General features: G+C 39.0%; 5 protein-coding genes, 2 long non-coding RNA genes, 1 other non-coding gene and 1 pseudogene across 26 annotated transcripts; 4 read left to right on the top strand and 5 right to left on the bottom strand.

Annotated features, from left to right (window-relative positions):
• Positions 1-1518: 1518 nt before the first annotated feature.
• LOC105067399 (small ribosomal subunit protein uS2-like) lies at positions 1519-2483 on the bottom strand (annotated as a pseudogene).
• Positions 2484-20344: 17861 nt separating this feature from the next.
• On the top strand, positions 20345-63888 carry TEX10 (testis expressed 10). 3 transcript variants are annotated; one of them, XM_074361907.1, is made up of 15 exons: positions 20345-20533; positions 24081-24269; positions 25742-26454; positions 26835-27078; positions 31521-31633; positions 38033-38208; positions 39001-39136; positions 40617-40792; positions 42103-42280; positions 46598-46686; positions 48377-48510; positions 58121-58201; positions 59797-59978; positions 62052-62262; positions 63671-63888. In XM_074361907.1, the coding sequence occupies exons 2-15, from the start codon at positions 24090-24092 to the stop codon at positions 63782-63784; spliced, it is 2727 nt and encodes a 908-aa protein (XP_074218008.1). In that variant the 5' UTR covers positions 20345-20533; positions 24081-24089; the 3' UTR covers positions 63785-63888. The 3 variants fall into 3 exon arrangements, with proteins under 3 accessions (XP_074218008.1, XP_074218006.1, XP_074218007.1); XM_074361905.1 differs by having other exon boundaries at positions 38033-38271; XM_074361906.1 differs by lacking the exon at positions 20345-20533 and adding an exon at positions 20580-20604 and having other exon boundaries at positions 38033-38271.
• Positions 44482-44588, top strand: LOC123616314 (small nucleolar RNA SNORA44). Its single transcript, XR_006724301.1, has one exon. It is a non-coding gene; the product is annotated as a small nucleolar RNA SNORA44 (small nucleolar RNA).
• INVS (inversin) lies at positions 63801-186352 on the bottom strand. 13 transcript variants are annotated; one of them, XM_010952946.3, is made up of 18 exons: positions 186215-186352; positions 183082-183211; positions 170539-170705; positions 120610-120783; positions 117039-117206; positions 113454-113634; positions 110234-110343; positions 109111-109282; positions 103920-104075; positions 103309-103538; positions 101459-101565; positions 94985-95197; positions 84999-85285; positions 76984-77094; positions 76377-76473; positions 69215-69444; positions 68380-68451; positions 63801-65623 (listed from the first exon to the last, which is right to left on the bottom strand). In XM_010952946.3, exons 2-18 carry the CDS (start codon positions 183185-183187, stop codon positions 65475-65477), a joined length of 2730 nt encoding a protein of 909 aa, XP_010951248.2. In that variant the 5' UTR covers positions 183188-183211; positions 186215-186352; the 3' UTR covers positions 63801-65474. The 13 variants fall into 13 exon arrangements, 9 of the variants coding, with proteins under 9 accessions (XP_010951248.2, XP_010951243.2, XP_045371197.2 ...); XM_010952942.3 differs by adding an exon at positions 68245-68298 and having other exon boundaries at positions 65486-65623; positions 76377-77094; XM_010952941.3 differs by having other exon boundaries at positions 76377-77094.
• Positions 186353-186530: 178 nt separating this feature from the next.
• On the top strand, positions 186531-258865 carry ERP44 (endoplasmic reticulum protein 44). Its single transcript, XM_010952939.3, has 12 exons — positions 186531-186854; positions 215070-215142; positions 216819-216858; positions 221048-221163; positions 234971-235155; positions 236381-236496; positions 238867-238924; positions 240443-240559; positions 244216-244327; positions 245288-245429; positions 256571-256673; positions 258631-258865. Exons 1-12 carry the CDS (start codon positions 186543-186545, stop codon positions 258730-258732), a joined length of 1476 nt encoding a protein of 491 aa, XP_010951241.2. The 5' UTR covers positions 186531-186542; the 3' UTR covers positions 258733-258865.
• Positions 258866-259566: 701 nt separating this feature from the next.
• Positions 259567-321692, bottom strand: STX17 (syntaxin 17). Of its 2 annotated transcripts, none has more exons than XM_074361908.1 (10): positions 321597-321692; positions 315349-315534; positions 306623-306688; positions 287155-287380; positions 280574-280689; positions 280446-280496; positions 273359-273445; positions 271022-272614; positions 265270-265350; positions 259567-261259 (listed from the first exon to the last, which is right to left on the bottom strand). In XM_074361908.1, the coding sequence occupies exons 2-8, from the start codon at positions 315469-315471 to the stop codon at positions 272375-272377; spliced, it is 909 nt and encodes a 302-aa protein (XP_074218009.1). In that variant the 5' UTR covers positions 315472-315534; positions 321597-321692; the 3' UTR covers positions 259567-261259; positions 265270-265350; positions 271022-272374. The 2 variants fall into 2 exon arrangements, with proteins under 2 accessions (XP_074218009.1, XP_074218010.1); XM_074361909.1 differs by having other exon boundaries at positions 321487-321609.
• Positions 321693-352623: 30931 nt separating this feature from the next.
• NR4A3 (nuclear receptor subfamily 4 group A member 3) lies at positions 352624-391676 on the bottom strand. 4 transcript variants are annotated; one of them, XM_074361900.1, is made up of 8 exons: positions 391162-391675; positions 387796-388044; positions 384596-385572; positions 380796-380925; positions 380171-380343; positions 370124-370323; positions 367775-367953; positions 352624-355887 (listed from the first exon to the last, which is right to left on the bottom strand). In XM_074361900.1, the coding sequence occupies exons 2-8, from the start codon at positions 387977-387979 to the stop codon at positions 355640-355642; spliced, it is 2091 nt and encodes a 696-aa protein (XP_074218001.1). In that variant the 5' UTR covers positions 387980-388044; positions 391162-391675; the 3' UTR covers positions 352624-355639. The 4 variants fall into 4 exon arrangements, with proteins under 4 accessions (XP_074218001.1, XP_074218002.1, XP_074218003.1 ...); XM_074361901.1 differs by having other exon boundaries at positions 387796-387969; XM_074361902.1 differs by having other exon boundaries at positions 384596-387969; positions 391162-391676.
• A 1830-nt stretch (positions 391677-393506) lies between these two features.
• Positions 393507-862703, top strand: LOC123616277 (uncharacterized). The gene is made up of 11 exons (XR_012506459.1): positions 393507-393703; positions 409391-409507; positions 462851-463000; positions 639293-639477; positions 713833-714040; positions 808993-809187; positions 811219-811381; positions 838788-839839; positions 858907-859060; positions 859966-860038; positions 861059-862703. It is a non-coding gene; the product is annotated as an uncharacterized LOC123616277 (long non-coding RNA).
• On the bottom strand, positions 795370-808970 carry LOC123616278 (uncharacterized). The gene is made up of 3 exons (XR_006724243.2): positions 808716-808970; positions 806657-806762; positions 795370-806073 (listed from the first exon to the last, which is right to left on the bottom strand). It is a non-coding gene; the product is annotated as an uncharacterized LOC123616278 (long non-coding RNA).
• Positions 862704-867150: the final 4447 nt, after the last annotated feature.

Genomic DNA, 867150 nt, shown 5'->3' with positions numbered 1-867150 from the left:
TGACATTAACTAACATTTAAAATGAATGCTCCCAGGAGGGAGGGTATAGCTCAGTGGTAGAGTGAGTGCTTAGCATGCATGAGATTGGGTTCAATCCCCAGTGCCTTCATTAAAAAAAAAATAAAAATAAACCTAATTTCCTTCCCCACTCCCCCAAAAGAATAAAAACATTAAAAAGTAAAATTAATTCTCCCTTTCTTTTTGTCTCAGAAATTTGGTCTTTCTAATGGTCCTCATTTACTGGTGAGACACCTAGGACCTGGAGAGCTTAAGTTGCCCAGAGTCATAATGCCAAAAAGTGGTGGACAAGGATTCCCACCCAGATAGCTTTACAGCTTCATCTTTCAATCACTACAGCATGTCCCAGAGAACTGATGCTTACTTTAAAATGCAACTGTTTAAACCTATGTTTCATTTGTGTTATATAAGAGAATTCTAGGTAAAGAATTGTTGACCAGGCTATCAAATGCAGCGAACATTTCAACTAGGGACTTGAATTCTCTCTGATAATTCTTGATGACTATTGGTAAATCAGTTCACATTCATTACAATTAATAGTACAAATAAATATGGTTAAAGTAAGTTTGAAGTTAGAAATCCCAAACTCATTTGCCTACCTATTCTTGTGTTCCCTTTCACAGCTAGATTTTCACCAGAGCACTGGGAAATTCTATTCTAAATGTGTATTCCACAAAATATTAATTTCATTAAATGTTAAAACCTTTACTCAAATAAGTTTGGGGGAATGCTGGACTACATGAAAATACAATGCATTTCTTTATTCAAAATTTCTCAGAGCCTTTAAATTGGTAGCATACACTTTCCAAGAGGGGAATAAACTATGCAGCATTTCCGAAGTTTATTTAATCATGCAACTCTTCTTTTTTCAAATGAGCATCTTGTGGTTTAGTGTTCTCCTATAGCTGCCCTAAGCCAATTTTTCAGGTACAGATATAAGATTCTTCTTGGTAGGTTAGTATGGCCTCTTGTAGTTAGAGTAGATGAAGATTAACTGTGCCTCCTTAATCTCACTGCTAGGTTATAAGGAAAGCAAGTCTGGGACACAATTATGAGACATTTACTAAACAGAAATTCGTTGTTAATAAAGCATAAAACAATAAGATCTCAATAAAATCCAGGTCTCTGCCCTTTTAAATGCTCTGACCACAGCCTGCATGAAAGAATTAGTCAAGGCAGAACTAACAACACAGGCAGAGTTAAGTTAAACTTGTGGTTTGTATCAGGGAATCAGACACAGTGCCAATGACTGGACTCAAGATCTCTTAGTGATCAAGCCTCAGGTACCTAAGGTTATTGGCTGCAGGGCTTGCTAGATTTTATTTCCTGTTTAAAGAATAGAAGGGATTCTCCTAAAATATTTCTTCTAAACCAAAAAGCTTGAATAACACTTGTTTCATCAATGACAGTAAAATCAATTAGCACACATTTATGTCACATTGTCTGTACTGAATTATCTTTTTTTTCAAGTGGACACAATTTTTAGAAACTTTATTTTCTGTCAACCTGTTTCCATTTTAAGAGTTTGTGGAAAGAACAGCTTAGGACCACTCCATGGTTGTTGCAACCCATTCAGTGGCCTGAGCAGTGGCAGCTGCAGACCAGTCTTCATTGGCGGGCTGAGCGCTCCAGTCTTCAGTAGGGAACTGCTGAATAGGCACAGAGGGCACCTGCACGCCTTCGGACTTGTCCGCCACCTCAGGCTGAGTAGCAGTGAACTCGGGAGCGGGAGCTGTCCATTCACCCTGAAATTCCTCCTTGGTCACAGCCTTTTCAGCTGCAGCCTGCTCTTCCTTTTCAATCTCTTCAGGATCTCTGTAGAAGTAGAGATCAGGCATGACCTCCCACGGGTGTTCCCAGGAGACAGTGCCGCGCATGCGCAAAACCTCCCGGGCGAGCATCCACCACATCAGACCCAGAGTGAGCTCCCTTGTTGTTGCACGGGATGGCAATGTCCATGTAGCGCAGAGGGGAGTCCGTGTTACACAAGGCGATGGTAGGCAGATTAACGTAAGATGCCTCAGTGAGAGGCTAGTGGTCAGCTCTGGGATAGGTAACCACCAGAAGTCTCGGCTCCCGGAAAGCTGCCTGGATCTGGTTAGTGAAGGTTCCAGGTGTGAAGCGGCCAGCAATAGGCGTGGCTCCAGTGGCAGCAGCAAACTTCAGCACAGCTTGCTGGCCAGTATTCCTGGAGGATATGACACACCAGCTGGGTTTTCAATGGCAACAATGGCACGAGCTGCCAACAGAAGCTTCTCTCAGGTTCTCTTCAAATTTATGATGTAGATGCCATCACTTTTCCTTTTGTAGATGTACCACTCCATCTGGAAGTCAAGGTTGGTGCCACCTAAGTGGGTTCCTGCTGCAAGGAATTTGAGAACATCCTCCTCCTTCATTTGCAGGACATCAAGGGCTCCGGACATTATGAAAGTTTCCCTTTAAGTTACGATGGGAATTCAGAACAATGCCGTACGGACCTCCTCTGGGTAACGCGGAAAAGTGTACTGAATTATCTTAAGGCCATTTTAGGCATCATTATACACACACTGGGAAATGTTGCAGGAATAGATAACATTAGTTACCCTGATTTGAATCTTAGAGTAAAGTGGTCGATGGTGTGAAATTATAAGAGGGGAGAAGGGAAAGAGCTACATCATCAAGCAGTGTTGACAAATGTTGTGGTCCATGAATCAACTGCATCAGAATCACCTGCAGTTCTCTTTCAAAGTGAAGATTCATGCTGACCTCAGACCTGCTGAATCAGTTTGCATGTTTAACAGAACTCCAAGTAATTATCACACACACCGTATCTGAGTGTCATTGGCATTGAGCATACAGTCTGAATCTTCTGGAAATGGCTTCAGGATTTTGTTCCTACTCTACTTTTGGAGGTATTCTGTCTCTGAAGAGCTCTTTGTGCTAAGACAAAGGAAATATGATGACAGTGAAGATCTTTAAAAATTTGAAAGGATTGTCTATTAGTAGCTAAACCAATGTGATTGAAGAAGGTGCCACAACTGTCCTTCCTTGTTGCTGGCACCAAGGGTGAGATCCACGAGATTTCATAACATATGGCAATCGGCAGCAACCAACCAGAACTGATACCTTCCAGCTTGCAAGATCAGTCAACTAGAACCTTGATGTACCAGTACATATGAGCCCACAAATAACAGTCAGTCTCCATGGCTGGCATACAGATTACTGCAAATAAATAACTGTAGGGCTTTCTTCCCCTTCTTCTTTATAACTTTCATGTTGTGTTGTCTTTGTTAGACTTGCTGTTTACTGATGGTTGGTTGGTTGGGTAGAAATAGCAGTAGGTTTGAGCTAGCTCTTATTGGAAAGCTGGTTGTTAGCATCTATTCCCAGCTCTCCATTCAGTGACATCACACTATTGCTTGAAATTGATCATTGTGGGAGTGTTTGTTATCACGGTAAACGCTACAAATCAGCTTCCCTCCTATAGCTGGTTGTTACACATTTAACAGCACATCACTGGAGAGGGATGTTATTTTTTTCTCACCACTACTACAATATGTATAAATACATTAGGTGTAACATAAAATTTATCATTTTAACCATGTTTTAAAAAATGAGAAGTATAGTTGACTTACACTGTTGTGTTAGTTTTCAGTGTACAGCACAGTGATTCAGTTATACATGCATATATTTTCTTTTTCATATTCTTTTTCACTATAGGTTATTATAAGATGTTGAATGTAGTTCCCTGTGCTATTCAGTAGGACTTTGTTGTTTCTATTTTATGTATAGTAGTTTCTATATGCTAATCCCAAACTCTTCATTATCCCTCCCTGACCCCCTTTCCTCTTTGGTAACCATAAGTTTGTTTTCTATGTCTGTGAGTTTCTTTCTGTTTTGTAAATAAGTTCATTTGTATCATTTTTTTTTAAGATTCCACATATAAGTGATATCATATGATATTTGTCTTTTTATTTTTAAGTGTATAGTTCAGTAGCATTAAGTATGTTCACACTGTTGTACAAGTGTCATCACTATCTGTCTCCAGAATTTTTTTATCATTCCAAACTGAAACTCTGTGCTCATTAAACGACTCCCCAGGCCCTGGTAACCACTGTTCTACTTTCTGTCCCTGTGAATTTGCCTAGTCTAGGTGCCTCATTATAAGCAGACTCATACAATAATTGTCCTCTTCTGTCTGACTTCTTTCACTTAGCATAATGATTTCAAGGTTCATCCATGTCGTAGCAATGTTTCAGAATTTCATTCCTTTCTAAGGCTGAATAATATTTCATTTTATGTATATACCGTATTTTGTTTATCCATTTATATGTTGATGGATATTTGGGCTGTTTTTGCCTGTATAACTTTATTGAGACATAATTTACATGTAACAGAATTATACACTTAAAGTGTACAGTTTGACACACTTTGAAAAATGTATACACACATGCAACCACCATCACAACCAAAATACAGAATAGTCCCACCGCTCTAGGAAGTTTCCTCCTTCACCTTTTGTGTGGTCAGGCCATTCAAGGCGGCTGTTCTCTTGCTCTCTGTCCATCCCCTGCTCAACCGGCGCCTGCTTCACCTACCCCTACTCAAATGACTGCCTACCTACTTGCCCCAGGCCCCAGCTAGTGATTGCTCTTATCAAAGGAGCAATGAGGGGTGTGCCCCTCTGCTGGTTTCCCTGGTAACCAATGAGCCAACCTGACATCAATCCCCCTATAACTGCTAACCTCCCCCCTGTCTCCCAGAGTGAAGCCTGCCACCTTGTCCTGCCCTCCTTCTATGGCCCACTGTTGGTTGTCGCTTCCATAAGAGGCTGCAGGGAAATCTTCCCAACCCACATCCCACAGGGAAACATTGTCTTTATCACACCGAATCCCAAACAACTTGCCCTCTGCTCCAGATGGAGAAACTATATCTTCCAAAGGGATCTGCCACACAAGCATTTTTGAAACGATTGTCTGGAGCAGAGCTGTCAATGCCTCTGTTCACAAGACATGCAGAAACACAGGAGACTCACGGATAATTGTTTCCCATAATCAAGTGTACAAATCCATTTGTTTATCCATTCTCCTGTTGATGGACATGTGGGTTGTTTGTACCCTGGGTTATTATAAATACAGTTGATGTAACCATTCTTGTACAAACTTTTTGGATCTGTATGTTTTAATTTCTCCTGGGTAAATACCTAGGAGTGTAATTCCTAGGTTATCTGGTAAGTCTATGTTTAACATTATTTTAAAAAATGCCTGTTTTCAAAAACAGTTATAACATTTTTTTTTCTATCACTAGTGTATGAGAGTTCCAGGTGCTCCTCATCCTTGCCAGTAACTGTTAGCATTTTATCATGCCTGCTTTATAATTATTATTTTTCCTCTGTCTTTCTCTGTATCTTCTATATCTAACACTCTCATAGAGCAAGTTGAAGACATGACATCTCTTTACCCCTAATGATTTGGTGGGTGTTTCTTAAAAATAGACTTTTTTCTTACATAACCACAATACTATTACTAAAATTAGGAAATTAATATTGATATAATACTGTTATCTAACTTATTGATCTGATTCAGAATTCACCAATTTTGCCCATAAAGGCCTATATTGCAAAAGAAAATCTGAAATTATGTATCATGTTCTGTTATAATAGCCCTTTAGATTCTTAATAGTGTGATTTGCATTAGTTTTCCTCTTGTATGAGGAGCAACTGGCCCTTTGATGCTAATCTCTTCATCCCTTTTTAGCCATTATGATCCCCATTTTAGTTTTTTTTTTAATTAACTAATTAATTATGATGCAGGAAAATGGATGTGGGACTTGAGGAGGGCCATGTCCCAGGTCTCGGCTGAGTTCCTGGGATGTGCCTCGCCAGGTGTGGGTCCTTGGCTTCATGCAGGAAAGAATTCAAGTGCGAGCCACAGCTGAGTAAAGGTAGATTTATTTAGAGAGATACACACAGCATAGAGTGTAAGGCAAGAGAAAGGCAAGGAAAGAGGTGTGGGAATTTGGTGCTCAGGTTAAAGTAAAAGTAGGTACATACTCCATAGACAGAGTGCAGGCCGTCTCCAAAGAGGAAGGAGCGAAAAAGGCCGACTAGGTGTGGTGTTGCCAGTTTTTATGGGCTCAGTAGCTTCACATGCCTATAGGTGGGACCATTCCAACTGCAGTGGGAAAGGGGCTGGAGTTCCAAGGAATTGGGCCATCGCCCATTCTTAGGCCTTTTGCAGTTAGCCTTGGGGCTGTCATGGCACCTGCGGGCATGTTATTTATCACACTGTTACAATGAGCATAAAATGAAGCTCAGGGTCTACTAGAAGTCAAACCTCCTGCCAACTTAATTTTCAAGGCCAACTGGGAGTTGAATCTTCCACCATTTTGGTGTTAAATTGCTCTCATTCCCTGAGTGGCTGTGCCCTCCCTCCTTCCATCCTGTCTCATTTATGCAAAGCAATACATTCACATGGTTCAAAATTTTAAAGCATAAAGTACTAAAAGGGAAAAAAATCTCCTTTCCACCCTTCTCCCAGGCTCCCAGTCCCCCTCCCTGAAAGCAATGTTTCTAGCTCTGTGTGTATTGTTCCATTGATATTTTATGCACATAGAAGCAAAATGTATAAAACATTATCTTCCACCTCCTCTCCCTACTTCAATACAAATGGTTAAGCTTCCTAATGGAAGGTAGTTAAGATTCCCCACAATAAGAAAAAGACTCCCATAGTGCTCTTGACTTCTAGGTATTTTCTGATTCTCTTGATACCCAGTCCTATAGTAAGACAATCTAAGCTCCATTATTGGCATTAATTGTACGCCTCAAAATCCTCCTTCCTAACTTACCTGGTTTTAGGATTGACTTCTACTTCCAAGCTAACTACTCTTCACTGCCAGCTCCCATTCTGTCTATTTATAGGGGTTCAGGGGGTTGGAGGTAAGAGATGGGCAGGCAGAATCTGGAGACTCCCCAAAACAGGAATTTGTAACTGTGTCCCTAATTGGCTGTGTATGTATATGTTTTTTTTTTTTACCCCCCACAAATCTGCTTGCTATTGTTTGCCAAACACTTGAGGAGGAGGAGTTAATTGTCTTTTAAGCAATTAGGTAATCTGGCAATGATGAGAGAAGGGATTACTGTAAACCAGATTCCCCTTTTGAATTAAATTGACCTTATCCAGATTAAGACTTTATTTGCTACTGTCTCTACTTTTCTCTGTTCTCCAGTAGACAATTACTGGGTGGGGACTATGTCACAAAGACCTAACACAGCCTGTCACGTATTAGGGACTCTGTAAACAAACATGCATTGAACGAAATAATAAACAACTTAATCTACCCAGGGGATTCTCAATGAATACAGAACATCTCTGCATTTCTCCTCTTGTTCTTAAGTTACTTGGGACAAAGATTCTAGAGGACTGAACTAAATGAGGACCGTGTCTAATTTCTGGAGGAATACCTTCTCTGAGGCTCAGGACTAGGAGCCTCTGGGGTCAGTGCCAGTGATTTAGGGAAGATTTGCCTTATATCCTGAGAATGGTAAAGTGTCACAGGCCTTGGCAGTAAAGACCCAGGTGCATAGATGAGTGTTTTCACTTGCCCCTGGGCATGGCTGTCATATTTTCCAAAAAGAAATTCAAGACATATAACCTAAAAAAAAATTTCCCCTGGTAAGTGAATTTATTTATATTCAAATTTAGAGTAGCATAATAATTATACTCAACTATTTATAAGTTATTTATTCATTACAAGGCATAAAAAATATAACCCAGGAAATCTTACTCTCATGTGAGCTACTTGCCTTTTTTTAAAACTAGTGAGTCTACTGATTTTTTAAAAAAGATTATAGTGTAGAAAATTTCACACTCAGAAATAGAGAGTGACTCTCCATATTCTCTTACTCTCCAGCTTCCACAGTTTTCAGCTCATGGACAAACTTGTTTTATTTCTGCCCTACCCATTCCCTCCTCCCTGTAGAGATATTTGAAGCAAATCCCAAGCCAAAGCAAATCCTTTCATATCATCAATGCATCCATAAATGTTTCAGTATGTTTTTCTAAAAGATAGAAACTCTTTAAAAAATAATTACAATTCTTTCATCATTATCCATGATTCTTTAATATTATCAAAGATCAAGTGTTCACATTTCCTTGACTGCCATAAATATAAAAATTACAGTTTCTTCGTTTGAATCAGGGGTCTTGGCTGATACATCACCTAAGATGCTCTGATCTTTAGCTTCCTGCTCAATCTCTTTTTATTCCTTCAAAATAATTTTTTCCCAAAGAAACCAGATTGTTTGTCTTGGTGAGTTTCCTACATCCAGGGTGTGCTGACTGCATTGCCATGGTGTAGTTTCATATACTCCTCTGCCCTTAATTTCCATAAATTTGTAGTTAGATCTAGGCTTGATCAGATTCCGTTTTGAATTCTATGGCAAGTCTTTTTAAAATGTAGTATTGGGTACTTTAATAAGGTACATAATGTCTGTTTCACTCTCTGTGATTTAAGCAACTCTTCATGATCATTGCCTAGATCCATTTGTTTACTAAGAACTGAAAATGATGATATTTTATTCCTTTCATTCCTTCTTTCTTTCCTTTCTTTCTTTCTTTCTTTCTTTCTTTCTTTCTTTCTTTCTTTCTTTCTTTCTTTATTTTTTTGTCGGGGAGATGTAAATTCTTTTTTTTTTTTTTAACATTTTTTATTGATTTATAATCATTTTACAATGTGTCAAATTCCAGTGTTCAGCACAATTTTTCAGTCATTCATCGACATATACACACTCATTGTCACATTTTTTTCTCTGTGAGTTATCATAACATTTTGTGTATATTTCCCTGTGCTATACAGTGTAATCTGGTTTATCTATTCTACAATTTTGAAATCCCAGGCTATCCCTTCCCACCCTCCACACCCCGGTAACCACAAGTCTGTATTCTCTGTCTGTGAGTCTATTTCTGTCCTGTATTTACGCTTTGTTTTTGTTTGTTTGTTTTTGTTTTTGTTTTTGTTTTTTAGATTCCACATATGAGCAATCTCATATGGTATTTTTCTTTCTCTTTCTGGCTTACTTCACTTAGAATGACATTCTCCAGGAGCATCCATGTTGCTGCAAATGGCATTATGTTGTCGGTTTCTATGGCTGAGTAGTATTCCATTGTATAAATATACCACATCTTCTTTATCCAGTCACCTGTTGATGGACATTTAGGCTGTTTCCATGTTTTGGCTATTGTAAATAGTGCTGCTATGAACATTGGGGTGCAGGTGTCATCCTGAAGTAGATTTCCTTCTAGATAGAAGCCCAGGAGTGGGATTCCTGGGTCATATGGTAAGTCTATTCCTAGTCTTTTGAGGAATCTCCACACTGTTTTCCACAGTGGCTGCACCAAACTGCATTCCCACCAGCAGTGCAGGAGGGTTCCCTTTTCTCCACAGCCTCTCCAGCATTTGTCATTTGTGGACTTTTGAATGATGGCCATTCTGACTGGTGTGAGGTGATATCTCATTGTAGTTTTGATTTGAATTTCTCTGATGATTAGTGATATTGAGCATTTTTTACATGTGCCTATCGATCATTTGTATGTCTTCCTTGGAGAATTGCTTGTTTTGGTCTTTTGCCCATTTTTGGATTGGGGTGTTTGTTTCTTTCTTATTAAATCGTGTGAGCTGCTTATATATTCTGGAGATCAAGCCTTTGTCGGTTTCATTTGCAAAAATTTTCTCCCAATCTGTAGGTTTTGGATTTGTTTTACTTATGGTTTCCTTGGCTGTGCAGAAGCTTGTAAGTTTCATTAGGTCCCACTTGTTTATTCTCGCTTTTATTTCTATTGCTTGAGTCTGTTCTAGGAGAACATTTATAAGATGTATGTCAGATAATGTTTTGCCTATATTTTCTTCTAGGAGGTTTATTGTATCTTGTCTTATGTTTAAGTCTTTAATCCATTTTGAGTTGATTTTTGTATATGGTGTAAGGGAGTGTTTTAGCTTCATTGTTTTACATGCTGCTGTCCAGTTTTCCCAACACCATTTGCTGAAGAGACTGTCTTTATTCCATTGTATATTCTTGCCTCCTTTGTCGAAGATGAGTTGACCAAAAGTTTGTGGGTTCATTTCTGGGCTCTCTATTCTGTTCCATTGGTCTATATGTCTGTTTTGGTACCAATACCATGCTGTCTTGATGACTGTAGCTCTATAGTATTGTCTGAAGTCTGGGAGAGTTATTCCTCCAGCCTCTTTCTTTCTCTTCGGTAATGCTTTGGCAATTCTAGGTCTTTGATGGTTCCATATAAATTTTATTATGATTTGTTCTAGTTCTGTGAAATAGGTCCTGGGTAATTGGATAGGGATTGCATTAAATCTGTAGAATGCCTTGGGCAGTGTGACCATTTTAACAATATTGACTCTTCCAATCCAAGAGCATGGAATATCTTTCCATTTTTTAGTCTTCTTTAATTTCCTTCATCCATGGTTTATAGTTATCTGTGTATAATTCTTTCACCTCCTTGGTTAGATTTATTCCCAGATATTTTATTACTTTGGGTGCTATTTTAAAGGGGATTGTTTCTTTACTTTCTTCTTCTGTTCCTTCTTTATTTATTAGCTGTAATATTTCTACCAAAAAGCTCTCTACTGATCAACATTTTGGTCCAATATTTCCACTGAAGATTTCTCCATCTCCCTAAATATTCTTAAAAATATCTTTAAAAACGTTTCAGAGCATATTCCTTCTTAATGACTGAGCATTCTTTTTTTTTTCCTTTCATGATAAGTTTGTTATAAATATTTTCTCCTGACACTATGGCTTGCTGTTTACCATTCTTTATACACCCATTCCTCAACTGTCGCACATTCAGACTATTTCTGATTTTTCACTCTGTAAACATTGATGAGGTCAACATTCTTGTACACTTCTTAAATACAGATCTTCATTTATGTATCTGGTTATTCTTTTAGTATAGAGTCCTAACAGTGGAAGGCCAAGCACTAAACAATTTTGTAGCTAATTACTGCATCTCGAAAAGCACCGGTTTATTCCCTCTACTGATGACAGTGGCTATTTCCTTCTCTATCCTAGCCATTCTGACATATTTAATGCATTTGTATTCCATGTTTTATTTTAAATGTAAATTGTAACAAGTGAATTAAGAATACACCTACTGCATGATATGGTAAAAACATTCAAGTCTTGCTATTTTATTTTATAGAATGCATAGAAATAAGAAAAAACAATTGCTCACATAAGAGAAAATTAAAAAATTAATCTGTAGAATTTCAAAATCATGGAGATTTGTTGAAATACTGTTCCTGGGCCTCTCATTTACTCACCTATTGTTTTCAGAAAGTAATGGTAATTATAGAGTCGCTGTGTGTGTGCGTGTGTGTGTGTGTGTGTGTGTGTGTAATTTATTGTTCTAAAATTGTTGAGGTAATGTTTTAAAAAAGTAAATTTCTGACTGTAAAAATAATATGCTAATTGCAAAATGCTGCTCTCAGGGACAGTGTTTTAGAAATAATGCCCCAGGCTCTGCAATGGCCGTACTCTAATTTTTAAGTTTTCTTTAGTTGACTATGATAAGGAAGATTGTCTTATTTCTTTCCCTGTAAATTTAGAGATTTTGATACCTGGATTCAGAGTTTACCTTTATAGTTTCCTAGATATGCACATCCCTGTGCCTTAGTTTCCTCAGTGCTGATACGTCAAATGGGAGGCACTAGGTTGGCTATTTAGTAGTTGAAAGCTGGCCTTTGTGCTGATTTGATGCTGAGCTGTACCAGTTGTTAAAACCTTTGAGCTAGCACTCTGTCATCCTTGGGAATAGGTGTATCAACCTGGTAGTTATACCTTCTGGCTTTCATTGTGGGATCAAGGATGCTACAATGCTATCTGAATCTCAACGGAGCACTTTAACCACTCTCTAGCCGTGGAAATTGTCAAATTTTTCCCGCTTAGCAGAATTGGTGAGAGGGGCAAAGCAACATCCAGATGTGGGAAGATGTTTCAGGGACTATGCATATGTGTAGGACCTGCAATTTAACCTCTGCGATGATAACATGACCTTTTAAAAAAGATTTGTTAAAGGATGTGCTTCCTTACATAAGTGGTCTGTTTGCTTTTTAGCTTTTTAGGAAACAAAGTTTTGAAGATCACTGCTTAAGTTGAATCACCTTCATAACCTTTTAGTGAGACTTACAGTTGTGTTATTACAGGGCATGTCAACGTCTCAAGTTTTGGGATATGGTGAAGTAAGTATTTTAAAAATCAGTGCTTAGACAAATAATGCATGATTCCATGTACATGAAGCATCTAAAATAGTCAAACTTAGAAAAGCAGAAAATCTAATGGTGGTTGCCGGGCAAAGTAGGAAATGGGGGATGTCGACAGGTATAAAGTTACAGTTATGCAAGATGAATGAGTTCTAGAGATCTGTTGTACAACAGAGAGCCTACAGGTAGCAATTTGGTGTTGTGTATTTAAAAAGTTGTTAAGAGGGTAGAGCTCATGTTGTGTCCTTACCGTGAAAATTTTTTTTAATTAAAAAAAAACCTAAAGGGACATAAGGAAACGTTCGAAAGTGATGGATACGTTTATTACCTTCATTGTGATGATTGTGTCATGGGTACATGCGTATGTCCAAACTCATCATATTGCATACATTAAATATGTGTCATTTTTTGTATGTCAATTGTACCTTAATAAAGCTGTAAAAAAATCAATACTTGTAAAAACTGATGAAGTTGAAATACAATCTGTACACGAGTTAATAGTATTATATCAACTTCAATTTCCTGATTTCAACAATGCACTATGTTAAAATCAAAAACAATGCTGTCATTAGGGTGTTAAATTTGATTTTATTTCACTTTTTGATAGCCATCCTTTCAATCATCTCTTTATGCTATTTACATACCCCTCTTTCCCTCTGGTCCTGCCAAGTCATTAATAACACTCTGATTTGTTATTTTTCATATCTTTCTCCATGTTTGCATGATCACATACAAAAGTAGACATACACTGATGTTTACATTTTTGGCTAATTTCATAACAATGTGGTTAGATTACATATACTTTTTCTTACTTGAAAGTACATTGGGGAAAAAAATCTTTAAAATAACTGGTATAGATGGAACTGAATCTTTTTAATGTCACCATAAGAGTCAGTGTATCACAGTTTATTCAGTGATTCCCTTTTTAATTGGTATTCCTTTTTTTCCTAGTGTTAGGCTACTCAAATATTGTAATAAATACCTCATAAATATGTACTTTGGACTGATTCTTTTATATCTAAATTCTCAGGGGATGGGATTACTAGATTGAAAGACTATCAATTTAAAAGAATTTTAAGATATTTCCAGACTTCTTCCCCAAATGGCTGCAATATTTTATATTTCCAACTAAGTATGGGAAGCAAAGCGAAGGAGAAGAATACCCTTTTCCCTTCATCCCTGCCAGCAGGTGTTATACTGCCTTGTAACTGCTGTGAGTTTGTTAACTGAGACATTATATCCCACTTTATATTAATTTTACCATTTCCTGACAATCAATAAGATTGAGCAGGTTTGCAAAGTTTATTGATCACTTGGATTTTTTGTGTATGAATTGTTACAAAAATAGATTTTGCCCTTTTTTCTATTGAATTATTTTTGTCCCTTTATAATTTGCCAGAGCTCCTTGCATATTGCAGATATTAATAATTTATCTTTCATATGCATTGTAAATCTTTCTCCTAAGCTGCTTTTTTTGCCCTTTGTCTATGTTTATGGCATCACTTGCCATACTACATTTCATTTTTTTTAATGTTGTGAAATATGCCTGTATTTTTCTTCAATGGCTTCTAAGTTGCCTATCTTTCTAAAGAAAAAATCCCCAATCCCTAAATCATACCATATGGTACTAAATTTTCTCTGATGCTTTTTTGTTATTTTATTATTTGAAATTTTCATTGAGTGGAAATGCTGATTATTGAGCTATCATCTCTCTGTGTTTTGCATCATGCCCCTGGCTGGAGGACTTTGCAAACCCCATTTCACTTTGCCAGCTGGCTCCCTGCTTGGCTCTGTCAGTGGGAAGCAGAAGAGGGAGACTGGAAAGATGGAGGAGGAAGAAGAGATTTGCTTATTTCTGTTTGTCCCTCCTTTTTGTCAACATCATTGCAGCCATGAGTCCTCACCCAGTGGCAACTTGGTTCCAGAGGAGTGTCCCAACACTTCTAGTTATGCAGTTTTTGCAGTTTTCCCAACACTTGCAGAAGCAGCATCATTGCACCACCTCAGACTGATCAGTTGGCACCACCCACCTCTCTGCAGGTCTGACCTCCCCTCAATGCGCCCCATCTCCAACCTTCTAAATTTTAACAATCCCCATTCCTTCCCTCTGTTCCCCTGTCCCTTAGGGCGGTAGCTGCTTCCACCAGTTATTCTCCTGTGATATCTCAGATCCTCTTTCTGCCTTTTTTATTTCTTGAGTATTTGATTAACAATTCTTTATGTTAAATTCGCTCTATTAAAATAGCTGACATGCTTTCTCTTTCCTGACTGGACCCTGAAGGTTACTGTTGAGTTTTTCAATCGTTTCCTTTAGCTTTCTTGCCTGTTACGACATGCTTTGGATGTTAGGAATTTCCCAGAGGCCAGTCCCACCTCCCTCCACCCCTTAAATGGCTCATCAGTTGTCCTAACAGCATTTAGTATCTGATCCATCTTTCTCTACTGATTTTGTTTAAAATACTTTTTGATATATACTACTTAACATTTTTTATGCCAAACTTAGCAATGATTTTTTTCCTTGTTATTTTTTACTTTCCTCTTATGCTCTAGGAAGTCCTTGACACTTGGAGTTCAGAAGAATAATTGTGTTTTTTTCTTTCTGGGTTGTTGTACTATACCATATTGCCTCACTTAGGACAGTTTTGAGCTTTAAAAAACTTGAGACCCACCAGAAGAAGGTATTTTGCTTCATCAATGAGTATACTTATACCCATTTATATAAAACAGAAACAAAAATTCTATCACCAAACCATGTTGATGGCAGAGATTTTTACTACTTACAGGAGATCCCTCAAATTTCTCAGCTCCTATACAGTTAGATATAGTCTGAGTTCTGGGCAGAAGGATGAAAACAGAAATACTGTATGCAACTTCTACTTCCTCAGTGGAGGGATCATGTCCTTGTGCCCTTCCCTTTACTTGCTGACTGAAATGCAGGTGTGAAGGCTGGAGCTAAAACTGCCATCTTGAACCATGAGGTGACCTTGGGACTGACACAACAATAGAGAAGTGGCCTGAGTATTTGAGGACTTGCTGAAGCAGAGCCACCTGATGCCTAGACTGCCTACATTTTGACTTTAATGAGAGAAATTAACATCTCAACATCAATGTGAGAAAGTAAATTGTTATTTTATGTCTTACCGTTTCTCCCACCAAATTTAATTCTCACAATTACATCTTCTGTAGTTTATGCCAGATTATACTTCCACCAACAATATATGAGAGTGCTGCTTCTCCATGGTGTCAGCAACAGGTTTGTTGTCAAACTTTTGGATTCTGACAATCTTAAAAGTGAGGAAAACATAACGCCATTTGCAGCAACATGGATGTCCCTGGATAATGTCATTCTAAGTGAAGTAAGCCAGAAAGAGAAAGAAAAATGCCGTATGAGATCGCTCATATGTGGAATCTTAAAAAAAAAAAAAAAGGAACATAAATACAAAACAGAAACAGACTCATAGACATAGAATACAAACTTGTGGTTGCCAAGGGGGCAGGGGGTGGGAAGGGATACACTGGGAGTTCAAAATTTGTAGATACTGACAGGCATATGCAGAATAGATAAACAAGATTATACTGTATAGCACACAGAAATAATACAAGATCTTGTGGTAGCTCACAGCAAAAAAAATGTGACAATGAATGTATGTATGTTCATGTATAACTAAAAAATTGTGCTCTACACTGGAATTTGACACAACATTGTAAAATGAGTATAACAATAAAAACAACGTTTTAAAAAAATGAGGAAAGTGATCTTAATTTCAATTTGCATTTCTCTTTTTGTGAGTCAAGTTGAATGTCTTTTATGTAAGGATGATTTATATTTCTTTTTCCATAAACTGGCTGGAGATAAATATTTTTCTATCAAGTACTTGATTTTTTTCCTTTGTTTCTGGGAATTCTTTGTATACTAAGAAAATTAATCCTTTACCTGTGATACGAGTTGCAACTTTTTTTCCCTAAATTTGCCTTGTCTTTTGACTTTACTTTTCTCACTCTCTTTTTTTTGGTTATGAAGAATATTTCTAAAAGTTTTGGTAAAAGCCTGTAATCAAATTAAAAAAAAATTTTTTCCTGGCATTTAGGTTTTAAGTTCTAGTAGAAATCCAAAGTTATAAAATCAATCACCCATTTTGTTTTCTGGGACTTTTATGAATTTGTTTTTTAACCTTACATCTTTGAATGTAATATGTGAAGTATGAACCCAACTTCATGTTTTTCCAAATGGCTCCCTATTTATGCCAACCACTTATCTTTATGTCATTGACATGAGATGTTGTCTTTGTAGTGCACTAAATTCTTATATTTATTTGGTTCTGTTTCTAGACTTTGTTTTTCATTCCGTTGGTTTGTCTATTCATATGCCAAAACCACATTTGAATTACTGAAGTTTTATAATTTATTTCCATATCTAATAGAATTGGTCTCTCTTCGTTGCTTTTCTTTTTCAAAAATTTCTTGGCTATTGTTGCTTGTTTAATTTTTCATAGACAAATTTTAATCAGCTCATGTAGGTTTAGAAAAAACCCTGTTGACATATTTATTAGGATCTCATTCAATTTACCAGTTCACTTAGGGACACTTGTCATCTTTAGGATGTTGAGAATTCTAATCCAGTTTCCTATTCAGTCCTAGGAATTTGATTGGTTTTGATAGCTGTTGCAAATGGGGTCTCCTTTTCCATCTTATTGTCTAATTAGTTATTGTTTGTGCATGTGTAGTCTATTGATTTCTGAATGTTAATTTTATATTGCCTCACCCTTTTTTAATTTCCTTGTTGTTTGTAGTAGCTTTTCAGTTGATATTTTTTCAGGCATACAATTATATCTGGAAATGTAGATAATTTTACTTCCTCATTTTCAATTCTTATCTCTGGGAATGATTTTGTACACCTGGCTGGTCTCCTTCCTTCCTGTCTTTTTCCAAGCTTGGATGGGCAGCCTTCTTGGCCTTTCTGTGTTACTCAATATTCTCTCAATAATTTTTTTTTTTAATTTAAAGTCAGAACTGATTTCTTGTTACTTTATCTAAGAAACCTGATGAAAAGTTTCATTTTGCATAAATTAGGTCCAATGATACATCATCAATTGGGATATCTGTTGCCATTTATTGAGGGCTTACTGTGTGCCGGGCAATGTGCAAAGTGATTTGCATGTAACTGGTTATGATTCAATTCCTAAAGGATGTACTTTGAATTTTTGTCCCTCGTTGTAGTACCAAATTTGAACTTGTCCTTTTCAGCTTTCTTCAAAGACTCTCTGCTTTTTGTGTTAGTAGTAGCTCTGAAATGTAAGGCAAGGGCCAGTTTAATATGTTCAAGCTTTTATTATTTGTCTTGACATTATAAAATGAAGTTTATTAGCATAAGAAGGTTTGGGTGTTTTGTTTTGTTTTAGCAGTGGTACCCTATTTCCAAAACAAATATTAACTGGGGGTCCAGTATAAAAAACAGAGAAGCTACAAAGGTTAGGTAGATGGAATGGTGGTAAGTTACCTAACTCACAATTTTGTGATGCTTCTAAGAATAGACAAAAAAGAGAGGGTGGGGAAATAGAGACATTTCTGGACACAGATCTTGGTGACTATTATGGGTTGAATGGTCTCTCTGAAAAGATATGTTGAAGTCCTAACCCCTAGTACCTCAAAGGTTGACCTTATTTGGAAATAGGATCATTATAAAGGTAATCAAGTTAAAATGAGGTCATTAGGGTGGGCTGTACATGACTGGTATCCTTATAAAAAGAGCAAATTTGGACACAGACACAAAGGGAGGATGATCTGAAGGAACAGAGAGAATGCCATCTACAAGCCAAGGAACATCTAAGGCTACCAGAAGCTTGGAGAGAGGCATGGAACAGATTCTTCCTCAGACCTCTCAGAAGGAAACAACCCTGCCAACACCTTGACTTCAGACTTCTAGTCTCCAGAACGGAGAGCCAATACATTTCTGTTGGTTAAGCCACTTAATTTGTGGTACTTTGTGGCAGTAGCCCCAGGAAACTAATATGTGGCCAATTGGACAGAATTTGGAAGTGGAATATCCTACAGATTCTAGAATGCATGTTCACTATACACGTTTTTTTGGCACGGGTCAAGGACCCTTGATAAGTTATATTCTTGTTATTTGTCAAAGGTCTGTTTGGGCTCAGCTAAACAGATCATCCTTGTAATTACTGAGTTTTTGAAAAAAGCCTATCTTTAGGTCCACACTTTTCATGTCTTAAACCAGAGGCTATAAACTGGCAACCTGCTCGTAAGTATTTTGTTTGGCCTACACAGTGTTTTAAAATAGGAAAAACATGTACTTCCTCAGCAATATTTTAAGATCAGATTTCTTCTAAACATTTCTGGATTTCTGCTTTTGTCTTGAAAATGAGATTTGCATTCCCTCATGGCTGCTGCTGTTGACTCTTGCTGACAACCTGCTGCTTCCTTTAGCCAGGCCTCACTTCAGTGAGCTGTGTGACCACCAGGCCCAAGGTGCTGCAGACAAAAACAAGGGTGGCTGGAGCAGAGTGAAAAAGGAGAGGGTAGTAGGAGGAGTGCCCACAGGTTAAGGGAATGTGTCAGAATATGGCAAAACTTAAGGGCATCAAGGTCTCTGGCTTTTACTCGAATGAAATAGGAAACTGTTGGGGGAGTTTGAGAAAAAGAGTGACCTGATTTGACTTAGATTTTTAAATAATCACACAATTGCTCTGCTGGTATTAGACTGTAGGGGGAAGACACTAGACTGCAGTGATGGAAGCAGGGAGACCTATTCAGAGGCTTTTTACAGTGATCATGAGATGGCTTGGACCATGATGGTAGCAAGGGAGGTGTGTTAAGTGGTGGAAGTCAGAACGTATTTGAAGGTAGAATCAGCAGAATCGTCAGATGATTTTGATGTGAGATATGAAAGAAGGAAAGAAGCCAGGTCAAAACTCCAAAGGTTTTGACTTCAGTAACTGGAAGGATGGAGTTGCTATTTGAGATGAAGAAGCTGCAGGAAGAGTAGATTTCAGATGGAAAAATGAGGAGTTTCATTTTGGATACGTTGATCTTGAGATATATAGTCCACGTCGAAAGAAAATGTTGAATAAGCTGTCAGATATGAGCCTGGAGTTCAGGGGACATGTCTGGCTGGCAATAAACATTTCCTCTTTTGATTCAGACTCAAAACTTTTAATACCATATAATACTGATGACTCCCAAACGTTTATGTTGGCTTCAGAGCAGATCGTGGTTGTATGGATGTACTGCCAGGGAGGGGAGAAGTTGGTATCTGGCTCTGTTTCTTTGTCTCTGATCACATAAGAATGATCTTAGTCCCAGTGCTTGGGTCTCCTCCGAACTTAGAAATCATTGCTCTGAATCCTTACCCAGCAAACTAAGGCTCATTCCTTGATGGCTTCCCCAAGTTTTATAATCTGGTCAACTCTAGAGACAAAGTTGAATCAAGGTCTAAAATCCACATCTGGGGCTCTTTCCTCCATGCCACCTTCCAGTATTTGGCAAGGCTATCTTTCAAAGACCCGTTCTCTTTGCTTTCTCATCTTTTTAGGCATTTAAATTTCTCTCTTAACTTCACTGGGCCCACTTAATTTCAGGAGCAAGAATCTTTGTGCTGAGAAACTGAAATATTAAGGAAAATCCTCAACTAAAACTTTCAGGTTCCAGCTACTAGGGGTATTTTGTCCTCTCTAGCTAATTCTTAATTGCTCCATCCAGGTTAAAGTTCCCAGGAATTCTGTAGTCCTTGCAGTCCCAAACTTTTTCTCAATTTAATTGAACTTATACTTTTCTTTGAATGTGGCTCCACGCCTGAAGAACACTGGTCCAGTCTGGGGAGAAAAGATATGCTCTTAACCTTTTCTGTTGTAATCAGCGCGACGGCCCCTAAAGGGCAAGTCCGGGAAGTTCACGGCTAAACTTACGGCCAAGCTTTGTCCTTGGATCCTGCGCTCTCCTCCCTGCGCTTCCCGGAGCGCGGGGGGCTTCCGGCGCGGCCCCCTCCTCCCGGGGGCGGGGCCTACCGCTCCGGTTCCCGCCTCCCCGGCTGCGCGCGGCTGCGGGCCGCGGTCACGTGAACGCAGCGCGGCGGGGGAGGGGCCCTGATTTCCGGGCGGCGGAAGGAGACGCGGCCGCGTGAAGACGAGGCGATTTGAAAACACGCTCCGGGAGCGAGAGGCTGAGGCCGGTGGCTCACGCCGTCGCCCGGTGGGCTCTCCTCGGACGTTTTTACCCGCCTGCCGCGCCCCGGTCCCGGCCGGGCCCTCAGGTGAGCGGCCGCCGCCCGTCGGGCCGGGCCCTCCTGGAGCGCGGGACGGCGCGCGGGGCCGTTGCCCCCCGGTAGGCGGCCCAGGCGGGCAGGGCGGGCTGGGGCCAGTCTGCGCCCCCCGGGGGCCGGCCGGGGCGTCCCCGCGGAGCCGGGCCTGGGTGTGGAGCGGGGCAGTGCGGGGGCGGGGCGCCCCTCGGGCGTTTGAAGCGCCTTAAGTGACTGGGCGGGCTCGCGCGGTTTCGGGTCTAGGGGACTTTTAGGCCGGTGTGCATTGATTGGGCCCCACTTCCTGGACTGTGGTCCTGACCTCCGTCCACAGGAGGAGAAGGAGCGCTAGTTTCTTAAAGCCCACGGAGGTCTCACTTCTGGGATGCAGGACCGAAGTCTGGGGGTGGAGGTGAGCAGTCGTCTCCTAAGCGGCCCTCTCTCAGTCCAGGTGTGGAGGGTTAAGCGATCTGTGCGGAGCAGATTCGGACCATCTCGAGTCGCCCCAGTCTGGGGTATTTGTTTTCTGGGAAGTCCAGTGCTTCCGAGTGGCCCCCTAGGTATAGTTTAAGGAGCTCACGAGCGTAAAAGGTGGGAGAGGAAATTACTGAAAGCCGAGTGCAGTGTGCTTTCTTGATTCTTTTTTGGACGGGGGTAAAGAATTTGGAAATTTGGGAAGGGTAATGAGGTGGCAGATAAATTAGCTGAAATTCGGTTCGGTCGAAATCCTGGTACACTAGAATCTGCTTTTTGTTAAGTTTGGAAGACCTGCAGTTGGAGTATGTGAAATTCAGTTTTAAAACTTTTGAGGCTCACCTGGTCCAGTGATGTGAGAGCTCAGCCCCTAGGGCTGCAGTTCCTACCTTCTGTTCAATACCAGTTACTGCAAAAGTGGCTTAGTCGGACTATTTGATATGCTGTACTAGGAAAATCCTTAAGAGAGAATAACAGAAGTTGCTAGAAGAACTTTTAAAAGAGTTCGTAGTATAAAAATGCTTCCTGTGTACCGTAAAAATAATCTTACCTAGCCTTTGAAGTCAAGGAAGGGTAATCAGGTCTCTTCCTAACAGGGGAACAGTAGAGTAATTAATACAAAGTGATGGATGATATGGCATAAGCTTGGCAGTAGACCGTATATTGGACACCAGTTAGTTAGTGGATAAAGATAGGACAGAGGTGTGTGTGGTGGGGGTGGAGGGTTAATTGATTCGGTTTTTCTGAATGTCTTGTACTATTTATTTTCATCTCTCCTATTAGCTAGTAATAAAATTGTAGAGAGAGTTCACTAAATGTGCTTGCTTAATTAATGAAAACTTTTTATATTAAAAGAGGACAGGTGAGTATTAGGGCCTTGTTTTTAGGTTTTACTCATTTTTGGGGCTAGAATAGCTAGAGGTGTGAGTAGGATGAAAATTTGGGATTGGGAGAAATGAAATAAGACAAGCCATTTTGCCGCTGCTTTCCAGTTCTCATCTTAATTCCGGTATGAAATTGGTTTTGCAGAGCTCAGTCTTGCGTATGAATTCCTCTTCAGCTCCTTAATAAAGGACTGACAAACCTTTCTGAGCCACATCTTTAAGATGGTTTTAGTACCACCTTCCTCACGCGGTTTTGTGAGAATTGAATGCTGTTGTGCATACTGCATCAAATACTGTCCTTGTCCTGAGACTAAGAAAGTACACATATTTGTGCTTATAGAGTATGTATTTAATAGCGTGCCAGGCACAGTTCTGAGTGTTTTACAAATATGAGCTTTTTTGCCCCTCATTCATCCTACCTTATAACAACTGTATGAGGTAAGCATTATTATTAGCCCCATTTTGTAGATAAAAACTGAGGCACAGTGGTTAACTACAGCTAGAAAGTGATAGAGTCTGGACAAAGACCCTAGTTAGTCTGACTTTTTTTTTAATTGACATGTAGTCAGTTTACAATATTGTGTCAATTTCTGGTGTACAGCATAATGTTTCAGTCATGCAGATAAATATGTATATATGTATTTTTTTTAACCGAAGTGTAGTCAGTTTACAATGTTGTGTTAATTCAGTATGACTCTTGAATCTGCTCTTAACCTATGTAGCCAGACCCTAGCTCGTGAGGCTCTAATGTAGTAAAGCCTTGCAATCATGTGAATTTGGATATAATGTCATAGGTGATTGGCTTCTGGATTCTGGGAACTTGAGCTGTCTGGTCCTGCACCAGTCATTTTATTAATCTCACAATAATGCAAACCTTCATTTTACTCAAATTTTTTGATTTCCATGAGTACCATTGTGACTTAAAAAAAAAAGCTGGGCATAGGATAATTATGATAGTCCGGGAGAGGTTTTATTTATTCCTGAGATATCCACTCCAGTGGATGTACTATTCAAGGCATAATTCATTATTTTTACAGTGTATGGAAAGGGCTTTATGGAGGGCTGAACTGGTTCCAGGTATAGGAGGCTAAGGAAGATGAAGCTGGAGAGAAAGTTAGGAAGGATGTGATAATGTCAAGCCAAGCAGTTTTTAATTGTAAGGGCGTAGAGGAGCAGCTGAAAGTTCGTGAGCCTTGGTCACATCTGTGTTTAGAAAGAGCCCTCTGGTGATTCTCTAGCAAGTGGGCGGTGGAGTAGACCCTAGAGACAAGACAAGAATACTGGTGGGGAAACTTTAACAGTCTAGGGTAGAAATAAAGACTTCAGTGGCATGGGAATGCATAGGTCAAAGATTTTGTGTATAAGTGGGTAATTTGGATGTAAGGAGAAAGAATGTGATGAATTTGGGCAAGTGCAAGATGACAGGATTACACCTGAGTTTATTTATTATAATAGTGGCCTGGCTGGTCTTTGTTCCTCATGCCTCTGTTATGCAGTATTTCTTTTTCTACTGCCTTTTCTCCTTTTTTTGGGGTACCGTTTCCTGTTTATGTCTAGCCTGAACTTCTCCTGATGTTCAAAATTCTGGTAACTTTCATTTTTGCCTACACCAGACTTATCCCCTACTCTTCATCTGTACTCTGTTTTCCTTGCTTATGAAATGCTTAGTAACTCTCCTTGCTGCATATCTGAATCTTACTCATTTTCAAGAACCCAGCTTAGGTTCATGAAACTTTCCTGCTACAGACTGAATTAAATAATAACGTTGGTTTTCAGACTGTTTTGCTAGAGGTTTCTCAGGGGCTTCTAGGAACCAGGAGTTTCCCAGCAGGTGCAAGACATATCTCTAGCAACTCTGTGCTGCCTCCTTGTCACTCTACGATTGTAAAAAAAATTATCAAAAGTTTCTTGTGTAGCACATTGCTTGACATAAGGTTCCATGGCCAAAAAACCTTGACAAACCAGTGATAAGACTTGTTGCCTTATTGTTAATGACTCTCCTTTACAATATCTCTTGACTATACTGATCTTTTTTTGTATTTCATAAAGGTGTTTCCTGTTGAATATTGTTGGTGTGGTTATTTTTGGTCTTGATTCTTGATGATCTTTGAAATAAATGTTAGAGTAATGCAAATGTTGGAAAATATATTATAATTTACCTTTGTCTTTATTCATTGTTTTTAAATTAATTATTTTCATCAAAGCACTCAAGAATGACTAAAAAAAGAAAACGCCAAGATGATTTTCAAAAAGTAAAACTAAAAGTTGGTAAAAAGAAGCCCAGGTTAGAAAATGCTACTGTTACAAATTTTAAAACGAAGATTATACATCTGCCTGAGCAACTCAAGGAGGATGGAACACTTCCAACAAATAATAGAAAACTTAACATAAAGGTAAATCATAAATATTGTTTTGATAAAATAGGATTTTCCTTGAAATCATCTAGAATGTTACGTTTTTGTGAAAAGTTATTTTAACTCTTAGGGTTTATTAATGGCTGAAGTTTGAAGTTTATCTGTTACCCTAATCTGATGTTGCCACTGCAGCTTTCCCACTTCCTCCAGAAAGACTTGCTCATATAAAGTCGAAGTGATTTCTTCCTTGTGTATTTATTTGATGATTTTTTATGTCATCTGGAAATAATTTCTGTATTTAACTTTTTGATGTTTGAATGTGTCAAATTTTTGATGTGATGGTCTTTCAGCTGTTTTTATGACTTATTAAAATAGGATCCGGTCTTACTTTTGAACCATTATATACATAGCTTATTGCAGGTTCAAAATAAATGTGTGGAGTTAATTGAAATTTGAGCAATAGTTTTGCTTAAAAATTTAACAACTTTATTGAAATATGATTTACACATAATAAAATTTACCATTTCAAGTGAACGATTCAATGGTTTTTAATATATTTACATTGTTGTTGCTACTATCACAACAGTCTAATTTTGGAATATTTTTGTCACTTCAGAAAGAAACCTTATACTTATCAGAAGTCACTCCCCGTTCCTTTCCCCCACTAGAGAGCCACTAATCTACTCTCTTTCTGTATAGACTTATTCTGGACATTTCATGTGAATGGAATCATACAAAACGTGGTTTTTTGTTACTGTTCTTACACTTAGCATGTTGTTGAGGCTCATCCATGTTATAGCTTGCATCAGAGCAGCACCTCATTCCTTTGTATTGGCAAGTATTCCACTGCACGGTGGTGTCACATTTTCCCACTCATCAGTTGATAGGCATTTGGTTGTTTCCACTTTTTGGCTCTTATGAATAATGCTGTTATAAACATTTGTGAACAAGTCTTTGTGAAGATGTACGTTTTCTAGTTTTGCTTTTTGAGCTTCGAAGGCTAGATAATATCAAAGAGGTATTTGAAATTATGGTTTCGTTACAGATTATGTAAATTTTTCCACAAATAAAATTGCCAAATGTTATACTCTGAATAAAATACACATGCTCTGAAAGACCATTTAGAACAGGCAGAAAGAGCCTTTTAAATTAAGTATATAAATGCACCTACCATATATTTGGTATATAGTAGGTCTTTAAATAGTGGTGATGATTGCTGTCACTTTAAATGGTAGTGTGCCTAATCCTGTGTAGAGGATAATTTCAAAAAGAAAATTCTAAGTGAGAAGTTCTGTAATGCTTTTAATTAAGCTAATAAAGATAAAACTGTTTCTGATCTTACCAAAAGCTACATTTTTCTGAAAGTCACATTAAGAAAATACTTTCGGAAGCAGCCCCCAACCCTTCAATCCCACTTGTGTGTCAGTTTATTAATATAGTTTTAGTTAACATGTTTATTTGAAAATGATGTAATGTATGTATGTACCTAAAACCTATATTTTTATTTATAGGATTTGCTGTCACAGATGCATCACTACAATGCTGGGGTTAAACAAAGTGCTCTTCTTGGACTTAAAGACCTTTTGTCTCAATACCCATTTATAATTGATGCACACCTTTCAAACATATTAAGTGAAGTGACTGCTGTGTTTACAGATAAAGATGCTAATGTACGATTAGCAGCAGTTCAACTTCTTCAATTCCTGGCCCCCAAAATACGAGCTGAACAAATTTCTCCATTTTTTCCTTTGGTAAGTGCCCATCTCTCTAGTGCCATGACTCACATTACTGAAGGAATTCAGGAGGACTCTTTAAAAGTTTTGGACATTCTGCTGGAACAGTACCCAGCTCTAATTACTGGCCGTAGCAGCATATTGCTTAAGAATTTTGTAGAACTTATTTCTCATCAGCAGCTGTCCAAAGGACTGGTAAATAGAGACAGATCCCAGTCCTGGATACTTTCTGTAAATCCTAATCGGAGACTCACTTCTCAGCAGTGGAGGCTGAAAGTCTTAGTGAGACTCAGTAAATTCCTTCAGGCCTTGGCAGATGGATCCAGTAGGTTGAGAGAAAGTGAAGGACTTCAGGAACAAAAAGAAAATCCCCATGCCACTAGCAACTCCATTTTTATCAACTGGAAGGAACATGCCAACGACCAGCAACACATCCAGGTTTATGAAAATGGGGGTTCACAGCCAAATGTCAGTTCACAGTTCAGGCTACGGTAAGAAGGATTTCAGTTATGTCCACACTCAGTTTTCCTATATTGAATTATAACTGCTGACCATTGATGGCTAATGGTGGGAAGACATGCAGTTGTCTTTCATATAGTTACTCATAATTTGATTTTGTTTACTGATGGGAGGAGTCATTTCAAAGTATATTAATTTATTCATTTCTAGCAAAGCCTAATGAGAAATAAAAATTGATAGTCTTTTGGCTTTGTCATCTCAAAATTTAATTTTTCTTACTCGTCTTGATCAATGTAATGTATCAATTCATGGTGCTTCATTTTACTGGTACATTGTATTTAAGATTTAAATTAAGCAAGGAGTAATTTTTTTAATCATTAATTTTTTTTTCATTCTTTCCTTTCCCTATTAGGTACCTGGTTGGAGGACTAGGCAGTATGGATGAAGGCCTGTCATCTACTGAAAACTTGAAAGGATTTATTGAGATAATAATCCCACTGCTGATTGAGTGCTGGATTGAAGCTGTGCCTCCACAACCAGCTGCTGCTTTGGGAAGCGGTGTAGAACGAGAACCTCTGCAGGTCATGCAGCAAGTCCTTAATATTATTTCCCTTCTGTGGAAACTCACTAAACAGCATGATGAAACCCATAAATTGGTGAGAACTAGTGGGTTCTTCATTTTCTGAGTAATGCCTTTTATCAAAACTGGACAGATAAGAAATCAGCATACTACTACTAACTGGTTATGCATTTTCCAAAAAATTCCCAGGTTTTAACTGTAAACTTGTTTCTGTGTTTCTTATTCAAAACTACAAATTAAAATATTTTTGACTCTATAATCTGTATGTTTAAATTTTTTAAAGTGAAATGCATAACTTAATGTGCTTGATTTCATTTGTTTTTGTTGGGTATAATTCACAATAGTGTTACAATGTTTTGTTAATGGCAGATTGATTATGTAGGAACATTTTAATTTCTGGAGGCTTCTTGTAGGATTTAAAAAGTTGCTTGTTAAGTATTTTCTTCCAGTTTGTGCCATGTTGCCAAGTTGATGGCAAGAAATGGACCAAACTGAAGATCTTATAACCACCTGAGTTGTTTTTAAACTACGATGTTTTAGAGAAGAAGCTACACACAGACTTGCTTAGTGTGTGCTTTTTTGTTTTCTCTTGATAAAGGATATAAGATCAGAAAATACTGTGAAAAGTTACCTTAACGGTAGTTAAGCTGCAGTTGTAAGTACGGTGTGAGTGAAGTGAACCTAAGTGAATTCCAAGTCATACAGCAGCTTCTTGCTAGATAGCTGATAGTAAAGACATGTTTTTCATGAGGAAAATTTGCCTCCTATTTGGGGAGAATTGAGTTTTGGTGGCTTTTTTTTAAGTGTTATGTTATGGTAATACATAGTGCATAGCGCGAGTAAGGAAGAACAATCTCAGATTAATTGGTGCTGAATTAATGTGGTAGCACACGTAAGAAGGGCAGCTGTAGGAATAGTACTTTAAAGCTTGAAGCATCTATTTTGTAGAATTTCTGCAAGGACTTGACAAGGCAAGTGTGAATCCTTGAAGTTGCCTACATGCATACAAAACTGACAAGGCAGTTTTTGAGTTTTGTTTAATTCTTTTTATTTCAAGCTCACGTTTAGAATAAGTTAGTATGCCACATAAAATAAGACAAGGATAAATTAAGATAGAATTTGATAATCTTGAAAAGCATAATAGAGTCATATGAAGGTGTGTGTTTCTTTTAAGACCTTGCTCTGTCTCTAACCTATTACCCATCATTTGTAGGGATGTTTTTTATGAGTTGCTTTCTCAAATAGGATGGCTTTTTATTGATTACAGTTTTGAGTCTATCTTATGACTCATTGCATACTTTGGCAAGAAATTGATTATGGTTAGGGGTATAGTGGATGATTTTATGAAAGCAAAGCTTTCTCTCCTTTATGGTAATTAATCTGTGATTGTAGGCTTGTCACAGTAGTAATGCATCGCAGCTTCTTAGAAAATACATATATATTATTTGGAGACTTGAATGTATTTATTGTCACAGACTAAGATAAAAAGTAAATATAGTGATATTCAACATGAATCTTACATACTAGTCTTTCCTTTAGTTTTGGAAAGTGAGAAATAAAAATTCCAAGCATTTTGGTGTTTGGTTATTCATGGGCACTGGTTAATTTTTGTTGTTGCTTTAGTAATAGTATTTGTAATTAGATAGAATGGTAGGAGCAAATAAAATTCATTAATTGAGCTAGTTTTGGATCATCTACTATCATTCGGTTAACACTGACAAAGGATGAAAACACTGCCTTAATTTTAGGGAGATTTAAAGTAGTATGCTTTTAAAACTAGTCTGTGCTATTATAACATGACTATATTAGCCATTCATTAATATAGAATACTAAGTTCAGAAGACTGTTTTGCATAGACTGTTGGAGACTATGCAGAATAATAAATTGAGATTCTATGTAAAATTGTCGGAAACTGAGGGGGGTTTAATTCAAATAGGAATAGTATTTAAAAGCATCCACTGGTAGAATTCTCTAATTTACCTTGGCAAGTTTGTTATGCTGAACTATAATAACTGGATAAGGTGAGGTCTGTTTTATTACCTTAGAGACAAAGTTAAATGTATGTTAGCTGTATAAGGTGACATTAAAATGCATGTTAGTTTATTTTTTTGTTACTGTTCCCACTATTTTCTCTCACTCACATTCAGTTATGTCTTAGTAGTTAAAGTATTGAGTAACCTGTAACAGCTCATACTTTAGGAGGAATGAAATGGCATTTCTTGGCCTTAAACTCGAATCACATATCACAGGCTGAATTGTAGCTCTTTTCTCTTAGAAAATGTGTAGAGTTTCTACTGATAAATTGGTATTTGTATTAGGTGCATCCTTAGGATCACTGACTTTTAGGTTTTGCTAAATGCATGTAGTGTGTTTGTATTTTACTGCACAGTTCAGAAATTTCATTTTTATCCAAGTAGTATTTTTTGAAACCTTTTTAGGAATTTGAAATCTTTCATCTTTGCTTTAAAAAGAAATCTCAAGTTACATTAATCTTTAAAATTGAAATACAATTTAACATTAGCTTTTAAATTTACTTTATTTTTTGGAGTCCTGTATTAATAGCTTCAGGTGCAGTTTTTTACACTATAAAATTACAATTTTACACTATAAAAATTTTGTTGTATCTTACCTTTGTATTTTAATACTTGCTGCTTTTTGTCTAAATGTCTCGTCTTTTTACCATGAGGATTAGAATTGTGAGGAATAAGATGTGATCATGCATCAAAGATTTATTGAGCATCTATAAATGTTTCTACTTAAATTAATTAAAATTCAGTTCCTCAGTCACACTAACCACGTTTCAAGTGCTTGGTAGCTACGCATGACTAGTGGCTACTGTATTGGGCAGTAAAGATATAGGACAGCTCCATCATTGCAGAACAGTCTTTCAGATAGCACTGTTCTACAGTGTGCCAGGTGCTGTTCTGGGCTCTGGGGATTCAGAAGTAAACATGACTGACAGGGTGCTTACCCTCACAGAACTTAGCTCCTGATGGAGTTGATAGATGGTAAACAACTGTATAATGTCAGTATTAGAAAAAAAAAAATGGAAGAAAAGCAGGGTAAAGAGAGAACATGTGATGGAACAGAGTAGGGGAGCTGTTTTAAATAGATGGTTAGGAAGTGCTTTTGTTGACATCTGAATGTCCCTGAATGACTTGAAGGAGCAAGTCTTGTGAAGACCTGTGGGAAGAATCTTCTAGGCATAGGGAACACCAAGTGCAAAAACCCTGAAGTGAGAACAGATTTGACATATTTGAGGAATGGCAAGAAGGCCTGTGCAAGTGAGATTCTGGGAGAGTGGTAGATGATGAGGGAGAAAGAATGACAGTAGCCAGATCACGTGGTACCCTGTGGTCCGTGATAAGGAGTGTGGATTTTAATCTGAGTGTGGTGAAAAAACATTGGACTGTATTGAGCAGAGAGGAGTGGCATGATCTGAATTATGTTTGTTTAACTTTAATTTACAAATAAAACACTAATGAACTCCCATGTGCTCACTATCCAATTCTAGTAGAACTGAAGTGTGATTTATATTTTAAAAGCTCACCCAGGCTGCTGTGTAGAGAGAATTGACTTAGTGGGGCAAGAGGAAAAGCAAGGAGACCATTAGGAGGCTATTGCAGTAATCTAGGTAAGAGGTAATGGTGGCTTGGAGTAGAATGGTAGCTAGTGGTTGAAGTGATGAGAAGCAGCTGGATTCTAGTAAAGCCAACAGGGCTGCTGGTGTGCATAGTGAAGGGTAAGGCCTGTGTTATGGTCCATATGACAGTGTGACTGCTGGAGAGGAGAGTTGAGTTTATTTGTGTTAAATTTAAGATGCCTCTTAGTGCAAAAGGAGTTGTCAAGTGTACATTTTTAGGTCGAGAAGAAGAGAAGAATCCAGTGAAGGTAACTAAGAGGCCATAGGGTGACTATTTTAGTACTTCAAGTCCCACATCCCAAGGAACCCCTTGGCCCCTGGCAGAATGGAATGGTTGATCTGGATAGGAGGAAATAAGAGTGTTGTAATCTGAAATTAAGACAGTGTTTCAAGTAGGAGAAAATGATGCACTCACGAATACTTCTGAAGAATCTCAGAGAAGTGCATTACTTCGTGAAAGTGTTAAATACCCTTCTTGGAAAATAATAAAATTGCTGGGGAATACAGGTACAGTTATATAGAACACTAGGTAGAAGACTTCCTTGTATGTTTTATAAATACTGTATTAGTAGTTCCAATTCAGAATGTTCTTTAATCTTAATTGCTTTCTTCCTTTTTTTCTCCTCTTAAACAGAAAAAATACAAGTCAAAGTAATTATTAAGCACCAAAAAATTAGTAGGTGAAAATTGGATGGCCTAACAGTTTATTCTGAGTTTAAATTTATTTACATATTATGTCTTTAGCAGAAGGTGTATTATAATGGGAAATTTATAGTTGAATATTGACAAGTTGTTAAATTTCTGCTTAAGATCTTATTTGTTATTTTCAGTTATTGTTTCTTACAGACTTTTCTAATCTTTGCTTATTTTAATAGGAGTCATGGCTTCGAAAGAATTACCTTATTGATTTCAGACACCATTTTATGAGTAATTTTCCATATGCCTTAAAAGAAATAACCAAGCACAAAAGGAAGGAGACAAATAAAAGGTATTGCAATTCTTTTCCACTGTTTAATCTGAAGTTACCAGAAAATAATTTGCTTTAAACTGAAACTTTCTACACTGTGAGGTGTTTTTAATCTAGATTTTGTGATTATTTTCAGTGACCAACTGATAAAGTTAATGAAAAAAGAGTTTAGGGTAAAGTAAGAGTATGTAATAAGGAGCTGGTCCTGCTTTTTCATGGGGGGAGTAGAGCCCCAGGGAAGGGCTGCCCTGATGAAGTGATGTGTGCCAAGGTATAAAAGGAAAAGGAAGGCGTTAACTCTATGAAGAGGTTGAGATGGTCAAATTGTGGAATTTTTAGCAAAAATGGATTGACAGCTTATTCTTCCTAAGTTTCCCCAGTGATTTGTTTTTAGGGACCAGAGGCTGCTCTTGTACTTCATAAGGAAGGCCATTGAATACTTAGCAGATAGCCGTGGAGGGCAACACAGGTTAAAGTTAGGGAAGACCCTTAGGCCAGTGGTCCTCACACTTACTTGTGTATCCTCAGTTAATTTTTGACCTGATGTTTACATTTTTTAAATCTTAGGTTGAAATACAGAATTATAAAGGATATTATTTTTATTGTGGTAAAATATACATACATAACATGAAATTCAGCTTTTTAACCATTTTAGTGTACAGTTCAGTGGCATTAAGTACATTCATGTTGTGCAGCCATTGCCACCATCATCTCTAGAAATTTTTCATCTTCCCAAACTGAAGGTACACGTTAAACAATAACTCCTCATGCTCCCCTCCCCCTAGCTCTTGGGAACTACCTTCTACTTTTCTGTCTCTATTAATTTGACTATTCTGGGTACCTCATATCGGTAGAAGCATACAATATTCCTTCGCATCTGGCTTACTTTCATTTAGCATAGCAGAGTTTATTCATGGTGTAGCACGTACTAGCATTTTGTCCTTTTTCAAATAGTTTATTTTTTAGAGCAGTTTTAGATTCGTAGTAAAATTGAACAGAAGGTACTCTGCCACTGTCCCCACAGAGTGCATAGCCTCCCTCACTGGCAGCATCCCACACTGGAGTTATATATTTGTTACAATCTATGAGCCTAAGTTGGTACATCATTAACACTCACAAAGTCCATAGTTTTTATGTTTGGATTCACTCTTTGCTGTTATACATTCTGTGAGTTTTGGCAAATGTATAGTGACATGTACCTATCATACATGATAGTTCAGTGTCCTGAAATGCACTGTGCTTATTATTAGCCTCTTCATCCTACCCTCGTTCATGTTTTTTTTTCATGGCTTGATGCCTCATTTCTTTTTAGTTCTAAGTAATATTCCATTGTATGAGTGTGTCGCAGTTTATCCATTCACTTACTGAAGAACCCCTTGGTTGCTTCCGTGTTTTCATTGCTTTTTAAGGCTAACTAACCTTCCATTGTATGTACATACCATATTTTGTTTATTCATCTGTCAATGGACATGTGGGTGGTTTCCACCTTTGGCTTTTGTGAATAATGCTACTATGATTATTGGTCTCCAGATATCTCCAAATATTCAAATCCTGCTTTCAGTTCTTTTGTGTATGTCAAAGGATATAATATTGGCATTGAAAATATTAACATTTAAAAAATTCAGTGTAGTTGAGTGGTCTCTAAGAAAACTTTTTCTTGTACTCATACTTTATTAGTTTATGTGGTGATTTTTCTAATGAGGTAATTTTAATATGTACTGGGAACAGATACAGCTAAGTCTTGCCTTTGGCCTACAAATCAGCTTGTGAGAGAGAAAAGTTCACTGCAGACTAGAGTCTTCTACTAGTTGGGGAACTTTCCCAGTGTGTTAATAAATTTTTTTCGGAGGGATTAGAGAGCTTTGATTGATTTAACAAGTTGAGATTGACTAGGAGTGGTTGGGATTTTATTGCAAAGTATATTGGGAAAGGCTAGTTTTCTCTTTATGGTAGTGATAGAAAGTTTCTTACAGAAAATATTTGTTTTTAAAAGATGAACTGTGGGGAGGGGATACAGCTCAGTGGTAGAGCGTGTGCTTAGAATGCATGGGGTCCTGGGTTCAATCTCCTGTACCTCCATTAAAAGAAAAAAAGAAATGGGGAGTTGAAAATTTTTTAAAAAACAAATAAAAAGTAAGCTATGTTTAACATAGTGGATAATAATAGTTCAGGCAGTGTGTGAATGATTACATTAAAAATATACTTGCAAATAGATTGTGGGAACCTGAGGATAGAATAAGCCCCAGAGGAAGATGGTGCAGTAGGAGGTGAGTAGAGCTGACCCTTGAACAACTTGGGGGTTGGGGTGCCCATGTAACTTTACAGTCAGCCCTTTGTGTTCTTGGTTCCTCATCCTCAGATTCAGCCAACTGTGGATTGTGTAGTACTGTCGTATGTATTTATTGGGGGAAAAAAATCCATGCATAGGTGGACCCGCGCAGTTCAAACAGACCTTGTCCAAGGGTCAACTGTACTTAAGCAGAAGTCAAAAGGAAGTTGACTTGCAGTTTCATTTGTAGAAGAAATCTGGGCTTCCTATACTTAAATTGAACAAAAATGTTTGTTAAGACTAAAAGAAAAGATCATCTGGAACAGTATAGAAGGTTACTTTTTAAAAAGAGATTTGTTGGATGTACGGTACAAACATATTATTGTGTTTTCAGTTCATTGCACTTGGCAGGTGTTGTGTAACTTTTTAGAAATTGAAGGTTTGTGGCAACCTTGCATCAAGCAAGTCTATCGGCATCATTTTTTAACAGTATTTGCTCACTTCGTGTCTCTGTGTCACATTTTGGTAATTCTTGGAAGTATTTCAAAGTTTCGTTATTCTATTTCTTATGGTAATCTCTGGTCACTGATCTTTGATGTTATTACTATGACTCACTGAAGGCTCAGGTGGTGATTAGTATTTTTTACTAATAGAGTATATTTTAGTTAAGGTGTGTACTTTTTTCCAAAGGCATAATGCTATTGCATACTTAATAGACCACAGTATTGTGTAAACATAACTTTTAGACACATCAGGAAACAAAAAAATTCATGTGACTTGCTGTATTGTGATACTTTCTTGTGGTGGTCTGGAACCAAACCCACAGTATCTTTAAGGTATGCCTCTATATAGAAAGTTTAATAAGTACTCCATTGAAGATCTAGAATCTGAAATTCTTAAGGGCAGCTATCATTTTGGGAGAACCTTATAATTAAAGGAACAGAACAAATTAAGTTGGTGGGGTTGGAGGAAACTTACTGGTGTTTCCTGTAATCAGTAGATTATTGTTTCTGTTGTGAGACAGCTTATTACAGTTGGCTAACTTACTCGTATGCCTAAGACAGCAGTTCTCAAAGTGTGGTCTGTGTCCCCTAGGGTCACAGACTATTTTTACAATTATATTAAGATATTATTTGCCTTTTTCATTGTTCTGACGTTTGCACTGATGGTACAAAAGCATTGGTGGGTAAAATAGCTGATATCTTAGCGTGAATTAAGGCAGTGGCACCAAACTGTACTAGTAGATGTTGTACAGGCATTCCTCTGTATCTGCTAGGGGTTGGTTCCAGGACCCCCTGCGGATCCAAAATCCATGGATGCTCAGGTCCCTCAGTAGGCCCTGCATATCTGCACACTCCATATCCATGAATTCAAAAAACCATAGTTCATAAACATACACATAACACACAATGCACAGTTGGTTGAGTATGTGGATGCATTACCCGTGGATATGGAAGGCCAACTGTATTCTTCATCACCATGCACTCACAGTGTAAAAACATGCCAGTTTCACTTAAAAAATTCTCAATAAAGTAGTAAAAAATTACTAATTTTATTAAGTCACAATCCTTGAGAGCATATTTTTCATATTCTGTGTGATGATCTATGTGGCTGAAATTCTTTGGTACGTAGCCAAAATAGACCTGTTTTGGAATTTTTCCATTGGCCTAGGTTTGTCTCTTCTTTCACCAATACCGTACTGTCTTGATTACTGTAGTTGGACAGTAAGTCTCAGAAGTGGTAGTTAAGAATCCTCCAGCTTTGTTCTACTTTAGTCTTGTATTGGGTAGTCTAGGTCTTCCTTAAAAACTTTAGAATCAATTTGTTAATAACTACAAAATAACTTGCTGGGATTTTCATTGGAATTGTATTGAATCTATAGATCTAGTTAGGGAAAATTGATACTTAAACTGCAGAGATGATGCAAAACTGGGATTAAGTTTTGTGTAAGAGCTGCTTTTACTCCCAGTTCACCTTTACCCTGGAAGAGAAGCCTTTAAGGGTCCAGCTTGAAGTAGGGATAATATACAGAAGTCCCTGTGTTTTGCAGGCCCTGGGTTTTGACTTTTCCCTGTGAGGCCAGTAAAAGCTACTTCAGTTTTCCAACTTTTTCTTTGAAATTGGCAGTTGCCTTCGGGACTAAGCCTTGAGCGTTGAGATCTTGCTTTTTCTTAAATCTGGGGGCCCTGTAAATGTTCATTATCTTGTTAGCTTTTGAATTGTTAAAAACTATTTCATCCCGCTTTTAAAGTTATTTTCAAGAAGGGGATTAGTTCTATTATCTACGGTATCATTAGTGAAAATGAGTTTTCACAGTGACCTGCCACCCTTATAGAATTTTAGTGGTTGATATATTTAGACTTAACATTTTGTGTAAATTATTGGAGAAACGGGATAATTCTTCTAAGTTTGCAATGTCCATTGAGACCTTTTAGACAATAATGGATTATGTTACTTGAGATAAGCTTAGGGTAAATCTTGGAAAGTCTACCTATGGTGAAGAAATGTTGCAATTGAGATTTTGTGTGGTCTAGTTAGTGTAAAATGTACCTTGGTTTTAAGCACTGAGCATTTTGGCAAAGAACCTACTAGTGATTTTGGGTTTGTGGTATAGATTGCTAGTCATCTGTGCCAGTTTTCACTCATTCTCCCTCTCTTAATGACAGAGTTTTCAGTTTTTAGCAGGGCATTTGACTACACAATATAAAAACTAGATTTTCCAGCTTCTTTTGTAGCTAAGAGTGATCTTGCGGGTAATTTCTATTTAAATAGCTCAGACTCCTCCCTCCAGTGTCAGACTTACACAGTGAATTGTTTGATGGCTATCTCTGTTTGAATTTGTACTAGACATGTTAAGCTTAACATATCAAAAGTAGAATTTATTTTCTGCATATTTGCCCCTTTCTGCTACAACATCTCCACTTACCAGTCACTGGTGCTAGAACCCTTAATTCCTCCAATCCTCATTGTCCCAAAACTCCCATAAATTTATACATTCAAGTGGACTTCAAATCAAGCTCATTTTTATTCTTAAATATCCCCCTTTCTCCTGTCTATACAAGCACTGACTCTAGTTTTGCACTTGTCATGCCTTGCCTGGATTGCTAAAATAAGTCATGCAGCTGCTGCTTTGTTTAGAGTCTTGTAACTCTGATTTTTTCTTTTCCATCCACAGAATTATCCATCTGAAAGAAGTTTTCAACCATGTTACTCCTATGCCTGCAGAGTTAATTTTAGTCCTTAGCCTTCAACTCTCCATAATCTGGTCCTGTTTGACTTTTTCAGTCTCATTTGTCATTCCTAGCCCTACATTTGCTGCCCTGATAGCTCCAAATGTCTTTTATCTTTTCATGTATTTGTAGTTCCTCACTTCTATGTCCTTTCTTGCTCATGCCTAATCCAGGATTAACTTTTTCCTTTAAAACAAGTTATTTTGATGTATTTTTTATTTTAATCAACTTTACATGTTTCTAAACATGGAAATAGACCCTGCTTTTGAATACAACATAGCCTGAAATGAGTTATTAATGTCCGAAGTTGCAAATTTTGTTTTTATTAAGGCATTCTATTTGAAGTTTTTTTGAAATATCTTTCAAGCTTTGAATGAATGTGTTTTATTTGGCTAGAAAAAAAGATTTTAATATGTGAGATGTGAGTCATAAAAGTAAGTCATTTCAAAATAGTGCTTATCCAGACCAGTCTTGTATTTCCCACATAAGGAAATTGTGGCCAGGAGAAAGTGGTTCTGTTCAGTCATGATTAGTTAGAAGCAGAATCAAGGTCTGCTGTGTCCTCTATCCAAATGCAAGTATCTGCTTTAAAAAAATCTTCCAAGTGTGTTGAGGTTTTCAAGTCTTCTTGCCTCCAAGTTACATCTAAGATTACCAGGCAGTGTTACAAGGACCTATACTTTTTGTGTGAATAGCAACTTGGATAATGAACTGAGAAGCATGCACTCTAATTTATGCTTTTAACATCCCTGAATTCATAATGAATGGTTTATTGACTAAATAGTGGCCTGATATACCTGTCTTCTTGGCAGTTTGTTCCAGGAGGAAATATTTTTTGACCCATTGATGATGATTTTAAGTATGTTAAGTGAAGCAGGTATGATAGATAAAACACTTACAGATGTATGTCTTTGTTTTTAGCTTCAAGCAATGCACGATTCTGTCCAATAATGTAGATCATCTGTTACTGAATTTAACACTGTCTGATATCATGGTCTCCCTGGCAAATGCCTCAACTTTGCAGAAAGACTCCAACTGGATAGAAGTGATAAGAAAGTTTGTGACGGAGACCCTCGAAGATGGCTCTAGGCTAAATAGTAAGCAGCTGAACAGATTGCTTGGGGTTTCTTGGAGGTTAATGCAGATACAACCAAACAGAGGTAGGTGCTGCTACTTTGTCCTTGTTTAAGAGAGCTGCTCCTATGCATGCTGTGTAGGGTCTAACTTTGAACTGATGACTTTCAGACATTTCATGTAGTCAAGTTATTTACATTTAAGTCTTAAAAGGTAGCTTGCATAATTATAAAGGAATATCTCCTTGAACGCTGAAATCTTTCATGGCTCAGAGCATCCCCTTCTTAGTGGGTAGGTCCATTCTGAAGTGAATTACTAGGATTTCTCCTAGACTTGTACTAAAGTTGTAGTAGAAGAAGGTAGGTGTTATTAAGACAAAATGACATTGAGTGTAGTGATGAAGAAATAACCTCTTCTAATCTAATTTGACTAGAAATTGATGAATCCTCCTTATATCTTTACTTTTCTTCTAGCTTGAAGTTGTGTCACGTTGTTAGTTTTTAGTGTGACTTGCTGATTCTTTTCATTCAAAAACAGAGCTTTCCTGTTTGATTCCCATCTTACCTACCTTTCTCGTTTTCTGGTTTTTGTCATCCCTACCTAGGTTTGTTATCTTTTAGGAAAATGTATACTGTAATCTTTGGTTGGTTTGTATTAGTCAGGCCATTGCTGTAGGATTTTGATGATAGTTATCAGTTTGTGGCTAAGATCTGCTTAGTCATAGGAACAAAACACAGTATTTATGTGTGTTTTAGGAAAATTTGGGGACTGGTGAAGAAACATTTTGACTCATATAGTTTTTTCTCTGTTTTTAGAGGCTACAGAGTCTCTCATTAAGGCAGTTTATACATTGTATCAGCAGAGAGGCCTTCTCCTTCCAGTTCGGACTTTGTTACTGAAATTTTTCAGCAAAATCTATCAAAAAGAAGAACTGAGATCGTACAGAGTCAGGTAAAGTTTCATTTGTTATTTTCCCTTGCTTTTTCTTGCTGAGTTATTTTGTAGTCCAAATAAGGCAATAGGGTGATTAAATCTTTAGAGAAATTAACTATTTTTATCTTTTCTTAAACTATTCCATTTAAGAAAAGATAAAAAATTTTATAAAGAAGCAGATATAATAGTGCCAGTAATCTTTATACACATAAATGAGCAGGTAAGTCTCTTTAAGCATGTATTTCCACTTGTCCAATGACATTTAAAGGACAATTAGAACAACCTGTAGCAGCCTCAGCCTTTTCTTTCGCTTCCCATAAGAATTATGGAGGTTGAGCCACTAGCTCTTAGTGACATATTGGGACATACAGTGTAAGTATGAGGACAATAGAAAGAGATGGTATGAAATAGGAGAAGGGGGTTAAGAGGTACAAACCTCCAGTTATAAATAAGCCATTGAGTATTATATATAACATAAGGAATATGGTCAATAATACTGTAATAACTTTGTATGTGAACAGATGGTTACTAGACTTACAGCATGATGATCATTTCATAATACATGCAAATATCAAATCATTAGGATATACCTAAAATTAACATAATACTATATGTCAACTATATTTTAATTTTTTTTAAATGAGGGCAATAGAAAAATAGAAAATATGAAGATTTCTGTCTTATTTTGGTGCTATCAGGTGAGATAGACAATAAAGAAGTAGAACTGAGGAGTCAGTTTTTTGATATGGTGAGTTTCAGGTTTATGGATAGTCAGGAAGAGATGTTCGGGTGGAAGACAGACTTGGGATACCTCAGCATATGTAGGTAGCTGGAACATATTCAAGTCTTTACACTAAATCAGATGCTTTTCATAGTTTCTCAATAATTCTCATACTTTGAGGTAGGTATTGTTTTCTCTTACAGAGGAAACAGGCTTAGGTTAAGTAAGTTGGTGAGTGTCATGCAGCTAAAGGGCAGCAGAATTGAGACTTAAGTTTAGGTCTGTCTGACTACAAAGGTCATGCTTAAATCACTAAAGTCTTCAGGGACAGCAAAAGTGATTAAGTGAGTAAGGAGACATTAGAGCATTAGCAAGTATAGGAAAGAACATAAATGACAGGTTTGAAGCCATTTAATGTGGGAGCACCCTACACTGAATGCATCAGTGACTTAATATAATAATTAACACTGATTAGGACAAGTAGTTCACAAAGAGTTAAGTCGTGTCTGTGTCTTTTAAGATAAAAAGTACAATTTAAAGATAGTACCCCAGATTACATGAACAAAATTTAGTGGGTAAAACCTTAGAAAATACTATGGCTGAATAAATGATGCTGCCATCTTATAGCCTCTCATATTTAAATGAAGAAATATGGTGTTATTAGTAGATGATCTGTCACTTCGTGGTGTGTTGAAGTTAAAAATATTCTTTGTTTACATTTATTTCCCTTGTCTTTGAAAATTATACTTTATTTTGTTCTTCCTTGGCCTTTCTTAGGTGTCGTAGTAAAGTGTTATCCCGATGGTTGGCTGGTTTACCGTTGCAGCTTGCTCATCTTGGCTCCCGAAACCCTGAGCTCTCAACACAGCTTATTGATATCATCCATACTGCTGCAGCACGAGCAAATAAAGAATTACTAAAAAGTTTACAAGTTACTGCTCTCCGAATCTATGGTAAGAGTTCTGTTTAACCATGTAAGTAATAATTGGTCTACCCTGATTTAGGAAAGAAGTTTTAAAGGGGGGCTCTTTAGGCTTGCTTTTCCTTTAAATTATTGTAAATTAATTATAGCATGGTAAAATTAACAAAACATCAAACAGTAAATTTGTTTTCAATAGTAAGTTATTTATTAGGATAGTTTTAGAAGGTTAATGGTTGAGGTGCTTCTTGCATTCTTAAATTGTCTTAAACCACATTATTCATAAATTCAGAACTGATCAGGTATTTTTACAAAATTCTTTTGAAGCTTTGGTGGCAAATTTTATGTATTTAATCATCATGGATATCTTGTATGACTTCTCTGCATTAATAATTCTTTATTCATCTCTGGAACTGTTTCATTTTTTAAGCAAAAATACCAATACAAGCATACTGGTATATATACATATATACAAATCCACATTATTGGGATATGATACATGTATCATAAAATTTGCTGTTTTACAATGTACAATTCATTGTATTTTAATGTATTTCCAAGATTGTGCATTTGTCACCACTATCTAATTCCAGAATATTTTTATCCCATCAGAAAGATACTGTACCATTAGTAGTTCTTCCCCGTGTCCTCCTTCCCCAGCTCCTGGCAACCACTAATCTACGTTTCTGTCTCTATATATTTGCCTGTTCTGGACATTAGTTATAGATGGAATTAAATAATACGGGTCTTTGGAGTCTGGCTTCTTTCACTTAGCATACTGTTTTTAGGATTCATCCATGTTGTAGCATATATCAGTACTTCATTTCTTTTTAGTGCTGACTAGTATTCCATTGTGTGGGTATACCTCTTACATTTATCTATTCATTAGGTGATGGACGTTTAGTTTGTTTTTGCCTCTTGTGCGTAATATTTTTAAATCTGTGTTTTTTAGTATTGCTTATAAGTAGAGGTGTATGTATTTACATAAATAGGTCTTTGGGTTTTGATGTTATAATTGTCACTGTTTAGCACAAGTGCTTATTTTTCACTGTTTTGCTTTGTCTTATCCCTTTAGCCCGATTATCGTTCTTACTTAAGATAACACATTTGGTTGTACGAAATTATTAATGTTAAGTGTATCTTAAAATGATTATATTCAGTGTTTTACTTTAGATAATACTTTAAGCCATACATATATGCTTTATGATAAAACTTTTTCCCTTGTAATTGATACATTGGAATTCAACAAAACAGTGAAAATAATTACTTAATCTGCTTTAGTATTTTAACTCTGGTTTGTGTATCTTTTATAGTTGGATTTACTGTGTCTTCCTATCCCACTAGATCCACAAGAAGGCACTGTGGTGGTTCTCCCAGCAGAGTCTCAGCAGCTTTTGGTCCAGCTTGTATATTTTCTACCCAGTCTGCCTGCTGATTTGCTTTCTCGGTTAAGTCGTTGCTGTATTATGGGAAGACTCAGTTCAAGTTTGGCTACCATGCTTATCGGGATACTGCACATGAGGTAGCATGCTCAAGTGAGCTGTATTTTAAGTGTATAATCTTTTCCTCTTGCCCCCTGCCCTATGAACTACCGAAGACTTTTAAAGTTACATACTGCTCCTGCCTTCATTTCCCCTTAATACAACAATTAAAACGGTTGATATTATTGCTAGAGAGTTAGTTCACTAGAGTAAGACTGTTTCAGGTTATTTGTTTAATGATTTGTATAGGTAGATTGGAATAGGGGTTAAAATTGCCAAAAAGCATGTAGTAAGGGTTCAGTGGCAGGTGAGAGTATTACGCTTAAAACCTGTGGTGTTGGAAAATTGCAACATAGAACCTTCCTTTCTGGAAAGGAGCTCAGATTTAATGTAGCTGGTGAAATAAGTAAGTTTGTGGACTCAGACAAGGAATCTTTTGAAATACCTTTGCGCGTGTGTGTGTGTGTGTGTGTGTGTGGCAAAATATATGTAACACAGGGCCATCTTGGCTGATGGCTCCCTATTTGAGTGCCTTTTCCTTGCTTGAGTGCTTTTCTTTCCTTTTCCCAGCTCAAGCACTTTCCTTCATTTTCCTCTTTTGAGAAATAAAAGTAGTTTTTGCTCTGTCAAAAAAAAAAAAATGTTCAGTGGCGTTAAGTACATTCACATTGTGCAACTAGCACCACTGTTCATTTCCAGAGCTTTTCATCATCCCAAACTGAAACTGTACTGATTGTTTCCCCCTCCCCCAGGCGCTGGTTACCACTATTTTATTTTCATGATTTTGATTATTCTACGTAACGTATAAGTGGATTCATACAATATTTGGCCTTTTGTGTCTTGCTTATTTCACTCAGCATAACTCTTCAAGGTTCATTCATATTGTAGCATGGACCAGAATTTCCTTTTTTAAGGCTGAATAGTCAATATTCGATTCTATGTATATACCACATTTAGTTTATTCATCTGTTGATGGACACTTGGTCGTTTCCACCTTTTGGCTATCGTGAATAATGGCTACTGTGAACAAATACCTGTTTGAGTCCTTTTAATTCTTTCAGCTGTACACCCAGAAGTGAAATTGCTAGATCATGTGGTAATTCTGTGTTTAATTTTTCGAGGAACTGCCATACTGTCAAAGTGACTGTACCATTTTACTCTGAAAGGTTTTATAACTAGTAGTATTTCATACTGCAAGTATTCAGAGTATCCTTAAAAACCTCATGTTTGTATCTGGCGAAGTACTTCAAATTCAACAGTATTTATTACAGGTTGCGGCTCAGGGACAGGATCTGATACGGTTTTAGGCAGAAATTGAAATACAGACTGTAGCTGAAAAGTTTAAAGATTAGCTTCCTTTTGGCTTCTTGTACAGATTCCCTGTCCCACACAAAGTTAAATAGGAGTAGCTCACTTTATTAGATGTTCTTTAGCTTTGTTTGCCAGTCAGTCTCTTCATATCAATGTAGGATGTACATTTGAATGTTGTCACCCACAGTGTACTTCATAACTCATGATAACCTTTCCTTATAGTAGAAGTGAGCTGTTTGCAATGTGTTGTTTACATGTGAAAATTCAAGGTTTATGTCTGTTCATGTGCATTAGAGAGAGACTTGGTCTTATTTTTAATATTAAGTCCTTTAAACATTTATTAGTTTCCCATGTTTTTCTCTTAGGAATTAAAAACAACAGCAATAAAACCCTGCTCTTTGTCTAGTGCAGGTAATTACTTAATGCTCAGCTTAAAAAAAAAAAAATTAAATGTTATTTCTTTTTCTATAACCTAAGTGGTTTCATATTTTTTAACTTCCAGTAGAGGGCACTCTGTTCCTTTGACATAACTACAGTGGCGGATCTATGTTAACATTCAGTTAAAATCAGCTTTTGAACATTTCTTGAAATTGATTCTCTTTGGAAGCTTATCATTAATATCTTTATCAACATCAATTTGATTCCCTTATGCTTAATAACTTGTCAAAGTTTTTTCAAAAGTCTATTTTGCTTTTTTCAGTTTTTTCAAAAGTCTGTTTTGCTTTTTTCTTCTTGTGGATTTGTGGTGAGTATTGAGAAAACATTAATTTACAAATAATGATAGTAGGGGTTTAGAACATTAAGAGCAGATTGTCATTGTAGTTAAAAGTCCACAAGTTAAATTTTGCTTTTTAGTATTTGCAGAGTCTATTAGTAGACTTATCTTTCTGTAGGTGTATTGTTCCCATTCAAACTAATCTCTTAAAAAATAGTACATGTTGTGGCCATGGGATCTCCAACTGCAAGAGCAACTTGGAGAGACTTTGACAGCACAGGTCAGCATCATACCTGCAGCTGCCACTCGCCTTTTCTAAAATATTAAAAGCAAACAAACTACAAGATTGAGACCTTTCAGCTTTCTCAGGCCAGTGGCATTATTATTGTATCACTTTTCCTAGATTTAGAATTTAAGAATAATGTTTGGTTCCTTGGACATACCCTGAGTTATTTCGTATCTTTGTTTTTCTTTTCAAAATATCCCTTCTTTCCTTGACCATGACTATAAACTAGCCAACTTTTTCATTATCTCCCTCCTGTACTATTACAGTAATCTTGCTTCTCAGTCCCATTGATTTTATGCAGTGTTGCCAGATTAATTTTCCCGAAATATTCCTTTAATCATTTCTGATTTTTGTCTGTACATTAATTGGACTGTGAGATATAGTTCACTTGAGGTTTTGTAGTTCTGACACTCTGTTGTCTCTAACAGAGTTTATCTAAGAACAGGAAACCATCAAAGAATATGAGTTTGTTCCATGTGTGAAAAACTCATCAACTAAAACCTGTTGGTGTTCATTTTAATCTTTTTAAACGTGTACTTAGAATTGCTGTTCCTCCTTTTTTTTTTTTTACCATGCATTTAGAGCTTTTTAGAGTTAGATCCCCCCTCCCCCCCAATCTGTGTTGTTCTTTTGGCCTTTACTCATTCCTTACCCTCTCTGCCCCAAGTTTATGTACAGCTGGGTTAGGGAATATAATTTCCATAAACGTGGAAAGGGAATCTACACTGTCAGATAAAAATCTCAGAGAAGGGAGAAACTCCTGGACTGAGAAATTTGGCTTAATTTTTAAGTTGGGTGGATATATGGGTTGGTGTGCCAGCAGCAATTCTGTCCCAGTGTAATTAGTAATAGCATCCCCTTTTACTCTCAGAACTGTTCTGGCTTGGGCAGTATATTATAGTTTTAAGGACAGTGTGATAAACTGATTTTCTTTTGTCCAAATTAGACTCTTAAATGGATTTGCTACCCTTTTTAGCCACTGGATGGCACAGTTTCCACTGGGTTCTAGAGGATATTTGCTTTCTAACCACCGTTTTGTGTGCTGTTCCACTGAGTATCTCTGGCTTTTTATAACCTTTTAGCTTGTGATATTCCCTCTATATCCGTTTTCTTATTGTGGAAATGATACTCAGAAGAGTGTTTCCATTTTTAACTTCCTAACTTATAAGAATATTAATAAATACAATTATTCCAATGGTAAAAAATTTTAAGTGCTTCTAGTTGTATTAGAAACTCCTAATTTTGTCTGACATTTATTCAGATTTCTGTGATAAAAATTTGTAATCTCAGCTTGTTGAGTCTGATCATTCTCACCCTTTTTTTTTCTTCTTTTCTTTTGCTATATCCATGGTTGACGTTTGCTCTCTTCCTTCTTGAAGGAACTGTTGAAGAGAGTTTTTAAAGGAGTCACTGGAAACTGATCTCATAGAGGAATCAGATAAACCTCATTTAATGAGAAGGTGTTTCACATTTAGCTATTCCCTTGAGTCCTCTACCAGTTCTTCAGCTACCAGTTCTTCAGTATTTTGAAGCAAATCTAGTTATAGCCTTGCAAGGTATAGGAACACATAGTTATCTTAGAGCAGTGTTAAGTTGAAATATTCTTTGCCTAATTAAGATACTTTTGCTTAGGCAGGAAGCTGGAGCTTGTTTAAACTTAACTCATTTATGTAAGCAAGGTAAGACTTTATAAAAATCAAGTAGTAAATACATAGCACTTGAACCTACTACTGAAAAGTTAAAACTTATCTTGACTCTTTATAGAGTCTGATTTTCAAGTGGTGTGGAAATTTTTTAAGTTGTACCGTATATGTAGACCAGTTACGCTTTTCATTGAAATTTTACATGAATATCAATATGTTAGAAGTTAAATTTTCCATAATGTGATACTTGAATCCTTATATGTGAAGTTAACATATACTATGTGTTTTGTTTAAGCTAGTAAACCAGACTTGTTTTCAATAAAGAAAAATGGTTATATACTGTGCTTTATTCTTGAGTCTTCAAGTTGGGCACGTCTAGTAATAGTTTTCCTATTTATTATAGATCATCATTTTCTGGATGGAAGTATTCAGTTAAAGACTGGTTGATAAGTGATGTGGACTATTTCAGCTTCTTATTTTCAACACTTACAGGTAACCACATTTACCTGCCAAGTTAAGGAAGAGAAAAAACCTAGTATGAAGATTCTCCTAAGATTTACTGTCTTACCTGTTTGGCTCTAAGTTTTGAAGATGATAAATAATCTATCCTGGAATCATTTTTATTGACTAATAAGTGGAAATTTTTGAAGAAATATTTGTACCCTACATTGTCAAGCTTTTGAGGCAGGGAGATGCATGATTCATCTTTAAGTCATAGTACAAGTACCAAAAACTTGATGATTATTTGAATGTCATGTAATTTATTACATTTCCATTTTCTTCTTAGTCTTATTTCTCAACTTTTTTTTTTTTTTAAGGGAATAGATTTAATTATTTTATCTATTTATTTTTTTAGTGGAGGTACTGGAGATTGAACTCAACCTTGGGCGTTCTACCAATGAGCTATACCCACCTCCCTCAACTTTATTTTTATCTTTGTTTACGGTGAATTGAACATACTTGACTTTTTTTCAAATAGCCAGAGAGAAAACCCCACTGCATACTTTAAAAAGTTGATGAACAAACTATCCATTTAAAACTTGTTTAAAATGATAGGAAGAGCATTAGATTTCAGTTGGCCATTTTTTACATTACATTTGACCTCAAAGCAAAATTAATGAGTCTAGAAACACTACTTTAGATGTATAAATGTTATTATTATTGTTTTAAATGATTGTACTATCTCAACATTTTTGTTTTACACTTGTATGATGAAGATGAAATTCTTTGAAATTTTCTGAAGACTTGAAATTAGGAAACTTAGTTAATATTAGTTAGGTCAGAATCCGAAAAGAATTTAACAGGTTCTGATAATGAGCTGAATCTAGCAAGATAACTATTATACAAAAAATAAAAGTAGACTGTGTTTATATGATAGTTTTGGATGTACACATTTGAGATGGAGGTGGGTCTTCATGTTTTAATCGTAGTACCTATTAAAAGGTTTCAGTGGTTTTAGGAGACTCATTAGGAATCAGTACTGCGGTGTGGCTTCCAAACTAGATGACTCTAGGTCGTGTTCATGGAAATGTAGTGATATCACTGAAAACATCAAAGCAGACAGCTAGGGCCAGACCACATTGCTGGTATCCTGATCATTCCAAGATCTCTTTCAGTCGTTGGCAGGCTGTCTATGTAGGTCAGGCCAAGTAAAATAGAGGTGGTAAGAGAATCAGAAATTTTATTATATAAGGTGTAGTTGAAGGAACTGCACATGCATTGTCCAAAAAAAGGATTTAGGGATAGAATAGTTCTAAAACATTTGAAGGGGCATTATGTAAGAGAACACAGAGTTTGATACATGTATGAAGGAGTTTATTGTTTTACTTGTTCATTTACTTTTTTAAACCAACAATTAATTAGAATGATTATGCCTTTTAATTTATTTAAGTAAAAGTGGTAAAGCCCCCAACATAAGGGATAAAACCTGTTTCTTGCTGTATTATATACTGAGTCAGGTTACATCCATTGTGTACATAATTATATAAATTTTGCTGCCTCCATTGCTAGCATTTCGTTTTTAAAAATACTACATGAAATGCAGAAATTCAGAAAAAACAAGGTAGCTTGAAGAAGAATTTAACTTGAAGATATATGTTAGCTCTATTTAAAAAAAATTGTAAGTATGCCACTTGCTTTGTGATTTATTTTTTTAAATTGGCTTTCTTTGTACCCAAATTAGGATTTTCAAAAGAGGAGTTGACTTGGCTTCAGAGCCTTCGAGGAGTTCCTCATGTCATCCAGACACAGCTTTCCCCTGTGCTGCTTTACCTTACTGACTTGGATCAATTTTTACACCATTGGGACATAACAGAGGTAATTGTGCATTTAAAAAGAAACTCGTGACTCTTAGAATTTAGTTCATCAACCACCAGTACTTACTACATATTAGGATTGCCATGTATAAGATATTTTTAGAGACGTAGAGTAGTATCGTATAAGATACAATCCCTGTTCTAAAAGTGCTTATGATCCATGGATAGGAGATGTTTGTTTCTGAAAGAGGAATGGTTTTCATTAAAAGTTATGCCACTAGAATAGAATAAATTAGCAATCTGAATGATAGAGACAAATTTATTCTCTTTTATCTAGCATAGGATAGATAGGATAAATCTATTATGGAAAAGAGGAAAGGAAAGAAAAGGAAGAATTTTGACTTGGAAATTGAAGGATGAGTATGAGTTAAGTAGGATTTGGAATCCTTGAAAGTGGCCTTTTCCTGAACAGAAAAGATTATTCGGGAGTTCCTTTGGTTTTAAGAATTAGTATGTAGTGTATTAAAGTTGAATTTACAACCCTAATTTTTTCTTAAGTTTTAAAGTTCAGCTTACACATGTTATTTTTTAGATAGTAAATTTAAGCAATCATTTTAAAGAGGGACTTTGATTATATTTTATTCCTTTTATAAACATTAAAAATTTTAAACTGTTTAAATAACTTTTAATATATTCAGTATTTGTTAAGTAGTTCAGTTTTCTGTCAGACCGTCACAAATGTTATAGTAAATCTTAAATATTTAATAAATTTAACTTATAAATATGATTAATCTTAATATGTTAAGTTTCAGCACTGTTTATAGTGAAATTCAAGTTAAAATCACAAGTCTAAATTAATTACTGACATGTTTTAAATTGGAGTTATAGGGCTGATCTTTTATCCTAATAGTCAAAATTGTCTTATATGTTACAGATAAGTAAACTAAATATGTAAAAACATCATAAATGTTAATAACAAGGCTTAGAGTCTCTAAAATATTTATACAATTAATTTATTTCTTCAGTTTCTTTCCTTGCTTTGAAAGGTGCTTGCCCAGTAAGAATGGATTGTCATCCCAAATAACCAGATTTTTTTTTTCCCCAAATAATTTTGGTTTGAATTTTTCTTGCAAATTCTGAATTTATTTTCTCTGCTGGCTAGTTTTGTTTATGATTCAGAAGGCTTCTGGCTAGGACACTGACTATATATTCTTTTCTTGCAATTCCTAATTGCTAGGACATAAGGCTTTTTTTTTTTTTAACCCTTTTTGTCAGTGTTCTCAGCAGGACAGTCTCTAGAGCCTATTTTCTTGCCATACCAGTTGATGTTAATCAGCTGATCCGTTTGCTTCTTTGTTTCTCTTCCTGGATCCTCTTCATGTTCTTCCTATCCCTGAGGGCTGTACCTTCATAGATATTTAACACATCTCTCTCATGGTTATGTTTGATCACAACACTCAGGTCATGCCAATGACATTTTCTTCTCTTTATTACCCTGGTCCTGGTACCGTGTTCACATGTAGTTTCTCAAAATATATTGGATTTTAAAAAGTGAAAAATAATGAATTGGATAACTAACCAAATTATTTAATATCTGAAATTTTATCTTACTCCATTCTAAATGAAGAGAGCTAAGAAAGGTAGAATGAGATTAAAGCCTTGAATACTAGATTTGGGAGTTTGGGTTTGCCAAAAGTAGTGAAGTAGTTGTTTTGTAGGACAGACTGTTTCTAATGTATTTAAACTACCATGATGTATTGGAAAAAACATTGTGTGAGGATTAGTGGGCCCCAGATTCAAGGCATAGGTTTGTCAGTGTCTAGTTTGGTAACTTGGACAGCTCCAATAACCTTTCTCTAATTTTTCATAAGCATGTCATCTGTGTAAAGCCAAGGCACAATTGTCATGAAAATGTGATCAGCTATATTTCTGAGTGAACATTTTGCAAGAACATTTATTATACTTCAAGGTTGCTGTCTTTGAAATGTTAAGACTTAGATTGTTAAAATCTGAAAGTTTCACTTTTAATTTTTGAAGTTCTTAAGTGAAGATTCCAATTTTATTTTGGATAAAATTTGCTATATTTAAGTTGGCCTTTTCATTTGAAATTATTTGAAATATACATAGTTTTTGACATCCTTAGTGTAAAAATTTATTTTTTAATTATTTTATTTGAAAAAGTTACTAGAGTGGGATTGCTTAGTTATTTTGTTGTAGTTTTATCTACCTAGGCTGAAGTGATTTTTTTTTAATCAGAACTTTTTTTTTTGAGTATGTATTATTCACAAAGTACAATTTTAGAAGAACAGAAGGATAATAGTAAAAAGTATTCTTCCATTCCCTATCTCCCAGCCCCCATTTTTCCCTTCTTAGTTTCTAAATGTATTCTTTTAGATAACTTCTGTGTCTTCACAAGTGATTACTTGTATGTATGTGTTTGTTTTTCCCCTTTTACAGAAATAAAATACTCTATAAACTGATTTGGACCTTGCAGTTTTCACGTAGTATCTTTGTGATCATTTCTTCTGAGCGCGGAAGGAAGAATTATATGACCTTGCTATTAATTATGTAAACAGTAGTTAACAGGGAAAGATCATAAAGGGAAAAGGAATCTCTGGACAGCAGTACCATTCTCAAATGGAGATTTCTATTCCAGAGCCAATGAAAGATTTTAAGGTTAATGTTGTCATTTATAAAATTTTGTATGGGAGTAAAAGCATATTTTTTAACTTGGTTAAGTTCTGAAGAGTAATAATAAAACATTAATCCAGTTAAAAAAATAAAACAATTTTTTTGAAAGCATTATGTACCTTTCCCCTGCCCCTTTAGAGTAACACTATCTTAAATTTTATCATATTCTTGCTCCTTTATAGTTTTGCCATATTAGCAAATAACTTCAACCTCTTACTTAGTTTTACATGTTATTGAACTTCTTAAAAGTGAAATTGTATTTTTCAGTAATTTGCTTTTTATTCATTTAGTGTACTGAGATATCTGTTAATGTATAAGCAGTAGTTCATTCTTTGTTGCTGTGTAGCATTACATTGTAATTAGATATCATAATTGGTAGCTTCAGTATTTTTAGCATTCCATTTTGTCCCCACTTTTGGCATGTTGGCTATGCCTCTTTGTTTTGTTTTTAAGTGTGTGTTCTTTAAGTTAATGTAGCCTGCCTTCTATGCTGTACCACTTCATGCCATAATACAGTGTGTAATGACATGTGAGGTCATTCTTATTTTTGTTTTTCTGTATGTAATGTGTATTTTCCCCTCTACATGCCTTTTTTCCCCTACAAACTTTAAAGATTATTCCTTTTATCACATTTTCCAGCAGTTTGATTATTTTAATACCTTCATATTATTTTGTTCATGTTTTTCTTAATTTGGTGTTTGCTGATGTTTGTTAGGTTTATAGTTTATTGTGTTGGGGAAAATGTCAGCCATTATATGTTTGACCACTTGATATGGTTCTGCAAGCATTTGAGACTTTTTTTTTTTTACCTTTTATGGTCTATTTCAGAAAGTATGCTGTCTTCAAGTTCACTGATTTTTTTCTGCAGTATCTAATCTACTCTTAAATCTAACCACTGATTTTTTTTAAGACTTTTTAAAGAGAAGTTTTAGTTTCATAAAAAAAATTGAAGGGAAGGAACAGATATTTCTTATATACTCCCTCCCCCCGACACATGGCATAGCCTTCTCCATTTGTTAAAATAATGGATCTATGTTGATATAATCACCCAAGTCCATAGTTTATGGTTCACTCTTGGTGAACCCCATTCTGTGGGTTTGGACAAATGTATGATGACATGTATCTATCACTGTGGACTCATAGAGAGTATTTTCATTGCCCTAAAAGCCTGTTCATCTCCCTCCCCTGCCCCAACCCTTTGGCAACCACTGATCTAATTGCTATCTCCATAGTATTGGTTTTTGCAGAATGTCATATATTTGGAACCATGCGGTATATAGCCTTTTCAGATTAGTTTCTTTCATTTAGTGATATTTATGTAAGGTTCCTCCACGTTTGTTTCATGGCTTCATAGCTCATTTCTTCTTAGCACTGAATAATATTCCATTGTCTGAATGTACCGCAGTTTATTTATCCATCTACCTTCTGAAGGATATCTTGGTTACTTTCAAATTTTGGCAGTTTTGAACAGAGCTGCTATAAACATCTGTGCGTAGGTTTCTGTCTGTACATAAGTTTTCAGCTCCTTTGGGTAAATACTAAGGAGAGCAGTTGCTGCATCATATGGTAAGAGTATGTTTAATATTGTAAGGAACAACCAAAATAATGTTCCACAGTGGCTATACCATTTTGCATTTCCACCAGCAATGAGAGTTTCTGTTGCTCCATATCCTTGTCAGCATTTGGTATTGTCAATGTTCCAGATTTTGGTCATTCTAATAGATGTGTAGTAGTATCTCATTATTATTTTAATTTGCATTTCCCTGATAACATATAACGTGGAACATCTGTCCATATGCTGATTTACCTTGTGTCTTCTTTGGTAAGGTGTCTGTTATGGTCTTTGGCCCATTTTTAAATTAGGCTGTTTTCTTATTGTTGAGTTTTAAGAATTCTTTGAGTATTTTGGATAACAGTTCCTTATCAGATGTGTCTTTTGCAGAGGTTTTCTCCTAGTCTGTGGCTTTTATTTTTGTACTCTTGACATTATCTTTTGTAGAACAGAAGTTTTTTTTTTTTAACTTCAGTGACATCCAGTTTATCAGTTATTTTGTTCATGCATTTTAGTTTTGTATCTAAAAACTCATCACCATACTCAGGGTCATCTACATTTTTCCTCCTGTTACCTTCTTAGAATTTTATAGTTTTACATTTTATGTTTAGATCTGTTGTGATCCATTTTGAGTTAATTTTTGTGAAGCGGTGAAGGTCTCTGTCTAGATTCATTTTTTTTTTCATATGGATGTCCAGTTGTTGCAGCATCATTGTTGAAAAGACAATCTTTGCTCCCTTGTCAAAAGATCAGTTGACTTTGTGGTTCTATTTCTGGGCTCTGTTCTGTTCGATTTATTTATTTGTCTATTCTTTTGCCAATACCACACTGTCTTGATTACTATAGCTTTATAGTAATTTTTGAAATCAGTGTCAGTCCTTTGAATTGTTCTTCTTCAGTATATGTTGACTAGTCAGTATAGTTGTCTAGGGTCTTTTGCCTCTCTGTATTGACTTTAGAATCCGTTTGTGTATATCCACAAAATGACTTGCAGGTATTTTGGTTGGATTTGTATTCAGTCTGTAGATCAAGTTGGGAAGAACTGGCATCTTGACAATATTGAATCTTCCTATCCATGAACCTGGAATGTCCTCCATTTGTTTAGTTCTTTGATTTTGTTCATCCGTTTTGTAGTTTTCTTCATATAGATCTTAAGTATATTTTATTAGATATTAGATTATTAGATTCATTTTTTGGAGGGTGCTAATGTAAATGTTATTATGTTTTTAATTTCAAATTCCATGTGTTCATTGCTGGTATTTAGGAAAGCAATTGACTTTTAGATATTAATGTTGTATTCTGCAACCTTGCTGTAATTGTTCCAGGATTTTTTTTTTCTATTGATTGTTTCATGTTTTCTACAAAGATGACCATATGATCTGTGAATAAAGACCAACCGATGAATTTTAAGTTTTAGATAATGTGTTTTTTTATCTCAAGAGTTTTTTTGGTTCATCTTCTGTTTCTCTTGTATTCATTTTATAATAGTTGTTTAAAGTTCTTGTCTGCTAATTCTATCATATCTGTCATTTATGTTGGTTTTTTTTCCTGTTTATGTGGCACATTTTCATGTTTCTTAACATGTAGTAGATTGTGAGTGGATATTGGACAGTAGAAATTTTATATGGTAGATTTTGCTTCCTTCTTTTAAAGAGTATTTTGCTGTGTTCTGACAGGCAGACAAGTTACTTATCAGCTTTATCCCTTAGTCTTGTCTTTAAGTTTTGTTGCAGTGGTTTATTAGAGTACGTAGCCTTTACTAAGGTGAGGATCAGTAAACTATAGTCTGTAGGCCAGATCTGGGTTGGCCCTGTTTTTGTACCACCCTTAAGCTGAGAGTGGTGTTTACTTTTTTTTTTTTAAATCAGTTGTTAAAACAGAAAAAATAACTGAAAACCAAGAATATGTGGCAGAATCTGTATGAGTCCTGCAAAGCCTAAAATATTTACTTATTTGGTCCTATTTTACAGAAAAGGTTTGCTAACTCCTGCCCTAGTGCTAATTTAGCCCTACTGTTATGTTCTCTTTCTGAGTATCAGCGGAATGACCGCGGTGTTCTATGAAAACACTCCATTCTGACTGGTTAGAAATCAGACATCTCTTTGCCCTGTTTGAGCTTTGCACACAGCTCTGCTACTGCTTTGGCCACGTGGAATTTCACTAGTGCAAGTACAGCTTTTTATTCATCAACTTACCTCAGGAGCCTGGAGCTGGCTGTCAGGCAAGAAGATAAGAATTCGACTTTGTTCTTTATTGGAGAACAGGGAATCCTGTCAACCTTTTGACCATCTTTCTGGGCTGAATTGAGAAAATAGGAGACTCAGGGGGCCTCTGAGGGGTCTGATCTCCTCCACATTTCCCAAGTTCTTAAACTACAAAAGCAGAGAGGCTTAAAAGCTAAGCCAATAACCTCTGTGACTCATAGTCCTAAGGAAATAATGATTAGCTCCAGTCCCTGGCCTGAAAGTGGGTTGGGTCTTTAGTGCGCGCACAGGCTCGCATTGCAGATTCTTGACGGCTATACCTTAGTAATAGGGACATATAGGCAGAGACCGTGAATAAAGATTAAATTTCTCCAGAGAATTGCTGAGGACCTCTGAAGACACTGAAAACTATAAAATGTTACTGAGAGATATTAAAGATGACCTAAATACATGCAGGGATATATAATGTTCATGGATAGGGAGACTCCTATATTGTAAAAAATAATAGCTAAATTAATATATAGTATAGATTCTGTAGTATAGATTCAGTGTAATCCAAAGTCAGAGCTGATGTTTTTGTGGAAATTGAAAAGGTGATTCTAAAATTAACATTGAAATGATGAGGAACAAAAATAGCAGGACCTTGTTGAGTAAAATGGCCGGAGGGCTTATACTACCAGACATCCATTATAAAGCCGTGGTAATTAAGCAGTTGGGATAATAGGAAAAAGCAAGTGGGGCACAAAAGGACTCTGAACACAAACATGCTTCCAATCCTAGGGAACCCTTGGGTGGGCTTTAGAGGCAGCTTGGGTGAAATGAGTTTGTTCCCCCCACCCACCACCTACATAGAGGAATAGTGGGGTAGGAAGGAGCCCCAGAAGAGAAGCAAACCCCTCAAACTTAGAGAAAAATTGCAACTGCAGTACAAAGAACTTCTGTTTTCTTAGACTATTTGATGTAATACCCATAGCCCATACTTTAGCATGCAGGCATACCTTGTTTTATTGTGCTTCACTTTATTGTACTTTGAAGATACTGTGGGTTTTGTTTTTTGTTTGTTTTTTTTTTTTTTTTACAAATAGAATGTTTGTGGCAACCCTGCTTTGAGGAAGTTTGTCAGCACTCATTTTTCCAATAGCATTTGTACACTTTGTGTCTCTGTGTTACTTCTTGTAATGTTTCATACTTTTTCATCGTTACTGTATTTCTTATGGTGGTCAGAGATCTTTGATATTACTATTGTAATTGCTGGTTGGGGGCATCACCAACCGCACCCATGTAAGACTGCGAACTAAATAAATATTGTATGTGTTCTGACTGCTCCATCAGCCAGCTGTTCCCTCTATATCTCCCTCTCCTCAGGCCTCCCTATTCTCTGAGACACAACAATGTTGAAATTAGGCCAGTCAGTAACCCTCCAATGGCCTCTACATGTGTTCAAGTGAAAGGAAGAGTACACATCTCTTACTTAAAATCAGAAGCTAAGAATGATTAAGCTTAGTAAGGAAGGCATGTTGAAAGCTGGGATAGGCTGGAAGCTCTTGGGCCACTTAGCCAAGCTAAAGGTGCAAAAGAAAAGTTCTTATAGAAAAAAAGTGCTACTCCAGTGAACACACAAGTGATAAGTAGAACAGCCTTATTGCTAATGTGGAGAAAGTTTGGTCTGGATAGAAGATCAAACTAGCCACCACATTCCTTCAGGCCAAAGCCAAAGCCAAAGCCAAATCCAGAGCAAAGCCCCAACTCTCTTCAATTCTGTGAAGGCTGAAAGAGGTGAGGGAGCTACAGAAGCAAAGTTTGAAGCTAGTAGATGCTAGGTTCATGATGTTTAAGGAAAGAAGTTACATCCATAACATGAAAGTTCAAGATGAAGCGCCAAGTGCTGATAGAGAAGTTGCAGCAAATTATCTGAAAGATCTAGCTAAGATAATTTTTGAAAGTGGCTGTACTCCTCAACAACAGATTTTCAGTGTAAACAAAACAGCTTTATTTTGGAAGAAGATGCCATCTAGGACTTTTCATGGCTAGAAAGAAGTCAGTGCCTGGTTTTAAACCTTCAGAGGACAGGCTGACTTGTTAGGGGCCAGTGCAGCTGGTGACTTTTAGGATGAAGCTAGTACTCATTTGCCATTCTGCAAATCCTAGGGCTCTTAAAGAATTATGCTACTCATACCTGTGCTCCATAAATGAAGCAAAGCCTTGATGAAAATGCATCAGTTTACAACATGGTTTACTGATTATTTAAGCTCACTGTTGATACCTACTGTGCAGAAAAAAAGATTCCTTTCACAGTATCACTGCTCATTGATAATGCACCTGGTCACCCTAGAACTCTGGTGGAGATGTACAAGATTAATGTTGTTTTCATGCCTGCTAACACAGCATCCTTCCTGCAGTCCATGGATCAAGGAGTCATTCTGACTTTGAGGTCAAAGCATAGAGCTGTTGATTTTTGAGGATTGACAGTTCTCTTGAATTTATCTTGACTGTTCATTCTCTTCCTAGAGTGACATTCTTCTTTCTACCAGTCTTGTCTTTGTCTCTCTGCAGTTTTTCTACCCATTTCATTTTTGGTCCTGCATTCCGTTAGCTTCTAGAGTTGTGTTGTGATTCTTTGAAGGACTCAATGCTGTCCTTTCCTCTTATTTTCTTGAGAACTTAGAAAATTAAAATAGTAGAGATTTAATCCCCACCTCCCTCGTATTTTTCTTCTTTTCCTGTGGACTGTTTTCTTTTACCTTTGGGGAAAGGAGGCAGCATTATAATTACTTTGAACAGGGTATTGGTATTTTCTGGATTGTAATTTTTTTTCCTATGCTATGTTTTTCCACCAAGAAAGGGCTTTGTCAGCCCTCTGTTCACATCGCTCAGATCTTCCTGTTGTAGCACCTACTTAATAGAAATGTAGTCTGTACCTTGGTAGCTGGTAAGCTACTTGAGGGCTGTGAGACAGAAGAGTTTCTCATCCTTTCATTCCTGTGTGTAGCACCTAATAGGACTAGCTCAGTGTTCAGTAAATGTTTAATGAATGAATTATTTGGAAAATAAGCCTAAATATATGAGGCTTGATTGTTTGACCTTTAACATTTGCATCTTTAAAGTCACTTTTTGTTAAGTTTCCTCTTAATATGCAGAGTAGGCAGGTTTAAAAAAAATCTATTGAACTTGTTTCTGACCTAAAAATGTTCTGATTTGATACTGGTTTTCTTCTTTTCTGACAGACAGTTTGTCACAATTTATTGGTTATCCCTGCCCGAAGTCAGAGCTTTGACATCCTGCAAAGTGCCATCAGTAAGCATTTGGTAAATATACATAAATTTTTTGTTACACAAAAAGGCATAGAGATTCATTGGTTAAGATTGAGTTTGCCCTACCTGAGGAGACAGTGAGTGTCCAGAATTCTAAGCTTAATAATTTCGTGGCCTCTCATAGAGTGATGCTGTGAGTACTGAAAAATCTTAGTGTTCTTCCTGGCTATTACTAATTAATTCTGTGACCTTGGGAAAACCTTTTATTTTCCTGGGATCTTACTTTCTGCATCTGCAATGAAAGACCTTAAAATTGTACCTCAGGTCCTTTTGACTTAAATGGTTTAAATTAACACACGCCTGGTGTCACTCTATTGGGAATCCAACATCCAGACTTGGATCCAGTTTCCACTGAGAAGATTTGAGGTCTAAAGTAGGGATGTCACCTGTCGGCCTGGAGGCCTGCTCACTAGAAGCAGGGAGCTCAGCCATGAAACCGACTTAGTTTTGGCCAGTGGGTGTCTCTTTTCATTGGTATTAAATTCACATTAGGTATACCTGGAGTTTGCTTTTCATTTCCTTCAACATTTACACTTTGACCTTTGGCTTTTTAGTATAATAATGGATTATAATGGCAAGGGAGGGCTCCAGAAATTTATCTTCCAGGGACTCTGACTTGTTTGGATAATTTTATAGTCACATCCACATCCCCCTTTCTTTACTTCCCTTGAGTTGGAAGACTGCTGCTTTGAATTCCCAGTATTCTTTTCTCCCTGCTGTCGAACTTCCAATCCTTATACCTTGTCTCTCCAAAGACCCACACTTTTTCCTCCCTTCTACGCCAGAAATTTATGCCCTCCTTTGACTACGTTCACTATTCTAGTAAAAGATCAACATGCCAGTCAGTCTTGGCTACTTTTTTTCAGACAACTTGATGGAAAGGTTAAGACCTCAGAGCCTGCAGACTTTGTGATTACTCAGCAGTAGTTTGCAGGAGATTTAAACCATGCGTACACAGTTACAAGTTACAGTCCACCTTAATGACAGATTATACAGTAGAGTCCAGATGAGTTAACATACCTTGATGTCCCTTATATGAGTTTGGGGGAGTGAAGCAGTCAAGTGAAATCCAGGGCAGGTGTTTTCCTTAGTCATGTCTAAATGACTGGCTAAACCAAAGGGCAGGGGAAAGGATAATTGTAAAATGAACTCTGGTTTGTACATTTAATTACCTGAGATGGAGATGATACCAGTTAGAGTTTTCCAGTCTGAATAATCTAAAGATCATGTAAATGTGATGGTATCAAGATTTTCTTTGGATGCATGAAATAATCCTTTTAAATAATGGCATTTCTGGCCATCAATAGAAATTGTAATATCTAGAAAATTTTAGAAGACTGTCATGAAGGGGAGATTGTGGATTGAATCGGTATGTTTTCTTGAGTTTGCATATTTTCAGTCATTTACTGTAGCAATTAAATTCTCAAAGGAAAACAGGACCTTAAGGTGTGGTAGTTGGCATGGCATGTATTATGTATATACTAGTTTTCACTAGAAGTGACAGTTAACTCCAGTTAATGGTGTTTTGTTTTATCCTGGGGTGAGGGGCTGTTGTGAAGAGGTCATTAATCTCATTTTTCTCTGCCTAGGTTGGGCTGACTGTAATTCCAGACAGCACAGCTGGCTGTGTTTTGGGTGTTATGTGTAAGCTCCTGGATCATACGTGTGTACTTAGTGAGTCTCTCCTGCCGTTTCTGGCTTCCTGTTGCTACAGTCTTTTTTATTTTCTACTTACTTTAGAAAAAGGAGAAGCAGAACATCTAAGAAAAAGGTAATAGTTCTCATTTTTTCCTACCTGTTGGACTCCCCCAGTCAGTCAATCAGTCCAAAAAAGAGAGCTTTTCTAGAATCTAATTCTCTTACAGAGTTTGTATAAACCTAGCTAGCTTTTTCTTTGTTCTTTTATGACTCCCCTTTGTGTTGTGGCGAGCATTCCTAATTTTTGCTTTTTCCTTTAAGCTACAAATCTGAAAAGTTAGATGGCATTATAAAGTTTGAAAGTTTCCCTTATTAAAATTGCTATAGATCTGGCAAGAAGAAAAATTCTAGTTTTAGAAGGATGGGCTTATTGGTACAAGCCTTTTGTATTTTGTTTTCGGCTTCATTAGAACTAGCCATTGTGGGATTTTAAATTCTTGGATTTAAGGAAATTGTTCTAAGTTGCTAGTGTTCTTAATTAGTGCTTTTGCTCCTATATAATTTTTAGACTAAAGCTTCTAGTACAGTATGAAAGATTTCACTTTAATTTTCAAAAAGTATGCTCATATTCATGTTCATATTGGAATGCTGTTAAGAATTCATTGCAGGAGTTTTTAAAAATCTAACAGATGAGCAAATATAAGAAAATAAAAATCATTCTATCACATTTTGACATTTGCCTTTCTAGTCTCTTCTGAACTTTTAAATATCATAGAAATATATCATACATATGATTGTATAAGATATTTAAATAGTTTAAAGAGTAAGTATTAACTGAACATCCACATCCATTTGCTGGACCTCCAGGTTCAGAAATGGAACCTCGTCAGCATGCACACTCTCCATTTCCCCTGCACAGATACATTTCTCTTCTCTACCCCCAGAGACCACTTTTCTGTTGATCACTTCTTGCCTTTCTATTTAAACTTTTTTTATGCATTTATAAATAATTTCATTTTGTTTTGCATATTTTAAGAATATGATATAAAGTGAATCATACTATATGTATTTTTTTTATTTATTGTCATCATCTGTGAGAGTTAACACATGTTGATTCAAAAATATATTTCATTCAGTTGTTTCTCTACACCAGAAATCAGCAAACTTCTTTCTGTAGAGTTAGGTGGTAAATATTTTAGGTTTTTTAAACCATAAAGTCTCTTGTCAGAACTACTCAGCACTACCCTGGTAGTGAGAAGGCAACATTAGATAATATGTGAATGAATGGGTGTGGCTATGTTCCAGTAAAATTTTACGTACAGATACAGGCTCTGAGCTCGAATGGCTGCGGTCTAGTACCCCCATTCTGTAGTTTCTTTTATTTTGAATGTACTATAACTTACCCATTTTACTGTCAATAGACATTTGGATTTTTTCCACTAAGTGTCTGTATTTAAAACTTTGTAGATTTCACTATTAATAATCCTTGTAAAATTTACACATAAGCATACATATGATGGTATTTTTCTTACCCATCAAACTTTAGGTCTGATAGGTCAAGAAAAGGCATCATAATTATTTAGCAAAGAACTTGTCAGGGTTCTAAAAATTTTATAGTAAGCACCCCCATTTATGAAATATATATATTGCTATTTGTCATTTCCTGCCACTTGAAATATATAGGAGCTCCTTTGTGAAACACTGGTGAGAAGTTTCAGAGATCTTCTCAGATAGAAGAACATCCTGCTTTGATTCAGTGTGGCTGGACTGAACAGAATACAGTGTATTTAATACACTTTGCCTGTTTAAAATTCTGTTTTAAAAGTGTTTTGTCTGGGTATTGGAAAGTTTGATATTACCAGAATCTTACGCATCTGTCACGATGACATTACTTAGTCACAAGGAAGTGTTGGCAGCCAGAGTCTCTGTTAAATATGATCACTAGTGCTTCGAGAATGTCCTGTTAAGCCTGGGAAAATGCTGGTTGTTAGGCTTCCTGAAACCCATAAAATCTAGGAGAGCAGCTAATTCTTCACTGCATTTGCTTGTTTAGCTCTGGTGAGACCCAGTTTTTATTAGCTTTGTGGGGTTTTACCAGAAAACACCATGTTTATTAGAAGGACATTTTTAGTTTTGGAAAGTATTGATAGGGCGGTTTTCCAATATGTTTTGGTTCACTGTCTCGTTCCTGTCTCTGCTGTTGCAGGGACAAGCTGTGGGGGGTCTGTGTCTCCATGCTGGCTCTCCTGCCACGAGTCCTAAGGTTGATGCTGCAGAGCCTGCGGGTGAACAGAGCTGGGCCTGAGGAGCTGCCTGTTGTGGGCCAGCTGCTTCGCCTGCTGCTTCAGCATGCACCCCTCAGGACTCATATGTTGACCAATGCCATCTTGGTGCAGCAGATCATCAAGAATATCACAGTAAGAAAAGAAGCTTGGGGAACAAGGGCTTTGTACTGTTCGTACTAGATTCATGGGCATGGCGGGTGCTCCTGGGAGGCCACGGTTCCTGTGTGTTGATTGACTCTTGGGATTAAGCCCAGTGTGGTGATACCTTCTGGCTTCCCCTGCTGTCTAGTCCCTGACTGTCACATAACCAGGGGGGTGTCTTTGATCCCAGAATCAGTAATGAAAGCCTTCAAATACTCAAATGAATTAAGATGGCAGGCGGCTTAGTTGGAAAATGTACAGGCATCAGAGTCACTGCTGCCTGGATTGTGATGCAGATTATACTGATTATGATAGTTGGTGGGGTTTTTCTTTTTTACCTCTGAGCTTGTTTTCCTAGCTGTAAAAATGGGAATAATAGCAGCTACATTGGGTTTTGGTGACCATTAAATGAGATCATCCAAGTAGTTTATACCGCATCTGTATCACATTAAGTACCCAACAAATATTAGCTGTCATTAAGGATATTTCGGGGGAGGGGACAGCGCAAGTAGTAGAGAGCGTGCTTAGCATGCACAAGGTCCTGGGTTCAATCTCCAGTACCTCTATTAAAATAAATAAATTAATTAAACCTAATTACCCCTTCCCCCCAACAAAAACTATATTTAAAAAAAAGGGTATTTAGCAGGAATAAACTACAGGCCTATTTCTAGTCATTTAGTTCACTTGAAGAGAAGGATGTTGGAATTGCAGGCTTCATCTTTGTCTAATGGTTGGTTCTGTATTTACCTGGGGCAGGCAGCTCTTGTCTAGGGTTCCTTTTGTGTTTTTGGTTTGGGAGTTAAAGAGGTTTTTGGTATAGGTATTTGGGGGGGTCAGTTATTGATCGCTATTATGTAATAATACTTCAAAGAGTTTATACATGTATATAACACAGGTGTGCGTTCTGAATTTTCTTAGTAATGGAAGAAGATGCAGAAAATTCAGAAATAGTAGAAAGGAAGAAAAGTAAAGGATTTGGATTATTCTGAGGTTGGAGAACCAGCCCATCTCTATAAGGAAGAGAATGACAAACTATCTGTTGGCCCTGTAAAATTATTTTAATAGTTGATGTTAGTGCAAAGATCATGAGATGCTAGAATGCCAAGAGGAGGAAGTCCAGTATGTCGGGGTGGTTAAATGGTGAGATTTCATCAGTCCCTAGCCAGAGTAGGAGGGAAGAGCCCAACAAGAAACCAGTAGCACTTGTACTTGAGGACGTAACTAGGAATTTTGACTACCTGTGGTAATGCCCAGTTAATAGGTTCCCTTTTTCAGTGAGATTTTCTGTGGTAATTTATACATGATGATACTTTGGCAGGGACTTAGATCTTGTTTGGGTGTGAAAACTGTCAGGGAGCAGTTTTGGTACAACTCTCATTACTCTTGTGTTTCTCTGCAGACACTGAAGAGTGGAGGTGTGCAGGAGCAGTGGCTCACAGACTTACATTATTGCTTCAACATGTACATCACTGGGCATCCTCAGGGGCCCAGTGCGTTGAGTACAGTGTATTGAAAAGGCACCATGCACCTCCTGTTTGAAATTGTTTATTCACATCTAATTTTGAAAAGAGACTGATGTAATTAAATGTTTGTCATTAAAGCTGAACTTTTAAAGAAGTTGTTTATGAACTTTCCTTTGCACTGAAATAGGAAAAGTTCCTTCTGATGCACAGGCTGGCTTCCTGGACTAGCATGTGGTATGTGGCTATAAGTGGTTACAAGTGGTAGGGTATTGTGTATTTCATAGCAAGATACATACAAAATACAGAGTGATAATACGGTACCTTCTGTTACTAAGGAATTAGCTGAATCTTTGCAGTCTCTTCCAGGCGAACCTTTCTTTGTGTTCTCAGCTCCAGGCTAGTTTGGGGTTTTGTTTGGGAGTGGCTGTCCTTATCCGTCACAACATGCAGCTTCTCACTATGGAGTTCTGTTGTTTGCAGAGGATTTCTAGCCCTCTGTGCAGTGGCAAGATTTCAAGACAGTGCTATAGTTTAGTTTTGTATTTTCCTACACCTAAATCAATGCTTGGTCTGATCTAGATAATGCTTACAAAATTAGTTTCTACTAATGATCCATTATAACAACGGTTTTTAATTTCTATTATGATCATTTTCATAATAATGAAGTAATTTAACTGGCCAACTGTAAAAAAAAAAAAAAAATCCAGGTAATTAACACTACTGCTTCCTACCTCTTACTGTCAGGACAGGGGTGGCTTAAAATCTTAAAATGGAAGCAGTCCTAGAAACATTTGTGAGCCTAATATGTCACTGTTTCTTCCTACTGTCTATATTCCTAGTAGCTTTGCCCTTAAAATATGTGAAAAAGCCCACAATCACTGCATTTTATTTAAACCAGGTGTTCTTAGAGACCTAGAATGCATATTTAGTAGTTTCCCCTGCCAAAGGAATGGCATTTTGACAAGGTTGCTCACCTCTGCAGGTCAGGCAGAAAATACAAGTGCAATGTTAAGGCCCGAACTGGCACCTTTTGCATGAACGATCTGCTCTGTGAACCTGCCGGATGGATTCCACGGTGCTGATACTGCTGCTGGTGCTCGGCAGTAGGAACGCCATGCACAGAGGACGTGGCAGCATCCTGTGGCCTTCAGAGGCTGACACAGGGACTGTAAATGTAAGCAGTCAACAGAGTGTACCTGTTAACAGTCTTACAAAATTTCTAAGACACTGGGTCATGATTCTGGTCTAAAAATTAAAACTGATACTGTTGTAATAACAGGATGTGGTATCTGCAATGAAGTTCCTTGCATTAGGTCCCAGAAAAGTAGTGAAATGCAGGCAGCTGCTGTAGGACAGCCTCCTCCCCATCTCATTAGTTCTTCCCTGGAGCCAACAAACCAAGCTTGCAGCAGCTGGCGGGCAGAAATCCCACCCCAGCAGCCCCTTTAGTGCTCATATTCTGAGTTTGACTTAGACTGTACTATTGATTAGGAATTCCCTCTCCAGCCGTACTGACCAGCATGGAGGCAGCCAGCTAAGCAGTTTTGCATGGGCGTAGTCTACCTTGGTCCTTTCAGTGCAGGCTAGGCATTTACTTAACAGTGCTGTGTGAGAGCAGGAAGGAAACACTGGCATTTCCTGTTGTTACCACATTTTCAGGCTGATAAAGCTTCGGGCGTGGATATTAAAGTTCTCCCAATATGTGAAAGATAATCAGCAAGAACTTGAAATCTGCACTAGCTATTTTGTGCTCCTCCGGGTACAGTCTTCCTCCAGAGGCAGTCGAAGCTTTGTTTTGGTTTTTGATGGATTAGCTGATTGCAGGTTATAAGAAAAATTCCTTGATCTTCCACTGTTCTCAAGGAGTTGTATACACTGCAAGTTGCTCACTGTTAAAAACAAATACCAGAGAGAGATGCAGATTATTAATTTTAATGCTGAAGGGAAGAGTTCCCTGATGGGGAGAAAAAAGGGTTTGGGTTGGACTATCCATGAGGCTAAAGGGATGACTAGTTTATTGTAGAGACTGGATGATTTATCAGCCTTGCATTCTCCATCTCTAAGATACTTGACATCTCTCTAAGGAAAGAACCTGGACTGGGAGGGGCAGGTGTTTGAAAAGCCAGGACTGGAACACAGGTCTTCAGTCTGCCTGGAATTACGGGGATGATACTGCTTTTCTCTGTGCCTAACAACACGAACATACACAGATGTGTAATTTTCCACATGCCACGTACTTGGCTATAGTCCATTCTAGTAAACAGGTTCATTTGAAAACTATTCAGGTGGTAGACTGATAGGCATATTAGACTTGAAGTGGATATTTTAGGCCTTTTTATGACTTTATTACAAACGTAAAGGATGCTCCAGTTGGAAAGTGAGTGGTGTGCTCAGCCCTCTCACTCAATAAATGAAGATGCTGAGCACCCAGGCAGTTAAGAGACCTTGCTGAGGCCATGCTGCTATATGTTGTCCTAATGAGCAAAGAAGCAAATATGAAAGGTAAGTAGTTGTTTAAAAGTTACAAAAATATGTCTTACTTTCTCTTCCGGTTTTATTACTATTACTTCAGTAAAGTTAAAGTGAACTGCTTTGGAACTCGTGTGTCTTTGGCTGCCTTTACTCCATCAAGTCTTGAGTTGTCACCTGCATACTCTCTGTAGGTGGGCAGGAATATTCTGCATTCACACAGGGGTACCAGTAATCCCTTAAGCCATGGTTATTCTATTTACTGGAATGGAATTTTTTAAAGGAAGTTCTTTTATTTTTAAAGAGAGGGGCCTCCAAATTTAGGACATTATATGTATGCTCTCTGATCATTAATTACTATGCAGCTGTTCTTTGTGGGTGTGTATGTAGGTGGTTTGCAGGGTGGGTATAGAAGACGGGAGAATGCGGTTGTCTCCCGAATGCATGTAGACAAAGTCCAAGGAGGCTTTTACTTCGCCATTTCCAGCTCACTTTCTGCTCCTTCTGAAGACGTAAAGGCAATACTAAAGCCTCCCCCTACGTTGATGGCTAGAGCAACAGGCTTCACTCAGATGAGTGTGAGCACGTACGATGTGCAAACAACTTACTAAAACTAAGTAGAACGGTGAGCAGAATCCCAAGATCCTTAACCTTGTGGAATTCTCAAAGCAAAAGATGAAGAGTATTCAAGGTGAAGACAAAAGCTAATGGTTTCTCCTTGGTTCAGTTTGGCATTTGTGATTCCACAGGATCACAAACTTACATGGATGGCCAAGTCATGGAAATTTACAGACATGTATTCTGTATAAAGCACATGCTGCAGCAAAACTAGCTAACAGCTCTTATTCTCAGGTTAGTGGTTAACGTGGGTGGGTGGCCTCAAAAAACATTTGTCCAAGTTTCAGTGTCTGAAAAGATTCTTTTCAGTTCTTGTCCATTTTCAAGCCAGTGTAGGACAAAAAAGCTGTTTGTTCATATGAGGGCTTAAGAAACTACTAAGTATTTCTTTGAATTTGTTTATTCTGTCCTTTAACTAAAAACCTTTTATGCTGCTAAACACTTTCATTTCTAAAGATTTGGTAGTCCTGGGCTTTTCTCTTGAGACAAAGTAAAAAATGCTCAAAAATTTATATTTGATTACCTAAATGTTAGTTCTTTGGCAGTTTTATCTGACAGTTCTGTTTTTGAAACCACTCTTCAGATCACTCAACAAGAGTTGTGTTTTTTTTTTTTTTAACATGGAACTATGGGCCTGATACCTTACAAAAGATTCTAATTGCCCCACCCATCAACTCCTGATCAGCCTGCCTATATTACATGGGTTGCCCAACTCTTACTAGCTTTGGCACTAATTCTTGTCCTCCCACCTCCAGCTACCACCCCCACCCCCGTCAAAAACTAAATGAATGTTAAAGTTCATGCTGACAGTCATTGTTCACCTTCCCAGCTGCGCTCAGTTTCTGCGGGATGACCGAGGAGCAGGGACTGGGGGGAGCGTGTTGCCATAGTCACCCATGAGAAACACCGGACCTGGCATTAACTGCTGACAGCACTGAACTTATCATCCAAACTGAATGCTGGCATGAATGAAGGGGCCCTGAGTAAAACACTCGTCTTGTGATTAAAAAGAAAGTTCCCTGAGCTGCTTCTGTATGAGTAAAAGTATGCACAGTTGAGCCTGAGCTGGACATGATATTAAAATATTAAGTGTCCTCCTCATGGGACGTTTGCCCAAAAGGTAAAAGCCAGAATTTGTGGTCAAAGGGCTTCTTCCCATCTGTGGGAAGGAGATGGAGAATCTTAATGTGAAACCAAAACAGAACAAGAACTTCCGAAGAATTACTTGGAGAATGACAGTATTTGTGTTTTCCCCTCCTTTACACGAACAGGGATGTACAAGTGATCAGTAATAGGCTCCGTACATTGTTTCTACTGGAGATAACGCTAACAGCTTTTGGTTGTAAAAACAGCCTGCCTCTTCTGGAGAGATGTTGACTGCAGTGATAATTCCATGAAAGGGGGATGAAAAACACATGCATACCTGAAATCGAATGACCACTGGAGCCCCCTGGCAGTCTGTTCTAACGTCTTTCACCTTTGGGGATGAAACAAAAAATGGAACTGTTTCCCCAGGTGGTCTCCCCAATCTGCTTTGCCTGTTCAGTGGCTGCCTTACCTGAATTGAGATGCAGCACAGAATGGGCTTTTGAAGATCTTGTGGGTTGGCGTACCTTCCCTTCTTGAGAACCTGAAATCAACCAACAACGATCATCTATTTCTGACCAGTGACAGCTATGGCCTGACCAAGTTCTTAATTCCTTATTGAGGTGAAAGCTTGAACTTGCACGTGTCTCTGCTAAGATAAATAAGGTATGGTGTGGAAAAAATCATGCAAGCCCAGGGTCAAGTCCTGAGATTTTGCTGCCAGGGCCACAGATCTGTTGCTAAAGGTGCTCTGACTGTTTTCTGTTGGGGAGCTAGCTGGGCTTGTTCTCTGCTGAGTTTATTTGGATGGGCACTTTCCAGAGCTGGAAGCCTTTCAGTATGCAGCAGTTCATCTGCTAAACAAGTACTCACAGCAGTGCTTGGATCTGGGGCATTCCCATAGATGGGCGCCCCTGTACTGTCTAAGCATAGGGAAGATCAATGTGAGGAGGCAGGGTCTGCCTGTGCCTGGAGTCCTCTAAATGGGGAACTTCAGGGAAAGACAGGCAGCAGCCTGGAGAGGTTGCAGTGGTGAGGCTTTTAGGCATGAAGCCCAGCAGAGAATCTCTCGGCCGGAAGGCTCTCTCTTGAGATGCCAGAATGCCTCAAGAACCAATTCTGACCCTGAATTGCTGGATGGGAGGCACTAATGTGATGCTGAGAATTCTCTTGGTGCCTGGAAGTATAATAGAGTTCCTACCTGAATGGAGGTTTGCCCAATGTAATTAAATCCCATTTCAAATTCTGATGTGACACTTTGTGGAGGTGCTTGTTGTAAACTACAAAGTACCTAGAAGGACAGTTACCGTAGATTTGCTTGAGCACTGAGTGCCTGGTGGGCTTTGTGCCCGAGCTGCCCTTGGATGGACTCTTGGTGGTCCTGCTTACTGCCGAGGTCTTTGGAGGTTTCAGTTCCAGTTCCTTCCTCCAAACCTGGAGGATCAAAGTCATGCATTCTCGGTCCCATCTGTCCATATCTCTGACTCCAAGCTGTTTCATGTGCAGAAGGTGGGACAGGTGCTTCCTGAGCTGATAGCTGTGGGGTCAGAGGAAGGGAGGGACTTTAAGATCACAGTACTGAAAAAAACAACATTCCTTAAAGTTCCTAGAAGCTATAGGAATAGTATTTGCTGAACTCTTGGGAGATTCATTCAAGCTCCCATTCCTAACCTCAGTGGCATGATGTTGGAACGCTGAATTCTGTCTTTGTCCATCAGTACTTCTTGGACTAGGAATCAATCAGATGGGTCCTTGCCCTCGAAGTGGGATAGGCCAATGTGTAAACAAATATATGCAGAATGAGAAGTATTATCTGAGAGCAAGGAGCTAGATGGCTAATATTTGTGCTGGGTTTTAAGGGATGAGTAGGAGCTTGCTAGGCAGAGAGGGGCATTCGAGGTAGCAGCACTGGCATGAGCAGAGGTGCAGGAAAGTCAGTAATGTGAGAAGTGTGTGAAGCACTGTGTATTTGGCAAGGGAAGGAGGATGGAAGACTGGGCTACAATGTGGAAGGGGCCATTTGGTCAGGATGTATATCAGGCACTTTCCCTATGATCAAGCCTGAAAATACATCTGTGAGGCAGATATTACGAATCTGACAAAGGCTGAGCAGAAGGGACATCACTGAGATGGCAACATAGGTCACTCCTGACTTTGCTCCCTCTCACAACAACAACTACCAACTATTCATGGGCACCAGTGAGAAAATCCTAGAACATGGGAGTGAGGATGAAGCACCCCCTGCTCTAGAGACCGAGACAGACAGCATTAGAAGGATAAGAAGAGTAGCTACTTGCTGGAAGCACTGCCCCTCCCTGAGGCTAGCACAGCCCTACACTGAGAGGTCTACACCGAGCCTGCAATTCTTCTAGTGGGAAGACAGACTATTCTTCCAGTGAGAAGAGAGTTCAGAGTGGACACTGTGGGTTGCTTCTTGGGAGCTCCGGCTCTAGCTAGTCTCATTCCATGGGGACTGCCAGGGATGCTGTGGGGTTTAACCCCTGGGAATCCAATTGTGACAGAGAAGGGGTGAGGGGCTTGCAACAACCAGCATGTGGATCTTAGCAGATCCTACCTGTAGAGTCCAAGTAGTAGACCCAACCAGTAGCTTTGTTCATCTGTAGACCAAGAAGGTGGCACAGTCTGCCCAGGGAGCTCAGTGGTGTGTAGCTTCCCTGATTCAGGACCTTAAACAAAAAACCTTGCTGGCCCTGGAGCCTACGCTGACCCTGCCCAGCCAGGGGAGCTGAGTCATAGCCTACCCCATTGCTGAGTGTAGTTCTTGGCCCTTACCTGACAAGAAAGGCTGGCTGGACCACCTCGAAGCTGCAGAGCCCAGCAGTGCAGAAGACTATTGCACAGCAGCAGAGCTGATCATCCACTGAGCAAAGCCAGTAGCACTATTCAGCCTGGGAACTTGGAGAGCATGCCAGCTTGAATCAAGACCAAAAACAAAGAGCCTTGCCACCCTTGGAACCAGTTTTCCCACTCTTCCTGGGCAAGGAAAGTAATTCACAGCCCCAGCCATTGCTGAATACAGCCTTCAGCCCATCCAACCAGGGAACCTAACCAAAGCACACAGGAAGATGCACGGCCCATCCACCAGCCCTTCTTACAGTGGCACTTGAAGAGAGAGCACATCCACGGCTTTCCCCCTTACACAATGAAACTGGTGCCTATGTCTGGCTAGGGAATTCAGTGCACAGTCTTGCCTCATTTGGGTCCCCAAACAGTGAGCTGTGCAGGTTCTGAGACCTGTCCTACTGTCCCACCAGAGCAGGAAAGCTAAATCACAGCCCTGCCCACGCTGAGTGTATTACCCAGTCCTGACTAAGTAAGCCTGACCAGAGAACCCAGGCAACTGCAGAGCCCTACATCCTTACTGGAGCAAGGAACCAAACCAGCAGCCCCAGCCAGTGGTTCTCAGCCAGCAGTGGCAACACCCTCCTCCTCCCTCCCCCTGCCCTCAAACCTCAGAGCTTGGGCAGCGGCCCTCCCAAAAAGAGACAGCAAGCCCCACCTGCCCAAGGATGTTACCAGAAGACACATCCAGAAACTCAAACTGAGCTGACTGGTAAATAACTATCTCTGCCAAAGAAAACTTAGGAGAGGAGACTGCTTACTCAAATGTGCAGATACCAACATAAGGAATCAAGGATACAAAAAAAAAAAAAAAAATCAGGTAAACATGACATCAAAGGAAAAAAAGATCCAATAACCGACCTTAAAGAAATGGAGATGTGTGAGACAAAGAATTCAGAAGTCTCTTTAAGTTTAGTGAACTATAAGAACACAGATGTCCAAACAAAATTAGGAAAACAATGCTATACAAAATAAGAAAAAGTTCAAAGAAATAGAAACCATCAAAAAAAAAAAAAAAAAAAGCCAAACAGAAATTCTAGAACTGAAAAATACAATAACTGAACTGAAGAATTCAACAGAGAGCTTCAAAAGAAATTTAACCATGCAGAAGAATCAGTGACCTAGAAGACAGGACACTTGAAAGTATCCAGTCAGAGAAGGCAAAAAGAAAAAAGAAAAAGTGAAAAAAGCCTTCGAGACACAATCAGAAGAAACAATATCTGCATTATGGGAATTCCAGAAGGAGAAGAGAAAGAATGGGACAGAAAGTATATTTAAATCAATAATGGCAGCAAGCTTCCCAAACCTGGGAAGAGAAATGGACATGCAGCCATGAGGCCCAAAGGATCTCAAATAGGTTGAACCAGAATAGGGCTACCCTGAGACACATTAATCAAACTGTCAAAAGTCAAAGACAAAAATAATTTTGAAAACAGTAAGAAAAAAAGAGACATTGCATACAAGTGAACTCCTGTAAGACTATAAGCATTTGACAGAAACTTCAGGAAAGAATGGGATGAAATGTTTAAAACACTGAAAGAAAAGAACTGTTAACCAAGAATACTATCCCTGACAAAGCTGTCCTTCAGAAATTAAGGAGAGAGAGACTTTCCCAAACACATAAGAGCTGAGAGAGCTCATCACCATCATACCTGCCTTACAAAAAATGCTGAAGGAAATTTTTGAGCAGAAGTAAAAGGACATTAATCATCATAAGAAGGTAGTGTAAAACTCACAGGTAATGGTGAACAGATAGTCAAAGTTACATTCTGTAGAATGGTAATGGTGGTGTGTAATTCACATACAACTCTAGTTTAAAAGTAAAACAAGTAGTAAAAATAACCATAACTACAATAACCTGTTATTGGATATACAATATAAGAAATATGTAAAATGTAACATCAATAACCTAAAATGGGGGATGGAGGTAAAAGTAAATTTAGAAATGCTATCAAAGAAAAGTTATCAGTTTAAAATAGGGTGTTATGATTTTAAGATATTTTATGTAAGCTTCATAATAACTACAAGGGAAAAACCTATACTAATTATACAAAAGTACATGATAAAAGAAGTCAAAGCAGACTGATACCAAAAGGCATTGAAACACACACACAAAAGACAGCAGGGTAAGAAACAAAGAACAATGGAACAAAACAGTCAGAAAGCAATTAACAAATGACAATAGTAAATCCTTATCTATCAATAATTAGTTTAAATGTAAATGGATTAAATTCTCTAATCAAGACACAGAGTGGCTGAATGGATTAAAAAACAAGATCTAATATGCTACCTACAAGAGACTCATTTTAGTTCTAGAAGAACACAGAGGGTGAAGATATTTCAAGCAAATGGTAACAACAACAAAGGCGGGGGTAACTATAATTTATCAGACAAGACAGACTTTAAAACTGGTAAAAAGAGACAAAGAAGGTCATTATATAATGATAAAGAGATCAATCCATCCAAAAGATATAACAATTGTAAATATTTATGCACCCAGCATCAGAGCACCTAAATATATAAAGCAAAACTACCAGAGCTAACAGAAGAGGGGCAGGCACAGTGATGAAGGCTGTATCTGATGGTGTTAATCCCACGTGCACTCCCAAGCTACAGAGCACGGCTATTTTGGAGGCTCCCAAGGAAAGCTACATCAGCGTCATTATCTGTAGCCGATTAACTACTCCTGGTGGGCCTAGAGGGTGCTGCAGAGAGCAGCGGCCCCGCGCCCGACCTCACAGTACACCAAACGGGACATAACCTTCTTCCCCAGGACTAGAAGCTCCTTGAAGCGCTTGGTGCAGTCCCTCCCTCCTGCCCTAAAGGCTGATTCCTACATAATTCTTCCCTTCTTTTCCTGGAGCCTGGCAAACCACGGCGTCCCTTTACTAGAGCATGTACCACATTTCCGAAAAGCCAACTGTAGAGAAAAGGGAGAGTTCCGGGACAACACGGCCCCACAGCTCAGCCCCCGCTCACCCCCGCTCCGCGGGCAGAGCGCGGAGCTGGCTGCGCCGTCGGAGCTCGGCTTTCAGCGGGCACGGCTCCCGCGGTATCGAGGCTCGTGTGGAGACTGAGTCTTGGTCTGGTGGTCCTCGTGGCCAGTCACAGCCTCTGTTCTCCCCTTCTCAAGGGGAACACGCACTCCTGGTTTCCTGAGAAGACGGGGACATGCAGTCCTGTGGTCCAGCCCCTCCTTGCTAATTCACCTCGGCGCGCGCTGGAGGGCTACCGACAGGAAGCGGCAACTGCCAAAGCAACTTTCCAGCCCAGCCTAGCTCGCCCAGGCTCTGGCCTCAATCTTTAAAATAGTCAAGACTTGACTGGTAATAAAACGAAGAGCTTCATTTCCTCTGGGCCCCAGGTTCAATCTGCTTGGCCCACCCTGCGCGTGGTCCGGCCGGCCTGCCTCCCTCCGGGACGCATCTCCTGGAACGCGGCCTGCGTTTATGGGCGCTCGTGTGCCAGGCCCTGCTCCCGACCCCAGCCCTCGGGGCTCCTGAGGTTTGGTGTCACACACCACACACTGTCCCGGGACAGCACTTTGGGCTCCTCTACTTCAAATGGCAGATGTGTATGTGGCTATAGCAGAATCAATAAAAGGGTTTTTTACCCTCGCCAGACCCGGGACATTCCACCATGTTCAGCTTCCCAGAAGCCCTGTGGGCGTTGGTGTCCCAGGTCGCAGAATTGCACAGTGGGGCAGCCCGAGGGGGCCTGTGTAATTGCCTCCCCAGGTGGGCCCTTGGCTATGAGCCCACTGTCTGTGGGGGGGTGACTGAAGGCTCATTTGCTGCTATGGACACACTTACTGACAGGACCTGTCACCTACTGACTCTTCAAAGGAGGCAAAGGACAGTCTAACAGGGAAGGCATTTCAGCTGGGGAGCAGCTGTGGGGCCTCACATGGCAAACCTCACTGGCTTGTTTGGCTCCGAGGTTTCAGCTGAAATACTTAACAGAAGTTCCCCTGGGATGGTAGCCAGTGCATGCCCTGGCGGAACGCCCCAAGGAGAGGGAACAAGGACCATTCCCGTCTGTGGCTTCAGGGGCACACAGTCTGAGCTGAAAGCCCGCTCTGGCGGGTACCAGCTCTGTAACCTGGGCAGGAGATTAACCTCTCCGCGCTTCAGTTTCCTCCTCTGTGGAATGGGGATAATAAGAACAGTATCTACCTCACAGGGCTATTGTGTGGATTAGAGTTAACATGTGTAACTCCACTTAGAACAGTGCCTGGCACCAGGGCCCAGCGAATGCCAACTGCTAGTATTAACAACAGTAGTAACACCACCATCCCCCGTAACATTACCTTGATGTGTGTGAGCCCATCCAGGCAGCCTGTTCCGAGGTGAGGGGTACGTGATTGGCCTCCGCCTCCATTATTTTGACCACAGCAAACACTGCCTTTACTGAGAACGTCAGGGAAAGACCCCTGGACTTGAGCCAGAGAGAGTTTCAAGGGCTGAATCTGACCACTTTTCCTCTCTGAGACCATCTGCTTGTCTGAAAAACGGGACGCTAATCCCTATCATGATGGCCTCCTGGCATGGTTGGAGAGCAAAGGGGATCCGGCACGAGCGCCTCTGTGAACGGCCACGAGCTTGAACAGACCCGAGGACGCGCTATGGCCGTGCAAGCCTGGGGCAGATGCCCGGCTCTGGGTTAGGGTCTTTGGCACGACAGTCCCCGAGGCCTCCCACTGGACCTCAAAAGACGCTCTCCTCTCTCTCTGCCAAATCGCCAGCATCTCTCCGGCCCTTTCATCTCCTGACAGGCACCTTGATACGCGGCGCACCTGTACTCACAGTGCTTTGCTGGCTTTGTTCCCCCATCAAACGTCCTCTCTCTGGAGATGGAGGCCATGTGACTCCCATCTGTCAGCGATGGGTCCGGCCCTCCCCTGGGCATGGTCATCATTGAAAGGCCTGATCTGGATTTAGGCCCTAGTGGGGCCTGCAGTGTGGAGATTGTGAGATATGTGGAAACTTGCAGCAGAGGACTTCTCCAATCTGCCCATAATTACACTCAGGTGGTATTCATCCTGGTATTTTAGGACGCCTCCACCACCACTCTCACATTCTGAGCTCGGTTGATGCTCACGCAGGTTTTTGTAATAAATTTCAGTCACTCAATCCACTGTATCTATGCCTGGGTAGTTAAGAAGGAAAGTAAAATATCTCACATATATAGCGCTTTAGAATTCACAAAGTACACATAATCTTATTCTAGCAACTTGTCTTATAAACAGGACAGGTGTGGCAACTGTTAAATCCCATTCTATAGAGGAGGAAACTGAGGGTCAGGGAGGCCAAATGATTTGCTCAAGGTCAGGTAACATGTTAGAGCTTCACCTGAAACTCAGGCTTCCTGGTTTTTCATTTATACTGGGCAATCCTGGGTGCTTTCCTACCTTTCTGGACAAAAAACACCTCCCAGCTTACTCAATATAAATGACTAAGATCTACACACGTGTGACTCTCATGGGCAGGCTCAATGTCACGCCAGCACATGGAATTTACTAGAAGGTATCACAGAGCACGGGGGTATCACATCGTGGGGATCTGGACAGCCACATGCCAAAGCTGCTGCGGCTTCCTGGCTTCCTACCTTCTCCAGGCCCGCTGGATGACCGCCGCCGCCTTGTTCTTTTTGCGAAACAGCTCTTTCCTGCTTCTTTCTCTCTGGATTATCTGCAGGCGCAGCTCTACGGGGAGAAGGTCGATACTCACACTCTGCCCAGAGAGGGCGCCAGGCGCCAGATCAGTCTCCGTAGATGGCTGAGCGTCCTCAGACGGGACAGATGTCCTCGACTTCCTGACTCCTGACCTCAACACCTCTGTCCTCTGTGGCAAATCTGAGTAGGTCCCTCCTGCCAGCTTGTCCTGCGTCACTGTGTTTCTTGGTGTCCGGGGGTGGAGAGGACTCTGCCCAGCATGGACCGCCTCCCCCTTGGCACTGCCGGGGCGGCTGGACCCAGCCGGGGAGCGCCTTCCTCCTCTGAGCTCCTGGAGGCGCCTTTTCTGGGAGGCGCATCTGGCCTTGGGCGCTGCGTCCGGCGGCCGGCTGAGCTTCCAGGGGCCGTCCTGCCGCGGGAGGCCAGCTGCTGCCCGGCTGGGGTCCTCTCCTTCCTCCTCAGGCCCAGCCACCCTGACACAGGAGGTTTGCTTCAAGGAGCCTTTCCCCTTGTCGCACTGCTGCTCGCCAACCGTCTCACCTCTGGACTTCTCGACAGAGGAGACTCCAGGACGCCGGCTTCCGTCATTGCCTTGACTGGGGCTGAAGTGGACACAGGCAGGTCGGCCTTTAGAATGTTCTCTGGATATTTCTTGAGGAGACAAGGAAAAGGGGAAAGAATCTTTACTGTTCAAAACTTGCACGGTAGGGCAGCTTTGCTCCCTTGTTCACATAAAATATTCAGACTTGGCCTCTTACGTCACCACCATAGTGCTGATTAGGACAAAATTGTTTAACGTCTATTTCTAGCAATGGTACATTAGATAACCTGAAAGCCTTCCCCTATAAGCACCTAGAAATGCTGCCTAAAATATAATAAACATTGCTTTAAAAGCACCATAGTGCCTTCAAGAAAATAAAGAAAATTCCTGGGAGCCAAAAACAAAGACGTTGGTCTTATTAAGTAACTGGTATGTTTTAACATCTGGATAAGAACAGAAAGGCAGAAAGTTAACTGAAACCAAGACCCTGCATGAAGCCATGACTGCTGAGGTGGTAGACCCCTGGGAAATGACAGTTCAGATTAAAAATCTGCTTCCCAGCGCTAGGAGATGACAAAGAAGTTTGTCTCAACCTAGGTTCTGGATCGGGTAAAGAGTCTCCCATGGGAATTTGAAACCAAAGTCCTGTGTCTCATGTGGGTTTGGTTATTCATTTATTTATAACCCATAGGAAAAATTAATAATAAAAACTAGTCTCAGGATGGTGGTATTGCAGGAAGCAAACACAGCATTGCTTTAGGGCGGCATGCCCTCAACGCAGGCTGCACAGAGGGGACCTTCTGAAAATGACTTCACAATCCAAAATTACAAAATGCACAAGGAAACAATCTACCGTGAGGGATAGATAACAGAGCAAATAGCAAGATTAGATCAACAAAAACTTCAGCTAATAGAACAGTGTGCATGCCCCACCCCTACTGACTGAACACACAAAAGAAACTTAAAATTTGAGAAAAGAATATGTATATATTTAACAAATAACTACATACAACATCTGAAATGAAAATTTTTGTCTCAGTATTAATAATGACAAAGAAACTTCTGCTTCTGTAACGGCAGAGTTGAAGCATACTCACCACCAAGGACAGCAGAAAAGTTGAACAAAATATTACAAACCACCTGTTTGAAGGCGTCAAGGAGCTAACAAGGCAGAAAAAAATGGGGCCAAGATCCAAGAGAATCAGGTAACCAAGAGACAAGCAAGGCCATACCCTTAGGGAAGTAAGCCCCTCCAGGTTTGGAGGACAAAACTTGGAGTCCAGATCCTGCCAAGAAGCATTGTTTTGGACTGTGACCCTGGAAGGTTATGTCTTAGGAGAAAAGGTAGACTGGTGGTAGACTGATGCTCACAGAGACTGAAGCCCAGCTTTGCATCCTCTCAGTTCTGGAATCTGGGTTAAGGTGACCTTGGATTGCTTATGCTCCTAAATGTCTGACAGAGGCTGATGTCAATCTGCCCTGGAGGAATTAATATCATCCCGGCCTTCAAGTTATTTCTCTAATTTTGTATATTCAGTGGTCCAGTACTCAGTGGAAAGTACACAGGCTGATGAGGAGACAAGACAATATTCAGAGAAAGAGAGAGAACAGACAATAAAACAGACACACAGGTTATCCAGATAATGTGTTCTCAGAAACAGACTTTAAAATAACTATTCTTAAGTACCAAGAGTATTCAAACTATGCCACTCCTCACGTAAGAACGACAGGGATATGAGAAGATATATTTGTATCTGCTCATTTCTACAAAAGAAATATAGAAAGGATAAACCAGAAACTGAAGAGACTGGATACCTACAAGGACAGAATGGGAAAGGGATAGAAAGAAGGAAACGGAAACTGAGTAGTGAGATGAGGAGGGAGCCCCACGTCTCTGAGTAAACTTTTCTGTAGAGCTCTGACTTTTAGAACTATTGCAATGTTTCACATACACAAAGGTGAAATGAAACAAAACCCAATTAATTAAAACAACAATGAGATACCACTAAACATCGACTAGAATGGTGAAAATCAAAACCACTGATAACAAATGCTGATGAGGGTGAGAAGCAACAGGCACGCTCACTCACTGCTGGTGGAGTGAAAAATGGGACAGCCACTTTGGAAGACTGTTTGAAAGCTTCTTACAAAACTGAACATATTCTTACCTGGATTCTACAGTCCAGCAATCCTGGTGTTTCCCAAATGAATGAAAACCTTATGCCCACCCAACATCCTGCACATGGAAGTTTACAGTAGCTTTATTCATAACTGCCTGAACTTGAAGCAACCAAGATGGCCTTCAGTAGGTGAACGGATAAATTAATTGCAGTTTACCCAGAAAACGCAATTATTATTCAGCAATAAAAAGAAATGAACTAAAAGGAAATGAGCTAAAAATGAAACGTGTACTAAAAAGAAATGAGCTGCAAAGCCATGTAGAATATTATTAAGTGAAATATTACTTTACTTGCATGAATACTAATAATGCATATTACTAAGTGAAGGAAGGCATCCTGAAAAGGCCATATACTGTATGACTCCAACAGTATGACATTCTGTAAAAAGGCAAAACTATGGAGACACTAAATGGATCAATGGTCCCCAGTGGTTCAGGAAAGAGAGTGATGCATAGGCAGAGCACACAGAATTTTTAGGGCAGTGTGATGGTTAATTTTATGTGTCAACTTGACTTGTATAAGGGATGCCCAGATAGCTGGTAAGACCTTATTTCTAGCTGTGTCTGTGAGGGTGTCTCAGAAGAGACTAGCACCTGAATTGCAGTCTGAGTAAAGAAGATTATCCTCACTGAGGCAGGTGGGCACCATCCTGTCTGTTCAAGGCCTAAATAGATAAAACCGTGGAGGAAAAGGCGAATTTGCTTTCTTTGCTGGAGCTGGGACATCTATTTTCTCCTGACCATGGACTTAAGTGTTCCCATTTATCAGGCTTTTAAACTTGGACCAGGACTTATTCTATCAGCCCCCTGATTTTTGAACCTTTGGACACACATTCAGAACATCTGCTCCCCTGTTCTCAAGCCTTTCAGATTCGCTGAATCACATCACCGGCTTTGCTGGTTCTTCAGTTTGCAGGTGGCAAACTGCAGGACTTCTCAGCTGCTCAATCAAGTGGGCAAATTTGTATAACAAACCTCTTTTATGTCTGTCTGTCTGTCTATCTATTTAATTGGTTCTGTTTCTCTGGAGACCTCTAATGTAGGCAGTGAAACTATTCCGTATACAATGTTAGATACAAGCCACTATACATTTGTGAAATCGCACAGAATGTACAACGACAGGCATGAACCCTGATGTAAACTATGGACTTGAGGAACAACGATGCGTCAATGTAGGTTCGTCAGCTGTAGCAAACAGACCACTCCGGTGCAGGACCTTGCTGCTGGGGGGCGTACGTGCATGTGTAGGCAGGAGTATTTGGGAACTCTCTGTCCTTTCTGCTTAATTTTGCTGTGAACCTAAAACTGCTCTAAAAAGTAAACTCTATTAAAAGGAAAAGAAAAAAGAAAAATAATGGAGAGACTGCTGGATATTATTAGATACTAATAACTAGTAATAATAAAAATAATGTGATTTGAGTATTAGTATAGATAGATCAATAAGAAAGAATAGAAAGCTAAAAATATTCCCACATATGAAAATAAGTAATAAAGATGGCATTTTGAATTTGTGGTGAGGAGATGAGGTGCTCACAGGCCCTGGGGATGGCCCCAGAGAGGGACGCTGTGCTCCTCCAGAGCCGGTATCCACAGAGTCCAATGCCAGTGTGGCAGCTCTGGACTATTCCATGTTTATGGCTAGAACAACTTTTTATTCTCTAAAAAGAAATCATTCAATCCCAACCTTGTATATATATTACAATATGTATACAGTGTATACATATATACAGATCCCAACCTATACAAAAAACTAAATACAAGATAGTAAAAATTAGAAAATACATGTGTTTATTAAATCTTAAAGTGGGAAAAACCTTTCCTAGCGTAAAACCACAAAGAGAAAAATCTCAAAGAAAAAATGAAACAGAACTAGAAGATAAACAAAAAAGTTCATTCTATGTGACAGATAAAGGTTACTATCCTTGTTATAGAAAAGAGCTTTTAGAAGTATTAAGAAAATGAAAAACCAATATAAAAATTGACAGAGGACATTAGTGAATAATCCAGAAAATAAATACACAAAGCCAATAAAATATGACAAAATCCCATCCTACTAACTAGGATTCAGTAAAACAATTATTTGCCTAAATATTTGGAGAGAGTTTTTTGGTTTTTGCTTTTAGAAGGGTGAGAAAGGCTTCTGCAGCCTTCCTGGAATGAAATTTGGCAGCATGTTTAAAGAAATTTACACAAAAATTCGTATGAAAAGCTATTTAGCTTGTATGTCCTACAATACAGGCATGATTAAACAAATCATGTTCTATTCATAATCTGATACAATACTAAGTAGCTACTAATATTTTTGTTGAAAACAAAGAAATGATTTAAGAAGATCTCAAAACAGGATGCCCACAATTTTCTGAATTAAAAAAAAAAAGTTCTAGTAGAAGAATTTGTACAATTGTGTATTTGAAAATTAAGGAGACACCAGTTAGAATGGCCATCATTACGAAGTCCACAAGTAATAAATGCTGGAGAGGGTGTGGAGAAAAGGGAGCCCTCCTATACTGTTGGTGGGAATGTAGTTTGGTGCAGCTGTTATGGAAAACAGTATGGAGATTACTCAAAAAATTAAAAATAGACTTACCATATGATCCAGCAATCCCACTCCTGGGCATATATCCAGATGGAACTTTAATTCAAAAAGATACATGCACCCCAATGTTCATAGCAGCACTATATACAACAGCCAAGACATGGAAGCAACCTAAATGTCCATTGTCAGATGACTGGATAAAGAAGTTGTGGTATATTTATACAATGGGATACTACTCAGCCAGAAAAAAGAATAAAATGCCATTTGCAGCAAAATGGATGGACCTGGAAATTGTCATTCTAAGTGAAGTAAGCCAGAAGAAGAAAAATACCATATCATATCACTTATATGTGGAATCTAAAAAAAAAGGCAAATGAACTTATTTACAAAACAGAAACAGACTCATAGACACAGAAGACAGACTTGTTACCAGTCAGGGGAAGGGGATGGGAAGGGATAAATTGGGAGTTCAAGATTTGCAGATACTAACCACTGTATATAAAATAGATAAACAGCAAGTATATACTGTATAGCATAGGGAACTATATTCAATATCTTGTAGTAACTATAATGAAAAAGAATATGAAAACAATATATGCATGTATATGTATGAATTAACTATTATGCTGTACAACAGGAATTGACACAACATTGTAAACTAACTACATTTCAATAAAAAATATATAAAAATAAATTTTAAAAAAATTAAGGAGGATTTTAATTTTCTTCTTTGTTCTTTTCTCTGATTTTGATTTTTAGTGATGTACACTAAATAATTTTATAATTAGGAGAAAAATGTCATCTTCTGTTTAAAAGAACAGCAATTAGCATCAGTTAGGATGTGAGAAAGAACCTAAAATGGAATAAAAACAACAACAAATAAACTAATTTTATTACAAATAAATCAGGTAACCTCACTACAAGGTGGAGAAGAGAACTCACCCAAGTAACTTTGTAAAACCATATTCTGGCTGAGTATTGTTAAGACCAAGGATAAAAAGAAACGTATGTAAATACTGTGCTCTGGTTGGTAAATTTGCTTCTCACAAGGGTGTGGGTTAGCAATTCTGAAACTACTCTTATGTGCAGACCAGGACTGGTATTGAAGTACGTGTGTATATCATAGACAATGGGAGCCAGATCTCCCCCTGCTGGAGAAAACAAGCGAGCCGGTAACAACAGTAAAAGGTGATGGCTCTTTATAATAAGGAAGTACAGGAAAGCGCTGGGCGCACAGAGCAGGGAAACAAAGCCTCATTTAGTGGGAAGGTATGGCTGTAGAGAGAGGGAGCATGCACCCCGAGATGTGAAAAATAAGAGGCACTTTTTATCCATTTGGGTAAAGGGAATTTTATATGCAAAGGTCCCAAGCTAGGAAAGATCCTGAGGAAATATAATGTGGCTGTCACATCATGAGAGTCTAGTTAATGCCGGCTGAACGAATAAATGAATGCATGTATAACAAAGCATTAGACCATCCTTAGGTTTACACTGCTAATGCACTGTCACTGCATAAGTAGGCTATGGAATTATATTCCAGGTATGTTTGTGGTCATTCATGTACACTTTCATGTGGTTGTTCTTGGCTAGACCAGCAGTGTGATTTAGTAACAGCAGTTACCGAAGACTTACCATGAGTCATGGGCTTTGTAGCAAGTACTCTACATTAATGATTTTATTTCTATTTATAACTGCCTAGCAAGGTAGAGGGTAAGTAAACCCCCAGCCTACAGCTAAGGAAATTAACGTTCAGACAGACAGACTGAATTGTCCAAGCCCTGAATTAGGTTGACCATGAAATCCCATGGACTCTTTGGTCAAAGGTCAAAACTGTTTCCATAATAATACTAAGACATTATTTGCTTTTTTCACTGTGTTGGCATTTACCTAGATTTCTGGAGGGTTCTCACCATTCCCTAACTGATAAGAATGGCTCAATATGCTCAACTGCTTTGTGCAAATAATACAGCTTATGCTGAGTACCTGCGTTCCTTCTGGGAGTCTGGAATTTTGGCACACGCTGGGCAGAGGGTACTTACGTGACTGACCTTGATTAAAGTTCTGAAGTCCTACGTTTAGGTGTGCTTTCCCGGTAGATAAAGGTTGTTAATGTTCATTGCTGGAGGAAATAAGCATGGCCTATGTGACTCCCCCGGGAGGAGACACTTAGACGCTTTCACCTGCTTTCCTCCAGCCTTTGCTCCATGTGTCTTTTCCCTTTGCTGATTTTGCTTTGTATTCTTTTATTATAATAAATCATAGCTGTGAGTACAAATGTATTCTTGGTCTTATGAGTCCTCCCAGCAACTTACTGAACCTGGGGTGGTCTTGGGCACCCTTAACACACTAAGCAAAATCCATACATGATAAACTTTAAATCTATGCCAAGACATACCATATTAGACTAATGAAAACTAAAGACAGAGAAAAGCAGCCAGAGAGAAATGATATGTTACCTAGGAACATTACCAAGGAACACCAATTTGAATGACAGTGGCTTTCACATCTGAAACCTTGGAAGCCAGAAGGAAGTGGCGCAGTCTTCTTCAAGGGCTAAGAGGCCTGTTGCCGGTAAATTCTACATCTGGTTTCACAATTCTTCAGGGATGAAATAAAAACATTCTCAAAGGAAAACTCAAAATATTTGTTGCTAGCAGAACTGCCCTTAAATTTTGGCTAAGAAAGTTCTTCAAACCGAAAGGAAATGATGAAAGAAGGGATTTGGAGCACCAGGAAGGAAGATGAAACAACAGAAAAACAGAAATAGGGGTACATAAACTAGACTCTCCTTTTCCCCATGAGTTTTATGTGAGAATATATTTGGTGATTGGGACAAAAACTGTAACAGCATTTGATACCCAATCAATGATATTTAAAAGTGAGGAAGGTAAAGTTACCTAAATGGAAGTGAGGTTTCCACACTTCACTCAAAGTGATAAAATGTTGATACGAGTAGACTAAGTCAACTTATATATATCATATATATCATATATAAGTATACTGTAATACTACCCATGTCATATATGTATTATAAAACTCAGAGCAACAACCACAAAAAACTATAGAAAAAGATGTACTGAAAAACACTATAAAGTAGTCAATATGGAATCCTGAAAGAAGTTCAAGTAACCTTCAGGAAGGAAGAAAAGAGAAACAGAGGAAATACAGAGAAAAGAAATAATGAAATGGCAGACTTAAGTGCTGACACAATTACCTTAAATGTAAATGGCCTAAACACATGAATCAAAAGAGCCCACAGTCCATGGGTAAGTATCGAACAACAAACGCAACACACTTACCATTCGGCTTTCTGGGGTCTGTTTTCTGCAGGTCTAGGGAAGGATGCTGTTCCTTCTGGGGGGCTCTGCTTGGAGACCCTCTGCCTGAAGACCGTCCGCAGGCTTTCCGCTCAGGGCCCTGGGCTGTGTCACTGCAGGGAGGCTGCTTGCTGGGGGCCCAGCTTTGCCCGCGGGGCTCAGCCTGGGCACTGAGCAGACAAGGAGGGGCTTGGGGTCTGCAGGCATCTGGGCTCAGCCTTCCCTTCTGCTGCTCCGCCTCTCTCCGCTTGTTTTCTTCTTCTCTCTTCCTGGGAGCAACAGCAAGGGGGAAGAGGAAAAAATTCTGTTACCTGTTCAAGTGTTCCTCAGTGGGATTTAAATTTTAAAAGGAGCTACTACAATACAGGGGGGATTTGGAAATTTGCAGTTTCCACAATTTCACAATTTCCTGTCTTTTACCCATGTCTTATAGCTCAAAAAATGATGGAGCTGGAAAGAATCCTACAGATCAACCTGTGCCCGGCTGAGACACATCAGGTAATCACAGAACTTTCTGCTGAGACAACACAATCCCAAGGTGTGTGTGCCCCAAGATTGTGTGTGATCCCTGGAGCTACCTGTTGTTACACCCTTTTCTCTCCTATTCCAGAAAGCACATCAGGATGCAATAGAGAATAAAAGTCATAGGATAACCTTGAATCTTCTCTATTTATTAAAAAGACTACTGACAAACCTTAATGATTATATGAAAAAATTACAAAGCACCTCCCAACTGCTTATAACACACCTGTAGTTGTAATACTGCCCGCAAGAGCTCTAGCTAGTGGGTCAAACCCACTTATCTTGAAGATGAGGTCCAGAAGGTAGGATGGTTTTCAAAAAGTCATACACAAGTAGCTGGTGGCTAAGCTGAAACCTTTGGGTAGCAACAGAACAGAAGAGGGCTGGCCAGGGGAGGTCAGGACTAGAAATGAGTGGTGGTTGATATAGATGGGTCCAAGGTGGCCCAGGTCCAGAAACGGGCGTGGTGCTTGAGGACAAAGGGGCTAAGTTAAGGAAAGGATTTGCTTGACTGATGCCATTAATTTGTAGGGATTGCCAAGGGTAAAAAAAGGGAAGAAAACTAACATTTTCTGAGCCTCTCCTGTGCTGGGCACTGATGATACAGTAATGAGGACCAGAGAACTCAGTCCTCCCTTGAAGAACCTCCTACCCAGAGGGGGACAACTAGGACAACAAAGACCTAACATATAATGGAAGAAATATTATAATAGCGTGCTTGCACAGAGGAATTAGTGATTAATTTTGTGGAGGAATCCGGAAGAAAGTCTCAATTGTTGATTCTCAAAGGTGTGTAGGAGTTTGCCAGGCAGATAGTTGGGAATGAGGATGTTAGTCCGAGGGAGTAGTTTGGGCAAAGGCAAATAATATGGAAAAACAGGCCGGTATTGCTTCTTTTGATCTTTAAACAGTGCTTGCTATACACAGCAGCACCCAATATATTTGCTGCTCAGGAAGACAGAAAAGCCTTTAGATCTGTGATCCTCATACTTCAGTGAACTGGGATTTCCTGAGATCTTGTTAAAATCTAGATTCTGATTCACCAGGCCTGGGGTGTGGCTCAAGAGTCTGCATTTCTTTTTTTTTTTTCCTCTTAATAAATTGGAGTAGAGTTGATTTATAGTTTTAAGATTCTGCATTTCTAACAAGCACTCAGGTCATACAGGTGTTCCCGGTCCTCTGACTACACCCTGAGTAGTAAGGCTTCAGAGAACAGGAAAGTCTTGTGTGGATTGTTAACTCTACCACTTTGGGTTGGGAAACTGAGTCTCCCCCATGACACCAGCTTTGTGGACGGCCTCCCATGCTCATACACGCTTTTTTATAAGCAGCCTGACCAGTTGCAGGGCTAAGATACCAGACATGACGCAAGAGCTGAGGCAGAGACCCCAAGTCCCTCAAGAAGTCAAAGAATTCAGATTTCCACAGACTGTGCAATTTAAAGCCAAGCTTATTTAGATCTCAAGGGACACGGAAGCCCCAGATGACAGATACCTGAGTTATACTCTAAAGCCTTGTCAACTTATCTTCCCCTTTGGAAGGTCTTTTGTCCTGTGTGGTGAAGCCCCTGATCTGAGGTCCAAGCTTGCTCCTCTGATCGTCCTTCATGGAGTCCCATCCCAGAGAAGGACGCCAGATGGGCTGTGCTGACTCCTGCCCAGCTCAAGTGTTTTCACCAGAGTCTGGTCTTCTGCTGTGCTTTGCCAACTGCGGACACTTGTGTGTGCTGATGCAACGACAGGTGAGCTGGACGGCCTGTCGTCATCAGTGCTGAGATTCATGTGGATGCTAGCAGGTGCCATTTCAGTGTGCTCTGTCTGGGAGAAAGCTGCTTTTTGGAAGAAGGTAGAAGCATCTGGGTGGTGGAAGTGCTGCTAATTGATCTAACTGCCTTGCTCCCGGCAGGCAGAGGGAGTGATGCTCTTCGTACTGGCCCTGAGAAGCCAAACCACTTTAAGAGAATACTGGTCCTCCAGACAGACACATGTGTGTGGTTGTCTGTCTTGGCATCTGCATGGATATCACTGCCATCGGGAGGGGCTTTGAGGTGATAACCTAGACTCTGTTATTCGAGCAGTCATTTCCCTTTTCTTTAGGAAACCAAACAGCTTTCCTTTTCAACTCCAAGAAACCACTGTGCAATCAGCTTCTGGGCCAACCCTGTCCCTGCAGGCCCTTTCTGGGCTTCCACAAAGGCAGCCACAGGACAAACAGGGGATCTCAGCCTTTCAGAGTGATCAGATGTCCAGAAAGCAAGGGAGTTCTGCCTCCTGAAAAATTCTTGGAGGGGGAGGTTTGCAAGGGGTTTTTTTTTTTCATTTTGGTAGAGCTCAGTAAGCTGATTCGGGAGGAAGAATGTAATCGTGAGAATATATAATTACACCTCAGGTGATGAATAGAAGAAATTAATGTTTTTCTAAAAACTGATGCATTTCGCATTAAAAATAACTGCCAGGTGGCGCCCAGCCCACAACTGTGCAGTTCTCCAGAGCTGTGGTTCTTGATGTAAAGGAAATGATCACTGAGGAAAAGGCAGTGAGATAAGAATGGGAAATTATGCATAACCCGCATCCTGTCTTATCTACGCTGCTGCCCTGAAACAGAAAGCAACAACCACCACCACGACCCCCCCCACACACACACAGGACACAGCTCCAGAGAGGAGCACATGATCCCACGTGTGTGTGTGTATGTGTGTGTGTGTGTGTGCGTGTGTTCCTGGGCAGAAAGATCCAGAACCACTGCTTCTAGTCTAAGAATTTGAAGGAAACTCAGTTTACTGAGGGCTCTGCTCTTACCTGGTAAATAAGGACACTGAGGCAGAGAGCTGAGTGACTTACCCCAGGCTACATGGTAAACTAGACACAGGGCTGAGCTGGGCCTCAGCGGCTTTATTTCTTCCTGTAAAATTCATCTCTATGACAAAATTATTTTTCAAAATTTCACTCAATCTTCTTGCTTCATTTAAAAAATGAATTGGGTCATAAGAAGAAAGTGGTAACATCACATCAAAGTAACCATTAACAGCATTTCAAGCTGGCTTCTAGTGTAGCTTTTATTCCTACACTCTTAGACTCAAGAAATGTCCTAAAATTTAAGTGTTTTCCTCCTAACTAATTTTTTACAGAATGTCAAAGATCTTTAATTTTCATAGTGGGTCATGCTATACATTTGACCTATTTTTATAAAGTTTAGGAAACAAATACAAGAAGAAGAACCAACGTTATTCTGGTTTACACAAAAATTTAAAGAGAAAAAAAAAATTCTGTCCGTGACATATCAAGTAACATTTTAGCATAAAATTTATTAAGGTGGCAGAATCTTAATACATAAAATAGTCTCACATTTTCCTCTCCTTTTTTTTTTTTTCTATTACATTGAGGGAAATCATCCGGACAACAGCTTTTGCTGGGCTACCAATTAGTCTGAAGGGTATTGTCTTTTCTAGAGCAACTTTTGCAGCTCCCCAGAGGCTTACAGTATAAGAAGATGAGAACACCAACTGGGGATCAGATCTTTAACATCTGCCTCGGGTCCTGTGCAGCACAAGGTGAAGAGGATCTCCAAATGATGGGCTGAAGGCACGGGTGCTGTTCCACCCAGGGAGGAAAAGACCCGAGGCTGGTGCAAATCTCTGAAGGGCAGTTGTGGGGCAAAGATATACCCTGGAGCCCTCCCAAACCAGATCTAAGACCCAAGGATGGGGACTTCTACAAATTAGTAGCCGAGATGTCAACTGTACAAAAAAGGCCAATAAGAAACCAAGGGATCAAAAGATTGATGTGCAGAGACCCAGATCAAGGGCAGTAACTTCAACAACTTGAATGTCCTACGGCTTCAGCGTCTCCTCACTGGATCTGTCCGATTGCACACTATGGCACAGACCTGCCTCTGGGCCTGCGAAGTTTTTTGAGTCCTGGGAGTTGATGGGTTTTTTTTTTCCCTACTCCATTATGTGGCTTCCACAGAGTGTTGTATTTGTCCAGTTCTAACTAGAAGAAATGAATTCTATCAGACACTGCAGAAATTTAAAGCAGGCTCATTCCCATTCCATGAGTATTCAAGTTGCCAATTGCCTTGAATACAAGACTATGAGAGGTTTGAGAGATGTGATTTAAATGGTTTCCACAGAAAAGGGAAGTCAGGTTAGTGTGCCCTGCTGTTGTACCGATTTAACCCAGCTTTGCCCCAATGCCATTCCTGTTCATGGTCCTGGTACAGGAATGGGGTAAACTAATTTTCTTAATTTTCTCAAGGATTTAGGAGAATATTGGTGTGCTCTGTTATGTGAGCTTTGATAGCAGTAAGAAGATTTTTACTGAACTATGTTACAGAATTGATGCTGGAGGCTTGGTACCACTTTCTTAGCAATCACTGGAAACAATCTTGCACAACTGAGTAAGCACTGGGTTAGGACAAAAGCTGACTTGAGGGCCTGGTTCTGCCACCAACAGTTACATATTGGGTGTAAGTCACAAAAAAGAAGCAGGGCTGTTCCATGCTGGCCTATCAGATGAGTGCTGGCATCGGGAGGGCGCCTCTAACATAAGGGGGGCTGCTAGGATGATCTGCCTGAACCAAGCAATGGTAGGAACCCTGGCTTAGGGTATGGCTGAGATTCCTGTGCCAACTATCTCTCCTACTAGCTGTGGGACTTCAGGCAAATTAACCTCTCTGTGTTATTTTCCCATGTATGAAATGAGATTACAGATAGCTGCCTTGTCTACTTTATTGGGTTATTGTATGGATTTAATATATAAGAATTTTGTAAGCTATAAAGCACTATGTCAATATAAGTAATCAACATTACTTTTTGGGTGTTTGTTTGTTTGTTTGTTTTATTTTGGGGGAAGTAATTAGATTTATTTATTTACTTATTTATTTCTTAATGGAGGTGCTGGGGACTGAATCCAGGACCTCTTGCACGCTAAGCACACCCTCTAGCACTGAGCTATACCCTCCCTCCTCATCATTACTGTTATTAACAGGTAAAGCTGTTAAGATAAGCTGTGACTGGATCTGGTTAGAAGTGAAGAAGTCTTGGTGTGGCATGAGTGTGTTGCCATCTGCGTCTAATGATATTTGCAAAAAATGCTCAACTCCTTTTTCTCTGGAAGCCACTTGATCACATCTCTCGTGGGTCTTGTATTCATGGCAATGGTGACCTGAATAACCATGAAATGGGTAAGAGCCTGCCTATTTGTGCAGTATCCGACAGAATTAATTTCTTGTCAAAACTGAGCAAATACCACTCTCCAGGAAAGCCACATAGCGAGGTCTAATGTTCAAGTCTATGCAGTGGTGAACCCCTTTGCTCTTACCTTTCTTTTAAAAATCATAAACCTGTCAAATGATAATCTGCTCATTATAAATACAGAGGGAGGTGGAAAACCAAACGCACAAATATGTAAGTGCCAGTGTGCGTTGTGAGGATAAATGGTACATCAATGTGTTTGCTGCGTGAGTAAGGCAAGCAAGTTAAAGTGGTACCCTTACAGAGACTGAAGGAGACCTTAGAGAGGACCTGGTCCAGCCCTTCCATTTGAAAAAGAGGGAAACTAAGGCCCAGAATGATGACTGACTCACATAAGGCCTTAGACCCACTGTAGGAGTAGTTATTGAACATTCATTATTAAATTCTTACTACATATCAAGGACTCTAAGGCACTAGAAGTATGGAGGTACATAATACAATCCCTGCTCTCAAGGAATTGACAATCTCCTGGGGAATCAGACCCACACACTCCTACAGAGCGTGAGTTCTAGATGTGATGCTGCTGAAACAGAGGTATCTTCGCAGAGCTATGGGAGGAAGTGGGAGACTAAACTGGAAGAGGAAAAAATGGCTACATAGAAATGATGTCAAAATGAGAAAAGAGGGAAGTGAAAGAAGGGTATTTAAGGCAGACGGGAGAACATAGTTCTCACAGAATCTTTGACGTGGAAGAGATCTGAGAGACCAGCTCTTTACATAATTTAAAAAATTCCTTATATATTATCCTGGAGAGATGATAATTCAATTTCTGCTGGAACATTTCCAGTGAGAGGAAACTGATTACCCCACAAGAGAGAAAAGGTCTAGCTCTAACCTTTTCAGCTGGTATTGCATGGTACTTGGGGTGGGGGGCCTGTCAGATTCTATCTCTTCATTGTCACTGAATAATAGGCTTAGTAATAGTTGGTCTTTAACTTCCTCTCAAGGGAATAAGAAAATGTCATGCATTTTAGGACCTCTGACTTACAGAATGTGAGAGCTGGGAGGAACCTCAGATATCATTTAATCCAATTTTTAAAAAATCTTTCTATGACTCATGGACCCTCTTGGAGAAGGTGATAAAAATCTATAGATCTTTTCTTCTTCCCTCTAATGCATATATGCTCATGACACACACAATAGTGCCTCCAGTTTCAGGGCATTCACGGAGCCCCAGAGCCCATCCTGGATTAAGAAATCTTCTTTTCATTCTACTGATGAGAAACTGAGGTTCAGAAAAGTGGAATGACGTGGAAGAGAATCATGGAAGTGATTCCCCATGGATCAGATCTCCATATGAGCAGAAGACTCAGACCTCTGGGTCAACCCTGAAGAAAGGCATTGACAAACTGAGGGTATTCGGGGAACAGCTGTCAGAGGATCTATTATAAGGTGAAAAGGAGAGCTGGGGTAGGAGTACGAGTGTCATGAGCCCTTTCTTTAATTGTCTGAAAGTTGATTTATGGAAAAGGACTGACACTTCTCTCTTTTGCTTCAAGGGGTAGCTCAAGACCAAAAAGTAGAAAAGAACTTCTGTCAGACAGAACTGTCCACTAATGAAATGTGCTGCTTGAGAGGCACAGAAATCCTTGTCACCTGACCTTTTGAGGACACAGAACAACCTCCTGTGGAAGGGACTTTAGCATCACAAGTTTGAACTCGGCCACCCAAACTGGACTTGATTATATAACTCTAAGAGACACACTCAGTCCCATACACTCACCAGAAAGAAGCTCAGGTCTCCTGAGAGTGTGGTGTGTAAGGAAGGTGGTAAGTGAGGGAGTGAAGAAAGTTCAGGATGGCTAAGACCTCGAGTGTGAGGGGTGGGAGGGTGGTACTGGTGCAGAGAAATGAGACTTGGAGATAGAAGGGTAAGTAAAACGTGGAAGCATCATGGATGGCATTCAAGAATGACAGCCTGTACAGAGGAGTGGGACAGAAGAATAGAAGCAAAGGACACTTCAGAAGAGGAATCGGCAGATCAGTGGTGGCAACACTGGCAGGGAAGTCAGGAGGTGAGACGAGAGACAGGTTGTGATGATGAGTTGTAGGTTTCACATAGTGAGACTGAAGTGACAGTGACAACAGGACATGCAGTGGAAATGTCCAATGATCTGACATGTTGGCAGGTAACAAAAGGACAGCAAAGTGGAAATGCCCAGCAGGTCACGGATGATTTGGGATTAGAGTTTCGGGAGGTCAAGATGTGAGAGAGGTGAAGGGGTTATCTACAGAGATGAAGTAATTTAAGTTTTAAGAGTAGATATATTTTCAAGGAAAAAAGCAGAGCATGAATAGAAGTCTAAGGAGTTAGTCTGCAGGGCTGACCTCAGTGTGGAGACGGTATAGTTAAAAAGTTTTGAGAAGGAAGAGTTCAGAGAGTTAGAGGAGACTTGAGATTAGAGAGTGAAATAGAAACCTAGCAAAAAGGAAGTTTCAAGGAAGAAGAGTGATCAACATAAATACAGTCTTATTTTAGTGTGCATTCAATTCTGTGCTTTGGCAGGTAAATTACAGCAATGTTCATGCCAGCAACAACACAGGAGGTGCGGTATGAGTTATAAAGTGCTTTTAAATGGATTATAGGTATTTCCTAAATAGTATTTTCTCAAAAAAAAGCCTTAGAAAATATGACTAAAACTCTCTCTCCCAATTCCTCTATCGGCAAAATAGAATTCACTTTACGTTCAATCAGTTCCTTTCACATCCTTACTTTAAGGAAGGTGATTTCCACCATCCTAACGTGAGAGACGGGGAAAGGTTTCTCTCCTTCCTTCCTTTTGGGGGACGTACCAAGCCAGTCCCATCGCCTTTGAGGAGTCCCACCTCATATTCAGGCAGGTGGGATATGACTTCACATTCTGAAAACAGACTCTCACACATTAAACTGGAGTGTATAGAAACTTCAGTAGTTGGAAATACAATATTCCTTCCCTGGCAGAGAATATTTACTTGCAACTCAGGATAACTTGTCACATGCGTTACCTACTTACAAGTGTCACTCACATGTAGAGAAATTTTATGAGAAGGCTGCAAAAAGAGGCATGTAGTGGTTTTTAGGTTAATACTGGACTCTCTGGTAATAAGAGAAGAGAAGAGAGCCTCATTTAGAGACCAGCACAAAATAATACTCCCTAGGATGCCACCTACTTTGGTAACTTCAGAGTCACAGAAAATGATGTGTTTCTGTCATCTTGTGTACTGAAGGCTGACGTGATGGTTAGCATTCCTGTTCATAGTGGTATTTAACTTCCCACTGACATGGTTTATCCTGCCTTTTATTATTATTTTTAACCATTATTTATTACACTTATGCTTCCCCCTTGTGGGCAAGATATGGTAGGATTCAGGAGTTGGAAGGACTCAAGATTTATTCAAGATACAGCCAGGAAGCTATCCCTCAAGAATCTGCCTGTCATCTGCATCTTTATCATTAGAGGTTTTGGTATTCTAGCTGCCAACACAATACTCTCTTGCTATTTAAAATACTCAACACAAGTATCACAGAAAAGGCAAACCAAAGTGTGATCTGAAATCAATCACTTACGGTCAAATAACCACGATGTATAGTAGGCACAAGACTATTCTGCACATTATGTATCACTATCCAAAGAAGTGTGAGGTCCTCGAAGCAAATGCTTTGCTTTTAGTCACTATTTTCTCCTTAGGCTCAAGGCAAGAGTTTTGTATGTGCAGTAAGAATTCAATCACTATTTCTTGAATAAATTACATAACTTAGTGCCCATTTGTTAGGGAGTATCTGGGGGAGAGCAAGTTGTTTATACAAGTTGGTTGCTTTAATCAAATCAAAACTAGACTTAGATTAGTCTAGTGAAAGCAGGAGAGATGTTGGTGTAAGTTTCTTTTGGAAAAACAGGAAAGGTAAGAGGACCAGTCATCCCTTCGTAGCCTCCTGTGGGTAACACTCCCACCCCTAACTGCTTGCCATGGGTGGGTGTGGCAGTGGCTTGTCCCTGGGTTGGAACATCCAGGACTAAACAGAGGAACACCCACCCAGGAGAGCTCACAACTGTATCCTTTGTGGTAGCCTCAGTCCTCTGAAGGACTGGTGAGCAGAGGTGGGAAGGTGCCGTGGGTACGGGGACCACGTTTATTTCAGACTCTCCCACTACACCGCCCCTCCATGCTGACTCTGAGCTGTGTGGACACCGTCTCCAGAGCTCACACTTACTTGGCAGCAGCATCCTTTCTCAGCTGTTCATGCTTCATGAGGAGATTTTTCCGGTCCCGGAAAGCTTTTCTGACCTTGTACCCTTTGTAGACAGCTTGGATTTTGAAGGCAGCGATGTCCTGTATGGCTGCGATGGACAGGGCGCCGTGTTCCAACATGAACTGGATCACTTCATGGCGCTCACCAAGCAAAGCGTAATCAAGCGGGGTGTACCTGAAGCAGGGAGATTTTTTTTTAAGTGTTGGAAGGTTATTCAAGGCACAGTTAAACTGGCACGATCATGCAACAGAAGGAAACCTCATTCTAAGATGTGCAATATTCCTCAGGCAAAGCTACCTTCCGTACTGCTGTTCCTTTTCTCTCTGAGGGGTACAGAACAAGGGGGAAGCTGGGGTCAGGCGCTTTGTGCTGCTGACCACATCGATTCCTGAGTTTTGCTCGTTGGTTCACAAACTGGGGGCTATGAGAACACACAATTATTTTTCTTCTTCCTCATGTTCCAAGTAATTCCTTGCTCCTATCTTAAAAGGCACTGCAAATAATATTCTGTGAGATTCGTAAGTCTGAGCCCATGATTACTGACAGTTAGTGCTTATAAAATGAAAAATGTACCTCTGAATGGAGAGATTTAGGGTGTGATAAGGACGGCCCTTTAAATCACTTCAGAAAGGATAGATTATTAAATAGTGTTGGGACAATTGGGTAGCCATCTAGGAAAAAAAAAGATTCTTATATCACATTTTACTCTAAGATAAATCCTAGATGAAGCAAAAATCTAAACTTTTTTTAAAAAAGGAAGCCATGGAAGTACTAGAAGAAATTATGGAAGACTTAAAAAAACACCAATAACAGAGATAAAAGATAGTTCCCCAAACAGGAAATACTAATGGCTCCTGATTTTTCCTCGGTTGAAAACAATCAATTCCATCCACAGAGGACAGGCCATCCATGTCAAGTCACCTGTATAATACAGCCATTACTGTGGTATATGAATAAATACGGAACAATTTCCAGGACGACTTGTTAAGTGAAGGAAAAGAGAAAAAAGTAAGCAACAGAAAAGCATTATGGCGTGCTCCATTTGTATGAAAATAGATTATATCCCTGTGTGCTTATCTGTGTAAAATACATCTTTTGAAGTTTCCCAAGAAACTGGTGATGGTGATGCCTCTGGGGAGGAAGCCAGTTGTCTCAGAGGAAGAAGGTAGGAGGTTTCACTTTAGTTTTACTGAACACCTGTCTATGCATTTCAGTTTTGTACACTGTGTGTGCCCTTTTGATAAATAGATTATTTTAGAAAAAATGGGTATTATTGTCACATAGATTATATATTTGAATCCCACTGACTACTTTCTAGATGTGTGATTTTAGGCAGATTCCTTTTAAAATATATACTTTTTCTATTTTTGGAAATCTAAAACAAATTGGATAAATACACAGAAGAAAATAACAGTCATCTACACTCCCACTCTCAGAATTAACCACTGCTAAAAATGCTTTCTTTTTTTTTACAGAAAAAGATTATTTTGTAAAAATGACACATTGCTTAAGAAATCAAACAATGAAAAAAGTACAAAATTTAAGTAACCCTCTGGCCCGCAAATTCTAGCATCTACCAATGGTAACGAAGACTGTCACTTCCTAACCAAATTACTTGTGTTTCTAAGCCCCACCTTTCCTCATCATGGACTTGGCATGAGGAGAGAATGAAGTAATAAATGTGAAGAAGACCGCAGTGTGCCCGGCAAGAAGGAAGCGGTTAATAAATGTCAGCTGTGACTGTCATTATTACAGGACCTACACGGCAGCATGGCGGTTGATTCCACAGTTGCTTATCAGGAATATTATTTCCAAAGGACCCAAACTAGTATTTATGACCCCTGACCCCATCCTTCCTGGGGTGACTGTTACTGAGCCAGAGCAGTCAGAGGTGCTGGGAGGAACGAATCAACTGATATATGAGGCAGAAAAATGATGATTATATGGATGCATGCATGATTAGACACAGAAAATCATCCAATGATTACAGAAAAGAAATTATCTCTTTTCAAAACTCACCTAATAGTCACGGTAAGACATAAAAGGAAGAGCTTTTCAGTATAGGCAAATGGTATTTTGGTCACTTCAGTAAGGAAACTCTGAATTCAGAACGAAGTCCCAAAGGCTAAAATTAAGGAACCCTCATTTTAGAACAGCTCGATCTGCCACTACTATTAGAGACCAGAAGGCCATAAGGTAGGTAAGGCCTTTATAAACTTTAAAACAGTATTTAAATGTAAATAGCATGTTGTAAATTCAGAAGAACTTTTACAAATTTCACTATATATTCTAAAATGCCTTTCATGACTATGCTTTCTCCAATAGAAAAAAGTCTTCTGTGTCACAGAACCACACAATAGTAGAGATGAACTGAATTTGAGGTTTAGTTTAACACCTTCATTTCATAAATGAATACAGACCCAGAAAGATGAAGTAACTTGCTGAAGGTTATATAACTTGCAGAATTTAGACTGGAACTAAGATCAAATGACTCTCTGTTCAGTAATCCTTCCATAATTCATCTGTCAATTATTGAACATGTATGTCTCGTATAGAATGAAACTGCTTCTAAATCAACATGCAAATAACATGTATTTTTAGCAAGCTTGATCATTTTTTCTATAATTATTAATATGTCATATCTTTCACTTAATATATAAGCAGGATTATCAAACTATGATTTATGAAAGTGTGGCCCAAATTACGCCTTTACTTACAAATAGGACAAAGAGATGGGGGAGGGTATAGCTCAGCGGTAGAGTGCCTGCCTAGCATGCACAAGGTCCTGGGTTCAATCCCCAGTATCTACACTAAAAAAGATAAATAAATTAAAGAATTTAATTACATCCTCACCACCACCCCCCAATTTTTTTTTAATTTTATATTTTAAATTTAAAAAAAAATTTAAAAAGTAGGACAAAAAGATATAGCATGGGCATAATACACCCTAAAGAATGCTGAGCTGGGAGTCAGCAGACCTGTGTGACCCTGGGCATTCTCTTCACTTCTCTGAGATTCTGTTTCCTCATCTGTAAAAGGTGAAAGGAAGGAGAGAAGAACTAGATCTTTCAGGCTGCTTGTGGATGGAAAATTGCATTTCAAGTATTTTAAATATTTTTATTATGAGAAACTTCAAGCACAAACAAAAGCAGAGAGAACAGCATCATAACACTTTATATATTCATTACCCAAATTTAATAATTAGCAAAACTTTTGCCACACTTCCTTCATCCACCCCCTCCCTTTTTACTTTTGCTGAAGTATTTTAAAGCAGAATCCCGGAACCCCTATCATTTACTCTCTCTGCATTTTAGATTCATCTATAAATAATGTGACATAACCACAATGTCACTGTATTAACAAAATTAATGGGAATTCCTTAGTAAGATCTAATGCCCACTCTAAATACAAATTTTTCCCAATTTTCTCAAAAATGTCTTTTTTTTTTTTTTTTTTTACAATTCGTTTATTCAAATTACAATTGTGGATTTGAACTGGGAGACACAATCCAAATACCTAGCAAGGTTTTAAGACTGAAGTCTGACACACCTAGGGTTTAAGCAACTGACCATGTTGTGATTATTACTACCGAATCTTTCTTCACCCCAAATTCGATTTAAAAACATTCAAGTGCTGTGAATATTCCCATCAATGTCAGAGTGTGGCTGTCAGTTAGTTATTGACTGAAAGCCAGCAGTAGTTGGCAAAAATTATGTCCATACAGTGCACATCAAGTGGTTTGTGTCAACGCATGAGAAGTAAAAATTAGCGCTACCTTGATGGTAACCAGTCAAGAAACAATGTAGATAAAGACAAGAGATAAGACACAAGTGCATCTGCCACGTGGGAATGGTCTGATGGAATGAGGAGAATGCCTAAACTGGAACGTCAATAAGCATAAAAGGCAGTGCCAAGTCCTGACACCTGTACATCAGGCACGTTGCTGATGAAACAATAAACGAGACTGGGATATTGTCACCATCTCTTTTCATCGGCAGACCAGCAAGTGCAGGTAGGAGGATTTTTCCTTAGGTCTTTCGGTCTGTAGTAAATATATGTTTACTCCAGGAGGCAATAAACACCTTAATTTATACGCTTACTTAGGTAGGTCTGAAGTTCAAAGCTTAGTATATAAATGGGAATTGAATTACAAAAAAAATTTTTAATTTTTTCCTAAAAAACAGCAGTCAGGCAATAACACCGTTATAGAATGAATCCTTTACAGGGGTAAATTGTCACTAATTCTTAGGATTCTTAATCACTCTCTTTTGTTTGTTTGTTTGTTTTTTAGGGCTTCAAAGGGAGAAACCTTCGGAACCCTCACATATCTGCTTTAATGTCAAAACCGCAGCCCTGAGAATTTTGCTTGGCCTTTCAGTTTCCTTAAATGTCTAAATGCCTTATCTTCAAGTCTTTTGTTTTGAAATTGTCATTTGACTATAATAGAGAGAGTCAGTTCTCTATATAGTCACTTACAAAGTAAGACCTACTAATCTGCTTTATCTAAATCTGCATGTGGTCTAAGAATTCTAGAAGTTTCTAACACAGGTATGCAGCACGGCGATGCTGCTGGGAGCCTGTAAACACCGATTTGACAAGGCAACAGTTACTTACTGAGCATCTACTTCATAAAAAGCACTGTGAGCAATACAGAGACAACCATGATTTCAGGAGATCTCTGCTAACAGGGAAGACAGATTACATAAAATTGTTATAAAGTGAACCGTGCTCAGTGCTATAAAAATTCACAGTGTAGGGACAGTATTTGGGACACATGACTGTGGGATCAGGACAATCTTCTTAGGTGAGACTGTGTTTGAATCGAGGAATGACATGATTAACAGTTACATTAGCAATATGATTTAGAAAGGCTACTTTGGAAGCCGATGAATTGAATGAAGGAAAGATCAAAGGAAGGAAAACAAGTGAGGAGACGTTGCAACAGTCCCAGAAGGAGTCAAAGAGGGTACGATTTAGACAGCAGTGCTGGAAATGAAGAGGAGGTGCGAGTGTGAACCGAGGAGAGGTAGTGAGGCTGAAATGGAGACTGAGAGCCTTCCAGCACCCAGGTGACTGCCGACGCCTTGGTGCTCAGTCGGATCACTAAAGGAGACAGGCTGAGAGAAGGGACCCGGTCCTTGAAGAATGTTTATATTTAAAAAATTTAAAAATGCAAGAGGAACCAAAAGAGATGGAGGAGGCACAGACACAATTAGAAGAGAATCAGGAAAATATACTGTCACAGAAGCTTTGAGAAGATCCAGTGTCAATAAGGTAAAGAAGAGGAGTCAACAGAACCAGGAGATGCACAAAGGCCAACGACAGTGGGCAGAGAAGACATCAGATGATTCACCAACTAGGAGTATGCCAGTGACCATTCACACGCAGATCTCAGTCTAAACATGAGGATGGCAGCGGGGCTGCAAAGGCATGAATGGTGAGTGTGAGGAAATGGAGGCAGAGAGGCGGTGTGAGAGAAAGAAGCCTTTACAGGCAAAGAAGGCAAACTGCAGAAAAAAGAGAACAGAAAAAAACAGATGGAGGGTATAACTAATGGGGAGGGGTTCTGAAAGAAGGGGAAAAGATGACAGGGTCGGTCCCATGTTTCCTCAGACAGTGGGGCCTAGAGCAAGTCCCTCCTTCCCTATAGTCTCTCACCTCCTGACACAAAGAAAGAACTGAGTGGCTAAGAGGGTGGGGACGGTGTCAGAGCAGGGGCTGTTTTAATCAGAGCATCCAGGACCAATGAAAACTACAGACCTGGGCTGGGACGGGGGTGGGGGGGACTCAGGTACTGAAATCTGATTACCATCTTAGCTGTTACCTACAAATTACTGGACTCTTCCTAGATCTAAGACCACCACGAATCTCTCCTGCTTAGACTTCACAATGTGTCTAGTCCTTTTTACTGGGCTCAGGCCCTTGGACAACAACCCTGGCTAACTCTGTGGATCCCACACTATTCAAGAAATCTGTATTTAGACTAAAATTCCTAACTTTCATCTCAGACACTCCTTATTTTTTCATGCTATACAGTGGCACCTCTGTTCACTAATTGATAAAATCCTCTTTATCAAGAGAAACTTCTTGAATATATGACACATTCTGCTGGCCTACCTAAATTCCTAGTCCTGGTCAGTCAGGACTCCCCTGACTTTATGCTAGCCACAAGTCAGAAGAAGCCTAAATTTCCTCGTCTATAAAATATCAGCTTTCCCTCAGAAATGTCTGAAGTTCTGAATAGCTTTAAGAGCCCATGATTCTAAATCAACACTGTGTGGAATGTTTGTTCTTTTCTTCTGGTTCAGGATGTCTTAGGGTAGTGTTTCCTTGTCAGTATACTTATTTCTAAACCAGCCTCTAAACTTGAGACTTTTTAACATGCAAGAAGGATGTGAGATGAACAACAATACACTCTTTTTATCAACAACTTACCGCTCTTCATTGTTTTCCATTTGATTAGGGAAAGCAGCAAAGTCTAGTAGTAATTTAATGGCATCAAGGTATCCATTGTTACAGGACCAGTGCAAAGCTGTCCTTCCCTACAAGCATAAACAAAATCCAAGCACATCTGGAGTAGGTATTTTTGGACACATGGTTATTTATGCTAACTCAAACATATAAACATTTCCCCCAAATTGCTTAATTAGAAAAAAGGAAAATGTTAAGTATACAGTGGAGAAAATAGGCTGTATCTTAACCAAGTGATCAAAATCTTCTACGTTAATAGGCATAATATGATCCCAGAGGTGACACATAAGTAGGTTCAACATCACTTCTATAATTTTCCAACCCAAAATACAAAACTTGAATATAATTATGAGGAATCATTAGGCAAACCCAAATTGAGTGAAATTCTAGAAAATAAATGGCCGGTATTCTTAAAAAAGTTCAATGTTATGAAAGATAAAAAAGGCATGAAGCACTGCTAGAGATAAAAGTGGTTTCACAGGGTTAAAGGAGCCAAAGAGGAAGATATCACAATCCTAGATCTGTATGCACCTGATGGCATAGCTTCCAAATATAGAGGATGAAAACTGACTAAATTAAAATGGGAGATAGTCAAATCCATAATCACAGTGGGAGATTTTAAACTCATATTTTACAATAGTTGATAGAACAAATAGATAAAAGAGTGGTAAAGATACAGAAGGTGTGAACAACACAATGTAAAATTTGAACTAAGTGATAATGTATATAAAACATATGGAACAATGACAAAATTAGTACTCTTCTTAAGTGTACATAGAACATGGACCAAAATCAACCATATGCTGGGACATAAGAAAGCCTCAAAAGAATTTGAAAGATTAAAATAATTCAGAGTATGTTTTTTGACTGCAGTAAAATTTAAGCTACAAATCAGTGTGGTAGGCAGAACAAGGCACCCCCTCGCAGAGATATCTACATCCTAATCTCTGGAATCTCTAACTATATAATATTATATGAAAAGGGAGAATTAAGGTTGAAGATGTAATTAAGGTTGCTAACGAGCTGAACTTGAGTTGCAGAGATTATCCTGCATTATCCAGATAGGTCCAATGTAATCACAGGGGTCCTTGTAAGTGAAAAATGGAGGCAGAAGGGTGAATGTCAGAGTGACGCAGTGTGAGAAGACTTGGCCAGTCATTGCTAGATTTGAAGATGGAGGAATAAGGGAAGCTTCTAGAAGCTGGAAAAGTCAAGGGAACAGGTTTTTCCCTAGAACCTCCAAAGTTGAGGTTACAGTAATAGTTTGGATACTGCCCCCAACACTCCGGCACTGTTGTCGCCTTAGGGTAACTATTTAAGCTCCATGAGCATCAATTTCCTCATCTGTCAAGTGGGGATGATAATAGTAACTACTTTATAGACTTGCTGTGAGGGCTGAATGAGTTATTAAGCAGAAAGCTCTTAGAACTTTTCAATATTAAGCCTCATGATTATGAAAAAGATGACATATCAAATGAAAAAAATAATGGTGATAATTTTAAATGAACAAAACAAAATGTGGTTTGTAAAATCATACATATATATATATACATATATACAAATGCTATGAATACAGGTTTTATAAAAGTTATAAAATTATTCCCATTCTATATTATGACTTTTTAAAATTATATATGGATCTAGAGGCAAGGACTAGAAGGAAACATAGACAAATAAAAATCATTTTTAATTAACAGATTTGTGAGTGATCTCTTCATTTGATAAACTGTTGTTTTACTTAATTTTACTTAACAAGGAAGCAATACTCTAAACACTTTACAGCAAAAAATATAGAAAAGACCCAGAATTTCTACCTCTTTGTCTTGAATGTTAGGGTCTGCATTGTTTTCCATGAGCACCGCCATGCAGTTGATATACCCCCCATAGGCAGCACACTGCAACGGGGTTCTTCCCGCGTAATCCTGCACATTCGGGTTGATCTTATTTTCTATCAATATCTGGCAAACATCAGCATTTCCTCCAAGCGCTGCCCAATGCAGAAGAGAATGCCCATCTTGGTCAACTAGATCTACTCTTGCTCCACCTGAAAAAGCAGAAGTATAATGGGAATGTCTAACAAAGAGAGCAAGTCTCAAAAAGAAGAGACTTTAAAAAATAGAACAGTCCTTTAAATGCAGCTGCCTCAGTGTGTATCATCTACTTCAGATTTTTACAAGTCCATAAGTTGGTCAGGGTAGGGATCCTTTTCCTTTTACATAAAATGAAGTTGAGGATCAGGCAGGAGCAATGACTTTCCCCAGATCGAACAACTACCAACAGGTGGAGCTAGGAGCAGGCCTGGTGCCACGTGCTCTTTCTCCCTCCCTCCACCCAGGCGGTGATGTAAAGCTGTTATTTCAGAGGGCGAACGCAAGAAATCCTACCTTTTTAAAGTGCCTTATTAGGAGCACTCCTAATAACTAACCTTTAATGAGGGTCTGAATCACATCTTTGTGTCCCATCTCACAGGCTCGGAAAAGTGGAGTATGTTTCATGACATCAGTAGCATCGACTTGAGCGTTATTTTCCAATAATAACTTCACGGTGCTGACATGGCCGGAAAGGGCAGCAGCATGTAAAGCTACAAAGGAAGCAAAAGAAAGAACTCTTTAATAACAGCTTTACCTTTTTATTATCCTAACTGCGTATCTTTTCCTCTTTTTATTTTCCCATCATTTTGGCTAAGTGCAGTTTAGTCTTCAGTATTCTCTATTTTTCACTTTTATAGATTTCCATCTTCCTTTCCATTCACATATATTACTCACATTTTCCCCCTTTCCTTCTACCTGTCTCATCTCACTGTTTTCTTCCTTTCCATCCTGTTGGTCTGAAATCTCAGTTACTCTTGGTCTGTTGGTCCTCTTCTCAATGACTACTTTATTATCTTTTCCTCTTTCTAAGAGAGTAAGAGAACGATGACAAAGAGAAATGATTTGAATGATGCAGGCAATTCTGCCCACCAGCCCACTCAATTAGTTTAAGCCCCAAAGGGGTTGTGTAATGGGAGGTGTCAATCTACTGTTCCTTCTGTTGGTCGCCCCTGCTGTTCCTGCGGTTGGTCTGTGTACCCACATGGTACTGAGAGTGGGCGTATCTTACTGCATTGAGAGCATGTTTCATACAACATGGCTCTAAATGCAAGCCAGCTATGTCCCTGGGGCCCAATTTAAAAGATATCATTTCAACATCGGAGAAAAATTTGAGATGAAGTGTGGTCTCCTCTCTGATAAGGGGTTTGAAAGAGGAATTTTGACCATGTATGAGTATCATGTTACACTGATCCCTGCCTATATTATTCCACTGTAGTGCTTATGCCATCATTCTTTAGATTGCTCTTTAAATTCTATTTAATTCATCACTCTCTAAATTCTGCTGAATTTTTTCAGGATAACTGTCTAGAAGCCTGGGCCAGCTCTTTCCAGTATTATGGCTCTATACTGCCTACGACAATGTTTCTCTCATAAAGTGTGATCCATGGACCAAACCTGGGATGCCTATAGAAATGCAGATTCCTGGGGGTTTGTTGAGAAGCTATTGTTGGCTGGGTACTAATGTAATGTTGGTAATTCAGCTGGGAACAAAATAGCTAAGGTTATATTCTAGTAGAAGAAGCAAAACAAAACAAAACACAAAATCAATACACATTTAAGTATTAGATGGTGATGGGTGGTGTAATTAAAGAAATAAAAAATATTTTGATATGTACAGTGACCAGAAGACTACTTTTGATTGGTGGTTAGGGAAAGCCTTACTAAAGAGATGACATTTATGTTGAGATTAAATCATAAAAAAGAGACAGCAATGCAAAAACCTCAAGGAGAGTAGTCTGGACAAAGAACAATTAGTACAAGGGTAGGAGTGAATCCATGTGTTTCAGGAAGTCAAGGAAGCTGCAGCACAATGAGTGAGAGGGAGGGAAGTCAGAAAGGTAGAAAAGGATGGACTATAAATGGCCACACAGGTCAGAGGGATGGAAGACACTGAAGGGCTTCAAGTAGGTGAGTGATACTTGACTGATGCTTTAAACTGACCACTCTAGCTGTTTTGAAGAGAATGCATTGTGGTAAATTAGAATATAAGCAGGAGGCCAGTTAACATTATTGCAGTAGACTGGGTGAAAATGGAGATGGCCTGACCTAGGGTGGCAGGAGTGCAGATGGAGAGAATCAGAAAGATTTAGAATATATTGTGGAGGTGGAGTCAACAGGACTTGTTGACAGGATTTGATGTAGGACCTCTAGATAGTGCGGGAACACCCCTAGTAATTCTTATGCATACTTGAGTTTGAAAAGCCTGACCTAAATGGCTGAATGCTAGTCTGGCCTAGATAAGATTCAGATGGATGTGAGAGACTTCATCTATCTGAAGCGTGTCATGTGGAAGAGAACATAGAGTGGCTCATTCAGTTTGACAGATTTTGGCTCAGTATAAGGAAAAGCATCCTAATGGAAAGAGATTAAGATGGAAGTAATGGGTTCTCTGTATTGGAGCTGTTCAATCAGAGGCTGAAAGATACTGGTGAGATGTTTCTGGTGAAAAATATTGGTGAGAATGTTGTAAAACAGATCAAGGCATGATATATCTGTGATAGTTCAGTAATTTTCACATTTTAAGAGCATAAGAATGTTTTTTCCCTCCCAAATGAAATTTGATAAACACCCAGTATATAAAATAGTCAAGAGCTGAGTGGTTCTGACTAAAGTAGGGGTAGAGGGTTACCCACTTAAGCATCCACCCGGTCAGCAACACTTCAGGTACCTCTAAAGGAATCTGCTGTTCTGAAGAACATGGTTTGGAAGACTCTGCACTAGATTTAATTTGAAGATACTTTTTAATTCTGAAATTCTATGATTGTGTAATACAGCATCAAGTACGCAATAGACTCCTCAGATAAATATCAACGTCAAATTGAAAAAAAGACAAAATTTCAAATAAGCAAAACTTAGAATTAACGATCTTATTAAAGGAAATTCCCTATTTCTGACTATTATCATTTACTTTATTTTAAAGCAATCTTAGACTTAACTGTTGTTGCTCTTTCTTTGAATAGGTACCACAAGTTTATATAGGAGCTTTAAAAATTATTTTTAATAGCTATGTTACAAACATTTTCAAACATATTCAAAAGTAAAGGCAATAGTCCAGTGAACTCAACAAAGCCATCATGTAGCTTCAACAATTACCAATGCATGGCTAATCTTGTTTCATCTAACTGCTAGCCATTCCCCCCACTTCTGATTTTTTTTAAGAAAATTCTAGAGTCATATCCTTCCATTTGTGAATTTGTGAATATTTTATTAACTATGTCTGAAAGACAAGGATTCTTTTTTAAAACACAACCCTGTATCAGTCAGAATCCAACCAGGAGACAGAAACCATATTCATTCTAGATTGTTTGACAGAGAGAATTCAATATAAAGAATTGCTAGCTAGGTACTAAAGAACTGAAAAAGCAAAAAGGGAGCACTAAGGTATCACAGAGGCAGTAAACGCAGAAAACAGCTAGCAATTCTAAGATTAAGGAACAAAAGGAAGAGGATGGAATTTTAAAACCTTAAAAGCTTAGAAGAGGCACCCTACAGAGCTGAAACTCAGACCTCTGAGGAGGGGCTCTGCTGGGCTCTTGCTGGGGTCTCTGAGGAAGATGCTCTTTGGCTGGTACTGTGAGTGTTGGAAAACCTGCAAAGTGAAATTAACTATTGCCACTGGAACAAGCTATCACTCTTCTGTTGAATAAGATTTACTAGGGTAATGCTCACAGGAACAGGAAACAAAGACAAGAATAGGAAGCAAACAAGATGCAATCACCTGTTTCTCTTCAGCTTCCCAGTCTCTCTCTACTGTCCCCTATGGGTGACTCCCCTGCTGACAAAGGGGGACTGTGGTTAGCAGAACCCCAGCCCCAGCAATGCAAAGAAAGGATAGTCCCATTTTCATACCTAACAAGTATTAACAAAGGCTTTGTAAGATCAAATATCCAGAGAGTGTTAACATTTTCCTAATAGCTTTCTAATTTAAAAAGTTGATTTATTTGAATCAAGATCCAAATAATATCCATATATTGCTATTTGTAAGAATTCACTTTTAATTAAGGAAAAACAACCCAGTAGAGGGATGAGGGGAGGAACTCACTTGCATAGAAGAGAAATGTCAGGAAGTTGTCTCTGACATATAATAAAATCCCCTTAGGAGAGCGAGCCCAGGGAATGAGTGAATGTGAGAAGAATTTATGTCTCAACCCCAACCATGATGCACAACTTTAGTCAAGAGAATGCAAGTATCCTAGTCCATACTTTATTAAAATACATAAAAAGTTAACGAGCAATGCTAGTGATAAAGTAAAAGACTGCATACTAACAGAAGTCTGACAAAAAAATTAAATGTTCAGACCATTTAAAAAAATCAGTATCCTATGTGTCTGTACTACACCCCATAAGAAGCTTAAGGTCTACTGTGAAGCTTTGACAAAGAAATACTTTTGAAAGTTAAAGACTTCATCAAAATTGCTACCACCTAAAAACTCTCTTTAAAAAATTAGAAAGTGTGACGGTCTAAATATAGGGAAGAAGATATTAGGTATAGCAGCTCCCCTACCTTCTATCCCCAAGGGCTGCATCAATAGATTTAGTGGTCAAGAAAGATCTTATCCGGAATAACAGGTAGGGGTAAATGGCTCTCTCCACAAATAAAACATAACATTGAGAAGCTCATAGCTTCTCAGAGATTTTACTCTGTTCAGTGTTATCATGCTGTTGTGTGATTTTTCTTTCTCCTTCTGACTTTCAAGTGGATATACAGGCATTCCTCGGTATGTATGGTGGGTTGGTTCCAGGAGCCCCCACGGACACGAAAATCTGAATTTGCTCAAGACCCTTACTTAAAATGGTGCAGTACAATGAATACAAGTTAGCCCTCCACACCTGCACGTGTGAAACGCGCAGACAGGGAGGGCTGACCGCAGTACACAAGGAAGAGACCTCCAAGTTGACAATGAATGTTAAAAGACTTGTACTACTTCTCTCAGTAATCAACATCTGGTTAAAGGGCTCTCTTATTAGAAAAAGAGATGAAAGGAAATATCTAGTAAGAGCTTTTGAAGTTTTGAAGCTTCTAGAGTCATGGGAGGTATCTCTAAAATGGGAGATTCAGGATGTGGTAATGCTACTCAAAATTGAGGAAAGAGCATATTATATGAGACTGGCAAGAACATACTTACATGTGTGCATTCCTTAAGATATAATGCTAAATTTTTGAAAAAATAGTTAATAACTACTAAATATGCAAAGTTTTAAAGTACAGGTTCATGCTTTCTTTTTATGCAAAGATATGATCAGAAGAGTTCCTGCAATCATGTCTAAGGAGCAACAAGGCTTTTAAACCAAATGTCAAGATTCACTTGGTAGAGACATAGGCTAATTTTAGCCGTAATACTTGGAAGAAATAAAGCCGTTGGAGTGCTATCCTGGAAACCTAAACTTAAAAGTGAAGATGAAAGAAAGTCAAACAATATTAGATTAAGAACAATGGTGTCAACTTACTATTTTGCCAATTTTATAGCACAATCTACACTTTGGAGCCCGAATGAAAGCAAACTGAATATGTCTACTGGTTCTTACCTGTCCCTCCGTATTTGTCTGCCATGTTAATGTCAATGTCAGATTTTAAAGTCAGCATAGTCCTAAGGACGTCATCACTGCCTTTCCCAGCAGCCCACATAAAGGATGTTCTTCCTTCAAGATCTGAATCATCTTTTACTGAAGGATGTTTTAAAAACACTTTAACAGTTTCCTGTAAGAAAACTTCATTTAAAAATTTGAAACAAGAGAATGGCATTTTCCATGGTAATAAAGCCAGTGTTACATATGACTTACACCAAGCAAAGCATTTTTTCCTCTACTTTTGAATCAAACGGAATTATCTTTTTATGAATAACAAAACTACAATTTCCATTGAAAGTAACAATCCTCTGTCCTTTTATATTGGTTTTAGTTTTCATAGCACTTCAAAAATATAACCTAACTCCCTCATTTAATATTCTAATAATTGAGAATGATCATCCTCCATTAAGTTTAAAAACCTAACTTCAGAGAAGGCTAATACATTCTCTCACTGTGAGTTTTGTTACTAGTTTTAAAAATAATTAGTGCATTTATTGAAAGTGACAGGTGGTTACTGAGAAATGCAGTATTCAATCCATTTAAACAAATATTTAATCAGCAATTCCTACATTCAAGGTCATTTCTCTAAGTAATCATACAAAAATTAGGACCCTTAATAATTCTTATAGTGTTTGATAATTTTAGTTGGGGTTACTATTCATAGCATTTAAAATTGCATCTTTCCTCAAAACTCAGATGCTTACAAACTTTTAGGAAGATCACAGAAAATTTGCTTGAGTGGAAATAAAATAGTTTCAGAAAAAAAATTTCTGGAGGTTGTGAGTTGGTCAAAAAAGGTATAAAATGTTGATCCTCAATATTTTAGAGCAAGAAAACATTTAAGGGCTCATCTAATCCAGCCCCTCATTCTACAGACGAAATTTAGGCTCAAGGTCATACAAGTATTAGGAACAGCCACAGGAGTACAATCCACGGTTAAATCACAGCACTCTTTTTACTCGCAACACACACAACAACTGGATGACCAGTACATGGGGTCTTGTTTTATCTCTTACAACTGCATATGAATATCAAAATAAAATTTTAATTAAAAAAAAGATAATTGTTGTGATTTACTTACAGCAAAGTTACTCTGAGCTGCATAGTGCAAGGGCGTTGCTCCTTGGCTGTCAGATGGGATGGTTCCAGACTTATTTCTTTCTAAAAGGAGATGGACAATCTGTGCATGGCCTGAAGAAGACACAAGGTAGTTATTACATAAAATGACTGAGTAATTTATAATCTATTTAAAGGAAAGGGGTAAGACAAATCACCAGCACATAATACAGTATTTACAATGGTTTTGAAATAGTGGCTTCTCACAAAAATACTGTAATTATGTAGCACAAAGGCAAAAATGTACAACACTAAAAACTTGATACTTCAATCAGGAAGAAAATGACTAACTACAACTGCCAGGTGAGAAAAAACTATATTAGGTATTAGCTCACTGCATTCTCTGGCTTCACCTTGTAAAAATGCTCACAAAAAGGGAAGGAAGGTGTGTAGAAGCCAGCCCCTCTCAGCCATCGGTGTCCCTAGACTCTAGGCTTCATTGCACAACCAATGAGAACTGCACAGCTGGTCTCTTCTGCGATTCAGGAGGACAAACCATCATACAATTTCTTGTAACCTCTGAGGTCTCCCATCCACTCCTTCTAACCTCCCTCCTCCAATTTTTTAACATCTAGGCAGTGATTTCAAATCCCAGAAAACAAGTGGGCAGGAATGATGAGGTGGTGGTGGTAGAACAAAATACTCTGCAGTGCATTCTGGAGGATGTGGTCTCCACAAGTAAAGAACTATAAAAGGATCAAAGAATGAACAAGCTTGGTAAAAGTATGTTTAGGAAACCTGAATTTCATACATGCCATTGCTTCAGTATATAGGGAACCAGGCAATAAAGAAGATGCCATGTTAGTAGAATAAGAATACACTGCATGAAAGCCAGGCAGAAAAAAGGAATTTAAGTGGGAGTCATGCTCTACCTGCTTTCCAGCCATGGTCTGAGATGGCGTTCTCCATAACACAAATGACCAGAGGTAGGATCAAAGGCAATCTATGCCACATAGTTAATCTAAATATATATCATCTTATTTGAAAGATAAAGAGAAAAATTCAGAAAAGGCTATATGAAAACATACTATAGGACAGGGAAAAAAAGAACACCATCAGAAAGAATAGCATACCTCAGAAAATGATCTAGAGAAGGATCCAGAGGAAAATTTCAGGCAATATTTGGCATCCTTGACTTGTGCAAAGAGATGGACTCTATGAAGTGAAACAGAATATCCTAAGAAAAAGCTAATCTGAAATGAAAAGGCAATGAAAGGAGGTGAAAAGGAAAAAAGCTGACATAAAAAGAAATATTGAGAGAAGGAAATTTACAATGGAATACTACTCAGCCACAAAAAAGAATGAAATAATGTCAACTACAGCAACATAGATGGACCTAGAGATTATCATACTAAGTGAAGTAAGTCAGACAGAGAAAGACAAATATCATATGATATCACTTGTATGTGGAATCTAAAAAAAATGACACAAATGAACTTATTTACAAATAGAAACAGGCCCACAGACATAGAAAACAGACCTGTGGTTGCCAAAGGAGAAAGGAGGGGAAGAATAAATTAGGAGTTTGGGATTTATAGATACTAACTACTATAGATAAAATAGATAAGCAACAAGGACCTACTGTATAGCACAAGGAACTATATTCAATTCTTGCAATAACCTATAATAAAAAATATGAAAAAGAATATATATAACTGAATCACCATGCTATACACTAGAAACTAACACAACACAGTAAATCAACTATACTTCAATAAAAAATATATAACCTAAAATACAATCTATAGGAGGCAGAAAGAAAGCAGAACTTATGGAACAGAAAGTCAATTTAGTGTTGTGGAGACAAATTTACAAAGTCCTCCTAGAATGCAGAGGAAAAGGAAAAAAGGATGAAACTGCATGTTGAAATGAAGTCTACATAATAATTACAAATCTGACTATAAAACTGAATGAAAATGTAAGAATCATTTAAAAAAGAGACAATGTGTAATTTCAAAACTAAGTCCACAATAGTTATTTATTAATAACTATTAATATTAATTAATAATCATTATCAGATTATATTAACACATATCCAAAGACTGATAAGTGAAAGTGTACTAAATTCCTCAATTTTAAATAGGTAGGAATCAATAGATGCAGTTTTGCTCTTTTTTGGGGGGAGGTCATTAGGTCTATTTATTATTATTATTATTATTATTATTATTATTATTAATTATCATTATCATAATCATTATTATTAATTTTCCCCAATGGAGGTACTGGGAATTGCTAAGCATGCACACTACCATTTGAGCTATATCCTCCCCCTACAGTTTTACTCTTGACTCTGACTTAGGCTTAAAGTTTTCAATAAATTTAAAAGTAATTTCTTTTTGTTTTTTTTTGGTGAGTGGGAGGGGGAGGTAATTAAGTTAATTTATTTAGTTTTGGAGGCGGTACTGGAGATTGAACCCAGGACCTCCTGTATGCTAAGCATGCACTCCACCACTTGAGCTATACCCTCCCCTCTAATTTAAAAGTAATTTTTAATAGAACCTAAAGACTCTCCTAAAACATTAGGCAATTCGAAACCAAATAACAACAAAAGTAATTCATATACCACAAGACAGAAAACAAAGGAAACAGGGAAAAAAAGCACAAATTAAGAGAAGAAAACAACAACAAAACACTAATAATACTCAAAGAGCAGAATAACAGAAAAAAGACCAAATTATACATCTTATAACAATGACTATTTATGGGTAAGACTACTTCACTAAAAGAAAAAGACTCTTAGATTGTCAAAAATCAGACACATATACATATAATACTCTCTTATCTAAAAAAGTGATCCCCAAAAATGTTAAGTAAAAGGCTTATCAGGAAATATGAAGAAAAGAAAATCAAATATCATGGTATTTGCATACACAAAATTAAAGCCCTCTTTCAAAAAAACAAAGTCATTGATTGTGAAGAATATTTTACATTTAAATTTGTCAATGAAAGTGCATTACTTTTGTAATAAAAACGACAAGTTAAAACATGATGGTGAAATTAATATATAATAGAATACATTTATATTACTAAAATTTAAGCATACAATAGAGAGATTTAGGTATAAAGCCACATATCAACTAAAAATTAAAATAATTAAATAGGACAGTGGAAGAGAATCTACGGAAAATTTCCTACATTCATGCAGTTCCTCCTACAGTTGATCCCTGGTTTCACATTCAACTCACCTAGTAAAGCTGCCCAATGAAGTGGGGTTCGAAATAAGTTATCATAAGATGTTATATTGCAGCTTTCATATGAAGTCAAGACATCAACCACTGTCACATTCCCATCAGCAACTGCAAAGTGAAGAGGTGTTCGACCCTCATAGTCTTGCCAGTTCAGTAAAGACTCTGTTGGAGCAGCATCCTATTTTTAAGGAACCAGAGACTTCAGACATACATGGAATCCTCAATAAATCACATTTGATGTAAGTAATAATTAACCGAGCAATTTTTGAAACCTCTCTCAGAAGAAGCAAAGTGATAAAATTCAGGGAAAATTACATAGTCTAAATCTTTAAAATTTTATTTTCGTATTTAAATATAAGAAGTACAGAAAAGATATAATAAGCAACTATCTAGATTAAATAGAGCTCAAAATTTTGCCTAATGTGTTTTTTATCTGTTACGGATTCAACTAAAGCCATATGCTTTGTATTTTTGCTTCAAGTGTATACACCCATAAACAATAGATAAATTTTGTGTTTTCAATATTTATACTTGTGCATTATACCATGTATATCCCTGAATTTTTCCTTTCAACATTATACTTTTGAACTTTTTATTTCAACACTATACATCTGGGTGTCTATGTTGATACTAGTTCATGTATTAAACCACAATTTAGTTATCCATTCTGCTACTGAGGGACATTTAAGTTATTTACATTTTTTCCACTATTAACAATAACGCTGCAGTGAACACACTTCTTTATATGCCCCCTTATGGCACATGTGTGAGATCTGTCTCTAGCCCAGAGACCTACATAGGGAAATTGCTGGGTTGATGGCTATCTGCATCTTCGACTAGGTATTGTCAGACTGCTCTCCAAATGGTTGTACTAATTAACACACCCATGACAATGTGTAAAAGTTTTTATTTCCCCCACATGCTGGCACAAATTAACCACTTAGTATTCTCAAACTCACATTTTCCCCCTTATAGGTATGAAAAGCATTTCATTGATGCTTTAATTTGTATTTCTTTTATGAATGAGGTTGAGATTTTTTATCATATGTTTATTAGCTATTGGGTTTAAATTGACAGTTGACAACATTTGTTCATTTTTCTATTGCATCTTTGTAGCAGATATGATACACTGCTTAGGTTCCCCTTCAAGACTAAAGGACTTACTTCCCCAGCTGCTGCACGTGCTGCCAGCAGATGACCCTCAACTGTCAGCCTCCTGAATTGCTTCAGCTAAAGAGAGTTACCTCACCCAGCATCAGGTCCCTTCTCAGATGAGGTCATATCCAAAGCCAAGCCCTCTTGCCCCCATTTGAGAACTCTGAAGGGCCACCCCAGATTTAGAGCTGTCTATGTAGTTAGCCTAGTTTCCAAAAAGTGTAGGAAAGGTATTATAAACGCCTCAGGAAAAGAAGTAGAATATTACCATAGTGATATTCTAGGCCCTTGAGTCTCCCAAGAACTAAGATGTATTAAAAAAAAAAAAAAAAAAAAGAAGAAAGAAGAAGGAGGAGGAGGAGGGGGAGGAGGAGGAGAAGAAGAAGAAGAAGAAGAAAAAAGCCAAGTTTGTGAGGAAATAAGATATTATGAGTAAGAATCATCCTCCAAGGACTTCAGATCTTGGAATTAACACATAAAGAACATAAAATAACTATCTATGAAACAGGTAGAAATTAGAATGAAGTAAAAGGTGAGCAAGGAAGAAAAACTATCAAAATGACCTGACAGATCTGAAAAAGAACCAAATAAAACTTAGAGGTGAAAATATAATCACTAATATTAAAGACTCAGTGAATAGGGTAAACAAGAGATTGCACTCAGCTGAAGAAAGGCTTGGTAAACTGGAAAGCAGATCACGTATAATTACCCAGAACGTAGTAGAGAGAAACAAGATGGTAGAAATGTGAAAGAGAGATTAAGAGACATGGAGAGTAAAATGGAAAGGTCTAAAATACGTATTATTGGAGACCCTATAGGTAGGAGTAGAGAGAATGAAAGAGAGGCAATATTTAAAGAGACAATGGCTATATAGTTTTCAAAACTGAGATGTAATCATCAGAATGTGTATGAAACAGGATTAAAAAAGACACAGCTAGACACACTGCAGTAAAGCTGTAGAATGCCATACAGAGTATTTAAAAGCAGCCTGAGAGAAAAGAGATCATCTATAAAGGAATGACAATGAGACCAAACACAGACTCTTCAGGAAGAACAATGAAAGACAGAAAGCAGCAAAACAGCAGTCTGAGAGAGCTGAGAAGAGAAACTACCTAGAATTGTGCATACAAGAAAACTATATATTCAAGAGCACAGTAAAATGCAGACATTCTTAACAAGTAAAATCAGGGAGTTCACCAGATCCTTTAGATCTACACTAAAGGAAGTTCTAAGAATTGTATTTTAGGAGGTAAGATAATAACTTTAGAAGAAAAATTTGAGATTCACGAAGAAATGCAGAGCAAAGAAATCAGTTAACATGCAAGTAGAAATAAATTATCATTGTATAAATAAAATAATATCTTTAAAAGTCTAATTTGTGTGTTATAAGCAAATAGGACTAAACATTAGATTACTATAGCATACAAGTTGAAATTTAGGAAGGAGTGACTAGAAAACCTCAAAAAAATCTACTGATAAATACTCAAGATTACTAAGAAAGTATAGAAAGTTGGTTAGATATATAATTAATGGACAAAACTATCAGTTGCATTCTATACACCTGCAACAACCAGTTAAATATACACCTTAGATATGCTAAAAGAATAAGTTCAAAGCAGTATTATTTCTAAATAGCAAACAAAAAAACGTTCCAAATGTCAGTCAGTAACAGAATGAATAATGTGTGGTTTATTCGTGACATGGAATACCATATAGAAGTAAAAAGTAATATATTACAGCTACATACAGCAACATAGATAAAATCACCAGCATAATATTGAGCAAGAGAAAAGCATGTTGCAAAATACACACAATATGATTCTATGTATATAAAATTCAAAAACATTAAAACTAAACCATATATTCTTTAGGGATACAATATATGTGGCAGAACTACAGTAAAAATCAGTCGAATGATAAACACAAAATTGAGGCTAGTGGCCACCTCTGAGAAAGGAGAGAGTGGAATGGTACTGGGAAGTACCCAGGGAACCTCAAAGGCAATGGTAATGCACGTGGCTCCTCAACTCAGTGATGAGAACATGAGTATTTGTTGTCTCCTTATTCTTTGTATCTTACATGTATTATATAACTATTCACTTATATCTACTTGTTATTTAATAAGAACAAGTCTAAAACAAAGTTGGATGTGATAAATATAAATTCATAAAAGTAGTTGATGGGGGACAGGAATGAGCATGGTACAGGGGGAGAGGATGCATTTGATAACCTGCACATAGGAAACATCTGTGTGGTCTTAAACAGTAGTATTAAAATGTCCTATTTCTTGGGTGATGAGTTCACATGTTTGTTGTATTCTTTTGCTTCATAATTTGTATGTCATATATATGATTTGCAAAAATTGTATATTTCATAATACAGTTTTTTTGAAAGGCCATCCAGGTCTAGCAGCACCACTGTACCCACCAGAATGCATCGCACTGTATGAACAGCACTTGGATCTTTGTGATTGGCCGCCCAGTGAAGTGGGATCTTGCCTTCGACATCAGGAATTCCAATGTTGGAATCATGTTTGATGAGCAGCTTCACATGCTCAGGGTTATTATAGTAGGCACTCCAATGCAGAGCTGTTTGCTGCAAAATTGAGAAATTCTCAAAATAACAACAATAACAACAGTAATGGTGACAAAACAACAAACTTTTCCCAAGCTTTTATTCCGTGACAGGTACTGTTGTAGGAGTTTTACATGTTTTATCTCACGTAATCATCATGACAACTCTGGGGGATGAGTACTCTTGAATTTGCATGTGATTGATGAGGAAACTGAGCATGAGGAGGACTAGCAATCTGCTCAAGGGTGTAAAGGTAGTAAGTGGCTGAACAGAGATTTTAACCCAGGCGTCTGACACTGGAATCTGACGTCTTAATCATGGCAGGGATTTAGGTCATCAAGTACTAATAAATGACAAAATACTAAGAAAGGGAAAAGCAGCCCAATAACTTATGAATAATTATCAACAAAGTAAGTGATGAACTTGATAACTGCACCAGGCACCTTAAGAATTTGAGAGGTTTTAAATTTCAGTATCTACCAGAAAAGATTCATGTATAGGAAATCATGGATCTGGAATCCATTTCTTATACCAAAGGATACATTTTAAATTTAACTATAATTTTATGGATAAATTGTTAGACCTAGTTACTGATGTTAAGATAGATTCTGAAAATACAGCAACACTTGCTTTATTTTAGATAAAAGTTAAAAATGAACATCCTGAATTTGTTGATGTTGTTTTAAAATCTCTTCTGCCATTCTCATGTCATACTGGTTTCCCTATTAGGAGAATTATTAAGAAAACACATAAAAACTATTTAGATATATATTATCCCTTGCAAATAGCATTGTCATCAATACGGTCTAGAATTAGATCACTTAACAGCAGGAACCAAGCTCATTTGTCACATTACAAACTTTAAATGTTGACATACGTGGTATTCATTCAAAGTGTACTTATAGGCATCTAACATAAAGAGTTACTATTGTTTAGTGACAACTGCAGAACAAAAATGGTCACAAATATCACAGCAATTAATTGCCTATAACCACAATTTCAGTAAACCACAATTACAGTTTCTGTAATTCTTTTCCTTTTCTATGTTACATTTGTTCTGAATATACTTACTGAAATATGTTATGTCTGTTGAACCTAAGAGTAAAAACTTTAGGATTGTATTTTTTTTTACATCTTTGTTTTTTATTTTTCAAGTAATTTTTTTTTTTACCTGTGGTAAAACGTACATAACATAAAATTTACCATTTTGACTGCTTTTAAGTCTAGAGTTCAGTGGCGTTAATTCACACTGTTGAGCAACCATCAGCAACATTCATCTCTAGAATTTTTTCATCTTCCCAAACTGAAACTCCACACCCATTTAACAAAAACTCCCAAGTCCCACCTCCTCCCAGCCCCCTGGCAACCACCATTCTAAATTCTGTCTCTATGAATTTGGCTATTCTAAGTAACCCATAAATGGAATCATACAATAGTTGTCCTTTTGTGTCTGACTTATTTCACTTGGCATAATGTCCTCAAAGTTTATCCACGTTGTATCATGTGTCAGAATTCCATTCCTTTTTAAGGCTGAATAATATTCCACTGCATGGATATGCTGCATTTTGTTTATCTAGTTGTCATCAATAGACATCTGGGTTGTTTCAAATTTTGGGGTATTGTGAGTAATGCTGCTATGAACATAGATGTACAAATATCTGTTTGCATTCCTGATTTCAATTCTTTTGCGTATATAACCAGAAGATTTACTATATCATATAGTAGTTCTATGTTAAATTTTTTGAAGAATCACCACACTCTTTTCCACAGTGGCTGCACCACTTTACATTCCTACCACCAGTGCACAAGGGTTCAAATCTCTCCACATCCTCACCAACACTTGTTATTTTCATTTTTTGTGTTAATAACTATCCTAAAGGGTATGAAGTGCTATCTCATTGTGGTTTTTGATTTGTGTTTCCCTAATGATTCGTGATATTGAGTATCTTTTCATGTGCTTATTGGCCATTTGTGTATCTTCTTTGAAGAAATGTCTGTTCAAATTCTTTGTCCATTTTTTAACTGGGTTGTTTGGCTTTTTATTGTTTATTTCTAATGTCTTTTATAAGATTATTTGTCTGTGACAAAGTAGAAATTAAAAAATATAACAACAATGGATCCTGCGCCTCAGATGATTTGAGACTCATTGCTTAGGTTTTTGTCTTTATTCTTCGTGTCTGCCTGGACTATGCAGATCCACTTTCCATCTGTCTAAATGAATAACCTCCCTACTCTGTTCAAGAATATACAGGGACTGGAAGACAGCAGGAAGTTCACAGAATATACTGGGGAAGACATGAAGTCCAAAGATGGTTATAGCTCCTTAAGTGATTAATGGGTCTTTGTGGATTGATCAAAGTGCTTTTTTTAGTGAAATATTAGCACTCTAAATGCTGTGAGTTAGGAATAATATTAATTTACAATAGTTGTAAAATAAAATTAAAGTTAATTTCAGAATTCTGGGGTATGTGAGTGACTACAGTAAGCGAAATCTAAAAATTACATAAAGAACAGAGAATGAAAACATGACTGAATATAAACCCAGTGAATCAATCATAAGAGTTTTAATTACATGGGAGTGCTAGAGTCAGCAAGACTCTATGATTAAGTGCCTGATAAAAAGGAAGAGGATGATTGCATTTGTCCAACTAAAGACCGTATTTTTTTCCTAGAAAGAATGATCAGAGCATTGATCAAAACAATGACCAGTGTATATAATATGTTAAAATTCAAGAGCAGGGAAGATAATGGACCCTAGTAACAATGCCAGAGCAGATGTTAGAATTAAAATGAAACAAATAATAACAACTTTACAGCTAATATTTATTGAGAGCATACTATGCACTGGTCATTGTGCTAAATACATGACATGTATCGTCTTAGTTTATCAACAACCCTATTACCCCCTTTTCACATATGAGAAAACTGAGGCATAGAGGAGTTAAGTAATTTGCCCAAGCACATAGAAAAAGCAGTGGCTTCCACACTGAAACCCAAGAAAAATGGTGCCAAATCCCAGGCCATTAAAAGCACTGTGCACTTAGAACATTACCCAGGGCATTTGGCCACCACAAATCTCACCACTTAGAGCAACTGTCACGACTAGCAGTCAAATACTGAGTTTTGGAGTTAGGCAGAACTGGGTTTGAATTCTAGTCCTGTCACTTGGCTCTTGGTCAGAACTTTAATCTTCTTGAGCTTCAGTTTCCCCATATGTAAGAAGCTGATACTACCCACCACGCATAGTTGCTAAGAGGATAAAATGACAGAATTTAAGTGAAATGCTTTACTGGGGTGTATGGAGACTTGGCATTGTTCCACCACGCATGAGTGGTGATCTAGGCCTTTTTCCTTGAGGTTTCACATCGTAAAAGGACGCATTTGCTTTCTGCTTTATTTGCCTTTGACTTTGACAGTCCATTACCTTGTTTTTATCTTGTGTATCTACTTCTCCCGGTGCCATAAACTTCAGCAGAAGCGCCAAACACTTAGGGCTCTTGTGCCGGGTGGTCAAGTGTAAAGGAGTCATTTCTTCCAGATCCTTCTGCATCCAGTTTGCTCTGCGAGTAAGTAAGAGTTTCATGAAACGATAATTTCCCTAAATGAAAAACAAAAGACAATAAGAAGAAATTTAGCTTGAAGCCAAAAATTTTTTTTTAATTTTAAAATGTTTTAAGTATTTTAATTACTTTGCTAGAGTAATAACATTCAGATAAATTATAAAAGGAAAAATACTTACAATTCTACAACTCTATCAATTGTCTTATTTTTTCATGCTTCCTTCCAACCACTTTCTATATGCATACAGTTTACTTAGTGTCTGGTCAATATTTCACTGTGTTAAGGCAAGATAGTTTATTTAACTATTCTATTACTGCCTGCAGTATTTTCTTTATAGCATATGCTACAATGAACATGATTTTTCATAGTTTTTTTTCCATGGAATAAATTATCAGGAACCAAATTACTGGGTCAAAAGAGTTTGTATATTTTATGGTTTTTGGTGTATTTTCCAAATCGCTATCTAGTAACAACAATGTATGAATGTATTAGTTGCAGCACAATCTGACCTGTATAGCACATATTATTTATATTTAAAGTATAACAACTTTGTGAAATAAACAGAGATTTTATACCTCAAATTATAGGTGAGGGAAGTGAGATTCAAAAGGGTTAAATGTTTTGTTCAAAGTCCTCTGGTTAATTAGGAAAAGGTGATTAGGTTTCTTGATGAGAGCTATTTATAGGTACAACTTAGGTAGAAGCAGCTTCCTCAAAGTTTGGGTCCCAGACTTTTATGGTCACATAAACACCAACCCAGAAGTCCCTGTAGGCCACTCACTTGTAGGCAATGCTCTCCACATCAGTTAAACCCTTCAGTCTGGCAGAATCAACCCATTTGGAGAAAGAAGTTTAGCTACAAGCGTTAGAGCAATACATTGTGGGGATTCAGGTCAACCGTTACAGAGTATGTCTGTGTGAGCTTTGAAACTCTCGAAAAATAGTTCTTTCGAGCTCTTTCCTGGGATCTAGTTCCATATTTCCAATTCTGGTTGGATCCTTCATTATGCTGGGTACCAGAGATATTTCAAAATTAACATGAACAAACTGCATTGCATGATCAAGTTCTCTGCCTACTTCATGCCTATTTCCTCTCCCTACTCGAAGCAGAGTGGCAGGTAGGGTTTCCTGTCTTTTTCATTTTCTGAGACCCTCTACATCCTTAATGTTGTTGGAAATGTGACCTTTAAGTATTATAATTATAATGGACTAATGTTCTACTATCAAGGGCTATCACTATTAGTAAGGAAGTCATTTGCTAACTGAGCAGGTGCCCCACTGTGATGAATGTGAGGATCTAAGGCAAAGGGGATTAGCTAGAGTAACAGTGAGGTGTAGAAGGATGAATAAGACTTGTCTGCTTGCCTACAGGGGCAGAGACAAGATTTAACTCAGCTCCATGGTTGGGACAGGGATAAGGAAGAACACAGCTAGCAAAAGGGCTGGTAAGATGCACAAACTTGGAACTGACTGAAAACAAATGGATGCAGCTCAGTTATTTCCTTTCAGAGAGGCTTACCTTGACCACGCTAAGTAGAACCTATTCTGTTCTCCTTTATTGTAGTACTCTTTCATTTCCTTCACAGTACTCTCTCCAGTTTGTAGTTACATATATATTTGTTCATTTCCCTTCACTGAGATCTCCCTCAAAGGCAGTTAGCATCATAAAGGCAGAGATTATGTTTTATTGACCACTGTGCTCGGCGTGGTTCCCAGCACAGAATTAGGTGCTTAATAAAAATTACTTGAAGAATTGAGTGAATAAGAGGAAATAAAATATCTACCTTACATTTTTGTTTTTATTTAAAAATACTTATTTATAGTTGCTAAATTAGATCACAACAGTTAAGAATCTTAATTCTCAAATATCTGGTATTTGGTTACTCTTACTTTTGAATGTTTCATTTATCTAAGTTTCATTCATAGTGGACATCATTTATCTGGATTTTCTCATTTCACCCAAAGCCAGTTTTTGAGAAGGTGCTAAAATTTCCTCAAGAGGGCACCCTGCTCTAAATCTCTTGCCATCTTTTCTTTGAAAAAAGGAAATAAAAAATTCCTGGAAAAACAAATCTATGTGATACTTCATACAAAAAAAAAATAAGGTTTGACCTTTCTGAGCATAACATTTCAAATATTACAGAATAATTCATCATGACCTTTTAAAGATATTCAATCAGATAATCATTGTGATTTTGAGATCTAGAGGAAGAGGGAAGGAGAAGAAGGAAACTAGAAATATGTTATAGACACAGTGCTTGGTATATTTAAATTTTACATCATTCTGGGGATTCTACCTACACAAAACATGATACATCTCAGTAATAATTACTCATTCATTCAACAAACATACATTGAGCCTTGTTATAAAGTAGGCAATAGTGAAATGTTTGCACTTTACTTATTAGAAAGGTCTTTCACATAGATTTCATCTTTGCTCCTCAGAGGTACCGTGGAAATTTCTTACATATTAAATAAAGTATCTTCCTATGCCTCTATTTCCTCATCGGTAAAATAGTCATAACAATAGCACCCAAGATTACTGTGCAATATGAAATGATAAAGATAATATTTGTAAAGCACCTTAGAACAGTACACGAAGCAAATGCTCTGTGTTTGTTAATTTTATTACGAGCAGTTTTCCAATGTGGAGGAGGCAACAAAACATATATGGTCAAGTGGAAAGAAGAATGGCCCATGACAGAGTGCATGGAGATAGAAAGATCTGACTGAACACAGTATACAGAGTTCAGCTAGTGATTAAGGAGAGAATCAAGGATAGGGATAGGAAAAAGTAAAGAGCTGGAATGTTATAAATCACGGTTTTTCTGATTTTTTTTTTTTTACACTGAGAAAGATACCTAGACCTACAGAAGATGGTGATAAAGTACCAAAAAGAACATACCCAATGGGAATTTAGCTGGTACCCTGGGGAGGGGTCAGCTGCATGATCAGGCCAGCTTCTCCTATTCCAAAGGACAGAGACACATCAGATATCATGTATGAATGCTGGGACTAGAAACAATATAATCCATTTAGACCATGGTCAACCTCCTCGGTCTCATGAACAACCATTTACTAAATGCCCAGTGTATGGAAAATCATTTCTGAGAATGAACAAGGGGACAGACAACTCTTAGAGCTAAAATCAGGAGCGTATTTCTAGCATCATTGGAAAAGAGGAAAATACTAGTTTGAGGCAGCAAGCTAATCTGATAACCCCCTGAAGACTGTATGACCCTGGGGACCCACATTATAGGCTGTTTTGATTTCCATAAAGCCCCTTCAATACAAAAGAAAACCAACAAAATGTCTAAACATTCCTCACTATTGCTTGAAATTAGTACTTCTTAAGTTTTCAGGTTTATTTTTATTTTTATCTTTTAATGGCAGTATTGGGGATTGAACCCAGGACCTTGTGCATGCTAAGCATGCCCTCTACCACTAAGTTATACCCATCTGTTTGAGCAGGCAGATAGCTAGATATGAGCAGAGAAAGGGGGACACAGACCAAATGGCAGGAATTGGGCAGAAAGGAGGGGCACAAGCCAAATGCAGGAAACCACACATCATGTAAGCAGCAGGGGTCCCTGGGCAGAGAACGAAAAGCAGGAACCTTTGGGCTGATAAGAGATCATGCTTCTTGGGGTGACAAGTGGCCTGGGGAAGAACAAAGAAAGGTGAGAAAAGGCAGGAATTTCCAGTGTCTGAATGTAACCTTTTGCTCATTATGCCCTCATTTCAATAAAATTAGCTTTGCAGATCAGAAGTACCCATCATGCACCGACGCCATGACACTTCTGATCCAGACTAAATAAGGACAAAAATCCCTCCTCCCTTTGGGAAGGTGGAGTTGGGATGATAATCAGGAAATATGACCCCAAGTCCTTCCTTCCTCAATGAATATTCCGCCCATTCATTTTTACACCCTATGTAACTAACTTGCCAAAGAAACACAGGGCAGCCGCTCACCTGAGCCTGCAGGCTCTCCCCTTGAGAGTGTACTATCCATCCTTTAATAAATCCTTACTTTATCTTTTTTAACCACTATGTCTTATCTCTGAATTCTTTCTGGGACAGGTCAAGAACCTGGAACACCAGTTGCATCTATAGGCAACACATCCACCTGGGTTTATTCTTATAACATAAATACTTTTGGAAGGATTTGGAAGTTAATAATTCAGTAACATCTCTTAGGGACACACAGAACCTGATCCAGAGGTGGTCTATTTTGGATCTGCTTTTTAAATTTCTGACTGCATAGGAAATAGTATAAGAGTAAAACAGATAACAGATCAAAAGAGTGCATATTCTTAAGAAAACTCTGGTGGTAAGTGAACAGAAGTGAGAGCTAAAGGAACAAAAACGTCCTGATTTCATTACTAAAAGTACATTAACTCTTATACGATGAGGTGTATTATGCCACTGAAATGTGAAAATATTTTCTAACGTCTTAGAAACATGGAATAAGATGTTGTTTTCTGGTTTTTGGTTTTTTGTTGTTGTTGCTGATGTTACTAGGTACTCATAATCCTCATCTTCATCTTCCTGTAATTATTAGCACCAAGAGCTTTTCTTGTTTGTAATGTAAATGATTATGACATTTGGATTTTCCCCAAATACATGAAAAGGAGTGCAATATCTGAAAGGGTAAAAGAGAATGGAAAAGCTCTCTGACCTGAAGAACAGCACTTGAAATGAATCTAGGAAGCAAATCAACTCAAAATGCCACTTTTAAGCTCATATTTTTGTCTGTGCAATTCTCTAAGATGAACTTCTTTTTTAAGGAAGAGTCATTTAATCTTAATAACAATGATATGGAAGTTTTGTGTGAAATACTTTGATTTTTTTTTTTTTGCCCGCGTTCCAATACTTTGATATTTTGCTTTAGATTTTTTTCATTTTTAAGAAATAAAATGTAACACATGTGGTTAATACTCCCTTTGGGCCCTCCCCCAGTTCTATTACCTTCTCTCCCTCTTTGGAGTCTACTATCCTGAACTTGGTAGTTATCATTCCAATGAATGTTTTAATACATTTTATTTCTTACAAATACATGGATCCATAAGCGACACAGTATTATTTTACATGTTTTCAATTTTTATATAAGCAGCCCTACATGAATCACTCGCCACCTTTTACTCAAAGCAATATTTTTGGGATATATTCAAGTTGCTTTGGTTTATACATTTTCATTGGAGAAAGCCGTATGAAAATATAACCTTTATTCTCAAAGGGAATATTTAGCATGTTTCTCATTTTTCATTGTTACAAACAATATTGTAATGAATTTTTTTGAGCACACCTTCTCATAAATGTGCTAGTTTCTGAAGCTGCTGGGCTGAGATTGTTCTCACAAGTAATTACTCCCAACTTACATTCCCACCAGTAATGTCTGAGAACTCTTGTTTCCCTACATCCTCTCCACACTTGGTTTTGTCAGACTTGCTAACTTTTGCCAACATAATGGGTATACAATTGTGTTTTGCCAGGGATTTAAGTTTCATTTCCCTTATTGAGGTGGAATGTCTTTGTTTGTTTATTGGCTATTTGTTTCCTTTTCTGTGAAGAGCTTTTCTGTGTTGTTTACTCATTTCCCAACTGAGCTATTTGTCTTCTTCTTACTGATCTGCAGGAGTTATTTACATATTCTGGATACTAAGTCTTGGCTTGTTTTGCAAGTATTTTCTCTCCTTGTGTGGCTTTTCTTTTTGCTTTGTTTACACTCTTCCACTAGGAATTAATTCATGATCTGAATGATGATACTGTTAGCTGTCTTAGCATTAGATTTCTTCATATATTTTGTTTGCCAGCTCATCTTAAAGAGAAGACTGTTTGCTGCTATTTTTTGTTTGTTTTGTTTTTCCCTTTTTCTCTTTGCTCACCCTTATAGTTGCTAACACCCTGCTCCTGGTCCATTATAAGAATCTGTTCTTGTAATGATCTTCTGCAGCCCCGTGTCTAGTGATTCTAGGGGTATCGCAGTTACTGTCACTGAGCCAGTGGGTAGCTTCCTGGTCCTGAGGCTTTACCTTTGTCCTGCTCCTGCCACTTCTTTAAAACAGCTTCCTCTAAAGCTGTAGTTTCAAATTAAAACAAGGAATCCCCGAAATTCTAAGTATTTTCTTGGCTTTATTGGGAATATGACTACTTTTCACTGTCTCAATGGGAAAAAAAAAAAGAGAGTATCTTCTTTACTAGACACATTTTTCCAAAACCAATACTTTGGGATCTACATGTTTCCTGATTAATCTCTTGGCATTCTTAGTTCTGTCTGTGTCCTCAGCACCTATATTTACTCTCATAGTTGTTGGGGAGAAAACAACTGTTCACCAAGTATTCACTGTATTTTTTGTTAGTTTATAGGTTTGTGTATAATTTTGTCCTGGAAATATGATAACTATATGTATAACAGCACAAATAAATGTAAAGTAGGCATTCAGCCATATTTCATTCTGAATCCTAACCATATCATATACCAAAAGATACATTATTTAAAACTGAAATGAAAATAATAGAAACATGATTTGTTATTATTAATTTTAATGATATCCATATAATTATATATTTATAAACTCTCAAAGCATTTACAATATTAATTTTTTAAAAAAAGCACTATCCTTAGGAAGTATATAGGTCATAGATATCAATAATCTCATTATACCAAACTTTCCTGTAATGGCTGCAGACACAAATGAGTCTTAGAAATACCACAACGGTGTTGGGAGAGGTAGACCGCCATGGGCCCTGAGTGTCCCTGCATGTTCTTACTAGGTATGCCAAGAATGCAAAGCTTTGACTTCTCTTTACTTGGGCCATTTCTCAGAGTTGGGTTTGTAGCAAGCAATCTTGAGGGACATTAATGTCCTCTAGGACATTAGACAAAGAGCAGTCTTGCTGACTACTTACTAAAGTCTGGAGATGCCCCCAATTTAGCAGTCCTCAGATGCCATGTAAACACAGTGTGTGCTCAGTGTCCATCTGGGTTCTCTGCATTGCCTCCTGGTTCGTGGGGGCAAGGTTAACTGATTGAAAAATGCAAGTGCACATGTTCTTTGCTGTGCCATCAGTAAGAAAACTTTTTTTTTTTGGCTCTGATGATAGTCTTTTGTCTTCTGCCAGTACCCATTAGCTTGTAATAAGTTAGCATATACAAAGAAAAAAGTAGGGTATACTAAATCCATGATCTGACAGTACAGGAAATGAGGAGGGGATGCTGACAGAGATACAGTTTTCTTGAAGAGTAAGGACAAGGGCCCTGCAGGTCAGGTTCGGAGATGAGAAGATTCCATGTGATCACACCCAAATGATGGGCAAGCTGGGGGCAGTAAGGGACCCCACTAGCCTATCTGTTAATGACTGAATGATGAGGAGTAGGATTAAAACAAACTGCCCAGTTGGTGCCATGATCTTTGCTCACCTTCCTCTGGGCAAGCAGAGGAAGGGATGATAGCATGACAATGGAGCAGCAAGCTGAACAGCAATGCGGTTGTGGCTGCTGAGCCAAGGAATCTCCAAAGTGGAAATAAATGGTGAGAGCAATGGGGACCTTGCTATTTAACAAAGAACTTTCAGTGGACTGGAAACATTAGAGGTTCCTTTGGTTGAGACACGAGTGAGCAGCTGCTCAAAAGTGAAAATGAATGCAAAGCCTTGCCTAATAGCAAAGAGTCAACTCTCCATGTGCCTGATCCCTGCTGTAGCCTGCTTTGTCTGGCAATGAAGACAAAGCACTGGGTGTAGAGGTGGCCACTGTCTGAAGCAAAGTTGCTGGCTTAATGGTGCCCTCGAGGTTCCCCTGAGTGCCTTGGCTTGGTTTACTGATGATTTGGCTAAGTTAAAACCTGATGTTGTCCATTGGGAGGCAATCCAACCACAACTGGCAGGCAGTCCAACCTCAGTGCCAACTCTGGAAGACTGACTGTGGTAAGGGCAGGTCAGTGGGCTGAAGTGAAAGCCATAATCCTTACCTTAGACAATATTCTTAAATTTAGGACATGTTTTTTCTAACTCATGGGATGTTGGCAATATTCCAGTCACCTGATCTGCCACTTGGAAGACTACAGATTAAAGACACCCCTCTTTGGGGCTACAAACTATGGAAACAAACTGTGGCCGCCAATTGAATAGTCTGGGTCAGTCATGTAAATCCCACAGTAAGGGCCTGTTCTCTTATGTGACCAACTGGAATCAGGTTGCTGAATAAGCCTGCATTGCCCAGGTCATTGGCCATTTGCCCCCTGGATCCATTACCATACTAAACATGGCAATGAATCCATCACCATAGGCTGGGCTCAAAGTAAAAGGTATGTGTTTGATGTGAAAGTTACCACTGCATACCACACTTGTTTGTTCTTCTTAGTTGGCCTACTTTTTTTATGATGAAGGAAGCCACATTAACAGGGCATTGCCCCTGCCCATTCTAGGGGAGGACTTTTGACCAACCCTTCTCTGGGCCACCGTATGCCTCACCACTGCAGACATTTTTTAGGTTACAGTGTTTCAGGTTACTGTCTTATTAGCCTACACCAGCCACAGCACTGAGGCCCTTGAAAATACGGTGTTTTATATATTTGGGTTTCCATACCATCTGACTATGATGTGTCTTTTGTCACAAAGACCCTCCAAAAATGGGCCAAGAGTTAAGGTATTTGATGGACATTCTATGCCCCCTACTGTCCTCCGGAATCTGAAATAAGAGCCAGCAAGGCCTCCTTGAAAATAAACTCAAAAAGATGTCTGACTCTACCACAGTTACCTCCTCCTGGTTCATATACCGAAGTGAGGTAGTTTGGTTACTGAATATGGCCACCCTCAGAAAGAGTTCATCTCCTCTTGGCAGCTGCCTGGGAAATAATCAGGACAAAAGGAGCAGGGGATCATTGAAAATTTGGGATTCTGCTCTGTCCATTTCTGGTTATGATGCTTCTTTCTTTCCCCTAAGAGTAATTCCAGGCTGGGCTTCTTTGTCTACCCTCTGGGTGGCAGCCCAGTCAAAAGGGAGCTCAGAGATTCAAACTTAATTCTGGTTCAGCCACCTGGATTTGTTTGTCAGTTGACATGGTCCTAGATCATAAATACCCACAATGACCACTTGATTGAGTACACTGCTCCCAAAGTCCTCCTGTAATGCCCATGTAGGCCCAGGTAGGAGATATAATGGGTCTTTGTAAATCTGTCCTATATGCACCTACCCTTCTAGATGAAAGGTATGGGTGCAAATAGGAGATGATTGGAGAAAGGGTAAAAAGTTCTAGCTATTAGGATGGAACACACTGATTTTTGTGGCCAAGGAGGGAATTCAACAACTTGAGCACCTGGGAAGGTCCTACTGCATAGCACAGGTAACTACAGTCAATATCTTGTATTAGCCTGTAATGAAAAAGGGTATGTATACCTGAATCACTATGCTGCACCGCGGAAACTAACACAGCATTGTAAATCAACTATACTTCAAAGAAAAATTTGCATTGCTTTCCCCAGTCACAGATATTCTAAATGGAAATAAGAGGACAGATTGTGCAATATGGAAGAGGACTCCTGAATGGGTACAGAATGGAGACTGGTGTCAACAACTCAAAAGATAGAAGAAAAAATTGGATTAGGGATGAAGATTTTGAGTTCTGGTTTTTGGTTTTTTTTAAACATGTGGAGTCTGGGGTGTCTAAGGGAAATCTATATAGAGATGTCTAGCAAAAAGAAAACCAGAAAAGAATATATATATGGATCTGAAGATTGGAGGAGATGGCTAGATTCAAGACACAGGGTTATGAATCATCTATATTAATAGCTGTTTCAACTGTTTTCTCCAAAGACATAATTTCTGGCATAACAACATTGCAAATCAACTATACTTCAATTTAAAAAAAGCTGCATTGCTTTTCCCAGTCATAGACATTTTCCTTCTTTCTTTAAATTTCTGATTTCAAACCTAAATACTATATTTTACAGCTAACATCTCTAACTACTCAACAACTATGATGGTGACCACATCATTAACCTGCCATCTTAAGCAAGTCTGAAAAAAATTTAAAAAAAAAAAAAGGTATTTGACAATTCTCTAAGCAAAAGCTAAGAATGGTACTTCAAAGACAAAATAGGAGCTCTATTTGTTGTTTTTCAAGTTTAAGATGTTCGTCCATCTGGCAGAGCAGCTAGACAATACATTCATTAGCCAAGAACATCTCTCTGGCTTGAGACAGATTCTGGCTCTCAAAGAGGATTGAACTGAAGGGAAGGAAACATCTTTAGTTGCTCTGTGGCTGAACTCTTCTAATACTTCTCTTCAATGCCTCCTTCAAGCCTTGGCTCCATCCACTAACTTGGTTTCCATAGGAATAGACAGAACTATCAAGTGGCACATAGTCAAACAGCACAACAGAAAGAGAAAATGTTACTGTCAAAAAAAAAAAAAAGTAGACAGACTTCTCTCTGAGAAAAGAAACTATGGAAAACTATTGACTCTGAGACTTCCTTACCCAATGCCGGATTTTTCATGTGCTTTTCCTGTCTGATATAGCCTAGTTTTTAAGATTATTATGAAAATTAATCCATTCAGTGGAGAACATTTCATATAAAAAATAAATATTAAAAAGTTATAAAGTGCTGTGATGCTTATTTCCACAAGTATAATTCTGTTGTGCTTGTGAGTTGCCCTCATTTATTCAGAGTGGTGCTTTAAGTTGGCACAACCTTTTGGGATGATTATGAAATGTATTTTGTTTCCCATAATTGATATTTTATTTATAGGAAAACATTTCATCTCTTTAAAAATTAAAAAAAAATTTATTGAAGTATAGTTGATTTACAATATTGTGTTAATTTCTGGTGTACAGCAGAGTGATTCAGATATATATATATATATATATCTACACACACACATATACTTTTTCATATTCTTTTCCATTATTTCATCTTAAATCAGTAATTCTCAAACTCTAGCATGCATCAGGATCTCTGGCGGGCTGGAAAATGCAGATTGCTAAGGCATTCCCTTTAGATATTTTCATTCACTAGCTCTGGTGTGGGGTCCAAGAATTTACATTTCAAACAAGTTTCTGGGAGATGCTGGTGCTGCTAGGTCCAAGAGTTCACATTTTGAGAATCATTGTTTAAACAAAGAACCTATGAGTTCTCAATCCAAAGAGCTTAAAACACACACACACACACACACACACACACACACACACAAAAGCCTGTTCCGCCCCCAATCAATGAAATCAGAATTTCTGAGACTTTGAAATTAATATTTCCTAAATGCGTCTGCAGTTGATTCGAAAATGGTATCAAGATTGAGACATGCTGACCTAATTCAGTGACTCATTCAACATTCAACAGTTATTTACTATGTAATTACTCTGAATCAGACACTATGCTAAGGGTTTTGGAAGCTTTAAAAACAATTAAAATACAAATGTACACTCATTATGCGCTACAGTGCAGTACAGGCAAGGAGGGGTAAGTGCAAAAAAAACACAAAAATACACCAGGCAGGTTGCATGAGGATGAACTTTCAGCCCTTTGTGGTGAGGGGAAAAGGTTAGATCAGGAAAGACTCCATGAGGAAGACGGCAGTTGAGCTGGGTCTTGATTTGGGATCACCAATATTTTAGCACCTCTCCATGTCACCATTTTCCTGCCCCCTCCCCATTTCATTATTACGGACAACAGATATTTCCTAAATTTCATGTAAAGTGCTATACAAAGATAGCCTTGAGTCTTATCCCCACCTATTCCAATCAGTTTGCACCTGTAAGTTCCGCCTCCTAAATTTTTGACATTAGTGAAGTTATATATATCAAGTCTCTAGGCATCCACTCTTTACCTGGCCCAGTTATTCCCACACTATCCCTCACTTTGGCCATTACAGTTAGTGAAGCCATTTGCAAATGTTACTGACTACTGTAATACAATGAATGAGATCAGCCCTATGTAAGGACCAGCGGTCAAAACTCTGAAGAGGAGTCTAACCTAGCCTTGAGGGGCCAGTAAAGGCTTCTTGGAGAAAACAGTGCCTGTGCTGCCTTTAAAGCCAGGTGAAATGGGAAGGAAGCTGACTGTACAAGGGCATTGTGAGTGGAGAATGAGGGCAAGGAAGAGGTGATTCGAATAAAAGCTTTAAATAGTACATCTGAGGGTAGAGTAGAACGGGAGACACACAAAGCTGAAGCCAAAAAGGTAAGCAAGGGCTAGGTGATGAAATTTGCCAGACTAACAAGTCTGAACTTTTTCCTTAGAGTTTCTGAAGCAGTACTGAAGGATTCAAGTAAGGCAGTGACATGAGAGGGTCTCAGCCAGCTCATCCTTGCATCTGAAGGCAAGTCACTGATTTTCTCCCAGCCTCAGTTTCCTCCCACAAGAAAAATAAGGAGGTTGGATTATGATCTAAAGGCTCATCCAGCTGAATGTTCATTGACTCTATGATTCTAAGACACAGAAGACTCAGTCTTTATAACTACTTCAAAATTAAACTTTTTTATTACAGCTGGCTCAACAATAACCTAGATTTCTAATGATTTCCATTTTTCCTAACCACAGGGTAATCGTTTTTGAGTCTATTTCCTTTCTCCTGATACAAAAATTCATTTTTCTAACATAATGAGGTTCAAGCTTTATGGGAGCCAGAAATGCTACCTCATGGGGAGGCAGCATGGTATAATTAAATGAGACAGTATTTTGGAACCAATCAGATCTGAGTACTTCATTGGCTATATTAACTGCAAGCATGTTACTTCCCAAAGCCTCAGATTTCCCATTGGTTAAAAAAAACCTATAGTGACTGGTTCACAGAAAGGGCTCAATAATTGCTAGTTTCTTTCTCAGAGACCATGATGGTTCTCTTCTCATCATAAAAGCAGTCTTTGCAAACAAAACATTTTTTATTTGACCATGTTTGTTTCAGAGACCAAAAAAATTGGAAAGTATTTGCTCCTAGTGTTCTCACTGATGTCTGTTATAATCTGCCTGGCCTATTCTCCTCACTGACCCTGACAAGGCTTCTGAGTTTCATGGCAAGCCGTTACTTAAAAAAATCATGTTTTAATATTAAATTCAGAAGCTAAATCCAAACAAATCTTGTTTACCATCTGGTTCCAAGCAGCCCAAGTCTTGTGGTAGGCTCCATCTTTAGTTTTCCAACAATGTACCTTACTTTTATTGATCCTAACATGCAGTTAAAAAAAAATCAATTCATCTACTCAGCTAAGATATGTGCCTTTGGGGAAACTGTTTCAAGCAACTGATTGAATCCATTTGTTGGCTTCTTTGCTTTAGTTCCATACTATGGATGGGATTTCTTAGACAGTGAAGAGGACAAATGGCAAATAAATGTGTAAATAAATTCAATTAAACTCAGAAACCCTTAATGAACCCCATGCGGGCTATGCATTAAAGGTTTCAATTAAATGTTGAGCACTAACTAGTAATGTGACTTGGTAACTACTACCCACTTTCAGAATGGTAGCCAAGGTCCTCATAGTGGTGATGCTTGAATTCAAACATGAATCTTCTAGTCTCAAATCTAGCCATCTTTAAAAAATCAAGTCACAAACCACCTCCATGTACAAATCAATCCCCGAACCCTGTACTGCTCCTCAGCTTTCTTTCACTGTTCTAGGACCTTTTCTCTTTGAAGCTAAGGAGGCAACTGAGTTGGTTAAAAAAAAAAAAAAAAAAAAAAAAAAAAATCCTACAGTTTGGTAGTTACACTGGGGAAGAAGGATTTGCAGATCAAAGGCTATTTTTAGTTGTGCCATTTGGTAACTCATCCTAGGGTAGGTGTCCTGTTTGCCACAGCTATGTTTTTATTCTAATCTAACAGTTCTAAATTCATCACAATTCTCAAATCAACATTTCAGTATCTCCCTCAAGCTCACTGTGAACCAATGAGAAATAAACAAACAAAATAAAACGAACTTTAGAAAGTCATTCAAAAATTATGAATTATATATTTTACCTGTATTGAAAAATTTGGAAAATTATTGAAAATTGGGAAAATAAGAAAAAAGATCACCTACAATTCCATTACCCTAAGCCTAACATAAGCTTTGTTGGCATTTTGGTACAATCTCTACCATTCCTTTTTAGCTTTTTTGTTTAACGTGAGAGGTGATTTTTATAGTTTCCATCAGACTATACATCTAATTTCATATCTGGAATAAGCAGTGATTTTAAGAATAGCTTTTACTATAATAATAACTGACCCAGGTGGGAATGGTCAGGCGATGTTAACACTAGTGGGTGAAAGTTTGAGGAGTAACAGGATATTTACGCAGTTTTAACTTAGCTCTCCATAAAATACTTATTAATCACAAAAGGAAAAAAAAGTAAGGTTACAGTGGAGCAATCTGACAGGTGTCAATTTATCCAAATGATTAAAGTTAACATCACCAGTAAGAGTACAAATGACATCATGTGCTTTCTGATATGGTGCACTAAGAACACAACATCACTCCTATGGTATTCTCACCAAAAAAGCATAACCTGAATTATGAGGAAACATCAAACAAATCCAAAATTAAAGACAATATAGCTAGCCTATACTCTTAGAAAATAATGTCTGAGGAAAGACTGAGGATCTTTTGAAGATTAATGAAGACTAAAAAGACATCATAATTGAATGAAATGCCCAATCCTGGATGTTCTTTTATATAGATGACATTGTTGGGACAGTTGGCAAAATCTAAATAAGGTTTATGGATTGGATAATAGTATTTACGTTAATTGCCTGATTTTAATAATTGACCTGTGGTTATATAAGAGAATGCTTTTTTTTTTTTTTTTTTTGAGAATGTCCTTTTACTTTATTTTTTTTAAATAGGAAATACGCCCTAAACATTTGGGTGCAAAGGAACATCACATCTGCAACTTACTCCAGATGGTTCGGAAGACAATGTCTCATGCTCACATATACTGAGAGAGAAGGATAGAAGGATGAAGTACACACATTTGGGGAATCTGGCTGAAGGGCATATCAGAATTCTTTGCATTATTCTTGCAACTTTTCTGTAAATGTGAAATTACGTCAAAATACAAAGTTAGAAGAAAAAAGAAAAAGCTTAACTTTTATTATAAATGTAATAACATATTCATTAAAGATTTCAAAAATAGAGAAAAATATAAAGAAGAAAACAATGAGCAGCCTGCATCTGACAAACCTGAAGAAACCACGGCTTACATTTTGATATACTTTCTTCCTATCTCTTACCTACAGGGAATGTTTCTTATCCTCAGATTACATTTAAATTTTGAAAAGTTCCATAATCACACCTTAGTTAATATTCACAATATCCCTGTTGTGAAAGCCAGAAGGAGACCCAAATTCAAAAAGATTAAACTATGAGTTTATTTTAGGAAGACTATTAGTTTATATCATAACAAAAAAATAATTTCACTAAGTAACCAGTTGACTATAATTCACAAACTGGCTGAGATTTAGTTTCCTATAAAATGATAAGTTTGGAGATGATTTCTAGGATTCTTTCTAACAGTAAAATGCTACAATTTTAACCTCTTCTATTATCACCAACATTTTATTTTTGTACACAGAAACTGTAGTGCCTAGCACAGTGCCTTATGTACAGTAGGCACTAAATAAGTATTTTCTGAATGAATAACAAATGCATTACAAATTATAAAATGGATAGTTATATTACAGAGGTTATGAAGATAAAATCATACATAAAAGTACTTTGTAAAGTATAACATAATTATAATTGATTGTTATTACTGATGATTTGGAATAGAAACAATATAAAACAAATTGTTCATTCTGAAATAGAGATTAAAAAGTTAAGATACGCCACCTTTTTTAAAAAAAAGAGATATCACCTTTTTGTAGGAATCTAAGAAATTTACTATGAAGTTTATTTCTATATTACTCTTGTTTCGAGTATAATTCACCTTATTCTCATCAATAACCAATTTAACTGACTGTTTACAGACAGATGGAGAGACAAATGACAAATGAGTACTCCCCAGGTTTGTGGCATGGACATAAAAAGTGAATTTATTTTTCAAATACCTTTTATAGCCACAGCCTTGCAAGTAGAAGATATCTTATCTGGTTTACTATTGATCCAAATGACAAGGCTGAGCATCAGATTAAGGATATGTCAGAAACCTGAAAGAAGGCTACCAACAGATGCAGCAGGATGGTAGCGTCTTTCAAAATGATCTATTAAGGCTACAGTGTTTATAAAGGCAGTTGAGAAAACACAGCACAATATACAGGGTTGCATCAAGTAACCAGCACAGCACCCATAAAAACCTCTGATACTTAATGTGAACCCCACACACCATTTATAGTACCTGTTTATTTCCAGCAATAAAAACTATTTACAGATTTTTTATGCTAAAACAAAAGACACAGGGCTTTTTCTTCACCCTATATCCCTTTCCTATTATCACAGTTTCCTTCTCAACAAATGCTAGTATTTCTAAGAGATAATCTGCTTTAAGACAATGGGAGATACTATCTAATTTAAATTGACTGCCAATCAGAAAGATCAAGCGCAATTCAAGAATTTAATTCTAAGATATCTTCTTTGGTGATAGTGAAATATGCTTAACTAAGTATGGTAATGACTAAAAAAATACCATGCCAAAATGGAGTCCTGAAAAGTAAAAATTCTGACTGTTTCTTATTTATAGTACAATATTTAGTGGGGAAAAAAAAAAAAAACAACAACAACATCTTGGGGATAAAATACCAAGCATGCTAAAAAAAAAAAAAATATATATATATAAACAAAAGAAGAAACCTGATCAGAGGTGGGAAAACCCGTCTTTTGTGATCACCTTGGGATTAGCACTTCTTTAAGGGAAGATCCATTACTTTCTAGACTAGGATGAACTGAAGAATTTTGTGAGAATCATGGGAATAGAAAAAGCTTCAGAAAATTCCCCTTTCAGATGGCTTTAGACAGACTTACACTGTTTTTTCAAAACCCAGAGTGCTCTAACAATTTCAAGGGACCAACATTTGACATTGTTATAGGCTAAAGGGATAGACAGCTACAGACTAAAACTATTTAAAACACCAGCAAACTACTTAACTTTTTAGTTTGCCTTCTTAGCTAGCATGTGACATTTCACAGCAATAATAAAATCTGTTTTTATTTACCATCAGCTTAAATAGTAGCAAATATAAATTTAAATAGATTCCCATTTAGCTCTAACTAGTTCCCTAAACATGAGCATATCGTTATCGATCATCAACTTTGTGAATGTAAGGCATTGTTTTTATTTTTATTTTTTTAATTTTAGGGGGGTAATTAGGTTTTTATTTATTTATTTATAATAGAGGTACTAGGGACTGAACCCAGGACCTCATGCATGCTAGGCATGTACTCTGCCACTGAGTTATACCTTCCCCTCAAGGCATTGTTTTTATTTTTATTTATTTATTTATTCTTTATCTATAATTTTTTTTTATTGTGGTAAAATACATATAACATCAGTCTTGCCATTTTAACCATTTTAAGTGTACGATTCCATGGTATTAATTAGATTCACAATGTTGTGCAACCATTCCTACTATCTATTTCTAAAACTTTTCATCCCCCCCAAAACAGAAACTCTGTGCCCATTAAAGCAATAATTCACCTCCCTCTCTGCAGAGCCCCTGGTAACCTCTGGTTTACTTACTGCCTCTATGATTTGCTTATTCTAGATATTTTATGTAAGTGGACCCCTACAATAATTGCTCATTTGTAACTGGCTTATTTTATCCTAACATAATGTATTCAAGGTTCAACCATGTTTCAGAATTTCATTCCTTCTAACAGCTAAATATAAGGCATTGTTTTTACATGTGATGAGTAAGACAACTTTCTGGGCCTCAGTTTCTTCAACTGTGAAATAAAGGAATTAAGTTAAGTTATAAACTAGTTTTTACCAAAGTGTTCTACATATCACCAGTTCTTTAAGATGCTATTAGTTTATGCTTTTTTAAAAAAGTATTGAGATCAAATGATTATTAAAAAATCCTGGATAAAAAAAATACACAGGTTTATTTACTGTGTGACTTTTCAGAGCCTTTAAGATGCTAATATGCACTGTGAATTTCCCAGAAGGAGTATGCAGTATTTCCCAAACTTACATGACCAGGTGACCCATTTTTCACACATTTCATGAGAATTCCGTCCCAAGGAAGAAGCTTTAGGAAACGTCATACATAATGATTTTCAAGGTCTTTTTAAGCTTTTCTAATTTTTACTTTTTTTAAATAAGATACACAGAGCAGCTTAATAACTACCCTTAGTTTTCTTGGATATATTATGCTTCAAAAAAAAAACTCACAAAGTCAAGGAAAGAGTTACTTGAGATTATCATTATCAACAACAAAAATCAAGCTACTGGGTAAAGGATAATATAAAACATTGAGAATAAATGCCAGAAAATGTGGCAAGAAACAAAATTTCAAAAAAATCACCAAAAAAACCCCAAAATGCTTGAGGCAGAGATTCTTTCCAATGAAGCCTCCTTTCAATCTGCTTTATCAGAAGTAACCAATACGTTCTTCACAATGGCTCACCAAAGATGCTAAGCATCAAGTATATACTGCACTTTGTTTTAAACCTTAGAAGATAAATTTGTCTGTAAGTATGGTGAAGTAGCTATCTTACTATCCCAATATGCCTTGCCTTCACCCTCTTCAAGCCCATCACATTACTTTCATGTTCAAACTCCCAATCACATCCTTAACCCTCCTCTGCCAACGGATAAAAGATATTGCTCTGGTTAGAAGAGGTGGCAGTAAACAGGGTTGTAAAGCTCAGAGCTTCCAAGTGCAGTCATGCACATCTTAAGAGGATTTCTGGTAGCCCATAATAAATCTAGTTAGTCCAAGAAGACTAAATTTATGAATGACTCTTCTCAACAACAGAGCCAAGTTCAAGAATGACTCTGGTGACTTAATAGTGAAATAGTCAATGGAAAGGGCAAACTTTGGACATGCAGCAAGTTCTTCAATTCTGAAGGCCACCAAAATAAGTAAGCAATGTCTATGCATGCTACTGTATGAAACTGAAAGGTTTAAGCTGTAGACAAGTAATACAGGGAAAGAAAGGATGGGGAAAAAAGAGAAAGAAAGAAAGGAAGTAGAATAGGAAAGCAGAAAGAAAAGAATTAGGATTAGATAGAAAAGAAAGAAATTTGTATGACAGGAAATTAATTCATCTCTCATTCTCTTCTGTAATCAACTCTCTCAACGTTTCTCAAAAAAAAAATGCTATGGTCATTTCTGCTGTTCAGTCTTTGCTCATTCTATTCTCTGACTGAAACTCTATCACTCATTCCCATTCCTTGTCTAAGTTTGATCATTTCATTAAGGCTCACTTTAAATTTCAATTCCTCCATGTATTAGGATGTTCAGTACAGGAAATAGCTATATGAAGTATTTTAGGCAGGAAGGATTTTTAATACAAGGATTTATGTGTCTATAAAATAATCAAAAGGACTCTGGCTAGGCTTTAAGGAATGAGTCCCCAAACAATGCAAAGCTACCATTGTGACTTCAGTATTAAGTTCAACGCACATCTGTAGCTGCATCAGGGAACTCGGGGGGAAAAAGCTGCTGTAATAACTGCCTCTCAATACCTAGGAGGAAGAACACTAGAAACTAGAATGTTCCATAAAAGATTCCCCTGAAGATTGCTCCCACCTGAGAAGCACTTAACCGCCTGACTTTCTTATAAAGGAACCCTCAGCATACTGACACTGCCTTGTAAGAAAAATACCCTCTTCAAGTATAAGCCGATTCTCCTTATCTTGGGCCTAAGGCCCTTGTAGCTAGTATCACAGTGTATATCTCTAATATCTTCCTCCTCCAATCAAACCTAACTCAATTCCATTGGATAACTGTTCAAAGTATTAATAAATTGCTAATTATTAATGCCTTTGCAGACCACATCTTTCCAATTTAGTGTAAAAGAGTTTTTAAGTCCAAGACTTCCAAGGTAATTCTAGTATTCAGCCTTATATCTTGTGGGATGAAAAATTTTAAATCTGTTATAGAAATTTAAGCCTATAATCAGCATGTGGTTGAGATTTCTTTTTTCCTTTGCAGATAGAAAGAAGGATGAAAGGACTTGGGGGAAAGATAGACACAATTCTGTTATTTCTGAAATTACTCTCAAAGCTCCACCTAAGGTAAATTTGGTTTGTCCTTGGACTTGATTGGAAGTGACTCTCCACAGTGTTTCTACGTGCCTAGTTACTAGGACTATCTTTTCAAAGATATCTGAATAGTAAGTGGCCTTAGAAACTAGAGGCAGTATCTCCCTGCAGGTTAGAGGATGAATCTGTTTGCTGACCAGGATAATAAATATAATGTCCTACCTGGGGGCAAAGGTTGGACAGGTTTGCTCACATTCCTGATGTAAGATTTCTAAGTTCAGGTTTCCTCAGGTGTGACACAGTCCCACCACCTGTGCAGCAGCTACCTGGACCTGCTTCTGCACCACCCCATAGGACTCAGGGGCAAGGAGAATCAAGGCTGCCTGCTGTACCATGAATAATAAACTTTCTAAATAATTTTGGTCTTATGGTCTCTTTATCAACTGAATCTATGTGGCAAACCAACCTAACAGCTGCAACAGTTTGACTATTTGACAGTATTGTCCTTTGAGTGTGTGCTCAAAAGACAGTATTTGACAAACGAGTAAGTGAGTGAGTAAAATCTGGCTGCAGCATGGAGAGTGATTTAAAGAGGAAGAAGACTTGAATCAGGAATACTGATAGGCTACTTCAGTTGTTTAGACATCATATTATTGTGGACTGGATTAGGATGATGGAATAGCAGAGATGGAAAAAAGAGTCAAAGAGGGAGAGACCTCAAATATGCTTATAGACTCCTCTAAAATACCCAGCTGACCCCTGAATTGCAAATGCACAGAAAGACTCCAAGAAGTCTGCAGAAACCAACAAACTGAAGGTTGAAAAAGCTGATCTGAGATTTCAGATCTACTACTCAACACAGAGGAGGTAGAATTTGGAGTTTGAGTTCCACCTAGTTTGAGAGCTTTTCACTGAAATCTCAGAGGAGCCATCTTAAAAGTACAGAATATGGACCAGGACTATGCACCAGGTCTAAGAGATTCAACTTAAGACTATGAGGGGAAAAAAAAAACTGAGTAAGTTCATTGTGACTAGCTAGTTTTAACTACCAAAAAAACAAAAAATCAGCATTCTTTAGAGGAAGATAACAGAATGAAGAGTCTTTATAATGCACCATCTAAAATTCAGATATACAATAAAAAATTACTACACATGTAAAGAAACAGAAAAATAGGATTCGGTGCCAGAAAAAACAATACAAACAGGCCTCAAGATGACCCAAAGGTTGGAATTAGCACACAAGGATTTTAGAGCAGTTATTATAACACCTTAACAAAAAAGATGGTCATAATGAACAAATGAGGAAATCTCATCAGAGAAAATGAAACTATAAAAAGAACCAGGTAGATTCCAGAACTGGAAAGTACAACATTTGAAATGTAAAAATCACTGCATGGACTTAATAGCAGATAGATAATAAAAGAAAGGGCCAGTTAATTTCAACATAGATCAATAGAAATTATCTAATTTGAAGAATAAAAGCAAAAGATTTAAAAATAATCAAAAGTTTTAACGACCTATAGGACAATGTAGAAAAATCTAACATATATGTAATTGTAGTCCTAGGAGGAGAAGAAAGAATGGGACAGATTTTTGAGGAATAATGACTGAAATTTGGTAAAAAAAAAAAAAATCAATTTTTAGATCCAAGAATCACAGTGAACTCCAAATATAATTAATACAATGAAAAATACCTCTAGGCACATAAGAGACAAACTACTGAAAACCAAAGCTAAAAAGAAAATATTGAAAGAAACCAGAAAATCAACAACAACCATTACACACATGGGAATGATAGGAATGATGGCGGATCAGAAACAGTGGAGGCCAGAAGATAATGGAAAGACACATTTAATTTATGTTTTGTGAGTAATACAATATTCCGACATAATAAGTAAAGGATGCATATTGTAAATTCCAGAGCAACCTCTTAAAAATAACACATGGGTATAGCTAAAAAATCCAAAAGAGGAACTAAAGTGAAACATTAAAAAACATTTGATTTTTTAAAATAAGAAAAGACCAAAATGCAACCATACCAAAAATTCACTATGAGTAAATGGACTAACATTCCAACTAAAATGCAGATATTGTCAGACTAAATTTAAAAAAGCAAGACTGAATTTATTCTGTCTACAAGAAATACACTTTAAATATAAAGACACACAGACATAGGAAACAAACTTATGGTTACCAAAGGAAAAGGAGCTAAAGAGATAAATTAGGATTTTGGGATTAACAGATACAAATTACTATTATAAAATAGATAAAAAGCAAGGTCCTACTGTTCAGCAGAAGGAACTACATTCAATATCTTGTAATAACCTATAATGAAAAAGAATATGAAAATAATATATATATAGCTGAATCACTGTGCTGTACACTAGCAACTAACACAACATTGTAAATCAGCTAGACTTCAATTAAAAAATAAATTAAAAAATATAAAGACACAGATAGATTGGAAGTAATAAGGTGGAAAAACATATTCCTGAAACAATAATCATATGAAAGTTGTAGTGGTTACATTAGTGTCTAATAATAATTCATGTTATTAGATAATAAGATATTTCCATAGTTTCAAAGTGCCTCCCTATGAAATGTTTGTTCATTACAAAGAAGAAAGAGTACCTCTACAGTGGAGAAAATAAAACACTACCTTAATCAAGTAAGCAAGTTATCATCAGCAGGAATAGGAAAAATCAAAATTGTGTAACACCTGATAGGATTCAATGAGAAGAACACATCATTTTCATGGTATCTCTGCCAATATGAATAACATAAATCTAATTATGAGAATAATACTAACAAACCAAAATTGAAGGACATTACAGAAAATGCCTAGTCTGTAATCTTCAAATATGTCAAAACCATTACATCTGAGGAAAAATTAGGAATTTTTCCAGATGGAGAGTTAAAAGATTTGATAACTAAATGCAATGTGTGATTCTGAACTTAATCCTTGTGGATATTATTGGGATAATGATGGAGTCTGAGGGTCAGATGGTAATATTGTATCAATGTCAATTTTGATAGTCATATTGTATAATGTGGAGGAATGTCATTGTTTCTAAAAAATACACACTAAAAAAATTTGGAAATGGTGAGGCATCAGGTCTGCAACTCACTCTCAAGTGGTTCAGGAAAAAACAGCTGCTTGTACTGTACTTGCGATTTTTCTGAAAGTCTGACGTGTTTCCACAAAAAACTTATGAAAGTCGATTTGTACAAAAAGGATTTGAAACTACTATCAACCACATTTGCCTAACATATTTTATAGAACACTAAGCCAAACAATCACAGGATACAATTGCACATGAAATGGTTACAGAATAGAACATATTCTGGCCTAAAAAATGAGTCTCAATAAATTTGGAAAGACTGAAACCTTATAATACATTCATCACAACAGAGTAAAATTAGATATCAACAGTACCTATAGTATCAAAATACCTATAGAGAAGCCCAAAATATTTATAAATTATATAGTACTTTAAAAAACAATCCATGGATCAAGGAAGTTAGAGAACATTACAAACTTAAAGACAACAAAAATACAACATTATCAAAATTTGTGAACTATAACTAAAGCAGTGCTGAAATTTCATATCCTTAAATAATTACATTCATACATTTAAATAAATTATATGAACATAATTAATCATATATAATATATAAAATATATAGTAATATTTTATAATTTAACAATAATAATTATTACATAAAATCATTGAATCATCAAATCATTAAGACTGACCTCATTGAATACCACAGAATCATTACGATTCCAGGATAAACAGTTACAAAAAGATGAAAAAAAAAAAAAACCCAAAGTAAGTTAAAGTAAGAAAAGGGGAATTAAAAAAAAAGAATCAATAAAATACAAAACTGACAAATAAAGAAAATGAGGAGAGCCAAAGTTGGTTCTTTGGAAAGACTAATAAAATTAATTAATGTCTAGGAAGACTGATCAAGGAAAAAGAAAAAAGAAATCCACAAATTACTAATATCATGTGTATTAATTTTCTACTGCTGCTGAAACAAATTATAATAAACTTAAGGGCTTAACATGACACAAATTTATTAGAGTACAGTTTTGTAGGTCTGAAGTCTAACAAGGGTTTTATTGGACTAAAGTCAAAGTGGAGGCGGGGCTACATTCCTTCTGGAGGTTCTAGGGGAGAAACTGTTATCCTGCCTCTTCCAGATTCTGGCGATTGTCCATTTTCCTTGGCATATGGTCCCCTTAAGCTGGCAATCACATTACTCCAACCTCAGTTTCTTTTTTTTTTTTTTAATTAATTAAGTTTTTATTTGGGGGGGTAGGTAATTAGGTTTATTTATTTATTTTTTGCTTATTCATTTTTAATGGAGGCACTACTGGGGATTGATCCCAGGACCTTGCACATGCTAAGCATGCACTCTACTACTTGAGCTATAACCTCCCATCTCAACCTCAGTTTCTGTCATTACATATCCTTTGCTGATTGTTCTGTCTTCCTCTTTCCCTTATAAGGGACATTTTGATTATATTGGGCCCACCTGAATAACCCAGGATAATCTACCAATATCAAGAATCTTAACTATGTCTGCCAAGTTCCTTCTGCCAAGTAAGATAACACTTCACAAGTTCTAAGGATTAGGAAATGGACGTTTTTGGGGAGTCAATATTCTGCCTACCATACCAGTAATGAAAGAGGGACTATCACTACAGATCTCATAAACATTAAAAGGATAAAAGGGAAAAACAGAGAACAACTGCATTCCAATAAATCTATCTGACTATTTAAATGAAATGGACAAATCATTGAAAAACACAACCTACCAAAATGGACACAAGAAGAAATATAAAATCTTAAGAGCCTAAATCTGTTAAAGAAATTAGATTCGGTATTCAAAAAAACCTTCCCACCAAAAATAGGAAGGATAAAACCTTTCTATAAGTGGCTTTATTGGTAAATTCTATGGAAAAATTTAAAGAAGAAATAATATCAATCTTACTCAAGTCTTTCAATTACAGTGGAGTATGAAACTGTTACCAATTTATTTTATGAAGTCTGCATAATCCTGACGAAACCTGACAAAGACGTTACTAGAAAACTAAACTATGGTTCAATATTTCTTGAACTAACACTGCTGAAACTGAGCAATATATAAAAAGCATAATACTTCATGACCAAGGAGGACTTAATCCCAGGAATGCAAGGTTGGGTTCACATTTAAAACTCCATTAATAAGAAGATGGTTCTTTGGAATACTAGACTGCCATCTTCTCAGTCTTCTGGCTTTCTGAATAAAGTTGCTATTCCTTGCCTCCCCCAAAAAACAAACAAACAAAAAACATTGATTGATGGAATGAGCAGAACTAATTAAATAAAGGAGAATGATCATCCCAGCAGATGTAGGAAAGGCATTTGACAATATTCAACACACACTCAGTATACATTCTCAGCAAACTAGATCAAAAGAAATTTCCTCAATCAGTGTAGCAGTTATCAATTATTTGCCTTGTAACTTCAAATCAACTCTTCTTCACCTTGTTTTATGATACTGGAGCTAGACCTTGAAATCATTTCTCTTTTGCCAGCTGCCACAAAATTTGACTGTATCAGTAGATGGTGCAGCAGGAACACTGTGAATTTCCATCTGGAATCATTCCCTTTCAGACTGAAGAACTCCCCTTAGTATTTCTTACAATGTAGGTTTGGTTTAGTTTTTGTTTGTCCTTAATTTTATTAAGGAAAGACAATTTTACTATATATAGAATTCTAGGTTCATGGTTCCCCACTCCTCCCCTCAGCGTTTTAAAGCTACCATTCTACTGTCTTCTTGGGTCTACTGTTTCTGAGAAGCATGCAGTCATTTGCATTTATGTTTATCACGTTGGATTGTGTCTTTTTCTTTGGCTGCTTTCAAGATTTTCTCTTTATCTTTGGTTTGCAGCAGTTTGACTATGGCATTTCTAGGTAAGATTTTCTGTGTGTTTATCTTTTGGGGGTCATTAAGCCTCTTGAATCTTTAAATTTATGTCTTTTTACCAAGTTTGGGCAATTTTTGGCCATCATTTTCTCAATTATTTTTCTGCCCCATTTCCTCTCCCCTCACCTTCTAATAATCTCATTACAAGTATGTTAGATCTTTCAATACTTTCCCACAAGTCAGTTAGACACTTTTTTTCCCTTTAACACATTCCTCTCTTTTTTTTAGGTTGCATAATTTAAATACATCTATCCTCAAGTCCATTGACTCTTTTGTTACCTTCAAGCTATCAATAAGCTCTTCCAGTGAAATTTTTATTTATATATCATGTTTTTCAGTTCCAGGATTTCCATTTAGTTCTTTTTTATGGCTATTTTCTGTGATACATTCTATTTGTTTTTTCATTATGAGCATATTTTTCTTTGCATCCTTGAGCAGAGTTAAAATAGCTGCTTAAAAATCCTCACCTGCTAATTACAACATCTGGGTCACCTTGGGTTGTTCTCCAAGATTTCCCTTTCTGTTGAGTACGGATCACAGTTCCCTATTTGTCCACATGCCTAGAAATTTTAGATAATATTTTGGACATTGTAAATGAGACTCTGGATTCTGTACGTTACCTTAAAGATTATATGCATTAACTCATTGCACTTCACTTAATTGTGCTTAGTAGATACTGCACTTTTTAAAAATTGAAGGTTTGTGGTAGTCCTGTGTTGCCAGATGATGGTTAGCATTTTTCAACAGTAAAGTATTTTTTTAATTAAGGTACATACATTTTTAAGATATAATGCTATTGCACACTTAACAGACAATAGTATAGTGTAAACATAACTTGTATATATACTGGGAAACCGAAAAATCCATGTGACTTGCTTTATTACACTATTCACACAATATTGATCTGGAACTGAAGCTGCAAATCTTCAAGATATGCCTCTCTCTCTCTCTCTCTCTCTCTCTCTCTATATATATATATATATATATATGGCAGTCTAGTATATATTTTTTAAGTGGGCAGTCACCTTGGCTGAACTCAAACTCCATACTATTTCTCCTGCTTAGGCAGACAGCAGCTAAAATCTCTGATGAGTTATTTTAGCCTTAGCTTGGATGTCTGAAGTTTTCCCCATGTATGTTTTGGTAAGGGGTTAGTCAGTGTTTTGGCTGTTTATATGTAAAATTTGGAGTTCCCCTTTTGTGGGTATCTTTATTCTATAACAGCTTTTTTGACTTGGAGCCGTTGCCCCAAATGCTGTCCTCTGCTTCCTCACAAGTAAGAGTGTAGACATCTATTCAATTTTCCTCCTCCTTGAAGAACTGACTAGGCCCTGCGATAACAGTGGAAACCCACTCAGTCCCATCCTATTTTTCTCTTATTCCAAGAGTTTATTCCTCTCCAATCGCCTGCTTCTGTTCATGCGTCAGTTCCTCCAGGTAGCTGTTTTTATATTGTGTCCAGAGTTTTTAAATAAAACTTGCAGAGGGTTGATCCAATATGAGCTACACCATCGTTAACAGAAAGCATTGTTATTTTTAAAAAGCTCTCTAGATGACTGAGAAACACTATACCAATCCTGATGGTGGAAGAAACATTTAAGTAGTCTCAACCATCCTTGTTAAGTTATCACTTGACCATCTGCTTTATTTTGGATCTTGTGGTGACAATAGCTGTGCTTGATTAGAGACCGACCATAATCTTTACACAATTTGACATCCCCTCCTGCTGAACCCCTATAAAAAGCTGGGTAATGCACCTTCTCTCAGAATTTTCCTTGTCTAAGCAGATGAGATTAGTATCAAGATTCTGTCTTTTATCACTGTAAGTCAAAAGCTATATTCTGTTAATAAATCTCAGAGTTTCGATAATAAAAGCTTTTATAGAGTAAATGGCATTTTTAACATCTCTGCAAAACTGTACATAAGAGAACAAATAGATTCAAGGATGAAACTGGATCCAGAATGAATTCTGACAGTACTGGCACAAGAATTCATTGTTTCATTCCTCCAAACACACAAATATTTATTTAACACCTATTTTCTGCAATGAATTGCAAGGGGATACAATAATAAATTTGATAGGGCTGTACTTTATGAGCTTACAGAACACTAGAAGTGGATTTATTCATGAGTAATCATAATATAGGATAAAAAGTACAAAGATCCATAAGGGAAGATATAATTATATTCTCAGAACTGTTAATTGATTGTCTTGGTTGGGCTTCTTAATTTTAGCTTCAGAGCGATTCATTTAATCTGCTTGAATACACTTTTTTTTCTTACTCAAAGGGCTTATCATTTTGGGATCCAAGTCAGGGTTCTTCAGTCTACATGTCCCTTAACAGAAACAAAGGGTCCTTTCAAATAGAGTCCTTTCAAATCCATGAATTCCTTTAACCTCCATAAGAAACTTTTTGAGATAAGTATTATTACAAATGTAAAGAATATGAAACAGAAGTCCAGAGCATTTATGCTTAAAATTTGCCTCAAATCAGTTAGAAAGAAGTAGAACCTAAGTCATGAAACTAGGTCTTTGACTTTCAAGTCTAGTTCAGTATTTTTGCCACTGTTACAGGTAATATACTTTAGGGAAAAGAAATTCATGGAGAGGGTTATAAGGAAGGTCAAATGTATCAATGACGTCTAGGAGGATGAGGACTTAGGAAAAGTATAAAGGTATTTGAATTTGGTAATCAGAAAGGCATTGCTGAGTTAGCTGCAAATCCCTTTCCTTCAGCCCAGTATAATCAATTTTCAAGTTTTAAATATAATCCTTCGATAAAATTTCAGATCCTTTTACTCTTCTCCATGTAGGATCCTTCATGGTTTGGCCCCATTTTACTTGTCCAATATCATCTCTCCAAATTTTATACTCATATTCAATGATCCATATCTATTAAACTATATATTCTTTCTCTCCTTGAGATTATTACAAGAATACTCCTAGGTATTCCTGGAGTGGCCTTCCCACCTCTTTCCCCTCTCCATTTAGCATAGATGCTATCTGTTTAAGGAAGCCATTCCAGACCACAACACCCCAGGGTGGTTTAGGTGCCCCTCCTACTTTTCCCCATGATATTCCCAGGCTTACTCTTTTTCTAGGATTTAACACAAGAATACTACAGGTTAATTACCATTTATCTTGTCTGTTTTCTCCATTAAAATATAAACTCCCTGAAGGCAAGATTATGCCCTGTTCACCTTTTGTATTTCCAAAATTTAGCACATTGGCTTTCACATAAATATTTGTTAAATGAATGAATGATAAAGATTATGAGGAGGTAACAAAGGAACAAATATTCTAATCCAACCTTAAGAGCAAAGACTTTGCTTATAGGTCACAGACAGTATGTTTTGATCAAACACTCTAATGTGAATCTAGCTATTCAAACGTTGAATTTCTTTTGCTAGGATATCACGTTTGCCTCTACCATTTCCTAGGAGCAATTTTGCTTAAGAAAATGTGGTCACAATTATACTTTCACAGATATAACTGTAGAAGAATTCCACGAAATCTGAGAGATTTCTGTAACCTTGGAGAGTTGTTTTGAAACTTTACATTTTTCTACTTAGATCAAGCGAAGCAAGTACTTCAGATCTCCACAATTCTAAATGCTTAGTCAGCAGTATTGAGAATCTTGCTAATCTTCATTATAGATTATAAAGTGAGTAAAATAATAGAATCTTCAAGCTAGCAATCACATAAGAAGAACTTAATGAAATATTTGTAATGATAATGAATCTCAGAGTTTGAAGGGCCCAATGAGGTCACTGGGTTCATTCATCCAGTGTCTAGTTTATACATTGGTTCTTTTGGAGTACTTTTTGAATCATTTCAAACTGGTTAACAGAGCTTTGAATGACTATAGAAAAGAGACTATGGGGTTATAGAGATGGGCTGAATGCATAATCTATAACCTAAAAGTGCCTATTCACTCACTCTTGACATTACTGTCACTGCACACTTAGTCAAGGCTTTCATGAAGATATACTGTATAAACGATGCTTACAAATGCTGTCTTAGTATATTGTAATGGCATTTAAAAAAATACATATGCTTTTGGGGGACAACAATGCACTGAATTTAATTCGTATATAGAGAATGTATATATAAGGAAACAAATTTTTTTTAAAACATTGTTTTTAGCATTTATCACTGTCAAGTTTGTTCCAAAGAAATTACTGAAATTTAAAATCATTCGCTTGGCCTTAAGAGGTGGTATTAAGATCTCTGTACATTAGAGAATGAGTTAACTATTTTTTCCAAATACCTTCAATATTCATCCTACAGTGAACTATAGCATAAGTATATAGGCGTATAGGAGAATAGCATAAGTATGCAGGGCTAGAGAATAAGAGAGATTTTGAGCCTGAATTTGACATTCTAGCATTGGTATCATTTAAATCCAATCCTGTCACTTGTTCTAATTTGCTAAGGAATAAAGAACTGCATATTCCTCTGACGAAAACAATTCAGCCAATGCATAATTCTTTATTCTCTGGGTTAGTTTATGTAGGAGTGAAATGAAAATTTTTGTTTTACAAGGAACCACGTTTCTAAATGAGTATGGGAGAAAAATACTGTCAAATATCCACACTTCATTATTAACTCACCTGTCCCTTTAATGTCTCAGCTATTTTCCTTTACTCATCGTTAAAAATGCTTATCACTTGTTAGTTCTGACAATGAGATGACAATTTACACAATTTCTCCACTAAAGTTTCATTTTCAATCCCCACTTTACTAGTTTACCTTCTCGTATGACCAAAGACAAAAAGAGCCAGTCTATATTTGTGTTGTATATGTGTATGTGTGTGTGTGTGTTTTGCACATCCAGGCTTGAAGATACCATTTAAAGTTACGTAGATGTATTGTCCAAAGGGTTATCTAATTAAATAAAAAAGGGAGCATACGTTAGCTGAGTCGACTTTAGGATCCGTTCCTTTGTATAAAGGGCTTTCACATGCCTTCTTCCTCAATTCTGAAAGCACACAGTTCCTTACTCCCTTCACCATGAATAAGGCCGACATTTGACAGCTTCACAAGGCTGACAGGGTTACCCAACAGCCCACCCTCCCTATTCTCAATCCAATTAGACCTCTAATCCTCCAGATGAAAGGCCCAACTGCTCACGTTCCTCATGACAACGACAGCTATTGATTATTTGTCACTGCGGCTAACACCTTCCCTGTCGAGGCTGCTCTGACAGAAGCAAACCTACCAAATTAGACAGCACTTTATCTGCCCTGGAGGCCAAATGGCACAACAAGTAAAGGCTAATAAATGGTATAAAAATGAACAAATCATAACATTATGACAGGCTGATCGTTGCCAGCAGCCTCCCAGCTCAAGCTTGATGTTCTGTTAGACTTGCTCCTTCTCTTTCCCCTCTGCTCTAGCTCCAACTTTGACTGAATTAAAGGCCAGAACAATTAAGGCATTTGACCAGCAAAGATAAGCCAATTGAAGCATCACCAAGGGACATAAATGTCAATAACTGACTGCCATTTGTCAATACAAACATTCTGGAGATGCAAATGCTCAGGCCTCTGCTCTCCACTAGGCTGCACTGACTCACTTTCCAACAAGAGTCAGCTCCAGTGGACAGCCTGTGGCTATTTAACCAGAAGGAAAAAAAAGAAAAGAAAAAGAAAAAGAAATATACAGTCCCAAGAGAGGAAGTATTCTATGAAGAACAAGCAGGACACACTGGGGTCCAGGGGGAGGGGTGGGGATTGTATGAGAAAAAGAGAGAGAGCAAAGCAGAGCTATTCTTTCTTTAAAAAAAATATTCTAATACAGACAACTGGATGTCATCCTAAGTTTTTAACTGAGAATACATGCATAATGTAGGAAATGTTTGACAACCAGGGAAAGTTAATAAAGCTGTAATTTTAGAAGAATACTCATTCATTTAACGAATATTTTTTGAGCACCAGCATCTACCAGACACTGTTCTAGGCAATGAGAAAGTAGTGAATAAAACAGCCTCAAACCCCCTGACTTCATGGAGTTTACATTTCAGTGGGGTGTAAGACAATAAATAAGGTAAATAAGTAAAAAAGAGTATTTTAGATGGTGTTAAGTGCTAAGGAAAAAAATAAAGCAGAGTAGGTGGAATAAAATGTGTGAAGAGACGGGGGATTAGATAGGGGAGGGGGAGGATACAGTGGTAGAGTGTGTGCTTAGCATGCAGGAGGTCCCGGGTTCAATCCCCAGAATCTCCATTAAAACAAACAAACAAACAAACAAACAAACAAACCTAATCATCTCCCCCCCAAACAGGAACAAAAAACCCCCCAAACAAACAAAAAATAGATAGGGGAACCAGAGAAGGCTTTACTGAAACAGTGACTTTTGAGTAAAGAACTGATGAAAGGGAGCGAGCTGGACACAGAGATACTTACTGGGATAGCATTTCCAGCAGAGGGAATAGCAAATGCAAAAACCTCGAGGCAAGAACATTCTTTGCTTCTTAGAGGAACAACACTGAGGCTAGAGTGGCTTACGCAGAGAAAACAGAAGATTAAAAATGAGGTCACAGAGGTAACGGGGGCAGGGGGCGAGGTTCAAAACATATAGGGCTTTATAACACATAGGAATTACTTGGGCTTTTACTCTGAGATGGAAAACCCTTAAAGGGGTCTGGAGCAGAAGAGTGACATGGTGTGACTTAGGTTTTACAGGCTCATTCTGGCTGATGTGAGGACCACAGAGCACAGGGAGCAAGAGCAGAAGCCAGGAGGCCAGTTAGGAGGACACTTCTCCAAACAGGGCTACTACATTAATCCACTCCAAGATGCTGGTGGTTACAACCAGGATGGTGGCAAATAGGGTTGTTGAGAAGTGGTTGAGTTCTGGAAACATTTTAGAATGCAGAGCTGACAAGATTTGCTGACGGACATCAGTCTTACACAAGAGAACAGGACTTTGCATGATCATGGGTGCTCAATACGTGTTAGTTGAATTGAATTCTCTACCTGGCAGTTCTATTAAAAATGCTCTGCTGTGAAGCAAGGGAGCAGTGTCAAGTCAAATTTCTTTAAGATGAATTTAAGCAAAGACTTTGGAGTCAGATAGATCTACGTTTGAATCCTGGCTCTGCCACTTAGTGAAAAATTACTCAAGCTCTTTGAGTCTCAGCTTCTTCATCTATGCATTGTGATACTCAACCATTCTAGCTGGGTGAGAAAAAGGAGTATAGATATAAGATAAAAGAAGGTAAGTTAAAAAAAAAAAACAACAAAGAAAGAAAGAAAGAAAGAAAAAAAACAACCTTAATTCTAAATTAGAATAAGAAATTGTATTTTTATTAAAAAAGAGCATTTCCAAGCAGTGTCAACTGTAAAAGCTTAGAAACAATCACCAACCGAGCCAACAGTGAGCACCACTAGACTTTAGACTATGGTCTCCAAATACTTTTTCCTGCTATAAGGAACCATAATTCCTTGGAGAAATGGCTAATTCCAGGTCTGGAGCAAAAAACATTTGGAAAATTTGGTCATAGCAGATAGTAAGGGAGCTATCAAATAATAGGATCATGCCAAAGGATCCAGGAATCAACTTGAAGGACCTCTCACAACTAAAGATGGAATACTTTGAATATCAATTAAGGATAATAACATCACTGGATTAATATAACAAATATCTTAAAATGATACTAAAGAATCCTATGCCCTGTTCATAATGATATTAAAAAGGAAAAATGAAAAAGATTAATTGGTCATCATGGGGGGGACACAGGAAACCAATTCATTTTGAAAACTGGTAAATAAGGAGAATCAAGGATTTATTCTTCCTTTTCTATATGAGATATATCATACTACAAGTAATCTAATAGTAGATAAGGGGAAGGTTTTATTTAATGAATTATTCCAGCTAACAACTATAGAAGGGATGGTAGAATTAGAGTATCACGATTTTGCAATACCTAATAAATAATTGGTTTTAGGCACTTTGAACATCAATAACTGTTAACATCACAGAAATAGAGACAACGAAACATTATGTGTATCCTGAAGAGAAATGTGTTATAACAATGAAGTGGTTTAGCCAAAAAAGTTGAACCCGAATCAGATGAAGCCTATAGGTCCAATAATTAATTTACAGGGAATACAGAAGACAGATTAGCAAGTTAACCTTATCGAGTGAGACTCAACATAACCTAGACTAAGACAATCAGTCTAGACTGAGACATCAATCTAGGGTAGGAGTTAACTACAGTTACAAAAAACTAAAAAAAAAAAAAAAAAAAAGAAAGATGGAGGAAGAATCTATATATTAAAAAAGACTTAAAAGTCGTAAACAAATCACAATATATTGCCCTTTGGGGATCCTGATTCAAACAAATAAAAATAAAAAAACATTTATGAGACAATTTATAAATTGAACATTGATGGGCTATTTTATACCATGATACTTCATAATTCTTATTAAATTTCAGCAAGTATTATAATGATTATATTTAAAAATGATTGTTCTATAAATAATTAATTATAATGATATAATTCCTGGGATTTGTTTCAACATGGGAAGGGAAGAAGTTCTCCCTAACAAAATGTTTAAAAAGATATGAGGCTTAAAAAAAAACCTTTGTGTCAAATTCATTGACTCTTCCTCTCATATCTATAATCCATCAGTAAATTCAAAATATATTTAAAATTGGACTTATTACCACCTTAACCACTTCCATCCCTGTCCAAGCCAACACCATCTCTCAGCTTCCCATTAGTTTTCTTTTTTCTGCCCTCATCCTTTTGACAGTCTACCCTCAGGACAGCAGTTAGAATAAGCCTTTCAGCATTTAAGCTAGATCATATTTTCTGTGCTCATAGCCTTCAATAATCTTCCCCTCTCATGCAGAGGAAAAGCAGGAGTCTTAAATATCCTACTGGCCCTACCTGACTTCTGACCTCATCCTCATTCCACTAGAGCCCACAGTAGCCTTCTTGCTGAGGAATCCTGGTAAATACCAAGCATGCTCCCATCTCGGGGTCTTTGCACGTGGCATTCTTTCTCCCAGAAATGTTTTTTCTCTGATAGCCTTTAGGTAGCTTAAATGTCAAATATTCATTTAATGGTACTCTCTTAAGTGAGGTTTAGCCCATCATTCTATTTATATTTGCAGCCCCTAGGTTCCCTATGTCTTTCACCTGCCTTATTTTTTTCCATAGCATGTATCCCCATGTGACATAATACTGTACATATTTTATAAAACTTAGTCACTTATTTTGCACCAACAAAATGTAAGCCCCTTGAAGGCAGGGATCTTGTTTTGTTTTGTTCACTGTTATATCCCAAACAGATAGAACAGTATCTTATGGCTAGTAGGTGCTTAATAAATAAGTATCTGTTGACTAAATGAATCCCTTGATTTTCAGACCAGTGCTGTTTACAACTATGCTTCTCAACTAAGCTGTAGGGTGGGTTAACATGCTAGATGGTGCCTATGTTTGTTACTGACAAAGCTAAGTGACTTGACTGTTCCCTTATTTGGAAGCATTTGAGGGGATAGACACATTTGCTGAAAATAGGAAAGACATCAAGGTAGGGTAAGTGTTAAGCCACTTCTGTTGTAAGTGGAATATAGCTGTCAGTTTTATAGCCTACAGCGGGAGGGCAGTGCCATGGGAGGAAATTTTACAAAGGTGGCCTAGGGTCATTGCTTTATTTTATTTTATTTTTTATAGTGGAGGTACTGGGGACTGAACCCAGGACCTCGTGCATGCAAAGCATGCACTCTGCCACTGAGTTATACCCTTCCCTCTATGGTCACTGCTTTAGATATTAATTATAGGTCCACAAAGCTCTGTAAATGTTCCAAGGACATTGTGGCTGACACTATAGAGTGCCTGCCTAACATCTACACCCATCTTCTTCCAGGCTAACAGAAATCTGATTTTTGTTGGTTCTCCTTTAAGTGATTTTGTCCTTCAGAAGAGGCTAGGCCATCACCAAACCCAGACGGTGGCTTTGATTGATATAAACAATCATGGCAGTTTTATTCTCCTTGCTTAGAGTCAAAGAGATAAAAGGAAAGTCCACCATAGGGCTTCTGGGAAGGTTTTTCTTGATGTTCAAAAGGTAAACAAGGTAAGAATGTTCAATTTTTCTGATTCTAGATATTGTGGTCTGTGTGCTATCCTTCTCCCAGCTTTGGGACTTATCTTGACCCTAATTAAGGAAAGATTTAAGTCCAGCTCATTAGTAAGCTCAGAGTCAAGTCAGTCTGGATGCTTTAATATTGTGATCCAGACAGCGTAACTCAGTTTTCTGTCTTATTCCTATGACCTAGTTCCATCTTGTACTTCAAGGTCTAGCAAAGGGATCCCCATCTATCTATCTATCCATCCATCCATCCATCCATTCACTCAACAGTATTATGGTTTTAAACACTGGGGCTCCAGTTATGTTCTTAAAAACCTACTGAGTATCCAGATTTCTTCAAGCTTTGTCCTTTGTGAGTTCTCCCAGGGGATGGTGCCCTGTCCTGCCTCATCCAATTTTCCAATTTTGTGACTGAGGTGCTGCTGATGGATTACCTACCTTCCCTCTTCACATCTCAGTATATTTTTGTCCTCTAGATCGCCTTTAGCTCCAGTTGCTGGGATACCACCCATAATTTCTGGCTGAACTTTCCTTCATTTTCTGTCCATCCCAGTGACGTCCTCAGTCCCAGGTACTCCATTATAAGTTCCACTTCTGATAGATCAAATGTAATATTCCACGTTTTTTTTTTTCACTTCAGGTGATCATTTAAAAACAGTATATAAAAGTATTTCTATTTTTTTTTTATAGCTACATAGCATTCCATTGTGTGGACACACTCTTGTTTATTTGACCAGTCCTCTAACAGGACATGTCTCTTTATGCTTTTTCTACTACAGATAATGCTGCAATGAAATAGCCTTGGGCATACCTCATTTCTTATCTTTACCAGCTTAGGTTTGGGATAGATTCCTAGGACTGGAAATGCTGGGTCAAGGTAAATGCATATTCCAGTTAAGTTTCTTGGATATTGTTTAGTTTCCCTCCATAGGGGTTGTACTATTTTTCATTCCCTCTAGCAACAGTTTTGCCATTGGAGCACACTGTCAAACTTTTTGACTTTTGCCAACCTGATATACGAAAAACATGTTACTGTAACTTTAACTTGCATTTCTCTTGTGATGACTGACATTGAGTGTATTTTCCCACATTTAAGGGTCACTTGCATTTCCTTTTCCGTGAACTCTCTATTCATATCTCTTGCTTTTTACAGAGTCATTAGTCCTTCTCTTCTCCATTTTGTATATTAGGGATATTAACACTTTTCAAAATGACATAACTTGCAAATATTGTTTCCCAGCATGACTGTCTTTTTTTTTTTTTTTGCTTATGATGTTTCCTGGAGGGAGAAGTCTTTCTTACTTCTATATAGCCATATTTATTAATCTTTTTCCTATTGCTTCTTTATTTTGATTTATTTGATTTATTTGAGATAGAACATTTTCCCCATTCCCAGATTATGTATGCACTGTAAACCTTCATGGTATATTTAACATTTTGTAATATGTATAGCATATTACCATTTAGTTAAATAACAATTTAAAGCATGCACCTGGAGCATATGTATGCACACTCACAAACACACAGATTTTATTAGTTTACAATCAGGACAACACTGAAATGACCAAACAGTTACATACATGGTTAGAATTTTATAGTCATTACTTCAAAGTATAGTCTGATATTTGACACAAGATTGTAAAACGACTATAACGCAATAAAAAAAGCTTAAAAAAATATAGTCTGATATTTTAGCCTAAATTCCTAACAGTTTTCAAAAAGTCAGTCTTATGAATGACAAAGAGATAGAAAGGATCTGAATAAAAATTTGAAAGAATACAACCCATGTCTTCTGAAACCCAAAACTGTCTGGGTTCGAGATAAACTGAGTATACTCAATAACTTTCCTTAAAATGAGTAGTTTTATTGGTGAAATGTTAACTTTTTGATGATTCAGAATCTGAAATACTTTAAACATGTAGACAGAGGTTGAATTTAAGTACCTCAAGATATATAGTGCAATGTCTGATACATATTAAATACAAAAAATTTATTTATTGAACAAATGAATTAATTATATGCTTATGAGAATTGGAAAGGCAAACAAGTAGACTCTGATTATACAAAAATTTTCAAGAGGCCTGGTTTCCACTGATGACATAGTTTTGACAAGTATAAGGAAAGAATAAAACAATCTTTTGAACTGGTGAAGTTAATTTTAGTAGTAGTGTTTCAATGATTAAGCTTTTCTGCAAGATGAATCTATTCTGATATCAAAGATTAGGATGAGAATTCTGGTGATTCATGTGTGGAGAGATGACAACTATACTTGATGACAGATTCAAGAATCAAGAGGACTCTGACAGGTTGCAAGATGAACCCAATTCAATCCACCAAGCATCAACTGAATATTGGTTAAGTATTAGGCACTGGAAAAAAAAAAAACAACAAACTATGGCACTCTTCTTGATGCTCATTGTCCATGAGGAAATCAAATGTATAAACAAATAAATCTCTTTCACTGTAACAGGTGATATAATAGGAGCTGAGTACGCAGGTACTGGAGGAACAAAGGAGGGAATGGTAAACTCTACCTAAGTTAAGTCTGGGAAGTTCAAAGAAATGATTAAATATGGAGACAACAAAATGCTATTGTTGAGTCCAAAGCTACAACAATATGAACGCAGGATTAGTTTAAGCAGTAGTACATGTAAAGTAGACTTAGAGATTTTATTTGAAAAACTTTCAACGTGGATGAACTGTATTTGGAGCCAAAATGCCAGTGACGAAAGTCATGCTATACTCTCTGTTCATCATATTGGCATTATATTCCATTCTAGGTGTCTTATTTTCAGGGGGATTTAGGCAACTGTGTGTGTATATGGCAAAAGGCATCAAGATGGGAAGGACACATGAAAACATATTATATGAAGAAGGAGTAAAGGAATAGATAATAGTAAAACTGGAGAGAAATTTCTTCACTGGGCAAGAATGATTATTTCTATTAATAAGACATGTCAGATTATGTTACTCCTTTTCTCAAAACCCTCCAAGGCCTCCTTCATCTCATTCAGAGTAAAAGCATACTATTGACAATGGCCAAATGGCCAAAGGCCCTACTGGATCTGCCCCCACTTCTTCCATGTCCTCATCACCTACAGCTCTCCCCTTACTCACTCAAGGTAACCACACTAGCTCCATAACAAAGCCTTGCTATTCGTCAAAGATTCCAGGCATGCTTCCGTTTTAAGGCTTTGTTCTGACTATTCCTCCAGCCTGGAATGAGAGAAAGTTCTTCCCTCAACCATTCACATGGCTAACTTTCTCACCTTCCTCAAGTCTTGCTTCAAATGTCACCATTTCCATGAAGACTATTTTGATTGCCTTATTTAAAATTACAACTTGCTTTCCCCAGTTGCCTCCTCCCTGGTTTTCTTGATCCCCTCTTACTTTGACATTTTGGTTTTATTTCTGCTATTATATTAGTAAATGATCACCTGGGCTTTGTCAAAAGAGGTATAAAGAATCCTATGATTGATCACAGGGAAAATGTTGTGCCCAGGGGCTGACAATATTCATACTACAGGAATAATATGCCCCTTGATTCCCTCTCACTCAATTCTGAACAGTAAAATACAGGTAGGAAAAAAAACAAGGAGAGGAAATTACATGAACAAATATGACATAAGGAAGTAATTAGCAAATTATGCTCAAATTTTCTTTGGAATCAATGTTATATATAAAATTAATTTTTAGAAGTTTAAATGAAAATAAATGGATCTGAGGTTCCTTTTTATCAGTTGTAAAAATATTCACTGGCCCTGTGCCCAGCGTTTAAAAGAAATCAGCATGAGTCTAATGAAAAACAAGCTGTAGGTCTCAGGGAAATTCAATATATACTCTTTCTCTTCCTTTTAGTTTTTGATTGGTTTCCATGGGAATCTAGGCTTGTGGGGATCTCTAATCTATTCATGGAAAGCAGATACTTGAATTTTCATGACTTAGTAAAAGTGGGGGTCAGTGAAGAGATAAAGATGATTAGAAAATGAATATGGTTGTAGGAAACATGATCATGTTCAAAACAAAATTCTGCAACCCACGTAGATTTAAAAATACAATCTTCAAGGCTGTTCTACTGTGTTTGAGAGGTAGCATAACATAAAGAAAAAACACTGGACTTAAAGGCATTCAAATTCTGAATCTGGCCCATAAGAAAGAAACCCTTAGGCGCTTCTGTGGGGGTTTGATTGCAAAACTGGATTTGGGAATTATTCTAGGACAGAAGAAGTAGAAGTCTGAGCAAGTAAGCTGTAGGAGAGCAACTGAGTAGATACAACAGAGCATTATCAGGAGCACTGAGCTGGGAATCAGAAAAATAAGATAATTCCTGACTCAGCAAGTGACAAAGTAGCCTTGAAGAACTCAATCAAAGTATACCTCAGTTTACATCTATAGAAAAGATAATATTCAACTAAAATCTAACTGCTATGAAGCTACTATGAAATTTAATTTTTTTCTTACTAGAACTATGTTAGAAAAATTCAAAGTAGTGATTTTAATCAAGATTTGTTGGCATGTTGTTCCTTGTGACTATAAAGTTCATCCATGCAAGCAGAAGTACCTTAACTATATTCAAAGCTAATATTCAAATAATGATTATTGAAGGATGGACAGGTTTTTATTTCAATTTTCAGATTTGTTTAAAAACAGATCAATCTCAGTTTTGGTTGGAACCTTCATCTGGATGTAAGATCCTAAATATCTGAAATCAGTTTCTAAGCTGGAGAACCAGCGAACAGGTTTAGGTAGAGTTTCTAAGTACCCAGAAAAGGACAAACTCGATGCTAGTTTGGAAACCTCAGGAGGTGGAATGTAATGAAGCAAAGACTCTTTCGACTAAGACTCCCTGCTTGCCTGGAAAAGGCAGCTTAGTTCAGGCTGAAGTCAAACTGAGTGAACGGCAGGGGTGATCTAACATTGCCCATCTCAGTCCCGAGATTTCTTGAGAGATCGTTAAAGTTCCAGAATATAAGGGTTTCATATGTTCAGATTTTCCTACATTTCTAAGTAATGCGGACATTGCAAATGTCTTCTGATGCCTTCTTTTAAAAGCACGCCAACAGCTAAAACCTCATTTGCTTACTCTTCAGATATCTGCTGGCTACACAGCTTGTGGCAGAGTGAGCACTTATTAAATTGAGTTTAAAATGGACTGAGCAAATGCAGCTACAGAGAAGCCTGGAAGTGCCCACTAAACACATCCAGGCCATCCTGATGCAGGCTCAAGTTTAAAAACCAGTGGATTAGAGCACAGATACAAGGCTTCCATATCGCTCCCAAGGCAAAGACTGGGGAAATGCAATCTGAGTGCTTAAAAGCCTAGGCCAGGAGCCACTCTTGCTTTCATTACTCTTTTGCCTACCTACCAATAACGGTCACCAAGTTCTGAGCATTTTATCATTTTTTACAATAGTTTCTTAATTGAGGTATAACATATATACAATAAAGTGCATTAATCTCAAGTACATAGGTTGATAAATTTTTATGTAAGCAACACACAGATCAAGACACAGAACATTTCCAGCGTCCCTGAAAGCTTCCTCATGCTCCTTTTCAGTCAATACCTATCCCTTGGGTAACCAGTACTTACAATTCATAAAAACAGCATATGTATCTGACTTTTTTCACTCAACATGATATCTATGAAGTTCATTCACATGGTTGAATGTATCAGTATTTTGTTCTTTTTTTATCGTGTGGTATTCCATTGTAAGAATACACCACAATTAATTTATTTACCTGTTGATAGGCATTTGGGTTGTTTGCACTATAAGAACATCTGCTATTACAAATAAAGCTGCCATGTACATTCTCATATGTGTCTTTTGATAGAAAAAATCACTTATTTCTTTTAGATATGACTGGGGTTGGGTCGTGAATTGCAGTGATATTGTGCGTGCGCGTGCGCGTATGTGTGTTTAGCTTTGGTAGATATAATTGTTTTTCCAGAGTGGATGTTACCAGTTTACATTCTTACCAAAAATATTAGAGAGTTCCAGTTATTCCATATCCTCACCATCAATTAGTACTGTCAGACTTTTTCATTTTAGATATTCAAATGGTTGTGTGCTGGTATCTCACTGTGGCTTTAATTTGCATTTCCCTAATTAATAATGATGTAGAGCACATTTTCATGTATCTTTTGGGCATTTGGATGTAACCTTTTGTAAACTAGGGCTACATGATTCAACATGAATGAATCTCAAAAACATAACGTTAAGTCAAAAGAGTAAGTTGGGGAGTAACACATAGTATAATGCCATTTATATAAAGATTTTAAATGTGAAGATAATACTATTATTTAATGGGTATATAAATATATATATATAGTAAAAGTAGAAAAATAAGCATGGGAATTGAAACCACAAAAATTAAGATAGACTGAAGTGGCAGAAAAAGAGGAGAATGAGACTTAGAAGATAAATTAAAAACTTCGTTTTATTTCATTTTAAAAAAGCAGAAGTATTGCTTATGGTTTCCTTTATAAGCAAAATCTTATAAGTTTAATTGGGTCCCATTTATTAATTTTTGCTTTTATTTCTAGTGCCTGTGTAGACTGCCCTAGAAGAAAATTGCTGAGATTTGTGTCAGAGAATGTTTTGACTATGTTTTCTTCTAGGAGATTAATTGTGTCTTGTCTTATATTTAAGTCTTTAAGCTATTTTGAGTTAATTTTTGTATATGGTGTGAGGGAGTGTTCTAACTTCTTTGATTCACATGCTGCTATCCAGTTTTCCCAACACCACTTGCTGAAGAGACTGTCTTTTCTCCATTGTATATTCTTGTCTCCTTTGTTGAAGATTAATTGACCATAGGTCTATGGGTTTATTTCTGGGCTGTCTATTCTGTTCCATTGATCTATATGTCTGTTTTTGTGCCAACACCAGCTCTGTAGGATTGTCTGAAATTTGGGAGGGTTATTCCTCCCACTTAATTCTTTTTCTTCAATATTGCTTTGGCAATTCTGGGTCTTCTGTGATTCCATATAAATTTTAGGATTATTTGGTCTAGTTCTGTGAAAAATATCATGGGTAATTTGAAAGAGATCATATTAAATCTGTAGATAGCCTTGGGCAGTATAGCCATTTTAACAAAATGACAACCTATGGAATGGGAGAAAATATTCGCAAATGATGTGACTGACAAAGGATTAATTTCTAGAATATATAAACAGCTCATACAACTTAATAACAGGGAAAACCCCCCAAACAACCTAACCCCAAAATGAGCAGAAGTCCTAAAAAAGCAATTCTCCAATGAAGACATACAAATGACCAATAGGCACATGAAAAAAATGCTCAATATCACTTATTATCAGAGAAATGCAAATCAAAACTACAACGAGGTATCATCTCATACCAGTCAGAACAGCCATCATTAAAAAGTCCACAAACGATAAATGCTAGAGACGGTATAGAGAAAATGGAACCCTCCTATACTGTTGGTGGGAATGTAGTTTTGTGCAGCCACTGTGGAAAATAGTATGGAGATTCTTCAAACAACTAAAAATAGACTTACCATATGATCCAGCAATCCCACTCCTGGACATATATCTGGAGGGAACTCTAATTAAAAAAGATACATGTATCCCAATGTTCATAGCAGCATTAAATACAATAGCCAAGACATGGAAACAACCTAAATGTCCATCAACAAGTGACTGGATAAATAATTTGTGATATATTTATACAATGGTATATTACTCAATAATAAAAAAGAATAAAATAATGACATTTGCAGCAATATGGATGGACCTAGAGATCTTCATTCTAAGTGAAGTAAGTCAGAAAGAGAAAAAAAATACCATATGATATCACTTACATGTGGAATCTAAGAAAAAGGACATTAATGAACTCATCTACAAACCAGAAACAGACTCACAGACATAGTAAAAAATTTTATGTTTACCCTGGGAAAGGCAGTGGGAAGGGATAAATTTGGGAGTTTGAGATTTGCAAATGTTAGCCATTATATATAAAAATAGATTTAAAAATTTCTTACGTATAACACAGGGAACTATAGTCAATATCTTGCAATAACCTTTAATGAAAAAGAATATGAAAATGAATATATGTTTGTATATGCATGACTGGGACATTGCGCTGTACACCAGAAACTGACACATTGTAACTGACTGTACTTCAATTTAAGAAAAAAAAAAGCAGAAGTAAAAATTTTTTAAAATTCAGTTTTATCTCCTTGGGGTATTAGAGACCTAAGTGTTTTGTATATTATTTTCTATTCTTATCTATAAGTTTAAAATAATTAATTAAAAATAAGACAGAGAACATTCAGGCCTATGCAAAGGCAAAGAGAATGATGAATAATCTATTAACGGAAGAGAACTGAACGGAGAATTAACTCCATTCCCTCATCCAATGACTAACTGGACTAAAAGATCCTGAAGGATTTTTCTATCTCTGATGTCTACTGTTTCCTAAAGGCTAATTCGATGTTTACACCTGTATTGCAGTATGACTAATAGCAATAACATTGATTACTTACACTTTTAGGGAATATTTCTCCACCAAGTAAAATGCTTTATATCTAAGATCATTCCTATATGGCAAATAAGGAGAAGTATTACCTCATTTTTTGCTGAAGAAATTGAGGCATACAAAAGTTATATTTGTTGAGAAATTAAGCTCACAGAGTCTTACAAAATTTTACTTACAAAATTATAAGGGGGTGGAGTGGATAATGAGAAGGAATAAATAATATATAATTTAAACTTCAACAGTTTTGAAGACTGTATCATTCATGATAAATTTATCTGATGTTCAACGCTTATTGATTGACTTATTCCTTCATTCATGTATTCATTAAACAAACTTTAACTGAGTCTTTATTAAATGGCAGGAGCTGTGCTAAGACCAGCTGTATAAAATTAAGTAAGACATGACCTCTGCCTTCAAATAGCATTATTGAGGGTGAAATATATATGAGTAAAATCTATGGTTAATTGTTAGGTAAGGAATTATGGTAGAGGTATACATACTGAGGGGGGAATACAAGGAACACAGAGTGAAGGGGACTGGGGAGAGATTGTTTGGTGTGTATGTATGTAAGTGAGTGTGTGTAAGATAAGGAAACTAAATCCTGTTAGCTAGTACTAAGCTTTCCAGAAAAGTTTCTACTCTTCTTTACTTTTTGTAAATCATTGACATGGAAACAACATATTTTTAAAACTGAAAATTAATATTTAGTTTTCATAAATGAATTGAGAATTGTCTCTGTGACTCAAAAAAGAAAAAACAACTCAACCACAGCCTGAAGCTTCTTTAATTTTTGTGTTTAACATGATGTAATTTTTCAAAATGGGTAGTCTTAATCTTCTTGAAGCCAAATTAATAACCTCTTGGAAGATTAAAAATGCATAACTATTAACATTAAGTGAGATTGCTTAAGCTTTTTTAATCCTTATCAACAAATAAATGTATCTGTGGAAGTCAGAGAATAGTAGCTTCCCTGGAGCAAAACATTCCTAACGATTAGGTATCTTTTGTGGGGAACCCAGAAAAGGTATGACTAATTGTTTTCTTGGATTAAACTGAGGGTCCAAACAGAAAACAAATTAGGTACAGATGTTTAGTATATTGAGATTAATTTTACTTTCATGGGTACCATTTCCTTGACGGCTTGGACTAACAGCAATTTATTTCCAGAGAAGTGAATATGTGTCAAAACAACAAAGCCAATCAACACAGTTCAATAAATTTTTCCCATTTATGTATTTTTAAACTGGATAAATGTTTCTAATAAACAAAGTGTCTAGCATTTGTATTAATAATGACTTTCTATAGAAGTAACATAAAATGCATTCATTCAACCAAGATATATTAGATACTGTGTTAGATTCTGGGGGATTCAAAAATAAATAAAACAAGGTTCTTGCCTGGGGCACCAATCTAGTGGGAAAGAGACAAGTAAGTAATAATTACAACATATACAAGATAATGGGGCTCTAATAGAGACATGGACAAAATACTATGTGAACATGAATTTTTCCTACTAATCAACCTAAGGAAAGATACCATATTATAGTTCACTATCACAAAAGAACAAAAACATAATAAATAACATAAGAGAATGGTTGATCTTTGGGTCAGTAATAATAACAATGACTATTTACTTGTTATGGCTGTTGATATTTTATAAAATACTTAGGTATATTAATACCACACATAGGTGTATGTATCTTACAGTAGACTGGCCAACTTTAATTATCACTTAATATCTTTATCCATGATTTTTGTAAGCAACTTAAGAGCAGGACTCATTTTCATCTTTGTATTTCAAGGCCTAGCACAGTGCCTGTGACACAGTAACAGTTTTAACATATGTTGAATGAATGCATACATGCACATATATATGAATATTGATGATTATGTGATATCACACTTCTGGGTTCACAAATAGGAGATTTAAGTGTAATAGACAATACTTGAAAAGAATATTTGATATCCAATATTTCAGAGAGATTCACTGAACAAAGGGATGTGAAGTTTAACAGGGACTGGTACTGAGAGTACTTATTTATAGCAGACATGTGATTCATTTTTTAATATTCTCTCTAGGTGTATGATCATGATACATAGCAGACACTTGGTAACTACTAAAGTAATTTGATTGTGTAACTTCCACTCTCAAAGTTCCTAAGTAGCTCCCTGGTATTCAAGACCCTTCATTTTAAAAATATAATTAAAAAAAAAATAGGTAGTGCATAGTACAAAAGCCTGGCATTGGCACACAGCAGATACTAAATGGCTGAAAATTAATGAGTGAAGTTGTCCTGGGAAAACTATTCACATGTTTTAAAATGAGAATGGATCTCTACACAAAAATCAATTTGTTATGTATTAAAAGACTTTAGTAGAAAAGAAAATATAGGATAATTTAAAAACAATCTTTGCTTGGCTCTGTTGAGTCTCCCAGCTGCTGTTTACTGGTAGGTTTCTTAGAGCCTCAACCTATACAAGCAGAGTTTAAGCATCTGCTAATTACTTGTTAGAAATTTGTACTTAGATTTTCGGATTCCTTCTCTGTGGTTCCCTTCTCTTCAGGATTTTGCCCTTCAAGTTCCAGCTGCTGCTAATACCAAACTCTACCTGGGTTTCTTGAGCTTACTAAGAATACTGCTTCCTTCCCGCTAGCGTTATATTCTTTTGCATTCCAATTTGTAAAATGCCTTAAAGGAAGAAGTTGGGCTAAATTTCATATGCTTTCCTTCTCTGAATGATCCTGCCTATGCTGATTGTTCCCAATGCCTTCAAACAATATGCTTTATTCAGTTTTCAGATGTTTTTGGCAGATGGTTGTTCTAAAATAAGTGGTCTAAAATGGCTAGAACTTATGCCTAGTCATGAAAGTCTCTGGTTGGTCGTTCATTTTTGTGATTTCTTCTTTTATATCTTTAAATGTTCCATCAATGTTTATTTTACATGTGTTTCTAATGATGCCATTGTCTGATGTTTTTGATAGAAATCTGTTGATTATTTCTGCTGACTCTCATTATGGTATATTGCTTCCTCGTGTTTGGTGATCTTTCACTGTGAGATCATACTTGATCTGTTTTAATACTGGGAATCCTGGAAGTTTAAGGTGAAGATATTTTCTCTAAAGAGAACATGTGTTTCTGTCTGTTTAGAGGCAAGGTGTGCTATGGACCTGGGACATATCATCTCCAACTATTCTTTGAAAATTATTTCTAGACCCTTCACCATCTTATTCCCGTCTGAACTATATTATCTCTGATATCTTAATAATGGTGCTTTTGCATGAAGCACAAAACCAAACACAATAGCCAGATTTGACCTAGACAGAGCAGAGTACTAAAGAATGATTACCACCCTTGTTTGGGAAATTCTACTAGTGCTAGCATAGCTTAAACATATATTACTGCTTTTGGCAAACATGCAAAAACAAACATCAACACAGAAACACAGGACGAAATGCATAATTATCATAGCTGAAAGAACATGAAACTTGTTATTTATGAAATCAGCTATGTAAATTGTGACATGCAAATCACAGTTCTATTTATTTTTTGACACTGCAAAAAAACAAACAAACAAACAAACAACACTATTGAAAAGAAAATAAAGGAGAAACAAAAAGCACAAGGAAATATTGCACTGCATCTTGTGGGGAAACTTAACAGCCAGCATGTCTGGATGTGCACACCCCTTCTCTCAACCTTTTTCATATCATTCCTCTATAAAAATGTCATACTGTTGGATCATCAATTTAAACTCTTTTTTCCACATGATTCACTTGATGTGCATTTAGTTTCCCCCAATGTACACTTCTGAAGTTGAGTTTTAAACCTAAATGAATCACAATGAAAAAAATCTAAAGGGTATCAAATTCTTAATATTGGGGCTATTCCCAATCTGAAATGTTTACTTTTTTATGATAATGAGTTAAATGAAGTTACCCTTCCTGAGTGAATGATTTTAAGAGCTGACAAGCCTAGGTGAAAGGCTTTATAAAAAAGTGAGCAGTAGTTAAAACTGAAATCGAAAATCAGGGATTTTTTAAATTACTGTAATGAAAAGCAAAATCAAGAGCAGTAACTTAGGAAATAACCTGACAGACCTAACTGATAAGAGCATAGAACTAGCATATTCAGTAGTGTATCTTAATGTCAGTCCCTTTTTATGCTTTCAACTAATGAAAAGGTATTTTTCTAACCCCTCAATTAATCAGCTATATCTGGTTCATATTTTTAAATGGGAAATACCTCTAATGGTTTCTGCTGTATCTAACTAATTTTCATTGCTTTTTATTCCCAAAATACATAAATCTAAAATAACAAAGAGAAAAATACCAGGGACTGGAAATATATTTTATAGATCAAAATTTTATGGTGAGAAAATTGCGTCCAAATATGTAAGTCTTCAAATAAATTTAGAAGCTTCTCTCTTTTTTTTTTTTTGATATGTTTAATCCTAACAAACTGAGCTCTTGACAATGCCTCTAATATCTTGAAATCATTTATATGCTCTAGCAATATAGTTTTACATTTGAAAAATTTGAAAATTCATTTCATAAAATATATTTCTTTTATGCTCCCTAATGCCACATATTTTATGAGAGACTACAACTTTTTATAGTAAAAATAACACTCATTAAGGAAGAAGTTTTAAACAATGAAGAGTACCAAAATGCATATGTATTCCCAATATTTGAATCCAACCACTCACTACTGACATTTTAGTGTATGCTGGGTTTTTGTTTTTTTTGTTTGTTTGTTTTTGCCTTTTCCCATGCATAAATTGATTTATAATATAGTTTAATATACTTTAATCATATTATATGTATAATTTTGACTTCTTTTCCCCAACTTAACCTTAGATCAGAAAACAAATTCCATTGCTTGAGGAACTTGGATAAGTAAAAGTAGCCACAGATGGTTATCTGTGCTAACTTTCTGCAGTTTAAAGACTGTAATTTTTAGGGAAAACATACGAAATTAAGAGTTACAGACTTGTGATTTCTTTACCATCTGTCCATTGCACAGCTCCACAAATCAATTAACAAATACCACACAAAAGGTTTACACTTCACAGTAATTTTACTTCTTACCTTTTGAGCTGCAAGATGGAGGGCCGTTCTCTGGCTATGGTCAGTCTTATTAACATCTGCTCCGGCCTTCAGGAGAGTGTCTGCACAGTCTAGTCTGTCAGCCAACACGCAATACATAAGTGGTGTTCTCCCAAACTGATCTTCTTTGTCTTTAAGAGCAGAGTTTCCTATGCGTATAAGAAACAGTAATATTTGATCATTATTGTTGCTATTACTAATATAACTAGGAACTACATTTACTGTTTCTTATCAAGTACTGTGCTAAATACATTAAATATATTATCTCATTTTTATTTACCCTACGATACAGATATTACCATCACTATATTACAGGAAACTGAGACTCAGAGAAGTTAGGTAGCTTGTTCACATTAAATTGAAAATGGGTGGTGAAGCTAAAATTCTTTACTATGTTGTGCTAAATTAACATTTTGAGATGTGAAGCTATTTATTTTCCTCCCTCAACTCCTTTTATCAAAAAATACTAATTCAGTGTAGACCATACACTAGGCATTGTGGTATGTTTTTGAGAAATACAAAAATGAATCATGGTTGGCTTCTTGTTGTAGACAATATGGAGCAAGTGCATACTACTCTGATCCTCCTGCTAATATATAACTAAACACCCCAGGCAAAAGTGGTGAAGAGAAGACAGAATTGGTTAGGGAAATAAGAAACTTGAGGAACAACCTGGTGGTGAGTTCATTCTTTTTCTTTTTCTTTTTTTTTTTGCCTCCTATATATAGCCAGCCCGGGTGCTAAAGTAGCCCACTAGAAAACCAATTGGCACACACAAAATTCCTCAAGAGGTCTATTCTCTCCAGTCAAAATATTGGGAACAGAGTAGTTCTGCAGGAGTGAACTCTTTTGACTATACTTCCTCAACTCAAAGCACACACAACAAAAGAAACTGTACCTCTTCTCCTCCCCATTGGATACTGCAGAGACTGTGGGGAGGAGCCCTATGAAGCACTGTGTCCTGAATTAAGCAAAGGATAGCAATGAGGTGGTATCTTACCCCTTCCCAACTAGAGAGAGGGGAAGAGTTACAGAGAGGAGGAAGCTGGAAGAAGCAGTTCTTTAAATCAGTGCATGATGCCATGGATAACTCTGAGCATCCCCTATGTGAAATTGACCAGAATCAAAGTAGCAAAAGCTTTGAGAATTGAACTCTGGGTGGAATACTGCCCAGGTTCTAAACTGGCCTGGGGAGCACAGAAGTGGGACAAGAAAGTAACTTGCAAGAGTTCTGAAAAATAACTTGCCATTTGAACCACAGTCCACAAAATCAGAAGAAAATGCTCAGTCTAAACCTAAACAAATTGCCGATCTACTAGAATAGGAAATTTCTTTTTAATCGAAGTATAGTCAGTTTATAATGTGTCAATTTCTGGTGTACAGCATAAAGTTTCAATCATACATATACATACACATATTTATTTTCATATTCTTTTTCATTACAGATTACTACAAAATATTGAATATAGTTCCCTGTGCTATACAGTACAAACTTGTTGTTTACCTATTTTATATATAGTAGTTAGTATCTGCAAATCTCAATCTCCCAATTTATCCCTTCCCACCCTCTTCCCCCTCCATAACCATGTTTGTTTTCTACATCTGTGAGTCTGTTTCTGTTTTGTAAATAAGTTTATTTGTGTCATTTTTAAAGATTCCACATATAAGTGATATTATATGATTTTTTCTTTCTCATTCTGGCTTACTTCACTTAGAATGATGATCTCCAGGTCCATCCATTTTGCTGCAAATGACATTATTTTATTCTTTTTTATGGCTTAGTAGTATTCCATTATATAAAACACACACACACACACACACACACACACACACCACAACTTCTTTATCCAGTCACCTACTGATGGACATTTAGGTTGCTTCCATGTCTTGGCTATTGTAAATAGTGCTGCTATGAACACTGCAGTGCATTTATCTTTTCAAGTTAAGAGTTCCCTCCAGATATATGCCCAGGAGTGGGATTGCTGGATCATGTGGCAAGTCTATTTTTAGTTCTTTAAGGAAACTCCATACTGTCCTCCACAGTGGCTGCACCAATATTTGACAAAGACTTTAAAGCAACTATCATAAAAATGCTCTGACAAGCAACTATGGATGCTCTTAAAACAAATGGAAAAATACAAAGGCTCAGCAAAGAGAAGAAGATAAAAGATGAACCAAATGAAAATTATGGAATAATAAATACTTAATAAATAAGCAAATAACCAAGTAAAATAACCAAAATAAAAACCTCACTGAATAGGAACAATAGCAGAATGGAGATGACAGAGGAAAGAATCACTGAAATTAATGACAGACCAACAGAAATTATTCAGTCTAAACAGCTGATAGAAAAGTTAGAAACAAAGAGAATCAACAGAGACTCAGAGCTCTGTGGGACAAAGAATCTATCATTCATGTCTTCAGAGTCTCAGAAAGAGAGGAAAAAGAATGAAGGCTGAAAATATATTTGAAGGAATAATGGCTGGAAATTGCCCAAATCTGGTGAAATAGACAAACTTACAGATTTAAGAAGCTGAGGAAAGCTCAAGTAAAATAAACCCAAAGAATTCCATACTGATCCAGTCAAAAATCAAATTTCTGAAAACTAAATTTAAATTACAGGGTATTTCACATGAGAAACTATGGAGGCCAGAAAGCAATGACACAATATTTTTCAAGTGTTAGGAGGAGGGGAAAGAACTGTCAATCCAGAATTCTATATCCAGCACTTGCCTAGGGTTGGGGGTTGGAGGGGGAAGAGGAGGAGTGTGTGAGGGGTCATAGCTAAAATGTATGGGTTTCTACTAAACATGTTATCCATTTGTTGCAACAGAACTGGCCTCTGTACCCTGAAAAAGGGTTGTGACTTGGAGGCAGATTTTGGGAGGGTTAGAAAAGCACAGCTTTATTGCTTTGCCAGGTAAAGGGGAATCATGGCTGGCTCATGCCTTAGAGACTGTGAATCCATCTTGGGGTTGGGGTCTTGAGGTTTTATAGAAAACTGGATGGAACAGAAAAGGTGGTAACAATCAGGCCATTTTACAGGGTGCTGCATTCTGTTTAACTTCGATGATCTTCCTGATGTCATGGAGGAACTCTGGAGAGTCTGTCCACTTCTCTGGGATTACTGGTGGCCCACTGCCTCCTTCCTGGTTAAAGTTATTGAGTGTAAGAGAAAATTTGAGGGTTTGTATAGCAGAAAAGCAGTAAGGGAGAGAAAGCAAAATGCAGGCTTCCTCAGTCAGAAAGAATCAGCAAACGGTGTCAGCATCAGGGAAGTTAGTTAATTTCCTGCTCCTTCACACTGACAGCCAGACACATAGTCTTGTAAAATACCCATGGGGGCATTCACCAAGACAGACCACAGATTGGGTCATAAAACAAAGGTTAACAGATTTAAAGAAGTGAATTCATACAAAGTATGTTCTCTGACAATAATGTAATTAAACTAGAAATCAGTAATAGAAAGATGGGGGAGGGTACAGCTTAGTGGTAGAGTACATGCTTAGCATGCATGAGGTCCTGGGTTCAATCCCCAGTACCTCCATTAAAATAAATAGTTAAATAAATAAAAACCCAATAACCTCCCCCTAAGAAAAACAAAATAATTTTAAAAAGAAAAAAAAAAAACCAGAAAGATATTGGGAAATCACTGAATATTTGGGAATTAAACAACACATAGATAATTCATTCATTAAAGAGAAAACCTCAAAAGAAATTTAAAAATATAATTAAATTAATGAAAATAAAAATGCTTTTGTGAGATTTCCACCCTACACATGAGGAGGGCTCAAAAGGAAACACACAGCATTGAATACTTCTAATAGAAGAATAGCTTCAAATCAGTGATCTATGTTTCTACATTAGGAACCCCCTAAAAAAAAACTAGAAGAAAAAATAGTAAATTTAATCCCAGTCAGAGAAAGTATATAATAAAGATTAAGAACAGAGATCAATGAAATTAAAAATCTGGAAAAACACTAGAGAAAAATCAGTGAAGCTAAAAGTTGGTTCTTGGAAAACATCAATAAAATTGATAACTCTCCAATCAGACTGATCATTAAAGAAAGAGCAGACAGAAATTTCCAATATCAGGAATTGAAGCGGGGACATCACTATAGAGCCTGTAGACATTGAAAGGAAAATGAGGGAATGTTATAAACAATAATTTTATGCCCATAAATTCACAATTTAAGTTAAATGGCCAAAAAATAGAGAGAGAGAGATCAATAGGACAGAGTTGAGAGTATAGAAATAGACTCATATATACGATCAAATGATCTGACAAAGGTGCAAAGGTATATCAATAGCTAATTTTTTAACAAATGGTACCAAAAAATTGGACACTCATATGTAAAAACAAAAAAAACCAGCAAAACCTCTCAACCTATACTTCTCACTATATATAAAATTATCTCAAAATCAATAACAAATTTAAATGTAAAACTTTTAGAAGCAAACAAAGGTGAAAGAAAATCTCTGTGACCTTGAGTTAGGCAAAAATTTCTTAGATATGATACCAAAGAACAATCCATTAAAAATTAATAAACTGAATTTCATCCAAATTTAAAACTCTGAGAGATATTGTTAAGAAAATAAAAACACAAGTCACAAAAATTAGGAGAAAATATTTGTAAAACACGTATCTGAAAAAGCCTTCTATCCAGAATAAATAAAGAACTCTTACAAGTGAATAATAAAAAGATAATGAAATTAAAAGACATCCAAAAGGTTTGAATAGTCATTTCACCAAATGAGCATATGAAAAGATACTCAACATCATTAATACACAGGGAAATGCAAATTCAATCCACAGTGTGATGCCATTCCAGCAGAATGGCTAAAACAAAAACAAAACCAAAGTTGTCAATACCAAATGCTTGGTGAGCATGTAGCACAACTAAACTCTCCACATTGCTGATAGGAGTGCAAATTGGTATAGCCATTATGGAAAACTGCCAGTTTCTTAGTAAGTTAAATATATACTTAATATGTGGCCCAATAATCTCTTCCAGGCATTTACACAGGAGAAATAAAAGCACGAACGCTTATGTTCACATAAAAACCTGCATGTGGATGTTTATGGAAGCTTTATTTATTATTGCTAAAAACTGGAAACATCTCAATTATCCTTCAAAGGGAGAATGACAAGAGAAACTGTAGTACATTCATATAATAGAACACTGCTCAGCAACAAAAAGGAATGAACTACTGAGCTACTCAATAATATAGAAAAATCTCAAATGCATTATGCTAAGTGAAAGAACTCCATCTCAAAGGGTACATATTGTATGATTCATTTATATGGCATTCTGGAAAAGGTAAAACTACAGGAACAGAAAACAGACCAGTGGTTTCCAGGGGCTAAGATGTGGGGAGCGACTGATGATAAGGGGACATGGGGGAATTTGGGAGTGTGAGGAAATTGTTCTGCATCTTGATTGCAGTGGTAATCACATGAGCATATATTAGTCAAAATTAAATAACTGTACACTACAAAAGGGTAAAACTGACTGTATTTACTGTATTAAAATCGCATAAACTTTACTTAAAAACAACAACAACAAAAAGATACCATGGCTCCTGCCGTGAACTTTAAATGAAAAAAAAGTTGCTATTTTCATCATAGACATGGATCAGGTATTCATATACTGGCTGAGGGTAATCATATATGAATCAAGCATGAGGGAAGCCAGTTACTTTTAAAGTGCTTAGGCATAAACTTCTAATGGGGGAAGAAAACTGACCAAATGAAATACCTGCTTTGAGGAAATATAAATGCTAGATAGGTGTCACACTTCCGTCTGGGTTGTTTTGTGTCTGAAACGAATCTGTGTGTCTGAATACAAATATTTCAACATATATTTAAATCTTGGATATATTGGGATCCAGAAGTACTTCGTAGCTTCTCAGATAACTCACTTTGCAAAGCCATGTTTCCATGTACGCTGGTATTAAAGCAAGAAAGGTCATTGCTCTTGAAATTTGAAAAAGCCTTATAGTAACTCCTGGAAAAGGCAAGTGTTTCTTTTTTCTGCTTCTTCTTCTTCTTTTTTTTTTTTTTTAAATCTGGGCTTTTGAAGATGGAGGCAAGTTTTGAATTTGATTCAACACATCTGATAATAGAAGCCACTATGCACAAGTCTTCCTAATGGGCACACAGTGCTAGGTATTAGTCTTTCTACAAAGACTCCCAATATCTAATCCAGAAGATCCTAGAGAGTCTATCACTGCATTTACAGACAAGGAGTCATTTAAACAGAAACTCATTAACAGAATTAAATGTATTACAGGTAAAGTACGATCCTTTTATCATTTGAGCCCTTCTGGAGCATACAGAGAAAGTGAGGCAGTAAAGCTGGTCTCTAGTTGCCTTTCACCATGAAAGGGCACTCTCCACCAGCATCCTATATGTTAGCATTAAGCAAAGACAGTAGTACTTAGTGTTAGCAAGATGACAGTAATTGATATTATAATTTCCCCCTAGTTGGGATTCTTCCTTGGAAGCTTTAGTAAGGGACAGGATTTGGAAATGTAGTCACAAGAACACATGTCAGAAGGGGAGGCAATCATCACACTATGGGATAATCCTTACTGATTAGGTTTCTTAGGGCCGAAGTCAAGTCAGAGCCATGGGGTTAATAGGGTCCGTCCCTCTACCTCCTTGGACAGCAATTGCTCTGCTTTTACCAAGTCTGCCGAAGGATACAGGGACACCGCATACCTTCTCTTCAATTCCTGACATAGTTTGTTTTTGTTTAACTGGTTACTTATACTTCCCAACAGAAAAGATTTAATTGGGTTATGTCACCACCATCCAATATGTTGCGCCTATAAGGAAAATTTCTGAGGTAACTGAAAGCATGTATCCCCTAGTTATGATTAGAAAAAGTGGCATTTAGCCTCAGCTAGCTCCTGTTTTGAGCTGCTTCAGGGGCACAGTGGCTTTATGGTTAGTTTCTGAGTGGTGAGGATCCCATCAGGTTCGGAGCTTCCTGGCTAAAAGAGAGTAACTGAGAGAGGCCTCTTCCTTCGTCTGCCTGCCCTACTGCCTCCCTCAGTTTCCTCAGTTACAATACTCAGCCAATATCTGTCCAGTCTACAGGACAGCTTATCTCAATGATCAAATGAAATGATTTATTGTTTCAAGTGTTCAGTAATGGCAACGTGGTACAAATGTAGGGCTTATGATGTAAACTAATATTCACTGGATGGCAGTGCACTTAAATTTGCATTATCAGGAACAGCTAATGTAGGGTGCAGCTGGCTAGTGTGTTGTGTTGTTTTAATTATTCCGCCAACTGTGGAGATAGCCTCTAATCCACGACCAATTGGTGCTTGCTTAAGTGGGGCTGGCATTCTGCATGTGCTCAGTCTGAACATAGCTCAGAAAGCTGAGCTGGAACCATGACTGAAAAGCCACTGCTCTACTGCATTCGGTTAGTTTAAGGCTAGCTGAAGCAGAAGAATCTCTGTGTGGACTGGTATGTGCAGAAACCAGAGCTCCAACTCTAGTGGTTAGAGGAAAGGACTGTCACTTGTAGTGACAATTTGCCACTCTACACAACAGCTACGCTGCCACACTGTCTAACAGAAGTAAATCCAGCATTCTCTACTGACATCTTATTTTCTTGTTCTAAAATGTTACCTCTGTGTGGCATCAAAGATACATTTATAAGTTTTCACCTACTTCTTACTTCATACCTTTCATATTGTCACAATCTTGGGAAGGCATTTGTGGGCATTTAAAAAACGTTTAGGGGATGGGGGGTATAGCTCAGTGGTAAAGCACGTGCACAAGGTCCTGGGTTTAATCCCCAGTGCCTCCGTTCAGGGAAAAAATGAGACAGACAAGGCAAAACAAAACCAAACCAAAATTCTTTGTTAGCATTTAGAGCTTTTGCACTTTGAGACATTTCTGAATCTATTTAAGATTTGATTATTTTACTGTAAATCCAACCTGATACAACAGTAACAGTAATGAAGTTCTGTTGCCTACTATGTGTCAGGTGTGATGCTAGGTGTTTTACAGCCATTTTCTCATTTAACTGTCCCATAGGCAAAGTATCATAAACTATACTTTACAGATGAGGAAACTGAGGGTCAAAAAGATTAAGTGGTTTAGCCAAGATAATACAGCTAATAAATGACAAAGCCAGAATTCAAAACTCAAGTTTCTCTGATTCTAAAATCCGTATCTTTTCTACTACACTACATTGAATATTATTAAAATGAATCTACTGAATTCTATTATCAACTATGCCTCTGTTATTCAATTAAATGATATGAATTTGATGTTAAGAGAAAAAGCTACATATCTATAAATGATAGGCATGGCATGTAAAGATTTTACTATATGTGTTTATGTTTTTAGGGCCTAGGGCTGAGCCCTAATTCATCTGACTCTAGGATGTAATGAGTTATGTTAAAACTTTAATCCATTCTATTAGGTTTAAACACTAAAAATTGCTACTAAAATGATGTCTCATTCAGGGAAAGCCTCTTCACTCCTCCTTTAGGACAATGGGCAGCACAGAAAGTGTTCGATTTAATTAGTTGTGTATGTAGAAAGAGATGCTCATCTGTTTCCATGGAGTCAAACACATCACTGACATACTTCTCCATGGAAACAGAGATGGGAAAACAGAAAATGCTGAAGTGAATGAATTCACTGAGCAGTTGGTGAGCAAAGAATGAAGGAAAAAAAATTCATCTGTAGTACTACGTTACTAGTTTAGAAAAGAGAAACAGCATGCAGGTAGAGATCATCACATGAGCTACATAAAAGAATGTACAAGATGCACTGAAATTTAAGATGTATCTTAATACCAAAAAATAACATATTGTTTTGGTAGGAATATGCTAATGTTAGGAACTACTACAGAACAAAGGTATTACTGTCTTTGCAAAGAAGACAAAAATGGCAGAATTCTTAAAAGATGAGCAGTGTTACAGCACTAGGTCAGCAATGAGTAGGGGGTTCCTTAAACAAAATGAGAAAAGGCATAGGGAACCAATTTATAAGTAAATTTATCAGCTCTGTGCTTATTTCACATCATGATTGCTTCTTTGTTTTTAAGGAATTTTTTCTTAGGGTGTATAAAATTACAGGAATATTTCAAGTTTTATTCTGTAACATTAATTTTATGATTTAGCCTATATAAGTGCTTTCAATTCACAGCATATTGCACACTTTGTTCTTTTTGAAGGTTGTGTTTCATATGAAAATAATAAAAGATTAATTTTATAGGATATGTTTCCTTAAGGAATTCTGACTTAAATTTCTTTTTCCCAACCTAAGTTAGAATTTAGTACTAACTTGCCTCTCAATTCAAATCAATACAATTCAATTCAGATTTAATCTCAGCCCTCTAGATGATGATAGACTCTTGGGAGGAAAGATACTTAAAAGAATGATTAGAATATTTATTTAGTCCTTCAATAAATAATTCTCATGTGCTTACTGTGTGCCAGTATTGTGCTCGATTTTGTGGATATGATAATGAACTAAACAGACCTAGTCTCTACTCATGTAGGCTACCAGCTAATAGAGGAGAAAGACATTAAAATAGTCATACACATAAATACACAGTTATGATGTGAAGGGAAACTACAGAGTTCCAAGACAGAACACAATGAACAGACTTCACTGAGATTGAATGAGTAGAGCAGGCCTCTTCGAAGAAGTGACCTTAATGCTGAGATCTGAAGGATGAATAAAGGTCAGTCAGACAGAGGATGGGGAGAATAGTATTTCATGCAGAAGCCCTGATATGGAAAAGGGCTTGGCAGTTTTGAGAAATGAAAAGAAAGCAGGTTTTTCTAGGAAGGGAGTGGTGAAATGTGAGGTTGGAGAGGGAAAGAGGTACAGGTATGCTTTCAGATTTTATTCCAAGGACAATGGGAGGCAATTAAAGAGTTTTTTAAAGCAGGAAAATGACATAACTCAACACCCAATATTTAGCATAACTAAACATGGAACATTTAGCCAAAAAAAAAGTCCAAAAAAGGCAAACTAAAGTATAGTGTTCAAGATATATAACTAGGTGGTAAATCTACAATGTAATTATTACCATAAAAGTCAAGACAGCAAATTACTCCAAGGGGGAGGGAAGGATGCAGTAGGGGCCTATTTTCTTTCAGTAAAATGTGGATTGAGGTAGAGAAGTGGGGACAACAAGCGCAGATGGCTCAGGAAGCTTGGTGTTGGTGACAGAGAGTGATATTTGTCCCCATATCCATTCTCTCATTCCTCTTTTTGGGAACTGAGTGCCCTGAGTTTTAGGCCCTGGGCATGATGCCAATCAGGGAGAGATTTTTTTAGCCTCTTTTGTCCTGGGTGTGGCTCTAAGTCCACCCACTTCCAGAATGACAAATTGCTTTCCTGAATTCTCTGTTTTCCCCTTCTTACTGGCTGGGCTGGGCTATGACTACAGTGAAAGACTCTGCCTTTGCCTGGAGATGGAAGCCACATGTTGAGAATGGCAAAGCTAAACTCTAGCAGCTTCCCTGGATGGTTGTGTCAAGCAGAGATGCCTATCCACCCTATGCTGCTCACTTGCCTTTGTACTATAATGAGAATGAGACATAATTCTATCTTAGTCAAGTCACGGTTATAGCAGTTTAGCCCATTTACTGGTACACTTACAAAGAAAAGTTGAGTGCTACGGCAATACCCAGAGGGGATGAAGGACCAAGAAAGGGATTTTTAAATAATGGAGTTAATAGAGCATGTTTAAATGTTGATGGAGAAGAACACAGAATAAAAGAAAAGGTTGAAGATGTATTAACCAGAGGTTAAAAAAAAAAAGGAACAAGATCCCTGAGAAGATAGGATGGAATAGAATACAGAGTATGTGTGGAAGAACTGACCTTTGACAGAAAGGGATATTTACTGTTTCAGCAGGAAGAGAGAAGAAAATGGGTGCAGATGTAGGTAGATTTGTAGATATCATGCTGAAAGAGGGCAGAGTTCCTATTTAATGTTTCCATTTTCAGTAGGGAGCATAAAGCATTAGCTGAGAAGGGAGAGGGAGAACTGGCCTTCCGAATTGCAGTAGAGTGAGAAGTATGAAACAGTCATCACGGAGAAATGTGGTATGATGAACAGAGAGGGCTTAGTGCCCCTTTGAAGTGGATAATCATGAATTTAGGGAGTTACCAATCTTCTAGACAGGTTAAGTTGTTCAGGGGTTGGCAGAAGTAGATGGATTAGATCCATCAAGAGTTGGAATTGCAATAGCCAGGTGCAACAGATGAAAAGAGAATTTTTCTGAGAGAAAGGATTTTAATAATAGATTATGGAATCGGGGCTGAATAAGGAGGAAAGTAAAGACAGAAAGAGACTGATGATAAAAACTGGAGTACATAATGGATTGGAGGTCTCAGTGATGTTGAAAAACTATCATTCTCATTAGTAAATGAACTAGAACTAAAAGAGTTTTAGGTGAACAGTGGAATGTTTGAATGAGTGATTCAGAGGTGTGGAAGATGTCAAGTCCCAAGGAGTATCCAACTGTAGATAGCTGAGGTGAAGTGAGGATCACATCTCTGATAGGAAAGAGAAACCTTTGTAGAGTATGTGGTAAAAGGATTTTGTCTTTGAAAATGAGTTGGAGTTTGTTTAGTAGAGGAGAAGGTAGAGGGGTAGAAGGTAGAAAAGGAGAGAGGGAACAGATGTATAGAGAAAAGTAAAGATAAAATTCATGTCATATTGAAGAACAGAAAGCTTAGCCAGGGGTGAGGGTGCATGGGTAGAAGTTGCTGGAGAAATCAGAAATGTAGGGTGAAAATAAATTCTGAAGGAAAAGGAATGGAAGTTCAAGTAGCGTGGACTTTATTTCAAAGCCCAGGTTGTCAATCATGATGCACTAGACATGTGTATAGAGATGACAAATAGAAATTTTTATTTTATTTATTCTCTTTGGGACTAATGACTTGAGAACATGTAGATCTGTGGTTTTCACAATTCTGGATAATTCTCACTCATTTTGTCTTGGAATACCATCTTTCTCCTATTCACTTTATTCTCTAGAACTTCCATAATGGACATTTCTCTCTCTCTCTCTCTCTATATATATATATATGATAAGGCAAACTCAATCAATTTCAATCAGTTGAATCAATGACAGGGAGAACACTGAATCAATTTAAAATCATCAAAATTTAAATTATCTGTAAACATTAGGACTCTGGGTATATATTAAATGTTAAAGATCATTATCCAATATCTCATTCCAGATCTCTGTTATTACAGAGCTGAATTCTCTTAACGCCTTAGAGTACATATTCAGATTCCATGCCAAATACACAGATATTTCTCAAGTACTTTTCATCTAATCTTAACTCGTATTTTTGGGGGGAAATAATTTCTTTCTTGTCCAAGCCCCGAAACAAAATGTAAATAACAATGTATTTCCATTAAAATATGTAAGTAAATTGCAAATTAAAACTAAGATGAATAAACCTCCTCAGGACAAGAGTTATTTTTAAAGCTTTTGTATTTAAGGGGAGCTTGGAACTTACCTACGATGAGCTTGTGAAGAGCACCCTTATCTCCATTAATAGCAGCAGCATGAACTTGGGATGCTAATGAGGAACCAGTAAAGAACAAGCTCTCTGACTTGTTCATAGTCTTCTCAACAACTGGAGTCACCTGAAACAACGATGTAACTACTAAACGTCTGTAGGTAACATTTCTGAAACCCATCTCATCAGTTCTAAATGGATGTTATAAATATGGTTTACTAGAATATTTTCACAAGGATTCTAAAAGTTTACAGTCCTAGTCCTAGAATTTCCATAAGATGGCAAATTAGGTGACCCTTTATTCAAGTTGCTCATTTGTAAAATGAGAAGATCAGATGCTTCTAAGACCCTCCTCAAGGGCTGAGGAAAAAAAAAAAAGCTGAATATTTACCATTAGACACAGGGTTCAAAAGCCTCAGTGACTTGCTAAGTTAATATAGCTGATTTGATTCCACATAATACTAAACAACAGAACTGATATTGGAAATAAAGGTGATGACTAAGCCACAAAATAGAATGATGTGAACTTGACTGTCAAGTTAGAATTAACTAAATTCAAGTACTAAATTAAAAGATGCCTAGTTCTTTCTTTCATGTCCACAAGAGGAGGAATTTTTATTTTTTCTTTCCTTGTGTCCACCAGGGAAATGGTATATACCAAGTCAGAGATCTTGACCTTAGGAACTTACTTGGAAACCACATCATTAGAGTAAACCATGTTTCATTATGGAAAATTCTGCTCTGACTGGTAGTCTGATATGGTTTGACAGAACCTTCTAGAAATGCATTAGCTGCATAGGGAAATAGTGAGTTCCCTGTCATAAGTATGTTTAAGCAGAGGCTAGATTAGTCAGAAGTGCAGCAGGAAGAATTCAAGCATCTGACGGGAAGGAAGGAGGGGTAGTTGCATCAAATCTTACACTTCCTTCTGAAAGCTAAGACGCTATATCAAAGTTCCAAAGTTGAACGTCTACAAGAATCAGGGAGGTAATAGATGCAAGAAACATGGGAAGTCACGGTGATCATGGCAAACTGGAGCATACTTACCTAAAGGGAGCAGCTGTTAATTAGTTACAGTTATTATCTGCCATATGGGTAAGCAAGCCCTCTTCTGATTTTACCAAAAAGTGTCACTCCAATCTCTGTAAGTCCCAAGGATCTAGGATTTTTGTAAGATAAATTTATCACAACTGATGAGCTAGTAATTGGCTGTCACTGACAAGGATTACTGGTTCAAGTTCTGCCTTAGAATGAAAGTACTTCCCTAACTTTAGTAAAGGTCAGCTTTCCATGTCTTTATTTTGCTGACAATTTGAGTTAACATGTTGGCGAAATCCATGGGCGTTTTCAGACACTTCTGTCATGTCTGAGCGTGTCTGTCATGTCAGAAAAACCAGTCAGATGCAGGATTATATTGAAGTGACTTGAAGAAGTTACAAAACAGGGGTGGACGTGGAAACATGGTAGAGGAGTAATTGCACTTGGGCTCAAGGTCCAGTTCTGTTAATAATATACAGTGTGCAACTACTCTATATAAAAATGATAAAAAAAAATTTCTTCTGTTTAGTACAGGGGACTATATTCATTATCTTGTAGTAACCTATAATGAAAAAGAGTAATGAAAATAAATATATGTATGTATACATATGACTGGAAACATTATGCTGTACACCAGAAACTGACACATCATAATTGACTATATTTCAAATTAAAAAAATAATATGTATTGCACACTTAGGCTACCTCAGTTCTGATTTTCTGTAAAATATGAAACATGAAAATTGTAGACCATGTTGATTTATTCAACAAGTTGAGTGCCAACTATGTGCTAGGTACGGTTCTAAACTCTAATGCCTGTCACTTTCGATTCTAAGTGATCAGAGTTTGAGGCACAATGAGAATCACAAAAAACTCTTCATACCTTTTGAAAAATCCACCAAAAATGATCTCAGTTATATATATTTATATGTACTTCATTTCATAATTCTTAGCATTTAGCACAGTAACAGGTATATAGCTGGTGTTCAGTAAATATCTGTTGAATGAAAAGTCATAGGCTGGGTGTTAAGTCCAGAGGGTGAGCAGGATCAAAGTTTTATTTCTTAGAGTAATGAGTTCACACTCTTGAGTCTCTGCTCTTTTTTAATTCCTCATTTCTCTCTCTCTGTCAGAGAGGTCGCTTAGTGGTACAGAGATAAGAACACTGGACTAGGAGAGAAGAGACCTAATTAAAAGCCTTGGCTCTATCACTATTTAATTTTGTTAGACTGAGAATCCTTTTTTTTTTTTAAATAGCTCAAATGTATTTTTTTAAGCGCTAATGCTTTTTGTAAATTTTTATGGATGAAGACCAAAACCACTTTGCTCATTATGAAGTGCTATAAAACGCTAAGGTATCATCATCATTAACTAATTACAAAACAAGCCAGTGTAATAAATGCTCTAATAACTGTTAACTATAGAAATCTAGTGGTACTGTAGTCACAAGCAAAGGAAGAGTAATATTGATTAGGATCAAAGTGTTGGTTGTTTGGTAAGTTCTCAGAGATGGTGACATATGTGAGGTGGCTATCCAGGTAGAGAAAGGGTTAGGGCCATTCCAGGCAGCAGGGAAGCTGAAGCAAAGGCAAGGAATAGGGAGAACCACGGAAGGGAGCCGAATGCCTCCTTGTTATGTAGTGGCGATTGTGTGGCTACCACTTGGGGCACGTGAACCTGGCTGGGTGTTTGTAGATGAAGCTGGAGAGCTAACCGGGGCCAGGTTAAGTTCCTCAACTGCTTGGCTAACGAATTTTGCAATTATCCTGTAGGAGTGATCCATGCGTTAGTAGCAGTCACTCTCCCACAGAGCTTTTCAGTTTACTACGTGCTTTCCCATTCCATGCCATATCTATTCCTTACAGGAGCCCAAAGAGACAATTAGGGATAAGTCATAGACACATTCCACTGAAACCCAGAGAGGTGGCTCTAAATTTATGATGCAGGCATTAGCGCAGAAAGAAGCAGCAGCAGGAGAGGAGGCCAGTGATAGAGATTCAGGCCACAGACCAGGACGGCCGTGAGTTTGCGGGAGGGGTCAAGGCAGTGCAGATCGATGCGCGCCTCCCCAGCCAGGCCCCCTCCTACTCACCGTCGCCTCCTCCAGGACTCACGTCCTGGGGGCGGCTCCAGGAGGCACGACCCCCGCTGGGCCGCCCCTCCAGCCAGGCCAGGACACTACATCCGGCTGGAACAGAGCCCACCGCGAGGAAACTAGCGGAACCCCTCGGAAGGCCGCCCGAGGCTCTCGACCGCACAGCCTTCTGGGAATTGTAGTTCCCATTTTCAGAAGCACAGACGTACACCCGCCCTCCGCCCTTTCTATCCCACAGGGCCCCGCGCCCAGCGGACTCGGTGGACTTGGGCCGAGAGCCCGATGGGAAAAGAGTTCTGGGTGCCAGGTGACGTGCTCTTTAAGAATGGCACAAGACTACATTTCCCAATGTGCTCAGAAGTGGGCAGGACCCGGAAGTGAGGGTGTGCGAGGCCTCTCTGGAAGTTGTCCCGGGTGTTCGCTGCTGGAGCTCCGGGTCGAGAGGACGAGGTGCCGCTGCCGGGAGAATCCTCCGCTGCCGCCGGCTCCCGGAGCCCAGCCCTTTCCTAACCCAACCCAACCCAACCCTGTCCAGTCCCAGCCGCCAACGCCCGTCCCTGCCGCGGACCTCGGCGTTACCATGAATCCTGCCGTCTTCCTATCCTTACCCGACCTCAGATGCTCCCTCCTGCTCCTGGTGAGTGATTAAAGGAATGACAGACCCTTCGACAGACGCATGGACGGACTCCCGCTCTCGCCAAGGGGTTCACAGCTGCCCCTACCCCTGCTTTTTTATCTTTTCCTCTGGTGGCGTGGAGTGCACCCTCTCCCTCTGCCTTCATTCTTGGGATCAGTCTATCCGCTTTCCAGGCCCGGGGTTCCCGAGGCCTGAGAAACCACGGTCGGAGGTTGGGACCTGTAAACAGGAGAACTGACCCTGGGAGAAGGGTCTGTGGGAGGGTCACGGCAGGGAGCGCCCCTTCCCCCGGAGTTCGGAGGTTGTTTTAGTCTAAAGGGCTCATGGGCCTGGTGGTAGCTTGACTGCAGAAGGACCGTCCATGGACCTACTCTTTCCTTCCACCCCGTCCTTTGGGAAGAGTATGGGGCCGACAGGTGCTGGGGTCTTGTGAATCTCGCTCTAGAGCTCTGAAACGGTGCCCGGGTTGGCGGAGCCCTCTGTTGTGGCTTGATGCGATTGGTTGGGAACCCGGAACTGGAAAACTGGTTTGGTGTCCACTGGGGGAGTAAAGGTTTGGAGGGTGGAGGCTGTGATTACCAGAAAGCCTCAGCGCAGGGCCTCCCTCAAATCTTGTTATACCGCGCCCCGAACCCGAAATTTAAGCAGAATTGTTCTTAAGTGCTCTGGATTTGTGAACGACCAGGTATTCTGCATACATAGGCGCTTACTGCTTAACTCCCTCACCGGCTCAGCACCATCCCATCTTGTAAAGGAATCTTCCCCCAGTCCCTCTTCCTCCAAAGTACATCTTGAGTGTGCAGCCTAAGTAATCCAGACTGCAGGTCAAATTGACAAAAGTGAAGGACTGACTCAATATGGCAAAATAATGTACCTTTAACTGAGCTGTTATAATATAGTATTTGAAAATACTTTAATTGTGGTAGATTTTTTTAAAAGCGAAGTTTAAGATGAACATTAAGTCAAAATTACTCTTTGATAGTGTAAAAAACATAATTAAGTCACTCATAGGAAGTCATACAGCAGGTTACCGGCAGAACTGGGATTTGAAGCGGGTGTCTTGACTCACAATGCTTATTCTACCGTGTCACGTTAAATTTCTAATATTTGTGTTTGGAATAATTTCTCTCTTTTTCGCCCTCTTCCCTTTTCCCTTCTCTCTCCTCTCTTTTCTTTGTGATTTTCAAGTTATATGCAAAAGCCAGACCCAGTACTTGGGCCTTTTCAGAGGAAAATACTATAAAAAAACTAAACGGGATATTGAAGTACTTTCGAGAACAAAAAGTTGTATATAAATGTGGTAATATTAAATAATAAAGTGTCTTGCTGTCACTTCTTATAAGTCTACAGTAATTAGTGACCTCTCTGTAGAGGAAAATATTCTGTATAGAGCTGTTTCTTGGTGATTGCATTGTATGCTGTAGGTTTCTTCCTTTTAGAAGTCCTGGAATAATACTTATTTGTTATTAAAGACCACACTCTCTTTAAGGGTAATGCATACTAATCTTTCCTTTATCCATAAAATGGCCAGAATTATGAGTTGTCTGCTAGAAATTACTTTTAGGTTGTAAAAAGTACAAAGGGCAAAAATCTTAAGAGATTGGAAAAGAAAAGTTGAAATACTGAATAAGAAAACTACATCAGATTCACTGGTTGTAAATTTAAGTTAAACTTACTTAAAATAAGAGCTAAGTTTAAGAAGGAGAAAGAATTTATTTTGAAATAAGTCATGCTTTTTATAGAAAACCTACAAATCCTGTTAAACATAAAAAAGAATCTTTTCCCTAATAATTCTAAAATCTAGTTAACATTTTGTATATTTATCTTTCTAAGTAAATGCAGAGGAGTAGAAGACATTTTAGAGAATACCTGTAAAGGTTAATAGACTGGAAAACAAAGACCAAGAAAAAGTTTAGTAAACCAGAGTTACAAGTTCAGCTAGATTCAGTTTGAACACAGTATTTACCAAAGTAGTTTTAATAATCATATAATAGTTAGCAAATATTTATAGAACATCTGTCTAATCACAATTTGAACTGGTAATTCTGTTCTGATGATGGAACTTGCTTACTCAGGATCCTACCTGTCTAAAAAATGTGTGCTTTATCGTCCCCAACGTACTTTCTTCCTCCTCCCTCCAACTTCCCCTCTCAGACTTCACATTTACTCCTTCCCACGTAAAGCCATTGAATGTCCAAGTTCCCACCTAGCTGAGATAATTTTTTTTCTTAAATGGCCTGCTCTAAAAAGCCATATATTCTCTTACCACAATTTATTCTGGGAAACTATACCTGTGCCCTAAATAACTAGATCTGTTAAGACTTAGTGGTGTTCAAAGATAGCTGAAACATAAAACCCTAAATTTCTGCAGGCAGGTAGTTTTTTTTCTCCTGATCTCAAAAGCATTTGGGGACATATTCTATGCTTAGAAAGCCTTTCTGGGATGGGTAGCTAAACATAAAAGCTCAATGTGACAACTTTTTTGTCCTGAGCTTTTATGTATAGATATATATAAAGTCAAGGCCTTAGAGAATGAATTCTTTTATTTCAGACTTGCTTTATTAAACACTGCCACTGCCTTTAAATATTTTTAAACTCCACTGAATTTGCAACATGTCTTGGATGAAGTGAGGTTGTAGTATTGATACACTGATTTTGGTTAAGTCGGAAGAGAAATTTGAGTCACCTGGCAAATGCAAAGAGGCCACAATCCTTCTGATACCTTTTCTATACCTCACTATATATATTGTTTCTGTTGTGGTTTGAGTGGATCCATTAGATATGCATGTGATTACAACTTTAGTTTTTGAACTTTATAATCTCTGCCGTTTATCTGTTCTTCATATTTTGTGGATGATTTGAATGCTGGACAGCAGCGTTTCTTTGCTAACGCCCCATGTATATAATATTGGGATTGGGAAATTGCTTCCCAGTTGTGTGTGCTTTTAAGGAGAGCTGCCTGAATCAGAAAAAAGCACCTGACCAAATGTATCTTGGCACTATCTTTTCATTTTGCTCTGTGACGATCATTACTTGGCAGTTTACAGGATAAGTTAAGGAAATATTTCATTTATCACTCTAACCAAAGAATCAGTTACTTATTAATTTGCCCTTTTCTGCTTATCTTTCTGAGGTGGATTTATTCAGGCAGGATCAACAGTGATCATTTTTCCCTTCAATTAGTTACTTCTTAGCAGTTGTTCTTCCTGTATTGGTTGTGTACAACAGTTTTGAAAAGGTGAGATAAGAGAAGTAAGACTAAATTGGAGTGAGGTTGTTTGATATACCCTAAGTAACCTCTTACATGGACAAGAAATTTGTAATGCTCCACTCCAGTTGCTTTATTAAAGACACTTTCTTCTTAATCCCTTGATGGTTATGTTTATAGGTAATAAGTTGTTAGTAGCCCAAATTGCCTTGTGCCTGGACTTTAAGGTTTTTGCCATTATTACTCCTGGTTTGTTCAAAATGTATAAGAAGCCAAGAAAAGTTCGCTTAGGTTAGGAAACTAAGTCAACTAGAGAGTTAAGTAAACATTTAATTAAACTCTTTATAAATTCCTTAAAAATAAGTACAGTAGAATTCAGAGATGTCAATTTTAGCCGTTAGGGCCGATAATAAATACTGATTCCTGTCTTCAAGAAGAGTACTTTTTGGAGACATGTAGTTCCATTCGTGACTCAGTGAATTATTTATTTTACTGACATGACTTGCCAGATCAGTGGTTTACAAAACATGGTTGTTCATTAGAATCTCTTGGAGCAGTTTTAATACAATGTTATCTAGGCCCTGTACAGGCTAATTATATCTGTGGGACCTGAACACTGGCTTTTTTTTTTTTTAATTCCCAGTTGATTAATTTTTTTCTCTAGTATGTCTCTCTTAAAGATAATTAAACAACAAAACAAACCCCAGAATACCATTATCACATCTAGAAAAGTTAACAGAAATGCCTTTATGTCATCAAATACCTAGTCAATGTTCAGATTTTCCTGACTGTTTCAAAGAATTTTTTTTTAACCAATTGAATGTTCACAGCAGGAGCCATATAGAATCCATACATTTTTAATTGGCTTATATGTTTTTTTTTTTATAAAACTTCATAAATCTGTAGATTCTCTTTCTGTCTCATTTTTTCCCCTTGGTAATTTATTATTAAGGAAACTAGATCCTCTGTCCTACAGAGTTTCACACTTTCTGGATATTACTAATTATATCTTCGTGGTGTAGTTTTATGTTTCTCTGTTCCTTTTATTCACTATAAATGTGTAATTAAATTTATATGGTCTTAACCACCAACTCAATAGTTAGGTTAATTTGTTTCATTTAGCTTTCAACTTTTAGTTAAAAAATTATCTTTTAATATATAATTATGTAAATTTTACTGCTCCCAGTGCCAAATCTATAAAACAAACTAATGTTTACATAAGGCTAACTTGTATCCCTGTCTCTTCTACTCTATCTTCCTCTTCTATAAAAAAACTTTTAAAAATTTTTTCAATTTTTAATTCTTCCTTTTAAAACGAAAATGTAAGCAATCTACTTGTATTTACATATGTGTATATTTGTTTCTCCGTCCCCTTTGATAAGCTCTAGAATATTATTCATACTTTTCTCAGCCTACCCCTCTCTCCTTTTAAACTCTAAAGTGTATCCTAGAGATCAGGATAGAAATATTCCTTGTTTCTTTTAAACAGCTTATTGCTCCTCTGTGTGGAAGTGCCAGTCTACTATTGTTTCCATTCTTTTGCTGTAAGAAATACATATGTACAGGTTAATCTTTGCAGAACTATTTTTGCTACTGTATCTTTGAGGTAGATTCCTATTGAAGCTGCTAAGAAAATGATAAATGTATTTGTCACTTTGTAGATGTCCCTGGAGTAGAAATTCCTCTCTACTGGAGTTTTGCCATTTTGAATTCTCACCAACAATGTAACAGACTTCCTCCCATACTTGCTAACAAGGTTGATGTTAAATGATAGCATGTTTGTCAATGTGGTAAGTGAGAAAAGGTATCTCAGTGCATTTTAATTTGATTCTCTTTTAATATGAGTATGATTGAGCTTTTTAATGTAAATAGGCCGTTTGAGTTCTTTTACAGGGAATTCTTAATCCTTTATCTCCTTAGTGGATTCTGTGATGCAGCCAGATTGAGAGGCACTGGAATATACTACCCTATCTGAATTCAGTAATATTTCTGATGGGTTAAAACTTGTAAAAGCCTTGGAAAAGATGCGTAATTCTCACAGTTACTGAAAACCTTTTCCATACTGTAGACCATGACTTTTAATAGCTCTATAGTAGTTCAACTTTTAGATGCACTATAGTTTGCTTCATTGTTAAAACATTTAGGTTACTGGTTATTTCCAATTTTTCACAATTATGAAAAAAGTACAAGAGTACGCACGCAATGATGTTCACTGCACATCTCCAAATGTATCCTCAGATTACTTTTCTAGAATTATATTTCTTAGATCCTACAGTATGTCTGTTATTTAGCATTTCTGATTCATAGTACAAATATGCCCTACTGAAAAGCTGTACCAATGTTTATTTCTCCCAACAGTGTATGAATATGCCCACTTCCTCACACTGTAGGTACAGTGGGTGTTTTTGTAGTCTGTGCCAGTTTAGTAGACCAAAAATAATATCTGATTTAAAATTACATTTCTTTGATTATAACCAAAGTTGAACATTTTTTTCATATTTAATGACCATTTATATTCCTATGTATGTATATGTATGTGTTCATGTTATTTTCCCCTTTTTCAAACATTGTTTACTGTTACTTCTTCTAGTAATTCAGGATAAATGTACTCACAAGATGCAGTTTAAAACAGTGGAAAGTGTTATTCCTTTGTCTATTAATTTAGTGTCCATTTAAGAGGTAGCATAGTGCAAAGAATTTTGGACTACATGTCAGGGCATCAGTGTACAAGTTCCACCCCTTCCATATTGTTAACACCATAATCACCTAACTAAATGTTTCAGTCTATAAGGTAAGCACACTGACTTCTATGATTCAGTGATTTTTGTGTGTAGTCTGTCTTATTTTTAAAAAAGGATGTTCCTCTAACTCCCCTAATTAGTAGATTTATTATTTGATTGGGTATTTCCTCAAAAAATCTGCTAGCTTTGCAGGTCTGTGCCCCCTTGCCCTTTTATCCCGTGTCAGGAATAGCATGCTTTGGTTATAGCTTTTCTGATATCGATTATTGTTGCACTCTGTTTCATTTAACCGACTAAATGAAAAAAGTTTGACTTTTCACAGTATTTAGTGCTCTTTAGCATACCTTTGATTTCACAGAGGAGAACTACCTATGGCCCAGGCTGAAGGAACTTTATTTTTTTGGTGTTATTCTTTCCTTTTCTGCTGTCACTTTGGATGCCTGTGGGCCATCTGCTATGGAAGAGCGAAAGATAATTGCGATTCATACCATGCTTCCAAGGAATTTATAATTCAGTAGGGGGTAGAATTTGTATATATAAATAATTAGAATTCCAAGTTGAAAGTGTTAGGTGCTCTTAAGGTATTTGTAGAAGTGGGTTCTAGATCCTGCCATTCAGAGATGCGGTGGTGACCCCTGGCTTCAGCATCATCTAGGAGCTTCTTCCAGTGTCCTCACCCTAGGCCTACTCATTCAGAATCTGCACTTCAACAATGAACCTAGCTGATTGATATATGGCCATTAAAGTATGAGAAGTACAGCTGTAGATAATTTGAAAGAAACAAATTGCTTCTTACTGGGAGATTCAAAGAAGTCTTGAAGGAAGATGAGAGTCGAGCCTTGAAAGGTTAAATTGATGGGTTAATTTTCAGTCTTGAGTGGAATAAATAAGAACAGTTATACCTTTCAATAACTTAATAAAACTTTAGCATGAATTGGACATCTGGTTTTTTTTTCTTTCTTTCTTTTTAAAAAAAAGAAGTCTTGCTGTCTGGCTTGCTGATACGGCCAGATGTCAGAATTGGCCCTAAAGAAGCTGGCAAACCCTTTGGCCAATTTCCATTAGAACAGCTCATTATTATCTTAGCCAAAATAAAAATCATGGTCTTTAGTGGATTCTTACCAACATTCCGATTACTCCATTTAAGAGGAGAGGGGGAAAAATGCCACTTTGGAGAAGTTTCTTGTGTAATGCCATGGATCTCAGGTCTTGGTTCTGTCCTTGTAAAGACTGAAATCAAATTCTGTCTTGATTCCCCTGGTGGTATTATGATCCAGGTCTCTATGATTCCTTCAGCCCTGTGCCTTTTCTCATTATGTAGAACCTAGAGCATTGTATTTTAATGTGTCTGGTTTTCAGTCACTTGATCTTGGAGACACAAATGTTACTAATAGAATAGAGAAAAGCAGTGAAAAAGAAGGAAGAAATCATTTCAGAAAAAACATTCTAGTATTGGAGCTAAAGAAAACTATTGGGTGAATAGTAGAGTGGCAGTACTTTTTCCATTTCTTCCTTAAGATTATTCATAACTGGATTTAAGAGATTGTAGAAAAAGTTTTTTAGGAATCAGAAGAATTTTTGACCCTGGAAAAAGGAGTTGAAACCCTTTTTATTTGTATAGGACTCTACCATTAGTGTTTTAGTAAGTTCAGTAGGTGGGATGTAAGAACCATGAGTGGATCGCATGCAGTTAAGTTATAATTATCTAGAGTTGTTCTGTAAATTTAAACTCATTAAAATGGAATAAAATATAAAATTCCATTCCTCAGTCACAGTAGCCACATTTCAAGGGGACAGTAGTCACACGTGACTAGTGGCTACGGTATTGAACAAAGCAGGTGATGGAACATTTCCGTTGTTACAGAAAGTGTCGTTGGATAGTGCTGACCCAGAGCTTCGCTCTTGCTGTCTCAGAAACCAAGACAAAGGTGAGGTAAAGACTGAGGAAAATTCCTCAAATAGTGTTTCAAAGCTTGTGAGGAACATATGTCTTGCCTGTCCAAGGAATAGCAATAGCCTAGGAAAAATGTCGGTAATCTTATCAGTGAGCACAGATTTGGCTTTTGGTTGCCTGATGGCAGATAGGGAGGCATCAGAGAATACTGGTTAAAACTCAAAAGTAAGTTTGAGTGTTAGTGTTGATTCTTCTGCTTACTTACACAGTCATTAGGGCAAATGATTTTCATTTTTGAGGCCTTAGTTTTTCAACTGAAAATTAAATAGGATTGCAGAGACTGCTTTGGAGTGTCTAATGGACATTCTAGTGCAACATGACTGTGACTTTGGGATTTGAGAGCTGACAGTTTGTCTCTGTGATAATATCCCTTTTGAGGCCTTCATCTTATTTTTTTTTTCTTTAACACCTTTATTGTGATATGATTCCTATACAGTAAACTACACATATTTCAGCTGTACAATTTGATGAATTCGAATACATGTATTCACCGATGAAACCACCACCACAATCAAGATAGCTAGCATTTCCATCACTCCCCAGGAGGTGCAAACTTTGAATTCCCAATTATCCCTTCCCACCCCCTTTATCTCCTGGTAACCATAAGTTTGTTCTTTATGTCTGTGAGTCTGTTTCTGTTTTGTAGATAAGTTCTTTTGTGTCCTTTTTTAAGATTCTACATATAAGTGGTATCATATGGTATTTTTCCTTCTCTTTCTGACTTACTTCACTTAGAATGACGATCTCCAGGTCCATCCATGTTGATGCAAATGGCATTATTTCATTTTTTTGATGACTGAGTAATATTTCATTTATATATATACCACATCTTCTTGATCCAGTCATCTGTTGATGGACATTTGGGTTGTTTCCATGTCTTCGCTATAGTAAACAGTGCTACTGTGAACACTGGAGTGCATGTGCCTTTTCGAATTATTTTTTTCCTCCAGATATGTGCCCAGGTGTGGGATTGCTAAATCATATGGTAAGTCTATTTCTAGTGTTTTGAGGAATCTCCATACTGTCCTCCATTGTGGCTGCACCAGTTTACATTCCCACCAACAGAGTAGAAAGTTTCCTTTTTCTCCACACCCTCCAGCATTTATCATTTGTGGACTTTTTTTTTATTTTTTAGATTCCACATATGAGTGATCTCATATGGTATTTTTCTTTCTCTTTCTGGCTTACTTCACTTAGAATGACATTCTCCAGGAACATCCATGTTGCTGCAAATGGCGTTATGTTGTCATCTTTATGGTATTCCATTGTATAAATATACCACATCTTCTTTATCCAGTCATCTGTTGATGGACATTTAGGCTGTTTCCATGTCTTGGCTATTGTTTGTGAACTTTTTAATGATGGCCATTCTGACTGGTGTGAGGTGATATCTCATTGTAGTTTTGATTTACATTTCTCTAACAATTAGTAATATTGAGCATCTTTTCATGTGCTTGTTGGCCATCTGGATGTCTTCTTTGGAGAGATACCTATTTAGGTCTTCTGCCCATTTTTTGATTGGGTTGCTTATTTTTTTTGATATTAAGCTGTATGAACTGTTTGTTTATTTTGGAAATTTGGAATACTGTTTGTATTATTTGGGAAATACCCAGTCAAATTATAAATCTCCCTTTTGGTTGCATCATTTGCAAGTATTTTCTCCTGTTCTGTAGGTTGTCTTTTAGTTTCGTTGATGGTAACTCAGGTGTGCAAAAGCTTTAAGTTTAATTAGATCCCATTTGTTTATTTTTGCTTTTATTTCCTGTACTCTAGGACCTGGTTCGAAAAAAATATTGCTGTGATTTATGTCAAAGACTACTCTGCCTGTGTTTTCCTCTAGGAGTTTTATAGTATCTGGTCTTACATTTAGTTCTTTAATCCATTTTGAGTTTATTTTTGCATATGGTGTTAGAGAATGTTCTAATTTCAGTCTTTCACAGGTAGCTTTCTTGTTTTCCCAGCACCACTTGTTGAAGATACTGTCTTTTCTCTATTGCATATTCTTGTCTCCTTTGTCATAGATTAATTGCCCGTAAGTGTGTGGGTTTACTTCTGGACTTTCTATCCTGTTCCATTGATCTGTTTCTGTGCCAGTACCATACTATTTTGATTGCTGTAACTTTATAGTATTGTCTGAAGTTAGGGAGCATGATTCCTCCAGCTCTGTTCTCCTTTTTCAGGACTGTTTTGGCTATTTGAGGTCTTTTGTGTTTCCATACAAAATTTTAACTTTTTTTGTTCCAGCTCTATGAAAAATGTCATTGGTAATTTGATAGAGATTGCATTCAATCTCTTTATTGCCTTGGTTAGTATGGCCATTTTAACAATATTGATTCTTCCAATCCAAGAACAGGGTATGTCTTTCCATCTGTTTATGTTGTCTTCAATTTCTTTCATCAGTGTCTTACAGTTTTTGGAGTACAGGTCCTTTGCCTCCTTGGGTAGGTTTATTCCTAGGTATTTTATTCTTTTTGGTGTGATGGTAGATGGGATTGTGTACTTAATTTCCTTTTCTGCTATTTCATTGTTAGTGTAGAGAAACGCAACTGATTTCTTCTGTATATTAATTTTGTATCCTGCAACTTTACTGTATTCATGGATGAGCTCTAGTAGTTTTCTGGTCACTTCTTTAGGATTGTCCATGTATAGTATCATGTCATCTGTGAACAGTGACAGTTTTACTTTTTTTTTGATTTGGATTCCCTTTATTTTTTGTCTCTGATTGCTATGGCTAGGAATTCCAAAACTGTGCTGAATAAAAGTGGGCATCCTTGTCTTGTTCCTGATCTTAGAGGAAATGTTTTCAGCTTTTCATCATTAAGTATGATGTTAGCTGTGGGTTTGTCATATTGAGCCCTTCATTTTTAGAAATGATACTTTAGAGAACACTTTATTAAGAACATACCTACATTTTTAGTTAGTAAAATTACCTGTTTTGTTTGCTCTTGGTATCAGAAGGATACCCTTGTTAGGAGCTTAATCTTCTAAATCGATAAACCCGTGAATTAATGTGCATCTGTTTCTGCCTACTTTAAAATGGCCAAAAGTGATATGATCTCATGATGACAGACTAATATTTTATACATAAAGCCATTTTCTAAGAAATTTGAGCCAACTCCAAAATGTGGACAAAGTATGATTTAGTGATGAAGTAGAGATCATGAATAAGTTTATAAAATGACATATTAAACAGAGTTAAAATTTCTTAGTTGTTTGGACAAGGTACTCTCATTTTCTTGCCTGCTATTTACCTGTTTTGTTGTATTTCAAGTTTTGTAAAATGTAGGAGGAAATGCCAACTGTTAAATTACAAACACAGCATTGAAGTCTGTCTCCGAGTAAAGAACAGTTTCAATTGTGAGTGTGATTTAGAGTTATCCTGAGAGAAGAAATTTGGGCATTTCTCAATTCCTTTGACTTTTATTACTATGGTTCTGGCCCAGTTGCAGTAACATCCCAGCTGGCTGGTAGCAAGCTCACGTCTCTGAAATGCCTTCACATTCTGAAAGAGCTAAGAATAAAGAAGAGCTAATTTTTTTTCTTCAAAAACAGCCACTCAAATTGACTCATTCCTCAAGCTTTCTAACACCAATTTTTATTATAGGAATGGATACTGACACTCATAGGAAGTCCTGTGATCTGTTCACAATTAACAAAAGTACCACAAAGTTGCAAAATACTTGGTTATTTAATCTTTGCATTAACAGTTTCAGAGACCCTAATTTTGCTTAGAACTATAAAAATTGTGCTGCATTTTAAAGCATGTTCTACTTATTTGTTTAAGAAATTGTTCAGTTTATAATTTAATTGTGCCTGTATTCTGGGTCTTATCTTCCAGAAGTAATGTGAAGTATTTTTCTCTTAATAATAACTTGAAAGTATATCAAGTAAAGAGTAAACTTTTAGGAGAATATATAGTTTAGGAGTAAGAGATTGGGCTCAAATCTTGGATTTGCTGCTTTTCACCTTTGTTATCTTGCCTATTAACTTCTGAGGAATAATACAAGTTTTATGTATGACTCATAGAAGTGTTGTTATTTGCATGCATCTACGATTTAGTGGAACACAAAGTGGTAAAAAGGTATCACACTTTCTTATTCTTAGACCTTAGTTTCTAGTATAATGCCTTACACAGGTTAAGTGTTCAAAAATAATTTTGTTAAGTGTATAGAAACAAAGAAAAAGTAGACCTAGGTTAAGGAGGATCAGGAATACACAGGGGAGTTGGAGTTTGTGAGCATCACCCAGAAGTGAGCCTTGAAATAGGTGAGGGAGTTAGTCATTTGGATTTCTTGTGGGCAAGAGGCTTCTGGGCAGGGGCATTAGCCAGTGTGAAGTCCCCAGTGGGACTTCCCTGGCATATTCAAGATGCAGCGAGTAGGACAGTGTGGTGGTGACACTATGAAGAAAGTGCAGCGTAACAAGAAGATTATATCATGTAGCTAAAACACATTTTGCAAAACTGTATTTATGTGTGCATTGTTTGCTGATATTTTATTTTTTGTTTTCTATTGTGTGCTTTATTTTATTTTATTTTTAAATTATGGATCTGACCCACAAAAAAGTAGAACTCCCTAACTGAGTTACTGGTGATATTGATCTCCTCAGCCTTGGCCCGGTTGCCTCTGTAGGGAGTAGCCTTGACCGCTTGCCCCCGTGTGCCCCCAGTTTGCTAAATTCAGAATATTCTCTATGTGTGACAGGCTGGGTCACAACCTGCAGTAGTAATAACTTAAAATGTTAAAACAAAAGATTTCTTGATGTATTTTTTGATTCCTGAAAGCAGTATACTTTCATGGTACAGAAAAGCATAATGAAGAAAAATAGTACATACCCCGACATACCCCTACCCCGATAACATTTTAATGTCTATCCTTCCAGGTTGTGTGTGTGTGTGTGTGTGTGTGTGTGTGCGCGCGCGCGCGCATATGCGTTGAACAATGTAGGGCTGGGCTCTTGCTCTTGTTTGATCCTGGTGTAGAGTGGTAGACTGCTGGTTACATGGGGGCAGAAGGAAAGGATGCCCACGTGTGTGCATGCGCTTGCACGGATGCAACTTGGAAAATGGCACTGAGCTTGACCACTTCACTTTAGAAAGTTAATTTAACCTTTCTGAGCTTCCATTTTCTCACATATCAAATGAGGATACAGCTCTCTTCTGAAGACTTTTGGGAAGACAAAATGAGACTGTGAATGAGTCTGTGGTGCATTGTAGGCACTTAAACTTTCCTGATTTCTGCCATGTGATAGGTGCTCAACAGATGTTGTTTAGATGAAGGAATCAGTGAGTGAACGAATAATTGAATTTTAGGTAACTTTCAAATTGTCCATCCAGAGGTATTAAAATTGTGTGCACTGAAGTAATGAGCAGGTATGACTAGCTTCCAGCCCCTGTGGTCTTCTGACTCTGATAGTTGCACTGTCAGTGTTATACTAACAAAAACAGCTTGAAAATGTGACCATTAAGTAAACAAATTATCTGCCCAGCTCTGTTTTATAACTATACTTTGTTTTGTACTTAAACTCAATATATAATGAGGAATATAGTTTATGGAAACAGTTGTATTTTGTGGTACAGACCATTGGCCTTAGAAATAAGAGAGATTTGGGTTTGAACCCTGTTCCGCCACTGGTTTGCACAAATCATTTAGCCTATTTGTCTTAATTATTTAGCAAATATTTGTATTTACTATATGTCATACACTGCAAAATTTCATTTTCCTCATTTATGAAATAGAGATAATATAATTTGTACTTCAGCTTCAGGAGTTGCTATGATGATGTAAAAGAGATATGTGTTTGTATAGTAAATATACATGTTTTGACATTGAAATATTCTTGTATGCTTGAAATATGTTTATTACTTGGATTCTTTCCCCAGAAGCATAGGTATGCAGTGCAGTACATCCCTTTCAGGGAGAGTTGATGCATTATGGAAATAGTTGAAGGTCTGAATTTCCAGGGTAACTGACAGTACTAGAAGTAGAGTCACTTGGAAGCTGGAAAGTCCTAGTTCATTCTTGACTCTACGTCTTTGTAGCTGTGTGATGTTAGGCAAATTTCTTCATCTTTCTGACCTTCAAATTTCCTATTCTGAAAGTGAGGATAATTATTTTGCATGGTTGTAAGATTAAGATATAGTGTACATAAAGTTCTTTGCATCTTGTCTGGCACATAGAGATTTTTGTTTTGGAAGGTAATGAATAGAGAAGGAAGGCTTGGCAAGTGGATGGAGTCATCATTATGAAATGGAGAAGGGGCCTTGGAGGAGGATAGCGCCTGTGCTGACCGTCTTTCTGTGCTTGTACTACCTTTTTGACCTTCTGAAATGACTAAATGGATGAGGCTTTTTATTTTAAAAGTCTGATTCTAAGTATTAGTGATTTCTTAAAGTGCTTATCAACTTGTCTTTTTCCCTTGTTAAGTTATGACATAGTCTTATCAAAATAGTGACAAATGTAACTATGATTGAGAGAAATAAAAATCTAACTTGATATGCATTTCTGCTTTTAATACAAAAGCAAATAAATTCTTGTAAGTGGCATAAATGAAAGTGGGAAACGTGCTTTATGTTCTGGTATTTGAAAGGTATCATTTGCTCCACACAGAAAGGCATCATTTCTGTTACTTTGTACACTCAAAATCATTCAGAAAATACATCCCTGACTGTTGTAATTGACTAGATATTTGGAAAATGATGATAATTCTTTAGAAATATATAATCTTTCTCTAGTTGAATTTAGTAAGGGAAGAGAAGATTATTACAGCAGATTCTGGTCACTGAAAAGATGCAAAAATAAAAATCCTATTTGTGTAAGTGTGGAAGACTTCAAATTGCTGGTTATACAGTTTCATTTGTTCCTATGAGCCTAACTTACATATACCATAGTTATCCCTTGAATATTGCTTTCAGTGGGGTATGAAGTTATTTACACATAAGCATGTATAATATCAAGAAAAGCTCATTGTATGATTTTTCCTCTTCTAATCTCATGAATTCATCTACAAACCCCTCCCATTGGCAAGATGGGTGCTTGGTCAGAAGAGAGGAGGATAAACTGTGTTTTCTAGTCCACAAGACTAAGTTCTAAAGATCTCCTTGTTAAACACTGGTTATTGTCTTGAACAGAAGAGTGGTTTAAGGTATATAATAAGATGAGCCCTCAAGGAATAGCTTTTAATTCTGAGAAGTATCCAGTGTTCTGTAGCAAAATAATCAGATTTTCAGTCTTCTTTTTCTCATTTGACCCATGAAGCAAGAGAAACCACCTGGCTGGATATCCCTGAAGGAGTTAATTGTATGTCAGGTGGTGTATTTGACGCCTTAGTGAAAGTCTTTCTTAGCTTACTTTATTTGGGGAATACTTAATGTCCAGTAGTACTAACTTCCCTGGATCATTTTTAGTTAATATTTCTAATGCAAAATAGATTGTGATATATGAGGAAATTAGCAGAGAATTTGTCTATATTCCTACATGAGATGATTTTTCCAAGGGTATACTACTTATTTTGGGATATTACTTTGAAATACTAAGTTAATAAATATCCCTGAATATTCTTAAGATGGGATAGAAGACATTTTCTTAATGGCTTAAAATGCACTTTTATTCAGGTTCTTTAAATGGTTTTTAGTTTAAGGAAGGAACAAGGGTGTCTTCTGGACACATTTTCTTCTAAAAAAATACAGGACACTTGTATTACTATCAAAGTTTATCATCCTATTGTCAGGACTGGGGTAATTCATATCAGTAAATTATTTTAGGTAATTAAAGTCAGCACTATACAAATAAGCCAAATGTGTGTGAGTGTATCTTTTTTTTTTTTTTTTTTTTGCTGGAAATCATTTAAAAATATAAAGAAGTATTTCTTTTTCTGTTTAGGTCCTGAAATGATGTTTGTTAATGCCCTAGTTCATAAGTCCAGAGTGACACATCATACAAGGGATGGCTAATTTCATCTGTTGGTGGCAGGCAGAGTCTGTGTGGTTTTGTTTGATTTGCATCTGTGAAACAAATTTTTAGTTTGCAGATTGCAAGTTTGTAAATAGAGGAGCTGGTGTCTGCCTTACTGGGAGCTACCAACATGATTTAATATTTTAAAAATGATGATTGTGATGTGTTCCCTAGATCACAGTAGCCTCCTAATTGTGAATTCGACAGTTTTTTGATTAAGTCTTTCACCATAACCCTTATAACGTTTCAAACTGTTAACTACACCATTTCTTCTTGAAATAGTGTTCCTCCTGCTTCTTTTATGGTCCAGTGGTTCATCCTGTTTCTCTTTCTCTCTCTCCTTCCCTCCTCCGACCCCCCACTCCCAGTTGGGGAAAGGGAAAAGGCCTACATTTAAGTGGCAGAAGGGCAGTTAGGAGGTAAATGTGCATACTCTCTCAGGTACTAAGAGCTTCTTTTCTCCCTTCCTGTCACATCTTGTCATCCAGTCATTTTAACTCACAGCTTTACCTATTGCCTCTCTAAAGACTGGAGCAGGTTGGGAGTCTGTTAGTGTTTGGTTAGTGCCTTGGGCTCAGTTACTTTCTTGGTGTTTTAGTCCTTGGTGTAAGAAGTAGTCAGACACAATTTCCAAGCTCTTTCTGTTAGTTGGTAGAAGGCAACTCATCTGTCAACTGTTTTCTCGTTGACTGGGCAAGACCTGTAACTAGTAAAACTGAAGTAGATCAGTGACTGCACAGAAATTCTTTCTCTAAAATAGAGTTCCTTCAGTCACCTAGGTTTATAGCTTTGGCTTATTGAATCTTGCTACCCTTTAAGCTTGTCACCGTGACCCATTTGTCTTCCTTTTGGAAGTTTCCCCAAATCCTCTCCTCCCCAGCCTAGGCCCTTGTCTTACTATTTCACTCTGTTGGCTACATAGTCTTACTTCTCCCCAGTAAAGGGAAGAGCGCAGTAATTTCAAGACTTAATTGGTGCTCCTCCCTTACTGAGAAGTCTCCCATGGCTTCTTATTTTCTGCTGCAGCAGGTATTAATCCCTCTATCTGGCTTCCAAGGGTATTATACGTACTGTCCTAACACCTTTGGTTTTTTCCTTAACATTCCCAGACTCACCTTCCAGCTTCACCTCCCAGTGCTGCAGCACGTGAACTTCCACAGCCAGGCTTTGCCACTCACCTACTTCACCCGCAGAAACTACTCTGTTCATCTAACCCATACAGCGCTCTCTGCCGTCTTTCTGGCCTCTCTCTAAATTTTTTTGTGAGCCTTAAAGTGCTTGCATCTTATGTCTTGTGTGCTAACTTTTCATGCATGGTCATGAATCTCTTGAAGGACAGGATGTGCCTTTGATTGAGTTCCCTGTGGGCCCTACCTGGTTCAGTGCTTCCATCCCCGTAGATTCTCATCTGAGGACTTCCGTGAGCTGGTGGAGGAGTAAGTAGCTGTGTTCCTGGTGAGCTGTACAGGATAGAATTGTGATGATTGTGTAGAAGGGAAAGGTGAGCAGATGCTCAGCCTGGTGGGGTACAGCTTTCCACTGTAAAGTGGATTGTTTTCGTCCTGTAAGCTCTGTCTCATAGCTAGTGTTCAGCTGGAGTTAGCTGGCTTTCCTGCCTGGGATGCTGCAAGGAGAGTCCTGCATGAGGTGGTGGTGGAGGGGCTTGTTATTCAGTCAGATCAACTAGGGCCCCTTCGACTTTGTAATTCTAAATAAGAACTATTTTGACTTAATAAATAGAGGACCGAGAGGCTGATGAGAATTGACTAAGGTAATGATAAGAAGTTAAATAATAATACTAATAATTTATAGCTGAGTAATCTTTATAGTTTATGGACCTGTTTTTCAGTGCTCTCTTTACATCTCGTGATGTTGAAAAGAAAATTCGAAATTATGAAATACATTTTTGTGGCCTTCATATTTGATTATTTTTGACTGCTGAGAGAGTTCCATTTAGAAGACTGTCTAGCCTACGTAGACTCTTTATCTGAAAACTTTATTGTTTTGAATTACTAAAAACAAATGTTCATTGGAACTACTGTGTTCATTTCACTTATGAAAAATAAAATTATCCTCATCCCACAACAATATAGAGAATATGAATTCAGCTAATTGAAATTTGCTTTTTTTCTCTCTTTTTAAATATCATCCCATGGTAAATACAGTATTTTTAAAATTCATTGTCTTAATTTGATTGTGAATTGATTTGTCAATTTTTTACTTGCTAGTTTGTCAGAAGGCAGGCTGAGTATTCTCAAGTCTTTCTGGGGTTGGAAGTTCTCTAGAATTACTGCTGTATGATGAATTAATTGTTTTTTTCTATTTAAAAGTGATCCTTTCTCTGTTGTAATTTGAGTTCTAGTCCCCAGGCAAAGATTTCAGAAAATGCCTCCTCCTCTAGTGCTTCCATCCCCTTCCACTCTGGCTTCCAGTGGCTCCTGGTGTTCCTTGACTTATAGATGCATCACTTGAGTCTCTACCTCCATCTTTACATCATCTTCTCTTCTGTGTGTCCTCTTGTCTTGTTAATAAGGACAGCAGTAGTTGGGTTTAGGACCCACTCTAAATCCAGGATGATGTCATCTCGAGATTATTAACTGATAATATCTGCAAGAACCCTCTTTCCCAGTAAGGTCACATTCTCAAGTTCTGGGTAACATGAATTTTGAGGGGACCTTGTTAAACTCTCTACAGCCACTGTGGTCTTTTTGACCCCCAAATCTGTATTTATATAGATTCATAGGCAGGAAGAAATAAACAGAGTGCAAATGTGTACTTCTCAACTGTTATTCCTTAGACTAGAAAATAATAAAAGTAGTGAATTAAATACTTTTGTTGCATTAAAGTTACTTAGAAAAATAACTTTATTTGCATTGATAGTGAAATAAGGAATAACTTTTTAAAAAAAGACCCTTTTTTAGAGCAATTTTAGTTTCACAACAGTATTGAGCAGAAGTCATAGAGATTTCATATATACTCTCTGCCCCAACACACGCATAGTTTCCCTGATTATCCCCCACCAGAGTGGTATTTGTTACAGTTGATGAACCTATATTGATACATGATTATCACCCAGAGTCCATGGTTTACATTAGGGTTCATTCTTGATATTGTACATTCTTTGCATTTGGAGAAATGTATAATGAATGACATGTATCTACTATTCTGGTATCACACAAAGTAGTTTTACTGTCCTAAAAATCCTGTGCTCTACTGATTCATCCATCCCTCCCCTTTAAACTCTGGCCACTGATTTTTTTTTTTTTTAATTATCTCCATAGTTTTGCCTTTTCTTGCCTTGTCTCAGGATCCACTTCCAGTGGGAGCCCAAATGAAGATAGGCTGTCATTTTTCCTATAAAATTTCCTTTATTTTGACAGAACTGCCAGCATTCTCATGGTGTCATTTTACATGTTCCTCTGTATTCATTGTCTCCTACATAGTTTTTCTTGGGCTAGATTAGATTGAGGGCAGATTCAGTTTTGGGGGGGTTAAGATTACTTCACAAGTGGTGCTGTTTATTTCCTATTGCATCCTATCAAAAAGTATTAATAGGTAAGTAACAGTGCTGTATGTTACATATGAAAGTTGTTGAGAGAGTAAATCCTAAGAGTTCTTATCACAGGGAAAAAATTTTTTTTCTTTAATTTTGTTTCTACATGAGATGATGGATGTTTATTAAATTTACAGTGTTAATCATTTCATGAGTATACACGTCCAGTGATTATTCAGTACCCCTTAAACTTATACAGTGCTGTATGTCAGTTATAAAAAGGCATTAATATGTGGTTGTCCTGCTTTTAGTGATGTTAAGATTGTTCAGTGACTGTCGATGCAGTTGTTCCACATTAAGATTAACTAAAGGCTTCTTGAAAGCCTAGGCAAAAAGGGAGTATGACACAGTGTGTAATTCTCATTGCTTGGTGCCCAGCAGTTATCTTTTGAGAATAAATAATGACTTTGCAGGAATGTATGGTGACTCTTAAATTAGAGAATCTTCTCTCCCTCTCTTTTTTAATATAGTAGTGAAATTGTTGTTTGATGATCTTGCCAAGATGTAATATAAATATCTATATAATGTTATTCACATCCCTTTCCCCAGTGCCTAGTACAGTGCCTAGAATGTAATAGATGACTCACTTAAAGATTTGTGGAATGAATGAGTGACCTAACAAAAGAATGCATGTACCAACATGTATGTAGACTCTCTTAAGGGAACTTTTTTTGATCATGCCTCTTGGGGAAGAATTACAGTGTTGCTCAAGGAAGGCAGTCATAATTTTCTCTTGGTATATATTTTTTGTGGGCATAACACGGTGAGTGGATGATGTGGGTTGGTAAAGAATTACCAGAGACTGAGAAAAATTTAGGAAGGTTTAATAGGTATGCTGCTATAGGCAACAGCGGGCCACACAGGTGAGAGGTGCCTGCGTGAGCACCAAGGGTGTGTGTGCAGGGTCTTTTATTGGGGGGAGGGGGCTGTGGACACAATGAGTAGGGGCTGCATAGTCAATTTGTGCACAGGTACCTGATTGGTTGTAAGATCTGTCACAGACTTCTCTGAACAGTTGGTTTTACAGCTTTGGTAAGGGCAGGATGTGAGGCCTGTCTGCCTAAGATACTGTGAGACAGGCTGTCTACTGAGGCAATGAGTTTTGTTAGGGTAAACATGTATCAAGAAAAGATGTTTTATATCTTGCAGAAATGCAGGTATGCCAAGTGTCCTGTAGTGGGGAGATGGGGTTAAGGTGTCAATGGCTCCAAGCACACAGGGAGCCCAGGGGTGCGGGTTTACATGAGCTTGAGAGCGGCTTCAGAGAGTGCCAGCTGGTTCCACATTTATGAGTATTTGTCTGGACCCTTACTTACAAAATCCAGTGCTAGGTGCTAATTGGGGGACAGTGAGGAATGGAACATTGTCTCACATATCCAGAAGCTGCCACCACCCCCTGTACCTTCTTCGCAAAACACCCTCCTCTCTGGGTCCCAGATGTGTACAGAAAAAGAATATAGCAACTCTCATTTTGAATTTTCTCCCAGTTCCTATGCTTTTTAGTACTTCCATTGCTAGAAGTCTAGGTTTTAGAGAAGCAATATGGGATGGTTTTAAGAGAAAAATCTTACCACACAGTAAGAAGCTCATTTCCAGTTCTGAAGAGCTTTTTGTTAATAAGAGCATTCTTCTCTGAAGGTCAGTGAAGTGCATTGTCTATTCCAGGTAAATTAGTTCATCCCATTTTTAGGATACAATGAAGAACAGAACACAGATGAGGTCAGTTTTTATTGGAAATCCATGCACGATCAAATAGCTAATATGCAAGAAAAAGTATGAATTGCAACAATATTTTTTCGTTTTCTATGGTTGTTTTTTCTGACAAAATTTGCTTGTAGGGATTATATTATTTATATTTGAGTTATTTGTTTTTGCTTAGGATCTGTTTCCCCAAACATGTATGCATCCATCGTATTTTGAGTTATTTAATGAAGAATGTTGTGATTGTTTTAATGTTTCTTTATAAAGCAGATCAGTTCTGCCTTGTCCAAAATAGGTTACGATGATATAAGAAAGTTGTATCACCGAGCAGTTTAAGGGTTAAAGTCGCTTCCTAGTGTTATTCTAAGTCCTATTTTTTTCCCCTCTCTTTGAACTTCTAGTTCATTATAATGCTTCTGGGAATACTAACAGTGAGATGTGCCTTGATTGATACACAGCTTCAAGGCTCGCACAGTGCCTGTCAGCCTCAGCTTCTTTTCTCTGGGGACCTTTCATATTTCTTAGCTCCTTGCTAACCCCTCCGCTTCTGTTGCCTGCCGGCTTAATGCAAAACACAGTGAGAAAAGTGGCCCCAGGGAGAAGCAGCAGCCTGGGTCCCATGGCATTGGAACTTCAGGTGGGAGGCTGATTTGTCAATCTGGGTTAGTAACAGAAGGGTGCTGTTGCCTGGTACGTTACTTATTTCTTGCTATAGGAGAGACAGTTTGTAAAGCACTTTAAGAATCTCCTAACAGAAAGGCAGGTAAATGAAAGATTTAGCAAAAATACACTAAGCTTTTATTGTAGAATGCCTAGCAGATGTCCTGCCAGTGGAGAACCGTAATGCCATAGGGAAGGGAACATCCTCTTGAAGCTTCTTCAATTGGTTTTATGCCATTAATTTTCATGTAGAACTAACTATTCAAGCAGAAGATGGTATACTTTAAAAAATTAACGTCAGCATGTATTTCTAATGAGATTTTAGAGTCCACATTTTTCTAAAATCACAGTAATTTGTGTGTCAGTATGTAATTCTCACAAATGAGTCTTACTTGTTTTTGGGTTCATATTTGAGGACCAAAAACATTGTACAAAGTTTAAAATGAATTTACATGCTTGTTTGTAGAGTCAAAAGTTTTGTTCTCTAAGACAGTGCTTCTGAAACTTTAATGTGCATAGGAGTCACTTGGGGATCTTACCAAAATGGAGATTCTGTTTCAATAGGTCTAGGGTGGGGCCTGCTATTCTGCCTTTCTCAGGGACAGAGTAGCACCCGGGGGTGAGGCCAGTGCTGCTGGTCCAGGAACCACTATTTGAATGCAAGGTTTTAAGGTATTGAGCTTTAAAAGGCGGAAGATTTATATGATCTGAAGAGAAACCAGATTATGAGCTTTAAAACGAACAAATGCACCTTTGTTTTCTAAACTCATTTACTAAAATATTCTAATAAAACACCTAAAACAAAGCCTAGCAAATGCTTTTGTGACTATAAATGTTGCTAACAGAAATAATATCTGATAACCTCTTCTGCCTGATACTTTATTAGCTTCTGGTCCTAAAAGTCCCAAATCGTTCATTTTCATGGCTGAATTAACATTCAGTATGGGACAATATGAGACATATTGGATTTTTATCCACTAATTTAACATAGCTATTTTTAAGTGAGGATATTCTGTGTGCTGAAGTGTCTGGAAGCCATGCCCGGGAACAGCTCATGTAACTGGAAGAAGGTATTGCTAGGGGTTTGTGACAGCTCTTAGATCGTGATATAGAGGGGTTTCTGCACTGAGGGGGCGGGGGATCTAAATCAAGTTTAAATTCCCTCTAAATCCAAGTCTATGAATCATCACCTAATGTTGTGCTTTTCACTATTACATTATTAAAACCAAATTTTCAAATAGACTTCATTCCTACTTGATAACCTTATTTTCCTCAAACATGTTAAAAATATTTGTTGACTATTCCCATCTTTGAACCCTTCTCCCCCATTTCTCACTTCCAATACCTTCCCTCTGAATTCCTAGTGTATTAATATAATCTACCCATTCATTCACTTAGTACATATTTGAGAGCTCATTGAGTACAAGGAGGGTACTATAGTAAGTGATATGTGGGGAACAGAATTGAATAAGGTACAATCTCTACTTTCAAGGTACTCAGAGTCTCCTACAGGAGGTAAGATAACACAAGTAATCCATGTGAAAAAAATAATATGTTAACACCCTTAGAGAGTGTACTGGGGGTTCAGAGGAGAGAAATTAATCACTCTTGTCTGGGACCATCAGGAAAGGCTTCATTGGAAAGACAGCATTTGAATTGGGTCTTGAAAACTAGATAGGCTTTCCTAACTGTTCCAAGCAGAGGAAACTGCATGAGTAAAGTATGGAAGCAAGAGAATACGATGACACATTTTAGGAATTGCACTTACTGAAGACCCCTTGCGTTCTTGAATTTGTAACTTACAGAATTTGAATCATTTGTAAGTGGCCCTTGAAGGGTCATGTAATAATTTTTCTGGGTTACTGATTTTATTCCTTTGCTTAGGAGCCTAATGTTTCAAGTCAAGGACTGAGGCTAATGATTGGTTTAGCTTAGTATTCATATCTTGGCCCATCTTTATTCTGCTGTATTCACTCTCATTCCATTTTTTGTTTTACTGCATATTATATGGGAGGACATTATATGCTTATTAATAATTAATAATAATTCTGTGAAGAGCTTGTTACAGTTCCTCTCAGTTGCCAAGGGTCTGCTGCAGATAGGACGATGATATAATTTATTGCCCAAACCCAGACCCTTTTGAAAGAGAGTGGTGCTATTGATAATATTCCAGGGAAACAGATATAAACTGCATTTGTCTCCAGCAAGTGAGAGTATATGGTCAACTAGACTGTGTGGTCACTCTAACTATAGTTCATGTTATTTGGAGGATAAAATATAGATGGGGAGCAGTAGGATGTGATTTAGGAAGGCGAGTGTGGGCTAGTTGGTGAGTGGTCCTAAATGCAGGCTAAGGAGTTAGGCTTTTATACTGTAGACAATGAAAAACACTTGTAGTTTTTTCGGGGGACAGAGGAATCTATATATGCAAAGCAGCATTCGAAAAGATTAGTCTGGACTCTGGGCACAGGTTGGATTGAAGGGAGATGTTGATTCAGAGAGTGTCACAGTAGTCCCCATTACGGGTGTATTTGAATGGCCACTTTGAAGGGTCTTAGTGTACTAAGAAAATGTATTTATTTATTTTTAAAAATTACGCTGAAAGCTTTAATAATTTACTTCCAGTATGTGTTATTATTAATGTTAGTTCATACTTCTGAGGAAGATCCTGTTGCATTGGTGTCTTGTTCAGTTAATGTTTTTTTGGAAAGAATAATAACACGAGCTTAGCAGTGAGTGCCAGAGCATTTTGTATATGCTAGTATTATAGCATGTTTGTTAATATTGTAACAATTAAAAGTTTGACCTAACATTGAGAGAGTGCATAATAAAAAATCTTTTCAAAATTTACTTCTAAAATATTTTCTTTTATCATGTAACTTTTTGTTGTATCTTGTTTCAAACCGATGTCTAATCCAGAGAGGATTTTAATTTTGCAGTAACTTTCATTTCCCTAACCTACATTTTTCTTTTTTCTATCCCCATTGAGTAGGTTGGGTTTTGGGGAAAGAAAAAGTCATTTTCTACCAGGAAAACCAGACAGAACATCATGGAAGAGGGAATCAATCCTTGAAGGATTGATTATGCAGTAGTGGAGAAGACACTCCAGGCAGAGGAAACTATGTATGCAAAGAGAAGGAAGCAAAAAAATTGTGGGGCATATTTTGGAAGAACAACTGGCTGCTGGGTAGCTTTAAAAATGCTGTGGAAATACAGCTAGTGCACTGGCATCACTAGCCAGTTAGGTGGTCATGCAAGTATTCAGGGAAATTAAAGGAAAGGAAAGCTTTTTAGTTACCAAAGGTATCTCAATGTTTAAAAAACATTTATTGGAAGAAAATATTCTTTACTTGCTGAAGAAGCTCCTACTTACTCATTTACTTAAATTTTTATACAGTTTTTAAAAGTTACTTTCCATTTACAGCTGTTACAAAATATTGGCTGTGTTCCCTCTGTTGTACAATACATCCTTGAGATTATCTTACACCCCAGAACCACTAGTTTGTTCTCTATATCTGTGACTGGAGAGCTCCTATTTAAAGCTAGCCTTTCACTTTTTAAAAAAAGTGAATTTAGGTGCAGTACTTAACCATTTCACTGATGTGCCTTTTATATAAGATCATATCACTAAACATATCTCAGACTGACATGTTTAATATTTGGTATAATAAATGCATATGGAAGAAGTATCTAATGAATTATGGAAGATGACTGGAGATTCTTCTCAGTTTTCTTGACAGGAAAATGAGCTAATGAACTGAAGAGAATGACTGATTTGTAAGATATTCCATAAGTTTATGTTTATATATGTATATTTATGTATTTATATTATATTTATATGTTGTATAACTATTTCATCATGAGAAACTAAATTCTCCATGACTACTAAGATCTTCTATTCAGAATTTCTGTGTAGGATTTTGTTTCTTTAAAAAAAATTAAAAGTTTACTTCAGGTCTAAATTTAAAAATTAAATGAATGATTTCCCTCCTCCCTTCTTGGTTTAGAGCTGTTTATCTTTATTTCACTTAAGCACTATAGCATTTGACACATAAAGATGTTTTCCCAGAAGAATCTTGTTTCTGCCCAAGGCTGACATGAAACAATTTGTCAGACTAATGGAGCTTACTAACAATTCAAATAAACATCCTATCTTTCCCTTCATACTGCATATTAATAGAAATATTAATGATGAATTGCCTCCTTTATACGCTTCAGGGAGGAGACATACTGGGTCCAAGACAGCTTTCTTGCTTTGGGCCCTCTTAAACACAACTGTTAGCTGAATCTGTCTTACTAGTTGCATATTTATTAGCACGATGTTTCTTATGTGATAGTTATCTATTTAATACAACCAAATTGATCTTGCCTCATTTTAGTCATTACCTAGTGTGTAAAAAGCAATTGAATTTAGAATATACTTCTCTGTAAGCATATTTTGATAAGCGGTAACTAACTCTTCACAAATGGAGTTCCTTGGATTATACAGCTGAAGATCAGGATCATATCTGTACTTACCACGTTTTTCTCCCCTCCTTGTCACCGCCACTCATTTGAGAGCTCCTTGAGATAGAGCATGTCATGTCTCAAGCATTTGTGCCCTCAGTAGCTAGTAGACACTGTAAATGACTGTCCTTATTTAATGACTTGACTTTGATAATGACCAACTTTGTTGCTTTATGATAATATTTTTGCGTCCTCTCCTTGAATTTTTCTTTAGCACACAATCTGCTCTAAAATCTTGCTGTACCAATATAATTGTTAAAAACAAGACAGCAGGCCCAAAATGGAGTTGCTTATGCTAAGCCTCAAGTCACCTAACCAAGGTTTAACTTAATTACAGTTTCAAGTTTTCCAGAAATGGAATCTAAACCAGTCAGTGAGGAATCACCTGATCAGCACTTGTTAGGTCATCTGCCAAATAGACCCCCGCCATCCTCTAAAGGAAATTAACTTTGCAATAACCAACCCACTTTTTTTGCCTCCTATAACTTCCTTGTGCCTGTTCCTCTCTGCCTATGAAAGTCTTTCATTTTGTACAGCTTCTTGGAGCTCCTTTCTATCTGCTAGATTGAATGCTGTGTAATTCAATTGATTTCTTCTCAAATAAACCTTTAAACATTTTAATATGCTTCAGTATATCTCTTAACAGGTTACATAGTTATCTAAAGCTGGTTACACACTGATGTGGGAAGGATTTGTTAACTGAGATATGGATATTAAGCAATGACTAGTGAGGGAAGTCTGATCTTTCCAGTCAATTTTTGAGGTGTTGGAAATAATGAAATTAGTTATATAAGTAAAATATTCTGGGATTCCAAATTATCTAGCTTACTTTTGGGAGAGTATAATTTATTGGTTGCTAGCAGAAATAATGTCAGCTACTGGCTACAGTATTATGGTAACTTGGAAATAAGACTGGTATTATTCTCAGGCTTTTTCTAAGAAAAGAGTGAATTTATAGAAATATTTCAAATAATTAGCTGGGCTTATTTACCTGTCTGCATCAGCATGTCTCTTTATACAGTTCTGAAATTGAATTGTTGGTGAATTACAAAATTTTGAGTTGTAACTGTTATGAGTGCCAAAGTGTCCATGAAATGGGTAAGCAGAGTGGTCTTCAATACTTGGATCAGGGCCTAATGTTAGATGTCACTTAATAAAGAGCAGTGGATTTCCATACACAAACTGGTTTGAACAAAAAACTGCCCAGGCATCAAAACGCATAGTAAGTTAAAGATGGAACCTAAAAATAAAATATACTAAATGTGACTTTTAAAAATAAGTAAACAGTTGCTAGTTTAGTTTAAAATTACGCCTTTTCTTTGTTTTGCAGATGACAAGCTGAGATTTTCTTTGATAAACTTGAACTTTGTGTTTTTGACACATTAAAGAGGACACAAAACATTCTTAATCTCTTTTTAATAGCCTCTCACATAACACATTGTATCACCAGTAGGTGAAGACCAGGCAAGAAGGGCTTTTGGTTCACAATTTGAAAGGTGTTTCTTGAATTCTTTTCATTATTTTGCCTTAGAGACATGGTGGGATAGAATCAGCAAATTAAGCTTTGGTTTTATATTCTTTCAAAACTGATAATAATCTAGCAAAATTTTTCTTGTGGCACCAGAGATAGTTGTTGAAAGTATTAATTTAAAGAGTGAATACGTTTTCAATTTTAAAAATTGTTTGGAAACAGTCTTTTTTATGTAGTTAGAAGCATAGGAAATCTATTGGTCCAATTTCTAGGCTTGAGAAGTTGTACTTCTATTTCCTTGATCTTGTGAAGTGTTAGAATATATAATAAAGATTAAAACCAATTGATGGATGATTTTGTAAATAGTGGAACCAACTTTATTCATAAATTTTCTTTTTCTTTTTAGACTTTCAGCATTATTTGCCTTTTGTGAAAATATTTATTAATTTCAAATTTTTTAAATTTCTAGGTAACTTGGGTTTTTACTCCTGTAACAACTGAAATAACAAGTCTTGATACAGAGAATATAGATGACATTTTAAGTAAGTACCATGATATTTTTAAAGTATATTTTCTTCTCTATAAAGAGTTAGTTTAGATACAAAAACAATACAATCTCAATTGTCTGGAATAATTGAGGAACCAGCATTCACGGTTTACTGAATTAACAAAGCACTTCGGTTTTAATTTTTAGTAAAATTTCTTAAAATACATAAGTCTACTTTCCTGTGTTACAAGTAAACTTTCAGTCCTGTTTTACTTCTTTGCCTTGTTGTACATACCACTCTTAACAATTCTTAGAGTATTTAGTTGCCTAGAGGCCAACAGTTTCCACTGCGCAGTACTAAGTGTTAATGACCTTAGGACACAGCCTACCACTTTTTTGTCTTTTTTAGCTTTTAACTAAATCACCTACTTTGATCTTTTTTATTGTCATTGGTCCAATTAAGTTCAATAAGTGTTTTGTTTGTTTGCTGACAATTTAATTGTAAATACAGTTAACTTGGGTGAAAACATTTCTTGTTTTCAAAAGTAATAGAGGGAAGGTAAAGCTGTGGTTAGGAGATTAAAGAAAATACAGTGTGGATAAATGATTTTTCTCTCTTTTTAAAGCACTCTATTTCACCCACTAGTTTGAGGAAAGCTAAATACAATAAAGAGGTAAAAGAAGTATTCATTGACCATCATATATTGTTTTGTGTTCTTGGAAATGGTTAAATGCTAAAAAGTCTGTCCCTACATTGTGGGATCTCCTTAGAGAAATGGCGCTATAAGCTTTAGCATGCATCAGCATCACCTGGAGGACTTAATAATACCTGTACCGCTAAGCCTGCCCCCTAGTTTCTGATCAGGAACTGCTAGACCCCACCTAAGAATTAACATTTCTACAAGTTCCAGCGTGATGCTGGCGCTTCTGGTCCCAGGGCTCACATTTTGTGAACCACACTGCTTTAGAGTGAATAGCAAGTGGATAAAAAGTGCTTTGAAGGTAAAAAAGGAAAAAGAGAATTGAAACTTACATATCCTCACTCCTTTCATCTTTCAAATTTTAGAATATCTTTGTGTGGGGGGGAGTTTTGTGTGTGTGTGTGTGTGTGAGTACTGAGGTGTTTATTTAAGCTTCTCTGTGTTAAGTTTAGGCAAAAGGAACAGATTTTTTTTTCATGTCTTCACATCTGGATATGCAAATGATACTAAGTTATTTTTTGCAACAGAGAATAACTGTTAAATGGGGAGGAACCAGAAAAAGTACATCTTACACAATGCTGTTACAGGTTACTTGTTGCAACTAGATGGGACATCTGAGTTTTAGAAATAGCTTAGTTATACAGGTCTGTTCTCTGAAATTGGATTTTATTTGCAGAGCTGATTCTCAGTTATTTATGAATATGGAAGGTCCAAAAATGGATTATTAAAATCTGGATCATTCCACTTAATTTTTTAAGAGAGTAGGCTATTTTGTAACTTACTTACCTAATCTGGGGTTGACTCTCCTTTTGTTTTGTATTCACTCAGCGAAGATATTAAGATGGAACAGGGACTCCCACAAATTGTACAGCGCCATCTGTGACTCTATGTATGGGTTTCTGAGAAGTAATTTAATTGTTATTGTGTATATTTAGTGGGCTTTTAATGATGGAAAACTGTATCTTTAGTCTTGTCAAAATTTTGTAGACACAAATAACTTAGGTTGTTTGGTTTTGTTTTTTAATTTCAGACAATGCTGATGTTGCTTTAGTAAATTTTTATGCTGATTGGTAAGTAATATCTTACTTTTCTGAGGGGGGAGTGCATCAATTAGGGTTTTGTTTTTTTTTTTTTAACTTGCTAAAGGTGTTTTTTCTTTGCTAGGAAGGGGTGAATGGGGAAGCCTCTTTCTTTTGTGAGGCAATAGTCCACACCCAAAATCAATTAAGGTTCATTCACAAATAAAGTAGACTAATTTGGTGAGCATTTGTTTTAAGAGAGAAATATACCTGATTCCATTATCCCACATCTTAAAAGCAGGTAACATAAAAACTCAGATTTCTCTCTGTCCCTCACAAGAGTACATACTGGGATTCTGTATTTGTCTTGACTGAGGACGTAGGGCAGTGTTTAGAGGTGAGGATGTGGGTGTGGCAAATTTAGAAGGAAAAATAATGTTGATTTTTTTAATATGTACCGTCTACTACTACTTGTAGGAAGCCTTTACTCTTTTCCCTGTCTGACTTGGATTCTGTCTTGTGTGTTCATGCAGTCCCTGTGTACTGCATTCTTTTCTTACTACATTGTTTTGTCTTTCATCTTTGTGCCCAGCAAACAGTTTTGAGGGCAGAGATAATGTCTTACTTAGTATTCCCAGCATCTAGAACAAGGACATACTATGTAGCAGATGTTCAGGAATGTGGTGTGGGGATAGAAAGAAGGGGGCTTCAGCTGGAGAGAAGTTAGAAACACTCACATAATCCTTCTTCCTAGACGGTCTGTATCTAATGGGGCGCTTTGAGGCTTACTACCTACTAGCTGCCACTACCCTACTTCAGGCCATAGTCCTGCAATTTACCCAGATTCCTGTGACAGTCTCTAATTTATTTCCTGTGCCTCTAGACCTATGTGTCTCCATTCTATTCTCTGCAAAGTAAGCTGGAGTAGTCTTTTCTAAAGTGCAGATTGAATTAGTTTACACCTCATCTTAAAACCCTTAAATGGTTTTCCAATACCTTTAGAAAGTCCCTTACCTTGGCCTAAGAGGCCCCTGATGACCTGGTCCCTTCCTACCTCTGCAGCTCTGTAACTTAGCTCTCTCCACTCCCACATTCTGTTCCAGGGGTACTGAATGTCTTTCAGTTTCTGTAATATTCCATACTCTTTCATCACGGGACCTTTACTCATGGTGTTTTCTCTGAATGGATCTCTCTTCTCTCACCTGTTTATTTACCTGGTTAAGTCTTAATTGTCTTTCAAGTCTTAGATTAGATGCTAGTTTCTCCAGGTCGCCTTCCTAATCAGTACCCCTACCCCTGCTCCCAAGTCAGGTTAGGATCCCTTTTTATATCTTCTGATAACACCCCATACTTACCCAGTCATAACACTTGTATGCTATGGTTTAGTTTGTGGCTCCCTACTATATTATTAGCTTTGTGAAAAGTTACCGTATCTATCTTTTTTCAACATGAATCCCCAAACACTTGGCATAATGCTTGGCAGATAAGTACATAATATTTCCTGGGTGAATGATGTAAGTATTTGTATTTGAAGAACTTCAGTAAACTATTAGAGATATACAGAGACAATACAATTTATAAAACGTATAACAAAAGAGCATTTTCCAAGGTAAGCTGGGATTGTCCAGATATAACATTATTTGGTAGAAGATTTTCTAGTCTTTAAAAATAAAACTGAGATCCAGAGGAATAAGGTATTTTCCTGAGGCCACCTGACTAAATTGTGGCAGAGTTAACACTAGAATGCTGTTATCTCGGTGGCGGGATTTTCTGTGCTGTAAGAAAGAAATAGAACATGCCCCCGACCTTGTTGTAAAAAGTGAATTGGAAATGTGGACTAACTGCAGCTACTTAGGAAGCATATTACCCAAAGAATACCTGGAGTTGTTCATGAATTAATACTCTTTTGTTCAACTGAAAAAAACTTAGGTAGTTGACTGTAGGACATAGAGTTACACTGTGTAGCCTCAAAGGCTAGATTCTGAGTTGCCTTTCGAAGTTATGGATATGGCATGACTTAAGGATAAATTCTCTAACAGAGCTGCCTAAAAATACATTTCAGAGGACAATAAACCCTGATAGGAACTTAATAATGCTCTCGTGTGCCAGGCTCTTTACATACATTGTTTTTAATGCTCAGAACTACCCTGTAGGTAGGTGTTATTCTTTCCATTTTAAGTTGAGGAAATTGAGGTTCAGAAAGTTCATACAGTACACCAGAAATTGACACAACATTGTAAACTGACTATAACTCAATAAAAAAAAAATTTACATATATAAACAACAACAACCACCCCCACCCCCCCCAAAGAAAAAGAAAGGTCATACAGCTACTAAGTGGTGGAACTGGGATTTAAACTCAGCTATGTTAAACTCCAAAGCTTTTATTTTTTTTCCCTACTAGGTTATCCTAGTAAATGCCCCTAAATTGTTCCTGCAAAGACTTTCACCCATTTGGTTGATTTAGAAAGGGTTGATTCAAGCACCAGATTGCAGATTGGATTCACATGAATCTTAAGGCACTTTTAATAGATAAATTTGCTTTCGTTATGTTACCTTTATAAATGTAACTTTCCATTTGTATGAAGGTACAGTAATATTGCAACTGAATTTTTCCATCATCTTCCCCTTTCACCTTTTAGTATTAAAACTGACTGTTTTAAACGTGAGCCTGAGCTTCAGCGCTTACTGGGCAGCAACCTGGACAATCCAGAAGGGAGCCCTTATCATATGTCTTTATCTTTGCCCTCAAGCCAGGAGCCTGTCCACTGATTCTTTACTAGGCCATATCCTACTTCTACAAGAAACCGTTAATCAATCCCTACCCCTTGCCTCCCTAGCCCTCCAGAACCCTTTCTGTAGCAGACTGTCAGAACCCACAGATCTGCAGTCCTAACTTCTCCACTTCCTCCATTCTATCAGTTTATTCATTTAACAGACATCTACTGAAATGCTTATTAGAATATGTAGTCAAATAAGACATGGTCCCTGATGTCCGCAGACTCCCCCTACCTGTCCCAGATGGGAGAGATTTCAGAATGCTAAAAGAGGAAAGAACCACTTGAAAGCAAGAGATTGAAGATGCAGGTTGTGTCTTCTTGGTATATTCTGGGGCATCTCCTTAGGAAGTCAGGTGTGTGGGCTAGGAGAGTTATATACAAAAAGAAATAGGAAGTATAAAGAAATGTGTATCTCTCACAGGCTTTATATTTTTGTTGACTTACAGTTAATATGTGTGACCTAGTCACATGTGGATTAAAAAGCTCGCAGGCCTCATTTAAGTAAATTTTTTGGTGGAAAAGGGCTCTGGAAGCAGTAGTAGCAATTATACTTTTTTGTTGTTGTTGTTAACAAAATGGTCTTTTTCATGTGAGAATGACCATTCTAGCCCAGCTGCTTGTGTGCTGATTCTGATTCTCCTCTTTCTTATCAGTTCCCTTTAATGACCCGCAGAACATGTTCGTGAAGTGGTTGGCCTGATTAAGGTGCAGCCAGAATTAGAAGTATCAAGTTTCTGGAATATTGTGGGGTTTGTGCCCCTTTTTAAAAGTGAAAACAAAACAAAAACAACAGACAAAGGAAACTGGACAGGAAGTCTCTTTTAGAAATTTAAAAATTTTGCTCTTGAACTTAGTATATTTAATAGTTTATAGATACAAAAGCCCATTTTAACCAGAGGTAAATTTTGAGGGGAATCAGTTCACTATATTCTATATATCATTTTCATACAACTTATTTATTTAACATGCTTACTTGCCTATGAGATTTGATTGAACTTGGCAGGTCAGTCGGTCTAATATTTGCAATAAACTTACCATTTTAAAGATTTTGTAGTCGTCTAAAAATATGTTTATTACTTATAAAAGCTAATTGCTTTTATAAATGTCTGAGTCTCAGTAGTTACAGACCCAAGTAGATAAATCTTAGAGGGCTTATTTCCGACTTGTTTCATTGCCTCTGTGAGAGATCTTTAGCTTTGTGCTCCATAATATTGGCCATTTTCTTCAGGTGGAAAAAACTAAAATCTTTTAATGATTTGTGCAGTCTTTGAATTGAAGTAGTATTTGAATTCAAAATTGTCTTCACCTCCAATGAATGACACCAGGATCCCTAAATTAACAATGTGATTGTGTCAAAAGCTGTTTACTATACATATACTAAATGTGAATGGATGATAACTGAAATAAAATTTTATTGCTTCTGCCTTTCAGTTTTAATTTGTATTCTTCTCTGTGTATAGGTGTCGTTTCAGCCAGATGTTGCACCCAATTTTTGAGGAAGCTTCTAATGTCATTAAGGAAGAGTATCCAAATGAAAATCAAGTAGTGTTTGCGAGAGTTGATTGTGATCAGCACTGTAAGTACCTCAGTAGGAAGTCTGGAAGAAACTGTCCCACCCCCATCCCTCCTACACACAGACACACACACACTTTTTTTTTCTTTTTTTTTTTTAAATGCTCTGCTTTCAGTAGAGAACAAGCCAGAAATGTTCTAGTGACCTTGGTTAAAATGTTAATATTTAATCTTTATGTACTTACAACACTATTTTCCATTTTGCCTGTGTGTAGGATTAAGAAAATTTTTCCATTAAAATATACTAGGGCAAGCATACAGGTAATATATCATAACTAGCATTTTTTTTAACCAAAGCAAACACCAAAATCAATAAATAAAATTGAAATACAGTTTTAGAAAAGTAAAAGATTTCTGTTAGTCTTAGAATCATGCAAAAATACCATTTGTAGTCATTTAAAATAAAACAATCTTGGAGGTTTTTGTGTTTCTATTCTTTAAAAGATTCTACTAAGATTGGCTTAGACCGTCTTTGAAGTGTGATTTGCTGTAGCTACTGATGATAATTGCTGAGAGTGTTGAGAAACTTAGGTTAAACTCACTTAAAATCCTGCCTCTTGGATTATGCTTGTCCCAGTGGTGCTTTCTCTATGAAAATCCTCATGGTTTTCTGTACACATGACAGATTTCTCCAGCTTGGACTAGTTTGCTTGCAGTGGGGTTTCCTCCTGAGTGCTGCCATTACCCTTGAACTTAACGCTCTCATGGCACCAAACCCTTGGCACTAGGTGGTTCTGCTTCATTGGGTCTTAGTTGTCTCACCGATTGCAATGTCACTTCTTCAAAGGCGGGAACTACTTTCTTTTCTTTGTTTTTAATGCTCCCTTTTAAGTGGAGACCAAAGAAGTCTAATCTCTGAATTTCAAACATCTGATAGTTTCTGGGAGACAAAGATTCCTCATTGAAAGCTTGTTGCATAGAATTATTGGTAAGTTGGCCTGAATACAGAACACTCCCATTCTGCAAATTTCCTGTCCTTTACACTTCACCTAACAGATAGAATGTGTGTGTGTGTGTGTGTGTGTACGTGCTACTTTTCATTTTGCAGTTGAGGAAATGGAAATCGTGTCATACAGCTTAATGTCTAGTCACCACAGGCTTAGAATCCAGATCTCCTGACCAGATTCCTTCACAGACTTGCTTGTTTTCTATTCAATTCAACAAACATTTTGGGGATTTTCTGGTAAAGCCCTGTGCTAGGCAGAAGTGGCTAACAGCAGAGCATTTCCAAATCTTCTGAGCCACACCCCACATTTCTTTCTGCTGAGGTTCCCAACTGGATAGGATGAAGGGGGCAGTAGAAGTTGTCAGTGCAAGCATGGACTGCATTTCCACACTGCTTTCTGGATCTTTCCTCCCACCTTTCACTGGCAGAGAACAGGATGTTTTTGGTGTGGGCTTTTATTCAAATCTTTCTATTCTTTATGTATTTAATTAGATACTACAGTGCAGACAGTAGCCCCTACTTTCACTGAATTTGGGCTAGAAAAATCTGAAATTATGCTCTCAAGCTTGCAGTCATTGGGAAGAAAAAGTAACTATTCTTGAACCATAAATATCATTTATTCTCCTTCTAAACAGATTAACATTAGCAGGGGACATTTGAGATAAATATGACATCATTTCTAGTAATCAGGTTCTCTAATCATAGTTAAGATTTTTTTGATCTACCAGAGAGATGTACAGAATTAGTTTTTTATTAATGAAGCTTATGTCTGAGACATTGTGTATTCTCCCTAAATATTTTTTCTCTGTTAATTGTTCACTTTTTAAAAGTGACATTATGAAATCCTTATTGATGCTTTGTTCATATTTTCCACTCTCTCTTTAGAGCTGGTATGACAGACTGTACTTTGGGTAACCCCTTACATGCTGGTTGAATTGTGGAGATTTTGGACTAGAAGGACTTTAAGAGTCCTGTGATCTGGAGATAAATGCCTGTTAGGCAGATAGTTCTTTGGTTGGATTTACTTTTTTTTTTTTTAAAGAGGTTGATTGAAATATAATTGACATATAATAAACTGCACAAGCTTGAATTATACAATTTAATGTTTTGACACATGTATGAACCTGTGAAACCATGATCACAGTCAAGATATCATCATATCTGTCATCCCCAAAATTTTGCTTGTGCTCCTTTGTGGTCCCTCTCTCCCCTCATCAATCCTCAGGGGACCATGGGACTGCTTTCTGTTAAAATGTAATTACATATATGTGGTCTTATTGTTTGTTATTACCGTTTCTTTTTTTCTTTTTCTTTTTTTTAAATTGAAGTACAGTCAGTTTCCAATGTTGTGTTAGTTTCTGGTGTGCAGCCTAGTGATTCAGTTACACACATATATATATATATTCCTTTTCATATTCTTTTTTGTTATCTGTTATTATAAGATGTTGAATGTCGTTCCCTGTGCTATGCAGTAGGACCTTGTTGTTTATCTATTTTTTATATTATTATTATTGTTTCTATACTGTGTGGCCCAACCCTCTACTAAGATAGAATCCTTTGTTCTTTGTTGTACTAGAGGCCTACTGCTTACTAAGTCATATACCGTTGGGCAAGTTACTTTAAAAAAAATCACTGAACTTGATTCAGGATTCATGTATGTGTGTGTGGTGAGAAAGAGAAACGTGGTAACCAAATGCAGGAAAATGTTAAGTCCAGGTGAGGGCGTACAGGTGCTCATTATATTACTTTTCATCTTTTCTGTAGGTTTGAAAGTCTTCAAAATAGAAAGTTGGTATAAAAAGGCACTGAACCTGTAATTTGTCTTTGTTTAAGAAAAGAGCAGGGAAGAGGGCCTTGTTGCATTAGAGTTTTTGTGAAAATATGTGTGGAAGAAGCTTGAAATCTGTACTGTACAAGTGTACTGTGATACTGTTGATTGTAATTTCTGTTTATTTTCACTATGATAGATGACCTTCAACATGATCATTGAATTTTAAAAGAATTTCCTTGAATGGACTTTTACTGGCATTTTGAGGAATACTTAGAGCCCTGGTTTTTTCTGTGGCTGTTTCGATTTTTCAGTGAAAACCCCCTGTGATGAGCAGGGATGGCAGTTGAAGCCATTTTGTTGGCCGTGAACTGCCTTCTCTCATACGTTGCTGTCTCCTGGACAGTAGCATCTCTGCCTTACCACCAGGTACTGTGGGAGGTAGATGTGCCCTTTGTGAATATTCTCTCATTACCAAGTAGAATTTCTGCTGGTAACACGAAGATAGCTTAATGTTCAGAAACAGAATAAATCCCATCAGTAGCTAAAATAGGGAAAACCAGCCTATCCCATCAATAAGTGCAAAAGACTTCATGTAACCCAACAGAGGTTCTTGGAAGAAATTAATGTGGCAAAATGAATGAGCCTTCCTTTGCTTGCATTGAATTTTTTAAATCTTTAAAGACTGTATGTTGCTTCTTAATATTTTGTAAGCTCAAATTGAGCTGAATTTAGTTGTGAAAACTGTCTATCTTGGCCACAAATCTTGATATTGTCTTGCATTTGGGAATTTCTGCCAATGCAGTTTTTTTTCTTTATCAGCCCTGATAAAGAATTGAGGATGTGGTGAGACCATAAAGTGAAGAAACAAACAAAATAATTATATATCAATATAAAAATGTAGTTGCACTAATTTTCGTAAAACATTCCAAGTGAGTATTTTCAAAGGAGTCCCTGTGGGAGACAATGCAGGTACTCATTACTTAGAACGCAGTGGGAATTCTTTGGCAGTTGTCCTCCACGCCAGTTTACTAGTTGGTCAGGGAAACCCATCTCAGTACATAATTGTAGGGTTGCCGCCTGCGTTTCCTTCTGTCTCCTTCTTCCACCAGCCCCATCCCATGGAGTGCCTTCTTCCCTTCCTTTATCTCACTTCTCTGTATGCCCTTCCTAGGACTCTCTTTGTTGAAAGGTTCTGGTAAGCGGGCTGAGAACTTGGAATTGGAGAAGGGAAGAGGCAAGAGTGGATATAACGGGATAGTTTCACTCAGTTAGCCCTTGTGTTTCTGTATATGAGCTGGATGCACCTGCTTTGATCCCCCTGCCCTACTTACCCCCCCCCCCCCCAAAAGAGTTGGGAACTGTAGGAAATAATTTTAAACTCAGGCTGATGCTGGAGTGACATCGGGAAGCTTCCGACTATTTAAGCTTAGATATAATTCTTGAAATTCCAGTGTAAAGCTTGTAGCTTGAATAACCCTCATCTAGTGGTAAAATGTAGTTTGCCTCCTAAGCCCCTAACTTCTCCATTTGTTGTATTTAATGTAGGGAACAGACAAAGTAGAAGAGAAGTAGAGGAAGAGAAAAAGGAAAAGGCAGTCAGGGTAGTTAAAGAAACAGAATCAAGAGACACATTGAGGAACAGCCTCTTCCCACCACCCAGAGGGCATTTATGTCCTGTGATGGCCCTGAGTCCCCACTTATCCTGCAGAGGACCAGGTTGCATATTTGTCACAGATCTGACAGTTGCCCTTTTAGTTTCTCCCATCTGGAGCGCCCATAAAGGAATTGCTGCATCTCTGGTGAAGATACATTTATTGTTGGATTATTATAGAGGGTTTCTTTTATTCTGTTCTTAGGGAATCCAAACTTGCACATCTTTTTGGTACATTACATGTATTATACATTAAGAGTTTTAAGAATTTCATTTAAGATTTTAGTCTGTGGAAACAATTAGAAGTAGCAGCAGCAGTGGTAGTAATGCTAATAATAATGATAAAATGTAGGCTCTGTAAGAGCAGGGACCTTGTTTTGTTTTGTTTTGTTTTTAACCCCTTTATCCTTAGCACTGGATTGGTACCAAATAATAGGTGTTCATTTATAGTTGTTGACTAGATGGATGGATAAACAGTAGCCAGCATTTATGAACTGTTAGTTTTGTAGGTACTATATTAAGTGCTTTAAATAGGTTATCTCATTATCTCTCAACAATATGATAAAGTATTTTTTACAGTATTGCATCACATCTTACATCACTGGTTATAAGGCGTACTTATCTATAACTGAAAAAAAAAACAGAAAAATTGCACTATAACGCAGTGCTTTCATATCACTTAGGGTCTTTATGTCTGTCATAAGAACTATTTTATTTAATTTAATTTTAATTTTTTAATTGAAGTGTAGTTGATGTACAGTGTTGTGTTGGTTTCAAGTATACAGCAAAGTGATTCAGTTTTTTATATATATATATTCTTTTTCAGATTTTCCATTATAGGTTATTACAAGAAATTAAATATAGTTTATTGTGCTATACAGTAGGACCTTGGAGTTTATCTGTCTTACATATAGTAGTGTATATCTGTTAATCCCAAACTCCTAATTTATCCTCCCCCTGTCTTTCCCTCTGGTAACCATGAGTTTGTTTTTCTAAGTCTGTGAGTCTATTTCTGTTTTATAAATAAATTCCTTTGTATTATTTATTTTAGATTCCACATATAAGTGGTATCATATATTTGTCTTTCTCTATCTGACTTCACTTAGTATAATAATCTCTGTATCCATTTATGTTGCTGCAAATGGCATTCATTCTTTTTTATGGCTGAGTAGTATTCCTTTCTGTGTGTGTGTGTGTGTGTGTGTGTGTGTGTGTGTGTGTTTATATGTATGGTATACACACACATACATATCACAGCTTCTTTATCCAATCATCTGTCGATGGACACTTAGGTTGCTTCCATGTCTTGACTATTGTAAATACTGCTACTATGAACATTGGAATGCATGTATCTTTTTGAATTAGAGTTTTTGCTTTTTCCGGATATATGCACAGGAATGGGATTGCTAGATCACAGGGTAACTCTTAATAAGAACTATTTTAGAATCACTTAGATACAGATTTTTTTTTTGTCATCATCAATCTGTGTACCTGAAAAGGGAAATAAATTTGTTCAAGTAATTCTGAAACAATTTCACATTCAGAATCTGACTTTTGTGCAATCACTTTCCAATTCTGAGTCACTGATTTTTGTGTTTTCCACACAATATCATCTCCTGTGCCAGTAAGAGTTTTGGTAAAAATCTTGATTAGAGAGTGTTACTCTACTCTTTCTAGGATTTTCTTCCAAGCTGCTGATACCCATTCTGCAAATATTGATGCTGGCACTTTACTATCACTGCTAGTTAAGTAACTTCACTCAAAGTGAGCAAGATATAACCAATATGTTAATAGTGGTTTTCCCCAGTGGTGGTTGGATTACAAATGGTTCTTGTTTTCTTTTTTGTAATTGTCTTTGTTTTTCACAATTTCTGTACACACACACACACTTAAACTTACCTTTGGTTCAACTATGGATCATGATCTCATCACGATCTTATCTTATGCAGCCTCTTCCTTTGGGGAGATTTCATGACTCTCCCAGGTGGTCCTGCTGCCTTAGATTTACAAAGTCCCATCAATCTGCCCCTGGTGGGACTAGGTTCTCTGCTGACCTCCAGTGGCTAGAGGCTGTATGGCACTCAGCAAGAGACATTCATATGTTATTTACTGGTCAGTGCAGAACATTGTCTCCCTCTAGCATTTTTAGGAAAGTACTTTTTAATTGTCCTTGAATTAGGCAGCACATGCTCCTAAATACCAGTTACTCTTACCTGTCTGCCTTCCAATGCAACTTGAACCTTCCATCTTAGAAACTGAGAAGTTTTTATATAAGAGCTATACACAAATAAGGCATTAAGAATAGGAAAATAATTATAAACAATTATTGTATTAATATCAAATTTGCTAAGAGACTGGATCTTAATTATTCCCACCACAAAAAAGAAATGATAATTATGTAAAGTGATACAAGTGCTAGCTGACACTACAGTGACAATCATATTGTAATATTGCTTAATGTATTAAATCAACATGTTAAACTGATGCAATGTTATAAATCAACTATATTTCAGTAAAAAAAAAAAAAAAGGGAAGAAGAAAATATACAGTGAGGATTTCATGTGCATAAAACAGAACTTGGATGAGCAGGTTTAGTCTGAATCCTGAGTAAGCTTCTAGGCTTTGTAATTTTTCTGTTCAGGGTCTTATTTCGTTGTGGGGTTTTTGATTTTGTGTGAATTTCCACATTGTGAGGAAGCATGGTTTGGGAATGGGAAAGGGAACATAGGCAGCAGTGATCCTTATCCTAGAACCAGGAAAACCGTAAGACCTTCCTGTTGAAATTATCTGTCTCATCTGTTACCAGTCGTGGATAATCATAGCAGGGAGGGACATTGCTGAGACAAGAGCGGGAGGCAGTTTCCCCATTTGGAACCCTGCTGGGCATTAGGCAGGCGGGATGGCAGGCAGAGCCCATCAAGGGAAAGTAAGTGACCACTGAAGCAAAAGTACGTGGTAATTTTCCAATCAGCGAGCTGTTAACCTTCTGAAATTTTTAATTCCTTTGACATCCATTTTAACATTTGATCCATCCTGTTAAAAATAAAGTCTCCGTTTATTATACCTCTTAAGTCATTCTTTGTTATACTGTCAAAATGTCACATTGTAATTACCTTAAAATCACTTTTGACCAAAGCTTATGAAAAGTCACCTTTATGTCTGAGATTATTGGTCAATGTAATTTGAAGGTTTTTGCTTCTTAATAATTACAAGCCACCTCATTATACAGCATACCTGCTGCCTGATGTTGTTTGAGAATTAAGCAAGCAAGCATCTATTCCTCTAATAGTCTTTAAGTATTATTTAATCTTTTTCTATCCATAACTAGAATTTTAAGGCAACATAAAGGTAGTAATGTTTAAGTTGGTAAACAGACTCTTGTTATTTCTGCCAGGACTATTGCAGTGGCTTCCTTACTAGTCTCCCTGCTTCTCTACCACTGCCAAGGGAATATTTTTAAAGCCTGGCTCTGCTACTCAGTGACTGCTTATCACCTGTCTGGGTCCATCTCATACCCTTTCTGTCAAATCCTTTAGGGATTAAAAAAATTCCTTGGCAAATTAGGCATCAGCTAGTCTAGTTTAGCCTTATTAACATTAAATGTGCACCTAAGTTGGACGTAGAAGGATATATTTTCCCTTAATAGGGCTTGATATTACTGATTTTTAAAAAAAAAATTAAAGTTTTTGTTATTTTGCCAATAGGATGGGCAAAAGGTGTTACCTGGTAGTTTTAATTTGTAACTTCTTGATTACAGCCAAGCGTGTTTTGACATGTTCGTTGGCCGTTTGTGTTCCGTTCATAAATTGACTGGAATCTTAGCCCATTTACCTTTTTGGTGCTCCTTTTGTTATTGTTCTTTACATAATCTGAATATTAATAATTTGTCTCATGTCACCAATACCTTTCTTCCAGTTTGTCTTAAAAATCATGGTGTTCTCCAGCATCTAGTTGCTTCCTTGCCTCTGCAGCTTCAGAATCTGGCAAACGTCTTGGTTGCATGTCTGATGCTGATGCAGGCCCTTTGTATAATTAGTATCTCCTAAGCACCACAGGGCCATAAGAGATTTTATTCTGTCTTTCTAGCCCAGTCTCCAGCTTCCTGTGTCACCCCTCTACTCAGTAAATGTCCTCCGGGGACTTCCAGTGTATTTCAGGGCCCTTTCAGTCCACCATTCCAGCCCAGGCGACTGTGAATAGCTTCACTGCATTCTCGTTCTCTCTGCCCAGAGGTGTAATCCTCAGCCCTAAATCTGCACAAATTGTGGATTTAATGTCCAAGAGGAATATTGCATAGGAAACCTGTAGGAAAGGAAATGCCAGTACGTGAGCTTTTGCTTACTTACTTAGGAATGGCCCTTTCCTTTCTGGAATATCAATTCATTTAGTCTTCATTGGTTTCATGGTCTCTGGTATCTTTAAAAATGTGACTTTAAAAAAATCAGTTTTTTTTCTACTTGTCCCAGCAGGAGCAATAGATTTCTGCTGCCTACTATGGAAAGCCTTTCGTAGATGCTCTTTTGAGTTTTCTGTGACCCCAATAAGATCATCTGTAAATAATGACATTTCTAATTTCTTCTTTTCTATTGTGTTTGTGTGTGCGCGTGTGCGTATATATATATTCTTTATTTCTTTTTCTTATTACTCTAAGAACTCCAGTACAGTGTTACCTTTACTTCTTTCTTGATCTCAGCAGGACAGCTTTTAGCGTTTGACTATCAAGTTGTTTGGTATTTGTTTATTGAGGTATCCTTCATGAGATTAAGGAAGTTCCCTTCTATTCCTAATTTGACAAAAATGTTTAAGTGAGTAAATGTTGATTTTATCAAGTGTGTTTCTGCTTTTGAGAAGTAGTAGAACCTTTCTCTTTTATTCTGTTAATGTTGTGAATTATATTGCTTTTCAAACATTAAACTGACGTGCTAGACTAGGTCCAGTTTGACTGTGATGTATTCTCTTTTGCATTTAACGCTAAATTCAGTTTAATACTTTCAAGTTTTGCATCTTAAGTTCTTATCATTTCCTTCTCGGATTTGGCAGAAAGATTATGTTGATCTCATAAAATTATTTGGGAAATGTCTCCTCTTTTTGTAGTCTCTAGAATGATGTAAATAGCATTATTGGCTTCTTAAGTGTTTAGCAGAGCTTGCTGGTAAAGCTTTCTAGGAGTGGAGCTTTCTTTGTGAGAAGGCGTGGATTATGGATTTAGTTTCCTTAATGATTTTAGGACCAGTTATATTTTCTACTGTTGGTTTAGTGAGTTGTGATATTATGGAAATTCTTCCGTTCTTCCTTACTCTCCAAACGTATTGTCATAAAGTTATTGATAATATTATTATCTGAGTTAATGACTTCTGCTGTATTCCTGAAATTGTGTTTTCTCTCTTTTTTTTTTTTCTAGATTATTCTCTCTATGGGTTTATCAATTTTATTAGCCTTTGCAAAGAACCAGGTTTTGGCCTTTTTGTTCTTTTGTATTGTATGTTTATTTTCCACTTTATTAATTTCTGCCTTTAACTTTTTTATTCACTTCTTCATTTTTAATTTGTTGTTCTTTTTATGACTTTTTAAGATTAATGCATATCTCTTTTTCAGCCTTTTCCCCCAAACATACCCATTTTAATGTTATAAATTTCATTCTAAGTATATGCTTTGACTGTATGCTGTAGGTTCTGATATGTATTTTCATTATCAGTTCAGAATATTTTCCAGTTTCCCGTTTATCTCTGTTTCATGGGCACATAGAAGTTACTTTATTCTCATTATGAGTTGAATCATTTGAAAGTTGTTGAGACTTTTTTGTGATTCATCATGTATTTGTTTTTTTATATGATATATATACCTGCAAAGAATGTGTATGTTGCAGTTTTGGGGTAGTGTCGCATGTATGTGTCAAATCATTCAGGTGTCTTCGTTAATTTTAATTATTATTATCAGTTGCAAAAAGAGGTGTATTAATAATCTCCCACCATGTTTGTAGATTTGTCTTTATAGTTCTGTCATTTTATACTTTATGTATTTTTAGGTTTTTGTTTGATGCATACAAATTCAGAATTGTTCCATCTGCCTGGGTAATGAACTTTTTATTGTTATGAAGGATCCTTCTTGATTTCCAGCAATGCTTTTTGCCTTAATGTGTACATATTTACTATTAATATAGCTATACAGGATATCTTTTGATTAATTTTGTATGGTACATTTTTTTCCCCATCCTTTTACTTTCAAGATTTTTGCATCCTTATGTTTAGGTGTTTATTTTATAAACAGTATACAGTTAGATTTTGTTTTCACCTTTGTCAGAAGTCACTTCCACATGTATAGGTGGGTCTGTTTCTGGACTCTGTTCTGTTGATCTATTTGTCTGTCCTCATGCCAGTATCACACTGTCTCAATTCCTGTAGGTTTACAGTAAATGTTGAGGTCCACTAGTGTCTAAGTCCTCTAATTTTGTTTATTGGGTATATTGGTCTGTAATTTTTTTATGTCTTTGTCTGGTTTTGGTATAAGGGTAATGCTGGCCTTATAGAATGAGTTGAGAAGTAATCCACTCTCTTCAATTTGCAGGAAAAGTTTGTGGAAATGGAATTACTTTTTCCTTAAATACTTGGTAGAATTGGCCAATGAAACTCTCAGTGGAAAAACTTAGACATATATTTTTGAAAGAGAAAAACACATTGTGAGTTTTTGCTAGTAGTTTCACTTCAAATGAAATATTATAGGGTTTTTACTTAATTTCCTCAATTTTATATTTGTATCTTTATTATTATGCCGAAAATCTTGATTCTTAAAGGCATTAGCGTGATAACTCATTTGCTTTATCTATAATGTGTGTGTTTATTTCAAAATAACAATTACAGTATTAAATTTTTTTAAATCTAATTTTGTTTTACTAGTAAGCATTTCCTTTGTCCCAAGTCAAAACTATAAAACCAAGTTATAGTCAGGCAGATGTAAATTCCATTCCTGACCACTCTTTGTATTTCTTCCATTGGTGATGTTTTTTGGAGGCTGTAGGGGGTCATAGATACATATATATATTCCTACCTCTTTTCCAAGTTTCTTCTTTATACTTCTTTCACAGTCCTCTGCACCTGGCTCTTTTCACTGAACAGTGTATCTTGGAGATTGCTCCTTAGCAGCATAAGGAGATCTTTCCATTCCCTTTTACAACAGCCCATAGTACTTCATTGTTCAGGTGTACCTTACTTTATTTAACCGTTCTCCTACTGATGGATATTTGGGGGAAATAGTAACTTTTAAAAATACGTTTTTCATATTCCAGACCCTAGCATTGTAACATTGGCTGATAAAACTAACCTAATTTTAACAGCATTTTTATTAAAAACATTTTCCTTTATACATTACTGCAAAAATTCATTTTATAATGTGCTGCATTTCAGTGTGTAGTGTGCTGGGACTGAATGAGTTTTTTAGTTAGGAAGGTAAAGTTCCTTTTTATTATTTCTTTGGGCTGATTTTCTTGTAAGTAGGGTAAACCTAAGCCTTTGTGGCCTCTGCCTTATAACAAGTGCTTCTGTTTATCTTAAAAATCTTCTACTTGCTTATAAAACCACCCTTAGTCCTCAGTTTGTAGTGCCAGTTTAATCTGATTAACTCTCTGATCAGGTAAGAACCCACCATTTTACAACCCCTCAAAGGCATGTTTTCTCATTAATCTGTCAAGTTGAAAAGGGTTTACAGCTTATGTATCCACTAGTGTTCTTCAAAAAGTACCAGCTCCCAGATCAAGCAGATAAATGCCAATATTAAATACTTGTATATTAAAGTATTGATATTATTTCAGATTTCTGTGATTTGCTGAATAAAATATTCTCCTTGATCTCATTTATATATGCTCCATGGTTCTATTTGCTCATATTTGTCTTCTGTTTAAAGAATTTTAATAGTCAAGTATGATTTTCCCCTTTGTAAATCCTACATGGAGTTTAACAAAGTGTTCTGTGATCTTAATTACATAATGTTTTCTCCAAACCCCCTTCTGAGAACCCATTATCCATCCTTAACTTCTCATACACCGTTTTATCATTCTTTGATTGCTTATCTTAGAACAAAATGCAACTTTGACTTATCAATATAGTCTAAGTACTTTTACCTCTTCCTAAACAGTGTAGAGATCTTAGAATACTTAGAATCATTAGCCTTCTGCTTACCTCCTCTCCCCCAGTTTATATGTTGTTGTTGTTATGTGTTTTAATTTGTGTCAAACCCCATAAGGCATAATTATTGCTGTGTTTTGTACAGTCAGTATTCATTTAGATTTTTAAAACCTCTTTATTGAGGTATAGTTGATATACAGTAAACTGTACATATCTAAAACATACAAATTTACAAGCTTTGACCTATGTATGTATGCACCCATGAAACTGTCAGCACACGTGTGTATATACCCTCTGGTAAAGTTCCTACCTTCTAATCTCCTAGAATATTAAGATGGTCAACAGAGTTTATTGCAGTCCTGTTTATTTTGTTTTTGTTTTGCAACTACTAGAAATGGAGGTGGGCCTAGAGAATATTCATGGTTTTTTGTGCCATCATTTTAAAATTCTGCTCTCATTTTAGAACTCAGGTTTGTTTTTTTTTTTTTTAATCACCTGTTTTAAGCTTCTTATGCTCTCTCAGGTCCCCTTTGCTCTGAAAATTTTATCATTCTTATACATGTGACTAGCATGACATTTGATCTTTACCAGTGTCTAGAAACCATTGATTTCTCCTATTTGCTACCTCTTGGAAATAACAGCAGAAAAATTTAAAGGTTCTTCCATTCTGATTAAGTCTGTATCTTACAAATTGTGATTCCTAAAAATGAGATCAGCACACATTTTGACTAAGTTTTTGAGACTATAAACACCAATTTTAATGATTTGTGTGAGAATATACCCATAGGTCATAATAAAGGGATTTTTTTTAGTGTATACTGCTGAGTTTTGCTCTTAATTGTATTAGCATACTCAAAATTTGTGTATGTGGGATTATAAATTTTTCTACTAGCAGAGTATCTAATATTAGTTATCTATATACTATTATATATCTATAATAATACTTAGTAACATTTATTAAGTGTTTACTCTGTCATGCATTTGTATTATCTCATTTAGTCTTTAAAACAGCTCTATGTGGTAGAAATTATTATCCTCACATAACGGATGAGAAACTAAGGCATGGAAACTTGAGGTACCATACAAGTTCACACAGCCAGTAAATAGCTGTGGGGTTTAAACCAGGCCGTATATGTTTGGAGCCTGGCCTCTTAAGCAATACAAACTTGTCATGATTGATTTTTTTTTCTCTAACACTGAAGAAGAATTATATAAACCAAAATGTTCTCCCTAAATAATTGTAAGATTTTTGACTGGTGGGCTAATGGGCTCACCCAGACTAAGTTTGAGGGTGAAGTTAATTTTTTGTTGTTGTTGTTCTTTTAGCTGATATAGCTCAGAGATACAGGATAAGCAAATACCCAACCCTCAAATTGTTTCGGAATGGGATGATGATGAAGAGAGAATACAGGGGTCAGCGATCAGTGAAAGCACTTGCAGATTACATCAGGCAACAAAAAAGTGACCCCATTCAAGAACTGCATGACTTAGCAGAAATCACCACTCTTGATGTAAGTCATTAACTTTTGCTGGATCAAATGAACATTACCTGCTTGCTTAATGTAAACAAATTCTTAATGTAATCAAAGAATCTGCACATCTTGTAATAGTTCATTGCAATGGATTTGATATATACTTAAGTTGAAATTTTCTTGAATTCCCAAGGGAAATGCTAACGTTTTACTGTATAATAGCATAACAGGAAAGTTGTACTAATTTGAATTAATTGAGGACAAAGGGTAGCCTGAATTATGAAGAAATAGACGTTAATGGCAGGCATACACAGCCAAAGTTTCCATATTTTCCTTAGTGGAGACCCTCAGGGTGTCTGCTCTAAGTACCCCTGTATCAGCTGTTTGTATACATTTTAGTGTCCTCTGACATAGCTGCCCTTAGTAATATGCTTAACAAATCCTTTTCTTTGTACACTAAGAAGTACTTTGCTTTTTTAAAAAAATGAAAACAATTGAGTTCGGGCTTTAGATGGCCATTGCCAGGTTTGAGATTTGATTTTTACCCTACTTATAAACAAATAAATCAGAAAATTATCATTTCATGGATGCTGTCAGGAGACACAAGGCTCCTGGGTCAGAGACAAAGGATTTTCTTGCTCACATCAAGCAAACAGTGTGACATGTTTGCATTTGTTTCCTTGCCCCCAAGTCCTATGGAGGTGACACAGAGAGTCCAGACAAATCCCTGCGCATGCAGGTGGTTGTGCGACAGGGGCACTCTGGGCTCAGGGAGCTCCTGTTTCAGAGCCAGCAGTAAGGCTGCTCTTTGTCCTAAGGGAGACATGACCCCATACCTCAAGGTTGCTAACTGCACGTACAACCCTGAGAGATTGCCTGGGTAAAGAGTGGTCAGGGTCTTGTATTTTGGATATATCTAAACGTGTAGGAATGTGAGAGGTCCTTGGAGGAGTCTCTGCCAATAGTCACACGTTACAAATAGATATATTATGTTAACACATCTTAGAATTAGTCATCTTATTTAGGAAAAGACTGTCACTGATTAAACAATTATCTGTTTCTTGAAATTTTAAAAATACTAGAAGGAAATTATTAGATCGTAGTTAAGATTATTTTCAACCTAATGTAATCTTTAATAGTTTTGGACTAGGTGTTAAAAGCCAATTATGCATTTATAGTCATACTTCATTTGGAGATAACTGAACAGCAGCTGGGTAAATGAAATAACATGCTTTTTAAAATAATTACATACTTTATTTTACAGCGCAGCAAAAGAAATATCATTGGATATTTTGAGCAGAAGGACTCAGAAAACTATAGAGTTTTTGAAAGAGTAGCAAATATTTTGCATGATGATTGTGCCTTCCTTTCTGCATTTGGGTAAGTGTCTTAATTGAGTGTGTTGTGAGTGGGTCGGGGCAGCTCAGCTGCCATGTTAAATTCCTGTTGTGTGTGGTTGTTTTCTGAAGATGACCTCTCCAGAGATTATCTCAGTCCTCTTAAAGTCACGAGCAAGGCTTTACACCTATCTCTGGCCTCTTCTTAAGAGTGTGAAAGTCTGTTAATTTTCCTTTCTGTACTCTATTTAAAATGTGGGTAAGAAAGGGAAAGAATGGACAAGTTAACAACTAACTCTCATACTGTTGTTCGGCTCATTTACTAACACTGTCCTGCATCATGAAAAACGCTTATTAACTTGTGGGGTTTCCAAACTGAAACCACACACTGTCTCTCTCATTAAGAAGCATGAGTGATATCATCTTTATTCATCGCCAGCTCTCCACCAACTTCTCTTCTCCTTTCCACAGCTAACCTCCTTCCTTGTGTCCCTGTAGTCGTCCATTTAAAGTCCTGTGGGCTTTGATCCATCTGTTGTCCTTGCTCTCTAGTGTTTTCAACCTGACCGTTTTCATGAACATCTTTCCTTTCCCAAAAACATGCTTCTGTCTTTCCTGTCCTGTCTCTTCTGTCTCTTGAGCTATAATCTCATCTTTCTTTTCATCCTCAAATTTTTTCAAAGATTTGTTATGCTTGGCTGCCTAGCATTTCTCATACTCTAACCAGTTAAAAACATTAACCTCCTGGAAGCCAACTTTCCCCTCCATGACCCTAATGAAACTTCTGTCCACACAGTCACATCTTCATTAACAAACCCAGTGGCCTTTTTTTAGTCTTAATCCTCTTTAGTTTCTCTGAAGGATGTGACCCTCAGCTACCCTGTCCTTTTTCTGCTATGTCTACACTTCATGTTGAATCTGCCTGGTTTTCTCCTTACCTTTCTGACTTCTCTGACTTTATTTTGTATTTTTTTCTTTCTCTTTCAAAGTAGAATCATTTTTATGGTTCTCTCCTTGACTCTTTCTTCTCATTGGAGGTTATCTCCACCATCCTTTGACATTTCACAATATTCTCTCTCTCTTTTCTTTGGCCTGTAACTGTTAGACTCAATTGTAGTACCATCCTGAGTAGATCCCAGATTTCTGGCATAGTATGTCCTCTCCATTTTGTGACCATTTTTCTTGTCTTAATACTTCTGTAGGTTTTGTATGTGTGTTTTGTTGTAAATATTATCAGTGGTTTCTGAGGATTATCATACAGAGTAAATAATGAAGGCACTTGTTCCCCCTTGCTTTTGGCAGTACTGTGCGCAGCCACGCAGCCCCCTGCTGTTCCTGACGCTGCAGGCACACATCCGCTGCAGGGCCTCTGCCCTTCCTGTCTCTGTCCGAAGTGCTTGTCTAGATATCATCTCATCAGAGGGATCTTTCCTAATAACTTTATATAAAACAGCACTACTATTGTCTAACGTGTCATTCTTTATCCACTTACTTGTCTTCATAGCACCTTTTTTGTTTGTTTGTTTTTAACCATCCAAGATAAAAGTGTCTACTTGCCTTTCCCCACCAAAATGGAAGCTCCATGAGAGCACGGGATTGTCAGTTTTGTTCACTGCTGTGTGTCAGGTGCCAAGAACACACCTGGTGTGAAGGAAGCGCACACTCAATAGTGAATGATGAATGAGTGGAACATGTTCTCTTCTTCTGTCCCACCGTTCATCAGTCTAGCCCTTACATCCTTTACGACCCTAGTCAGAAGCTGGAGATAAATCAGGGTTCCGTTAATCCGAATATAGTTTAGAGAGAGAAGTTACCCATTTTGACTTAGAGTTTGTTGCAGAATTCACTCACCAAATATTTATTCACTTATTATGTGCCTTTACCAGGCATAGGTAACAGTAAACAAATTAAAAATTACTTATTTATGGAACTATATTCTAAAGATGTAGGTTATTTCAATTCATCTATTTTTTTAAAATAGATTTTGGTTTTAAAAAGTAAAAAAGTAGAGAATGCATAGTTGAGTCTGACTTATGAGCAAATAATGTTTTTTTGATTGGTTTATGTGACCACATCAATGACCTTGATCGTCAGTTACTAGAAACGGTCTGGGGTCAAAAACAGCATTTTAGTGCCAGAATTGCCAATCTACACATAAAATACTGAGTCACAAAAACAGCTAACTACGATTTCCCTTTAAAAAAATCTGCGTCATACTAACTTTTTCCTTTAAATAAATGTTTTTATTGGTATTGCATAATTTTATAAATAGGAAAGAAGATGGACAACTATATAATTCAAATTGCTATAATTCATATGTTGCAAAACAGCTAGGCAATTCTGCTTCATTCAGGTGTATTACTGTTATTATTTTTCTTAAAAAATATTATTACTACTTCTCTCTTTCTGTTAGGGCTGTTTCAAAACCAGAACGATATAGCGGAGACAACATAATCTATAAACCACCAGGGGTAAGTTGCTATTTCTTAGTGTGTATAATTTTAAATTAATTTAAATACATATATAGTATAATCTGTAGTTTTGTATGTTAGTGTTCACAGAATCATAAAATTTTAGTATAGAAAGGAACCTTAATGTATCATTTTATGCTGATACAAACCTTTCAAAGCAATGATGGGGCCACAAAGGTCTAAAGTCACACAGGCATTTAGTGGCAGAGCTGAGACTAGAGACCCCTGATCCCCAGGCCTTTTCCACCTCTCTGTTATGCATTCAGTCTGGGACCCAGATTCATAAAAATGCTTCAGTGGTCTGTGACCATCACCCTTATTTGAATGAGAGTAGCCAAGCTCCCAAATCTTTTGGGGTATAAGTTCACCTGGTACTTACCAGGTAATAAGAAGCCCTAGGTTGTTTTTAACCTTTGGCTAAGAAGTTCAGTGTGTCTAAACTTAAAAGTCATTGGTTAGGCCCAGTGATGGCAGCCACAGCTAAGAGGCAAAAATCACACTCTTTTGTCATCCCAAATTGACCTAATGGTCTGTCATTGCAATTTTTCACACACACACACACACAAAATTGGAAATGGATTTTTTTCAATTCATAGTTTTCATTTTAATGTTTCTTGTGGTGTTTTGACACACTGAAGTTTTTAATTTTTGTTTAGTCTTATGAATGAATTTTTTTGCTTAGAAAGCTCATTTCCTATTTTGAATTCATATAGGTATTATTTCTTTAATAAAAGCTTACATAGCGTGACCATCTCTGTCTTACCAGAATCCAAGTGTCTTGTAGTGTAGTTTGCTTGTTAAGAGCATGGGCTCAGGAATGAGACTTTTAATATCAAATCTGCCGCTTTCCTAGATGTGTAACTCTTGGCTTCTCTGTGTTTTAGTTTGTTCATTAGTGAAAATAGCTATGATAGTACTAATTCCTGCTTTGTGGGGCTGTTTCTAGGATTAATTGAATCAACACATACAAGGTGCTTACAGTGGTACAACAGTGTTTGGTCACAGTAAGTTGTCTTAGGTAATGTTAGCTACTTATCATCATTTTAGGCACTTCAAAAATATTGAGTTTGAGTGAATGTGGAAACAGATACCATACTTAATATTAGAGGAAGACAGACCTTAGATTTATAATAGTATCATGTATTTTTCAAGGCTTTTTCACTTGAAGTCTCCAACTTTTTTTCTAATATTTTTGAAGGGATAGATAGCTAAATTAAATCATTAGGATAATCCTTCTTTTCACAATGCCTGCCTGCTATTGATGAAGATACTGATAAACATTTAATTGACCCAAATCCAAAGGAAAGCAGAAGGTAAGCTTAGACATCACAGGCTGGATATTCAGGCCCCTGATGATCACAGAGTTATCTACATCTACAGCCCTCTTTCTCAGAAGTTCCATGTTTTTGTTTCTTTTGTATCCCCTGTAGATTTTCAGGGCTCATAGATGGCTTTCAGGATGCATTTTTGCTAGCACAGATTAGATTTGTTTAATTTTTTCCTATGTTTTTATAACAGCATTCTGCTCCAGATATGGTATACTTGGGATCTATGACAAACTTTGACGGGACTTACAATTGGATTCAAGATAAATGTGTTCCTCTTGTCCGAGAAATAACATTTGAAAATGGAGAGGTATGGGCTTTCTAATGTGTTTTGGTATTTTTAATTCAGATTTTTGAAAGAGCGAGCTTCCTCCATCCATCTTACTATTCTCCGACAGAATTTATCTGTTATAAAAATCACACAGTGAACATAAGTACATCATAGCTATTTCTGTGGTACAAGGCCAGTGGTTCTCCACCTCTGCTATCCCAGAACCCCACTGTTGTATTTCCTGCAATAGCAGTGGTTCACTACAGCCTTGGAAATGAGTTTGAAAATGCTTCTCAGATAATTCTGATTGCACCCTCGGTTGACGGTCCTTGTTTAAGGGGATTGCTTTAAAAGCAATGTTCTTCAGATTTTAACTACAATTAATTATATACAGTGCATACTTCTTTGCCATAGAAAGGTTTCTGATTCCTGTGCATCCTAAAAGAATGAAATTGTGTTCTTTTTCCATTGTAAATAATGAAAGTAGTTATTGGTTATCATGTAACTGACTTCACTGATCCCATGGGTATGAAATAAAGCCAATCCAAACTCTTAACAACTCCCACAGAAACAAAACACAAAGAAACCTAAGAGGTTGGAGGAACAAGTGCACAGGGCAGTGTCTGTGAGTTACCTCTCTCTGCTTTTACTGTATTCGAAACATGTCTTTCATTTCATTTTATTCCTTCATTTTTAAAACTCACAGTCTGAGAATGTAATTAAAAAAAAAAAGTTTCTTAAAACGTTCTATATGCATATATATTTCAAAGAATTATAAGTATATAGCTCAGATATTAAATACACAACTCAAGAAATTACCACAGAGTAAGCATCCCCATATAATCCTGAGTCAGAGGTCGACAGTTCTGTAAAAGGTCAGACAGTAAATATTTCAGGCTTTGCGGTTCATAGAGTCTGTGTTGCAGCTACTCAGCTTTGCAGTGTGGCACAAAAGCAGCCTTAGACAATACATAGATAAGTGTGGTTGTGTTCTGGTACGGTTTGCTTGCTTGCTTGCTTGGTCTTTATCAGATGAACATCTCTGCTACTTTTCTCAGTTCTCTGGGCTTCAGGTATGTTTAGCTGAATTAACTTACATTTTTTATTAGCTCATTGAGTCCTCAAAGGCTTAGAAAGATTTAGTAACCTGTCACAGTTATTCACCTGCTCTGGCAGTTTTTACAGGGATGGTTTCAAAACTTAAAGATATAGATGGATTGGAAAACTAAACGAACAAGGGTCTGTCCTTTCTCTCCTCCTGCCCCACAGTAGTTGGTACATTTAATAATTTTTTAGATTTATTACATGCTGTAACCAACTACCCATAAATCCTTTAAACTATGGGGAAAGATTTATTAACCTCTAAGTCTGGTTGTCTTGATATCCCTCTCATGTATTGTCTGATACCTGCTTGGTAAAGAATATGTTGGTGTGGATACGGACATGAGTAAACTTGGAAGCTCTTGCAGCATAAATTATATTAATATATGTAAATTAGCTTAGCAAATTAATTCACAAAGATACTTTCCAATTACTACTCTGTTTATTACTTCTCTCTTAACAGTTGTTAGTTCATCCATATTTTTTTGTTTAAACAAAATTGTTTAAACAAAAATTTTGTTTAATTACAAAATTAGTAATTTGTTTACTACTAATAAAGTAATATATTTGTTTTTAGTTTTAACTTGCTAGCTCTTAAATTTTCTAAAGGGTGACTGCTGAGTCTTCTTTCCCAGTTAGTATTTATTCAGCAACATTTGTGTTTTCATTTATTCAGTTACAAGTTGACTACACATTATTGTGTACAAAAATCTGCAAGCAAAGGAAAAGTGAAATAAGATTCTCTGTCTTTAAGGGTTTTCTGTCCAGTAGTTCACATGTACAGATAATATAACATAAAGACCTGCCCCTGTGCCACATGAGGGGCACTGAAAAAATGTTCTGAGAATTTAGAGGAGAAAATTCATTTCTTCGGCAGAAATGGGGTAGAATCAGGAATGGCTTTCTAGAGGAGGCATTTCAGTCCTGAAACAAAAAGTCTAAAAGAGAAACAGAAGTATTAATGGTAATATGGGGTAAGAGAAAGGGGCTGTGCATTTATGTTGAGTGTTGACAGTACTGGAACTGGGCGTGGAGATACAGGTAAGGGACCGGTCTGAGGTGGTGATGGAGATTGTTTAACTAGCTGAAGTTGCCAGACTACAACAAAGAAGTCCAAAGATAGAACCATGGAGTAGTAGTTGAAATTAATGTGTGGGGAAATAAAGATGTGAGCCCAAGAGATAATAAGTGAGGAAGAAGAAATTTTAAGTCAGTTTGCTAAAACATCAATGTGATGCCAGGGGCTGGGGGGAAGAGAGATAGGAAGTGACTGATAATGAGTATGGAGTTTCTTTTAGAAGTGATGAAATGTTCTGGAATTAGTGGCTTTGTGAATATAATGAAGGCCACCAAATTATACACTTTACAATGGTGAATTTTATGGTATGTGAATTATAGTCGTTTGTCCTTTGGTATCTACCAGGGATTGATTCCAGGACCCCCATGGATACCAAAATCTTCAGACGCTCAAGTCCCTTACAGTTGGCCCTCCAGTATCCCCAGGTCCACATCCATGGATTCAACCAGTCATGGAACCTGTGGATAAGGGAAGGCCAACTGTATATCTCAATTAAAAAAAAAAAAGGGTAACTGTGATGAAAAGCTTAATAATTTATCCTTTGTATGAGTGGAACAGGCTTAACCATGGAAACAGGAACCAGAACTCTTATCCTGTAAAATAGGTTCCAGTTTCAGTTTTTCTTAGGATAAGGACATGGTTGCTTTCTGCTGAGTCAGTTCCTAAATTATAGAAAGACAAGCAAAAGAATTGTTAATGGAAATAATACTATTTTGAGGCCCTTTCTGGACTTTTTATTATGAGTCACAACTTAACATTTGTCAGAGAGAATAAAGATCAAAATATGCTGTCTACTTACTGCATTTCTCTTGTATTCTCCAATAACAGTAATAAAAAAGTTTTAAATAAAAATTTTCAAGGTATTTTTGTGTACATATACATACAAGATATATAAACATACACATATATAGAGGCAAGTATTTGTTAATAATGTTGATAAATTGTATATTGGTTGAAAACTGGGTATGTTATGGGGTTTTTGCTTTTGCTCTGAGTCACACTGTTCAGCTTTGGGTAGGTCTCATTTAAGTTGAGTGGTTTCTGCAATAAACCTTAGAATAAGCATAAGTTTGCAAATCAGATTTATTTATTGCTGCTATACTCAGTTTTTCAGTGTTATCCATGAAATGAAGACTCTACCCCTTCCTAAAATCAAATCTTGAAAAAGAACCATAGTAATTCTTCCTTTGGTCGGCTCATTTTTAAAATGTCATGGCTTCATCCAATACTAGCTAACAGACCAGGCCAGTGGTTGCTTAAAGGCAGATCAGTTCCTACAGTACAGCAATACATGTGGGGCCTCAGAGTGTGTGGTTTCTTTAGGTGGAGGGAATGCATTCCTTCTTCCATTAAGGCATTAAGACATTTATTTACTTACACCCCTGGCCCTCTTCTTCCTGGGATACTGCAGCTGCTGCATGTGATGCGCGTTGGGTTTAAAGTTGTTCCTACCTAGAAAATAGCTAGAGCTGAATGGAGAGGCCTGATAATTCTCACTGAATACTTCTCTATACAGGAATTGACAGAAGAAGGACTGCCTTTTCTCATACTCTTCCACATGAAAGAAGACACAGAAAGTTTAGAAATATTCCAGAATGAAGTAGCCCGACAGTTAATAAGTGAAAAAGGTAGACAGATTAAGGTGTTTATTTTAATCCTTTCTCTTTGATTTTACTTTCTCCTTTTCCCATTACATTCATACTAACACAAACATATTTGGGTTAAAAACTTAAATTATTTGAACTCTACTCAGCCCCTGAATTTACATGAAAACATGGGAATGGAAGGCATTAGTGGAGATAATATGAAGCAGTAGCTTTTTCTTTTTTTTTAAACCCTGATTGTTTTAGCTCTTTAAAATCAAATCGCATGAAAAGTGGGGTCATAAGTGAATGGTATTAGTTTTAGGCAGTTTCTTCCAGCACCTTGATATTTGTCTGGTCCCTTTCTATTAGATGGTCCCAGAGATATTGCTGAGAGAACTTACACAGTCTGATGAACATTTACTGTATTTCTAAATGAAAGAAAGTTGAGTAATTCTCTTCTGACTTTCCCAAAGCATCAAAAAGGAATTTGAGGTATCACCAGCTTTCCCTCGTAGTTAGAGAAGAAAGTCAAACCAAGTAAACTGAAGGCTGTGTATAGAGCCATGCCCATATTAGTCACTGGAGATATTTTGGGGTTGAATTAGATTAAAAATCAACCAGTAGGGACTGGAGGGACATCCTGTATGAAATGAAGATGGCCCCTTGAGAACAGTTCACATATCAGTTTCTGGAACTTGCTTCCCAGACCTATGTAATCTGCAGAGCAAAAGATTACCCCTTTAAGGAGAATAAAAAAATTCACTATAGCATTTGAATTCGGGTTGAGTTCATATAATTTCTAGTGAAATTATACTCTCTGCCCTATGAGTTAAAATTCTGCCTTTTTAAAGGGTTGTAATATTAAGGTTTTCGTTTTTGTGGTCTGTATTATGCTAAAGCGTGTTGGGTTTTTTTAGTATGTCGCTTTTTATGAACTTGCAAACTTAAGAGAATACAATCAAGAAAGTTCTAATCTACCTCTCCAAATTATTTCTTTTAAAGGTACAATAAACTTTTTACATGCTGACTGTGACAAATTCAGACATCCTCTTCTGCACATACAGAAAACTCCAGCAGATTGCCCTGTAATAGCTATTGACAGCTTTAGGCATATGTATGTGTTTGGAGACTTCAGGGATGTACTGTAAGTATTCATTTTGGTTTTTTTAAATGACTGATATATATCTCAGAAATGAACTTGAAAACAACTGTTTGAATAGTTTAATCCTATGTTGAAACAGTAATACTTTGTTATTTGGACGGAAGGGTTTTTTTTTGGTTTTTTTTTCCATTCCAGAGTGTGGTATAACTGACTTTGAGAATTATGAAATATCCCTATAGAAAGCCAGCACTAAATAATCCTACATACTTGGGAATCATCTCTAAAAAAAATTTTGACCTCAGAAATTTGTTGACATTGAGTTGAGTTTGGTCTTTGTCAGCACAATAAGGAAAGTGGATTTTAATCTTAGGTAGGTTAAAGGAAATGGGTAATATTGCTGCTTATTTGTGATTACGTCTAGCAAGAACATAGTGGCATTTAAGACCCAGGAGATGGCTATGACTAGGCATTTCTAAGGGCATACAGCTAGGAGCCTTTCCAAGAACAGATAAGCTTTCTGACTCTTTTCTCACGTATCCATAATATTAATAAACGCATAAATCTTGTAACTAACCACAGACATGAAATTTTTTTCAGTTTTCTGAGATGTTAAGTACAGTTGTAAAAAATGGAAATGTTTCTTCATATTAGTTTAAGCAATACAGGTATTAATTCGAATTAAACCTCTTCTTTTCAAAATTCCTTTAAATATTCCCCCCTTTTTATGTCTAAAGATTAATTTGTGCAGTTAGGATGATTTGAAGTCCTACCGCAGAATGAATTACCTTGCTCACTTCCAGATATTTCACTAGAGATGTGATTGTTTGATAGAAGATTCTCAGTCCTAACATACAGGAGGCCTAGGTTTGAGTCCTTCCTTGGGCAAATCACTTACTTTCTCTCTTCTTGTTTCTTTACATTTAAAATATGGTTGGTGGTGTGACCTCCCTAATGGGATTGTTACAAAAATTAATGAGATGATGTGTTTTGAACCATAAAGTACTTACAAATATTAGTTGTTTTTATTTTACCTACAATCAAAAGAATACCACTTAGCCTATTAACTAATTGAATATTTATCCAGGCCTTCTATATGACAGTTGTATAATATAAACCAAGTCATATAAAAACCGATGGTTTAAACTTTACTAAGACTGGATCCCTGTCCTCAAAGAACTTACAATCAGGTAGAGAAAGGAGACAAGCAGGGTAGCAGGCAGTTGTGTTTTATAATGTTGATAAGTGCTCTGACAGAGTTCAACAGAGGGGCATCCGATCCAAGATTTCTGGAGATGTGACTGCCTAAGGTAGGACCTAGAAGTTTATCATGGAGGTGAGGAGACAGGGCTTGGAGAAAGGTGACATTGGCAGAAACAAGTATAGAGACTGTTGGCTGAGTATGAATGGACGGGAGGGGCACTGCTCTGGGATGAGGTCAAGAGAAGTAGGGGCTTGTTTATGGAAGCCCTAGCCCTTATTTGCTGTGTTAGGAAGCTTGACATCCTGAAAACTATGAAGAGGCAATGAAGGGTTTTAATCAGGGGATTTTTTTTTAAAGATCACTCTCGCTGCAAACTGGAGAACAGATTCAGAATAGAATCTAGGAGGCTGTTCAGTAATCTAGGCAAGAGTTGATGATGGATAACCAGTAGACGATTCTTGAATGAATGAATTACCTAAATTCTGGCAGTAGCACTAAAGCTAGAGATGAGACATGTTTAAAGTGGAATAGGAGGACTTGGGATTTCAGTAAATGGGGGAGGTGGGAGGCCAGCAGTGATGGCCAGGAATCTGACTTGGACAGCTAACTGGGTTGTGATGCCACTAATTGAGCTGGGAACTCAGTGGAGGAGCAGCCTTGCGGTCAAGACGGGGAGTTCCCTTTCTTGGCATGTTGAATTTGAGGTGCTTGTGGGCCACACAGAGGAGTGTCCAGAAGGGAGTTTACATGGCTCTGGGATTCAACGGTGAGATAAGGGCTGGGTCTTGAACACATGAGGATGTAGCTGAAGTTACTGAAACAAATGATATGACCTAGAACAGGATTGAGAATAGAACCCTGGTGAATACCAACATTTAAGGAGAGGACAGAAGAAGGAACATGTGCAAAAGACTAAGGAGGAGGAGGAATCAAAGAAGTGAAAGAAAAACCAGAAAAAAGTAATATGATAATTGAAGGAGGAACACTTCTAGCAGGAAGAAATGTTCAGCCAGAAGATAAAGATGAAGTATCTGTTAGATCTGACCCCGCACAAAAGTCTATATTGTAATGAATTGAAGAGTGACTATTTGATGAAGAAATTAAGATTTGACATGAAAATTCTTGCAAGAAGCTAGCCTCTAAAGGGAAAGAAAAATAGGGAGATAGCTCCAGACAGACATGCATTAAAGTAAAGTTTTAGTTTTTCTTCCCCCCTCCTCCCCACCCCTTAGAGTACCAAGAAGCTAAACATGACTAAATGCTTGTGGGACAGAATCACATGGAGTGAGGAGTTATTGAAGAGATAGGGAAAAGAGGAGCTAAGTGATAAAGCAAAGCCCTAAGGAGCACAGAGAGAATGAGAAGCAAGGAAAGGAAATAACCTCCCCTCTCTAGTGTGAAACAGAGGAAAAGAAGGGTGCAGCATTTCTTTTGAGTTATTTGGGGATTGTCGTGTTAGTGACAGCAGCAGAAGACGGCTGAGGATCCTGTCTGATTCTTGTTTTTAACTATGGCTAAAGAAACAAGATCAATTTCTGAGAGTGAGTGGCTGGGCGATAATTGAGAAGGCAGGACTATGCTGGATTTAAAAAGGAAAAGTAGTTGTTCCCAGAAATCCACCTTAAAGATCCATATCTCCCTAACATCCCAGCATTGATTTGGATAAAAATTGAAACTCACATGGTCCCCTTAGCAAGTGTGTAAGCATTAACTCTTGTGCTAGGCGGAAATGTCTTAGCTGGTTCCATGTCCTCTTCCTCTTACCTCGTCGGCTTGCTTCCAGAAGCTGCAAGCTCAAGCCAGAAGGACAAGCTTTTTAGAAGAGAGGGCAGCTGTTCTAGTAGTTGAACTCATGCTGCAAGAGCTTCCAGGCAGTGACTGTGCTTGGCATTAAAATGCTACCCTGCTCATGGGTCATTTACATGAAGTCTGAGCAGTACATTTCCCTACGTTTTTAGTGGATAAATCTTGGGTTGATTATTTACTTCTTCCCTTCACTGGAAACTTACAGCCCTAATTATAAAGTCTCAAACTAGTGGAAGTCAATAGGATGCTGACTCAGGTTAGATTTACCAATCGGCAACCAAAGTATGCCCAACTTTGGCTTTTGTTCCTAGGAACATTGTTACATATCACGGGACACTTGTGACAGATTCCATCTTGGCTATCTTAAGTTTCTTCCTCCAGTTCTGAAGTCAGATTTAAAACACTGTAGCACTTCTAATCTCATCTTGGTGTCTATTTGTCAGAGTATGCAAACTAAGACAAATGGTCATATTCTTTATCACATGACCCAGTCCCCCTACCCTCCAACCATAGTTCATCATACCAAGAGATGGGCACTTGACCAAGAAAAGCTAACTTATCAGCCTGGTGCGAAAAAAGACACTGAGCCAATAAGACTGGGCAAAGAAACATGGGAAATGATCTTCTCTCATCCTGCAAGTGTTCAGTCCTGTGAGCAAGGAGGGAGATAAGTGATTATATTTGAAGCTCTCTGAAACAAATTACTTCTTTAATTTCTCCCATAGGTGCCTGATTTCCCCTCCTAGGCACTGTTCCCGCTAATATTTTTTTTAATTGTAAGGTGGCACATGCTGTGTGAACTACAGACAGCCTCTGTGAATAGATGTTAGTGTTAAAAATCAAGTAAAACATGCGGCGAATCTGACACATTTAATAGCGTGTGTAATTGTTATTGTGCTGCATGGTAATTAAGGCTTAAATGATAAGCAGTTTCCATAAATTACTGTAATTACTATTACTTTTACTTAGTAACTCAGCATTTCTAGGGTCAACTAGAGGAAGTGTGGTTGCGGTGAGGAGAGAGAAGGCAGATTTATGATGCACAGACTCCTCCCATGCTAGAGGCAGGCACTGGTGGGGAGGTGCTACCAGTGTTCTATTCGTCTCTTCATTTCGGAGAAACTGAGGTTTAGGGAGGTAACATAACCAGCAAGGCCACACACTAATCAGTGGCAGGACTAGGATTCATGTCAGAGTACGTAAAACCCCCAAATCCCAAGCTTATAACACTTGATACCAAAGCAGTTACATTTTCAGTATATATAAAAGCAACGTAAATGTGAATAATGTTTGAAGAGACAGTATTTACTAATACCCGAAACTGAATCACAGATATATGAATCCTTAGGTTTTTTTCTGTAGTTCGACCAGATTTGTTTCTTACCAAAACTAAAGGAATAGATTTTATATGGAGATAGGAATGGGGGAGAATTTTGAAAGTCTAAGAGCACTAAAGGACAGGTCTAGGAAATGTTCTCCAGCTCCTAGAGGAATGATGAATGGTGGGATCTGGTATAAGACTGTTGAAGGACTTTCTAGAGAAAATTGTGAGCAGCAAATACCCTACCATCTGTTCCTTTACTTAAGGGTTCATATATATAAACTGCTGTTTGTTAGAGCCCCAGTGACGAGGGCAGAGGGAACAGCAGGACAGACTTCAGGTCACTCCCAGGAAAATTAACAGGCTGCTCTAATGCTATTGAGTTCCCCAGCTTTGGGCTCTAGGTCATTTATCCCAAATGACTAAATCACTGAAAAGTATGACCATAATTCCTTCAACAACTCATCCTGATAAAGTTGGCTGCAGGTGATTGGCTGTGTTAGCAGCAGGGTGGGCGTGGTTGTGGTGAGGAGATGAGAGGCAGGATGAAACTAAAACAATACCGATACCGGGTAGGGGGAGGTATCTCACTAATTAAGCAATTTGGTCATCTGCTATGACGAATTAGCCTGTCTCCTTGGCTGTCGGGGAACAAACCAGGAATTGGATGAAATGATAGAAAACTTGGAGGGACAGGTAAAAGAAAATTTTTAAATTAGGTCACCATTAAGTTCCTTTTTAACTCTGAGAATCTAGTTTTGTTCCTCATTACCTAGGGGGTTCTTTTTTACCCAAATGAGGCTTTTCTTAAGTGGAAAAATGATGCCAAGAAATCATCTTAAAAGGCAAATTTTATTTATTTAGTTTTTATTATTATCTCTTGCTATACTAACTGCTTTGTGACAGCTTAGTAGATGTTCAATAAATGCTTTATTTTGCTTTTAGTTTAATCTGTTTATTATAAGTTTAAGAGTTTGATGACTTTGAATGTGTTATGTGTGGACTATATCCTAATATTTATCAACTACCCCTTTGCCCTATTCCCCACCTCTCCTATTCATCTCTGTAGTTTTGATTCTCTGAATGTGCCTCTCCGTCAGCCACTGGGCAATATATACAGTGGTCTGGGTCCCTAAACACCATTTTTATTTTCATATAACGTTCATATTGTACAACTGATATTGATTATGTAATTACAAGTACTTTCTATTTTACAAATCAGTCCAGTGTATTTTACCTTATTTGGTCCTGCCAGCAAAATAGACATCAAGCACTGACAGAGCCAGGCACAGTACCAGCCCTACTTTATATGTGTTTTTCAGTTAACCTGTAACAAACTTATAAGATAGGTATCATTTCCACTTGTACAATGAAGAAGTTAAGCTCTGAGAGATTTTGTAACTTTACCAAAATGGAGTCACTGAAGAGGCAACACAGCATAGTGGTTAGGTGCAGACTCTAGATCCAGACTGCTTAGATTCAAATTCTGTTTTCTTACCTACTAGTTATATCACCCTGGGTAATTTCTTACCACCTCTACGTCTCTGTTTCCTCAGCTGTAAAATAGGAATAAAAATAGTGGCTGCTTAATAGTATTGTTAGCATTAAATGAATGTGTTTATCTATGGTTCTGAGAACACTGTCTGATGCATGGCCAGTGCTATTAGAAGGCTAGCTGTGATTATTATAGGCAATAATATATTTGGACTCAAATCCAAGTCTGTTAGACTATAAACACAATACAATTAAGTTAAATAAAGCAGTTCTCATTTTACATATCAGCAAGCTGATGTTCAAAGAGGTTAAGTAACTTAAATGGCAGGATACAGTGTTTTTACACTGTAATACATGAAACAAGTTCAAGCTGCATCATTGTATAAGTTGAATTTAAAAGTAGTAAATAATATTAGGAAATTGAATCCAGTAACATTTGAAAACAGAATAATATATCACAATCAAGTGGGCTTTATCCCAAGTGTGCAAGGCTGGTTCAGCCTTCAAAAAACAATGAGTGTCATTTGGCATTTACTGATCACATCAACACATGCAGAAGCATTTGACAAAATTCAATATCCATCATGACAAAAATGCTTAACAGACTACGAATATATGGAAAATTCCTCAATCTGATAAAAAAAATTTACAAAAAACCTACAACTAATGTCATACTTAATGGTGAAAGACTGAGTACTTTTCACTTAAGATCAGGAACCAGGCAAAGGTGTGTACTCTCTTCACATATTTGTGTTTGTGTATGTGTGTATTAAGCACATCATTTGTTCCTTATTCCTGATTATAAAATTTTTTATCTTCCTTGTGGATAATTCTGAAAGTTTATAAAATGCCAAAGAATTTAAAATCACCCATAAATCCACAAAAGAGATCTAGACATCTGTCTGTGTTATAAAATTAGAGCCATGCTATTTTATGAATTTTCTTTTTAACTTGTCCACACATTGTAAACATCTTCCCATGTCATTAATGTTTCTCCATTATTTCTAATGGCTGTATAGTTTGCCTTTCACTAGATTGTTTCATGATTTGTTTAAATAACCCCTGTTGTTTGAATCCAGGTTTTTCCCATGGAAAAAACCTCTGCTGCTAATGGGACTTTACCAAACGTATCCTCATTAACCATTCTTAGAGTTTTTGGTGCTGTGGAATACTCTGCTGTCTACTTGAGTTCTATGGCACTGTCATCATGATTTTCTTTTCTTTCTTTCCTTTTTTTTTTTTTTTGGCTCTTTCATTGTCTTTTACTGATTGTGCTTCTTTGACTCCTTGTAGTAATAATCAGTGCTGTGCTGCCCAATATGATAGTTACTAGCCCTATATGAATACTAAAGTTAAAAATAAAATGATACAAAATTTAAAAGTCAGTTTCTCAGGCACAAAGCCTATTTCAGGTACTCAATGGCCACATGTGCGTAGTGGCTCCTGTATTTGACAGCACAGATATATAACACTTTAGGTAGTATGGAAATGTTAACAATATTAATTCTTCTAGTTCATGAACGTAGAATATCTATCCATTTATTTGTGTCTTCTTTCATCAATGTTTCATAGTTTTCAGTGTACAGATCTTTCACCTCCTTGGCTAAATTTCTTCCTAAGTATTTTCTTGTTTTTGACAAAGATGTCCACTCTCATTAGTTCTGTTTAATGTCATACAAATGTCCTAGCAAGTCAATACGACACGAAAATAAATAAAAGGTGTTTAGCCTGGAAAAAAAGCTATCTTTCTTTGTAGATGACATGATTGTATATGTAAAAACTCCTAGTGAATTTACAAAACAGCTCCTAGAACTGATAAGTGATTTTAGCAGGATACATGGTCAACTTTTTAAAAATCACTTTTATTTCTATACACTGAGAACAGCTGGAAATCATTAAACGTTTGGAGTACCATTTATAACAGCTCCAAAGGAAAACATTTTTAAAAAGACTATCTAGGTATAAATCTAACACAATATGTACAAGATCTATATGCTGAAAACTACAAAATGCTGATGAAAGAAATCAAAGACGACCAAAATAAATGAAGAAACATCTATTGGAAGACTCGATTCTGTTAAGATATCAGTTCTCCTGAAATTGATCTATAGATTTAATGCAATCTCAGTCAAAATCACAGCTAGATTTACTGCTGAGTAAATGAGGCCATACAGGCTCATTCTAAAACTTACATGGAAAGGTAAAACTAGAAAAACAAAAATAATATTGAAAAAGGAACAAAATTGGAAGACTCATACTACCCAATTTTAAGACACTATAAAGCTAAAATAATTAAGACAGTGTATTATCAGTGAAAAAGTAGGTACATAGAGCTGTGAGACAGAATAGGGAATCGAAAAATAGACATGAAATATAGTAATTGATTTTTTTTTTAAAGGTGCAAAGACAGTTCAGTGGAGGCTAATCTTTTCAACAAATGGTACTGGACCACCTGACTATCCTGATACCAAAAAAGGAAATTCTTCCTATAAAAAATTAACTCAGAATTGATTTTAGACATAAATGTGAAAGGTAAATTCTTACAAGTGAATATAGGAGAAACTCTTCATAAGCTGGGGTTAGCCAAAGAGTTCTTAGAACACTATCTGTAAAAGAAAAAAATTGATAAATTGGCCTTCATCAAGTTAAAAAACTTTTGCTCTGCAAAAGATACTGCTAGAATATAAAGAAGATATACAAATGACATATAAACATGAGAAAAGGTGCTCAACATCATTATTCATTAGAGAAATGAAAATTAAAACCAGAATGAGATCCCATTATACATCTTTTAGAATGGCTGAATTAAAATACTGATAATACCAGATGTTCATGAGGATATGGAGCAACTGGAACTCTCATGCATTGCTGGTGAGGTTGCAAAATGATACAGCCACTCTGGAAAAAGAGTACCTAAAGTGTGAAAATATAATTGAATTTATTACAGCAAGGGTCCATTTGTTTTCCTTTTTAGCAGATAACCATGTTGTCTGTTTTCTGGATAATATATTGTTGATTCACTGATTGTTACCTAATAATGATGGATAGTTTCTAGACAAAAGCTAGGTAAGAGCTCTTTTGTAATCTGTTTTTCTACCACATCAGTTCAGATTCATCCTATCTCCTCTTTGCCATTTTGCTCGCAATTCTTTCTCTCTGTGTGTTGACAAGGAGGAAGAAAATCTGTTTTGAATGTTCTTTATGAATCTGTTACATTTAAAATTTAATTATAAATTATTTCTTGACTAGCAGAAGTAATTCATACTGTATTGGTTGCAATCACTTTTGAACCTTATAAAATAAACTAGCAAGGGCTTTATTTTAAACATTATAGATTATTTGCAATTCTTTGAATTGAATGGGTGTATTTTAGCACTTTGCAGTGGATGACGTCAGATTAAATTTAAACTGATATCCTCTCAATGTTTATCTCTGATGCAAGTGCAGTTTCCTCTGTACCAGAGAACCTTTCAGAGGCATTCTATCAATACAGCTACCTGACAGTCATTTGTATTTATAAACTGTGCATTTGGCACCTGCTGGCCTCTACTGCATTGGAGCTAGTGGGGAGCCAAAATGGGTGTACAATGAAGTTATTGGCTGTTACATCACAGTGGGAGTTATTGAAGAGAAGAAACAGCATTTGCAGGACCTCAGGAGAGGATAAAAGGAAACTAGTAATATTAACACAAGCAAGCTATGCTACCAAAAAAACAGTGATTTAAAAAGTCAGTTCTACTGAAGGAATTAAAATGTTTGTAGACCTGTATTTTAATTCTTGTAACAGATATGAAAAACAGAGGGTTTCTATTTTAAAATATAATGAATTTTAAAAATACCATAATCTCAGTAGAGGATAATTCATATGAGCAGAAATATAAATTAAAACAACAAGGGAAAAATGCTTAATTTCTGAAGAAATGGAAATTCAAATGCAGGTGTCATTTACTTATGAAATTAGCAAATCAAACGTTGATTATAAAAAGAGATAAATGTGCTGGCAAGACTTCAGAAAACAAATAAGTAGACAAGTAGCAGTAAATATTGATATTTTATATCTATAATTTGCCCACTTTGTTAAAATTTCTTATTCTTTAAGTCATCACTCCTACTTTATCAGATACAACAAAAGGAAATAATTACGAAGAAAAAAGGCTGATGTATAAATCTGCTTAGCTTTGTAATGGTCTGTTTTGCTACAGTGCATGTTTCTGTACTGCATGATTGGTAATTAGGGGAATGATGTCAAGTATGAAGTGAGTTGTGTTGGTTCTTGTTATTTTTCTCAGTAATTTGAACCCACCAAAGAAAGATTTTTCACCATAAACAACAATCCTTAGTGGTGTATAAAGAACTTACTTTAAAAAAAAAAAAAAAAGAGCCATTTTCATGGCCTTGAGAAGTGTTTTGCTTTTCACAATGTTAAGCTAGCCATTGAAACTGCCTGTGTGCTTGAAGAAGTTGTGAAGACATTTCCCCCTCTGGTTAAGAAAAACATGAAAAAGCTACACCCTGGTTTAGACAGTTTTGATAAAACTGGTTCTGCTGGCAGTGAATGCCCTCAAAGACCTGCATCTCAAAAGAGGACTGCTAAGCTCCAGGTTAAGGTTACATAGGATCATATGGCTGACACAGGGTTCAGATGCTGGTGGAGGCTGAAGGGTGCTAATATTTTTGTTATAGGCTCTTAGGAGTACTCTGGTTACAAAGCTACATAGTTTTAAGTGGTTAGCCCCTAACACTATTTTTCCTTTGAGCCCCTATTATTTTTAGTGTAATTCTGCAGAACGTAAGTTTTTTTTTCAGTTATATGTATTAAGGAAAATATATAACTGCCCAACAATAAAGGAATAAGTGTTGATAGATTCTAATGTATCTGTTACAGTAAGCATGGAAAATTTTCTATAGAATAAATGTAAGAATTAGAACACAAAATTGAGTATCTCGATATCATGATTACAACTGTAAAAATGTTTGACATGTACTTGGCCTGTTAATAGTTATGGTAGTGTGGTGGGATTGTAGGTAAAAAAAATGTTTTTAACATTTTTTATTGATTTATAATAATTTTACAATGTGTCAAATTCCAGTGTAGAGCACAATTTTTCAGTTATACATGAACATATATATATTCATTGTCACATTTTTTTCTCTGTGAGCTACCATAAGATCTTGTATATATTTCCATGTGCTATACAGTATAATCTTGTTTATCTATTCTACATTTTGAAATCCCAGTCTATCCCTTCCCAACCCCCGCTAAAAAAATTTTTAATTGTTTTTAATGCTGTGAAGTAGGTAAAATAGAAATAAGTCCATTTTAATAGTTTAGGCTAAAATTTAATTTTACTTTGGTTCTAGAATTCCTGGAAAACTCAAACAGTTTGTATTTGACTTACATTCTGGAAAACTGCACAGAGAATTCCATCACGGTCCTGACCCAACTGATACAGCCCCAGGACAGGTAGGACTCTTGTTTGTTTTTCAGTATGAACTCTTTTTTTTTTTTTTCTTTTTCAATTAATCTTGAAGAGGATCTAAAGCTCTTACATAGCCTTAAGTTTCTGCTCCTGAGTGCCTTTGTATAGAAATTCTGAGCAGACTCTAGATAATATACAAATTATGTTCCTTTAAAAATTTTAAACCTTCAGAAAAGTTGCAAGAATTAGTTTCTTGATCATATAAATTAAGGTGGTCTGGGTATGTCCTTTGTGGAATATGGCTATAAAAGGGTTAAATACAGTTGGCTTCATATAGAAGTCAGAGGTAGAAATTAGAAGCAGGTAGATTAGTGAAGATATCAGTGGATTCTGTGTATTGTTCAAGCCTTCCTCTGTGGCTGGGAGACTCGCCGCACTATAAAGAAAATAATGATCTGGTATGATTGCTGACCCATCCAAAGAGCCCTCATTGCTACAGTGTTCATAATGCTCCAAAGTTATGGTTTAATGCAGCTTTTCCATTTGAGATTTAGAATGTTTGACAACTATTTATCAACAAAATTTTATATTTTCTTGATAGATATTTTTTAACCTGGGAATTATTTATGACTTGTAACTTCTGTTATAAGTAAACTTGTTAGAAGTTACGTTGTAAATTCTGTACAAGTTCCTACTTTGTTAAACACCTCTAAATTTGCATCTTGATGCATTTTCATGTATATTAATTACCATTATACTGAGGGAAGATGATACATACCAAAACTCATATTTCATATGCCCAGAACTTCAATCCACTGTTTTGGCCAAAGAACCACCCCATATTAAATAAAAATAAGAACTAAGTGACTTTTTCTTTACTTTAAGAGTCAAATTAAGTTCAGAGTTAAGCGTTCCCTTTAGCTATCTAATGACGTGCTTTTTCCTTGAAATCTGAGGTCAGATTTTTCTTTGATAATTAAGCAACGGTAGAAGCAGGAAACCTTTGCTGGCAGTAACCCAAAGTAGGCCTGCTTAGTACTTTATTAGATTAAGAAAAGCTGTAGCTTGCCATCATTGTATTATCCTGATTTGTTTTTGCTTCTCCTTTAGACACTGAACTGCTTGTATTTATTCATCTTTGCATACTAGTACATAGTAGGCAAATACATGTTCATTTCATAGTAACATTTCATAGTAATACATGTTTTGTTTAATTAAGCTGAAATTATATCTCAGCAAAAAATAAAAATGTACTGGGGAAAGAGACCAAAAAGGGAAATTTCTAGACACTTTGCTTCCCAGTATAATGGGAATGTGCTATGATATATGTACATCATGTACTATATGCACTATGTGCCTATGTGAACTATAGTAAATGTTAAAACAATGGTGAATAAACATGTTTGCTCTTGAGGAGCTCATGGTATGAAGGATAAACTACATTGTCTTTTCTGTGAAATTCTTAGAAGTCACTCTTATAGTTCCTCTGTATATTTTTATTTACTATTGGTGCATAAGTAAAATACTACAAAAACTAATTTCTTGCAGTACTGAAGTGTTTGTTTTCCTCCTTACATCAACTAAGTTTTGATAACTGCAGGCATCCAGGTCTCTATCTACAGAGTAGGTGCCTTTAATTCTCTTAGCAGTCATTTGTAAGCATTTAGGCCAACGTAGGGTTATGCTGTCTCTACAGAATAGTCTAGGAAAGCACCCAGGTGTCAGGTATTTTGTTTCCTTCCCTCACACCCCAGGAACTGGCATCAAGTCCATAGTTAATGGCTCTGTGGCAGCCCTGCCCTGGAGGGAGAGTCTGAGTTAAGGGCATTTGAAATGGGGAAAGCAAGATTTCAAACTTAACTCTGGTCCTTGACACATAGTAGCTTTTGATTATTAAGCAAATAATTATAGGGCAATTACCGTTCATCTAATAGTCTTACTAAAATATTATAACTCCTTAAAATATATTGATATAAAACTGTTTCATTCCTTCTCTTGTAGGAAGTCCAAGATGTAGCAAGCAGTCCACCTGAGAGCTCCTTCCAGAAACTAGCACCCAGCGGACATAGGTACACTTTATTGAGGGATCGAGATGAGCTTTAAAAACTTGAAAAACAATTTGCAAGCCTTTCAAACAGCAGCATCAACTTACGTGGTGGAAATAGTAAACCTATATTTTCATAATTCTATGTGTATTTTTATTTTGAATAAACTGAAAGACGTTTTGGGTTTTTAATTTTTTTTCTCCCCGACTCAAAATGCATTGTCATTTAATACAGCCTCTTTAAAAAGAAAATCTGCTAGGGTTAAAAAAAAAAAAAAAATCAAAGGCCTATCTTTGCTTTAAATCTGTCCTGTAAAATTTTAATAAATCAAGTGAAAGGTTACATTGCCAGAAGTAGACCATTAACTTGCACTACTAGACTAGGGAGGGCTTAGGGATGTTTCCTGTTGTAGTATGTGCTTTTCTTTCTTTTCTTTACATATGATCAATTCTGTTGGTATTTTCATTATCATATTTCTCAAAGCTAAGGGGGTATATATTCTGAATATTTGGGAGGGAATAAATTAAAATTTTCACACTGTGTACTGTGTTTTACTGATTGGTTGGATATTGCTTATCAAAAATCCCATAGTGGTAATTTTTGGACTCTTAATGTGTAACTTAAACATAGTATGAAGAGGAGGAGAGCCAGAAGCCAGAACATTTGGCAGGAATTGTCCTTATGAATTAAGAAAAAGAAAATGAGATGTGTTATTAAATTTCTGTTTGTCTCTAACAAAGTGGCATATGGACGGCATTCAAAACTTTGAATTATACGTAAATCTAGGAGAGGGATACTAGGGGACTAGGTTACCAATATTGAACTAGATGACTTTTAAGGCTCCTCCTATCATGACACAAATTTCCAAAGAGAAAAACCAGCAGAAAAAATGTATTTCAATAATTCTAACTTTCTTCTATCTTGTAGTCTTGTTATAGTTGTATAGGTCAAAAACAAAGACAATAAGGCACGTTTTTTTTTTTTTTCCATTGTAAAATTGTTAGAGGACCCTGCCCACCTCTAGATTCCCTGATTTCCTAGGCCTGCAGTGTACAGTCAAATGGGTCCACGTGCCAGGCCTCAGCACTGCCAGGGAACAAAACCAGAGGGAGAGGACCCTCCGTGTCATATCAGGAAGCCCAATGCCAGAGGACAGGTTCCAGTTGGCTTTCCTCTGAGCCTGGGTTGGTGCTATAGGCCAAGAGTCATTTTATACTTGGAGTCTAAGTCAATCCCAGTTTGGGGAAAGATTATTTTTAAGCTTAAAAGGCTGACGTGTGCCATTATATGTAGTATGTAATATATGTAACATCTTCCAATTCTTTTAAAATAAATATTTATAATAGATATTTAATGATTGTTATTTTTTAAAAACAGCCTAAAATTCTTAGTTATGCATGACTTACCCATCATTTTATTCAGAATAATAAATGTTAATAAGGTAGTAAGGGGCATGTTTAGTATATTTTACCAGACTGTTAAATAGAAAAGCAGGACAGAGATTCCTAAAGGTTGGGCCTTAAATCTGTTCTCTTCATTGCTTTTAATCAGTAACTTTAATGTCAGAGTTTAATCAATAACTTCAGGTCAGAGGATGGACCAAATCTGAGGTGGTCAGAATAAAAATCTACAGATGTTAAGCTAGCACACAAAACCAAAAGCAGCACATGCAATTGACTGGAATAAATTTGTAATCCTATATTTGGCTTTAAAAAAAAATAAACAAAAGATAACATTTAAGAATTGGGTTGCAGATAATTGGTTTGAGAGTAGTTATTATAAAGGTGTCAAGGAGTACATGTTCACTGTGATCTGAAGTAACTGAGTGGCTGTTTAAAGAGTGAGTGGATCTGAGGCTTTATTTTAGCACTCATGCACATAGGGACTTAGGCTTTAGCCCTGCCACCGCCACTGTCTCCTCTAGAGTGTCAAGCCACTGAGGGCAGTGACACTGGATTTTATGCCTGTATCTCCAGTGTCCAGCATTTCTGGACACTTAGTAGTCATCATCACATGTGTATCGAATGAGTGAGCTGTGCTCAATGACCTTGGGTAATTTTGTACCCCTGAAGGGCTCAGCAATCATCAGGACTTGGTGCCCAATTTTATAAAAAGTCATTAACAAGCTCAAGTGTGAAACAGCAAAATGCATTAGAGAAAATAGGTTCTTGCCAGAGGGCCAGTGCAGGGTGGGGGTGGGAGGAGGCCTGAGGCTAGGAAAATGAGAAGGTTGGAGCTTACTGTGCCAAGCCTTGTATGCCAAGCTAAGGAAGCGGTTTGTACTGTATCTTATAGCCAATAGAGATCCATCAACAAATTCAAGCAGGGAAGTATGTTCATAATTAAGTTTGAGAAAGAACACTCGCAGCAGGTGTAGATACGATTAAATGAGTCCAGGAGAGGAGAGGTAATAGCCAGAGCTAAGAGAGTGACAGCAGAGACGGAGAGAAACAGATACGAGAGATTCCGTAGGGATCTGTCACTCACAGTTTAGACTTCTTCCCCTCTGAACCACGAATCAAAGAATGTTACAGGTGGAAGTCTTCTCATTTTATCCAGTCTACTCCAGGCCTCAGGCTCCTCAACTGTGAAGAGAGGGGATACTAGACTAGACTCAAGAACAATCAGGTTCTTGCAAAACCAAAATTAGAAACAGGCCCTACTGCTTGTCAGCTCACTACCTTTTCCAGTTTTTCAAAAATTGTTACAGTATTGAGGGGGACCATAAAGGGATGAAAACGATCTTTAGATGAAATTCTGAACATTTTTTAAAAAGTTAAATGAACCTAGAGAAGAAGATGGAGAATGGGCATCTAAAACATCTCATAGAAAGCTCTCTGATGAAGTCAAGTTGTCAAAGACCACAGATAACAGAAGGAAAAACTGGCATGATAAAGCCCCCAAAGAGGAAAGTGAAATATAGAAGTGTTTGAAATGTTGAAGTTCAGAATGAGCTTAAATTTGCAGAAAATGCTAAAGTTGCCAAGAAAGACTTAAAAAGCCTGAGTCAGGGCAAAAAGAATAGATTAAGGAGTGTAATGGATTAATAATCAGGAAAAGCAAACTAACTCAATTTTAATTTTTTTCTCTCTGTAAGATCAGGTCTACCTGGACAAAAACATTTTAAAATGACATAAGGAAAATCACAAAAATGAGAAGTAAAAAGATCTTGTCACCTTGAGTTTTAGGGCTCTTTGGCCCAAACTGCAGTATCCCAGAGAGCTGCTAAATGTTGCAAATGCTTTTTGTTAGCAACTACTGGGAATTTTTGAGACACTATGGAGAATTATAAGGTAATAGAAGACTGGAAATGGACAAACAGTATTCCAGTTTTCAAAATCATTACAGTTAAATGGCTTTAGGTGTTTTCTAAATAAAATATCTCATGAACCAAACTGAAATGTTAGTAGACTGTATTTGGGGGGAAGATTTACGTAGCTGTAAAGAATAATCCATTTTTAAACCCAATATTTAAAGACCCTGAAGACAGTAAGTTGTTTCAGGACTTAAACTGTTTTATGCTGATTATAACTGTTCTATGTGTTCATTAAAACCGCTATGGTTTTATGGATAATACTGCTGCTTGGCAACTGTTTTTTAGCTGTGTTTGAATTTTTGTATATATTTCCAAGTAATAAAACTATATTTATAAAATATTTCTTTGAGACTTTTTACTAATTCAATTTGTCCTATCATATTGTGAACATTTTCACAGAATCCAGATGACCAGAAGCACAAGATTTTCCAGTTTTAAAGTTATTCTTTAGATTATTTAATTGCACTTAACTCAGAATGGGAAGTTATATGAATCCATGTGCCAGTAACTCAAACCTAGCTTTTGGCTGAAGCATCAAAGCTCCCTCTTATAGAGCACACTGGGGAAGGGCTGGCCTGACCTTAGAGAATAGGTTTTGGAGTCACTGGAAGAGGAAAAGTGCAGCTTACAAATAAACTGCTTCTCTAAAATGCTCCTTTTACTCCCTCTCCCCAACATTGCTTAGTAAATTCCTTCTGTCCATCCTTCAGTGCCCAAGATGATTATCACCCTCTGTGGTCCCACAGCCCTTTATTTACGTGTTCTAGGGCACCCAGTCTAATAGAAGGTTGGAAGTCTATGTATCCCTTTTCCATATCACCATGTGAAGCAAGAAACACCTCTATCTGTATTCCCAGAAATCTAGAGCACTGTGAGTGATTAATCTCCGATGAAAAAGAAAAAGCCCAATTATGTAATAAGTAAACGAACAAATGAGTGAATTAAGGACAAAAAAGCATCACTGTAACTGAAATGGACTCAGCTGGGTCATCTGTGACTCTCAGTTACCTGATGTCTAGTCACCTTTAATCCTATATTCTAAATTAACTATGGGGGTCCTAAGAGTTTTAGTCTAGAACACATTAAAATTTTACACCAACCCAGAGATACAGAACTTTCAGAATGACACTGGAGTGCCCTCTTGGGCAGTGCAGTCCGACACAGGTGCAGGAAGTTTGCCCATGAATGCCACACATTTTCTATGAGGTAGATCTGACCCCTAGCTTAGTCACTCCGCCTTGTGGAAGGACAGACAACAGTGAGTTGACAAAATACCATGTGCGGTTTACAAAATGCCGTACATTCCCCATTAGGCAAGCATTAATCTACTGTTGCCAGGCTAAGGATACAACAGTGAACAAGAGCCTCCCTCTTGTGTCATGGAGCTCAAACTTAGTGAGGAGCAACACAGATGGGTGAAAAGGCGACTACAATAGAGTGCAGCCTTAGGGGTCAGGAGAGCCTTCCCAAGAGAAGTGGTCTTCTTGGCTAGGAAAAGAAGAAGCTGTATTCTTTCCTAAACTTCTCCCCTCCAGGAGCATTACATTAATAGAGGCTGTCGTTCTCTATTAGTATCTTTCTGTAATAGCAAAGTGTTGCTGTCATGTTTCTCTCCCAGCTCTGGGCCACTCAGGTAAAAGATCCCAATACTTGCCTGTCTGTGCTGTGTCATGCGTTTTACTTACTGGGATGGGTGCCAGGGAGGAAGCTGCATGCCCGCTCCCTTGATGCCATGTGTACACTTGCCTAGGGAAGACCAGATCCATCTTGGAAGGCTGATGCTTTGTTTTCTTGCCCTAACCATTGCCCAGAAGAGGAAGAGAGCAGGGCATCCCTGGCCATGCACATAGTGAGAGGGAAAGACAAGTCCTCTCTTCTGACTTACTCTTCATAATTCTTCATGTCTTCATAATGAGCATTTCTTTCTGATTCAAAACATTGTTGAATAGTCTACTTCAGAAATTTTCTAGGACTAGAAGGTAAATTCCTTGCTCTGTGGCTTCTGGAATCCAAATTTACCCCTTCAATTACAGACTTGCCCAAGCTCAGTGTTCTGGCACCTTCTGTTTTCTGGTTCCTGAAAGATCACTGGTGGTGCTTCACGATCAATCTACAAGTTCCCACTAACCTTACGTAGTTTTTTTATCTGAGCCTAGAAACTATAAATTCTTTTAAAACACAGATTTTTTTTTTTGGTAACCCCATGCTTATTTCCATTGCCTGTGTAACTAGGGTGACCATGTAATTTTTTCCTCCAAACCAGGACATTTGAGAGTGATAGGGAGCATTAGTAACAGTTTCACCAGGACGTGAGATGTAAGTCAAGACAGTCCCAGACAATCCGGGGGGTGTGATTGCCCAGTTCCTAACCAGATCTCACACATTCTCTTGTTTGGGTGTCACTCTTAACAGACATGAAAAAGATTTACTTTCCACCAATTATCTGTCATCATTATACCACCTTCTTAGTAACTAAGTGTTTTTAAAAAGTTAAAGAATTCTTGGTATTTTTATCAAGTCTCCAGTGAATTTAAGTGTCTCCCTAACACTGTTCTTGTAGGTGCATGGTAATTTTTCATTAATGTGCCTTTCCTTTAAACTTTGGGGAAAAATAACAGTAACGGTTACAACAATAACAGCAGCAACTAACATTTGTACAGTTACTATGAGTCAGGCTCCATTTAACATGTACACATTTTTGAATCTTCATAACCACTCTGTAAGACAGGCAAGGTACCTGGGGAGGTGGGGATGCAGGGAGGGGAATGCTAAGGAAGTCCTGAGTTGTTGGCCCCTACCTTAACCCAGAGAGGAGGAGCCATCTGTTATGAACAATAAAACCTAGAGAGTAAAAAAAGGGAAGTAACACCTAAAAAAGGGGAGAATTAGTAAGGGCCAAGCACTTTATTCCTCTCCTTTCCTATCAACTCACTGCAGAGGCTGTTTGGTGGAACAAATACATTAATCTGAGTATTAGAAACCTTGGTTCAAATCCTGTCAAATGCCCACCTCTCAACTTAAACCTTGCCCTTGCCTAATTCAAATTTCTGCTTGCTTGAAAGAGCAATTAAATTCCTGCCATTACTCTTGTCTCAATACTAGACCATCAGATTATAAAGCCTTCTTGGGTCCCTGCTATTCTGACCCCACTAATGCTATATGGTAAGACAGGAGATAAACTCAGCTTTCCCACACCATTTCTTCAGTGACTCAGGTCCTATATCCTTTCTTTTCCAAGTCATGACTTTTAATTGGAAAAAGAGATAGAAATATCTTTACCTCCAAATTCTGAAAATTTCAATTCATGACTTCCAAATCCTAGAGATGTTTTCCAGATTTCTTCTGTTGCATCATTCACTCCTATGTTAATATACAAAAGTGAGTACTGAGCAAAGAGTTGATACGTCTTAGAAAGCTTTCTAACATTTCAATATGTATCCCTGAAAACAGCAGAACACTTATGCCATGACCTCATCACTCATCATCTGGGAGTCATACAGGAGTGTAGTTTCTTTTCCCCTTCTCATCGTGATACTTTGTATTATGAAATACTCTCAAGAAGCAGATGATATGGCTCTTGCCCTATAAGAAGCTTACATTCTAGTGGGGGAGATCACACTACCGCAAGTGAAATAATTTAACACCTACGAAGTTGTAAAACATTGCAGAATTAGCCACAAGTGAAAATGGGAGCCACTGAATCGCATCTGTCAAGAAATATTCACACAGAGATGGAAAACTGGACCATGAAGGTCTTGGACACTAAAAGGCAAAAGTAAATTTCATGACTATTTTCTCAGTGGGTTTTCAATAAATATTTATGGAATGAATAACAGGATAGGAAGAAAGCAGGCATTCAATATTAAGCAGAGATCTCACAGCAGAGGCAAAAAAGCACAAATCATTTCTTACATGTGGGAAAGGAAAGCAAATACACCAAATATACCAAGAACTCAGGCAAATGTGAGGTTTGCTACTAACGTCTCTGGTAACGAAGGCAAAATGAAGAACTCAGAGGGTTATAACAGTCTTACCTGATACAAAGCGATACATTAATTCCTTTAAACAAAGAATTTTTAAATTAAATATATATATATATTTAAATATATAAACATGTATTAGATGTATATAATTTAATATATATATAAACATGTATAATATATACACCCTAGTCTGTATTTTCACTTAACTAGCTTCATCACTCACATTTAATTCCTTGGTTTTCTCTAAGCACGCTTTATATACTCATTCACGTTTCAAACCCTTTGTACTTGTAGTTCCTCTGCGACTTCAAAGCCCACAAACCCGGCCAGGTATTTTCTTCATTAGGGTACTGCTCAAATACCACATGTTCCACAAAGTCTTCCCCTTCTTTTCCAGGCAGAGCTAGTCACTCCATTCTGTGTCCTCATATTACTTTGTTCATTCCTCTTTTAGGGTACGTACCACATTTTACTGTGATTTACTAGCTTTGAGAATCTGAACTCATCAGCCTGAATGGCTTACAAGATCTATGGGTCTAATATTTTTCTACATATGGCAATGGCACTCAACACACAACAGCCGTTTAGTAAAATGTTTGCTGAATGAGTGATTTTATTGCATGTTTCCTTATATGAGCACCATTCAGCAACATAATAAGCAAATTCAGTAAACTTTACAGAATTTGTAGAAAATCTCATCACTGGGCCTCTTCTGTTAAACCTCTTGCTAACAGCAAGGGTTTTAACAGTAAAATGGAAAATATCTTTAAAGAGGTTAATTAATGAAACCCAGGTAAACATCTTTTAGTCATAACCTTAATACAAGATCATCTCACATACTTGAGAAATGTATGGAAAACATGTACTCTTGAGTGTTCGCAAATACTTGTTAGTCAAGTTTCCCACAGGACTGGACAATGGTCCATCAAAGGCTGGAGTACGTACGCTGCTGAATTAAAATCCTCATGCTTTGGCTACCCCTGTACAGGTGGCAAGACTGACACTATTCTGGAGATTAAGAAATTGAATGTAACAAAAGAGGAAAAAGATTGCTCTTTAGGAAACAACTTGCAGGCTTGTTCAAGAGCTTAAATAAAACTCAGCTGACTAGCTTTGTAAAGAGTAGTATTATAGAAATTATTTTAGTCTGGAAAAATGTAAACAGTTTATTAACAGCTTCTACCTTCCCCATAGAAAAACCTTAAAACCATTCTTGTGGAATGTCTGATTTTCAGTGGCATTGTCTGATGGTGAGTTTTAAGAGATAAAGCCAGGGCCATAAAACAGAAGGCTGAACTTTATCAGGTGTTCAATAGGATCCAACAAAAATATTTCAGCAGAAAAATGAAAGACGGTTCTTATGGCAGTGATGTGAGGAATGGCCTAAAGTTGGGGAAGATGAGGTGAGGATGTGAGGTAATAAAGTCATTTACTAGAGTGATGGCTATGAATACATTTAAGAAATGAATGCAAATAACATTCAAAAACTGACAGGACACAGTAAGAGGCTAGATTTAAAGAATGGAGAATGCTAAGCTGCTGACCATGAAGCTTCATGGTTAGGGAATCCCTGGCCAGAAAGGGAGAGAGCAGCCATCCTTGAGTAAAAGCTTACTGCAAGAGACAAAGTCAAAACTAAAACTCTGATCTCCTAACTCCCCATACAATTCTCTTTCCACGATAGCTGTTGCCTGGTTTGGAATGTTACAGCTGGACTGAAAACCACAAACTTCAGCAAGCAACCCAATACAGCACAACAAAAATTCAGTTAAATTATTTTGAGGATTTGTTTTTCTTATATCATGGTTATAATTCTAGCTTTTGTGTTAACTAGCTTTAACCTTGGGCAAATCATTTGCCTTTGACACCTTTTAGGTTTTATTTGAATTTATTTCTTTTGTTAACATTGCACAGATGTCTTTCTTGAATCCCACAATAAATAATTTTTTGAGGACAGTGATATGGATAATATCACTGGATATTATCTTTTACCATTGATTGTTTATAATACCCAAGAAGTGTCTCTATAAAATGGTCTCAAATTAATGAATATAAAGTGAGAACCACCTGTTAGAAACATCGTGAAGTGTTACTAAAAACAAACAGAACTGAACTGTTTACATTAACTTAGGCTAGTGTGGGAGCTACTCTACCTTATATTCGACCTGAGTACTTAAGAATAGTTTCTAGCATTCGTAAGTACCCGACAGCCACAGCCATGTTACGCTTTATTACCAGAGAAGAAAACGTCCCAGTTCACAGGAGAACCTCTTTCCCGAGCTCTTCTTCAGCCGTCCTCCCAAAGATTTCACGTGGCAGCAGTGAAGGACAAAGGGGACCCTTAGAATGACCTTTCAGTTTTAAAGTTAACACAAAGAATGGCTTGGTTTGGCTTCTGTACTTTCACTGGAGAAAAATGTACACTGCAGGTTTATATTCCACTTCTTGTGATTGATAGATAATACCAAGATTCAATCCTTACTCCTGTATAAACTGCTTACGGCACTTACAGGCAGGCAGCCCACAGAGGAAGGTTTTTGGATTCACAGAATTCTCCCTGTACAGCACTCGGCTTCAGTATACCCTAAAGTTCTTGTTCTGGGAACTCTGGCCAGCACACCTGCTTTCTCGGTGTTCTTAGATTACTGGCTGCAGCATAGGTGAACAAGAGCTAGAACAGCAGAAGAAAAGCAAAACTGAGGAAGCAAGAGAGGAGAGGCCATAAGGACAAGGGAGTATAGTCTATGACTAGCAAACACTGAGATAGCTTTTTTACATGATTTGTAAAATGTTGTTGGAGGCAATTCCAAAAGAAAAGTTTCAAAAAAGTTCTAAGTAATACCAGCATCACGACAGTAAGCACATGGCCTTCCAAGAACACCAGTTTAAAGGACAGTCATTTGATTCTGTGAGTTATGATTGTTTTAAAGAAATTACTTTATTTTAAAATTCAATATAAAAAGCACTGCTTAATTGATGGCTATGATCCACAAAAATAAGGAAATCTGTAGGATGTGTGGGTGGGATGGAAACACTTTTAATTCTATAGTTTAAGGACCAAATTCGGCACTATGTACTTCTGCACTGGCCACCATTAAAAACTTTCAGGCTGCTGGACACTTGGTGAGGAAAGAGAAGATTAAAAAATACAACTGAATGGCATGTGTAATTTCAAAGCAAGCCTGCCTGACAGAATATATGGGTGTTTGGGTGAAGCAGAATGAATGGCCCATCTCAATCTTATATACAGAAGCAGCATGGTATGAGAGTAACTGAAGTTTCTGTAGTTCAACAGACCTAGTTTACATCCTCGTTTCACCCTTTTGTAGTTGAATAACCCTCTGCAAATTATTTAGCTTCTCTGAGACTTGGTTTCCTTACCTCTAAAATGCCTAATGAAGTGTCTGGCAAACAGAAGACATTCAATAAATACCTATTTTCAAACTAAGGGTCGAAACCGATAGATAAGGAAATCAATTTAGAAGGTTACAACTAGCGTATTTAAAAACAAACAATGAAAACATCAGAGTACACTGCACATAATGGTAAGTATTGTTCCATTATGCATATGCTGAGTTTGATGTAAATGCATTTTCAAACTATGGATTACAACCAAAAAGTTTCAAAGCCTCTGCTGTATAGAGAAATTCTCAGGTTATTATGTTAGTCTTTAGCAGTGCTGCCATTATCCAAATGAGCCTCTGTAAATTCTCAGAACTTAAAGTGTTCCTTACCTTCTAACTTGTTGCAGTAAATATAAGATATGAATCATATGGAATATGAATTTAATCTGATACTGTAGGGACTTAAACTCAATTTTAAGATTGGTTTCAGTATCATATTGACTAATTTACACTTTAAACACTTTAGAGTTTATAAATGTATAATTTATAGTTGATTAAACACTTATAGAAATTTCTACAAAAAGTTGGCGATTAGGTTCTATTATGGGGAAATTTGATACAATTTCTAAATAATTTTAAATTATGAAATTTTTATTAAAGATTATAACTTGCCAAAGCATAAGGACTGCTAGAATAATATTCCAATCCTGATGAGCACTAAAAATCAAAGGACTACATGAGCACGTACAGTGACGTCCCACACTGGCTCAGTAAAAAGGAGAGATCCCAGAACAAAATGGGAGGGTCCATTATAGGCATTTTCTCTCCTTCAGGTCTTGATGTAAAACCAGTCTGACACTGTGAGTCCCCAGTGCTGTTAAAACGATGAGCTAGCTAATTTTAGGTTGGCAGAGTAGGACTAATACACAGTGATGGCGAATGGGCTGTGCTGAAGGGTAGAATATTAGAAATTACAGAATTCAACAACATAGCAAAATCGTGATGTAACTGTATCTTAAATTTATAATTTTAGCTGACTAGGCCAGATTGGCTACTACTATAACACATGGGGCTGAAGTTTAGGAAGCTTGTTTTAAATTCCCACCCTGGGCGATTCTGATCCTCGTTCTGATTCGAACAGCCTGTGTTAAACGGACAGCAAGGATCAGAAAACAGAAAAAAGATGGGGTTCCAAAGTAATTATCCCAACCTTACAGGTATCCAATATCAAACACTGGATCAGAATCTGACATTTATTCAAAGTACTGCCTTGTTGGTATTAAAAATACAAGCCAGTAATTAAGTAGGTAGCAATACGTGATGTTTTCCAGTTATTTAATAATAACAAATGGTGCGTTCTCTCATTGGAATTCATTGGTGAAAGTCAGAAAGTATGAAAGAGAAAGCTCTCTTTAGACACAGAAGTAAAAGTAGCAATCAACAGAAGTTATTGAGTGAACTCAGCAAGAGAGGAGTGATAAGCCACTCAACTGCCTGATGAATCCATTTGGATCCTGTGCAGAGACAGCCCACACCTTCTGTGGTGTAGGTGCCCTTTCCTCTGTCCTCAGAAAAGAGTAAAGGGTAAGGCAAAAGGTGGTTCCTTCCTATTTCAAATGAGTTGAGGGTATAGGATGCGGCTGCCTGTAATCTCCAATTTTTTTTTCCCATAAATTTAAAACTTTTCTGCTATTTGAGACAGACCTTGAATTGGACTGGGCCATGCTTTCTGCCAAGGTCAAGCGTTGGGATTAGCACCACAAATCCTTCACCAGGACTGAGTCTTGGCATCAGGCTTTGTCCATCGTCATCCTGAATGTGAGGAAAGGCAAGCATGAATGCCATTCTTGGGAAGAAACAGCAGCTGTGAAAAGTGAAGGAAAGCATAGGAGACAGCAAAGCCTTGGGAAAAGGACAGTAGTAACAAAAGTGAGGTAGAAAGCTAGTTCTTAGCTCCCCCAAGTGCCAGCTGAAAAGACTCAGGGTCAGAGATTCCCCATATAGCAGGTACATGAGATCTTTGAAATAGGAAGATGCCCCAAGAAATGATCTGGTGTTCTGCTCTTGCTTATTTTTTAGCTCAAACTCTAACAATGCTGGAAATACATGGAGATCGACACCTGTTTCTTACCTAGAGGTTACAGGAGAACATGAAAAGAGATGGCAGAAAATAAGTTTTTCAAAAAGATTATGAGAAAAGTCTGCATTACACATGGGTAGAATCCACCCCATAAGTCAAAGAAGTTGTCAAAATTAAAGGGAGGGAAGGCAGAGGGCACTAGATAATTGAGGTGTGAAGAGACAGGTTGATGGCTGGCTTAGCAAACCTCCTACCACTTAAGGCTCTGTGTGCTTTATTTAAAGAGAGACAGAAGAAAGAGTTCAGAGAAGAAGCCAGTGTCACAAAGTAAGATATTTGGAAAAAAAGTTGGGCCTCTCTTTCCATTTTTTTTTTCACTATTAGTTTCTTTCACCAGATGATAAAGTTAGATCAAACTGCAACAGGGCTCACCAAATGGACTCCACTGTGCAGTTCACTTGTGCCCTTTGCTAGATGCTGATTTTCCTATTTGATTTGAAAGGCTCCTGAACTTTCATTCTTTTCTTTGCTAAAATGCCTAAATAGCCTATATTTAGGAGATAAATAAGCACATTTACAAATGCTTAGCCTTAGGGCCTCCAATTCAGGGTTATAGAAGAAACTATTCTGAAAACCATCCTTCCATAACCCAACATGTCCACACGTCACAAGTCCTCATCAAAGTTATGGGTTAACTTTCACATTTCCAAGCAGAAAAAAATCCACTCCCTGGCAGTCCTTAAATTTTACCTAACAAATATTATACACCCCGAGTGCAGGCTCCTCAGTCTCTAACATCCCCATTAACACCCCAGCAAACAACAAAGTATATCCACTTATCACAGCTCAATCCCACTTGAGCATCTATAGTCACTATCTTCATATAATCATGTTCCTTAAGCTGACTGAGTGTCCAACAGCAGCAAAGGTCCTCATTAGGATAGACATGTTGATGCAGTAATACTGAAGTTTGGTTTTTAACTGCATTTTTTGTCAGTTTGTCTGGGAAGATCTGGACAGCTGGAAGTGAGCTTCTCCATCATTTTCAGTTTCCTCCTTTGTATCAATTTTCCACCTGTGAAGCCCAACACCCCACCACCAAGTGCAGCTGCAATTCCTGCTACTTTGAAGCCTGCAAGGAGGCCAATCGGACCCCCTACCACTCCTCCGATGAGTGCACCTGCCACAGGCAGAGCTGCCAGCTTGTATTTTGCAGCCTGTAAAAAAAAAAAAATTCAATTTAGAAATTGAGTTGAGAATATCTCCCTGCGGTGATGTGCATTTTCCTCTCATTACTCCTGGCAATGCCTCTTTAACTCGTGATACATAATTAACCTTAGGAATTGTTCTGAGGTGGGGAGAGGCGCAAAAATATTCCACAGGTACTACAATTGCTCCAGATCTCAGAATTTACGAGAAATGAGCTACAAAGAATGCACTGCTACAAATTGATTTTACTTGCAAAACAATCAATCCACTAACTATCTAGCTGGCTTATTTAAACAGTTTCAGCAGCCACAGATACTCCCAAAGCTTTTATGTTGCACAGAGATTATTCCATTCTATGTACCTGGGGTTAAAAGCAACATTCTATGGAAAGTAGACGGATCCACTCCATGTGTGCTGTCACCTCCTTACACTTTTGCCCCTACTGGATTCTGGCAACCCTCCTTACTCCTCTCCCTGAACCCCTGAAAATATTCTCTTATAACACTAAATGCCTTGTAGTGGGGCTTCAGTTTATTCTCTCTTTGAAAAAAAATTTCTCTCCCAACAGAATGAACCTTAGAGTAGAATATTACAACAGCCATTGATTTCTCGCACTACCTATGTGTCATTTCTTTCTTATTTTCTTAATTGCTGGTTCCCTCAACATTAAAGAGAGCAGATCAATTGGGTGAATACTAGGGATTTCTGAGAGCCAGAGTACCATTGATTTGTCAGCAGGAGCAGAATCTTACCTTCCCCAAGTTTTTGGTTCCCTCTTCAACATTCACAGCAGCACTGTTGACATGGTCTTCAATGCTGTCAATCTTCTCCTGCTGAGACTAGATGCAAAGGAATTATGAGTGAGCGCTCCTTGCTGGGGAGCAGCAGTCAGCCAATACACACTATTTTAATTCCTGTAATCAGGGCTCCGTGTACTGCAGCCTTGCAGTCTTAATAGCAGTTCATTAATAGCATCTGATAAACCATGTCGAAAGTACAAATTCACTCATATGAAAAAAAGAGGGTGGCTTAATTTTTAGATAAGAAAAGGGTGGCACCTTTATAGGAAAAAGCATCTCACATTAAAATTCATTCAAACATATGAACATATTATTCTCCAAATGAATCTACTTTCCAGGAGGAAAAAAATCCAAGCGAGCCTTTATATGTCATGTTGGGTTTGATGGGAAAAAAACCCCAAACAAACCCAAAATCAAACCAAAAAACCTGTCTAACTTATCTTCTTTGAAGATTCAGCTTAAAACAGGCAAATCTGCCTTAGTAGTTTAATGCCCTTGATCCAATAAATACAAACTATTATGTTTTAGGAATAAGAATACAATATTGATCTGCCATGAAATCTTTCCACTTGTGATATGCAGTAGGGAGCAGTAAATGAATTTACTGTCTTGTGTTTTATATCTGTACACTTTAATATATTTTAAGATCATGACAAGTTAAAATGTTTCGGATCAAATATATTAATAAAGCATTCTACATAAAATGGTAACACCTGTGCTGACACAACAGAAGCTGTGACTCATGGAATCTCTAGGTGGAAGGAATGGTTAGGCCACTGAGTGCAATTTTCCCCTCCGCCATGTGAAGCCCCACTACAACTACGCTTCTGACAAGTGGTTACTGAGCCTCTGCTCAAACATCTCCAGCGACAGGAACTCACGGCTTGCCACAGGAACACATTCCCATTTTTAAATTAACTTTATATGGAATTTACATATGACAATATGCACCCAATTTCAAGGGTATATACTTTGATTAGTTCTCACAAATGTACAAACCCATGTAACCACCATCACATCAACATATTTACCTTTTGTTTTTTTAATTCACAGAAAAAAAGAGAATCCCTCTCTAATCCTAGCTTTAGCCAGCTTCTACAAATGATCATGAAATAATTCAACTTTCATCCTGAAATATGATTGCCCTTATATAACTAACCTCTTCGTTTATACTGAAGCAGTTATAACTCACACTCTTCTAATTTCAATCATCATTTCATCTGAAAACATGAAACCCAAACAACACAGCTAATTTTTCCCACAGTTGCTTCCTACCAGTATCAATGACATTCCTTCCCTTCTCATACACCACATACATGCTTTTCACTGTTAGACCTTTTATGGTATCTCTTCGTTCCTATATTCTTCACCACTATCTTGACATCTCTTAACACAATCCCTAAAAAAGTCCTGTATCAGTTTTCTTCCAACATCTCTGTCAGAGGCAAATACAACAGTGGTTCTCAGACTTGAGTGTGCTCCAGAATCACTCAAACAACTTTCTAAAACACAGGTTGCTGGGTCCCATCTCCAGAGTTTCTGATTCAGCAGGCTTGGGTGGGGCCTGAGAATCTGCACTTCTAATGAGCTCCCAAGTGATGCTGATGCTGCAGGTCCATGATTCTCATACTTTAAAAACCACTAGGATACATATATACTGTAGGATTAAGGGCACAACTTTTGGTCAGATGTCCCCTGTTCAAATCCCAGCACTATCACTTCGTACCCTTGGACAAATTACTCAAGCTCTCTGGGCATCAGTATTGTCACCTGCCAATTGAGGATAATGATACACCTCATAGAGATGAAGTAAGGATAAAATGAGATAGTGTCTGTAGAACACAAGGGGAAATTTTTTTAAAGCCTTCCTGACCTTCTCAATAAAGCTTAATTCCCATCTTTCTTCCCTATCAAAAAATACATTAAACTTTTTCCTATGATGCTTGAAAATTCTAGGGGGCTAAAACATTAAATCTCTCCCAGTACTCATTCATTCAATTTTTATTTTCCTCAGAAATAAAACTTCCATGTTAGCTTTCTTTTCTAACCCAAAGAGGCATCAAGTGCCAGCAATAATAATATCCAACTTGTCTGGACTTCTGTCATTATTTCTACTTGGGACAATATCCCAACACTTTTATTCTTGCCTGAAAGTCTATGCTAGTAGATGAATCACAGGTATAGAACTCTTATCAACCTCCAGAGCTTGATGAGTTGAGGAGTAGAGGGAAAACAGTCAACAGTTCTCCTCTCTCTCAGCCCCAAAATACTACTATCAAGATGGTAGAGGTTGCCAGGATTACTGCCATTTCTGTACTCTAAGAGTGATCTCGAGGCCTCAGGGAAATATTTTTTAATGCTCCTTTCTAAAAAGGTTGGATATTGAAGCTATATGACTTCTAAAAATAAAGTGAAATTTAAAAATATTTTAGTGTTTGTTTCACAAAAGTCTTGTGGAATAACTGGATAAAGAACCACAAAACAAAAGGAAGCCTGATTATTTGAACTGTAATGTTCCCCATCACTGCGCCTGCCAGTACTTGAGGCCTGTCTCACCCTGGACGGTGGTCCACGTCTGTAAGGACATACTGACATCAGGAAGCTTGCTTAAATATAGGCAGGGAAATAAGGCAGAGCGCAGACCAGCCCCTACCCTGGGATCCATAGTTGGCCCACTTTCTTTTTATGCCTTCTTCTTCCCCCATTTTGCTTGATTTGAATCTCAAACTCTGCCCGTAAGTTCAAATTCTATTCCTTGAGTAAGGAGGACTCAATGACGCAACAACTACAGTTAGGCAGCAAACTGGTGCCAGAGTTGTCTATTTCTGTCCATGGAATGCCAAATTATACTCCACTGAGAGGTGAATCTGGCCACTAGCTGTCCGCTGTGTCCTCGGCTCTCTATACTGGGCCAGACCATGCACACACAGCCTTGCCCCAGTAAAGGACACCACACTGCTAACAGCCATGGTGGCTCAGAAGCCTCCTCGCCTCTATCTACGAACTTCCCCTTTTCGCTACTGATTTACTTATGTTTGCTTGCATCTGCCCAGGCCGCCCAAATCAGACAACCATCAAACTTCCTTCCTGACATTTTATATTTTGGCTCCTCATATGTGTTCTCAGCACCCCTTTAACAGTGAGTTAAATCATTTATGAGGGACATAGTAGTGCTTCTCAAACTAGAGTAATGTTCATAGTGTTCCCTTTTTAAAGGAAAAGAAGTCTCAAAACACTCTAAGAATACATCTATGGATTTTAAAAAATACTGAATTAGGTCCCCTTATCTGCCTGAAAAACATTAACTCAATCTTAATGAGAAGTTATAGGAGCACCTAAGATTCTGGGGGAAAAAAAGTGATTTATTAAGTTAATATTTTTCAAGTAGAATGCAATTTGGGCAATTGAAGTCAAAACTAATGAAAACTGTTTTTCCCTTGCTGGTAGTCGTGCAGTTTTATTAACATGTTTGGAAAGCTACAGGTTTAAGAAGCTAATGCCAAATCTCCAGGTATTTCCCTTTACTCTTCACTCTCTAAATTCCAACCAGCTTTCAAGGGCAGCCCTAGTCTTAGATCCTGACCAATCCATGTAACATTGAGCTATCCTGGTTCTGAACTCCAGAGGTATGTAATCTATATTCCTTACTCACATACAATCATACACAGAAAAGCCCAGAAACAAACGTACAAACACGATGATATACAGGCAGAGTATACTGGCCTATTGCATGCAATAAACAGAGTAGGTAAGTACGGTGTTGACATCAGGGGATTCAGCAATAGGAAAGGGACTACAGGAACTACAGTACTAAAATATCAAAGGTACCGATGGTGGCAAAAGTAGAATTCCAGGCAAAGAGGGAATCAAACGAGGGAGAGACAGAAGCAGGAATGCAGTGGGTCAGTGGTAGGAAGGGGGATGTGAAATAGTTGACAATATCTCATTTAGTCCTCCCATTAATTTACAAAGCTCACTGCTGTCTAACATCCAGAACGTCACACAGATAATAAACGGAGAAATCTGATACTTCATTACAACCCAGTTGTTATGCACTGGGAATAAAACCGGATTATGAAAGCCACAGGGAATAAGGTAAAAAGTAGAGATGAAACTGGACTAACAGCAAGGGCGACATGCTACTGAGCAAAGGACCCAGAGTTCTTTAAATTCCCCTTGACTAGAAAGAGAGCTGGTTCCACAGTTATAGGAAGAGAAGAGGACACAAGTAATAAAGGTCAAAGAAAAACAAAGCAGGGTGCCTAGTTGATAAATTTATTAACATCTTTTGGACCACACCTGGATCTCTCAGTAACTTTGCAAGTGCTTTTTTATTGTGGTAAAAATACATATATAACATAAAATTTACAATTTTTAAGGGTACATTCAGTAACATTAAGTACATTAACAATGTTGTGTAACTATCTTGACTGTCCTATAGGTTCTTTTTTATTCTATTCTCTATTCTTCCTTGAGTTTAGCACAGTACTATGCACACAGAAAGCACTCCATAAATCCACGGTTAATTTGACTAGATACTATCATGTCCATGTGATGATAATGAGAGGATGTGGTCACTCTAGTTACGTTCCCAAGTCATTTGGTGTCTAAATGGAGTTTCTGTTGAGTCCTTAACCATGTGGTCATGAGAACTCAGTCACCCTGGGAACAGTAATCAGGGTTCTCCTTTGAGCTTTTGCCTAATAGCACTCTGTCTCATGTCCTTAAACAAACTATTATAAATAGGACATTTGTACAGAGCCATGGCTATTTCCAAAGTTCTTCTGCACAAATCTTCCTTAGATTAGGGATTAGGAGCTACTTACATAACCTAATCAGATATACAACTTATTAATCCTTAATTTTCCTTTCACATGCTTATACCATTGGAAGGGAAATGTATTCATTTTGAATGAGAAAAACTTTGTCCATATTTAGTTTGTTTTTAAAATCAACTTTATTGAGGCATAATTTAAATACACTGTAGCTCACATATTGTAATGTGTATTTATCAATGATTTTTGGCAAATGTACATATTTATGTAACCGTACATGTACATATTTTACAAACTGCATTAGATCAGATTATGAGTTAGAATAATTGAATAAATCTTGATTTTAGAAACAACAAATATTCAGGGATTTTTATTGTATCATTCCCTTTTATACGCAAATATATTAACAGATTGTACACATAGCTAATCCAGAAACTTCAAACATTTTGCTTCTTCTGACTTAGAAGCATAGAAAAAGAAAATACTTTAAACAATTTACTGTATTCAATTATAAGCATTACATTTCAAGAAAAAATCCACAAACTAGAAAAAAAGCACGGTAAGTGGCTAGTACTGAAAAGGCTAGGAATCTAGAAATCATATTCTAGAAGGAAGACATCAGAGAATCATTAGAGAAGAAAATATATGGTGAGCTGTTCTAGGGTGAGAATAGATAAGGTTGATCTCAGTAAGTTGAAAAACTTTTACATGGAAAAAAGACCAAACTTTTACAGAACATGGTTACAGAGGACAAAAGTACCAGAGGAAAGTTATTATGGTCAGTTTACTTTACATAAAGAAAAACTTCCAAGAGTCAGAGCTTCCAAATGGAAAGGATGTATCTCTGAACAGTAATTGTTCAAAAAGAGGCATAAGATCATCGATTTGAGGAGTTGGGGCAAGAGTAGGATTAGATTAGATGACCTCTTAAGCCTTCTTCAATTCCAATTCTGAGATTGTGTGATATAGGAACTTGTTTATAATTTAAAGCCAGATGTCAGGGAAACCATAACTTAAAGATGTACAACCCCTAAATCATGGTTTGATCAAGAACAACGAACTAAACCCAGACAGAGCATAAGCAGAAACAGGCTTGCATTTGTACATACACACACACACATACACACACACCCACTCACACACCCCTCCCCACACACACACACTCACTCTCTCTCTCTCATAACTCCTGGAAAGGAAAAATTAGAATAACTGAGGAAAATAATATAGAAAATATGTTCTGTCTTTCCCACCATATCTACTTTATGTTCCTTAATCTATGTTAACAGTATCACTGGCTACTGGATTATGCAGATAAAGCCTTAATGTTTATTTTCTTTGACTCTTCCATCTTTCTGCAATTTCTACTAAGTCTACCCCAGAAATACCTCTTAGCTGTCCTTTACCTTTATACTTGTACTGCCATTGCTCTCACTGAACTCCTGCAACTGACTCCTATGTAGTCCTTCTGCCTATAATCTCCTCCTCCCCAAGACCATTATTCACACTGCTAACAATGCTTCTTTTTGAAGCACAGACTGGACCACATCACTCTCATCTGCTCAAAAGTCTACTAGCTCCTTAATGCCTATAAAGTAAAGTTCAAATTCTTCAGTATGGCCTTCAACAGATCTCAATCTCTCGGCTTAGTTTGCCCATGGTACCTTATACTTTGGTTAAGCTGTAATACTTGTGATTCCTGAAAGGCTAAAGGCTCTCTACTCCATGTCTTTTGTTTAGATATCTTTAAATGCAACCCTTCCTTCCCAGCTGTGGAAATTTTACTCGATTTTCAAGGCTCAAGCAAATGCTGCCTATCTTGTGACGCTTTGCTTAATGCTTCTACCTCACAACTCTGCCTCCCTCCCTTGGAATTAAATGCTTTTCCTTGGAGCTGATACTTCTTTTCATACCTTATTTTTGCATTTAACAACCATGCTTGAAATCTGTTTTTGGAGTCCAAGCTTATGGTCACCTACTGTAAATCCTTAAAGGCAGAGAGCAAGTTTCATTTATTGCTTTATCCAATCTTGTCAGAACCCCAATGCCAAGGATCTAAGACAGTACCTTTTATATAAAAAGTGCTTAATACAATTTTTTTGAATTGAACTGGAATTTGAGGACAGTTAGACTTCTGTCCATGTCTCAATACCAGTCTTAAAAATTGTAAATTCTATTAAAATTCTAATCAAAAGCCTAGCAATTGATAAAAAGCCTCTTATCCTATTAATGTAATATCTCTGAGTTAAAAACAGTTATATACTTACATTCACTAGGAGAGAGAAATCAGTGACCAGTTGGCTAAGTTCAATTAAGTCCTTAAAAAGAGAGAGAGAGAAAGGAAAGTTACTTTCATGCCTCACAGCCACCAAAAGGAAAGTAACTTTTAACATACCGCTTCTAAGGTTTCCCATGATTCTGCAGCATTTTGATCTCGAGGAATTTCAGGTAACGCATATATCTGAGTCATACTCTGAGGATCAGCTTCATCTTCAGCAGTGTGAAATGTTCCTGGATGAACATAGCCTCATGTTTAGAGTTTATCTGCTTTTTTAGAAAGACGATAGCATAAATCAATTCCATAAAACAATTACCACGTGAAATGCTTATTAACCGAATTCAGGCTAAAAGTAAATTGATTTATCTATGGGCAGGTTAGCTAACAAATATTTTTTCTTTAATTATTCTATGAAGTCATCTTAAAAAATGGCCACAAATACTACCTAGCAATCTGAATAATTAGGGCTAGATGTGGAAGTAGCCAAAGTAGAACTATTTTATTTGGCCAATGTTCCATAAAGAGATACCCAGTAGAAGTAAGCTTAACACTTTTCATTGCTAATTAATTAATCTTTTCTTTGGCTATTTTAGTAATAATGATCAGATCCACAAGATGTTGTTAAGTAGGGAAGTGATGTGTTTTTAGCAATGAAAATCAGTCATTTTTGCTAACAATAAATTTGTCATCAAACTAACACCTCTTACCATATGTATCTTTCTGTCCATACCATCACCCTTCTCCTCAGAGTAATTTTTCTGGCTCATGCCTCTACTGCTTCTATGGCTTTTCTGAATTTTAAAAAGCCATCAACCCACTAAGCCTTTCCTCATCAAACACTGCTATAAAGATGAATTAACTGACACTCCAAACTCCACCTTCAAGTCTTTATTTCCTTCTGTTGGTTTTACCAATCATTCATTCATTAAACTTATATTTATAAAATGCCTATGATGTGCCAATAAGCGTGCCAAGGTAAACCGTAAAATAGTTTCAGGGAGTCAACAAAGCAGAGTGGTTAGGAATATGGGCCTGGTCAGAAAGACCTGGGTTATAATCCTAGTTTGGCTACTGACTAGCTCTTTGACTTGGGGAGGCATGTCATCTCTGACTTATTTTCTCATTTGTAAAATAAGGTGATATTTATTTTGTACTGTGCCTGGCTTATATATCAAGCACAGGTGGTTAATAGTTACTGCTACTGCCACTGTCACTGCTGCTATCACTGATGGAACTTACCATCTAATGTGCGATACAGACACGTTAGCAGGCAAATACATTACATTCTGATAAGAACTATGATATGGGTAAGAATTGAATGCTAGAGGAGCACAGAAGAGAGATACTCAACCCAGACTCATGGAGCAAGAGTGGTCTGAGAAGGTTCTGAAGCTGAAGCCTTGGAAACTATACATTAGAACTGGGGCAAGGGTGGAGGGGGAAGGAGAGAATACTCAGGCCCGGGAGAATAATATGTGGATAAGTTTGGGAACTGAAAGGAGTCAGTAGAGCTGAAGCATAGAACTATGACAAGAGAAAGCAAAGGTTGAGGTGGAAAATCTAGGGTGACATCACTGATGGCAATGGAAACTACATTAAAGAGTTTTGTCTTTCTCAAAAGATCAATATTCACTATTAAAAGGAGTTGGAGACTATTGGAAAGCTGAGGGTGCCATAATCAGATTTCAGATTTAGAAAGGTAATCACAGCTATAATGCAAAGAACAAATTAAGGATGGAGTTCAAAGGCGAAAAAATTAGAGTGAAAAACCAGTTGGGAGGCAATGTGTCTGGTGTAAAATGATGATGACTCTCGGATAGTGGCAGTGGAAATGGAAAAAAGAGATCTGAAGGTACTTTCTTTTTGTCTTCCTTACTGCAAGCTCCAAATACCTACCACTTTAATATTTTCTCAGCACCCATTATGCACTGTGTTGAGTACCAGGGATTAAAAAAGTCAAGAATACAAAGTAACTGCTCTCAAGGAACTTACATTTTAGAACAGTAGACATACAAAGAGGCAATCCTAAAATAATAAGAGTGCACTGATACCTAGATAAATAGATATAGATACACATACAGTATTTATGGGAGTTCTAAGCTAGCGGTGACATCTGACCTAACTTGGTCTGGTGTGCAATTTATGGGACAGTTTCCTTAAAAAGGTGATCTTACTAAGCAAAGAAGAAAGGAAGGCAAATTCTAGATAGAGAAACCAGCATGAAAAAGGTCCTCAAAGAAAAAACAATATAGCAGTTTGGTTTTCCCAAAGCATAAAGTAAAAGACATACAGTTACAAGTATAAGACATTATATACTGTCTATTATATACTGGTTAGGAGGAAACTTGCAGGCCAGTTAAAGACTGGTCTTTCATTTTCACTTCAATCAAAGTGATTAATTACTCTAAGACCTTTCTTCTGCTGAATATTCCTTTTGCAATAAGAACTCCAACTTCTTTAATAGGATGATGAATAATAATTTTTATCATTAACAGGTCAGATGTAAAGAAGAACTTTATAAACATTACATCACTGTAAAGATTTTTTTAAGCCGTAACTTTTGTACTTTTAGAGAGGATTCCAATGAAGTATGCTAGGTTATATAACAAAATGAGGAGAGATTACCATACATAAATTCTTGATCTGAAGAATGAGGTGATGGGAAATGTTTGACATTTTAAGCAAACAAAAGATTTCCCTCAGTGAAAAATAAGAAATGTTTAAGTCATTTACGTTTCACTTGAAACCAAACTGCGTATGCATCTTAGTTCAAAAAGAGTTTTAGAACAAAGAAATCTGTTCTCTTCCATGGAAAATCCTGCTGTAAACTTACAACTCAGAACATCACAAATCAATTTGAAGCATGACTAACAATTAAGAAAGGAAACCCTTTAATTTCTACAACTTCCATAATTCATGTATTCCAGCTTACATTAAAAATCATTAACTTAGTGCTCATCCATTGACTTTGAACTTTTACAAGTTGCTACAGACATAATGAGGCAAAACACTGAGCCAGATTATAGCTGCAGGAAGGATGGCTAAAAAGAATTTTTATACTGTCCACATCAGTCAAAGTTGCTATTGTGTTTTATGACATAATCTCAGCTCCATCCACCTGCAAATGACTCAAGTGTGAAGGGCATGTGGCACATACGTATCACTCATCAGTGTTTTTCAAAGAACACAGATATAAGACTTTTCCCTTCTCTCTGTGTCTAAACATATTCTTTCCCTGCCCTCCCTTGACCTTTCTCCACACTTTATGAAGAGTAATGATTCTAATAAGAACTACAATGTAATATTAAGGAATTTCCACTAAATTTAACTACATCAGGAAAAATTCCATTATAAATCTAGGTTAATTCAAAGGCATTTCTTGAATTCTTTCATGTTCTGACAGTGTTAACATGAGTGAAATTATTTTATTGATCATCTACATAAACCTACCTATCAAAACAAAATGACTTCTAAGTCATGGCTTAACTTAGCTGCAAAGGAGGATTTTTAAGAAAATAATTAAAACCAATAGAAAACACACCTTCTAAATAATACACAGAAGCATTACATGATTTGCAAAACTGTTCAATATATGTGTATATATTCCTGTGATAAAATCTGGTTATTTCATCAAATTCAGTATGCTGGCCTGAAGTTCCCAGCAGTTTTAAGATTAGATTCTTTTCTTTTGTGAATATATGTATAAAATGTAATAAGATTCTGTTTCCACTGCACTTGTGAAGTATATGTGCTGGATGGGGAGTGAGAAAGACAAAGGAGAGAAGCACTGATTTGCTCTGTATGACCCGATATAACTTTCTAAATACAAATCAAATTTGTATGCTCATCACCTCTCTTGGTAGGAAGGAATATGTTAAAAATGAAACTAGACACGCAAGAGAGACAGAAGGGAGTTTCTGAGATCAAGCAAGACTGGCAGAGAAGATCTGCTTTAGCAACTCTCAGAATCTGGACAAAAGTAATAGCAAAATCATCACAGCTCTCCCTTGAACTTAATAAGCTTCTTTCATTCTCTTGAGAACATAAAACATCCCATTCTACTTGTTATTTCTATCTGTAAATGAAAAACTATTTTTGCATTTTGATTTCACTCATGGAAATGCGGCAACATTGCTCCTGAATCTCTGCTGATGTTTCCAAATACTTTATTTAGAATCGGATTGAATTATTAAAGGAAAAAGTATTTTAAGGCACTTAACTTCTATGCAAATCAAACACTTTTTTTTTCTGTATAGGTCATCACTACCATTATGAGTAACTAAAGCAAAAATAAGAAAGAAACCACAGAGCACAGGATAAAAACACGTAGAATGACAAAAGAGTCTATAGCTAGAAGTCCACACATGGAGCAAAACCAATGCCTACCCCAATATTAAAGTCTTACGTAAATTAGTTGCTTTCTTTTCATTATTCTCCTCTTTCTCATCCTCTCAATTATTTGCTAATAATATTTCTGGATTTAAGGCAACCTAGTAGAAACTCTCACATTTGGTGAAATACTCAGGCACTGGGTGAGACAGTTAATTTTAACTGCTTAATGCTGGCAATGGATTCAAAGTTAAAGCACAATCTAACCAGCAGATCACACAGAATTTGAAACTGTACACGTTGTTTTAGCTATAACTTAGGTATTTGATTTTATAAATGGAACGACTATCTCAATCAAATCAGCACTAGATACAGAGATTTAATTCTGTAGCTTCTCCCAATGGCAAGTGATTAATTCTGTAGCTAATTTGGTGTTCCATGAATTGAGAAGTTTGAGAATCAACAGAGATGGAAAACAAATTTCACCTCCTCTGCCACAATCTTCATTTCCTTTATATACGTTTCCTCAAATTTTGCCAACATGTTTTTTTAAAACACTGATCAGCTCCCTACAGAGAAAGTTAGTTATCAGCAAAGTGGGCAAACTGCCTTTTTCTATTAATCACCCAATTCCTCTGATGATATATAAACCCAAGTTTGTTGAGCCCAAACAATCCTACTGGGAGAAACACAAACAATGCAATAGTAAAATGCAAATTAAAGCAAGTATTAGAATACTCAGATAAAACTCAAAATTTTAGTTTGCTATGGAATTGCTGGTGATGAGCAATTTAAAACTAAGTGACAAAAGAGACTGATGCCAGTGACTCCAGAAAATTCAGCATCTTAACTGTTATAACTTCCATCACAACTATCAGTGTCTCACAGATAATGGCCCCTTAATCTCATGGAAATTATAAAGCCTTGTTTCTCTATACATGCACATAAAGTATAAGTTCGAACTAAATGATAAGAACAGCATTCACCCTCATCATTACGATGGTGACAATTATATACAAACAAGATGATATAAACAGTAACTACAAATTGTCAAAAAGCATTCTTCCCCAATACTCTTCAACCAAGGTTGAGTGCTAACATTTCCTTCTCCCCAAAACAATACTTTAGATAGTGGTTATATACAAAGTAAAGTGATTACAGTAAATCTAAAATTATAAAACTGTCTCTAAAAAGATATTTATTCATTCGTATTTCTAAAACATTTATTAATGGTCCACTATGTGCCAAGCACAGCAGGTACAAGGTGCTAGATACTAAGGAGACAATAAAAGCAAGATTACCCAGAAATTCTGGGTGATGACCTAAATGTTTCTCCTTTTTTAAAAAATTTCCCTGTAAATTACTGGATCATTGGTACTGAAAATACGATGTTAAAAATAATCTGGTTTTAAAGACAGGGAGTGGTATAGAAGCCTCTCAGGTAAATGAAAAGGGGAAAACTGGGCAGGTGTAACATCTCTCAGATTCTGTTCTAATTTGTAATTGGTTTATACCCCACCTTTTCCATAAAGATTTAAAGTGGCTTAAAATATATATAAAATATTTATGTAATAAGAAGGCATAAATTAAAAAGAGAACTCTAAAACAATAAAGAAAAAACAGGGGCAGCAATTATAAAATAAAGCCAGGAGAGTTCAAAATCTTGGCTTTTGGAAGTTAAAAAATTTGGATTTAAGCATTCTAATAGACAATTCAAGTAGAGAAACCTTATCAGTTATGCCATTCAATACCCGTAAGATTAAAAAAAAAAAAAAAGTCAACTGCTATGAAGTACTATTATGCAGTAAACCAAGAATTTTTTTCTGGGTTTTTCATAAAGACATTATATAATATAGTCAACAATTATTAATTATGTCCTTAGAAGAGATATAATGACAAGTTTCACGGGTCTGTTTCTTACAGTGTAACTTGATAAAAGTTGATGGCATGATCCCTAATGCATATTCTTCTGGGAGATAGATCTAACACCCCTCTGAAAATCAAAATGCCTAAGAAAGAAGCATGCTGGCCTAGGCTACCCCTGCACCTGGAGATGAGGGAGGAGTACTATGCAGACAAGGATGACATTCTTCTTAGGAAATATTTTAAAATTTATTTTTTAAAATATGCACAATAGGTACTTGAAGCCTTAAAGTTCCACACTATACAGCATAGCCTCAACTTTTTTTACCCTCTAAAACTTGTAGGATATGCATTTCCAGGTACACTCAGGATCCAAGAATTCAGCACACTGAAATAGGAGGTGATCCCTGGAGATTTATATATAATTTGCAATATGAATACAAGGAGATGAACTTTAATTAACTGCATTACTATATTATGATCAAGAATAAGACTTAGTAAGTTACCACCAACAGTCATGGATCTGGTCAAAGAAGGCTGTAATAAAGTTTCTTCATCATTAAATTGTTTCTTAAGTTCTTCTACAGATTCCAGATGGAGTTGGAGAAATTCTGCTGTTGCTGCTGATGCTTCTTCTTTAACAGGATCTATCATTCTCTTCAGAAGTCCCAGGTCATCCTTTCGAACCTTCAAGCAGAGCTTCTCCATTTCTCGAATATTGGAGCGGAGTTGCTATAAAAGAAAAAAAAAATCAGTAAAGCCACCATCTCTTAGTATAAAGTATCTTTACTTTCAGGGGTGATTTGTGATAATAGCCTTGAATGGAAATGATTACAACTGTTCTCTACAACAGATAGTATGCATAGTACTTTTCTATTTTTTTAATATCCCTAACCAAATCCAGCTTCTTCAGAACTCACATCCCTCATACTTTGAATTTATTTAGCATTCTTTCCTTCATTATATGATGATTACAAAGGTAGAAATGCTTTTTATTATAAATCAAACACTGAAGAAACATATCAAGAAAACTTAATGATTTCCCCACTCCATCAATCCCACCATCTCTCTTAACCCAGTCCTTCCACAAGTTTCTCATTGCTCATACAATCATTAGCATATACAGCCCTTCTTTAAAAAAAAAAAAAATGAGTTACATTATGCCCAATAATCTATAATTTATCATTCCACATCCCAACTTTACAATATCATCATGGATATCCCTCTGAGTCAACAATTGCACCATATTCCATAGTATTGATGTAATATAATTTATTCCATCACTCTTCCAGTGATCAGCATTCATATTGTTTCCAGTTTTTAGTTATTACAAACCATGAAACAAATGTACTTGACTATAAATCTTAATATACTGTAACAGTACATATTAGTATTCTGGTATGTACTATTATATGATATTTCATAGGAATGATTCCCAAAATGGAGAGTACTCAAAGGATAATGCACATTTTTGTTTCAATAGCTATTATCAGTTTTCCCCCAAAAGACTGAACAATTCACACTACCACTAAAGTCTGAGTGCCCATTTCCCTACATAGTGCCAGTACTACGTATTATCTCATTGTTGTTCTACTTCACATTTCTGAGTGAAGTTGCTGGATTTTTATTACATGATTTTCTCCTCTTTGAAAAGTCATCTACTGGCATAATCATAAATTTTTCTCTGATGTACTGATACAAGAAATTATGGGCAAGTTTCATACTATACAGCCATCTTTATACTTCTGAGATAAACCCTTTCTGGTCAATATATGTAATTTTTTAATACACTATTGGATTCAATTTGCTAACATTTTATTTGGAATTTCAGCATAGGTATGTATACACATCTGTGTGAGTATGTGTGTGCGCATACATGAACTGTGTGTGTACCAATACTATCTTAATGAGGTTTAACCTCTAACAGGTTTAAGGTCGGGCTAGCTTCATAAAATAAACTGGGGAGCTTTTCACCTTTTTCAATGGTCTATACTTTGAAGAACATGAAAACCTGAATTCTTTGACAGTTTAAACAAAATTAGTAATAAAGATCTTTGTATGGATGCTTATTTTAAAATTATAGATCTCTATTCATATAATATTTTAAATTATTTTCCTCTAGTGTATCTTCACAAACACTAATGTAAATCCTATATAGTAGAGCAAAAAGTATTGATTTCTTTAATTTTTCAAGTGCCTACTCTGTGTAAGGTGTAATATTCCATATTATTACATCCCACATTATTACATTTAGAGAAATCAAAACAAACAAAACTTGTTCAGGATTTACTTAATTATCTAGCAGCAAAGCTGGAGTTAAAACCCAGCTATTCTTACAAGTCCAACAGTAAACTATAACCATAATTCCTGTCTATATGGTACCTTAATACAACCTAAAATATCTATTTTATTCTACTAAATTAAAGCCAATTCTGAAAAAAATAGTTTAGTACAACCTGAAGCATCTTGTAAGATTTTGGGTGTGAATCAAAAAGTTGTGCCTCCTCCTTTAACCCTATGTCCACTCTTATCCTTCCAGTGTGAGCTGGGAAACCTAAGGCTAACTGGGCTGTAGATTAAAAATATATGATACGTAAGCATTAATACATAAAAAAAAAATCATAGAACCCTAGGGGGCCTATGTGATCACTCAATTCAATCTCACGATTTTACAATAAAGAAATTTAACTCCAGCTGAAGGCAGTGGCAGAATCAGGACTACGGCCCAGTTCTCAAGTCCTGGAACAATATCGCTTCCAACATACCATCATCTCTTGGCTGTGTGATTCTTGTCTAAAGTTGTAATGCTTGGTTATACACTTGCTACATAGTTCACAGAGATATTTTACCCAACATTATCTTGGAGAAGCATTAAGAAGTCTCTGCAGCCAATGAGTATTTGCCTGTGACATATTCATCCTCTTATAAATTTGTACATATGTTAAGTCCCCAAATTATAGTCCGGCTTCAAGAACTCTATTACTATAGGTGAAGAGAAAAGTGCTAAGGGAGAGAAAGAAAATACCCTTTGAACTATAAAATCTCACACTATACTATACTAACAAAAACACAAATAATGGCTAAATCTTTATCACTACTGAAGTTGTACATTGTGCTAAGTGCTTTACTCTCTTCATCTTGTTTTACTTTCACAATTTATTTTTGAAATAGATATTATTCTCCTTTTACAGATACGAAATTAAAGTAAATTAAGAAAACTGCCCAGGATTAAACTTCTAGTAAAAAGTAGAGCCAGAAATCAAATCCAGGCTACAGAGCACGTGTCTCAACTGCTTTACCATGTAGCTACACTATCCAACAAAAATACAATACAAGCCACAAGTGTGAGCCATATACGACATAATTGTAAATCTTCTGATAGCCACATTAAAAAAGTAAAAAGAAATAGGTGAATTAGTTTTAATAATATATTTTATTTAACCCAATGCATCCAAAGTATTATTCTAACATGTAATCAGTATAAAAATTATTAATGAAATATTTTACATGCTTTCATTTGTAGTCAGTCTTAGAAATCTAGCACATACTTTACATTCACAGCACATCTCAATTCAAATTAGCCACATTTTAAGTGTTCAACAATGACTGCAGATCTCTCTAAAGCCAGTATGTGAAGAATATAAAGAATAATATATTCAAAGCATGTCAACCTAAAATTCTATATCCAGCAAAAAATATCCTTCAAGACCAAAGGTAAGATAAAGACATTCAAACAACTAGAAAACTGAGGGAATTTGTCACCAGTAAATACAGAGTAAAAGGAATACTAAATGGTATCTCTCAGAAAGAACAATAATTAATCCAATATAAAATTGAAGATCAGAAAGAAATGAGAAGCATTAAAAATGGTAAAAATGGGGGTATATCTAGAAGACCAGTAACTATACAAAAACAGTAATAATAATGTCTTGTGGGTTTAAAACTTATATATAAAATTAAAATATATAAAAATAGCATTTAACTTGGAGGTCACACATAGCACTAAAATATTTCAAGGTACCTGTGTAATCTATTTTTTATGGATATATGTTGTAATGTCTAGTATAAGACTATGTAATTCCAAAACTAACAGAGGAACAATTGGATTAAAAAAGAATACAAGATCAGTCCAAAAGAAAGTGAAAACAGAGATCAAAAGGAACAAAGAAAAACACATAATACAGTGGAGAATTTAAACCTAAACAAATCAACAGTGACATTAAATATAAAGAGAACAAAAGTTTCTGTTAGAAGATAAAGATCTTCACAGTGGAAAAAATACAAAATTCAAGAAACAGATCTAAGCCACAAATACAGATGGTTTAGAGTAAAAGGATAAAAAAGATAAACCATGTAAATTTAACCCTCAAAGAAAACCTACTGCAGCAATACTAATATCATAAAAAATAGACCTTAAAGCTACATTACTAAAAATAAAGAAAATCACTTTATAATATCTTCACCAGAAATATGCAATTCTACAGTTGGGTATACCTAATAATATAGCCACTATATATAATGCAAAAACTGACACAAAGAGAAATAAACAAATCCACAGTCGTAATAAAAGCCTTTAACACCTCTTTCAGTAACTGAATAGAACAAATGGACAAAAGGATGCAAGTAAGGTGTAGAGAAAACAATAATATTAACACAAACTTGTGCTAGGAACTGTGTAAAACAATTTGAGAATATACACATTAAAAAAACCCGAAGAGACCATTTACAAAAAATGATAATATACTGAGTCTTAAAGTAAGATTCAACAAATTAAAAACATATTGACATCACACAGACCATATAATCTGATCATAATAAAATTAAACTTGAAAATCATTAATAAAAATATACCTAGGAACACTGTATGTCTGGAAACAAAGAAAAACACTTAACAATAATCCACAAAGCAAAGACGAAATCACACTGGAAATTAAAAATCCTTTGAACTGAATTAGAAAAATAATGCATACTAAAACTTATAGGTAGATGAAGCAGTAGGTCGAAATTTATAGCTCTAAATGTATATTTACTAGAAAAGAAGGAAGGCTGAAAATTAATAAACAGTCATCTCAAGAACTTAGAAAACAAACACCAAGAATAAATACAAAGAAAGTAGAAAGGAGAAAATAATAAAGATGCCAACATAAATTTCATGAAATAGAAAAAACAAGCATACAATCAGTTAAAAAAATTAAGATTTCAGTGTTGGAAGACTAATAAAATTGGTAAGCCTCATTGAGAGTAGTTTTAAAAAATAGAGAAGGTAAAAATAACCAAAATCAAAACTTTTAAAAAGGGGTTATCACTACTGATCTTTCAGATATTAAAAAGATAACAAGAGAATATTATAAACACATTTCTACCAATAAACTAGATAAGTCACATGAAATGGATAAATTCCTAGAAAACTGTAACTTACCAAAGCTGACAATAAATAAATATCCGAATAGTCATACTTATTGAAGAAATTAAATGTGTATTTTCAAACTCCTGTGCCTCCCCATACACATACATAAAATCAAAACCAAAAAACAAAAACCAGCACAGAGGGCTTCACTGGCCAATTCTTCCAAAGATTTAAAGGAAATTACACTAACTATTTAAGAGATGGAGAGAACATTCTCTAACTCATTTCATGATAGCAAATCTTGATACCAAAACTCAACAAGGAGAGTAGGCAAAAGAAAAAAAATCAGATCAGTCTCACACACTTATGAACAAAATGCAAAAATTCTACATAAAATGTAAGTAATTTAAATCTAGCATCATATATAAGTGTAACAAAAATAATAAATTGATAGAACACGTTCATGGATTGGAGGACTCAGTAGTGCAAAGATGTCACTTTGACAGACAGATTTAATAAATCTATTTAATATACAGATCCAATATCTATAAATTCAATAAAATCTGAATCTACAGATTTAATCATCTAGATTCAATTATCTAGATTCAATAAATTAGAATAAATTTGAAAAAGGTTCTTTGTTTTATATTGGTGGAATGTGACAAGCTGATTCTAAAATGTATATGAAAATACATATAAAGGACTGAAACTAACTTTTGAAGAAAAAGATAATAGAACTTCTATTAGATATTGACTGATTATAAAGCCATAGTAATTAAGACAGTGTGGTATCAGTGAAAGAATAGACAAATACACCAATGAAACAGCCCCTAAACAACCCAAACATGTATGTACTGGATTTATGACAAAAGTGGCAGTACTAGGAAAGATGATTTTTTTCAAAACATGGTGTTTGATTATTTGGGTATCCAGATGGAAAAACAAAACAAAAAACAACTATATACATCATCTCACACCATACACAATAATCAACCAGATGAATGGTAGACCTAAACATGAAAAATGAAATAACAGAAGAGTATCTGCATAATGTTGGGGTACAAAAGACCTTTTAAATGTTGCATAAAAGCGTCAACCATGAAAGACTGATAACCTCAACTGTATTACATTAAATGAACTGCCAGTCATCAAGGGATACAACTAAGATAGTGAAGAGGTTAACCACGAGTGTTAGAAGATAACTGCAACACAAACACTGATAAAGGGGTCATCAGCAGAATAAAGACCTAAGATCACAAGAGCATAAGAAAAAGACAAACAAGCTGTAGAAATATGGGCAGATACCCTAAATGGCACTTTTCACAGAGGTACTCAATCTCACTAATAATCAGGTAAATGTAAATTAAATGATAATTAGTCACCCGTCAGAACAGCTAAAATTAAAGTCTGACTTCACTAAATATTGGTGAAGATGTGGCACCCACAGGAACCTGTATTTACTGCTGGAAGGAGTGTAAAGCTAATACAATTATTTTGGAAGATAGTTTGGCATTATCTACTAAAGTTGAAAATAAAGATGCCCAATGAACCAGCAATTCCTGTCCTAGGAATATACTCAACAGAAGTGCATGCACATGTGTACCAGTAAAGACATTCAAGAATGTTAATCGCAACTGTAACAGAAACCAAGACACCCCAAACATACATCAACAATAGAATGGACACACTACAGTAAACTCATACAATGGAATATATACAACAATGAAAATGAATTAACCAATGCTACAGGAAACAGCATAGGTAAATCTCAAGCCAAATACAAAAGCTATCTTCTATTTAATTCAATTTATATAATGTTCAAAACCAGACTAAATAAACTATAGTCTTAATGACACATGCTGGCGGTAAAACCAAACAGAAGAGACAAGTAGTAGTTACCATATAAATCAAGACAGTGATTACTTTTGTTGGGGGGAAGGAGTTTGTAAGTGGGAAGAAGCTATGAGGAACTTCTAGGTTGCTGGTAATTGTCTATTTCTTGATCTGTGTAGTGGTTCCATGAATGTTCATGGTATAATTTGTTTAGGTGTATATTTATGCTTAATGCATTTTACACCATGTATGTTACATTTCACAGTAAAAAGTTTTAATAATATTTTTAGAAAAGAATAGTATACTCTCCACAAAGTGGCAAAGCAGTGGTCCAACGACAACAGAGATCTCCAACTGTCAAGAAACCAGCTAGAACTCTTCCAGAGGAAAGCAAAACATAAGTCACTACCGTATGAAATATTTCATCTTTCATTAGTTGGAACAACTAATGAAAGGAACTACTTTCTGGAATTTATTCTGACATATGAGCACAAAACAGTAAAGAGGAAATGAAACCCACGAGAAAGCAATCTTGGAGTTCGTAACAGTTACAAAAAGGAATACTGGAGATAGTGACACTTCAGGGATGCGAGCTGAGTTTAGAGACAATACTTGTATGATGCCATAGCAGGGACTGTATTGTTAGGAAGATCCTTTTCAAAACAGAGTTTCTAAAAAAGTAAAAATTCTGACACTATAAAAAAAGTTAATCTGATAAGAAAGAAAACTTCCTTCTTAAAAATCTAATATGATGTGTAAGGTCTGCTGTAAGTTCAGAGACTTGTTTTTTTTTTAAAAAAGGAATGGAAAGAAAGGCGTGTGAACGAGGATGAATACAAAACAGTGATGTGAAACAAGGAGAACCATGTAAGTAAAGTAAAAGCCCAGAATGAGCGGAGGCTGGCGAAAAATGTTAAGAACAATAAAAAGGATTTAAAAAATATACGTAGAGCAAGAAGAACAAGAAAGAAGATTTAGGCCTACTGCTCAGGGCAGATGGTATAATGTTAACAGATGATACAGAGAAAGCAGGACTACTTAACTACTATTCTGCTTTTGATTCTCTATTAAGGAGAAATAGTCAAAATCGAAAGCGGAATAAGAAACATGCACAAAGGAGACCTGAAACATCTTACTGTAAGGATCTAGACAGGCCTCATGAAGTAGGTGAGACCTGAGCCAACCCTGAAGGATAATATTGAAAAAACAGAACATACTAAATATGCTAGTATAAATACTAAGAAGAGATTGGGAAAAGACAGAGGTGGAGTAGAAAGGTAGAAGCTTTTCTAAATACTGTATTTCATCAATTTTAGGACACAACATCTTTCCAACATTTTAACATCTCTGAAATTGGAATGTCTTAAAATAGATGATTTTAAAAAAGCATTATTTAACTGGCAGCATTTTTGTCTCTTAGAGGTACACAAAATAATGGTATGTCTTATAAATGATGGTGTCTCAGATTTAATTTCCTCCCTGAGGTTCTACAGTACCTATGACAACTAGAGTAGAGGCATAGGTATTATATCTATTTAAAAAAAAAAAAAATCTTAAATCCTGATTTATCAGCTCATGAATATTTCAAGGGAAAATTTAAGTTTAAATTCCTCTAAAGTCATAACAACCTAAAACCATTTACCTTCTAATTGCCTTCATTTTGGAATCTACTCTCCTAACTCCTCTTCCATTCTCTACCTGCCTGGCCTTGCTTCTGTCTAATCTTTTTTCTCCTAACTTCTATTATCTTCACTTCTCTCTTCTCTTCATTCCCTCTTTTCTATTGCTTCTCCCTTTAAATTTTTCTTTAAAAAAATTAAAAAGTAGATAGCTCAAGTATTTTATTATTTCTTCTAGTAAAATCATGAAAGTCATATTTTACTTCAACAAAGTTCATGTCTGATTTTTCTTTATTTGTATTTATGCTACCTATGGAACCAGAACAGACTTTCTGTACAGCAGTATCTTTCCAAATGTGGCCTGAAATCTACTGAATCAGAATCTTTCAGGTGAGTCCCAGAAATCTGTGACTCAACAAGCTCTGTGTCACCACTGCTATGGAGACTAGGCTGACCAAGTTTCTATAAAAGCCACGTTAATGTTCTGCAGTGAATTATTACAATAGTAACAATTTCAGCTTTTTCATTTAGTTTCAAAATTTGATCACAAAATCTTTCTTAATGCTAATGTTTTCTTATCCCAGAGAAGAAAACTGTTAAACCTATACTACTCACAGTTTCAAAATATAATAATGGACTTCTGCTTCTGCAGAGTTTGCAGAACACAGTACTGGAGAGGAGAGAGCCATAGAGAAAGAGAATGCTAAAGATAACCATTCAACCCTCAAGTATCTGGCAGGGAACTGACCACAACATGTATGTGAGGAAACTACCTAAAGCTGGAGAAAAAAAAAAAATCATCCAAGAAAATTAGAAGAAATAGTGCCCAGCACTCATTCAAAGCTGGAAACAGTGTCTGTTCCCACCAGCTAAACTGGAAAAAATCTTAGTTCACAGGGCATTGGGTAGAGCACTCAGAAAGGTTTTTACTTCAGTAATGTAGAAATTATAGCCCTAGACCAGGCATTGCTCCAGTCAAGCTTAATAAATCATAAAAGTGAGACCCAAAAGAATCAAGCTGTTTTCAAGTAACTTAACTATATTACAGAACAAAGCTCAAGACGATTTATAGGAACATAAAAATACCTACCACCTAACCATGCAAAGGTCACCCAAGCAAAGACCACCAGACATACAAAGAAACAGGAAAATATGGCCAATAATGAAGAGAATAATCAATTGACTGAAACTGACCCAGAATTGACATAGATATTAGAATTGGTAGAGAAGAATACTAAAACAGTCATTATAATTGTATTCCATATGTTCAAAAAGTTAAGTAGAGACAGGGAAGATATTTTTCAAAAAGACCCATATTAAAATTCTAGAGTTGAAAACTACAATATGTGAGATGAAAAATACACTGAATGGAGTAACAGCAGATTAGACACTATGTTGCTAAGACTAGTGAACATAAAGGCATAGAAATAGAAACTACACAAAATGAAACACAGAGAAAACAGAATCCAAAAAAATTTTAAAAAGCATCAGTGGGCTGCAAGATAACTTCAAGTAGCATAGAATACATGTAATTAGAGTCCCTGAAGGAGAAGAGAGATGGGAGTGGGCAGAAAAATATTTGAAAAAAAAAAACGGCCCCCCAAATTCCAAATTTGATGCAAATTATAAACCAAGAGACCCAAGAAGCTCAACAAATTTGAAGCACAAGAAACATGCAGAAGACTCCACCAAGGCCCATCATAAAGTGCTTAAAACCAGAGGCAAAGAGAAAACTGTAAAAGTACCCAGAGAAAAGAGACATATATAGTAAGGAGGAATAAAGATGAGAATAAAACAGATTTCTCATTGGAAACAGTGCAAGTGAAAAGACAGCAAAAACACCTTTAAAGTACTGAAAGAAAAAACCAATGTAGAATTCTATATACAGCAAAATTCCTTTTAAAAACAAAGGCCAAAGGAAAGCTTTTCAGATACACAAAAGACAAAAAGAACTCATCACCAGCAGAACTGCACTCTAAGAAATGTTAAAGGAAGTCTTTCAGGCAAAAGGAAAATTATACCAGATAGAAATATGAGCTTACACAAAGGCATCAAGCACACCCAAAATGGAAATGATAGAGGGAAATTGTTAAGATTTTTTCCCCTTAATATCTAAATCACTTGAAAAAGGTAACTGTTTAAACATTATGAAGTATATAACATACATATATATATATAAGTAAAATATATGATAATAGCACAAAAACTGGGAGGGGAGAAAAAGAAGTATGTTGTAAATTTCTTAAACATATGTGAAATAATTAATCTCAATTGAAGATAAATTATAATAAGTTGTATACTATAAGTGATAAAATAACCACTAAAATAAGAGTTACAGCTACAGCAAGACAAGAAAGAAGGTAAAATGGAATAAAAAAAATACTGAATTAATTCAATATAAAACAGAAACATCATTAATCAAATGAAAGTTAAAATGACGAGATACCACTACAGATCTATTAGAATGGGTAAAATTAAAAAGACTAGCTATGTCAAGTGTTGGCAAGGATTTGAAGAAACTGGTGGGATTATAAAACGGTGCAATTATTTTGGAAAATTGCTTGGCAGGTCCTAAAAAGGTAAAGAATATGATTCAGCCATTCCATTCAAAAGTATTTATCCAAGAGAAATGAAATTCTTTGTACATACAAACTGGTGTATTCAAATGTTCATAACAGCCTTATTTGTAATAGCTGAAAACTGGAAATAACTCAAATGTCCATCAACAGATAAATGGATAAACAAACTGTGATATAACCATACAACAGAATATCAACAATAAAAAGCAAATAAATGCTGATACACATTATAAAATGAATGAATTTCAAAATATTTACGCAGAGCAAAAGAAACCAGACAAAAAAGAAATATATATTGTATGATTTTACTTACATAAAATTCTAGAAAATCCAAACTAATGTATAGTGACAGAAAGCAGGTCAGTGGTTGCTTGGGAAATGGGGGTGGTAGGGTGGAGTATGTGTATGTGGGAGGATGTAGAGGGAGAGCCAGAAGGAGGGTGCCAAAGGGGTATGAGGAAACTTTTTGGGCCAATGGATATATTTATTATCTTGACTGTGGTAATGGTTTCAAATTATCTTCATTGTGGTGATGGTCTCATGGTATGTATCAAAACTTATCAAATCGTATACTTTGCTATATGTCAGTTACACCTCAAGAAAGTTGTTTGGAAAGAAGCAGAAAGAAAACTATGAAAAATATCATATATTATTTATATATAGTTACATGCACAAACATGATAAATACTTAAAATAGGGGGAAAGATTTCCTTTGGATGAAGATAGGAACAAGGTAAATGGAATCAAGGAAGGGTACACAAGGAACTTCAGTGTATTTCTAAAGTTTTCTTCAAAAAAAAAAAACAACTGTGGCAAGATGTTAAGATTTGACAAAGTTGGATGATGAGTACGTAAGTGTTATGTTATTTTCATTATTTTCTACATTTTTTGTATGTGTGAAGTCTGCGTGTGTGTAATTTTTCAAAAAGTACTTCAATGTTAAGGTTGATGTCAGGGTAGTTCCTTACTCCTCTGTCAAGATTTTGAGTTCAGAATCATTTAATAGGACTACAAAGAGAATAGGTAAAAACTTAACACACTAGGCCCTTGATGTTCTACACAAAATTGTCCGTACATGTGTGTATCTGTATTTTTCTAAAAAGTAAACCCACAGTATCCTGAGTATTATATTAGCCATCTAACTGGTATTCTTGCTTCCATCCTTGCTCCCTTAGAATCTATCCTTTTCATAATAGTCAAGGTGATCTTTTAAATCATAACAGGTCATCATCTGCTCAGAACCTTCCAAAGGCTTTCTAGCCAACTTTAAGTTACCACATCCTGCAATGCCTTCTGTCATCAGACTCAGCTGATCTCTCTGACCTCATCTCCTACGCTCACACCAGCCACACTGATCTCCTTACTCCTCCCTGAATATGCCAAACATTCTCTCACCTCAGAGTCTTCACACTTGATTCCCCTTTTGCCTGGAAAAGTCTATTCCCCATGGTTTATGCTTGTACTTGTTTCAGGTCTCTGCTCCAATGTCATCACAAACCTTCCAAAACCACCCTACATAAAAGAACACTCATCACCTTCTGTGATTCAGTGTTGTGTTTTGTTTTGTTTTGTTTTGTTTTGTTTTGTTTTGTTTTTTAAACCAGCTTTTGGTTAATTCATGGCACTTATAACCATCTAAATATTATATATTTATTTACTTAAAATTAAGTATCTGTCTCTGCTTTCTTCACTCCCACCCACAGAACATAAGTTCAATAAGAACAAGAATTTTCTTCTGTTTGCTCACAGCTATATCTCCAGTGTCTGAAATAGTATCTAGGACAGAGTAAATGCAAATGTTTCTATTCTAATAATCAGGAGAGAAAGACAGATATTATGCCAAGTTCTAAAAATTTGCAAATATATCCACAAGTTTGATAAATGGTTCTATAATCAAGGAAGTAAGCTTAAAAAAAAAGTATACCAACTCAGTAATTAATAAGCTTTGCAGTATGCAAGTAGTAACTGCAAACTATGGACAAATTTTCAGTAATGGTAACATTACTGTCTTTAATCTGTAACTAAATTTAGTAACTAATTATTACTTTTTTTCCCTTCTTTCAAAAATATCCTGAAATTTCTGTCTAAAGATTAAAAGATATGCTTAAATGTATACTTATCCATACTGATAGCTGTAAAAAAGTAATTATTCTGAATTAATTAAAATTCTGAAAAATGGCTAATTATGTACTTAATGATTAAACTAAGAGTGGATATGCATATATTTGCCTTTGTTAAATATTGGTTTAAGGATTTCTAATGTGTTTTTACAACATGTAATTTTGAGAGCAAATTGTATATAGCACAAAACATTTGGTATCATAATAATTAATCTGACTTCTTTACAATCACAAAGCACAAGTCCACTGGTAAACACTTAAACAACCTAGAATAAATATATTCTAGATGTCATATAATTTATTATTAAGGAGTCGTAATTATTTAATTAAAATAAATCTGGACTATTCCTTGCTTGTATTGCCTAACTACTATACTCAGGTATTAGTAGTAATGACTTCACACTTATTTCAACAACAAAAGGCACCAAAAAGAATCCATATAGCTTAAAAAAATATTAACTGAACCACCAAAAGGAGTGAAAAATCAAGAGAGAAAAGGGCCTCCATTCATTTACTCAACAAATACCTAACGAGGACCTACTACATAGGTTAAGTGCAGTATTCCTGAGAATATTCCTTGATATTCTGTCCACCTGAGTTAATGTTAAAAATAATTCCAGATTGGATCCCTGCACTTCTACTTATGAAGGTCTTGTGCTTTAGACAAACACCAAAGTTTCTCTGTTCTTCAGCCTTCTTTTATCTGAAAAATGAGGATAATATTGCCCTTATCCCGCATCCAGATAGCTGGCACTGTATCACTTACTGGTCTCTATAATATATTTGACAATTAATCTTGCACTGACTTACATTACTTTTTTACTGAAGCTTTAAATTATTATTTAAATATTTTACTTAACATTTCATGAAATCGTATCTAGGTAAGTTCCTTCAAAGCAGAAACCATGATACATTTTTCAGAATCCTCTGTTACCAGCTAGTATTATCACTGTATGTTAAGTATTTGGGGAGAAGGACATAGAAGACAGCTTTTAAAAAAATGTATTTTGCACTTTTGTAAGACAAGCCAACCAAAATGGTAAAAAGTGATGCAACTGTTTTACATTAAACTAACAAAAGGCCAAGAATTTTTTTAGCTTGATCTAGCAGTTAAAAGTGGGAGTATCAAATAAAGTTCATTCCAATTCCTCTTACTAACTGAATTCCTACTGTAAGACAGGGGCTGTGTAAGCACTTTGCACACACAGTCAACAATCCTTACAACCATCCTAGAGTACAGGATGAAATTTTACATTCAGGAAAAAGGAACATATATACAAATAGTATTAAAAGTTCTTTTGCATAGGGAACTGTTGTCATTTATAAGGTCTTTATAAAATTTGAACAAGCTTGTTTATAAACCAACTGTTTCTTCTAATGACTGGTGAGCTAACTGAAAAAAAAAACCCGAAACACCCATGAAGGATCAAAACAAGAAAGGAAAAATGGGTGCTATTACGAGAAGAGAAATATAACCCCCCAAAAAGCTCTATAAATAGAAAGTTCAAAGGGATTCAGACCAATTATAAGAAATATCAAGAGAGTTTAAAGATAACTGGCTATAAGATCTACATATGAAAACTAACTATATTTCTATATACACCACCAAAAGTCTAAAAACATAATTTAAAATAAAGACAACATTTATTACTTCCCTCAATCACACACACAGACACACCTAAAACACTAAAGTAGTTAAGAACAGATTAATGAAATAGACTGAAATAGATAAACACACTAAGTGTAAGCACTGTATTCCCGGCATCTGTTGCTGTGTAACAAATTCCTCCAAAACTTAAAGGACTAAAATCACCATTTAATTTTGCTAATAATTATGGAGACCAGACACTTAGGCAGTCAGCTGAACAGTTCTCACTTGGGGTCTCTCATACAGCTAGAGACATCTGCTGAAGCCACAATTGTCTGAAGTCTCTCAACTGCACTGCATGTACAAGATGGCTCACTCATATGGCTGGTACTTGAGGCTACAAATTCCTAAGAGCTCAGCTGTGGCTGTGTTATCTCCCACATGGGGGTCTCAGGATATGTGGACTAAGTTCCCCCAGTGCAAGAATCCTCAGAGAACCAGTGGAAGCTATCTGGCCTTTTCTGACCTAGCCTCAGAAGTCAAGCGGCATTACTTCTGCCTCAGCTCAGATTCAAGGAGAGAGTAATTAGACTCCATCTACTGGAGGGGTCATAGCAAGGTTATACCGTAGAAGACCATGTAGGACAGAGATACTTTACAGATATCTTTAAAAAGTACTATCTACCACAATCTGTATGCAGAAAACTATAAAGATAAACAAATATTAAAGAAGACATAAACAAATACATCTCATATTCATTAGAAAACTGGATGATGTAAATACGTCAGTTTTTTCTAAATAGATGGATAAATCCGATGCAATTCCCAAATTTCCAACAAGATTATGTATGAACATTGAAAAGCAGATTTCAAATTTATACGGAAGACTAAATGGCCAAGTATAGCCAAAAGGAAAAGTAAGGTGAAAAGGAAGAGTAAAGTGACAGTACTGTCCTGCCAGATTATCAAGCATTATCACAAGACTGTCTTAATTAATATATTGTGGACCTTGGTGAAGAAACAGAAAAATTGATCAGTGGAATAGAACAAAAAGACCAGAGACAGACCCATGGATACATGGAATTGTGATATGTAAATAACACCGCAGAAATCAGTTAATAGCGAGAGACAACTGGTTTTCCAACAGGAATACAATGTAAGTTTATTTATATCTACCTAATACCATCAATACTAGATGCACCAAAGATTTAAATGTTAAAAGTAAAATATTAAAAACATTCAATAGAAAATATAGGCAAATACCTTCTTGATCTTAGGATACAGAGCGTTCCTTGAATAAGACACCAAAAGTATGAACCACAAGAGGAAAAGACTGATAAATCAAATTGACAAATAAAGACTGATACATTTAAATTAAGAACTCCTTTTCAACAAAGACACTATAATGAAAGTAAAAAGATAGTTCTTACTATATAAATCTAATAATGTTAAATCTAGAAAATCTGTGGTAACTGTTCATGAAGTTATTTGTCTGAAAGTAAGTTCTACACAAGCTAGCAAAGAACAAGCCTATACAAAAAATTCAGGGCAGATGTGAATAAAGCTAAGCAAATACCTACATCTAACAACAGTTTCGATCTCACTATTTTAATGGCACACATAAATCTTTTGTGCCAGATGGAGATCAATAAGGTAAATATATATTTTTTAAATCAGTAAACAAACACTTTGACCATACCACTGTCTCAGGAAAATCACAAGTGATTTTTAATGACATGTAAAACAGTAAAGATGGTAAGAAATCCAAGTCATAATAATCTCATTGACATTATCGTGCATAGTACTATACAATAAACCCTGAATCTTGCTGAGTACCAGGTAATGAGATACACAATTAGTGAAGACATAGTCAGTCCCTGATGTTTAGGCCCATGATCTAGGTAGCAAGAAGTAAAGTACATATATAGAGAGGCAAGTCAAATTTTCATCTAAATCTCAAATCAATCTTTTTTTCCTCCATCTTCACCATATCTGAAATCACTCCTAAATGACCTCCTGCATTCATTTCATTCTATCCCAATCTATTCACTATACTGCAGCTATGGTAACCTTTTTGAGACGCAAAAGGACCACAGATGCATTTTTTAGTGAAACAGACTCTAGATTCAGAAACACCAAGCACAGGGCTAAGAAAGGTATTCTTACCAAGGCCTGCAGTGAACAATGAAAGCCCAGCAGCCTTCACCTAACCTGCTTTTATAACTGGAAAGTAAGTGTCTACCTACCCTAGGGGGAAAATGAGAATTCTTCTTTAGAAAACTAAACCAGAACAACCTCCAAATACTGATATTTAGAGGTTGCTCCAAGGAAAATACCAGACTGCCAAAGAACCTTTAGTGAAGTCTTCCAGGAGACAAGCAAAATCAGCTTTTTAGTGTCTCAGAAAAGCAGGAAAAATTATGTCCAAAGACAAAATGCTACAAAAAAAAAAATAAAAATAGAAAAAACTCTTAGAAAATACATATTGTAATAGTAGAAATAAAGAATTCAATAGAAAGAATTGAAGATAAAGCTGAGTATATCTCCCAGAAAACAGAAAATTAGGCAAGCAATCCAAGGGTCTCCTATCCAACAGAACAGAGATCAGCAAACTTTTTGCAAAGGGCCAGAGAGTAAATAGTTTAGGCTTGCAGGCCATATAGTCTCTTCCTGCAACCACTCAACTCTGCTGTTGCAGTATGAAAGCAGCCAAAGATAATACATAAACAAATGGGGCAGTAGCAGGCCAGATCTGACCTCTGAGCCAGTTTGCTGACCCTTGCAGTAAAAGAATTAAAAAGAGAGAGAGAGAGAGAGAGAGAAAACAGAGGAATAAATTATCAAATAAATAACTTAAGAAAAATTCCCAGAACTAAAGAACATGAGTTTTTAGACTGAAATGGTCCAACACAAAGCACATCATTATCAAATTTCAGAACACCAGCAATAAATAAATCATAAGTTTCCAAAGAGAAAAAAAAAGTTGGTCCTATATGTAGATTGGGAAACTAGATGATATCTACTTTTTTTTTTTTTTTTAAGGAAAACACTTAACTAGAAAGCCTTCAAAACTGAAAGAGAATTCTATACCTTCTAAAATTAGCCATCAAGTGAGGGGAGAATAAAGGTATTTATAAACAAAAAATAAATTAAAAATTTACATCTAAGGTACCCTTAGTTCAGAGCTACTGAAAGATGTACTCCAATAAAACAATGGAGTAAGCCAAAAATGAGAATCACATGATATCCAGGAAAAACAGGGACCCAACACAGGAGCAGATGAGGGAAGTCCCAGAACAGCTGACATGCAATAAGCCTAGAAAGTGAGTCCAAATTTTAGGAGGGAGTCTTCAATGGAAGTGATGTATTTGAGCATATGAAAAATATTGATAGCATGTGGTAGAGATGTGGAACATTTAAAAAAAATCACCCAAAAATACACAAAGTCAGGCAATAAAAAAATGAGGCAATTATTAACTTCAAAAACAGCAAAACAACAGCTAACATCATATTCAACAGTAAAAAGGTGAAAGCATTTCCTCTAAGATCAATAACAAGACAAAGATGCCCACTCTTGCATCCGTTTATTAAATAAGTTTCCAAAGTCCTAGCCACAGCAATCAAACAAGAAAAAGAGATAAAAGGAATCCAAATTGGAAAGGAGGAAATAAAACTGTCACTGTTTCCAAGATACTACACATGGAAAATCCTAAAGATACCACCAGAAAACAAGTAGAACTCATCAATGAATTTGGTAAAGTTGCATGATACAAAAGTAATAGACAGTAATCTGTTACATTTCTAAACACTAACAATGAACTATCAAAAAGAGAAATTAAGGAAATAATTCCCATCACCATTGCACAAAAAGAATAAAACACCTAGGAATAAACCCACCTAAGGTGGTAAAAGACCTATACTTGGAAAACTATAAGACACCAATGAAAGAAATTGAAGACAACATAAACAGATGGGAAGATATACCATGTTCATGGACTGGAAGAATTAATATTCTTAAAATGATGATACTACCCAAGGGAATCTACAGATTCAATGCAATATCCATCAAAATACCAAGGGAATTTTTCACAAAACTAGAGCAGATGATTTTAAAATTTGTATGAAAACACAAAAGACTCCAAATAGCCAAAACAATCTTGAGACAGAACAAAGCTGGAGGAATCATGCTCCATGACTTCACACTATACTACACAGCTACAGTAATGAAAATGGCATGGTAATGGCACAAAAACAGACACACAGATCAACAGAACAGAGAGCCCAGAAATAAATCCATACTCTTATGGTCAATTCACTAATTAAAATTTGTTTATTAAAAAGCCAATAACTACCAAAAAATATGTGCAACACTGTATTATTGCAACAATATTAAAAACAGAAGATCAGTATCTTAAAATTATAAGAAACTTTATCAAAAGACAACATAATATAAAGTATGCAAGAGACATGAATAAGCAGTTCATAAAAAAGAAATATTACTATCCAAGGTACATATAAAAACTTCCACCCTTCAAAGCAATAAAAGGAAAAAAATCCAGATAAAAACAACAAAGCAGCATTATTTTAACCTACTAATTTAGCAAAAATTTGAGACATGGATAATAATACTGTTGGTAAGGTTTTTCAAAAATGCATTGTGAAAACAGAAGTTGATATATTATTTCTGGAAGAAACTGTAGTAATATAAATCAAAATCTTCAAAATACGTATGACATTTGATTCAGTAATTCCTGCTAAAAATGCATCGTAAGGGAACAGTTATAAATATCCATAAAAGGATTCAGTTACAAGGGTATTTATTTTAGCAAAATTTCCTTAAGACTATCTTTTTCATATGGATTTACTAGAAGTAATATAATAGCCTTACCTGGACTGTACGTCCTGCATTGATATGCTCTTCATGCAACTTGTCCCAGATTCTGCACCTTTGATACTATACAAAAGAAAAGGGAAAGGCATTGAATTTTTTTTTAATCACTAAAGTGATTATTTCCAGTTACCACAAAAATCCCCACTCACCTACCCAAAACTAAACATACCAGCTAAAAAAGTTACTGACTTAGTAGTGGAAATTAACTGTCCAAGTAGGAAGTTTTCAAACACATTCCATACCAAGTTCTGACAAATGGTAAAACAAACTATTGTCATTAGATATTATTTATTTTACCAAAAAAAAATGTATTTTGTCTATAATGCAAACTCTTTAGAGCTGAAAAAATGAGAATGTAAAAGAATGTGAAAAGTGAAAAGACTAACAGCATTAATCAGATATTCTTGCTATACACGAAGACCGAAAAGTTTGTCAGTGATAAGAGTCAAGTACTGAAAACAAAATCTGATTTTGAGAAAAAGTGACATCGATATTTCAGACTAGAAGGTATATAAAAATGACAATGAACATTTAACATGTTTCAATTTTTACCAAGACAATGTTTAGCTTTTTCAGAGTTTCATCCAAGAAACTTAACAACACATAATAATGGAAAATTTTTCATTTGACAGAAACCATAGCAAAATATGATAACATTATGACAGAATACTGATATAAATACCACCAAACGTCACATATTATTTTTGGTTGAAATAAAAAATCCAAATAATTTAAATGTTATATGTGAATAATGATACTAAACACATTTTTGGTATACCACACACTAAAAAAAAAACAAAAAAACCCAAACAAACCTGGAAATACCTTGAAAGGACAGAAACATGAAAATGCTCCATATATACATATTAAAGGCACAAAAGATAACGTAGAGCACTAAAAATTTTTCTAGGATATTTTAATAGTTCCTATTCTGCATATTCTTTAAATTTGGTAGTGAATAATGTAGCAACAAAACTCTTCTGATACTCATAAATTTTTTCTACATCATCTAAGAACTAAACAGTAACCAGTAAACTCAAAAATAACCAGACTATATTGAAAATATATTTACCGGAGGGGGAGGATATAGCTTAAGTGGTAGAGCGCATGCTTAGCATACACAAGGTCGTGGGTTCAATCCCCAGTACTTCCTCTAAAAGTAAAAAACCAAATCAAAACAAAACTGATAAGTAAACCTAATTACCTCTCCCCCTGAAAAAAAAATTTTTTAATAAAAAAAAAAAATATATATATATATATATATTTACCAAGCATAACTTAAAACTATTACCCAATCAAATAAATTAAAAATCACTATCAAACTATTTTCACTTCTAAGAAAAACTGAATTGATGCCATCAGATACAGTATAAATGCTTTTAGCAGTGTTATGATATTAATAAAAAGATGAGAATAGAAGCCAAAGATACAGTTCTGAAAATAAGCCACTTTAAAACTTATTACTCAATACAAATCTGTCAAGATAATTTTAAGAAAAACGAATGATAAGGAGAAAGAGTTGAGAATTGAGAGAGGTCAAGGCTGCAAGAATTTCTGGAGCAGAGTATCAGAGAGGAAAGAGCTGTATATGAGGAGATAGCTGCAATGAAAGGAGAGGACTATACTGAGAGTGAGCTCCAGAGATCCATAGGGTTTTCCTTCAAGTCTTCAGCCAAGTACAGATTAGCACATGCACACAAGGAAATGACCTGAAATCAGAAAAAGAACCACTGGAATGGAGCAGGTGGACTATTTCCCCAAATCACACAAGACCAGAAATAGTTTATATGACCACAAGCTGAAGTGGAAAAACCTCTCAATATACTGGACATCAGGTAGAGCACTCCAAAGAATTGTCCTGTAAAGGGAAAAATTAGGCTTGGAATAAAGGCTGTTTTGATCCTAAACAGGAAAGCTGAAAACAGCTTCAAAAGTATCAAACTGTTCCCAAATAACTTAAATATGTCTCAGAATAAATACAGCTCAAAAATATTCAAAGGAATTTAAAAGTATTCAGTATCCAACAAGATAAAGTTCAGAATATCCAGTGTCCAATAAATAATTATCATGCATGCAAAAAACCAGGAAAATATGATCTGTAATGAGAAAAACCAATCAATAGAAACAGATTTAGAATGATAGACAATGCAATTAATAGACAGGATATTAGAAGTTATTGTATTTCATGTGTTTAAGAAAGTAGAAGAAAATGAGCATACTGAGATATGAAAGATATTTTTAAAAATTCAATTCTTAGAATTAAAAAAGGCATCTGAAATGAAAAGTACAGTGGGTGGGATTAATAGAAGGTAAGACAATACGAAAAAAGATTAAAAATTTTAAAGAAACAACAGAAACAGTCCAAAATGAAACAAAGAGGAAAAAGACAGACAATGAAAGCAATATTAACTGACAGTGCCAATGCTGAGTATTTGGGAATGATAACTTATTTGTTAAGTGACTGTTTCCAAGTATCAATCTTGCATTCAGAGGTTTTTCATATAATACCTTAATTTGAATAATCTGTGAGGAAGAATTTAATGTTGTCTTTACAACTCTCTAAAGACCATGGGCACTGGCAGCTTCCACATGAATGGTTAAAATGGTGGTGAACTTTAACGTCTCCTGCACAGTGCTATGTGAGAATGGTGTATTTATATCTGACCTGTGATGAAATCAATCAGGACATGTTCCATAGGACATAACTAAGTTGGGATGTAAACAAAAAACAAAGTTTGAAAGGTGAACAAATGGTGTGGATATTGCTAACAGATAGAGGAAAGCTAAAGTATTCAACTCTGTTTTTTCCATCTTCTTTCTTCATTGAGGAAAATGGTCTTAAAATAGAACAGTCCACAATAAACATGATTAAGAGGAAAATGAAAACCAAAAAAGAGTAAGAACAAACCTAGATACTTCAAATGAGTCCAAGTCAACAGGCCCAGAGAAATTACATCCAAGAGAACCAAACAACCTCGCTAATGTATCACGGAAACACTTCTACTTATCTATGAGGAACCGTGAAGAATTGGAAAGGCTCCTAGAGACCAGCAAATATTGACCCAATTCTTACAAAAGAAAGTATCTTTAAAGCACTGCAAACTGTAAATCTTAATATAAATCTTTGGAAAAATTCTATGCCAGATTACCAGAGAGATGGTTTATGAGAATTTAGAGAAATGGTGACAATATATCAGAGTGATCTATCCCTTTCCTGTCCAACATTTTTCATCAATGCCTTGAACACAAAGAATGCATAATTATCAAATCTGCAGATAACATAAACTGGAAGGAATAATTACAAAGATGAAAGATCACACAATTCCACATGGTAAGAAGAACAAGTGTAATAATGATAAATGTAAAGCCTGGCATTTAAACTAAAAAGAGCAATTGTACAAGCACAAGAAACAGGTATGCTCTGGCTCAACAGCTGAATTTCATACAAAAAAGTCCTACGGGTTTTATTTAGTTCGTTACAAAACCAATTTAAAAAGTAAGCAATATAAAGTGGCTTCTAAAACAGCTGATGCAATCATAGGCTCTATATGTGCATACATATATTCATTCAATCATTCAACACATTTTTATTAGGAGCACTATGTTTCAAGCACAACATTAGAAGATAAACATATTTACCAGCATAGTGATCTCAAGAAAGTAACTGAATCATTCTAAGTCTGCTTCCCCACCTAAAAAAGGAAGATTAATAAGGCTAACCTATAAGGATGTTGTGAGGTTTAAATATGATATATATGAAATTCTTATGTAGCACTCAACAATTAAAAACAACAGCTACTATTTTTGCTATTATTTGCTCACTTTTGTCAAGTAAACTGTAGAAGAGATTAGTGTCTTGGAAGAAGGTTGAACTAGGTAACTTTATCTCTTAGAGCAATTAAATTCGAAGAGAAATAAGACATAAAATAGTTCAGACTTTCTATTGTTTGCTATATAATGTTAAACCCGTATTAGGTTACATTATTAAAGGCTATTATTCCAAATCTTTGAAGAGGAAAAAAAAAACTTTAAATGATTTAATATGTGTGGGGGAAAATTACATGAAATAACTCCTTCAAAATTTAGTTAAGTTGAGACCACCGACAAACATTTCTAAACTGCACTGTCTTTACAAAATGTCATTTTTGTATTGTCTATTTGCACAGCAGCAAGAGAGAGAGCTTAAAGCAGTGCTATAACTTCAAGCAATTTGGATGTTTTTGGTTGCAAATAACAGAAAATACCAAGTTAAAATGGCTTTAATAGTAAGGATATTTATTACATCAAATAAGCAGCAGTCTAGAATTGGAATGATAATTCCAAGGTAGTTTAGTTCAGAAGCTTACAAGGTTGTCAAGTGCCCAAGTTTTATCCTTCTGCTTAACTACCTTCAACAGAGTTTTCATTCTGATTTGTCCCCTCCTTGCTACAGTTCCAAATACAACAGCCACATAAGACCAGTAGAAGCAATAGGACTATTTCCTCCCATGTATGTCTTTATAACAGTAGGAAAGTCTTTTCCAGAAGTTTCCATATCCCAACAAGTTATCCTTCAAGTCTCATTAGCTAGAACTATAGGATGTGTCTAACCAAACATTGACAAGAATGGAATCACCACCATTAGACCCATTATCATTCATCACCTGTGCTGAGGATTTCCTATCCTGTAACACAGGGGAAAGCAAGCTGAATCAGGGTTCTGTCAGAAACAAAGAATGAGGTGGGAAATGTAATTATAAGATTGAAATAAACATTCTCAGACTAAAAAGAGAAATGAAAAGGTTTTTTATTGTAACCACAAGTTAAAAAACAAATAAATAAAACCGAATCAAAAATAACAAATCAGTAAGACTGACTTTATCTGATTATATCTGATTTTGTACCACATAGTTCAGGCTTCATAATGGCTGAATAGTCCACGCCACTCATTTTCACAACTAATTAAATGTTGCCTCTTATCATTGTCTGAATATTTCCTATTTTATTTCCTTAACTGGACTGTAAACTTCTTGCAGATTAGAAACCTAATTTTTTACATAATTTTCAATGCTAACAAATATAAGAAATAGCAAACATCAACACTTATGAAAAGTTAACATATATTTATATCCTGTAATAATTTCCCTTCTTATTAAAACTGGCAGATTGAACACATTCATCTCTGCTCTTTTCCAAAATCCAACTAAAGTGACAGTAAAGAACTTTAAAAGGTATAAATTCACAAGAGGAATGAGAAGAAAACAGAAGGTACCAGTTGACAAAAAAATTTTTAAATTTTGAAAGCTGTAAAGAGTATGGAAATGTTGCAACTGACTTAGCTGATCAGAGAAAACTGACACCTATGGCTGCAGTAGGAGTGGATGGTGGGGGGAAGAGGCAGTAAGAAGCAAGCCAAAGGCATAGCACTATTCCAAAAAGACTCAGTAAGCAGAGGTTATCAGCTATCAGGTAACCAGGGGATGTGTACAGTGAGGCTAAAAGCTGAAGGACTGGTTGAAAGTTTATATAAGGAACAGATAGTCTATTAGATGCCCTCTCCAGAAGCCCAAGGAACAGTACTGCCTCTGTCACCATAGAGGACAACACTCCAGGAAAGTATCTGGTGGTTCCCCATCAAAATAGACCCTTCCCCACTCACCTCTCCAGGTAATAAGGCCCCAAGTACTGCCCTGCTACCCGTCCACACTGACAGACACACACACAAATACCTTCCAATTAGCCTCTTAAATATCGACAGCTAGCCAAGGAAAACCTATAAAACTGTGGGCTGAGACTGAAAAAAAAAGGAGAGGAGAAAGAAAGGGAGAGAGGAGAGAGTGAGGGAAGGAGGAAAGGAAAGAGAGAGAAAAATAAATTTAAAAAAGAAAAGAAAAGCAAGCAAGAAAGAAACAAACAAACTCAGGAAAAACAGCCAAGGAAGCAAAAGAAAACTTAAAAAAAATAGTATCACCATAGAAAGATGATATGATACTGTACCCATAAAGCACGAACAGAGGATTCTTTTTAAAAGAAAAAAAAAAAGCGAGAGAAAGAGAATTGAGAGGAAAAAGAAGAACATAGTTAGAAAAAAGAGGATTCTAATTATTTCATCTTAGCTGGAAGGTACTTGTGCTAGCTAAAGCTGCAGCTGCCATTTCACACACAAGACAGAAATAAGCTGAGGGATCGGAAAGCAGCATAAAAAGAGCCTGGGTCTTTAAATGACTGCTGGAGCTGCCACTGGAGCCCTAGACCACCTCCATGACTATGAGGGATTAAAAAAAGCAAAAACAAGAAGCCTCTATCTCATTTAATACACTATTTTTGGCTTTTCTGCCACTTACATTTTAACTATGTACTAATACAGTACATGTTATGTAAGTTTCCCCCCAAGCCCCTATAATACGAAACAAAGAAAATTATGTTCCAAGCTAATTATCTTGTTGTTCCTATTAACTATGTTTAAGTCTATTTTATCTTAGCCAAGAAAGTTGGATACTAGCACTTCAAATTTCAGGATTACATTCTAATCAAGTCCATCGTGTGTAATAAAATGTAATGCTGAAGGACCTATGGAATATAGTCCCAGGTGTCCACAGCACACTGCTCTCATTGTTCTTGGATGTTGCAGAATCACTCTACTAAGGCCTGCCTTCAATTTCCCTTCAGTCTGACTTTCTTCTTTTCAATTCATATTGGATGACTGATGGCTAACATAATAAATATTTTATCTTTCTACACCCTTCCCCCAGGAAGAATACACCTTTTTGAAAGTGAGGCACTGTTAGACACCTGGAGTCCAAACCTAGAGTTCTTGACTCTTTTGTCCACTGTGACCACTGCAGCTTTTAAATGTTTTTACATTGCCATAAACTATTAAAATATGCTATTCAATCTTATATAGTTAATAAATCACTTTCATAATTAACCTAGAAATCCTAGAGACAGAATGATCAAGAATATGGAATAAAACATAGATCAGTACGAGTTAACTGCTTAGCTTTAGATAACATCACCTATATTGTAAATTATAATTATTCTGATATTGTCTAAAAATTTCTTAATAGGTAAAAATTTCACAAAATGCTAAAGGAAAAATATTCTGGCAAGAAAAAGACCTATATAACTCTTGAATAATTTTCTTATGAAGTCTGCACAAATAATCAAATCAGTAAGAGATACATTTCTATCCTTACCTTTCTCCCACACTTCTGGCCTTTCCACTGATGACCAGGTGGTACATGTGGCAAGGATCTGAAGGTACTGATGGCAGGCACATTCACACAGAATAGACACAAGGAAAGGGAAATTTGCCAAAGGGAAAACATGGCAATAAAAGAAAGAAATGGTCTTAATAGACCACAGTCTACTTATTTCTGCCTTCAGAATCAATTAATTTGCCAAATTCTTGTCATCTTTGTAACTGAGCACTTCAGTAAGAGCTCAGGACTTTGAAACCCACTGTATCAAACCTCCCACCCTATACGACCTATCAAAAGTAAACAACTCTGTATATTGTTATAGTGCTAAAAGAACAAGCCCTCCTTATTAATCAAAGCCTGGAACCCTTTAATTTGTTTCTGCTCATGACAAGAATAACCGGTTTACCAGACAACTCCTCCATCCTTAAAAGTCATAGTACTTCTGGCTTATAGATAATGAGAAAAGAAAGTAAGGGGTGACAAAACATTAATCTTGAATTCTAGATACTTTCATATTTGCATTGAAATTTTCATTTTAATATTCTTGGCACTTTGTTTCTATACTAATTAAAGACTTAAATACTAGGAAGACAGATGATATCTATGGGAGAAAAAAGCTGACACTTCGTAATGGTTCAAAGCACTCAGCTGACGGTGATACTGTTAATACCGAAAGATTTAATAACTACTTCCACTCCCTCCTCCCTGCAGGGTGGGGGGAGGGTGGAAATCAACAGAGGGCCACAGAGCTTAACATTTATACTGGAGGAGGTCCTTCTGAAGGAGCAAATGCCACTGACCCATCCCACAGCAAATAAGACAACGTAACTTGCCAAATCAATGCTCAGTACTCAGTAAACTTAGATTTTCCTATAAATGCCACAAACACTCCATTAGACCCTGGCCAGTCCGGGTTCTATGCAGCCTCCACTTAGTCCCAGAAACTAAAATTCTTCCCTCTACCAATCTCCTAAACTGACCTCTAGCTAATAGTTCTCAATTTGAGGCTTTCTTCAAGAGGAAGCAGTGAAGTTGTGGAATTCCCTCATATTACACAATGATTTACTTCTTTAATCTGTGTGCACTTGAAGAAGACAGGAGTTATACTCACAGTTCAGAAAACCTGCCATGGGATGAATCTGATTAAGGCAAGCCCCTTAACCAAAGTCCACCAACTTCACATTATGGTGAACTATTAAACAGTTTGTACTTTAATTATTAACTGCAATTATTAAATTAATAATTTAATTATTAACAGTGATAACTCATCACTATGTACAACTAAAAAGGTATATATTCTATTCTTATATATCTTCCTAAAAATGGAATAGTATGAGAGGAGTATCTGTAGAACAGAAACACTAGATGAAAAAAATGAATGATGTGGCTAAGTCCATAGGAGCTAGATGTTTTAGCAAAGCCTCTTATCTGATACTCTCAATGTAGCCGAAATACACAACAAATATAAATCAGAATATGTTTCTTGTGTAGAAAAAGAAAAAAATGAAAAAAAAAAAAAGAAAGAAAATGAAAAAACCTCACCTTCTCAATATTTATCTGGTGCTTTCTTAACCTCTCCAGGTCTGTTGGGATTACTATCTTAATAAACTTCTGGATAGCTGGTTCAAGACGGCGTAATTTCACTTTTTCTTCATCTTCAGACATTCTAAAAAAATGCTGTGTCACTTCTACTTGCAACAAATGTCTTTTTCACTCATGTATAAAAATCTAAAAGGAAAATATTGAAGACTTTTTAAATCAATTTCCATCATTTTTAAAAGCCAACATTAGGTAATTTTATAATACATTCTAAATACATATTTAGCTTAATGCTGAACTACAGTGACTTGTTTTTTTTTTTTAAAAACTTTTATTTTAAAATATTTTTCTCTCTGCAAAAGTCATATATATTCACTTTAGAAGGTTTAGAAAATATTAAAAAGAGAGTAAAATAAAATCAACAATCATCTCCTCACTTATAGTTAACTACTCTTTCCACTTTTTTTCCCTTCTCATGCCCTACTCCTTCCATTTTGATCTATGTCTTGTCTTTCCAGGTCTTTTTTAATGAAGGGTGCGTGTGCGTGTGCGTGTGTGTGTACATATACATATACCTAAATAACCTCTTTCAAAACACCAGAAGTATACTGTCCAAGTTTTCATTTCCCAATGTATCTTTGATAGTGAAAAATGTTTTTTTAAAGGTGTCAAATGGGAAAATTGGAAAGAAAAAATTCATACTCAACATTTCTGCTGTATTAAACTCCATTTCTAATATAATGTAACTATGTAATTATATACTTCAAATATTTTATAACATAAAATGCAACTCTTCTCATTGATGTCCTTTAAATTGCCCCTTCCCTTTGTTACAAATTGACTACCATTTTCTGTAACCAATACAAGTAACCAGTGACACAGAGAATAAGAACCCAGGATTCCTGAGATTACAACCAAATGCTCTTCCTAATTCACCAGTTGTTCTGTTTTGTTTTTAGCAGTGTTCCAGAGAGTCCAGGGTTATGTCCTTTTTGCCAAGGTAGAAGTGGGTAGGGGTTGGCAAGTGAGTAGGCTCCAAGACCCCACAGCTGCTTCAGCAGGAGATAATTTACTTAGATCTATTTCATAAATTTGAGCTTATTAGATTTTATAGAAAGGGCTCCACTGCTTCATCAAGCTTGAAAACCACTGTTGTGCATCATGCTCTCATGCCATCTCATTAGCCACAACCTCTTCCATATTAAAAATCATATATAAATTCACTTTGTTAATCCCATTGGGTTACAGTGTCTTACCCAGGGGTTCATAGAGATAGGAGTACGCAAATAGACTCCGAGGAGTCCCTGAATCTTTACCAAAAAAGCTGTGAATTTATTTTTGAGTTATTTTAGAGTGCAGAGTCCATTGCTTTCATGAGATTATCAAAAAGATCACTCCAGAAACATAAAGAACTATTACTCTAAACAATGTTATTTCTCTCCTCTTACACTTGAAAATCGAAGTGCTGGTTATACAGACAATCTCATCTACCAGAAACTTGGTTTTTACATTTGACTTAAGCTTGAAAGCAAAAAAGGAAAATCTTCTGACATGAAAAATAGTCTAACAGCTACAGTTAGTGGGAATTAGAGATACAAAGGGAAGTTCATTGCCAAAATAACAGACACAACAAAACTGGAAAAATTCATAACTAATAGATTAAAGATAATATAATAATATAAAAAGAAAATTAAAATAGGTACATTTAAAAATACTAAAAGATATAAAGAATGTTTTTAAAAATGAGATAATATTATGAAACAGTAACAGGCCATTCTAAAAATAAAACAAGTAAAAATTCCACAAATAAAAACCTCCAAAAATGGTTAGATAGTAAATCATACTATTTATTGAATCATTAAGAATTATTGATTGAAAACTATCAGTCAGAGAATAGAAATAAAGAGATGGAAAATATAAAAGAAGATAAGGGACATAAAGGATAAAATGAGAAGCTCAATAACAAACAGAAGTCCCATAAAGAAAGAATAAAGTGGTGAAAAGCCATTATTCAAAAAGAATACACTGAGAATTAAGATGTAAAAACCTCAAATTGAAAATGCACATAACCACCAAGTAACATCAATTAAAAAAGAAATTTACCTCAACAGATGGAAGGGAAATTTCAAAACATCAAGGACAAAGGGAAAAAAAATCTTAAAAAGCAAAGCAGAGATAAAAGACAGATAAACGAAAACAACAAAAGAGCTAACTTTTCATCAAAGCAACATATCAAAAGCCAGGAATATCTTCAAAGTGCTGAGTGAGTTGCTGTATACTCAGGTAATTATTCAGAAGTGTCGTATTTGGCCTTCCTTTAGACACTTTCCCTTCTCCAATTTTTTCCCCCACAGATTACCTATCTAAAACACTAAAGGACAACACACTCCTCCTCTGAACAAAAATTTCTACGAGTTCCCTATTATTTGAACAAGGAAATACAATGTTCGCAAGTAGATCCACTCCGTCTGTCAAAATATTATCACCCATGATCTACTCTTGGCTTTGCAACGATGCTCCCTCTGTCTAAATGCTCTACAAAAGAGCACTCATGCCATCTGCCTCTAAACTTTATGTATCATTTGAGATACAACTCAAATTAATTCTGCCTTCTCTTCCTCTCATCAGTTTACAGTGTACTCGACAAACCCCAGTTACTGAGTACTTGGTTTGTTTTCACTGTTCCCCTATGCTATGATGATAGCTTTCTCTTTTGAGTTTGAAAAGTGGTATTTTCAGGTCAAAGTGCATGACTCTGTCCCTCAGCTTTTTGTGCCCAAGGAAAACCTACTGCCTCATCAAGGCCATCTCTCAAGGAAGACATTCTGGCCCAAGAACTTCCCAAAAGACTTTTGGAACTCTTGGTCTCCTGGAGAGTATTTTTTTTCTCTCCACCATTTCCATTTTTATAAAATTATACTAAAACGCCTATATAAAACTAAGATTCGTATTAACTGCATAAAGCATGATGTTACTGAAACAAAGCTGTCTAACAGTGGCTCTGATCATATAGTGTTTATAAAGTGTTTATAGCACAAATAGTGTTTATAAACTATTGAGGGAAGTTCTTAATCCAATATACAAAATGTGGTTTAAAAGTGTAATTGAATAATGAGTTGAAAGTGTATTTCAGCATTTTCTTGATTTTTTAGTCAGAAAATTGGAAATATTTCTAATATAATTAAGACACAAAATAAAAAATACATTCACATTAACACCACAAATACTTTAAATATGCCTATGAAAAAGACAAACCATACAAAAAATGTCTAATTTCCCACATGTCTGTAGAGTTGTTTTATTACTTTTAACTTTTTTTTCTAAGTGTAATGGAATATTTGGGGTGATAGAATTGCTCTGTTATCACGATAGAGATGGTGGATACAGAATTATACGCATTTGTCAAAACTCACAGAACTGTACACCACAAAAGGTGAATTTTGGAAATTAAAAAATAAAAACAAGATGTTGGGGGACCCAAAATGAAATACAAACTACAAAAGACAAAATTAACTGTATTGCAAGTGAAAAGTATAACCACACTGAAAGTAGGGGAAAAAATAATTTAGGTAACTTTGGAAAATAGTATTTTAACTGGATACTACAAGGCTAAAGACAAAAAGAACTACACACAACTATACTATGCTCTAGTTAGTAAATTTGTTTCTCACAGGAGTATGGGTTAGAAATCCTGAAATTACTTTATGTACATACTAGGGTTGAAGAAATAAGGAAATACTCTGTAGAACACAAAATCCAGATTTCTCAAAGTCGAAGAAAAAGGTTACAAATAAGGGGCAAGACTAGAATGAACCCTGCGTTGTTAGATTAGAAGGTATAAGAATGAACTTTTGTTTTTTAAAAAAGTATACATATATAGACATGTTAGGTGTGTGTGTATATATATACACATATATATATATATACAGATAAATACAAAAATACAAGTGTTTGTGTATGCATGGATATGTATATATGTACACCTGTTTGTATCTCCATGAATATAGGGATACACGGTTGACCCTTAAACACAGGTTTGAACTACACGAATCCACCTACATGTGGATTTTTTTTCCAATAAATACTATAGTACTACACAATCCACAGTTAGTTGAATCTGTGAATGTGGAACCACAGATACAAAGGCCACCTATGGGACCTGATTATCTGAGGATTTTGGTGTCTGCAGCAAGTCCTAGGCCCAGTCCTCTGTGGATACCAAGGGAGGATTGTATATATAGCTAAAAAAAATACACACACACACACACACACACACACACACACACTTCCTAGCCATCTTATGCGAGGCACTAGAAGCAATGATAACCCAGTAGCAACAAGCACACCTAGCACCCAAACACTTGGTGTTTAAATATTGCTTTCCAAACAAAGGAATGGTTCCTTGGAGAAGCAGATTCCAGGGCTGGGGGAGGGAAAACACAAAATAAGCCTGCTGCATCTTATGGTGTCAGAAAGTAAGGAAGTTCTCAAAAAAGAAGAGGGCTTATCAAAGGGCATAAGAAGCAACCTTAAAAAAAACTTCCAATGCCAAAGCTTGAACAATTTGAGACATAAAATAAATTTAAAAAGCATAGGGTAGTAGCCAATAGAAAAATAAATGAGTCCATACTGATACAAGATTAACAATAAATAAGTGGGAAGAAGGGGAGGCTCTTCCTTACAGAACTCCAGTTAATAAATGAAAAAGGAATGAGGGAAACAGAAAACCATTAGAACATCACAGTAATAATTACTGAAGGCAAGATCCATCAAATGGATGCTAAAATCAGCAAATGAAAGTTTGAGGAGAAATGGGATATTTACATTATTTTAAAATTCTTCCCCAAGATACTAATTACAAAGGAAAAATAGCAACTTTACATTAGTTACAGACACCACCTTAACAAAGTAACCAAGAGTAATATCAAAAGTAGTGTGTCGTATTATATACCCCTCATACGATGAACTACTGAGAAGGGCATACAACATCAGCCAAAACCTGAGGGACACTTTGAAAAATAAATGACCAAGCCTCTTCAAAAGGTCATGAAAGACAGGGAAAGATTGACGAGCTGCCCAGACTGGAGAGACAAAGGGCCCATACCAATTAAACGCAATGTGGAATCTTACCAAAGTTCATTTCTTACTTTTATTAACTGTATATAGTTATATAAGACGGTAACATAAAGGAAACAGTAGAGAACTCTGTATTACTTTTGTAACTTTTCTGTGATTGTAAAATTATTTCAAAATAAAACGTCTTTTTAAAAAATGTATGAATTGCTGTTTCACATAAGACCGGTCAAACATAAGTCAAAGAACTGCAATCATATTCACTGCAGTAACACTTGTGGCGGGGGTGGGGGCTGGGGAGTGGCAGGTGCTTTAACAAACTTTACCATTTAGCGCATACAACTATTACCACCTGAGTACCATACTACTCACGTTTCCAATGGGTAAAAAGTACTGGGAGGTTAGCCAAATTACTTGAGGTTATTTATAAGTGAAAAGCCCCATTTCTCAGAAAAAGTCCCAAATCGTTGGCAACGCTCCCCCCTCCCCTCCCAAATGATGAACACCTTCCCACATTTCCCCACACTGATGGCACGGAATTTCCTCAGGCACGTCGCCCCGTGTTTCTGACTGGGGGACGGGGTACTGACTTTGGAAAGAAAAGTCAAGGCCCTCGGTCCTTCCCTACGGTCTCCTCTCTGAGCCTCCGATTCCTAATTTTAAAAATGGGGGAGAGGGTTAGAATGTGGGGCCTTCTGTGAACCAGCTCACGGTCTGGCTGACAGGAGGCTCCCACCTCTCGGTCCAGGTGTCCCCCCTCGCTACCCCTGAGCCTCGCGTCATCCCTCGCAGGGTCACCCACCGCGCACCTGGGCCACATACACCGCCCCCCGCCCCCAGTATGGGTGCGCGGGACCCAGATGCCGACGACCCTGCCGACCTAGGGCCCACAGTGCGTCGCGGGGAGGGCAGATGATGGAAACTTTTCCAACCAGAGACCCCGGGTGGCCGTCAAGCTCGCCTGGCCGGCCGCCTCCCTATCTACACCCGCTTTGAAGAGCCCCTACAAAACCGAAACCACCACTTCTTACAGACAGGAGGAGCCCCCACGGCGCTAGCACTTCCGACCTGACGCCGTGCTTCCCGCGGGGCTCCCCTCCCGCGCGCGGGGTTGGCACCCGGCCCACCATGCCCGTCAGGGCCGACGCCCCCGAGGCGGCCTCCCGGGAACCCCTTACCTCCCTCCCGGACGCTGGAGGCCGGTAGGTGCGCACGGCGCAGGCGCGGGCGGGACGGGGCGGGGCGTCGAGATAGGCGAGCCGGGTTGGGCCACGGCCCCTCCCGAGCCGTCCCAGCCTGGCAGGGTGTGGCAGGCGAGCCCGAGAATGCAAACAAACGCGGTCACTGCTTGAGACCGACTCTTAAAAAATGGTCGTAGTTTATGTTGCAGGGTTGTAACTCTGGAGCCAGGAGGAAGGAGACGGACAAACGCTTTTTAGGTCTGTTTGTTGTGTGTTAAATGTGAAACAATTCACATTTGTATATAGCCCTTTACATTTTGCAAAATATTTCTGTCCATTTTCCTCTGTTCTTCTAGGATTTTATTGGTGGACTGGCCGAGTGTTCTTACCACTTTACACACATAGAAACGGAAGCTCAGAAAAGTGCTTTTTTCTCAACCCCTGAAACCCTCGGAGGGTGGGCAGGTCACAAGTCTTAACTGTAACAGGCTCAGGAAGTTCAGACGAGTTGTGATATTTCCCCCACACAGGTGGAGCCCTTAATGCCGAGCCCTTAATATCCCAGTTTTACAGATAATGACACTGAAGCTCAACAAAGAGTTTACAGTGACTCACTCCAGCTCAGCCAGTTAGTGACAGAGTTGGAACTTCATCTGGGTTTCCTAATTTCCTTCCCAAGTTCTTCCAGTTACACCAGCTGCTACCAGTGAACAGACGGCTGGCTTTGAAGCCCTGTCCCGGTCACAGGTCCTCCTCTCTGGATGGCCTGACTTCCAGATCCAGCCTTTTTAATATGTGTTTGTGAATATGCCGATGGCTTGCTCAGAATGTATCCACTAATGATACTGTCCTCAGAAGTCAAAGTTAAAGCCATAACTAAGGAAACAGCTCTTAGGGTCTTCCAGGGGAGTGGGAGTAGAGGTAGAAACTGTGGACCAATGACTATTACGGGTCTGTAAGAATTGCTTTGAAAGGCAGTTTATAAAATTAAACATAAAATCTGCTAAGCATTTTGGATTTTCTTTATGGGTATAATGAATGCTGGTGTTTGTTTTACTCTGGGATTGAGTTGCTTGTAAGATTTTAATTCTAAGGAGAAAAGTTGCAACAGTAGACAATACCATGGGAAAATGTTTTTTATGCAAGGGTCAGTTAAACAAGATCTTTTGAAGTAAAGGTCTTTCGAGTTAAGTTCTGAAAAAGCTACCTCTAGTACATTAGGGACGTGTGACAATCAAGGATTCTAAACTTGAATCTAGCCTTCCAGGTTAGAATATGTATGTTTGCTATAAATTAGGTGTGTCAAGGTCACTGGATAGAACTTTTTAATCTAACAATTTGTTAGCTTAATTTATAATCTTTAAATATTTAGACATATGGTGTGTGGACCTCTTTTTGTACTCTTGCCTGGGCCCTGAAGTTGTTAGGAGCAGTCCTGCTGCTACTAGTCAACATTTTCCTGCGGTCCTAAGTGAACCAGGAAGGCCAAACAAAACAAAAAGGAAGTAAATAAGGAAATAGGAAAAAAAAAAAAAAAAGAAAAATATTCTTTTTACGTTTCATGATTGCTTACTTGGAAAACCCAAAGGAATGAATTGAAACAAGTTCAGTTAAATGGTTAGAGAAATAGCTTTCCTAAACAACAATCGCCAGTTTAAAGATATTAATGGGAGAAAAAGTCATATTCAAAAAACAGCAGAATCGAGTTTGTGTTTGTAAGCAATTTATAGGGGCTATTTGAAGAGTTAAGAATAATAGCTAAATAGGGTGGGAGTGAGGGGAGGAGTTTCCGAGGGGCATGAAGAAAACTTGGGAGTAACGGATATGTTTTTATGTCGATTGTGGTACTGTTTGTGTGGGTGTATACATATGTTGAAACTTATCAAATTGTACACTTTAAATATGTGAGTTTACTGTATGTTAGTTATACCTGAATAAAGGCTGTTTCTTGAGGAAATGTGTATATTATTACTTACTTAGCACCTAGCACAGTTCTTGGAACAGACTAAGGAAACAATGTATATTGTTTAATTCACTATATGAATTAAGAAATAATTTTCCCAGTATAGAGCAAGTACATGGAGAACCTGAGAATCACGTTCAGATTTGGTACAATAATATAGACCTCCCAGGTTCTCTTCTCAGCCCACTCCTTTTCTGGGAATTGCTTCTCCCCACCAGATCTGCAGGCTTTCAGTTAGGAGACTCTGGCAGCCATTTCATACAGGCACGAACCCATGCTTCTGACCATGGTGAACTGGTCCAGGAGTAGACAGCTGACTCAGGCTGGGGCAGTAACATACCTATTCCAGGAATCTGGGATTGGGATGAGGATTCTAGTTTTAAAATGGCTGGTTTCTTGGATGGAAATATCTGCTGGTGCCTGTGTGTTTGACTCCACAGACTGGTGAATCAGAGGAAGTCATGCTGCTCAAAGATCCCATTTAAAATTGTGGAGAGATGAGTGTATGTATGTCCTAGGTCATCTTGTTAAAGTTTGGTTTGTTTGTTTTTACTGTAGGTCATGTTCAAAAAACATTTAAAAGCCACTATCTTCACTAGGTTCTTTCTCTAGCCATGAATTATTGAAATATCTACTGCAGTTCTGAATACATGCTGTTTCTTTCTGCATTCTATCATTCCAACCATCTTGTGAACAGAGATGAAGAAAGGTTAAAAATAAAGTGATAATAGTGGTTACCTTTGGCACAAAATTAAATGGGAGAGAGTATAAGTAGCTTTCTTGGGGGCTGGAAATGTTCTGTGTATTGATCTGGTGTGAATATATATGTAAAAATTCATTAAGCTGTACACCTAAGATTTGTGTGCTTTGAGTTATACCACAATAAAAAAGGAAAATAAATACAGAGCTAGCAATTCTTGATTTAAACCAAAACATCTAGTAGACAAGGACTAGCTACTTCCTTAATATTATTTTTCCCTCTGAAATAGTAGTGAAATAGCAGTAATCTGTACTCTTATTAGAGACCTTCACCCCTATAAATATAAAATAAAAGGCCACATAAGAGAGAGCAGAGGGAGGGGAGAATGACTAGATGCACAAAAAAGAAACAAGAGTTTGCAGCACATTCAAATTCCTGATTCCAGCTCATTCCTAAGGCTTAGCTTAACCCCAACACTTATGTCTGGTTGCACCCCAAAGCCATCTAACCCTCTCACCCCCGCTCTCACGCCTGCCTTTTCTTTAATTGCTTAAACTAGCTCAAGTGAACTTCTACTATTTTTAGTCAAGAGAGTTCTGTTATAAATACAAAATTCCATCTGTTTCTATTATGATATCAGTTTAAACTTATACATAGTGTTCACTAACTTTAGTATCCACTTTCTGCTTTAACATCCTCCCCAGCCCACCACACACACACACACACACACACACACACACCCCATTACCAAAAAAGAATCTGTTCATATATTAAGGTTATGGAGACCTTATATCAAACCAAAAGGAGTGAACTCTGCAGGCAAACAGTAACAATAGAATTCTCTACTCATCAACCATTCACTGCTAGGAATTTGATCATCATTTTACATGTAGAATAGATTAAATGCCCAGACACCTGTCTATAGACTCCTTCCCTACTTTTTTTGTTCTTTTAGTTATCTTATTCTCAAAACTTACTGTGCCTAAGAACTACTGCGTAAGGTAGTATTTATAAAAACATGCTTAAAGGACCTTCTGGGCAATTTAAACAATTTTCAAGGGTAAATTTTGACTCTGTGATTTTTGCTTTATCAGTGACTTTAATTCCTCATACCTACGCCTCTCACCATCCAACTTACCGTCAAAAGATGCAACATTATACTAGGCCTGCAATTAAAACACAGTAAACTTATTTAGCACTAGAATCATATTAAATGTTATTTAAACTTTAGCAATTTACAAGGCACCCTGAATTTTGTAGTACCTTAGTTATTATTGTCATGAAATGTCAGTCAATAAGTATCACATGATAAATATGCAAATAGGCACTTTACATAATGACAAAGGGATTAATTCTCCAAGAAGATGTCACAATCCTTAATGTGTACGCACCTAACAACAGAGCATCAAAATACAGGAGGCAAAGCCTGATAGAACTGCAGGGGAAAATAAAGTGCCTTACAGAGTATGAGAGCCACAGTGCAAAGATTAAGTTCATGAAAGTTGCCATTTCTTCCAGGGGCGGCAGGATTGTCATAGAAGAACTAAGAGAGTATAACAATAGGGCAGAATGATTTCCAAGATCCCAAATATTTCTAGATTCCTGTTGGAGAAGCTGCTGGGGCTCTCTTTTACTGGATTAAAGAATCTATCCTCCGTCCTTTGACAACTGACATTCCCACCAGTAAACCTTTTAATCCTTCAACTAGTAAAATACATTTAAGGGATTGGAAATCAACAAAATTCGGAGCCTCACCTTCCCTCTTCTCAGCTCAGCAAGCCCCCAAATTTTACTGTCGCACCCCTTAGGGGATATTTTCCTTTCTAAAGGCCTCAATGGATTACAGGAGCTTTTAAAGTAGTATTTATATTTCCTCTAGCCAAAGACACATTAACTTTAATATTTCTTTGGCAGATTATTACTAAAGAAAGAACTATTGCTTGCTCCATGGAAATAAATTGATAGGTTCAGCAACTGTCACTTTGCTTATATAAATTAATGCTTTGGAAGAGAAATGTTTCAAGCCTGAGCAAATAGTTTTAGATATGGGGGAAAAAAATGCCCTGAATCCCTGTACTTAAATATTACAGGACATAATGGGTAAGGTTGAATCTTTCTAACATCTGGTAAGTGCTTTCCCATTCATTCAGTCAGTCAGTCTGCACAGCCAATATGCCAGCCACTATGCTGAGTCCCGGTGATTGAAAGTTTAAAATGATCCCATTTCTTTTCTCTTCAGGGCCCAAAGTCTGGAGGGAGAGACAGACATGTCAGTAGATACAATACAATTAACACGTGCTCTTATTAGCTATCCCTACACAAGTGCTATAGAAAGAAGCACAGAGGTGACTTTAGAGTTTGCTCAATACAGAGGAATTATCAAAGAAGGGAGGAAAGAGCATTCTGAACATACAGAACATATGTAAAAGGCACAAAGAAGGAAACAGAGGTATGTTCAGGCCCCTAGGGTGCGGGGGCAGATTAGCAAAGAGAAGGTTGCCAGAGGGTAGGATGAGTAACCGCCTCAGATGTATTTATCAAAGTTCATGTTGATCATGTCCCTACTGGTTTCAGATCTGGTCAGGGCACTATTTAGCTTTAGACCTTTGTTGTGCCCCCTCCAACTAAGACACACATCCTATAGACACACACAACACTTACGGATTCCTTGCCTGCGCTTCTGAAGCCCTCCAAGTTTTCATGTAAATTTCCAGGTTCATAGCCCACCATTTTCTGAAGCTCTACCAGGTTCCTATAATTCCCTAATGTCCCATCCACTTTCTTGCTTCTGTGCCTTTGCTCAAGCCGCTCTTTTCTTTGGAATGTTCTCTGCCTACTTCCCATTGATCAAAATGTTACTTCTCCCTGAAAACCCAGATCAGATCCCTTCTCTCCCCAGAAAGCTCCCATTATCCCCCCGACCTGTGTTCCCACAGTACCTCGATTTCATTTCGCTCTGCAGTATAGTCATTCACATAGCTGTCTTTCCAACTAGAGCAGAAACTTATTGAGGGCAGGCACCTTGTGTCATTTATTATGTGTTCCCAGCACGTGCCCTGGAACGGGGGGCTTGATAATTATTTGTTTTAAATAACATGTTTGTCTCATCACCGTTGTGATCTCATTGGTTTCTTCTCCAGTTTCACAACTGGGTTTCCCCGGGTGGGCAAACCTTCTTAAAGCTCAGTATGTCACTAAGGGTGAGATCAGAGGAAGGATAAGAAAACCATCTGAGGGACACAACAAAGTCACTTGGGGACTCTTTCTAAAAATATAGTTACCTGGGCCCCACCCTCAGGATTCTGATTTAATTGGGGCTGAAGTGGAAACCAGGCATTGATATATTTTTTAAGTTCTCTGGACAATTCTGGAGTGCAGTTGGTACTAAGAACCATAGACTTAATGAACAGGTGGGAAATAGTTACCAGGCCCCAAATGAGAATAATTTCTGTTCACTTTTCTCAACTGGTGATGCTTTTCCCAGAAAACAAAACAAAACAAAACAAAACCATAGCTAAAACAATGGGGCCACATAGTTCGGGTAAAATTGACCTTTTTGCAGAGAAATCTTTGCCACAAGGAGCCTGAGTTTCTGTGGGCATGATACTTACCTTCACACTGATCAGTGTGTCTAGAGAATCCCATTGTGCCCCCTCACAGACATCTTTAGTAAGAAGTTACAGGAAGCCATAAAATGACCTGAAGTCAAAATACCAGATACCAAATCATCAGATGAGTTAGGCAGCTTGAGAGTTCCAGTTCCCTTGACAGTCTCCAATACGGATATCCCCTCTGGCCCTCAGCCAGTGCAATGGGGAGGACAGAGCCAGTCACCGTGGGGAGGAGCCCATGTTGCACAATTCCAAGGGCACCACGCACAGTGTATTCCATATGAAGAGTGCCCCCTGGAATCGTGTAATTCCCCATCTTGGTGCAGGGATTTTCCTGTCCTCAGACCCAAGAGATTTCTGGTGGTGGCCTCCATCTTGGTTCTGTTCCCCAGCCTTCTTCTGGTTTGGGACCGTCACTCTGAGCCATGGTGAGGAGTGAAGAGCCTCCTCACCAAAATACCTGTGCCGGAGCCTTTTCCTACCTGATGATGTCTTCATCAGAAATTCCCCTCAGTGGCTGCTCTTGTCAACACACCTATGATCCACTCAATGCATTATGCCATTCTGCTGAACTCTACCCAGAACTGGTCCCTAAATCAGTCACTGCAGCAGAGTTTTCAGACAAGGTGTCAGTTCCTTCTCAGCATCACCATCCCTTTTCTTTTTCCTTATTAGTCAGAGTATCCACAGAGAAGGAAAGTACATATTTTAATTCTATATTTTGGCTTGTTTTTGGAGGGAGGTAGGGAATCAAATTGAACAATCTAAGGGCCAAGAAAAGATAAATTGAAGCCGTGCAGTCCTCCCTTGGAATCTGCAGGGGATTGGTTCCAGGACCCCAGTGGATAACAAAATCCTAGGATGCTCAAGTCCCTTATATAAAGTAGCATAAATGTAAATGCTATGCATTTAAAATACAATGTAAATGCTATGTAAATAGTTGCCAGGGGGGTGGAGGGTGGGAAGGGATAGACTGGGATTTCAAAATTGTAGAATAGATAAACAAGATTATACTGTACAGCACAGGGAAATATACACAAAATGTTATGATAACTCACAGAGAAAAAAATGTGACAATGAGTGTGTATATGTCCATGAATGACTGAAAAATTGTGCTGAACACTGGAATTTGACACAACATTGTAAAATGATTATAAATCAATAAAAAATGTTAAAAAAAATTAAAAAGTGTGACTCCAGTAGGCAGGGAGCTGGTGGAGCACACACAAGTCAGAAGAGTTCAGATCCTGTGAATCACTTTCATCTACTGAAATAGATCAAACAGAAGCAACGGCTTCTCCGAGAGGCTGTGATTTGTTTACCCAAATAGAAATACAAACACATTTGTGAGAAAATGAAAGGTTGATTATAGAAAGGAGTTTGCAAGAAATAACAGATATGGTGCTGCATTAAAAAATGGTCATCTTCACTCCGAAATGGAATTGGACTTCCAGAGTAAAAGGAAAATCACTTCCACTGGGAGATAGATTGGAGTGGACGGGGTTACTGACCCCACTCCTTTATTCCTGTTATAGGGTTATATACAAATACAGCCATTGCTATATTATATCCCCTCCCGCTGTTGGAAGAAGTCTTCCGCTGCCCATTGTTTTGGTCTTGGCCATATGACTTGAATGAAATGTTAGTGGACTTGGCATGAGCTAAGGCCTTACATGCTCAGTTGGCTTTGGTCTCTTGTGTTCCTGCCATTTGCTATGAGAAACCCATGCCCCAGGGAGCTACTAGCTCAAGGGGAAACCCATGAAGAAGACCTGAACCCCACTACCTCACAGCCTGGAGCCCCGGCCAGCCAACCTGCCACTGACAGAGTTGTTCAACCAAGCCCAGTCTAGATTCACCCCACAGCTTATTTCAAAGTGTTTTGTTTTTTTTTTAATGAAACTCAATAAAACTCAAGTCTCTGATACCTAGAAAAAAAAAATAGTTGCCAGTGTGCGGCAAATTCAAGTTTTACTTTTTGGAACTTTCTGGAATTTTTTGTGAATACTTTTGGTTGACTCTGTGGATGCAAAACCTGAGGATGTGGACTACCAACTGTACTATCAATGAAAAATTATCCCAGCATCTGGCAGAAAATAGGGAACTGAAAAAATGTTAGTTTCCATTGTTCTTAGAGGATGATAAATGAGTGGGGCTGGTGATGGGTGATGTTAATCTACTGCGTAGCTTTCAATCTTTATGTTTTTAGAGTGTGTAGAGAGAGCAGCAGGGTACTCACGGTAAGGAGGATTCTTCTTTCTTGAAATGAAGTTGTGAGAATGAAAAAAGAAACAGGAATTTAGCATGAGAACATGTTTTGTAAACTGTGACACAATATATAAAATATATGGAGTTATTATTAAGTGTCATAAGAGATGTGCAAACCAAATGACACGGGCTTTTAAGGAGAGGAAGAGACCATATCCTGTTGAAATCAGGAGGAGATGGTATCCACCACTTCATGAAGACATACTTTCTACAAGATTTGGTTTCTGCATTGTGAGAAGGACCATGACCCCTACTGAGACCAAAAGGCAAGCTGGCTGTGAGAAGAGTTTCTAAATTATTGTGTCTGCACTTTGTTAACTGAAGAGCACAGTACAAACACAAAATGATGTTACAGATGTTATTGGTGATGGAGATAATACCATTATTATTGACTTTGAAGATATTGGTCAGCATTTAACAGGAAGTGCTGTCAGGGGAAGAAGGCCTTAGAGGTAGAGAAAAGAAGGCGGGAGAGGTTTCTGCCCCATTTCTTGGTTGATTGAGAGCTCCTCTATATAACTTCTTTGAGCGTCTGTTGACACCTACTGTCACAAAGGCCTGTGGCAGTGTTGGCAATACAATATTGAATAAGAAATGCTGTCTGCCCTCAGAGAGCTCACCTGGATTTGGTTTTGATATTTGGCCTCAAATATCAGATCAAGACATTTATAGTTCATTTACAGGCAATGGAGAGCTCCTGAACTTTTTAGAGCAAAGAGGTAACATGATCTGAATTGAAATATTCAGTGGACCACCAGGAAATATTTTAGATTAACAGATGATTGAGCTCCTCCACCCTCAGCCTTCAGAACCTAGAATGTTTTTTTCACCCAAACTTTATGAATCACAGAACTGATTATTTCCTCCTTTGCAATGGCTGTTAAAATGTCTAAATCAAGTTTAGCAAGTATGTCGTACTTCAAATCATGAATGTGAATATTCACTTCAGCCCTTTCTTACTTTGCCCACACTCATTTTCTTTTTAATCCTTCCCTTGCTTTTAAAAATGTCTGTTGAATTATATGTAGTTTTGTAAATCATCTTTAATTCTTTCTGGAATAAAGGTAAATTATAAATAGATAAAGATCATTTCTTATTTTTTAATTTCTCATTCAATAAACTTCCGATTGTTTGAAATGTCCCCTGGGGAAATTTGCATGGATTAGGCATACTAGAAAAACAACACTACAGGTCTTACTTTCTGGTTCTACTGCTGATCTCCTAACTTTTAAAATTTGGTTAAAGTCATATATAACACAGCACTTGAACATAATGTGAATCTAATGGTAACTGAATATTTTTGCATTTAAAGTTCAAGTTTGAATTTTATTTCCAAAACAATTTAAGAAAAGATACAAACTTAAAACTACCTAAATCTTTGTTCCTGTGCGTTTTAAAAAAATTCTATTTAAGTTTAAATGAAAGAGCTAAGATTTATAGCCTATCAGAGCATTAGAAGATAAAATCTGTTATCCCAATTTTAAAAAATCATACATATAAAAATGCATTTGAAATGGAATGAAACCTGTTCTGTTACTAAAAGATATTTGTAATGCTCGAATTACATTGCTAGATGAGAAGAAAGGAAGGTATAGAAAAGTCTGTATGTCTTCCTATATTCAATCTCCCTTACCATTTGAAACATTTAAAAGCAAGATAATCTTTAAGAATTTGAAAGCATTAAGGACATTTTCCCATATTAAAAAATCCCTGTTTAGAGACTGCTTTCAGAGCCAACTTATAAGACCCCCAACCAAATCAGTTTCTTTGGTTTATGTGTATACTCTTAAAGTTTGCCTTCCTCACCTCCCTGCCCCCCTCAAGGATGATCAAAGTTCATCCTTTTTTGTTGTTTCTAATAGACTTGACTGTTTCTGAAAAAGTTAAAAATCCATTCTCCAAGGGACAATGACTTTCCACCTGTAAAAACAGAAACTAAACTTCAGAAGAGAATACTGAAAGAATTTAGAGATGTTCCAAATAAAGGCAATATTATTAGAACTAAAACATTGTCTTTGGGGTGACTACAGGAGGTAGAGTGGGCACACGGCGGGGATGGACTCACTACAGAGTTTTACTCAGACTTCTGATGAACAAATAATCACTGCTACATTAATTGATTTGGAAAATAGAAAGAAAATAAGATACCATCCAGTTGATTTGATGATTTAAATTTGGGTTTCATCTTAAATCTGATAAACCCATAAATAAATGTGTCTACTAATTATGCAGCCTGGAATGTAAATGATGAACTGGTTGAATGACTGATGCATTTGCAGGAAACTCATGTTGCTTCCTGGCGATCACTGCATTCTTTCCTATGCTCAATAATCTGCCTGAACTTTTCCAGAGATTACCTTTCCGGTCTTGTCAGGCTCAGATCATTTCTCTACTTAGAGAATCAGAACACAGTGCATATTTCTAGTGTTCAAGTACCTCTTCTCATCTCTATGATGCCTCAAAATGTCTCAAAGGATGAGAGATGGTGTCTATGTTTTTTATACATTATGGGATAGAATTTACCTAGGTCTAAAAATTTGAAGTCGTGCATCATAGTTAGAGCACTCTTTCTTCCTCCTCAGATATCTTGAGCCACAGTTCTCTACTATGGTGGTTTGTCTGACCCTTTTGTGTTCTTATAATGCTTCTGTTTGTACCGGAAGAAAATGAAAATCAAGTTGAAATTGAATATAAAGTGTCAGAACTACAACAGCTAGTAGATCAAATCCAGATAAAGAGACAAGTGAGGAATTTGATCTGTCTTGTTCCTTGTGGAGGCAAGTGCACTGGGCTGTGTCAAAGTTAATGCTATTAAACATTTGGATCGTGTGATAATTCCCCTTATTCTGAATCTATGCTTATGTGCAGCAGACGTTTGATAATAGTTCTGTGTAGATCTGTCTATAGATCAGAGGTGGAAATCAGAGGATCCAAGTCTCCAGTTGTAAGTTAATAAATAAGCCTCCTGGTTTATAGTTCAGAGGTTGTTAGTGAGTGTTCACCTGAGGAAGAGAGAGAGAAAGAGAGAGAGAGAAATCCACTCTCTCCATGCTGCTAAATCAGGTTCCCAAGGTGTAATCCTGGAATATGGAGATTCCACCAGGGTACTGCTACTTTGAGGCCTCCCTGGACACCTAGCAGCTCCTCACCATGGGGTACTTTGATTCCATCATTGCGTTGCTAGTTGTCCACAAACACCTGTTCTGTAAAGGCAGTCCATGTCTTGGTTTGTGAGGCCGGTAATAATCATGGCTCCTTCTTAAGAGGCAATTACTGACCATGGTAGGTCTTTTATTCTTAAAAGCAAAAGCTGGAATCCTCCCATCTGTTAATACCTGTTAATCTTCTGAACTGCTGCATGGAACAGACTGGTTTTTTTGTTTTTGTTTTCTTTTGACATATGATGTGAAAATCCATTTTTACAGCTATGCAGTTGTGTGGGAAGCTTCAGAAATAAAGGTTAAAACAGAGTCCCTCCCAAACCTTTTAGGGATATTTCAAATGATGTTGAGAGTTTGATGAATGTTGATGGAAGTCTGATACACGTTCCAAGGACTGAAATGCGGGCCTTTACAACAAATCAGAAAAAGGATCAAAAATGCCTAAAAGCTCTAACACCCATTTTTTAAAAACGCTTGCAAAAGAGAATTATTGAAAAATACTATCTGGAACTTTATCATGATTAAGGAAGCATCTGAAAGTAAAGTTGCTTGGCAATTTTGAGTTACCCTCCAACTAAAAAATCTGTTTAATGGACTTTAAAATGCTTTTGTATTTGTGTTTAAAAAGTATACATTTCTATCTGTTTTGACAGCCTAAGTACCAGGCCCTAGCCAGATAAAATCTGAAGTGACTAAGGCAGTGCTTCTTAAATAAGAGCAAATTGGAACTGCCATCCCAAATCACTACATCTCTTCTGGCAAGACTAGATTAGCACTAACTCTTATCTGCTGAAGGAGTCAACTCAAGCTTGGAAAGAGCCAATCTGGATCATTCTGCAAGGACAGTGTAAAACCAGAAAAGGACCCCAGAATTCTGTTCTTTGGTCAGCCCACATAGACTGGAGAATCTTGCAGAGGTGATGTCTTTAACATTAGGATACATTTAAGAAGAAAGCATGACTCTAGTTTCTTCTCTGTCTCTTTAGATCAGCTCAAAATAAACAAGCACTTGCCCTCATCGACCTCTAAAGGTGAGTTACTGTTAACTTTCTTACCTGCTCTTGCTTTCCATCTCCTCTTTGTCTCATTCAGCTACCTGCCTTTGGTTCTGCTTCTGGCCTGTTGGAATTGGTGTTGGAGCTTGGTTCCTGTTCCTTTAGACCCTGGATTTTTCTTACAGATTCTAATTTAGTTTATTCTCTGGCTCTCTATGCTCTGGGCTATCCTAGTGTTTGCTCTCCTGAAGCTAATTTCCAGCACAGTCCACCTGGCTGGACTGGCTGTTTTCTCTGTGCCTTCAAGAGTATATGTGCGTGTATGGGGAGCAGGGAGGGGGTATGTGCACGGTTTGGATAATCTCTCACAAAATGGGACAGAGAAAGGTAGATCTAAACAGAAACAAGGGGAAGGAAGTGATGCATTTGCTACTCCTTATTAACCATCCAGAGGTTTGAGGCAAATTCTTAATTACATGTTTACTTTCCTGCCAAGAATTTTATCTCAGCTCTCAGATTTTGCTGCCACCTGGTGCTAAAATGTTCCAGGTAGTGATGACTAAATAGTTTGACAAACTCCAGAAGTATAACCTAGATTCAGAGATAACACAAATCAGGATACTGGATGCTTAACGTAATAAATAAAAGATGTAATATGGAAAAAAAAACCTAATTTGATATAATATAATCACTTAGGAAATGAATGTAGTATACATGTCAGAACAAATTTATAAGAAGCAATAATAGTAAATTACAATGTGGTTCTGAGATGTCACCATCTCCTGGAAATACGGTCCCCACTTTAGCTGTCACTCCTGAATATGACAGAATACTTCGTGTTCACACACATTAACAACAAATAATTTCTCTCAGTTAATGCCCCCCACCCTAATTTAAAATGGGAGGGGACATTTAACTTATACCTCCTATAAGTTAAGATAGGCTAATTTTGCCTAAGATTTATTTGTGTTTCACAGAAACTGTTCTTTCCTTTTTTAGCTTTCATTGTTCTGCCATTTCTCCCCATTCTTCATCCTGCCATCCTTGCTCTCCATTGCTTCTTCAGGCAGGATTTGCTTCCATTGCTCCTGACTTTTCCAAAATTATGTTCATCCCTATTCTTCCACTCACTGTCTTGGAAGAGATTTTTCCTTCCAGCTGATAATATATCATGCAGCCAATGTTTCCTAGCCTAACTTTTAAAGGAATACTGTCCTATTGAACTCCAAACTAGAGCAATACTTCACTCATTTAGCTTTTGAGTCCCAGGTGTGGAGGAATGTTAGAAGAATTCCCCCAAACCCAAGCAAGAGCAGTTTGGTAGTGCCATCCATCTGTGGCAGATTGTATTTTCTACCCAAAAGAATAATTCCCATCCCACATGCTCTTGCTTATGTGACATTGACAGCCCTTCCGCAGAGAAGTGGAATCTATGCCCCCCTTCCCTAGAAATAATGAACCAGGTTTGTGGTTGAAAGGAGTGACACAGTATGACTTACAAGGTTAGATTATAAAAAGGAATAAAGTCTTTGCCTGGCTGTCTTGAGAGGCTTATTTTCAGAACTTACCCACCAAGCCATGAGGAAGCCCAAACTATCTCAGGCAGAATGGGGAGGTCACTTGTACAAGTGACCCAGCTGAGGTCCTGGCCACAGCCAGCAGCAACTCTGAAGATACCTCTAGATGATTCCAAACCCCAACTATCAAGACACCTTCAGCTTTCAAGCCCTGGATACCAGAGGCCTCAGATATCAGAGAACAGAAATAAGCCAGCCCTGCTGTGCTCTGTCAAAATTCCCAACCAACAGAAACCACAAGTGTAGTAACATTTTGTTTTATGCCACTAAGTTTTGGTGTAGTTTGTTACACAGCAGTACTGACAGAAATATATCCTCTTCAGTGTGTTCCTCACAAGTCATGAGCAGGTACCCTAAGATGTGTGGGTACCAGCTCTCCTTGATCTCATGATCTTCCTTGCCCAGAGCTTGAGCAGCCTTTTCTGCTGTTTTGGGGGGTTTTATTTCTGGCATCCCAGAAGCCCCACCACTAATTTTAGAGACTGTTTCTCCATTTACCCTAGAAGATTTGGAACTTCATAGTAAATATTTCTGTCTCACTCGCTTCTGGCCCATTTCTCATGTTATCTATTCTTGACTTCTCATTCCACCGTCTGCTCCTAGAATCCATATCTTCTTGGGATGAGTGGCAGTGGGAATTTTACCTCCCCAGGAGAGACTCCAGCCTACCCAAAGGAGTGTGGCTTCACCTGCTGGTTCCCACAAGACAATGATAGCATCGATGGCCCAATATCAGTATTTTCTTGATTGTTACAAAATGTATTGAGATAGTACTATATGCCAAGCTTTGTGCTAAACTCTCTACATACTTGTTTCAGTCCTCTTAATAACCTTTTAGAGTAACAACTAGCATTCCTCTCATTTTAAAGTAAGGAAAATGAAGAACAGAGAAGTAGGTAATTTGCTCTTGAGGCAAGACAGACTGTAAATGTTAGAGGGGGATTCAAATGAAGGTGGTCTAAACCCACAGCCCATGCTCTTAACCATGTGTCCCATATATAGGACATTGAATGATGCACATGCATTGAATAGAGTCCAATTTTTAAAGACTATTCCAGGGTGAGGCAAAGATCTTGCTTACATATTCCTCTTGCCTTTCTCTTCCTCAAGCTTCCTATTTCTGCACATAAGGGCACATGCATCTCTACAGGAATAAGCAACTACTTCTAGGTGAAGAACATCCAGTTTAATTCTCTACAAAGAAAATAAACATTTCTCCCCAAAGAAGCAACAAAATCTGTAGATGCATAATTTTGGCTGCTAAAACCTAGCCAGGACAACTTAGATTATACCACAGTCGCTTAGCTTTTTAAGCTAAAATATCTGCATTCAGGTTACATCACAGATCTGCCCAAGAACAACGGGTGGAAACTTGTTTTAGATTTGCATAACTAAAGGGCCAATTCAGGGCTTTATCCTCTGAAACAAAGGACAAGCTGCCTCAAAGTGTCTTCTTACAGGGTAGAAACTGCTCACAGCAATTTAGTGAGTGTTTTGCACTGTTTTTCACCAACATAGCAGGGGTGTAGCAGGCTTCCTGGGAGCAGCTATAGCTCTTGCTCCAGGCCCACTATTGAGATTGCACTCAGCATTTTGATGTATTCCCAATATAGGGCCACCTCTTCCATGCATGGATGAGGAATAGACAGGTTACTGAAAATCCTGTGGGATTAGGGGAAGAGGTTCTATATTGCAAAACTATATTTTAAACATTAATAAAATCCTTGTTAAATATCTCTGTTCTTTCCCCAATTTTCCATTGTGGACAGCAGCTTTCTTTTCTCTTCAAAAAATCTTTCCCCTCTTGGCAGGGAGGGATAAATTAGGGGTTGGGGATTAACAGACACATGTTACTATACATAAAATAGATAAACAACAAGGACCTACTGTATAGCACAGGGAACTATATTCAATTTCTTGTAATAATATATAGTGAAAAATAATCTGAAACGAAAAATATGTATATGTATAAGTGAATCACTTTGCTGTACACCTGAAACTAACATTGTAAATCAACTACACTTCAATAAAAAATTACCAAAAAAACATTATTTCCCCTCCTTCTAGAATCATTCTCTAAACTCACATCCCTCTTCAGCCTCTCATTTCAAATCATCTCACCCCTGTTTCATAGTTTACTCTCCAATCTACACCTCAGATTCATCTTAGCACTCAGAAAGGGAATCTCTTTTCTAGAAGAGAGTAGAGTATGGTGTATGAAAATAAATTTTTTTCCTAGCCACAAATGCTTTTCTTTAACACGTACCTCTGTTTCAAGAATTCCTATAAATCAAATTTTAAATTGGTTTTAAAATCTTCTTTTTAAATAATGAACTAAATCAGACATTCAAAAGAATAAACAGAATGTATATATACATGGTAAAGAATGAAAAAATAATAATAACAAAACCTTGTGTACTGGATTATGCTAGGTCAACTTGATTAACTGAAAACTGGGTTTCCCAGTATCCCTTTCACTCTGTGACTCAGGGTTAGTGTTGGCCAAAAGAGGAGTTTGCACAAATATGGAGGGTGGAAGTGGAGATACAGCCATAATTCTCTGAAGGTGTTGCAGACAGATGTGGTGGTAGACAGACGCACAGGTTCCCAGCTTGTTTCAGCTTGTCTTTGCTGGCCTGCACTCTGCCAAAAGCTCTTCTTTCTAGCTGCTTACTCTGCTGTTCCAGATGTGGTTTCTTTTCTGAAGCCAAACAACATATGCTTTGGCACCTACTGATAGAGCAAATGCTTTTTTCTCAATGCCCACAGTAAAGACCACCAGAAACAGTTGTCTGACTCATCAGATCCAATGGTTTCTGGAACGTCTTGACACAGATGTACTATAGAAAAGCATTTGGCAAGTCTTTGTGGGCGAATCATAACACAGATCTTTTGAAACTTTGAAGCAAAATTAGGTCATCCTCTCCCAATTACTATCCTTCTTTTGAGAATCAGCTTCTGGATTACTACTGGGCCCTAGTAGAGACTAAACACTTGACTGAGCCACCAAGTTATCATGCAACCTGAACTGCCCATCACAAAGTGAGTGATGTCTGACCCAATAAGCTATAATACTGGGTATGCACAATATCACTTCATTATCAAGTGGGGTGATATCTAAGCAATCAGGCTCAAGCAGGTTCTGAAGACACAAGAAATTGTGTCAGTAAGTGGCATAGATTCCCCTGAAACCCACTTTGGTACATTGTCTCTTCTCTCTCAATCTGTACCTTTGGCCTCACGGTGTTCCTTATGACCAGGTGATTGAGGAAGGAAAAAATGGATCAGTTTATAGATATTTCTACCAAAAATACTGGCAGAAGTTGAAATTAGATGCCTACTGCACTACAGCTCCACTTAGGTATGGCTATGAAGGATGGTGTCGAAGAGAAGTCTTCCTGATGGGCAAAACTCCAAGAGGTACACCTGGTTGGTTAATTTGCCTGGAAGGAGAGATGAACAAAGATATTGATCTACATTAATTCATGAGCAATCGCTAACAGTTTGGACTTGGAAGGAAGATGTTTGAAGAATTGGAGGCAATGAGTTCTGGAGAAGAGATATGAGAATAGACCTCTTTGAAAGAGCACAGAATATGATATTTGTGTCCCAGATGAATGCTAACTAAAGAGAAACCTTACCAGAGAAAGATCTTAATCAGATAGACACGATGACCTGTTTTGTGGGTGCCTCTTTCCCTAGTCACTCCTGTTCTTGCCCGAGGCACTCATAAATAAAGTGGCCATGGCTGCAGGGATAGAGGCTGTCCATGTTGCTGACTACCTCCACTGCTGAGTCCTAACACCAACTGCAAAGATCAACACTGCTGAGTCCCAGTACCAATTCAAAGGCCAACACCAATCAAAGATATGGCACTGTTTCTCAGGCCACCTGGCATCAGGCTGATTACACTGAACCATTTCCACCATAGAAGGGGAAGTGCATTGTTCTTACTGGAATAGATACTTATTTTGGATATGGATTTGCTTTCCTTTCCTCATTGTTTCATCCAAAACACCCGTCTACGTACGGACTTACAAAATAACCTATGCCCCATCATGTTATCCCATATAGCCTTTGACCAGGGAACTCATTTTACAGGGAATGAATGCAGTACCAGTCTTCCCACCACCTGGAAACAGTTGACCTGACTGAATTCTGCAATAGCATTTTGAAGATTCAATTTGGTGCCTGATGGATGGCAAAACTTTGCTATTCAGGATAGATGAAGTGGACTTTGTGTATCTTTTTATTAGGAGATGATTAGCATGTTTTTAGTTGTATGAAGAATAGTTTGATCATGTTATATAAAAGCATAGTCTTGTTGATGTTTTGATTTGGGAACTAAATACAGTTAAAGAAGTGTGTACAGATACCAAGTTGACAAGGGATGGACTATGCTGGATTGTGATATGTCAATTTGGATAAACTGAGAACTTCATTTCCTGTAATTCCATTTTTTGTGTGAGTTACAGTTGGCCAAGAGAGGAATTTGTGCTAGGTTTGAAAGGCTGAAGGGAACCTCTTTGAGGGTTATTGTGGTTAGATGTGGTGATGGGCAGATACACAAGTGCCTAGTGGGTCCGTATTGTCCTTTCCCATTAGCATTTAAACATGTCTTTCCAATCTTAAAAATCTCTCCCTTAACCTCATGTCCCCTTCCATATTGCCGTTTCTTCTTTCATGCTGTGTCCAATTTCATCTTTCTCCTCAGTCCTCTGCTATTGGCCTCTGTCACATCCTTCCCCTTAAAGCTGTTCTCATTCTTCTTCCCCTTATACTTAGTTTTTCTTTTTGGATTTATATTTCTATTACATGATGATGGTGGTCAAGAATATATCTATCCAGATGTCTCCTGAGTTTCATATCTACATCTCCAGTGTTCTACTCAACACCACCACATGGATGATAAACAGGGACCTACAACTCGGTGTGCCCGTAACTAAATGTATCACATTTCCCCTCAAAACTATACCTCCTTCCTATCTCAGTGAATAGCGCCATCAACCACTCAGGTGCTCACACAAGAAACCTGTCATACTCCTTGCTTAGGTTTCCTTTATCTTTTGCCTGGATTATTGCAACAGTCATTCTTCCTAAAGTTGTGAAGCTCCAGTTAAATAATACAACTATAACGTACCATACAAATGCTGTGGTTTACCTTCAGTGTAGAGCTATATTAACTCTGAGAATGTGGGGCAATACATTTCCACTTTATGGGAGAAGTTGCAGCTGATAATGGGCTATGGTGAACATAAGAAAAACATACTTGCACGATAGTGGACATTGTCAGTGTTAGACCTGGTGACAATGCTATTCATTCCACAAATATTTATTAATTTCTGACCATGAGTTAGGAACTGTGCCTACAGGCTATGCTTCCAGAGCACTGATTGACCGTGTACTTTTTCTGGGTCCTGCTCATGTAGAGGATACAAAGATGAAAAAGTCATGGCCTCCTCGCTTAAGGGGCTCTCAACTGTCTTTAGGCACGACCTATATCAAACGATATCAGAGATGACCCCTCCTAGCTCTGAACTCCTCCCACAGGCAGTGCTGCTGTCAAGTTCCTTCCAGGGCCTATTATGTTCAAAGAATAAATTAATTTCAGAGGAAAAGAAGAAGTCAATCTAGAGACATATGTAGGCTGTTGTCTAGATGCAAGGATTTTGGAAAACCACCACCAATTAAAAAAGCTACATGCAAGGATTCTTTTCCAGTGACACACAGAGACACCTCCTCGGGACCTGAGTTAAATTGGAAGCAATCTCAGTAATGAAGTCAGCCTTGTGCTTAGCCCATTCCCAGAACCTCGGGGTTAATTATGAGAAGAAAACCTATTTATTCTGGGACATCACCACTTTGGGATAAATTCCTGGAAGCCATCCGAAAAGCAAAGGGAAGATTTTTCTCAGAGTCTCTACTCTGGATTTCTGAGAAAGAAGTGTTTCATGTTTGGCATGTCAAGTTGGTTTTAATTTTAGTCCATGTATTTGCCCCTTACTTAATTCTCTTTGAGCTTAGTTCTCCCTGTCCGTCCAGTGGCCTAGGTGTCCTGTGGGAGGGTAATTCAACCTTTCTCCTGTCTTCCTCAGATATCATCTTTCCCCAAGCACATTCTTCGTATTATTAGTTACACAATAATAAAAATAATATTTATATAGTACATTACATTTCATAAAACTCTTTTCATGTGTTTTAGTTCTTTCAGCTCTAATAGCAATGCAGAGAGAGCCATGAGGAACCTGAGGCTCAGAGAAAAGTAACTTGTCTAAGATCTTATGGCTGTGGGATGACAGAACTCACAAAGAATCCAGATATTCTGTCACCTTCTTTCTACTATTTTCCTTACGTCCATCCACTGACCAAAGTAATTTCTAGCCCTAATCCGTTTCAAAATTATTCTGACATCTGAATATTGGAGCCAAGGAACACTGATATCTTTCCTGGAGACTAGCTTGGTTGTAGGGACCCAGGAAACCCCCCATAAGGCAGGATCCCCAGGGCGTACCAAGAACAAGGATAGGCAACAGTCCTGAGTCAGCGGTTCTCAACTTTGACTACATACTAAAAATACCTGGGGAGCTTTAAACTACTGAAACCTGGGTTCTAGCCCCAGAGATTTTTTTTTATTGTACTGGTCTTGGGGGCAGCAAGGCCATTAGACGTATAAAAAACTCCCCAGGGGATACTAATATGAAGCCGAGACCGAGAAACACTGCCTGAGTGCTTCTACAGGTTTACCTGTTCTTTGTGGGACCCGTGGAACCAGTCTCCCTTTCTCTCTCTTTTCTAAATGCTTATTATACCAATCACATATGATTGTTGAATAAAACCTAGACAATACAAGAGGCAGGATCAAGATGGCAGAGTAGGAGGACCCTGAGCTCACCTCCCCACAGCGAACTCATCAAAACCACAACTACATGAGCAACTCTCACTGAGAATGACTTGAAGTCTAGCAGAACAACTCTTCCACCAAGCCTGTAAAGAAAGACCCACACAGAGTCTGGGAGGAGGGGAGGAGAAGTGATCTAGTCAGGACTCGCACCCCTGGTGGGTGACCCAGAAGAGGAGAGTGTATCACAGGCTAAGGGATCCTCCCTAGGAGTGAGGGGTTCGAGGCCCGTATTAGGCACCCCCGCCCTGGGTTCTGGCACTGGGAAGGTGAGCCTCCTTAGCTGGTTTGAAAACCAGTGGTGCTTACTGAAGAGCTGTAAGAAACGGAGGCTCTGCTCTTGAAGAACACACGCCCAGACCTGCCTGCTGCCAGTTCCAGCGGTGGAGACAGCCGACTGAAACTGCCTGGTGCTCTGGCGGCATGCCGAGACCGCCCCAGCCTGCCCTCCACCACGCATTAGGGTCCTGCTCCAGCCCCTCCAGCTCCAGCGCTGCTCCCTGCCAAGGCAGAGGCCGCCATTGCCAGTGTGTGTGTGCACACCTGGGCGGAGCTGACCCAGCTCACCTGGCCCTACCTCTAGTTAGGGTGGAGACTGCCATTGCCGGCAGGCACTTACTCCAGAGAAGGAGCTCAGTAGTGTGACTCCAACCCCTCTGACCCCAACTCGACCTTTAACCCAGGCACACACTGGGGTAAAGGTGGAACCAGCTCAGAAGTGCAGCCCCAAGCCCTCAGGCCCCGGCCATGCTCCCAACCAAGGTGGAGGCTGCCATCACGCTGGGGAGAAGCCCAACGTCCTCAGGGCTCCTGCTCCAACCCCTCCGGCCTCAGCCCCTCCCACAATAAGGCTGTGACTGCCTTTGAGCCTAGGAGAAACTTCAGCTTGCTTCTGGCCCCAGATCTAGCCCACGACTCCAGCCCTACCTCCCACCAAGGTGGTGGCTGCCAGTGCACCCTGGTGGAAGACATAGCCCATACTCACTTCAGATCCAACTCTCCCACTAAAGCCACTGGGCACATGCAGACTGCATAGGGATACTCCCACATAAGGACATTCCTTCAAGACAGGGATAGGTAACTGTTTCACCTAATGTCATAGAGACAAACAGAGAGAAGTAAACAAAATGAAAAAACAGAGAAATATGTTTCAAATGAAAGACCAAGATAAAAAAAAAACCCTTGATAAAAACTTAATGAAACAGAAACAAATAATTTACATGATGAAGAGTACAAAGCAATAGTAGTAAGAATGCTAACTGAACTTGGGAAAAGAATAGATGAACATAGTGAGAAATTCAATAAAGTACTAGAAAATATATATATAAAAAAAAACCAGTCAGAGGCTGAAGAATAAAATAACTGAAATGAAAAATACACTAGAAGGAATTAACAGCAGATTAGGTGATACAGAAGAATCCATAAGTGATCTGGAGGATAGAATAGTGGAAATTACCTGATTAGAACAGCAAAAAGAAAAACAAATTAAAAAAAAAATGAGGCTAGTTTAAGGGACATTCAAAACAGCATGGTACTGCCACAAAAACAGACACATAGATCCTTGGAACAGAACAGAGAGCCCAGAAATAAACCCATGTGTCTATGGTCAATTAATTTATGACAAAGGAGGCAGGAATACACAATGCAGAAAAGACGGTTTCTTCAATAAGTGACATTGGGAAACCTCGACAGCTACATGTGAAAGAATGAAATTAGAATGTTTTCTCACACCATCTACAAAAATAAATTCAAACTGAACTAAAGACTTAACTGTAAGGCCAGAAACCATAAAACTCTTAGAAGAAAACATAGCCAGTATACTCTTTGACATCAGTCTTAGCAATATCTTTTTGGATCTGTCTCCTCAGGCAAGGGAAACAAAAGCAAAAATAAACAAATTGGACTTAATTAAATTTAAAAGATTTGGCACAGAAAATGAAACTCAACAAAACAAAAAGGCAGCCTATTGGAAGAAGGTATTTGCAAATGATGTCTGATAAGGGGTTAATATCCAAAATAGATAATGAGCTCATACAACTCGGTATCAAAAAAAAAAAAAAAGCCAATTAAAAAATGGGCAGAGGACTTGAATTTTCCAAAGAAGACAAACAGATGGCCAACAGGCACATGAAAAGATGCTCAACATCACTACACATCAGGGAAATGCAAATCAAAACCACAGTGTGATATCACCTCACACCTGTCAAAATGGATATCATCAAAAGACAACAAATAAGAAGTATTGGTGAGGATGTGGGAAAAAATGAACCCTAGTACACTATTGGTGGGAAAGTAAATTGATATAGCAACTATGGAAAACAGTATAGAAGTTACTTAAAAAATTAAAAATAGAACTACCATATGACCCAAGCAGTTCCACTCCTGGGTATATATCTGAAGAAAATCAAACCACAAATTCAAAAAGATATGTGCCCCTCTATGTTCATAACAGCATCATTTACAACAGCAAATATATGGAAGTAAACTAAGTGTTCAACAACAGATGACTGGACAAAGAAGATGTGAGATATATAGTGGAATATTATTCAACCATGAAAAAGAAAAAAGTTGCCATTTGCAGGAACATGGATGGCAATGTGCCAGGGACTGCACTAGGCACTTAGTCTAGTCTTCTATTGGCTATCTCTCATAAAGTCTCTACAGTGGCATTATTATCCCCATTTTACAGATTATCCAACTCTCATGGAGTGCTTTAGTTCACCTGTTAAAACATGGATTGTGTCATGGTTTTACTCAGCAATGTGTCTCAGAGCCTAGTTCAGTGCCTTGCACTGTGCCTAGCAGAGAATAGGCACTCATCATACTAGTTGATGGATGAAGGAATCATTAAATCATATGTAGTTTCATTAATTCATACTGCCTCTGGCTGATGCGGAGATGCTTTCTCCAGAGGAAATTTGCTTCCTGGGCCTTCATTCTCTGGCAATGACTGCTTATATCTAGTGATCTGATGGCTCATGAAAATGTATCTATGTTCTTTTCATTCTCTAGGGCAGTGGTTCTCAAACTGTAGCCCCTGGTCCAACATTATTGGTGTCACCTGTGTGCTGCTTAGAACTACAAATTCATGGATCCTTCTCCAGACCTCTGAATTAGAATTTCTGGGCATGAGTCTCAGGAAACTGTGCTTGAATTAGCTTTCAAGATGATTCCAATGAATGTTAAAATGAATGTTAAATTTTGAGAATGATGGGGAATAAATGAATTTCTTCTTGTCCTGAGACTCACAATAATAGTTTAGCTTGGCTGATTGGGTGTCTGGAGGAGCCATTTACAGAGATTGGGAGGACAGGAGGGGCAAGTTTGGATGGAGATTTTGGTTTGGAATATTAAATTTGGAGTACCTGTGGGATAGCCAGGTGAAGATATCTGGAGGCATCTGGAAGAACTGAGTTAGAGATGATGATTTGGGAGTGCTAGTTGAAGCCACAAGTAAGAGTGCCCAGAATAGTGGGAAGCAGGAGAGAAGAGGAGGGCCATTGGCAAACCCTAAGTAATAGCATTCTTTAAGAAGAGTTGGGGAGAAGTGCTCAGAGAAAGAAGGATCTGAGCAGTCATTCCTCCTGTGAATGACTTGCATTGGAATGTTTGTCTCGTCTTCCCCTCTGGATTATAAGCTCTTTAAAGACAGGGACTGTGTAAACTTTAATAGGTCCCTCAAACAAAAGTACATTGCTGCACAGCCTGTGAATAATCAATGAATTCCTACCAGGATTCTGCTTTGCAGAAATCCAATGTGATCAGAGCCACAAGCAGGATGTTTCCCCAAAAAACACTTATATAATTTCCCAATGGACAGTGTGGCAGATTAAAAATAAGTGAATAAATAGAGGGCATCATGTGTAATCCTCTGATATCTATGCTAATCACATTAATCAGAGTGAATTAATTACACCTGAAAACAGATGCAAAGTTAAATTCCTTAGAAAATCAATTCATTAAACTCATATTGGAATGCATAGTCAACAACCTCCATGTTTAGAAACTATCAGCGTGATTTGTGGCAACTTCTGATTTACTAACGAAACTGCTTAAAACATTTTTAAAGGCAATTACAATTACTGTCTGGCATTTGATGGGAAGAAATCTTGTCAGCATTGTCCCTTGTGTGTCAACTGTCACAATTTTCTAAAAATTTTGAGGCGAAAAATAGGCAGGCTCTACTATTTGCTAGCCTCGATTAGGGTTAATTCAATGTGTGTCTGCAAATAATAGTGTTTAATGTAATCTCTCTAATTACAGATAAAACGCATTTTCAGTCATGCTCATCACTGACAGTATTTTGGGATAAGTTAAACTGACAGCTGCTTTCTAAAGGAAAGGGAAAAAAAACAAACCTTCCTTGGGGTTGTGTTGATTTTCCCTCTCTCTCTCTCTCTCGGGCATTGAAGTTCAGAAAAATATGAAACTAGATACTTTGGCTCTAGATACCAACTTTGAAAATCATGACATAGTCTGTCTCTTAGGAATTTGTTATGGTTTCCATCTTCCACCCCCATCGATAAATATCTAACTTGAATTCACTCAGCAAGCATTTCTAAGAGTTTCTGGTGAATTAGGCATTGTGTTAGGCACTACGGATGATTCTACCAAGACTGCCCTCCACAACTGGCTTCAAGATCCAAGTCAAGCTTCCTACTATACTAGACATGATAGTTCAGTGCCACTGCATTTATAGCCCCTTCAGAGTTAAACTACTCAAGTCACAATATTTTCTGATGATCAATGCATGTTATGCTTCAACCACAGCTAACTGATAGGGCTGGGAGATGGAAAATATATCTGAGTTCTACTTCCAGAGCAACACCAGAAATAGAGATGACACCAGCAGTACAGCAAGACAGTCCATTAACAGCACTAAGCAATCAGAAGTGGGAACTGGAAGCCAAAGCTAATGCAAAAGTTGGCATTATTTGCAGATATCTCGAGGAGGTCTTTGAACCTTCCTATCCCTATTAGTGGAATAAAAAACAATCTTTTCTAGATCCCAAAGAGAAGAGACCCCAGCTAACATGTGGATTATAATACCAATCAGACATATTCTAGGACCAGTCCTCTGTTCAAGCCATCCTAAAGTATCACCTATCATGATACCACCCTTGATTCTTTTCCAAGTGGAAATTTTCACCCATAAAGCCACTTTCAGGGGCCAGACAATATTAATGTTGTCTCTAGAAGGCCAGTGTCAAATGCCATCTGAAAGGAGAGAGTGGCATATTGGACGTAGTACCCAGATGACACTTTCACCTATGTCCCATTGACAAGAACACAGTGCCAAGAGTACCACTAGCTGCAAAGAACTCTGAGAAGTGTGTTTATCCTGAGCAGCCATGTGCCCAGCTAAATATTCCACTTCTATGTAAAAAGGTTTGGCAGCTTCTTATAATGTTAAACCTCCCCAGGAATTCCACTCCTAGGTATTTACTCTAGAAAAATGAAACATGTTTGCATAAAGACCTGTAGGTAAATGTTTATGGCAGCTCTATTCATAATTGTATAAAGCACAAGAAGATGCCATTTTATAGCAGAGGCAACTCTCCTACCTTATTGTTGAGAGTGTAAATTGGTGCAACCACTTTTGAAGAATATTAGTATATCCAGTAAAGGAGAAGATTTACATACCACATAACCTAGCAAGTCTACTTCTTGGTAAGTCTAGAACAGTGATTCTCAAACTTCACAGGCATCACGATCACCTGGAGGGCTTGTTAAAACACAGATTGCTGAGCCTTACTTATCCCCAGAGATTCAGTAGGTCTGTGGGTGGGACCTGAGAATTTGCATTTCTAGCAAGTTCCCAGGTGACCCTGATGCTCCTGGTCCTGGGACCACACTTTGAAAACCACTAGCCTAGAGAAATTCTTGCCTGTGTTTACCAGGAGACATGTACAAAAACATTCCTGATATTATAGCTTGTAATAGCAAGAACATGGAAACAACTTAAATAACCATTGACAGGAAAGTAAATAAAGAAATTATAATGTATTAAAAGAAGTACTATAAAGCAGTGAAAATTAATGAATTAGAGCTATATGATATCATAGATAAATAAAATTTTGAACAAAGAAAAAATTAGTTGCAGAAGAATATATACTTATGATACAACTAATATAAAATCTTAAAAGTAAAACTCTAAACAATAAATTGTCTAGGAATATATAATATATACATATGCAATGATAAACCAAAATTCAGGCTGTTTCGGAGAAGAAGGGAATATGACTGGGGAAGCATAGAGATTCCAATAGTTCTAGAGTTCAGTGGTAAGTTCATAGATGTGTGTTATATTATTGTTTTATGTGTATAAATTATTTTACAATTATTTTTGATTTTAAATTGTTTTTATTTTTTGTATATATGAAACATTTTACTTTTTTCTTCTCAACTTTATTCAATTCTTCAATTTTTCAATTTCTTTTCAGTTTTATTTTTCCAGTTTCATATTATGTTAATTTCCCACAGAATCTCTTGGAAATGTAAAAAGCAAAAATGCAAATATAAGGATGTACTCTATATTTTTAAGTAAGAAGAAAAACCTAAGTATGGACATATGGACAATGAAACATATGAAAGCAGCTATGTTAGGATAGTATACTTACACATGTCTGTTTTTACATATACCTGTAAACACCTTTGTATAATTCTGAACAATTGATTAGAAGCTATTAGGATAAATGAACAGGGATGAAATGGTCAGGGGGGAAGAAATTAGGATTTCAGGACTGAAAGGCGGAGAATGTATTAAGAGAAACATAGATTCAATGAATGGGCAAAATGAAGTCCAGGCTGCTGGGAAGAGAACAGCTCTGAGATAGTTGAGGACCACCTGGTTCTCTGCATTGCTCCAGCATCTCTCTGCAGGGACAAAGACAGCAGATGCTGGGGGTGATGAGGCTGGTCTTTGTGGGTTTCCCAAACATAGTCAGAAGGGGACAGAGAGGTGGTTGTAGAATCCGAAGAAGGACGACTTTGGTGTTCTTGACTATAGAGCCTAAGTGTAAGTTTTAAATTACCTGGAAATTGGGAAGTTGGCTGGAGACAGGAAAGAACTGTCAGCAGTTGAATGATTAAAGTCCATTCTGAGCACAGAGAACATTTGTATTTAGAGGGGAAAACACCAGAAAGGGATTCCAAAAGTGGAGCAGGGCTTCATTATTTAAAGGTTCAGTGGGTCTAAGGCTGGTGAGGGACAAAGTAAGAGTACCTGAGACAAAACGGTGGGGGCCTTGAGTCAAGGAGTCTGAAGACCTAGGAGGACAGGTGGTAAGTTTGACAGAAAAGAGAGGATGAGGTTGAGCCATTGTACAGGCCAGTAGCTCTGGTGCTTGGGTAGAGTTTTTGACCACTTGCTGATGAGCAAGGAACTGAAGGTAAATGATCTCTGTGCTCCACAGAGGAGCAAGCATCTAAAAACTAAGCCCCAGGAAGACTGCCAGGGGTTGCAGCCTTTGTGTTCAAATCTCATGGGATCGTGGGCAAGGTACTCAACCTCTCCTAGCCTCCTTCCCCATTTTCAGACAGGGGAAATGACACCTTCTCAGAAGTAGTAAGCATTAAATGAGACCATGTATGAGTGTATCTACTGGGGTGTCTGGCACACACAGTAGATGCCTAATAGATGTTGAGCCTCCTTTTCAACTCAGATCAAATCCCCTTAGAGCCCCAGCATAGGGGATGGCCAGCATCACAGCAGGTAATCGGATAAGGAGCCAGTGATCCTTGGGCTCACTGTTGGAGCTATGAAATGGGCAGAGATAAACAATGAAACAGGAATGCTCATAACACTAGCCAAAAAGAACACATAAACAAAAAGCATGGTTTATGTTAGTGTCACAGCACAACTCAGAGATGACCCCAAGGAAGAATTTTCTGAAGTACCTTTTGAAGAATTTTACTTTTGGTCAGGGATGTCAGATAACAGAAGGTGCAAAAACCCTCTTTGAAATTTGATGAGATTTTCAACCCACTGGGCAAAGTATGGGCTTTTTCAAAGAAAAGTAGTTGAACAAGATGATGGACCATTTAATATTCTTAGATTTTAGTCCATTTCGTTTTTGATTTTAGTCTTTTCCATTTCCCTTCTAGTCCCAGAACAAAGGTTTATAAGCAGCTTGCTCATGGAGCAACCTCGGGTGCCTCTTGAGAGAAGGAAATAGGGAGGGTCTGAAGTCAGGGCTCAAGGCAAAAAACAAAAAACAAACAACAAAAAAGAAATCACATACAATCAAGATTATCCTTGAAAAAAAATTTACATTATACTTAAGCTCAAAGGTTGACATTTAGCCAAAATAATCAAAAGCAGTCTTGAGAAGATAGTATTTTTATGCCCATATTCATACCAGCATTATTCACAATAGCCAAAAGGGGGAAGCAAATCAAGTGTCCATTGACAAATGAATGAATAAAAAAGATGCAGTATATACATACAATGGACTATTATTCAGCCTTAGAAAGGAGGGAATTTCCGACACAGGCTACAACATGGATGAATCTTCAGAACATTATGCTAGATGAAATAAACCAGACACACACACACACACACACACACACACACACACACACACACACACAAATAAGCTAGACACAATAAACCAGACACAAAAGATACACTCATATGAGATATCGAGGGCAGTCAGACTCAGAGAGACAGAAAGAAGAATGTTGGTAAGCAGGGCTGTGGGAGGGAAGGTATGGGGAGTCATTGTTTAAGGGGTATAGATTTTCAGTTTTGCAAGATGAAGTGTTCTGGAGGTTGGTTATACAACAGTATCAATGTTCTTAACATCACATAAAAATGGTTAAAATGGTAAGTTTTATGTATATTTTACCACAATTTAAAAAAATGTCAACAGTTAGCTGCATTTGTGCATTTAACTTACAGAAATTCAACCACAGGCATATTTCCCTTATTTAGACCTGAACTTCCTTGCCTCCCTCCCCATTCAAACCAGACTTTTGTCCCTAAAGTCCCCAAGGAAGAGCTTCCCTGCCCCACTCCTCTCTCTTTTTTTCCTTTGGGCCAAGCACTTATATCTGAGTTTGTGTGCAAGATGGTGCTCCACTAAATCTCTCTTTCTTTTCTTACTAACCACATTTCACAGTTGAGGAATTGAAGGTACTGGCAAGAAGCAGGAAGGAAGGTTTGGCTTCTGGACCACACACGGCACTTAGATGTCACAGAAAATACTTTATGCATGAACTAATGAAGTAAATCATGAGAGCTCCCACATTTATATTTTTGAGCAAAAAACTCACACAAAAAACCATATATGCACTAACTCGGAATATATGATGTTTGGGGCAGAGTTGAATAAAGTTGCATTTGCATTGCCCACAGAGAGGTTTCCAAGCAATGTAGAAGTAATGGTTTCTACAAGAAGGCAGAGGGCACCAATCTTTGAGAACTTTAACTATTATTCTTCTAAATTCTGGTTCACAAACAACTGATAGCCCAACATCTTGATCTAGAAACAGATCCTTCATACCCCTAAATGATACTTGCAGGCAACAAATTGTGAGCTCCACTTAAGTTACATGCAGTTGAAAGAAAAACAGCTCCATTCACTGTGCCTGCTTGTGTCTTCCCAAAGCACCCAACTGCACTTTGCCCGCGGGAAGTAGTCAATAAATGGGTATTGAATTTAGAATGTCCTTCTTCTCAGTGAGGTTTAATATATTTCCAATTCAGAATGCCTATTAATTTTTCAGCATTAGTAGGCCTTTTAAAAAATCCATTTGGGATATGTTTAAGAGTTCACAGCAAATGCTATTATATAAATGATTAAGAAAATACTGTTAAATGAAGCATGCTTATTCAACACACCAGTAGCCATTGATAAAATGTAATTTAATTTAATCATTTAAATTTACACTGTTAATGTACAAGAGCATTTCTTTCAAACACAGGTTAACACACACTAAAGAGCAATGCTGTTAGAAGAGCAGAGAAACTTTGGAAAACTCTGCTGTCTGAAATAAAAGCAAGGCACTCTCCATAAACAGCTGGTGGATTCCTGATTTCCGCCCACAGAAGGCATGTTCGCACTGAGAGAGCTCTCCCACAACGGAAGAATCACCTGCTTTAATTCTTGCTGTCCTCTTCTGAGCTAGATTGGTCATCCACTCTGTATAAACTTGTGTGTCAACAATAAGACAAAAAAGAGAGTTGAACTGATAGATGACTTGGGGGGGCTCTCACAGTTGTAATAACTATGGAAGACAGAACACTGGCTATAATCTTTACTTTCGGCACTAGTGTCTGGACCTATAACTAAAAACCTTCTTCATTTCTTCCAACAAATCAATATCGGCTAAAAAGTCTTTTTCCTTAAATCTGATGAGTGTAAAAATAAAAAGTGACAGCATTCCTCTAGGGCTCTGTATTTTTGTTTTGTTTTGTTTTTCCTTTACAGACATGACAAAAAACAAAACAAAACAAAACAAAACAAAACAAAACAAAACAAAAAGGATTAATGTTCCAAGACTAACTGCACAAAAGGGTTATGTATGCACAGTATTTCTAATTTATTCAAATTCAATTTGAATTTGGTCTGAAGCTAGTTTGTATGAAATGTGAGCTTTCCTGGTATCTAATAATGTTTATTATGTTTGCATATAAGCTCAAAAATTATTGGAAAAGTACTACTTTATTCTTGGTAAAATGTGAATATTAGTGGTTATTTTTAAAAGCCTGTTTTCCCATAGATGCAGTAAGAGTAAAGAGACTATGGAAAGGAGAATTAGGTCCTAGTCTTGATTCTGTTACCAGCTGTTTGACCTTGGGTAACTCTTTATCCCTTGCTGGGTCCCAGTTTTCTCCTCTATGAATTTCAGGGGAGATGGACTAGTTGACAAGTCAGGCCGCTTGTAAGTCTAACATTCCAAGATCCTAACATTCCAGATCCTATCATCTTGATATAAAAATAATAATCTTTCATAAAAGCTCACAGAAACATAATACATGATCAAATAAGAATGACTCTTGGAAAAAAACATATGATTTTCTATCTGGGTTATCCTTTGCAGCAATTAGGCAATTCATTTGGCATTTGTTTGATTGTATAATTTAATGACAATATAAACAGCATAGTTTTGTTATTTGTCCTTTAAAAAGACTGAAGCAAAAATGATTTAAAGCTAACAAAAACTACTATAACATCAGTCTGACATTCAAAGTTTGTTTCTTAGCAAAATGGCCAGAGATATTTTGACTTGATACAGAGTATATAATATAAAGACTTTTAGACCTAAAAATCTTCAAACATTATTTGAATTTAGCAAAACATAAGCAAAGTTTTAATATCAAAGTGCTAAACAGTACTGCCTTAAAAGTCACTGCAAATGAACCATAAAATAACAGCATGGGAAGTAACACTTATGGTACAAATGGTTAATAAAAAGACACATTATAAATATATATATGTAACCTGCTATATTTATATATATATTTGCTTATTGAGTTTCTAATTGGTGTATCCAAGTTCACTGTGAACACCCCATTTAAGTACTCTGTAACTCAGCTTCTAGGAGCTGGTGGTCTTGCAATAAATACAGGCAAAGCTATTACAATATAACGTGCATACAAATGTTTATACAAATAAGGACACTATGCAACAAATCATCTCATAATAATATGGCATCAACAGTATAAACATACAAAAGGGAGTACGAACACGGAATGTTGAAACGCAGCCCACTAATCCTTTCTAGTATTCACATTCATACTATTTTTTTAAATAAGACTTGCTTGCTCTCCAAAATTGTCTCTTTAACAGATAAAAAATTAAATGATATATATTCAAAAAACCTTATTATCCCTGGTGCTTACCCTGTATGATCCATTCCTAATTATTTGCATGTTAACTTACTGAATGCTCCTGGGGCTTCTGAATGAATGTGTCAGTCAGTTGCTATAATTGAAGAAAGTTTAGGGAATTCTGGCTGGATTTATAGAAAACAACAAAAAAATGCTATACGCAATCCATCTCATAACCTGAGCCCCCTTCAGTACAGTTGGACAGTCAGGGCAGGGATCTGGATCCATCAAGAATGGCCCAAAATCTTGGATGGACCATACCTCAGAAGGGTTCCATAGGGCAGGTGGACAAAGCCTCTGCTAGGAAAATTAGCATGTGCATTTGTTAACATGACTGCCTCCTTTTTATTTCCATATAAAATAAAGGAGAGTTAATAAACAAGACTTAGTAAGACAGCACTTTAAAAATTGCACTTGCATATGGAAGCGAACAGCCATTATCATTTTGCTATGTCTGATTTATAGGTAATCCTCCATCTTTCACTGTTTGTTAAAACAAAATAAAGGAAGAAAGAAAATAAGAGGGAATTTCTGCTTTGTTTGCACCACATACGTACCCTTGATACAAAAAATGTATTCTAAAGGGATCAATCTCAAGACACATCCTACCCTGGCGAACAGCCCTTGGCTGTTCTTGTTTTTAAATACAAACCAACTATAATTGTATTCCCCAGAAAGAGTTTTAAAAACAGTTATATTATCCTTTTTATTCCTGCTGGGATAGCATCGTCCAAAAGTGCTCTGTTAGCAATTTCTTAGAAAACCCTCATGAACTATATACCCCGCCTCCCGCCCTAACCCCAAAGCCTAAATATAAAACACAACCCCAACACAATACTCTGCAAGTTTTCTGGCTTTCAGTTGTAAAGAAAAGTGCCAGAAAAAAAAAAAAAGTCTTTCTTTTCTACAGGAGCTGCTTTTTCTCTTAAGGAAGGGCAGAAAATGGTAGGTGTCCAGACCCATCCCTCTGGCTGCTTAGCAAGCGGCTGCTAGCTGATAACCAGGCAGCTCCCTGCTCAGGCTGCTCCTGCTCAGAAAGGCAGGGTGTCCAGGAAGAGCTTGTCAATAATGGAGGGTGGAGACACCAAGTCTTCCAGCTTCAGGTAGAAGATGCGCTGGAGGCCCAGGGTGCAGATCTTGCGCAGTTCTACCAGAGCACGCAGGACCTTGGGCTCGGCGGGCTCCAAGGCCTGTCCCTTGCTCTGGTGTTCTTTTAAGCTGCTCGTGATCTTGTTGCATAGCTCCTCCACTCTCTTTGGTTCTTTTAACCCATGTCGTTCTGCAGAGGGGTAGAAAATGGCAAACTGAGGAGGCAGTTACATCCTAAAAAACTTTGAATCCTGAATAAAGGCCTGTGTCCTGTTCTGCCAGTTGGGATGGCATTTTACAGTCAAAGTGCCCTCCCTCTCAGAGGTAGTTCATGGCCTTGGGTATTTAAATAGCACCAGGGGTTGACTCTCAGCCCTGTCACTTACTCACTGAGCCCCAGTTTCCTTATAAAATGAAGACAATAATCGTACCCAATCCAGGGCTTCTGGGAGGACCAGCTTGGGTGAATAACACAGACGACGCACACAATTCCCGGCACAGGGAGACACTGATTGAATGGCGGGGTGGTTATTATTTTGCACGCATCATCTGACTGAGGTCTGACGAAAGCCTGGTCAGGAAGGAACTCTTTTTCAGAGTGACATGGAAACACATCCAGGCAAATGAATTAATGGTCCATCTTGACAGACACTCGCTTGGTGGTGGTGGGGGGCTGTAAGTTCCATTTGCAAAGGCTGCCCCACAAGACCGGATATGGATACAAAGTGCCTTCTTGTGTTTTCATGCTAATCAGCATTGAGAAGAATCGAGATTTTCTTTTCCTTGTCCTTTCCCCCCTGCCCCTTGAAACACCCATTTATCCACACCAGACACTCTGTACAAAATACACGTCCCCCTGCTGTGGAGATGGAAAAGTTAAAGAGAGGGAGGAGGCCCAGAAGGAGGCGGTGCAAGCATTTTGTAATGCGGCAAAGCATGAATACAGGTATCTCATATTTTATAAAATAATATATAAAATTATCCTCATATTAAATATTATGATCCCTTATTTTGCATATAAGGTTAAAAAATATCCCCACAGTCACACAGCTGCTAAAAGCTGGGATTTGAACCCAGTCTTCTGAGGCAGATTCTGTCCTCTTGCTCCAGACCACAGTTGCATCTCCTTGTAAAGAGAAAGGAGCCTGATGCCCAGTACAGACCAATTTGCTCTCCCTCAGCATGTAGATATCAGAGACTCTTTCCTGAGAGATGAGCTTGGCCTCTGTTATCTCAGTCAAAGTTTTCATCTCTCAGCATATTTACATGTAAAGTAATAATTCTTGAGAAATAGATGACATCTATCCAGTGGGAAATTAAGTATTAGTTTTCAATTTTTAATTTTTTTTTAGTTGGGAATATTTTTGTTAGAAAGGTTAATTCCAAAAGTCATTGGGAAAAAATGAAGCAACTATCCAGACTTTTTTTTCTTTCTCTTGCCCTAAATAAAAGGAGGCCCAGGAACAAGGCGATCTGCATCTTCCCTGGCTTGGCTGGTTGTGTACGACTTGGGTGAGTGCCTTCTTCTCTAGGGCCCATATGGAAAGGATTTGATGACCTCTAAGGTCACTTCCAGCTCTGATGTATATTTATATATGTTTATAATTATATTAAAGTACAACCATGAAAATTGCCAGCAGCATCTCAGTGGGTTGTAACTTGCAAGCATCTCATCTCAGTGCAACACAATACAGAGAAAAAGTGACAGGACTTGTGGAGTCAGAGAGATTCAGGTTCCAGTTTTGGTTCTGTTATATACTAACCATGTGACCTAATTGTTCTGTTTCAATGTCCTCCCAGGAAAATGGGGACTACAGGGTGGCATATACACAGTCTTTGTTGTAGTCTTCTCCATTCATTTCTGTGTTTCTTACATATTATAAAATAAATTAAAAGAAAAAGTGTGATTATAATAAAACCCACCTTCGAGGGTTATTGTGAGGCTCAGTTAAGATGATGCTACAGGGAAGTGTTCTGCACTGTGTACGTCATGGTACAGTCAGCACCTAAGACCATACCTATGCATGGCAAATGGCTGGCAACTGCAGAGTCAAAGGCCATAAAGTCCACTTACTCCCAAGCTTTGCAGTGCAGGATTCTGCTTTTCCCCAGGAAACTATTAGCTATTCAGCCCAGGTGCAAACCTGTCCTCTATGGCTTATCTTTATTAAGTACATAGTTCCCTTGTTTCAGTTTCAGAAGAAGTACCCAAGAGTGAACTTCAACAGCAACAGTGCTCTGCCTAAAGTTTTATTTTCCTCTCAAAAGCAAAAAAGCAGACTGCAAATTTGGCAGTAAATTTCAATAGCTACAAAATGTTCATAGCCTCTGATCAAGTAATCCCACCCTTGGGAATTTATCTGAAGGAAACATTCAAAAGAAGAATAACCCTGTATGCATGAAGACATTTGGGGTACATTAAAGTTTTTAAAAATGGGAAAAGATAAAGGGAAGAAGAATAGGAGAACTGTTAAGTGAAAAATGGTATGTCCTCATAATGGAAGATTCTGTAGACATCAAAAAGGACAAATAGGCTATGAAATGACATGGAAAAAATATATAATACCACATTAAATAAAGAATAGACTATAAACATGGTATCTAAGCTGTGATTACATCTATGCAAAAATTATTCATGCATGTGGAGAAGGATGAGAGGAAACAGGAAAGTGAAAATATTCATGAGATTGTGAGATAACTCCTTTCCTTTCTTTTAAAATATCCAGGTTAATGCTATTGGTGTAATAAACAAGGTTAAAATAGAACAAACTGGGATTTAGTCCTTTGTGAAGCCCTCTGGTTGCTGTAATGCAGTCAGTCATCCTACTGATAGTAAATTCTATTAAATACTGAAATATATCAAATTAGCTTCATAACCCAGGCAGAGATGCTCTTCCCAGAATAAAACACCAATCCATTGATTTAAGCTTTCCCTTCCTTTCAGCGCCTCATGTCTTGCATTATAGTCAAGATCCCATATTCATTATCAGGATAAAGAAACTGAGCAATGTGTGGACTGGATTTCAGGAGGGGGTTGATTATGGAACCTTGTAACCAGACTTTCTCATGGCCAAAGTCGCAGAAGGTGCCTTGGAGTTTTCCCTGCTCTCCAACCAGTTGTGACTGCTCGATAACTATGGCAACCATTATTTATTCAGTGAATTCAAGTGGAGATCAATACCTCCTGCCAGCTGGATCAACCCTAGGCCTGGAATTCCTTGAGGAATTCAGAGACACTCCTGTTAGAAGCCAAAGGCACCTTCTTTGTTGTTTTGAACAGCTCCTGGATTTGTGGCTTCTTTACTCTTTCAAACAAGCTGAGATAAAATTCAGTCTCCATGCAAACTACTGCCAGCAGCCAGCAAGATCTTTAAATCACCAGGGAGTCACTAAGTGTCTGGGACCTTCCTAGTAATTTGAAATTCCTTAAAACCCCAATCACTGACATTTTAGGTCAAGGGACCCCCTTTCTTCTTGTAGCTTGGTAAACAAAGCTGCAAAGCTGATAAACAGAGAGTTCAGAAATTATGGGGGAAATCGGACATTTGGATTTCCCCCCTTCCTACGGAATTATACACAGATTCAGTTTAAGATCTTTGTCCACCATTAAACAAAACAAGCTTCTCAGTATTTCTTGCATTTTGATCTACATCATTTTTATCCAATACTTCAGTATTTTAACTCGGCTTTATGCATCCAAAACTTTAAAATACAACTTATAGAAATGGTTACATAATGGATTTATGTGTCATAACCATAGAATATATGAACTGGAAAGAATTTGAATCATTTAGTTCAAACTTTCTCCCCAAGATGAGAATCTCTACTACAAGGTATCAGAAAAAGAGTGCACAGCACCAGCTGGACTGGGAGTTCACTATTTCACCCTGGTTAAAAAAATATTTAATAGTACCTTATATTACACTGTTTTACTTAGATTATTTTGTTGAGCCCTCATACTAACCCCTTGAATTAGGCAGGACAAAGATGATCTTATTTAATGAATAAGGAGGCTAAGGTACAGAGAGCTAAGTGATTTGTCTATGGTCAAAACTAGCAAATGGCTAATTTCTTTCACTCCAAATCCAGACATATTTCTATTATATTTGGTTGCCTTGAATATTGCTAGAATGTTCCTCTTCATCCTGAGATGAACTCAGCCTCCCTATAACCCCCTCCTACTTTCTGTGTACCTAATTAGCTAATTGATTAATTAACTTCTTTCAACAAATATTTGAGTACCTATTCTGTGCCAAGCAGTGTTATAGCCACTGGGGTTGGAGAAGTGAACAAAGCAAAGAGACAACAGATAACACTTTTAACCAGCATGGTGCTTGTATCTAAAGACATTGCTGGATTACTGTGCATATGGCTATCTGTGCCACAGACATCTCTGCTAAGAGAGAGAGGAAGGGAGGTAGGGAGGAGGAGGAGAGAGAGGAGGGAGTGAGAGAGGGAGAGGGAAGGAAAGAGAAAGAAGGGGGAGAGAGGGGGAGGGACTGACTGAGTGAAATAATAAAGCTCTCTAAATAGCTACAAATAAATCTGTGCTCACGTTTTGCTCTTCACCTGGGTAAGATCTATTCATCCTTCTGATTGCAGATCAACTATTTCTTCAAGGAAGCGTCCCTTTTTACAGCCAGTCTAGATCGTATTCTCCTATGGCACTCTATCTTTCCCCTTTGAAGGATAAAACAGGCTGTGACTACTGCCTGCCTCAGCCCCACGGGGCCATGGACTGGGTTTGCTCACCACTGTCTCCTCAGCACCAAGCCTACTCACTGCATAGATATCACCCAATAAATATCTGTTAAGTGAATATGTTAATGGAGGATCAAGGACCTGTAAAATATGATTAAATGAATACTAAACAGGTGGGTTGCTCAGAATAAATATATACATTGGCATTACTAAGAAGCCGTCAACAGTAAAGAACTCAACAAACTCGAAAACCTGCCACATTGGAAGTTTTGGAACCCAGATTTCCTGGATGTAAAGCCTCACTTTATCACTTATTAGCTGGGTGACTTTCGGTCTGTTTCTGCATTTGTGAAACAAGGCTAATATGAGAACTGCCTTGTGTCAGGCGAATGTGATAACCACTACACTATGGAAACCCACGGGAACTGCCTTATAAATTGTGAGAATTGAACGAATTACAACACGTGCAGTATTTGGTACAATGGCTCATATATAGTAAGTCTTTAATAAATATTAGCAAGTAGCCTCTATATCCCAAACTCAACTCATTAGCTTTCCCTTCAAATTAGCCACTCCTGAGTTGGCCTATTAATAATTCCGCAATCCTCCCCATCACTCTCACAATCATGACTAGCAATTCCTTCTCCCCTGGCTCATCATATTTAATCCACCGCAAGAACTTTGTTATTCTTTCTGCAATGTTCCTTGCCTCTGTCTTCTCTCAGTCTCACTGCCTCTGGACCAGGTTTTCAGTATCTGTTACTCAGATTGTGTGAATAGCTTTTGACTGGTCTCTCTACTTCCCATCTCTGCTGAATCCATCTCAGGTACTTCTAAATCTATTTACTAAAGAATATTAAACAACACACATGGAGGCCTGGGCACAGTGCCTGGCACTGAGTATTTTTAAATGGGAGCTATTATTAGTTTCATGGGATCCTAATTACTGACAGAGTCCCTCATCCCTTGCTACTCAGGTGTGGTCCCTGGATCAGCAGCATCAACATCAACTGGGAGCTTGTTAGAAATGCAGACTCTCAGGCCTTGCCCAAGACCTACCTGATCAGAGCCTGCAATTTAACAAGATGTCCAGTGATTTGCGTGCATGTGAAAACTGAAGAAGCTCTGTTATAGTCAATCCCAGACCCCAAAAGACGCTTGACTCAGTCTGCACCTGGTGTCATTTAGTCTCTTTGTAAATCTCACTCCCCAAGGCAGGAAACTCATCTCTCATGAGTGCTTTTTCTAATTTCAAAATAGTTCTGTCTATTAAAAGGTTTTTCTTATGTTGAGCTAAATTTTGCCTTTCTACAGTTTCCAGGTCTGCCTCTTAGGCCCACACAAGACACGCCAAATCATCTTCCTCATGGCAAGGAGCAGGGGATGAAGAAAGGGGTGGTGGTACCATCAGAAGCTCCAAGAAGAAAAAGCAACCTCTTTTGTTTTTGAGCAGGTCTTGGCGCAGGCCAGCCCAGCAACAGCAATAATGCAGGTCCAGCCAAAGAGGAAGGAGAAGGGGGCTCCTGGGGAGAGATGTGTGTGTAACTCAAACACCAACTAACAAACAGGACTTCCTGTTCAGAGCTCCACTTCTTTCTCTGGGAAGTCATCTCACCGCTACTTCTCATGTAGTAATAACATCCTTTACAGATAGGCAGTCCCAGAGACACTGGGCCCACACTGATCAGGAAGCCACAAGTCGGGCAGCAACCCGTACTCAGGCTGTAATAGTCCTTTTCAATCTTCTATCTTTGATTTATTAGTGCAGGTGTCTGTCTCCCCAGTGGAACCAAAAGCTCTTTGAGGATAAGGGATTTCACGCCTGGCACATAGCAAATGCTCAGTAAATACTACAGAGCCAATCTGAATTGATATAAGGTCGTTCTCAGGAATTCAGACTATTTTCTAATAACGAGGTGGTGAACTAAAAAGAAATAATTCAAATTTTCCTAATCTGGGAGCCTTTTCGCTATTCATAATTAACCCACTCGTTCAACCAATATTTGCCTACTGCCAGACACCTTTCAATGCTAAAGTAACTGTAAAGATGAATAAGGCTCTCCCTGCTCTTAAGAAACCCTGAGTCTAGTTGGAAAAGAAAGACACAAAGAAATTAATGTGATGTGTACAAACAATTGCAGGGATTCATGAACATTTTTATGAATTCTTAGAACAGCTAGCTCTTTCTGGAAGTAAAACTACCATTTAGGATCATAATAATGAACGTTTGTCTAGTATTTTTTCTCTGCAAAGTACACATTAGCTCATTTAATCTTTACAAGGCACCTACAAGTAGATTTCATCATTCCTGTGAAAAACAAGAAAACTGAGATTCAGAGAGGATAAGGAACTTGCCCAAGATTGCACAGCTAGGAAGCAGCAGAGTGAAGACTTGAACTCAGTTCTCCAAACTCCAAATCCCACTACAACCCTTCTCTCCTACCTTTTTAGAAAGCAATATTGCCCTGCCAAGTTTTGGGTTTTCCTTGCAATGTAGCTGATGGCTATATATGACATAAAAACAGGGTAACCAGGTAACCACTGAGAGTGACCAAGAGTGCTCTGGGAAGACAGGTGGTGGAGGCTGTGGCAGGATCAGTCACCTGCCGGGTCCTGCCATGTCATTGTTTTATTGCTTCCTGCCCCTGGTTCTGCTGGCTTTCCTCCTCCTCAATCTTAGAATCTGTGTCCCAGTAAAACCAGGAAAAAGACTACAGAGAAAAGAAAGGAGTCACTTTCTACCTGGTAGAAGACATGAGTAAGGAAAAGAAAGCCACGGGGAACGTTCTTTTAGTGTAATGTTTTATAAAATGGCATTTGGGCACTCAAGATTCCCACCACTATCTGGTCCCACACTGCCTTTCAATCTTATTTCCCTTTTTACTATATGGGAAATGCATTTTATTCCAAGGTTAGGTGAAAATCCTAGGCCATAAGATTAATATTACATACAATCAATTTTTTCCCTGAAAATTCTTTAAATTTCCCAAAGGTGCAGGACATGTTCTCAGCTCTCACCACCAGAAGCAGGGAGCTGTGACCCACAGTGGATTCATGTCTTCTCTCTCAGGCTCTCTCTAGGACCCACATTCATCAAGGGTAATAGCTTGCACTCTTTTAATTTTCTGTTGTTTCCACTGAGATTATACATACGATTATAAACATGTATCATGTAACTCCACCATATGTGCTTTTCCTCAAAATGTGCTGAAATGTTCCACTGCCATACCCTTGCTATGCTGTGTCCTTGGCCTGGAATGCCCTTCCTCTAAGTGGCCTCATTTCTTGATGCCACCTCCTTGGGAAGCCACTTATGACCAGTACCTCCATGTTTCTTCACCCACAAAGTGCTCGCAGTAATCTGGACTTCCCCTGCACTAAATCTACACCTTTAGGGACCTGAGGGCTCACCATCATACACTGAGTTCATGACATCATCATCATATATGACTCCCTAGAATATTATACACTTTCTGACAGAAGAATTCACACAGCTCATGCCTGCATCCCTAGAGGCTATCATCCTGCCCCAATGTGTTAGGGCCTCAATATTTATTTAAAGAATGGATACTTATAAAATGGTAATTCCCCACTAACCTTCTATTTGAGGGGCTTCTTATTTATTAAACATAACTAACTGCACCTAGATATCAGCTCATTGGTATTCCATCAGAAGCAAAGCATTTCCATCATTCCTACGTCAGGAATGTGGCACCAGCAAAAGGTAATGATTAGGGTAGATGAACTGGGGACCTAAAAACACATGGCAACTATAACTGTGGGGAACTCCCTTTTACTGTGAGAAAGGAGAGTGATCTGAAAGAAACCATTTCCTGCCCCACCTCACCACCTAGTTTTTCACGAGCGCACATAGAAAGAGGCAGAGGAAGGAAAAAAAAATTTAAAAAATTAGAAAAAAAAAAAAAAAAAAGCCAAGTTTGTGCAAACTACCAATACTGTCCAGATTCTTAATGACTTTCCTGGAAGCAAGACTGGGTAAATTTCTAAGACCTCATTTCCTTTTCATGAGTTCGAGTGGTTTAGGAGCAATTTGGGGATGAATTTTCCGATGCCAATAGCCCAACTGATATTCCACAATCACCCTTTCTGATCAATGATGCTTATTCAGAAGTCAAGACTTCACGGGAGCCCATATTCAAATGAAAATTAATATCCACAACAATATGCACTGCTATTGCCCCAGAACTGCCTTTTCTGCCATTTCCTGATGCTTTCACATATTTCAAACCCCCTCCCAACCAGCACATCACAAAGAGAGTTCCATGAGATCCAGAAATGAGAGAAGAAGGGCTTTTTTTTTCCTTGGGTGTTGCAATCACAGCACCTGTAACAACCAGTTGTGCACAGGCTGTAGGACTGAGCGCAGGAATAAGAACCACCCCACCGAGGACTGGGCCCACTGTAAGTGCCCGCTGAGTGCAGCTGGATTCCTTCAATATCATTGTCCTTCTTCGAGCCTCTCTCAAGCATCCAAGGAGATATCTGTCAAACACACTGCCGTCTAAGGCCACCACTTGTTTCCTTATGTCTCTGAGTTTGATTTTGGACTGCCTAGGGCTTGAGGAAGGGGCAGGTATGTGCCAATTTGAGGGAATCCCTGTCACCATCCCTCCACAATGGAACATAGGTGGATAGAGTGCCTGTTCTGAATCTAGTTTGGCTGCATTGCAAATCTGGTTTTCTGTAATGCTAATGTCACCTGATGGGATAGATGTTATTACTGCCATTTTACAGATAGGGAAACTGAAGTTCAGAGGAATGAAATGCATTTCTCAATAAATGTTACTTATTAAATGCAGGGCCCCAGGTTTAAACCTGGAGGTGCTGGTCTCCAAAACCTATGCAATTTCTGCCTCGCCAAACTGCCCCTTCTCTGAGCAAGGCTTTAGATAAATGGGCAGCGGCTGAGCAGCTATAACTGCTGGACACACAGCAAACTGGAGGCAGATTCAGGGCTAACACCACCTTCTCCTGATTCCTGTTCTGTCCTCTCTGCACTGAAATGTCAATCTCTCCCGGCTGGGACTGCGTGGCACCCATCTACCGTGACTTTTACTGAAAGGGTAAAACAAACAAGACATAGGCCTCAAAGACCTTCTCTTGAGATACGCCTCTCACACCTGGACTGGCCTTTTCCCTTTTAGTCTCTTTCCTGCGAAAATCTGTTCTCAAAACCAGGTATCAGGGTAGATCTTCCTAAAATGCAAGCCTGCCCATGATGCTTGTCTGGTTAAAACTTTCTGTGGATCCTAATGGCTCTAAAGATAAACTCTAACCTTCTCACCTAAGTGTGAAAGGTTCTTCATGCCCTGCCCCACCCTAACCTATCACAACAGTCTCATTTCCCCCTCACTCTATTTTTTTTTTCAGACATTTCCTTTCTGAAACTTACCATAACCATATTTTCAATGGTTTTAGCAAATTTTTATTTATGTCTAGAATTCTCACTCCATCTATTTTAGCCAGGAGACATCCTATGCTTTTGTCAAGAACCAGCTCATGTTACCTCTTTTGAGAAGACCACCCCCAGAGGGGTCCCTCAGCACTCTACCCACTCCCACACCCACCACAGCACTCAACACCCTGTATCACATGGATTCGTTTGCATGTTCTATCTCCTCCAGGGATGCCTGTTACCATCTCTGAAAACCCACTGACATGCAGCAGAGCGCCTAGATCAGGGAACACTTGGTGATTAACTACATGCAACACTCATCTCCACAGAGACGTCGCAACGTGCTGGCTTTATTTACTGAAAGCAAAGGCTGGCTCTAGTTTTTGTATGTTTTTTAAAATTAACTAAATATCATACTTTCTAGTTTTGAAAATGTAACTCTCCTAGGAAAATCCGAATGGTTTTGAAATTGAACTGAAGAGTTTAAGTTAAAAGTTAGCCTTTGAACCAATTTCATTCCAATTGTGCTGCAGTAATATGCTTGTGCCTTAAACCTGCTTATTTTCTTCAGGTTCTCCCTTATGAATGCCATTCGAAAGCCCTCTAAATCAAGTCCACACTCTTGGAGACTGCAGTTTGTTTTTGTTTTGTTATTGGCTCCCTTGGAAGTCTCTGGCAGCCCCCATCAAAAGAAGGGAGTTTCTCATCCAGGACCAAAGACCAGGAGGAGTCAGGTTCCACTTGGAACACTGAGGGAACATGCTAGTGTCTGATTCCTCCCACAGTACATGCCTTTACTCTTCTTGGCCTTCAAGTAAACTGTTCAGTGATGAACCAGCCTCGCCTCTTAAGATACTCCTACACATCTCACTTTAGCCAACAGGAGATATCCCAAGAAGGTGCATATAAACAATGCACATTTCTGATGCATCAGAAAGAAGGGCCCATCTGCACCACAGGATGCTTTTGGTCCTCTGTGAAACTCATCACCTGCCTGAGAAACTTGTTTTCCGCAGCCAAGAGTATATCAAGAATCTGAAACCCAATCCTCAGTCCAGCAGCCTAGCCTGTGCTTGGGTCCCATGAAAAGGGTGGGAGGTGAACCCTGGGTCTGGCTAGCCTTTCTGGAGCCTCTACCTACTGTCACTGCCTCACTGCCCCAGTCTGATCAAGAAGGATGAGACAGCACAGGAAACTCTGAAAGTGTGAAGGAGCAAAGGGGAGCTGGGGCCTGGGGCCCGAAGCAGCCACAGGGAGACAGTGTCCCCTCTCTCACCCACTATGCCTTCCTCTTTCTTCCTTTCTCTTTCATTCTGTCTTGAAATTCTTTATCTCCCAAAAGATAGAGAGGGAGACATCTAGGGGGAAAAAAGAGTAATATAGAAGTTGAATATGTTTAAGGCTTCTGGTTCTTAACCCTTAAAAATTGTTGAGTAGAACCATTTTTGCTTTATACTAATTTTCCTCAGTCCTCTGTCAATCAAAGTTGCTAAATAAAGTTGTAAATAAATAAAGGTGTGTTTTAGGTGTGTGTAGTGCTTTGGGTTTACTCTGGGTTATTAGCCAAGGACTGGGGAGAGGGAATGACTCGCCTTTCCGCCCCACAGGGACAGGCTGGTTAAGGTAATCTTCCTTCAAACCTCCCTGTAAAAATGACCCTGAAACAGCTAGTCCAACAGTCCACAGAGCTCCTGTGGAAACTGGAAATTTAGACTGTCATGTATTGGGTTTGTGGACAATAACCAAATAGACGAGGAACCCTTTTTCCTGGAAGTTCCTGACAGTAAGTGCAGATATATGTCTCTTGGTTGAAACTAGGGTAAACTTAGCAGATTTCTGAAAAACAGCAGTCATTTTCCTAATTTTCTGGTGTGTGTGACGGCCAAAGCCAGAATCCATGTGAAACCAGGAAAGGGGGGGGGGACACAGTCACTTGGGGTCACAGCAGGGTGGTGCTTACCTGTGATCATGCTCAGTGCTGACAGGCAGGCTAAGGCTTGGATATCAAGGTTCAGGCTCTGCAAACTTAAGGAAAAGTCTTTAATGGAGTCGAGCCACTCCCCAAATCCACGAAGGCACTGTAGTCGATGCAGGACAAGTCCATTGCAGAATACAAACTTATCTTCAGCAGTGTTCGACCTACAAGAGAAAGCCATGGTGGGTGGGAGATAGAGATATATTAAATAGGTCTGTTCAGTCTGTCCAGTGGGATAACATCATAACACACAGGCACCAGACAGCCAGGGGGCAGCGTTCAAAACTCAGTGTGGTGCTGTGGAACCTGCCCAGACACTCTCAAGAACAAGACGGTGAGCATCAGCCCTGAGGATGCTCAGAGTACGGTGTCTGCTTTCTCACTGCTAGAAGCAGTTGCTGGCTCACCTTGGGACGGGACCCGAGGAGGAGCAAGCACTTGTGGATGGTGGAGGTGGAGCCCAGTGCCCCATCTCTCTGTGGTGAACATGAGACTGCTCCCTTCAGTGCTCCTTCACCAGGATTTCTCTTTCATTTTCTTAAATGTCAAAAACTGATAAGGCCTGAGGCTAGACACTACAATTCCATTGTGCAGACTCTAAAAACACCAAGTCCCTGCAAGCGCCAGAAGTCAATCACAAACTGAAAAACAGCCTAAAGTTAAAAGAAAAAAGCTCTTATTTTGTGTCATGTTCTCTGCTTTTAACAGTGGGGCTGTAGAAGGCTATTTCTAAATCTGTCCTGATAGTTTATATCATGTCCATCATTATCCCATTCTTTTCTCATAAAAGGCGTCCTGGAACTTCCAGTTAGCACCACTTTGCAGGGGGGCCTTGGGCACTCTTTTAATCTTTCTGAATTTCCTTTTCCTTATCTATAAAACAGGGATTTTAATTGCTACCTCCAAAGAATGCTGTGGGAATTAAATAAAACAAAGGATTTGAAAGCCTATGCATAGTGCCTGGTATACAAGGAGAGCCCAACGAATGTTACGTGCAACTAATTCTGAATTGTAGGTGGTCCTTGCCTTGGCCTGAACTTTCCTTTAATTTTCAAATCTCTTGACACATATTTCTCTCTCTTGGCCTATTGCATTAACAAGTTCATGTCTCTTTAATTGTGCTTCTTGGATGAGAGCTTTATTTGTTCATTCACTCAGCAAGTATTTCCTGAGCACAAAGTATGTGCCTTTCCTCAGCCAGGCACTGGAGAACACCTGGTGAATGGGGCCTATATGGTGCCTGTCCTCCTGGAGCTTATCACCTACTTAATCCTCTGCTGCCTGTCCACTAGATGACAGTCACGTTGCTGGCTCAGCTTAGCTCCGGCACACACAGGATAGGCTGTAATTTTGCTAATTATTGGCAGTCTCTTTGTAACCCCACCTCGGTCTCTCCCATAGATCCCTCCACAGATGCACATATGGGACAGGGTGATTCAATCTCAGAACTTAAAATCTGGACCTCAAACCACCAGCATCAGAATCACTGGATCATGATTTTAAAAATGCAGATTTCTAAAGGTAGATCCAAACCAAAAGAGCTGGTACCAGGACATAGGAATTTGCACTTCAAATGAGTTTCTGGTAACACTATATATATATGTGTGTGTGTGTGTGTGCCTGTGTATATATATATATATATATATATATATATATATATATATATATATATAAACTGAAAGGAAACAAGGAAGACAGAATTTAAAACGCTAATTGTGGACTTCATGAGAGAAGTTTAAATCCCAGGTTCCGGCTCTTTGAAAAATCAGTTCCTCTTTGTGTTTGATGTCACTGAGTATAATCAGTTGAGCCAAATCTTTTGATCCAGAAGCTATTATTCTCTTGGAGTGAACACTGGGAGTTGAGATGCTGCAGGAAGTCTTTAGCGCCCCATCTGGTGTGTTAGAACCATCGGTTTTTAAACAGAAAACTCGAAGGGAAATGCAAGGTTCAAAACAAATACTTGCTCCCAGGAAATACCTTATGCACCCTGAGAATCTTCCTGGAATCACAGAGCGTCGGAGCTACAACAGCCTTTAGAGATCACCAAATCCAACCTCCTCATTTTACAAAGAAGGAAACAAAATTTCTGGTGAAGCAAGTGACCTGCTCAGGGACTTACAGCAAGTCCACATTACAATTGATGCTAGAACCCAAGAGTCTGGCTACCTGCCCAGTGCTCCAGCCACTGCTCAGTTTTTTTAATGCCTGGCCATACTTCATATTTCCTTCTTGAGCAAACTTTTCACCAACGACTTAGTTACCAACACAGCAGGTTTCAAACTTCTTCACAGGAAGGAGTGGACTGAAGGAAGATAAAATAATAGTAATTACCTGATGGAAAGTCTGAGAACAAACAGCTCCAAAAAGGCTGATTCTATAAGTAAGGTCTGATCTTCTTTGGGGAGATCAGTAAATCCAGGAATCTTTTCTGCCCAGCTTCTGGATACGTCAATGGAGGCGGTTAGGAGGTTGTAGAACTGTTGCACATGCTCAGCATCTGTGCCTGCAGCGGCCTGGTCAGCGGGACAGTACTGGAATGCAAGCCACAGACTGCAGCGTTATCTCAGTCCAACAGGGATCACAGCATCATTTGCAAATTTCTCTTCCAAGACTGTCAATGAATAAACCCTTACTTTTAGGTCCCACAGTTTATAAAACCTTTTTGCATTTACAGTCTCATCAGATTCTCATCATAGCCCTGTGACCTGTGAACAGTGAATTCTGTTACCACTTAACAGGCAAAGAAATTTGCTTAAGTCCCGTGAGTGCAGGGGTTTTCAATCCTGACTGCAGTCATCTGGGGGGCTTTAAAAAACACTCATGTCTGGGTCTTAGCCACAGAGATCCTAATTTCACTGGTCTGGGATGGGGACTGGTCATCAGGAATTTTAAAAGCTTCCCAGGTGATTCCAAAGGGCTGCCGGAATGTTGAGAACCATTACTCCAGGGGGTGGCGTCTGTGTGGGCCTCCAGGACCTACTGATTCCTTAAGGCACAGCTGTCTCCAAACAAGATGCTTAATTAACCCGTGGTTCTCAAATGGTGGTCCCTGGACAAACAGCTTCAGCAACACCCGGGAATGTGTTAGACCTGAAAATCTCCAGCCATGCCCCAGACCTACAGAATCAGAAACTCTGAGGGTAGGCCCAAGAAACAGCTTTATCAAGATCTCCAGGTGAATTCTCATGCACAATGAAGTTTGGGAATCACAAGATTAACCAACAGGAGAAGAGAATGATTTGTGCTTGCTATAGATGGATTTCTGAGAGATAAAACAAACAAGGAAGGGTGGGGGAGGAGTGTCTCCTTGGCAGGGCCCAGGCAGCTGTGTGCTATCAGACTCAGGACTTGTGGCTACTTAAATTAAGAATTAAGTAAGATTTAAAATTCAGCTCCTCGGTCATACTAGCCATATTTCAAGTGCTCGGTAGCCACCTGCGGTGTAGAACATTTCCATCACAGCAGGACGTTCTATTGCACGGCATTGATCTAGAGGGCCCCAGGAGAAGAAAGGTACAACTAGGAATAGTCTCTTTGCAGCTTGTAGATATGCTGAGAGAGCCAGGGTTTTGCCTGAATCATTGGAGGGAAATCTTTCCTGCTTCAGGCAGGAAGATTGATACAGCAAGATAATAATCAAGGGACAACCAACAACACAGAGACTTAAGAGATGTACAAAATATGCATGTCACTGCCTTCACGCCAGCACAGCTGCATGTGCTTTTGTGTCTCTTTTCCCAGTTGACCTTCCTGGGGAGTGGTTCTGAATCCTTGTTTTACAGATGAGGAAACTGGGGCTCAAAGAAGCTAGGAGAGGCTAACAGACATTCCCAAGTTACATAACTAACAGTGGTACAGCCAAGACTTAAACGTGGTCCTCTGATTTCCAGTCCTATACCTCCTGGCTGTTAGTATGCCTGATGTTACTCGCTGGTAGCCCATAGGATAGTTTTAAAAAGCTTTTCGCTTGCCTCTAATTGGAGTTCTCCATGTATGTATACATTTGGTCCCATATTTTGTCAACACAGTGACTAGCACATAATTGACCCTCAGTAAACAGTAGTAGAATATTGTTCAAGGAAAGAATAGTCAGTGGAAAGCCTAAGTTTGCCACAACACCCTAAGCTGGCTGGAGGAGAAACAGCCAATAAGCAGTCAGGTGCTCACTGTACAACTACTTAGATCTGAGGAAATGAGGCACTTGTCTTAGTTGGGTCTTTCTTTTTCCTTTGTGTTTTCCCAAGAGGCAACATGAAATGACAAAAGAAACATCAGACAAGGAGCCCAGCTACTTTAATCCTAGATTTGTCTAGACCCTAACTTGTGAAATAATGTAGCCCTGCTGCTATAGTTATCTGAGGTAAATTACTTCACTTTTCTGAGCCTCAGTTTTCTCCTCTGTAAAATGGGGATATCTTCCACAATGTTTTGTTGTGGTGATTAAATATGATAATGTATGCAAAGGACTTGACACACAGAACATGTTTAACAAATGATTACAGTGATACTGCTAATGGTTTTGATACTTGGAATTACCACTGTCCCTCAGCTTCCATTTATTACACGGAGGAAGGGGTTGAACCAGAATGTTTCTAATTTTCAGCCCTGACTTTCTAGATTCCTATATCAGATCCAGTTCCAAGTCCTTGTTCCTCTGTTCCCAATAATCCACCGAGGGCCTGGGTTCTATGAAGCCCTGGATGTTCTGTGTTGGAATGGACCAGGAGAAGAAAGCAGTCCACCTTCCCATGGAGATTCAAGGATGAGAGCATGATCCTAGTGTCACAGACACTATCCACCACCTCCTTTCAATGCACATACTATTAACTGGAGGAGAATGGGGAAAAAAGATTTTACTTTATTTTTTAACTTTCTCTTCTTACATGAATCTAATTCCATATGCTCTCCAAAGGCAGGATGAAATTCAGGGCAGAACCATCTTTAGAAAGCTGATGGCACTACATGTGAAACTCTCAGGTAATTCAGAGTTGAGGAAAGGAAGTTGGATCAGGCAGCAGGTCAGGGGGTCCTCTTCTAGGCTCTGGCACTGACTTGCTGTGCAGCCTTAGAAAAACCACTTAACGTCTCTGGGTCTATTTCTGCCTCTAAAGTAGGAAGCAACTGGACCAGCTGATTCCTAAAATTCCTTCTGGCTCTTGTATTCAGCTATCTTTCTGTTACCGACTTCTAGTTTAATTCCACTGCGTGTTCGATGGCAGACACTGCGTGATTTCTATTCTTTTAAATCTGTACAGGAATGTTTTATGGCCCAGATTTCATCATTTATCCTGGTGAAAGTTCCACGTTATGGCTCTTGAATTTGATGATTCTAAATGTTGCGAATCACACCAGGTATGATGGTATTGCCTAGAATTTGACACTGACTCAGCATTATTTTGTTGTAAAATAGTATATTAAGTGGAGAGAAAAAGACTAAAGGATGTTAAGGAGTAGGACCTAACAGCTCCCTCCTGCACTGATGTCCCTGAAGCCATGGGTCACAACTCAATAATCTCTCTGCTTCCAACATTTGCTCAGACTCCTCCAGAGCGCTTAGCTTTCGCCAGGGTCCTCTGCAGGCCTTCCCCCTGCGGGGCTCACATTTCATGCATTCTGAACATAGGGAAATGTCGTCCCTGCCTACCCTGCATATAGTTTTCTTTGATAGAGTCCAGCAAGGGGGAAAGCCAGCAGGCCCTGTGTGCCAGTCCCTCTGGTCTTCACCTGCAGTGATTCTGGTCCATGTTCCAGAATTCTGGAGCCAAACTGAATTCAGCCTGAGCCACCAGTAACCTGGGGGTGACTGGAGGGTCAGCATGGACTGCTGGGGGGAAAAGATAAACCAAGTATCCTCTCTACTAAATAAAAGATTTAAAGAAACAGAACAAAATGTTTTAGATTCTTTCTCTGCCTGGCCTAGCAGTTTATAAAGACCTCACCAAGGAATACTGGATGTAGAGTTGGGAGAACCTGACCCCCATCTCTGCTTCTGTACTCCCCTAACCTCACTCTGTCTATGAGCTAAGCAGTTTGAGGTTCACCAAAGAAAAATCTAGAAATATCTATTTACTGATCATTCCAAATTAAACACAGGCCGAATAGAGAAAGACTTTCAAAATGAATCTTTTTTCCTATTTAGGCTAACTTTTTCTTCCAGCATATATGGATAATTGATCCATGAATACTCAGGCTTCACCACTAGTCAAAGACACAGTATTAACACTTATTGACAGCTAATGTCTAATGCAGATTTCTCCAAAGAGAATGAGGTTCTAGAGCTGCAAACAATGGATGCTATTTAAACTAAAGGGGGTCTACATGTTTTAAATGGCAGTAACACGGCTGTACAGGTCAGACTTCAGCCACAATCTAGGCTGAAAATAAATCGTTTGGGAATTATGTGAGACCCTTGGTGAACACCAGCCCTAAAATTTAGCAGTGTGATGTTTTCATAGCAGAGTAGAATCTGCCATTTATCTCACTGTCAATCTCACTAAATATGTGAAATATCCTAAGAACATTTTACCTCCTCTTAGAATGTTACTTTTTCCTGGGCCCTTATATTTCTTTCTATTTTAGATATTATCATTCTATGAGCTAAACTATATATACATATTCATAGGTTCTTACACTTTAAAAAGTGACACTTAAAAAAAATTGGCAATGAGTACATCTTGCCCCCAATTTCTGCTTTTCTGGTCTAATTGCCTCCCCCTACTAAAAAAAAAAAAACAACAAAAAAAACCCCAAACAAACAAAAAACCAAAAAAACCTCATCTCCCTGCCAATGGCACCACTACAGTTAAACATTTGTTTACTTTCTCCTTCACTGGCCTGTAAGCCCCATAAGGGCAGGTGCTTTGTTGTGTTCAATAATGTGTCCACTGTTCTGGAAGAATTGTTAAATCAATCGATTACCTTCTGTTAAATTTATCTCTATTGCTCATTCCTTCTCAGTCCCAAGAAAGCTGGGAAATAGGAGATTTGAGGTAAAACTGAATTGTTCTTATGAGACTACATCGGTGGTTCTCAAACCTCAGTGTGCCAAAAATTCATCCAAGGCCCTCTGTAAAATACAGATTCCTACAACATGGGGAGTATAGCCAATATTAATGGAGTCTAGCCTTTAAATATTATAAAGCACTATATTGTACACCTGTAAATTATATAATATTGCATAACTATACTTCAATAAAAAATTTAAAGTAAATTAGCAATGATAATTAATAAAAATTCCAAACCCTCTGAAAACTGAAATAAATAGATTCCCACCTGCTTTCCCCCTTCCCCCAATTCTGAGTCAGTGGGTCTGCGTGTGGCCAGGGAATCTGCATTTTAAGCAAACACATTGGCTCCTTCTGATAGAGGCAGTCTGGGCACCACACTTTGGGCAATGCAGACCTGTACCCAGAGTGGAACTGTAGCAGGTCCAGTGGTCAGAGGGTCAGGGAATGAGAAGGCTGAATCCTGGCAGTGCATTTAGTCCAATCTCCTCACCATTCAGATAAGGAAACTGAGGCCCACAGAGGGGCAGGAACTGGCCTGAAATCTGGTGAACTGGCAGCAGTCTGAGAGGGTCTTCTGAGTAGCTTCATGAAAGCATTCCCTTTGCAGAGTCTTCATGCTGTTTACTCTGCAGGTCTAACATGTGTCAGCCAAGTTGTTTCCTAGGCTGTCTTGTTAACATATTTGAATGCTACTTGCTGGTGCCTGGTTTTATCTGCACAGTATCTCTTGTCTTTGGAGTCTGTTACTATACTAAGTGACACCAATTACCAGAAAACATCCTAGTTTGCTGGAAAATACTTGAAATGACCAACTAATGAGGACGTGAAGTATATTTTCTCATTAGTAATTATGTAGGCTCTGAAGCCAAGCCCAGTGTCTATATATACTTGTATTGCTAAATTAAAAGCAACTGTGGGGTAGAGAATAGCAACACTTCCAGGAGAAACAAATCAAATGTGACATGTTTTGACTGCAGTGATATATGATGATGTGAGCTCACTTTTGAAGGAGAGAAGTTTGGCCCAAAGGAAAAGAGGAGGTCCCAGAGCCAGGAACGCCTCACAGAGCGAGGAGCTCTCGTTCTGGCCTCTAAAACATCCTTCCCTCTGTGACTTGGAACAACTCCTTCACCTCCCTTTCCCACTTACTACCTTAAAGGCATATAGGCTGGTACAAGGAGATTAGAACATACCTGTCTGGCAAACATTTTCTCATTTCTCTTATTTATCTAAGTCACTGGGGAAAGGCAGCATCTTTAATAAACTGTTCTGGTCAACTGTCTGATTCAAACCTGACAGGGCAAATTCTTATTTACAATATAATAAATTATGGGTAACACTAAAATGTTAACATTAGTTACCCTGAAGAATGGGTTAGGCAGGATTAAACGAAGAAGACACTTTCATTTTTCATTTTGTTCATTTCTAAATGATTTGCCTTTTTTCCAAAACCAATGGGTATATATTGCTATTATTGTAATTTAAAAAATCTAATAAAGCTTCTATTTTTAAAAAACTGGTAAATTTCTTCTAAATGGCAGCATGGTGATATACTGCCTTGAATGATGAGATTTGGGCCTAATCCTAGCTCTGTCACTGACCTTAGGCAAGCCACTTAACCTTTTTAAGCCTTTATTTACTCCTCTGAAAATATGGGGGTTGGATTAGATGACCTCAAGATCACTTCCAGTTCTATGAATTCATAAATAAAAAACTTTAAGGAGAAGGCAATATGAAAATTGAGTTTCAATGAATGACATTAAAAAAAAAATGAACTGAAACCATAAATTGTATCACATAAACTAGGCTTTAAGTGAACTTACGTAAGAAAATATGAGATGGTGCCTAGCTAAAAGTAGGCACTCAATGAATTTATTTTGCTTCATTTGTTTTATGTTAATTATGTTTTAGAGAACAAAGCTAGTTCAGTCTTGTTAAGTAACAAGTTACCTAGCAACACATATTCTTTTATGTATATGTATATATATTCAAACTTGCATTTAGGGACAATGAGGTAAACTCTGGAATCATAAACTCTTAGAGTTGGAAGGACCTTAATATCAGCCAAAATAACCTCTCTTCTTGTGAGGAACCCTGTTATGTGTTCCCCTTAGTTACTTCTTGTGTTGGTGAACTCATGCTTCCATAGCAGCTCTTGTAGCCAAGAGAGCTTGTCCTTGTCCTCAGAGTGAGCTGGAAGGGCGCCCCCTCCTCCCCCGCCCCGATCTGCCCTTGGAAGCAACAGTCCTCTTTGCGACAGGGCAGAAGTGTGACCTAATCCTGCCAAACCTTCTCCATTTCTGTCTACTTATTTCCATTTCCTCCAACCATCCCTTACAAGTTTCAGAAACAGTGTGTCCACAACTGTCTTAAATCCCAACTTGGAACTGAACTCCATGCTTAAAGTGTGCACAGACAGGATAGAGTCCATCGGACCACGACCAACTTGGTTCTGGTCCCATACTTCTACTATTGCAGCCTAAGCTAATTTAGCATCCCTCCCTTCCACCACACAAATACTTTGTTGGTTCTTATTGAGTGTGTATGGAATAGACTCCAGAGATCTTCTTAACATGAACTACTGACAGGCCAAGGCTCTCCCATTTTTAAAAATTCTAAATGCTGAGCTTCACATTTATTTTCGTTAACTTTCTTCATGATGGTTTCAGCCCATCCTGTTCCAACCTGTCGAAATCACTCTGAATGTTGATACTGACATCCATCATATTAGCGATCCCTCCCAGCTTTCTGTCATCTGCAAATGTGATCAGCATGCCTTCCATGCCTTCATCCAAGTTTTTGATGAAAAATCACTGTATTTTTTAAAAAAGACTTTTAATTTAATTGATTTCCATCCAATTTTTGATAATTTTGTAAAGCTATCTAAAAGCAGGAGAATCCAAGCTATGAGGTTCAACCTGATTCCAAAACAATGCAGTTAAAATAAATACACTTTGCAAAATTGAGCCAGGCCCCAAAGGTAGTATCAGTGTGACCCAGACTCTGGCATGGTCAATCTGCTATTTTGGACAAAGCTAGCAATTAAATTGGATAAATGTTTGTTGATGAGGATGATGACTCTAGTCTAACACACTGAATGGTGCAGAAGCAAGCAAACACAGTGGATTGATTTTTCAGTGTGGAGACAATTCCCAGCTGGGACAACTCAAAGGACTGGGGAGGGATTGCCACTGAATAACTAATTAGACCATGTAGACCAATCATTGGATAATTTGAGGCCCCCCAAATCACGTTGGGGCCTAAATTCTCTGAGCTGGCCATTGGCAGTAATTTCAGATGGCCTGGAACAACGTCAGAGTGCGTGCTGTAGCCTCAGTGTAGGCAGTGCCGAGAAGCTTCATTAACTTAGATGAGTTGCATAAGGGAAAGCCAGAGTTGGTTCATGGAAGTCTTTATTCCCAAATGCATTTCTATCAGCCACTCTCACTAAAACCAGAGAGGCAAGGAAGCTTGGTATTTAAGAGCACAGACTTTGGGGCCCAAAACATTTGGTTTCTAATTCTATCTCTGATACATATTAGCTATGTGACCTTGGGCAAGTCAGTCCTTTAGCCTTTCTCAGTTTTATTAATCTCCTCATCTATGAAATAGAGATCCTAACACTTACCTTAGTGGGATTGCTATGTGGCACCTGACACGTGTAATGTTCATACTCATTAGAACATTCAACAAATGATGGAATAAGGTTTGGTCAAGGAGATAACATACAGGGCACTCTGCTAGAGCTTTGACAAGTATTATATTTAAACTTCACAAACAACCCCAGGAAATAGATATTATTATTATTATTATTACTACTCTATAATACAAATGGGAAACTGAGGTATTAAAAGATTTAATCAGTTGCTCAAGCTAGTACATGATGGTGGTGGGATTTAATCAAGGCCTGCAAGGTTCCAAAGCCTAAGCCCTTACCACTGCATTATTTTATTAGACTATTATTTGAGACTTGACTTCAGTCAAATGATGCTACTTGTAATCAGAATAAGAGTCCTCAACCTTTGATGCTAAGGATCTGCCACACTTCTCATATGAAGTCCTGTGCTCAGGCATGGAGAGGAGGCTTCACAGCCTGTAATAAGGGAGGGGGTGAGGGAAGGATGACAGCAGATATACCTGTCACCCCTTCACTTTTGTCGACAATGCAACCTAAAAGGAGGGCACAGAACAGATACATTTACACTCTTGGCCAGCCCTTCAACCAGAAGTTTGAAGTACTGATTGGACCTGGAGAAAGCAATCTGGTAGTAGCTGCCAAGCCAGATCAACCCCCTGGGATCCCAGACTGGTATCTCTCTCATTTGCGTGCAAACTCTAAGTTTTCTTGTCATGGGGTAACTATCCTTACAGTTCATGGTTCTTTAAATGGTTAGATGAGACAATGTACCACAATGTCTAGCATGTAGAAACTGCTCAATAACCACGATCATCTTCCTTTCTTTTCTTCTTTGGTAAGATCCTGTCTTGCTATAAGTTTGCTTTTCTAAGTCTCTTTAAAAACTGCCTTCCAGTAATGTTTATACATTTGCTCAGAAAATCCTTTCTCATGGTTCTTCTTTGTGATATCCAAATTTCTGGGAATTTGCATAGTTCAAATTGACAATATTTTACTATATCCCATATGAAATAAAAATGTTGATATGTTTTGGTTGACTTAAAATAACAACACTGGTAATCATTTATGGTTTTCAAATGTTTTCTCAACCATCATTCCTGTGTGACTGATGTTCAAAACATCCCTCTGAGATTAAACATTGTAATCATCTCCACTGTAGGGATGAGAAAGCCAAGAGTGGGAGCCAGATGACACAGGCAGGAAGCAGCAGAGGCGGCGTTCCATCCCAGTCCTCCTGACACCTCCTGATGTCAAGGCCAGAGTCTGCTCCTCTCCATCAATGGTCTAATCCCTCTGAATAAGCAGCAGGTCAATCAATGCCGATGCTATTGGGTAAACTGTTTAAGGATAACTTAAAGCTTACCCAGATGTTTGGTCACAATGTGAAAAAAAACCCCAAAAAACCAGCAGTTGCTTTGTCTCAACCATGAAAGAAATCTACAAATTGCAATTCACCTGTTCAGATTTTCTTTGGCACAACCATCAGGAATCCTGCAACAATGAGTACGACAGGTGCAGCACTGTCAGGGTCATTTGTTAAGGCATTTAGAGATTCAATAAAGCAAAAATTATTTGGTGCAATGGATGCACTAGAAGTACTAAATGAAGTGAAAAATACAGAAAAGGTATGGAAGCTGTTTAGCACAATGCCAGGCACAAAGTCATTCAATCCACTCTTATTACTAGTATTGTGAATAGAAAACCTGATCATTCACAGGACATAATAAAACTTACTCTGGAATAATCAAGATCTCTGGGCGTTGAGTCTGTTAAAGCTCGGACCAGGGCATTCATCATACAGATCGGAGGAGAAGGTGGGGAGGGCTGAGACGGTTCCTGCTGTAATGGGCTCTTTGGTTTGGAAGGCAGCCGACCTCTCCTCCCTTTCAGACTATCTGTACGGACCACTGACACAGAGAGAAAGAAAGAAGATATCCATGAATAGCCATAAATCACAAAAAAAGGAATCAAAACACTTCACAGCTGAGCAAATCATTAATGAGACCAACCATTAAAAAGTGGCAATAAGTTTGGAATAATATCCACACAATGATTTAATGAGAGTTGAAATAAGCAGCATAAAAGCCACCCCATACTTACATTTGGTAATGAATTAGCCCTAAAAGTCTCTTCCTCAAACAGAACAAAGATGTGCATACACAAGCTCTCTATTGATTTTGAGAAATTAGAATAAGTAGTCCTCAGCTATTTTTAAATGTAAATATACACCACAAAAATAAAATGTTGAAAGGAAAGGAAAACCAGGAAAATTCACCATCCCAATATAAATATTAACTTCTTTTCAGTGATAACTGAGAATATTCATAAGCAACCTGGATAAAAAGCATTATATCCATACCTTCTTTAACCATTCCGACACTGAGACACTTCTGAAATCGACAGTACTGACATCGGTTTCGACGTCTCTTGTCTACTGGGCAGTTTTTATTTGCCAGGCAAACATATTTTGCATTTTTCTGCACCGTTCTCTGAGAAAATACAATACAGAGATAGTCAACTAATAGTTTCTGGAAAGAGGTAGGACCTGACAAGATGTATTTTAATTACAACGTGAAAAGCGACAGTGCAATTCGTATAATTAGATAAATTTAATTTCCTAACACGCTAGCCTGCAGGAAAAACAATTTTATTAGTGTTAGCTGCTGACAATGGAAATCATCTTGGATTGTTCTGAAGCAAGTCTCAGGAGACACCCAAGTCTGAATGATAAAATCATATCTGAAATTACCAGGTCAACATATCATACCTTGGAGGATTAGATTATCTCCACTTTTAATATCCCTTTGGGAACAATTTTCTACTTGTTCCACTCCCCTGATTATTGCTGACCTTATTAAAATAAAATAAAAATTATCTAGGATGTACTTTGTTGGCTATCACCACTGTAAGTCAAATATCACAGAAACTGGCTTTGTTCCCCCAATAGAGATGAAATCATAAAGAGCAAAAACCAGGATTTGTCTAGTTATAACATATAGGAAATAATGTTTTAATGCAAAAAAGGTCACTTAATCAGCCTGTGTGCTGTATTTTATTTTTTAAAGAATATATATGGTAAACTGACCATTTCTGATTTTTGAAAGCAAAATCTTAAAATTGGATACTAAAAACCACTATCACATCCAAGAAAGAAAAAAAAAATCAAATAAACAAAAAGGAATGAGAGAAAGGAAGAACCATACATTTTCAATGAAAATTCCCATTAATAGATTATTTCATAAGTGACTACTGATATCTAGATATCTAGATATCTAAATAGCCATATAGTAAAAGACACATCATAAAATTTGAGCTTGGGCATAAAATAATGGTGTATTCTTCAGAATCATAATTTTAAAATGACACATGAATACATAATTAAGGATATTTTATGTTCCAAATATAAGAAAATGCTTGATTTTTTAAAAAATTAAAAACATTTGTGCAAATGGATATGTATTTACCACTTAGGGTGAAATCATTCAGAAATTACCTGAATCTATTCAACTCTAAATAGAGCAGAAGGTTGTAATTTATTTGGTAAGCCTGGGCTGCATAAAAAAAAAGAAATCCAGGTAATTTGGGATCAGTGATCTATTTTGTGCCTAAAGTTCTAGATTTACCTTCTATCTTTTTTAACTTTCAGCAATTCTCAACCCTCTTGTATCAGTTTTCACTCTATCACCTTTTAACTTCATTTTAAAAGATCATTTCTAAACTGCTTATATAAAATTTAAAGCCAGATACAGTTCCCCTGCTTTAGCAGGTGATTTTAGTTTAAAATGCAAAATTCCCCAAACACAAACAAGTTTCTAAGTTTCCAGCACTTAAATTCTCAGCAGTCTGTAAGGGTAGGAAACTTGTGTTTCCTGAATGAAGCTCTTTCACTGAACATGCAGTAATTTAAAAAACTCTATTTCTTGCCATCATCTTCAAGGCCATATGCCAATTTGAGTGCTGGTGGCATTTTGCTTCAGGTATATATTTTCCCAGTAACCTGAAACCCTCCCCACATTTGTGTGTGTCTGCACAACAGTTTAAGGACAGGGAGAGATCGTTATGGTTCAATCACTGAATTCCCATCATTAACTGCACTTCATGTCACATTTTAAAAGAATTCAATTTAATGGTAGAAAGCCACTGGGTAAAACCTGCTCCCGTTCCCTTAATTAACAGATCTGTGGGGTGGTTCTCCCCCATCTTCCCCCACCCTTTCAAGTATAGATTTGTTTTCAAGGGATTGCTGCAGAAAAAGGATGCTGTTGGGGAACACTTAATTGACATTTCTAGACTAGGAATGTATTACCACTCCTGTATTTTGGCCAACTCTCAATTATTCAGGGATGATTATATTTGTGGATTACTTGTACTTCTCTTAATTCTTTCTCTTTCTTTTCCCCATTTCTTTTCCTTCTGCCCGTTTCACTGCCCTTCAGCATTTCCACTGAAATGCTGTAAAAATCAAATCTGCTAAAGCTATGCAGTTACTTGAAACTAACCCTGGTAAAGCTTGAGTAAAGACAGGAAAAAAAAAAAAAAGCACTGATGGTTCTACATTTAAAACATTATAATCCTGCATACCTCCTGTATGGCACTTAACCTATTGCAGAATCTTTCCACAGGCACTTTCTCATTTATCTGCAGAATTTACTCACATGATTCCTATCCCCAGATCAAAAATAACTGTTGCTTGTTGGTGTGTTTACCAATGCACACACATGCATTTTTTTTTTAATAAATACTTTGTAGTTTGCATTTATAGTGAACTATTGTTATTGTTTTATAGTCCTTTAAAGATTATAAAGTGCTTTCATAAATATTTTACCTTATTTAACACTCACAGCCCTTCTCTAAATTTTATTCATCTGATGGGGAAACTGAGGCCTGGAAGAAAGTGTCATGGCCAACATCATAACATTGGTAGGTGGCAGATGAAGGACTCCTATCTGAGTATTCAGACTCCAATTCCAGCTTGCTCCCAGAAACATCCTATTGGCCTACAAATCCCCATTACCCAATCAGCATCCAGCTTCCCCTCTCCCTCCACCCTGCCTGGCACAGGAGGCTAGGAGGTGATTATTGTGAGAGAACATTGTGGGTTTGCAAATCCCTGGGATAATGGCCAGGGAAGTGGGAAGTGAGGAAGGTGGCACAGAATTAAGTGTCTGAAGATGTCTGGGAGTCAAGAGCGAAAGTAGAGCAGCAAGAGGACAAGTTCTCTTTCCTCTGAGTGGTGAAAAGAGCACTGAACTCAAGAGTCAGAAGAAGGCACCTGGAACTTTCCCCGTGTACCACTAAATCACCTCTCCAGCTTCAGTTTCCTCACGGGCAAAATAAGGTGAAGGCTGAAGACCTTGTCACTGTAAAATTCTCCCTTGGGTCTATGAGATATTGCAGCATGTCCACACCTGGCACTATGTGTGGCACAGAAGTGGAGAGGGTGGGTGAGACCCCAGCTTCTGTCTTCTAAGGAGGGCTGCCCCAAACTGCATCCACCAGTTGACTCTGTCTGTACTGCAACTCAGAGCTGTGAAGAGGGCATGCCCTTTGGGGTCATGCAAACATGAGCTGGCATCGTGCCTTCATTCCACCCACTGAGTGTGTGTCCAGGGGCAATTGAATAACCTCTCTGAGCCTCCATTTCCTCATCTATGAAACAAGGATAATTAATTTCAACCTTCAAGACGCTGTTGATAAAAATAGCTAGTGGGTGGCCAGAATTCAATCTGAGTTCTGTCCCAGCTCTGACGATGAGGATTAAACAAGATACAAATATCCAAGACCTGGCAGACGGACTCTATCCCTCAGATATCCTGGATGGACAGAAGAGGAACACAACGAAGTGTTTGCATTTCTGAGGTCACAGATCCCTTTGGGAATCTGCTGAGAGCTCCCTCCAGAAAAATGAGCATAAGGTAATGCCAAGACAGGAAGTTCACAGCCCCCTCAAGTCCATCGGGGGCGGTCTCCTGTAACGAACATCAAGTTAAAAAGCCCTGAGAAAGCGGGTTTGAAGATGCTAGGAAAGGCTACAGGAACGCACAGTATAACCATTATGCCTCTCAAACAGGGAGGGATCCGCTTAGATGCTCACTTGAGCGAATGGTTGAGGAGGCTGGCGGCGGAGGGGAGGGGGCGCCGGAGGAGGCGTGAGCTCACCTTGAAGAAGCCCTTGCAGCCCTCGCAGGTGCGCACGCCGTAGTGCTGGCAGGCGGCGTTGTCCCCGCACACAGCGCACGTGCCCTCGCCGGACGCCGAGCTCCTGTTGGGCGGCGACGGCAGGCTGGGGCTCTCGCCCAGCAGGCTGGACGCGGTGGGGGAGGCCGTGAGGCCGAGCGGCGGGAAAGCCAGCGGGGCTGCCCTCTTGGCCAGCGGCAGCCCGTACGGGTGGCCCTCGAGCGCTGCGGCCTGGCTGCCCGCGGCGGCGGCGGCAGCGGCGGCGGCTCCCAGCGGCAGACTGAGCGCGGCGGCGGCCGTCGGGTCGTAGCCGAGGTGGTGGCCGCCGGCCGGGCTGGGCGCAGGTGGGTGCGGCGGTGAGGGCTTGAAGTGGAAGAGCGGGAAACGCGCGCCGGCCACGGAGGGCACCGCCTTCATTGGCGGGTCGAGCAGCGGGCCAGGAGCGATGCAGCCCTGCGCGGAGGGCAGCGGGTCGTCCCACAGCGCCCCAGCCTGCGGCGGGAAGCCCGGCGTGGTCGGGGTGGATGGCGGGGACTGTTTGAAGTACATGGAAGTGCTGGGCAGCACCTCGTCCTCCGGGCCGGAGGGGGGCGGAATGGATGGCTGCTGCTGTTGCTGCTGGTGATGGTGGTGGTGGTGGTGGTGGTCATGGTGGTGATGGTGGTAGCCGTGCGCGCGGCCCTCCTCCATCTTTATCAGGGGCCGCGGCCCCGATGGCTGCATTTGGTACAGGCAGGAGGGCTTGAGTTCGTAGTTGCTCGAGTAGCCCTCCATGAAGGTACTGAAGCTAGGCAGAGACGTGGTAGCAGTGGCCGTGATCTCCGTGGTGCCGAGGTCCATGGTCAGCTTGGCGTAGTCAGGATTCATGATCTCCGTGGTGTATTCCGAGCCATACGTCTGCGCTGCATAACTGGAACCTGGAGGCGAAGGGCTATACTGGGCTTGCACGCAGGGCATATCTGCAGGGACAGGGAAAAAGGTCTCAGAAGCAAGTCAGCACTCTGTCTAGCTAATAGGCAGTAATGGATTCACTGCTCTCTAATTTGGGAAACAGAGAGGAAGTGGCATCCTATCCTCCTAATAGCATAGATTTAAAGCTCCATTCTCCTTCCCACTCCTCCTCCCTCCCTTCTTTCCTTCCTTTCCCTCTTCCTTCCCTGAGAAGAAAGTTGAATCTCTGACAGATTGTCAAAGGGGCCAAAACCCGGCTTCCTGGGGGCCTCTGTGCCCACCTTCCCTCCCTTGCCCTGTCCTCCACCAGATCTGGGAAATTTGATGTCTTCCCTTATAAGTCCAGTGGTGTTTTTAAAAAGTTGTTTTGAGCCCTATTGATTAATTGGAGTGACCTCAGCCACAAATTGGGAGGACTAAAAGAAATGCAGTGAATGCTCTGTTGGTTTTTTGGGGGGAAAGAGGCTAGAGGTCCCCCAAATCACACTCTTTAATTTATAAACCTATGAGTTAGTTAAAAAAAAGTGTCCTACGTGGGACTCACTGGCCCAGTGACATTCTAATATTTTATGAGTGCCAACTGAGGCCACCCACACACGTTGTGGTCGCTTTCTCCCACCCCCTCCCCACTCCTCCAAATAGGGCTAGCAGCCTGCTCAAACTGGACCCCTGTTGATGATTTCAGCCAGCTAGGTGGTGAGGTGGGAACACAGGCCCAGGAAATGGACTCGGGGGAGTTTGTACCATCTGCAAAGAAAAAGATCAGCAGCTGCAACAAAACACCCACCAAACCTGCTCTCTGCCATATACACTATATACACTACATACACATATTTTCCCCAATTCTAATAAAATTTATCACTGGCTACTTTATGACAACAGTTTACAGTTATCGTAACAGGTGAGTTAGCTACATGTTTTCTTATAACAGAAGAAATAGCACTCCTAGAAAACAAAGCAGTTTCTTAACAGATTTAGTTTCTCTCAGCTCCCAAAGCAACAGATATCCATGGTGCTTACTATTGCTCAGAGAGGTTGAGCTGGATGAGAAGACCCTAAGAATTACTGGTTCTATTGGATGATTTATCTAATTATTTCCCTTTCTTTATGGCTAAATATGAATAGTAAAATGGGCAGTTTCTGGTGGTTGGTTTTTCTGAACCAAAAGGAAAACCAGGTGCTTAACATCTCTTTGGAGTCTGCGGTGTAAAAAGTGTGACTAATAGAAAAGTGAATACTTCACATTTCCTTTGACATCTTTCTCTTACCCACATTTCCAAATCTGATTGAGTCATGCGGGTATGGGATGAAATCTTGACTTGAAAAAAGGTGATGAGGGCCTGTTGGAAGAAGCAGTGATGAGGAGAGGCCAGTTCAAGCCTTTATTTTCCAAGCAGGGCCTTACAAACACTCATTAGTTTGAAGTTAAAGGAATACTTATCTTGCTTTCCGGTTGTTGGGGTGAAATGAAAGGATAGTCATTTAAAAGAAAGAACATTGTCTGATGTTTCATCTATTCTCTCTTCGGCACTTTTAGAATTTCTCCATTAGTCTGTTCTATCATTTGTCTTTGCCAATCCCTACCTATTGCTCTTCTTTGTGTCCTTCTGAAGTTTCCAGCAAATAGAATATGAGCTTGCTGGAACTCAGTTATATTTATCTGCATATCTTTGGTGCCTACACAGGCCAGGCACCTGGTATCCCTTTAGCAAATGCATAAAGAGGTGTTACAAGCCAAATCTGCAGTCCTTTCTTTTGCCCAACTAAAGTTTACTCCTTGGTTTTCAGCTCAAATGCTTTTCTCTTTCTGAGCTTCAACATTCCAAATGTCTGCACCCAAATGATTTGGGTTTTGTACAAACAAAAATGCTCTTGTATTGTTCAAAATGATCCCATAACTCTTAAATGCATTAGCGTTAAAAGGAGAGGGGGAAAAAAGACATGTATAAGAAGATCCTAATCTATTGGTGTATTTGCATTTTTCTCAGGAAGAATATCTTTGAGAAATACAACGCTTAATTTAACCTGGCTGCTTCACTGGGTAGCAACAGGGTGTGGTATCCAGAAGAGCTTCGTGCATGGAAGCCACCTGTGCTGTGAAATTCGCGGCCAGCAGTCACTCACTGTCCTGGAGCTGGGCAAGTCGACCAACCTGCCCGCTGGGTGTGTGGCTCCCCTCCACGCCCCACCTCTCCCAGCTCGGAAGGAATAAGGGGTTGTGCCAGACCTACCTGGAGGATATCTTGCACGCTGAATGGTGGGGCTGGGGGTCTCTCCAGCGGAGGCTGAGAGTGGAGGAGGTGGAGATGTCCTGCGGGGCGAAGCAGCGGCGGTGCTGCCCGGCTCCGCTGAGGGTCCAGTCTCAGGGCTGGGGCTTGCCGGGCTGCGCTCTTCCGCAGTGGACTCTGCGGGCATCGGGGGATAGGACAAAGCTGGGTCACCGCGGCCTGGACGTATTGGGGTGGGGGTTGTGGGGATCTCTAGAAATGCAACGTTAATTACAAAGAATTACAAGAGTCAGAAAGCAGTGCTTAAGGTGTCCGGAGTCCCTAGCCAAAAAAGCATCACAGAGCCTTGGGGGAGCCAAGGCTGCGCTCGCCGAGGTTTTGTGGTTCCCCAACCCAGGTTAAAAAACGCGCAGCCCGTCGTCGCCCAGAAATTAACGTATCTGCCCCCAACAATTGGTTCCGAGCTAGCGAAGTCAGGAAAATCGAAGAATGGAGAACACTTGAAGAAAGAGTTCCGCCCGAATTCGGGGTCAGTGTGCACGAGCGGAAAATATTTTCCAACTCCACCCGCCCCCACCCCTCAAATACAAATTTTACACGTTGCATAGGAAATGCACAAAGTCCGGAACGAATGCATGAATGCCCCGAGGAATTAAGAAAGTCTGCGCTTTTCATTCTAAATGCTAATGGAGCTTCGCTTCTATTAGCCGCGAGTTTCGGGGGCCAGGGGTCAAGCAAACAAAAGGGCACAGTGGAAACGCTGCGGAAGCAAGGCACAAGGCGGCTGGCGTTTACGGCTGGTGGTGCGAGCGGAGGGAGGCCCCCTGCACCCAGCGGGCGGTATCCCAGAGGGTGGGCGACTTCGAGGCTCGGAGCCATCCGGCGACCCGGAGGGGGCACATTCCGGAGGGCGCCAAGAGCGACTCCGGGGCGAAAGTCTCTGCGCAAAGCCTTAGTGAAACTTTGTAGCTGAGAGCGCATTTCCGCGGACCTTGGGGAAGGATCCCACTGCCCCAAACTCCGGCCTATAGCGCCCCCTTTGCCCGGACCCACTCACAGCCTAAGGGGAGGGATCGAAAAGCTGGGAGGGGACGGGGGGAAGTCCCCAAACGACCAAAATCCAAAAAAACCTCAAGGGTGCGCAGGTCGCAGGTGTCGAGTAAGTTTCGTCTCTCGCCGCCCCTGAGCCCAGAGCTTCCCTGAACGAAGAGGAGATCGGAGCTCCCAGGTGCTGGAAGCCCTCCAAGGCCAGGAAATGGGGGATTCCCTTGTCACCCTAGCCCCAGCTGATACTACAGAAAGCTTGAGCTCGCCCTAGCGCAGGCACGGGTCAATCTTTCCACGGCTGTAGCTTGCGCTTCCCGTCCCTCCCGCATCTTCAAAAGGACTCTCCAGCAACCTCCCACTACCTCCTCCAGGTGCCCGCATTCCTTCCCTTCCCCGGGGCCTTTCAAGCGGAGTCTTTCTTCAAGGATCGGCCTCTGACTCAGGTGGGCGAAGGTAGCATCTCCTCAAGGAAGGGGCTCCCCTCGAGCGCCCAGCGATTGCGAAGGAGAGCCACACCACATTTCCTACAGCCAAGCCGAGCGCTCCTCGGCTCTCTCCGCTCCCCCCACTCCGCCCCCCGAAACGGCCGGTTACCTAGGCAAAGCCTCTGCGCCTGGAAACACGTTGCTCCGCTCCCGCTCGCGGCCGCTGCGGCCGGGAGTACGGAGCCTCAGGGTTGTAAATTAGGAAGAAATAACTACCTCTGTCAAAGCCCCTTTCTTTCTCGTGGGTAGACGAAAGGAACACCCCCGTGTTCTCCTCCCCGTGGTGAAGTGTGTGGAGGAAACCGTGAAACGCACCATTGTGACCGGGGCTCCTCCGCGGAGTTTCCAACCCTGGGGAGCGGGGGCGGAGGTTGGGCGGGGGCAGGAGGAGTGGAGGAGAGACCGACAGAAAGGGAAAGACAGAGATTCTCAGAAAGACCGAGGGAGAGGAGACAAACCGCCGGGGAGAATTTCTGCGAGCGCACGGTCCCAGAGAAGGAGGTGGGTGGGTGCGGGGTGAGGGAGCGGGTGTGGGAGCCGCTATGGCCTAAGGAGTCCTTGATATTCACATTACGGGCATTTTCTTCAGCTAAGAGAACTCGAATAAACTCAAACTTCATTCATTTTTGCCCAGTAGCCGCGTTGGGCAGCTTTTCCTTTCCCCAACTCAGTTCTGTTAGATATTTCTCCATCATGGGAAAAGAAAATTCAGGATTGGATTCGCGATGAAATGACTGAACGGCGCCCTGTACCTCTCTCCTGGCACCCTAGGGCTCTGGAATAACAGCCCGAGATTTCTGATTACCAAACTCCTTGCAGTTCTTCCCTCTGGAAGATACGTGGGCATAATAAATAAAAGACAATCTCCAGAAACGTAATTTGGAATCAAGGGACAAATGCTTTCTCCCTCATGACTGCCCCAAGCTTCCAACAGGTTCGAGAGGCGCCTTTGGAAGTCAGTCTCCGCAGGCTGCGCTCGGCACAACCGCTCTCCTCTCACCACCAAGAACTTTCATTTCTACGAAGAGTAAAACACTCAGCAACTTCTCCAAAATCACGAATTAAGTCTGTCAGTTGAGTAAAACATGCCTTTAACGTACCGATTCAAGGCCCAGAGGAGAGAGACACGGTCGCCACGCGTGTCGGGGCACAGGGGTCAGCAATTATACCCGATTACCTCCGAAGGGAAAAGTGCAAACGGGCAAGTCGGCGATGCCAGCCAGACGTGCCCAGTGGAGCCCCAGGCTCATTTCAACACAATAAGCCACATTTCTACAATTACTCCCTCTTTCCTGAGATCCTCGGAGCGCCCCTGCAAACTCTGGCCGCTGCCGTCCAGCCCCTTCCCTCTCAAGCTTCCTTCCAAACAGCTCGAAGTCACCATTAGGTATATTAACTTGGATCCACCGGAGCCCCTATTTTCAATCCTAGTTAAAAGGCAGGAAAATTACTGCCGTTCATCACCGGAGCTGTAACTCCCTGCCGCTGCCGCCGCCGCCGCCGCCTAGAGCATCATTACCATGACAACTAGAGCCGAAATACCCTGAATTACAGCGCTGGAGCTGCTACTGCACAAATCCCGGTCCTCCTCTTTGTTAGAGGCTTTTCGCCTCTTCGGGTGGGGGGAGGAGTCCCACGAGCTCCAGAGATCCCCGAGGGCCCGCTACAGGGGAAAAGTTTCAGATCAGAACCCACTGGCCGCTCGCAAGCAAAGACAGAGAGAGGAGGCGAGGGGGGAAAACCCCATAGTCAAAGTTGTCAATTTCAGAAGCTTCGCTTCCCAGCGCGCCAACTTTTTAGCAAGTCTCCCAATTAACTGAGCAAATCTCATACGTACTTGAGTGCTGTGGCGGTTCCGTCTTTAGAGCGAGTTTCTAGAAAGCTGCCCCGAAATCTGCACTGGTGGGGAGTCACAGTTGCTGTCCCGGAAGGGCTGCCGTGTACAAGTCCAGCGGCTCCCAGAGGCAGTAAGAGGCTGGCAGGGGATGCTGCGATCCCAACTCATGGGAGAGCGCCGCCGAAGGGTTCCGCCGGCGTCCTGGCTCCGGCCGCGACCAGAGGGGAGGATGCCGCCTCTGTTCCCACCTCCACGAACACCACCGGCGCTGTCAGCGTTGCAGAGTGAGCCCAGGAGGGGCGTTCGGCAGCCGCGCTGCGCTGCACCGGCGAGGGCGCAGGACTAGAGGGGTGTGAGCGCGCGGGAGAGAGTGGAGTGTATGTGCGGAGCGTGTGTGCGCGCGTGTGTCTGTGTGTGCGAGTGAAGGAGCGGGTGTGAGCTTGTCTGTGTATGGGGAGCGGAGGAGGAGCAGGAGCTGGAGGGGTGGGGGGCGGGAGGCAGGAGACTCCGGTCTCCCGGCTGCGCGTTCGCTCGCTCTCTCGGCACGTCATTTATGCCACAGGAGCCCTAGCGGCCTCTCCATAGAGTGCCTGGAATGCGAGACGTCAATGTGACGCCATGGGACGCTACGTCACCCTCCTCCTCCCTCCCCTGGCCCAGCCGGTTCCGCGTGTGCGAGGGAGGGGGGTGTGTGCATGTGTGCGCGCGCGCGCGCGCGCACGCGTTCCCCGACCATTCGCAGGGCAGCACAATGGAAACTGCGCGGCGCGGCCAGTCCCCGCCTGGGGGCCTTTCGGACCCGCGCTGCCAACCCTCCTTGCGACGGCGCTGCCTGCCCGGGCTCAAGTCTGTAAGGGTGCAGCGGCCCGCCCGCGGGTCAGGCGGGACCGCCCAGCTGTCAGGCTCGGGTGGAGTAGAGTTGGAGGAGTGCTGCTGGCGCTCCTCCGAGGCTGCCCCGAGGCAGGAAGCCAGGGCGAGGGGGTAAGAGAGAGGACAGCTCTTCCGAAAAGGAAGGCTCCGCCAGCCAGCTTCTCCGAGTGACCTGGCAGCCGGTGCTGGAGTCAGGCACCAGTCCGAAGACTCTCTGAGGTGCAGCTGCGCTTTCCCCAAGCAATAGTTCTAAAGCTGTTTACATCTCTCTGGCCCTCTGCGCCTAGGCTAATCCCTCTCCTCCCATCATTCGCTGGGTGCGTGTTTCACACATGGATGCCAATGGCTCCGGGAAGATAAGGTTTTATTTCTTTGAGGTGAGGGTTTCCTAACTGGACCTTATAACCCAAGTAAGTGCACATCCATCATCCACGCGCGCGCTGCAGCAGTAACTACTTAGTGTGTGTTAAACAAACACACACGTGTTGAACAGCTGAGCGGGTCTGACTGTTGCAAATCATCCCCTTCCCGTCAGAAGTGGAACTCTCAGCTCGCACTTTCACTTTTTGGTGATTGTAGATGAGGCTCCCCTCCCATCTCCCAAATTAATCATTTCGAAATCAATCAACAGGATTTATTAGTCAGTACCTCCCTAGGGGATTTGCTCTAGTCTCCTCGGACACATTTGTCATGAAATGGTGTGCTGAAAGCCTAGGTAGTTCTGTTAGAGCAATTTCTTCCACCAAGTGATGAATTTAAATGTGATTTTCTTGCTTAATCAAAATTTTATCAGAGTTAAATTCTCCTAGTTCCAAAGTTTGCAGCTGAGTGAAAGCAACCTCTTTTTAGAAATTAATTTTTGAGGAGGAGAAAATATTTGAGTGAAACAATACAGACAGACCTGGTCCCCATGTGGTCCGCTTGAATCAAATGCGACAATGTCTTGACCTGTCACAGTCTTTGCATGTGTGTAGGGGGCGGAGTGAGGGGAGTACTCCGTTGTCGACAGCACACAATCAGAAATTAGAAAACAAAACTAAAATTATATGTATTCTATGGGTAAATTTCTTTGCCGCCACTTCCACTTGAGACAGGGTGGTGTGCAGAAGACCGTGGAAGGGTGCTCCGAAAGTTGACCTAGCGGACAGGAACCGAGCCTGTGCACTGCCACGGGTTCCAATCCAGTCTCAGAAGGAAGGAGGGCGCTGCTACATTGCAGCCATTGAACGGCTGGGGGGGTGGGGGTAGCAGGACCTGGAGCCGCGCGGCGCTGACGCACGCGAGGCGCGTGATTGACGCAGGCGATGTTACTAAATTCGGCGGTTGGCCGGGCCCGCCGCCGGCGCGCGCCGCAGATAGCAGAGTAGGTTCCCCTCGGTCACCCCCGCCCCTTCTCCATTCAGAGCTGCGCCGGGCGGGGCGGGGCGGGGCCGGGTGCGCGCGGGGCGGGGCGGGGCGGGGTGCGCGCGGCCGCGCTGGGATCCGGCCGCACCAAATATAGTCGGGCCTGGCTATTTTTAGCCGGGCCTCGGGCGCGAGCGCGCCGCGTGAGGGGGCGCCCTGACCCCGCCGGGCGTGCGGAGGGGGCGGGGGCGGAGTCGCCATCTTGGACCCCGCTCGACCCCGTCTGGTGACCTGCGGCGCTGGGCTGGGCTCGGCGCTGGGGGTCGGGGTGAGTGGGTGTGAGCTGTGGGAAAGAGCGGGGAGCGGGGGATGTGACGGGAGCAGAGGGCGAGGCGCGGACGTAGGGTCCTCCATGAAGGGTGGCTCGGGGGAGGGCCCCAGGGCGCGCGGCCCACGGGGCGTGCGCGTGTGTCGGACGGTGATCCCCGCCCGGCTGCAGGCCCGGACAGCCTGCCACCCTGCGGCCCCGCCAGCCCCGAGTCGCGTGGGGGCGGAGCCGCCCTCGGCCACCACTTCCTGAGAGCCGGGGATACCCCTCCCGGACGTCACGGAGGAGCCGAGGCGGCGGTGGCGGCCCGGGGCTCAGCCTGCACTTGCATCACGGGTGCAGCAGCAGCTGCTCTGCTCCTTTGTGGCTTTTTCCCGTGTTGAGTAACTGCTTTGTTAACTGAAAATACCATGACGGGCCAGTGTGATCACCAGCTCCAGACCTCAAAGAAAGTGAAGCTGTCAGGCAAGAAGAGGGAGACTCCCCTAGCCGGCTGCGATGGTATCTGTTGGGTGGGTGTGCAGAGAAGCACTTGACAGTTTCCACGTATTACTTCTTGCCTAACTTTTCACCCCAAGAAGGTTTAAAAATACTTTTATTTCCATGCTGTAAAAATTTCATGTATTCTGCACCCCACCCATTCCCCCCATCAATTTGAAATCGCATGCAGAACTGGAATCACTGAAAGGAACAGTTATTAGGTACAGTTTTTAGGAAACAGGACATCTTTCAGTGAATTTAAGTAAATTGCATTTGCTAATGTTCATATATAAAAGATCCTTGCCCACTGAAGGTACTTATAAAGCTACTAGCTAAGTTTGTTCATATGCATTGGACTTCTCGGTGACGGTTTCAAACTGGTATCCTTATTCACCCTAAATTAAAAAAAAAAAAAGTTCCATCCCTGGCTGAATATCTCCAGGTAAAGCATATCTCTCTTTGACTCTCTAAGTGGTTGTGCCTTTCTGGACGTCTGTATTGGTTAATTATGTGCTTCTCACGTCCCTTTTCCCCCCACCCTCTGCCTCTTTTAGATCCTTTCCTTCCTGAGTATCTGGTCCCAGTCTTTGTTCCTTGACCGCTCTTAGGCAGAGGGCTGTTGTCTGATTGCGATGAGCCAATCAGCTGGCTTAGTGCTCCTCTGGGTAGGAAGCTGGTCTGACTGTTGGAGAGGTTCCAGTGGACACTGATAATTGGCAACATTTTTGCACTCAAATGGAAAGTTATGGAAGCAGATACAAGGATCTCTTACACACTGGGACACCATCCTGTGCGTAATCCTAGGGTCCTAATCATATGCAGTTCTTTAGGTGACCTCAAACCAAACGAATTATTCTGTTCTCTTCTTCAAGTTAGTATCTGCTGTTCTATACTGTTTCAAAAGTCTGAGTTACAAACAATCAGGCATAATTTTCTCTTTAGGCTGATGTAATACGACTATTTCAGTAATACAAATTACCTTTTCAAAGACTTTTTTAATTAAATGAAACTTAATACTTTATAATTAAATCTCTTCTTTGGGGGAATCAAATAGAATAAGGCTACCTTAATCTGTGAAATGTTGAAAACTTAATCTGGTTTGGTTCTTGTTCTAGAAGAGGGACATTCATGTGTGGCCTAGTTTACACCCAAAGCAAAGAAAGCAGCTAGTTTCTATTTTCATGATACTTATAGCAGCCAATCTGTTAAAAGCCCTTTCTATGAAGTAACTATTACAGATTCACTGGATAATTACCTTTTATTTTGTTTTGGTTTTGTAGGTGTAGTTTGCGAGACAGAAAATTCTCATTCTCTCAGAAAATAAAATACGGAATTTTGAGGAAATTTATTGTGTATGATATAAAGCAATTGCTTTAACAAAATAGGATTTAAAACTGCTTTAAATGCTTCTCTCATTAAGCAATGATATATAAATCTTGTTAATTTTGCTAATATGTAAAGAATGGTGATGAGTCTTATTAATGCAAAAATTGGATGAGGAAAGGTGAAATCAGAATTCCAAGCCAGAAATTGTTACCTAAGGTGAAAACAGGAAGGAATAGTAAAAGACTTATAAGTCTGTTTTCCTAAATCAGTAGAGAAGTTCTATACTGCATTTAAGATGTGTATAAAAAGTTTGGTAGCTTGGGCTGACATTGACTTACACACTCAAATTACTAGGCTCAGGAACATTGGGCAATTGTAGTAGTTTTTGTCTGACCTACCTACATACCATCCCTTCCGTATCGATTCTATCATTGCCAGATTAGTATTCCTAAAATATGCCTTTTGTTATATCACTCTTAGGCTCAGAAGCCTTGTGCAGCTAGTCATTGTCTCTAAAATAAAACCCCAAAGGGTCCTCCTCCTGACCTCCTTATTTCTGCAGAATTTTTCTGTCCTAGTCAAACTGGTATTCTCACTGTTCTTCAAACATCCTTTCACTCTCCCACATTTGTTCATAGTTTTCCTTTTTATGGCGTTCCTTTCTTCCCCTTCTCTGCTTATTGAACTCTTACCCTTCCTCTAAAACTAGCTCAAGAAATGAACTCAGATTATGCTTTAGTCTTTCATAAAATTCTTATTTTACTGTCTTCTTTTTCTGCTCTTGTGTCCACAGCTTATTCCTCTGTCAAACTATTAAGCTTCAAAAGCACTGCCTCACACATCTTTGAAATTTCTGTAGCCCCTAAATTTAACATAGATAGTAAACATCCATACAATATTCCCCATCTTAATTTTTTTAAAAATTGAAATATAGTCAGTTTACAATGTTCTATCAGTTTCTAGTGTACAGCATGATGTTTCAGTCATACGCATACATACATGTATTCCTTCCCGTCTAAATTTAAATCTGAACAGAGAGCAGCGTAAGTAACCAGTTATATGGATTAGGATGTTCTTGGCATGAAGGGACGAAATGAGATCATACATTAGTTAATTTCTTTATTATTACTCAACTTTTGACACTCCTGATTGAATATACCTTGTCAGGGTGCTCACTGCAAGCCCAGACAACCTCATGGTGAAACAAAGAAATTGCAGCTTGGTTTGTACCTGTTAAATCTGTGTAGGAAGATGTGCTATGATTTTTTTTTTTCCTGAATAGTCTTTTGGTTTGATTCTTATTCTACAATCATTTCCCCTCTACTTGTACTTTCTCTATGCTGCCTCCTCTCAATGCAGAGTGGGTTGTTGTAGGTTAGGAAATGTTAATATCAGCTTCGTTTGGGAAAACTTCTTAAGGTTTAGAAAATTGAGAGAACCATGGCACCTATGTATAGCCAATTAAATATAAAAATTCTTGAATGTCTTATTTTTTCCAAATTATTTCAGTAGATTTTTATGACATTATGTATATGCAGAAGTAAATAGGCAAAGAGATTGAGGAATTATGACTTGTTAGAAGTTTTAGAAAGAGGCTCATGTAAATTAGAATATTAGTCTTTAACAAGCAAAAAGTAAATAATAGATCAATAGATGTTACAGAAAATTTTAGAGAAGAGATGGAAATATTACCAAATAGTATAAGTGCTCATGTTATTTTAAAATCTCATTAAATAATTTTTTCTATTCATTAGTAAATAAGTCTTATAATCTAGTTAAAAAGATTTGCTTAATTTCCAAAAAAAAAAAAAAAAGATAGTTTATTTTTCGGTCATATTTTCCCCAGTTGCTGGTAAGCTCTGGAAAACCACAAAGATTTGGGGGAGAAAAGTTATTACTCATATGTGATAAATGCATTCAGGATTTTATTTATGCCTATGAAGTAAGATTTGGATTTTAGCTAGAGTTGATGGATGAAGTAAATTTCTCTTTCCACGTAAAACTACATAACCCTTTCCCATTACCCAACTCTGGCGAAAAAAAGAAGAATGATATCCTCATATGTACAAGTTCAGTTCCCTCAGCATATTCTCCAAGATGAGGATGCTGTATTTTACAGAGAGCACTAGATTGCTTCTCAGAGGCCTGGGTCTAGCTTTGCTGCCATGAAGTTGCCCAACCTTGGAAAAGTTAATTAATCTTTTGGGGGAGTTAAATATCATCATCTGTAAAATGATAGTGTTGGGCTCACTATGTGATCTTCAAGGGTCGTTCAGGTTCTAAAATTGAATGCTTTCTAAGGCTGGTTAAATACTGTGAATCACGAGTTAGCTCTGGCCTGGTCTCCTGTCACTACCTGATTGCTGTAGTCAGGAGGCTCAGCAACCCTTCTGTTTACTGTAACACTCTTGCTGATAGTAGTTAGATTAGTAGTGCTATTATATTAAAGTTTTTTGCCTGCACATTACATAACTGTAGCCACTGAGTGGGATCTTGGTGGCCTGAGAGAGTTAATGTACTGCCAGCATCATAGTCTAGTCTTGCCCATAAAGCGCCAACAAGCAGAGACCTAGATAGTCCGAAAGTCATTGTATATTTAGCTTTGGGATTTGTTTTTTGTTCATTCATTTGAATATGGATGAGTCACAAACTGACTACACAATAATTAATAAATTTTCATTGGAATGGATATTGTTTGCTCCTGTTCTTTTCTGATTTTTACTGCATGCTAGACATAAACATCATTTCTTCTTAAATGTACCACCTGACGCAGAACTGTCCTTTTTTGCTTTTTCCTAGAGAAGGACTGGTGATGGTGGGCTTGTAAGTCTTTACATCTCCTTTTACAGTGTAAATAGACAGAGAAAGTGAAATACTGAGAAGCAGATTAAAAGGAAAGTATCAAGTAGGTATTAAGTAAGTTGAAATAATGTTAGCAATAATAGAATAAATTCTATTTGCAAACTTGTTAGATTTGCAGTTAGATACATCTTTATGGATGAATAAGAGATAACTCTATAGGCATTGGGAAATACGTGAATTTTTACACATTGCAGGTTTATGTATTATCTGGACTGGGTTTGGATAGTAAAAACATGGCTTGTCCATTAATTTAGGGCTACTTTAAAAATGCCTGTTCTACATATTTAGGTATCTGGTTTCCTGCTTAGATCATGTAATTAGTAACTGATTCTTATTTTTTACCATAATACATTTTCCAGTATTTATTTCTCATGTTTATAGTTCACTACTAGAAAAATTCTTCCCTCACATCTGTTCTGAATTAGCTCCCTTTTCCAGTTATGGTTTCCTGTTTTATCAATTGTAGGGATGAGTCTAGAAACTCATATTTTGAAGATTTATGCTACTTAAGTTTAGTAAAGTTGAAATAAGCTACCTAATTCTTTCTAATTTCTGAAAATTATTGTCTTACTTTAAATTCACATGTTAAATCATTATTTTCATTTTACTAACTCACTATTTCTAATTTCTGAAAATGGTTGTCCTTTTAAAATTCACGTTAAGTCATTAGTGTCACATTTTAAAAACAATAGGATAATCTGGATACAATTTGAAATCTCTAATTTCATAGTATTTTATAGTTGTCAGTTAACTTTTTAGTGACTTTTGTATTTAAAACTTTTTTTGTGAGAAGCTTTTGTTTATCTCAAAATCTTTTAAAATACCTTTTTGTTTAAATTATCTTGGACATATATATTTTGGGGGGTGGATTTATTGAGCACGTGTGCAGTTCTTGGCACCAAGTAGGTGCTCTGTAAACGTTTGTTGAATGAATGAAAGTTTTCAAGAAACTTTATTCAAAATATTCTTTTTTTTTTTTTTTTAAATCCTGACCAGCCTCATGGCCTTGCTAGCTTTTCTTGGAGTTTCACTCGGGGTTAGGCATAAGAGAGCAGCCGGGCAGGTCTGTCGTATATCACTGTGCTGCTACTTCTGCACCGCCCTGCCCTCTGTTGCAGCTCGTCTGTGTATTTGAGGGCAGTACCCCTGAGTCACACTACTCTGTGGCATCTGTGTTTGAACTAAACCAATTCAAGCATCCTAAGGAATTGTACCACCTTTTGATCCCAAAACCCCTCAAGAGTTAGTCTCTGGTTTATCTCTTTGTTTTGATGTATCCCTTTTGCTATGATACTTCCACAAGATGGTGTTCTTCTTTTCTTGACTGTCTCTGCCTGGGGTTTGTATAACCAACCTGTTCATTTCTGAGTTCTTCATTTGTAGTCATCAGATTTCCTACTGTAGCCCTCACTTTGCTTTGCAGTTCAAGGCCTCCAAGTGCATAGTCACTTGTCTACTGTCTATCACTCATAGACTGAGGGGCCCAAATGTAGAATAACATCTAGGTACTCAAATTATATTTTCTAAACATTTAATGATTTAATGTATTAACTATTTTAAGGTTTAACTTTTGGAAAGGTAATGCATTCACATGATTCAAACAACAAAATGTTCAGAAATAAAAAGTTTCCCTTCCACTTCCTTCCCCCATCTACTCAGTTCCACCCTTTCAGAGTTTTTAAATGCGTATCCAAGCCAATACAAATATAAATTCTGTTTTCCTTTCCTTTTTTATACAAATAGAAGCTTATTCGTATTATTCTGTCTTTTTCACTTTAACAGTGTAGCTTGGAGTTCTTTCCGTAACTGTGGAAAAATATTTGAGGTATATTTCACTTTAACAATATGTCTTGGAGATCTTTTCTACATCATTGTGTGGACATAGCGTCACTTACTTAACCAGTTCCGTGTTGATGGACATTTGGGAAATTTTCAGCCTTTTGCTGTTACAAACAATGCAGTAGTAAATACTCTTGTTACGTAGATCATTTCGCAGTTGTGCAAATATATTTATAGGGTAAATTCCTAGAAGTGGAAATACTGATCAAAGGGTGTATCTCATAGTAGTTTTATAGGTACTAACAAATTGCTCTTCATAGAGGCTGTACAATTTTTACCCCCACCAGAAACATGCAGGAGTACCTGATTTCCTGTATTTGTGCCAGCAGAATGTTGTTGAATTTTAGGATTTTTTTCCAATCTAAGGTGTGAAAATTGTTATCTTAGTGTAGTTTTTAAAAATTTCTTTTTGTGAGTGAGTTTGAATAATTTTTCTTATGTTTAGGAGCCATTTGTATTTCTTTTTCTCTGAAGTGTCTCATATTCTTTGCCTATTTGGGGTGAGGTTTGTATGAAAATTACCTTGTGGCTGACGTTTATAATAATGGAGGTTTGCCCTTTGTAAAATGAGTTGCAATATTTCTTCCTCAGTTTGTAGTTTGTCTTTGCTTGTGGTCTTTTGCGTGTAGATTTTTCTAAAATGTAGTTGAATTCGTCGGTCTTCTCTTTTATAACTTCTGGGTTTTGTGCCATAGAAAAGCCTGCTCCACTACAAGGTTGCAAAAGAATTCTCTCATGTTGTCTTCTACTACTACTTTTATGGCTTATATTTTCCACTTAAATTTTTCATGCATTTTTCTTGGTGTGCGGTGTGAGGAATAGGTCCAAATTAATTTTTTTGCAAATTCTGTTTTCCAAATTTCCACATTCTTTTTTTTCTAAATTTCTAAACTCAGTTGCTCCATCACTATTTGTGAATAGTCCGTCTTTACATTGTTTTGCTTCTTATTAGAAACAAATTGATTCATCTGCCTTATTTTTTCACACCTCCTTTGCTGTGGCTGAATATATAGGCAATTCTCTGTTTCCCTTCCTATAGAACACCTCCTTTACTGTCAGAGATGTTGTAGCCTGCTGACCTGCTTGCCTTCTTCTTGCCTCAGCAACACAGCAGCCTGGCAGCCAGTTAATATTTGAATGAATGCAGGCTGCTCAGAGAGCTCTCCAGGACTTTCCACTGAGCAACAGTAGGCTAAAAAGAAATCCTAAATATATTCAGGTTGCTTAGAAGACTGTTCAAACCAGAAATGTCTTCTAGCTCTCTTTCGCCAAGCTAACCAAGTATTCTGGGAGCTGAGATCCGCTACCTGGTTCTTTTACTCCTGAGGCAGTTTGCTTCAGATTGCTTCCTTCTGTGCAGCTTTGTATCATCTGCCACCTCTGCTTTGTCTGACAATATACATTTGGAGTAGGAAACTATAATATGCCAAGAAAGTGGTTTGGATTCCCTGTCATGCAGTGACCAGCTCCAGAACCTTATTTACTGGGAAGGTGATTTGGGGAACATGCATCCTCAATTTGAACCAGCAAACAGAGTAAGTTTTTTCATCTAGGGAATCTAAGGAAAACCCAGCATTTTTCTGCTTAGAAGAGTGTCCAAGCAGGCAGCTGAAACTGAATTTACTTGATACCCTTACTAGCACTTTCTAGGCGACTTGGGCTAGTTTTATAGCTCCTTGATAAACACTTCCTTCCACTTTGAACCATTGCCTCAGTGATGTTTCCCTTTCAGACTCGCCTGTCCTTTATTAGTGAACCTTTTTGGGGAATCGTATTTCTTATCTCTGCCTTCAGACTTTCCTCTGATGCTGGTAGTATACTCTTTGTCCAATAACAATTTGACTTAGTTATTTTGGCCAAAACCAATGTTGCCCAAATATAATTTGGTTGAAGACAAACTGGTCAACCGGACAATCTGGTTAAAACAATGATTTGGTAAAAAGTGAATATCCAAAGTTACTAATTTTTTTAAAACTTTTTTTATTGAGTTATAGTCATTTTACAACGTTGTGTCGAATTCCAATGTAGAGCACAATTTTTCTGTTATACATGAACGTACGTATATTCATTGTCAGAGTTTTTTTTTTTTGCTGTGAGCTACCACAAGATCTTGCATATATTTCCCTGTGCTACACAGTATAACTATACAGTATACTCTTATTTATCTATTCTATATATGCCTGTCAGTGTCTACAAATTTTGAAATCCCAGTCTGTCCCTTCCCACCCCCTGCCCCCTTGGCAACCACAAGTTTGTATTCTATGTCTATGAGTCTGTTTCTGTTTTGTATTTATTTATTTAAGATTCCACAAATGAGTGATCTCATATGGTATTTTTCTTTCTCTTTCTGGCTAACTTTACTTAAAATGACATTCTCCAGGAACATCCATGTTGCTGCCAATGGCGTTATGTTGTCGGTTTTTATGGCTGAGTAGTATTCCATTGTATAAATATACCACATTTTCTTTATCCAGTCATCTATTGATGGACATTTAGGCTGTTTCCATGTCTTGGCTATTGTAAATAGTGCTGCTATGAACACTGGGGTGCAGGTGTCTTTTTGAAGTAGGGCTCCTTCTGGATATATGCCCAGGAGTGGGATTATGGGGTCACAAAGTTATTAATTTTGGAAGGATAGGTAATTAGATTTATTTATTTATTCAATAGAGGCATTGGGGGTTGAACCCAAGACCTTGTGCATGCTAAGCATGTACTCTACCACTGAACTATACCCACCCCCCCACCCCCCAGGAAAGCTTGATCTTAACTACAAGGCAATAAGAGGTAAATTGGAACAACCAAAACATCGAGTGATAAGATAAAACCATGTTTCCTTTATTGTTTTTTTCCCATCATTAAAAAGGCAGTGCTTGTGCAGTACAGGACACTCAGAAAAATGCAGATAAGGAGTAGAAGGACAAAAGGAAAAAAAAGCCATAAATTAATTCACCCAGGAATAACCACTGTTGTCTTTCCTGTCTTTTCAAATGCATTTTCTACACATACACTGTGTATACTGTTTGTACTCTGCCATTATTTAAGCGTTCTCTAGTTATTGGTTAGTCACTTCTGTGCAGGATTAGGCTTTCGTTCCCTTCTGCCTTTCGTCCTGCAGCTGTGGGCCAGTCCACCTTAACTGGGAACAGACTGCCACTTTTCTTTTTCCTTTTGTCCCTCAAGCCTGCTGAGATCCACATCTAGCCTGGGCCTCGAAGACCCCTCTGCCTCCTTTAAGTGAGGCAGTTTGTAACTGATGCCATTCTGCCAGCCCTTTCCATGGATTTATAAAAGGGGCTCTGTGGAACTCTGATTATATATGAAATAATTTTTGGAGTTCATTCTTGACATATATTATTTTTATACCTATATAAATTAGATGGGGGTAGTAAAGAGAGGGGAGGGATTAGATTGTGTCCCGACTAAAATAAAAGTAAGGAGACATTGTGGCAGAGATTATCATTGGAGGGAAATTATTTAAAGAGATTTCCCCTAAATCAGGGTTGGCAAATATGTGCTATGTGTTGTGCCCAAACCTAAGTACATGGTAGACATCACCAGTCAGTCATGGTGCTATTACTCGTTGGATCCAAACTGAGATTTGGATCTTTCTTGAAATGGGATTCTAGGTAGCTGTACCTATTGGAGTTGCTATGACAAATATATTTATCACTCTTGCTCTAAAACATTACATTGAAGTTTTTTTTAATAGTGTATTGACTAAGAAAATTATAATAAAATGTTTTATAACTGATAAAAATGTTTATGATGATAAGTAAGGAATGTGAGCAAAGAGTAATTATCTGAATTTTGGGCAAAGCATATGGCTCATAGTTAAGATCTTGAAAGCAGCATAATAAATCACAGGTTTGTTATGAAGTGAAAACAATGTCACAATAATACTCATCATTATAACCTGTCCATGGTATGGTCATGGTGATTGACTATCTAGCATTCATTCCACCCCTGATGATAAATCTAAGCAATCATGGTTAATCCCATTTTCTTTGCCAGTGAAGGGTTAGGAATGGCCTGTAGCCTATTCTGGACAATGCAATGTGAAGGGAGTCTGGAGGAGGGTCAAGTGCTTCTTGGAAAGGATTACTTGTCCCTAAAAAGAGGTAAAAGAGAGAGATGGTGTCTCTTTTTCCTTTGATGACGTTACATCTGAATACGATGGCTGGAGCTGCTCAAGACATCTTAGGGGTAATGAGAGAAACTAGCTTTGGAGGAAGCTGATCTAGAAGACAGCAAAACAGAGTGGTAGAAGAAACCTGTGCTCTTGATGACCTTACTGGACTGCTGATTGCATTGTACTTGGTCTGCCTTACCTCCGAACTTCCAGTTCTGTGAGATAATACAGTTCCTTATTGTGTAAGCCAGCATGATCTGGGATTTTGTCGCTTGCAGCCAAAATGCATTCTGAGAGATATATTCACTTTGTCCCAAGCAGATTAACGTCAGGCGGTTTTGATTTTATTTTGATAGATTTCCTTTTATTGGGTCTCTTCCTTCCCCTGTTTTCTGGCTTTAGAAAGTAGGTGCACATTCTAACAGGCCACTTTTTTTTTTTTTACTTTATTATTTTTGGGGGGGGAGGTAATTTATTTTATTTTATTTTTAGAGAAGATACTTGGAATGAACCCAAGACCTTGTGCATGCTAAGCACGTGCTCTACCACTTGAGCTTTGCCCTGTCCCCCTAGCAGGTGAGTTCTTGTCTCAGTCTTCTCTAAGGAGCTCTGCCTTAAACCAGGGTTCTTCACAGAAAGCAGCAAGGAGCCAGCCAGCACCCACCATCTCTTTTGGAGCCTTTTAGATCGTTAGGATATCTGGTGGTGTGACTGCTTCAGCTTGTCGTTCATTCTTTCTTTTCCTGATTCTTACTTTGATTTCTCTCTGGATCTTGGTCCCAGTTCTTGCATGTTTTGCATCTTAGACCTGATCTCAAGATCGTTTAGTAGATTTATTTTCTTCTCTTCCTTCTCCCCTGAGCCTCTCATTTCCATTATCTCTCTCATCTACTCCTATCTCACTTTGTGACTTTATGGCCAGTGGGGGCTACTCTAAGATGTATATAATCTTTGTCAGAAGTAGTAGTGAGTTAAGTAATCACACAACTCTTTGCTCTAGGCTGGTATGGCACAAAGGAAGGGTAGGTCAGTCCTCGGTCCAATAGAACAAGTAGCACCAGAAACATCTAGGGGTCAGGGCACTTGAATCTTCATTATGACGTCACTATTTGCCACCTGAAATCTTGGGCAAGTCACTTAAAGACACTGAATTTCTTCTTTGGAATTTGTTTCTAATTGTTCAGCTTTTCCATAGTATAAATGTGAGTCAAATGATGTGAACATGGCAAATGAAGAAAAATTTTTTTCAGAAAAAGAATACGCAAGCTTGGTTGGATTTTCTGATGAACTACGTCTCTTTGATTAGAGTCCAAGTCTCTAGAATCAGCTCTGTGTATCTTGTTAATCTGTAAAAAGGCAACGCAATATAACATGGGACAGAATAACACAAGTAATCAGGGATTGAAGTTGATATTTTAGTGGTAGATTACAGCCTGAAATAAGAAAGGGCCATACAATACGAAGGGGAAATAAAGGTCAGGATGTCAATCTTGAGGCTTATTTCTAGTTCAACTAGAAATTCTGGTAAGCCAAGTTAGGGGAAGGAGAAACCAGTAGAAGAAATACCCCCCTCTAGTGGCGAGGAGCCGGGTTCTACACCCAGTTGCTAGGTTAGGTGACTGAGGAGTAGACCACTTCTTAGGATGTTTTTTGTTTCTTAAGAAGTACCCTGAGGAGCCAGAGTTAAAATTCTTTAGATCATTAGTTCTAGATTTCCTGAGCAGGAAAATTAACACATTTCATAGAATAAGCAGTACTTTGGCAGCCTCATGTGGGACGGATTGTCTGAAGAATGTAGAGGCTCCAGTTGTCGGAATAGGTTCACAGTTTACTTTTATGTAGGCCATTTAGAGACCAGAGAATTAGGACACTATTGTTACTAAGTTTCTTATTGATCTGAGATGGTATAGTAAATACGTTTATAAACCCATTTGTAGGGAGACAAAACCTATATTCAAAGTTATGGCCTTAGTGCCATTGACTAGTAATCATCTATATTTATGCAAAATATGACTGGACTTCCTAAGTATAATTTTTTATTTGAAATTTTAGTGATGATCACGAGAACAAAATGTTTAGTTTATATCTTGGAAGTGATTTAATTGCTACCAATGGAAAGATAGTGAAATTAAGTATATTAAAATAACTTACTACCCACAATTCAGTGGCTTGGTAGGGACACCTAATGCATTCTTGAAGGCCATCTCAAGGATGTATGTTATTGAGGATAGTAATTGCAAGAGATTATTACATTTGCAAATCTCAAAAGTTCATTTAAGTTTTTACTGTTTGAATTTCTGTTTGGGAAGAATTCTTTTAAGTTACTTAAAGATCTCCGAAGAGGCAAAATTTCAGAGAATAAAATTTTTATGGTACTGTGTGTTAATTCTAAGGAAAATTTGAATACCATTCAAATCCAATACAGAAAAGAATGATTATGGCACAAGAAGATAAATTTTGGTAGAAGACTGCATTATCAGAATGCCATTTCTTTATTTTTAATGTCAAACTTCCTTGCTCTGAAGGAAAGAAATTTGAAGCTTGCAGAAGAAGTAGCCTCTCAATAATTTGGAATATGTTTAATGATGTTTCTTTGAAATAAAACTGGAAAAATTCTTTAGAAAATACAAACTTGTACATGGGTAAAGTGAGATTATAGAGTTATGAAATTAACTTTTGTGTATAACTTGTAGAACTGATATTCTTACTTTATGGTTATACTTCATAAACACATTTGATTTCAGGAAAGAAGAAGTAGGTCTGGCAGTAGATCAGGACCCACCTATTGGGGAAAACCAGAAAATAGGAGGAAGAGGTTATTAATGGTTCATTCTTAGCTGAGAGAAATTCAGTGTGGAATAATTAAGGTCAGTTAGAGAAAGAATTACGGTTATGTTAAGTGAGTTCACAGATATTGTTGAAGGCAAATCAGTTAGAACTGACTTGTTAATATGTATGGGGGCAATAAACCAATTAAATTGCCTCTTTACTGTATTAGTGTGACAGTAGTAGATATCTGGAGGGAAGTGAAATGGATGATAAGGTTAGTGGTAATTAGACCGTCTTCATTAAATCCTAGCACTAAAGAGGTACTATATACATTAGTGATAGCTTAATTCTATAAATAAGATTTGATGATAAAAATTGATATAATGTTGGCATTGCTAAAGTTAGACAAGTACTGATTTGTGTAAAGGGTTACAGCAACTGGTCAGGAATAAAGAGCCCAGGCTCCAAACCTCCTTTGAAATTCCAGGTGAAATATAAGAATAACAGTTCACGTTTATATGGGATTTACAGTATTCTGAGTATTTACACATACATGATCTCATTTGATTCTTATCAGAACTCTGGGGGCAGTAATTCAGGTCTGATTATCCCATTTTTACAAGTAAGGCAGTGGAGGCTCAGAGAGGCTAACCAACTTACTAAAGAGCAATAGGTCCGAAATGACAGGAGCGGGACTTTGACCCATGATTACCTTACCAGAATGCCTTTGTTCACTGTATTGGTTTCCTATGGTTGCTGTAACAAATTACCACAAACTGGGTGGCATACACAGAAATTTATTCCCTCACAGTTCTGGAGGCCAGAAGTCTGAAATCAAGGTGTTGTCAGGGCTACCCTCCCTCTAGAGGATTTAGGGGAGAATTCATTCTTTGCCTCTTTCAGCTTCTGGTGGCTGTTGGCACTTCTAGGCTTGTAATCATCTCACTCCAGTCTCTGCCTTCATGGTCACATAGCCTCCTCCTTCTCTGTTCTGTCACTTTTCTTCTTATGCCTATCTCAAATTTGTCTTTCCCTTTCTCTTATAAGGACTAATTCTTACAAGGGCTGACGTTAAGACTCCACTTGTCATTGGATTTACCACCTACCTAGATAAGCCAGGATGATTCTTCATCTCAAGAGTGTTAATTATACCTGCAAAGGCCCTTTATTCAAATAAGGTTACATTCACAGTTTCCAGCCAGTTAGACATGTACATATCTTTTCAGGGACCACCAATTCAATCTACTAATTCATTATATGCCATTTTATTCTATATCTTCCTTTGGATTGAAGAAATAATCTTCTGTCTGAAGAGGGGTAAGTGGGCTAGATAACTTTTAGCTAGTATGTAGAGAGGACCATTTAAAATATTTCTGGTTGGTGCTAAGAGCTTAGTAATGAGGATTCAACAAACACAAGAGTTCCACCAAATTGTTATGCAAGCTTTGCATGTGCAGAACTATAAAAAATGGGACTAAATTAAGTTAAAATAACATCCAGCTATTTATGATTTATTGACTTTTTTTGTTTCTTATATAACTGGGCTATGTATGTATGTGTGATGTATTTTGGTAATGGTTTGAGTCAAAGGATAGATTCTTTACATCACACAGGCATTCCAATTTGGGTCCATGTATATAAGGGAAGGGACTTGGTATGTCTTATTCACAGTTAAATCCCCAGTGCAGTGTGGTTGGTGACACATAGGTGTGCTCAAACAATTTGCTGAATGAATGAAATAACTTTTTATGACATCCTAACCAGGCAGCCACAAGTCCCCATACTGTTTCACTTTTTGGAGGGTCCTGAATAACAGTAAGATCTGTTTGTGGTAGGAGAGTCCTCACTGACTTCAAGGGATTCCACTGTGAGTCTGTTTACTCTTGACAGAACCTACAACTTTTTCTTCTCTGATAATGTTCGCTGTAGGCCAAAAAACTGTTGTCATTGCCTTGTTCACATTAATAAAGATTAACCAATGAGATTACTTCTGTCTATCAGTTCACTTCTCCCTTGCATGGAGCTCAGGTACCATTAGAGATGTTCTGGTGGGCTTGTCCCGCCAGCTCTTCAGGTCATCAGTGCTACACATTAAGCTCTGGGAAGGGGACAGGCTTTGTACTCTCAAAAGTCTGCAGAGTTCTGACTCTCAGATACAGCTTTCATTGTTAACAGATAGAAATCGGGTGACTCAAACTATGTGCCGTGTGCCATGTGTTATTTCAAATGCTGCTTCCAACCAACCTTAGAAACTAAGTACTGTCATCATCCCTGTTTTACAGAGGCGCAAAGAAGTTCAGTACTTGCTCAAGTTCACACCAAGATTCGAACCCAGGTAGTCTTACTTCAGAGCCTCCACTCTTATCCGTGTCCAATGCCAGCCTCATGCTCATTCATTTGTAAGTAACCTGTTCTTTCTTTCTAAAAGCTTATATTTTTAATTTATTCTTAAACTTTGGAAATTTCACGAAGATATGTCTAAATGTGTGCCTTTTTTTCATTTATCCTGCCTGGCACTCAGTGAGTGCTTTTGGTCTAACAACTCTAGTCTCCTCCTGAGGGACGTTTTCTTGCACTATGTTTTGAGTATTGCGTTCTCCAGTGTGATTTTTGCTCTCCCTCTAGAACTTCTTTTATTTACAAGTAGGCCTCCTAGTCCTGCCCTCTGGTTCTCTCTCTCTCTCTTTTTTTTTTTCATTCAGGAATTCCATTTCTTTTTATTTTTGCCCTGGATAGTGTGATAACTCATTCACTTGCTTTTCCAAATAACGAATTTTTCTTCAGAAAGAAATTTTTCTTTTACTTTTTACTTCCTAATTTGAAATTTGTAAGTTATAAATCATGTTTAAAGAATTTCCCTGTCTATTATTTTGTGCTGGTTATTTTTTTTGCATTCAGTATCATATAAATACACTATAACCAAGTAAACCCAGTTTTTTTTAGATATGTGAGGCTGTTTCAACATTAGGAAATATTAATGTACTGTATCACTTCAATAGATCAAGGGAAAAAAATCTTAGGGTAATTTCCACAGACATTGTAAAGGTATTTGATAAATCAGTATCCATTCTTGATTAAAATTAAAAACCAGAACAGCTCTTGGTAACCCAGGAATTGAGGGATACTTCCTTAATAGCCATTGTCATACTTAACTTTGAAATATTTAAGCATTATTTCCCAAGTGTACTCCTCTGAACGTTGGATCTGGTGTTTTATATATTAGTTAGGTGTATTAGGGTAAAGCAAGATGTTATAACAAACACCAACATCTTAGCAACTTAACACAGTAGAAACTTATTTCTCCATCATGTAATAGTCCATTGTGGATGTTTCTGCTTGATAAGACAGTTTTTCTCTCTATGGTGATTCTGGGACTCGAATTCCTTGCATCATGTAGCTCTCCCTTTCCCTGCGGCCTTGAAATCTTCTGTTTCTAGCTGGTGAAAAAGCAAATATAGGGTGGAGAATGCATACTGTCTTCATAGTTGCTTTAGCTTGGATGTGACACACGTTTCTCCTTACATTCCCTTATTCCATTAGCCAGACAGGTGACCTCTCCTGTCTGTAAAGTGTGTGAGTAGTGGGGGAGGGGAATGGGAAATAGTATCTGGCTGGGCAGCTACAAGTAGGGAAATAGGTAGGCATCTGTAGTTGGCAGGAGAAGGTAGGACCATCTGAATGGAGGACACTGTGGTAATGTCTATGAAATTAAAAATATACATATCTTTTGACTTTAAAACTCCACTTCTAGCAATTTTTCCTGCAGATGTATTTGCAAATATGTGCATATTTACATTTTAAGGATATACTTAGCAATACTGTAATAGCAAACAATTGGAAATATTCTGAATGTCCATCAAGGGGGTCTGGATGAATAAGGTATTGTACATCTGTCCAGTTGGACCAACACCCTGCAGCCACTAAGAGAAACAAGGCAATGATATGTGTACTGCCTGAGGGGAGAAAAGCAAGGTACAGAACTGTGTGGACTGCTACTGTTTATTTAAAAAGAAATGTATGCTCATATATTTGTAGAACATTTGTGAAATGATCACAAGAAACTGGTAACAGTGGTTGCTTCTGTTTAAAACTATAAATTAATGGAGGATGGGAGGGAGACATGCTTTTAGTGTGTACTCTTTTATATCTTGTGATATGCATCTTTTTAAATAAATATAAAAGTCAATTGTAAAAGTGTAATAAATAACATGGAAAGATAGTTGTAATATATTTTGCCTGAAAAAAGCTGCTTACGGAAAAGAATGTACAATGTGGTCTTATTTTTATAATTGAATAAAATTTTAAAATGGCATACAAAATATAGTGCTTTATTTGTGGTTTTTGCTTATCTGTATTTTTTATTTTTTAATAATGAACATATATCACCTTTGTAATTTAAAAGATTATGAAAATAAAAAAAGAAACACAGTGAAAACTTTTCCTGGGAGTCTTAAGTTAATCCTGTCATGAAATCTTTCCCCATTTTCCTGTTAAGATTGATGAATGCCTTTTGTTTCCGTGCTACATTTTTCATATATTTATCACACTCCGAATTGCATTATCTTGTACACATCTGGCTCACCTATTCTGTGCACTCTTTAAAGATCTGGATCATACCAAATTCATCCATGTATCCCTGTCAGTGCCAAGAACAGTGTCTTTCCCATAACAGGTGCACACTGAATATTGAGTTGGTGCTTAAAGCAGAGAACACAGTGAGTACAGTGATTGTGAATTTTGTTCTTGCATGATGCAGCCTGTATTCAATACTGTACCAGATTCACTGACTCTTTAGTAAAGCCAGTGGCTGACTGGGTGGAGGTCAAAGTACATGGGTCACAAGGTTTCCTTTCCAAAATGATACTGGTTGCCTTCAGGGATCACTGTCTCTGCATCATAGATTAGTGTAGGTCTGTTACAGAAATACATGTTGTAAAAATTGACATAAAGTTAACTAACTATAAGAAAAATCAAACTGTTGATGACATGGTCCCTGTTTTGACACAGGTGAGACACTCCTATCTGTGTGGTACTTTAATTTTAGACCGGTTTCCTCCTACTTTTCTCTTCAGACTATTTTCCTTTCCCCATTTCTGTTCTTTTGCTACAACCCCTCCTTGTACACATTGCTGTATTTTTGATGCGGTCATCAGGGTTTAGTTATGAATGAGTGAGAAGAAATGCAAATAGTAGAATTGGGAGCTGATAACTTCACTTGCAGCTATAAGATTTTTGTAAGTTGAAAATTGCTTGAGAATAGATTTGATGGCCTGGGTTCTCTGCAGCTCCCAGTTTTATTGCCACAATGACCTTATCCTTCATGTTTCTTTCCTATGTTCTAGTCAAAGAAGTTTCTTACAGGGTCTTTCCTTGAGGCCTTTCCTTTTCTTACTGGGAGATCTTCTGCTTGTATCCATTGATTTAAATATTACCTTCCCATAAAGAGACAATTCAGATGCTACCTCTTCAAAGAAGTCATTGCAGACCCTTCCAATCAGTTTCACTCTTTATTCATTCTTCCTCCATTAGAGCACTAATTACAGTTCATTGGTGTATTCATTCTGTGCACATTCATTGATGTGTACAGTTCACATGTTGTTCTGGGAGCTAGGGTAGGAGACCACTATGGCAGTCCGTCCTTCCGTAGTGGAGGAGGCAGATAAGCAGAAGAGTTGAGTCCCATGTAATAAGTGCATTTGCAGGAGTGTGCAGGTGTGTGCAGGATTCTGTGGGAGCAGAGAGAGGGAGCATCTAATCTAGCAGGAGATGGGGAATTCCAGAAAGATTTGAGCTGAACAGCATGTTGTATGTCATGGAGATATGAAATGTCTTCTGAAGAATGGTAAGGAGGCTGGAGTGAGGATGGGGGAAGTGGCAGGAGATGAGGCCAGAGAGGCAAGAAGGAGTGGAATCCTGATGGGCCTTTTGTGCCAAGCTAGGAATGTGGACTTTCTGAAAGCAGTGAAGAACCCGTGAAGGATTTTATGTGGGGAGCAATGCAAGTAAGCCTTGAATTCTGTAAGTTTTTTGAGGGCAGGAATCAAGTCTTATATATCAGTATATCTGTTTAGCACCTCATACAGCACTTAATATGTAATAAAGGCTCAGTAGTTGAACTGGATTTGCTAGGTAGTGCTTCAGTGTTTTTTTTTTTTTTTTTGAAGACTTGATTTATCTGAAATAGTAATAGTGTTGAATACTTTTTGCACTCCATCAAATCTACAAGCATTATCTTACCTAATCTTTACAACTACTATCTGAGGTAGGTATAGTGGCTCAGAGGGTTTAAGTGAGGGGACTCTAGTATAGTAGTTACATCTGCTTAGGTTTGAATTTCAGCCCCTCAATTTGCTATCTATGGACCTGAAAGTTACATATATGCCTCAGTTTCCTCATCTGATAATGACAATAGTGATACCCACCTCATATCTCATTGGGTACTGTGAGGATTAAGGATGTATGTAACTACATGTAAAGTACTTGGCCCTATAGTTGCTAAGTGAGTGCATGCTCAATAATGTAATTCTTAGCTATTAAGAAAAACACCCCAAAGTCACATGAGCAATTAGTGGTGAAGCCCAGTGTGAACAAGGCAGTCATATTTCAGAATCTTTACTATGTTATAACTGCTTCTGTGTTTATAGAGAGATGATTAAAGATGGGCTCTAAGCAGTGAAACAAAACAAAGAATTTCAGTCAACGTGGGAAATGATATTTAGGGTACGGAAGTCTTCTTAGGGACTCTTCACATTACCCACACTTAAAAACTCTTCTTTGCTACCCTGCCTGCATATAAGGGACCTATTTGAGAAATACATGTCTATAATTTAGGCAAAATGACATTAATTCTAGATTTATAATGCACAGGGTTAATGAAATTGGAGAGTATCTTACAAAGGTCTCCCTTTAGGAGTTGGTCTACTAGGGCCAACACCTGGTATACTGTGTCAAGCCTTGTTGCTCTGTTCCCTAGCTCCATACTCCTTAGATTTTTCCAACTTTAGGACCCAAGTGGGAGTCATGTTGGAGGATGTTGTGCAAACCACATGCGTAAAGAAAATAATTTACATTTTTCCTTTCTTAGCTTCTGGAACATCAGTGATTCCATCCTCCCACTTCTATTGGGCAGAAATTGAGGTATTCTCCTTATGCTCCCTCATCTTCTCCAAAACCTGCCACACACACACACACACACACCACACACACACTCTCTCTCTCTACCATACATGTCAGAGGGATCCAGCCTAACTACTTTTTTTCTGGTTCAAGGACCCAAGAAAACACAAAGTCTTTAGTAATAAAGGAGCCCACCAGCAGTGCCCACCTTCTCCATTCCTACTCTCTCCACTCTGTCTTTTAGCTTTCTTTTCTCTGTTTCTTTGCTCACCGATGTATCCCTCTATCCCTTGCACAATGCCTAGTATATAGTAGGCATTCAATAGTTTTTGAAAGAATACAAGAAAAGCAAGATGCTTTGTATATTCAGTATCTTAATGATATTCAGTTACAGAAAAATGTACCAAAAATGTTGCCTTGCTTTAAATTTTTTATGAGAGCAGATTGTTCTTAGCAAATGGGGCTCACCTTTACCTCCACTGCCACATTAGAGCTCCTTCAACTTCTAGATTTATTTGGTTACCCTGAGTATAGCTCTGGTAGTAAAGGAGCTAAATGGATGCCCCACAAATTTGGAGGTGATATCCAGATGGGAGGCAGGTCTGTCTCATGGGATTGGTTATTTTTCCAAGTTCTTTTGCAATTTCATGACTTCACAACAGAAAAATTTCCACAGATTTAAGTTCATAAAGGATATTAATAAATCATGGGAGACATACTACGTGCTGTTAGAAAGGGGTGGGGAGAAAATAATCTGAGGAAAGTAGAAGATATCCAGAAAGCCCAAGTTCATTGTTTCAACTTACTTTTTAGGGTTAAAACCTCCTTGGAAATCACTGGCTTCTATAGACTTCCAACCTGGAGGGCAGCAGATCTGATTCTCTTTGTTTCCAGTTTTTGAGCCCCTTGCTTACCTCATCAGTTGTATTTGAAATTGTAGTAGTTGTCTCCCTTTAATTTCTACCTACTTCAACCCTCTCAAATACCTTTTCTCCCACCAAGTCTAATAACTTTTTATAATTTTTAATTAGTTCAAATTGGTTGACATCATTTGTTGGTAAAACCTGCAAAATTATAGCTATAGATATCCAGGCCATGGTCCAGAATAAGTACCCTTCATAATTCTGGCATCTATAAGAACTCAAGTTTATGTAAACAGTGATGCTGAGACAACTCCCCTCTCACTGGTTTCCTAGGAATGCCTTTAGAAATGTGAAAAAGAGGCTTAAACTCTAGGACCTTATCTTTGCCTGAAAGTCCAGAATCATGTTAGTCTGGGCCATGATGATGTACAAGTAGACTATGTAGACACGTCCAAAGCAGTGGCCCTGGTCATTCAGGACTTTGATTGGCTTTGGATCTCATATGATGTACTGCAATATGCAGAAACAATCTCCGTCCAAAAATGAAGAACATCTGCTACTAGAGCCCTAGTATTGTGTGTATGTGTGTCTACAACCTGGAGGTAGTCTCCAAGACTTTAAGAGAAAGTGGTACCCAGGTTTACATTTGGTATGCTTTATACACAAGTCTTGTTGCCAGCCTGCTCTGTCTCCAAACTTCCTTAAGAAATCAGAAAAAGAAGACCAATTAAAACCAAAGCAAGTAGACAAGTCAGCTAAATAGAAGAGACAGTAAAGAAAATTAACAAAACCAAAAGTTTGTCCTTTGAAAGTATAATAAAACTGATGAGCCCTTACCATGACTGATAAGGAGAGAAAACAGAAATTGCCAGAATTTGGAATGAAAGAGGAATATCACTATAAATCGTACTGACATTAAAAGATTAATAAAGGAATATTATGGAAATTTTATGCCAGGAAATTCAACAAATTAGATATTTTCAAATTCCTTTAAAACATAGCTTACTAAAGCTAATACAAGATGGAATAGAAAATCTGAATAGCCCTATATCTAGGGCTATTTAAAATCTATTTCAAATTTTGAATTTGTGATATAAACCTTCCCATGAAGAAAACTACAGGTCCAGATGGTCTATCTGGTGAATACTATGAAACATGTAAAGAAGAAATAATATGAATGTTAAACAAATTCAAAAAATACAGAAGGAGGGAACATCTTATAATTCATTTTATGAGGCCAGCATCACCCAAATACCAAACCTGAGAAAAATACTTAAAAAAAAAGAAAATCACTGATCAATATTCCTTGGATCTTAGACACTGCAATAGACTGAATATGTCCCCCCAAATTCATATGTTGAAATCCTAACCCCCAATGTGATGGAGAAGTCAGCAGCCTGCGACCTGGAAGAGGAGAGACTCTGGATCTGCTGGTGTCTTGACCTTGGACTTCATAGCCTCCAAAACTGTCAGAAATAAATGTTTGTTGTTTAAATTCACCCAGTGTGTGGGATTCTGTTATGGCGGCCTGAACTAAGACAGAAATAAAAATCCTTAAAGAAATATCAGCAGATTGAATCCAGCAGTATATAAAAAGATTAATGCATCACAATCAAGTGGGGTTTAGTCCAGGAATACAAAATTGTTTAATCCAGAAATTAATGTATTTCATATTTTAATATAATAAAGGAGAAAAGCCATATAATCCTTTCAGTAAGTACAGAAAAAGCATTTCACAAAATTCAAAAATTTTTGACTCAGCAAATCAGGAATAGAAAGAAATTTCTTTAATTTGATGAACAACATCTACAAAACACCGGTAGCAGCATCATATTTAACACTGAAATATTGAAAGAACAAAGTATGGACGTCCTCTCTTACTGCTTCTGTTTTAATACTGCACTGGAGCTCCTAGCCATTGCAATGAGGCAAGAAAAGGAAGTAAAAGACATAAAGCTTGGAAAGGACATAATTCCGTGAATAGAAAACCTTAAGGAATCTACAAAACAACTACTGGTACTAATAAATGAATTTATGAAGGCCACAGAACACAAGATCAATTACATTTTTATAAATCACCTGCGAATAATTGGAAAATGCAATTAAGAATATAATTCTGTATCAGATAACACCAAAAACCATAAAATACTTAAGAAGTGGATCACAGATACAAATGTAAAATCAAGAAGTATAAAGTGTCTGGGAGAAAACACACACTTGGTTATGTCAAGGATTTCCTAGAAGGAGCATAAATAGCACTAAACAGAAAGGAAAAAATTGATAAATTGGAATTAAAAATTTTACTCATTGAAAGTTACCATAACAGAAATGAAAAAGGAAGACACAGATTGGGAGAAAACATTTACAATATACATATCTCCTACAAATCGATAGTAAATAGGCAAGCAACCCAATACAAAATTGGCAAAAGACTTGAGCAGATAGTTCATGAAGGAAGATGTACAAATAGCCAATAAGCACATTAAATTGCTCATTACCATTAGTCTTCAGGAAAAATGCAAATTAAAATTAAAATGAGATGCCATTTCATATCCATTAGAGGGGCTAAAATTAAAAAGACAACACCAACTGTTGGTGAGGATGTGGAGAAACTGCTAGTGGGAGTATAAAATTATGTAATCATTTTGGAAAAAATTTGGCAGCTTCTTGAGAAATTAATCATATACCTGTGCTGTGGCCAAGAAATTCTACTAGGTATTTATCCAGAAGAAATGAAAACATATGACCACAAAAGGACATGCAAAAAAATGTTCACAGGAACTTTTTTATACTAGCCCCAAATTAGAAAGAATCCGAATATCAACAACAGAAGGATAAATTCTGGTATAATTCATATAAAAGAGTACTACTCAGCAAGAAAAAATAATGAACTACTGATATATGCAGCAAGAAGAGCAAATCCCCAAAATATCATGTTGAGTGAAAGAAGCCAGACACAAAATAATAACATACTGAATGATTCTATTTATATAAAATTCTAGAAGAGGCAAATTTTATGTGATAGAAATAAGAACACTGGTTGCCCATGGGGGTATATGGTAACTCTCTGGAGTGATGGAAATGCTTGATACCTTCAATAGAATGATGGTTACTTGGGTATATAAATTTATCAAAACTTGGCAAGTTGTACACTTAAGGTTAGGCATTTCATTATATGTATATATTACCTCTATAAAAACCAAACCAACAGTTAACTATATGCCATTGTAACAGTGACCAAGAGGTGTTAAATATGAAGTTGGGCAAAAATTATAGTAACAAACAAATGGGTGTTAGTACCATCCAGGTATAGATTTCAGGGAAAAATCATTATGTCAAATATTAAATGTATTGACTTTGTATTGATGAAAGTAATGCATTTTGTATTGCTAACCGGTAGAATTTAAAAGAAATACTTACATCTGGGGCATATAGCACTGAAATATATAAACCAAAATATTATAAATACAAGGGATTGGAGATGATCACAGTAACTGAAATTCAGTAATTAACAGATTAAATGTAGAATTAATGGATAAAGAAATGAGGATATATAAAATTCAAATGAGAAAAATCAGTGGTATGTATTAAAATCCATGCCCTAGAAAGAGGCAATATACATTGTTTCCTGATGTCCATATTAAACATTTATAAAACGTGATTATATAGTGGGCCAGCTAGATAATTTTTTTTTCTAAAAGCAGAAAATGTATAGGCCATAGTCATGATGACAATACCATAAAAACTGAAATTGATTAAAGCAAAAAAAAAAAAAAAAAACTGAACTCTTGAATAAATCAAAAGACACTCCTAAATCACTTTTTGGGGCAAAGAGAAAACATATGCATTAATGACAATGAAAACTGCTCCTAAAAACTTAAGGGTGTGGCCAAAGCAGTACTTAGCAGATTTGTTGCCTTAAACATATATTTAATATTAAATATGAAAAAAGGGCAGAATAACTGATTGACAAAATTAGAAACAAAATGACTTTTAACTGAGGATGTAGAAGATAGAAACTAATAAAGTTAAATGCGAAAATTACAGAATTGGTAAACATAAAGAGAGTGGAATGATAAATCCATTTAATATGTTGAGAAAAAGCAAACAAAACCTCTAATTAAGGCCAGTCAAAGAAGAAGAAAGGAAAATCAGCACAACAGAATTGGAAGTGGGCATGAAACCGCAGATGTGAGGGAGATAAGAAATCACAAGTGAAATGATGCTCATCTTCAAGCTAATGGATCTGAAAGTCATGATAAAATGGATGATTTTCTAAGGGAAAAACAATCAGGTTTCCAAAATTAATTAAAGATCTGCATAAGCCATGACCCATACTAGAAATTGTAAAGATTATCAAATATCTTTTCTACCCAGAAAGCATGAGACTGATGATTTTATGGCTAATTCCCAGAAATGTTCAATGAACAGATACTTCTTTTGTTAAGTAAATATTTTTGGATGTTAGAAATCTCCTCAATTCATTTTTTTTGAAGCAGACCTAATTCTGATACTTAAATCTGATAAAACTAATGTACACACACGTGTGTCAATCTCACCTATGAAAATTGATGTAAATATTCTATAGGAATATTATAAAATTGTTTCTTGTACTATGTTAAACATATTATAACTATGTAATGTAGAGCTTATTTCAGGAATTTGTAGATAGTTCTACATGAAATTTATTCATGTAATGCATTATATTAAATAGGCTAAAAGAGTAATAAACATGATGCCAGAAGGCATTTAATACAACTTACTATCCGTAAAACTCTTAGTAAGGTAGGACTAGAAGATTTTTCTTAATATACTAAAGCTTAATTATGAGAAACTAAGAATAAAATTAATGATGAAACCTTAGAAACATTAATTAGAGGTGCCAAATATCACTGAAAATATTTAACATTATTATGGGGACTCCTAGCCATTGCTTTAAACAAAATAAGTATAAATACTGGAAAGAAAAAGATGAAATTATCATTACCCAGAAAATACTTAGAAAATATAAGTGAATGAAATGAAAAACTTTTAGTGTTAATATGAATTATTGGTAGGCTGTCTGGTTAATGTGTGTGTGCCCATATATATACATAAATATCTTATCACATACATACATTTGTATGTGTATACATGTATACATAATGCATGTTGGTTTCCCATGCATATATGAACCAGTACAAACTAACAAAAATCAACACAAACCAGCTAGAAAATACAATAGAAAAAATATTTCTTTCATAATTGCAAAGAAAATAGATGAATTAATTTAGCAAGAAATATGCAGGACTATATGAAGAAAGCAACAAAATTTCCTGAGGGACAAAAGAAGACTTCAATAAGTAGAGAGACAGAGCATATTTCTGGATGAAAAGACTCAAAATGATAAAAATGTGAATTTCCTCTAAATTACTCTATAAATTCTAATCTAAATCCCAATGATAGGTTTCAGGAATTTGAGAAAGTGATTCTAAAGTTGGATGGAATTACAAACATTTAAAAATATCTACAACGTTGTACATCAACTATACTTCAATTAAAAATACCTAAAAAATATTTTAAAAAGAAATGAAGGGAGACTTGCCCTGTAAGTTATTGAAACATATGGTGAAACTATGATTTGTTCTGTGTGGAACTGGTTCAGAAATAGGCAGATCACAAGAATAGAATCAAAAGTCTAGAAATGGTTACAAGTGTATGTAGCTTATTAGCATATAATGAGGTTATAAATTTATTATAAATTCATGTAACAGCAGGAAAATGTTGTATTGTAAAGAAATAGCTTTGGGTGGGGTACTAGTTAACTTACTTAGGGAAAAGCATTTTGGAGCTTTCCTGTTCCAATTGCTCCCAATATGTTAAATCCCTCCAACTTCCAATATCTTTCCAATCCTCTGCAGCCACTTCCAATTCGCTCCATTACGTCTTTGTGCAAAATTTCTTTCATATTCTTCCTTGAATTCAACTTTAACTTCTTCCTTACCATCTTTCCCTTTCCTGGACCTGTTTTCCAGCTGATAATTCTCTCCCTTTCCAAGGTAAAACCTCACAAGTCTTTTTGGCTTCACACGCCTATCTACCTTAAGAAGGCTTTATTACTGGATTGGACAAAACAATCTTTTTTTGAGGGATGTTGAGGGATGTGAGTGGATTTGGTCAGTTCTTATTAGACAACTGTGGAATTTCCTTTGTGGTCTAAAGAAGAGGCAGTGAATACTCGGGTGTTGATATTTTTGTCACCATCTGAGTTACATAAACTGTGGGTCATTCATGAATTGGAATGCATTCATTACAAATGAAATCAAGATAGTGATTTTCAGACTGCTGTGGTCCTACTGAGATGGCTTAGAGGCTGCCAGAGGTAGATACAGACTAGGACTCACAAACAGGGTGTGACTTCTTAAAGGTACTACAACCAGAGCAATATTTATATATTGAGGATTCACATAAAGTTTTGTTTCAGGAAAGATTTCCACTAAAACTAAAAAGTTTGAAGATCACTTCTCATAAAAACAATTAAATGATAAATATGTTCAATGGGCAATAATAAATTTAAAAAACAGCCTAATTTGTAAATTAAAAGGAACACACGGCTACAAAAAGCACTTATCAGTAGTTGTATCTGAGCTGTGGGAAGTGAACAATTTTATTTACTCCTTTGTCTTTATTTAAAACATTTTATAGTGACAACATATTAATGTTATTTATTTTTATTTCTATACCCTTTGAGGTATAATTTAGACACAATAAAATGCACACATTTTAAGTGTACAATTTGATGATTTTTCACAGATATATATATATATATATATATATATATATATATATATATATATATACACACCCATATGACCACCACCCAGATCAAAATATAGAATATTTCTATCACCCCAGAAAGTTCCCCGTGTCCCCTGCCAATCAGTAGCCCCAATCCCCACATCCTACCAGAGAGAACCATATTTTCACCTGGTTTCGATTTGGTTTTGACTGTTCTTAAACTTCTTGTAAATGGAATAATACATTATGCAGCTTTTGGGTCTGGATTATTTTGGTCAACATAATATTTCTGAAATTCATTCATGTTGTTGTATGTATTAGTAAGTTTTCTTTAAATTTCTGGATAATATTCCATTCTATGACTATACCACAATTTGTTTATCCCTTCTTTTGTTAGACATTTGGGTTATTCACAGTTTTCACCATTAAGAATAAAGTGGTTCTGAACAACCTTCAGGATTGTCAGGATATGTGCATCTTTAACTTTTCATGCTTTTGCCAAATTTCTCTTTAAAGTGGTTGCATTAATTTACATTTCAATGAACAGTGCTTGAGAGTTGCACATTCTCTTTTTCCTCCACCATTATAAACTAAACAAATAAGCAGACCTTTTTAATGGGAAGAGCAAAACTAAGCCTGGGGGGATGTGGTAAAACCAAGTCTCATCTAGTCCAGCTTCCAACCCAAGAAAGACACACAGAGAGGAACAGCTGATCTTTGGGTCAGTAATATTCTTAGTGTCTGTGTGTGTCTGGGTTGCAAGCCAGGGAGGAGTGTGGGAGACAGAGTGAGGAGTGTGGAAAGCCGGTCTCAGGAAAGGGATACAGACAATAGATAAGAGGTCAGATTCCCCCAGCTAACTGGTGAGGATTCCAACTCCTTTGGGAAACCAGAGGATCTTGGGTAGAAGGGGTAGATTCCTGAACCAGCTATGTGCTGAATGCTTAGATGATTCAGGTTTCATTTGATGTTTACACTATCATTAAGGCTGCTGTTGCATTGCCTTTCTGGGCACACAGGATAGGAAGCTTATAATGTGCCACTAAACCTGGGCTGACTTGAACTTCAAGTGGAAGAACTTATAGACAGATAAGGCAGAGTTGATACAGGCAGGGGTGCCAGTACCCCAAATCCAAGTGCACAGTTAAACGTAATCCTGGGGCACGGTCTGTGTGTTTGTTTTCTAGGCAGGAAGCTGTCTTAGTGCATGGGGGAAGCTGGGTCTATAAATGTATGATCCAGGTAGGAGCTGCTTGCCAAGACGGTGGGACCATCTGAACTAAGTAGCTGTTACTGAGTCCTAATAACAACAGTGACAATGAGGCCAGGTTTTCAGGGATAAACCCCCATACAGGTTATTCACCTTGGTCTGTTCCATGGTCAGAATCTGGGTCCTCAAGCCTCTCTGGGTGATGCAGAAATTTGTTACTGATGACACAGATGACAGAGTTCAGCTTCCAAAATATATCTTGAATTTTTTTTGCCTCTTTTCACTTTTATTGCTGTCACTTTAGTTGAAGCCACCATGATACAGAGTCTTCTGTATATTCCAACAGCCTCTTTACCGGTCTCCTCCTATCAATTTCTGCCCCACTCATATTCATTCCAAATAGCATTACTCATCTGACCATGTTACTCCTTTTCTTAAAATCATGTTGAAATTTCAGGAGCATATGTTTGAACGTAGATAATGTGGATACTAGAAAATGTGCCAGTTAGGTAGGTAAAAGACTCAGGTTCTAATCTTGGCACAACCACTCATTACCTGTATGACTGGGCAGTCCTTTCCCTACCCCTCAGGTCTTGGTTTTGTCATCTGTAAATAAAAGGATTGGACCAAACTAGGAAGTCTCTATGGGCCATTGTAGGTCTGACATTCTGTGATAGCCTGTGGGGCTGATTCAGAGGATTTTCCTTTAGTTCTTGCCTGGAATGGAGAGAGGTGAGACCCTGGGATAGTATTTCAGTCAGGTCTCCTATCTTTCTTCTCAAAGATGGCATCTTTGAAGTTTTCAGATGGTGCCCATACACTGAGCATAAACCATATGAAAATGTTTCAAGAGAATTTCCTCATTTCAGCAGTATGCCTCGAGGACAGAGAGTTCTCTGTGGTTTCACGGTGCTGATGCAGGCCATTTTCAGCATCTTCACTGTGCTTCCCTGCATACTTTATCTTAGGGTTGTGTGGATTCTTAGAAGCCACCCAATCCAGGCCTGTTGGTAGAAGGTGAGTTCATAAGCTCCACACAGTGCTTCTGTCATCCTTGTAGAATTCTGATGGAGTGGTGGATGTGCACGTACACATTTGTCCAGTTATGTTTTTGGAATGTAAGTTTCATGACGCAGAACAATACACACATGTTGTACAAATGTCAGTTTCCTGGTTTTGATATTGTACTGTAATCACGTAGGATACAACCATTAGGGGAAACTGGGTGAGGGATATGTGGTACTTCTCTGTTCTATCTTTGCAATTTCCTATGAATATTTAATTATTTCAAAATTATTAAAAAAAAAGTCTTTACAAGGTAGTTAACAGGACTCCCTAGGGCTGATTCCATAATGTCTTTCACAATTGTCTGAGTTGGGACTTTTTCTTCCTAAAGCAAAATGTAGATTACCTGACGATGCAATGGCTTTTCATAATTTTGGCTATGAAGTCTGTTTCCAAGGAATTTTCAGTTTAAGTCTCAACCCACACATTCAGTGGTCTGTGTGTTTATGTTGTGTTTGATCAGCACCAAGGCCAGCCTTAGCAATAGCATGGTGTGGGCTGATCTTTCTGGGTCCTTGTATTCCATGCTAGGTCCTACCTTTCTTTTTTACATTTCTATGTTGAGCCCTCTGTAGCTCTGTGCAGACAGAGGGCTGTGGAGTGTCCTGGCCAATGTCCCTCCCAGGCCTCTAAGAATCCCCAAATGACCACTGACCTTGTCTCACCCTGCAAATCCCAGTGGTCATATAGGGATTCAGTCAATCTAGAATCCATTCTTCTCTGTATCAGGGTGGAGAGTGTTAAAGAATGAGGAGAGGGTGCTGAAGGGAAATGGAAAGATTAATGGCCCCTTAAAAATGTCCGTGTCCTCATCCCCAGAACCCGTGACTACATTAGGTTATGTGGCAAAGAGGAATTAAGATGGCAGGTGGAATTCAGGTTGCTAATCAGCTGACCTTAAAAAAGAGAGGTTATCCTGGGTTATTCTGGTTGGCCCAGTGTAATCACAATGGTTTTCAAAGGTGGAGAGGGAGGCAGGAGAGGAGAGTCTGGGAAAAAGATGTGATGAAGGAAGCAGGATCAGTGTTGCTGTGTTGCTGGCTTTGGAGATGCAGGAGGGATCCATGAGTCAATGAGTGTGGCTGGCCTCTAGAAGATGGGAAAAACAAGTAAATGAATTCTCTCCAGAACTTTCAGAGTGGAATGCACCTTGAACTTAGCCTAGTGAGACCCATGTCAGGTGTCTGACCCATAGAACAGTAAAATAATAGATTTGTGTTGTTTTAAACCACTGACATCGCAGTAATGGGTTACTTTGCAGTAGAATACCAATACAATGGAGAACTAAGGTGCTGCTGCGGTACATAATGTCTCAGGGTAAGAATTGATGGGAGGATGCCTGGGGCTCTGGAATCAGAGAGGAGAGTCTGGGGGCTGGGTGGAGTGAAATCTGAGACAGGAGGTAGTCATTGGGAAGAACAAGTAACCCAAGGTTTAGGAGCCTGGTCGTAGAAAAAAGGACAATGCTATCAGGAGGGACTGAGTTAAGAATCAGGAAAGGAGAGGTTCAACTCAAGCAGACAGAGAAGCAGTTTTGGGGACTTGGATTACACTGTGAGACTTGGATGGGGAAAGTATATGTGGAAACTATTCTATTAGGCTGGGTAACAGAAAAAAGAGCGCAGGGCTAGGAATCAGGACATCTGGATGGTAGTCATTTTGCTATCTGAGCTGTTTGACACAAACATCCTGGGCTTCAGTCTTCCCATATGTAAGATGAAGGGCTCAGAGTCTCAGGATTGCTTCCCAGATTCAAATAAAAATTACACAGTTTGGTAATGAGCTTAGTGAGCTCTTTAGGAGTCACCTGACTGTGCTCATAGCATTTCAGCTCACTATGTCACTGTCAGTGTTTTCTGACATAGCTCAGTGCAGTGCGTGTACGTGGCAGTGGAATATGGCTTCCCCCTTAGCAGAATAACTTTGCTCCACTTGTGAGTGTTTATTGTGTTACTTCAACATCGAAATACTGACCTCAGCAAACACAGGTCTCCCCAGAATCGGAATATTTTGTATTTACAGAGTTGTATGTATGTGATGGTTTTCATGGGGCAAGATCAAAGTCTTCACAAACTGCCATCTCTGATTCCTTTTGGGGTAGGCAGGGAGTAGGCATTTTGAAGTTGTCCAAATAGAGAAACAGGGATATTGATCCCCAAAACTCTCTTAATTCTTAAGCATTAAGTATTCCAAAATCCTGAAATACTGAATTCAGTAAAAATGTCTTTGCATTCTGTTTGATTTTGTACACTTTTCAGTTTCTCACAAACCTTTTACTGACAGAGCATCGTAGCATCTGCCAGTGATAGGGCAACCAGAGGGTTTGGCAGCTTGTGGGTGGGAGTTTCAGGGTTTGGGGACTTGGCGGCAGTTAGATTGGGCTGTTGGTGTGGGAGGATGGAACTGTGTATTGATGATGGTCTTGGCTTTTTCTAAATCACAATTGCATCATATGAGATAGCTGAATTTATGTTGAGCTTTACAAAAGCCTCCTGGGAAAAGGGCAAAACTGGTTTTAGTGCGTAAGAAATTTATTTATGGCAATTATGGTACCAAACTGAGACTGGAGACTGTTGAGAATCTGGACCAGTTTCTGGTGGAGGAAAAAAAAACCTATTTTACTTTTTTAAGTAGGAATCGTATAGTAGAATCACTTTGTAGTTACAGTGATTTTTGAGTCTTTTTGTCCTTTCCATAGGATGACAGGCTGGATGTTCTTGTTATACTATTTCAGATAAGGATGGCTTCTGAAAAGAAATATGAAAGGAAAAAAAGAGAGTGGAAATCAAATGGCCAGCTCCCAGGGAGGTAGTTTGAGGATGTCAGACTATGGCTGGCCAGTCTTCTTATGACTTGTCTGCACAGCAGAGCCATATGACTAGTCCTCCTGAAAACATCAGGGTCACAGCTTTTCTGTAGCATTAAGATGACTCACAGAGAAGGGGCTGTAGGTCCCATCACAGGTTTATCTCATGCAAAAATATAACTATGTCTTTCATTTGATTTGATTTTTTTCATTTGATTTGATTTTTTAACTTCTGGTACCCTGATTTCTAGTGCTAGAATGTCATGGAAAAGAAATTGTACTGAATGATTCTTTTTTAAATGAGAAGATTAGAAAACTAGAGTATCTCCATTATTCTTGCACATTGTGCTCTAAAATGGGTTATTTTGGTAAAGGTTTGACAAGGGTTCTTCCACTACAGTGTGGCATGATGTAATCTATCTATGGATAACACAGTTGGGATAGATTAAGCACTTTAAACTTTTTTCCAGTCACTTCTTTCTACTAAACTCTGTAGAATCTTCTTTTCCCTTCCTTTAATGGCATCTTAAGTAAATAACAGAACATTCTGATCATTTTTGATGTATAAGCTCAGTCCAGTACAATTTAGAACTCCAGGATCACATCCAATTAAAAACTTTTCTCCTAACCATTGGACCCAAAAAGTGGGTTGGAAGGGGGGTTGGAGAAAGATAGGGGGAAAGAAGGAGAGGGAAATACTGAGAGAGACAGAGACAGGAAGAGAGACACAGAGAGATTCTAAGATAATCTCTTTTTCTCTGTCATGTAGATCACCTAGGATTGGGGCAAGGGGTGCTTGAATAGAGGAGGTAACAATAGTCTTATATACTTGACCACCTGCCAGTTGTGAGAAGGAGTCCATACTCTAGTCACTTCAGTTTTATCTGTTTCTGGCAGCCTCAGATGATGTCTCTACATGATGTTTTCTTGTTCAGGCCAGCCTGGTCCATTCTGTCGATGAGGACTTCCTTAGAAAGGGCAGCCCTCCTGTGGTCCATACCTCTAGTCCTCTCTCTGATAGAGTGTCAACTTTATTTGTCCTGGGTATCTGGATAGCCTTTTTAGTCTGTCCCTCCTCTGTTCTGGACTGCTGGAAACCACTGAGGCTTTCTTCCATACATTCTGTCCTGAAACTCGGGTGGAGGTGCCACACATCCTCTCTTCCCAGATAACTGCTCTGTACGTTCTCAGTGTGCTGCTGCAGGGCTACTCCAGGAAGCCTCTTGCCTTCAGAAATCTACAGTGAGAAGTGGGCACAAGTCTGGGTGTTCAGTTACATGCCCCGGTCCTCAGGCCAAGCCCTCCCTAGAGCTCTCACCAGGCTTCCCTCTGCTGTACTCAGGGCACAGTGGGATGCCAGCAGCCTCCCTTTCGTGCAGTTACTCCCAGCTCTACAAGAAGTTCTCCTGGAGCAGCACATCCCTGCTTCCTCCAACAAACTTGGCGTCTTAGGATAGGGAAAAAGTTTCCTCATGGTAAGTTTTGCACTGTCTGCAGGGCTGGGTACTGTGATCACTCTTCCCCTGTGCAGGCTTCTTACACTGGCTGGGAAGAGGTGTGAGGGTCAGGTGGCTGGCTCCCAGTCAATGTCAGTTTTGACTACTAGCAGGCCTGAGAGAAGGTGTCTGTTGCTTTCAGTATGGAGACTCAGTGCCTGTAGATTCCACCTGCCTGTGGATTTCACCTGTGGAGCCTCGTGCCAGTTCTGGGCCGTAGGAAAAGTTCCACTCAACATCCTGGCATACTAATGTCTGGTCTTACGAAGGACTGTATTCTTCTGTCAGCCAGTGGCCTTTCAGTGTTACGTAATGGTATGGCATTTTGTCTATGTTTGTTTGTTTGTTTTCGGTGTTTTGGGTTTTGTAACTGTCAATTCATATTCCTAAAAAAGTCACAGAAAATAATGATTTATAAAAAAAAATATAAAGCTCTGATTACTTCACTAGTGTCTTGTTCCCCAGGAAGTATTTGATTTTCCTGGCTAGATGCTGTAAATACAGTAGGATTTTATATTTATGTTGTTTGTTATAATAGGGGTTTATTCTGTAGGTCAAATCACAGTCTTCATGATGTGTTCCACGTAATAAAAGCCCAGAGAGGCAGTAGAGTGTGTGTTGGAGTCAAATCAACTTGGCTAGAGTCAGCAGCTATGTGAGGCTGGTGAGTCACTTAACATCTTCCTCACAGGCAAAATAAAAATACTACTACCTACCCACATGAGAGGGTTATGAAGACTCTACTGAATAATGCATGTAAAGCATTTATGATTGCCGGGATCAGAGGACGTATATGATAGGGTTAACTACTTCTATTATTTTTATGGGCTAGATAATGCCATGTTATCTATATGATTCCACTATAATTTGAATAAAAACATATTAGATTGGGCTAGAGAGGAGGCCAACACTGAGAATTCTGCTAGGTATAAAGAAGTTTAGCATATATCATGTTAACAGGAAGAGGAGTCAAGTTTAGGAGAATAGACAGCAGAGTTCAGGGACTCCATCTAAAAGATCAGGAGATACAAGATCTGGGAGTAAGGTCAAAGAGTGTGGAGAACTAAACTTAGGCACCACAGCAAGGATAAAGCTTGGTAGTTATGGATTCGAAAGATACAGTCCAGAACACATCTCAGATAGCGGGCAATTTGGGATTGTAGATTGGGACAAATCAGGACTCTGACAGCAGTACTTTCTGGGGGATGAGGGAAGGTAACTCCCTATGGCATCTTTCTTTTTGCCGGAGGGGTCCTTAAATATTTTCCCCTATGATCAGCAGGTCTCACTTCCTCTGTTAGTTTCTTTTCTATTAACTCTGGTAAGGGTGAAGTAGAATTTAGCATTAAGATAGATGATTGCTAATTGGGTTGGAAAAAATAATCTCATTTAAAATTTCTACTTTTCGATCATAAGTGGAGTTTAACGTACAATCCCTTATATGTTAGCTGTTTGCATTTCTCCATTTTGAATTATCTACTCATGCCATTTGTAGTTTGTTTACTGAAACGTCAGGGTTTTTCTTATTAATCTGTGCATGATCTTGATATATTGACTTTGTCAGTCATACTTGTATTTTTCTCTGCTTGTATTGACCTCTTTTAAAAACTTTTTATTATGATAAATTTCAAATGTCTATTTAAAAAAACCCAGACTATAATAACCACCAATATACCCATCACCTAGCTTCAATACTTACCAATTTCTGCCATTCTTGCTCATCTAGCTCCACCCACTCCCCATATACTTCCACCCACTCCTCCCCACTTGAGGTTGTTGTTATATTTTTTATAGTTTTTAAATTTTTAGGTAAAGTATATATACATATGTACAAGTCTTAACTGTTCAGTTTGTATAAATGGGTGCACTTAAAACATTGACAGGGCTAAGCATCACTGCCCAGAGACTCTTGAGGGAGAAGGGATAACCCCCACTGCCACTGCCACCCTTAGACAAAGCAGACAGAGGTGTCTGAGACACCAAGCAGGTGTCTCACATCCTGAGTCTGAGAATGACGGAGCCAGTGCTGCATAAAGTCACACCACCGAAGGAAGCAGGGGATCAACACGACTTGGGTTTGTCTTGGCTGGGACAGTGCCTGCGTCAAGAAACAGGTTCTTAAGTAAACCCGGATTTTGACTAGAGGCCTTGGGGTCTGGAGAAGGCCACCTCCTGCTCTTCCCCCAACTGCAGGTTCATTTCCTTCTTTCACTGTCTCTGAAAAGCACATCCTTTTGGGAGAATGTCAAGATGGGGGCAGGGTATGCCAGACAGATACACCAAGCTTGGTAGAATGGGGTCAGTTTGCACTTTTAGGGTATATAGAATCAGCAAAATGAAAAGGCAGCCTATGGAGTGGGAGAAGATATTTGCAAACTATGTATCTGATAAGGGGTTAATATCCCTAAAATATAAGGAGCTCTTACAACTAAATAGCAAAAAAAACAAAACAAAACAAAACAAAAAAACTCAATTAAAAAATGGACTAAGGACTAAACAGACACTTTTCCAAAGAAGACACATAATTGGCCCATAGGTACATAAAAAGATGCTCAGTGTCACTAATCATCATGGCAATACAAATCAAAACCACAATGAGATATCACCTCACACCTGCTGGGATGGCAGTTATCAAAAAGTTAAATGAGAACAAATGTTTGCAAGAATGTGCAGAAAGGGAATCCTTGTGCATTGTTGGTGGGAATGTAAATTGGTACAGTCACTATGGAAAATAGTGTATAGGTTCTTCAAAAGATTAAAAATAGAACTATAATATGATCAACCCACTTAACTGTATATAACTGAAGGAGATGAAATCGGTATCTCAGAGAGATATATGCACTCCCACATTCACTGCATTATTCACATTCATCATTATTCAATAGCCAAGATACGGAAACAACAAAATGTTTGTTGATTGATGAATGGATAAAGAAAATGTACACCTAATGGAATATTATTCAGCCTTAATTAAGAAGGAGTGAAATCCCGTCCTTTGCAGCAACATGGGTGAAACTGGAGGATATTACGCTAAATGAAATAAGCCAGACACAGAAAGACAAATATTTCATAATCTCACTTACGTGTGGAATCTAAAAAACAAAACAAAACAAACACAAAAAGCTACACTTGTATTAACAGGGAGTAGAATGGTGGTTAACAGAGGCTGGGGTGGTGGGTGGGATGGAGAAGGGAGATTGAAAAAAAAAGGAAAAGAGGAAAGTGGTGGTTGCCAGGGGCTGTGGAGAGAGGGTCATGGGCAGTTATTTTTTAATGAGTACAGTTTCAGAGCTGCAAGATGAAAAGAGTAATGGAGATGGATGGTGGTGACGGCTGTACGACAGTATGAATGCACTTAATGCCACTGAGCTGTATACTGAAAAATAGTTAAGATAATAAATTTATGTTATATATATTTTACCACAATAAAAAATTGAAAGAAAAAATAGTAAAAAAAAATGTGTAGAAACATAAAACGAGGTGTCAGATATTGCAGATATTAAGCAGATAGCAATAGGATACGATGGAAAACAGTTTGGTGGTTCCTTAGAAAGTTAAACATACAGTGGGGAGGGGATAGCTCAGTGGTAGAGTGTCTGCCTAGCATGCTTGAGGTCCTGGGTTCAATCCCCAGTACCTCCATTAAAAATAAATAAACAAACCTAATTACTTCCCCCCACCAAAATAATAGTAATAATAAATAAAAAGGACGAAGAAAGTTAAACATAGAATTACCATATGATCTAGCAAGTCCACTCCTAAGTACACACCAAAAATAATTAAAAACAGGGACTCCAATAGATATGTGTATACCAATGTTCATAGCAGCATTGTTAACAGTAGCCAAAAGGTGGAAACAATCCAAATGTCCATCAACAGATGAACAGATAAATAAAATGTAACATGTACATAAAATGGAATATTCAGGCATAAAAAGGAATGAAATTCTGACACATGCTATGCATGAGATACAGATACAAATTTATCATGGTGTTGTTTGTTGTGCATTCTTTCTTTTCTGCACCGATTAGTGATTGTTACTATATAGTAAACATAAATAAAAAGTCCTGTTTGTGTGTGAATTCTGTTACTGATTTCAGAATATCAAAGGGACTTTTGCCTCATTATGCTTTTGCGTATGGAAATGTGGATGCTGAGCTTCTGGCTGTGTATTTACCTAAGACATCTCTTTTGGGTATCATGGTTATCCCATGTTAGTGTAAACTCAGTGTTTTTAGAATGTAATTATCAAGTGATGCTCTAGCTCATTCACATTTATTTATGAGTCTTTCCACACATGGCCAAAGCTCAACATCACTGGTGTTGACAAGAAACAATACATAACATCTTCAGTTTCATTAGGAGAGAGAGATGAATTAAAAAAGAAAATCTGCTTCTAATCCATTTGTAGAGCCATTAGTTGTTATTATGTCACATTTGTTCTTATAAGTAATGCCCTTCTACGCTATCCTTCCAACTGGGCTGGTGGCTGTTCATTCAGCAAATTTAATTTTCCAAGTGAGAAAAGTTGCCCTCGCATCAGGCTCATGAATATAATATCTGGTGGTAAATATAATTCTTGCATTATCAGCCTCATTCATCACACTAAGGCAAGTGGTTAGAACTATGAGATTGAACATGGCAAAGACTGGTAAAGATTCCTCTAGCTTAACTTCACTAATTGATTTTGTTTCTTTACTTTAAAAACGATATGTCTATCTACATATGGGACTGCATTTAGAAGGTCTATATGTTCAATATTAAGCCACTTCAGATTTTTTTTAGGATCCTTTAATCAAAACCATTAATTGATTGTCCATTTGAGTATGCTTGTCTCTGGGCTGTTTGCCCAGTGATACTGCATCTGAGTTTAGTAACTGTTAGATTGTGCTGCAGGGGGTGGGGAGGTTCAGGCCCATGGAGGGGGGACTCGGGGACTGTCATGCCTTTTTTGGGATTTGACCATCCTGGCCAGTTTCCATCACTATTTGGGTTCTTTTTCTCTTACGTCTAAGGAATCCAAAGAAACATAGTCCCACTATTTCTTGCTACTGAGTAAAGCATCAAAACATAGTTGATTGTTTCTTAAATTATTCTGAGCTTCCTTATGTTCCTGGTGTTGTGTGCACTTATTTTTCTGGACTTGACCAGCTGACCAAACCATTCTCCCGCCTCTTTTGTTCCAGCAAAAGAAGCGGAATACTAGACAGAAGCAGGAATCTCAGTCCCAGTGGGTTAGGAATTCTGGCTAAGGCTTGATTCATGGATTCTGTGGAGGAAGGATATTTGACTGGGGTCAGTGCCTACAGATTTGGTAGATTGCAGGAAAAGCAACAGAAGGTTTTTGTGGAAAACAGGCAGATTTTTATGGAGTTAGGAATTAGATAGAATTGGTATTTGAGATGGAACTGTTGAGTATTCAGGGATTTACGGAGAAATAGGCACATATTTCTGGAGCTTTGGCTATTTTCTAGGATTCACGGAGCAGAGAGGTTTTTATAACCTTGTTTATGTATCAAAGCCTCCTTTAATAGGTTCAAGACAGTGTGGAGGAAACAGACAGAACCTGTTGAACAGCCTGATGACATGGACATGAGCAGTACTGTCCAAGCAACCCAGGAAGAATGGTTCCCAAGTTTGGGGGATATAATTGGGCTCCTAGACTCTGGTAAAGAAATGGCCAGAAGGGAGGGTAAGCAAGTACTAAGAGAGCTGAACACAGCTGAAGCATTCATTGCTTTGTAAGTTCAAATCTTGCAATTATATTTTATCCAGTAAAGAAAGGTTTTTGTTGTGTTTTTTGTTTTCTCCTTTGTTAAGGGCTTACTCAGCTCTCTATTCCACTGAAGGAGTGATCAGTTGAAGCTGAAAGGATCATGCCTTAGGAGTATCAAGTCCCAAGAAAGCAGTAGGGATGGGATCCCAGGGTTAGAGACTGGAGAGTAAAGGGTTTGAAGAAGTAAAGATCACAGTGCTTAGATTAAAGAGGGACCATCAGATAGCAGTATTAAGCAAGGTTATACCTAATAGGCTTAGGGTACTAGCAATAAGAAGGCAGGACTTCGAGAGACACAGATCTTGTTCAAGATTTTAATTTTAGAAGAAGAGAGTAGTATACATTAAATAGCATATAACCCCTAAAGATTCCTCTAATGGGTAATTTAAAATAAAATTCTGTCTTTATTGAGGCAGTAGCAGTCTTGTGCCATTAAGGAGGGGGAGGTCTCTAGAAGATTTAAGTATTAATAATACAAATTAAAAGCTAAAAAGAAAAAAAAGCTAAAAAGAACACATCACAACATATTTGTGAATATTCTTTGTAAAAATTTATAAAATTACAAGTATGTATGTATTATACACTTAAGACACATCTCTCGTCTATGTATCTAATCATGTCTGCCTGTCTGTCCGTCCATCTGTCTGTCTGTCTGTATCTATCTACTTATCTATGTATCTATAATACAAAATTAGCTTGATTCCTTTCCTGATTGTATGCTTTTATTTTTGGTATGCTATTTGCACGAAATGACTCAGAAACGAAAGTGAAAAATCATTTTACAGTTTGACTAGATATTTTTTTTCTCTTAGGGTTGTTGTAATTCTTGCATAATAAAATACAAACCTCTGAATGTTTATTAAATGTCTGGTGCTAGGTTTCTGTGTAAAACAGCAATACCAGCCCCCTAACTTCCATGCCTCTCTAATTATATGTGAACTAGTTGAAGATCATCAAGTACAATGATTCATCACTCCAAGGTGCTCTGTGAAAGGCTACATTGTTACAAGACTATTGTTCCCTGCTGAATATATTTATTTTGAGCTTTGGTTAATTTTTTTATTTTTAACATAAGCTCCAGATCTCTATCTGTGCTTATTATGTAAGAAATAATAAACACTTGAATGCAGTTATCTCCTTAAAATGTTTACTTCTTATGATAAAATCAGAAGGCTACTGCATTCTTAGAAATGTCTGTTTAGATTTATTGCTGTTATTATCAGCAGCATCATAATTATCATCATCATCATCATCACCTATTAATTTTGGTTACTAACCATTTAATTCATGGATTGTTGTAAGTTCCCCAATAACAATTACAAATAGTATATATCAAATAACAGAGCCCTTCTCCTTAGAAAAAAAGAGAGAGAAATGAGTACTGGTCAAAATTATAAGCAGCTTCCAATTTTCTAATGGGTTGGTTGCCAAATTTTGTTTTGAAAGTTGTTTGAACTGGGAGCCGTTTTATTGACTGATTGGTGAACAATGTTATGTATGGGGTTTATGTATCCAGCTTTGTTCTGCAAAACCCATTAAAGAGTTCAAACTCTATGTGTTTAATCCTATGATAGATAGACATAGAATACAAACTTGTGGTTGCCAAGGGGGCGGGGGTGGTAAGGGACAGACTGGGATTTTAAAATGTAGAATAGATAAACAAGATTATACTGTAATAGCACAGGGAAATATATACAAGATCTTGTGGTAGCTCACAGCAAAAAAAAAAAATGTGACAATGAATATATATATGTTCATGTATAACTATAAAATTGTACTCTACACTGGAATTTGACACAACATTGTAAAATGACTATTACTCAATAAAAAAATGTTAAAAAAATCCCTGTGATAGAGTATTTGAGCATGTGTTTACTGGTAAAAATTTATCAAGACTCAGCATAGAGCCTTCCACTAGAGTTGATGAAGAGTTAATTCTTCTCTTTCTGCTGTCTTCACCTACAACCCCAAGGAAGACATGAAGACATTTATGCCTTCTGTTGTGGGCTAAATTGTGTCCTCTCAAAAATCTCTTGAAATCCTAACCACAGGTACCTATGAATGTAACCTTACTTGGAAATAGGGTCTTTGCAGATGAAACCAATTTAAGGTGAGGTCATATTGGATTAGGATGAGCTCTAGTCTAATGACTGGTGTCCTTATAAGAAGAGGGAAATTTGGACACAGAGACAGGATGAACGCCATGTAACAGTGGAGGCAGAGATTGGGGTGATGCACCTACCAGCCATGGAATGATAAGACTGCCAGCAACATAAGACTGCCAGCAACCACTAGACTCTAGGAAGAGGCAAGGAAAGACTCTTCCCTAGCACCTTCAAGAGCACATAGCCCTGCTGATACCTTGATTTTTGGACTTCTAACCTCCAAAACTGTGGGACAATAACTTTCTGCCATTTAAGCCATCTAAGTTTGTGGTAATTTGTTTTGGCAACCACAGGAAACAAAAAATATACCTTCGAAATAAATAAAACTTGACCATTAGAAATTTCTCTATGTGTCTTTCTGCTCCAAAATAACTCTGAGAATGGACTTATTACTAAAACAAAACCTGACATGTGTTATGGACTGAATGTTTGTGTCTCCCCAAAATTCATATGTTGAAATCAGAACCTCCAATGAGATGATATTAGGAGGTGGGGCCTTCAGGAAGTAATTGGATCATGAGAATGGAGCCCTCATGAATGGATTCAGTTCCCTTATGAAGGGACCCCAGAGAGCTTTCTCTCCATCTCTTCCCCATGTGAGAATACATGAGAAGATGGCTATCTATGAACCAGGAAGCAGGTCCCCACCAGACAGCGAATCCTCTAGTACCTTGGTCTTGGACTTCCAGCCTTCAGAACTGTGAGAAATGAACGTTGTTGTTATAGCCATTCAGTCTATGGTATTTTTTTTTTTTTAATAGCAGTCCATACAAACTAAAACAGCATGTTTAAGTGTGTTATGTGGTTTAGATTGCCATCATAAAACACAACTATGGCAGTAATATTAATTATATTGTTAATGCCTTTAAAATATAAATTATTTAGTTTATTAAGAATTTTGAGATATGGATGATACATAGTGAGTACCACAATTTGTAGAATTACTATGACAGGACATGAATATATGAGAAATACTTACAGACCCTATACAACAGAAAGCTGTACATGTCAGTTCTTGCTTTAAGTAGAAAACACACATTAAGTAAAGATAGACGAGATATGGTTAAGTTTTTAGAAGATACTTATGTTTACTTTCTTTCTTTTTTTTTTTAATTGAAACCTCCCTAAACTCCAAATTTCCAGGGTAGCAGGAGGTGATTATATGTCTAGGGTTCCCCCTCACTCCAAAATGCTCTAAGAATCTAGGGACCTTAATGAGTTCAAAGAGGCCAGCCATCTTTCCAGATACTTCACAGAGAAAGAAAAAGAATTGGAAAATTTGCTCCTGTTGGGTTCAATTTTTTGTCTGTCATTGTTTCTATTGTTTGTAAGTTACTGGTAACAACAGGTCCTCATAGTCTATATGAGGCATCCTTTTCCACTCCTATGATTATGCACTTTCTGGTTAATAACCCACTGCAGCACTGTTGTGTTTCACACTTGGACCGCAATTCTTTAGTTCACATTCATCAGTTAAGAGCATGGGCTTAAAAGTCTGACAGTCTTGTGTAGGGGTCCCAGATCTATCACATACTAGCTGTGTGGCCTTAGAAAATTTACTTAAGCTCACTATACCTCCATTTTCAGGACCAGAAAGTGGGTATACTATCATATCTTCCTCATAAACTAATTGTAAGAATTAAACGAGAAAATTGCCCATAAAGTACTTAGGAAAATGCCTGGCAAATAGCAATGTTTATAATAGTAAAACAGTGACTCAGTAGCAGAGGATTATAGCTGTATGTTTAGGAAGAGATTTAATGATGAAAAGCTTATGATATAACTTTAAGGGCAAAGAGAGGAATAAACTTATATATAGTGTGTGATTTTTAATGTGACAAGAGGAATGGTGGTCACCAAACATTCCATTTTGTGTTCTTGTGTTTCCATCCTTCCACCTGTAGTTGTGTAACTTGTTCTAGACAATGGACTGTGGGTAAAATTTATGTGTCACTTCTGGCTTAAAGCATAGAAGAGCTGGCGTAAAAGCCTTCAGCTGTTGCTTCTTCTGCCAAGGTGCTTGAAGAGTCATGTGTTCCAGACGTAACTACGGGATGGTGGAGTTTCCTGATCAGCCTGGGTCCTTGAGGGACTAAGCTCCTTGCTGACTCATGATGGGCAGGTAGCATGAGTAAGGAATAAGCCTTAGCTGAGTTAGGCCACTGGGGTTTGGGGGTTAATCAGTTCTATCCTGCTCAGTACTCTTATCTTTATGGAAATACTAAATATTTAAACATTAAAGTATAAAAAGATTTGAGGACAATTCATCAAAATTGTAAAAGTGGTTAATGTTAGATACTATGATTGTGGGTAATTTTAATTTTCTTTAAAATTTGTTCTGTATAAAAAATCAATGTTTTTACAGGGAGGCAGTGATAAGTTTAGTTCATTTTAGAAAAATTTTGATCAAGACTGGTTAAATTAGGGCCAAAAGTTAAATTTAGAAACAATTTGTCACTCTCTAGCATTGACAACTGAATGAGAATTTAGTATAGATTAGGGGTTGGCAAACTATAGCCCGTGGGACAAATATGGCCTGCAGCCTGTTTTTGTAAATAAAGTTTTATTTGAGAACTCATCATTTTGAGAACTATTGTCTATGGTATTTTAGCTCCATAATGGCAGAGTTGAGTAGTTGCAACAGAGAACACATGGACCACAGAGCTTAAAATATTTACTCTCTGGCCCTTTTCAGTAAATATTTTCCAACCTTTTGTGTGATTGTAAACTTTGAGAAGGGCCGTAACTAGGATAAGGAAGGGGAGGCACTTAAATAAGATGCAAGTTTTAAGGGGGTACCAAAAGTCAGTAATCAAGATTAAATAACTCTTTAATGCAGCATTAAAAATAAATGTTAATGTGAAATATCCTTGATGAGCAAATCATCAACATTTTGAACAAAGATAGAATCAGTAATAGTACCATGCCAAGCAATAGTGGAGCCTGAGGCAATACTAATCCTGTCTTTATTTAGAATTTTGATATTTTGTTCATCATGTAGGGCAGAGAAGTGCCCTAAATTGCCTAGCAAAAGCTTAGCACGGCAGGCTTGTAATAAGGTTTTTTCATTGGTTATGAATTCATTAGCCCATGACACTGTGGAAGAAGGATTAGGAAAACTGTGTGAGTGGGAGAGGTTTCACCTAGCTGTTGTGGTTCTCATGCTCTTACGTGCTAAGTCTGTTTGGTAGTTTGGTGCACCAACAAATATTGGCGATAGGCTTTGCCTTAGTCCTAGACCTGTGGGTGCCATCCTAATTTATACGACTGTTTTAAGGTGGTATTTTGGGAATTTTATTATACTTTAAGCATAATTTTGAACATACTTTTTCAAAATTTAGGTTATCTGTAAAGACTTGTACAATCTAAATGCTTGAGACATTACTTTTTAGCCAACTATTTCTGGTGTCTTCTCCCATTTCTCAGTTGACATATTCATCAGATAGACAAATCTCATCCTCTCATTCCAGGCTTTTCTTGTAATATCTCCATTCTGACTGGAAGATGACATGTCCATTCCAAAAGCCAGATTTATTGGGATTCTGAGCTGCATTTTTCAGAGTTCAAAGATTCACGTACTATGTGCACTTGAACCTTTCTCAATATGATTATTAGATTTAGCTGCTCCCAAGGAATGAACATTATATTGTTTGCTCTTTGGCACAGAGACCCATGTTGACTGGTACAGAGGCTTGGACCAGGGTTGGGAATGTTCACTTTTCTCTTCTAAACACCTACTATTTGGGAGAGAGAGGTTGATTTTGGTAAAGGTCAGGTAAGGAAGCACTACGTGAGTGGAATGCTGAAGTTACATAATGGTCATTAGACAAAACATTTTAAAGGGAGTATAATACATTTAGGAATGGAGAACACAATTATACATTTAGTTTACTATTGACAATCAAAATAAATATATCCAAGTGGTAGTCACTCAAATGCAAAGAGAAAATTGTTTATGAAATTCTGATAAAATTATAAATAGTTTAGTCTGAATTATACTGGCATTTTGTTAGATGTCTTTATTACCAGACTTCTATTACCTGTGGTAGAATTTGTGGTTCTTCATGTAGGGAAGCAGAGAAAGAACAAGAAACATACTCCTTCCTCACCTCAGTTCTTTTATGTGGATGGAGAAAAGGGTGGGGAGAGGGTGGTAGCAGAGAGAAAGGGAAAACCCAGAAATGAGGTTTGAAGAAAGGAAGAAGTAGAGAATGAGATGAATAGATTAAAGGAGAAGTGTGGAGTGGAGAGGTGGTAGAGGGTAGAAAAGTTGTGAGGAGGGAGTAAGAGGCAGGAGTTTGAGTCTAATAACTCCATTTGTTGTACTAGTTGGAGATAATATGTTGGAAACAGGGACTTAACAACCTATGACAATGGAGGCTCATCTGATTCGCTACTTACTATACAATTGCCCTTCAGATCAGTTGGATAGAGGGAGAATAATTCTGGGCTGGTGCCATTATTATCTTCTAAAGGTACTAATATTCTGAGGTTTGAGAAAATTCCTGATCTTACAATAAAGTGAACTAAGAAAAACTAAACATTTATCAAGGACACATAACAAGATCTGTGAGGAAGTTGCCTGAGAATTAAAGCTTCTAATGCTTTAATTACTCCCACTATCTTAATTTTCCTTCTGTTTTTTCCAATTTTCTAACATATTTTGGTAAGGGCTGCCTATAGCATGTTCTGTGGTATGTGGGAAAGTGGAAGAGTTTTTTCTGGAGAAAAATTCACTGCTCTTTTAAACTTTATCTTAAGGAATTGGTATCTTAATTTTTCTCTATTTTTAAATTTTTTTGAGAGAAAACTTGGTCTTTTCTGCACAGGCAGTTTTCTCACATTCTATAGCTAAGTGATGGGGAGAGAATACTTCTACAGTTGACAATCATTGTTTTTCATTATTATTGTTGTTGTTATTATTATTATTTAGAGAGAATAAAAAGACTATTTCTTAGTATGTCTATAGCATCTAGTCACGTACTTTGTTTACAGAGGGTTCTCAATAAGAATTCACAAAATTATAAATTTTAAGGTCTTTATAGATAATGGTATATACATAAATTTTTTTCTACCTAAAACATTGTGGGAGTTGAATGTACTTATGCCAACTTGTGTATGTTATATTTTTATATCTGAATTTCACTTTTTTCATTTAATTTGTATTTGTGTCAGAAAAGGACTCTTCTCTGCAATAGCCCTACTCCCAAGGTGCCCATGCTCTGAACTTGTTATCCTGCCCATCCCCCACATGACTAGATCACAAGATCACAGCTGGTTGGAATAGATGGGCATCTGTCTGATCCAAGTGCAAACAATCCATAGGTTGTTCTGTGACACATCTGTGATTCAGAATAAAAATACTGATGAGGCCATTTGCACTCTCTAGGATTTGGACCTGGGAAATGAAGAGATTGAACCAATTAGCAGTGCGTGCATAAACTGCAAGGAAGTGTGGAGAGTTGCCAAGCTTTGGGAGGTATTGGGAGTGGTCATATTGTGCTGTATGCTAGCTGAGACTATGAGGGAATAGAAACTGTGAATAACCAGAAGCAGCAGGGCAACAGAGAGAAGGGAACTGAAAAGAGAAGCAGAGACACTGATAGAAAGAGAGAGTGGTTGAGTTTTAGAGCTTTTTTGTTTGTTTTCTGACAGCTCTCAGTTGATTAGTGAGTGTCTTTTGAAGTGTTTTCTTTTCTTGAGATAACTTCAGTGGATCTCTAGTCTTTCCAAACATATAGGTATTTTGAGGCCGTATTATGAAGAGCTTTGGATACTAGGGCAAGACGTTTGTAATATGCTGGACAAGGAATACGTATTACCTGTTTCTGAGACGCAGAGTAGTATCATTAGAAGTGCATTAAATAAAGATTAATCTGGAAGGAATATGTAGGAGAGATGGAGAAACTGATTCGGGAAGCTATTACAATAAGAGATGAGGGAGGTAATTAAGGCCGTGGATTGAAGATATGACAGAAGGTAAATGAGTAGACAGATGTAAAAGCATAACAAAAGAAGAATCAATAACACATTGGTAACTTATTGGATATCGAGGGCAAGGAGAAAGAAAATCTCAGAGTTGGAGCTGAGATTTTAAGGCTTGGAGGTTAGAAGTTGCTACTATCATTAAGGGGAATAGGGAAGTTAGAAGGCCGGGTTGTTCTGAGTTGTGGAGGGCCAGACAGCTGTTTAGTTTTTCGTCTGTTCAGTTTCAGGTGTTGGTGGGAAAAACTATGCAGTTCAGCTTAAGTAACTTTGAGTTCCTACTACCCTGTTCCTGGCACTGGATGGTGGAGGTGGAGGACTGAAGTTCAAGAATGAATAAAACACTATTTGTGCCTTTGAGGAGCTCCTAGAGTTATGAATGAAATTGTCAGGTAGAGATGTGTGTGGAGCAGCTTGAGAGAGAACTTTTGGATTGGAGATCCAGATGTCAAAAGAGCTCCAAAGAACTGGATTATCAAAGGATAAAGTGAGGGGATGTAATGAGGAGGACCAAGGGTAAAACCATGGGGAATATTTGGTGTCATAGGGCAGGAGAAGGAAGAACATGGGGGAGGCATGGCCAGGACAATCTTAAAAGAAGCAAGATAGTACAGGATCAGAAAAACCAAGGAAAGAAAGGATTTCAGGAGACACAAAGTATCCACAGTGCTAAATACGGCAACAGCTTTAGAGAATGAAGTTGGATTTGACGTGTAGGAGGTCATTGTGATCCTAGAAGGACTTTGACAGTAAAGGGTGAATGAAGAACTGCAGAAAGCAAATGTAGACCACTCTTTTAATAATTTGGGTACTGATGAGATGATAAAAGGAGGAAACTTGGGGGAAGGGGCAAGATCAAGAGAAGAATAGAATTTTGTTTTTTAAAGACTGGGTCTATCTGAATAGACAGAAAAAGACATAACTGGTCAGAGGAGATTAAAAAATCAAGGAAGAGAACTGAAGGAGCAAGGAAGTAAGGAATTGGGGAGGGGGTTGGGATCAAGTGTAAAGGTGCAAAGGATAACCTTATCAGAAGGAGAGACAGTTCATCCTAGAGCCAAGGCTGAAAGGAGGAGTACAACTTACAATACAGAGGAGTTCAGAGGGGAAGAGAAAGGAAGTAACAAGAAAAACACCTCAGATGTCTTTTATTTTCTCAGAAAAGTAGCAGGCTAGAAGTAGAGTCTTGTGATTGGGGATTTTAGGAACATAGAGGAAGAGAAAGTTTTTGAAAGGCCACTAAAGGGAATGGAACAGGGAATTAATAAGAGGTGAATGAGAGGGTTTTTGTGTGGTAATACAGAGACAAATAAGGATGAGGAGGTGAGAGATGAATCAAGAAAATGAAAACTATTTCAAGTAGTAGTACTCAAAGGATTTCAGAGAGTTCCTCCTTCCCCCACCCACACAATTTTACAAATACAGAATTTAATTCCAAGCAACTTACTCATGGATCTGTTGGAGTTCCAACCCCCACACCCTTTCTTTCTACATGAAAAGAGACAGGACAATTGATTATAAGGTTAATTTAAGGAATTGGTTAAATCTGAAATCTGACTATATCTGGAGAATGTAAAATTGACCCAGTCAAAGGTCTGTGTCTATGTACATTGAACAAATGTGATAGCTGGTCAGTGAGTCACAGGAAGTGATTCAGGAATATTCCCTAAACTGTAGTGTATGTGCTGGGTAAGAATATTTTTTCAAAATTCTAAACAATTCTGATTTTGCATGTAAATATTTAAATGTCTGATTTATACAAAATGACTGCCAATTAACTTATTATCTAAAAGAAACTCAGTTGTCAGAGGGCCTATTCTATTACTGAAAGATGGGTTTTCAATGTGAAGGTTACAGTTATAGAAGATGGTCTGGGAAATTATGATACATTTAGAAGTAATCAATCATTTTTAGCAATAGAATGAGAACATTATTTAAAATGTTTTAAAAAATATTTAATTGATTTAAGATTTCAAGACTTAGTCCCTTAAGTTTCTATAAATCATCTGAAAGACAAGACTGAATTTCTGAGAACTCATTTATCAGCAGAGTTCCAAGAAAGCTTGAATTCCCTTAGAGGTAGTAGTGAAGTAATATTCTTATTTGTCTTTGTGGGCAGGATCAAATAATAACTTTATACTGAATTTCAGTTGTCACTATTGGGAGCCAAATAAAATGATCACAACTTTTCTGTGTCATTTTTGTGTGTAATTTCAGTAGCCACAGACAGAACAGACAGAATTGCCACAAGAATAGGCAGAATATTATTATGACACCTGGCTAGATGTTCTCTAGACTTTTTTTTTTTCGGTTGTTGAAACTAAAAGTGATTCTAGAAAAAAAAAAAGGAAGTTGTATTAGACATTTTGTGTGTTCAGAGCGTGTTGTGATTGTTGGTTATCCTTCATCCTGCTGTGACGGCAGATGGGAATGCCATCAGTGATGTCCATAGGCTTCAGCATGAAGCAGGGGTCAGTGACTGTTCTGGCCTCTTGCCCAGGAAATACAATGGAATGACTCAGTTTTCTTGGTTGAATTCCAAGGAGGCCTTGGAAGAGCCTTTCACACTGAACTGGTACTAAAACCTTTAATACTTTTCTAAATTGGTAAAACTTGTCCTTGGGGTAGAGGCAAAGCCAGTGATATACCTATCTCTGCTGGTGTGTGTGTGTGTGTGTGTGTGACCATAGCTGCTGGAAGTCCATACTCATTACCCCACAAGGGGACCGCTGGTCTCTGACCCTTATTATCTCGTAGGTCTCTGTTTAGGAAGGAGGTATTCTGTGTTTCAGAGATATTCCTAGCCAAAGAATCCAGCTTCTATGAAGTATTAGGTGACAATGTGGATGAAGACTTGGTTTGGCAGGCCAAGCTCCCTATTTGACTATAAGCTTGGATATTATTCATCAATGTTCTTCTTTTTTTTTTTTTTAGCCGCATACTATAAAGAATGCCCCCCTTAAAATGTCTGAAGGGCAAGCCAAGAGTGCCTGGGGGCTACCTTTCAGTGGATGCTCAAGTTACTTTAACTTCTCCCTAAATCTGATTCAGACACTTTTTAGTTCACTTCATATTTCTGCCACCAACATTTCCTTTGTACCTGGCTATGTGCCATCCCATTTGCTACCTCTGTGCCAGGAATTCTGAGCAACTTTACAACGTACAGGTAAGAATTCTCAAATGGGAAGGCAGAAGAGCTACCCTGGCCCCCATGTTCTGTGCCCATCGCCAGGATGGCACATGATGGAGCTGGGACCTGGGGTTTCTATTGCCACAGAACCACAGCTTTTCTTCCTTTTCAACCCAAGGCTGAAGTTCTTTTTGAGTATGACAACACCTACAGTGGTGGATTTATCAGCTTTCCACGTCTCTTGCAAGGGCTATCTTGGTAGTCTTTAATGAGAAAAAGAATGGTGTTTACCTTTTCTAGAAAGATATCTGTGATTTCAGCATGCTCATATACAGTCTGTACCAGCTCTCAGTAGAAGAGTCAGTATAGTATAAAGCAAAGACCACCCCAGATAGGCATTGGAATCAATCAGATCTGGGTTTGACTTCTGGCTCTCCCACTTTCTAACTATGTGACCTGGCAGAAGTTGCTATAAGCATTGGTTATCCATCATAGGGCTGTTGTGAGATTCCTATGTCACAGTTTGTTACTCTCTACGGCATTCAGTTCCACAGTAGCTGTTATTTGCAGCCCTGCTCCTTCCCTTCAAATTCATTGCATCTCTTACATCATGGATATCTTCCATGACCTGGGCAAAATGCAGACCATTCAGAAGGGCCTTCAGGACACTCTCTAGCTATCAAAGAACTAGTATAAGAAGTACTCAGGTTAGCCCTTGGCCTTCAGGAAGAATATCTATGTGGGTTATGCCATCTATCTCTTCCTATATCCACTACACACTTGAGCTGAAAGCATAGTGTTTTCACCATCAGTCCTTTGTTGGGGTTGCTCTGTGGAATGTCATTACCTCTGTTCAAGTGAATCAACCTCAACTTCTACCGTGTGTATGTGTGTGTGTGTCTATGTGTATGTGTGTATATATATGTATGTATGTATATAATGTTTAGCTATTTATATTTTTCATGTAAAAATTGTACCTTTATGTCATATGCCAATTTTTCAACTAGTGTACAATGTTCCTTATATTTAAAATTTTTATAAGCAAGTGTATTTCATAATTGAGAAGCAGGCCAAAGTGAATATAAGTTGGATACAACCCAGGCGTCTGTCCTAGGGACTCCTCTTTTTTATTTTGCACGCTCCCCTAGATCACCTTATCTAATTGCTCGACTTCAGTTACCACCTTTCTGCTCATACTTCGAATCTCTTTCTCTAGCTCAGGCCTCTGTCCCAGATGACAGACATACAACTTTGCCTCCTGGACAGCTTCTTCTGAACCTACCACAGGAAACATATGATGTCCTAAACTGGGCTCATTATTGCCCCCTTACAAACTTTCTCCCTCCGTATTCTTAATCTTGGGTTGTGATACCAACATATATTTGTCTGGGAACTTGATAATATTACTAGGCTCTGCCCTTTCCCTTATTCCAAAAATTCAAATCTTATTATTTTTTTGATGAAATACTTATAGAATATCTCAATTTAGATGTTTCATTATTTACCTCAGGAATTACTATAATACTATAATGATTCTCCTTAGCTTCTGGTACAGATCTCCTCAATTCATCTCCTCAGTGCTTTCAGCATGACTTTTATAAAATGTGAAAACTACACATATGATTATTTTTTCTTCCCCCCTCACCCATTCCCAGCTTAAAAAAATCTTGAGTCGTCCCATGTTTTCAGAATGATCTAACTTGTTAACATGAACTATAAAACCCTTAATGATTTGAGCTCTGCTAACTTTTCTTATTGCATCTCTCACCACTCCCCCATTTGTGTTCTCCATTCTTCTTATAGTGAACTAACTGGCATTCTCATGCTTGTTCAGACCCATTTTTGTATAGTCGTCCATTATCTGCAGTTCCTTACTTGCCTCGTCCCCTTGGTGAACTCATGGCATTTTTCTCAATCTCCTCCCTAGAGAGAGAGTTTAGTTTTTCTTTTTCTTTACATCTATGCATCCTGTGTTACTTATGTAATTATGTACTTATTACTTATTTAATGAACATTTATTGAGGATTTACAATACAGGAGAAACACATGAATAGATTTGTTTTGGATAAAAATTTAGTCTAACTACTTCAGAGTGGGATAAATTACTAAGTTTTAGCCAAAAGACAACCCAATGCCTGTTTGGTTCAATTATTCCTGCATTTTCCCTCTAAATTATTTATGATATGTTGAATAAATGCATATTATGATATGATATGGGGAATAAATGCAACCATCTTTAAGGTAGTTACTTTTGTTTTAAGCAAATAGTGAATTTTAAAGTTGTGACTAACTTCCACCCTTTTACTTATAATATTGTCAGAACGTGAGAGGTTGAGCTTATTAGACTAGACAAAATCTTGTGTGGCATTTTGGCATATAGTTGGGGAGAAGACGCTTATCAATAGACTGGAGATGGTTGGATTAAGGGATTGGATTTGGTCTGTATTACATTGGGTGTTTTGTTAGGTATGGGGCATGAGGGGGCTGGGACATTTTAGGGCTGGTACTACATATCTAAAAGATCTTATCTAGAATAAGGCAGTGGAAAGAAATCTGTATCCACACAAATAAGCTTTTGCTCTCTCATCATCCCATGTTAAGTGTTTTCCCTCAATCTTTCTCTTCCTTTCAGCCTCTTTCTCTTCCTTCACCTAAATAAGGTATTTTGGGGCTCAGGTTATACTACTTTTAGTGAATCTCTATTATTTTGTCTTCCCTTTTATTCTGGAAACATGACCCACGCTTTCAGCGAACTGTTCTTTCTTGCCCTCTAAGTGGTTGATTTGACTGTGAGCTGCCATGTTCTTACAGACCTTGCACTTGGTCACAGTTGATGGCTGATGGGTGGTCAGCAACTCATCATGTGGTTTTGAACTAGGGACTAGTGAAAGCACGGTCTGTTCTTCTCTGGCAGTAAAACTGAGATGAAGTATGGTAGCTGCTGGCAGCCACTTTCCTACTCATGCTTGCAGCTAGTTTAAGAGAATAAAATAGACTTTGATGAGACAGAAAATTCTGGTGGGACTCAAGTTTCTGGTTGCATAGTTGCTTATATTCTAGCCTCTGTCTTTGTGGTCCAGCCTTAGTCCTGCCCTTCTTGTAGCACCCAAGCCAATGCATTCCTCCTTTTGCTTAATCTAATTCAAGCTGGGTTTCTGTTACCTTGCAACCTAAAGAGTTACAACCACTCCACTTTTCTCACCTCTTCCTCTATACAATCTGTTTCATGCATTTTATTAATATTATTTTTAGATGACCTGCGTAGATAACACTTCCGATAAGTGTATACTAGGTGGTCAAAGTTAGTGATGTCATTAGAAAATCAGGCAAAACAAGTGAGATGATTTAAAAATAGCTGGAAGACTAGTCAGGAGACCTGTTTCACATCTAAGGCTGGTCAAAATTTGTTCTCTAGAAGACAGGAGACCAGAATAATCTTGTCTAGAAAAGAGTGGAAAGATCTAGGGTTTGAACTCTGAAGTTCAGAGAACCTAGAGGAAAAAAAGATTGTCAGAAGATTACAAGCACTGATTTAGAATGTGGGGAAGTAGTGTGTATTGTTTTATAGAATTATTTATATAGCCCAGGGAGTTTAACATTTGCCTAGGAATTCAACATTTGTATATACCTACAGCTTAGATTCTGTATCTAAGGTTCAATATGAGGATGAGTTTTTAATTTGTCTGTTTTTGAAAGAATCTGGTGAAAAATTAGGTTTTAGTTTTGTTAATGGGAAATTAAATTTTTTAAAAATTATTTTGGTACTAATATAACAACAGAAAATGTGACTTGGGGCAGCACAGTTCAAGTATCATGCTTTATGGACTTGAAACAGTTCTTTTAACTTGGATCTTATAAAAGACATCATAATAATAAAAAGAAAAGCAACCTAATAAAATAAGCAAAAGATTTGAACAGATACTTCACAAAGGAAGATGTACAAATGGCCAATAATGAGAACATGAAAATGTGCTCGGCATCATTAGCCATCAGGGAAATGCAATTTAAAACCACAATGAGCTAACATTTAATACCCACTAGAATGAATAAAGTTAAAAAGTCTTCTATCACCAAATGTTGGAGAGGATGTGGAGCAACCAGAACACTTTCATTGTTGGTAGGTTGGCATGTGAAATGGTTTAACCACTTTGGAAAATAGTCTGGAACTTCCTTAAATACTTAAGCATACAACTTCTTTATGACCCAGAAATTGCAGTCTTAGGTATTTACCCATGAAAAATGAAAAATATGACCAAAAAACACGCACAAGAATAATGTACAGCATTGTTCATAATAAATAAAAACTTAGAAGAGCCTAGGAGTCCATCTGCAAGAGAATGAACAGAGACACTATGGTATATTCAAACAATGAGTACTACTCAGCAACAAAAATGACTAATTCACAACATTAAAAAATCTAAAAAAATCCCCCCCAAACCCAAACCCCCAAAACTATACTGGGGGAAAGAAGTATAAAAAAGGCTAAATGTATTATGATTCCATCCGTGTGAGATCCTCAAACAAGCAAAACTAATATATGCTGAAAAAAATCAGAACAGTGGTCACCTCTGGGGGGAGTGTGGGCTGGAATTGACGAGGAAAGGACAAGACGGAACCTTCTGGGTTAATAATAAATAATATTCTATGACTTTTAGGGGGTGGGTGACACAGGTATGTGTTTGTTAAACTCATAAACTATGACAGTATTTTTGCATTTCACTGTACATCTTAAAAAGAACTGTAAACAAATATTAAAACTAGTTCATGACATACGTGCAAAAGTGTTTTGAGGAAAGTGTCCTGATATTGCAAGTTACATTGAAATGCATTAAAAAACAAGATAGAATGATGGATGGGTAGAAGGATACATATATGGCTAGATATGTGATAAAGAAAATATGGCAAAATATAAATTGTGAAATCTAGTTGGTAGGTGAATAGTTGTTCACTGTAGAGTTTTTTCAACTTTTCTCTGTTTAAAATTTTTCATAATAAGATACTGGAAAAAACAGCAAAATGGAAAAAAGGACATCAGATTATTAGTGAGAACTGATGATATATTACTAAATGGATTATGTATAGTTCATTAAAAAAACAGCTTAAACATAGGTATATTACTACCACATAATAAATTACAAATAATAGGCATACCTAATTTAGGGCCGTCTCAAACAGTGCTGATTTGAAATAGTGATGATTACCTCAGAAATATTTTTGTATTAAAATACACAGGTATTCATTAATACATATAAACTCATTTAATCTGAAAATTAAATAATACACTAACAAATGTAATTTAGATAATGAAGTATGTGTTGTCCAAGGTCTGTTTGCTCTCTGATCCATTCCTCGTCCTCCCCTGGATTTGCACTGTGTCACGGGGGGCCTGACCCTGCAGGCTCCTTTTTCAGGCTCCTCGGTCAGCTGGGGTAGAGAGGTTACGCGTGGGAGGCACTGGCGGGGGATTGGAGAGCAGGGGGAAAGGAGAACCAAGGGTATTTCTCCCCATCTCTGCCATGGGCGGCATCTTCAGTAGTAGCTGCATCTTGTCTGTGACTCCAGCTCTCATCAGAGATGTCTCCGTGGTCCCAGTTTCACCTGGGGCCCTGGGGTCCCGTATCACCACCTCTTTCTTTTGTCCCTGCAGCCCAGGGATGTGTGGCTTTCTGTCATTGTTAAACTCTGTGTTGCTTCACTGTCCTCTCTTTGGCTTATTGCTTTTCTGTCACTTGTGTAACCAATGCTCTGCATTGCATTCCCTCTCCTCTGAATGCTTAGAGTAATTCTGCTTTCTGATTGAGCTCTGTCCGATATATGTAATATTAATGGGAGGGATCATGGATGGAACATTTTTGTTCCTTAAACTGAGGATGGCTATTTTCTGAAAGAAGGTAACAAAGATTCAGAGGCTGAAGTTTGTCTGGGAGTTGTGGGCATGTGGCAAGGGGATGAGCCTGAGCTTTCCTGGCCCTGAAATTAATGGGTTCAGGGCAAGGACACCCAGGCGACAGAGTGCAATGGAAAAAAATGTATATACCTTCATTACAGCACTGAACACTCTGGTAATACAGTTGTCCCTTGGTATCAAGAGGGATTGGTTCCAGGTCCCCCCACAGATACCAAAATCCATGGATGCTCAAGTCCCTTATAGAAAATGGTGTAGTATTTGCATATAACTTGTTCATATCCTCCAATATACTTTAAACTGTTTCTGGGTTACTTATAATACCTAATACAATGTCAGTGCTGTGTGAATTGTTATAAATACAATGTCAATGCTATGTAAATAGTTGCTGATGAGCAGCAAATTAAAGTTTTGCTTTTTGGAACTTTCTGGAATTTTTTGAGTCAAGTATTTTTGATCCAGGTTTGGTTGTATCTGCGGATGCGAAGCTTGCGTATGGCTGACAGTATGGTTCTTTTAATTTGGATCGAGTGGAATAGATTGAGATCCATCAAAAGCACATTGTCAATCAGAGCTGGTGACTCATAAACTTGTCTACCTGCTCTTTCTATTATGATTTCCCTTGCCAGCATTGTTTCATTCTGGTAAATAGATTTGGTCCATAAAAGCTGATAAAGATGTGCAAGTAGAAGTGTTGGAGATGCCACAGGAGGATTATGCTGGATGTGTAAAATGCTAATTTTCTGTCGTGGCTGGTCTGATCAACGAAATGCATGGTATAAACCATCAGTCCCATAGGGCTTGCTAGAAATCCTCTCAAAGGGAGGTGGTGAAGAGGACAGGTTCTGTAGCCAGCCTACCTGGTTCCAGCCTTGGCCCTGCTGCTTTCCTGTTGTGTGTCCTTGGGCAAGTGAAGTTACCTCTCTGCCTCACTTTCTTGCCCCATAAAATGAATGTGATCATAGTGCCTACTTCATCTGGTTTTTCTGAGAATAAAATGACTTAGTACATGTAAAGCTCTTAGCATAGCTCTGGGCACTTAGTAAGAACTCAGTAAACGTAACCATCATCATTATCATCGTGAAGGGCTTCAGGAGCATCACTGCAGCCAAGGAGGAAGTAATGAACACATGTCTGAATAGGTGTGGTAAGAAATTATGGCCACAAGCATGTCATAAGTTCAGGGACTTTGAAGGGAATGAAACCATAATTGCCAGTCTCTGACGTAGGAAATGTACCTTCATGCAACCCCTACAGTAATGTCCCTCCTTAGTGCAGATACAAATCATGCTCCTTTTTCTGGGAACGCACTCCACTTCCTAAACAGGGTTAAACTGGAGGTCGCTACTAGATTTTGGAGACCCCTTTAGCTGGAAGTCCAGTCCTAATCTAGTTCTAGATCCTGTTCTCAGATTGTAATTTTGTAGTAAATACATATCTTTTTATTGTGGACACCTAGCATTCAAATTCACTTTCTGTGTTTGTGGAATCTTGCATAGACTTGGGGAGAAGCAGGGCCCAGAGGCCAAAAAAGTCAGTTATATTTTTCTCCCTTGCAGCTTGAGTTTAGGCTGGCTAATTTCAGCCACAGAGTCTCCTCCCCAAGAATTTGAATCTGTGGTACGTTACCTAAAGAAGCAGGGACAGTTTAGGGTTTCTTGTGCTGGTGGTGGTGGGTGGCGGCTGTGGCATTCAGCGTCCCGTGGTGGCTGTGTCAGCAGCGTAGCAGAGCTCCCTAAGCTGTAGGTGGTGGCAGTCCAGCTGTGCCACCCAAAGTGGTGAAGGCTGAGCACCTAACCAGGCTGTTCCTGGCATGTGGCCAGCCTTGTCAGTGGTTTTGGTTGCCTCTATTTTCCTGATTTCTGCCCTTATTTTAAGCCTAGTTCTTCAATCTTTGTGTTGATTCAGTGAATTACCAAGTAGCTTTTAATCAATTCTCTTTTTTTTTTTTCAGTAGCCAGGGTCAGTCATTGTTTGCAACATAAAATTCTGCATAATGCACTGATTTTCTGTGAGCCACTGATCCTGGTCTACACCTGCAACTACAATGACTCTTTATGTCAGAGCCAACGTACTGATTGTAGGAAAGTCTAAACCTGATCTGTTGCCATCCTTTAAATTTCAATTTTTGAAGTATAGGCAAAATCAACTTTGTTTCTTGTCAGAAATTTGCCATATTACTACAATACACATTATATTCATCCAACTCATTTCAGTTTACCAAATACCTACTGAACATTAACCTTGTGCTAAGTGATGGTTAGGCTATGGAGACACAGTTAAATAAGACACGGTCCCTCCTACATATATTTAGAAATCTGGTTCATTAATGTGTTACAGCATGGTGAGATTTGGGCAAACTAACTCAGCTACATTCAAATGGGGGAAAAATGGTAGGAGCAAGGCAGTGTAACATGGTGTTAAAATTCTGATATAGAAATCTGACCAGCCTTTGTTCATCTCTGGGCTCTTATTTGCTGTGTTGAATAGGACAAATTACTTAACCTATCTAAACCTCAGTCTATTTCTCTGTGAAGTGGAGATAATAATACCTAGAATCTTATATTATTTTTCAAGTTTAAATGAGACAATGGAATAAAGTGATTGGCATTATGCTTGGTACATGATTAAGTGCTTAGTGAAATGGTAGCCACATTTCACTTGCTGGAAGAGACAGCCTGGAGAGATTGTGTAATTGCTAGGTTAAGTACAACTCTTAAGAGCACAAATTTGCCTTGACTATATTAGTTCCATAATCTCCTTGACCATTAGTCCTTCTTTTCTAGTTGAGTTATATTATATTATTCTTAACACCAGCAGTCAGAAATGTGTATTTTCTTTCAGCATGGATAAACTTGTTTTAAATAGAAGTAGACAATGTTTTCTGCCTGTTTTTCTCTACTTGATGGTCTTTAGCAGCATTTTAATAAGAATCTTTGGCTGTAGTGTCACGTTGAGGCAGTGTTCTTCAAGGGAATTTCTGTGTCTTTTCTCTGGACTGGTGTCCTGATTTAGGCATGAAAGTACTTTTTTCTCCTCAATTGCGTAAATATGTACTTTACATGTATTGAAACCTGTTTGCCCCTTTCCTGCTCACTCACCAGCATTTGCTACTATTTGAGTTAGTAGATCTGATTTGTGTATTTCTTAAGACATTGATGATGCATGAATCTCCCCTCTAGCATTTTTTTCCACATGAAGACCAAGAAAAATGATTCATTTACCCAATTTGCTGTCTGATCTTTTTCCCTGAGTGTACCTCTTTTAGACCCTGATCATTAAATGGCTATTTAGATTCTTCGGTCCACTTTTAAAAAATGTGTTGTAAAAAGTATTTTACTGCCTTTGGAGTCCTTTTCAAAGTATTTCTCAAATTATATTTGGTCTAGTTTTCAGTTTGTAGCTAACCTGCTATGTTTTGTGGGTTTCCTTATTTTCTTTAAATGGGCTCATTTTCTATCATTAAAAACTGATTTTTTAAAAAAACCCTGTAATTGTTGATGTGGCCATCAGTCAGACAGGTGGGATTTTTGTTGGTCGGTTTGTTTATTCTTGGAAGAGTTTTTAATTAAAAATTTTTTTTGGCATACTCCCTTCTCCATCTTACATTCAACTTTAGTTTTGACTTCTGATGAGGTGTTTGAAAATAGTCTCCAGGCTTCTATTTTCACTTTTCATTCACTTCTCTCCTCACTCCAACATCTGCGTTAGCTAATGTTGAAATCAATGGAAATGATACCAAATGAGGGGTTACAGACCGAAGTTCTAAGTGCTGGGACAGCTTCAAAGTTATCGTGTGACTTTGGTTAGGTCATTTGACCTCTAATTTCCTCATCTGTGAAATGAAAGGAGTTTATTCACTTATTCAGCATGTACTTGTTAGGCACATATTATGTGGTAGACACTGTGCCAGGTGCCAGAAAATCTGCAGTGAACAAAAGTGCCTCCCCTCATGGAAGGTACAGTCTAGTGCTGTTAAATTGTATAAACTCCAAGGCTTTTTTGAATTTATAGCACTGTATACGTAATGGTACTTCTACTTGGTTCCAGTTCTCTTTCGAATAGAATAGAAGAAAATATGATATGTGTGAAGTCTGTTTTTGGCTTTTGGACATTCCTTTGACTTAAAATAAATACCTTGCAATTAGTCTGACAGAGTGTTCTGGGGAAACGAGTGTGAGACATTCTATCTAGAAAAGAGTCAGGTCAAAAGCTGCATACTACATCCCTCTCTTAAAGTGAATTTTAAAAACACTTTTGGAAATGCACTTTAGATCTGTTTTCTGAAGCACATTAAGAAAAAAAAAAAAGAATTACTGGAATAATGACCACTGACCTTTATTTAATGTGGGAGTCAGTATCAGTCAAAGAGGAAATGAAAGTTTTCTTGGTTGCTGCCAAAATGAAAATACATATTGAATTATAAAATTGTATCCAGCTATAGACTACAAAACTCTATACTGGGAATCAGTAATAATAATAAATAATAATAGTAAAAAATATAAATTTTATTATTAGCTGACAATATAGTATGTGACATATGCCTTGGAAAAATAATGGTAAACTTAAACTTACTTGCCAATGGGTTATTAGTGTTACAGGAATTATCACAATAGGAGTCCTTTAAAGAATATTTAAGCCAAGTCTTCTCTCCTTTCCCTTCTTATCCCATTTAATTTAAAGTGGTCTATTTATGGGATGATATATGCCAGGTAGTCAGAAAATGTTGGAATTATTTTGAGGTAATTTCGGAACTATTATCAGAATGGAGCCATCTGAAAGAATTGTTTATAACAGATAATGGCTGTCAGGAAAAATAAAATAGAATGAAAGATGTAAGCAAAGTGACAGAAAATAACTGATGAGCTGATGGAAAATCCAGAAAACATCTTGCATGAAAATTATCTGGTAACAGGGTTTTGCTTTATTTTATGGGAAGAATTAAGTAGTAAATGTTAATTTATGTCTGTTTCTCAAATTCTGTCTTATCCAGGATAATAATTTTTGTTTCAAATCTCAGTTATTACATTTGTGTTTTTTCCTTTTTATGAATTCATCTTAAATTTTCTTAATATAATGGCTCTAATTTCATTTGTCTCTGATTAATCTAAAAATTTACGAACTGAATCACAGCATATACATATTTAAACACATACAAAAATAGAAGTCATATCAAAAGAAAATTAAGAAAATTGGAGATAAAGAGTTATTAAGATTTCAGAGAAGGGAAAGAGCACATCCAAATTGGAGGAAAAGGTAAAAATTTGTGCATAAGATTTGCACTGTCCTTAAAAATATAGTAAAGTTAGGGCATTCAGAGATGCAAGGAACTAGGTAGAAGGAACAGTAGTGCCATATAGTGGAAAGTATATTGGCTTGGAGTTAACGGAACTTTGGTTCAGTTTTCTCTATTTCCTAGTTTTACCTGTAAAAATCGGGATAATAAGATCAAATCTTGCTACAGGGTTGTTGTGAGGTTTAAGTGGTAAAATCAAAGAAAAGTCTTAGCAAAGTTCCTGGCACAAAGAAGGGTAATTGGACAAAGACCCTCCCTCCTTTTTTCAAATGAGTGTGGAGGACATTCGTGGCCAGACTAAGAAGTTTGCTTAATCCTTGTTCTACCATTTACTAGCTATATGACCTTGGGCAAGTTATTTAACCTTAGTTTCAGTTTTCTCATCTCTAAAATGGAGATAATAATAGTACCAATTTCACAGGGTTGAAGGAACAAACAAGTTAGTTCATATAAAGGGCTTATAAAATATGTGACAACTTGTTAACTGTTATTATTTTTCTTTGGCACCAAGAAACAAGTGAAAGTTGTTGAGTCAGGGGATTGGAGAGAGCGACTCAATCTTTTCTTTAGAAAAGTCAGTGTGTTGGTGGTTTATGAATAGGAGTTGAACGGTAAGGGATTAGGGAGAGACTCTTCTAGGCAGAAGAGTAGTTAGGGGATTAGTAAACACTCCTGATCAGAAACACTGAGAGCCCGATGAATAATGGTGGTAGCAGGAATGGAAAGGGGCCAGTCGCTTAGACTAGAGATGTACTTTTCAAACTTCATTGTGCACATGAATCACTAGGGGATCTTGAAAAAAATGTAGGTTCTGGTTCAGTAGGTCTGGGTCGGGTCTGGGATGCTGTATTTATAAAAAGATCCCAGGTGTTGCCATTGATGCTGTCTCATGACCACACTGAATAGCAAAGGTTTTTTGGGCAGGATAGGAGCCCTCAAAAATAGGATTGAACAGTTGACTGGCCATGGGAGGAGGAGACAGAGGGATGGTGAGTTTTCAATAGAAGAAGTTATATTGGGAAGAAAAATGATGAACTTAGATTGTCATGCTTTTAGGAGTTTTAGGAGATAGAACAGTGTAATACCAAAAGGGTAGATTTGTTGTCAGAAGACCTGGATTAAATCCTGGCTTCATCAGTTCTTTCATGGTGGTCAGCACCTAAGTGGCAGCTACTGAGTAAAAGTGAAAGGTACGGACCTTATGGAATTTATGGACTAATCCAGCTCCTCACAAAGCTGATGTAGGGTTTTAACATACACACTTTTCCTCCAGTGTGCAGACTGATACTTCAGATTGTACAGTAATTTGACAGTCCTCTGAACTTTATGTTTTCTAAGTATTCCTTAGCTGACATAATTTCAGGGGACGTGAATGCCAGGATTGGCGGCGGGTCCACCGGAGCTACATCCGTCAGAATCTGCAATTGTCAGATTCTTCCTTTTAAGGCACTTCTCCAGGAGTAAACTGTCTGAATCAAAGAGGAAAATATCTGGTCAAACTCATTTATAATCATAGTCCAATAAAGGCAGATGGCAGGTTGTGGGGTAAATCTGTGGACTTTCCCTCACTTTTCCAACCAGAGGTAGCACTACTGATGGTTGAAGAATTAGCTCTGCCGAGTTTATCTACAACCTTGAATTGGGTATTTTAGACTGGTTGGAAGTAAGTATTTTTCCCTTAAACTTAATCTGAACTTTCAAAATTGTCCTTGCATCTGTTCCTACACATAACCCAATCAGTGAGATTTTAAGGATAAGGTTAAACTGAAGTGAACAAATAAATATGTATGTTAACAGAGAATTTATGGCATGTAATTTACTCTGGGAATCTTCATGGATAACTTCATAATATTAACAAACTGTGGTTATACTGCTATGTCACTGGACTGATCAAGGAAAAGTGCTTTTATTTCTTGCTTCATAAAAGAGATCAGAAAGGAAAAAAGGTTCCAGGCCATATTATCAAGATAGCATCTCAAATATAACTGAGATCAAGTCATCCAATGACTCATTAAATTACAGTTCTTTTAAAAACAACTTGTCCCTTCCAAAAATTGAATTACATAAAAAATTCTGGAATATTTTGGGCTCAACTACAGGGACACCAACATTGCACATTTGGGGACTTTATCTTCTTTGGTATCACTACCGGATGGAGAAGTTCAGAATCATGGGCATGGGTTGATTACTGAACAAATCATCTCAATTTCTGCTCTGCCTCTCTGCATTTTATTGTCCCCAGTATTCTCCATAGCCAGGATGCAGAATCCATTGTTTTCATCAACTCTTAAAAAATCCAGGCTTTCAAGGCTGAAAAGAGCTCCAGAAGAAAATCTCTGCTGCCAGAATTATTTTGGTTTTACTTGAGTAGTTGGCTGAAGTCCTTGCCAACCTATTTACCTTAACTAACTCCACAGGTATGGTTTCCTCAAGATGATTTCTAAGTGTAGTTGACTCTAGATTCAAAAAGGGAAACCCTCCATCTCCTGAAATTACAGAAACGTTAAGGCTCTTAGAGACTTCCTCAAAATAACATCACATTTTTTTTTTCTTAAATTGAAGGACTAAGTCTCAATCTAATAGCTTGCTTGCATAACCAGTTCTAGGTATAAACTATTTTCTGCAGAAAATGGCTATTAAAATATTTGTTGAATGAGTGGACTCTGTTATTTACTTTATTTCTCCAGAGAATAACTGAGACCTTTGTGAAACTTTTATCTAGATACGTTATTTTTTCCTCCATAAATCTCTTTTCTGTATCTAACCATCATCCATCTAATGCGAAAGGGAAACCTGGGTGTTATCCTGGAGTCCTTCCTGCCCTTCCCATATCCTTTCAATTCCTGACACTTGCTGACTTAAACATCCTAAATGTGTGTTGGTTGACTCTTCTCTCTCTCCATCCCTATGGCACTATCTCACTCAGGTCCTCACATTCCTCTCTGGGATTTTACAACAGTATCCTAGGGGTTTTCTCTGCCTGCATTAATGTCCTCCTCTGATTTACTTTCAGAGTGATATATATAAAATCCAAATTTGATCAGGTAATTTCTTTTCATTGGCTCTCCATCATTCATTAAAAAAAAAAAAAAAAAAAGAGCCAAGCTCCTTGGTATAAAATCTAAGGCCTCCCCTGCTCTGGCTTTTTTTTTTATGAGCTTCTCAGGTTTATTTCCTACACGCTGCTCCCTGCCTAGCACTGCACACTGCAGCAGGAGTCTCGGCCTCAGCACTGTGGACATTTGGGGCCCGATTATTCTTTCTTGGGGGGGCAGGGACGGTCCTGTGCCATTGTAAGATGTTTAGCAGCATCCCTGGTTTCTACCCACTAGATGCCAGTGGTACTCTCTTCTCCCAGTTATGACAGCCAAAAACAACTCCAGACATTGCTAAATGTCCCCTGGGGGACAAAAGTGCCCCCTGGTTGATAAATAGGAGTTGGATAATGAATCACAAACTCTTCGCACACACTGAGCTATGTAGTACCTCTACTCCTTTGCTTTTCTTGTTATTTGTTCCTGGAAAGCCTTTCTCCTTTGCCTAATGTAGGGAGAGAGGAAACGATTCTATCCTTCTGTCCTCTCCCTTGTGTGTTTCCTCTGAAGAGGAAGGACTAGTGATCTGATTAGTCAGATTCCAGGACACACGGGACACACACAGATGAGAGCATTTCTTTGAAAAGACCACATATGGGTCTAACACACTCTTCAGTTTTTTTTAAAAAAAAAATTTAACCAATTAATGCACAAATCCATGCTTATAAAAATTCAAACAATATAGAACATAGAATTAAAAGTGAAAGCTTTCCAGGGTCAAAGCAATCTAATTTAAAAAAAAAATTGATACATACTGCTCCAAAACTACCACCAGCAGGCCCCACCATTTGTGTCTGTGGCCCCCTTAGGGTTCCAGGACTGTGTATAGAAGACTGAGGCTCGGTTGGCTCACCAAAACACAGAAAACTGTTCACTTCATGATGCTGGCTGGGGTTATTGGAGCAGGTGATTCACATTTCGGGTCTACCTAGCTCAAAGAAAGACATTTCAGCAAAGCTTCTATGGGCCGCATCCTTCTTCCATCCCTTTTCCAAATCCCTTCCATCCCCATAAAAATCCACAAATCATAACAGTCAGAACTAATATCAAGAGAGACTGTTGACATTTTGATTGCACAATGTTACAAACATCAGTCCATAGACAGCACCAGATATTCTGCTTCACCTGATCAGGGGTGACCCCTGGGATCTGTTTTTGTTTGTTTGTTTGTTTGTTTTTAAACCAGCTCCCCACCCCTAGACGAGTCTGATGTGCAGCCTGGTATGGAAGCCAGTGACTGGCGAACTACAAATTAAAATGTGGAAAGACACATCCAGGTACCCAGCGTTTTGACAGCTGAGTATGCCACCACACTCACACGGTTTCAGCATGGAGTACTCCCCACACTTAAAACATCCTGAGTTACATAAATCCTTAGAGCAGGTGGACGAAAAGGTGTCTCTAAATGCTTCTGTCCTAAATACTAGGCAGGGCTTAAAAACAAACTAGGTAAAGAGGAAATACCTGCAAAATCTCTTAAGATAACAAAAACATGCCTGACGGTGGGGAAATGTAGCTGTTTTCATAAAGGTTTCCAGCTACGGGAACAAAGGGTGAAAGAAGTCCTTTCCATACCAGTTTAATTCTAGAGACCCCATCCTTTAAACAGGAAACTTAAAATAGCCCTTTCCCCTAATTCTGTTGATTATTCTTCTCTGTAAGCCTTCGTCAACACTTAGGATCCCAAGGGAGGTCACTCAGCATGGTGGGGGTGAGGTGTTCCTAGTAGTAGAAATGAAGATGAGAGAGTGAACTGGAAAAACGCTTTAAAAACTCTAATTGAGACAAACCTGACTACAAAATTATATCTGTGCTATGATTACAACTGTAAAAATTCTGTCTGCATATGGACAGGGACTGAAAGGGAGCATGAAAAAAAAAACGTAAACAGTTTGGTTTGTAGGATGGCAGAATTTTGGGTGGATTTTTCTTTCTTTTATTTTGAGTTTTGTCAATGTTTTTGTAATGTTTTGCAGTAAACAATACTATAAAAGAAGCAGCTGAACCTGCTGACTAATTATTGTTAGAAAGAGCAGCTTAGCATCAACTCTGTCAGAGCTAAAATTGCTGCTTTTGGCAGATGCTCTCCAACATTTAAGTTGATAATATCAGATAACCTTCACCTTGAAGTCAACTCCTTCTGGTCCAAAGGAGTATTTAAAATTTTTTTTACTTATTTCATTTTTTTGCAGCTAACTCATTCTGACAGGCATACCAGGTATTGGTTCAAGGGGGCCATAAGGAGGGTGTTTCATTTTGTTGTTTTATTTTATTTTTTAAAATAGTCAAAATGGTTGACTGGTTATACCTGTCCTAAGAAAGGTCTTGGACCAGATCATCTGCAATATAGTGAAAAACTCAGGGTCCTTAAAAGAGTGTTTGTCTAAGTGTGTGAGTGGATTCAAATTCCATTTTGAGGGAAATGGCTGGTGTCACCTGCAGGAACCCCTGCAGCTTATCTTTGAGCAGAAATGGAATGGCAAGAATACAAGTCAGGTCCTTAAAAAATTGACAACAGAACGTCAGCCTCACTTCTGGCACATCTGGTGTTGAAAGCACATGGATAATCAACATAAAAGACATTGGCACTTCAGGCACTCGTCAGCGAATCCAGTCCTGAAGTGCCTTGTAACTGTGCACTTGCCAAAGGCTCACCTAAGACACATAATATTGGAGAGAGATGATTTAATGAACTGGCGAGCTCTCCATTCCTCTTCTAGGAATTCTAATCTCTGTTCTTGTGATTTGTTGTGGTATCAGGAAGCAACATATCTGGGCTGGAATACCTACCTCTGTTCCAGATAGAAATGCTCCCACCGAGTTAAAAATTTAGTGTTATGCTCTGAACCTTTATGAGATTCAATTTAAGAATTGTCCATTGGAACAATGCTTTTGCATTTTTTTCCAAATATCATTGCTGAGGATGTTGTGCCTTATGTTACCTAAAATCTATTGTTTAAAAAAATTACATGATAAATTCCTTCCGGACTTAGGACATCAGCTTTTCTTTGCTGGTGACCCAAGTTGGAAACCAAGTGTTTCTCTTCTGTGCCTTAGGTACCGGGAAACTCAAGCTTTATCCTCAGCCCTCCTCTGCTGGCAGTTTCCTACATATCGGAGGAAGTGATGAACTCAGACAGCAGAGTCGGCCCAAGAGGGAGGATACTATTTGGTGCCCATTCAGTTGCTGTGTGTGTTACAGCTTAGGTAGGTACAACCCTTCCAACTTTAATGATCTCATTAGATATTTTTTCCTCCAAGAATTTGTTGTTCCTGAAGTGCTAGAATTTCATAAAGGAAGAAATGCACTTCATTTTCTATAAATATCGAAATTAATTACTCATCATTATAATTATTCATTAAAATTCAAAATTAGATGAGAATGTTCTTCATAGATTTTTTTTTTTAGCCTTGAAGAGATCCATTTTATTATAGCATCTACAGCTCTGCTATTTAAGGAAATCATGACATAAGGTTCATAATTGAATTAAGCCAATACCTTTGCCCAAATTCTAAGATGAAATTAATAAAAGATGGTGGGTAAAACTATGGTGTCTTATTAGGAAAAGTGTAGGCAGTTGAGTAGAACTGTTTTTGTAGATCTTACCCCAGTGTATCTAGCTGGGAACATACTCATTCGCTCATTCCATCTTTCAGTCATTCAACATGTGAGTCCAATATGTTCCAGGGACCATTTTAGGTGACAGGGATACATCAGTAAACAGAACAGACAGAACTCCCTGCCTTTACAGAATTTGCATTCTAATGGAGGGGGGGAAACAGTCAATAATAAACATATAAAAATATATGGTGTAACGGTTGGTATTAAGTGCTATGGAGAAAAGTCAAGAGGATAAGAGAGAGCTAGGGTGCACTGGGTGTGGGGGTGGAATTTGCTATTTTAAATAATGTGGCCAGGTGGTATCTGAGCATAGATCGGAAGAAGAGAGCTATGTGAGTCTCTCCGGGAAGAGTTTCCATGCAGAGGGAACAGTTTGTACAAAAACCCCAAAGCAGGTGTGTGCTTGGTGTGTTTGAGGAAAGCAAGGAGACAGATGTGGCAGGAATGGAGGATGGGAAGAAAGTGGTGGGAGGCCGTGGAGGGTCGAGGGAGCCAGATCCCATAGGCCATTTTAAAGTCTTTTAAAAAATAAGACGGGGAACAACTGGAGGGTTTTGAGCAGAGGAATAACATGATCTGGCATGATTTAAAAGCATCATCTGGTTGAATTGTGGAGAATAGATCTCAGTGCGGAGATGTGGAAAAGTGAAGTAGGAAACCTAGCTGGGAAATGATGGTCATCTGGACTCAGGTTGTAGAGGCGAAAGTGGGGAGAAATGGTCAGATTCTGATTGTACTTTGAAGGTAGAGCCACTAGGATTGCTGACTGTTAGAGTAGGAGATATGGAAGAGATACATTTTTGGTCTGAGCTAGTACTTTAAGGAATGCAAAGACTGGAGTTGCCAGAATTAAGGTTGAGATGTCCAAGTGGTAATGTCCAGTAGGTAGTTTAATAATATAAACATTAACTAAAACTTAATGTTACATTTAATAGAGATTTAATATACACATATATTATATATAAGTAATATATTATTAATAGTATTAAATTTTAATATATTTGTGGAATTACATTTAAGAGAGATGCTAACTCGTTAAACATATTTTAAAGAGGACAACTAAGATGGCAAGCACAGAGAAGCATGTTAGGTAAGCAGCAGCTGAAGGAAATGGAGATGTTTAGCATGAAGAAGAGAAGTCCTAGTGTAGATGTGTCTCTTTACATACTGGAAGGTCTACCACAAAAAGGGACAGCAAATGAATTTTACCTGTCATTCTCTGGGATGGATAGAAATCACAGGAAGCCCAGTTTCAGGTCAGTGTGAGATTATACACATGAACACACATTTTTATGAGTAGAATTTCTCTGTTCTGCGGCAGGACAGATTCTCTTCTGAAGTATTGGATCCCTTATTGCTGGAAGCACTTGGAGAGTTGCTGGGGATACTGTAGAGGGAACTAGACGGAAGGTTAGAGTATAAAGCCGCTAACGTTCATTTCTTTTTATTTCTGTGTGTTTTCCCTAAGGACCAAAGCACTCTATGTACCAATACACCATCATGAATATTCTTTCTTATATTGTGTTTTAAGATTTTTTTCACGGGTCTGTGGCTTCCTCCCAGATTAGACTGTAAACCTCTTGAGGACTGGAACATGTTTTTATCCTCTTTGTATTCCCTGATGCACTTGGTACAAGATTTTGTGTATAACAGGTACTCAGGAAAATACTTACTGGTTGAATAATTTTGCTTCCAACCCATCCTTATCCAAAATGTAAACACTTCTGAAATGGGGAGTTCTTACCCAGCCTAACACGTTAATGAGGCTAAATTGAGAGGACTAGTTTCATCCTTGAAATTCTAAAGGTCTGGAGTGGAAGAAAATTGCCAAATGAGGAAAAGAAAATTTACCTGCATCATACCTTTGTCTATGGCTGATTCTGCTTGTGTACAAAGTCTACCTAAAATGTCACATATTGTGGTATTGGAGTATGAAGGATACACATTAGAGTACAAAGTATCTGATTGAACATTAATCAGTGTTTTGTAGTTTTTCGCATATAAGTCTTTCACTTCCTTGGTCAGATTTATTCCTAAGTATTTTATTGTTTTGGATGTGATTTTAAAAGGGATTGTTTCTTTACTTTTTTTCCCCCTGATATTTCATTGTTAGTGTAAAGAAATGCAGCTGATATCTGTATGTCAATCTTGTATCCTGCTACCTTGCTGAATTCTTTTATCAGCTCTAGTAGTTTTTATGTGGAGTCTTTAGGGTTTTCTATATATAGTATCATGTCATCTGCATATAGTGACAATTTTACCTCTTTTCTTCCAATTTGGATCCCTTTTAGTTCTTTTATTGTCTGATTGCTATGGCTAGGACTTCCAGGACTATGTTATAGAAGTGGTGAGTGTGGGCATCCTTGTCTTGTTCTGGATTTTAGTAGGAAGACTTTCAACTTTTCACAATTGAGTGTTATGCTGGCTGTGTGTTTGTCATAAATAGTTTTTTATTATGTTGAGATATGTTCCCTCTCTACCCTCTTTGGTAAGAGTTTCTTTAAATCATAATTGGGTGTTGAATTTTATCAAATGCTTTTTCTGCATCTATTAAGATGATCATGTAATTTTTGTCCTCTCTTTTGTTGGTGTAGTGTATCATGTTGATTGATTTGCGTATGTTGAACCATCCTTGTGTCCTTGGGATGAAGCCAACTTGATAATAGTGTATGATCGTTTTTATGTGTTGTTGGATTCTGTTTGCTAATATTTTGTTGAAGATTTTTGCACCTATGTTCATCAATGATATTGACCTGTAATTTTCTTTTTTGGTAGTGTCTTTGTCTGGTTTTGGTATCAGGGTGGTGGTGGCTTCATAGAATGAGTTTGGGAGTATTCCCTCCTCTTCAATCTTTTGGAAGAGTTTGAGAAGGATAAGTATGAGCTCTTCTTTGTATGTTTGTTGGAATTCCCCAGTGAAGCTGTCTGGTCCTGGACTTTTGTTTGCAGGGAGTTTTTTAAATTGCTGATTCTATTTCACTTCTAGTGATCAGTCTGTTCAAATGATCTGTTTCTTCTTGATTAAGTTTTGGTGGACTGTATGTTTCTAGAAACTCATCTGTTTCTTCTAGGTTGTCCAATTTGTTGCCATATAGTTGTTCAATAGTGAGAAAATCTTATTAATTCATGTCTATTTTATATTTCACAGAAAACTAGTAGCAGAGGTTCAATGAGTTCCTTGCCGTAGAAAGTGTTAGTGGATTAATAATCACTTTAAACCCATCCATCCATCCATCCATCCATCCAATGAACACTTACTGAACACATACTATGGACTGAACTGTGAGGGATTCAATGAGGGCATATGATCTTGAGGAGCTCACAGCTGAGTAGCAGAACTGATCTAACATTATGGTACACTGTGTTAAATACTGTGCCCTGGAAAAACAAAGTTCCATGAGATCAGAGAGGAAAGAGTAGCTGACTTCTTGGGGAAGTTAGGAAATTCTTCCTGGGGAAAATGCCATCTGAACTGTCAAGGCTTTTTCATGACTCTCTACCCCCACAACCCAAGGCAGTATATCTCTCTCTGCTGTTTTCCTGTGGCACTTGTTACCTGCTTCTAACTACAGCAGTGCCCTGTTTATTGTAATTATCTGTTTACTGTCTACCTTGTCTGCTTGACCAGCATCCTTCAATGGCAAAGACTGTGTCTCATCTTCTCTCTCCCTACTCAGTATCCAACATAGGTCAAAATGTGTTGGTTAACACACTCACAATAAGTGAATCTTGAGGAATAAGTTGAAATTTACCAGGTCCAAGAGGAGAGTGAAGGGCATTCAATACAGAGGCATGGAACTATGAGAAGTTATGGAGGCATCGAAGGGTGTAGTGTGTTAGGAAAGTAGTAGGTGTGTTTGGAAGACTGACACTGAGGGAACATTCAGGAAAAGAATGGGAGACAACACCTGAGGAATGAAGCAGGACATTCTGATGGGTCCACTGGAAGTGAAATGACTCAGCCAGAACATAAAAGCATTTTAAAAACCATCAAGCAATATATGCAGCAGCTGTTCCTGACCCCAACGCCAGCCTCAGGACTCTGGCCTCACTCCATCTTGAGCCTCACGCATACATTTTGTGATTATATTCACTTTCTTCTGAGGGTTTGCAAAGCAAATTTTGCATTTTAGTTGTAGGTTTAACTACATTCTATTTATATCTTTCTTATTTCTTGGACAGAGAAGTATCCTTTGTTCCTATTGAAGTGATGTCTTTTCATCTACTTTCTAAATTATTTCATGAGAAATTAAAGATTTTTTTTCAGTCATTCCCTGTTCCTAGGGTCTGGCTTCATCACTATCTACCCAGTTTCCCAAGCCAGAAATCTGGACTGTATCATAACCTCTGCTTTTCCAAACTGCTCTCTTGCAATCAGTACTAAGTCTTTCTATTCTAATGTCCAGATGTATCTTGACTTTGTTCTGTTCTCTTTATTCACATGGCTTAAGTTCAGGCCACTTTTATCTCTCATTGGATTATTGCAGCAACCTCCTAACTGGTCTCCCTACCTCTACTTTTCTGTTTTTCTTTCTTTCTATCTATCTATCTGTCTATCATCTACGTAGTTGAAGATACATAGATGTACTCACATACACTTATCTACTGATCTATATCAATGCAAATCCTAGCCACTGCAGTTATATTTCTTTTTTTATTTTAAAATTTAAAAACTGTGGTAAAATATACATAACACAAGATTTACTTTTGTAACCATTGTAACGCAGTTCAGTGGCATTAAATACATTCACATTGATGTAGTACCATCAGCACCATCCATCGCCAGAAGTTTTTCATCATTGTAATCTGAAATTCTAAAACCATTAAACACAAACTGCCTGTTTTCCTCTCCCCCCAGTCCCTGGCAACCACCATTCTGCTTTCTGACTCTATGAATTTGACTACTCTAGATACCTCATTTAAGTGGTATCATACAGTATTTGTCCTTACGTGACTGGCTTATTTCTTAGCATCATTTCCTCAAGGTTCACCCCTGTTGCAGCATGTGTCAATGTTTCTGTCCTTTTTAAGACTGAATACTATTCCACAGTATGTATATACTACACCTTGCTTATCCATTTTTCCTTGATGATTACAATATTTATTAAATATTTTAACTCTTAGAACTTTACTGTAACTTGTCCCCATTACTCTCAGGATAAAGCTAAAAGACTTGACTGTGGTTCACAGGGCTGCCACCTAACACTGCAGCTTTCATTCTGTTTATGTCCCCTTACATGCTCCACTTCAGTCTGGCAACCTGGCCTTGTGCCATCTCTTCCACGTGTGGATCTTTATCCCAAGTTCTTCCTCAACTTACAGTGCCATTTTTAAGGATAATTGTAGCTTGGACTTCAGGACTCAGCTCAAGACATCGCCTCCTCCAGGAAGCTTTCCTCCTCTCATCCAGGAGGGGTCAGTTATCCCCTTTTTTGTGCTTCTGGAATCCTCTGAAGTTCTCTCTACCAGTGCACTTGTCACACTTAGAGAAAAGACGATGTCTTGTTTCCCACTTCATTCCTGGAGTCAAGCGTATTTTGAGTGCTCAATTTATGGAGTCGGCAAGTATCTGGAGTCCTGAAGGAGGCAGGCGCTGAGGCAGTGGCCTGTGTCAGTGACTGACTCAAGCGACCAAATGTGAGGGGTAACCCCAGCAGCCTGCTGAGCGCCAGCTCTCTCCATGCCCACGGAGCTGGGGGACCAGCGCTGGGGCACCAGCGCTGGGGCACGCGGAGGATGACTGGGATGCGTGGGGAGGCATGTTCCCAGCCCTCAGCTGTTAAACCTGCTAGGTGTTTTGGTACTTTCAGCACATTTTAATCTTTTGCTCTTTTGGTTAATGTGCTTACACCCTTCCTGCCTCCATTCTCCACCAATTCTCCTCCTCACTCTCCTCCCCCTACTCTGAACTTGGAGATAAATGCATATGTTTAGGTCACTTAAACAAAAATGAGACTTTATTCTGTGAAGTAAGTGTTTAGTTTGTAAAAGGATCAATGGGCTATTTTGGATCAAATAACTGTGTTTTCTTTCGCCATTTAAAATAGTCTATTTTCATTTTTTTAAGCCATGTGAAAGGACCTAAGAATATCCCCAACTTAGTGTTAGATCCCGTAATTACATTTTCCCATTTTGAAAGCAGTTATGCAGTCCTTACAATAGAGTCAACGCCGCTAAAAATAAACTCCAGGCAGTTCATATTAACTGGGTAATAATAACAGGCAACAAGGAGGCTCGGTGTCCAAATATGATGAAAACAGGAAGTTCATTACACAAGCTGTTCTTTCCTGATAGATCTGAATTCTTAAAGCCTTAACTCAAAAATAATCCCTTCAGGTTATAAATAAAAGCAGAGAATTGTCTCTTACTCGTAGCTCAATGGAGATGATAACATTGTAGCTAAATAAATTCACATAGTCACGGATAGACTGTAACTCCAGAACGCCTGTTCGGAGGAGGAAGGAGGTAGTTTGGAGACCCCTCTCCTGGCAGACAGGCTGCTGTATATATTGCCCTGGGGATTTACTGTTTTCTTACCTGGGGCACAAGTTGCAAAGCAGATACTGCTTTACTTCGGTAAGATGGCAGGAAGGCAGAAAGGCTTCAGGTGTGGAAAGTATTTCTGTTTTTCCCTGGGGAGAAAATGGATGACCAGAACATCCCAGCTGTCTTCCAAGTATTATAAATTTCAGTCCTGGTTTTTCAGGGTGAGGTGGGGAATGAGGCCCAAAGGAAGAGCATAAACCCCCTTCCTTACAGAACTCCTTTTCTCTAGTGTCGCTGCAAAGATTCAGATTTTCATGATTAAAACAAGGTGAGTATGGAGGAAATTTTTAATTTATAAGAATGAACCCCACCAGCTCCCTTCCTGAAATCAAAACCCAGCCCTCCACGGTGTCACTGGGTGCTCTGAGGGGACCCACGACCTTGCCATCCACCTTCTCTTTGGGAATCTCTCACTAGTTGTTACCAAAGCCACCAGTAGGGTCACCCTGGTCCAAAAAGGCATCACATCTTTCCTTACCTTCCTGTAACACAGCGGAGACCATGCTTGAAGGTTCAGTAAAGACTCAGCTACAGGATTGAGGTGGGGAACAGAACAGGGGTGACAAAGACATGTCAGTCACAGAGAGTGACAAGTGCACACTGATCTGGCTTGGCAGGTGCAGTTTTCTCTCTTCAGGCTGGGTCAGTAGCATCTCTAGGGTTTGTCTTGGGCAAAAGGGCATGCTTGAGGAGTGCTCACCTTGTGAATGTCCCCAAATCCTCCCAGCTGTTCTTAATCGTCGCTTCCATGGTGTCTGTACTCCTCTTTCCTGGAGAGTGATGCTTGTTTCTTTCACTGCACAGCACATCTAGGGATTTGTGCATCCTGGGAAGGAGGTGCTTGTCACTTTTGAAATGATAACAGATAGGGCCAGTCACAGTAGGCATTGGGAGAGCCACATTGTCAAAGCCTCACATTTAGGAATAGCTTTAAATGTAGACATTTGATGTTATTTATGTTGCTTGAAGTTAGCATAGCTACAGACATACACTGATCTAATTATATTTTTAAAAAATTATCATACATGACTTAAAACTATGTTCTATGGCCAGATCACATTAGCTGTTAGGTACTGTAAATTTTGTATTTTGTAAACCTATAAATATTAGACTAGGTATATATTTATCGAGTATAAATGTTTAGAATATATCACACTTTTTGTAATGCTCTTTTGGAATTTCTTAATTTTCTAAAATATTGCCACTCTCAGAAATTGGAAGTAGTCTGGCCTCTGTAAGGCCCTTGACCTTCTCCATCCTCTATGCTGTCCATGGGGAGTGGTGGACTTCTGTAAGAGAAGGAGGGAGGTTTATAGAGATACTCTCTCTCTTGTGGTGGATGAAGGCAATCATTCTTAAACTTACATGTGCAACAAAATTTCCTAGGAAGCTTATTGGAAATGACACACAATGCACTGAGAATTTCTGGCCCAGACCTGAGATCTTGACTCGGGGTGTGAGACTACTCTTTGAAAAGACCTGCAACAGATTGTAGAGGAGCTATTGGGGGAAGTTGAAGTGTAAAAGAGGTCCCTTTTGGGAAATAAATAATGATTCCTTCTGGGAATAGTGACGACTCTGTCAGAGAGAGAGGTTTCCCCCACTAGGATCAAAAAAGGAACAGAGCAAGGGATCTGGTAGATGAGAAAGCAGAAGGGAGGTTGGGGTGGCTGGGGAGATGTCTGAATGAGCAGATCGGAGGCGAGGGGGTAGACAGTTATGCTGGAGGAATGTGGGAGGGAGCAGCTTCTGGGGGACTTCGCTGGAAAGGAGTGGTGAGTAGACCTCAGAGTAGAGCAGGCTCGTCCCAGAGGGTCAGAAAGCTGAGCCCGAAGCTGAAGAAGGAGCAGAGGCTCTGGGGTTGGTATCAGAAGAAGCCCGGAACCAACCACTCCTGCCACAAACTGTGAACAAGCTGGAATAATCCCCATAGGTCACTCAGCTAATACATGCCCAGTGAAGACTGACCTCTTATGACATTTTAATTAATTTATCTTTTTGTAAAAAGAAGGGAGTACTAAGAGTGCTGGGGGAGGGAAGGGAGGGATCCCAACCTGAGGGGTAAGGAGTGTTTTCCTAGATTTCCGAGTTGTTTGAGCTAAGTGAAGGTGACATTCCTTCGTAGAGCCACCTGCGTCTCTTGTACCATCAGTACTTCTGCCACAGGGTCAGTTTTATACAGTTTTTAAAAATGATAGTTTAAACATATCCATTCCATTTTCATGATCAACGCATAACTTATTAGTGTTAACAGATCCAAAGTTCTTCTGTTACTTTTTGTCCATTCTAAGACCCTACTGCAGAACCCTTCCTGTGAGTAATAAGGGAAATATATCCGCTCTTTATGTGATTAAATAATGATTGGGCTTTCTTTGGTTTTAAATATTGGTGATCTTTGCTACAGAAGTTTTTCTTGATTTTAAGTTTTACTTCTTTAATTTTTACTGCTGATAGCAACTGTGTCCCCTATTTTGGAGTTATCTGCTTAGCAACTTGACTATGAGCCATTTGAGCAAACAGTGCAGTTCTCGAGCTTTCTGGATTGCAAAGCTCTATTGTTTCTTGACTTCCACATATTATCCATTTTTTCCCCTGGTGGAACAACATTAGTAGATTACAGCAAAAACTCATAACAACTCAACTCCTATTTTGCTTCTGTTGGGGCCATCACAGGTAATGGTTTCCAAGGTATAAAAAAATAGAATGAATCGTGTTAACGGGGGTTTGAAATCAAAGACAGTCATTGGATGTGTGTGTGTGTTCCTGTGGTTCATGTGCAGAAAGTCAAAAGATAATCAACCTAAATAATTCAACAAATTTATTTAGTGCCTGAAATATGCCAGACACTGTTTCAGTGCTGGGGATATAAGAGTGGGCCAAGCACTGATCCCATTCTCAGGGAACTTACACTCTTGTAGTAGGAGACGGATAACAAAGCGGGTGGCAGGAGGTAGGATATGTGTGCTGTTTTATAATAGGGTAGTTAGATTAGGCCTCGGTAATAAGGGACACTTGAACAGAGACTTGAAAGAAGTGAGCAAGTCTAATGGATGTGTGTGGAAAGGAAGGTTAGATACAAAGGCCTTGATATAGGAGATTGCAGAGCATCTGGAGGAATAGCAAGGGGACCAGTGGGAGTGGAGTGAAATGGATAAGGGGGAAAGTGAAAAAAAAAATGAGGTCAGAAAGTCAGCTGGGAAGCTCATGGAGCATCTCTGAGGCCATGGAGTGAAGACTCTGAAAATTTTTTTCCCTTGGTGAAGTAGGAAGCCCATGGAGGATTTTGAGCAAAGGAATGTTATAAATATATTAACAGGACCAATGTGTCTGCTATCATGGGACTGTGTTCCCTAGAAGTGGAGACTGAGGCAGGGGCATGTGTGTGGTTTCCAGAGAAACTGGTAGGGGCTGAGGGAGTGGGCTAGAAGAGAAGAGTGGTCACATGGGGAGCTGTGGAGTATAAACTTCACCTTAGAATTTTTCCCACTTGAGACAAGGGAGAGAGGCTTTCTACCTTCACCTTGGTTATTGGCTAAAGACTCTCCAGAAGGGTATGGACAACGTAAATCCAGGCACTTCCAGGTGTGGTAGCTTCCACTGCCCAAGTGCAGTTCTCACTGATGCGCTCACAGTGGTGGGGGAAGGCTTACCAACCAAACTGAGGAAAGGTCCTGATTGAGTGTGCCCACAGCATTTTCTGCATGGAATAAGGGTGGAGCAGAGACATCGATTAGCAGGCTAATGCAATAGTGCAGAAGAGAGTTGAAGGTGGCTTGGACTAGAATGTCGCAATAGAGGTGTTGAGAAATGGTTGGATTCTGGAAAATTTTGAAGGCAGACTCCACAAGATTTGCTAATGGATTGCCTGTAGCATGTGAGACAGAATCAAGGACAACTCCAAGGTGTGTGGCCAAGCCATTTATTGAGATAGGGGAGATTGTGGGAGGAGCAGGGTTTAGAATGAGGTGACAATTAGAAGCTCCACTGGAGACACAGTAAATAGAAAATGCCTTGTAGATGTTTAAGTGAAAATGTCAAGGAGGCAGTTGGATGTAAGGGTCTGAAGTTCTAAAGTTCCTAGGTTCAGATGACTAACTGCCCATGATCCTAAAAGAATGTAGATATGTGTTTGAGGTCACACTACTCAAAAGTTTCACTGGGGTTTTAAAGATGGATACGGAGTGAGAAAGCTATAATTAGTTCCAATATACCTCAAAGGACACAAGGTAAATATTGTACATTATAGGTCAGTAAGCTTAATAACAACTTCAGCTACCATTTCTAAAATAAATCATTAAACAGATGATTTTTGAGAAGTTTATCAAAAGCTGTAATAATTTATAGGTAACATGGATTCTCCAAAGAACAGATCAGAATGTACTAGCTTTATTTTCATTTTTGAAACATGTACCTAAGCATAGAGGTTTGGGGAATTCTGCCGTCTTAGTATATCCTGATTTTTATATAGTGTTTGTTCAATTTCGGTATCATATCCTTCTGACAAAATGAAGAAATGTGGGCCAGAAAATAGCTATAGCTATGTAGCTTTCTAACTGGCTAAGCAAGAAGAACAAAGAAGGGTCAACCCTTAGATTATTTTTTTTGCCACCAATTAAGTTTTCATATCACTAGGCCCTTTGCTAAGTCATCATTTTTATCAACAACTTAAATAAAAAGCTAGAAAGCATATACATAGTAAGATCTGAAGATGACACAACTTGAGGAATACTAGCTAGTATATATTGAATTATGGATTGGAAGCTTAAAAAAGGAGAAACCCAAACTCACAATCTGAAATTTAATAGAGATGGGTGCAGAATAAAGCAAAACACCCCATTTTACAGGTTGTGAAAGATCTCCCTTCACAGCGAAGAACAGAATTAACCATTTTTCTGTCAAGAGGTTTATTTCCCCATTAAGTCATTTGTGGCATTAAGTTCAGGGTGCAGGCTTTGGAGCCACCAGGCCTGGGTGAGCCACTCACCATCAAGGGTATGTTTCTTAAAATAATGTATTTTATTTTCTTTACCTTGAAGAGGAGGATAACAATATTAGTTCCAACTAATGTTGTTGAAATTGTTGTAAGTATTAAACCCATGTAAAGTACTTAGAATAATGCCTGAGACATGTTAGATGTTCAATTGATAACTATTATAACTTACTCAACAGTGTGATCGGGTTGTTAAAATGGTAAAGCCAATTCTGAGTACAATGGTAGAAATGAGGTGTCACAATCAAGGGAAGCTCATGTCCCACTGTCCTCTTTACTGCTGGGATTTTGTTCAGGGCTGGGTGTCTCTAATTAAAAAAGTATCTTTACTCTGTGGGAGAGTGAGTGCTGAAGGTGGTGAGGGAATAGAATCATGCCAAAAGAAGAGAAATTGAAAGGATAGGGAGTAGAGAACATGGCTTCTTTTGGAGAAACATTCAAAAGCCGAAATAAAGCTTTCTTGAAAAATCTGAAGGGCTGTTATGTGGAAAAGGAATTAGATAGAGTCCCTGTGGCTCTGAAGACAGACCCAGGAGCACTGAGTAGGAATAAAAAGGAAGGGGGTGGGGCCCAGAAGTGTTTTAACTTCCTTCTGGGTGGAGGGATGACAGAAGCCTGTTCTAGCTCTGCTTCCAAGTCACTGTGTGATGTCAAGTCTCTTCTGCTACTGGTCTCAATTTCATAATCTGTGAAATTAGGGTTTGGATTAAATGTGCTGTAAAGTGGAAATTACAGTTGGTCTATCAGTGGGCTGTCTTCCTAGACAGTGGGTTTCCTGTCACTGGAAATGTTTAAGTAGAAGCCATGAGTTGTATTCTAGTAGACATTACTGAATTTGATTGGAATTCGATCTAAGTGGCATCAAAGATTGCTTTCATTTCTGATCCTGGGGAGGAAAAATATTTGTGTATCTGTATGGCTTATCCATCCCCATCCTCAACCATTAGCCCTGCTTTCTTAATGGAGATATAGACTCTTAAATGAGTATGTAAGAACTCAAACATTCTCTATTGATTAGACTGAGGTACGATTCTACCCCATTCACATACCTTGGGCAGTACAGCTCACAGTGTATTGAATGACTTCATGAAAGAATTCTACTTGGTCCCTTGGTGCCTAAAGTGTCACAGCAGTATTTCTGTCATTGCTTCCATTCTTTGTCCTGAAAGTGGAAAAAGCGAAAAGTACCCACAAGCCACTGACTCCATGTTACACAGCCCCTGGTTCATGGCTATGCCTTGAGAACATGGTGCTGGTGGAGGCTGGGATATGCAGGCTGGGGGGTGGGTGCAGCAGAAGAGGGAGGGGCTGAGCACAGCAGTGGCAGACTGGATGGCAGCCATGAGCAGCAGAGCTGTGGGACACCGTCATCTGTTGCCTGCAGCTGCCAGGCTGACTTTGTTCTTTCATATCAAATATTTATTGATCATTTATCATGTGGAGGACACTCTACTAGGCACTCTGAGGGACACCTAGGAGGAAGACACATAGCGTCTTTCTGGCAAGGAGTTTCTAGTCTGTTTGGAAGACAATTAGCAGCCAGCAGCAAACACTTTGCATAGTACTTCATTGCTTGCAAAGGGTCTTCAGGCAAATCATTCTCCTCTCAACAGTCTGTGGGATTAGACCCTTCAACTACCCTCACAACAACCTGTGAGGTATTATTATTCCCACTTTTCAGACAGGAAACTGGCTCTGGACATTAAACTATTTACCTGATATCCCCCAGTTGTGTTGTCTGAAGTGCCCTGGGCACATCTTCTGGCTTCAGTTCCCATGCTCTTTCCACTACACCACACTAAAGACAAATTAAAAACCAACATATAGGCTATACTATATATCAAGGGAATTGCTTGGGTAAGATGTGGTATAGGAATTCAGGAATGCATATCACTGTGACTGGGTACAGAAGGGAGATAGGACTATGAAAATGGGTTAGAGTTTGATTGGTGGAGACCAAGGGAGGGCATTATAGACAAAGCAGATGTTTTATCAAGGGTGGGAGGTAAGAGAGCAGAAATTTAAGATGTTCAAGGGGATGCCATGTTTGGTCACATCATTTGTGTCCTGCAAACTCCAGGGGTATTATTGTAGACTATGATATAAATACCATCCCAGGGATTGTTCAGTGCACAACCTATACAATAGTATGAGAGCAGCCACGAATGAATATATCAATGGGACTGAGCTGGAGAGTTTGGTCGAGAAGTCAGATAGAAACCTGGAGAGGTGAACAAGGAACTGATCATGGAGAGATGAGAGGCTTAAGGTAAGGGTTTTCCATTTTAATCTTTAAGGACTGAATAATTTTTAACCAGAAAAGAGCCACAATGAAAGCAATGCTTTGAGAGACTGATTTTTGGATATACAGATTAAATTTGAAATGGGAAAAGTTGGGGACAGGAGACTAGATAATTTTGGTCACCTAACATGAGGCCAAAAAACGGTCTGAATAGTGGTGGTGGCAATGGGAAGACAAAGAAAAGGACAAACATGGGAGACCTTCTTTCTTTCACTAATTCCACAAATGTTCTTTGAGCTTTTAGTAAGTACAAGGCAATATGCTTCATGCCAGTGATTTAGTAGTGAGCCAAATAGGCATGATTCTTGCCATTCTAGAGTTTATAGGCCAGTAAGGGAGTCAGACATTCATCAAATAATCATATAAAGACTAATTACAAACTATAATAATGCTATGAAGGAAAAGCACAAGATGATATGAGAATGTATAACAGGGTGGAATCTGATCTAGTTTGGGCAGATAGGAATCAGAGATGTTTTCTCTGAATAGAATAATAAAAAAAAATTGAACTGAGGGTGAATAGGAGTGAACTATGCAAAGGGAGGTGAGGAGAGGGAGAAAAGCATCCCAGACAATGGGAACAGCATATGCAAAGGTCCTGTGGTAGCAGGGAATATGCCTTCAAAAAGGTGAAATGTGACTAGTATGGTTAGTCTATGGCAAACAAAGTAGAGTGTGCTGACTTGAGACTGGAAAGAAAGGCAGGAGCCAGATAATATTGGGTTCTTTGTTTTTATTTCAAGAACAATGAGAAAACATTGGCATATTTTAACCTGGAGGTGACATGTTGAATACTGCATTTTGAAATGGATACTCTTGTTGCTATGTGGAGAACAGATGGGAGGTGGACATTCAGGGTAACTGGTAAGAGCCTACTGCAGTAGTCCAAGAGAGAGAACTTGGTGGATTGGACAGTGGAGAGAGAACATTATGAAAGAGGACTTACCAGAACTTGATGACTAATAGGATGTGGATGAAGAAAGGAGAAAAACAAAACAAAAAAAAAAAACAGTCAGGGTTTTAGATATGGGAGTCTTGCAGCTTGCCAATACTATTAAGGGATATTATAGAAAGTAGGGGGTAGTGCCGGCTTGATATGCAGGGTTAGGGGGTTATCCAAGTGACAAGTAAGCAGTAGGGTTGGAATTTAAAAAAGAGAGGACTGCAGTTGTAAGATTGGGAACAATTGATAAAATTGTGGTAGTTAAAATGTGAGTGGAGGGGTCTAAAGTGGGGGAGATAGTGAAGAAACGTAATAGAGGGTTCAGGAGTGGAACTGTGTAAAACAGCACCACTGGGTAAGGTGAACTGGCAAGGTAAGGTGAACCTGCAAAGAAGTGGTCACAGAGGTAGAAGGATATGCTTACAAGAAAATCAAAAATTTAACCACTAAACATCACCCTTTTTATTACAAACTCATAAATACTTCCCTGAATTAAATAATGATAGACATCTACCAGGAAAAAAGTTACTCTGTGGCCCCCAATGCTGTTGTCCCCATAACATGTTTGCTTCTGGAGTATAATGGTTATTTAGGGATGGAGCAAATCAACCTAAGGCCAGAGTCTCCCCGGCCCTACATCTACTTGTCACAGGCAGAGAAACTACATTTAGGTTGTAGCTTTTGTTAGTGACAATTGTGGTCCAGAATCAGATTCTGCAAGAGCCATCCATTTGTAAATAAATAGACTGAGGACCTAAAGGCATCAAAATACGTCTTTCTTCTAAAATAAAAAAACTAATCTGCTTCTATATTTAAGTCACAGTGTGTTCTTGTGAGCAAAGAACACCAAACTTCCATTCTTATTCCAAATGTCTCTGAAATTCAGTAACACTTGTCTCAGCACTGAATAAGCATATTAAACATGAAGTTACCAACTTTCTCTGCTGAACTTTTTCACCCACTTAAAGGTTTTCCTGAAGACTTCAATTCTGAACGATGATAGCATGCTTGATTTGTGCCAGGTGTTGTCAGGAATTATGGGCCAAATTGGTTATTTTGGGATGGGAAGCCAGCTTGAGGCTGGCACCAATGACTTGATGCATTTGCAAGACAAAACATTTAAGTGAAAGTCAATGTGTTCTCTCCTTCGGAAGGTCTCTTGTGAGAGCAAAGCTCAGGTGGCCTCATCCAGCCAAGACTGTAGTCAAAGTTGAATACTCTAAAGACAAAATGGAAAAGTTCAATTCAATGAATTGGGTAATTTGTTTAGTTTATGGTTAGTTGAAAAGTTAAGGCAAGACATCTTTACTGCTCCTCTGCTTCTGTGGACAGGGAGGTGGGTATGAAGAATGGCTCCCTGATAACCACCTAATAGTGTCTTGTCCCTGGTCAGTCACCTCTGGATCACTGTCCCATAGTAGGATGGTAAAGCTCCTGTTTTTCTTGTAGTGTCCCTGGGATTCGTCCCACCTTGTTCTCAGAGTTTCTTCTGAAGTGCTACTTCCCCAGTCCCCTGCCAGAGTCTGAGGCCAGCAGTTCAGATAGGTAAGGGTGACTACTCCTCCAGCCTAAGTACTGGAGGTTCATGGAGGTACAGGTAGAACCAAGCTCTATGTATGTCAGAGCCAAGACTTTAGAAGAAGTTTACATTTTTATAACTTACACGTAGGGAGGTACCACCTGAAATATAAACCTTTAGCAACATTCATTAACCTTTTTAAAAAAAACTGAGGTACAAGTTATATGTAATGAAATGCCCAGATCTTTAAGTTCAATCAGTTTTGACAACTGCATATCAAAACATAAACTCTTTGCATCAGCCCAGAATGTACCCCTTCCTGGTCAGTCCCCATACTCACCCGTCAACTGCTGAGCTCCTTTCTATCACCATAGGTTAGTTTTGTCTATTCTAGAATTTCTCATGAATGGACTTATACAACATGCGCTCTTTTGTGTGTTGTTTCTTTTATTGAGCATATTTTCGAGATTCATTCGTGTTGTGTGTATCACTAGTTCAATCCCTTTTATTGCTGAGTAGTGTTCTATTCATTGAATGTGCCACAGTTTAAAAAAAAAATGCTTCCCCTGTTGATGGACATTTGGATTGTTTCCAGTTTGGGACTATTATGAGTAAAACTGCTATGAACATTCTTATATAAAGCTTCGTTTAAACATACATTTTCATTTCTCTTGGGAAAACATCTATGCGTAGAATTTCTGGGTCATAAAGAAGATGTATTTTTAACTTTTAAAGAGACTGCTAAACATTTTTCCAAAGTAGTTGTTCTACTTTATACTCCCACCAGAAAAAGTGAAAATTTAGATTTATCTACATCCTTTCCAGCATCTGGCATTATTAATAATTTTTATCACGATTGTGTGTGTGTATGTGTGTGCTGTGTATAGTGGTATCTCATTGTATTTTACTTTACATTATTAACCTGATGACTAATGATGTTGAATACTTTTACACGTGTTTTTGACTATCTTTGTATCTTCTTTAGTTAGTTGTCTGTTTACATTTTAGGCTCATTTTAAAAAATTGAGTTGTCTTTTTACTATTGATTTACAGGGTTTATTTGTATGTTTTAAACATATTTGTCAGATATATGTATTGTGAATATTTTTTTCCCAGTCTGTGGCTTGTCGTCTTTCTTGATGGTGTCTTTTGATGAGCAGTTTAATGTAGTACCATTTATCAATGTTTTCCTTTTATGGTTCATGCTTTCTCTATCCTTCTTAAAAGTTTTTGCCCACCCCAAGGTTGTAAAGATTTTCTCCTAAGTTTTTTTCCTAACTCTATTTTTTAACCTTTACATTTAAGTCTATGACCCATCCTACATTAATTTTTGTGTATGGTGTGAGGTAGGAGTCAACATTCATATTCTCTATCTCTTTCTCAATTTTGGTATGGTTGTTCTAACCCAGTTATTGAAGAGATTTTCCTTTCTTTACTGAATTGCTTTGGTGCCTTGTCAAATGTAATTTGTCTGTATGTGTATGGATCTATTTCTGGACTCTTTATCCTGTTTATAGTCCTGTTTTCTTCTCTAGGTGTTGGTAATGATTTTGAAATAGAAATAGATTGAGATTATTAGGTATATAGAGGTGTATGAATTGGAGTGTGAGTCCCACAGTAAGCATCTTTGACTACTTGAAGATTTTGTGTGTACGTGTTTAGTGAACACTAGATCGCTTACTTGATTCTCATGTGAGTACACCACGGGAGGCGGTTACAAAGAGCAAGCGTATTGATGTGTTTTGGCTTTTACTTGCTGGTTAGAGCAACATCTTTCGAGAATGATATGAACTCAGGCAAAAATTAGTCAGTTTGAGGACAGAAACAGAGGGAATAGAGAGAGTCTAGAAACACAGGACCTGGCAGGGTTGGAAAAGCCAACTATTGCTGAACCAAATAAGCTGCTGCCTTCCTACTCAAGCCCATTATTTTAAATGGTTGCAGTGTTGCTACCATGATGAGAGAGGTAAAAGCCAACACACACCTGATCTTTTCAATTAGTTAAAATTTTAAGCTGAATTCTTCCCCACTTGTATGGTACCCAGTGTCTCTTCCTCTGTTGTCTCAGCTCAGGTGAGGCAGTGCTCTGGTCCTGGCTCTCTTGGGAAGGGCCCATGTTTCCTTTGAATTCAGGCTGCTTGGTTGTCTTGCAGCTGCAGCTTTCTGATAGTTCAGGAGAAGTTATGATTTGTAGTCTGTCCAGCTTTTTATTGTTGTTAGGGTTGGACTGAGCTCTTTCCAGCTTTTTATGTCCTCGGTAGAAACAACTCCCATGAGGGTGATTTATAAAGTATTCTTCACTTTGTAAAATAACTTTTTGTTATATTCCTTCGAATCGCAACCTCTATTACCATTCCAATCCTTATTAGCCCTCTAGTCTCTTTCTCTATTGGATCTTACTCATCTAAACCTCAAAACCTCTAGAACAAAGTTCCTGGAGGCTATGACTTGGCACTTATTTCTATTTCCAGTAAGTTGCACAGATCCTGGCACAACTAAAAGATCCTCTGTTGATTAACTGGAGACTGGAATGGTGTGACCAATCTCACTGAGCAAATGCCTATCTGTCTTTTAAGACTGAAAGCAATGTCACCTCCTCTGAAAAAATTCTGAGGAGTTCCCGTCGGAAGAGTTAGTTGCTCCTACTGTGTCTCCTCAATGCTTTGTACATTTCTCCACTGGCATTGTGTATGACGATGGTTTTTTATATCTTTTAGTCTAGATTACGGATTTGTTAGGGGCACAAAGTAGTTCTTATTCTATATCTTCAGGTACCTAGAACAATCTGTGGTACATATAATTATGGTCTGTTATATGGGTACATACAATGGGTTTTCTAAGTGAACTGTTGAATATCTTTGTTGGATGATTATACAGAATGGGTTTACATTTATGTAACTTTTATTTACATGATTAATTAGCAAAAGGAAATGTACTTGTAATAGGATGTGTATATGTGTATAGTATGTTTTAATTCCTAACAATGTAGATAATTGCAGAATTTGATTAGGGCAAAGATGGAACCCATGTGGCACCTCTGCTACCATTTTCTCCTTGTGTGCCCTTGGCAGACAAACCATTTCAATTTTTTTTTTCCTCCTGATCCCAAACATGAACTCAACACTCTGCCTTTCAGTAACAACTCCACCAATGGGTCAGATTTGATGCACGAAATAAAGATTATTTTCCCTTCCCTATTCTAAGGGGCTCCTGAGGCAATAAACTGGAAGATCACCCTTGAAGCCCTTGCTGGATGGTACCTAGAGGGAAGATTCTAATAAGCTGCAGACACTTTGCAGATTCCTGTCTCTCAGAACTTAATCACATTTGCATTTTGGCTGTGATCAGATGGTGGAAACACAAACTCCAAACTGTCAATCAACTTGGGCTTCTTTTCCAACTTTTCCTAAATCAATTTCTTAAAAAAATCTTTGAACACCAAAATTATACAGCTAGTTTTTAAACAATTACAGTGTTTTCTGTCTATATTTTTCATTATAGTTGGTAACCTAGAATTGTTCATTACTGAAAATCTTAATTAGGAGGTGTGCATACAAATACACATGTGAGTTCGTGAATACGTGTGTGAGCTGAGTTGTTCATGAGAATTGGGGGGAGAAAAGAGAGAAGATATTTACTGAAAATGTATTTTTTATATTGTCCAGTTTTCACCTTTAAATATCAGTAGAAAAATTTCTGAAGCATGCAGAATCTGGCATGTAATTTATCTTCAAAACAGAAATTAAACCTAACCAGTTATAAATTTGAGTTTCTTTCTGAATTAACCATGTTGGCATTACCCCAGCTACCTCCTTATGTTCACATGGTTGCTTCCAGACTCTATGTAGAATTTTATGCCTCTGTAGTATCAAATTTGTTAAATGGCATATTTTTATATCAGTAATTTTTATAGCATATTGTTATTCCAGACTTTTACATGCCTCTAATTTATTCTTAACTTCAATATAGCAGTATTGATTTTTTTCCTTCTAAGTTTGATGGTGTGAACACTTCAGTTGTGATTTAAAGTCATTTAAACACCATCACTAATTTGTACTTCATTTTCTATTCTTTTGCAAACTTTAGGTATTTGAACAGGTACAACAGTAAGGGTTAATGCTTCTCAAGTTTTCTTTTTATATCTCTTGGAGAAATTTAGATTATTTCTTAATATAATTGAAATAAAGTGTTTCTGATGACCTTGGATTATTCATGATACTTAAATGCAGAATAGTAAGGATAGCTTTGATTGCAAATCAAATAGAACCCAGTGCAGTTTCCTTGGATCATATTCCCTCTTCTTAGTCCTCTAGTAGTGAGTTAGTCGGTCATAATCTTTCTCTTCCATAGACTTAATATCAGTGTCTTTTTCAAATAAGGTCATTGGGTTACACAGTTGGCCTTTAGAGAGATTTTGAGGCAGTGTCCTTTCCGACTGTCTGGGTACTATGTTTCTGTGGCTGTTAGGATTACGGTCAAAGGTGACATGGATGAAGAAGGCTGATGAGGCAGGTTTTGGTTGCTATATAAAGCAGGGTTCACAGGTGCAGTGCTCATTAAATTGATTTTTCCTTGGCTACTTTGTTTGCAATCGAGATAAGCTGCTACGAGGTGAATGGCAGTATCTTGGTTATCTGACCTATGGTCCAAATACTTTTAATGGAAGACCTAGTCAGAGCATCAGTTTTCTAAGTATAGCATTTTATTATTGGCACAAAATTATGACCACATTAATAGAAGTAAAATAAAGAAGAAAAATTAGACTAAAAATCAAGTGTCCTTTTCTTTTCCCTGGCTTATATTTAGTTTGGATCCATTTACAACTATAATTTGTGTGTAGTTGTAATCATAGTTTTTAATATGTAATCTTCTATTCTAATTTTACAGTAACGTATCAAGAGCATGTTTACATGTTGCAAATAGTGTAATTTGTAATGATAATTCAAACAAATATGCATTTTCACATCAGTACATATTCTTTTAAGTATTCAATGTTGAATATATACAAAAATTTATAAATTACACATAGGCTATAAAGAATCAGCAAATAATCACCACCCATGTGCCTATTATTCAGTTTAAGATAAAAAACATTACCATTATCTTTGAAAGTTCCTGTGTTCCTCTTTCTTATCTCATCCTCTTTATTACCTCCTGGAGGTTATATGACCACCATCCTAAATCTAGTTTTATTGTACCTTTGATTTTCTTTATAATTTTATCATATATTTGATCGAACCCTTAAATAACATATAGTTCTATGAATATTTTTAATCTTAATTTAAATGAACTCATATTGAATGCATTTTCTGTGATTTTTTTCATCCAATATTAAGCACCTATGTTTTTTTCCATGTCATTGTATGTTATATTGCATTCATCTGCATGATGTAAAGTATTCCATTATATGAACATGCCACAACTTTTGTCCATGATGAACATTTAGGCTTATTCTAGTTTTTTTCCCCATTATAAACGGTAATGTAAAGAACACTGTAACATACAACTTCTATTATAATTGTTCAAGGGTTTCTTTATGGTATGTATCTAGGAGTGATCCTGCTGGGTCATAGAGTGAGCTTTTCAAATACATAGGTAATTTCAAATTGTTTTCCAAAGTGGTTGAACCAAATTGTACTCCCACCAGCACTGTGCAAGAATTCTGGTCATTTTAAACCCTTGTCAATATTTGATATTATCAGATGGAGTAATTTTTGCTACTCTGATGGGTACAAAATGCTTTTCTCATTGGTTTTAAATATGCAATTTTCCAGTTGGTAGTGAGGCAGAACATCTTTTCATATGGTTTATATTCTAATGAATTGCTCCTTCAAATCTTTTGCTTATATTTCTCGGGTTTTATTTTCTTTATTGGTTTGTAGGAGTTCTTTATATATTCTAGATATTAATTCTTTAGGTTAAATTGGTTCAAATATCTTTTCCCATTCTGTTTCACTGTCGTTATGGTGTCTAGTGGTAAATAGATAATATTAATTTTAATGTAGTCACATTTATCAAAATTCAATATTTGTGCTCTTTGTGTCTTAAGTAAAATTTCTCCCCTCAAGGTGTTAAGAATATTCTCCTACATTGTCTTCTGAAAATGTTATAGTTCTGTCTTCCACAGTTATGTTTTTAACTCACCTGGAATTTTTTTTTTGTGTGTAATATGAAGCAAGAGTACATTTTCTTTCTTTCTTTTTTTCCTTTAAATAAGGATAACCAATTGCCCAGCACAGTTTATTAAAAATTAATTCTTTCCCTACTGATTTTCAATACTAACCCTGTCAGAAACCAAGTTTCCATATAATGTGGGTCAATTTCTGGGATATATAATTTGTTCCTTTGGCTAATTTGTCATTAGGCCAATATGGTATTTTCTTTTTTTTATTACAATATATTTTTAAATTGAAGTATAGTCAGTTTACTATGTTGTGTCAATTTCTGATGTACAGCATAATGTTTCAGTCATACATATGCATACATTTATTCCTTTTCATATTCTTTTTCATTATAGGTTACTACAAAATATTGAATATAGTTCCCTGTGCTATATATAGTATAAACTTGTTGCTTATCTATTTTATATGTATCTGCAAATCTCAAACTCCCAATTTATTCCTTCCCACCCCCTTTCCTCCCTGGTAATCATACGTTTTCTCAATTAAATCAGCTTTATATGAAGTTTTTATATCTGGTAAAATAAATCTCATTTTTCTTCAGGGATGTATCAGCTGGTCCTGGCTCTTTATTCTTCCATGTAGTTTTTAGAAATAGCTTGGCAAAGTCAATGAAAATACCTGCTGGGATTTTATTTAGAATTTTATTGAACTTATAGCTTAAATTAGGGGAAATTGACATCTCTGCAATACTGAGCTGTCTAGTCCAATGAATGTTGAATATTGTCTTAATTATTTAGGTTTTCTAGAATACTTTTTTGTTATAATCATTTTATTTTTTTAGATTCCACATATATGTGGTAATATTGAATATTTGTCCTTTTCTGTCGGATTTATTTCACAAAACATAATACCCTCCAGGTCCATCCATGTTGTTACAATGACAATATTTCATTCTTTTTTAATGGCTGAGTAATATTTCATCATGTATGTATGTATGTGTGTATGTGTGTATGTGTATGTATATATATGTATCTTATTTCTTTTTTATCCAATCATCTGATGGACAATTCAGTTACTTCCATATCTTGGCTATTATAAATGATGCTATGAATACTGGGGTGCATGTATCATTTCAAATTAATGTTTTTTTTTGTTTGTTTGGTTATATACCCAGGAGTGATATTTCTTGATTACATGGTAGTTCTGTTTTTAGGTTTTTTTGAGGAATCTCTATATTGTTTTCCACAATTTACATTCTCACCAACAGTGTACAAGTATTCCCTTTTCTCCATATCCTTGCCGGAACTATTATTTCTAGTCCTTTTGAAGATAGTCATCCTGACAGGTGTGAGGTGGTATCTCATTGTGGTTTTGATTTGCGTTTCTCTGATGATTCATGATGTTGAGTATCTTTTCATGTGTCTGTTGGCCATCTGTGTGTCTTCTTTGGAAAAATGTCTATTCAGGTCTTCATTTTTTAATTGAGTTTTTTTTTTTTTGATACTGAGTTGTATGAGCTGTTTCTATATTTTGGATATTAACCTCTTCTCAGTCATAACATTTGCAAATATTTTCTTCCATTCAGTGGGTTGTCTTTTTTCATTTTGTTGGTGGTTACCTTTGCTATGCCAAATCCTTTAAGTTTGATTATGTCCCATTTGTTTATTTTTGGTTTTATTTCCTTTGTCTTAGGAGACAAATTAAAAAAATATTGCCATGATTTATGTCAAGAAGTGTTCTGCCCATGTTTTCTTCTAGGGGTTTTATAGTTTACAATCTTCCATTTAGGTCTTTAATCCATTTTGAGTTTATTTTTGTGTATGGTGTGAAAAAATGATCTAATTTTATTCTTTTATATGTAGCTGCCCAATTTTCCCAGCACTGCTTATTAAAGAGATTGTCTTTTCTCCATTGTATATTCTTGCCTCATTTTTAACAGATTAACTGACCAGGGGCCCCAGGGATTCTGGGATTGGTGCATGCCCACTTATAGGCAGAGCTGGATCACAGAGTCTCTGGCTACAAGGCCCTGGGGAGCTGAGTCCTGGGCACGTTGGTGGGCAGGACCATATCCAGGGGTGACTGTGTACTCAGGGGTCTTAAGGCCGCCTGTCTGCTGCTTGTCAGGTTTTAGAATCAAGGCTATGCTACACTTATAAAGTGAAAAAAGATTATACATCATGACCAAGTGGGGTTCATCCCAGGGACACAAGGATGGTTCAGCATATGCAAATCAATCAACATAACACATCACACCAACAAGAGAAAGGACAAAAACCACATGATCATCTCAATAGATACAGAAAAAGCTTTTGATAAAATTCAACACCCATTTGTGATAAAAACTCTCACCAAAGTGGGTATAGAGAGAACATATCTCAACATCATAAAAGCTATATATGACAAACCTACAGCCAGCATAGTACTCAATGGTGAAAAACTCAAAAGCTTCCCACTAAAATCTGGGACAAGACAAGGATGCCCACTATCACCATTCCTATTCAACATAGTCTTGGAAGTCCTAGCCACAGCAGTCAGGCAAGAGAGAGATAAAAGGGATCCAAACTGGAAAAGAAGAGGTGAAAGTGTCACTATATGCTGACGACATGTTACTATATATAGAAAACCCTAAAAGGTCCACACAAAAACTACTAGAGCTGATCGAAGAATTCAACAAGGTAGCAGGTTACAAGATTAACGTTCAAAAATCAGTTGCATTTCTTTACACTAACAGTGAATCAACAAAAAAAGAAAGTAAAGAAACAATCCCCTTTAAAATAGCACCCAAAGTAATAAAATACCTAGGAGTAAATCTAACCAAGGAGGTGAAAAATTATACACAGAAAACTCTAAACCATTGATGAAGGAAATTAAAGAAGACTTTAAAAAATGGAAAGATGTCCCATGCTCTTGGATTGGAAGAATCAATATTGTTAAAATGGTCACACTGCCCAAGGCGATCTACAGATTTAATGCAATCCCTATCAAATTACCCAGGACATATTTCACAGAAGTAGAACAAATCATAATAAAATTTCTATGGAACCATCAAAGACCTAGAATTGCCAAAGCATTACTGAAGAGAAAGAAAGATCCTGGAGGAATAACTCTCCCAGACTTCAGACAATACTACAGAGCTACAATCATCAAGACAGCATGGTATTGGTACAAAAACAGACATATGGACCAATGGAACAGAATAGAGAGCCCAGAAATGAACCCACAAACTTTTGGCCAACTAATGTTCGACAAAGGAGGCAAGAATATACAATGGAGTAACGACAGTCTCTTCAGCAAATGGTGTTGGGAAAAGTGGACAGCAGCATGTAAAGCAATGAAGCTAGAACACTCTCTTACACCAGACACAAATATAAACTCAAAATGGATCAAAGACTTAAACATAAGACAAGATACAATAAACCTCCTAGAAGAAAATAAAGGCAAAACATTATCTACCATACATCTCAAAAATGTTCTTCTAGAACGGTCTACTCAAGCAATAGAAATAAAAGCAAGAATAAACAAATGGGACCTAATGAAACTTACAAGCTTCTGCACAGCAAAGGCAACCATAAGTAAAACAAAAGACAACCTATGGAATGGGAGAAAATTTTTTCAAATGAAACTGACAAAGGCTTGATCTGCAGAATATATAAGCAGCTCATACAACTTAGTAAGAAACAAACAACCCAATCCAAAAATGGGCAAAAGACCTAAACAAGCAATTCTCCAAGGAAGACATACAAATGATCAATAGGCACATGAAAAAATGCTCAATATCACTAATTATCAGAGAAATTCAAATCAAAACTACAATGAGATATCACCTCACACCCGTCAGAATGGCCATCATTCAAAAATCCACAAATGACAAATGCTGGAGAGGCTGTGGGAAAGGGGAACCCTCCTACACTGCTGGTGGGAATGCAGTTTGGTGCAGCCACTGTGGAAAACGGTATGGAGATTCCTCAAAAGACTAGGAATAGACTTACCGTACGACCCAGGCATCCCACTCCTGGGCATATATCCACAAGGAACCCTACTTCAGAATGACACCTGCACCCCAATATTCATAGCAGCACTATTTACAATAGCCAAGACATGGAGACAGCCTAAATGTCCATCAACAGATGACTGGATAAAGAAGAGGTGGTATATTTATACAATGGAATACTACTCAGCCATAAAAACCGACAACATAATGCCATTTGCAGCAACATGGATGCTCCTGGAGAATGTCATTCTAAGTGAAGTAAGCCAGAAAGAGAAAGAAAAATACCATATGAGATCGCTCATATGTGGAATCTAAAAAACAAAAACAAACAAACAAACAAAAACAAAGTGTAAATACAGGACAGAAATAGACTCACAGACAGAGAATACAGACTTGTGGTTACCAGGGGGGTGGAGGGTGGGAGGGATAGACTGGGATTTCAAAATTGTAGAATAGATAAACAAGATTATACTGTATAGCACAGGGAAATATACACAAGATCTTATGGTAGCTCACAGAGAAAAAAATGTGACAATGAATATATATATATATGTTCATGTATAACTGAAAAATTGTGCTGAACACTGGAATTTGACACAACATTGTAAAATGATTATAAATCAATAAAAATGTTAAAAAAATAAAAGTAAAGATGGGTTAAAAAAAGAAAAAGAAAAAATAAATTGCAATGTAGTCCCTTATTTTCTATTCTTCGGATGAGTTTTTATAAATTTGGGATTTTTTTTTTTAAATGTTTAGTAGAACTTGCTAGTGAAGCCATCTGGATCTGGAACTTTCTCCAGATGTGGAAACATTGTATCTCTGATTCAATTGCTTTAATGGTTATAAGACTATTCCAATTTTAAAATGTTATAGAAATATTCTAGAATCCCAAATAGATATATGCTAGGCTTTCATGTACATTTTATATTTTTAAACTTTTCTTTCACACTTTCCCTCTGCTTGTCCCTCTGCCTTACATTCTGGATAATTTCTTCAGATCAATCTTCTAATTTGTTGGTTCTCTTTTCCATTATATCTAATCTGTTTTTAAATCTCTCCATTGAGATTTTAATTTCGAAGATTCTATTTTAAATTTCTAGATTTTTTTAATCTTTTTCAAGTTTGATTGTTGCTTGCTCATATTTTCAAGTCAATTTGTTATTTCCTGAAAATATCAAATGTTCTTAGTTTTTGGTCAATGTCTATTTATCCCAATATTTAAGTATTTGCAGTTATAATTCTACTGTATGTTATTTAATCTTATTTTATCATGAATTTTGTGAATTTTGACTCTGATTTGTGCCTTGGAATTTTGGGTAAACTCTATGGGACCATTATAAAGGTGGTTTCTTTCAGAAAGAATTTGCATTTATTTTTTGTCAGGTGCCTGGGGAATAACAGATGTTTGTGTGGCAGAGACATTTTAAACTAAATTCTCAGCTTGAGATTTTAAAAGTTTATTTCTTTTAAACCTATCAAGTAATATAAGTTTAAGGTGCAAACCCAAATAAATGCCGGTGTCATTACCAATCCTCAGGGGAGACTTAAATTTTGTTACTTGTATTCATGGTAAAGTTCCCACACAAGAAATTTCTTTATATTTTCTTTGAAGATGGGAGTCAGTTTATCTATGATTTATCTTTACCCAGGGGCATAGCCCTTTGAGATCTCAACTTTAGGTGAAGAGTTGACCATTAGATTCCCCACCTTGGACAATCCTCAAGATGTTGTAAAAACTTTAACTCATATTGAGCTGATTTGCCAAATATTCTCATGGTGAAAGCCAGCTTCAGTGCTCCCTTTTCTTCTCTGAGTTTTTGCCTCCATTTAGTTTTGGGATCATGTGTCTTATTTTCTTATAATATCATAAATTAATTTAACAAGATACAAAATTTTTTAACTTTCAGTTTTAGGTTTTTTTTTTTTAAACTGATGGTTAGTTGTAGTACTTAGTTCACCATACTACTGAAAATTATTTTTTTAATCTGATTTTAAATGACTACATAATATAATAAAGTACCATGTGACTATATCACCGTTTATTTACAATTAGTATTTTAACTTAACTCATTCATTAAGGTGCTGTACCACAACTTACTTAACCACTATCCTTTTGTTGGGCATTTTTCTTGTTTCCAGTGTTTAGCATAAAAATATTATGATTAAAGTTAAAATATTATATGTATCCACAGGTTTCATATGTCATGATGGATTTCCATTTTATGATGTAGATTATGATGACCCATATATCTGTTCTGAGCCAGGGATTGCCATGGTCAGATTTGCATTTTGGAAACAGTGAAAGATGAATTGCGAGTGGTTGAGATTAAAGACAAAGAGATTCATAAGAAAGCCATTTGAATGGTCTAGGTAAGATTTGATGAAGTTTTGAGCCAGCCCAGAAGCAGGAGAAATTAAAAACAGGTCTAGGTTAGAGGATACTTGGGTTTTAGAATTTATAGGATTTAGTGAATGATTGAATGAAAGGGGGTGGGGAGAAATGTAAAGAGAACTCTAGTGTTTCTTGTTTGAGCAGTTTAGTGGATGGTAATGTCCTTCACCAAAATAGGAAATACACAGAAAGAACAGATGATGGGTACATGTGCATATATGTTGAGTTTTAAGTGCCTATGGAGATACTTACTGGGCCTTTGGTTATTTGTATATGGAGTGGTCTGGGCTTGAGATAAAGATTCGAGAGGCATGAAGGAACATATGGTAGCTGAAATTTGGATCTTGAATGAGACTGTGAGAAAAAAAGGCTTAGGATGAAACCATGGGGAACACCAATATTTAAGAGGTCAGAGGCAGAGCCAATGTAAATGAAAACGCAGGACCTATTGTTCAAAACATAGAAAAAAGTGCTACAAAGCTTTTTGCTTTCTTCTGTGGTGTCTCTCCTTTGACATCATGGTGGCTTTTATTTGCTATTTAATGTCATTCCAATACAGAAAAATTAAAACTTTAAATTATTAGCATGAATTTTATCATTCAGCTTTATATTGAGCAATACCAATTTTTAACAGCTTTATTGAGATCTAATTTGCATAGAATAAATTCACCCATTTAAAGTGCACAGTTCAGTGGTTTTTAGTACATTCACAGAGTTATGCAACCACCACCAGAATGTAATTTTAGAACATTTTCATCATTCCAGAAAGAAGTCTTCCACACCCATTAGCAGGCCCAATTACTCCCTCCCTAGCCCTCAGTAACCACTAATCTGCTTTCTGTCTCTATAGTCCTATCTATTCTGGACACTTAATGTAAATGAAATCATACACTGTGTGGTCTTTTGTGACTGGCTTCTTTCAGCAATGCCAATTTTAAATGCAAATATCAGAGCATTTTACTTGTATATGGAATTACTGAAATAACACATTTCATATTATTTCATAGCTCATTTCTGGAGGATGCCTCAAGCTGGATAGAAAAGACAAATTCAAGCCAAACTGAGGAAGGTTGGAGGAAGGAAGAGAGGGGATTCTCCTTCCCTCTCCCACCTTCCCATAGAGGTGGCTGAAGGAGTACTTTCGGGATGCTTGTGAGTCAGGTGCAGGACCTGTCCCACAATATGGGTACTCATTCCCTTTGGCCTGAATGATGCTAAGTTTTTCTTCTGTCACTGTGGAATTTCTACTCCAAGCCCTGGCCAAAGGTGACTTTGAGGAAGGTGAACCATTCATTTCATTTATGCATGGTCTCCTGTCCCAGTTCATGGCAGATCAGTGACCCCCAAGGACCTTTAAACCTCTGTGCCACAACACGCTGAGTACATGCATGAGGGTAGCCAAGAGGTTCATGGGCCAAGACTTAGCCTGCAATTGGTCACCTGCCACACATGCATAGTGCTGCTGGTGTGACACAGGAGTGGAATGTGTGCTCAACCCTGATCTCCCAGTATGGTGCCCAGGCCCTTTCCAGGGGCAGGCAGTGGCAACAGTCACAGGATGGAGGTGGAGTGAGGGAGGCCATGAAGGACCTAGGATGTAAGGGGGCATGGCACAGCAGTGGGCAGGGAGAACCCATCTCTGGGAGGTAGCAGGAGCAGGGCGAACATGCTCTGAGACTCCAAGCCCAGTCCATGTTTCGTTGTCCCGCTGGACTTCACTTACAAAACAGAAATTCAAAAAGGAAATTATTAAGAATTTTGAGACAGTGACTACACTACATTAAGCCTCAAGCAGAGGCCCTTCTGACCTTTGGGTTTTGTTCAACTGCACTGGTCTCACTCCAAGAAGCTGGCACTGGTGAGAGAGATGGAAAACTCAAGCAGCAGAAAGAGAAGTATGACAGGAGCTATAAAACAGTGGTGTCAAAGAAGCTGGTGGAGGAAGATATTCTAAGAAAGATGGAGAAGCCAGCAATCATTGCAAGAGAAAAATATAGATAAGAAAAGACTCAAAACACTCATATGACAGCACTAATGACTTTGTTGAGATCTAATTTCCATAGAATGGAGGGACTAGAAGCAGATTACAAGGATGGCAGAGTGAATGGGAAATGAGGAAATACAAACAACAAGTATTAACTTGTTCAAGAAACTTGTCTGTAAAAGGAAGGATGAGAGTGGAATTCTGAGCAGGAGTCTGGAGCAGGGGTTGGTAAATGACAGCCTGCAAGCTGGTTCAAGGCCTGTTTTTGTAAATAAAGTTTTATTTGAACACAGCCATATCTGGTTATCTGTATATTATCTTTGGCTGTTTTCACACAAGAGCTCTAATAGTTGTAAGAGATCATATGTCCTACAAAGCCTACACTATTTACTATTTAGGTCCTTAATGAGAAGGTTTTTGACCCATGATCTAGAACAGTGGTTCTTAAAGTGTGGTTCCTGGGCCAGTAGCATCAGCAACACCTGGGAATTTAGAAATGCAAATTCTTGGGCCACACCCAAGGCCTACTGAATCAGAAACTTTGGGGTGGTAACCAGCAATCTGTATATTATTAAGCTGTCCAGGTAATTTTGATGCATTTTCAAGTTTGAGAACTACTGGAACAGAGTGCAGATTGAAAGAATACTTTTTTATGGGAGGAGAGAATCTCTTCTTCGGAGACAAAGGGAAGGAAGAGAGAATGAGTGGGATGCGTGAAGCTGAGTCCCACTCATTGGGTTCTATTTACTCCCTACACTATCTCAGATTTGTAAAATCCTGCTTTTCTGGATACCATGTTAGATGGAAGCATCCAGGACTGATTTCTAAGTGACATTAGTCTAAAGTTAAACATACAGGGAGGGAGATTTCAGCTTAGGATATGGAAGGAAACTCTTCAACTGGAAGGTGAGGCAGCCCCCATTTGTGCATTGGTACTTGGGTCTTAAGACAGCCTGTTAGATTGTTTCCTAAATAAAATTCTGATTCCTGTTCATGGTGAGCATTTCTTTCTAATCCCTGATTACTTATTCTATGTAGAGTCAGAACTCCTTGGAACACATTCTGGTCTCCAGGGTTCTTTCCTTGTTTCTAAGGGTGAGATTGACCCTAGTTCTCAGCTATCTGGGGTTTAATTAAACTAGCTAGTCAGGGAATCCATTGGTCTGCTTACAGACCAATCAAAAGGCAGGGACAAATTTGTCTTTCCTAGTGGACCCTCTGTTCTATGCTAAGAATTCCTGTCAATGTTTAGTGAATGATTCCTGTGTTCTGAAAAACTGAAAGTTTAGAAGCCAGAGTAGGTCCTAGATCAACAGTATACTTTCTACATGCCTCAATGATCGTCTCTTACACTGTGTGAATTAGTAATTTAAATTCAGTTGAATCCTTAGCAGATCTGTTCACATAGTTCCAATCTCTTATACATTTGCTTTCTGCTATGCAGTTAGAATTACTTTTCTTTATGAAAAGGCCATTGTGTTTTCCAGTATGAGGTACCTGATTTCCCGACTTGTTTTCCCCTTGCTATGATTATCGTGAAATAATACTAGGGAAAGAGGGTGTATTCAGTGTTGAAAAGAAGCTGATAAACCTCATGCATCACATTGGGACCTGTGGGCTCTGAGGGGCTCCTGAGAACTCACTTCTAGGATAGGGGAAGGGCTGGTAGCCCAAGAGGATGAAGTAAAGGAGGTAGTGGTCTAGGGCAGAGGGAGGTGGTAGGGGGTCTCCAGGAGTATCCAACTGCTACTCAGTCACTAATCCTTTCTAAAAGAGGACACTTTGCCTCATCATAGCTGTTCGGGGCGGGGTCTTTAGAATCTCCTTTGGTAATGCTCAGGATGATAGAAATGATAGTTCTGAGGCCTTGAGAAATATCATTAAAATATTTTGTCAAGCGGCCAATAAATAAAATGTTCCTTGTCTGAATGAACGTTTCTGATAGGCAGTGTGTGTATGTGTATGTGTTTTTGTAATAGTTGTATTTTCTCTTTGGTTAATTATCTTTTATGACTTTGTGTTGTCTTATCAATTAGCTTCTCAAATAACAAAGATATGAATCATTTATCTTCATTTTTGCTGTAAGTATTTTCTGAGTTGTTTTTTTACATTTTAATTTTGGCTATGATTTTATTTTTATAATTAAAAATGTCAAGTAGTCAAATCTGTTAGTGTTTCTTAAATAAGGAGATAGAGAAATGTCATGCTCACCTGCAGGTCAAAGGAATTCCCTGTGTGTTGGAGCCTTGTATGTTGTAGGAGTGCTGTAGGGAATGTACAGTGTCCTGGCATAGGTAGATCTGCCATCTCTGGTGGAGGAGAAAGGAGGGAAGAGATTAGGGAGGATCACATTAGTGGCTGTTACTTGGATGTTGATGCCTTAGGTGCCCAGTTCTTGGAAGGCTTTGTCAGATCCTTCTTAAATAAGCTAGGGTTGATGACTTTACAAGCTTGACTCCTTGTGTATGGTTATTGGTAAAAAGACAGAATAACCACTGTCCATACCAACTTACCAGTCCTGCTGGGGCCTGGCACAGTCTGTGCCCATGTATGAGGAAGAATCCAGACAGTAAGAGAGGTCCTTCCCTCTGAGCATGCTAAATGATGGGTAATTAGTGTGATGCTCTCTCCATGCTGCGGTAATCCTAAACTCCTTGACCTATAGATGCTGGGTAATATCTGAATGGTCCTCTAATGGAGGAACTGATCAGCTTTAGCTTTGTGTCCTCATTTCATTCATGGCTGACAACCTACTCTAGAGTGTTTCTACTGGCTTTGAAATGATGATACTTTGCATCTTGCCTGCTGCCCAAGGCTATGAAGGACTAGAGAATATTGAACAGATTTAAAAGTTTAGGCTCTGTTCTTCTAATGTAGCTTCTAACATGGCTGAAATCCCATGGGGGTAAGTTAATGCGTCAGTGGGCAGCTACTGCTGGGAAAGCTTGCCATGTAGATGACCTTGCCCCAAATATGTCTGAACATATTTGAATTCCTTACTTCCCATATTACCTTGGCTATTGGATCCAGCCTGGCTTGAGGACCCTGGCCTGGGCATGATTATACTTCCTCCAGAACTAATAGTAGGTCTTGAAGGCCACTCCATGGCCTGACTTCCAAGAAAGTGGACTTCGGGTAGGTGTTCTCAGGAATAGAATGGAAGAAGCCAGGAATGGAGTTGCCTTCTGTTATCCGAGAGAGTGAAATTGCCCTTGTACTTATTATTGAATTCCAACCTAAAGAGGTATATTCCTCTTAAAACTAGGGCCCAAGGCCTCTGAAAATGCATTGACAAAAGTTTGTGGTTAAAGTTCATTTACCTTGCAGTATCTCCAGGAATTCTGTGATATTATTTATAAATAGAAGTGGGATAAACAATTCTGGCATGACTAACACCTGAATGTGGTAATCATTCAAAACAAGAATTCACTTCCACTCTTCTCTGATTTTTTGGACTAGCTGTGAAGAGCTAGGGTATCAAGGAGTCTGCACCCTGGACCCCTTCTGTGGGTTGGGACAGGATAGTTAGAATTTCATGTCTATCTATCTATAAGGGGGATGGGTGGGAGACTACCTTCACATGACACCCAAACTAGTTTGAGATTTGTCTCAGGTTATTTGGTTTGTACAGATCACAGATGTTGTATTTTAAAACCTAGTAAATGACAGTGTGAATTCTGAATCCTACAGAGACTCCAGTATCAAGGGCAGTTCTTCGGATGTTTATAGTTTATAATCATCTCACCTGAGTCTTCTTTTCCTCAGATTAAACAAACTTCTTTTCCTTCAACTAATCCTTCTGTGAAAACTTCCAAGGAAATATGATAATTTTCACCTCACTAGCCATGAACATCCCAACAGAAAAGTGGGCAAAGGATATAACGATCATAAAAAAAATAATTTAAAATGTTTGATGGCCATGTATGAAAAGTTTTAACTCACACGCAAACAAAAAACTCTGAGTTAAACAGGTTTACCTATCAGTTTTGCAAAAGTTAAGATTATTATACCCAGTGTTGGTGAAACTATGACAAATAGGCAGTCTCAGATGGGGCTGGAAAAGTGTAATGTACTTCTGGAGACAGTCTGGCAAAAGTTGCTACAAGCCTTAAAAATGTGTATATCAGAAATTCCACATATAGGAATTTAGCCTGAGGATATAATTAGACAAGCTGTACATATAAAGGATGTTCACTTCAGCGCTGTTTACAATAACAAAATAGTAATAATGTTCAGTATTAGGGAACTGGTCAAATAAATGATGATATGACTACATAAAAGGATGCTGTAGCTCTGTACTGAAAAGATATATATAATCCGTTTTGGGGAGTAAATTGTTTATGAAACGAAAGCAATAACATAATGTTGTTTTTGAAGGACATACATGGAAATGTGAATGGTAGTCATTTTTGACTGGTAGGATTATGGGTGGGATCTTTTTTCTATCTCTTCCCCCTGTGAACAAGTATTACTTAGATATTAAAGAAATATTAAAGATAAGCAACAGGGATATATTGTATAGCACAGGGAATTATAGCCATTATCTTGTAATAACTAATGTAATATTGTAAATCAATTATGCTCCAATAAAAAAGAAATATTGAAAGTTAAAAACATTTGCTAATTAGATAGGCAAATTGGCATCTTGATTTAATTTGTGCTTTTGATGATTTTAAACAATTTAAAAAATAATTTTAAATAATTTTTCATGTTTATTAATTAATTATTAAAGTATAGTCTAATAGGGACTACATGAAAGTCCTGAATTTTCAGAAGTAATATTACAGTTGGAAAGGAATTCAGCACCATCTAGTCTCGATCTCTCATCTCATAGATAAGGACCAGTAATAAATCCAGGGAGGTTATATGATTTGACCAAAGGTAAGATAGAATTATGGCTGATATCTGAGCTTTCTGTTACAGTTTGCTGTCTTTCTCAGATTAGGGTCTTGGCATTTCATATATGCTTCATTGCAACATCAAGTGTTCTATTATATCAATTCAGAGATTAATTTGTGATTCATGATTACTAATGATTGGTTTTGGAGGTGATTTCATGATAGATGTTGCTGTACACAAGTTTGTGTGTTTTTTTGTGAAAATAGTTTAAAAGGGACATTCATTGTACAATTAAGTTTGTACAATTAAAGGAAGAATTTGGGATTTGGGTCAGAGCTCTGGGTAAGTTATGTTAACCCCTTTTGAAGTTTGTACATAAATGGTCAAGGATATCTACTTCACAAGTTTGTGAAGAGGATTAAATGGGATTGTAAAGAGCATTAATGTAGGTAAAAGACTATAAAAGTTCAAAACTGGATTTTATATACCTATTTATTCTCATTTGCTTGTTTAGATCCCATTGTTTTTTCAAAAAGGATTTGAAAAGGCAGATAAATATCACATTTGTTGTTGTCATGGTTTCTACTGCCATGCCAACTGTGTGGGAAAGTTGATTGTCAAGATGGACTACAGCAAGAAAGCATAAATATTTACATGCAACCTGTTTCAGAGAACCCAGGGGAGGGGGAGACCTCCTTGGGCAGTAAAGTTAAGTTTCCACCAGCTACCTGGGACTAGGAGTAGGTCCCTTAGTCACGATGGGGCAAGATGATCATGTGGACCAGGTTTATGATTTACTAAGAGCCAGACACTTTTTAGTATGGGGGAAATGTTTCTTTTGGTGGAGAGAGTCTTTTGGGGATACATGAAAAGACTGACCCACCATTAGCATATAAACTTCCAAAGTCAGGGATTATCTTTCCTGTTTGCTACTTGACCACTAGTGCCTAGTCCAGGTTAATAAAGATGAGGTAAGTAACTTCTAACAGTTGGGCTATAACTTGCCAAGGTGCTGTGCATATTGTATTGTACTCTTAGGGACCGTTTCAACTGGGAATCTAATTTTCTTCATTTCTAAGAAATTTGCCTGTTATTTCTTAGGTAATGTCCTATTTTCTGTTCTCTCTGTCCTTTCTTTATAGAATACCTATTAGTTTCTTTTTAAATCTCCATATTGATATTCTCACTTTTTCTTTTTGTTCTGCTTTATAAATGACTTCCTCAATTTTATCTTCCAATCTATTTAGTTTTTCTTTTGTCATATTTTTAAATACTAAGAGCTTTTTCTTATTCTCTAAATATTTGAGTATTTGTTTTCATGGCATCTTATTCTTGTTTAGTAAATCTAATGGTTAAAAGAAATCTCTCTGAAGATACTAATTACAGATTTTGGGGGGAAGGTTCCTTTAAAAATTCTTTGTATTGTTTCTAATTCTTTAACTTTCTTTCTTCTTTTCTTTCTTTTTTCATGTTTATATTGGTCTCTGTCTTAAACATTGATTGGAGGTTTTTCTGAAATGCCTGGTGATCCTTGGCTGTCTATTCATACTTAAAAATGAGGCACTAAAAAGTTGATTAAAAATCATATATTCATGGGCAGAGCTTGACAATTGCTGAAGTGGATTTCACTGTCCAATCAGAAAGAACTCAGCTATTTGGGGATTCTCAACGTCAGTATCTTTTCTACATTTCTATGCTTTCATACTAGAAATGTAGAGTCAAGTAGTTGTGACAGAGATATACGGCTGGCAAAACCTGAAATATTTACCATCTGGTCCTTTATAGAAAGTTTGCTGGCCTCTGATCTGTAAGCCACATTCTATCCTGCATACTTGAAGGAAGTGGGAATGTAGTCTGAACACAAGAGGATGATAGAGCTATAAGGATGGTGTCTAATATTTATTGAGTGTTTACATGTGGTTGGCACTTACAGGCATGCATTATCAGCATACATTACCATATTTAATAGTAATTAAAGATTATCTCCCTGATTAGATTATGTGTTCCCCAATGTCAAGTTTATAATTCCAAGTTTATAGCTCCAGAATCGAGGAAGTATGGGCTTTTAGTGAATGCTTGTCAAACTAAGTGAGCGGTGCTATCTTGTAGAAGAGATGAAAGCCCCTACTTGGACATCAAAATAGTTGTTTCAGAGAGGCTTCAGAAGATTTCAAGTCATTGAGCAGTATCAGCTCCCTCCAAGGTGGTGAGCTATCCACCCCTGGGAGGGGTTCACAAGAGCTCACTCACCCACCTAGTTGCTTATGGATATTATGTAGGGGTTTCCTTTTTGGCATGGCAAGTTGAAGTAAATGCAGTCTTGACTTACGGGATTCTATTATTCAAACTAAAACAGAGAAGACTAGAACTCAGAATTCATGGTTGATAAAGTTCTCTCTCCATTATATCACACTGTCTCTCTCAGAATTTCTGTACAAGGAGCCATGAGGAGATTGGTGTTGTAGTGGAAAGAACATCACAGTGAGCATCAGGAGGTCTTGGGTTATAATTCCACTTCTGCAACTAATTTACTGCATGAGCCCAGCAAGCCTTTTAATCTCTCAGGGCCTAAGTGTCCTCAAGTGAGGGGCCTGGATTAGATAATCTCTAAATTCTCTTTCAGCTCTAAAATAATTTTATCCAAGGATTAGCAGGGCCCCTCCTATTGAAAGGCCAGGACAGACTAGTTCAAACAAGATGTTTCCCTGTTATGTGTTGCCAGAGTACTGAGATCCTGCTTTTAAAAATATTTTGTGCACCTTCTGATCCCATCCTGCTCTCAGCTGTTCAGTTTCCATTCCCTGTCTGTATCCCTGTTCCTGTTTTGCTTTATGGTACTTCTTACTTGGGAAATTAGGCTTAAGCAGGCTGTAGTTTTAGCCTTTCTTTAGCATGGTGAAGGCAAGCTCTTTCTTGTTAAATTCTGCTCATTCGGCTGGTGAAGAACTTGGAGCTGTTCAACTCTTGGAGGGTTGGGGATATTAACATTGGCCTCATAATGGTGATGGGGACTTCTTTATTTAGGGCACCAGACATGGGAAGCTCATATTTCTCAAGGGGGAACATTTTATTCTTGGTGGAAGCAGTTTCAACTCCCAGAATGAGCCATCTTCCCATTTCTTTGTTTAAGTTCTTTAGCTAAAAAAGAACTTAACCTAAATTCTTTTTTAAAAATGACAACAAGAGTCAACCTTAAGTAGACCATCATCTAGCAGCAACATTTCCCCCATATCCCACTCAAATAGCCATCAGTTACCAAGTGGTCTCTTATTACCTTTAGGATTTGGTTTCAACTATTCCAAGTTTTTAAAATTTCATTTGACTTAAGTTCTCAATATTCAACTGTTTCATGGTTGCCCATATTCCACACTATATTTGACCATATACCTCTTGTCTCTGAATAGCCCTAAAAACTGTAATGTCATGTTAAGAACTCCTTTTAGTCCAAGGCACGTCAATCCATGTTGCCAACTTCCAACTTATTCTCATCCAGAAGATTAGCAAGGCCGCCTCATGGTGTTCTTTTTTAACAAAATGTTATTGCCTGTGTTATAGCTAGGGCTTGATGTGGTGACATTAATCCCAAATCTGCAGAATGGTACTCTTAATTCTGCTTGGGTGGAGAGTAACTTGAGCTCTTGGCATAAGCCTTTTATTTTGGGAATACCATTCTTGGTCATCATTTCTATAAGGAATCTTAGTCAGTTGTTAGGAATTTTATTTTGCTCCTGAAAAATAATATTTTCTCTTTTCACATTGAGATACCCAGATTTCACATCTTTAATGAATAATCTCTAGCGTTGATTTAGTTGCTTGATATCGTCCCCAGACATGTTTTAAGTATTTATTAAGAAGCTATAGGAGTTCCAGCTGAAAATGGAGTCTGGCTTGAAGCCCTGGCTGAAGTCTTTCCCAACTTTGCTACTAAAATGCCTATGAAGACAAAGAAAAAATGTAATATATTAAATATGAAAATAAAAACAATGGAAAGCATAATCTCAAACTTGGGAAAGAATCTGTACTAACTATAAAGCAAGACTGATACCAACCTACCCAAGTCTCTGTCTATGATGCACCAAGGTAGCTTTACTACATGACACGAAAAACCCTTTGAAATGAGGAAGGAAGGCCCGGTGTCCTCTCCACTGTTTGTTGTTATCAAGACAACTGAGCAGGTGGGCTTTTACCCATGTGGGCTGATTTGTGAGGCCAGGAGTATTATCACATCATTCTATATCCAGAGAAATTAAAATTCTCAGAAAACAAGGTAAGCTTTGGCTGAGTTGGAGGACTAGTGGAAGTATATTGTATTTTCAGGGAAAATCTCTTACAGGTAAAGCTCCATAGGTTTAGGTTGGGTCACAAACAAACAAACCCCAAACAAAGCAAAATAAAACCAAACTACCACTACCAAACCCCTGGTAAGAGTACGTGCTGGGAATTGTAGATTTTTACGTACACTGCAAGTTCACAGTCCCAGGAAATTAGACAGTGTTTGTGGAGCAAGATGGACACTCAGTAGAAGAGTGCAATAGAGGAAGTCATGCTGGAAACCAGGCCTAGGCTCAGAGACTGTGCACATCTAATAGACAGAGTGGAGTTAAGGGTGTTTCAACTCTCCTATTTTTTTGATAAACACCAAATAAGAATAGATTTCTACTTGTTCAAAGATAAATAAGGAGGGGGGGAAAGCCACATGGAGTGCACGAAAAAGATTTTACTGCAAGGGGAAAAAGAGTAGGAGACCTAGAGGACGAGCACATTTCTGAAATGATTTACTGGAGGGTCCAGAAATTAGAGGATTTCAGGGAACTATCTGGCTTCCTCCATTGAATGCAGAATATAAGGATGTTAAAGAACAGAAAGTAACAATAATTGGTATTCTTGAAGAAAATACTTAAACTAATGGAAAAAGCAATAATTAAAGATAAAACAGGAAAAATTCATGAGCAGAAGTAGGATCCATATTGAAAAAAATCATTGTGTTCCAGACAAGTCAATGCATGAAGGCACACATAAGGATGTATCCTGGCAACAATTTTAATTCATAAGGATAAGGAAAAACTTCCACAAGTATATAAGCAGAAGAAACAGACTACCTAAAAAAAAAAAAAAAAAAGAAAGAAAGAAAAATCTGTCCATTCTCTGGCTTTTACTCTGAAAGCTTAAATTTAAAAGAAAGTGGAGTGTTATACACAGAGTTGAGAACTAAAGTTTGTAACTTAGTCGTTTTATACCCAGACTCATCATCTTAAGTGAAATATCAAAAAGACTTCTCAGGTATGCAAGGACTAAGAAATATATATACCCTCCCTGAAAACACTTTCTTGAAGGAAAAGCCTAAGAATGGCTAGAAAAGGGTTGTCCTTAGGTCTGAAACCAATTAAAACAGTGATATGTCCAAGCCAGTATTTATCAAGTGTGCTTTAGTCATAAAATTCTTCATCTGGAGATAAAAAATCTCTTCCTTGGAAACTCTAAATATAAAACACCTATAATTGTCATCCTCTGGTTGAAGAGGTATGAAGAACCAAGATACCCACCCATAGGCAACCTGAGACGTGCCGCTTCAAAACTCAAGGACTCTGTGGAACAAAGTTTGAAAACCACTGGTCAAAAATAATTATTGTAAACCCTCCCATAGAACTGAATGCAGATCTCAAAAATGATTATCAAAGGAGGTTTATAATGGACAAATAAATTTGATAATAATCTGGGTGTAGAACTCTAGTTAATGGTGAAGGATTTATAAACTGATACATATATTATCAGGCTGCTTATGAGAAAATATACATAGTAGAGAAAGGTAACACTTACCATTTTTTATTTGTTTGTTTGTTTTAGGGGTGGAGTAATTAGGTTTATTTATTTAAAAATATTTTTCTAGTGGAGGTATTGGTGATTGAACCCAGGACCTTATGCATGCTAAACACTCATTCTACCACTGAGCTGTACCTTTCTCCCAACAGGTACCATTTTAAATTTGACTTTGACAACTAGAGAATAGAGATGTTTGAAAAACTAAAAGTAATCATTAGAATTAAAAAGCAGACAAAAAAAGAATATAGTCCATCTAAAAAAACCCTACAGAACAACAGAAACACTAAAGAAACGTGAAAACAGAGAACTTCAAAGATGAAAGAATAAATATCTTATATATCAATTATAGCTTTAAATAACTGAGATAAAAACTATATAATAAAATACTTGAATTTTCAGATTGCTTTAAAACATTCTATGAAATTCAACTAAATTCTGTTTGTAGGAAATATATCTAAAGCAATGTGATACAAGTTGAAAATGAAAAAATAATTATTTCAATAATAGGTGTAATTCCAAATGAAAATATATTTAGGCTGACCCAATAACATTCCCTAGAGAGATGTAGTGCGAAATTTGTTCAGAATATAAAGAAAAATTAATCATTGACAGAATATTGAAAAATACAAAAAATGGAATCTTTTCTGCTTTCATTTCTGTTCTTTTATATCTTTCTATTCTCTATATCTTTTATATCTGTTTGGATTTTTCAGTCTTCCTTAAAAAATTTGTTAATAACCTTTATGGAAATTCATCATCCATTAACTCCAAAGAAAAATCTTTATTAATATCAATAGTAGAAATTATATAAATTACATTCTTGACCACAATATGCTAAAACTAAAGTTCAATTTTTTAATGTTATATGGTTAGTGCTTTTTTGTGTCTGGTTTGTTAGTCTCTGACAAAGTTGTGAAGATATTCTTCTGTATCTTATTCTAGAAGGTTTATTATTTTGCCTTTCACATTAGGTGTATTATCTATTTCATATAGATTGTTTTATTTGGTGTGAGACAGGGGTTGAAGTTAAACTTCTTTTTATTATGGGTATCTAGTTGTTTTGGCACCATTTGTTGGAAAGATTTTCCTTTCCCCAGTGGTTTGCCTTAGCACCTTTGTTGAAAATCAATTGACTGCACATATGTGGGCTTGTTTGTGGGTTCTCTCTTGTGTTTCATTGATCTTTTTGTCTGTCCTTATACCAATGCCATAGACATTCTTCATTACCACAGCTTTATAGTAAATCTTGATATCAGATTTTATAATTTCTCTGACTTTGTTCTACTTTTTCAAGATTAATTTTGACTGTTCTAGGTTTATTGAAACTCCATATAAACTTCAGAATCAGCTTGTCAGTTTCTTTAAAAAACAAAATAAAACAAACAAGGTGTCTGCTGGGTTTTGATTGGAATTGCATTAAACTTAGATTGCATTTTGGAGAGAATTAACATCTTAACAATATTAAGTCTTCCAAACCATGAACATGATTTATCTTTTCGTACTTATAGCTCTTCATTTTTTCTTAGGTACATCTTTTAGTATTCAGTGTGGACGTCTTGCACGCCTTTCATTAACATTATATGTTTTTGATACTGTTGTAAAAGGTATTGTTTTAGTTTTAGTTGCTAGTATATAGAAGTATGATTGATTTTATATATATACCTTGTATCTTGTTTTTATAAAATATAACTTCCCAATTGCGATTATATGGAAATGCAGTCAATCTGTGTATACTTACTTGGTATACTGTGATCTTGCTAAATTTACTTACTAGTTCCAATAGTTTTTTGGGAGATTTCTTAGAATTTTTCTAATATACAATCATGTCACCTGCAAATAAATTAGTATATATTCATTAATACAATTGCATACTACTTTCTTCTTTTTCACTATTACAACTGAATTTTAGTTTGAGCCTCTTTCACACTCAAAGTCTGAAATCCCTCCTGCATCTCTTCTTTAGTCATCAGTTTTGTCTAACATCATGATGACGCACTGCTTTTCATTCCTGTTCTTCTGAACGTAGCCACTATTCACCTTTAGAGTTGACAGTTTAATTTGATAGCATACTGAAAGGGGTTCACTTACTTTTACTACTGGGTTAAACTAGTAATTGTTTTTCCTTAATTGAGGTACATATAGCTCTATGACAATTAACATCTCTAGAAAGTCAGCCAGCACTGGTCACACTCCTGTTCCTAGCTTTGGCATCCTATCATCTATCTGAGAAATTTGTCATTTTTCTACTACCTTTAGTTGTATTGCTTTGTATGAGACAGAGAATCATCTGCATATGTAAACATTTTCATTTCAGTACTGGTACATAGTATGATATTTAGGATTACATTTTAAGTAAAATGCATAAATCATTTTTAAGCTAAAATTTAATCCCAAGTTGAGCTATCAATGCAAATAACTCATCTGAGATGACAGGTGGATGAGTATACATTCCATGCATGGCTAAGATCACATATATGTAGCAATTACAACTGTGCCTCAACTTACTCCTCTACTTGGCCATTGACAAATGCCTTTGACATCTATTGAACGATACATTCAAATTTTAGAAGAGTTAAAATTTGAAAATAACACTAATGAATTGTAAAATGGAAAAGTTATTGAATTCTTCAATAAATTAAAGAGCTTCTTTTTAAAGAAACAATAAAGATGTGCATTTTTGGCAAGTGTGTTCAAGGAAAAGAAAAATTCAATATGCATATTATTAAAATAATCATTTAAGAATATCATGACAAGGTTTTAAATATATGGATAAAGACTAAGGATTTTGTAAGAAAAATATATCACCAAAATTACTTCAAATAGAGAACTTGAACCACTAAAGGAATTATAAAAATTGTCAGAGAGCTAACTCCTAGAAAAGCCCTTGGCTAGATGGAGTTACAGGCAGGCAATCTTTTACTAACTTTCAATGGCTGGTTAATTCCTATGTGTAAGCTGTTCCATAATAAACAGATGGTAAACTCTTCAATTAATTTCACAAACCTAACAGAGCAATTATACCAAAACCTTAAGAACACTATAATGAGTATGAACTATTTTTTTTGTAAAAAAAAAAATAGGAAGGAAAGGAAGAAAGAAAATTAAAAATAAATGTGCTGAAGGCAGGCAGACAGCTTTTTAAAAAATTCTACTTAGACAAAGAATTAGATTCTTCGAAAGGTAGAATAAAACTGAATATACAATGGGTTGGTGGTAGAACCAGGCTTAGAACTTGAAAAAAATTTTAAATCTACATTTTCTCATATTGAAGTTACATATCAAGATTGTATATAACTAGATACTATGTAGTATGTGTGTTTTAGTATGTATGTATGTATGTATCTGTCTATCTATCTATCCAGCTATCTATCATCTATCTATTGTAATCATTAAGAACTACTGCATTAAAAATAACAGTGAAAAAATTCTTGAGGATTATTCTCTAGAAAAGGGGCAAAACTTAAAATTTGGAACCATAGTGTTAGAAGGGATCTTACTCGTCTCTGACTCCCTTCTCTGCTGAGTGCTAGACCCAGTCCCTTCTAGGTCATTCAGTTGCTTGAGCCCAGCCTTGGCTCAGTAACCTACAGTGGCAAGGAACCAATATCCTGAGTTAGTTCATGAGATTTTAAGATGGTGGCAGTTTTACTTATTGCCAGTCAGGGAGTGATCCAGGTTTTATTGGTCCCAAAGTGTATATAATTTTGGAGTATCTTCTTAAGAAAAAGAATACAAAATTAGGTCCAAAATTAGAGCCTGAAGGAATTCATGCAACAGAGGAGCACTGAAATTTAAGCTTTATCAGCCTCACAGAATATTTCCCTTTGTTCTCAGTCCTTTCCGCTTTTCCCCAAACTTATCATTTTGAGAGTTCTTCCTACTCTGCTACTCTACTGTTTTAACCTGAGTTATCAAAATCTCTTTGTAAGTGGGTTCAAAAATAGGCAAAAGATTACAAGTGTATTCTGACTAGCCCAGAACACAAAAGGACAATCATCTATTTTTATTAAGAACTTTGCACTTCTAGTACTGTAGTGATACTGGCTTTTTTTTTTTTTAAAGGAAAACACGGTACATAGATGATAAAAATTGATTTTAAGTCACTTTAAACATTTGTTTCAACTGAGAGGGGTAACATTTGTTCTTCACTTCTTAACAACCTCATATTCAGATTATTCTCTCATGCCACTGTCAACCAACTACAGTAAATAATGATTAACACTATTGAATATTTACATATTGATTGCACTAGGCACCATTCTAAATACTTTACACATCTTCATTAATTTATTTATCGTTTATCCTCACAAAATCCCATGAGGTATATGTACTTTTACTATCTTTATTTTTCAGATAAATAAACCAGTGTACAGAGAGATTAAAACTTGCCCAAAACCCTTACCTCACATCATATATAAATATTATTCAAAATGGATTTAAGGCCTAAATATAAGAGCTAAAACCATAAAACTATTAGAAGAAAACCTAGGGCTAACTCTTCATTTGACAGCGGTTCCTTAGATATGACACCAAAAGCATAAACAGGGGGATAAAAGAGAAATTGGACTTCATCAAAATAAAAAACTTTTGTACATCAAAGGGCACTGTCAAGAAGATGAAAGACATCCCACAGAATGTGGGAAAATATTTGCAAATCATGTATCTGATAAAGGTCTAGTATCCAGAAGCTATGAAGAATACTTATAACTAATCAGCAAAAAGACAAACTACCTAATCAAAAAGTGGGCAGAGGACTTGAATAGACATTTTTCTGAAGAAGATATACAAATAGCCAACAAGCACATGAAAAGGTGTTCACTATCATTAATCATTAGGGAAACGCAAATAAAACTACATGAGATACTACTTCACACCTACTAGGTTGGTCATAATAATTAAAAAAAAGAGCCATGATAAATAACAAGTGCTGACAAGGATGTGAAGAAATTAGAATCCTCTTAAATTGCTATAAAATGTAAAATGATGCAGCCACTGTAGAAAACAGTTTGGGGGGGTGTCTCAAAAAGTTAAGCATAGAGTTACCATATTACAAAGCAAAGATTTGAAAACCAGTGTTCAAACAAAAACCTGTATACAGATATTAACAGCAGCACTATTCACAAGAGTCAAAAGTTGGAAACAACTCAAATATCCATCAAATAGTGAATGGATAAACAAAATGGATTATATCCATACAACAGAATATTATTCAGTCATAAAAAGAATAAAGGATTGATACCAGCTACAAAATAGATGAATCTTGAAAATATTATGCTAAGTAAAAGAAGTCACATATAAAAGGCCACATATTATATGATTACATTTACATGAAAAGTCCCAGAATAAGGAAATTGATAGAGACAGAAACAGATTAGTGGTTGCCAGGGGTTGGGAGGAATGGGGAACCACTAATTGATGGTAATGAGATTTCCTTTTGGGGTGATGAAAATATTCTGGAACCAGATAGTGGCTATGGTTACACACCATTGTGAATGTAGTAAATGTCACTAAATCACACACTTTAAAATCAGTCGTCAACAACAAAAAGTGAAAATACTTTCATCCGCTGGAAATCTCAAAGTGCAACTTCTAAAAATTCTTCTTCACCCTTTACCAATCCTTCTGTAATAGTCAGGACTCTTAATTTCACGTGATGGGAGCTCATCTAGCTTAAATGAAAAGAGAAATTTATTGGAAGGCTCACAAAACTGCAAGGTGGGCAGGGGTGGAGCTGGGCCTTTGGGATCCCTGGCATCACAGACTTGAACATCTGTAGGGCTCGCTTGTTTCTTTCTCTTTGTGCACCGTCTTTGCTTCTCATTATGTATTGAATTTATTCTCTCACTCTTGATTTTTTTCCACTAGGCTTGAAACATAGCTACTGGTAGTTTCCAGGCTCATGTTCCACCTGCTTTAGAGAGGGACTCAATCTCTTGTTAGCTTCCGTTTGAATAATCCTTAGTTGGTTACATTCCTGCCACTTGATCCAAAGCCTGCGTGTGCATGTGTGTGTGTATGTGCGCACACACTAAGATTGGTAGCGCTTGCTAAAACCATATTACTAGAGCAGATTCAGTTCACCAAAAGAAGAGCCAGGCAAAGAAGACAGTAACAATGTACAACACCTACTAAAATCATAAACTTATAACTCACACATATTGCCCACAGGTAACTAATGCATTTGTATTACTCACACTTTCTCTTGGACTATAAACCCTAATCTTGGTTCAATCAGTTTACATAGTGCCTAACCATCCCTACCAGCAAAATCCTTTTCTTAACCCAGTTTTCTATTTAAGATACCATTACCGTTACATCTTTACCCCGCTTACTGAAAAAGAAAAGCTCCCAACACTCCCTTACCTCCATTTCTTAGTGCATTTCAACCAGACTTCCACACCCCCTGCTCTACTGAAGCTTTTCTTATGAAGGTAGACAACAGCTTCCAAACATCAAATCCTATGGCCTCTTCTCAGTCTTGATCCCACATGATATTTTTTTCACAGGCCCTTATCTGTTGATATGCTGATAATTTTCTGTTCCTTCGAGAACACTGCTCCTCAGCCCATGTTGCTGGCTCCACTTTTGTCTCTGTCTCAGACTCAGGTATTCCCCAGGTTCCATGCTCAGTTTTCTCTTCTAGCTCTCCACTTCTGCCATGTCGTATGTACCTCCATGCCTTTGCCTGTCTCCATAGGTACCTGGCTTTCATGTCTGTACTTGTGATCCTGAATTAATAACTGCCTCCTGGATGTCTTCATATAGACACCTGCAAGTACTACAATTTGAGTGTGTATTTTATTTTGTGTTCATATCACACCTCATTTTCTAAAGGAATCTCAGAGGATTCAAACTACCATTGTCAATTCCTGCTGAAATCTTACTCCACCTTCAGAGTTGGAGTTGCCTCCGTGAGGAAGCCTCCTACATTCCTACAACACAATGAATTGCCTGATCACTTGAGATCTTATGTCATTTTAAATTGCACCAAGGTCACAGGTTTTTATTATAAAAAGTTGTGTCTGCATTCCCAATGATTTGGGAGTTGCTTGAAGGCAAGAACCAAACTTTTCATCCTTTTCCCTTCACCTGCCCAACGCTGAGCATAAGATCTTGCAGTTAGGGGAGCATTCAGAAACTGTTCTAATTCTAGCCTCTATGAATTGAACTAGGAAGGCAGGACTTAGTGCATCAAATAGGTAGTTTTAAAGCAAATAAAAGGGAAGTGTTCTTTTATATAGCAGGGTGCAAACTTGTTACTCACCTAGGTAGAATACGGAAGATGCGAATACATGCAGATTTTACAAGAATTTAACTAAACTTAAATTTCAGTTCAGAGGGATACATAATGTGTTCCCAGGGAAAGGAAGGACATGCTTTACCTTTCAAGTGTGGCCTATGCTTGACAATTACCATGATTTCTCAGGACTGTCTGGGCTCACCCAGGACATCTAGTCACCCACAGATCTGGCAGAGGTTCAATTATTCTGTTCAATTCAGATCACCAAGCTGGCTAATATATGCTTTCCACTTCACTGCAAGCTCTGGAGACACAAACGCTTGTCCACACCCCAGAATGAATCCAAGCTGAGGTTCAGCACAATTAGTTATTTGTTTCCTCTAACATCTGAACCTTGTGAGATTCAGCCACCTCCTGGGAACCAGCCGTCTGCCAACGAGGCATGAATAAAACAGAGAAAGTTCCAGCTGGCATCACCTGCTGTGTTTTGCCTTATTTCTCTGTACACATTTCTAGACTTCTGAAATCCAGGGGCCTCTCTCAAGAGGTTGCATGCCACATGGGCTGGGCCTCTGAGACCTTGGTTCTGTTGTTGACTTTCTAAGTTTTGAGTCTCAGTCTGACTCAGGCACTAGACAATGTATCTAGGATTCTGATCCGCAGATTCTCACATGTTTCTAACCCCAACCACCCTCACATTCAAACTCTTTCCATGTAGCCCCCTGGATATTATTAATCTTCAGATTATATGAAGTCTCTGTTTAAAAGAGACTTTTAAGGGTACCTGTACTCTGCCAAGATTTCTCTCTTGTCCTGTAGTGTGGTGGTTGGGTTTATTTTCACCATTTGCTGCAAGCCAAGGTATTGTTGAGTTTTCATTGCTCTTTTTTCATTTATGGTATTCCTCTGTGAGGACACAGATGACCCTTTCTCTTCATTTCCACTGCAGTCATCTTAGTTTAGCTTTTTGTGACACCTTGCTTGCTTTCTTCATGACTGTCAAAGTTGTCGTGGTTAAATGCCTGGATTCTGGAGTCAGATGACTTGGTTTGCCACTCGCTAGTTGTGTGGCCTTGAGTAAGTCACACAGTGTCCCTGTGCCTCAGTTTCTCAGTTTTCCCATCTGGGAGAGTAAGAATCATACTGATACCCATCTCCCAAGGTTATTGGGATGATTAAATGTGTTAATATGTAGCACGTAAAGTGCCCAGAGCAGTACCTTGCTTATATAGGAGCTGCAAAAGTGTTTGTTATTACTCTTTTTAGTGCTGTTATTATTATCCATCATACAATTCAAGACACTAATTTGGATGGAACATCAGTTCAATTTCTAAATGAAAATAGGGTTATTTTATAGCCATTCTTTATGTTGACAAAAAGGGAATAAAATGAAGAGAGCACCTCTTATAGGTAGGAGGCATTTGAGAGGACTTCATTCATAATGAGATCTTCTAAGTGCAGGTGCTCCTCAGAGATGAGACTAGGGAGGAAGAGAAGGGATAAACTATAGAGGACCTTTAACACATGGCAAAGTTGCTGGAAGTTGTGATGAAAGCAGAGGAGAACCCCAAGGGTTTTGAGCTGGGGAGTGACAGTGAACACTGAGAAATTAATCTTCAGGAGATGCTTGATTCATTTAAAGAAGACTTGGGCTCCTTTGCAAGACCAATCCAAAAGAGTCTGAGTTTCATTCATTCATTAAAAAATATCAATGGGCATTAACTACCAGATGCCAGGTTCCGAGGATCCAATGATGAGTGATATTGACAGAGGTTATGTCCTCATGGAGTTTATGGTCTAACGGGGAAGAGACACAGTTAAAATAAGCAGCTACAACAGCATAGTAAATGCTGTAGAGGGCATGGAGACTGCCTCTTCTTCCTTCATCTCACCCATTCTGCTTCACCCTAGCAGGGTGAATGATGTGGGTGGGACTGGCTCTACTCCTAATTCTAGGAGTGGGGTTTGATTAATGTAAGCCAGGTGCTCCTTACTCTGATGCATATTCCAATTACTGGGGGAATTTAACAAAATTATGGATGTTAGGGCATTGCCCTCAGCGATTAGTTGATTGGGGGTGGGACCTGAGAATTGATAGTGTAAAAACAGTAACTAGATAATGTGGATGTGCAGCCAGGGCTGAGAACCGCTGGTCTAACTAAGCTGGGGACTCTTGCCCTTCTTGCTAGGATGTTTTACTCAGGAATTGTTCTGGAGATGAAGAACAGAGAACACAGCGTGCTATTGCCTGCCCTTGGCTATTCAGACTGGTTTAAGGGGAGTCATCAGAGTGAACTTAAGTCATTTTGTTCCATGTTCTCTGAAGTGGCATTTTCTTTTCCCTGTATGTGCACAATGGTGCCACTGCTTGTAACCAGCCATCTTGCAAAGCTGACTCATGGAGCCACAGATGCCATAGCCAACAGATGTCTGAGCAATGGGGCTGGAATCCTAAGCAAAGCATGCTTGCTGCTTCCCTACCTCTGAACTCCCTAGTTGCATGAACCGAATAAACCACCTTGAATGTTTAAGACAGTTTGAGTTAGGTTTACTGCAACTTGGAGCTGTAGTGTAACAGTAAAAGCATCGTAAGTGATGAAAGAAATATGTTGTGGCAAATTCAGGATGCTTAACACTGAGAAAAGATCAGAGAAAGGGAGTGGGTGCTGGAGAGGAAGAGGGTACCCTATACTTAGAAGGAAAATGTGACACATTGGAAGGAGTGTGGGCTTTAGAATTGGCCCTACCTGGGTTTCAATACTAGTTCTGCCACATAATGGCTCTCTGACCTCATTTCCTCATCTTCACATTGAGAGTATTAATAGAACTTGTATGATTGTGATGAGCTCTAATTGAGATTAATTATGAAAGCAGCTGAGCCCACTGCCTGCCTGGTACATTGTAGATATTCAGAATATGAGGGCCATTGCTTTTGTCATGGTAGCTGCTGCCCCCTCCCCCCAAAAAACCAATGATGAATGGTACCAGGTTCTAGGGTTAGGGACTGCATGGTGTACAGTAGGGTTCCAGAGGGACTATAGCCAATGGGATGAGGCCCCTGAAGTCTCACTAGGCTTGGGTCTGATTGAGTGCAGCCATTATTATGAATAGCTGAAATCAGAAGGAAGGGACAAAAATGGAATGGAAAGTTGTATGCTTTAAAGGGCTATTTCTGTTAGAATTATCTGGTTGGAGTGCCCTTTTTGTGGTAGGTGTGATTCTATGTAAGGAATTGGTGTGGCTCTTCTATAATGAAACATCCTCTTCCTTGTATACTGCTAGATAAAACTGATAAATTAATATTTGTTCTTTAATTCATTCCTTTATCACTTCTTGGAAGTAACCTGTACAAGGCGAGTAACAATACAATCAGATATATCACTACAAGCTTCACCTCCCTGCGTTCCAGTCATGTCTTCCTAGAAATGTAATCTAGGAAGATTGAATGTAGTCTTGAATGAATTGGGGAAATACTTTGGCATCTGATGGAGACTTGCGAAATCACATCATTCTTAGCAACACATTTATAAACTCTAAGGATGGGTTACTTCTACAGAAAGTTATACAATCTACTACATACTAATTATTTACTAATCTCAATTTTAGAAGACATCTTTGCTTTGCTTTATTCCCAGACGCTGGGACAGCATGCTGTACAAAATTGATGGCCCAAACTTCTCACCTGGAGTTGGGCACTAGAGTTAGCTAGAGAGAATTATGAAAGGAGAGAGATCTGGAACCTACCCCAGCCTCCTGGATCAGTCTTCCCTGTACATCCTGCTGCTATGGCTTCAGCTGCGATATAAAGCAAATGTAAAGATATATAAGTGGCTAAGTATAGATACCTTTTTCTTGACTAAACTTTAACTATAATGTCATTTGCCTGATCTAGCTTTTAATCATTTTTTCTTTTCTTCACTCTGCTCTAAGGATACTACCTGTTTTATTTTCTCATTCTTAGGCATGAGAGCTTGACTCGTATTAAGAGAGTTTGCCCTTCAGCCTTTGGTATGAATTACCTTGCCAGCTCTTAGTACCCTGGTAAGATAATATTTTCTTTGGAATTTGCTATTCTTAGGGGCACAAAATTCTTCTTTCATGTAGATTTTCTTAGCTCCAAGCTTGACTTTTGTGCTGAAGGAACACGATGACCAAGGGAGGCACAAACCTCCTGGCAGTCATTTTCCAATCAGTGAAAGTTATGACTGGCTAATCATTTTTATGTTACTCCTCCCACTGTCACACATCTGATGTGGGGGAAAGGCATGGGCTTTGAGTTCAAGACCCAGCTTTGCAATTTATCTTTGTGATCTAGGGCAGCTACTTACCCTCTCTGAAACCTAGTTTTCTCATCTGTAAAATGGACCATAACTCAAATCATAGGATTATTATGAATGTAATGTAAGAAAACATGTAACCTACCTAGCATGGTACCTATACACAGTGAGTACTCAATAAATTTTAATTCCCTAATGTCATGGATTCCTCTCTTTTGAAGCTTGTAATTGGGGTAAAAGTATTTGCACAAAATATTAATTATTATAATTGAACTGCTCCCAACAGCTTGTAACATACTTCAAACCTTATTCTTAGAGAATGATACCTAATTTTTCATCGGCTTAAGTATAAAGTTCACCGCATTTATTATTTGCTCCATAATACTAGAGAACTGGCAGTTAGGAATTTACAGCTATTATCAATGATTTTTGATAAAACATGGAGAATAGGAGGGATTCCAGAAAACTTGGAATGAGCAAATATTCCAAATTTCTAAAGGAAAAACAAAATATGTATTCCCCCCAACCTCAGCAAATAAAAGAGTAGCCAGCTTGATATCAATCCCCAGAAAAATTCTAAAAATGCAACTCTACTTATGATCTGTAAGCATTTAGGAGAAAAAAGCAGTCGTTGTTAGGAACTAGTGTGGATTCACTAGGACTAGGACATTTCCTCTTTCTTTTAAATAACTGCAAGTCCTGTGGATCACATTTATGCTGTAGACAGTGTATTTTGACGCAGCAAAGCATCTAACAAATTTCTCATGATATCCTTGTAGATAAAATACTTAAGAGAAATGTGGTCTGGAGTATCTATCTATCTTCCATCTTTATTTTTGTTCTAAAAAGATTTTTTGGTGGCTTTAACAGTACATAAAATTCAATAATGTGAGAGAGAGAAAGAGGGATTGAGAGAAAGAAGAGAGAAGTAAGGAAATCAGGGTAAAGGAATAACAAGGTTAAGGAGAATAAGATGAAACCAGGAGTGTGTGATTGGTCCACAGAATGTATGCTGTGTGATTCTGTTGTTCCATACTCTGTACCCTTTCTGGAGATGGCTTACAAATTTTGCTGTGGGCTTCCTAACAGTCCAAGCAAAGAGGAAACATCATAAATAAAATTGTCTATAAGAAGGAAAAACAGTACTTAGAGCAGGAAGAGACTTCTGTGGGTTCTTGTAAAGAGGACATATGTTATATAGCAAACCATTTGCTCAGTACATCCTTACATGAAATGCAGTGGTGGGTTTCAAGGGCTGCTTCTTACGAAGTACCTTTGTGTAGGCCAAAGCACCATCCTGTAAAAGAATGTTACGGGAATTGGGGGCAAGGGATCTTGAGAATTCCAACAAGATATGTGATTCTCTGGTTGTTGGGGGAATGCTTGTACCATTAGGTTCTAGTTCAATAGCTGTTTTATAAAACCTCTCCAAAGATCATTGATTAAAGGATTGATATCTCTACCGCTCTGCTCTATCCTTGTATACCCAGAACTATCATCAAGATGGAGTCATTGAAGACTCTTCACATTTCTGGAGATTGATAATTTGAGAGGGACATAATTAAATGGTTTTAACACTTGAAATGTGAGTTAAAATCTACAAGATAAAATTTGGTAGCTATAAATATATAAAATAGTGGATTTAGGTTAAAAAGCAAATCCTTGAGTTACAGAACTGGGGGCACCCTGAAATCAAAGCAGACTATTTGAAAAGGACCCCAGGAGCTTCTGTGATGACAAACTCAGATGGGGCAATGGTGTAACATGTTTTCCAAGAAAGCTAAATTTGCATCTGTAGAATCATTGTGCCCACAGAGTCCTGTCTTATTCTGCCTTGGCTGGATCGCACCTGGAGCCTTGCGTTAAATTTTTACACTATTTTCTAAGAGAGATATTCAATCAAAGGGGAATGTCTGGGATGCTGAGGATTCTAAAGGGAAATTTAGAGAAATTGCACATGCTTATCCTAGAAATGAGAAGACAAAGCAAAATAAAATCTGCCTTAGTAGAAGAGGTATTATGTGTATAGGAGTGTAATTTCTATAAGGAAATGTGAAAATGTGAAAATGATTCATATAAGAATACATTAAAGAAAATATTCTAATGAGATCTATCTGAAAAATCAAAATGGCCGCTCTTACGAGTAGCGAGAGTCCCATCACTGGGAGATTCAAGGAGAGTCTGTATAGTTGCCAGCAAGATTATGGGGTATAGTTTGATGAGGGTGAGAGATTATTCTAAGTGACCTCCATGTTCCCTTCCACTTGTAAGATTTTATGTGTCTTTATCTCAAATGGCAGAAATTTTAACAGTTAAAGAAAACCCACAAGTTATTTAAGGAAGAAAATCAATCTAGTCTCAGACTATTGTTAGTGCCTCAGAAGATCTGCCCCCAAATGACTAAGTTAAAATAACACAAGCAGAAGATGATGAATCATGCTGCTTTTCCTAATGGTCTCTAATGTGCAAAGCCCAAGATCACAGCTGCCACTCTGAGTGCCGACGTGGGGAGGGAGAACTAAATTATGGTGGGCATGACACTGTGATGTTCCCAGTCAGTAGCTTGTGTGCATGTGATTACCTAGTATTCCTTACCAGCTGTTTTTTAACATTACTCATACTGATTTAAAACAACCACCCTCTTTTCATTTATCTCAATAAGCACTGTTCTTCTAGCAGGAGTAAGACATTTCATTTAGAAGTGGAAGCCTTTCTTTGTTCTTAAGTGCACATGATGTGACAGCATATATACGTGCTTCACAGGGTCATTGTGAGTCTCAGGTGAGGTAATTATCAAGGTTCCATTCTCTCTTCTTATTCTTGACCCAGGTCACTGAGCTTGGGCAGGGTCATGGGAGTGGGACAATCAACCTCTTCTTCTTGGGCCAGAATAAAGGAAGGCTTTAGTGGGACAGACTTTGGGAAGGGGCCCATGGAAGATGAGAAACAGGACAGATGGTCTCTTAACTACCTCTTCCCGCTCCCAGTGTGAGGGGACTTAGCCAGGTAGGTTTTCTTTCTTGGTGCTCCAGGGGCTTGAATGAGGCAAAACCCTGACGTGTGCTGAATGGATAACAAGAATGTGATCGTCCCGAGTCTGGAAAAGGGATTGGGTAACCGAAAGTAAGCAGGGTCAGTGACTGGAAAGAACCCTGGAGCAATTTAATCAGAGATGGAGTTGGGAGGAGGCCCTCAAAGCCCAAGTCGAGGGTCTAAAGCTAGAGTAAAAACCAATGGGGTGTCTGGATGTTAGAAGCTAGAAAAAAACCCAGGTGATGTCTGTTCACACAAGTTCTGCTAAAAGGGTTGTTGACTTCATGGGCTAGCTTTATATGTTTCATTCACAAGACACACTTGGAATGTAAATTGGTACAACCTTTATGGAGGCTAATCTGAAAATATATATTAAAAGCCTCTAAAAATGTGCACCATGTTTAATCTAATAATTCTACTTATAGAAATATAGTCTAAGAAAACAATTATCTTCAAAGAAGTGTTTACAAGGATGTTCATTAAAGTATTATTTAAAAGAGCCAAGAGATATAAAAACGTAAATGTCCAGAAATAGGAAATTGTTTAAACAAATACATAATTTTATATTCATACAATGGAATATTGTGCAATTATTAAAATTAAATTATAGTTGAATATTGTTCAAAGTGGCTTTAGTTAGACTTAATGGAGTTGTTCTGAAGTCACTGTGAAGTGGTAGGAATGAGATATTTTCTGGTCAGTATTTCTTTTCTTGTCTGGGATCAGATACTCTTGCAGTCCTGTATCATTTTGTGTATCTCAGGGTCACTAAGCTGATAACATGTAATTTCCTTTTTCTTAGGAGCGTTTCACTTATACCCTCCCTGGAGTTAGCATAAAGGCATCAGGCACGTTGGGATTTGTCTGATGCTTCTTCCCCCTTGCTGGTTCTGCCACATGGGCTCTGACCTCTCAGTATAGGCGTGCCCTCATGTTCAGTTCTTGGGCCTATTTGTTTTCTATCTGCACTTACTACCTGGGTAATCTTTTCCATTCCATGGCTGCTGATACCATCTATGTGCAGATAAGTCCCAAATTTCTAACATAGACCTCTCTTCTAGACTCAGATCAACATATCCAACAATTGATTTGTCATCTCCACTTAAGATGGCTGATCAACTCAGTGTCCAAAGCTGAATTCCTAATTACCTCTGCTGCAAACCCACTCTTTCCACAATGCTCCCCTTTTAAGTAAACAATAACTCTATTTTTTCAGTTTCCAGGGACAAAACTTGGGTGATATCCTTGACTCTCCTCTCTTTCTCAAAACTGTCACTGTATACTGAGGCTGCAGCTTCAATATCTGTGCAGTCTAACTGCCTCTTCCCACCCGCATTGCCACCCTCTGGTCCAAGCCACTAACTCCTGGATTGTTCCAGCCTCCTCCGTGGTCTGCCTGCTTCCACGCTTGCCCTCTACAATCTGTTCTCAACAAGGTGGTGCTCCAAAAATGCAAGTCATGTCATGTCCCTCTTCTCTGCTCAGCACTCTTCAATGGTTACCACCTCCTGCAGAGACAAGTCCAGGACTTTCTATGATCCATAAGTCCCTGTGTGATCTTGCCTCTGGGCACCTTTCCTGACTTCATTTTCCATTACTTTTCTCCTCACCCTATTCCGCGCACATTGGCCTCCATAAGGAACCTAGAATGTGCCCAAGTACTTCCCTGCCTCAGGGCCACTGCCTGGAATGCTCTTCCCCTGCTGTCCTTATGGTTCACTCCCTTCCCAATCCAATCTTTGCTCTAAAGCCGTTTTTGTGTCAAGGACTTCCCTGACCTTGCTATTTAAAATCACAGATTCATGTCACTACCTGCCCTCCTTCCTTGCTTTCTTTTCCGCCATCACAGCTGCCACCTTCTAACACACTTCATTATTTTTTATTGTCTATTTCCTCCAAAAAGAATAAAATCTCCACCAGGGCAGAGATTTTTCCTCTTTTGTTCACTGCTTTATCCCAGATGTCGAGAACGGTGCCTTGTACATAGTAGATACTCAATAAATACTTATCGGATGAATCTGGAGGATGCTGTATCTGAGGAAATACTAAGGTATCACCTTTGGGGCTAAGGTGGTGAATAAAGCTCAGAGTCATTTGGAAACTTTTAAGTGCCCATGGAGTGAACGACTGCGGTAATATAAGATGCCCACAGGTAACAGGGGAAAATACGAGACCTCTGAGGCTCAATTAGGATGACAGGTGTTCCTTCTCTCTTCTGATTATATTCCTGTCTTTTGACTTGGGATATAGCTTGTTATGGTGATGAAGGGAAGGGTGCTGAAGCTGGCAGAGGACTGTGAAATATTGTATGGGAGATGGTTCCAAATATCCCTCCTAAAGCTAGGTGGGAGACACTCATGAGGAAGACGTTATCTCATTATTTAAATCTCCTAAGACTATGTGTATCCTGCCAGTTTCTATCTTATTTACATTACTCATTACTTCGAGGCTGTTATAGGGGCTATCAATAGGGGGTTTCTGATTCTGGCAGAAAATAGAAATTGACAGCAGAATATATTCACCATACATTAAATTTTAAAAGAAGATTATAAAATACTATAAAGACAGTAATCTTGTATAGTTAGGAAAAATATGCTTTTTATTATCGACCTATCTAAAGATTTATATGCCAAGAAAATGTAATTGAAGAATATATACCATGGTCCTAACAGTATCTCTGGATGTTAGGACTGTATTTTTATTTATTTTCTTTTTGCTTATATCTCTATTTTCTAGTTTATTACAGTGAATATATTATACTTTTATAACAAAAAAAAGTGTTAACATGGTTACAGAGTTATGAAGCTGTCTGAGGGCATGGGTAGATTGTAGGCAATGATCAGGGAGTCCCAATGTTGGAAACGACTTTTAAGTTATAAAACCAGCCTCTGCAACGTCCTTGCTGAGTGCTTTTCTACTTGTGCATTTTTGATGGCTGAGTGCTCACTGGCTTCTGAGTCAGCCTCTGCCACGTGCCTGCCTATGATGTCCACACAGTGGAGGCTCTACCCTTTGGAGTCATAGGTTCTGGATTTTTGCAATAGCCTCCTACTTGATCTTCCTGCCTCCACTCTTGCCTCTTTGTAGTCTATTTTAAGCAAAGTGATTCTCCACAAACTCAGGTCATTTCATGTCACTCTTCTGCTCAAAACCCATTTGCCAGCTCCTTCAGAGAAAAGTCAAGGCCTTTCCATGACTTTCCAGGCCTGATATCATCTAATCCATTGCCTACATGAAGACCAGCTCCCTTAATAATTGTTTATGTTTTTAAAAAATTATTTCTTTTTTTCCCACGGGGGAAGTAATTAGGTTTATTAATTATTATTATTATTATTTTTTAGAGGAGGTACTGGAGATCAAGACCTCATGCATGCTAAGCATGTGCTCTGACACTTAAGCTATACCCTCCCCCTGCTTATGTTTTTGACACCTATCATCTTTCTGGGCATTTCACTAGATATTATTCTCCTTTTAATTTTCTTTTATTGTGTTTGTTTTTTGAGGTGAACACAATATTCGTGGGATTACTGAACCTCATAGAGCAGAGCATAATGTTTTCTACCTTATTCTGGAATTTTATCTTTTTTGATTCAGCCCAAATTTCAATTATCTTGTTTTCATGACTTGTCAAGAGTGTACAGAAAGAAAGATCATGTTCTAGTTTCTGATTTAAACATTGTTCATGGCTACAGAATTCTCCAGGTCCCTCTCTGTCTCTCTCCCCTCTGTCTCTCTTTCTCCCACACACCCCTGTATGTAGTTTCAGTCTACTGTAAGGGGGTAAAAATGGAGAAAGAAAGCATAAAGAGGATTTGATACTAAGGATTGAAACTTTGGAAAAAATTAAAAGCTCTCTTTGTGCTAGAAGAAGTATCACTGATCAAATTAAATGTTCTAGTTCTTTGAATTTTTTATAGCTATAATTTATCTTTAATTTAATGAGATTAAGTTGTTTTATGTGGAAGGAACACCGTGGTAGGCACTGTTGGTGAAGATGGAAAGCAAAGAATATGAAAAGAATTGAAGATATGAACATTTCCCCCATAAAATACACTGTCTACTTAGGGATAGCATACATGCTTGGAACAGATTTTAGAAAACATCCTGAGAGCAGACACAATGTACCCTAAAATTAACCACAGACTTAGGGCTTCAGACGATTAGTAAATTAAGGGGTGAGAGTGCACTGGTGTTCATATTCCACTCAATAAATATTTTTTGACTACCTACTTTGCAAATGACTGTGCTGAGTTCTATGGAAATATAAAAAAAGAATAAACATTAACCTTACCTTTGGTGTCTGTGGTTCAGTGGAATGCAAGATTAAACAGATACAGGAGTTTTTAAAGTCTTGGGCAAATGTTCACGATAATGTTAAACTAAATAAATGGCACACAAAATTACATATTCAGTATGATTTCAACTCTATAAAAAATCCTCAGAAGATTAGAAGAAAATATGCTGAAATGTTAAAATAAAAAAACGCTAATCACATCAGGGTGAAATTATGGTGAGTCCCACCCCCATCCCACCCAGCTTCTTTATACTTTTACGTACTTACCAATTTTGTATTGTAAAATACGTCCTCATGTTTTGCAATTATTAAAAAAATTAAATTAATTACATCCAATTTTCTGGCATTTTTGTCTTGTGCTTATTGATTGCCATCGCTTTTGACCACCTATTCTTTTTTAACATGTACTTGAGTTCTATGAATTTGTACTTTTCTAGCTCTTTCTCATCTTGCGTTTCTCTTTCTGCCTCCCTAGCTCCCAACTTTGTGTCTCTAAGGCTGTCTCCTTAGCCCTTAGCTCTCTCTGGGACTAGTCTGTGCACAGGCTAAGGGGTCTCAAGTGTGCCTTCGGTGACCTTGTCAGCACATCCTGTTCCTGAATCAGGACACTGGAGTCCACTTCTCTAAAGAGGATGAGGAGCTCCCCTGTCACACACATGTGCTCTGGCCTTACCACAGCAGATCATTTCGAAGTTCGTGTGAGGCAGCAGGGCAAAGAGAGGGAACTGGGTCTTAACTGAGCTGAAATTCTGTTTCCTCATTTGTAACGTTGTAGCTAGGGTTATTATGAAGCTTCAAAGAGTTAAAACATGTGAAGCTCCCAGCATGGTGCCCACATGCAACAGCTACTCCAGGAAAGTTCTTTCCCATTGTTTCCTCTTTCCTCCATTTTTACTATCTGCCTGAAGAAAAGAATGACAATCTTCAGGGCATACTGTCTGCAGTTCTTATTATATACATCTATTAAAGATCCAGTTAATCTATTTTGGTTGCCATCAAAGCAAAGGATTGCCATTAAAATGTCTATTTATGAAAACGGAACAGAGTACTTTATTGATCCTCCAATTAGTAGTGTTCTACTGTTTTGGTCTAGTTTCAGCTTTTGGGAGTTTCTTCTGCAGTTAGCAGAATGTCAGGGAATAAACAAATAAAATAAATGTATTGTGTGGGATTAAAACAGTGGCAAAAGGGATTATTGGAATTACTTAGTCTTATTTGAATGGTTTTCCTAAGTCCTGTTTTAGCTGTTTTTCTCTACCATTTATGAAGTTTGAGGATAGTAGGGTCCTGGGAAACAGCCCCAACAATATGCACTAGAGTATTGAAAATAATTATGATTTATCTTGCCAGAGGATACTTTTCTTTTCCCATCTGATGTCCCTAGCATTAAAACAAGAGGCAGTGTGGTATAGTGGGGAGTGTTTCGGACTTGAAGTCAGAGTAGCTGGATTTGCATTCAGGCTCCAAAGTATGAGAAATAATTCCTACTTAATAGGGCTAGTGTGAGAATTAAATCAGTTAGCATCAATGAAATCATTTTTCAAATTCTAGGAATGTAAGTCATTATTTCTTAGCCTGATACACAAATCATCCAGAAATGTCTGTCTCTAGCCTTCTTGATGTATTAAATATTTTTTTCTACCATGCTTGCCCTCTAAGCAATAGAAACAAAAGAAAAAGAGATAATTATCTTTAAAAATTCACAGCCAAAGAGCCTCAGCTGCTATATCTTTTGTCACTTAGCTAGTGTATGGCTTAGCATGGATGCTCAATGAATGTTTATAGAATGAGTAATGAATGAAATAGATTTATCCCTCTCTTATAATAAGAATAAAGTCATGGTGACTTTTTAACACAGAGATAACCAAAATTCACTAACCATTCTTGAAAAGGAACCATGAAGCTGTGATCAAGTAGGACTTTGAACACTGCATACAATATATGCTAGCAGGTTTCAGGTTGGCTTCTAATTATTAGTTTCCACTAATCTGTATTTTTTAACTAACAAGCTTGAGTACTTTGTAGTTCACAATGCATTTTCATTTCAGTATCTGCTTTAATGTTACAGTGTTGTCTTACTCGTGCATTATAGATGAGGAAATACAATTTAAATAGAGTAACTTGTTTAAGGTATCATGGAACGCAAGAAGCAGAATTTGGCTGCGAGCATTGGTCCTTTGGGTCCAAGCCCAGGGCGCTGTGACCTAGGACTTCTTTTGCCATGGCTGCTGCTAATGTGGTACTTGAGTGTTTTGCCTCTGAGTTTCCCCACGGCCTAGGATGAGACACTGGGAGGCAGTTTGGTTCTGGAGGTGTGGAGGGGGAAGCTGGCTGTTCTACAATTGCTTGCTGAGCCATCTGTTCTCTCTTCCTCTTCAGAAATGATGCATTTGTTACTGTGGGCTGCTTTTGCTGAATACTTGGATTATGTCATTTTCCTTGGATGTCACATGTGGGGCATTTGGTGACATGCAATCCAGCCTACATTGGTTTCCCTACGTAATATGATAGGTGCACGCACATTTGCTTTCATTTCAACGTCTGAACAATTTTAATGCCATTTAGACAAGAGTCACATGTCTGTGCAACAATAGAAGCCTTCACATTTCCAACTTCCCTTTTTACATGATGCTAATAGAAATTGCAGGGAAAAATATCAAACACACACATGCGCACACACATATACACAGCAAAAACAAACCAAAGAGAGCTACTGATTAGGTAGGACACTGGTCAACCATGTTATCAGTAGCAGTAATTGTGTGTGGGAGGTTGTCTGTTATTTTACAACTTAGTATCCAGATCTCTTGATGTTTAGTAATAATTCTTAACAATGATCCTAGAACAATTTGTAAGTGAACCAGTGGTTGAAAGGCTTATGTATGGGTGGGGAATTAATTTTTATCACTGTAGGAATATTTGGTAAGATGATTGGAAATCAACAGACTTCGGTTAGCACTGTTGCTAATTTCCTTTATGACCTTCAGGGAAGTAATGTCACCTCTCTGGGTCTCATTTGTCCCACCTATAAGATAATGAGTGCAAAAGATTTCTGATAGTTCTAACTCTGTGGCTCTATGATCAATTAATTTTGTAATATACAGGAATTAGGGCTGACATGCATGGGACATATTTTCAAGGAACTGGGAAATGGCTCCATACATTCTGTTTTTCCCTTCGTGATTAGAAGGAAGGATTACAGAAGGGTTGTCAGGTTATGAAGATATCTCCAGGCATAGGCAGAGTATGGAATTCACTGTTTAGCTTATATGAGGTGATATTTTGGCAACAAAAGATCGGAAAAATTCCATTTTTGAGAATGTGTTTAATGTCTTCATGGTTTAATAGGATATTCAGAAACCCTGAAAACTTGATGGGTGATAGCTTATCTCAGATTCCGATTAAATTTATTAATTCATTATTTCTTCATTCTTCAAATATATAGTGAGTACTTACTATGTGCCAATTGCTGTGCTATATGCTGGGATTCAAGAGGGAATTGAATTCATTGCCCGTCCTCAAGGAAGAAACTATGGGGGATGGGGGTGAATGGTGAGGGGTATATGAGAACTCTGTACTTCCTGTACATTTTTTCTGTAAACCTAAAACTGCTCTTAAAAAAAAAAAAACAAGTCTATTAAAAGACTGATGGAGACTTATCAAAAGGACACAGGTACCAGCTTGAAGGAACTCCCATTCTGGGACAATTAGAGCATCAAAATAATTATTTTGATAGGTTATAATCCCTTGAATAAAGTAGAAATCCAAGAGCCCATACTGACTAAATAAATAAGTGAATGAATAAAAGAGCAAGTGGAGATTGAAAAGCTCTCCATTATATATCAAGTAATAAATTGTGGACAGAATTATTTAATTAAAGGATCACCATTTAGCAATTCCACAAAGCAATAATAACAGTGTTTAGAGTGTATATGTGCTATGACCCAACAATAAATTCCTACAAAGATAAAAAGGGATGATGTACAAGGATGCAGTAAACAATTGAAGATAAACTTGACTTTCTTCCTGCAGAGAATGGATAGATATCATGCAATACTACGTGGTAAAAAAAAATCAATAAAGTTAAACATATACAGCATAGATGTAGATTTTATACACACATACACACATACGTAGTTTTAAATGAGAGGTTGTCAAACTTATTCAAAGTGATTGTGCCATTTTACATTCTGATCAGCAAGCTATATGAGTTCCAGTTCCTCCACATCCTCACTCACACTTGATATGGTCAGTTTATTTAATTTTAGCCTTTCTAATAGATAAGGAATAGTATCTCATGTGGTTTTCATTAGTATTTCTCTAATAACTAGTTACATTGAGCATATTTTTTGCGTGCTTATTTCCCCCCCATGTGTCTTCTTTAATTGTTCAAATGTTTTGTGCATTTTAATTGAGTTGCTTAGTTTTTTATTGAATTTTGAATCTTATATATTTTAGATTTAAGTCCTTTATCATATATGGTATTTGTATAAATACTTGTATTTATATACCCATTATATACTTGTATTTATGAGTTTGTATTCCTATATATTCATATCTATATTCTAAGTATAAGTACTTTGAAAGTATGTTTTGCTAGTCTGATTTGTTTTTTCATTCTCTTAACAATGTCTTTCAAAGAGCAGAAGTTTCAAATTTTGATGACTTTTTTTCTTTTATGGATTGTGCTTTTGTTGTCCTACGTAATAAATTTTTGCATAACTCTAGGTCACAAAGATTTTCTCCTGATGAAATTTTCTTCTCCAAGTTTTATAGTTTTGGGTTTTACATGTGTATCTGTAATCCATGATTCATTTGGAGTTAGTTTTTGTATGTAGTGCAAAGTATGGATCAAAGATTATTTCAAAAATATGGATATCTAACTTTTGTAGCACCATTGGTTGAAAATGATCTTTTCTCCAGTGAATTACTTTTGCATCAGTTAAAAAATTAGTTGTCCATATTTGTGTTGGTCCATTTCTGGACTCTCTATTTCTGTTCCATTGATTTAATTCTCTATATTTTCATCAATAACACACCATTTTGATTGCTGTGGCTTTGTAAGTCTTTAAATAAGGCAGTGTTAATCCTCAAATTTTGTCTTTCTTTTTCAAACTTGTTTGGGTGTTCTAGGTCCTTTGCATTTTTTATATGAATTTTAAAATTGGTTTGTGCATAGCCAGAAAGAAACATACTAGAATTTTCACTGGAATTGTATGATATCTATGGATCAATTTAGGAAGAATTGTAAGTCTTAGTAATTATTGAGTCCTCCAATTTATGAATAAGATATACCTCTCCATTTATTTAGATTTTTCCTTAATTTCTCTCAGCAATATTTTATATAAATATTGCTCATATTTTTTCAGATTTGCCCCCAAGTAAGAAATTCTTTATTTTGATATAGTAAAATCCATCCATTTTTTTAACCTTATGGCTTGTGCATTTTGGGTCTTATTAAAAAAGCATTTTATATCTCTAGATCATAAAGATACTCTCAATTTATTCTGTTAGCCTTATAGCTTTACCTTTTATAGAAAGGTTTTTAATCCATCTTGAGTTCCCCTTTGTATTTGGTGTAAGGCAGGGAGTTCAACTTTATTTCTATCCACATAGTGAGCCAATCTTTCCAATATCATCTAGACAATTATTTTCCTCTTGTTTTAAAATGTACCTTTATCATATATCAAGTTCCCATACATACATGAATTTATTTCTGAGCTCTCCATTTGGTTCCATTGACCTATTTGACCTTGACCAATACCATACTGTTTTGATTCCGTTAGCTCTATAGAATGTCATATCTGGTAGAGGAAATCACTCCCTCTTCTCCAAAAACTTATAAGCTATTTGGGAACTTTTATAACTTCTTATAGAGCTTGGGTTATTTGTTTAAATGTTTTTTTAAAACTGACATGTTCTTTGTGACTGCATTGATTTTGTAAATAAAGTGGGAAGAACTGACTAAGTTTAATCATCTCTCTGTGAATTTGGTATAGCATTCCATTTACTGAAAATTTTTATGTTTTTTAATTGGGGTTTTCCTTTGCTCTCTGTTAGGTTGACCACTAGATACCTTTTAGCTTTTTTTGTTGCCATCTATGTATTATTTTCTAATACATAGTTGGTATTTCAATGCTATTGATTTTTATAGATGATCTTGTTTCTGACAACCTTGCTGAATTCTCTTTTGTTGTATTTATCTATTTCATTTCATTGTAGTCAGAGAATATACTTAGTATTATTTCAGTCCTTTTGCATTTATTGAGACTTTTTTTTAACATTTTTTATTGATTTATAATCATTTTACCATGTTGTGTCAAATTCCAGTGTTCAGCACAATTTTTCAGTCATTCATGGACATATACACACTCATTGTCACATTTTTTTCTCTGTGAGTTATCATAACATTTTGTGTGTATTTCCCTGTGCTATACAGTGTAATCTTGTTTATCTATTCTACAATTTTGAAATCCCAGTCTATCCCTTCCCACCCTCCACCCCCCTGGTAACCACAAGTCTGTATTCTCTGTCTGTGAGTCTATTTCTGTCCTGTATTTACACTTTGTTTTTGTTTGTTTGTTTGTTTCTGTTTTTTAGATTCCACATATGAGCGATCTCATATGGTATTTTTCTTTCTCTTTCTGGCTTACTTCACTTAGAATGACATTCTCCAGGAGCATCCATGTTGCTGCAAATGGCATTATGTTGTCGGTTTTTATGGCTGAGTAGTATTCCATTGTATAAATATACCACATCTTCTTTATCCAGTCATCTGTTGATGGACATTTAGGCTGTTTCCATGTTTTGGCTATTGTAAATAGTGCTGCTATGAACATTGGGGTGCAGGTGTTATCCTGAAGTAGATTTCCTTCTGGGTAGAAGCCCAGGAGTGGGATTCCTGGGTCATATGGTAAGTCTATTCCTAGTCTTTTGAGGAATCTCCACACTGTTTTCCACAGTGGCTGTACCAAACTGCATTCCCACCAGCAGTGCAGGAGGGTTCCCTTTTCTCCACAGCCTCTCCAGCATTTGTCATTTGTGGACTTTTGAATGATGGCCATTCTGATGGGTGTGAGGTGATATCTCATTGTAGTTTTGATTTGAATTTCTCTGATGATTAGTGATATTGAGCATTTTTTACATGTGCCTATCGATCATTTGTATGTCTTCCTTGGAGAATTGCTTGTTTTAGTCTTTTGCCCATTTTTAGATTGGGGTGTTTGTTTCTTTCTTATTAAATCGTGTGAGTTGCTTATATATTCTGGAGATCAAGCCTTTGTTGGTTTCATTTGCAAAAATTTTCTCCCAATCTGTAGGTTTTGGTTTTGTTTTACTTATGGTTTCCTTTGCTGTGCAGAAGCTTGTAAGTTTCATTAGGTCCCACTTGTTTATTCTCGCTTTTATTTCTATTGCTTGAGTCTGTCCTAGGAGAACATTTATAAGATGTATGTCAGATAATGTTTTGCCTATATTTTCTTCTAGGAGGTTTATTGTATCTTGTCTTATGTTTAAGTCTTTGATACATTTTGAGTTTATTTTTGTGTCTGGTGTAAGAGAGTGTTCTAGCTTCTTTGCTTTACGTGCTGCTGTCCACTTTTCCCAACACCATTTGCTGAAGAGACTGTCTTTATTCCATTGTATATTCTTGCCTCCTTTGTCAAAGATTAGTTGACCAAAAGTTTGTGGGTTCATTTCTGGGCTCTCTATTCTGTTCCATTGGTCTATATGTCTGTTTTGGTACCAATACCATGCTGTCTTGATGACTGTAGCTCTGTAGTATTGTCTGAAGTCCGGGAGAGTTATTCCTCCAGCCTCTTTCTCTTCAGTAATGCTTTGGCAATTCTAGGTCTTTGATGGTTCCATAGAAATTTTATTATGATTTATTCTAGTTCTGTGAAATACATCCTGGGTAATTTGATAGGGGTTGCATTAAATCTGTAGATTGCCTTGGGCAGTGTGACCATTTTAACAATATTGATTCTTCCAATTCAAGACTATCAGATATCTTTTCATTTTTTAAAGTCTTCTTTAATTTCCTTCATCAATGTTTTATAGTTTTCTGTGTATAATTCTTTCACCTCCTTGGTTAGATTTACTCCTAGGTATTTTATTACTTTGGGTGCTATTTTAAAGGGGATTGTTTCTTTGCTTTCTTTTTCTGTTGATTCATCGTTAGTGTAAAGAAATGCAACTGATTTTTGAACGTTAATCTTGTAACCTGCTACCTTGTTGAATTCTTCGATCAGCTCTAGTAGTTTTTGTGTGGACCTTTTAGGGTTTTCTGTATATGGTATCATGTCATCTGCATATACTGACACTTTCACCTCTTCTTTTCCAGTTTGGATCCCTTTTATTTCTCTCTCTTGCCTGATTTCTGAGGCTAGGACTTCCAAGACTATGTTGAATAGGAGTGGTGATAGTGGGCATCCTTGTCTTGTCCCAGATTTTAGTGGGAAGCTTTTGAGTTTTTCACCGTTGAGTACTATGCTGGCTGTAGGTTTGTCATATATAGCTTTTATGATGTTGAGATATGTTCCCTCTATGCCCGCTTTGGTGAGAGTTTTTATCATAAATGGGTGTTGAATTTTATCAAAAGCTTTTTCTGCATCTATTGAGATGATCATGTGGTTTTTGTCCTTTCTCTTGTTGATGTGATGTATTACATTGATTGATTTGCATATGTTGAACCATCCTTGTGTCCCTGGGATGAACCCCACATGATCATGATGTATAATCTCTTTTATGTGCTGTTGGATTCTATTTGCTAGTATTTTGGTAAGGATTTTTGCATTTATGTTCATCAGTGATATTGGTCTGTAATTCTCTTTTTTGGTGGTGTCTTTGCCTGGTTTTGGTATCAGGGTGGTGGTTGCTTCATAGAATGAGTTTGGGAGTATTCCCTCTTTTTCAGTCTTCTGGAAGTGTTTGAGGAGGACTGGTATGAGTTCTTCTTTGTATGTTTGGTAGAATTCCCTGGTGAAGCCTTCCAGTCCTGGACTTTTATTTGTGGGGAGGTTTTTTATTGTTAATTCGATTTCATTTCTAGTAATTGGTTTGTTCAAGTGGTCAGTTTCTTCTTGATTCAGTGTTGGTGAAGTGTATGTTTCCAGAAACTTGTCCATCTCCTCTAGGTTATCCAGTTTGGTTCCATATAGTTTTTCATAATATTCTCATATGATATTCTGTATTTCTATGTTATTTGTTGTAATTTCTCCAGTTTCCTTTCTTATTTTGCTAATTTGTGCTCTCTCTTTTTTCTTCTTTGTGAGATTGGCCAGAGGTTTGTTGATTTTACTTACTTTTTCAAAAAAACAGCTTTTGGTTTGATTGATTTTTTCTATTGTTTTTTTAATCTCTATTTTATTTATTTCCTCCCTGATCTTTATTATTTCCTTCCTTCTGCTGACTTTTGGGCATTTTTGCTCTTCTTTTTCTAGTTCTTTTAGCTGGTGGATTAGATTGTTTGAGATTGTTCTTCTTTTTTGAGGAAGGCCTGTATTGCTATAAACTTCCCTCTTAGCACTGCTTTTGCTGCGTCCCATAAGATTTGTGTGGTTGTGTTCTCATTTTCATTTGTCTCAAGGTATTTTTAATTTCCACTTTGATTTCATCATTGACCCATTGGTTTTTAGATAGCATATTGTTTAATCTCCATGCTTTCCTTTTTTCTCCTTTGTTTCTCTGTAGTTGATTTCTAGTTTCATGGCATTGTGGGTCAGTAAAGATGCTTGAGATAATTTCTATCTTTTTAAAATTGTTGAGGCTTCTTTTGTGCCCAAGTACATGATCAATCCTAGAAAATGTTCCATGTGCACTTGAAAAGAATGTATATCCTATTTTTTGGGGTGTGTAATGCTCTGAAAATATCCACCAAATCTAATTTTTCTATTGTATTATTTAATTTCTCTGTTGCCTTATTATTTTCTGTCTGGAAGCTCTGTCTAGTGGTGTTAATGTGATGTTAAAATCTCCGACAATGATTGTATTCCCATCAATTTCCCCCTTTATCTCTGTTAGTAGTTGTTTTATGTAGTTAGGTGCTCCTATGTTGGGTGCATATATATTAATGATTGTAATATCCTCATCTTGGATTACTCCTTTAATTGCCAATCTCTGCTTTTTGATTGGAGTGTTTAATCTATTTATAGTTATTGTAATTACTCATAAAGTAGGATTTATATCTGCCATTTTATGTTTGCTATTTGTTTTCTACACGACAATCTTTTTTGTTCCTCTAGTATTCTATTACTGCTTTTTTGTGTTAAATAGATTTTTTTAGTATACCACTTTAATTCCTTTTTCATTTCTTTTACTATTTTTGGTGTTATTTTCTTAGTGGTCTTCCTGGAGGGTTAACATTTTATAACAATCCTTTTTTCTTTTTTAATTGGAGTACTGTCAGTTACAATGTGTCAACTTCTAGTGTGAAGCACAATGTCCCAGTCATGCATATACAGACATGTATTTGTTTTCATATTTTTTCATTAAAGGTATTAGAAGATATTGAACGTAGTTAGCTGTGCTATACAGCAGAAACTTTTTTAATCTATTTTTTTATACAGTGGCTAATATTTGTAAATCTCCAACTCCCAAATTTATCCTTTCCCACCCCCTTTCCCCAGTAATCATAAGATTGTTTACTATGTCTGCAAGTCTGTTTCTGCATAACAATCCATTTTGGATTAATACAACTTTATTTTAATCGTATACAACTTTTTTCTCCCATGTAGCTTCATACCCCACACCCCACATCCTTTGTGCTATTATTATACAAATTACATTTTTATACACTATAAGCCTATTAATACAGTTTTTAAATTACTACTTTATGCAGTTGTTTTTTATATCTGATTGGAAAAGAAAAGATTTACAAACAAAATACATTTATAGTATCGTTTATATTTACTTCTGTTGTTACCTTTACCTGTGCTCCCCTTTTCTTCCTGTGGATTCAAGTTATGGCCTAGTGTCCTTTATTTTCAGTCTGAAGGACTGACTCTCTTTAGCATTTCTTGTAAGGTAGATCTGCTTATGACCAATTTTTTGTTATTGTTAATCTGGGAGTGTCTTCTTCATTTTTGAAGAATAGTTTTGCTAGGTATAGACTTCTTGACCGTCTTTAGCACTTGATATGTCATTCTAGTGCCTGTCCTGCCTGGTTTCCGATGAAAAATCAGCTTTTAGTCTTACTGATAATATTTTAAATGTGATGGGTTCTTTCTTGCTACTTTCAAGATATTCTCTTTGTCTTTGACTTTTGTTTGACAGTTTGATTATGATGTGTCTTGGTGTGGATCTCTTTACCCTAATTGGAGTCCATTGAGCTTCTTGGATGTGTGGATTATTGGTTTTGGCTATTTCTTCAAATATTCTTTCTGTTCTTTTCTCTTCTCTCCTTCTGGGACTCTCATATGTGTATGTTGGTATGCCTGATGGTGTCCCATGGGTATCTGCTCATTTTTCCTCATTCTTTTTTTATTCAGTTCCTCAGATAATTTCAATCAGTTTAACTTCACGTTCACCGATTATTTCTTCTGCTAATTCAAATATGCTGCTAAGTCCCTTTAGTGAATTTTTCATTTCATTTCACTTATTTTACTTTTCAGTATGAGAATTTCTATTTGTTTTAAAAATAATTTCTATTTTTTGTTTGTATACTCTATTTGATGAGACAGTTTTCTCATATTTTTCTTTAGTTCTTTAGACATGGCTTCCTTTGGTGCTTTGAACATATTCATAATATTTGATATAAAGTCTTTGTCTAGAAAGACCAACATCTGTGCTTCCTTAGGACAGTTTTTATTGACAGTTTGTGTCTGTATATGTGTGTGGGTGTGTGTGTCATACTTTCTTTGCATGTATTATAGTTACTTTTAGTTAAAATTAGACATTTAAAATAATGTAATATGGCAACTTTGGAAATCAAATCCCTCCTCTTCTCATTAAAAAAAAAATCTTCTTTTTACTGTTCTGATTTGGTGATATCCACCAGCTCATCTTCCGGATTTCTTATCCATTCTTCTGTATCATCTTATCTGCTGTTGATTCCCTCTTTAATTTTAGTTACTGCATTCTTCAGTTCTGATTGGTTTTTACTTATATTTTCTAAGTCTTTGCAGAAGTTCTCACTGAGTTCCTCCATCTTCTCCCAAGTTGAATGAGCAGCCTTATGATCACTTCTTTGAACTCTTTACCATTTAAATTACTTATTTCCATTTCATTAGAGTTTTTTTCTGGAGTTTTTTTTTTTTTCTCTTGTTTGGTACTCATTCCTCTGTCTCCTCATTTTGTTTGACTCTGGAGTTTGTTTCTATGAATTAGGTGAAACACTACTTCTCCCAGTCTTGATGAAGTGGTGTGTGGGAGTGTCCCCTGTGTAGACTGCTTGAGCTTTTTAGCTTTGGCAGGCTGGCTAGAGCTGGGGCAGGAGCAGACCAGGGACAGTCCCTGGTAGTGCCATGCCAAGGCTGCCTTGGTGGAACAGCTGGAGCTGGAGCCAGCATGGGCTAGAGGCAGTATTGGGGTGCATTGTGTCAAGGCAGCCTTGGCAGGACAGCTGGAGCTGGAGTGGGTACAGTATGGGTGGAGCCTAGGAGGAGCTCAAACAGTGGTCCTTACCAGTGCCTCTGACCCTAGAGAGGGCTTCAACCTTTTGCTACCCATTTGGCAGAAGCTCTAAAGTTAGTAAATGCATTTCCTTCCCTTGTATTCTAGGTTCCCTTTAAACTGCTATTTTTAATTGTTTCTCAGGTGGGCAAATCTGTGCTCAAGCTCCTCAGCAATATCCCTCCCTCCTGCAGGTCGCTGTGTTGGGGATGGGGTTCCCATGGATGCTATGTTTCCATCTTTCTTACCCATTTCTACATGGTCCTTCCATGTGCAGAAGCTGTTCAGTCAGCCCTCAGGTCTTCTTTAGGAGGAATTGCTCTGTATGTAAGTGTAGATTTGGTGTGTCTGTGGAAGGAGGTGAGCTCACTGTCTTCTTTTTTTTTTTTTTAACTTTTTTTATTGATTTATAATCATTTTACAATGTTGTGTCAAATTCCAGTGTAGAGCACAAGTTTTCAGTTATACATAAACATATATATATTCATTATCACATTTTTTTTCTGTGAGCTACCTTAAGATCTTGTATATATTTCCCTGTGCTATACAGTATAATCTTCTTATACTGCCATCTTGAGCCCCTTCCTTCCTTTCACTTTTTTAAGGTAAACCTCGTGTTGGCCCCAACTTTTATCAATGTTACAGGCAGCCACAGTGTTAAATGGTGGCCACTGATATTTTTTGACAAATGCCTTGGAGGAAAGGCCATTCTCATTGAGCAAGCTCTGAATCAGGTTGTACAAAGGTGAAGCTTGCAAATGGGGGTTACTAAAGAAACTGTTCGACATGTCCAATAGAAACAGTTCTCTGGAGTGGGGGCTTTTGGGCAGCTTCAAACATGTCAGCCTTCTCCATTGGCTGGAAAGCTGCTAGTTTTCACAGCTGCAATGATTGTGAGGCTGTTGGTTTTCAAGATTGCCATGGAGGTGGGAGAGTAGGATGAGAATAGGACAAGATAAAACACCACAAAACTCACTCTTTATATTAAGATTTAGCCATTTTGTTGCAAGACTTTGGTTAATCTCTAGAGTTCTAAAAAAGTTGATTTTGACTTTTTTTTTTGGTGCTGGTTTTTTATTGCTTTTATGGAAGAACAGATTTTCAGAGATCCTTACTCCATTATTCCAGAGGTTAGTCTCTTCCAAATGGTTTTTAAATACTCATGATTTTTCTCTTTTAGTTATTTAGTATTTTGAATTACAATGACAGATTTCCTTTGCATTCCTAGGGAAAAATTCATATGATCATGATGTATAATTTTTAAATGTATTTTTGAATTCAGCTAGTTAATATTTCACTTGGAATTTTTTGCATCTGTATTTGTAGAGGTACTAGGCAAATATTTTAATTTTCTTGTTCCAATCTTATCCAGTTTTGAAAGTTTGATTATATTACTCTTAGAAAATGAGTTAGACTGCTTTATCTCATTTTCTATATTTTTGGGGAAAACTTATATATGATAGAGATAATCTGTTCCTTCAAAGTTTGGCAAAATGCACCTATAAATTCAATGGGAGGTATTTCAATTTCCTTAAAAGTTTTGGTGAGATTGAAGTTTATTTTTCATTCTTTTGTCATGCTTTACTTTTCTCCTCTCTTTCTCTGTCTCTCTTTTTTTTTTTTTCATTGCACTGCATTCGTCCTTCATGGAAATCTATTTTTTTTTTGCATCCAAGCAAATATCATACAAAAATTTCTAATGATGTCTTCTTCCTACAGCAGATTATTTTTAGAAAATTGCTTTCTCTTTTAATTTTTAGGGTGATGGACTTTTTCCCTTCTTCTGTATTATTTTTTTACAGGCCTCATGTTTGTGTGTGTGTGTGTGTGTGTGTGTGTGTGCGCGCGCGCGCATGCACGCGTGCATGCACATGCATGTGTGTATGTGATTTACCCATTTTCAAATGAAAGAAAATACAGAAGTTTTTACAAAAAAGAGATTGCATGGCTTCTTCTCTTTCTGTCTTCTGTGTCAAATCCCTTCTTTGATCTACAAATGGTTGCATGCAATTCTGAGCCCAATTCTAAGTATTTGTCCAGCATTCATGTCATGTGGCATTGCCCACCAGAGGTGCTATCTCTGTTCTCTCTTTCCAGTTTTCTAATGTTCTGAAACAATGGGATACATGACAAATTACAGTCCTCCAAGTGGACTTTACTGTACCAGGCTCTTTCTTTTTTGTACTTGCCTATAGCCCTTCTCTTGAGAAGAATTTCTGTTTCAGCATACAATCCCTGTTGGTTTTATGTTTTCTGTGAAACAGCATTCCCCCTTTTAACAACCTTTTCCTGGAAGGACCTTCTCTGAATGAATATAGAAAGAAGAGAGGGTTGAAAGAAAGTCATAAAATAGGAATATCATAATATCAGAAGGATGGATGCTCAACAGTCTGGTTGACTCTGATCCTAGTTTCCTGAGGCAAGGAGGACATTGTGAATGAGAGACAAGTGTCTTCATATTTTATTTCATGTTGTTTGAACTTTAAAAAATTATTATGTTGTTGTAAAGCAAAGGAAGCGACCAGTTGTTTTTTCTCAATCCAGCTTCATTGGTCTTATAGATAATGAAAATTCCTCCCAGATTCTGGCAACCAGCTTGTCTGCATGTCTCAGTTTTCAGAGTTGTTTTTAATTTTGGACTCATCGTCTTTTTTGGTAATTTTACTGGGCTGCTGGAAGTAACTGCATCAAGGATTGCTAATTTGATTCCATTTTAAAAAGGAATTCCATTGCAAATGAACTTAAAAATATTTTTTCAAGTTATATTAGGAATAGTTGAAGTTCACTTTCAAGTTGCTTTAATTTACAGATTAACCTGTGAAGGGTTTTTATTTTTACGGTATTTATTATTTCCTTTCCAGAATTTCTATTCAGAATTTTACATAAAATTTGCATTCATTTATAATACCTCTTTTTACATTTTCATTGTTGGAATGAATAAATTGTTTTCATTTTAATTTCTGACTACTTTCAATGATATGGAAGTGGTATAGATGAGTGCTATGGATGTATGCATTTATTTATCACTGACTACTTTGCTAAGGTCTTTTAATAACTTTGATAATTTTATAGATGATATAAAACAGTTTTGGTATACAGTGATATTTCTGAAATTAACATTTTCTTTTTTTCTCTGTAGTCTAAAATTATTTCCTTAAGTGTCATTGTATTTCTAACAATCTAAAATGCAGTATTAATTAGTAAATGATGGCAATAGGCATTTATACTTTGTTTCTGTTGTTAATGAAAAAAACCTAATGCTTTCCTCCTTTATGTAGAAAGCTATTTCATGAGTTTAAGGAGATTCTCCTTTGTACTGAATATCTTTCCACATAATAAGGATTTAATAGCATTGTTGTGAAGTTATAAAGAAATATCTTTCTATTCCTCTATTTTCAGAATTTAAAAATAAATTCTGATTTTTTGAAAACCCTTTGAGCATATATTTAAATATAGGTTTTATTATTTATACTATTGATGTGGTATATTGTTTTGGTAACTTTTCTTACGTTGATTATTCCTTAAATGCCTGTGACAAGTCCCATTTGTTCATGGTGTATTATTTTCTAGTAAATAGCTAAATTCTCTCTGTTAATATTTTGTTTAACATTTTTGTGTGTGTATTAATAAATGAAATTGACTTAGTTTTTTTTTTTAATCTTTATCAGGTTTTATAGACAAGATCATAATTTACTTATAGTTTTACCATTTTGCTTTGTTCAAAAATGGTTTATAATAATTGATATTATTCCCTGATCATTTTAGATAGTTTATCTATGAACTTATATAATCCTTTTGCTTTCTTTAATTGTTATCTCCATTTTTTTTTTCAGTTTTTATCATATTTTGTAAAAATAAATTATTCATTGCATAGAATTCATTTTCATATAACTACGTATTCACTCATTTAATTTTATATTTTGATTTTGTATTCTTTTTCACTTCAGTTTAATTTGTTTGCAATTTACTCTTGATTAACTTTTTGTTGTTGGTCTATTTGATTTTAGCAAGTCAGATCATGGTTTTATTTTTCAGTTAAACTTCTGTTCAATTTTCCAGTATGTTTATTTAATTTTATTTTTCTCTTTTCTTTCTTTTTTTGGGGGGGGGTGGAGGGGTTGGGTTGTCTTTTATCCTTTAAAGTATTCATCTGATTTTCTTTAGCTTATGACTTTTTCTCTACAAGTTACTTTTTCTGCATTCAGTAGACACATTGAGTTTTCAAGGACATCATTTTCTATATTGTCTGCTATTGCATTGTTAATTATTGTTTTGTAAATACATTGTGTTTATGGGATTTTTAAACTATTTAGTGGTCTTGTTGACATTCTTGATATTAACTTTATAATAGCAATTTTTGTGGGCTTTTTTATATACAACTTTGTCAGAGCACCTAAAGTTTGTATGACTTGGGGGATGGTAAGCTCTCTTCAAAAACCCTGGAGAGGAATGATGGGTGAAGAACATATTTAGCTCTCTTTTAGTTGATTTATTAAGGTCAAGGTTATTGTAACCTTGTTATTAAAGTTAATGTGTGAAAAAAAGAATTACCAATATATCTCTATGAGTTACACATACAATAAAGAAACTGTGGTAAATGCCTATTTTATGCTGTAAGAACTTTCATGTAAAGCTCATTTTCTTAATTCTTTATTTCTCTTCACCACTTCATAGTTTTACAGAGACATTTTCATAGACACTTTCATTTGATCCCCATTAGAACCCTATGAAACAGGCAAGTAGGCATGCGGTGTTAATCTAGTTAACACATGAGAGAATTAAGTCTCATGGAAGTCAAAGCTTTACTCAAGTCACCAGGTTAATTGGTGGAATATCTGGAAGTTGAACCCAAGTCTCTTGCCTCCAGTCCTCTGCTTGTTGCGGAGTATCACAGTGCTCCAAGTTGATCATTAAACACTGCAGTGTGGATTCTTTTCTAGTAGTTGGCTATAAATGATATACAATTTTAATAGCATATGCTTATTTCCAAAGAAAGGATTTTACTCCCATTCTATGCCAGTGTTATTTTAATGTGTGACATTACATAGCAGGCTGCATGCTCTTACATGAAAAAATTTTAGGAAAAAAATGTTTGCATGTATCTATTTTTGCAGATCTATTCTAATTTAAGGAATCATGATGATTGAAAACCCACTTTTCAGAACAAATTAGGATAAAATTTTTTGTTACATCTTGACTTCTACCTCCTTTGAAGCCAATGTAATTCTAATGGAAATCTAGGGAAATATTTTAAATCCCCACCCTGAATTTCATGAATGAAATCACAGGACAAATGTGTGTTGGAATCCTATGATTTCCTTCCTGTCTCACTATATCAAAGAACTCATCACTGGAGCTGCTTCTTAGGCATGAGACCTACTTTAACAATTGTAGTTGTAACAGTGCTATTCATTCCTCTACTTAGTGCTGTAGAGTTTACAGAGCCCATTCCCAGATACTCTTTTTAAACTCCTGTGTGAAGGATGGGTCAAGGATTATTAGCCCTTTTTCACAGCTGAGGAAAATAGATTCTGGGGTGTGTCTGGTCCTGCCTAACTTCATAATAGGTGGTGTTGTGGCTTAAACCCATGTCCTTTAGCTCACTGTTTAGGACCCTTGTACCATGCCATACTGTTTTCAACATGGTCAGTAGAGAGATCTCTTTGAGAACTGGCATGCTAAAGGTTTAAATTGTCCCATATTATAATAGCAAAGTCAGTGAGAACTTTGCAAGACAAGAGCAGAAAGAAACAAATTTTTTTTTACAGGATGTTATGAAATACCTTAGGATGAAAATGTAAAAGGCTATGTAATTTAATGTCGGGACTTAAAAACCAAAAACAAAACACATATATCTACCTGACTTTATTGGCATTATTTTGGTAGGATATAGTTCATTTTGATTTTTTTGTATGTCCTGTTTTTAGGTATCTATTGCGTTATATCAGCTAATATGCCCACACGCATATACAGATGTACACACATGAGATAGATGTATATGTACATATACTCAGATATGCACGTGCTCATATGTACTACAGCATTTTCTGTTGAGATTCTCCAGCAAGCCAAGAGAATTAGAACTGTCTCTAAAACAGAGTCAAATGCTTGTCTCCCAGGCCATGTCCATAGGCAACATGAGCACAAAGACTGCCCTCCAGAGTTTTAGAAAAAACCTGGCCAGTTCCTTGGACAGGCAAATAAATCAGGGCGTGCTCAGCTTTGTTTGCATGAGGGTGAAGTGATTTGCGGGGGCGTCTTTCTTACTTCTGAATGCTGTCCTAGAGCTGCAAAGTGATTTCTTTTCTTTCTAACCTTATTGGATCCCCAACTGTCTAGCTGGGTGCTTTTTTTAAAGTGTACGCTTGGTAACACTCTACTTCAGAATAATAAATGACAAAGAGGAAGCTCTTCATTTTCGAAGTCTTGGTTACACTGGTAGAGGAAGGCAGGGCCAGGGATGTACTGTGCAGGTGCTTGTGTCATCATTGTTATACCCCTGGGTTAGGTGCTGTTGTGTTCTTCTGGTCCTTGTGCCTGTGACATCATTGATGTGGCAATCCTGACAACTACTCTGTTGTCCTCTCAAACAGTTGATATAGTCATTCTCTTGAAGGTCAGTAATGACTCCTATGCACCAAATTCAACACCTTTTTCTTGATCTCCATCTTCCTGGAAGCCTCTGCTTCTCCAGAGGAAACAAACTGTAACTAAGAGGGGGAAACTTGGGTTTGGGAATGATGGAACGTGGGAGGGAAGGTAAATCTCTAAGAAACCAGCAATCTGAGCCTTAAACATTACAAGACAGGAATCAAGGACTCCAGACCATGTCCCAAGGTGGAGAAAGAAGAGTGTGACCAAGATTCCCTGTTTAAAATCAGATTCCAATAAGAGGAATGTGATTCCCACAGCATTGGGCTTGAGGGCTGGGTAGCTTAACCCTCCTATCTAATGTCAGAATTGATCTAGACTAGCTGTCCAGAAGAAGAATAGAATGTGAGCTTCAGAGGTGAGCTATATATATATATTTTTTTTAAATTTTCTAGTAGCCACATTAAAAAAGTAAAAAGATACAAGTGAAATTACGTTTAATAATACATTTTGTTTAACCTAGTATATATGAAAAATTATCATTTCAACATGTAATCAGTAAAACACTATTAATGAGATATTTTACCCTCTTTTTCTCATACTAAGTTTTTGAAATTTGAGTTTACAGTTACAGCACATCTCAATTCAGGCTAGCCACATTTGGCTAGTGGAACCATATTGGACAGTGCAGGTCTAGAGGCAAGACTCAGATGGCGGGTAGAAGCCTAGCATTCTATCCTATGGGGAGGAATAAGACTTAGACTATGGGGACTTGAAGCAGTAAGCCCGAGAACTGCCAGATTAATTTCACAGAGTGGCAGATCTTAGCATTAAAATATGCTCAAAAACATTTCCTATCAAAACAAAACAAAAATAACAATCTTTTACTATTTCTTTATTGCCTATTGCAATGTCCAAATTCCTCACTGTGACATTGGAGGTCCTTCTCCATGTCGACCTAACCTATATTAGTGGTATATTCTCTTTCCACTCTCCCCCATCTGCAATTATACCATCTCTGTTTTTTAAATACAGCAGAACCCTCTTTTGTAACACGTTTAGTTGACAATTTTATTGAAAAAAGTTACTGAAAGGAGGAAATTATAAAAACACATAAAACTTATACATATGACACTTAAACATGTTTAAACTGAAAAGATACACCGTATGTCATATGATAAAAGATATACTGTAAGTCATATGAGGAAGGGATAAGGATATTTCTTTAAGCATGGGTCATCTGGCTGAAGTTCTTCATAACATTTCTTGCATAAACCTAACCCATAATGTATAGTATTCATTAAACATATTTTAAAAACAATCTGATTATAGATCCCTTTAGATTTTTAACTAATTTCTCCCAAATCCTGGTAGTTGTCTTGACTACACCTAAATTGTTAGCAAAGGTTTTTAGTACTTTAAAAGAGCCTTTCCAAAGCACTCATCCTAATTTGCATGGAAACAACTCTTTTTTTGTATTCATATTGGTTTATGTCATATTTAACTAAATTATATTTTATGACAAATAGAACTGGCCTAAATAGGTTTGGCAAGAAACACAGCTTGCTCTTGGTAAGCATACAGTTCATCTGGCGAAAGTACATGTAAGCAGGTGTCCCAGAGTAGCCTATCAGCCCCGAATATTCAACACGTGTTACAGTAAGTCTTAGAGAGGGAATAGAGAGCACAGGCTAATTGGGTGAGCAGGTTAACAGACTGTAGTGATTATCCTGTCAATTCCTGTTGTTCTGTCTTGCTCTTGGCCTGAACTTTCTCCTGGAATCACTTTCTTTTCATCTTCAACCTCTTGCTGTGGACAATCTTTGGTAGGCAGAATATAGGCCCCCAATGATGTCCACATACTAATCTCTGGAACCTGTGACTATGTTAACTTACATGGCAAAAGGGACTTTGCAGATGTGATTAAGTTAAAGATCTTGAGATGGAGAGATTATCCTACATGAGCTAGGTGGGCTGATGTAATCACAGAGAACCTTTCCTAGTTGTGGTCAGAAAGGTTGCTGCTTTGAAAATGGATGAATAGGGCCATGAGGGTTGTCTCTAGAAGCTAGAAAGGCAAGGAAATGGATTTTCCCCTACAGCCTCCAGAAGGAATGTGGTCCTCCTGATACCTTGATTTTAGCCCAGGGAGACCCATGTTGGTCTTCTAATCTACAAAACGGTGAGATAATAAATTTGTGTTATTTTTAAGCCACTGAGCATGTGATAGTTTTTTAGTAGAAATGGACAACTAATTTAACAAAATCTACTCAATCGTCCAGGCTTATCTTAAATTCAAAATCCTCTGTGAGGGTTTCCTTAATACCTATGATTTGGTATGAACTTTTCCTCTTTTGGACTTTGTATCCTTTTTATTGTACTCACCTTAATTCTCCTTATATTATAGTAATCAGTGGCCTTTGCTTAACCTTCTACTGACTATAGGCTTTGATCAGCAGGGACTGTATTTATTTTTGTACCATAAATTCAGATGGTCTCTATGTTTTCTCCTTGGATTAATATAGACTTGTGCTGTACAGTAGTGTAGCCACTAGCCACATGTAGCTATTTAAGTATAAATTAATTTAAATGAAATAAAATAAAAATCAGTTTCTTAGTCTCACTACCCATATTTCAGGAGCCCAACAGCTACATATAGTTAACAGCTACTATATTGGGCAACGCAGGTATAAAACATTTTCATCATTTCAGAAAGTTCTATTGGATAATGATATTCCAGATGGGTAGTTTTTGTGTGCTTGCACAATAACTTCTCACCACTTGCAGGGGTGTTTTTTGAGGAGTAGTTGAGGGCTATTGTTATGCTCTGACTCTTCTTTTGAGAAGGAAGCTTTAGAAATGAGGCTCTGCTGTAGGAATTTGTATCAGTCAGGGTCCTGGTAGGAAAGCCACGCCATTCTTTCAAAGGACGTCTTTAAGGTGTGGATAGAGTTAAGAGAGCTAATGAAAAAGGCCAGAGGTTAGAAAAGTGGGAAGCTGTTACCATTTTGGGTTGAAGGATTATTGGAGTCATGGGAAGTGCCACTCAACATAGCTGTGGTCCTGAAGGAATGCAGCCTCTAACAGAAACGTGGTCAGAGCAGAGAGGATCAGGGAAGGAATCTCCAACCTCTCTCTCTTCTCCTGATCTCAGATCTCCAGACAAACCCAACCTGAAGCCAAGCAGCAAGGAGCCTGGGAGAGACAGTTTTGGGGTGAGCCGCCTGCTGTACAGAATAGAGAGAAAGGCAGAGAGTGATTATGGGGTGGAGGACGAGCTGGGAGATAGCTAGCAACATGGTTAGGGGCATTATGCCACATTCCAGTCCCATTTAGAGACATTTATTTTAGAGGTAAGTGATAAAAAAAAGTTTTCCCTCTCTAGAGGGATAGTACATTTTAGCATCATGAATGATAAGAAGTCCTCCCTTTTGCTGTGGCATTCTGGCAGATCAGAGTGAAGTTTACAGTCCACGGTGTGGGAGGTCATCGGGATTGCCTATCTGAGCTTGTTTTCCCCTGGCCTATAGCTCTTATTTGTATTTTACTTTGTCCTGTTGTTTTATTTTTAATTCATATCTTTCATTTCTCTGTGTTTACATTGTGAAATGAGGGAAGAATAAAGCATAAATAGATAAGTGCCTGTTTTTTAAATTCTTAAAATCATCTAGCATTGTGTCTTGCCTATAGTTGGCTTGTTTAGTGATGTGCAGACAAATTCAACTAGGCAAATAAATAATTTATACAGTAATTTTTATTTCTACCCTTAGCTGATGCTGATTATTCTACTCGACATCTATTTCTTCTACCTGAGATGTCTGGATAACTTCTAACTTTCTACATCCTCAGAGGGAATAATAAAAGGAACTTAAACTGAAACTGTGATACTTCAAGTGAAGTTTTAACTGTATGAGTCATGAACTCAAAAAAGGAGTTTTTCCATTATGTCTTGACTGTTTTGGTGAGAGTCAGGGACTTTCATGAGAGAATTTTACAGAACTAGGCAAGATGAAATAATACCTGCCTAAAATATGCATCATTGGAGGTTAAAACTGTAATAATTTCAACTATTTTCACATTCATTTTTTGTTTCACAATGAACTGCTCTGCTCAAGTCATAGATTCTTAGATATAAAGATGAGAAAAGACAGAAGAAAAAGAATTCAGGCTTGCAGAAATCCTCTTTAGTAACTATGTTTCAAGTTTTTTAAGTCTCACAGCTCTAATAATCTAGGCATAAAATACTTTGCTATTTTCATAGCTATGAAAATAGGACATTTTAAGAATAAAATAGATATCCATTCACCTCCCTCCCATCTCCTCACTCCTAAGTGTTCTACAGATTCACTAAATTATGCCTTCTTATTTCTTTTGCTGTTTAGAATCAGTTAAAATGACCAAATTCAGAAACTTAGTAAAAATTATCAAAATCTCCTGTTAAGTCATTTTTCTTTTTGGCAACATATTCTCAGTTCCCCTTTCCCAGTTTTTAATTGGTCACATATTATAAATAGGTTAGCATTTTAGATATTTACATTTTATTCCATCTGGTCATAATTTTTTCTTTATTAAAAATTTGAGAGAAAATTATACTTGAAATACTTAATGGCAAGGCACATTCTATAATAATTCAGGTATGTCTTTTGGGAGGTTATTGATGTATATTATGAACTATAGTTCAGACTTGTGAGATGGAATATTTGTAACACCTTGAATCTAGACATAAGATAAACACATTTTTTAATTACAAAAATACTTTACTTTAAAAAAAAGCAGTTATATTTTAGAAAATGGACCAGATAAATAAAATACTCTTTCCAGATAACAAAGTTACTTTTGTTTACAAATATAAAATATTTTATGCATAACTTCACTTATAACATTATTTGATATATTTTGTATAAAATGTTTTTTAGGAATTTAAAGTGGAATGATTAAATTTACTTTTACATGTTTTCAGTTTTGCTCTAAATGGAATTTCCAGCTGAATTCTAAGGAAGAGAGTATTTCTTTGTTTCCCCTTGTTTATAGGAAACCTTAAAAATTAAGGACAGAGAAAATCATCAACATTAGAGTACAGCACAGTAAATTCTTAAGTTTGCTGGAGATAGTGACCTTGATGGTGTCAACCAGGAAAAGAAAATTTTCATCTTCAAGAACAGAGTTGTAAAGAGGAGAAAAACGTGCTTAAAGCTCATTGAACTTTGTCCAATTAACGTTTTTATCTGAGCTAACATTAGTGGTAATACCTACTTCTTTAAACACTTGCCTTTATCATCTTCACAGACTTCTGTAAACTACAGTTTTCCCTTCCCCTAGAGTGTGATGATTTCCAATGAACTACTAGCAGAAGATATTTGGATTTGGTTTCCCATATAGAACTATATGAAATTGCTGACATTTGACTATTTCTTTTGATTTATAACAATGGTTCAAATTAATATTATAAAGTATCTCTTATAAAGGAAGAAATAGGTTTTTTTTTTTTGTAGGAGACTTACCTATCAATAAGAATTTTAACTGAATATTAGAGAGGAGAATAAACATGCTAAATGTGAGAGCTATTTGGATTCTAGTAGGTGAGACCTAGAAGAAGCCAGTGGGAGACAGTGCTCAGAAATTCTCAGGGAAAAAATAACAGCTCAGGTACTCAAATATTTCCATACCAATGTACAGAAAATGTGTTACTAATACAGCAACCTTGAAAGACAATACATAGTGATTCTATAAACATTCCTCCAGGCTGATACCACATTTGTAGAGTCTGAGACAGATATCAGGAGTTGAAGCTAGTTAAACAGTCTTTCACATCAATGGAGATATCTCTCCCAGTTGACCTTGGTACACTAAACAAGACTCATTGGGCAACTATGTGATCATTCCATCTGTATTTCTTCTTCTGTATATAAGTACATTATGAGACACTTGGTCAGGTGTTATACTGAGTGAGATATTATAATGTTTTATATCGGTCTTCTTCTGTATCAAAAAAGTAGATGAGATTTGTTTTGTCTTTGTTCTTGGTAAACTTAAGCATGCTTATGTTCCACAGAGGGGATGCTGTTTAGTACAATTGCCATCTTCTAACTCTTTCCTGGCTGCTAAGGGATAAAATCCTAGCCATAGAATTTGACCAATTTATTCTCCCCCAAGACCGTTTAGGCTGACTTTTGCTCTTTTAGGGCTTGCAATATCAAACAAAAAAAATGTCCAGAGTAATTACATAAACCAAGGAAGATGTAGTACTTTTGATCAAAAGGATACTTGCCACAGAGTTGAGAAATGCTGTATAAGGTAAAGATAAGGTCTCTCAGCAATGTCTAAATGGATGCTCAGGACCGCTTGAGGACTTCACCTTTCTTTCCCATAGTACCACAAAAGCGGGGCTGGCATCCAGAGAGCAGTCAAGAAAAGGACAGCAGGGATGGCACTATGCTTTGTTGATGAATGCTCTCTAGAGCCAGAAAAGCTAGCAAATTTCTTTATGTGAATTGGTTCTACAGTTTCAGCGGAACTGGAGGGTTGTCATTCTGAGTATCTTGAAATACAGTGGCTCCTCCAGTTGTTCAGAATGAGGAGAGGGGAGTAAAGGCAGCTGTAGGTTGGCCTCAGAAAGCAGAGAAAGTAGCCACTCACCACTGCCAGTATAATTCACTGGAGTCACAAGCTGGTGCAGAAAGTAAGAGATAGTTAAGGCTTAAGGAATGAAGACATCCTTTATTTACTTTTTTTCCTGAGACTCCTTCTTCTTCACCCAGTTTTATTTGTGGATTGAGATCTATGGTTTTGCTGATTACTTAGGCCCATTTACTAGGGAAAAGGTTAGGATGCACATGTCATAAGCATTCAAAATGCCAAATTGACGTGTGTGTGTCTGTATAGAGATAGATGCACATGTGCTAGCATTTTAAACATGCCTTCAGAACTCTTATGGAACTCATACTAGTTGCTAATGATCACATCTTTCTTTCCTAGTGTTTTCAAACAAAAATGTATGCAGTGATCCTTTGTGGGAGCTGATTACCTTTATTCTGTTTCTCTTCCCTTTTTCATTTTAGCCAGTACATGTAACTGTTTTCTGTCTCCATTTCCTTACAGAAAGGCAGATGCCAGTGTTTACAAACTTGTACGTTCTTGTGGAGCCTTGTTCAGTGCCTTCCTCCAAACAATATATCTGTTGTCTTGACTATCTTTCTTCATTAGAGAAGTTGAATTAGTGGCAAATAGGGCAAAGAAAAGTCCTACTGGCTCAACTTGCCTTGCTGCCACTGGTGAAGGATAACTTGGACCACCCCTATTTAGCTGTGTTGATTTCAATGCGGATCACCAATATTTCCCAAATAGGATTACTTTGTCAGAAATGGTCTGTTTGCTAAATGAAAATGCAACCCTGTTTTTATAGCAGCCATGTTTCATTTTCTGAAAGTGATTTACTTTTAAAAGAACCCTTGGTCCATATTTCTTAATAAGCTATGCTGTGTTTTAAAATATTCGCCATTAATTTTACCTATTCAAGGTACCAGATTTTTATTCTCAATTTTGTCCTCGAATAAATGTTTCTTTCCCCTTTGTACCTATAGAGTTGCATGAGGAAAAGAAAGGATCCCATATCTTGACAAAAAGAAGCCCCTTCTGCAAATAAAAGACATACAAAAAGGCACTTCACTAAACAAACAAAAATGCCGTTGCACAATTGTGATTCTCCCTGGGAAACTTGCATTTGTTAGGTGCACTCTCTTGAAAATGGCATTAAAGAGGGTCCACACATTAGCCCCAGTAGTTCAAGTGGGGCTTAGTTCTTGGCATGATTAGCAAAATGGGTTTTCCAACACATTTGTTCTGGGGACTTTTTCTCCCCCTGTGTGCTTTAATTTGGTTGCCAGACCCTTCCCTAATTTTATTGTTCTGGGTTTTTTCTCATTGAGGATGTTATTGGGTAAAACTTACAGGCACATTACTCAGCCTGTCAAGAGTGGGGGGAAAATGACCATTTCCTGGCATTCATTCTATAAGAAGATTTGCTTATTTCCCTATTTGATCAACTGCACAGACTCTCTCCCTATGTGTTTTTACATAGTCTAACATCTAAGAAAGACTTGGTTCTGAAACATGATATTTCATCCAAACACTCTTGGTGTAGCTATGTAACTAAAAACTTACGGCCCCTGCCGTGGTACCACTCTTGACAGAAGAGCAACCCTCCTACCCTTATCTCCCCTACCATTTTAAGTGCCTCCCACACCTTTTGGGATAGAAATTTCCTCTTCTGAGGCTAAAATTAAAACACTGATGTATTTTCCTTCTGAATCCAGATGCATTTGACTGACCATAGATGGAAAAAGGCTCATGGGTCAGCGCAGAGCCTACATTGAGTATGAATATAAAATGTTTTCTTCCTGTAGGGCAGGTCCTCTGGATGTGTCACCTTACAGTAACTTCACCTTGCCCTCAGACTCTCTCAGCCAAACTAGTCTCATGTCCTGTCTTTCGGCTCAAAGAGTTTGCCATTTTTCTCTTCTCCAAGTCCACATGTCTGCAATCTTTTCTCTCCAAGCCTAGGTAAGTGCTGCTTTATTCACAAAGCCTCTCATGAGCCTCCTTGTCCCGCATATGAAACTAATCTCTTCCTTTTCAAATTGTTTAGCAGTTAATACTTGACTCTTCTGTTGACCTTGTGTTTATCACTATTTCCTGGATTGCAATTTTGTTGCTTTCATAAGAAGTTAAGTCTTAGATATAATTGTGTTGTGTGTCTGTGTGTGTGTGTGTGTGTGTGTGTGTGTGTGTGTGTGTGTGTGTGTGAGAGAGAGAGAGAGAGAGAGAGAGAGAGAATGAGAATTCCATTGGTATTTCCTTGAGGAAAGAGAAATAATCTTCCTTACAATTAGGCTTCATTTATATAAATTACCACAGGGTGATACCAAGGCCAAGAGAAGTTGAAGTTTAGAGTTCAAAGAGGTTCTTTTATCCCTTGAAGCTGGAAGAAGCACTGATTTATGTTTGCAGCCTTGACTTGGCTCCACAGTCTTGGGACCTAATAATGATAAATCACATCAACAACTAAACTCATCCTCTCTAGTTTACAAAGTACCTTTGTTTGCCAGCTTCTTTCTGTCTTTCTGGTTTTCTTTCTTGTTTTGCTACAGATATTTTCCAAGCACTTTCAAACCTTGAATCATTTCATTGGAGCTTCATAAACACGTTATGAAGTAGCTTGGGCAGATATGGTTATAATTGTTCTTAATTGCGTTTTGGCTCTAGAATTAGTCTCTTAATTTTTAAAAATCTTTTTATCATGAAGACCTTCTAACCAGCCTCGGTTTGGAATCCTGGTTTATTTCTTACCAGGAGAGTGATCTGTGGCAGATTGCTTAATCCCTCTGAAACCCAGTACCTCATCTGTAAAATGGTTTTAACAGTGGTACCTACCACACAGGTTTGTTGTGAGGATAGTTCCTGGAATGTTTCTGTTTTTGTTTTACTTTCTTGGAGTTACCGTTAAACAGAAACTGAGGGCCAAACCACTTTAAAGAGTTGAATCTCTTTATGCCATTTTCAGGATTCACACAGGCTTTGTCTTTGGCCATTTTTTGTGTCACTACCCACACCCCAGGTCACTCTCTAAATAGGAAGGAGTTCAAGGGCGTCCTTCTACTTTTTCTGTAGATCATGATTCCCTTGAGGACACAGCGTATTCCTTGCCTGGCAGATCCTGGCCCTTGTCCAAGTACAGTCTTGGCCCATGCTTTACCTATGTATGATTCCTGCTGATTTAAAAGGTTTTGCAGAAACTGTTGGGGTTATAGAGAACAAAGTTGGAAAGTGTCACTACCTCGGTCATTATTGACTGATGACAAGATTCTGTCCTTATTATTTGCTACTCAAAATGTGGCCCTTTACATCAGCAGCATCGACATCACCTGGGAGTTTGTTGGAACTACAGAACCTCCACCTGGCCTCAGGTCTACTGAATCAGAATCACAAGCTCTGCATTTTTAGGCTTCCCAGGGAAATCTACACACATGAAAGTCTGGAAAATGCTGCTCTAATCCAACCCAATGAAAAGCCACACCCAAAGGACACAGTTCTTACGAGATTAGTTTCCATCCTGGTTCTTATTAACTCACTTGATTCTTGATCTTATCTTGTTTTGTTCTGCTTTGATACCTGCTCATTTCTCCATATTTCTGTTTACACCTTTTTGGCGACCTAGTCACATTTAACTTTGTGGGTGCTTGGCCCATCTGCTTTGCTTCCCACTTAACAATAAGCATTCCCTCTTCTGGCATGGTTTTCCTGCAGTTGCTCGTCTTGAACCCCCCACATCTATCTGTTCTCATGGGCTACTCTTATTAGGCAATCCCTTATGAGTTCCTTGCTCAGACGTTGGTCAACAGGACCTTTCAAAAGGCATTGCATCTATTAAGAATTATTTGTGTGTGTTTGTGTAGTGCAAATGCAGCCAGATATACTGAGCCCCAAAGGAGAAGTGCAGATATTAGTGAGACAATTTGTGAATGTGGTGACTGATAACTGTTTCAAGAGATGATGGCTATACTGTACTGACTAGACTTTCTGAAATGCAGATGCTACATTTGCCATAAGATTTTTTATTAAAGACGACTTATGCGATTGATGCTCTTACTTGAATTTGATGCTCTTAATTGAATTTTAAACATTCAATTCTGTTTTACTTAAATCACTGAAGTGGGAAACGTAGATTTTTAAAGATTTTACTTTATAGGGCGAGGGAACTTTTGAATTTCTTCTACATTGAATTTTGTGTGTGCACAGCAAAATACCAAAAGGAAGTAAATTCAGTGGAAAGAAGTGAGGAGCATAATGACCTTGGATGTTTTCATCATATTTTTTGAAATATTCTTCCTCCCTTTTGTAAGGTTACAGAGTGAAGTAACACCCTTGTCAAAATGTCTAAGCACTCCAATAATAGGTGATGGAGAAATGGTGATAGAGAGAAAACAGGTGTTTTTATCTCACTAATACCATGTTCAGGTTAAGCTTCCTACTCTTACCTGCTCCACAAGAGTAAATCCTTTAGAACTATAGTCTTGAGAGTAAAAATGACTGTGAATAATGTCCACTTTCTGTGAAGGAGAATTTTAAACTTTAATATTATTTAAATTGAGATTTCACCTATTTTTAACCTTTTCTTTGGTTACCAAGGCTGTTGTTTGTACACTGGCAGGGGGGAAAAAACTAATAGTGGCTATTCTATGTTAACATGTGCTAATGAGCTAAGAAATATTTTCTTTCCTCTAATTTGGAAACTTCAATATATGTATGAGAAAAAGTTAATGAATGATGGCTTATATCTGTCATTTAATTAGAATTAGGCGTTCCTATCAAAACTTAGACTTCTTGTTCCTTTCTCCCAATGCAATGATATGTAGTTATATTAGATAAATATAAGATAATGACAGAAAAATACTTGCAAACTCTACATTGTCATACAATGCTGTTCCATAAAACTGAATGCATGATCTAATGAAGAAATTTAAATAAATGCCTTATTAGCTGATGATGGCTTAATGTATAAACTGGGTAAGAGTTGCTTTGTGACTGCCTCTTGTGATCTATTACCCTGGAGAAGTGAGTAATGTGGAGTTTTGCACCAAGGTACTCTAATTAGGAATTGCTTTTTGTTCAGAGCAGCCTGTCTTACCATCCCCGAAATCAGGCCTGCCACAGTTGCACAGCCCCACTGCATCAGAACTGTCTCCTGGATTCAGACAATCTGGTGGCATGGCTTGAAATCCCACCACCTGGGAGGGGACTTTTTTTGCCCTGGTGAGAGGCCCCTCATTTTCCTGTGAACCAGACCTTCAGTATGCTGCTTTAAAGATGCCAGTTCATATTTTTGTTGAAAAATCTTGATACGTTTGACTTCAAGAGTTTTCTGGAGTATAAAGTAAATAATATTTACTTTTCATAATGGAGTTAGAGTAAAAATAATTAACCTCTACTTAATTAAAATAGGAACTGGTGCTTAGAATAAACCTAATGTTGGGTCATTTTCAATTTCTGGTACACAGTCTCTTTCCCCTTCTCCCTTGTTTTGAGAAGTATATATTTGATTTTAAATTGTATATTACTTTTGTAATTGAAAAGCATTTTCTAACCTATTTTGTCTAAGTTTTAGAGGAGGTAGTAAACAATATCTTTTGACTTTTTCCTCCTGAGGTCAAGGAGGAAAGACTCCTTAACTCATCTGTTATTCCTGCCTTCCATTCTCCACTCTTATTGATGGTATATCAGGTTTTGATCCAGATTTTTATTGTAAGATATTCTTATATTACATATTTCTCCTCAATAATAATACATAATAAATAATTAATTTAAAATATGTTGCTATCAATAATTTAAAACATTTTCAGACCCAGCGCAAAGGACTGCATCAATATCTATGAAGAAGATTCTAAACTTCATAGTCTGGTAGGTGATGGAGACAAGTAAGCAGGCGATCATAATATTTCAGCTAGTGGCCTACGTTCTGGGATGGGGATGGCATGAAGGAAGTTCAGGGGCCCCTGGGAGGACCTAAACCTGCTTTTGGTGGGTCAGAGAAGGTACTCTTATTACTCAAAACCTTCAGTTAGAAGAAGTAATGACTTGCCACCTTTTTTAGTTTCCTTTACCTAGTAGAGAGGTTCTCCAGATTTCTTTTGACTTCTTTGTTCTTGGCAAATCTACAGTAATAGAGGAAGGACTCAGAACTTTTTGTGAGACACTACTGTTTCAGAGGCATTATGCCAAGTGCTTTTCATTACTCATATCTTTTGAAGCCCTTAACAACCTTGTGTGACAGATACTTTTTTTCCACCTTTTCCCCACTTCATAGATGAAGTAACTGAGGCTCAGAAAGGTTAGGTAATTTGCTTCTCCTTGCATAACTTGAAAGTCACTCTGATCCAAGCCGGGCTGGCCTCGGATTCCTTCATCAGATGGTTTCCACCATCAGATGCTGAGACTGAGGTTTGGGTCTTGGTCGGGTTCTTATTTTCAGAATTTAAGTCCTAGGAATTTGTTGCTTCAGTTATGGTATAGGAGGTACTTATTGTTTTCCTGGGAGGTTTAGGGTGTGTGTGTGTGTGTGTTAGAGGGAACGGTAACAAGGGTCTTCCTACTTCCTGGTACCTGAGGCTTAGTGAATTTGTTAGAAGGTATATACATTATTGCCTTTTTTAGAAAACTGGGACTTTACCATCAGGGTAGGAACTGGTAGGAGTTTCATTACTTCCTTCACCTTTTAGGCCACTGGCATTGTTTTTAAGCTCCTGACTCTTTGAGGTTAGTTTCTTGCTTGCTTCATACTCAGCTGCATTCTTAACTATGGTTTCCCTCACAAGCCAAATATGCAGAAAGATATTGCTTTGAGACCCTTCACTGTGATTCCCACAGGACAGTGGAGGGAGGCTGTGTAGTGTGCACCATTCTCCACCTCCAGTAGGAAGGGAAACAGGCAACAGAAACGGCAACAGAAACCTCCTATCCTGGCTGCCCAGTGAGCTTGCTGACTTCTGTGCACCCCCCCCACCACCAAAAATTTCCCCGTGTGTTGCCACAGAAAACTGCCCTGTCCGTTCAGTTCCTTGTCTTGCAGAAGAGCTGATTTTTAACCCTGCCTGGTGACTCCCCTTTCTTTGCTATTATTGCTCTTAACCTGATGGTTTGCTAGTAATTAATTCTAATGAGTCTAGCAGCAAGCCCACCTTTCCTCCTTTGGTAAACATGACCCTGGGTGTAAGCATTGCTTTCAGTCTCTCTCGTTCTCCACTGGAGACCAGTACCTTTGCAATGAGTTGATAGGCAGCTGAGCTGAGTAGGAGGAACCTGGGCATCCTACACCTTCAGATCCTGCATCAAAAGGGCTTTCTGAAAGAACTGATTTTTGAGCTCAGATCAGATCTGAAGGATGAATGAGGAAGCAAAAGGGCTGGGGAGTGAGGCAGGTGGTGCAGGGAGGCAGGGAGGAGCAGAGAAGAGTGTGTCCGACCACGGCAATTCCCGCCCCACAGGATTGTTGTAGGGATTCGTGAGGAGCATGCAATGCTCTTGTCAGTGGTTAGGGCCCCACGTAGGTATCTACTGCGCCTACTGCTCCTGTGCGTGGCATCTGTGTATCCAGAGGAAATTGCGATTGGTGTATAATTGTACCCCTAGAATTTTTTAAATGAAAAGTTCCTCTTTTTGGAGGGACCATTTGTTCATTCATTCATTCAGTCATTCATCAAAACTTCATTAAGTGCCTGTCCTGTATGCTCCAGAGTTGGACGTGGCCCTGGTGGGAGGCTGGGCTCTGCTTGATTTCCTACTCCATGCTCAGCTCCCCAGGTGGGCCACAGTGCAGAGGTATCACACAGAGGGAGGGCAGAGTCTCAGAGGCAGGCCTGGCTTCCTGTCCAAGGGCATGAGAGACCTGCTCTACAGACATGACATAACTTAACGTGGCAGAGGAGACTTGTTGATCAGAAACAAGAATTTTTGATTCCTTTTACCAAGGATTTTGTGGTGATATAGTCACTGGATCAGTCCCAAAGGAGCAGGCTGCCCAGGGGGTCATGTCTTGGCACATTGGGATAGATTTCCACTGTCACCCCTGGAGAGGGTGAACCCATGGGGCTGCTTCTTCAGAGGCTGTACTCTCAGTCTGGCTTGGGGACCAGTAGACAATTACATAGTGTTACAGATGCTACAGTGGAAGGCTGTAGCGAGTGCATGGGACACAAAGAAAGGAGGGCCAGTCCTGCCAGAAAGGCAAAAACTCTTAAGCACGTAACACGTTTTACTCCAATCTGATAAGACACTATCATGTCTCTATACACAGGGGGTAAATATCATCTTGGTACATTAGTTTATCATGTACAAGCATCTTTCAAATCCATTTTCTCATTTGAATGATTATAGTAGCCGCTTTATAGACAATGGAGCAGATATTGAGGTGTCAAATAATGTGCTGAGGTGCACAGGAAGAAAATGACAGAGATGGGACTGAGTCGCAAGGCTTCTGACTGCCAGCCTTATCATTTTGGCCACTGGAAGAATCAAACTCTTTTGGGGGTTTTCACTGCCCCTGGTGATTCATTCATTCACTCCTGCCTCTCACATTCCAGACGTTTTGGCTTTGAGGACACAGTCAGACTTCAATCATGTGGTCACGCCTGATGGGGGTTGATACATTCTGTGCCTTGAGAAAGGCATTTAGACTCCTGGAAATGTATTGCAATGCAGTGGGGGCAGTAGAGGAGCAAGGAGAGTGGCTTCTCCTTGCTAAGGGTGATGGGCAGGGCGGGTGATGGGCAGAGCTGAGCTGACTCCCAACTACACTCAGGCTGAGCCCTTCTGGCTCCCTTAATCACTGGGGCCGAAGTACCACTGCTTCTGGGGCCCGGTCACCCATCAGTTTCAGCCCTTCCTCAGGTCCACTCTCTCCCCTCCCAGACCCATCCAACTGGACAGAGGCTGCAGATTCTGCTAACAGCCGCTCTCTGAGCCTAGCAGCGGCAGCTGGCTCCGGTCCCCTATGACTGCCCTCTCTGTCTCCATCCTGGTGGAATGTGCTGTCCCTAACAAGTGTCGAGAACTTCAGGATCTGGCTTTGGGCAAGATAGTTAACCACTGTGAACTTCTGATTCCTCATCTGAAAGGTGGGGGATTATTACTGCCACCTTATGGGACTAAATGAGGTAAGACACATAAAAGGCTGGCATATGGATACTCCACAAACTGAAGATAGAACATCAGTGAGTGGTCCTACAAATCGCCTGGGGAAAGCTTGTTAAAAATGCAAGGCCTACTCTTAGAGATTCTGACTTAGTTATACTAATAGTTAACAATGATCAGGGTCTCACCATGTCCCAGGAAGGCCGCATTCTAAGTACTTTTCATAAGTGATCTCATTTCCTCTTCACAACAACTCTATAAAGTAGGTACTATTATGACATTCAATTTACATGCCAGGAAACTCAGGCTAAAATAGATGAGGCAATTTGCCTAAGTTCACACAGCTAGTGAGTGTGAGGAATCAGGATTTGAAACCATTAGTGTGACTTCAGAGCCTGCCCCTGGCCTCTGTACTGCTTCTGAGGACTGATTCTGGGGCTGGAGGATCTATATTTGTCACTACACCCTATTTGATTCAGAAACATACGATCTGTGGATAAGGCTTTAAGAAACATTGTGAAGGCTGGTAACCTGTCTTCCTTAGCCTCCGCCTCTAACATCCCCCATGCGCTCAGGAAGCTGGCTTCCGATGACCCAACTCCGGCTCCCGCCTCTCACGGGACCAGCCTGTGTGCCTGTGTGAGCTTGACAACAGTTTGTGCAGAGGCTTCTGGGAACACGAGCTCACAGCTCCATTTGTCCGTGACCAGAGCCCGCCCGCAGGTGTCTCTTCTTTCTCCATCCTTTTCTGTTGCCACTTCGTTTTGTGCCGGAGCCTTCGGGGTTCTCTGCTTATCACTCCCTGTCCTGCTGTTTCCCTTTGGAGTAGGATCCTTCCGGTTTACCTGGCCCATTTGCTTGGGTCCCCTGCGGGAGGGGAGCATGAGAGAGAGTGGGTAGGGGGATCCTTAAGGTCTCTGCTGGGGTCTCTTCCCACAGTGATGATGGTAAGCCAAAGCATGATTTGTGGGTTCATTTTCCTTGGACACTTGGGACTTTTGGTTTCTTTGGAACACTGGGACACCCCCTTTTCTCTTGAGGCCTCAGTATACATGTGTGGCCTTGGAAGGGAAATGAAACAGAGCTTCAGGGGTTCCACCAAGTCCCTTAGAAACATGAATTTAGACACAACAACTGAGAGAGGCTGATAAACCCTTTCTGTCTGATCACATCTCTTCCCCATTTAAAATCTATTAATGGCTTTTGATGCCTTGAGGCAGAGTCCTCCTCACGGGGCCTCCAGTGAGTTGGCCCTGCCTGCCTCTCTGGTCTCTTATTTGTCCATTCTCTGCTTATTCAAAATCTTCTGACACATTGACCTTCTTTCTAGTCCTTGAATGTGCTGGGCTCCTTACCCCAGCATCTTGTGTACTGTTTCCTCAGCTTGTACTCCCCTCCCCCCGATGACCAGCTTACTTCTCCTTTAGACCTTAATGAAAATGTCACCCAGGGTGACCTTTCTCGACCCTCCAGAATAATGAAGTCCCACTGTCATGACAACCCATATTTTTGCCACTTATCAAGATTGTTAGAACTTATCATACTGCTATTTGGATAACTGTTTGTTAGACATCTGACTTCTGCCTTAGATAGTCAGTTCCATGCAGGCATGGCCTATGATTGCCTTGCACAATTCTGTGTTCCTAGTGTTTAGCATGGTGCCTTGCACACAGTGGGTGCTCAAAGAGTATGTCGAATAAATGAGTCACAGGGAGGTCAGGGGCCTGGAGACTCTTCAAAGCTGCTGAGTGGGTCCGAGGGCAGCGGGGAGGCATGTGATATTGCCGAGCTGCCAGGAGGCTTTCTTCCAGGGATCTTCAATGAGTTCCTCAAAAAGGGCTGGGCAGAACCATAGCAGCCAGCATAGGGGAAAACCTGGGAGCGAGGAAGCCAGGCCTTTTCCAAGAATGTATTTTTGTCAGTTAGTTTCAGAACAACAAAGGTTACCCCAAGAAAGAGAAACTTATTTCTCAGTAGAAGCACTAGGTATAATCCTCATGCTTCTTACACCATGATGGTCAGGGCTGGAAGGAAACTTAGAGATGTCTAATTTTCCCAGAGATTGAGCCTAAGACTCAGAGGGGGAAAGCAGCTCATTCAAGAGAGACCACAACCAGATCTCTTGGCTTTCAGGCCAATTCTTATTTCATTACAACATACTGCACTTTGATTTGGAGCCACTGTTGGAGGTGAAAAGAAATCATTAGAAAATGAATGTTTCCTGAAATATCACCTGCAATTTATTGCACTCAGAATTTCACACTGATAAATAACCTCTTTCTCATTAACATGCAGGCTCCCTACAATTAGCACTCTCATTTGCACTATGTAAACAGCTTCTAACTGTGCCTTTTACCTCTTTGTTCAAACAAAGATTTCTGTTAGCAAAGAAACAAGAAGGAAATTAGTAGCAGGTGAGAGCTTATTTTTAATTATATTGAGATTGACTGTTGTTCTCCAAATCTTCTCTAATTCCCCCAAGATATTTATTTGCAGACCAAATAATCTATTTCAATCTATTAAAGCAGCAGCCATTTCTGATCTTTATTTACCAAATGAAAACACAAATGGCAGCCGTGGATTTCTGGCTTGGTGCCAAGAGAGGCAGCTTTGGGGGATGGTGCTGCTTCAAGCTTGGATCTGAGAAGCCCAGCAATCCTAGTGAGGTAGGAAGTACAGAAGACGTTGAAGAGCTCCAGTTTTGGCATGGGATGGGCTTAGAGTCCCAAAGGCAAGGCTTTCTCAGTGGTAACTCCCAATGTCTACGAACTGAAGTCAAGTTTAGGTTCTTCAGCAGAGGAATTTTAATTTGTCTCCAAGAATGAGAAACTTTGTGTCTGTCAGTGATGAAGGGACTGGCTTACAGCATCTTATGGTCAAAACATTTCAAAGAGTATATATTGCAACTTCTCACAAAGGGCAAGGATCCCTTCTGAAATATCTGGCAATTGATCTTGTAGGCACTTACCCTCTCATTTGTTAATGTCCTCTGTTCTGAAATTTGTCTTTCCCTCATTGACATCTTGTCTCCAGCAACTTTCACATGTTGGGGACTCCATACAAAGAAATGAACTTCTCTTTTACATGACAGTCCCATGTCACCATACACATCTGAAGACAGGGCCCTTCTCCAGTCTTTGTTTGCCAAGTTCCTTTTTTTTTTTTTTAATGGGACATGATTTCCAGGCCCCTTGTACTCTGGTTGGTTTCCTTTGGACACGCTCTAGGCTCCCGCAGTGAGCTGCCAAGGAGTGAATACAATGCTCTGAGCACGCACTATCTGATCAGTGCAGTCAGTGTGGACCTGAACACCCTAACAGTCTCACTCTGCATGCTGTTCTCTTGCAAGTTTTAATCTGTTTGAGAAGTCCATTAGCATACTCTAGGTTTCTTTTAAAAACCTACCACCCTTTTCCTCGGAACAGGAAAGCCCTCTTTGACGAAGAGTTGTTCATCACATTTGAGTATACTTTACTTAGCATTCTGAGCCATTTCCATCAGTTGCTAAATAATTTACATTTTACAAACAACGTTCACAATAACCGCAAGAAACAGGTGAGGTCAGGTTGTTGCCCCCATTTCACAAACGAGGAGACTAGACCACAGAGGGAATGACTTATGGACTGCCACACAGCGTTGGGATTCCAACCCCAGTTCTCTGGCAGTAGGTTGATGCCTTCTTTTCACTACATTACAGCTGGCTCCCTTTAGCAGATAATTGGATTGAGAGGGAGCGGCTGAGCTCATGAAGCAACTGAACAAGGCCTTGGTTCCTCACTCTGTCAAGTTTAGCAGTCCTTCTGGGCCCTTCAGCCTCTGTCATTTGTCATTTGTCTAAGGAGACAGGTCAGTGGGAGCCCCATCATTGGTATGAAGGTGTAAATTGCAAGATGCACCCATATTTATGAGCTGAATAGAGAAGATGACTTTCTGAAATTTAAGGTAAAGCTTGAATTGGACTTATTTATATTGCACTAATTTGTAATTTACAATCTATTTCTATGTAACTCAATTCGAAGTTACACTTTACTTCAAGGACCTAATAATAGAAAGGAAAACAACTGTACCTAGAAATCTAAGCCGAGAAGACTTACTATCAGTTTTCAGTTTCCTGGTGTCCAAGGCAAGAATGGAAACGTAATGGGTTACCTAATTCTCCTTTTCTGGTAGAAGGAAGCGAACAATAAGAGAGAAGTGACACCTACACCAAGTGGAATCTCTCACTTTCTTCCTTATATAAACAATTCTAAACAGCATAGTGGTCCATGGCTTCAATCACAATTTACAGACTGTTGGAGATTCCATTCAGGAGCTCTGGAGTGTGTTTTGAGAATCCACACTTTGAAACTGCTCCCAGATGCCTCCAGTGATCTACCAAGTTAAGGAACTACCTGGGGATAGTTGTTAGAAATGCAGGCTTCTGGCTCTGCCTCAGAGATCCATATGCCCTGGAATCTTAACTCTCTGCTGGGCTTTTGATCAGAGCAATAGCTTGTAAAGCTAATAATTGGGGCTCTTTAGTGAGATCTAGAAGGCAGGGCATTCTTAACAGTGGCCAGGAATCATCAGCGATGACATTTTCTTCTGACGGAACTTGGATTTGTAATCTCACCAAGGCAGAGGATCTCTCCTCCTTTTCATGGACCAGTCAGGATTACCTGCAAGCATTACTTAGGTAGCAGTTTGGGTTCTGATCAGTTGCTCAAGGCTTTTGCAGCCAAAGGGTTTTATACCACAAAGCAAAAGAGAAGCACTTTTATCCAGGAGGATTTTGGAAGACAGTCTTGTCAATCAGTCTCTGACTGTCGACAGAAGAAGCTTAATCATGGCTCCTATGGAGTGTTTGATACTGCCTAATACTGTGTTGCACAGTCCTTCTATACAACTCAGTGCAGCTCTGCATACCTCAATAAATTCACCTGTTAGAGTTATTTAATATTGTTCATCTGAATGCTGAAGAATGTCTGCACATTAGAATTAATGTCAGTCTCAGTCATGATAAATATGATTCTAGTGGCTCCTCTGAGAAGCTTCACTAGGGTACCGTTTTATTGTCTGCTATCTCAAAGACTTAAATCTCTTTTTCTGCCTTCAGTTCATAGGATAAAAACATGTGAAATCACTGGGGTTTATATAGGCAGACTTGGCAGCTCTTTCATTTTTTACTTGGACTGTCAGATATAAATCAACGTTGCAGCACTCTTTCCAAGAATGTGTTAGAATGTGCATGTGTTTGGGGAGCAGACATGGTATTTCTATTATAATTTTGTTTGTTAGGTGTGATCTGAATTGTTTGGCTTTGTTTTACAACATTCACAATTTGTGGTTATTTAATTGGTTCTCCTCTGTTACCCCTACCCAGTGACTGTTGAGTTCTTTTTTTATTCTGCGCCTCTGTGCCTTTATTCCTGCCCAGAATGCCCACCCTCTCCTGCCCATCCACTAAGACTAAACTCTGACACCACTTTCTTGATAAAGGCTTTCCTGATATCTCTAGGCTATATTGAGCTTTCCTTAGACATCAAAATTTGTTGCCGAGACTATATACTTACCATTTCATTGTACATTTTCTAGTTATTAACCATCTGTACCATTTAATCCAGCACTTTATTTTAAACTGCCCTTTTGGCCAACAGTTTCACATATGTATCTTATTTTCCCAGTCAGATTTTGAGTTGACCATGGACAGAGTCCACATTTTATGTCTATTTTACACCACTTTCTCCCCAGTGGTGTGTGCCCATGGCTGTGCAGATGCAAATGTGTCTTAGTTCAGGCTGCTATAACAAAAAATACCACACACTGTGTAGCTTAAACAACAGAAATGTGTTTCTCACAGTTCTGGAGGCTGAGAAGTCCGAGATCAAGGTGCTGGCTGATTTGGTTCTTTCTAAGGGCCTGCTTCCTGGCTGTCTTTTTATTGTATCCTCACATGTTGGAAAGCAAGTTCTCTCATGTCTCTTCTTATAAAAGCACTAATACCATCATGAGGGCTCCACTCTCATGACCTAATTATGTCTCAAAGGCCCCTTCTCCAAATACCATCACACTGGGGATTAGAGTTTCAATATATGAACTTCGGGGAAACATAAACATTCAATCTATGGCAAGATACTTAGCAAGATGAATGGTTGTGTTACTTCCCTTTGATATTTTCAGAATCAACTGAAGGAGCAGCAAGGACCATCTAATGATGGACTCCATGAAGGCAGGAGCCATGGCTGCTCCGTTCGTCACTGTGTCACCAGTGTACATCTTCAACAACTTGAACGGTTGCTGAATTAATTTGTTGAATGGCTTCTTTTGCCTAAGCCTGACCTCACGTTTCATGTGAATCTTACATGTAGAAATGGAAAGCAAGGTGTTTATTTCTGTCAAGGTAGAAGCTTCTGGAGTTTGAGATGAGCTAGGGCCTACTATTTTCTTGCCGCTTTCTAAGCCCATCCTTCCCTGCCACATCCCAAAACAGATCAAGCAGAAGAGGCAAAGGGGAAGCTCTGATACTATGCCATGATGGTGACAGTATCTTGTTCCTTAAACTCCCAATAAAGTCATTTATTTTTTTAAACATCTCTAAACATTTGGACTTTCTTGTAACCCATAGAATTTTAAAATCTTTTTTATATCATCCCAATATCCAGGGTCTAACATGAAAAATTCCAATCTATGTAGGTTTCATTTACCAAAGTATAATCAAATCTCCAATAATAGGTCCTAAATATGGAGGGAGGATTCTAAAATAATGAGAACAAAGAAGTCACTGTGTAAACATCTTGCCCTTCAACTTTGTGGGGGAAAAAGCAGGAACAGACAGACTTTAAAACCTTCCACTCTCGAGTTTTCATATTAGACACGCAGGTTTATTACAAAGAAATATGAGAATGTCCCTTTGTCAACCACTCAGTCACCCAGGCTTCCATGTCTTCAGTACTCATTTCCCATCCAGTCTCAATAAACAATTCAAAAGAACTGCTAAGTTCTGGTAGCCCTCCTCTCTCTGTTTATTTGCCTCATTTTGCTTCCCAACAAAGAGGGTTTGGTTGGGTCAGCTTGCCAAGCCTCTTTCAGGAAGGAGTACTTCATGAGTAATTGGTTTTTATGGGACTGCTCACGTAAGATCCCCAGCATGGGCACTGCTCTCTGTTCTGATCAGCTGTGAAGAGGGTGACAGTATTGGTTTCACTTCTGTAATAAGTGTATTGGGAGGGGAATAGCAAGAGAAAGCAGGGAAATTGGTTGGGGTTGCTTCCCTTTGAAAAAGTTTGGAAGATGCTTGAGGCTTCATGGATTGTCCTTCCATACATCCAGTCCAAGACCCACTGGAGGTTTGGGGGCAGAAGTGACAGGGCTGAGGATGGCAGATGGCAAGAGGAACAGTGACCAGTGTACAGGGAAGAGACCAGGAAGGGCTTGAGGCAAAGCTTTTGAAACAGCCCTAGAAGTTATTCGGGGAAGGATTGGGTTTCAGATAGGAGAACTAGAAACTGGGAGGGGCTCTTCTTCTCTGTTGGTAAGCAATCCCATTCCACTTTCCCCATCCATTTAGGGGTGATTTATCGATAATTTCCTACAAGGGCAAGTGATCAAGGCTCACTTATTAAAATATTATATTTCTGTTTGTTGATGTGTCACTGACTGTATTTATAAGGACTTAAGACAGTTGATGATGGTGACAAGGATAAGCAGAGACCTCAAAAACGTGACCTTTGAGATACTGTTAAAAGTCTTCTATATCTTTAGATATCCGAGGGCCACCCTGGAGAGGAGTTAGATGGATTCCATGATACTTAAGATGGCATAATGAGAACCAATGGGTGGAAGATGCAAGGAGGCAGATTTGGGTTCAATAGAAGGAATTACCTACAGTTGAATCTGTTCAGAGATGTCCTCACTGCCTCAGGGAACCGTGAGTTCCCCATTCCTAGAAGTGTTTGAGCAAGGTCTAGTGGTCTCTCATGAGGGATGTTAGGGAAGAAATGATCTTTAAAAAGTAGCAATGTGAAATATTGAAGTATTCAACTATGTCTTTGGCTTCTATGGCAAAGGCTTTAGAAAGTGGCAATTACAAGAGTAGGGGTAGACCTTTGCCTTTTCAGAGCCTCAATTTCCTTCCTTTCAAAATGAGAAGGCTGGGCCATGGACCCTTGAAGTTCAAGTTGGCTCTCCATTCTGTGCTAGTGCTAACAATCCAGGTAATTTACCATTCAGTTTTGAGGTCACATTGCTAAGAGCACATCCAGGTGGTGTGTCAGGCTTTTTGAGTACCTTAATTCTTGTCCTTTGGGGAAAGAGAGGGAGAAAGTTCAGCCTTGTTCCCATGACCTCATATACCATGTATCAAAGGCCTTGGAGATTTTCTTGGCTGCCTGCCAATTTTCTTGGCCATTTTCACTTCCCAGACTTGTCTGTGGGCACCAGGGCCTCAGTGAAGCCCCAAGAGACATCATTGCCCAGCTTAAGAGAGCTAAATGCTTCTCTGAAGCTGTTGAGCACTGGCTGTGTTCTAATAGTGCTGGGATTTCAGCTCTGATCATTTGACATGTCTTAAATTGGCATGTATAGGAACTTCTTCCCCAGTCCCAGGATCAAGATGTAGAAATGGATAAAAGAGAAAGCCCACCTTATCTTAAAATCTTAGGGCTGGCAGATAACTCTATCACACCTATGCTTATTAAACTTCTTTTTTAAAGGTCCTCAAAAAATCACCCACAGAAATGCAGGATGGGGGACGTATACAGTCCTCATTCACTCATTCATTTCATCAGTATCTGAGTGCTGACCATGTGCCAGTTGTTGAGATAAGCACTGTATCAGCTTGTTGGGGCCTCCGTAACAAAATACCATAGACTGTGTGCTTAAACAGCAGAAACTTATTTTCTCACAGTTCTGGAGGCTAGAAGTTCAAGATCAAGGTGCCAGCTGGGTTGGTTTCTTCTGAGGCCTCTCTCCTTGGCCAGCAGATGGCCACCCTCTTGCTGTGTCCTTTGTCTGTGTCCATGGCCTGCATTCTAGTCTCCTCTTCTTATAAAGACACCAGTCCTATTGGATCAGGGCCCACCCATTTGACCTCATTTCACCTTAATCACTTCTTCAAAAGCTCTATCTCCAAATAAAGTCACATTGTGAAGTACTGGGGGTTAGCACTTCAACATACAAATTTGGTGGGGAACACAGTTCAGCCCATAGTAAGCACAAAATTGTGACTTAGTGGCAGATATAATAATAATGAAAATAAGATTTTAGTTGACAGGGAATCAGTATGATTTAACTAGCTGCCTAATGCATGGCAATCTCGAGCTGTGTGACTAGAAATATGACACAATGTATGTTCTCTTAATCAGTTTACATTTAATCAACTTACTGGATTGATGTATTCCCTTGATTACTTTAGTAAGTTATGCCAACTAATGCCCACAGCCTGCTGCATGCTGGCAGCCGGCGGGCTCCTCTCTAGTGTGTTCAGGCACTGTGCCCCCTCCAGATGGGCCCGTGCTCACCGAGAATTACTTGGGTTTATCCGCAGATATGGAAATGCCAGTTATGCTTGGTATTGTAATAATTACAATAGAATTTAATCATATATTATGTAAATCAGTGACCTAGTGCAAGAGTTTTCTATGAAAATGCTGAATGTTTTAGAAACACGTGATAGTGTTGAACCCCTAAAAGAACTGGTGTCAGTGAGGCTGTGAATCAGACATGGTTCAAGTCCTGACTCTGCCCCTTTCTAGCTGGTAATTTTGGACATCTTTCTTTACCCATGCAGTACAGTAACATGATGGTTTAGAGAAAGGACTCAAAAGACTAGAAGGATTTTGTACTCAGAATCTGTACACTTGCTTCATAAATGTCTTTAAGTTCTTAGCTTAGCTTAATCGCCAAACTATTAGCCATATGAGGGCATTAAACAGGTCTATTTTTCTCACCACACCTAATGAATAGCACAATGCCTGGCATATTACGTGTGTTCAATAAATAACATATGTGTTCAATTAATGTTTTGGTGCATTTCCTTCTGGTGTTTTTTCTATGTGTATTATTGTATACGTAGATTATATTTTTAAATACATTATGTGTATTTTTTTTGTTCCCCATTTTTTCCCACTTAACCTGACTACCTCCTAAACATTTTCCTAAGTCATTAGAAATTCTTAATAAAAAAACCCTGTAATTTGGAATGGTAGCTGGTCTTCTGGGAATTGTGCACAATGTATACCACATGTCTTTCTTAACTTGAAGATTCTGAGACATCGTGGGTGTGGCTAAGGGAATGCTGTGTCCGTGAGTGGCATCCCTCATTTGTGCTGCTGCAGAAAAGAGATTGCAGCTGCTGCTCTATTGGCTAAAACAGCTTGCAAAGAGCAGATTGGTTTATTCAGTTCTAAAGGCTACTTAGGAAGGTCACTGCCAGAGACCAGGAGACTAAATAAGTCTTCCTTCCTGAAATGACTGTCTCCTGGTTAGCCTCACAGAGGAGTTTATAGGCACCGGGAACTCATCATGTCTAAAACTCTCTTATCCCTCTAGGTTACCCAGGCATTTAAGAGCACTGTCATTCTTTCATCATCCAAGCTACAAACTCTGGGTTCTTCTTTGACTTGTCTCACTCCTTCCACACGGGGTAAATCCTGCCAGTGCCATCTCTGAGAACTCTTTTGAATCTTCCCTCCACCCCCTTCTCTGCTAACTGTGACCCTGTCCTCTCTCAGACCTTCATTACTGGGACTTTCGCAGCATCCTCCTAATTGGGTTGGTTACTTCCTGCCTCACCCACTTCTGATTCATTCTTTATGTTCTAGTGAGCTTTTTTTTCCCTCCTCAATGCAGATTTAATCATATTGATTTTTTATTTTCCACTCAAAATCCTTTGAGGGTTTCCCTTGCCATGGAAGAAGAATCCTCTTTCCTATGGCATTTGGGGCATTTTACCCCAGCCTATAGTTCTACTCTCTTTTTCTGGTATAACATTTTTAAAATAATTTTTAAAGGGCATTATATTTATTACAGAAAGGCAGATATGGACCAAATCCTGGCTCTGCCCCTTTTTACATGGTTACTTTGGCCACGTTACTTAACCCCTGGAGGGCAGCAACATGATGGTTGAGAGCAAGGACTCAGGACCCTCTACCTGGCTTCACCACTTAGTGGTGGTAAAACCTTAGACAAATAACTTAAACACTCTAGAACTTAGGCTCCTCATCTCTCAATGGGCTTTGCACCTGTGTGGTTGAATTGTTGTAAAGATTAAATGAATTAATGCATATGTAGTTTTTAGAACAGCATCAAGTACATAAGTACTAGATACGTGTTCGCTGTTATCAAGTGAGACCTGGTTTCCACATCTGTAAAATGGGGATAGTATTTCCCATTTATCCCACAGGAGTATTTTATAATTAAATAAAATGATGTAAGGTTATCTATGTGAAAAAATCCTAGAACAGCCTATGGTAGATGTTCAATTCTCTTCATTATCCAGACCTCAATTTAGAATTCAGTTCTGCCTCTTGGGATCTTCTATAGTCCTTTTTAAATAGTGTTAATATAGCACCAATCACTCTGGGTTACCTTTATATAATTTTATATACAGGCATACCTCAGATATATTGCAGATTTAGTTCTAGACCACCACAGTACAGTGATTATTGCAATAAAGTGAGTCACAAGATCTTTATGGTTTCCTAGGGCAGATAAAAGTCATGTTTACAGTACAGTGTAGCCTATTAGATGTACAACAGCACTATGTCTTAAAAAATATACGTTATCTTAGTTTAAAAATACAAAAAAAAATTATAATAGTAACATCAAAGATCACTGGCCACAGATCACCATCACAAATAAAATAACAATGAAAAAGTTTAAAATATTATGAGAATTACAAAATGTGGCACAGAGACAAAGTGAGCAAATGCTGTTGGAAAAAATGGCGCCGACAGACTTGCTGGGTGCAGGGTTGCCAAGAACCTTCAATTTGTGAAAAATGCAATATCTGCAAAGCACAAAAAAACGAAGGGCAATAAAACAACGTGTGTATATATTCTCTCTATTCATAGAATATATATGAGTAAGGGGGTTGTGTATCATTGATTTCCATATTACTAACTCACGACTCAATCCCAGGCACATAGGTAGTATAGGTAATGATTATAAAAGCAGCCTCTTGACAGACACAGGTCCGTATCTCAGCCCTTCCTCTTTGACTCGGAGACGGGCACTCTGGTCTTCAGCGCCGTCCACTGGGAGGGCTGGGGTGGTACTACTGCATTGTGTCCAACGATGGGGCCTGGCCTGCTGTGACCAGCAGGAGATGGAAGTCTATGACCTGAACACCGGTGGAATTTTGGGGGGCGTGGGCGGCGGGGGCCCTGGTTGTCCTGGCTGTCCTGTCCCTGACCACGGTGGGCATCTGCTGTGCATGCAGACATGGTACCTCATCAGCAATAAGCAGAATGGGGGAAGCTGCAAGACCCCAGGAAGGCTCGACAAAATTAACTACATCAGGACAGAGGAGGAGGGTGACTTCAGGCGCAAATCTGGATGGAAAAAAAAATCAAAAACCATGCTAGCTCTTTGTAGGATCCTGGACAGATTACTTACCTCTCTGTTATACTACCCTCCATACAGGGCTGGTTGAGAAGTGGACAAAGTAATTGAACATAAAACACAGTCACTTAATCATAATAAGAGCTCAGTAAATGTCTGGTTATACTAATTTATAGACTCTTTGTTAATTTTAATTGTTACCTTAGGAATGCATAGGTATCAGTACTCTTAATTCTTTTAAAAATGTTTGGTTCTTTTATTCTTTTATATTATGACATTGGATATACGTATTCTGTGAATTTACTGCTTAGATTTCAATTACTAGCCTTTGCTTCTCCCAGAAAATTGAGACAAGAGATAAGTCCTGAGATGGGAAGCTCACTGTGAGGAGAACTATCCCTATTTTCCTTAATAAACAGTAAAGAGAGGCCCCCCGACACGATAAAGGAACAACCTTTCCTAGCGTTTCTTTGTTGAAATTGAAGAAATGAAATGAGCACTGACGGACATGGGTGACGTCACGTTGTCATCTGCCATCCCTGAAATACCACTTCCTCTTCTTGGGGGCACAAGGACCCAGCACAGAAACGCAGCTCGGTCACTCACGGAGAAGGTGTCCGCGCTTCAGATGCTCACTTTTAATGGAAGGACGTCACTGCCAAACACCTGGCCACCTGCTCTTGGGGGAGAAACAGACATAAGATGAAGAAACACATACAACACCAGCATAAGAGTGATTACTTTTCAGGCAAATTACCGAAAAGCCCTGAGACGTCATGTGCTCCCTCCATTACCACCACACACGTACGCTTCAGTTCACATCGACAAAAATAAATCCTGTGTGCCACGTTTGTGCTAAGCATCATTCTAGAGGCTGTGGGAAGTCACAGCAGGGCAAATGCAAACATTTAGCTGATATAGTAATGCCCTCAAGAAAGTTTATGATCTGTGGGGAAGACAGAAGTATTCCAGAGTCACTGATAATCTGGAAAATAATGCATACAAAATTAGTGAAGGCTAAACAGAGAGCCGTGGATGCTGAGAAGGGGAGAAAAGGGAACTAACATTTCTTAAGCAGCTATTGTGCGGCCCATGTTATGCTAGGAATTTTGCATATATTGTATTCTTTCTTCCACAGAAAAATCAAATCAGTATTATTAACTGTTTTACAGTTGGTTGAGTCAAATCTCGGAGAGGTCAAGTAACTCACCCACATCATACAGTCAGGGGAGTGCCCAGATCCAATGCTGTTTGATGCCAGAGTTTTGGCAGTTCCCTTTCTGCTAAAGACAACAAGAGGTGGCTTTAGATGGTGCTTCAAAAAATTTCAACAAGTGAGAAAAAAGAGGAGAAAGAGAGGAAGAAGGTAAGATTTTCATCTGAGGAAAGTATGGCATGTCATGAGAGGACTTAATAATCATGTTAGGACCCCACCTGTCTCACCTGTCCCATCCATAGCTTCCATTCCATCAAACAAACCATGCATACTTGCTGTGAGATAGGCCCGTTGTACTAGTTACAAAGAGATAAAGGTGCGTAAGACAAAAATCCACAACCTCACTCGTGTGTCAAAATATACCCTGTGAAAGGTGCAAAAAGTAGATCGCATAGTCAATGCCGATGTGGCACAGGTGTGTTACCGCTCATGATTATTTTACCTAAAAAGAATGATGGAGACAGAGAAGTATCATGAAGAGGCACTAGCCTGGGATTTGGAGGTCTAGTCTTGACTTTGCTGCTTCCTGATTGTAACTTTGAACAAGTCACAGCCATTCTCTGGGCCTGAGTGTCTTCGTGGAAGGAGTGAAGGTTTAGTTTACATGATTTTGGATGTCTTCCTTCTGGCTCAAAGCATACACTGAGGAGCTTTGCTAAATTTACTTTGTTTTAGCAGATTCTTTCTTATCTTTCAAGTTTTCTCCTCTATGTCTTCCCTAAAACGGCTGATGGCTCATTGTAGGAGCATTGATTGTAAACTCTCAGAAGATGGGGGGTGGGGGAGGGGAGCCAAACATAAGCTCTGTCTCTGAGAAGGAAGGTGCAGTTGGACACTGGCCCAAGGAGGTCAGCTGATTGTGGCTGGGAAACCCCGGTGTGGAAGATCTTTAAGGCCCCTTTAGCTCTGGCCGTCTGTGTCTTCATGGATGGAAGTGACACTCTGGGCCTGCGTTATTCACCCAGCCACAAAACTGTGCTTACAAAACATAACTGATAAGTGCTGTGTAGTTGACCACTCCCAGGTAAGACGGAAAAGCCACCATGTCATTATGCTTCAACCCAGTGGAGATGACAAAAGGTTGAGAACAGATTCATTTGAGGCGAAGTTTAAGCATTTGGGTCATTTATTACCACTGAACCCCCAATTCCTCCTTTCTGTATTTATAATAAATGTCACCTTATTCATGGACTGCTAAATACACAAACTAAATGATCTGTTGGAAGGCTGGTTCCCTAGGAACCCTTGTGTGTTTACAGAGCATTCCAACCTTACCTTGACACCAACTCTGTCATCTTAGACAAACTACTAGCCTCATTGTGCCTGAGTTTTCTTGTTGGTAAGATGAAGAAATTTAGTTTCATTCATTAGCTTTAATAACCTTTTTCTTACCATTGACCCCACATTTTTTTAAACATTTTTTATTGATTTATAATCATTTTACAATGTTGTGTCAAATTCCAGTGTTCAGCACAATTTTTCAGTCATACATGGACATATACACACTCATTGTCACATTTTTTCTCAGACCCCGCATTTTAAAACATTCTCACTTGAAAAATTTACAGAAGTAACAATGTTTTTCCTAATGCTTTTACTTATCATAGCTATGTATCATTTCTAGTCAGAAAGCTATGATAGCTATGATACTTCTTGTCACAATGAAATACCCAGTGTAGATGATATGAGTCCAGATGTCAGAGAAGAGGCTTGGTTTTTGACCTCACCTGAGGATCCTCACCACAGGAAAACTTCTAATTTCTGGAAAGATGTTGAAAGGTTGAAAAGAGCAAGAGGAACAAATTTGCCAAAAACATAAACAGAGCTGGGTTTCCCTGTTGCTAGCTGTGTGACTTTGGGAAAATTACTTAACCTCTCTGAACCTCATTATTCTCATTTATGAAATGGAGATGACCATAGAATTGTATCTACCCTGCCTACCTCACAAGAATTTTTTCCCCTTAGGAGTTTAAATAATACAACTGGAAATTTGTTCAAAACTGCAAAACCTGATACAAATATAAGCTTTTATTCCTAGTATTATAATATAAATATTCCAATTCCATATATTCTTAGAATGTTTGATTGCAACTGACAACCTTTCAGACTTGGATTTCAACCATCTTGTTAGATGTATGAGATGATTTGCCTCATTTTTGTCATCTGTTTCTTTCCCTTATTCACAAACTGGGTTTTTTTAATTGTGGTAAGTTGCAAGTAACATAAATTTACCATTTTAATCATTTGAAAGTGTACAGCTCAGGGGCATTTAGTGTATTCATACTGTTGTAAAACCATCAGCACCAGTTCCAGAATATTTTCATCACTCCAAGAGAAAGCCCCATATCTATTGCACATTCTACTTCCCCTCCCCCTCCTGCCCCGGGCAACCACTAAACCACTTTCTGTCTGTATAAGTTTGCCTATTCTGCACATTTCATATAAATAGAGTCATACAATATTTGGCCTCTTGTGTCTGGCTATTTTCACTTAGTGTAATGTTTTCACGTTGTGGTGTGTACTTCCTTTCTTTTTAATAGGTGAATACTATCCTATTGAATGGATGGATATACCGCACAAAGTGGATTTTCACCTTTGGGTTATTGCCTTTATTGAGTCTCTGACCATACACATAAATACACTCTTCCCTCCACGCAATTACGAGTAATTTTAAGGAATTAACAGGTACCCCTGGGCCTGTGAATGTATCCCAGATTAAGAACTCTTGCATGGGGAGGCAAAATAGGTGAAGGGGTTCCAGAGGTACAAATTTCCAGTTATAGAACAATGAGTCATGGGGATGTAATGTACCGCATGGTGAATAGTCAATAATACTGTATAGCATCTTTGAAAGCTGCTAAGAATGTAAATCTTTTTTTTTTTTAACATTTTTTTGTTGAGTTATAGTCATTTTACAGTGTTGTGTCAAATTCCGGTGTAGAGCACAATTTTTCTGTTATACATGAACATACATATATTCATTGTCACATTTTTTTTTTGCTGTGAGCTACCACAAGATCTTGTATATATTTCCCTGTTCTATACAGTATAACTATACCATATAATCTTGTTTATCTATTCTACATATGCCTGTCAATATCTACAAATTTTGAACTCCCAGTCTATCCCTTCCCACCCCCTCTCCCCACCTTGGCAACCACAAGTTTGTATTCTATGTCTAGGAGTCTGTTTCTGTTTTGTATTTATGTTTTTTTTTTTTTAAGATTCCACATATGAGCGATCTCATATGGTATTTTTCTAAGAAAGTAAACCATAAAAGTTCTCATCACAAGAAACAAATTTTAGCTCTATATGGTGACGGATAGTAACTAGACTTATTGTGACGATCATTTTGCACTGTGTACAATTATACCTGAAACTAATATAATGTTATATGTCAGTTATACCTCAGTAAAAAAAGAACTCTTGCTCAAGAGACCATTCTCTGAATCCTTCCATTCATTTATTCATTTATACATTCTGACTATTCTTTCATAATTACTAATTGAGTGGAAGGCACTTTTCTATGGTGTGGGGGAAAATAAAAGTGATTTAAGAAGCAGAAAAGAATTTCCTTCATCCGTGGAGCTTACGTTCCAGTGGTGGGCGACAAGCAGTGAACAAATAAATCATATGGTTTGTAAGAAAGTCACAAGTGGTATGGGGAGAAACAAAGCCAGGGGAGAAGGAAGTAGGCATTGCAGTTTTAAATAGGGTAATCTGTGAAACTTCACCAAGAAGGTGACCTTTGGATGAAAATTTGGAGGTGTGAGGAAGCAGCAATGGGTTCAGCCTTATATCTAGGAAGACCTGTTTACCACTGCAGAAGATACCTTAGCAAAGGGGCCTAGGTAATACTCATTTTTCCTGTTACAGGGGCAATTCCATCTTGAATTATCCAATAAGAATTCATGGGGACATAGATTTCCACAAGTTTTCTTTCCAGAAAGTCTTAAGTTTACTATGTTTCATGATAATTTAGAGTGTGAGCTTGGGAGTCAGACTCTATCTTTGCCACAAAAAATCTGTACCCCTTTCCAGAAACTCAGTTACCACTTTTTATAGCCTTTTCATTTATAAGGTGCTAATACTAAGCCTATATATCTTGTCTTTCTTACAACAATGATATTCAATGAAGTAAAGTATCTAAAACACCTAGGACCCTTCCTGGAGTATATATTTTGCTCAGTAGATGGTGGATAATTTTATCTGTTTATAGAGCACTTGCTGATTGCCCTTCTCTCCTGAAGCAAAACACTCTTGCATGTTGCTTAACCGTGGGGAAAAAAAGGAAGTGTTCTGTTGCATGTGTTGTTTCAGTCATCAGAAAAAGAGAGAAGTGGGAAGGTGTATTACGGGGCTTGAAGAGAAAGAGCCCAGCGACTTCAGCCTCACAGATACAAACTGTTGATGTCTCACCTCTCTGCCTCTATTTTAGGAATCATTCTGGGTTTTCCTGGGCTTTGAGGTTTTTTTGTACCTTGTTTTGGCCTCAAAAGCAGAATCTCCCTTACCCTGCTCTCCCCATCAATTCATCCAGGTCTCTCATGCAGACAGTCCTTCCTTGGACTTGATTTTCACCTCTCTTCCCCCAGCCCTATCGCTCACCACCCTCTACCCTTGTTTATTTTCCTTCATAGCATTCAATACAACTTTTTAAATCCCCAGTACATAGAACAGAGCTTAGCACTAGCAGGCACTCAAGAAAATCTTTATTGAATAGAGAAATTTATTGAAAATCTCATTAAGTCATGAATTTTGTACTTTCTGCCCATTTGATATTAGGTGTGACTTAAATGTCTTTGACCAATGGACTGTGTGAATGAAAGTGACAACAAGTGACAGGCTTGGGTAGGAGCTTAAGGAGCCAGTGCATGCTCTGTTACCTTCTGTTCTTCTGTCAGGCAACTGGCAGTGTTTGAGAGAGTGGCTGCATTGTCATCCTGGGCCCCAGAGTGATTACAATGAATGGAGTCTCTCTTGATTTCTCTTGATGGTTATGTAATGTGAGCAAGAAACAAACCTTTGTTGTTTTAAGCTGCAGAGCCTTGTAGGTTGTTTGTCACTGCAGCATTACCTAGACTATCCTGACTGATAAAAGTACCAACCTTATAGTCTTATTCTCTCTCCTGAAGAGCAAGATCTGGGTATCGTTTACCTTCAAATAAAAGACCCATGATTCAGAGACATCTACAGGACAGCCCTTGGTCAGCCTGTTTCACATGCACTTGAAATGGCCCTGGAGAATGAGATCAGACAGACATCATCTAGCTCCAGACCCTGTGTCGCTTGTTCTTCCTCACTTTCTGTGCACTGACCAAGCCTGTGCTGCCTTGGATCATTTTACCCCTTTTATGTTAATATGATAAACAAATTATCTGAACACCCCATTTCAGATTAATTTTGAAGATTTGGTGTAGTGAGGAAAATAAAATCCCAAAGAGTTGTCATCAGAGGAATTTGGTTTAAATATCTACTTAACTAACTTTGTGATCTTGGGTAAATTGCTTAGTTTACCTGAGCCAAAGATCCCAGTTATAAAATTGGGATGACAATGTGAGTCCATGATCTTTCCAGCCAAAATCCTTGGGGCAAGGTATATTTTGGAATTCTGAATGTTTCAGAATTTTTAGAAAGGTATTATGTTGTATATGCTATATAGATCAAAGCAAATCCAGCAGCACACGGGCAACCCTCCAAAAGAAATCATATTAATATTTCTGCAGCAAAATATATCAATATTTAAGTAAATAGCATAAAGGCGATGAAGAGGCTCATTTTAGCTGAAATCAGGCTTTGTCATCATATGCATTCCCCCAAACTTCTGGTTTTTAGGGTTTAAAAAAACTATGGATAATGTATTGTGGACCTGTACCTATTTTTCATGTTGTTATAAGGAATAAATTTTAAAAGTGTATTAAAAGGATCTTATGTACCATAAGATGAGAATTGTTACGTCCTCACAGCACAGAATAGGTAGTTCATTCAACAATACTAACATTCAACAATAAAAATAGTATTCAGTGAGAGCTACTGTATGCTTGTCACTGTTCTAGGTGCTGGTATGGATGTCATTAACGGGTCAAGGATCCATTTCTTCCATTCAGTCTTTCCCAGGGGATGTATGTGTTTCCACGCAATCTTTCCCAAATGTGTGTGCACACAGAGTCAACCTTTTGATAGTATCTTAGGCTTATTAAAATATAAAATGCTGCATTATTTGGGGCTTTAAAAATATGTCCGATAAATTAAATTGTCTACTTTTCAGAACAACTTAGCCTTAGAAGGTCTTCTGGTGAGTCACGTTCTGAGCAGGGAAATCTGGCACTGAGGCATAATTAACATTCTGGGTTGCCCCCAGTTTCTATGGAGATGAGTGTAGCCCCTCGGGGGAGGAGTGATGGATGTGTAACCTCCAAGATAAGTAACTGACAGGTAAGAAATTTTCCTTTTTCAAATGCATTAATTATTCACATTCATTATTCATCAAACACTGTGAGTTTCCATTTAGAAATTGGACCAAATAGTTAGAGAAATTCCCCCCCCCCCCCATTCTCTGTAATCAAATCCTTCCAGGGACTGCTGAGCATCTGAGTAGGTCTGCTGTTTGGTCTGGTTTAACAGCGAGCGTTTGTCTAATGTCGCTAGGAGATGAAGTGAAGATTAAATGCCTTGTTGATGGCAGTGGCAAAGACTTTTGAGGCTTTCAACTTTCTCAGTCCCTGGCATTTTCTCATTGTCATTTCCTCCTTCTAGAATGTAAGCTTGGTAAGCACCCAGACCTTGCCTGTTTTGTTCACTACTGCATTCCTAGCTCTTCAGACAGGATATAGACACTTGATAAGTGTTTATTAAAGGAGAGAATGAATGAATGAAGTTTGGTTCTGAGGATGGCAGAACCCATCAGACTGACTGCAGGTATGAACTGTAATATGGGCAACCCAGCTCTAGTTCTTTAAGAGGGACTGCTGCCCACATCCTCCTCTCCCTGGCTAAATGATAACCTACAATGAGGCACAGAGAGAAGGCAGTCGGGCAATACCCTCAGCCCATTCCAGAATAGGCACTCCTTGGCACATCCTTTAAATCCTTTCTTATTGAGAACACTACCTTTGAACCAATTTATTTAAATCTAGACCTGTTCTTTGCCTGAAGTGAATCCCAGAGCCATGGTGGGTCAAGAACTGTGGATGGCCTCAATTGGCCAGGCTTTGAAAACATCCACTAGTCCCAACACACAGCCTTGGCTCAAGGTCAATTCTCCAAAAATTAGTTCACAAAAAAACAAATTTGCTGAAGGCTGATTTGTCCAATCACCAATTTCCCCAAAACATGTTTTCTACGATCACCTTATAAAGTTGATAGCCACTGGGGCTCCATGGGATGGTTTCAAAGCTGTCGAGTTTTTCAGTGGCATCTTTCTGTTCCAAATCACTGTTAGTTTCATCAGCGCCGTTTAACTATAGCAGGTCAGAGTTTTTTGCTTTGTAGATTTTCTGTTCTTTGGATCTGTGACTTTTGAGCATGAGGATTGGGGGGGGTATGTTTCAAATTAGGTATTGTACATGTCTTAAGTGTTAAAGATCGTATAGAAGATAGAGCAGGTATCTGCTGTTTAACACATTCTAAATTCAGTTTACTGCCTAAATATTTGTTGACTGGTGTAAGCAAATGAATATTTTGTTTGGGTTTTGAGCATTAGAGAAATGTCTCAGGGCCTGACTTACTAAACACTTAAGAAATTGAAGTTAAATCCCCTTGAACTCAAAGCGCCAAGTGTCTGAAGAGAAACAGTTGCAGGAAAGCTAAAAACTAATTGTGCTTTTTAATAGCACCTCCTTTCATTCATTCACTAATTCAGCATGTGTTGAGTCCTTTTTAGTGCCAGGCTTTATTCTAGATACTTGGAATAAAAGAAAAGATAAGACATGGTTCCTACTTAAGAGACTGGTCTGCTATTTTGGAATCTCCTGGTAAGAAAGACGGGTCATTGTGTTGAATTCATTTGACTTTCCTTTTTTTTTTTTTCAATTTTGTGCTCATTCTTTTAGTCCATTCTACCTTTACCTTTTACTTTAACTTAAGTACCTTATCCACACTGAATTTGATCTTCATGGCCTATATTAATTCTCGTGAAAATATCCTTTCTCATCTTATAAATGCTGACTGTACTGTTAGAGATTTCAGTTTTATCCCTTAGCCTCTTTTTGCCCCTTCCTTGCCCTGACAGCCCTGTCCTTTCAGAGCCCACATGAATATGAAGACCAGTGTTCAAGTCCTGCTCTTTCACTTGTCCTCAGTGTGTTTAGTAAGTCATCTGACCTTTGGAAGCTCAGATTTTGCATCTTTTAAGTGAATAATTTAAGATTCACAGTGTTCTTGCAAATAAATACAAGGGAGCTAAGAGGACTTTGTAAGCAGTAAGCATTAATGTGAGAGACTGTACTAGATTAGTGCAAGTCTGGTTCTAATGCATTAAATAAGGAAAATACCACAGGTACACAGAGGAGAAAGCAATCAGGGAGATAAGCAAGGTTTTACAAAGCAGGTATGGTGACAGTACACAGAGGAGAAAGCAATCAGGGAGATAAGCAAGGTTTTACAAAGCAGGTATGGTGAACTTGGCCTTGAGATCACGGGCTCTCTACGGGAAGAACATTCCAGGCAGAAGAAACAAAGTCTCAGAGGCTGGAAAAAGTTCCTGGTGAACAAAGAACAAGAGTAATTGTAGACTAGGTGGGACGTCATAGATGTTGATACATTAGGTCCAAACCAGTTCTTGAAGAGTTCTGTGTGCCGTTTGACCTTCCTTTACGGAGCCATTGAGAAGTTCCATTCTGCAGACAATTTCTTGTGTGAGCCAGTATGCGTCGAGCACTGTTGTAAGCACTTGTGAAACACCAGAAGATTAATGAAAAGAACATCCATGTACCCAATCTAAGAAATAACTTAAATTACTAACCCTTATGAAACTCTCCGTGTTCCCCTCCTCCTAATTCCCCAGGAGTAGCTCAAACTCTAAATTTTGGTTTGTCATTCCCTCGTTTTTCATTACAGCTTTATTCATGTCTAAGGAAACAGGCTCAATAAATATTTGCTGGAGAGATAAATGAAAATATGTATCTCCATGGGGGTGGTCTCTAGGGCCCTTTCTTGCAGATATTGCTTCTATTTCTGTTATCGTTATTATTCCAAAGCTCTTAACCAGTCTTTTTTCCCCTCAGCGTTTCTTGATTTACATGCTGTTGTGGGTCTTTATCAAATAGTTGTATTTCCTATCAAAACAACTTTTTACAAATTACGCTCAGAATGCCTTTTCTTTAACATAGCCACTCTTTACCATTCCTGTCTCTCCTTCCCATCTTTGTCCGCGAGTAAGTGGAGTTATTGTAATTATAAACATTTTGTGTTTCGTGCTTGAGCTTTTTACTTCACCCTATTGTGTGGTTTCTGTACTCCTGTATAGTCTTTGTATTAATTATTTTATGACTTCCCAATATTCTATCAAGCGAATATATTATAATTTGCTTTATCATAATTAAATTTCTGAATATACAGGTTGCTTCCAATTTTAAACTATTATAAGTAACATTGCTATGAAAACCTTTTTACTTATAAGATTTTTTTCTTCTTTTGAATTATTTCCTTAGGATAGATACATTTTCATGAATGAGATTACTCAGTCAAAGGCATGATTAATTTTGTGGTTCTTGTTACCCGAGGGACTTGCTTTATATTTTAAAAATTGCTTATTTTTCTGATTATGAAAGTAACTCATGCTTATTATAGAACAACTGGAAAATAAAAAAATGTATAAAGAGAAAACCAAAAATTTCCCCTAATCTTATTCCACAAGGATTACTATCATTAGCATTAAACTTTTAAAAAAAATCCATCAACATTTTCTTCACAAAATTGAGATCATATATTGTTTTGTATCCTGTTTTTTAAACTTGATCATCAGCTTTTTCCATGTCACTAAATGTTTTTCAAAGAAGTGATCTGTTTTAATGGCCACATAATACTGTGCTGTATGGATAGCTATCGATCCCGTCTTACTGGACTTGTTACTGGCATAAATAATGCTGTAAATGAACATCCTGATATGAACCTTCATGAGAATTCTGATTGTTTCCTTCTGACAAGTGTTTGGAAGTAAAGTGCTAGATGAGTAATACAAATATTGTCTGGTTTTGATCCATGCAAAAATCATGCATGATGACTTACAATATTCCTTTGCCATTCTGTATTGCTGCTGTAACAAATTACCACAAATTTAATGACTTAAACAAATAGAAATTTATTATCTTATAGTTCCGGGGGTCAGAAGTCCAAAAGGGGTCTCACCGGGTTAAAATCAAAGTGTCAGCAGGGCTGCGCTGTCCAAGAGGTTGTAGGAAGAATCCATTTCCTTGTCTTTTCTTGTTTCTCAAAGGTGCCCACATTCTTTGGCTTATGACCTTCTTCTCTTTTCAAAGCCAGTAATGTTGGGTCAAGTCCTTATACTGCCATCTCTCTCCCTCTCTCTCTCCTACTTCCCTCTTCCACTCTTGACGACCTCTGGGATTACTGTGGGTCCACCTGGACAGTCCAGGATAATCTCCCTGTTTTAGAGTCAGCTGATTAGCAACCTTAATGCCTTCTGCAACCTTAATTCCCTCTCTGTCATGTAACCTAATGCATTCACAGGTGCTGGGGATGAGGACGTAGACAACTCTGTGGAGGTAGGGCGTTATTCTGCCCACCACTCATTCCTTTCCTTCCTTTGGGCATTGTCATCTACTTTCCATTGCTTCGTTTTAGTCAGAAGTCAGTTCAACCAGGGTTCAACAGAAAGCCAAAAGTTTTTTTTTTGTCTTTAACTCTGTGTAAGACACTTTACCAGATACAAAGCTAAAAGAACTTTCTCTGTGATGGAGGAAACAGTTACTTTTGCAAGGACTTTAGTTCAAGGCAGAGTGTGATTAGTGACAAAATAGTAGTTCCACGTAGCTTGAAGGAACACAGAGGACAGTGATTAATTTTTACACAGGAAAGCTTCCTGGAAGAAGTGACGTTTGGAAAATTTAATGATGTCTAGAATTTTTATAGGTAGAGATAGGGAATGGCATTTTAGACAGAAAGATCAGAATGACTAAAGGCACACAAGTGAGGAATCAGAGAATGTGTTCAGAGACTGGTGATTAGTCTAGAACAATGCTGTTTGATATAACTTTCTATGATGATGGAAATGTTCTATATCTGTGCTGTTTCACACAGTAGCCACTGGGAACTTTAAATGTGGCTAGTACAACCAAGGAATTGGATCTTTAATTTAATTTTAATCAGTTTAAACTGAAATGGTCACATGTGGCTAGAGGCTACCACGTTGGACAACACAGATCTAGAGTGACTGGAGTAAGGGGCCTTTTGGGGCCACATAACAGAGGGCCTAGAAAAACATTCACAAGTAATGGGGAATCACTAAAACGTTTTGAGCAGTAGAGTGACATGATCACAACCATGTCAGAGTTAAGAAATTATCCTGATGGCCTTTGGAGGATGGGAAGGATAGAAGTTTAAAGTCAGTTGATACCAGGACTGATATATGAGTCCTATTAAGTTCTGTGCAATTCCTAGTCAATGTTAACACTGTAGGGTGACTTTATGTCCATACTCTGGGCATTGGTATATAGATATCCAAGGATACATGGGTTGCCTTTCCTATTGGATTCTCATCACTACTGAATACTTCCTATATCTTCTGTATAAAATCTGTTCTAAACTGATTTAGATTTTCCTGGCACTTTTATTCCTTTTCTTACAAATTTTAACTTAAAGCAAATGATTATTAGGGCTACGAGGGCATAGTCCATGTTTATTCACTGCTGTATCTATAGCTCCTTGGAGAATGCGTGACACAGCTTAACTGCTCAATGTTTTCTTGGGTTGAGGAAGAATTTTATGGTTCTGATAGGAACCCCCTGTACCTTTCCGAAAGCCCATTATCAGCCATAGTCCTGAACACCTAACTCTCCCACCCCTCTATGTATTTAAATGTTCATTTCTTACAGTTGCTTGTCTTTCAGGGTTGTACTTTTCAACTGGAAGAAGATGTGGATCCTCTAGTATTTCAGTGTTTAATCCCATACTTAAAAGTGACAAGAGAGATTTCCAGTCTTTTAGATACGTTATGGATCCATAGATGTGTGTAGTAGTCAGTGAGTTTCAGAAGCCTGATCATCTCTGTGATATCTCATGACTGTGTATCCCTCACACCCAGTCAATCCAGGCCGCCTCTACACCCATCAACAGAGACAAGTCAACTCTGGTAATAGAACACTTCCTCTAGGCAGCTATACCTGATTTCTTGGCACTACTAGTACCGAAGAATCCTTATTTTATTGGGCAGTTGATTACTCGTTTTGGCGATTTTTTTTTTTTTACTGTTTTATTGTTTCTTATGTATATATCTTATTCTTTCTTCTCTCCTCACTGTAGTATATGTTCCTTAAGCATAGATGTAGAAACGAAGACCACCCAAATGAGAATAAACAAAGGCTATTTATTCAGAATTTGCTATTGCAAGGGAGTCAGCTACCATCGCTTGGGTTTGGCAGAGATTCAAAGGCAGGCAGGGGAGTGGAGAAGCTTTATAATGGGAAAAAAGGAAGGCTTCAAGTATGTCCTGCCTGGAGGCTGTTGGCATGGGGAAAGTGGAGGCAGGCTAACTAAACGCAGGACATCCTACATGGTTGGCTAGTAGCAAATATTTGGCTTTTTCTGGTTGGTCCTAAGTTGGAAGCCAGAACAAAAATTAGGGAGGCTGTCAGTTATAAATCAATTCCTGCCATTTTGGGCTGATTGCTACAGGAGTTGCTATTTGACTTCCTTGACTGTTGGTTGTAGATAGTGGGTTGGCTTCCTAGACTGATGGCTGGAGTTTGTGGGTGAGAGTTCTGTCTTTACATATGATCTGGCCATTGTCCATTTGTATACTGTCTCTCACAGGGACCATGTCTTATGCTTCTTTTATACCTGGCCTTCTTCCATGCTCTCCTGGTCCTCCAGTGTTTATCACGTGCCCAGGCACAAAACAGGTGCATGGTAAACATTTGGCCAAATGATGTGGTGGCACTTCAGGTAGAAATGAGTAATGAGCTGTGAGTTCTGTGGTTGTTACTTTTTGGCTTGGGCAAGTCACTCAGTTGCATTCCAATGTATTCCTTTCCATCCTTGTGACATGTATGTCAGGCCCTAGGAAACATGCTGATGTCACAAAGAAGAGGGATATAAAATTCCTGCTCTCAAATAATCCTCCAAATACCCCTCTCTAAACTTAAAGTTTTCATCTATAAAATAGCAACAGTAATTGCATGGAGTTTTTGTGAGGGTAAGGTCAGATAAAGTAGATGAAATCATGCAGTAAATTGTAAAGAGCTATAAAATGTGAGGAATTTTTCCTATTTTAAATGTTTAATAATTATTTTCCTGAAAAGACAAAGTAACTCCAGAAGTTGATGCATCTTGATAAACTTTTCCTCCAGCTTCTGTAAGTAAGATTTATAACATGATAACCACACCATTTACAGAGAAACTCTGCATTTTTCTGGATGTTTACTTAGGAATCTGGGGTATAATTCTACCTCTGTTTTTTTAGAGGGTGATACACTCTCAAAAGACAGTGTAAAGGATTTCTAATTGCCAAACCGTCCTGTGAACTGGCCAATACGATTCCTTGAATCATTGCCCAGTGCGGACCCAATTTATATTTGGAATTTCATGCCATCTTGAAGTAACATCATCCAGTGCCAGGGTCTTCTAATTGGGCTTTGGCAGTGATGTCATTCCGTGGTGGGCGTTTGTCGAGTCTATGGCAGTGATAACTCAAATCTCATTTTCAGCAGCGTCTGCCCATGTGTGCAAAGAGGCTGCTCCCCTCCCTTACATGCAATTACTCCTCCTGCTGAAGTTTCACTTCTGGTCCCTTTCTGAAGATGGGAGATCAGTAAGCTATTTATACTCCATGGTTAGAAGCATTCCTCTCCTTCTAATCTGTGTACAACTATATCTCCTGTTACTAATATGGCTTAAAATAAAATTAGGGAGAGCAATAACCAAACTTATCAAGTTTTTGATAAGCAGGAAAGAATCATGGAATCATAGAGGAAAATATCGCCTAGGGTTAAAATTATGGTCATTGGAATCCAGCAGACATGTTTTGAATGGCTGTCCAGCCAGTTTTGGTGTGTATGTTGGACAAGTTTGTTAAGCTATATGAGCCTCAGTTTCCTCATCTATAAGATGAAGATAGTACTTTTTGCCTCATAGGGTTGTGGACTAAACGTGACCAGATTTATGACTATTTCTCTATATCTGTTGACTTTCTATCCTCAGACTTTCTTTCTATTCTGCCAAATAATCCTCATGTCCCAAGACCACTGGGGAATAAGGGAGAATTTTCTGGTGATTTCCCTGGAGAGATAGGAAATACCACAGTGAGACTTTCACAATCCCCAAGGTCCCTCCAGAACACTGTCCTCTCAGCCTCTCTTCCATTATTTCTGAACAATTCAGTTCTGTCCCAAATTTGCACACCATTGTACAATCCACAGTCATCCTGCTACTCAGCAATTCAAAAGCCCTACTATGAAATGAACATCTGCCTATCAGAAAAAATTTTAGCAGTTATGTGTTGTTACTTCAGTATGTCTTTTGGAGTCTCATTGCTCACTTAAATGGTCTATCAAAATATTGCTTGCAATTATATTCAAGTTTTCTCCCTGAGAAGTGTCCTAAAGGGGAATATAAAAACAGCTTCCCTAATACCACTACATTGGTCTTATATTATGTAATACATATAAAATACTTAGCCCAACACCTGCACAGAGTAGTACTCAACAAACAAAAGTTTGTTTTTTAGACAAAGTGAAAGCAAGATGGTAGAGGTACATAGCTTTGATATCTCTGGAACAACTGCTTGACTTAAGAATTTGTGTCTTGTATTTGTCCCTTAATTATTAACATTCTATTAGAAAAGGTACTGACAACCCTTAGCCAGAGATAGATGCCTAAGGCATGAAAGGCATCAAGGGCGTGTCACCTCGAGCTCAAACTCCCATCTGGAGACCTGGCCTCATCCCTGCCCAGATGGCTCAGTAAGCCTCATCTTTTCCTCCTTATACAGAGAGGCTAAATGGCTTTCCCAAGTTTACATCAGCCTCTAAATTACAAAAGAGTGGGCTATAATGCAGTTTTAATAGAGAATATAAATACTTGACTATCATTCTATCTTCCCCAACAGGTAAGTTGCATGGACCCTAGTCCCTGCACAATGTCCTTTGGTATCTCAGTGCCTCTCAGGGAGTAGTTATTGATGGTTTTGTCAGGTTTATTTGAGAAGTCTCTTCTTTTTGTTGTAGTAAATCTGTTTGAACTTCTTCCTACCCCAGCATGGTTTGTCAGCTGTTCTGCTGGACTGGTGGTTTTTTACCCATTTAGCTACAGAGAATGTGCTCTGGTCCAGACACTCAGCCAAAGGCTGAGGAAACAGGGGAGAAGGTATGGTTCTTAGATGGACCCAACTGTAAGTCACAAGGAGTGGTCAGCTGCATAACACTTCATGCACTGAGCATTCAAAGCAGGGCAGGATGGGAGAGATTCATTTGCCTATAGAGTAGGGAGCCAGGGAAGGTGTCGAGAGCCCTGACATTTGAGGTGGGCCTTGAGGAACAAGCAGGGATTTTGCTAGGCCACAAAGCAGATGATGAAAACCATTCTAGACTTTTTGGGTGTGCCAGCCAGAATCAAACTGAGAACTCCAAGAGGGAAAGGAAACTCAAGGGGACAGAATTAAGGCCTTTTATTATATCATCTCTTCCCATGTGAAGACCCAGCTCAAGTACTGGAGGGCTTTGTACTTCCCTTTAATAGGGAAGACCATTCCCTTAAAAATGAGGGTTCTTTTCCTCCTTACATGGAGAGGTTGAATGACTTGTCCAAGTTTGTATACTTAGTAGGTAACAAAGCCTAAATCCAATGCCTATAAAAGCCTAGCCCCTAGTTCGTGGTCAATAATCAGTATTTATTGCATGAACAATGAATGAATGAATGAATGAATGAGTGAATGAATGAATAAGTGAATGAACAACCCCAGTTCTCCTGCCTCTCATATGGTATGATTTCTGCTACTTGACACTTCTTCTTTTTAAAAAAATTTTCAGTCAAACTGACATTTCTTTTTGCTGTAGTTTGGTCATACTACTAGCGAATTATTATCACCACCTGTAGCAGAATCCCATGGGATATACCTTGAGGCCTTTGTGACTCCTCAGATTCATGAAAGCATCTATAACATATAAATTTTTCTTAATACGAGAATTTTACACAGGGCAGGGAGTCCACCAAACAGTTTTTAAAACTGTTTTCTATTCTTTCGGCCTCCAGTCCCAATACCTTTCCATCCCTCCTGCTCAGGGCCATCAAGAGCTTGGCCTCGTTGCACTTGGAACTACACCCCTCATATGCTTTCCATGTGGTGTTTCTGTGGTTTGTAGGCCAAAGTTGCTTCCCCTGCCCAGGGTTAGAGCCTCCAACCTGCCTTCTCATCCTTATCTTCCACTTCATTTATTCTTGTATTCACTCGACAAATATTTATTGAGTACTTCTTAGGAGTCATACCTTGTACTGGGTACTGAAGGTATAGGGGTAAAGAGGAAAGATGTACAGTTTCACTTCATGGAGCTCATTATCTAGTGGAAGAAACAGTAATAAATGAAAGTTATATTGTGTAATGTTTGTATTGTGTAATGGCAGTTTTGATAAGTGCCACAAAAGGGAAGTATAGGATGGTGAGGTTGATTAGCAGGGGAATCTAATCTATTTAGGAGGCTCAAGGCCAGCTTCCCTGAGGGACTGAATTTAGGGGAATAGGAAATGGCTCAGCAAAGAGATCAGGGAGGACTTCCTGGCAGAGAGCACAACATTGGTAAAGTCCTTGAGGTAGGACAGAACTTGGCTTTTCCAAGGAGATTTAGAAAGTCTCATGTGGCTGTAGTGGCTTGGTCCACAACAGCCCTGCAATGGCTTCCTATTGCATGGAGAGCAAAACCCAAACTCCTTGTTCAGTGAACAAGACCCCTCATAGTCCAGGGCCCTACCACAGATCAGGTCTCATTTCTGCACTCACCTACCCACCCCCCACCAGCCTCATTTTGCTATTCTTCAAAAATGGCAAACGTAGTTCTTTTTCTGGGCACTTGTATTTTTTTTCTCTTCTACTTATGACACCCTCATACCAGATATCTTCATAGCTCACTCCTTCATTCCATTTGTGTTTGTACTAAGATGTTATCTTATCAAAGAGACCTTTTCTGATCACTCTTCCAATAACAGTGACCCTCCACCACTCTGAGTCCCATCACTCTGTGTATTGTTTTGTTCATCATGTTTACTACCACTTGCCATATCATTTTTATTTGTTAATGAACTGTATCTCTCCATTACCTTGTAAGGGACGTGAAGGCAGCTACTTTCTTGATCGCTGTATCCTCAGCACCTAGAACATTGCCTGACTCATAGTTGCCCCTCAATAAATAAGTGTTAATAACAGTTGAATGGGAGGAGTGATACGAGACCAGACTGGAGAGAAAGCCAAGAGCCAGACCCCATGGACACATACCATGTGCTTTCCTGCCCAGAGGGGCTTTGCTCATGCTTTTCCCTCTGCCTCACCCACTTCCATTATCATCTCCACCAACAGAAGTCCCAATGACATAACCCATTGCTAAAACTTCCACATGGCATTTTTAAAATTTCTCTTTGGATTCTGGTGAGTGAGGTGTATGTTTGACTCTTGTCCCCAGTGCAGCATAGAGCTTGACCCAGAGTAGGTACTCAGAAAAATCTTTGCTTAATTGGGTGGCAGGAAGGCAATAATCCAGGAGAGCTAATAATCCAAGCTAGTGATTATAACAAGGTCAGGGAGCTGAGCCAAAGTCATGATTGGATTTGAAGGAACATATAGTTAAGAGCAAATTCATAGCTTGTTTGCCTGGTTTTGAATCTGGTGCTGTCAATTATGAGTGATGTTTTCTATTAAGAAAGTCCTTGGTTTTCTTATCTGTAGAATGGGCATAAAGAACACCTCTGTCATAAAATCATTATGAAATTTACATTAATCACTACATGGAAATTTTCAAAATAGTGCAAGAAACAAAATGAATGCTATGTACGTATGTTGTTTTAAAAAATAAATAAAGGAAAAAATTCCTGTCTGCGGGCAGGAAACTCAAAGTCTAGGGGAGGCCTGAACTTGGTAGAGGGGCAGCATCTGGAGATGCACTTGGGAACCTGGGTAGGAGACTATGAGAAGGAGATCTTGGGAGCCAAAGCCCAGTCCCAGCCCATGCTTCAGCTTGTCATTTTACAGAAGGGGAGACTGAGCGCAAGAAGCGTCTTTCCCAAGCTCCCACCATGGCAGAGGGATGCTGACAACTCATGTGGCTCCCAGAGTAATGCTCCCCCTGCTGTTTTCTCACAATTTATCTGTGGGCTCTAACACAATAACTGATATCCCAGATGGTGGTTTATTATTTATTTTTCTTGTTTATTTCCCTCCTTATTTCTCAGAACAGTTAAGGTAGGAAACAATAGGACGTAAACTGTGGATTAAAAGCAATATTAGGACTAGGAAAGGTACACATTAAAAATAAGAGACAAGAATAGTGGTGAAGTGGGATAGGAAAGAGCACTGATGACACTCAGAATACAAGGGTCTGCATGGCTGTTATTTTCAAGTGCACATTAAGTTCTGAGCTTCCTAATGGCCAAAGTGAAAAGACACACGTGGTTAGTTATATAGAAGAGAAAACCAAAATGTTTTCCTAGTTCTTAGACCTAAAAGAAGTTTCTCATTTGTACCAGGCTCTTTAGGAAGACATTGAAAGCTAACTTTTCCATTTTTATGCCCTGAGGCTGTCTTGGCTGATGGGTTGTTGAGATTTCTTCCCCAAGGTGGTTGTAAATTCTGAATTTGCGTGAAAAATCTTAGATCCCCATTCTGACTCTGCTGTGATTTGGGGTTCCCCTGATCAGCTAAGAACTACATTTGTGATTCAACCTCTTAGAATTTCATGGTTCTTAAAGACCTTAAAGGTCAAGTCTAACATCCCCATCCTATTCACCTTCTGATGTTTGAATCTTCTCTCCAACAACTCCATCAAGTGGCCATCCAGCTTTTTCTTGAATGCTTCTGGGGACAGGGAGCTCATTACCTATAAAGGCATCTCATTCATCTATCAATGAAGTTTCATATTCTATTGAGTTGACATCTGAATCCTGGCTATACTTATTGAAATAGACTTTTCATCACTTAGGAAAGAAATCAAGTCAAATTGGCCAGCAGGAAGAAACTCTGGGAATCCTGAGCTTCATTAGAAGTAGACTTTTGTTCAAATAAAGTGTTAAAATTAAAGCAGTATATATCTGAGTGGGGCCAATTGGCATAAACTCATCACAGCATATGGTGTGCTTCCTTTTATATGCATGTTTAGCAGCTAGTGGGTACCAAACCTCACACAGCTCCCAATTGCTAGCACTAATGAAGGATCTGTTTGCTTTGGGGGATAAAGATGGTATCACTGATTCACAGTTGTTTTTCCAGGAGTGAGGAACAGATTTCGCTTCCTTATCCACACTCTCTTGCTTGGTCCTTTCTTGTCCCCACTACCACCGCCCTACTTCAGACCTCATTGTCTCTTGCCAGGACTGTTCACTTGTCTCTAACCAGCCTCCCTGCCTCAATTCTGGCCCTCTCTGGTCTAAGGTCACACTGTCAGCCAGAGAGATTTTCATTAAGCATAGATTTGCCATATCACTTCAGCTTGAAATCTTCAGTGGTTCCTGTTAGTTCCAGCGTGGAGTCCAAGCATTTGGACATGTAAGGTGGGCAGGGCAGGATAGGGGGTTACTTGTGGCCCTGGAATAAGGCAAAGCTCACTGTCCCTCATTCAGGGGCAGTTGAGCCCCCAAAGTAGTGTAAAGTCTCTGGAACAATAGCATGCATCTGTATAGCTTTACAACAGCCACAGTCTTTTCACACAAAAATTAATTTTGTCTCCAGTTAACAGAAGAAGAAACAGAGACTCTCTCAATTCTACTCCTATTAGTGCTACTATCACTGATAACAATATTGAATGGTTTCATAGCACCGTCTATGTGCCAGGTTCTGTTTCTAAGCACTTTATTATTTCATTCAATCTTCATAACAAGGCAATTGCATGACCCTGAGAGTGAGCACCTCCTTACATTTTGTGCCCTGCTGTCACCCCCTCCGTACCTGAGTCTCAGCCCTGGCAGGACTTGTGTGTCACTGCCGCATGGAGCAGGCTTCGGGGCACAGGTGGGGGAAGTCTCAGATGGAAAGTCTGGTCCTAGCCAAGGTCCAGCCTCACGGCTGGCACTAGGATCAGAAGGACCAGCCTAGAGCTTTGTGGCCCGTGTTGGAGAGCCAGGAGGCCATGACTGCAGTGGGCAGCATGACAGAAAGGAAGACCGTGGGGCTAGGAGCCAGGTTTCTGTGTGTGTGTACCACTGATGGGAGGCCACATGCAGTGTTTCCTTTCTGGACCTCAGTTTCCTCCTCTGTACAACCAGGTGTTAAGGATCCCTGTCTCCTTCCCAGGTTCAGTGTCTGATGGACAGTAAAGTACCAACACAGCGTGAGGTGGGGAGAGGCTGGCCAAATGGTTATGAGGAGCCTGGGGTCCAGCTTATGCCCACACAACTTCTCCTTTCTGGGGAAGACTTCGTGTCTCAATAAGATGGATGAAACGACTCAGCTTGATGAAGGCAGCTGTGCTTCATGTGCACGAGTAGGAGACAGTGCCGGTCCCACCATCCCAGCCCACAGGCAGCCCCATGGCCTTCAAGTCGGAGCCCCAGCTCTGCCCTTTCAATGAACACCTCTTTCAGCTCGGTCACGTTGAAATGTCTCCTTCTTCCTTGTAAATCCAGGGCTGTGTCCCCGCCAGCCTATCCCATCGCTCACACTTCCCCTGGATCTTACAACATGCCACTTCCTCAAGACTTGGAGGCCCACCTTAGAAAGTGTAAGATCCATGTTGATAACCAGCTAGGAGGCTAATTGAAAATATTTTCAAGTTGGCATGTTAGCTCTGTCAAATCAAGTAAAAAATCATTCTTATCTACCACAACCAGCAGTTATGCAAATCTGCCAATTAATTAAAGGACTTCCTTACTTCTCAAAGCGTTTATCAAAAATGAGGAACAGAACATTCAGGGGCCTCTTTCATGCTCTCCCACAGACACAGCCCCATCTGAATTAATGCTGTGTGGGGAGCGTCTGCCCTGGAGGGCAGAAGGAATTGGATTCCTAGTGGGCAGATATGTGAGTTCCATACTTGTGCAGCACTGTTTGTTTACCAGGTGTCAGCTCAGATGGGACAGGGCCCCCACCCCCCAAGTGAATCTTTACACGTCTCACATCATCACTTGAGATTTCCAGCCTCATCTTGACCCCGTGTGGTTGGCAGAGTGGATGCTGTCTACAGAACAATTTTACATTCACTATCCTTTTTGATCTTCACATCAGCTCTGTGATATCAATGATTATCCGTGAGTTGCAGGTGAAAAAACTTGGACTTCCTTACTGTAAAACAGGATGACCAAAATTTTTGTAAAGGCCACATAGCGAGTATCTTAGGCTTTGCAGGCTGTAAGGTCTCTGTCGTGACTCAGCTCTGCCATTGTAGCACGAAAGTGGAGGTAGACACTGAATAAACAAACAGACATGACTGTGTCCCGATAAAACTTGATTTACAAAAACAGGTGGTGGGCGTTAGTCTTCTGACTTCTGCTGTAAAGCACTCAGATTGTGGTGAAGAAAAGATGTCATTGATAAATAGAAAACCTGAATGAAGGTATTTATTATAAACTTAGTAAACATTACTGACCATCCATTAAATATCCGGCACTGTTAGGGGTATGCAGGTAAATAAAAAATAAATCCAAGAGTGCATAGTATGGTGAAAGAAATATTTCTATGGATTCACATCATTATCATGTAAGGCGCAGACTTCTCAGGACCATCCATTAGAGGAGGCAGGTGGGACTCAGAATTCAGAACATCTGGAACAGCAAGGGGCTTTCTGGAGGAGATTACAGGTTGGCTGGGCTTTGAAGACCAGCTAGGATGGAACGTGAAGCCTTGTCCGTGGGGGCAGACTTGTTGGAAGGTCAGTGTGATGGTGTTTGTCCTCCTCTTGCTGCTCCTCCAACCAGAAGGGATCAGGTGTGTTTGTAATCAGTGCCCCAGCGAGGGCCTTTGTAGGACAGGTGTGGCAGTGAAAGGCCATGGGGACCTGGGCTCAGGGCATATGGAAAGAACAGATCCAAATTAGGCCATGCAAGAGCCAACTCGTGTGACAGGTAATTATGGGCAACAAAGAAAGAGAAGTTGGGGTGAAAGGCGTCCCGTGGCACTGAGTCACAGGGAGGGGGCTGTGGCTGTGTGGCACCTTAGGTTGCAAGTCATAATGCTGTGGCTACAACCCCTGACTCTGGGTTCTGGGCCAGGAGGACTTCCCCACACCAATTACCATAAAAGTGACCTCACTTGGGGCCCATGCCTGTGGTGCTTTGAGAACACAGGGCGTGTTCACAACCATTATGTGTTTATTTTCACAACAAAGCCTATGAGGTTACTGCCAACATCCCCATTTTACAGATGGGGAAACTGCAGCTCAGAATAACGTGATGTTGTGCCCAAGAATTTGAAGCTAGATCTGTGTGACCTCAGAGCTAGTGTGTTTCTCACTGTTCTCCACCGCCCCACAGTACGTGTGCTGGGTGTTAGAAGAGTGAGAGAATTAAAAAACATACGTCAGAATCCTAATCAAGAAGGACCACTCCTGTGGATTTAGGGCTCAGAAGACTGCTATGGGAAGGAGGCAAATTCCCGCCCGATCAGAAGCTCTGGGTCCCATGAAACGTACTTCCCTCCTTGGCTAGCTGGCTGCAGGGACTAAGCGATTCAGCTCCAGGCTGTCTCCTTACACTCTCAGAGCACATCCCCGCATATGTGGCTGCCAGCTGGTGGGTCTGGGAGTGCTTCTGGGCTCTGCCCCCTTTGCCTCTAGCTTTTACTCTCAGCTCGATCTCTCTGGCTTCTAGTTCTTTCTAGACAGTACCTTTGGATTAATTATTTCTTTGGGCAGTTTTTCAGTATCGACATCCACAAGCAGGCCTCCGTGCCTATCCAGAGGACTGCATGCGCAGGCCTCATGTTTGTGATGAGTCCCCAAAGCCTATTTTTAACCCCATCTCTAATCCGGGTTATGCACACAGTGTCAGCCAGGCACTGCCAAGCCTGGGAGAAGACTCCTTCACACAGCTGAAAATTGGGTCTCCTTATGAGACCAGAGTCCTGATGGTGTAATAACTAAGCTGATCATTTCTACGATTGCTTTGAAGAGTAAACAAACATATTGCATTGTGCGTGTGGTTTAAAAGCCATAATCTTTAGGAAGCAAATATTTCAGATACCATGATTTATTTGGCCCCATTTTTGCATTTCTTTCTTTTTATTTAAAGCACTAAAAGCCTCAAACATGGAAATGCCCAGGATTTCTCTTGACCCCTGAGGAGCCCTGGTGTTCCAACACCCCAGTTTCTGGGAATAGGAATTGGATGGAGACTCCTGCCACTTGCCTTTTGTCCAGCTCTTGGTTAACAGAACAGCTCTCAGCTCAGTCTCCCAAGTTAGAACCCCCTCTTCAGTGAGCGCTTCTGCCCACACCGCCACTGCCTTCATCTGGTCTTCTTCATCTTTCTCTTGGACTGTTATTTAAACATTCTGGAACGTGATCTTTCTGTTACCAGTTTCTTCCCATGCACTCCATTTTCCACACTGCTCTTAGAGGGATCTCTATAAAAAGCAAATCTAATCGTGGCTGAAAAACCTCAGTACCTTGGTTTTACTCCCAGCTTAGTTGGGGTGGGGTTTCTTTGCTGCTGTCATTGCCCACGGTGACTTCTCTCACACAGAAATGTGGGCTGGGGGATGGGGATGAGGGGGCAGTGCAAGACACAGGACCCCTCTAGTCCCAGAGAATAGAGGCAACTGAGGCCAATCCCTTCCCTGTGTTCCCCTCCCCAGCCTGCCCCACCAGCCTTCACCAGACCCATCAGCCGGACCATGGACAGTGGTGTCATTCTATGAGGCTCTTGCCCAGATCTAAGAAGAGACATACAGTGTCAAGGCACAAAATCCAGACACAGAAATCTTGTTTTTTCACATCATACAAGGGGCCTTAGGGCCTTCTGGAAGATGTCTCCTTCCGGCTGATGGGCTCCTGCCTCTGTCCAGTCCCCTTTTCCCACATGCTTTCCCCTTCAGCTCTGCAGTGTGGTGTCCTCACTGCACAACCTCTTCCCAAGAGTCTGCTCTACCTCTCTCTGAGCTCACAAACTTGAGCAATACGTCAGGTTTTAGCAGGTCCCAGGGCAAAGCGGAAGTGTGGCTCTGGTCCCCTGGGTGTCTGCGAGTCCATAGTTCCAGTTCACATTTTCTCTGCTGGGAGAGGTGCCTGATTCTTTATGTGGTTACCAACCAGGCAGATCTGCCTCACCCAGGCAGCAGTGGGTTTTCAGTCTGTTTTTAAAATAAATCAACCCCTCAAATTCTACAGAGGAAAGGATTTTTCCCTCCCATTAACATGTTTTGGCCTTGCCTCTTTTAGAAACCTGTGTGTCCCCACTACCATGTCTGGTTTTGACTAAAAGTCCAGCTTTCTTTGTAAAGAAGCTGGGCTAGCTGTGAGTGGCTGCTTTCTTTGCTACACAAGAAGGAGAGTGTGGCTCAGACTCTGAACGAGGTAACAGAGGGGTCACTGGGACCCCCAGCAAAACATCCTGAACTCCTGCCACAATGAACTTCTGGTCATGTGCATTAGCTTCCTGGGGCTGCTGAGACAAATTACCACAAAACTTGGTAGCTTAAAACAACAGAAATGTACTGTCTCATAGTTTTAGAAGCCAGAAGTCTGAGGCGCATGATTCCTCTGAAAGCTCTAGGAGGGAGCCCTTTCCTGCCTCTTCCAACTTCTATGGCTCCGGATGTTCCTTGGCTGTGGTGGCATTGCTCCCACCTCTGCCTCCATCCTCACATGGTCTCTCCTTTGTGTGTCTTTCTGCTCTCTTCTGTCTCAAATCTCCCTCTGCCTTTCTCTCATAAGGATATTGGTCATAATAATCCAGGTTAATCCAGGATGAACTCATGTCAAGATCCTTAACTTTATTACATCAGTGAAGACCCCTTTTCCAAATGACATCACATTCACAGGCTCTAGGTGTTATGACGTGGAGGCTGCCGTCTAACTCCTGCCCCATCCCAAGGCACACCACATTCTTTCACGGTTGTGCCTTCACACGGGTTCTTTTCCCTCAACTTCTGCTGTCCTTCAGCGTCTTCCCTCTTGTCCGCCATCCCCAGGCTTTCCCCACTCTGCAAACTCGTTTAACCTTAAAGTATGAGTTCAAACGTCCTTTGCGCAGAAAGCCTTCCTGTCTAGGAGGTTCTGTCACACGTTCTCTCCTCCAGGACCCTGCAGCACGTGCTCACTTGCCTGGAAGGCATCTGCCAGCCTAGGTTTGGAAATGAGGCCAGACAGGTGAGTGCCGGGTCAGGCTGGAGAAAGCCACCCTACTAAAACCACTCCTCTCAAGGTCACCAGGGACTTCCATTTTGCCAGACCCACTGGTCACTTCTCTTCCTTAATGCCCCCCCACCCCACTAAACTGCTCCGCAACACTGGACACAGTTCATTGCTCCCTCCTTGATCACTTTCTTTTCCTGGCTCCTTATGTGGCACCCTCCTTGATTTCCTCCCAGCTCACTGGCCACTCTTTCTTAGTGTCCTTTGCTGGTCTCTCTTCTGCTGCTAAACTTCTGGATATTGGAGTGCCCTAGGGCTCAGCTCCTCCCTCTTTTTATCCCTTCTCCCCAGGAGTTCCATGGCTGCAAATAACAGCCACATATGCCATTGACATTTAAATTTATGTTTAGTCCAAACTGCCTGTTTACCTCTGGATCTGTGTATCCAGCTATTGACTTGACATTTTCACTTCAATGTCTAGTGGATATTTCACATGTAACATATTCAAAGCAAAACACCTGTTTTTCTCCCAACTTTGTTCCCTTCTTGCCCTTGCCATCCACTCAATTGCTCAAGCCAAAACTCCAGAGTCATTGTTGATTATTTTTTATTTCTCTTGTCAAATCAGTCAGAAAGTACTATGAGCTTTACCTCCAAGCTCTGTCTTGAACCTACCTACATATTGTTTTTCCTCTCACTGCTGTCCCAGCCTCACTTCTCTTGTCTCAATTCCTACTTTTTTCCCTTTACTCCAGTCTTCCAGCCTCCTGGGCCTTCTCTGTGCTCTGCAAACAGCCATGCTCATTTCCGCCTTCTGGACCTCCTCCTTCCTTTGTCTGGGATGCTCTTCTTTCAGATCTTAGCACCATCGCCTTCTTGTCTCTTGTGACTTAACACCGAAAGTATCCCTCCACCCACAGCACTTTCCATCCCAGGACCCATTTTGATTTCTGTTACTAACTAGTTATCTAAATTAATCTTGTTTATTTACTTTGCCTTTGTTTGTTTACTTGACTAACATTGTCCCCTCTCTCTAGACAAACACAGATTCTTGCCTACCTTGATCGGTCACCATACCTGGCACCTAATAGCAGCTGAATATATACTTGTGGAATAAATGAGTGTATGTTTAAAAAAAATCACTGTGGAGACAATTTGGAAAATAGACTTGAAGGGAAGAAAGCTGTGCTTTAGAAAATTCTCTCTGGCTAGAGTGTGTGGTGTGGATTGGACTTAGAAACCCCACAGTCGCTTGGAACACCAAACCTTGCAGGACGTTTGGTGAGGTGAATTCAGCATGATTATAGCCTAGAAATGAATTGGAAGATTTCCTCATTGATTCTGACAAGTGGGCTCCTTTCCCTGTGCTGTTGCCTTTGAGTAGTGAAAATGCGGCCAAAATAGACTTCTGTATTTGGGTTGCTGACACCACAAGTGTGTGAAAGTGGAATTAGATACTTTTCCCGTGGCAGCTCCTGACCCCAAAGTCATGGACAATGGCTCCGGGGACAGAGTTGTTCTCTGAGAGTGTCGTCTGGCAGTGAAGAAACAAGGGGAACGAGCCTGCCGTGGGTGCGCTTCGCTCCTTGAGTCAGAGGTCCTTTTGGCTGGCCCAGTCGTGGATAATGTGGGGACAGTTCTTTTCTTCCCATCTCTTCATTACTGCACAAAAGAGCACAGAGAGCTTCACAGAAAGGGGGTTAGCCAGGCTCCGTAACTCTAGGATTCTTCTTTCTCTATCCCAGAGCCTGAGTTCCCTTGCATTCTTTTCAAAGCGCAGTAGAAATAGAAAGGATGCTTACAAAAGTGGATAAGAAGAAAACAATAGAAATCTCCTAAACCTGCTAAACTTTTCCCCTGAATCCCATGTTATGCATAATTTATAGTCATTAAAAATATTTTTTCAGGACTAATGAAAAACCAGCCCAATGGCAATGATTCCCTCCCCCTCCCCCATTTTTGGGGGCAGATTTTATGGAGTGATTTGAATTCACAGGGCCTCTCTTTCATTGTGCAGGCTGAGAAATTGTAAACCTCGTAATCGAGAGAGTTGGGTGATCTGAGTGGGCAAACCAGATCCGAGGAGCTGGCACAGTCCCCACGGATCCGCACGGAAGCTGAGCTTTGCCAGTCTGCACGGGCAGTCCCCTTTCTAAAAAACATATGATGTTCTGTTTGGCAGCATGTTACAGCAGAAAAGCGTGGAATTAGAAGGAGGGAATCTGGACCGTGGTCCTCACTACTTGGATGACCTTTGGCAAACTGTATAGTTTTTGTGAGTCTAGGCTTTTGTGTCTTGAAAAGGGATACTATGTCCTTCCCCTTTGTACAATGCCATTCTGAGACTTAAACGTATATGTGTGCATGCTTAGGGAACTGGGAAGACCTCTGTGTATCTTAGTCATTATTTTCTAGTTTATCAAATCAAAGTCTCAGTCTAGAACAGATAAATCTTTTCACAGTGAATGTTCATTCATTAGAAAGACTGATTGATGATGAGTTGGGATTCTGGATTCAGACCAGAAGACAGAAATAAACATACTCTTGATGATATTTTAGAGCCTCTCCAATTGAATGTGACTTAATTTGGACATTTAGTATAGACCTCGGGTATTATATAGGGTGAAAAATGTGGTTATTGAGATTTAGTAAGAAAAGATGGTTTTTTCCATTCATGTACTCAAGAAATATTTGGGGGTGCAGGTAAAAGGTTTATAACAGCACATGGTACATGTCAAGTACTCAATAAATTCCCAATGTTATCATTGTTGTTGCTTTTGATGCTCTTTGCCAGGTCCTGGGCTGGCCTTCGGGGTTGCAAATATGCAAAGCCATAGCCTCCACCCACTTGCAGCTCTGAGTCTAGTAGGCGAGACAGATTTGTAAGCTGACAATTACAGGAAAATGAAGCAAGTTGGGGCAGTCAGAGACTGATTCAAGTCAGCCTGTCTATATTTGAAATTCTGTTCCATTATTTTTAGCTAGGTGAATTTGGGCAATTCACTTAAACTTTCAGGCTTTACTTCCCTCATCTGTAAAAAGGGAGAATAATAGCACTGATTTTAAGGGATTGCTGAATGCATGAAATTAGATAATTATTCATTCATTTATTTATCAAATATTTATTGAGCATTGATGTTGGTGGAATAATGGTGCCCCCAGAGGCATCCGTGTCCTCATCCCCAGAACCTGTGAATATGTTAGGTTACGTGGCAAAAGGGAATTAAGTTTGCTAATCAGCTGAACTTAAAATAGGAAGATTATCCTGGATTAATAGGATTGGCCTGGTGTAATCATAGATGTCCTCAGAAGTGGAAGAGTGGGGCAGGAGGGTGGTTGGAGTCAGAGAGAGCTTTGAAGATGCTTTGCTGCTGATTTTGAAGGTGAAGAAACAGGGCCACAAAACAAGGAATGCAGGAAGCCTCTAGAAACTAGAAAAAGCAAGGAATCATATTCTCCCCTAGAGTCTCCATAAGGAATGCAGCCCAGCCTACACCTTGATTTTAGCCCAGGGAGATTCATTTTAAACTTCTGACCTCCAGAGCTGCACAGTAATTTATTCGTGTTGTTTAAGCCACTGTTTGTGGTAACTTATTACAATCGCCTTGGGAAACTGATACAAATGTCCACATGTGCCACCAAACTTTGTTCTAGGTACTGGAACTAAGCAGTCACCCTTGCGTGCGTGCGCGCACACACACACACACACACACACGCATCCCCTGCTCTTTTGGCACTTAAATTCTAGAACAATAAATAAATAGACAAATATGTGTCAGAGGCTGATACCTGCTATGAAGAAAAATTAAAGCAGGGTAAAGGAGCTGGGCACAAAAGGGGGTATTATTTTGCATATGAGTTGTCCAGAGGGCCTTTGTAATGAGATGGCATTTGAATAGACATCTGGATTAAATGAGGACTTGACCCAGGTAGGTATCTCAGGAGAAGAGAGAGTAATCTTGGGTGACACAGCTCCTTTCTGAGGGCGATTCCCAAAGAGGAATGCAACTCTGAGACTTCAGAGTACCCCTTAAACAATAATTACCCCCCATTCCAGCCTGGGCAGCCACCATGTTACTTTCTGTCTCTGTGAATTTGACTGCTCTAAGTAACATATGTAAATGGAATCCATACAATATTTTTGGACTTTTGTGTCTGGCTTATTTCCATTAGCATGATGTCTTCATGGTTCATCCATGTTGTAGCTTGTGTCAGAATTTCATTCGTTTTTAAGGATTAAAAATATTAGTCATGTGGATTCGAAATCACAAGACCTGTGCCCAAATTCCAGTTCTTATGAGCTCATGTGACCTTGAGTGTGCCCTCTGCTTCTCATTTCCTCATCCTTAAATAGTGAAAACAGTACCTACCCCACAGACGTGTTGGGTGGAGAATTTGATATAATGGATGTGAAACCTCTTTAGAAAGATTATGATGCTGACAGCTATTTTTAGCAGTAAGAGGCTACTACGTTGGCTGCCAGGGGTTGATTTTTGCTCTTGGTCACCCTAATGACATCTTTCCAAGCAATTCCTTGGCCTGGCTGCACAGCTGATCCAGTTCACTTATCATGGCAGTCAAATAAATGGACTTGGTTGTTTTCCTGTCAGCTTCTCGCTGTGTCACATCAGCACAACTGGAGATAAGGAGCCTCTGTCTCTGACCCAGATGCTTTGGACTTGTGTCCCTCCACTGTACGCCAGGGCAAGTAAACCCTGATGGCTGGAGAAAACCCTCCTCCCCTTGGTTTTTTGTCACATTCTACAGCAACATCAGGCTCCCTGTTTCAGGGCCTGACTCCATGAGGTCATTCTACCCTGGAGAGAGTGGGAGGATGGATTAGTGGGAAGTGATGTGAGGCAGCACAGCCTAGGAGTCGGAGGGCTGAGGGCCAGGCTGGATCTCCTATGAACTCGCCATGTGACCACGTGTGAGGCCCTTTCCTTGGTTACCCTCCTCTGTATGATAAGGGGTGGGACTTGATGACCTCCAAGGTCATTTCCGGCTCTGGCCTTCTGTGACTTATGAATGGTACATAAATTACCATTCTACTTCCTGTCAGTGACTCTCCATCTTTCCTTCACTCCTGCTCTCCACATACTTGACTTGTCCCCAACAGCTCCTCAACTCCAGGTTCAGACTTCAACTTGATCCTTAGCCCTAGCAGTGAGTCCCTATGTCTCCCCCACTCTTCACTTTGATTCCTTTCTGGTCCAATTTTCCGCTGTCTGGAGGAGCTGGCTGTAGAAACACCTGCTTTTCTAATGCATGCTGAAAGATGAATGGCTGACTATGGCTTCGGTTCTCATTTCACTTGCATTTTAGGAGAGAAGCAATACTTCAGCCTCAAAAGAATGGCCCTCACACGATAAAGTCTTAACTGCAGAGTGGGGAGATAGACTGAAGAAGTCAACATGGGGCCAGATTACGTAGGCATCCAAAGAGAAACTAAGAGGTTTGGACTTTGTCCAATGGCAACAGGAAGCCACTGAGGGTTTTTGAGTTGTATCTGAGCTATGTCTTCAAGACATCATTCAGGCAGCCTTTTGAGGACTGGATTAAAGTGGGAAGAGAGCAGAGGCAGACAAGGGAGTGAATCCTGGATCTAGGTGAGAGAGACCAAGAAGAACAGCAGTGGAGATGGAAAGAAAGAGATCTGCCTGAGAGGTTTTAGGAGAATCAACTGGACTTGGGCCCCAGTAAATCTGGGGATGAGAGAGAGGGAGAAGTTGAGGATGACATTGACATTTCTAGCTTGCAAGCTGGATGCACAGTTTTGCCTATGGCTAATACAGAAAACATGTCTCGCCACTCTTCCCCGGCTCAGTATGCTGCAGCCACAGCCAAATCTGCTCTGGCCTCAGGGCTTTTGCCCTTGTGGATATCTGTGGCCAATTTTATCTCAAATGTCACCTCTTTCAAGAGACTTCTTTGATGACCCAATCTAAAGTAATTTGTCCACCCTGCTTATCTCCCACCTCAGTCTTTATTCACCTCATTTTTTATTCCTAGCTAAAATGAACTCATTTGTCTCTTTGCTTGGTTCCACTAGACTTCAAGTTCCATGTCGGTAGAGGTCTTATGTGTCTCATTCATGAACATATCCCTGGCATCTAGAAGAGGGCTTGGCTTATAGCAGGTGCTTAGTAATTATAAGCTTAATAAACAGGAAGGAAGGGAGGAAAGAAGGGAGAAGGCTGGAATCAGATGTGGCAGATTATTGCCGAAGATGACTGCAACATCTCCCACCTCGCATGCCTTTTGCAATGAGACTTGCTGCTCCTCTCGTCAGGAGGAACTGGTTTCCTCTCTCTTGAACCTGGGCTGGTACTACGACTTGCTTTAACCTGTAGAATGCAGCTGAAGTGATACTGGATGGCTTCAGAGTCTAGGCTCTAAGCAGCCTTGTGGCTTACATTTTCACACTCTTTCAGTGCTTCTCGTTGTTTCTGAGACCATTATGTTATCAGAAAGCCCAAGGCCCTATGGAGGAAAACAGAGCCCTCTGGCCAACAGCAGCAGCTGACCTCTGCCCATAGCACATCTGCCAGCTGAATGAGGCAAGAAGAGCCATCCTAAACAAGCCACAGAGTTGTGAAAAGCAGCACGTTGTTTTAAACCACTCAGTTTCTTTCTCCATTTTGGGCTTTGAGTTTTAGGAACTGATGGGCATCCAGATGGAGATGTACAGCAGGAATTGAATATAAGGAATTATAATGCTATAACTATATATATTATAATATAATCATATGTGCATATATATATGAATATATGTATATATTTACATCTGTATCTATGTATTTGTACATAAATATCTGAATGTATATATACATATATGTAATATAAAAATGTATTTCTGGAAGAAACTGGTTTGATGACCGTTGAATTATACATATATGAGCCATTAATGTGATTAAGAAAAAAGTTCTATTGTTTCTTCTGGATTGTGAAGAAAATTGTGACAACGGTGTATTTTCTCTCACTCTGAAAAATTTTCAGATGGATGCATGGGGGCAGTTATAGTTAGATAAAGGAAGGGTTTCAATCCAGTGTGATTTGAGAAATATTCAGGACCCTGCCGGCTGGAAGTTTCTGCCTCACTGCTTCTGCTCACTGACTATTACCCCTTTGACTAAAGGTTAGACAGTGGATGCAGAAGCATCAGTTCCAGCCTAATACGTGCATTTGGTGCTTTTCACCTTACAAAGCAATTTTCCCATCATCATCTCATTTAATCCTCATAGCAACTCTGTGGCATAGGTTCTGATTTTTTTAAAATAAGAAAACAGAGGATTTAATTGAAAGTTACACAATTTATAGGTAGCAGAGTGAGGGCAGACCCAGCAGACCTTGTAAACTCCTGGGTCAGCATGCTTTCAGCAACATCACACTTATTTCAATAGAACAGTTTATGAGCTTCTTGGAAACTATTTACATAACAAAGAGAATGACCCTGGTCTCAAAAGCCATTCATTGTCTGACATAGGAGACTTGGAGATATCATCTTTGGGCAAGGTTTTCACCCATCTTGTAATTTAAGTAAAACTTTCATGCTAATTTCCTTTCCCTCCTAATGTTAGTTAGCCCTGGCTCCTGGGTAAGGAAAGGAAGTGCTTTCACACTTTATAGACAACGTTGGCTTCAATCACATCATTTGCTCCATTTTTTTTCTCCTATGAAATATGAAAAAGCAGATGTAAAGCTTCTCTGTTTCTCTTTAAAGGAAGAAGATAATAGTTATTTTGCACGTTTTAACTTAACATATTTAAAAAGATTGAGAGTTGATTTTTTAATTGCAAAATTTATTCTGGATAAAAAATTAATGTGGAATGAGCTAAGAATACTTTTTAGGGGGAAAGGAGTATTGGGAGACTAGGGGAAGTCTCAGGAGATCTGTTTGCAAATCTTCAGCAGCCATCATGGTCTCCCTGAGACCAGGCAGACACTGCCTGAGACCTTGACCCATTCTGGCATCAGAGGCAGGTGAACCACAGTTAGAATATTTGATTAGGGGTGGCATGTGGGAGTATCCTCTAACCAGGCATTTCATCTCTGCAATTCTCTATCATAGAATGAAAGGTCATACCTGACTCTCCTTTTCTCCTATTGATGTCTCATTTATTTCTTGAAAGATTCCTCTCACTTTTGACTTCCTCTCACTATTGACTTCCCCACTCTTCTTCTCTGTGCCCCTGGATCCCTGCTTCATGGTGGACCGCTTCCCATTCACCTCCCTCATTTGCTGAGATCTGGATTGCATTCTGTGGACTTCCCCAGGGGAAGCTACTCATTCTTCTACTTTTCATGCTCCACAAAGCTGAGAAAGGAGTTGACATACTTCCGGATCTTTTCTTATGTTTATGGACATTATACTTTCACCCTAGTGAAAATTGTAATCTATTCTGAGTTTCATTTACAGGGATATATAACCCACTACTGTTACCGACCCTTTCAAGATGGGTCCCAACAAGGGTGCACCTGCCTGGTGTCCTTCGAGTTAATATAATGAGTTAGAGTTCAGTTGAGAAAGAAAGGAAAGTTTTATTCTTTGATTAAAAAGAATGGAGGGGTGTAAGCTAGTGCTCTAGAGCACACACTCTACCTTATGGGCTGTGGGCGGGGCTGCGGCATTCGGTCTCGTCAGTCAGCGGGGAGGGGGCGGGGTTTTCACGGGGCGGGCACAGCTGTGTGGCTCACGCTCCAGATGGCAGCTCAGGGCGCAGCGTCTCTGCACACGGCCCGCCAACCCCCGCCGCTGTCGCCGCCGCCATCTTGAATAGAGCTGAGGTGTCTGTGTCGCCGGTTCCCGCCAGCAACGCTGGTCTGAAGCGCCCGGTGCGACGCGTCTGCTCAGGCGACCTATGAGCAAGTGAAATTGGACTACTCACAGAGGGAAAAAAAGGTTAGACTTTATTTTATTACCCAGGTTCTATTTTTATTTCCTAAGAATTGTCAGTGGGCTTTGCCGGTGATTCTCTCTGGTATTACTGCCTCTGACTAACCTCCCAGTCATGGTTGTTCATTTATTGAAGATTTAGGCACCAGATTCATGACCTTTTTTCCATTGCGGCTCCTGCCATTATCATCCTAGAAGGTTTCCATGACATGAATTGGACCATTCAACATCCTAGTCTCATAATTCTGAAACTCCTATTTCCAGAGACCGTTATCTTGCCTCAACTTCAGTCACACGCTCAAGGACCAACTCCTAGATGAGCTTCTCCTTTTGAAGTCTTCAACTCCCTTCTGGTAGCTTCATGCCTTTGCCTCCTCCAGGCTTTGGTCTCTCCATTTTCTCTTCATCAACTGACTTTCTCCTAAACTTTATTTCTGCTTTTCCCTCATTGAAGGCCATGTGGATCACCCTTTCCTTCTTAGAAACTCTCTGAACCTTTACCACTCTCCTTGAGCTTCTACATTTCTAGCAGAATATCGTGTCTCTTAGTCCACTGAGATTGATCCTTCTGGTGTGATCTCACTCAGCTTGCAGTAGCTTATCATTTGTTACCTCTTCTTTCCTCAGTCCCAGAGGATATGTATCCTTGATGCCATTTTCTCCTTTTTCCTCCTGTACCTCTTTCTACCAGTCACCACTTCTCATTCCATCTATGAAATCTTCTTCCTCAGGATATAAAAATGGTCACGTTTTCCCTACTCTAAAGAAACCCACTGCAGCATAACCACCTTTACCCCATGTTCACCTTAAGTAGGTAGCATCTTACCCAAATATCTCAAAAGAGTTACCTACATTCACTGCCTTCAGTTTCCCTCTGGAAAACCTCTTTCAGTCCTCAACCTGTTGCAGTCTGGCTTCTTGCCCAGTTATTCCCCTGAAACAGCTGTCACTGAAATCCATAATAACTTCCTAATTGCCAAATCCAGTAGATGTTTTTTCAGTCCTCATCTGACTGAACCTCTTTCCAGTATTTGATATCATTAATCATCCTTTTCCTTCGTGAAACTCTGGATTTCCTTGCATCTGGGACACTCATCCTTCTGATTTTCATAGTATATGGCAGTTCTGTCTCTGCCTCTTCATAGGTTTTTCTTCCTTTTACATATTGGAAGTCACCAGAATTGCACACTGTTTCACACTCTCCCTAAGTGAGCTCTTCTACCCACATGACTTCTATTAATACCTGTAAGTCACCCTCAACTTTTCTTTCTCCTTGCCATCCACATTGTATCAATGATAAATCCTGCCAAATTAAGTCAAGCTTCATCTCTCTCTCTCTATCTTCTGGACTGCTGCAGTGGCCTTCATACACGGCTCCCTGCTTATATTCCTGTTTACTTCCAGTATATCCTCATACCATAACCAATGCAATCTAATGAAATATAAATCCGACTAGGCCAAGCCTATGCTTAAAGCCTTGAAATAAGTCCCCAGTATCTATAGAAATATGTACAGGATTTTCCCATACAAGGGCTTCCATGATCTATCTAACATCTGCAGGTGTCTTTGGTCTCGCTGATCAACCCTCCTGCCTGATCCTTTCTGCTTCAGCAACAGTTAACTGTAGAGTCCACACCTGACACCACCCCATCCATGTAAGCCTTGGTGCCTTTGCTCATGTAATTCCGTTGTATGGAATTCATTATCATTTTTTGCCTATCCTTTGCTTGCCTGAATCCCACTCATTCTTTAAGACTCACAAGTCCTCTACAAGCCCCTCAGAGCTTCCATAGCATCCTATGTATATCTTCTCAAATTCCTTTCTACTGTTTTCTGTGTCAACCTTTCCACTTGATTGTAAGCATCTCATTCAATGTCTTGTCCCTCTTGACCAGTCAAGTGCCAGGTATCGAGAAGGTGCTTGGAAAGAGCTTTAGATTTGAAAATAAGCACCAGGGTTCAAATCCATTCTCTTCCATGCATTTTCCCTGTTACATAGATAAGTCATCTTCCTTGTCTAAGCCACATTTCCTTATCTATAATTATTCTGTTTACCTTCAAGGAAAAATTTGAGATCAAATGAGATAACATAAATGTTCTTTGTAAACTACAAAGTATTATGAAAATGTTTTATTACATAGAATTTGCAGAAATAATGTAGAGGAAAAAAAGATCTAATGCAATATTATGCACCCTGTACAAATTTTAATGAGAATTCTTATTCATTCAAAAATCTGCATAAACATTTTTACATCAGTGTGGTAGTCTGCAAAGGTAATGGAGGATTATCTCTTTGTTTTAAAAACCTGGTCAATGTGCCTAGAGGTGCTAGAATTGGACTTAGGAAAATAGTCAGCTACTGTTACTTAATAGCTGTGACAAGAGCACTCATTTAGCTTCAACATAGCAGGACATGAATTTTAAGAATTTATAGCATCGCATCTTCTTTCCTCTGTGCCTTCAGACTGTTCCTTCTACCCAGCTCTTCCAATAGGGATATTTTACATGCTTCTCAGTTCTGTGTGAGAATCAGGCCATGGAGAAGGGATGATTCAGATTTCAAACACCAACCTGATTTATCTTAAGTGAATACTTGTCATTTAACCAATTCTTTCTTTCTTGCTTAGCAAAAGAGAAGGAAAAACAGCTCCATTCTTCAAGAACAACTCCCAATTCAGATAAATGGAATTAGAAATAAATGATAGAGTAATCACTAGGCATGATCTGTTCTAATCAGTCAAACCCTTCATAGAAAATTGGAGCTGGAAAACTAGTTCTAGGTTGTGCAACAAAAAACTAAAAGCATCAGGCAAGAGGAACATAAACATTTCCCCTTCATTAAGAAGAGGGGACAGTGCAAGAGCTCCCAGAATAGGGAAATTATAGAGAGGACAGGCAGAGCCCCAAACCTGAGCTTTGGAGGTGGTGCTCTGGCTCTGCCACTATTGATCAGATGACCTTTAGCAGGTTATTTTATCTGGACTTCAGTTTCCTTATATACCACATGGGGATCAATCACAAGATATCTTATAGAGTGGTTGAAAAAGGGAGAGAGAAAGAGAGAACTAGGCCTATATTCAATGAATAGTAGATACTATTATTTTTTCAAAATAAATAGTAAATGTTATTTTAATTAAAGTTAAATGTATTTGAAGTGAAAATGCAGGTGAATAACAAAATATTAGAAAGATATGTTGAGGCCAGATTATGCCACTCTTGAATTCCGGGTTACAAAGCTTAGATTTAGACAGTGGGGAGACTGAACGTTTTGGGAAGGAGTATGGTAGGACAAAATGGCTGATGTGATTTTTGAAGAGTGCTCTGGAAGAAGTGAATAAAGGGAGATTGAAGGGAAATATCAGGAGGCAGAAGAACCATCTAGGAAGCTATCATTTTGGTCCAGGGAAACCTAATGAAGTCTGACCTAGGGAGGTGGTAATGGGGATGGAGAAGAAGGATGTTATTGGGGTAGAAGTGGCAAGAGAGAGTTGTTAAAGATGCCTCCTGTGTTTCATACCCCTGTGATTAGGGGGACGGTGGTGCTCTTTACTTCAGAAACAGGAAGCATAGGCAGGGAAGTAGGTTCAGGAGGGTCTGTAATGTAGTGTTAATTTAGCACTGAACTTTGGTGTCTTAGATGCTGGTAAATTATCAAGGAAGTAAGAGCCAACAGGCATTTAAGTGTAACTCTCTAGCATCCTGTCTTCATCAGTATTTTGTTATACTTCATTGGAGTATTGGTTCCTATTTCAAAAGAATCTATGTCTGATTTTTTAATGCAATCGGTAGGAATGTAGGATTCATCAACAGAAATACCCACTCTAGCAACCGGGCTGGAAAGCACCTCACTATGGAATGATGACTCCTTGGGACTTTCCAGGTCACTGCTGTGCTACCTAGGTTAATCACATTTGTTTGCTGATAAGATGTTTGAATCCAGGCAGGATCCCATGCAAACTCCTCTGTCTCTTCTTCCTAGAGTGTCTGTGTTCTACTCCCCACCCAAACTGGCTGAAAACATGAGCAAACTTGATTCTAGTACAATCTTGTTGAACAGTCTGTTCCTTCGTTCTCCTTATCAAAGAACTCAGCCTGGCTGCAGAGGCTCAGGCTCCCCAGGGAAAGCCATGCTATGACCTAGTGTCACATCCACCTTATCTGTGCTGTACTGTTCTTTCTTTAATTCTTCATCTGTTGAACTGATAACAAAGTGAGGCTTAATGATCTTTAATCCTCAGGTTCCCAGTGGTGCTTCTGAGAAAGATTGGGCCCATATTAACAACTTTCCAATCTTTGGCAACAGTGCCTTTTGTAATCCTGTTTCTCTGTTGACGATTTCCCACTTCATATACATCCAAATCCCAGACAAAGGAGTGAGAGTCCCACTGTCCTTGCTGGTCATATCCAGCTCCCAAGGATATATTTTGTCTGAGAGATGCTTAGTGTATTAATCAACTTACTTTAAATGTGTATTTGAATTATTATGTGTAAAGCACTGAACTAGACAATGTTGGAGTCCTCCTCAAGATGAAGGAGACATACAGTTTTTGCTTTTCAAATGAGGTTAGGCTCCAGTGGGGAGATTGACATGTACACAAATGAGACAAGTGAGTCTGGGTAGGGGTAGGCATGAGGAGGAGGAGGATAGGAAGCTAAGCATGAGTTAAATCTGCAACTTGTCAGCTACAAGACTTAAATTTTGTATTTGTATTGAGGATAAGGTACTTGTATACCCTTTCTCTACAGAAAAGCTGATGGGTGAGTCCAAGAAGGCTCTAGGGATGGGCAGAGGGCCCATTTCAATGCCATCCCTGAGACCTGTTAGGTGTAGAGTGTGCTTTTTAGCTAGAAGAGTAGTCCAGAGTTCTGGTAGAAGGGGCCATTTTGTTAAAGTGAAAACAGGACAAACACAAAAAACGTAGCTAAAATACCATATTTAATGATGTATAAAGAGATCAAGACAGTGCACTGCTTAAGTAATTGTGTTTTGGTTTAAATGTAGAATTCAAGTAAGATTTCTGCTACTTAACGAATTTTTTGTACTTTGTTTTCAGACTGAGGATCTCATTAATGCATCCTCTAATGGAAGATACGTTTTATGTAACATTCTTGGTGTGCAGAATTTGTGTGAATTTATTGCACATACAGTTTACATTTTCTCATTTGATCCTCGTACCCACTTTGCAAACAGGGCAGGTCCCAGCTTAAAAAATTATGGAACTTGTTCAGTTTCTCCATAACTAGAGGATAATTATCTAGAAGTCAAGGACCATTTTGTGTCTCCAAGAGCAAGAAAAGGACTGAAATGAAGAGTTTGGAACAGAGATGCTGCAAAACCTCAAAAGCTTTCCTCAGTTCTGTGCTCTTATTAAAGAACAGAATAGCAACCAATGTTTCAGTAAAGCAGGTCAGCTGGGACTACATCCAAAAGAGCATCTCTGATTCTAAAGACATTTCTAGAACCCTAAGGTTCTGAGAGGAGGTTTTTAGCATTATCAGAAATTCAGAAATTGCTGAGTTCATGCAGAAAAATGAAGGCTCAAGTCCACAGTTCCAGGGCCAGTGAAGGACAAAGCCAGAGGTAGGGTCAATGGATTCAATAGATATGAGACCACTGATGTGTGCTCTTCCTTCAGAGGATGTCTTCAGCCTTGGCTGCTTTTATCTTTAGGTTTCTGTGGCCCATCTCATTGTCCTGACCCTGAGGGCAGGGATTCAGCTTACGGAAGTTTCAAGCAGTAAAAACATTTCTGAGTTCTCTAAGTAGAGACACATCTTTATCAATGTCCACATCCTTTGTTAATCCAGGGCTGGGCCCTTTAGTGGGACTTAAAGTTCAGTAACGGGGACAAGACAAGATCCACAGGAACTCCTGATATAATGTATTCCAAAGGTGACAGTGATGGTTATGGCAGGTACCTCGTCTTGGGAAGAGTTCTCCTTCTCCAGGACAGGGTCAAAATTATGGCCTCCAGTTAATTAAGTTTAAGGATTCTAATTTAACTAAACTTAAAACACTGGTGCTTAAATTATGGAATGAGATAAAGCATGGCAATAGTACATGAAGCCTGTGCTATCAGGGAGCGTTGACAATGTTAGATATTATTTTGGGCTAGGACTCAAGAAAACATCCATTCTGTCTTAGATTGGCCTCTTTTTTCCCTTATGTATTTACAAAGATATACATTTACAAAGAACAAAGGCAAATTCACATTTTATTGTTAGCTGGGCTTGAGACCCAGTCTAACACAGAGAGCTTTGGCAGGCTGGGCTGGAGCACTTTTCCTCAAGCCATGTAGAACTCAGGAGCTTCAGCCAAGGGTCACTTCAACATCCTTGTTAAAACAGGGCAAAAATAAGCAGAAAGAGACTCATCTAGGTGCCAAGCTGGCCTAAACTGCCTGGGCAGTAGCCTCAGGACTCTTGCTATTAAATTTATTAGTTTTTAAATTTTATGTTTGAAATCTTTTGTATCCTGAGTGAAAAACCATTGCCTACTTCAGGGTCTTATGTTTTGCTCTAGGAATTTTATAGTTTTAGTTTTATGTTTTGTTCTATGATCTATTTCAAATTAATTTTTGGTGTGATATGAGGTAAGGGTTGAGATTCACTTTTTCCCGTATGGATATCCAGTAATTCCTGCAACATTTGTTGAAGATTGCCCTCTGTGCATTGAATTACCTTGCCACCTTTTTGAAAATATGTATGTATGAACTCTCTAATCTGGTTTATTGATCCATTTTTCTATCCTTACACCAATGTCACACAGTCTTTATTATAGTTTTATAGTAAGTCTTGAACTCAGGTAGAGTAAGTCTTCCAACGTTGTGCTTCTTTTTCAAAATTGTTTTGAATATTCTAGGTCATTTGCAGTTGCATATACATTTTAGACTCTGTGTCAATTTCTGCGAAAAAAGACTTCTGGGGTTTTGACAGGAATGCTGTTGAACCTTTAAAATTAATTTGGAGAAAACTTATATCTTAACAATATTGAGACTTGTAATTCATGAACATACATATGTATATCTCTCATTTTATTTAGGTTTTCTCAATTTATCACAGCAACATTTTGTAGTTTTCAATGTGCAGTTCTTATATTTATGTATTAAATATATTCCTGTTTTATTTTTTATGTTGCTATAGTTGATACTGTTTCTTTGATTTTTGTTTTCTATTTCCTCTGATAGTCTATAAAAATACAATTATTTTATATATTTCCCTTGTAACCCGTAACCTTGCTAAATTTGTTTATTAGTTCTAGATGATTTTTTTTGTAGATTTGTTAGGATTTTCTGCTTACGTAATTATGTTTTATTCCACATGACTTTTTTTTTTAAAGCAATGATATTGCCTGCTTGAATGAGTGGCTCAATTCTTATCTTGGGAACTGACCAATACAATTACTGTTTCCTCATCTTTGGGAAAGTTACAGAAGATATCATCCATGGATGAGGGCAAGTTTATACAAAGAATCAGTAACCAGTAGTCACTGGGAGCCTTAACAGATTTCCCTAATTGAGAAGAATATGAAAGAGCTTGATGAATGCTTGTTCCTCCTTAAGAAAGAGATAGATGGGGCAGGAGAGTAAGGACCAAAGAGAAAATCAAGGAGTAAAGGATTTGAAGGGACTGTAGGTTGTACCAGTCATCTGATCAGGAGAGGACTGACTTCTCGAAGCATGTGTCTGGGTTATGGCAGAGTCTGCTAAGATATCCTACTCTTAATGAATCATTTATGTGGGCAAATGTTGTCATCAGTATCTCCAGGGATTCTTCTGTGCCAAATAGAACATGGGTGCTGGTCTGGCTTTCTTCTCTGCTTCTTCAGGTCACTATTTGGCAGAATAACTTGAAAGAAATAGGGTCATCTGGGAAGTGAATGATTGCCTTAGACACATATCTGAGAATGGAAATTATGAACTCTTAGTTTAATATAAAATTGTGATGGCATTTTTTTCGAGGATACCTTTATTTGTTGTATTTATTTTCTCCCGGGGGGGGGTAATTAGGTTTATTTATTGATTTATCTATTTTTAGAGGAGGTACTGGGGATTGAACCCAGGACCCCATGCATGCTAAGCATGCGCTCTACCCCTGAGCACTGTCATGGCATTTTAAAAAGAACAGGGCTTTAGAGTTAGACAAACAAGGGTTCAAATCTCACCTCTGGGGAATTTTCTCCACTTTCTTCCAGACCCACTTTCCACTCTTCACCTTGCTGTGTACTAGGAGGCTGACATAAGGTTTGTTCCCTTGCTTCTTGTTAGGTTTAGCCAATGGAAGGTTCTGACAGATAATCTGAGGGTAGAAAGTAAGGTCAGGATATTTATTTGCCCAGCTCTCCCTCCGCTAGGTTGCAGTTTGGCTGTGGCTTCTCCAGACAGGTTTTCTCTCCTATAGCTTTCTCTCCAGGTTCTAGTAACCACTGACCTATATTTCCCCTTCATGCCCAAGTATAAGAGAAGCTTTCTGCTATGTCTGCCCATGGTTTGCTGTATCACCCTTGCAGGTTTTCTGTAACTCTGCTCACACCTTTAAAGTGTCCCTTCATTAAACTTTCTTTAATCATCTAACTTGAGGATGTCATCTGGACCCTGTTATACCACCCTACCTCCTTAATAACTTTGGAACTTTGAGCAAGTTATTTAGGCTCCTGAGCCTTAGTTTTTTCACCTATAAAGTGGGGATGAAAAAAATATATATGTAAACAGTACATAGTAGCTACCAAGTAAGTGGTACCTGTCATCATCATTAGTGTAACTATTATCACATGAGGACTAGCAAGCTCATGATATCCTCAGTGACTATTCAGATAAAATTGTAGAGCTGATTACTGCTCATCCAGAAGCATAAGACTGAGGGGAAGAAGCTTGGGAGATGAAAGGGGAAAGCTGGGCAAGGGATTGGAAAGACTTATTAGTACTGTGAAATAGTCTAATTTTGATTTTTTGATACAAGAAGGGGTATATAGCTTTAGGGTCTCAGAGACCTGATGAGAGACTCCTCATACCTAAGTATGGCAAAGAAGGTGTTCACCTTATTAAAATGGAGCAGGTTTTCAGAAGAAGAGTCATGGTAGTGCCACATACCACAAAACAAATACTTGATTGAGATGCATGGACCTGTGAGTCAAATCTTGAGGAAGGCAAAGGCATAAAAGAAAAGAAGTTATTGTTGACATGGGGGCAGCCTGAAGATCATCCAGCCAAATGGAAGAAAGGAATCCCTTACCCAAATCACAGTTCTGTTTAGGAAGCGAGGTGTATAGGTGTCGTATCTTGATTGTCCTTAGCTTGCTTATATATCATCACTTGATGCCCATTGCTACTCTGGCTGGCTGGTTTTTTTCCTTGCTTCATGTCTCAATCTCTTAGAGGAGCCCACACCCAATTTTTGTGAAAAGGGTCTTTTATTTGACTCATTGTTCCCTTCTTTCCAGGGCACACATCTGCCCCGTTGGAGTAGTCAGAGTAGGTTCAGGTAAAAACTCCCCATCTTGGTTCCTGGAAACTCCCCACAGACCCTCAGGCTTCATCACTGAGTCTGACTAGTCATGCAAAGCTCTTCTTTTCAATGATCTCTTAGAGATCCTGCAAGTCCTCTTACTAAACTTTCTGTTGAGCTCCCTTACCTCACCAATTATTTTGACTTGACCCGAGTATCTGAATTCTTTCCTCAGGAGTCTCCTCAATTCCCATATAATTCAAAAGATAAAGTTAGAAACCGGAGGGTGTCAGAGCTAAGCACATCTTAGGTTCTGCCCAGCTTCTAATAAATCCCTACTTGCCCCACATTTTTTTCCATGCCAGCAGGTAGGTAAAGGGATGAGACCCTCTTCTGTATTTAATTGTGATCAGAAAGGAGAGAAAATTGAGAGGAAGAGCTCATGTTAGCCAAGGTGAGAAAAAACCCCACTACTTGAAATTCTAAAGTAGTAGATGTCTCACTGGGTTGGGAAGGTCCTAGTGTGGACATTTTGCCTGTGAAATTGCATACAGTCCTGATGAAGAAGAATCAAATGGTCCCTGAATAGAAGGAATCCTCTGGCTTCACATCAACTTTCTGTGAGCTCACATCTTCTAAGGACATGACTGGAAACCAAAGAATGAATATAGAGGGTGATGAAGATTTTTGCAGATGACGTCAGAAAAGCAAAAGCTCCGGATAAACTGTGACTTGTGGACAATGCTCAGGATGTCATAAAAGACACAAAAATTCTGTTTGGAGCAAGCTAAAGAGTAAAAAAAAAGGCAAAAGCAAATGCCTTGGGTAAATGCTTTCAAAGCCTTTCAAAAACCATTGGCCTTCATTCACTCTGCCAAGGAGAATGACCTTATGAATGGAAAGGGTAGAACAAACAGGAGCATAAAAAAGAGATCATTGAAGGCCAAACTGGTGAAAAGACGGTGAGTGAGCATAAAGCTTCAAGCCTCCTGCCCAGGAACACTGTATTCTAGGGAACTGTGAGACCTTGCAAATGAGATTACTGAGCCACTTCTGGTTATCTTGGAGGAGCTGTGAAAAATGAGGGATGTGTCAGGAGACTGGAATCAGCTAATCATAGTCATGAGTCTCTAAAAGGGGGAAAAATAGATTATGTAGAGAGATTGTAAACTTAAATGTTTATGGAGACTAGAAAATAACTAAAAAGAATCAAGTAGGGCAGTTAAATACTCTAGTGAGCTAGAAAGGGCAGGCTCCCTCTTTTTCTTTTTAATTGAAGTATAGTTGATTTATAGTATTGCCTTAGTTTCTGCTGTACAGTGTAGTGATTCAGTTATACATATGTATATTTATTCTTTTTCATCGTAGGTTATTACAAGCTATTGAACATAGTTCCCTGTGCTATACAGTAGGATGTTGTTGTTTATTTATTTTGCATATAGTAGTTTGCATCTGCTAATCCCAAACTCCTGATTTATCCCACCTCCCCCCTTCACCTTTGGTAACCATAAGTTTATTTTCCATGTAAATCTGTTTCTGTTTTGTAAATAAGTTCATTTGTGTCTCTTTTTTCAGATTCCACATATAAATATTATCGTGTGGTATTTTCCTTTCTCTTTCTGGCTTACTTCACTTAAAACAACAAGCTACAGGTCCATCCATGTTGCTGCAAGTGACATTATTTTATTCTTTTTTATGGCTGAGTAGTATTCCATTATATCTATCTATCTGTACCACAACTTCCTTATCCAGCCATCTGCCGATGGACATTTAGATAGTTTCTGTGCCTTGGCTATTGTAAATAGTGCTGCTATGAACATTGGGGTGCATGTATCTTTTTGAATTAGAGTTTCCTCCAGATACATGCCCAGAAGTAGGACTGCTGGATAATAGGGTAAGTCTATTTTTATTTTTTTAAGGAATCTCCATACTGTTTTCATAGTGGCTGCATCAAACTACATTCCCACCAACAGTATAGGAGGGTTCCCTTTCTCCACATCCTCTCCAGCATTTATTGTTTGTGGACTTTTTAATGATGGCCATTCTGACTGATATGAGGCAATACTTCATTGTAGTTTTGATAAAAATTTCTCTGATAATTAGAGATATTGAGCATCTTTTTATGTGCCTATTGGCCATCTGTATGTCTTCATTGGAGAAATGTCTATTTAGGTCTTCTGCCCATTTTTTTATTGGGTAGCTTTTTTTTATTATTGAGTTATATGATCTGTTTGTATATTCTGAAAGTTAAGCTCTTGTCAGTCACATTGTTTGCAAATATTTTCTCCCATTCTGTTGGTTGTGTTTTTGTTTCATTTATGATTTCTTTTGCTGTGCAAAGGCTTGTAAGTTTAATTAGGTTCCATTTGTTTATTTTTGCTTTTATTTCTGTTGCCTTGGGAGACTGACCTAGGAAAACATTGCTACAATTTATGTCAGAGAATGTTTTGCCTATGTTCTCTTCTAGAAGATTTATGGTATCCTGTCTTATGTTTAAGACTTTAAGTCATTTTGAGTTTATTTTTGTGTATGGTGTGAGGGTGTGTTCTAACTTCATTGATATACATGCAGCTGTCCAGGTTTCTCAACACTACTTGCCAAAGAGGCTGTATTTTCTCCATTGTATATTTTTGCCTCCTTTGTTGAAGATCATTTGACCATAGGTGTGTGAATTTATTTCTGGGCTCTCTATTCTATTCCATTGATCCATAGGCCTGTTTTTGTGCCAATACCATGCTGTTTTAATTACTGTAGCTTTGCATTATTGTCTGAGGTCTGGGAGTGTTATGCCTCCAGCTTCGTTTTAGAAGGGAAGAGATAAAATTGTCACTATATGCAGATGACATGATTCTATAAACCCAAAAGACTCCACAAAAAGACTACTAAAGCTGATAAATTCAGAAAGGTAGCAGGTTACAAGATTAACATACAGAAATCTGTTGCGTTTCTTTACACTAATGAAATGTCAGTAATGGAAAGTAAAAAAACAATCCCTTTTAAAACTGCATCAGAAAAAATGCTTAGGAATAAACCTGACCAAGGAGGTGAAAACTATAAAACATTGATAGGGGAAATTAAAGATGACTTAAAGAAATAGAGAGGTATCCCATATTCTTGGATTGGAAGAATTAATATTCTTAAAATGGCTCTACTACCCAAAAAATCTACAGATTTCAGATTTAGTTGATCTCTATCAAATTACCTAGGACGTTTTTCACAGAAATAGAACAAATTTATAGGAATAACAAGAAACCCAGAATTTCCAGAGCAATCCTGGAGAAAAAGAATAAAGCTGGAGGCTCCCTCTTAAAAGGACAGCTAATACTGAGCTTCTATTGGTCATTGCCATGCCCAGAAGTTCTAGAGCTTCAGCGTGTCTACTTTAACTTTTATTATTTTTCAAATGGGAATAACTATTTAAATTTAAGAAGTATATCAAGCAGGCTGAATTAAAGAGGTCAGTAATCAGATGGGGTCAACAGGCCACCAGTTTGTGACTTTTGCCCATAAATGTACCCTCTTAGCTAGGAAGTTAGGACAGTCTAACTAACACTAACCTCTCCCACTTTTTTGATTGGCAGGGGGCTGCAGTAGACTTGGGTGCTCTGATTTCAGCCAGGCCCTGACACGGAGAGCCATGTTCTCCTTGGGGACCTGATGGAGCAGTTCAAATGGAATGTCAGTAGTTCTAGGCAGATTCTTAGCTGACTTGAAAAACTTTACTCGAGGCTAATAAATCAGTACTGAACAACAAAAATGTCTCTATTCTCTTGTCTCTGACCAGTTAAACTTATAGAGCCCAGAAATAAACTCAAGAATTGGCTTATGGTTTACTGCCTGCATGGTACAACTACTTGATCTTGGCTTGGCATTTTGTAGCCCAGGGATCAACAAACTGACCCAGGCTGTATAAATAAGGGTTTTTTTAATTGAAGTATAGTTGATTTATAATATTAGTTTCAGGCATACAACATAGTTTTTCAATGTTTTTATAGGTTATACTCCATTTAAAGTTATTACAGAAGAATGGCTGTATTTCCCTGTACTATACAATATATCGTTGTTGCTTATTTATTTTATACATAGTAATTTATATATCTTAATATCCTACCCCTAGCCGTAAAAAAGAATGAAAGTCTGCCATTTGTAATTAAAGTTTTATAGGAACACAGCCACACCCATTCTTTTACACACTGTCTCTGGCTGCTTTTGATAGACAACAACAGATGAGTATTGTGACAGAGACTGGATGGCCTGCAAAGTCTAATATACTTAATATCTGTCCCTTCACTAAAAAAGTTTGCTGACTTTCTGATGTAGCTAACACCATGTTAGTAATCTTAGTGACCTTATTACACTGACAATTAACGTTGATTAATACTGTATTTGTCAGTAATGGTCAATAAAAGCCCAAAGTCTGTATCATATGAACTGCCATCAAGCTGCAACTTCTTGAATCTTAGATTGAAACAATCAGAAAAGTGATTCAAAGAGCAGAGTTCTAAATTTATTCTTGATAAAATTTAGCTTGTTTAAATCAAGAGATGGGAAAAAAATTTAGCTTGTCATTTCATAATTTTTTTGTCCAGTGTGTTAATAATGCCTTTGGCTTCATGTCCATTGCATCCCACTTTTGAGGTGGGCCAGGGTGATGGACAAAGGCAGAGCAAGAGGTCAGAGGATGAGTTAATGTAGAAGCAGGACTGGAAATGAGCTTAAGGGTGAAGCAAAAGAGTTCTGGATTTTGTCTTTTAAGGGGGTAAGGGTGCCCAGAGTCCTCTCTTCCTGGATGCTGGCTACAGGAAGTAATTAGATTTAGTTGAGTTCTCAAGGGTGGGTCCTCTGTGATGGGATTAGGATCTCTATAGGAAAAGGAAGAGACCACTGTTCACTCTCTCTGCCTTGTGAGGACAGCATGAAGGTAGACATCTGCAAGCCAGGAATAGGGATCTTACCAGGAACGGAATCTGTCAGCACATTGATCTTGGAAGCCCTAGCCTTCAGCACTGAGAGAAATAAATGTGTTGCTTAAGCCACTTAGTTGATAGTATTTTGTTATAGCAGTCTGAGCTAAGACAGATGTCATAGAAAATTTGCCTTTTTTTTTTTTTAAAGAAAGTAACAAAAACCACGTAATGTTAAATTTACTGTCTTAACCGTTTTTAAGTGTACAGTTCAAGTAGTATTAAATTCATTCACGTTATTGTTCAACAGATCTCCAGATCTTTTTCATTTTTCAAAACTGAAACTTCATGCCTATTAACAAACTTCCCATTTCCTCTCAATTTTACTTTTTAAAACAAAAATTATCAAAGTAGCTAAAGAGAAATACTAGCAGATATTTAAGAAACTGTACTTTAAAAGCAAAAATAAAGTAGAGCAATTTGGCATGATTTCATCGCTTGCTAATTAGTACCCTCTTTTCCACTTAGGTCTTTGGAGAGAAAAAGTTTAATTCGTTCTCCAATTTACATGTTTGAGCATTGAGAGGTTCAGGGGCTGTGACCCAGTCTTTTGACTCTTGGTAGAAGGATCCCAGTTAGTGTCCTTCACAGCTATGACTGGCATGTGAAAGAAACCTTGAAGGAGAAAGCATCTCTTCTCTGGTGGTGTGCCCCAGAGGTTTATTTTTAAAGAACCAACTCCTATTATTCCCTTCCTTCTTACCGCTGAAGAAATTCCCTAGGGTTTTAGAATTCCTTCTCTCCAGAGAAGGAACTTTCTTATATTTCTTTTTTCATATTCTTTCATTTTCATACTTTTTTTTTCATATTTCTTCCATACGGCTTGCCCAAAGCCCAAAAAGGGGATTACTTCCACACGTATTCCACGTTTTTTGGCATAAAACATGGTCAACTTATTTGCCCTGATGAAAAGGGCTTTCCTGTGCCAAAAAATTATCTGCAATTTTCCAGTTTATGTAGTGAACAATTTCTCCATATATGCAATTCACCTGTAAATTTTAGTGGTGGTTTTTTTCAAATATAGATTGCTATTTGAAAGTACCAGGAGTTATTTAATCTTTACACAATGCAACTTCTTTTAATGGAAATATTTTTATATTTTCTGAATATATACAATTGTAAAAAAATTCAAAGGTTAGAATAAAAATAAAAGTCTTCCTGCAATTATAGTCTGAGATTATCCTCTATGTCTTAAAAAAGAAAGCAACAAACATTTAAGCAGAATTCCCAAGAGCTTTCATGTATCAGTTCAACAGAATGAGTTGCTGCAGAATACGACACTGTTGTTGAGGTTGTGTGTCTGAAGACCAAGATTCCAGAGTGTGAGAGACCTGGGCTTGACTGCTGTCTCCACCACGTACTAGCTGTGTACCCTGGAGCAACTTACTTACATTATTTCTTTAAGCCACAGTGTCCTCATCTTCAATGTAGGGATAATAATAATCTTCTGTGTAGGGTTAATTACTCACAGGCTTGTGGGATGATGTGATAAATAGAACATCTGAAGTGCCTGGCATTGGTGCCTATGATACAGCAGGTGCTCTATGCTGGTAGTGTCATAATTATAACTATATGTTTTTGTTTTTAATTATGGTAAAATACACATAACAAAATTTACCGTCTTCACAGTTTTTAAGTGTATAGTTCAGTGTTATTAAGAGCATTCACATTGTTACATAACATCACCACCATTGCTATATTAATTATTAATATGGCTTTAATGCCCTCCCTGGGGGGGGAAAAAGCATAAATTTACTTCTCCTGTGTGAGGCTTTGTCAGAATAGATGCCTTCTTAGCCTCTCAAAATCTTTTGAAATATGGTCATATCTGTTTGTATCTAGATTTCAAAAATCCCCTCATGTGAAGTGTTCAAGGCATCAGACTGATTCTGGTGTTATCTTGTGTTTGTAGCTGCAGAGGTGGGGGCTAAACAGACCTGCACAGCTACTCTAGGGTAAAATTAATTCCCCGATGCCCTCACTGACACTTTGCAGTGTCTTCCTCAGGAGGCGTTTCTGACTGCTGCCGGCCTAGGCTCTGCTAATGGAGGTTTATAAAGGCCTTCACAATTCCTATGGTAACCCAGGAGAAAGGCTGTTGCCATGGGGACTAGTCAAGCCTATATAAACCTTCCATCTCCATCAGACAGATGAGAATGATGTGAGAATGAATCTTTTACTAGTTCACCTTCTGAAATTGCTAACAATTATCTGTTTTAGGAAAAGGATTCATCATTTCTTTCAGGTGGAAAGTCATTCACATTTTCAGCTTAAAAGAAGTATTATTTAAAAGCTTGTTTGATGATCTTTGTGTCAACCAAAGTCACCCAGAGAATGAAAAGGGATGGTGATGGAACCATTTCCAAATTTCTGCAGTGTTACCAGCCACTACATAACACTTATCACAAGCATATGAATTTTGTATTGTTTTAAAAGAATATATTTCTTTGAAATGTATTAACCCTAAGCTTATTTCTATTAATACATTTTACATTGTTTTACAATTGACTCTAGGAGAATATAAGAGCTCCCCAAAGGCAAGATATATGTTTTATTCACCTCCGTGTCCTCAGCATCTAGCTCATTGTGTTGCGATATTAGGGATTCAGCAAATGAATGAATGACAACGTACACCCTCATGTTGATGATGGTAGGGACACTGTGTACTGGTGTTAAAGTGTGTATTGAATAGAAGCTGCCTCTAAAATATTTATTCATTTATTAAAAGACAATTTATTAATGCTTACCAGATTCATTCATTCAACAGTGGCGCAGTTCCTGCTTTGAATTCATGGAGTTAATCTTTAGTTATGTAACATTGCACAGAGCAAAGTCCCCATCTTCCTGGAGTACCTGGTCTGTAGGCAGAGACAGACATACATCCCCATCAGAGTAAAATGAGATTGGTGTTAGAGTAGAAGCGTAACCACCAAAACAACATTTAATTCAGACTGGGGCCTCAGGGAGGGAGGAGATGGAGTCTGAGCCAGGCCTTGGTGGATGAGTAGGAATTCTGCAGGGAGATGAGGGAGGAGAAAGGTGGTTGTGTGTGGGAAGGATGAGATGAGCCATTTAAGGCAGCAGGAAGAGCATATGTTAAAGAACACAGCGCACTGAGAGAATGGTAAGTATTCTCAGGTGACTAAAATACAGATTTTCTGAGGGCCAAGGCAGGAGGCTGACCTGTAGCCAGATTATTATGAATCTAACACGCTGTTCTTACCCACATTCTCCTCCTGGGCAAGTGGGCACTGAGACCCTGGGTCTGCTGTGGGGTTCTGGCCGTCAGGGCTGGATGAGGGCATGTCCCTAGTTATTGGATGGAGAGGGTCCACAGAGTGCTTCCAGGAAGTATGGCAGTACCAGGCCCAGAGCTATAGCATGAAGAGGCCCACCATTCAAAAGGTCAAAGGGGCAGACCTGCCTTTGGCACAGCCAAAAGGAGTGGCAAGGTTGGAGAAGGTGGCCAGGAGGTTGGGACTGATATTAGAGGCAGTTCTCCCTTAGAGGGTGCTTATGCCTCTGCCTGTGGGTAGGTGGCTAAATTGGGACAACACTAAGGAATTTAAAGATTTTTCTTTTTTAGCAGAGGTAAGACATATTCATAGAATTCAGATCTGTGTTTTATAAACATCCTTCTAATGCAGGCAATAAGTAGGATGGGCAGAAGAGGAAAGCCTGGAGCCAAGCAGAGGTCCAGGGAGAGATCAGTAAGTAGCTACAGCATGGAGAAGGGAGAGGAGTTCTCTCCTTCTTTCCTCTCAGATGTTTACTGATCACTTGTTATTTGCTGTGGCTTATGTTAGGTTCCAGGAATGTAGAGATGTGTAAGATATGGACCTGCCCAGAGGTTTCTTTCTGTCTACTGAGAAAGATGCACAAGTACAAGTTATTATGTAGGGTGCTGTGTCAAGAAGAATATAGGTGGGCTTGGCACATGGCTGGCTTTTAAACCTTTATTGAATGAATGAATTAATATAATTGACCATTGTTTAATGTTTGGTGTAGAGGGTGAGAGAGAGGAAATGGCTGAAGATAATCTAATCTAGTTTCTATGACTGAGCAGATGGTGATCCAAGAAGGCAGAACTATAGGGGGAATATTAGGCAGTAGGAAAGATGATGCTTTCCAATGTCATCATAGTAAGGGAGCAAATTTCAGGCTGGTGGGAAAGATATCTTGGAGGATGAGGGTCCTTATGTGCTTACTTTCTGATGTATAAAGTTGTCCGTGTCTTGCCTATATGAAGGACACATGCAGAAGGTGGCTATTAACCATGTTGTCGGCAAGAGATAATTTTCCTTTGCCTTCTCTAAATCTATCCCTCTTTCCAGGGTGAATAACCCTGGATAGTTAAAGCATTCCCATATGCATTACTTTCATTCCTTAACTGTTTGAGGGCTGTGTGGTATTGTGGAAAGTGCATAAAATTAAGGGTCAAAGGCATTAGGCTCGAAACCCACCTTATCCCTCATTACCTGTGTGACTTTGGTCCAATGTTTAACCCTTTCTGAGTTCAACTTTCTTTCATGTAAAGTGGAAATAATAAGTGTGCCCCGCTTCCCTCCCAGGATTCTTGTTAATAACAAATGAGACATGAAAATGCTTCGTGAAGTGTAAAGTGCAACACAGCTGAGAGTTGCCATCATTACTTGGGAAGCTCTTTTCCTTACTTTCTTTGGTTCTACTGCATCTTTCTCAAATAATATGTATAACAGACACCATGAGATTTTTCTTCACCTTAAGCTGACACTCTATGAGTCAAGCTGGTGATGGTGTGAAGTTTGGAGATTGAATCAGGACATCTGTGGTCTGTTTGACACATTACTTGACTCTCCTCCCCAAAAGGGCAGAAAATTTGTTTTCTTAAACTGCATTAAAATGTGCTCAATTTAAACTGCTTCATCCAAATGTCACACATTTAGGGTAGAAAAGGGACTGCTGGGAGTAAGCTACCTAACAGAAGATTTTATTCAATATTAATAAAAATGTCCTCACAATAAGGGTAGCAAAAGGGATGGGAGGGACTTCTGGAATGGCATTGGCATATTGTAGAGAGTTCTTAATAAACTATTAACTATCATGTATCTTACAGTTATTTTACAGATTTTTCAGAGTAAGAAGGTATCAAGGATGTGCTGCACTTACTAAAATGACTTAGAAAGTGTTACCTCTTTTTCTACACTCTGGAAGAAATTATATAAAATTGATGTCATTTCTTTCTTAAATGTTTGGGATAATTTACATCTGGGCCTGGACTTTTCTTTGTTTGGTATTTTTAGATAGCATATTCAATTTATTTAATAGAAACAGAATTTTCACATTTTTAAAATTCCTTTTTGTGTCTGTTTTAGAAAGTTGTGCTGTAAGAATTTGTCTATTTTATCTAAGTTGTCAGATTTATTGGCACAAAATTTTTCATGATATCCTATTTTTATGTTTTAATTTCCGTAGGTTCTGTAGTGATGCTTTGTTTTTCATTTCTGATGCTGAAAATTTGTCCATATTTCTTTTTACTTGATGAATATTGCCAGGAGTTTATCAATTTTATTGGTCTTTTGAAGAGAAGAACCTTTGATTTTGTGTTCATTCTGGTTTTTTGTATAGTTGTTTTCTATTTCATTAATTTCTTCTCTTTATTATTTTCTTCATTCCTCCTTTTTAGAGTTTATTTTTATGTTCTTTTTATTCTAAGTTCTTGAGATAGATGCATAGGTCAATGAATTTTAGTTCTTATTATTTTCTAATATAAGCTTTTAGGTCTATTTCCTCCTCAATACAGTTTTAACTTAACCTCTCCCAGGTTTTCATATGCTGTATAATTGCTATCATTTGATTAAAAATGTGTTTTAACTTCCATTATCATTACATCTTTGACCCAGGGGTGTTGTAAGAATTATATTGCTTAGTTTCCAGACATAGGGGAATTTTTGAGTCTTTTTTTTTTTTTTTGTAACTGATACCTAACTTAATTCCATTGTGGTCAGAAAACATACTTTAAATTATTTCAATTCTTTGAAATTTGTTAAAGCTTGCTTTATGGTTTAGCATATGTCAGTTTTCATAACTATTCCTCATGCACTTGAAAAGAATATGTATTTCATCTTTGCAGTATTCTACATATATCAATTAGATTAAATTTGTTAATTACATTATTTAGGTCTTCTTTGTTCTTACTGGTTTTTTTCTTGCTTATTCTATTATTATGAGAAGTATATTAAAGTTTTCCATAATGATACATGTTTAACTATTTTAGTTCTATAAAATTTTGCCTTATATATATATTGAAACTATGTTACTGGATGCATACAAATTTAGAAATTATTGTATCTTACTGATGAACTAAATCTTTTATTATTATCAAAAGTATCTCTATTCCTGGCAATGATTTTTTCTTAAAATTTACTTTGGTATTTATGTCACTTTCTTTGGCTTAGTGTTTGTGTGCTATATCTTTTCTATCCTTTTGCTTTCAATCTTTCTGTGTCCTTATATTTAAGACTCTTTTAAGCACCTATGAACAGGTTTTATATTTTGTTTTTTATTCAGTTTATAATCTTTATTCTCTAATAGGAATATTTAATATTTATATTTATGTAAATGTTATGTTTATATATTAGTTTATGCGTATAATTAAATCTTTTCTGTTTGCTTTACCTGTTTTATGATTTCCCCCTTTTTGTATAAATAAATTTCTTTTATTGTTACTATGTTACATTTTCCCTATTAGTTTTTCAGAGATAGACACAAATATATGTGTGTCTTTTTTTTTTGAAATTGTAAATTTTAATGTATTACGTCAGATGATAGGAACATTAGTGACTTCTGGGTATGTCTTCCTCAGTCCAAGATTGATATTTTGGATAAATCTGAGGCTCCCAGTCTTTTTGCCACTATAGTTTGCGCAGGAATGCTCTCAAAGGCCTTCCTGAACCAACATAGCAGGATGAGTTTTCCAGCTGGGTGACTTCGGCTGTCCAAGTGTATGTGTGTCTTTAATGGCTAGCCTAGCAATTAGGACATGCAAACTTGACTTATTACAGTTTAATATAAATTAATACTTTTATCACTTTACTGACAATGCTAGAGACTTGGAACACTTTAATTCTGTTATCTACTCCCATATTTCATGTTATTCTACACACCTTTTTGACCACACAAGATAGTATGATTATTACAGTCAGTATTCATGAATATTTGCCCACATATTTATGCTTACCATTATTCTTCATTCTTTCTTGTATTTGAATGTTTTGGAGGAATCATTTTTCTTCTTTCTGAGGAAGTTCCTTCAGCATTCCTTCCAGCACAGGTTTGCTGGTGATGAACTCTCTCAGAGCCTTTTTTTAAATCTAAAAGTCTTCTCACATTGCCTTCACTTTTTAGGAAAAAAACTTTTTACCTTGAAAGATTTAAACTTACGGATATTTTCAACACAGGACAAAGAGATCCCATATACCCTCACCCAGGTTCTTTGTTAGTATTTTACCATATTTGTCTCTCTCTTTATTAATACATTTTTTCTGAGCCATTTAAGAGTAAACTGTAGACAGGATGCCCCAATACTTCTTAATATTTCAGTGTATATTTCCTAAAAACAAGGATACTCTACAACATACCTACAGAACAAACATCAAAATCCATACAGTAATTAGAAATGTTCTAATTGTCCTAATGATGTCTTTTACAGATGCAGGATATAATCCAGGGTCTTGTGCTGCATTTAATCATTGTGCCACTTTAGTCTTGAGTAGTTCTTTACTCTTTCCTTACCTTTCATGACTGATATTTTTGAATAGTCACATAATTTTATAGAAATGTTTCTCAACTTGGATTTCTCTAGTGCTTCCTAATGATTAGATTCAGGTTATGTTTGTTAGGAAAACCATAGAAGTGATGATATGTTCTTCTCAGTGCATCATATCAGGTGGCATGTAATGTTGATTTGTCCCATTAATGGTAATGTTTTGTCACTTGGTTAAGATGGTTTCTGCAAGGTAACCACTCTAAGATTAATGAATAACTATTTTGTACTTAGCAATGAATAAATATTTTGTGTTCACTAACTGATAAATATTTTAGGGTGTGATACTTTGGAATGTAAATATCCTGTTCCCCATCACATTTTCACCCATTAATTTTAGCATCCATTGATCATTTTGCCTGAAATGACAACTTTCTAACTTGTATTATTCGTTCTATATTTATTAGTTGGCATTCTATTTTAAGGTACAGCTTTTTCTTCTCTCTCACTTATTTTTTATTCATTTATTTGTTTGTGTCAGTATAGACTCATAGATTATAATTTTATTTAATGGGTTATAATGTATGGTTGTAATTACTTATTTTGATGCTCAAATGTTTCCTGATTTGGCCAAGCATGAGCATGTGTGTTTGGGAGACCAGATAGGTGGAAGGAGGGAACCCTTTCAAACTGGCCTTGTGTATTTTTGACATATTCCCAATATTTTTTAGCACTTTCTTACTTTTTAAAATCACAAGATGTTCCTGGCTCATCTTGTACTTTCCTTGGGCTAGGACATCTTTCCAATGGGCTGTGATTCCTTTCAGCAGAGAATAGTATTTTAGAAACAAAAATCTGGGCTACTAGGGGTGATCTGGTATATCATGGATTCTAGGTCCTCTTTCTTGGTGGAAATAGCTAGGAAATGTATCCATGTACACACCTTTCCACACCACATAAATTATATCTATCTAAATTAAAAGTCATAAGTTCACATTGAAACATCCAACTGAACACCTTTTCCATATTTGAAACTCTTTTCTATGATAATGAGAAATCTGGGTCCCATTATCCTCAATATATTTCAGATATGCTTATTTACTCAATAACTCTGTATGTAACCACTCCTAGCCCATGTGGTGTCTTTGTGTGAAATAAGAAAAGATGTCCCTTCTGAATAAATTCCACCTGTCCCAGTATGCACAGCTTTTTGAGTGAGAGGCTCGATTTCAGGCCCCACTAAACCTTTAGCTGGTTGCCTTTGTACAGTGAACAACTTTCATAACCTACAGCAGTCCTGTCAATTTCACTGTCCTCCTGACAGTTATTCCTTAATTCTTCTTTTAGTATAATTAAAATTTATATGGAACACTGACAAAGATGGCACAAATAAAAAGCAGTTTGGGTCCAATAAGCTATCTCATTTTATTTTTGCCTAACTAAACTCTTGTATGTGGTTTTTTCAAAGTTACTCATATTCTGAGGAATAGAGAGCTCAGGAAAATTTGGATGTGTTAACTCTGCTCTGCTAAGCCCTGGTGTTACTGCAGCTGATATATGGCATGCCTTTGGGCTTAGGAATTTTAGAAAAGACAAAGTTAGGGGGAAAGCACTGAAGGATAAGCAAGGTTGGGAAGATGTGATATAGAGGAAGAGAAAGAGAGAGAAAAGAATATATCAGCCTGAGAATATATAGAAGGAAGTAGCTGAAGGGACCCTGATTGGCCCATAAAGAATTTTAAGGGGATTTTGTAATTGTTTCATATCCTCCCTTTCTAATTTTCTGATAAGCACTCATAGAGAGAGGAAGAAATTTTTTATTTTCCAACCTCAATGTCACTGCCAATTTGAAATCTTCTCTAATTTCTACTCTCATATTTCCATAGCCCCAGCCCCAAATCATGGCAGAAATTTGATTGTGAGGTGGCACAAGCCTGAGATAGAATGGAGAGGAAAGAGTCATCTAGGATCAAAGAGGGCACAATGACAATAGTCACAATAGCTAATATGCATTGGGCATTTACTATGTGCCAATCACTGTTCTGTGTGCTTTCCACACGTTCACTCATTTTAGCTCAGGACTTGCACAATGAGTAAGGTATTATTACTGTCACCCCTGTTGTACAGATGAGATAAAAGACTCAGAGATGTTGAGTAACCTGACCAGGGTCAGATGGTTATTGAGGGGTCACATGTGCATTCTATAACCAAGAAGCAAACCCAGGTAGCTTGACCCTGGGGCCTTATCAGTGTACTGCGCTACCTCTGACAGTGGGAAGGGGAATTGAGGTCTCCCTTAAGTCTCCTCCAGGAGTCCCTGATTGTCTAGAAGCAAAGTTGGTTTTCAGAGGCTGACCAAGCATGGGTATGGATGTTTGGGGGACCAGAGGCAGGTAATGAGAAGGTGTGTGCAATGACACAGAACCAGGACTAGAATGAGACATATGGGCACCTTTGAAAAAGAGAATCTCGAAATGTTTGTTTAATATTTAGTAGGTTCAGGGAGAAACTGATTTTCTAGTAATAAAAATGGTGTGCCTCTTTATGTTAAAAAAAGATTTATTATGTCTACTCAATGCATATAACACTTTTATCTATTTAGAATTATCTAGGAATTGCGAATTTTCAGAATCAGATACCTTTTGGGGAGGTATACTAAAGAGTTTAAATTTTTAATAATAAAAGGAATTGCTCATTTCCAGTGAACAGCACTTTACTATGTACTATTTGATTTTAGAATACTAGCTGGCTAGTCTCAGAGTTTGTGGTGCATCCAGTAGATGCACTGTATACTTTGCATGTGCAAAGAATGAAAATACTCACCTTGGACTGGTTAGTGCCGACTAAGAATACTTTTAAAATTTCTATTCCAATCAATGTATTACATTGTTTTCAGCGGGTCCAACTTACATATTGGCAGTTTTAAAGGAATCATGCAGAAATCTGAGTTTGTAGGCACCATATTACTATTTTTCCAATGTTTTATTATTCCTTATAGATTGGTATCCCAAGCAGCTAGAGCCAGAACAGGTTATCGCAGGCTGTAAGAAGTCTCAATGTTAATCTCTTCTAACAGACTCATGAAAGTTGAGTCCTTTCCTTAGAAATGATCAGTAGACTGGACAAGCTTAATGGCTATGGTCAACAGTGAAGTGCAGCACTGGGTGGGAGTTTGAACTTGTTGACCTGTCACGTCTCTTCTAAACATTAGAGCCTGTGAGTCTACGACTTTGGGTGTGGATGACCCAGGACCAGGAAGAAGAGCCTCAGGGAAATTTCCAAGCCTTGTTCAGTGTATGAAGTCCAGCGATCATGTGATGAACATGATCAGTTTAGATGGAGATGAGCTAGGTAACCCCACCTACGTGAAAGTTGAAATCTTTTTAGTAAATATGTGGGTCCTATTCATCTCAGGCAAAAGCAGGAGAAAGAATGACTTCCCAGATAGTGGGTCTAGAAAGACTGTGCCCCATAATTTTTCTTGAGACTTATCTTCTTCCAGCCATCATCTTCATCATCCCCATCACCACCATCATTAAAAGAATTGGCAACTTCTGAGATTTCTAATGTGCCAGCTTCTGCTTACACTTCTGCCTGTGATTTCTTTGTCTTTTTCAGTATCTGGGGATTTGTCTTTCTTTTGAGCCCAGATATGTATTTTTAAATGGTTATTTATATTGCCCAACATATATGTGTTATAAGAGAGGAGAAGAATAAATTAATTCCAGCTCCAGTCGGCCATGTTGCTGCAATCTCCCACAGAAATTTATTTATTCATTCAACATCAACAAATATTTAGTAATTGCCTATTATGTGGCAATTACCACTCTAGGTTTTAGGGATAAAACAGACAAAAATCTTGGTCTTCATGAGGCTTAGTTTCCTGTAGAAGTCTACATAGGACTTACAATGTGCCAGGAGAGTATTCTAAGCTTTACATATATTAACTCATTTGGTCATCACAGTTATCCTGTGAGAAAAGTGCCATTATTGTCTCCATTTTACAGATGAGGAAACTGAGGCACACAGAGGTTAAGTCATGTGCCCAAGGTCACTCTGATAGTGAGTAGAAGAGCTAAGCAGGCAGATGCCATGTCCATGGCTTAACCACTATACTTTATGCATATTATGAGGCCTTTATGTGAATCTATGCCTAGAATATGGTGGGCTCTTGATAATTGTTTGGTGAATGAAATGAAATGAATGGCTGCACTGTACTATATCACCTGCTGTTTGTCTGCCCTCCAGCAGATTCTGAGTTCCTTGAAGATAAAAACAAGGTCTTCTCTGGCCTTATCTATAGTGCCAAAGACAGGGCCTGCATGGAGTACCTGCTCAATAAAATATTAAACACTGGAATGAATGAACTGCCAGATGGTTCCTGGAATGACAGTGCTTCTCAACTTTAGCATGCGTTAGGAGGTACCTGGGAGCCTGGGAAAAGGGAGACCACAGGATTGCACCCTCAGGTCTTGGACTCTTCATTTTTAATGGGTGCCTCCCTCTGGTAACACTCTGTAGGGAGTGAATAACTGAGAGCCACAGGGCACCACGGGTGGCTGGTAGGTCACTGAGGTCTTGACAGTTTGGAAGCTTTGATGCCTCATTTTAGAGAAAACCCTTGAAAATCAGCAAGGAGTGATTTACTCCCCAGGGAACCCCAGGAAATTGCCTTCAATACATAGAGTGACTCAGACCTGAGTCTCAAGGTCATCATCTCAGATTTGATGTTCCACAGATTGTAATAAAGAGATACATTCTGCCATCTAACATTGCTGAGCAAGGCACCTGAGGCTTATCTGACACATCCCAGTTCCTGTCAAAAGTGACAGTTTGAACTGCAGCATTGATTTTTGGAAGTCATAGTGTAGGTATTTGCACAGAAACCCTCAAACAACAGAAGTTTAAAAAGTGGAAGGCTATTATACAATAAAATGAACACTGGGTAAAGAATCCTTTCTCTTAACTGTTCCTCATTGTTATCTGCTAAGTGAAAAGATTGAATTAAATGATCTCTGAAGGTCTTCCCTTTCGTAGTGTTTGTAGTAATATCTCTCATTTATTGCATGCCTACTGTGTGCCATGCACTATGTGGGACTTTACCTTTATTGTTTCTAGTAGCTAATTCTCTGAATTATGTGACATCATAGTTATTATGCTACCAGAGAGATGTGTTATTTATTTGTTTGTCTAACATCAATGGATAGCTTCCTGTGTGCCAGGCATCAGGCAAATACTGAGTCCTTTGCCAGGCACTGAGGCGTAAGTTGCCCAATATTACAAAGTTAGGAAGTAGTAGGGTGGGAATCAACCTTCAGTATGTTAAACTAAGGTGTGAGCTCTTTCTTCTTCCTCTCCCACATTTTTTTCTAAGACTCCATGTCTATAAAATAGGTGTGAGATCACTGACATTTTTTCCCCTAATTTCTGTACCAGTGATTCCTGTGGTTACACATTAGAATCATCCAAAACTGTACTTCAAACCCATTAGATAACTATCTCCAGTGGCGGGTGGGGAAGAGAGGGGAGAAGAATCAATGTCTTCTTTTAATAATTCCCCAGGTGATTCAAATGTGTTTCCAGAATTGAGCACCAAATACTATAAATTCTAATTTAAAAAATTATTTCTAGTTGTGGTAAAATCACAACATAAAATTCACCATCTTGACCATTTTTTAAGTGTATGGTTTAATAGTGCTTTAAGTACATTCACATTGTTATGTAACTAATCTCCAGAACTCTTCATCTTCCTAAGCAGAAGCTCTGAACCCACTAAATGATAACTCCTCATTCCCCTGCCCCAGCCCCTAGCAACCACCATTCTACTTTCTGTCTCTATGAATTTGCCCATTCTAGGTATCTGATATAAGTGGAATCATACAGTATTTGTCTTTTTGTGACTGATTTATTTCACTTAACATAATGTCCTAAAGGTTCACCCATGTTGTAACATGTGTCAGAGTTTCCTTGCTTTTTAAGACTGAATAATACTCCATTGTATGTATGTGTGTGTATATATATGTATATTCGACATTTTGTTTAGCTATTCATCCATCAGTGGACACTTCCAGCTTTTGGATATTGAAAATAATGCTGCTGTGAACATGGGTGTATAAATATCTGTTCAAAACCCTGATTTCAATTCTGAGTACATACCCAGAAGTGGAATTGCTGGATCATATGGTAATTCTATTTTTAATTTTTTGAGGAATGTTTTTCACAATGGCTACACCATTTTACATTCTCAGCAGTGCACAAGGGTTCCAATTTTTCCACATTCTCATCAACACTTGTAATTTTCTGTTTTTTTATGGTAACAGTCCTCAAGGGTATGAGGTTGTAGATTCTAGTTTGTTTGTATGTATGTATATATTTATTTATTTATTCATATTGAAGTACAGTGAGTTACAATATGTCAATTTCTGGTATATAGCACAATGTCTCATTCATATATATATATATATATATATATATATATATTCATTTGCTTGTTATTTTTCATTAAAGGTTATTACAAGATATTGAATATAGTTCCCTGTGCTATACAGAAGAAATTTGGTTTTTTATCTATTTTTATATATAGTGACTAACATTCACAAATCTCAAATTCCCAAATTTATGCCTTTCTGCCCCCTTTTCCTGATAACCATAAGATTGTTTACTATGTCTGCAAGTCTGTTTCTGTTTTGTAGATGAGTTCATTAGTGTCCCCCCCTTTTTTTCTCATATTCCACATATGAGCGATATCATATGGTATTTTTCTTTATCTGTCTGACTTACTTAACTTAAAATGATGATCTCTAGGTCCATCCATGTTGCTACAAATGGCATTATTTTATTCTTTTTTGTTGCTGAGTAGTATTCCATTGTATAAATATACCACCTCTTCTTTATCCAGTCCTCTGTTGATGGACATTTTGGTTGTTTCCACGTCTTGGCTATTGTTTATAGTGTTTCTTTGAACATTAGTGTGCATGTATCTTTTCGAATTAGCATTCCCTCTGGATAAATGCCCAGAAGTGGGATTGCTGGATCATATGGTAAGTCTGTTTTTAATTTTTTGAGGCATCTCCATACTGTTTTCCGTAGTGGCTGCACCAAACTACATTCCCACCAACAGTGTAGGAGGGTTCCCTTTTCTTCACAACATCTCCAGCATTTAACATTTGTGACTTTTGAATGATGGCCATTCTGACTGGTATGAGGTGATACTTCATTGTAGTTTTGATTTGCATTTCTCTAGTAATTAGCGATACTGAGCATTTTTCATGTGCCTATTGGCCGTTTGTATGTCTTCATTGGAGAATTGCTTGTTTAGGTCTTCTGCCCAATTTTGGATTGGGTTTTTTTTTTTTTTCTTATTAAGTCGTATGAGCTCCTTACATATTCTGGAGAAGAGGGGTGCAGTACCAGATGAGCAGTCACTTAGACAGGAGCATCAAGAAGGATGCTAGATTGGAAAGGTGAATCTAAAAGTTATTTTTAAAGGAGAAACTATAAGCTTTGAAAACAGATTGAATTTGAGGACTCTGAGAGGGAGCAGAAGCTTCTTTCAAAACTATCAACATTCTGGAGATGAAGTAGTTATCTTTTCAAAGGAGACTGTAGGTGTAAGGAAGAGCCCCCAAATTGGTATTAGGCTTGTATTTGATTACAAGAGACAGAAACCAAACCCCCAACTATTAATGACTTAATAAGATGGAAGTTTATATTTCTGTCACTAAAACAAGCAGAACGAGCAGATCAGGATTCAGATAACTGACCAGGGTTTCCATGGTCACATCAACTTCCATGTTGCCAAAACCAGACTTGTATTCCTGTCTACCTTTGCTCTTTCTCCTCCTTTTACTTTCACAGACTGTTAAAATCCAGGATTTCTCTCATTTGATTGCCCACAATTAGCCAGGAGTACATGCCATTGTACATCTGCAATGTGTTTTGATCTGCCCTCTCACTTGGCCCCTCCAGGCCCAGGTCAGGCCTCAGCTCTCTCCTTTGGGCCTTTACCACAACCTCCTCATGTGGTCTTCTAGTCTCTTCTCCAGTCCATCCTTTCATGGCTGCCAAGTATGCCTTTCCAGAGAACACACCATTCCTGACTCAGAGCTCTTTGATGATCTCTCCTGTAGCTTCTAGAGTAGTTAGAACTCTTTAGCTTGACACTCAAGGCTCTAGGTCAATTAACTAAAATCTTGCCCTCTAAAACAATTACTTAATTTCATTTTAACATCATCATTTTAATCTCATCTAATTTTCAAGGCACTTTAAGGGTGATGACTTTTAAGTAGATTTCTCTTTAGGAGAATTAATGACAAGAAGAAACCACTTTAGTTGAAGTGTTTTCACATTTAAGGCCAAATAAGAAGCTGACAGCACTCTGCTTTTTCAAATGTAGTCCAATTTTGTCTTGTTAGATCAAGACTATGTTCTTTACCAAAGATCCATGAGTTTTTTGGGTTCCCTTTTGGTCCCCACAAGTCAGAGTTAGGAAGTTAAATCTGAGAACCATTGACCTGACACCCAGAAAGCGGCCTGGCTGAGGGGCTGGAAGAGCCTGAGAGTTCCTGCCTTTGTGAAGTCTGCCCTGCCCTGGATGATGCTGGGAAAGAGATATGATCTTCCCCCTCTGTCCAGAGGAGGGAGCAGAGATGGGCCAAGGAAGGGTATTTGTGTTTTTTAAGAGCATCTTTCTAGGCCTGACTTGAGATGGATGACTCACCTCTTGTGTGACCTTGTGTCACTGTTGTGTGGCCTTGGCATTTTGTCATTTATACGTTGCCTAACCCATAAAATGGAGACCAATCACAGGCATCCCCCCACCTTGCTTCTGTTGTTATCCAGTTCAAAGATGCTGAATTTGAAACCCTTTCTCACTTCATCTAGCTTGTGGGAGTTTTAATACCTCCTCTATTCGTTTCCATGGCTCCCATAACAAACTACCACAAACTAGATGGCTTAAAACAACAGCAACTTCTTCTCTCACAGTTCTGGAGGCTAGAAATACAGAATCAAGGTGTCAGCAGACCCTTACTCTCTCCAAAGGCTCTAGGGAAGAATTTTTCCTTGCCTCTTCCTAGCTTCTGGTAGTTGCCAGAAATCCTTGGCACTCCTTGGCTTATAGATGCATCCCTCCAATCTCTACCTCTGTAGTCATATGCTATTCTTCCTGTGTGTCTGTGTTTCTGTTTTCTCTTCTTATACAGTATGACCTCATCTTAACTAATTACATCTATAAGGTTCCATGTGGACATGAATTTTGACGGCCATTATTAAACACAGTATACTCCCTTGTTTTCTCTTGTAAGAAGTAAATAAGATAACACAGGCTAAGGGCTTAGCACAGCACTGCTATGGAGGGTGTAGTGAGTGGGTGCTCTTACTACTGTTGCTGTTGCCGTTGCACTATTTGCTCTTCCTCCTGTTGCCATTGCATTGTTTGCTCTTCCTCCTTCATGATCCCCCTCTCTCTGCTCCTACCTCAGCTACACAGACTTGGGCTTTGATCTGCTGAAATGAATCAAATAACAATGAATCTAAAATTCTCTTCCATAAGGGAAAAATGGGTTAATTTTTGCAAAGAGAGAGAATAAGAGGGGATGCTGATTAGGTGCCTCATTAAAATAATCAATGAATGGAAAATGAAGGATTAATAGGGTCAAGTTGGCCTAGGCAAAAATATTTTGGGGGCCTCTAACAACTATACATCCAACTAAATTCATATTTAACAAACAACTGATAGGCTTTGTGTGTCTGTAGTCTGTGCTGTGAGGGTTGGAATGGTGTCAAGAGGGGCAGAAGGAGCCTTTGAGGGTTATGGAAATTGGTCCAAGGAGACATGGGAAAGAGGCAACACAAGGTAGATGGGTGGGAAGGACACCAGATACCCAGATTCTAGTCCTGTCTCTGCCTTTGATGCCACGTGCAATTTTGAGCAGGTCTCTTCCCCTCTCTATGTTGCAGTTTCCCTGTCTCTGAAATAAGGGGTTAGGCCATGAGAGCTCTGGGACCACATGCCTGTGAGGGGCTTGGAGAGGAGGAAGTGATAAAGAGAGGCACACAAGAGCTCTGCTCCAGGGCTTAAGAAAAGTCACCCACCTCTTATACCACTTATAAAAATTGGACAGTTCACGGTAAGATGCTGCATAATATATAAACTTCTCTGATCTATTTTTCACATATGATCTTCAGAACAACTCTGAGAGGTAGATGAATTTAGGTGTTTGTATTCCTGTTTTGCAGTTGGGAAACTGAAGCTTGAAGCAGGTTGTCCTGACTACAAACACAGTGTGTTTTCAAGATGCCACAATGATGGTTGCCTCTTGGCTCAGCACCAGCTCCCTCCAGGAGTGGAGATGAGTTCCTGGGCACCACGTCACCCAACACAACGCCACACGCTGTGCATGCTCTACGAATAGCTCTTGGTGGTGAGTGATTCAGACCTTGGGGAGGAAGGAGAAACTAATGAACATGGTATGATTCCGCTAACACATATTTATCCAGCATCTACTGCCATGTGCCAGGCACTGCCCTTGGCTCTGTGGACTCAGGAGTGAACAAAACAGACACAGTCACTGTCCTCAGGAAGCTCAGAGTCTCTCAGGAAGACAAGCACTTAACCAATAATTACCAAAGTTTAATGGAACAAATATAAGCATGTGATATACTGTAGAGGACAGGTTCCTAGTGCTTTGAGTGAGAAGGCTGAAAAGGTTCTGGGAGGAGCCAGGGAAGGCTTCTCTGAGGAGGTGAGGCTGCAGCTGAAACCTGTCAGAGTAAAGGAGGTGGGGCTGGCGCTGGCACTGAGGGTGGACCCAAGGCTTACGGGAAAGCTAGAAAGGAGCCCAAAACAAAGGTTCTGTTTTACTTCCTTTGTTGTAACTCTAACTTCCCTAAAGGACACCTTGAAAAATAGAGAAAATGGTTTCAGGAGCTGTTATTTTTTTTGCCACCCCATACTCGAAACTGGGCGCAATAAAGGAAGTTTAACGTGAAACTTCTAATGCACTATTAATTAATTAATTAATTAACCCACAGTGCATTAAATGTATAATGTATTTAATGTAAAAACGAAAGCTCCAGAATCATCCAGTGCCTTGAGTGGACTCCAGGCCTTTGTTTCCATTTGTGAGGCAACTCCACTTGCATTGGTCCTCAGAGGTTTCGAAACTGACCTTTTCTTCACCTTAGAAGCTGGGAGGGTGTATCCAAGGGATGAGAGCATGAATGGGTTTGAGTGTTGAGTGGATAAGCAGTAGCTCCACTACCATTCTTTCCCCTCTCCACTCATGCCCCTTCCTGGGCTTCCCACACTGTGAAGTCTACTCCTGATCACTCCTTTCCTTTCTTGGTAAAGGCCAGCTCAGGAAATGATATAGACACACACTAGAAAAGTAATCCAAAAAATCTTATGATGTCTCAGTTCTTTTCCTTATTAACTCCATGGCTACAGTTTCCTCGTCTGTAACATGGGGATGATAATGCCTACTTCATAAGATTAGTCCTTTGAATTTTTCAGACTTTGCATTTTATAGATGTAGCAACTCAGAAAATTAGGTGATTTGTGCTGAGTTATGCAGCTAGTAGAAACAATCAGGAATGTAGGTCCTCTGTCTCTAAATCCAGTGCTCTTTCAACTAGCAAAGCTTCAACATGTGTACCATGGCTCATCCATGTGTCATGAATAGGTGGTCTTCACTGTGCTAAAATGTCAGTCCCCAGGGGTGACCAAGTAAGGCTGAGGCTGCAAGAAAAAAGAGCTCAGAAATCCTACATATATGGCACTAGAGTAAAACAAACAAAACAAAACTTGTTTTGCTGTTATGTGACATCATTGATCATAGCTTTAATTTTTTTATTGTGTTTATGCCAATTCATTGGTTGGAAGCAGAACTCTCTGTCAGAACATTGCCCTAGGAATGTCGCATGCTTTACATGTTAAGTGACACAGACTAGGTCTGTGGTATGTTCAGATCTCCACTTCCCTTTGTGCTGGGCAGCTGAAGGTTACGTCTTCCTGATTTCGACCCTTGACTCCTGAAGCCGCTGTGCAGTCATGCTGGCCATCCTAGTGTCAGGTTCAGATTATGACATGGTCTCAAAGAGTCACTGCCATCTCTTTTATTTCCATGACCCCAATTCCAAATTTATCAGGAATAGCTGCTTGGCTTCCCTTGTCCTTGCATGGACTCTATTACATTTCATGGGATTTTAAGCCACACTCCTTTCAGTCAGAAAACATGGGTGAGTAAGTTGGTATATTTTTTATTTTTTTCTCTTCACTGTTAATTCCCTTTTAAAAAAATGAAAGGATAGGAGAACTTTAAGCATTTTGAAAGAGACAGGTAATCAATACACATTATTCTCCAAACATTCTAGGAAATTCAAGGAAATTATAAAGTACCTCCTAAAGGCTCTTCAGTTATCTGTATGCCTGCCCTTCAGATAGAAAGTTTCCTCTTGGCACATAAAGAAGTCAAATTAGACCCAGAAGAGACTATCCTTGTTGGAGCGTGAATGTCAAAGAAACAATCTTCAGTAAAATAGCTTTCTCTCTCAGCATGCTCTGGAGAGAAGAATAACTTTGGTTATTGGTAATGCACAGAGCACAGTGAGAGAGTCTGGGGGATCATGGGAACTGATTTTTATATGAGATCCGAATGTCTTGCTGAGGATTTTCACATATTCTGTCGTTGGTGAAAACAGTTCACTTCAGAGTGCACTAGGATTTAGGAGCTACAGAAGGGACAGGATCCATCCTCTCCCAGGACAGGGGAGAAGTGCCTTTATCAAGGCTTAGTGATGCCTGTTTGAAAACGTCTCCTTCCTTAGATATGTGGACAGACATTGATCCATCTCCTCTGCTAACTTCAGAGGACCTGGTAAGCCTCTGGAGTCAAGACCCCTTGAAGGATATTTACAAACACTCTTCTAGTGACCAGCTTTCATAGCTAAGAGATTTCAAGAGAATTTAGAGAAAGAAGCAGTCCCTAGGAACCAAAACTCAAAGAGTTTCACAATCATTAATCAAGCTGAAGTTCGCCTTTTCTCTGGGTAAATTCCATGATACCAACTCAGGCTGGACCGATAGGCTGCAGTCTTCTTTTGGGAGACCCTCCTAGGTCTGGGAGGAGGCTGCACTTCTCACAGCTTCCTGGGTGTCAGAGGCAACAGCCACCCAGAGGTCCCTGGAGTGGTCATTGTGGTCCAACCTCAATGTCTCTGCTTATTTGCTCTAGAAATTCTTTGGTATCCTTTCATACTACAGGAACTAACTCCAGGGTCCAACTCACCTACCTCTGGGGACTGCTGCAGGAACATTCAATTCTATTTAAACACATTAGGGGGGTAGCATTGTTTAGAGTATGGTTCTACAGGAGAGGAAAAACTTCTCCTTTACTCTCTTGGGTTCTGTGGCTGGACCTGAGAATTAAATTGTCATAGGACAGGTTAACAGGAGAAGAGCATGCAAATTTTATCATATTTTTACATGTATATGGGAGCCTTCATAAAATAAATGAATACTAAGAAGCTGTTAGAAATGAGAAATTATATACCCTTTTTAACAATGATAAATTTGTGGACAAATTTGTGGCACAAAAAGTGACAAGACAAAGGAAAAGGCATTTAAGCCTCTAGGGGCAGTGAGTTGTGGTAAAGTGAGTAGGAAATATATGGGGGAAACTAATGGAAGATAAGAATTATATCAGTAAGTTTGTTTGTACAGATCCCTTTTGGTGTCAACTCACCTGGTAATAAGAATGTTCTCTTCCTGCTGCAGGGAGGTCACTTGCTTATGGGAAATTTTATAACCTATTTTTAGGTCAGATGGGGGAGGTCAGAGAACTCCTCCTGCATGTGCCTTCAGCTCAAAATAATCAATATGCAAAGTGGCATATTTTGGGGTGGCATGTTCTGAACCCCTTCAGTTCAAATCTCAATTTTTCTATATTCTATCTGTAACTTTGGGCAAGTTACCTAACTCCTGTGAGCTGGGTCTTTTGAGCTCTTTAGTCACTCCTCTTTGTTCCTCAGCTCCAGGCAAAACACCTTTGGTTAATATAGGGTCTTCTCTAAGCCCTTGATTATATCATCAACCAAGCTGGATGAATGCCGCCCAACTGAAAGTTAGTTCTGGTCTCCTGATGGGTTCAAGGATGCATTACACAGCCTCTGAAAGTATATCAATTTAATCTAAATGCTAGGGATATGGCCACAAATGAAAAAGACCAAATACCTGTCCCTGTGGGCTTATATTCCAGTGAGGAGACAAACAGTAAACTATAATATAATATCTAAAATAATAAAACACAATATGGTATGGCATAATATAATATGGTACAATGTAACATAATATAGTGTAAGTCAGTTCTAAGAAGAAAAATAAGCAGCAGAGGAGAGGTAGGAAATCAGTAGATCAGGAGATCACTTCTCCAAGGAATCTTGGATAAAGGGAAAAGATGAAACATGAATATCTGGGGTAAAAATGATCCAGGCAAGGGGAATGACAGGCACAAATCTCCCAAGGCAAGAGGGTAACTGGTGGGCCAGAGTGCCAGAGTGGCTGGGATTAAGTGAGCAGATGGAAGGAAGCCAGATCAGCTCAGCTGGGGCCTTGTAGGCTGTGGTAAACTCTTTGGCCCTTATTCTGAATAAGACAAGTAACTATTGAAGCCTAACAAATCTTTTAAGGGTCACTCTGGTTGCTATAGGGAGGGGTGGAAAAGACCAGTGAAGACTGGCAGTATTGCAGGCAAGGGGTGTTTGTGGGTTGGAAAGGGGCGGCACTGGTGGAGGAGGCAAGAAGAGGTTGTATTCAGGACGTATTTCAAAGATGGAAATGACAGTACTGGGGGATGGATTGGACGTTGATTGAGTAGAAGGGTCAGAGAAGACTCCCACTTTTTTGATCTGAGCAACTGGGTGAATGGAGTTGCTGTTCACTGAAATGAGAAGAACTGGTGAAGGAACAGGCTGGAGAGTCAAGAAATCAAGTCAAGCTCAGGACAGCCATCAGACATCTTAATGAAGTCGCTGTGTGGACTTTTGTTTAATAGTGCTTGGAAGGTCTTCCAAGTACTTATCGAAGGCCTTGCTTTCTTAAGTCAGGGATGCAGCAAACATTGTCAGGTCTGTGATCACAGAACTGAAGCCTTTGGGAGCACCCACAGAAGGCACTCTGAATGTTCATTCTTAGGAAAGACGCAGAGCAAGTGTGACCAAGGCTGGGGCAGCTAGAAGTTAGAGTGCATTAGTGATGACTAATATTTTGAGCATAGAAAGATGTTCAACACTGTATTTGGATTTGAATTTTTTGTGTAAATAGAATAGGAAAACTTGAATTCATATACTATTTTGTAATTTAATAAGTGCTTTCAAATCCATCATCACGTTTATCCTATGAGGTAGGATTGATTATCTTCATTTTGGACATGAAGAAATGAAAGTTCGGAAAAGTTTAAAGATTTACCTAAACTCACACAACTAATAGGTGAGCGAATCCTCAAATCTAGGTTTTTCTGATCCCCCAAATCATTTCCATTGTACTGTGTTGCTTCCATTTCATCGTGGTTGTTTTGATGTAGTAGTAGTATTGATTCTGCCAGTATTAAAAAAAAAAAAACCCAATCAATCATACCTAATAAGGGTGTAAAATGTCCTTTTTGTCCCTTACTGGCTACAAATGACCCATGTACTCAGCCCCACCCCACGTTCACCTCCAATCCAGGCTTCTCTGGCAGCTTTGTTTCTCTGGCAACCAAGTGGCTAATGAGCTTCATCCCAACTCCTGTCTCTCTTAACAAATTCCTTTTTATCAATGGCTCATTTGCATTGAAAGAGATTTTCATGCCAAGCAATATTTTTGGGAACATTTTACAACTCCTGTTGCTTTAATTCTGAGAGAAACTGCTTCAAAAAGTCAAAACCCTTTCCCCCATTGGATCATTTCAAAATGCAATTAGGTGAGAATAGTTTTTCAATGAACATTTCAGTAATTCCTGCAAAGTATCACTTTGTCCTGATTGAGACCACAACGGCATCTATACAGTGCTAAACATCTGGATGAAAAATGAAAATGGAATGCATTAAAACACTAACACTGGATCAAAAGCCAACGTTGATGTCCTCAGACACTGTGAATGGTTGCCCTTGGGTCATCCAAACCCCCTTTGGGTCTCCTCTTAATCACACCAGTGAGCAGAACACTGGACTTGAAGAAAGAAGGTTGGGGTACCAGTCTTGACTTTGGTACCTCCTGGTATGTGACCTCACCCAGCCTCAGCTTCCTCAGCTATGAAATGGATATGCTTATGCCTATACAGCTTCCTAGGATGTTTATAAAGAATAAATAAAGCAAATTTTGAACTAGGCAGGGGTCATATTATTTATCTTTGCATTTCCAGTGCTGAACACAGGCATGTAGTAGACTGGGTGAATTTTTGCTGAATAATTTATGAATGAGTATGGTATAGGCAATTGCATAGCTCTAGCACCTATCATTTATATAGTTCTATTTACATTTGCCAATTTCCTCTGGTACTTAAGCAAATTTACCATCCCTAGAATATGAGGACATATAGCCCAGAAAAAATATTTACTAAAAGCATAAAATGTACTGTGCTAGGTGTAAATAATTTTTTTCCAGTTAGTCCAAGTGGTGAATAACCCCAGCTTTTGTTCTGTTTGGAGCACCTGTTTGTAATCCATGTCATAAATATTTTCATGACTATTTCTTAGTAGTCAATGAGTTTCTTTGTTGGCACAGAATTTAAGATATTTCCCTAATAAGGACACCCAGTGTTAAAGCAATGAATTTCTATGGCTATGCAGTTCAGAGAGTTACCTAGGAGATGAAAAGCTAATCTGTCTGGAATTTCTGCCCTTGAGACCAAAGATACTATAAATTTGCTCGGGAGGAAAATAATCATGGTAAGCATCTTAATTTCTTCCATCTCGTTTCCAAGCAGATGTCGCTGTGTTTTAGCCTGGAATTCATCATCTCTCTGATACATCAACATTGACATATTACATCTTCATCTCTTATTATAGAAAATGGAAATGAAACCAGAATGTGAGCATGTTGAATGAATCGGACTCCCCAGAGATTTGGGGGAGAAGAAAACCTCCCCCTCGCCTTTGACTTTTGGATTTCTTGTTTCCCTCATGTTTGGATTGCAATTTAAGAAGTCCATCTGGAAGTTCACTTTTTATATTTTGCAAATGCAAGTAGGGCCCATTACCAAAAGACAAACCCTTAAAGGAAGAAAAATAGTCAGCAGGGGTTGGGGAGCAGGGTCAGAGAACCACCTCAGAAATCCAATGACGGTATTTAAGGTTAAACTCCAGAGATTAAACTCCATTTATTGCTGGGCTTGACTTTGACAGTCTGCTAGTCTGGATGAATGCATAGATATGTTTAGCTGCTTGCTTCTATCTATTAAGCTCTCTGTTTAGAAGATGAGTTTGGGTAGATGTCAACACCTGCAAATGTCATCAATCCCGTAATACCTCTGTGGCACTGAGTTATCACAGTAGCCCTGCCAGTCTGCCTGAGACTTCAGTCACCCCACGGTGGGCACCAGTACACTTCTTTCCTTTTTCTGGCTTCAGGAAAACATTCTTAGGATTTCAGGATCCTATTATATGTTAAGTGAATTGCGTTCTTCTTGAATTCCTTACGAAGTCACTCTGGTCCTTAAAGATTAGAAGTTTAAACTTTGAAGGCCATACCTCATCGAGTTCTCTTCACTTTGGCTCTCCAGCCATTTCTGTTGCAGCCAGACTTAATCCTCTTCAGACGTATCAAGCCAACCATCAGTTAAGGTGGTCTTTATTTCCTTACACATGCTACAGAGATTAAGGCTGCCTGATTTTCTCATGTATTCCCTGGCACCCAGACCACAGATTCAGCCGCTATCTGAGGTTGATGTAAATAATGTTTACAACTTGACCCAAACTTGTTGGCCATTTATGGGAAGAATCCATCTTATCCTAGAATCACAAAGGCTAATGCCATCTTGGCCATGACAGGATAGCTGAATACAGCATTAGCATCCTAGAAACTCTTTGTAAGTTTCTAGATCAGGAAAGATAAGAAGCAGTTTGTTTCAGTGGTGAACTATCAGCATTAAGCAGAAAGGCCCATGAAAATAGTAAGAAAGACATTTTATATTAAACCTATTACACATTTATATAAATCTATAAACTTAAACAAAACTTTGAAAAACAAAACCTGTCTCTTTCACATGCTCTAATATTTTCCAATATTTTCTCTTCTGCTCTTCTATTATTCTCTTCTGTCCTAGCTTATCCTATCCTATACTATTCTGTTTTATCCTATTCTAATTTATTAAATACGATGCTGGATGTAATTCTAAATTTTGTTTTATGACCCATTAATTTAAAATATTGACATAGAAGATGTGTATGATCCCAGAGGTTGGAAGTAGTACTTTGAGATGAAAATTAGAGCAAATTTCAGCTCAAAACAAGAAGAAACAACTAATAATTAGACCCACTCAAATATAGAATGAGTCTCTCAAGGTAGTGATTATTGAACATTTTCAAGATTAGACCTAATTTATATGCTGTGTCTATGGATGAGGAATCTTCCCACTTCAAAGACTCCAAGAGCCCACAACTCTGAAATAAAAGAAAAACTATAGAACATAAAGGGAAATTTTGAGTTCAAAAAAGCTGAAAATAAAGAGGCCAGGAGGGTGGGTAGGAGAGTTTGGGAGGTTCTTTCCTTAGTTTCTGTCCAGTTAAAGAGAAAACATTCTCTGTTACATTTCTGTTCCCTACTAAGTGATCTCCCTTCCTTAGAACAGTTTTTACTGATGTTGACAATAGGAGCTTTTGAAGCTGTTGCTGCTAAGCTACTGGAACGTTCGTTTTTCAAATTTTACGGTCACATGAAGCCTCCATCACAGCTTAGGTAGTTGTCTTTTGAATGATCTCCCAGCCTGTGTGTCTGTACCCTGGGCTTAGTAATGTCAGATGTGGAGTCAGTACAAATAATTGCCTATTGCATAAATGAATGAATGCATCATGAATGAATGAAGATTCTGCTATCCTCCTTAAACCAAGCATCTTTGAGTCACTGGTGCATATCTTGATTGGGAAAGTAGTATGTTTATGAGCAAGTAAGAATGGTAAATTGTTAAAATGTTCACCAGCACATGATACCTAGGCATTCAGGAAATTTTTAGAGACAGGGACTCCTTTGAGCATCTCATGAAAGTTATGGCTTCTATCCTCAGAAAAATAAACATATGCATATTTATACAAATTATTCATATAATTTCAGGAGTGTAGTTATTCACTTTCTGGCCTAATGTTCGGTTCAACAATTGGGTTTGCCTCAAATGGAAATTTTTTATAGTTTTTGTATTTGCCTAAGGAAGTAGGATTTTGGAGAGAACAGAATGTACCTTTATTATGCACCAGGTACAAGGTCAGTGTTTTATTTACATTAATTAATTTACTTTTCATAGTAATCTTGTGAGGTATTACATTTTCTAAATATATATATATAATCTTCATGTGTGTTATATATGTACATGTATATACATATACCATATATGGAGATACTATATGTATATATGTACATATATATGCATATGCACATGCACACAAAGAATATCACATTCATCCCACCCCATCTTCTTTCCTGTCCTTCCTTTTCTTTCTGCCTTCAATAAATAGCCTCCATCACCTCTTCCCTCTCAGGCTCAGAATTTAAAACACAAAAATATTGTTTAGCACTCATCTTTGGAGAAGCCCACTCTCACCTGGTGACTTCTCTAAAACAAAAGGCTGCTTAACTTCCTGGGGCAGGAACATAGACTTTTTCTATTTTTTTCTGATGAGTTTGGGTAGTGAGAAACAAGACACAAGTTAATTTTTCAATTGGTTATAATCTGTTATGTTATATTCTCAATAAAGTGTCCTCAATGAGGGCACAGAAATAAACAAGACCTAGTTCTTGCCCTCAAGAAGTTTACTATGTAGCTTGAATTAAATTATGTTGTATGTTTAATTAGAATCCAGTGGTCCAGAGCTTCATAAATACATCCTTCATGAATAAATGGTTTACATCATTGAGTCTGTTGAGTAGTGTGTGCTGATGAGTGCCAGTGGTCTTTGAGGAATGAGGTCTGGTTTACAGTGTTTCAAATCATTGGCATAGACAACTTAAACCAGGGTTATGGAGGAAATCACCCAGGAACACTTTAGAGAGTGAGAAAGTTTACTAAAGCCAGGATGCTGAGCAACGCCACCATTTATCAAGTGGGAAAGGAAGAGAATCAACAGTGAAACAGTGAAAGTGAGCAACCAGAGTGAAGATGCGAGGAGAAATCAAGAGAATGTTGTTTAAAGCCAAGGGAAGAGATTTTAAGAAGTGTGAGGCTAGCAACATCATGCCACAGGCAGGAAGTAAGAGAATCCTGGAATAATTAATGGACATGGTTCTCAGGAATTCACAGTGATATTGGTAAGACCAATATCTGTGAAGTGGTGAAGTGGAAACTGTTGCTGTAGGTTGTGGAGTAAGTGGGAAGTGGAGCAATTGAGAACTGAATTATGTACCAGTGGTTCCCAAATGCTGGACCATGGACATAGCTGTGCCAGAGTCACCTATGGAAATGTAAATTCCTGGCCTCAATCACACGTTTTCTGAATCAGTAAGTCTAGGGTGGGTCCCAAGAATCCATATTTCTAAAAAGCCTGGTTTGAGAATCATCAGAATGTAAAAGTCCATGAGGGCAAAAGTCGTCCCTGTCTCATTCACCACTGTATCTCCAGGAGCTAGATCAACTTCTGCTCATAAAAGTTTCTCAGTAACTATGCAGAATAGCAGTTCCGTAACTGAACTGTTGGCATCAATTACTTTGCATAGAGTAGTATTAATAGTAACAACATTAGCCACGTAAATCAGTAAGGATGCAATAGACCAATGGCTTTAAGTAGAGACCGTCAGGAACTGGGAAGCTAAAACGATAAATAAGCTTGAGACACTATTCATTTATGTTCATTGCTTCAAAACTGATAAGTATGACAGAAGTCTCTGGGGCAGCTACTGGCAAATTGAAACAGATTCACTAGAATTGTTCATTTTAACAGGAGGAGCTGTTTCTATCTCTGATAATAAGGTCTACCGAAAGGCAGTGTGCTATAATAGAAGGGACTCTTGGCATCTGCTAGAGTTAGTTGTACCTTATACCTGGCTTGTGCAGTGATTGAGTTTATGAGCTCTGGATTCCTGTGGGTTTATGTGATTAATTCTAGAAAAATGGGAGACAAGTATGAATCCATCCTCTACCAAGTATTGTCCAAAGACTAAACAAATAACATTCCTCCAACTATATATATATTAACATTTCTCCAATGAACACATATGCTATTATAATTAATAAAATACAACTTAATCAACAAGTGCTAGTGATTATCTAAGAACTTCCAGAGGTTATAAATTAGGCTGAATCATATAAAATTACCATTTTTACGAGTCACAATGGTTAAATCCTGGCAGTTTCATGTAGTGTAATCTAATATTTTATCAATAAAACAAATGATACAAAAATTATGATTTTGATCTCATGGTAGTCAGCAAAGATTTTAGAATTATAGAGGGGTCCTATGGTAGCCAGTCTCCAAAATAGCCCTGGTGATTCTCACCTCAAGGTGTTCATGTACAGGGATAATCCTCTCCCTTTGAATGTGGTCTGGACTTAGTGACATATTTCTAATGGATAGACTACTGCAGAAGTGATGGTATGTCACTCTTAAAATTTGGTTATAAAGAGACTGTGGCTTCCATCTTGGGTGTATTCTCTTTCTATGTCTCTCTTTGGATCACTCAGTCTGAGGGAAGCCAGCTGCCTCATCATGAGGACACAGAGGCAGCCTATGGAGAGACCCTTATCCCACATGGGGAGAAATGGAGACCTCCAGCCACCAACCACAGGAGACAGCCTGGAAAAGGACTCCAGCCCCTGTCAGGTCTTGAGATGAGCCAGAGTCTCCCAGCTAAGCTGCTCCCATACTCCTGACCTTCTGAAACCGTATGAGAGCATAAATTTTTTTTTGTTATAAACTGCTAAGTTTGGAGGTTGTTTATTTTTTTCTAACATTTTTTATTGATTTATAATCATTTTACAATGTTGTGTCAAATTCCAGTGTTCAGCACAATTTTTCAATCATACATGGACATATACACACTCATTGTCACATCTTTTTCTCTGTGAGCTACCATAAGATTTTGTGTATATTTCCCTGTGCTATACAGTATAATCTTGTTTATCTATTCTACAATTTTGAAATCCCAGTCTATCCCTTCCCACCCTCTGCCCCCCTGGCAACCGCAAGTCTGTATTCTATGTCTATGAGTCTATTTCTGTCCTGTATTATGCTTTGGTTTTTTTGTTTGTTTGTTTGTTTGTTTTTGTTTTTGTTTTTTAGATTCCACATATGAGCGATCTCATATGGTATTTTTCTTTCTCTTTCTGGCTTACTTCACTTAGAATGACATTCTCCAGGAGCATCCATGTTGCTGCAAATGGCGTTATGTTGTCAGCTTTTATGGCTGAGTAGTATTCCATTGTATAAATATACCACATCTTCTTTATCCAGTCACCTGTTGATGGACATTTAGGCTGTTTCCATGTTTTGGCTATTGAAAATAGTGCTGCTATGAACATTGGGGTGCAGGTGTAATCCTGAAGTAGGGTTCCTTCTGGATATAAGCCCAGGAGTGGGATTCCTGGGTCATATGGTAAGTCTATTCCTAGTCTTTTGAGGAATCTCCACACTGTTTTCCATAGTGGCTGCACCAAACTGCATTCCCACCAGCAGTGTAGGAGGGTTCCCCTTTCTCCACAGCCTCTCCAGCATTTGTCATTTGTGGATTTTTGAATGACGGCCATTCTGACTGGTGTGAGGTGATATCTCATTGTAGTTTTGAAGTGCTATTGAAATGCTAGTTTTCATTGGTGATAGAATTAATCACTTTTCACCAATGATAAGTTGACCAAGGTTACATAGCTAGTTGGTTGCAGAACAGAAACTTACACCAAAGTCTCCTAATGCTAAGACTAGGGCTTCCTAACTTTGGGGTTATGTTTACTATATGAGCCTCAGTTTCCTCATAAATAAAATGAATAGATTGGACCAAGTGATGCAGTGTCTTTTAAAGTTTTGAACCGGCACTGATCAGAACCTCAGGGAAGGATTCTTGTCCAGGTGACTGAGTTCCCAGAGAGCTGGGGTGAGATGTGAAATTCCTGAGGTTTCAGAGCCTGGCCAGGTTGAGAGCTGATGCTAGGGGAGGCTTTGTGATGTGCTCAGTGTAGGTGGCAGACTTGGTGCCATGCAGAGGCTGTTGATGCCACTGCCAGGGAAGATGGGGCTTGCTCCTCTGCTTGTGCTGCCAGCCTCCACAAGCCCCTGCAATAACATCCTATCATTTGTCATTTCAAACCACATATACTTTGGATTTGTACTGGTGCCAGGAGAATTCATAATGAATTCAGTTTCCCATTCATTGAGGAAAGAATGTAAGGCTTGGGGGAAAAAATCTGAAAACATTGCCTTGGAGCTTCTGTTGAAGATGATGAACATTACATTTCAAATAGGGCTGAGAAAGTCATGATTCAAAGTTAGAGTGTTTGTTTGGAATGGTACAAGCCTGATCATGCTAAAGTTTGTATAGTACTCAACAGTTTACATAGCACACTACATATATGTTCTCATTTGAAGCTAGTTCTTCTCATTTTCATCTAGGTAACTTTAAACCTCAGGGGCTTAGGGTTAGTCAGGTGATTTGTGGAGAATCAACTCTTGAACTTTGGTGATAGTTTTCCAAATTGTGTTCCCTTTCCACTGGACTACTCTGGCTCCTCTTGTTGTACCGTTTCTTGTTTCCAGCAGTGGTGATTTTGTTACTGTTGCTGGCCTTGTCCTCCAAGAGTATGGGACTCCTCAAAAGCAGGTTAAAAAGAAAGATGTGATTATGGTCACACATCATGAGAGAGAAGGTTTGTAATCTGAGATGCCTGACGGATGCATGCAGAGTGTGGCAGGCAGAGTTCAGCTGTGTCTATAAACCACTAAACATCTCCATGAGTGTGGAAAATTGGTGCTTGATCCTGCAAATACATGGCTTCGTGGTTGGAGAATCAAAGCCTCTTTGTGGGAGCCAAAGGAGCTAGGCTTTGCTCTTTCTCTCTTAAATGCTGATGATACTACGGCAGTCCCTGGTCCCTGGTGGGGGCAGTGTGGAGAAGGCTGAGTAAGGAGGTGGGGTCAGGAATAAGTTCAGGTAAGAAAGAATTGGCTCAGGGCTGGGATCACTGACTGGGGAGGTAGCTGCTGCAGCAGATGTTGTTTGGGGGTTTGGAATTGGGCAGATCAGATCGAAATCCCAGTACTGCCTCTGGATGGCTGTGCGGCTTTGGGCAAGTCACTCCATCTTCTTTGTCCCTTGTTTTCACAACAAAAAAATCAGTGAAAATACTATTGCCTGTTCTGTGTACCTATTTGTTTAGACTGTCCCCTGAGATCTCATGCTGGATAGGGCTTTCGAGCAGAGGTTGGCAAAATACAGCCTGTGAGCCAAATCCAGGCTGCTGCCTGTTTCTGTACAAAGCATAAACAAAGACATTTTACATTTTAAAATGGTTGAAAAACAAGAACAATATTTTGTGATACATGAAAATTTTATTAAATTATATATTTATATATAATTATATGTTATTATGTAACATGTAAATGTCAATATATTTATATTACAATGTGTAGTGTTATACATATTATACTATAACACAATAATTATATATAATTTATATAAATAAATTTATTTACATATATAAACTTATTTACATATAAATTATGTACAAATACGAAATTAAATTTCAATATCCATAAAGAAAGCTTTGCTGGACCACAGTTGTGCTCATTCACATACTATCATTGTCTATACTACTTTCATGCTACAATAGCAGAGCTGAGTAGTTACGACAGAGACCATATGATCTATAAGCCTGAAATAGTTACCATATGGCCCTTTACAGAAAAAGTTGTCTGACCTGCTTTTTTCAAGGCTCGTAATGCTCATTTAACACTGTGGGGAAGCAGATAAGTGGGGTTACTCTTCTCTACAGGTAAGAAAAGGGAGTCTTCAAGAGAAAAAGTGAGTCAATTAATGCCACATAGTTTAAAAAACAAAACAAAACAGAGTTTAGACTGGAACCCACACTTCTAACTGCAGGTGACATTGTCTTAAATCATGATTGTAAGTCCCTACCCAAGTCTGTAGACTTTGATTAAACAGTAGACAAATATGAGATCAAGTGGCAGTAGGGAGGTTAGCAAATAGATTATAAAGCCAAAGCCAGGGAGAACTGTTTGTAAATGCAGGAACCCAGACATCTAGACCACTAGAGAAGCTGTCAAAATATACAAGAGGCGATGTGATTAGCAACAAACATAAGGGAAACCTTCCAACCTCACTAGTGGAACTACAAAAACTGCAAAGAACTACAAAAAATATATATATATTTTTACTGAGATATTATTACACAGTCTAAATCAGCAAAAATGTTACATAATCGTGATACCTTTAAAGGTGATGTTGTGGTAAAACTGGAATACTTATTTATACATTGCTCATAGTAATGTAAAGTCATTAAAAAATACCTCACTATCTTTAAATGCTGTGTATTAAGAGTCTTTGAAATGTTCTTATTCTTTTACTCATTGATTCCATTTCTGAAAATCTATCCTTAAAAATAATTCCAAATCCAGAAAAAGGTATTCATTGCAGTATTATTTAGCATCAATTTGAAAGTAACTTAAGAGTCTCAAAATAGAGCTGGTTAAGTAAATTGTGGTATATCAGCCTGATGGAATATCATGCAGCCTCTGCACCACTAGAGACTAGATAACAAGATGGAAACAAAATTTTATAATGTGAAGCAAAAAATAAATAAATAAATAAAGCTTGTAATTTTTCTGTGGTTTTTCCTATGCAAAAGTTATATCTGTAGTGGAACAAAGAGAAATGAAAACATGTGTTTCCTTAAGGTGATAGCACTCCAAATCCATTATTGTTAACAGCACTGACTGGATAGTAAAAATACTGGAGATCTTGTGCCCTGGGGATTAGGTCTGATTTGACTCAGTCACTTTGTTGGTTTATGCTTATACTGAAGCCTCATGCTTCCGTTTACCTCAGGCCAGGATATTGTCCAGAGTTGCAGGGTTGAGGAGGCATTCCTGCCAGAGTTAGACAGGTAAGAAAGAGAGGACCAGGAGGTAGGCAGGTCTCTTCAGCAGATATTCATGGAAGGCTCTCAGCTAGCGTGGTGGTTGCACTGCTTTAGAAAGATGCTGGACTCAGAATCAAAACTCTGCAACTCAAGACCTGAGCCTGAGGCTTGCTCAGATGTGAGGAAACATGGTCCATCACCCAGTAATAGAGAAGGACTTTGGGGCTGACCTGCTAGATACCAAGAAGACAGGCAGGAATTAGACTCAGCTTTGTCCCTAAGGAGCCCCAGAAGGGGACAACTACAATACACCGGATATTGTAGGGGAAAGGAATATTAAACATGCCCAAAATGTTCAGAGGAGGAGAGCCCTCCAGCACAGTTTGAGCATCTCTGCTGTTCTGAGACTCTCCAGCTGGCTTAATTGATAATCATTTTGCACTGATTGAACACTAATGTTTATTCTGCGTTCACATCAGCTTCTCATTATTTATGGATTTTGATCTTATAGAACATTTATATTGAAAGCCCTGTGAGGATATTTTGCATCTTTCCAGCATAAAGACTCCCCCACTCTTCTCTCATTTGTTTCTTACACTAGACTGCATTTTCCTTTCGTGAAAATCCTGGACTCAAATTTTCCCTGAAATTTTGAAATTTCAAAATTTCCTTCAGTAATTTATCTTTCTACTCCCTGTATGGGTCATTGGTACCACCTTCCCCACCTCCTCTTCTCCATAAGCCCCACTCTGAACTTCCCCAATGAGATGGTAGCAGGGGTAGAGATAAGACATGTTAGCCAGGAATACCAGGGGAAGCAGAGAGTGTGAGACTTGGAAGATTGGCAGGGTTGGGGCAAGAATATAGGGGATTATTTGGGGAACAGTGAGTGGTTCAGTTTGGAATTAATCCAAGAGTTATATTTGTATTATTTTCATTTTCTGGAGATATGGAGCATGGTATGAGAAATGGGATTTATCTTGGCAGATGTCCTAGGAGAAAAATAGGTCATCTAGGGGGATGCTAAAGGGTTTCCCTCCTTGGGCCTAAGAATGACACTGTGGCTTCAGGAAGCCTTGGGACTTGGTTAACAAGATGTTAGGAAGTATGAACAATCCCAGTAAAAGCAGAAGTAAAAACTAGATAGTCCTTAAACAAATTCCTCACATTTCTGTAATATAATCATCATCATAATGATCACTATCTATTGAGTGCCTATGTGAGATATTATTGTTTCCATTTTAAAGATGAGGAAACTGAAGCTTACAGAGCTAAGAGACTTGCCCAGGATCACACAGCTAGTAACAGCTGATGGTAGAAATCAAACCCAGGTTCATCATACCTCAAAGCCTGTGCCCTTTTAGCACCATTCTGTTACCTCTAGAGCTGTGTGAAGTGGCAAGATGGTGAGGATGGTGCGGATTAACCACTTACCAGGTGCCTTTCTCCAGGGACTGAAGAGGAATAAGACATGGCCCTGGGAACATTTTAAGACATTATCTATGGGGCAGACCACTAACAATGGATGCCCCATAGACAAAGGGCAGCTGCAGTGGATGAGGACCCAGCTGTCCTTTCTGTGAAACTAAAACTGGAGTCATTGGGACAGGTCTTCCTGGAGTAAATTGTCAAGAGAAGAGATGAGAACACTGGGTACTGTGTGTGGAAGAATAATACAGCTGCTAACAGCTGCAGGGATGTTGCTAGTAGAATAGCATCAATATACTCTGGACAGTTCTTTGTAGTTTATGGAGCTCCTTCCCTTTCATCATTTCATGATCATCTCACTCCAACCCTGGTTTACTGAGGGTGATAATCTTCTTTTTACAAACTAGAGATGCTGTGCGATTTTCCTTAGGTCACACAGCTTGTTAGCGATGCTATTTGCATTCAAGTTTTCTGAAGCCATTCTTCCCACTCCATTCCCCTTTCCATCATATTTCTAAAGGGATTTGGTGATCGATGGGAAAAACAAAGATGATGCTTGTCAAGAGGAGTCGAGGGAAGTGAAAAGAATAAGATGTCACAAGAAACAAAATCATTGAGACTAAATACCAGATACAGCAAAGAAACAGCAGAATCAAAGGAGTTCTTTCTGAGGACAGGCTGCCAGAATGGGCTTGGATAGGTCAGCTGCATCTGAATTCCACAGAGGGAGTGAGAAGATAGGTGGGAGACACATCTAGAGAATGGCATGCAAGCCTACTTCAAGTGGAATCCACTTTGGAGGGACTAAGGAAGGGAATGGCAGGGTTTAACAGAGCAGGAAGGTAAAAGGAGAGGATGCCCAGAGATCAGGGACTCATTTATTTGTGAGGAAAGTGGAGGTTCAGCACAAATTTTGAAAGATAGAAATCATTACCAAAAATGGGTGAAGCCCCACTGTGTAATAGAGATGACATAAAAACAGAAACTGGGGATGTATTCTTAGATAAGGCACAAGAGCATCAAAAATGGATGAACTCTTATTACAATAATTAAGGCTGGTGTTTTTTAAAGAGCACTATTGGGAATGAAGAAATTGAATTTGGGAGTCACCTGAGCCAGATGACCATCTTTGGGATGCTGTGGGAAGTATTTATTCTCATGTCCCCTTGAGTTCTAGTCCATTCCTTGGTTGGACTGTTGAGGCCACTGACCAGACTGACAGGTCTGGCTATTTCTGGATATCAACCAGGCATTTGTCCCTTGGCTGTGCCTTTGGTTGGATTCCACAAGCTGCGATGAGTAATATTCATGAATCCTATTCTAGAGATGCTAATTGCTCTTTAAGAGTACTATTATTGGATATCACAAATCTTTTTATAGAAGTAGCCAAGTAATAGATTCAGTCAGTCCCCTTAGCCCCATAACCTGAAAGAGGATGTTTTAAAAGTAAATTTGCTTTCTATATTCCCTGAGAAGTTTAACAATTTCAGTATCAGGGAGCATTACTTGATTCTTCAAATTTTTTAAAGACATCCCAAAATAAATTTGTTACAACATGAATGGAATCATTTAAGAAACTCTAATTCATAATGATATTTGGAAAGAGAGTGGTAACTTGATGTAGATATTTTTAAAAATTCAGCTTAATTAATGGCTTTTGCTAAGGGCCCACTTTAACTCAGTGGGGGTGGTCTATGTATTGTGGACTTTATCAGATAAATGGATGATATTATTCTTGATTTTAAAGTGTCTTATCTGGGATTGACTTCACTACAAACTATAGGTATCAAGAAATCTGAGAAGGGGTAAGGTCAGATTATAGGGAGCATGTGGCACAGTACCTAGATCTGGCTGGGGAGGCCAAAGAAGAATCATCAATGGGCCCAGCCCAGGAGATAACATACCTGGGAACTTAGGTCAGGGGTCAGCATGGAAATTGCAGTCATGGGGCAAATCCAGCCTCAAAGTTGGAAGAACCAGCAAGGAGACAAGAAACAGGAGAGAGAGAGGGCAGGAAGATGCTTTGTATGGATGAGGAGCTGGGCAGGGTTCTGTAGCCTTAGGGTCTCCCCCCTCCAGGTGTCTTGGACTGAGATGTTTGGACCCAGAGCCTGGTGGTTACATTTGGAGCTGATATCTGTCTGTGTGTAGGAAACCTTGGAATGCAATTACATCATGTTTAGGGGCCCATGGAAAGGGGCCTTAAAATAAGTTTAATTACAGGCAGGCATTCAGTGTTCTCTCTGTGTTAATCACACATGTTAATCTTTTTGGTTGTGTTTTATGGAAGTCATAAGAATCCTGAGAGTTGGTTAATCCAAAGAAAACAATCTGAGGACACAATATTTAGCTGGTGTATGTCAGTGTGCTGTGGTGTAGAAAGCATGGAACAGAGAGAACTACTGATTGCCAGCTGTGGATGGGGGCAGGCCACTCAGTCTCTGTGAGGCTCAGAGTTGCCCACCCACACCTGGGGAATGGGAGAATTCACACGGCAAATGACAACGATCATCAGTGAGCTATGAAAGGTCCTGCATGTGTGAGGTAGTGATGTTGGTAATAAATGACAGCCCAGGGTTAAAAATCTTGGCTATATAATTTAACAGATCTGTAACCTTTGGCAAGACAATTAGCCTCTCTGAGACTCAATTTTCTCAATGGTTAGGTGGAAATAATAATCTAACATCTAACTCCTAGGGTTCCTATGAGGGTTAAATGAAATAATGCACATGACCTGTTTGGCCCATAATATGTGCTCAGTATGTGTGACTAAAAATATATGCATATTTTAAAAAACACTTTTTGAGGTATGACTGACATGTAAAAAGCTGTACCCTTGAAATCATAACCACCATCAAGGCCATAAACATATCTATCCCCTCCCAGTTTTCTCCCACTCCAATTTTTATTATTATCATTGTTATTATTATTATTTTGTGGTAAGAGCACTTTACATAAGATCTACCCCCTTAGTAAATTTTAAGTATACAGTAGAGTATTGTTAACTAAGCCACTATGCTGTATAGTAAATCTCTAGAACTTATTTATCATATGTAACTGAAACTTCACACCCTTTAATCTTCACATCCCCATTTCCTCCTCTCCTCAGCCTCTGGAACCACCATTCTACTCTGCTTCTATGACTATTTTAGATTCCACACATAAGTAATATCTTTATGTGTCTGGCTTATTTCACTTAGGATAATGTCCTCCAGGGCTATCCATGTTATTGCAAGTGGCTGGATTTCCTTCTTTTTTAAGGCTGAATAATATTCCACTGTATGTATATACCATATGTTCTTTACACATTCATCTGTCAGTGGGAATTTATGTTATTTATATACCTTGGCTACTATGAATAAGGTTATAATGAATATGGAAGTGCAGGTATCTCTCTGAGATCTTCATTTCAATTCTTTTGAATAAATACCCAAAAGTAAAATTGCTGGAGCATATGGTAGTTCTATTTTTTAATCTTTTTAGAAACTTCTACTCTGTTTTCCACAATGGCTATACCAATTTACATTCACACCAACAATGTACCAGGTTTCCCTTTTCTCCACATCCTTGCCAGGATTTGTTAGCTTTTTTTTTTTAAATAGACATTCTAACAGGTGTGAGGGGATATCTCATTGTGGTTTTCATTTCCATTTCCATGATTAGTGATGTTGAGCATCTTTTCATCAACTTGTTGGTGATTTGTATGTTGTCTTTGGACAAATGTTTATTCAAACCCTTTGCTTATTTTTAAATCAAGTTATTTGGTATACATATACATTGTGAAATGGTTACATATACATTGTAAAATGATTACCACGTCAAGCTACTTAACACATCTATCACCTACCTTAGTTATCTTTTTTTTTTTTTTAATTCTGGTGAGAACACTTAAGATTTACCCTCTTAGAAAATTTCAAGTGTACAATACAATATTGTTAAACACCAGTTACAGTAAGTATAAACACCATTCTGATCCCCAGAATTTATTCATCTTCCAAATGAAAGTTTATACCCTTTGACCAGCATCTCCCCATTTTCCCCATCCTCCAGCCCCTAGCAACTACTGTTCTATTCTTTGCTTCTATTAGTTTGACTTTTTGTATTCCACATGTAAGTAAGATATACAGTATTTGTCTTTCTGTGTCTGACTTATTTCACTTAGTATAATGTCATCCAGGTTCATCCATGTTGCATGTTGTCATAAATGGCAGGATTTCTGTCTTTTCTATGTCTGAATAATATTCTATTTTATACACACACACATTTTCTTTATCCATTCATCTATCAATGGACATTTAGGTTGTTTCCATATCTTGGCTACTATGAATAATGCTGTAATGAACTTGGTAGTACAGATGTCTCAAGATACTCATTTCCTTTGGTTATATATCCAGAAGTGGGATTGCTGAGTCTTTCATCAATGTTTTATAGTTTTTAGTGCACAGATTGTTTACCTCTTTGGATAAGTTTATCCCAAAGTACTTTTTTTTCTCTTGTTGCTAGTGTAGATAGGATTATTTTCTTAATTTCTTTTTTGGATAATTTGTTGTTAACATATAGAAACACAACTGGTTTTTGTGTTGATTTTTCTATCCTGCAACTTACTCATTTACTAATTCTAACAAATTTGTGGGGAGCTCTTTAGGGTTTTCTATATGTAGAATCATATCATCTGCAAACAGGTAATTTTACTTTTTCCTTTCTAATTTGGATGCCTTTTATTTCTTTTTATTAATTTTTTATTGAAGTGTAGTTGATTTCCAATGTTAGTTTCAAGTGTATAGTAAAGTGATTCAGGTACATATATACATGCATATTTTTTCAGATTTTTTTCCATTATATGTTATTTCAAGAAATTTAATATAGTTCTCTGTGATATACATGATATATAGTAGGTGCTTATTGTTTATCCATTTCATATATAGTAATGTGTACCTGTGTTAATCCCAGACTCCTAATTTATCCTTCCCCTGCCCTTTCCCTTTAGTAACCATGGTTTGTCTTCTATGTCTGTGAGTCTATTTTTGGCTTGTAAATAAGATATCTTTTCTTTTAGATTTCACATATAAGTGATATCATGTGTTATTTGTCTTTCTATAACTTACTTTACTTAATATGATAATTTCTAAGTCCATCCATGTTGCTGCAGATGGCATTATTTCATTTTTTATGACCGAATAGTATTCCATTGTATAAATATTCCAAAACTTCTTTATCCAGTCATCTGTTGATGGAAATTTAGGTTGTTTCTATGTCTTGGCTATTATAAATAGTGCTGCTAGGAACATTGGGATGCATGTGTCTTTTTGAATTAGAGTTTCCTCCTGATGTATGTCCAGGAGTGGGATTACTGGATCATCTAGTAAGTCTATTTTTAGTTTTTTAAGGAACCTCCATACTGTCTTCCATAGTGGCTGCACCAATTTACATTCCCACCAACAGTGTTGGAGGGTTCTTCTTTTTTCCCATACCCTCTCTAGCATTTATTGTTTGTGGACTTTTTAATGATGGCCATTCTGACTGGTGTGAGATCACTGTAGTTTTGATTTGCATATCTCTAATAATTAGCGATATTGAGCATCTCTTTTATTTCTTTTTCTTCCCTAATTGCTCTAAGGCCTCCAGGACTAGGTTGAATAGAATTGGCAAGAGTGGACATTTTCATCTTGTTCCTAATCTTAGAGGAAAAGCTTTCAGCTTTTCACCATTGAGCCTGATGTTAGCTGTGGGCTCGTCATATGTGGCCTTTACTATGTTGAGATACATTCCTTCCATACCTAATTTCTTGAGAGTTTTTGTCATAAAAAGATGTTAAATTTTGTCAAATGCTTTTTCTGTGTCTATTAAGATGATCATATGATTTTTATCTTTCATTCTGTCAATATAGTTTGTTGCATTTTTTGATCTGCATATGTTGAACTAATCTTGTATTCCAGGAATAAATCCCACTTGATGATGGTGTATGGTCCTTTTTAGGAGCTGAGTGGGTGAGCTAGTATCTTGTTGAAGATTTTTGCATCAATGTTCACCAGGGATGTTGGGCTGTAATTTTCTTTTCTTGTAATGTTTTTGTCTGACTTTGGTATAATACTAGCATTGTAAAATGAATTTAAAAGTGTTTCCTTCTCAAATTTTTGGAAGAGTTTGAAGATTGATGCTAATTCCTTAAATGTTTGATAGGATTCATCAGTGAAGCTTTCTGGTCCTGGACTTTTCTTAGTTGGGAGGTTTTTGATTCCTGCTTTAATCTCCTTGCTTGTTATTGGTCTGTTCAGGTTTTCTATTTCTCCACAGTTCAGTCGTGGTAGGTTATATGTTTCTAGGAATTTAGCTATTTCTTCTAGATAACCCAATTTATTGGTGTATAATTGTTCATAGTAGTCCCTTATGAGCCTTTGTATTTCTGTGGAATCAGTTGTAATGTCTCATCTTTCATTTGTAATTTTAATTAATTGAGTCTTCTCACTTTTTAAATTCTGACTAAAGGTTTGTCATTTTAATCTTTTTTTAAAAAACCAACTTTTAGTTGTGTTACTCTGTTCTAGGGCTCTTAATGGATACTGCAGGCTGGTTAGTAGGATCTGTGGGTAGTTGCTGAGATCTGCATGCCTGTTGCTCTGAGCCCCCACCCCTTTTGTCTGCTTCTAGCTATTCCCTGATGATTCAGCTGTACCCATCCCTCAATGTTCTGGGTGGGACGAGACAGAAGTGGGCATCTTGGGCAATGTCCTGCAAGGCTGGGGAAGCTAGATACTCACTCCCCTCTTACTTTCTCTTGTGGGAAAAATCATGGGCCAAGGGGGTCTCTCTTGGCCTTGAGCTGTGCTACCTTAGGGAAGGGTTGGCATAGGTAAAGGGAAACTGCTCTTCTGGCACTCTTCAATGCACCTATTCTGGGATTTTTTGCTCCATGCAGGTGCTAGAAGCTCTTTGCTATACTCTCAGTCTCCAGTAAAGGTATCCTCATCTGTGAAGTGGTTGTTAAAATCAGTGTTTCTTTGGGAGTAATGGGGGTTAGAACCTCATATTCTGCCATCTTGCTGACATACTATAATTATGTTTCAAAGAAAATAAAAATAAAAGAGAGGTTGCCCAAGGCCAGGCTGGGTTTAGGAAACTTCCTGAAGGCTCTAAACCTAAGTGGATCACATTGATCTTGGTAGGGAAGGCCAGAGGGGCTAGAGCAGTCTAGAGGGAAAGGAAGGGAAGGGAAGATATTTGATAGGGTAAGCAGGCCAGCTGCCAGGTGGACTCATGATCTATTTATAAATTATGTGAAGTCACAGTAGTACTCTGTCCTGGGCAGCAAGAGGGAAACTGCTCAGTGGCTCAAGAGGGCACAATTAGGACTAGTGGTGGACAGCTGCAGAGGAGAGAGTCCTGTGCAGTGCAAGGAGACCCTTTACATCAGGGTTTTCTGAATGCTGGAGGGCTCCTCAGAGAAGCCAAGCCAGTCACAGGGTGATGCTCAGACACAGAATGAGGCCTGCCTCTGGGGGATCTTCAGGGCACAAAGACAATGACAGGCCTGATCCCCTTAAATGGCCCTGTGATTTGAATCAGCTTATCTACTCTTGCAAACTTGCAGTCCTTTTTTTGTTTTTCAGGTAAGTTCATAAATTTATTCACTTTTATCCTTTCTATGGCAGCGAGTGATATTAGAAAACTAATTAGCTACAGAGCTAATTTTCATGTCAAAGTGAAATTACAGGTTTCATGGTATAGAACAAAATTATCTTTCTGTCCCTCCTCATCCTCCACTCCCCCCATCCACTGCAGTTTCTTCTTCCAGCATATGTATATACTCCCCTCTTCTGCCTGGTCACAAATGTCAGCAGAGAGAGGTGGCCACTCAGGAGTCCCTTTCTCTTCCCTGTCAGGCATATTTGCATTTGCAAACAGCTTTAATTGAGTAGAGTTTTCATTGCTCTTTTTCCTGCTCCTGTTTTTAAATGCAAATGTTAATGTTTGGTTAGCATGGGTTCAGAATTAAGCCCCTGCTACCTGTGGCTGCCTTCTTCCTTGGATTCTAAATAAGCACCAGTGGAGTATGACCTGCTGAGAGCTTGTGAGTCCTGGAAGGCTGGAGTCCAGCTAATTGCCAGTCACGCTGAGAGGGCTGGGCAGAGCCTTGTCTCACTTACCATCTCTCATGGAGTCCTACTTCCTACTAGCACTGAAGGAGAGAAAATTAGTGTGCTGGGAACAGAAAGGGAGGTGGGGAAAAGGCTGCTCTTTGGAATTAGGTTCTATACTCTCTGGCATCAAAACTTCGTGGAATTGAGAAGGCCTTTGGACACCATTAGGTTTGAATCCCAAAGTTGGAATCTCTTACACTATACCCTTAAATCCCACTGATAGGGGCCTCCCTCCTTCACGCGTCAGTCTCTTCCACTGATGGCCAGCTTTGTTTATTAGAAAAGGGGTACTTAGCATTGAGCCAAAATTAACTTATCTTCACCCATTGGTTTCAGTTTTTGCATAGAACATGGTTGATCTCATTTCCAAATGACAACCTTTCAGATGTTTGGAGGCAGCTCTTAAAGAGCCGGACATGCATTTTCTCCTACAAGCTAAAGATTCCCAGTGTCTTCAGATCTGTTTTATATCTATTGTGGACTCAGGTTATCTGTCTTCTATGAAGGAATTTGTAACAGAGAGTGTGGTAATCCAGCTATGGACCGACCAGCACAGGCTAGAATGGGGCTGCCCATCTCCCTCCCATTCATCTGGGCTCTTCTCATTTACCCAAGTTGTTGTACCCTTGCTAAGCAGCCCATGTCACACTGTCCATCCTTGCTGAGCTTATAGCCAATTTCAACTCTAAGCCTTCTCATTAGATGTCTTCTAGCAGAGTAAACAATATGTAATTCAACCCTTAGCTAGGGACCACTGCACTCCTCAGAAAGTATCGGACTGAGCTCTGATCCAATGAGATATTCTTAACAGGAGATTATAAACGTATCACAGAGGATATGTGTTCAGTATGTCCAATTTTCTCTTTCAGAAATCAGGGACCTGGATGTTCAGAAGTCTTAGCAAGGGCAGTGTCCTGGGAACCTAGGTGCTTCCCTTGCCTTAGGCCTGTAGTGCATAATTTGATAGAAGAGAGAAGTCAAGTCTAAAATCTGTAGATAGGCCTAAGAAGTTATCAGTCTGAAAGGAACCAGAGAAGGAACATCTGGAAGTGAGCTACTGGGTAGAAATTTGGAGAAGGGGTTGCAGCAACTCTGAGGTATAAGGCCCATGGCTGTTAAAGGTTGACTTCGCAGACTGTGGTGAAGAAGGGAGAACTGAATGAGGCATGGCAGAAGAGCAGAGAAGTCATAGCCTAGAGCAAAATTTCCTGTTTCCCTCTAGGTTTGGTGCCACTCCACCTCCATCACCCATGAGAAGTGTTAATTGTAGGAGACACAGGAGGAGCAAGTTGTCACTGTGACCTTTGCCCCCAATTCAGAAGTTTTTGTCTTTCAAGGTCTCACCCAATAATATTTTCTTCTTCTGGACTCCAGGTACATACCAAGAACCCCAGAAAAGCTCCACATAGATTCTGGCCTTCCTGATGTCTTGACACCAAGGATATTTCTCTTACACCCATATATAAGCTCCCCCCACATCTATAATCAAGAGATAAGATGAACACTCACATTGTATAAATTCTACACCCGAAATGGTGGAAGGATGAAGGATCCATGCTGTATTTTCATGACCAGGCCCTGTTGACTTAGCCATAAGTAAGGATGTGTAAGATGCTGGTATGCTGGCAGCACTGTGAACAAAGGGAGCTAAACACTGGACCTTTACATAGGATACCTAGTACAATTTGCACCAATTCCATTTGCACATCCCTTTTTATTGTCACCATCTAGACATTCCTACTGGACATATTGACTTGATAAAAATAGAGAGGTCATTTGATTTTTATCACTCTTTCTGGACCTTCATTGTAGATGCCAGCCACGGCTCTGATGCTGGTATTCTTAAGTGACTCCATCTGCAGTTATGAAATTTGAACTTTTAAAGACTGCTATTTGCTATAGGCAAGAGCATCTTGTATTAGGGTGAATTTTGTGAATAGCACTGTTGTGGATAGGTCAGACATGGGTGGAAAGAAAAATAGTGATGACCTAAATGGAGAAGGAAAAAAGTAACATTCACACAAGCACAAAGTTACCTTTTTGCATTTTGACTTGCCTGCAAGTTCTTTTAGGTATATTACTTCATTGAATCCTTACAACCTGTGAAGCGCAACAACAACTATTTTGCAACTGGAAAAAGAAAACTATTTTTGCAAGACATGAAATGACTCATTCAATTAGTGATGGATGAGATTGGAGTTGTACTCAGCATTCCTCTGCACCAGTTCCACATTCTTTTTTCTACTTTCCCTCAGTCTGAGGTCTAGAAGGGTGACTTGGTTCAAAGGATCTGTGCATAAGAGCTGGGAGCTCTGGGTTAGCTGCTAAAGAAATCTTGGCTCAAATCCCAGAGTAAAGCTGCCCTCAAGGGTTGGATCTTGGGTGATCTTTTTGATTCAACCAGAATTTCCTGAGTGCTTAGTGATTGTAAGTCACTAAAGAAATGAAGGTGAATTGGACATAACCATAGTCTGGAGAAACACAGAAACATAGCAGATTCACATGAAAATTTTATCATAACCTAAGATATAAATGGGAAGTACAAAAAAAGTAGTACATGTACATAGACCATGAACTAGATGTTCTGAGGTAAGTGACATCAGAGAGAACCAGGAAGATCAGGAAGGCTCTCTGGAGGAGGTAAAACCATTGGGTGTGGAGGTTGGGGGAGAGAATTCAAGGGACAGGAGAAGCTATGAGTAAAGATGCTGAGCTAGGCAAGTTCATAGTTTTATGTTTTTATGTTCGTTTTTATGCTAAGGAAGGTGTCTGATCTCCCAGAGCATGGCATACAAGAAAGAGATGGAAAGACAAGCCTCCAGTTCTCCTTGAATTTGTTTGATTTTAACCTATTTAAAAAAATGGCATGCCCCTCTGTACTCTCTACATGCCCACATAACCAATGGTTAAGAGCTAAGTGGAAAGAAGAATAAGTTCAGATTATTTTTGAAATCTCCATAATCATGTCAAGAAAAGAAAAGGAAAAGGCCTTGCCTTTTATTTTGATGGACTCTGCCAGAGGCCTCTTCCTAGAAAAGCTGCAGACAAATGGCCTTGTCTCAGGATACTGTGATGTGGTGGCATCTGCCAATAGGACTGACTTCCGTCATTTATTTCCAGTGCTCCGGCCAAGGCATCAAATTGAGCCGTGCACACAGTGGGATGCATTGTTTCTGGACTGGCAGTTCATCATGACTGAAAATGAGAACGATTAAAATTTTTAAATATCAATCAAAGGCATTCCCTCTTGAATAAAACCAAGCCTGATACATGCAGAGCCACAGGTTAATCAGTTTAAACTAATAAATGAAGTCACAAAAGTTGCTGGATACAAAATCAACATACAAATATCAGTTTTATTTCTATATACTGACAACAGAGTATCCAAAAAAGAAAAAAATAATAAGGGAAAAAATCCTATTTACTATAGCAGGAAATAGAATAAAATACTTAGGAATAAGCTTAACCAAGGAAGTAAAAGGCTTGTACACTGAAAACTATAAAGCATTGATGAAAGAAAAGAAAAGTACTGATAAGAATATGAAGAAATTGGAACCTTTGTACGCTGTTGGTGGGAATGTAAAATGGTGCAGCTGCTATGGAAAATAATATGGATGTTCCTCAAATAAATAAATAAATAAAACTACCATATGATCCAGCAACCCCTCATCTGGGTATATAGTCAATGAAAAAAAAAATGTATATATATATATTCAATGAAATCAGGATATTGAAAAGATATTAGCATGTCCATGTTTATTGCAGCAATATCACAATAACCACGATATGGAAACAACCTAAATGTTCATCATAAATGGATAAAGAAAATGTGGTATATACATATAATCAGATATTTTTCAGCCTTAAAAAAAAGAAGAAAGTCCTGCCATTGCCACAACATGGATGGACCTGAAGGACATTGTGCTAAATGAAATTAACCAGTCACAGGAAAAAAAAAAACCAAAAAAAACCCTAAACGATTCCACTTGCATAAGATATCTAAAATAGTCAAATTCATAGAAACAGAGAGTAGAATAGTGGTTGCTGGGGGCTGGGGGGAGGGTTAAATGGAGAGCTGCTATTCAGTGGGTATAAAGTTTCAATTATAAAAGGCAAATAAGTTCTAGAGCTCTGCTGTACAACATTGTGCCTCTATTCAACAATAGTGTATTATGCTCTTAAAAATTTGAGGCTATATCTCATGTCAAGTGTTCTTACAATGATAATAATAATAAACAAACATATACATGAAGTCCCCTTCTTCTCTCTGGACCTTGGTTTTCCCACCTATAAAATGACCAGGCTGGACTTGGTAATTCCTAAGTCTAAATGTTAAACTTAAAAAATGTCCTTTCTAAGTTGCCTTGGTGTTTTGGAAGAGCAATGGCTCAAAAGCAATATAATTATCAATTCTTAAGTAAGGCTTATAAAGATCTGAATATGAATTAAAAAGAGCACAATGTCTCCCTTTGTTTTTAACGTTATTTCCCCCAAATTAGAATAACACTACTAGAAGCAGAAAGAAACCACCATACTCTTGTTGCCTGTAACCAACCTCTCTTAACATTTTGACATTTCCACTCAAGACTATTTTTATGTTATTTTTGTTTGGTTGGTTTTTGGTGAGCTTTTTTTTTTTTTCCTAGTTAAGTTCATACTGTGTATATACAATTTGGGGTCCTACTTTTAGTTAATTTTTTCTCTTAATCCAACCTACAAATATTTATTAGTAGCCTGTTATGCAAGAGGCACTATGCTAGGCATCAAGGAAATAAAGATGAACAAGATGCAGTACAAGCTCTAAACAATCTCATAGCCTGGATGGGAAAATATATAATAATATAAATATTATTATATAATATAATGATAATAAATAATAATAGAAAATAGATGGGAAAACAAAATTGAGTATAGCAAGCTCTTTGGGAGAAAAAGAAGCACATCATTCTGTGAGAACAGAAAGGCTTCTCAGTGGTTACAAAGTCTTAAGTCAAAACAAGGCAGCAAAACAGTACATCTCATAGCTACCTTTAAAGCCAAATATGAGTAAGAAAATTATGGCCAATGGGATGTCGTTGGGTGCAATATGTTACCTCTTCTGGATCCTTCTCTTGTCTCTTTAGCCCTTCACCTTTGCCTGAAAAGGAGAGTAATGGTAAGACCAAAAGCAGCCACCTTAGACCACCTTAGATGGAAGCTGCATAGTGAGGACAGTACAGCAATAGGATAGAAGGAATCAGGGCTCCTATATCAGTGCTGATGCTTATGCTTGGATTGCTATATAAGAGAGAGAAAAAATTATCTATCTTGTTTAAAAGCCACTATGATACTTGTGTCTGTGTTTTAGCAGCTGGACCCTCAGTATTAACTAATACAGATGGCAGAAGATGGAGTCTAGAGAAGTAGGCAAGAAGTGGGAGTCAGAGACAGAGAAACCTGTAAGATATTCTCAGATGTTTGAACCTTATCCTGAAGGCATTAGTGAGCCATTGAAAAGTTGTAGACAGCAGAGTGACGTGATCTAGTTTGCATATTGAGAAAATCACTCTGGCTGCTGAGTAAACAGATCGAAGCAGGCAAGAATGGAGGCAAAGAGATCTATTAGAAGGCTGTGGCCCTCATCCAAGTAAGCAAAATGAGTAGAATAACATAGGTATTTGGAGGTTGCTAAAGGTGCTGAGGAAGAAACATGTGTAAGATCACTGGATATGTCAGTGGGAAAGAGGAAGTCAAACATCCACGGCTCTTGCTTGGACTCACTAATAGGAGGCACAAGAGGAAGATCACGATTTGGAAGTGGGTTGCCCTTGGGAATAAGGAGTTCAGCTTCTGACATGTTGAGTTTAAATGCCTGTGGGACCGTCAGATGGAGGCATCCAGTAGGAGATTGGCTTTATAGATGTAGAATTCTTTCAAAATATCTAGGCTTAGTTTGGGAACATCAGGACAGAAAAGGTAGCCAAAATCGTGGAAGCAAATGAAATCATCAGGGAGTCAGCCAGGCAGAAAACAAGGGGCATCTGGGCAGAGCCAATATCTAAGGAGAGGGCAAAGGAAGAAGAACCTGGACAAGAATGCACACAGGAAACCCACAGATAGTCAGAGAAGTGTGTGTCACCAAGACCAAGGAAGAGTGGTGGCGTAGGTGACAGAGGCCAGACATGCTAAGTGTTGCAAAGAGGCCAATTAAGCTAAGAACGCTAAACATGGTGTTCTGTGAGCTCAGCGTTCACTCAGTGCATGTCGGAGTGAATTGCTAATTGGTAAACCACTAAATTGATGCTGTTATTCTTAACTTAATTATTTGCTCTGTTTTGGTTTTCATTAGAAACAGTACATCTAAATTGTGTTTCCTGAGACAAAGTGGTAAACCCTGCTTATGTTGACTGTTGTTTCTTGGGTTAAATAATGGACTTAAAACTTCATAAAAAATTGTTGGTTTGAGTGACTATAAAGGTACTCTCTATTCACTAAAGTAAAATGGTAAATATAGACAAGAAGAAAAGAAGAAAATGAAGACCATGCCAGGCAAGGCAAACAGAGGCTGGTGGCTATTTCTTTTGGTCGCGGTCCACAAAAGCCACCCCCAGGGAACAGGACTTGGAAAAAGGTGATTCAGGTGTGGACGTCAACGTGGCAGCTTATGACAGCTGTTCTTTCCCTTCTGTGGGTCAGGGATGCTTCTGATAATCTCCCCAGAAAAACACCTGGCATATTTATACATACAATCTTGAATTCAGTTTCTTCAGGACGCTGAGATGTCTGAAGACTTTCAAGCTCTGCAGGAATTGTTTGCACTCTGAGCCATGCCCCTAGCTCATAAATGTCCCTGCCAGGACTTATCCTCAGGGTCCTCTAGTTGCCTGAGATGGGCCTTCTCCTTCATTCATAGAACAGGCATGGAGACTGTGGACTCACTCAGGACCTCAGTGTTCACCCACCATCAACTACCACTGAGCACACAGATGGGATTCCTTTTCAGGCCAAAGCAACAGCTCAGAGGGGTTGGCTTGACAGTTACCTGTGACTTTCAGCAGCTTCTTAGGGGGAAAAAGCACTGGGCTTAGAGGAGAAAGATCTAGGTTTAAGTTTCATCTCTTCTATTCACTGTTTAACCTCCAGTAAGTCACTCCACAATTCTGAGCCTCCAAAGAGTTAACAGATGTGGAAGTGCTTCATAAAGTGAGAAACATGACACAAATCTGAGGGGTAATAAATAACCATTAAAGCAACAAATACTCTTTGAGAGTTTACTATTTGCTACCATTACATTAAGCACTTTGTCTTCATCTCATTGCGTCCCCACAACAACTCTATGAGGTCATTACTCATTGTTTTACCTTATTAAAAAAAAAATGAGGCTCAGAGTGATTTAGTAACTTGCCCAAGGCTACACAGCTGTGCTAAGCAGTTGAGTGGGATTCAAAAAGAAAGAACTGTACTAGAGCAGTAGGGTTTTTGTGGGACATAAGGATAAGGGGTGCAGAGAGGAAGCTTATCCTTGTCGAGTGCCTGTGAGTACTTTCTGCAGTTGCCCCGGAAGAATCCTGAAAAGCAGGTTGCATGTGTTAACACCACGAGGGCATGAAACAACAAGAGTACCTGACACATACATACCTTTAGTAATATTAGCTACTGGGATGATCTTATTACTGTAATACTCATTATACGATGAGAAAACCAAGACTCAGAGAAGTTGAGTGATCGACCAGGGATAGATAGTCAGTAAGTAGCTGAGCTGGGCCTGGTATTCCAGTGTTCGGGGACTCAAAGTTCATACATTTTCCACATACTGCCTTCTGCACAAGGTATGCTGGCATGCTTTTTCCCTAGATCATCCACCCTTTCATAATACCCCATGGCCTTGAAGTTCCAAGGTTTGTGGCCCACCAGACCTCTGGCATTTAGTGCTGCCTGTTACCCCTTTGTATTCACTGCAGTGGGTTGCTAGAGTTGAGAATTGGTACCATCCCAATTAGACATTTATTGGCCAGATTCCTTATCTGTCAGTGTGCCAGCTGATAGGTTGACAGGCACAAGCCTCCAGCCCTGGGGACTGTCTGGTTTGAGCAGCAAGCCGTCCTGTTAGTGGCTGGCTGGCCCCACAGCCAAACTGGAAGGTTGAAGAAGGGGGAGTTGGGGGAATTGCCAGATGACAGATAGGAGACAGAAAGTCTGCACAGGGCCTTGAGAGGCTTTCCTCTCCAGCTCTGGTTTTATTTATGCATCATTTAGACCCCAACAATTTCCCAAAATAATTTGACATGGCTAATGGCTTAGTTCTGTCTGGTGTTTTAGTTTACGTAGCCCAGCTATTTAGTGATTTGATTTGAATCATGGAAACATCTCCTGGAGGTGGGTGATATAATTTCCATTTTACAGATGAAGAACATTGAGGTCGATATAGGGAAAACAATCTATCCAAGGTCACATAAATGCACACCAGTCAGGGATGAGACTCAAATCCTGGGCTTCAGACTCTTAAGTTGCTATGTTTTCACCGTAAGTGCTGCTTCCTAACGAATTATACTTTGGAGGTAGGGGAGGAGGGAGTGGTATTTAAAAGGAGTTGTGAAGGAACTGTGCCAAGCCTGGGGCCAGCATGGAGTGGGGTAACTGGGCTAAGAAATATCTGTCCTGCCCCTGGGATTCTGTACTGGATTGCCCGTGTGCTGCTCCTTGGGCTTTTGAAGGCCTTTCCTTAGGCAAATATGTATCCTCTATGCAGATAGCTTGTTATCTGCCCTGGGAAATCTGGTTGGTTCAGGAGACAGCTTCCCCAAGGCTTATTGGATCAGGGAGCCATTTAAGAATAATCCCCAGGGGCTTCTCTTACCGTGTGTCCTTTATCTAGCTGAGCATGAAGTCCACCTCACTGTGAGTGCAGAGCTGCCCTCTGCTCCTGCCTGGCCTTGTTTGTGACCACACCATTTTTCCTAAGACAGGGTCGAGAAGGGAGCCTTATGAGTCACTGGTTCTAATCCTCCATCTTTGACAGATAGGGAAACTAATGCTGAGAGAGGGGTAGCACATATTCCTACACCACTCCTCTTCTAAGATAATGTGTTCGTGAGTGATGTTGCCAAGGCCCCTGGGCCATGTTCCCAAGCCCTGAGCTGTGGCCTTGCCATTTCTCGCACCCAATCCAGTCCTTTAGTGATCTGCCCACATCCCCAGGTCCAGGAAAACTCTTGTCTAGCCTTGACTCAGGCAAGTGTGGCAATAAGGCTGGCAGCTCTCCTTGAAGACCCAGGCTGCTGCAGTCTCATTGGAGGTAAGGGTTCATCTAAGCTGTTTCCAAAATCCCAGCCTGAAACAGCCAAATGTCTTTGACCTATCCTGTTACTGGAGCCAGGGAATGAGATCAGCTTTGGTGAATACAGAATACGGGATGGGAAATCCCTTCCTCCAATCCCTTCAGATCCCTTAGTATTTGAGCAAGGCACATGGGTTTTACTGTAAACACTAGTCTGAGATTTCTTGCAGCAGTATATCACCGTCCCTTCAAAAGAGTCTGTGTGGTCTACCCATATCGCTCCCTTTACTTTCGGGTGCATCAAGATAAGCCCCAGCTGAAATCAGAAGCAATCATTATCTTATTTTAAGTATACGGGACTCCAGGGGAGAATTAGGAATTACTGCATGAAGATGCGGCAAGCTTATTTACACCAGTACCTGAAAACAAGAAGAAAATTGACTGAAAATGAGATATGGGACTGTGTCTTACAAAACATGCTATAAAATGGATTGCCGCTGATTGTATCCTCTTAATACATGAAATTGTTCCCAAGTAGTAACAAAGTGTTGGAAAAGGGGAAATAATTATATTGTTAGGGAATTCTTTTTTTTTTTTATGGAAAAATGCCCCCTTCTTCACTACATAACTAGTGATTTGGTTTGTCTAATCAGAAAAAAACAAAACAAAACAACTTGAGTTATTTAAAATTATTTGAAGTCTACAAACATTTATTGACTGTTGAATTATGTACCCAACGCTGTGGAATTCTGGGGATTCAGAAGCGAATAAGAACACTGAGTATCTACCCTCTGGGAGCTCATTTTAACGGGGTAATGAGCTCATTTTAGCGGGGTAATAATGGGGTGAGTGGTACATTGATACATACAGTCTAGCATTGCAGGGGTGGTGATAGAAATAGCATAATTTCTATCAGGAGTTGGGGGAGATTTTCCCAAGATGCTGATGACTGAGCTGGGTTTTAAAGGCCGAATGAAGGGTTTTCAGAGTTGATGGAGGGAGGCGGCAGGGCAAAGGCATTATCAGCTAAGAGTTTGTGCAAAGGCATAGGAGCAAGAGACAACCTGGTTTATTTAAGACTGGGAATGTGAAATGGGAGGAAAGGGCAGTAACTGGAAACAAAACTAGGGGGCAGGGTGCAGGTGATGACATGATGTGCATGTCCAGTCAAATATTTCAACCACAATACTAGAGAAACCAGAGGAATTTTACCTTTTCAATGGTATGCTGTTGATCTGTTATTATTTATTAACATTATTATAGATATTAGGATCTCAAAATGAAAAGGCAAGATTTTTTAAAATTTATTTAAAAATTTACAGACAATAAAAATCATACTTTTATGGTGTATAATTCCATGGGTTTTGAAATGCATAGAGTCTGTATCCACCACCACAGTCTTGACACAGAAGGGTTTCATCTTCCAAAAATATTCACTCATGCTGCCCCTTTGTAGTCAATCCCTACTCCTACCACTAACCCTTATTCTCTATCTCTATAGTTTTACCTTTTCCAAAATGTCATAAAAATGGAATCATACAGTATGTAGATATGTAGATAGGCAAGTTGTTAACATAGGAAAGAAATGATGCAATTCATACCTTTACAAGTTCAGAGATTGGAATGCTTGCATAAAATGGGAGGGAAAAGAAAATTAGTGTGATAGGTGAGAAACTAGTGAATATTGAAAACATGGCTATCCAGTCTTCTTCTGAGTCACTGATAAATAGGTTTAGGAAGAAAAGCACCCCCCCCAAAAATGTTTTTTTTTTTAAATACCCCTCCCTGCCAAAAAAAGGAAAGAAAAGGCCCAAATCTGGACTCTTTTGTAGACCTTTAGATATCTCCATACAGGTTGCCATCATCATACCTTATAGACATATTTGTTAAATCTGTAGCTCTGGCCCCTAAACCCTTCAGTCCACTCTTCTCTATGCGGGTTCCATGCGCATGTTGCAGATACTTGGGCAAATGACTTGCTGCAGTTCACTGGCACCCAGTAAGGAAATTCCTTGATCTGTTCTTTTACCAAAAAGGAGAATAAGGATGACTTGGTTGGACTTGCTGGGGCATCTGTACCAACTCCTTGCGATCACAGCTTTCTGGGCTATGACCCTAGAGGTTCCACCTTGTAGCTCCAGGTATCACAATACAGTCAACAAGTAGCCAAAGATTGGTGGCTGTTGTAGAATGAATCTGGGGTATGTGAAGGAGGCCAATAAAACATACGACTGAGGAATTTTTACATGATGTCAGCCTTCAAAGTTGCATAGGGTGATGGCAAGGATGGGGAAGATAAATTTTATCCAAGGGCTGAAGCCTTCAGGAAGGAAAGAGAAAAAATGATTCAGTGAAGACTTCTTAGATATTTCTCTTATATTCATTATTTTTTATGTTGTGGAAGAGTATTAATAAATTAAAATTTATGAGAAAAAATCAATTCTGGATGATTTTTGCAGTTTTAAAAATTACTAGATTTTTGTGGTTTATAGAAAAGATATTAGAAGGAATCTGTTCTCATGGTAAACCTTCACATCAGAAAGATGAAAGTGACAGATAAAAGCTTCTCATTCTTCTTCTCTTATTATTAGCATTTCCCAACAAATATTCTTCTAGAAATTTTCTGTACATACACACATAGATACATTTTGTGTTAGATCAAGTGGGATCATACTATATAGTACTATGACTGATTTTTTACTATGTGATATCTTAATGTATGTTGGACACCATTCTATATTAGAACATATAGTTTAACCTTCTGTTTTTAAACAGCTGCACGATGTTCCTCAATATGGATGCACCATAATTTATTCTAACCAGTCACCTGTGGGAAGAGATTTAAATTATTTCCATTTCTTTATCCAGTCACCTGTTGATGGACATTTAGGCTGTTTCCATGTTTTGGCTATTGTAAATAGTGCTGCTATGAACATTGGGGTGCAGGTGTCATCCTGAAGTAGATTTCCTTCTGGATACAAGCCCAGGAGTGGGATTCCTGGGTCATATGGTAAGTCTATTCCTAGGCTTTTGAGGAATCTCCACACTGTTTTCCATAGTGGCTGCACCAAACTGCATTCCCACCAGCAGTGTAGGAGGGTTCCCCTTTCTCCACAGCCTCTCCAGCATTTGTCATTTGTGGATTTTTGAATGACGGCCATTCTGACTGGTGTGAGGTGATACCTCATTGTAGTTTTGATTTGCATTTCTCTGATAATTAGTGATATTGAGCATTTTTTCATGTGCTTTTTGATCATTTGTATGTCTTCCTTGGAGAATTGCTTGTTTAGGTCTTCTGCCCATTTTTGGATTGGGTTTATTTTTTTCTTATTGAGTCGTATGAGCTGCTTATATATTCTGGAGATCAAGCCTTTGTCGGTTTCACTTGCAAAAATTTTCTCAATTTCTTTCTATTACAAATAATGCTGCAGTGAGCATCCTTGTACATATATGTCCACATACTTTTTCCAGATGCTGCAAAATATCAGCATGATGCTGCAAAATATCAGCATGAAGAAAAAGTTTTTCAAATTCAACTTCCATCCATGTTCAAATGCTCTTATCTTTTGTTTCTAGAATGCTTCTCTCTTAGGGTCCAGCCACTGTTTGAAATTAATCTTCTAATACGCCCAACCTCTTTTAGCCTTTCCTCTTTATAGAAAGACCTCATAAGGCCACATAAGTTTCCCTTGAAGACTTCATGTTTTCCTTCGTCACTAGTCTGTATCTTTTTAAAATATAAATATTCACAATTGTTTCATATATTTTTAAATGTATAGAATCTAAAACAGCGGACTGTTTATCTGAGGATCTGTCTGAGCCCTTGTCTCTGAATAATGGATCTTGAGTGGTCTTTGAACCTGGCTGGGCAGTGGGATTTAGATATAAGACAGAATAAAAGAGAAATAATTTTCACATTTCTAGCAAGAGTGTTATGGAGCTTCAAGTTCTCATCAGCTGGGGGAGGAGGAGAGTGAGGCTGGGAAGTCTGCCACAATATTTGGCATGGCTGGGCTTCCAGATTGTATCTATTTTTGTAGCTGCACAAGTTGGGAGGAGATTAGAAGGATAGTCAAATTTCCTGCTCCAGGTTGTAAATTGATCAAGAGGTGGAAGGAGCACTAGATTGGGAGTCAGAGGACCTGATTCACGGTCCCAGATCTCCCAGATATTACTCCCAGGACCTGGGAAGTTTCCCTTCCCTTCTCCAAACCAACTTTCCCTCAGCTCTGGACAAAGGAGTTTGGATTAATTAGCTCAAATGCCCCTCCGTCTCTAAAATTTTATTGTTCTGATGTTCTAGGAATGTTTACTCCATTTAAAAAAACTTCATAAAACTGTGAGAATGCTTACCCATTTATTGAAAAGGTTAATTAGGGATATCTTTGTTATATCTTTGTTAATAAGTAAGTGCACAGGTGAATTGGGAGTCAAATCTTCATCCTTGTGTCCTCTGTTTCAAATCTTTGCTTCCAGTGGTAAAGATTGGGATGAGATGATGTGCAAACTTATGGAAAAAGGTCCTGGAGCCATGTAGGAGCTTCCAGATGAAATTGTCCAGATGCCTCAGAAGCAGAGAAGTCTTCTTAGGTCCCAAAGAGAAGCCCTGAGGTGGGTGGGTCTATGCAAGGCTGCACAGGTGAATGGTCAGTCTGCCTCTTTGATGGTCCCTCTCAGAGCAGATAATTGGAGAGGGCCAATGCAAGCACATGCATAACTCATGTTCCTGGCGGGTGTCCTCAGCCACACATGTCTGAGAGTACCTCTAGGCCTGGCCCTTTTTAAGCATATCCACTCGGGTCTCTCCAGAGGCCGCAGCCGCAGTTTCCCTTCGTGGAGGGCCCTGCATACCTAGGATGCTTCAAGGATCTTTTCTCCTCAAAGCATTCCCTGTGTACTCAATAATCATACTTTCTTCAGAGAGTGTTATAAGATGACCTTGTACCTCTCCAGGATTCTTTGACTTCTTGGGAAATTGCCAGGCCTGGCCTGCATAGCAAATTTCTTTTTTTTTCTTTTTTTTGTCTATAAGACAACTCGTACACCATTACTTTTACCAGCAGTTTAAAAAAATTCACTAAGCAAGAAAAAGAAAATAATTTCTACTGAAATAACGAAATTTTTCCTAAGGAAAAAATGTTATGTAAAAATAGCACCAAATTCTAATCAATAAAAATACCAATAACAGTAATAGTATCTTATAATTAAAGGCAATTTATTGAGTACCTCTATAACATAACTCCATAGGATTAAGGACCTTGCCTGTCTTGGTATATGCTGTATCTCCAGCTTTCTACCAGTATCTGATGTATGTTAGTTGCCCAAGCCATGACTGGACTTACTATGATCCAGTTGATGTTATTATTGTCCTCATTTTACAGATAAGGTAACTGAGGCTTCAGGTTTAAAGAGATGCTCTTGCCTAAAATTACAGAGCTAATAAATGACAGATCTGCATACTCCAAAATGGCTGACATTATACTGAGTGAAATAAGTCAGACAGAGAAAGATAAATACTGTATGATCTCACTTCCATGTGGAATCTTAAAAAAAAAAAAAGAGCCAAACTTATAGAAACAGAGTACAGTGATAGTTGCCAGGAGCTGGGAGGTAGAGGGAAATGGGGAGATGTCAGTCAGAGAGTACAAATTCATCAGTTGTAAGATGAATTAATATTCAGCAGGGTGAATATAGTTAACAATACTGTATTATATATTTGAAAGTTGCTAAGAGAGTAGATCACACAGAAATTGTATTATGTGAGGTAAAGGATGTGTTAACTAAACTTAATGTAGAAATCATTTCACAATATACATGTGTGTTAAATCATCACATTCAACACCTTAAACTTACACAGTATTATATGTCAATTACATCTCAATAAAGCTAGAAAAAATTAATGGAACAGATCAAGAACTATAAAAATAATTTAAAAAATTTTCCGTAATTTCAACAGAAGAATAAAAGTTAAATTAACAAGGAAAAAGAAAAAAAAAAGGCCTCTATGGCTACTACCTGTCATTCTGTGTTTTTAGGTCATTTCAAACTACTGAAGGTGAAAGATCATACCTTGCTTTCCTATATCTATGGTGAATGATGGCTTATTGATTTCACTAAGTAATCATCTTTCGTAAGTTTCCACTCTTGTAAAAATTCCACTGGGTAAAACGAGCTTTTTCTTTAGAAATCAACAACATCCCACGTATGACCACTGTGCGGTATGTGAAATTGGAAAATAAGGAAGTAAAATTTACTGCTTTCTTCAGAATTATTATTGTTACAGTTTGTAAGAGAAAATGCTGATTGCCTAGTAGAGTTTTAGAATTACTAACTTTCTTGTGAAATTCTATGAATGTTAGATGTTAGAAATATCGCTGAAAGCTGATGTATGTTTTAGAGAGAGACTTACTAGAAATCTCATTCTCCACCTCACTCCTAAAATGCTAATTTGATGTGCGCACTTACCCAGAAGATGACTATTTGTTCGTCGCCTGATTGATATTTGGCATCACCCCCACACTGCTGCTCCTCACTGGAAACACAGGAACAATAATCAAATGTTAAGTTTCTCAAGAACCTTTCTTCCAAAGAAAATCAAACCACTTGCCCTTTGTTATCTCAATTATCTCTAGAGCACCTTGAAAAGACCCTGTTTTTACCTTTATTATGAGAGAGGTACATGTGACGGAAAGAGAACCAGACTGAGATTAGAAGACCTGATAAGAATCCTGCTCTGTTACTGTGAGGATTTGTAAAAATCACTCTACTGCTCCTTTCCAGTATAGTGGAATTACCTGCCATGTAGGGCTATTGTGATGGTTGAATAACATGACATATGTAAATAAAAATGAAGTAGATGCTCCAAGCTTAGCGTGTTGTAGTATGTTAACCAGGTTAACATGTAAGGGGCATAGTCTCTGGAGGCAGCCTCCCTGGGAATGTATCCCAATTCTGTCATTTATTTACTGTGTGACCTTGAGCAAGTTCCCTAACTTATCTGTGCCCCAGCTTCCCCATCTGGAATGAGGAGATAATAATAGTACACCTGTCCAATAGAGTAAATGAGATAATGCACGGAAAGGTGATAATAGTAGTGCTTGGCCCATAGTTAGTGCTCACTAAAAAGGATTATGATCAACAGTGGGTTTTTGTGAGGAGTAAATGAAATGTTTTACATGAAAATACATATAGACTGTAAAACACTGCACAAATATTCATTCAGTCAAGATTCACCGAGTTGATGAAGGAAGTAAAGATGCTCAGACAAAGGCCCTACCTTCCAGTATTGCTGATGGCAGCTGGAATTGGAAGTGAGAGAGTGAGGAGTCACCTGAGACAGTGAATGAGTAGATGAGAGAATTCAGCTTCCTGGTGAGATACTCTAGTCTGCCCAAGCAACCTTCCTTCTGGCTATAATAATCTTTATTGTTTGCAAAGCACTTTCACAAACTGTCTTGGTATTATTCCTTACCTTAGCTCTGTAACTGGCAGGACGGATGGAAATATTTTGTGTTTGAGGGCATGGAGGCTCAGAGGTGAGGTGGTTTTCTCCAGGGCTCTCTGCTTATAAGTGATGGAGCCTGGGCTCCCTCTTCCTCCTCCTCCCCAAGCTGTGCCTAGTGGCCTTCTGTCCCAGACTAGATCTTGTCAGTGTTAGGGTATTGTTTTCTCTAGTTCTCTGCTGTACAGTATTGATTATTAGGTCCAGAAGTCTGCTTGAGGGAAGCTGTGTGTATGATGGGAGAAAAGGGATGGCAGAAAGGAGGCAGGGATTGGAATCCCATTGCACTGGGAGCTGCTCAGGTTGGGGTGATGCTTCACAGAGAGGCCAGGATCTCTGGACATCATGATATTCACCTCTGTAGCCCTCTATTTCCTCATCAGTGAAATGGATGAGTAAATATCTCCTTACTACTATGGTCTATTGTAAGGATTAAAAGAGAGAAAGTATAACAGGACCTTCATACCTGGGGTCCCTAAAATGACTGAGTTCTTCTACCTTCTCATCTTTCATGGTATCAGAAACCCCTAAGAATTTCCCTCTTGTCCCCACAGTCACCACATTGGCTTCAGGTTGAGAGAGTGAAGGAGAGCGTCCATCTGGTCTCCCTGATCCCATGACCTGCCCACCTGGGTTCATGTCTGTACTCTGGTTCCTTCTCGCTCTCTGTTCCTTTCAGCCAGGGTCACAGCCTAGAGGTCATCTGAATCAGCTGCCCTTAAATCTCTCTTCTGCACACTCAGATTATCCTTCCACATATCTGAGGGCTCAAGAATACAGGTGGCTTCTAAGAAAACACCAGGGTGAAGAAATCCTTTCTGTATCATCTTGAGAGAGTGGCTACTTGAGTAACTCAAATGATAAGGAAGCATGTATAAATTTTAGTACTATTATTTTGCATAGACTTCTTTGTTTAAAACTCACCCTGGGACGTTGTTGAGATAAGATATCAGGGAAACAGGCTTCCCTCTTCAGGAATTTGGATTTACTGAGATGAATCTTTGTGCTGAGTTCCAGCCCCACCCACAGCCCCTTCAGGAGGAAGTAGCCAGGCCTGACCCCCATTTCTCTCTGCTATGGTCCTGGGCACTTCCTTGTTCACTGGTGGCCAAGCAACCCTAGCTACTCCAGCCACAGCTGGTCGAGTCAGGGATGATCAATTGACCGAATCTTTAGGCTGGCCAATGACAAATGAGGGAGGATGGTAAAGAACTGGACCAATCAGATTTTCTCTCTGGGGGAGTTTAATGAAAGAGTTTATCATAGTAAGTCACTAATGTTTGCAGCCAAGGCAGAAAGACACATGGGGAGAATCAGAGACAGAGACAAAAGTCAGCTAAACAGGGAGGCTTAGGCTAAGGATCCTCTATTGCGCTAGTGACTGTCAGTCCTGCTCTGGGTCCTGAGCAACTTTCCCTTTGTGAACAGCTCTCTTCCTGTCTCTAAAATGCAATTCTTCTTCTGTCTGGGAGTCTGGCTGGGCAGTTTTCCCCTGCATTTCCTTGAAACTTGGTCCAGAGTGAAGACCTTGATTTTTTTTACTTCTACATGTATTCTTTCAATAAACAGTTCATCCCTTAGAGTGACGTGAGTGAGTCTCTAGTCTTTGGACCTACAGTGTCAAACTGTCAAATGCCAGTGATCCCCCTTTCCCTTGCAGGAGGAGACAAGGCAACAGAGAAGCTGAGCCATTGCTGTCTTGGGTACATTGTCAACAGACAGCCTTTCAGAGTGTTCCCTGACCACCCAGTTGAAAGCAACAGTCTGTTTCCACCCCAGCCAGTCACGCCATAAGGTCTTGTATTTTCTTCACAGAACTTATCATCAGCTAATATCTTTGTATTAGCTTCCTGTGCTACCATAACAAATTACCACAAACTTAGTTGCTTAAAACAACATGCAGTTTACAGTGGAGTTTCATCCCAATAAATTCATTGTAAATTGAAAATATCCTAAATCAAAAAGCATTTAATACACCTAACCTACTGAACATCATAGCTTAGCCTAGCCTACCTTAAACATGCTCAGAACACTTACAGTTAGCCTATAGTTGAGCAAAATCATCTAACATAAAGCTTATTTTATAATAAAGTGTTCAATAGCTCATGGAATTTATTGAATACTGCACTGAAAGTGAAAAGCAGAATGGTTGTAAGTGTATCGATCTTCACCCTTGTGATGGTGTGGCTGACTGGGAGCTGTGGCTGCAGCTGCACGGCATCAAGAGACAGCATCCTACCACATATCACTAGCCTGGGGAAAGATCAAAATTCAAAGTACAATTTCTACTGAATTCATACCACTTTTCCACCATCGTAAAGTTGAAAAATTATTAAGTTGAACTATTGTCAGTTGGGGGTCATCTGTACATTTATTCTCTTATAGTTCTGGAGGTCAGAAGTCTTAAATGAGTTTATGGAATTCTGGAGGCCCTAGAGGACAATACATTCCTTGCCTTTTCCACCTTCTAGAGGGTGCCTGCACCCCTGGTTTGTATTCCTGCATCACAGAGTCTTTTCTCCCTTTGCTTCTATTGTCTCATTGCTGTCTCCTCCCTGACATTCCTGTATCCCTCGCCTTGTGCTTACATTTAGGGCCCACCCAGATAATCTTCCCTTCTCAAATTCCTTAACTCAGTCACATCTGTAAAGTCTTCTTTTCCTTTTGCCACATGAGGTAACATTTACAGGTTCCAGGGATTAGGATGTAGACATCCTTAGGGGTCATTATCCAGTCTATCACAATCTTGTTCATGTATCGGTTTGCTTGTTTATGTTTTTACTCTCCTTTCCACCCTCAGTAAAATAGACCCTCCATGGGAGCAGCGACCTCATCTGCTGTGTTTCCAGGACCTGAGATAGGGCCTAGCACATAGCAGATGCTGATACTTGTTTGTGGAACGAATATATAAGTGAATTAACGGAATGGCAAAATCTCTAACATTCTAGAGGCTTCTTTGGTCTGAAATCATGTTCTCTTTTGGATCTTCTAAGCCAGTATTTCGTAAGCCAAACTGTTGTATGGGATTCTATTTCTTCAAGATGACTTAGGGGGAAAAAGAATCCTGTGGTCAAATAAGTCTGGGAGATACACTCACTGTATCTTCTTAGAGATGTTCAGCGCACGTTAGCATTTAAAGTCTCTGGGAAGTCCCTCAATAAAGAAACTTTGTTAATTGATTGCACGATCCAACAATTCCAAAACTCATTTGACCCAAGTTCTTCTTTTCTTTGTTATATCCTTTAATACTGTTTCACAAAATTAATGTTCAGGAACTCATGTTGGAAAATGCTATTCTCACTGTGGGTTGCACCTTTTTTTCCTCTGAGTTTGTTGAAATCTTTTTTTTTTTTTCCTGCCCTCTCTTTCTTCTTTTCCTTTAAAATTTTATCTCTTGTCTTATTTGGTCTTCGCTTTCTAACTTTGTTCTCGCAAATTCATCCTCCCATCCACTCTCCTGTCCCCCTTCCTGTCCTTCCTTACAGGTGGTACTGATTGGAGAACACTCTTGTCTCTTGGGCTTAGGCCTATGGACACTGTTCTTAGTGTCCCCACCACACTTTTATATTCATCTTTGGTTATGTGACCTTCATCTATCTTGTGGACATTTTCTTTTAAGTCCAAGTTTTTCAAAGATAAAAGAAGGCTTATTCCATTGACTTTTAGCTATTTCACAGATAAGGGGTAAAAAATGTTGTCAATCCATTGACAATTTACTTCCCAAATGTCCTCACCTGAGTCCTGAAGGAGTTACATTTCCTGGGTTGGAGGATGCTGCATCTTCTGGAAGGACTAATCTGGAGGCCTGGACACTCAACCTGGTCTTCTGGACATATGTTAATCTGAGCTGGACTCCACCACCTGAATGGAGTCAGAGAAACTATTTCTTGGATATTCTTCTGTTTAAATGTTTGTTCTCCCCAAATTAAACTTAAGGCTTTGAACAATCTCTGTTCCTGGCATATCTCCAGGATCCAACTAGTATAACTTAGGTCTCACAGTAAGCATGTTTTGTTGTGATCATATCTCTCTATTATTCTATTTTTCATAGTACTTTCACATTCATTATCTTATCCAGTTCTTGCAACAAGTCTATGAAGCAGTACTACCCCCATTTTTACAGATGAGGAAACAAAAATGCAAGTTAATGTGGCCAGGGAATAAGTGGCATTCAAGAGTCAATTTCAGATCTTCACTCTTTCATAGATGCTTTTACACAAAAGAGAAGAAATGAGCAAATATTTGTAAAGTGCTTTCATGTTTGCAGTGCATTTTTATGTGCACTATATATAAAATATATGGAATATTTTATGTACTTACAAGGATCTTATTTAATCCTTGCAAGTATTGTGTAGAATAGGCAGAGCAAGTATTTTGATCCACATTTTGTAAGTGCAAAAACCGAAAGCCTGAGGCTCAGGTCATAACTAGTCAATGGTAGCGATTAGATATAAAAGCAGAGCTTCCAAATTCATGTGTTAAACACTTTCAGATACCTCAGACTCCCTTGTATCCCAAGGCTCATATTACAGGAGGAAAAGATACAAAATATATAGAAAATTGAATCTAAGATTAAAACAATTTGACTAACAAGCTAGGGGTAACAACTGGCTGAGGTAGGTATTTAAAGTATTAGAATTAGATGTTAGAGACCTTCATTTTGTGACCTGAGGACACTCGCTTTTAGAGATGGACAGTGTGTAGAAACACCCACAGTGTGATCCAAGGGTAGAGTTGATGAGTAAAGGAGATTTTACCCTTTATCTCAGTTCCCTATTCACTGTCTGTCCTCATTGTCAGGAAGCTCTTTTTTATTTGTAAACGGATTCCCTCTCACTGAAGTTTGAAGACTCCTCTTGTTCTACCCCAGAGGAGAAGAACCTGGTTTGTCTCAAACCTTTCCTTTCTGTTTCACTCTGGCTAAAACAGAGTTGTGGGTTGTCTTGGTTTTACTTCCCCTATTGGCTGCATCCTTGCCTTTGAATAGTTCAGTCGAGGAAGCCCTCTTGCTTTGGCTTTTGAGAATGGCAGTAATTAATATAAAAGAAAAAAGAAAAAAAGATGGCCAGAGAATAACTGGATATCATTTTTTTTTAAGTTATATATTACTACCCCAGGTCAGGTTAGAAGAACTCCCTTAGTAACAGGCTATAGGTTCAAGGTGACACCAGGACACAGAGCATGGCTGGAGGTCTTTTGCATCCCAAAGCTAGATTCTGACAAGGTCTCAGACAAGGCCATGTGGTCACGTCTGTCAGTGTGTAAGGTGAACTCAGACCTGGCTGAGCATGTCTGTCTCAGTCCCTGGAGGGGCTCACCCCCTCCGCCTCTGCATGGATTTATTCCTGAAGGGAAGTCACCCGGCAACTCCTGATTTGGAATTTTCTCCCCTCCCCACAAGGAATAATTTATGGCAAGCCCCAAAATAAGCTCCTTAAAATATCCAAACGTTGTTGTTGTTGGGTTTTTTCCTTCCCCTCTAAGCGTTTTACATCCAGGCCTCCATCAGGCAAATTTCGGATAAAAGGTGATTAGTGTTTTGGCAGGATTTTCATGAGGCTTTCTCTTGTATTCCTGCCAAAGAGCTTGCCAGGCCCAGATTTGATTAAAATGGCAGTGGGCTCTGCTACTTGAATGTAATTAGAACCATTCATTAAAGCTTTTGCTGACAGTTTGGCAACCTGTGCATTTTTTCAGTGTATGGCCGGCAGCCCATGGAAACAGCTCAGGGGAGGAGCAAGGGTCCAACAGCTCAGGCCGAGCTCGAGGAATGGGACATCCTTTGTGGCCCAGAGCTTTCTGCATGGCCAGGCTGGCATTCACAGCCAGGGAGAGCTCCTTTAATTGGATTAAAGGGGATGGGAGGGCTGCCTTCTTAAGGAAACCAAAGCTAAGCAGGAGGTTTTTCGGGAATTTCATAGAGAATACAGTGTGCTTAAGTCCTAATGACGCACACCCTTGAACAAACCCATCACGCAAGCACAAAGCCGCCCCAGGCAGTCAACCATTTTCTAAGGAGGTGAATGTCTTTGGGTGCTTCATAGATGGTCTGACACTTAGTAGATACTCCCTAAATAATGAATAAAGAACAGAGGAGTAGAAAAAAAAATTGTTTATTTTGACATCAGTTTTCAGAGTTGTGGTCTCCCTGCCTCCAGCTTTGTTTTCTCCAATCCATTTGCCATGATAAGCTTTGTAAAATGCCAAGCTGGCCATCTTTCTGCTTAAACATTTCAATGGCTCTCATTAGCCAGCCTTACCATGATCTGCATTGATCTAGGTCATGCATGGACCTAGACTACCTCCCTGGCTTTAGCTCTCACTGCCTTCCCTGCCTTCTCTGCTTTGGTCACTACAAATTTCAAGTGGTTCCTGACAGAGTCTATTAAGCTTTCACTTTTGCACAAGCTGCTACCTCTATCTGAACACTCTCTTGCCATTCTGTCTTCATCTGATTCACTTCTACATATTTGGAGTCCTTTGCTTGAGTGCCATTTCCTCCATATAGTTTTCCATGTGCTACTCAAAAGTACTCTAAAACAATTTTTCTGGTCCCTATCATTGTGACCAGCACAATCTACTGAAATAGTGTGTGTGTGTATGAGCCCCCCTAAGACTGGGACTATGTCTTATTCATCTGTGAATCCTCAGAACCTGGCACAGGACTTCAATATGGTAAATGCTCAGTAAGCATTTTCAAATGAATGATTGAATGTGGTTGAATATAGTGAATATGTATGTTCTCAGTGATTTTATTTCTAGGCCTTAACCGTTGTGCACAGTGACTCTGATGTTATGGTTTGTCTCAAAGATATTTGCTTCTACCCTTAAAGTCAGGTGGTTCCTTTAAGACAGTGCACAGAATAATCAAGGAGGTGTGTGCTTGGCTCCACAAAAAGGCCTCATGCCACAGAATCACAGCCTAGTGGGATGATTTGGTTGGCCATTCAAATCCTTCAGTACCCATTCCCTGACTCATCACCGCATTGACATGGACTCTTATGCTTGGCTTCACCCTTGGCAGTGTCCATCTTGACTCCAGAAAACAGCTTTAGCTTTACTCTGCCACCTTGATCTGACCTCTTAGAACACTGTTTGTCCATTTCAGTCATATTATACCACATCTTGCAGTCCCATTTCGCAGGTTGCATACTCAAATGACATAGAGGTTGGATGACAGCACTGAGAAAGTCAGTGATACAGCCAAGTCTTCAGATACTATGTGATATTACATGTACCATGGCAACAAGGAGAAAGGTGGAGGTGATGCTCAGTCATTCTTAGGTGGAAAGAACAAGAAACCTGAAAGATTTTAAAGAGTGATTCACAATGGAATTGCAGTGAACTACATAGTGTTTGAAGTCACCTGCCTTTGGCAGTAATTTTAATTACCTTTTGTGCCCCAGTGCTATCTCTGTTGGTAGCAGTTGGGTTTGTTGCCCTGCTTTGGAGGCATAATCTCATTCAATTTCAGGAGAAAGATGGGAGTGTTGGTAGGATAATGCGACATGCTCTACTCAAAAATCTTCATATGAGCACAGCAGATCTATTGTTTCTATGAAAAACAAATTATCCAAATATATATGTATTTGTATATTTGTATGGGTATGTAAATAGATCTACTGAGTTATATACATAAATTATATAAATATATAAATTATACAAATAGATATTTGTTTATTGAGACATGTATCTAAATAAGTATTAAATAGTTATTTTAAAAGTTTAGAAAAAATATAGACTAGATGACTCACATGGAGGGGACCCTTTCACTTGTTTATATACTTTGTTAAGAAGAGAATTTAAAATGATTGGTTTTTTTTTACTTTTTTTGTGTTATTCTACCTTTATTTAGCAATTTTACTTCCAGTAGTCTATTCTAAGATGATAATCAGACAATGTATGGAGATGGTGTATATGTATAAGGGTGTTCATTGAAGCAGCATCTGCGTACAGAGTAGCAAACATTGGAAATAATATAAATATTCAACAATGGGCACTAGTTGAGTAAATTGTGATATTTCTGTAGAATGAAATTCATGGCACCATTAAAAATAATGTAGAAAAATATTTATTGACAGGAGAAATCATTCACGATATATTGCTGAGTGAAAAAAAAGATGGTGAAATAATATATACATTATGATACGTTTTTGTTTACTAAATGTGTATGCATAGAGAGGGACAATGTCTGGAAGAGATACAACAAAATGTTATCTGTGATTTATCTTTGGGAGATAGGTTGAAAAGTATCTTCATTTTCTTTCTGTTGTATGTATTTTCCAATTTTTCTACAATGGAAAGAAATCACATTTATAATAATTTAAAAAGTTATAAATCAGAATTGTGCCGCCTGGAGTTTAGCACAAACATGGGGCTCCAACTGGGTCTTTGCCATTGCCAAGGAAAGCGGAGAAACCAACTGTTTGGTTTCACACATGATGTTGGCGAGACTGCAGCCAAGGGCAGCATTTGTGTATGAGTGTGACCATTGAGACCAATGCCCGGGAACTTGATCATCACTCACGCCCACGTCCTTTCCATATTGTTCCCAGTCTGGTTAAGATGCTACTCAGAAGATGCATATTTCACTCAGGAGAGAGGAGTCTGAATCAAATTGGCTTTTTTCTAGCTACACCACGTATTTGCACCAATATTTATCCCATCTGTTCTGAGAGTCTGCTCCCCACTACTTACCAAAACTTTCGTCAGCTCCCCATTATTTACAAGTTCTTTGGCCTGGCATGTAGGGTCTTACGAGGTCTGCCCCAGTGTGCTTTCCCATCCTTCTCTCCCTCAAGTTCCTTTCAGGTAACTTCTGCTCTAACCAATCAGGACTGCTCACCATTTTCTAAGGGCTCAGAATGCTTTCAGCCGCCATGATCAGAAATCCAAACTGACTTCTAGAGAAAGGAAGTATATTCTCTCACATAACAGGGATTCCAGAGATTGAGCTGGCTACAGGGATGATTGACTTAGCAGCTCAGTGATGTAATCAAGGATTCCACTGCTCTGCTTTGCCATTCTTGGTGTTGGTTGCAACCTCAGACCCAAAGCAGTTGGCTGCAGCATTTCCAAGCATCATATCCAGACATGGCGACATCTTGAAGACAAAGGAACACTATCTTTCCTGTGGTTTTCTCTTGAGATAAAACTATTCAGCCCTCCTAAAACACTCCCCCTCATATCTCGTTGGCCAGAAACAGGACACATGCTGTTCCTGAACTAATCACTAACATGATGAGTGGCATTACTCTTTAATCAGTCAGGGCCATGCTTAGAGCTGGGAGAGGAGTCAGTCTTCCTGACACATGTGACTTGCATGATGGAGGGGTGGATATCTTGAAAGAAATCTGGGGCTGTATATGAAGTAGGGGAATGCTGGATGGCCACTCCATCAAACTGATCCATTTTTTCCTATCTCATGTATTTGTTCACACTGGTTTCCCTGCCTGGGATGCTCTTATTGCTAATTCTTCTTGTTCAGATTTTAGCGCTTTGCCCATCTTTCATAGCCTGACTCAAACTACATCCTCCAGGAAGATTCTGTTCTCCCCAGCTAGTTGTAATGTCTTTTCCTTTGGAATTAAAATGGCAGTATGTTATACTTTTTCCTAAACACCTTTAAAATAGTCTGCTATATACTGTGGTTATTTGTGAGTATGTTTCTTAAACATGACTAGGGATTAAAAGATGAGCCAGTTAATTTGTTAGAATAATTATTACTCAAGATCAGTGTGACCAGCGTGTAGTTTCCTATGCAAGGCATGGTATGTGTGTCTCTAGTCTCCTCTCCCATGTGTACGACAGATAGAATTGATTGTAACTAAGCCTGCTTAGCCTCAGAATCATTCTCACCATGGTGCTTCAGGAAGCCATTATTAAATGATTAGATCTAATGATGTAAACAAAACCTATTTGCCACTTTTTGCCTACTACGTGTAGGATACAGACAGATCAGTCTTTAGGGGCAAAGTTAAGAGTCAGAGTTGGGTAGATACAGAGATGAGCAGTAAGTACATGGTCCCCTGGATCCAGGAAACTAGAGCCAGGGAAGAAACATAGCCATACACAAATTCTTCAAAAGCAAGGCGTAAGGTGGTGAGGGCCATGGAGAGGTCCTCACAAAGAGCTGTGTGATTGTGGGATATTAGGACAGACTTCTTGGAGAAGGAATCTCTCTAGTGATCCGGTGTTCAGTACACACACTTTACCAATCCCTTGCTCTGACTACTTATATTATTTCTTAAAATTTTTAAAAAAAATTTCGACCTTTTAATTTTACTGAACTCTTGTCATAGTCCTGAGATAGAAGTGAGAAAAATACTTGTTCAATATGATTAATAATACTAGAGTGAATATCCATGTGGTTAAATTTTAATAAATTTTTAATTATTCATGTAGGATAAATTCCTAGAAATAGAATGGCTAAGACAAAGAGTATGTACATCTTAGGGATGTACATGTATATTATTAGGGATATATGTATATATTCACTCATTTTGGGGTTTCAATTATGTAAATATATCATAGTTTTTCAATCAATTACTGGGCAAAATAACTACAAAATACACTACAGTGAGTAGCCTCATACATATACATTCTGTTTTTGCCAGTGTGTCTTTGGGTTAGCATCCTAGAATTGGGCTGGCTGGGTCAAAGGGTAAACACATATGTGATTTTTATAGATATTAACAAATTCCCCTCAATAGAGATGATATCATTTTGCATTCCCACTAGCAATGTATGACAATGTCTGTTTCCCAAATTTTGCCAATAGTCAAACTTTTGGAATGGTACCTCAATGTCCTTTTCATTTGTATTTCCTTTATGGCGAGTTATATTAAGCATCTTTCATATGGTTAAGAGCTGTTTGCATTTATTTTTCCATGAAAGTCTTGCTCATTTTTCAATAGATCATTGCTCTTTTTATTTCTATTTTTAGTCATTTATATATTAGGAATATTAACCCGTTGTCTGTAATGTAAGTTAATATTTTTTCAGCTTGACATTTGTCTTTTACTATCTTTTGATGTGTTTTTTGCTGTGTAAAAGTTTACTTTAAAATTTTTTATATAGACGTTTATCTATCTTGTTTTAATGGCCTTTAGATCTTGAATCATAGGTTAAAACTTTTTTCTCATTCCTATATTACTGACCCATGCTTTCTTCTAGTACTTATATGGTTTGTCTCTTGTTTTTTTTCTTCCTTCCTTCCTTCCTTTCCTTTTTCTTCTTTCCTTCCTTCCTTCCTCCCTCCCTCCCTCCCTTTCCTTCCTTCCTTCCTTCATTCAAAATTCTGATTCAATGAGAATGTGTCCTAGTGCATAATGTGAGAAATGGGCCAAATTTTATCTTTTTCATCTATTATCCCAGTCATCTTTTCTCTATCATTTGTTTTATCATACATTAAATTTTATTTTAAATTGGGTCTATTTCTGGATTTTCTATTCTCTTCTATTGGACTGTTTATTTACCAATATCACAATTTAATTATGTAACATGTCTAATACCTGATAGGGCTAACCCCAAATCCCCAATTGCTCTTATTTTACAGAGAGTTCCTAATTCCTTTTTCCTGCTTGATTTTGAAATGAACTATATAATCAACTTGTCAAGGTCCAAGGGGAAAAAAACACCTGATGATATTTTTATTAGGATCATAAATTGATAGTTTAACTTAAGGATAACTGACTTTTCTGAATTTGAGTCTTTCTAACCAAAAATATCTTTCTATTTATATATATATGTATATATATGTGTGTGTGTATATATATACACACATATATATATAGTGTGTCTTTGGGGATTGGTTTTTTTTTTTCATTTTTCTCGTAACGTTTTAAGTATTTCTTATTAGGTTTATGCTAAGTATTTGTATAAACAGGCTTTGCCTTCCATTTTATGTTCTAACTAGTTTGTGTTTTTTAAATATGCTCTTGCTTTTCTATGTATTTTATTTTACTTTGATGTAATTTCAGACTTACAGAAAACGTGAAAAAATAGTTCAAGGAACTTCCATATACACTTTCCCCAGATTTATTCATTGTTTACATTTTGCCCCATTTGCTTTATCATTCTGTCTCTGTCTGTCTCTATCTTTTTCTGCCTTCTTACACACACACACACACACACACACACGATTTTGTTTTAGCTTTGGTTTTGAAATTGTGTTGAGAGTAAATTAGAGATACCATGATCTTTCACCACTTAATATTCACTATTTCCTAAGAACAAGGACATTTCCTTTCATAACCACAGTTATCAAGTTCAGAAAATTCAACATCACAATACTACTATTTCATCTACAGCTGATATTTAATCAATTGAACCAACAATGCCCTTTATATTTTTTGCCCCTCCCTCCCCATCCTCTCCCCATGCCACCCACCAGTCTAGGATCTAATCCAGGATCACGCAATGAGGCATTGCATTCAGTTATGTGTTTCTTTAATCTCTTTATTCTAGAGCTCATTGATCCTTTTTTATTCTTTTGCCTTTCTTGACCTTGACATTTTTTAAGAAAACAGGCCACTTATTTTGTAAAATGTGCATCTATTTGGATTGATACACAGTTTATTAATAATTAGATACAGGGACGCTATTGATTTCCATATGTTGATTTTTATAATGTGCTACTGCACTACATTCTTCTGTTGTTTGTGGTAGTTTTTTTTTTTTCCTGAAATTTCTTGTGTTTTCCAAATACAGAACCAGACCAGCTGCATATACGTAGGGGTAGTTTTATCTCTTCCTTTCCAATTCTTATGCTTCTGTTGTGAGAGACCCAGAAGGGCATTTGGACCTTGCCCTCTGAATAATGCTTAATCTTTTCTGACTGCCTCCGCCTGGCTGCAGATTCACTACTTGGGAAGGACTGAACATTTCTGAGAGGAATTTGTTTTTCCCGAAGTGTGTATATATGGATAGGTAGTGGTGGTGGCTGGCAGGCTGATGAACACTGTACTCATCAAATCTCCAAGTAAAACAGGGTTCGGTGGGGGAAGAGGAGAATTTTCTGCTGCAAAGTACAGAGATGCGTTCATTGGTTATAAAAACATTTAGTGAGAACACACTGTGTCACAGCCTGTGCTAGATGATAAGGCTATAAAAAAGCTTGATTAGCAGTTGGGGAAAAAAATCATTTAAACTCTATTTTATATCACAGGTGAATTATTCTAGGTATAATAAATAGTCAAATAACAAAAGAAAAGCCAAATACAAACATACAAACAAAAATCATAAAACTTCCAGAGTTTAGGGAAAGGCAAGGAAGGTTACAAATGATTGAAGAAGTCACAAAGAAAACAAAGACTGGCAGACTGACTATGTAAAAGTTAAATCACTTTGGCATAATCGAAATCAAAAGACAAACCTTCAGAAAGGATAGAAAGTTAACATTTACTTGGAAAATACATATGAATTGAAACCACCCCCCCCCCCAAAACCCACCACTAAGAATGACCTCAGTACCTAAATGAACAAGGAAATGAAAACTAGAACCATAATGAGGTGTGGACTTTTGCTTATTAAAGTTAATCGTGTGTGTGTGTTATGCTAAAGAGAAACGTTTTTGTTTTAAAGATGGGTGCTGAAAGCCTGTAAGTGGAAAAGTCATCTTTGTTGGAAAAGTAAATCACTTTGGTAGGAAGGGAAGCTCCCAGGGCTTGGTTTGAATGAGCACAGATGAGAAAAGAGATGAATTGCTCTGCAGAGCCAAGTGGTAAAGACTGAGTTTAGGGGACAGTGAGGGTGTGTGTGTAGTGTTGGTTCTGAAGGGGGTGGGATAAGGAAGACTGAACAAGGAGAGTCACAGGGAGAAGAAAAGGGAGCAATTTGGTCTCTGTGGGAATGGCTTATGAAATTCGGGGACAGAGGTAAGGTGTTTTCTTAAATTTTAAGTTATCCACTGAGCTGTGCTAGAATCCTCGGTAAACTGCATAAATCCTTCATAGGAAACTACAGTGTTTTGAGGAAATCAAGGAAAGAGGGCTATTTTCCCATTTGGGTTGAGACAGAACTAAAGAAGGAAACACCCCCAAGAGGTGAGAAGCAACTGAGAATCAGTGGCAAAAGTGGCTACTTCAAGCAAAAGGAGATAACAGGTAACATCATTTTTAGATGAAAAACTATATGGCTATACTGGAAACTAAAAGGACAAGTTTCAAGGAACAGGATTAGGAAGGCACCCAGAGTCGTCAGGAATGGTTGAAGCCATTTGGCCGGTGGAAGCTGATGCAGGGACGGGTGTCAAAATGCTCAAGGAGGCAGGAGTTCTACAGACCTCAGACTTGGCGAGGATGTGCCCACTGTCAGAGCACATCAGCACAGCGATCAGACTCTCTAGTTCTCAAAATGTGGTCCCTGTGCCAGCGGCAGCTGCATCCCCTGGGAGTGTGTAATGAAAGCCAGTTCTTAGGTCCTATCTTTGTGAATTTCCTTTTGTGAGCATCTCTATAGATCATCTCTAGTCTAATTAGTAACTACTGAATCTGAAACTCTGGGGATGAGGCCCAAAATCTGTTGTAACAAGGTGATTCTGTTGCATGTGAGAATTTGAGAACTGGTTTAAACTAAAGCTCAGAGAGGAGATTCTAAGTTATTATTCATTCATTCATCAATTTATTTAGCAGATATTTATTAAGTACCTATTGTGTGCCAGACAAGGTTATAGACTCAGGCAGTACAGAGGAGAACAAGAAGGATAAAGTCCTAGCTCTGGTACCATCGTGCCATCGTGTAAGGATTTTAGCATTTTCTTTCAGTCATTCTCGTGTGCCCTATATAATGTTACTTATTAGCTCTACTTCTTGTTAGTCAAGAAATCATTAGGGTCATACTTTTCTTTTCTCATTCCACCCTTGGAAATCTTGTTGACTCTACCTTCAGAATATACCCAGAATTCAGCCTCTTCTTGTCAGCTCCACTGCCATTACCTTGGCCCAAGCCACTATTATCTATAATAATTGAGGTGAGAGATGATGGAGATTTGAGCCAGGGTCAAAGAGAGGGGTAGAGCAGTGATCAACTGGAGAGAGCATTGCCTCCACATATCACCCCAGTGATCTACCTACATTTCAAGTTACATCATGACACTCTTCTGCTAAATACCCACGTAACTTAGTATTTCACTCAGGGTAAAAGCCCGTGTTCTTAGAGTAGTAGACAAGGGTCTTCAAGGCTATGTGTGATTATCCCCTACTCCCACATCAGTGCTAATTGAGTGTCTGTGTTGGCTGCCTTGCTGTGCTGTTTCTCTAACACCACAGAGAGACCCCTACACTCTGGCCTTTGCACTGGCTGAGTCCTCTGTCTTGAACACTCTTCTCATATATTTGCCTGGCTAATTCAGTCACCTCCTTCAAATCTTGTTACCTTCTCAATGGCCTTGACTGTCTTATGTAAGAGTAACCACATACTCATGGCCTGTAGTCCTGATTCCCTTCCTCCTATTCACTGTTGTTCCCATAGCACCAGCTTCAAAGGTATGATAGAATTTATTTACATTATGCCTTGTCTGTCTCCTCCATTAGAGCAAAGCTCCCTGAGGCCAGGATCTTTGTCTGCTTCTTCTCTGCTGCAAACCAAATGCTCAGAACATTGTTTGGCATATGGTGGACACTCAGTAAACATTTATTGAATTAATAAATAAAATGTTTAGTGTTGTGTGTTGCTATCATAAATCAGCTTTCTTTTCATGATAGTGTCTGGCTGTTTATCTCTGGTTCTCAGGAATTAGTTATTAGGCATCTAATAGACATTCTGCCACTTTGTTTATCTTACATAGATTTCAGGTGGATTCCCTTGGATTTTTAGAAGGTAATATTTTTCTCTTTTCCTTTTCAGTGTGAATTCCCTTTTGTGAGCATCTCTATAGAGCATCTCTAGTCTAATTAAAAACTGTAATATCCTATTCTTTCAGGGAGCATGCCTTTCTGTAGTCTCCCCATTAAGACTGATAATAACCTTCTCATATGTATTTGTGTGTTTGTGTATGTGTGTGTGTACACCCATTCTTACTCCTCAGAAATGCACAGATTTTTACCAAGTATGTGATTTTGTGTGTCTCTTGAGAAGCACTGTTGTTCGCTAGAAATACCCGAGCTACTAGTTTACAGCTGCCTCTGTCTCGCTGGATGTTTGAGCTATTTCCCACCTCCATGCCAGACTTCTCTCATCTGTAAAATGTGAACTTGGATGAGCTAATCCAAAGAGAGCTGTTTCCTAGCTCTAATGTAGCCACAAAACCCAATTTTTACTGCTTTGTCTATTGAAGTGATAGATTAAGCTAATAATTTTCCTTGTGTTGAACCAATTTTGCACTTTTGATGGAATCATTCCTTACTGCAGTCTCTGGCACATAAACAGTATTCCATGAATGTGTGTTGAAGGAGGGAGAAAGAAAGAAAGAAATGGGAATGAAAAGATCATGAGATTTTGAATAGAAAGAAGCTGGGTTGAAATCTAATTTCTCCCAATAATATGCTGTGAGATTTAGAGTCTCAGTGTCATTTTTTGAAAAGGAAGATACTTATCTAAAATATTTATTGTGACAATTAAATGAGATTGTAAAAGTGAAAGAGCTTTGCAAACTGTATGATAGCATGAAATTATTATTATTATTATTATCATTGTAACAAAAATATAAGGGCTTACTAAATTCAGTGTACTCTATCAATATTACTAGTTGAAAGAGCATCAGATTTTTTCTGCTATTCTTAGCCTGTGATGTGTAATTTGAAAATATCTGGCTTCTAATCAGCACCCCCACCCCAATATTCACTGTTTAATCTAGTTTACCAGTATTATTGATATGTTTCCCAGAATGTCACACTTCATATCTCCTATGACCCCATCATGAGAACCAAGGGCTTCCACATTTTGGCAGTTGTTGTGCCTGACATATAGAAGGACTTAATATTAATTAACCATTGATTGTTTGACATGGGTATTGGCATTTTTTAAGATTTGGGTGAGGAACTGACAAGATCACATTAACTGTAGTTATAATTCACTGCCTTTTTCTTTTTCATACAAGTTGGCATATGTATTTTCATCAAGGTGGTAGTTGTGACTCTCAGAGTAAGACACTAAGCACAGACAGTGAAAATATCCCAAGAAAATAAGCAGCTGTAGTGGAAATACCTTTGAACTGAGGGTTAGGAAACCTGACTTTCCTCACCCCAACTCCACCTCTAGCTGTGATAATCTGAGCAAGTCTCCTAACATCTTTACCTCAGTTTCTTCACCTCTAAAAGAAGAGATTTAGAAAAGATCTCAGGGGCCTTTCCAGCTGTGAAAGTCTATGATTCTAGATAATGGAATGAAATCTCAGTACTATGAAAACTCTTAAAAGCACTCAGATAAAAGTTAATAAAATTTAAAAGATAAAATGGTAACATCACTCTAAGGCAGATTAAGGCTAAAAAGGATTCTTAACACATTTAAAAAGTAATTAGTTGAATAAAGACACTACATAAAAAACTAAGACCCAGTCACAACCTGAGAGCTATTAAAACAATGAAAAACTTCCCTTGAGCAGAAAGTAGTTGACTTTCAATGCCATAAAGGGCTGAAAAGAAAAAAAAAAGTTAATTAAATTCTTAGTTTTCTAAAAGCCAGATAAAACAAACTCAATATCACAGTAAACCACATTTTAAACAGTACACAGACATTAGAATTAATTTAGTGCAGCCCATGGACTGCAGGCAGAAGAGGCTACCCGAGCAAAGCCTACCCTTGGAATCCCACGTGTCATCTCGAATGACAGGGCACTGGGGACTACGGGTGGCTGGGGAGCCAGGCGCTGCTTGGCGGAAGTCCTCAGGCTGAGCACCTTGGACAGAAATCCCCCCCATTTAGCAGGAACCTGGAGCTTGCACAAACTCCTGCTTGTCAGAGGGAAGGGGTATCAGACACAGCTGACCCCAGCACAGCTTCTCTCCAGTTGAAAAGAATTGGACATGCTGACAGCTCCACATACCTGTTAGGTTTGGAACTCACAGCTGCTCATTTCCTGGCAGTTGATAAAAGCCCGGAGCAAATATGTCTGAGAAGAGCTTGGGCAACATGTGAGAACACTTGATCTAAGCCCTCTGACAGCCTGGAGAAATGCTGAGAATGCCTTACACAGCTTGTTAGCAAGAATCCACAGGCCTTCCATTTTGCATCTAGGTTTACAAAGTGGTTACCTACAAACAGGAAGTATGAAAACAAGGAGAGGCAAGCTGACAGAACAACTTGAATCAATACCCTGATTCATCCTGAGGTATTCTCTCTTCCACCTGAACAGAACCTCCTGTCTCTGAATTACCTTGTATTTGGATATAGATGGACTACATTGTATAAGAACATAAACCTCAAGGATACACCATTCATCTGTTCAACAAAACATTTAGAGCACCTTCTGTATGCTAGGCACTGACCTATGCACTGTTGGACTTTATGATACAGATTTCTGGACCACTCATTTTTATTACACACCCTCATTATATTATATATGTTCTTGCATGAATATCTGTAACAGACACAAACATGCAATACTTCAAAATCAATTCACAATGTGTTTGTACTCTGATGCTAATATATCCAGTCTAGACTAGAGAATATTCCCTTGAAAACTGCAGTTGTAAATTTGACCTAATTATTTATGGTCCAAAGATATTGTGTGACCCGCTAACCGAATGTGAAGGGAGATTTGACATACTAAGTGTAGGAACGTGGTATCTTTTGACAAGTGACGTTTAAACAGAGCCTGGAGTGTAAGAGGAGTTGGACACAAATGGGAGAGGAGGAGAGAGCATTCCACATAGAGAGAACAAAAGGTACAAGGGGCAGATTTCAGAGGGAGAACAAGTGAATGATGTCACGTGATACAGATGGGTGAAGAAGAAAAAAGTACAGGAAGGGGCTGGAGATGTAGATGGGGAGTAAATCATAGTGAGGCAGCAGAATAAGGGGTGATGTCATCAGATTTTTATTTTAAAAATTCGACATTTGACTTCTGGTAGAAAGCCTGTTTACTATAGTGCCCAGTTTATAACCTATTAAAATAATCGAAAGAACATAGAGAAGAACACTACATCTCCAACAAATATAGAGCTGCAACTTCCTATCATAGTCTATCATAGACTAAAGAGAATATCTGCCAAATCAGTGAATTTTGGGATCAATCTGAAGAAGGTGCTAAGAAATGATATATAAGCCTCCAGAACTCAGCATGGTCCAGAGTTCTCTAAAAGTAAACAAAATGGACATCAGTTGTGAGTTAAGGACTTGTGGCCAGATCTACCTCCTGTCTGGGTGATCTGCTCAGGTGAAGTGGGCAAACAATAAAAATTAAGAAAAGAATTCTCTCTGAATATCTTCCTAAACAGTGTATCTGTACCAAATATGTCTGCTGCTCCAGATCACTCCTCTGTCCCAACTGTACACACCAGTTTTGAGCAAATAGAACACTCAGGCAGAACAAACCCCTTCTCAAAGAAGAGGTGAATAAAAAAAGACCCACTGTGGGTCCTACGCTTAGACACTACAAAAAGGAAAAGAATGAGGAAAGTTAAGAAGTGAAAGCCAGATAGGGAGTTCACATCCAACATAGAATCATTCCAGGCTATAAAGGAAAATTACTCCAGAATATAGAAAAAAGTTTCAGATAAATACTTTTTCAACCCTCAGAGAAGTTAAAAAGAACAATGGCCCCCTTGAAAAGGAAAGCACAGCAGAGATATAAAGAGCTCAAGGAAGAGATTCTAAGATGACAAAGAGAAAAAGTGAGCTGACAATGTTTAGGAAAGAAACTGAACACAATATTGAAACTGCTATAGAAAGGGAAGTCACCTTAGAAACTGTAATAGCTAGAGCATGAGTAAATTAGGGAAAATGGAAAGATATTTATAAATTGTTAGGAAGAAAAACTATCGACATGGAAAAGAAAGGACAAACAACATAAGCAAATCAGTGTTTTTGGAAAAGAGAACATGAGACATAAATGCATTGCAAGATGTCATAGAAGAAAACTTCCCTGTAATAAACCAAGAACTGAACCTGCAGAAAAACAGAGCACTCATTCCAGAAAGAAAAAAAAAAAACTCAAAACAAAAAAACCTTGAGGTATATCTTGAGTTACTGCAAATGATAGAGAGTGTTGTAACTGTAATTTTATGTAAATATAACATGTAAATTATTCTAAGTGAAAAAGAAAACCAAGCTGGTCTCTGATTTCTCCATTGCAACATTCAGTGTCAGAATACTGGAACACTTGTGTGCAGAGGTATAGAGAATGTTTTACACAAACATTTTATATGTATCAAATTATGATTTATGTATGAAGGTAATATGCAGGTATCTCTTAAATCAAACAAACAAACAAAAAAATCATTCAAGGAAAGAAGCAGCTGTGAGCCCTTCTTGAAAAAAATATCTATCTATATTCAAAATCCAGTTGATAGTCCAGGGACATATACCACAGTACTGATTTTTTTCTTCATGTGTCCCTGTGTTCGTTTAGTTAATAATAGTCATAGGAACACTAGGAATGGCACTAATAATAGTGATAATAGCAACAACCATTTATTTGATGCTTCCTAAATGCTAGGCACTTTACACTCAGACAAACCCAGTCCTTACAGGGCCCTATGAAGTAGTAGTATTTTCACCCCATTTTATAGTTGGAGAGACACCTATACTCTGAATAAGCGGAGTTTTAGACCTACTAAGCCACAGACCCACATGTTGACTCTTCATTTTCTGACCCTTCCATTTGTATCTCTTTCATCACTTTAATCTCTGGGTCTTTTTCCTCTGCATTCTGAGAGATTGCCTTAAGTTTACCCTCGACACTACAGATCTGATTTTCTGAAAAGTTAGTCCTGTTCTTTGCTGCCTTTGCCAATTATCAAATTACTGTAGCATTGTCTTTACATATATTCTTTAATTAGCTATTTCACTGCATACTAATATATTGTCTTACCATATCATCTTTTATCTCTTCTTTTTTAGAATCTTTGATTTTCTGAAGGGTGTAAGGCAGACTGTCTCTCAAATATTTTCTTCTGTGACCTGAATGAAATACACATTTTAAGAATGGACTTTCTCTGTCTCTGAGTGCTTCATTTATTTTCTATGTTGTATAAAGTTTTTTACTAGCCCCTCTGTGAGATGTGTACGTGTGTGTTTATATCTGAATATTTGGTCCTATATTTGCCCAAAATTAAGGTAGATGAATTCTTCTTAGGTCTTACTTGGATAGACTTAGAATCTCTGGGTCTTAAACTGGAGGGCTGGTTGACCAGCTCAGGGATGCAGCTGTCTATCAGGAAAGATCTTGTACCAGGGGAGCTTTATGTTAAAACTTTCTGTGCCCAGATCTCCATCTGGCTTAGACTCCATTCCATGTAAATAGAGTGTCTGTGTCTGGCAGCCTTTGTGTATTTCTGTCTTCTATATCGGAGAATATCTGGCCACATCAGAAAAGAGTCGAACCGCTTTAGAGAAGCTCCTGCTCAAAGACCCTGCGGTTTTGGGGTTTCTGCTGGGAGCCACAGGTTTCCCCTGGGTGGCCAGCACAGCTGATTCCCAAAGATTTTTCTGTGGTAGCAAATGCATTTTCCAGTGAAGAAGTCCCTGCTCTGTCATGGCCTAATCTGGCCTCCAATCTGTACCCCTCAGGAATTAGGAGTACGCTTTGCCTTGGAGATTTCCTTCAATCAGATGCCCAGTAGTTCCATTTGAAGAGCAGAAATTCCTCAAAATTTGTGATGTGTGGTTGAGATACTACTCTAGCACCACAGGTGATGTTATTTGCCCCTATTTAAAATTTTTTCAGTAGATAATTTCAGTTGGTGTGTTAGAGGAGCTTAATGTCTATATATACACAGCAATATCTTTCCCTCCAACATCTTTCCAATATTTTAGTTTTGACATCTGCTCCTGGTCCCTCAACTGGGGGAACCTCATCAGAGGTTCTTCTCTGGCTTACTGGATTCAAATCTGCACATGTCTTCTGGTTCTATATAGCCTCTAATGCCACTCTGTGCTGCACTTGAGGGGAGAGCCCTCTGCCAAGCACAGTTCAGGGGCACCCTCTGACTGGGTATTTCTATTCTTACTGCCATTTGGGGTTGGAAAGTTTGGACAGTTCTCAACTATTTATTAAGATCTTAATTTTTATTACGTTTTGAATAAAATTTTGAGATGGATCTTAATTCTTTGTCATATTTGCTTCAATTATTTCTCCCTTATCTGTTTTCCTTTTTTCTGTTAAATGAAAGTGTTCAGCTCAGTTTTAAGATGCTTTGTGACCTAAAAGGGACCAGAGTCTGGAGGGAATCAAAGTTAATTTAGAAACTGAAAGCCCATGTCTGTGTTTCCTTGGCAGAATCGAAAGTGACTAAAAGATTCTGTCAGTGTGATTCAACTCAGCTATTTTGTAAAGCCCCGGGCAGGGGTAATGATGGGAGAGGACACCCAGAAATAGCAGCCTCGTCAATCATGAGCACAACTTATGAAGGCCACAGTGAATGGAGCAAACCTGTTCTACTTAAGTCTTCTTGTGCTAGGGTTGAGACATGCCCATGGATAAGGAGAGAATTTTTTCAGTGAATGATCAGGGTGGAACAACCTCCACCAAAGGAAAAGCTGATTCTCAGAAAAGGGAAACGTAGGCTAATGTTTTATGTAAGGGCAAAACTGGAAGTTACTGGGCCCTATAACATGTAGCTGTTCCTCTGTTAGAATTGCTTTAAAGTTACACTTGGATTCCAAAGGAAAATGATTCAAATTTCCAGTGGCCTGAAGCCTCTGAACCAATAGTCCAGGCAGGAATGTGATGAGTGATCAAGCACTCTAGAGCTCCCTGCTGCTCTCCCAGGAGGCTTTAGCTGGGCTCCCAGCAGAGGGTTCTGAATATATGACAGGACAAAGTGTCTTGTGAACACCAAAGGGTTATTCTGGTCAGATAGCAGAGAGAAGCAGCTATTTTGACTATAAGGAGGATAGTGGTGGGGGCAGCTGATCTGAGGTGGGGCCACTAATGGGACACCAGCTTTGGAAGGGGAGGTGCTGACAACATTGGTTGGGATATGAGTTGTGTTGACAGAAGTCAAATCAGCAGACACCAGAGCAGCAGGCAGGAGCTTGCATGAGTTGTCCCAGATACAATGCTTTTCTCCCAGTGAATTTCCAGCATGCATGATATCTAGCTAGAACTTAAGCAGAAATGCACTGATGCTCTTTTGCTTTGCTACTTGTGAACAGTCTTTTAGAACCTAGCCATCCGTAAGTAGTAGAATTTTTGTACTCAGGTGAAAAACCAAGTAACTGAAGGCTTTTTTTATTACAGGTTGTCATTCATGTGGCAACCACCACATTTCTTCAAATGAAGATAGTATTGGTTCTATGATACGTAATTATTCCACTTACACTAGGAAAGAAAAATACTGCCAAATAACCTATGACATAGTAACGATTTAAAGTTGCATCCTGATTTCAGAGACATTAAAAAGTGGAAAAAAATGCATCTTAGAACTGGTGACATACTGTATATGTCAGGCACTGTGCTAGGGCTACCATAACATAGGGCTACCAAAAAGATAGATTTCAAGAAACATGTAGTCTGAGGGGGAAGGCAATGCTGAAAAAGTGATTGCAAGTGTGATTGCACTTGCTGGAGGAGCACGAGAGTCTTCTCCAAGAAAGTGACACTAAAGTTGAGACCTGATGGGGGAGCAGGTATTAGCAAAATGGGTATAAAGGTAGAACTTTCTAGGAAGAGGGATTAGCATGTGCAAAGGCTCTGAAATGGGGAAGGTCAGGTGTGAGCAAGGGTGAGGGTAACGGGAAAGAGTCAGGCAAGGACAAATCACATGGGTATTAAACCCACATTAAGGAGTTAGGTTTACCTAAGAGTAGTGGGAGGCCACAGATAGGGTTTAAGAGAGCAACAAGATCAGATTGTGTGTTGTAAAAATCACTTCACTGGTGGTGTTGATGTGAGAGAAGCATAAGAACAGGTGCAGGAGGATCAGTTAGGAGACTTGCAGCAGTTTAGATAAGAACATATAATGATTTATAATGGGGTGCTGGCAGTGAGGATGGAAAGAAATGAGGACTCAAGCACATCTTAAAGGGACCAACGACCTCTCTGTTTTGTTTATTTGATTTTTTTTTGGCAGAGGGGGAGGGGAGTTTGATTAGCATCCAACAGAATAAGAATATGGACTATAGAAAATTCCAGCTGCAGATGGAGTCAGTTTCTGATTTTCCAGTGTTGATTGTGACTTGCTTGAAAATGAAGATTCTATACATTTGGATTTTTCTTAAACCAAGATACACTGCTCTGTTGGGGTCAAAAATGATTCCAGTGTTTTAATCACAGATCTTCCTCCTCCAATTTATTTAATTAATTCTCTAGAAATTATTGCCATTACCTCAGATAACTTCATGCTTATGACCATAAATTGTGAAGTTTTATATATTGAATTATGTTTTAAAAAATTTAGAAGCATCCTAACAAGAAGCAGTCACTTAAGGAAGCTTTTAGCCAGGAAATATTTCTAATTTGTATGGGACTATTAAGTACATGTTTATAAAATGAGAGACAATTGTGTTGTCCTCAAAAAGCACTGCCCTAGAAATAAGAAAGCCTGGCTGAGTCCTAATGTTCTTAACACACTACTTATGTGACATTGGGCAAGCCATCCAAATACATTTCATCTGTGCAAAAAAGGAAGAGGCTCTCTCTACCTTGCAGGGTTATAGAAACACCAGATGAGATTGAAAGCAACTATTTATTGGGCTCCTATTTTGTCCTAGAGACTATGCCAGGCAGAAGGGATACAGTGGTGCACAAGACAGCCATAGTTTCTGTCCTCAAGAAGATTCTCATTGCAGAAAGCAAGTTGCATACTATAAACTGCTATGGATATGTAAGGTAGTAATATCATCAAATAGTAGTAGTAGTAGAATTTCTTAGTAGAGAGGGTTGGACTTTAATCTTGTTAAAGAATAATGTTCAAAGAGCTAAGTTTATGACTCTTTCAAATGTGAAACAAACACAAGTCAAAGATTTTATTCAACTCATTAACTAATGAGGGAGCCACACAGATGTTAAAACCATTCCAAAGAGCATTTGAGAAGCTATTTATAGCAACATTAGGATAAGATTGCTGAGTTAGATACAAAACCTATCAGTATTCCAATAGGACCATAAATCATAACCCATTGAGATATCAGCTCCACCAAACGAAAATCATTTACATTTCTATCAGACAAAAATCTACAAATTGGTCTAAAAACAATCCACAGGAAAGACCCTGCTAAAAGGGTCGATGGCAACAGAAAGGAGACCATGTCAGAAGCAAGTGTGCTTCCGTGAACAGTGGGGCATTAAGTGGATGAGGGTCTTTCAGGGACCAGATATGGCCATACATGGGTGGGGAGGAGAAATTAGCCTGGGGTCACCTTGGGTTCCCCCAAGGAGGACTATACAGAAGGACAATAGGAAGTGCCTCCATATACTCAGGGGCTGAAATGAGCTTCACCCACATGAAGGGACCACAGTCAGATGCTGCAGAGGGAAATCCCTGAGTCTATCTTGAAAGCATCACTCAGGAGACAGAATCAGCAGTGGGACTCCATACTGGCCAAGGGCACCATGGCTGATTGCATCTACCCAGACAAGAAACACCTTCCCTGCCTCTTACTTCTCTCTCCACCTTTCTCTTTACTTGCCTCCGTCTTATTCCAACTCCATGGAAGCCAGAGACAGCCCAGTGAGGGGATAAAAATTAGAAGAGCCAGATGGGAAAAGACCAGGAATGAAGCAAGACTCACCACAGTCTCCAGGCCTGAAGCAGGCCAGGATTGGGAGGGAGTGGAAAGCTTTACCTTTGAATGAAGAAGTGTTTTGACAATTACATGTCAACTGGTCATTTTAGTGACTGAAAAGAGAACTTTGTGATTGGAAATGTCAGGACTTTTTGTTACTTGAGAGTGCCTAGGAAGGTTGAGGGATTTGCTTAGATTTTTTTTCTTTTCTTTTCTTTTTTCTTTTCTTTCTTTCTCTTTCTCTTTCTTCCTTCCTTCCTTCCTTCATTTCTCCTTTCCTTTCCTTTCCTTTCCTTTCCTTTCCTTTCCTTTCCTTTCCTTTCCTTTCCTTTCCTTTCCTTTCCTTTCCTTTCCTTTCCTTTCCTTTCCTTTCCTTTCTTTTCCTTTCCTTAGATTTTTATCCAGGGACTGAGAAGGAATAGCCCTCAAAATTGGCCCTGAGTGCTTGGGGCAGGGTTGAGGGAGGCTGGGTGAGGCTTCAGAGAACTTCCTGTCCATCCTCTGGGTGCTGAGCCTTTGGAATGGGCCAGGGAGGAGGAAGAAGGAAAGGGTAGATGTCTACTTAACTGGGAATAGTTGTAGCCTTCTGGGCTGGCTGGCTGCTATTCTATCTCATTTTCTATGGTTTAGTAATGGCTCCAACAGGTCAGTTGATAAGGGGCTCATGGCCAAGCAGCAACTTTGTGCATTAAAGATCTTGATTCAACAGAAAATTCCAATTGAATTTCTGATTCGACAGAAAATTCCAACTGAAACCCAGCTGGTAGCTTTCCTACCACGTTCCTCTGATGCAGACATCTCTTTGCCCTCTGTGGATGCAGTCAGGGCTGTAGCCTCCAGTTATACCTACACAACTGGGGAGACTGTCTTTTTCTCATTCAGGTCACACAGCCTAAGCAGTGATAAAGCAGCGAGATGCCAGCCACTCTTCTCATAGGCACCTCCTATTCTTGTGAGTGATTAGAGAGGGGAAGCACGTTATTTCAAAATAGGCTAAGAGCAGGAAGGACCTCCTTAACCTGACTCATGGAAAGTGATAGCCTCTCTCTGTAAACGTAGCACCATCCACAAGCCTGACCCTCTCTCACCTCCAGGTCTTTTTCTCCTGCGAGATTGAAGTACGGGTAGAATGGGGATGGGTGGGAGGGCTGATTCTGGAATTAGCACTCTCAATAAGCCCATGTTGCTGTGGCCAGGCCTAACCACCCAAGCCTCCTTGTAGAGATTAGGGCTTAGAAATTGGGTCATGAAGTGCCTTTTGCTCACCACTCAGAGCCTTAGTTGCAGTTCTGAGGCTATAGGAAAACCCTCACTTGCCAATCCTATCCCAGTTGCCGATGAAGACCACCCCCAGAGATAGCTATAGAAGGTCCTACCTTAATAGTCAGGTCTTTGACAGCCTTTCCCAGCAGCACCTGTAACCCTTCATCCATGAAATTATCCAAACACTTTAAAAGTCCAATTAAATTTCTTATCAGTGGCTGCTCTTGAGTTATCATGCACCGTGCATTTATCATCTGCTGGGTGAAATAGAGCTACTGAGAAACAAGCCTAGGATATAATCACAAAGAGAAATGATGGAGAGAATCCACCCTCAGGATAGTTCTTTTACATAAAGATCAGTTGACTGTCTCCTGTGCCCTCCCTTTGCAAGTAGGATCTGCTTGTTTTAAGAGGGCAACAATTTTTATGGTTGTATGTATGTAATTCGAACAGTGATTTCTTGTATTAGCTTAAATGTGCCTATTTCTCCTCTGTAACTAATTAAGCTGAATTCTGTGTATACAGGAAGCTGTTTGGCATTTGCCTTTATCTGTGCAGACCTGCTGTGTTTGATTACCCACCATTAGTTCATAGCAGTTGGACAGGCCAGCCAACTTCCAGGATTGCCTCAATTATCAAATACCTTGTCACCTTTCTGGCCAAGTTTTAACATCTTCACATAATTCTTATAGAGAGTGTGTGTTTTAAACTTGGCCTCATCTGAAGGATTAGTGAAAACATTGGGCGCTTCCTCCTTAGGTGGCTAATGAAGGCCCCAGCAATGACAATAGGACAAATTACTTTAAAATAGTTCCTATTTTTGTCAGTGCTAAAAATATTCTTTCATTTATATTTTCTTCCAGATTTGCTATGTCCCTTTCCAAAGTGAAGAATTGGCAAAAGAAGGTTCTGAACATCAACCTTATTAGACTAACAAACAATATATTAAAAGATGGGTTAAAAATGCATCTATGAATTATAAATAATGTATAATATAGCTGTATAATATAACACATCCTACAAAACTGCTGCTCTTTTCTCAGGGGGTAATTTTTTTCCACTTGTGGATTTATATTAATAAATCCCAAGCCCTGGTGGTGAGATCGATGGTCAGAGCCTTAACTGGGGCTCTCTGGTGATTATCTAGATTGGCAGCTGCTGTCAATCAGCTTCTAAAGAAATTTCTGAGCCAATGATTAGGCTGCTCCTGGAGATGCTAGTCCCCCAGAGGCAGTATTAAGGCTCCCAATCACAGGGGAACCATTAAGAAGAGTGGAGCTATAATTTTCCAAGTTGCTGGCTTACTTGGTGACATACATGCCTCAGCTTTCTGGCTAGTCAACTCCGGAGGATGATATCCTAGCATATACTGGATCCACATGATTTTATAAGCAACAATGCTACAAATCCCATAACAGCTCCCATTAAGCTAAAACAATAATACCGTATGTATGTTTACAGAGCACATCAGTTTTATAGTATATAATTAAATCCCATTGATAAAATAACAATGTATTGCTCTTCTTTTCTGGGAGAATATACAAAGTTCACAAAATTTCTCCCCCCATGGTGCATATTCATATTCTTTTAGAACCACTCTTTTCATATGAATTAAAAATCCAAACCATTTTTAGATTAATTTAACATTTTATAATGGCTTAATCTCATTAATTCAGATCCCAATAAATTTTGTTTTGATAATTCAAATAGGATTGGGCTACATTTGGTTCTTCCTCGTCCTTAAATTATGGTGAATATTGATAAGTGTTCTGTTGGTTAACAGATGAGCTGCCAGCTTCTTATAACGTTAAATGCCCATGGACTTTCCATGTGACCTAGCAATTCCATTTGTAGGTATTTCCCCAAGAAAATGGAAATATATATCCACTCAAAAACTTGCACATGAATGTTCAGAGCAGCTTTATTTGTAATAGCTAAAAAACAGAAAAAGCCCAAACATTTATCAGGTCAATGGATAAACAAATTTTAGTATCTCCAAATGGTGGAATATTACTCAGGAATAAATTAAAATAGTACATGGGGATGAAAGAAGGCCAAACACGAAAGACTATATGCTGTATGGTTTCATTTGTAGGAAATTCTAGAACATGCACAATTAATTTCTATTTGTAGAAAGCTGATCAGTGGTTGCTCAGGGATGGGGGTGGAGCTATTGACTGGACAAGAGCACAAGGGAATTTTTTGACGTGATGGAAATGTTCTACTTATTGACTGAAGTGGTCATTATATGGGGTGTGGTGCATTTGTCAGAACTCAACGAACTGTACACTTTAATATGGGCACTTTATTGCATATAAACTATACCTTAAAAACTTACGCTTTTAAAAGTGACATGCCATTACATATATCTTCCTTAATAACAAAAGTCTGTTCTACTTCTTGTGTTCTCTGTGCTTCCCCCCTTTCCAATTTTTTTTAGCAGTATCATTTCCAACATGCAAGTGATATAGGGGATCCCAGCTTAAGTTCAATAGATATCTTATAAGCCAATAAAAAGAAGATTCAAATTTTCCACCTTGTATCTAACAAGTCCTCAAATTCTACTTATTCTGACTCCTAAATACTTGTTGCATCTTTACAGTGCTGCCTAGCTTCACCTCCCCTGCATTAATTTAGCTTTCAGTTATCTCCTGACTGGTCTGTTTCCTGCTATGATTTGATTTGAACAAAAGTGTCCTCCTCACCATCTTCCAGATTTCAGAAAACAAAATGGTACCCAGAGGCCTTATGGTTGAGAGAAGGGCAGGGAGCTTGTAAAGACGAAGCAAGACAAAGGATGGAACTGGACAGGGCATTGGGGGAAGCTTGATGAAGGTCTTATGCTTACTTATGGGATTCTTAGGATCAAGATGTGATCCTGAGTAAACTGGATGGTTTTCAATGCTGTTGATGTTTTCCATGTTTGTTTTCTTTAGTGTGTCAGTGAAGCTCCTTTGGAGAATATTAGCCCATTTCAATTATGTTCAAGAGAAACAGGGAAAGGGCTTTTGTTCCCTAGGGGCTGGTAGGGAAGGGCCAGGTATGGTGGTGGACAGAGGAATCAAAAGCAGAGAACCCGAAGAGAGACAGGATACTTGGAGGGGCAGAACCAAAGCCTAAAGGTACAGCCTGTGCCAGCCCCTAACATCCACCCACCCTTCATAATTTCCTTACAAGTCATTGCTTTCCTGCCTGTCCTTAAGAGCATTCTGTCCTGTATGTATTAAGGGAGTGATTTCCTTTCTGTCTGTATCCTCACTTTCTTCTCTGATTGCCAGAAAGTTTGGTGATAGTGAATGGTCACCCAGGAGAAAAAGGTGACAACTTTAGCCCAGCTTAGTCCATTGTAAAAGGTCTCTAAGAGCCTTTTCCATATTTGAAAGTGCCTTTTAGCAAGACTCAGGAAAGGATAGCCTCCAGTGAGAGATTTCCCATCGATTATACACTTGTCAGGAGCTGCACAGGCCCAGCTCAGAGATTTCCACCTTAAACTTTCAAAAGAAGCAACTTGCTAAATGTTCTGGAGCTGGGGATGCCAGAAGAGCCACTAAAAATCAAACAAGTGAGCAGAAACTGAATTTGACTTTTGGCCCCAGGGGTAAGAGAGATGGAGATGAAAGCTGACAGGCTCCTACATGACAAGGCCTCTGTGGAGTGGAAATGGGTGACTCACAAATCGGAGTGGCACTTCCTCTCCACGGGCCGCCCTGGGAGCAAAGCTGAAACATCCCCACCCAGCCTCTCCATGCAGACTCTTGGCCCACTGACCAGAATATTAGCAGGCAGCCCCTCCACCTCCAGTGCAGGACAGGTCTTTGGGAGAGCAGCTTTAACCTCAAAGACAACTGTGGATTCAGCTCAGCAGTTACTTCTCCATGGCCAAGGAAGCAGTGTACATTTTATCATAGGGAGTCCTTGGGTCTGAGCCCTGTTTTTAGAATATCTTCTAGCCCTGGCTCTGCCATTGAAAAACTGAGTAAACTTAAACTTGAGTAAGTCACTTAGTCTTTGGAGGCCAGAGTGTCCCAAACTATAAATTAAAAAGAGCTCAGTATTTTGTGGAAGAGGTGGACATGTAAACAGCAATGATGTTCGAAGTTGGTGATAATGTGCAGGGGGTCCAAATGAAGGATAGGTAATTCCATAGAGAAGAGGTGACATTTGAACTGGTTGAATCGAGTCCTGAGAAAGTTGTAAGAGTTTTCAGGCAAGCAGAGAGACTATTCTGGGCAATGTAACACATTCCTAAAGAACTGAAGGCAGGGGAGAGAGAAGAGATTTGATGAGGCTTGTGTGAGGAAGAAGCAGTCAATCTGAGAGCACTGAGAGCTGAGAGGATGTGAGATGTGTCTTAGATGTAGAGTCAAGAGGTGGTACCCAGTTGAATGTGGCTTCCCATATTCAACAGAGGGTGGCCGACTGGCTCCTGCCTTGAGTGACTGAGCAAATGATGATTTAATTAAATAAAACATCCAAAGCAGGAAAGGGTGGAAAAATGATGAATCCAGTTTCCGACAGGTTGAAATGAGAGTATCCAGAGTTCAACCAACTGCCATATCCAGCAGGCAGCTTGATAAACAGGTGTAAAGCACAGAGTGGTTGAAACTAGAGATGTAGGTCTGGGTGTCATCAGCTTACTCTGATCTAGATTATTTCAAAGTTCCTTTCTAAATCTCAAGCCATAAGATCTGTGATTCTAAACCTTGTAAAAGGAAAAGTCCAAAAGTAAACCTTTCTCCTCTCCCTGGAGTAGTATTCTAATGAGACACTTGGTGTGGTTTTCTCTGCCTCCCTCTTTTTGGTGTTTATGTGCATGATAGGCTGGTCATAGGATCCTTGCCACTGAATTTTATTTTATTGAGTTTCTTTCAGATATTAGTTACAGGATTTTAGACAACATAGAATGGTTTCAGCCCAGATAAAATTAAACAGTAATTGGACATCAGTGATGAATCCCAAAAAGGCTTTGGAAAAGTCTCCACAATTCTCATCAATTATCAGTGGCTCCTCATTTTATGTGAAATAAAGTTCAGGCTCTTCAGTTTGGCATTCACGTCTCTCCCTTCCTTCTCTCCCTCCCTCTCTCTCTCTGATCATAGCCATGTCATGAGCTATGGAGAGGCCCAGGTGGTGAGAAACTGAGGCTTCCAGCCACCAGCCGCATGAGTGAGCGTGGATGCAGATTCTCCAACCCCATCAGCCTTTAGGTGACTGAAGCCCTGACCAACATTTGCCTGCAGTCTTCTGAGATACCCGGAGCCAGAAGCTGCCAGCCAAGCAACTCCTGGATTCCTGACCCACAGAAACGTGAGTTCAGTGTTTGTTGCTTTAAACTTCTGTGTTTTGGAGTAATTTGTTAAGGTATGATCAGGAAAAGGAGAAATGTGCTCTTCTGATAATATGTGGGAAATGGGCCAGGAAAGGTCTGGAACGATTTCAGCAGTTTGGCGAGAGCCCTGCAGAGTGCTGGGAGCCTGGGTCTTGTCCTGATTCTCCTGCCTAGTCACTGGGTGGCCTTGAAGACAACTCATCTCCTGTTTGGGCCTCAGTTTCCGTACTTGTAAATGAAGATGGGAGGTTTATTTCCAGGATTCATTGTAAAACCATGACATATATGCAGTTTTTATATGTTGTAGTCAAGACCTGGAAATGACGAAGAGTAGTTTTCAAAACTTGAAAGAAAAAGATGGAAGACTGGCTTTACGAGTCAAACTTTAAAATCAGCACTTATGGATTAGAAAAGAGATATTACAAAATTATCTTAAAGCAATGTTTAATGTCCTCTGACTTGCTATAAACTGAACCCCAAAATACAATTACTTTCTTCTTATCAATCAATGATGGGAAATACCATGAAGGCTCATTTTTTAATGCGTGAAAATCTCCTAGAAGAGTTCCTGGAACAATAGTTAAGTGTTATATTTATAACGAAGGGAAACTTAGTGAACTAAGTGGGTTATTAAAAGATATCAAGATTGGATATTCATAAATAAAGGAGCATATTACCAAGGTTTATTAAGAACTCCATATTGATGTGCACTTAGGATGCTTCCATGTCTTGGCAATTGTAAATAGTGCTGCTGTTATTAGAGGTGTGTATATATCCTTTTGAATTAATGTTTTTGCTTTTCTCGGGTATATGCCCAGGAGTGAAATTACTGGGCCATATGGTGGTTCTGTTTTGGGGTTTTTGAGAAACCTCCATATTGTTTTGCATTGTGACTGCACCAATTTACATTCCCACCAACAGTGTATAGGGTTTCCCTTTTCTCCACATCCTTGCCAGCATTTGTTATTTGTGTTGCTTTTGATGCTGGCCATTCTGACAGGTGTGGGATGGTGTCTCATGGTTTTGATTTGCGTTTCCCTGATGCTGGTGTTGTCGAGCAGCTTTGCATGTTCCTGTTAGCCATCTACATTTCTGCTTTTGGAAAAATGTCCGTTCAATTCTTCTGCCTATATTTTAAATCGGTTGTTTGTTTGTTTACTTGCTTTTTAATTGAAGTACAGTTGATCTTAAATGTTTTATTAGTTTCTGGTGTACAGCATGGATGGACTTGGAGGGCATTATGCTAAGTGAAATGAGTCAGACAGAGAAAGACAAATACTATAAGATATCACTTACATGTGGAATCTAAAAAAACACAGCAAACTAGTGAATATAACAGAAAAACAGACTCACAGATGTAGAGAAAGAACTAGTGGTTACCAGTGGAGAGAAGGCAAGGGGAGGGGCAAGATGGAGGTGGAGGATTAAGAGGTACAAACAATCAGGTATAAAATAAGCTACAAGAATGTATTGTACAATATGGAGAATATAGCCAATATTTTATAATGACTATACCCTAACCTTTAAAGAGTGAATCACTATATTGTATACCTATAACATATAATATTGTACATCAACTATACTTCAGTTTAAAAAATATGGTATTGTAAAATAAATACAGAAATAAATATGGTTTAAAAAAAAAAGAACTCCAATTTGGTGTCTTGATAAGAACTCTGGCTGCCTGATACAGTGCTGGGCGGCACTCATATTCCTTGGCTGGTGGCCCCTTCCTCCATCTTTAAAGCCAACAGAAACAGGCCAAGTCCTCTTCATGCTGCCATCTCTCTAGCTTTCTGCAGCCAAGAATGGTTCTCTGCTTTTCAGGCCTCATGCGATTAGATTAGACCTACTTGAATAATCTAGTATAAGTGTCCCATCTCAAGGTCCGTAACCTTAATCACATCTGCAGAGTCCCTTTTGCTACATAAGGTAACATATTCACAGGTTCCAGGGGTTAAGATGTGGAAATCTTTGGGGGCCATTATTCTACCTATCACTGTATATATAATATTAGTATATTATATGACATATTTCATATGTATAAATTTATAAAATTTATATGTATTATATATTTGTATTATGTTATAAATACATAATTTATGCTTTAAAATTTCTATATATACATGTTGAATGTGTATGTATATATATTTACATGTATGTATGTATATACACACACATATACGATACAGTGAAATATCTATGTGTCTTTTTCATTGTTGCTTGTCACCACTCTTATTTCTCTGCCCCTTGCTGCACACTGAGTGACTTGGATGGAATGGCATATTTCCATATTTTAATTTTTTCACTTGATTTCCCCTTTGCTGAAGTGGTTAAAGCAGTTAGATAGGCTATGTTTATAAGTATTAATGAACAATGCCCACCCCCAGCAGCTTAAAACTGCAAGAGTTTAATTACCCTCATATCATGTGTCACTTATAGGGTGACTGAGGGGCTCTACTCTGTGCTGCTCCTACTCAGAGACCCCAGAGGTGGGAAAATCCAGCTCCATGATCCACAAAGGCTGAGATAGGAAGGGAACATGGTTGATTGTGCACTCATTCCTGAAACTTCACTTCTGGTCACATTTCATTGACAAAAGCACATCATTTGGCCACATCTAAGTTCAACAGCTCACGGTATATTTATGGACAGCCCTAGTGACTCCCTATAAGATACATAAACATCCTTTAAAAAGTTACGTTCTTTAAAATAGAACTGTAGGCTTAATCGTGAGAAATCGTAGTCCCCTGCTCCACTCTATGGGGCTGCTCTCAAGAGGAAACCACATTAAATAATTTTCGTGATTTCTTCTCGAATTTACCTCCAAGTTTCTAAATAACATGTGTATAGTTTTCTGATTTTCTGATTTCTATTTCCTGATTTTTCCATTTTAGCCACCACTTAACTAAATTCCTACTAGGGAAGATTCGACTTAACGCTCTTCCTCACATATGGCATTTACATCACGATCCTGTAAACATTACATACAGCTGAGCTATGTAGGATAGTTTCATTTTCTTTCTCATGCATTGTTTTCTTAGAATGAGTGAAGCCTTCTCTTTTTTCATTTGCTTAGTTTTCTGTGTATCTATTATTAACTTTTTCCCCAAGCTCTCTGACGAAGCTGTAAAACTCCTCTCAAAACATTCAGACACACTGAGCCCTTCATTAGTTATATTCTGTTCTCAGAAACATCCCTCATTGCTCCTCAGTTGTCCCCTTCCAGCATTGTGACAGATCACTTTCTGGGTCTGCTTATATTTAATATTCCTATTCCTTAAAACCTTCAGGTTTCCAATCAAGAAGAGAAAAAAAAAATACTAGATGACTTCTGAAGTCCCTGCTCCCTGTTCTGGAACTCTGATACAGACATGGAGCGTTATGGGAAGCAAAATAAGTTTCAAGCATTGGCCTTGCTTTGTACCCCTTTTGGCTAAGGGTTGGCCACTGGGTCTGGGTCCTCACTGCTCCAGCTCAGGTTCAGATTCTTTACTTTGACTTCTTGTATGTACTGCTTTCAAGATCTTGATCATCCTCTGATATCCTTATCTTGAAACTAATAATAAAAGAAGAAGAGAAAGGGTCCACCTTTTTTTTGTGGGGATTCCTAAGTTCCTGAGCTCCAGCCCTAGAAGCACGTGCATATTTCTTACCCCTCCTTTGTCCCATTAGAAGCAAAATTATTAGACTTTACTCAAAAAGTGGGAAATCCAAGTCATAGGGGAAAACAGTGTGAAAGTTAATATCTTGTTATACTCTTATCTGGGAGCTGATTGAATTTCTGAAAGCTCTTGAGGTGCTCCTGCTGGCAGATGGGACTGAAGGTTCAAAGCAGAGAAACAGGCATGTGGGGAAATGCTTTTACTTCATGATTTTCGTCTCACACCTGGAGATGGGGCACAACGTGCAGGGGGGGGGGCAGAATGAGAATATAAATACTGGAGTAATGATGGTAATGTTTTCATACCTGTGTGGGGATGAGATTTGGTTTGATTGTGGAAGGATGAAGCAGGGAGGATGATGAAGATGATTCTGAGATGCTGAAGAAACCTAGAGTGGTGTAGTTCTGAGAGGACGTTGTGTTAAGAAACCTGAGAAACTTCTGCCTGCTTTAGTCTGCCATCAAGGAAATTGTCTTATCCTCCCCCCCCCCTTTTTTTTTTCTCATTTTCTGTTATGTGTAGCACAACTGGAGATTAGAAGAGAGAAGATGTTCCTGGGGCTTTCTGTGAAAACAATGGCCCCACCCCAATGACAGGGAAGGGATTGATGCTAGGAATTACCAACTTATAAATGGAAATTAATACTGTAATTAGCAAGATAGGAAAATCCATCTTATTGTAAATGGTGATACTTATAGACTGTGATATTCCCCCTGGGATCACCAGGTTATTTAAAAGGAATAAATCAGGAACCACATTCAAGCCCATGAAGAATGCCAGAAATATTCAGAGCAGACATACACCTCAGACAGATAATGTTTTCAACAGGGCTGTAAAACAGTGGATAAAGTCCATTTTTAAAAAGATACACATTTGTAATTTTTGACACTTCTTAGATGGAAAGTGTTTTCAGATTGCCTTTTGAATATCAACATTGTCACCTAGATAGCTTTCTAGCAAACAAACTAAAGATGTTGGATAAAAAGACTAGTCTCACAAAAGAACGAGATGAATACTGCATTCCAAATAAAAGGAAGGGTCTCCAAGGATGAAATATAAACATTTGATAAACCTGCAGCTCTGATAAAAGTCTATATATAATGGCCTTACATTTCTATATCTGTTTAAAATATGGAGCCTGCTTTCACATCCATTAACTCGTTTGATTCTCGTGTGTGTGTGTGTTTAGTGTGGGAAGAGGTAAATAAGAGAGATGTTAAAAAAAAAAAAAGATCCTCATTTTACAGATGAGGCATTGAAGCCCAGAAAAATTCAAGCCCACAGTGCCTTCCAAGTATTAACAGACTATGTGTATTTAATGTTAGCTGTCCCTGAATCAGAGTTAAAATGCAGCCATACTTCTCTAGGCAGCCAAAATAGGGATGCCAGCACAGGGGTGGCACTCTAGCCACGTAGGGTTATGACTTCAAGTTTATGAGTTCAAGAATGAGCCAATGCAAGCCATTTAGGAAAACTACCCTCCCTCCCCCCAGTGAATATGGATTTAAGAATAGCAGAATTTCATCCTATTGTCTTCCTTATTACCCCCTTATTTGATAGATTGGTTAGGGCTCTGCTAGTCACAGTGCATCATGGCTTGCCTTGAATCAGGGCTCTACATGTGTACATGTCTTCCTTTCTGGACTGTGAGAGCCCACAGACCAGCAACCAGATCCTTAATGTGTAGTTTTCATCAAGGGCCCATTCCAGTGCCAGTGCTTCATAAACATGTAAACTTGAATAAACTACGAGACCAGACACTTCGCAACACCATCAATTGGGTCATAATGTAGGCATGTAGACTGGAAGACATAATAGGGTTAGAGGTGTCAGATGCCTCCCTTTTAAACCGTATGACCTGGTTCTTATTCTTTTCCATGTTTGGCCCCATTTCTTGCATGAAGTCAATTACAGATGATCCCCAACTTTCAAACAGATTGGAAGTGTGTCTCAAAGTCAAGTAACAAACCCATATGCTAAAAGGGATGGTTTCCATGTTTCCGTTTCCCAAAACCTTAAATCCCTTTTCAGGAATACCAGACCCTGTGGCAGATTTGGAGAAACCCTGCAAACCCCTATAAGTGGTAGACCATGTGATGTTATAGTCCCTGCCCCAACCCCTGGTCCACACCCCAGACCCCCATCCCCAGCCAGGCTCTCACAGAAGGGCAATGCAGAATGTAAAGCAACTGGAAAGTCACGGATTGGTGCATGAGCTTCAGGAGCATCCATGGAGTAAACCTTTGCAAACTTTAAAGGGAAAATGCATCGTGTAATAATTTCTATTTTGTGTAAAAAGAAGAGAAAAAGATTAAAATAAATATATATGTAAGAACAGACAAATGACAGGAAGGAAATACACTAGAAAACTTTAAATGATTTTTTTCTAGCTGGTTGGATTATGATTTTTTTTCTAGTTTTGCACTGGTTTAATGTACTTGTATTTTAATATATATAAATACTTTTTAATTTATTTTATCTACTTGTAAGACATTAAAAACATTGCTATTAAGGCTTTTTGACCACTATCCCAAACTCTCATGTCACTTTGGCTTTCATTCATCTTTCCGGATTTTTTTTTCGATATATTTACAGATATGTATGTATACACATAGAAATACACAGTATTGTTTTGTTTCTACATAGATAACATCATGCAGTACATATTCTGCAATTTTCTTTCCATGTCAGTTACATATAAATCTACCTCAGTAAAAAAAAATAATAATACTATTCTATCAAATGGGGAGACTGCAGCTTATTTAGTCCAGTGGTTCTACACTGGAATCATGTAAGGAGCTTTATTATTTTGGGGTGGGATAATTAGGTTTATGTATGTATGTATGTATGTATTTAGCTGTAGGTGCTGGAGATTGAACCCAGAACCTCATGCATGCTAAGCGTGCACTCTACCGTAAAGCGCTTTAAAATCAAACCAATGCCCAGGGCCCACCCTTAGACATTCTGATGCAAAGCTTTTGCTTCTACCACCCAGGTGTTTTAGAACAGTATCACATTGTGTAACCTTGCACATATATATGGATGGTACTCTAGGAAGACTTTTTAAAAATAACACTTATATTGTAGTACCAATTTATACTCTTACCAGAAGTATGTGAAAATAACCCCATACACTTCTCTACCTTGGATATCTAATTTTAAGATTTTTAACTTTGATGGATTAAAACAAATAATAAGTCATTTATTTTCATTTTATTGATCATCTGTAAGATTTATATCTTTTCATATGCACAGGGAGGGATTAAGGGCACAAGGCACTCAGGTTTGTATCCTAGCTCTGCGCTGATGAGCTATATGCCTGCAGGCCAGTTGTTAACTTCTCTGTGCCTCAGTTTCCTCAGCTGTAAAATAGAATCATAGTGCCTAGTTCATAGGCTTGTTGTAAGGATGAAATGATTTAATGTAGATATGGTTTTAGAACAGTATCATCACAGAGCAAGCACACCATAGATGTATTCTTTTTGGTCGTTTGTGCTTTTTTTGTATTAGTGCTTAATCAGAAAACAAAATTGATTTTTAAATATTGACCCATTCAGAGAAAGCTACCCAGGCAGGGTAGAGACATCTCTTGTGGTTAGAGGCCTTACATACTTTGTCCCTGCTCCCCATAGTAAATTGGGAATGGTAACTCTGCACCTGTGTGAAGACAAAGGAGGTGAAACATGCCTTTTGGGATCCTTAACAGGTCAGAGACGTTTCAGTCCATTGTTTCATATTGGGAAGCAGAGTACTTTCATCGCTATCACGGGGCAAGTCTGCAATGCTTCACTAGGAGCCTAGAAAGTTAGACCTTGGAAGGACTGGCAGAAGGATTTTAGAGATCATCCACCAGGCACTGTGCTTACTAGACGAGGACACTGAGTCCCAAAGGATGAAAGTAATTGGATGAGCTCCGACCACCACCCAGTGACAGAATCAGACAGAATCTATGTCCTGCAGCTTCAGAAAGCTTTGACCTGACCTTCTCTATTGCTCATTTGGGCCTGGGTGATAGTGTTTGGGGGGAGTAAGCTCTAATCTTAATATGTATGTGAGAAATAAGCTGAAGAATCTTAATTTTATGTAATAAGATAATAGGTAAGAATTATTAAGAATAAGACAAATAGGTAAGAATAATTTTAGACATGCTAAGAATACAAATTTTTCTTTTATTGACATATAGTTGATTTACAATGTTGTGTTATTTTCTGATATACAGCATAGTGATTCAGTTATACATATGTATTTTTCATATTCTTTTTCATTATAGGCTATTATAAGCTATTGAATATGGTTCCCTGTGCTATACAATAAGACCTTGTTGTTTATCTATTTTATATATAGTATTTTTTTAACAGTAACACTACTGGTTTCTTAGCCTTAGGACAAGTTCCTAAGTAATACATCACCTAGAAAATGTTTTCATGCCACAAGATAAGTCCTTTAAAAAAAAAAAGGCCAAATAAATCCATCTATTCAATTCACATTAAAATAGTTAGATTAACACACACATACAAATTTGGAGAAATATTATGATTTAAATAACTAGCTAATATTTGGGGGACCAATGTGATTTTTTTAAATCTCATTCTGACCCAAGGATGAAGAGGTTTGAAAAGATTTTAACCCTTAAAAAAGAATGATAATTTAAAAACTTTTTTCCCAAATGACTGTAGAAGTGATTAATTTTACAAACTGTTAGCTCTAACAAAGAGTTATACACCCATCTCTGGTTTTGAAGGAGAGGAAAGATAAACTAACAAGAAATAAGAAGCATATTAGCATGTTCAATTTACCTAATTATGTAAAATAGTGATAAACTTTGATCCATTTTTTTTTTTTTGGTAATACCTGAAGCAGGTGAAAAAAATGTATATTATTATTTCCTCTCCTAAACTAAAGCCTTCAGTTAATGTGTCATCAAGGTGATTCAGCAGGCTTAGGGTGAAATGTTAACCAGAGTCTGACCAGTCTGGATGCTAATACAGGCAATGAGGTCTCAGGGGTGTCATCTTGGAGCACATCATCTTGAATCCTAATTCCCTTTTCCAGGGCTGGGGGAGACAGTGCTAGTTTAAGCCCTTTGCATTTCACTTCTGGGACTTGAGAATTCACATTTTCTGTTAGTAATGACTTACAATGCTGGATTAATTCCACTACTCCCCACTTGAAGGGGAAACCAAGGGGAAGGAGTCAAGTGACTTGTACAAAATAAAGTAGAAATGTAGTGACCTGAAATTCAGATTTTCAGATGATATTAAAATTATCCCTAAGATAGATGAAGAGATAGCACTTCACAGTTATTATCTTACTTACATCTTTATTAGTTCTCCAGTGCTGTGTAACAAATTACCCCCAAGAACTAGTGGCTTAAAACAACAGACATTTATTATCTTACAATGTCTGTGGGTCAGGAACTCAGAAGAAGCTTAACTGGGTGGTTCTGGTTTAGTGTTTCTTGTGGGATTGCTGTCAAAATATTGGTTAGAGCTGCTGTCATCATAAGGCATGACTTGGGCTGCTTTCAAGATGGCTTACTCATTTGGGTGGCAAATTGGTGCTGGCTATTGGCACGAGGACTTAGTTCCTTGCCACGTGGGACCTCTCCATAACACTGCTTGAGTGTCTCATGGCATGGTGCTGGCATCCCCTAGAGGGAGTGATATAAGAGAGAACAAGATGTCATGATACCTTCTATGACCTAGCCTCAGAAGACATACACCATAATTATTCCTATACTCTACTGGCTACCAAGTCAGCCCTGTTCAGTGTGCAAGGGGACTGTTAAAGGACATAACCACTAATCACTGAGGATGACTGGGGCCACCTCGGAGGCTGCCCACAGCTTCTTTGAGAACTTGTGCATACACTGAAGACATATTAATACTCTAAATTTTGAAGGTGAAGAAACTTTTTCATCCCTAGAGAATGAAAGTTACATACCCTAAGAGGCAAGAGTGGGGATGTGAAGCCAGGTCCCCTAAGGCAGGTTGTCTGTCTACACCTCACAAAATGGGGGCCAGTAGGTCTCAGTGCAGCATGGATTCACCCCCTTCTGCGGCACTCTCCTAACTTCATAAAAAACTTTTCCATAGAGGTGGGTGTATGTAGCTTAGAATGCAAGCTCAGACCTACTTTAGAGTCCTTCATATATTTGGGGGGAACTCATATATGGTTCCTACTTCCCATGGTCCCACTTAAATTCCTAAATAACACTAAATAGTAAATAGGTTTTCCTTTCTTCCTGATCCACAAAGATATTCCCTCTATTTCCAAAATATTTTAAGCATTTTAAGTGTCTTATTAACTTCCCTGTGAATTCAAAGAAGAGGAAAGGGATTTTATGTGACAAGAAGAGCAGTATTTGACCTCTCTAGCTCTGATTCCTCACTTTTAAAATAGAAACAAAAGTTGCCTCTGTAGGATTGTTGAGAGGTCAAATGGGATGATTCACGTAAGGTGCTTAACACAGTGCCAGGCACACAGGTCATGCACAGTAAATAAATACTTATCAAGCATTGACTAAACATTTATAGAGTAGTGCATAACGATCGATATTACTGGGCACTTTATTCTCCTTGAACCTCTGTCTCTTCATCTGAAAAATGAATGAGTTGAACAAGATCAGGGATGGGGAAAAGGCTCCCATATACCCACTTTGTCCTGAACAGGTGGCATGGGCTGTCTGGAGAAGAGTTCTGAGACTAAACCTCTGGTAGCAGGAGTGATTCCAGAGTAGGTCAGTGCTGTCTGTTGATGTCTGGAAACAGAAAGTGCTGACACTCATGCATTTCTTTGCTATCCCTGGACTAGATAATCAATAAAGTCTATTGAACTTTGGGAGTGTAAGATTCCATAACCTACCGACACCTTCTCACACACAGGACAAGTGTTCTGAAACCAATCTCTGGATTATCCAGAGTTTTCGGTGACAAAGTCAGTCATAATCACTGTGCCTTTAAAGATTTTAACCTCCTTCGTAAATAGCCAGCTGGTTACTTAATTGAACTCACCCCGTTATTTTCAAAACAACCAGGAGTATGACCAAATTCAGTCTTTCCTTCAAACTAGTTCTGCTTGTCTCTGTAAGTCACTACGTGACGATATATGTTATTTTAAACTCTCCTTATTTTTAATGATATAAACAATGAAAGCCCAAGTAAGAGAAAGGAGCTAACACATTTATTCGCATTCTGCCATCTGTTTAAAGCTGCTGATGTAATTCCAGTTTGAAATTGCATTAGTGCTTGCCTCCTGGACTTCTTCCTTATTTCCTTTTGTATTTCAGGCCTTCTGTACTTAAGAGAAAGCATTGCCTCTAGGATGTTGGTCAATTAATGCGCAGCTACAGGATAGCTCTGGCCATTTTCAAACTGGTCTCCAATTTGGATTTCCTTCACTATTAGCTAGGATGACTGTAACTGGAGTGTTATTTGCTTAAATGTATTTGGTATTTAAGGTTTGATTAGTGATGTTTTCAGCAATATCATCAACAGTCAGCAGATTTGTTTACACTGCAGAGGATGGCAGAGATTATGGGTTGTGGTCGTGCATACTCAATCATCCCATATTGACTTTTTCTTTTTACTTTTATCTCTTGTATTATGCCTCAGAATTCAATTTTAATTTTTTTAAATGCAGCTGCTTTATAGTGGTTTGAATAATATTGTAGTAGAGGATTTTGTTAAATTGTGCACTATTTTGTAGTGTCTTTTATGAAGCTAGGTCTCATTTAAAATTATATTTTACTGGGTGACCAGAGTGTAGTTTCTTTGCTTGGATATAAACTGGGTACACAAGTCAAGCCCTTTTTCTTTTCACTTTCAAATATCCACCCTAGAGACTCGACATTGGATGAAGTGGACAAGGTATGTGAGGGCACACGTGGGATGGGGGCAGGACAACCAGAAACTTGGGCAGCTTCCTTCACTTTTCTGAGCCTTAATTTCTGCCCCTTGGATTATACTAGAGTATTCTAAAGTCTTTCTCCTCTAAACAAGTTCTGTTGATCTCTGAAATAGGCACCTTTCCCTTTTCCTGATATCGCTGTAATAAGGGGCTCTGCTTTGGGTGCAGAAGTTGAATCTCATGTCAGAAAATGTCATCAGAATAATTTAGAAGGTTGGATTGGAAGTGACCTTAAGGACTCTCCTCAAAGCTCTTTCAGACTCTCAGTTATAGCCACCTGTAAAGGCATGGCCAGCAGAGAGGAATGTGTTCACTAGGTATCAAGAATGGAGCTTGACATCAGCAAGATTATGTAGAATATCACTTGCTACTCAGAATCATGGCTCTGAACCACGGCTCCTCACTGAGGCTCAGCACTACCTGTGGATCTTTTTTTTTTTAATATCGATGTCTGGATCCAATATCCAACTTGCAAATCAGAATTATGGGGAGTGGGATCCCAGTGTTTGTATATTACAAAGCTCTGTGGCTGATTCTGAGCCACAGTCAAGGTGGAGAAGCTCTGTTCCAAAAGAAGCATTTCATTGAGATAAAGTGGAGTCAGCAGAGAGAGAGATCTGATTTGGGAATCTAGAGACCAGGGTTTGAGCCATGACCCAAGTATCAAGGAAACACCAAAGAAGGAGGGAGGACCAACATGACCAAGGAAAATCAGGGGAACCTTCACAGAGGAGGTGACCTTTGAGTTGGATCTTGAAGAACGAGTAGAAATTTTCCTTTTGGAGGAAAATGGTTGAGAGAAAGAAGGTACTTCTATGTGTCACATAGAGTGTGTGCCAAAGCAGGAGGAGTGAAAGGCAAGATTTTTGAATGTCTGTTCATCCCTTTCAGAGACCATGTGAAATTCTAGCACTAGAAGAAACGACCTCTCTTCCCACAAGGAGTTCATTGGAGCATACGTGGAGAAGGGGAGTATCAAGTGAAAGTAATCTGCATCAGCCTAGTAAATAAAAGTCATGACTCCCAGGTAGTGAATTTGAAATTGATTCTGTAGGCCGCAGTTCACAAGTGTAAGGTCACAGCACCCTGGTATGTTACAATCAGCCATGAGGGGCTGTGAGTAATGCATTAGTACTGGCTATTAATGATGCAGTAGAGCAGAGTGATTGAGAAGGCAGGCTCCAGATATTGTGGGGATTCAATCCCAGCTCTGCCAGTTACCAAGCTACAAGCTACCTACTGTACACTGGGCAAATTACTTAAATGTGCAGTGCCTCAGTTTCTTCATTTGTACAATCATTGCTCAATATTCACAGGGAAATTGGTTTCAGGCTACCAAAATCCACTGATGCTCAAGTCTCTTATATAAAACAGTGTAGCACAGTCGGCCCTCTGTATCCACAGATGCAGAACCCGTGGATATGGAGGACCTACTGTATAACAGAGACAGTAATGTTAGCCTACATCGTAAGGCTGTTATGAGGATTATGTATCTGTAAAAAACTTGGAAGTGTACCTGGCAATATAGATATCATTATTATTATTTTATTACTATTGTTATTATATTTTTTATATCTGTAAGAATTTGAAAAGTCACACACATTAGACAAGACTCAATTTTATGTATAGTTTATATTCACTTGCTTTGTTAATTGGCAGAGATCAAGGCAGGGGTGAGCCATTATCCAGCAAGTTGCACATAGCCTGGGTTACATCCAGAGCAGTGAATGAGACCTGCAAATGTCCTCCAGTATGAACCCCTGCCACAGGCGTGCCAAGCCACCTGTGTAGGGTTGCCAGGTAAAATACAGGACACCGAGCTTAATTTGAATTTCAGATAAACAATGAAGAATTTTTTTTAATATCCTAAGTATGCCCAAACTATTGCATGGGACATACTTACGCTCAAAAAAAATTATAAGTATGGTAGGGGTGTGGGTTCATGTGACTCTGGTCACACTTCAGGAGCCAGAGTCCCTTCCAGAGAGGCTGGATCTCCATGGCCTCTCTGAAGAGGGATCCCCATAAGTAGGGGTGGGAGCTTCATCCCTGAGAAATCTTCAGCGAAGTTGGTGTTAGGCCCTGGAGGCTGAAAAGGATTTTGATAGGTGGGGAAACAGCAATCAGTGTTGCAGCCTGGAACCTAACATGCTTTAAGGCACAGAGGCATAGGAGGGATGCCATGTCTGGGAACCACTGAGAAGGCAATGGCAGCTGGGGCATAGGGACTGTGTGTGTGTCTGTGTGTGTGACTGTGTCACGGGGTGGTGCTCAGGAGAACATATGGTCAGGGAAGTGTTTGAGGGCCAGGAGTTCAGGAGTTTAAGAAATTAGATTGAATGAGTTACTACCCTGTTCCTGAATTAGTCATTTTGCTTCCTTTCTTAATGGATTTCATTACAGACGTTCCAGTTTCCCTAAGCATTGCTGTTTTTTTTCTTACTATGATTAGCTTGTTTGTTTGTTTGTTTTACAATTCTTCTGTGTTCAGCTAGTGAAAGGTTGTAAGATGGATAGGAACAGCAAGATTCAATGATTATTTAACAAGTAATAGACTGACTGCAGTCAAACGTGCTTGTCATTGGAAGCCTTATTCTGTTATCTGAAGTGAATATGGCAGAGCTCGTTTATTTAATTAGAAGCTGCTTTTACTGGAATCCTTCCAGGAGGACAGTGGGTATATTCTATGGTGTTTCAGGGCTCTTCAGATTTCCAAGGCCTCACAGATAGAAATTAAATAAAAGGGGACAGTTAAAGTAAAATCCTGTGAACCCTTACTTTCTCCAGGAGTGTCTGTTGACAGCTTCCTTCCCCTTCAGCTGTTTGGGGATGGAGACCTTTATCCTCAGAACTATGCAGATAAAAATTACATAAAAATGTACTGAGTTCTTTTGGTGCTTTTCCCAGATTTAGAAGACACACATCTTGCCATTTCTTGATTAATTACTACATGAAAGTTGCTGAGAGGCAGGCTTGGCTCAACATAATGAAGGACTTGCATGTGATCGTGGAAACACTGCCAGGCTGGGTGAGAAGGATTTGGGTTCTAGTCTCAAGAGCAGCAGCAATTCTTTGTGAGATCTTGGGCAAGTTGTTTCCCTTCTCTGGGCTTCAACCTCCTCATCTGGAGAATAAGTGGATTTTAATGTAACCTTTGAGCAGTCCCTTTCTGAAACCCTGGGGTGTCCTGGCAAGACTCACTCACCAAAGAGGAGTAGCCAGGCAAGCCAGAGCAGCAAGGGCAGGCCTGCTGAATGAAGGAGACTGCATGGAGCCTTAAAAGAAGAACAAGTGTCCAGAGAGAACTTTACATATTTATTCTAAACAAATAATCATAGATGTATACAAAGACTTACCTAGATGAAGGAGATAATACTAGGAGGTTCTTTGGATATTATTATTTTGAGAGAATTAAAGAGTTCTTGAGTGTGAAGATGCAAAGTGCATGGCATAGAACTTCTTGTTTCTAGGAACAGTGGAGTAGGTTAGATCCTTCCACTGAAAGCAACTAAAAATATAGATTTTTTTTCTTAATCTTCTTAAAAGCATCAAAGAGGTGACAAGAAAATAAAGAATTACTGGATCAAAAACAAAGGGAAAATGAAAACCTAGTGAGATAAGCAAGCCACCGTAACTGCTTTTGATCTGAACACACTTGCTGATCCCTCAAAATTAAAGCTTTGTTTTGGAAGTCTCAAGAGGCGAGAGGGACAGAAAGCAAAACCCAGGCCACACACAGGCATCTCCTAGGAGACCCTTCCCACAATAAGCTGGGACAAGAAGTGACACTGTCCCAAGAACTATACCCTCGTTCCAAACCTCTGGGTCCTCTTCCAGTCCCTTGCTACACAAAGTGTGGTCCATGGATTCACAACATCAGCAGCACAAGGGAACTTATTAAAAATGCAAATTCCCGGGTCTCACCCCAAACCGAGATATACTTTAATAAGATCCTTGTTAGAAGCAAATCTGAATCCTTTCAGGAGAAATGTACTTTCATTTTAGGCCTCAAACCATTCCTGAAAATAATTGTTCTAATATAATTTCAAGTAAACAGTCCAAGATAAGAAGTCAAAAAAGGAAATTAGGCTCCACAAGAGAAAACCAGCAGAAACAATAGACAGTAGAAACAGAACTACAGAGACTTCACATGGTAGAATTATCAGATGTAGTCTATAAAATAATAATTTATATTTATATCAGCTATGTGTGAAAGAGATCATAAAAAATTTTTTAAAAACAAGCTTCAAAGTGTCTGCAGTGAATAGAAAATACGAACTATAAAACATTCATAGCAGATTTGAAAAAGAACCTTGGGAATTCTAGACATAAGTTTTTATCATGATTCTTGGAGCTCATCCATTTGTGGATGACTGGCTTTGGGTAGTGAGCAACCTGTCATTGAAAGTGTGTGAACAGGCTAGACAGCTGGCTATCAGGATCATTGAAAAGGGGAGAGTAGTATTGACTAAGCATTAGCCAGGTCATCTGCAAGTCTCTTTCTGGTGCAGATACTGTAAGATATTTTCCTAAGGATGGGACGTCCTCCAATTGGCCAGGGCCCTTGGAATTCCTTCTAATTTGACTTTTCTTTGTGTGGGATTGAGAATCCTGCCCAAGGTTGCTAGATCACCCACTGCCTTGGGGGTAAATAACACCATAACTGTGTAATATTTGCAGGGAGGAAGGGATTATCTGTAGAAACTCCAGATGAAACAGAGGGAGCCTCTCTGGAGGACCCACCTCAGGTGCCACGGATCCAGAAGTTTATGAACTGTGATCCAAACTGATTATTTGCACAATTCTGTGTGAGTCTGCACAAGCCCTCCCCACTTTCAGACATTCTCAGAACTTCATAATCTTAAACAATAAAAGGTCCAAAGAGGACCTAGAGGTTTAGAACCAGGGTGTAATTCTTGAGACTATGCCACTTCTGGTCTCCCAGCTTATTGTGGGACGGGTCTCTTGGAGATGCCTCACTGTGCGTGGCCTGGGCTTTGCTTTCTGTCCCTCTCGCCTCTTGAGACTGCCAGAACAAAGCTTTAATTTTGAGGTATCAGCAAATGTGTTCAGATCAAAAGCAGTTATGGTGCTTACTTATGTCACTAGGGTCCTTCTCTTGACCCACTTCCCTTCTGGGTTCTGTTTATCCTCTCTCCTCTTCTATTCTATCAAACACTCCAAAGGGAGATCTATGGCCGTATTTTCTGTCCACCTTCACCCTTTGTAACTCCTTCACCATAATTTCTCTGCATGCTATGAGCCTATTTAAATTTGTTTTTCCCCTGGTTCATCCTCTCCAACTTTTCTGATCATCTCCTTGGGGCTCTCTCTTTAGAAATCAGAGTTGCCATTTGAGGGGCACCTAAACCACTTTCCACTTTCCACATCGTTTAACCTTCACACTAATCACACAAAATGAGATAAGCGTTTTTTATTTCTATTTTATAATAATATGTATTCATTATAGAAAAACTAGAAATCACCTGTAAACAAAAAGAATCAAATTGAAATTCCCTCGTATTTTACTATCCAGAGAGAACTTTACCACTGTTAATATTTGGTGTATTTTCTCCAGACTTTTTTCCATAATTTTTTTGGGAAAAAGACGAGATTTTGTATGCTGAGTGTATGTTAATATAACCTATTTTTATTCACTAACAAGAGATGGGGAACCTCTTTCCATATTAGTAATAACATACACTTATAACGTAATTTTTTAATGCTTGCATAGTATGGGCGTATGATAACTTACTTAGCAAACCTTCAATTGTTGTGCATTTGAATTAATTCCAATATTTACTATTAAAATAGCATCTTATATCTGTATCTTTGTGTATATTCTTAATTATTTTTCTAATACAGATTCCTTAATGTGGAAATGGACTCATGCTTCTGATTTTGACAAATTTCCCCTGCAGAAAGTTTGTACTAATTTAGATTCTCAACCTATGAAGGTGAATATTTTCCTGAACCCTAAATAACATTTGGGTATTACTGTTTTATAATCTTTGTTAACTTCATAAGCAGCCTTTTATTGCTATTTTAATTTTATTATAAATAAGACAGAATACAGCCGTCTTTCAGTGTCCACTGGGGACTGGTTCCAGGACCCCCCATAGATACCCAAATCTGCAGATAGTTAAATCCCTCATATAAGATGGCACAGTACAGTATTTTTCCCTTATGTTTCTTTACTATTTGATTTTTTTCTTTTGTGAATTAGTGTTAGTATTCTGTATATATTAACACACTGCACATAGAAATAAGTTAGCATCATTATGATCATCTATAGACAGCAGCCACTGTACATTGCAAATAGCTTCCCCAAATTTGTCATTTTCTTTTAATCTAATTCAATTTTATTTTATTAATTTAGGCAATACAGAACAAAGTGAACAAAGTCATAAACCTCAGTCTTCGTGGTTTCTGCCCGTGGTTGCATGCTTAGAAAGACTTCTCCCCTTCTAAGATTATATAAATGTTCACCTTAGAGTATTTTTATGGTTTCTTATTTTACATTTAGATCATTAATACATCTGGAATCTATTTTCATATAAGGATGGGATAGAGATCAGTAGTTTTTCACAAAAGGCCAAACGGTTTTCCTACTCAACATTTTAAGTGTTTTTCAAATGGAACAGAGCAGAGACATTTTTGAATCAAGACCTGTGAATGGCTATATCTCTGAGTGGAAAGGAATTAATTACTGCATGTCAGAAATCAGCATGGGGCCAGAGCTATTAAACATACTAATGGCTTGGATGGAAGGAGAGCTGCAAAGCAGGCTGCGAGCCTCTCCCTGTCCAGTGGTGATTTAAGTGGGTTACTTACAGCCCAAAATGACAGAGTGAAGAAAGCCAGACGGCCTTCAGTGTCAGGGAAGGGAGTAGCCGTGGTGTCAGCAGACAGAACTGGATCTGGTTGTAGTCTGTCTGCAATGGTCACCCAACTCCTTGGCCCTCATTTTGAAGACTGGATAGGGAGCAGAAGGCCTGGGAAGGGCCTTCAAAAGCAGCATCCTTTCATGGCCAGGCCTGGAAAGACCACACCTAACGGCTTTTCCAGCGAATACCTCAGCAACAGCCTGTGCTCAGGATTCCTCTCCAGCATGGCTTTCCTCTTTGGTTTTGCTCCACTGACTTCTGGCTTCTGCTTCTGCTCTCCTACGTCCCCCACTGCATTGCTTTCTTCAAAACACATATTTCGTACTAAAATCATTTTTCTCTAGACCTTTTTTTTCATGCTATATGGCAGTCCCATCACTGCATGAGTTTTTCACCTTTAAACTGTTTTTCATCATGCTGTGTTTTCTGAAAGTGGACCTTGGTTATTCTATGGGCAAGAAATATAATGCTACTACTTGACAGTTACCACCTGCTTCCCCGTGTTTTAAGACAAATCTCTGAGTAATCCTGACAGGTAGGAGGGCAAGATCGTGTGGACAAAGCCCAGATTTGAGAAGAGATTTGTCTGAGGAGCACCAGTGAATCAGCATCAGATCTGCAAATCCATACCGGTGATCTGGGCTGAGCCTCAGAACTTCACCCTTGGGGACCTTGATGGTTCTTGGGAGTCCAGAACCCTGATGAGCAAGCGCCTGTCACAGCCCCATGCTGGGGTACCAAGATAACTGATCCATACCTAGTCTCTCAGCAAGTTCACTCCAGGAGTGATTTTTATGTATTTCCTGTATACAAAATGAGAGATGGACAAAGAGAAACTGTTAACCATGGTCAGGCTGTTGGTCAGGGAAGGCTTAACAGAGTATTGTGTTTGGGCAAGTGGGTTGTGGCCTCTCGGACTAGATGAATGTTGACGTCTTTAAAGAAGATCTGTTTTCCTGTCCTTCCTGGCACCCATTCCCACAAAACTTTCCCCTCTCCTACTCCCAGATCACTCAATTTCATCCCCTAACCACAGGTATAGGCTCAGGTCAGGACCCACATTATTCCAATGATACTCAACTCTGGAGTTTTTCTTAATTCTATTGGAGGAAGAGTCTTTCCACAGGGGTAGCCGAGAAGCTGATGACCATCTTGCTTCTGGGAGGGGAGAACCTGCCTGAGGGGAGCCCACAGAGGAGAACAGAGCAGAGAGGAGGAGAGTGTAAGACTGAGTCTTCAGGACACTGTCTTAACTCTGAATTCAGCCACCTCTGAAAGCAAATACCTTGAGTTTTATAGTCATGTGAACCGAGAGATTCCTTTTCCTTTGTGTGTAAACCATTTTGAGTTGGGTTTCTGTCTCTTGCAATTCAAAGATCTTTGACTAATGCAGAGTCCTGTCCAAATCCAAGGCTGTGAGTCTTTGGCAGACTGTAGGGCATAAATGGTGTCCACACTGCTTTGGCACCCAGCTCCTCTGCCTTGCAGGTCCTGCTGCTTAGCATTCATGAAATGATTGGGTCCAGAATCATTCTTCTTTCAAAGCTGTTGATTTTTGCTTCTTGGTAGTGCCAGGTTCCAGACCAGCAGGACTTTCAGGGCAACTCCTGAAGGACTTCCTTTCAGGTGCGTGATCCAGCTGCAGGAAGTCTATGTGATGGTCACGGAAGAAGGCTAGGGAACATCTACTTTATATGTTCCTAGAACAGTACCCCTCCTTCTGGAAGATAACCCCTTCCCTCACCGTAGCCTGTGGATTGAATGAGGGCTTCCAGCATCTTAGTGACCCAGCCACATAACCAAAATGATTGGCCTGGAGTGGGCACCTGCCCAAGAATGAGGGAGAAAGAGGCCTCAGATCTTTGCTAGCAGTGGAGATGTCTAGAGATGGCTGTGACCACATCCCTTGCACTGGAAAAGAAACAGCCTAAGGAGAGAGAGAATGAAGTGGCCACATGAACTTGACATGAGGGACGAGGGACACGGAGATGGGTCAGGTGAGATCAGGCAGTTTTCTACTCCCACATACCATTTGTTCTTGAGATCCCACTTTATCCCATACACACCTCTTGATTAAATGAAGCTTCTAATAACTCCCCCTGTAAATAACCAAGCCTATTTAGCTGGATTAGGTGTCTGTCATTTAGAACCCAAAGGACTTTATACAGCTGCCGAACTCCCCAATGCCACCTAGGCTACATTTAGCTAACTAGCTACCCATTAGGTCAGTGGTTCACAGCCCTGGCTCACATTAGAATTACCACAGGGGCTTTTAAAACACAATGGTACTCCAGCCCAGCTCCTGAGACTTTTACTTAACTAGACCAAGCAAAGATGTGTTTTTAATCTCCCCAGGTGATTTTTAACATGTGTCTAGGCTTGCAAACCACTGTAAAGATGACCAATTCACTCTACTTGCCTATGGAATGGGACATGTGGCAATAAGACTGTGGTCCTTATTTGGTAGTCTTGGCATCTGAAGGGCTTGGTCCCAGGCCCATCTTGGTCACTAACTCCGTGAGTGTAGGCAAGTCTATTGACCAAGCCTCAGGGTTCCCACTTTTCAGATGGACTAATAACTGTTGCTCTGACCTCCTCACAAAGGTCTCATAGGGACCAGGTGTGAAGGAACCTAGAACTCTAGGAATCCAAAACCTCCTAGAATAGAGACCGCACATCCACTTCACACACTTCTCACGTGGAAGGGGATGTTGTGGCGTCTTTGTATCTTTACTGGAGTCAGGACTGAAGCCTCAGGAGGGAGAGGGCAGGTTCACCTCAGCAGAGGAACACAGCAGAAAATGGGTCTCTAACCTGCAGTTGACACAGAGTATCTGTGTCCTCATTTCCCACCCCACCCCATGCCTACCCCACCCCCACTCTACCTCACCCCCATCAAAGTTCCTGTAGAACCACCTCCAAGATTCCTTGTCAACAGCCAGCCACCCATCAAGGCTACTTAATGATCAAATCAGCCTTTCTAGGCCTTTTCCTAAAGAATTTTAATCTCTGTCCTTGTTCTCCCCTGGATTTTTTTCCACCACTCTTTGGCTTAATAAATGCCTTTCCAGAAGGCTTCAACCCAGCTGGAAGTACACTTGAACAGCAATTCTAAGTCCTTATTAGCTCTATAGTGATCAGGTGAAGGAATAATTGATCTCAATCAGGAACACCTGGTTTCATAATTGCACAAATGATTATAATTCAATAATAAAAGTCAATTTAACTAACTTAATTCAGATTGCTTTAACCTCTCACAGACAGTTAAGAAGTGAAGAAGCAAACGGGGGGGAAAGGAAAAAGAAAAGAAAAAAGAAAAACAAAGCTCTGTCTAAACTGCCTGACCCAATAGGGCCCAAACATAATTGCCTCACTTCCCCTGCCATAGCATATATTTTTGCTTCTGGGCCTTTGTTCACTAAATTCTTTCTTTGTAGAATGTCCTTTCTCTGTTTCTACACTTCCAAACTCTATCCATTTTTTTCCAGATCAAGCTCAAATAATACCTCCTTTACCTCTATAAAGTTTTGTAAAGCTTTGGGGTACTCAGAGTTGGGAAGATATCCAATTCCTCTGATGGGCTTGAGCAAGATGGTGACCAAGGGAAGGAATGTAATAACCATTGAGCAGCTACTGCAGGTCAGTCTGGCATTTTATGTATTTCTCACGGAGCTTAGGAGTTTGCTCAGAATCAACTAGCTAGAGAGCAAGCAGAGGCAGAATTTGAACTCAAATCTTCCTGATTTCAGATCCAGGTGGGGACTAATGGCCACCAATAATATTACTGGAACTTTATTTATATCCCCAAGCTGCTGAGGCCTGAGAATGTTTGAGCTCTAAGACACCCTCAAGAATATAAAATAACCTCATGCTTCAAAGAATGCTGCACATTGGATGATTATTGGAAATACAAAATAAATTGAAAGTGTCCGAAATAGGTCACCTTTACAATGTAGAAAAAAAAATGTCAAGTGAATGGATTCATTATCATCAGGTCAGTTGACCATGGAGCCACGTTTGTCCTCAACCACTCACGGGTGCTCCCTCGGTCAAGGCTCTTGAATAGGCAGAACGAGGGACCCAGGAAACAGGCACTCCCATCTGGTCTCTGCATTGCCAAGAAGAGGTCCAGCTGCTCGTGGCAACCTCCCCCTGGGGCTGGAAGAGCTGAGGCTGGGCCAGGGCTGCCTCCCCATGACGACAGAGAGCAAATGAAAGCAGTCAGGATGCGGGAGGGGACGCAGGACTCAGCTCCCGATGACGCTGGCTGACCCTCCTCGTGCACTGGACTCAGGGCAGAGACCCAGCATACAGGCTCGGAGAGAATCCCTTGCTCCTAGAAACCCTCGGCCTGGGGAGGGGAGGGGGGTCAGTTGTCTAAGCCTCTGGCTACAAAGACGCTTAGGGATTATCAAGTCCAACCCCCTCATTTCCCAGAGCAAGTTGCTGGGGCCCAGAGAGGGGAAGGAATTTGTTCACTGTCACTGGGAATATCAGTGACGCAGGCTCCCTGTGCTGGGTTCAGTGTAGGACACTGAACCCTGACAAGGGATTCTGGGTTTCCACTGGGTTCATCATAAAAATCAAAATAATCGCATTGCTCAGTATTTTCCAGCCACTGGAAAAGTCGACTTTGTTAAATCCACGAAGTATAAACATTTGCTAATCAAAGTATTTACCCAAGTGATACTCAATTAAAGCAATATTAAGGGAAATAAAATATGTACATGCTACTGACCACCTACGCAGGATTTATATCCGATTCTCTTAAATGAGAATTAAATCAATGGCAGTTCTTACTGGCTGGGATTTGAACAGCAGGAAATTAGCAGAAGCCTTTAGAAGGATTTGACAGGCAGCAGGAAAGGATTAGAACCAAGAACCAGAAGACCTGCCTCCTCCCTCAGCTCTGCCTCTCAAAGGGCCCATTGACCTTGGGCAAGTCCTCCAGCCTCTCTGAACCTCAATTTCTTCATCCCTGAAATGGTGGTACTCGCTCCCTAGTCCAACTGACTCACCCCTAACCAGATTTGTTGCAAGGATAACATGAGGTGGCCCTTTACACATTTGATGCAAATCGCAGTGTTTTCTAGCTACCTTCAATCTGAGCTGGTGGTCGACTATAGGAAGGAGAGTGGCTGAGCAGAGCAGGTCAGAGGAGGCAGAGGGTAGGAAAGGGGACTGGAGACCAAGTTCTTGTCAGAACACTTGCTATCTATCTGCAGCTGGTCAGATTGAGCTGCAAGCTCTGACTGTTCCTAACCATGTGGCCTTGGGCAAGTCATGTGGGTTCTCTGAGCATGTAAAGTGAGGAGAGAAGTACCCAGCTTTCAGGGTGATCATGAATATTAATAATACAGCTGGCATTGATTGAGTATTTTTTATAATACTTCAGATGCTATTCTAGGTGTTGAGCCTATATTAACTCATTTAAGCCTCACAACAACCCCGAGTCAGATATTGTTACTGTCCTCATTTTACTGATGAGAACATGCAGGCAAAAAGGTGCTAAATAACTTGCTCAAGGTCACACAGCTACTAAGTGATAGTCAGGCTTTGCATCTAGGCGTTCTGGCTCCAGAGTCTGTATACTTTACCTCTGTGTCAAGTGTACTGGTTTCCTGTGGCTGCTGTAACAAATTACCACAGGCTTAGTGGCGTAAAACAATAGAGATGTATTATCTTACAATTCTGAAGGTCAGAAGTTCTAGAATCAAGGTATTGGCAGGGCTGCTTTACTTCTGGAGGCTTTAAGGGGAAATCTTTTTCCTTACCTTTTCCAGTTTCTAGAGGCCACCTGCAATTTCTTGGCTCTTGGTCCTTTTCTCAACATCACTCTGACCTCTGCTTCTGTTGTCACACTTCCTTCTCTGACTCCTTTGCCTCCCTTTTATCACCCATGTGATAATCCAGTGTAATCTCCTCACCTCAAGATCCTTAATCACATCTACAAAGTCTCTTTTGCCATGGAAGGTAATATATTCACAGGTTGCAGATGTTGGGATGTGGACAACTTTGGGGGACCAGTATCCCATCCAGCACACGGGACCTCTTGCACAAATGAGAAAATGTAAAGTGCTTAGCCCAGAGCCAGAACGTAGTAGGTCTGGATGCTGGTGATATTGAAGATGTGGCTAACTGGCAAAGACTGACTGGCCAGCATCACAGCTGTCAGGAACTGACTTGCAAGGAGCTCTGCTATGCACTGGGCCAGACGGTCCCTCTCACTTCATTTAGGTTGCCCCAGCAGCAGACCCTGAGAAAAGGATTCCAGTGAAAGTGGTTTATTTGTGCAGTAACCCCAGGAAACAGGGAAAGTAAGACATGCAAGGAAAGAAAGCAATGAAATGTGTTATCAAGCTACTTACCACTGTGGACACTTGGAGCTCTATCTTTCTGGGACTGGGGGTGACAGTGCAGAGCCTCCCCTCACAGTTCTTGCCCAGCGGGTGGCATTGCTGAGGTGTGGATACACCAGCTCCCTGCAGTCCTCGTTGAGGGTTATTCCAGGGAGAGGAGGCAGTAGAATTAATTCATCCTTCTGCACTCATGCATAGGGAGCAGGAGCTGGTGGCAGAGAGAGCCCACATGTGACGATCTGCAGGTACTGACTGGTGGAAGTCAGGCTGCGGGCACGAAGGGCTGGGCTGGGGCACCAGCAGCGTCTGCTCCCCCAACCTTGAACCCACAGTCTTTACTTCCTGTGGATGCTGGAGTAGCTGCAGTTCAGGAATCTCCCCAGCCCAGATAGTGCAGACAGGCTAGGAAATCAAGGAGTCCGCATCTGACCAAAGTGAAAGTAAGAGGAGTACCTGGCATTGACAGCTAGAAACTGAAGCTGGCAGAAGACACATTCTGAATGTTGCTCCCCAGGGTTCACGGCAGGGCAGGACAGACTGTATGCAGGGCATCCTGGGGTAGCGGTGGCAGTACAGCTGATCCCCAGCACCCCTCATGTTGCCACTCTCCTGGGAAGCTTTCATCCACTTTTTATTTTGACTACTGTGTCATGTTGTCAATCTTTTGAGTAGTTTTTGTTATTTTATTAGGAAATTCTTTCCATTCCTAAGTGTTGTTTGGAGAGGTTCCTGTCTGTCTTTGGTGTGTTTTGTACCACTTCTAGGTACACCTTTCTCCCAGCAATATGAAACAAGTATCTCTAGAACTTGCCATCCACATATCCTCCCTTCTCCCCTTCCTCAGCCCACTGCAATCTGGCTTTTACCCGCCTCTCCGTGGAAATGGCACTCCCGAAGGTCACTAGTGGATTTTGAATTCCCAAACCTAATTACGTGTCTCCCTTACCCAGGCTGCAGTCAGCTTTTGATATTGTTACTTGCCTTTTCTTTTTCTCTCTCCCTCCCTCTCTTCACTGGTTTGCCAGCTGCCTGGCTGCTTCTCAGTCTCCTTCTCTGAGTCTTCTTCCTCTGGCTGTTCCTTGTGTTGGTTCCCCTGGAGGTTCGTCATTGGCTTTCTTCTCTTAAACTCCTCACTCTCCTTGAGTGATCGCACTACATTCACAGTCCTCCCCTCCCCCATGGGTCAGTTCTGCGTAAACCTCACACTCAGTAAGTCCCATTTTAACCTCATCTTCCCCCAAACCTAGCTCTTCCTCTAGCATGTCCCATCTAGGTGAATGATACCCCCCAAGCTCACATCATTGCACAAGACCTGTGCCTCATGTAGTCACTCACCACATCCCATCTCTGTTCTCATAACCAGCTCCTATATTCTCTGCTGCCCAGCTGTCTTAATCATGGTTCAGGTCATTAACACTGGGCCACGCAGGAGCTTCCCAATGTGTTCTCCTATAGCTGGGCTCAACCAGGACAATCCAGTACCACAGTCCCGTCATTTCATGGAACAGGAAATCAGGCTGCAGAGAGGGATTTATAGGCCTAGCATCCAAGCCTCTTGGCCGGTGGTATAATAGATGTCAGAGCCTGACAAGCCTGCATTCAAAGCCTCACTCCACTCCTTGCTGACCTGTATTAGTTTCCACTTGCTGCTGTAATGAATTACCACCAACTAAATGGCTTAAAACAATACAGATTTATTATCTTACAGTTCTGGAGGTCAGAGGTCCAAGATGGGTCTTAGGGGACTAAACTCAAGCTATCAGCAGGGCTGTGTCCTTCTGGAGACTCTAGGGAAAAAGCTGTTCCTTCTCTCTGCCAGATTCTTAAGGCTACCTACATTCCTTGTCTTGTGGCTTCCTTCCAGCAATAGTATCAGTCTGACCTCTGCTTCCATGGTAAATTTTCCTTCTCTGACTCTGACCCTTATGTCTCCCTCTTACAGGACCTTGTGATTACATTGGTCTGTTGCAGATAATACAGGATGGCTTCTTCATCTCAAGGTCCTTAATCTAATCTCATCTGCAAGGCACCTTTTGCTAGTGTAAAGTAACTTATTCACAGGTTTGGGGGATTAAGGTGTGAATAATTTGGGGGGATTATTATTCAGCCTACCATACTGTGACACCACCACCCTCTAAAGTTACTTGACCTCTCTGAGATTTTGGTCCCTCATCTGTAGAATTGGAAGTGATATTTCCCACCCTGTGGGGATGTAGTTTAGCAAACAAGAAAATGCATCTTAAGCAACTAAAAACTGTAGATGTTCAACAAATATCTACCATCAGAAACAGAGGGAACCTTGGTAGGCTGGCAGGTTGGGTGGGCCAAGGCATCTAGGAGATGTTCCTGAGCGGCCTCCATTTCCTTAGGGCTGCTGGGGGCAGACTCTTCCACATGGCCCTGCCTCTCCACCCTGGTCCTCATCAGTGCTGGCTGGCCCTGGGGCAGGACCTGCTATCCTCCCTCTGAACTCCAAGTTTCAGGCATCTTCTCTAGAATTTGAACTGTTCATTTGTCATAGGCAAGGGATGCCATGCTGGCCTGAATCATTGGGACCACTCTCTCCCCCAGGCCTGGGCTCAAGACAACTTGCCTGCTGACTTAGGGTAGAGGTAGAGGAAGAATGGGAATAATCTTTAAAAACTGTGTTTCAACTCTTATTTTGAAAATACTAAGTGAATCTGCTACTTCAAAAATATCTATCATGTCGTTATTTATAATATGGTACTCTCTGGAGAGCAAAGTTACATCTGTGATACAGTGGAAAGAGCAGAATTCAAATGCCAATTCTGTCTTTTACAGGCTAAAGTGGACACAGCCCATGTAGTCATATACCTCGAGTGAAACTGACCCCTTCCCATGGCAGGGCAGAGTAGTCTAGAATAACCTCATTTCTCATCCAATTAAGTGGTTCAGATGACTCGTGAGATGGAAGGCATCGTTGATGGCAAGAGTAGGGGCTTGCTCCTGATGAAGTATTCCAGCTATCCAGAGAGACCCCCAGCAAGCTATGTTCTCTCTTTTCTTCTGGTGTGATTATGTCTGGATGAGAAGTCTGGCACTCCTGCACCTGTCTTGTTACCAGCCTAAGGACAAAGCCAACTCAAGGATGACAGAGAAGTAGAGCAAATACATGTCCTTAATGATATCCTTGAGCTGCTGAATCAAGCAAACTTACTTGAAACCTGCTTTACCCTAGACTTTGATTATATTAAAGAATAAATCCCTTTTCTTGTTTAAGCCAGTTTTCCATTATTTGCTACCCAAAGCATCTGAAGTCATATATTAGCTGTGTGACCTTGGCTAAGCCACTTAACCTCTCTGAGCTTTATAATAATCCACCCAAGCATATACTCTCGATGTGGATCAAATAAGAAAGCACATATGGAAGCACTTTTCAAACTAACTATATAGTGCTGGACAATTTAGACTATTGTTTTTTTTTTTAAGCTTTGATAAATGTGCTTTGGCCAAATTGGATCTGTTTAACAAAACTCTTTTCATCATTGATTTGTTCAAATTTCAGCTCTACTTTGACCAAGTAGATCTAGGTTCATTTTTTTGGAGCCACGGTAGCATCAGAACCATGTACCTCCCTCCGTCTATCCTGTTGAGGTCCAAATGGGTCCCCTACAAAGAAATAGAAGTGGTCCAAAGTTTGCGTCAGGTGAAAAGTGCCCAGGGAAGGAGAAACAAAGTTTTCCCAGCCTCTCCTGGAAAATCAGAGCCCAGGAACACCTGAGAAGTTTCGGTAGTCCAAAGCACGCAGGTGCCCAGGTGCCTGAAGCTTACTCTGCTGCCTTCTGTCATCTGTGCTTCTCAGTTGATACATTTGTCTGGGGGAAATTGTAGTTCTGAGGGTTTCCAAATAGTGCCTGGACCATCTGTTCCCCCTGAATATCTCCTCTTCTTCAGCATAAGGAAACTCTAGTTGATGAACCTTTGCCCTTATCCTATTTACTTTTTCTGTGAAGAAGTAGGGATGGGGACAGACTGTGGCTTCTGTGTTCGTTTGTAGTCTGCACCCCTCAACATGATGCACAGACAAAACAGAAAGGGCTCAGAGCCCCAAGAGGCAAGGACACAGTGATGCTGGAGGGAACTCATCCTACTTGGGGGTGGCTTCCAGTTGGTCCCTTAAAGATGGAGAAATTGGGATACTGGGAGACCAGGCAGAGGACAAGCCTGCAGGTAGAGGAACCAGTATGAGGGTGAGGAGGTAGGACTGCTGGAGTGGATGAGGGCATTGGTTAACCAGCACTAACCTGTTGACTGCACCAATCTGTGATCGTTTTCCTTCAGGCCACAGTGAAGGTGAGAAAAATAAGGGCAAAGAGCAAGTTTTGAATAAAGCTAATGAATTCAACGTAGTTTTGTTTTTATTCTGGTATGATATCCTTCTTATGTTTCGGGTGCTAAAGCGCCATTCCTTTTATAAAATGATTGTCATCACTAGCATCTGGGGAAGTCATGGGTACTGGTCATAAGTATTCTAACTCTCATCTTCCGGTCATGTGGGAGAATTAATCTTCCTGGTCCCCATTTCAGTTAGATCTGGACAAGTGACTTGTATTCATCACTCAAATGTAAGTAGGAAGTCACTTCCAGGAAGAATTTGTGAGAGTCTGACAATTTCACTTTCCTGCCTCAGAGACTATGGAAACATGTGTCAAGACATAGCCTCTGTCAACCTGGCTCCCCCAGTGACCATGACCCTGTCAACCTCACTGGGCACATAGTGTGAGTGAAAAATAAACTTTGGCTGTGAGACTTGAGGAGTTGTTCCTGCAGCTCAGTCTGACTAAGAGAGTAGCTGTTTATTTTTTTCCTATCTTTATTTAGAAAAATGAAATACTGCCAATCTTGTGTTGGTATTCTTTTGGGAGGGCATTAAACAGCCCCAGGAAATGGAACCCCTTGGACATTCTGACACTCTGATAACTGGAGCGTGGGAGGCATCCAGTTTGACCAGAACAATAGTTCTCAGTTCAGGGGCCACAATATAGGGCCCCTCAGCGCCAATTCAACCAGAGTCACACCTTTTGTACCTGTGTAATGAGTAAACAAATGAGTATACACGCTCCTGCATAGGATTTCAGCATGGGGAAAGGGTTTCATACCTGAAAAAGTTAGAAGTGAGGTGGCAGAGACTGCTAGGCTCTGGGAATACAATTATGAACAAGACAGACACAGACTTCTCATTGATTTACATCTCGTCTGGGTTTTCAGTTTTGTAGGATGTGAGAGAGGCAGCAGGGTGAACAAAAGACAAGTAAATGAACAGATAAAATAATTAAAACAAAGAAAAGCACTAGGTGGATAAGATATGGAGGCTGAGGTAGAGAATAGCAGCAGAAGGGGGACCACTTGAAGGAGAGTGACCCAGCAAACCTCTTCTCAAGAGGTCATGTTTAAATTGCAACCTGGAGGAGAAGCGAAAGGAAAGGAGTGGAGAGAGGGCATTCCAGGAAGCCACACTGGGTGGGGTATCAGGCAGAAAGGTGTGCCACAAGCTCAAGGACAGAAGACCTGCATAGCTGGAGGGCAGGGCTGAGAAGGAGAGAGGCAGGAAGTATGTTCCAGAGGTCAGCAGGACCTGACACGCAGGGCCCTACAGACCATAGGAGAGGTGAGCAAAGGAGGGCAGCCGTGGTGGAGCTGCCTATCCCACATCGCCATTGGATAAACACTCAAACTTAACGCATTCCAAGAAGAAATCCTGGTGCCTGCTCACTCACTCCCCGAATCTGCTTCATCTTCCCCATCTCATAAATGCCAATTCTGCTCTCCAGGATGCTCAGGCCAAAAACCAGAGTCTCAAGTTTTACTCTACAACCAACCCATGAGGAAATCCTAGTGCCTCTGCCTTCAGAATGTACCCCAAATCAGATTTCTCATCACCATGTGGCTATTGACCTGATCCAAGGCACCAGCATCTCTTACCTGAGCTGGTGCAGGAGCTTCTTAACTGTCCTCTCTACTTCTACCCTTGACCTGACATCCTTCTCTCTACACAGCAGTCAGAGATCCTTCAAAACACAATCAGACCATTTTCTGCCCAAAACCTCCAATGGCTTCACACCTCACTCAGGACAAAACCAAGGTCCAGTCCAGCGTGATCTGGCCCCTCACTATCTCTCTCATCCCATCTCTACCGCTCTTCTCCTTACGTCAACTCCACAGCCTTCTTGATATTTTTGTGGCACAACCTTTGTACTCACTGCTTCTCCTCTGGACCCCTTCCTCTGTTGTCTGTCTCTTGTGATTTGCTCTTCCTTCACTGAGATCTCTCCTCAATGGTCACGTTATCGGACTGCCCATCCAGGGACTCTCCTTTCTATCATTTCCATATTCATGCTTGTTCATTTTTCTTCATGAAATGAATCATCACCTGACATATTATCTATTTATTTTTCTAGGTCATAGGTTGGCAAACTTTTTCTATAAAGAGGCCAGATGGTAAATATTTTAGGCTTTGCGGGCCATACAGTCTCTCATCACAACTGCTCAACTCTGCCGTTGTCGTGTGAAAGCAGCAATAGACAGTACATAAATAAAAGAGCATGGCTGTGTTCCAATAAAACTTTATTTACAAAAACAGGTGGCATGCTGGATTTGATCTATGACCACCGTCCGCAGACCCTTGGTTGAGGCATTAGCTGTCTGCTTCTCTACAAAATGCAAGCTCCAGGAGAGCAAGGGTTTTGTCTTTTTTGTTCAGTACTTTCTGCAGCATATACGAAAGTGCCTGGTGTGTGGTAGTCCATAATTAATTGATTTATTGATTGATTAATGAGCTTTTGGGAGACTTTGACTTTAAGGGCCTGACGAAGGAGTTTGGATTTTCTTCTTTTAAAACAAGTTTGAAAAGAGTCTTTGCCAGTTTTAACAATGTTCAGGACTGTTGATTGATAGATCTTATCTGCAGTCTGCGATTCTCAGAATGGAGACATTTTCAGACAAATGACAGCCGCACGTGCGTCTCACTGTTTACTCCTCTCGTAAGAGCACTGTATGATGCATATCGCACATTGAGTTGGATGTGTGATGCATCAGACTGCTGCCAACAAAAACACATCGAAATAAAATAATCATCTCTGTAAGCAAAGGCATAGGGATGACACTCCAGACACCCCCGGGGATAAAGGGCCCTGCTGCAGCTCTGCAGGGAACAGAATTGAGGCCAGCACTGTGGTGTTGGAAAAGCAGAAAGGTCAAGGTATGATTGAGTGAGTGGCAAAGGCTGAAAGAGTTGTGGGGAAGGGGAGGTTGACTTGGGTTAGGCTGGGAGGAATAGGTGGAGGCAAATAGAAGGATGATTCTCATTTTCTTGGATGAGATGGACCAAGACAAGGGGCTGACGATGAGCAGAAGGATATGCTCCTGAATTCTGAAGAACCCATTTAGAGAAGGTTGTTTCTTTGGCAAAAGGGGTTTGGAATATGAGGATCTGGACTGTGGACAGCCTTGAAAGCCACTCTGGAGAATTGGTACCATCCGGGCAGTGGGAAAGCACTGAAGATTTTTGAGGAGTCATTTGTTACAGTGATGGAAGTTCATCTGCAATAAGGTTGAGAAATGGAATAAATGAGTAAATGGATGTGAGTGAAAGAGGGGGTAAATCTTAGGTGAAGGAATCAGAACAGAATCCTGAGGGCACTGGGGAGTCACTAAAAGATTTTAAATAGAGTAGAGAGTGATCGTATCTCTCTTTCTAGATAAAATGGGTGAGGGTATTGGAAGGAGTAGGAGAATCTTCAGGGTAAGAGGACCAGTTGGAATGCTGCTTCTAAGAATGTCCCTCTTTTGTACATGTTGTCACATTGCCCTGATACAATTACTCCCACCTCCCACCCCATGTCCACCTCCACACCAAGGGTCACAAGTCATCACAGTATGTTTATTTGCTAAATCTGACAACCCCACTCAGGGGTCGCCTTCTCCATGAAGCCTTTCCCAATTTTACTACCTGGAAGGGACCTTTCCTCTACAGAGCTTTCACACCTCTTCAAATGTTTCCCTCCAATTGGAATGATTACTTTTCATCTTAGCACCAAACTGTCTGGATTCAAACCACAGCTCTGCTACTTGCTAGCTCTGTGGACTTGGGCAAGTCCCTTAGCCTTCCTGGGGCTCTATTTCCCCAGTGATAAAATGAAGGTAATAATAATACCTTTCTCCTAAGATCGCTGTAAGGATTTAATAAGTTAATAATGTATGTGATAGGCTTAGAACAGTGCCTGGAATATAGTGAACTTTGTATAAGCAATGGCTGTTGTTATTAATATCATTATTACTATTATATTTAAATTATTTCTGTCTATGTCTTAACTCCTATAATAGATTTGAGCTTTTTAAGCACAAGCACTGTGCCTTATTCATTTTTCATCTTCCTCAGTGAGTAGCAAAATGCGTTCACATGGTATGTGCTCAAAAAAATATTTATAGAACAAATCAATAAATGATTGAGTGAATGAATATAAGCTTTAGAGTGGAATTTAACTGTGGTGCTGTAAACAAAGTATTATTTGTATTCAAGGATACTTCGATCTTTAAAGGGAAAAACGCTATGGATAATGGCAGGAACCTAAGAATCTGGGGATAGAAGGGGCAAAGGGCAAACCCTGAAGCATAGATTTTCAAAACCCAACTCTGTGCCTTGATATTTCCATCTGCAAAATGAAGAAATTTGATTAAATGATGTTGAAGGTCCTGTATAGCCCTAAAGTTCTATTATTGGGATCACTAGATTCTTAAAAGTTTTGGGTTTGGTGACTAGACCATTAGGAATTTCCTAGAAAAGTCAGTGGAAGAATTTTTTTAATTGAAAAAATACTTCCAAATGACGTTTGATACTAGGGTAGAGAGAAAGATCTTATCAAACATAGTGAGGGCTTGTGATAGAAATGGATCCTCTGTTCCTCACTTTAATTAGAACTAACACATCAAAAATAGAAATTCTGTCGAAAGTATGTACTGAGGCCACGTTTACCCTGAAGACACAGAAAGCTTAAAAATACGAATCAAACCTGCTCAGAATTCTCCTAGGAAAATGAACAATGAGAAGCCCTGGAAAAAATGAATCCATGTTTACCAGGAAGTCATTGACCCTGCTGAGTGTGATTGGGCATATTGGGCTGTGCCATTGGGAGTCTTCTAGGGTTCAGCATGAAAGGTGAAGACACTGAGGTTTCTACAGACACCATGAGGCTCTGACAAAAGGGGAGCCCTGGGCTGGATGGCCCTATCTCCTACATCTCTCTCAGCACCTTCTTCAAGTCTTGGGCATCATCTGCCTGTGTGGCTATCATTTGTGTCACTGGATGTTAAATTCTCCAGAGATCTATGCTTCCTTATCTCAGAAACCCTCCCACACTGTACCTAGTACCCAGTACCTACTTGCTCAACAAATATTTGTTGAATGAATGAGTGTTGGCCATGCCTTAAACTCTGGCTTTGAGGAATACTTACATGAGAGAGAAGTTGTAGGCACCTTAATTTCCAGGTCATGTGGAGGTTAACCAACATAAACTCTTCTATGGATTAAAAGAAAGCATATGTGTTAATTATTAGACACATGTTCTCCTACCCTCTTTCTTGACTTCTTCTTAATCAGCCTGGGCTAGAAATAGAGAGACCTGTGGGCAATGAGCCTGTAGCTCTAATATTGGTTCAGTCTGTGGGTCAGCCTATGTCTGAGATGGTGCTGGTGATAGCAAGGAGCTGGCTGTTGTTGATAACAAAAGCCACATGGCAGCCATGGCTGATTCCTGGTGGGTTTTGCCCATCTCCGATAAACCCTGCAGCATGTGATCTCCCCAAAAGAGCCCTGTACCAGGTTCTGTGCAGGGAGAGGGAAGCTAGATTCCTCCTCAACAGATGTCACCATAATTAGATAACTCATTATATCAAGGAGTAAGGAAAGGAGATTGACATGGATACAAATGCGAACATATTGATAGCTTTTCTGCATGTGAGTTTGTGCAATCTTGGAAACCAATTTCCTGGACAAGGCTCAAGGGATGAGTCAGCTGTTGGAGCCTGGGGAGATTTTCCACAATGGAATTCTAGTCAAGTATCCTAAGAGCTTGCCACTCTCTAAGACCATTCCCAGGGGTGTCCAGGGCTGAAGGCCAGTGTGGGTGTGTGCCTGTGTGCGTGGGAGAAGCCCAGCAGGGAGCCAGGGCCTCAGGGTGAAGGAGAGAGAGGGAGTAATTGCTGGGTAAGGCAGGCCGCGTGGGCAGTGGCTGACACTGATGCACAAAATCCTGGGAACTCCTGGATCCCTTTCTTGCATCTGAGTGGAAGAACCTCCCTGGGGAAGTCGCCCCTGGCCAGGATTAAGTGACCTTCACAAGGGTACCTATGTGACCCTGCATCATTCTGTAATGTACTTGCTTGCCTCTTTTCCCTGTGGCAAAATGGGAGGATTTGACTACATGACCCTTTCCAGCTTGAACAGTCTGAAGCTGAAAATGCCTTTCAAAAGTGGGGGAAAAGAAGGAAACTGTGATTTGACACAGAGCATATGCCTGCTGCTTCTCTGATCGTTTCAGATTCATCATTTCCCAACAACTTCCTGAGGCTAACCTTCCAATTTTCAGGGGACAGTGATCACTTCAACCGCTTACACCTTCTGAAGACCCCAGAGCAACCCAGGCTCTTCCCCTGTGGTCTAGTTGGTCATCTGTACTAAGTACTTTTCTTCTACAGGGAGACTTAGGAGAGTGGAGGGTATGAATAGGGAGAGCCACTCCTAAAAGAGACCCTAACTCCTGCTGCTGCTCCTGCCCCTGTGGTCTCCATCCTCTGTCCGCCACCCCAGGCACTTCCCCTGGGGCCTCAGGCACCATCCATCCCTTTCCTTCTTCCCGCCTTCACCCCAGCATCTTACCCCAGAGAGAATGACTTCTCCTCCTATACAGAGAAAATAGAATCAACTGGAAGGGAACTCTCTCATCTTACTTCCATGGAAGAGGAGCCTTACCTCCTTCCTAAAAACTTTCCCTGTGGTTGGCACCTGTCTCACCTCTTTAGAGTTGTGGTCTGTCCTGGACTTTATTTATTGAGTCTTTCCTCTGCTCCCTGCCTGGCTGAGCCTCCCAGACTTTCCTCTGGATATTTATGATATCCCCCCAGGTCTCCCCTCAGTGGTCTTTCTGCCACTGTTTTCTTCTTCCTGAGCCTTCTATTTCCCACTCCATATCTCACACACCTTCTTTTGAACCTATAGAAAGACCCTCCAACAGCTTGAATCTGGCATTCATACATCTTGGTTAGAGTCCTGGGGAAAATTCTTTTGGAGGGACCTGGAGTCTATAAGCAGATAACACTATCCTAAAGTAGTTGAAGCAGGTAAACTTTAAATATACAGATTATGGATGCCACCAGCAGTTTATATGCAGGAACCAATGCCATGTTTGAAGTGTTAAAAGTGTGACAGGCTTTTAGCTATACATTTTTAAAGAAATGACAGTCACTCTTGCCTGAACAGTCCAGGCCTGAATGATAGATGGTTCTCAATAAAAGAGCTACACACAGCTGGCCCCGTAAAAGAGAAGAGCTGAAGACCATCCTCTGAGACAGCCTGAGACAATGATACCGACACTGACCCAGTTACTGGCTGAGTGAGGGGATGCAGAAGGACCTGGTTTCCTTGCGGACCACAGGCTGTCAGAATATCTCCACCCTCCATTGGAGTCATTGGCACCAAACCTGTCTGGAGGAGTGAGAAACAGTGAACCCTCTCTACTTGCAACCCTTGTTTTTCTTCCCATGTGGTCTTGCCATTAAAGCTCTCTGAACTGGTTTTTGCTCATACCCAGTGAATCTGTGCAAAAGTCCATTTAGAGGGCCTGTTTGTAGCTCCAACTCTACAGTAAAAAAAGCAGGCCTTAATCAGACTAATACCCACCTCCCATCCACTTTCTTGCCCTACCACCTACTCATTCTGCGTTGCAACTGTCTCTCCCTGTGCAAGCACCACGGTCTCCTTTCCTCTGTTTTCCTTTGTGGTCAAATCTGGCCATCCAGCAGGGACCTGCTCAAAACTCATCTTTACAGGGAGCCTTCTGGACTCTACCTCTTTGCCTCTCTCATAGCCCTGTCCTTCCTCTCAGCACACTCTACTTTCTATTAGCAGTGTTACTGTTTCTGACTTGTCTCCACTACTATACCGTGAATTTTTCCAGGAAATAAATTCAGTCTGAGCCATGTGAGCACATCCCCTAGGCCCCAGCCTAATGTTGCCGGCTGAATATGACTTGCTGTGGAAGGGGTATATCATCTCCAGCCACTTATTAGATGCCTCACAGTCACTGTCCCATTTAATCTTTCCTTGGTAGCTGTGTCATCTGATTTTGCAGATGATAAAACTGAGGCTCAGAGAAGTTAAATGACTTGCCCAAGATCACATAGGTAGCAAGTGGCTGAGCTGAATTTGAGCCCAGGCTTTGTTGTGTTTTTAAGCCTCCCTTTCCACCCTGGAGCCCAACCCCCTACAGGCTCCCACAGTGTGAACTGAGAGGTGGGAGGAGACAGAAGTGCTAACTCATATAGAGTAAACACAGTCTTTACAAGCATGGTCTTTTCCCACCAAAACATGCATCTTATTTGCCTTTGAACACTTTTTAAGCAACTCTTGAAAGAATGGAGTAAATGTGAACAACACAGTTAAAGGCAGGAGCAAGAAAAGAGATAGGGAATTAAGAGTTAGGTTTTCTTCTGCTGACTCTCCTCCCCATCAGAGAGTTTGTTTTATAGGTTTGGGAGGAGATAAGTGGGAAGAAAGAAACTTCCATCCAGATGGGGGAAATGATGCAGGTATCAAACTATGGCCAACTTTGGGGAGATACATAGGCAAAGAAGAATTTTGCTGTGATTCTCTCAACGAAATCACTCCATTTTGCCTATTTAAAAGAGACCCTGGGGGAGGGGGGAATTTTAAAAGGTAGGTATTGCTTTCTGGATGTCAGATTGGTGTTTTTTGTTCACATGACTTCGTGAGGTGGGACTAGGGGTCACCTCGCATGTTTAGGCCATGTGCCACTTTGTCCTTGCCACATCTCCCCTGTGAGCAGAGGCCATTAGCACCTCCACTTTATGGCAAGTGGAACAGTGTACTTCAAACCCAAATCTCCTCACCCTGTGCCAATGCCCTTTCTCAAGGCCTTCTTCCTCTGCCTGTTCTCCTGGGGTCTGGTCCTCATCACGTGAATCCATGCTGTACATCAGGGACTTACGTGAGGAGAAGAGGCAACCTCTCTTATTTCCCCACTCACGGCAGTTCCCCATCAGTTCTCAGAGTCCTGTAACTGATGCTTCCTTATGGTGGGGCACTGGCCATCTGTCTTGATGGCAATAGCAAGAGAAAGAACTCCAGAATCCAGTTCACTGTACATTCAAGCTGCATCAAAGGTGGGGTGTTGCTGCAAAAATAAGCAAGCTGTTTTAAAGAGCCTGGTCCAGGTTTACTGCTCTAGTTAAACCGTATCTAGAGTACCATGCTCAATTCTGGGGCCTCACACATACATCTACTTAAGTGGTTGTGAGGGGACTGGAAACAATTTTGTAATGAAAACCCCGTGGGCTGCATTTCAACTGTAATAGCTTCTCTGTGCCAACTGGCCTCTCCCACAATCCTCTGCTCCTTGTGAAGGGTTGTGAGGGGACTGGAAACAATACTCTATTAAAGGAACTGTGAATATGGCAGTATCTCAGAAGGGTTGTCTTGAGGCAAAGGAAGCTGACATGTGGCCCTGGGTCAGGGAGGCAGGTCAAGTGGGAGAAAGCTCTAGGCAGGCAGCTTTCACTTAGTAAGAGAACCCTGCCTGAGGCTCAGAACTTCCCAAAGATGCTATGAATGGTGGTGATCTCCCTCGCCCTGAGTGTGTCCAAGCAGAGGCAGAAGGAGCAGGGGATTGTGGGAAAAGTCAGGTTGGCACAGAGCAGCTATTACAGTTGAAATGTAGCCCATGGGGTTTTCATCACAAAGATACAATCTGCCTTCTTATTTTACATTTTCAATTCATGACTCAGGGAAACAGAACAGCCAGGAGCTTTTTGGAACATACCGGAGTCTAAGGTAGTCCATTGTAAATGACCCAGAAACCAGAGCCCACATTTAGCAAATTTGCTTGCAGTAAACATCATTCCTATTTTAAGCAGTCTCACATCCTTAAACAGAGACTGTCATTTCTGGCTCCAACTTCAGAAACAATAACATACCCTTAGGGCTTGTAATCCACACTAGAGAAATCATTAGCTCAGTCATAGAGCACCATCTGAAAGAGTCGTTATCTCTCATTCAAATCAAACCAAACCTGCAAATATTTACCGAGCACTTCTCTGGTGCAAGGAGAACCAAGATGGGTGAGATCTGGTCCCTGCCATCTAGGCACCAACAAGAAAGTGAAGGGGAGAGGACAGGTTGGTGAAAAGCTTAATTACCATGTCACCTCTTCCAGCACTTTCCCCACCTATTACAATTATTTGTTTAAAACTGCTGGCAGCCCCCCTAGGCTGTGAGTTCTTTAGGGACAGTATAGCTTATTGGCCAAGACACAGTATTTGCACTTATAAAAACTGAGCCTGGCCATTTGTCGGCTGTAACTTTGGACACGTTGCTTTACTGCCTTATACTTTAGTTTCCTTGTCTGAAAGTGGGAATAACAATGGAATTGATAATTGTGTGAATTAGATTAAATAACACATGCAGAACACTTAGCACTGTGGCCTGATACATACATATGTGCTCAGAAAATATTTGCTGCTCCTACTGCTACTGCTACTGCTACTACAGTGGGGGCTACTCTAATGTAGGGGTTCACTTCTAAAGTAAAGTCATAAGTTGAAAGCCATACCTAATCAGTATGATACTTCAAAATCCCACCTTACATGTCCTCAGAAGCATATGCACTTTGGAAAAAAAACTTGCATAGTTGCTGGCACAACTTCTTTCTTGCTCACAGGGTAGGCCCACTTAAATCAATAACAGCTAATAATGACAGCTTATTACATGGTAGGCACTGGGCTAAACCTTTACATGTGTTAGCCTATTTAATTTCACATCAACTCTATGAGGTAAGTCCTAGGATTTTCTCCATTTCACCTATGAGGAAACTGAGGCACAGAATACACGCTCTCAACCACTGGGCCTATCTTTCCTAAAGTAAATAGGATATGACTACACCCTAAAGCTAATGTCAGTATGCTCAGCCATTTATGAAAATCCTGGAATATAGTAGGTGTTCAGTAAATGTTTGTGGAATGAATGAGTTCCTCAAGTTACTGGTTGTAGGAAGTACTACCTTTGTGCAGGGAAACCCATATCCCAATAAACTCTCAGGCAGCAGAGGGGAAATGGGGCTGGGGTGAGGCCATCAGGAAGGTTCTCCATCTCAGAAGCCTCTTGGGTATTCTCTGCTCATACTTAGCCGGTTCCTAGATTATATCACCATCCTTAATCATCCATGGAGCTAGCTCATTCCCAGCTCACATGACCCCACAACAATAAATCTTCATCCTATGCTGTTGTCATCTTGGAGCCACCATGTCACCACTGAGATGATGGTGTGTAGTGGGCAGAAAAAGAGGCTTATAACATTAGCACACTTCAGAGGGATCCCAGTAAATAGATGTTTCTCTAACTGGGGTGATGGGAGGAGGTACAGAGATGTATCCTCAAGGGTCCATGAGTTTTCTCCAGGAATTTTAAAGTGATGTGTTTTTGTTTCAGTTATGATATGACAAAATTTTGTATTAGTATATTCTAGAAGTTAAGACTGCAAACTCTGGAGTCAGAGATCCTGGATGCAAATCCTGACTTTGCCACTTGGCAGTTTTGTGCCCTTGCATCTAGGTTCCTAGACAAGGTGGGAAGTTGAAGGAAGTAAACAGGTTTTCCTCTTGACTTTCTTTTCTTTCCACCCAACCCAGGCAAGTCAGGAATCCATTCTAGTCTTGCCTTTGGTACATGACTTCCTGGAGCAGGTAACACCTGAGCTGATGCCCAAAAGAATGAACTGGCATCCACCAACACATGTGTTATATAACCATTAAATTCATTTCTACAATGCCATATGGTTTGCAATGGATTCTCCCATGCATTTGGTCCTGACAAAAACTGAGTGCTGTAAGGTAGCAATATATAAATTTATATATAGTCAATCCTCATTATTCACAGATTCCATATGTGCGAATTCGCCTGCTCATTAAAATGTATCTGCAACCCCAAAACCAACACTCACAGCACTTTACAGGCATCTGCAGACCTGGGCAGAGCAATGAAAGCTTCGAGCTGCCCATTGCACACATTCTCCCTGAGGTCAGACAGGGTGATGCCCTGCTTTCTTGCCTCAGCTCTCATACTGTATTTGTCATCTATTTAGTACTACGTTTTTCACGCTTTGTGCCCTTTTTGTTAGAGATCTTGCTGTTTCAAATATCCCCAGGCAGAGTAGTGCACAAGGAGACTGTAATGTGCCTTAGGGAGAAAATGTGTGTAAGATGAGCTTCATTCAGGCATGAATTCCAGTGTTGTTGGCCAAGAATTCAATATCAATGAATCAACAATAATATTAAATAAGGTGTCTTTAAACAGAAACACACAGAAAACAAGGCTGCATGTTTCCCCTCAAAGTAGCAGTTCAAATGTTTGTTAATGCAGCATTCCCAGCCACTTTCTAGACCAAACTACCACAAATGATGAGACTATAGTTCAGACTGCATTATGTCTATACAATATATAAAATAAAAGAAACCAAGGCTCAGAGAGATTAGAGAATTTGCCCAAATGGCCCAAGGTCACGTATCTAATGGGTGCCAGGCAGGTCTGGGTCCATGCTCCCTCCACCACTATGCTCTGCCTATCGGGATTCCTGGCTGAGAGTGTTGTATGAACAATTGCCATTTGCTGAGTCTGGGTAAGGAGAATTTACCCCAGATTGTTTTCAACCTCTCCTTTGCTGTGCTGGTCTTTATTTCTCCTCCTGCCCCTCTTTATTTGTTTTTGGATCATCTGTAATTGCTTTGTCATTGCATGGAAGGTCCTTCCAAGCAAACAAATCTGTGGGTACCTCTTGCTATATAGTGCAGGTCTCTGCGAGGAGAGACTAGGAAAAGAGCAGGACAACCAGTTTGGGAATCAGCTCATTCAAGTTCATACATGAGCCAATGAAAATTCTCCTTCATTATTCTTACTAATATTTTAAACTCTAGAATGGGGCTGATGGGAGGAGAGGAGTTAAAGGGACATCTGCCCCCTCCTTGACCACTCTCTCCCCTGCAGCCTTCACAAATCCTTGAGATTCCTACCCCTCCCCATTGAGGAGCAATGCCTCTTTGCAAGGGTTTTCAAACAGTCAGTGTCATTTTTATGGGAATTTAGATCCAACATATCTCTTTTCACAGGTCCCACAATGCTTCCGTGATGATGAGTTTGACAGGCATGACAGAAGAAAGGCAGGAGGGCGGAGGAGAAGAGAGGGGATTAACAAGTGTCTGCGAAGTAGCATTTATATTTAGAATTTCCTTTCCTTTCAAGGGTTGGTGTGCCAGTCAGGACTCTTGGTATAAACAACAGAACCCATTTAGCTCATTTTACTGGAAAGAGAATTTATTAAAGAACATTAGATAGTTCACAGAATCCCCAGGACAGCCAAAGAGTGCAGCAGAAAGGTAGCCAGCCAGGAAAATACCCAAACCACAAAGTGAGATTACACCTTCAAAGGCCCGACTGGCAACGCTCCCAGGCATAAACACCACAGTTTTCACCAAACACGCTGAGAGCTGAACATCAGAACCCCAGGCTCTGACATCCCCCAGGCTTCCTCTTCCACTTCTGAACTGGATTCTTCCGTGGCCACATCCGATTCGTGAAGCCCAGTCACATGACTGAGGGACCAACCTGGTCTCAGCCCTGATAAATCCTCATACGGGGACCAGATCAACTTGTTCACTTGCTGAGTGACCTCAGGGAAGTCACCGAACTCACTTGTTCCAGTTTTCTGATCGTTAATACGGAGGATTCAGCTCAGTGTGCTCTGAGGTGGCTTTCAGTTCAGAAATGCTGTAATTTGGTATTTCTAAGCATCTGAGAATGTTTTATTTAGCACTTAACCACCCCAGGATGTTTGATAAAATCTGATCATTTGGACAAGTCCCAGGAAAAGAACAGATCAGAGCCTGCATTGGGTGCTGGGAGCCCACCTGATGGGAGAATGTGTGTATATAGTAGGAGGTGGGGAGGTGGGTGATGAGAGTTTGGAGACTTTTAGAATTAGAAGGGAGTTAAAAGACTATTCAGCTTCTTTCTTTCTCTTTCTTTTTTTCCTTCTTTCTATTCAGTTCATTTCAAATATGGAAACTGAGCCTCAGAGAAGGAAATGATGAATCTAAACTCACAGAGCTAGTAGTTAGAGGCAGAACTGGGATTAGCATTAGCTTTTCTGCTTTCCATTCCAGGTTTCTTTCCCCAGTGCCAGGGATGACAAACAGATTTCCTTTCCTTTTCTGTGCTAACTCTAATGAACTAGCAGTGGCTGCCTTGAGCACTGTCTTCAGGAAGGTTCCCAGGTCCTTCAGGGCACAGTGGGAAGGGTGCTGTAATTGATTAGCAATGTCTGTCTCCCACAGGAAGAGAGAGCAGTCACCCAGGTTTGCCCATTCCTAATTTACCAGGCCTCATAGAACCAAATTGCCAGTGAGGAACTGGAGGCTCATTCTCCATTGAAAGGAATAGGTGAAAGAAGAGTGGGAAACTATATAACCCATTCTGCAGAAGACTCTTGAAAGTACTTAGCTCAAAATTAAGAGGTGATAGTTGAAGAATGCTTAGGGAACCCGCTCACACCTACATTCAAAGTTCGCTGAGTAACACTGGGAACAAAGAGTATTGCAAACTGTGAAAAGGGCATGTGAAAGCCAGGATGTGAGAGCTGGGGGAACAAGTTCCTAGAAAAGCAGAATAAGACAATTAAGTTAGAGACATGTTGTACAATGTGCACCCAGAAGTTTTTTTGGTGGGGGTTATGTTGTTCTAACTAAAATATCACTGCTTAGACTGAGACAGTAAAATTAATTGATTTGTTTTCATGAACAGAGTTTTATGTAAAATCTTTATGAGCATATGAATTGGTCAATCCCTCCATTCCTAAATTAAATTCTATTTAATAATGATGATAATAGTAATAATAACTAATTTAATCCTCATTACAATCTTGTGAGATAAATACTATTATCACTGTTTTATAGGTGGGGAAACTGAGCTTTAGATGGCCTGAGGGACTGCCCTAAGGTCACACAACTAACAGGTGGCAGAGCTGGAATTTGAATCAAGCTCGGGATTTTTTCCCTTCATGCTAGTTAAAAGCTGGATCCAATCAGAGGCAAGTTTGAGAATTTGTGAAAGTTACTAGAAGTGAGATGTGAACCTTTGCAGAACTGGCCCTGAAATCCTAACTCCTCTTAATAGGAAAGTGACTTCATGATCTTCCTCTTATTTTCATCTACTAAAATGCAAATCACCAAACTTCTTAGCCTCTCTGGGAAAACTAAACAACTCACCATTTCAAAGGAAGCTTGTGGGGTTTGTGCACAGCGATTTCGCATCTTCCCTGAAACACCGACACAGCCAATCCAGGTTAAAGGATATCAGCATTGCCACACACTCTTCTTTTTCCCAAATTAATCAAGAAGTAGGAATTTCTGACAAATGCCATCTGCTGATTTTTCAGAGACAAGTTTTGGTGGTGTGACCAGCAGGTGCCTCGGCTTTTTCTAGCATGCAGTACCAAAATAGTCACCATGGCAACCCTCAGAGGGCAGACTTCCAAAGAAATGCATTGTGAGCACAGAAACTCTAGAGCACTTTCAAGCAAGAAGGAAGGAGGCTCAGTGGGCAGGTTTCCAATGGAGGAGTAGGGAGCAGGAGCTTCTCCCTGCATCCCCAGGCCAGACCCCAGGCTGCTATGTACTTGGTACAGCCAGGCTCTCAGTCACCCTGGGACTTGTGCTCCCAGAAAGAGAGAGGAAATGAGAAATTTAGAATTCGTGGGGAATGGCACACAGAACAGGCAACTGTCAGATTTTTTGCAGGGAGTGGTTTGGGAGTGGGACAAGTTCTTTGGAGAAGAGACAAGAAAGCTATGGCCCCGGGCTGGGAGGCCGGAGACTTGGGTTCTAATTGCTAACCAAGTGACCTTCGACAATTGGCCTAATCTTTCTGATCTCAGCTTCTCATTGTGAAATGGAGATGGTGAACTCACCCTGCCTCCTCATGGGGGAAATTGAGGATATGATATCATGCTTGTGGAAGCTCTTGGTAAGTCTGTCAGTGGGCAGTGAAGAGTGAAAAGAGCAGAGATTTGAGGTTCAGGAAGCCTGGGTTCCTGACTAGACTCAGACACTTTCTGATCCTATTAGCCTGGGCAAGTGACAGAGCTTCCCAGACCTCAGTCTCCTCACATCACACGGACATGAATAAGTTATGCCTGGAAGTGTGGGTGTGCAGGTTAATGAGGTGCAATATGCGTGATCAGGGGTGCAAGTCTATGCTCCCTCCTCTGGGCTCCTGGGACTTCCAGATCCTTTGCTCCTCTGTGACCGTTGATTCCACACTCCCCAGTGGTGTTAGAAGCAAAGGTAAGACAGGATTAAATGTGAGGATGTGAGGACTTTACTTGGGAGAAAAGGGGGAGGGAGCTGGGAGAGCCATCACACCAGGAGGCAAGTCTGACCAAATGAAGGATGGAAGGGAGAAAAGTTGGGCAGAAGTGTCCTAGAGCCGCACAGGCTCTCAGAAGGCTCAGCAAGGCCATGAGGTAGTCTTCAAACCACAGTCAGCTGTCAAAGAAGCCTCTGTCCCCTGGAGGCTGGAAGTGCTAGCACCTCTGTCTTACTGAGTGACTGATTGGCTGGGAGCAGCCCATAGGAAGTGTGGCTCAGCACAAACACAAGTGCACAGCAGCTGGGGCCCTAGGTCAGTTTGGCTCCCTGTCTGCAAGGTGTGTTTCATGGCCACCACACACACCCCATCCTGATATCTTTCACCTGGACATCTACAGGAGGTGCTTGGTCTCAGCCCCACACGTCCATCCCAGGAGCCTTGTACTCCAAACCTACAGTCCCCTCATTCGGAACATTATAGGAGCTCGGGCTCAAAGATGTCTCTGGACACCAACCCTGGGAGAAACAATATTCTTGATTAGATTATACAGCAAACCTGCACATGCCCCATGTCTCTATTCTTAAGTGCACACATATGTAGGTATACATGGTTATTTGTTAGTGCACATGTATATAAATGGGTATATCTGCATATGTGGCTGAGCATTTTTATTTATGTGTATGTGTGTGTGAATCTACACAGTAATACCATTAGAACTATGTTAAGCATTTCACCACAGTATCCCTCATCTTTACAACTATCTTGAGGCAGGCAAGTAGGTAGGCTTCTAGGTATTATCCGCTTTTCAGCTTAAATGTTTTCCCCAAAATGCCATCATTCAGATAATACAAAGCAGGCCAAAGGCTGAATCAGGAATGTTTTCTTTCAAGATCTGAGCTCTTGTCCTCTCCACAACACCCCCACCCCCACCTACTCATATGACCGTTTATTGCAGAAAACTACGTATGTGTGCACATATGAGAAAAGTTAAGAGAGAGAAGGGAAATATATGGATAGGTATAGATTAATTATAGATCAGTGACTAATGAAGGGACACACTTCCAGAAACCACACCCCCCCACCCCCGATATAATTCAATTAGTGCATGCTGTCTGGAAACATAGACTGCATTCTAGCTGTAAGAATTTCTATATAATAGGCTACAACACAAATTTTAGAGATTCTAAGCAATTTCAGGCTCTGATTCTTCCAGTGTAATCCTGCAGGAGTCCCTTTTCTTGTCCTTCCCCAAAACCCTTGCCTATGGCAGGTTTTTGAGACTGCCTTATGGAGGTTGTTTTACCCTGATTGAGAAGTTTGGTTTTTTTTTTAAACTCCAACACTTTAGTTTTCTGAATCATTTGTCTTTGTTTCCTGGCAGTATGAAATACTAGTCTAAAGAAATCAACTTAGAATTAGTTGCAGTTACCATTTATTGAGCACAGGTACTGTGCTTGAGATTTTCATAAGTAATCACATTTGAATTTGGTTCTTAGCAAGATGATCCCCATTTTACAGATGAAGAGCTAGGGCTGTAAGAGGTTAAGAGACTTGGTTGAGTTATTCTGTTCAAAAAGGGGCTGAACAGAGACTGGAGCTGGACTTTTGCTGAATCTACAGCCCAGGTTTTTCCGCTGTTTAACACTCTCAGTAGAAGATATGATCTGCCTAAATTCTTGGTGTTCCACGCTGTTCATTAGTTCTGCTGGATCCTGGGAGCCTGCAGGACCAGCCAACCCCAGGAGGGCTGCTTGGGGCCAGGGCAGGTAGACTTACCTGGAAGATTACCAGCCTGGCTATCAGCATATCCACTTTCTCCCCATTTCCTTTTGCAGCCTCCTACCTCAATTCACAATGACAGTCCAGCTGCTGCCAGTTCTGATTGCCATTGAAGCCTTCTTTCTTCTTAAGGATTTTGAGGAAGAAAACCATCATGTGCTCAGAAGGGTCTTGGCAATCAGAAGTGTCTGGAGATTTTGAGCTGTTAACTCAGAGAAGTGGAAAAAGTACTTTTTAAGACATCCTTATGATCTCAAATGGCAGCTAGAGTCAACATGGCTGGATCCGAACAGGTTTCCAAAGCACAGCCGTAAGTGGGTGAAGGCTGTAACAAAGGCCCAGATATTTGGAGAGCATTACACAGTTTGTTAGATGCTTTCAGCCCCACCCTCTCACTCAGTCCTCACAGCAATCTCATGCAGTGAGTGGTGTTACCCCTTTTCACAGTTGAGGAGAATGGTCAGAGAGGTAAAGTTCCTTGCCCAAAGGCAGAAGCTAAGAGGTAGAGGTGAGATTCTAACTCAGTTCTTCTGTCTCCGGGCCCATCATCTCAGGATTGTATCTGGGTGGTCCTCATATCTGTACCAGGCGCCAATGGAAGGGTCAGTGGAAAATAGCAGAGAAATCTGGAAACAGATAGGAACATCTGTAAAAAGGTAAAGACGTTGTCTTCGTCAGCTTGGGTTGCCATAACCAATGCCATAGACTGGGAGGTTTAAACAACAGATGCTTATTTCTTACAGTCCTGGAGGCTGAGAGTCCAAAATCAGGGTGCCAGCATGGTTGGGTTCCGGTGAGAACCCTCTTCCTGGTTTGCTGTCTTCCTGCTGTGTCCTCAGGTGACAAGGAGTAAAATCAGAGAGAGAGAGGAAGCTCTCTCCTGTCTCTTCTTATAAGGGCACTAATCCCATCATGTGGGCTCCAGCTTCATGACCTAACTACCTCCCAAAAGCTCCAGCCCCAAGTACTATCACATTGGGAATTAGGCTTTAAACACATGAATTTGGGGGACACAAACATTCAAGCTACAGCAGAAGTCATTTGGTACAGTGAACCAAGCACCATGCTAGGCGCTTGGGATACAGTATGAACAAGGCCACCCAGCCCCTGCCCTAAGAGAATCATAATCCAGTGGGGGAGATCAACAATTAAAAAGGCAACTTCAACACAGTGATAAGTTTTCTGGGAAAGGAACATACAGGCTCTGTTGGAGCACAAGGAATGGCACTTCACCCAGAGATGGTACTAGGCCTCTTGATTCATTTTCCAAGTATATAGAAGTGACTTAAGATTTGGAGCAGAAGTGAAAATAGAGATGGTGGGTGTGGGAGGAGAGATCCAGAAAGGCTTCCCATAAAGGGTGTATAGCCTTCTGGAGCAGGAGCCTTGAAAAGTGGGTAGAATTTTCAAGTGCAAATATTTGGAGGAGAAGCATTTCAGCCTAAGGAAATAGCCCGGGTAGAGGCCTGAATGAGGGATATGCCCAGTGGACAAGAGCTTATCTCCAGAGTCTGTGGGTAGACTGCTAGGTGCAGGATGCCAAGAGACACAACTGGAAAAGCAGACAGGGGTCAAGTCAGGGCCTTCCAAGGTATGGAATTTGTCCAATAGTCCATGGTGAGCCACTGCTGGCATTTTGAATAGGACAGTGACACCGCTGGGCCTGCATCTTGGAAAGATGGTTTTCAGGGCAGTTTGGATGATCCTGAGGAGAAGCTAGAAGGATGAGACCAGTACCAGTGTGTAGGTAAGAGACGATAATGGAATCATACCTGGGGCAAGAGCTAAGTCAGTGGGGTAGTCACCCAGGCTGGCCGAACCAGAGAGGGCAGAGCCAGAGAGCAGGCTCTGGTGCTATCTAAAAAGATGTTGAAGATCTATCCAGAGGATCTGGGTGGGTCTTCTGTCCAAGAGGCAAACTCAAGGTCAGGGATGAAAAGGAGCCAGAGGGCTACAGTAGGGCAAACAGAGGGATAAAAGGGGAGGGGGAGTAAGAGGCCAGAGTAGAGAGAAAGCAAGGGATGTAAGGGCCCTTGCTGGAAATGGGCCTCAGACTGCTACCTCTGTGTGTGTGTGTGTGTGTGTGTGTGTGTGTGTGTGTGTGTGTGTGAGAGAGAGAGAGAGAGAGAGAGAGAGATACATGCACAAACGTGCTGAGCAGGGAAGAGAGATGACCTTGGTTAACGGGTGACAGACCAGGAGGATAATGAGGGTTCCCTAAGAGGCTGGATGGGAAACACAGCCAGGAGCAGGTCTCAGCACCTGCATGGATAATCACCTCTTGGCCACCTGAATCAAGAGAATGAAGAGTCATGAGCGTCCCACAGAGCAGTTCTGTTCCCCTTGGTCCTGCCCCAGGAAAGCAGCACCCTTAGCCACACCCAGCCGTCCAATCAGTCACCCAGCCACCATGCCCTGCACACCTACTAAGTGATGCCCCAGACACAGAGATAAAAACCCAAAGTCTTTTTTTGTTGTTTTAAAGACTTGAATCAAACTCCTTTCTGGCACTTTCCACAGGTTTCTAGGTGTTTTGTCCCCTGCACTCAGGGCTGAGGAAACTGGTTTGTCTACAGGCTGAGTATTCCTTTGAAAACTTCCTGTGGTGTCCAGGAACAGGCAGCCTCCTGGACAGTAAACACACTGCCTGTGAAACTCCAGATGACAATGAGTGGCACTCCCAAGACAGTCCTCCCCAGATTCTTTTCAGCTCTGTGATTCCTTCCTCCCTTCCTCCCTCCCTCCCTTCCTTCCTTCCTTCCTTCCTTCCTTCCTTCCTTCCTTCCTTCCTTCCTTCCCTCTCCGGCTTGCCTGGAGTACTCGGCCCATAGGAGTTCTGTGAGAGCATAGAACAATCCAGCTGTCCCACTTCACAAGAGGCTGGCTGACCCCTCGCCTGCTGGCCGGTGGGTACTGTACCCACAGCCCAGGGCTTGTCTGCCTGCCCTCCCTCCTCTTCTGCTGCTGACGCATTCGTCCTATAATAAGCCTCTGTTACTTGGAGCTGGGGCGGCTCGTAGTAAGCCGAAACCGCTACTATATTTACACTCTTTCCACATTTAGACAAAGACTATTTTTAACAGAAGGTCTATTTGTGGGGGTTGCCCACGTCACACTTTGTTCACATGCATCTCACCATCCTGAGTCTATTATTTTGATTTCACACTTGTACCACGTCTCTTACCTTCCCTCCTTCCATCATTTTACTTTCATTTCATCTTTCTTTCTCCAGTTTCCTTCCTTTCTTTCCCCAAGAGGAAAGCAGAATGTGAGGTCTTTGGCAGGCTGTGTTTCCAGATTTTTTCTGGGGACACTGGGCCCCATCCTCACAGGGCAGAGTGGGCTGTGGGCACTAGGCCTGTGCACTCTTTTCAGGAGGCAAGCACAGACCCCAATCCTTGGGGGCTCCAGAATGGTCTGTTCTGCCTCCAAGTTTAGTCTGGGCAGGACTCTGGGACTGTCACAGCCTGGCCTTCCTTCTCCAAGGCATTCCAGTTCTGTGTGTGTGCCTGTGCTTGTTTGGGGAAGTATGGCTGGCAAGGTCAGAAGAAAATAAGCCAATGGATTCATCATTCATGCAGAGCCTTTTTTTTTTTTTTTTCAGCTCAGAAGTTAATTTTATCAGATTTCTGTAAGAAGGCAGAATTTTTGTGTATTTTGATGAAAGAGGGTTTCATTCTTTCTAGATGAATGATCCACTTACGGGAAGTGGGTAGGGAAATTGGTGGAATTAACAGATATTAAGTGCCTACTGTGGGCAAGCACTTGGCAGGCACTGTGGAAACCTGGAATCTGACTATGGTGTTAGCAGGTGGTCCTGCCACACCCAGGTTACAGGTGAGGAGATTTAGGTCCAGAGAGATTAGTGACTATCCTAGATTCACCTAGCTTGTAAATGGTTGTGCTGGGACTGAAATCTATGCATGTTGGCCCCAAATCTCACTTTCCTACTGCTTCCATCTCACCTCTCCAAAAAATTAAAGTCTTCATTAATACTGGTTTTATTATTTTCTTTCCCTGGTTCTACTCCCCATCTCACCCCCCACCCTACTAGAAGAGACCTTTCCCACCTTGGAACCCTCAGCACTTGCTTGGTCTGCTTCTTTAGATCCTGAGCAGTGACTGATCTGAGATACAGCCACATTGGAATCTAAAAAGGACACCAGCCCCTGGACTCCTGGAAACCTTGTGGACAGACCCTAAAGTGTCCCAAGAGAAACCCCACACTGTCAAATCTTATTTTATTTCTCCCAACAATCAATTTGGCTTCAGAGTGAAATATTTTTATTGCATTTCTAAGAGCAAAGTGTGCTGAGATTTGAATTCACTATAGCAGAAACAGAATACAGGGCCAGTTGTAGGACACCCTGCTCTCTTAGCCCAGTGTGCTCCCCGGATTCCCATCATCAAGACTTTTAAATTGCTGGCTCTGGTTCAGACATTTCTTGGAGGCTCTGATAAGAGTGTATTGTCTACTTTGTGTCTTAGAGTCGGGAGCCCTAATCCCAGAAGCTCTGCAGCTTTAACAGTAGGACAAGTTAATTGCTTATATTTAATTTAATTTCTTCTTCTTTAAAATGGAGAGTCTAATACCACTTTGCCCACTCACTCACTTCACAATTTGCTAAGAAGTCCAAGTCAGAGAATTTATGTGACTGTGCTGTTATGAAAGCTGGCAAATGCTATGAGAATGTTAGTTGCTAGGGGTGATGTCTTTATCAATAGTAAAGATGCGAAGGAGGACTCAGCAAGGCCAAGTGACATATTCAAGATCACACAGCAAGTAAGTGGTTGAAATAAGGGCTTAATAGCCCTATTTCCCTCTGCAAAGGGATGAAAAGAAATCACAGGGCCACTGGAAGGCTCAGATCCTGAGCTCTACAATGCTGAGTCGAGTTCAGCCCAGAAATGGGGACACTGATCTGGGATGGGTCCCATCTCTCTCCCCAGCTGACCCTCCCTGCACCTTTGTCCCAGGAGCTTCTCAGGCTTCTCAGCAGTGTGAGTGTCCTGCCTCAGCCAGAACTGAAATCCCAGAGCAGGGACAGAAGAGCCAGTGTCATGGGGCTTCTGGTTTCAGGATATACTGGAAAGGTGAGAAGGAAGCTTGTCTTCCCATGGATCTGGGCCAGGGCCGGGTAGCAGGGCCTCCCCTGCCAGGAACTGGGATGTTCCCCAGGTGCCTGGGCATTCCCAGGTCAGCTGGGCCACCAGCACTTTCCAAAGCATTAGCTTAGGTCAGAAAATAAGTCCTTCAGCTCTTTTCACTGAGCAAATGCCTTGTCGTTTAGACAAAAACTGCCCCAGAGTCTGCAACCTTGGTGAGGCCTTATGCTCCCCGTGGCCTAGGGACCAGTTTGTGGAAAAGAAGTTAAAGCTCTGTGTAATTGCTTCTTGGAGGACTTGATGAGACAACCTCTTTACATCCTGTAGCTCTACATCTCAACCTCCTCGACTTTGACCTGGCCACACCTCTCCTCCCCACCCCCACCCCTTGCCAAATTCCCACCCATTTTCAAGGCCTGGTGCAAATATTACTCCCTTTGTGAAATCTGTTCTGGTCCTTCTCCCAGTTAGGAATAATAATGAAAGCCCCTCCTGTGGGCTGTCACAGAACTCTGTGAACATACAGCACATCCCAGCCTATGTGCACTGGAATTTCCCTTACATCCAACCTAGAATAGAGGAGCTGCCTGGCTGATCAGTGGCATTGGAGTCAGGCTTAATTTTCACCCCTTCTCCTGGAGGGTGGAGCAGAGCCTCTGATCTGGAGGCCTCTGGATGGTGGAGTAGACCCTGGAGTGGTTACCCTGATCCCCTTTTCGGAGCCCGTGCACCCATGCCCAGATGATGTGAGTGTGACCTGCTACCAGTTACTGACCTACAGCTGCCCCCTTTCTTGGGAGAATTGCTCTCAGGAAACAGGAGCTGCCTCTCCAGGATGTTAACCCCCACCCTGCCCTGCCCCAACTATCACCAGCACAGGGATGATTAAGTGAAACAGGGATGTGAAAGGGCAGTGCCCTCCTCTCAAGGGGACACCCGAGCCCCCTAGCCGTGTGCTTGAGGCTCCAGAGCATCAGTCCCATTTCCACCTCTTCCCCAAAGATTAGGCTGAGGCTAGGCTTTACCTGAGACAAAAGTTCAGGGCACAAAAACTCTCATGTCCCAGATAATCCCTTGGTTTGGGGCAAGCAAAGCTGATTGGTTGGCCTAGACTGAGTTGCCAGATTTAGGAAATAAAAATACAGGAAATCCACTTAAATTCACATTTCAGATCAACAAAGCACACATTTTTAGTATAAATATGTACCATGCAATATTTAGAACTGCTTGTAGTAAAAAAAAAAAAAAATTGCTCTTTTTATCTAAAATTTAAATGTAACTGGACGCTCTGTATTTATCTGGTAACTCCACCCTTGACCACATCTATGTCTGTTCCTTTTCCCTCCCTATCCTGCTTTTCTATCTCCCTCCCTGGCAGGTTTTTCCCTCCATAAACCATGGTACCTAACACCCTTTCTCAACCTCTGCTTCTAAGGAACTTGACCTAAGACTGTCATTGCCTCTCTGCCATCTACAGTGGCCAGAGAAGGCCCTCCATTTCCCCAGGACTTTGCAGAACATATCTCTTTGGCTTAGTTTCTTGGCATAGGATGGGTGGGATGGTTCTCAAATGGGGCTCTGGGTGACTTTGGAAGAAATCACTGCCTCTACCTCCATTCCTGCAGAACTAGTTTCCTGGAAACTGCAGGAAGACAAAGTGTCCAGAAATCATTGTGACCACAGCCTCTTCTAAGGAGACTACTTTGATCCATCCATGACAGAGCTAGGGTTGGTGGCTTAATATCTGAGCCTGGATTTTACACTCTGGAATATGAAGACTAGATAAAATGACCTCTGGAGACCTCCCAGCTGTGATCTAGTTGAGATTTGGAGTTTTCATAAGCCTGACTTTTGTGTTTAGTTTATAAAATACTCACCCTAGTGGCTGGCACAGAGTTGCTGTTAGTAGTAGTGTTGATCGTAAGCACCCGTAATCAATAACAACTGATTTCCCAGATAACATGGGATTGATAAGAAGCTGTCCTGTTGGGCACCAGGCACCCAGCTAATCAGATTTCAGGACAAAGCCACTACAAGGTAGAGTGAGTTGTCTCCGAAGGCGGTGAGCTTCCTATCATTCAAAGGGAAGAACGGGGTGGAGGGGGGACACATGCGCTAACTTACATTTACAATAAGCCCAGTGGCCATTTTGGTGTTCAGGAACTTGGCAAATACTCCCAGGACAATGTCCCAGACTCTGCTCCTACACTTTGCAGAACTACAGACATTCCCAGACCTGTTAGAGGACCAACTGCTCTCCTGAGAGAGAGAGACAGAGAGAGAGAGACTGACCCATGGACACTCAAACCCTGCATCCTTAAGTCTACCAGACCTAGGAGGCAGTCATGCCATCCTTCCTCTCACTTGTGTCACGCTGTGCATGCTGTCCCTTCTTCTCGAGGGGCTCCACTCAGACTCAGACTAAGGCTGAGACATCCCCTGCTGCCCGACCCACAGCTGTTTGGCTGAAGGAACTGGCTTTCTATTCCCTCTCCCACAACTTAGCAAGGACAGCCAGGAGCCCTTATTTCACATAAAACCCCATCCTGGAATCTTTGCCCACAATCACAAAATCACAGGGTTCGAGGAGACTGTGGGTCACCTAGTCCAAACCCAAGCAGATCTGTGAATGGAGTTCCCTGGAGAACACCCCTGCCGAGTGCTTCTGCTTGACACCTCCGAGGCCAGGCCAAGAGCTCATTCCCAGCTGGCACCACCATTCCCGTGGTCCAACTACTCAGCCATGAGAAGGTGCTTCTCATCTCCATGTGTAATCTGACCTCTTGCAGCATCTTCTCATTGGGCCTCATTCTTCACTGATGGCACAAGAAGTCCAGTCTTGTTGGAAGGTGGTGGGCAAAGAGGTTCAGGGAGGTATGCAGGGATAAGTATTGTGAGATGATGTCGACGGTGGTGAGAAATGTCAGAAAGAGACCTGGCAGAAACAGGTGCATCTACAAAGGACCTGCATCCTGCATGCTTTCTTGCATGCTTTTTTAAAGCATGGTGCTAAAAAGGTAACTCCTCAGCCCTCTGGGAAACTTGTCCATCCCAAATAAGTTACTCTCTGAGAACTACAGACAACTGGAGTATTGTGTTACCTATTGTGGCGACAAGAAAAGGGTGATCAGGAAGGGAGGAGACTCAAAACTGTGTCATGAGAAGACAGTTGAAAGAACTGGATCTGTTTAGCCAGAAGAATAGATTTGGGTGGTAAAGTTGTTGTCTCTAAAAATCCTTCCTGGGGAAGAAGGATTGGGCCAATTCCAAAGGGAGTAAAGAATTGGACTTAGGACAAAAGGGTAAACCATCAGCGTGACCAAAAGCTTTGTAATAAACAGAGTCATCTAACAGTGAGAGGTCCCTGTCACTGAAGGTGTCCAGGTGAGATGGGGAAGGGGGGCCATCGATGCAGTTCAAGCTTGAGTGGAAGTTGGACTTAATGGTTTTTCATATCTGAGAGTCTGTGAGGTTTTTTTTCCTTAGCGTATTCATATCCCCCCCCCACATACACACAATGAAGCCTGGATATTTAAAGCCAGAGGCTGTTTCTTTATTTTTCAAGGTACATCAATGTAGGGTGTGCGTCTCTTGCTTTGCTTAGCTTTAGTCACTCAGAGATTTTCCCATTGCTGACTTGATTGTCAGCAAGGAATAAAAGCCTTTCCTCTTTCCTTGGGAGGAGTGGAGCAGATTGTCTGGATCTGTGCGTATTGCCCTGGCTCCAGTCTCAGCACCAAACGCGTTCCTTCTGCGCAGTCTGTTCCCGTTTTGACAATGCAGAGGGGAGAGCTGGAGAAAGTCCCATAGCCAAGGGTTCGGGGAGCTGCAGGGCAGGCCTTTGCTCTGGGACAGGAGGGATCATATTTGTATCTAAGAAAGTTGTGTTCAGAGTCCCTTGCTCAGGAACGCCAAGCAGAAAGTTTGTCGGGGGTCAGCATCTAACCTCACACAGCATCTTAGAGAGAAAGCTGTACCTACTGCAGCCATATGAATGTTTCAGGAGGAAACTCACCTATACCTCTCTGGCATCCTGGAGATTAAAATAAAAATAAGTTGCTTTTTCCCTGCATAAAAGGTGAGGTTGTGTTGTATTGCCTGAGGATGGAGTACTAGACTCCCTGCTTTATTAAGATCTAAAAAGTGGTCTCATTTGGACTAGAGCATTTTACATCCTGTGACCAGCCGGTAAGTGACTCATAAAACAATATTACTCAACTAGGGTTTACTGAGCCTACCTCTGTGCTAGGCTGTGTACCAGGCACTGGGGAGCAAAGATAAACAAGCCTCAGGATTTGCCCTCAAGAAGCTTATAGTCCAGTGAGAGATACACTCACAAGCAAAACAATTAAAATCTATGCAGCCAGGGCTCCAGAAGAAGTATGCTGTGAATACAGTAGCTAGCCAGGAGTCTCAGGGACGGCGTCCTCAAGGAAGGGATACTTGAGATGAGTTTTCAAAGATGAGGATTTTATGAACCTTCAAAAGCAGAAGTGGAGTAGGACGGTGGAGGGAGGGATCTGGGTACACAAAGGTCTAGGAAGGGTGTGGGAGAGCTTTGTTTATTTAAGGAGCCACATGTACTTCCATGTGACCAAAGCCGCATGTGATGCAGGCAGAGATGTTCAAAGGATGAAGCTAGAAAGGTGGTTTCAAACCAAGGGCAGTTTTGTACCCCAGAGATACTTGGTTGTCCTAAGAAGAGAAGGGATGGCACTCCTGGCCTCTAGTGGGCAGAGGCCAAGCATACTGCTAAACATCCTTCAATGCTCTAGGAAGCCCCCACAACAAAGATGAATCTGGTTCACAGTGTCAACAGTGCCAAGATGGAGAAACCCTGCATTAGAAAGAGTCAGCAGCCATGTCATAAAGATGGAGCTCCTTTAGGGAAACTGTTTTCTGAGAGTCATTCAGAGAGGGCACCCAAGGGAAAGAAATCAGGTAAACACAGGGTTTTCAAATCCTGCAACCTGAGGTCCCCCTTACCTGTGTCATAGCCAGTCCTCCCAGATGAATTTTTCTGTACACATCTGATAAGCCTGCTTCCAGTAGCTTCCCCCAACTTGCTGATAAAAATATTACACACAAAAATTTCTAGAGAAAATAATGCCTTAGATTCATATAACATCATACAATTTATAGGGCAGTTTTCATCCCTACCTCACTTTACTCATTCTACAGAAGAGGAAAATGAAGCTTAGAGATGCTCTGCCCTCTAGGAATTATTTAACTGCAGTAGGCTCAGCTCCTATATCTTCTCCCACTCAGTCCCTGAGTGCACCAAGGACTCATTCCTCTGGCAGCAGGGGATGCTGGGAGTATCCTCCATCCTGACCCTCATGGCCTCCTTTCCAGCTTCCTGGAATCATATCTGTGTGAGGAGCCAAGATCAGGCTTCCTGACTCCCTGTGACCATAGCTGTGACACTCACATACCCTTCTGATCATAGACCTCACACTCCCCATGGTGACCTGGCTGCCTTGGTAAAAGGACCTCTCCTGGCCAGCATGTCAGGGACAGCTGCTCGGCTCATGTACTCTGGCCAGGAGGCATTACTGACCCTGTGATTTGGTCCTTCAGCCGATCTGGCAGAAGGGCACAGGTGCCTTGTTGTGATGCTGCTCCCTCTCAAGTGAGCAAGTCTGACCACTAATCACCCAGCTGGGGACAGCCCAAGTCAGCTGAGGGGTGGGCTGTTTCCAAGTGGAACCCCAAAATACTGCTGATCTGAAATTTAGCTGTCTCTGGGATAGCATTAACAGCCCATGCCAGGTCACATGCTGCACAAACACTCTCAATATCCAACACTCATTCTAACAGCTTGTTCAAGGTCTGTTGGCCTGGTTTAGAAGTTTATTGCATGACAGTCTTCTACCCCAATAGCTCATGAACTCATGGAGAACCGATTTCCTACATTCCCAAAGCTATCTCCCCAGTGATACAGAAAAACCCAGCATTTCCTCCCTCCTCTTCATCTCCCACATCTCTCATTCATTATAAGCCTAAGGAAAGGAATCAAGGACAATGAATCTTCATAAAATAATAAAATCCTGACTGGTCTCAGTCCCACCTGCATCATCCCAGCACTGCCTACCCTGACCCACACCATCAGACCTCTTACCCCAGCAGCATCTCAGGGTGGCTCCCCACTCCCCTTTCAATGGCTCCTCCTCCCACCTGCATGGCCCAGCAGCTCTCTCCATGGTCTGCTGACCGTGGCTCCAACCCTTTCTAGTAATATTGCTCCTTCTCCCCGGGCTACTTTGTCAAGGCTACAACAGTAGAGAGCACCTGACCCCTGGCTGCAGAGTAGAGTAGATAACAGTAAACAAGAGCAGATGGAGAGTGGAGGTGGCTAGAGCAGGGCAGGTGGGAAATGATGGTGGCTGGGTCTAGGGTGGTGATTGTGGAGAAATCAAAATGGGAGGTGTGAAAGCTGAGCCTGTGCTGGAAAGAATGTCAAAGAGGGCTCAAGCCCCAGATGGAGGGAGGGGCAGAAGACGAGTCCTTTCCAACCTTGAGAACTTTAAATAGTAAAGGGGGGTACATTGGCTGGGAGCTGTGCCATGACTCTGATTCTAGCTAGAGTATGCATTTCTTTCTTGGGGTGCAGGATGACAGCACCCGTGTCTCCAGAAGCCAAGTGCTTGTATGTCCCAGTGGAGGGCTCTCCAGAGACACCCCTGAACCCCTATCTAGGTGCTTGTTCATTACCCCAAGCCACTGCTGAGCATGATTCCCACCTGCTCAGAGGAGGTCATGGGCTCGGAGCACAGGGGGTGGACCCAGGTGTGGGCTGCACATCGAGCCATGGGACACTGACAGCAAGGCCACCACCATCAAGTGGCTGCTCTGATGGGCTTTCTAAAAATACTCCAGGTCCTGCTGCTCACGGGCACCAGCCCAACCCTCGTGAGTGCCTGGCAGACAGGCATGTGCGACCTGCTCCCTCCTCACTCTCCCCAGTGCCTCCTCTTTAGCTCAGGTTCTTCTGCTCTCACCCCAATTATGACATGAGCCACCCAACTGCTCTCCCTTCTCCACAGGGACCACCAGACGGTGCCTGAAAAACACAGGAGACCACCCCATCACCAACACCTATCCACTCAGTCACGCACTCACTCATTCATTCAATTACTCAACATGCATCCGACTTACACTTCATGTGCCAATGCAAAGTGCCTTTTCTAGGCCAGGCCTTGTGGGAGATGCCACAGATTGGGTGGGCGAAGTCATACACAAAAGAATGTGGGAATCCATTTAAGTGATACTCAAGAATAGGCAAATCTAATTTGGAACTATGAACGTCAGAGTACTGGCTACATCTTGAGGGGGGTGTAGTTATTGACTGAGAAAGGATAGGAAGGAGTTTTCTGGGATCTGAGATGTTCTCTGTCTTGATCTGAGTGATGGTCTCATAGGTGCAATAATACCTTAAAATGTACTGAGCTATAAACTTAAAATTCATGCCTTTTACTATGTATGTTATGTCTCAATCATTTTTTACTGTATTACTCTGGCTTTACTTTTTATAGTTACATACATACCCATGACTCAAGAATAGATGAGAAAGTTGCTTACCAAACTTTGAACAGTGGTTGTCTCTGATTGATGAGATGATGGTGAATTTTTTAATCTCCTTCTTTATTCTTTACTAAATTTCCCAATATTCTGCACTGAAATTATCTTGCTTATGTAATGAGATTAAATATATTGAATGTTATTTTGAAAGAAATAACACTAGAGGTGAAACACTGGGCAAGCACGAGGTAGATGGCTCTCTTCCCAGCGGGGACAGAGCCTGCTCACGAGCTTTCGTCCTCTTGGACGATGAGGGCATGGGCTTAGGAGTCCTGATCCAGGTCTTTGGGATTTCAGCATGACTAAATAAAGCTGCTGGCCCACTGTGGGCAGTGAGGTAGGGCTGCTGGAGGAACCCTGGGGCTTTCCTCTCGCTCCTGAAGGAAGGAGCCTCTGGGCATTCTGAAACCTCACGGGTCCCATTCTCTGGCTGCCTTAGAATTTGCCTGACGCTGGTCTCCTGCACATCTGACCCATTCGGCTGGGGATCCTATGCCTCAGCAGTATGCAGGCCTCTCCCCTAGACTTAGGGTGATTTTAGGACCCCTCACCTCATCACATCAACAAGAGGGACCTGCCAGCTTGTACCCATTTGGGGCCATGGTGAGGTAGAAAGAGCTGATGGTGGGAGTATTAAAGCAAAAACAAAACTAGATTAAACCTGGAAAACCCTAAGGAAAGAAGAAAAAGGAAGGTGGAATAATCTCTCCAGTCCTTGGTTTTCTTACTAGGAAATGAGGCTGTTGTGAGATTAACGCATGAATGAGCATATGGAGAGTGCTGGAATTGAGGGCTGCTTTTGTGCTCAGGTTTTGTTGACATTTTGGGATATGGAGGTTGGTTGCCTGGCTGGCTCCCCCAACTCCTTCTAGAATCCCAGTGTCCCTCTCAACTATCATAGCTTACACAGAGCAGGGGTTGAGATACTTGTTTTGTGCCTGAAGCCTGATGTCTGCGTTGGCAGCCAATGGGGTCAGGTGATGAACATCTGCTTGTGATTCACAACTGTATTTCATATATCCAACCCGGATCCTAAAGTCGCTTCCGCCTCCCTCCAGCCTCCCCTCCTGCCCCCGACACATAGGCTCCCACAGAGAAGTCATGTGAGGCCTTCTCAGATTGAGCCCAGGAATGAGCCAGCAGCCCAGCTTCTGCCCTGTGACACACACAGCCTCCAGCAGTCACATGGCCTCCAACTGCCACCACCTGCCTTCTGTCCCCGGTCTGATGCCCTCTCTCTGGCAGGCTTTCTGAGCTGACTTGTCCCTCCAGGCTCAGCTTGGCAGACAGCAGGACTGAGGGACAGAGGCGACAGGGCCAAGAGGCTTGGACAGTTTTGGTCTCAGCCGACCTCGGGTGGGACCCCGTCCAGGAGTCTCCTCAGCACCACGTGGTATTCCCCACAGGGGATTAGGTGCCCTGCTGGCCTGGTGCAGAGTGGACAGAGCTGTTGGCAGCTGGCTCTGTGCAGCCAGCCCCAGCCAGAGCCCCCATGAACTGGGAGCTGGAGCCACAGGTGCCGAGATCAAGCTGTGTGGCGAGCCAAGGACACCATCCAGCCGTGCACCTCGTGGAAAGGCTGGAAGCCAGGCACTGCCAGGCCTTAGAAGGAGAGAAGAGGGCAAATATAGGAGGGGCCATCTCTGTACATATTATACTCAAAAAAAAGCAAAAGAAAAATCTCTATAGAAGTGATTCTCAACTGAGAACAGTTTTGCCACCCCGGAGATGACAGCTGAAGACATTTTTGGTTGTCACAGCTGGGGGAGTGCTAGTGGTATCCAGTACGTAGAGGCCAGGATGCTGTAGCTGAACCTCCTACAAGGCACCAGACAGCACCCAAAACAAAGGCTTATCCATCCTCAGTGTCAGTAATGCCCCAGTTGAGAAACCCTGCTCTAGAGAGAAAACAACCAACCCTCTGGGGGAGGATCTGAACAGGGCCCCAGAACCCGTCTGCCCCTCAGAGTGAGCTGGGACTGTCACACTCAGACTTGGAACCATTCAGTACCTGCCCAGTGCCTTCAGATTCGAACCCAAACCTCTTGGCATATGCACCAAGCCTTACTTCCAGGATCTGGCTTACCCTTAAGCCTTACCTCTTCTGGGGTTTTGGTCACATCAAACCATTCACAGTGTCCCCGTACCTCAAGGCCTTTGCCCTTGAGAGGAAATCCCACATTCTTTGTCTCTGGGATCCTCTCCTATTTCCATCTGGCAAGTACTCACCCATCCTTCTGGGTCTGGCTGTGCATTTCCGCATCCTGGAAGCCCCTGGTACCCTCATGGCCCTGGGGAGGCACACAGCACCTCTACCATAGATCCTCATATAGGACAGGTGCTGGCACAGCAGACCTGTGTGTCTGTGTCTCCCATCAGACTGTGGGTTCCCTTTGGGGTTCAGGGCTGTCTCCCTAGTGCCTGGGGTGACCTTGAACAATGGGAGCCAGTCTCTCCTTGATCTTGTGGTGTATGCGCAGGTCTAGCCAATTGTCCCTCAATGGCAGGAGATGCATAGGGAGCTGGAGAAAATGCAGAGAGTGATGTGAGGCCAACTGGCCCAAGGAAAGCAGATGGGAAGCAGAGACAGGAATGAGTCTGAGGGACCAGCCAAACAGGGTCTGGTAACAAAGCCACAGAGGAGCAGAGATCAGAAGAAAGATAGTCTGTGCAAATTCCAGAGGTGGTGTCTGAGCTCCCAGCTCCTCCCGTGATAGGTCTGCAGCATCCAGGACTGGGATTGCCACCAAGTGCTTGGCAAGTGCATGTTATACAGATGGGGAACTTTGGTCATTCACATGTAAGAGCAAGGTCAGTTACTTGTCCTCAAATCAACGTTATGCGGAAGGCAGGGCAATAGGGGACATTCCCATTTCATAGATGAGGAGGCTGAGGCTCAAGGAGGTAAAGAGATTGTCCCCAAATTGCCAATACTGCATCCCTACCTCCTTCCTTCTTTGGCTGCACCATTCTGAGTAAGCCAAGATAAGGTCAGTCAGCTCATTCCTGCACCATTGGTTTGATTTCCACGGGCAATCCCAAAAGATGATGAAAAAGAACAGTTCTCCAATGCCACCTCTTGTGAGCTCAGTTACCCACAGAATTTGGTTTTGTGTTTTGCAGCTATCTTGAGATACAATTGTCCTGCAATAAACTGCATATATTTAAAGCATACAATTTGATGAGAGTTGATGTGTACTCCCGTGAAACCATAGTCACAATTGAGACAATGAATTTATGTCCACCACCCCTGAAAGTTTCCTCAGGCTCCTTTATTAATCCATCCTTCTCACCCCTGTTCACATACCCCTCCACACACACAGGCAGCCACTGACTTGCTTTCTGTTGTTCCTATTGCATTTTCTAGAACTTACATAAATGGGATCACACAGGATATACTCATTTTTATTTGGCTTCTTTCAGTCAGCATAATTATTTTGAGGTTCGTGCATGTTGTTGCATATATCAGAAGTCTATTCCTTTTTATTACTGAGTGGTATTCCATTATATGAATATACCACAATTTGTTCATTCACCTGCTAGTCAGTTTTGGGCTATTACAAATAAAGTTGCCATGAGCAATTATGTACAAGTCTTTGTGTGGCATATGTTTTCATTTTTCTTGGGTAAATACCTAAGAGTAGACTGACTGGGTCATATGGTCAGTTTGTGTTTAACTTTTTATGAAATTGCCAAACTGCTTTCCAAATTAATTGTACCATTTTACATTCCCATCAGCAATGTATGAGTCCAGTTCCTGTACATCTTCATCAACACGAAGTATGCCCGGAGTTTTTAACTCTAGCCAATCTAGTAGGTATGGTGGTATCTTACTGTGGTTTTAATTTGCATTTTCCTAATGACTGATGATGTTGAGCACCTTTTCATGTGCTTATTTGCCATCCATATAGCCTCAATTAAAGTGTCTATTCAAAGGAAAAATTTTGGAAGAGTATCATATTTGCTTATGTCAGATATAGCAAAGTACATAATTTTGAACATGGTTTTTGAAAACTGTCAGACCTGGTTTCACAAACTGGCTTGGCCACTAACTGTGCAACTTAAGATAAATGGCTTACCTCATCTGAACTTCATTTTCTTCTTATGTAAAGTGAAGATAATAATAGAGCCTGATAAGGTTTAAATGAGCATCAAATAATTAATAACTTTAAAGTATTTAACTCAAGGTCTAGCATGTAGAACTTAATAAATATTATTAATAATAATTATTATAACATCTTCTGTTGTTCTGATTTGAATTGTAACAAGCAAGACCCCTGGCATACCTCAAAAACTAATCTCTATGAGAATTAAATGGTGTTTCATGTCCAATACAGTAGCTACACATTATCTTTTTTATCACTAGTTATGTGAAAAATGGAATTTAGTACAAGTCTGATATGTCAGAGTTGAAAGAGTCCTTAGAGATATTTAAACCAACTCTGTGCCTTAGCTCAGGTTCTCTAGAAAGGAGAGCCTGAGGCAGGGATACAATACTGGGACTTTACTTGGGAGGTGCAAACTCAGGGTGTTTAGGGTGAGGAAGAAATTCAGAAGTGAGATGAGGGAAGGTGCAGGGGTTATCACTCAGGTAACCACTGCCCAACTACTCACTGAGGTGCCAAAGAAACAGTAAGTCTCTCAGCAGGTGTGCTTTCACAGCACATGGAAATTCCCTGGAAGGTTTCCATAGAGAAAACATACTTCACAGAAGTCCAGGGAGGGGGGAAATGGGGCACTTGTGTCTGTCAGTTTCCTGCCTATGGTCAAGGCTCACCCCCTGCACCTCCAGAGCGTCATCCAGCACTGTGGTCGCTATTTAGGAAAACATCCCACATCCTGCCTTGTGGCATTTCATCCAAGACCAGTTTAGTTCAGATAGGATGCCAGCCAGGGAAGAAAAAGAAGATGTTCAAGACTCATATCCTGTCTTAGGCTGGGCACCTGCAGAAGGGGACCCTGAGTCAAAGATTTGAATACGAGAGGTTTGGGGGGAATGAAATTCAGGAATCATGGGTAGAAGAGTAGAGAGGGGGGAGACAGGGAAGGAAGCTGATACAGGGAGTGGTGTTGAGGAGGCTACTGGTATGGCCATCTGGGGTACAGTCCTACTGGGGACATCTAGAAGACAATATGAAACTCATTTCACAGTTGTCGCACCTGCGAGGTGAGGAAGCTGGGATAGCTACCTCCAACTGTTTGTCATTGGCTGAGGGCTGCTGCTGGGAACATTAACTTCCATGACCCCTCCCACAAGAGAAAGGAGGAGAGTCCCAGTTGCTGGCGATAGGATGCCTTTGGCAAGTCCTGGAATGGTGAAGGCAGCATCAGTTATATCAGGGGTCAGCAAACTATTTCTTAAAGGTCCAGAGAGTAAATATTTTATATTTATGGGCTATGCCATTTCTGTAGCAACTAGTCCACTCTGCGGTTGTAGCTCAGCCATAGATAATAAATATGTAAACAAATGGGACTGGCTTTGTCCCAATAAAACATTATTTAGCAAAACAGGCAGCCAACCTGCAGGCTGTAGTTTGCAGACCTCTGTTCTACATGTATGAATTATCCCATTTTGCAGACAGAGAAACTAAGGCCCAGTAGAGAAAAGCAACTGGTTATATACGAGTCTGAGGAATATCTCTTGACCTGCCCAATATGGTCTCCACTGTATCTTGTTACCTCTTTACTGGGAGCTTGGTGTAACTTTTAGTAGACGTGCAGCCAGAACTCTTCCAGAGAGCATCTGTGTAACCCATAATTCTTATTAAGTTACACTGGTTTGTTTCCTCTTGGTGGCCAGAGGGATCTCAGGGACTGAAGCCTTGCAGCCTTCTAGGATGGCTCAGAGCATCTTCTGGGAGCCTCCCCCATCCCATGCCTTCCTCCATCAGGCTCTGCCTTGGCTGCTTTGGCAGAGCATCTCCCAACAGCGGCCACAAAGCACAGAGTGAAAAAGCAGTTAGAACTTTGGAGCCTGTAAAAACTCTAAAAATATCCAGGAATGTGTGCACATATGTGGCCCTTCTGTGATCAAAACATCTGGGTAGAAGATCAAATGCTGTTCTTTAATTTGCCTAAAATTCTGCGAGGACTTGGGAAAGGAAAGGAAGTTGCAAGTCATTGACTTTACTTGGGGAAGGACGTCATAAGAGTTTTGTTTTTTGAAGACAGAATAAGTTATGCGCATGCAGAATCCTCCCCTGGGGGAAGTCCTGGACCTGGTTTCCTTGAGATTCTGAGGATTGTTTCTCATAATGGGGGCGGAATGTTCATTGGCTACAGGGTTGAATTCCTGGTTTGATGCCTGTTTAAAAAAAAAAAAAAGGATTAAAAATACCAAGTCCCTCAATTAGAGCACTAGGAGTGGGTGATAATGTTGTGAATCATTAAATGTCAGGTTTGTAGAAGGCCTAGTATGAGCCATGCATTTGTCAGACGAGGAATCTGAGACTAAAGAGAGAGCTGTCCTGATATCCCATGGAAGATGGCAGTAACCGGGCTGAAATGCATGCGTCCTGACTCCCAGACCAGTGGGGATTGGGATGAGGAGTTGGAGGAAAGGGTCAATTCTGGTTCCACTACATCTAAGCTGTATGACCTTGTCTATACATTAAAGATGATATTGATTAGTTTTGTCTGTAAGAAGCCAGGAATGGAACCTCTGGATCTTATGCTGTGGCCTATGTCCTTTCCTCAGGCTGTGCCCTAACTCTGGAGCAGGAAAAGCTAGCCACTCCCTAAAACTAAGGCAGCTTGACTAAGCCACCGACCCACACTCTCTTCAACTGCATGCCACACTCTGGTTTCCACTGGCCACTGGAGGGCAAACAGTGGCTTCTTAGACACTCCTCACTTAGGAGATGAAAGGAAGACTCAAAAAATAAAATGCAAAGAGAAAAGGGAATAAGCAGCGCCTGCTACTCGGAATTTTTCAATTTACCCCTCACCATGGAAAACTATAATCCAACCATGTCCCTGACTTATCTCCACCAGACTTGAAACTTAGTGCGCCCTCTAGAGGCCAACCTTTATCTCCAGTTAGTCCAGTGCGCTCAAGACCAGACCCATCAGAGGTATATAGATAGTCCCCACAAGACAGAAAATAATGAATTACCCCAACAATCTTGGCAAGGCTGTTGCTCTAATCCTTTCCATTGCTCTTATGTCCTACTCGGCCCTACATGGAACCATTGAGATGGGAGGTTCATACTCCCAAAGTCTTTACAAATGCCTCTTTCATGCTGCTCCACACTCTCCACAGCAAGCTGAAAAGTCATGTTCTCTCACATTAACCACCTGGTTAACTAGCTGAAAGCTACATAATGGACATCCAAAAGCAACAAACCAGGATCACAACAGAAATTTCCACATTTGCCACCAAACTATAAGTTATCATTGCATCCTCTCCTATTTTAATCAGTCTCCCTTTGCCACAGAGAACACTCTCCAGCTATGCCAAAAGCTCCTTTTATACCTTGATTCCAGCCATGGAGGCCACAGGAGTTGTAGGAGCCGGGATGGAAACCAGGTCTCTTCTTTAGTAGCTGCATGCTGGCATCTTCTGCTGTAGTAACTTTCACACATCCTGAGTTGGGTCCATCCACAGCTAGCTCTCTCATGTGTCCCACTTCCCTGAAGTTCCAAAAGATCAACAAGACAAATTGCTGTTCCAGGACTCACTTTCAATAACTGCAAAACACAAACTTATCTCAAAGCCAAATGCCAATGACATATGCTAGCTTCCAGGAGATAAAGACCTGATTAAATGAGATTAAAAGAACCCTCCTTAGAGTCCACATCTGGAGATTAGAAAGCATACACATGGCAGAGGTTGGCTTCATCTTATCTCCATTCCTGGGCTGTCCTGTTTTACATATTGAGAGGTCACATGCTAGGGTATTCTTCATTTGGGAGGTAGGGAAATGGGGCCAGAGAGTTACTTGGTTTGCTTCCAGTCTAGATGTTAGGCTGGGTAGGTAGCTGTGAAGTCACGTTGATCCTGAGATATGCTTGTGATTTCTACTTTCTGTGGGTGGGAGGCTGATATTACGCTCTTAGAGGTACTGGTAAGTAAAGTGACCTTACATCCAGGCTGGCTCAAGAAAGTCTGAGTTTATATGCCTGTTGTCCTGACTTCCTGTCTGGTTGGCACTTATCCAGGATGTATTTTATTTTTGTTTTTAGGAGGGTTACTTCATCCTTCCATGCATACTGTATAACCCTGTCTGGTGAGCTTGGTTGTACAAAGTGACTTTGTATATGGAAGAGAGAATAGGTGAGATTATGTGGCCTAACTTAGCAGGTAACCATGAGAAAAACAGGCTGAGCTGTCCATTCATTGTCTCCAGGTCTAGATGTAGAGAAGAGGCAAGAATTGGAGAAGAGACATCATAAAGAGTCAGGCAGGACTTTTATAATCCTCTGGATTTTTCCGGCCTAAGGCCACATTCCTAAATTAAAGAGAGACCCAAAATATGGAATATGTTGGCTGAAGGCCTCAACTTCTGGGGAGGAAAGCTAAAGCACCTTCTCAGACACTCTACCCACAGCAAGAGTTTTCTGACACGGGGAATAAGCACTACTCTACTGGGGTGCTAAGATGATGATGGTAAAAGGATTTTAAACACTTGCCAATTCCAGTCACCTAATATAACTGCTTAGGGCATCATGTTGAGAAAGATTCTAGGTTTGGCAAGAATGAGAGCCATCATTGATTTAGGATGTTGGCCATGATTCAGGAACAGAGAGCATCTGCACACATCTCAGTAATTTGCCATTTCTGTGCTAACAGGAAAAGCTTTCAAAGGGAGAAGCAAAGAATTTTAAAACTTCTTCCTTCCACATGGCATGACCTATTAGACCCTTTTCCTTTGGGGATTGATTATGTCTGTAACTCTAGTTGGCTAAGAAGGGCTGGGAGCCACTCTAGTTTGTGACATTGCTCTTTCCTACCATTAATTTTGTAAGGGTGGGTAGGGTGGGAGATTTAAGCCTATTGCACTAGATCTTAGGAAAACACTCTTTCCCTTTATGTTCTTTCCACTGGGTGTGTTCTTCCTTCTTTCTGCTCGTGAGAATGATAGCTCTTAGAATGAGCTAGGATAGTTTTTCATATAGGACTTAGTCCATACAGGAGCACAAAGTTCGTCCTTATGATTTAGGCATAATCTAGCCTATCTCACCAGGGTGGAAAGAGTTGATGCCAAAGCTCTCTGTAGTTATGACAATTTTTCCTCTGACTGGCTTTGTCCATTTGTACCTTGCTCATGGAGCTAGCAGGACTGATGTCAGACAAGGTGGGATTAAGCATTCATGGATTTGAAATCTCAGCAAAGTATCTTTCCATCTTATTACTATAACCAGTAATATATTTTTTCCTAGAGATGTAGGGATTAAAGACAATTCATATAAAATGCCTAGGACTCAGGTAACTGCTACATAGTTAGCTATTACTATTATCATTATAATAATGACAAATGTCACTTGAAGACCAAGTCTTTCCTTACCTGATTTGATTTTTGGCCAAGGTAATAAGTCTTGGTAAGAACCAGACAGGAAGATAACTCTCTTGAGAAAATATCTCGACAACAGCAGGCAGTGCCTATGTCCAGTAGTAAGAAATTCAATAGAAATTCCATTCTAAAGCCCATTGTTCAAGTGAGTGCTTTGAAATATAAATAGAAATTTTGTTTTACTTTCCTTATACTTTGTGAGGTTTTCATTATTTCTTTCTTTAAAAATATACAGGAGGTCCAGGGTGAGCTTCTCCAGGTAATACTTGCTCATCAGTTGGCTGGGTTTGAGATGACACAGATTCCAGATGTAGTGTATCCAACCATTAGGAAATCTTGAGGCTTTTTAGCAAGCTAGCTTCAGGATGGCTAGAAATTAGGCAATGGGTATGCTTCTTAGCTCCTTCCATGAAAAGGGTCACCTTACCATTATAGTGGGACAGTGTGGATGAGATAGCTCTTGGAAAGTCACTGGTTCACGTCGTTAAAAACAAATATAAATATAGGATTTGAAGGTTTTGGTAAGTTAGGTTTATACATTGGCTCTTGGTAGGAAAAGAAAAAAACTCTGTGTGTACATTTTCAAGATATGCCAATAAATATGCTGAAGGCCCTGTTTTCCAAGGAAAATTTTGGTAGATAAGAAAGCTGGGGATGCTGGCCAGGCCCTGAGCTGTATAAATAAATGTTGGGCCGAAGATGTTTAAGGGCTTCTGCTTTTACAAGGAGGGAAAGAACTCAGAAATGGAAGGCCCAAAACATGGATGATGCCATGGTATGAGGTCAGAGGGGCATCTGGTTAGCTAGGAAAGGAGGCTGAGAAGGTGCAGTGTGAGCCCAAGTATGTACTGTGTAAGTTTAAGGCTAATTTATGTGAGCTGAAGAGTGTACAGTTTCAATGTATGCTGTATCAGAAATTTGGAAGGTGATATGAAATTAGGATTTTCCCAGGGGAACAAGATACATCCTGTGTTTTTCCTTGGCCCAATTACTTTCTTCCTCATGAGAAATCCAAGGAAGACAGATATGCTCAAAACTACTAAAATATGGCATTACTGGTCAAGACTTTAGCACTAAAATCTTTTACAGAATTCCAATAAACTAGGCTAGACCATGTGAAGGGATCCCCTTTTCTAACCAGAACTGACCATGTGATTAATTAATGTTCCACTGGATCTAGGGAACTATCCCACCTGAGGTAGACACACTTGGGATACTGGTGTTTGTGTCATATTTGACTGTCCCTCTCTCAGAATTATTCCCCTCTGTGTCCATCCAGCATCTGGCTCTGCTCTTGCTTATCAGGGAGAAAACTAAAAAACACAGAGAATAAGCTGAAGGGAGAAAGATTTTAGCTGGTTGAGGAAGAACTTTCTAATGGTCAAGCTCTCCATGATGGAAAGACTGCCTCTGAAGATAGTAAGCTCTCTGTCTCTGGAGGGGAATTAGCCAAGACAGGTCAACTTTTTTTTGGAAATGCTGTAGAAGAGTTTATAGCCTCAAAAGAGGATAGACCCACTAAGTCCCTCTCCGTCTTTAGAATTATGATTCTGAGTCACTTCACTCTAGGCCTCAGTTTCCTCATATTTAAAATAACTCCTGAGGTCCATTTCTGTAATAATGATAGTCACTTGATAATATTACCACTTATTTTAGTGCTTTATAGGTTAAGAGAACAGAATGAATTAAAAGCATGACAAACAAAAGCTTAGGAAATTCATCACCACTAGATGTGTCTTACAATAAATTCTAAAGGTGGTTCCTCAAGTTGAAATGAAAGGACACTAATTAACAACAAAAACTTATGAATGTATAAAATTCATTGGTAAAGGTAAATATATAATTAAAGTCAGAATTCTCTAATGTTGTAGCCATGGTACATAAATTGCTTTCAACTCCAGTATAAAAGGGAAAATTCAGAGTAGAAATTAGTGAAATAGAGAAGTAAGTAAAAAAAAAAAAAAAAAAAAGAAAGAAAAGATCCATGAAATTAAGAGTTTGGTTTTTGAAAAGACAAATAAAATTATCAAACCTCTAGCTAGACTAAGAAAAAAAGAGAGGTGATTCAAATAAATAAAATTATACATTAAAGGGGAGACATTACAACTGATACCACAGATGTAAAAAGTATAATAAGACACAACTAGGAACAATTATACACTGACAAATTGGATAATCTAAAAGAAGTACTTTCTTATGGTAGCTCACAGAGAAAAAAATGTGACAATGAATATATATGTATGTTCATGTATAACTGAAAAATTGTGCTCTACACTGGAATTTGACACAACATTGTAAAATGATTATAAATCAATAAAAAAGTTAAAAAATAAAAATAAAAGCTTGCAACAATTAAAAAAAATAGAAGTACTTAAATTCCTACCAATGCTTTAAAAACCTACCAAGAATGAATTATGAATAAATAGAAAATCTGAACAGGCCAATTACAAATAAGGAGATTAAATCAGTGATCACAACCCTCCCAGCCTCCCAGCAGACACCAGACAGCCTCACTGGTGAATTCTACCAAACATTTAAAGAAAAATTAATGTCAGTCTTTCTCAAACTCTTCCAAAATTGAAGAGGAGGGAACAATTCCAAACTCATTTTATGAGGCTAATATCACTCTGATACCAAAGCCAGATAAGGGCTTTACAAGAAAAGAAAATTACAGGCTAATAAACCTGATGAACATGGTATAAAAATTCTCAACAAAATTCTAGCAAGCTGAATTCAGCAGCCCACTAAAAGGATCATGGTCAAATGGAATTTATCCCTAGGATGCAAGGACAGTTCAGCATATACAAATTAATACATATGATACATCACATTAACAGAATGAAGGATAAAAGTTATCTGATCATCATAATAGATGCAGAAAAAGCATTTGACAAAATTCAACATTTTTTCATGATAAAACCTCTCAAAAAATTAGGTATAGAAGTAATATACTTCAACATAATAAAGGCCATAGATGACATGCCCATAGCTGACATCATACTCAACAATTAAAAATTGAAAGCTTTTCCTCTAAGATCAGGAACTAGACAAGAGTGCACACTCTCACCGCTTCTATTCAATTTGGTACTAGAAGTCCTAGCCAGAGCTATTAGGCAGAAAAAGAAGTAAAAGACATCCAAATTGGAAAAGAAGAAGTACAATTTTCTGTTTGCAGATGACGTGATCACATATATAGAAAACCCTAAAAACTCCATTGAAAAAGTATCATATTTATAATGAAATTCAGTAAAGTTACAGGATAAAAAAATCAACATACAATAATAAGTTGTGTTTCTGTGCACTACGAACAAACTGTCTGAAAAAGAAATTTTAAAATCTCATTTAAAATAAAATATTTATGAATAAACTTCATTAAGAAGGTGCAAGAGCTGATGAAAATAAAGAATACACAAGTGGAAAGTTATCCCATGTTCATGGATTGGAAGAATTAACATTATTAAAATACCCATACTACCAAAGCAATTATAGATCCAATGCAATCCCTATCAATATTCCTATGGCATTTTTCATAGAAATAGAAAAAACTATCCTAAAATTCATGTGGAACTACAGAAGGCCCCAAATAGCCAAAGTGATCTTGAGAAGGAAGAATAAAACTGAGGTATCACACTTCCTGATTTCAAACTATATTTCAAAACTATGGTAATCAAAATAGTATGGTACTGGCATAAAAACAGACACAGACTAATGGAGCATAATTGAGAGCCCAGAAAAATATCCACACATATATGATCAACTAATAATTGACCAGGCACCAAAAATACACAATGGGGAAAGGATAGTCTCTTCTATAAATAGTGTTGGGAAAACTGGATAGTCACATGCCAAAGAATAAAATTGAATCCTTATCTTACAGCCCTCTGAAAAATTAACTCAAAATGGATTAAAGACTTAAATGTAAGAAAGCATAAAACTCCTGGAAGAAAATGTAGGGGAAAAGCTCCTTAATATTGGTCTTAGCAGTAGTTCTTTAGATACGACACCAGAAGCACAGGCAATGAAAGCAAAAGTAAACAGTGGGAAACTTTAAGTTTGAAACTTAAAAAGCTCCTGCACAACAAAGGAAATGAAATGAAAAGGCAACCTAACAGAAAACAGGAATAGGAAAAATATTTGCAAAACACATACCCGATAAGGGATTAATATCCAAAGTATAACAAGTGTTGGCAAGGATGTGGAGAAAAGGGAACGCTTGCACACTGTTGGTGGTTATATAAACTGGTACAGCCATTACAGAAAACATTATGGAGGTTCCTCAAGAAATTAAAAATAGAACTATCATATGATCCAGCAATCCACTTCTGGGTAAATCGCTAAAGGAAACAAAATCACTATCTTGAAGAGATACACTCTCAAGTTCACTGCAGCATCATTCACAATAGCCAAGATATGGAAACAACCTAGTGTCTGTCAGCAGATGAATGGATAAAGAAGATGTGGTATACACATGTACAGTGGAATATTATTCAGTCTTTTAACAAAAGGAAATCGTACCATTTGTGACAACAAGGCTGAACCTTGAAGGTATTATGCTAAGTGAAATAAGGCAGACAAAGAACAACAAATACTGTATGATCTCACTTACACTTGGAATCTAAAATAGTTAAACTCAGAGTCAGAGAGTAGAATGATGGTTGCTAAGGGCTGGAGGAATGAGGGAAATGGAGATATGCAGGTCAGAGGGTAAAAATTTTCAGTTATAAAATAAATAAGTTCTGCAGATCCAATATACAGTATGGTGACTATAGGTAACAATACCGTATTTCGCATGCCAAAAATTTTCTGAGTAGATCTTAAATGTTCTCACCACACACAAAAAGAGGAAACTATCTGAGGTGATGGAATTAACTAAATTTATTGTGGCAATCATCACACCATATATAATATATATAATTTTTTAAAGCATGATACATTTACTTTTAGTGCTGATAGTCCACTTTAAGGAAAACCACTGGATTGGCCAGTAAGAGAAAATTACAGGAGAAAGTGAAATAGCAGTCCTGTATTGTCAGTATTGGAGCTAAATATGAGGTCATTAATATTTTAAAGAATAAACACATGTGTATCTGCATGTATCACTCATTCTGCCTAATGTTTTATCTATTCATGCCTCTCCCTTCAGAAATAGTTTGCCTTCACGTGGGATATAATCCAGTTTCCCAGCCAGCTTTAGGAGATGCCAAATATTTAATGACACCCTACCTAGAAACAATAAATACATTTGAGTCACTCTTAGACTCCTGGGGAAAAGGATGCTGAAATTTTGATGAAAGGGATTAATAAATTATAACCAGGCTATTAAGATGTGAATCACTAAAGACTCCTGACACTCTTTTTCCTTTCTCTAATTAGAATTAAGAAACAAATAAACAGACTTACTTCCCTGTGTTCAAAATTCCTCCTCTTCCTTTCTGAGGCCAGTTGGTTGGTCTAGTTCATGGACTTTCATTTAGACAGTAAGACAACTTTAACTGACCAGCAGTAAGGGTCTGACCGTTCAGAGGCAGTGCACTGGGCAGGGGGCTCTAAACCAGATGCTACGACCATATTGGTGAGATGCCAGTCACACAGCTGGGAAGAGAGAAGGCCCAATTTATAGGCCAAGGGTATCTTCCTAATCAAAATGCTGCTGGTGGATTTCTGGGCCTGCTTCAAGCTGTCATAGACGCAAGCTTCCTGGAAGAAACCTTAGAGATGATCTCATCCACCCCTTCTTGTGCAGGCAGAAACTTACAAAAGTTCAAAATTTTTCTCAAAAGAGAGGGAGCAAGTTGCCTGAAGTTACACAACTGATAGCAAACTTCACACAAGAACCTGGGTCTCCTGACACCTAGACCACTGCTGCCCTTTCTACATCTATTTCTATACCTATTGTAGGGGCCTGAATCCAACAGCTCTGTACTCCCTTCTTCAGTCACTAGACCAGCTCTATGATAGAGTGTCAGAGGACAACTACAAGTATCAGGTATCTGAAGACAATCCCAGCACCCCACTCTGTGTGAAAGGTCCGTGGCTCGTCCCTCTAAATACCTGATGTAGAGCCCTCACGTCACACTCTTTTGGTGTGGGTACAGACACTGACTCTCATACTCACCTTTGCATCCTGGAGCCTGGACCAATGCCCAGTAGAGGAGTCCTTAGAAGAAGGGGTAGGGGAAATGTTGAAGTAAATGAATCATGAGAGTTTAATTTCAGAACTTCTCTCTTTTTTTTTTTTTTTTTTGAGTGCAGTTACTCAATGCCAAAATTGGTTTAAAATGCATTTTCCTCCAATATTTCGTGGATCTGCTTCAAGACAAACCTTCAGTAAACATCTGTTCAGGTTTACTACATTCTGCGTGCTAGGTAAAAAAGATAGAAAACACAGCCCCGTCCTCAGGGGCTCACAGTCTAGTGAGGAAGACTGATGCTCAGACTATTGTGATCCGGGATGAAGGTACACCATGAGAGGGTGCATCATAGAGAGACATGCAGACCAGAGGCAGGGGCAGAGGTGACAACTGAGCTGAATGTTGAAGGAGATGTCAGTCAGGGAGATGACAAGGAAGGGCATTTCAGACAGAGGGAACAACATGTACAAAACCATAGAATGAGATGGCTTGAGAAAGCATGGCCAAAGACATAGGAAGAAGGAAATTGGCAAATGTTAGGATAATCTACAAAAGAAATTTAAATTTGTTTGCTTCTCTGCTTGTTTGCTTTTCCAGAAGAGGTCATTGTTAAATAGAGAAAGAAGCATTGGATTCGAAACAGGAATAGCTCAAAACAATGATTCCATTTGTAGTTGCTGAGTTTATATTGTACATGCCAGGCTCAATTAACACAGTTACCACATGAAGAGGAATTACTACACCTCCCTATTTACACCTGGGGAAACTGATGCTCAATGAGAGCTAGTCAGTACTAACAGGATTGCTTTGCCTCTCAGTCCCATTTGTTGAGATCCAGGGACGTAGCATAGTCGGATCCAGCACCTTAGATACAGTACAAGGCTACATTATCCCTGTCTTGGTAGGAAGTTTCCTTCTGCCATAAAGAACTGCAATCCCTACATCTTCCCTGAGCTTCCCCTGTGATGGTTCCTGCCAGAGCACACAGGAATATCTACAACCTTCCAAAGCATGGGAGAACACTGCTCCACCCACTCTCCTGCTCACGCACCTCAGGCACCTCTCAGCAAACTTTCCTCATAGACCTGGAAGTGTGCCCCCTCTGGTGTGCCTGAGTGTGGGTTTGTTTCCCAGTCTCTCCCATGAAAATTTCCCAAGTACTTGCTCCCAATGTACCATCCACTTGTGTCCTTTTCATATACCCCCATTCAGTGAGAGCTGCCTTCCCCTTAGATTACAGTTACTGCATCAAACTTACAGCCTAGCACTGTCACCTTTTCTAAGGAGGCCCCTTCCCCTCACACAAGAGTCACCCCTTCCTCTGGGCATTCCCCACCCTTAGGGGCTTCCCTACCATTTGTCAGAGCTCAGTTAATTCTTCAGCCCCCAAAAGATTGAGAGTCATAGAAGGTAAGGACTGTTTTGGACACTTTTGCACCAATTGAGCAAACAGTTGGCCTCCCAGGTATAAATGGGCTGAATCCTAGGGAAGATTCAAGCCCTGACTCTGTCCCTTCTTCGGGTCAGACATAGCCTGTGTTAGAAGCTGGTAAAACAGGGTCCTCACCTGACCCGGTCACCATGCAGGTAGACATGAGGCAGGCATGTGCACCCAGGAAGACTTCTAGCTCTGATAAACTTCTGGAGGTTTCATGGCCCATCCTCACCTCTAACCCACATGGAGCCCGGAGATTTTAACGGAATATAACCGGTGTTTTTGATCAGCCCCACCACCCCTGTCAGTCCACGAATGTATGCCTCCACTGCATCCTGCAGAAAGCACTTGTCATTTCTAGGGAGTGGAAAGCACCACTCCCTATTTCCTTCATATTTATGTAATCTCCTCTTATTATATTCCTTTGGCCCTTTTAATGATATTTTGCATGAGACTGGAGTAAAGTATGTATCTTCATATTTCCATACGTAGATTTCTTTCAAGAAACATTTCTGACTGAGAAATGCTCAGTACTATGACCCTTTCAATACTAATTGGCTCACTCATCACTAGATTTGAATCTCAGCTCCTCCAATTACTCCTATCTTCATAATTTTGAACCAACGACAACCTGAGTCAGTTTCCTCACCTGTAAAATGGGAATTATGACAACTTTTCTGCAGCTTGGTTGTAAATTTGGGAAATAATTACAAATGCTTATAATAGGCACTCAATAAATAACTACTCTCCTCTGTTTAGGAGAGATGTAGTATGTTCTCTACAAAGACCTTTCCTGCTATAGTATCTTTCTAACCCTCTGGAGAATTATCAAAAACTTTTCACATACCCTAGAAATAAGTCAAGTAAACTAATATTGAAAAGTACCTATTGGATTGGAAACTAAACTTCTCTTTTTAACCTTAGTAAGATCAGTTTCACTGAAAAGATTGGGCAGCAAGTCACAATGATTTGTGATGTAAACCTGCCACAACTCACATGTCCCCTCCATCCTCGCTCCTGTGTGTCTACATCAAATCTCCAAACTCAAATATCAGTCAGTGGTTTCCAGGCAAAGGTATCGGGCAGAGCTCATATCTCCCAAGTCCGAATCACCACCAGGCCAGAAATGATAATCACTTGAGAATGTTAATTGAAAGCTATAATTACAGTCAATGCCTAATAGACATTTTGCACTGATGTTGTGCACTGCCAGGAAAATATTTACATGGCTAACTCAAGTCCATGACCAAGTCTATTTTTTTCAAAACAGAAATAATGCTTTAATTTGGCATTACCAGACACACCAGAGTGAAGCATCTTGGATGTCTCTAACGTAATCAAGATGTCTCTTATGCTTTTGTGTTATTTATAATTTGTATGCCTCCTTTCTCTGCAGGATCTATACCTAAGTCTTTTGTGGGTTCTTTTGTATTCTATACTGTCTTTTAATGAGGCCAGCTATTTATTGAAGGTTTTGGGGGGCAGGGGGATGACAGTTTGGTTCAGGTTTCTTGTCTCAAAACCCATTTCATCAAATTTGCTATTTCTCTTGCACTTGGATGCTTATTTCTCTTCATATTTTTGGCCCATATCGTACACAGCAAAACCTTTTAAATCACAGGCTCTCTGGAAACTAGCAAATGCTGCCTCCTCAGCCTCCTTCCACCCATCTCACCTTGACCAGGAGTCGGTCTCAGACTATGGAAGTGCTGGGCCCATGTGATTTCCCCCTCAGCACCAACTTCCCAGTTGTTCTCAGGGATGCACTGGTCCTTTCCCAAGACATTCCTATCCATCTGTGACTCCCCTGCCCTCCAGCCCTGGACCAGGTCATTCTAACCAAAGGCTCTTCTCAGGATGCGAATCCTCACAGTTAGGGAAATCTCTTTTTTGCTCAATCCGTGAGGCAGTCTCCTTTCTTCTGTCATTTATCTCCAGATTTCACAGTATTTGGTAGGTATGCTTCATAGTTTGTGGCCTTTTCCTCATTTGATTGAAGAAGAAGGGCTTTTTTCACTCATTTTTCAAAAACTTTGTTGTTGTTTTTTAGTAGGCTTCTAAGGAGGGCAAGAACTAAAAACGCCCTTATGCTACCATCTTTAACCAGAAGTCCCAAAGCCTTTTTAAACCCAACACCTTCATTTATCTGTTATCTTTTTGTATTGTGCGTACTTCTGCAAATTGCTTCAAAGCCTGCTATGGAACAAGGTGAGGGTACGTGTATATAAATCTTAAAATGCCGCATTCATCCATTTGCCCCTCTCTAAACCTTGATTTCTGTTTATCTCTTTTGAAGTCTTTTCATTCTTTACTTTCTTTTCTGTCATTTCTCTCACCCAATCTGAAAAGTCTTCTATTCTCTAAAAGAGCTCAAAGAGATATTCTTTCGGGCCTCCCTTCTTTTCCTCTAGCCAGAAGTGCAAACTGCACTTGTCAGAGATGTAATTAGTTCTCTCCCTTCCCAGCCAAACTGTCTGCCCTAAATCTCTAAAGAATGGTTCCCTCATTGTTCATGTGTCCTGAATATCTAAACAAACCACCAGTGATGCGGCTCCCCTCAAAACTCTCAACCACTGCCATGGAAACTGCCTCTTTCTGGTCTTGATTGAAAGAGCTTCTAGGAGAACTGCTTGTAGGCATTCCACACCATGCCCCTTCTCTGCAGACCTGCTATATATTATAGAGATGAGCCCCTCGTTAGCTGAAGGGCCCCTTCATTCCTTCCACATCCCCATGGGGCTATTGAGCAGTATAAGCATAGTATAGCAGCATCCTGCTCAGCAGAGTTCCCACCTGCTTCCTGCACCTGTTTTCTTGGGTTTGTGATCCAAGGCAAAAGAAGAGATGATTCAACCTTGCATGTATGTTTATCCTGCTGGTGGAACATCATTAAATACAGAAAGTCATGCAGAGAGAGTTCCAAAGAAGTGGATCACTGGATAGAAAATTCCCCCTGGATTCACAGTGTTCACAGCTGGGAAATCTGGTTCCTCAAAAAAGATGCACTCAGGATCCAGGGTAATAGAAGAGAAGATAAAGCCATGACCTTTCACTGGTGTGAACAGAACAGCAGGTGTGAGAGCCTAGATGCAATGGCAATAACTTCCACCAAGGATGCCATTTCCCAAGAACCTCCTATTCACAGCAGCTGTGAGAGGAACCTTTTAAAACCTTATCTCATCCAGTCCCCCCAATAATCCTGCCAGCAGTCACCTCCATTTTATGCATAATGATATTGAGGATTCTGGTAGAGAATGGAAGGAACCATAGGAGTATTTTTTTTAAAGAATGATTACACTGTTGATGATTACTTGTTAAATCAAAAATGTTTTCACATTTGGCTTGAATCAGTCTTCCAAGAGGTGCAAATTGAGAGGTGAGGGCTGACCCTGAGCTTGTATCTTTAAGCAGTTTAAGGTTAGAGATCAATCACTCCAGAAGTGCTTTTGAGTATGAGAATAAACTCACTCTCCCAGGCCAACTCACCCTCTCCCCAAAGTCAGCCGTTGACATGGAAGGTCCACTACACAGGTCAAGATATCCAAACACATCATGGCAGTTCCATTTTTGCCACTGCAACTATAAACATGGCTAAATAGCACTTTCCAACTATATCAAAGATTGCAAGACTTTTGAATCAGAAAGAATCCTAGAGATCCTGATCCCTGAATCTCAAAGAGATGACAACTCTTGTTGGCAATGTGCTTGACTCAGTTTCCTTTTTTGAACAAAAAAGACAAAAAAGTTAGTTTTATGACAAGAAGTATTTCCTCCCTGATGTTTTACTAACCCCTTCTAATATTGAAAAAAAGGAAAATAGTACATAAACACAGCCCCAGGACAGATACCTGCAGTCTGGAGGGAATGAGGAGAAAGAGGGAGTGACCTGAGAGATCTGGGGCTCAGTAGAGAAGGCACTGAGGATAAAGCACTGATGTAGGAAAAGTGCCAGTGTAAAGCAAAGATGCTCCACACTAGGGATGCAAGGAAGGCCACACTTATTTATTTTGAAAGTTAAAGTAAATTTCATAGTCTGATCCATCAAAGGCAAGAGGTCCAGCATCTTACCCCCATAGCATCCTCCTCTCCCTTAGATTGTGTGAAAACTCCAAGAGCTTACACATTTTGAAACTCATGTTGAGTAGGAAAGACCCCCTGTGGCTCTCTTGCATGGGCACTGGAACTAACCATCCACTGTGTTTCTGATCATCTGTCTAGTGTCCCCCATCATGTATCCAGTGCTGCACCATCTATCCAATATTCCCTACCATCTATCCAGTGCCCCCCACCATCTGGCTAGTGCCATTACTATTTCCTGCAGAAAAACTTGTGGTCCAAAATGAGCCTTCAAAGGGAGGTCATGACTTTCAGTATCCAGTCCTTCCATTTCACCCTCCAATGCCCCATAGTCCCAGAGGTGCAATGCCAGAGCTGGCTCAGGCATCCACCCACTGGGAAACCTGCAACCACCTTCCCAGGAATCCACCAGGGCTCCAACTGCTTACCTCTTCAACCCCACTAAACTGTGGGGACATTCCACTCTTTTCTACCACAGATGTGTTTATGAGTTCATCAGAGAAGGCCCAGATCTCCAAAACAAAACAAAACAAAACAAAGTCCAACCCAGATGAAACAGTTTTCTTTATTTAGTAGTTTGGGTTTTTTAAATTAAGCATTTGCAGAGTGACTGTTATATGCCAGGCATTATTCAGATGCCAATTCAATCCTGTGCTGTGGTGGATAGAGAAGCTTCAGCAGCTTACCCAAAGTCACTCAGCTAGAGCTGAGACTCAGATTCAAATAGGAGTCCCCAAGGTCTGGGATCTGAAATAGCACATTCTGGCTTTATTGTTGTGAAATTTTGTGAACCAAGAATCATATAGTTGAAAAGGCAGGCTTCACCTAGACCAACTCCTCCACTAGTATTTCAACCCCTCCCACACCGCAGAGAAGTGGAAGCTCTCATCCTTGGAGGCACAGATTGAAATCTACCTTCCTTCAGTTTCTCCTAGAAATCCAGGCCCTGGACTCCCTTCTTCCTCTTGATAGCACTTCAGAGTTTGGGTGAAAGCTCTCCTGCCTTCTTTCCATCACTCTTTTGCAACCTAGTCATTCCCAGTTTCTTCTACTCTTTCATCTACGGCTGATTTCAACTCTCTGCCTTGTATTTCTGGTGGTTAGCTGGGTTGTGAGTGAGTTTTGAAAGAAATATCAACTATTGTCAGTGACATTACTGGGCATTTGTGTTGCATAAACCCCCACCCATTATTTGGGAAACTCTACCAGGTGCTAGAAACTTTCAAATATGACTCATAGGTGATTTAGGAACATCCTTGAAAACCCCGCCCAGTGGGTAACAAGATGTTTACCTGTAATTACCTCAGAGCAAAAGTTAAGCACTTTGTAGTATTGAAGACATTTTAAAAGATTATTTGCAAAATTTGCAAGAGGGAAAAATATGAGAACATCTGTTCTTTAAAATCACTGTAAAATATTCATGTACAAATAACTTAAAAATACTGATTAGTGAATCTCTTTGGAGTTAATTGGGTACATGAATTCTGAAAGTCTCATCTGGAAAAAGAGAATGTTCCCTAAGAGTTCCTTCCTAACTCTTTTTAATCTTACAATTTTCTTTATAATACTACACCTTTCCTGTGGAGTCATTGCCATGATATTTAAATAGGGGGGTTTTTTGTAATAAGGGTTTTTTAAATAGATCTTTTTTGGCAAATGAGAGAAGTTCTTTTGGAACTGTTCTAGTCTCTGAGATAAACATTATGTAAAGGAGCGTTTGTGCCATGAACCCAAAGATTCACCTGGAGTACCATCGTGCCCTCTACAGAGCAGTTTTACATTTATGAATTTCATTCCAGGCTCAGAAAAGAAAGGCCTTTGGAAGGCCCCTGGTTCTTGGATATTTTGTATCCTTTCTAATGCCTGTGTGACTGTCCATTTAAGGACTCTTCTTAGAGTCAGACAGTCTTGACACAATCTTGGTGACTTTTGGCTAAGATCAAGATAGAATTCTCTTAGATCCCAAAGGATCTCCAGGTCTCTTTTATATGCAATTCTGGTTGGCCATGTTTGGGCTAGATTCTACTGAAATATAAACTATGAACCTGACCCACTTTATAAAATTTATGACGCCGAAATAAGATTGTCAGATTTTAAAAAAATAAAAATAATTCCCAGTTAAATTTAAATTACAGAGAAACAACAATTTTTTAGTAAGTATGTCCTGAAGACCATTTCATCTGTCATCATTATGCCCAAATTCAAGGTCAATTGCCCTACATTAATTTTCCTTGTTGAACTTTGGAGGTATCTCCATTGTGGAATAGGATAAAAACTGCATCTATTTTTTTAAATCTCTATGAAAGACATAACAAATCCTTTCTCGACAAAAGAAATATGTGCCAATTGAGGCATATGGCTAGTCTCACCCAATGTATGTGCCTTGTACAGAATTGGAATCTGGGCCTCCACTCATTTCTTAAGAGCTGATAATTAGGAGAAACTACAAATGAGCTCAAAACCAAAAAAAAAAAAAAAAAAAAAAGATAAAAGGAGCAGGAAATGATCTGCCCCTGAAGAATCAAGAATCATGATGAGGACAGGGATCTTGTGCCTTGTCATTGTTTTCCCCTGCCTCTAGCACTGTGTCCCTGACAAAATAAACACTTGTACAGTATAGTATAGATGAGGATGGTATAGATGATAAATGAGTGAGTAAATCATGCTCAAAGCCTCTTCCGCAAGCCACTGCTACAAGGTATCTAAGGGCCTTTCAGATCTCAGCTTTGTCTTAAGCTCTAAAAGATAAGGGACTAGTTAGGCTTCAAAATGTGGTGTCTGCATGAGTGAATGAGTTTTGACAAGAAACAAATTTCTCTTCCTTAAATGGAACTCTGCTTCTCACCTGAGATAAAATAGACTGAAGTTTGAATGAGAAGCCACAAAAGAGTTTCCAGTAAAGGTATCCATGATGAAATAGTTTCAGATACTATTGGACACCACCAATATCCCAACCTTGACCCATAAATTTTCTATTACAGAGTAACACCCCATGTTGAAAAGTTAAAGTGTACAGTAGAAGGCCAGGAATCAGCAAATCGGAGTGGAATGAATGGAACAAAGTGGAGGGGAATGGGATGGGATGGGATGAGATGACATAGAAGGAATGGAACTGGAACATGTAAACTGATGACACCTTAAAGGTACTGTGTCTCTCTCTAACATGAGAATTTTGCAGTAGAGCATTACAAGTATTTTTGAGAGATCTGTTAAAGTACCGACCAGAAAGTTTGCTCTAAGTAATTGGGCATTAGGATGGGTGTTATTTAACTGCTATTAAATGGAGATTTATTTAATGTTCTTGTACAAAGCCTGTGAAACCAAAGATATTTTAAGTTTTAATTACTTCAACTAAGCATGCACCAAATTTGTTCCCTCTCCCACCATTCTTTGATCCTTGAGTTTGTGATCACTTGGGGAATTTGATTTATATCTAATCAATTTCATGAGATAAAACACTAGGTAGAAAAATGCAAGAAACTAATCCATATTTCTTTCTGGAAAAGGGGATTTTTTTTCCATATAAAAGAACCATAATCCCTACTTTCCTTGATTCAGATAGATAAGTATTTTTATCATGTAAATACAGATTTACAGATTTTAATAGATTTTTATTGTTGTTTTACTTATCCCAATTCACTTTGAAGCTTCGTCAAAAAACTCAATATGGATATTTTATTTTCCAAAGTTGATTGAAGCAAATATGACAATGAAATGGTCTCTAGTACTATATATTAAATTTTAAGGATGTATTTTCTGTGCTATACTGGGCAGAAAATGGCTGTTATATAAAATCACTTAAAAGAAGCAAACAAGCTTTTGTAATTTGTTCTTCAGCAGTAAGTTTTCCAGCAATACACATACAGTTGTCTTAATAAAATGAGCCTCTGTTTTTATTTGATTTGAAATTTTATTTGAAAATGAAAAATGACTTTTTAACTTCAAGAAGTATGTTGAACAGGTCGACCTGATCAGTGTAAAGAATTGAATTCTATTATATTTGTTTGGAAATGTTTTACCTAGCCATCCTTATCCAAAAGTGTGCATAAGGTAATATAACCCAAAACACATGTGCAAGAATAACTTAAAATATTAAGAGGAAACAACCTTTTATATATTTGAAGTGAACAGATATGTTCTTGTTAGGGCTTTTTTTTTAGGCTAAAACATACAGTTTTTCAACCATTCCCCATATGTTGCAGTGTCAGCACCTGTTATGGACCGAATGTGTCCCCCCAAAATTCATATGTTGAAATCCTAACGTCCAAGGTAATGGTGTTTGGAGATGGGGCATTTGGGAGATGATTAGGGCATGAGAGTAGAGCCTTCATGATGAAATTAGTGCCATTAGAGAAGAGACCCCAGAAAGCTGTCTTACCCCTCCCACCATGTGAGGAGACAATGAGAAGATGGTCATCTATGAAGCAGGAAGCCAGTCCTTACCAGACACCAAATCTGCTGGCATCTTGATCTTGGACTTCCCAGCCTCCAGAACTGTGGGAAATAAACACTTGTGGTATAAACTACCCAGTCTATGGTATTTTTGTTATAGCAATCTGAAAGGATTAATATAGTACCCCTCCATTCTTTGTCCATACCTGAACATGCTCAGGTTTATAAATGACCCACTTAACGGTGTGTGAAACAAAAACCTGGCCACAGAACAATGGAAAACTGGCATGTCACCTTCCTTGTTCTGGGTACCATATTACTGGCATACGGGGCCATCTATTTATGTTGCCTTTTTGGCATCCCAAAATAGCTGTATAAAAAATTAATTTTATATTTTATTTTATTGTTGCTTATTATTGAGTGAATATGAAAATTAATATATATATAATATAAAGTGTCAAGATAACACTTTAAAGTGTTTTAATGCGCTTTTCTTTTCCCCACATCTTTGTACGTCACATTTGCCCCTTTCAGCCAGAAGGTCATTTCCTTGAGGAGAGTAAGGATTTTTAAAGCTGGATTGCAAAGAGAAAGATGTCAGTTCAACCTTTAACTTCCGAAATAGGATCTGAAAATTGTGAGAATCAAGAATTTCATTTTCAAAAGCAAAGTTTTGGGGCAGGAGGAGAAGAAAGGACTTATGGGTTCCAAAGAGCCCAATTTAGGAGGCTCAGGTTTTAGTTGACCGTGAACCATTGAGCAGGTAGAACGCAGGATATGAATAAGAGTGGGAAAATAACATGGCATTTTCAGCAGCTGAGTCCTCCACTGGAACTCAGGAAACATCTCAATTTCCTCCAAAGCACATGCAGGCATGGATAGCTGGGATGGCAGGGGTTGCTACAGTGCTGTCCTCAAGTCCTCTCTGCCTTCACACACCATGCCTTCACATCTACAAATATATCTCAGAATACGTACTAGGCCATTTCCTAGTTCACTCTTTTCATGCTTAAAGGATAAATAAATCAACATAGTTTTTATTCATAGATGTCTATGCTAGTGACCTGTATTGTTTAAACTAAATAAAACTCCTGCAGTTTATTAAATCATGTATCTAAAGAGATCACCACCCAACTTGTTACAAGTGTTACCCATTTTCTTGGTTTTGTATTCCTGTCTTTAATTTCTAGTTTCATAATTCTAACCAAACAAAACCGCTTCTTAAGAAATGGATATATGTGATGTATGGTGTCTTCTATATATGTTTGGGTTCCTTTCTGACCTATTTCCCCATGTTTGAGGTTGCTACACATATTAGGTATATTTTTATGCTTATTATTATTACTTTTTAGTTGCTAAAAATAATCTCTCAATAGCATAATCTTGTCAATACTTCTGTGCCTGTCTTCTGCTGGCATGGGGGATTTAGATGCTATAGATATTTTTAATAAATTATTTTAATTTCTCCAGTTGTGAAAATAGTGTGCATTTTTTAGCTTATTTTTATGTTAACATCATCTTTTTGTGATTAATTCTTAATCTATTATTAGCGTTTTCTCTTTCCTTGTTGTCATCTTATCCCATTTGTTCTTTTCATTAAAACCTCATCGTTGTCTGCCTTTTGGCAGAGACATTTTAGCTTTGCATATTCCAAGTAGGTGATACTATCTAGCGTTATTTCTTACATACTGAATACTGCATAAATTTATCACCTCTAAGCAACTGGGCCAATATTGTTAGTTTTATTTTTTTAGACTCCTTTTGTCTTAGTGTCTTAGTCAGTTCAGGCTGTTACAACAAATTACCATAGACTGAGTGACTTAACAAACATTTATTTCTCACAGTTCTGGAGGCCGAGAAGTCCAAGATCTAGGTGCCAGCAGATCTGGCATCTGGTAAAAGCCAGCTTCCTGGTTTGCAGATGGTTGTCTTCTTGTTGTTTCCTCCCTTGATGGAAAGTGGAGGGGGAGGAAGCAAGCTCTGCCCCATCTCTAAGGGCACTAATCCCATCCACGAGGGTGAAACCTCTCAAACTTCCTCCCAATACCGTCACATTGGCTGTTAAGATTTCAACAAGTGAATTGGGAGTGGGGAGAGGACATAAGCATTCAGTCTGTTACACTTAGTTTAATGTTGAAATCCTCTACAATGATGATTTCACTGTGTGCTACTTAATTTGCTGACTTCTTGGGATATTTACCAGACCTGCTAATTTAATAGATTAGTTATCTCTTGGGTCTATTATTGAAGTGAGTTTTAAAAGTCAGTTGATAGGATTCTCAACATGATTTCATGCATACTGTAATAATAATAACCATAGTAGCAATAATAATAAATCTGAGTGTGCCTGGACCTGTGCTAAATGCTCTGCAAACATCGTCTCATTTAATCCTCCCAGAATCAGTATCACTAACCCACTCATCATATGAGAACACCAGCCCAGACACTAAGTGGCAGAGTGTGATTCAAACCCAGGTCCTTCTGACTCCAGAGTCTGTGCTCTGCCCTGTTTAACATTAGCACCACGTGACCTGGCTGCCTTTCAGTCATTCTGACAATTTGGCTGAGCTCATCCTCTTCACTCTTGACTTCATGCGTGACTTTTCTGTTTATTCTGTTTTGCCATATAAAACGTTGTAGCATTTCTTTCAAGCATATAAAATAAAAAACCTAGTGGGAGTTTTATGGCAAGAATTGAAATAAAAATTCAGAGTCACACCATCATTTGAACTGTATTTTAAAATCCATACAAAGTATTGACTTTCTCGGGTTTAAAGACATTTCTGAAATTTTTCCATATATGTACTTGGCTTTCTTTTAACTGTGCTGTTTGGCATGTAGATGCCCCGAGATTTAGTTAACCAGACAGACAGAGTTACTTGACACTGTTTTATGGGAGCTTGTGTTCCTTGTTCTGGAAACAAAGGAGAAGATGACAAGAACCTTGAGTGGCACTTGTACCCCAATCCCCAGGCTTGCACCACCAGGGAGGGCACACACAGACCCCCAGATGAAAGAGCAGAAAGAACTCTTGCTGGAGGACTGCGCGGAAATAGCCACCCCACCCACCTGGGCCTCGGTCTCCCAAGCAGAGGTCACACTGTGTCCGTGTGCACATCTTGGCTGCCCCCTTGGTCCTATGCAGCCTGTGACTAGCCAGAGCCTGGACTCTTAAACAGAAAAGCTTCTTCTAGCCCTTTTCCTTCCTCAGCACTGAGCTCTTCCTGGCTGGCCGTTGGGCTCCTGTCATTGCCAAATTTTGCCCTCTTGGTAGGTCAATCATTCCACCCTGTCAACGTGATTATGAGTTTCTGTAATCCAGTATTCTTACTTTTGTTTCATCTTCACAGCTGTAAAACACATTTTCAACATCTTCACATAGATTTTACTTACAGTATTCCATAGGTCCAAAGATGGAGTTTAGAAGCATAGAAAAATTCTCCCTACAGGTTTAGCCTGAATAATTGACAGCTTATGGATACATTTGCATAAAAAAAAAAACAACTCAGCAAGAATATGTTGTTTTCCTATGCCAGAGTCCCCGGTAACTAGGGGCTCTTTTAAAGTGATTGTTAGGCAATATTCAGGCATTTCTGAGTCTTCTGGACATGGGACTATCCACTAGTGCTAAAATTTTGCCCATATTTTAATACCTCCCTTATTATTCTGGCACTTAGCTAGAAAAAGCCATTGTATTTTTTCCCTTCATTTTGTCAATTCTCAGATTAAGGAGGGTTTTATCCATGCCTATGCATTCTTCTAACTCTCTGTATTATTTTATTGTCAGCTTTACTTCAGAGCCTGTTCTAATGCGTGTTCATCAGAGAAACCTCAGGGATAGCTATATTCATTTTAAATTTCTGTGAGCAGAGTGTAGGCAAAAGGGATCACTATCCACCACTGATCTTTAGCCTTTTCTTCTTGGATCCATTTCTCTGTGTATGTGTCTCTGTCTCTCTGTGTCTGTGTCTGTGTTTCTGTCTCTGTCTCTCACCAAATCTGCTTGGACCACAATTACCACCATCACTCCCAGTACTTCTGGCTCTTCCAGCTGAAAGAGAAAGCCATTTCTCTTTCCCTTTGTTTTAAGAGAGATACTAACCTTCTCTCAACTCCTTTAACTCACCAAGCTCCTTCCTGCCTCAGGGCTTTTGCATGTGCTGCCCCTCTGTCTGGAACACTCTTTGTCCTCTGTCTCCATCCTGACACACATTTCACCGCTGCAGCCTGATTCTCCATCTTCCTCCTCTCCCCTCTCACCCTTCAGGTCTCTGCTTTCATGTCCCTTCCTCAGAGGGTCATTACTGGCCAGAACCCCCTTCCCACAGTCTAAATGACATCTGTCACTCTCAATCATATCATGCTGTCTTTTCCCTTCATACCTTCTATTACATTTCCAATCATACACATCTTTCTGTTTGTGTATTTCATACCTGGCTCTCCTGCTTCTCCTCTAAGTCCCATGAAATCAGAGGCTTGCTTACCATTGGAACTACACACCCAGCCCAAGGCATTAAAAAGCCTGCAATTACTGTTTAACTAGATGAATGAATGAATGATTAAATGCTGAATTTTCTAGGAATAGTTTCCTAGAAGACAGAAGAAAAAAACAGACTTGAAAATTCAGTCCCTGAAGAGTTTAGAGAATCCTCTATCTTAATTTTATTGGCTGTCAAGTCTAATTAGCTTGCCTAGGTTGTCACATGGAGGAAAATAGTGCTAGGGTGACCAGTCGGCTCAGGGCTGTCTTGTCTATAGCACAGCAAGTCCCCAGGCTAGGGAACCTTTCAGTCCCAGTACAGCTGAGATGGTTGGTCACTCAACCTAGTATGATCCTTGTCTTAACTCCACCTGGGATGAAGAGAATAACAAATTTTTCTGACCTCTGAATGTTTTCTTTCAGCACCAAGATTAATTTTTGCAGACTTCCTAGGTGTGCAAACATCTCTTCCCCTTAAATGCAAAGACACATTTTGGCTGGAAACAAAACCTGGGGTTGGGCTCTTATTTTGGTTGGTGTATTAAACTCAGGGACCATAAAATTCACTTTTGCCTGGAGTGGCTGTTGCTAAATATGGTACTATTTTTTTTTTTATATTGAGCCTGTACAGGGTAACATTTTTCTTCTTCCATATGTTGTGAAGATCTTTTCTTTCCACATGGACTTCAAGAATTTCTAGTCACTAATTACCTGGATACACCTTTATTTGGGTTTCTCTGCAGGTTTCTACAATAATTCTTTGGGAACTGTACAGTTATGAGAATTTTTCTTTGTTTTCTTCTTCTTTTCTTCCTACTTTCTTTTTCACTTCCTTCAAATTTACCTGTACCTTGGAGAACATTCCTCTTCTGCCAATCCTCTCTTGTCTTAAAGCCCAAATTATGGAATTTCTTGGGTCTGGCTAGCTTTACACTCTCATCTGCAAACCTATTTTCTATTTCGTCCCATTGGCTGGTAATGATTTCCAGTTTGCTGCTTATTGTTTATAATATCCTTTTTATAATTCTTTGAAGCTTGTGAGTATAAAGAAGGGTTGATTCAAAATCTTCCTGTTTCTAAATTTCTGAGAAATGCTTTGTGAACCATTTCTTTTCTCTGTTTTTCCTGTCTGCTTCCATTTTATTCCGTCTTATAATAGTAATTACTAATAATACCATTCGAAGTTGTCCTCTTTCATTTAGTTGCCTTTTTTTCTTTCCTGAATTAATGTGTTAACTAGTCTACTTTTTTTTTTCTTTAGAGGTTTGCTGGCCTTGTAACTCAGCAGCCCTCATGAGTCCTCCCCTACTTTGAGTTTTAATAGAGTTCTATTTTTATAGGAGGAGACCCCACAAATTTGATTTAGGAGCAGCCTCACCTTTCTAAATGCAGACTGATAAAGTGGAATAATGTGATATGATACAGAGTCTATCCAGAACTTGTGAGCAAAAAAATTCTGAGTTAGTTATCTGAAAATCAGTAAATAGGAGCTGCATGTGATAAGGTGCAAAAGAGAAGCACTTGGCTATCAGAAGGAGTGTTTCCAGCTCATGAATAATCAAATCAATAGGAAAATATTAATAACCAAGATAACCTGCAAACACAACAGACTCAGAGGTTTGGTGAGGTCTCATGATTCCTCCTTAAAACATGCCAAATGCAATTTTCACTGACTTCAAGAAACAGATACATGATCAGGAAACCTTTGAAAATGGGGAGCTTATTGGGAGGATGTAGTAGCAACTCTGAGCTGATGCCTACCTATCCTGTCTGTCTGTCAGTCTGTCTCTTCTGGGGTTTCTGCTTTCTCTTCGTCTCTCCTGTTCAACTGCCCTAGGCAGAGACAATCTTATAGGTCCAGACGATTGGCATCCAGAAGCAATTTGTCTGTTAGGCAGCCTTTAGCTCCAGCTGGTCCAATCCAAGCAGCAGAATTTGTTCCACTCAAAGCATGAAGCTTTTATAAACCATTTTTAAAAATTGCGAAAAGGCTACTTTACTTGGAAGGGAGCTGCATAATTGGCACCTTGGAGGCTGTGTAAGGGAAAAAGTAAGAGTATGAGCACCTAATAAAACAAACAAACAAACTAAAAGTTCTGGCTGAGTTAGAAAGGAAATAGAAGAGACTTTTTTGGATTTTTCCTGTGACATTTTCTGCCATCTTTTGCCTCCATGCCTTCTGCTTTGATGCATGAGGTTGAATTAAAAAGTCAATATTTGAACATTTTTCCTTTATAAATATGGCTTTTTCACTAGCTTTCATTTAATATCTATTACTTGAAATACCACTGGCTTCCTCTGCCAATTTTTGTATCCAAATCCTACTTATCCTTTAAGGCCCAATCCAAATGCCAGTTCACCATCATGAACCCCACCCTCCTTGAGTCTTCCAGCTGAAAGGAACCATGCTGCCCTCCCAAGTCTCTGAATATTAATTTAACATGACCCTAATCACTGCCTTCGTTGTATTGTAGGTGTTCTCCTACATGGCTGATCTCAACTTCTAACCATGAACTTCATTTTTGAACCCACTTCCCCTTTTCCCCAATATCAACTAGCACCACATCTAGCAAAGAGTAAGGGCTTGTGGCAGACAGAATAATGACTCATAGGTTACCTTGCTTGGCAAAAGGGAATTGAGGCTTCAGATGCAATTAAGGTTGCTGATCAGGTGACCTTGAGATAGGGATCATCCAGGTGGGCTCAGCTTAATCACATGAGTCCTTAAAAGTGAAAGAAGAGCCAAAAGAGATGATCAGGGTGATGCAATGTGAGAAGGACTCAACCTGCCATGGCTAACTTTGAAAATGGAGGAAGGGGCTATGAGCCAAGAAATGCAGGCAGCCTGTAGAATCTGGAAAAGGCAAGGAAACAGATTCTTCCTCCCTTGAGAATCCAGAAAGAATACAGCCCTGCCAATACCTTGATTTCTACCCAATGAGACCCCTGTCTGACTTCTGACCTACAGAGCCATAAGATAATAAATTTGTGTTGCTTTAAGCCACAGTTTGTGATAATTTGTTACAACAACCATAGAAAACAAATACGAAGTGCAATAAATATTTGTGTAATTAGCCAACAGCAGTTATTTTTTATTTCTAAACAAGAATTAAATCAACTCAAATTTCATAGGATCTCACATTTAGAAGATTTTTATTTATGGAGATGAATAGGAATATAAATCTTCTTTCTCTTCATTAAAACACACATTCAAATTTTTTTTAATGTTTGAGAAAGGAGAAGGATCATTCACAGAGAAGATGCTGCTTTCATTTTTTTCTTCTTTTCCATCCCTGATTATAGGCACATACAATTTTACACTGAAATAATAGTGATAGCAGAAGTATAATTATTTATCTTTTACATTTAATATTGTATAATAAATGTTTTTCTTAGTTCTGTGTAGTCCTCAAAATTGTCATTATAACCATTGCCTTATGTTTATTCAGTTGGGATACCAAAATTCACTTCTATTCCTATTCAGGGATCATTGGGTTGTTTCAAGAATATCTCCTTACACTTAAAGAAAATACTAAAATTGATTTTTGTCTTCATTTAGCTTTTATTTCCTGCTGAGTTACTGCACAGCAGATTTCCATAACTGAGATAACTGAGAGAAAGGGTCAGAGTGGTAGTCATGGTGCTTGATAGCTGTCACTGGGGTGTCCCCAAGGAGAATGTACAGAATCTCCCATTTCACAACAGTCTTTGTCAGCATTTTGGAGTTTATCATAGTTGTTTATATTTGCACTGCTTTGATTCCTAGACAGGAGTAACATTTATCCATTTGTTATATTTCATTAGTTCTGTTATTATTGAGCAAAATATGCTTACAGCCTTTGCTCATTTACCTGTTAGGGACTTGATGGTTTTCTAATAAATAACACTTTTAAAACACCCTTTAGAAAATGCAGTTCTTAACTTTCTGTCAAGTTTATATACATGTGTTTTTCATCTAGCCTGCTTTTTAATTTTAGCTATGAAGGTTTGGATTTGTTTGTTTGTATAATTTGAGGGGAAAATTCAACCAACCAAAATTCAACCAAAAACATCAACAACAAAATGAAACAACGTTTATGTTATCTAAGTTCCATGAAGTAGACTAGGCAACTCAGAATAAATTTTTAAAAGTTTGGAGTATTGTGTGAATAACCTATCCATGGTGGCTTTAATTTTAATCTGTTAACTGATTATATAACATATAACATTAAGAGCAGTTTATTATTTGTGGCAAAATTTCTGTAGCTTGTTTAATTTTCCTTTATCTCCTGACAAAGCTGTAATTTGAAAATGAGCAAAAACCTTAAAATTAAATCAATTCAAGAAAAACCAACCTCTACTTCTTTCTTAACATTTTTTCTGATTATAAAAATAGTGTAAGTTTATTTTATAAAAATTTAAAATGACAAGAAAGAATTTTAAAATAAACAAATTTCAACTCTGACTCATCATCTAGAAATAATTCCTGCTACACTAAGGCATATTCTCTTTCAGTCTTTTTGCCAACTAGGTGTGTGACTACATACAAATTTCCACAAATTTTTGATTATACAATTTTGGATCATACTATTTAATCACTCGTTATTTTTGGATGACATATTTCCCATTTAATTAAATACTTTTGAACCAACTGTATCATTGAATAACATAATCTACATGGACTAATTGGGTTCTACCTTAGAAGCAGTTTGAACTGAAGTCTTGCAGGAAGTCCTGAAGGAAGTCTTCTCATCCCTTAGTAGAAGTATGAATCCAATTTTTTTGCCCATGGTTCTGAGATCACATATGTGGAGCCTCCCGGGAGCAGCTGACAAAAGTCTTCTAATGGAGGACCAAAACTCTCCCTGTGGCTACTCCATGTCACGCACCCCCGTCCACCTCCTGAAAGTCCACGCACATTGTGTTCCAAGGCACTGCTTATTTTTAGGAGATGTTTTCCTCTTGTTTCTGCAGCTGTTTTTAATCACAAGCTTTGGGCACTACATCCCAAGGAAACCGTGGCAGAGACAAAGGTGTAAAGAAGGAAGAGAAAAGGCACTTATCAGAACCATCTTGCACACCCTGTTGATGGAAAGGAAACAGCCACTTCACATGTACTACTGCGCTGTGAACAGAAAAGCAGAGGAGGCAGGGCCAGACAAACTTGATGTAAGTCCCCACATTGCCATTTAATTGCCAGCTGGGTAACCTGAGGGAAATCCCTTAACTGAACTTTAATCTCCCCCTCTGTATAAAAATAAATACACCACTAAATTATAAGGGTTAAGTGCTTATGGAAAACTGCTTTGTAAATTATAATGACCATTTCTGTACCTTGAGAAGAGAGGAAGCAGGAACTTATTTGGCTTTTATTTTTTATTCATTGTACTTTTACAAATTATCAGCAACAGAATGAACCAACACATATATATCTGAAACTCTAAAAAGGAGATTAGATAATTCAGAAGGAATTGAAGCTTTGAGGAAAGCTACACTAGAAGCTGTAACAAATCCCCAAATTCCATTGGCCCAGCACAATAAAAGTTTTGTAGCTCTTGGGAACATCCGGCACAGGGGTTGCTGGTTGGTAGGCAGTCTTCCAGGGACCCGGGCTCCTTCCATGTTGTGGCTCTGTCCTTGTCCCCTGCATTCAGCCAGCAGATGAGGAAAATGAGAGGGGGGGGAGAAGGCACATGTCTGCTTCTCAACCGCCACAGACAGAAAGTGACACCCATCAATTCCACTCACATTCCATTGGCAGGAATCGATTTCATAGCACACTTCACCACAAAAGAAGCTGAGAAATGCAGCCTCGGTTTGGTGAGCAGCTTTGCAGCCTGCCACATAGATTAATATAATTAGTAGAAGGAAATAAATGCCAGGAATAGTTGCTAGGATGGAGAATTATCCTACTTGGGCTAAAACTGAATGATACAGTTTTCTTTGTGGAAGTATAGTCTTGTTAACAGCACACTGTTATATACTCTCATAAGTGGATGGTATTATAGCATCCTCCTTTTTTTTTTATTAAAGTGTAGTTGATGTACAATATTGTGTTAGTCTCAGGTGTACAGCATAGTGATTCAGTTTTTTTTCTGATTATATTCCATTATATGTTATTATAATATATTGAGTATAATTCCATTCTAATATGGAAAAAAATTCCTAAGTCAGGCTGCTGGCTCAGATCCGGCCTCTGCCTCCAATAGCTGTGTGGCCTTAGGCACGTTATCTAGCCTCTCTAGGCTCCTGATTTCTTATCTGTAAGGAGGGAGTAAAGAGCTATAAAGCTCTTAGTATAGTGCCTGGAACACAGAGGGTGCCCCACACATGTTAGTTCTGTGACCATCATCACCACACCTTCCTCAGTCCACCTCACGTCGTTCACCTATAACAACCCCTGCTTGAATGTGCAGTTCAGAGAATTGGGCAAAGAATTTGTTATTCAAATAAATAACTTTTCCTGAGTGCACTAGCTGTGAAATCTGCCAGTGAGGGTGTGCGAAGTGTGATTATTTTGATGATGGGAAATTGGAAAGAGAATGTTCTAAATCATGGCTTGCCAATCCTTTTCATAGTCAAATATAATATTAATAGATATCATTTATTAAATACCCACTTCTGTGAAAAGTGCTAAATTGGGCTTTTGATAAATTCACTTTCATCTGATTCCCCATCAGGTAGGTGTTACTGTCACCTGTTCTACAGAATGAACAGCAATAACAATGAAGATGACCCCCAGCAGAGGTGCTCGTAATTTGCCCAAAGTCATACGGTTGATAAAAGGCAGAGTCAGGATTTGAGTCCAGGTCTGTCCAGCTCCAGGTCTAGTCTCTGCCCAAGGGGCACACTACTGCCCGTGTTCCTTTAATGGGGTTCTTTCTTGAATGTGGCAGGAAAGAATCACAGTATTCTCATGACACTTCATTGTTTTCAAATTTCATGCTATCTTTTGATGCTCTCATATCACCCTGGGAAGTAAGCAGGGCAGATGTCCTATCCACATTTGACAGAGAGGAGAAACTAAGACTCAGGGACCACCTCCCTGTGTTGTGTGAGGGAGTCAGTAACAATAACAGCAAGCATTTCCTGAACACTAGCTATCTACATAGTGAGAAGTACTTTGTATACATTTCTCATTGAGTGCCCTTGAAACTTCAAGAGATGAGTGCCTTTATTATCCCCGTTTTGCACATGCAGGAACTAGCACTTAAATATTAGAATCCTGTGCCAACCAACCAGCATACAATGAAGGAGACAAAATTAAAACCTGTTTCAAACCTGAAGAGACTGATAAATTCTGCCTACCACACCCGCTGTCTGGAAGAAAAGAACAACAACAACAAAACCACTCATCCATTCAGTAAGTATTTCCTGAGCATCTACTCTGTGATGTGTGGCAGGACCCAGGCAGACAATGGCCCTGCTCTCATGGAGTGACAGCTTAGTAGGAAAAGATAGATGATAAACAGGGAAACAAATTGGTAAACAATATACTTTCAGATAGAAATAGTGTTATTGAGGACATAGAACAGGTTAAAGGGGTAGAGGATGACAGGGGTTGGTAGACAAGGTGGTGATGTTTGGCCAGGTGCATCCAGCATCCAGCCAAGCAGACCTCTCCAGGAAGACATCCCAGTCTAAGGAAGCAGTGAGTGTATTGGCTTTGAGGTGTAACAAAGCTTGATGTATTTGGAGAAGAGTAAGAAAGCTGGAATGACCATAGATTATAGCTAACAATACAGTAACACCAGAGCTGGGAACAAGGAGACTCAAGAATGGAAATGCAAACATCCTAATTATAAATACTAACAAATCAAATCCAGAGTATATTTTTAAAAAATATTTTGTCCAAAAAGAGCTTATCCACAAGGCAAAGGACAATTCAATAGTAGAGAAATTCATCCTGTAATTCACCATGGAGATGACATAATAATAATTATCTCCATAAATATAAGAAGCATGCAATAAAATTTAACATTCAGAATGAACTTTTTAAATCTCAGGAAGTCAGGAATGGAATGTAAGTTCTCAGCATAAAAAAAGGCTATCTATCAGAAATCATCCACAGTGAAGTACTTAATGGTGAAATCTCAGAAGCATTCCCACTAAAGATAAGGGCAAGACAAGACAGGGCGCTGTCATTGACATTAGGCATTATTGCTCCAGAGGTCAAAAGACGATGAAAAGAGAGACATAAAGCTTAGAAAAAAAAACAAAAACCTCACTGTTTGCAGATAATATGATTGCCCACCTTAAAAAAAAAAAAAAAAAAAAAAAAAAACCCAGAGGATCAACTGAAAACTATTGGAATAGGAAAGTTCAAAAGTCTATGGATAGACACATCAACATACTTAAGCCAATAATTTTCCTATATACTAGTACTAATCAAATAATAATTTTAAAGGATTCAATTTATAACAAAAAACATAAAATTCCTAGAAAACAAATATAATTTTTAAATGTGCAAGATCTATTTGAAGATAAAATAACATGAAAATCTAAATATCTGAAGTGATAAAGCTGGTTGGGAAAACAGTATTGAAAATATACTGATTTACCCCACATTTATTCATCAAAGCAATTCTAGTCTAAATTCAGCAGCATTTTTTATTCAAGTCTTATCCTACCAGATGTCAAAACATATGGTAAGCTATAGTAATTAAAACGGTCTACTACTGGTGCAGGTATTGACAAATTGATCAATGGAACAGATTAGTAAACCAAGAATTAAACCCAAGTATATGTGAAAATTAAGTATACAATAAAGGTGGTACCTCAAATTAGTAGACATACAATGGACTAATCCACATGTGAGATTGCACCAATTATTTATTTCATTTGGGGGGAAAATTAAATTCACTCCATCCATCCACAGAACCTTCAGATGAGTTAAAGAACAAAACTTTTAAAATGTTAAAAGAAAATATAGGAGAATTTTTTAATGAATTTAGAATGTTAAGTCCTTCCTAAAAAAAAAAAAAAGACAAAATGTAGAAACTATAAAATTTTTGTAGATTTAACCTAGTAAAATATATAAAATTTTACAAGTCAAAATACACCATAAGTCAAGTTAAAAGACAAGCCAAGTTAAAAAGACTAGGAGAAAATATTTATAACACACTTAACAGGTAAAAGATTAATACTCAGAACACACAGAGTTTCTAACAAAAAGGAGAGAAAAAGACAACTCACCTGTAATATTTCATGAAAGAAATAAACAGACAATTCACAGAAAATTAATAATTCACCTAATAATCACGGAAAGTTGCATTAGTCATGGAAAAGAAAATCATTTGACAAAAAGTAAAAAAGTATAGATACCAAGTGTTGGCAAACATGAGGAGAAACAGACATTCTCATACACACTATGCATGTAAACTGGTGAAGCCAATTGATGAAGGCTATTTGAAAACATCTGTCAAAATCTCAAATGCACACATCAATTGATCCAGCCATTCCACTCCTAGGACTCTTCCCAAAAGAAATACTTGTCTGTGTGTCCCATACAACTCATTGTACAAGTTTTTGTACAAAGATCAGGAATATCCATCACAGTATTGTGTGCAGTAGTGGAAAAATAAAAGCCTAACTTATTATTAATAGACAGGGGAATAGTTAAATAAATTATGGTCTATCCATTCCTCAGAAAGCAGAGTGCATTAGAGATATGGTGATAGTAAGATCTCCACTTAGTGAAAAAAGCAAGCAGCTAAATGATCTGTGATTCATACGCGTATATGTATAAATGCACAAAAAGGGGAGAATCACATCCACACTTCCTCTGGGGGTGGGGAGGAGTGGGAAAACGGGAGTTTGCCTCTTTTTATACATAACATCTGTCTCCTTTAGATCTTTTACAAAAAGAATTGAATTATTGTATCATTTGAAGAATAAAGAACATATCATTTGAAGCATGGGTTACCTTCCACCATTATAACTGTGTAGCTGGAGGATGGGATAAGACGGAAAGAGGGAGCAATGACTTGCAGATTCACATCTCAGGGGCTCAGGTCCTTGGCCTTGAGATTCAAAATAAAGGAAGAAAAGGAGGAAGGGGTACAAATCACCCAGAGAGGTCTCAGATTGAAGGGGACCCACCTTTTTGGTCACCACATATCCCCCTTGGTCCTGGGTGGATCTGCTTCAGTGCCACTTGTCAATGAGCAGTCCCTCAAATGGCCAGCTCCCCTTCTGACTCATCTCAGACACCTCCAGTTCGTCATTCTCACAAGAGACTTTAAGATGCTTTTCCTATCATTTATTACATTGGCTTGCACACTCCTTGTTATATAGAACTCAAGGATTTAGACTAAGGTGTCTGATCAGGCTTTCTTAGGACAGATCTCTTCCTCCTGACTTACCACCCACACCTGCACACCACCTGACCCCCCGCTGCCCCAACCAACACAGCTGGGAAAAAAAATTTAACTTATACTACAGTCTCAATACATGGCAGCTAATAATTCAGCCCTTAAATAATTACAAGCTTATGGGAATCAATACTTAAGACTCCAATAAAACTATGAATTGCAACATCACTGTTACCATTCTTAATTACTGAAATAATTACTGTGCATAATATTTTGAAGTTATCAAGTACTTTCAATTTATTATTTAAATGATATTTACAATAACCCAGTGAGTTATACAAGACAGAGATTATTTTTCCATTCCATAAGGAAATTGAGCCCAGAAAGGGAATGGGATTGCCCCAAATCCCATCACTAATAAGAGGCATAGCCAAGACTTAATACAGGTTTTCTGATTCTAAAACATGTGCTCTTTCTACATAAACCCAGCTCATTACAAAATAATGCATAATATCACATTTACTCAAGCTCTAACCTGGTAAATTTAACCACCAGCCTTATCCCTAACCCAGAAATGAGGACTCCTAATGCCCTGGGCCCCTAGACCAGCTCCCTTAGAGTCCTTGCCCTGGACCCAGCCCTTATTCCAGAGGCCCTCGCCTCAGTAAATCATTCCTAATCCAATTCAATGGGCTGCTCTGCCACAGCAGACCAGAAATAAAGAACTGAGCGGTTGGTAGTGGGGGCAGTAGGAACCTTTGAGTCACAAGCTGTGCTGTTCTCTTTGTTTTTACTCAAACACGAATCTTTGTTCTACGATGCAAATTTTGAGAAGTTGATGCCAATCTGCTCTGAACAAAAGAATTTTGGTCTGAAAAAACAAAACTTGTAACGGGAAGTCTGGCTTTCCTAGTTGCGCTTTTGAGCATCTGCCTCTACCCACCAGCCCCCTGTGTTGGGTCTCTCCCAAAGGTAGACACGAACTTTGAGGAAAACTTCTTGTGTTGCTTACCAGTTACAGAAGTCAAGGAGAGAACAGAGTGTTATATGTCTATGTGTCAAGGTTTCTAAAATGAGCATCCTCATAATTCTTAAGAGGTTGAAGCAGCTGACCCTAAAGGGCCCTCCCTCAACACCTCAAAGATCCTTGGTTTCAATGGACATTTATCAAAGACCCGACCTTCTACTTCTTCCAAATGGAATTTTCCATTGGCTTTATTGTCACAATATTGTATTAATGATGCTGTTTTAAGCATATATATTTATTAAGCAAATAATTATTTAATTAAAGTGTGCTTTTTCCATGTTCTCTTGTAATACTCAGCCATATACCAAAAAAAGTATAAATAGACCAAATTTTTATTCTGCTAACCTACACTGACTATCATAAGCGTTTGTGCATGTTGATACACAGATTTTCTAATCATTTTAATAGTTAGATAATACTTCATTTATGGTTACATCTCAATTTACTTAATATCCTATTGTTGGACATTGAATTTGTTCATAATTTTATTGAAGTTATAAATAATGCCTTTTTGAGCATCTTTGTGCATGAGGCTCTTTTATCTTCTATTGAATGATTTACTTACTCTAAACTTCTAAAGGAGGGAAAGTATTGGATTGGAGGACATGGATATCTTTGTAATTCTTCCTAGATTTTGACAAACATTTAAAATTAAAGTCAATCCATTAACCTCAACATTGGACATTAATTTCAATTTTGCTGCTATTAATCACAACTATATTAGTGGGGTTTTTTAAATATTTTTGTATTTTCTTTCTCAAATCCTTATTTAGTTTTATTTGCCTTAAAACAGCCTTACTTATCTTTCTTACAATCACAGGGATGGGGGCATTTTGAAACATTTAAAAGAAATGTATAGATACACATCTCATATTTTAATTTCAGATGAAAAAATAAATATTACATACCAGCTCATATGGAAAATATGAAATAAAGAAGTCAACCTGTATCTGCCACTTTCAGTAATGGATTTTCCTCTTGAATCAAAGGAATTACTCTTTGTATCCAGATGCCTCCTTCACTGATTTCATGTGCCTGAAGGGAGTAAGCATGGCTATTTAAAAAAAAACAACTCCCAAGGGCCATCTCAGCCCCATTGAATCAAAATCTCCAGGAAGGACCTAGGAATCTGTTTTGCGTGGATTGAGGTTCGGTTGAATCATAAATGTCTCCTAGGCCATACTTGTCATCAGAGAAATTTGAAAGCACCTACTTTAGAGCTTAGGTCACAGCTGGCCTGGTGTAGGGTGGGCAACAACGTGGCGAAAGAGACTGTGGAGACCATGGAGAGAGTTGCTAACACGACTCTGAATAATAACATATAGCACTTACAACTTTGCAGGCAGAAGCAATTTTATAAACAATGCGGCAAGTAGGAAACTGTTTCTTTTCTTCCCCGAGACATTCATCTGGAGTGACTGAGAACCAGAGAGGGGTGCTTCATGAGAGTCTTTGGGAATCGATCCACACCAGAGAGCTCAGACTGAGCAGGGCAAAGGACTCTGGAGGAGAGGACAGGGTCCCTGGTTAGGGTTCCCAGGATGGTAGAGATTTGACGGGAGTGGCTGAAGGATGAGGGTGTTTTTAGAGAGGAGAACAAGGAGGAGCAAAGTCAGGAAATGGGATCTGTTTACCTTCCCTTGAAGATGAGGAAGGCAGATGCTGAGCAAAAAGTAGATTCACCCCACTCTCAGCCTCTCACACCCCCTCCATCCTCCAGGGCTAAGAAGGTAGCCCAATCATAACCCAGGCTCAGATTCTGCACACAGTGTTCATAGTACTTGACTTGATTAACATTGTAATGTTAAAATTCTCCCACATGATTAAAAATTCTTTGAAAAGATCATTTTAAAGAATATCATTACCACATTTTACTTAAGTATTTCCCATGTTTGGACTGTTAGATTACTTCTATTTTTCACTATTATACATGATGCTGTGATAAACCTCTTTATTTATATCATGACCCATAAACCCAATTTTTTTCCGTCTTTATTTAGGTAAACTTTAAAAAAAAAAAAACAAAATAAACCATATACATGGAAAAGCGCACAGTGTAAAAGTGTACAGCTTAATGACTTTTCACAAAGCAAACACTCCATAGAACCACCACCCAGCTCAAGAAACAGTATTGTCAGAACCCCTGTTGTGCCCCTGTGTAGTCATTACACCTCCCCACAGGGTAACATTATCCAACCTTCAACACCAATAGATTGAATTTTATATATTACATACATCTTGTGTATATATCACTTGTACATAAATTTGTATTTGAATTTTATATAAAATTCGAATATAAAATTCACAGCTCTTGCATCTGGTTCCTTTTGCCTAATTTTACATTTGTGAGATTCATCCATGTTTTTGCTTGTAGCAGTAGTTCATTCATCTCCATTTCTTTTTTTTTTTTCCTATTTCAAAAACTATTTTATTATCAGGCCAAGTTGGTAACACAGAGCATCTCCATTTCTTTTGTATTTCGTTCAGTATTTCTACTTCTTAGCAGGAGCGTTAGTTAGGCTGCTCCAAGCTACTCCATCTTAGCCAGAAGCTGAAGTCCACTTATTTCTTTTTCTTAAATTCTAAGTAGAATTCCTGGGCAAAAAAAGAAGCAAACATTTTTTTAGGCCATGGCATACTGCATTCTGCTAATTGCTTTCCATAAAAGCTGCAACAATTTACACTCAAGAAAAAACATCAAATTCTTTTGAGGGATGAGTGTCAGGAGTCATCCTAATAACAATTTTTAAATCCTAGTAATATTTTATAGTGTAAGTACTACATGACAACTAATATATGTTGTCAACATTAAAATGCTGATAATCACATTTTATAAGGCCCTATGAGCTAATTTATTATTTAATTCTCATGGAACTCTGAGAGGTAAATTTTATTACTGTTCCATGACCTATAAGCCCAATTTTTTCCCTTCTTTATTTAGGTAAACTCTTTTAAAAAACAAAATAAACCATACATTTTAAAGATGAGGAAACTGTGGTTCAGAAAAACTTAAGTGATGAGCTGAGTCACATGGTTAATGAACATCAGAGCATGGACTTGGGCCCAGGTTCTCTGCCTCCACAGACAGCCGTCCTTGCCCAAGCCAGGCTGTGTCTTGCCTAAATTGCTGAAGAAGTACATCCCAGATACTGCAGGACAAAACCAGATGCCTTGGAGAGGGGTGTACCATCCCTGGGTATGGAAATGACTGTCCATCAAAGCCCAGTTCAAATTTAACCCCCTTCCTCACATGACCCTCCCCCTCATCCACCCAAGTGGAGCCCATCCCCTGTACCAGGAAAGGGCTCTCGCCAGCAGGATATTGAAATATCATTGCTGAGATCATTAAGTCCAGGGATTGCAAGTAGGAGGCACATATTTGTTACACTCTTCCCCCTCATGCCAATGCAGACATAACTAGTCAGTCACCACCTAGGCACTGTCTACTCCTCTGAGCCCATCTCTCCCTCTCCTGATATACTGGCCTTATCTCTGTTCCTTGGACATGCTGACTTCCAACCAAGCTTGCATTCTGCACATTTGCTGCAACCAGACCTCATGACTAGACCTATTTTGTCATTTAGGCCTCAGCTCAAATATCACCTCCTCACAGAGATTTTGGCTGACCCCCCAATCTTAAGTAACATCACTTTCTCTGATTTTCTTGTCTGAAATATCATCATTTTTTAGATGTAGTGTATTTAGTTGTCTGCTTGTATTGCTGTTGTTGTGATTCCCTGAGTACAGAAGCCTCTTCTGATGTGTTCACCAATCCCCAGTTCCTAGAAGAGTCCTTGGTACTTAGTAGTTGCTCAATTAGTAGTATCTGAGTCATTTAATCAAGATGCATTTTTCTGCTGAGTCCAAATACGGTATTAAAATCCTTCCCATCACAGCATTAGGGCCATTTGCTACTAGCAATCAGAATTGAGACAAGAGATAAAAACTTTTTTATATACCTAACTTTGATTCCCCCATTTTACAGAAAGGGAAACTGAGGCCCAAAATAAGAGACATGCCTTCTCCAAAGCGAGCGAATGAGTGAGGGTCAGAGCTGGGACTGGTGCCACCTCCTTCCACCCTTTTGTCTTACACACCTTTCCCTACCACATAGCCATGCTGGAAAGAGTTTTTGTAAACAGTCAACCACAAAACAGAAGAGTAGGCCCCATTTGCTGCAGGAACTTGCCTATGAATTACACACCTAATTACCAGCTGCCTTTTTTCCCATTCTGTGGGTAGAAGTCTGATCACATGTAAGATTCTCCCTGTGTTTCCGTGGATACAAAGCGATCCTAATTTCAAACTCCCTTGTAAATGGCAAATGAGTGAACTTAATTTTAATAAAAACAAGGAAAATCATACGTGTGAACTTAATAAAATCTAATTTGGGCAATTTGGAGTTCATAAAATAATACCTTTATGTAAAAACTAGCAATTAGCTTTATGAAACAATACAGTGAATCTTTGGCATTGAGGAGGGTTGGGAGCCAGAAGACTCCAGGGATAAGAAATGTGACAATAATGTAGGAAAGCTAACAAAGCAGGGGTGCATGGTTCTCAGTGTTAGATGATTCAAGTTCATGACCACAAACTACCACTTTGCTCTGTGACCTTGAGCAAGTCACTTTCCCTCTCTAGACCCTGGTGTCCTTGTTTTTAAAATGAGGTTAGTAAAACCTACTTTGTCTAGTAGGATGGTTGTACAGACAGATAAGAAAATGAATGGGCAAGAGATTTGTGAAAGTGTCCAACAGTTGTTATTTCATCATCTCCCCCATCTACATTCTTCCCAGCAAGGAGGGGAAAGAAGGTTCATGGACAGTTTAACCTGGGACAGGAGATAAGGGGTGAAGTGGGCTGGAGAGCAGGTGTATAACCCTCCACATTCACCATGCGTTAAGGCCTCAGGGACCTAAGACAGGCTGAGAGGGGTGACTCACAGAGATAGTTTACAGGAACCAGAAGCAAATCCACAAGTCAGACTGAGCCTGGAGGATGTCCCAGTCTCCTGCCAAGCAGTCACTCAGGCCCCGCACATAAGTGCCTCTGACAGATTCCCTTCACATACAAGTCTTTTCAGGCAAGCTGTATCATTCCCATTTTACAGATGAGAAAAATGAACCTCTGGGAGGTGCTGTGGATAAACTCAGGCCCCACAACCAGGTGACCCAGTCCAGACTCAAGCCAGGTTTTCTGACTTCGCTCTTCAGGCTATTCACATCACCTCCAGGGGGTACAAAAGCACTTGACTGTGAGACTGAGCACCTGTTCTCTGTTGTGTCCTTTCTTCCCCAAGGACACTAGCAGCTTCTATCAGAACTGCCAGAGCCACATCCTCCCCAACCCCCCGCCCCAAAGTGTGTGGTCATCATCACAGAGGCTCCAGCAAGCAACGGCTTTTCCCGGTCCCTCTCCTGAGCAACCACCACTCCAGGCAGAAAGCAATTTTTCCTAGTGCCTTCCCAGAAGCAAAGTAGGTAATTAATTGCACTGAATAACACATTAAATGTACTAATAATTGGGTAGTCACAGCAAAATGATTACTTTGAAGAAATATTACCGATTCCCTGTTGTACTTAACATTTCTCCTTATTTATCATTACCATTTTAATCAATAATATTCACAATAGTAATAAATCCATCTTAATTTTAATTGTGTTCAATTGGATGTACCAGTACTTGAGTATTCTGAGCATACTTCATTATTTGTATTAATTTAAGATCACTTAAAGGCAAATTATGGAGTTTGTGCTTTCAAGTGGGTCGGTAATTATGACAAAGTTTCTCCAGATTCAGCATTTTCAAGCACTGAGGACGGTGAGGTGTCAGGCATCTGCCCTTTTCAGTTAGCACAGGGGTCAGAGATGCAGAAAATGAAGGAAGACTCTCAAAGCCACCCACTTGAATTAGCATATCCTGGCCTTTTGAAAAATGTTGGGGTCTCTGAAAGTATGATTAATAATAGCTCAGTGACTTTGCCTACGCTTATGCCACCTTGTCATGAATGCGGCACTCATCCATTCACCCATCAGCACCAGGGCCAACCCCACACTAGGCACCAGAAGACGTGGGGGGTCAGAGAAAGACGAGGTAGATAGTGTCCAGAGGTCCTGAAAGAGGTTCAGCTGAAGGGTGGCAGCAGTCAACAGACAGAATTGGTCAATAACAGGCAACTGAAAGGCTGAGAGAAGACCTCTAGAGCAGAAGCATTTTTCTGGGTCTTGAAATGGCTGGGAGTAGGGCAGCTGACTCCAGCCTTGGCAGAGAGCCAGCTGCAAGATTCCCAGCAGAATGAGGGTTTCTAGATGTGGCACAGAGGTGGCAGTAGAGAAGGACCAGAAGAAGAACGGCAAGGACAAAACTGCCCCTCGGACATGGCTTTGATTGGATGGTTGGGGGTTAGCAATGCCAGAGTGAAGGAGGAAAGCCAGGAGGAAGAAGCCAGGTGTAGGAGGTAAGAAGGTGAGTCTTCTTAGGCACAACTGAGCCTGAGGGGCCAGGGAGCAGCCAGGTGGAGACACCTAGCAGATGAAGCAGAGAAGCTAGCTAAAGCCCAGAGGAGTGGTCAGCACTGGGGAGAGAGGTCTGGAAATCCTCAGGAAGGGAGTCCAATGGGAGAGAAAGGTGACAATTAGAGCCCTGGCATCTGTAGGCCTCACCTCACAGGTATGTACATGCTAATGTTCACAGCACTGCAGTCCCTGACCCCCCTCGGAGCTCCCAGCCTAGGAAACTCCTCCCCTTCTCTGCCCAAGGTCTAGCATATAGGGCATATCTTTTGAGTCAGGTTGTACTGAATTGAAACTACACAACAGCTGTATTGTCACTGGCCCCATTTTGTGTGGACTTGCTGGTGCCTGAGGAGGTGGGTACAGGTGCTACCTGCCCGGAGCCGTGGTTCTGGGAGCTGTAGGTCTGTGTGGGCTGTGTCTCCATGGCCACTCCACAGAGCTGAGACAGTGAAGTTCTGGCACCTGCAACAATTTGCTAGGGTGGTTGCAACCAATGCTAATGATTTATAGAAACCTAGAACTTGTAGAAGGAGAGGAAATCATTGGGAAAGAGGCTCCACCTCCTGGTAATATTCAAAACCGACATTTCTTCAGCACTTTAAAGCTTATAAGCCTCTGTCAGCTTTTTAAATCTCATTTAGCTCCAAACTTTGATCTGAGTGGTAGTTACCTGAGTATATGCATATGTAAAAAAATTATCAAGTTTACAGTTAAGATTCAGGGCATATTATTGTATGTTAGTTTTATGGCAATTAAAAAACAATAAAAATATATAAGTGGATAAATAACATCTCATTTCATCCTTGTAATCATCCTGTGCACTCAGCATCTTTGTTATCCACAAGTGAAAGAACCTGAGGGTGTGCGACTTGCCCTAGATCCAGGGCTAGTTTGCGGAATGACAGGGAAACTAGAATTAACTGGCATGAATCCCTCACATTTGATTTGGATGCTGGGGAAGATACTGACATGAACAGGGCTTAGAAGGACTGAGGAGGGAGCAATCTTGGTGCCAGAAGGCCCTGTGGAGGTCTTTGAGGCTGAGATCTGCTGTCTCCACCAAGCCCTTTTTTCCCTAGACCCAGGTTTGGCCTGGGAAGATATTTTTCCTGGGTACACATTCTGCTTGGATAGAAACTTGGGATGGGCAAAATTCTCAGCATCTCAGGAGTCCTCCAGGTTGCTCCCCACTGGTCTCTCAAAGCTCCTTTGGGAGTTTGTACAAAATGAATACTGCAAAAGAAAATCAACCTGAGGTTGCCAACAGGTTAGACGTCACACCTTATTGTTCATTCAAAAGGGAGCAGCAACCAAGCACCAGAATCTCCCAGGTCCTTGGACCTCTGTAAGGGAATAGGGCTGGCTACTTCCTTCTCTGCCTAGTGCGGGAAACAGACCCTTAAAGCAAACAAAGGCAATAGAATGTGAGAAGTAGAAGAATATACAAAGTGCTATGGGAATCTTGAGCGGAAAGTAACCAATTCTGCCAGGGAGAGTGCAAGGGGTGTGACTTGAGCTGGGCTTCTGAGTATAAATACAAGTTTAGTGGGCAGGAAGGAAGGATGTGCACTCCAGGCAGAGCATAAGCAAATACCCAGAGGTCGAAGAGTATCCAGTGAGGTTGAGGAGCAGAGCGGGGGACGGCTGGAAAGGAAAGGAGGGGGTCAATCACAAAGGGCCCAGGAGTCTGGTTCCTCTGCCTCTACCTGCAAGGACCCACTTGGGGTGCCTGTGGTCTCGGTGGACCCCTAAAAATGTATGCAATCCAGATGTGGCAGGCTTGTCTGTTCTTGTCCTTGTGCCAAGAGCCCCACCGTGACTTGCCTCACCCCAACGTGGAGCTGTCAAGTAGCGCTGATTATGCGGTTTATGGTGGTGCCTTTGATAACTTGGAAACTTTTCCCTCTGGGGTCTGAGAAAATTAGTCCACTTCATTTCTCTCCAAGTTTCTAGCCTCAAGGTGGGATTGAATCTCTGTCGGATATCAGCTTTCAATATGATGAATGGGCTCTTGGTTTCTGTCTTCATGTCTGGAAAGTCCAGATTCCCAGCTGGGGTGACTGATCTACCTCAGGAACATGGCATTTGACAGACACGAGGGACAGAGACTGACCCACAGCTCCCCGGGGATTGGGTTACAGACAGGACTCTGGCAACAAGGAAAAAAATAGCATCTTTTTGCTAAAACTAGGTACTCTTGAAACAGGATTCTACAAACTAGGCTCTACAAACTAGGGATTTATTAAGATAATAACAACTGACTCTGAAATAAATCACACTCATGGCTTTATGTTCTTTCTCACTCACCCTCCCCCATCCCCATTCACCCAGCCAACCTCTTCCCACTTAACCTGATGCATTCCAGGTAGGGCAGACAAAGGTCCAGACCTGTGGTCTGAAGATCAGAATTCAAGTCTCCTCTCTACCAAGTTTATTATGAAGTCTTAGGCAAGACTCCCTGAGAGCCTGTTTTCCTACCTGCAAAATGGATGTAAAAGCAGCTCCCCCCAGAGTTGATTGATTTATTCATGTGTTACTCACTGTACCCTTCTGTGCTAGACCTTGTTTTAGAGGCTGGGAACACAGGGGTGACTATAACCTGCCCATATGCTCTGGAGATCCAAGGAGAGAATAAATGTCCTATTGTTCTGCAAATTACACCATGGTGCATCTTAGGTACCAATATTAGTCCAGAGGTCTGACACTCAAAATACTCGTGAGAGAAAACCACAATCATGTTTAAGAGTAAAGGCTTTGGAGTTGGACCTGGGCCACTTACTGTCTGACCAGCATGATATCTATAAACTTTCTAGCCTTGGTTTTTTTCATCTGTTAAAAAAAGGTTTTTAAAAAAATGGGATCAATAACAGTTATTTTGGCTAAAGATTCTTTGAAGGAGGAGATGGGATAATGCACCTAAAGGAGTTTACATAACTGGCTGGTACCTAGTAAGAGGTCAACAAATGTTAAGATGTGGATGATGATGAGGATGATAAGGATGATGAGGATGATGATGATGATTTTAAAAGCATAATATCAAGCACAGCTGCCCCAAACCACTCGCCGTGCCTGGAAGAAGATGAGAGTCCATGAGCTGGGCATTGAGCAGTGCGCCTTGGGCGCCACATGGTGACATGGGTTTCTCTGTTTATCCCTGGAGGCTTCCTTTCGGCGTCTTCTTCCCAGCAGCTGCTCTGTCAACAGTCCATATGCCGCCTCAGCTACGGAGCAGCTTTCAGGATAGGGCTGCCAACTCCGTAGGAGAACTTCGACGAGGAGTTCAGGGGCACGCATACAGTCACCAGTCACTCCACCCCTGCTCCTCCAACCTCCGGAACCCTTCCTGGAAGCGGAAGTGGGCAGGGGAGCAGCAAGCAGCTGGGCCTGTTTCCTGGCAGGGTGTGCACGTGGCAGAGAGGCCAGCTGGAGGAACAGGAGGGGACAGATGCCATGGGGGCCCAGATTTGTTCCTACAGGAAGAATGCAAGGAGCTAATTGTCTCATTACCCAGGAGCGGTCTCTCCACAGCCCTGCCATGCCTTGTGGAAAGAATTTACCGATTTATGCATGTCAGAGTTGGTGGGAGGCTCCAGGAAGGAAGTGGGAGGCTGTCCTGGGTCTAGATTTCTTCTAAGCGTGTGCAGCAGAGCAAGTTCTAGCTCTGGGCCTCCAGGCCTTGAAAATACTGCTTCAAAAAATTGAACCAAGGCTCCACATCCCTTCAACTTACTTGATTGCTAGAGGGAACTCTACCTTGTGCCTCTGTCTCCCTCCTCATCACCCTTGACATGAATGCAGGCACATACACACCCTTTATGCCCTGTCACTGGTCATTTACCTTGAGTGGTGTTCTGGTTTCCAGTCCATTATTTAACATATGAAAGTACTTGGGTCCTGGACTGCCTCTTTTCTACGCTAATTCTCAGCCTTTGCTGTCCTGGTCCCCTAGCTCTGCACCGTCTCATGTACTCAGCCTTCTGTATCTATCCATCACCGCCAACACCATCCTTCAGGGCCCAGTTCAAACTCTGCCTCTTCCTTAGGCTTTCATTATATGTGTTTCCTGCCTTGCTACCTCTTATTTCAGACTGCTTGGTATTAAAAGAAAGTTAATTGACCTTCATTTACCTCCTTAGTTTTTACAGATTCCACCCACATGCTCCCATCTCTTCCTCATCCGTGACAGCCCTGTGAAGTAGGCACAAGGGTACAGTTCCCTCCACCTCACAATGCAATCAGATGGTAGATGCGAAGAATATTTACAACCCATTCCAACATTCTGTCTGCTTTAGGGGAGCCCTTGAAACATAGGAGACTAGACCTTACTTATATACCGGCCCTTGCAGACATAATTCTGAAGTCTCGGCCGGTGACTAGTGCTGGGATCACCCATTCCAGGCTCCTACTACCCATTAAGAGAATTCTGGCCTCATAATCTCACATCCAAGATACAGGACTGCATGTTAAGAGAGATACAGCTATTGTGTGTTTAGCCAAATAGAAAGGGTTAGTTTTTTCTCACTTAACAAATCTGTATGGTCACCTCATAGCTGCAAAGTGGCTGCTCACGTTCACATTCTAGGAGAAAACTGGGGAATAAAGGAAGTAACACAGTGGAAGGGGCAGCACCCACATCAGGAAAGCAAAAATTTCCTGCAATACCCAACAGACTTTCACTTACACTTCAGTGGCCAGAACGTGTCACACAACTACCCTCAGTTGCAAAGGAGGCTAGGAAATGTCATTGATTAGTTGGGCATATTGCCACCCCAAACAGTTTTGGGATTCTGTCAATACGGAGGAAAAGGAAATGACACGAATGTGTGATTGTGACTTAGATGTGTCTTCCTCACTTAGAGAGCAGGCTCCATGAGATCAGAGAGCATGTGTGTTTAGACCCACAATTGTGTTGCCAGAATCAAGTGTGGTGCCTGGCACACAATGAGTGCTCCATAAATATGTGCTAATTGGTGGAATGATTAAAAGAAATGACTAAAATCATCATTCTCAAAGCCTTTTAGGATGTAGATGGTCTCAAATGCCAGCCCCCTAGAACTTCTGTCAACTCTTCCATATATGCCATATTTGCCGGATCAAAGGCCTCTTCCCCTCCAGTTCTGACAGTGTCCCCTTGTGTTCTCTGCATGTCACATGGGTAACCTCTAATGCCCATTCCCAGATCACAGTAAATCAAATTGCAGCAGTTCATTCTGGGTTACCTGGAATGTAGGCTCCATATTTTAGTTCATTAATTAATAGCTGATTATGAAACACAAGATAAAGAATATCCAGCATTGGTACATATCATCTGTTATTTCAAAGATGGAATCGGGTGTGTCTGTGCATAATGACTGACTGGAATTCAAGTTTGTAATGCAAGTGTTTATTGCTAGATACATATCATTTTGAGGAAAAGGTGATTTATTTTTACCTCTTGATAGAAAGATACCTGCGTAGATAAAGAAATGCCATCTTCATAAAATGCTGCAAATTTGATAAATGAATAGAAGCATAAAATTTAGCCCGAAGTGCTCTAGGATGAACAAGTTTTAAAACAGTTAAACATTTTTTAATGACAATAAGGCATCAAATCAGATATAGAAATGTTTTTAAAAGGATTGAGTTTTAGATGAACTGTTTTTAGGGGAAAAAAATAGAACTGGCTTTAGTTTAATTAAGCAGAACCTCCAGGAACTGGTCGTGTGAGCTCTGGAAGGCTGGTACAGCCCAGCCCAGAAGAGGTGAGGTTTGTGATGGCCTCTGGGTTCTGCAGTATCTCCAGAAACAGGGTTGGAGCCGGGGATTCTGTGTATTCTTCATGACATATGGCAATGTTGTTAACCTGACCCATTAACAGCACTTGGTTACAGTCTGTTCAGGACTTCATTGATTCCTCAGACTCTTGCTCCTTTGAGATAACAGAAATGCAGCCTTATTAGCCTTAATTTAAGAACCTTGGTTTCTTATCAATGCAATAAGAATAAAAGCAACTTTTCTAGAAGTCTGCCTTTTCAGTGTGGCTATAAGGATCACATAAGAGGAAGAATGTGAAAACATGATATAAAAGGTAACATCTTAAATCTGGGAGAGGGATTTTTAGGGTCAATAATGACTTTCATGGAGAACATCTCAACGGGATTGTTTGGTTTGGGGATTACATTCTCAGCACTGAGCACAGGACGTCCAGCAGATATCCACGGTGTGCAGGTTTATACTCATTTAGACTCAAATAAGAAAGGACTGTTGACATACTAACAGGCTATGTGACGCCCAGGAGTCTGGAAATCTGAGCTCTCATTCTGCATCTGACACTTTCTTGCTCTGTGACTTTCAACTAGTTGCTTCCATCCTGTAAACCTAAATCTTCTCATCTGAAAAATGGATCTAACTGTTCTCTGGGGACTCTTCCAGCTATAACTTGGTAATTCTGATGCTGCAGAACCCAGAATCCCAGCATGGGGTAGGATTGGGAATGGTTGAGTTGTATATCCACCCCAAGACCCTCTGCGGCCCTTTTTAGCTGCCCCTACCCTGCCTGTGTCAGTGTTTCTCCAGTGATTTTCTCTAGCCCCTCGGTGCTACTTCTCCGACTCAGAACCTTCCAGAGCCCCTGAGCCAAGGCTGAAATGCCACCTCTGTCTCAAGCTGTGTGGGAAGGTTGCTGCCCACCAACAGTATGACTGAGAGGGGTCAAGGCGACGTTCAGGACTTCATCAAAGCAGCTCTAAGAGTGCGCAAACAGGTGCTGGCTTGTTAAGAGAAGTAATTTCTATGTCTCCCCACTTCGACCACATTAGTCATTCAAGTGCTGAAGAACAGTGTAAATTCCTGTCATCCTGGTTTATATGACCACTAAGATTTATTCTAAGTGACAGGTCATTAAGGTTTCTTCTCTTTATTTTTTTTCTTGGATTCACTGAGAACTCATATTTCTGCTTCATGTTATGGACTGCTAACAGCTCTGTTTTTGGTCAGGGAGTCAGCAATAAATCTGAATTTAATAAACTGACAAAAGATCGCTATCTCAGAGACAGTCTCTATTCTTCATCTCCTTTTATAAAACACTTTTGTATTGAGACATCTTCCACATAAAAACCACATTTGCCATCTAAATATTCACTTCCCCCGATAGATGTTTTGCTGTCCCAAGGCTGACCATATAATTACAGAGTATTAAGAGTCAGAGGCCTAATGACAATCGCAGTGGGTAGGGAAAGGTCTGAACTCCAGGGTCTGCCAGTCCCCAACTGTGTGACCCTGGCATGTCAGCAAATCTGAGCCTCAGGCTCCTCATCTAGAGAATAGAAATCATAGTCTTCATCCTGTCTGCTTTTTTTGGTACCAGAAAGATTAGATTCAAACGAGGGCAGGATGGGAATCACACAGCTCTGTGCAGCTGGGGAGGATTATGATTGCTTTGTTAGTTTTAAATTTTCAGCTTGTTAGTGCTGGGAGCGTCTTAGAGCCTTCACTTTTCAGTACAAAAATTGAGGTAGCAGCAAACAGACTTCCACCCCCAGGGAGCTGACTCCCCTTTCTGGTGTTCTTTCAGCTACACCACACTGTGCCCCCCAAGTCCCACCCACTTGCTCTAGGCACAGAGCTTAGCAGTAGCGGTCTCTGGAGTTTTCTGGGAAGCCTCAACCGGCCGCAGACTACCTGGCCACGGAAAGGCTCTAAGAACTTTCCGGCTGAGGCTACAGTCAGCACCACCCTGTCTTTGTCCACCTCCTATCCAGTTGTGAGTGCTCTGAAGGGCAGTTCTTCCACAGAGTAGGCATTTAAGAATGACTATTTGAGTGGATTTCTAATTATTTCATAGGGGTTGATGTCCTGGCTAAACTCCAGAGAGCATTCTGGTTGGCTGGGAGGCATCCGTCCTAAAATCTTAGCATCTCTTCCAGAAGTGGCAACGCTATCCTAGGAGATGAAAGTCCAGCCCCTTTCTTACTGGGACTTTCAAATGTACCCTCAGAACTTGGACAACTCCACTTCCCCAAATTGTAAAACTTTTAGAAGATTAGCATGCAAATAAATACTCCAGCTCTCTATAAACTTCTGTCTTCAAACCCTCTATAAACTGCTGCCTTCAAGCCCTCTATAAACTCCTATCTGAATTTGTAAATAACAACAGTATAAGGATTCTCCAGTAAACAGTGAAGGCAGAAATGTGTAGATATTTCCAAGAGCCTATTCCTACCTAGTTGAGCAAAGCTATACTGTGTGCTCTGTCACCCTTTTTACTGTTTTGTAACCTCAGCCATAAACCCAGAACAGTCCTTATTTACTAGTTCTTTCCCTGCATCTTTCTGTAGTCTCTAACCAAAATTTGATGCAAATGGTGGAAAAATTAAACTCTATTGAAAAAAATTAGGAAGCTCTAAAAATAGAGCTGTTTTTGAAAAATAGAATGGGCTTCCTGAGCAATAGTGAGTCTCTCAGCACTGGAGGTATGCCAGCAGAGACTAAAAGAGTACCTGCTGAATGGTCTGAAAAGGAATTCTTAAAATCAGGTGGCAAATTGGGTTATACAACCTCTAATTCCCTACAAATCAGAAATTCTGGGAATCAAAAAGATGTCCGTTAACTCAAAGCTCTTCTGAAGGCCTGGTCTGAGCCAGACTCTGTGCTGGGAGAGATGAAGTAAACAGCCCTTGGGAACCCTCAGTGAGATCCCAGCTTTGTGAGAAGACAGACGAGCCAGCAATTAACTCAAGTGCAAGGCAAAATGATGCAAGTGTTAGAGAGAGGTAACCAACAGCAGGCTGTAAGTGTGCAGAAGTGGCTGAGATGAAGAACCACCTAGGATTGGAGAGGGTTCCCCATAGCCTGCTTCCTTGGGCTGGAGGGCTCTACCTATGGGGAAACTATCCACATGTAATAATATGTTTTATTGAGCACTTATTTGGAATGGCACCTAGCAAGTTGTCAGTTAATCTGTATAATAGTCCAGTGAAGTAGACACTATTCCCCCATTTTATGTATGAGGATATCGAGGATAGAGAAGTTAAATGATGTGCCCAAGGTCACACACCCCAGGAAGAGGTCAGCCCAGCACGAAGCCAGGTGGTCTGCTTTCAGCCATTGATCTCAATGCTGTTTTGTTTCCTGGGCTAGCTCCTGTCACTCTTCAGGACTCAGAGTCCCTACAAAAACAATGAAGCATTTGGATCAGGATCAGGATCAGGCCCTGTGTAATGCCCAGTATCCTGGAAACCCCAGGAATGGCCTATATTCCCCATCCAGGATGGGGCTGGAAGGGATAGAGGGCTTTCTTGGCCAGGTCAATGCTGCATTCAACCCCTTGGGTGAGGGCTCCTGGGCCTTGAGCTCCATGGTACCTCAGAGAGGCTCCTCACACATGACTTCAGCCTCCTAAAGCTGCCCATGAATCCAGAACAGAGAAGGGAGGCCTCACTCTGGGGCTCTGCCTCACCATGAGGTCCAGATACCACCAGGAATCATCCATAAATTCCTCTGGTTACAGATGGAATTAGGTCTGGTTTCCCAGAGTCAAGTCATGACAGGAGAGAGATCTTCACAAGCCTTGGGAGGGAGGGCCAAGCTAGGAGTGCCTGGTGCAGGGAAGAGGCTCCCATTAATGCAGGCAGGCATAGGGCCAGGTGAAGAGAGAGCTGCAGGTGAGCTATGAGGACACCAGGCAGCCCATGGTCCTGGGTCAGCCTCAAAGGGAGTAGAGGTTTATGAAGTCAGTTTAGCTGAGCTGGAATTGTGTTTCCTGGAATACCCTTCTCTTCTTAGTTCCAGGTTAGCTTTGGCAACAGGAACATTCTGCATGAAATTTGGCAGGTGGAAAGGAAGCAGCAGCCCCCTTCTTTCTCATGCTCACAAGGGCAAGGCATAAGGCCTCACCCACCTTGTTGCTCTTCTGCTGGCTCGCCTGGGTGGTGGTGCAGCATCAGGACCCACAGCACCACCCCCCACCTCCTGCCAGTCCTGCCCCTTTTACTTCCTGATTCCCTGGGCCAGCTGAGGGGTTTGCTCCAGGAGGAAAAGCAAAACTTTTCCTGTAAGTCATTCCTGTCATCAAAATTGGAGTCTTGAAGGAAGTGAGACACCAAGTCAGTTCCAGCCAGTCCCTTGGGTGCCAGCCCATCCTCGCAAGCTCCAATTTGTCCTCGCTTCCCTACTTTCTTCCCATCATTCCTTCCCAGCTGCCTGCCCTGCTGACTTCAGGCTCCAGCACCAGACATAGAAGTAATACCCTCACTTAGACTGAGCAGTTCCCACAATTACATACAGTCAGAGCCCTATTATTAACCCCTTATTGTATACATCTTGCTAGTGACCTGATGGTGATCTAGCAATGCTGGTTCTGAAATTAGACTTTTTTTTAATGGAAAAAACCGAAAATTTCCTCTGTTTTTAGGATATATGTTGACTTTATTGATAAACAATTTATGAAAGAGTTTATCTTACTATCAAGATAATAATTTTTATTAACAAAATTGAGTAGAAGCATCAGATTATTAGCTCTGCTATGCCAGGTCATTTCCATTGGCTGTCATAGGGAGGAGAGGGGAGTCAGAAGATGGTATGAGAGAAGAGAGGACCTGGTGTATATCCTAATCCTGTACAAAGATATATAACCATATATAGGATTTTTTGTTGTTTCCCTTTTTGTAAAACTGGATTCTTATTAAAGACATTTCTCTATAAATTCTTTTTTTTTTTTTCACTGAATGATACTTTTTGGTCATCCCTTCAGGTCAGTGGATATAGAAGTCATTCATTCTTTTTTTAATGACTGCACATTTTCAGCTCCCCCCCCCCCCCGCAAATAATGCTACATAAAACATCCTTGTGGTATTATATTATGTGTTTCTTTAGGAAACCCTTCTGCTGGGTCAATGTACATATATATCTTAAATATGAGTAAATATTGGTAGATTATTTTCTGAGAAGGATGTGGTCATTCATATTTCCACCACCAGTGTAAAAAAGTAACCATTTTCCCACATCTTCACCAGAAGTTGGCATTTTAATTTAAAATATTTTCTAGTTTTATCATTGAAAAATGGCATCATATTATTGCTTTAGTTTGAATTTTCTTGACAATTTTTGAGGTTAAGCATCATTTCTAGTTTATTTGGTCATTTAGGGTAAAGATCTGTGATGTATGCAACTGATTGTCAAGAGTGTCAGAAAAAAAGTGTGTGTGTGTGTGTTTCATTTCTCAGTCTGAGAGATTCTACCCTGAGGAATAGTGTATACCTCAGAAACCACTGCAGTATCTTTAGGGGAAATGACACTGTAAATGCCTGGAGTATAACACAATACTCTCCCAAGTATTTTGAGAGAGAGAATGAGAGAGAATATGAGAGAGAATGATAAAGCAAAATGGTAACAATAGATGAAGCTGGATAAAGAATTTATGGACGTTCTTTTTCCTCTTTGTGAAACTTTTTTATAAATTTAAAATTATTTGAAAAAAAAGGTTTTTAAAGACATTTAAGGCTATGTATTTTCATCAGAATATAGCTTCAATTGAAAAAGTTTTGGTATGAAATGTAATTTTTTATTACTTTCTAGATAATTCATACTTTCTTTGATGCAGTCATAATTTAGAAGAACATTTTATAACGTCCAAGTAGTTAAAATATTTTCATTATCTTTATATTGGTATTCAGTCAGAGAGTGTGGCTTATAAAATTTCTACTTTTAGAATTTTATTAAGGTTTTCTTTTTGGCCAGCTACATGATTGATTTTTAGAAATACTTCAGGGTTCAAAAAAATGATGTGTTGTTTCTATTTGTAGAAGTATGAGTTTTCTATCTGTGTCTTAATTTGAAATGTTGATGTATATTTTTGGTTGTAATCATATTGTCCAGGTCTTTTTTGGTTGTATTTTGTTTCACTTACTCCCAGTTATGTCAGTTTCTGAAAATGGCATATTAAAATCTCCCACTAAAGCTATATTTTAAAAATCAAATTCTCCTTGTATTTTTTCCCAACTTAGTTCATTAACTACAGATAATTTTGACACAACTTGAAAGACATCATCAACTTCAGTGATGGTCTCCAAGGCTTTAATTTAAAAACCAGCACTTATTCAAACGCATCTCTAACCATATATTGTGCACAGGGAAGTAGCTATATTCAGTTCCTGTCCTCTGTGGATTCATCACAACTAAAAACAGAGTTGTTACTGGCTCTTTTAGAAAACTTTAAGTTTGATATCATCAACAATATATCAATTTGACACTGGACTATAGAACAGAATAGAAAAATATCCCAATATTTTATCTCCAATAATTCTTGGAAGTATCCCAAATGCAAGATTGAGGAGACTATCTCCATTGAAGGAACTTTTTAAAAAATTATTCTTTGTGATTAAATGAGCTATTTCATGTAACAGTTTCCCTTTTGTGCATTTCTAATCCAATAGCATACGTTATAGGCAAATCCAATTTGTAGAAAAACCCACTGTCTTTTTAATTAGGTCAAGAGGATTTTACCTCAATGTTACTCAGTTTGAGAGACTCTTAAGGCATACTTGCTCTTCATTTTTAAACTACTGATGCTAAGGAAGCTGGACTTCTCTTTTGCAATATGTTAAAATCCATATGTATTAGTTATCTATTGCTGCATAACAACAACAACAACAAAACAGTTCTAATTTTTTTGCCCATGTACATCTTGTGATCTTTTTGCTTGATGACTTTCAGGACTTTTCTTTATGTTTATAGTCTAATAGTTACATTAGAATATGTCATAGAGTTGACCCTTATGAGTGAATTTTCTCAGGTACTTAATAGTCCCTTACAATATGTGGATCCTGATCTTTTATTTCCAGAATATCTTCTTTTTTTCCCCTCATTATTTTCTTTTTTTAATTGAAGTATAGTCAGGTACAGTGTGTCAATTTCTGGTGTACAGTACAATGTCCCAGTAATGCATGTACATACATATATTTGTTTTCATATTCTTTTTCCTTAAAAGTTATTACAAGATTTTGAATACAGTTCCCTGTGCTATACAGAAGAAATTTGGTTTTTTTATATATAGTGGCTAACATTTGCAAATCTCAGACTCCCAAATTTATCCCTTCCCACCCTCTTTCCCCTGGTAACCATAAGATTGTTTTCTATGTCTGTAAGTCTGTTTCTGTTTTATAGATGAGTTCATTAGTGTCCTCTTTTTTTTTTTTTTTAGATTCCACATATGAGTGATATCATATGATATTTTTCTTTCTCTTTCTGGTTTACTCCGCTTATAATAGTGATGTCTAGGTCCATCCATGTTGCTGCAAATGGCATTATTTTTATCCTTTTTATGGTTGAATAGTATTCCATTGTATAAATGTACCAAACGTCTTTATCCAGTCTTGAATTATCCTCTTCAGTGACTCCAATTATATATATTGTTTCTTCTTTGCCTTTCTGTCTATCATTTCAACTACTTTCTCCTTGATCCTTTTTGCTTCTTTATATTGTTTTCATTCTCTTGGTCATTTTCCTGACTTTCTTCAATTTCCTTAATTACAATTTCATTTTAGTCTATTCTTTCTTGGGCACCTTCTCTAATTCAAGGATGTCCCTTTATGTCCATGTGTCACTGCAGAATATCTTTAAAAGATGGCTTTTATTTTTGGAGATTGCAGAAGGAATTGTGTGTACTCTGATCATTTGACTCTCTCTTATTTGAAAGACTCTAAAATGTCGCCTTTGCTTCTTTTCCCCATTATTGTCGAATCTCCAAAAACCATCTCTCCCAACCTTTTTACAGTGCCTTTTGAAAACAGCTACCTGAAATAGCATACAGTTTTACATTCCTTCCTTATAGCAGGTGCTCTGGGGTACCAGGATGCTTTTTCAGTATTTTCTCAACTCAGAGTAGACTTTATCTTTCTGGGAGTGATTTTAGATCAAGCATAGACCTGCCACTATCTACCCTCTTTACTCTTCCATGTAGCATTTCCCCTACTGCCCTGGTTCTCCATGAATGCTAGTGGGCAAGACATGAGAAATAATTTTCTGGCACTTGTTGTTTTTTTCTTTATCTACTTGTGGGTAAATCTGAAATTTGTGCATTCTCTTTCTTCTGGTTATGCTGAAGACATAGATTTTGTGTGGTTTTATTTATACTTCTTGTTGTTCTCTATTGTTTTTGAGAGATTCCGGTTTTTTTGGCTATAATCTTAGCTACTCTTAAGGCTAATTTAGAAAGATTTCTTGGTATATCTTTTAACCATAAAGATTTCATTAAGCCTTACTTCTTGGAGTTTTCACTGAGTACATTAGCTATTTTGTGTTTTCCAGACATAAAATTATGTGATAATAGTGAATGTTTTCAAATTACATGCCCTTCAACCCATAGATTCTAATAATGCCCTCTCCTAGGAGGCATCCTTCACTCTCCACACTCCTTGTCTTCTGAGAAGCTCTATTCCAGCTATTACATAAATTTATGTAATGTGGAATATGTAGGTAATATGTTACAGGGACCCTGAAGTAACCAACAAGGAAACTACTCAGAATGACATGTCCTAGATCCAAAGGATTTCATAAACTTTCCCTGACTTTAGGCAGGGAAAATATGACACTCTGTAAATGTAGGAAAAGGGATGGTTCAGATCAAATTCACACCTGCTCTTCCCAGCACCCGAGGGTTTGAGCATCATGACACAACTGTTTAGATATTGTTATGAGAGAAATAAAAGCAGAGATGATTTTAAAAATTGAAGGTGGTAAGAAAATGATGAATATTTCACCTTGGATATATGTATGGGATAAGTCAAAAAATAGCATATATATCTTTTGTTCTCATATACTATAACTTTACATCAGTGTATACACATTAATAACTGGTAGGTCACTTTAGACTTAGCAACAAATAGATTCATGAGCAGTTTTGCAAAATTCAACCTCTTTGTTGATGGAGGAGCTTCAGGATGCTGTTCAGTCTGTGAGAATTGTTTCCATTTTTCAACCATCTATTTCTATACTTTTTCTTATGATCTCTTATCATAAAAGGTGTTTTTCAAATGCTACAGAAGAGATCAAAAGGATTTTTGGAACACTGGGCTACAGGTCGAGCCCACAGACTATCAGGCAAAGTCCTGTCATACAACTGTTTCAGACACACTTCATTTGGCTTATACCGTCTGTCTACCACGGAACCAAACCTAATGAACCATACCTTTGACTCCTCTTCAACCAGAACTAACAATTAGCTATTGGAATTGACGGTTATGCAAGTTAAAATCCCAGCTGACAAACACTGAGGTTTTTGTTGATGGTGATGGTGGTGGTGGTAGTGGTTGCCTTGGTTTTCTTTTGGTTTATTTTTGCCTTTGAAATTTAAAAACATAGTTATGGACCTGGACTTATGATCCTCAGGTATGAGGTGTCACCTGGGACCTTATGCCCACACTGTTACTCTGTCTTCCCATGATGGTTATTACATTATAGGTTATTACAAGATATTGAATATGTTTCCCTGTGCTATACAGTAGGTTCTTGTTGTTTATCTGTTCTCTATATAGTAGTATGTATATGTTAATCCCAAACCCTAATTTATCACCCCCCTACTCCTTTCCCCTTTGGTAACCATAGTTTGTTTTCTATGTCTGTGAGTCGATTTCCAGCGACCTGCTTTTTAAAGTAATGGTTATGGATATTATTCATTTTATTATTGTGAACATCTTTACATATTTATACATATAAACCTACCTCATTCATTATAGGGCCAAGTAGTATTCCATTAAGTAGGTACACATATTTTATTTATATAATCTGCTCTGATTGGATATGTAAGATATTTCCAAGTCCTTCTAAAATGACAGTGACAATTCTATGCATATATGCATTTGTGTGCACTTCTGTTAGCATTCTCTAGAATATGTGAATATCTCTTCCTTCACTATTTAGTGTAATAAACAAATTAGAACCTTTTGCATACATCTCTGTGCAAAAGTGTAGTATTTCTAAGAATATAGCCTTTGAAGCAGAATTGCTGGGTCAAAGGGGATGAATATTTTTTAAATTTTACTGCCAAATTGCCTCCTAAAGATCTTACCAATTTATATACTCTCACCAGTGAGCACTCAGATTGAAAAAAAAAAAACAAAAAAAACAAGAATTACTGAGTCAACTTTTTTTCAGGCCCTTTCTACAAATTGGCAAATTGCCTTCCAGAAAGCTTCTACCATTTTACACTCTATCAGCAATAAATGAAAACACTCATTTAATGCCCTAGCCAACACTAAGTATTATTAACTTTAAATTCTAACCAAGTTTAATGTGTACGCAATTATAAATCATAATTTTAGTTCATTTTTATCATAAAGGAAAAACAGAACAGACTTTGTTTCTTTCAAAATTTTAATTAAGCCTCTCTCATATTCCAGGCATTCTTCTAGGGGCTAAAGATGGGACAGTAAACAAGACAAACCCAACTGCTGTCATGTACCTAACGTAGAGGTACATTTAACATGTAATGAACAAATTTCCAGTTGTTAGTTCTATAATAAGCACTTAGTAGCACTTAGTGTTTATCAGCCCCTTCTAAAGTAAAGCACTAAGAACTTGTTTGATCCTCACAACAATTCTCTGGGGTAGGTACTATCATTACCCCCATTTTACAGATGAGGAAACTGAGTCACCAAGAGGTCAAGTAATTTGCCCAAGGTCATACAACAAAGTAGCAAAGGCAAAATTCAGACCCAGACAGCCCAGCTTCACTGCCCTTAACCACTACCATACTGCCATCCCTCTCCTCTGTTGAAGGGCAGAGTACAGGCTGTGCTGAGACACTGAAAAGAATGGAAAGAAGATAGAGGAAAACAGAAAAATTAAAATATGGGATTCAAGTAAAGGGTCAGAAATGGAAGTTCATTTGGGTCAGGAGTATTACCATGAGGTATTGAACTGTATCTTTCCTTTTTTCAGAGGAGTCAGTGCAAATGACACGTGGCAAAACCCAGCAGATCACACACTCATCAGACAATAAACCTGGAACAGTCTAAATGCAGAGGAAAGGAATGGTCTAAATTCTCCTGCTATGAGGTAGCAGAGGAGGGAAGAAGGAAGCTGCCTCTGCCTTCCTAGACCTCCAGGAATGGAAAATATAAAGGGCTCAATCCTAGCAGCATTTGAATCTGAACAGATGAAGAGAAAACAGAAATTTGTACTTTTCCCGGGCTTCTGGCCAAGTGATCTCCCTCTCAGCTTAGCCTGAGGCTACCGCCCCCGCTGGAAGGACCTGCGGTTTTGCAGACCTTGGGGTGACACGCGCGTGGGCTGCAGCGCCATCTAGCAGATGTGATGGTGAAATGGCACCAGAACCACTCGGATATTCTGGAGTCCTTCAAAAGACAAGTACCCACATGGTGCTAAGTGCTGGGGTTGCCGTGATGAACAAACAAGACTCTGCCCTTGAGAAGGCCACCGTCCATCTGGGGAGACCATGGCATGTTTTTGAGCAGAGATGTATGCAAGTGTTTAGAGAACAGGGGGTAAAGAACCTAACCTTCTCGGGGGTTCAGGGAATGCTACACAGAGGAAGCAATATTCAAACCAGCTCTCAAAAGATGAGGGATTATTTGTCAAGTGATAGAAGATAAAAGAAACTTCCAGGCAATGCGACCAGAGGGTGAAAGGCCCAGAGATGTGAAAGAGTTTAGTGCATTCAGGGAAGTTTGAAACATTCAAAAGGCAAACCAATGGCAACTTTACAGACCAGCTCATTCTTTGTTTTATGGATGAAATTACGGAGATTCAGGCAAGGAGGGGACCTCATGCAGATTCACACCCCAAGTTAGGAGAGTCCACACTGGAAACCACATCTTCAGACTATGGGAGAACAAGGCCTGCCACCAACTCTCTGGACAAGGTCATGGTCACCTGTCAGGGCCCAGTGGGAAAGGCTGGGCACATGGAAGTTAAACCTTGATCTCAAGAAGACCTGCTTGCATTCAGAATCCACCTCCACCCACAGCTAGGTGAGTTTTGTCAAGTTACTTATTATTTTAAAGTCTCAGTTTCCTTATCTGTCAGATGGAAATCATCATAGATAGCCCTTACCTCATATGCTTGTTGTGAGACCAGAAAAAGTTAATCTGTGTTAAGTACTTGGCATGATACTCAGTATGTGCTCAATGCTCAGAAATCAGATAGTTAAGCCTACAACTTAAATATTGTCACTCTTTGTTGTAATATTATGATTTTTTCTTCCTTGGAAACATTTATTATTATTAATTGATTGTTTATTAGTTATTATTTTTACTGATTCTTATTAAGTACTGAGAACTTACTGAAGGAACTGGGGCTTTTCTGTCTGGATAAGAAAAAACACAGAAGCCACAGTCCTGTTTTCAAATCTGGAAAGATTGTGCTGGAACAGAAGGAGTGGAGATCATCTGAGGGACCCCAGGGGGCAAAGCCAGGTACAATGGTTGAGAGCTGCAGGAAGGCAGATTTTAGTTTATTGTAAAGAACGTTCCTACCTTTCAAGAGGCCCTGGGCGGAAGGTATTTACTTGTTCTTGGAAATGTTCAGTCTGAGACCAGATGACCATTGGTCAGGGCCATGCCCCACCTTGCAGAGGGCAGGAAGTCATCTAGTCCATTTCACTATCTGATGCCTTAAATGTCTAATTGAGCTCTGTTTTCTAGGGGAATATGATTTGGTAGGTCATCTGGGAAGACAGCTGTCTATGTTTATAAATTTCAAAGTCATGAGCAATGCTCAAAGAAGTCAGGATCCAAAATGCATAACCTTGTTTTTTAGAGTAATTCATTAGATTGTAGCTGGAAATGTGAGGAAGAGGCTGAGATGCCCGTGTCAGCCTGGAGACGAGGGGAACGGGCCAGAGGAACAGAAGGCAGCTCAGCCTTATTCCCCAAGTGCTGCCTGGGGACTGTGTCTTCATTCTGAGAAAATGGGAAGGGCTCTCACAGTCCTGATAGCCATATGGAGTGTGGAGGTATCGTCTTAAAATCATTAAATAACACAACACATCAAAAGCTCACTATTCAAACATTTATGCAAGGTCTGCTATGTGCAAGCACTTGCAGTGTAAAAGTGAATCCAAAAACCAGAGTCTAGATGAAGCTAGGAGGGGTGTAGTCTAGGAAGATAATAAGATGGGGCACAGAATAACTTCAATCCACAGTGGAATGGCCTAGTGTTATCAGACAGGCTCGTGGGGTCACATGACTCTCACAAGAGGCAGCAAAGGAAGTGATGTTTGAGCTGGGCCTTCAATAAAGTGTAGGATCTGAACCCAAAATGATGGGAAGGAAGAGCTTCTCAGGAGAAACAGCAGTATGGGCAAAAGTGTGGGGGTGCCTAAAAGCATGGGCTTGGGGAGTGAATAAAGCCTCATCGTGGGTGGAGCTTAGGGAGTGTAAGGGATGGTGCAGGTTATAAGATCAGAGAAGTCATCATGCAGCAGTTCCACTCCCGGATATGTACCCAAGAGAACTGAAAACATGCCTCCACATAAAAAACCTGTTCACTAATGCGCATGGTCATATTGCTCACAATGGCCGAAAGATGGGAACAATCCAAATAATATGTAGTATATCCATACAATGGAATGTTATTCAGCATTCAGCAATAAAAATGAATGAAATAGTGACACATGCTACAGCATGGATGAGTCTTGGAAATGTGCTAAATGAAAAGAGCCGGGCACAAGAAAACACGTATCATATGATTCCATTTACATTATAAGCCCAGTATAGGCAAATCCATAGAGATAGAAATACTGGTGATTGCCAAGGGCCGGGGGGGGGGGTTAGGAATTGATGGCTGTAGGGTATGGGGTTTCTTTTGAGGATGATAAAAATGTTCTAAAATTGGTTACGGTGATGGTTCCACAGCTCCATGAATATTCTAAAAACCACTGAATTGTACCCTTTAAGTGGGTGAATTATGTGGTATGTGAACTGTATGTTAATAAGGCTATAACAAACAAACCAACCGGTCCTTTCCAGAGTCAGCATGAGAATCAGTGGGCTAGACCATGGAGACCAACTAGTCCAACATCCCCTCCATGGTACAAAAGGGGACATTAAGGCCCAGACAAGGGAAGGATTCACCCAGGGTCTCACAGTCAGTCAGTAACAGAGCTGGGACTAAAACATATGGCTCTGCCTGCCGCCTCAGTGTCCCTCCTGGAACCTGGTGCTATTCTTGCTTTTCTACTCCTTGCAACACATCCCTCAAGCAGAATTCATAGCCATGATTGCCTGAGAGTCTACCTAAAGAAACAGGGAAGAGCAGCAGAATCAGATTTGTTTCCTAACTCAGGGTTGGAAGAAAGGACATAAATAAGATTTCTGTCTCCTCTGTAATATTCTCACCAGTCATCCAGCAACTTTTGAACATCCTGCATAACAGGGACACTGGTACCTCCAAAATATCCTCCTTCCATCTTTGAGCAGCTTTGTGGGAACAAAATTCCATCTCGCCTTACTCTCTGTGTAGGGAGAGCTAAGGATCCTACTTCAGCCAGACCTCTGCGGGAGGCCTTAAAATGAACTGCAGTTGTATTTGCATCTCTTTCCCTCACTAGGTCAAGTGTTTCTAAGGACAGGGGCTGGGTCTGAGTTTATATCCCTATGTCTTGAAATACAATCAGACACAGGGAAGGCAGTGCTGAATGTTTGGTGAAGGAATGAGTGACCAAAGAGTGAAACCATAGGAATTGATGCTCTAACCAAGCCCTTCCCCTGGAGAGTTTCTCTTTCCTTGGTTTCGGTGGCATTACCCAATCTTGATTCTCTGAGCATCTCTGGGGCCCCTCCACTGCCTTCAACCCTGTCTTCTGTCCATGAATGATAGTATTTTTCAAAGGTTAAACTTCAGATTTTCTGGCTCTTCCCACTGTTAGAGAACTCCTCTTCTCTCTCAGCTCACTTGCCACTTGGGTGAACGTGGGTGGCAGTTCTGAGTACCACCAGATATCCCCACTGATCGTCCCTCATCACCACAGACGTCCAAACTGACTCATCATACCAAGAGCAGCACCCTCCCAAGGCTTTCTTGCCTCTTATTAGTACCAAATAAAGCAGGGAAATATTTTGTTAAATTAACATACATTTTCATTCTCATTTTTATTTTAATGCACAGCCCTTCTCCCACTAAAACAAAATCAGGAGGCAAAGACATTCAGGACTTATTGCCTCAGAGCAAATCTGGAATAGCTGAAATGTAAAGGGATAGCAAAGAATCAAATTCTTGTCTTTTGAAGTGGGCTTTTGAAATTCATAGCAAGAAGAGCCTTGAAAGCCAAGATTCTGGTTTGGAAGAGCTAAACTTTTTCAGATAGACTAGAGCTCTGAGCTCTAGAAGCATGGTTTGAGGCATAAAAAGCAGAGTTTGAGGAATTGAGACTTTAAATTACAACCATTCATGGATTTTTTTTCTCCCTTTAAATATCAGCTCAGCTACTCCCACATCTTCACTCCTTCCCACCTACCCTGCTCAAGGCTGAGCCCTCCCACGTCCAGGCCTGGGATATTGTAACTACTCCTTACCCAGCACAATGGCTCTACCTCATACTCCCTGGTCCATCTTACACAGCCTACCACAGTGGTCCTTCCAGAACCCTACCTCAGACCTTTCCATTGTCTCCTCTTTGCCCTCTAGAAACAATTTACATCAATTCAACAAATACTTACTGAACACCTGCTAGATACTAGACATTGTGCTGGATTGGGGTCAACCAGTTAAAACCCAAAAGCCAAATCAGGCCTACCGACTGTTTTTGTCAATAAAGGTTTATTGGAACACAGCCCCACTCACTCATTTACCTATTGTCTTTGGAGGCTTTTGTGCTAAGAGGGCAGGGTCAAGTAGATGTGACAGAAGGAGTGTGGCCTAAAAAGCCTCAAATATTCACTACCAGGCCCTTTACAGGAAATGTTTAACTGACTCACATGCTAGATGCTGAGAATTCCACAGTGGGTGAAATAGACATGGTCCTCTGCTGCTTACAGACCAAGGTGTTCCACTTCGTCCCCTGCCTCCCACCACCCTCTCTCCAAGTCCCCTGAGAGTACACCAGTTCCTAGATTTGGAAATCCATAGATCAATACAGACAATTTTTTAAATCAAAGAGGATTGACATAGGATTATCAGACAGGTACACTTTTTAAAACCAACTACCATGTAATAAATACTACGATCATTTTATAAAAAGAATACATTTTAACATTAAAAAGCAGCAAGGATTCCTCTAAAAATAAAAAATAATTCCACAAGCTACATGAGTTTTACACAATTCATTCTATGGGCTTTACTTTCCCCATTGCTCTGAATGATGACCATTCTTCACGAATCATCACAGGTCTGTGAGCAGGCGCATAGAAACCTTTGATCTAGTCTAGACAAACTGGTTTACTTGTATTACCCAAACTGGCCATGACTCTCCCTATGCAATTTTGCATCCAGAAAGCTCTTCCTCCTTTTCTCCTGCTCATTCTTCAAAGCCCAGCTCATCAGCAGGAGGAGCCTAAGCTTCCCCCCAGCAGCAGTCTGAAGCCCCAGCTGTTCAAAGGAGCGCCCAGGCTGTGGGCAGCGCAGATGAGTGATACGGCTGGGGTAGCTGTGTCAGCCACAGAGCCAGGTGACAGGATCGCTCTTCTACTGGCACATGCAGGTAAACCCATTTGACACAGGCATGCTGACAGCTCCATGGTGAAGGTTCCCATCCAAATGCCTGAGAGGTGAACACCAGCTTCCTGACAAGTCTCTCACGTGACTCGGGTGCCCTGAGGGCCCAGGCAGCGGCCAGCTCACAATCAGCAGGTGGTGGTGGCAGACGCTGAGAGAGGTCGCCTTACTGGCAGGCAGCCCCAGAATACTGGGTACTTACTGCTCACATGAAGCTTCTGGAATCCCCTTATATGATCCCGAGGTCTGTGGAAAATAAATTATGACTCTACGATGAAGATAATCCCAGCAAGGCCTGGTGCCAAGCATACTTTTCTGCCTGACTTTCCTTCAGGGACATTCTCCAGACACCCCTGCTGACCCAGCACCTCCTCCCTCCCCGATGTGTGTGTTTGCGTGTGTGATCACTCTTGCAAACCCTCCACCGTGGGTGAGATATGAACAGTAAGCGTCCTGTCTCTTTTTACCAGCAAGGGTGAGACAGCATTTCTCAACTGCTCCCCACATCAGAACTGAGGGTTTTTGTTGTCCTTCTGAGCTGGTTTATGGCCAAGTTGTTTCGCTTCTCAGTCCCTCTAATCCCATTTGTGATACAAACGGGGGGAAAAAAAGGTTAACTATCCAAGGGGAAATTAGAGACCCTGAGGCAAAACTGGAAAGAAGTTTTGAGATCACCTGGCTCAGACACCTCCGACTACAAAGAAGGCAACTGAGGCCCAGACAGGGAAGAGAATTGCTCAACACGCCACCGGGAAAACTGGAACTAGAAATAGGACCTCCTTGGTCAGTCCAAACATCTTCAACTAGATGCTGCAGTGTCCAGATTGCCACTCCCTATGACCCAGAATGAAAGTAATTTTCCTTCCAGAAAAACGGGAGGATAGGTACCAGCTCAGACTAGGACATGGTGAGGAAAGGGGAGGCTGGGTGAAGAGGGAGAATGTCCTATGCAGCACATAGTGACATATCAGACACTCACCCTTCATAGTAACATTTCCTCTAAAGGATGAGGAACAGGGTCCCTCAATTTTAAGTAGACATCACAAAATTGATTCTCTTAAGACTTTCATGTTCAACCCAGATGGGGAAGCTGAAGCCCCAAGAAGGGGCAGGAATCAAGTGAAGGTCACACACAGTCAGGTGAAGGGTGGAATTAGGAGCTTGGCCTCAGAGGGTCTGGTCCAGCTCTCTTCTTGGCAGTGGGTCAGACTATCAGCAATCCCCATCCTGGGGCTGCCGGCCAGTCATAAACTTGGGACTTCATCTCAGCTTTCCCTGCAAAGAGTCAGCTGTTCTCTCATGCCAGTTGGTGCCAGGCTGATATTGCATTCCTCTCCTTGGCCCCCGAGGCAGGGACACGCTTTCCTGCAGCCCGATGCCATCCCCCACGGCATGATTTCTGTGTAGTGGCCAGAGGAACAGCTGGTTCGGGGGCTGGCAGGCTAAGGCTCTGAGTCAGGCCTGGCTAGCTCCGTGAGGATCACCTGCCTGCCAGGAGGGCTTGGGTTTTACTGCCCTCTGGCCATGTGTCACAGCAGGACATTCTGAACTCGCCCTGTGACTTGAGGACATGGGTTGGGCTGTCCGGGCAGGTGGGGCAAGTACACTGAAAGCAATCCAGGCAGCACCCCTTTCCTGGGGGTGTCTTCAGGGCCTGCAGCAGGGAGGCCCTGGTCCCAGCGCCTGCCCTCATGCAAGGGCAAAGGTCTTGACTTCAGAACCCACAGCTCCAGACTGGTCTCCAACATTGTGGGGCCTGTCTAAGAAACCAGCAGCCCAGCTCGGCAAAGGGTAGAGTGGAGGGAAGTGCCTTTCTCCAAAGAAAAGAGTCCAGAGCATCCAAAAGTAACACCTTGGCCCAGATCCCCCTGATCTTGTGGGCTGGAGGACCTCGAAGATCTTCTAGCCCAAGTCCTTCCTGGTGCAGGAAGGAAAATGGAGGCCCAGAGACGGGAAGGAGCTTGCCCTAGGTCACACAGCAGCTTAGAGACAGGACTGAAATCCAGCCCTGCTGTCTGGTCCAGTTGTCAGCCCACAAATGCTTTCAGAAAATGGAGGTGACAGACCTCACTCTGGCCCCCAAAGAGTCTCCAGGAAAGCATCACTAGGAGCTACCAGGTGCCCTCACAGGGTGAGTACTAAGCGTAGTTGCCATGTACAGGGTCGGGCTTGCACAAAGCACATGTATATGTTGCCTTTTTTTAAATATGTTTAGCAACCTTATAAGTTAAGTGTAATTATTATCATCATTTACATGAAAATGAACCAGGAAGCCCTCACTGGACCCTCTCTAGCCACTCCTTGTCCTTGCTTTCCCCTCACTGTCAAGGCCAGTCAATGGACAGTAAAGCCAGCTATCTCTAGAGGACCCTGAGAACAGGAGGGAAGGGAGCCAAAACAATTCCATGTAACCAAGGTCTCAAGGACCACAATGTGGACTCTCTGCTAAATACCATTCAAAACCTCCTCTCTAACCACTGAAGGAAAACAGCCTGGGTATGTCCAGCACTCCCCACAGGGGTCTCACCCTGCAACCATCTGGGTTTACCTGAACCAGAGCCACCCTGCAAGCACGTGCTGGGAAGAAGCTTGGCCCATGGTAACCCCAGCCCCTCTATTTTTGTTCCATCACACATGCCAGGGGTCTGTTTCCCTCTCCTCCTCTCCCACCTCCTCCTCCTCTTCCTGCCCTCTGCCCGACAGCCAGCTGCCTGTCCATTTGAGGAAGCTGCAATTAGAGCCCTCTGCATTCTTTCTCCCTGCCAGCCCGGTGATGCCCTGTTACGGGTGTGCCCTCCCTGTCACTCAGACTCAGCCGATAGGCAAACTGGAACACGTCTGGAGGAGGTGGCCCGGAGAGGGAGGCCCCTGGAAAAGCAGTGAAGGAGCCTGAAGGCACTGGAGCCATTCAGCCTGAGGAAAAAGAAACTTATGGAAACATCTCTGGTAGGGTGTCAGGAACAGAGAGAGCATGGCTCCAAAGTACAGAGAGGGAGGATGGTCACACAGGGCAGATTTTAGTTCAAAACATGAAAAAGCTCCTTGACTATCCCAAGACTGCCCAGGGTACTTCAGACCAAATCGCATGCACATCACACCTGGAGTCGGGGAAGCCCAGATTGAAGCCTCAACTCCCAGCTGAGCTTCAGTGAGCAGTCAGCATGCATCATTTCGAAAATGATCTCGTGAAGAATATCTGAGATTTTTCTCTGAACTCCTCTTAATACGTCTAAAGGCAAACCTCAAATTCCCCAGGGAAAAAGAGGCTGAGCCTCCACACCTGCCAGTCTCAGATTCACCCACACACAGAGGCTGTGATCCCATCCAGGGCAGTGGACACAGAGAAAGGAGCCCTGATCAGGAGCTGGACTAACCTTGGCTTAAGTCCCATCTCTGCATCTTACCATCTTGACCTCTAGCAAGACACTCATCCTGAGTCTCTGAGTCTCAGTCTCCTTCTCTGTAAAATGGAGCTGTAAACCCCTGCCTGACCTCCCTCATAGGGTTGCGGTAAGGATCAAATAAGAGAGAAGGACAAGGACCTTGGCGGCTCTATGTTATTGATACAAAAAGCAGTGATGTGTTGAGAATTTGTGACTATAATTATTTTTATCCCAGGAAGGACATGGATGACACAACAATTGCATTCAATGACAAATGTCCATTCAACATTCACTGGGCACCTCCTGTGCCAGATTCTGAAGATGCAAACATAAATAAGACAAAATCCTGTGTCCTCCAAGACAAACTAACTGGGAAAACAGACATGCAGATTACTCACTATTGCAGAATGTAGGGCACAGAGGCGTATCCAAGTCACGGTGAGAGCACAGAGGAGAGTACTCTGTCCAGGGCCAGGGGAGGTAGGGCTGAGGCCCTCAGAGGAGGTAGCATTTGGATAGAGGCTTAAAAATGAGGAGGAACATTTACACATCTAATAACAGACCACCAAGATATATGATGAAAAAACTGACAGAATTAAAGGGAGAAATAGACAATTCTATGATAACAGTTGGAAACTTCAATATCCCACTCTCAATAATGGATAGAATAACCATACAGAAGATAAGTAAGGAACTAGAGGACTTATGCAGCCAAATAAACCAACTAGATCTAACAGGCATAACTCAGAACACTCTATCCAACAACAGCTAGATATATATTTTTCTTGAGTGCATATAGGATATTCTCCAAGACAGACCATATGTTAGGCCACAAATTATGTCTCAGTAGCCAAAAGGTGGAATCAACCCAAGTGTCTGTCAACAGATGAATGGATAAACAAAATGTGATGTATACATGGAATGGAATACTATTCAACTATAAAAAGGGAGGAAATTCTGACACATGCCACAGCATGGATGAATCTTGAAGACATGCTAAGTGAAATGTCAGTCACAAAAGAACAGACACTATATGATTCCACCCCTATGAGGTACCTAGAGTAGTCAAATTTATAGAGATGGAAAGTAGAACGATGGTTGTTAGGCTGCGGGGAGGGAAAAGGGGAGTTATTATTGAAGTGATGCAGAGTTTCAGTTCTGAAAGATGAAGAGTTCTGGAGATGGACGTGGTGACAGCTGCACAACATATATTTTACCCAATTTTTAAAGATAAATAATTGTTAAAAATAAAAGAATGAGGAGGGAGTATTCCAAGCAGTCCAGGTGAGGGAGAAAAGTCTAGACAGCTAGACAGAAAAAAACAGTTTATACAAAAGCACAGACATACAAAAACAACTGGTGGTTTCTGGAAGTAGAGAAGGTGCCCCCAACATGTAAGACACACAGAGGCAAGGGTAGGCACGATGGGCTGCCCTGCTGGGGAATTTGCATGCCACTCCGTGGGCTCTAGGGAAGACACAGTCGCAGCGTGGCTTAGAGCAATCAGACTGAGAGGAGCCTGGGGATGATGGACGGGACCGCTTCTAGACAGACATTAAAAGGGAAACTGCTTTCCAGACAGCCCCAGCCCCCTAGACCTGTGGTCACCCTCTGTGGTCACCAACCCAGTGCTGCGGTGAGTGACTCAGGCCATTTTCCTCACGGGGCCATCAACTGAAGGCAGGAGGGGTTTCCCTAAAATAATGAATCCAGGAGCAGAGGCATTGGTGGGCGCCCTGTGCAAGAATCTCCTCTCTGCCACATCCTTCTCCCTGTACCGTGCAGTCCATTTGGGTGGCAGCCAAGTGATGATGGGGGCCTGTTTGCCTGCAGGCTCACCCTGTCGTTTTCACCAACTCACAGGGAGGCAAGTTCCACAGCTTGAATGTGCATTTGGGCATGAGGAGTGGGAGGGGGCCTCTGTGAAGCCTGAATGAAGTGAATTTGGGAAGTCCCAACTTTGCAACTTACAAACTGTGACCTTGAGCAGCCCTGTGTCTCTATGTGGGTCTCAGCTTGTCCATCTATAAAATGAAGGTGTTAGAGTTAGACCTATAACTCCATTATCATGCCTCTAATGTTAAGAAGGGCAGGACATTACTGGACATGTTTTAGTAATTCAGCAATCAGTTATGCACATACATACACACACACACAAACATACACACAGGGATAGGGTAAAATGTTCATTCCTTTTCCCCTTGAATCTTTCTGGTCTATGCTAGTCTAGTTTTGGCAACATTGACTGTTTCCTCTGTGATCTCCTTTCTCTCTCTCCCTCTCTCTAGTTCCCTTGGTTTCTTCCTCTTAAATTTTCTTCCTCATAAGAGTATGCAGAACATTCTAGGGGGTTTGGCATTCTGTGAATGGAAGTGAATGGAAGGAGAGGAATGAAGGCAAGTTCTTCCCTACCTAGCCACAGGGTAAATGGATTAGCCTGTGTGGGAGACGCACATCACTGGCACTCACATTCCATGGCCTGCCTCTAAGCCACATGTCTACCCACAAAGGGGACTGGGAATGTAGTCCCTGAGCAGCCAGCCTCTCCTTAGTGACCACCCTGGGAGGCCTGCAAAGGAAACACTTACCCTGAGGGGGCAGTCAGTCATCTCTGCCAGACACCAAGTGTTTCAGACACAGAGCTCTTCTCAAATGCTCAACGTCCTACATAGACACATGCGGGCCTCTTCTTATATACCCCTGCTTCTCTGTTTTGGCAAACCCACAGTCTGTGCCTGCCCCTGCCCAGACGTGGAGCGTGAGGATGAGTGGACTTGTCCTTAAACATGGCTCTCATATGACCTTGTGTTTGGCCCTGGCTGCCTGACCTCGACCACTGCCTCCACCTCACCTGGGTACCTGCCCTGGCATCTCCCTCAGCCCTGCCATTTCACAAATGCTGTCCCCTTCAATACAACCTATTGTTCTCTCTATTTTTAAAGACCTGTACTCTGCCCACCTTGGAGGGTAAGGCCTGTAAAACTCTAGGAATCACAGTCTGGAGGCAGAAAGCTGAGCTCTGAGACTGAGTAGCTACATCGAGAGGACACATTTTGAGTTCCCTGTGGTAACAACAGAAGAGGGAGCCCTTGAGCTCTGAAACTGGGAAAGCTGCCCAGGCCCCTCTGCCCTCACCACAGAACCTCCCTAAACATACCATTTAAATATAGGGAACGAAAAATAAGAATGCGGGACTTCTGCTTCCAGCCAAAATGGAGTAACCAATTTACCTTCCTGTAAGAAACAACAACCAAAACAAACAAACAAAAGATGTATTTCTCACTCACATGACATGGCTGTCAAAGGTCGACTGCAAATCTATCTTCACTCAAACCCAGGCTAATGAAGCAAACTGTATATAGAACATTGTCAGTCTTGTGGTTGAGAAAAAAAGAAAGAGTATGGCAAATCACATGCTGGCTCTTAAAGATTCTGTGTGGCGTATGTATGTCATTTCCTTAATAAGCTAGACCAAGTCACATACCCACCCCTAAAGTGAGTGGTGTGGGGAAGTATAACTTTCCCCCAAAGAGGGGCAATCAATATTTTGGAACAAATAGCTTAGGAACTGACAAACTTTTTCTATAAAGAGTCAGATAGTAAGTATTTTAAGCTTTGCAGACCATACAGTCTCTGTCACAAGGACTCAGCTCTACTGTTGTAGCAGGAAAGCAGCTATAGACAATATATAAATGAATGTGCATAGCTATGTTCCAATAAAACTTTATTTAAAAAAATAAAAAGTGGCTACATTTGGGTCACAGGCTATAGTTCGTCTGCCCTATCTAAAGCATCATATTTGCCACTACTAAGTTGAGAAGAAACAGAAAACCCAATTCATTTTGTAACAAAATAAGAACTTGAATTAATAGTTTTTCAATTTTCCCACAAAGAAATTGTGGATCACAGATGGTTCTCCAGGTGGATCTAAACTTTCATAGAACAGATAATTCCAACTATATATAAATTCTTCCAGACAGTAAATAAAGATGAAACTCTTCAACTTAGTTTATGAAGCTAATATGGTCTAAGTAATAAACTAGACAGGGATATTATGAGGGAAAGATTTACAGCCCACCCCCCCCACCTCAAACATGTACACAAATACAAGAATTTTTAAAATCGATGCATAGACAGCAGACAGTTGGATAGCAAACTTAATAAAGCAATGTATAAAAAGAAATATATCATGACCAAATAGAAGATGGCCCTGTAGCTTATCTTTTCCTTAAAAAGATGCAATACTTTAACACTAGGAAATCTATTCATGTAATTAACTAAACTTGGAATTTAAATGGAGAAAATTATATGATCATATAATAGAGGCACAGAAACAATGAACTGAGTCATGAGTGGGCATTGGGAAAAACACTTCGGGCAAACTAGTACTAGGAGGTAAGTTCCTTAACCTGATAAAAATGTAACTACCAAAAATCTACTACAAATATCATACCTAAAAATGCAAACCTTGCAATCTCTTTTAAATCAGAAAAAGAACAAGAAAATAATCCCCACTTGAACTCCTGTTGAACATTAAACGAAAAATAGAAGAAGTTTAGGGATAGAAAGAAACAAAACTCGCTATTCCGCATGAGTTTATTATCTTCAAAGAAAATCCAAGAGAATTTACAAAGCATTCATTATAGAAATATACAACAAAACACTAGCAGATAAAATGAATGAACTAGGTCTATGATATTAATATGGATAAATCTCATCCGTGTTAGATGAAAATCAGAAGCCAATTGAAAAAGAATACAAGCAGTATGGTACTGTTACCGAATTAGACCCGAGACCCCCCTCCCTCTTGGTGCCCCTTCTGAACCAAAGTCGCCCCCCTACCAATGACAGTCAGGGAATTCTTCCCTGTTCAGGTTCTGCTGCCAATAAGGAAACTGAGTTTCGCGCAAGGAAGAGAGGCTTTTACTCAATGGCCAGAGAATAGAGAAGGGTGAGCTCATGCTGTGAAAGCACCTTCCGCACGAAGAGGGGGAGTTAGGGAAGGCTAAGGGTTAAGAGGCAGGTAGGTCACAGGGCTCTGGGAAAGGGGTGGAGACTTCTGGAAGCAGCCCGCGCTTGCGCATGCTCCCAGGCTCCTTTGCGCGTGGCACGAATTGTGCCTAGCGAGCCCAGATCCCGCCATTGGGCGGAGATCTTAGTCAACGGAAGCAAGGGTAACTCCGGGAGCCTTCCAGGTTTCATCTGCCCAGGTGCCTTCCTGTGTAGGCAGAGCTGGTTCCACCTGGCTGGCTGTGTATCTCTCAAAGTACAGCTGCGAAATGTCTTTGCCTAACACCAGGTACTTTTGAAGCAAATACAGAAGTAAATAAGGGTAAGTGTCCTTTAGCACTCAGGGGTTGGTACAGAAACTCAGAGGTAAATAAATCCAGGCAAGGAAAGCGGTGACCTTTAGCCTATTTCCCCGCAATCTTGGTTCTAGCCGGTTCAGTCCGGTTTTGTTGGGCCTTGTGGCGTCTTATTGGTAAAACACAGCTAGCCTGTTCAGTTTTTTTAAAAAAAAGTTCCTGCAACTGGGGCATCGGCTGCATAGCGTGGGTGACAATACTGCTTAGAAAGTGTTTTAAATACGCAAGATAATACTATATATTGGTGTTCACACACTTAAAAGCATAGTAATATCTAGCCCCGAGAAGCTGCTTGCTTAGTTTAGAGTTACCTCTGGAGAGAGCGGGAGGAAGTGGGGGCGAGGGGTGGGGCAGTTGGGTTTCAACTTTATCTGTAGTTTTATTTTCTTTCTGAAAGAATCTAAGGTAAATGTTAACATTTCTTCCATCTAGTGATGGATATGTTTGTGCTTATGTTTTTGTTTATAATTTTCTGTAAACTTGAAATCTTTCCTAATTGAAATTACTTCTAATGGAAAAGAAAAGGAGCTGTGATCAAAACTTTCTTCTCTTTGTGTTGACTCTGGCTGCACCTGTAAGCCTAGGAAGGACACCCTGCCCACCCTGGTGTCCCCAGGACAGAGGCTAACCTTTCATGACCTGGAAGTTAAGAGTGACACAGTCCTCTGAGCCCTCCCAGAGCTACTCGGCTCTGCAGGCTCCATGGGAGGACAGGCCTGTGTGGACCAGGGTCATTGTTAGTAACAGAGGCAGTCCATTCCATATTGGTCTCTGTTACCCTACCCCACAAATTTGATCTCCCGTTTCCCACATTGTGTCGGCTGAGGCTCAGTTTGAAATTCCCTTCCATGAAACGGATGTCATAAGAAACTTAAGACAATAGAATTGTTTATCCTTGGGGTGAGTTATAAGCATATGCCATCATGGGGGCAATCACAACCTCTTAATCCTTCCATGTGAAAGCCAAGAAGGGTCATAATTTGGGGGGAAATCACCATCTCCTCTGGCTCCTACAATGGCTCAAGACTTCAACTTTTAATGCTGGGTGGCATTCACCAAGTCTCAAAATACAGTGAGTTCAAGGCTAGGGGCAGGGAAAGTACAAGAAAAATGTGGAACAGCTTTTTGTACCAAGTAGGGATATGCTCAAAGAATAATGAGAACATGTCAAAAGGAAGCAGGAGCCAGAATGAAGGGGTTCCCACTGAACAAATCCAGTATAGTCTGGTCATCGAAACCCATGGAATAAAACAAAAACCCATTGAATAACGTAAAAATCCATGAGACCGTAGTAATATAAATTAATAAATGAATACACAAATAAATGGAGGGGAGAGGAAGGTCATTATTTGTAGTAGAATGACAGTATAGATGGAATGAAAAAACTTAACGTGTGTGGGTTTTGCGTATAAAGGAAAAAGAAAGCATTGAAAGCAGGAAAGACAAACGGTAAGAAGGACCTGGTAGGCATGCTGATTGAAAAACAAAACATATGCCCTGCTATGGGAAGAAAGAAACCACTGCTTCCCTATCTCTGCCTCTCTGAGAAAGTTTTCTTATTGACTGCTGAGTCATCAGTGTTCTCACGTGCTCCCCCTCCCAGTGACTAGCACCACTGCACCTCAGTTGAAATATGTAATTGGTGGATGGACCTCCACTTTGGGGAACGAAAGCAAAGTGGAATATCATGTTATTTAATGTTATATTAATGTGGAGTTCATATTACCTAGACTGAGAAATGGAAACTGGCCTTGTGCCTTTTCTTGCTGTGTGACCTTGAAAATCCCACATTCTTTATGCTCCAGGTATCTCCTGTTTACTACAGGGATTCAAATGATGACTCTACTTCACTGGGTGGTGATTAGGATCTAATTACTCACCATGTGAGTTTGTAAACCACTGGGCTGACACACACGTAGGGTATCACAGAATAAAGAACTTATTAAGAAAGGGCTGGGGAGGGGCAGCATGGTCCATCTGCTGGAGACAGGCCAAGGTCTAAATCATTATTTTTAAAACTTGAATAATGTACTAAACTCTTTTTTAAAAAAGTCTCAGACTGCAGGCAGTGACTTCAATGACACTAATTATAATGTTTCTTATACATGAAGAAACATAGAACCAGGTTTTGATTTCTTGTGCCTCTTATGTAATTTATAGTGAGAGCATCTTTTAAAGCAGCATGTGAATAATGGCATTTAGGAGCAGTGAGCCAGGATGCTGTGGATTGAAGGCCTGAGATAAAGAGTGAAAGTGGAAGAGCAGGCCATGGAAAAAGTGCGAACCTCATCCTTGTTTTCCTTTCTCCCGTGGAGAATATATCTAGCTGTATTAATATCAGCGTCACTGCTAAGGGCTGAATTGTGCCTCCCTCAAAATTCAAATGTTGAAGTCCTAACCCCCAGTACCCGAGACCGTGAACATATTTGGAAATAGGGCCTTCAAAGTGGTGATTAAGGTAAAATGTGGCCATTAAGGTGGGCCCTATTCCAATCTGGTTCTTTAAAGAAGAAATTAGGACGCAGAGAAGCACAGCAGGAAGACAGTGAGAAGACATAGGGACGACCATGTAAGGAAACAGGGAGAAGGCAGCCCTTTGCAAGCCAGAGAGGCTTCAGAGGAAACCAGACCTACCCACACCTTGATCTTGGACTTCCAGCCTCCAGAACTATGAGAAACAAATACATTGCCCCCAGTCTGTGGTCCTCTTTTATTTGCCTAAGCCAACTAATGCAGTTTACATTAAGTTCATGATTTTTGGTTTTTTTAAAAAAGCTACTTTGTGCTTTGCTTCTTCAAAAAGAATACTATGTCAGGGCAGAAGATACTGTAAATATTTATGATTTGCATATGTAAATATTTATGGGATTAATTTTCTCTGGACACTGGGTGGTGGTCAGGGGACTGGCAGCAGGGGTGAGGGTGTTTAGCTCTCTATCCTGTGATGAATGTCTGATGGCTACAAGGCTTGGGCACCAGTGCAGGCCGAACAGTGCTGATCACATTGAACAGGTTTCTCTCAGGGGTGGGCCTTGCCATACTGCGGTATATTCATAAAATCGAATACCCTATAGCCATTAAAATGAACAAACCACAGCCACATGGCACAACATGGCTAATCTCTCAAACATAATGGTTAAAAGAAAAATACAAGTCACAGAAGAAGACAAACAGTATGATTTCATTCATATAAAATTCACAAACAGGAAATTGGCTCAACTCTACCAAATTGGGACAGATACATAGGTCATAAAACCAGAAAGACAAGCAAGAAAATGATTCTCCCAAAAGTGAGAACAGTGATGACCTGGAATGGGGAGGGAAGAAGTAGATGTCAGGAAGGGGACACAGGAAATAACAGGGTGCTTGTAAGATTCATTTCTCGCCCACAGCGGTTTGCTTTATAATTATGCATTGAAATATGCAAATTTTTTCTTTGTATAGATCACATTAAAAAAAACAGGAGGAAAGCTGAGGCAAACATGACTAATTAACTGTTCTCAATCCTGGTGGATCTATATCATTAATTATACTTCTCTGTAAGTTGTGGGGGTTTTTTTCCAAATTATTGTGCTGAGTGAATGAAGCCAAGCAAAAAAGAATATATACATTGTACATGTTTCTATGAAATTTTATATTCCATTTGTATAAAGTTAGAGAAAATGCAAAGGAATCTAGAGTGGCAGAAAGCAGATCAGTGATTCCTGGCAGAGAGGGGGTGGTGGGGAGGGGCAGGAGGAAATTTGGGAGGCTGATGGATATGTTCATTATGGATATGTTGATAGCAGTGATGGATTTATGGGTGTATTCTTATGTCAGATTATATACAGTTGGAATATGGACAGTTTATTGTATGTCAATTATACTTCAATAAAGCAGGTTTTTTTAAACCTTCCTTGTGCCTTTTCATATGGTTCACATAGTCTTCAATATACATATACTGCGTATAAATGAGGGAGAAACCTGAGTAAAGAACTTTGATGCTGTCTCCCAGGTAGTTGTGTGTGTGTTTGGGTCAGTCAGGGGATTCAGTTATGTCAATATATTTTGTTCTATCTTTGATAGAAAAGAGGCCTCCCCTCCCTCTCTCCCAGATCCCCTTCACCCCTCCCCTTTCCTGTCCCCTCCTCCCTCATTCCTTCTCTCCTTTTCTCTTTGGCTCTCACTCTTGCTTTCTTTCAGAAAATCCTTTTTTTCAGCTGAGCATGCAGCTTTAGAAGACATGACAACACTCATAATAATGATAAACAGTCATTTCTGTCACTGAATAGCATTTTATAGTTTATAGCATGCTTTCTCATCTCTGTCTTTTGATTCTCACAACAATCCTTGGGTGTAGCAATAGGAAAATAAAAGGCAACTGTAACCGCTTTGCCCTTCTAAGGAGGGTGGTAAATTTCACCTCTGCGAGCAAATAAATCTCTTTGCTGCCCTGTCCACTCTCAGAGAGTGACAGTGAAGACAGCAGATGAAAGATCAGCCATTTCTTTTACTCTAGCTCTCTCGCCTCAGCCATGTGATAGCCCCTGAACTTTAACAGAATAATGAGTCGTTGGCTATGCAAAGATAGGTCCAGAGCTCAGTTGGGGGTTGTGGCAGACATTCTGGTTGCCTACCCCAAATTTATTCTTGTCTTCTTACTTACAGAAGTCCCTGATTCTACTGGAGGTGGCAATGTGTTGGCTGAAAAATTAGATTTCCCAGCCTCCCCTCCAGAGAAAAAATGGTCATGTGACTAACTTCTGTCCAATTGAATGAAGGAATAACTTGTTGTATAGGACTTCTGGAAGTGCTCCCTGAAAAGGGGACTGCCTCAGTTGGTAGGCCCCTTATTGACCTTCCCTCTTACCCTATCTGAAACGTGGATGTAATGACTTGTGCTGCAGCAGCCACTTTGCAGGCACAAGGTAATCTTGTTTGAGGACAGTAGGCTTATGCTAAGGATAGCAAAATGGAAAGACAAGAGGAGGTTAGGACATTGATGAGACTATAACTCTACCATACCAGCCCTAGAATGTATACTTCTAGACTTCTTTTACATGAGAGAAAAATTGTAAACCTTATTTAAGGCATTGTTTTACAGGTGTCTGTTGCAACAAAACAGAGTCCTAAGTGAAAGAGAATTGATAAGTTATTCTGTGCTTTGAAGTGAGGGACAGGAAATTTCTAAGATGTACCCTACAGAAGGGTATTCTAAAAAGGAGAAACAAGCAACATGGTGATGCAAACCTCTGTTTCCTCAAGTCTTCTGTAAAGAAGACATATGCACGTATGTAGATGCCATGTGTGCATGTGAGGGGAGGTTAAGGAGAGGGCCATGGTTCCTCATCCATGAATGTGAGGCATCTGTGAGAGAGCAAGTTGATCCTTCAACCAGGCTAATTCCAAATAAACAGGATCTCAGAGCTAGAGGATGAGGAAGCGTTAACACTTCCCTTTTCTGCCAGAGAGACTGCTAAAGAAGCTTATCTTGCGACATGTGGCACGAGTTTTGAACTGGTACCATTTGCAGCCCGTAAGATAGGTCATGCAGTTAGCATGAAGGTTACAGAAGAAGTGACTCCATTTTACAAATGAGAAAACTGAGGGTTTGAAATCCACTGTTCCAATTCAAAGTTTGTCTGTTTCGTATTATAGCAGAGCTACACCTGGAATTCAAGAGGAGCAGCAAGAGAGGCAAGGGAGCGGTCACCTAAGCATCAGATGGGCCATGTGTGCCCCAGTGGCCAGTCATGACAAGTGTCACAGCCAGGGTCCCTTATCACAAATGAATGGATATGCGCCTGTTTAGGTACGTACATGAAAGCCAGATACATATATTAAGGGGTTCTTATTATGGTAGGAAGAATATCCCACTTGAATTTTTAAATCTAGGCTTGAATCCCAGCCTTGCACTTACTACCAATGTGATTTTGAGAAAAACCTTTAACCTCCCTGGGCCTCAAATTTTTCATCTGTAACAGAAAGCATTGGTCAAATTAAGTTCTAAGGCCCAATCCAAACCTTCTAGGAATCTAAGGTAAGAGTAAATCTATTAAGTGCTAAATAAGAATAAATTCAACTTTATACAAATATATATGTCCTAATGATGAGAATCCATCATTATTTCACAAATCACAGTTCTTAGGAGAATAGCATGGATCTCCAGTTAGATGAGCCATGAATGCCCAGTACAGTTCCTATACTGTCCCATCCTTAATCCTTCCCTTACTGTCTTGATACAGACGATAGTCACATTTCTAGCTCCTTACACCTAGGTGCATAGGTACGTTTACATTAGGAAATCTACTTTAAACCTTGAAGATCATTTCCTTTAAATAAAAATTAAGTAGGCATGATGGGAATTTTAAGAACATTCTGGTCTTGTCCCAGTAGTACAAGAATATATGACATGAAGCTAGTAACATCAGCAGGGCCATGGGAGGACTTTATTAGACAAATGGGGTAGTTTATTAAACACCCAGGGCCTTCTCATAGATGCAGCCCAGCGGCCCAGGAGTAATGGGGCTGGAGCCCCTTGTGAGCTCTAAGCTCTTTATCCCGGTGTTTAATGAGCATACGTAACCAGGGATGGATGGCATCATTTATGAGTCCTCATGAACCCAGGAAAAGGGTGATTTAAAATGTTCCTTTGGGATCTTTGAGGCTTTGTCTATAAAACATGCCTGAACTAGCTGGGCTCTTCCTTATCCTCAGGACCTTATCTTCAGCTGGACTGGACCCCCAGGAACAGGGTAAATGGAGAGGCTAGAGCCTGGAACCTTCACCTGTGAGTATGTCATTGCATTATTTGCTGAATTATCCTTCAAATGATCATTTGCGTCCTGTTTTCTGGCAGCCTACATTATTGTAGTTGAATAGAGAACGGCTTCCTGTTTTCCTGCAACTGTAAAGTGGTTTAAACACATCACCCCGATAAACAGAGCTCCCAGTTGACATCCATAGAGTGCCCCAAAGAAGGCAGGAATTCCCCAAGAGCAGTGAGCCCCTCATCCCAGGAGGTATCCAAGCAGAGTCAGGGACCAGATAGAAGATTTCATAATCAAATGGGCAGTGGGGGACAAGAGGGCTAAAGGACTTCGATTTTCTTTCAAGTCCTATAAGTTGGGGATTCTGTGACATATAGGACCGAACGCGACTCAGTGTGAGTAATACTACCTGTTGTTTAAGGCTTATTACGTGCCAGGCACTGTGCTGAATACTTCTCTTGAGTTTTTTCATTTAACTGACATAAAGTAAAAGTCAGCCCTGTGACCCTTTCACGTGATGCTCTATCTGAATATGTGCAAACGAGTGAACTGAGGCTCACAGGCATCAGAGGAATAAGAGCACGGCTCCTCAGTGCCAGGCGGGGTCTCAGGCCCTGGTCTGAGGCCCCCAGAGCCTGTGCTTCCTACCTCTCAGGGGTGCTTCATGAACACAGGGGCAGGGGATGCAGCCGCTGGCTCATACCTGGAATCGTCCCCTCTCCTCTGGCAACCTTTTCTCAAGGGTCTGCACGCAAAGCCAGAGGGGAGTCTGGGGTGATGGAACTGGGGAAAACAGGAGTTTTGGGCTGGAAGGTCAAACTGCTGTACTGAGAACATGAGAAAGGTACACAGAGGGTAGAACACTGAAACTTTGCTTTCCTAAGAGGGGCGTTCCAGGAAAGGGGGAGTCTGGCCAGCAGTGCTTCTGTCCCTTTGAGCCACAGCCTTTATTCCTCTGAGAGATCTTAGCTGAATGGGATGCTTGAGGCTGGAGCTGTCCTCTGTCCCCTCTCCTCACCGTTTCAAACCCCTCCTGGCAGAGAACCATCATCTCTGATGCCTGAGCTGCTGCCCCTGGAGCCCCACAACCTGTTCATGAGTCGTGAACCCGCTTGAGTCACCTGGAGTTCTCTGGCTACTCCCAGGCACTGAGATTAGAGTCAGTAGAAGGTGGGAGAAAAAGTTCTCTCTTGCTTTCTCTGTCTCTGTCTCTGTCTCTGTCTCTCTTTCAAAATGCAGCCCCCAGCGGTGTTTGTTCTCAGAGGAACCCTGGGAAGAAGGATGGTCACTTTCCTTTCTCCCAGAGATAATTGAAGAGAAGTAAGAAAGTACCTGTGTTTGAAGACAAAATGACAACAATTAATCTCTAAGCACAGGGCCTCGCCGTTAAATTCTTTGGAGAAACAACTTTAGGAGTTTAACGACAATCAAGAGAATGAAATTGAATTAAGAGAAATAGTAATTAAATCAGGAAAGAAGTTTTTGCAAAGGGGATGCTGCAGGAAATTAAAACCAGTAATTCTGAAAAATGTAGTGGGCAGAGATTGGGGGCAGGGGCGCTTGGTGGAGAAGAGGAAAGAACAGACAGAGCAAGGTGGGTTGGGAGGTGCAGAGTGTTTGGCACTAAGCAAAGGTCTCTGGAAATTGGTCTCCTTGAGAGACCAGGTGTCTGGCTCTTTGGGTCTAAATAGGCCACCTCCTAATGGTGACAAGCTCTCCCTCAGGAAAATACAAGTATCCAGTCAGAGAAAGTATAGAAAAGCTGTGGACTTGAATCAGGGTGACCAAGTGTCCAGATTTTCCCAGGACCATCCTGGTTTTAGTACTCAGAGTGCCATGTTCCAGGAAACCCTCAGTTGAGGGCTAACAGGAATGTTGGTCACCCTAACATGAAGACAGACAGCCCTGATTCCCAGCTCTGCTGTGCCATTAGGAACCCCATGACACTGGGTGAGTCACTCTATCTCTGGGGCCTCAGTTTTCTCACCTGTGAAATGAGCTGTCCTGAGTACCTCAAAAGATTTAAGAAGTTGTTATGTGTTGATGCCTAGAACAATGTGCATGAAGTAAAAGCTTGATAAATGGGAGTTGAACTGAACAATATCAGTAAAGAAAATATATAAAATATCAGCAAACCAATACCACATTAAAAAATAAGACACCATGACTATTTCAGGGATCCCCAAGACCACCCACATGTTCAGTTCAGATTTTCTGGAATAACTCACAGGACTCAGTATAGTTGTGTTCACAGCTAAGGTTTATTACAGTGAAAAGATACACAATAGGATCATTGGAGGAAAAATACACAGTTGAGGTCTGGAGAACTCCATACGGACTTCCTATACTCTTGCCCTCCTGTGAGGGACACATCAAGCACGATCCTTTCTCTAGCAGGGAAGAATGCAACTGTGTGTGCAGTGTTTCTGCCCAGGAAGCCCATTTAAGACTTAGTGCCCAAGGATTTTATTGGCAGTGATTGCACAGGCATTTTCTGCCTGGAAACTACCAAAATTCCAGATTCTCAGAAGGAAAGCTGATTTATAGGAGAAATCACATCATCAGTCAGCCTTATCAGTTAGGGAACAGTTCAAGTGCCAAGTCTGAAGACCACCAGCCAAGCTCCAGCCTTGCAAACAGACCTTTCTAAAAATAGCATTGTCCAGCCTGCCACATTAACTCTTTTCATCACAGTGATAGAGTGGAACTCATTCTAGTAATGCAAGGATAGTATACTTAAGTGAAAACTTGAATCTGGGTCCCAAGCTGCTGTGTATATCCTCAAATCCCAGCCAGTTTTACCAGATCTTCACTGGTCCAGGCTTTATGGTTATGGTATGAATCTCTGCTAAACAAGCTCTGGTTGCTACCAAATTCCCTGCCAAGAGTTTACTACCAGCCAAAGTCATCTTCTTGGGCTTGACTCAGAACACTGGGGTTTTCCCAGTCCACCATGAGATGAACAAGTCTCTGGACTAAACAATCCAACTAGAAATTGTACTCACCTCGTTCATGAAATAGGCCACATTTTCATTTATACTGGGGTATAAGTGACCCAGAATGCTTACATTTCCAATTTGGAGCACCACTTTTCTCAAGATTAAGATACCAGAGCAATGAATCAGAGCTTGCTGATGTCTTGCTCCCCAGGAGAGGTGTTAGAAAAATAGAGAGTCATTCAGGCTAGTGGTGGGGAAGGGTTTTGGGGATTTAGAGATCAAGAGGTTCCATAGCTGCTGCAGATGCAAAGAACGAGGAAGACAGGAAAGGGGCGTGTGCTGCTGAGTGTTACCAGGCGGCTTCCCCTTTACCACGTTCTTGTATTGGTTTGCTAGGGCTGCCGTAACAAATGCCACAAATGGGGCCACCTAAAACAACAGAAACGTGTCGCCTCACAATTCTGGAGGCTACAAGTCCAAAGCCGAGGTGCTGGCAGGTTTGGTTCCTTCTGAAGGCTGTAAGGTAAAGGGCCTGCTCCAGGCCTTGCTCCTTTGCTTATAGATGGATGTCCTCAAGTTCACATGGTGTTCTCCCTGTATGGCTATCTGCGTCCAAACTTCTGTTTTTCAGAAGGATCCAGGTCATATCAGATTAGGGACCATGTCTCAATTTAACTTGAATACCTCTGTAAAGACCCCATCTCCAAATAGGGCCACATACTGAGGTATTAGAGATTAGGACTTCAGTATATACATTTTGGACCACACAATTCAACCCATAACAACTTGGAAAAATATAAGTGAAAATCAGAATTACTTTTAAGTAACTTTTATTGGAGGATTGTGTTTCTTTGCACACTCTATTTTATTTGTAAAAACAATAGCCCAGGAATATTTCAGCTGTATAGAACAGAAGAGAGTAATGAGAGAGTAGAAGGGGAGGAGGGTCAGGGGAAGAAGAGAAAGAAGAAAAGGAAAAGAAAAGGAGGAGGGGAAAAAGAGAGCAGTGAGCAAGGTCAGACCACCAAGCCTGCACCTGGTTCAGAGACCGATGAGAATGACAGCTGACCGCTCACCTAAATTGCTTTAATTTTGGCTTACTAAACCCACCAACAAGAGGTGCAGAGGATGTGCACCCACTACTACACATGTTTCCTGGCCCCTGAAACCCCTGCATGTGTCTCATAGAGGTGTTGGCAAGTCTGGTGGCTCCAGCAGCTCTCCCACAGTGAGGCATGTGCCAGGTAGAGGAGCTCAGAACCATGGCTTCCCACCTTTTACACCATCGTGTGGATGTAAGGGGAAAGCCATGCCAGTATTAATGGCCCACCCAGTAAGGAGGTCCTTGCCAGCACAGTCATGACATACTTGCACCTTTCATGTTTTTACTGCCTCCTGAAGCCAATTGGAGGTTTCAGTGCAGCAAGCTTACTACAAAAGGAAGTCTGAAAAGAGTTTGTTTTGCCCATTCAGGCAGCATGTGCTCTATGAAAAGAGGTACTTCCCTGAGCCAGAGAGAAATGAAGGGAGAAACAGATTCTGCGGGCTCTCAGGGTCTTCCACTCCACCATGAGCTGACAGTGCACACCACCCAGTCACACACACGCGAAATGCAGAATCACCCAAGGCAGGCAGGGTAAAATTCCCCAGATGCAGTGCAGAGACTGAACACAAATAGCACCATGGTAAAAGCTTCGAAGAAGAGAAAGGGGGGCAAAATTAACACACTAGCACCGATAATGGACCTGGAATAAACTATAAGCCCAGGGACCATCGCCTTACAGCGTGACTCCTGTTTTAGAGAGCTGGGATGCCCAGTCTGGAGCTGGCCAGACCTGCCATGGTACAGAAGCAGATTCCCTCCAGGTGATGCCCATGCGTGCTATATTTTGAGACCCACTGTTTAAATTCTACAGCCCAAACCGATTTAGATAGGATCCTAGGAGAATAAGCTTCTGTTTTCTTACCAGCATTGAGTAGAAAAGCCAAGACCATAGGGACAGGCAAGGACAGGATTTGCCATCTACACTGCCCATGACCAGAGTCAATGGGGAGAAAAACAAGTATGTTCACAGGACCAATTTAACCCTTGTATGTATAATTCAAGTTCTTCCCATTTCTTCATTTACTTTGTGAGATACAAACTTCCAGACCTTTCCCCAAATGAAGCTGTCTAGACTGTGTATGAGTATACCTTTGATTCCTATTTAGTTAATTTGCATGTTTTATCTTAGTTTATCTTTAGCATGGGAAGGAGATATAGTTGCCAGAGCAACCAGGAATAGTATTTAACAGGTTAGCCTTTCCTTAACCCCTACTTGGTCAGTCTCACTGTGCTCTTGGCTTGTTACGGAAACGACAGGCCAGCCAAGAAACAAGCACCACTCAGAGGGTTGGAGTACTTAGATGTATTACGCTGGCGGGCTCAGAGGCACTTCTGCTCCGAAGCTCTGAGCACCTCCAAGACATGCGCATGAGGTTTTATGGGGTAAAGTACAAGCTTGGGGTATTCGGCCAATAGGCATGGAACAGCTTTAGCAGCATCATTATCACAAAAGTGGAGGCAGGGAGGCAACAAACCAACATTCCAAAGCCAGGTATCTCTTTGAAAATCCAGCTGGCTAGCAAAAAAAACATGAACAGCAAACCAACACTAATTAAGTTAGATTTACAAGTTAGTCCAGCAGAACTTAGATCAGTATTCCGATACTTAGATTTGTGAGTTATCTTGTTACCCCAGCCCAGCCTCTCCTTCACATTCCTAGACTTGTGTGTTATCTTGTTAGATCAGCCCGGCTTTTCCTTCACAGGCTCACCTAACATCTGTGGTCACAAGAATGCAAAACAGTGCAGTTCTGCTGGCTGCTTCTCCCTATTTTGTCTGTTAAGTCTCCTAAACCTGTTGACTTTCTCCTGAATTTACTAACATAACTCATTTTTACTAGCTAACTTGCTTTTACTCCTCCCACTTTGAGTAACACTGCCCACTGAGTAAAGCCCACCACTCAGTTTACCTAGCTCCAGAGTCTAGCCTCCAGAGAGGTTAGCTGGCTTACGCAGAGGCCCCAGATAGGATTCATAATGCAGTTCGGAGGTGTGGCCCTGGCCTAGAAGCAGGAAGCCTGGTTCTGGCCTCTGCTGTGCTGCAGACATGATGCACAATCTTGGGCAAGCCCCTTCTCTCTGGGGCCCCAGTCTGCAGTTGTACAATGGGCAGGACACAGTGACCTCTCAGCCTTTCCAGCCTGGGGATCCCAGGACTCCCTGGTCTTCCTGTTAAGACATGTGGCCAGACCATACAGATTTCCTGGAAGGCAGCACCCAGTTTTGCAGTCCTTGGCACCATTGCCCACACACCAAGAGCATACTAGTTCTTAAACTGTGGTCCCAACTACTGATTTCATCACTAGTTGAGGGAGCCTTGAGAGGACTTCTGTCTAGTTTTCCCATAATCACACAGATTTATAACTTGTAGCCCCAGGTGGGACTAGGATCCTAGCATCCAAATGGCCAGCCTTTTTAAGGAATGAGTCACCTCACAGGTCATTTCTAAAACTCCAATAGAAAGGCATGTCACACAGTGATCAGTAAATGTTGGCTGAGTGAATAAACACTTGTTTCCTCTACAAACACAAGAATTCCATAGAATTAACAAGCTCAGGTCTGAATTAGAGAAATCAATTCCTTCTGCAGAACCAAAACCTCAAACTGAAGCTATGTAATGCCTGGAGTACACCGAATGATAGTGGTCACTTTGTTGGAATTGTGTTATTCTTAAAAGGTCTGTGTAGAAGCTCTATTGTTGTGACATTCTTCCCTGGCCCTCAACCCAAATACTTAATAATCCTGTCTATGTGACTGCAGTGGGTAAGTCAGAGATCTGGAGTTAAATCCCACCCCTTCCACTTACAAGCTGAGTGGTTTAAGCTTCAGTTTCCTCTTGTGTAAAACAGGGTAAATAGTAAATTCCTCATTATGTTGTTGATTGAGAAATCTACATCTCCAAAATTATTGAGAATAAGCACTTGTTTACTGTTAGCTAATTAACAAAGCAACTCTTGGATAGTTCTTCTCATTTAGTCCTTCTATTTGGTGGGAATTATCATACCTACTGTCATGTACACCTAAGGAAAAAATGAGACCCAGAAGACAGAAGTGAGCCACCCATGCTTTCAAAGCTGGTAAATGGCAGG

This window comes from Camelus bactrianus, chromosome 4 (assembly GCF_048773025.1).
Source record: "Camelus bactrianus isolate YW-2024 breed Bactrian camel chromosome 4, ASM4877302v1, whole genome shotgun sequence".
Lineage (NCBI taxonomy): Eukaryota > Metazoa > Chordata > Mammalia > Artiodactyla > Camelidae > Camelus > Camelus bactrianus.
This window is presented reverse-complemented; position numbering and strand designations above follow the sequence as displayed.

Bases quoted from the DNA above. Each gene is read 5' to 3' on its own strand.
- STX17 (XM_074361908.1), bottom strand. From the start codon at position 315,471: ATGTCTGAAGATGAAGAAAAAGTGAAATTACGCCGTCTTGAACCAGCT. The intron at 280,690-287,154 runs GTAACTTACTAA...ATGTTCATCCAG, and splicing joins CAGATCCATGACTGTTGGTG to GAACATTTCACACTGCTGAA. The intron at 272,615-273,358 runs GTAAGATTCTGC...TTTTTTTTACAG, and splicing joins GAACCAAAAACTTGGGGAAG to GCTGCAAAATACAAGCTGGC.
- NR4A3 (XM_074361899.1), bottom strand. From the start codon at position 387,979: ATGCCCGCAGAGTCCACTGCGGAAGAGCGCAGCCCGGCAAGCCCCAGC. The intron at 370,324-380,170 runs GTAAGTTTTATT...CTTGCATTCCAG, and splicing joins GAGATCTTGATTATTCCAGA to TACTGTCCCGCTGACCAGGC. The intron at 367,954-370,123 runs GTAATTACTATT...TTTCTCTTGTAG, and splicing joins GTTCTCAGACTTTCCATCAG to GTCGAACACTGCTGAAGATA.
- ERP44 (XM_010952939.3), top strand. From the start codon at position 186,543: ATGGCACAAGACTACATTTCCCAATGTGCTCAGAAGTGGGCAGGACCC. The intron at 235,156-236,380 runs GTAAGTCATTAA...TTTATTTTACAG, and splicing joins CAGAAATCACCACTCTTGAT to CGCAGCAAAAGAAATATCAT. The intron at 256,674-258,630 runs GTAGGACTCTTG...CTTCTCTTGTAG, and splicing joins CTGATACAGCCCCAGGACAG to GAAGTCCAAGATGTAGCAAG.
- INVS (XM_010952941.3), bottom strand. From the start codon at position 183,187: ATGAACAAGTCAGAGAGCTTGTTCTTTACTGGTTCCTCATTAGCATCC. The intron at 117,207-120,609 runs GTAATGGACTGT...TCAATTTTGCAG, and splicing joins ATACACAAGATAAAAACAAG to CAAACAGCTCTGCATTGGAG. The intron at 101,566-103,308 runs GTAGAAATTCTG...TTATGCTTGTAG, and splicing joins CTAACATTCAAGACAAAGAG to GGAAGGACAGCTTTGCACTG.
- TEX10 (XM_074361905.1), top strand. From the start codon at position 24,090: ATGACTAAAAAAAGAAAACGCCAAGATGATTTTCAAAAAGTAAAACTA. The intron at 46,687-48,376 runs GTAACCACATTT...TACCCAAATTAG, and splicing joins CTTATTTTCAACACTTACAG to GATTTTCAAAAGAGGAGTTG. The intron at 59,979-62,051 runs GTAATAGTTCTC...CTGCTGTTGCAG, and splicing joins GCAGAACATCTAAGAAAAAG to GGACAAGCTGTGGGGGGTCT.